Source organism: Rissa tridactyla, chromosome 2, assembly GCF_028500815.1.
Source record: "Rissa tridactyla isolate bRisTri1 chromosome 2, bRisTri1.patW.cur.20221130, whole genome shotgun sequence".
Taxonomy (NCBI): Eukaryota; Metazoa; Chordata; class Aves; order Charadriiformes; family Laridae; genus Rissa; species Rissa tridactyla.
This window is the reverse complement of record NC_071467.1, coordinates 45746620-46741566: the sequence shown is the minus strand read 5'-3', so window position 1 is coordinate 46741566 and position 994947 is coordinate 45746620. Positions and strand designations below refer to the sequence as shown.

General features: G+C 41.2%; 10 protein-coding genes, 2 long non-coding RNA genes and 6 other non-coding genes across 35 annotated transcripts in view; 8 read left to right on the top strand and 10 right to left on the bottom strand.

Annotated features, from left to right (window-relative positions):
- Nucleotides 1–35065: 35065 nt before the first annotated feature.
- Nucleotides 35066–35139, bottom strand: TRNAN-GUU (transfer RNA asparagine (anticodon GUU)). Its single transcript has one exon. It is a non-coding gene; the product is annotated as a tRNA-Asn (tRNA).
- A 3051-nt stretch (nt 35140–38190) lies between these two features.
- On the top strand, nt 38191–131922 carry MAPRE2 (microtubule associated protein RP/EB family member 2). 3 transcript variants are annotated; one of them, XM_054190476.1, is made up of 8 exons: nt 38191–38331; nt 54552–54613; nt 92400–92527; nt 104790–104935; nt 106932–107145; nt 119684–119823; nt 124245–124403; nt 129791–131922. In XM_054190476.1, the coding sequence occupies exons 1-8, from the start codon at nt 38260–38262 to the stop codon at nt 129860–129862; spliced, it is 993 nt and encodes a 330-aa protein (XP_054046451.1). In that variant the 5' UTR covers nt 38191–38259; the 3' UTR covers nt 129863–131922. The 3 variants fall into 3 exon arrangements, with proteins under 3 accessions (XP_054046451.1, XP_054046452.1, XP_054046453.1); XM_054190477.1 differs by lacking the exons at nt 38191–38331; nt 54552–54613 and adding an exon at nt 71210–71422; XM_054190478.1 differs by lacking the exons at nt 38191–38331; nt 54552–54613; nt 92400–92527 and adding an exon at nt 71335–71422.
- A 1970-nt stretch (nt 131923–133892) lies between these two features.
- Nucleotides 133893–191601, bottom strand: LOC128905057 (ethanolaminephosphotransferase 1-like). 4 transcript variants are annotated; one of them, XM_054190473.1, is made up of 12 exons: nt 191517–191573; nt 179922–180019; nt 177925–177982; nt 175605–175673; nt 169528–169636; nt 167160–167234; nt 163113–163381; nt 154772–154880; nt 144312–144360; nt 141604–141784; nt 137594–137776; nt 133893–136447 (listed from the first exon to the last, which is right to left on the bottom strand). In XM_054190473.1, exons 4-12 carry the CDS (start codon nt 175632–175634, stop codon nt 136382–136384), a joined length of 1071 nt encoding a protein of 356 aa, XP_054046448.1. In that variant the 5' UTR covers nt 175635–175673; nt 177925–177982; nt 179922–180019; nt 191517–191573; the 3' UTR covers nt 133893–136381. The 4 variants fall into 4 exon arrangements, with proteins under 4 accessions (XP_054046448.1, XP_054046449.1, XP_054046446.1 ...); XM_054190474.1 differs by lacking the exon at nt 191517–191573 and adding an exon at nt 180991–181045; XM_054190471.1 differs by lacking the exons at nt 177925–177982; nt 179922–180019 and having other exon boundaries at nt 191517–191601.
- Nucleotides 191602–200393: 8792 nt separating this feature from the next.
- On the top strand, nt 200394–407033 carry SPIDR (scaffold protein involved in DNA repair). Of its 3 annotated transcripts, XR_008464619.1 has the most exons (21): nt 200394–200533; nt 209154–209309; nt 210362–210440; nt 212035–212220; nt 214846–215003; nt 254890–255146; nt 266291–266391; nt 280083–280302; nt 332437–332647; nt 334581–334819; nt 377587–377745; nt 387451–387538; nt 389869–390012; nt 390107–390166; nt 393800–393998; nt 395046–395198; nt 399923–400016; nt 401492–401606; nt 402076–402129; nt 404751–406342; nt 406452–407033. XR_008464619.1 is itself a non-coding variant. In XM_054189355.1 (20 exons), exons 1-20 carry the CDS (start codon nt 200519–200521, stop codon nt 404880–404882), a joined length of 2820 nt encoding a protein of 939 aa, XP_054045330.1. In that variant the 5' UTR covers nt 200394–200518; the 3' UTR covers nt 404883–407033. The 3 variants fall into 3 exon arrangements, 2 of the variants coding, with proteins under 2 accessions (XP_054045330.1, XP_054045331.1); XM_054189355.1 differs by having other exon boundaries at nt 404751–407033; XM_054189356.1 differs by lacking the exon at nt 395046–395198 and having other exon boundaries at nt 404751–407033.
- LOC128904737 (uncharacterized) lies at nt 400010–406073 on the bottom strand. Its single transcript, XR_008464620.1, has 3 exons — nt 405934–406073; nt 403823–403912; nt 400010–400170 (listed from the first exon to the last, which is right to left on the bottom strand). It is a non-coding gene; the product is annotated as an uncharacterized LOC128904737 (long non-coding RNA).
- On the bottom strand, nt 406798–408627 carry CEBPD (CCAAT enhancer binding protein delta). Its single transcript, XM_054189357.1, has one exon. The coding sequence runs from the start codon at nt 408336–408338 to the stop codon at nt 407289–407291; it is 1050 nt and encodes a 349-aa protein (XP_054045332.1). The 5' UTR covers nt 408339–408627; the 3' UTR covers nt 406798–407288.
- A 689-nt stretch (nt 408628–409316) lies between these two features.
- Nucleotides 409317–415115, top strand: LOC128905307 (uncharacterized). Its single transcript, XR_008464832.1, has 3 exons — nt 409317–409396; nt 409684–411080; nt 413930–415115. It is a non-coding gene; the product is annotated as an uncharacterized LOC128905307 (long non-coding RNA).
- A 1153-nt stretch (nt 415116–416268) lies between these two features.
- PRKDC (protein kinase, DNA-activated, catalytic subunit) lies at nt 416269–501826 on the bottom strand. Of its 4 annotated transcripts, none has more exons than XM_054191228.1 (86): nt 501633–501826; nt 500484–500560; nt 500280–500372; nt 499379–499453; nt 498298–498406; nt 496906–497018; nt 496141–496240; nt 495542–495597; nt 495419–495449; nt 494264–494421; nt 493894–494040; nt 491530–491694; nt 490561–490729; nt 489453–489502; nt 488708–488845; nt 488272–488421; nt 487710–487825; nt 486823–486982; nt 485196–485282; nt 484701–484820; nt 484178–484337; nt 483637–483743; nt 482494–482584; nt 480964–481127; nt 480138–480290; nt 478790–478897; nt 477759–477985; nt 477235–477329; nt 476137–476236; nt 474841–474974; nt 474041–474295; nt 472865–473091; nt 471799–472007; nt 471528–471660; nt 470299–470457; nt 469775–469978; nt 468607–468792; nt 467555–467659; nt 466423–466590; nt 466007–466134; nt 464783–464990; nt 463063–463241; nt 461785–461953; nt 461174–461239; nt 460687–460759; nt 460319–460467; nt 458958–459095; nt 458648–458767; nt 457551–457694; nt 457181–457332; nt 456435–456566; nt 455893–456004; nt 454323–454447; nt 454080–454229; nt 453476–453649; nt 452478–452576; nt 451592–451802; nt 450824–451013; nt 450273–450488; nt 448853–448965; nt 446783–446914; nt 445409–445588; nt 441828–442036; nt 441294–441432; nt 440518–440706; nt 439806–440030; nt 439060–439168; nt 438237–438348; nt 436486–436675; nt 435170–435344; nt 434892–435082; nt 433179–433359; nt 432497–432657; nt 430780–430991; nt 429283–429370; nt 428025–428168; nt 424193–424397; nt 423586–423653; nt 423102–423322; nt 422695–422787; nt 420671–420760; nt 419318–419389; nt 419029–419230; nt 418401–418589; nt 417677–417816; nt 416269–416676 (listed from the first exon to the last, which is right to left on the bottom strand). In XM_054191228.1, the coding sequence occupies exons 1-86, from the start codon at nt 501772–501774 to the stop codon at nt 416472–416474; spliced, it is 12411 nt and encodes a 4136-aa protein (XP_054047203.1). In that variant the 5' UTR covers nt 501775–501826; the 3' UTR covers nt 416269–416471. The 4 variants fall into 4 exon arrangements, 3 of the variants coding, with proteins under 3 accessions (XP_054047203.1, XP_054047204.1, XP_054047205.1); XM_054191229.1 differs by having other exon boundaries at nt 434892–435079; XM_054191230.1 differs by lacking the exons at nt 495542–495597; nt 496141–496240; nt 496906–497018; ... (3 more) ...; nt 500484–500560; nt 501633–501826 and having other exon boundaries at nt 495414–495449.
- A 67-nt stretch (nt 501827–501893) lies between these two features.
- On the top strand, nt 501894–514582 carry MCM4 (minichromosome maintenance complex component 4). Of its 3 annotated transcripts, none has more exons than XM_054191234.1 (17): nt 501894–501912; nt 502615–502715; nt 502912–503070; nt 503876–504039; nt 504128–504226; nt 504377–504472; nt 504557–504652; nt 505086–505224; nt 505660–505880; nt 506366–506486; nt 508268–508527; nt 510451–510816; nt 511161–511288; nt 512422–512629; nt 513135–513363; nt 513517–513650; nt 514015–514582. In XM_054191234.1, the coding sequence occupies exons 2-17, from the start codon at nt 502646–502648 to the stop codon at nt 514105–514107; spliced, it is 2583 nt and encodes an 860-aa protein (XP_054047209.1). In that variant the 5' UTR covers nt 501894–501912; nt 502615–502645; the 3' UTR covers nt 514108–514582. The 3 variants fall into 3 exon arrangements, with proteins under 3 accessions (XP_054047209.1, XP_054047207.1, XP_054047208.1); XM_054191232.1 differs by lacking the exon at nt 501894–501912 and adding an exon at nt 502394–502452; XM_054191233.1 differs by lacking the exon at nt 501894–501912 and adding an exon at nt 502448–502519.
- A 6377-nt stretch (nt 514583–520959) lies between these two features.
- Nucleotides 520960–521032, bottom strand: TRNAA-AGC (transfer RNA alanine (anticodon AGC)). The gene has a single exon. It is a non-coding gene; the product is annotated as a tRNA-Ala (tRNA).
- A 504-nt stretch (nt 521033–521536) lies between these two features.
- Nucleotides 521537–521609, bottom strand: TRNAA-AGC (transfer RNA alanine (anticodon AGC)). The gene has a single exon. It is a non-coding gene; the product is annotated as a tRNA-Ala (tRNA).
- A 2255-nt stretch (nt 521610–523864) lies between these two features.
- TRNAA-AGC (transfer RNA alanine (anticodon AGC)) lies at nt 523865–523937 on the top strand. Its single transcript has one exon. It is a non-coding gene; the product is annotated as a tRNA-Ala (tRNA).
- A 929-nt stretch (nt 523938–524866) lies between these two features.
- On the bottom strand, nt 524867–524939 carry TRNAA-AGC (transfer RNA alanine (anticodon AGC)). The gene has a single exon. It is a non-coding gene; the product is annotated as a tRNA-Ala (tRNA).
- An 8598-nt stretch (nt 524940–533537) lies between these two features.
- On the top strand, nt 533538–533610 carry TRNAA-AGC (transfer RNA alanine (anticodon AGC)). The gene has a single exon. It is a non-coding gene; the product is annotated as a tRNA-Ala (tRNA).
- A 3628-nt stretch (nt 533611–537238) lies between these two features.
- UBE2V2 (ubiquitin conjugating enzyme E2 V2) lies at nt 537239–566350 on the top strand. Of its 5 annotated transcripts, none has more exons than XM_054191080.1 (4): nt 537239–537337; nt 555158–555303; nt 558592–558717; nt 565483–566350. In XM_054191080.1, exons 1-4 carry the CDS (start codon nt 537322–537324, stop codon nt 565627–565629), a joined length of 435 nt encoding a protein of 144 aa, XP_054047055.1. In that variant the 5' UTR covers nt 537239–537321; the 3' UTR covers nt 565630–566350. The 5 variants fall into 5 exon arrangements, with proteins under 5 accessions (XP_054047055.1, XP_054047059.1, XP_054047058.1 ...); XM_054191084.1 differs by having other exon boundaries at nt 558592–558730; nt 565483–565620; XM_054191082.1 differs by lacking the exon at nt 537239–537337 and adding an exon at nt 539805–539825.
- Nucleotides 566351–575741: 9391 nt separating this feature from the next.
- LOC128906259 (chloride channel protein C-like) lies at nt 575742–716145 on the top strand. 2 transcript variants are annotated; one of them, XM_054193277.1, is made up of 18 exons: nt 575742–576608; nt 577517–577646; nt 581816–581896; nt 582871–583046; nt 585313–585405; nt 588222–588465; nt 591342–591536; nt 598103–598200; nt 601651–601751; nt 602242–602413; nt 603991–604162; nt 621731–621897; nt 640244–640423; nt 653444–653540; nt 654546–654641; nt 656779–656989; nt 711864–712012; nt 715852–716145. In XM_054193277.1, the coding sequence occupies exons 1-18, from the start codon at nt 576205–576207 to the stop codon at nt 715870–715872; spliced, it is 2787 nt and encodes a 928-aa protein (XP_054049252.1). In that variant the 5' UTR covers nt 575742–576204; the 3' UTR covers nt 715873–716145. The 2 variants fall into 2 exon arrangements, with proteins under 2 accessions (XP_054049252.1, XP_054049254.1); XM_054193279.1 differs by lacking the exon at nt 591342–591536.
- A 232254-nt stretch (nt 716146–948399) lies between these two features.
- On the bottom strand, nt 948400–960158 carry SNAI2 (snail family transcriptional repressor 2). The gene is made up of 6 exons (XM_054189547.1): nt 959975–960158; nt 958740–958804; nt 955417–955461; nt 951761–952100; nt 950632–951177; nt 948400–949679 (listed from the first exon to the last, which is right to left on the bottom strand). The coding sequence occupies exons 1-6, from the start codon at nt 960156–960158 to the stop codon at nt 949498–949500; spliced, it is 1362 nt and encodes a 453-aa protein (XP_054045522.1). The 3' UTR covers nt 948400–949497.
- Nucleotides 960159–988630: 28472 nt separating this feature from the next.
- LOC128906119 (inositol 1,4,5-trisphosphate receptor-interacting protein-like 1) overlaps nt 988631–994947 on the bottom strand; it is a 23594-nt gene continuing 17277 nt past the window's right edge. The window contains exons 3-5 of the mRNA XM_054192983.1: nt 994356–994947; nt 992951–994236; nt 988631–989884 (exon numbers count right to left, since the gene is read on the bottom strand). The exon at nt 994356–994947 is cut by the window's right edge and continues 2212 nt beyond it. Coding sequence (XP_054048958.1) covers nt 988871–989884; nt 992951–992959 — 1023 coding nt within the window. The 5' untranslated portion in view covers nt 992960–994236; nt 994356–994947 and the 3' untranslated portion in view covers nt 988631–988870. The remainder of the gene's footprint in view (nt 989885–992950; nt 994237–994355) is intronic.

Genomic DNA, 994947 nt, shown 5'->3' with positions numbered 1-994947 from the left:
TTGAGTTCATGTATAAATGCAAGAAGGAGGAACGCAGAACACACACTTAAGGTCGCAATTGTGAGAAATGTATGCAGAAAGACACCTGTTCGCCAATTAAAAACTGGTTTTATAGAGGTTATACAAAGCCCGTACAGCTCTGGCATTGGTTGTTTTTCTGGCAAAGCAAATCAACAGAAAAATTAACTGGGTTTGGCTGCAAGTTGGGGTTACTGAGACTGATGGTCCCTGGAAGTAGAAAAATTAAAGCTTCTTATATTTAGTTGGGGATCCATCACTTGGCCTAAAGACAGCAAACCTGGAGGACGAAAACCAAACGAAAACCAGATCACAGGTTAAGTAGCTATTCAGTGGCCGGCTACTGCTTTCCTTGGGAAGCAAATTGTTTTTCCCCTTACGTGTTGCGTTGCCGGGAGCAATACATCTCATCTGCTGGGCTAACGCTGCCAAGGGGCAGGTGGTTTTCCTGCCTCGAGGACGCAGCGGGCTCGCTCCTGCCATGCCTGGGCCATTAGGTACAGCTGAGGGACAGCAGGCAGAGGTTTACCCTAATAGCTCTCTCGAGTTGATAGTGGGACTGCATCTGGTCAACCCTTTGATAAAACGTGATGAATAACCATGGGGTGTTTTCCCTGGCAGCTGAAACCTTTTCCAAGACGGGAATAATGTTCATGCCTCCAGCCACCTAACAGATGAGACAGAAAAGCCAGTGGCCTTGGCCAGAAAGTACGAGCCAGCCTAATTCTGGGGTGAGGTTTCACACTGAGCTGTGTGATAATTCAAAGAGCAAGAACCTTTCTATCAGGTCCTTCCCCTGTTCTTCTCTATGAACTGTCTGTACAGTAATAATATTTATTGTCTCACCTCTGAATATAGAACTTGGCCAACACAACTTAAGCCGACACATTAAAAAAAACTGGGAAAGGCGAGGTTTGAGTTTTGCTAAGTATCTGCGTCATGCTCTGTTGCCTAGGTATCTGCATTTAAAAATCAGGGGCTTGTTTCTAGGAGTTATGAACTAGAGAAATAAACAAGCTCTTTTAAGGATGCAGAAGAGAGGAGGACTCAAATTTGGTTTGCTATATTTACTTTGTTGTGCTGATTTGGACATTTGTTGTCTAACGATGGCCTAGAAACGTAGGCACCCTGCAGAAGCATTTCCCGTACTCGCTGCAGCCGGCTTTATATGCCTGGCTCGCTCTAATCCCCGACACGGGCAGAGGTACGCACATATACACCCATGAGTTTCTTCTCATTACGTTAAATAAGAAGCTACCATAGCTGTAACTCCAGGTAAACCTAGTTTCAATATACTGTATGTCTTACAGAGACATTCAAGCTTGCTCCAGAATTCCTGGGCTTAATTCTGGCAAGTTTAGCCCAACCCAACACTTCCCTTCATTTAATTTCCCGCAGAGGCATGTGGACGTGTCTTTAGCTGCATAAACCTAATTATGCTCCCGCAGCCCCAAAACTGACAATTATATTACTGTTCCAGAATACTTGCAGAACAAAGCTTAACCAGAAATGTTGCAGCTTGATTTGTTGGACCAGCAGTCTGAAAAGGAAGATTGTTATGTAAATTTAATTTGGAAATTATTAGCAAGAGGAATGCGTAGAACTGAATCCGTTTATTTTTTTAAAGGGATTCCACCTTATTATAACCACATTCTGTTTCTGGTTACATTAGCATAAGTAAATTGCAGGTATAAGAAGTGTTTTTCATGGAGTAGACGAGTTTTTGAAGATGAAGTCTTTCTCATACAATGGGGTCTTAAAAGAAGTCTTAAGTATTCTCGAAAATCCAGCATTGATTGAAAGTGTGATTTCTTTCCCCTGTAAAGCTGCAAAATTGTTGTTCTGGAAGCACTTGTCTTCAGCAGAAAGTTGGCAGTGTTCATAAATGAGGTCACGTTGTGAAAATTAGAGATACCCACCCCGTCCAGTGCTAGTCCACACCTTGCTGCCTCTGATGCCATTCCTTCTATATTCACTGTGGGAAGTCAAAGTCAAGCAAGGTCTGAAATCTCATAAAACCTACAGTCCATGAAGATCTGGCGCTAAATAGGGGCGATACAACATAATCACGCAAGAAGTAATCTCTGTCATAGTTGAGACTTCATTTGTATGCCTACTTTTCACAGCTACAAGAACCGATACGCCTTCAAACTATGGAAGGATAGATAAGTGTCTTGGAAACCAAGGGCGGGGACTTATTGGAGATGTAAATCTTCTCTACATTAGTTGTTGTATCTATTAATAGGGGTTACATTTTCTATCTTAGTTGAAATTAACACTATTGATACTCTGCTGACATTATATATACTTGTTTACATGTGATATAATAGGGCTTGGAAAAATTAATCAATACAAGTACAGTCCTCATAGAAGAATATTGGCCTGATCCATTATCCACTCATCTAAAAGACAAAGCTCTTATTTTTGGAAGCATGAGATCAAGGCCAATATGGCAGTCTGATGGGTCATAGAATAAGGAGGAATTTTCAGCTTTTCCTTACATTTCTAAAGTATCTAAAAAGTAACATCCAACAGACACGAAACAGGAAAATAAATAGTTGATTTTAAAAAAGTACGGACCTGCAGCCATGGTGGTTAGCGAGCACCAATGCAAAACCCGTTCAAATAACTATAGAAAATGCAGAAAGACATGAATGTGTATGTATTTCTTTACAGTAGTCATCAGCACATCTGTCTTTGAAAAAAGCCTGCAGCATTTCCACTAACAGCTGTATCCTGGCCTTTCCACCCAGTAAAGCAGAAATTAAGTAGCAAAGTTGTAAAACTAGAAGAATTCTAGAAAAATAAATAAGCAGTAAAATAAACTCAAAAGGCCAGGGTTTATTTATTGCAGATAAGGACTTTCCTGTAGAAAATAATTGTAGGAATGGAAAAGTCATGTCACATTTTTCATGACAAACAAAAAAAAAAAAAAAAAAACCAAAACCACAAGCAGCACAGATTTTTGGCATGATATTAGCCTTGAGATTTTGAACAGCCCTTTTCACTGCATGTAGAGACAATAATCCTGGCGCAATGTGAGCCAAGTCGCTGGCATGCAGCACGATTTTCAGCCGTCCTCTCCTTCCACCCTGCAGCCCCAGCTCCTGTACCGCTTGGTGTGAAAGCGCGGTCCCATGATTTGCTCTGCCTCCCAGTGGGTCTTTGGTGGAAACAGGGGAACTAAAGAGAAGTAGGGAATGAGACCAGGAAAGAATAAAAATCACTTTGGAATGATTTTGAAGCATTTCCCTGAGTTTTTGTGGGCAAACAGTAAATTAAGACATAAGGGATATTTAAACATTGTCCGTAAGCATAAAGTCATACCTAAAACCCCACTGTTGGCATATATTTTCAATTTATGGCCAAAAAGTATCATTCTTGCTGCCATTGCTGCATTTCATCTCCTCCTTCATTCTCCTACCCTAATGAGTTTTTTCTTTCCCAGCGCCTCCAAGCACGGGCCCATCTCTGCTCCATGGTGTCCTCTTCCAGGCTGCAGTCAATCCACATGACCTGCATGTTGGCCTGGCTCATCTCACCGGTGGGACATGGTAGGGTCAGAGCTGCCTCCTCATACCCCAGGGACAGCAACCCTGGTCCTGCATGGCTGGTCTCGCTTCCTCCCAGCAGCCAGGAGACTTGGTGTGCTCATGTCCGTGTGCTGTCTTTGGCTTGAGGCTAAACATCTACCTTAAGCACACCCTGATGAGCTCTCCAGGAGACCATTCTCCACCCCGGCTCTAGGGAACCTGATCCTGAGTCACAACTTTCCTCCCCACAGCAGGGCCTATTGCCTTCTCCATCTCACAGCTTAACTTAGCGTTGAAGTTCAGAGAGACTCACAAGACATTAACTGTGACCTCCAAAAGAGAAAAGATGGATTGTTTGTTCCCCATTGCTCTTTCCATGGTGCGGCAAAGGCCTTGACTTCCACGGCTTTGAAGTTTTTCTCCCTCAAGGGTGTCTTTGTTTTTTGCGTGAGACATTTACCTCTTGTCTAGCCTCGAAAATTCATGTGTCTGGAAAGCTGGAGAAATTACAACTTCAGAGGAGCCTCAAGACTAAGCGATGAAGAAAGAGAAGAGCTTCCAGGCAGCCTGTAAATTCTTGGGGCTGAGAATGTAAACTTGCCCAAGCTTACAGTCCCTTCCAGCACAAAACTGCTGCATAGGTGCAAACGTGAAAAAGCCCTTTGTTCATTTGTTTATTTTCTAAAATACCTGCTTTAATGCAGTGACGGATTAACATTTTATGGTACCTCTATTCAAGTTTATAGGCCGCAGCACTTATTGGCACCGGTGACAGCTGAGGTTCCCGGCTGCTCAGCACCTGCAAAACCAGAGGAAAATAGAACCGGATTCACCAGTGTTCTGAGGTCACAGGGGAAAAAATGTGGAGACGTTTTTTGCTTTTTCAAAAAGCTGCAACTGATCTTTTAAAACACACCAGAAACAATGATTACGGAGAGCCACACCACCACTTGAACGTACTTGTCATGGGTGGTCACCCTTAAAATCTATTTGAATCACATATACTAACTCTGTCCAATTTTGTACACAGGTTTAGTATGAAAAACACTTTGTTGTTGTTGTTATTTTAGAGATTAAAAATGGATTCAGGTGAAAAACAGTTGCAAGAGAATGTGTCTTGTTTTCAGAGAGACTTTGGCATTGATAAACGGGAAAAAAAATCCCCAGAAGCACCCACGCAACGTTGAAGACAGTAGCATTAAATTGTTCTACAGTGAGAGCTTTACGATTAAGTTATGTATTATATTTTTTAATAAACTGCATTTGGACAAGTGCAATCAGTCCAAAACTCCGCTGATGTCAGCCTCAGGCAGGGAAGGGGAGAGGGCGCCCGTGTGTACGCACACTCCTGGGGGGGAAGGCAGGGGGACACTCACGTGCCTTCTGCGCTCCAGATTTATTTCTGCTTTAAAGAGAAAACTCCAATTAGCAAAACTGAGTTGCTGTCAAGTGTGTTCTTTTCTGTTGGTTTCTATTTATGATTACCACAGGACAGAAATGAAGCTGAAACACAAACTGCAGAATGTAACAGTCGGAATGCATTAATTCCAGCAGCTCCGGCTGCCCCACCGAAGAAGCCCTGTGAGAAGGCAGGGCAGGCGCCTCCTCCCTCTGCACTTCCATCCGTCCTTCTCCCGGCTGTCGATTGCTTGGAAAGCATGGTGTGGAGACGTACACATGCTCGGCACCGCGACCTGGAGCAATGCTGTTGCAGAGATTTCCTAATTCCTGGGGGACTGTCCAGGTCACGCAAATGCCAAACTCTTCAGTGTTGTTCTACGAATATGCTGCTGCTGGAGAGGGGGATTTCAGGAGACTGAGCAATGCTGGAAGATGTTAGCAGACATGAGGCAACATGCTGACAGCGTTATTCCGGTCTATTAGTAGTTGTTTTAGCACTGGTGAAGCTGTTGCAGTACGCTTGCTAGACCTGAAAGTCCGTCAGGACTTTCAAAGTTACTTTATCCACTGTTTTGGAATAACATACCAACTGGTGAGTAAGCGAGTAAAATTTTAAGTTATGCATAAGTAAATGGTTTCATTTCTGCCGCGGCTCCTCTGATGTGCTGCCGTCATGCTTTGCAAAGCTCAGCCAAAGATCACAGTGCAACTCCCTGGCCAGCTATGCCATCCTCCTACTTACTCGGCAAAATTGCTTTTATACATCTGCTCTGGTCACATTTCTCCTCACTTAGCTTGTAAAGAACCCCCAGTAAATCTCCCTTGAATCCAAATTCACACTTTCCAGAAGCTGGTTCAGTCAGCAACATCTCTGTTCTCTGCTGAGGAGAACATGCCAGAATTATCCATGTGCCCCCTGGCTCTGCCCATACAGTCAGAAGCCAGGATAATTCATAGCCCCAACAGCTAAATCCCATTGTACTCTGCACTGAGTCCTTTGCCATAGGCGTTCCTCATCCCTTCTGTTGTGCAACGTCCTTATGTGATGCTTCCTAGCAGAAATCACCATAAAATGCGTTCATGAGTTAAAGACTCTGACGCCAATACTTCCAGGAGGAGTAAAGAAGCTTTTTAATTAATAACAACAATTAATAACAACAAGCAAAACTTGTTTAATGGGATGGCAAGGCACTATTAAGGAAATTTCTTGTTCATCGGTTGATTAAGAGCTCCAGCAACCATAGATCATATTGCTCCCACTGAGGCTTTGCCAAAGAATGAGACAAAGATGGTGACATCTCTACTACAAATAATTGATTTCAGTAGTAGTTAGATCGTGCTTTGAACTAGTGATGGAAAATATTAAAATTGCTAAGTAATAGGTGTAAATGCATGGGGTATCCAGTGACCCCAAAATTAATAAATATTATCACCATACCATGGTGTCAGACTTGTGCCCCACTTTGCATGGCCCTTTCCTGCTGGTGTCAGGATAATTGTTCATAATGCACAAAACGAAGTTCATCCTTATTCTTTATCACAAAGTTTAAGAGATTTTTCATTCGTCCATGGGGTCCACCGCAGCCATAGTGTACCCACAGCCAGGCACGCACCAGCCCTGCTGCGAGGCATCTCCCTTTGCCCCCACAGACCTGGGGCTCTCCATGGATAAGGTGAGCAGAAAAGCCTTCCCGTCTCGCATCGAATTTAGCCAAACGGCCCCAAAGCCTGATGTTTCTGCCCTCTCTACCATCTCTCGAGACATGCTCCCGATGTCTTTTTAGCAAGGGTAATGTGGTTGCCCAGCACCTACTAATAATTTGTCACCACCTCAGACCCTCTTTCCCCAGAACAAGGAGTAACAGGCGAAGACGTCGCAGCAAAGGGCAGCCGCTCATTTTTGACAGTTTTAAGGGTTAGTCATTTTCTCAGCCAGCCTACAATTTCAACTATTCAAAGCAAGGATTTCTGTATTTCTTCTAGAATTACTGTAGAAATGCTTTAGCCACTTGTATGCTTGGAGCAGTGATTTTTATTCGAATGGGAGCACCGTGCCGCACCTCGCTGTATCAGCTGCTGTTAGGAGTATTTTAAGGCTTCATTCCCCCGAGTGCTCACGAGGGAGCCTTGTTGCCACCTGCACCCCATCATTACGGGTCCTTGGAGATGCCCTCGGCCCAAATCCCAGGCTGGGTGTGCGCTCCAACTTCGCTCTCTTGACACAGCTCCGTTTATTTCGCCCTTTGCACTCAGTCGCCTCTCTGCTGGGGTGGCTCGGAGCCAGAAGGGTCGGTTTTGTACAATCAAAAGCTGATTAATTAGATCAATCTCTTGAGGCCTATTTGTAAGGGAAAAATACCTCCCGGTATTAACTTGCTTCAGTAATGTAAATGATGTATTTCTGGCTCGTCTTCTCAGGCACCGTTTCCACTATTTTCACACTTCTAAAAAGGGAGTGTACAGTTCACCGAACAGACCAGGTTTGGCCTATGAGCTCCTGCTACATCATTAATGTCACTGCCACAGCTCAGATCTAAAATCTTATCCTTTCCTATCTGCACTAAATACTGCTTTAATTTTTATATAAATGTCCACTAACGCCATGTAAAATCGTGGAGCCATTCAGGCTAATAGATCATAAAAATTCTGCTGTATCCACACATCTTTTTATACCCTCCTTGTCTGTGGATGTCCTGTCTATGGCCACTTGCACCACAGTGGGATCATCAAGGCAGCAACCACCGCCTGTGGCACATCTTCCCCTAGGACACTTCTTCTGCCTTCAAAGGTATTGAATAGCTCCTGGCCCTGCCCCACACCAGCATCCCAGAGAGCAAGGGAGCTCCGCCATGTCCCCAGCGGCGGGGAGGACTTCCCAGATGGCGGTGACATTGGGGGGGAGCTTTGCCGAGGCTCTGGGGTGAAGGCACTTCTGGAGGCATCAGCCAGATATTTGGCTGCTGCAGCGCCTGCCCTGCACCTCTAGGAGGAGGGACAGACTGGCACGGGGACGGGCTGGCACAGCTCCACAACCTACCGGGCAAACTAAGCTTGAGGTCACAGGTATCTCACCTTCTGCAAACTTACTTCAGGACAAGACTCTTGTAGTAAAACTGAACTGGCAAGGAGGAAAAAAGGGGAGGTATGATTCCTGTAGAGTACAGACGGTATTTTGACATCTGCTGGTCTCCAACATGAAGGAAACAGTCTAAGATGAAGAATTCTGGTCATTCCCCTACTTCTGCTTTCTGGTTTTTAATCAGCAAATACACTCAGTTTTAACAGTCAATTCACAAACTAAAAATGGTATGGAATAGTGCAAGAGCCAAGAGATACTTTTTCTAGCTACTGACTTACACCTAGTACACGGCCTATGTTGTTTTTAATAACATTCGTACATAAACGTAAAGACTAATGTGGTTCTTAACTATAGGGAATAATTTCACTTAAAGGGAACACTTGGATTCTGGGAAAATGTTGGCTTTTTACCGGTTTTTAGCTGCTCTGATCTATCAGGGTCTGCATCTAAATAGTCTGCAGAGGCTATTGAATGGTAAACCCTTACCTATGATTTGCAGTTCCTTAAGTTCAAAGTCCTACAGAAGGCGTGACGTTCAATAACTACATGGGACTTGTGCCATGCAGAGCTTTGGTGTCTGCCAATTACCACCCCACCAAAACCATTCAAATGCAGTTTTATATCTGAAAGACAGTTGTCAAGCAGCTATGCTGTCACATACGCCCTGGTGTCTGGCTGATTGAGCCCCACAGAAAGTCTGTCTCCCGCATCAGGGAGAACAGAAGAGGTCAATATCAGCACCTCAAACAACTGTCCATTTACAGCAGGCGACATCCATCAGATAAAATGATTAAGAGATCAGCTTTCCAAACCCTGACCCCAGTTGGCCAACAAAGATGCGGAGTGCCAGCGCTAGTATGACTGCATCTGTCAGGACGTATTAGCTCTGAGAAATCGTTACCCACCCTAGGGAGAAAAATTAGCAAAGAAAACCACCCACCCCCTCCCCCAGCGTTAGCCTGAATCGTGTGTAAATGGGACTTTCGACCAACAGGAGAAAGAAACAGAGCAGAGCTTTTGCTTTCTGCTGGGCAGCCACTTAGCTTTCCAGATCTGTTTCTGGAGAAACAAAAGGAAAATCACTAAGAATAAAGTTTGGGCATAGTGATTTTTTAAAGAGAGCTCCTCCTGGCCTCCCCAGCCCGCCCTTTGTGGGAAGTGGGTTTGGCAAGACCTGGGAGTTATTTCTTCCTTTTGGTTTTGAGGTCATACTCCCTGAGTGCTGCCAGCTTTATGTTCAAATGATACAACAAAACACTAATTCATAAACTAAGAAGGGATTTTCCTTTTGGGGGTGATTTTTTTGTTGTTGTTGTTGTTTTTGTTGTTTTCATTACTAGTTTAGATTCCTAGTAAAAGCACTTCTCACACCAGCGTCTGCCTCTGGAAAGGCTAGCATGGAAAGGCTAGCACGGAAAGGCTAGCACGTCCTTAAATCAATGCCTAAATTACTCTTTAAGAACCGTTATATCTGAACTAATCCTTGGCACTTGTGCTGCACACTGTCCTCTACAGGGATGAATAAATCAGCAGCATTAGCTCTGTTCCACAGGTAAAGCAGCAGGGGTGCAAAGTTTTCACTAATTCTAAATACTCAGTTCAAGGGAGTCGTGGCCCTGATTTTCAGAGAAAGTATTATCTCACTGAGCCTCAGCTTCTCATTTTTACCCATTTCAGCTTAAATTGCTTTTTGTTCAGATTACTGTACCCATCTTTAATCTCCAGTCCTAATTGTTGTATGTGATGCACAGAACGAAGTCGTCTGCGGTGGGGAGGATGGCTTCATTGCGCATTTCTAGGTCTGGTAACATTCTGAGCTCGTAGGAGGTGTGAAGTTTTTGGTAAAAAAGATGGAATTTTTGGCACATGAAGTTGACAGACAAATATATATCTTCTTTTGAAAGACTGTGTTAAAGTCATTTTCTTTTTCTGTATTTTTCAAAAAACAGCGTGCTGGTTTTGGAATGCTTCTTTTTTTTCAAATACTACATTAGAACATAAGCAATAAGGAAAAATCTATCCAGGTCATACAATACAAAGGAGTTTTCCTTCTACTTGATGACAGACAGCCACTGGTGATGGAAATAGATAAGGAGAGAAAAGTCTTTGAAGGTAAAACTTTACTTTTCTACCCCAGTTGTGTACCAGACTGAAGGCAGAAGGAACACGTACCTGTGAAAGCAAAGCAGTCAAGAAAAACCCTGAGAAAACATCCTGGGTAAAATCTTAGCTCTGATGAATGGGTTTTTCTATTCACTTGTACAAGATGAGGTGTTTGCTAGCTTGCCCCAGGCTGCTCTACTGGTCCTGCTACTGGTTACGGCGTACCCTGGGGCCTAACTGGTCAGGAGTGGTGGCCCAGGACATAGGAGGCTGTGTAAGTATTTAGCTCTGCCTTGTCAAACGACTGCAAGCACATCAAGGCTTAAACACCTAACACAAATATTAGCATAGCTAGTCCTCTTTGCCTACTCTCCCTTCCAATACTAACTTAGCCAAGATCCTCAAAGATATTTTTACTTTTTAATAGTTTTCGGAATCTTGGTCATATTGATGTACTGTTGTCATGGTTTAACCCCAGCCAGCAACTAGGACCGTGCAGCCACTTGCTCACTCCTGCCCTTCCGCCCCCCAGTAGGGCAGGGAGAAGAGGGAGAGAAGTGAGGGAGGGGGAAATCACGGGTTGAGATAAAGAAAGTTTAATAGAACAGTAACGTAAGGAAAAAAAAAGGAAAAAATAATAATAGTAAAAGACTATACAAAATAAAGTGATATAACAAACTCAAGTCACTCTCACCACTTGATGATCAGTTACCCAGCCCATCCTAAGCAACTATTGCGAATTCCTGCCCCCGGCCAATCCCCATTTATATACTGAGCATGACCTCTATGGTATGGAATATTCCTTTGGCCAGCTTGTCCTGCCTGTGCTACCTCTCGGCTTCTAGGGGAAGCTGAAAAAGTCCTTGACTAATGTAAACGTCACTTAGCAACAACTAAAACAATATGTGTTATCAGCACCATTCTCATACGAAATCCAAAACAGAGCAACTACTAGAAAGAAAACTAACTGTCCCAGCTGAAACCAGGACAACCCTACAGCCCTGGCAAGGCCGATCCTGACCCACAGTCGTATCCCCAGAGGATTGAGAAAATAACATTTGATAAAAGCATTTGAAGAGTCAAGGTACTTATAGGCAAGGGTTACTCCTACATTTGCTGCAGGTTTCCTGGGTGGCTACAGGTATGCCACGAAATCTCCATGTGCACCAACTGCCCATCACTGGGCTGGAGTGAGATAAACTGGAGTGAGATTCACTTTGTTTTAGAATATAGAATATATATTTTCTCTTTTTACAATGTAATTCAAGTACAATTAATCCAGTGTGGTATCTAAAACGCCTCTGTCATCTTTCTTTTCCTCCTTTTCTCTTTTAATCTCTTGGTGCTTTGTCCTTTTGCCAACTGTCTTACAGTCTTTATGTCATGGTGCTCAAACTAGGTTTTGGAAACAAACTCAAAACCTACATGATTGTTGCACATTACCACTGTGACCTCTGTTTGCACACTTTTGGAAGTGGTTCTGGGTTCTGCAACAGAAATGCAAGTAAACAAGTCCAGCAGAGCTTATCGGGGAAGATGCTCAGATCAAAAATCTGAGGGTAATACGGAAGATCCCCACAAGCATCCCTGCAAGGTACACAGATTCAAGACCGAAAGAAAGCTGGGGTTAAGTCACAGTCTGAATTTGGGGGATTTTGATGAGAAAGCCAGAGGATGCCCAGTTGCCCTCCACACCCTGTTGGTAGCAAAGTAGAGCATATCATTGCACTTTGAATACAGCCATGTGCTAGGATCTATCCTAGAGCATCTGTCCTTCAGAAATCGGGGATGGTTCTGCTGCTTTTTTTGGTTCATGCAAAATTCCTAGACAACAATAGTTCTGTAAGTGGGAGAGAATCAATGGAAGTGCTTTGAATAAAAGCAAATGAGAAAATAGGCCTGGCATTTCTTCCTTTGGCCTCGGAGCGTTCTTCTAGTCATTCTTCTGTGAATGAGTAATGCTGGGCGTGGAATCTCCCATTCATCACCGAGGCTGCGTTGACTGTGAAAAATCAGAACTGTAGGTTAATCTGAGGCACACGGAAAACTGAATAAACACAGCAGTGGCAGTAGATACCGTGAGAATGCAAAGTGAAATTTCAAAGTAAGAGAGAAAAGTTCAGATCGAGGTGACTCAGTTGCTGAGTGTTTACCTTGGCCCAGTGTGCAAGTCTGTAAATAACACAGTATATTAATACACTGGCATACTTTCAGCCATCGCTGTTTCAGCAAGAAGCAATTACAACCTGCCAGATATCCCTGTGTTTCCAAAGGCGAGATGCTGTGAGGTAATCTCGGCCCCAGTGTCTCTCTGGGCCTGGTTCATGTATGACTGAAGACAGGGAAGGGTCCTCCACTGGCTTCCACAAATGTTAGCTCAAGACCTATGGGCACATGAAACAGAAAACAACAAGCATCTATCACCTCAAAAGCTGGGAGCTGACAGAAGCGTCAACCAGATTTCTTTAGCTGTGTACAGGCATGTGTTGCATTAACACAAATCTGTACTTTGGCTTAAAAAAATATGTCCTTGGATGCTCCTGCGGTGTCCTGGGACTGAAAGTGTACCCAATTCTACACCTCTTTTTCAGTGAGTTTCTTCCATTGCAGCATTTTTAGCTCTTCACCCTCTCCCACCAAATTGCCTATCAGGAGGAACTGCCATCTCTCTGGCAACAAACTTAAATCATGGGGCGTCTGGTGGTCTTGTAGCTGCAGAGAGGCTCCAAAATCACACATGGGGCCACCCCAGCACAGGCATGGCTACAGACAAGCCCACTTGCTGTGTGTCACTGGCAGGCTCTCCTGTTCTTTGGGGAGAGAGGGAGAAAAACACAGCACAAAAACGAAGAGGCTAAGGCTGCCGTTCAGTCCTTTGGCTGCTAGCTGATTTTCGTTGGATGGGAACAGGAAAACAAAGGGAAGGATCAGCCCAAGGCTGAGATCTTTGGACTAAATTCACCCTGGCAGAAAGCGGGAGCAGGCCCCTTCAGGAGCTGTACCTGCCTACTCGCTGTCTGGCGCCTTCCCATCCTGGAGGATTTGTTGATGTGTTTTGTTGTGTGCTGTTTTTCTGCTATTTTGGCATCACTTTTGGGGTCGGGGGGACATGAAATCTGATCTTCAGTACAAAGGAGCAAAAAAAAAATGCCTGTAAATCACAGAAAGCAGTGAAGATGGTATCGCCTTGCCCATTGCTGCCTCTCCTTGGGCCGGTGTCAGCAGCCTCCATGGCTGAGGCTGGTGGGGCTGTGCCATGGGCAGTGCCATGGAGGAGCAGCCATGGTGCCGATGCTCCATGGAGGAGCCGGCCACGGAGACACCACCAGCTGCTTCTCGGCAGCCTTCGTTGCTGATTTACGGCTGTGCAGGGCACAATCGTGACTTGGGGACAGCACAAAAATAGGCTGTGCAGACAGACTTCCCGCAGCAGCGATAGTGGGTCTGTGGAGATAGGGCTTCCCACAGTTTATCATGCTGCTTTCAATTAGAAGTCTGTCAGAAAAATACAGTCATAGAAAGCAATCGTAGCAAAAATCTGTAAGCCGATGTAGGTGCTGAAATAGGGGAAAATGGAAATCCCCGGAGCTGGCTTAGCAAATCCAAAGGGAACAACAAATATTTTCCTTGCAACATAATGCATATGAATACCTTGAGCTATTTGCAATGAAAAAATTATTCTAAACACTTAACTCCTTTTCTTTCTGTGATTTCTCTACAGCTAGACTCAATTGTTTATGTTTTCCCTTCTTAAAGTAGTCCATAAATGTTTTATATGAACACGCTTCAGTCTATGCATGCTCTTGAACACTGCGTGGCTTTAGCCTTGAGCGTTTGCTTATCCTGATTTGCTCCATGTTCTCTCATTGCTCATCTAAACAACAGAAGTTATTTTTCTTCGGTACGATACGAGTGAGCCTGCACAGATGGGAAGATCATTTGTTATTACTTTGCTGAGAACATACAAGTGACCACGTAAGAGATCCACGTTTCAGATAAGAGGGAACGCATTTATTTCCCCAACATATTTTTAGGCTGTTATAAACCTGCTGCCCAAGGAAATCAAAGTGTTCCCTGTATTAAATTAATCCTCACAGAATTCTGGTGATTACTACCCACATTTTATAACTAGACATGGAAGAAAGAGGACATCAGTGATATGCCTTGGCTGACACAGGCAGAATGTGAAGGAAAAATAAAGAATTGAAGAGGTATTTTGCTGCAACAAGGTCTTCTTTAGCAGTGAAGCCACTCTTCATTTTTCCAAAATGCCATCTTCTGATAATTAGTGAAAGAAAGAGCACAATCATAAATTGGGTATTTTGATTTTTGCTTTTCTATTTTTATAGTTGAATCTCTATAGTGAGATTTAGAGGTAGGTCAAGCACTGAACTCTTTCCTTGGTGAATCCATCCAGCGCTTACCCCATCTGCTTTTCTGGAGGAAAAAAATATGTCCGACTGTCTGTTTGTCTATCTATCTGCTTGTGCTGGTATATGCTCTTAATTTTCACTTTCTTCAGAAGTAATTTCTTTGCTCATATTTCGCTAATCAAGTATGTTCTATAGATCAATTTTCATTACACTGCATTTCTGCCTCACTGGTTATGAGGAATGAGCCATGAACTGTAGACCGTATCTCATCCTGGCCAGGGGAGATAATCAAAGAGAAGGTTAAATCTGCTTCCTATACAGTCTGATAATTTTGAGCAATAATCTCCTTTTTTTTCCCTCTCTCCCTTCCGACCCCTGTGAATATGACTATTAATCAGAGCTTCAAATGAAAGAGGAGGGGGAAAATAAAACTACATACAGTACCACACTGTGGCTCAAATTAATGACTTCATTCAGTGATTCTCGCTTGGATTCAGAACTGCAGTATAACAAATCGCACTCTTAATCTTTTAATTAGAACTTTTTAATTTGAGTCATGTGAAATTACACTTGGTAATAAAGACACAAATGTGACTCTTAGCAGAGGGAGCTCCTGAACGATTTGTAAAAAACTGCCAAGGATCTTCAGCTGATTCTGGGAATTTTTTAAGAAAAATATGTGTGGAGAAAGAACTACTGTTTTATAATACTGCCAGAATCTTATCTTAAAATCAGAGATTGCACCAAAACAATGGTGCAATCTATTGTACTTCAAGATTATCAGAAAACAGATGTGAATATGTTTATTATCTATGCTCTATTTTGAACTCTCTTGGCGTATCAAAGTTCTGGTTTACTACGCAAAGTAGCCCAGGTATTTAGGAATCCCAAATAACTCAAAAATCATTATATTGATTTGATATCTGTAATATCTAAGTTCTTTTACTCAACTCTGGGAACTGGACATGGGGGCTTCAAAGTTTAAAAGCCCCAAGTACTAAAATGTCCCCCCTGCCTTTTTTTTCTCTTACTGAAGGTTAATATAAGATCACAAGAACAGATACCTTGGATGAGATTCAAGGTCCAGCTAGCCCAGGATCCTGTCTCGGGCAGTAACAAATATTACCTACTTTGGGAAGAATATAAAAATAGGCAGTAATGGAGTGACATTCTCTTAATATAGTTACCAGCCTTCTGTAACTGCGAGCTCAGTCTGCTGTCTGCATCTCAGACTGCGCCGGAGGTGGCATCTTGGTGTTCAACAGCCCATGAGGATTTTTCTTCCACTGATGTATTCAATCAATTTTAACCCTTTTAAGCCCTTTAGATCCATAACATCCCGTGGCAACGAGATCCCCAACTTAGATACCTGTTGTTCTTGCATCTCTACTCAATCTGCCGCCAGCATGGATGTTTTACCCCAAATCCCTTTGTTCTGGGAAAGAGAAAACAGTCACTCCCAAGTGACCTTTTCAGTGCTGCTCAGCACTTAATAGACATGTCTCTCATATCCCCTCATTGCCCTTTCTCCTGGCTGCAGAGCACTAGTCTATCTGTCACTCCCTGAACAGCAGTGGTGCCACATCTTTGGTCTGCTGGAAAAAGCTCTGCTGACGCATAAGCAATAGAGGAGAACATATGAAATCTAGTTTAGATGGTGCTATATGAGCATTTTAATCACATTTGCAACTTCACTTCCATGAATTAAAAAAGATGCACTTGTTATTGAATCACTACACCTGTTTTAGAAATTAGTGCTCTTACGGAAGTGGTCTGGCAGAAGGTGTCCCTGCCCATGGCAGGAGGGTTGGAACAAGATGATCTTTAAGGTCCCTTCCAACCCAAACCATTCTATGATTCTATGAAATGATGAAAATACTATAAACTCCAGTCTGACATGCCAATTTTAGGTCAACCTGTACCCATCACCCAGCTAGGATTTCAGGCTCAATTTTTGCTTTCAACTCCTCAAACTTTGGTAATATTTTCAAGATTCTAAATGAAATATTTCTGGTTCTACTCTGGCATAGATCATTTCAGTTCAAGCGTAAGAACTAGGACAAATGGAAAAATACAGATGCTTTTATCTGTTTTTAATAACTTTTCAGCGTATCTGTACAGCTGAAGTTCTTCCCTGCCAAAAGCTGAAATTTATCATGGAATACCTCCAGTTACTGAAAAGGGCTTTGAGTGTTTTCATAGAACTGATTGTGTGACTTATTTCAACCAACCTAGAGACCTATCACTGCACAGGAGTGTTCATTCTGCACAGGCGGTGGCAGTGTCAGGGCTAACTTAGCACCACAGAGAGGAGTGGATTGAAGGTACAGAGACGAGAGCTTTGCAGAAACCTTTGATTGGGTGTCCACCAGTCAAAAACACCCAGGTGTTATCCAGAGCTGCTACCTGCTTTGTAACTCATGGCTGATGTGGGACACACGCTGCATGAGTTACGCTTCACATATCCAGGGGTAACGATCAGTCCTCAGGTCGCTATGCCGGACATGTTCCCCACGGAAAGCAAGCCGCAGCCCCCTGAAATTGCACACAAAGTTTCCTTCTTCTTCCTCCCAACCTCATCTGGGCATAGGTGCCAACTTCTCTTCGGCTGGCTTCCAGTTCTCCTGGGCGTTTGTGGGATGGGTGGAGAACAGCACTGCATGCACCGACAGAGACCCAGAGCCCGGCATTGCCAAGCTTGATGTGCCGCCAGCTCACGTTGCTCCCATATGTCCCCGTTGGACCAGCAAGCCACGGTGCTGGCAGGGCTGGCAAGTGACCGTTCTTGGGACGCGGGGCCATCTGAGCTGCAGAGGGGAGGAACCTGTCCCTGCAATGAAATACTAGCCCACTTGCCTTATGGGTCTTGCTGCTGTGTCAGCGACACCTCCTAATCACGAGGTGCACCGAGCAGACCGACAATGACGGACATATACGTGACCTATACTTCTCTCTTGTGTTGTTGTCTCTTTGAAACACGTAGAGAGCTGGGGGGCAAAGGGAGCATGATTGCGTGTGTGCAAAGGACAGATAGCCTGCCCCAGCCCAAACGCAGAGACTTGGGCCATGGCAAGTCTTATCTTCCTTACAATATTTACTCTGCAAGTCATGAAGCTGAGAGAAGCCTACTTTTGTGGACAGCTGATTTTTAAAACATAATAGTGTTAGATGGGGAAGGGTAGTTGAGGGGTTTTTATTTTGTTTTACAGATACTTACTTCCCCCAAAGCACAGAGGGGTAAAAAACAATAGCTATCATTACTGTGTATCTTTCCACGGAGCCTCGTTAGTATGAGGGCATCTGCAGTGCAAAGAATTGTGAGTACTATTTGTTTAACTAAGCCATTAGGAGCAGCCACTTTCTGGACAATTTGTAACAGAAATATCTGTTTAGTTCTCTTCTTTCTTCCTCCTACCACTGCTACGCCTGGCTTTGCTCCCAGACAACTCTCTTCGTCAATGCAGAAAATATCCTTTATTACAAGTCAAAAGCAACACAACCCAATAATTAAAAAATATTTGCTATGATAATTTTGGGGTTTTTTTTGTTCCTGCCTAGTTTGGAGTCTATGATGTATATTCTGTGTCTACTACAGCAATGTTCATTTTCCAACTTCCAGCCCAACAAGCAATACCTCAAAAGAGTTATATTTCTTCACCCGCAAATAAATAATTAAAACCAGACTAATGTTATAAGAAACAAGACAAATCTGACTTTCCTTGTTATCATCATCAGAAACTGGAGGCTCTTTGAGAATACAGGCCAATATATTTATGTGTGCCAAATACTAACAAAATTCTGGAGTTATTTAGGTGTCTCCTTTGCTTTCAGGATGGTAGACAACTAATTGTTTTTGAAGTAAGCTTAAGCAAGACTTTGGGAATTAAGTTCTTGCTTCTGGGGACTTAGCAGTTGCTGAAACTCTTCAGGGGTGGGGCACGGTGATTCTCCTCAGCTCATTTGAAAAGCTCTGCTTTTGCTGTCAATAGAAGCTGGGAACTCCAACCCCAGTCAGTAAAAGATGTGTTGAATATTGTCTCCAGTTTTGGGCCCCCCCACTACAGGGAAGACATTGAGATTCTGGATTGAGTCCAGAGAAGAGCAGTGAGGCTGGTGGGAGGTTTGGAGAACAAGTCTTATGAGGAGTGTCTGAGGGAACTGGGGTTGTTTAGCCTGGAGAAAAGGAGGCTGAGGGGAAACTTTATCGCTCTCTACAACTACCTGAAAGGAGGTTGTAGCAAGGGGAGGGTCGGTCTTCTCTCCCAAGTAAAAAGCAATAGGACAAGAGGAAATGGCCTCAAGTTGCGCCAGGGGAGGTTTAGACTGGATATTAGGAAAAATTTCTACACAGAAAGGGTTATCAAACACTGGAATGGCCTGCCCAGGGAAGCGGTGGAATCGCCATCCCTGGAGGTAGTTACAAAGGTAGTGCTTTGGAAAGTAGCACTTAGGTAGAGGTAGTGCTTAGGAATATGGTTTAGTGATGGTTTTGTCAGAGTTAGGTTGATGGCTGGACTTGATGATCTGAAAGGTCCCTTCCAACCCAGGCAATTCTATGATTCTATGCCATGAAGGTTTTAGTTCACATCAGGAGTGTTTGTTTCCAGGGACTCACCTGGTTGTCCCCAGTGGGCTCTGTTTCACACTGAGGTGCATGTGCAGAAGCCACAGAGTGGATTCATCTAGGAAGAAACCAAACCAGATGATGCAATGCATTTACAAATACAAATGCATTTAACGAATGTCAGGTGCTAAAGCCCTTCAGTCCACAGGACCAGCCCAGAGCTCGTCCAGCATAGCCCCTCCCTGGCACGCAGGTAATGTGGTCCTCAGCTTCACCAGCACTTCCTTCTACAAAGCCGCTGCCAGCTGCTGTAAGCAGAGCCAAACCTCTGCCAAGGAGAATGCCCTTTGCTAAACTGCTGCCAAAATATTCAGCTCATGGCAAAGTACAGTCCATGACAATTTAAATAGGTTGTTGCCAGAGTTACTGAAGCGCTGTGCTACCCACAGCACTTACTCACTGTCAAGTGCACATGGTGTGAGAAGAGAAAGGAGGCAACGGAGCGGGGCAAGGATACAGGACATACTTTCTTATCGTGACTGATAGGGGAAGCTGCTCTCTCAGCATCAGCAGGGCACTGCAAGGCCAGAACTGCTGGAATCTGCCCCTCGTAACTCTCCAGACTTGGGCTTTTCTGCATTTGTGACAGCATTTCAGCAGAACTCCTTTATACCCCATATAAACTGAACTGCATTTACCATCTCATACTGACCCACCTTTCTCCAGAGATCTCTACCACCTGCTTAAATACAATCACTTCCTCACTGAAATCACCTTAACTGCACTGGTACACGTGTTGCCAGTACTTCTACACAAATTTCCATCCTATATAAGCAGCATACCGGGGTTTTCAATCAAACTCTGAAGCTGTAACTCTGATCAGCAGTCACTATACAGACCTCTATGTCACTTCGTTCTTGTGCTCTTGGCATGGTATGAATATTTATATTTTTATGCAAATGACAACCAGGGAGCTTTTTAAGTTTGACGACGACTGTGTTTACTCAGGAGTCTGGTGTGTTTCTTCCTTATATTCTTTTATTAGTGTTCCTCACATATGACATTTAACTTAAAAATTTACTCCCTTTGTGGGAGAGAAAGTGGCTTGTGGCGGTAGGCATTGCTTATGCAAATTGTTCAGTCCTCTGGGAAAAGGTTTAGTCACTTGTCATTAGTTTCCTTATTACCCACTATAATGGATGAACAGTTACTGGTTTTGAATATATATTTTCAAATGTAATATTTAATAAAAACTTACCTTTTATACAGAAAAAATCATTTGTGAACCGCTCATAGACAATCTACAGCCTGACAGGAAAATATGTTTGGTTTTGTTCTCTTACTGTTAAGTCACTGTTACGAGACAAAGCCAAATGCGCGTACACCGATAGTGCGCAGAATTAATTTCATCGAGAACAAAGAAACACATGGTGGCAGGGTGAACAATGTTAGGGGTTTTCAATGCTCTGCTGACTGGGATATTCAGTCCCCTGGACTCTTTCACCATTGTTCGTTTTACTCCTATAGGTTCAATAAGACCTGATCCAGCTCTGCACACACAGTTCATTTACTTCTTACATGGCTTGTTTCTATGGTAATACTAAAACAGGAGATTTCTAATTACTCATACTTCCTTATTTAGAAAAAAAAAAAAACAAAAACAATGTCAGATGCCATAAACTGAACCATTTTAACCCACGATACTAGGTAAATGCATTACTTTGCATCAGGATATGGCAATGCCTCTTGCTGCTATGATTACCTAAAGTGACCTCGGCTTTATAGGAAGAAAAAAATTTTTTTTTTTTTCAGATGAGATGGTTCCTCGCTTTACCCCTCATTTCACTGCTTCCGCTCCTGACAGTCACGGGAAGAACGGCACAGCCCTCTCCAGCATCTGTTACAGTGAGATGTGCACAATGTTTCCAAAGAATTACCCTCCAAGTTGCAAAGGAAAACCACTGTAAAGGGAAAGTGCTCTCAACGTGAGTTTCAGCTCAGCTTCCTAATTATTCCCTCAGGGAGCAGAATTTCTTCCAGTCGTAATCAGGATAAGTCTGGCCCTTCAAAGCAGAAGATTTCCTGAATTTTAGATGATTTGGGGGCCACCTGTAGAGGGTGAGGAGATCATGTTCACTGGCGCATTGCCATTAGCAACTGTTTTGTCAGACCTTTGCTGCTTTCCCTGAGGCTATTCAGGACCGGTGGGTGCTTCCCGCGGTGCCGCAGGGGGACAGGGACAAGCTTCACACTCGGTTAGGTACTATCTGTCTCCTCTGCTAGGTGCCACAGACGGTGCTTGCTCCGCCATCTGCTTCTGTCCCGCAGACATCACCACGATGCCACCTCCGCGTAGGTGAAGTTTCCAAGGAAAGGAGATCTTCAGCCTCACTGCTCCTTACTCTCTCAGCGTATTTCCCGTGAGTATCATCTGGCAGGTCCCTGCAGCTGGGGGCTGTCCCCATCCTCACTGAGGCTACAGTCTCCTTTCACTCAAAAAGGAGACCTACCTCCTGTAACTACCCTCAAAGCAACCACCTGTTGCCAGCTCGTTTGGACTGCTAGCTAATATTTCTCTGCTGTTGATCGCAAAGCTTAAATTAATCCTGAGGAGTTTGCTTCTTTCCCAACTTGTCCAATCCAGAAATCCCCCTGGCATCTCGAAAGCAGCCACCGACCTCGCGAAAAGCTTTCACGCTTCACAGACCCTGAAAGTTTTAACATCACAATTTCAGCAGAAAAGCAACTTAATTAGCCAGGCTCTCACTGAGGAAAACTTCTTCCACCTAATGAAAGAGAATACACCCAAATCCTGAAATCTGAAGGTCAAAGGTGAATCAGGAGAGATTGCCCAAGAGGGACTTGGGCCTCCCTTTGTAAATTAGTTATTTGGCCCACGCTCAAGAAACCATCCTAGTCAGGAAAGCATTTAGATGTGTGTCTGATACGAGTGCATACTTAGGAGCTTTCCCAAAAAGGACCTCGGTTAACAGGTACCATTGCGTAACCCCTGGTAAAGAACTTGGGTGTAGCATTTTTATTTTTCAAGTGTTGTCAGTTCCCTTTAGATGAATACATTTCTCACCACTGTCCGACTATTTCAGAGTTAGAAAAACTCCTCCCTGGAGAGAACTATTTTAAAAGGCCATACTTGGGTCTAACCTCACAAAGTACCCCCTAATTTAAACACACTCTTAAAACTCATCCATTCATTCCAGTGATAGGGTATATCAGGGCCACAGCGAGGTTAGATAAGAGGGATTGCTCTCCAGGGATGCTGGTAAAGTGGGTAAATATGTAAATACAGCTAAGAACCTAATTTTTAATGCTGAGACTGGGCTGAGGCAATTACCACTTAACGCTGTCCTTCCCTGAGGCAAGCCAGTTAGGTAAAATGAGTGAGGGGAGGACTGTGCCAAAAAGTCCTGCTTTGGTCCAACTAGAAATAATGTATCAGGACAGCAACAGAAGCAGATTATTGTATCTTGTAGAGCCAGGAATTCCTCTATCCAAGCCTGCCTTTGAGCAACAGAACACAGAAGCTGATGCCCTTGAGTAAGACTTTTCAGACCTAGCCCCCTGACGATTTATATACTTCATTATAAAATATTAAGAATGACAGCTGATATACTATATCGCTTCTGTTCCACACACACACCATGTAAAATAGGCTGCGTGTATCCAACAGAACAATTTAATAGCCCACTAATGAATTTGGGGTTTGTTTTCTCAAGGCTTCGGCGGGGAAAAGACCTTCCATAAAAATATCGTACAACGTATCTATCAGATTACAGTGTTGATGCAACGCGAAGTGCAGTTTTCTCAGGCCTCCACCCACCCCCATGCTCTGCTCACCACAGCTACTGTAAGAGGGAGGTGGCAGAGGCACCGCGTGCAGAAAAGAGACCCCGTGGTCTTCAACGTACTGTGCCCGCTGGGGCACAGCGGCGTGTAAGGCTGCACACTCGTAGCGTGATGGTGGACTATATGTTAAACTGGAGTTGGTAATTTACCTCATTATTGGGTTCCAGAGTAAGTTTTGTGGGTGCTGGGTGTACTCGCCTCTTGTTGGCTGCATAGTGCCTCCTGGGTGGGAAGGGCTCTGGGGCCAGAGCCCCAGGCACAATGGGGGTACTTGGGTTAACAGGTAAAAAAGAGATGAACATACCAACAAAGCAAGTAGAGAAATGAGCAATAGGAAGAGATGACGGTTTTCTGAGGATTTCCTCAGATGTTTCTGGATACCAAATTGTAAGGTCTGACCAAACGCAATATTTTGTGGGAAACTTGTGGTTTGGGAGGACAGTAGGTCAGGGAAGGGGGGGAAAAAAAAGGCCGAAAAGCCTTATTTTAGCTAAGATGGAAATTTTGCACAAGGGACAAAAACCCCAAACACTTCCTTCCAACGGGTTCTACAAAACAACAGTTTAACCTATCTAATTGTAGCATTTAACAAGTGCTATTACTTATCCTGAGACAAATTTCAGTTTTATATGTTCCGTAAACAAAGGCTGCTGCTGTATATTATAATAGGGTCTGTTTAATTTGAACTCTTTCTATTTGTTTCAATGGGAAATATATCGCACATTTTTGATGACTGTAAGAAGAAATCACTAGTCAGAAATCCCTTCCTGTAGTTAATGAAGTAGTAAAGGAATAAACAGAGAAGCATCTGCACGTGGAAAAGGTAAGTTTTATATTCAAATAGATGTATTTTCGTGAATGTTTTAGTGTACCTCTTTGCTAGAGGACTCAGCCACACACTTTGCTTTTACTATGGGTTTGTGTAATGGGTAAGATCCTCAAGCTGACAGAAGAGCATTTAAATCAGTTCTGCATTAGAGAGATGGATGTCCCTTTTGTTCCTCCTTTAACTGCACTCACTGATGAAGATGATGCAGATAATTAATTACAGCTATGAAGAATGAAAGTGAAAGGGCCATATTCCCTCCTCAGCCATGACCCTGCACTGGATTAACGTCAAGGAGGTCGCAGGGTCAAAGGAGTTCAGGAAAAAGCCTTTGGTAATAAATTATACTGAGATTATGTCCTGTAACCTAACTGCAACTCTTCCATCAGCAGGTAAAGATCAAGTGTAAAGAGCTCTTAAAAAACTAAAAGTCATTGTTTCTCCCTGCAAGGAAAGTGTGGCAGAAGATGGATGTGCTTCCCCAAGGCTCTGCAGGGCAGATAATTTGGCAGCCTCCTCTGACCCAGGGCAGCCCTGACCGGGTCACAGCTGCATCTGTAGGTGTTTCTCGTACTGCGTTTGAGGGAAAGCTAGGACCCAACTGGGTTGCTTCGTCCTTTCCTTTGTCAACTTGAAGTCATCTTCTAGTTTTTCACTTTATGAACAGGAATCCATCTGTGAGCTGCAGAACAAGTTTTGTTAAGAAATAACCAGCAAGTGTGCAGTTTTAGAGATGAGACAAATGCTCATTTTTAAAACAGTTTTGGTAGGTAAAGCCAGTTTGCCAGCCCGCCCTGCTGCCAGCTGCGACCTCCAGCACCGCTAGTGGAAACTGGCAAATGAGTTACATGAAACCAAACTGGCCACAAACGTATCGTTAGCCTGATCCAGGCGCCCCGTGGCTCTGGGGAAGGTGTGTGACCCCAGCTCCTCTCTGCTGGGGGAAACAAAATCCACTGAAGAGGATTGATAGGAAAACATGGCTGTGGCTCTTTCTGCAGCATTGGTCCTTATGCTGATGCTGGTGTTAGCATAGAATGGAAACACAGGAAATATCTGAGGGAAGGGAACACATGTCAGGATGTCTACAGAGAGGACAGAGGGGTTGGACTAGATGATCTCCAAAGGTCCCCTCCAACCCCTACCATTCTGTGATTCTGTTGCAGCCTCCATGTTACTGTAGATAAATGGTAAATCCCCAGCCCAGACATTCCATGGACCTCAGCATGAGTCCCTATAGTTTTAAAAGTCCTCATTTCTGGGCATTTGGTACCTGAAAGCTCTGGGAGATGATATCCATCAGATTGGGCTGTTTCGGCTTAGGAAGTCACAGGTGTGCAGGGCGCAGTTTGAGCCATGTTGTCCACCATGACTGGTGGTGACATGGAAGCACCTGGCCATAGCTGAGACCAAATACACCTCTCACCTGAGATGCTGAGAGCCTCAGGCAGGAGAGAGGGACCAGCCAGCAGTGACCTGCAGCCAAATCTCCAGACCACAGGTCTCCTGAGTCAGCAGGTCTTCTCATGGGCGTTAAAACTGGACATGCTCGAAGACAAGGGGATGTTTTTTAGCTTGACCCTGCCTCTCTGCTCCACAGCCTCCCTTCTGCACAATGAAGATAACAATTCTTGCACCGCTCAGGCACACACTGATGACAAAATCATCCACCAGGACCTCAAACGCTGCTGTGCAGAGTTCCAGAGAAGACCATACAAAAATAGCATATCTTTTGATCTTCAGACTCTGTTAAATGCAGCCTGCAGATGCAGTAAAATCCACGAATTGTTCTTTGGGCACAAAAATAGGTTTCTTGTCACTACAACACAAAGCAACAGGGCTAGGAAGAAATTTGGCAGTTGTTAGACACTACCAAAAAAGCCAGGAAGTTCTTTTGGCTTTGAGTGGCAGGTTTTAGAGGGGATGGACACGCTGCGTTACCTGAAAATGCTCATATTTGGGATTTTTTTCCCCTTTGAGAGGTGTCTGTGTCCTGTGGAGAGGAGCAGGGCTCAGGGGCATAATTACCTACAAGCCGAGTTTCACGATTTCACCCTTTCAGCACTGTCTCATCGGTGGCGCAGAGCAGTGCCAGCGGCATGGCACTGTCATCGCTCTCCTACCATGAAACATCCAACTGCCGTAAGCCCTAACCCTGCACCCTTCAGAGCAGGTGGCCCCAACCCGCTCGCTGGTGGTGAACCCCTCTGTGCCTCAGCTTCTGCCCTAACCCCCTCCCAAGGCAGGAGGTGGTCACACTTCCTAGCAATGGGAAGGTTTGGAGAACCCATGGGTTTCCCCCCTCGCCATTTCCAGGCTGCTTTTGCCATCAGTTAACTGGGACAGCGGAGCTATCTATGGAGGGTCTATATGGGGTCCATGCATCCTTAGGGACACAGGATCCCAGGATCTATGCAGCAGGAGAGGTCCCATAAACATTGGAGAAGAAGCTGGGTCTCAGCCCTGCTCCTTCGCACACAGCTACTCAGAAGGGAATGGCAGTATTTCCTTTAACACGCATAATGCTTTCCCGTCTCTAAAATAACGGACTTAGAGCAAATTCAAGTTATTTATTTCATAGCTTTGGGGCTTCCCTTCCCTCCCCCCATTTTTAATTCTGTCTTCATTTAAATGTGACTTAACATAATGCCCGGGGGGAAATTCAGGTTGCGTTAAAAGGGAGGGAAGGTTCTGCACTGTTTTTCTTTTTCTCCAAGCCCTGTTTGATAGTTACCATTACAAAAATAGGAAAAACCATCCTACACAGAGATCACCTCCCCATGTAGCGTTTATGGCTACACGACACAGAGCTTAAAAACATAAAACACTAGACTCCACGTGGGCAGGACTTGACTAACAGTCCATCTGCGGTGCACAGAACTAAAGACAGGGCCTGACAGCTTCCTCGGCTGGCTCTGTTTTCGAGAGCCGGTGGGAGGCTTTGGGTGCCGGGGGCGATTGCCGAGAGCCCGTGGGAATCTGCGTCTCCTTCTGCAGAGCGGCTCTTGTGCTGTGCCCCTCAGGAGGCTCCGGGGAGGAAGCCCGGGATTCAGGGAGGAAGCCGGCCGAGAGGGGCCATGCTGGAGCTTCCTCCCCGCCCCAGCGTTGTCCGTCCGTCCGTCCGACTGCCCGCGGGCGCCCGGGGACCGGCGGCTCGGGGCAAGCCGCGGGGGCTGCGCAGCCGCTGGGGGCCTGGTCGCGACGGGAGCCGCCTGCGCTCCCTCAGAAGCCGCCGGAGCCTGTGGGGTGAAAGAAGGGCGCAGAGCTTGATTGTATGCCAAAGATGAAAGGAGAAAAGAAAAAAAAAAAAAACGAAGAAGAAAAGCGGTGAAAAAAAAAAGAAAAAGAGAAAAGAGAAAAGAGAAAAGAGAAAAGAGAAAAAAGAGAAAAGAGAAGGGAAAAAATAGAAAAAGGAAAAAAGAAAAAAGGAAAAAAGAAAAAAGCAAAAAAGAAAGAGAAAAAAGAAAGAGAAAAAAGAAAGAGAAAAGTAAAAAAGAAGAAAAAGGAAAAGGAAAAAAGAAAAAGAAAAAGGAAAAGGAAAAAAGAAAAAGAAAAAGAAGAAAAAAGAAAAAGAAGAAAAAGAAGAAAAAAGGAAAAGAGGAGAAAAGAAAAGAGGAGAAAAGAAAAGAGGAGAAAAGAAAAGAAGTAAATAAAAAATAGAAAAAAGAGAAAAATAAATTTAAAAAATAACTTAATAATAATAAACAATAATAACAATGCAGCCAGGCGTGGGTTGGCGCACTCGCTGCCCAGTGCGTGGAAAAGCCTCCGGGCGGGGTGCTCTCAGCGGGGCAGGGATGGGACACCGCCTCGGGTCCCCGGTGCCGTGCCCGGGGAGGTTCCGCGTTGCGCCTCCCGCGTGGGGCGGGGCGGAGCGGAGCGGAGGGGAGCGGGGCGGGCGGACAAAGCCGGGGGTTGTCAGCGGGGCGGGCGGGAGAAAGGAAAAGCGGCGGCCGCGGAGCAGGTGAGGCGACCTTGTGTATGGCGGGGCGGGGGGGGGACGGGGACTTGTGCCACGCTGGCACCGGGAGCGGGCGGGTGGCTTTGCCATGCCACGCGTGGGCGGCCTTTGCGGGGCGTGAGTGGCTTTGTGCGACGCGGGCCAGCGGATCGCCCCGCGGGGGGATCCCTTCACCCGTGGGCAGCTGGGGGAGGTTTGCAGCCAGCCGCTCCGCTACCCTGTGTCAATTCAGCCAGAAAAACCTCTGGAGCCTTACGAGTAGCGTCACCGGAGAATAATTAGCGGTTGAGGGGGCTTAAAGGGGACCGGGGAGGGTGTTTGTTTTGTGGACACGAAGAGTTGGGAAGCAGAAGGAGTTGCCGGCCGGCTCTTGTGCCAAAAAACCAGGAAGGGGCTTGCTAAACCGCGTGAATTTAATAAATCCTTCGGTATCTAACCCGTTTGCGCGTTGCGAGGTGGCCCAAAACGACTCGCTGGCAAAAGAGGAGGCTTGAAAGGAGCTTTCCTGCGGCATGGTTGGGAAGCTCCCGTAATAAATAAATCCCATTCCAGAGAATGCACCTAAAAAGCCTGATGATTCAGCATTGCTGCATTCACTGACCGAGCGCGGCGGCTCCTGCCAGGAAGGATGCAGCGCTTACGGGCAGATCTTAAGGTCTACCTGAAGCTGCGAGCTTCTTACGCGGTAGCGGCACATGTGAGGTTGTGGGGAAAAAAAAAAAAAATTTACCACCAGTTTTTCATTTGAAACAGCTTCTTCTGATAATTCAAACAAGCAAGCCTCTGGTGCTTTCTACTGTGAGTGAGTTATAGTTCTTTTTGTACTTTACTTGCTTCCCAAAGAGATGTTTGCTTATCTGTGGTTCCAAACTGTGTAGCAAATTAATCGAGGCTAATAGTATAAGCTTGTAACTTAATATAGCTAGAAATCTAAAGCATTAAAGAAGGTGAAAACTTTTTACAAGAAATACTGTAGCAATTTTGCTGTTTTTAGAGAAGATAAACACTGAGACAGAGATGACATTTTAGAAGTGGAACAGCAGAATGGTATTTCCAACGGAGCACCATACAGCTTAAAGGTTATTTTGTAAGATGCTCTTTTAAAAGATACTGTCTTTTGAAGTCAAATGAACTGTGTAAAAACTTCTACTGGAACACTATCACAGGGTAAATCTTTTAGTCGGGGTTCTGATTGCTTCAATGAAGAGCTAAGTATTTAGAAGTACCACCTCAAGGGCATGTTGAGATATTTATTATTCAACGGCTGTATGAGCAACTACATGCACTGTCACATCAGGATGCCCAGGTCACGGACTCAATGCTCTCCAAATCCTTGGTGCACGCATGCTCGCTCTGTCTTTTTTCCCTGAGATACGGGGACTCCTGCTTTAGTCCTTGTTTATGTCCTCGCTCACACAACTGGGGATGTGGGGTGGGCCTTCACCCAACCAGCGAGAAGATACAAAGAGCACAAAATGTCTTTGTCTCACACAAGGGTTGTCCGCAACCACTGCTGAGATTCAATGGCTGCTTGTTAGTAAAGCCCTGGTGGTGAAAATCGTCCCCAAAGTGGAGGATGGGAGGATTGTCACCCCTTAACTCACCTACTGCCCTATCCCGTCAGTGCAGTGTTTGAGTTACAGGAAGCTCTTTATCTTCCTAAAACGCTTAAGACTTATGGTGCTGCTGCTGCAACAGTGGAGTTTCATACTGTCCCTAGCAAAGAAAGCTGTCTGAGATGCAATATAATCTATTTAAGTACAATCAAAGGCTTCAGCAATGACTAGCAGTTAATAAATTTGACTTTTCCTGAGGGCAAGTGTGGTTTCCTTCAGTCTGCATCAAATTCAGCCTACAGAATCTGTGAGCTACTTCAGCTCCACAAAGAGAAATTATCAGCTTAGTAAGGGAGGGAAGCGTCAGGGACAGCAGCATACAGGGCAGTTAATGTCTTGTGGGCTCGGCGTCTCTGAGATACCTACGCCTTTTGGAGATGTTTCAGAGACAGGAAAATACAGATATTTTTTCTATGACCTCACTTTGTGGGGTGTGCCGTGGCAGGCTGGCGTGACTTGGCTGATTGCCCCATCAGGCTGTATCAGAACTGGTGCTGAGTACGGTTTGGTCATTTGGGGTGTCTTCTGCTTGTTTAAAGCTTTTAGCAACTGGCCGTTTACCAGGTACCTGTTCTTCAAGGTTAAGTCTTCCTGTAGCGTGCCCCTTCCTCTGCAACAGGGACTTTGGTGCCATCGCTTTGGCTCCTTAGGGAGGAGGAGCCTCCTGTCCGCAAGGGCAGCGGGGACAGCGTGCTCAGGAGGACACAGACTCTGTCTAAAGTGGGTTGGACATGACCTAGGCATTGCCGACGCTGACTGGCAGTCTGGGGCTGGGATGGTTATTTCAGCCCTATGATTTCATTTGTAATGGCCTGATTTAGCTTTAGGCTAGTTTTAGGCTCTAAATCCCTCTCTGACAATAAAACTCTCAAATCGGGTCTCTTTCCGCTCTTACAAGTCCAAGTGTTCTCAGCTATTCGTTATTGTCTCTTTTGGCTTAATTGGCATTTTTCTGTGTTATTTTTTGACCGTTTCTCCAAATGCCAGTGAAATATTTGGAGAAGATAACAAACAAACACACACACCCCCAAATGGATAATCACAAGAATTCATCCTCAGTTAATCCCTGAAAAAAAATCTGGGGGCCTTCAAAATTACTAAAACTTTTGCTCAAACTGGTCATTCAAATTTACCTTAAAATAGCTTTAATCCTGGCCCTTCCTCTCTTAAGCCTTGCAACATGGAAACCTTTATAAAGTCAAGTTTTAAAAAACATAGCTTGATTCTGGAAGAGGGAGAAACAGCAGACTAACACAATTAGGTGAGTGGAATGCATTTTTCCCTCAGGCACTCTGGGGAGTGATACTATATCGTGTTAAAAACTCTCAGGCAGAGCTGGGCTGGGCCGGTGGCTGGGTGAGCCACGGGAGGGCAACCTGCCGCTGGGGCAGAAAGCCCCGGTGGGGAGCGTGCCGACAGCGTTGCTCTGAGTCACTGGTGGCCCAAAGACCCAACCATCGCGAGACGGCACATGTGGTGGTGTTGGGTGAGGTCTAAATGAGATCCTGAGCCTTTCAGCGCCTTTATATGCATTATCTATTTATTTTTATGCATGCATATGTATGTGTGTATGTATATAAAAGTCAGTTTGGGCTTGGCTCAGCTACGACTGCCAATGTGAAATTCTTGCAGCTTCAGCAGGGCTTGGCTTCTCCCTGATGAAAAGGTGAGGCGATTTGGGGAAATCCATGCACGGCTCTTGCGTCCTTTTTGTCACGGGGTGGCTGGGGTCCTCCCTGCTGGCAGTCTCCACGATGGCCATCTCTAGGAGCAGTGAACTTGAAGACTCAGCTCTGACAGAGGAATGGCTCCTCTAAGGGCAGCAAGAGGAACTATGGGGTTTAGTGTGTCCTCAGGAAAGGTGAGCAGCCATCTGTCATTCTGATTGGCCAATCCGGCCAAAACCATGACACCCGCTCACCTTTCCTGCGGACGCAGATATTCCTTGGATATAGCAATATATTCCGCAGGAATATATTCCTTGGATATATTCTCCAAAGAGAGGTGAGAAAGAGATAAGGAGATTTATGAATTTAGAAAAAGAACTAAACTACTTTAATGAAAGTAATAATAAATAAGGAAGTAAGAAATAATAATAAAATAAAAAAAAGTATACAATATATACAAAACCGTATCCAGCTTCCAGGATGATGATCGCATTACCAGCATATGCAGGGAAAGTCCCAGAGTGGAGTCAGCAACAGACAGGAGCTGAATTCTGGAACTAGAGTCAGGAATGCTCAGATTGGGATAAAAGGCAGACAAACAGATGGGGTCCTCCTCAGACATCGACCATTGAAGGAAGAGGGCTGACCCTTTGATCCCTCAGCTTTTATACTGAGCGTGATGCAGATGGGATGGAATACCCTGTTGGTCAGTTTTGGGTCACCTGTCCCGTCCGCTCCTCCCTGCAGGTGGGACCCCTCTGCGCTTCTCCACTTCTGACCCTCCAACGGGGCAAACAGCGAAGTTAGCTGACCTTGGTTGTTATAGCAATAAGTATAAGCAAGAGCCTCTGCGCATACCGTTCCTTGGTATAATCAGGTCTTATCACTCTGAGAGTGAACAGTTTCTGAACAATATGCTGTTAATTTCAGACTTTAGTCAGCTGGAAGAAGCCCAGCTAAAAAGTAAAATTACAAAACAGAAAATTGGTTCTGTTTTACCTCAAACCAGGACAGCGGGGGAAAAAGCCTCAAACAAGGTGGTTTTTTTCAAGGGGTTTGAAAAGATGCTTCATGGACTGTAAGGAAGAAGCAGTGACTCATCTTCTGCATTTGGGAAAGTCAGGTGAGGGAAAAGGGGACTGTCAGCAGGGCTCAAGAGAGGGCAGAGAATGCAGAACCTGAACTGCAGGGAAAAGATCCCGACAACAAGAATGCTCTAGAAAAGCTGTCAGGGCAAGCATTTACCCTATTGTTATCTAACTGGATCTCAGAACAGTTTCACGTTGCGTTTGTCCCCGATGGGCTGAAGCGTAGCCCCGGTGCGCAGTTGCAGGACGGGCAGGATTAAGGCGCAGGCCTGTTCTGGGAGCACTGCCCAGAGTTGGCAGCCAGCAGCAGGGCTGCCCTGTGCTATTTTTGTGATGGCCATGTCCAAAAAGTGTTTTAAAAAGGCTGCAAGAAAGCAACCCTGCTGCCTGACAGAGTCCCTGTAGCAAGAGCAGGGCTTCAGGAGGAGGAAGTATGCTCAAATCTGATCAGCAACTGCTGCCCTAAAGAGGGGACAATTCTTCATGGTGGCATGGCAAAGATTCCCAATGGGGGTGAGGAGGAGGGGTGGTAGAGAAGGTGAAAACATGACAAAGTTTGTGGGGACAACCTTGACGATCCTGGTTGAATGCCGCCTCAGTCCCAGAAGCTCCTGCGTCTTGTGCTGAAGAGTTTTCCACTTTCATTCCACTGAATCTTGAATGACTCCAGATTTCAAGTTTGTCCTGTTTAAAGTTCAGGAACAATTTTAATGCTTTACAGGAGCCTGATCTTTAACCTCGTCCCTTCTGAGAACAGCTCACCATGTTGCTTTTCCACCTTCTAGGAAGAAGCCAGTAGTATTTCTTCAAGGCAAGGCAATTTCAGATACTAAGTACAACATTTACTCAAGTTTACTCCTTTTTCCTTAAGGGATAAAGTTAGTAGGGTCCTAACACTGGATAATCTACCATGCACATAAATGACAAGCTTTCAGGTTGATCTAATTACCAATGCCAAACCACATAAAAATAACAAGTTGCCAGAAAATACAAATCCTGCATAGATTTGACAGGTGAGAAGGGAAGAAGGCTGTAACATGCAGGTCTGTCAGCTGTAAGCATCAGACACCTAAGTTGCTTTAATCTAGTAAATCCTAAATTGTTAAAGTCAGCAGGGAAAAATCTGTCTCTCATTTCACTGCATGGTTTGGTTGTGCAACATCTAATGTGAAATGGCCGAATGTCATCGTGGGCTACTCCTTCCAGAGGAATTTTATTAAAATAGGCTTTGATCTGGTAACCATTTTATGTCCCAATTAATACCGGCTTGAACATATAGTAGTAACGATCTATTCAGACAGTTTGAATCACCCTGCAAGCAAACCATGTCAAGTTTTATCAAAGGAAAACACTATGTTTTGTTTGGCTTCACAATATTCTGACTAAGTAGAAACACTGGGATTAAACTCATTCTTGAAGTTTCCTTGCAATATGGCACTTGAAACTAACCTTGGATCTCATGACTCATCTCCTGCTGGGAATGTGGCATCCCTTGACCAGCTTATGATTCTGAATCCAAGAATATTTTCAAGCCAGAGGCAAAGACCCAGACTAAGAGGCAAAACCGAAGCAAGAGATGAATACCTCTCTTAATTTCCATCAGAGTCCTGAGTTCTTCACGTCTGGGATTAATTCAGAAGACACTGCCTTGCAGGAGTGCCTGCAAAGGCAAATATTGTTTAGCAATGATTAGCTCTTGTGGATTTAATGGCCAAATAAATACATTTCCAAACACCTGCCAATATTGTCTGCTTTGCTTTGTAAAATTGGAAATGGCTCATTAGCAGATGGCGTGAGCACATCGTTAGTATTAATAGACCCATACACACAAAAGGAGAACAGGTGACTTCTGTTTGTAATTAAGCTAATCACAGAGGCAGCAGAGAGCTCCTATCTTACCAGGATTACTGCTTAAACTCCACCCACTAGACTGCACCAACAGAGCAAACACTTGCCTCGGCATTTGATGCTCATACAGCAGCATCAAATTTGGGGTTTCCCTGGAGCGATGAGTGGCCAGGGCAGGACATCCCACTCATCCATCTCTGTTCCACCTCAACAGGTTAGCCTGCAGGCCTGCTGGAAAGGATATTTAAAATGTCTGACATAAATAAAGTGTGCAACATATACAGACTAAGCATTAAAACTGTTCTTTTTTTTTTTTCCTGCTAACTTTTACATCTTTTTCTTGCAGCTCAAGTTCACGCCCATTATTAATTGCAGGAACTTCTTATAGTCAGTTCTACTCTACTTCTTTCGACTCCATTAACTCTTTAACTCCCTCATGAACTTTGGTATCAGTCGTAATAACAAGAAATATTTACCAAAATTTACCAAAAAAAAAAAAAAGCAGGAAGTTTAGAGATACAAGAGACTAGACATTGGCAGTTGGTTGTGAACATCTTTACGCCTCGTTAGCAAGCCACAGGAAATTTGGTAGGAATACACGTTTCTGTAGGGGAAGCCAGGGGTGCAAGGTGCAGCTGAAAACAGCTGGGGGAATGTCAGAGGAAAACTGCTGAAGTTTTGAACGGCAGCTCTGGGTTGGCTGCCCCGTGGAAGAATTCTGAAGTGCAAATTAAACAATTCCAGATGATGACCAAAAAAATACTCTGCTAAGAAAAACACAAGGTCCGGGCTTTCAGCCACTCTGGGGTGGTTGTTCTCTGTGCCTGGAAGGAACCCTGCGCTCTTGCACACTACCGCTGCTTCAAGAGTGCCCCTTTCTTTCTCATACAAGGGCATCTCTTATAGGATGATTTTTCACGTTCTTAATATCTGTGTTGTGTCTTTTCCCCTGAGCTGCATATCCTTACTTCACAAAACTAGCACTGATTGCATCAGTTTACTTTCACCTATTTTTTGTTGTGTGTGTTTGGTTTTTTTTAACAAGACCATGGTTTTTGGTTGCGAAGGGTCCTTAAAGATTACCCCTCGTTCCAACCCGCGTGCTGCGAGGCAAGGAAGGAACTCGTCCCTGGGTGGGCTCGAACCACCAACCTTTCGGTTAACAGCCGAACGCGCTAACCGATTGCGCCACAGAGACTCCGTGCGTGTGACGCCGCACACCTTGCCCCGCTGCGTTCCTGCTTGTGAAGGGCCGCGGTGGTTTCACCCCGACTCTTCAAACCCCTCCTTTCCCAGGCAGGGGCTCGGCTGCCGTGTGTCACCTACCTCTTGTCCCCGGCCCGGCGGCGGGGTCAGCAGCAGAGGCAGGGCCCCGGGAAAGGGGGGGGCAGCAGAGGTTTTCAGGGTAGCCGCAGCAGCGGAGACAGAAGACGCCGTGCCTTACCAAGAGGGAGCGAGCAGCTTTCTTTGCCTTCAGGGGTTGAACACGCTGCTTTATCAAGCCCAGAGCTTTTGATCCGGGCGGCTGTGACGAGGGAGGGGAACAAAACGGGACTAACGCTCAGACTAAGTTTCCCCTGAGCCTGAAGTGTCAGCAGACACATTGATTCTGTACTTTAGACACTGATGCCTTGCTAAACATGAGCAGATTTACAGGAGCTCTTGCAACCGCCCCTGCTCAGGAAAGCAAATGTCTTTCTGAGGCTTGCCTTTGCACGGCAGCAGCTGGCAAAAGCGAGGTGACATCAACAGGGATGGGGATGACCAAAATGCCTCCTCAGCAAGGACTAACCCACCAGCCCCTGGCTTGCAGCTGTGTCCTCACCTCTCCTAGTTTCGGCTGCTAAAATATGATCTGGTCAACTAAGCTTTACCAATTTCCTCTGGTTATAAAGGCGAGAAGTGCGATTGCCCTTACAGCTGCACAGCGCTGTGATGCCAGTAGGACAGTAACACAGTAGTTCTGGCAGGCAGCGCAGGTGTGCCCTCGTACTTGTAAGAGGCGTTGGTGATATTCAGAAAATAAGACTTATTCTTTTTTCCCCACTTGTGGGGTTTATTAGGAGCAAATCCCAGGCGCTGAGAATTTTCTCTCTTGATTTTATTTGCTAGCTGCTACAGATGAGGCCATTCTTAGTTTCACCGTTTCATGTTTTAGTATTGGGGTATAGTTACTACCAGCTAAACCAGCAGATCCTTTAAAAGTTAAAGCATCATCTCTGGTATCTTCCCAGTCCTGTATTTCTAAACAGAGCATGTCTTCAAGCCCCAGTCTAGGAAGTGCGTCAGTACAGAGTTGGCTGCACTGAGCACAACAGGCCAGTACTCGTATCCTGGGCTCTGGTCTTGCCCATCTCCCATGATATCCTTCCTCCTTCATCCACACCTGTGGATTCCCCCACTATGCCTAGGGAACAAATCAAAATAAGCGACAGCTCAACCAAGGGCGACAGAACTGACCCATTATGTCAGTTGTTGCTGAAGCAGATAGAGAAGAAGCCTGCCCAAGGTGTGCGCCTCTGCTGGAGGACCTCACAGCGGTAGGAAAGGAAGTGAGCTCCTCTCTATTTCTCCCACCTCTGCATTTAAATAGAACTGCTTGCTTTACTCCTGCATGCTGTGTTCCATTTGTGAAATTGCCAAGATGTTGTCTTTTTCCCCAAATCATCAGACTTTCTTTAAAGGGTGAAATGGTTTTATTGCCCTCGGAGAACACTGCAGAATTTTTGCATTCACATACAGTAGAGCATGAGATTGCCGACTTTCAGCTGCAGAAAGGGACACACATATCTGTTCTTTAAACATGGCTTTTAAAGTAAAAGATGCTTTATCTTGCCTGCAGAGGTACAGAAGCAATGAAAAGTGAATGCTGTACTTTAACAAGGAAAATTTCTTGTTGCAATGAAGGCGACTTTTTACCTTCATCTGACACTCTGGGAGGTGCGGGAAGAGGAGCACAGGCTGATATTCTAATTTTATAGTAAAAGTGCCATGTTGATATATATATATTTTAGAGACCAGTTAGCATTTTCAGACAGAAATGCCCTGGTACTGTGCAAAGGGATGAATGTTCTTCTTGTAATACTTTTTAAAGTTAAGATTTGGCCCAAATCACTAATCCTCAAGAAAATACCTCAACTTTTCATATCAAGATGGAACAATCACTTCAGCTTAAATACAGGAAATGTTGGGCATAATAGCCATTACTTGCACAGATCTTGTTAACAAGAACATAATTTCCTAATCACTCCCTTGAAAGTAAACCCAGATGATAGAAGCATAGTTGAGCTCCTGCCAAACACATCAAGAACTCCGATTTCACACCCAAGCTCTTGCAGGAGTGCCAGGATAACCTCAACTATTCAGTGAAATAAAACCTTGAGCGCTATGCTTACAGTTCCTTATACTTGTATTCTTAAATACAAAAGCTATCAGTTGGCATAGTTCAAAAACTTGAGTAAGAAACAAGAGTGCAGACATGCAGATGTGTTTGTATTACACAGCAAGGCAATATATAACTCCGCAGGCAATATTGCCTTAGTGGTAACATCCTAGTCCATCTCCCCAGCCTCTTCAATTAGGCCTTGAGAAAAAAGAAAGTTGACTTTTTTATAAGATGTAGAGGAGTTAAGAGGACAAAAGCACTGATTCTAGTTTTTACTGGTCATGGTCTCTCCACAGTGAGGGCATGTGTGTGATTTAACGAGGCATGCAAAGGGCTTTGATCTTGCGTCATTTTCATGATGTAAGTGATGAAAACAAGAGCCTTCACTGGTGGTGGAGGTTCATCAAGTGGTGATGCAAGTGGCAATTGCTGCAAGTTCATAAACGCGTTGATTTTCCATATAATGCATCTCTAATACAAGTAAACACTGAAAGCTGTTAGACTTCCCTCAGGTGGTTACAGGAGTGCTTTTAGAAAGCAAACAACCAAGCAAGCTCACCCACTAAACTTTTGTAGACCACGTTGGAGGAACTGCAAATTAATACTAGAGACAACTTTAATTTTATCTACCTAAATTTTTCCCATTGGCTTGTGAAACTATCAACTAGTTATCTATTTTTTTTTTTAAAACAGAACAGGTGACAAGTTGACAAAATTATTATCTTGCTCCAGAGAAGATTTTATAGGCTTTCTGGGTTTCTCAGTGGGGTGAAGGGTGGAACCAGTCATTTAGCCACTCCCATGGTGAGGTTTATAAAAGGAAGCTTTCTAGGGGGAAAGCTCTTCTCTACCAGTCAATGACAACTGGCAGTTTTAACAGGATTTTATCTTCTTTTTTTTTTTTAAAAAAAATATATATATAAAAATTCTGCTATGTCAAGGCCTCGTAAAGGTTCCCATAGTGGGGCTGCTCCTCTAAATGAATCTTTGAAACAGCAGGGTAAGGTAAGTCATGGAGTCTGCTTTACTATTTTAGTTCACTTTCACATGTAATATTTCTGTGGCAGAGAGCTGAGTATTATTGTAATTTCAAAGGTCTGTATTTTCTCTGCCATGTGTAATAGGAATTTTGTTCTCTGTAGCTTTGTATTCCTGTAACACTAACTCAAATGGAGAAAAAACAACCTTAACAAAGCATCCCCAAACTTACTAGAGTTTGGAGAGGTTGCTATTTGTCACGGGGTGGTCAGGCTTTCAAGACTGATGACTTTGAGGGCTAATTTGCACCACCTGGCCACAACACTAAGGTTAACGTGGTTGTTGTGATTGTGCTGCTGTTTGTAACTCATACCAACATTAATTTCTCAAGCACACAAATAAAAGATACACTATGCTTTATTGCACAATTGCTATGACTTAGTCATGACTTTTTGATACACCCAAGATTCCTGCCATAATTTTTGGTTTAGACTGCATTGCAGTTTCCTTATGTATACATGCAAATAATTGCTTGTAAGCTATTCTGTTCAGTAGAGGTCTTATGAGTTACTGTGGATGTCCCTCAGTGAAATTAAGTGCTGTAAAGGTTTGTTTGCTATTGAACACGGGTGTTCATGTTGGTACAATAATTCTGTAGACAGGTCTCTCTCAGTTTACAAGATGACAGGGTGAAATCTTTCAGAATCATCAACTGAAGTCAAATGCATTGTATCAAAAAGTGATCACAACAATGTAGGGTGTGTAGCATGGATGTGTCAAGGATGTTTGTCAGCATAAAAAAAAGCCTGTCTCATGACACTGGTTACCTAGCTCTGGGCTTATTGCTGGTGTGATGCTAAAGAAGAATTGTAAGGAATTGGAGAGAGGGGAATGAACCTTGGCAATGTGTTTTAGGAGTTCTTTTCAGGCTTCTGGGAAAATAGAAGAAAGTCCAGACTTTGAAAACTTAGTAAGCAACCAGAGGCAGATGTCTTAAAAGTTAACTTTTTCCTCCAATTACTTTATCTGCACCTAACTAGATTGGAGAAGAATAAGTTTTCTCTTGTGAGCCTTCAATTTAGAAGGAGTAGAAGTTACTAATATTTTTGTTATTCATTGTGCACAAAACATGGGAAGTATTTGAGGGTCACTAGCCTACTAGTTGTTCTCCAGAGTACACTGGTGTAACTACCATGTGCTACAAAAATAACCAAAGTAATGGTTTCCACAAAACTGGTGGTGTTGATGGGTTCTCTTTTTCAAACTGTAAGCAAAACTGTGAGTTAATGTAGCTGGCAAAAAGCTGAGTGGTGGGCAAAATGGTATGACGTAAGTTGAAGAGGCTGTCAGAGCATTTTGACTTTGTGTGATTAGTAGACACAAGAAAATAAATGCATCTTGCATTTGAATAGACACGTTTTCCACCTTGATAATGCTGTGGTTTTTCTTTGGAGCTTTTGCTGTCAACAGTAAGCTTGTAGGATGCTTAACTTGAGCAGTGTGGTCATTTCTGCTTTTTACCATATGTTTTTACTGATATGGAACAAATTGCGTCTGTGTTGGATTGTGGTGAGAGGAGTCTTGTTTGACAGCACAGTCGTGTCCGGGGAGGGAGTCCCCTTGGCTTTATCCGCTGCCATTCTTCCGGGAGGTTGATGTGCTGCAGTTAGATTGTTCATAGGTATTTTTCAGTGCATTGCATTTATTTTAAGTGCCTGGTGTAGACCAAAGTGTGAAAAAATATTTGCTGTTATCTTGTGTTGTATTAGTACAGTTAATGGGACAGATGAAGGAAGAGGAAAGTACTGCCAACACTGTCAGAGAATCTTAGATGCCTCGGCTCTTTGGATACTTTTGCATGGGTTTTCTGAATCAGGGAGAAAGCTTGAGCTCTTTCATTTGGGTAATGTAGAGTTATTTTTTGACATCTCTGCGTAGCTTAACATGTGTTTGTAAATTTGGTCACCCCTCTAAGCAGGGATTAAAGTGACTTCTGTCGTTTTGTGACTTGAAAAGCATTGTTTATGGAATAAAATACTTATCCAGGGTAATTCTAACACTAATCTGCTATTCAACACAAATGAGTCAAGGGACACTAACTGTCCTATGGCTGATTACTCACTATATTCGATAAATTTAGATAAATCTTCAAAAGGTTACTTTTTGGGTAGCCAAACTACAAGCCTTAGGGTGCTGTCTTCCTCTTCTAACTTGATTTTTGGAGCCACGCATGCACTAAATGCAGAAAGTCCACAAAGATGACTTCTTAGTGGCTAGCCAAGTAATTAAGAGGCAGATGGCCAATGACAATCTCTTACTAACTTATTTCTTTGAGGTGGTCTATGAAGACTGACAGTGATGGCTGGGTTACTCTGGGGCGGTATTCCGTTAGTACCTTCACATTTCAGTACTTCTACTATCAGAAGATTCAAGCATAAAATCTCAGATTACTTGGGTGGAGGGAGTTTCCCAGGAGGATGGGGATGGCAGAGTGGAGGGAAAGAGGCCCTGTCACAATGACAGCTTCTGAGTCTTGGCCCAGCCTTTAAACCTTTCTGTCCCTGCACAGTCTTCAATGTGTCGTCTTGTTTCCCATCATCTCTTCCATTATCACCAAGAAAGTGAGTTTTCTGACCCCTGGATGAGGACAGAAATGCTTTTTTCTCTACGTTCTTGGGTCAACCAAAGTCAGTTTTACCTGTACCTCTGAGAAGACCCAAGCTGACCCTGCTTAGCTGGGTGCCTTATGGCTTTATGAATCACCACACCACTATGGATTCTCCTGTTCAGCTGTCGTTTGTTTAGATTGTGCAATCCTGAAATCAGAAGGGTTTTACAGATCCTGAAATCACTGCAGTTTCTTTAAGATGACTGGATTTCCTTAAATAATATTTTTTTCCTCAGGACGGTGCTGTCAGAGAAAGGAGTCAGCTGGCTTCTGCTGCCCTAGTTTAATTCAAGTCAAACCAAGTTGCTGAGTTCAAACAACAAGTCTTGTACACTTGAGTTTTTTCAGTTTTTAGCCACCTGACAATCATGCGTTTTGGGAACAATTTCCATCAGAAGGAAGAAGCCTGAATTTCAGCTCCTTTGTGCAAGCTGAAACAGGCATCACAAAGGATGTGGTATACAATGACAAGTCTGCTCAGATAACTGAGATCTAAATAACAAATAGAGAAAGAAATATAACTTCCAGCCAGATGTCACTTGGCCTTAGACAATGATTTTGAGGTATGTTTGTAAGATGCTTGAAGGCCACATAGGGTAAAGGCTGTGATTAGCATCCTGCGTATGACTTTAGGATGATGCATCATCTGTGCTGCAGCAATAATCCTTCACTGGGATGCAGGGAGTACAGGCAACGTGTGATCATGTTGGAAAACCAGACAGAGAAATCCTGCGATGGGCTTGTCGAATGACAGGGAACTTATTATGTAGCTGTGGAACAGGGCAACAAGCAACGCTTGTCTGACTGATGGCAGTGATATCTCTTGTCTTCCTTTGAAAGGAACGCGTAGCTACTGGTACAGTTCTGTCCATTAAAACAATGTGGCACAGAGGGGTTGATGCTGCTTTGTCGCAGCATGCACTGTGCGCTACTGCAAGAAATTCAAAGTGCTGCCTTCTGGTCTTTGACCACGAAGATCTTATTCCAGGTTTTACTGAATCCGGTGATACGCAGTAAGACATGAATAAAATATGTATGTCATGCAGTAGCGTAAGTGCATCCATTTAAATCCACTACGATTGGTGGTACAGGCTTATTTCCTGTATGTCCTGCTGTACAGTATGGTGTTTATGTGTTTTTTTTCATGATGACCTGATAACTCCCTTCTAAAACTTGAAATTGCAGGAAAAGGTTTGCTCAGAGTGATGTTTGAGGTAAAACTGAACGGTTTTTCTGCCTTTCCCATAGTCCTAAGTGTACAGGCTGGTCCTGGAAGGTGCTGGTGAGCCCCCTCAGGAGTAATTAATTGATGGGAGCTGGGTATCAGCCTTTGTGCCTGCAGTGCGCTGCTGCAGGGCCTGGAGCTGGCCTGAGATTTATGGGGGGACCACCCACTCTTTTCTATTACATGAGCATAAGTGAGGTGTTAGAGGCTTCCAGCCCACAAAGCTGATTTTATTAGAACATAAAAATACATGTTAGAAAATAAAGCACTTGCCAACAGAAGAGAGATCTGATAGGTGAGATTAAAGCTCTTTAATAATATGTGCCTTCCGTGCCCAATGTGTCCTGCGCAGTAGAGTCCTTCCCTCCTATCTTTTCTAGTTCTCTAATTTTTTTGGCTTCTGAAGTTGAAGAAATCCTGCGCTGTCCCCAGGAGAGTTTATTTTCACTTCGTGCTGGGCTTGCCTCTTGGTGCGAGTCCCTGGCACAAGACCAATACTTTGACCAGACATCTCCTGTTGCCCACTTCTGTTATCGCGTTGACCATGGAGGGGTTTCACTCCCAGCTCACCCCATGGCGTGCACCCACAGCTAAGTCCCGCAACAGCCAAATAAACAGCGCTCTGTGTGTGTACAAACATAAAAACTCTCTTTGAGTTGGATTCTCTTGCCGTGCTACCGGATGCCTTTCCATTGGTATCAAGCAGAGACAGGCCCACCTCTTCAGGGATGTGGACTGCCAAAACATGTGGCTTTATTCCAAATTAACAAATCAACTGTAAAAGAAGCAGCAACTTGCATTCCTGAATTTATTGAGTTCTTAGTGTCAGAAAACTTTTACACTGGCTTGCACATCCTGTTTGCCTGTGTGGAATAGTAGGGGGAAAGAACACAGCACTTCAAACAAGAAAATGTTGTATCTCTACTGAGATGCTGGGATTTCTGGGATTAAAAATAACGTACTTCCCAGTGTAACATTGTTTCACGTGCTTAAAGTTGAGACGGCTTCAGTTATATTATTCTCTACACATCTTGTATGTCAAAATATATTATCTCAATCATTTTCATATTCTGGAAATTAAACTTCAACGTCAATTAGTCACCAAAAAAGGAGTAGGAAAGCTGAACCCTGACAGTCTTCTCTGGGATACAGCAGTTTCTCAAAACCGACACATTACACTGAGGGAGAACAGAATAACGCTGAAGTAAAATGATGTGCTTGTGCTCTCGACAGGAAAAAGGCATTTAGTCTGATAACTTGCCAAACAGTGTCATTTGAGAGCGTTGCAAAGACTTCCAGCTGTCTTGCGTATGCTAACTAAATATCTGGGTCAATTAGAATTTGTCCCTGTGAATATTTCACCAGAAGTGACCTTGCCCGATCTGGTTAATTCAAGCTCACGTGCCGATTTGTTGCAATCTCCCGATAATACATTTGACCAAGACTGCGTTTCTCTGAGCATCCTACCCAGTGCTGAAGGGAAGGACTTGAGTGTTTGCAGAAGCGCAGCGGGGCTCTCCTCTCGGCTGCTTCCCAGCTTGCTGCGGGAGATGCTGCCCTGCTCTGTTGACTCATGTGGAAGGTGTGGCGTGTTTTGACCAGGAATGGAAGGGCGTAAGAGAGTCGCAGCAGAGCGCAGCACAGCCTGAGACAGGTCCTGCAGGGAAATCAATCTTATGGGAAAGCGTAGGTTGAATCTTGCATTTTTGCTACGTGAGTTAACAAGCAAGCTGACTACCAAAAAGGGAGAAAAATTGGACTTATACCACGAGCATACATAAACTGCTCATTGGACTGTGAGAAAGAGACCTGCTTTCAGCTGATGTTGGATGTTTCAGCTGTGGACGCTATCCGACTGCTCATTTGTTCCACAAGTTACTACCTTGATTCAGCTTGGGCGTGTTTGGTTCGGTAATATCTTGTTGCAGGGACTTCCAATAGCTGACTAATCTTGCTGAAAAGAGAAGGGCTTCATTTGCTTGGGGAATAAGGATTTCATTTGCAGAAGTTTTTATAGAGAGCCCCAAAATGCATGTTCACCTTTTGCACGTGTATTTTACCTCTAGCACTGTTTATTAAAGCAGTTGTGCATGAAAATATCTGAGAGTTGCCATCTTGGGATCCCTGGATGCAAAGAGAGTGTAAGTGAGTTTACGTGAGACAGGAGGTGTGCCAAGCACTCTTTCAGGCTCAGCTGAAGGACACTCTGGTCACAAAACAGCTGCTAGGAGGCTGCCACTGCAGAAAGTGCCACAGTTTGAAGAAAGCTTCTCTAGCACCATTAAGAGGGCCTAGGCTGTCTAGGGCAGATTGCACGTGCCTGAGAAGAAAGAGTAAGACTGGTTCTTCTGCGCAGGATTTGCTCTACTGGCAGGTTTATGAAAGAGGTGAAACAAAACCAAAACAAACAAACAAAAAAAAAAAACAGGAAAACTGCCAGAGTTTTGATTCCCAACCTAAGCTAACAGGCTTTGTCTCCTAGATGTGAAAAATTGGCCAGTAGAGAAGTTTAGTCAACTGTAAGGGCAACAGTGTGCATGTAAATGGCAAATCAATCCAAAATATCCATTGAGTTAAGTGGTGACTTTTCTTGCTTAGTTTGGACAGCAAACAGAAGACATAAGTCAGGGAAAGGCAGTGAGAGAAGTATCTACACTTAAATTGTGTATACTACGGAAATGAGTTTAATGCTCCTCCAAACCAGTACTTACAGGCAGTGTGCTGAAGGAAAAACTTTCCAGAGCAGAATGTTGTGGAAGTTTAAATTCAATCTGATACTGTAGAATAACTTGGAAACTTCCCAATTAGCTTTTTTTCTAATGAGCAGAAGTGATGCTTGTGCTTTCAAGCTAGTGGACCAGTCCACTGTTTTCTGTAGTTCTTGTCTGTGGAACTATGTAAAGAAAAAAATAATTCCTGTGAGCTTTGTACTGCAGCCTCTTGGAACAAATACTGCAGATCTAAAATGCAACCCAGAAACTTTTGATTTGGTAGACTTCAAATACAAACCATCCTTTCAGAACAAAGCAACCTTAACTTGAGGGGTTGAAGTTTGACAGCCAACCTTTTGAACCCCCTCCCATAGGAGTTGCTTTAATTGTGTAGTATCATGGAGTACCTAAATGAGATAACAAGCTGTCACTCTTATCTCACAGACTGGAATGTTTTCCTTCAACTTGAAGTTCACAAGCTGTGATCAGGTGGCAATGTTATTGTAACTCAAGGAGTAAAAGGTATTTATGCAGCTTTCAAATACACTCCTGCTCTGAAGGACCCCTCAATGACACTCTTTGTTTCCCTTAATATAAAGTAGAGAGACATTTCTAGTTTCCAGCTCTATAAACACTCACGATCCAAAACCGCTCAGTTGGCGCTCTGTTCCCTTTGTGTCAAATACACAGATTTTGCAATTTTAGCTCTATTAATCACTTGCATGGGGTCATTACCACAATGCAGGTGCTGTCAAGCTATAGTGCATTTTAGCTTTCCCATTTTGCAGGCAGGATGCAAGGTTGCCCCCAGTTTCTGATAGACCTTTTACAAGCGCGGGGTTCCGATCCTTCCTGAGAATATAGGTAGCTATTATATTTGTCAGTCTTAGTGACCAGAGCTATGGCCGCCTGGGTAGGGTAAGCAAATCAGCACTCACTGTTTTGAAACATGAATAAATACGAAATAGCATTTCTCTGCCTATCAACATACCCAGATCATGTTACCTGTGCCAAACACAGCGATTGCTGACTGCTTTCTGTCAAAATACCTGCAGAAGTGTGTGAAATGATGGTGTGCCATTCTTCACCTTGTAGCTGAGGATGCTTGAAGGACTGACTCAAAACATGAGAAATTAAAGGGGATCTGCCCCTCAGGAGCTCGGAGAAGGCTTAGAACATGCTTCTCAGAGTTTCGTGATCACTTGGCTGTGATAATGTCATTGGGACCAGCTGACCACTTTTCTCCACTGATTAGCTAATGTAAAAGATTAGTACAGTCCTTTCAGCAGAGATTGGCATCCAGGGATGATTGCTGCACTGTGAATCTATGGAAAAGTGACTCTTACATACCATCTGGGAAAACTGGATGGTTGGGATTGATTAGGTGAAAATGAGAGGGGAAAAAACTCAAATGTTTTTGGTTTATGACTCAGAGCACATGGGGTGATCTGTGCTGTACAAATGAGGTGATGCTACACCCTTCAATGTATCTTCAGTTGTCATGTGGGCACCTTGTCTAATCAGAAGTTCACAGGACATTTCCACAAGCTATAGTCTTACAGCCTTCATAGGTTTGTACATCTGTAATTGACTGCAAGTAATCCATTCTGCTCACACAAGAGACGAGTCCATGAGCCCTATCTGCTTCACCAGTGCTGTAAAGAGAAAAGCTTTTTCAGATTTATATGTTGGATATTATGTATTATAAATATATTTATGTATTATATATTTAGATTCTTAAGGACAGAAATAAAAATCAAGAGACAAGACTTTAGCTGGTTTTTACCCTTGCCACAGACACTGGAATCTATCTTTACATCCTTGAGCTAATCCCATTTCCTGTTCAGGCACTTGAGGCAGAGAAAGACATGCCAGAACTGTTAAAAGGGCTGAAATGGCAGTCCAGTAGCCTAACTAGGGCTCTCTTTCCTGGGTGAGGCAAACAGGCAATGAGCAGCCTGCAGTTATGGTACTTTTACACAGAATCATTGGATGATACAGGCTGAAAGAGGTCATCTTGTCCAGCCCCTGTTCAATGGCATCCCAAACAATTCAGGTTGCTCGGGAACTTGTTGATCTCTTGAATGTCTCAAAGACATTCAGACTTCCCAGCTTCACTGGACTCAATGTTCAACCACCCTCATGATGAAAACATTTTTCCTAACATGTGATCAGGGTTTGCCCTGTTGAAACTTGCCTGTTAACTTCTTGCAATGTCAACGTGTGCCTTTGAGAAGATCCTGGTTCCATCTTCTCTACACCCTCCCCTCGGGTAGCTGTGGGCTGCAGTAGTACATCCCCCCACACCCTAAGCCTACTCTACTTCAGGCTGGACAAACCCAACTCTCTCAGCCTCTCCTGCGTTATGTGCTCCAGCTCCTTAATCATCTTGGTATAGTAGATTGGGCTCCAGGATGTCTATCACTGGTTTGTGGCTACCCAGTACGCAGGTACTTCACTTCACAGGGGAATAATTACTGCCTTGGATCTGCAAACCCAGCCCAGCGTAGGGCTGTGCTTCTCTACTGCAAGGGCACACTGCTGAGTCTTTTCCAACTTGTCCACTAAGGCTTCCAGATCTTTTTTTTTTTTTTTTCCCCCTGACATTGGTCTCCAGCTAGCTGGCACCACACAAGATCATTCCCTCCTGAAGGCAAGAATTTGCATATTTGCTATCCAGGCCTGTCTTTGCCTCTTTCCTGGTGTGAGATAGGCATAGGTAGCAAATGTTGCACTGCTGTAGAGATTATTTTTACTCTTTAAAGAAAGCTACTGAATTCTGTAAGTTGGCAAAGTTCAGTGATCAGTAAGCTGGACAATTGCAGGCATGGCTGTGCGCTCATCACAGAGCAGTGTGTTAGAACAGAGGGCTGGCAGGAGCATTTGTCCCCCTCTGTGGCCACCTAACTGATTTTTGCTGAGTATTCTCTGATATGCTTTATTTCCTTCGCTCACTGTGAAGAGATCTGAAAAACTGATCCACAATAGAGGGGGTTTCAGCCCATCTAACCTCAGGCACCCTAACTGAGCTACCTGCATTTTTCTCAGGCATATCTAGATGTGTAAGGGTTACAGTGAAAGGTGCCATTTAAATTTAAGTTATTTCTTGAGTTTCAACATCTGTCCTTTAAAGCTCTTAAATCAACTCGTTCTTCTAAATATTTGGCTGGTCCCGAAGCTGGTGCATTTTGGATCCGTGAAGCTGTTCTGAGAGTCCCTCAGTTTGCTGCATCTGCCTGATAACACTTCCATGGAAGTTAACTTTGGGCTCTTCCTACCCTGCTTGTTCAGCAGGCTTGTTTTCAAAGAATGTCAACCTGGGTAATTCAACATATTATTATGCTATCAGGACTTCTCCTGCTAATCTTCAGGTTTAGCTGTCTTAAAAGAACTTCAGAAAATGTGTCTTGGGTCAAAACACAGATACAGGTGTTTGTGTTTTAACATCTGAATGTATACCTTAATTTTTTTTCCTTGAATCTTGTTTGTAATTACAAGTTGCTGATTAGCTTATAAAAATTAGCCACAAAATGAAGCCTGAAGCTGGGCACAGGAAAATAAATGTACTGGAAAGTTGTGGTGGGTTAACCTGGACCAAAGTAGTGGCTGCTAGGTGGCCTTCATGTGTCCTTCACTCCTTTCATATCAAAGAGGGAAATGCTGATACGTGTTCTGTGCACCCACTGGTCTCCAGGCCATATTTGAAGAGGAAGTCATGCCTGGTTTTAAAGCTTAATATTCCAGCCCACTCATTGGAGTTGTTCCCTGTACCAGTTTCTGGTCAGCAATACCAGCCAGCAAGTTCCTGCCCTCTCAGTTGTTGACAGAGCCATGCCGTGTACTGGAACAGGGAACTGCCCCAGATTTATTTATTCAAAATCTGCAAAAACAAAAGGTAACTTTGAAATTAAATCATTTTTTCTGCCTGCTTCAGAGTAGACTGGATTCAGAGTTGTTCCAGAAAAACTGAGGGGCAGCCCAGGGATATAAATAAGGAGGGAACAGTTAAGACTGGAATGCCTTAAGGCAATATTATTGCCAAATTCTTCATAATATGAAACCTTAGTCAGTGCTGGCTTTTCCTGCCTCGCTATAAAACATATGCATCACCGCAGCATAACTTTGTTTATAGAGGAAAGTATTAAAAAGATATGTGTTAAGTGATTCTAGCACATGAAACGAGGCAGACACTTGATCAACTCCAGTTATTCTCAAACCAGGTGCGTTCTGTAAGATGGCATAACGCCTACCAGAAAAACGCATTGAAATGCATATTACATACAGAAGTGCATCAATAGTAAACTGCAGTCAAATGTGCAAACCACACAGATGCCAAACAAAATTGGTGATGGTATTGGATGCAGAAGCCAACAGATGTAGGCGCTGGCGATAGAAGTAGAACAGATTTTTAGTTAGTGTCATAGAAACTGAAATATGGACATCAATGACTCTGAACTAAAGTTTAAACAAAAGGATGCCTCAAATAATTGAAAAAATATTGTTTTCTCAAAAAGGTGCAGAGATAAACTTTTTTTTTTTGGTTGAAATGGAGCTAAGTGTAATGTGTCAGCTTGCTGCTCTGACAGAGTAGTGACAAATACACATTCTCCTCTGTTTGTCCTATTAGGTCTGCCACCTACTGCTTGATATACTGGTTTGGCATTGCTTGTTATGCCAAAAAAAAAGCGTGCCAAATCTGTCACACTAACTAAAATCCCATGAACTGAGCTCTGTTACACCCTTTTCAAGTTGAAAGATAATTACCGTGCCTCAAAGTTACGGGGCAGGAGGGCAGGGAAGGTGCTCGTTAGCAGGAGGAGGGCAGGCAGGCAGGCTGCTGCGCAAAGGTAGGTGTGACACTGCAGTCGGCTGGAGCTTTGAACCCAACACTCTCTCTAAGGCACCTGCATCTTGGAAACTCCAGTTTACAAAAAGTTGAGGATGGGAGAGGACAACAAAAATGACAGAAGTTGGTTCACTGCTCTATGGGGAGAAAAACCTAGTGGCTTCCCAAGCAGGGTTAGAAGAAGTCTTTCTGAGAAAGGATGCATGTTCTTTCCTACTAAGTCATTAAGTAGGACATGCTTGGATTTACTTTATATGTAAATGACCAAAAAAAGATTGGTTGCTTTGTAAATGAGTGGGAGGGAACAGAGTTTTATAAGAAGTCTCTGGGACCTTTTTCATGCCAATAGATGACTTGCAATCAGAGCCCTGGCAGAGCAGCAGAAGCGCTGGGACAAAGCTGTGTTTGAAATGGCAAGAGGAAAAGAGGTGGGAAGCTCTGTCATGTGCTCGGTGGCAGTGTCTCGTGTCTTCTGGGACTGCCTTCCTTGTGAAGCACTCCAGGTCAAACTAGGGTATTTCTCACAGGTTTGGAGTTGGAGAATAGCACTAAACTCAGGTCTGTTACTTGATTTCTTTGCTTTCAGTCTGTGTCTTTGTGCCTTCCATATACTGCTGCAGAGCCTGGCCGTGAATAGGGGCAGAGGACTTACCGGGGAGCAGTGAGACAGCGTAGGGTTGGGCTGGCAGTTAACAGTAGGTTGAGAAATCTGCACAACTGTTATAAGTGTATGGGGGTTTTTGTTTTGGTTTTTGTGATTCATGCACAGTTCATAAAAGCAGCCGTTCTTTCCTTTGATGCTGAAAGCCTTAATCTTTAAGTTCATCCTTTCAACAGGAAAGCATACATAAATAGTGATATGCACTGTTTACTGATTTACACTCTGAGTTTGTCCATTTCTGTAATTTGTCAAGCTATTCTCCACTCAGCAAATGCCTGGATAGCAGCCACAAGGGGTTTGCTTGAATTCTTTCAGTTGCTAAAAATAAGTTGGGTTTGAAGTTGTTTTCTGTAACTGCTGAGGATATTTGAAGCAGTAATAGGTGACTGTCAGCCTATATTACAAATTGTTCTCATGCAACATCACATTCCCAGCCCTTGGCGGGTGGGGGGCGGAAAAAAGATCTGTGCAGTACGGTAGAAAGCACCCAGTTCACTGAGACACAGTAGCAGAAGTCAGGGCTCTGTACCCACATGGGTCGTACAGCTCCCTGCAACAAAATTTTGAAAATATGTCATGAAATGTACTAGAAGGCATTTGATTTAAATCACCTTAATAACATTCTGTCCTAACTCTTCCTCCTTGGTCCTTCAAACTTACAGCTGTGGGTACTACTTTTCATAGTATGAGTTTATGATGTGCTTCTAGAAGGTATTGTATCCTGTTTTCTGCAGATTCTTTGATTTACTGACTTTTTTTCACTTAGTTGCTTGGCTTTTGGCTTGCTTTCTCATATCCCTCCTGTCCAATCCTTATTTTGTTTGGGTTTTTTTCTTTTTTCAGTCCATTTTCATTCAGAATTAAATCAATATTTTTCAGAATTTCAAGGCATGTTGTCATAGAAGCCCCTTCTGTGTCACTTTTTGTGAACGGGTTTAACAGGTAACTAAGTTTATGGATGTAGCAATGGCTACCAGAAAACAAGTTCACAGGGAGGAGAAGTAGGTGCTGAGAGGGAACAGGTGAAAGCCTCCCAAGACCAGAGAAACCCTGAAGAACAGTGGTCCACTGAATATCCCAAGTTCCCGTAAACTCCAGACAGCAAGAGTCTGCCAAACCCATCCAAGGCCACCAGCAGCACACACTAGGATCAACAGCAGGTTGTGTAACTCAACCTCATCTGAGAAAGTGGCAAGCATAGGCTACAGAGACGTAGGTCCATAGCCTGGAGAAGCAAGTCCCTGAGAGACTTTTTGAACACCCAACTGGAAACCAGTGGCCCACCAGTCTGACCCCCCCGGCTGGGCTTGGCCTCCTGGCTGTTGCTCCAGCAGGGTGACACGAGTTGTTGCAGGAGTGGACTGTAGGAGGGGCATAACTTGAACGCACTGTGTGAGTAGTCATCAGCTATTAGCAAAATCTGCCCAATTCTGTTATAACATTTTCTAGTAAATACTGGCCCCATTTCTCCCAGCACAATCCCCATCAGGGGAACAGATAGTATAGTACAGGGAACTTGCAGCTATGTGTGACTTTAAAACATTGAACAAATTGTGATTTCCTAGTTTGAAAAATGTGTAATCCTTTTTTCTTACCTGCTTCACTTTATGAGATTTTCTGAGATTCCTCTTTAAATTGTTCTTAAAGTAGTATTGTTTTTTCCCTGTTTTAAGATCTTTTGCATTTTTCGGATTCTTTAGATCTTTATCCTCTTGCTTTTTACCCCTTGACCTTTTTCCTATGTGTACCAGTGTGGAAGGAGTAAGTTCTTTAGATGTCTTTGTAGGTTACCCCTTAGGAGATGGGAACCCCCTCTGTTGGGGAATTCTGAGGAACCGAATTGCAGTCACTGGCTAATGTAGAGCGTTGACGTGATGCCAATGTCTGCAGCTGAGAGCTATGCATGGCCTGGCATGTAGTGGGAAGAAATATGGCATCCTTTCCTCCCCCTTGTTCTCATTGTACACTTTTATCCCTCCACCCTTCCAAAGAAGATTCCAGCTCCCCATCGTTACCCTTCCTCACACCCACTAACTAGGACCTCTACTGAATTCCTTTGTCCACCTAAATTAAATTCCACCTTAATGATCCAATGTTTCCTACCACTCCCTTGCCTGGGTGCCACTCCGGCATCTCAAGCCAGAAGTACAGGTCGAGGTGTTGGCATGGCTTATGGAGCAGGTGGAGACCTGGCAGTGCTACTGCACACAGCAGCACGCAAGTGCTAATTATCTCATCTGGCCGTAGCCATCGCACTGCGCCCTGTACCTCAGGTAAGTACCTGTAACCAGGCAAAAAGTCAGGAGCTGTTGCTGAGATACACGTACAGATCAAACCAAAGAGGTACATCATCCTCAGTTTTCAAGTGTTAGGAATCTCTGCTGTGAGGACTTCTGTTTTTTCTTTTTTAAGACTATGCAAATGAAGTTCAGTGTAGTGTTATTCAAGTCACTCTCAAACCTTCCACTTACTGAAGACAACGAAATGGTTCTCTCTGTCTTCAATATGCCATAAATATCACTCTCCTCAAAGTGTAGTACAGAAAATGTTCCATGAGCAAATTAAGTCTCGCATTTCGAAGGGAAATCACTGTGTCTCTCCACTGCTGTTGCCTGTTAAAGTTCTGGTCAGTACCTTCTAATGCAGGATTACTACTTCTAACCATCGTTTTAAGAGTGTCCCATCCTTACAAGTTATTGGAGTAGTGTTGTTAGAGCCCAGATTAAGTTTTGGGGGGGAGGGGGGTGTCTACTTGAGCAAAAGCCAATATACCATGATGGGTTTGCTGTTCCTTTGCCAGTAGGATGCCTGAGGTTTGTCAGCTGTGCTGGAATCACTTTCCGCATTAAAAAAATGGACGAAAAAGAGCATATTGAAAAGCAAAGCTTAAGAGGCTTGGAGAGATTCAAAGAAATGAAACAATAACATCTTTAATAGCAAATTCTCATTCTGGTTTGGCTTTAAGGTAGCTTCATCCTTCCAGTCTGCTAGCAGCCTTCCTAAGTTCTCTGCCAGGATGAGTCACAGCTCCTGGAGCTGGGATCCAGTCCTTTAGACAAGCCATCTTTAAAGGTCTGTTTACCTTTCCCAGATGATAATGAATTGGAGTGGGAATTGCTTTATGTTTTCCTTCTCTTAAAACAGGGTTTATGATGAATATAAATTCACCTGTGAGAGCTTCTTGTATCCCTCAGTCCTGATTCAATCCAAGCCCCACTGGGCTCCTGTTTGGTGGAATTTCATGCTGTTATGCAGAGATAGATGCCTTTGGAATACCCCTCCCTGCTGGGCTGTCTCAACTAGTTGACTAGGAATGCAAAACAAGCAATAACGAGAGCCCTGGTCTGACTGTAAACCATTATTTACCTGCTAGGAATGATATTTCCTGCTGACTGAGAAGGTGAATTAAGAAACTCAGCCACGTAACCCTAGTATGTAATTCATGGTACAAATTAAAAACCCATATATGGCTGCTCCTGCTTATGTTTCTGGAGCCTGTGATGCAGGACTTGAGAGAATGGATGTGAGGACAAATCTAGCAATTGCAGGCAATCACATCTAGAAACACAGAAAGGAACGGGCCATAATGTGGCTGCTACAAGTGGGCAGCATCATGACTTCATTGCTAAATGAGACACTTCAGAGGATTGCCAGTGTTTTTGTGTTGTATTGGCAAAAGCATAGTTGCTGGGTACCAGTTCATGTGTTTTTCAATGGTGGATTTATTTTTTTTTCCTCTGAAAAGCTGTATGGACAAGCGCAGCAAGGCCCCAGTTGCATGACACAACGGTCATAACTGATTGCCTGTGCTCCAAAAAAGCCTGGTCAGATGAAGAAACAGCAACGGGCCTGGCAATTATGAATAAACTCTGAATGTAGCACTGCATAAGGGACCTCATAGATTTCCTACTATATCAGAGGGACATCTGATTGTTGTGCAGATGTGTTAGACAGTGAACCATTGTGAACACCCTTGAATTAGGGTATTGTAATGAAGGACTTCTCCTCTTGTTTCATTTTTAGCATACGGCTATTGCATCACTGCCCAACCGATACAGACAAAGACCATTCAGTGAGGGGTTGCTTTTTTTCCTGTTTGCTTGTTGAACTAAAGGTTTTCATGTTTTTTTTTCTAGTACCAAATTGCTGCAAGGAATAGTTCAAGCCGGCAACCAGGGAAAGTGTTTGGATGCTCAAAGTAAGTATGCTTGTGTGTTCGTATGTGGTTTTTATAGTGCTAGAGACTGAGCAAGTACACAAGAACTTGTGTTTGATGTCTATAACGCAGTAGCTAGATAAGTTTGGTATCAATAATAAGTGATATTCATTTGCAACATCTTTGACTGTGTAATTAATAGATTCAAGTCATCAGGAATTACTCATTCATGAAGCAGAACTGATGAAAGGTAAACTAGATGCCACAGACTTTTTGGAAATTATGTGGGTTTTTGACTGGAGTAAGAAGGAAATGCTGGCAGAAAGAAATAATTTAAAAAAGGGAAACTAAAGGTAGACAGTGAATTTAACTTCTTTCCTTCTGCTTGGGAGCTTTGAGAAATTGTATTCTTGCTTTTGTTTTGTTAAATGTTAGCTCTTCTGCACATTATTAGTGCTACCTTCATAATGTTAAGTGGGAAAAGAGCAAACTACAGCAAGCGCCACTGTACAGGGTTAGTAATTGATTTCAAGTAGAATTTGTAAGGTGCTGTCCCTTTTTTTGATCCCTGACTGCGGGCCTTTAAATCGCATCCCACCCAAGTTGGATGTTAATTTCAATTGTCCGGCCTCCGGCGCGGCATCTGTGACGTCCGCGCAGGGAGTCACCTGTGGCGAGCGGAGATGGGTGGCAGGAGGAGACGGAAGGCCCACAAGGTGGCAATGTTTAGAAAGCCTTCGGAAAGGATGCGCCTGGAACGGATGCGGGCACCCGGCGGTTGCCATCGCTTGTTCCCCTGGTGTCATTGCTGCTGCATCTGTGCTCTGAAACAAGAAATCTTCACTGTTGCCCAAATGGAATGTAGGATACCCGGTAATAAACCTCCTATTTGAAGAGATTCACTACTGACAGGGCTCACCAGGCTGTGCTGGCTACTCTACTTGCCTTTTCCCCCGGCAAGGAATGCGCTGCAGCATTAGTGGTTTGCGGTACAGTGTGGGGTTTCTTCATTCATAGCTAGTGCTGAAAATACGCGTAGCACTGAAATGATGCTAGGGCTGCCTAACGAAGAACTTCCATTTGAAAACATACTCCTGCATTTCTGCTAAGGCTTGAAAAGCTGTTGCAGCATACAAATGCGAACTTTGGAGGTAGGAGTCATCTCAGTTTGCGTTGATACTTTCTTTGTGCTTTGTAGTTAAAAGTAAAAACGTTTGTCTGAGATATTTTAAAGACTTGTTTCACAGTAAAACTAGGGATTTGCTCCAAGTTATTTAATGCCCTGGAAAAAAGCCTTAAAAATCTTTGCAGAAAGATTTTGCCACATACATGATAGATGTGAGAAATTATTCAGGGTAAGTTCTATGGGAAATACAAGAATTGCCTATGTTCTCTGGCACAGAGGCAGGTAAGGAGAAGAGATTGACACTGGGAGAGGGAGAGTTAAAAGAAGAGCCAAAGAGTTCAGATTCGTCAGGCTGTGAGAGAAGAGTTACTTTTGCAGCAATTAGAAGCTACGCAGGGCTTGAGTGCACCTGGAGATTCTCAGGAGAAGAACAGAAATCTATAATTTAGAGCTGAAAGAGGCTTGTATGCCTCAAGGATGAAGCAATAGCTCTAGACTATAAGAGGCACCTTGAAAGCAAGAACGAGGAAAATGTAAAACGTCCTCCCCCTGTGGACACACTCCTTCCCGTGAAGGTGGTGCAGGTGGAAGTGCTGCGGGGCAATGCCCCATGCTGAACCACGGTGGGTTTCATCGATCACTTCCTACTCTTGCACAGAGCAGTGCTGCTGCTTAAAGTCACCTAAAGTCACTGTGGTTTTACTGGTGTTGTCACAAGTACTTTGAAACAACAGGAAATCTAAGGAAAACTGTGAGTGTTGAGATAATGTGCAGCCACAAAATGGACATTTATAAAAGCAGACTGCATCCTACCTGTCTAATAGGATTTATCTGACACATGCAGATTTCCTGCAACGGGTAACCCTCTCCATGAAGCAACAAATAGTTTTCCAGCATATTCCCCGTGGATTGCTGCTTACTGTGTAGCCTTTCGTCTCCAAATCCCTTAGTCCTTATGGCCTATTATACGTCAAAATAAAGATCTATCTATCAGCCTTCTAATACCAGAGATTCATTATATTGCTAGAGAATTAGTTGAGCTATTACAATTGCAAAAGCCAAATCCGTGTAACATGCTATTTTGTACTAGCCTCCACTCAGGAAACCTTCCGATCTGGTTTTGGTGCCTTTGAGCCTGACAAATGGGCATACTTTTTCATGGTGTTAAGCTACATGGACAACAGCATGAGGAATGGTGTTGGAACATCCAAGGAATTTCACACCTTTTACACTGGGCTTTTGGCAGTTACAATTCCTTGCTTGATGTATTATCACTAAAATATTTACAATATACCCTAACATTAGAAAGCAGTTCTGGGATCTGTTATATTTCAATAATTTTGAGATAGAAAACAAATATGTATTTTTAAAAAGTGTATATACACACACATATATATATATACAAAAAAGGTACGTTTGTATGATGAACTACCAATTCATGAGGTGTTCAGAAAAAGACCCATACAAGGTTTTCTTTTTCTTGCAAAGAAACAAATGTTCTCTGGTCATTCATGCAGAAGCTGCATGCAAGTACTTAAAGCAGGCAGACTAAAGAAGTACTTCCTCTTGCGTCTTTCTCCCTACCTTCCAGCACCAGCACTGGTGCAGAGTAAAATACTACTTCTAGCTAAGAGCACTCCGTTTCCCACTCAGTTCCCCACTGCTCGTTTCCCTAAACTGGTCCTCTTAATGTCCACCAAAGAAGATGTGACTTTATTAAGGGACACTTATACCTTTAGACCTTCTTAAGTAGTATGAAATTGGTGAACTTCTGGACCGAGCAGACTGCTCTGAAAGCATTTTCTTTCTGTGGAAACACCGCAAGGTCCCCCAGAATGTAGTGGAGGACATCTCTTTAGGGGTCAGTCCTGCATGGGACACAGCCGCTTTATAGCTGATTTTGATCCTACGTGAGAAAACTTGAGACCTAAATCCTGAACCTAAGAGAGCAAAGTTAACCGAAGTGGAATGTTTGTTTATGGCTGCGCACTCACCAGCCCCGTTCCCTTTTTAACTTAGGAATTGGGTAGCTTGGATAGCCTTTTATGGTGCTGTCTGAAAATATTCTGAACTTTGGGGTGATATTTATTTTTTCAGTGCCCCATAGCAAAAATTATCCCACAGGAGCTCAGCAAAGCGGCTGACTCATCAGGAACATAACTTTGCTTTTCAAAAAGATAACGTGTGGTTTTGTTCAGCGTTAATAATGAGATCCTTTCCAACGCAGAAGCTGTCAACAGCACTGACATACATTCACAGTTACAAAAACACATAGCCTTGTGGTTGGGGTTTTTATTAAATAGAAACCTCATTTTCTACTGTAATGAGGAAAAGACACTGTTTTCATGCCACCAGTACCTTTTGTGCTCAAAATGTTAACAGAAGCCTTTTTTCATTTTATATAGAATATGACTGTTCAGAGGTTACACAATGTTGCTGCTTGTGCCATGAGTGTAGAAGCTGTGACAACATACAACAATATAAAAAAATAATGATACCCTTATTTCTAGTTGTCTTTTGCTGCCTTCTGCGTTTTGCCTATCAATGGTGCTTCATTTAAAAAACTGGAGAATGTTTATCGAAAGGTGATTCAAGCAATGATTTGAGTTCTGCTCCAGCAGCAAAAAAGTCCTGTTATTTTTTTTAAGGACCTCAAAAAAAATATTAATCCTTGTCAAACGTGTCAAGTATTGGTAGCGCACCCAGATGCTATAAAAATAACTGTGTCATTTATCAAAGCAGTTTCTAGATTTTATAAATCTAATCTTGCAAACATGAGCAGGACATACCTTGAGTCTGTGCAGTTACCCCAAATCTGCTATCAGGCTGGATCTGTTAGGGAAACAGAGGACCTTTTTCTAGTAGCCTGTGTCTTGCTAGTGTGGTCATGATACTGACTGTGAGTGTGATCGCTTGCTGATCACTTCGATGTCCAGAAAGCACTAACAGCAAAGTCAGTAAGTAGCTCTGTAACTCTAGATTTCATCCAGGGAAGGAAAGGCAAAGGCAGGAGAGATGGAGAAAGGAATGCAGATGGAGGAGCGTAAAAGGAAGATGGGGAGAGAAGGCTGGGGTGGCACAGTGGTGACTGCACGCAGTGGTGGCTCCCAAGTGCTGCTGAGGAACATGACAAAGAACTGAGCTACAAACCAAAATGCTGTTGCAGGTGGGATGGGAGGCATGCGGAGCTCGGAGTGCCATGGCTGTGTTCCCACCTGTACCTTCTTTTCTATGAAGTACATGCGTCCCTGTCCTGTGGCATGGTCGGTGCCATGTAGCCTACCTGGCCTCGCCTCTGATGATGCTGCTGCTGCAGCAGGTACCTGCACGTCAGGCGCTGCGATGCTGAGCTGCACTGCTCAGGGCATCCAGCAGCAGAGTGAACTCCAGGGGGTGGACAGGCTCCCAGAAACCCACCCTGCCTGCTAGGAGCCCAAGGGGGAAGAAAGGCTTGAAAGAGCTAATTCAAATTTTTCACTTTATTTTAAGGATGGGTTTCAGGGGGGCGAGGCGTGATTGTTGCTGGCTTTTCTGGCTTTGTTTCTTGGATTTGCTTGTTTGTTTTTTTCTTAATCCAAGGATTAGCATTTTTCCAATATTTGTCTGCAATCACCGGGGCTGGAAGCTTTGGTTTTCATTAGCTGACTGCTGGGATTCTTATATAATTAAGTTGCTCCATGATCTGCATCTTCCAGAAAATCACCCTGTACGCTGAGTCACAGTAAAGCATGAGTCGCTGGCAGCACGCTAGTGAGGTCAGGTGGAAGCAAACACACATTTAATTGTATAAGTTGTCCTTACAGTAAAAACGTTGCTTAGAATAATGGCTTCTTCAGCCTTCTTAGAGACTTGTTTAGCCTTAGGTAGAGTGTGGGAAGGCCACTGTTGTGTGCTCTGCTGTTGCTTTACAAGGTGGCAAAATTAGAGGTTTTCAGTGTCTGGGGACCTAGTAATTTGTTGTCCTTCCTATGTTTCCTCTGTTGTTAACTCAGGGCTTGCACTCAAGCCCAAATGTTGTAATCATCTGCATCGTCTTGCACATTTGTTCCTACCTGAGCCTGGAGCAGGCACAGAAACAGGCGTGTGGTGGGAGGCACTGACACATGGGCGAAGTCAGTGGCAGCTGGATCAAGCCTTAAGAGCCCCATCTGGAGATAGAATCATAGAATGTGTTGGGTTGGAAGGGACCTTTAAAGGTCATCTGGTCCAACCTCCCCTGAACTAAGCAGGGACATTTTCAACTAGATCAGGTTGCCCAGAGCCTCATCAAGCCTGGCCTTGAATGTCTCCAGGGATGGGGCCTCCACCACCTCTCTGGGTGTTCCAGTGTCTCACCACCCTCATTGTAAAGAACTTCTTCCTAATGTCTAATCTAAACCTACCTTGCTCTAGTTTAAAACCATTGTCCCTCGTCCTATCACTACACGCCCTTGCAAACAGCCCCTCCCCAGCTTTCCTGTAGGCCCCCTTCAGGTACTGGAAGGCTGCTCTAAGGTCTCCCTGGAGCCTTCTCTTCTCCAGGCTGAACAACCCCAACTGTCGCAGCCTGTCCTCATAGGAGAGGTGCTGCAGCCCTCTGATCATCTTTGTGGCCCTCCGCTGGATCTGCTCCAACAGGTCCATGTCCTTCTTGTGCTGAGGGTTCCAGAGCTGGACACAGTACTCCACAGATCTGCCACCAAAGCGTGCACAGCCACAACCCCCCTTAAAAATCCTCTCTGAGTGATAAGATAGGCCAGGTAGATGTCGTGGTTACCATTTATTGTGGGGAGTGCCAGTTTTACTTCTCCCTGAATACCAGTTCCTCACAGAAGGAAGCTGGCAGTGCCCCCACACTAAGGTTTATGCGGTGGCTTCCATGAGAGCTTCATCCTCTTATACGATGCCTGGATTTGGCTCACCGCTAATGACCTGAGTGGGCTGCATGGGATAAACACCTTCTGAACGGCACTATAGGAAACACCCTTACATTATATTACCCTTTTTAAAGAGAATAACTGGTTCCTGTCTTGTGTCTGTCTAAAAGAACAATATTGACTGCACTCAAGTATTTTCAGACTTGGTCTGATTTCACAGCTAGGGTTTTTTTTGTCTAGTATAAGAGGCTTCATGTAATCACTCTTTTAAATCTACAGCTTATGTTTGACAAGTGGGTCATTGGTTAATGGAAGCAACTAAATCCAGCTGTTTATCTTTCCAGTAAGACCACGCACTTTCTGTATGCTCTTGTCTGCTCAGAATGGAGGTGTGTGCATTTTTAATGATCCTCCTTCTGTTTTAGAGTAGGGGTGTGGGCTTTATATTACATTCCATCTGCTCCCTATATTTAAAGAAAATAAAAGTTACAGGAGTACTTCAGCTGGTGTCACATTTGATCCACAAATTTATGGTAGCAGTTGTGGTACTAGTAATTTAATTACTAGGTGTGATTTTTTAAGAAGTTGTTAATTTGACTTCATAGGCAAAGTTGAGTGTACATTGCTTGCAAGTTTTCCTCCTTCCTCGTTTCTCCTCCTCAAGCTCCAGTATTGGAGTGCGTTGCTGTTAGCAGATGCACCTTCCACTAAAGCAAGCCAGCAGTAGCTTTCTCCCAACTAGCTTTGCCTCTTAACAACCAGGCAAGGGCATTCTTTGGCTAATTTGAAATTTCAGGCTTTTCGGAAAACGCTTGGTAAGCTTTCTGTAGGGTGCTAGTATCTAAATAAAGCAGCTGTGGCACTAGGTTAATAAAGGGCTCAAAGCATTCATGGGAACGTGGTCTAATATGTCAGGTTCCAGAAGTCCTGTTAGGAAACGCCTGTCAGCGAGAGAAGCTTCCTGACACAGTTTGCGAATTATTTTTTTTTCTTTTTTTAATTCACAGTGCTAACAGAAGTGTAACGTGGTTAAAGCTGTCTGTGAAAATTATTTTTCCTCTTCATTTGAAAGCTAGTTTATGAATAGAGTTTGGATAAACGCTAAGATAATAATGCACATTGACTGTTGCCATTGGAAAAAGTCTGTTTTCCATTAATAAGTAAGGAAACAAAAACTTCATGATTAGTAATGGTATTGTGTAAAGTAGCAATGAAGTTGTACTTAGAAGAACAGTGTCGTGCTCCCAAATGCTCTAGCATTTGCAAATAGTAACTATTTCCTTACAAGTGTGTTAAAGACTTAAATACTTAACAGTAAGTTAAAAAGCATGTGTGTATAAAATTATCGGAAAGTAAGGAACAGAGTGCTTCAGATGCTTGCATTTGGCCCATAAGGAGCCTGAAATAACTAAAAGCAAGTCTATATGAATGATAAGACAAACTTCTGATAAATTGTGTGTGTAATACATAAATCTGTTCTAGCACAAAGAGGAACGGTCCTAGGTTTCTCTGTGAGCTGGTGATCAACAGCAAATCCTTGCACCCAAGTGTTTTCAGCTGTGCCCCACGGTGTTCAGCTCTTCAGTGTGTTGATGGTGGCAATGTGTCACACGCGAGGTGTGTGAACCCCGGGCGCTATTCAGCCCTTAAATACAGGTGTCACTTCTTGGGATGGCTGCATGCAAACGTGGGTGCAGCTTACCAGGCAAGTACTGCAGCACGTTCCTCTCAGCCTGGATGAAATGAGGCATAATTAGCTAATGACAGTATGGTAGCTGGACAATAGGTACACCGGGGACTTTGTCTAAGGGAAGGAAACCAATTTGATCCAGGTTCTCTGCAGGTGGCTGATGAAGGAAAATGGAAATTGCCCAAGTGCTACAAAGGATTATGCCTGACAAAGGAAGGGTGGAAAGAATGGGAAAAAGAACAATGGGGAAACCTCAGGTGTGGGAAATATCCTGAGATAAAAGGGAGGAGCTCATCTAGTTGTAGCAATGGAGAAAAGGGATAGCATTTGTGTAGCTGCAGAGCTGGAAGTACTGCATGGATCAGGAAGCAAACCATGGAGGAAAGGATGGGGACCAACCATGGTGGTGCTGAGGGTGAAGCAGAGGAAGCTTGCACAGATGTGTGACAGTAAGTGTGTTGAGGAAGCTGGTCATAGCAGCGAGGCCTGTTTCTGGTAAAATGCGGAAAGCTGACAGAAATTAGTTTTTGTAAAATTCTATGAATGTACCAGATAAAAAGCGGTTACCAAGAGAAAGGGCAGGCAGAATACAAACAAAAAAGCACACCACTTTCCGTGTGACCTCTTGGCATTTGCTGATTTGATGGGCATGTGAGGCACATTTGCTTTGTAAGAGGATGATTTGTAGTACGCTGTAAGGACATGAGGAAACTATTTGTAGAGTATTTTGCAGTGAGGCACTGGATCCTTGGGCCAGGGTTTGCAATCCCAGAAACACTCGCAGACTACTGAATGACTTGGCAGTGGGATTTTGATCCCGGTCAGGCATGAATACGCTCTGTATTTCTTTCACATTAGCTAGAGTATGTAATAATGTTTATGTTGGCTTTTTGCTGGCGGTGGGAGGACAGGCATTTAATTAACAGTTTCCTGGGACGAAGTAACCCCTTCAGATCTTGGTTTGTAATGGTCCAGCCCTTTCTATCAGCTGGTTGAAACATTTTTGATTCAGTAATAGGTATCCAAAAAACTCAATTGACCATCTTACTGGAACCATGACTTTATTGTGCCAGCCTCCTCCCTTCCTCTTTAGCAGTGGTGAGTGTCTGAGTGTCTTGGACAGTTTGGTAAATGTTGACAAATGTAATGTTCCTTGTGGTGGTTTGCAAACGCTGTGTAAGCCTCATGTGTTCAGTATCCATAATGGTGGTATGAGACAAGGTGCAACACTGAATGCCGAACAGGTCTTAGCCAATAATCGTTCCAAAGCATTTAAACTTATCCTTATGTTATATGCAGGTACTGGACAGTCAAGTGGGGCATTAAATTACTCGGATAAGAAGTGAAAATCAAATGGCTGTGAGCTTCACAACTCTTGTACAATACTAACAGATAATCAAAGAGCTGTTTTTAACTATTCTTGAGTTCTTTGTCTGCTGTGTCATTGCCAAGCCAAGTTTTCAGCAGAGTAACAAGTAATGTTGAAAGTCATCATCAACAAATAAGACATCACTTTAGTGTGAGATACAACCGTATCAGATTTTCATGTTGGAAACTTTGTCAAATGGTATTGCAAAGCTTCTCATTTGTCCTCTCCCTTGTCCCAGTGTTGCTTATATGAAATAAGTCATTAGACTGAAGTGTCTTCAAAGTACATTGCTAATATTTTCGGTACAGAATGTAAGAAGGAACATCAGAGGTAATATGTGGTTTTTATTTGTCTCTTTAGCCCCAAGAAAGCCAAAGATTCCCAACAGCTGAAAATATATAAAGAAACACTAGATTTTTCTTCTGTTCTCTCACATTTCCAAACCCTTCCAGGCTCTTACCATTTGTAAGTTGTTTCATTGGTTTTGTTTAGGATATGAGTGCCTGAGCTCTGATGTTTTCCAGTGGTAACAGTCAGAAGCTGTACTGTATGGAAACTTGAAAATCCTAAATCCCTCCTAGAACACAAATCTCACTTTCATTTGATTAAGGTTTTGTCATTCTCTGAAAAAGTCTGGGAATCCAGACTACCTGAACACTTTGAATGTCTTTTGTTTGGCCCTTTGTGGTCATTACATCTGAACTCTGACAAAACAAGCCTAGAAAAGTTAACACCTCGCTGTAAATGGATGTGGTGATGGTAAATCTAGAACAGCTCCAGACAGATAATTCCGTGTAAATGCGTGTGAATGAGCCATGAGTCAGCCTCCTGCCTCAATTCCTTTCAGTTGGTATTAAAGGCAGAGTGAGAGACAGGAGTTGTTACTTCAAGCATTTATTGATCGCAGGCTCCATTTATGGGTTTTCAGATGAAAGCAGCTCCCCAAGGTGTGCCCGAAACTCTGCTATAGCCCAGTGGATATCACAGAACACAAAAGTAATGGTCGCTAAAAAATTCAAAATTTGGGTTTGGTCTGGAGTTAATGGAAGTAAAATTTTTTTCTCTTTGGAACCATTCTTCACTGAGTGTTTCCTGATCTCATTGGAGCTTTTTGTTATGTAGGAAGTGTTGCATATTCAGTGGGAACTTCTTATGTTTTAAAGTACAGAATCCTTTGATGTATACTGGAAAATGCTTCTTTCTAAATAGGATTTTTTTTCTTTAAAACACATGGATTTAGCTAAACCCTGAAAGGGTTGGATTTAATAAGTGTCCACTAAAGCTATTTATTAATTTTAATCTAACCATTAATATTAAAAGTACAAAACTAGTCTTAAAATATCTCTTCTATTCAAAGGCTTCTGAAATCCTGTTTCTGTGAACAAAAAAAAAATCCTGGTTTTGTAGACAATATTTGAATCTTGAAATAATCCTCTGATTTCTATTTGATTTATACAGTAACTATAAAAGGTAGCTGCTGCCTTTTTAAAGAAAAATAGCCACAGGCTGTGGCTCTTCAAGACCTCTGTCTTTAGTGAGGAATTCATACGGTAATGGTCAGATTGGATTTGCAGCTTGTTAGGCTAAGTTTTCAGGAATGTTTAGCTGACAAAGACCCCAAGTTTTATTTTATTCTTCCTCCCAGGCACAGAACACTTCTTGAAATATTAAATGTGACCTCTGAAATATAAATATGTCCGAGTATTTAAAAATAGACTTGAATTACCTCATAGGGATGTGGTCCATGCACATTGTGTAACTGGGACAGCCCTCTCTTTCTTTATCTGTCTCTCTCCAGGGAAGGCAAATAATCAAGACTTTGCTTAAAGTGGCCACACTATAATCCCCAAGGGTGGGAAGCTCATTCTTTATCTACAGGATGTCTGGAGTGATAAGTAGCTGTTTTATTAAAACTCATGCAGTGTTTCTTTGTCCTGACAAAATTATCATTTGCTGTTTGGTATGGCGAGTTTAAATGCAACGTGCCCTGAAATTTAAGGCATAGAATGAAGTAACGGGATGGAGGTGGGAGGATTTATTTAATGCTGTGTAAACAAAAAAAGTCTATAAAGTTATAGTTCTGAATTTTCCCTTGAAGTGATTTTATGCCACGGTGGGAGCTTTCCTTTGGGCTGGTCAGTTGCGTTGACAGTGCCAGGGAAACAGGAAATGTGAGTTCTTCTGCATAACCCAGGTTAGCTCGAAACTTATCATACACCACATCATATCTGATACACGTTCACTGTGTTACTAACACTGCTGTTGCTAATTCCTTTATGGACGTTTCTGTGTAATACGTTATCATCGCTATCATCGCAGGTTAGAAGTGTGCACTAATTTGGGCTGGAGCAAGCCCGTGCTCTCTAATAGACCTGCAGTTGCAGACACCTCATTTGTACTTCCCGTAAATAACATGCAAATCTGGATCCTCCTAAGTCTTCTCTTCTTAATTTATTAAATGAAACTTTCATTCATGGTGTATATTATCAGAAATTAGGCTGGTCCTGACGCAGCCTAGTTAAGTATGCTTATGGTTATATCCATCTTACTGAATCTCCTCATGCTGGGAATAATGTCTGCGTACCTTAATGAATTGGGGCTTCCTTGAGCAAGTAAGTTGTGCCCAAGGCTTAACAGAGTAACTTTTTTTTAGCTCTTCCCAAACTTTCTTCCTGGTTTGCTTTATTCACTTATTTTCAAATCTAAACGCTGTTGGCCAACTCCTTCGGGAAAAGCCGTTTATGCATGGGTTTCTGATAAATACGCATGCTTGAGTGCTAGAAATAACTTTGATTTTGTTCTACAGTGTGTAAATCTGTTGCTTTGCAGAATTCTCTTAATCTTCATCCTGATAGAGGAGGACTATGAGAATAGTTAAATTAGAAAAGCAGACTACGTTGATCAGGACTGCTGCTTTACAAAACCTGTTGTTACCTTCTAACTGCTTGTTGGCCTGAAATCCAGTTTTCTCATTCTGTTTCCCAGTGGAAAAATTACACTTCTGACAGAAATGTTCATGAAACTCCTCTAAAAAGTGAAGTACGTGGCCCAAAATAGTTATACTTGCGTGATGTTTGCTGCAGTTTGAAGTTGTAGCTGAAGTGTATTCTGAGAGCAGTGCAAGGAATATCACACTGATTCTGTTATGAATTTGAACAGAGATGTCAGATGAGGGACGTTCACTGGCCACTGTGGTGTTAAATTCATTTTTCTTGATCTCACCCCCTGTTCCCCCTCCAAAGTTATCCAAGCAATGGGGAATTTCTGAAATCATTAATTGTACTTATACTTTGTGTCACATACAAAGCTCCCTAAAAATGTGTTTGGGGTTGTTTGTTTTTTTTTTTTTTAATCTTCTAACAAATATGTCAGCAGAAGTCTCTACTGTGGCCATCACCTCTGTTTTTAGAGGCTGTGCATTGGTCACTTCTTATCAGCATTAAAATACCCATAATTTATTTCCACATTAGCTGCCTAGTATAAAATTCTGGGTCGAGCATGCCTGAGGTCTTTCTTACACTGCATTTCGGGCTTTTAGGGGATTTCACTCTCAGGCATTATAAATTACGCTGCATGGCCTTTTTACTGCAGTAAGTGAGGCCTAGAGCAAGTAAGGAGAGAGGAACTGAAAACGAAAGCTCTGAGGAGGAAGGAACCAGATTTTGGAGAATGATGTTTAAGTCTGTTGCAGTGCTCGATCTGCCCGGTTCACCACAGCAGAAATCAAAGCACTGGGATGCATGTGCTGGCGTGGTGCCATTTTCATCCTCAGCACGCCTTGGGACTTGCTGTGTTTTCCAGGGGAAGTGTGGGATCACCTTGTAGCCAAAGTCAGATGGGAAATGAGGAACAGCAGGCTAATGTGGCACGGGAGCTGGTTGCCCTGAGAGATTGTGATATCTCCATCCATGGAGATTTTCAAGATTTGGCTAGGCTATGATCATGTCACCAAACATGACCTCATCTCGTGCTGGTGGTGATCCTGCTCCAAGTGGGAGATTGGACTGGATGACCTCCACAGGTCCCTTCCAGCCATTGCTTCTGTGGTTCTCACTGCTTGAAGATCTATTACATCAGGTTTTGTAATTCCACCCTTCGGCATTAATTCTTTCCTGGCTCTTTGCTTTGCTTAGTCTGCACATCACTTGTGGGTCCTAGATTTCAGTACTTTTAATATACAATAGGTGGGGGTTTTTTATCAATGCCATGCTGACCTTTCATTCTTCAAGCTGCTCTTATATTTGTACGTCTGCTGTGTGTAAAACCTATAAAGGCAGCACAGATGCATGGGCACCTAGTAATAACAGCATTAATAACAACAATAAAATAACAAAAATAAAAGCAATAATAATAACAGCAACAGGTTCCTCTTTCTTGTTCCGTGTTGCTGGATCCGCATCCGAGACCTCTTTGCTCATGATGAAAGTGGGAAGAAGAGGTTGCTGGCTTCCTGCATGTAGACAGTCGTGTTTGTGGGCTACATGGTGCTCAGAAACAGATGTAAGCGGGGGGAGTGCCATGCCTATGGACTCCATATTGCACCCTGCGCCCGGCAGGCTGTGCTAGATGGACTGAAGCAGCATGTGCTTTCTGAAAACGAGCGCCAAGTTTCTTTTGCCGAGATCTGGCTCAGCTTCCATAAAGGTAAGGTACTGCGTTGAGACAGCGTGTGTTTTCTGACCTTGAATCCTAATACAGAGGCAAGAAGGGGTCTGGAGCGAGTCTGCCGTGCTGTCCTCACCTGCACTCCTCTCCTGTGGCTTTGCCAGTATGTGTTTTAAACAGCTTTGGAGATTGCAATAAAGAAGCTTCTGTTCTTTGCCACCGGTTGAAGAAATAAAAATATTTTTACAAGTTAGGGTAGCAGCGCGTTTTACTGCTCGCCGCCTAGCAGAGCAGGTAGGGTTATGTCTGGCCCCTAAAGACCTGCTATAGATTATTTTTATATTCTGTCACCATGTACCGTTTCTGGCTTCTCCATGGTCTTGAATGTTACTAAGACACTTACTGGCCTTTCTAGCAGAATGTATTTTGCTGCTTCTTTTGAAAAAGACTCAAAGGCAGCTTTCTCCAGGGGGTTTGCTGTTGCCGGATGAATGGAACATTTTTCAATAAAATATGTCAACTGCAAATGTCCATAGGTTGGTCACTGAAAGTGAGATTTGAGTATATTTGAAAACCTGGCAGAAATAATAAATAAAACCTCCTTTTTTGTTGTTCAGAGGACTGTGGTAAATTGGCAGACTAATTTGAGTTTTGTTAGAGATTGCTCTGTGTGTCTGTGAATGTATACATCTGATTTAAATCCAAGTAGTTTCTCAGCAGCCCAAGTGCTGTGCAGTTGGTCTTTAGTTATTGATTGCGTTCACCTGACAAGCTCTCTGTGAATCCAAAGTCTATATCATGAGCATAATCATGTAAACTAAGCTTTCAGCAAAGTGTCATTTTGGTCTGAAAGATTAGATAAAGATTAGTTAAAATTTTGTAAAATCACTTTCTTTGTGCAGAAAAAAAATCTGAGGTATAAACCTGATCGAACTCATGCTCCAGAAATTGAGCTGTATTAAAATATCAGCATGTGCCTCTGAGAAAATATTGGAAATATCCTTATTGCTTCCATTAGACCTGGCACCTTAAAACTCATTTTGAAGGAGAGTTGGATTTGGGGGTGCCTTTTTTTTTTTTTAAAGATGTTGGCAGATCTGCCTTAATATTTATTTTTATTATTTTCTTTTTTTTACTCTTTTGTGTCTAACAGCCTCGAGGTCAGAGCTGTTTAGAGACTGTGCCCATGGCCACTCTTGCTGGTCTCTGTTTAGAGAAAACAATTTGTAAACAGTTGGATAGTTTGTTTTTCTAATTGGTTAATGTGTGAGTTTTGATCCATTGTTGGGACATGAGGGTAGGTTTTGCCGCGATGAAGTTCAGATCTCCTTCCAAGGATGACCAGCATTGCTCTGTGGTTGATGTCAAACCTTGAAGGATGCTATTTAGGCAAGGGGAGATATGTGGAAATCATAGAGATAGGCAGAGGGAAACGGGGGTAGGGGGCAGGAATAAGAAACCCTTTGAAATGAAGAGGAGGAAGAGATGAGGGGTTGTGTGAATGGTGGTGCTAGCAGCGTCAGCAGTGCCAGCAGTTCAGTGCTGCTGCCTTGGCAGGCTTTTTTCCCTTCTTGTTTCTGACCCAAGCATGATTTTAAAGGATGGTGCCATCAAATGGTTTCTCTGTGTAAGCCTGAGAGCAGGAGAAAGCTGGAAATGTGCAATGCAGCCTGACAGGTGTTCTGCGGTGCTCTCTGGTGAAGCTGTAAGCAGGGATATAGAGCTTGGTAACTTGGACATCCTGGTGCTTGGGGGTGGGAAGGGAGGACGGGTGGAAATCCAGGTGGCGTAGCAGATACAGGAACAGGAAAAAAAATAACATCGATGAACTTAAACCTTGTATTTTGTGTATGGTGTGGGGTCCATGATTTCTGACATAGTCTATCCTTGTACCATCTAATATTTATGCACATTTTTGTTACTAAAGTGTCTACCGTAATAAACATAAAACCTGTTCTTGTGGAGCTGGCAGACCAGGGCAAGCTTTGTGTGGTGGAGATGGCCGTAATTACCCTGGGCACACCAAAACGGAGGGAGGATGTTCAGGACAGCTGGGTGGTGTCTCCCCATTTGGTCTGTACTGCTGCCATCGGGGCAGTGCAACAGAGCAGCGTGGTGTGGCGGCTTGTTTCCTGCTAATTGCCAAACCCAGAGCCTGAAACAGCCCCGTGGTGTCAGGGAAAGGTGGGAGGTGTCAGGGGAAAGAGGGCGATGCTGAGGTACCAGGGCAAGGAGGGTGACGTGAGGGCGGTGTGGCCAGGGTGGTGAGGCACTGGAACAGGTTGCCCAGGGCGGCTGTGGATGCCCCATCCCTGGAAGTGTTCAAGGCCAGGCTGGATGGGGCTTTGAGCAGCCTGGTCTAGTGGGAGGTGTCCCTGCCCATGGCAGGGGGTTGGAACTGGGTGATCTTTAAGGTCCCTTCCAACCCCACCCCTTCTGTGATTCTATGATGCTGAGGTATGAGGGCAAGGAGAGAGGGATGTTCAGGTATCGGGGGCAGGAGGGTGATGCCGAGGTATTGGGCATCGAGGTCTCGGTTGTTCTCGTAAAACCGTGGTGAAGCCGTGGCTGCCGTTGTCACGGGGAGAGGTGTGCAGAGGACCGGCGTGGTTCCCCTCCCCGTTCCTGGAGGGTGGGGAAGGGGTGGGGGGGGGGTGGGAGAAGGACGCGTTTCTGTGCCGCCCACGGACACGCGCGGAGCGGCGGGATAACGGGGGAGTGGGTGGGTAGTGTGCGGCGCGGGGCTTTGTCTGCCCTCACCGCCGTCCCCGCGGGTATCCCCCCCGTCCCCGCACACGCGTGTCGGGCGGCTCTTTGTGCGTGGGCGCGGGGCGGAGCGGGTGTCCCGTCTCCGTCCCCCCCCCCTCACCGCGGGGCGGCGGGAGGCGAAGGGCGCGGAGTCGGCCGGTTGCCATGGCGAGGGGCGGTCACGTGGGGCGGCGGCGGGCCTGACGTGCGCGGCGGGGGCGGGGCGGGAGGGGGGGAGTCGGGAGCCGCCGCCGCCGCCGCCACCTTCCGCACAGCAGCGGCAGCAGCAGCAGCGGCAGCAGCAGCGCGGGGGCTCCGCGGAGCGGCGGGGAGCGCCAATGCCCGGACCGACCCAAGCCCTGTCCCCAAATGGCGAGAACAACAACGACATCATCCAGGATAACGGGACCATCATCCCCTTCAGGAAGCACACGGTGCGGGGGGAGCGCTCCTACAGGTACGGCGGCGGCGGATAGCGGGGCGGCGGCGAGTCGAGGGCGGGGGGGGGGGGAGGGCTGCAGCGCGGGGGGCGGTTGCATAAGGCGGGTGGGCTACGGCCCCCCCCCCCCCCCACCTCCCGATACCGCTGCAATCCGCGCGGTCCCTTTGCAGCCCCCCCCGCCACCCTCCGGTCCCGCCGGAGGGACGGGGGCTGCGGCGGCGCTCGCATTGTCCGGCTGGAAAAGCCTTTGGTTGAATAGGCGGGATGTCTGGCGGGTTGGGGGGGCTCTCCGCTCCCGGGCGGAAGAAAGGCGGCTAAAAAGAATAAAATAAAAATAAAAAGGGGAAAAAAATGGGGAAAAAGGGGGGAGAGAAAAAAAAAAAAAAGGAAGGAAGGAAGGGGAGAAGCCCGCGCAGGCAGCTCCCCCTGGAAGAAGCCGCAGCACCTCGCTGCGGATCTTGGAGGCGGCGCCGTGCGGGAGGCGGCGGCCGGGGGTGGCGGGGCGCGGGCAGCCCCTGCCCGGCCGCCAGCCCGCACCGCGGAGTGGGGGACGGGAGACGGGCCCCCCACCCCCGGCACGCCAGTCCGAGGGTGACAGCCACCCACCGCTCATCGGGGCGGGGGTGACATCCCCCCGCCCCCACCGCCGATGCTTTGGGGGTGGGAGGGCGGCTCCATCCGCCCGCGCCGCGGCGGTGGGAGCCAGCCCCATCTTGTATTTATTTATCGTTTTTTCTTTTTTTTTTTTTTTGGGGGGGGGGGGCGGGCACGTCCTTTGTCGCAGTTGTAGGCATTTTTGATGAATCGCTTGGCATGCGCTGCTGGCAGCGCTTCTGCATTAACATCTCCGACAATATGTTCCGGCAGATAAGCTCATTAAAATTGTTTGCATTGTTTGATAAGGGTCGCGGCGCAGCCCGGAACGCAACTGGTTTTATGTGCTCCTTGCTGCCGACTCGAAGGGTGATAATACGGCCGGTAGCTCCCCTTATGTTAATATACAGTTATTTTAAATACTGCCTGGATGACAGCAAGCAATGCCTCTGCAGAGAACACGCCCCTTAAAGCTGATTTTTCAAACCGCAGGAAATGATGCTGCTTTCAAATATCTGACTAAAGCGGCGAGTTGTATGCTCGATTAGATGAAAACAAACGTGGATGACTTGGCTTGTTTGTCTGAAGAAAATTACGGTGGTTGTTTTTTTTTTTTGTTGTTGTTGGTTTTTTTTTCCTTCTGCTGAGGAATAACAGAGCTGCTACCGGCATAATAACCTTAACAGTGAATCTCATTGTTGATCACACACTGATGGGTGATGGTGAAACCCGCCGGAGATCCAAGTGTGTGGCTGGTCTGAATACCACAAAATTTAGTCTATCCCTCTCTCTGAATCTATTGATACTTTGTGTAAGGAAGCCCCGCTGCACACATTTGGCGCAAAGTAGCAACGTTGCTTTTGTAAAGACCTGCAGAAAGATTTTAGCTCTCACTTTATCTGAATTTCAGCTGAGCAGTACGAGATTGTTTTAGAGGAAAGCTATATTTCTATCATGCACCTAAACAGAAATATGGAATAGATTTGAAATAAATTATTGTGCATCTATCTTTAGTTATTCTGACGTGTCATAGGTGCTACTGATTGCTATCTTACTTGTTTCCTTCAGAAGGGTTCTTGGAAAACCTCTGTTTAATGGGGTTCTCCATTATCCTTTTGCAATATGTTTGTATGTAATTTTCTGCAGCCATCAACAAGTCAGTTTCCTTGTCCTTCTGCCTGTCATATCATACATTGAACTAGGTTTAGAAAAGGTGTTTTTTGAGGCTGCTGTGTTAAGCTCATGGTGATAGAAATAATTATATCACTTGCCCAGTTTCCCAGAAAATGTAAAGTTATTCTGCATCTGAATAGCCTTTCATCCACAGGAGTACTCCTTAGTCTTGTAGAGCTTTGTATCAATTTGTATTCATATCTAGAGCAATATAAAGGAATGCAGAACTATTAATGCTAATGTTGCATGTTATTTTGGGGCAGCAAATAAATCATCCAATTCATTTTTTGCAGAAATAAACCTTTAATGCTCAAATAAAATCTACTGGGGAATCATATTTAGGTTCTCTTTTCCTTGTGGAAACCTACCCTGATCTACAGAGTCATGGCACCCAAATGCGTTGATTCCCTAGCTCTGAGAATTATTTGTTTTAATCTGTAGCTCTAAGTACTTTGTGACGTAAATGTCAACCATAAAAGGAAAAAAAAACTTAAAGAAAATGTGAAAACTGGTGGAACTTCTCCTTGATACTGGAATATAATGTGCTTTTAGCTTCCATAAAAATATTTAGTAGCTAGGGTAGTTTGGTCCTTGCTAGGTTTGAGTTGAAGCAGAAGATCGTTAAATAAAATTTAACCTGGTTTAATCTACCATCAATATTGTGCCTACTGCCACGCTGGACTGTTGGTGCCATGCTGACTTTGGAGCGTGCTTATGGAGCAGCCCGCACGACTTCACCATATGATGCATGAAGTTGCTATGCCTCTGATCGTCGGGCTGGTTTGTTCCATCTGCATCTAGAAATATGGAATAAATATGTCCTTAAACACAGCCTGAAGCATGACAACAGATCAGCAGTTGTACAGATCTAGAAGTACGTACTTTGCTCACAATACACTTCTGCATAGTGCAGCTTTGCTTTTGCACTAAAGCGCACCTACCAGATGTATAGAGGTTCAGTATTTGCCTTTCACTTTTCTTGCTTGTACTATCAGAAATGTTTTCTCATTTTTACTTTTAATGTACTGTTTCATAAAAAAAATAGTGTTTGATCAGAAAAAAACCTGTTTACCAATTTAATGTTCCTGTTTAGATGTTCTCAGACCTCTTAAAAAAAAAAAAAGTTTACCGTTTCAAATATCAGCTCCTACCAAAGATTTGATATCCAGCTTCCAAAGCAGATTTAGAAAGAGGTGAGATTTATACCGTTTTGCAGACTAGGAAGCTGATGTGAAAGGAGCTGCCCTGAGTTATCCACTGAGTTAAGGAGGCAGCAGGGAGTTGAACCTACACCACATGAGTCCCAACCATGTGCTCTGTATGCAAAGCCACAAATAGTTTTCCCAAGCCTTCCAAAGGACATGTTATATTTTGCAGACTGGGATGGACAGGCCTGAGGTGTTCAGTTTCTCATCCAGCCTCACTTAGCTGGTAAATGGAAACCAGGCACTTTGGCATAAAATTTAGTCACAGGGAGATGTTACCTTTCAGAGTAAATAACTCTAATAAATCTGTATTTCTGTAGTGATGTGCTGTTTCAGGAGCCTGACTGTAAAACTTGGTTGGAACTGAGGTGTCATTTCATTGGCGCAAAATAGATTTGGGCTCATTTCTGAGAATGGCATTACATTCAATTATAGTTTTACTTGTATGTTCAAAGAAGACTGAAAAAATTCAATGAGAAACCAAATCAACAGCTGTGTGGAGCAGGGCATGTCTGCAGTACTTTTTTTTTTTTTTTTTTTTTTTTTTTTTGCCAGACTCTAGGCATCGTGTGTGATTCATCAACTCATCGTGTTTTTAAATCTAGCCGTACAAAGAGTTTGAATATTTCCAGGTTTGAATGGCATACTTAGCCTAAACCACCCCAGTCTAAAAGGGACAAACTGTTGTACCCTCCTTTGCAGGATACCACACTGAACTTGTGGTGTATCTATGTGCTGCTAGAAAAATGGTTTTCTGGTCCTTTGTACACTGGCTATATTTAGTTTTACACCCAGAATTTTCACAAAGTGGGGGAAGGGGACTAATTTCCTGATGATTTTTCTTCAAATCACTAAGCTAAAAGAAACTAAAACAAAAAAATACTTTCCTACCTCTGAGTATGTACCTTTCTAATGATATCTGTATTAAATACTTGGTTTTCCTAAGTGCCACCTTGCTTTTAGAAATCATTATGCCGCCGATGTGCAACGGTGCAGTGCATAATAACGAAAGCTGGACGGAAGCGGTGATTTCCTCACCCACTGCCGAAATATTGTGGGGTGTAACAGAGTGTATCTGGCCATCGTCGTTTACTGTGGTGGGAGCTGATAACTTCCACGCTGGATGTCGAGACTTAACTTATAGCAAAATCTGTTTTGGTCTTTGCTTTGCGTTTCTTGCTCTAAAATTAGGTTCCATTTAATATGGTAAGCAGGTAATTCTACTGAAGTAAAAGAAGATCATTTGTGGTGTTAAAATTAATAGATTGAGGCCCAAACTTTTCTTGCTGGGAGCTGGGAAGAAGATACAGAGGCAAAGCAGTGAGTTGTTGTCTCACTTCATAGTATAGCTGGGCCTGAGGATCTTCATCCTCTGAAACTGTAAATGCTAGTCAAAGTGAATGCTAAATTTACTAAATATATTAGCAACTGAAACATTATTTCCAGAGATGTTTGCTCTTGGCCTAACATCATGAGAATTTTGTCCTAGATTTCACTGGAAGCAGGAGAAAGGCAATAATGGATGTTTTGTGGGGTTTTTGTTTTCTGGTTTGTTTTTTTTTTTAAATAAAGCATAAATCACACTCATAAACTTGGCTTGAGCTTTCCTAAAAATGGTATTTGTGATAACCCCCTTGTCTGTCAAGCATGTGGATTGCAGCAAGATGGTTACTAGCTATCCAAGAGTAGACCATCCTGATGACTTAAAGCCAGCAGCTACTAGGCAGCGTAAAAGGTACCACGCAGAAATCTTTGGTTCCTGTGGGCTTAGGTACCCCCTATTTTCTCTTCTTTCACTTTCACAGAGCTGGCTTCCTGTCACTGCTGCTGCTCTTTAATCTTGTTTTCTGATTAGGGAGTGCTCTGCCTAGGGAGAGGTGTTTTGGTGAGTATCTTCTGCTGGGCAGGTTTAGCTCTCAAAAAGTACAGGGTGAAACTGAAGTTTACTGGGAATCACGTGTGAATGTGTGTAAATGTCTCAGAGGGTTATGAGGAGGCTCAATACTGCATTGGTATTTGGAAGCCTAGATAGTCTGTCCCTACATTATTGGTCTACCTCTCTTGACCTGGATTTAGACCTTCCTTGAAGGGAATATCTTCTCAATGTTTTAGGAGTTGAGGCTATTTCTTAAAATCAGGGGCTAAGAGAGAGGTAGCTTTGGAGGGGGTGGGGTGGGGGAGAAGAAAACAACACTCCACAGACAACCCGGTTTGTGTAAGGAAATGAAAGTGACTTTCAGACAGCACCATCTTCTCAGCTTGCACCCAAGCGCTCTCACCAAAAAGGTCTGAGCATACCTCGTTTGCACCCAGCCTCCGTGGGTTTCGGAAACGTCCTGTAGGTGGGAGGCTGCATTCTGTTTTTTTGTTGCGTGGTGTGGTTTTTTTAAACTACCTTGTTGAGCTGCATAGCAACAGCACTGTGTTTCTGGCATACTAACAAAAAAAAAAAAAAAGGAGCGAGTTGAGGATATGCGAGAACTGAACCTGATGCTGTCACTTTTAGAAACAGACATTTTGGCTTCTGCCTAGTGTTTTCAATCCAGCCTCCCTCGAAAGCAGGCACTGAAAAATATGCTGCGTCGTGAAAGAAAGGTGATTTGGAGGTGGGGCTGTGGACCAAGAGAGCCTGATTGAAGCTATTTCTTTTGACTTTTTTCCTTTGCTGCATGAACAGCTATTTTGAGGGAGATGCAGCTACTACATGAGAGACGGTCTGGACCACAGGAATGTTCTTTCCGGTGACATACCTGGTCTAACCTCTTGAGATATAAAACATGTTTTGGGAGGCAGTAAGAAAAAAATAAGTGTAATAGGTCTGTATTTCAAGCCTTGGCATTTGAACAAGTGACTTTTTAAAAATATCTTCGAGGTTTTGGCTTTGGGCCTTGCGGGGGGAGGCCAGTTTAATTTGACAGTCTTTTCTCCTTCCTCATGCCCGAAGCTAATTATAGCAAAGGCTTGGTAAGGAAGAAGACAAATCGTGTGCCAGCCTTTTCATTTTGGAGATGCAACTTTCAGCCTTTGTTTGATAATTGAAAACGAGCGGTCTCGCCGCATCTGCTCTCAATCACGCAAACCACTGCGCGGGATGGCACAAAGGCTGTAGTGTGGCGTAAGCGTGGTGGCAGCAAGACTCACGCTGCACCGGGACGGCGTTCGGATACCTCCTTGCTCGCTGAATCCTGACCTCCAGCTAGTGGCACTGATCGCTCCCTCCCAGTATCAGTGCTAGGGAATGTAAATGGAAAACATCCGCGTGTCTTCTGTGGATGATGTTAGCTGAGCACTGCAAAACTGTTTGGGTTTTGCTCCAAACTCTGCTGCCTGACTCACTGATAAAGCATCTTCTTCCTATTGTTTCATTATAATAAGGTGGGAGGGGAAGGGGAGTATTGTATCAGCTATAAAAGTTTACTGAACATGAGTTTAACTGTTGGGTTCTTAAAAGTGGTGGCTTTTTTATTTTTAACACAGTTCTGTTGTCTTCGTGCTATTGCATGTTTAATTCAAAATGGAAATCTTGCCTGTAATATTTTGACAAAAGTTTGTCTAGTTTTCTGGTGCTATACCGAGTTATTGTTATTAAATACGTGATAGAGAGGGCTCTGTATGCTGAAAGCGCACCTATTAAATGGCTCATCTTAACCACTTCGAAATTATTTCTTGTTTCCTCTAGGGCCCCATACTTAGTGGAGGGTGCTTTTGTGTTAGATTTGTTTTTTTGCTACGCTATCCAAACAGGAAATGTAAACATTCATCAGTGAGTACAGACTTAAGGATGTAGCTTCCGTAGGAAATCCTACAACTGTGCCAAATCATTCTGCCTGGAGGGGAATATGGCATGCCGGTCTCGGTCTTGATCTTCTGGCCTTGCGTACGGCAACTTTGCATTGCTTACACATGTTGCTTGTGAGAGGGAAGGGGTTTGAAATATGGGTGAGGTGGTGGAAGATGGAGCCTGTGAATCTGGATCCTGCACCCGTGGAGAGGCAAGGACTGAAACATTGGTGTGAGCTCATGTGAATTTAAACAGAAACTTGGAGTGGTCTGGAAATATACTTAAACAATTGATACAAACTGAAAAATCCTCAGTTTGGAGTTTGTTTGGCATTTCTTCTGTGTAAAAACCGGGCCCTTCTCCAGTGTGGCAGTTGACAGAGTAAAGGAATAGCTTATTTTTCTCTAATGGTATAGTGTAAAGCAACGCTGTATGTTCCTTTTTTTCCCATATGGTTGTGTATATTGTTTCAGAGGTTTAGTTTTCAGTATTATGTTTCTTGGCAATTTGGAACCCTGAGACCTCGTTAACAACATCCGGGGACTTCAGTCCTATCTTTTAGGAGTAACCCAAGTGAATATCCCGCCTACGGCAGGGTTCCTTAGTACTGTACAGATTTCCTACCCAAGCAGCTGTAATTATTCGGAGATGCACATGAATGCAAATTCTTGCCTGTCACTCTGGAATGCAGTGTTGATGCTCAGAAGAGCTTGCTGGCAATATGTATTAAACAGTTTTGGGGGGGATGAAAATTCATTTTAGGCAAATTTTACATGGTTGTTATGCTTCTCTTCTTAAGGTTAATCTCTGTGGAGCTAGGCCAGTAATATCATGAATAGGAAGCACTGAAATATTTGAAGTAGAATATGCATTTGTTTTGCTTATGGATTCAGTGTTATACAAATCATAGCTTATTAAAATAACTATACAGTCTGTGAGTAATTGTTTGTATGGAAGTGGAGCACATAACCCAGTGATATGAAAGTCCCGCAGGAGTTTTTGTATACGGAAAGATTAAAGTACCTAAAGTACCGAATACAGAAAGACTCCAGTACCTAAAAGGGGCCTACAGGAAAGATGGGGAGGGACTCTTTATCAGGGAGTGGAGCAATAAAATGAGGGGTAATGGTTTCAAACTAAAAGAGGGGAGATTTAGATTAGATATTAGGAAGAAATTCTTTACTGTGAGCGTGGTGAGACAGTGGAAGAGGTTCCCCACAGAAGTTGTGGATGCCCCATCCCTGGAAGTGTTCAAGATCAGGCTGGATGGGACTTTGAGCAGCCTGGTCTAGTGGGAGGTGTCCCTGCCCATGGCAGGGGGTTGGAACTGGATGATCTTTAAGGTCCCTTCCAACCCAAACCATTTTATGGTTCTATTCTGTGATACTATGGCGTGTAGGAGTGGTAGGAACATGGAGGCAGTGAAATGGTAATTGGTTGAGTAGAAGGAGTACCTTTTCCCAAAAGGACAGTATTCACATGGAAATAGCTGTTCTGTTGAAAACCTTGTTATGCAAAAAGGCGTTAATTACATTTTACTGAATTATTGTTTGGGGTTAATGTTTCAAAGTTACATAAGATACAGATTCTGAACCAGGATCTGAAAACACTGTCTTCAGTCAACCCATTCATCTTATGCCAGTTGTCAGACTGAAGGAAGCATAGGAATATTTTCTTTTTTTTTCCCCTTTAACGTATATATTTCTGCTTGCAGAAGTTTGGCTCTCCAATGGACTTTTTTAATCTATGGTCCCAAAGTGTGAAATGAGTTTCACAGCAACAGAAATGCTGTAGAACTGCCTTGTCTCTTAAGCATCTCTATTTTTAATACAGTGAGGGGGTTCTTTCTACTACCACCTTAAGCACTCTCTCTCTAATTGTTCCTCAAGTGCTATACAATATGGACCTGGTGGTGTTGGTGAACAAGATGAACATGAGTCAGCAATGTGCTCTTGCAGGGAAGAAGGCCAACCCCATGCTGGGCTGCATTAGCAGGCGCGTAGCCAGCAGCTCCGGGGAAGTGATTATTCCACTCTGGTGCTTCTGAGATTGCATCTTGCATACTGTGTCCGAATTTGGCTTCTCCAATTTGAGAAAGACAGTGACATACTGAAGTGAGTGGGGTGGAGGGCTGCCAGGATGGTGAGGGGGCTGGGTTTGGTCAGCCTGGAGAAGAGATAGCTCAGGAGAGGGGGAAGATCTCATTGCAGTCTTTAGCTGTCTGATGGCAGGGGTTGTAGAGAAGATGGAGCCAGGCTCTTCTCTGAGGTGCACAGGGAGAGGACGAGAGGCCATGGCAGTCAGCAGCTGCAACAGTAGAAATGGCTTTAAATATTGGCAGAAAAGTTTTCACAGTGGGGATGGTCAAACACTGGAAGAGGTTTAGCTAGAGAGGCTGTGGAATATCTGTTCTTGGAGGGACTCAAAACTCAGCTAGATGGGACCTTCGGCAGCCTTCTCTTGCTGGCTCTGCTGTGGACAGGAGGTTGGCACAGGTACCTCTGGAGTTCCCCATCCACACGAGTCACTTTATGATCCTATTCTGTAACTCTAATAGCCATAAACAGCTCTGGAGTTCAAAACACAGCACACAAAACAGTTGTGGAATCAGGCGCTTTAAAAGCGAAAGGAATATCACTTTTAATAAACACAAATTTAGTACTACCACCAAGGTGAAATCATCCTATCGTCAAAGGTTTCAAACGGAAAAGATAAATGTGTGCATGCAATCTCAGTTCTACTGCATCAATTTCAACTGTTTTCTAGCTTAGTTCTTGCAAAAGCTGTTATTTCTGCTGCTTACTGTAGTGTATTAATTACTTCATATTGCATTCTCTAAATCACTGGGAGCAACTCCTGCAATTTATTACCCAGGGATGACTGAAAGTTCGTAGACACACGGTAGAGCAAAGGGATAGTTTTACCATGTCATAAAATTAATTATATACGCTGCAATTAAAGATTATGTCTTGAAGTTAGAAGCTGATAAATTACTCCCTCTGCTTTTAATGGATTGTGTATTTTTTCATGCAGAAAATATTAATATTATTGATAAGTTTAATCTGCAGAAAATGTTTAACTATAAGCACAGCTCTTAAACTGTCAGATGTGTGCTTAGTTTGATGTGCTTTTACAGGGAGTGGTGCACAACTGTCTCGTCGCATGACCTACAGCAGCATTGGGAGGGTTGAAGAAACTAAATATTCACATTGCAGCACAGGTTATTGCCTTCTTAACTGCACTTATATGTAGTCAAAGGTAATTCAAGCAATAAACTCTTTTTTTTTTTTTTTTTTGGCCTTGTTTGTTGTGGGAGTTGAACTTGGTAATGTCACCATTTGCCAGCTGGAAGCAATATGCTTTAGGAGTTGACCTCAAGATATTCCACGAAAGGAGGTCAAATCCTGTTAAACAGGGCATCTATGCTTCTCTTAGTTTAAGGTACAAAGCTTTACGGGGGCTTATAGATAAAGACTGTTTTAACTGCCAGTAATTCCGTTCTTACAATCCCGGTTGCATCAAAGGAGGAAGCACCATCTAAAGAACATTATTTGGGAAAACAAAGCTTTGGGGATTTCCCCCTTTAGATAGGCAGGAGATTTGAAAAGCTAAAATCCAAAAGAAGAATCCGACTTCACAGACCTTCAAAGGTCTGGTTGAAAAAAAAATAAATCAGTTTTAGGGAAGCTTTACTTGATACTGGTAGTCTCAGCAATTGCGTTGATCATGCAACAGTGGTAAAATACGTTTGTGGTTACTGGCACACAGTGAGAATAATACATTACATAAATCACAGATGGTTGAGCTAGCATGTTCATAAAGGGCAATTTACTCTGTGAAGGATTAGTGAATTCTAGTTTTAGTTGCTCCAAAATTAATTTAGCAGTTAAGCAATTGCACTTAAAAGTTCATCCCTCTTCTAGATAGTCCTTGGTAGGATTAATTCTTAAGTGCAAGTCATTTACTTGTAATATCTTGAGCACCAGAATAATTTCAGGGTGTCTCCTTGTATGTTATAGTATTAACTCATGAGAATGAGGGAAGAGGTCAACTTACTTTGCTATCCAAACCCAAAATTAAGTGTCGTGGCTGGTAGTGTTCATGTTTGAAATCTGTATAATACTAATAATGATTTACAGGGATTTTGTACAAGCCAATTACAGGGGTATTTATTTGTGCCTACTTCAACAACATCAGAGATGTCAAAACTGTGAGATTTTTTTTATCATTATTTTTAGTTTAGCTTTCACCAGTGGTGGAGGGAGAAGTGGGAGAGAGGTTGAAGGCAGAGCCTAGTAAAAGCTATGTAGTGTGTTGGCCCAGTGGTCTGCAGAGGCAGCGCTGGAAGGGGATTTACACATGGTTCAGGTAGCAGATGTCTGGTGGAGCTTGGTCCTAGAAACCTGCACACCAAATGCCCTGCAGAAAGCTTGGCACTTCTCCTTTGAACCCCAAATGCCAGCAGAGCTGTGGTAGCAGTGGGAACCCTGGACAACCATACTAGAGCTTAATATTTTATGCTACAAAAATACACAGCTGTGTTTTAGAGAGTGATGCACCAGTGAAAGCAGCTAGCATGGTTGCCTGTTACTTCATCTGTTGTCACATGCTTGTTTACAACCGTGGGGTAAAGGTGGCTTAAAAGAAATGTTGTCTTGTACCCCTGCTCAGTGTTGTCACCTTCCTGCCAGGATGACTGGTTCAGGGATGGAGTGAGGCTGGCTGCCTGCCTGGCAGCTTGGTGGCCCTGTCGTGCAGCCTGTGCTCTGGTACCTTTGCCCACAGGTCCTGGTATGGTTGCAGTGGTTGCACAGGCAGTTATCTGTGCTGTTTCTTGTCCTTTCCCAGGTATCACACCATGTGCCTTCAAAATGCCTACTGAGAAGGCCACTTTCAAAGGGCCTTGCTCTCTGCGGGAACAGGGGGTTGGACTTGATGACCCTCATGGGTCCCTTCCAACTTGGGATGTTCTGTGATTCTAACGTGTATATTAAAGGTTAGAATAAATAAGCTAATGACAGGCTGAAAGAGTTGGGGTTGTTCAACCTGGAGAAGAGAAGGCTCCAGGGAGACCTTAGAGCAGCCTTCCAGTACCTGAAGGGGGCCTACAGGAAAGCTGGGGAGGGGCTGTTTGCAAGGGCATGTAGTGATAGGACGAGGGGCAATGGTTTTAAACTAGAGCAGGGTAGGTTTAGATAAGACATTAGGAAGAAGTTCTTTACAATGAGGGTGGTGAGACACTGGAACAGGTTGCCCAGAGAGGTGGTGGAGGCCCCATCCCTGGAGACATTCAAGGCCAGGCTTGATGAGGCTCTGAGCAATCTGATCTAGTCGAAGATGTCCCTGCTTGCTGCAGGGGGGTTGGACTAGATGACCTTTAAAGGTCCCTTCCAACCCAATGCATTCTATGATTCTAGGAAATGTTGCAATACATAAATCCAGTGTGTATTTACATTTGGTTTTGATGTAAAAGAGAGAAAAGTTGATGCATGACAAAGTTCTTGTTCTGTGTATCATACAACATCATTTGCGAGTAGAAAAGACGGTGTATTGTCGTCCCTCTTTAGCTAGCACAAGACCCTTCCCATGAGAGTGCTCTCTGGGTTAACTTTGCGTGCCTCGGGCAGCCAGGCTTATTTAAGTGTGTACTGCAGCCTCCTGTTCAGAAACAGCAGCTATGTGTTAGGAGAAGTTTCCCCTTGTTTAATCCGGCCGTTTTCCCTTCTTCCCAGACCTGTCCTCCGCTGAAACCCGTTGGATGCTGAGTGCCTGTCTCCTGCTGAGTCACTGCCTGGCTCTGCGCTTGGAGGCTGCTCCGGCCCCCTGTCAGGAGGGACTGTGTAGTATTACAAAATCTCATTTGCCATTACGTTATGCTTGGAGTAAATCGCACTGTGACTTTAGCCTTTCACCTCCGAATGTATGTATGTCGGGGGAGGAGGGGAGGGGGGGTGGCAAAACCCCGGATAGGTCAAAACCAAATTCATTTGGTGACTTCATCTGACTCCAACTAGCTGGCTCTCATCCCTGTGCTGCAGCTCCCAAGCCTGCCCACAGCGTTTTCTGGACTTAAAAGGCGGAAATGGCAGGAGTCCGGAGCAGCGGGCTGCCTGCCCTGACAGAGCTGCTGCTGGGCTGCAGCGTGGCTGCTCTGCTGGTGGGTTTATGCCTCCAGCATAGTGCCTCGGGTGCCCGGCAGCGTTGGTTTTTCTTAATCAGGGTTTCTGATTATTTTTATCCCTTCCTCATCGGGGGCAGATGTTTCCCTGGTGTAGATGCTCTGGTGTGTGGGTGTATCAACATTGTTCTGCCTTGGGAGTTGACTTGCTGCTCTCTCAGGTGGGCAGTGGTTTTGGGGACAAGCTCTCCTCAGCTGCTGCCTTCATTTTCCAGTAAATCCACATTTGCTAAAACACTTGGAAATCTACTGCCTGAAAATACAACTACTCATCCACAGGCGATAGGACAAGAGAAAATGGCCTCAAGTTGCGCCAGGGGAGGTTTAGACTGGATATTTGGAAAAATTTTTACACTGAGAGCATTAAGCATTGGAACAGGCTGCCCAGGGAAGTGGTTGAGGCACCATCCCTGGAGGTATTTAAAAGATGGGTAGACGTGGGGCTTAGAGATATGGTTTAGTGATGGCTTTTGTCAGAGTTAGGTTGATGGTTGGACTCCATGATCTGAAAGGTCCCTTCCAACCCGGGCCATTCTATGATTCTATGCTCGTCTAGCAGGAGCAAATAATAGGAGGTTCCCCTGTTACTTGCAGAATCCAGGCCAGGAACTTAGGCTTGCTAGAACGTGCTGCCTCTCAAGGCATCCTTTCTCCACCATGATGAGTGTACTCAGCACTGCTGTTACCTTGTTTTATGGTATGTTTTTAACCTCTTAGAAATCCTTCTGTGATGTCTGCATGTATGTTTAGTAATCTCTTATTTTCCGTTAGAGGAAAAAAAATAATAAAAGGATAATTAAAGCTCCCATGTTTTTCTTGGTGAATTGAGACTTTGTTTCACAGAAGATTAGATGTTGGTTTGTTCATCAGCTTTTTCAAAGTGTTCTAGTTACAGAATGCTCATAGATCCTCTTCTGTTTTCTAAAGCGTAGGTGTTTCTAATTGCTTTGGCTTTACTATATAACATAAGTCTGAGAATTGTTTTGCTCTGAATCAACTTTTTTTTTTTTACCATTCCCTTGTCTGTTGTAAAAGGTAGACTAGTTGCCAGTGTCTATTGTGAAAATTTTACAGGTTGAATGTCTTCCTTCAGGGCATCGGAGCAGCAATTCAAGTTTAAGATCTTGGAGTTGAAAGCCTGGGGTGGGGGGAGGGTAATAACTGTAAGTAAAAGCAGTTTATTTTTTTAACATTGCAGCCATGCCACACTTATATTCCTCTCATTCAGCCCACTTCAAAGGTTTTTGTGGTTCTCCATTAATAAAATGCCTTCTTAATTTGTAGTAACGTTCATTTTATACCGAAACTTGTGCATCCTTTTTCCCGTGTTAGCGAGTGCCTGTGCAGCACCGAGCGCTGCTGTCGCTCTGTTGGACTCAGGTGCGGTTTGAGGGTGCCGTGCGCTGCTGTGGTTCACGCCTAACTAGTCGGAATGAATATACCATTGTGGAAATGGTGGCGGCCAAAGAGTCTGAATTGCTTCCATTTTCTGTAAGCTGCCAGTGTCTGCCTTTCTTGAACCTCTGTCCTTTGTCAAGAATGTGGTGGGGGGTTTTTTTGGGTTTTTTTTTTTTTTTTAGTTGAGATTCATTTACTCATAGGAATTGATAAGGAGCCTTTCAGGATATGCAAATACTTTCAGTCACAATTAAGATATCATGTGTTAATGTTGCATTGTACTTTTGGACTCAAAGGTGAACCCTGAAGGGAAAAAAAAAAGTGTTAGTATTGCTGTGGAGACGTGACATTATATATTACATTGCCATACAGTTTCAGTGGCAGCAGGAGGAATGAAGGCGGGAGAAGATAGTTGGAAAAATAAAAAAAAAAAAAAATCTTACTTATGCTATGCAAATATGACTGGCAGATCAAAAAAAGTCAAATTCAAGCTAGTCAGTGAATGTGGCTTGTCCTCCTCAGGTGCCCTAAAATATTCCAAGCACTAAATAATTTTCTTGGAATTTCTAACTGTTCTTCTGATTTCAGTGATCTACCCTAATTTCATAACTGGTTAGTGAGAATAAACTTAAAACTATTTTGCAAAAAGTATGCTGTAGACAGTGTAATGCATTGCTAGTTATTGGGCCATCTCAGAGGGTTTGGCTCAAACCGTGTATATTGTTTGAATACTTCTGATTGTGTTTTTCTGATTTGTGGGAACTGAATGTCTGGAAAAGAACCAGTATTTTTTTGCCTCTCAGATACTACGATTCTGGGGTTTTTAAATTTTTCTAAAGCTGTGTGTACCACAAGACAGAATTACCACCAATCTTTAAGTTATTCAGATCTGGGTCTAAACCAGTCCTTGAGACCCATCATAAACATTTATGTAGGTCAGAACATCCCAGTGTTGGCAGGCAGCCTCTAATTTAAAAGAACAAAACTTAAAACATGCCTTAATCCAATCAAAGGAAATCTCTAGTACTCTAAATTCCCTTGCATTTAAACAGGGAACTGTAATGAGAACAATAGAAAATATGCTGTTTGCTGTGTTAAATGGTAATCCTGCAACATTGAAGCAATCAAACTGTACATGGATTGCCTTGGTCTTGTCTAGACGTATGCTTCACAAATCATTTTAGCTCTTCCAAGCTTCAGATCCACGTTGTGAAGCTAAAATGGCATTCAGGAGTCAATGAGGTATGTGGATAACAAAGGATTTTTAACAATTCAGGGCCACTTAGTAACATGAGAACAGCGCACAAGAGATTTGACATTCAGCATCTTAAAAGGTGTGAAATTCCCCCAGTATTACAACCAGAGGAATCTTTTCTCCTCCTCTTCTTTTTTTTTTCCATGGCAATACCTCATTATGATTAATCTTGAACCGATTGAGTTTCTGATTAGCTAGAGCCTTTATATTGCTTGCTGCAAATATCGCTCCAGTTGCAGCGCTCTGATGTGAGGGCTCTGGCTCTGGCTGTTGAATTTGCTGGGGGAGCACAGCGTAAGTCAAAAGGGAGGGTAAGAGCAGTGGTGGCAGTGCTCTGCTGGGGCTTTTCCTGTTAATTTTCTGTCCTCAGGACTCCTTTTGGTAAAGACGGCTTTGAGCATAACTGGCCTCTAATGGCTGCAGCTAAGGCTGTACACGGTGAACGTTAAAGCAGCAGGCAAGGTCCAGCTGCAAATCACCTGCCATTTCAGGGTGACAGGAAAGGATGAATTTTCCTTCTACAGGGATGCGGATGCTGAGGCTGGCAGGGCTCTTCCTTCAGGGATTTTTGTTTTGCAGTAGCTTTCATCTAGAAATCCTTTCTAACAGGAGCTACAGCAGTCTCAGCTACATCTTAGCCTTTATATGCTGTATCTTCCGCTTCAGTAATTTTTTGTGTGGTATCTTTTGTTTTACTGGCAGTATCTATCCCGATGCTATCAGGTGTCAGCTTCCAGAAGGTTCGTCTTTGTATTGTCACCCAGGCTTTCTGCTGCGTTTGAAAACTTAACATCATATTGTGCCTAATGGTACAAAACGTGAAGGCCTTGCAGGTTCAGAGGTGGTGGCATGTCTGAGCTTTTACACTGCAGATAGATTCATTGCTGCAATCCTTCCAGTCTTGCCGTTATTACTGGTTTGGCGTAATACAGCTTCTGCTGTCAACAACTGTTAGCTTCTCACCAGAAAAATAAATATGCCTCTTGCAAAACTGTCCTTAAACACAGCTGGATAACACCTTGTAACAGCTGCAGTTATCCATAGCAAGAGCAGTGGAAAATGCCTAATAGCTGAACGTTCAGCGCTGCAGGTAATGCCTTAAATTAATGCTGCTTTGGGTGTAATGTTTACCATTGGGCATGCTGAGCCAGTATATTTCTGATTGGGGAAACTGCTTAAGCATATATATGTGATTTTCAGCACCTAACGAATCCTCTGAACTCAGGTCTGTGGTGCTTAGCTGTATGTCTGTGCCGTGTTTTTCTGAAATGTCCTGGACTAATACGTAAGACTTCCCCATGGCTTGTTTGTATGTATTGGGGGTTTGAATTTCACTTATGAGTAAAACAAAGCAGAGGCCTTTGTGGTTAGGCAGTGCTGTAACAGCCAGAGGATTTTAATTTCCACCTGCGTGCTGAGAAGTGGGGGATGTGATGTGCTATCTTCAATCTGCTTTTAGTTGCTGTAGAATGGCCAGGCATCTCTTCAGAGGCTGGAAGCTCAAAGATCTCAGTGAGGTAGATGCTGATTTTCAGGCTTTTATAAGCCTCATCGCAGCCTTATGCTTGAGAGCCTTCAGCCTAAACAAGGGAAAGCCTAACAAGTCAAAAATGTAAACAATGTTATTGGGAAGAAGTAGTGTATGAGGACATACAAATAAGTTGTTAGCTACTTGGCCATTCATGGAGTACAGCTTGTGACTCTCCACCTGTCCAGCTGTTCTCTTGCCGTTGCCTTACAGATGTTTATTAATTTGTGTTTGGAATCTGGATCACATTTTTCAAAGCAGTTCCAGATGTGGGGAACTGGGTCCTGGAGAAAACCCGGGCCTAGCTGTGGATGTCGAGCGCTGGGGTTCTTGTCCATCGCTGACCATGGCAGCTCCTCTACCTATGCCTGCACGTTCTTTTTTCTTTTTTTTTTTCTTTTGTTTTGTTGTGGTTTTTTTTTCCCCCTGAAGTCTGTGTGGCAAACAGGATATGTGTGTATATGAGCACCAAATTAGAACATGCTTACTGTAAAGGAAACCTTTCCCAGCTGAGTTTATTTAAAACGTAACCATTAGGAGGAGGGTGGGGGACAGAAGAAGCAAAGACATGGTGAACTCTTTTGAGAGAAGAGGCTGTGGAAGATTCAGACATATGCTAACAAGCCACCGAGAATAAATGGCAATGGCATGTTGTTGATGCTTTTTAAACAGAAATTCTGATTCATTTTGCACATATTAGTTTAAAATTGTATTGATCGTGCTTATCTGTGTGTACAAATGTGAAGCTATTGTCTCTAACAAATAGCCTGAACTTTCATTTGACCCATAGACCATAATTCATGTGCAGACACAACATAAGTTATATTACAGATATCCTTCAGGGTATCATTGTAAAACTCAAGGTTATTCACTTACTGTTTCCTGAAGTAGAGTTCTCCATCCCGTGCGCTGCAGCAGAGGAGGTGGTTTGCTTTCCCGTCACTCACAGAGGATAGGTATTTGTCTTTGCCAGTTGCTTTTGGAAGATGATGATGAGGGAATTTCTGCTTCCTTCCTGTGTGTGGATTTTCTTGATCTTTTTAACAGAGCAGACTCGCTGCTTTCACTACTGGTAGCTGATGGTTGTTCTGAGTTCTGCCTGGCTCAAGAGGACAATTAAAATTCGGATGAAGTAGTGGCAGTTGCAGATCAGAGTAGCTTTATTTCAAGCGTTAGCACCTAAATATAAGTGTTCAAGGCCAGGCTGGATGGGGCTTTGAGCAGCCTGGTCTAGTGGGAGGTGTCCCTGCCCATGGCAGGGGGGTTGGAACTGGATGATCTTTAAGGTAAGGCCCCTTCCAACTCTAACCATTCTATGATTCTATGAAATACCTTTAATTTCTTCAGAAGTGAGTGGACTGTTCCATATTGGTATCTTGGTTTTAATATTAAACTCACTATTCTGAATCTGAAGTGAATATTAAGACACTATTAAGCTGTTACTTCAACTGATTTTACGAACAATACCGAAAATGTTAGTTTAATAGTGACGGTGGCGGTATCTTTCTGTCAGTTTCTTACCTATATAAAAAGGCTAGGAATGACGAAGTAAAACCCATACTAACAGTGATGGTTGAAACTTCAGATGCCATTAGTGACAAAGGTGCCGTTTGCCTTTATGCTGTGCTTAGTCCCTTCCATCCTGATGTTGACGTTAAGCTTTCACGGTTAGCCATTATGGTGTGGTTTCAAGAGTAAAAGGGCACTCCCTGTTTCTAAAACTTTGTTCCTAGCGCTCGGTTCAATCCAAGCACTCAGTGTGTGCCAAGAAAACGACCTTTGCTAACTGTTAGAGTGAATACAGTGCTATGTTCATACAATTAGCTGTGCTGTCCGGGAGCCTGCAGGAAGAACTGAACAGACTGAGGGCAGGCTGATTTCTTCCATACTTTGGAGGTGCCCGTACAGAAGTGGGTAAGGGGCAGCCTGGTTCAGAATGAATTGCTGGCAGTAGTAGTCTGATTAGCAGTGCATGAACTTTTTAAGCCTACTTTCCCTTACTGGTCTGTCATTATTGTCTTTTTTTAAATTTTTGTTTTTCTTACCGGGCAAATTTGGAGATTTTATGTTTCGGATCTTAAAGTAGATGGGGACAATTTGAATGATCTTCTGTGTTTGTGAAATTTGTTTTGTAGAAAGTGACCTATATTATGAACTTTGTCATCTTGTATTTTAAATATAATCCCTGCTGTACATACTTACACACTTGTGTTACTGTGACAAGTTTCATACTGGTGGGTTTTTTTTACATTTTTTGTCTGGGGTTGCTCCAGCACACCTAAAAAATGGATGGAGTTAACCTGCAGTTACCTGAACTTAACCTCAGAGAACCTGCAGTGTTCTCTGTAGAATTGTCTATCAAGCTTCAAACAGTTAACATCTTTGCAAGTTGTCAATGGAAATAGTCCACGCAGATCCCACAGAGGAGATCCTGCTGGTTTTCACTGAGGTAGAAGGTTGGGGTCCAAGGCTGAGGTGGCAGGGCAGTGAAGCGTTAGCTACAAGGTGTCACTAGAGACGAAGGTGTGCAATCCCCACCAAACCCTTTCTTTCCAAGAATAATAGCGCAACTTTGACTATTACATCATTTCTGAGATACCTCATACTCAGATTGTTACTAGTGGGCTTCCTGAAGCCCACTAATCTGGGGAACATTATTACTCTTTTCATGAATGAACTCGACTCTGCTCTTTGAAACTATTGATGAGATGAACTTGAATATGTTCATCTTTTCTCTTGGCAATGTCTCGCAATAGAAAGATGTGAATAAGGTAGAAAAACGGGAAATAAAATCAAGCAGTATGTGTTTCCAGCCTATGCGCTTGGGAACTGATGATAAAAGCTACTATGAATTAGACCTACTTGCAGGAAGGGACAGTAGCTAACTAGGACCTATTTAAGATGATGAGGCTATGAAAATTTTCAGCACAGAGTGCCATCTTCCAAGGTCTTGGTGAAATGTTATTTGAACACAGTCTGAAACTGTTTGGTTGTGTTCAAGGAGGACTGCTGGCATGACCAGTAAGTGAAGATCTGACTTTATAGGAGACTCAGAGGATTGATTTGTTTAATCTAGCCTACCTGGGCACTGGGACAGACTCTTGAGTGCTGTCCCTAACACAATATGAAATCGGCTTTGGGGAAGAAAAAGCCATTAGAGCTGGAGGATGATGTTGGCAGAAAAACAAATGGGTTTAAGCTGAGACGAAGTGTTCCTAATGATTTGGAAGAATTGGGCCTCCGCAGCAGCTTTCCAACTAGACGGTTGGGAGTGCAAATGTCAGTTACTTTCAGGATAGAGGTTGGTAAATTGATCAAAAAGATTATCTGGTATTCACTCTGACTATTAGGAACTGAATTAATGATCCAAAAGGCCCCCGTCCCAGTAAGAAATCGGCGTTTGACTAAGTAGAACAGCTAAATCCTCTAGAAGTTATCTGAAAATTAATTACTGGTTTAGGCAGTCTGATCATCCTGCATTGGCTAAAAAATGACACATATATGTCAGATCACTCTATTTGTGCAGCATTATGTGACGAAATCCCAGATTTCTGATCCTGTCTGTGTATCTTTAGTCTACGTCTGATCCTTTTTTCCCATACCTTATTAGCATTAAGCAGAATGCTGTACGCTTATGTGTTCAAATTCACAATGACAGCCGGAGAAACACGTTCATAAATTCCAAGAGGACATTGAGGAGGTCGTGTATCATCAAAGCATAAAAATTTAGCCTCTTTTCTCAATAAATAAGAGAAGGTTGTGCAGTGATGCAGCTTTTCCTTATATTTTTTTTTTTAACGAGAAGTGTAAATTCATTGTATTCAGAAAACAATCATCAAGATGTCAAAAATATTTTTTGTCCTTTTTTTTTTTTTTCTAGTTGGGGAATGGCGGTCAACGTGTACTCTACCTCTATAACCCAAGAGACTATGAGCAGACATGATATCATCGCATGGGTTAATGATATATTAGCTTTAAACTACACAAAAGTCGAACAGCTCTGTTCAGGTAAGAAAGCGCGGTATGGTCTACAAATGTTTATTTTAAAACCACTTTAAAAGTCTGATTTGTTGAAAATCTTTTAACTTTGACATAAAACAGTTACTCTGAGAAAAGAGACTATGTGTAAAGGAAGCATTTTTCATTCAGGTTAATCATGGAAAGATGAGGTGCCTTAAGAAAGCATAACAAACACAGAGGTGAATGGGACAAATGTAGCAGAAGATATGTAGAAGTAATAAAAAGGTTGACTAAGCAAGAACAGAATACAGTGATAAGCTTTTTTGTTTTAAAGCTACCTGGGTGGTATCTTTTCAAATGGTGACTGGACATTGCTGAAAAAGAGACAAATAGAGAACCCGCGCCCTGGGTGAACAAAACTCTCCAGCACCTTTTCCTTCTTGGTAAGGGTCCTCAAATCCCTGCTGATGTTCGCAGGAAAAGAGCACAAGTGTGGCTGTGAAGAAAAACACGGATTTGAGGAAATGAGCTTTTAGCTGCTGCGCGGGCTTTAGACGTTTGTCAAGAAAAGCTGCCTGTTTCTCTTAAAATGTAACTGAACTCTCGTTGTAAGTAATTTGGTAATGAGCCCTGAAAAAAAGGGTAATGGTTTGAATACTTCGGACACTTTGGTTAATCAGAGTGGCAACTACAAGATACGTGTTAAACAACAGGGCCTGTAACTAGATGATGACTAGAAATGACACAAACAAAGGCTGATGTTTCACTGAGAATACACATCCCCCTGGGGAGTGATTCTTTCTGATTTCCTACTGTGATTTTTAAATTTGGAGATGTTTGTGTTGGAGGAGATCTAACTTAGATTGCTACTTCCAGACAACTGACATGCTGGGAATATCTTACTTATGAAGACAATGCTCTAAGTACATAGAACTTGAAACCGCATTACCACATTTCAGCTATTTACTGGTCCGGCTGAAATGCATAAATGGGGCCTTATATTCATATATTTGAATTTACCTACCATTCTGCGTAAATTTTCTGTCTCAGAGATGTTCCCTGAAAGGTATAGAAAATCCTTCACGTAGGCCTTATAGTCTACTCTTCAAAACTTAAAAAATAAATCTCAGCTGCAGAAGCAGGCTTGCACAATGACTATAAAATTGAGGACGAAAAAGCGCAGGTTAAAGTGCATGTAAGTAACTAATATAAACTAAATAACTAAAGACATAGAACATGGGAAATAACCTTTTTAACAGTTATTAAACTTGAAATTGAAATGTTATATTTAGCTGCTGTTAGATTTACATGTCCGGAAGCTAGCCTAAGTATTTTCTTTTGGTGAATTATACATCAAGAACATATTCATGTGGAGATGTGTGTGCACATGTGTGTAAATATGGGTGTAGCTATATATAGATAGATATATATAGATACACACATACACACACACACTTAAAGGAGATAGAAAGATACAAGAAAATGGACATTTTCATACCAAAATACCCAATGTTGGCCATTGTTTGAAACAGGAAGCATACTAGACAAGTTATTGACTTGTTCCTGCATAGCTATTTATATGCTCATAAATAGTTGAAAGGAAGCTTTTGAAGTGAATACTCCATCAAGTTAAATGTGTGTGGGCTTGCAGAACAAGACAAAGACCAAAAAAAAAACCACAAAGCAAACTACCCCAAAACCCTTTCCCAAAATAGGGGAGAGGTGATCTAAAAGAATTTTGATTATGCAGAATACACAGTTAAAGATATTTAAGACGTTCAGATTGAGACACTTCAGCTGGGTGGGGCAGGCAGGAGAAAAGCATGGAAATTGTCACAAACCCACTGTCCCGTTTCATTACGCAGCTGGTTATACAACTCTGTGACCTGCTTTGAGGATTTTGGGACGCACCACAAGGGAAAAACTGAAAAAGGGTCGTCTCATTAGGGCTCTTACTCCATCCTGTATAAAATTAAATCTTTTCTTCCTTTAGAACTTCCTGGATTGTATTGGTTGTTATTGTTACCTGATGCTTTTACATTAGTATCTTAAAAGGTCAAAGGTGTAAACTTGAATATCCCCATTTGGTTTGGTAGTCAAGCTCGATACTTACACAGTCTTATTTTTGCGTTAATGTTCATTACAATCCCAGAAGGAGCTTTAATAGTTCCTTATCTCAAGAAGCATTCTAGTGCAGTCCTTCCTGTGGCCCAGAGGACTTTACTCTCTGAACTGATGAATCTAAACTCTGCTAGATTATTGCAGGCACCAGAGCACAGTGGTCTTATCTACTACTAGGTCCTTTCCATAGAGACTGGATAGTCCATTTCTCACGTGCGAGACTTGCACCTGTAGGGACTGAAGACAGAAGGGCAAGAAGCTTTGGGAGTCTCTCTGTATTCAATATAGTTTACCCTGTAAACTCCAAGGAGTTTATTTAATGTACATATAGTTTGTTTAGCTTAGTTTACAGGGTGGAAGCTAGGGGAACAGTAGCACAAATGACCAGCCATCTGACAGGCAGAGCACCGGCAAGCATGGTAGTAGTTTGCGAACGGCCGATCTAACTCATTTCATTCTGGCGTGCCTTTGGCTGGTGTTCCTTGAAGCATTGGCAGCTTTCAGGCAGCTTAACGTTAGTTTCCAAAAATATAAGCATTTCTCCAGGACTTCAAAGAGAAAGAATATGTGGGAAACTCTTTACAACTATGAAGCATTTTGCAGCATTACCAGGGTGCTGCAGAGCCACTGTAACTGAATTTTTATAACCTACTTTAAAAATGTATGGGCATTTTCTTCTTTTTTTAGAAAAAAGCATTAAGATTTGTCATGCTGTTATACGACTACTCAGTTCTCATTCATTTTTGTTAATAAGGAGCAACTGAAAGGCCAGTAAAAGCTGGGGGAGGGAAAGGGGAGGATGCTAAATTAGAATGAAAAGCTCAAAGGCGTTACTTTTAGGAGACATGAGGTACCTAGATGCGGCATACGCTCATGTTCAGCACCTAGCTGTGAGACCTCATGAGTACCCATGTTTTGCAGCCAACCTAGCAATAATTTTGGACATTCTGACCTTAAGCAAGAAGGAATAACGTGACGTTCTGCCTTTACTAAAGGCTTTATTCAGAGCATACCTAAAGCTTAACGTGACAGTTCATAATAAAGACAGAAAAAGCAACCAGACCTTCTCTTTCTCAGTGCTGTGGAGAAGTAGCTTTGATAATACGCCTGCTGTAGTGATACCAGCCTGTTCCCCAATTGCTAGTTACAGGAACAGAGCTGCTAGGATGAGGAGCAGCAAAGGAAGAGGCTGGCTTAGTCATAAAGTGTTTGCATTCTTTGGGAGTCTTAGATGTGTTTTTGTCCCTGCTAAGTAGGCCGAGCAAAGCGCAGTGTCCCCTGAGCTTTCTGAATGCCTGCTGTAGTTGTGATGTGCCAAAAAGGCCAGGTTATGGATGGATGCAGCCCTGGAGAGTCTAAATTTAGTCTGCAGCTCCTCTGGTAATTTAGTTTTGACAACTCAAGAGAGAAAATCTCTCTGAGCATCTCAAAACAATACGATTCTCTTCGTTTCAGGTGAGTGTCATTTTGTCAGTTTTCGGTCTCAGGGTCTGACTTCCTGCAGGGGTGTTAACCTGAATATGAAATTTATAATCCATGGTTTTAATTGAAGGCAGAGTGCATTGCCTTTAGATGGGCATTAGACTTGAGAACATTTAATTCGATACGTGAGTGAAAAGTAATAGAGAAAAACTGAGTAGATTTCATGTAGTAGGATCCCGTGTGCAACACCCATAGGCTTGGGGAATAGGAGTTTCAAATGAATTCTGTACAGTAGCTGTTTCTTAGGAGTCACGCTATTTTTGTAATGAACACACAGTGGCTTCTTAAAAAGAATTCTGACTAAACAGCTTAGAACTGAATTTTCTTTACTAAGGCTGTTTTTCATCTATAGGGAACACCAAGTGAATGTGTTACAGGGTTTCTCACAAGTGTTTGGCTGCTACATGAGAGTATATTCAAAATAAGAGTCAGGCAGGAGACTATAGAGGGCTTGCACATGAAGTAAAAAGAAACAACACAAAGTGTACAAGCTATATAAATTATGAGCAAGGAAGCTCGTAATGGTGAATGTATATAGAAAGGAAAACGCAGCCTGAAGTGAGGTATAATTTTTGGCTTAGCTTATACTTGTGTGATTCTTCGAGATACAGAGTTCCCCCCCTCTCCTGCATTTGAAAATTCTCAGTAGAATTATAAACTTGCAAATTGTCTGGCCTCCAGTGCATACAGACCTTCTGTCTTTCAGGATTTGTATGCAAGGATCAAGGATTAAATGCGGGGTGTTTGTTGTTGGTTTTTTTTTTTTTTGTCCCCCTTTTAATAAGCGCACGTGTTATAAAGAGAGCATGTGGCTTGGCATTTTCGAATTTTAGACTGTGCTGCTGTCTCTGCAGATGCCCTGGGTGTTGCCACGGGGAATTCTTCCTGTAGCTAGTACCGTATCTCAGTTGGCATTCCTCCTGGGAAAATATAGTCCCCTTTTACGTACATTTTGTTTGGTACTCTACTGCCGTGATCTCGGAGGAAGCCAGGCATTGTGACGATAGGGCAGATGTCGTTCTTTGTTTGACTTCGCGTTGCCTCTCCGGCTCGGGATTTGGGGGGGAGCCCCTGTGGGCTGTCGTCCCTTATGACTGGCACTGTGCAGGAAGGAAGGTCGTTCCCGGCTTGGGGAGGGTGTCTGAGGTGTTCTGCTTCCAGGGACAGCACGCTGGGGCTCAGCTCTGTTCGCAAGGTGGCCGTCGTGCCCCTGGCACCACGCAGCTGCAGCCCCTCAGTGGCAGCAGGGAGAGGGTGCCGGGTGCTCCTGCACACTGCAAAGATCTCGGAGCAGTGTGATCTCTCTCAGCAGGGCTGAGGTGATTGGAGAAGGTGGTACCAGCCAGGCAGAGAGATGGTGAGAAGGGCTTTTCTTCTCCATGTCGTTTGTGTGTGTGTGTGTGTATGTGTGTATATATATATATATATATATATACACACGTATATATATATATATGTACATTCAAACAGGTTTATTCTGGGCCTTAGCTGCATAGGATTTGCTTTCTCGTGTCTCAGCAGGTATATTTTGTTCAATGCCTATATTAACCCATAACATGTCTATTACTAAAATCTGCCTTCCAGTACCTGAAGGGGGCCTACAGGAAAGATGGGGAGGGACTCCTTGTCAGGGAGTGTAGCAATAGGATGAGGGGTAATGGCTTTAAACTGAAAAAGGGGAGATTTAGATTAGATACTAGGAAGAAATTCTTTACTGTGGGGGTGGTGAGGCACTGGAACAGGTTGCCCAGGGAAGTTGTGGATGCCCCATCCCTGAAGTGTTCAAGGCTAGGCTGGATAAGGCTTTGAGCAGCCTGGTCTAGTGGGAGGTGTCCCTGCCCATGGCAGGGGGTTGGAACTAGATGATCTTTAAGGTCCCTTCTAATCTAAACGATTCTATGAATCTACCTTCTAATCTAAACGATTCTATGAATCTACCTTCTAATCTAAACGATTCTATGAATCTATGACCCTGCTGGAGCATTTGGTATCAGCATGATTTCTGTACAACCTGGTGTGCCTGGTGCCTGCAAAGCTGAAGCATGTTTCAACATTAGTGGTTTGGAGTTTTTTCCAGTTTGCAGCCTTGCAAAGGCTGGGTCTCTGGAGCAATTTGGAAACATGATTAAAACGTGGCTTGATCCCATTTGCACCCTGTAACCAAGCCATGTTTCAGGGAACTGGCATGTTGTCCTGAGGTCATGCAACACAGAGAATGCTTAGTGTCAATGATTCTCTAATGTCTTCCATATGATGTTTAGGATTAGAGGGATACAATGGATGTTAATGATTTAGTTTAAGATAATTTCCAAAAACTTTCTGAGGAAGCATGCAAAGCAGTATCATGACATCTTCAGCTAATAATATTTTTTTTTTTAGATGTCATTCATTAAGAATTCTGGAGGAATAGAAATTAAACAAGGTTTTTTACTGCTTCTTTAAATTATTATTTATTTACTCATAGCACTTAGTGAGTTACTTGATATCCCTCCTTTGGAAAGAGCTTGTTAGATTTTTGTGTGCTGCTTTTTTTTTTTTTTTTTTAGGCATGATGAGTTATGCAGCTATTTTAAGTTAAATGGGAATTGTGTTTTCTGAAGTTGTTCTGACCTTCCCGTTTAAAAATTAATGAATTCCAAAATAAATTATTGCTAAAAATTAAGTATTAAAAACTCTGCCATGTATAATTTATGAGCAGCTTAATGATTTACATATTTAAGAAAAAGAGAATACAAGTTAACATGGGGGAAACCTCCCTCCCACGTGCATTATTTAAAATGATCAGTGGATATGCTGGACTATGTCATACAAATGCCCCACCTGTGCGAAAAAGGACTTTCTGAAGCAGATGTCATTTAGACGCCTGTATCTCAGTGACCGTCGGTAAGGTCGGTAGGAGGTACGTGGTTCTGTAGGCTGCTTTCTGCGGCGGCAGCGCTGCTTTGAGGAGCTCCCATCTGTATGCAGGCACTCACTCTGCCCTCATTGAGGCAGCTGTGCTCACGCAACTACCTGCAAGAGTACAGGGCTGCCCTCTGATCTGCATCCATTTTATTAAGCGCCTTCCCAAGGCTGTTGCTGGGAAGGGTGAAGCTCAGGACAGAGCTTCATTGATGCACAGCCTCATGAATGCTTGCTTCTCTACAACTAGGTGGGCAGTAAATTGACGCAGGCTTGACCATTCACCAGGAAATGGGCTGAAACCCCTTAAATCGGGTTAGTTTGTTTTGTTTTTTTTTTTTTAATTGGAGAAATAGAATTGTGTTGACCTATATCCTAGGTCATATAGAGATGCTACTGGAAATGCAAATAGGAATTTGAAGACCGTGTTCTCCAATGGACCGCTCAACATGAATTGTGCTATTTCTTAAACGTACAGCTACATGTAACACAACTTTATGCTCACAGACATGCCCAGTTTAAAAAAAAAAAAAACAAAACAAACTTTCAGTGACACAACAGAACACCCATATTTGAAATCTAAATGAAAATCTATACTGCGATATCTAAGTCAAAAACCTATCTTAACATCACTCCCACGGAAGCAATTCGAGGAAGCCTGAGGTAAAAGGCAAGCCCTGAGTGCTGCTGTTCTGTAAACAATTATTACTAGCCTTTGAGGTTTGGGTTTTTTTACCCCTTTCTTATCAAAACTATTAGGTCACGCGTGCTCCTTGCAAGTCACTGCCTTTTTTTTTTTTTTTTTTCCTGTTGTTGTTGTCCCAGCAACAGAAATGCCGGGTGTGTGCCGTTTCCCGTCAGTGTTAGCAACGTCGCTCTAGCGAACCGAAGTGCTGATGACTAACACGCATATAAATCATCCTGTATTTTCCAAACGCGTCGTCAGGTTGTTGCAGCTTTGGAGGGAATGAATAATTTGAGGGAAATCGTATCTAATGTGACTGGATATATGGTTTTCAGATTACCTGAAAAAAAATATTTCCTTAAAGCAAACAGCAAAAAAAAAAAAATCTAATTGCAGAAAGAGATAAGGTCAGCCTTTTTCCGAAATGGGATTTTTCAAAACTAAGTATGTGAAAATGAAACTGAGGCCTGGTTAAAAGGTTTAAACTTTAATTGCATGCCATTTTAGAACAAAATTCTTAATAAGTGTTTAGAGCAAATTTCTAGTGTAGCACTTAGGTCCGAACCACAGCAAAAGGAGCTCAGAATTAAAATAAAGTAGCCCTACACACAGACAGGCCCTGTCTTTTCATGGGCCCTTTCTGTTCCCGTGTTGGCTGGTGTGGTTTTATGTGACTTTCTGGGATCTTGCTCCCATAAACTCTAGGGATGAACAGGGAGGGAGTGTCCTCTGGCATTTGCTGTGAAGGAGTGACCAGACTCCTCCTATAGGGGACAAATATTAACTTGGGCACACCTGAGCTTATATTATAGTATTTCTACTAAGTACTTTTTTTAGTATACTGAGTACTAAATATAGTATATATAAAGAGGTTAGTTTGCAAATAATATTTTCATTTTCCTTTATAATTATATAAATGTAAACACCCCAAATACCAAGGATCCAATCTTGCTCTCCAGCTGAAATCTAGGAGGCTTGTAGGAAAACAGGATTCTCTCATTTTTCATTGTTAACTCCTTTAATTTCCTTGTGCTTTGAATAGTCAGATGCCGAAGTACCTTTGATTATCAAGAAAATACTTGTCTGCTTTTTTGGATTCATCAGCCTCCAGATGGAAGAGGAGAAAGGAGGGAAACTGAAAATTTGTAATGTTGCAGAGTGCATGTGCTTCAGAGCAAAGTGTAAATCAGTACGGACAGCCTGGGAAGGAAACATAGAAGCAGGGAAAGAAAAATATTGGGCAAAAACTAGAATGACTTCAGCATCGTTTACAGCAAGGGGGACTAGTGGAAGATTATCTACAGCTCTGAAAGTGCTGTAAAAATGTTGTGATTTTATAGATCGGGTAGGAGCTCCTAGCTTGTGGCGAAACTCTTCAACTGTAATAGCTTTAAACACCCACCTTTTCAATTCTTGGTTTGTTCTTTTGTGTCTTAATTCTGCCCCAGCATCCCTTCCCCTCCTGGCAGCCACCTGGTGGCTGCAAGTCCCCTCGCTGGGGTTTGCCACCTGCTCTGCCCTGAGCCTGCTGCGGGAATCCCAGCAAACACCTGCAAAACTCTGTGATGCTGTGGGGCTCTTTCTGCCAGTTCATCAGGCCAAAAGCAGCTGCTGCTGGGGGTGCAATCCGGCTCAGCCCTGTTTGCCCGCTGGTTTTGGAGTCCGGCCTGTGAGTATCTCCTGTAGTTAATGGCTCAATGGATCAATATTCTAGATCAAAACACGGACAGAATTTTAGCCAGTGATTCTAAAATGCTTGTTAGCTAATGCAGGATAAGAGGGTTTTTAACGTTGATCCCTCTTCTGCAGTGCTGCCAGCTGTAGTTTTCATGTCATTTGAATAGATGTCAACTTATTTCTGTTTGTGTGTGTGTATGTGCATGTTTATGCATATAAAAATTTTTTGGTCATAGACAGATTTGAGAGCACCATTCTGGACAGGTAGTATGTGTGCAACTCCTGTATAGTGTTGTTAAGTTTTTTAGGTTGGGTTTTTTTTTTTGGTATTCAGGGTGGGAGTTATTGCAAAAGACGTAGGGAATTTTTTAAAATCTTAAACAAAATATAGTGGCATAAAAATCCTTTTGTTCATGTAAATTATGCAAGGGGTATGTCATAAGTCAGGATGTCGTTATCTCTATTGCCACTCTTTCTACGTTGTGTTAAAAATATTCCTTTCCCATGCACCCACATTGAAGCACCGGTTGTATAGTAAATCGAATAGGCCTAAAGTGCTGTCCAGTACGCAGAGGACCACGTGTCTGTCTGCTGTGGCTGTGAGGTAAAGGCATCGCAGCCTCGCATGACTTAGGCAGGGTGGCTCTTTCTGCAGGAAATCTCAGCGATGGGCAGTCTAGAAAGCAGCATCCCCATTCTGCTGCTATGATGTTTAGCATCAAATGCAATGGGATAGCTACAAGCTTTAGGGGGTAAAATTTTAAATGATAAATAAATAACCATATAATATTAAATTTGTACCTAACATCAATGTCCAAAATCAGGTGGTCCCACTTGACTGTAATGATATTTATTTTTACTTTCTCTTGTTGCTGTTGTAGGCAGCTCTCTGCCTTTTGGGAGTCGAGAAGAGTTTTCTCTTTGTAGTCTACAGTGTTCAGTTCAGTCTACGTTTGTTTGCATGTTGCCTCTGTACTTCAGGAAGGAGGATTTTAATGAATTGTGTTTGCCGATGTAATAAAATCCTCCTGTGGGGGAAAAACAGCCCAGCAGCCGGCTTCGGTGTCATATCAGAGACCAGGTTCCTGCTGCCATGTGGCTGGAGTCCAGTGTTTTCTGCCCTGGGGTGTGGTGCAGACCCAGGACCACCTCCTGGCTGGCAAAAGTGCAGAAACAACTGCCAGCACGATGGGAAGGAAACACAAGGAAATACCGTAACTAGAGTATTAAACCTAGCAAGGCTCTATCTAAAGGCGTGCAGAAGGAATTTGCATTACCAGCAGAAGGAGAAAAATCTCATGTGAACACTTTGGGTTTCTAGTTTTCTAAAAGGATCTAGATGAAAGGTTGCGCAGTGCATTTTCAAGGCCTCCAGGCAATTACTTAGATATCAGAGTAAAGCTTATAATTGGGGGGGGAGGATGAAAGGACAGAGTTAGGAACAAATTCAATTTATAACATGAAGTGATTGCATAATAATCCTTTTTACATGAAATGTAATAGTAATAAATGTAGTCGAGCCATGAATTATCTGTATATCCATGCTTTTAATTGTAATGTCACTTTTCTGTTGCCAGATATTTACCGGTTCTCTTGCTAAGGATGAGTTTTGAATAACTAATTGTGTTTATATAGCTTTCTATAAGAAGATGCAAATTTGTCATCTGATGTTTGTAACTTGCCAGAAGGCTCCTTTTCCTTTAGGGAATATTTTACTTTGATTCATAATCATATCAAAACCATTGCAAACAGCTAAGCACAAGGTGTCCTTGGAAAATCAGATTTTTTAATTTTATTTTTTTTTCCAAAAGTTTTCCCCCACAAAGCTAGGCAATGTGAAGGGAATTTTTTTTTTGTTTTAAGAGGCAGTGGTTTTCAGCACTTAAAGCTTGATCTTGCTAAGTCCCTTAGCAAAACTCCTATCAGTATTTTGGGAAGCTTTTTTGGACTCCACTCTTAAACTCTGCATCTCTTTTGGGGAAGTTATGAGCTTCATAAGATGGTTGAGTGGATAGAGAGAATGAGAACTCTTTCATGCGTAAAGTGGGTCCTGTCAAAACACACGCATACCCATGCAGAAAATGTCTTAAAGTTTTTGTTGCCCCTCCCGTAAAACTGGGCAAGCCAGATGTCTGCTTTGTTAATCTGGTTTCTGTATGAGCACTCGGCAGAATTATTTTTTGATAAAAATCACTGTCATTGATACAGAGATGAACTTTTAGGTGACATCTGGGCTCTTGTTTGTCAAAACTGATCTCCACTAAATGCGCATAAGTCTTTTTTGTGGAAGTGAAATTGAACTTGTCAGGAGGAATCGGGCGATCACTTCCCTGCCCTGTACCTCAAGCTCAGGGGCTGCAGGCTCCACAGCCCTCTGCTCCAGAAATGGCCTTCACTGAATCTTTGCTGAGCGTAAAGCATTTTTTAGGAAACTCTCTTCTGAAGAACTGAAATTGGTTTCCCTCTGATTTCCTAAAACACTTTCAGCTTTAATTTCCAAACATTTGAATGTGTCAACAATAAAGACTTATTTTGCAAATGACAATGACATGGTGATGTTGTAGGAGGAAGCTCCCTGCATACAGGAAACGCTCCCTGCATGCAGGAAACGCGCCCTGTTAGCTCTACTCAGTACGGAGTTAAGATTTTTTTTCCATATACTCGCAGCTCTGTGCTGGACTAGTTATACACCCACAGAGGCACACAACCCCCCACCTACTAATATGAAGTTCAGGTTGCCCTCAAAGTTGAGCTTAGAAACCTTATTGTTTTGAGTGAGAGCTAAAGCTGCTGTCCCCTCTTCTGAAATCGATGGGTGGACTGGACTACACTAAACTCTGATTATTTAAATGCTTTTCTCAGGAGATGAAAGATGTTTGTTTTAGAGGGGTGGGAACTGGCTAATATGTTTTAACAAGCTGGAGCTTTACAATTTTTTATTTTTTTTTTTAAATCTTGGTTTGATATAATTTTAAATGATTGCCTTGCACTTGATTGGCATTCGGCTACAAGTGCTGGAAGAAAGAAGACCTTGGCTTGGTTGAATTCAGGGGACTGTGAGGATTGAGGGAGCTTATTAAGAGACTTCCATTTTGACTGTGATCTTCTCACTGTGTGGACAGTCCTACTGTGTGTAGGGACTCCAAAAACATTGGTTTTAAATAGAAGCAAGATTTACTTTGCATTAGTCATGGTGGTTCTTCAGATGCTACACAACAGTGCGTCGTGCATCCAGACTGAATGGAAAAAACCCACATTAGGGTGTCACACTGTTCAATGTACGTTAGACAAGTAGATCTTGGGTGCACAGCGTTAGGTTGAATTACAGCTGGGACTCATTCAGCATGGTGGCTTTCTGCTCATGCTTTCTGCTAATGACATTAAACGCCATTTGGTCTTAGCTGGGTGCATCTCGATTAACGTCAATGCATTCTCTTGTTATAGGAGCAGCTTACTGCCAGTTCATGGACATGTTGTTCCCAGGGTGCATTAGCTTGAAGAAAGTAAAGTTTCAAGCAAAGCTGGAGCATGAATACATTCACAACTTCAAACTTCTGCAAGCATCGTTTAAAAGAATGAATGTGGATAAGGTAGGCATTCCGTATTTGTATTTCAATCACTACAGGTTTCAAAAATTGTATAAACTGGGTGAGGTCAATAAGTAGGGGAAATATCAAAATACTTGAAGTCCACTTTTTCAACTTTTGTACTGAGAGATGGAGTACAAGTTGTATGTGAAGACTTTCCTCTTGACCTTTGGTTATCTGAAAATGGTATTTAGTCATGAAGGAAGAAATTTGGCGTGCTCCATTTAGGTACAAAGTGAAAATTGAGTCCGTGTGTCTGCTGAGGAATTCTGCAGCCTAACTCATTGCGTCTTAATATCAGAGACCCTTTTGATAAAATACCATGTGTTGGAAATTCCTTACTGTCGGTGAACCTTAATTTTAGATATAGTAAAATTACTGGTGACCTGAATTTCCAACCAACTAACTTGGAAATATGCCGTTCTTACAAGTATTCCATGTTTCTTGTCTAAAATGGAGTTTTAGGAACTTAAAGTATTCAAGAGCTGGAATAATTTATCCAATCATTGGATGGGCTGGCCAGCACATGTGGTCTTGTAAAGTTAAGAATGGAGTTAGAAAATGGCTTGTTCAGGCATAAGGTACTGGTATATGCTTGAATGTGTGGGTTTGACGGGCTTACCAGTAGAAATTACTGTCTTGATAAAAATGAATAATGAGAGTTGTCATACTTTTGTTTTACGCAGATGTACTACCTGTATATTCTTTTACAGTTCTGCTCTGACTTTCAGTGTTGCCTTATTCTAAAATTTAAATAGTCTTAATAAAGAGTCCTGTAAGACTTTTTTAAAGCAGTGGAAAACCCTCATTATTTCCTGAAATGTTGTGGATGTTTCTATTTACAGTGTAACTTGTTAGCGAAACATTGGAAAGTTAACGTTGTCAATTTTTCTGGAGGGAGCAAACTTGCTGTACTTTCTCAATGCAGAATTAAGATACGAAAGGAACAAACTGAAAGGACGTGCAAAAGGCTATGTTAATCCTTGTAGGAGTATCATAGACTCATAAAATGCTGCACAATTGTCTTAAGCTTGAAGAAATGAAAATTGCAATGGCTTTAGGTACCCTTTTTCCATCTGAAAATTGAATGCATTCAGGAGGCATTAAGACCCATTTAACTTGGCTGTTTAATCAGCTGCACGAATTAAGCAAGGCAGGGCAGCTCTCCTTCTGCAGCGTTCCCTTCGTAGTCCCTGTCTGCCCACAGCTTCTGGGAAGCTTGAGCCTCCTGCAGAAAAATGTTGAACCATCTCCTTACACTCCCATATTGGCCCAAGGCACCTTTTGGAGGCTTCATTTCTGTGAAAAATTTTGCAGGATAAAGATATGGAGACACCCTTGTAACCTTTTTACTAAAACCTTACAGGCATTTTAGCCAACTTCTGCATGTCCCTAAACTGTTCTATGTATAGCAATATATGGAAGGGAAAAAAATTACAAGGTTTAAAACCTCAGGGTTAGTTCATATGATGAACATGTACTACCAAAGTGTAAGCTGGTTTTGAACTTCGGCATGTCTTGGAAAAGCTGCTGGTTTTTCTTTTTTTTTTTTTTTTTTTTTTTTTTTTTTTTGTAGTTCAAACAGTAGAACAGAGAGCAAGAAACTCCCGTCTGGACCTTTTGAAGAATTGTCCATTTTTAGCATGTCCGTTAAAACCAGAAATCCCTAGTTAGTTGAACATAGTGTTACTCCCAGAGCAGCTTCATTCATCATGGCTGTCACTGCAATAAGAAGGGAGTAAGTCTGTGGAAGAGCAGTTATAAAGGCTGACATACACCCACTGTACCGCCACTTCAAAGGCTGGGTCTTTGTTTTATTTCGGTTTATTTCTTAAGAGCACTTCCAAATCTGCCATAATTTCCTTTCTTTTAGGAAGAAAACAATGGCGGAGGAATATATGCTGATATAATCAGTAGATTTCTTTCAAATAAGCGTGTATATTAATTTTATGTTTAAAAACAGCAATGATATATTATTGGAACCTTTTCTACCTTTCAGGTAATTCCCGTGGAAAAACTGGTCAAAGGGCGCTTCCAAGACAACTTAGATTTCATTCAATGGTTTAAGAAGTTCTTTGATGCTAACTATGATGGGAAGGAGTATGATCCTGTGGAAGCTCGACAAGGCCAAGACGCTCTTCCCCCACCAGATCCTGGTGAACAAATCTTCAACCTGCCCAAAAAGTCTCACCACGCAAACTCTCCGACTGCAGGTATTTTGCGTCTTCAAGAATTCCATTTCTGCCTCTGAAGAGGATTATAAACTGTGATCCATTTTACATAAATACTAGTTAAAAATTATTTCCTCATGTGCGTGGGCCATTCGTTTTGCCTTGTCATAGGCTTAGCATCTGAAATGGCAGAAGTTAATTTCTTGTGGTGCATTCTAGTTTGACCCAGCCCTATCAGGCAAAGGGTCTCCCCCACTGAACCCTTGATGTAAATTATGTGGATTCTAGTGATGTCTGATGGTAGAGACAAAGGCATTTAACCTTCTTGTCAAATGTGATGTGTATAAGCGTATTCGAGAACATTAAACGAAGCGTGTTTCACACCTCCAGCCTTACAGGAAATTGCTAGCACAGGCTGATTTCTTTTTTATTAATTTTTATGGGGAGTGAAATCTTTCCAAATCTTAAGAGCTGACCAGAAGGAAAAAATCAATTGATTTGTGGTTTTAGATGTGCTTATTGTTCAGGTACATGAGTCCTCTTAAGTGAGAACATACAACTATGGCTCTTTCTCAAACTTGCTCTCCTAACTTTTTATTTTGTGTTTATACTGAATTTTGCTGGGACAGAGTTAATTTTCTTCATAGGAGATTGTATGGTGCTGTGTTTTGGATTTGTGATGAAAACACTGTTGATGACACAGGGATGTTTTAGTTATTGCTGAACAGTGCTTGCACAGCGTCAAGGCCTTTCTTGTTTCTCAGGCTGCCTTGCTAGTGAATAGGCTGAGGGTGCACGAGAAGTTGGGAGGGGACACAGCTGGGACAGCTGACCCCAACTGACCAAAGGGATATTCCACACAACAAAACTACGGTGAAGAAGGAGAAAGGGGGGGAAGTTTGGAGTCATGGTGTTTGTCTTCCCAAGTAACTGTTACAAGTGGTGGAGCCCTGCTTTCCTGGAGATGGCCGAACACCTGCCTGCCGATGGGAACTAGTGAATTAATTCCTTGTTGTGCTTTGCTTGTGTGCATGGCTTTTGCTTTACACATTCAACCATCTTTATCTCAAGCCATGAGTTTTCTCACTTTTGTCCTTCTGATTCTCTCACCCATCCTGCCAGCGTTGGGGAGCGAGCAAGCGGTTCTGTGGGGTTCAGCTGCCCACTGGGGTTAAACCCCAACGGTGTTCCTGGAACAGGCCAAAGGACTAAGCCTGGTCTTTGGTGTTTGTGTAATATGGGCACGACTGGTCACTAAGCAGATGCCACTCTTTGATAACTGAGAGTTAAGTGAACAGGGCAGCAGCTGACATTTACAAAAATAATCACTAAACAAGTGTTAACTGGGGTTGGCTGCCTGTACGTGTACAGGTGTTTGCATACAGAAACACATATGCACACACAATTCCTTTATTGTTCTGTCCTGGCTTTGCTTTATTCATGCTAACCCAGTCCTCAAATAATCATTAATTTTCAGTTGGCTCAGTTCTGTGACCTGTCTTCTCATGAGCTCAGATAGGCACTAGCGCTGTCAAAGGGAAGGGGCAGGTATGAGGCACCCTCCATTTTAGACTGGCTTATGCTCTGGAATCATACCCAGATTTCAGAGTTCTGTTCTGATCACTTCTGACGTCAAAGTGGGGCATACTTGGCCAGCTGCCTTCAGCTCATTAGTGCTTCCAGGAAATTGAGCACGTAATAGCAGGCTAGTGCTGCTCTGGGCTTTTAAAGCTTGTTTACGTCTTTGTTTTGCACCATCTTGTGTCTAAACTTTTCAATTTCGGGGCCTGGGATGCTTTAATTTCCTATGTGGTATCTTGCACTCCGTTTGAACACAAAAAACCCCCAAGTGCTAGTATCATGGTGTTATCCAATTGAGAAATAGGAAAAGACAATTTTATTAAACACAGACTTTACCATGCTTGTTAGTTCTCCTTGCAGAAGGTCTGTTTGTACCGAAGTCACAAATGTGCCATCCAAATTAAAGTTGTGGGGGTGGCAATCCCAGAGAAATAGAATAGCTACTGGAGTGGAACCAGCGAGCCGATATGGAGGATAATGTAGCGATCTCATGTTGTGTTGCTGGTTGTGTGAAGCACATGCCCCGTGCCTCCTCAGCCCTTGTATGGAATAGGATAACTGAGAGATAATGTCATGAACTTTGGTAAGATTCTGTGGCTATGGACGTTAGCTTTTTCATGGAAAGCTTCCTTCATTATTAACTTATATAAATTCAGAAGTATGACAGGCAGGACACTAGTTTAATTTTTGTTGAGCTGGGGGGGGTGTAGCCATTACGTGGTGCTAGGTGAGTGAAAGTTGTAGCTTGTATTGCTGCCTGCCTTTTAGAACAGCACTCTTTCATTTAGCTGTCAGTCATTCTTAGGCCTGTTCAATTTCTGGGTGAGCATGTTTTCATTTCACTGATGCGCTGTGCCTTTGTGCCTCACCTCACCATGTCATGTAGCCCAATTGCGTGAAAGGATGGGAGGCCTTACGGGGGGGCCTGTTGGTAGAGGACACTGTGGGAGGAGAGCCATATGCCTCTGCAAGCTTGTGTGTGCCTCATCTCCTGCCGTTTGGGAGTAAATTGGGATGATGTGGAAGCAAGTCCTGGGTAGCTGGGGAAATTGCCATGAAGGATGTGCCTCTGTACCTCTGGTGTGTGTGTGTGTGTCTGTGCACGCTCATGTTCGCTTAACTGGAAATGAAGGAGTATTCATTACAGTTGTTACAGGAATCACATGTGAGTAAAAGAAGGTTAGCCATTTATACTAAAAAGGCAAGAAAGATAGCCTCACGAGTTCTCCCGGGGCACATTAAGAATTCCCCACCCCATCTGGAGTTTTGTCTTCCTTGATGATACAAGCACAAAGAGGGAATACGTGCCCATGAGTAAGTGCAACATCAGGTGGCATAGTTTAAACTGCTATCTGTAACTTTTATGTTGACTATTTTGTTGTTTTACATTCTCGGGTCTTCAGTGAAATGGCTGAGGTTTTGGGTATGGCTTTACTTCCACTGACTTTGTTGTGGGAGCAGTAAATGTTGTGGGCTGCCTGATGCAATAACCTCTTACACCAATGCATCAAGCATTTGCCAGCATCTGTAGCAGTTTACCACAGTAGCTTACCTCTTTTTTTGTACATTTTCTTTTTTTTAATGTCACTTTTAATTTGTGTGATTTGCTCTACATTAACACTGAAGCTTTGAAATTTTAGTACTGTCTTGTTTCAGTTCATTAATTGAACAAAAAGAAACAATAGTGAGAGAAAATAAAGAACCCAGAAGATCTTTCAACATAATCCAAAAGTTTTTAAACAGTGTGCAGTGAACATACGTAAATGCATGCGCTTACTGTTTAGTGGTAGGAGCAAGTGGGCATACGGGTACTCATATCTTTTTGTTCTGACAGACCTTTAAATATGCCTATTCTGAATTGATCAAATATATAAATTTCTAAAGAAATAACTTATTCAGCTATTAGCAATTTCATATGTGTTTCAGGTGATTCCTGTTGTTCTACAGAATAACTCTTATCATAGAATCTTCATGGTTAGAAAGGACCTTTGAGATCATCGAGTCCAACCATACACACACACACACACAAAAAAAAAAAAAACCAAAAACAAAAAAACCAAACCAAAAAAAACCCCAAAAAACCCAAAGAAACCCAACCTACAATCTCTGCCACTAGAGCATGCCCTGAAGTGCCAAATCTAGATGTTTCTTAAATACCTCTAGGGATGGTGACTCAAGCCCAGTGCCCTCTGCGAGAGTTTTGGTTTTGAGTGATTTAGGAGGTGCTGATCTCTTTAATTATTCGTAACTACTTTATAACACTCTGTTCTAACTCTGTATTTTTAGAGGTAGACTAAGATGTGTCTTTCAATTAACAAGAAAGGGGTCAAATCCCTAAAGCCTGCTCTGAAAGCTTACCCAAAAAGGGTAGCTGCCGTGCGTTGGAATTATTTTTGGTATTTTAATCTGACACTAAAGCTTGACAAGACACGTGGCATCAGGGAGCTGCTTTCCATACCTATACATGCGTATTTACCTATATTGAGTGTGGCCTTTATTTCGTTTTTAAAAACGCTTTTAAAACAAACCGGAACTTGAGAAATCTGAAAATGCACGGGGGTTTGTGTTAACCGGAGAGAGCAGTCCAACAGCCATGGCCATACCCCTCCCAAAGGCGATCCGACGGGGGAGTCGGCGCAGGTCAAGGATAATGCAGCTCGGAAATGGAAGCGTAAATAGGTCCCTACAACTAATCTGCTGTGCCACCCTTGCATCGCCTCGTCCCTTCCTTAAGAGGCAGAGCCGATTTGTTGCCGAGCTGATGGCTGTACGGAGGGCGAATGGTTTCGGTAACGCATGTAAACGGCTCCTTCTAGCAATAGTAGGAGCAGCAAGGATTTGCCAGGTAAATGCAGCTCCCTGCTGGGGGAAGAAGTATGTTTTCATCCTTGGAGGAGTGGAGCCAGCAGCACAGACCACCACTGCAGGCTCCCTGCCAACAGCACCACAGCTGCTTTTAGAGAGAACGCCATCTGCCAGCCCTGAGCCGCCTTTCCATCTCCTCCAGCCCCCGCTCTTCTCTAATGCAGTGGTAAACAGCCTACAGATGTAGAGTCAAAATCATGGTAAGGGATTAAAATACTAGGGCACCGTTGTTTGTGCCAGTTCTAATGCTCTCCGTGGAAAATCGCAGGGGGGGGAAAAAAAAAAAGCTTCATCTGATCAAATTGAAAATGGTGATCAGGTTGTCGGGATTTTAGCTTAGTGTCTTATGTAAGTATTCCCGTGTGTCGGAGCAAATCTCCGCAGAGCACTGCTTTGTGTATGGGTGTGGGGTGTCAAAAATACACGGGTAAAAGGAAGCTTAATAAAATTAATTATTTACATATAAGCTAAAAATGTGAGAGGTTCTTAGATCTGAAGGCTGTTAGGCATTTTAGTTTGAAATATTCAGTGAGAGCAGGGATGACTAAAGCAGAGCTGGAAAATACTGGAGGATCACATGAGGGCTAAAAATACTCACGCTATGACAGGGAAAATAACCAGGGCAGAATGAACTGTTTGTACACGAGTGCTTTATATATAATGTGCATGCCATCAAAGAGCCAATTATGCAAGAAAAATACTGATTTTCTTTAGGGAAATGGTATATCCTACTGTGGCAGATGTGCTGTAAATTAATTTTGAGGGATAAAAATATTCAACAAACCAGTCTTTATTTTAGCAGCCACTGATACGATTAAGACTCCTGAGGGACTAGAGAACTCCTTCCAATGCTGCTTTTTTTTCTTTGCTTTCCACCAAAACGTGCCACCTCTTTCCCCAGGTGGCAGGCAGTTGGGACTGGCCATGGCAACCTCTGCTCCGGGACGACGTGGCACAGCCGGGAGATGGGAAGAGCTGTCGGGTGATAAACCGAAAATGCTTTAGTGCCTAGTTCATACGAGGCCAAGGAATTGTACTAGCCGACGGGAACAGCATGTGCAGTGACAGCGCTGGCCTGGGAGGTAGAGAGGAAAGTGGCTCAGCCTTAAGAGAGGCACACACCCCCTCTGCCAGCATGAGGAGAGTTTAATTTTTAAACCCACTGAGCCCAAGAATTTAGACCACAAAGTAACGCTGCTTGAAGTGCAGGAGCCAAGGCCTTTTTTCTTTTTTTTTTTTTTTTTTTTTTTTATAGAAAGACAACTGTGTTTGAAAAACCAGTGGTGAAAATTGCTGTCTTAATTTTTGGTGTATTATGGGTGTGGTTTGAATGCCTGTCTTGCTTAAATTTTGCACGATCTTTTCTATTTCAATATGCTTTTCTTCATATGCTTTCTTTCACATTTAAGTTTTGAGACTGCTTTTTCCGTATAGCTAACGTGTTGGATGTTATGAAATGCAGTTTTTTAAGAGCATTTTAAACTTTATTTTTCTGTTGAGCCTATGTGGAGTGGTTTCATCCATTGAAGATGGACGTTTGCATTCTTGACGATGTTTCTAGAGAAAATAGGGGTCTCAGCCGAGAAAAATTAATAGTTGCTGTTAAAATGTTGGTTATTATAAATCTAAAGAAAAGTCTTCATTTATGATGGGGGGAAAAGCTGGGGTTAGTTCCCATCTATTGAAGATGAACTGAGGGAGTAGTGCCGTCAAGAAAACTTTTTCATCTGACAAGTAGCCCCCATTGTATGTTCTTGCTTGGATCGCTCTGTTGAAATTTATAAAAGATGCTTCAGTTTCAAGTATTTGTACACCCTTCTCTGCCCGCTGTCTGGCAGTGATGATCAGCATAGAGCTCATCGTCTGATGAGTCTGATCAATTCAGAGCTCATCAGACTGTACCGTAGCCAGCAACAGTGGAGGTGTGAGGAGCACAATGGGAGGTATGAGGAGCATATATGGAGCAGCTGAGTGGACAGAGGGGTCCTGCCACCCCAGGGAAGTTGGTACCACAAAGTAATTAGGCGTCTGCACCGCAGCGTGTTGGCGTGCTGAAAGTCAAGTCGGATTTTGTCTGAGGTCGCTTCATTCCCATTAAGCATCATTTGTCATCAGTTATGCCATGAAGTGTCCCCAAATCGAGCAGTTTCTAAGCATCCCGGTGTAGCAGCAACGATAAGCATGTGTGAATATTAATTCATCTGCTGTTCTCACTCATTTGTTCTAATTGGCTGAAGAGTTTTTCTTTAGCTCCTGAAGAAATTGCTAGCTCTGTGGGTTTGTTTTTTGTTTTGTTTTTTTTTTCTTTGGCATGAGTCAGGAATATTCACTTTATGAAGTCCCTTCATTTGACTGAAGATATACTGCGAGTGATTCTCAAATTCCACTGAAGCAGTGGTGGTGAGGGCTCAGCCAAGTCTCGTGCTTGCTCAGGGCTTCCATTGCTCTCCACGCCGTCCTCACGCACGTCCACATTGTATTCATGCACGTGTTTCCTTGGAATTTTACATAAATATTTAACAGCATACTAATTACTCATATAGCTTCAAGGAAGAAGATTTCTCTCTAAACATTTAATAGGTCTCTTGTCTGCAAGACTGTGCTTGTGATATAAAGGGACCTGGAATTCACAGCCTAGCTTTGTTGTACCCAAAACCCACGCAGTGCCAACATCCACTGTTTTAAATTTCAGAAATGTACCTCTGTTTGTAAAACAGATGTCTTTAGCAGAAAGAACAGTAAAGCTGAAACTTGGGGGTGTGGAGGGGTGGGGGAGAAGGGGGAGAGGGATATATTTAATTACAATGGACTGACCAGTAATTGTTTCTGGAGCACCACAGATAGAAAACTGTAATGCATTTCAAAGATGATTCATCTAACTTATTTCAGTACGAGAACAAAATAATTTGTCTTTCAACTGTAAACTTATTTTTTCCCATCTCTGCTGGTGTTATATGGGCAGGTACAAAAAAAATTATCCAGGTGCTAATGGAAGCAGCTGCGATACAGTTTAAAAAAAATTCCAATTGGACCCTGCACTGACCTAAAATCAGAGCATGCTGTGATAGATGTTCTCACAGAACAGTGGAGATGGGAAGGAACCTCTGAGATTGTCCAGTCCCACCCCTCTGCTCCAAGCAGGATCACCTAGAGCTGGTTGCCCAGGACCACATCCAGTCAGGTTTTGTGTATCTCCAAGGACGGATATGCTGCAATCTCTCTGGGCAACTTGTTCCAATATTTGATCACCCTCACAGTGAAGAAGGTTTTCCTTATGCTTAAATGGAAGTTCTTGTATTTCAATTTGTGCCCATTGCCTCTTGTCCTTTGGGTACCAATGAAAAGAGCCTGTCTCGGTCATCTTTGCACACCCTTTGGGCATGGATAAGATCCCCCTGAAGCTTCTCTTCTCCAGGCTGAACAGTCCCATCTCTCTTGTCCTTTCTTCATATGTGAGGTGCTCCAGTCCCTCAGTCATCTTCATGGCCCTTTGTTGGACTCTTTCCAGTATGCCCATGTCTCTTGTACTGGGGAGCCCCGAACTGGGGCCAGCATTCCAGATGTGCTTCACTAGTGCTGAGCAGAGGAAGAGGAGGATCACCTCCGTTGACCTGTTGGCAATGCTTTGCCCAATGCAACCCAGGAGGCTACTGGCCGTCCTTGCTTGCAAGGGTGCGTTGCTGGCTCATACTCAACTTGGTGTCCACCAGGACTCCCAAGTCCTTTTGTACCACACTGCTTTCCAGACCATTGGCCACTAGCACGTACTGGGTCATGGGGCTGTTCCTCTCCAGGTGCAGGGCTCTGCACTGCTTTTTGGAATTGACAGTAAGCTTGAAAAGGAGTTGGTAATGGGTAACACTTATGTCACAGTTTACAATGCTGTTTTCTCAGTGGTCAGTAAAAAGAGCTGGTTATCAGATATTTTGTATGTAAAATATTTGTATAAATTTTTTGTGCTTTCTCAGAATGTGTGAATGGGTTATATATAAATATTTTCATAGAAGATATGACGTTGGACATAATTTAAACTTCTTGGATTATACAGTCCCTCTGCGCAATGCACTTGCACTAATTGACTGCAAAGCCATTGTGGTGCTCAACAACAAAGTCATTAAGTCTACCAAGATCTTTCATCTCCACTTAGGTATCTGGCCATCTCAAGTACTTTGCACTACTCCACCAACCAACATCCTTTCATTCTTTTATGAAATTAAGCTTCTGTTAGAAATGAGAGGTTTACCTCTGAGCTTATTCTAAAACTGATGTTTCAGAATAGATGTGCAGTAAAGCTTTTTTTTTTTTTTTTTTTTTCCCTCCAGGAAATTTTAAATTAGAAATCCCTAGGCATTCTCTGTTGCAATTAAGTTCTATCCAGCTGTCGCTGATACCGTCTGAAACGCTCAGGTTATTTAGCTGGTTTTTATCTGTGTCACTGAAATTGGAATATCGTGTTCATTTAAGAGCTGATCCTGAGCAGCGGAGCAAAAGTCGATTTCTTTTGATTTGTCTGGACCTTAGTAACACTTTGCTGTAGAAATTCAAAAGGCTTTGTTGGTTTCAAAGGAGGGCAGAATATAATGCAGTGTATCGGTGCTATCCCCAGCCCTCTCTGTCTGCAGACGGCGGTGATGTGTCTTGCTCAGCTGCAAATTAGAGAGAATACCTGGGGATTAAATGTTTGTGCCAGCTCTGCCCTTAACTCTCTCTGCAGGTTAAAAAGAGGTGTGCACTTAATGATTTGGCTTTCTGTGATCAGTAACCTGATCTACAAAGAACCAGTTTGCTTCGCAGGGCTGTTGAGCATGAAAAGGAGCAATATGCCGTGGCTGCACAACACAACGTGCCTTGCTTAGGTCTTGCACCATGACCCCGCCATGAGAAATGGTGAAGAGCTGATAAGCCAGGGGATGCTGCCCTAGAAAAGCAGAGCAGCTTCTCCTGTGCTCGTGTGCGGGTGCGTGCTGCCTAGAGAAAGTCCAGTGCTGCCTTCAGGTAGAAGAAGGGTAGTTGGTAGAGGATGGGGAGCTTCGTTGATCAGCCAAGGTTTCACGTCTGAAGGTCCATAGCTGGTTTTATAGTGTTTAATTTTCAGTTGATATCCTGAACTGCGTCTTGCAGGTGTACAATACAAGAAGAAATAAACATTGATACCTTGGTTTAGTATACATCCATCTTATTTTAAATTTTGTATGGGTAACTTTTGCAGTTGCATGTGATACAAGCATTCATTAAATAACTTCAGGCCCAACTAGAATGCTATAGGCAAAGCGATTATTTCATGTATGTTTATCTTGGATATTTTGACACTGGTTTTCTTCTATTTATCTGCTAAAGCAAATGAAAACTGTTTTCCTGGCTTTGAGAGCACCTTGATAATTCTCCTCTTAAGCAGATGACTTTTAGTCAAAATGTGGACTGAACCTGGAAAATGTGTAATGAGGGCAGCGTGTTAAAGTTAATCAAAACATGTAAGGAAGGCAGGGTGATAAAGTTTATTAAATCATTTAGAAAAAGAAATAGCAGCAAAAGATATTGGCATTTTTAATGTTTTCCCACAAATGATTTATTCTTTGCCAATCTAAGTATGATGTGAAACAAGGTTCAATTTTAGGCATGTACACAACATTGAATTTTCTCAGCTTTAGCGAGTCTGTATACTGTATCTGAAACCTGCTAGAAGTGAGTTTCTGTACTTATAAGGATTTAGACATGGAAGTTATGGGACTGGACTCACCAATTTCTAAAAAAAAAAATAAATCTTATTTTTTATCTGTCTCATTTTAAGGAGCATAGAACAGGAGAAAGGACATCTTGCACAGAAATGTTTACACAAGTCAACTGAATTATCAAGTTGTTTGTTTATGTTCTGTTGGCATTAGGTGACCCAGTTAATACAGAGTTATCCTTAGAGGCAGGAAGGGACGCTGGTTACAGAGGGAGGCCTGTGTCTGATCAAAAAAGCCTAAGCTAGCTTGATTAAATAACTCGTTACCGCTGTCCTTTCCCATTGCTTTTCAGCTCCTACAAGGGACCGCTATACCCTGTTCTAGGTCAGTGAGACTGTTTGTGGTCCACGGTTTGGTCATACGGGCAGCCTCGCAAGTTGTCCTTCTACCCCTACTGCCTTTCCCTGCCTCCTTGCGATTTCTTCCTATTAAGGCCTTTGTAAAACATTGGTTTTACAATTAATTGCTTTATTAAAGTGTTGTCTGACACTGGGGATACATTGTGGAAATGACAACGTAGAACAACTTGTAGTGTGCCATAAATGAAATAATCTTATGGGAGGAGCAGCTGGGGAGGTGTGGGGTGGAAGGTGGCTGCTGAGAAAGCTGGGGCAAATCCCTCTGGAATTGGTGAACCGATAGCTCAGAGCTCAGCTGGGAGGTGGGTGCTTGCTGGATTCGGGCTTTTTCCTGCTGTCTGTGTGTCCCAGGCTTCAGAGCCAACAGTATTTGATGGTGGAGGGTGGCCATGGAGCCAATCCACATGTCCAGACAACTGGTTTTTGCTCTTTGTGAGAAACAGTGATAAACACGGGTGCTGCAGAGCAGGACTTCTGATTCACATGTCTACATAATAAATCAAAACAGGTCGGAGAGTGGGCTGGGTTTCTGTTCTGTCATCTTAACCCAAGCGTTTTTGTACCAGATGTATGTATGTTCACTGCATCTGAAGTGTATTCCTAGTCGGTGGGAATAAGGAGAAGGCTGCGAGTCAGAGTCCAGCGCTGGTGGGAGCCGAGGCAAGGTGGACTGCCCTGAGCCGGGTACTTGTCTACTGGGGCTGAGCACCTAAATCAAACGGCCAGCAATGAGGAGAGGAGAGCTGGAGAGGCAGAGCAAGGTGTGAGGAGCTGGCTGTGAGGCTTGTGTGAAGGCACCGCAAACCCTTTCACACAAATGTTCCCCTGCTCAGGCATTTCCCCCTGTGCTCAGCGCTGGTGAGGCCTCACCTCGAGCACTGTCTCCAAAGTTTTGGGCCCCTTGCTACAGGAAAGACATTTTGAGATTCTGGAGCGAGTCCAGAGAAGGGCAACGAGGCTGGTGAGGGATCTGGAGAACAAACCTTATGAGGAGCGGCTGAGGGAGCTGGGGTTGTTTAGCCTGGAGAAAAGGAGGCTGAGGGGAGACCTTATCGCGCTCTACAACCACCTCTCTACCTACCTTGTAGTGACGTGGGGGTCGGTCTCTTCTCCCAAGTAATGAGCGACAGCACAAGAGGAAACGGCCTCAAGCTGTGCCAGGGGAGGTTTAGCCTGGATATCAGGAAAAAAATTTTTACACTGAAAGGGTTATTGAGCATTGGAACAGGCTGCCTGGGGAAGTGGTGGAACTGTCATCCCTGAAGGTATTTAAAAGATGGGTAGACGTAGTGCTTAGGAATATGATTTAGTGATGTCAGAGTTAGGTTGATGGTTGGACTTGATGATCTGAAGGGTCCCTTCCAACCCAGGCAATTCTATGATTTGTGTGCCACAGACACGGTGAAAGAGGACCTGTGCACGCTTCCTAGTTGCCATTTTTGCTGGTGAAGATGTTGCTTCTTATTCTGGCAGATTTGCAGTGCAAGTAATTAGAAACAAATAGCAAAACTGAAGCAGATCAAAACTCATCTCTTGGTCACTATGGCAACTGTGAGTTCACTGATGGATTTAATTCTGTGTGCACTGTCTGAATTTCAATGCCCTCGTCGCAGGGATGGTTTGCATTTGAAAATGAGAAAAGCACAGTTTAGCTGAGTTTTTCAAGTCTGTCTTTCTCCAGGGACATTGAAGATAGATCTGTATGCTAAATATTGGGCTGGAGGAATGGTCTGTGAACGGCATATTTTTTAAAGCTGAAAGCTGCTGATAGCTAAGGGAACTTTATATTCTTAGTTTTATGTTTATTTTTTTTTAGTTCCAGAGTTACTTCATTCTCAGTAGCAAACTCAAAGTACAACTGCTAGGAAATGTTTTTTTTCTTTTCCTAAGGTATAGCAGGACTGGAACTTCTTCCACTGTCATTTTGAAGTAACAGAGAGAATGTCTGTCTGGAAAACGAATACTTTTGTTTCAGCACCAGGTTAATAGGAATGTATTTACCATGGGGACAAATCTCGATTATTATTTATTTATTGTACTTTTCAGGTGCTGCTAAATCCAGTCCAGCTTCTAAACCAGGATCAACACCCTCTCGCCCATCTTCAGCAAAAAAAGCTGCACCAAGCAGCTCAGCATCCAAATCAGATAAAGATTTGGAAACTCAAGTCATACAGCTCAGCGAACAGGTAAATTTGCTTTAGGCATAAGTTAGATGCATCCATTGTCACAGGCAGTCATGAAATCTAATATTGCCCTCTGTTGAATGATGCTCTCCAGAAATATGAAGGGACAAAAGATTGAAATAGGTCAGCTGGGAAGAAAAAAAGTGATTTATTCTTAAAAATAACACCTGACAGAGATGACTGGTGTTTACCAGTATTTTTAAAAGGTTATTTTAGGAATGGTAGGTAGGTCTCACTGAGGTATGATAATTTTGATAGATTTTGATATATATCTTTTATTTCACTTGGATAGGAAAAATCCCAATAGTGTCTTTGCTCATGCGTATTACAAATTTGAAATAAATCATTTTAATGTGTCATTGTGAAGAAAACAAACCTGTTTGTAATACCAAGGTGTTAGAGATTTGCAGCTGAATCGAGACTAGCGGATGAATTGAGACTAGCTCATTGCACTCTGGTTTCTGGAAGGAAGGCATTAAGAAGGTAATATGCCTTTTTCGTTTCAAAATGTGATCTGCCTTTGTGAGAATACTCAGTTATAAATAACGTTCTGCAATATAAGTAATAAAGCTTCATAATTTCTTTAATGTTAGAATGTAAGGGCTTAATTTTCATTTATGCTATGGAGCTTTACATCAGACTGTCATTCCTGGACATGCAAGAATGTCTGCAGTGGACGTGAATAAATACCTGCATCTGGCCCACAACTGCTGTCAAAATGAGGCCTGATCCCTGTATTTGTCCTGGGTGAGGGAAAATGGAAAGGAAAATTCTCATATTTTACGGTCTGAGCTGCCTGGCAGCTGCATTCAGGAAGAAGTCATTACTCTGGATCAAGTGTAATTTTCCATAATTTAGGGCATTTTGGTTTCAGACCTTCATTGACCTGAACAACAAAGATTTCAGTTTGTTGGGGCATTGTTTGCAAATTCTTGATTACTGTTATGCACTTAAAGGTAGCGGATGGATAGCAACATCCCAAACATACTGCAGGCTCAGGGTATAATTCTGAGCAGTAGAGAGCACGACAGGGTCCACCAGCCTTCCAAAAGGGCTTTTGATTGTTGCTGTAACAGAAAAGTTTTTAAATGTTGCACGAGGAATGGATGTATGTATTTTTCATGGATTTATTTTTTTTTTAACAATATAAGAGTGGAGTTCAAACATCAGCTTAATGCAACTTAAACCATGATGTTTGTATTCAGAAGTCAGACTGTGTTTGCTTCAGCAGGGAGAGTTGGTTGGGATCTGAGCAACATAAAAATACTTGATCTTTACTAAAATAGGCAGTCACTATCGCGTCCACTGCTAATGTATTCCTAGCACATTCCATGTGTGAAAACCTTAAGCTTTAAATACAAATAACCCTGAGGGAAAACTGATGATTTCCCCCATCACCAAAGAGGAGTAGAAATTTTGAGGATTTGGAAAGTTGGTGTTTTAATAGCTAGTTTTTAAGAGACCTCTTCTTGCTAGAATGGTCTGGAAGGTTGTGGGGGTTTTTTAATGCTGGCAGCGCTTGGTATTTCACTTCCCACTAATGGTTACTTGTCCACGCTGGGCATATAAAGCGAGCCAAAAAAGCTATGCTGCAAGCAGCTCTGAGCCAGGTTTTCCTGACCCCCAGTCTGAACATGCTGGAAGAGAAAAATTGCCCATCTTTTACCACTCTGCAGCAAACGGGGAGATGAGGGCAGCAGCCACTCTTACCTCTTTGCTCTCTTGATTATGAGTAAGAAAAGTTGAATGGTGTCACTGGATATCAAATTCCTATGTGTCTGTAACAGATTATTTTTTTTCCCCAGCCCTTTCATGGATGGCAGTTAAGGGAGATTGAAACATGTGAACGTCCATGCAATTTGTAGTGGAAAAATTAAAGTAGCGGGACCGTCCATATGCTATATTTTACCACAGCATTGCTTAATGAGCTATTTGCAATAATCACAAGCCGTCTGTAACATTTGCTATTTTAATGGGTCCCAACAATCTTAAAGTTTCTCTTAAAATGGTTTTAGCTATTGCCTTGGTCTGTGCTAGCAAATTGAACGCTTCCAAGGAATGTCACTGATCACTGGAACTTGATTACCCGTAGCATTAAAATGCTAGAGTGGTCCCCGCTGTGGTTTTGGTCTGTGCCAACTAGCACTCCCAAAGAGTTTCTGAGTGCAGTTAAGGAGACAACACAGACCAGGGACCATTAGATATGGAGAATGGTCCCAGGAGCCATTAACTGCGTGCTAGTATACACATAGTTTCTGAAAACAGCACCATCTTGGCTGCTTGTCTACAGCACGCGCTTAAATCTTCAGCCTGGTTCTGCAGTCCTGTGAGTTTTCATACTACCAATAAGTGCCACCAGAGGAAAGACCAAGTAGTAAGAACTGTCGCCTTTCAACCCGCTAACGGTATTGCAGAGATGTTCTTCTGGTCCAGGAAAAAGTAGCATGTGTATGTGCTAATTATCTGAAGAAAAACAAATTAATGTGTCACAGACAAGTAGCTGATGTGCAACTGAAGAAAAGCATATCTGGTTTGCTTATAACAGTGTTTACCGTATACTGTAGCTAATTAACCGTGTGCATATATGCACAGTTTAATGATTCTTTTCTTAAAAAGGAATGAATGTATAGAATGAAAACGGGAGAATGCCTTCTTGGTAAACAGGTCATAAGGGGAGACAGTCTAGCTATTAGCTGCCAATGTTTCCGCTGAAGTTTGTTGTTTTCCCAAGCTCTACCAAACACAGAGCAAGAGATCTGGAAGCAGTTACGTTCTCGTTCTGTCTGGATGCAGGTATTCCTCTCGGAATGCGCTGCTGCAGATCCAGGAGATACGCCTTAAATGTAAGGTCTTCATCTTTAGACCAAAATATTGTAAACTCCTGTTCCATTTTTCTGTTCCTGCTTTCATGAATAAATAGTTAATTTTAAGGTGACTGGTCATTGTATCAATCATAGACTCAAACTGTCGAGGGAAGACCTGGGTGTTAAACTCAGCTGCTGGTCAGAAACAGGTTAGTATGGGAATGAGATGCTCTGAGATCCGGCACTGGTAACAGGGCAGTTCTGCTGTCTGACACCTCTGAGAGTGCAATCAAAGGTCAGAAAAAGGCTTTACTAGCTCAGCAGCTATGGAAAAAATGAACTGATAGGATTTAGTAGGCTGTCAAAGCATTGTTTGAACTCTGCTGGTATTTTTTACTAGTGGAAGGAATAAATTAGCTTGTCGTAGAACTGGCAACACAGAACTTTATTAAATTGTATCAGTTCACTGAAATGTAGCCTGCGATTTAATTTATTTAGCATATTTTACTTGCAAAATAATTTGTATAACTGCAGGCCTTAAAACGTGAATGCTAATTTGGCTGTAATTTGCACGTGGTTGGGGGCAGTGTATTTACTGTAACAGCTTCATCTGTGATTATTTCTGTTGGTTGTTACACTGCTGTCTTCCAAATTTGAGAGCCACTTGCATGTTATCTTGATCGCGTATACCCTGTTGGACAGTAGTTTATCTGTTATGCTCCCACAAAATTGGTCTTTTTTAAATATGTATGCATGTGTTTATATATATCTATATGTGTATGTATGTATAAAAATATATTGCAACATCTGTCGTGATTTATATGAAGCCTAATCATTAACAGCTCCATTGCCCATAAATGATTTGCAGCAGTCTCGGTGGTGAAATTGAGACTGACGGTGTAGCTTGAAGACTCTTGTGAACAAGGCTGCAAAGAGAAAGATACTTGGCATCTGGGAGAAGTTGTTGATAGCAGCAGCGCATCGATCGGAGCAGAAAGGCCATGGGGCAGCCGGTTGCAGCACCAAGGTGCCAAAAGGCAGGTCCCTAACAGTACGGCAAGCAGGGAGGCAGAAAAGAGAAGAGGTGAAAAAACGACACAGCAGCACTCAGATGTGCAACTGGAGGAACTTTTAATTTCCTAACTGGACCATTTCCCTTTGTGAGCTTTTCTGCTAGAGCTATGTGTTTTTAGGCAAGGAGATACTGTAGGTTTCCCGAGAACTGCACATTAATCTAGGCAAAACAATACAAGTACTGAGCTCAAAGTTTTATTAATTACCATTACATGACACTTCTGGCAGCTTTGTTAGAAGCCAAGTCCTCATTTGCCCCAATTCCTGAACCTTTTCTTTGGGGTTTGATATAAAAGAACCCTGAAAAAATTGACCTTTAAGGATCAAGGTTAAGATGTATCCAAGAGGCGTAATGGGGGAGCCTGATTTCATGCTGTCTATTGTGTGAGGTTCAATCTAGCACTTCAAAAGAAAAAGGGGCTTCATTTTAAGCTATAAAATGTAATATGAATACTTCAGACGGTTTCACGTGCTGTATCTCGGACTGAGTTGTTTTTTCTGTAGTGCACCTCAGAACTGATGCATCACATCTTGGTTTCTATGCAGGTACATTCGTTAAAACTTGCACTTGAAGGCGTGGAGAAGGAAAGGGATTTCTACTTTGGCAAATTAAGGGAGATTGAACTTCTCTGCCAAGAACACGGGGGAGAGAATAATGACCTTGTCAATCGGCTAATGGAAGTCCTTTATGCTTCAGACGAACATGTAAGTTGAAGCTTAATGTCTTTTATTTAGACAAAACAGCTTAATTTTGTAAAAATTTATTGGCACAGTATTGGGTCATGTCCTATATTTAGGTCAGCAGAACTTGTAGTGGCTAGGATTTCCATGCCTCCTTCCCCAAAAAGGGAGATTGCATTTGCAAGCAACAGACTTTTCAGCTTGGGGAAGGGATTCAGGAGACCATGTGCTTTTCACTGCTTCGATGTAGCTTTTGTACTCCAAATTTGCTGAAGTTTATCTGAAAGGGAAGTGTGTGTGTGTTACAATTTCAAATTGATTTCATATGGTTCTGGGCCTTAGTTTTGTGTTTTCCTCTTCTGCCTTTCTGCATAAAGTCTTTTACTCATGTTCTTTAACATGTTGAAAATCACAGAAATTCTGACAGAGGTGCTGTTCAATGTCTACAGCTGTGAACGTTCTCTAGCCCATGTGGCAGTGTTGTAATGTGTACAGTGCAGGTTGCCAAATACATAATTATATCTGCAGAGATAATGCTCTTTAACATCTTTTTAATGCTGTTGCTATAGGCAAAATTCTTCCTCGTGCAAACCCAATAATCCTCTACTACCAAAATTTCAGAAATGTGTTGTCTGCAAGCTTAAGCAAGAATCTCATTGCATCTTAGACTTAGCGCGCTGTAGACACGGAACAAAGCAAGAAGCTGCAAAGGGTGCTCGTTAAATTCCTCGGGTACAATCAGGGATAATGATTCCGTGGAGATTTAGCTGAACTACTCCCATTCATGTTAACTAAATCCCTGTATGTGCTGTACTGACAGTTGACCCTTCAGTCTCCAGCGGATGATGGCTTTGGCTCCGGAGTGTATAAGCATCAACTTAATCTCTCAGCAGCGCTGCGGTAGCCTAGGCTGTTTTATATCTATTCCCAGAAAGCTGTTGCGGCAGCAGTCAGCTGACTTAAAATTTTATATCAAAAGGAGTGCCGAAGCAACTACTAACTCGCATGCTTTTCTAAAAAAGACTAACAGAGCATAAATGAAAGTTGGGTGCAAGAGGGACAGGAGCTTGCTGCTGACAGGGGCCACTGCTCAGATGAGAAGTGACAGGGGAAAGAGGATTTGATCAACTGTGCAGCGTGAGTGCTAGAGAGGGAAAGGACGAGGAAACCATTATTTTCACAGGAATAAACAATAAGACAAATTTGCCAGGCACGTGATAACAGGCTAAAAGAATTACATACACACAGTGGTTGGAGAAAACATCCTCTGGATTCAAAAACAGTGATTTTATTTATAAGGCAAAGCCAGAAAAAGCCCTCCTCTTCCCATACCCCTACCACATCTGTCTTGTCTGTTGGCTTAAACACCAAGTGATTCCCCGCCAAGGAATGCATTTGTTGCTTTTCTTCATGCAGTTTTCCTTACTGGCAAGAACACGTTACAAAATGTTCTACTTCAGTCCACATCCCAGTGTTTTATCTGCTTCCTCCCTCCGAGCCTTTCTCTGTTGAAAGCATCACCCGTGTCTGTGCGTGAACTACACACACACGACGACCGTGCCTTTATCTCAAATGTGTTTGCAGTTGGAGGCCGGGTATGTCACTTCAGCAGGAGAGCGCTGCTCCCCCAGAGAAGAATACAGAGGCCATTCCCCACACAGTTTTTTTGTACCTTTTAGTGGGAGACTTGATCTTCTCAGCTTCTGGGGTGCATTTGCTCCTCATCTTAGCAGATGGACTGTAATTTGCGGAGGAAAGACCCCAAGGCGTTAGCACTAAACCAAAGACTGTGGTCCCCTTGACGATGCAGATCCTGCCTGCTTTTTGTTTTCGGACTTTGCTGTCTCACTCCCCTGCTTTGCCCTTCAGTTCTGTTTTTTCTCTCTCTCTGAATTTTTCCCAAGTTAAATTCTATATCTTGCATCATTTTTCAGGTTAATCCCTCAGTAACAGCAGTTTGGCTTTCCCAATCCCCAGATGGGAAATAGCCCAAATTCCCAAACCACAAGCAGCTCCTAGTATCTTGCTAATGAGTTCATCGTAAATGCAGCTTAGACTTTTTTTTTAATCTCTGTTTCAGAGCATCTCAAGTATACAGAGGCAAAGTGGAAAAAAAGGATTACATTAATTTTCAGGATTCATGACACTTATAAATGATACTGTGGCTATGGGGCTCTTCTCCAGGAAGGGGATGCGCAGTGATGCAGCTCACACATATTGCACAAGTGATCCCTCACCAAAGCCTTGGGCTTGAATATCCTGACTTAAATTTGTTTTCAGTTCATACTTCCGATAACTGTTTGTTAGAAATCTTGAGCTCTTACTTCCTAGCTGTAGTTTGACAGGCTTCTACTATATTTGACATGGCATAGAGACCATGTCCTATTTTTCATATCAACTGTTCTTATTCAGAAGGGACAAGTCTCCCTTTATATTTAATTTTCTCTTACGATTAATTTAATCCTCCTAAAAGACAAAATAAGAATAAAAATTCTGAACAGCATTTTAAGTGGTCACATCTCTCAGTAGCTCATAGGTCCCCCGTGAGCATTGTAGGCTGTCAGGTGAATTCTGTGTACAATTACAAATTGCTCATTTGTTATTCTACTTCTTCGTCAAAAACTTCAAAGTTGACAGAGAACGGTGTTAAAAAAGGATACATTTGGGTGGTGGTGAGAAGTGGCCCGTAGCACTCATGCTATGGCTTCTATAGACAGCATTGATACCTCGGATAGTATGTGAAGTATGTGGTCATATGGTCTTACAGTAGGAGAGCATCAGACTGATGAACCAGAAGAGGCCATGAGTCCAGATAGGAAACCTGGAGCCATGTAGGTCTCGGCATAAAGCAAAAATGTAGGAAAACTTTTGCTTTCCTACATAGGCTGTTTCTGGTTCACTTCATGCAGAAGTTGGGCGGATTGCTGCCGTTTCGTCTATCAGTTTCTCAGCTCAAGTTTCCAAAGCAATGGCTCAAATGCACTTGGTTTTGTATCTTTCTGCTCTAGCAGCTACTACATCTGCTGCTGCTTTTGGGAAAAGGTACCTATGCCCTGGCCCAGCAGCTGGTTTTTTTCATGAAGCCTAGCTCTTCAGCTCTTCAGTCTACAGGTACACCTGAAGAGTTTGAGGTAGATGGATTGAAGGGTCGAAAGAGAGCACCTCTTGTTTTGGGAGACATAGATGACCATGGTCGTGTGATCCAAGCCAGAAATAAATGCTCTAAATAGATCTTCCACTACTTTCCTTGTTAGGGGATGCTATTCAAGGAGATTCCACAGTCCCAAGGTAATTGGGCATAGTTACTCTTGTCTTTCCTGTTTCATGTATTTATACAAGCCTACATACTGAGAAGCACGTGTCCAAGTCTCAGAACAACTTCTGAGGTAGTCACATAAGATCTGCCGTTTCTGTCAAAAGTAAGCCTGGCAAGAGAGGAGCCACTGCTCTTCTTCAGAGCTGCAGAGTAGGTTCCCAGGCCGCTCCCTGTGGTTAGAGGCTTTTCCTATTATATGCATGAAAGGGTAGCATGTATGTGACCTATAAAATCTGCACGAGTGGGCTTTCTAATAGGCGTCTCTCATAAGCTCTGCATACATAGGGCCTATGGAACAGGTACATTCTGGAGCAGGTCACCTCAACACATAAGGAAGGTCAGGACAGCTGAGGTTAAGGGAACATGGCTCACAGCAGCTAAACAGGCTTCAGTTTTCTCACCCTGTAAGGCAGGGTCACGTTCTCGCAGCTCTCAGCTTCTCTCTGTGAAACTCCTGTTCTCCACAAGTCTTGCGCCCTTGCAGCCCATCACAGAAGTTGCAATTTTTAGATACTACGCAAAAAGCTGTTTTGACGTGATGTACCTCCTGTATGTAATTAAGGGAATTGTTCCCCCAAGGGGCCATAAGGTGCTACACTGCAGTTGTCCTGACGTGTGGCTGCTACCTGAAAATAGCACCTGAGTGATGGAAAGCTTGCTTTCGATGGCAATTTGGCTGTTTCTGTGTGTGGTAAAGAGCCGGATATTCCCATTTTATCAGCAAATGTTAGGAACCGTATTCTCCTGTTCTTGCCCTCTAGTAGCGTGAATGTTTTATTGCCATAAGGGAATTTTCTTATGGCATAAGCTGCTCTGAACTATTCTGGGAAAACTCAAACTATGGCCTCCCTTTTCTATTAATTTTTGCCTGAAATTTGCTAAGTTGGCAGTATCAATTTGTAAAAGTTTGTCGTTGAAGTCGCTTGCTTCTAACACAAATTGCCGGGAGCCAGGCGAGTTCTGCAGAGGTCCTGCCGCAGCGATGCCGCGTTTTTTTAATGGCAGCTCAGTGTCTTGGAAAAGCGTTTTTCCTTCGGAGCTGCCTACGGCGGAGCGCTGCTAATGCAGGGCAGAGAGGAGACGTGGAGGATCTTTTCAGTGAACCGTGCTCCGGAATGACGGAAACCACTTGAGAGAAAAGCTGTAAATGCAGCTGCGCTTCATGGGAATACAGAAGTAATGCCCTAAGAGTCAGCCAGCCTTTATGAGCTCTGATAACTCCAGGCCGACTCAAGATACCAGGTCTGTTGTCTCTGAATTGGAGATTGTTTAAAAGTGGTATCACCTGCAGTGAGGATCCAGCCTTCCTTTTGGTCAGGGATTCTTCTCACAAGGGCAATGTATATTCAGAGGGACAGTTCTGGAAGATGCTATGCATAATAACCCTTTGCAAAAGGGAAGTGATTATTAGTGGTTAGTACTTTTAACTGTAGCTCTATAAATCAGTGAATACTGGACTCGTTTTTTTAATTTTCTTTTTTGTCCAAAGAAAATGTGCTTGCAAGTCTTTGGCTATTTTGCGGCTACTGCTAAATATCACTGTTCTGGTAGCCTTTGAACTCTGTTCTAGCATGCGTACGTTATTTTCAGAAAGTAGCATGTCTGACCTCAAAAAGGAGGCTGAGTTTAATTTTTAAAGCAGGTGATAGCAGAAGTGTCTTGTCCATTTAGCGATATAAACCTAGAGTGAAGATGGTGTGAAAACTATAGCAGACAGGTTCAGAAATCCTTGGACAAACTGAAAATGGGAGGACGTCAGGATGCTGTGACACAGCATCTAACTGTTGAGCACATCGCTGTCTAGCTAGTCAAAATGTTCATTTATTAGCACGGTTAACACTCGGTGATGTTGAAAACTGACGCTTTTTCTGGGCAAGTATCAGTGCTGCGTATGCTTTGAGTAAAAGCAGAGTAAATATGTTTTATTGTAATATTACAAGATGCTGCTTTTCTCAAGTAACAGCTCATTTTGTACTTAGGTGCATGAAAATTAGAAGTTAAGCTTTAGGCTATGGAGAGCGCTGTGGGGTGGCAAGGTTACACGAGGAATGATCTCTGCTGAAGAATGTTTTGGGGTCTCTTTTTCTCCCTGCAGGAGAGCCACACAGAAGAGCATGAAGGTGAAGAGCAAGTCCACGAACAGCCCCAGCAGCAGGAGGAGTACTGACTCACCCAGCGTCTCTGACAATTTTCGTTTTGTGTGAGAACTTTCTTCTGGAGAATGGAACATGTGTGGCCTCAAACTTGAAATCAGTTCACTCCCAGTCTGCCATTAACATTTATGTACCATAGTGAGTGCCAGCCAACCACTGCATTCTGTACCCATACTTTGCCAAGATGCATTTGCAGACGTCTTCTTTCAGTGTATCTTCCCAAGAGGTTGTAGGGCTACGTCACCTACTGTACATCACTGCAACTTCACCACTTGGCTGCTTGAGATTTGTTCTGCTCTTTAAAAAAAAAAAAAGTATATATATATTTATTTTTTTTCTTTTTAGTCTTAAGTATGATACACTTGTAACTTGTTCTAACATATTTATATTGGCATTTTGTGTGGCAAGAAGTACCGTACCACTAGCCGTGTCTCTCACTTTGTGGTGCTTTCGCGTTTTCTAGTACATCCGCATTGGGGCATAAATTCGGACAAACAATTGGAATAAAGGGATGCAGTGGAAGTCACACTCAAGCCATAATGAAGAGGTGTGTTGTGGAAGAAAATGCTCGTGTTGCTCATGTTTATTCCTTTCCTGCCTTCACGAAATGGAAGGCAGAGCATCTGTTTCACTAGGAGATTTAAACCCCTGTGTTAGAAAGCTTGTTAGAAAGCTGCATGGTATGTTTTTTGGCATATTTCGGGAGGAACAGACAACCACTTAAGTTTTTTGAAAACCCTCCCAGTTTTCTGACTAGTCAATAGACATTTCCCAGCTTTTCTTCCTTCCTTCCTTGAGGAATCCAGTCCCAGCCTTCAGCTGCAGCTCTGCCTCCGCAGAGCTCAGTGCTGATGGAGGAGAGAAATCTCCTTGACACCAGTGTAGCTGCAGGACACGATCTCTGCTGTCATACTTGGCTTCCCACCCCTCAGAAGAGGACGAACTAGGCCAGCCATTTCTTCTGCTATCCTTCCCCCGCCTCCGCTGCCCTAGCCATACAGGTATGGAAGACAGAAAACTTCCTCATTAGTGCAAGGCATGGGAAAAAAACAGCAACAGCAGTAGCCCTGAACCCCCTTGACCTCCCGTTAAGATGGTGGTGGACACCTTATGGGTGGTGAGGCCGCTTCTGAAGCGTGGAGAGGCAGTGAGGAGTCCTTCTGGAGACTGAGCACACGCCAGAGGGGGACCAGGTGACCGAGGGGCACAGAGCCGGTTCTGCGCTTGGCTGACCTCCCTCTGGCGAGGCCGGCATGGTGCAGAACCACGTCTGCCTTGGAATGTCCGCAGTGAGAGTGTTCCCTTCCAGTGTGGCCCCATCGCCCTGTTCTAAATGATGGTATTTTATAAACAGAGGTATCTTGAAGTGTATAAAGCATTCCTTGTTTTTCTCATAAAACTGTGCATTGTAGTCTCTCTGAATATTTAATGCTTGGTATTCTTGGTGTCTCACTTGATTTTTCTTCATTCTGGATTGTTAATGCTGATTTAGCAGGCACCTGGAAGTCCCATCCCAATCGGCAGTCACTGAAAAACTCCCAAACTTATTGAACAGCTAAATCATCGTAGACCTTCATGTGCTGCTAAAGCCCAAGTTCCCAGCTTGCACACACACAGGCATGCGCAGTTTTCTGTTCCTAATCAATCTTTTGCAGCTAAGTGGCTCTTAGTTAAATGTGAGATCCCTGCTGTCGTGTTGCGCCACAGACGATATGTAAAAATACTCTTAAGCACTAGAGCAGGTGTTTCCAGTTCCTTGATTGCTCTCCCTGCTCGGCAGAAGAGTTTCTGGACCCTGTGGGCTGAAGGTTTCCCAGCCCTGACTCCAGCACTGACCTCGCATCCTACCTGGTGACAAAGTGCAAGTACGGCAACCCGCGGGCCACCGCTTCCTCTTTCCCCTTTCGATTGGTTACGAATAAGGTCTGGTTTATAAAAATGTGTATATCCCAAAATGAGTATTTCCAAGAGTCACCACAAATGGGGGAATTGTCATTTCTGTTGTATTTGTGTTTATTAGAACATGTGTACTTATTACAATTGTCATTGTAATAAACAGTAGTTCTTCATAATACTGTTGAACCGAAGAGCAGTTACTAATTTTTTCCAGTCTCCAGAATGTCCTTTAAACCTGTATGGGATTTCTGATGGGGCAAGGAGTTTTGGGATCCAGGCTATAAACTTGATTTCATCAGCACCAGTCTTTGCTTACTGCGGTTCGTCCTTCTGCTAATACTCGAGCAGAAGCATGGAGAGCACTTCAAGAGCTTCTAAAGGTGTGCAATGGTTGGGTTATGGAGCTCCCCAGAGGGTTCATAGCTAGGCTGTTGTGCCTCTCTCCTTTTCTCTCTTTTAAGCACATTTAAAAAAAAAAAAAAAAGAAAGAAAAAAAAAAAAAAGAAATTTAAAAAAAGCTGAACTTTTTTTCCTGAAAATTCCTTCTATCCTAATTCTGGTCTGAGGACCGTAGCCTTCTCGCTGCTTGTGTCAAGGGGGAAGCGAAGGACGTAGGGAGCCGGGGCAGTGAGGTACCTCTTGGGCACTGGAAACGTGGCTGTGCTGAGGGGAGAGCGATGCTCTGAAAGGGGAAAGAGTTGTCCTCCTCCCCCCACCCCCGTGAGTAACCCATTCTTCCGTTATGGTTTTAACATGCATTTGTAATTACCTTTACTAAATAGCACACCATAAAGCTTTGGTTATATATTAAATGTAAACTGAAAGGAATGTAAACATATGTATTGTTAATTATAAATAGATAAGTAATGGCATAATAGATACAAAAAGTCTTATTCAGATGTATCAGTCATTTTACATTATCCACAAATTGTCGCATGGTAGAGTAGATTTTTGTCTGAATATGTGAATAACTTGACTTGCGTTTATCTTTTTACATATTTAATAAAAAAATATATGTTAAAATCTGTCTAGCTCTAGAGACTATTCAAAACATTCTAAAATAATACTTTTCTGCTTTAAATACCTATTTTTGTTTCATCAGTGATTGCATGTGGGAGCAGGAAGAAAAAGGCAGCTGCTTTAGAAAAATTTCACTTATTCTGTGTGAGTAGAGAGTACCGGTTTCCCCCAGAGCTCAGCAACTGCATCGCCTCCTACAAATCAAAAGGCAAACGCATGTTATGTATGTGCCCGTAAACAGATCCTTCTTCTCTATGGTAAATGCTTTCTGATTTCAGAGTACTAAATCTCCTGTTGTATCTCCGTTCTGATACAGCAAGAGCAAACCTCGCAGCAGCCAGGAGGTGAAGAGCGTACTGAAGCTCCTAGCGGCCTTTTCTTGCAATGGCCGAGTATTCAGGGATGAATCTTCAGCACAGTACCTAGAAGTCACCAAATTTTAGATTAAAATACCAGGTTTTTGGAAGAAAAGGGGGGAAAACTTCATTGTAATTCTCACAGCTCTGGTCTCTTGCAGCATGAGCGATGCTGCCACAGTAGTTGCTGCTCAGTCTCCAGGGCTTTGAGCTGTGGGTGAGGACTTCCCTCTGCCGTGGGTTGGAGCTCCCTGGCTGTGTGCCACCACTGAGAGGTCAGCACAAGCCCAGCTGCTGCCTCCAGGTATCCCCGGGGCTGAGGCTGAACCACTGCCCAGCCCCACTTAGGGAAGGCTTCTGGTAGAAGGGAGGAGGATGAAGCAGGGACCAGAGGAGCCCGTTTCCAACCCAGGCACTCAAGCCTGGGAGAGCAACGCTAGTTTAGTTGCTTTTTCACAAGACTTAGGAGGGAGACATATCTTTGGGCTACTGCGAATGCTCGACAGCATAAAGTAGTAATGTATTTTCCAGTTCAAATAGTTGAAAACTTTTCTGCCACAATGTTGTGACAAAAAAAAAATATAAAATTGTTGTTAGACTGTTAGGTCATTTTCATACCACTATCTGACTTCAAAAAATAAATCTGTGATCATACCACCCTATGAACAAAGCACTTTTATTCCCATTCGTTGAACCAGTTGCCATCTAAGATGGCTAACAATTCAATATATACACTGTGCAATACATGATCTGTTTTTATACTTGTCTTTATAGAGATTGTATGGACAAGTTGCTTTAAAAAGGAGAAAGTAAGTTATTTGTTATGTCTTCACATAGTATGTGAAAAAACTGGCCAGAGCTTAATTTCCCTTAAAAGTGATGCTGTATTTCTCTTCAGAAAGGTAGAAGTGCAGGCAGATTATAGCAGTTCAAGTTTTATAATTTCATTTAATGAAATATTTCAAAATACTCCATTACAGTGCATCAAATCGTGCTGCTTCTGTGCCTCTTATTTCCAGCTATCATAAATAATTGCAAGACACAGGGAAAAGGGAAGCCTGTCCAGAGTTCCTCCAGCACAACCACATTCAACCCATTTTATTCGAATTCTTTTCTCATTGGGACTTCCTCCAGATACTTTTGATGGGCGGGTTAAATATAAACTGTTGAAATAGGTGAGACTTCTGTGTAATCTGGTACGGGATGTAATATTTAACTTCATCGAACAGTGAGATTGCTGGGTGCGTGCCTACATCGAACTCAGCGTTCCCCTTCACACGCAGTCAGGACTGCCTTTTTTAGCATCCCTCATTAAATGAACAGCCATCAGCCTTACTCTAAGAGAGTCCTTGGGCGGTTAGGGAGCACCTCTGCAGACCCCCCACGCTCCCTGGACATCATGCAGGGCAGGGGCGCAACCACCCTGCCACCAGGGAGGAAGCCTGGAAGACTCCTGTCATCCCTGGAGCTGGACCACAGCGATGCTGGAGGGCGCGGGAGACTCCCTTCCCTACAGGGTGCTCACCAAAATCTCCAACCCAGCATCAACAGGCTGACCCGTGTCCTCTGCCTAACTGGAGCCTTAAGCTGCTTGAACCGCGACTGTAGGATGATGTTCGTTTTGGGGGTGGGAACCCTCAGCGTGCTTGTCGGGTAAGGGGAACACGCGTCCTTTCAAACTATAAGATACTTTACAAGTCGGCGTGGTATTTCTGCTTCGTGAAGGGGGGAAGCTGATGTGCAGGCTTGTCCCCGGTCCCTACAGTAAGGGCTGCCGGGGGGCAATCTGCCCCGCTGACGTTGTGGTAGGTCAACTACTGTAACAGGATGCGCGGACTTAAATTGAAGCTGTTCACGATGAGATATGGCTAGTCGATGCTCAGCTGAAAATATTAATAGGAGCTACTGATGTAAGGGTATATTAACTGGGGAAAAAATGATCAGACCAGTGATAAAGCTGGAGAACTGGTCTAAGGGAAAAGGTGTACTTAAGGCTCAGCAGCTCGACAGCTACGCTTCTGCCCTGCATCTGGCAAGTGAGATAGATAGTTAACTAGTTAATAAACACGCCAGTCAGTCAATCACATCCCTCTGCGCAAGAACCGTAATATGAAGCTTACCTTGGGGAAAATGGACAGATTGTTTCATTAGTGCTTCAAGGCCACAAAGTCCCTCTGGCTAGGGCAGCGTATGAAAAGAGATGAAACTCAAATTCTTACTCCTTCCTCCAAGGCACACAGAAAACCTACATGTATTATAGATGAAGTGAGCAGTTTACATCTGCATGCAAACGTGTAATGTCTAAAAAAAGCTTTTCTTGTCTCAATTCTTTTCCTTTTTTTGGTCATTGTCTAAAACCACAGGAATTTGATTCAAGCACACAGGAAAATAATGATTTGCTTAGCATTTTGCGGTCATAGATGAGGTTTGACTAGTTTTGCAGTGAAATACGAGAATCCTCAAAGGTTTGTTGGCCAAATCTATTCTCAGCTGGTTACCTACGTCGGGTGTATTGCTTGTTGCTACTGAAATATCAACAATGCGCTTGTTACTGCCTAGAAAATAAGCGTAAAGGCCAGTTGCTGCTGTATGGAGCCTGCATTTCTGACAGATACAGGTCAGCTGAGACTCATCTCAGTGCTGGGGCAGGCGAAAAAATAGTCGTAGGTTTCAAAAACACTTTGCTGTGCCCATAGCTTTCTGAGCTCATTCTCTTTCCTTCACGCATTCATTTGAGGTGAGGAAAAGACCGAATGTGCGTAAGCCCTTCAGGAGGTTGTATGGAAGAAATGAGTTGTCAGAAAATAAATATGGAAAATGAAGCAGGCACAGATGTCTGAGGGGGAAGGATACACAGGGAGGGCTTGCATTGCCGGGGTCCCACTGGTGACTAGGCTGGGCAAAACCAGTCCTGGTTATAAAACATCAAGGATCTCACGTAACCCGGCATGGATTTATCCAGGACTTTGGACACAGTGGCAAGCAGGAGGAAGACAAAAGCTTCAGAAAGGGTAGAAACACAGCACTAATGAAGAGAATAAATATTAGCAGCAGAACAACTGGGTAAACACTTCTCTGCTGGACGGTAATCTTCATCTGAGATGAAGCATCTTGCTGCATAGCTCATTGTCGTAGTGGTTCGGGTATCTGCACTATTCTATTCTTTGGTTATTTTAATCAGATTCATTCCAACTATTTATCACATCAGGAGAGTTGCGAATCTCCACGTCAAGTGTTACAGTCTGATCACAGGGCGGGTGTTCACTCCTGGACACGTTTCTTCAGGGAAAAGATGTAAATGTTCAAGTGCTCGCTCAGCTGCCTCCCCTAAAGAGAAATCACAGAGATTAGCAACCAGTTTTGTGCACATGTTTCACAATTCACTGTCTCTCTTCTCCCGGTCAGAGGGGGGAGGACCCCACCAGAGTCCTTATGTACTTGGGGACCTACAAGGACATGGGCACCTACGAGTACTCAAGCAAGACAGCTGTGGTCTTGCAGCACACTGATGGGAAGTCAAGTCGCTATAGACCAGACTCAGAGATGACATAAACTCTGATGGAGCTGGGCCCGCTCAGTCAATAATTAATTTTGACCAGGGATTGCCATTCTGACCTCTAATGACTAGCCCATATCGGTGCTGGGGTAAAATCTACTACAACGCCAGTGTCTGCTGGCAAAAAGACTCCTTCTTTCAAAGGCAGGAAGAAACATCCTTACATCCCAACGGTGTATCTTAAATAAAAGCATGCTGGCCATCTCCCTGTGAAATGAGCTATTTGCCAAACAAGGTGTTTTATCTGAAAGCAAATCCCCATTAAAACACTTTCCTGAGGATTACTTGACAATGCTCTTTAGAAAAGAGGGGATTAACTGAGAAAAAATGAATTTAAGCTGTAATTCAGATGACAACAGATGACAAAACTGATATCTAGCAGACACAAAAATGCGCTGGTAAAACTGAATGAACTGGAAAACCATTCACATCTCCAGCTTGAGAAACACTAATAGAGGGACAAGACAAAATTAGAAACCGGGACAGCTATTTTGCTTGCAGATTCAAAGCAAAGTTAACCTTATTTTATGAATTCTATTCATTTTACCTTCCTATTTTTTTTCAGTCATGTAACCTCAGGAAGAAGAAAAGGAAAAATGGTGGAAGAATTCATGCCACGTGGATTGACTGCTACATAAAAACATCTGATTGTGATGGGTTTAAAGCTGATAACAGCTGGCTGCATTGGAATCATTCAAGTCACTGAAGTTGCTGCACGTGCAAAAAGGCTCTGACTGCAGTAAGCTTTTTTTTAAAAACAAAAATTAGACTAAATAAAACAATACACAGAAAAAAACCCTGCCATAACTAGAACGTTCAGACTCCCAGACACTGCCCCGACTAGAGGGTGTAGAAACCATTCCCAGAGCCCATCCTCCTCCCCGTCCCCCGTGTCCTTTTCAGAGGCTCCCACTCACCACGCAGACCCCGAAGTGCACATGGGCGGCTGTGACCAGGGCGGTGAGGACGGCGAGCACCGCTTCCTCCGTCCAGCCCAGCAGGCCGGAGATGGCTGCGTAGACCACCAGCGCCAGCGGGAAGAGGAACCAGTGGAAACGCTCTGGCCGGGTGCTGCTCATCTGGCAGATGATCACCTTGCACTGTGGGAGCAAAAAGGCACCGGGTGAGAGGTGCTGGGTCAGCCCGGGGGCTCTTGGCAAAAGTGCGTGCATTTTCTCCACGGGTTGCTTTCGGTGAGGGGAAAACAAGGCTGGCGTTCGAAATGAGGCTGGTTTCTGGTGAGAAGGCTGTGATTGCTACACCTTCCTGCCTTATTGCCTGTGAGTCTTAAAGGACTTTATTACAAGTAATTTAAATTACACACTTCTTTTCCGGAGACGGTGTTCTGACACCGCTTTACAAGCCGAAGCACATCTTCACAAAAGGGGAGTTTGTTTGACGCCTCGTGCTTTCACGCCGGCTCGTACAGTTGTGATCCCAAATCAAACGTGCCACCACTTAATCGCTGGGAGAGCGTACTGGTATTTTAATCACATGGCGTGACAGAAATACATTCTGGTTCATTGTACAGAAGGGAGGGAAGATACCATACGCCACTTTTAAATCCTGTTTTTCTTTTCTAGCACTCCTTCATATACTACACCACCATTTTCTTGGCTCGATTATGGCAGCGGACTCCCTGGAGATGTAGCTGGGGGCCCAGGGAAAGGGATCCCACTCAGAATGGCAGAAAAAATGAATATATGCTGCATTGTTTAACTGAAAGCAATTAGCTTAATTTTACTAAGTTCTTGAAACATAATGAGTTGAAGTTCAGATTTTTAAAACCAGTTAAGCACGCCTAAGTGTTTTACCTGGTTTATACTCCTTAAGATATGTGTCTCATATACACTATTCTCTTTTGTAAAAAAGCACAGCTGAAACAGTTTTTTGATTTACGTTTCTATCAAAATTTAAATGTCGTTAAAAATAGATTTTATGTATCCTGAGAACAGTAGAAGAATGAAAAACTCATTCCCTGCGCAGTGCCTGAAATCCTATGACAGCCGCAGTAGGAGTCTGACCATAGGGGAAAAACACTGGCTTTACTGTCTGCGCTGTGAAAGCTGGAAAAATGCAAAAATAAACCATGAAAAAATAATTAACTTTTAATAATGCAAGAAGTAAGCATTTGTACCTAATGTAAATATTTTTGCTTACGATGCCTTATCAGTATTGATTATGATTTTTTTGAATAACTAGTTTTATGAGTCCGTTGGGAATCATCCCAGAGGGTATCAGAAATTGCTAAAGCAATCTATATGCTACGATTTTTCTGGCTGAATAATTGCACCTGTCCAGAGGTTGGCTTTCACATTGTTCTAAACCGTTATTACACCATGTTAAGTACGGTACTTGATTTTTCATAAAGACTGCTTATTAATATTTGGAACAATTCACCTTTGGTGTATCCCAGGACTGCAAAACAGGCTACGCTCTGCGCACCTCCCGCCATCCCTTATTCCCCCCGGTCCTGAAGCACTCACACTACAAGTGAGGCAAAACCAGCATTAGGAGATGAAAGCGCTGGAGCCTGGAGAGGCAGACTGGAAAGAAAAGGGATTATGCCCTGTGCTTTTCCATCCTCCTTGCCTACACCTTGCAACGCTACTCTGGCCATCCTGAATTTAAACCTCCAGCAGCTGTGGTTTGTACCCCAGGGCAGGTCTCTGGTGTCTTCTCTTTTATGATCTCCCCTGGGAGGTTGCTCATGAAGCATCTCCTGAGTTTGAGCTGCCCCTGTTCCTCAGCTGGCCACCACGTCAGACACTGCGATCCCACTGACGGAGACGGCTGAAAGTCCCCCCTGCCAGACCTGGACCCTCCACTCAAAAACGTGCCTCTGAGAGCTTCCTAAGTGGGAGCTGTGATGGCTGTGCTCCGTGGTGATTTGCTCAGACCTGGATATTTCTGAGAGTTGCCCTACGAGCATATGGGAAAGCAAGGTCTGAGCTTCTCAGCAAGATGGGTGGTGAACCCATAAGCAGTCCTGCTGCAGGCCATGTGGACTGGGGAAAGAAGTCCTCCTCTCAAAAGCAGCTTTCCTTTTTTAGATCTCAGGGGCCTTTTTTCCTTAGTTTAGCCAAAAATACTGGAAATGGCTTGTCTTTCTGCCTGATCCCAGGAAGCCGTTGCCCTCCCTACTTGTCCTAGCGTTGCACGGCTACGAGGCCAGGTCTGAGACCAGGCAGCTAGCCCAAGGGATCTGCTGGGCAACTAAATGTGTTGTCAAAGGCATGAGAAGTTCAAGATACTGGCAGGCAGAGAAACCTGGGCTGAAGTTTGTGGTTTACAGAACAGATAATGGACGCACAGTGTGTCAGGCTATCATGGAGAGGAAAAGCATTGCCATGACAAGCCTTACCCTGATGCTGGAGGAAACGGGCGTGCGTAAGGTGAAGGGAGGTGAAGAGAAATACAAGCTTGTTTTTCACTTTTAAAATGTTATAAATTCCAACTAACACCCATACATTTTTAATGCTTGCTTTTAAAATGTTAAAAATTTCAAGTAATGTGCATACATTATTAATTCACGTGAGCCTCTAACACTGCAGTAGGTGTTTTGGTAAAAGAACGAACAAGGCCTCAAGAATGTACATTGCACTCAATCTCTAACAAACTGCAGTCTAGAAAGAAACTTCTAGTTTGCCACACTATTTTTCTTCTGCAAGCATCCTGCCACAATTGCTCTCGGTTGGTTAAGACCTATGTGCAAAACCTGCTGCCAGACAAACTCTGAAAGAACTTTCTCCACAGTTATGAAATAATTGTATTTCTCATTTAGGAATCTACACTGTTCTCTTAAGAAAAAAAGGTAGATTAGATGATAATGAAAAATGCATACAACAAAAATTATACATCTGAAAATAACCTAGCTTTTGTGAGATTAAGTCCTTACAATGGAACTGTTTGATTTGTGACCCTCAGTAACGTGCATTTAGGGATACAGGGGAATACAGGGATATAGGGAACATACAGGATACATCTAACAAGCATCACAATTATGATTTCTTTTCCATTCCTGAATCCAAATTTCTCTCTCATAATGCAAGGCACTTCAAGGCTTTCACTTTTTCAATTGGATGTAGCGTTGCTCAGTGACACAATTTGAGATGGTGTTGGAGGCTATCTTCCAAAAATGACACTAGTCGCTATCCTTTAGGGTATTTTAGCATCAACTAGAAGAAGACCTTTCTACTTGGCTGCAGTTCCCCTGCTGTCTCCTGGCAAAAAGAAGCAAAGGGCCTCCTCCAGAGAAGACCCTGGGTTAACTGCAGTGCTCAGCATTACTCTCTGGCTGCCCTTATTATTGCCTCACCGAGGTTTATGTTGCCTCACGAGCATTAAAAGGGGGAAATTCGCCACAATGATGTGGTTTTGGGGAAACTAACCTGTGGTCAGAGAGCCATCGCAAGGCCCCTGCTCCTCTTTATGTCTTTCCCTAAAAAACGCTTATTCCAAACAGGGACGGGAAAACTGTGAATCATCTGAGCTGTAGGATACGGGAATGCACGTACTGCGCTAATGGACATAACGGCAGGCGAAGGCTACAACCTCCCTACTCTTGCTGGCAAATCGATGCTTGTGTTGAGCTTTCTTTTATTTTAGACAAGTCCTCAGTCCTGCCTATGTGTTGGGGAACATCTGCTATTTTTCTGGAAGCAAGATCTCCCCAGGGCTACTCATAAACTACCCAGAAAAAAAAAAAAAAACTATAAAAATGTTGTGCTGTGGTAGAGCAGTATTGTGGTACTGTTAGTGTCCAGACAACTGCTGCGGTGTATTTTTATACATGAGAGGGTAACACAGAGGTAGAAGGGCGGTGTGATTCTGCTAAGGTTTAACTACAGTTTCTGTTCCCTTCTGTTTATTCACATAAAAACACAAAGCTATCTCTAAATAATGCCACCACCACAAGCATACTTACAATAACGTTTGAGAAAGCAACCCCGACCATCCACAAAAACAATCTTGGTTGCTTTGCTAATATGTTGCTTGGAGATAAAACCACCCAGACTGTAAGAAGAACGAAGAGCAACAGGGGTGACACAAGAGGTAGGAGTCCTTCATACAAAGATTCATTCTTCAGTGTTTTCTTTAAATGTGCTCTGTAAATAAATACAATCATTTTATGGAGCAAGAAAATTTATCCATTCTATTTCCGCACTGTAACTTCAAACTCTAGCCTAAACAGCCCAGGAATTCATCTTACAACATAACTACCTGTGCAAATGTGCTACGTACCCAGACTTTTTATGAGAAATTGTAATGATACCCAAGTAACATTTATTTCTGGGATAAAATTACACAGTTTTATTCACATAGCTCCTGCTCAGCTTCACCAGCTCATCATTACACACAAAGTGAGCTGCAATACCTCCATTGTTGTAGTTATCCAAATGCACAGCATGCAGGCTTGCGGTGAATTCAAAATATATATTTTTTTTAGAGGATGAAACTTCTGCCATGAGGCATGAAATTACTCCCGCCAATACAGCCCACGTTTTCAGTGCCAAGACAGTCAAGCACATGGCTGGCAGGCGTTGTTGTTGTTTAGGTCTCGAGGTGATGCTGCTAGACAATCCTGCGCCGTTGCCAAAGTACAGCCTAACGGGGAGGCTTTTTTTGCTAATTAGAGCACAGGAAAATTAATGATGCATTGTGTTTTCTTGGCTATTTTACGCTGTCTTTTAAAGGTAGTACTATCAAAGGTAGTAAATGACTGGATTTTCTGTCAGCTAGGAAAAAGGTAACTGTAAGATTGAGAGCTTTTGCATCTATCTTGCATCCTTCTCACTTGGGCAAAACTCATTGAAATGTTATAAAAGGAGTAGGAGGCTTAATTTACTAAAGTTCACTATCACCAAATCCATTCTTCATACCAATAGTTCAGAAGAGCAATTCTGTGTTTGAAGTGGACTTGGAAATGTCCTGTTTTAAATCTCCGAACATTTGTATTTATAGAAACAGCTAGACAAAAATCCAATAAATATCTTTCTCATTCCAAAAAAGAATATTGTTCTGATAAAATAACAACTGAGAACAGGCAGCAGGATGAAGAAAGAGAGGAGACGATTGGAAAACTCAATTTCCTCATCACCAAATAGCTTCTGTGTCTATCCTTCAAGCAACCCTGACTGGATGTTTAGAATTACTGTGCTCTTCTCTTCAGAGGAATGCTAAATCCACCGGAAGGCTTGAGAGAAACTATGTCAAGCGATGACTTGAAAAGGAAAACACTAAACAAAAGTCCTGACATGAGAGGAAAGAAAGCAAAAACTAAATGTTCATCGGGGCAAATGCTGCTACTGCAGGGACTGACATGCCCAAGATGTTGTCCTCCTTCTCCCCGTCTTCCCCGAACCAGAGTCCCCTCCACCACTGGTCCCCAGCCCTCTCCTGCTGCTGCTCCCCACACCCTGACCCAAAGTCCAGCCTTTCTGTGGGTCTGCTTTTCCAGAGTACATGAATTATAATGAGGAAATGTTCATTTCTTTGCAACAAGTGATAGGATGAGCCTACCCTGCGATAGGAAACAACCTCGAGCTGTGCCAGGGAGGTTTAGATTGGATACTAGGAAAAAATTCTTCACCAAAAGGGTTGTCAAGCATTGGAAGAGGCTGCCCAGGGAAGTGGTTGAGTCACCATCCCTGGAGGTGATGGCCTGTAGATGTGGTGCTGAGGGACATGGTTTAGTGGTGGACTGGGTAGTGTTAGGTTTACAGTTGGGCTCAATGATCTTAAAGGTCTTTTCCAACCTAAATGATTCTACAATACTATGATTCTATGATTCCTTAGCCTTTCCTGCCCCACACCACCCAGCTCTCCATTCTTCCTGCCCCAAACCCGGGGCTATTCATGCTTTTATTAACTACACTGAGTACTGCAACACGAAAAGGGCTGTGTAGGCGCAATGCGTTACTGTCTTATAGTCTCTCCAAAATTTAAATGTTAATACTAATTTAATTTCCACTAATTCCTGAAGACAGGCAGTGACAGTCCCTCCTCCAGGACACTTAGGATCTGAGAGACCTGATGTGACAGAAGAGTGAGATGAGCCTGCAAATACTAGAGGAAGGCAGGCAGCATTAATAAAAATAGGCCATCGGAGTATAAACTAACCGTGTATAAAATTCCTAGGTATAGCAAGCCAACTCTTAGATGTAATCACAGCTTGCCACCTGCCGAGCCTGTATCTGATGGCAATTATCTGCAGACTTCATACAGAGGAGAGTTTTACAGAAGGATGTGGAGAACAGTAAAGTACTTCACGGAGCACAGGATGATCAGCTACAGAATTTTACCCAGCGCGGGTAGAAGTTACAAATCACATTTGACTGCAAATAAAATGCAGTGTTTATAACTACAGAGCTTTCGTCGATTTGCTATGCAGGACCAGCGTGAGCCCGCCTGGAGAATGGCAAGTGAAAGGAAAAGGAGAGGAGTTATAGACATGGGAAAAAAAATGTCTCGAAACTGACCAGAAAAACCTTTTATTACATTAATCAGGTCAGCATTTGGCTGAAAGAAGCTAGGCTACTTCAAGCACTAAATTTATTTCTCAAGTGAGGAAACCGTTAAACATACAGAATTAAATGGGAGGGGATAGAACTTATTAAATGTTAATTAACTTACCTGTGAATGTTGTATAGCGTTTGTGGAAATGAAAGAAATAAACTGAAGCCTGGAAGAGAAAAAGATTCATATGTAGTGATTTATGGTCCTGCTACATTGATGACCTCAGAGTTTTCTCATATAACAGAGCCGGTGTGCTATTTTAAAACCGACTCAGTATTCCCGTACTCATTACAGGATACAGACTGAGTTTGGAAGCTTTAGGCAATAATAAAACCTTCCTTATTTCTCCAAAAGTTAGCCGCTAGAAATAGTTGCTGATACAGACTTTCTTGTGTAATGAGTGAGAAGACCAGGAGGATTTTAAAAAAGGAGTATGTAGTTAGTAGGTAGGATCGGTTATTTGTCATACGGGTTGCTCTGCTGGACCCAAGAAAGATCACAGCCCCATTCTGCATGAACTGCTCTCTGTTCATGTAGATAAAAAACCAAGCCTGACACCAAAAGCTTTGCAATGGAATATATAAAGACAATTAACCTCAAATAGTGCTGCCCACATTACTGGGGAAATAACAGGTTGATAGTTCAATATACTAAGGTCCAGCTAATGATCTGCTTTGCTGATACAACAGCTGAAATTAATTAATTTTTGTGCTACGGCCATTATTTGAAGGAGTGAGGAGTTTTACTGTTGTTTTTTTTTAATACAGCTATGACCTTTCTGGAGCTTAGCTTTAACCCATGAAGGACAAGGAATTTGCCTTTGCTAGCGCCGTGTCCATCTGCATTGCTGCTGGTACAGCCAACACAGCAGATAAAAGCTCTGGAGCTGCCTGAAGACCCCATTGTACCCCGTCCAACACCCACATCCCAAATATGTTGGTCCACTCAAGGGTCAAAGAGGACTTCCAGCAAGAAGTGCAATTTCAAGGTTTAAAAAAAAAAGCAACAGTATTAGTCAGTCTAACTGGTGAAAATACTTATAATCTTTTTTTAACGGGACACCCATTTCCCATGTGTTTCCCTGCACGGCTCTTTGGTTTTGGTTTGTTTTTTTTCCCCCGCTTTCTGTGTATCGAGGGCTTTTCCCTGGTCTGTTTGCTGCTTGGAGATTGCTCTGCGTACCATATTTCCACACAGCTTTTATATTATAAGGAATAAGGATTAGTTTTGGTGCACTAAATTAATACATAATTCCTATCTTGTTATGGGCAAGAAAAAGCACTTTGATGTTGTAAACCTTCTGGTTTTACCCTAAAAAAAAAAAAATCTCATTTAAGAAGCACAGTGTACTGTTTGCACAGAAAAGTGGCAAACTTTAATCTCATTATTAGAAATAAGGAAAAATAAGAATGAACAGAGGAAAGAACTGATTTCAGATGACTTTGTACTGGGACTAATGTGGCATAGCAGACTCTGAAGAAATTTTAGTGTTTATGGTTCAGTCCTCATCAAAGACATACCCAAGTGTTTAGCACGCTCTGGCCAGAGTGGCAGCTCAAGAGAAGAAAAACTAAAAAAGCAGGAATAGTGGAGATCAGGATTGTCGGAAAACAGAGGTAAAAAGGGATGCAATGGAAAAGCTATTTCTCCAGTCTTTCTGATTATCTTTTAAAGATAAAGAGGAGAAAACAAAGAAACAAAGAACGGGGGTGGGGGGTGGGTGGGGGTGGGGCGGAGAATATCCAGCTTGTAAATAATTTCAGGTATTGCGTTTTTACGTGTTTACTCCTTGGTTTTGCTTTCTAAAGCAAATAAGATCTAGGACTTTGCTTCTTTACCATAGCAGAATCTCTGTATCAAACAGCTGAAGGATATGCAATTGAAGTAATAGCCCAAGTATTCTGTAAATATATTTCGAAAATTCGCAAGCTTAGTGCCTTCAGAATGATCTGTGTTTAATGTGCACTCCGGTTAGCTATGTTTTCTATTAGGCAGGGAGGGCTAGTTCAATAAAATCTTGAGTTACGTACAGCAGTTCCAACATCTGTATCACATTAGAGCAGACATGAGACAAAACATTGACTCTTGAGGTTAAATCTAAATTTCCTGCTGCAATCCTGAAGTTTGATTTGTTAGGAGAAAAGCAACCGAGAGGAACAGAAATAGAGACTAGAACTAGAAATAGAATTCAAAGAGCAATGGTTGCCAACAATTTGTTATTTTTATGAAGTGCCATTTTAGTTAGAAATAACACACTGACCACAAACAATCCCCCAGCTAGCTAAAAGCCACTTTACGAATGGGGCAGTTACACCAGTGACTCCTCTGTATTGTTATCCAGCTTTTTATACAGCTTTAGCAGAGCAAGAGCTGAGGATGCGGTAGGGAAGGCAAAGGGTGTTCCCCCATTTCTTATGGGATTTTCAAAATTCCATCATTTCCTACTACATGTTGCTTTCCCATCTCTTTTTAGCTAAGGAGGTGTGGCTTGGGGGGGCGGGGGGGGGGACGACGACTGCTTTTGGTACTCATTAAGTCTGCTTTTTAATTGGCATTAAGGATCCCTTTGTGCCCAGGAGCTAAACTGCTGCTTCCGCATTGCTGCCATTCCCTGCTGCTCTGGGGAACAAAAGGTGCAGCCTGGAAAGCAAAGCCACTGCTGCCTCTCTGGCGCTCAGCCACCCAGGCACTGCCCAAGTGATGATGATGGAGCTTTTCCTTTTTTTTTTTTTTAATGCCCTAAAAGCACGGATTTTATTTTAAAATCATTAACAACAAAAAAACAAAGTTTAGTGTACTAGACGTTTTTAACACACTGCAGAAAACAGAGCTCGTCAAGAGTCTTTTAGAAGTATTACTGCTGCTCCAGTATTTTTTTATTTTCTCCGTTAATATTTTCCCCCGTTTTCCAGCTGATTTAAATTCTGAGACCCAACTGTAAGAACACAGGCCTGTATTAAAGGCAGAAATACTAAAGCACAGATGGGTGGCACAGATACTCACAGGGAATGTCAAGCTAGGCTGAAGGTATCAAGACCAAATCCTCGGATTTAGGTACAATCCTATGGTCAGTCCTCTGCCTTGCACTATCTTGACTGCCTTTTCAGAGAAATAAGCATTTGCAAAGCTCTTTCTTTATCAGGAATTATTTTGGCCATATTAAAAAACAAACAAGCAAACAAAAACTAATGCATTCACGAATCCAGGATTAGAGACACGTCAGAAATAAAGCTATATATTGTTTTCCAAATATATATACACACATAAACACACAGATACATACACACACATACATATAGATTTTTATATATACATGTCTGTAAAACGGATCAAAAAGATAATTCCCATCAATTCTAGTGTCAGCTTTACATTTCCTTTGGTGCTTTCAAAGTCAGTTCCAAAACTCTGAGATGTTACTTGTGTGATATTGCTGGGTGAATTTAAAAAAAAAAAAAAAAAAAGTGCTAGCAAGTGAGGGATACCACGGTCCATTCGATCCCTGTGTTAGTCTAAACTAACAGTAATGTATTTAGGTTTATTTACAGGAGGGCATCGTAATCTGTGCCCTAAAAGACTACTGAAGACCTGCAGACAGACAGGTTATGCTTATTCTGTGACAAACTGCAGGTACCCAGTGTGGCTGCTGCACCTGAGTTCATGTAGGCATTTCTGCAAAATGCAGACTTGCTTGTTGTAGAGAAAGAGAGGGTACAGCCAGGAACGAACTGCTGATGCTACACTCAGTTCTGGAAAACGCTATTTCAGTAACCAACAGAAGAGCCCCACGCTGGCGCGAAGACAAAGCTAAAAAGCCTATTGCAGGTAGCCAGGTTCCTGAATACACCAAACCTCACAGGCTGTAAACTCCACTAAATAAAGTAGGAACTCCAAGCAGGTAGCCAAGACACCTGAACCACCATTTTTTAAACAAATTATACTGCTTCAAAGGAAGGACAATGTTTATCTTGGCTGTTTATCTATTCTCCCCACCTTTGCTATCGTAAATCATGTTTGTTGGTAAGGTCCCAACAAGTGAACTGTCCTAAGAAAAGCATTGAAATATTATTTGTTAAGAATAGGCTCTTCCTGATAGTTAAAAGTTAAAAAATAAGACCATGCAGTACAGGGATGTAATTTTAGGTGAACACTGCACTGGAAACTGTGGGAATTTCATCAAGAAAATAACGATCCTTCCATCCCTCAGCGCTCCCCCCACAAAAGAGTCCCCAGGAGCAGTGAAACATCCTCCCATTTGGGAGGCAGTGAGGGAGGGTGTGCAGAGCTCCTCCTGGGCGTAGTGCAGAAGGTGAGCTCAGTAAAAACCAACTCTTTAACAGCAGGCGGTTGCAGTTGCATTTCAGCCTATAAATGATCACCCTCCTCTCATCCTTCAGTTGCCCACACCTCCACACGGCCCACTTCAGTATACTGCCTGGCCTTTCTGTTTCTAGGTTAATAGTTCATTATAGTCAATGCTTGCTTTAAAGAAATGGATGTCAAATACATCATTTACCTTTCTTAGACAAAAAAAAAAAAAAAAAAATTAAAAATATTTAGGCCTCAATATTAGCTTGGAAAAAAAGCTTTAAATACTTTTCCCATGGTTTTTTCCCAAATTTACTCCACATTTAGAGCAGCTACACACATGGAAATATGTTAACACGGTGAATGTTTAGCACACTGTTCAGTGCCTGAAAGCAAGCTTCATCAAAAGGTGAGCATTTAGAAGCACTTGTAACTGGAACAGCAGCTTTTTATGGAGCAGTGTGATTTTCTCAGGCATGTCTTGAGAAGACAACTCTTTTAATTGGCTGTCTAAACAGATAATTGCATATTGAGCTGTCCACTAACTATAAAATTATGTTTTATTATTATTATATAAAACCTTAGAAAATTAGAATATAATTTTCAGACTTAATTGAGCCTGTAAAGTCTGAATACATTAAGCAATTTAAGGACGAATGAAAAATACAGCCAAACAGATCTCCACAGTATGAAATGATTTTACAGGGATTAAGAGCACAGTGTAAACATGAGCACTGTCTTCATGCACAAAGTTGATGTACGTTTTGGACGTTTAGCATTTAAGATTCTTCTTGAGTACAAAGATTGTAAAGGGATGCGTTTATCATGCTTGTTGATTTTATAGCTTATTTTCAATGTCTAATTTATCTCTCCTTAACTGAGCTGTAGGCTAACAATTAGCATTTGGAGGGATTTTTTATAGACTGGGAAATTAGTTTATGGATGTAGATGCTTCTTTGATGTAGTCCTGTTCACACAGCATGTCCGCAGCATTCCCTTTTCCTGGGCACAGCAAGAATCGAACACCAGAGAGATGGTGCCTTTATGTGAACAGCCCAGGCTGGCTCCCAGAAGGACTCCGCCAGGTGAGCTGCCTTGTTTGACTTTCTTCTGGGGCTCCCACTGCCCGTGAAATGTCTCCTCACAGCTAACATCGCCAAACCCACTCCCACTTGTGATTAGCAGCCCGTGACACTGCTCTGCCTCTGGCCTTCAAAGCTCTGTTTTTTTGGGTTATCGTTCTGACTGGTTCAGACGAGTTACTCCAACCATGAACTCAGCTGCTTCTTATACATATGTATATATCTCGAGTGACAGGTGAGTATTTCACACCCTTTACTTCAACAAAGTCTCGTACAATCTGTCACAACAATGCTTTAATAAATGTTAAATTGGTGACAGACACGTAGAAGCCAACGTGTGTTAACCACCCTTTTCAAACAAAGCCAGTCAGGGCCTGTCGGAGCGATAACGTTTTGAAAACATATCGCTTAACATCTCATCATTCAACTGTCCATCAGTAAGGCAGAATCATCAGCCACTTTGCAAGGGGAACTATAGGAAAGCACTACAGAATGACTTATGCTTGTGAGGCAGAAACAGTTTATAAGTAATATATGCAAATAAAGAAAAGGAAAAACTCTTTCCACTGTCAGAAATGCATTTGAGTTGACTTTGTGATTGTTGCTTTGCTTTGCTGTAAAACCCCCCTGAGGTGGAGTCTGTGGAGGCTCACAGGATCACAAGTTTTCCAGGACTTTCCAAGGCCAGCAGCAGCTCCCTGGAGCAGGGGTTGAGGACCACGTTCAGATTGCTCCAGCCAAAAGAAAGCTGCCTGCCTGCTGGGATGCAGATATGCTGAACGGATCTATAGGAGATAAATGTTCTGCTAAGGATTAGCCTTAAGGACTTCCAGAGATATTCAAACAAATAAAATTATGGGTATATTTCTAGGGACAAAAAAAATAATCCATTCCTAACCAAAGAAATGTTAGTGTCAGACCATGGCTGTTTGGCCAGGGCCTTCTGAACATTTTGTGACACCGAAAAAAGGGAAACCTGTTGTATAATTACCCACTGTATGGACTTCTGTGTTCTCCTTTAATACATAGGATACAGGACACAGTTTAAGGACAAGGCAGCATTTTAGATGGCTAACTGTGCTTTCCGACTATGACAGAATTCAAATACTTGGCATGTTTCAAATGTTGCTGCTTGGTCTCATCATTAGTTTTTTCCTGCAATTATGTTTTCATTTATGTATTTATTCCCTGTTTTATATACTTTAGTAGCTCAGAGGAGCGAATCTCAAGGAACACACACTCTGCAAAAGTCAGCACAGAGCCCAGTCCAATACACATCATAGGAAAAAATTCTGAATGCTTTGGCCTCACCTTGAAAAGGAAGTTCAAGTTTCAGATCTCGGACAGATATTAGTGCTCCGTTCACATTTCATGTTCAAACCTGTACTTTGTAAATTTGTCTCAGCTTTGCCACAGGCTTCAGTAGTCAGATCTGGGCACTGTTGACCAGATAGAGTAGTCTCAAATGTGCTACCACGTCTGGATTACAGAACTGTCTGACCCATGTGCTGCACACTGATGAAGTATAACATATCCCCTCCATCCTTTAGTGGTCTTTTAACCACAAAGCCTGTTCCTGTGGTTGCAATTAAAACCAAGGAGGAGCAGGAATCTTTCTGTGCATCCAGGAATCATTTTTCTAACCTGGCTTCCTAAGGAATGAAGCTGATGTGATAACACTTTGCCTGGTTTTGTGGATCCCACCATAACTTCTGAGCACTCTGGTCAATTCTGAACAAATAGACCAAACAAAATTTCCTTTTAAGTTTCATGGAAATGAACAGTCAGGTGGAGGAAATCAGACATATAAATGTCTCCAGTGAAGAGAAGACTGAAGCCTAAATTCAAATTTTATTTGACATTACAAAATCCATCTCAGAAAGAGCAAGTATGAATGTCCCAAGAATAGGAAATGTTTCATTCAGAACATGCACCTATTACAGGTCATTTAATTGCAATGTGAGACAGAAACCATCATCAATTAGTAATGCTGCTCCCTGAATTACCAATGTTTACCTGTCAGTGAAAAGCTTCTCATGAAGTCTATAGCATCATTCGTGGTGCTAGACTTTATGTGGGGAACTGACTGTTTTAAAATGCTTATTGTAAATATTTTATATTGTTCTCAACCTGATAGCACAGTGTCAGGGAACGCTAGACATTCAGGATACCCTAGAGGGGCAAAAATAAATGATAGCTCTCAGCCCAGTGCTGCCCTTTGAAGGGACCCTAGTTAGCCAGATAATGCTATGGGACAATTGTGGTTAAATCCCAAGAGAGCTTTTGGAGTGTCACTCACAGGAGCCTTGCTGAGAGCACAGGTAATTAGTTCCAGCTGAGCACACAGGCACATAATTTTAGAAAGGTCTGGCTACTTTCATCTGAGGAGAGAAAAGGCATTTCTGTCTAGAAGCCAGGACAATACACTCTGGAAACAGGAGAGTGGCCGCTTTCCTTTGTTTGGTGTTCTGCTAGGTGTGTGTTTTGGAGCTGCAGGATGGAATTGCATTCACTGCCTGTGAAAATTATGGGTTTCTGTTCACTGCCTGGCTGAAAAATTCCCATAAAATACCAGGCAAAAGTTTCTCTCCTTCACAGGGGAGTCCTCCGAGGTCACTGTTCAGCAGCCCAAGACTTGGCCCTCCTACAGGTGTTCACAGTGTGCTAGGCGGTTCCCAGGGACGTATGTAAAGCTCTCTCTTGGGCGCTTTTTGTAAAACATCTAATCTAAACGTTGGTACTGCTGCACTTTTATGTATATCTTTGTGTGTTCTGGCACCTGATAAAAATTCCATTATTTTCAGTGAGTGAGTGTCACCTGGTTGATACCACAGCTTCCTCTGAGGAAGTGCTTTTGCAGAGTTCATCCTTAGGTTATACGTGGGCTTTTTTTTTTTTTACCCCCCACAGAAACTCCAGAAAAGACATCTGAAAAAACTCCACCCTTGTGCATCTCATTTGGATTTCTTCCCACTACGGAAGGTACTAGCTGAAGCCCAGCTGTTCTCAGAGAAGTGACGGCTCCGCAGCTGAACTCCTGTTGCGTACAGAATAGTAAGAGCACGAAATGACTTGCAAAACCTCTGCCAAATATTGATGGAGCAGCTACAGGTTCATTGTTAGAAGGACCACTAGTGACTACTAAATGACATCAGATGGTTAAGGACAGCCAGTTACGGCTTAATGGCTCCTCTCGGGGTCCTGGGAAACTAACTCATAAAATGAATCAGAGGCCCACTACATCCCTTTGTTTTTTAACTAGCCACAAAGGCATTTAACTGAGCACACCAGAGAGTGGGTTCTCTGGTACAAATGGATCCGCCTGAGCAAGACACTTGCTGCAGCCTCTCTAAGGGAGAAAATAACTTAATCTTCCCAGCTGCTCAGCCCTTGGTGTAGGTTAGACTGATACTTCTGCAGTCACAGTGGGGTCCTGCAATTTACTGCAAGCTTCTAAAAATGTTATTTATCCATATTCACTGCACACAGTTTATCCAATGATAACCACCTTAATCACTATTGCTGAGCTGATATTCAAACTTACGGTGAAATGGCAGTGCTTTCTAGATCATCGTGATCCTCAGTGGAAAGATACTGCTTTTTTACTATTTAAATTTGATGCCTGTTTTTAAGAGATTTACTAAGCACTGTGACAATTTTGTAATATAGAGTCAACCAAGATAATTTCTTGAATACTTTTAACTATAATTAAGCTGCAAAAGTTGCCCTGTTAATGGCATTGTGGATAACATGTGAGAGACAACGTTTTTAAAGAAATCTTTTGACTCTTACTTATGGCTACTCTGCTTGGGACAATTATGGAAGAAATACTCAATTCTCTGCTCACGGATCCATTCATGCAAGTGTACCACATGAGACAGAAGCAGTACTTCTTTCTAATGCTAATGGCATAGTCCATCAAACCTTCCTTTGCAGCTGTTTTTGGTAGAGTATGAAAAAGGATGTTCGCTTCTGCAGATCTGATGACACTGACATGTTTCCCTACCACAAACCTGCCTAATATGTTGAACAGTTTGAATTAAACCTTCATCCATGGCTTCCCAAGCGCAAGGGAAGCCATCGGTGTACTCACTGAACAGGCTGTCATGTGCCTTAGTGGCAGGAACAAAAGCAGAGACGTGGGTAGCACAGAACGAGTGTGTTCAATGGACTGGCCCATGCTGGTACCTAACACCAGCGCAGGCCTAACCTGCCACCATCCATCTCTGCTGGACTTGCAGTGCTCCTTCCAGAGCACAAATCACTCCCTATCCCTCACTGCCCTGCCAGCCACCAGAGGGCATGGCATAGCTACACCTCGGTCAAGCCGAATAATTCGTGTACTACTGAAAAGGCAACCAGCTTTTTCCTCTTCCTTTCTTTCTTTTCCTCAAAGTGCCTAAAACACACCTGACCAAAAAAAAGACTGTACCATCTTCATCACACATGGTCAATTTTATAGTCTGGGTAAAGCACAAAGGACTGTCAAAACCATGTCCTTGTACACGCTGCTCATAGAGAGCACAGCCTGAATGCAGGGTCCTTTCCAATCTGGGAATTCTGGGAAGCAGCGCTGAGGCTGGAGGAGGTACCTGCTGAAGACCTCACCAGGGGAAAGGGTGGTGAGAGCACGTGTCAATGCAGTGGATTCAAAAGTCGCCCCCAGAATGCTCAGACAGCTCCTAGTCAGAGTCAACTTTGTGTGAACATCTATATCCAAGCTTTCCATTTGACTCAAGGCATGAAGACATTTCTTAGAATGCAAGTGTAGACTGTCTTTTGGTACCCTCTTCTCATCACTTGTATACCTATATAAAAATTCCTAACATTTATATGCTAATTTCTTCACCTTCCCAGCAACACATCAAAGCCGTTTTGCGTACACACATTTTTAGCTAAGATTACCGTGTTTTTAACTTGTTGAAACAAAACTGCTCTTGTTCTCAGCCTGGCTATAGCAACTGAAAAATTTTCAATGCTTATTTCAAACTACATTGATGGTATCATATATTGAGCAAACAGGCTATTGCTGTGTATCAAAAATGCATCACTTCTGTTTGGAAAGTAATTCTAAAGAACAGAAGAGCAAAGAACTTAGAAAAGGAAAAAAAAAGCATGAAGGAAATATAAGAAATATCTAATCAAAATAATTAGAAAGCAGTACAATTTTGCATGGATCTGGACACTTACCTATAAGCAAGATTACTAATGCGTCCGTAATGTAATAACCAAACAGGAAAGGCTTCTGCCAGACTTCCACACCAAGAGCACCCGTGAGCAGATATGCTGCTATTAATACCTATAGAAAAAAGATAATGCATTTTCAGTTCTTTACTTCTAAAGGCACAGAATTTCACTTATCATCTTAATGCTAATACAAGATTAAAAAAAAAAAATAATCGGTTATTTTCCTCCTGTCTCCACTTTACAGGACCTTATGCTGCCATCCCAAAACAATTACCTCTAAGCAGTGAAGCAGCTGCCAGGGTCACCAACAAAATTATTTTAAACACCTGAAATACGGTAAGCAAGCAACTTCCCAGCTAATGTGTGCGTCTGTTGGCATGTGGTAAGTATTTCTGACTTACCTTTTCAAAACACCTAATTTCTAAATCCCTACTTAATGCCAGGTCGCCCCATTGCACAAAGCACTTTCCTGTATTTGCGTACAGACTTCAGAATTAGCAATGTGGTTATTTTTGCAGCTCAGCCCCCTGAACTGATCATATCAGAATAACTGAGAGGGGGAAAAAAATCTAAGCTCATCTGAAATAATAAAAACAAAATAATCAATTGAATATGAAGAAATAAAAAGAAGGGGAGGGAGCTGAAGTCTTCCCTGATTTTTAATTTGTTTGACAGCTAACATCATTACAGGACACGAAAAGAAACAAGTAGTCAAACTTCATTAGGAGTGAAAGGACTCAAATACAAGACTCGTGAGTCACTGAACATGCTGAAGTACCACCAGTTTCAGTAGTGATGTAAACGTAGTTTCTTCTCCCTCGTCAGAGTTAATTTTGTGACCCAGCTGAGGTCAGAAGACTTAATGCAAGCAAAACCTTATAGCTCCTGTAGCTGTAACCTTCACACCCATTGTACTGCTTGCAGCAGCACTGTCAACTGACGGTTTATGGAACAAATTGTTGAAGTTTTACCTTTTTAGGTGTGTAACCTGCAAGTGCAGCACTGACCGGGATGCAGCAGTTCCCAAGCCCTTGCGCCCTTGATCCCACCTCCTCAAGGGACACCCCTCTCCTTTGAAAGCTGCTTCCTGGCTCGGCACAGGCCACCCACCCCCTGCACCCCTTCTGCCGCTGGCACCTGGCTATCGGGGCTGCTGCCCAGCTCTTTCTCTAGGCTGGTTTGTTCTCAGCTGTTTAGTTTTGCTATAGGACTCATAAGGAGCCAGGTGTTTCATTTTACACGTCTCAACCTCCTGAACTATTCTAGACTTGAATTAACAGCGAACTGCAAACATTTATTTCAGCTCTAAATTATTAACTATGTTAACTATAATGCCATTTAAAAGATTTTATGTTCATATATCTATTTCCAGGTAACATTCTGTAACTTTTTTTCTTTTTTTTTTTCTGTTCAATACAGCTTCTCACTCTGGGATGACAGATATTTTACAGTTTTACCCATATGATAGATCTTACCTTTTTTTGTTTAGGTTTTTTAAATACCTGTTTTTTACTATATTATTGGTTTTCTTCATTTTTAACTTCAAAAAACACATTTCCAGTCTTCTAAGTTAAATTAATTGCTTTAATTTAAAGGTCCACTGAAGATCTTTTTTCTAGATACCAGGCTGGCTGCTTAAGATCACAGGTTAGTAGCAGAACACTGATGTCCATTAAACTCCCTATTACACTTAAATATCACTATATTTGACTTCACTTACTTCTCTGTATCTAAATTAAAGATTCTTGCCCTATCAGTACGTAACTTTTAAAGAGTTTTGCTTGAATGGGGCATTGCAGAACTGTATGGTTGAATTGCCTCTGCAAGAACAAGCAGCACAACAGATCCTCAATGGAGAAGAGCAGGCATTAGTATGAGAGTTATATCTTGGGCCACTGAAGACAGTGAGTCAAATTTTTGTCTAAATGAAGGACAGGTATAATGGGTTTTATAACCAACTACAAGAGAGCTAACATTTGGCTTTCTGAAGAAATTGCATTCTGTTATCCATAAGACATGACGGATGGACTCCTGGCCCTATCAAAGCTGATGGCAAGACTCCAACTGGCTTTGATGGAGCCTGAATTTACCCTCACACGTTGAATGCTGAACAGACTTTTTTTTTGGCCAAGTGATAGAAGAGGAACTTCAGTATTATCGGTTAATATGGTTGGTACTTTTGGCAGTGCAGTCATGAGTACGTATCGCTGTCAGAAGTCAGCACACCTCTAGGAACAGCAGCGTTGGTGCAACCAGCTCCCTCAGGGGAAGCCCTTACCCTGGGATTTGGTGATGCAGCACTCACAGGTTGAGATTCCCTCTTATTTAACAGATGATTTAAAAGACGGGTAGACATAGTGCTTAGAGATACGGTTTAGTGACGGTTTCTGTCAGAGTTAGGCTGATGGTTGGACTAGATGATCTGAAAGGTCCCTTCCAACCTAGGCCATTCTATGATTCTACGTTGTGTTTGAAAAATGCTCTTTGGCTTCAAATTTTTGGTGGATTGTTTTTTAAGGACTCATAAGTGAGATCCTGGTATCACTGAAATCAGTAAGTATCGCTTTTGAGTCCACAGAGGCAGTCTCAAAGACCTCCTTTAGAAGGCTGGAAGGACGAGAAGATGGCTGTGTCCCTTGATCTAAGCTATGTTAGAAAAAATTGAAGATTGTCAAAATTATTAGACAAAAGCTAAGTATGTTAGTCAGCTGCATAAACTTATGACTGTTTTCAAAGGCACTGCTGGTAAAAAAATAATAATCCAAATGTACAGCAGTGTTCCCAAGTGCAACTGAATAATTCTACTTAAGAAAAGACAGACAGGTTTTTTATTTATCTCTCTAGCATCGATCGGCTTTAGTACTTTCCAGATATAAATCTAGTCTTCAGCAAGTCAAAAGAATTACAACCTTCTGTAAAATGAGAGGTCCAAATTAAACGACACAAGTAAGGATTATGTAGCAAGTTAGTGTCAGATAGATAGAGTCTTGGATTCCAACTCGCTGCAGCATCTGACCAGGCAAATTTTTTGGCTTCTCAAGGCCTTATCCATGAGGAGGCAACAGCTCTTAATGCAGACAAAAACCTGGCATGGTGTTAATTTGTAGGCACTTTGATATGGCAGCCTGCAGCTGAACAGCAGGACAGCTGGCCTTGAAACAGGGGCTCCCTGTATTGTCACAGCATTGTAAATCACAACAACAGTCACCTTTCTCCCCCACTAAACTCAGGAAAATATTACTTCTTTAACGTGGCATTGGGAGAATTCTGTATAACCATAAGGCAGTATAACTCCTCAAAATCTCCTAGCTTCTATCGTTTTAATTGTTCTCTAAAATACTTGATTTTTTAAAATCATCATCTCTTTCATGTCTTTCCACTACTGCAGGTGTAAATTTTGTGACTAAAATGTTCAAGATTGGGTATGTACATACATTTTTTTTTCTCCCTAATGATTTCCCATTTCTGTTTTACAAACAGGCACATTGAGTATGCTGTATGATGTACTACATGGGTTCTCATCTTTTTTTAAATATATTTTTTAAAATATACTGGCTATGCTTTTAAATTCTTTATGATTCTGCAAAAATGACATTTATTTTACTGTAATATTCAATTTCACTAGCATATTCCAGTAGCATTAATTGTTTATGTGTTTAAATATTTTCCATTAACATAGTGCTCAAACTGAACATCTAGAGAGCAAAGTAATTTAAAATACAAGGTTACTTTTTTTCCTTTGAAAATAAATATGACACTTGCCTAAAAAAGTAAAACCTGACCATTTCCTACAAGCCATTTCAATAGGAGTTCGCTTTAGCGTGATGGGTAATTTTTCCATTTAAATTTTTTTCTCAGTATTTTTTCTCTCAATAAATAAAGGTGGCAAATTTAGCCTATAAAAATCGGGTTTTATATGTCTTAAAAAGGTTATTTTGCATTTAGATATGCAGGATGTGATAGGCAAACAGCTAAAGGCATGTGGAAGATGAAGTAACCAAGAAAGGTTTGAGTAGAATCATAATTGAGGGGTTAAGAATGAAGCAATCTGCCCCAGAAAAGAGACTGTACACCGTGGGTTCTCCTGCTTAAATTTCACATGGATACACTATGGGCTTTCCCTCAGATAACCGAGTACCGAGTCGGGTTTCCAGCTGTGTCGGGAGGCAGCTGGAAGCAGACACCATGGCCTGGCCAGCACTGCTTCCACGCCGCCATGCCTTCTTTTACTTCCACAACTCCAGCGTGCTCCTACCTTTGGAACTAAATAACAACATCATTTCTTCACAGGACAGGCTATGCTTTCCACAGACGTTTCAAATTTTCTTAGAAAAACTTGGAAAGCGAATTATCTTTTTAACTAAAATTTAAAAAAAAGATTCTGAATCCTGATAGCATGACCAAAGAATGACACATTTGTGTCTTCATTTTTAATTTTAATAGAGACTTTTTTTTTTGACCCTCAGAAGACATGGAAGTTTTTTAAAGATGTGATGTGCACTTGCATTGCTTGGGATTTCCCTGCCTGTTCCTGAAACACCGTCTGCCACAGTACTTCCCAGGAAAGGGTCATATGAAACATATTTCAGCATAACTTTTGTAAGCTGCTTGTCAAAAGAAAACCTGATATATGGCATCCAAAAAAAAACCTTCCCCTGTTTTGACTGAAAGGAAGGAGAAAAGTATGTTCTACAATGTTTCAGTTGCTACTTGCATCGTGTACCTCAATTATTCAGAGTTTCAGGGCAGGCAGAGTGTTCTCCCCAAGAGCCTCGGTGGGACCGTCCAAAGCCATGGGGCAGGACCAACTGGGAAAGCACCTCAAACCAAAAACCTGGGGCTTGTGGTCCAAGCATCCATGCCTTCAGCCATGACGGTATATAGGATTTCTGGTCATCCTCTCCTAACAGGGCTAGGGCAGGGCCAGAGAGAGCTGCCTGTTGCCTTTCACATTTGCTGCTTGTGCTTTTGTGCTTTTTTGGAGCGTGCCCTCTTGGCAGGGGAGAGTGAGAGGAAGCAGCGTGGAATCGCCTGGGTCAATCCGGCTCCCATGAAGCTATTACTTTCACTTTTAAACTTTTATTTTAGAATATAAAGGGTACCTCCCTGTTACACTTAAGGCAGCACCGATGTAAGCAGAGGTTATCACTATAACATATTAAGCAAAAATGAATATTTTGTTCCCCTACTATGAACTCAACTGCAGTGGCTTATGAAAAGCAACAGCAGGATTAGGGGAGTATTTCATTAGAGGAATATTAAATTTTTCAGGAGGAAAACAGATTTTTCTTAAAAATCAAGAGGATGTCTGTGAAAATTAACATCTGGCAGGAAGCCTGTAATTTTAATTTCTCAGGAAAGCTTTGTCTTTTTTTCTCCAAGAAACCTCATTTGCAGATACTAGCTTTCTTTAGTTGGGCTTGTGACAAAACTAAGTGTGTGTTTTCACGAGATGTATCCAAGAGCATTTGTCACAGAATATAGCAAAGGTTTCTTTTTTAGGCTTCTCTTCAGCCCAGGATTTTTGGGGTTTCTAATAGGGGTGCTTACTTAAAAGTGTATGAAAATTGTCTAGACGCCCTGGTGTAAAGAGGCTCCTTTCCCCGCATCTTCTTCTGCCCAGCAGGAGATAGCTCCTTGTGCTGGAGGCAGGAGAGAGGGGAAGAGCTTTCACTGCTGCAGACGCCTCCTCCTTGATTCTGGAGCCACAAACATAACAGTCCTCTCCTCTGACCAAGCATCTCTCAGACACATTACAGCCATTTCTCAAGTTTACAAACCACAGCTTCCTATAAATGGCAGGCTGCTGTAATCAAAGCTAATTGGAGTGCCAATTACAGCCTAGCTCGCGTAATTAGGTTACCAAATCTGATGAGTCATCAAGTCGCAGAAAAATGTGATCTGCATAAGTCCCACAAATTTCTCTATTTATGATGAGGTATTTTTTTTCGTGAGGAACAGCAGCTCTTTTCATACCAGAGTTACCAGCGAGCCGGTGAGGGGCTGCCTGTGTTTATAGACAGCCCAGCTGACTCAGCAGCAGCGTCCTGCGAGCTACGTGCCAGTTCAGCTTTCATTAAGGCCAACAGTTAGCTATTTGCACACTTACACTAATTACCGTATTTCCTGAGCTTTGTGGTGATAACGAAGTCCAAAGTTCCCGGCTGCCATAAATTTTAAGGGCAGAAGCTGGGGACTAGACCATCTGAATGTCTGAGATGCCAATGCAATAGCATCGTGTTGTCGGTGAGATTATTGAAGACAGAGCAGAGAGGCTCTGATTGTGACTGTGGCAATACCTGGCAGAGAAGTGGTGGGGAAAAATACAGCAAGGGGAGCATTACCTTTCCTACTCATCATCAGCCATTTGCTAACGTCCCCGGTATCCTCTCCTCCAAGTAGCTGGAGGTGAAAAGCTACCTTTAACAGTGCACACATCATAGAAAATTTGCTGAATGGGCTTACAAAACAAGAGCAAGGCTACGCTTATAGGGGAATTAAGATCTTTTACTAGAGTAGTTAGTACAGCTGGAAAAAAAAATACGCTATAGACTTTCTGGTGTGCGTGAAATGTAGTTTGGACCAATGGAAAAAATACTACCTTGATCTACAAATCCTGTCTTGTCCTTGTTCACAGGCAATCACAACTACAAAAGCTAATTTTTACAGATGGGAAAACTGACATACAGACATTTCAATAGTACAGTCTTCCAGCACTGTTGATGATTAGGCTATATAGCATCAAAAAAATCCTTACATTTACTTGCTTATCATTTTAACTGTAGGCAAATCATCACAGAAGTTGCTAGAAAGCGAGCATGCAGGACAGCAATTTAGCATCAGAGGGGAACAGGAAATAGCACTTGTTAGCACCTTGCACCCAAGTTAATCAAAGCAGTTTACAAACTTCACTGAAATTCAGCCTCACCACATCTGTCAGGCAGGGAAATGTTACTACCATTAGTTCCCAGATGGGAAAGCAGTGACAGAGGCATAGGTCACTAAAAGGCACTGACAGAGTTAACAGCACTGCTCTGCTAGTTGATACCTACTCCCAGATTTAACCACTAATACAGTTCGGATGCTGTAGCAACCCAAAAGAGCTTTCTAAACATTCACATATATATCTACAGTGATCATCTAAGCAACAAGTGAAATTGGTTTGAACATAGCTATTCCTCTCCTGCTGGAAGAACTTCACTAAGAAGCCTTACACAGACATGGCTGAAACTTGCGGACCAGCTGGTTGCCTAATGGCGTAGTCCCGAGCCAACTTCTTCTCCCAAAATCTATTTTCTAGGGGACAAAACAGATGCAGCACAGCTGGACCACCGTCTCCGAGTTGTTCTCAAACCACTGCATTCTGATTATGTTTACAGCAATCCATCTGCAGCCATTAATTAAAATACTATATTTCTATTAAAACACATATTTGAATATTTGTCAAGCTTCTTTTCAATTATGTATATTTGGCTGTACCTTTCCTCTCATGCCTGTGACAGGAAGCTCAGAAGACTGGGACTGTGCTCTTCAGGCCTGCAAGAGCCTGGCTATCTAAGAAATAGATAAGTCATCCCAAAAATCCCAGCGCTGGGCCCTTGGCAGTGCAAAGAGCTTGTTACTGCTGCTGCTCATCTGTGCACTGAGGCCACCACTCACCGTGGTGCCCTGGGTGTGTTTCTGAAGAGGTCCACCTCAAGGCAGGGCTGTAAGCTGGTTAAGAACTCAGCTGGGGACTGGCTGTGGACTGATAGGTAATTCACGTTACTAAATGCCATTCCCAGAGAGGAAACCTCTAATGGTATGACTTTGACTTTTTTTCAAAGATAAAACTCACTTGTCAACAGTTAATGCTCACTGTATAGGTACAATGCTATTTCCATTACCACATTTGATGTAAGAGGCGGTAGAATTGAGAAGTATGGCATAACTGTATAATTACTATTAATAAATACTACTTGGACTAATTCACTTCATGCCTCAGAACCTAGTGTTGGTGGGAAAATTGCTTATGGCTTCAGATAGCATAATAATTTTTGTTAATACCACAAATCAAATGCAGTTAAATGACATTCTCATGGGCACTATCTGACTGCTGGGCTTGCTGCAAGCCTTTTTTTCCGGCAAGGCAATGAATCTCTGATGCTGACAATTTGCTCGAGCACATCCCTTCTTTGCAAATGCAGGAAATATTTCTGAATTACTTTCAGGGTTATGCTATTTCACATTCAAACTTTTGGCAAAATACGTTTGCCTTGAGCTCTATTTTTCTATTTCTGCAATATTATGAAAACACTAACATAGTTAAAAAAATAAAACCAAACCAGGAATGATAAATACTTACCACTTGGCTTATATCGTATCCCCAAGGAAGAAAAAGGACTCCTGTGTTATATTTCTCCCAGTGTGAACACATAAAGTTAAACAAGACAATGCTTAAATATATATACATTGTATATACAGAAACTCCAGTCTTCCCATTGTCACGGGAACAGACAGAAAAAAAAGAAAGCACAAAAATGGAGGTAGCCCAGCTGTCTAGCCCGTGGTCAAATAATTCTCCCAGAGGAGTACTGGACTGAGTCCTTCGAGCATGCTTCCCATCTATGGAGTCTAGAAGGATCGGGAGAGGAAAAGAAACAAAGAATTAGAGCCCAAAAAAAGGAGTCACTTTCCTCATATACACTTCACTTCTGCCGTATGAAGACTACTGCAATCGGTTTCTCAATGACAGTGCTGAAGTGTCCATAGGGCTTCTCGCCCGCCCACTGGCGTTGTGGACCCTCTGAGATTTCCGACTCAAGAAGACTGCTGGTGGGCTAGATTCAGGAAGGCACTTAGGCTGCCTGATGCAAACTGCCTCAATGACTTACAGTTAAACGGCAACCTCAAGGAGCAAATTTCACAAAATTTATTTGTGTGTGTACCTACATAAGATGTTTTAAAGTCTTTTGGTTGAAATCTGAGGAAGCAAGAATACCTTGCTGTTAAGGTGAGTTATGTGTTCATCACTTTTAGCACTTGAGTGCTTGAAAGATACCCAAACACTGTACTGGATCCCGCTCTCAAGATCCAGCTGGACAACATGGTTTGAGTCAGTCTGAGAGTTCGCTGCTGTTGAACGGGGGAGGACCTGCAGCCTGCTCAGCTGGTGGAAAGGCAGCAAACATTGCGTTCTCTTCAGGGTCACTGAACAGAATTGTCGCTGTGAATGGTACAAAAAGCAAAGGGGATGGCACGAGGGAGGGGCGGTGAACGCAGGGAGAAGGAGGAGGAGGAAGGGGGTCTAGCAGCTGTAACCTCTCTTAGTTGTATTGTCAAACCATACCGTTGGTCTCTTCCCTGAGACTGTGCTGGTGAGGCTTTTAGGAATATTTTCCTCTTAAAGTTAAGTGTAAATATGCAGGATGAACCTCTCAGGAAAAATACACAGAACAAACCTCACAGATTACTTATTGTTTTCCTGAATCTCAACATAACATGGAGAAAGACTTTTATTTTTTTTTAATGTTACTTGGATGGTACTATGGCTAACAATTATTAGCCATTGATAGCATTAGTAACCCAAAACTGACTGGAGAGACAATTCAGCAGAGTGAGACCAAAGACTCCACAGCTGTTACAGATCATATGCTACTTACTTCTCCAGATCATTTGGCAGTACTCTGAGTTTTGTTTAATGTAAATATACTTCAGGGATCTAAACCAGGAAAACATGGGATTTCATTTTGTACAGATTTTAGACTATCTCCCTATTGTAATACCTAAACAGCTGTGAGATATCCTCTGCTCAGATACATATCTCTTGAGAGAGTTCTCACAACTCTAAAAAAATTAAAGATCTCATAGAGGATTTCAAATATGTCTTTCCCCCTTCTAGAGCTGCAGTCTCCCTCCAGTAACATTCCCATTGAATTGTCGGCATCTTACTGAAATGTGCAGAAATAAAACTCTATGAGCTTGAGGTTACTAGAATAGTGTTACTATAAATGTAGAAATTCTTTAGCCTGTTAAAGGATGGCTTCTGAAACTTAACTAGCATATAGGTATGTAAATACCCCTAAACAGTTTATGGTCTTTTATATTTCAAGAACATCTATCCCAAATCAGAGAGAATTCTGTTATAGGGGTAATATTTTTTTAAACATGAATGATAGAAGATTGGTCTGTTCATGAATTATTTTAGGTTGTCACAAAAGAATATTCACATTAGATACTAAAATATGTACAGCACAGTGAAAGAGTGGTTTTCATTTTGCAGGAAGTTTAGTTTTACTAAAGAGTTAGGCTTATAATGGTGTCATGAAATACAGTACTTCTAATTATAATGGGCATAGGGAAAAACACAGGAACTTTCTAACACGTATATAAAATTGGGTTTTCACAAATCTTTACCACATTTTCCATGTGGGTTTCCCTAGCTTTTTAAGAGAGTGAAAATATTTTCTGGTTTAGGTTTCAGTTTGAGATCATTCATGTCAACAATGGTGTATGTTCAATAGCGGACATACGTTTTCCCACGCTCCCATTGCTTTAGAATTCTTCTATTATGATTTTGTCTCATGAAGGTTCATAAATCTCTGGTTTTATTAAAGTTCATGTAACTTTTAAATAGTGGAATTCAAAATAACAGCAAAGAGCATTCCATTTTACAGACAGGGAAAAGATACCAAACCACCTTAACAAAGCGGGGGAAAAAAGAGCAGCATGCTAGGGAATTCCGAGAGAGTAACTGTGTCATCAAAAAAAAAGCTGAGAGAGATTAAAGCTGCATATTTGGTTAGTTATTATGGCTCTTTGCAGTCTTCCAAAGGGAAAACTTTGGCCATGCAGAATTAAATCTGAGACTAAATATTTCATGAAGTGGCTTGGAGAGCACACACAAAAATCTACATATACATCAGTTCATTCTAGCTTAGACTGTCGACATCATATTCCTTGTCTTCCAAGTATTAGGAACTATAGGCCTCACTGACAAATAACATCTACATTAAGAATCTCAGAAGCTGAATTTCCAATGAGCTTGCTGGGCTGTCATACACTAACAGTTCCAATATGTAATTCCTATTTATGAAACAATAGCCACTTCATTAAATTCCATGCAATTACGTAAAGAATGGTTTCCACAAAAGAAACTGCTGCTTCTGCTAATGATTATCGAGAGCTGTTAGGGAAATCTGACTGATAGTCAGCTTCAAGGGACAGTTGTCGCAGTGATTTTTATGGTACAAATACAAAGAAATTCTGGACACCGTGATTTTGGCACAAACTTGCCACGTGAACAGAAATGCCCAGGCATTTACAGTGCAGAGGGAGATGTCTGCACAAGGGGAGACCTCCAGGTGAACCAAGATGGCTCTACATGGCTCTACCAAAAGAGGCCAGCATCTTTCCACAACACTGCAGTGTACAGCTAGAATGCATTTATATCTAGCCTGGGTATCTTAAGTATGGCACACAAATGCATGGCTACCCTTTGCAATGCAGGCCTTACAAGAACCAGCTCCAAAGAGAGGGTACATTTACAACAGCACAGTGCAGTCCATGTAAATATAAGACCTTGAGTCCCTCCAGAAATTAACTCTGCTGCACCACGTTGTGGAGAGACTAGTTTGGAATGAGTTAGCTCTGGAAGAGAAAGGAAAAGAGCCATGCTAATGTGGATCTCAATCCCAGATCTGCAGCAGTTCAGGCCTATGCCTTCAAACCACTGCACAGCAAGGTGCAATGTACCTAAAAATACAATCATGGTATGATATAGAAGGTAAAAACGGAATATGAAACTGAAACCGAGGTGAAGGTGTTATGGGAGAAAAACAGCAACAGAAAATTAAAAAAATTATATGTCACCTCCATAAGAAGCTCAGGCCTGTCACCACATTCATACCACCTCTCCTGACCACAACATAAGCACTGAAGCGTCTAACAGTTTAGAACACAATGCTACACTAATTTTCCTTTTTTTCTGCTCTGCTCTTTATTTTCCCTGTCTTGGAAAGCACCCTCTGCTAATGCCGTTGTCAGGGACCTTCCCAGAATGTCATCACTGGGGGCCAAAGATTTTTATGAAACCCAACAGCAATGACTGCTGCTACGGAATGATTTCCGTTGTTCCTTTAAAACAACTTAAATTTTCAAGGGGGATAAGATCTACAGCCATAGAAGCTCTAATATATAACTTAGAATGCTGTTGTTTGGGGTTTTTTAAGTCTTATGGATGTTTTTTAGCGTGTTGTTTTTTGTTTTTTTTTTAAATCTCAGAGAACTGTTTTGGCAAGAGATCAATAATTTATATCCACGATGCCTCTTCACCTCAATATCAGCACCAGTGAACCAGTAGATAAAGCTATATGAAGGCGTGAGACATGTAAATTATTTCACCGTACTTTACCTAATGCGTAAGCACAAAAGGTGGTAAAAGCACTGAAGAGCCACACCCAGGTGGGAACAAGTCCAGGACTGGTACCTGAAATAAATCGGGTAGAGAGTCAGTGCAACAGCGGTTATCATCAAAGCAATCCACCCAGAAACGCATATACATACGAACAAGCTGCCACTGATTAGCCCACCACGTCAAAACAGTTGGTTTTGACTTTAAGTCATCAGCGAGCTCTACCGAAGAAGCAATGAGCAGGCCCGAATGTGTTTATACCGCAAAGGAGAGGAGATAAGGTAGAGGGGTTTCGGGTCCTGAAATGACTCTAGTATTGCACAAAATAATGAGAGCAACTGGGCAAAAATTTTCACAGGTCATGGGAAGACTACCCATCAACAACTTAGTTAATGTCTGTGTAATATCTAAAGGCAAAAAAAAAGCCATTTTCAAGCATGATCATTATTATTAGTGCCAATGTGGGGTTTGTATAGCATTGGTACTATACTGATCTGAACAGGAAATTTTTGTCCTTATGCTCGGACACAGGATATTAGCACCTTTTTTTTTCCTTGGAAAAAAGGGAACAGAAAACCAAATTGAGCAGAACTCTGGGTTCTGTTATTGCTCTGCTGATAGCAATAACCCACTGTTATTGTTGCTCTTTTAAAGAAATCAATCTTTTTTCCAAAGAGTGTTCTATTTAACTAAAAACATAATCCAATAAGGACTACACCAGCACTAAACAACTGTATATGCAAAGCCCTCTCAGGTTCCTGGCACTCGGCAGCCAGCGCAGGCAACACCACCACACAGAGGTGACTCCTTGCTGAGTGGGGAGACGCCAGTACCTAAAGCAGTGCCCTCACCACCCTTCTCCCCCTCCTCTCAATGCCTCATCTTGCCACGCTGAAAGAAAAGATCACAGAATCATGGAATGGTTCGGGTTGGAAGGGACCTTAAAGATTATCTAGTTCCAACCCCCTGCCATGGGCAGGGACACCTCCCACTAAACCAGGCTGCTCAAAGCCCCATCCAATTCCTGACTCCTCACTGCAAATTTTCAAACTGTAGAATGAAAACCAGCTGTCCAGGAAATTAAGCCTTCTATTTCTGATCCTAGGTATGGGATTGATATACGATACTCAAAAGGCCTGTTAGGTTGCACGAACGTTTTCAATCAATTGGGAAATGATGGGCGCTGTTCTCGTGTGAAATTGAGAAGAGGCTTGCAAACTACACATAGTAAGTCTCAACTCTAACAGACTGTAACAGAGTCTTAACTCTAACAGACTTAATCACCATTTCAAATGTCTTCAAGTTCAACATGTATCTACGGGGAATGTGTCAAGATAAAACTATCCCATTAAAAGTTCTGTGCTGGATGCTCTTTTATTACAGAACTTAATAAATATCACCTGCATTGATAAAAAAGAACAAGTGTTTAAAGATGAGGCGAGATAACTACAAAACATGCTGGTCCTGAAAACTTAAATGCTCATAACAGGACTACTTCTGAACTAAAACTGCTAACAAGTATTCCTGCCTCTAGAACTGTTGTGATAAACAATAAACAGCTCGTGCCAAAGGTACCTCCTGAATCAAACCACGGGCATAAGAAAGTAAAGACAAAAAAAACCCCACCCCAAACTTAATTGTTTCAGCAAAAAAAAATGTTAAGTCTTCACCAAATTTTCTAATTTAAAGAAAAGCAAAGCTTTTTACATACTAATCACCTGGGAGATGCTTATTATTTACTGTAGGCTCCAACAGCTGGTCTGAGAAGTGCAGAACTGAGCGTGCTCAGGAGCTCAGCTCCAAAAGCTTTTGACTTGGTCTGCCATGAGGAGAAAATATGGACTTGGACTTTGACAGTCATAGCTTCAAGAGACATTTGTTTAAAAACTATTTATTCTTTGTCTAGAAGCAGTCTTGAATGTCAGGGTGTATGGAGTAATGAAAGGGGAATTAACTCATTCAGACATCGATTTAGGTATTAGGAAAAGTGAAACCAGTGAAAATGTTATGAACATTGGGGTGGGTTTTGGCTGTGTATTTAAATCCTGGAATACTCTTTAACTAAAATGAGGTATCATCATAGACTTCAAGCAGCAAATTATTTCTTACAGAAATAATTTATTTCTTACAAATATTTTGTTCAGCACATGCTGAAACACCTATTTCGGGATGAAATTAAATAACGTTTTTCAATAAAATGATCTAAATTTATAATGCCATGTGTGAGGTCAGATCCTCCTACGTGCACATGGAGCCTCACTAAGGGAATGAGCAGAAGATTCAAGTATTGGATACCTCCCTGTAACATTCAGAAGTATGACATAAGCAGCTCACTAATTCTGAAAAATTACAACAGGAGGATATTTACCTGAGGCAGTGTAGTCCCAGTCATAAAAAGATATTAGAAAATAATTAACTAAAATCATGACAAATCCAGAGAATGTTAACAGGTTGGGGGCAATCCACAAAGGCACTATCTGTTAAAAAAGAAAGAGAAAAAACACTAAGAAAAATTATATTTCAAATTTAAGTCCCATTTTAATTAATTATTTTATATTTTTTGTCAGGAAAGGAGAATTCTGTATATAACATCAGCAATGTTCAGATTTGTGCACATTTAACCATTTTCAAATTAAAATACAGTTTTCATTTCTGAAATCTATTTTCCAATGTAATCTTTTTGCCTGATCTTTGTGCAGGAAAAATGTCATTTAAAAATCTTGTATTCCCTGTGTTACACATTATCCTTATTTTCCCAGCCACCAAGGAAAGCTTCTCATGATTGTGTGTATCACAACTGAAAGAGGACTGCAGCACCCCGGTGTGGTAATTCAGCATCCACGTGGCAGCTCTTTTTTAAGTAGTCCATTCCCATGCTATAACAAGGAAATTTCCTCTTCTGAAATAGGTCCATAATTTCCAACTGAAAACATCAACAAAATCAGACACTGAGTCCATTAAGCTTTTAGATTCAGAAGATCTCCCTGTTACAAGCAGCTCCCTACTCCTCTAGAGAGTAACTTTCTGCAGGTCTCCCTCTCCAGTCATAAATTATCAAAACTCTGCCCAAGTAACACAGTTTCTCCAGAATATTTTCAGAAATAGCATACACAACTTTCTACATGATTTTTAGACAGAATATATTTTCAGGAGTACTAAATATCAACCACTACCATCACTCAAACACAGTATCAATATTTTCAAAATTTAAAAATATTGGAGGCTTATAATCAAATTCTTTGGAGTGTCTAAGGACTGAAAATGTACATAAAGTACTTCAATGCTATACAGTATTGCAAAACAATATTAAAGAAAAAGAATTTAAACAAATTCAGTTACTAATAATAGTTTTGAAATCAAATGTTTTGGGTTTTTTTTTTTGGACTAGCTAGATGGACAGACAGATGAATACATATCAATTTATATACATCCTTACATTTCCTCTATCCTATTACTACATGAAAAAATTTGCATATAAAATTTGAATGCTTGGACCCATTGATTATCCTGACTAGATCCTCTTTTTCTACTATAGAACAACTAATATTCAGGAGAAACTGTGCAACTGATTTTGTACAGTGTACACTGTAAACTTTCAAAAATCAGATGAAAATTGCTGAATATTTTTCAGCTGTAATTCTTAGATGTTTTCTTTAATAACCTTGGGAAAAATATTAAATCTGATAATTGCTCTCCTTATGACCAGGATTTTATCACTAACATTAAAACACTGTATGCCAGCTCTTATCGTGTTTAAAATAGATCATGGAGTTCATACAGCTACAATAAAAAAAATAAACTATTTTTTTAGTGTCTATCATTCTGAGCCTTCAAAAGCCCAATTCCAAATCCCTAAGAACAAGTGACAGCAAATGTTCCCTGCAGCTCCTTTAGGAGAACACCTGTGGAGGAACCCTTCACTGCACGGTCCCCTCTTGCTGAACTGACGGCGCGCTCAGCATGCCGTGACAGCGTGACATCTCCTAATTTTGCAACCTGGGGATGCAGATGTAAGATGGAGGCCTGGTATGAATCACCTGCTGTGGAATTTGTTTGATGTCTATGACCTTACATGAAACAAGAAGGACAGACGCTGGAGAAATTCTAGATTGGTCTCTCTTAATCCAAAACATAGACGAAAACAGTGCATTAAGACAACCTGTAGATTAATTGTTTACATGGATATACAGGTGCCATCCAACATATTGTTTTAAAACAATATTATTTTAATTTAAATAAAATTTAAAACAAATTTCTCCCGTATGATAATTGTTGACTATTAAATAAAGTGGGGCATCATAAACATCTGCTTTCTAATTAGGTTCATCATTCTCAATAGTCACAATGTCATTATTAAGTTATTACAGGAAATAACTTATGCTTATACCGTGCAAAAATGAAGACACTATTTTAACTCACTTTCTTGCTAACGTGTTTCAAGAAGGAAACCATCGAAGCACGTTGCTATACTGGCAATCCCTTTGGCTAGCAGACACACCACGAAAAACAGTTACAGGAGACCGATCCTCAGGAAAACAGCCTCTGCTGCCGTTTAAACCCCTAAGCGCGCTCTTTTGATCCTTACCGAACCTAATCTGTCTAGGTATTTGAAAAGTATTCCAGTTGCAAAATCCCTTTTGTTATATTTAAAGCCCCTTATTCTTTTAGTTGGCATTACACTATCATCACCCTATTTCACAATTCAAAAAGTACAGAGTGTTAAAGGTTAACTTCTTTCACATGCTGGAAAAATGCAGCCTGAATTTACTAGTACCCTATAGAAGGATACGTTGCATTCTTTATTATCTAGTTAGCAGAGAGTACAAGTCTAATGCATCAACCTGCTACGTGATTCATGCAACTGGAGGTGCCACCGGGCAGAATCGCGTCTGCTCTCTGGCAAAACCATTGTATGCTTGGACCTTTAAAAAAACTTTTTTAGTTCCACAAAATCCTGATTTCTGTTTTAACGGGTCTACAGCCATTCAGGCTAAAAGCCTTAATACAAACAGCCAATGTCTATTTGGATAATAAATGGTAAAGTACACGTATTTATATAAAGCTCTGTTCAAACTTGAAATATTCCTTAACTAAGTCACTTGAGACCACTAAAATTCTACTCGTGTCCAATTCTAGTGATAAAATCAAAGTTCATAACGGCAACTGGGGGGGTTTAATTGACTTCAATGGGGCTGGCATACACCTGTGTATCCCAGTGGGATTTCCTCCTTTTCCTCTCATTGTCCTGCGCAAATGCGATTTCTCATGAATATGAATAGAGGAGGGATATTCAGTTCATGTAGTAGCTAAGTAATACTGTCCGTTATTTGTCAGAGAGCACGTGATTGTGCTTTACTATAAAATACAAATCTTAATTATAGGGAAAAGGACCAAGCATTGAATGAATTATTTATTTAAGAAGATATATGTACATTTGCATAATAAGAATAGCTTTAAATAAGATGGCGAGAAAATTAGTTGTTACTCTATAGTTTCATATAGGTCTTACTATAATTTCATGCAACATGGAAAAGCTGCCACGTACAGGAGTACCTCGGAGTACTTCAAGCCCGTTACAGAATCCAGGCACAAAACATTACCCTTCTGTTTTAGCACCAGCTTCAACAGGTTTCTGAAGCACATACATCCAAAAATCACACACAAACTGATACAGGCACGTGATACATACAGTGCATAAGAAAGACATCCTTGGAAGAGGAAAGAGAGGAAGGTAATCCTCAGGATTCCCAGGTGAATTTCTAACCTAAATGCACAAATTCTTTGCTTTCCTGATGTCCCCATCACAGGTAAATAAACTGGATTATGATAATATATTTTCAGTTCGTACGTATGTCAACATCCCAGCTCATAAATTCACACATATTCTCTAATGTCTGGCTCTCCTTAATTTCTCAAAACATAAGAAACACATCTCACAATGAATTCTGTGTTATGGAATACGGAGAAACTTGCACTGCCATTAGGGTTAAATTGACATATGAAAAGCCAGACCTAAATCCCAAAGCTCTGTTCTCATAGGGTTTTTCATTTGCTTGGCTCTGTGAAATTTAGTGTGTTTTGTTGGTTTTTTTTTTTTTAAAGTCCTCTAGAATCTGTTAAAAATAGTCCATGTGGAATGCTTATTTTCACCAGATTAGAACTGAAAAGATTATTGATTCATATCTGTCTGCCATCTTATGTAAATTGATGTATTAGGATGTCTGAACTGAGAGAAATTACTTCTCCCAGTCATCAAGAAGCCCAACTTTGAATGAAAGGGTTAGATGCAATATTTCTTCTTAAAAAATTACCCTAGCTTTACAATATCTCACTTTTGCAATGCATTGTTCTATTTAAATAGAAATAAGATGATATACTGTAAAATGTAAATTCAATATTATATGCTAGATCACTGAATTTTATATTCCAGATCACACTCATATCCCAGTTATAATGCATACAACAGGTTCAAGCTACAAAAAAATCAATTTGAGTAAATGCATTCAAGGCTTCTCCTTCTAAAAATAAGATTTGATCCCATTTATTATGATACCACTATTTTACTTACAATTCAAGAGGGGAAAAAAAAGTATTTTTTGGTGAAGAGATGAGCAGAATTTTCTTGGACTGAGCCTGGGACAACAGTTACTGCCACATCTGGATTCAGGACCCAGCCAGGAACACAACCATCCTAGCAACCCCAGTTTCTACTAATATTTTACAAACAGTTGAATTTTGGCCAATAAGTTTGGCGCTCCCTCAGTTCTCAGTTTTACCTCTAAGAGCAACCAAGAGGACTCTACTGCAATCGCCATTGCATACACATTGCTTTCCCCTCTGCAGCTGTGCATTCCCAGCTCCTCCGCAGGACTCTGACTTTACCTGGCAGTTATCTTTTAACGTCAGAATGACCACTACAAAAGCTGAGAGCAATATAATTTCCCTTTAATTCCTTGTGATGCATCACTGAGAATTATGCTGTAACACCCTTGCACCAGAAGGCAAACCAGAACATTCATTGCTCTATCTTCAAGGCTCACGCTGAACAAAATGCCGAAGTACAGACAGCACCGGCTCTGGTCTTTGGTTCTGTACTCAGATCTCCCAGTTTTTGGAAGAAGTTTTCAGTCCTGTGCTCTGGTTTGGGTTCTCCTCCAGCAAGAAGCGAACAAAATCATGCTCAGCTAAAATTTAAGGAGGTTCAAAAAAAATCATTAATTTAAAAAATCATTAGAAAAAAAAATTAGAACTTATCTCCAAAGGAAGTTTTTTGCTGATAATTCTCTCCCTTCACTGATGGCAGATGAATACCCGTGGATCTCCTAAACCAAAGTGCAAGTGCACAGTAAAGCCTCTGCTCCTCTTCCGCTCAGGACTCCAGAGTGCTGGGGGGATTTTTCTGCCTCCTTGCTTTCCTCGATATTATGATGGGAACATGAGCAGTCTCCCTGAACTGAATTACTGACTTCAGTTTCCCATCTTTGAATTGCTTTTGTTTCATACCTTGCTCGGGTTGTTTTTTAATTCCAAAGTCAGATCTAGTTGAAGATGTGCCTGCTTATTGCAGGGGGGCTGGACCAGATGACCTTTAAGAGCCCCTTCCAACCCAACACATTCTATGGTTCTACGATAAACACTTTCATGAAGTTACATTGAGGTTATGAATGAGAGATTATGATTTTCCTGCAATATCAAGCAATACCTGAATTACAGAACCCAAAGATGGCAGATCCAATAGCACTCTGACCACATTCATCCTCTTTTGTTTGCATAAAGATCTGTTTTCCAATCTGCTCCAATCTAAAGATTTCCATTTAAGAGGCAGATGCAGAAATCGTTGCTTCCTTGGACATCAATACAGTTCATAATTATTTGAGGTACAGCCCTTTTTTTTTGCCGACAAGAGCAAAACTAATTGTGAGCAGTTTTATTTTTAAGAACTGCAGATCATAATGCATTCAAGAGATGCCATCTTCCAATCGTTATGGTGATCATGGCAACCGCTCTCATTTTCAGCTTCTTAGAGAAACGCCTCGCTCCCTGGAGCAAGTACCCTTGGGAGAAAAAGAGACAGCACTTGCATAAAATCATGTGCACAGCACAGAGATAAAGCCGTGCTGTTGTTAGGCGGCATATGCTGCACAAAAATAATTTGTACTAAGTAAACCCTTCAGTGTCTGCAAAGCTGTTTAATGAAAGATGTAATAATGAAAGATGTAAAAATGAAACAGATGCCTTTCGTATAGAGATCGGGAAAAAACCCATCCTTATTTTTCTAACAAAAACCCCACTCAAAATCCAACCATACTCATCTTAAATATAGCTATATATCCTGTAACATTTGATTTCTTTTCTACACGTCTTCATTTCAGATTTATTAATCAAATTAGATTGCATTTAGAACAAATCCTTCCATTATCATGTAAGATTAAATAAAACTCTTACCTTAATAATTTTGTTCCAGATGGGCTGCATAATATACACAGATAAAGGATTTGTATCCACAGCACTGTACTGTGAAGAAAGAAGCAAACATGTTAAACAAAGCACTGAACAATGCGTATTTTTCCACCACTGTATATCCTTCAGCATCTAAAAACAATCACTCTTGAGTGTGGCTGGTGTAAAATTATTTTATTCTGATGACCATTCATACAGTTTTAATTCAATTTAAAAGCACTGGCCTGGTTTCCAATTACCTTGTTAACAACGCTGTGTACTAACACCAAGGTTTTAAGCTGGTGAAATGGCAAACAGTTCTGTAGTCCCATTTTACTTTTAAATTCTTATTCATTTTACAAATTATCCTATAAGATTCCACATTTCTACTGTATGTTTGATTTAATACTTTTATTTGCACTACCAGTAATCCATAGTCTGAGCAGCATTCATTGCTAATATGTAGCACCGATAGTGCATATGGAATATGGTCATAGGTGCAATATTATCTCGCAGAGATACACAGCTTTCTACATAGTATAACAGTTGCATTTGCACTATGCTAATTCATGTAAGGCGATGTTACTACAAAAATAAGTTCTAAAATAGCACAGTTCATTACCACAACAAAGTTTCCCTATATTGTAAAAATATTATACATGTTTCATAAATTTCAACAAGTACACATCTGTATCTTTGGCAAACAAAATATTCCAGAAATCTGAGCCTACCCCGGATTGCTGTTGTCTACCCTTTCTCCTCAGAGGCCAGTATCAAGTTTTATCCTGCCTTGAGGCTGCAGAACACAGAACAATCTGCAGAAGAACGACCTTAACTGATAAAGCCACTCACAGCCACGTTCTTGAGCCCCAGCGGGTCCACGGTGGAAGAAGTCAGGCATCATTGGGGTGGTACACATAATTCTTTAAGAAATTCTTGGACTTTGAAAGTGCACATATGGTTTCTGTTGTTAGCATGATGCATGTGACTCACATAAAGATTCAGCTATATCTATATACAGCATTATCCAAACATCATGTGCAGATAATGAGAATGAGATAGGGATGCGTTAGACTACAATTTGTCCAAGCTGTCCACAGGCAGAAGAGCCAATGACAGAGAGGCTTTCATTTCACCTAACTTCAGCTAACAGCTAATTGTTCGCTCTATAGTTAATTTATCGACCTCCCTTTGCCAGCTACCCTTTGGACAAGACTGCACTCTGGAAGTACCTGTTTCAAGTCATTAATTAACAAAAGAGCTTAGACACTTGTCTTAAACTTAGGTATCTTTTAGGTGACTGAAGTCTGGCAAGATTAATCGCAGCTTCAGTATCCCCGTTCTCCAAGCTTTTACACCCGCACTTAACAGGCACACACCTGAGCTAAGAGCTTTCAGTGGACAAGTGCAAGCGGGACAAAAGATGAACGCAGCACGCCTCAGCCTTCGAATGCACAGCCTATGACCCTTCATCTAATCTGTCTGAGGATATCGGGCTACGGAGCGCTTAAGAACTCTTCCACACATTTCCTTTTTCTATCTGCATACAAAGGATATGCTTTAATTACTTTCCGGACAAAACAAAGCATTTGCTTAGTTATTTTGTTATTTGTGGTTGAGTTTTAATCACAGACAATAAATGTAGCATACTTGTAAAATTATTATAACACAGCTACATGTTGTGAATACTTATTGGCAACTATCCAAGAAATCACCTAACAGCTACTGGGCAGACTAACTTTCCATAATAGTATGGAATAAAATAGGAATAAAAAGTACAGTTTAGTGAAGTGGACATCACTGATTTTTTTTTCTAAAAATATTGGAAATGTCACTTAAGTGTATAATTTTTCTCTGCTTTTGATACCTATATTATTTAAAACATGAAACAATCCTGTCACCAACAGCTTCTCTGACAGAATATATATTGCAATTCTTAAAAACATTAGCTCAGAAAAAATGAATTTGCAGGTAAAACAAAAGTTTTCACTGTTCTGTATGTATCTGCAGCTCCAGATGCTGTATTTGATACTGCATCTTTCAAACATTGATTATTACAACTGATTGATCTTTTGATGCTTGCATGCAAATTAACCCTGTTTGAACTGTCTGTGGGCTTTGCTTACATTTATGCCAAAAATAACAATAATACCAAGCCATACAATACTTATGCCAATAGAACAGTCAGGTAGTACTTAATTCACATGAGAACTATGGAAATCCACTGAAAATTAAGAAAATTCAAAGTATCCATTAGCACTATTCAGGTTCCAGGTAATCAAGATTCTGCCCAACATTTCTCTGTAGCTATTGCCCATTTCCTTACCTCAGCTGGTATTCATAGAGTATGTGAGGTGGTAATTTGCTGACCAGCAAATCCATACCTGGATAAAAACGCACAAAAGTCAAAATATGGGATCTTTGCTCCTGCTTTGGCTATCTCATTCTCCCTTCCACCCCAAGCCTTCAAAGTCAGAAAAAAAAAGCACAAAATGCTCGTTAAATAACAACAGTAAAATGAGGCTTTCTACCCAAAGTACTCACTAGCTGTCCAGAACTATCACTTGCTCCCAGGAGAAAAAAAGGAAAAACAATCTCATTTCTTTAAAATTATTTTTTTACATAGAAAATAAGAGAGATTATATAGGAATTTAAAAAATTATATATAAGAGAATATAAGAGATATAATATAAGAAGTGTAAGAGATTATGTAGTTTTCCAGCATATCGTATCTTTGTATCACAGACATGAACATAAGACACAGTCAGCTTTTTGTTCGCTTGACTGTTTCCAAAGTCAAGCACCAAAAATCAAAACAGTCCTTATATAAAAAAAAAAAAAAGTAAATTACAGCCAGCTTCTGTCACCTAAAGATATTTCAAGAAACGTCATTCTGCTCATTCCTATGTCTATGGCTGAACCATGGTCCTCTAGGCGGGGAAGGAACATTCAGCAGATGTGCAGAAGAATGGAAATGTGCTCTTCCCTCGTCAGTGATCTGTTTTAGCCAGACCAAAGGAAACACCCATGGAAAAAGCATTCTGCTAGTTTTTTGTCATGGCAAAAATAAAACTTGAAAAACAAAGTCTGCTATACCGTTTAACACTCTGCTTTGCTCTGCTCCCAAGAAGCTACTAACCTCAAGGCCATGAAATCCTCAGGAGTTTAATGTGCACGGCTGCTCAGAAAAGCAAATTACTAAGTAACACGAACATGAATGCGAGAGCGCACCGAACCTGATGTAAAAAAAGTACTGCCATTTGCTATTGCTTAATTCTGTCCTTTTCAGGGCACTTACATCAAAAGACAGAAGTGGAGGATAAACCTGTTGGAGGTTTTTAAGCGCAAGGCTGATACAAGTGCTTAGCACTCCCCAGCAAACACTTTCTGCCCTAGTGTCCTGGTCTGAGGTAAAACAGAACCGATTTTCTGTTCAGTAATTCCACTTTTCAGCTAAACCTCTTCCAACTAACTGAACTCTCTGAAATTAACGGCATGTTTTTAAGACCGTAGCCTGCTCCCAGAGTGATAAGACCTGATTTTTTATAATTGATGCCAAAGAATGGTATGCAGAGAGGCTCGCTCTTATACTTATTGCTCTAACAACCAAGGTCAGCTAACTTTGTTATTTGCCCCATTGAGAATCGGAAGCAGAAAAGCATAGAGAGGTCACACCTGCGGGGAGGAGCGGACAGGACAGGTGACCCAAAACTGACCAACAGGGTATTCCATCCCAGCTGCCCCATGCTCAGTATAAAAGCTGAGGGATCAAAGCTCATCCCTCTTTCTGCAATGGCCAGCATCCAAGGAGAACTCTATCTGTTTGTCTGCCTTTGATCCCAATCCATGCCTTCCTGAATCCAGATCCTGAATCCAGCTCCCGTCCATTGCTGAGTCCCATATGGGAATTTTCTGACACCTGTTGGTCATGCAATCATCATCCTGGGAGCTTGATACAGTTAGAAACTGTACAACTAGAAATACATACATATATATATGTACAACTAGAAATATATACTGTATACAACTAGAAAAGGGATCTTGATTGTCATACAAAGAAGAAGCGCTTGGACTAATCAGAAAGCTTCTGTTAATTATTTTTAAAAGACATTGTAACAGTTGGGAGGGAACAGCAGTAGTCAGGGAATAGGAAAAATGGCATCAATCTCCATCTTACCCCCAAGTTCAAAAATACTTCTGCTGTTCTTTTTTAAATGGCTGATATCTCCTTGAAAGCCATCTGCTTTCCCTCCCTGCATTAATAATGGCTTCTAGCAAAGCTAAAAATGTGAATAGAGACAGCAGACACACGTGCACACATACATGTTGACTCGGGTGGCAGACGTAAAATCTACTTTTACTCTGTGTTTCTGCATCTTAATCTCCATCCAGGGGATCCGACGCAGCGTCTGTACGGTCAGCTGTGTCAGAGGGAAGAGGAAAGATGAGAGGACTAAGGTGAAGGGGAAAAAAAGGTATAAACACTAAGAAAAGTAAGAGTAAGGAAAGAAAAAGTAATTGAGGAAAAACAAAGGAAAGAAAAATGCGCCAAAGCAAAGTTTTGGCTACACAGAAGACAGACGACTGTTCTGGAGTGTCAGAGCAGAGCCAACCCACTCATGGGTCAAAAGCACTCGCAGTGACCAAGGTCTGCACTGCTAAATACAAGATGAATGGTACTATTGCTTTCCTGTATTTAAATTATCTTATTGCAGGTAGCACTGTACTGTGCCATACAGCCATATGCATTCAGAGATATGCAGTAAAACTGTTTTGAATTGTTTAGACTCAAATTGTTGGCATCAAAATGACTCTGTAGGTTTTAATTTCATATTAGTACCAACACATTTGCAACACTTCACATTCCTGCCCAGAAATCAGCCAATTTTAATTTTTCATTAACTTCATGAATCAGCACGGGATTTGTCATCTCCATTGTATACTCTGGAAGACTGAGGCACAGATGGGCTGTGATTCACCCTAAGAGTATATAGCAAAGGATACAGCCACAATATTGTTAGAGGTATCATATTTATATACATAATTTAAGTATAAGCATTACCAGTTTATTCAAATAAAGTCTACCCATATTAGCTTAACTTTATACTTCAGTTCACTTTTACAAAAGGAGATAAAAGAAGTCTATTAAAAATGTAAAGGCTGAAAAGTTTCTTTCCCAGACAAATTAATGTTTAAAACGGCTATATATCAGAGAGTAATCATGGTTTAGCTTGCAGCATATTGAATATATGGTTCTGTGATCCCTCGAATATTTCTTAAGAAGTTAGATGCCTGTTATGGAAGAATACACTAGCAGTTCCCACATGGAAAACATGAGAACTGTCTAACGATGACATAAGGACTTGGATGAAGAACATAAATATTGTCATACCTGCCCTTTTCCTGCAAGCAAACTCAGCCAGGTCAGGCACAGGTACGGAAGAGCCACAGCTGTACCTATGTGGTGATGTTCTAATGACTCAATGGTCCCACAGGCTTGGGGAACCAACCTCCTCTTAAGTCATGTGTTCATCATATTTGTGTTACCCATGCGAAAAAAATCTCTATCTATTGGTGAGCAATACCTGACAAAAGAGCAAACGATCAAAGAGGGTAAAAACACGTAAAGAAGTTACTACAAAATAACCAAGTGTTTGCCTCGCAATGCAACACACCAGATGTACCTGTGCATGTCATTACCTCATGATGAGTATTTGATGGATTGAGGTAACCTCTACCTAAATGTAAAAGGATAAGGTATTTTCTGTGGGGAAAGCACCAAAATGAGAGCAGCTGAAATGCAGTAGGTTTCCCCACGTCTTATTCCACATAAATTATCCCTCTAAAACTGGTTCAGAGTGTTATCAAACTTTTAAAGTGCTATCAAAGTTTTAAATGGCCTTTGAACCCGTAGTCATTTACATCTGTTCAAAATGAATGAAACAATTTTCTCCTCCTCCTAAATTAACTTGTCATGAAGATAACTGAAGACGGCCTAAACCAGCTGAGAATCAATACATCAAATTAAAAATAGGCAAAATTATGGTCTTTAAACAAGTGATCTATTGAAAATAATAATTCTGCAGAATGGTTTTCCACAATATTTGCATGATGGCATATTTCCACAATGCCACCTGGACATCTACTGTTCGCTTCTCCAGCACATATAAATGTGAGCTTGTCATCATTTGGCCTATACATATACATGGCGACCTACATCTCGGATGGAAAATTTTGAAGGATCTACTGATGGAAGAGGTTTGAAAAACTGATGTTCCACAGCGTATATTAGAAATAAACTAAAAAAGATTTAAGCAAGTGATGAGGTTTTACTGTCTACCATGTATGACCCAGCCATCCCTCCCAGGGCCAGTAAAGAGTTGGCATCCCCTTCCTCGGGCATCCATGGGTAGACGCTGCTGAGGGGAGCAGCTGGGTCCCAGCCCTGGTGTCTGGGAGCTTTCGGCCTCTGCCGGTGGGACAGGACAAGTTGCCAGGCCCTGCCCTGCCGCCCCAGGGCCACCTCTGCCCCAGCCATCATCACACCCTGACAGCTATCAATGCCTTCCTATGGCCTCTTTTATCACATCTCCTCTTTGATTATGCAGTTTCACAGTACCTGTGTTTTGTAACTGGTAGAAAAGGGGATAGGAGGAATGATGATGGATCAGGACAGGAATATTCTCCTTTGGATTAGACAACGGTTTTTTGCGGTTTTGAAGGCTGCAAAATGACCCTCCCAATCCAGGGTGTGAACCAGTCGCTACTTCAGAAAGCTTGGTGGGAACTCTCCCTTCTGGGCAAGTTATTTCACACTTAGGCAACAGGAACTTTGCCTCTGGGGTATCTTACACTTCTGGAACTCCACAAAAATTAAAGAAAATACTGAAACAGCGATACATCTGGTAACAATTTTCCATCCACCTTTCAGATTCCTAGAATACATTTAACACGTGGTTTTCAATTCTACTTTATATATGTTTTTACAGGTTTGTAGATGTTATGGAACACAGTCTTGGGTTTTAACAAAAGCTTCACAAAGGGAAAGAAGAGAAGTACACTATAAGACAACAATATACAACAATATATATAATATTGTGGTTGCCAAATGAATACCAATTGTTCGGCAGTTTAAAAGTGCTGATGTATTCCAAAACACAATCATGCTATTTCTAATAATAAAATTACTTCAGGTTGTATCATCATTTAGTTAATTATTCATAAATAATGGCTTGGATTTTGGATTTCCTATTGCTTAAATAGTTTGGACTACTCTGCCTTTTCCCCGCATCCTTATATCTATATTTTGATTACATCATGGATACCTAAGTCCAGGAGTTATAAGCCTCTAAGAGATCTAGGGCTGAAAAGTATAACATATGAATAGAAACTGAAGAACAGGGTTTGTAATTTAGCCTGGAAAAGAGTAGGTAGTGGTGGGCATGTAATTGCATCCTCAGATGCAAATGCTTGTCTCTTTGTGGGTCTGAGGTTGTGGACTCTATCAACTGATGCTTGCGCTGCCTGTGCCAGGGCTGGAGGTGGCTGCACTGTGAGGGAAGAGGCTGCTCAAGCTGGGCTCCTGAGCAGTTATCTCCTCCCTAACTTTGTCCCCTTCAGTTCCATTAGCCTGTGCATACCTATGGCTAGGAAATATGGTTAAATTTTCCTTCCATCTTAAACTACTCCTAGAAAATACTCAAAACCTGGTATGACGGTTTGGACAACTCAACAATTCTTGATGGTATTACTAAGTTGCTAGGAAGTGGTTATTACATAAATTGCTGTCCTGTCGGTGCTTCTTTGTAGACATAAACTCATCATTCAGACCTCCTCATTTTCGGGAATCCTGAATGCATTGGGCCACATACCACATCCTGTCACTTAATAGAGGTATGTATGAACCCGTGTCGATAAGGTCATGGGGCAGGTGTAGTTGTGTGTTGGGACAGGCTCCTCTTAGGGAGTCATGCCTGCTAGTGGCACATCTCGTTGCCTGCAGAGAAGTGCCATTGCCTCAAGATCACAGAATTGTGGGTTAGGATCACAGGATTATTCAGGACCTCAGCAGGCCTCTAGTCCTGCTTCCTTCTCTAAGTAGGCTCAGCCATGAGCTCAGACCAGGTGCTTGGTGCTTTATCCAGTTGGGTCTTGAAAAGCTCCAAGGATGGTGACTGCACAATGTCCCTGGGCAGCTTGTGGCACTGCCTTACTGTGTTCCTGGGGAAAATTTTCTCCTTACATCCAGCGTGAAGATGTCTTGTGCCCGTTCTCTTGTCTTCCCACCATGCACTGTCATAAGAAGCCTGGCTCCATCTTCTCAAGGACTTCTCCATAGGTACTGGGGGGCTGCTGCTAGGTGCCCCTGAAGCAGTCTCATCCCCAGGCAAAACAGGCCCCATTCCCTCAGGCTCCCCTCACAGGACAAGTGCTCCAGCCCCAACTACCCTGGTGGCCTCCACTGAACTTGCTCCAGTATGTTGATGTCTTTCTTGTATTGGGGACCCAAAACTGGACACGGCATTCTAGATGTGGGCATAATTACTTCCCCCTTACTTAATAGGCTGTGCTACTGTTAATACAGCCTAGGATATTGTTGACCTTCTTTGCTGCCAGGGCACGCCAAGGGCTGGTGTTCAGCCTTCTGTCTACCACAATCCCATTTGCCAGGAGTAAAGGGCTGATGGATCACAGATCTGCTGACTAGCTATGCTTGAACTGTGGGATCTACGAGAGACATCAGAGCCACACCACAACTGAGAAGCATATTTCGGGGCAAGTAGTCATAATAATATGCTGCCCCCAACAGTGAGGTTCTTGCTCGCTACATGAGACTAGATAGATCTGATTCTTTACTCACAGGACTGTAAGCACGCAGACCAAGAAGAGGTGAAGAGGGGATAACATTGGAAGTCAGCAACCATTTTTCAATCGACAGTAGTTATATTAAGTATGCTGCTTAATTTGTCTTCAGGAAAAGGCTTTGTTTAATGGGACACTTTCAAACACTTAACAACCAAGCCAAAATGATGGAAAAGAACACAGAGGTAGAACAAAATATTGAGCAAGGGACAACAGAAGGCAGATGCACATTTGTTGCCGTAAAGGGGCAAAGGCAGAGGCTGGCCCAGACTGGCAAAAGTAAAAATCCTGCTAAAAACCAAAAATTGCAGACTCTCAAGGAACTGCACAAAAAGATCCTTGACCATCCCTATTCAAAGAAGCTCTAACATGGCGAGGAAGTTGATTTCTGTGTATTTTTTTTGTGTAGACTGGTCTTATACAGTTGGTAAAGGAAACGACAGCAGGATTCTGTGCTACATTTATTTGTGTGCATGTACGAACATGTGTGTTTTCGGAGGTGCCAGCAGCCCTTTAAAGATCAAACAGTAGACTGGATTCCCACGCAGCTGAAGCTGTCTGTACCTAAATCTCTGGGGAACCCGAAGAAACTGCTCTAGGCCCAAACAGGCAGACAGATTAAAAGTGGATTGCAGTTTTTATGAGGGATGCTAAACAGGGCTTCTGTACCACATACACTAAACACTTGTGTTATCTAGTATCCTGATGCACAAGAGAGGAGATATTTCACAGAAAGATGCAAAAACCCAGTTCCTCCCTCTACAAAACAATGCTTATAAGAATGGTTCCCCTAGATTTATAACAAATAAGCCGTATCCAAATCACAGCTACATCTTTGCAATTAGCCTTCTATTAAAACACAGATGAATAAACAAAAATAAATACATATGAATACATAAATGTGTATATATGCATATCCTACACATAAAAATCCAACAGAATTTCAGAACAGTAACATCTCTTGATAAAGCAATAAAATGAAATTATGTAGTTGGTGTTTGCACTTTTATGAGACTCAACAAGGCATACAACTCTCTATATCCAGTGTATTTGTCCCAAAAGTGATCTAATGAACCTTTTTAAATTCATGGGTATAATGTGTCACTCAAAACCATGTACAATTACACCATCATTGGGAAAAAAGTCCTGCGGCAAGTAATATCAAATGCAACATCTCTGTGATGTGATTTCACTATGTTGTTGGCTCATTAGCATTAGCATATGATATGTGGAAGGAAAGTAATGCCTACAGAGCTCTTGAAATCCTACATTATGTCAGCTACCATTACAACAGGATGAGGAATAAGAAATGGTGTGCACATGAAGACAGTCTTTCAGAATTGTGTAATTCAGTTGGCCCACAACTCTTCTGCACATGAATACAGTAACAGAAAATGTAGGGGTAATGAGTGATTTGTTTTATTTCACATATTATTCAACAACTTTTAATTACAACCCCAGTCTTCCGATCCATCAAAGTAATACGAAGAAGACCGCAAGGTTTTATTTGTAGAAGAGTGGGCTGTTGATTGACTGGTTTTATGAAAGGTAGAAAATGTTAGTCTTCACTGCCTCAGATATTCGAGGGCTTTATTAAACTGAGGTGGTTGTAAAAAAACTAACTACAGCAGATAAAACTGGTGATAAAAATTAGGAAAAAAAACCCTTAAAATACCATCTGCAAAACCACTATCTAATAAACATGTAATGTATGTACTCAACACATACAAAATTGTCCACGTGCAATCATGAACAGTATTAACTGTCTCCTAAAAAGTTCCAGAAAAATATGCAAATGAAAGTCTCATGTCCTAAATTTTCAAAATCATGAAAATCCTTGTGCTACTGGAGTTGAAAGCAAAACTGGTCAATAACGTGAGCAGAACCCATTATGTTTCTAAGTCTCACAGTTACACAGGTAGCCTTAGAAATGCCTAAAGACTTAACCGAAATCCAGTCTTGTATCTGTACCGATTCTGAACTTCCAGAAAGTAATTCGCTAGATCATATTCAACACGCTTTGCTCTTTTGGTATAAGTCAGTATGAGAGAAAAAATCCAGCCTTGCAACGTGATCATCATACGTCTGATCTTGTTTCTCGAACCTACCAAAATGAGGGCTGGGATGTAACTTGAGAGGTCTTCTAGTCCAGCGCGTTCACCTAATGCAGGGTCACGTTTAGTAGACATTCAGGAAGCAGATCAAGTTACCATGAGGTAATTGCTTGCAATAAATGACCATGTCAGCAGGTTAAAATAGAACACATTATCCAAAACTTTGCTAAAAAAGGTATGAGCACCTGCTTATCAACACTCAGTACTAGACTGTAGATCGTCCCTCAGAAAAATCGAATCATTTCTTAAGACTGATAAAACGATTGCACAATCCCCCTTAGTACCTGTTCTGGCACTTAAATACCCTTATCAACACAAGACTGACACAGCATCTGCCTTCAATTCCTCTTTGCGCAGCCAAAACTTACGTATTGTCTTTCTTTAAAAGGGCATGCTTGAAGAATAACTGGCTGTTAGGCTCTTACTCCCACAGTACTCAGACTGTTTCTCATCTTTTCTAAGTCACTTAATATTCCTAATGCCATTCTGTGGATTGTAAACTGTATGCCAAAGAAAGCAGGACACGTTATTCCAGCTGATGCCCGATAAGTACATCAGCTACAGCAGTATATGTAACCCTTTGACATATCTATGACTCTTCACTCTTAATAGCTTTTTTTCTCTTTATTATAACAGCCACAATGCTGCTGACACTCTGATCCCCAGGTATTTTTTTTGCAGCCTGTTGTCTCTTATTTTGTGTTCTAAATGTTGATTTTCTTTCCCTTAAGCATTGTAGCTTGTTTACCAAATTTCTTCATATTGATTTCTGGCCATTATATCCCTTTTTCAAGAACATTTTAAATCATAAGCCTATTCTTCAAAGTGTTTTAGTATCGCATGAAAATTTTACAAGAGTGTAGTCTCCCTTCTGTTAATTAATGAAAGTATTGAACAGCAATAGAGCCGAGACAGAGACAGCTCTGTAGGTAGGATCCCATTTGATAGAACCTCCTACTTTGACCGAGAACTTAAAATTACTCTTTAGAGTAATGTGCTTCCATTTTACACTGATTTAATCTTACTTACCTCTCCCTACTTTACTTATGAGAATGTGGGACAATATCAGAAGTCTTACTCAAATGAAACCACGTATACCTCATCACTGCCCTCCCCCTTCTCTGCACAGGGAGTTACCCTCTAAAAATTGGCTTAGAGGACAGAAATAGCGTGGACATACCAAGATGAAAATGTGGAATCTTAGACCTTTGTTTTTAATGTCATCTCTGATTTTTCAAATCATATTTTCCAAGGCCTATTCTTTGAGTCAAGCCTCTATAGCTTTTCCTTAGATCTGTTTTATTCTGAAAGAGGACAAGGCATCCAAGTTTTCTGGCTTGGAAAACCTCCGCGCATAGGTGCTGTAGAAAAGCTGATTCAATGCAGATTTGCAAGGGAAATCCTAAGATCAGAGTGATGAGAAGAGGCAATGGCAACAAGAGCTCATCATTCTGTTGAGAAGAGGAGGATAAAAATAAAGAACCACATTCTGCTTTTATTTGTACTCATCACCTGACTGTCCCTGAGCTACTTGTTTCCAACAGAAACCCGAAGAGGTGGAAAGAAGGAAGCTGTGAAATTCCATGGGCGCTCCTCTAGAACTGCAAAGTGCTGATAACAGAAACATAAAAGTAGGAATGACATGACCCGAGCCCTAAAACTGCAGTTGGTTGTAGCATTTTGGCTGTGTCACTCCAGATCCTAGGGAACAGCACAAAATCCAAGTATCAGCTGCTCTACAGATGCAGCAAATCACCTGAGCATGCAACTCTCCTGAAACCAGAACCTGCCCACCTGCCCCACAGGCGAGAAGATGGCAGAATTATCACAGCAGCAACACCCAGGATTCCATCTGAACTGTCTCATCGACACATCCCCACCTGTTGTTGGTGCGCTTTTGAGCAGAAAAAGGAAAACTGAGTCTCTGAATCTCCGTTAACACTCAGAACGAACAGGAACAGATTTGTAAAGTGAAATAGCTAGCCCTAAGGATCCAATGTCCACGCTACAAGGGTTTCAGGCAGTTTTACGCTCAACTGGTTCCAGCATGATACTACGGACTGAATGTACTGGGGGTACTTGTGCATTCCTAGCACACCTGGTTTGGGTTCATACAAAGGGAATGCATTTTGTGTGCTCTGGGGTCACTCTGTGTTATAAACCAAAGCTTGGTAACTGGGAGAAACTCGCTTCAAAAGCAAAATATACATACACCTGATGACACTAAAGGGTGCAGAAGTCTTTGCATTCATTAGGTCTGCCATTCCCTTTGCACAGAACTGCACTGGTTTTGTTGCCAAGGACCTCCTCCAACTGCGAACAGGAGACAGACAGTGCCCAAGACATACAATTGCGGCATTCATGGCAGAGAAATGAGTTCAGCTGTGTGAAAATTTTGAAAACTGAGCAGTATTTTTTTTTCAGGCAAAAACTGACCTTATGATTACACAAATTATTCTTTTAAGCTGCGTTACAATCAGCTCCCAGTTATCTGCAGATAAATTGTGCAAAGTGTGGAGCACATTGAGCTAGTGATACTAGTGCAGATACAATGCTGCAATGTGGTGCACAACTCAGAGATGGATGGCTGCCCCTACCTCATTTCCTACATACACTTTAGCTCTGGAAGCAATTAATTGTTTTAGCCAAATATTGAACATGTGCTAATAAATCCTTCCAGAGATTATCCAGCTTTTCACAGGGCCAACCTGTGCATCCCTCCACTGCACTCTAGAGATGGGTCCACCAGGGAACATGCTACAGAGATGTCCAAGTGGTTGTAGAAAGAGGTAACCTGTGTCTCCTGGGCACAGTAATCTGAGTTTAGTGCCAGTCCTGTTGACTCGGCAGCAAAGGCGGCAGCAATCACCTCAGCAGGGCTGGGAAGCTGGAGGAGCAGGATGAGGTAATGCCCAAGGCTGAAGGGGAGAACGGAGGAGATGGCAGCCGGAGGGCAATAAGAGGTTGAAGAACATGTCTCAAGTTTTGCAGGTGGTGAGAAGCTGTGGTGGTAGCAGCCCTGAGCATGGGAGGGTGAGATGGGGAGGCGGGGAGGAGATGGTGGCAGTGATTAGTGTCTCCTTGCCTCTCCTTCCTGCACTTCTTTTGCATTTTTGGAGGATTTTAACCCTTGTGAGCAGTGCTTTGGGAATGAGCAGAGCTACTTTCACCTGCCTTGTCTTCCTGCAACCTGGAGCACCGGGCAGACAGTGCAGATACCCCACCAGCTCGGCAGCACTGACCTCACGCAGCTGGATTTCCCAGGGTGAAACCTGTGTCATTTGGATTCATTTATTTATTTCCAGAATGCCCCAGTCCCGAGTCACCTTGGGTAACAGAGAACTGACTATTTGATTTCATCTTTCTAAAACCTGTACTTACCATAGTTTTCCAGAACATAGTTGAACACATACTTGTCAAGTGTCTTGGCTAATTCCTGCAGTTAAGAAAACTACCTAACATACTTTCTGGCCTTTGCAATGCTCCCAAGAAACCAAAGTAATTTCAATATACTCAACTGAAATGTTTTCATATGTGATTCTATCTTTTGGTAATCATTTGCCCTGTAATTCATAAGTAGTACACAATGCTTACAAGTTTTTAAAAAAAAAATCTTGTTTTGGTTCTTCCCCATATGCATTTGTTTGCTGCTACTTTCATTCAAGTGATAAGGAAGAATGTATTACAAATGTTCCTTGTACTTGTACTACAAACTCGAATATTTTAGGAAAGTTAAATAATAATAATGTCTGCTTATGCTAAAAATAGCTCTTTTTTTCCTCTAGTGATCTCAGTCAACACTGCGGCTCCCCTGTTCAAGCACAGGCCTGCGCAACTTACACCCAGTGGCCAGACGCAGCTTGCAGCATGTTTTATCCCACTCACACCAGAGACGCACAAAACAGGTTGGTACATTTTAACAAGCTGCTGTGCATAACAAGTTCCTGGTAAATGACCTGGAGACGGCTCTTGAGACCACAGTTACTCCACCATCACTCACCCTGCAGTGCACAGGCAGAAAACGGCTGGCCCAGGGAAGGGAGATTTGGTCGGAGCCGGGAGAAGCCGAATGCCCTGGTTGGAGGCCAGGCTGGGAGGGTGTGTGGTGAAGGCAAGAAGCATGGGGAGCATGGGGATGGGGCTGCTTTGGGAAACTGAACATAAAATAAAAGGTTGGGGGTTGTGCTGTTGGAAGCTAGTGTGACCCCCATGCTTTTAACAGGGAGCTGGGTGAGGATGCGTGAACAGGGTGGTACGGCCCACCTCGGACACCTGCACCCCAACCACAGCAAATCTGGATAACCCCCTGCAACCCACCTGCACCTGGGAACAAAACCCAGGAACCTCATAAGTCTGCACCATAACGTTGGTAAATCAAAATATCTAATGATCCACCCATTCACTTGAATTCTGCGGGCCTGTTATTTGCAAACATGAGGTTTCATTCAAATTACTTAAAGTCAGCTTTTTCTTTTTTTTTTTCCTGGCTTTCTTTTTTATTTCTCAAAGCCAAAGCATTCCTGCGTACAAAGAACTTGCGTAGAGCCAGACAAGCACCACCAACACACACTTTCTTACCGAAACACTGAATTACTCCTAACCCATGCCTCTTTAAAAGGTGCAAGGCTTTTCAAGATGTTGCTACTCACCTAAAACCCAGCTAACTTTGTTTCCACCGCGACCTGCCGCTTGGTAAACACACGGCTCCCACCCCCATACTCGCTTGGTGTGAGGGAGACCCCGGCCAGGTCCCGAGCACCCTGCGGGCACAGGTAGGAGCCCGGCAGCCCCTCCGGTGGCGGAGGGACGGCAGAGCCGGGCTGGGCGCTCCGTGGAGCGGAGCAAACTGTTCCCCGCAAGCCCGGAGCCCTCTGGAGCCCGGACACGCCGAAACCCGGCGGACCGGCCGCAGCCCCCCAAACCCCCGGGGTCTGGCCCCTACCTTGTACCGGCGGAATCCCTCCAGCTGCCGATCGCTGACATACCGCCACCGCCACATCGCCCCGCCGTGCTCCGCGGCGCGCCGGGAGGGGCGGAAGGGAGGGAATGAGGGAGAGAGGGCGGGAGGGGATGAGGGAGAGAGGGCGGGCGGGAGGCGGCTCCCCGGCCGCGCCCCGCGGGATGGGCCGGCCCCCGCGGCCGGGCAGCGGCGGGGGCACTCGCCTGCCGGCGCGGCGGGGCTCCGTGGGGCCGCGGTGGCGGTGGCCTCTCCCGGGCGTCCACGGCCGTGGGACCAGGCGTTTCCCCGCGGCGCCGGCAGGTTCGTGCGGGCTCGGCGGCAGCCTGCCGTCAGCATCTTCTATAAACCTTTGATTCCCACACGGCGCTCGGTGCTGGGGATGGTCTGCAGCAGCCTCCCGTGGTCACAGCAAGCCGTAATCCAATTAACGTTGCAGTATCAGGCCCCGGAACTTTTTTTGTGGTTAAAGTTGTATTAAAGATGCCGTGTTTATAGCATGTGTGAAGATGTGCCTGTGAAGACAGTATACAAAACAGTGTTATGATGAGAAGCTCAACAGGAGCCAGCAATGTGTGCTCACGGCCCAGAAAGCCAACCACATCCTGGGCTGCATCAAAAGAAGCATGGCCAGCAGGTCAAGGGATGTGATTCTGCCCCTCTACTCTGCTCTGGTGGGACCCCACCTGAAGTACTGTGTCCAGCTCTGGAGCCCTCAGCACACGAAAGACATGGACCTATTGGAGTGGGTCCAGAGGAGGGCCACGAAGACGACTGAAGCACCTCTCCTATGAAAACAGGCTGAGACAGTTGGGGTTGTTCAGCCTGGAGAAGAGAAGGCTCCAGGGAGACCTTAGAGCAGCCTTCCAGTACCTAAAGGGGGCCTACAGGAAAGATGGGGAGGGACTCCTTGTCAGGGAGTGTAATGATAGGACAAAGGGTAACAGTTTCAAACTGAAAAAGGGTAGATTTAGATAGGTATTAGGAAGAAATTCTTTACAATGAGGGTGGTGAGGCACTGGAACAGGTTGCCCAGAGAAGCTGTGGATGCCCCATCCCTGGAAGTGTTCAAGGCCAGGCTGGATGGGGCTTTGAGCAGCCTGGTCTAGTGGGAGGTGTCCCTGCCCATGGCAGGGGGGTTGGAACGAGATGATCTGGAAAGTCCCTTCCAACCCAACCCATTCTATGATTCTGTGATTTAAGTAACGCATCTTAGAAACAGGTGATACTGAGGATTAAAGATTCTATTGGCATTCCTTTCCAGCAATAATCTGCCTCTTGCCCCTTTATTAAAACACCTGCACCAGAGTCCTTCATACCACATCAGCCTGCAGTATGTTCTGCATCTTCTGATTTCCAGGGAAACGAGGCACTGGTGTAGGCAAAAGACTGGAATACATCAAGAGTAATATTTCAGCTGCAAGTGCATTTAAGCATATGGCATGACACCTTGTGTTACCTTTGCTGTACACTATTAGAAGGAGACTTAGAATTAGAATACACATCAGGGTCTGAGATCTTATTCACCAAATGGAACCTATCCAGAAAGGAAATCAATTAAAATCCATTACTCGCACCCCATGATCTCTTCCAGGCACCTAATGCATTGTAAGAGCCAGTGTTATTTTACAAAATGTGCAGGTTTAATAGGAATGATATACAAGTTAAAATCACTAAGTGCAAACTGTATACAATGGTTCTTGTTCTCTATTATTAATTACACATTAATCACTTGAGATGTGCTTACACCTACATTCTGCTTCCAGCAGCAGCATCTGAATTTCTGCTCTTGAAAACAACCCAGAACTGTAGCTCTTGGCTTCAGGTTATTGATTCCAGTCAAGAAAGCTAAAGTATTTGGAGCTCGTATTTTTCAGGAGCCAACTCTTAATTTTAATTAGTGTTCACACCTTGGATTTTGATTTGGGATCCCCTTCACCTCTCATTGTTACTATTGTGTTTTTAGGTTGTATTATGCTATTGAATTAAACTACAGGGGTATCTAAGAAAAGACTCGTAACTACTACTGTACTCAGCGCAATTTTTTTAGGCAAGTACATTACTAAAACTGACCAAGCCATTTTATAATTATCACTTTCAATTCTTAACTCCAGCACTCATAAGCCTCAAATACAAAAGCAGAAATTTGACTGAACAGCTATTAGCAGTGTGATGGACAGTGGCAGAAAAGATGCTTGCTTTTCTGAAAGCTAGAAGATCGCAAAGCATTTTTTCTCTTTGCAGGCCCCTAAAGGTATTTTAAAAGATGTGCTGTTATGAAGATGGAGAAGATATATAGATATAGCAGATAGAACATGAGTTTTATTTCCTGTTTGTCTCTCAAAACTGTCTTGGTGATAAATGAAACTCTTTTTAAAAAAACCCTGTCATAAATACTCCACTAAACAGAAAATGTAAAAGACTGCATATATGTAAAAATGTAATTTCATGAATTTGTACCTCAGCAAGTTCTGTGTCTACTAATGATCACATCCAAGGAGGCAGCATTAGGTAAGCTATACCGAAGAGAGGAAAACAGACCCGTGACTGGATATGGAACACCACTGAGCAACCTATGACACAACTAACATGACATTTGAGAATACTGTGGAAATTATACTGACATGTGCTAGGCTTTGATTTGAGAAACGTCCTTGATTTAGGCATCACGATTCATACAAATCGTTGGCCCTTAAGACCAAGCATCCAGGTTAGCCAAGCCCAGGTGTGAGCAAAACCCACAGCCGCGTGGTTTACTGCTACACCTGATGTTCTCACTGTTTCCATGCACACCTGTGTATATGTTTAGAGGTTATCCCATGGTTTAGGGTTCTTTTCCAATTGTTTGAGCTGCGATCCAAGCTGTGTGTCCTACATGCAGGACTGTGGGAAGAGCAGTGAAAGCAGCCTTAGTGCTGTAGCACATTCCCTTGTGTCCTTTCTGGAAAATTAATGAGTACGAGTTGTAGCCTGAGTAAAGAGGAGCTCTAACTGGCACCAGTACATGGCTATTTTAACCTGAACAAACTTCCATTTCATGACCTTGAGTGTGAACGAGATGAACATTAAGACAAAAGCCCAAATCAGAGCACAGTTAACTTTCACTGTAGAAAAAACTTAAGTTTTTTATCAACTGTGGCTGGGATATTTGTGACAGTTCAGACTTTACTAAGTAAATTACCTGAACATGGATTTCTGCAGCTCTGGGGAAAACAAATCAAGGCTGGATTTGAATCCAGTGAAATCAATAGGTGAATTCTCAGGTCTTCAGTGCTGATTATTAATTATGTGTAGCACTGAGAGGAAAGCAGTGATTTATTATTTTGTAAGAGAGGACACATTGTACCACTGGTACATGCAAGAAAAAGTTGGAAAGAGTAACTGTTCCACAGATATGAATGGTATTTTAAAAAAAAAGAAAAAAAGAAAAACAGGAAAGGAAAGAAACCAATCATCAAGACAAGTTATATTCTTCATCCATCAAAATGGTAGGAAAAGAGATGAGGGTTCAGGATGGCTTAGAATGAATTTTCTTCCAGTTTCTTCCAGTTTTCACTCTCTCTGCTACAAGTTATGTTAATAAATTAATAATTATGGTGTTTCTTGCATAGGGAAAACTGCCTCATACGGCAACTTCAGCTTTTAATAATTTATGACAGTGTCTTGTTTATTCCCCAACTTAAAGCTGCCTGCTATGCAATAGTCTTTATCTAGAAGGCATCTAATAGTACATCCCTGCCTACTTCAAGAAGATAAGAAAAAGCAGAGAGAAATCATGCAGAGAGCAAACCCCAAATGATTAGCTGCCAAAGCAGCTGAAGAAGGGACTAATGTACTGGGAGGAACTGGTAGAGAGGGAGCAGTGTGGGATACCTTATATTTCCGTGGAATATATAACATGTAGGACTCAGGCAGTGCTTCCCTCCCCATCACTGCACAGGCTAGCACAAATCTCTCGATATTCAGGGTGTCTATGCTGCAAAAGAAGAAAGCTTTTCTAAGGTGGCTAGAATCAGTTTAGAAGCTCGACTTGTTACAGACTCTGTAAAATTATCTCAGTCTGTTAACCTGGTTTAGAAGTCATGGCTGTTTAACCTAGCATTGGTACCGAATGCAAGAAAACGATCAAATCTGTCCTCAAAAATTGCAGTACCAGTTCCAAAGCCAGTCGTCCATTTGCAGTTTCAGTTTGGTTTACCTTCTGCCCAGCTCCGCTTTGGCTTATGCCAGCTCTCTTCAGGCTGCTGTGGAGCAGCTAGCCTCGAACAGTGTGGATGCACACAAACCCATGCCAATCGGCCTTTTTTCCTTCAGCAGTATAGGTATGTTGGGCTTAAGTGGTGCTTAAGGTGAACTTTTCAAACTCAAAAGATCATCTTGACTGTAGACAGACAGCAGACCCCATCCACTTTTCAACATATTCTTCTTCCTTGGGTATGGCATTGCTTAAGGTTTTTCAAGAACAGTCTTTGTAAAGTCTTCAATACAAGGGTACACCATAGACATGATAGAACCAATTATGCTAAAGTAGTATTAATACTGGACCTAGAAGAGGAAATTCAGTTTCTGAAGTTACTAAAAATTATAAAGTGCTGTTTGTCAGTACCTCAGTAATTTTAAAATCTTGTTGAATTAAACTAAGAGGAAGAACTTTGGTGGGAGTAAACTGGTCTAATGACTGAAGTTTAAAAAGTACCACTTTTTTGCAGCTCTGAATATGTGCCTGCATTATTTTTTTTCACCTGTTAGAGCCAAAACAGAGTACTTCGATGACAGATGTTCAGTTCCAGCTTGGAAAATCTTATTTTATTTGCATTTATCTCTTTAAACTACAGAGACATCTGATAAAAAGTAGGCAAAATGCTTCCCAAATGTTACCATCTGTCAGAAAGTTACGTACCCATAGTCCTTTTATAGCGCAGAATACAAAGAAATAGCAGGAGAAGACATAAAAAAGCCAGCAATTTTAAGATGCCATGGGCCGTGCTTGGTGGTGGGACGCTGAGATGCCCAGTGTACAGCCACCCTGTGCTGGTGGGCAACTGGGAAGCCCCTGAGGCTGGAGCCCCTTGTTGCTTCATGGCCTGGGGGCAAGGGCTCGTAAAAAGATGCTCCCTGGGTATGTTGATTCATTTAAAACCTATTTTTGCTTTTGATTCTTAAACGATCAGCTATGAATTTTTAATTTGCATGAATGTAAGAGCCTGACTGCATTTGCTTCACTAAAATCTGTCATCCCCTGAGGGTATTTTTTTCTTTTTTTCCATAAGTCTGCAGCTTGCCTCGGCACAGCCAGGCATCGTGCTGTAAAATGGTACAGTTTAATTTATAGCGGAACTGACACTGCAGCTTTGGGATTATAAAGTCTGAAAGTGTTTCTTGTTGTTTCCTAGGAAACCTGAGAAAGCCTGGAATCCTCAAACTGTAACACCATCTACAGAAGAAAATGTTATTTTGGATCTAGACTGGGGATCTGCCTGCAATCTAGCTTAGGCCTTGGGATCACTTCTTGCCTGACAGATTTATAAAAATCCAGATGACCCTGAAAAACAGATTCTAAAATAATGAGTTTTTCCTCACCCACCTCGTCCCAGTTAAGTGGCCAGAATGTTTGTGACTTTTAAAACTTTACTAAGGAAATGGCTCAAACCAAAAAACCTTTCTCTACGTTTGGATTTGACATTGTCCGTACCAGGCTTTATACACTGGAAAGCTTTTAGAGACGTAACTTAACGCTCCGTAAGAGGAAATGAATCCATAAACCTATGTTAGAACGAAGGACAGGCACATTCAATCAATATAAACAAGTTCTCCAAACTTCAGTAATTTAAGTCCCCTTATCTTTTTGTTCATTTGTATAAAATACATTTTGTTTCTTTGGGAGAGAATTTCTTTCTACACATGGATTCAGAAACATTGATGCAATCGACTGACAAATAAATGCTCTTTTCTGGACTTCACTAAAGAAATCCAGCTTTATTGTTAACAGGAATTTTATATTTTTCATGGAATTTTCATGCAATAAAACCACAAAAAGTATAAAATTGCTTAATGTTCCCTGAGCAGCAGCACCTTTGATATTGAGCACCATCAGTACATCATATAAAAAAGCAGACTCAAACTATTATTTAAGCCTGCAAAAACACAGATATGCTTGCATATATACATGAAAAAAAGCTCTTCAAAAATTATATAGCCAATTGCATTAATTATGACTTCCAAAAGTATAATGCACAGGAATTTTTAACACACTTGAAAAGTAAGGTACTGGTATTATGAAACTCAAGCTTTTGTGAAGAAGCTTGGCATCTATTATTCTTTCTCTGAAGAAATATTATTTTAAAAAACAATCACAGCTCTATTTTCATTCCTAATATACAGGGTTGTTTTCTGACCCATTTCCTCTATTTACATGTCATTCCAATACTTCTTTGTGAAGAACATTAAAACAAATAAAGGAAATCTATTGATTGGGTCACCTCCTTGGGATTCTATAGAAGTTCCTCCCAGATGCAAGCACCTTGAAATCCTTGGAAGGAGTTTATGTACAGAAGAAACCCAATGCAGATTCACTAAGCAGACCAGACTTCTGTGGTCCGCATATTTCTCTGCGGTTTTGCTCTAACGTAGCCTATTTAACTGCATAGTGCAATAGCATACTTCTTCAAATTTCAAAGAAAACCACTTTGATGATATATAATAGAATTCATTTGTCAGTCTGGTAATTTCAGAAGAAATATTGCAAATTTTTGGAAGGATGAGAACACGGTGCTTTTAACTCTGTTTTGAACATAACAATCAAAGGCAGGATAGGGTTTGGATGATGATGTTTCTGGCTCTCCTCCCCTTGCAAAATCCACTTTAATTAGTGGCAGTTTTATAAAGGGAATGTGAGATGGGTATTGGCCACAGGGTGCCTTGGAAAAAATACAAACTGTAAACTATAGACATAGATATACATAATTAGGGTCTAATAACAAAAATGCAGTCATACAGTACCTTCTATCAAAATGTAAGTGCTTTACAAATTCTAATTAAGCTATGAGATACAACTATCTAATTTTACAAAGATTGTTTATTATTCTTAACTGCTCAACAGCAGCACTGACAACCTAAGTGACCTTCTCAAGAGCATATAAAAAAGCAATAAAAAAACCCTATCTATCCCATTTCTGCCTGTGTTCCCACTTGTATCAGAAAAACATTTTCAAAGGCCATCAGCCTTTTTTTCCTTCAGTTTGTTGCAATTATCATTTTATGGAAGAGACGGTCCATTCAAAGCATTTCAATTTCAAATCCTTACACCTTGGCACTGACATTACAGAATCACAGAATGGTAGGGGTTGGAAGGGACCTCTGGAGATCATCTAGTCCAACCCTCCTGCCAAAGCAGGTTCACCTAGAGCAGGCTGGACAGTAATGAACCAGGTGGATTTTGAATCTCTCCAGAGATGGAGACTCCACCACCTCTCTGTGCAGTGTTCCAGTGCTCTGCCACCCTCAAAGTAAAGAAGTTTTTCCTCATATTGAGGTGGAACTTCCTGTGTTCCAGTTTGTGCCCATTGCTGCTTGTCCTGTCACCAGGCACCACTGAGAAGAGCCTGGCCCCATCCTCTTCACACCCACCCTTTAGGTATTTGTAAGCATTGATGAGATCTCCTCTCAGTCTTCTCCAGGCTAAGCAGACACAGGTCTTTCAGCCTTTCTTCATAACAGAGGTGCTCCAGTCCCTTGATCATCTTTGTAGCCCTTTGCTATACCCTTTCCAGCAGTTCCCTGTCCTTCTTGAACCAGGGAGCCCAGAACTGGACACAGTACTCCAGATGCGGCCTCACCAGGGCAGAGTAGGAGAGGATGACCTCCCTTGACCTGCTGGCCACGCTCTTTTTAATGCGCCCCAGACCTTTGAGACCCAAGGTACCATTTGCTTTCTTGTCTACAAGGGCACACTGCTGCCTTGTACCCTTTTTGCCTGTAAATTTATCAGCTTATTCATTGCTTAGGAAGTTAAAAATCTTAAATTGATGCATTAACAGCAAACATATTTTTCATGAAGTGTCTTGCGTTGTCTTTAGGCATTACTTGCTTAGACACCTAGACAGTGTTCAGGTCCCACTGCTTTGTTTATTTCCGTGTGGTGTTAAACAGTGCCATTCTTTTGAGATTTACTTCTACATGCACTTGGGTATCATGAAGGACGTGGAAGACAAACACAGGCCGGAGAACTTCTCCTTCCACAACAAATACCCTTCGCACAGATCTCTCCACCTGAGGAATCGGGGCCGCCACCTCAGGCAGTGCCAGGGCAAAGGCAGCGAGGACCCAGCTGCAGCACGCCCGGTTCCCAGCACCCCCAGCTCGGCGGAGGAAGGGGCCGCGGCCCGAACCCGCCCACCCTGGAGGGACGCGATGCCGGCCCTCAGGAAACCCCGTCGGCTGCTGCTGCCTGCCCCGCCACCCCGCCGAGCCCCCGCCACCGGGGCCTCTCCAGTGGGGCCGCGCGGCGGCCGTTAACGCCTCCTTGACAACCACCGCGCTGTGAGGAGGGGCCGCCCGGCTCTGCGGCGGGGGTGCGGCTTCTCTCGGCCTCAGAACCCCGTAGGGAGGGAGGAAGGAAGGAGAGCGACTGACCCACACCGCGGCAGCGACACAAAAAGGCGAGAGGACGGAGCAGCGGCAGCCATAACCCTCCGAACGCCAGCGACCCCGCACCATTACCCCCGCGGCCCGCCGAGCGCATGCGCACACCGCCTCCCGAGGACCCTCTGCCTCCCCGGCGACGTCTCCTGCCCAATCAGGAGCCGTGGCTCTGGCGGCGCCAAAAGCGGGAGCGGACGGCGCGGGGGGGCGTGGCCGCCGGGGCGGGGCGGGGCCTGTTCCGTCTGCCCGCGCGCCAAGCGGGCCGGGGGTTCCCTTTTGCTCCGCCTCCCCCCTCTCTGGGCTCCCCTGCCACGTGACAGGAGACGTGGCTGCCTTGTCAGGGGGCGATGCCCAGTAGGAAGGTATCTGCGTGCGCGCGGTGGCGGGAGGGGACGGGGGGCTCGCGCTCCGGCGAGCAACGGCCGCCGGCAGTCACCACCTGCAACGGCCGCCCTGGCCTTCCCTCAGGCGACTGCCCCGCTGGCGGCGCTCTGTCCGCCCTCCGTGGCCGCCTCGCCCTGCGCGCCGGCCACCCGCCGCGGCTCCGGTGCGAGGGGCGGGTGCTGGTGGCAGTGGCGGCGGCGGCATCGGTAGCGGCAGTGGAGGAGCCGCCGCTGCTGCTGTCTGGGACCTGGGAGGCGGTGTGAGAAAGGCGGCCAGCCGGCTCCCCTGGGGAGGGTGGTCCCTCAGCTCCCTGCGAGCAAGCGGCGGCCGGGAAGCGGCCCGGCGGGGGCCGTTGCTGCTCCGCCTGCGGCCCCGCCGGCTGCCGAAGAAGGAGAGTTGGCTCCGGCCTTGTTCCAAGGGAAGGCTCATGTATCGGCAACCCCCCGCACCGGAGCGGTGGGCGGGTAAACCGAGTCCTTCACCGCCTTCGTGGTGTGCTCGGTTGCGCAACGTTGACCTTTTCATTACACAGTGGAAGCGCAGCTGTACCGAGGGGAAAGTGTAATTCAGCCTTTTTATTAGGTGACAGTCAGGGAAAAAGCGCAGGGAAAGTAAAAGTATGAGAGGAAAAGAGTCTTGCCAGAATTGTCAGGCTTAATATTCTTTCGAGTAGCCTAGCTTCTTTAGGCATGAGTGGAACTAGAGGGAGGAGAAGTGCCCTGCACTTTTTTTTGATCTCCTTCCTTTGACATTTTGCTTGGTGCATTTGATGGTGCCTGCAGGATAGTAATAGTCTGGTTTGCAGTGCTTTTGCTAATACTGAGGTACTGCTGAAAGATAGACTACAAGTGTTGTTGTTTGCTATATAAATACAAATTGAGTTCAAATGACAGATCTGGATTCTAAAGCATTTTGTTTTTTTGCATGTGGATAAAATGGTGTGTATATTCTACATCATTTTTTAAATATAACCACATTTAAAATCAATTTTTATGGAAGAAAATGTCAACAACAATCTTAGAATAACCTTCTACATTTAAATTACCTTGTAATACTGACACTATACATATTTTCTTCTAAAAGTTTTGAAGTTCTTGACTAGTGTAAAAACTGCACACTTCAGCTACCAAGGTTTAACCAACTCTTGTTGCAATGTGGTGACAGCTTTTGATAACAGCACTTTCTTTAGCAGATAATGTTCCTCATTACTATATCAATGAAAACTATACCGCTCAAGTGAAAAGACAGTAGTCCTTTCCGCTTGCTGACTATTAATTAAAAAACTTAAACCAAACCAAACTGATACATAACAAAAAGGTATGATACTGTTATTGTATCCTAAACATTTTGGATAATTCTTGTGAAAGCTTTTTTAAAAATACTTCTGTGTTACCCATTTTGATAGAGTGCAAATTTCTGTTGAACTAACTGCTTGTCAGCAGTTATTAACACAAAGTACATTTTAATAGTATCTTATTCCATGAGGGTGTGGTTTTTTTCTCAATGTAAGCATATAATAATTTATAGTCTTCCTTAAATGAGCACGTATAGGTTAAAAAATCCTGACGTTCAAATGGTAATATTATATACACCTATATATACATATCAACCAATGAGAATAGCCTTTCGTTAAGAGTAGTAAAAATTGCGAACACAAAGAAAGGTTTTAAAACACTGTTTTAAAAATATCAGTTCCCCCCCTTCGCACGAGGGGATCGAGTCCACCCTCAGTAAGTTTGCAGATGACACCAAGTTGGGTGGGAGTGTTGATCTGATTGAGGGTAGGAAAGCTCTACAGAGGGATCTGGACAGGCTGGATTGATGGTATGAGGTTCAACAAGGCCAAGTGCTGGGTCCTGAACTTGGGTCACAACAACCCCATGCAGCGCTACAGGCTTGGGGAAGAGTGGCTGGAAAGCTGCCCAGTGGAAAAGGACCTGGGGGTATTGGTCAACTGCCGGCTGGATATGACCCAGCAGCGTGCCCAGGTGGCTGAGAAGACCAACAGCATCTTGGCCTGTATCAGGAACAGTGTGGTGAGCAGGACTAGGGAAGTGATCGTCCCCCTGTGGCACTGGTGAGGTCCCACCTCGAATACGGTGTCCACTTTTGGAGCCCTCACCACAAAAAAAGACATTGAGGTGCTGGAGTGTGCCCAGAGAAGGGCAACGAAGCTGGTGAGGGGTCTGGAGAACAAGTCTTATGAGGAGCAGGTGAGGGAGCTGGGGTTGTTTAGCCTGGAGAAAAGGAGGCTGAGGGGAGACTTTATCGCTCTCAACAACTACCTGAAAGGAGTTTGTAGCGAGGTGGGGCTTGGTCTCTTCTCCCAGGTGATGGGTGGTAAGACAAGAAGAAATAGCCTCTAGTTGTGCCAGGGGAGGTTTAGACTGGATGTTCGGAACTGAAAGGGTTATTAGGCATTGGAACAGGTGGCCCAGGGAAGTGGTTGAGTCACCATCCCTGGAGGTACTTAAAAGATGGGTAGACACAGTGCTTAGAGATATGGTTTAGTGATGTTGTTGGTTAGTTGTTAGGTTGGACTAGATGATCTGAAAGGTCCCTTCCAACCTAGGCAGTTCTATGATCAATATCAATAGGAAATGCATTTTGAGATGATTTTTTTTTTTCTTTACCACATGCATGCTGACCGTGTGGAATGAGGTATGCCAGGTCATTGTGACTGTAGTCATACAATTTAGATTTTTTCAAAAATGATGACATCTTGATGAGGTCCTTTCATATGTATTCTTGTGAATCGTCTTTGGAAAATATGCATACTGGTTTTCATAGGAATAAAAAAATAATCTTGGCTTGAAAAAAAAATACAGACTGTTTTTAATTCTGTAACCTTTATTTAAATGCTCACTTGAGGGTTTAAAATGCAAGTATGTTTTAATATTAAATTAAAACTTCACTTTCTGTCCAGGCTCTAAAAACAGCAATTACACTTTCAGGAGCTCAGTAGCATGAATATTGAGTTTTGCTGAGAATGAGATGCCTGTTGTCAAATTCAGTTTTGTGCTATCTTAAAATGGGGCTTTAGAAGCCCCAGACACCGTTCTTTTAATTTGTGAGTATTTTTTTGAAGTCTGTGAGGACAGAGGCGAAAGATGAGGATGGCTGTTAGTCCGTGTTCAATATTTCTGTGTACTCTTATGCAGTTGTTCCCTTCAAAAGTGGTTTGTTTTTTTTTAAACAACGAAAAGTCTCTGGAAACTGGAGCTGCAATTTTCAGCACTTAATTGTTTGTTCTGCTCTGTGTTAGGGAAGAACGCAATAATTGTATTTGAATACTTTTGAGTGATGCTTAAGTGACGTGACTAACTTCTGGATTTGCATGTCCGTTTCATGTAGTGAAACATTTTATTATTATTTTTGTCCTTCAGCTTATGCATATGTACTTGCATATAAGATAGACAATATATTCAGTCATGTTTTCCTGGGGGTTCATTCTGTGGCTTTTAGAGCGGTCCCAAGAAAGTGGGATTGTCTGGAGTGTAAAGGGCTGTGTAATGAGTAGTCTTTGAACATAGGGGCCCAGTGACTTCATACAGGGTACTTCTGGGTAACAAGTATTTGTCGTAAGTAACAATGTAGATTGGCTGCGTGGAGATGTTCTAGATAGGACCATCTATTTAAAAATCAAATCCAACCCCTAGCCCCATACTTTTAGTAGTCTGTTGCATAATCACTATGTACATGTATTGAATTTTCAGTCTGTGTCTCCATTTTCCTCAACCTACATGCATGTAGGCTCTTACCTTTATCTCACTGGAAATAACTAAAGGAGTAATGTGGGAAGGATTGCTTGCTGTTCCTTTTATGTGGAGGGCTTGATCCTAATTCCACTGACACCAGCAGGAGTAATTTAATTTTTTTTCACTCCTTTAGAAGGATCTACTCCAGAGACAAAATGCAATGCTTCCTTGAACAGAGGTCAGCCAACAATTTCTACATAATGTAGCCATCCTAGCCTCCACTTTTTTAACTCAAAATTTCAGAGGTCATGTTTGTCTTCAGATGCTGTATACAATTCCCAAGTTTCTTTGCCTGACTCTTTGTTTTGTAATAAATCTTTATTTTTATGAGGTACGCCAGGTGTTTGTGCTCTAGCTCTTTTGAGCCTGATTCAGTGATACATTTTTTTTAATGCCAATATCTTGTTTCGAGACACTTTATGCATAACATTAATAAATTATACGAGATATTTTTTGTGTGCCCCATTTTTATGCCGGAGGAAAAAGATGAAGATTAACCTCGTGACTCAAGATTAAGAGAACTCGCTCTTTGGGAGTTCTTTGCATTTCTTTGGGAACAGCAGGGCCTTCAGATTAGCTTCATTATAAACATTTATTCCTGAGAAACAAGTTTCTTAAAATATTAGTTTCTCTGTTGCCTTGGAGCAGGCTGGAGTGGAAGCAAAGAGCCTTTAAAACTTTTCATTTCTGCATGTCATCTAGCTATTCCTGCAGCAGAGGTCTTTGGACATCAGCCCTCTGTGCAAGGGTGTTGGGGAGCAACAGCCCTCGTGTCTCTGCAGGGGAAGGGTGATGATGCCTTCCCCAGCACAGGCACGGGCCACCGTGCCTGAAGGCCGAGAGCTGAACAGAGGCCCCACATGGCTGCTCCCAGCTCGCTTGCACCCACTCCCGGGCCGTGGCCACACTGACTCACAGCTGGCCTCCCTGCTGCCTTAGTGCATTTGTAGTCCGAAGTATGGTGACACTAGTAGAAAGTGTAGTCACTGTGTTTCCCCTCTATTCTTTGGGTTGTAGTTTTCATCCAGAGAGAACCCTCTGGTGTCCTTGAGAATTTTTATTCTGACTCACTCATTTTGTAACTTCATATCTATGTATATCTGAAACTCTTATCTATTGCACACAATTTTCATATTACATATTTTTACAAAAAATACATTTCTGTGCTTTACGTTTATATCTGCACATAAACATTACTTTATGCACGTTGACATGATATACTTTTTAAATGGCATATTTTTATAAAAAAAAAAATGTTTGGTGTGTGTATGAATGTGTATACTTTCATCCATACATATATATATGCATGCAGTGCCACTATGGCAAACTCCCCACTCAGTAAGTGTGGACTGAAGCTGTAGGTCCAATTTCCCAAGTTCACATCAGTTTGTATGGAGAGATTTAAATTGTCAGGGAATTTGGGCTGGTGGGGGAGTTGTCTTTAGGGTTTGGGTTTTTTCAGTTTTTTAAGGTGGTGTAGGATGGAAAGGTATCTGCATTGAAGGCACAGAGCTGTAAGTCACTGTTGTCAATATCAACAATCAAGTCCTTCCCTTTTCCCTTTCACTTCCCTCCAAAGGGTATCTGCCAGAAACTTGCTGTAGATGAAGAACATTGCGGTTGTTGAAGAACAGCCCATGTAGAGGGTGCAGTTCTTTACTTTCTTGTTCTAGGATTTCAGGAATTTTTTTTCAGTTTTTCTCAGTAGGTATAGTGGCCATAAATTTCTGTGTGGTGGTAGCAGAAACTCTCAGATTTTCCTCTATCTGGGGAGCAGGATGCATGGTGAGACAAAGAGGTAATTAACCAGAACTGTCAGCAGTACTGACAGTTCTTCAGGTTGTAATTAAGCCGATACGGTGTCAAGCAGCTGCTAGTGTGGTCCCACTGGTCCTTGTATCCTTTCTTCCGTTGCTCTGCCAGCTGTAGATAACCAGTGCTTCTTCCCAAAGAAGTTTTCTGCTGGTTTGGTTCTTTGTCACTGTGTCTGCACGGAGTCTGACGAGTGCTAAGCTCTCAGGAAGAAGAAGGGTAAGAGGGGGCTCCAGTTGTTTCTGGTTTGTCGTGAGACCACCTGCGCTGAGACATCCCTGTAGCATTGCTCTGAAAAACCTGAGCAGCCCTGCCCTTATCCAGGCTAGCGAAGTGGAGGATTAAATAACACTCTTCTGTCTGTAACAGTCATTAACTATTAAAACTCTCTTTTTGCCTGTCACAGCCACAATTGTCTAATGCCTCTGAAGGAATATTCCCAGCTGTTCCCACTGGGAATATTCCCAGCGTCACTCCCACTGTCACTTCACATTACACTCTAACAATCTAAATGTAAGCATAACCATCTACACCATCTAAATGTAGAAACAGCTATTTGTTCTACTCATATTAGCATTTTTTTTAATCTTGTCAACTGTAAGCATACCCTTTCTATAAGCACCCTAACCCTTCTCACCCAGGGAGAGGGAGTTTGCATGTAGTTTTATCCTGCCTATTTTTATATGGCATTCCCTTCCCAAATCTTGACAGTTGTGCACCACTGGCTGTACCTCAGCTGCCATGTTCTGCTGTTCATCCCCGGCCTCTTATGCTGTGCTCTTTCTTTGCTCCGTTGGTATTGCACAGCACAGAGAAATAGAGGGATTCTGTCTGTCAGGGTATTTAATGATTTTTAAGAATAAAATGGATGAGAAACTTAACAGAGAGTAATTCTCTAGTTCAGTGTTTATTTGGCTTCCTAACAATAGAGATATATTATGAAGCCTGTTCTATGTAATTCTTTGTGCATGCATTTGTGTGGCTTTTTCACTTGTTTGCAACTGTTTCTGCTTTTAGTTGACCATCAAAACCATTTTAAACCCGTGTGCAAGTCTTAGTGCTGTTACTGGCATAAATACACATTCTTCAAAACTGGAGCGTCCCATTTAAGAAAGAAACTTACGTGAACTGCATTTACATCGTAAATTTTTGTCTGCAAAATGCATCTTGCAAAATCATCTTGAAGCTACGAAAACATATGTACAAGCAAGACTTCCAGCACTGGCTAAGGTTTGAAAAAACCAAAACCAAAAAAAAAACCCCAAAATCAAAAAAGCAAGCTAGAGCCATGGCATGGTTTTGAGCCTTGGTGCGCTGCTGGCTCTACTTTTAACACTGAGCCTGGCAGAAGTCATCCACTCTGGGGGGCGTGGAGATGAAGCAAACGTCTCCAACTGGAGTGAGGTCTTGCTGTGACGTTTTGCCACAGAACCAAAAAATGGGTCTTGAAGCATTTCAGTTATTAGTATTTTTCCCATCCATGCTTTCCTCTGTGGAGGCAGGAATACTTGCTAAGCGGATAGCACAATGTAGAGGTTTGTGTCTAAGCTCTCTGGAAATGGAGGCTTGGGCCAGCATCTTCGCTGGGAGGAGAGCAGGATTTCAGTTCTCTTTGTGTAATAATGTTAACCCTTCTTGTTTAAACCACCATAGCCCCCTTACTTGACATCATGTCCTTATTAAAGTGCTTTTGATTCCTTATTTAATACCCCATCAGATTCAAGGTTGTACTACTTCTTATTTATCTATCAGTGGGAGCTGTTTGTCTTTGGTGCTAATGACCTCTTGTAGTAGCTGCTTTGTGGTGTAAATACCCCCACGATTTTAGAAGAGGCTCATAGTAAGGTCAGCTGCTGTCAGAGGAAATTGCTGACTTGTTATACTCTGTCTTTTCACCATGTGACAGTAGGACCGGCTGACAAGAGGGCTGAAGCAAGATGCTGCTCACCGTATGCTTTTGGAAAGTAGTTGTTCTGTTCTTATGAGCGCTCAAAAGATCTCGAGGAAACAAATACACATTATCAATTACAAAATGGACAAAAGTTGCCAAAGACTTTTTTTTTTTTTGCATGTGTTTCTTTGTTCAAATTGTATGTTACAGTCCTGATTGACCAGACTGGCTGAAAATGTATGTGCTGATTAATGTAACTTTGGAGTAATTCTTCAATATAGATAGGAACTGTAGCTGCTTGAGAGAAAGTATATCAAAAGAAGACAGATGTATTCAGGCAGATAATACAGTCAACATTTTGTAAGATAAGTTTCAGTAGCAGAGTGGGCTAAGATATTTATCATGCTTAAGATCAATTTATATGTGTAAACTGGTGTAGAATCTTAAAGATAACTTTGGCTGTGACAACAGGCAATTCTCTCAGCTTCAGCTATTCTCAGACATTGAAATCTATTGCATGAAATTAGCACTGGACGATAATCAGCGTGCTGTTTCATGACTTATCTAGTAGTCTCAATGACTTCCAGCATCCCATGCAAGGGGAATGAACACTTTCTCTACGCTTTTTTGGGAAATGGTTGTTAAAACAAATGTAATTCTCAAAGCTGAAAGAGTCTGGGTATTTTTGGTTTGTTTGGTTGATTTTTTTAATGGAGAGCTGGATGGTGATCGTTTAGTTTGACCTCCTCCATAACACAGAATTCAATCAGATTAAATACAAGTTTGAAGGAATTATTTAGTTAAAATGGGTTTTACTGAGATGTTCCTGTTTAGGATAATATTTTCAGCTTCACTGGGCAGCTAACAAGTACTACAAATATAACTTGGATTAAGAGAAAGTAGCATACTTATCAAAAATTAAATTTATCCATGACATTGGGGTTGTTATTATTATATGGTGTTGCATAGAAAATGGTTGTAAGTGTTCAAGACTTTTTTTTTTTCTTCCCAGCGCATTAAAATTTGGAATTTATATTTGCAAGTATTCAGAAAAAGGGGTGGTCTAGATTAAGTAAAATTCACTTGAAAAGAGTTATGTGTACACGGTGTCTTTAATGGGTTTGTTTTTCCTTGTAGCGGAAGCGATTTTGGAATGCAGAATGCACACCCTTCCCAGATGAGACTCCCTTACAGCTGAAAAAGTCAAATGTCAGGACATCAGTGGCTGCTACTTCGATTTCCAATGCATGGCTTAGGTGTGGGGATGGTTTTCAGAGCACTTCAGTGCTGGAGGTAAAATGCTGACTTACATAACAGTGTAAGAAAAAGATGCAGACTGGCAGTTAAACCAATTTCCATGCTTGACTGAATTATAAGATGCTGACCTTTTTTGTGTTGTTTCTTAATTAACAGCATATTGTTTTAACTGTCGAAGTAGAGAAAATGAAAAGCAAGATTATGTAAGGGCATTGTCTTAACTTGCTAGTTTAATTTTCTGAGCATGCGTTAATATGTAGTGTTCTAGATAGCACTTACCACTTGGAAAATTTCAATAATGCACTGAAGGATACAAAAATAATTTGACCTTTTGGATGGAGTACTGCATTTCCGGAAAAATGTGGAACAAAAAGACTCTAGTTTGAAATTCCAATCTGAAATTTTTTTGCTAGATCTGAAGAATATGTTTGCAATAAGGAATTCACTGTAGAAAATCCCACTTTTTGATGACCCTGCAAATGTGGATCTTGTTGCAGATGCTCTTTTAGATGATATATCAAATTACGCTAAGTTTTTTGTGCGTGTGGTGTTCTTGTTGGTCATGAACAGAGATTTTCAGCCAGCTCTGAGTGAGAAGAGCTTTGTGCTGAAAATCATCTTCAACTGAGTTGCTTTTCTGTTTCTTCTTCTGGTACTGAGCAGTCACACTGTTGCACAGCTTGTGGTATTTAATAAAATCAGAGATAGGGCCACTGAGTGCTTTTTTCTGTAACGTTTGAATAGGGCGTGTGCTCTATCAAGTGTGCTCTTCCTGCCCACTTTTGACATTTTACTGCTGAAAATACTGGCTGTTGTTCTTTGGAAGGTCAGATGTGATTCCTGTCATAGTCACAGTAAGTTTATGTTTTCCAAAACAATGAAAATTCAGATCTTATTTTACTGTTTTCATGCTTTATTATCTCATTCATTATATCGCAGTCTAGTAGAAGACAGTAGCACAATTTCAAATTAGGTTTTCTAAGTTGTGATAAATGAATAACAACATTTTTGAGTATATTATTACATGTTAATATTGTCTTTAATGCCTTGGTGATTAAATATCTGTCTGTGTCTTTTTTTTAATATAGTCTCTGAGACCTACTGATAGGAAATCCAGGATTAAGAAGCATCTTGGACCACTGTTAACATCTGCTGAAAGTGCAGCAGGTATGTTATAACTATTTTATGTTAGCATTGACAGAAGATTGTCACTTTGGTTTGCCCTTTGGTTTGCCCTTTATCAAGGTAGAAGTTGGCTCAAAATACTGGTTGTTTTCTACTTCTGTTATTGTAATCAGAAGCTAATTTTGATGAGAGACACAGTTGTGGTGCTATTGTGGTTGGGCTCCTCTGTTCACCTAGAGTGCCAGAAATGTATTCTGCAAAGCTGCAGGTACTTCAGCTATTACTCTTGAACAGATGAAAGAAGCATTACTAATGCTGTATATAGTGCATGTTCTAGCAGGGACAGGATATTTAAATTCTTCACATTTTTAAGAAGAGGGAAGGAAAAACAATGCTTAGCTGTCTAGTTAGAGGATGAAGTAATTCTCTCTTCTGCTAGAGACAGACAGGCAGGCATGAGAGAAAACATATTTGTAAGTATGAGCAATAGATAGAAAAACAAAATTTTGTTAACCGTCTGCTTTCAGTGTTCTTTGTGCCTCCCAGTCTGTTTAATATTGTGATAAAAAGAGAATTCCAGGCATAATAAGGAGGAGGATTTATTGACTCCCTCCAGTTCTTTCCCTTTTGGAGTCCAGAGGAAAGGAAGGAAAAGAGGGGGCAGTGACTTCTTCAGTCTTTGTATTTCTACTTGCTCCAGTAGCTGTGCTGCCTCTGTTGGAGTTAAGTGACCTACTGGGCACCTTTTGTCTACCTTTTGGGGTTCAAAATCATGCTTTTGCAGATTTCTGAAAAGAACCTCTGTATGTTGCAGGAGGAGATATGGTGGTGTTTCTCTCTTCTGGGCCCTCCCGCCTAATTCCAAATCCCCAGTAACTGTCTAACTTCCCATTTACCTAAAAAATTTTCTTAGTGGTAGAAAGTGGAAAATTCTGCCTTCCTATGATTGCTGATTCTGCATGTTCCACTGCTAAGCATTAATCCTTTTCTCCTTGCTTTTGTTATTAAAAACGATGGAGAAAGGTATTTTGAATGTAAATGTCTCACTTGAAAAACACAACAGCTATTCTTCATTACTCCTGAAGAGTTTAAAATTTCTTTCTCTCAGGACAGAACTGGGAAGTCGTCTTGACTGATGGCATACTTTTATGCATTTGTTATTCATTGTGTAAAGCCAGAGAAATCACAAACCCAGAATTCTAGGGACAGTCCTTATTTAAACCACTTACTATTTTGAAAGGGCACACGTGGGAGTATTAAGACTGTGTGTAGAGGACTATATGTCTGTTACGTGAAACGGGGCAATGCTGTATTTTTGTATTCTTGGCCAATTTAGTAATTATTCCACAATGTCAAACAGTCATTGCTTGTCCTCAGTCTGCTGAAGGACTGATTGATAGTCTCATTGTCTAAAATGAAGTGTTAGCATTTATTGTGGAGAACCAAAATGAAAATAATGCGGGTATGTGTAAGAAATACATGTGAGTTAGTGCTCCAGTATTGATCTCTGATGTCTGGTGGCAGAACTGTTCATTTTTTCCAGTTCAAAAATAATATAGTTTAATTTTTAAGAATTTAAATTTATAAAATATCACATTTGCATGACAGTCTAACTCTTTACAATTATTTTTAATAGGATCAGCTGCTGCTGAAAGCTCTAAGGATGCTGAGGACATAATATGGACCTCTAGTGGCAGTGACTTTTCAGATCATGAAAATAAAACATTGATTCCAAGGTTACACAGCAAAAAAAGTCATGCTTCCAAAACAGAGAAATCGCCTAGCAGACATGATTTATTGTTAGAGGACAGTAGTAGTGAAGGTAAGTTCAAATGCAAGCAGATTTGTCAAGAAACCTTCTGTCAGCTTCAAATGCTGTAATGAAAATTCTTTGAGGTGATTCTGACCAAATGACATGATCTAATCCTATTTCAGTTAAATCAGCTGGTGTTTTTTTCATCAATTGCATCTGAGTATGGAATAAGCTCTTAGTATAAATTATGTACAAAAAATTCTAAACCTTGGAGTAAAGTGGCATAGTTAGGCAGGTTGTCCATCAAGGAAAGGATGTCAGTTCATTTCAATATATTATAGTTTATTTGTACCATTTCCTTCTCTGTGCTGTGGTACAGATACTGGGGTTGTGAACAGCTTTCTCTGCCTGCCCTGTTCTACTGGTGATATTGCTGTCTGCATCTACTGACTAGAAGTGTCAGACTTTGCAGCTGCAGACAGCATCATGTTCTGTGGCGCGAGTTTTCATTTTGGTACACAGTATTCCTTGTTTGCCCTGTTAGCTGTATTGTGCGAACAACCATGAGTTTAGTTCTTAGAACTTGCTTTCTAATTCATGGAGCAGGGGATGACAGAGGGGAGAGGAATTAATTTAAAAAGTGAGGCTGAGGACAGAAAAATCTTTACATGTGTGCTCTGTTACATAAGTGTTAATTAGGATAATGTTTAATTTGCATTAGAACTTGTTAGGAAGCATTTTCAATGTGACTACTTCCAGGAAAATAAATCGGGTTACCTTTGTAATACTTCAGCTGGATCTGAAGTATTACAGCTAGACTTCGTGTCCTAGATGTCTGGCAAAGTGTTCAAACACCACTGTGAGTTGATTCTTTCATGCATATTTCTGTCATTGATTTGACACTGTCATTGACATATCTGATGGTCATCTTTTGTAATTCCTAGTAATTTTCTTTCCTTCTTTCTTAAATGGAAGGACTGTCCATTTTCTAGACTGCAATCAAATACTCACCAGGAGTCCTTCTAACCTGCCATTAATATCATTCTATTGCACTTGTCTCTTGCAAGGTTTTAGTCTTTAATTCTCTTTTTTTACGAGACAATAGACAGACTTATTTTTAGTCTTGTAAGATAGCAAAATTTGGTTTCTCTGGGTAAATGAAGAAACCCTGATGCGTTATGTATCTGCTTGAAGGTACTGAGGAAATCCAACCATTTCCTGTTTTTCTTCTAAACCCAAAAATATATTGAAAACAGTTCTTGAAAGCACTGAGGAATAAAAGAACTGTAATTTCCATGTTTTTTCAAGTAACCATCATATATCCTAACTATACTAGTATGCTATAGTTAGTGTATATGTGTATAGTATATAGGGTACTATACTATAAGTATAGTATGTGTGTATATATATATGTACAGTTCTAAGTATGGGGATAATAGCTGAGAAAGTATTTTTAAGTGACGTGCCCTCCGTCAGGGACAGAGTGTTAGTACTAGAGCGTGACAAGACAAAACTGATTCTCATATTTTACTAAAGAATTTATACCACTGTCACAAGCTGCATGCAGCTTGTCACACAGCTTCAAGAGACACCTCTTTGTGCTACCTGGTCACCGATGTCTGTCTTTAAAATTTCTGATGAAGCTTTGTCATAGTTAGAAACAGAAATACATTCATGTGTGTGAAAAGGCAGGCAACACCAGAGCTATGTGTTTATTTGAATGACTTCAGAGTTTGGAAGTACCATGAAGAAACTAGTGATTTAGGCTATAGTAGCATTGCCAAGTCCAGAAGGTACAGCCACAGTTCCATGGATCTGTACAGATGTTCTGCAGGTGCCTCCTTTCTCTGCTGTCTCTCCCCTGTACATAACTCCTCTGGTGTTAGAAATGTGACATTTACAAAAGCAAAAGAGCAAAACCAAAAAAGCTTTCATCCCCCCTCTTGCTGAACATGCTCGTTTATACAAAATATGAGATTCTTCCTCTCGGTACCTTCTGGCATTTGGACCTGAAGGATGGTGGGGCTGCTACAGCAGCTCAGGCTTCCAGTGCCTTCAGGAGATCCTCACATGTATGAGTGGACTTCTGGAGTTGCATGAAATACCATCTCGTCATGAGGTTGGTGGAAGGACTGTTCTGCATCTCTGTCTTTGCTTATTGCCTTTTTGTTGTGACTCTTCTTGAGCCTGTTCCTATTAATTTATCCTAAACAATTCCGTCTGATGTGTTTAGAGGTTTGATTTATAGACCTGTATATTTAGCCTTGGTGTTTTAGGAGGTGACTGTTGGATTGGAAAATCCAATGCAGCTGGGCAAAAAAAACCCCAACTAACTAAAACCTAGGAAAACTAATAATAACTAAACTAAAAAACCCTACCTACCTAAGCAGTTAAATATACTGCCTCCTTATGGGCAGTACTTTGAAATCTTTTTTTTTTTAATGTAATTTTTATATCTTTCTTCACAGAAGCTTCTATTACCTGCTAGTAGGATTTAGCTTTTATGAGAGACAGGATCACAAAATAGTTAAAGATCAGTTGAATATATGTAAAAAATAACTCAGTGCTTTTTCCCAAGTGAGTAGCAGTATTGTACTATTAATACCAATTGTGGTATTACTCTGTTTGACTTCGTGCTTATGAATAACATATGGTGATTAAGAAAAATTCTTTTTACAAATATTTTTATTTTAGATGAATCAGAGTTCATTGATTGGGAGAAGGATAGTGATTCTACTGATAGGTGTGATGGATCAGAAAAAGATGACAGCTCACTGGAGATATCAGACTCGGACTCCTGTACAAATCTTAATTCTTTGCCTGTCAAAGAGAAGATTGATGAGCTTTGTAAGGTAAGAAGCTGTTTCAAGTTGTTTTGTTTTTTTTTTTTTTTTAAAAAAAAAAGCTTCTACTGTAATTATGGACTGTAGTCATATTTTATTGCATTTAATTTGGAGGAACATGAGGTTTTTGCTTACCTCATTTCTCCAGAAGGAATTCTGTGCACAAGAATTCCAAGGCATCTTCTCTGACTGCCAAACCTCAAAACCAAGCAGCACCCCACATGTAGAGCTTGGTGGTGTGGTCACTGAATCACGGGGTGACTGAGGTGGGAAGGCACCTCTGGAGATCATCCAGTTGAACCCCTCTGCTCAAAGCAGAGCCAGACGGAGCTGGTTGCTCAGGGATGGATGTGTCCAGTTGGGTTTTGAGTATCTGCAAGGATGGAGACTCCACAGCCTCTCTGGGCAACCTGTGGTAGTACTTAGTCACCCTCTGTGACTGTAGTACTGAAGTTTGTTCTTACATTTAAATGGAATTTCTTGTATTTCAATGTCTGAGCAAAAAGGTGATGAAGTGGGTAGGTTTCTCACCAGAGATATGATGATCTGGATTCTCTACAGCCCCTGGCTGCCTGTCGCAAGTTCGTGTCCAAATTTCCTGTAATGTGGTGGGTGAGGCAGTTACCTATTTCTCTTCAGTACTTTGAGAGCTTGGCTATATAAAATCCAGATTTCGTGACTACAGCATGTTCTGAGAGCGATGATGAGATAAGGGACTAGCTGTAGGATTCCCTACATCACGGAAAGGTGATGTGGATTGAGGGGCCCAGGAAAGGGGCACCGGTAAATACTGAATCATACCAGTTAAGATTTGGTACTGGGTTTTTTTTCTTGGGGCGGCGCAGCCGGCGGGGCCCCGGCAGAGGGCGCCGCAGGCCTGGGCTGCCCGGCCCCGGCCCCGGCCCCGCCTGCCGCTCCGGCCGCCGCCTCCCGCGGGCCGGGCCCTCCGGCGGCCGCTCTGCCGGCGGGGCGGAGAGCGCAGGGGCCGGCCCCGGCACGCAGGGTGAAGCCGTGCCACCGCCTGCGGGCGAGGGAGAGAAACGAGACGGGCTTCGGCCGGCGAGAGAGATGGGGAAGGCTGTTACTGAAGTGGATTAAAGTCTTACTAAAACTCATTGACATTAATATATCGATTCTTTATTAAAATCACTGTGGGAGAGTATGGATGGAGTACGATAGTGTATTCTGCTCACAGAGGAAGAGAAGTCTCCAGTTTCCCAGTGAATCAGTCCCATAGCAGGGTCCTGTTGCCTTTCAGGGTATGCTGCCTTGCTGCCCTGGAGGGTGAAAAAAATGGGTCTGGATGTAGCGCATGGCAGCATGCTAGCTGCTGCAGCGACATGCGACCCAGCATCTGACTTGCTCGTATGGGCGTCCATAGCAGTTTAGCATCTGTATCACAGAGTTCAGCAAGGTTTAGTCAAATATTTTTCAGATTCTTGAAGAATTTATTTAAAATAGCTTAACTCCTGGTCAGCAGCATCAGAAAAGACCAGACAGTCTGCATAAACCTGTAAAAACAGAATGGGATTTATGCAAGCAGTAAAAGTTGTTCTGCTTTTAGTATATCAGCATGACTTACCCTGATGTAGATAGAGAGTTGGATAGATGTTATGAGACATATTCATATTAGTAACTGGTGCTCATGAGAGGGCTTTTTCAGATGCAACCATACTGTAATAAAAAGTTTTTAACCCTAAGCAGAATAGTCCTGCTACCACAAAAGATGTGGGTACACTGGGAATCTGAGGATGCCCCTGCAGATTACCCCTTCTCCCTTACCAGTTGGAGTGCCATGCGGTGGTAATTTTCATGAGTGGTCAGCCTCACCAGCAAACTTTCTTCTGGGAATTTGGTGTATGCAGTAGGGTAAATCCCCAGCGTTCGCTATGTCTCTTGCAGTCTTTGTTTTGCTTTACTTGGGATATGCTTTTTTCCTAGAAAAAATTGCAGGCGAGCTGTTTGAGAGGTTTCCAAGGGAGAATAGAAAAGCAGTTTTCACTATAGGAGGTCATTTGCTGTATGAGTATTCTTTAAAAAGGCCTGTTAATTTTGTGGCCTGGTTCACGGTGGGGGAAGGAAAAGAAGCCAAATGTTGATATATCATCATTTTTGTGGTATTTACTAAATCTCTGGAACCTAGTGGAGTGTGTGGATAATCAAAAGACCATGAAATTTATTTTACCCCACTTCAAAATACACCAAATACCAAGAGGTTCTGGAGGTTTAGGATTGCTGCCAAAATATCTTTATGGTGGTATTTACCCATGGTAGGAGTGTACTAAGTTTCTAATGGGAAATCTCAAAAGATGAATAACTTTACAACTTTTTTTCCCCCCTTATACCAGTAGATCTAATTTGAAAATTACTTCTATTTAGTGATAACTAACTGCGTAGAAAGATTTAATGTATTGTTTTGGTATGAAGATAAAACTCTTGCTTATCTGTAGGGTGTAAAGCTACAGTCCTGATTCAGTTTCTATTCCAAGTCCCCGTGCTGTGTCTTTCTAGCAACTAGCCATCCCTGACGCGTAAAGCTGCTTGATAGAGGATAATGAGGAGGGCAAGTTGAAGCTGGTTTTGTGGTAAGCAGCTGTTAGCTAATTTTTGGTTTCGGTTCAATTCACAATTTTTGAAGAAAACACGTGCAAGATTTGACATGGTCATGCTTTGCTTTCCTTTGTAAATTTTTAGGGGATGGGAGAGTTATTTTTTTAATTGTTAACTTTCCTTTGACCTATAACTGGTTGAATTTTTGCTTAAGGTGATGCAGGACAATGATCTGGTAAGGCCTGATCCCAGATGGTTTTATTCTGAGAGTTCCTCTGCTTTCAGTTGCCTGTGATGGATGCCTAGTTGACCTTTTTCGTGGAGACTATGGTGCTAAAATAAAGATTAACCATTAATGTTAATTTTTCAGCATACATATTTTTCAAGCTGCACCATGTAATCACCTCAAAATTGATCTAACATATTTTTATGCATTGGTAATGACTACTTTTTGCTTAATTTGCGCAGAGACCTTTCTCATGAGCTGAAGTTCCATATTTTATAAGAATTGTTAATCTCTGAATTATTTTCAACTTCTAAATATTTGAATGCTATTTTAATTAAGTGAAATCTAGTGCTCTTGTAAGTGAATTCATGTCTTCTGCCATATTACCTCTTAAACTGGGAACTTTCTCTGGCCCTGTGCACGGAGTAGCATCTCCTTCTGTACTCAGATCCCGCCTTAAAACACTCTCTGTAACTAAATCCCTCAAAATAGGCCAGCGTTTTTATGGAGTATATAATTTTGGTATTTTACAGATTACAGTCTTTTCTTTTTGTCCCATGTGTTAAATCTACTTATCAGTTTCTGATGGGTAGCCAGATTTGCTTGCTTTATATGCAAGGCAAGTGAGATTTATCCCAGAATGGTGTGAGGAGAAATTTTTGCCCTTTATATTGCTAATGTGTAGGAATTAGATAGTCGTCTGTACTTGCCATGCAGCATTAATAAAGCTTAACTGGTTATAGCAGACCCTCTTTATTGCAGAACACACTTAATAAGCTTGTTGGCTGATCTTAACTTCTAATTTGGCTGAAAACTTATCAAAAAGCCACATGGTTAAGAGCTTGTTTCCTTTAAATATAGATAGAATGGTAATACCCCCAGAGTATCTTGCTGTATGATATACAACTGAAAAAGATAATTGCCATATTTTATATGTTTCAAAACTGTTAAATGGATCATCGCTGTGTTCTCAAGGTCTCTACTGTGCTGTGGTCTGTGTGTTCTGACAGTGGTCAATCTGATGTGATGTTGTTGAGTCTTGTGCAAAAATTGTTGTAAAGTTGTGCCAAAGGTTAATTTTTGGGTTTTCTCTGAGGGAAGAATACATTATTTGAGAAGTCCTTCCTGCATGTGGATGAATGTAGGTGTATGTCTTCTTCCTGAGGCCTCATCTGTCAAAATAAGGTTCACTCGGTTACTTAGTTCATGTATTTATTGCTGTCTTAACTTTGCTTTTAAAAAACCCCAAACTCTGTCCTTCTGTGGCATTATATTTAGGGGGATTCAACATACCTAATGAAATTCTGAAGAGATCACTTAAAAGGGAGTAGGCCAAGATTTTGCTGTTATTTCTGGGCCTGCTTTTATGTCCTTGCTCTCTTGATCCATTGTAATAGTAATTACAACTATCATTGGCTTGGTAATTAGGATTGATTCTAGAACTATTGTTGTGTAACAATTTAAAATAGGGTATCTCAAGGTAGGGAATCACTATTAAGGCAAATGGAATTTGTGTCATCCTGTCAGACTGATGACTTAACACTGATAAAGGATGACGGTATGATCATGTTATTGCAAGCAATTATTTTTGTCAGTCTGCTACCAAAGGAAGCTTATTAGAATACATACCCACAAGCTTACTATTATTTCTAAATGTATACTTCATGGAATAATTCAGGTTGGAAGTGACTTCAAAATGTCTCCAGTTCAGCCTTCACACAGCAGGCTCAGGTGCAAGGTCAGACATGGTTGCTTAGGGCTTTATCCAGTTGGATGTTGGAAAACTCGTAAGGATGGAGACAGCATAACCAGTCTGGGCAACATTTTTCTTCCTTCCCTGTCTCTCCAAAAACTGGAACCTTACTTTTCTGGGTAGAACTGGTCTCTTCTACCAGGGCTCTTCAGGTAGGCTTTTTAGGCAAAAGACTGCAAGTCAAGAGTGGTGCAGAAACAGATGCCTTTTGCATTCGTATCATCAAGGCGGAATGATTTGCACATGAACTACTAGACAAAACTGAGCTTGCGCACCAGCTGCTTTCTGCTGCATCCCATCTTCAGGGATGTCTCTGCATCTTTGGATCCAGAAACAAAGCCTTGAACCTTTTTTTCCTTAGTAACAGACAATAGTTCCCTTCTCAACTTCCTGTTTCCATGATTTCCTCAGATTACCAGAAGAGGAAACAGCATGTTTCTGGGTGAGCTGTGGCTATCTGTATTGTAACTAGATTCTCTTAAGCCTCCAGTTAAACAATGACCCCCTTAATTTTAAATTATGATTGAAGATATTAGTTCAGCTAATACTTAACTGACTCAGATGTTCCTTGCTTTGATGGTTTAGAGTATCTTGGGAAGACTTTTCTTGATAATTCCGAGAGACGAGAGTTCAAAACTCAGTGTAGGTGAATTGACTCATTATCCTTCTCAAGAATGACGCAATCAGTCATATGAGTTTCTTGACACTCATTCAGTGTCTTTTCGGTGGTGTAAAAATTTGGAAAGTCCATGGTGCCTATTTTGAAGAGAGTTTCTTTGATTACAATTGTCATACATATATGTGCTTGCATATATGTGTGTATACTCTTGTACGTGATCCAGAGTGTCACTGAGGTAGCTGTATTTGTTTGTGCCTAGTTTGTGAAGTTCCCTGGATGTATTAACTAAGTGTAAGAGTAACTAAGTGTACCACATCCTGGGTGTACAAAATCTGATGAATCGCAGGAGCTATCACAGTGGCATAAACAGACTTTAGACCTTCCTGCTTTGTGCTGTCATTCCCAGACTGTATTTTTACGTTGTTTGAAGCACTGGGCTGTTTGTGCATGCTAATCCAGCCCCTCTGCTTTGTTTAATTTAGGGCTTCAGCTGAGCCCCGTATTATTTCTTGCACAGCTCTGGAAAGCAACAACTGTAAGTGCAGCTGACAGCATTGCTATCTTGGCATCCACGTATCAAATGCCCCGCTCTTTACTGTATCCCCCCCCCACCTCCCCCACATTTGCCTGGTGTTTTAAACAAGATTCAAGCGGACTGTGTTAGTTTTCCTGTGGCTGCATGTTGCAGGAGGCATCTGCATTTCCTCAGGTCTGGCACCTCTTGGCAGCATGGCTCTCTTCACAGCACTGCAGAGGGTCTTCAGGAGTATTAGGGAGAAGCAAAGTGGTATATGCTTGCACTGTCAGGGCCCTGACCTCCATCTCAAGAGGTGAAGCAAAGAAAGAGGGTCTCATCTGTCTCCTGTTGGTGGCTTGCCTGGTGCTACAGCAAAAGAGGCTACAGGAAGGAGCAGAGCATGCACTGCTGGGAGTGCAATGCTGTCTTTTGAAAGGAGAGAAAGGGTAAAGCCAGAGGAGTTAGCAACGTTAGTAGGAAGTTGAAGGCTTTTCTCTTACTTGTTTCCCCTCCTCTAATGAGGCTCTCTGTTGTTTGCCATTATGGATAATTTGCTGATAGTTTTGCACTCTGCAAAGAGGTGCGAGAACAGTGAGAAAGCTGCTGGGTTTTGATTTGTCTAACTTTGTCTTCCAAACCGTCTCAGGAATCCTCGGGCCAATTTTGAGGAGAGGGTGATTTAGATTTGTTTGAAATCCTTTTTGAAGGAAATGGTTGAAGAGAAGTTTTAGGGGAATGCGTGGGACTAGTCTTAATAATTTCTTGTTCTGATAAATGTGCCTTCTAAATACTGTGGTGCTGGAAGGAGATCTGAATGGAGTAGATTGGTAATGGCTTGAATTCTCTAAAAGCTTTTGGTTCTGTCTTTCTTGTGGGTTGTGGGTTGTCACCTTGTTTTAAAAATAATTTTATGATCTTTTAGTGGCTGGTTCTGTCACCCATCATGCCAGTTTCATTGCATCAGGCAAAGGCACAAATATATCAGGGAAAGTAAAATGCTTTTTTACTACCAGGCATATTCGTTGCATCCAGTGGTGAAGAAAACATTTCTTTTCCTTCTAAGATACATAGTGCAGTTGCAGCTTGCATCTTTTCACAAGTGAACCTTACTGGTCTAGGGGTTTGTGGCAGCAGTACAAGACAGACAGCTATCTTGAAAAAAATGCATGTGTAATACTGCTTATAGAATGGCTATTTAGTGAAAATAAGATATTGAAATGTCCAAGGTCATCCAGTTCCTGGTAGAACAAGTACAGCATGAGATGTACCAAAATCAGCCAACTATCCCTGTACTTAGGCTTCATCTTCTTAGGATTTTCGCGCTGCTTTTCACCAAAACAGAACTGTCCCTTTGGTGATGAGGGTTAGTGTATACTGCTCTTTGTAGAATCTTCTGAATTGTGAAGATCTGGAAATAAATTTAGAATACCTGAGAAAACACAGGAAGACCAAAGTTTAGAAACTATTCTATACTAACCTTGGGGTTATTAAACCCCTCCCGCCCCCCCAAGGTTTTTCCAGTATGTTTCTCCCTCACTTTAATGGATGAAGCTTTTATGTATCTGTGTTTGGTTTTATCTCACATGGAAGAAGGCAGCTATGTGGGGGTTTTGTTTTGTGGTTTTTTTTAAGTCATGCCACTGTATCTTTTGCTTGGAAAGAACGCAGTTTGGTGGTATGGTATGGGGAACAGGACGTTTGTTCCTGGCTCCCATTGCATTGTTGGAGTGTGTTGGATAGATAAGAGAGGAGTAAATGGGGGCAGAACAAATGGAATAAAACTGAGAATGTTTATAGTAAACCTTAAGAAATTTGGAGGTGGGAACTTTTATTTGGTGGGGGTTGGCTTTCTTGGGGACAATGAGATGGGACTGGGGTGGGGTGAAATCCTAATGTCTCTCATATCCAGTTTGACAGGGTCTGTGTCATGTTTTGTTGCTCTTGCTTTGTGATAAACAGTTTCTATACAAATGTCTGAATCATCTGTAGATGACAACTCAGATTTACAGTTCTTTTATTATCAGGACACTTACATTCCAGACTAATAACTCTGGTGACTGATTAACCCTTTCTGTGGAGACGGTCTGTAGTGATGGGCTATAACTCTGTAACTGTAACATGTTAAAGAGGATTTTGCCTGCTCTGCAGGAATCTGTTAGCACACTCTCATGTTTATGCCAGCTGTGTACAACCCTGCTCCCATGCTTCTTTTTTTCCCCCCTTTCCCCTGTTTGCATTCAGACTAGGGCAGCAGCCTTGACTACTTGATGGTTATATCTTTGTCTGCCTCAGTCTCTCTGGAAATATGCTCATAAATTGTTGCTTCATATGATATCTCTCCTGCTACTCACAACTTCAGCCCAGCTTTATTATTCCCACGTCCTGGACACATGAAGAAGCTGTTGCACCTGGCTGTTGATTCACTGGTCAGTCCCAGCACAGTGGCATACTTTTTGACTCGGTCCAGTCATTGTCCTCCCACTCTGTCTCCTCTTCCCCCTCATGTCGCTATTTCACTCACTTGTCCTCATTCACCCTCACCTGGTCATTGCTTGGTCTCAGTTCACTGGTTCTCTTGCCTAATACAACTATTTAGTTCTGTGCCACTAAATACTCTCGTGTGGTTGCAACTCTTCAGAAATGGTGGCAGCTCCTCACATCAGGTGTCTTGCCAGTGCAGTGCTGTTGTGGCAGCCTCCAGTGTTCTGCACACAACTCTTGTTTCTCTACGTGTATTTTTCTCATCATTAAACCAGTGGCGGAAAGCCCTGTTTTCCCTTTGCAGGAATCCCAGTGAGGCTGCTGGGAAGTTTGATGTTTGTGAGAGGAAATGACTTGTTGGTATTTTGCAGACACCTTGACACCTTCCTGTGCATAGGAAAGGGACCATTGAAGCAAAGTGAAAAAAGTGGCCTGGAACTGTCTGGTTGTGAAGGCAAACACAATGGGCAGAGCAGCTTCATCCTGATAGAAGAATGCTTTGTCCAGCATTCCATCCAGAAGAGCTGAGGTTTCTGTTGGGGTTTAAGTACTCTGAAAAGCCTCTAAAAACACTGCAACTTTAAAAATCCATTAAGTTGGCACATCAACTTGTGGATAGTAGTTTCATGTTCACAAAAAAAAAAGTGCAATGGAACTAGAAAAGCTTCAGAGTAAGTTGGTAAGAGTGATCAGATATACGGGATGTTTTCTGCATGAGAAAAGGTCTGTAGAATAGAAATCTTTCAGCCTCAAAAATAAATTGCTGTGGAGAGGACATGAAAGAAACCCATGAATCACAAATAGATAGGAAGAAGTAAACAAAACAACTAGGTACTGTATAGAGCTAGGAGACATCAAGTGAAACTAGCAGGTTGGTTCAACATTAAAAAGGAGTTTATTCATCCCACCATATGAGCCCCAGAGCTCCTTGCCACAGGATGATGTGTCTGCTGAAAGATTACATGGGTTCAAAACTAATTGGACAAACTCATGGAAGACAAATCTTTTAAGGATTAAACACAAAGATCTTGTTGAAGCCACAAACCGGAATCAGGGAGACTGTTCTGTGGCAGCATTGCCACACGCTTGTCCTGTTTTAAAGTTTTCCTTAAACATCTGACATTAATCGTTGTTGGAGACAAAAGTAAGGGGCTAGAATGATCCTTGGTAGACTCCCCTACAGCTATTCCTATGTTTGTATGTTGTGAACTTTTCAGTGTGTATGAACTTTGTTCTCTTTCCGTCACCACTCTTGGTGCTTTTTCTGCAGAGCAATTGAGAAGTCACATACCAAAAGACGATGTTACAAATGGATCTCCACTCGGTGCAATGCAGTGAATACCCTTTGTAGCTCTAGTTCTCTACCACCTCCTTTTCTGTGTGGCTTCCGCAGGGTGTTTTTTCACATAGTCTAGTTTATGCTTACCTCATTATTTTAATAAAGCTTTCTGAACAGACATAGGGATGGAGAGGAGCCTTTGAGACAGCATAGATTTTGTAGAGGTTGATGGCCGTAGCCAGACTCGCCTAGGAAGGAAAGTAGAGGGAAGCATTTAGCTTCCCTGGAGTGAGCTGGTAGCAGGCTTCACAGACTAAGTTTCTTTAACTTGCTTGATTGCACGAGGGAGAAGTGCAAAGGTAAGTTTGGGGCTTTTTGTTTCTTTTTCTTTTTTTTAATTGAAATATTTTGTTTTGTAACTAATTGGAAAAGTACTATGGTTTTCTGTTATTAAACATTTTTTGAAGTGCATTTAAGCATCATGAATTAAAAAAAAAAATTGTTGTTGCTGAGTTTCATTGTGAATCTGGTATGTTCCAGTAATAAAGTGATTTGTCTAGAATATGAAGCATTTCAGGATCTTTTGGAATAGGAGAACAATATAACTAGCAGTATAAAACGAATAAATAGTATAAATCCAAAATACTGAACTAACTTTCTGAGTTAAGCTGGGCAATTGCAGCTCCCTTTTGGAACATATGTGTGAATGCCTGAGTACATAATGGTGTGGGCTGAAGTTGTAAATAGGTGCACAACGCTGAAGTAATAAATAATGAGTTATTCATAAACTGATGACACCAGGATTATTACATTGAAGGTTCATCTAGCTCGGGTCCTGAATTATAATAGTATTGGGAGAAAAGTGTAAGACTATGTTAAACGTTGTGTAGAGGGAGAAGGAGGATCTCTGTTGCAGTTTAGGTGCTTTCTGAGCCGGAAGTTGCATTGAGATTATTAAGAGACATTGTGAGTTTTATCCTTCAGTAGCTAGCTCAGTCCCTTTGTGAACCAATTTAAGTTCATGGTCTCCAGACATTTAGGGGGTTGGATACCCCGATGTAATAATGTGTTTAAGACAGAATTAGAAAACAAGACCTTTTAGTTGTGGCAATTGTAGATAAAGCATCATATTTCCTTTCACCCTGTTCTTTGCAGACATGTACAGAGAAAATAACAATATTCCAGACAGTTTTACAGTTTTGTAAACAGTTGTACAGAGCTGCTTGTAAAACCAGATCATACAGCTGTATACTGGGCAACTTCAGCAATGTGTACCAATGAAGCATACCAACAGTGAGCTTTGGCTAATGTGTTCCCCCTTTACAGGACTCAACAGGATCATCCTTATAATGTAAGATAGTTGTGCATTGGGAGGATATAAGAGGTGTCACATGGCTTAGTGGTTTAGAAAGGAAGGGTCGAGGCAGCTGTTTGCACTAAGGAACTTTGTCATCAGCCTCAGCCTGTAGTTTTTGGAGGAGGAGGTAAGGAGAGAAGGAGATGTATTGTTCTCTTATATAGTTTGTGGGGAAAGGTTGGGTAAAAAAATAACAGGTTATGTGGACTTTTCAAAGGGTTAGAATATTAGTACAAACCTAAGTCAAGGAAATAGAATAGGGCATAATTGCCATTCTCATATGTCTAAAAATCAATGAGCTGGACAGCAGATTATAAAATTGTCAGTTTAAACAACAACAAAATCAATGTTTTTACAAGAAGCAAACCTGAAAAAAAATGCAGGAGGGTGATTATTCCCATCTACTTTTTAAACTTTAGGTGTACTTGAGTCTCATTTCCCACATTTTTTTCCCCATGCAAACAGTAGATGTAGCTTTTACATTAGTTTTGATTTGTAACTTACATTACTTACAATTTAAGGATTCTGTAATTGCTTTTCTTTTCTGTAGGAGCATCTCATTTTTAAAAACTTAGCACTAACCACAGGAGTTGTGGAGGGAAAAAGTAGTTAAGTGAGCATTGGAACAGGGCAGAGAATTCTCTTCTTGCATGACTTTACAATTTTAGATAAATGGTTCCTGTACGTATTGATGGCTGCTTAAGTCTAATGAGCTCAGAGGAGAAACTAAGTCTGGGAAAATACCTGTTTTTTTAAAAAAAACACAACATAATTACCAAAAGAGTTGAATGCATCGCTTTTGTTGATAATAAAGATGCTGAGTTGTTTCTTCACTTTCATATATGAGTCTAAGTGAAAAATATTGCACGTATCGCCTCGGTTCCCATTGTGGGTGCTTGGTACTTATAAATTAAATTTTAAGTTAGTTAACATCATCATAGCATGGTTCATTGTATTGGGAGCTAAGTGGAAGAAATAATTGGAGAAATGATGGAAAGGAAAGTTAGAACATGATTTTACATAGTATTGGAAGGCAGCGTAACTTCTATGCTGCACTTGTGTGGTGCAAGTCACTTTTTGAAAACAAGAATGACAGTGATATTTAAGGAAAAATAAAACCTCAAAGTTGTACATTGTTACTATGAAGCAGTCTACGTATTTTTTGTTGTATGTATAACTTCTCAACTACCTTGAGCATTCTCAGGTTGACATTTCTGCATGTTTAATGAAGCAGTTTCTTGTGGATCATGACTACAAAAATCTGGTTGGGAAGAAGCGAAACTTTAAAATTCTCTGCATGCGAATTGCATGTTTTTTTAATGCTACTCAGATGTTACTTAGTTGCCATTAATTAATTTGTAAGCATTTTGGAAAGTGGTGGTGGAAGTTTTGCGTCTGTCTAGCGTTCTCCAGACACTCTGAACAGTCAGAAATAATAATGTAGACAGTAATAATTTGGCTATGACACAGTCATGATCTGTGTCGTCATCACAGAGCTGAAAAAGTAAGACTACTGGTGATACAATGTGTGGTGGTTTATTTTCACGTTTTTAGCAGGGAGAGATGATTTAAGAGACCACTGAATACTAATTTCTGTTGCTTTGTTACCATGCATATTTTAAATGGAAGAACAGCAAATGGATTTAATTTTTATGAGATTTGCAGCCAGTAGATTGTAAAAATTCTCCATCTGCTTGTTAGCAGCACTATGTTCCAGTTTTAAAAAGAATAAAGAAGATAATAGTGTAGCTTATGTGTTTTCATGAACTGGAATGAATGAATGAAACGTTCTGAAGGAGATCCTCAACTGTCGATACTATTGTTGGGTTTAACTGCAAGAAAAGTATCTTTGAATGTATTTTTTTCTCCAGCACTATGACTTTTTAAAAATGCACTCCATTGCTCAGGCTCTTTAGCTGGCACAAAGTCAATGAACAGAGGTTGCCACTTCTTGCATTTTTTGGTACAGGTCTCAGCATAACACTTCTTAACTTTTCTGAGGCTTCTTTAGGTGTTGCAGCAATAATAAACCACAATGACTGGACTGGAAATCTATGGCTGGTGACCCACCTGTGGTCCCTTCCAATTACTTTCTTTGCTGACATTGCAAATATTAAGAAGTTGTACAATATTATCAGACTTCTGCAGAGTTTGGTTTAGAAGTGATTGGACAGCTTTTTCTGGGGAAAAATCCATTAAGCTAATAAGTCAAATGATGCTCCCTTGCAAAGTTCTGGAGTTGCAAATCACTTCACTGTGGACGAGTATATCAGGGAAGAAGTATTCACTGGCTTTGTACTTCTTTGCTTTATGCATCACATATAGGCCACTGTCCCAGACAGGATGCTGAGTTCAACAAGTCTCTGGCCTAACTTGTTCTTGCTTTTCTTACTTTGTTTCCTTGATCTTCACAATTTTTAATTGTTGCTTTATTGTGCGTTTAAGTCCTCAGCTTCCAGAGTCTGGTTAGCTTGTTATCTTATATGGCATCATGCCAATGTTTATGGGATTAAAACAAAAGGAAGTTCTGGTTTGCTGTTTACATCTAAAATGCAGAGTGTATCTGATACGTTACTTCTATTTAGTGAAACTGAAACTTCATACCTGGTGCCTCGAACTCTCTGGCAGACATTAGTCCCAGTATGTTCAGTTTCTGAAAAGAATAATGCTTTAATTTTTGCTAGATAAAACTAGACTAATTGCATGTGTAGAAATATAAACAAACAATGCTGGAAAAAGTTAGAAAGGAATTCTTTTGTTTGGTTTTATGAGCTTAACTATGTAGTGTTTTAAAGAGAGGAAATTGTAATGTGGAAAATCAATACTTGCTAAAACTCTTAAAAGTCACGCAGGGGACAAACTAAGGCAAACTCGTGCATAATGAAATGGAAACATAAAACTAAAGTGAAGAAGGTGATAGTTATAGATGTGAAGGAATTAATAAAAAGTGAGAATGAAATTAAGAATGAAGAAACCGACTTGAAATTTTTTTTAAGTAAGGTGTAACTACAAATATGTTTTAACATTGTGAAACTCTGCAGAATCCAGAAGCCTGGTGAGTTATATGACGTTGTTACTATGGTTAAAATGTGGTCAGTACTACAAGTGTGTGTATTTGTTTTTAGAAAAATACATCAATCTACACTAGAAAACATACACATACAACCCCCAACCCTAAGCTGGAATTAGTAAAAATAAAAACATATATCTAGAAATATGCTCCTATATGTAGTTGGCAATGAACATCATGTCCTTCACTGCAAACAGTAATAACTTGTATTTAATAAATTGAAAGATCTTGAGTTTTGCATGCATAGTCAGATAGGTGCAATTTGTCTGCCTCTGTCTGCATTTATTGTAACAACAGATCACATAAATCCTGTTGTGTTGCCCCACAGGTAGCTAGATTTTTTTTTTCCTTTCACCTATTTTCTGTGCTTTTCATCTGGTAATAAGTAATTTCCAGACCAAAGCGTTATGAGGACTGACAGATCGGGTGTTATAAAAAAGAAACAGAATTAAAACGCTTTGACTTTGAATGTTCCAGAAGCTCAAATGCAACACTAACCTAATTCTCACACTATCCTGGTTTTACTCACCTATGGACGTGATTGTATCTCTCATGTGCTATTGCACTTCCTGCTCCTCTGAAGTCATGTTTTTATGTTGCTTCTGCACATACGACTCGCTCTTGTTATGGATCTGCCCTAGATTCTTTTCTCTGACCCTCTAAACAGATATTATAACTATGTTTAAAAATGGGGGAGGAGAAAGTAGGCAAATGTGTTAGATTGTCAGGTTCTGCAACATTACTGACATGTCCAGTAAGTGCTCTTTGCTTTATTAGTAAATGACCCAACTCTCAAATGAGTAAGGTGACATGTTAACGGAGCTACAAGGTATTGTTGCTGTTCTTTGGTATCTGAGTCTTGTTTGCACTTGTTTTTAAGGAGGTTGACCTATCTGGTATAATCTTCCTTCTCTTAAATTGACAAATGGTGTTGTATTTAAGAAAATAAAAGTATTCCTCTCCTTCCCCCTCCCCTCACCTGGCAGGTACGTAACTGGCGGTAGTTGTGTGCTGTTGAGGTTGCTTTAATATTTATATAGATGAAGATGGTTAGAGATGCATTCACGGCTCAGGATTCAACTGTGCTTTGAAAATGGGGCTTTACCGTTAAAATTATTGGTGGATAGGTGGGGTTTTCTTTTGTATGCTAAATAAAAACATAACGTGTTGCAATTGAAAGTTTTAATTCAAACAGTATGTACTGAAGTCAGGGAATGTGTTACTCTGGTTTTGGTCCTGGTGCAGCTAATTGCATCCAATCACTTGAGATTCCCTAAACCACAAATGAAAATATTCCAGGATTTAAAAAATTGAAATACTGCATGTTCCAGAGAGATGAGGTTGTTTAGGAGAATGGCAAAAGCCTTGCTGGCTTTTGTGTTCACCTACAAAATATGAGGACTCATTGCTTTATCTTTTAATTGTAAGAGATCCCATCTCTTTTCTTTTCTTTTTTTTTTTTTTTTAAACATTCCATTCACAGTCTTGAAAGGTGTAAGACCAAACGATCTTATTGAATATATTCTTTAACAATACAATAAAAAATTAATCTCACCCTGTTTGAGCAAACAGTCCTGTGCGTTGGCTTATAGGCTGTAAGCCATGCTGCGTGTTAGGAAGACAAGTAGCCTGCATGATTGCGGTAAGTGTGTCACATCCTGCCCTCAACTTTGCCCTCCTTGGAGGCTCTGGCAGTTTCCCTGTGGTTTGCCCACTAGCCAGCTGGGAGTGGCTCAAGAAAACTTCTCTAACCTGTGGATCTGGTTCTCGAGCAAACTTTCAGACTTAACAGTATCTTGGTGCTCCTTGCCAAGCCCAATTAGGAAGGAGGCGAGGGTACCAGGGCAGGCTTTCAAAGTTTGGCAGAGACCTCATCTGTAATTTAGTGACAAATTTAATTGTGTGTATTCAAAGCATGTTGTATGGGGATCACTGTGGGGTTTTTTTCTCCTTGACAACCCAGTAAACTCCTTTGTAAACATGAGACTGTGGAAGAACTTCCCTTTTCTGTGGAAATCTTCCCCCATCTCTGCTGCAGGAGTAGTGTTTCTGTCTGTGCTTAGAGGGGAATGGGCAGGTAACTGCTTTGACGTTAGATATATACAGTGTGAATGCATCTTTTAAATAAATATGAACTGCTCCTTACGTAGGGATTTTTAAAGATAACCTATCAAGTCAAGGCATGTCATTGGAAATTTATGTGTCTTGATGTGAATTCCCTGTCATCTGTGTCATCAGCAATCCATGTATTTCTTATTTGAATGTCTTTACTTCCTATAACTCACCTAACTCTGAATTCACTTTGTCTCTGCTACTTCCTTAGGTGCCCTTCTTCATCTGGAGTCTGACCATAGAAAGAAGAGATTAGAAATTATTATTTCCACTGTTGTTTCTCTTGCTCTGTGAAAATTTTCACTTATGCTCGGTTCTGTCAAATGGTAGTTAAATGTTTATAGAGAGCCTTTAAATTATTCATTCTTCAAGTGGTCCCATTCTCTACTTTGTCCTGATCAACATTTGTGGGGTTTTTTTTCCATATACGAATATGTTCTTGGTGTATCCCACAGAGGCAAAAAAAAATGATGTAAGAATTGTATTTTTTTTGTATCTCTCTGGATTTTTTTACTTTAGGATGCAGTTATTAAGAAAACAGCACTTGGAGCATCAGAAAAATATATCCACAAAACATCAAGCACATTACTTCTTTCTAATTATTTGTTTTTTCATCCTAGAGGTGTTAAAGCAGACTTATTTTCCCCACTGTTATAGTACCGAAAGTGATACTATGTTAATTTGAAAGGCGTAAGCAGGGTTCTGGTTGGAAGAAAAGAACTTTTGAAAGGATTTTCTGTGATACTAAACAGGGACTACTAAAAGGGCCTAATTGCTTCCTATACAAGTTTTGTTGTCTCTTTGGTTAGTAGATAGTTTATTTCTATAGTCGTAATAGTAGCTTGCAGTGTGTAATAGTCAAGGTGAAAAATAATCAGTGCAACTTTCACATATAACACAGGCTCCTGATGTTGGAAGGACTGTCCAGAGATGTGGATCGTCTCCTAGATGCATGTGTCGTGTGTCTCATTAGAGAATCTGTAACTAGAAAAAATTGTCATGTTTCAGCTGATGGATGAAGGGTGGTGGAACACTGGATCAGCTATTAACTGGTGTAGCTTTTCAGGTTTGCACTGAAATGGTGGGCAGTTTCAGTGGGCTGTCTAGCTAGGGAGCACGTTTGCCTTACTGTCTCCTGTGTATCCCTCTAACCTCTGGGACTGCATGCTAGCCGAGGATGTATGTGCAGAAGGTGATGAGGATAAAACTGGATCCATTTTCCTGCCATTGTGGCTGATGGCCTGGCTAGAAGGTGTTGCTGGAGGCTTGCACCGTCAGGACACTGGTGGGGTTGCAGGTGGCAGATTTGGGCCCTGAATTGGTGACTAGGGAAAGCCCTCTCAGCAGGTGTCTGTGAGCTGGTTTTGATCCTGCACCTATGTGTGTCAAATGTCTTGATTAGTCACTGAAGAGGAGGATAGGAGACATCAGAGAGAGAAGGGTGGCAGACAGGAGGTAAAGGGACTTGAGTCTGGGCTTTGGAGAGAATGAGGGGGAGTCCTGGAGGGAGGAAATGTGGAAAACGGAGATGACAGCCATATGGTGTATGGAGGAAGTACATCAAGTTCATGGTTCATTAAGTTCATTTTGCCTGTCCTCCTTCTACTTGTTTGCTTTTCATCTCATGTCAGAGCGTTAGCATAATCCACTTGCAAATGACATAACTGTATAACCGATCATCCCCTATAGAAGTATTTCATGAGGTGCCTGCCGTGTTGCCTCTGTGTGAGGGCTGGGTGAGGAAGTGAGTCAGGGGCAGCCCTGGCACAGCAGCCGGTGTCTGCCCTCGTTGCCTGGCTGAGCACTGCACTGGAATTTTCCAGGTAGGGCACCGGGAGAGGTGAGAGGGAGAGCGCGTGGGACAGGATTTGGACAGGGAAGGGCTCGTCCTGGGGAGAACTGCCACTGTGCCAAGCTTCTGGAACACGAGGGAACACCAAACGATATGAATAAATTGGGAGAAAAATGCAGCAGACACATTTTAAAACATCTAATGCCGCCGTTGCATTTATTACCTTTTTATTACCATTTTCCTTTATTAATTTGAAACATACACTGACTTTTTTTCTCTCTCTCTCCAGCGTGGATTTCAACACATTTTTGTGTGGGTGCCAAGAACACTGTGTTCTGTTAAGTCACGGGGTGACGTAGGGCGCTGGCCGGCTGCCAACCTGGGTCAAGTTCATTCAAATAAGTTTCAGTGGCGGCTCTTGCTGTCTGAGCCCTGTCAGTCCTGCCTTTGCATGGTAGGTGGCTCTGTTGCGTTAGTTTTCCTAAAGAGCTTGGGCTCTCAGAGCTTTAAATTTTACAGGCTTTTGAATTTTCTTTAATGTTTGCAGGAGGATTAAAAAAGAAACAACAAAAAAAACCAACCAAAAAACCTCAACCTCACATGAATCTGTGAAGAGAGAAAAGGAGATGGCCATGGATTTACTGAGCAGAACAAGGTTTTTCAAGTTGTAGTGTGTTTAAGTGTTTTCCTTTCTCTGCCCACTGATTTATTTATTTTATTTTTATTTTTTACTCCTGTCCTTGGGATGGCTTTTAGTCATGGTGTATACTTTGTGTCTTTAGAGCAGGAGCTACTCCTGAGGTACCAATGACAAAATCTCGCTCATGACAAAAATAGATGAAATGGCACATAGTGTGCGAAAGCGGCGGTAGCTGCGCTGGGTTAATCACTTCCCTTTCCTACAGGATTTTGCATTTTGTGCTCTTAGCCTTGGAGCTTTGGACAGCGCTTAAAAATGCGTTAAGTAAAGAAATCTCTCTTCTTCAGGGTGAGCTTCCCGTGTACAGGATTGTCCCATGTCATGGTGTTGAAAAGTCAGGCCAGTTTTCTTGGTCTCTTTATTCAAGCTTCCCTTTCAGGGGACTGTGTTGTTGCTACTTTGCATAGTAGCATACTTTTCCTTCCTGTAACCCTACCACAAATCACACTAGATCCCCTCCCCTCCCTTCACTTCCAGTAACTGCTCTGTGCGCAATAATTTTGGAACTACTGGCAAAATAAGAGTCTTTGACAAGCTCATAAAATCCTTACAACAGGATAGCAGTTATAATGCTGGCGACATCACTAAGTGGTCTCTAAGACAACTGTTGATATTTTAGTATTTGATGAGAAACCCATTCTTCCCATTTGCTTCTGGGATTTTTTATTGTTTTTTAATTAAGACTCAGATCTCTGGGAAAACTTGATGTTTCTGGAGAAAGGTGATTTGTTTTAACGAGAACGAAGAGTGAATTTACAGGTCATGATTTAGATCTGTTTTAACAGTCTCTTATTTGGACAGCTTAGCCTTTTTTTTTAAATTTTTTTTCTTTTTAGTTGTGCACCAAGTTTCTAGGTCTTGGCTCACTTGATGTTTGGCTTTTAAGGGAGAGAAACATAGTAGTGTCAGGTTCCCATGATTTGACACCCACTCCTGAGTTACCTGTCAGTGCTTGCTGGCTTATCTTCTCTGTGTGGGAGAGGGGAGGATGATCAGATTTGTGTTCATCACTAGGTGTCACTCACTTGCAATTACTTAAAGTATGTTTCAGGGCAAAATTAAAAGAAACAAAAAAACTCTCTTGCTTCCTACCTCACCCAAATTGGGCGTGTGTGGGGGAAGGAAATGGTGTGAAATCTGGAAAAGAATTTTTTCCCATCCTTCTTTCCCATAAAACTATTGTATGTGGTGTTTTGTAATTTTATTCCTTTATAGCATATCTTGATCTGTATTTTTGCTATTCTTGTATAGTTCTGTTGATGCAAGATAAAATTTTCTTGTGTATTTTCAATGATGTTTTCTTCCCTCTATTATCAAGTGTGTAAAAAAACTTAAAGAATAGCAGATAGCTTTGTAAAAGATACAGAAATCTAGCTCAAGGGAGGTGCAGCGAGAGAGAATGCTTGGAAAAAAAATATGGAGGTGACAGGGACTCATAAAATTGTTCTTGGGACTTGACCACTGAGTTATGTTGGGCAAAGGATGGTGATTAAAAACTGTGCACGTATAAAGATGATTTATACTTCTGTTATCTAAGGAATTATGTGGAATGTGGTGCCTCGGCTGCGCCCTGGTCAGTCGTCTCCCTCATCAAGTGACTAGTACGGGGAACGTATGTTCAGTTGTTGAGCTATAAAATATTTCAAAATTCCAACACCAATGCTGAAAAAACGAAAGGGGGAGAGAAGGAAGAAGGTTAAGCAGTAAAACTCAATAGATCTGTTCAGAACTGTTGAATGCATACCAAATGCTCTAAATATTTTATTCCAGAAGGAGAGTTTCCAGATAGTGTACAAGTGTCTGTGTGGATAACTGGAAACTATTGGCAAGGATGACAGTTTTCTTCTCCTGTATCCCCCGCCTTTCCCCTTTCTTTTTTGCCTTGGAATGTGACGTGTCTTTTTTCCAACCTGGTTCTGTCCGTCAGTTTGGGGGCTGGGACTGCTGTGGATCAAGATGTTGGGTAGACCCTGCCTCCGCTCCTTCAGGTTCAAGTGAATTACGTCTGTGTTGTGTCTGAGGTTGTCTCCTTAGGAGGCAACCTCCTGGAGGGTGTCCAGGCAGCACTCACTGGGGAAGGTTCTCTAAATGGTTTTGGTGGTGTTAAACGTGGAATTTTAAGTCACAGCAAAAAAAATGTAAAAAACTAAAGCTTGTCTATTGTGCATTTTCTTTTTCACCCTCTCTCCTGTGTAACCGGAAGTGGTAGTTTAAAAGTTATAACTACATACAGAAACTATCTTCCCTCGTCTTTTCTTATACATCAATGGTAGCGGCTATTTGAGATCAACTACCTTTCTGTGTCAGGTGACCTAAGCCAAGGAAACCCTTCCTAGACAAAATCACTATTCCTGTGCACCTGGTGATTTGTTGAAGGTAACAATAACAGAGCAAATATGTTGCGGGGTTGAAAATACAGTAAGAAGAGAAGGAAAAGATTTCTATTTCGTTTATGTTGAGTAAGATTCTTAGTTCCAGCCTATCCCTCTGTGTAACATATATGTGGATATCCACAGAAGTTATGCACTATCCACATAAACAACTAAATCTCTTAAGCTCTGTGTCAGACCCCATGTTTGCAGTGTCTTTGCTCGTATTTAGGCCCTAAAACCAGCATGAATTTCTTATGACACTTGAGAAGAAAACACACAGCCTCCACTGATACCTGCACAGATATGACAGAACTCTTAATCATAAGATTTAGTTTCCCTTTGCGAAGATTATAGGTTAAAAGATTCATCTCCTTGTTCTATCTTGGATTACTAAGTGTTTGTGGCTGTGTGTCACTGTATTTATCTACTCCACATGTTGTATTTGAATTTAACTGAGAGTGTGTTTGGATGAATAAAGTAGCATAATTTCCTTCCCTTCCCCTGAAGGAAAGGTGGGTTTCTTTTAAAGTATGGCAGCTATTATGACTAACTATATAATTACACCTTTAATCAGAGTAAAATATTTTAGATACACAGTAGCCCCATTTGGCCCCTCAGTGTTGAATTGAAAACCCTCTAAAGATGCGTAGTATGGCCTGTAGTCATCATCGTCACCTTTAATCACTCAGCATATTAAAGCCACTGTGCAGGAGTGTACATGGCTGCATGATTTACTTTTGGGGGGAGTGGTGAGGGCAGGGAAGAGAGATGTTACTGTAAATTCCTTTTTCTGGCTCTTAATCAGCAAGGACGCTATAGTGTGTCTCTTCTGTTTCTGATCATCATTTTGCCAATGTTCAACAGATTTCTTCTACTGTTGTCTTGTATTTGAAGGTGGATGTTGCTCCGAAGATGTGGGGAGAAGTTTTTAGTCCATCTGGGCTACTGAAGCTTTTGAGAGGCTGATGTGTGTGGAAAGAAACTTGTTCAATACACAGTTCAGAGGCATGGCCTCCAGAAAGTCTCTCTTCCTTTAAACAATGAGCTGGGAGAACTTATTTTCACAGCTCCTCAAAGACCCTGCTCAGCTACTGTCTGTCCCATTTTATGCAAGCTAAATGCGGGTCTCTAATTTCTGGCGTATTGGGATTCATCCTCAACGTAAGAAAAATGTACTGCTACAACCAACATATCAGTTTTGTAATTTACATAGTCAACCCCCAGTGTTGATCCTGTAATTTTAATGGAGCCTAATAAGCGCTGTTTCTTGCAGTCCTTAATTATGCTAGCAGCTATTTCTAAAAGAAATCTTTGCTGTAGTTGAAATACAGTTATTTCCAATATTTACTTCTGCTCTGTTTCATGTTTTTCGCAATGCGATTCTTTTACATCTTTTTTTTTTTTTTTTGTGCAAAGAGGATGAATAGAGGAGGAAAGGAAGGGGCAGATGTCATGTAGTGAAGAAGGGACACCAGAATGGCAGCTCTGTCAAATAGAGCCAGATGCATTGATTTCACAAGGTGGCACATACAATTCATTTTTGTTGTCATCTCTAAAACTAGGCTAGTTTGGGGCTAAAAGGCTGAATGTTGTTGGGAGAAGAGTCGAAAATGTCCGAGAATACTATTTGAGAAGGTTAGAAAGAGCTTAGAGTTGTACTGTAGCAACTGATCTCACACTGAAAGGCCCAGAGTTCAGAAGTGAGCAGATCCGTGGTTACAAGACACATGCGCCTGATAATTTTCAGACTTAATTATGTATGCATGGTCTATTTTATTTCATCAGGAGTGAAAAATTTTGAGCATCACGTTTGCAAAATGATCATGACAAGGCTAGAGTTTGTTGCCTGTTACTTCATTTTCTCACAACTTACTGGGTCTACAAACATTGCATAGGGATGTTGGTACAGCACTAAGATAAGGGCAGTAGATTAAAACAAACACAGTAAATGGGAAAGCCTTTGTAAAAATGTGCAGACAACTGCATTCAGCACAACTGTTGATGGCTTTGCCTTGAGCTCAGTTGGTGGAGCAGCTGCTGCGTGACTGCCAAGATAATGTGTATGATGTAATCATGCCAAGCCTACACTATCATGGTATTACGGCAAAAAAGGTATTACAGTGTCTGTGAACTGGGCACATTCCCAGTTACATTCAAGTACAGTAACAAGGTAATTGGAAAGGTTTTGCCAATACTGTATGTGTATAGTTGTAGCTTGAAGTGGGTGTTTTGGGGCATGAAAGGCAAAGTAAGTCTCTTGCTGGGCAAGTACTAGAGAACATAGTCTGTACCTTTTTTATCTAACTCCTGTATTAAATGACCCCACAACCACGCACCTCTTCCCCACACGCAGAGGAACATTTTCTGATATGATGTAAGAATGGCTATATAGGATAGACTGATGGGCTATATAGTCTAGCCCATTGCCTTTTCTGTGCTTGTGGTCAGACACCCACAATTTGGACACTAGATATAAATGTAGGTTAAGCTAAATAGATTAATTGGCCAAATTGTGATACCAGTTGCTTTGCTGCTGGCTGAATGTACATTAAAATAATCCCTGATCTTCAGAGAAGACTAGATATAGGGAAAACTTCAAAAAAATATAGTAAGTGTTCTGGCTTTAAATACATTTGTTATGTATTCCATAACTGAGAAGGTGCATAATATAAATGTCTTTGTATTAGCCAGTTTTAAGCATCTGCATTTAGCCTGTCCAGTGGGTAAATAAATATGTCTGAATGTGACAACTGCAAGGATATCTGTTATGTCCTTTCAGAAATATGTGCAACTTGATGGGAGATTTTTGTTTGCTTTGTTGCTTTTCATTTGCCTTTTTTTTTTTTTTTTTTAAATTGGAGACATATTCTTAAGATATTCACATAGTTCTAAACTGAGCTTGTTTATGTGGTTGCATGCAGTTTCTTCATGCAACCTTCAGAAACCCTTCCTGCTTTCTGAAGTTTTTGGAACAGTTAGTTAATTCTAACTCTCCATCTTCCTCTTTGACTGAAATTTGCAATTTCCTTTCGAGAAACAACTTCCTATTGAGTACTAACTTATCTGACCGCTTTGATGTATTTGAATTTTTTTTTGAAGTCCTGAATGTATTGCAAAATCTGGTGTTGTCTTCACAGCTTTAATTTCTGCACGGCCTGAATTGAGGAAGTATAGAAGTGGATAGAAACTCATCTAACTAACAAATGAAAATCCAATTAAATTGTGCTTTGTCATGCAGTGTCATTGTAAAATTCCAAACTGCGGTAATTGAAATCTGGTTAGGCAGCTAAGGAGGACTGAATTGTTGCATATTTGCTGTGATCAGCATTGACTTTGGGAGATTTGCCTTTTGGGAGTTGTGTGGATTTCCAAAAAAATGCTGCAGCATATTTGGAAGCAGATACAGAAATGGGCTGATTTCTGCGGTGCAGCCGATCATCATGCCAGAACTACAGGAATCTAAGTCCTGGCCTGCAAAATAGCCATTAAACTTAGATTTAGATGTCTGTGTTCTGTATACAATGAACAGAAGAGCTTAAGCGCTAAATACCAGGATTCCCTGCTACTGTCTTTCTGACCAAGGAACGCTTAAGCTCCCTGGTGTTCCTGCATTTTATCTAATTCCTGTTTGATGTGGAGCAGGGACTGGAGCTCTTAGACACCCTTTGAATCTCGTGGTTTTTTCTGCAGTGGCCCAGCCTTTGAGGGAGAGGTAGAAATATGACCTCCTCATCGCTTTGTTTGGTAGGTTGAGCGCTTTCCTGAGAGGGAGGGATTTAAACTCTCTTAAGCTAAAGATTGTCTGCTAGAATTTGGGTTTCTTGCTGCTTAGGTTGAAAAGTCTGGAGTGTTACAGAAGAGTTATTTTTACTGTTGTGGATGTGCTTTTCAATGCAGGGAATGCATACGGCATGCTGTGAGTGAAAATCTCTGCAGAGCATAAACCCACACATACCGAATCAAGCCCCTGGACAGGCTTAGGTACAGAAGTACCAACTTTGTACTCACAGGCTTAAATGGGGCATAAACCATGAGCCTGCAGAGATGCATTGCATCGGGGCATGTCCAGAAGAAGTGCTTTAAGAAACTCTTGAAATACTATGTGCTGAAAAAGTTGCATTTGTCAGGAGGCTTTGGCAACAGGAGTGGAAGATTTTGTGACTGACCTTTTAGACTTTGATGTCTAAATGCCATCAAAGTGCCTCTTGGAGTCTGAGTCTTAGCTTTTATAGCTGAAGATAACCTTATGTATTTACATGCACAGAACACTTCTAACAGTTTTTTTTCTTTTGCGGTCTCCCTGAAGTTATCGAATTGATCAATAGTCTCCTATTTTGAAGAGTTAAACAATTAGGTGAGGAATTTCAAGTCTATTAAATTTGAATGTCTCCTTATGCCAAATTCAAATGTAGATGCTTTGCAGTTCTGCTTTCCTCACCCCTGGATGTAAAGCCTTAGTGGTGTTCAGTGCTTTTACGTGGGAGTTGGTGTCTAGCACCTGTGCAAAATAAGCTTGAGAGCCAAGTTGCCAGGTACAATTGAGTGTCACTTGTGAAAATTTTGTCTTAAACAGTGTCTCCCCAAACCACAGGAACTGATGTTAGATCCAGTCTTAAATGTCAGGCTTTCTGACTCAGTCGTGTGCTTACACCACTAAATCACGTTTTATTGTGAAGGTTCACGTGTTCTGGCAGTGAACATTATGTGCTTTTTAAAGCAGGTCCTTGGGTTCCTATTACATCTGTATCTGAAACAGGGGATTCCCCAGATTTCTCCCAAGAGCATTTTTTTTTTTAATAAGTTCTGCGTTGTGCTTTCTCCCTAGAAATCTTCTGGTTCAATTTTACTTCACCGGTCACAAGCAAACTCTTTTGGTGGTGCTTGCCACCTACAGCAAATAGCGTTCCTCTGCTTCCACCAAAGTGGTTTTATATATTGTCTGTCATCTGTGGTTCTTTCTGCCAGGGCTGTATCCATAGAGAGGCCACATTTGTGCACCCAGTCCTCCCAGTCTTGGCCATGATATGGCCCATGCACATAAATCCAGTGGTGTTGCTTTCATAGAAAACCTGATTTATAATATGCTTTCTGGATCCTCTCCCTGCACTGTACTTTTTAAATGGTTGTCAAATGAAATAGAGGGGATTTTCTGATCTGTCTCTGTTTTTTCTGGACTTCCATACTTGCTGTTCAGGACATGAATAAGGCATTGGTTTAATGTCGTCAAAGTCCCAGTTTATCAGTATAGCATCACTTGAAACTATAGAACCTCTGGGGATATTGGCCTTAAGTTTTGAGGTTTTGAATATGAGAAAGCATCACTGCTTTTGCTCCCTATTTTTGTGCAGTATGTTTCTGTAATTCTTTAAATGTAAAGTTAGCTACTGTGAAAGTCCTGCAAATATTTTTCTATATTTGAAACCAATTTTCTAGAGTATATGTGTGTGTGTAGTGGGTTACGGAGTGATGTAGAGTTCAGTTTTGGGGAAAGGAGGCGTGGATGTGTGGGTGCATGCATCTGCTTTCTACATATACTGTTCTTCCTTTTCTGTTTAGTAAAATTTATGTTGAAATATTACAGGCTCACGTAGAAGTAGTTAGTGAAGATAACTGAAGTTGCTATTCTGCAAATTGCAGAGTGAATTCAGGCACCCCTTTATAGCCGGAGTCCTCACACTTTAGGCAGGACAGGCTAACAGGTTAACATCAGGTGTATAAACATACACAAAGACAAACCCAAAACTGGGGAGAAAAGTGTGTGGCATTTCCTAAATGGAAAATGACAGGTTTGTTTATATTTAAACAAAGAAATGTAAATGCTTGTGCTTGGGAGGTAGTGGGGTATGTGCATATACACATGCTTTTTTCACTGTGGTGTTTGAGAGTGTGATTTGTTAAACTGAATTTTTGATTTCTTGAGTGCTTTTTCCTTAAGAAGTGGTTTGTCTCATCAGGTAGTCTAAATGTAATTGTGTGCTTTTGCTATTTTGCATAGGGTAGGCTTTGCATTCCTTCTATAAGTGCATTCCAGGAATAATAATACTTATATTTGGCTGTAATGATGCAATTTTCCAGGACTTTTGTTAATAATAATAATAAAAAAAAAAAAATCACTCGTTTGATGGTACTCTTGCAAATCAACACAAATGGTCAACTTTTGATCTAGAAACTCAGCTCTTCCTCCCTCCTAAATGATTAGTACATAATGGAATCCGTTTGCTTTTGGCAATTTGGGGGGAAAATGCATTTAAAATGTCTAAGATTTCCAAGTGTAAATTTGGCTGTAGTAGATGTCAATAAACATGTCAAAAGGATTTTTATCCTGAAGTCTTGGTATGTGTTATAGTTATATTAATGCTCTGAATTATAGTACCTCCAGTGGAAATTTAAGTCAGCATTTTGGAAACCAAGGGTTTAAATGATGCATTTATGAGTGTATTTATACATTATTTTGACAGAGGAGTTTAAAACTGAGAAACAATCTTTTCTACAAGAATATTCAAATTTTTATCTGAATCCTGAAGTTATATTCCCCTTTATGCTTAGACTAAATCATCTTGCACCATTGTATGACACAGCTGCGTTAGTTTTTATCCTTAATATTTTAATGGACTGAATTATTTGTTTTATTTTAATAACATTTATAAATAGTGTGTAATTTGCTTTTAATTAATTGATAACTCTAGAAGAAAATACGGTACCTACTATTCTGCCATTGTCTAAAAACTTGTTTTAACTTTGGTTCTCCTTATTTGAGAAGAGTTAAAATACATCGATAGATCTGTCTAGTTACTGTCCTACGCACTGAAAGGGAAATACTGTATGAGTTGGAGTTTAAATCATTAAACCAACAACAGAGATAAACTGATGGGGCTTTTTGCAAGTATAAAGCAACATCTTGCTCCACTGCAGTCCTGCCTTATATTGTACCCTGAAAAATGAGCCTTGAAGCATGTGAAATTCTTTGGGTTTTAAAAGACTGATTTTTTTTTTTTTCCCAACCACCTCTGCTGCAATGTCTTGCCCATCTTTCTGACCAAAGTGAAATTACCGTTGTGAGCTGGGGAATGCAGATCATCCAAATGGCAGTGTACGTTACTACATGCACAAGTGTCCCTCTAGTGATTTGGAGTGGGGAATAGAAAATGTTGCAGTGTTTTAGGTAGTTATAATAGACTCTGGGGACTGTTTGTTGCACCTGAAGTAATGACTGCATGCTACATTGCTACCTAACCACTAAGAAAAAAAATCCCCCGTAAAATAGTTGCCAGTAAGATGAGCACAAAATTGGTACAGTGGATGCCAACATTTGCACTTCTGCATTTAGGCATTAAAGCCGCCTGTATCAGACACTTCCTAAAAATGGTGCAGCCGGACGCCCAGAACTGCTTGAGCACTTTCTTCAAAGCTGCTGTTACTATCCCTCTCCCTTCTCAGCTTGGCTTTTTCCTCTCTTCCTGCCCCAACTTCCCAGTGCTGAGCACAGTTCCCAGAGCAAGACCTTCAACTGCTGATGCTTGAGAGTTAACTGCTGTTTAATAAAAAATATTTTTCTTCCATTTACTTTTAGAGCAAACTTTGGGCCTGGGTTTGTGGCCCCAAATATTTCAGGAAATTGCAACTTGCACGGTATTTTTAGTTGCTTCATACATAACATGTAAGTTTTTGATCAGAATGCTAATAGGTCACTTACGAGTTCCAGAAAAAAAGATTTGCAACACTTTTTAAAAATCCTGCTAGCTGCAGGGTTCAGTGTGAAGGACAAATAATATCACACAAGTGTTTTTACTTTGGGAAGCGGAAAATAAGCAGAGAATATTTAATAGTATCTTGAAGGACACATTTTATTTTTAAATGCTCTTCCTAGAAGCTGTATGAACTTTTATTATTTTAGCATCATCTTGTCAGCATTGAGCTTCCCTTATATTTTAAAAAAGGAAAAGGGGGACACACACCACACTCTGAATCTATCAGAGATTGCATTTTCCATGTGTAAATACACGTTGACATATGCTAACCTAATAGAAAAGGACAGTTCTATGTGATTTTTCTCCCCCCCCCACCTTCCTGAAGTAAAGCAAGCATTGACTTAAGAATGGAAGTGCAATTGAGCCATCACTATCTCTTGATTTGATTTGAGATAGTGGAGGCATGAAGCCAAAAGATACTGGTGATTGCTGTGGAAACCACTCAACTATTGCTTTTTAAAGTGTGTTGAAGTGTGCAGACATGCACTCAGGCTCTTTTTCTCTTTGCCTGTAATTGAGAAGCATTATCGTAATTCTTTTAAATCTTCCTACTTTATGCAAGCTTTATAATCCTTATAAGGAATTGCTTGGTACAAATTACTGATATTTGTATTTCAGGGCTCTTTTCTTTGCAGTTTCTGAATGCCAGTTGCTGGCCAGTTCTTAGAGACTTGCAGTCCATTGAGGTTTAATTGTTTGAGGATTGTATTTAATTACTGCCTTACTGGGACATTTCAAGTGTGTTTTTCCTGGTATGTTTATCTGGTGTGCTTATCTACTAATAAAAGTTTTAAATGTCTGTGATTGTCTCTGTGTCCTGTAGTGTACCTTATACCTATATTATGGCAATCATGTCACTGTATGCAATGTAACACACATATATTGCAGCACACACGTTTTTATTCTAATCTAGATCTCAAAGTAGTTTTAATTGGTCTTCACTTTAAAATCTTTTCGTGTATCCACGAACAATTGTTGCAAATAAATGTGTCAAACTTAAGACAGTATTGCAGCAGTTAGCACCTCTGTATCTCTCTATAAAATGTGTATATATAACAACAGTACAATTTTCAATTGTGATGCCTTGCCCTATTGATAGTTGCTTTAGTTTCCTTCTGCTCCTCCAAAGTTTAGGCACATGATCTAAAAGAAAATCTGTAAACTTAAGTGTTGGGCTCCTTTTTCTTTGTTCTTTCTCCAAACAGAATTAATTTTAGCAGAGTACTTTTAATGTATTTTTTTTAACTAGTTTTCTTGTTTGGTGTTCTTTGGCTTACTTGGAAAAGCAATTAAATGGGTCTTCTATTTCTTCAGTCTGCCTATAGGCGTTCTCATCATTGTTAAAAATCAGCTTAGGTGAAGGTGGTGCTTGTGTATGTGTACTGTCATTGCTAGCACAGTATTTTAGACGTGGTAAGACATTTCCTGCCCTGAAATATTTGCTGTTTAAAATAGTTTTAACAGTGCAAAACCATGAAACAATGTTCTGGAAAAGGTAGGCTGTGGAAGGACTTCTGGAGAGGAGGGAAAGGGTTGGAAGGAGCTAGAAATGAGGAGGGAAGAAATGGAGTGACTATTTTAGGCTTTGGGGGCAGTACCACAGTCTCTGTGAAGCAATAAATGGGGCAAAGGGGAGAACAGTCAAGTGAGAAGAATGTGGAGTGAGTGGGAGTAGAAGAAAATGAATGTAATGCACTGCACTGCCCGGCAGCCCAGTGTCTCCTTAAGCTGCCAGTGCTGTAGCTGTGAACGCTGGCACTGCTGGAGCTGGAAGCACACAGTCTGAATTTCAAGACGTGTCTGTGTACCTCTGTGGAAATGATGAACAAAAAATTTCCATTAGTGCTGAGCATTATTGCAGAAATGATGCCTGTATCGCATTTGTGTGTTATACAACACTGTGCCAGTTGTGTTTCCTCTCTCTCTCGTTTTCTTTTTTAGTTTTTTTCCTTTTTTGATAAGTGCTTTTCTAAGGGGTTTCACAGGAAACTGCAGGCAGATCAACCAAAGATGAGAAGTCGGTGTGCGTAATTTGTACTTCCCTGAATATCTGTGTGCAATCTCTCATTTAGTTAGTTATTCTGGAATTGCTTCCTTTCATCTCAAAAATAGCATGCTTGCACTTATCACCTACTTTTTGAAAGAGAATATGTAATATGAAAGATGTTTTAAAGTCTTTGACTGTTCCCTGTTTGGTCTAAACAGCAACGTTATTGTGAGAGGTATTTTGTCACGGTTTCTTTTTTAGAAAGAATTTTTTTAAAAGCTTGCAGGATCATTATTCATAACTGTATAGGCTAAAGATATGAGAGAGGCAATTTTGTAAGGAAAGATTTAATTTATTTAGACCAAATGATCTGTTTGGAGTAAAAAAACTTGACAAAATTTTGGGACCTAGAGAAGGGCTAAGTGCTGTAAGCTTGTCTGTTTTCCCACAGTTTGTCTTGTAAAAGATATTACCTCTTATTACAAGTATTTGTTCTCTCTGAAGGCTTGGAACAAAACAAAAGAGTTGCTGGAAGATGGAAATTTATTTCCTCCTGTAACAGTTCCTACTGAATCCTGCAGGTGTTTAGTCTAGGTGCTTTAGGATTTAGCTCATAAATAATAATTTGGCTTTTAATCATGCCTTTCAGTTGAATCCTCTTGTTGCATCCAAGCCTTAACCTGGACAATTACCATAGCATCACCTAAAATAGGGACAATAAAACTGAGGTTTCATGGCCTGAATCCACTAGCTTTAATACATGAAACTGAGTGAATAATTATAAACAAAGAATGTGAAAGTAGGTTATCAAACCATGTGATAACATCTGTTCCTTGGAAACATGAAAGTAACTATTTCTGTGTCAAGAACTAAACCCTGTTTAAGTGGTATTATAAGCTGACTGCAATTTTCTCCTGTGCCCAAACTTCAGTGCATAATGTTGAGGCTTCTGTGCAAAATGATGTAATTATCTGCATGCCCTATCAGAGTCGGGTATTTATATTTGAAAACCTGGGTCTCTGTCATCTGGAGGATCCTTATCAAGATGAGAGCTCAACTGCGTGGGATAATATGCAGTTGCATGAGAGGAGACCTGGTTCTGTCCCTGAATAGTTTGCAAGATGCAACACGTGAAGTGGCGTCTCCCCCCTCCCCTCTTTTTTTAAGGAAGGAATGGAGAGCAAGGGTTATGGTAATTCACTCGAATATAACATTGGCTAGCAGTATGCATAAATTCATCCAAATTGCCTTTAACAGCCAGTCATTTTTCCCTGTGAGAAACTGAAGATGTTCTTGTACAATGGAAAAAAGGGTTAGACAAAGCAGAAAAAGCACTTGTAGGTTGTTTGTGTACTGACATTTTTCAGCATTATTGAGTCTATTAGAAGTTGACTATTACTCTAATCACACACTGATGGAGAGATCAGTGGTAATGCAGAATATTAGGAAGGGATAGATTAACTTCTTAATGCTAAAGGTTCTGAACTACTAAAACGGTGCTTTTAAGAGGGGCAGTTGCAGCACAAATGGTACAGATGCCAAGACTGCAGCGGGGTTTTCCTTACACTTCATACGGTACAAGTCAGTATCCCTTAACTGCAGTTGGGTACTGCTTCTTGCCCATTTTGTACCTTAATAGCTCACTGTCCTCTACTATTCTTTCCTGCACTTGTGCCCAGCAGACAGCTGTTTTGTTCCATCTTACATTCAGCATCGCTGTTAAATTCTACATCTAAAGAGTATGCTTAGAAATAAATGCCGTGCTTCTTGCTTTACTGACTTTTTTTTGTATAAAAATGCACTTGGGCTGAGAAGACGCAGCCTCACCTGTTTCGGTCGGCTGATCCATGCCTTAGAACAACCTGTTCTGGGAGAGACAGGCTGGAACAGTTTGTGGATGTATCTCCAGAGGTATAGCCTGCTAAACCTGTTTGCCTTGTAAAAGCTGAGGTTTCTGCTCAGGATTAGAAGTTACGGCTTTGATTTCATCACCCTTGCCACTTGAGTATTCTTTACCTGTCTTTAAAAAAAAAAAAAAAAAAAAGTCGCTAAAATACTATCTTTTTCATTAGGTCTGTAAAAAATCCATTTTGTTGTGGTTTAAATCACTCTGCTCCCAAAGCTTTTCTTTCAAAGATCAGATATTTGTGTTGATTTTTTTAAAATTATTTTTGTTTGTGTGTGCAAAATCATATTCTAATGTTATTATTTTTTCCATTCTTGTTTTCTGAAACAATTAGCGCTGTGTGCAGGCTACTGCCTGCCAATAGTGTATGCGTACAGGATTATGTGTGAGAGAGTGCAAACCAAACAAAAACATGTACCTCTCCCTTACAAAAAAGAATGCACAACCAAACATACTGCATGTAATCCCAATCGTCACCTCATTTTCCACTTCAAGGCAGTATGATCTACACAGATATGGGAGCTGATAACTGATGATACAAGTTATTTATTTCGTTAATTGTTATTTCATGTGTGATATAAAACACTATTTTGTGGTCTTGTGTACTGTACTTCAACTTCCTCGCTCTTTGAAGTGTAAGAGGGAGTTATCCTGTCCGTGTTGCCCTCCACACCTTTTCTTGGTTACAAAAATCCTTCAGGAAGCCCAGCATCAGGGGATAACTGGCAGTCGGACTCGACAGCAGCCGTATCGTTCCATATCGCCCCAGTTCTGCGGTTACCTCAAAGTCCTTTCAACTCCTTCAGTCCATGAAGGCATCTCTTAAACTGTCCCATTTGCTTTTCATTTGATAACAGCTATTGGTATTTTTCCTTTGAATTGAACCATAGTTGGGGCAACCTTTTAAGACAGTAGCTAATGCAGCTGTAATTTTTGACAGAGCTTGCAGAATAAATGGGGTGAAACATGGGTAAAACTTCCCAAAGGGAAGCTCAGCAGTGTAAGCAGTGGTGCTTAAGGTTTAGTAGCTGGCCTTCTTCCTCCAGAGATAATCATGAATCAATTTCCTTTATGATAAGAAGCACTTGGCTGCTAGATGCAATGAATCCTTTTTAATTAGTCATAGAAGAGAAGTCCTAACCACTTGTTTGAAGGTCTCAAAACACCATTAAGAGGAGATAAGGGTGCAGTCTGTGACCAGATTCTGCTTTGAATAATTACAGTGTTGCTGCCTACACTTCTCCATATTCAAGTAGATACAGCGTTCTTCTTTGCTACTTGGCATAAATGATTTTGTGTGCTAATAACTACTGCATTCCAGCCTAGGGGTGGTGGCATCTCAGCGATAGCAAAAATTCATTCCCATGTCTGTGTGAAGGGAGATGTTGCCGAAGTTTAGTGGTGGCCGAGCAGGAAGAAAGAAGCAAACCCTTTGTCAGCTCAGTGGTAGTTGTTCTTGGAGAGTCCCAGAGGGATGCTCAAGGTGGCCGTTCTTGTGCCCTTGAAGAGTGTACAGCTCTGTTTCTTGTGGTGGCAGCCACAAAATGCTAATGTGCGTGGAGCAGGACGTGTCATTTCCTAGTGCGCTGAACCAACACCACTGATAAATATTTAGGACAGATCAGATGGTCTGAGCGCATGTGCCGAGGAGGAATGCTGTACTTAGCTAAACAACTAGGCATTATCTGAGATCCTGAGATTTAATATATGCTGTCTCTGTAATAACAGTGGGTGGTTGTTCCAGATACAAAATTTCAGTTAATCTGCTGTGTCAGTTTGGGCTTGCAAGTCCAAAAATATCTTATTAGTGATTTATGTCTTTCATTGTTTTTCTTTTTTGTCATATGGTTATCTCTGCCCACGCACTGCTACCTAATCTTGTACATTTTGCGTGCTGTTCCTGTGGTTATTCCGTGAGAAGAAAGCTTGGTGTCGCCCACAGAACAGCACACGCCTAGCTCTGCACTTCAACATTAAGTTTCTTGTGTGAAGGTATATCTGAATTTTATCTCTCTAGAGTGAAAATAGCTAGCTTACCAACAATCAAATTATTTCTCAAGCTGCTAGGAAAATATTTGGCATAGACTTCAGTGCTTCACTTGAAGCTTCAGAAAACACAAAGCTTTGAAGAGAACTGCAAGCTTTAAATCCTTCGTATCTTTAATTATAGAGTTGAATAATATCCTGTACTATCTGTGCACACAATGCTTGAATTAATTCTGTGTTTATTAATTAAGGGGAAACATCTTTTCTTTTACCTTTACCTTTCCCCTACTCCCTATAATCCTGCAAGCCAACTTCTGGTGGAGTTAGCTTCAAGCATTCATTAGCATAGCATGGGCCTTTGACATACTGCACTGTTGATTTATGCTTGTGAATATTCATTGTAGCAAATCCAGTGGCTTTTCTGCTTTCTCTGTTTTTTGGAGCAAGATATATCACGCAAGATATAAAATCTCCTTGCAACCTGTAACTAACTCCCTGGGGTAGAAGTTTGCTGCATTTGAATCCCTTTGTATTCATGACAGCAAAGAGTACCAGCAGTGCAAATGCAGCATTGCTTATCAGAAGGGAAGACTGTATAAAAGGAGAGGTGGTAGGATAGTCGCCTAAGTTCACTCTGTGTGTTTGTTAATACCGGTCAGCTTCCACCCATCTTGAGAGCTGTCATGAGAGGGCAGTTGGGAGAAATGCACATTAACTCTGAAAAGAGTAAGGGAATCGGGAAAGAGAAAAAGACAGTCCGTGAGAGGACAGGCAGGGCATAATAGAAAATACTTCTAGAGTTAGAGGCAACGATATGTGAAAGAACAAGTAGGAAAGGAAAGGCCACAAGATTAATTTTCCTCTGTATGTACAGTGATCAAAGTCTGAAACTCTCAAATACTATTTCCATTTCTGACGTAACTTGGCTCTGTGACCTTGAGAAAGCCTGGTTCCCTAAGGGTGCCCTCTGAGAAACTCTCTATAGTTCTTCTACCATTGGAGCTGAGCTGTAGTAAGATAATAGGAGGGAAGAAATTATTATTTTTAGGGAAGAAAATGACAGACTAAGTGATCTCCATCTGCAAAAAGTTATTTCAGTGTCTGTCTAGAATTTGATAGCCATTTTTTGTCAGTAAGAGGATATTCAGACATACTGCAGCATGCTGAAGCATCTTGGTTTCAGCTGATGAACTTGTTCAGAGTATCTGTGAGCTTTTATTGAGCATCATGTCTGCAAGATAGCTTCATATCAACTGGAAAAGATTTACAACGTTTTCTGAGTGTACAATGACTGAAAAAATGAAAGCGTTTAACCAATAGAAAAGTAGCGTGTAGATAGTGACATTTTTCTGCAGGAAAGTTTCACTGAGTGATGTATCTTGGGAGGAGAGCCAAAGGGGGGTGAGAAACTCTCCCAGCTGCTCATCTCCTTGCCTCTAAATAACAATCACTGTGTGAGAGCACCTTTTCTAAAAATACACTTTTTAAAGTGTATTATTTTTTTAACAGGATTGATATGTTAGCTTTCTTTTTGTACAGAAAGTTTTGTGCAGTTCTGCTTTCTGTGCTGAAGCTGGAAACTGCAAATGGAAATGTGACACTTATATTAAGTTACTGCTATTTTATTGATAAGAATGTTGAGTGCTTATTGAAGTGGTCAAATACAGATATTTGTTGCTTCCATCATTATTGAAGTGAAAAGGTAATTTTTTCAGACCTTTTGGAGGCAAATGCTGTGCAGATTGCGAAGGTACTCCCAGAGAACTCACAAGGTATTGAAGGCAACTGGCAGCTGAAGCAAATCTCTTGAGGGTGAGGGAGGGAGTGCTCGGTCACAGAAGGAATAGTATGGTATCTTCTGTGCTGCCTGTGTGCAAAATCTGCGTGCTTATGGAATGCTCTCTTCATTTCACTGAAGTCAAGAGTTTTGGTTTTGAACAATTTGGCCCAGGATTTCACCATTTCAGTGGTGGTTTTTTTGGTGATTTTTTTGGGTTTTTTTAATGAACTTAAATTGACACAGGTAGTCCTATATTCTTTAGCAATCTTAACTGTTTAACTCATTCTGGTTTCTATTTTTACATTTGTACGATCGTGTACATTAGCTAGTGCTGGTGAGTGCTATCAAAAATACATCATAAATTAATTCACCTTGAGACCTCTTTTTTGATGCATTTTGACTTAAACGTGCTTATGTTTAAAATATAGGGTCCTGCATGCGCAGCTACAGTATTCATTGACTTTGCTGTTTTCCCGTAGCCAAATCTTATCAGAAAAAATGCCAGTATTCTGTGCATTTATACTAAAGTCATTTATTTCTTAAAAGAAAGAGCCATGAAAGGGGAGCATTTAGAACCATTCAAATGAAACCAGTCATGGACCAAATCTATTTATTCTAAAAGTGAACAAAATGAGCCATGTTTGTTGTGTTAGTGAGAGAGATTGAGGTCAGCTCCTGCTTTTTTTCAACTCAGCCCTTGCACATGGAAGAGTGGTTAGCATGATATAAAAGAGAATGTTGTGGCAAGGCCATCATTGGAAGTGATAGGTAAATCCTAGTGAACAGTCTACTACCAAGTATTTGGAGTGATTGGGATATATGGGAAACAGTCATGGAAAACCTCAGGATGGGGATGATTAGATTGGGCTCGGGTTGAAGGAAGGGATTGAGGTGGGGAAACAGAGTTTGCATGTGGTGGGGAGCAATGTACCTTCAGCCACCAGAACCAAAAATGACTGTATTTTGAAATAATAAGCAATGTGGAAAAGTCAACAACTTTTAATTTGACACTTTTCTGTGCTTAGCAATGGCACTCTTCAGAAACTCTTAGTGATATTACTGTGGACATTATTTTTTTAAAAAAAGCCCTCTTGAAAATTCAGCTTCATTATGTTTAAGATATTGGTAATTGATAAACAATTTCTTCACTATTTATCAATGATTGTTTTAAAGTGAACCTAAGAAATCAAATGATTTTTTTTTTTTACCAGCTGTCCACCACCATAATGTTGGTAGACATGCCGGCTTGTTTACTGGATACTTGAAAAATCATGTTTGTATATTTTTAAAATATTTTTCTCGTCAGACTGTATTTCTGATGGTGGCTACAGTTAAATAATATACGGAATCAGAAGGTTGAGGTTTTGTTCTTTGTTTTTCTTCTCCATTTTTATAGCTTCCTCTTTTAAGAAAAATTTCCAACTGACCAATTAAAAAAAAACCAAACACAAAACGCTAACAAGCAAACAAACCAAAAACAAAAAACCCAAAGTACGGTTTCCTTGGGGAAGTTAAGTCTAAACAAGTATACAATAATAAATATTAGCAGAAGAATTAAATGATTTATTAGACAACCTTTACTTAGGAAAGCTTCTTAACTCTTACAACAGTCAGTGGGATTAAAACGTGCTTAACTTGAAGCACATCCCAAGGGTTTTCCTCATTTGCATTTTACTTGCTCAAAGAACTTAAGGTTTGCATCCTTTTTTTTTTTTTTTTTTTTTTTTGGTGCAGTGGATATCACAGCAATTTAAGCAAAATTAAAGCTTTCCTAAAGCAAAAGTGTGCATTGGAATGGTGTTTTAAGAATGAGGTGCTTGCTTACTGCTTTCGTACTGTTTGAAACCTTTTATTTCTGGTTCTTTTCCAATGTGGAAGGAGTTTGTTTTCAGAGAAACATTGTTGCCAAGGGACGAATGTTGACTGTGTTGTGTTTAAGACGGGCTGATATTAATTACATTCTTTTAGCTATTCTCCTTCTCTGGATAACTTTAAAAGGCCCTTTCAATTTCCAGAATACTTAGGTAAGCTCTCAGAACATGAACGCAGTGTCTCATCACTTACGTGAAGAATGTATTAAAGAACTGGCAACAGCCGAACTCATTTTTACACACAGTCGAGAAATGTTGGTTTCAGATGATCGCACTAATTATAACATGCATAACAACATTAGTGAATGCAGTGATTTCCCTCTCTTTTATCTGTAAAGTCTATCTGAGCTAGTTTTCAGACAACCTGTGTGGAGAACTGCTTAGTGCAGTTCTTACTGCATTAGACCAGAGGAACAGGCGGATTTCTTTCAGGACCTATTCCGTAATCCAGGCAGCATGATCTGGAGCAAAGTCAGTCTTTGGGGTTTTCCAGTTCCCCATTGACAATGCGAACCTAAAGTTTTGCCTTGGGTTTTAGTTCTTTAAAGGATCAGGCTGAGTTACTTAACTTGCTGCTTCAACAGAATAGTTTTGTGCAAGCCTCCTTGAGCTGGCCTAGTGCTGGTCGTCCCAGTGATGGGACTGCTCACCCCACCAGAACTTGCAGTGTTGGTTTTTTAACAACTAGCTCCTGAAGACTGAGCCCAGCTCATGTTTCTTAGTCTTATGCCTATTTTAGAGTTTTCGATCATTTCATTCTGTACTAGGTAAAATGCCACTTTCCCAGTATTTTTACTTATTACTCAGTACTTTAAGAAATACTGGGTCAAGACAGCATAGTATACATAAAAGCTGTGCAGAGCTCACCTTAGGTGCCAACACAGCTGCCTTGCCCTGCTTGTGCGGGAGCCCTAGAAGAGAGTAAAACAAGCTGAGCCAAAGCAGGTGAATTTTCCTTGCCAGCCCTCTCCTCAGTCTTCCACTTTTCTTTGCAGGCTTGTTTTTGGGCCGTCTCATACTCTACTCTCATCCCTCCTTTGGTGGGAGGAGTTCAGTGTGGCCTGTGAGTTTCTGGGAGAAGAGCTCCAGCAAGGTTTTATGAGTCTGAACTCCAGCTTGCTCGCAGCCTTGGCTGCTGACCAGTGATCGGTCCTCCCTGGAGCTACCTGGATGCGACCTGATAGCTTATGCTTAACTTCTGAAACCTTCCTGGGAAACCATAGGCCTGTGGGACATGGGTGAAGGCCAGCTTTAGAGGTCCAAATCTTGTTTTAACAAAAGGTGACATACTTTTTGCCAGCTACGAGCTCTCAGTAGAGGCACACATTTCTTCCCTCCATTCAGACTACGGAAGCCATCCTTCCTACTTGCTTGAATCCCAATGTCAAAGCTCCTCTCTCAGCTCTCCTGCTGGTCACAATCCCTGTCACTCATTAGCCTCTTTCTGCTTTCCTGAAAACTTGCTTTAATCCTGACACCTATCTGTAAACTTCTCCTGATAGAGATAAGTTTGGCTTACTGTTTTGATAAATTCTCCAAGTCTGGTTGTTTGGAAAAAATAAATCTTACTCATCCCAATTGTCCCTCAAGAGATGGTCCTTATGTTCAGGAGTTCATGTTCGCTTACAAAAGATTAATGTGCATTTACAGTGAAGTTGTCCAAGTTATATTAATCAATAAATTGACATTCAATTTATGGATTACTAGGGAACATAAATAACTGCCTACATAAACCTGTACTATCTTATTAGCATTCTGTTTAAATAGCTTTATGGTTTTATTTGTTTAGACAACTTCAACAGAAATTTCTGAGTATTCATCTGATAACGACAGCGTGGGAGAAGGAGAGATAGGCCTGGCAACCACTACTCCAGGATCCACTAAGACATTATGGTCGAGGTCAGGAGCAGACACAGGGGATGTTACAGCACGACCAGCCAGCGAGTGGTTGAGGTCTGCGCAGGCCCTTCTCCGCACCCCTGGGAAGCAGGTGGGCAAGGCCCCCCGAGCCCCCACTGAGTCCGCAAAGAAGAGGAAGCTACTGAGGTAAATGCACTGTCTGCCTTCGGAAAATGGTTGTTTGTTTTTGGGTTTTTTTAAATTGTAAGTAAAAGAATACTTACAGAAGAGTAGGAATGCATTTCGAAGTGTCGTGGTTTAACCCCAGCCAGCAACTAGGATCATGCAGCCATGTGCTCACTCCCTCCCACCACCCCCAGTAGAGTAGGGAGAAAAGGAGGGGGCAAAAACACCCCCAACTTTGAGATAAAGATTGAGATTATTGAGATAATCATTGAGATAATTGAAGATATTGAAGATATCTCAATATTGAAATATTGAGATAATCTTGAGATAAAGATCGTCTTTATTGAGATAAAGACAGTTTAATAGAACAGTAACACAAGAGGAAAGTAATAATAGTAGTGATAATAGTAATAATAATGGTAAAAGACTATACAAAATAAAGTAATACAACACAAGTCACTCTCATCACTTGATGATCAGTTACCCAGCCCATCCTAAGCAACTATTGCGAATTCCTGCCCCCGGCCAGCCCCCATTTATATACTGAGCATGACCTCTATGGTATGGAATATTCCTTTGGCCAGCTTGTCCTGCCTGTGCTACCTCTCGGCTTCTAGGGGAAGCTGAAAAAGTCCTTGACTAATGTAAACATCACTTAGCAACAACTAAAACAATATGTGTTATCAGCACCATTCTCATATGAAATCCAAAACAGAGCAACTACTAGAAAGAAAACTAACTGTCCCAGCTGAAACCAGGACACAAGGATAAGCATTTTAGAGATGCAAATTCCAAAAACTTAAAGAATGTAATTTATCTTTAGACAAGCAAACAAGGCAAGAAAGAACTCAGTTAATTTTTAATATCTGTGGTGAAAGCTCTCAATCTGGAACTCCTGTGCGCAAATAGATACAGTTTTTGCACTTCTAATAATGCTTTACAGTACCTTACAGATGTGTGAGTGGACATACTTCTGTTTTAGCTTGTAATCATTTCATTGCTTTGTGCCTCTCCAGATAGCCTGCAAAAATGCTGTAGCTCTGATTTTTTTGTTTGTTTGTTTCTCTCCAGATCTGTCAGGGTAAAATTATCCAAAATACTGTAGGAAAGGGGTGGATGAGCAATAGTGGTGAATAGCACAGGACAGAGCGATATTTAGGCAAAGGTGGGATGTATTTGTTAATCTGAAATGTAAATCTCTGTGACTAAATTAAATACATTAAAAAGATACCTAGCTGCTGAAAGAAAACAGCCGGAGCCTGAGCAGTGGAAGCCTGATGTTTACAATTAACTATTTCTCTAGCTAATTACAGTGCAGAAATGGTCACTTCCTATATTGAATCAACGAAAGTTGCTTTAACTTAAATGGTATATTTGTGAAGATATTCCTCAAGGCATGGAGACTACAATTACAAATGGTGCTGCTATAGATATCTATTGTATTTTTAACAATGTCATTCTTTCTTACCTTTTTTTACAGCTGACTCTATGTACAGTAATCAATCAATCAATTAATTCACTTTGGTGAATTGGTGAACATTTAACCAATGTTCACTTCGGTTAAAATGCCATGCCTTATTTTTCTCTAAAAATGTTCTTGGCTATTTCAAAATGCCGACTAAGGGAATATATTTGAAAGTCCTAATTACTGAGGATCTCTGTACTTAAAAGTGCTCTGCTTATGCAATCAAGCTTTATTTCTTGTTACTTTAAAAACATAACACACAACTGTACTAGGTCAGACCAAAGCTGTAACCCCCAAAAATGCCTGTTAGTGGCCAAAAGCAAGTATGTGTGAAGGTAATAAGAACAGGACAAGCATATAGTGGTATTTTGCCCAGATGCACTTCCAGCTTTCAGCAGTTTACTGCTCAGGACCTGTTTGTTACTGTCAGTGGGTTTGTCTTTTCATGAGTTTGCCCAGTTGTTTTCTGAAACCATAACATTTGGCCGCTGCAATAACATCCCAGGGTAAGGACTTCTGTAGCTTAAACATGACTTGAATCCACACCTACGAGCTTCATTTGATGACCTCTACTATCAACAATCTCAGTGCAAAAATATATTTTACAGCAAAGATACTCTGAAACAAATGTATAAGAGAATAAATAGCTTTAAAAACAAACAAAGAAGCAAACAAAAACAAACCAACCACAGTGATATAGAATGTAATCTGTCTGGAGTCGCCAGAGAAGCAGAGCTTGCAGTTTTTCACTCTTCCATTCTGTGGTTCCACCTTGGGTTCCTTTGGGAACAAGGAAGCAGGCAGGAAATTCCTCAGTTATGAGTTTTGTTTATGTAGTTATTTTGCTTGTCCAGGTGATTGTCATCTTTTCACTCTTCCTGTTCAGGCCATTAATTACACATCTCTCCCATCCTTTTCCATCCCATTCCCATTTCATTGGTGTGCTAACAGTGGATATAAGAGTCTGCATTCTCGATAGGAAAGCTCAGGTTTCAGTGATGTGAATTGAAGGCCAGTTTGAGGCAATGTTTGTCGGCTTCTTGATTGATGAAGTGACAGTGTCTTCTTTCTGGTTATATAGCTAAAACTTAAATAGCAGTTGTTATCTTGTCCTTTCTCCTGCCTTTCCACCTCTGCTGCAGATCAAAGCCACAGCAGAAAAAGCAGTGAGCAGGGAAAATCATCCTGCAAGCTGGATCTGTCCCACAGGCTCCCACTCGGACCATTTGAAACCGCGCAGTAGGTAGAAGAGAGCCGAGAGCCTCTGCTTAGCCAGGCTCTCTTTTTCCAGAGAAGAAAAGGCTCTCTTTTTTCAGAGTGTTGCCTAGGGAAGCATGGGTTAAACGGAGATGGTGCAGATGGCAGAGCTGCCGTCTTCCCACGTGAATTCCTGTGCGAGAGGTTCTACTCCAAATCCAGTATTAAGTATGCTTACTCCATGGAAAGGTCCTGATGTAGGTAGAATAGGCCTCCTATGGTTTTGTTTCCACTTTTAAGAAAACAGACATTATTTCTATTTTCAGCTCTCTTTGCTGTTTGAGATGACTAAAGCTATCACCAAAAGTGGAGAGAATCTTTTCAAACTATTTTAGCTTATATTTTCTGAAAAATATCTTATACCATATGTAACATTCTCTTACAGATTCTTTAGGCATGCTGCAATCTGCATTTATATTTTCATTACCCGATTGCAGCTGTGCTCCCAGTCCCTCCACGGCTACGTTTTTGTACATAACCTCAAAGAGGACCCCCCTAAGATTCTCCCCCTCCCAAACCCCAACCAAAACCAAATAAAAAGCCAAATAAAAGAGCTGTAACAATCTGTGTAAAAATTCAAATTAATTCTTTTCTACTGTCCTCTCCTCCTGGAATCCTCTCAGTGCTAAAATGGAAATGGATAAGTGCCTGGATGGGAGGAAATAGTATTGTTTATTTGATCCTATTACAGATGTAATTGACATATACTACAAAAATCAAGATGTAACCTGTCATGGTTTAATCCCATCCAGCAACTAGGACCATGCAGCTGCTCGTTCCCTCCCCCCAGTTGGTACGGGGGAGAGAATCAGAAGAGTAAAAGTGAGGAAAAAAAACTTGTGGGTTGAGATGGTAGGTGGGTTTAATAGGTAGAGCAAAAGCCGCGCATGTAAACAGAGCAAAACAAGGAATCCATTTGCTGCTTCGTATCAGCAAGCAGATGTTCAGCCATGTCCAGGGAAGCAGGGCTCCGTCACATGTAACGATTACTTGGGATGACAAATGCCATCACTCCAAATATCCCCCCCACTTCCTCCTTCTTCCCCCAGCTTTATACATTGAGCATGATGCCATATGGCATGGAATATCCCTTTGGCAGTTGGGGTCAGCTGTCCTGGCTGTTTCTGCTCCTAACTTTTTGTGCATTCCCAGCCTACTCACTGGTGTGATGGTGTGAGAAGCAGAAAAGGCCTTGACTGCTTAGCAACAACAAAAACCTCAGTGCACTGTCAACACAGCTCTCATACCGAATCCAAAACATAGCACTATACCAGCTGCAAGCAAGAAAGTTAACTCCATCCCAGCCGAAACCATGACAGAAATCTTCAGAAGTAAGCTGATTATGGATGATTAAAATAAATTCTGCTGATGCTAGCGTTAGAAATTTGAGTGTAAATTCAACACCTTTGAGTGGAAGTAAAATGAGAAGCCCACCTATGTCCCCAGAAGAACGTGCACAATATACAGGGTTGCTTATGATGAGTGAAATTTGAAGGGGTGTGTTACAATCCTCCTCTGTTAGGAATTAAGGGGGGGTTTGGAAAGTGATTACCATCTTCAGACAAGAAAGGTGTGACAGAAGCAATTCCTCCCCCACCATGCCTACTGGCTGGTTTATTCTCTGCCGTTTTGCCAAATTCTTCATGTCTTCATGTATCCCCTGTAACGTTAGTTTTTGTTTTCAAAATTGTTCTAAGTAAAAATTGTTCTTTTCTACCGCAGTCCACAGGGGAGGGCAGGTAGTCTGTATGGTGGCGTTTGTCCTTCAGGGTTGGTGGTGGTCCTGGGCAGGTTCTGAAGCAACCCAAAGGGCGGTGCTGTAGGAGGTGCCAGTCTCCCATGCTAGTAGCAAAGTATCATCTCTTTCATTCACAGCCATCAATACCACTGCTTCTGGACGTTCACACCTTAAACATTGGGTTTATATGCCATCTTGTGTAGCTGTCTTCTTTTATTTAAACAAAATTGGTGATGGATGGAGTGGGAGTAGTATAATTTTCCCAGGTATCCTGAGAGCGTTGGACTGCACCCATGAGCTTGCTAAGAGAGTTGATAAGGAAGTGCTGCTAGTGGCAGTTGATACTGAGGTGAATTGCCTTGGTGATCAGGTCAAGAGGTGTTGGGTTTAGATGTTCCTACCCTTTTATTCACCACAAAGTTTCAGTTTCTCAGCTTGAGTCAACACTGCGTGGGAAAATAACGCAAGTGATTTGCAAACCTGAGGGGAGAGAGTATATACTGCAAATAACAGTTTTCAGGAAGCTCTTCTTTTTCGATCTGGAATTCATGTTGATGCTACGGAGTGAAATGTCTAAACTGCACCAGTTCCAAGTCTCAAAGTACCCCTGTGAGAGAAGGGAGGAATGAAGTATATTGAAAGTTTCAAAGTTTGTTACATAAGTTAAACCAGTAACTGCGTTCATTCAGTATTTATAAAGAAGAACACTCAAAATGCACACACTCAGCTTTTCTTGTGTACAAGTAAACCTTTCTTAAAGGTTTTATGAATTGTTTGCTTTTTCTAGTAATATTTTATTTCCATCAGAAAAAAAAAAAAAGGAAAAGAAAAGCCTGTGTTTCAGTGCAGGAAATGGGTGTCTTGAGTTATATAATGTTAACCCTACTTCTAAATCTGTCATGATGCAAGAGCTTTTAGTTGTGAAGAATAGCTGCTTTAGCTTTTTGGGGGTTTTTTGGGTTTTTTTTGTTTTTTTTTTTTTTTTTTTTTTTTTTAATATGTGAGTGGCCATTTTTAGTTTAACAGTAAAATAAAATCTCAGGAAATTCTGCTTAATCATCTTACATCTACTTGTGTGCAGACTACTTAGAGATCTGATCTGCTAAAGTTAACTTTTGTTATCAAAAGAGGAGAAAGTTACAGAATGTCCTGGTACTATGTGCAGTAAAATGAAACCTGGTTGTCACATGAGGCCAACTGAGGTCCTGAAAATAAAGGAAATTGCCAAGGGAGGAAGGAGCTGGCACAAATGAAGCAGGCTTTTACTCTGAAGTTGGGTCTGTTTTTTCCTACATGCATCCACAAGTAGCATGAGGGCGTAACAGCAATAGACTAGCCCTTTGACCACCGTGTTCTTATGCTGCTATTAACTACTGGATTAAATTTTCCGTGCTCGTTGGATTCCTTTTCTTGTTGGATTAGGAGAATATAACTGAAGAATATCATGGTTGCCCTACAGGTATACCACTTGTAATCACTAGCAATATACATGGTCAAATTATTTTGCACTTACTGAAAGTTAAAATGTCTTTTCTTTTTAGGAAGTGTGGATGGTTTTACTGTGCCATATGTTTGGTGTTCACGGGAAAAATCCCCGCATTTAGTAAAAGACCTCTCACTTTCCTTAAAATGACAGATTTCTCCAGTTTCATGTGTAATGTATTTTACTGATTGGAACGGCTTAGCAGGGTACGGTTGTTCCCCATCAGAGAGAAGTCATTTTGCTGTCTTTGGTTTGTTTAACTATGGAGCTTGCTTTTCTATGGAAGATCTCCGCTCGGGCAAATCTTCAGAACTGAAGGGGAGGTGCTTCCCTTATCTTGTGGGGTGTGGCTGTTCCCCCATTAAAACTGGTTCCTACAGAGTCTTCCTTTTAACTATGATAAATCGTGCATATGAGTCTGGCATTTGATTTTTTTTTTCCCTTTTTTTTTTTTTTTTTATACAGGCCGAAAAAGGGATAACTTATTTCTGGGAAGACTCTCATTATTAAATTGTCTTACTTGCGCTGAGAACCTCTGCTGTAGGATAATCTGAAATAATTTTTTTCTGTTAAGGAGTCTGAAGAGCCAGAGTGCTGTGGTAAACTTTTCAACTGTGGATTGTTTTTTTTTTTTTCAGTGGCTAGTAAGAAGGAGCGATCAATGTTTTGAAAAGTCTGAAAGGAGCAGGCCCCAAAAGCTTACCTATTTCCAAAGATGTTCCTAAATTATTTCAAATTTTTTGTGTGAGATAACTTGGCTAAGTAGAGGCATGGGAAAATCAACCGCCTATAAAGTTTTACTTAAAATCTTTCATTGAAGGCCATATGGGATGTAGAAAGTGCTCACCCACCCTTTTCTCAGCAGTTACAACTGTAATCCCTCTTATGTCTCTTCCTCTGCACTGTAGGAGGCAACTAGGACCTGGAAACCATACCTCACTACACAAGAATGATGAAGCTTTGGTGTCTATGACAAAGAACTATTTTTGATTTGCAGGAGTAATTGTATTATAATGTCCAGACACTACTTGCAAAGTTTACTTGTTAAAGGTGGTATTGAGGATGTCTATGGTATATGCTGTTTAGAATTTACAGCTGAAGACACTGTAAATTCTCTAGATGGCCACTTTTGTCTAATGCAGCTGCTGAAAGATACCTCTGGCTCTTGCTGTGCTATGGGCACTCATGAAAATGGTATCTTTGTTCCACATATGTTTTATGGAGGCAACCTCCTTTGTGGAACGATTGAAAAAGGAGTGGTGAGAGACTACATGGACTCGAAAAGAATTTTGGTTTATTGAACCCTTTTAAGAGAGGCTCCAAATCTTTGAATCTGTAAGACTCTGGAAGAGGCTTTCAGTGTGCCTGCCTTGTTGATTTGACTAGTGTAAAAAAACCTCTCTGGATGGCTACAATAGATCAGACTGTTGAAATGTGAGTAACTGGTGAGCAGGAAAATCCAGCATCCAGTGCAGTTTACTAAATCACTGCATTGCCTGTCCACTCAGTTTCGTTTTGGTTTGTTTTTTTTTCAAATAAATGTGGAAGGTCTTTTCTCTATATTTTTGTGTTGCAGATGGAACTGGCCCTTCATAGCTGTGTGTTAGAAAGTATAATTTGTGTTACAGTACAGATCTTCCATTTTCCTTTCATTTTAGGTATGTACCTCAGATGCTGTTGATTTGATATGGAAATTGTGAGTTGGGAGAAACAGTGATTCCTTTCCAAGGGAAAGACCCCAGAATGTGTAGCAGAGTATAATTATTTGACAAGTTTTATAGGGACTTAAAATTACTGCTGTCTCCTTTGGTCTTTGCTTGTTCTAGCACATAGGAAAAGCAATTGTGTTATGCTTTGATTCCAGAAAAGTAGCCCACTTTTAACAAACAGAACAACGCCAGCGATCGTGGTAATGGTGGTTCATCCAAGGTGAAAGTTTATAAATCTAGTTGTTGAGTCAGAGCTTGAGTGGGGCTGATCTGCAGAGCTAAAATTACTCTTTCTGTTCCCTTGTTGCTTCATGAAGTCAACAGCTTCTCTTCTACGCTGGAGAGGATGTGGGCCTCTGTAGAGGAGACTTGCATTTGTGTAGCCAACATTTTCTTTAATCATGTCTTTCATATGTACCCGTGCTATTTTGTACACTAAAGGAGCACTTGGTAGCCACCCTCAGCATTCAGTGGTGCTTATTATTTTACAAGTTGTAAACTAGCTGATAATAGCTGATGGGTTTGCAGTGTTGACAAATTAAATGCCAGCATGCTTAGGGGTCCTTTTTAATTCTTTAGCAAGTAGCCCATGGAGTGTTGCAGAAGTCAGTTACTTCACCAGTTAACTTGGAAACATGAGAGTTCTGTCCTTGCTTTGAAGAGAGGAGGAGGGAAATTGCCCAGTCCTGAGATGGGGATATATATTTGTGTAACCTACAGTGTTTTGAAATACATGGAGTCCTGAGTGTAGTGTGTATGAGGAGACAACTCAATAATGAGATGCTTAAGTGTTTACTGTGCTTAAATTCAAATGAAATCTGGAAAGGAGTAAACTTGGATGAATGTGGGGTTATTTTTGGTAAGTGCCCTGCTGAATGAAAACCTTGATAAACAAACACAGAGAGATCTTCGGCACTTCAGAAGGATTAAAAATGACTTTTCAAAACACAGCCTACTCACTCTTTCTTTTTTTTTTTTTTTTTTTTTTTTTCTTTTTCTTCCTATTAGCCTCATTGGAGTTGGAAGCTAGGGACCAGCAGCCTGGGAGTAACAGATTGGGCTCAGTGTTACCTTTTGTGATACTTGTCAGATGGTGGCACAAAACTCTTCAGTCTTGCTGTTGAAGTTTGTGGAAAGGGGCAACCACCAGAAACTGAGCTTTTGTACTAGATGCTGAGATTTCTTATGGTCATCAAAGCTGTCTTTCATGTGGATATTGTTGGACATGGAGAGTAAAGGCAATGTGTTGTTTTAAATACAGTATTTCAACAAGCTCAGATTTAGTACGGAAATAGGACATGGATTTCTGCTTGTTAAATCTGTCCGCCTTCAGGGATTTAAAGGAGCAAAATAGTTGTACTGAAACTTTCATGATTAAGAACAAAAATGTTGTGGGCAGTGGAGATTATATCTGAGCAGTTTGGCTTCACAGAATAGCCTTTGCACTTTTGCACTAACAATTTGCCAAATGCGTTCGATTTGTTCATATTAAAACATTTTTGGGGCAAGTTTGAAGTGCTGGTCAGTAAAGTATGTATCTCAAATTACAGTTTTTGTTATTTAAATACAGTTTGTCAGTTCCCTTGATCACAGAAATCACACATTAGTAATCAAAATATAATTGCTAATTTTATACATATATATATATATACACACACACCCCCACACCCTAGATGTTGGGTTTGTTACAAAGGACAATTAAATGGATCATAAGGGCTAGATCTGTGCAAAAGAGGGAACTGAATATCTTTTTCTAAGCTTCTCGAAGCAGCTAGATGCGTAAATAAATACAGACTACAGATTAACCAAGACCTGCTACTGTATAATCCAGTCTCCACCCTTGATGCCAATAAAACCTCTCATATCTGGCAAAATGAAGCCAAACAGTTTCTGCAGTCTGAAAAGCCAGGAAAGCTAGGGGATTTTCCAGAGGGATAATGTGTGCGCAGTGAAAAGTGAATATTATTCATCTCTACCTTGTGTTTCCAAAATGAGCAAAAAGTTACCTCCATATGATAGAGTCTATGCCAAAAAATGACTGTTAGTCCCAGTAAACACAGTTAACTAGCAAAGACTGAATATAAAAGTTCATTAGGTATTTAACAATCCACAGATGTGCAATTGGGAATAAAATAGTAGTAATTTTAACCTTTTAGCTTTTTTCAAAACATGGAGTTGGTTCTTACGCTGAAGCTGGCACCTGCTTAATACCATGCTGTGCTTTGTGTAAGCTCTGTGTAACTCTGTTTTATCTCTCATCTGCGCAGCCGTGAGTGACTCTGTGTAGTTCACAGTATCTCAAAGCACATACACAAGAGTTTTCAACAGTGTGGGTACCTGTTCTGTATGAGAAGGAACTAGTAGTTTCCAAATGCCATTGTCAACAAATCTGTTAGAATATATAATGGAAAGCACCTTTTTTTTTGTTTTACATGTTTGAGCTAAAAAGGGGGTTGATCCTCCTGGGTTTGGGGTGGTATTTAAATTTCTTTGTTTCTGCCTTTTAAAAGAAACAAACCATAATCTACCAACTCTCTCTAGCCATAGAAATTCCTTTTGTGCATGGCATGTCCTTGAATTGTATTTTCCTATTTCACAATGTATAAAACAGACATTATAATAAAAACATTCTAATAAGCAGCTGAGTACCTCTCATAAATGCATTCTTCGTTATATTTTATATTCTGCAACCAAGCAACCTGAACCTCACCAGCCATAGAAGAGATTGCAGTAATGTAAACGACAAAATTTTTGTGGATCATTCTGGGTCAAATGTGTCTCTTGTATTTCAGAGCATTCATTCTGTGATCTTTACTACTAAGATGTTTAGCCATGCCATCTAATAATTCTTCAGCACATTCATCTTATTGTTCTTAAAGTGAGATATTCTGTCTTCTGGTTTTGAATCCACGGGTAGAAATTGCTTTAGTGTTACCTTAAATGTATTTGTGCTAGATGCCACTCCTCTGCTCCTCACCTTGGGAATGCTAAATTAATTCCATCTTGGAGAGTGTTCAGACCACTGAAACTGCACACTTGACCCAGCTTGTGAAATGAATCATAGGGTCAAGTATGGGTAAAAGAATATTTTTGTGATCACTCCTTGCCAACAGACAAACAAATCTGTGAGGGAAAAAAAACCACCTTAACCTGTTATAACTGGTGGTTATACTGCTTTGTTTTGAATTCACACTTTTCTGTAGTATCTATGTGTATATGTGCATAAGTGCAAAGAAAAGTCAGGAACATTTCGTTACAGTCCTTGTGTTGAAGACAGGGCTGAAAATGTGAAAATTTTGGAAATGCAGATAATGAAAGTGTTTTAGTGTGTGTATTGACTGTAAGTGTGTGTTTTATTGGGAGTATATCCATTGGAAAATCAAAATTAGGAGAGCTAACCTGCAGAATGTAGTTTTACTGTATATTTCTGTCTCTAAGGGTCAAAGCATACATATTCCATCTGTCCTATGGCTTGTCACTTGGCAAAACTGAGCATTCCTTTATTCTCTGCAGGGGCGGGCTAGCTGAGAGGTTATGTCGACTGCAGAACAGAGAAAGATCTGCCATTAGCTTTTGGAGGCATCAGTGTATTTCAGATGCTAAAATCCCCTCAGGTAAGAAGCATTATACATATACTGCTGTGTGAAAGTCTGTATATATATGTGTATATATATGGCCCACATAGGGGTACAACTGAAGTTTATATTCTCTGTGTTTGTTGCCTGACTTGGGATTAATGCTCTCTTGATTGTCTTCTGAGCTCATATCGCATTTCAGCTAAATATGATGGTTTATAATGTCTCAGTCATCAAAGTGTTGGAATGGAAGTGGTACAGAACTTGTTTTAAATAGTCTAGACTCTAGACTCTTCACAGCTCTCTGATTTCCAGCGTCACCTGGCGAAATGGCGTTTCCAGCAGGCTGTAGGAGAATTCTAAGTTTAATTTCTGGGTGTGCAGATGTTTTTTTGGTTCTTGGTTCTTCTTCTTCACCTTTTCCTCTTTCTTTGTTCATTTTTCTTTGATTTGAAGTCAGCTGTATTCATCAATAAGTGCTGAAATTGTGGATGACAGCAAATATGAACAAATAGAACACAACTGTGAAATGGGTGTGAAGCATGACTGCAGTGAGCACTTCACTTAAAAAGGAGTGATAGTTATGCAAATTAGTTACAAGTGACTGAAAACACCACCTTTCAGTAGTATTCTTGAGAGATAATGCATTCATAAATTTTAAGTGTAAAGAAATGGTTAGGTTTTTTTATCAACTTGTGTGTGACTGTAGGCTACAAAATTTCAAGCATTTTTGCTCTATTAAGCCAACTGCTTGTTTCTGAGCACATATTAACTTCCGTTTATTTTTCAGAAAATCCTCTGGTCTTAATTTGAAAACATGCGGATGAGGGAATCTATCACTTGCCTTGAGAGTTTGTCCTTAATTCCACTCCCAAATTTTTAAAAGTGTGTTTTCTTCCAAATCTCAGTTTGTCTGGCTTCAGTTCCCGTCTTTTGTTTCTTGTAAAGCCTTTCTCCATTAGATTAAAAAGCTCTTCAGTATGTGGCATTTTCCCTCTCTGGTACTTGCATAGCAAAATCATGCTGCCTTACAATTTTCATAAACTAAACAGACTCATCTCTTTAAGGCACTCTAAACCATTTTCTGCAGTCTTCAAGTGATTTGCATGGCTTTTTACTGCACCCTCTCAAACTTTTCAGTGTGGTCTTAAGAACACGGACAGCTACTCTGTATGTATTTTTCCAGTTTTAGTCTCATCAAAACCGTTGGCCAGGTCCAGTTCACTACTCAGCCTCTTGTACGTTCAAGGCCTTTAATAAGTGCTTGAGTCTGGTTTGGCTTTGGTCACAGTGTGATGCTGGGACTTCACATTGAATTGATTGTCCAATATGATTTCATAACTTCTGTAGCTGTTGTTTTCTGAGATCCGGCTTCCCACTCTCCACCTACTGTTTGTGTTTCTTCTGCCTAAGCACAGGAAAGTATTTGTGCTGTATCCAGGTCTGCTTCATTTGAGTATGCCCAGCTAACCATACAGTTCAGATCATTGTGTATGTCAAGCCTGTCCGCTTTTAGTCACAAATTTGCTTGAATTTGTGGTATCCACACCATTTCTTGTATTATTTTTTTAACTTGGTTTTATGTAATTGATGAAACCATTTAATAGCATGAGTGTTTACTTTCAAATTCTGCTGGATCTGCTCTTACTCAGTTATGATTCTCCATTGTTAAAAAACTCTAACTGTAATTCCTAGTTAGTTCTCTGAAATGTTTTTTTGCATTCCACTTAAAGGGCTGGTGATATCCCTTTTTTTTCTGCTGATAGTGGAAATGGCCATTTTTTTCATAGGAAATTTGTATGATTTTAAGTCAAACCCAAACTGCTGGCAAAAGCTAGTCTCACAGTTTCTCACTGAAGCTTTAGAGGGCTTACATCCTGTGCCACTTGCATGCTACGTGTTCAAAATGCCACCCATGTGGAATGACAAAAGTTATATTTCTGACCTTAATTCCTTACTTATTTTTCCAGTCACTTTGCCTAGATCTGATGTTGAGCTAGCTGGTCTCCGGTTATTGTAGGTCACTTTGTTTGCCCTTCCTGAATACTAGCGCAATATCATCATCCTTTCAGTCTTCTGGAATTTCCCCCGTATTTGAAGATTCACTAGAAAGTAACATCAGGGAACCAGAAATGTCTTCAGCCAACTCTTTTCAGAACTGCTACGTGAAAAATTATACAGGCATGCTTACTTAAAACCAATCAAGCCTTCTGCATGTTGTTTATCCTCCACCTGACTTACTAAGGAATAGGAGTTCCTTTATCGTTCTCATGTGGTATGAGGAGATCCTCTTGCTTCTTCTGAAATATGGAACAGAAATTGATATTGAATAGGTCTGTCTTTACTAAACCAAAAATTTTTAGTGTTCTCTATAGTAATGGATCTGCAACATTGCTAATACGCTAATATTCTTTTTGTCCTAGCTTCACATGTATCATTACAAAACCTTGTGTTTGGCTGCTTACCAGTTTGTTAGATATTAACTCCTCGGCTGAAATATTCCATGCTAAGCGTCTGCCTCTGGCTGAATTCCTTTCTTTGATTATTTTGCTTTCTTTCAGAAAATGAGTCAGAATTAGTTAGCATTTTATGAGAAAAAGGCTATGGGAAAATACCTTGCTCTATTCTAAAGTATATTTTAAAAATTCTTAAAAGTGTCTTCAAGATGATTTAGTTTTGGCAGAAGATGAGCCGTTTCTGGGATATGCCTTTTGTCATCACGGTGAAAATCTACAGGAACTTGTGCAAGTTAGAAGTCTTTAGGACAAACTACTGTTTCATTTACCCTGCGAGCATTTGCTAAAATTTCTGAAATATGCTGAACATGCCATAATTTAGGAATATACTTCAACTTCACCACCTAAAATTCACTTCCAATTCCCAATCCTTATTACAAAGTATGAGGATGATAAAACAATCAGTATTGCTGTGATAATATTTTGGGGATATTTTTTCATCTAGGGCAAAATTTATTTTTGATAGTTTTATTCTATACTGTTTCAAGTCACCAAAATAAAATTAGTGTTTGGTTTGGAAAACGTCAGGCGAATGGTTGAAATTTTAGTAATGTAACTAGATAACCTTCTAATTGCTTTTAGTCTGGAAATGTGAAGCGTCAGCACAGCAAACGCATACCACTTTCAGCTTTCATCTTTTTAGGTTCATACTAAGGGTGTCTCACTAATCTGAGATTCTTCTTGGATTTGGTTCCCCTCTGTTTTGCCCGGTAATATTTCTAAACCACACTGTTTCCAGGACGGTTTCTGACTTCGGCAACAGAAGTAGAGGAAAGAACTTCTCAAATGACAAACTCAAATCTGTTGTCAAAGGAACCTGAAGATTAATGCGCAGTATTGAAGTAACTTAGTTGCTGGGAAAGCTGTCACATCATTTGGATATCCCAGACACACGCAAACCAGCAGTTCATTGCTAAGGCAAAGGGGAGCAATTTCAAATTAGATGAGTTTCAAGTCCCGTTACGCATTTCACGTTACAGAATTTCATGCCTTTGTTTTGCTGTTGTTTACTTTTATGTTGTGTCAATATCCACATTATCCAAAAAACTATTGTTTTGGCTTTATTTTTTAAAAATTCCTTTCTGTTTGCTCCCCTGACCCCTTTCTGTAAGTAACCCTTGTGGTTTGGCTGCCGCTTGGTCACTGGGATGAATCATTATCCCAGAAAAGAGCGCCTCCTTTCAGCACGCACTTTCTGGGTTTTATACAGTGCATGGGGGTCTCACTTTTGGCTGACTAACTCCATAGGGTAGAAGAAATCTTTGTGCTTTCCCCTTTTGACAATTTTGGGTCAAAATTCCATTTGGCAGCCTGTCCCTGTGTTGGGATAGGAACTCACTAAGGATGTGCGTTTTTGCTAGCTGATTTGTAATTCCGCTTCTCTAATCAAGATAACCATATCAGACAGAGGCTTGACAGGAGCGAATACCAAAGCTTGCCCCGATACGCAGTGTTGCTTCCTGTGGTGTAGTTCTGATGGAGACTGATGTCAGGCTCTTTGCCACAAATCCAGAATGATTTTTTTTTCTTCACAAGATGTAAAAGGGAGGCTGAGAGGTGTGCAGTCCCCATAACAGTTTAGTCTCCGATCAGTTAAGCCGATGGTTTGAGAGTACTACGTGCAAGGGCTTTTAGACCATTGCAAGCTTTTTTTCTGTATGCAGTGCTGCAACTTCCCCGTGAAGTTTCCTGTTTGGGCAAAGAGAAGATCTGGACAGTTGAGAGAGAGGGGGGAAAAAAAAAAACCAACCAAAACCAAACCCAACCCTTTTTCCTGTCAACATCTGCTGGTTATATGGGGATTGCATGATGCAGAAGAAAAAATAGTGCTTTTCTGAGTTACATTCAGAAATGACTTTCCTGTCTGTAGGAGAGGAGACTAACAATATTTGAAGCAAACTCATGTAGATTCCTTCTGTAATTTCTGAAATTTTACTTTCTGTAAATTTTATTTTCTACTGTTTTTCTTTTCCGTGCAATTATCATCAGTTTCAGGTAAAGCAGTTCTTTACCTAAAATTCAGAAGCATATTATTCTCTAGCATTTGTAATCTGATGCAAGATATTTGATATTTGTTTGCCTGAGATTAAGATTTGGGACTGGATTACAATTGAATTTGAGTAATAAACTGATAATAAACGCAAGCCATTGATGTTTCCTTCTAAACTGTTCCTTCCTCTCAGGGGGAAGTGACCTTCAAGGGGCAACAATTTGAGTTTGCTCAGGCAAGTGAGGGGAGGAGGATGAAGCCCTGGAGATGAGAACAGGGTTTCACACGTAACACCACATTTTAAGGAAGGCTGAAAGCCTTACAGAAGAGGACAAAAACAATTACTCCCCTCCTTCCAGCCTCAGTGACTAGTTAAGGTGACGGGAAGAAAGGATTTTAGCAGCTTGAATGCCATGAGACTTGCACAAAGATATGTATCTGTGGATGAAGAAAACAAGGGTAGTCCTTAACAGGGTTTCCTTTTACCATGCAAAATTCTTCTAAAAACACGAAAGTCTGAGCTTTGCTAGTTGTTGCTTATTTTCGTAGTTCTTGATAGTTTGTTTTATTACTTAAGAGTTAATACTGTAAATTAGAGACGGGGCAAGTGGCCAAATTTGTTTGTCTCTTTTTTTTTTTTTTTTTTTTTTTTTTTTCCTAGCCAACTGTCTGAACATGTTACAGCATTGGGAAGGAAAAAAAATTCAAATGTAAACTTGTCTTTTTCAAACAAGAATTCTTTGTATTGTTTTTGTTTTCTTGTGAGAAACAATAATGGCATGCACAGTCACTTTAAGTAGCTTACATATGTTCTTATAAAGAATGTTTAAAGCGTAGCCAAATTCAGCAGGCTTTTTAAATGAATATAGATGTGGCAAGAAGCCATCATGCCTGCAAGACTTGGTGTGTTTTTGAGAAAAAACTTTTCGAATGGCTTCAGAAGTCACCAGCCCAGGAAGAATAACAACATGTATAGATCAGAATGGCAACCAGATGTTTTTGTACAGGCTGTGAAAACGTTGGAATCTCCACCTGGTTTTCAACATTGACTTTGGATTGCAAGGGTCTGCTGGGTATCTACCTGCTTGGCGAGTTTGTTATGCCTGCACCTGCAATATTTTACATGAGGGAGGAGTAAAAACAATAATGGGATGCCAAGCAAAAGAATGTTTTTCTTTTGATTTATGCCTGTAATTTGACATTTTATACATTTGACACTTGAGAATGAAAGTAAAACTTCGTGGCCTGAACCAGAAAATGTAGGCTTGGCTATTCTTCCACTGCAGATAGTAAGTGCTGTCCCAGGAGGGTGTCTAGCAACTGCAGTTTTGGAACCCACATTAGACAATTAGAAGTTAAATGATGCTGGGATGAAATAATGCCTTTGAAAAAAATAACTAGGGGAGACAAATTTGGAAGTGTGTTGCTAGTTTGTTTTATTAAACAAGGCATAAAGTGGGGTTTTTTTTGTTTCCTTCATACTTCCATAATGTGTATCGGATCCATCCATCAGAACCAAATGCAGAAATTGACTTTCATTCTTAGTGCAGTAAGTACTATTCCCAACATTTATTGCCCAAGATTCTTTGTACTTTCAGTGGGAAATGTTATTTTATAAAAGCTTTTAGCTAGGATTAGTAGAAATGTGACTTGAGTGTAACACCAGTATTTCTTATAGCTCATATTTCTAAAGAATTTGCCAGTTGAGTAAGGGTATAATTTAACTTTTCAGCCCTGTTCTTTAGAAATGTCAACTAACTATGTCAGGTACAGTACAAATTTACTTCTAAGCTGCAATTCATATATAGGATTTGTTTGATAGCTCTTTGAGCAAAAGTAACAGTAATTTTCTTAAAAGCATCTGTCCTTCTCCCATATCATTCTGATATCATTAAGATGAAGAATTGTGCATTGTGACTGTTTAGCTGGTAAGAACAAATACAGGTTGTCCTGAACTGCCTTTGCACAAAACAAATACTTGTTAGCAGTTTTTCAGATTAACATGACTTCAAGCAATCTCCTCTTCCTCCCAATCCCTTGGGTTTTCTTACGAGTTTGTCTTGTTTTTTTGGAAAACTCAACTTGCATGAGTATTATTTTTTGTATTGGTTTAAAGGAAGGTGTTGAAGTACTCTTCCTTTTGCCTCTTGCCCTGCTTGCTTGGTTTTTTTCATCCACGTGATTTATGGGGTAAGTCTTGTGGCTGAGGAGTTTCTTTCTTATTTTGTCATTCTTGCTTTGCGTGATAGTCCATATGTATATTTACTCGTAGGTGTGTTCTTTATTATTAGAGACTTTTTACTATCACAATAATAATAATTTCCACTTCATGCTTGCATATGAGTGTATTTTTTTTTCCCCAGAATGCTCAGTGGAGCACAGCTGTACACTGCTTGGCATTTTACTAAAGTCTAGTTTTCTTCTGTGTTTATAAGATCTCTTCTGTGTGCTTGTAGTTCACTGTTTTCTGCATTGGTACTGTGGCCTTTATGAAAAGTTATTTCTACCATATGTCATCTCTGATTGTTACATTCAGTTACGTTCAGGTGGACGTATCATGTCATTCAGCCCTGTGGGTGAAATGCATTCCCTCAACATTGCAAGATTTTTAAATTCTCATGGAAGAATGGAAAATTGAAAAATTCGGGACTACCCACTGTCATAGAATCACCCTGCCTTTGTTTTGCTCTTGTTGATGTGGGGGTGTTACTGCTGTTACTTCTGCTGAGCTGATCTGCATGGAGGTGCACTGGCTATCCCAGCTGTCACATTCAAATCATGCAGAACGTGGTAAATTACCCTCTGCCCTGGCTTCCTCTTCAGGACCTGGGAGGTGTCACATACCTGTTTGTTGTCCTGAAGCACTTTTCCTCACCCTGTAGGTCTCGTGGGGACTGCTCTGCTGCTGGAGTTCTGTCAGCTGACTCTAAAGAGAGTTTGGTCCCTTTGAGAGCTTTCTGTTCAAGGCTACAAGTGCTCTTTTGGGACATTTGAACAGTTACATTTTAGCAAAATTGACTTGAGTGAGGTAAAACTGCATGTAGTCTTACTAATGTCGACATCTGATGCATTTCCATACATCAGGTCTCATGGATCCTCTCTCAGCAGTGCGCTCAGCTTCCTGTCACCGTGTAGCAAGAAAAACGTAAAATGCGTAGTCCCTAAGAGAGTGTCATTTCTATATTTTTCACCTCATTTGTCTTCCTTATTGCTTGTTATGGAGTTACTAAAACAAACTTCAGAGTTGTATTTCAGGCACTGAAGCCAGAATGTCTGAACATTTATTTATTTATTTATTTATTTTGAAATCATGCTCCTTGATATTTTTCCTTTTCTTCTCTCCATACTGCTTTTTGGTTGTTAAGAGTTAAAGCAGACTGGCTTTTTTTCCTAGCCTCCCTCCTAGGCTGCCCTTGGTCTGGCCAGTGCATCATCCGTGACCCGTGTACATTCGGTGTTGATGTGGCTTAAATATATTACTGTGAAGCCACTTTGTTAGGTCTGAAGATTAAGGGCCTTCACTTTGCCAGAGGCTGTAGAGTCATGCTGAAGTTTTCAAAAGGCTCAAGATCTCCAGGTCCGTGATCTCCAAAGCAATGGGTAATTATTTTTTTTTTTACTTTTTTTAACTTTTTTTTTTTGGTCCTCCTGGAATTCAAAGTAATGCAGAACATCTGCAAAGTACTGCATCAAAACATGTTTTGATGTCATGGTATATGACATGGTATATGACTGAAGGGCAGCATTGCCCTGTGTATTGAAATAATAAACAGAAATGAAAGGAACTAACCAGGGAAACTGATGCATTCAGTGTGAAATTTGTTTGTTCATCTCCCACACGCTTGAATATCTTTGTGGATTAATCGAGCTACTTCATGTCGAGGTTGCAAATTGGAGTGAGAGACCGACATCCCAGAGGTCACCTGGAATTAAATAATTAAACTATGGAAGAAAGAGCAGATCTGCTAGTTGGTCAACCCAGAAGTTTCTCTAGCTTAGGATCCTGTTTCTGGGAGTGACAAGAGCTACCAAAATGCATAGGAAAAATTATAACAGGGCTAACACTTGATGATATTTCCCCAAAGTATTCTCCCAACAATCTCCCAAAGATTTCTTGACTTGGGCACTTTCTGAACCAGAACTAGTGTTTGTGTTCTTAGTAGTTCAAAGTATTTTTTTTTTCCTACCAAGAAGTTACTGGTTGTTTTTCTGAACTCATGCATACAATATAGATCTATTTTGATCACACAATTGCGAATTATCAGGCTTTTTTGGAAATTATGCCCAAGGTCTTTGCCAGGTTTGTTCCATTAGTACGGTTGCCAAAAGGACCTTTCCCTGCGATTTCGAAGGTTCTGCTAACTGTAGCAGTGAGAGGTTGATGTCCCATTTGCCTATGTTTGGATCAGGATTTCTTGTATCTCTGAGCAGACTGAAGATGTGGTTCCTGTGTATGCTGGTGGGGTGGTGCTGAATCTGCCTGTCCAGCCCCCTCATGGCAGGGATGCCGGATGGCTTTTGTCAGAGCTTATTGTTTCTTGGCTGGGAGGTGAGGGAGGTTCTTGTCAATCATAGAGAGGCTTCACCAGAGATACTTCCCTCCTTAAATGACTTGTTGCTCCCACCAGTCAGTCTCCTCCTGGTTTCACTCATTCTGGACCACTTGTGAGGTCTGGAATAATTCATTTGTTTGATGATGGTCCATCTAGCAATGACTTCTGTCTGTTGCCTTCAGTGGGTGGCAGTTACCACAGCAGTGTTCTGCAAAGTTCTGATGTGACCTTTGCGTCTGGAAGCTAACCCAACTCATCACTGGTACCTGATTTTTCTTGTACTCGGCCCTTCTGTGAGCAACGTTTTGAATCACCAGTAGTCAGCATGTTGCTGCATGTCTTTGTGAAGGTTTTTCTTCTTGTGGAAAATTCTGCTAGAAGTGAGGGAGCATTACAGACCCTGGTTGCTGATTTTTCCCCCTCCTTTTAAATGGTGCTCTTTAGAGGAAGCATGTTGTGCATCTCAAATACATCTTCAAAATTCATACTCAACCAGATTTATCCGTGCCTTTCTATCTGTCTTTGTGGCACCTCGAGTCTTGTGTGTCTGGGGTTGAATTTATACTTCATGCCCCTTGGAAGATCTCTGTTTATACTCATGGTGCCAGATCTTTCATACGATCCTTGAGCCTGTCAGTGAATGTTTTGTTTTCTCTGACTTGCCAGCTGACTCTGTGAAGGCTATGAAGAGGTGCTGGAAGGGGCAGCTGTCCATGCCAGGCTGTGTTCCAGGACCACCAAGCTGCAGCATCTCTCTGTCACCAGGAGCTCAGAGTGCCCAGGGCTTTGCTGAGAAACGCACCTATGTCTGATGCTGATCAGGCAGCTATCTGGGTTTCCATCTTTATCTCCCTCAAGCATTGCACTGTTGCAGAGGCATCTGGCACCAAAGAGCAGCTTTGTTAAGGAGTCCTCAAATTGCTGCTCGAGTGGAAGATTTCTAAACGCATCCAGGCAGCTGTTTGCTCACTCTCTGTGAGTGTGAATGTGGACTTGTCTTTCAATGGGAGAAGAAAGGTTACCTTCAAGTAAATAAACTGAAGTTTTTTTAAACGAGCATTCCATAGGTATATGCAGTTCCTATTTCTTCTCTCTTTTTCAGGGTCCCTCTACTATACATCATTATGCCTAGAGTCGGTGGTTGAAAGATAACACTAGGTATGCTCTGACCCATGTTTTCATTACTGTAGTGTGATGTCTATCCATTGTGGACACCGAGGGTCAAAAAAAGTGTAAGAGAGTCTGGCCAAGAGTTGTAGAACATATAGACACTTATGGTATCAAATGTGCCTGTGGACCACGCACCTTGAACAGCTGTTATCTCTGTTCAGTGACTTCATCTTGCCTGTCCTTCCTGCACGCTGAAGGAGCTTCTCAAGGATAGTCCAGCCTGGGCACCGTAGGGGAAAAGAAGCAACTGGGTAGCATTTGAAATTGGCTTAACCCAGCCTGGTTGGGCTGTCACTGCAAAGAACCATCTTCCCTCAGTCCTTGCTTGCCCTACCTCCACCCTTTCCATCACTTGTTCTTTCTTCTCCCTAGTATCTGCTTCTCTGCTTCAGTGGCTTTGCAGTTAGCTGGATTAGCTCATTGATTTTGCTAAAAACCATCCCTGAAGAAAGAAATTCACGAGTGCTCTAGACAGCAGAATGGGAAATGAAGAAATATGCAGTGTAGGAAGGGGCACAATTGCAGCACAGTTATTGCTTGCACCTTTTAAAATACATATTATTGTAAGGTATTCTTCCTTGTTTAAGATTACTAGCTATTACCATGAAACCTGCACATCTGCAGATTTGAATTTCCTGGGCTGTAATTCTGCTTTTCAAGTGAAATTAAGTGAATGAGGACTTCAGCAAGCAAGCAAGAACTTCTGTGAATTATCTGAGGGTGAAAGAGAACATTGCAAAACCTGAAAGTAAGCTTTTTGTATGGATGAACAAACAAGTAAACTTCTCTGGAAACTGTAGAAATTGCAGTGATCCAGCCCATCTCCTCACCCACAAATTCTCCCTTCCATGTGCAGCCACACATGTTTGATTTATTTTTGATTGACCTAACAATAGAAGAGCCAAATGAATTAAAAACGAAGCTACATTCTGAACTTTGGTGTTTCATCACATGCCAGGAATCCGAAGTGCTTTGCCATGTTGTTCGAGAGAGCATTCTATCATCAGCAGTAATAATACTTTTTGAGTAATTAAATTAAACTATCTCTTTGCATCTAAATAAATAAATAGATTGTGGTTCTGTAGAATGTGCATGTGTGCCAACTGTGAGACTTGGCTAGCTGTTGAAATTTTGTCGCTTTTAATGAAGAAGCATTCAGCTTCATTTAGCGTCAGTTCCCAGTGTTTGCACCAACTCTAAGACTGGCTTGCAAAAATCTCTGGCACCTTAGTACTGTTTTTTCCTCCAATGTCTTTTAGAAGTTTTCACAGAGATACAGTTCTTTATTTACGTAGTGTTTTTAACTGGTTTATAGTCAGAGGTATTCAAAAGAAAAATGTTATTAGGTTGTCATTCATTGTCTTCAACCTGCTTTATCAGCTGAGTAACATATATGCTGCTGACCAGTAAGAATTGTCATAAAATTCTGCACATAAGAAAGGTGTAGTTCAGAAGTGATGAACAGTCTCTCTCACGAGCTGTCTTAATACTTTTTTTTTTTTTTTTTAAATAAACTGTTGGTGTGTTTCAAAATTGAAGTTGATTTTTTTTGTGACTTGGTTTTTTAAGTGGATGGAAATGCAAATTGTGCAGTATGTCTAGAGGGGAGAGGTAAATGCTCAGTTACTTTGAAGGCCAAGAATTTTTGTGGTTGGGAGAATTTGTTTATGCGTGCCAGATGACTTGGGGTTGAGAGAGGACCACAACTGCAGCTAGTCAGGCAAAACAGAATTCAAGTGTGAATATTCTAAGTCCTTGCCTTCAGGCATAGAAAACTAGTCCACACTCACACTTAGCAGAAGTTTGCACATAAGCAGACCTTAACATAGTGCAGTGAGTATTTGGAGTGGCACTGCGATCTTACAGCTTTCCCTGAGAAGGTGGCAGTGGTGAGGAGTAATAGCGGTGGCAACCATCTCTCTTCATCAGTCAATCTCAAAGGACTTGGCAGAAAGGATCGGTTCTCTGATTCGTGCTTCTCAGATCTGGAAAAGGAGGTCGAGCTGTAATGGCTTGGACAGAAATGGCTGATGTACTCTCTGGTGGAACCCTTTATCCTGCTGGAAAATACTGGTTCATGGGAAACAGAATGCTTTGCAGAAGCATGTTGTATGTGATGAAAATTTGGTTCACATAAAAGTGGTTTTAAGAACGTTTCAGTTTTATATTTCAAAATTACTTTATTTCAGTTTCAGTATAAAATGTAATAAAGACTGGGGAATACAAAACAGGGACAAAACATTTTGGTTTTTTTGTAGAATTTAACTTTAATAAACCTGAAGGGTTTTAGGGCCCAGTTCCTTTGGTTTGGGTTTCTTGAGGGTTGGGTTAATTTTTTCTGAAGTTTCTCATAAACTGAAACTAAAATATTTTTATTTATTTTTCAAAGGAAAGGCATTCACAATTGTGAAATGGGCCTTAAAATAAACAAACAAATAACTAGTACAGCTCTGCCATTAAGTTCCAGTATCACGTTCACAGTTCCTCCCCTGCTTCTTCTTTGCTGTGGGAGGACAGTAATTTCTATCAGCTGTTTTTCTTGGGATGCTGTGTTTTTCCCAATGCAACTTGTGAATCAGAATGGGTAGAATTGGGGCTCTGCTGTCTCTGTCCTCTGGCAGTCTGTCTTTCCCCACTAAATGCTCATAGCATTCAACAGGTAGATTACGACAATTCTTCCCTCTGTGACCAAAGTGCAAATCTGAGCAGGGCTAAGTGAGAAGGAGAGTAAATCTGACAGAACCTTGCAGTGCAGACCCAGGTCTGTCCGAGTAGCTTTTGCCCTGTGCAGGCTGCAAAGGGAGCTAGAAGTAATTTGATTGCAGTGCAAAGTTGTTTCATGTTCAGCACAGACAAAAGCGCTTAGAATCAAACTGTGGGGATGCTGGTATCTGTTCATGTTGCTGTAAAACAAGAGACCCTTCTGCATCCTGATTGACTACTGATAAAATAATTATTTTGGGGCAGTGCATCTATCATACTCTCTCCACATTCATCTCTAAATGTGAATCATCAGCTTTTAGATGCTTTGTACCTAACAGGTACTGTTCTGACTTGGTCCCTGACAACTGTTGCTTTGAGAAAGGTCAAGGGGGGCAAACACAGCTTCACTTTTAACACAGTGTGATTATTCTGTTTTTAAATACATTTATTTTGTGCAGTATCTAATGAAAAAAGACTGAACAAAGCGAATGAGTTGCAGGATTAAAAAGTTCAGACATCGTGCGGAAGGGCTTCTTGTAAGGAGTTTCTGATTTCATTGGTTTTTGGAAGAAGCACAGGTAGGCTTTTGTCTCCACAGCTAGTAGTATCTATAAAGAAAAGAAAAATGACCAGAAAACTTGAACATAAGTCTTTTGGTGGGGCAATCTGTTCTACTCATATGTGGATTTCTCAGAGTCAGACAAATCTGCAGAGGGATGCACATCTTCAGAATGCCAGAATTTATTTCTCCTCATGCAGACTTTGCATTTTTATTTTTCATTTTAATTTACTTTCCAGATAAATCTGGTGTCTTAATTGTGAAGATCCTAGAAATGTTTGAGGAGTGTACAATACAAGTTGCCATCTGCCAGCAATTGGAACAGTCTCCTGCTACACTTTCATCTGAGGATGCTGTCGTCAATGCAGGAGAACCAATACTCAAAGTCCTCTTTGCAAGAGAGACAGCAGCTCACCTGAAGAGCAGGCCACAGGATGTCATCCACATCTACCCTCCATGGTGAGTAGAGAGAACTGACCACGTTTGCTTTAGCGCTGCAGAACAAGGGGGTTTGGCAGAATGCTGGTTGCATTGTTGTAGGAAAGACCTTGAGGGTAGAGGGAGGACTAGGACTCTCTTGTGGTCATCTGTCTCTGGCAGCTGGAGAGACTTTGACATATACCTTAAAGATAGCTCAGATAACAACTAAATGTGTAGCATAATGCCTCTAGTGTTGCTCAGGGCTTCAGTTTTGTTTTCAGTTAATATTTTCATGTTTAGAGTGATAGAAAGGCCTGAGCAGTGTCTTATCAATGATAAGGCCAATAAAGCGCATACTTTCTGGCAGCAAAGTAGTTCAGGAATGCTCATCTGTTGCTGTGCGTATGGGTATAATGTTTCAGTGGAAAAGTCTGTATTAACTGTAGAGCGTTCGGCAAAAACAACATGCAACTAAAAAAATGGGGAAAAAACCCCAAGAAATGAGAGATTCACGTTGTTCTTAAGGAATTGGTAGACACCTTATCAGTAGTTCCACGTTGCTGCTGTCTTCGGTTCCCCAAATCCCTCTTCAGCACAGCCCTTTCTGGAATTCTTCAAAATGTTTGGTCTACATTTGTGATTTCTTCTGAATTGGATTACTTTCATGATTTTAAGGGGGTAGCATAAAGTGATGAGATTCTAGTAAAGCAGCTGGTGGTTAGTGGCTGTAGGTTGGAAGGTCTGGTCTTCATAAAAATTCAAGGGAACTTTGAAGTGGGAATATTACTTCTCTTGTCACTCTTCTCCACTCTTTCTTTCCACTTCTTTCTCCAGAAATACAGCTGAATATTAAGTCCTAGTCTGATATGAAATAAGTCATTGTTTTGGGGATTTTTTTCCCCTTCCTCCCACCCCTCAAGGTACTAATGTTTGTTCTTGTTTACCTTTTCCTTCAACAAGCTTCTTGTCATGCTTTACATTTACTATTGTTTCCCCCTGTTTTCTTCTTGTTTGTCTCTCCTACAAACTTCCATCTTTGTTCTGTTTTTCTCTTCAGGTCTCCTCTGTTGTTTTTAAACCACGAGGCATTGCATTTATGCTGCTGTATCTTTCTGTATAGACCTTCACTTACACAAAGGTTTTTGTACCAGCAAAACTGTTTTAGTTAGGGTACAATTGAAACTTTTTTGCTCCTTTTTTTCTTTTCCTGAATGATTACTGTCAGCATGCTTAGCATGTGTAAGTCCCAGACTGCTCCAGCTTGTTGCATGTGTGTTCTGGGAAGATCTAACTGCACTGATACGATTCTTTCCAGACTGCTACAAGTGTCTATAACAGCACTAGTGTAGTCTTCTCATTTGTTTAAATTCTAAGATGTTCTGGACATAAAACTCATTTTTATATATATGTATATATATATGAATTCGTATACATATATATATACACACATATGCATAAATTGAGATTTCTTGAGAAAACTTCATAGCTGTCTGTCTTCCCAGAAACATCACTTTTTATTTGCTTTTGGTTTTTATTTTAGTAGGTTGAGCTTTTCATGCAAGCAAAAGGTTATTTCATAAAACCAGAATGTTTGGGCAGGGGATATGTCTGTGTTGGCAGAGTTGCTCTCCTTACTTATGTGGCTCTCAAGGCATTTTATAAAGACATTACTCAATAGTGGCAAAACTGCATTATATCTCATCTCTAGTCCTATTTTCTGTTTGGCATTATCTTAATGTCAGTCGTCTCTTTGTTTACTCAACCAGAAGTCAAAAGAAGTTGGCCTGGATACTGTTAAACTAAACCTACTGGAGGCGGGGAGGGAGGAGGATGAAGGATGGTTTTGTTTTAGATTATTATTTGGCACTTCTAGTTTACATTAATTGGAAATTGGACTTGTACATTTAATGGAAGTTTCCCCTATTACACTTCCAAGCTTCTATTCTGTTAAACTCTTACTTAAGAGCTCTGAATGCTGAAGTGTAGTTTCTGTTACTCTGCATTGAATTTGTACTTCTGTCGTTAAAAGCAAATACTGTTTGCGTTGAAATGCTTTCCTGTCGATTCAAATGTGTGACTAGTGTCAAAATGAATTAACTAAATCTAACCCTGACATGGTGAAATAAGCATATTTACATATCTTATTGAAATCACCAGTCAGAAGCAAAAGGGAACAAAAAAAGTAGATGCATGGTAAGACAATCCTTGAGTGACCTGTGTGTACTTGGGACACACAGCACACTGCATTGTTGTCCTGTATTTTGAGTTACTTGTATGGTAAGGCAGAATAGGATGAGATGGGGTGATTTATGAGTGGACTGCTTCTGCTGCTGTAAAGTAACGTCCTGAGAGTAGAATTTCCTGATACTTCAAAATAACACCCCAGATTTATGATCTGACTTTGCTTTTTGCTTTCAGACCAGGCAGCTGAGTGAGTAGGTAAGATGCAAACACACAGGCTACTGGCTTCTCTATGTGACTGTTCATGGGCAAAATCTGAATGCATCATTTTAGAGCCTTTGTAAAATTAGACTTTGCTTTTGTAACTGTATTTATATGTGTTGTGAACTCGGTGCACAGCTTGGTATGTGAAACGTCTCTGGCAGTAGACTTGCATAAATACTTTGGGAAGCAGTGTTTAGAGATTTGTTGATATATTTGTTGGTATTTGTTTGCATACAGAATCCCATGATACTTCAGCACTAGAATACAAGCAGTTTAATTTGAAAAATAAAATATTGATAGGAGGATGGTTATAAGAATCTTGTCAACCTGAACATTGCTCATGAGAGTGGTCCCACAGACTTAAGGGGAGCATTGTGTGAGAGTAAGAATTTGCAGGACTGAGCCCTGATGTCTTTATAATTGGATACGGATTTCTTTGGGTTGATGTCTAGTGTCTTATGGTACATATTACAGTGAAACCTGGGCAGGCTGGAGAGTTGGGCGGAGAGAAACCTTATGAAATTCAACAAGGACAAGTGTAGGGTGCTGCACCTGGGGAGGAATAACCCCATGCACCAGTAGAGGTTGGGGGCTGACCTGCTGGAGAGCAGCTCTGTGGAAAGAGACCTGGGAGTCCTGGTGGACAACAGGATGACCATGAGCCAGCAATGTGCCCTTGTGGCCAAGAAGGCCAATGGCATCCTGGGGTGCTTCAAGAAGAGTGTGGCCAGCAGATCAAGGGAGGTCATCCTCCCCCTCTACTCTGCCCTGGTGAGGCCTCACCTGGAGTACTGTGTCCAGTTCTGGGCTCCCTGGTTCAAGAAGGACAGGGAACTGCTGGAGAGGGTACAGCAAAGGGCTATGAAGATGATTAGGGGACTGGAACATCTCTCTCTTATGAAGAAAGGCTGAGGGACTTGGTTCTTTTCAGTCTGCAAAAAAGACAACTGAGGGGGGATGTTATCAATGGTTATAAATACTTAAAGGGTGGGTGTCAGGAGGATGGGGCCAGGCTCTTTTCAGTGGTGCCCAGGGACAGGACAAGAGGTCACGGGCACAAACTTGAACACAGGAAGTTCCACCTAAACATGAGGAGGAACTTCTTTACTTTGAGGGTGGCAGAGCACTGGAACAGGCTGCCCAGAGAGGTGGTGGAGTCTCCGTCTCTGGCGATATTCAAAACCCGCCTGGACGCGTTCCTGTGCCACCTGCTGTAGGTGACCCTGCTCTGGCAGGGGGGTTGGACTAGATGATCTCCAGAGGTCCCTTCCAACCCCTGCCATTCTGTGATTTTGTGATATTTACAGTCTTGAATGAAAGGGATTTCATGTGAGAATCGTCACTTGGTATAGGGAAACCAATCCCAGTAGGCTGATGAACATTTTTCAAACCAGTGTGTCTGGTGGAGGAAGGAGCTCAGCCTGGCCTCTGAGGCGTCTGATGGGAGCCTGCTCTGATCTTGAGGCTATATAGAAGTATTCTTGCAGTGTTGTATCTAAATAAAGCCTATTAACTTGGACACATCACATGAAAACAGTTGCGTGTTTTGGGCTGGACCTGGTTTGTGTCTGGCCAGCTGGGAACACCACAGGCAAAAGAACTCAGCCCTGCCTGCCTCTGCCTGCGTAGGCTTGCCTTTGGTTGTCTTTGCAGTACCTGAGAAATTTCTCGGATTAAGATTTTAAGTGAACACCTCATAACTTTTACAAACTGAATCTGAATCATTAAGTGTTTTTAACAGCCGGAAAAGGAAAAGCTTACTACTGAGCGTAATTAAATTGATTACTAAGTCTTTATTCACTTTGCAGAAATACATATCCAGCAAAAAGTGAAGACTGCTTGATACTGCAAAGACATGAGAGAATGGGAACAAAGGCTTCCCAGTTCCACTGGTGATGATTTTATGGCCTCAAATTACCCAGGGTGGATTTTTTTGTTTAATTATAAAAATGACAGAAATAATTTACCATACCTAACAAAAAGTGGTAAGAGTTTATATTTTTAGAGACTTGAGGATTCATTTTTCTGCTAACAGCAGGGCTTGAGGATAGACAGTTTCCTTCAGATACTCCTGCTTCCTGCTTGTAGATATGCCTATTGTTGAGTATTCAAAATAAATTAACCTGAATAAAATTGTGCAGATTAAAATTCTTTTCCTTGTCATTAAATTTAATGACTTTGAAATGTTTTTCATATATTTCTGAAGTTAAACTACTAGAACTATGTTGATGTTAATACAATTGTTGGCAATAGCAATATAAACCACAGATCATTTTTGATTTGGACAGGCTTGGAGATCAATCCATGCCTATTGAATGCGATGGTCTGGTATGAAACCTCTAGTTCAGGAGGTTCACGTGCTGCTGATAACTGGAGGGCTGGGACGGTATGAATGGGACAGAACCACTTTGTGTTCTGTTCTAACATTGCCTGTAAACATTGGCTGTTTTACGCACTGCAGAAGACAGGATCCTTGGCTGGATAGCTGCTATTCCCTATGCAACTTCTCTGTGCTCCAAAAAAAAAAAAAAGAGAGAGAGTTTACTTTAGGAGCTCCATATGGTAAGTATATAAAACACTTAACACTGACACCAACAAGCAACTTCAAAGTTGTTCTTTAGTTTCTCTTAACCTATGAAACCACGGGGAATCATTATTACTCAGCTTTGAAAGTGTTCCAGTGCCTGGTGAAAGTGTTTAATGTGGACTTCTCATTTCTACTTGCGTTACACTAGATTAGGTCTCTCCTCAATGAAAGAGGTTTAGAAGAGTTTGAATTATTTACTGCCAAGAAGAGCTCACACAAAACATTGCAGATCAGCTGATGTACAGTGGTGAAACCTTGTATCTCAAGTCCTTTAAGGTGGGCCAATGATGGAAGTTGCTGTAGAAATATGCGAGCAAGCTCTGAGCAAGTTTATGTACGGGAAGCAATCTAGCTTTATGGACTTACGTATTCTTCTACTTTAGAATTATCCTGGATATGCCGTAGGCTGTTTTATTGGCTCAACAACAGGACTTATAATAAATGGATATGTTACCGTGATTTTTGCGTTGTCTTACTTAATACCCTATCTTACATTGCATGGTCTTACATAATCTTGGTGAGCAATAGGAGTACCAACACGGGGAGCTAACATGAAACAGTTGTTTTGAACTAGTCTGACTGCTGTTAAAGGGGATTTGCCTTCCATTTGATGAAGATAGAGACTTTTTATCACTGTTGCTCTCACCATCAGGGGAAGAACACTGTTACAGAATACCTCCCTATCACAGGAAAGATCATGTGAAAGTAGGATCTTGGGCCTCATATAGTAACGAAATGCAGAAATGACCTACTGCTGTTCTGTAAGAAGGAAAGCATCTATATTCTTTAAAATTTTCTCATTCCATAAAGGTACAAATATCAATTAAAGACATGTAAGGAACATCTTTTGCATGAATTCAGTTTCTCTACTTACTCCACAGAGAGGCAGCTTTTTTGAATGCCTGATTGATCATTTGGACAAAACCAATCTATGTTCACCATCTTCCTTTGATGAAATCTAAGCATTTATAAATATATATATATACATACACAAATAAATATTCAAACAGATGGGAAAGAGGGGGGAAAAAAGATTGCCAGTCAGATCCCTCCCATCGGAAAGATGTTAGCTCTGCCTTTACATTCTTTCTTTGAAGATGTTACAATAGCAGAGTGGGAGAACCCTGATAAGAGGGACGAGGCTCACTCAGAAGATAAAATTCTACAAACCTTCAGAGCTGTAAAGCCAGTGTGGGCACTATTTCTAAAGTACATATAGGAATGGCCTAGGAGACAAAGATCAGATCATCTGCTTGGAATTGCTTCTCAGAGATCATGCAGTTGTGAAAATTGAAGCTTCTTTCAGAAGGAGCTGAAGCAGCTGCAGGTTTCTTGCAAGTGGTTTGTTTCCTTGTTGGTTTTTTTTGGTTAGGATATACCTTCCCTAGTGCAATCACTTCAAAAGACATGAGTTGTCATTTGAAAATAGGAATATGTATACTTTTTGTGAACTGAAAGTTGTCTCTAACAAGCTCTTAATATAATTTCTTCAGTACTTCTGTTGCATTATCCATTTGGACAGAATAGTACTTAGGATTTTACTCATTTTTCTATTTTAAAAATATTTTTTTTTAATCCATCCCCTCATGTAAAGGGAGAAAGTTGTATCTGTAGAGCTGCTCGGGTATATCCTATTTTATGTCTCTAGAACTACAGACATTATTTGTGTTTGTTCACCTTGCCTGTAGATAAGCAAAATTACACCTTTTCTTAGTAATCAAATCAATAAATAATTATGTTCATTCATAGGTGGATGACATAATTGGAAAAATACAGAATTACAAAGCTTTGATTCCAAAAGGAGAACAAGTCATTTATGCCATTTCTGTGATTCGTCACAACCACCTGACCTGGTATTTCGGATGTGGGCTATGTCTAATAAACATAGTAACACGATCACAGTTTTACAGTGAGATAGACTTGTTTATTTTTATAACTATGGCATAGATAGATGTTATTATATGAATGTCATACATAAAATATTTGTACCCTGTAAAACAAAGATGAAAGAACTGCTCTCTATGAAAGGGGGTTTCCATGGAGAAAAGAATGGAAACACGCTTGGGGAAGACGGGAGCCTCAAGATAGTAGATCCAGAGTTCTGTAGAAGATTAAAACTGGATTTTTAAACATGACTGACTGTCTCTGGGCTAATAGCTGATGGTATCTTAACATGCTGAAAACGGGGACTTTCCAATGTATTGTACCAATGAAGCGCTTGGTTTTGGCGATACGTTTGTTTGCTTTCAACCAAATCAGAGGGGTCAGAAAGCCAGTGGTGTGTTTGCAAAGCAGCAACTTGGTTTTTAGATCAAGGTTGAAATGCATTGTTGTCAGCACAAAAGCCTCCATCAGGGCTAGAATACATCTCCATCCAGATGGATGTCTGATTTGGGTACATGCAGTCAGTTGTACGCTCCTGGCTCACGCGAGCAGCGAGGGCTACCCAGGCAGCCTGCACACAGCTTTGTGTGGTGTTCTCAGGAGGTAATTCTGTGCTCCGCAGGAAGCCTCCACCAGGGTGACTTTCTTCAATATGGGCTGTTTCACTTGGAAGAATAAAGGACGTGTAGAAAAGAGGTTGTGAATGTAAATAGCCTGGTTTATGCTGGGGGAGGTGGTTTTCTATATTTTTTGTTAAATATTAGATACCATCCAACATTGATCCTACTGGAATGATTGTGGTGTCCAGTTAATGGGAAAAATCTTAATCACCTCACTATGGTACTTCTGTGTTGAGGCATTGGCATTTGAGTCCGTGGATTTTAGGAACAGAAGAGGAAAATTATGTTTTTAAACATCCATTCCTTGTCAGTGATGCTGTTTATGTTTGAATTCTTAAGTTACTGGAAAAAATACTTAGTGAGAATTAAAATGTACTATCTTAATAATCACAAAATATTCTCATCCTGAAAATCTAATAATGTGTACTTTTTTTTTTTTTTTAAAATGAAAGGTCTGTACTTGAAACTTTCCAGCTTTTATAAGTGAGGAAATTCCAAGCATTTTGTAGTGACAGATACTGTTAGTGGGTAGTTGTCCACTGACGTCAAAAACAGAGGATGGCAAACAGCTTTGTTCAAGTCAACGAAAAATGTACAGTCTTGGATAAACTCTGTGTTAGCAACGGAGCTATCAATGATATACGAGCAGCTTCACATGAGTTCCCATGTGCATTCAATCCAATGCTAAATTCCAGATCTTGTTTAATGAGCAACTGATGGAGCCAAGACCTGGCACTGCATAAAATCCTGCAGTCTGCTTTATCCAGTCATGAAGGAAAAACAAGCTAAATAAGTTCAGATGAACAAGTTCAGAATTACTGCAGGGTTATTAAAAAGTTGTGATTTGTATTCCTCTGCTAATGTTCATGACTAACACATTTGGGACGTGTAAAACAATACTTAATTTGTAAAAAGACTATGTGCCAAAATTCCTGCAGTAGTTTAACCACTAAAAAGCAAGTTTTGACTCTGTGAATGTGTTTGTTTAAATGTTTTAACATTATCAGCAATCTGCTTTTTTAAAAAAAAATTTACATTTTGAAAAATGATGATTTGTTCTTGTTGGATTGCTGTTCAGCACTTCCGCTTTGTGAAATACAATGTATTTCCATAGCTCGTGGTAGAGAAACAATTTTAAAGTCAAGTACCGTTCTCTTTAGCAGGTGTGATTTGCTGCTGTAATGGTAGGTGTGGAGTTACAGTAAGATTTTTACATGTAGTTCTTTATGCAGTTCTCTTGGACTTTGAATATGCTGGATATTTTATACCACAGTGGGTTTTCATGCTAAACATGCTTGTGTCCTTATGCAGTTTTGTATGGGCAAAGAGATGGATAACGTGTGAGTTTACCAAATTGTCATATCTGGTGATTCCCTTCAACATGAAGGTGTGCTTTCTCAGACTCCTCCTCCTTAATGTCATATTTAAGTGTAGGTAAGCAAAAGTTAATGACTATACTCCTAGCAGAAATAATAATTAAAACCCCAGGTATTTCAAAAGGGGAATGTTGCTTTCAAGTATTTGAAAAATCTGGAATGTTGCTACCCAAAATGCAGTATTTAAAACATCTCTGCTATCCTGAGGGGTGGGGAGGCAGGGCAGAAAAACTCTGCTCTTACTTCTACCAGGCAGATTGCTTTCCTGTCAGTAAAGCTCATGGAAAAAATGCCCGTGGTTTTATGTATTTTTGGCAGCAAGGACCTACTTTGGTATATAAAACAGTTCAGCTGTGAAACATTCAGTGCAGCCTTTTCTGTGTTTGATGAAGCTTCTCTGCCTACCAGTCTTCTGAGTCAACATTAACCATGCAAATTGCAGCGTATTACTTCTCTCTGAGTGGTAGACTCCTTTGACAGCTTCTGGCAGACAAAGTTTCTCCCAGCAGAAGTATCAGAACAATATCCATGACGTTAGAACTGGTGTACAACCATTAATTTTACCTTTGAGGGATTCACTTTGTGTTTTGAAAGCCAAATCACTGATGTGCCTCCAAAAAAATCATACTTGGCAGTGTGTGGGAAGGGGTTTTTTTTTGTGTGTGTGTGTTCTTTTTTTTAGGGCGGTTTTTTTTTTTCTTCTCTTCAACCTCTTTGGACTCCTGAAATGATATCTATTGTCTCTCTCCTTGATAAAAGAGTTAAGAAGTCTTGTGAACTTTTCTGTGGATGTTTCTGGTTTTGACGTTTCTTTATCTCCCCTTTTCTTAAGTCTTGGATTCTTATTTTTTTAATAAGTGGTGCGTGTTTGTTGTAAATCAGATCATGATGATGGGCTTTGCTTAATCTTCCTGGGAATCATTGTCCACAGTCAGTCTCCATGGTCCTTGGCTGGTGTAAAATAAAGGCCTGAATGTCCACCTTGAAGCTGCTGCTGCTGTTCACAGCACATCTGTCAGTGCAGACCCAAGTCTGTCAGCATCTTCAGCTAATACCTGCTCTGGCAGGGGGGTTGGACTAGATGGTCTCTAGACATCCCTTCCAACCCCTACCATTCTGTGATTCTGTGTGTGATTTGAACTGAGGCTGTGAAGAAGTACCCCCTTTTGCCATCTCTGAAGTATTGTTGGGACAGACATTGTAGATCGTAACTTAACTAACGGCAGAATATCTCCTAGAATGCTGCATGCCACAACACACTGAAAGCACTGAGCTTGAGAACACTTTAGATTCAGTGTAAAACCGTAAATTGCATTGATTGTATTTGTTTTTTCATTTGTCTTCCCAGCATGGCACAGCATGTCTGCCTTGTGTGCTTCCCAGAAACAAATTACTTACTCCTCCAAGTTGAGGTTCATTTTTGAGAAACGTGGGCAATGCAACTATGTGAGACTTGTACATTGCATTTGTGCCTTAGCAAATACTGCTTGTCTTCTGGTTCCCTGAGCTTGTCATAAATATTAATTTAATAGGGCTGGTACTATTTTATGCATTGTGAATGTACAGATTGAGGAAGAGATAAATTTATTGATATGGGCTGTTGCTGGAATTACAGGGTTTGTAGGCTTAAAGGAGCCCAGATTTACAGTATATTTATATCATAGTAGTTCTCCAAATTATTTGAAAACTTTTTATATAGAATCCGATAGTTCTTCATTATCTTCCCAAATATTTCTTTCCTTCCATCTCTCACACAGAAATAAATAAGCTGCCCAGTATTTTCTTTGTCTTTTTGCAGCCTCCTTTGGCTGACACTCATGGCTTGTGGTTTGAGAAGTTGTGCATGAGGTGATTGGTTAATTTTGCTGGGAGATATTTGACTCCAGGAGTTCACTTTTCAATCTTGCTGTATAGCTAGCTATACTCAAAACCAAACCCGTTTTAAAAACAAACATCAACATACCACATTATCAACTTCTAGAACAGTCCACCTAAGCTTGAGAATTGCCTTTGGTTGCTGGTCACTTCAGATATGGCTGTAATTTTCTCATTTTTGAGGACTGCCACTCAGGAAGGAATGGAATCCCATAAAGGTGGTTTACTGGTTATCCTGAAATTGCTCTTAGCACCAGCTCAGCTTGGAGAAGAAAACAAGGACGGGGGGAAAGTATTTCCACAACCTAAACATAAATGACACCTTTACGGGGGGAGGGGGGGGACAACTTTCATATCTTTTTTTTTTTTTTTTTTTAGATTAGACTGCATATCCCAAGTCTTGTTTTTAGGTAAACCCTACACAGTGAAAATTGCCTTCATGGAAGATGTCTGACATTTGGAAATATGTGTAATCTTACATGTAAAGCCCCTCTGTGTCTATTTAGATTAAACTCTCAACACACATTTTCTAAATTAATATAGGTATTATTTGGTAGCAGTGTTGAATTCTTTGAAGCTTTTCTTTGAAGTAATTTCCTATCCTACATTATCAGTTGTGTTGATGTACTTTGGCGATGTCTAGGTAGAGCGATTTTTCCATCCAGAATGTGGACTAAATTTATGAGTTAATATATTAAATTATTATTACTTGTAGTTTGTTTGTTTAACTGCTGTCATGATGCTACTGCTTTATTAACTATACATATATTGTGAACAATTTGGAGGAAAATACTCCCTGCCATCTAGGAAGACAAAATCCAGCCTTACCATATAACCTCTTCATATGTTAAAACTTATATAAAATGCATATATTGACATGTGTAAATCCTACATTATGAAAACACAGAAGCCAGTGGTTTGTTATCGCGCTTGACTGAAACTGGGCATGATCGTAATCAAACGCGTTAGGGCTGGAGCCTGGAATGAGAGCTCCTTAGTCTGGGCATCGAGAGTGCGGGTACTCTCCTCCCTTTACCTTCTGCTTTGGCTTTCCTCAGCTCCCTAAGCTGTTTTGGAAGTGACGTATTGGCAATGCATTCAATATTATGGTTGTTTTACTATGTGGTGAAAATTGCTTTCCCTTTATGTTATTTCCCTTCTGTGTGCTGCGCTCATTGTCCCTCGGTTGTACCAGCCCAGTTGTTCTTGGGACTGTGCTGAACACTGAATCAATTAAATCTTTGAAAATAACATATTTTAGGTTGGGGGTGTTGAGCAGTATGGTTTACGGTGTGGTCTTGCCGCGGCACCAGAGACCCGAGGGAACAGGCGTGCGGCTGGGCACGGGCCAGGGCTGCACCTCGCCGGGTTGGGAGCGTTTCGGGTAGCGCTGTGAACATTATATAAAGACGTATATTTCTCTTTGAGAAATCCCTGCCAACAGGAGTCATTTTCCGCAGCTCAGCGGTGGGAAAACACTTCTCTAAGTAGCATTTCCACGGCCGTTCCCAGGGGCGGTGGCAGGCTGGCCGAGTCCCTGGCTTGCCGGTCCCCGAGCCGGGCTCGCTGCCTCCGGGGCCGGCAGCGCCCGCCGCCCTGCCCTTCCCGCCGGCTGCGGAAGGTGGCAATGTTGTCAGCAGAAGCCCAGGTAAAACTGGTCTCGGGTGACTGATCTCTCCGAGATAGGCTCGGCGCTTATTTGTCCAGAACTTTTTCTGGCGTCAAAGTTTCATGTCCGTGAAGTAAAAGTCTGCAAAAGGGCGTTTGTTTAGGTTTGTGCGCTATTACTTTTGCACAACTTTTAATAACGTTACTGAGTGTAGGACGTGCGTGAGACAGTCACTGCAACTGTTTACACAACTTTCTCCTCCATAACGCTGAAGAAGGCCGTGTGCTATTTAGTTTAACACTCCGTACCGGAGACTTCTCCGTACTGGTTGTCATTGACCTTGGGGACTGACAAACCATCCTCCACCTGGAGAGCAAAACTGATCTCGTTAACTGAAGATTCATTTCTGCAAAACACTTGTAAATGTTTCTGAAACCCACTGTAATTTTCTGCCCCCCCTCCCCCAAGATGTTTACAAACTTTGCTTTGAAGTGAGCTTGCCAGGGGAGAAACTGAGAACTTCCTTGCGTGCCACAAGTTTTGTTAAGAGCTACCTCCTGGCTATGGCAGGCTTTTAGACTGTTGAAAGCCTAACAGACCGTTTGGTGGGGATGTTTTTCTTTTCATATTTCAACTAACTCCTTGAATCTTTTTAACTACTTCAAATGATCCTAAGACTTTTGTGTCTTGTCATTTTTAACATTTTATTCTGTCTAATGCTAAATCTCCACCCTCCAGGTAAAGTACACAAGTTCTTGGTTTATGTTATGCCATTCCTTTCCTCTTGACTCTCGTCTCTTGATTCTGCTGTGGTAAATCCATCATTGATTTTAAATTATCATGGAAGCTTTCAACATATTTAATCACTGGGTTCACCTCTCACTCTGTGTGCCTTACCAAGCCTCTCTGACAAGATATAATGGATTTCATCCATTTAGGAGGTCAAATGGGGCAAAAAATACAAATTCTTTATTTACTTTACCGTAAGCAGAGAGTAAATAGGATGACATTACCTTGTAGTCCCCCACCATCCTACTTAACTTTATTTTTAATATAAATGACAATTTTTGTTGGACTTCTTATCTAGCTACTTGCTTTTCATCAAGAGGGAAAGCGGAGTTTGGGTGCCTAATACCATACAATTTCTAGGAGTTTAAATAATCAACCTGTAAAGTTGTGTGTGTGTGTCCTCTTCCTGATGGGTGTATTTCTTGGTGGTGCTACTTACTAAATTAAATATTCACTGAAGGCTTCTGGTACTGCTTTGGTCTCCGTCAGACAAAGATTGTTTGCTGGGTAGCCAAATCTGTTGCTGTACGGATACTTTGCCTACCACTGCTCTTCACTGTATTGTGCAAATCATCCAGCAGTTGTCCACGGGAGCCCTGGAAAATGGCTCCGTAGTATTACAGGAGAGTAAAGGCTTTCAGAAGCCAGTTGGGGTTTTGAGCAGTTTTTTCTGGCACAATCTGCTATATTCTGTCTCTCCAAATCAAGTGATGAGCCAGTGAAAGCTTTCTTTTGAGAAATCTGTTTTGCCGAGCTGTGTGGGAGACTTTTCCTTTTCAAAATTGAAACTGGAAACCCAGTAATCTCCAACTCCGAAGAGGAAACAATTTAAGATACAGTGAGGTATTACTACCATAATTTTTGTAATTAATTCTTTTTGTAGTAATTACAGTATCAGTCGTCTTATTGCTTTAAGAAGAATAAAGTGAATATGAAGAAATACTTCATCTTGGGACTTTTCTTTCTTTAAATACTCCCAAGTAATGCGGTCTCATACTGTTGTGCTAAAAATAATATGGCTGTCCAAGCAATAAATCTAAACAAATTGAGGCAGAAATTGTAAAATTTCCTGATTGTAAAATTTTCACATTAAAGGAAGTAGATGCTACATGCAAATATAAAACCCGGAAATAAACACATTTAGAATTTTTGTTTTCTCTTTCCAAACCAAAGGGAAGGAAGAGGCTTCCCTGTGATTTCAGAGTATTGTTAACAAGCCCTCATAGCTATTAGGAGTCTGAAACAGTAAACAGCTTAGTAATGACATAATTATATCAATAAATGTAACATCAAAATAACTCACAAAATTTAGGTACAGATGGTTCCATTTGACATTACAAAAGAAGTTTTCTGAAGTCCATTTGCCTAAAACAAAGTTTTTAATGGAACAACCTAATGATTTGACCTCAGATCTGCGTATCCTTTTTTTGAATGTAAATATGAATACCAAGGCAATTAACTCGGTAATGTATCCAGTCAGACTGAGTTGAAGTTCTGTAGGTAGATATTGCTTTAAGCGCAGTTGGCATGCTCTCTATTGCACGCTGATGGGCTCTTGCTGAAGCCTGTATCGGCCCTCACAGGAACTATCCTCGCTAGGGATAGTTCACCCTCAGGAAGTTTGGTTTAGATAAGTATCTGAATTTTTTTGGGTACCGAAATCTGGAACACAGCGGTGAAATCTGATGAGCACAGGCTCTCAGATCTGAGTCAGCAACAGGGCTGGACCCGCTCCTGTTGTTCAGCACTTCCACTGCCAGGTCCAGCCAGCAGCAGCAAACAGAGACGCATAAAAAGAAAAATCAGAGGGAAGAGGAGCAGAGCGTACTTCAAAAAAGTATGGACACACTTCAAAACAGAGTTTGTGTACGCTGTGCTCGAAGGTGAGGACCTTTGAAGAAATTGCCACCTTCTCCAAGTACAGCCTTCCAAAACCTCAGGGGGAGTTTGGTTCTCAGGGCTCTTAGCCCTGTGTAAACAGGGCTGTGCATCATTAGCAGCTGGTGTCTGGTCTGTTTTGCTCACCAGATGTAAAAGCAAACCTATGAAATTAAGGGGGTTTTCCCCTGCTTCTGATCCTCTGCAGTTAAAAGTATAACTGTATTTCAGGTGTTACAGGGCACACTGTTATCAATTGACATTTTAGTCTTGGAGAAAAAGTTATCCACTCAAACGGCAGTGTAAGCAAGAAAGGTATGGAAAAGTAACCAGGAGAAGAGGGTTGATGTATTTTTCTTACTGATCTCTGGATATTACTCAATTTTCTGGTCTCTCTTTCTCTATACCCTTTGTTTTCTAAACCTTGTTACTCATGAATGAATCCCTTTTCTATAAGTTCAAGAAAAGAAAGATGCTTCTCCCTCTAGAAGTCAGGTAAACTGCTGTGGTTGTGCCAATTCATAGCGAATATATCACTCTCTGCTACTCTGTGTTACTCTTCCGGTGAAAAATATTCTTTTCATTAAAGTATCTGTAGTCTTCTGAGGCTGAATTCCCAACCTAGTGTCCACTTCATCTGTGGAGATCAATGGACAGAGATCAAATCACTTACCAGGTTTTGCCAGGAGAAAGTTGCCCATGGCATGCTTGGTACAAGGCTCGTGAGTCACAGGTTCTTGAGGCAGCCTCCTGAAACACACCTGAAGCTTAATTCTGTGTACAACGCACAGAAGGAAGTTCTCACTGTGACTTCATTCATGCTTTTGGCATCCCAATGTTATTCCTGGAGATAAAAGAATAATAGAATGAATAAGCAGCTAAAACACAGGAGAGGAGAATGAATTTAAGCTTCAGGGAAGCTGCGAACACACCCCGGTTCTCATCATTTGTGTATGCTATGGCCATTCTAATCCCCATCCAGACTTCAATACTAGGGATTAAATAGTCAAACATTTTAAAATGTTCATCTTTTAGGAATTCTAAAGTTTGCTCTTCATAAGTGACTTAGTATGATTTGCATGTATTTACATTTTGATAAGGCTAAGTTTATTAAAAAAAAATATAATAATTTCTGAAGAAAAAGGGAGAACTTTTAAATCCCTAATATATAGCTGAAAAAAGCCCATGTATATGTATCGCTGCATATAGTATAAAATAAAAAAGAGAATATGAAGAAAAAATGTCAAGAACCAAAAACTGTATAGTATTCTTCAACGGCTGCAGGCCACCTTAGCTTGTGCTTAATTTTAGAAGGTACTGAGTACGTATTTCTTCGCCTTTTAGCTAAGAAAATCCACCAGTTCTACTGAGCCACTACTTTATTTTATTTAGGTAATAGAACATTTTTCTTGTATTTCCACCTACTTTTGTTTTTCAGTGACAGAAACTTCTTGCACTTTCCTTTTCTCTCATTTTGTTGCAAAACATGAAAAAAAAGGTACTCTTTTTAATAGTCATATATACTAATGGCTGTCTGTTGACATCAGTGAACTTCAGTTAAATTTATATATGTCTATATAAGAGCACAGATGAGTTCTTTTTTTAAGTAACCGGTGGCTGCAATGGCTGCACGAAGCTGACTAGTGCTTTTTCTGGTGCCCATCAAGTTTTATATAATAAAATTAAAGAGTTGTCTTGTCACGTTTTCCAACAACGCCAATTTATTTATATGATGTATCATTTGAATATTTGTGACCTCTGGAGAAGAGGGCAAAAAAGGTGGTTTGGGGTTTTCTAGCTGGTCAGATGTGGCCAGCTGGTGTAACCGACGGTTGCGGGAAAGCAACGTGTTTACTTACCATGCGGTTCTTCAGAGAGAGCAGGTTTCCTTAAAAAAGTCATAGATAGCATGAGGTTGGTCAGAGGGTAGACATATTTGTTTGACCTTTTGGTAACAAGTCACTACATTAGGAGGAAACCCAAACATTTTTTTATTTCTTAAATTGACACAAATGGCATGAGAAGCTGGGGAACTGGGACTGGCAGACCACCTGCGGGTTTTGGAGCCATCTGTGTCTTGACGTGTAGGACTGCAGCTGAACAGATAGAATAACCCTCACTGCACATAGCTGATTAATTACAATTAATATTGAAAATGATACGACTGTCTTGCTTAGTGTTTCCAGAACATTGTTTTTTCATTGCGGTCAGTCAGCATTGAGAAATTTATATTTATTATGTAAATATTTGGGGGGGGGAAGTGATATATGCAAACACTTTACTACCACCAGTCATACTCCTTAGCTATTCAGGATGAGTTTTGGCTTTCTTTGTATTCCCTGGAAAATAATGATTAAACTAACATCCACATGTTAGGGTTTTGTTGGTTTTGGAGTGATTAAGTTATATATTTTAAACTTTTTGTTATATGATTAGCGACATATGAAATGGAAAAGTGTTTCTTGAAGAGCTCTTTTTTCACATCCTCTAGAAATGAAGGATTTTCCATATTCCCTTTTTTTCATATTCTCTAACCTACCTTCCTGCTCCCTTGGTGTGGTGGAACTGGGGAACTCATCTTCAGCCTAGGTCCTACCAGACCATCATAGGTCTGGTAACAGCTCCTGTTTCTTTTTACTCTTCATTGTCTTTGCTACAGTTGTTTATTAAAATATGCAGATGTTTTATTTTTTTCCCAGGCAGGACATTTTATAGAGTTTTAAAAGTTTACATCCCAAAAATATCAGACTAACAGGTCTAAACATATTGAAAGGAATAAACTCACTGACTGCCAACTCCACTGAGAATCTCCCTTGTATAATTTTAGCTAACAGCGAGTTTAAGAGTACAATAAAATAACGCCATTTATTGTTAATGTGTTCTGATAAATTAAATTAAAGCGATGTGCAGAGTTGAAATCCTACCCCATCTGTCTCATTTTGTCATGTGTTAGAACATAGATATTGTATGAAAAGGAAAAAAACTAAGATGATGTGTGTTCCAGAGCCGTGTTTGATGAAGGCCACCTGCCCTAGGTATCCTTATCACGTCAGGGTCTCCCAGGAATGTCTAAAAAGTGAAAAAACAAACCACCCCGCAACAGCGCGTGTTTTTCTGGGCACCCCTCTGCAGCGTGCTTTTGTGTGAAGAAATGAGAAGTAAAATGTAACAATCATAAAAGCTGCAGAAACTCCTATTTAAGGGCAAGACGCAAGGGTCCGTGGGGCGGCTCTAGAGTGGCTTCGGCCCATGCCCGGACGCCCGGCCGGGGCACCCTCGCCCCTTCCCTGGCTGTCCTTCACTCTCTATTTGCGGGGAAAGCAAGCGAACACCGGGAAGGCTATACAGTCTCTTAAATAAACGCCGGTTTTCCAGGACTGAAAACTCGGTGGCTGCCGTTGCCGCCTCTAACTCGACAGGCTGGGGGGTGACCGGGGCCAGGCGGCAGCTGCTGGCGGGCCCCGCCGCGGCGCCCAGGCCTGGGCTTGCCGGGCCGGGCCCTGGCGGGGAGCTGGGGGGGGAGGAGGAGGAGGAGGAGGAGGAGGAATGCTGCCGCCCTGACGTCAGGAGCTGCTCCTGGGAATGTTTTGCATTCCTCTTCCTGGCAGTGGTCAGGTGGCTTCCAGCAAGAAGGAAGGAACAGCCGCTTCCAAAAAGCTTCCAAAAAAAAAACCACCCAACAACAAAAACCCCAACAAACCAAAAACCTAAAATGAAAAAAAATAAGGGGGGGGGGGGTGGGGGGTGAGTGCGCGAGGAGGAAAAGAACACTTTATAATAAAAGTATTGTGGGGGAGGCACTTTTATTAAAAGCCAGATTGGGAATTGGAACCAGATGTTCTGCATTCGAAAGCTGCACGAATGTTAAATGCGTCTATTAATGACTGTGATGGCTGAGGTATTTGGCTATCTGCCTCACTTTAATCTTATTGCTCTGTATTTAAAAACAGTTGAGAAAAACAGATTTATTTTTTTTTGTACCCAACTTCAGGCAGCTTCCTTTATACAAATGTTAATTTAAAAAAAAAAAAAGACAAGATTCAACATACATGAAAGCAGGAAACAAGCAGGAAAATAGTCAACATTTGTCTTGTTCTTCTGCTAGCTTTAACATATGTTTTGTGCTGAAAATTAATGTCTTTAAATTCTGTTTTCTTCTTGATTTGTGGTTGTTGGATAACGCATATGATGTAAGTCGGAGAGGTCAGAACATGCAATTACTCTTGTTCACAAAGTACTTCCTATTCCCTTAACTCTCTTTCTTTAATGTCCCTGTCAAAGTGTGTGTTTAAAGTAAAATGAGAGTAGGTGCTCAGTCTGAGGTGGGTAATGTAGAAACTGTGTTCACTACAGGCAGTACTTGTGAAGTAACTGCTTTATATATAAAGACAGACCCGAGTGCATGTTACATCTCCATTTCAAGAGCTGTGTCTCCAAGTTGGTGGTTGTACGCATTTGGGAGTATTGAGCACCAAGAGCTTCCGTGGGGACTTCTCGTTTGTGTCTCAGTGGGGACGTGATACCTGATGACACCATAGCCTGTACAGACGCAGGCAGATTTGGGGCATTTCCCAGGCAGGCGAGCATTCTTCTCCCAGCGTGAGGCTCCGTTGTATGTGGGTTGTAAGATTTTCTGTCTAAAGCAAGGATTGCTGGAGGGAGAGAGGGAGCTGCTGTCATGTCTTCTTTCAACTCACAGGCATGGCGATGCCCTCAACCCGCGGCTTCTTTGTCATCTCGAGAGGGGAAAGCAATCGCTTTCTCTGTACCCCATTGGAGAACCCCCTCTTCACCTGGTGGGGCACGACTCTGGTTTTTAAGAATTCAGACTTCCTCAGGCGGGGGCAGATTCTGCCCGGGGCTGATGGAATGGAGCTGCCTCTGGATTTGGGCTAGGAGAGACCATACGATTTAAATTACACCATAGAGACTTGCCAGCATCCTTGTCCGACGTGGATTTTTTTTTTTTTTAATTAATCCTATATGTTCCTGTTCATTGGCACTGCATGAAGCCGTATCTGTCTGCTGACCGAGGCGTGAGATGAGCTTATTTTCCGGGCAGTGTATTCTGGGGGGCGTATGCGGGAAAGCTGGGGGGGACGGGAAGCGTTTGGTAGTTCTGGTGAAGTTTTCTTGAGCTGTGTCCCCAGCTCAGGTGAGGCCCGTGACCTCCCGCCTGTTTCCTGGTACCGGCTGAAGTGGACAGGCGGCTTCCTGCTACAGGGTGGATGCTCCGCTGAGGAATTTCCAGCAATGCTGAGAAGTGCTGACTCACAGCTTACGGCCCCGGCTGGGCTGAGGGGAGGTTTTCAAGTCCTTGGCTGAAGCCAGCAAAAAATGTTGCTGTGATGTACTGTTTTATTTTTAGCAAGGGGGGAGGCTGCATTGCTTAGGATGAAATGCTTGCGAGTGGTTTCAAAATGACAGACACTTTTTAATATTTTTTTTTCTCTTTTCTATTTTTAGAACTTGGAAAACAGGTTGTTTTGCTAAAATACAGACACTTCTCTGTTTCCCCAGTAAATGAGTTGTTGTAAAGGAGGCTTAAGGAGTTCATGCAGGAAGGCTTTTACCACCACTGCAGTTCAAAATGTCCTTCAGGGTAGGAGATACTCAAGTATTTGAGACTGAAACTCGGTTGGCACCTACTTGCATGTATTTCTCACTTCTGCTGAGGTGGGACTACAGCTCCAATTGTTAGAGCTGAAATGCAGCCAGGTATTTGATTGCTGCTATTACGAGATCATTGTAAAAGCTTGGTGCTTGGGTTTCATCCTCCCTTGTTTTTAGCAGTCACTTCACAAGTAATTGGCTTCGTGCTTGCTTGCTTGCTTTCTGGACAGAAAATGCCCTGTACTGTTTTCTGCTAATGTTATCGAGAAACTAGAGTGAAGGAGGAGTCATTTCGAGCTGTACCACCTCTCAGAATATAATTTTGGTGATTAAATTGCAGGGGCAAAGTTCTTTTGTTTGTTTGTTTATTTTACATTCAGTAAATTTTTTTAACGTGTTCTTGTGTGTGCGTATTGTTTTTCTGTTGAACAAGCACTGATTACTTTGGGATGATCTCCAATGTATGTACTGTCCCACAGAGTATCATAAATGGAATACAAATTTGTAAAAACTCTTTTACACTTGCTTCTAATTTCTAAAATCGGATATCAGCTATTCTTCATTCAGAGTTCTGTACCTCTGCATATAGAGCTCTTTCGTGCCTTTTTTTTTTACATCTCACTAGTGAACTATGTAGCAATGAGCGATCTGCAAACTACTTCTAACCACAATATTTTTGAACCTGTAGCACAAACCAGCACATTTAGCACATAATGCCCCCCCTCCCAAAAAAAAAACCAAATCCACACCTCTTACAGCAACCCTACAGCATCTGGCTTGACAATAACCGATGCACAGCTTCCCTGATGAAGTACATTTCCCTCTTGTAAGTGGATCATGTTTAACTCTCTCCTCAGTTCTTGGCCTGGGACTGAATGATGGTATGTGTCCAGCAGGGTCCTCATCCGACAACAACAAAGAGAAAAGGGATACTTCTGTGCAGGATGTAGAGGAACATAGGACGTGGCTGTTTCCATGATGTGCAGTGAGCTCATTTATTAGCTCACCACTGTGAGAAAGTCCCAGTCTTAGTCATTTTAATGGAAATACAGTCCTTGCATGTGAGCTGCTGCTGATTTTTGTGGACAGAAATAATTGTAGGCTGCCCATATATCACAACATTTCACAATCAAATCCACTTTTACTAATGACTCTAACCTTGCCAGCTTCCCGTCTCCAAAAGAAAGCTATTCTCCTACCCGTATTTGCCAGTTCCTTCCAAGATTTTATAGCAGCTGCATAAGAGTTGCATAAGCATCTTTTCTTTGGTTGTGTCCTGGCACCCGCCACTATACTGGGAAAAATAATATAGGCCTTACATTATTTCTAGCCACCTGTCAGTAAATCCAGGCCAAGAGCCATGAACTAATAGCCTTGCTTGTGCCCCCTTTAGATAGATGTGTCATCCGACCTGGGTGGACATGCCTCAACTGGATTGCCTGACTCCAGATAACCCCTTCTGCAATCCATTGCTGCTTGATCCTTTTCTAGTTTGGATGAGGCACAGAATGTACCTTTTTGCAAAGATTCTGTCCCCAAACCTTTTTTTAAAAAAAATTATACATGAATGTTGTCCAGCTTTCCAGGAAACATGTTGGTACGACCTGTATCAGTGTAGTAAGAACATCTACTCATTTTACGATCAGCTTTTTGTAATTGAATCTGCCCTAGTAGAACCCAGGAGTCCTTTCTAGTAATATCATACTTCACAGTCTGGTTCCTGTCTTTAATACAGACGTGCCCTGCAAAGAGCTTTCTGCTTGTGACAGTGTAAGCTTGTGCCTTCTCAGATATCGTGGTCTCCTCGTGCTACCTGTTCTTGCATAGCTTTCTGATCTCTCCACTATTTGATATGTTTTGCTGCTAGTTGCACTATAGTCTTGGTAGCTGTGTGAAATCTCAGCAATTCATGTCTATGCTTCAGTTGTCATGCTACTTTTTGTTATTTTGTCATTGTCTTAAATAATTTTTACTGTTGATCTTGAGGAATTTCGTATTTCTTGTACCTTCACTTAGGGTCATCACGACAACCGCTTTCTTTGTGATTATAGCGGGTGCCCAAAAAGAGCAAAAAAGCCAGATTAGTGATAAACCTGGAGTAGTCAGCTGCTTTATCATGATCATCACTTCCACGATAGCATTATCATTACTTGTCTCTTGCTCTGTTTGTCCATAGTAGTCTCTGATAGTGTTCAGAACAACTTGGTTCAAGAACTGCACTGCATATTACTTCAATGTTTGCTGGGTAAGGTGGATCATACATTGATTTCTAGGTAAAGAAGAGATTATGGTGGTAAAAAATAAGACATTTTAAAAATTAATACTCAGAATTTGAGTATCCTAAGTAGTGACTCTGTTAATGAAGATCAGAGGAACCCTTTGTGAGAAATTTTAAAGAGTATGCACAGTAGACACGTGTATATCTGGATATATGAATGATAAATTTCAAGAATACTTATAAGGAGTTTGAAACAGTGCATAGAAATCAGTCACATTTTGCTTGAACCAGTACATAATACATAGATACTGAGGACAGAAAGATGGAAGAGGTGGTTAAGGAAAAAATATCTTACCGTTATTTCATGAGGGTCTCCACCTCTCTCAGCCTCATCTCAACTCCTAGTAAGCCTCTTCAGTCATCTTTTCAGTTCTCCTGGGTTTAAGTCTTCTCTTTGAGTTTTAATCTTTTTCCTTTATTTTCTTTTGATTACCATCATGATTCCATGGTGTAATAAAATTACAAACTGGGTCACAAACTTTCATTTAAAACTAAAATTAAATCAAGATTTTCCTCTTCCAAGGTAGCAGTGAGTCAAATATGATGTCGGTCTGATTCGGGATTCCCATACGTCTGTTGTGGCCCCACTAATCAATATGTCAAAAAATGAATACATCTGCAGCTGTAGCTGTCGAAAACAATTGTGCCAACACTGCTGGTTGTAGGCTGGTAAGGGCTTCATTTTTAACACATATTTGCATCGAGAGCTTTGTGGAGTATGGAGCATACCAAAATCTGATCATCCATGTGTCTAGCACTGCTGGGTACCATGAACATCATAGTTTGATGATTTCCTTCCTATGCCATTGATTCCAGAGTCCATTTCAAAATGTCTGTGCTGCTGTATAGCTGGGAAAATTTATCTGTCTTTCTGTGTTCCTGGCCTTCCACAGTAATACGTCCTTCTGAAATAATGAAGCTATCAAAGAATGCAGGTGGGATCATGTGTATAGAAGACAAACTTGCCAAGAAACAGGAACGTGGTTTTGACACAGACATGTCCGTACTAGCGAGTAATGTGATGTGGTAGGAGCAGCTCTGTGGAGTAAAAGTTGGTGTTGAAGATTCGGTCCTGCTATATGCATTGTGGGGTTTTACTCAAGACGGGCTGTAGGCTAGTCATGGCAGACTGAGTGCCTTTTAGCAGTTGGAGTACATCTTCAGGTTTAGTTTCATCCAAAAAGACCATTTTGTGAGCTCAGAAAGCTGTTCCACAATCCGAACCAAAGCACGGGGAAGATTGAGAGATTTGCTTCAAAAGCACACCGCTCATCTGAACTGCAGGACTGGTGTGGACACACCCACGGATGACCAGACATCAGACCAATCCATCTTTCTCAGTTTGGCTTCCACTGAGAATTCCTATTGTCATACATATACACAGATGCACAGCAGTAAACAGATAAAGCCCAGGCAATAAGCTGCTTTTTTAACACGAAGAAGAAAGAAAGAAAAAAAAAAAGTAGATGTTCAGCTTTTAAATACCTGGGTGTTGCTCAGTCTGGTGATTGTGACTGAGTAGCCATCGTTGCAGTTGACAAATTTCTAGATCTTGTCCTAGTGCATCCTTTCTCTTCTGGAGTCTCTAAAACTGTGCTAAAATACTAACATTGTACCCTTGTGGCTGGTATGTATTAACTTGAAAAGAGGCAAGTTTTCATTCCCGTGGCTACCCCAGAAATTGCTGAAAACTTGTGCCGTACTACACAGTTGATGGTACAGCAAACAGATACTTGGAATGATAAGTAGTGAAACCAGTCTTAAGCACTCTAGCTTTTTATAGAGGAACAAGTTCAGAGCTTACTGCGACATGGACACCTAGTAGAAACTTGTATATGTTAGCTAAGGAATGTAAGATGGTGATCCTTTACCCTGTTGATGTAAATACAGAATTTCTGATTCTTTCAGGCTTAATTGTGGTGAAGTGATAGGATAGAGGTATCACCTAGATAGAATAAAGTGCACACACCACAGCAATTGCAGACTCTTGATCTCCGCAGCATCCAGCTCAGCTGCCGAGTTTCCTTCCAGCAGAAGTAAGCAGGCTTGTGGGGACTTTCACCTTGTTCCTTTACAGGGCCAGGTTAGAGCTGGGCAGTATAAGCAGGTCAGAGCAATGGGTCAATCAGACTCTCAGGTTTGGGCAGCTTTTAACACACTGTTACAGCTTGCTCTTCTGAATAGAAGCTACAAATGGCCAACTTGGAAGTAGTAGGCTTTTACAAACTTTTATTTTATACAAGTGAAAAACTGAGTTGTCAGTAAGTGCCTCAGTATGTAATTGCCTGGAGACAGGGTTGCAGTAACCTTAGGTAATAAAAACTGTGCTGAGAAAACAACTGGTGTACCATGCAGAACGGATGGTTGCTTTACGAATTTTTCCTTTTCCTGTTTTCCTCTTTCCATAGAGAGTACACATTGCATTGAGGACACAGATACAGAAAGTCTTGGCAGCTTCTGGTATGCCAGACTTTGTTCAGCTCAGTGAGGAGGGGTGCAGTTCCCAAGAAAGATGTCAAATACAGTAATTAATGTTCTTCCTTCATGTGATGGATACCGTCTGTATTTAGAAACATCTGAGCTTGCGCTCGAATACAAGTCACGTAGCGTTTTTATTGGTATAGTGAAGAACTCGAGTGTTTTTATTCATGATACGTGAGGCTTCGCTCCCAGACATAGTTTAGAAATGCGTGACATTCCTTTTACGTTTCGAAGTGAAAAGTGAGCCAGGGTGAGCAGGAAGGACATTCCGTAGCTCAGTGAATCTTTTAGCAGTTTTTCATTGTGTCATATTTGTTTTTATAGAAGCAACTTCAAACTACGGCAATATGAGCAGCAAATTAGTTTTTGCCTCATATAAAACCAAACATGATCAGAATCTGCTCATCTGTAAGCGGGTATCATGGAGTCAATTATTATCAGGATATACAGCTTTCCTCTTTTGACAGCATTCCCTCAGACTGGTCAGAATATAGTAACTTCAAAACAAACAATGTTTTTAGTTTTCCTTCCTTCTTAGCTTCCTCTATTTCCCTAACAGTGAAACGCTAGTAACCTCATTTGAAATAATCTCTGTGTTTGTATCCATGACTTATGGCTGGGATGTGGCTCCAGTAATTCTACTATGTAGCAACTTACTTCCTATCTTAGTCATGTAATACATCTTCTTGTATTTTTATTTCCCTTTGTTTCAGAATATAAAAATCAGCAAATATTATCTTGATTAATTCTCTCTCTGTCCTCCATCTCCTCTTTCCCTCTCCTTGTTTTGAGGAAGAGTAATAAAGTGCAAGTTTATTCTCTTCTGACTAAGGACCACGAGTTTCTCTGAGGAAGAATGTCCCATTTGTCTTAAACATACTTGTTTTGTTTTAACCTGCATGGAAATAATTGCTATCTGAATCGATACACCTTTTCTGTAACCTCTCTGAACTGGTAGGAAAGAGTTAGTGGCCTGGAACAAAGATTTTGGGTGATAACCTCAAATTTCTTAACAATATAACATTGCAAATGGACAATTCTGTGGTCTAGCAAATATATGTAAAAATTTTTAAGATACTGTAAACCCGATTTTGGGGTCGAAAAAGGAGATGCCAGCTAGCCCGGATACCTAACTGTGACAGCACGGGGTCACAGTTTTCTCTTTAGGCAGACCTAAATTTAAGACAGTGCATGTAACCTCAACTCTGCCAAAGCCCTCCTGCGTTCACAGTTTGTCTAGGGACAGAGGAGGATCATATGCTGTGACCTTGTACGCTACCACCGCACCATGGTAGTCTGTGTCATACAGCTGGACGTATGCCACTCACGTGGTTAAAATCTCATCCCCTTCTCTGTTGGATCTTGACCTGACACACACTTGAATGTCTTGTAATATGAGAAAGGAGCACAATCAAGACTACTAGATGAGGAAAAACAGACTTTTTATTCAAAATACTCTTTACATTCTGATTTCATTTGCCTTCTGCCACAGGCTTCTCAGAAAGCCTCTAGCAAGTTACCTGTTGTGAACCTTGATTTGGCATATAAAAAACAAAAATAATAGTGCTTCTCAGTTCCATCATATTATTAGTAAATAAAATTAATGTTAGTGAAACACTGGCCTACTGGGTTTGAGGGAAGGCCAGAAAGGGGTGGAAAAAAAATCCCCTTTTCTTAGGGAGTTTGGATGAGCTATGTCAGAGGCTGCTGTAGTTTCCAAGAGCAGCAACATGTTGACAGAGACTTAAAGATGCTTCTGGCTGCTTCTCTATAAGTTCTGAATTTTGTCCTTCTTCTCTCTAGAGGCATGTGCAGACTCATCCTTAGGATGTATTTGTTTAAATGGAATATGAGAATATAGAACATATCTAAATTTATTTACTGCCAACTAGCCAGAGAAATTCGCTTTGGATTTGAGAGGAAAGAGGAGAACTTCAGCTCAGACCAAATAATTTGTCTGTGTTGTAAGCAGCTAAAGAGAGACTAATTAAGGAAAGGGTAGGTGGAACATAAAGAAAATTGGAATTTAGCATGTACAGTCTGTGTCAAATGGGATACATTTTAAAGCAGAAAATGAATACACTGAACTCTGAGACATTTTCTTGTATAAATATGTGTTTTACTGGCTAATGCTGCATTCATTTTCTTTCTCTGTTATTTTCTGAGTAGGTACCATTAACCATGTTTTTACTAAAATCTTCAATGTAAAAGACAAATATTGAAGACTGCATGTAATATTTAGAATCTTAGCACATGAAGTCATCATAACAAACAAAAAAAAAATAGCTCTTAAGCAGTTTTTGAAGCTTCTCTAACTGGAAAGCGTTTCTTGTGGGAGAATAGCTTTAATAGCCAGGTGTGAAAAGTGAATGAGGGGATAGCCCATCCTTGGTTTTGAGCTAAATTTCCTGTTAAAGCGGTGGTGGAAAGCGTTCTTCCCGGAGGAGGATGTATGCTATTCTGCTGCGTTTGCCTGAAAAAGCTGAATCCAGTCATTGTGTCTGTATTTTGGCTTCTTTCCCACTGTGAAAGTACAGAGCAAACTCCTGCCTGCTACTCCCTGTGAGCTCGATATCCTCATTAAAGATCAGGGAAAAGAAAGGGGAAAACCCAAGGAGGTGAGTGAGTTCATTTCCATACTGTGCCAGGTCCAGCACATGGTTCAACACGTGATACAATAGTGAACCTTTTTGGTGAACTTGCCTAAGCCATTGAGAGGCATTTCAAACTGCAGAGATCCAAGTCTGAAATTTCTTATTCACAAGCAAGAGTGAAAGTGCTTTATAACTGAATTACATAACATAAATAAATATTACATAAATAACATGGTTTTCCATTTAGTAGAACAGAGAGTTGTGACAATATCCGATGTTTATTGTTTTGTTCCTGTTCTTGTCATTACTATTAATGTTTGAAGTATTTGATATACTTGTTATCATTCCTGTCTTAAAGATCTGTGTTGCTGTGAGTCTTACGGTCTAGCTGATGGCTTAGCTAGGTGGAAAGGGCGATCAGAAGCACCTAAAATGAGCTACGTTGGTGTTCATCTTGTGCTGTGACATCCGCTTGGACACTTTTTTTTGCCTTTGAAACTGGATTCTTCTATGTTGTTGTTTAACTCCATTCCTGAGCAAAGAGCCCTTGCTGCTACCCTGAGGTGGAGCGCGTACTCTTGCCATTTCGCCTGTGCTGTCTCCAGCACACATCACACCCTTCTGGGAGCAGTTTCCATTCACCAGCTCTGCACCAGTGTTTTCCTGGGTTGGTGAAGTGAACCAGCTCACAGAGGGGGGCAGGTCTGGGCCCTCCCTCCCCTTTTTAGGGTTAACCAGCCCTTAGATAGGCTTAGCTGAATCACCTAACCTTATGCTTTTGTCTACACTAAGACGTTTTTTCTGGATGCGGTAAGGGTTTCAGGAAAACATTTGTATCTTCTTTTCTGAATTTACTTACATCCTTTTGACTAAAAGTTGACTGTAACCTGTTACAACTGGGTGACACACAGGTGGAGTACTAACCTCTTACTTAACATGACTTAACATCAACCAAGCCAAAAAAGAAGGCCTTGTTGTAAAGTATGTTGTTTAGTAGCATAACAGACTTATCAATACTGTAGCTTGTAGTACACCCTGTTTAAGAATAAATTGCATTAGAATAATAAGTATACTTACTGATATAACTGTGTCTGTATAATGAAATACAACATTGGTAACTGAACTGGTAAAGGCAAAGAAGTGCAAGTTCATGTTGACAGATAAGAGGCTGAATGGCATGCGTCAACGGAGGCCCTTATACAAGTATATTGAGCCTCAGTACAGATATAGCACTTGTTCATGCACTCAGACCTTAGAAGGTCCATAGTGGATTTGACTTCGGGAGAAAGAGGTTAGTTTTACTTGGGCTGAGGGAAGATGGAGCTGAGAGGAGAAAACCATCAGTATGACACACGACGAGAAAAAGTTTCCATATGCAATGTTGGTGAAGCATGGTAGTTCCTAAGTTTTCTGTCCTTATAAGTTTTTATGTTCAAGGATACCTTCAGGGGACATACATCTCTAAAATGATTGTTTCTGGGTAAGAAATCTCCCTACTTTCCCAAACAAAAATTAAATTCCAAAAATTAAATTACGTGCATGGCTGCACGTAACTATTGTACTGTCTGATCTCCTCTACTCTCAGGTTGGTTTGCATGTTTCTGGTGGTTCTCCATATGCATGATTAATTTGCGGTATCAGTTCTTTTCTAATTTGGAGAGTATATAAGAGGGGGGGAAGAGTGAAAACTCAAAGTAAATGAAGTCTATTCTCTTCTTCACATGTTTTTAGTTACTTTGAATGCTAATCAGATTTATGTGTGCTTTAAGAAACTGCATCTCCTGATACTTTTCAAAGAGCTGTGGGACTTCTCTCTGCTTGGGCTCAACTGAAAATATGAGACGTGTTTATTATGATCTCAGTTGTTCCTTAAAGGTCAGAGCACCAGTTTAATTTATGACTCAGCACTCTAGTTACTAGAGTCTAGGTAAAATGGAGACTGTAAATAATTTTCACCACTGTTTCTTAATTTAGAAGCGATGTGTTCCTTTTCCACACAAAAAATGCTTGTTTTCTGCCAAAGTGTTAAAATTTCAGTGAAGAAATTATAATTTTCTCCTCTTCGTAATAACTAAGTAAAGAAGAAAGGAATTAAATCACTGCTTGTTTTTCTTTGTGGCCATGTACTTTTAAATAAGTGATTTAGGAGGTTGTACTGCAACAGGCATATTTTGTTTCTGGTTGTTGGAAAGCTGAATTTTTATCTTGTATTTGTGAAACAGTATCTGAGTTTATGTAGAAATAAAAGCGTATCATAAAGATCGAGACTTAATCGCAAAATAGTAAAATACAGTTAAAAAAAGAGTCTGCGTAGGCTGATCACAGAATCTTGGAATTTTTGTTTGGTTTATGGTTACCATTAAAGCAAAACATCATCACATTTCTGGGAATCTTGCGTGATCAAGGATTATAAACTGAGATCGTGTTTATATTCATTTTTCATTTAAATTTTTAAAAGCGAATACTTATCTGTTATATGATTAAAGTTCTCGTTGCCTGCTACCAACCAAGGACATGCCTAGCAATTTTTGCTCTTGCTGGATTTTTCAGTTACGGTGAAAGGAGCTCCCTTTCTTCTAAACAAAGAAATTCAAAGCTGGTGGCTGGATGACAGTTAAACGAAGAAATAGCTTTAAACCATTGTAATTGACCCAATTCCAAGTAAAGATAAACCTTTCTGATTTACAAAGTGTTGCATTTCATCTTGGTCTGCTCTCTCGGGATTTTTGTCTGAAAAAATAAAATGTGTAGTATATGCTTAGCTTGGTTTTAAGTAGAAAAGCTCAGAAATGACAGTTGTCAAAGCTCGCTTTGGCTGTATGTGGTTTTGGCCCGGGCAAATAAACTTTCTGCTGAAGGGAAAGAAAGAAACTGAAATCCTTACAAGCTTTAGCAAACCCTAATACGGGACTAATATGTGCCAACCTCAGCAGAGTTGAGGGTGCTTGCTCAGAGAGAGGTGGGCGTTTGCCCAGTCCTGAGGCTTCTGGCTGAAGGTTTTGGGAAGCCAGGCTCTTCATTTTCAGCACAGAAATCCCTCTTGTGATCCACTTTCTTACTCTCCCTTGAAAACTTACACTCTGTGTAATGGGGGCATGCAATTTTGCCTGTGAGGTATGCAATGCCATGGTTCTCTCCTTCACCTCGAAGGCAGCTTGAGAAAAATCTGTCCTTGTATCTTTTCTCCAAGGCTTAAAGCATCTTTACATTTAGTAAGCCCTTCTGCTGGAAGCTGATGGAAAGGTTTGTGTAATAAGCCATCAGTAGCCCAAACTGAAACATTTGCAATATGAACCTACTTGAACGATTTCACTGTTCTGTCTTTTTTTTCCTCATACTAGTGAGGGAGGGATTTTATTTATTTGTTTTCCTGACCCAAACGTATTGGAGTTTTTTCAGCACTTATTGAACAGTTGGCTCCAAAAGGACACCAAACACTCCTAGAGGTGGAAGATCAATTCCAATGGTAACTGTGTGCTCTCGGACCATTAAAAAAATAAGGCGGCCTTTTAATCCAAATATTTTGTAGGTCTCTCACTGTCTGATACTGGAGCTTGAGGCATTGTATTATCATGAATTATTGTGTTAAACCTTTGAGTGAAAGCTTAGAAGGAAAAATTACCATACCTGTATGTGAGGTAATTATCTTAGTGGAAATACATGTGATCACCATATAGGGACTTAATGACAACCACGTAAGTTATACCATTGCAACTTTGAATATAAACCATCAGTATTTGTCTTGCACCCTTTACTCCCCTGTTTCCACTGGAGCTGACTGATTGATTGCGTTTTGCCTGCCCTCCATCGCTGGTTTGAGGAGCAGTCTGAAACTTGCTTCGTTTTCCTTGCAACTTCTCCCTTGGGCTGCCACATCCCTTTGTGCTTTATTTATTGCCAACTTCTTTGATTAGATTAAGGAAGGATTAAGGATCCAGTACCCTTAACAAAAGGCAACCCATCATTTATAAATGTGTAAACGTAATGTAATTACTTCTTAATTCCTTGTGTTAAATGAAAAAGGGGATTCTTCAGCAGATAAACCCTGACAGGTTTTTTTGAAAATCAAATGAAGGCAGTTTGCTGACTTGAAGATGTGTATGCCAAAGATGAGTATCCCCCACAAAGCTCAGGTTTTAGCTGGTATGAAGAACTTCAGCTACTTTGATCTCCTTGCGATCCAGATAATACATCATGTCAGTCCACACCAATTTCTAACCATTTCTGACTTCCCGTAATGAGAGGAGGTTTTGTCTCTGCTTGGACAATATAGGATTTACCATTAATTGGTAATTCATCTCTCTTTGCATTAGCAGTAGTAAAGGATATCGTAAGGAGAGCAACCATTTTGCTTTTCTCTCTAGTGTGATTCTGGGTAAAGAACTGTCATAAAAGCTTAGCAAAAAAAAAAAAAAAGTAATTTCCTGCCTGTTGGTTTGGTTGGCCTCCTTGCGTTTGGGGTTTTTTTTGGTTTCACAACTTACAGTAAAAAACTCTTTAAAACAAAAGAGTAAATGGGATTCTGTTAGAGGTTGAGGTAACATACTGTGTGCATCTGCGTGCAGTCTATTCTGGTGATTTAAAGGACTGTCTCAATGATGAGCAGAACCATTTCTGTGCAAGTCCTGTCAGTTTCAATTTTATAATATTTACTGTTTGAAACTTAGCATCTCCATTTCTAGATTTCTTGTAAGCATTTTTTCCTGCCTCTCATGTGAAAGGGAAGTCAAGAAGCATTTCTCTGGACAGCATCATCCCCTTACACTTTTGTAATGCATTAGCAGTAGAATATTTCACCTACTTTACTCTTTTGTGGTTTGGCATGCATTATTTTTCTTCTTTCTTTCTCTTGCTTTGTTGTCTATACTTCATATTATGATTGGGACTGTTTGTTTTTATTATACCTCACAGGTCTGTAACTGGCTAGTTCTGGGCTGGCTACCTGCAAGAAGCTGTCTGTGATGGTGACAGCAAACAGCAGGGCTTTGCTTACCTGTCTCTGCCAGGCTGGTGTCCAAACACTGGTATAAGAAATGACATCAGTTCTGTGGCAAAGGTTTCTGTTGTCTTCTTTTTTTTAATCAAAGAGCCTGAATGTGATCTGCTGAGAGGCCATCAAACTCTCGACATGATCACTCACATTTTACCATAGAACAAATATCTACAGCTTCTCTGTCGGCCGCAAGACACTTGACAGGAGTTGCTGAAAGGTTCAGAGCACTGCCTTGGGTGTAATGACGAGCTTCCTTATAACAAGCTCTATTTTAAAGAAAAGAGAGTGTAAATCCTTGCTGTAAGAAGACTGACACTAACTCTGGATAAATTGTGAATGACTTACACTGACATGAAAGTAGGCAGAACAGTTTGAGAAAAGCATTTAGATTGCAGTTTTAGTGTTTGTGCTACCTTACTTCTTTGACTTTTGCTAGCTTGGGATTGGAACCGTTCCGTGCTTCAGATTTGACAGGAGCTAGGTTATATTATAAGAACAATGATGGAAACAGCTATTGCATGCACTAGCAGTTCCTGTCTGCCTACCGCAACTGCAAAGGAACAAGTCACAATTAGCATAAGCATTGCAGAGCATGTTGGCTTTTGAATGTATTCATTGGTGTGGGGGGTTTTAAGGCAGTAAAGAGTATGAGGTAGAGGATTTTGCTGGGAGCCAGGCGCTCTGACGCCCGAGGCCAAGGCCCATGATACACCCTTGCCTTGGCTATTCCAGCCTTCTCCAACTCTTCCCGCTTGTTCCTGCTCCCGCACTATGGCACACCTCGCTTCTGCCAGCGTAACGCTTCTGCCAGCGACCAAGGGGACTGCTCCAGCTATAAGATTTTCTTTTTTTTCTTTATTTTTTTGAGGCCAGGAGTTTTCATTTACTTTCTTTTTCAAGTTGGATGAGTTCTTGATCTGGTTTGCAGCACAACCCACAGACACGTCAGGATGGGATGGGGGGTGGACCACAGGGAGAGGGGACTGTGAAGCCAGAGCTTGCTTTTCTGTGTTGCTTTAGACAAGTTACCATCCTCTCTACCTTCATTTCTCATTTCATGAGATAGAAGGAGAAATACTTTAATTATAGCAGGAGTTATAAGACACCTGTTTATTTAAACTGTTGGGTAAGCTTTTTAATTTTTGTGCAATGCTCTAAAATCTTCAAGGAAAAGCTACTATTAAAGAACTAGGTATTGCTTTCAGCTGGCTTACCACCTGCATCTTTAGATGTTGATGCAGTAACAGGTTTAATTTTATAAAACACCTTTTTCAGTAGAGGAGAGATCTTACACTCTTAGACACAGAGCTACCCTTGCTGGGTTCCCAGTCATCATCTCAGTAGCTCATTCTTGTTCTGAGGACTGAAGCTACGTGCTTAGAAAAATGTTCAATTGGTTCAGCAAATCTCTCAGTTTAGCAGCGCTTCAGAGATGTCACTGATGTTCTCCTTTCTGTTTTGACTCTACACTAAGCATGGTTGTGCTCTTAAAATCTGTAGGAATAGCTTAAAACGAACTCTTGTTCCCAGATTTTCTGTGGCTTATCAGTTACAGTGGAGCAGTAACACTGATGAGCAAAAAAAAAATGTAATTGTTTAATAGCATGAGATACACGATTTTGGAGTTAAATTGTCCATTACCTTCTTAAAACATTGTTGCAAAGTGAATAGCTGCAAAACAAGATATTGCACTTTGGAAATGCAGTTCCAGAGCTGCACTGCAGCATTTTTTATTACAGTGAGTTAAGTGAAAGCGTTGGAACTAGCAAGTGTTTTCAGTCCTAAATGTGAAAGTCCTTATTTCAGTTTAGCTTTACCTCAATTTCCTTACGCACTTTCTTTGTCTGATAGAGGCCAATACACCCATATACATCTACAAACAATCAACAAAGCGATGAACTAAGACATTTCTCTTGAAGGCTGTGCAGGGAGGGATTGATATCACTGAGACTCACCGATATTGACAGGCTCTCGGAGCCATCTAAATGTTTAATTAGTAAAACGTGAAACTTTATGCTTAACGTTTGGCACTAACATCTGCAGTGTGTGTTTCAGTAGACTTTAGTTGAAAATAGGCGTTTTAGATTTGTGTGGTTGATTTCAACAGGGAGGAAAGAGTTGGCAGAGTGTCTGGGTGATTAAGACTTGCTGTGTGAATAATACGTAGCAGAGTTAATAGTTTGATAAAGGTGGAGTTAAAATGGGCTCTTAAATACTAAAATATGACTTACGTTGTACTCACGGTAACTTTCCCTTTGATGTATCCGGCTGAAGAATTAGATTTAACCCTGTCTTTGTGACTTACCTGCTCGCTAAGTTGAGCGGGCTCAAAAGCGAACACTGCCATGAGTGCAAGGCAGGCCATGGGAAAAGCATTGTGTTTTGGTTTGTACCTGCATATCTTCCTCAACATTTATTTCTGTGAAAGCTGCCATTTCAACAATGAGATTGTCTGAACACATACTGCCAATCGCTTTTTTTCTTTGTTTTGTTGTAATGGCATGAACCTAAGTAGTTCCCCCTCAGTTCAAGAATCAGCTACCCTTGAGTTGAACAGTCAGTGAGAATCTGGAGCCAACCTCTAGGTAAAACAGGCAGCTGTTATTTTCTTCACAACTTTAAGTTTCAGTCATACAAATATAGTAGGATCGAAAATGAAGAGAAATTGCAGAAACAGTCTTAATGCAAATCCTGAACTTCTGATTTTTGTCAGATGAAAAAGCAAAGAAATCTCTAGTTCGTGGTGTTTGGTAGCATTCCCGAAAGGAGGCAAGGAAAGGTCCTATTCTAGGTAACTAAATAAGGTCAAAAATGTAATAAACCAAGCACTCTTCTATTTGTCATCAGCCGGCACGGGGCTTATCTGTGTTAAAAATTTGAGTTTCTTTTTTGCGTTGGAGCAGCTAAACTCTCATGCGACCTCTCTGTTTGACTTCCCGTGGTTGTAAGAGAGGCAGCACAGTGGTGGGACCTGGGGCTGAATTAAGGCAAAGCACCCTTACCTGTATGGTGTATAGCCATACTAGTATAAAAATCTCTAAAGATAGCTATGCCTCAAAGACTTTGATTTTATTGCATTGTATTCATCTTGTTTTGTAAAGTAGTAATTTCGAGGCTGATCTACGTTTTGCTTTTAAAGTAAAACTAAATTATTTTGGTTTTGTTTCTCAGGCACCAAATAACTCAAACCTAAATCTTGCCAGCATAACTGATTAACCTTGTAATAGCATCTTTGAGATATTAATGTACGCACTACCTTATCTTGTGCTTTATCTGACCTTTATCTGTTGATTTTAATATCCTTTGTGGTTGCTAGTGACGCGTTTTTTGTTGTAGACAGTGATGGATTTTGGCTCCTGTTTTTTTCTCTGATTTATCCCCATTCACTCTGTTCTGTCCTCTCAAAGAAATAATTGCATTGAGCAGAAAAAAACAAGATGATAAACCGTAGCCCAGAAGCAAGAAGTCATGTCTGCTTGAAGTGTTCAGAAAGCGTGCTGTGAGCTGCATGTACAGTTATCACCCTAATGTGGCTTGACAGTGAAAAAAGCTGACAAATTAATTGCTCATCCTGAACAAATGCAGAAGAACCTTTTTTACCCCTTTCCAGCATAATTTACATCTCTATGACTTATGTAAAGTCTTGATATAGGGTAAAGTTTAGCCATTGCAGATGCTTGCAGCATGGAATCCTCTTGCAAGGCTTGAGTGCTTGTGGTTCATATCACTAAACCACTAGAAAACTAATCAGAGAATTAAAAAAAAACCATGGGGAGGGGGGAAGAGTATGAGTTTTTGTTGTTCTAATGCATTACATTGGCTCAGCAGGATCAAGCATATCCTAGAGTAGCAGAGGGGCAAAAGGCAGAAAGGAAGTGAGGCGACGGGTTTGAGCTGCAGCGAGTCTGTCTGTGGTGCGGATCGTCACTCGCTGCTGCCTGCTCTGCGGGTGGCAGACGCCCGCTCACGCCTGCCGTCTTGATGGAGATCGTTGCCCCATGCCAGCAGATAGTGGAGATGAATGTGTGAAAAGTCCTTCATGTACATTAGTGTGAAATCTGAGAGCTGAGTGGAAACTGATGATTTAAAGTAGTTTATGCTAACCTGGCTGGCTTTGCACTGAAAGGATTAGAGCTCTGCGATAGGGGTGGTAAAGTCCTGGCAGTACCCAGTGCTGACCAGGGGTAGGGTGAGGGGTAGGTATCCTGTTCAGCCACTGCAGTTGGGTCTAGAAGAGCATGAATGGTTACAGCACACCGTATGCTCATGGATGTATTAAGTTCTTGGCTGTATGGCCATGGCTTTAACCTCGCCATATCTGCTGTGCTGTTCACTTCTTCAGAGTCACTTGTGCTTTTTCTGCACGGGGCTGCGGTAAGCGCTAATGTTATTCCTGTTTGTGCAACCATTTGTCAGTTTAGCTCCCACAGTTTGGAGATTCGTAGGAGAACGTAGTGTGTAATTCTTCGGTGTGATACGATGCTGGTTTCTCAGTGGGTGTTTTCCTTGATGTGTGACATCTGATTTGGCTTTCAGGGACATGAAAAAACCTGTGTGGTTTGTCTGTGAGTGATTTAGTTCAATTTTCATGCAATTCTACTACAGTGTTCTCATGGTTGAAAAGTAAAAGAAAGCAGAAATAGTAACAGAGATCTCTTCTCTTAGCTGTATGTCTCTATCCACAAAAGTAGGTGGATGAGAAGACCTCCCTCTTGCCAGCATCAAGGAGACAGAGATGCAGTAAGATCTCCCTCTTGGGCAAGCGGTACATTTAATTACAGGAGGCGGGGACCGGTTTGTAGTAAGGTTTCGTTACAATTTTTCACAACCCAGTGAAGCCTCCCGTGATGCAATGTTGAGAGCAGCTGATGCTGTGAGAACCTCTGCACATCTCACCTCTGCAAAATTCATCTCTCCTGCTTTGGCAGGGGGTCGCTGCGTTACAGATTGCCTCTAAGGTGCGCTGGCCCTGCCCGAGCAGCATGGCTGGCAGCGTACAGCTCAAGGCAGCTGTGGTACGGCTGTGCAAGTATGGGCCCCTAATCCTTCTGTAGGAAACAGAAGAAAATTGGCATTTCTGGAGTGTATCTCCTCTCCTCTTAAGGACATCAAATGAACCTCATTCTGAAGTTGTTCGTTTCTGCTCATCAACTGTAAAGAGAGGCCAGGGGACCGGTTCATAAGGTTAGCTAGACAAATCGCAGTCTTAAATGTCTGAGAAATGTTTTAGGCTTGGAACGTCTCCAGCTATTTACTGATATCTTAGTGTCTAATGTAATACTTCACATTTCCCTGCAGACTGTGCCTCTGCTCATCCATGTGACTTAGTATATTTTAAAGGTTTCATTTTATGAGTATACTGTAGCTGAAGTGAGCAGCAAGCATTCTTACCATATACCTATTTTATGTGCTGTATTTTATTTTGGATATACAAATAAATTACTATTTTTATAAGCAATCATTTTCTTTTTTGGCTCAAGTTACGTAGGCGAGCAAGGCTTCTAAGGTTGTGTTTGGAAAGACTGATGCTTTGTTTATATTACCTCTTTCTGTTTACAGATGCACCCAGATTTAAGGTGTTATAACTATAGAGAAAGAAAGGGCTAATTGTAATCCAAAAAACCCCGATAGGACAACTGTCATCTTGTACTGCTGACATATAGTAGATGTGCTGCAGATCACTTTATCATATGAAATGTGAAAAGCGAGATTCCCATTAGCAAATTCTCCTTAGCACCCAGCCTGAAGAGTTGGCAAACTATAGAATAAACTTATTAACGTAAGCATTTTTGTTTGGATGCAATGATTATAATTTGTTCTCTTGAAGAATTACATTCATGTTACATCCTGCTCTTAGCAGAGCTCGTGGCAGTTGCAATTTGTCAAAATTTGCCTTCTTTATGAACTTTGGTTTTGCTGACAAATTAAAATCAAAATTAAAACAAGAAATTGAGTTTACACTCTTTTGCTGCCAGGATCCTTCCCCAAAGACGGTTAGCGTAAGCATAAAGTTCTCAGGAGAGACTCATATCCTCTTCTTTTATAGGAGGTGTTTTAATGAGCCACCTGAAGGCAGAGAGTAAGCAAAATTACTTCCTTTTTTCCATCAGGATTATCACTTAGGACAAGTGTTTTCAAACAAACATTAGAAGTCTCTTGCTGTGTTTACAGTTTGGGAGGAGGGGATCCTCAGGTACTGCTTTTTCCATATGTAACTTTTATATCCAGTTTCTGTGAAAATCGTAGGGATATTTCCGTGGCATAAAACAAACACATAGGTATATGCCAGTAGATAGAATTGCTTTTATCAAATAATGTGTGCCCTGTAGCATCCTTAATCTGGCAGCAAGGAGCACTGAAAGTAAAACTGACTGAATTTGTTTTCAAGGTAAATAGGTGAGGTTAAGGGACATAGCAAGTGAATTTATCTATTTTATTTATTTACTTACTGTAAATTATACTGAACTAAATAGTAATAATTATTTCACAAAACTTTGAAGACTGTGCCAGCCTCTGCAATGTTTTCTGTATAGAGCATGAGGTACCGTGGCTGTGCATACCTGCAGTCCTTGTCCTGCAGGTCTCCGCCTGACCTGTGTTTCCCATGCATGGGTTCCCTGTGCCTGTATCGGGATAGAGCTGAATGATGTCCTTTGACTGGGGAACCGGACAGTGCTCATCGGTCTCAATGTCGAAACCCTTTTTGTCATCCAAGGGTGACTCTGTGTTCTGTTCTTTCTGGAAGTACCATCCCTTTCCCTGGCTCACAGGGGAAGAGCGTGAAAATTTCAGCGCTCGGGAGGATCCTGAGTGGGACCGTGAGCTCTCAGACGCAGAGTCTGGTTTTGTGGCTGCGCCTGTTCAGCTGGCGCTTAATCATGACACTGTTAATCATAACTCTGCCTTTGAGATCCGGCACCACGGGGTGATGTTCGCTCGTTGTTGGAATACTGAGAGACAGCGAAGCAGCTGGCAAGAATCTTTCTGGGAAGAAAGAAAAAAAAAGGCAAGAACAAAACAAAAACAGAAGAAAGCATTCAGTAGTCTGTATTTAGATGGATGATTTTATTATTTTTTTTTAATCTTCTTACCTGCAGTGTTCTCTGTACACCTGAGTCTGTTATGGTAGCAAAAAGATATTATTACCCTTTCAGAAAGTGCAGCATGCTTGATACAGTCCGAGCCTAGGTGCGATGGAAGCCTGTAAAAGCTCAGCCTCAGAGACGATGATACAGGTGAGCAGAGAGGCAAAGTGTTTGCTTAAAATTTTACCAGCCATTCATTCTGCTGCATGAATTACTGATTTTCAATACTCTTTTGCTGTGTTTTCTGGTCTAGCATGGCCTTTTTTTCCTTCTCTATGCCTACTCAAAAAGTTGCAAGTGTTTTTGCCCCTCATGTGGATCCTGTTACTAAAATGCAACAGTGATCTCCATGAGGCTGCATTATCTAAATAGAAGTCGGACAAACTTGCGCATAAGCACTTATTTTGTAATGGACATGTAATTTTACCTCATGTTAAAAATTGCTTGATGGCTGTTAGGCCTGTTTTTTGGTGATTTAAGAACCCGAAAAGGGTAGCTTGGAAAAGGCCATACAAATGACTGCTAAGCTGCCACAACTGTGTTTAGTGTGTGCCAGATACCCTCTGACAGCATGGAAGAGAAACTCCCTGGATGACTTCAGGAGGCTTTCTAAACTAACGTGTGCTCTCCTGATCAGACAAAGCCAGACATTCAGGGCGCCCTGTAAAGGCCCCCTACTTTCTGAAGTGAAAGGGGGAGGGTTTGGCTTAGGAGGGTTTACATTTACGGAGAGCTGTTGTGGGTGGTACGTATTTTGGTGCTCTCTATTGGGCAAACACTCTTGGGTTTATTAGGGTCTTGGAATTTTTTCAAACTCTTTTTGTTTTAACCTTTATAGAGTAGACTTTAATAAAAATGGCAGCGCCAGAACAAGTTTAGAATAAAATAAAGTGAAATCTGCTTGAATCTCAAGCCTTTCATGCATTCCGTGACAAGTTTATAAAATTAGGGATTTGCGTAGTCATATACATAGCCATACAAACATAGGTTTATTACTGTCAATACGTGATCAGTTGTGGTCGTGTTCTGTGGTAGCAGAAGGTATTATACTGAACAGTGTCCTGATGGGATGAGCTTGAGACAAACTAAAAATGCACATAATGCTTAACTGATTTTCATGATCTGCTTTTCTGTTAGGCTATGCCTTTATTGGCATAGAGGCAAAACGGGGCGGGTGTGATGAACAGACTAGCCCTATCAGGTGAGATAGTGGTTCTGTCTATCTGGGCACTCTATCTCCAGGAGTGCATGTTGGTGGGGGAATAGAAGGACTGGGCAAACAGAGACAGATTCTTCCCTGGATTAACCTGCCAGCCTTCAGCAAACTTTAGTTCAAGGACTTCCAAGGGCAGAGGTTGCATTTCTGCACTTGGCAACATTTCTTTTAAAATGCACTTAGGCAAGTTTTTATGGGAAGGACAGTAAGTTAAATTCACTTTAAAATGAGTGCTGCTGTAGTTGAATCAGGCTTTGAAATGAGATTCTGTAATGCTGTTTGCTCTATAGCTGGTTGCCCAAACAATATCTGAACGATGAAGTTGTGTTTAAAGAAGATTCTTTGTAAGATTTTCAGCCCACGTGTACATGTGGCCACAATGTAGAAAACAGATATGAATGTTTTGGCAGATACTTAAAGAGGATGGTAGTGTAGGAATTTGGAGGACAACAATGATAAAGAAGAAATGGGAAGACAAGTGATCTGAGGGTAAGGTTCTCTATAGAAAAAAATAATATTCTCTCCCCAAATTTAGGACTCCGGTGGTTTTGCCATGTATGTCATTATCACAGGTGTAAGGCTGAGGAAGGCAAGTCTCTCGTGCACGCCATTCACCTTCTCAGCGCTTAGCCAGAGGGACTGCTAACAGCATTAGCCAAAGGCCGAGGGGTCTGACCCTCTCCTCTGAGACGGCAGCGCTGTTCTCTGGCGGGCGTCCCAGGGGTGCTGGAAAGCAACGCAGTCTGCACAATCTCTCTGCCTCTTGACCAGAGACAGTCAGGGTCATAGACGTGAATATTATCTTTGTGACGCTTCAAGCAAGCAAACAGATAATATTTTTTTTGAAAGGAATGTTGCATGCAGTCAGTTGAATGTAAAAATGCCGTATCAGATCTTTCAAGAGCTGTTCCCTTGAGGGGATGTTGCGCCAGCTCACCCGCCCCACCGGGGCAGGCGCAAGGCAGGGGAGGGAAGGGAGCGCGCACACATGTGTATGTACTTTTGTGTGTATGTGCACGCACATACTAGAGTCACAGAATGGCCTCTTTTCCCTTGATGACTCCCTTGTGTCTTCCCTCTGATGTTAACTAAGTCAGGGAGCTCCTCTTTTTTTCTGCATCATAGTCCAGGAATCATGCCCTGGACGTTTTTTCAGCTGAGCACTTTTACGTACAGGAAATGAGCCCAAAGACTCCTCTTCAAACAGCATTTGTACGAGACAGTTTTGCACTGATTTCAGGTATGCTTCTTTTCTTTTTTTTTTTTTGAAACAACCGATAAAGAGGAAAATACAGAACACAAGTAACTTTGCTTTAAAAACAGGTGCATAAATATGTGTTAAAATACAATATCCTAAATATATTTACTTGTACAACTTAAAGCAAGAATGCACTAGTGTTATTGCATTTATATACGTTTTTTCCACATCCTGTTCAGTGATGCAGTCAAGCAAGAGAATAATTTTGATTTAGGTCCATCTTGAATTGCAGATGAATATGAGAGTGAAGCTCTCTCCTCCCTTGCAGAGTGCCAGCACCCGGAGGAGCAGTGCAGGAAGGGCCTAGCCAGGTAGCTGCAGACCAGGGTGTGCTCCTTGGGAAAGGAGACTAAGAGAAGCTGGCTCTTGGCCTGGCTGAACAAGAAGAGGACACTCTTTTAAATAAAAAATAAAATAAATAGATAAGCAAGCAGGGAGGGTCTTGCCACCAAAGTGGGAAAAATGAAGAATTTTTCCTATTCATAGGAATGAATATCAGCTGGCACAAACATATTTCTCTTTGGAGTTAGAAGATGGTTTCTTACCAATAGTATTTCAGTCATAGTGGGAGTAGTCAGGAGGAAAGGCAGATAGTTTTGCTGGAGCCTGATTGTGTTGTCAAAGATTTATTTCTCCTGGTTTTGCCTGTGATAGCACATGACTCTACATAAAAGCAGGGGCCAGTTTGATCCTGTGTACGTATTGTAAAGCTTGGCATATTGTACAGTGATATTGTATTTGCTGTTATTTACTGAAGTACATACAGAGTGAAAAGTATAGAAAGGAAAAACAAAAAAAAAGCATGATGATTCCTTTATAAGAAGGCAGTCAGCAGTCCTTCTTTAGGTTCATATTTCTCAGGTTTTCAAATTTGGCTGCAAAATCCCTGCTTCTGAAACTTGGTATGCAGCTTCCAGGCCTGAGAATAGGCCTGACATCCTTTATTAAACAATATGCAATATGTTTAAGCCCCTGATCAGCTTACAGTTATTTGCTTGGGAAACATGTGTGTAGAGGAGTTTTTTCACCTTTTATTGTATAAACATTTCTCTGTACTGGCTAATTGTTCTTGGAATGTCATTCTAACTTCACACGTCAGGGTTTTTTGCTTTGCCAGGGCCAAGATTTCCATGATGGCACACCTTCTCCCTTCTGTCTCTCTCACTGGTTTTCTCCAAAATCTGTATGTTTTCACAGGTGTTTTCCCACAACTTCAAAGGCTTTGTTTCTGCTCTTTTTGGCAGGAGAGGGCTGGGTGCAATAGTGAGATACCCACACTCCAAAATGCTCCTTTCTCTTGTAAGGGTGTTGCTTCTGCAGAGCTCTTTAGCTGAAGTGGGTTGTCCAAGAACTGTCCCTTCATGCGTGACCGTATGTCACAACCTCATTGCTGCCAGGACTCTTCCCAGTTTCTAAACGTTATCAATGGCCCCCTGTTTTGGTGGGTGTGTTTGTATCAGGCTTGTAGAAGTTTTAGTATGTTTATAATAGTGCTTCAAGCAATTCTGTTTTCTTTGGTTCTCTAGGAAAATACAGAAAAAATTGTTCTGAGGTTTTATTTCTGTAATGATTTGCCTGGTATTTTCCCCCTTCTTTCAACTTGGCTTATAATTAGTTTCGAGGAGCTGTATTCATATGACTGTGCAACACAGAGAATTGTGGTAGGTAAACTTAGCTCATTGGGTTGGTAGATGTTGAAGATTTTAAAGAAACGTAGAAACAGAGCTGTGTGTACTTTTTTTTTTTTTTTAAATAGCAAGGACTTTCATCTTTCCAATATACCTCTGTATACCTATTGGAGCAGGTCCAGAGGAGGGCCACAAAGATGATCAGAGGGCTGGAGCACCTCTGCTATGAGGACAGGCTGAGAGAGTTGGGATTTTTCAGCCTGGAGAAGAGAAGGCTCCAGGGAGACCTTAGAGCAGCCTTCCAGTACCTGAAGGGGGCCTACAGGAAAGCTGGGGAGGGGCTGTTTGCAAGGGCATGTAGCAATAGGACGAGGGGCAATGGTTTTAAACTAGAGCAGGGTAGGTTTAGATTAGACATTAGGAAGAAGTTCTTTACAATGAGGGTGGTGAGACACCGGAACAGGTTGCCCAGAGAGGTGGTGGAGGCCCCATCCCTGGAGACATTCAAGGCCAGGCTTGATGAGGCTCTGAGCAATCTGATCTCATTAAAGATGTCCCTGCTTACTGCAGGAGGGTTGGACTAGATGACCATTAAAGGTCCCTTCCAACCCAACACGTTCTATGATTCTATAATTAGAAGAATACATAGAATAGTAAGTCTTACTAGAAATGGAGTCAGGAACATCATGATGTCACTGTAGAAATTCATGGCGCAATTTCAGGTTGTAATTTCAGTCTCCCAAATCAAAAATATGTAGCAGAAGTGGAAAAATATCAGGGAAGAGTGACAAGGAGAGGCGTGGAGCAGCTTCCCTATGAGAAATGACTAAGATGACTAGGGCTTTTCACCTTGAAAAAGCGGTGGCTGGGAGAGGATGTGATAAAGGTTTGTATTAGGAAGTGCACCGAGAAGGATGGTTGTTCGCTGCCTCTTAAAAGCAAGAAGTGGGGTCAGTAATGTAACCACTAGGTGACAGATCAAAACAAATAAAAGGAAGTGGGTTCTCACATGAGTGTAATTAGCCTGTAGAGCACTGTGGATGCTGCAGGATGTTGTAAGTGTACAAATGGTAAAAAAGCAGGCATATAAGTTCCTGGAAGAAAAGTCTACCAAGGACTGTTAACTACAAAGTTATTACTTCTGCCTTAGGAAGTCCCTAAACTGAAAGTTCTTAGAAGTTATTAGAGAGTGTTCCGGAGAATTTTCACTAGATGCTTGCTTTTATTTTTGTAGTCTTCCTCAAACATCTGCTGTTTGCTGCTGTAAGCTAGAATATGAGGTAGATGGGCCTCTGATCTCATACCAGTACAGCCATTTTTGTTATCTCTAACATTCACCACAAGTTTTAATATGATGTCACTTTGCAGTTTGCTTGCTTCCCTTTTTTCACCTTTCAGAATCCCTCTGACATATCCCTGGACTTTCTGATGGCTCCAGCCATCCTCCTTCAGCCACCTCAAACCCTACGTGCAGTTTAGCACTGGGAGCAGAGAGCAGAAGTCATCTGAGTAATGAGCTCGTGGCCAGTCAGACACAAGTTGATATATGGGGTAAACACACAGATGGGAATTCTTTCATAACGTCTTGATTATGAAAAGAGTACCACGATATTTATATCTCCCTTGTTACTTGTAACACCCTCATACTGTGCGTGTGGGAGTGTTTTTATTTTGTTTTTAAAGCAACTTTCTTGTTTAATGCTTTATGGTGTGCAGTTTATTTTAATAATAGAACTTTACATCCTTTAAAAATTGTTTTCTGCCTGACGTGTTAGGTATTAAAAAAAATCTCAGCATCACTGTTGGAGTAGATTTTAGCAAGTTCTCTCAAAAGTATTACCCCAGTGAGCTCAAGAGACTGTTTTCGTGCCAGTTTGTGTGTAAGCGCAGCCTGTGGGAGGAATTTTATGTTTGGTGGTGCCAAAGGTTAAGCTTTGTCATGATAAATTGTGGTCCAGAATGCTAGAAATTTCAGGTGCTTTCTTCATAGCCAAAGCAAGTGGTTGGTGGGGAGCTCTGAGAAACTTCCCTGCTTTCCAGTCTTGGTAAAGCTTGGTATTACAGTAATTTTCTGGAGGTGGATGAGATTTGCTTTGATATCCATCTGCGCTTTCCTACATCAGAAGACCTGTACATCCTCTTCAGTTAGCACGCACCGCACCTCCCTGCAGAGGTGAGAGCACTGGGTGTGTGATATAATAGTGCATGATGTTAACCACAAGCTTTTTATAGCAGTGCTCTTCTTCAATGTGAAAATTTCCATGCAACTTTTTTTTGTGCTACAGGGTGTCACATTTCAAAAGGCAGTGCTATGGCAAGCCAGTGGTTAGTTTATATGATTACTTTGAAATTAGTAAAATGATAGAGTGATAAAAGTGTTGGCTTTGTGTACCGTAATTTCTTGCTGGAGTGATTTCTTAGGTTTACAAATAATTTTGTTGAAAAGTACAGTGTGCTGCCATAGAGAAGATTTTTCTTATTATTATCACTTGAGTTGTGTTACCAATTTCCTTAAGAGTTTGCTTTTTACTTAAGGTTGAGTGAAAAATGGTAACAGATTGGGTTGTAACAATATGTAAATTTAAAAGCTATGTATTATTTTCTTTGTGTGTTGTACTCATGGAAGGAGTCCTCAGACAAAATATTTTTCCAGTAGGATAACAAAACAAATATGTAGCTGTTCACAAACAAAATGCATCATGCTCTAAAAGTAGACATTTCAGACATAGCTTGAGTAGCTTTTTATTGGTACATCTTCTGCAAAGCTGTTATTCTGAGGTGCTGATGCTACATTTCTTTGGAAACCTGACACAGTTTACAGTTGTGTATGTGACATGTATGACTCTGGACATTGGTCTAGATGGGTAATAGTATTTCTTCATGGAGAAAAGAGTACAATCAACGTTGAGAACTTGTTCCACAACAGTGTACTGCTTTGAATAAGATAATTTCAAAGAAAGAGATACCAGCTGATTTTTGTTTTCTGTCTTTGAGGTTGGGACAGGGGAAGAAGTTTTGCTTTATGAAAGTGTGATCTCACAAACACAGTATTCATACACATCGTTCAAGTGGTGGTAAATGATGCTGATGGAGGCTCATATGCGAGTGGTGAGATTACTCACTCATGGATGAAAATTCTGTGCTTGGGCAATGTCTAGGCAGGGCAGAAGGTAGATCTGTTCCAAATGGCTTTTTGATTTGGCTGACATATTGGGAAGGTAGTTATTGTCCTTGGGTGGTAGGTGAGCAGAGATCTATCTGGACCTGGGAAATTTGTTGGGTTTTTTTAGTTATTATCATTATTTCAGTGCTCAGACATTTCTTGGACATATTACAGTTTTTCACAGGTAAAACATTGCAAATGGGATTCAACCCCAAGTGAGAGGCAGCATAAGCAACTTCCTCCATATCGGATAAAATAAGTGGTTCCTAGGAAGTTAGGGATGGGCCCTGTATGGTGTTCCTATGGGGGATGATTCCTCATGCTTCTGGGCAGCAGTGTAAGGCTCTAGCATGCTCTTGTCCTGCATGTACTACTGTTGTTCTACTTGGTGGGCTTTAAACCTTCTTTATGCAGAAATCATTGTTCTGAGACTTGAAATTAGCCTGTTTCATAATTACAGTGCATGTTGTAGGTCACTGAAATGTTAAGAGCATTCAGTTAATGCGGTGTCCTTTTCCAAAAAATGCTCTAGGCATTTAACACTTTGTGAAAGAAAAGAAAAAAAGGCCCAATAAAATACCCAGGGAGAGCAAACAAAAAAATATGTTCTCTAATTTAAAGTGATCCAGAGTCATCTCAAGTTCATGAACCAGCACCGCCGTTTGATGTCAGCAGAACTGAGCGGAAGCATGTGGTTTGTGAGCTTGCTGCTGCCATAGAGTCACAACTTCTCGCTGGCTGAGCCTGAGGATGGGCTGCGCGGGGCAGACCGCAGTACAAACCTGCCGACTATTCGGCAGCAGGATGAAGACCTGCCTCAAGTTGAAACTTCGTCTACTTTACACTGTGCCGTGCTGTACGTTTCTGCAGTGTTTCCTACTCGAATGCTGATAGACCACGATTAACGGAGACGTAGGCAAGGACATCTCCTGTTTCTACTCTGCCAGATAGCCATTTCATCATAGGAGGGAGGAAGAGAAAAAGCAAGCTACGTCCTTGGAGAGAGAAGCAAGCTGCTGCTGGAAAACAAAAAAAATAACATTATTGCCTCATGTTCCTTTAGCATGTGACCAGTTACGGCAATTGCTGGTTGTCTGCATACCAGGAAAAAAAATGCCCTGTAGTATAAAAAGTTCACAGTCTCTACTTCAGGTCATTACAAATGACCTTTCCTCTAAAGGCAGTTATTAAGGAAGTTGACTACTAATCCAACATTTAAATATTCTTTGCTGAGCAAGAAGAAAATCAGAAAAGTACAAGAGAGGGTTGGGATTTTTAAAGTCTGTAGTGAATTTTATTTTCTTTCCGTTGTCTCTGTGTGATTTGCTGAATGAGGGTTGGGATTTTTAAAGTCTGTAGTGAATTTTATTTTCTTTCCGTTGTCTCTGTGTGATTTGCTGAATGAGATGCTGTCTCATTCTTTGAAAACAAGCTTTTAAATATAATGAAGCAGATAGAAAAGAAGACATTTAGGAGAGGTCACAGAAGACTTAAAATGCCCATTTAACACTTTATCTGTTAAGAGGATGCTACAGGCTGTACTCTGTCTCTGACTGAGTAGGGCTGCTTCTGGCTGTAGAGAGTCTGCAGCTGAAAGAGATACAGAAGGTTGAGGTGATCGGTTATGATGTCTCAGGCACCGGGGCAACACATGCAGCTCAGGGACGCAGGGATTGCTGGGAAAGTGATTTTTTTTCCCCCCAGCTGTTCCAGCTTGGTAGGCTTTCTTTGCACCAGTCTGTGTCTTTCAAGCAGACAAAAAGAATTAAGGGGTGGATGTGCGTTTCTAACATGGTTGCCTTTATTGCAAAGAGAACAGTATGAGTAATATACAATGGCAATGCAGAGTTTTTTGCCATGTCTGCAGAATTCCCATTCCTGCAGAGCTTGTTTGAGCTGAGCAATACTAGGAAGAATTTCTGGAAAAGGACAGAGTTTTCATTCCATTCATTCATATTATATTAATAATTCTATTCTTCATATTGAAGAATATATATCTATAATTTGGGAATAATATATATAATAGAATATATCTTTATTATATATTAGATAGAATATATGTTATATATATTACATATATGCATATATAAATATAGAATATTTCCATTTAGCCATCCACCTGTACACAAAATAGTGAGCTTTGTTACAAACTTACTTCTTGTTTCTTTCATTTCATTGGTTATTATTTCTATTTATTGCTGGTCCTTTTCATTTCCTATTGGGAGGAATGTGTCCATTGAGAAAGACGGAAGATTTAAGTAGACTGCTATGTTTATTCCTCTGACCTAACTGAAGAGTTGCTGCTAAGTCTGTGGATACCTATGCAGGTCTAAAACAAATGATTCCTGAAGGAGAGTGCATTTGGTGAACTAGTTGCAGCTAAGAAATCGGGGGCTTCTCCTGACAGTATATATATGTCCCTTTTTTTCTTTGTGGAAATGCCGCATAGCCATTAATTTACGCATTACCCATGTCAAGACATGATGAAAACTCAGCCGAGAAGGCTGTTGGTGGTTATAAACGTAGTCCAGGCATAGCAAAACCACGGTACATGTAATTTGGGTATCAGTAAAACCGACCTGCCTCAAAAAAAAAAAGCTGATCACATATCTGCACAGGAAAATAAAAATAAAACCATAAACCTCAGAGTTCCTGCGAATGATTTGCTACTAACGTCAGTATTTTTTTAGAGAATGAGATGATTTAGATCAAGCAAACATTCTTCTGACATTAGTGACGTAACAGTCTCGTGTTCAGAGAGATTTCCTGTTTACTTTGGGTCTGAACGCAGACGTCTCAAGAAAGTAGGTGCTAAAATTTTCATTCCACATCTGCATATAAAGACAACCCAAACTTCTGAGGTCGGTAGCAGACAGTATATATTTTTGTCCTTTAGAAAAAAAGGGGTAGTGACAGTTTAAAAATCTCAGAAAATCAGAGTTGTCTTGGTTTGCTGACCAAGCTAATTCCTCAGTTTTAATCCTGTAATGCAGAAAATTGTCAGGCAGTGTCAGTTTGGCAGTCTTGTGAGCTACTGTCATGCTCTGCCTAACCGAGACTTTTGTTAGCAAATTCACCTGGAGTCAAGGGACTCAGAGTCCCTTAGGGATGAACTACTGCTCACTTAGATCTGAAGAGCTCACAGATGGCAGTAAGGCATCGTGGTGAAGTTCAGTACTTCATTTTATGCTGCAACATTTTGCGAATTTTCTGTTTCAAATCGTAACTTCCCTGAGTGTTCACAGATAGAAGCTATATATCTTTTTTATAATTTCTGTGTATGAGTCATAGTTTTAAGTTGCAAGCTTGGTTTTAAATGTGTACTTTTTTTCTAAAAGGCAGAGATCATCTTCCTAATTATTTTCCTAATAGAGAAAACGCAGAGATTATTTTCCTAATTATAAAAAACTGGGGATTATATTTAATAACCTGCTGCAACTCTTCCTATTCTTCTGAAACTACGTATGCATTAATTTCCATTTAGCTATCCATTCTGTAGAAAATGAAGGAGTCTCTTATAAAACAGACCATGGTCAAGATATTGTATGGACTGAGATCAGAAATTAGTATGGACTGAGATTAGAGATAAGTATTTTTGAGTGGGGTTTGTTTCGGTTTGGTTTGTTTTTTTAACTTTGTACCGTTGCATAGTGACAAATAATGTCATAGATGTGAAAACTTGCTTCATCTTCATAATATGACTGTTGAGCAGTCTGAAGACTGAAGTCCTGAAGTTACTTCTGAACTTAGGTCAGCTTAGATTTGCTGCCAAGGCAGGGGGCCTTGTTTTACTCCTAAGCGATACAAATCTAATAGTAGAAAAACACAGCCTGCAATAAAGTCATTAAGTGAATTTTGTTTCTGTTTTGATGGTCTCAAGAAAATGAGATTACTGATTGTTTTTGTTAGCTGACTTCATTAGATTTTTATCCTGTGAGTATAAAAAGTGTATTTCTAAATGTATGATTGTGATACTAACATATGAAATAATCCCAAAATTGATACATGCTTTGGCATTAATTTACTGTGTATTTAGAGATTCTGCAACCATTACCTTAATCTAATAGGCAAGAAATCCCTGCATGTGAAGCTGTTTTGGAACTTATATTGTCTCTGGAAACCAAAACTGGGTCTTGGAGAGCACATTTATGACATCAGCAAACATACAGGCAAAATAATACGTGGCATAGCGTAGGAAAAGCATAAGACTTCACTTTTAGAAAAAGAGAGGAGAAAGTGGAAGGAACAGCTTGTGGCTGGCTGCAGTAGGACTGAATTTGGGTCAGTGCAAAGCACTCATGGGCAAGGGACGTCCCTATCTGCAAAAGCCAGGCTGCATCCAGCAGAGCCAGCGTCTGAATTAACACAGAGCAGGATTAATAATGTTTCATTCATGGCTTTTACCTCGGTATCTGTATGCAGGGATTCCTTATGCTCTTGGTTCTGCGCTGACAACGCGGAGACACCAAGTAGTGTTTGTGTGAAGCCAGATGGGGTTCCAGGTGGGGTTCACAGGAGCCATCAGCTCAGCTGGCTTCCAGGTGTAAATTGTCGTGTAAGTTGTCCCTGGATACAGTGGAGTTCCACTTGCCCAGAGCTCTGCCTGAGCTAACAGGCTGATCCAAGGTGAATGTAGCTATGGTGTGATTTATTTGCAATTTGGATGATACACCTTTGAGTGTTTTAGTGGTAACTATAGAAAAAAGGGAGAGAAATACAACATAACACATGTTTTAAAATAGTGCTTATCGGTAGTTTGGCTTGTAATGGATTTGATGACACTTAAATTATTTTTTTCCAGGCAAAAACTGCTTCTCAAAAATGCAGATGTTCCTGTTATTATGAATACATATTTTAGTCAGAAGGTGCTACTCAGTGAACATTCAGAAACAACAGAGAAGACATACGGTCTTACGAAGATGCTTATTAGGAAGAACATTATATCTTTGGCACAGACGTTCAGACTAGATGACCTTAATGATGAGTTGTGCCAGGAATCTTCAGATAATCAGGTAAGGTTCATTTGGTTCACAGTTTAGCACCTGGTAAGAAGTTGTTGAACAGATGTTTGGAAATCATAACAAACCCAAAAATTCTAAATTACTGACCTGCTCAGTTTCCACTTTCATTTAGCCAAGGCGGAATAATATGCAGTGTTTATTTTAATAATATTTTCTTAGCGGAGGCTTTTGGCCCATCCAAACGCTGAACTGCTGTGAGGTTATTTTGCTGAAGTCTCACTACTGTGCTAAATAGTAGTTGTAGCTTGGTTTTTCATTGATTGTTCTCTTATTCTTTATAGCTGAATAGCTAAGCTTTATTTGAAATAAAATCTGTTTTCTGCTAACTCGCTCAAGATATTTTAAATAAACATTCCCTTTCCCCACTCCTATTTCTTAACTCGTTTCCTAATTGATCCTATCCTTTCTTTAAAGCATCAATTGGTAACACCACCCCCCTTTCCCGTCCCTTCAATTTGTTTTCTTTCCTATTTTGACTTTGTTTATATTAAAATGACTACTGACTGTGCATATCTCTAGCCGTGGGTGTACAAGCTGAGGTATTTTAAGGGATCTGGTTTTCTATTAGTCTGTGCCAGCACTTTCTGAAAGTAAGGCTCTTATAAAGGCTTTATCTTAGCCACCCAAAATCATTCTTAATACTTAATTTTTGAGAATTTTGGCCCTACAAGTTTGATGAACAACACCAAGTGTCAACATTTTTTATTTGTCTTATATATAATTCCCATTATAGGCCTGGGAATGAAAAAGTTACATAAATCAAATCCTAATCTCCTTTCTTGCTTCAACTCTACCTTGTTAAAGGCTTCTGCTGTGGAAATCCAAAAACCAGAACACTTCACTTGTTCCCTTCATGGTTCCTAACAAACAAAACCACTTCATTTAAAACTCAGCAGACAAGTTTTATTGCAATCTCTTTGTAGACAAAGGGTAGTGTCGTACCCCAATTTTCTTTCTCTATTGGTGGATAGTACTTACGGCACAGTCAGTAATACTCTGAAAATCTTTCTTGGCACACAGTTTTTATAAAAACAGCTTTTATTCTGAAAGTAGAAATTTGGCTCGTGCTGGGAAGGAGCCTATATATATAGACCATGTTAGTCTATACTTGCATACAACTTTTACTAAGAGGGATTTATTTTAAAATTAAAATTACTGAAATTAATCATTTAGATTAAGGCAAAATGTAGCATTATTTTATTCATAACATTTATTTTGAAAATTTGGAACATTTTATTCATAAAATATGTTTTGGGAGTAATGAAATAATAATTTATTATTTTAATAATATATATTAATTATGTAATTATATATAAAATTAATATAATTAATTATGTAATAATAATATTAATTATTATTACAAACCTTAATTTAAAGTTTGTACTTTTAAAGTTTTATACTTTTCATTAATCATCTCGTTCTTTTACACTGAAATATTTTACATTGAAATGTGTAAGTCTGAAAACTAACACTGTTCTGTGAAACTAGTCACCTGTTCATTTTAAACTTAATCTGAAAGTTCGGAAGCATTCAAGATGGATTTTACCCCTTTTTTTAAAAGAGGAAGGAACAGAACATCAAAGAACTAAAAATGAAACTCAGTTCCAGGGGAAGAATCAGAAGTACTAATATCAATTCTGTTTTCCTGCCAATGTCAGCCTCATCTCTCTTGGATTGAGTTAGCTCAGTCCAGAGCACCAGGGAAATACAGGAGAGCGCTGTGGGCACAACCCTCTTGAGTGTTCATTAAAAATCCACAATAAATACTGGCCACTAGTCTGTGAGTTAGTTTAAGTGCAGTAAGTATTTTGAAATTGGTTTTGCACTACTTGCAGTGATTTTTTATGCTGAAGTTTTACTCTCTAGCACTAGACAGTTTCAAGGTCCCCTGAAATGTTTCTATTAATGGGTTTTCCTTTACCAGGTTGCTTGTGCTCCACAAATCCATAACAACTGTGATTCAAAAGAGCGGGGTGCTGTTAATGATTCTCTGCTTGAAATGGTGGAAAGCCAGGGAGCAGCGGGATGGGGAGAAGCGCAGGTACGAGTTGTTATCCAAAGGGTATACTGTTTGCCTGCAAGAGAAGGTTACAGAAGCCACATTCAAGGAAACAAGCCTCTTTGTGCAACATCCATCATAAATTCAGATCCACCAAACGCTAGGTGAGTAATAAGATGCATGGAAATTTTCCTGTTGAGGCCGTGATGTATGAGAAACCAAAGAGGAGGAGTTCGGAAATGTCATTCTTAGTTGTCAGCTTGCGGGGAATAAGCACGCTCAGCAAGGCACAGGGCTCTTGATAGAAGTGGTGTAGTATTTTAGTAAGTGTAGTATGACATAATAGTAGTCCTGCCCAGAGGAGGGAAGGATCTGTCTATAGTTCATGTGTTGCCTCAACAGATGACAGGAAGACTGAAAATGAATTAACGGGAAGTTAATTTAAAACCAGTGATGATTATCAACATCTTATACTGTTCCTTGAGTTTCACAGAATAACTGTTAGTTCCCATTTACCTATTTCAGTCTCCAGTATGCTCTGCTAGTAAGTTATGCTCATAGAGTGGTCTTTTTAAACAAAAGAGAAATAACGTAGACAGATGGAGAAATGAACGGCTTTTCTGAAATGTGGATTTCACGCAGGTGCCATTAGAGAAACAGATGTATGCATGCAAACTTACCTTGTGAAGCCAGTGGAAAAAACTCCTGTTGACTTCTGGAAATCTGGAGGTCACAGCAGTTCAGCTCCTCTGCAGTAGAAAATGATCTGGTGTCAAAACATTAACACCAATGCAGAAATCTTATATGCAGACCCCTTGGAGCACACAGCTTTAGACCAGTGGTTTCAGCCTCTTCTGTTTTAGTCTTTGCATCCTAACACTGGTCTGTTTTCAATGTAGGGAATCAAGAGTGGGACCTTGTTTTCTTAAGTACAAAAGATGTGCCAGACACAGTTTTCCCTTCTGACCAGTACTGAACTGTTGAATCCTTTCCTTCTCCTTTTATGATCCTCAAGGTTTAAGACCAAAGACTGATTTCAAAGTCTTTTTCAGCAACTCTGGATCAGAGATCACTGTATCTATTATTGAATTTCCTTCCTTTGGTTTTGCACTAACTTTTAGTTCATGCTGGCTTAAAATTTTGAATGGTAAGATGCGTTCAATTTTGTTTTCACTCAGGAAGTTTATTAAAGTGAGTTACAGCAGCAGAGCTTATATAAAGCTTCCAAGTTCAGCCTTTTGGGACATCAGGAGATCTACCTTCCTGCAGAGTTTAGGACCTGAATGGAGACATGCAATTAGTTTAAAAGGTCCCATTAAGAACTCTACAGATGTAATTTGCAATAGGCTTTGAAGTGATTCTTCAAAGGTTTGTATAATTTGAGTTCCTTTAAACCACCCTGCTGGTGGGTAGTAGCATGTTCACAGGTCCTTCTTCCTGAGCTTTGGGAATACTGGAATTCTCCCAGTTCTTCCTACGTTGTAAGACACTGGATAATTTACAGCACTCATTGATCAATAAAATTCCTCCAGGAGGAATTTAGGAAGGTTGTTCTTCCCTAAAATGCAAGCGGGCTCATCACCCACAGAAAAGTAATTATCAACAGCCTTGTCCCCAATATTTTTTAAAAGCTCCTTTACATATAATAGTTATATTGACCTTAATTTGCATTATTTTTTAAAAGGTAAAGTGAACTCATTGCTTTATATTTAATTCATTCTTGCTACAACATGTATTTTTTAAAAAGTGAGAAGAAAAGTACTTTATCAGCCCCACATCAATATGTGATTTTGAGGATAGCATTCCTCCATGTAGATTTTCTTCCAGAGGGCTAGATTTGATCAAAAGTCAGGGTAGCTGACAGTCTATTATTCAGGGTGATTTTTAACACTGTCAATTCGAGCAGAGTTCAAATGACAATAACCTCTCAGTATTTCCTTTCAACTTTTAACCAAAAGTATACTTGCAATGACACAATTTCATAGAATCATAGAGTAGTTTGGGTTGGAAGGGACCTTTAAAGCTCATCTAGTCCAGCCCCCCTGCAATGAGCAGGAACATGTTTAACTAGATCAGGTTGCTCAGAGCCTCGTCCAACCTGATCTTGAACATTTCCAGGGATGGTGCATGTACCATGGACCATCTCTGTGCAACTTGGTCCAGTGTCTCACCACCCTCATTGTAAAAAATTTCCTCCTTATATCTAGGCTGAATCTTCCCTCTTTTAGTTTAAAGACATCACCCCTTGTCCTGTCACAACAGGCCCAGCTAAAAAGTGTGTCCCCACCTTTCGTGTAGGCCCCCTTTAAGTGCTGAAAGGCCGCTATAAGGTCTGCCCGGAGCCTTCTCTTCTCCATGCTAAACAACCCCAAGTGTCTCAGCCCATCTTCATAGGAGAGGTGCTCCAGCCCTCTGATCATCGTCGTAGCCGTCTTCTGGATCCGGTCCATGTGTTTCCTGTGCTGAGGACTCCAGAGCTGGATGCAGTACTCCAGGTGGGGTCCCACCAGAGCAGAGTAGAGGGGGAGAATCACCTCCCTCGACCTGCTGGCCACGCTTCTTTTGATGCAGCCCAGGATACAGTTGATCTTCTGGGCCAGCAATAGCTGGCTCATGTCCAGCTTTTCATCCACCAGCACCCCCAAGTCCTTTTTGGCAGGGCTGCTCTCAATCGCTTCATCCCCCAGCCTGTATTGATACCGGGGGTTGCCCCAACTCAGGTGCAGGACCCTGCACTTGGCCTTGAACCTCATGAGGTTCACATGGGCCCAGTTCTCAAGCTTGTCCAGGTCCCTCTGGATGACATCCCATGCCTCAGGCGTGTCAACTGCACCACTCAGCTTGGTGTCTTCGTCAAACTTGCCGAGGGTGCACTCGATCCCACTGTCTATGTCATTGATGAAGATATTAAACAGTACTGGTCCCAATATGGACCCCTGAGGAACACCACTTGTCACCAGTCTCCATATGGACATCGAGCCATTGACCACTACCCTCTGGATGCAACCATCCAACTAATTCGTCATCCACCAAACAGTCCACCCATTAAATTCATATCTCCAATTTAGAGAGAAGGATGTTGTCGGGGATCATGTCAAAGGCCTTACAGAAATCCAGATAGACAATATCCATAACTCTTCCCTTGTCCACTGATGTGGTCATTCTGTCATAGAAGACCACTAGGTTGGTCAGGCAGGACTTGCCCTTGGTGAAGCCATGCTGGCTGTCTCGAATCACCTCCCTGTCCTCCGTGTGCCTTAGCATAGCTTCTAGGAGGTTCTGTTGCATTATCTTCTCAGGCACAGAGCTAACGCTGTCAGGTTGGTAGTTCCCAGCGTCCTCCTTTCTACCCTTTTTAAAAATTTTAAAATTTGAGGTAGGTAACTTGCCTGAGCCCACACCCTTCACAACAATGGGGTGAAAGAAAACAGGAATCTCAGATTGCACTTTTTATGTCAAACTTGAAATAGAAGTAGAATTAAATAAAAAATGAGGGTCCATTGCTTCTGAGTACATGCTGTAGCTGGGTATTCTCACATGCAGTTGTTAAACTGGCATCTTGGAAGTTCCTGAAATTTTAAGGTGTCTCAGCTCAAAAAAGAACTTGGTTGTTGCCATTTGCAGCTATCAGACAGTCTTTTGGATCCTGAAGAGAAAAATCAACCCACTCTCTCTTTTGCAAAGAAGAGAACGAACACGTCTTTTAAAGACTGAGGAATGGAAAACACCTTATACGGCTTTATCAGCTGCTATTTCCATGGCTGATAAGCATCCACAAGAGACTTTTCTCCTCTATCAAAAATGTCTGTCGCCTGATAGTGAGCAAAAGGGTCCAATGCCCTCTGGCAGTCCTTTGAACCAAATGATGGCTCATTCTTTTGTAATTAAGAAAAACCTCTTTTCTTCTCCGTGAACTTAGTTTTGTAAAGTAAAACTGCCATGAAAGCAACGTTTGTATTTTATAAGGCAAGATGAGTTAGATAATTGATTGTTTTGTAAACAAAAGTTTCTAATTAGATATCAAGGTGAATAGTTAATTGATTTGTCTTTTAGACAGGCTGTTTTATTATGTTTTCTTTGTAGCACTCCACAATAACCTAGATGTTGTTGCCACAGGGAAGCATAAAATACACTGTAAGATGAAAAGAGGCATGAAATTAAACGTGGAGCAGAGGAAGTGATGCATTTTGTTCAAGGCATCCAGTTTCCAGAAAGAGACTGGCAAATTGTGAGAGAAATCTCTATTTTCTTAGTAAGGAAATGGATTCATTTAATTGTTTAACGGGTAAAGCATAGAAATTACGGTAGTGCCTGTAGGCATCTAGCCTTTTACTGATAGACAAAGGGATGCATCTGATAGGTTTACATCTGTTTATCTGAAATACAGAAAGCATTTTCCAAGGACGCTGAGAAATCATTGCAGAGACTGAGAAGTTCTCTGGCTTCTGTCGTACATAAATTGGTCCCATGTTCCCTGCATTACGTCGAATCATTTGCCTTTCCCCCGTGTACTTAACTGCTCTCGCAAATGGACTTCTCATGCTGAAGGAGTTTCATGGGGAAAAAAAAAAGAAAGAAGAAAATGTGACTCGCTGTGACTGTCTGCCCATTTCCAGCATTCCTCTCATACTTTTTGCTGCCTTTTCCTCTCTGATGAGAGAGATACTTTTGCTAATGACACAACACATGTTTGTCTAAACCCGATTATTTTGACTCTTTTTGAAAAAGGGCTGGCTTACACATATGAGGATCCCAAAGAGACTCCTGTCAACCTGAGGAGCTCGCTGGCGCTGAGGTGTCTGACTCACTGCGTCGGCCTTGTACTTTGTGTTCCTGGGATAAAGCAGTGTATAATTTGGATTTTGCTCTTGCCAGTATCTGTTTGTTTTGAGCGGGCCACGTGAGTTCAGTAAAAAATAGAGCTAGTCAGTTTTATGCCTTAAAGGACAGGGCTGGTGGTATGGTAGTTGGTGAAACAAAAATAGATGCATTTTTAGGACTATTAGGCAGTTAAACTGGTCAGAGCACTCAGAAGATTTGGATGAGGAGGCTGGAGAGAAAAGGGTGTTGTCTGTTAAGAAGGAAAAGCTAACCACTGCTAATATAAAACAATGCTAGCTATAGCTGTGAATCCACATTTTAAAATCTTTGTGGGTGACTAAAGAAATTTTCCATTCGCTTCTCTTGGCATACGTTTTGACCTACTTCCTACCTGAACATTAGCACTCTAGCCTGCTGTAACTTTCTATTCCAAGAACAAAAGAAAGACAGTACATTTAGTTTAGAAAATAATGTGATCCGCCTCTATGCACTAGTCATCAATAGTTCTTTTGGGTTTGTTCTTGATTTTGTTTTCAATTTGCCAGACCTTAGAGAAGTGGAAAGGCCTGCTACCATGCAAGCAGGACCCTTGGGGAGCGAAATATTTAGAAGAGCCAAGGATTTGTTTGAGTGGCTGGAAAAAATAGAAGTGTGGGGAAAGTCACATTTCTCTTTCTGAGCAGGCCCCCAGAAACATGATAGTCAGTTGCTGGGATTCATTATACTCTAGCAAATTTCTGAGTAGTCTGTTCCTACGTAATTCTGTGTAAAATGGTTTTACTGGCAAGTGGTAATCCTGTAAAACTAATTAATTTCAAAGTTGAATTTCCTCTTTTTCTTCATCTAATGATCTTTGCTGTTTATGTTAAGACAAATCTAGTCAATGGATTAGCCTGTCTGGTAGCATGCACAACTAAAAGTTTAGTGTCAAGTGCTACAACTAGAATTCCAAGTAGGTGGACTAATCTATTGAAAAGTCACCTTTTCAGTATGGAAAACCTAGCTTAAATTTTATAAAGCATATTGAATAAACAACAACAAAAAGAAACCCTGGAGGTCTTCTTATTTGAAAAGAGCCCAGATTGGAAAGGACTGTCATGAAAGATCCATGTTCACAGATGCTAACATCTGTCAGAATGTTTTTTGTGGCTGACTTAAATCTGTTTACAGCATTCCATTTGTTTTTTGTGTTTTTTCAACAAAACATTTTAAATGGAATGGTCATAAATGCAAGTTTTTAAAAATTACATTATGTTTCTGGGATGTGATTTTTCAAGTGGGAAATAAACAGGAAATAGGTAACTGAAGTGCAGTAGAGAGTACTCCATAAGCTAGGAGTTTTCTCTGATTTCCCCTTTTCAGATCCTTCTCAGAAGTGAAGATTCATGCTTTTAATATTCTTACAAAGTAGTCTAATTGCTACTTGACAGACTTGTAATAGTTCTTCTAACAGCTGTGGTTCAAGGTCTAGTAACCTGTTTCTGCTTTGAAGTCTCCCTTTTTTTGTTTCCTTTTTTTTTATTCACAGCTAAGACTCCCTGGCACTTGGATTATTCCCTTTTGCCTCCACCCTGCTCTATTTGTAATTCTCAAACTGCAGCCACTAAAACAGAATAAGGACAAAAGACTGTTGGAAAAACAGCTTTGATATCACATTTTGCAGCTGTGACATTAAATTGTATTATATATTTAACACTGTAGTTTCCCTGTGCTTTTGCCCAGATTGCCCTAAAAGTCCGTTTTCCCTGCTCCTGATGTTGCAGATGGATAGATGGAACTTGGGCTTCTTCCAGTGCCAATGTAGTACAACAATTTGTTAATTTGACATTAACGTTTATTTTTCAGTGCTAAATATTTACATAATCTTATTCTGTCCAAGGGCAAGGTGAAAGCACTGTTATCTTGATATACTCTGTACAAAGGAAAAAAAGGACCCCTCAACATACACTACTGTTTTTCGATCCTGCGCTGGGAATAAGCAATTAAATAATTTGCCGTTGTTCTAAAATATGTCAGGGCAGTGGTAAAAGTGCTGATACAGAAAAGAGTCTCAAGAAGACAGTAGCTGTCATAGTCCACAAGTGTGACAGGTATTCGGTCTCCTTGGAAAGTAAATGGGCAAGAATAGAAGCCAACTGTCAGATGGCCAACACTGTGTGTGCAGGCTCCTGTATGAGTCTAGCAAAAAGGAGACACTGATTGCTACCTTATATTTCCTCCACACTCAGGTGCTTAGACTGATCAGTAAAGTGCCCATATGATCACAGAAGATAGCCACACATCCACCCCCCCACGCCCAAACCTTTTGTTGGTCAAGAAGGAGGAGTAGCTCTTACTTATGGATGTATTCCCCATGATAGAGAAATTGCAGAGATAGATACCCAAATAACGCAGAGATAAATGGTATGGAAGCATCATTACGTGGAGTTGTGTATTGACCACCACTTACCTTGTAACCGTACCTTTTCACACCTCCCACATCTGATGGTTGCATACAGGGCTTTAGAAAGCTGGGGGAGCTTTATTGCACCTGAACACCTCATTTCCTGCTGCTCTCTGGTTTGTGGCTGTATCCACCCAACTGATCTTTTTTGAAGTAGTATGTAAATGGGGGGAATGGGAAGAGTGATGTGGCCCCCCGTATGTTATCCTATAGTGGAGACCAGTCTAGGGAGTAGAAAGCGAGCAATTTGAAAAGGTAATTTTCCAGCCCTAGAGCCACAGTCAAGGTATGTGCTGTTGTACATTGACTGGTTTAAACCAGGAATAGTAATTTTCCAGCACCTGCTATTTGTCAAGAATTATTCTAAGATGGCCTACGTAAAAGGTATGGAATCTTTCCCTTGGTTTTGACCTTTCTTCCACTTGAATTTTTGTATCTCTGAAAGTTATGTGGTTGACAGAACTGAAAGGATAAATCCTCCATGTGTGTTTTATACCCTTTCACTGACTACATGACTTCAGTTCTGACCTGGAGGAAGTGTTAAAGTTGTGCTGGAGCTCTCCGAACCTTTTATAAAAGCCAGATTGTGTGTCTGGGATTTGTTTTCCTGCTACCACGGTACATAAGGCAAGGACCATGAGCAGTTAAAAATGCCTAGATGGACACATGCTGAGCTAACAGTTGGGAGAGAAAATTAACCACCCGAGTATTGCACATAATTTCTGTGCAACTTGGGCAGGTAGACACTCTTTGTGTGCACAGCCTTAAGTATCTGCATAGATCAGCGGATGCGCAAAGAAACATCAGCCTAGATTTAATACAATAACAGGTTTCTGAAAAGGAAGATTCTTAGAAATAACTTTTTTCATCAGCTTTGTAAAAGCTTCTGTTTGGATATAACAAATCAATACTCCTTGGAAAGGTGTTAGGAACATACTCTTACTCTTTTGGAAATAAGGAGGTCTTTTGTCCCAAAGAGTATAGAGTCAGGAATACGCTGTCCTATGTGGTTTTAAAATTATGGGCACACCCTAATAATTAAGACAAGACAGACTTTGAAAGGGACAATATTCCTGTGAGACAGGCCTGTACGTCTGTATCTTAAGCTTTTATACACTTTCTTTTATAGAACACAAAAGATTAAGATACAGCAAATAATATGAATAGAAGTTCCTCAGAGAAGACAAACTTAATTAGTTCTTTCAGTAAGCATTGTGGTTTAAAATAAGTATGTGACTTATAAATGCACTTAACAAAGTTATCTTATGCTCATGTGCCAGTCCTGACTGGCTGCAGTGCCTGCTGGTTTTGTTCCATTTCTCGCAGCCAAAGGCAGTCAGCAACACCACACTGGGTAGGGATCCGCTACAGGCTGGGCTGAAATCCTCAAACTCCTTTCAGTTAATGCCTCAACCGCCTCTTTGGCTAAGGGGGGTTTCACGGGGTTTGGAGAAGAACATACTCTTCAAACGAGAAAAGTGATGAGCAAAGGCCTGGGATGAACTTACCGTGTATGACACTTCACCATGTAAGGACTGGAGTGGAATGGTAGTTAAGAGAGATTTAGTTATTTTTGTAACTTTAGTCCTCCAGTAGGAAAAAAGGAAATGATTCATCTGATACATACTGCCTGATATATGTTCAAAATAGTTTTGTAACTCACTGAATTTAGATACTTGATTTGAGGCCTGTCTTTGGCTGCAGCGTGAGCTTCCCTGGACAGCCTGCTTTGCAAGTGCTTAAGGCTAGGAATGAATGCAAAATATGTTTCAGAGAGGTTTCACATTTAAATGGACCAAGAATGATGTCATGAAGCTTGCAGAGTATAATTTTTGGTTGTGTTTGTGTTGTGGCTGTGGTTTATTCAATATCACATGCTAACAGGATTTTATATACATATTTTAAAAATTATTTCTCCGTATCAGTGATTTCCCAACTCTTGCCACTCTTACTTTTGGTGGTATGCCAGTCGTTGAGAAGGATCCACAGAAGCAGCTCCAGATCCTGCCCTTCTGGAGGTGCTAATCTGAGCCATCAGGCCGTTAACCACCAGCCAACACTGAATACCTTCCTGCAGCTGCTTACTCCAGTTCAGAGGCACTTACTGACCTGTGCAACTAAAGGTGCAAAGGCTACGTCTGAAAGCTGACTTCACGCAGCCACCTGAGAGTGGGGTGAGGGTATTGATTGCTCCCAGTAGCCTTCCTTGTGTCTGCAGCAGAGGAAGGAAAGAGGCAAAGCTGGAAGTGAAAGCAGCAGGCAGGCTCTCCCTGGCTTTGTGCTGGGTCCTCTGCCCAGGAAGGTGTTGTCTGCTGTCTTTCACGTACACACAAATGTAGACAGCAGGTAGGAGTGAAGTTTCAGTGCAAGACGCAGTGAAGTTTTTATAGTATTGCCACTTCCCATGCATTTGTGCTGCAATGTGACACTTGGAACTTGTGCTGTCACTGCATGATATTATCTTGTCTTCTCCTGTACAGCAGCATCATCCTTACCTAGGAAGATGGCTTTAAGGAAATTATTACAAAAGTATAAAGTTATTCCCTATTTCTCCGTAGTTTCCCAAATTTCTAGACTAAGGGCAGCCACGTACTTACGAGTACCTGCCTGGCAGGTGGGTTATGGTCCCTTCCACAGCTGTGCAGTCATGGTCCCGATTCAGCATGTGCTGCAGGCGCTCCACCAGCAAGGAGACGTTCACTTCTGTTGCTGAGTGAGTGAACAGGGGAACTGGAAAGAATGCACCATTAGTGAGGTGGGATAAGAGATTGCACTGGAGTCCCAGCTTCACAGAGGTGGGAAGTGTGTTTGGGATCATAGAAGTCGAGTCCCACATGAGGGAATGCATGGTGGGTCATGGGAGAAGGAGGTAATGTGTCAAGCTGAGGTCCTCATATGAGGAATATGGGAGTGGTCATAAGGTATTTAAATGCCATTTTGCGTGAGTTACCTTTCTGTCTGCCCATTAATTTCCCTTGAGCCTATGTAGTTCCTGTAACTTTCCCCACTATTGAACTCAAACATGATCTAGTCATGACAGATACAGATGTTCTTGTCTTTGTCCTGTAATGATGGGATTATGCATTTTCCCCTGCCTCTGAACAAGTGCCAAAATTTGTAAATTCTGTTTTGACATGAGGAAAAATGTTCAAGGAAATTAATTTGATTGGAACAACAAGTTATGTCACATCTTCAATATAGAGCTATAAATTAACTGTAGTAGCATAATGTAAATAGGAAGTGGAAGAGCTTGTTAGCAAAAACATTCAGTGCCTAATCTTTGCAAAAGTGTTTTTAATTTCTTTATTTAATTGTAAGTGCATATTTCCTTTGCAAAGGAGCTGAAAATGGAAAAAAAAACTTTCCTCCTGCAGCCTGGGCTGTTTAGTCATGATTAAAAATATCTGTGATAGGAGCTCATCTACACCTTGGTGCTTCTGTGTATCTGAGTCATCATCCGTATTTGGACTGCCAGGGTTTGGGGGAGAACTGTAGCAATAACTTCCTGAGAAAACAGGCATTTGAAGAGGATGCCTCGACAGTCAGGAAAATTGGTGGCGCTCAGATTGTTGGCACTTCAGTAGTGTAAGTGGGGAGGGACTCTGCTAAGGTCACGGATTTGTAAGAAATGAGTTAGAAATCAGGTTATACGCACAAAGTAGAAGGGCAAGAACTCAAAGCAAAAAGAGGTGCCACCTGTAATTTGGAGGTTGTAACTTCAGCAAATCAACAAACTGCAATCGGCTAATTTATTTTTAAATGCTTGCGAAGGGTTGCGCCAATCTTGGATAACATCTGTATGTTAGATTTAGGAAATTCCTGCATAGCCAAATAGATTGTGTTCTAACCTTTGTTTGATCCTTGTTAAATACGTAGAAGCTGGATTTGGGGGTGACTGACATGGCTGCGGTTGCTGTTTAGGTTGTGCAAATCAGAGGAAAATAAAAAAATAATGCTGAGCGTTTCTGAGCTTTCTGGGTGAAGAACCCAACATTTCATCAGCCTCATGTAAAGGATTTCCTCTATAAAAATGAAAAAGAAAAAAAAGCTGGGTATGATTCTTACTTACTGGTGGGACTTCAGAAGCTGAGGTTTTAAAATGCACATCCAGTATTTTGAAATGGAAAAGAAATCTGAAAACAGGCAGTACCGTTACATGCTTTATGTGCTTCTAAAAGAAGGCTCCCCTTTTTCCTGTAAGGTGGGCTAATGTTCAGACAACGCCAGCTTGTGACAATTGTTAGGAACCAGCAAACACAGGACTGGCAGGAATTGTGATTAGCCTGGCAGCACGGACAGCAAGCCAGCATGCCTGCCCTCCCAGCAAAGACCTGAAGGGTTTCTCTCCCTCTGAGGTCAGTTGCTGAAGAAATGCATAGAAACAGACGGTGACAAAGTAACGTTTTTCAGGACAAAACTAAAACTATTTTAAAATAGCAGATAAACAATCCAGTAGTCAAAGAATAATGAAGAATACGTGTGTGTGTGCAGCATGGCTGAATAAAAATTGCTGAGTGTTGTAGCACTTCAGTATCCTCGTGTTTCTGAATTTGTAACCTTGGAGTTGCATGCATCCTCTTTTCCATTAAATAGATTTTTTTTTTCCTTTTATGTATGCATACTGGATAAATCTGAGTTCCTTTCTTTTTTCTGCAGTTTTGTTTTATATTTTGCACCGTGAAAATATAAATCCTGCAGTAAGTTTTGAGAGCGCGCAGAACGCCGAAGGATGAAGCGTAGTTTCTCTGCTCCGTGTATGTCACCGCATGCATTATTTATTATAACCGAATTCAGAACAGCAGTACAGCAAAGCAAAGTAATATTCCAGCAAAACACAGTAATATATTGCAAGAATTGGGCTGTGTTTAGCTTCAGTGCGGACTGACATTTTTATGCCCATAGGTCAGTCCCTTGGTTAATAGATATTTCCTTCCTTTGGTGACGAGCCGTCACTGAAAGCCCAGGGCTCCGGGTTGCGGGAGGATTTGCTGGGCGAGGCGGGTGGCCACGTGGTTTGTCTCTCCCCCTGCGTCCCCCATGCTCAGTGTGTCTCTGCACACGCTGTTCAGTAAACAAACTTCGGAGAACCAGAGCGAGCTGGTTCAGAGCAGCCAGTTCATTCACACAGACCACTTGGAAAGTGATGCCTTTGCGCAGCCTTGACGTACGGGCTGAGGGAAGTGGAGAAGTTAGTATTTATGTTTTCATTAATGCTTTTTATAGCTGCGAGCCAGCTGTAGCTAGTTAACATTAGCCTAGGACATCTATTAGCGTGCAGACCTCTTACGCAGGATAAAGGGCTTCTGATGGAAACAGAGTTGTTACTCATGGTACTCACGGCCGTGTGTTTACATGAAGGCTGTTTGTGCTGACATAGGATATATATTAGAACAGCATGCACCTTTTTAATGAACAATTTTTCCAGGATTCAAGAAGATTTTGTGTAAAAACTTTTAGCGTAGCAAATCGTAAGATTTACTTATTCCTTGTTTAAAAGCTATTCTTTTTAAATAATGCTTTACAGCTACACGGATGCAAAAAATACTTTCTGTTTAGCTTTTAGAATGAGTTAGGAATAAGCAGGATTTCTGCAAGTCTTGAACACACCAGTTTAGACCGCTAAACTTTTTGCTATGAATGATGTAAGTGGCTGGCAGTAGCACAGGATGAATTGGACCTAAGGGTTTGACCCAGAGGAATTGATGGCTCAGCTATCCTTCTCTGGTTTCTCCCAGTTCTTGCTTTTTCTTTTTTTTCCTTCTTCTTCTGGAAGATAGTTAGTCAGAAGGGTATTTAAAAATAAATAACAAAAGCAACTGCAAAGCAGAGAATGAAGAAGGCACAAGAAGTGCTGTTTTTAGAGTTCCAGTATGACAAGCACCATAGTCTCTGGCGTTTGCGTCAATACAACACTTTCCTTTCCTGGTCAGTCAGTGTTGCCCAAACAATTCTGACAGCTCTGCTCGTCCAGGCAATGGCAGAGGCGCCTAAAGAAGCAGCAGGAAATTTTGTCCATCCTTTGCTTTGCATTTCTGTAGAAGGTGTGGAAGGAGCTTATTGCTTTCTCACAGATAATTTAGTCATTTTAATAGTCAAAGCTTTGGAATGGAAAGTTTCAGGACTGGCTTCCCACTCAAGTTTTTTTCTCCTGAGGAAGGTAGATTGCACTGAAGATCATCATTGCTATTCCTCTTCTTCCCAGATCTTTTGTGTCTACTTGCAGTGTGTTTTACAGAGACTGGAGAAGATTCCTGAGCCATTGTAAAGTGATCTCAGCATGAATTTCCATTCCTCTTATCTTTGTCACAGTCCCCTCCGATTGTCAGTGATGAACTCTTCAAGTCGAGGGGAATTCAAAAAGTTCATTGTAAAAAGCTTTAGTTTGCCTTGTTAAGCCTAGCCTCCTCATGAAAACGTTGATTACATCAGCCATCATCATGTCAGAATTATACCTTTATGGTTCACAAAGAGCAGCTTTATAATGCTATTCTTTTTCATCTGCACAACAGTATCTGTATGTGAAACTGCTGAGTAGCCTCAGATGCCAGTGTCAACTCACATGGTTGAACTATAGTCTTACCAAGACAAAAAGTCAGGTTATCTCCCAAAATTGAATCACTTCTAATCTCCTGTTCAGATAAATTTCCTCCACCCTTCCATTTAGGTACACCACCCTTAATGATCCACTTGAAAAGAATGTGACAGGCTCTTGAAAGCCCTGTGAGACTGTGGAAGCACAGCTCATGAATTATGCGTGTTCAGTGCCTACAGCTGTACCATCAAAATACAGGTGGGAAAACTTCTATCACCAGTATCGACACTTCCTTACAGAGCATGTCCTGTGATTTGGCTCCTTATTACCTTTACAAATGTGGGTCAAGTCTCAGTTCATTCCAATTTCGAACTCAGCTAGTCTTTTGAGGGCCGGAAGAACCATTTCTTACTCAGGCAAAGTCAAGCTTTGATGTGCTGACATTCTTCCTTTTAATGCAAACCAGCAAAATTGTGCTGGAATGTTTTGCACCATTCGGTAAATCTGCTGGAGACTTTTGTTCATTGTGATCTGATAGAAAACATTTTTGTTCATATTTACTATTCTCCTAAATGCTTCATAAGCGTTTTTTATTATGTATGTGGAAATGACCTATGTGGTGTCATCACGTGCAGGCCTCTGGGCTTGTTTTGAATTGCCTGTTCTGCCATTCTGGGTCCTTTCTCATTTGTTCCTCATGCTCCTTTGTTCCCTCCAGCATGAAAACCTCTGTGCTGGAGGGATGTGGAGAATTGGGAAAAGCAGTTTCATCCAACACAGTTTTCCCACAAAGATGGCTGGGCCAGTCAGCATCGTGCTGCTACCTTTGGATATTGCAGACATAGATCAGTGTAGCAGATACGGTATTAGAGGACCATGTAGCCTAAAAACCAATGTCTTACTTCTCCAAACATTTGGCAAAGCTGTTTTTAGTGTTTTCTCAAAGTCCATGCTTCTGTGACATCTAATTTAATACAGCCAAATTTAACATAGCCAGACCTTGACTGATCAATCCCTTCCCTGAGTCAGTTGTCTGTTCTCGATAATTTATGGGTCTTGCTAGTTTTTCCAACACGCAAAGAATGTGCGTTTGGAGGTAAAGAGGCATTTTTGACCCTGGCAGGGCACCTGGTTACAGCATTGATTTTCCCATTCCTCAAATGCTGTGATAATGTAGGATGGTACGTAATTAAGCCCTGCAACCAAACAAAATCTTTTTGGCTAAATCTGGCAGTTTTTCCATGATGTTTCTGATGGCTTTTTCTGATGGCTGGAGGATGGCCTTTTTCTTGCGTCTTCTGTCCACAGCATCCTAATGAGGCACACGATATGTGGGAGGCATGGATAGGAGAGAGAGAAAGCCGCAATTTTTGTCATCAGGCAGTACTGGGTTGACAATTACTAATTTTATCTAATTTATTCACCATATACCTTACTCCTTATGCTGAGTAATTGCCAGAAAACTCCCTTGGCCCCTTTGCAAAATATCGTAATGCACCTTTTCTCTCTCTTTATATATATCTATTATGTTAGTATATTTCCGATCTCAGAAATAATTGTGTTGCCTGCTTAAAAAAAAAAGGTGATTGTCTTGGGGTCAGATGTACAAATGAACTGGATGCTGAAGAAGAGGGGGATTTAAGGAGATACTGGAATTGGAGACCTTGTTGGTGTGGTTGGGAAAGCCATCCATACAAACTACAACATTAATAAAGATAAGAGGTAGCAGAAAAAAATTGATTTCTGTAGATTGTTTTCATGGCCTGTTGTTCTCACACAGACACATTTGTTTCATTCGTCTGTTAAAATTTGCTAAAGCATGTGTGCAGCCTAAGCAAACTGCTGCGTATCTCATGTGCCTAGTTTGATGGGGCATGAACCTGATTAAGGTTTCCAGACGTTTCTGTGATAATTAGCATGTGTACCTTATGGTGAAAGAGTGAAAAAAACCCCTCTATTACAATTCATATGGAGCAATTTAACAATAACAGTTTCTTATTTCTATTTCTATTTGGAAATACTGAGCTAATTTAAGCTTCCAGACTAATATGAACTGATGGTCTCTGCTAAAACGTAAGTTACAATGTCTATAAACCAATTGTTGCTTCATGTTGAGCTCTGAAAACTATCAACTGGAAACTGTCTTTATATACCAGTGACTTTGAGAATATCTTACTTAGTCTTTTTTTTTTTCACCCCAGTTGTCAGTGACCTTTAACTACGAGTTTCTTCCACCGATCCAGTCTCATTTTCTCAACCCCTCACATTTAAAACCTAAAACCACATATGTTTTGTTCTCAGCAGTACCTCTTCTAGTCTATTTGAGTGTTCTTGCAAGTAGTCAAACTCACATATTTGCTTCATCCTGTTGTGAAGAAAGTGTGGCTGACCAGGCTTTTCTAGGTGGGGAAGGAGAAGGGAAGGTAAGATTGGAAGCGTATTCCCATACTGGGCACTTCAGGTCCAGGATAAATGTACAGAAAGGTGTTGAAATCTTGGGAGAAGCTGCAGGCAGTAAGTGAGAGTGATGGTCTTGTTGGGCAGCTTCCCGTGGGAGTTGGCAGGATGGTGATATGTGAAAGATGTGGTAGGGGTAATTCTTCTAATGAGCAAGTGTGCAACTACGCTTCCAGTCACTAGCTCTTCTGGCTTGTGTCTGCTAAACTGTACAGTAGGGGAGTGGGAAAATAAGAGACGAATCCGAAGCAAGCTCTTTTTATTATGAAAGTATTATAATTTTGGTTTTCAACATGAGTGGCCCTGAAAATTCAGAGCCTTCAACCGATGCCCCTGACTCTGTTCCTCTGCTGCCCCAGCAATGCAGAAAAATGCATATAATCATAGTTTCCCCCTTTACTGAAGGCTTACCTATGTGCAGAACTCACAGGGAGATTAATGCCAAATGTGTGGGGTGCATATTTAAACTCTTGATTTCCGACGGTAAAATTATGTTGTTATGCACATCTGAAGGGATTTTAGTCTAGCTAAGGGTTAGTGCCAAAAAGTTGTTCAGCCATAGCTTGTCCTGCATTTTTCCCACTAAATGCTTCTTGAGTCGCCTTCCATCTTCTGCTCTTGGTTCAGGGACTAAGAGTTCTCTATTCATCTTTATAGCAGCAGCACTCAAACTGGGTATCACAGACTTCCTGCCAACCCCTCCACTTCTGAGAGGCAGGAGAGAGGGAAGACCACCAGAATGTGCTTGTGGAGGAGGCAGGGATGCCGATGCCGTAGGGGAGCGGAATGTAGGGGATGTTCGGGGAGCGTACGCCAGGGTGGCCACGGGGGAATGTGACCCCATGGGGGACTGCTGCGCTCGCAGGGCTGGGCAGAGAGCAGGAGCCCAGAAAACATGTGGCTCCTGCTGTTGCTGAGTCCCGTCCTGCCAATTCTCCATGGAGGCCTCTAGTATGGGTTCAGTAGCTCCTGGCAGCCAAGGGCTCTCTGCATTGCTCATTTGTCCTTTGGCTAGAGCTTGCGAAGCACAGCTCCATCAACAGCTTATCACATGCTCTGCTCTTCTCCCTGAAGCTCTCCAGTAGCACATGCCCTTTCTCCTTTCCCCTACTTTGTGCACTGCTTAGTTTGTGAACTGCTATTTCAGAACACCCTACAGTTTGCTTGGCTTCTTACCGTAAGTGCATTCCCTTCCCAAAGAACTAAAAATCCATTATTTTTAAGACCTGACAATTAAGGTGATTACAAAATGGCTAGAGGGAGGATGAATTTGAGTTACATCACTGGGACCGTGCAATATCTCAGCAAAGACTAGTTCAGCTCAAAATGAAGTGTATTGCAAGCATGTGTAGTGTTGTTTGTGAGCTGGAAGCAACCCCTGCCTGTAGATAGTCTGATAATTTTCCATTATGAAAAATTCTTCTGACCCTTTATTTGCAAAGCTGTTTCAACTCCATTGTTTGCTATAGACTTTTGATGTTCAAAGGGGAATGCCCTTAAGGTAGGAAAATGCCTTGTTTTCTTTGGCAGCAGCTACAGCTGGCTCTACCATGGAAACAGTTGGGGTTGGAAAGGGAGAAGGGGGAGAGAGATAAGAGGTAGACTTTCCTCCTCCAGCCCAAGAGGTTCATGCCACCTGAGGCGGGAAATATTTCAAGATGAGACAGAGAGCTGAAGTAAAGCTCTTCTGAAACCATCCTCCGAATTAGGTCATAGACCACGCTGGTCCAGCTACCTCTGTAGGGGCATCACGTGATACTTTCCGTATGTGTGAAGGAGCAGCGTGGGAGGCACTCACCTATAGACAGACTCAAGGCCGACAGCTTTCCGCTCTTACCCAGTAGTGGGACTCAAATGTCCCGCAATTCAAATGCAAACAGACTGTTCAAGCTATAGACCCTGCTCATACAAATAGATACTCTCTAAACATATGTTGAGTAGCACAAGTGTAAGCTACTCAAAAGAGATGTAATACCAGATTTCCTACAGTGCAGAATATATATATACTAAAAACTGCATGGAATGTGTCATCTGTTGATTTCAGAGTGCTTAACCTTGCCACCTTCGGATTCCCAATGCAGGAAACCTTAGTAAGTTTTATTTATATTTGCCTCATGGATTAAAAAAAAACAACAAGGACTTAGAATGTGTGGGGTTTATATGTATATTTGTATGTATGAATGGTACATATAAGCTGTGTTTTCTTTCTAGACCGGTGTTTTCTCCTAGAGCAGCACAGCCTCTTGCAGTTCTGTTTTTTGGGTCAGGCTGCTCTTTCCTTTTTCTGCTGTTTTGTCAGCCATGGATTTCTGTTCTCACAGCACAAACTTGAGATTTCTATACTAGTTAGTTTGCAGCCAGACTATTTACCCACGGACTTTAAAGTCTTATCTCTCTCTCTCCCTAGTTCAGTATTATACAATAGAAAGAGATGAATATTGCTAAATAGTCACTATTTGCTTGCAGAATTGATGTGGCATGTAAAGCAAATAGTTGCACATACAAATAGTACTTGTGCTCACAGTTATTTCTCTTGCATACGCAAATAAGGGATTTGCACACTTGTAAGGTCATATTTTGCTTACATAAATGATCTTATCTTCTTGCACCCTGTGTAGTGTGGTATTCCAAACATTGTGGGGAACATGAAAAATGTCAACACTATATACAAATAAATCATTTTGGCATATGGCATACAATATACACCACGTAGAGAGCATGTGGAATAGGGCAGTGCAGTGATGAGAATATTATTCAGGAATTTGTATTTCTTTTGACTGTTTCATGTTTAAAGCAGTTTGTTCATTCAGGATGAATAAAAGTGTTCTCTGAACAAATGAATGAGCTGGGTTGAGGAACTGCTTCTCTGAAAGGAGCTGAGAGATAAAAAAGAACCCCAAAAAGTAGTATTGGAGGAGTAGGAGAGTCAGGGGATTTTGGACAATGTGGGACCCCTTTTTGAGGAGTTCTGTTAGATCTGAAACGCTGCAGCAGTCACTGACGTTCTTCCAAAAGGGGAGAGCAGAATACTCTGTGCAGAGGGTAGGCTTGGGACCAGTATTTCCTATTCACCCTGTATTGAAAATGTATAGAGGACTCTCTAGTTCTTGGATCTGATACAGGAAAATAAATGCCAGAATGTGTTAAACTGAGGGGAGTGGAAAAGGGAGGAGGGGAAGGAGAATGTGGGAAAAGAAGAGGAGGAGATGAACATTCTTTTTTTTTTTTTATTGTGGTTTGACAGGTGTGCCTAGAATTAATTGATGGGGATTGGGTTAAGTGGTAGTTGAGTAACAGTTTATTAATCAGATAATCATTAATTCTGTCCAGATAATGAGGGAGGGTAGAGAAACTGTATGTTTAAACAAGCATGGGTTTGGTTGAGAACAACGATCTTATTACTTAGGGGGGCTGGAGGGAGGGGGCTACTGGACATTGCAGTTTTGTTTTGTTTGTCCAGGAATTCTTCCAATCCCGATTTCCCTGGTTTTCATAGTGAATTGACCTGAGATTTGACCTGGCTTCCTTTTTGTCCCCTCATCTCGTCTCTCAGAGGCTGCGTGCACCTTCGTTGCTCGTGTCTGTGGGTTGCTGGGATTTCCCCACTTTAAAAAGACATCTCTCCGTGTTATTCTCTTAAATTAGTACAAACCACTGGCCAAGTGTGAGTAATTCTTTATGAGTAACTAAAGAAACCTTCTTTTAAATAAAAGAACATTTTTAAGCCTATATAGGTGTGTTATGAGAGAAGGGGAAGGAAAGGTGAAGTGACCCCTATGTGAAGATACTTTCCTCTTATTAAAAAAAAAAAGCGAAAAACAAACCCAAACCTTTCATCATGTAGGGCTTTTTAAGTCTTGATTACATTGTCAGCGTGTTTTTACTTTCTTCATCTTTACACTTGTTGTAATTCTGCTAACAATTCTTGATGTTACTGATAGAGTGACAAAACACAAGAACTGAGGTAATTGCATTAAGGGAATGCTAAAAAAAAAAAAATAAACCCTTATAATTTGTTTTTTCCTGGCATAAGGACTTACAGCTACCTTCTCGCTTTAAATTAGCATAATGATAGTGATATTAAGCATTTCTGATGGCATTTAAAACTGTCTGGTGAATGTTTTAAACAGGTTGAGAAAAATTTCAGCTTGCCATTAGCTTGTTAGTATAGTCTTAGAGTGGCTATTTAAAAGAGAGTTTAGGTAAGAAACTGAGGAAAGAAGTTGCTATTTGAATACTTGAAGTAATGATTCATTTCACGCTTTAAATAAATAAAGAATTTTTAACCAGCATACGTTTATTTAGGTCCAGATTATCACTTATGAATTGCTTGACATTCTGAAAACCAGGGGACAAAAGACTCCTTATGCATAATTTTAAAAGGTGTGGCAATCAGGTAGGATTATCTGTTTCACCGTGTCATAATAGCTTCATGTTTTGTTAGGGCATTTTGCCCTTTTATTGTTTCCTAAAATAAATATAGTAAGCCACATGCAAATACACTTTTCATTTTTTTTAAAAAGACTTCATTTTGGCTATATTTTCGATCTATTAGGCAACTGAGCTCTGAAATCTCCAGTAAACTGAAGTGGAATGCAGCATTTTATCATTCATCAGTAAGAAGCTGCAATTATTGCACCAACTTTTTTGAACAGATATGATTAATGTTTGAAGTCACATGACTAACAATACCAGCTAATAAATACTCCCAGTTTCCCCGAGAAACAGGCAACAGTTTGACTAGTGAAACAGTCAAACAAGTATGGTACTTGAGGCTTTTTGAGAGGGATCAGTCATGTAGCATAGCTCAGTTCCCAGGAAAAAGTAGTTTGCTTTCCTCCTGTTGGTTCTGGTTTTGAATTATTTTGTGCTCTCCTCAAAGGCCAAGCTGTATGACATCTTTATGCATTGCTCTGGTGGCACACAGTGCTGTGAAACTAATTCTGCTACGTATTCCTTGTCTGTTCTTTGGGAAGGTTAAATCTTTGGCATATTGTTCCATTGGACATCTGAGGAGCAAAATTTGCTTTATTGTTACTGACTTTTCCTTTTCGGGTATGACACCATTCTGGTGGTACCACACAGGGAAATCTTCTAGATATTTGCCTAACATTTCAGGAAAACTTATGCCCTAGTTTTCACTATACTGACGTTGCCCCAGAATTATTTCTGAGCCACATTGGGGAGTTTATAGGAAATTGCATCCAATATTGGAAGTATTAATAAAACATTGGCCCTCCCACAGTCATGATAAAATTCGGAAAAGCTGCCTCGTCTTTGCGGCCTGATTGGAAGAAGCTACCAGGTTGCTCTGGGAGATTTGCCCATTTAGTGCAAACTTTTTCGACTTCAGTCTTGTCAAGGAGAGGGGGAACAGGAGAGGAGCACCCTTCCTGAGGAGCCAGAGAAGAACAGCTTTGGAAATTATTTGCTGCTGGGGAAAGTAATGTACTCTCTGGTGTACCCATGCGCTCTACATTCAGGAACTGCTCCTGGGTTAGCCGCATGTTTGGAATAGGTCTGTTTCATGCAGGTCTTGCCCTGGAGTTGCTGAATTCAGGAGGTGTAAATGGTGCAGGTTTAATCCTGGAATAATAATGTGAAAGCCGTTAATTTAGTTGATAATGCAATCCATCTGCTTGCCCAGGAAAGCAGGACATGGCATTTGGTCTCTCTTGGCTCAGGAGCCATTTGGCATGCATAATTTTGTAGATATAAGGAAGAGGAGGAGGCAATCTTCTATTCTTTTAATAGTTAAAAATCACATAAGGTTTAATGTGCAGCAGGGGTGGTGTGTGTGCCTTTGAATTTTCTGTAGAGAAAGTTTGTATCTTACTTTGGTCAGAGGAGGAAGAGAGCTTTGATATCCTTGATCCACACGCAGCCAGGCCAGCATGTTCCTGCTTGTAGAGTTAGAGTAAGGTTCTGTTCTCTGTACACACTGATCAAAATACATCTGATATCCGTTCTTAGGTGTTCCTGTAGATTTCTCAAACTTAACTTAGAGAAATGAGCTGTAGTGCCGAGGGCTAAAGCCAGGAGAAAAACCTGTATTCTGCCTTTTGTTACAACTGTGTATATTGTCCTCTCCAGCCTCAGACCCATCTGCGGGATGACTTCTTTTCGTCGGGGTGAATAAACTGTGTTTCGTATTTGTTTAAAATTCTGAAATCTTCTGCAAGCAGAACATGTTTCGTATTTAGAGAGAAAATCTTCAGATGGGCTTCATCTTTCAAGAGTCTTTTGGAGTAAGAACTTTTAAAACATTGTGTCATGAACTGAATTGCAATAAACAGCTCTCAAAGGCTACTGGAGTTCAGCAAGAGGTTTGGGAAGTGACCAGTAGTTACGTATTACATCAGGTGTTGTAATAAGTATCATTACCCTTGTAATATTTTCACTTCCTCTGTAATGCTAAATCTAAGTGCAAGTGTACATAGGACCCAAATAATTACTATTATCTCCATATGATGGAGCAGCCTATTTGATATGCATATTCATATATGGATAATGCTATCCCTATCTGAAAATAAACATGAGTTCATGAAGGATAAACGGTGGAGGGAAGATTAGTCTCGCAATAATAAAAACCCTGAGTGTCTGTCAGAAAGGAGCATGGATACCTCATTTGCCTTGATGAATTTTGGTAGTTAAAGACCACCCTTAGCATTACGTGGAGGGGTTGTCTATGTTTTTATTTTGCCTGCTACCTTTGTGAAAGGAAATATTTAATAATTTTTTCCCATAAATGTTTATCCGTAGCTCTCCCGAATTAAGAATGTCTCACTCTACAGGAATGTGAACTGAAAACCAAAGAAAGCTTGTAGGCTTCACAGCAGAGTCATTCGTGCCAATGCTCTGGCCTATGCTTAGTGATGACCCAGAGTCTGACAATTTGTATCCATTTAGCTCTTTAAAAACAGCAAACATGATTTCTTTTCTTTTTTTTTCCCTTTAAATCAGCAAAAAAAATGTTGCTGGTTTTGTCACTGCCTCCTGATTATAAAACGTTCAAATAGGTAGTATTTGCTTATTATGAAAAAATAAAATAAAAATTTAACTGTCCATAATTCTTGCAAGTACAAAGTGATAAACTAAAGGAAATCGTCTCATTTACTGTCTGATCTGCCTCAGTCTGAGAAAAAGAAAAGCTAAAGTTAATATGTTAATTTGAACAGAATAATTTTTCACTCTAGTATATTTCAACAGTTGCAGCTATCACTTGAGGATTTTTTTAAACAATTTTTTTATGAAATTGATTTAGAAAGAAAATAGAAAGTCAATAAGGCAGTCCATTAAATAGCATCCACATTTGAAGTTTTAGATAAGTTGAAACGAATTCAGTAAACTATACAGAAGACACATCAGAAGAAATATGAGTCAGAAGTCTAGTGACTGGCACTTGGACGCAAATTGAAATTTGAGTTTGAAAGCCTGGACTTCACTTTTGAAGGCTGTGTTTTAAATATTCAGTGTTAGTGAACAAATTCTGCTAGGGGAAATTAGGTTATGTGTTTGTGTGTTTTAGTAGTGAATAGCTGTAAATGCACATTGGCACACTGAAAAGACTAAATGAACTTTAAAATATGCAAAAATGTAAACTTTTTGTAGGGCTTTTAGCATGTTTTCCATTAGACTGGCTTTCTGTGTTTTTGAAGTGTTTATGCTGTTCCTTTTATGCAGCTTACATTTGTAAATTGGTCTGTCTCTTCTGCAGTTAGAAAATTAAAATGTGATATTTTTTCTAATGTTACACTGTATGCTATCATTTATGTAAATATTTTGTGTAAAAATTATTCTTACAAGAGTTATTCTTACAAGGTGGGGGCATTCACACCAATGTTTCCATCAAAACCAAGCCAAAAGACAACCACTTGAGGTAGGAGGGTAATGATGGACCTTCAACCAGCAGCAGAAGGCCCATTTGTTTTTCTGCTTCATCTCGAGTATGACTGAAGCTGTGATCTCTTGTTGAGGAAGTCCGTGATAAATTATTCTCTCTCTCTCTAAACTGGCTTAAAATTAGTCTCACTCCACGTTCCATCTCCCCACCTCTCCTCGCCCTGGTGAGCTGTCTTGTCACCACTACATGCCTGGGTGCCCATTCGGTTGAGCTAGAACAGCTGTTTGTGATGCTAAGTCAGCAAACAGATGCAAAAGTAAATTAGAATCATAGGATGGTTTGGGCTGGAAGGGACCTTTGAAGCTCATCTAGTCCAACCCCCCTGCAAGGAGCAGGGACAACTTCAGCTAGATCAGGTTGCTCAGAGTCCCGTCCAACCTGAATCTTGAATGTTTCCAGGGATGGGACATCTGCCACCTCTCTGGGCAACCTGTTCCACGGTCTCATGACTGTCATCGTAAAAAATGTCTTCCTTATATCTAGTCTGAATCTTCCGTCTTTTAGTTTAAAACCATTATCCCTTGTCCTATTTGCAACGGGCCATACTAAAAAGTCTGTCCCCATCTTTCCTGTAGGCCCCCTTTAAGTACTGAAAGACTGCAATAAGGTTTGCCCGGAGCCTTCTCTTCTCCAGGCTGAACAACCCCAACTTTGAACCATTCCTCATAGCAGAGGTGCTCCATCCCTCTGATCGTTTTTGTGGCCCTCCTCTGGACCTGCTCCAACAGGTCCATGTTTTTCTTGACTGAGGACTCCAGAGCTGGATGGAGGACTCCAGGTAAATAAATTGATTTTGGGGCCTGAGATTCTTTTGTTAAAGCCAGATCAGTTCCCTGATCTGATTTCTCATGCTGCCTCAACTTGTTTTGCCATCACAATTATGAGGGAGGAGGGGGGACAGTGTACTACAGCTTAGGAGTGGGGAATCAATTGTGTAGGGCAGAGACCAGATGAAGGTGTATCTCCACTGAATGCTTCCTGACATGAAACTGGTTTTTAGTTTGTGGATGCTAAATTTGAAGAACTTCTAGTTTGTGGATGCTAAATGTTGATGCCGCCTGACAAATAGTATTTTCAGCCTGCAGGTTTGATATAGAGAGAGATATATATATATGCATGGGTGTGTTTATATATATGTATTTTTGCATATGGAAAAAATGCTTAGTTTAAACTTTTGCTGTTCTTGCAGAGCATGAAAAATACAGAATTTTATGATTTTACAGAAAAAACTTTCAGTGGGTGTGATTTCAAGTCACAGTTAAGAATACACAGTACAGAAAACAAAAATTATCTTGAAATCTACAGAGCACTCAAATGCATGTCATGAGAAGCTGGACATTTGCCTAGCTGAGTCTGGTCATTAAGAAGTTTAGCTTGTGGGGAAGTGTAGGTGGAGATGTTAATATTTCTTTCATTACTCAACTAGAAATTTGAAAACAACGTAAAAAGTTTGCCGTGTCCTGAAATTGCCTATGTTAAATTTCAATCCAGAAGCGCTTTTAATATCACAAATCTTATAAAAAGCAAGTTGAACATGGAAGGTGATTTTATTTCTAGTATTCTGACCCTGAGCATTGCAAATTCTGATTTCTGTTGTCATTGAGCAATTTTACTTAGATCAATACAGCCTTATGTCATCAGAGATAGCAGCTGTCTTTATTTCTTTTCACATGGCGTTCTTCTGTGTCTTACCCACATACTGCAAACTGGCCCCATCACAGATTGTTATATTTTGATTTGATTATACAGAGGTGTTGGAAAGGACTTGGAAAGACAATGGATAGGCATTCCTTGCCTTCTCCTGCTGGCATGGTTGTGTCTTGGGAAAACTTCTGGCTGAAACCCGGTGAAGTGCAAAGCTTGTGTGGAAGTTTCTTACTGCACATTAAAATGCTGCTGCAGCGCTAAAAGATAATATTCTTGCTTTCTGGGAGCGTCAAGTTGTGAGCAGCCATGATAAGATTCTAAGTAATTTTTATGTGATGTGTAAATATGTAGTACTTTATCTCTGCCTGGTGTAGGCTTGAGATAAATTATTTTGAAATTTCCGTTTACATGATGTAAGTTACATGAGAGTTGGAACTGTAGGAGGTATTTCTGTAGTGGCACCATCTCCTTACCTGTACACCAACATACAAAGTAAGGAAAGCACAAAGATTGTTGTGATGAATTCTGGAGACGTTACTGATGCTCTGCTGGCAACACATAGCTTTGTTGGCCACCCACTAACCATTCTTGTATAATTTTTATAAACCACAATTTACCATTTCTAATTTTTCCAGCAAGGTTGTATACTTGTAAAACTATGTGATGAGCTACTTTAAATATATGCCAGATGATTTCTAGCAGATTTTACTCTGGGTATTTAAAATACCAAATCTCTTTGGAGATTTTAAGGCCCATGAAGGAGAAGTAAATGGGTAAAGAACTTATCTTAAGATTCTGATGTAAATACAGTCTATTTTAATATTAATTATTCCTCACAAATTGTGCAGTCTGATTCCTTTTTGTACAGTGAACAGGACAAACAATGCTTTAATTGTTTTCCAATGTAATGTTAGTCAAGTCAAAATCCAGAGGATCCGTTCCCTCTTACACCATTTCACCCACTGTGATACTGGCATCGTGCAACCCATTCCACAACTGCAAATACCCAAAGTTTGAACCACTTCATAACTCTTAACGCAGTGGTCAGGGTTAGGCAATCTTCTCTGGCAACTTTAATAAACTGAGTTAGTAGAACAAGAAGATCAGTGTGGCAATTATCATAATTTAACAGTTACAACGGTAGTTTCCATTTATGTGTTTCTAAACCTGAATAAATAAGACCTTGTTGAAGTAGATGAATTGTCTCTATTGTTCTTCAGGTAGGCAAAAATAGAGATGGTGAGGACAGTGCTTTTCCCAAGTGTGTGTTCTTCCAGGCTGGCATCAGCACCTTCTATCTAGGTGTTGAAGTAGTTGTTCAGAAGTGTTAAGCTGTTCCTACAACCTGATTTTGGAATAACTGCAGACAGTGTTTCTCTCTGGCGTCTGGCGGCTGCTTGCTTTCTGACCAAGGTTTACAAGCACTAACACTAGAGAAGTTAACCAGAGTCCCAAGACAAACCTGTGCTGATGCTTTAAGATTTCTGTTACTCTCTCGTTGACTCATGCATGTAAAACAGAAACAAACTCTGTTCACTTTTGGGTTCTTTTCCTACCCTGCTCACCATAATCTTTTGTTAACTGGTGTATTTTAGCTAGAAAACAATATTGCCCGCTAGGGAAATATAACTGACTTCTACAAAACGTTCTTGCCACTTCATCAAATGGATGTTGTTCCTGTAGCTATATTTATAAAGTTCACTTGTCCCAGGTCCTACCACTGCATATCAATTTCATAATAATTAAAAATTATAATATAAAATATACAAAAATTACACTGTTTATACAAGGGCTGTAACGCGTTAACAGCCCAGCTATAGAATAAATGCTAGTGTCCATACTGTGGAATGAAAAAATGAGGAATACTGGGAATCTTTCATTGATACCTTATATTGAAATTTGGGGTCAGTATGTATACAAAGGTCGGTATATGCAGCAGTGAAAAATACGTTGTATGGCAGATTGGGGAGAAAGGGGAAATGGATGCAGGAAGACAGAGTTATGAATTCAAATTAAGCAACTGTAGGATGAAACTAAATGTTCTCTTGGTATCTTATCCCAAATTAGATGATATTGCATTTGTTTGCCCTACAAGAATGTAAATTCTTGTCTGTGCTGTAGATAAATCACTCTTTGGAGTATAAAAATTCAATTTTTAAAAAAAATATTGAATATGCAGTATATGATTTTCAACATTGATTTGGCTGGCAACTGGGAAAGCATTAGCCTTTCTAAAGAAAACCAGCTCTTCCTATTTCCTTGTTCTGCTACCTTTCAGTGCTTTCTCAGTCTTCAAGCTTTTCTTGGGCATCCTGTCTTGTCATATCAGGTCAAGCTAACCTGGGAATGTACCCCTGAAACAGAATGCTTTTTTGTGCCTTTGCAATTACATATTTGGTTTAACACTGTGTGAAAAAAAAATGTATTTTTATACATGTATATTTGTTTACAAGTAACTGGGCTTACAGAGATGGCTTTTGGTCAAGAATGGAAAGTTTGTGGTGAATGAGACTTCCGTACAAATTTAAAAAAAATCAAAAATCTAGTTCTATGTGTGGAACATTTTTATCATATTTTGTGGGACTGCCATTAAAAGAAGCTATTTAGGTAACCAGCTTAAAAAGAGCAGTGAAATACAGTTCATGCCTGTTGCAATTTGGGAATTAAAATTGGTGATAATGACACATCCAAATAGGATTAGGTACAGGTGGTAGTTACCACCTTTTCTCCGAGAAAATTCTCATGAATGTTTCTCCCCCTTTTCATTGGAAATGTGCGTAAACCACCTTTGAAATCCGTAGGTGCATTTACACTGTAAAATCCAGATCAGATCCTGCAGTTGCTGTTGGCAGTCAGCACTGCTTCACGCCTAGCAGAGAGTCCAGGTAAGGCAAGGCAGCAGAGGAGGCTGGAATAAACCCCTTTTCTTAGTGAGGTTCAGGATCCTCACCGGGCTTTTCCCCTGGCTGCCCCCAAATACCCAGTCGCCTTCAGGCAGGCTGCTGGTCCCACACGCAGCCCAGTACCTTCGTTTCAGGTGCGTAGGAAGGCAGCAGTCTGTTCTCCCATTACCTTGTTCAGGATCAGGGCCCAGAGCCCACCCCAGTAGCCCTCCAGGAGGACAGACGTAGACACGTTGGACCTCCAGGGGTGACGCCGGCACTCTCAACCTCTTGATTTTTCTGTAGGGGACCCGGGCTTTTTTGTTTGCTTTCTAAATTTAAAATTTACCTTTTTTCCACTAGGTTTCTACTTTTCCTAAGCTTTTAAAGGCTATTTTTAACAACAAGGAAGAGATGTAAGCACAGAAATTCACTTACATTTTGCGTAAGTTCTGTAACTTAAAATTTGCATGCAAGAGAGGTTTTCTTAGAGCCTTACCTACAATTTTGCTTCTGCTTAAAAAGAAGTTATATGTTCAAACATATTTCTACAGCAATTGAGAGAAAGGGGGGAAAAAATACATGTTACATCTCTCTCTCTCCCTGTTCAGCACTGCTTCTACTTAACAGGCATACTGGGTAATTATTCTTCGGTATGCTGGATAATTATGTTTTTCCAAAACAAAGCCTTGAAAATTAATGAATAGTTACTGCATTACAGTTTTGAAAAATATTTCTAGGAAAAATAGTTGGGAATATTTCAAAGAAATTATTTTCTGTCAGATCATCTTGTAAAAAGATGAAATCTTTCTTATGAAAGGCTTGTACAAGCAATTGAAAAATTGTGAAATTGCTGAAACGCTATGTTTTGAAACAATGCCATTTTCCTACTCTAAACCCACTTGTTTAGAAATTCCATTTCAGTTATGATTTTTAAGCTAGTTTTTTAAATTGGTAAAACAAAATACTTTGATTGATGCAAGTGGGATTCACTTCCTGCATTTTCATTTAGTGCGTTTTTGTCTTGTCGATATTTTCACACTTCTTGCAGTGGTGCAAGTTAGGAAACGTGTCTGAAAAATGGCTGGTCAGAAAGCACATTTATTAAAAATATAGGCATTTTGTCTCCTATTCTTGAAATGTCGTTTGGAGGCTTTGTCTGTATTTGGTTTAGAGTATTCCCGTTTTTGAAACGTAGGCTCTATTTATGCTTCACTTTAGGAGTGTGTAAGTTACATGGTGTCACATGATCCAAAATCAAGGGTATCTGACAGTACGTGACAGTGGAGATAACACCACGGACAGTGTGTCCCATGACAACAGACAATGCGTGAAAATGTGGCCCACATTTATGTAAAATATCATAATTTTTGTATGCTGGGGATTCTCTGGGTCTTATATTACACATCCAATAGGAAGGAGCCCCCTTGAAGCAACCTTCACACCTTCTTCTGGTGGTTCCTGAATGCTCTGTTCTGGAGATGGGGGTGAAGCCAGGTTGGAGGAGCAGTCTGGCAGCCTGGTTTGAGACCCGTCGATGCAAAAAGATCCTACTCAGTGGGGAGCCTGAGAGGGAAAAATGCAACTGCTAAGATGCTGACAGTACTCTGAAAATACAAATATTAGCCCTGTTGCCTGTGGTTAAGAAGGATAAGCAGCAGAGACTGATGTGTGAATGGCTACACCGAAGCTTTGATCTGGTCTTGTGACACAGATGCTCCTGTGAGGATCAGGGCTTGTACCCTGTATCAGATGCTCTACAGGCATGTAGAAGTTGTGCCTGTCCTTATGTTTCCTCAGTGCAGTACCATGAAGCCTCAATTAGAGAAGGTATGTGTGACACGAAAAAGAGGATGAGACAAGAGCTGTGACAATACAGAATACTATCAACAGGAAACTGCATGTTTTAAAGACAAAAGGTATCTTGTTATCTTGACTGTGATGTTATATCTCCTGCTGGCCTGCGATGGGTGACAGCTCAGGAAAATCCAAACTGTGTTTAGCGATGCTTCTCCCTTCAAGTCTGTGCTGAATCACATCAGAGGCCGTAACATCAGCGTGATGGTAGGAGAACAATGTGCTATTGTTGATATTCTTTTGGATAAGACACAAAACCAGAATCTTAACCACAGAATATTAAATCACCTCTTTTGGCATGAATAGATAGGTTTACTAAGGGCCCTAATCCAGTTCTAATTTACATTATTATCTTTTGTCTCTCTAAACTCTTCCTGTAGTTTTGATTAGATTGGTCCTCTTTTTTTATTTCCTTTGGAATACAAATAATGAGAACAAACTATGCTGTACAGATTCTAACTTTCATGACTCTTTTCTTTTTATAGGGGGGAGGGAAAATGAGAATCAAGTATACCATGCATGTAGTTTCTCAGTATGTGACCAAGGTTATTATATTAAATCCAGTGTAATAACTGATTATGTCATTACAATAAAATAGTATTCCATATGCGTGAGATATAAAGACTACCGTCTGTACAGAGTAGCTGTGATTAAGATGCTGTAGTAGAGATTTTTTTCTTTTAGGACACTTCCCACTAGTACACATAATTTTTGAAATCTCCCTATGCATCCAAAGATAACCAAAGTGATGAAATAAGTGAGAGATTCTCAATGCATGTTTTAAGATTGTCCAATTAAATAAAAAAAAAAAAAAAGTCATCAGAATATGGCAGATTTAAGTTTCTTTTTTATGTACTGTGTGCTGTCCTCCGAGATCTGATCTTGCAAAAAATGATTCCTTGAAATGATAGGAAATTTTAAGTGCGATGTTTATAAAATTACTTCAGTTTCTGATCCTTTATTAGTGTTCAGTTAGATAGTTTTAAAAGAGAAACATGGAGTTTGCATGAATGATTGAATGAAATCAAGGTAGAGGAATGTTAGTGGTTCTGCTCAGGTGGTTTTTCTGTCTGCTATACGGCATGAAATGAAGCTCATCATTGAAATCAATGAGAAGATGTTAATTTGAGTGAGGTTTGGGTAATGTCTCAAACCTGCTGCTTATTTAAAAGTCATTTATAAAGCTTTACTTGACCTATAACCAAAAATGGGATTTCTCATTTTGAAAAGTTCCAATGGAAGCTTAAAAGGGTAACAAAACTTTATTTTTTATTTTCAAATTGGAAAACTGCTGCCATCTGCACTTCCCTTTCAACAGTGCTTGTTGTGTCCATAATTTCTGATATAGAAAATCCAAATGTATCTGGGGAAAATTCTCCATCAGGAATGCTCGTAGGTCATCCACAGGGTTATACTAGTGTTGCCACAGACTGACATTTTTTCCCCTAATCTCTGACTACCAGAGACATGAAGAAGAGCAAGGTGTAAGAAAGGAAGTGGAAAAGAGGTAATATCAGAGAGCATTTCCTCCTGATCTTTGTTTTCTTCACCTTCCTCCTGCTGTTGCTTTATCTCCTAACGATCTCCCATCGATTTGCCTCTCGTCCGCATTCCTCTTGGCTGATACATTACCTCCTGAAGTGTAGGGTGTGATGGTGGGGGTCAAAATGTGGGGAGTCAAAGGGAGTCCTCTTTTGTACATAGATTATAACTGCACCCTAAACGATTTAGGTTTATTGCTTTCTTCTCCAACTAACAGAGGCCATAGCACCACCACATTCTCCTCTGGCTTGCCAAGAGAGAACTTTTACCAAAATATATTGCTTCCCTGCAGTCCTGCGGCTAATAACCACTCTGCTCAGAGCTGCAGCACCTCAGCCTAAGTTGGGTCTTACATAGATAGCGCTGTGGACTGTCAGTCAGTCTGGGGACAAATTTGTCAGGCCAAATCCATGATCATAAGAGAGCAAACGTGCTTTTCTTGTGCAGGTGCGGCACTGGGAGGGAAGGGGTTAAATGACAGGGTGCACTTGGAGCAAGATGAAGTGTTCAGCAGCAGTCCCGTCCTACCAATACTGGCTCTTCCAGTCTTGGCTGGAGGCATACTTGCTCTTCCAGTCTTGGCTGGAGGCCATGGTGGGTGAAGTGGTGGACCTAGGGGGAATAGTCCTGAGGCTGCTCCTCTGGGGTTCTGGCCCCAGCCTGCTGACAGCTGCCTCCCCAATGGGAAATTGCGTTGCTTTGTCCTGCCCCGGCATTTTAGAGCTCATGAGAGTGATGTAAATTCAGCAACTGCTGCAAAGGGTTTAAAAATAAATGCAAAATAAATCAAGATCTCAAGGCAGAAAAAGCATAGAAATTATAAAAGTTTTAAATGTAAAATATTTGGGGAAAAAAATATCTGAAAATCAGATTTTCATCCCCAGACCTGAATTTACATTTTTGCACTTGATGACATCGGTTGCACAGAAAACCCAGAATCTTAGGGCTTGCAAGACAAGTAAAAATAAAACAGGGAAATATTTTCCTTCTCCTCTTTCAGTTTTGCAAATCATGTATTTTTATGATTATAAATAGCTAAATCAACAAACTTTTACTGACTGGGGATGTTAAGCACGCTTCTGTTGTTGACTTTCAGAACTATTGAAGCTCCTGAGTGCTAAAAATTAGAATTCCCTTTGGAAAAGCTTGTAGCTTTCAGTGAACTCGGTTGGAGTCCCCAGTAAGAAGTAGTTAATAGGTAGACTGTGGTGAGTCCAGCAAAACAAGATAATCAATTCCATCTGCTTTTCTAATTAATCATCCTCAATATTGAAAGTCGGGGACATCATGAATTTGCACAGTAAGTATTTTGAAAAGGAGGATAACAGTTTGTTACCTCAGTTGCAGTTATTAGTCTGACTCCTGCCTTTCCACCTCCCAGAGAAAACCTGGGAACAGCCTCCCCCTGCCCAGTAGCTGATCGGTACTCCCCAGGCACCCTGCTCTCCTGCTGCAAGGACACCAGGAAGCCCGAGTTCTTCTGTTTTAATCAGTTTTGCTTGTTCTTGTCAGAAAAGGAATAGTTAAAAGGGATGAATAGAACGCTCTGTTTGGGACTTCAGTTTTCCAAAATAAAATATGTAAGTGAGGGAAAGGTTTCATTCAGTTTTGGCATCGCTTTGTTAAGTCAGTTTAAGCCAAGAAAGATTGTTATTCCACACTGTTTGCCGATAGTAGAAAGTTTACATATCAAATTGATTTTTTTTTTCTTGAAGGAAGAGAAAATCAGTACGAATTTAGGGACGGATCTCTCATTTGCTTTGCAGAAGAGATTGTTCTGTTAACAACTCATCAAGAAAGGAAGAAAAAAAAAAAGATAAACAGGATTAACTGTTTACTTTAAGTGAGCCGAAGTCTGGTTGTTTTTCCGAAGAAGAACACAATGTACTGTTGTATCTGGTTTCCAGAGTGGTGTTTATCATAATTCCTCGTGCGGTGGTTGGTAGAGTGCTGGGAAGGCTCTCCGCCCACTCGCAGCTCGCTCCCTTTCCCTCTCCCATTGAGGCCTCCGGCCAGGACTGCGAGATGGAGCGAGCTGTCCTGTGTGATCTTTACTGCCTGACATGAGCTGACATTGACCCAGAATAAAATAACAGGGGCCGTTTCCTAGAACTCTCAGTGGACTGCTGAGAACTGCTACCATAACTCTTGTAAACACGCGACGTGCACACACAAACACGCTCCCTCTCCCTCATTTAGAAACACACCTAGGAAAGGCAGCCACTAAAGCAGAGTAAAGAAAAACAGCGTGAGTGAAAAACAGAACCAGCAGACCCTGCGAGAAAGAGTGGAAAATTGCCTTTCTGCCAGAAAAGGAGCCCCAACATGATTTCACTTCTGCTTTTCTTCTTTGCTCTTTATTCTGCGTTATATTTCAATGAATATTATATTTTTGTTCTGGTTCAGTGGGATGATGTGGCATTGAAAGAGCAGAATGTCTTATTGAATACAGATGCAGCTCTGTAAGAAATCCTGCAGTGTTATTATATTTCATTTACCTTTCACATGCACTGGGGAAGCACATGTGCAGTGCTAGCCTACCAAGAATGTGTTTTGAGATGTTCTGTCCCCGCTGAAATAGACAGTTCTTTTTTTTTTTTTAATACTCGCCTCATGTTGGTTTGGGGGTTTGTTTTTATTTTAAAAATAAAATCTTCTAGGATCCTGTTTATGGTCTGTGTGGTTCAGAAGTAAATCTGGTGAATCCACAAGTCATATGGTCTTGAAAGATAAGGGACCCCAGTACCGCTGCTGCAGTGTTCTTGCTTCATTCCAGATGCTGTAATTCTGTAAAGCCCTCATCGTGGGTATTGCCGGGGGGAGCTGAGAGGTCTCCAAGCCCCGTAGCGCAGAAGAAATGGGCTGATACTGCAAGGAAGCCCTCTCTCTACGTATATGTACATACATATATGTAGCCTCCTCCCCCAACTCAAATGGGATCTGGCACGCAGAATAGACTTTGTGGACCTTCCCTCCTAAATTCCCCCGTATTGTTCAGCTGTTGCTTTCAGATCACCCCTTGAAGACAGGACTTTTATTCTGATTTTTACGTATAAGGAACTGAGGCGCGGAGGAAACATAGTGTGGCAAAGATGATGAGAAATGTTGCCAGAACCAGCAACTGAATGCTGATTTTCTTGGAAAGGAAGGTGCTGAGCACCTTGCAAGAGAAGATCTTTTGGCAGGACCTCACCAACTGTTGGAATTCTTGGATGCCAAAACAATAATTACAAAGTCTTAAGATTAAAAAAATAAACAAAGAACCCCTCCTCAGATTCATAGATAAGTACTTTAAATGGCTGGGTGGTAATTACACGTTATATTTGGAACATGATTTTTCTATTGGAGATCATCCATAAGAGAGACTTGCAGTTTTCAGCTGAGCCTGGGAGTTTCTTGAATGTACATTTTTACTCTTGATTAGTAAATCATGAAGTATGGGAAAATAATACTTTCTCCGAATTGTATAGTGAAACAAGCAAGGGATTGTAATGGGACTCCATGCTGAAGTAATGGTAGACTGAGGAACCTGAGGAGTCTGTGCATCATTATTTTTTTTACCAACTACAATTAACGGCATAGAGAGTCCAAAACAAGCTGGGATGATCTGATGTGCTTGCTTTTTTGTTAACCACCTGAAATTGTTTTCTTGTATATAACAAGCTGTATGGAATGGATCTTCGCAGAAGGCCCATTCATTACGTGCAGCGTAGTGTTGTACAGGGGAGATGCCTGGGGCACCTGGAGGGAGGAAGGCCTTACTGGTTTCTTGTGACTGAACCTGGATACAAACTTCTAGGCAGTACTTGGGAAGTTATTTTTCCTTAACTTTCTGCGTCTTCCAAACCAATCGTCACTATAAATTTTTACTTACGTGGCATAATTACATTGCATTTAAACTATTAATATAGAACAACTTCAATATTCATTTATGAATCTGAGATAAGTGGAGCTATGGGCTGATACTGAAAATATTTCTCAAATGCAACTCTCTAACTGTATGAAATTATAGCTTAGGCTCCAGATTGTGTTTGAGTGGATGTCAAGAACGTCTTTTCAAGGTTTAAAATTTTTTGTTTACTTTTGAGTAAAATTCTGCGTACAAATGAAATACACATCAGCAGTTCAGTTTGGAAGTGCACTTAGAGACAGTGTCAGATGGGGAGTTTAAAAAGTTCATTTGGTGCCGCGTGAAAACTTCATGGAAGAAATGGTTTATGCTGAAACAACTGTCACGCGTGAAGCTGTGATTGTCATTGCAAGTACAGAAAGCTGCCTGGTTTTGCGCTAAACCCGTTCCTGAGAAGTTGTACGTAGTTCCCACCAGGCAGGTGGTGTTCCGTCTTTTGAGTGGGAACGTTTACAGTGCTGTGGAACTCCATTCTCTACATGCATGTTCTGCGTTAAAAAAGGTAGCCCTGCTGATGTGTTTGGCTCGTACATACAGGTCTCTTCCTACGCACAAAAACTGTTTCCCACAGAAGTGCTGCTTCTTCAGGTCATAGGCAGAAAATAGTAGGTGGAAGGATTAACCTGAATGAAGAAATGGAAAAAGCAATCAGCAGGTGGGGAGTCGTGAAAGACCTTGTGGAAGCTGCATTTCAATCCAGTTTGTATTGAAGTAAGTGATTATTCAAGGAAGTGAATAAAAATAAGCAATAGTTATTTTATCAGTTCTCTCGCTCTTTTCCTTTTTTTTTTTAACTTATATATATAAATGTAAAGAAAAACAAGGAAAATCCAAAATGATGGGCTTGGTATAGTTACTATAGGGAGTTATTTGCAAAGTGTGTTACATAAATACTCTGTTACACACATGCTAAGAAGTGCCTGCAAAGAAAGAGTTGCTTTCCTGAGACTGGGGAGGCCTCTGCTACGTATTTTCTATTTGAGATGCTGAGATAAGGCTTGCTGATTTCCCTGTCACATGTGCAGTTTCCACCAATACTTCTGCAAGGACAGTCTGTCTGTCGCTGGAAGGAACTGGAGTGTCTGGTGTTAACTGTGTGTGCTGTTCCCGCTCCGCCAGGTCCAGCAGTCCTGACCTGCCTTCTCCTTCCTTTCCTGCTGGGTCCTTCCACAATTACCGAATAAAAACGGACATGATCAAAAACTCTGCTTTTCACTAATTTTAAACCTCCAGTTTTCAAAGCAAATGATTGCCATTTTGGTTGTCTCAGTGCTTCAAACCAGAGCACCAGCCTGGGTGCTAGGAATGTCTGTGCTTGGGGGGAGTTGTCATAAACATTCTTCTTCGAGCTTGACATTCCCTGAATAAACTGGAAGCAGCAATGCCTGTGTTTTCTTCTGAACCTGTGTACCTCTGCTACCTATGCATAGAAGGGGCTAGTCATCATCATCAATAATTTTTATTTGTATCGTTCAATCCATGGTTATTGCTTCTCTGTACTATTTAGTGGCAGCAAATGACATGGATTTTAAGCAGAAAACTCTGAATCTTGTGTCTCTCTAAAGAAGGCTACTGCAGCTACATACTCTTCAAATGGGAACATGAAGCAGTTTGTGATCCGGTGAATAAGGTGCTTTTAATAGGAAAATCCTGCTGGTGTTACAGTGGGGTGGGGGAGATGGATGATTGTCCCTGCGCATTTACACCTGTGTCCTGAGCTTTGATTTTTCAGAGATAATATGGGTATGGTGAAGGCAAGGAGTGCGTAAATCATGGTAGGGTGGTGTCCTGCAGGTTACAATTTGAATCTGAGCCGTATTAGCAGGAGTTAATCAGCTCCACCTTGAGACTTGACCAGACAAGTTGCTGAATTGGAGTTGTGTAGGTAGTGTTGTGCCTCTGGTGATTAAGGGAGAGGGGGTTTTTGTTTATGTGTGTTTATGTACGTGTGCTTTATGCTTCTGCTAGGACCGCGCCTCAAAGAGATAAGAAATCCTTCTGACAAACAAAGCAGCAGCAGCTGTCTCTTGGATGGCTGAGATAAAGAATGAGCAAATATCAGAGTTAATACAATTCAATGAGTTTTCAGGCATTTTCCCAATTCCCGCCTTTCCCTCCCTTCCAAAGAAGGAGTAATGAAATCCCTGCTGAGCACTGCGAAGGTGTTAGCATTTGCCTGGCTGTGTTGCTCCTCATGCCATGCTGCACAGCTTAGCTACGCATGGAGAAAAGCTGCTCTGGGACACATGGGTGTCCTTCTACCCTAGGGTAAAACAATTATTTGGTAGTTGAGATCTGTTCGTGACAAATTTCTGCTGCTTGTTTTCGCAAGACTCAGTAAAGGCAGTTCCTGTATCCTCGATCAGTTCTGGCCTCCGTGCGCTCTCATCTCTGCCGGCAGATTTTCTTATTCTTTTCCACTAGCCACTGAAGAGGCTGGAGGTGACCAAAGCTGAAGAAGGTTTTTGTCACTATTACCCATCCAGAAAGTCAGCTGCCCGATATGAGGCAGCGGTGTGGAGAGATGTGATTTTTCGTGCATAAAAAAGTAATAGTAAAAGAAGACTTTGCCCTTTACCCATGAGAAGTGACTAACTAGGAGAAGGGCATGGCAGAGTAATCCTATAATCCTTTTCAGATTTCTACTGCGAGACATTTTGTCCTAAAGATCAGCACAGTCATAGAAATAATGCAGAGTAATCAGTCTCATCTTTCCCCAGCCCCCATCCTTGCTCTTGGCTATTAGTAAATTAACAAAATCTTCCCAAGCTTGTGCATGAGACTCACTGGGTCATTACTTTACCAAAAAAAAAAAAAGACAAAAAAAAAGACTAATCTCTGCTTCACTTCTTATCATTCCCTATCTTCGCCCCCTTTGTTATTACCAGTGAGTCATACTTCACCTTTTCCTTAGTCTGCATCTCCCACACTCACTCCTCTACTGGCTTTCCTGCCACCCCTTGCTCCTGGAGTGAGTTCTGTGCTCCTCTGCATGAGAAATTTCAATTTCCAAAACTGTATTTTAAATTCAGCGCTTGCGCAGGTTGAATCCTATTGTTCCAAAAATAAAAACGTCCCTTATTTCCTCCCTATATGAGCGCTGCTGATAAAAATGGAGATGTTGCCCTTCTTTTTTTTTTAACAGTTCATTGCTATACATACTGACAAGGCATTGGTAAAGGTATATTTTAGCTGAATAACCGATTCAGTACAAACACCACATTTAATGGAAAAAAAAAGTATTTGTGGTAGATGTGCACAAACCATAAATGCTGAGTTCCTGGGGGCAAATACTCATTTTGGATTTGCAGCTTGTCTCATAATTTAGATGTATGGTTTCATCCTAGTAATGAGCTTCAAAGGGGGGAAAAATCGTGGGACAAACTGACAAACTTTTGCTTTAATCACAGTTAGACTTGCTGCGGAAACTTAATTTGCAAGAACATTTGCTGCAATATGAAAGCAACACTGTAACCTGGGAAAATAATACAAATGCGCTTTTCTGGGAATAAAGTGAAATCAAGGGAAGAACCAATGCTGGTGAGGAAGTTAAGGCCATGAATCAACATCCTCTGAAAGCAGCTGAACGACCATTAGTGATGCTAACAGCATGTTAAAATCCATTAGAGGTTTCAGAGAACATGACAATAGCTCCCCAAATGCACTACTGAGTCCGTTATTGGATTGATTCAGCTGATTTCATTGTAGTCATTAAGTAGGAAAATCAGTTGTCACTCATTAATACCTATAGCATTACCTAGTTAAGTAGTGTGAGATAGATCAAATGATACTGAGAATATTTCAAGTTTTTGTCATCATTTCATTCATGCCGTTTTAAAATTGTGCTGAAGGAGGGAACGTGTTTGTGAAGTTCCCTTCACAAGCATTAGTTTGGGATGCTCCTCATCTTTTAGTCTGAAGTTGGGCATCTGAAAGTTATTAGTGTAACTCTGTCTTCCAAGTGAGTGAATTTCATTTTAAATGCATATTGCAGAGAAATCATGACTACCTTTTGGATACTCTTAGAACAAGTGTAGCATAGCGGATGTCTGCTCATGTGTACAGTCCTAATAGAGCAAAAGTACTTGGGCTCTGATGCAAGAGGTTCTGCTGCTCTGTGTTTCTTCATGATGCCAATAATCTTGAACATGTTACTAGGGTGAATGGGAACATTAGTGATATAAGCCTCAAGTTACACAGTTCTTCTTTACTTCTGTATATGAAGCTTGGTCATATGATGACCATTCTCCCATCATATGACCTGGGACGTTGTGGTGCATACACTAGACAGCTGGAGTGGGAGCTTCAGCCTCTTAATCCTGCCTGGAAAATGCATCCTTGTCTACAATAGGACTCCATGCAAATTGGAGTTTACTTCTACAGAGTTAATTTTCAAGAGGCTGATCTGATGATGAGGATGAGGATGATTATTTGGCTACAGTATTTTTTTGGTCGGTTCAGTTTCCTATCTTAGCCATGTATGCTGCCACCACAAAGGGATGGAAACATGCAGCCAGGGATGCAGGGAGTTGAGACTCCCAGGCTTAAAAGGACTGGGAAAATGTACTTTTAGTGACTGATGTCTTCGGCACCAACCAAGCTAATTTTATTTGGGCAATTAATATGTCCCAGAGGACTTAATATGAGCCTGGTGCCAGCCAGTCTGAGACTTACTTGCATTCAGTTATGTCTCACTAAAGATATGAGAAATTCCAGTGATCAGTTAAGAGACTGCTGAACTGATCAGATCTGAGACGCTAACTCAGTTGGCCCTTGCTTGCTCCAAGATACAAAAGCCTAATTTTTCACAATTAACAGTCACTGAATGTTTTGTTAACATAGGCAAAACTGTTTGCTTTGTTTTTCCTGTTCCCCTCAATCTGATTTTCAGAAATGTCCAGAGAATATTAGCTCTGTTTTTCCAAACAAAACAATTGCATGAGGAGTTTCAGTCCAATCAGTTAAAACTTACTTGGGAGAGTTTTTAACTGACTGCAAGGTCCTAACGTGGAAAGTGGCAGGCAACCATAGTTTTTCTAGTTTTTCTGCTTCTGGGCTGTCGTGTTCATAGCACAGCAGTCTTTGTTCTGTTGAGTTGGAGATGATCTTGTGGTATGAATCCAGACGGGATCTCGCGGATTATTTTACACAGAAAATGAAAAGAGTGATAGAGCTGTTGAAGACACAGGTTTATATTGTTAACAGTTGCCCGCTTTCTAGGCTGGGAACAACAGTCATCCCAGAGGTGAGGGTACATATCCTTCCAGCCTACACATCACAGCCATGTTTGGTTTGCTCATATTTGTCGTTGCTCAGAGTAGAAACAGTGTTTCATGGCTCCAAAGGACTTCTTAACTCTGGGAGGCTGTGGAGGAATTGTACCTAAGTTTTCTTTGCCTGGTGAAGACTGTTTGTGTGGGACTTTTGTAGACAGAGATAACGGGGAAATATGGGAGCCTTAATTTGTGTTCAGTCCTACCACTCTCTGCTTCGCAAAACCAGCACCAGAATCTGAAAAATGAGGACTCTCAGCTGGGGCTTGCACTGCTGCTGATGTCTGAGAGGCTTTGGAGTTGTATCCTATGCTGAATACAGCCCTCTCAAGGGTGTAAGCCAAAGTTAGATGGTTCATAATAAATAAGAAAACTGTGATTCATGATCTTCCATGCGCCTAAACTTCCCTGCAAAGAAATACATGGATTTCTTCCAGAGAAACGTAGGAGCTAATTTCATTTAAAATGTGTTTTATAAAGATATAATGACTACTGTTGAATGCTTTCAGGATGCATATACTATGTTATATGGTGTGCTCCAAAAGCAGTTGGAGTTGGCTTGATCTTAACAATGGTACTGCTCCGGAGAAGGTAGTTTTGGCATGTACCTTTGAAAGCAACTGAATTCTGCTGCCTAGTGCACTCCTGAGTTTTATTTAGAAATACAGATGTGTGTGCTACCCTCAAAGGCAATTATTGTCTCCCTTGAAAAGTTTCCATGCTTAACTGTCTCTTTCTGGGGCAATTACGCCAATCTTGTAGACAGCAGCCTTCTTCCTCCAGCACTGCATGACTCATGCTATCGCGGCTGCTCATCTCAGGTGCAGAATCTTGTGAAATGCGTTTTTGACTATCTAAACGTATGTCATCCACTGATTTTGCCTTATCTGCTATGACAGTAATATCTTCTCAAAATGCCAGCAAGTTGGTTAAGCAATACTTCCCAGCCCTACAGCCCCTACTTCCATAGATTACTTTAATCGAATTGTTTATTTAGCAGGTTCTTTAACTACCTCCTTAAAATAGTTCCTCTGGGCTTCTTCATACGCAGTGTTGAAAGTACTAATCTGTAGTTTCATGCTGGATTTTTGTTTGTTTGGGTTTTTTTAAGAAAAATTGACATTTCGCTCTTCTTTGCCTCCTCAGGATTTTTTTTTAAAGTTATAGAAAAAGTAATGCTTGCTTTGCCACTTCGCCAGTTTCAATGTTGGTAATTTTCACTTGTGAAATATGTTGCTTTGTTTACTTCTAAGCAAAATTGTTATATTTATACACACACACACATATATGTTTGCATCATTGCTCTGTCTGCATTGCAGAATGCACCTCAAGTTAGGCAAAAACTCAGCCTTCTTTCTTTATAGGTACACAAACCACATAGCGCGTAGACGTTAGTTCATCTAATCCCCACTGCAAGCCCTTGATGCGCTTTTTCAGTCACGCTTCTCTATTTCATGGCCGTGATAGCTCTTGCAAATATACATAAGAAAACCTTTAACGATAGCAGGTTTCTTTATTGATACGGGTATTCATCATTTGGTAGGAATTCTCCAGATATTGTAGAGGATAAGCTCTTTTTTGAAGCTTGTAGTGTGATTTTCAGAAATTTGCTAACTAGTTTGTTATGAACAGGAGCCAATGAGTAACAGAGGAATGTTTTGCAGGTTATGCCTCCTTGTCCAGGATGCCTATGGTATGTTCAGTGAAGTGCAGTTGCAGTCCCCGAGTTCTGCAGATGACATCGAGCGGTGTTGCAGCAGATGGGAAGGGAAATTCTGCTGCCTAGCTGGAATGAAAATTTTGCAAAGAACCACAAGAGGAAGGTGAGAATTCATGGAAGAATGTAGTGCATGCTGTGGCAGGCAGAGATGATCTGTCTTTTTATTTATTTCTGTGATCAATATTCTTTGGATCAACTGAGTTGGGCTTTGTTCGATTAAATGACCTGATTGCCATTTTTGGGGCATCCAATAGTACTTGAGCCAACCATACTCCAAAATGAGCATAAATAAGCTAAAACATAAATACACACTTAACAGAGCAAGGGATAAAGAAGAATTACTGTATGCAATATTTCATAAAATATGAGTGTTTTCTTCCTCTTCAGTAGATTCAAAGACTTAAAAACATTAGTTCACCTCCCTTCCATTGCAGAACTGTTTATTACAGTATGTTTATCTGCAGTGCTGCCCAGTCTAGGTTGAAGATTCGAGCATAGACTTTCCCTTAGTATATGACAGCTTAATTAATTTAAGTTTGTATGGTTTTTGGAAACACAGTTTAAGTTTCTTTAAAAAAAAAATCTCACAAATTGTAAAGCCATTCTTACTTTCGGATAAGAATGTCCACAGGTTTATAGAAAAATCCCCCCAGATAAGTAACAAATTGATGTGTGGTACCTCCCAGATTTTGCTTATTCTGTGATTCCTTTTACATTCCTTGAATAAATAAAATATCTTTAATCAAGAAAAAAACCCTTTAAATAGATCAGTTATCCTACAGAGTAACTTTCTAAGGAAAGTGATATGGTGTTCAGATGGGGACCTAATTATATTTATAATTAGATTGATTCAATTCTCAGCATAGTTTATTCATACAAACATCCGATCTAGATAAGCCTTTGGTATTAGAATGGCTATGATATTTCTGCTGACACTTTTTTTTCCTGTTGAAAAATGCTGTTTCATCAAAACCAGAATGTTTCATGGAAACATTATCTATTTTGGAGACAATTTTGTTGGGAAGTTTTTTTCAGGTCCAGAGGGAGCGAATACTCTCTTTCTCATTCTCATTTCATGAAAACTTTCAGAAAGTCTCGTTTTTGTTTCATATTGGAACAAAAGCAAATTTCAAAGCCTTGAAATGTTTAGCAAAATGGAATTGTTGTTTCCCAGCCAGCACTATTCAGTATGCCTTTTTTTTAATGTACTTGCAGTGTTAATTTTCAGATCCTTTGGATTTCAAGCCTACTTGCATTTTTATGGATCTTTAATAACAAACACGTCTTCTTATTTAATTATTTTGTTGGCTTTTTTTTCAAGTTACATTTTTTTCCAAACAAATTAAATAATGGTGTTGGAATTCTGGATACAAATGAAGTTTTACAACTGGCTGCTGGTGTTTCCAGTACTCTGCCTAGCTAATAAGAGACAGACTTTTTCTAATGTAAATTGTGTTTCAAAGCAGCAGTAACTTACTTCTGGCTATTCTGAGGACGATTAGAAGACACACTGCTGAAAATGCTGGTGGCTCAGCTGGAGCTGTGCTGGTGGTAACCCTGCTAGGAAACATTAAAAGAAAAAGGCTAGTGTAGCTTCGGGGACAGTGCAGTGGTTAAAACGTGATTTCATTGTACAAGATGGGTGGGTGGGGGTATTGTTCAGGGATTTATTTTTTCTTAATTGTTTTAGCCTAAGTTCTGCTTTATAACTTGTTATTACTTTTAAGTGTTGGGACACACTTTTTTTCATTCCAGGTGTGATGGAAACCACAGTAAAGCCATAGCTGAAATGAATATAAGGGAGTACTTATTCACACAGAGCATAATTAGGCTGTAGAACTCATTGCCACTGGATAAATGGGTTTCCAGAGCCAGTGGTATATCCGAGCACATGATGGGATATGCCTGTGAGTGCCCAACCTTGGCGTGCAGCACATGAGTGAATAAGAACTATGTGGTCTGCCCTGCGAGAAAGACTGCTGCCTTTTTTTTTTTTTTTTTTGAGAACGCCAATTACTTTTTGGAAGGAGATGGCTTTTAAACTGTTTGTTTCCTGGAGTCTAACAGTGACTTTTAAAATGGATAAAAGGGAATAAAATGTAGGAAATACGAAGGAAAAGTCATGACTTTTTTTTTCTGTGTGCCTTTGAAGGACATGATCTGGAGAAAGCCAGGAATGGCTAATAAGATCCCACATGGGCATGTTGTCCCACAGTCACATGAATTGAAATCTCTCTTACAGAGACAGAGTGCTTCCTCAGCCCCTCGGTGAGAAAGAGGAGATTTTCCTTTAACAGATACAAGAGGTTCTCAAGTTTTTTGCTTCAATAGGCCACTGTTATTGTTCAAAAAATTTTCCTGACCATCATCCATCCTTATCATCAAGTATTTCATTTAAAGTACTACTTAACATAATTCCATTAAATGCAATTTTAGGGTCACTGTTGTAAGCTGAAGTTGCATTTCAAGGGCTAAAAACCTATAATAAAGTGTGTTTTACATCCAGGCAAAAAACAGGCTGTAAAGCTGACTTGATCTTTGGAACGGACCTGTACTGTAACATGTGCTAAAGAAACTAAATCCATTTCTTCTCCCGATAAGAAGACACTTGTGTTCCAGAAGAAACATGGGCTAAGAACTTACACAACCATGTCCTGTCTTGACCAAGATCAACCCTGTGAAAAATCAGAATTATAGTAATCTTACATTGAGAGAAACACTGCTAATGTTGAATATTGTCTTTGAATACCCGTATGCTTTAACAAGTACTAGGGTCTAGTACTAGGTCATTTGAAGGCGTTTCATTGATTTAGGTGGTTTTCAGAACAAGTCCTACCCCTCACATAAAACATACCATCCCTGCAAAAAATCCTTCCCTTTGCAGTCCAGCAGAGGAAGCGGTGTTTCCCTTTGCAGTCCACTTTCTGGCAATTCTGTAAGACAGATGGGCATGGCTGAGTCATGGCAAAGTTGCCGTGGCTGGTTCAGTGTCTTATTTCCAGCAGTTCTTCTAGTCTTTCATGGGGCTGTTGATTAAGGTAGGAACCAGTATTTTAGCAGCTGAATTAACAGCACGGATGTGGTTCAGTATCTGTTTCTTGACACCATTTCTCTTCACCCTCTCATTCATACTTGTCTCCTACCCTTCCCTTTCCTACAACTGTTCCCTGAACTGCACACTTAGTATCAGCAGAAAAGAAAGATATGGTGGCTTAAAGAGAGAAGACTGAAAAATCTTCATTGATCTACCGCTGGTGGTGTTGGCCCCTTAGAGGTGTATGTTCTTTCTTTTGTCCTCCCACTACTTCATCTGTCAGTCTTACAAATTCAGCCCCCTGAGAAAGAGGAAGTGAGATTTCAGTGGTGTACTGCTAGAGGCAGGAATTTTGGTTAAGAATCTGTATGCAGTACAACTAATGTAACCCCCCTATTTTAATAGATCCCAGGCATGTTTCGGGTATATCCGGTATAACCAGTAACTAAATGGATGCAATTAGATGCAGGGACTGAGCACTCACTAAAGTGCCTCAGGAATAAATAACCTATAAATTGTCATAGTCTGCTGCTTCCTACCAGAAATTAATTTCAATGAGCTAGGATAAACTTTGTAGTTAGATATCTGTCTTTATATCAACAGAAATATTCATTTATGTTTTTAGCCTTGACTGGAGTTCCACACAGAATAATAATTTGAATTTTGACAATTTTTGTCTTTTCACCTGATTTGCCAAGCACTAAGTTGTTTTAGTGCTGAGTATAGCAGACCTTCCTCCTTCTTCTCTTTATGCTTTCTCGTAAGGTAGAAATAGGAAGAGTTTCTATTCAGCAGAACAGAAAGATGACAGCAGTTTAAAATTGAAGGAGGGGGGGAGGAAATGCTTTAAGGTAATACATAATTAACACAGTGTGTCAGTACCAATTTTGTGCCTAAATGGAAAATGCTTAACAAGTTTCAAAAGAAGATGCAACTGTTGCAAGGGTAGTGCTAAAATCCATACTTACGTTGGATAGGGTAAAATACTTTGAAGGATACATCAATTCATAAGCTTTGGCACATGACCCAACCTTTAATTCATGGCAGACTGTTTTCTAATAGTTTGCTGTACTGTTTGTTGCATTTTCCTCTAAAGTAAGTAGACTCTGAATATTGAGTTCAACCAGTGCTATGTTTCTCTGAGAAATTACTGCGTTTTCAAATAAAGTTGGCTTCTGTTGTTTGTAATTTTAAACTTTCAAATGTTAGGCACTGAAACATGAAATCTCCCTGTGTTTGTCACAGTCTATATGTTGGTCACTATTGCACCTGGGGGTTTTCTTCTTTTTTTTTTCTTTTAATTAAGTCTCATGCTTTTCTGGCTTCTCTCTCTCTCCTTTTTCCTCTGCTCTTCACTGTACAATTCTCTTTTTGCTTTACATTCAGAAGAGAGGACCACCGCTAACTGCGGTAGAAGAAAGTGTTTCAACTGCTAGACGTTGACAGGAAATGTAATAGTAAGAACCCTCCACAGAGCAAGGAAGTCATAACTTCCTTCCTTTGGTTTTCCCTCCTCCAGAAAGACTGCCATCTAAAAGAGCCACCCACGTCTCTCACGTTTTGAGGTCCTGAAACACTTTGGTAATTGCTGTGGTTAAAAGTCAAGTTCCATTTAAAACATAATTTAAGTAATCGCATTAAAGTTTAGAATATTTGCATTACTTTTTTTTTTTTTTGGATGACTGCTTATGTATCAGAAATTAACTTTTTTTCCTGAGTTTTCTTCTCTTTAACAAGCACGCACTACTGCTTGTATCTTCAGTGCTTCTCTCATGAATTTGGTAACCACTATTGGCGAATAACATAGGCATATCCATATTGAATCAAAAGTACTTTTATATTGTAATTTTGGTGGTTTAATGTAGTATGTGTAATTTCTAATGTGCTGTAGAAATTTGAGTTATTAACATATTTAAATAAATTATTCAACAAAATAATTTCATCTATCTAAAGAAAACTTAGGGGGAAAAAAGCCAGCAGCCCTTGTATTTTGTACTTTGTATTTTGACTGAGATGCTGGTTAAGTAGGCTCAGATTTTTACTTTATGATTTTGTTGCTTTTAGTGCTCAGGTCTGCTTGTGCTCCGCAACGTCTTAATAGGTCAATTAAAGGGAGAGCTAGCCTACAGTATCAGCTTTATAGTTGGGTTGCTTGTTCATTGACAGTTGAAGCTTATGCAGCCTAGGTGATTATTACTGAATTTCTTTTTAGTTTTGAGCAAGGAGATGTTTCACAGAGGGCCAGAAATTGCTTTATTTTTGGGTTCTTAATAATTGATACTGGTACTGCCAAAAGAAAACTCCTTCATTTTAGACTAAAATTGGGAGAGTAGGAGAGGAGGAAAGAGAGAAGTGCCAAGTCTTAAGTCCCCAGAGCAGAGCTGTGGAAGACATTGGAGGAGAATCTTAGCATCTGTCTTCCTGTCCCCTGCCATAAACCTTAGGTAGTCTTCCTTCTTCTCTTAGTTATGGGCATTGTTTTCCTTCTACTTTCTTTGATATCGCTGATATGTTCTCCCTATAGTAGTTTTCTCCTGCAGCTGTGGTATGATTATTACAATTGAAAGATCCCCCAAACTGTAAGTTGTAATGTTTGTAATGTTCAAAGTTGAACCAGGCACGTCACACACAAAGTTCTTGGACCAGAACAAGATGAAACTTCATGCTTCTGAGAGAAATAAACAAAATCTTCTTATTAAGTTATGAAATAAGTTGTCAGATCAGTCAGTGAAATTCAGTTTTGAAAAATCAAAATTTGAAGTTGTTTGATTTTTGTAGTATGGCTTGTAGTGTGAAATGAATGAAATTTCTATAGGATCAGATTAGCTGTACTGAGACTGTAGATACTGGTTTATCACTTTACTGGGCCTAAATACAATTACAAAGGCTTTTCTCTGTAGTTTGTATGTCTTTATCAAAAATCATACGGCAAACGTGTATGCGTGTGTGCACACGTGAATGTATGCCATTTGGTTTTGCAGTGAAGGGCTAAACAAGCCAGGAAGGTTAGAAGCAGAAGGTGATTTCTGTTTCCTGCTGAGTTGTAAAACTGAGAAGGAAGGTGGTTAGGTGAGCAAATGAAAGCAGCTTCTTCTGTACAGGGCAGCACAGTCACCCTCTATGGCAAGAATGGTGGGGAGGGAGAAGTAAATGCTATTTTATTAGTATCACTTGCTATCTTCCAGTTATTTTTCTCTGGAGTAGTTTAAGACAATTTGTTAAATAGGTCGGGATTAATTTCTGCACGTGTTGCATGTGTATTTTGCACTTTCTCAGCCATGTATTTAGCCTGTTTAAGAGTATGAAATCTTTAAAATTCTCTGACTGCTGTCTGGGTACGCAGCAGGCAGTTTGCGTTTATGGATACACAGAAAAGACATACCAAAGTTCAGCAAGCAAAATTTATGTTGAGAGGGATGCCTTTTGAGCACGTTGGATAACAAAAATTATTAAGGATACTAAAAAGAATTATTTTGCATATTGTGTATACATACCTGTGTCTCTGTGTGTGTATACACACACAGACACACATATATAAAAGTACCATTATATATAAGCGAAGCTTGAAGGTGTGGGTTTACAGAAGAGGAGAGTACCTGTATGTAGAGGACTGCCTGTTCTAAGTCCATACTTCTATGGAAGTCTATACTGTAATACTCCATTGGAGTTACTGGTGGCCTTGCTATGACGGTGATAAACAGTGGACATCTGCTTATTTAGTATTTATTACCAAACATAGATTTCAGTTTAGCATGGGAAGTAGGGGGTTGTATCTATCATTTAGAATCTGGTAGATGATTTCTGCCCTCCTGGTAGGGATTCAGTCTTTTTTCTTTTTTTGAAGAAAAGTTTTAAAATATTACAATAAAGTCCTTGTCTCTGAAATAAAAAAATGTTGTTCAAAATAGCTTACATGTTCTTTACATGTTTCTTCTCATTTCATACTGTACTTTTCCTTTTTTAGAAGTCTGTCCTTTTGTGATAACTTTTTTTTTTAAATAGTGACTAGTAATTACACTCACTGAGCAAAATTTTGAAGTTTTTATTTTGTCTTCTGTAGCCAGAAAGGCTCTTTGTGCACATGGGGTATAACCATGTCTCTTCACTGTAGCACAGAGCCAGCTGTTCATCTCTCGTCCTAACTCTATAGCTGAAGAAGGATACACATATTGGATAAAATACACCCATTGTTCAAGTCAGATTGAAGTGGGATTTGAGTGTTTCTCGGCCAATAAAGAGAATGAATTTTATTCTTTCTGTGAGGATTGTGATTTTCTACAGAGTAGGACACAATGTCTTGCCATTTCTCCACTGTTGTTGCCCCCTTCATTCCCTGTTCTGCTAAGTTGAAGTCCGTAAATGTAAAGACGTAACATATAAATGGCATATAAATGGGTAGGGCAAGAGGGGAGCTCCTCACCATGGACACTGATGGATACAGTGACAGCTTCAGGAGAGAACATCCCCTTTGGTAGAGAAGGATCCTGGCATGCAAATCCTTCAGGTGGCAAATGTCACAAATGTCACACTGACTGGTGTCAAAGAAAAGGATGGGGCCAAGATATTCAGGAGACACTCTTTACACAGTGCTGCTTCTCTGTCTGTTTTGTAAACATTTACTGTCATTTACTAATAATTAAGTGCTCCTAGTTCAAGCAGTAGATGACCTTCTTCAAAAGACCACAAGTAATTGCAGAAAATGTACTGTATGTCTTAGATATTCTGATATGGGTAGCAATCTGGAAAAGAGCTAAAGAAGGGACAACTTCATGTCCTTTGTGCAAACTTAAAAATACAGATGAGGGATCAATGTACAGTCTGTGTGGAGATGTGATCACACCTGCACTGCAACAACACATCTTATTTGCTATAAATGGATAAATAAGAGATCTCTGTGTGCGCACACGCACACATGCAGAGAATTTGTGGTATGTTCATACCCGTGCTCTGCCCTTGCCCTCATGCTGCACGTCGAGTGAGGAAGGCCACTTGTGTAACTGCCTGAGTTGTACCAAAGGCTGTGCTCGCTTTTTGTAACTCTCCTTTTTCATGTCCCAGTTAGTAACACCAGTTTGTTCCTCTGGACACTGGCTCTCCTGTGACTGTAGAGAGGACATCGTTCTGTATGATACAGGACAGGAAATGCCACCCTGATCCAAGATTCAAGAAGTGGTCAATTTGCTCTGAAGTCTTTTTAATACCCAAGAAGTGTGGTGTTGTATGTCGTAATGTTCTCACTGCTAAAAACAAAAAGCAAACAAAAAAAAAACCCAGCCTCTGAGGTCAGCCTTCTCCTTTTACAGACTCGATGATGATGCCCTGTAAGTCAGGAAGTTCGTTTTTGTCAAAGAGCAGCACATCTGTGTTTCTGGTCTGTTCATTAGTGTGGAGAACATGACTACAGATAGCAACATCATCTTTTTAATCTACCAGCTTGTTACGTGAATTGTGAACCACAAGCTTTATTCCACAAGATCCACACTGAGATTTACATCCATAAAACTTCTTACAACGCTGGTCCAAAGACATCACTATTAACACTGAATCATAGGTGATACCTGGCGCTTTATGAAAAAACATGGGAAGAAATTCGCCGCCTGTAGACACCGCTTAGGGATCCGGAGAAGGACTAGGGAAATACAGAAATAAATAAGCTTTAGCAGAAGTGAGCTAAAAGCAGAACTTTAAAGGAGAGTTTCCGTGACCCCTTGAAGAGAAGCAGCATATTGCAGCATGCTTCAGTCCTCTGTGCCTTTTCCTTCTTCTAAACAGTTGAGTTGAGAAGCTAGTATTACTTTTAGCAACTTTTGGACTTCATTTTTTAGAGCTGTTTCAGAAATAGTGGCTTTCTTAATTGGAGGAACAAACAACCCATTCTTGGAGGCAGTGCGGGGTTAAAATCCAGATCTCTGTGCTTCCACTACACAGAGCAGAGTACTAGGACAAGATAACTGAGAGCTGTAACTCAAAAATGCATGCTGCTTCAAGTTGGTTATCTGTAGCTCTTTCCCCTGCCTCAGCTGTTTTCTCGGCCTCTCCCTCAGGTGTTCCTGCCTGTCCTGCCAGGGTGCCCTATCAACCCACAAAGCAGCCCCTGTACAGCTTTGCATGCTAAAGCTAAAGAGTTGGCAGCATTTTACCTTAATATGATGTGCTGTTAATTTTATGTTTGTTTCTAAATTAGAAGTGGGAAACCTGCAAAATAAATAAATAAAACCGGTAACTAAATGAGACACTGTGTCGGAAGGAGACGGTCCTCTGCACATGTACTTAAGATAACAAAATCTTGCCTGTTTCTCCATATCTGATAATTGCTGACTTTCCTGAAAACAGTCACAATCAGCTGTTAGAGAAAAGCAAGAAATGAAAATGTTAGAAGCAAAACTTTTTCTTTTTTTTTTAAATCTATCAGTTGAAACAGTTGAAAGCATTTATGTAAAAAAAAAAAGTACTGGTATCTGTGTCCTTCCCAAGCTAGCATTTACCCCAGTTCCCCTGAATTTTATCATGTAGCAAGCTGTTCGTGGAAAAGGATTAAATATGACTTGCTTGTCACTGAATGTGATGCATCCCTTCCCTCCCTCTCCACCCTGCAGCAGAAATGATGGAGGTTTAATTAGACAAAATCACAACCAGCTTCCAGAAAACAAATATGATTTGAAATTGTTTTCATAATCATGCAATGGTTTAAATTATATTTCTCAATGAATCTTTTAAATATAACGTGTAACACTGGGGAACATTTTAAACCTGATTTTATTGGTCTTTTTGAAGGGCATTAGGACTTTTTAGTCTGATAGACAGCCTGTGGCCTCCAGTAGTGCCTGTAAAAGTTCCTGGACAAAGTCAAGACTCTGAAATGGTAAGTCTTGTGATTACGGAAATGTATTTTTTCACTCACAACTACTATTTTTGTTGGTAGTGTAATCATATTTACTTTAAGAATCAGATTCTCTCCCTCTCTTTAGCTACTGAGTTTTGTCTTACTAGTTCTGGCAACCTCCTAGGCTAACCTGAAACCCTCTGGATCAGCAGCATCTTTCCAAAATGATGCAATTAGCCCCTTTTTAATCCTCTAGAGCTAGAATGGTAGGATGTCCAGACAGATTATTTGTCTCCTTGCATGTGGAAAGAGATATTAGATAGCATAAGCCAGCTTAGAAACCTATATACAAGGACATTAACTCATTCTTTGAAGCACTTTTCAGCCTTAGATTCAAAAGCACTTTTCTGAACATTAACTTTTGTGAGGACAGACTGACTGCTGGAATTGGGGCTCTTACTAGTTAGGGTGATTTTGACTGATATTTGTCTCTCATGAAGATAGGCAAAGGATGAACACAAAAATAATGTCCTGAAAAGTAATGAATGTTTCTGTGATTTTAAGGGGTGGGGAGTTATTAAAGTGGATTTAAAGTGTGTTAGTATACGTTTGCAAATCGAAAATTGCATCTTTAATTTTCCTTTAATTAGCTTTTGTAATTGAAAAAGAGTTCTGTCATATCACGTGTCATTTAGTAATACAAGGTCATTTGAGAAGCTTTTGGGTAACCAAGTGGTTGTGCTGTCCTGCTGTTCTTGTATAGCTGTTCTTTGGGGAAGAAGTTTGTGGTATTAAAAATTTGTGTTAGAGCCTAGGGGAGTCAATCAGGATGCAAATTCTAGAAAAGAAGAAAATAAACAAGTTTCAAAAGTAGGGGACATTAAAGTAGATATTACTAGTTATTTCTAAAGTCCGAGAATCTTTTCTCTGCAATGTAGAGTGTTCTTTGCGTTGTGTAGGGGTTTGTGTTGAAGACTAAAAAGTTCAGAGGTTGGCTATATATAAAACCAAGACAGAAACTGAGTGAAATGGCTGTTCTCTCCTTGATTCTCCCTTTCATCTAAACATTTTGGAAGTCTCAGAGGAATGGATTGTTTTGTGCATTGAAATACTGTGGACAGCAAAATGGGAATATCCACAGATGGACCAAAGCTCTTAAATGTTGTTTGGCATTGTTATGACTCTCATTTGCTCTTCATTTTCTCTATTTTATTAGCAATCTAAAAATGGAGGAAACTTTCCATAATTATGCAATTTACACTTCTGTCCTGGGTTTGAAATACTAATTCATTCCACAGAGGATCAAGACTTCCATTCTACTGCTGCAGGTTTTTGGCTGAGTAGAGTTTTTTCAGTTGAGATATGCATTTTTCTTGATACAAACAGTAGAGTTTTATGAACAGTTTTATGGAAGCAGTTTTATACATAGGTACATAAATAATATTGCCAGCACACTGATAATACATTGTTGGGAAGAGATCTGTGGAACTCATTTCTTTTGAGACATATGTACGGTCAGATACCTTCTGTAGCGCTGTCAGAAGCAAACAGAATTTGAGTCGATGTCTTTTGCGCTTTTTTTCTCCTTATGCAGATTTTTTTTTAATGGGTGGGCAGCTGTCTTTAATAGATTCATATTTCTTTTATTAAATGAAATGTTTTATTAACAACAAACATCGCTAGAAGAATATTTTACCATATCCGCAATAAAAATTATTTTCTAGCATTGTCTTTTTTCCTGAGAAGCCTTTCTAGTTTGGGACTTCTTCAAGTGTGGATTGATAAGGTTGTTACGTCACGGTACTTTTTAAAGGGGAAAGAAAAATCTGGCATAGCACAAAGAGAGCAGTTCTTGTAGCTGTTGCATTCCTGTTCTTCATTATCTCCTCGTGCTGTCCTGGATTTAATTTGGCATCTTCCAAAGTTCATCAGCTGTTTACTATCACAAAAACCCACCCACATGCAAAAGTCCTCAAATCTCAGAAAAGTTATGGATGCTAAAAAAAAAAATAAATAATCAGGGTACCTACCACACAATAAAAAAATGCAAAAATAACAACAAGCACCTTGAACTAGTCACAGTGTTTGCCAAGTGTGCCAAATCATGCGATGTTTTTGTGATGAGGATAGATGTCAGATTATGGAAAGAATGATAAGCACAAGCTGATTTCACTCGTAACTTGTGAATGCCAGTTTATTAACTCAACCTCTACTTCAGAGAGTTGTTGTTATTAACCATATAATCCTGTTTTCCCATGTCTCTTAAAATGTAAATTGTGTGGTTTGTTTTGGCTATTATTATAAAACCCAACTGGCCATATTAAAGTGCATTTTTTAAGTTCACATTTCTTTTCCTTACTTTTCAATAGATGACAACTCATCTTCCTCCTCCAAGCTTCTGTTATATTCTTACTGCTCAGTCTGGTGAAATACATGTGGAAGTGGATGAGGAAGAACAGATTTCTAATTTGTACCAGCCACCAGCTGTTCATGCTCTAAAGGAAATTCTTCAGGTAATATGCTTTACAACTCGGATAACAAATACTTTGTACCACTGGATTTCTGGTGTCATGTTTGTCTCATTCCCTCTTTCTGTACTATTTTCAGATCGATGGCTGTAATGAACGTTGTAGCTTTTGGGCGCGAGTGCTATATCTAAGGCTGCAGGTAATCTTTCCTCTTAGCAATGATTTCTGTATATTTATGTGAAGAAGCCAGCGTTTATCTTGTTTAGGATTAAAAACCAAAACCTTCCTAGCATTATCTTCAAGAGTTGTGTGAGCAGAACTATCACCAGGTCTAAAATGCTTGTGAATGGGTCAAATGAACTGCGTCTACAGTTTCAATACCATCCAGTCTAGAAAGCAAATTGTTTCTGAATAAACAGCTATCTAACCAGAGGTAATATTTCACCCTGGTAAGGGAGCTTGCAGGAAGTTCGTTGAGACTCGGTTTATAGCTAAGTGCTATCCTTAGATACGTAGTGAAAAGTTCCCAGGCAGTTGAGTGTCTGGGGATAGAACAGAACAGATGATGGTTATATAAAAATACAGTTTTGCTCTTTGCATGCAAGCGTGTGGACTATTTTTGTTGACTTCAATAGAAGCCCCTGGGGCAAATTAGTCTTTTATGGCCCAGTTAGTAGAAAGGAGGAACTCTTAGGTAAATACATCTGCCATCCATACTGTGTTGGAAAGCTTATAATTATGTTTTATTTATTTGTTTCTGAATGGCGCTACAATTTTCTTTCAAAATGTTGCTAACTCCCTCAGTAGTTAAAGGAATTTTTTGTTGCTGATTTATTTATTTTTTCCTGGCGACTGGATTCTCAGTACAGCCAGCACTGAATTCTGGTGGAGAATAATTTGCAATTGTCCACCAGCTCCACAAGAAACAAAGTGTGAATCAAAGCATATGAACCAAAGACAAAGAAATTCCAGAACGGCCAGCGAAAGAGCTGGACATGCTTCCCACCAGTGTGAGACATAAATTTAATTTAGGTCTTGCCCTTTTGCTTAAAAAGCCAATGAGTTATGATTTGATTTTTAGTCAGGAAGTACTTTTAACTCCTGAGATGAGGAGTATGGCTTGTGTTTTCTCCACGCTAAGTGAGAATTTAACAGAGCATTTGCAAACGTGAAGATAGGGCTAGCTTGATGGGCTCTTTAGGGTGCTAACAGAAAGATGGACACATACACGTGCAAACTCCTATTTCAAGAAACCTGTTCTATTAAAAAATAAAATAAAATTACAGACTAGTGGTATCCTAGGCAAAACATTTTTATATTCAGAAATGTCTACATCTGACCTGCTGTGGGTCATCAGTATTCTTGTGTAGAAGCACTTCATCACTAAATTAGAGAAAAGATGAAGCATGCAGGAACAGATGTGATTTTGAAGAATGGAAGCTTGTCTAGCAGAAAAAAGGTCTATGATTTCTTCTTGCTACTAGGAGGTTTGTTAGCTGTTTTTTTAATGGCCCTTTGCTTACTGAACTGTAAGCACTAAGTTTTCGTAAGTTAACGACATGAGCGCTCATAAATTTTTTGAAAGTAATGTTGGAAAAGCAATAGAAGATATTCTTCTGCATAACTTCTGGATAACTGATAGATAATGCTTCTGGATAACTGCTCTAGGAATGTAAAGGTGTTAGTGCGTTGCTCGCCCAATCCTTGTAACCTGCTGTTAGTGTATTGCTTGCCTAATCCTCCCAGGAGAAGGTCGCGAACAGCAGCTTGTTTACTGCAGTTGCCTTTGCCAAGAGGACGTATCCTTTCACATGCAAAACCATCAAGTCATAATAAGTGAGGAAGGGACTATGATTTGGTTTATTTTGCAGATTTATTATTATTAGATAGTCTGTTATGTGAGCTAATTCAAATGCACTTTAAAAAATAGTATTTATTCTATGTAGCTGCAGTATTCTGAGATACTTCATTTGTGTGAAGGACGAATGGAAATATGCTTTTATTATTGCTCAGAATCTGTACTGTGGTACAGAAGGAATATGAGGAAATATATTCCATCTGTGGTTAAGGAGCTGTCCTTCCTTGTAACTCAATCCTGCTGCTATTTGTCTGTTGTGTCCTCTCTGTTCAGAACAAATTGTCACACATAGCAAGATGATGATTTTATACTAACTTGTGATTTCTGCTGTTATTATTATTTACTTTTTGGATGATTCTTCTGAAAGCCAGCTTTTAATGTGTTAGTAATTCTCCTGGGACAGCTGTAAAAATTCTTTCTTTGAAGCTGTCCTAGTGCTATCTACACGGAGGAGGCACTCAAATGTATGTAGTTACTAGGCAAAGAAACGACGTCAATGCAATAGGCAGCATATATTGTATGAAAGCATACCCTTAATACCTGAGTTACGAATTTTGCCACAATTACTGTATTTGCTCTAAGAGCTGCTAGCATGAACAAAAAGTTAATTTTAGTGCGGTTAACAGTTTCAAGGTTTGAATTCAACTAAAGAAAGTTGGGGTTCTCGTTGCATTACCTTATACTAGAGACATGCAACTTCAAGAATAAAGTAGTTATGTGATCTGTGTCTCTCCAATCATTGTAGTATTTAATTCTCATTTAAATGTTTTAAGTATGAATTTTTAATTGGCAGACTAATTAAAAATAGTAGCAAAAACTTTTTAAATTAAGAAAGTAATTTAATCTTTGTTAAATATTTTCAAATATTAGAATCTTAAAATTTTACAAGTTGCTTGGACTACTAAATGTGAAATATCCTTTCTATTTAAACCTATTTTTTCTAAAGCATGGGAAAATTCACATACGCACACAGATATTATAAAAGCTGTGTTAAAAAACAGAGAAGAAAAGCATGGATCATCAAATTGTAACCTGTCTGATTTTGTTAGAGACTGTGGAATAAGCACTGATGTGTACGCAATGTCTGCCTAGTCTGTCTTGTTCATCATCACAATGTGAAAAATTTTAAAAATACTAGTGAGTTTGTGATACTTATTTTCAGATATGAAGGCTGAGGTGAAGTGTAGGTATTTTGGTTGTGACATCAGTAGTTGTGATATACCTTAATTTAGTCACACCGTAGTATTTTTATACCTGTCTTAGGCAGAAAACTTACATTGTCATTGCAGACTCCTGCGTCTCTTACTTATGAGTTCTCTACTTTCCTATTTCTGTGCGTCATTCAAATATTTAGAGATGTTTGTTCATCAGAAAGAAAAAACTGCAGCTTTGTGACTTGCAGTAGCTATTAGCCAAGGACTGGACAGTAGCTATTAGACAAGAACTGGTGCGCTTGGGAATCAGATAACAGTACTTGGAAAGTTTGCTCACTCAGGAATAATATTAGTAGTAGCATTAGCCTTTTTTTTTTAAGACAAAAATTATATAAGTCTTTGTTCATAAAAACAGCCAATTAACTTTTATATATATATATCAGAATATATGATATAAATATACAATATATAATATATATAACATGTACTATTTTAAAAAATAAAATATATTTTCAAATCGGTAGGACAGTCCAAGTGAGTTATGTATGATGAAGCATGATAGTTTGTAGAGGTAAAGCCAAGATTCCAGTGGGTCAACCCCAGAAAGTTAATTTAAGGTAGCAGTGTTTGTATCTGCAATAAGGAATAATGAAAAATTCCAATAAAGCTTTGATTCGTTATCCTGTATGAGTCCTAAACATAATAATTTCTCTAAGTTTTATTAGGTAGTTAAATATGAGGATGTTTTAGTCTTTCCTTCTATTAAAAATTAACAACTGCATTCTGATTTTGTATCTTTTTTTTTTTTTTTAAATCACAGACAAAACACAATGTTCCTATAAATCAAAGAGAGATTTGGTTGTTTGTGACTGACTCCACATTGCAAAATGTGGTTCATATGACTCCAAAAGTTGTTGCTGTGTCAGTTGCTGCACCGTGTGTTCTCGGTACAGAAATCACAGAAGCCCTCAGTGTAGCCTCGCAACTCGTCTTCTTCAAGGATGCGCTGTGGGGAAATGGTAAGCTTTACACAAGGTTCTGAAGCACTTGGAATCAAACTGAAGTAGCATCCTAACCTCTGACACTGCAATGTGCGACCTACAGAGACTTTCATTCTCGGATGAAGATGAGGCATTGCAAGTTTGGGATGAGAAATTTGAAAGGGGTTGTAATCAGAGCTTTCCTGTAAGGTTTCTTTTATACTTTTTTCGCTTGATCTCCAAAGTAAATGAGAAATTCAGTGATCTTGCTGTATGTCCACCAATATTACTCTCAGTCTTCCCTGATGACTGTCAAATCTAATGACCAGTGTCAATCAAATTTGCTGTCTGACAGAAGACTCACAAATATTAAGGAACTAGGTTTTATTTGTTTTTATATTCTTGCAGAAACTTGTTTTATTGATCTCTGAAAGGACCAAAAGAGACTTGTGTGTCAATAGATACAGAAATTTTACAAACTCTCCTATACTATCATAGCTATGGGCCTTTGCCACCATACAGATCATGTAATGATGGTAGTTCAATTTACATTCATTTTTAGTCACTCTTTTTTGAGGTTCGGGTCGAGTTCTGTACGGTGCCTGTGTGGGTAGTTCACATCTCAAACCTTCAGTCACTTCCAAAATGTAAGTGGACTGGAAGCACCAACCTGTGTAAATGGCTGTGTGTCCTGAAGCAGAAATCTCTGTTCCGGAGAATAAAGCATTGCCTGCACCTACACTTTGTAATATTCGAAACAAAGTAAGACCACCTGAAGGTGCCCCAGCTTATTACCGGGGAAGGCACAGTGAAGCTGTGTGGTGCAGTGCAGTCCAGGTGGAACTGGACTCTCTCCTGCCATGATTGAATTTCTAAAACAACTTTTTTACCTGGGAGTTGCAAAGCGTAACGAGAGCATGATGCATGTATCGCTGAAAGCAAAATATTTTGTCATTGAGAAAACTTGATGGAGTCTATCCATCTGTTTAGTAGCTGGCAGAGATCGTTGTCTTTATTGGCGGTGACAATTAACATGGTCACCTTTTTCCTTGTTACTGTACTGAGTTGAAATGTCTTTGTTGGCAGGTAGGATTATTTGTGTTGAACGTACTGTTCTCTTATTACAAAAGCCTCTTTTGTACTCGGCTGCCGGTGCTGACCTCAGTGAGCTGACTGGCCCTGTCAGACTCGATGAGCTGGATTCTACAACACAGGCCAACTCCGTTTGTGCTGTAAGAGGTTTGTATGGCCTTTCCTGAAATGAATGTGGTTAATTATTTGTGCTCACTTTAATCTTTTGTGTCTTCGTATTGATTTCTTGCACGAACAGCGTGGAGGGGTAAAAAAGCACAGCATTGCTGTGGGTCATTAGGATATTTAAGTTTTTATACTTCTTTGTGGGCTCTGTTTGCCTTTTGCTGGCCAAGCTCTGCTCCCACTCATTCATACCCCAGAATAAATGTTTAATGCACAATCTGTTTTATTATATTCCTTCCTTCACCGACTTCTTTCACGAGCCTTCTGTTCACACCAGTCTTGTTGATGTTGGCAGCAGTAAGGTATACCAATATTTTTTAGGCAGATGGATATGTTGGCCAGATCCCGAATGGTAGGGGTTAGTGTCTGATTTCCCTGGAGCTTTGCTGCAGTGGGGCAATTTAATATTTCACCATAGTCATCTAGCATAACTTGGCCAATATTTGCTCACCATCCACTTTGGATCATTGCTTTGTCTAATATTTCAGTCCTACCACTAACCATGCAGAAAGGTTTCTTACAATGTATTTTCTAACATTTCCTAATCATGCAGAAACATTTCCTACTGTGTATTTTCTAATGCTTTGTCCAGTCAGCTTCTAAACCTCCCAGTTGTAGAGCGCCTATAGGGAAAAGTCCTTAAAAGCCCAATAACTTTTGGCTTTAAAAGACAACTTCCTTTCTTGATTTAACTCATATGATTCCAGTAGCCCTTGTAGAAAATTCTTGATACTGTTTTGCACCTTCGAGTATTCGCTGGAGCATTTGAAATGAGCTTTAAAGTAATAGCAGATAATGGTTACAAGTGAGTCCTTCCAGCTATAACGTGATGCACTGAAAAGACAGTTTGAAACTGTGCAAAGCTGTTACTAAACATACCTTCTCTTCTGGTAGAGCCGCAAGTTAGCAACGCCTCTGTGATTAATAAATGAGCACCTTCCAATGACAAGTCTTGAACTCTAACAATGCATAATGAAAAACAAGCACTTCCCTCAAAGCCTTGGTTGCTATGTACATCTCACATTGATATTGTGAGTTACTTGAAAGACGTTTCTGTCACTGGGTGTGAAATACTTTTCGGCTTTTTGTTTTAACCTCTCCAATATTTACGCTAAGAGTTATCGTTTCTGCACTCTTAGTTTTATAACTAAGTATGAGAAGTGCCTGTCTGCTTTTGTCCCATTGACAGTGTACATAATAGGATAAAGCAAACATTTCTCTGTCCTTTCTTTTTCCAGTAGAGCAAAGAAAATACACCTTTATGATCTATTGTGTAAACAAGTACTTACTTTACACACATGGGACATATCATGCTTTCCCTGTTCTGTGTTACAGATGGAAGAATGACAAAAGGCGAAATTAATCCTTCAACTTTGTCTTGCTTTATCTGAAATTTGTCCAGGGTAACTGTTATCAGAATGTTCCCACACATTTGTACCAATGTAAAGTGTCTTCTTTATACCTATGCTAATGCCATATATAGATGATAGCTCTCACTTTCATGTGTAACTAAAATTATTTAATAGTGTTTAAGATACATATCCAGTGTTTGGGAATTCAGTTAGTTATTGCCTACATCTGCCTACTGAAGAAGTGAAACTAATAGCATTGACCCTACTTTGTTGGTGGGAGAATATGTATTTGATGGAGTAACACATGAAGGAAAATTTATTATCTCTAACATTCACTCACTGTCCCTGTCTCAGTTGTTAGTCTGACTTTTCAATGAGAAGCAGTGTTACCTCGTTCATTCTTTTTCTTCATGCCCTCCTTTCACTTCCTGTACTTTTGGTCACCTACGTCTGCTGTACGTGGGCCTCTTCTCACCTAACACTCAGAAAAGCTGCAAAGGCTTTACTCTAGCCCTTCTTGAAGTAGTGCTGCTTCCCGCTCCTTTGCTCTCCCCCTGGCTCTCAGGGGTTCAGCAGGCTCACACTTCCCTGTAAAAACTTCTTTTTAACCAGTGAAAAATACAGGTGGTCATTCAAGTCCTCATCCCCAGATAGAGCAATTGGTCACAGTGCCAGAGCTTCCAGGAGTGCCGGGACTGGGGAGGGGGCAGGCCATGCTGCCTGATGGGGTTTAGGTAGATTGATCATTTTTTGGAAGGTGTATAAATAGGGTCAGTTAATTTGGAAGGAGCCTCTGGAGTTCTTCCACTCCTCACTCCTGCTCAAAGCGACTGAGCAACCTGGTGCAACTCTATAGCTGGCCCAGCTTTGAAAGGACAATGTTGCAATTCCAGCAAAGAAATCCTGGTTACAGAGAGTTCCAGCCATATCAACTCTGGAATGGATTGTGTTGCTCTTCAACAGAGGAATGAAACCCTGTTGTTGCTTTCTACTGGAAAGTTTATTCTTCTTTTAAAGATGAGTTTGTGGTTCTCACCTGTGAGCTCAGGGTTAATAGATTTATTTTCTTATCACTATGCATTGCAAAGTAATTTGTAACCTTTTTTTTTTTTGCTGTGTAGTAGCAGTCATGATGACTTAAATGTTGGCAGGTCATACTGCACAGAACTGTTTTTCCTCTTAACCATGCTTATGAGCAAATTCTGGTTAGTCCATACCACATACGTTATGTGGGAATATTACTTGATTAATGATATTTGCCTATATGACTCACCACCAGTGATTGCATTTTGACATTGGATATTTTCATATTTAAGCCCTTACTCAGGAGTGGGGTTTTTTCAGTTTCCCTCTTAACTGTGAACAAAATGGGGTCAATCAGCTTACCTAGATTTCTCTTTTTGATTGAACTTTTCCCCTTCCTGTCCATTAATCAGGATAACTGATTGGAAAAAAGAAACAAACAGCAAACAACTAACAAACACATTCAGTTTTTGAACGTTTCAACCAGAATGTTACTTTTAATCCTCAGCCCTTCTTTGTATTCCTCACTAGAGACCTGTTTCTCCTGGTGTTGTCCTGTTATCAGTCTCTTCTTAATGATGTGAGCCACAACCTAGAAAAATAGACAAGTGGCAAAAATTGAATTTTGGCTATGTGCCTTTCCATTTAAAAGAAGGATCTTGGAGGAATATCCAAAGGGTTTGTGAGTGTCAAGCAAAATCTTGAGTCTTGACAAAGATGTGCAGCAGTTCAGCAGCTTAAACTTGAGAAATCACTTTACATGCAGGACGCACGAGACTGTCACTAGATTATTAGACCTGTTGCTGCTTTTAGTTGTTCTGACTTCAGTGATCTCTGATGGTTTTCTCAAGGGAACTCTACATTGTGATCAGAATAAACCTCTCCGCTAGGCATAATCTCGTCACTGTGATCCTGATTCATTTTCTTCAAGTGTACTTGTATTACTTGTGCGCTGTGATCCTGCAGTTTCAACAGGGCACACAACTGGGGGAAAGTTAAACGGCTTAGAGAAACAGATCTGTCAGAAAAGGGGGTTTTGTTTTGTTTTTAAAATGATTTTTTAATGAAGAAGGAAACATCTTCAGCAAACTAATTGGTAGCTTTTCTTTTCTATGAACAAGAGAAACATGCCCATGCTGTGGCAGAAACCATCCTACCTTGTAACAGCAAACACTGATGGAAACTCCCAGTTTATCACAAAAACTGAAGAATCAAAATTATTCCTGTAACAGTCCAAAGGGTAAAATACACAGAATTGTTTATTCTGTCAGTGAAATCCGTATTGTTTCATTATGATGTTGTATTTGAGAAGTACCTTTCCTGATCTTCAGACTTGCTGTCCTTTGAATTCCCAAAGAAAATTACAGTTTTGTTGTTTATGCGGAGCTCCCTCCTTCCTGTCAGTCCTTGTCCCAGGAGAACCAGGAAAGCAAGGGATTCATCCCCTGTCTTACAGGCAGTGTAAATGCTCCCTAGTCTCCAAGGGTTTCTTTTATTGAACGTGCTATAGAACTGTGAGATTCTTGCTCAATGGGAGCTGGAATTTTTTGTCTATACTTCTGTTGTACCAGTGAGGGTTTATTTTAGTGTAGTTGCATTCTTACAGGTGATCCACTTTGTACAGTTCAAAATACTTGGAAGTATTTTCTCCATAAATAATGCTCATAATTTCAGCATATCGTTACCATAAAACATAATAAACTCTTTATTGGCTTCTCATAAAGCTCTGAATATATTTTTTCTTGCCAAGACTAGCAAGGCCCTTTATATTAGTCCAAAGTATCTTTGGCATTCCCTTCTTAGGCACACACTTAAATCTGTGGGCCAGATCTAATCTCTGTTAAATCAGTATAAATGAAGAATAACTCCATTGTTAATGGAATTTAATCTGCATCGTTGTTTTCAGAAGGGATTGGGTCTTCTCATTAGTTTGTGTTTCCTAAATATCGATATCAAGCTATTTGACCGTATGATTTTTATAGCTATTTATTGCCAAGAAAACATCAGAGGACCAGAAAGAAAGCAAACAAACGAAAACAAATCAGAAAAACAATAAAACGCAAACCAAAAGAACTGAACCTGTTTGGAAAGTTAATTATCAATTATCTACTTTGTGATATTTTTATAATGTAACACACTTTGCCCTATTGTCATCTCTTGTTGGAGGGACGAAGGAGAAAGGGAGTGGGATTGTTGGAAGAGCTGATGCTTGCTCCGACAAGTCTTACTCTTAGAGTGAGTATCAGAAAGGGTCAAACCTGCTATGAAGCCAGGAGTAACTGCGTTTGCTACCTTACCATTAGTAGTTTGTAAGAGTTTCGTCTTCTGCAGGTACTGTTGTTGGAGTTAATGAGAGCACTGCTTTCTCCTGGCCTGCGTGTGACAGATGTGGCAATGGAAAGTTGGAACTGTGTCCTCAGGACAGGTGAGAGTCAGCATGCTCCAGAGCACTCCAGGTGTTTTGCAGATGTAGCCATAACAGCAGTAGGTGATGCAATGATTCCTGCAGGCACAGGCTGCACTTTGTTCCTTCCTAGAGCTAAGACGTAGTATTTTTATTGCTGATGAACTGATAAAACCTGCAAGGTTAGATTAATTTATTAAGAAAGATACAAGTAGATATGAAGTGGTTTTAATTTACAGTTATCACATTTTTTTTCAAACTAATCTTAAAGTATTGCTTATGAACATTTTATAACCCACTGCATTATAATATTAGTTTTAATAAACATCCACATAAATCACAGATCTGGTTTTAAACTCTTTGAAAAGTAGTTTCTTGTTTTTCTCTGCCCTACCTTGTTACCCTGTGTACCACCAATTCACCTCATTTTTATATTGAACTGTGATCTTCACTGTAATTTATGTAGGTGTGAAAGAGAATCACTTCAGACCTATTAACTTTGTAACCTTTCTAAAAAGGACGTTGAATAATTCTGGGAGTACGACTGTCCCAGATGTGAAGACTTGATCCCACAGGATCTGTTACTGCCTGAACTGCTAAACCCGTGTCAACACTGGCGTGCTCTTGGAAAGCCTCCCCTTCAGCTGCTTAGCCAGCTTGCTCTTGCGGAGTCAGAGATACCTGATGGGATAAAATCACGAGAGGATAAGAGAGTAGTCAGAGTCTAAAAAAGAAGGAAAGGGGGGTTCTTTCTACTGAAAAAGCTTAAAAAAAGCATAAGGAGAAGCTGGATGGGCTTGATCCCATTGAAATAGGTAACATTTTCCTAAATATGAGAAGCTTTACCGCTTATGCTTTGTTGGGTATAGCATCCGGGAGAAAAAGGATGAAAATAGAAAAAGGTTGTCCTATGTTATACTATCATGCAAAAAAGAAGGATGTGTGTATGTTCACATAGTAGTGTAGTTCAATAAAAAAAATTCTCTTTACTGTGAAGGACGCTTTTGCTTCATTTGGAGAACAATGGAGCATCAATATTTGTTTAAGACTTTATTCCAAGAAGCACTTATGGCTTAGCTTAATTTTATGCACATGACTTAAGTGTGTGCTGAAAATGTTGAATGTTGGCTGAACGAGGGCCTAAATCAATAAGTCACTTGGGCCAAATCTATACTGCAAATTTTCTTTTGCTATAGCTTCTAGAAGGTTATGAGATCAATATTTGCCTAAGTGAGGTGACTAAAAATATTGACCTGCCCCCATGTTGCCAAAATGTATAAAAGGAAGATCCTTTTGCTAGAAGATTTTAGGTCTTCCAAGAACTACTCACCTCTACCAACAGAAGAGCTCTATTTGCTGTTATCAACTGAATGTCTACCAGGGTTTTCCTACTAAAAGTCTACCAGCAAAGTAACTGGTTTTTTGTGTATTTTGTTTTTACGACTGATAACTTTTACATTTCTCTGTGTTTTTCCATCATTATTTGCACGTTTCAGAGGATTAGTATACTGCAACCAGTGCTCCGAAGTTGTCATTTCACCAGTTTTGAAAATGCAGCTGGAAGTCTTCTTGAGTTGTCCATCCCGATCTCAAAGTATAGTAAAAGTAAAGGTATGGCATAAAATAAGCTTTGGTGTATTGACTATAGAGAGACTAGATATGTACACAGATACAGCCACACTTTTTATAAACAGCTGGGAAGAAAAATTAGCAGATGTAAGAGTATCCCATAACTTAATCTGATACTAGACTTGTTCTTCATTGGACTAAGAATACAGTTCCCAGACCTTACACAAATAATACAGTCATTGAGTTCACCCTGAGGTTTCCAAACTGTTTTGTGCTCCAGCTGAAGGCCTTGATGGGTTGGGCCCTCGAGAAACCTCAATCTCCACAGCCTAAAAGGAACGTGTATTTTTAGACTCCCATTCTGAACATCTTCTGTGCCACCTCTCCTCGCCTCTCTTGGCCAGAGACATAAAACCATTCTATATTAAAATTATTAATCTTTGTTTAACATGAGTGTTTTAACCTGCAAGATGTTTGCCATAAACAAAACTTGTTCATTTTCTCATTCCAGCTGTTACAAAGGACAATCTCTTCTCTCCTGACATCCGCAGCCAGTGAGGATGGGGTAGGTGAAATGAATGTTGACTAAAGAAAGTTAAACTACATAACTTACTGTAGAAGCAGAGTACAGGAGACATGGATCAGGTGGGAAGATACTCGAATTATAGAAATCAAAGGGACTCCTGGAGGTCGTCATCTGACCCACCGCTCACACCTCACACTGGGCTATTGCCAACTCGTGGGCCAGTCAGATGTGACTTTGGCTGGCAGGGTCTTGGAAAGCTCCGAGGGTGGAGGTTCCACCACCTTTCCAGGCAGCTCATTTCAAAACTGCACTAGGAGCAGTAGGAGATTTCACTGGAAATAATGATTTTTTTTCTCGTGTCCAGCCTGGGATTTGGCTGGACCCTTTGTCAGTCCCACCTTCCACCTGCTGATGCCCTGCTATTGCGTGACTGCCGTCAGGCTGACACACTCCTTTTTAGCAGAGGGATCCCGCAGGTGGGATGTGTAGACAGCTTTAGCTCAGCTGTGGATCTGCAGAGCTATCTGCAAATGGCAGAATGTCCAGACATTCAGAGCTGCGATGAAAGGTGCTGGGCTTTGCTTCATTTTCTGGCTGAAGATCCAAAGACAGCAAAGACACAGTCCAAGCATCCCACCTTTTTGGGCTGGTCTTCTAAACCGTGTAAGCCACAACTGCTTTCTTATAGCACAACCGTGAAATTACTGGCAGGCGGTAATAGTAGAGAAATTTGCAAAACACGTGCAAAATAATACTTTATAGTTGTAAGAATGAAACACGTGTAGGCCACAGGGATCCACGGGCTAAAGTACAGTTTATGTAATCGCGAAGTAGGTATTCCTTTAATCTGAGATATCAGAAGAACCCTGACATTTGGCACAGTGACCCAGATTTATCGCAGGTGAGGGAGGCACCCGAGTAGGTGCCTGGCTGGCATTGGCTGCCGGGTGGTCAGCAGCGAAGGAGCGGCACCTTCAGAGGGTGATTAAGTCCAATTAGGATTCCGAGATCCCCCCCTTCTCCAATGCACATGGAAGGGAGCAAAGGTCAGCTCGTTGTCACGCTTAATCATCCCGGTTAAGTATCTTTGGTTAGGTGACACGTATTGGGGTCATTTTGCTTTCCCAGGCTTATACAGTCTTCTAGCATTTTGCTATTACGTGCTCCATGGTTTTAATGGAATTTGTGGATCATTTTTAAATTGGGACACTTCTCTGAAACTGTAAATTATTTTCCTTGCACTGGAGGGTGTTTATTTCATTTAAACAAAGAGATACAAGAAATTTCCAAAATTTGTTTGCTCTTTTAATAGCCATTAAGTCTTGCTAAGTTTTACAGGATGTGTCTGGTTTGGTTACAGACCGACAAAACATAGTTCTTTTTCAAGTTATAAGAATTCAAACAACCTCTTTTTCATGTTTCAGTTTTTATAATGCTAGTATTTAGAAGTCTGGCAATTTAGAAACATATTTTTTTTTCCCTAGCTGAAATGCAGGGATAATTTTTTCCTTTTTTTTTTTTTTTTTTTTTTTTTTAATAAGCATTTATATCTCTGAACCACTGCATTTTAAACAGCAGCACATCTCAACAAAGATTCATCACAAGAAATACCACTTGATGTGGCATTTTTTTGCCAGTGCTGCTAAAGTTTCTAAGGGTGTAGCTTTGTAACACTTCTTTTGGCAGGGAGGTTGGTTTAGGCCGTCACTGCCCCTGGCCACTTGTTCCTTACCTTGTGACAACCCTTCTGTTACACCAGTGTAGCTGTTTGTGCAGCTGCGTGGTGGATTGGACTGCAGAACCGGTCTGGGGTAAAAATAATCTAGGAAGAAAAAAAAGAAAAGGGTTGTTTATACCTTGAATCAGGCAAGAGACGTGGGTGTCGCATACCTGTACAAATGCACAGCCCGGATGAAAGCGGGGACATGGTCATCGACAAGTCCCACTGAGGAGAGAAATGGATGTAAACCTGCCATCTGAGATGGGTACCCTCTCAGGCGAGGTGTCAGCCGTCACTGTAACCACTTCTTCTGTTAAAGTGCTCTCTCATCTTAGAGAAACCATCCCAGCCTGGCATCCCTCTCCTTCACGCAGAATACAGTCTCTACAAATCTGCTCAGGCACGGCTCACGTAGGTAAGGTGCCAGGCGGATCATTAAACAGGAGGGACTGTGTAAGTGCCAGTGGTTGTAAATGATACAACACAAAGTTGGGGGGGGGTGTTAAAGAGAGTTACAAAATATTTTTTTTCCTTTAGTGGATCTGTTAGCTAAGGTAGTTGATATAGGTTATGTATATACACGTTGCTGGCGCATATGAATTCCTGCGAGTATCAGAAAGCTAGATAAAGGCAGCACATGCAGGTTACGCTGCAGTAAAATTGAGTTCAACGACACAGTAGCGTTTTGGGGGTTTTTTTTAAACAACTAATTTTAAAAGCCTACTAAGGAAGCAGCACTTTAAGCAGGAGTGAGATCTAATTATTGAAAATGTAATGTATTCATTCTTTCCGTCAGTCCTAATGCACCTTTCTTTTTGAGTCCTTAAAAAAATTATCTGTTGGAAGAGGACCTTACACCCTGCATCTTCCGAGCCTAATGCTGCTTAGAACAGAATGTCCAGGACTGTTTGTTTTAATCAACATGCTTTTATCACTGCAGAGTTATGAGGTGCAGAGCGTGCTGGGAAAGGAGGTGGGGTTATTGAACTGCTACGTCCACTCCGTAACCAGCCACCCCGACTGTGTTGCACTGGAGGAAATTGTTCTTCTGGAAGCAGCAGCGAGACACTGAGCTGAACTCTAGTCAGCTACTATAGTATCTGTGGACTTTGTAATCTGGTTATCTGTTAACTAGTACACAGATAATGTATAATGCAAGTGTGATAAGTATTAAGATAGTTTATTAAAACTGTGATTTAAAAAGCACATTGTGCTAACACTGGAAAAGCCAAAATATTAAAACAATGTGTTCAACGTTCTGAACTCCTCTTTTTTCGATCAGTTCAGAATTTAAGCATACAGTCATACAGTTCTTCAGCGTGTTTGCTATTCATGTATGTAAAACCTCTTGTTCTGGAAGTTTTGAATGGTTGTATATTTTTTTTATAATACTGTATTTATTGTGTGTCGATGGAAAATGTTTTACTGATATTTTTGAAATAAATACTTTGCTATGGGCAACAAACTTTGGTCTAAGCTGAGTTTTATCAGCGGATCCCAGACGTACCACCGGCTGCAAAACACTGTGTTGTGCGCGAATTCTGAGTTGTAACATTTGTTATCACCTTGCAATAAATGTTATAAAGACGGAGATTTGAACAAAGCTTATATTTTGAAGTGTCAAGCATATATAAAGTTAATGTTTTACAGCTAATTGGTCTCTAAGCATAGAAGTACCATGTTATCTGTAGCTTCCCACAAGGCGAGTGTTTCATTATACAGTTTCTGTTACGGGTAACGAGTAAACTGCTTTGTAGGCCACAAAACTATCCTCACCCTGACTACAGAGGCATGGATTAGAGATCAGTTAAAATAATATCAAAATGTTCCTACGTGTGCGTTGTTTGAGACGCAATTAATGTAAGAGTTCAGTCAGAAATTAGGTATTTTGTTTCTTCCCCTTTCATAGTATTTAAAAAAAAATGTGCAGGTCAGAGGAGGAGGAATGAATGGTTTTGTGCATGTCCCAGCAGAAAAGGAACAGCAAACTTGTTGCTACACTGATCATTCCTGTGGCTGAGGCTGATAGTGGAAAGTATTATACACGTCACAAGCACTACAGGAATGACCCAGCTTTTGAATCCCCTTTTTCCCCCCTCCTCCAAGTGTTTCAGTCTCCTTACCTGCCTCCCTGTAAGGAAGAAGGGGACGTCAGCCCATTCCTGTGCCTGGGATGCTGCCCTGTACGTGACCAGAGTGGGCCTTCGAAGCCAGCAAGATTCCTCTCTCTCTTGAGGAGCACTGGCTGTTGGAGACGCTTGTCCTGACGGGCCATTTTTCTGCCAGTGCCTGACAGATGCTGTCGTCTTTGTGCACGCACTATCAAAATTCAGACAAGTAGCCCAACCTTTCGTAATTTATTCACTCACTCAAGAGATTGGTGTGGTTGCCTGTTCTCACTTTCACTAGCAGCAGTCAGTGAAAGTGGCCAGCCCCTGCACTGCCATGGTAGCCTAGAGCGGGCTGAAGTGCGTGTGTGCAGCAGCATCTCCTCTGGGCCTGCGGCTGGCTGGAACTTGGGAGCGCGTTAGCGTAGGTGCAGCTTCGCCTTGTCGGGAGTGGAAAACAAGGGGTTTTAACAGGAATTTTAAATGATGGTGTTGTGTTGATGTAGACTTTTTTTTTTTTTCTTTTAAAATAGTGTGGTTTTGGCAGACTCCTGGCCAAGGAGCAGCCCCTCTTGCCGCACAACTGCTGCTCGGCCCCAGCAGCCAGCTCAGCCCAACACCGGACCCAGCATTCTGCCACCGCCGTGCGACTCCGGGGGGGAAAAGTTGACTTTGCGGGAGCCCCAGCGATCACCACCACTGCATCGCCCTTCGGCTGCTTTAGAAAACAACCACTCTGCACCTCACACACACACACCCCCTTCTCCTCACGATCCCCCCACCCCCCTTTCAGCTGCTGGAACCCCCCATCCCGTGTCCCCCCGCCCAGAAGCGCAACTTCCCCTCTGCTTTCAAGAGATGGAGCAAACGAGAGCAGGGTTGATTTAAAATGCTTATTTCTTTTTTTATTCTTAGAAATGCTGTAAAAATTGATATAAAAGGTTGAGCATGCTCAAGTCTTTTTTTTTCATCCTACTACTGTCTAAAATACATGGGGTTTTGAATCATTTTAACAGATGTACCATAGCTGCATCGGTATGCGTAAAATGTAGAAAAGACGAAAACTACCATTACAAAAATAATTTAAGGGGAGAGAGAAAAAAAAAAAAAAAGAATATATTTAGCTTTTTTTTTTTTTTGCAGGTTTCGTGGTGAAAGACCCCTCAGGCATCGCCCCACGTCGCTACAACATTCAGAAAGCGGCCGGGGGCCGGCGGGTCCCACCGCGGCATCGCGCCTCCTCCCGCGCCCGGCCCGGCCCGGGGCGCCGCGGCACCGAACGGCGCGGCACAGGCCCGGCCCGGCCCGGCCCTCTGAGGTATTTATCCACGGTCTCCCGGAGTCCGTCTCTCCGTCCCGTTCCCCCCCGGTTACCGGCAGTCGGTGCCCGAGCCGGGCTGCAGGAAGGAGGCGCTGGGCAGCTGCTTGAAGAAGTGCCGGAGGCTGGTCAAGTCCCGGGTGAGCTGCTCGATCTTCTTGTGCAGCTTCTCGTTCTCGGCCGACAGCTCCAGCAGCTTCTGCTGCATCTCCTGGTTGCGCCGCTTCGCCTTGTCCCGGCTCTTGCGGACGGCGATGTTGTTGCGCTCCCGCCGCTGCCGGTACTCGGGGCTAAACCTGTCCACGCACTTCTTGCCGCCCCGCTCCTTCCCCCCGGCGGCCGGCGGCGGCGGGACGCCCTGCCCCGACCCGGACACGGTCCCGGCGGCCCCGGCGGCGGCGGGTCCCGGGGAGCGGGTGCTGCAGCTGGAGGGGGAGCTGCTGCCCGGCGGCTCGGGGGAGGTGGGCGGCGTGGGCTGCCCGCTCAGGTTCATGATGGTCTGGGCGCAGGTGGCGATCTGGGAGGGCAGCAGGGAGGAGGAGAGGTCGCTGTCGCTCCAGTCCGGCTCCTGCTTCAGGGCGCCGCGGCAGGAGGAGGAGGAGGAGGAGGAGGAAGAGGAGGAGGAGGAGGAGGAGGAGGCGGTGCGGGGCTCGGCGCCCAGCAGGGTGGTCATGGCAGCGCCGAGGTCCTTGGCGGGGTCGCGGCCGGCGCCGCCGCCCGGCGGCAGGTACTCGCCGTAATCCCCGCCCCGCTCGGGCTTGTGGTTGCTGTTGAAGAGGTCGGCGAAGAGCTCGTCGTTGCACAGCTCCAGGTTGGGCACGGCCGACATGGAGTCAATGTAGGAGCTGAAGTCGATGGCGCTCTCGTCCTCGTACATGGCCGGGGCGGCGGCGCTCAGCTCCGCCAGGTTGGTGCCGCTTCCCCCCGGGCCGCCCCCCGCCTCCTCGCCGCTCATCCCGCAGCCGCGGCCCCCCGGCTTGCAGGCGGCCCCCGGCCCGCCGCCGCCGCTGCCCACCTTGGCGTCGTAGAAGTTGGCGGGCTCCAGGCACCAGCTCTTATAACATGCCGGCGAGTCCAGGCTGTAGAGAGCGGCGGCGCTCATCGGGGAGCGGGACGCGGGGGCTCCGGGCCGCGGGTACCAGCCGCCGCTCCGCGACGATCGCAGCTCCAGCCTCCCCCGGCGGGCAGGTGGGGAGCGGGACGGCTCGGTGCTGGTGCTGCTGGTGGGGGCACTGGTGGCACTGGTGCTGCCGCTGCCGTCCCCTCGCCTCCCCGACGTGCGTGTGTGTGCGGGGGTGCGGCGGTTGCCGGAGGGGGGTGGCGGGGGGGTGTCGATCCGCCTTCGGGTCACGCCGCGATGGGAGGCGGGGATGGGACAAGGCGTCTTCTGGACCTGGGAGCGAAACGCCCGCTCGGTCCCTTCTTATACGGCGCCGGCCCCGCCTCCTGCCCCAATGACGGGGAACGACTGTTCCCGGCACCCCCGGGGACCCGGGGGCGGGAGCGGGTGGGGTGCGCGGCCGCGGAGGCTGGGCTCCCGCCGCGGAGAGCTGCCACCTCCCGGCGGAGGGTGGCCGCGGTCGGGGGTGGCCCCCTCCCCCGGGGGGACGGGACGGTGCGGGGAGGGGGCAGGCGCCCTTCTGGCGCCTGCCCCCTCCCCGCACCGTCCCGTCCCCCCGGGGGGGTGTCCGCCCCGCCGCCGGTACCGGCCCCCCATTTCCCCCTGCCACACTCCGATTGAGCCTTAATTTTCCCTTTTCCTGGCTTATTTCCACGCGTGCCAGCGGAAAAGCTGTCGGAAAAGGCTCGTTTTACACCACCCCCACCCCCCACACACACACACACACCACCCCCCCACCACTTTCCCCAGCGGCGCTTTGGACGAAGCGATACGGGAAAGATGCTGCCGGCCCCACGCGTGTCTCTCTGCGCATCACCCTAGCGCCCTCCCGAGGCTCCGCTCCCTTCCGCAGCCTCACCCGAAAGGGCTGTAAATCCGCACACCCCACCCCCCCCTCCCCCCCCCCGAGGCTCCCCCAGTGACAGGGTGTCGGCTCGGACGGCTCCTTGCAGGATGCTCGGGTGGGAAAGGGGTCGCTGAGGCATCTTGAGCTGCCTCACGCTGATTGCGTGAAGTTAAACCTCCCTTAAAAACTTGTGGTAAGTGATTATGTGTGTGTCCGTCCCCCCCCCCCCCCCCATCTAGTAAACTACTACTATCAAATTGGCAAGTACCAGAGAAATGAAAATATTTTCATTTCAAAGGTGTGAAATGCTACGTTTTCCAGTTACATATAGCAGGTTGTTTAAAAAAAAACAACCCTGGCTTCACCCTCAGGTGCTCCATTGACCGAATTACTAACTACATAAATAAATAAATAACCCTTAAAAAAAAAAATCTATTTTAAGTTTGGGGGTTTTTTTTAAATTTTTTATATTTTTTCCAGCAGATCCAGCTAAATTTATGACGTTTCGGTAAGACTAACCCAGCCGCTGACTTTTCAGCCCAGCCCTCGGATATCTAACACCGCTGGTGTGAAGCTGTGTGCCCTGCGGAGCGCTGTGCCGCCCGGAGGTGGTGGCTTTCTGGGGACTGTGGGGACGTGCGGCTCATGCCAGGTTCATGCCAGGCCCCGCTGCCCCGCTCGGGGCCAGGCTCCATCTGCCGCTGCCGCAGCTGTTGCAGTAACGCGGCTGCTTATCAAAGGGGTGTGTATTTTAACATAAATAGTGGGGCCAGGACTGGTACCCGCTCGCCTTTTGGCCGTGAACTCCTCGTGGGAAGGCTGGTGGGATGGGGATTGGGGTGCTCTGCCCGGCAGGGGAGGTTTTGCATCTGGCAGGTGAGGTTTGAGGTTTTGCATGGAGGGGGGTGGGGGTTTGCTTTGCTTTTAACTCCGGCGCTGCAGTTCACCCCAGGGAGATGCTGTGTTTAAATAAACTCGATTTGATCTGCTCATCACAGGCTTCATCCCGCAACCTTTATCTACATGAACGTTTAGCACTGAACTTAGTGACACAACAAGCGGTTGCTTTTTTTTGGGTTTTTTTTAGAGCAAACAATTTTCCTGTTCCACATTGTCCAAAAATACATATCCCCAAAGCCAGTTCTGCCTGTTGTTAGTTTCTGCCCTCCAGCCCTGGGGTGCGCTCACGTCCTGTGTCTCTGTGCCACCTGCCCTTGGCCTGGCTCTCCAGCGGGGAACTGCGACTGTCCCATGGTCCTCCCGGACCTTTTTCTCTGCAGGAAGCGTAGAGAGGTGGGTGCACCAAGCATGGGAAGGTGGTTCAGACGTGCGAAGCAGTGACACCCACTCTCTCCCCCCCTTCTCTGCGACAGGGTCTGTGGATTGCTGGTAGGCGATAACATCTCACCTGTTGTAGCCATAAAAGTATAATTTGTCCTGGAACGCATCTCGTGGAACTGTTTGTACGTGGAACTGTGTTGTGCTTTCAGCTCACTGAGGTCCTCAGCCCCAGAGGGCAGCTGCTCATCAGATGGTGTCGGTGCACAACTGTGCCAGCCCCAACAGTCTCATTGAACACCCGTCACGTGTTACCCCAAAAAAGAGATGCAATTCCCAGCCAGGTCGCCCGGCCGCCACAGGGCACCCCGCCGGATGGCAATGAGAGTCCCAAATCCCTCGATAAACAGCGACCTGCTGGGTATGGAAACCCTGTGTAAGCCCCGATATCTGCCACCCGTGTCACACCTACGCCCCATTGTGGAGGGTGCAGCTTTGCTCGTGGTGTCGTCAGGACCCGGAGGCGTGTTCGGAGCTCGTGGTCAGAGGTGTCACTACCCGGCCCCCAAAACCGAGTGGCGAGAGCCATCCCCTGGAAGGTGAGTTGGTTGCGGAGCCTAACCGAGATGTGTGATTTCAGGAGCGCATTTCGGGGGGTTCCCCCGGGTGCCAAGGAGGGTGTGGAGCCCCGGGGTAGTACCACACCTGCAGCCAAGCAGCCAGCAGCAGGTGAGTAAGGGATACTTGTCGCTTACCGAAGCGCTGGGCTGAAGGCAGGACTATATCCACGCCGTGCTGTTTCCTGGCATCTCGGCAGCTGCATCTGTTCCCATTTGCATAAATAATGTCATGGAGAGCAAAGCAGAGCCAAGCCCTCAGTTCCCTCACCCGTCCTGCTGAGTACCTGACCCACCGAATCACGGCTTCTCTCTGAGCTCCAGTCAGTTTTGAACAGCAGTGAGAAATATTTGAGCATCTGAGTTTCAGAATATTTTCTCTAAAACCTGTTTGAGGTTCCTGCTCCAAATGAAGCAAAGAGGAGCATTTGCACCTGGAGAGAGAGGACAAGAAACCTTTCTCTGAGAAAACTTTGCAGAAAAAAGACAAAACTTTAAACTACAGAGTGCTGGCTGTGAATCACAGAATCATAGAATGGTTTGGGTTGGAAAGGACCTTAAAGATCATCTAGTTCCAACCCCCTGCCATGGGCAGGGACACCTCCCACTAGACCAGGCTGCTCAAAGCCCCATCCAGCCTGGCCTTGAACACTCCCAGGGATGGGGCATCCACAACCTCCCTGGGCAACCTGTTCCAGTGCCTCACCACCCTCACAGTAAAGAATTACTTCCTAGTATCTAATCTCCCCTCTTTCAGTTTAAAACTGTGACCCCCCCCTTGTCCTGTTGCTACACTCCCTGATAGAGTCCCTCTCCACTAACCCAGCGAAGCACCAGGACACTGAGCCCTCCAGGGACAGGAATTAAATCCCACTGTTATTTCTGCCTCGTTTTTCCTGGTAAATGAGAGCCAGGCCACCCAGGGAAGGTGGGGACACGGGGCAATGCTTCAGCCTGGCTTTCAGCCTCCCCGTCCTCCTCCCGGCATGCTGGCCCCTGGCAACCCAGAAGCGCGGGGCTCTTTGGGGCAGCGGGGCTGGGAGCCCGGTGGGGCTGGGCTGGTCCTGCGGAGCCCACGGAGCCCTTCGCTGCTCTTGGGGTGCGACGGGGCTGAGGCAGCACCAGCAGGACACCTGCTCCTGGGGGACTCCTGGGCTGGGGTGAGGCAGCTGCGGAGCAGGACTGCTGGCGGGGGGGGGACGGGACACCTTGTCTGGGGGAAGCACCTCACAGCACCAGAGGGAAAGGTGACAAAGAGCCAGGTGATAAGGGTGAAAAAGGTGGGGGGGGTGGTTTGCCTGGTTTTCTCCTCCCCCCAGCAAGACGCAGGGGGTGCAGTGATGGTTTCATTCAAGAGCTAGAAGCCAGGACTGGCACTTGGGGGCTGACCAGGGACTTGGGGGAATGGGACATACAGGTGAGGAGGTGCAAGTTGTCCAGGGAGAGTTAAAAACCTGCCAAGTCACTCCTAGGGAGGGACAGAACCTCCTCGAGGTTGGTGTTGGCTATCATAAGCCAGAGCAGTGGCTGCTGGATGGACCCTCCCTACCTCCTGTCCCACCCCCGCCAGGGCTGCTGCCGGCTCCGGCTCCTGGAGGGCTCTGACAGCGTTTTGCTCCTCACTTGCGCTCACTTGGGTCAGTTCATTGCAGTGACCCAGCCCGCGGCCACCCCACTGTTAGCGGCTGAAGAACTCGCTGGTAAATGAAAGGGTTTTTCTTTTTAGCTCTTTTAAACTCTGTGCTCTGACTCCCTGCGGGCGTTTGAGCTCAGCGGTGCCAGCCCCAGCTCGGCTTGTTCAGCTGCGCTTGTGGCTGCTGAATTAAATCTTCCACGTACCTGGGCTCCCAAAAGGCCCAGTGCCCCAGCAGCAAAACCTCAGACCCTGCGCTCCTCTGTTTCTCACGCTCTTTGGTGGATGCTCTGAACCTTTTCCTGCTACAGGTTTTGCCCGAGTTTCCAGCAGGGACGAGACTCGTGAGCTCAAATTCACAGCTACGCTTTCTGCCTCACCAAATGAAATCTTGCACAGTAGCCTTAACCGGGAGTTTAACGGACAGGTAGATGAGCGTTCCCCTCTCCTGTCCCATCAAAAAGGGAAAAAACCCCAAAGTGACCAAAACGCAAACCCAAAACCCCTGTACATAATATGGAAACTGTAACCAAATCATTTCCAATCCCTTATGGCCACTCCTTCCCAAAACTTTTTGCAACAAAAAAAACCAAACCGTAACACCCTATTCTGGACACTGTTGGTGTAACGTGAGATGTAGCTCTTTGGTAGCTTTGCTACAAGACCAGTGACACCGTTCAGTGCCGAGGGTGGCTGCCAGGGTGCGACCTTTCCACGTAGGTGCCATTTCTTACAAGCAACACAGCTCAGAAATGAAATTTTTAAACTCCAGGTTATTTCCTAATGAGGCACACGGTGTTAATATAAGTGACTCAGCAGACCCTCATCCTCAGTATTTAGGGGCGGGGGAGGGGGGGAAAGGCATTTTAAAGCAGCGATAACAAATCCTTATTTCAACACCCTGATTTGGAAAACTGTGAAGTTTTGGGAGAAGACAGCATTTAAACGGGGGCGGTGTTGGTGGGCACTAAGAACAACCCTGAGCACAAGCAGCGGGATGCAGGAGCCCCTTTATCAGCTGGGAAAGGGGGCTGCAGCTGCAGAGCTCTCCTCTGCGTTGAGCACTGTTATTATTTTTAGTTAGGGAGAAATTATAAGATGTCAGGGACGGTGATGACTACTTTGAGCACGAATATTACCCCAAACGCTAAGAAAAACCTACTGAGAATATATGCTAATGGTTGACATTGCTTCTTAGATGCAACTAATGAATTTCCGGACGTAGTACACAGCTGGTTATTTAATCTGGGAAGGAAAAATTCTGCCGTACTTCTGGATAGTCGCTAAGGTTTGTTTTGCATGGTGAGACCAGAAGCAGCCTCCGACTCCGAGCCGCTCGTCATCGTATTCTTTTCCGGAAGCTGAACAAACCCACCTGGCGAAGCAGGAGTCCAGCGGCTGGGGGTTCTCCCTGCGGCAGAGCCCTCCTTGCTGCCTCGCGGGCCAGCTCCAACCTCCCCGGTGAGCGGCTGGATTTTATCGAGCGCAGCACTCCCCCGTCGGGGCTGGGGAGAGCAGCCACGATCCACAGACGTTGGAGGGTATTTTCGGGCTCACTGGGCTGCACAGGGAAAGCGCTGTTAGGGCAACTCCACTTGCTCCACCAATACACCACCAGTAGCACTGATGTAGCTGGGGCTTCCAGTTATAGCACTTATTTTAGAGCCAAGATGGAGCTTTTAACTATTTTTAGTATCATGGACATATTCTAAGCTCTTTTGCACCATCAGGGCTACTTTCCCCTGTCTCAGAGCCTTTCACCCCCCACCAAGGGCCTTTTGCTATGGACCAGAGGGAGAGGAAGGCACCAGAGCCCCTGCCCCTGTAAGAGCCGGGCTCCATTCCTGCTCCAGACCCTTCCAAAAGTCCAAGGAAACCTCAGTTGGCAGCGGAGGGAGGCCTGCCGCGCACAAACATCTATTGGTGCCGAAGGTATCAAAAGTCCTACGAGAAGAGCCTCGTTAAACTATAAACCTAAACTTTGTCCTCCGCAGTACAGGGCAAAGTACCCAGTAAATATCTGAGGTATGTGCCAAAAGTGCAATTAAACACCTCGTACGAGCGGCCACTTGATTTCCAGATGGGCCCCCAGCCTTTTCATGCAGCTTTTTATTGTGCTTTATCTTTCTTATATTGGTGGAGTGACAATGTGAAAGGCGAGTGCCTCACCTCAGCAAGCTTTAGTCATGGTGCCACCGTCCTTATTGGCACCAGAGATCAAAAGAACAAAATACACCAAGACACAAGTGTATATAAAAACAGACCGTACCACCCGCTTACGAAAAAAAAAGGCTGCCCCTCAGTTATCACTATGGGTAAACGTGGATGTTTTCTGTGATTGAAGCGCCCTAAATTAACTTTTGAAATGAAGCGTACATCCGAAAGTTTATTTTTATTTTTCAATAGGTGTTTCCTCTACAAAAATACAGCCAAACAGTATTTTTAATTAATAAAATCCGATGCCAAGATTCTGAATTTCTTCATTTGTAACATGAAGACTTGCACATCTTTATTGAGAAGGAAGGTAACAAACCGTAATTGTTGCTGGGAACTATTTGAAACAAAAGCGCTCCCTCCCTATGGATGAGGCCTCAGCGAGCGATCTTCCCCATCCCAAGTTTTTCATGGAGTTGATTCCTCTGCTCTCCAGCTGAAACACTCATTTGAGCCTGGTGCCAGGGGCAGCCGTGGCCCTCAGCGAGCCCAGGAGTGCCACATGGCCACCGAGGCAGCAGGGAAAGCTGCCAGGCAGGGAAAGGGCAAAGACTCGTTTTTATTACCCCTTTTATGACAATTATTAAAAGCCTCAATGGAAACTATCTCCCACAGTGAATTGTGGGTAATAAACAACTGTAATATCTTCGAGACGTCTCTTTCCCCGCTTGCCGCCCTGTGCTGAGCCGAACTTGCCCCCAAGGTTACCTGAGCGCCGGCTGCCAGGGCCGAGCCACATCTGGCGCCGCTTCCCCACCTCGGCAGTGCCAGAGCGCAGCCGCTGCTCCGGCGCGGGTTACGGCAAGAAGCTCCCAGCGCTCCGCTGCCTCCGCAGGGGTGGCTTTTGGCTTTGGCCGAAGAAATGAATACAACATGAGGAGCGCAGACTTCTAAAGGACAGAGATAACAGAGTATAACTTCCAATTGTTAAAAAAAACAATCTGCTGGGACAAACAGGGACAAATCGTTGCTTTTCATAATCCGCTAATGAAATAACCATCCAGATACTTTAGGTGTTCCCTAGAGCTAAAAGCCATTTTCTGTTTAATTTTACCATGTGCTTCACCGTTTCTATTGATAGGAAAATCTCGTTTTAATTACAAATAACACGTCTGCAGCATGGCTTCAGCTGATTGTCATCGAGGTCTCTGTAAAAGACAAAAGCACAGACTTTCACCAGAAGGACGCAGAGTATGAATTTGTGCTTTCCTCCGAGTGATCTCAGTGCCTTTCAAATAAGTCTTTAAGCTCTAGAGCCTCTCAATTTCTTTCTACGTTGATTTTAACACAAAAACAATAAAGCTGCTTTGTTGCCACTAAAAATCGCGGTTTGAATACAGCTTTAATAAAAAAAAAAAAATTATTTTCCATTTTATTCAAGTTAACCAATGATGATAAAAGTGGTTAAGAGCTTTTGTTTTTTCCCTTTTTGGCCTTAAAATGGATTTTAAAAATTTCCTTTTGGCTTAAAAGCTGTGTTTTAGGGGACGCTGCCCCTGGCAGACTGGGCTTTAGAGAGCGGTCCCTCACATCCAGGGCTCCCAACCTTCCCAGACTCTGCCGAGAACGTTGGGGTCTGTGGCCTGATCGATCAGGCACCTCACTTGGGTCTCTTCTGAAAGTCCGTCCTCTGGCTCTTTGGCTCTGACGTTATGATCAGCGTTGCCACGAGCCACAGCTGCAAAATCATTATAAGAAGGCGACTTCTCGTGGCCCAGGCGTAGTTCGTCACTGAAATTGAGAACACAAAAATAAGCTCTTTACTAACAGAAACAAGCGAAAAATCCAAGATGGATTTTAAAATACGAAACGGTACTTGAACAGCGTTCAAGCAGCTTTATTTTTCAAGATGTGGAGACTGTTCAAGAGCTGTAGGAGCCTTAGTCAGTGAAGCCCGGTGATTTCACGTGTCTGAATATTTACCATTTCAATCCTGTCAAAGGTCTCTAGCAGAAAGAAGGACGCAGCAGTTCACATCCAAGCTGGTTTATCTCCTCACCTGTCCTGCTGATTTGTGTCTGCAAGAAGTGTTTTGCTGCCTCTTCCAGTTCAGCCTTGACTGCAAAAGGGACTCCTCCCAAGTCCTGCACTTTTCACTATTTGTATGGTTTTAAAACAGACTTGCTTTCTTTGCATTTATTTTTTTTTCCTTGATTAATACAAAATGTCTTTTTAGAAAAGGATGGAAGGGATTAATTGTACTTTAACTGAACTTCAAAGGCATTCTGGCTTGAGCCAGACTTGACCAGACTGACATAAATAAGCTGAGAACGCCATCGGATTTGAATTGGATGGTTTTGGGAAGCAGTTTACCTCCGTGCCTCCCATACAGCTGGCTCAGGTTCCATTTCAAGCAACTGCCCAGCAGAAGCGAATCCATTTAAGTACTACCCCCTAGCCTAAGAGCTGCGGAGACGAACATAAAGAACAGCAGTGTGAGGCGTGAGAAGCGCAGCAGGCTTCCAGGGCGGCGATGTGCGTGTTGCCAGGAACAGTGAAACTGCTCAGGAGGCCTGAGCTGGAGCAAGACGACTCACAGGGAGATATCTGGTGTTTGGGCTGGCAGGGTGATTCAGAGAGCTTGTACGTGCACCAAAACGGTTCTGACAGGAGGTTTGTTGAAATTTTGCCCTGTCTGCCTCTTCTCTTCTCCTAGCTGCCATTCTATCTGAAGGAGGAGACTGCCAAAGCTCTCAGTGGAGCAGCTTAAAGCCAAAGCAGAGCATCTTACCAAGTGATTCTTGCTGGATTGGCACCTGTGAGCTTTCTTTTGACGTAGCTGACTTTTTGCAAGGGGTACCAGTTTACTTCAGATGTGTTTATTTCCTTAATCCACGTGCCTCCTTTTTTCAGCTGTCTTTGTTCAAAGTTCTAAAGAGAAAACAAATTCGCCCTCTTTATCATAAATCACATACTTAAAAAGACCTTTAAGCTGCCACATCACAGCAAGTCAAGCCAGTAACTCTTAACTGCGGACGCAACAGAGGACAAAGCAGTGAGATGAAATCTAGCCTGCCTGTGACTTAAAATTTAATTTACAACTGGAGTTACTGAAGTGCAACTAGTTTCAGATTTTTTTCCTCTGTAATTTTTAGTTTGATATATACAGTGTTGCTAGGTAAATTTAAGAGGGTCAATGCAAAAAGCTGAAAATATTTATGCTGCTGCCATAAGTGACATAACGTGATCAAGAGATAGCCACATTTTTAGGATTATCACGCAGATAAAGAACAGTACACTGATAACACAGACATGTGCTGCAATTCTTTGTCCATCAATACACAATTCTGTCATTTTAAATCCTTTAAGTTCAGTTTCTCTGAGAACTCGATGAAAAAAAAGAAAGATAAAAAGAGCACTGAGAGCGAGCATCAAGAAATACATTCTTTTTGACCAGATTTGTATCCTCGTCACAGTTTAAGAATTTTCACATGAATAAAAAGGAAAAATCTCACCTTCCAGTCCAAAGAAGGCTCTTTTACAAAGACATCCATTGTGCTGATGAGGAGATCTGGATTGGCACGATAAGCCCTTAGGGCATGCACCATCACACTGTACATGAGACCCCACTCTTTCACCGGCATCATCAGATTAACAAACTGGCGAGTCAGACGAAAAGGCATCAACTCCGGCACGCCCAAAAACTAGCCAAGGGGAAGGACAGTCAAAAGAAAATGAGAATTAAGAAACCTTGGAACAGAAGGATTAGAAATAAATATTTTGTTCTTTTTAAGCTTTGAAACCCTCTTGGTCACTTAACTGAAAATAACGTGCAACACGGTAAAACAGGACCAAGTTGTGACATCAAAGCTCTAGTCATGAATATTTAGTGATAGCGGTCGAAAGCATGGCTGAGCTACACAAAACACCACCATATAGACTCTGTGAAACTCTACAGCTCCCTGCTTGTCTGACAATATCTGGAAAAAGACATTTTATTCTATTAACTAGAAATAACTCATAAAGATTACTTTGCATCAGAACGATGGCAAACGAGGAACATCAAATTTAGTACCAAGAATACACGTGTCATCGCGCATAATAAACGCAAAAGCTGTAACAAATTAATTAGAAAACAAATACCTGCGTAGCTGAGCCAAATGCGTATCCGAAGTCTATTCCCACCATACCACCTGTCTCCTTGTTAATCATGAAGTTGGACAGATGTCTGTCCCCAATACCGAGTATCCAGTGGCTGATGCACATCAGTGCGTGAGAACTGGCAAAATGGGACCGCAGAGACAGGAAGGCTTCAGGGGACATACTCATTTTCACAAAGGCTCGCCTAAACGGAACAGAAGTCGCTTGCTGCATACAGCTAAAACGCCAACGCACTCGTTTCACAAGGTGCAGTCATTAACGGCGCACTCACCGCAGCAGGTCTTCTGGAACACTGCTTTCCCTGCTTTTGAAAGACGTAACTGCTTCTGTACGGCTAGCATTTCTGCAAATTAATGAAGGAATAATGTTAGCTACCGAAATACCAGCCCACGGGAGGTTAAAAGGTAAGATGTGTACATGACCACATTAGCACCTTTTGCTTACCCCAGTAAACAGTACAGGAAGTTGCACAGAGAGTTTGCCCCAAATTTTTTATCTGATATTAAAAATACCCCTTCCTCTCTTTTTCTCCCAACAGTTATTTCCAGGACTGACATTCCTCAATAAAAACCAGTACGTAGTCTTGCCTAGTTTCCCCCAAAGTAAGTAGCTGGGTTAAGTTTTAATAGAGCAATACAATTGTGCTCTTTCTGACTGGACAGTCTCTTCCAAGCAGAGAAACCGAGGCCCAAATTAGATCTCTCAGCAGCACGCAGGGGCTGGATCCGTACTAGAAAGTAGTGCGGCACCAGGGCAGGCAACAGAACTAAATGGTTGGTGCTGAGGACAACCACGCTGTACACATCTGGGGAGGGAAGGTGACTGCTCTGCCCTAGCCCATGTCTGCTCCTGGGAACTGAATGCTCCCAAGCAGCTGGAATGTACTGGGTGCTCTCCTTCCAGCCGAGGGGTGCTCTCCTTCTCTCCTTGCCAGCCTAGTTTTGTGTGAAAGGAGCAAATTTGTGTACTAGGGGACCGCTCTGCAATTGCAAGCCAACGTGAGGCAAGTGCGGGTGAAGCACATTCTGGCTCTGAATACAAGTATTAATGTAGATGTACTCATTTAAACGAGTCAAAGTTTTTCTTTAAAAAGCAAGACTCTTCCTTAAGCGGGTTATGAGTTCATCAGAAACGCCCCACTGGAAACCTTGCTTCCCCCCCTGCAGCGCTAGATCTGGGCAGGTGTGGAAATTCCTCTGAGAGGATGCTCAAGTCGTGACCCAAACGATCAAATACTCTTAAATTCTCAGTGAATCACAGTGATTTTCCTTGTCCAACTTCAGCAGGGGCTCTGGCTCTGAGGCAGCCCACCGAATGGCATCATCACAAACAAGACACCTAAAAAATAAAGCTGAAGAGGAGCAGCTGCTTCTAGACGCTTTCTTAAGGAAGCGAGCAAGCTTCTGGAAGAACTCCTGTGCTCTGGTGGGATTTTGGCAGTACATAACTCCACTTGCAGAGCACCTCCAGGAAGACAAAGCAGTAAAATGGGCAAAAATCAGATCCAGCCAGCGTATTATAATGCAGATCATATTTTTCCTGGAATTTCTCTGGAATTTCTACAACTCTGAGTGTGCACACTCTACTTTCTACATTTTACATGCAGTTCTCTTTTGAAACCTACCTGTACATAACGTGGTATCGAGAGATGCCTTGCGCTTTCCCCCCCATCTTGGACAGCCACTCCGTATAGGTGGCACGAGGTCCTCTTTTGCTAGGGGCAAAAAAAAAAAAAAAAAAAAAAAAAAAAAAAGGGCTGATGATTTCCCTTCATTAACTTACCACTCTGTACTCGAATACCTGCAGGCTGCGTGCCGCTATGACCCATGCGATTTTCATGCACAGGAGTCAGGAAGCTACAGCCTACATTAATTTTAGCCTTGCTATGGAAATGAAGTTTATGCAGTCAGTGCATACGCTGATCCATCCACCTCCTTCCCCCCAGCCATGAATGCATTTCAGTCATATCTGACAGAAGATTAAGAACATCTCAAAGGTGTTAATCTGTCAATAGGTACCATGAAAATTAGACGCTGCCTTGAGAAGAAAGGCCCGAAATAAATTCTCCAGGGAGGAAAAGATATTTTTAACGCAGCCTCGCATCCATTTGAGAAGGCTTATGTCGCCTACCACAGTACGTGCTGCCGCTTGTCCATCCAAACAGGTGGGGAGCACAGAAAGGCAGTCCATTATCTCCTCAGGGTGTACAGGAGGGGCAAAATGGGGGGCTTGGACTTAAACTATTAATCCATAAGAAGCCAGTCTTCATTAGTCGCACTGCTTATAGAATAATTTGATATTTTTCTCCCATCTTAACTAAATACACTAGACCTTAAACTTCTATCCCACAGGGGTGGTAACTTAGCAGAGCACCTGCCTTCTCTCTTCCTTCCAAAGCATGTTCTGAGATAGAGAGATCCTTTCCATGTAAGAAGTATTCATCATTTACAGACTGCATAGCCCATCACTTTGGGCTAAAGAAAATGATTTCAAAACTTCAGAAAGTTACTTCCCCCACCCCAACCGGGATATTGCCAGCAAGGATTTAATCAGAATTTTCCTTTGTGAGTGCTGTCATTCAACCATAGCTCAATATAAAGTATCTTAATTGACTTGATTGAAGAACATATGGGAAAATATTTAAAGTCTATATAGAACAATATAATAAAGTTATTTTTTGGGATAATTCATTAACTTTCTTTAGAAAGACACTAAGCTTCTACATTTAATACATTAGAAATTTTCACCCCTCATGATGTTCGTTCCACGTGAGTTTTCCTTCACTTTCCCAGTCAATGAATTGAGACCAACACAAAGGTGAAGCAGACAGCAGTAATGCAGGAACTATAGCAGTTCCTAAACTGCTCAGAAACCAAGTAGCTATTATAGAAATAAAGACTCTTTGGGGTTCACAACTTCCACACTGGAGATTCCTCCAACCTACCCCATAAACAAGAGAACTAGTGAAAATAAATGGTGACATCACCACTTTGACAAACCCAAACAGAGACAATGTACTAAGAACAACGTTGGTAAATAAAACCACATTTCTAAATTCCAGGATAGAAACAGGCTGAGATGCCAGAATTAAATCAATTTTACAAAGATTCATCCCCCAATTACAATCAAGAGAAAGCAAGCTGATTTATTCAAACACGGTATTTGTATAAAGTCAGAGACTGTGTTCTTTTACAGTTGTGATTTGTGCATCTGCTGCCAATTTCCCCCGTCACTCACTGAGGAGCCCGGGTTCTGAAAAGCTCTGTCTGTGCTCCGCTCCCCTCCCCTCTGCTCCCCTCCTTGCTGACCTACGTCCATTTCCTGCCTGATCGAATCAAGAGATCAAAATCCTCTGCTTGTAAAACCAATTTGCTGATAAGGAAATGGTGATGATGATGACGTCACACATGATTATAAGCCTCTTGTTTAAACAAGCTGGGTGGAGGATATTCCAGGTACAATGGTACTCATTAAACAAACAGTTGCCAATTACTAATTTGGGTCAGGAAATACAAACTGCCTCCTTGCTTATAGGTGCTTTCATTTCTTTCTTTTGAAAAAAGAAAATGCGGCCACAAAATTGTCGGTATCACGAGAAAGCCATTAGTAGTGGTCTCTGTAGGAGCAGACAGCTAAACCAGGCATCACCTGTTATAGTTGATGTCTTCCTCTTCAGACATGCTATTCTTAAGGAAATCTTTTAAAGTACAAGTATTTTCCAGCCACTTGATGAGTCCCAGTCTGGAACAAAAGTAATCGGAGATGTGAACAAGTAGCTCAGAGCTGAACTTTAGAGGAACACCACAAATAGGAAGCAACATGTTCTAGGCCCTGCTAAAAGAAGGTTGAAAGCTACCAATTTAAATACACTCTGAAAAACAGCTTGCGGACAAAGCAATTTCAATGTTATTTTAAAAGGAAAAGAAAAAAAACCAAAACAAAAAACCAATACTCAAAGCACTCTGAACCAGAATCTGGCATGCGGAAATTTCACTTTCCAATGTCTCAACAGTAATAGACGTGAACATTCTGTCCCTTCAAGATAGAACACCCACCTTGTTGTCATGGGGATGACCTGGTAAGTTTTTAACTGCATATTCCTTTGGCTACACGAAGCATCTTGGGAAAGGATGATGTTCATTACATCAAACAGCTGCTCAATACGTTGGTCTTGTCGCAGGTCTTCACCACCTTTGACAAGGAAAGGATACTCCTGCTCATCACTGCCTCGGATTGTTATACGTTTTGGTTTCCTCAAGGATTCCATTACGCTTATCTTGGAAAAAGACAGGGAAAAAGCAAAATATTTGTGAAAGAAGACTTGGCCTTACAGAATCATCTCTGAAATTAAGCATATCTGGCATTCTTAGATGGCATAATCAAGTTGCTTCACTACTACCAGAAGAACAAATGCCTATTTCCTTTATGGGCTGCAAGATGCGTACACAAGCAACAACCTCGCTATTGTCAAATTCTTCAAATGGAATACAGACTTAAATTTATACCAAACAGGATTTTGACTCAAGCTTATAAACATACCCGTTCATCAAATCCAGAGATTTTTGCATGGTACTCTGGCAATGGTTTCCCTTTTCCATCATACTGCCCTGAAGTGGTAGTGGAAAACAAATAAAAGAAGAAAAATGTTACATAGGCCAATTTTATTTTTTTTTTAAAGCATGTAAGAACAGAACACACTTCCTAATATTTTGTCAAATTGGCAGAATGATAACTACGAAGAAAATATTTTAAAATGCATAGAAATCCATTATACACATCATATAACTTTATCTGTGAATTACTAATATTTTTTCCTTCTTAAGCTGTTAGTATTGCAGCTCTTAGTGGTTTAAGAGGACACATCCCTTTTGAACTGGATTTAAACTTATATTAGATTTATAGACCTATTATATTAGATTTATAGACCAGATTTCCTGGCTTCAAGCCTTTTAAATTTTAGATACAATTTTAAAAATCAGGACTACAGCTTAAGAACAGATTTAAGAGATGAATGATCAGAGTTATTTCAGATGAAATCTACCTCTGACAGAAAGAAGGGCCATACAGCCAACATAAGAAGTAGAGCTCAAAAGTAGCAACTTTCTTCTAAGGGATGGGTCACCATTGACACTGAGGGGGAACTTACCAGGAACCTCTAGTTCGCTCCTCAAGAACTCAGCTTTGAATTCACTCATCCACGGTGAACATTCTTTCAGGTTTCCAGGTTCTTTATGGTTTTTGTTCATTTTTAAGAGGAGAGAAACTGCAATCTCGTCAAAGTCACTGGCCTTCATATCCAACAGTTCTGAACCACCTCTTCCAAAATGACGGTCAAAGTCCTTCCCAAAAGCCTGAGGTTCATTTACAGAAAGGAATCCTGCTAGCACAGTGCTAGGAACTCCCCAAGGACACCAAAACGGTACCTTCCTATCTACAAACACAAGTTCATCTGAGCTCCCAAAATATATCAGTCTTCCTTCCACTCCAGTTCTTTTTTTCTCCATTATTTCTAGTCTGTCAAAACTTTTTGACTGCCTGTTGGTAGACCCACCAGCTATCATCAACAGAAATAACTACATTTCACCAATGCAGTGATATCAGAGATCTGTAGAATTAGATTATAAACCTTTTTGCCATACCAAAATGAGAAGCTTTTCCCTCCTTACCTCCTCTGGCTGCAGTTCGATTCTGAGTGAGCATATCAATAATGCTGCTCAGTAAACTTAATACGTGTACTTCACCTGCTTACAAAAATTTAAGAACAGCTAGTAAAATATTAATATAAAATACAAATATTTAAATTTGTACCTATTAAACAAATACAAATCCCATTATGACGCTAACTATAGGATTATTATCAGAACATTTAATTGATGTCCCAGTCTTTAGGTGTTACCACACTTTCAAACTGCTGCAAAAAAACCAAAAAACCCTCAACTGTTCAATTTACAAATGCTAAAAAAGCCCAAACAGATGGATAAGTTACTTAACCTTTTCTTCCCCCCTTAGAACTTGAATACTCTGTGCTTTATGGGAGGTCTGAGGCATTTTTTTTGGTGGGTTTTTTTTGGTTGTTGTTTTTTTGCCTTTTTTTTTTTTTTTAAACTAGCAGCAACCATACTAAATAGCAAGCAAATAGAGCCTAGCTAATTTTATATATACCTTTTTTGCTAACCAAAAGATATATTACACATATACGTAATGCATGCCATATAGCTTCATGTATTAAGAGAATTTTTTTGCATTGTGTTAGCAAGTGTCAATTTCAATTTTTTATTTACTATCACATTTATTATTCATGACTTGCTTTGAGATAATTTGAATGTAAAATGTATAAAACCATATTTTTAAAGTATTTAAAATATCCTGATAACGGAGAACTGCAAAGACATTTCATACTGATCCATATAATAAACAAAGTAAGTATTATCTGCAAGCAGTTAACTGAACTGACTTCTTGTCTTCATAATTCAAGGTTCTAGAAAAAACAGATGTCCCCTCTTGGACCTCACTGGTATTAATGGCTTGGAAAGATATGTAAGCTCACTTGTTTTTTAAATGCCTGATCATTTTTCTCTCAAGCTAAGAAGGACACAGCTATTTCTCTGAAGTAACTGAAAATACAGAAAATATTATCCTTCTGAAGAAAAGACTGCTACAGTCAACTTCTTTATCACTTTAAATCTATTTCCAGATGATCATCCAATTGCTTTCTCTGCTCTGTTCTTTGACTTCCTTTAAAATTCAAGGCAGCAAACATTTAATAGCCTTGATACTGTATTTTAATTAACAAAATCCATCAGCAGCGTTTAATTTATGCATTACTGGAATTTCATGTGAAAAATAAAAGCAAGATTTTTTTATTGTTTAAATTACAATTGAAACTGTATATAAATAATAAATGTGAAGATTACAAGCCTGAAGCGCTCGGCATATTAGAACAATTTTATGTGTCAGTCAAGAGATACAACTTTTTTTCTTTCCCCAGCAAGGACGCTAAAGAAACTACAGTTATCCTGACAGCACACTGTTTCTCCACTAAGCAAGAAGGCAAAGAATTGAGAGTCTGTTCACCACCCCCTTACATTCTTCTCCTGCAGCCGCTGGTGTGTGAAAGGGATATTGCTCTCCCTCTTCTCCAACAGAGGGGAACAACCCCACCACCCCCCTTCCAGCATCTCCCTTGCTCGTCTCTCCCTACTCTGTTAATTCAATAACAATTTAAAAAAAAAAATAAAAAAAATCCATCAGCACTACTTGCAGCATTGTCTCCTACGGCACGCATTCCAGCTTTTTGGAGAGCCATGGATTTTTTCAAGTGGGCCAAAGTGGACACAAACCATCCCAGAAACCAAGCGCTGGCTGCCTTTGTCCTCGTGCCTGCTAGGTCCCTTGCTGCGCTTGTACCCTCTGTGGCTCAACCTACAGCTGCTCCTCTCCCTCCACCCCCACCCCTGCAAATTCTTATCCCTGTATTCTACTCTTAAGTTTAAAGTCATTATCATCAGAGACCCAGCTTATCTTGCAGCGACATATTAAAAGGGCTAGTATGCTCCCAAACTCCCAGCTGACCTTCCTGCTGCTGTATCCCGTCACCTCCTCCCGAACCCACGCCTTACTCTCATCCTGCACCTCTTCCCTGCTCATGGAAAAGTAGTCTCCCAAGAGACATTCTAAGTTTATCTGATGCTAATGTGACATAAGAGTGGCCATAGGGGAGAGACCTGGCCACTGGGCTGTGCGCATACAGTACAAGCATATGGCGGTGCTTCTACAGGAGCATCTCTCCTGGCCTCCAGGGATTTGCAGCTCAGGGATTTCTGGACCCAGAAGGGTGCATTGGTATGTAAACGCTCTCCAAGCATTTTCCTCCTCCCCACGCTATTGTCTACTTGCTATTTGAACCGATAAAAGCATCCATAATACCCTGCAGCAGGAGTTCAGCACTTCAGTGGGTACTGAATGAAGAAACACTTCTCCCGTGTGTTTTGAACTTGCCATTTCCACAGAATATTTACTCCATGCTTGGCACTCCTGATGTTGAGAGCCTTATTGTATCTGCCCTCATTGTGTCTTTTCTAACTGGAGGAATGCTAAAGTTGTTCCTTGTACAGAGGTTACTCAGTACCTCTGATTATTCTTGCTGCTCTGAACCTTCTTTGGTTTCTTTATACTTATATTGAGAACTACAGATGAGGACTACAGTGTTCAAGAAGCAGGAGTTAGAGAAGGCTGCTATGTCAGTGCATGAATCCATGTTTCGTTCTCTATTCTTAATAACGACTAACAGTCACTTTTCTTTCCTGACCACTCTTGAGTATTCAAAGACGACGTTTTCACAGAACTATCACAAATCAAGGTTTGGTTCTTGAATTGCAATAGCCAGCTCAAACACAAAGAATTTATATACAAAACTAGGGCTTTCTTTTTTTTTGCCACATGCATCGCTTCATTTTTCTACACTGACTTTCACTGTTTTAGATCTCCGTGAGTTTTGTGAAGTCCTTTCTATAATTCTTCACAGTTGTAACTCTTCTGAACAACCTACCCTAAATAACTTGGTATCAGCAGCAAATTTGAGTAGCATAGTACAGCAAAACACCCTAAAGTGCTCATACATCCTTGGCAGCAGGGAAAAAAAAAAAAAAAACCAACAAAAACAAGGCCAGATTCCTGTGCAAGTTCATGGATGGTCAGAGAGGCCCAGGCCCTGAGAACCTGCCAGCATGCAGGGAGTGGAGGCAGAAGCTGTGTAAGAGGGAACATTTAGTTTTATGGGGCAGTCGGAAGTGGAAGTTGAACTATACTAAGTTCATAGCTTCTAGCAAAGAAAACCCAGTCCTGTACTCCTGACTTGATCTCTCGTCTCATCAAGTCCTGCAACACCTGTAAAAGCTGTGATCTGGTCCCCTCTTGTGACTATCTAGTGCCTTCTGGAAAAGCACGCGTTGCCAGCACTTCTCAGTAATCACACATACCTGAATAAACCTTTTCCTCATCAATCCAAGGCCAGGAGCCTCTAAGTTTCCCAGATTCTTGTACATTCCTTCATACATTTCCTTAAGCTTATTTTTATTCCTCTGAGCTTTTACCAACTCATTTTTGACATCCTCAACCCAATCCTGCAAACAGAAAGAAACAGATGAATACTGAGAAAAAGTTTACCGACCCTCACTATTTGATAATCTGCTCAAATTGCATTTGGGTTACCGTATTTATTAATAGTCAATTAACACGTCTTTTGACAACCAAAAGAGCAATCAAAAGGCTATGGAAATACTTCCCTTTCATTCTGTCTCTCCATAAAATGCTTCTACTTTATTAACATAATTGTGGTTACTACCATAGTGTCTGGTGCAAACTAAGAAAGCCTCTGTGGGGCCAGGAGTGGTATCAAAGACAAGATGAGAATCCTTTCAACAATGGGGTCAGAGTGTAGACAGGGAAGCCCATCAGAGAGCCAGGAAAGGGCATAAGAACGCAAGTAGTTAGAAATTATAGAGATGGCCACAGATAAGAATTCTGTAACAGTTTCACAGAATCACGGCATGGCAGGGGTTGGAAGGGACCTCTGGAGATCATCTAGTCCAACCCCCCTGCCAGAGCAGGGTCACCTACAGCAGGTGGCACAGGAACGCGGCCAGGTGGGTTTTGAATGTCTCCAGAGACGGAGACTCCACCACCTCTCTGGGCAGCCTGTTCCAGTGCTCTGCCACCCTCAAAGGAAAGAAGTTCCTCCTCATGTTTAGGTGGAACTTCCTATGCTCAAGTTTGTGCCCGTTACCTCTTGTCCTGTCCCTGGGCACCAGTGAAAAGAGCCTGGCCCCATCCTCCTGACACTCACCCTTTAAGTATTTATAACCATTGATAAGATCCCCCCTCCGCCGTCTTTTTTGCAGACTGAAAAGAACCAAGTCCCTCAGCCTCTCTTCATAAGAGAGAAACCAATTAAGGAAGACTGACTGACCATGGGGCAGGACAGAGACTCTGAAGGAGAAAGCTGAAAAGGGCTAGTGCAAAAAAGCCAGCTGGCACGAGGGAGGGACACCATCACCAGCGAAAGTTGCTGACAGCAGCCCGACACCATCACCAGTTGACTCTGGGTTGAACCGCATCCCACGGCTGCGGTGTCAACCGAACTGCAAGCAAGCCCCACCCAGCACTCTCTTTCCTAAATAGAGGGTGAGGAATGAAGGGAAAGAGGAGGGGGGAATAAAAAAAACCCCCACACTTTACCTTAAAAAGCATTATGGGATTAGAGAGCTGTTCCAGGGAGCGAACAAAATCTTGAACTACTCCTCCTCTGTCCAACTTATTCTTGATCCTTTAAAAGAAAAAAAAGTGTATCACAACACAACAGGAACTACCATCACCACCAAGCCTGCATATAAGCAACGATCCAGATTGTCTGCTATATTCAAGAATCTGGCAAAATAATCTGGGGGTAGGTAGGAGCCCCCCCTCAGAATTCTTTTGTGGGCGGCATGTGGCTCCCAATTTTTTTAATTTAGTGTCCCACTATGAAAATAGGAGCTTGGTGGGGGAGCGGAAAGCATACTTGCAGACATGGGCATTACCCAGACTATACACCCTGTCATAACAGTTAAACAAGGGTGACAGTTTGTGAAGCACGAAAATTTATCTTTTTATTTTAAGTGAAGAAATTCAGCAAATGTATCAGAGATTTGAAAAAAGGCAAAAGGACACCTAAAATTGCATTAGTGGTTCTACAGCACTGCATGATAAAAGTTGACTTTTGCCTGGGGATTAACTCAGGTTTTATTGCACAGCAAAACAGGCAAGGGGATGGCTTGTAGAGGAAAGCGCGTGCTGCGCTCTGAATAAGTAGAAAAGAAGACAACAAAGAGCTGTCATTCCCCAAAAGATAACGTGCATCCATTTCACAGCCCTCTCTGAAGCCTGGTAGGAGTATCTATTCTACTTAAATATCTCTGCTCTCTCTTGGTATTAAAAAGACTCCAAACGTCCAAGCTAGTTTCATCTTCATCTTTGATGCGTACTGACTCTCACTGCTGTGACGTCTACTATGGTAAGAGCCTAATCAGAGAATTGTAGGCGTTGGAAGGGACCTTCAGGGATCATTAGTCCAACCCCCCTGCCAGAGCAGGGTCACCCAGAGCAGCTTGGGTGAGCACCCCCCAGGTGGGTTCTGAATATCTCCAGAGAAGGGGACTCCACAAACTCTCTGGGCAGCCTGTTCCTGTGCTCTGTCACCCTCAAAGTAAAGAAGTTTTTCCTCATGTTGAGGTGGAATTTCCTTTGTTCCAAGTTTGTGCCTGTTGCCCCTTGTCCTGTTGCTGGGCACCACTGAAAAGAGCTGGGTTTCATGCACTGGCTTTCCCTTCAGCCTCAGCAAATAGGAAAGGGAAAAAGAGACTTTGACTACTGCAGAATTACCAGTAGAAGAGGCTTGCCTCTCTGTGGTCTTCTTGTTTTTCTTTGAAAAAATTCTAACTTCCCACAGCCTGGGGACTATATGTACCCAACACTTCAGAAAGTATTCAGGCCACCAACCCAAGTATGTCTAATACTAAGAAAGCTTATGTATTGGTTTTCCCCGTGCCTTTAAATGAGAACACAGTGTGCATGGGACTATCCCTAATGTTTCTCATGTCCCCTAAAGAAAACAGTTTCATTGGAAAAAAAATACATAACCTCTCCACTCCTGAATAAGAAAAACATACAAAAGAGCTACTCTGATTGCAAAGTCACCTTTGTACAAATTCCTTGTTCTTACAACCAGTTGCAGTATCTTTGAAACAGTAACTTTCACTGCTGATCATGAAAGGGTAGATGATTGCCTGGGGATAGGTATTTGCGATCTCTTCAACTGTGTGTTGCACAGCTACTGCTTCATCCTTGTCAAGTAGTGCCATCATCTGGCTAATCCAACCGATGAACTGCCAACAGGGAACCGAAGCAAGCTGCAAAAACACAGATACTGCTTTCAACTTTGGTTTGCCTCGAAAATATCAAACATAGCAAATGCTCCGTGGCCCAGCCTGACAGACAGAAACTCATGAAAAGCAAACAGAGAATGTCGATCAGGTTGCAAAAACCATCCCCCAATAAAGCAGATTTTATTATTATTACTACCACTACTGCTACCACCACTAACTACTGCTGCTTAATAGGTTTTCCTTTCCAAAGATTTGCAGTTTGTTGATCAAGAGGAAGCTTTATACTCATACTTGTGGCTTTTCTGTCTGGGTGCAATATAATAATGTTTGATGACCACATACAAACAACTCAAAAATTTGAAGAGACAGTTCAAATACCATTGGGTTGAAGTCTATTTGAGTAAAAAAAGCCAGGAAGGAGAACCCTGGAACTCCTACCAGTTTTGTACTTCCTTCAACTTTAAAGAGGTCTGGGCTTGCTGACAGATATTAATTGCAGTAGAGCACCCCCCAACAATATACTTCATGCTCATGTCATTCCAAAAGCTGTGTTACTTTTGAAAGGAGTGCTACAATATGTTTTCTTGTGATAGCAAGAGACTAGACTCCGATTCCTTTCCTCCTGTCTCATCCCTTCCTACCTTTTTAACAGAGTTTAAGATCAGATTGCCAGTACTTATCTCACAGAAAGAAAGACGACAAAGAAATGCCTGGTGAAACTATTTTCTGGGTGAGGTTTGTTAACTGGACCAGGTGTCAGGTTCTGTTTGAACCATCAGAGTCTCACTGCGGCCACACCTTGTGCACCTCCGCTGTTTCTGCTATGTTCCCAGTTTCTTGGGATAACTGAGCTGTGTTTCGGCCTCTCTCCAGTTCTTCCTCTGACGGGGCCTGGCACTCCGTGAGCACCAGCACAAAAGGCTTGAAAACGTGAGCAGGCCAAGGCAGGAACAGGCATGAGTCACAGAGGACCTCTCAGTTTATCTGTCCAAGGACAGCAGGGAAGGCAACGTGGCTCATGGTATCCTGCTGTGGAGCGGCCACAGAGGGAGAGGACGTGGAAAGGAGGAAGAAGCTGCAGTAGCCTCTGAAGCGAAGCAGGACAGGGAGAGGTGGGAGAAGGGGAAAAACGAGCCTGAAAAAGCTTTTGGCTTCCTGCATACAGGAAACTCAGCATACAGAAATAAGATACATTCTTCACCCTAATCCTATGCACCTTTATCAGCCCACTTAAATCGTTCAGAAGGAAGAAAAACTGCAACATAATTTTTCTCCAGCAGCTCTCAAACTAGCATTTGGAATCAGAAAAAGGATAAAACGTTAAACTTTTAAAAAAAAGTTTCTGCCCATATGAATTAGACTCAGCAAGTTAGAGAAAAGACAAGGAACAATGATGGGATAAATTTTATCTGATTTACCTGAAGCAAAACTTACCAGTCTAACCTCTCTGTCCATCCAACCTCCACCCCCCCACCTTTTAAATTGGATTTATAGCAGCATTTGCTGCCAGGAAAATGGAAGCAACTAACCTCTCGTGTCACTAGACCCAATGTCTCTGCTGGATATCTTTCAATTATTTGCAGCAGTCTAGGAAATCTCAGCCTGGCTTCTCTGGAGTTCAGTTTTAAAGCTTTTATCATTTTCTCCACCACAATAGCTGGGAATAGCTGCAGATCTGCAGTGTTAATTTCTGCCAAGAGACATTAAACCAGAATTATCAGAAACACCATCACTTGTTCCATGTCTTTGATCATCTGGAACATTCATCTTTACAATTCAGTATTTTTTTTTCCCCGGTATATGTTGTATTTTTACTTTGTTCTCCTTCCCATCTGTTTCAACCACACGCATCAGCAACACATGTACTTGGGGACTGTAAGGATTAACTTTATCAGGAAGCTGCATCACTGCTGGTATCTCGCCTGCTTTAAACACAGCAGTGCTGTAGTCTGGGAAGGAACAAGGGAAGCATTTGCTGGATATGATATATATCTCACAAGTGAGAGGGAGACTACGAGTGATTCACTTGTACCAAAACTAGCAGTAATAGTTGGGGGAAAAAAGCAATATAAATACTGTTGAACTGGAGGACAAACTGTTTCTTTTACTGTGACTCAAACTGTGTTGCTCAGGGAGACCTCCTGGGTATCACAAAAGCTCACGTATCACAGATAAATCCACCTCACATGCTTAGGAGAAATCCTGACTCACCAAGCAAGCCTTCTTCTTCCCTACGCAGATGCTGGTCACAGAAACTGACCAAAGTCATATACGCATCGATAACTCCCATCACATCCACATGTTCCACGGAGTGCGACTGCACCTCCTCATCGGACTTCCTTGCGGCATTACTGAAACATTGAAAAGCCTTCTTGTTCAGACCTGCCAATACCTGAAATCAACCATAAGAGAAAAAAAAGACCCGTTAGCAAGTAGCATTCCACATTTCTTTTTGAAACTGGAGCTTGGTTGCAAGTCTTGAATAGATAAAACTTTAACTGTATTAAATGTTTTGAGCAGCTGATACAAAGGAAGAAAACTGGGACATTATTTCTAGCAGTAGTTTCCAGAACTTCAATTTCCACAATTTTGATTTCCACAATTTTCAATGGAAAAATATAAAACACACTTCTAACTGAAATTAGTCTCTGGAAATGTTATGTGGATTTTTTATAACTGCAAAAAAGTTAATGTTACTAGAGCTTTGGCAAACTGTTAACAGAAAACATGATCAAAAATGCTATTTTTTCCTATTAAGGCATATCTGCAACATCTGCATCACAGCTACTTAGAACGTATTGCCAACAAGCTTACCAACCTCAGACACTGTACCTACTGTAGTTATTAAGCAAAATACAAAACTGCTGCAGAACAAGTTGGAACAACTGAAAAGTACCGTAACTGAAATTAAATAGTTTGAATTTCAGGTAGGTAAACTAACAGGGCCAGAGTTCTGCTTAATACTAAGTTAAAATAAGGCTAAACTCCTTAATTTTATAGAAATATCTGGTATACCAATCTGACTCATCTGGCACAGAAGAGCTTTTATGCTCATCTTTTAGATTTCTTTACAAAGAAAGCTCTTAATAATTAGTTATTAAATGAAGCTTAAGCTTTTGCTCAAGTTCCCATGCACTTGAAAATTTTTTTTTTTGCATGAATCTCTTCTTTATCTGCTTTTCTTTAACAACCATAAAACCACAAGTTAAGAACTTTTTTTTGCTGTTTTATACTGATACCGTTCATATCTAAGAGCATTCATAGTGGCTTTACAAATTAGTAGAAATAAGTACTTCAAATTCTTAATCAATTTGATAGACAAGAAGTCAGTGCTACAGCATCTGGGACAACTGACAACATATTCGGTTTCAGACGCAGCACAGTTTGTCACTGTATTCTTCAAATGTACACCTCCCCAAAAAAGGCAAAGATGACCTGCATATGGTCTGTCTTAAAAACGCCTCTCTTCTCTATCACTAAAATTATTTAGATAAAATAAGTGTATCAGTATCATTATCAGTATTATAAAGATCTCTTTATGAAATAGGACAGTCCGACAGAATGAAGCAGCTCAGAAATGGCCAGCTGAAATAAAGGCATTCTTTGAGGATCACGTTCCCAAGCCTTGTCTTGCCACTGTGCATGCAGGTGCTATGACTATGTCTTTCCCCTCCACACAAAATGCTGGAACTTCATAGAAACACAAGAACACTCTCCCAATTAAAAAGGCTACAGTGGCGCAGAACTCCAGGAGTGCAAAAACCAGACAAAATAGCAGCCACATCAGTTTTTGTTTGGTTCTTCCCTACTGGACAAATCACTGCTAATAACAGATGGGTTTCACATTCTCTGTATCTATCCATACCCATCACTACTAGTGATTACAATACTGAAATACCTAAAAGCTTTCCCCCTCTCATTTACCTTTCCAGGACTCGCAAGACTTTCTCCTGATAGTACTGATATTTTTACAGCTTTTTCTTCCTCGATTTGCTCAAGGCATCTTGGATCCTGACTAAGAGCATTGGCCATGATATTGTACGTAGTACCCAGAAGAAGATGCTGGTTTCGGAAGGCCATTATGTTCTTGCTAAGATAGTCAGATTTGGTATCTTCTGTTGGAATTCAAAAACAAAGTCAGTAATTTGACAACAAAGCCGCTTAGTATAATAAACAAAGCGAAGCAAAGAGAAGGCTGTTACCAAGCAGGGAGACAGTTTTTAACACTGCGAGCACACGTTCAGGACAGCTCTGGTTCCGGCTGCAGCTATGTGTAAAGCGGCAATAGGCGTAACTCCATCTCACCAGCCAGTCTTCCCTTGTTTTGGCATCTTTGCGTAGGTCTTTCAGAAGCTTCTTGGCGACTGAGAAGCAGTTCTATATTCAGATTAAGACAGAATTTTCAGATAATATATCCGAAGAGGAAATAAAAGCTTTCTGCAACCAAATTAATGGATGAGAGGATTTAGGTAACTCAAGTAAAGCTATAATAAAATGAAGAGAGGTCCACTGCTTGTTGGGTCTCATATTCAAAACCAGATTTGTGCTGATGGAGAAATTTGAAAAGAAAGAAAGAGAAGAACAGAGGTTTAACAAACTGAGGAAATTAAAACAATTCTACCTGAATGACTGAACAGGCATTAACTGTTCTGCAGTATGAACATGTACAGGCAATGTAACTTGGTTTATAGCACCATTAAGCAAATGACTTATGTTTGTGTTCTGATGAAAAGTTTCATATAAGTAACATTAAAGCAAATCTTATTTTTCATTTACGTCTTTAAGAGTGTATAGTCCACACAGCACTAATGTTATATTTGGTTATTAGAATGCTTGAAATAAACTTTGTCACTGATTGCAGACATCTGCAGCATCTCAGAAGACAAGGAGAACCTCTACTCAAATATTATTTGTCTTGTCTCAAGCTTTAAACACTAAAGGCCCATTATCAAGGACTGCTGTTTTGGTCATTTTAACAGTCACATCGAAATCAAAATTTCTGAGTCACTTCGCTTTAGTTCTTTACAGAAATGTTAACCTAACAGCATTAATGAAAACCATAAAAAAAAATCATAAAATGTTTCATCATTGCTGATTGAAGTAAATTATATTGATTTAATCTGAACTTGATTTGTTTTCTTGTAAAGAGATTATTTGTAAACGAGAAAGCATAATGTTTCGTTGCAAGCATCCCTTCCATTAAATGCTGAAGCATTTCAGATACTTTATTTATCTACCCTGTAGAGTGTCAGAAACCATCTGTGGATCAAAGAGGCCTTCAGGCACGTTTCCAGTAATGACAAATTATCATCAAGTCTCTAATTAACATTTATCCATTTGTTTTCTTTCTCTGTGGAACTTACTTTCCTGAGCTTTTAAAGTGTCCTGGACAGCAAGGTCAAAGACAGACAAGGTCTGCCCTGGCAAAAAGGTGCCCAATACCACCTACGAGGCTTTCCCAGCTGTAGTTTATACATATTTTCTTACAAAACCGGAAGCTCTCAGACAGTACAGTCACCTGTTTCCTGGCACTTTCTATCATCTTCATTTTCATGTCAAATTTGCAGCTTTTAATCATTGAGTAAATGTCTTCCTCCTGTTGATCCACTTCCATTTGGTCACCAGCACCATATTCTTCATCCACCTCCATGCTATCATTGGATTGATCACAGAGAAGTTTCTCCTGCAGTTTGTCAAGAAAGAAACACCTGCACGATGACAACAGAAGTACAAATCACTCTGGTATGAATGCAAGGGAATGGATATTCACAAGTGTTGATCTGTCTGACAGGAAACAAAGCTAATAAAAAAAGGCAAGCTACAGCTATCACCTTTGGCAAGGGCTAGACATAGTCCTCAGAGTCTGGAAAGTCACAACTGGGGACTGAGACCCTGAGAGCATTCTAGAATCTTGAATCAATGAGATTAAGTATTAGAAAATGTCCATAATAGAGTAGGATTTTTTCTTAGTTTGTTCTTTTTAAAATCATAACTACAACCTCAAAGTTCACCAAGCCATAATTTGTAGTCCAACTTGCCACAAGTGCAAACAAACAGGAGTCTCGTTTATATAGTGCGTATGGCTGTATTTTATGTCAACCTGCAATTCAAATCTACGACACCAACAGATGTAAACATTGAAATTTGTGTTGCAGAAAAGACCAGTGACCATACTCAACTTTTGAAAGGGAATTGCCATGAATCGATGCTAAACCCTTTCCATTCTACAACTAGTCCTTTCTAATTTAATAGCATCTCTGATTATGTAGACCATTATTTAATGCAGGGGAAAGCACTGCAGTCTGCAACATGGGTAGACACTGAATAAAGGTGCATCCTTTGTCACTCATTTAAGATGAGATAAAGGTTTTCTAAAAGCACATAGAAGTGTTTGAGACACTGACAACCTTTCAAGTCATAAATGTTTTGAGACTTCATAAAGGAGTAAGCCATACCCTGTATTCTACCTTATATTTAATTGCAATAAGCTCTTCTGTAGACATGCTTTCCTGACACCCAGAGATACTAAAATAAATTACAGAACTCTGTGGGTATGAGCAGGGCTATTGAAGCACTTGTCCCCCAGAAAAGGAGAACGAATCTGGATGTGCACTGGAAGAATGGATTGGGACGAACACAGACACCACAGAGAAGACAGAAAACTTTCAAATTCAAAAAAGCATTCCAGCTTCTTCAGAGCTAATCCAAAGCAGTCTCCAGAGAGCCTTTGTTCTTTCTAGCAACAGTCACACAGCAGAAGTCTCTAATTACAGCACTGGTCATTAACTTTGTGAAAAACTGATAGTGGCAGGGCTGAGCTCATTTTGTACACTCCATAACTTTGGAACTGCCTAGAAAGTAGGTACTTTTATTCATAACAGACTGGCCTTTTGGGTGGTGTTTTGTTGAACTAAATGCAGCTGATCTACTTAATTACAAGTGGATGTGTTTAAGGGCTGCTGAAGTGGGCCAGCTCGTACAGCGCATGTAGTTACTGATGCAAGAAAATGCCTAAACTAAGTTATGTTTCCATATCAAAATGTGGTTTATTCCCTGTCCATTTCTCAGCCTCCTTTAGCTTCTCACTATAAGTTAGTCACGCAAAAACCAGTTATACTGATAAAGTTATTACAACAGTTAAAAAAAAAAAGAGAAGTCATATACTGGATCAACAATGTTCCCATATGAAAACAAGCAGCATTAGAAAAAGCACCTCTCAGAACTCAACAGGCAGACAGAACTAAAGCTAACCCAGGAATGCAGTTTTACCGATTTGTAATGATATCATCCCAGATGTTCATAGGATCCATTTTAGCATCTGGATATCTGCTTGTCCAAATTCTGAGAAGTCTCTTAAGGGAAGCCTGTGAAGCTAAGTTACCTAGAAATCAATTAAAGAGTACTTTAAATGCAGCTGAATCCAAACAGCATGAAAAAAGTCTAAACCAAACATAGTCTAACATTCAAACCACAAAACTGCAATAAACCCACCCAACTGCATTTCCAGGCTTGCACTAAGTAGACTACTTGGTGATCAGATTGCTTTTGTTTATTACTTAAGCACAGGAGATTCAATAAGGACATCAATGTCAAACTGTCACTGGGAATCACCACTGGGCAGGTACCTTCCCATACAGGAATATGCTGGCATATAATTGCATTGTTAACTAGATTTAATATATAATTCAGTTTATGCACATAAATTTATATTTTACGCCTACCTCACTAGCTATAAATTATATACCACATCCATCTTTTATCTCTGCTGATCCCTATTTGCTACCAAAAGTGAACTCACCAAAAACCTTTGTTTAAAACTATTACTTACACTTCTAAAAGCAATACCTAACTCCTATCACAATAGCTAGGCTAATAAAACTTTGCAATAGAACACAGAATTATTTTCAAGCCTATCTTACGCAACTGTAATAGTCCTTACTGTCAAGAATACACTAAGAAGTAATTCCAGACATATGCTCCTTCAAACAGGAGTTCAGTCCTCTGATTGTGGAAACAGAAATTCAAAGTTCAGGAAACCACTATTATTTAACACAATGAAAAGAAAATCACTTAAGAAAAAAATTATCTTTACTTCTCTTGGTCATAAAATTGATGAAATCCTGTATTTCTGTCAAAGCTTGTACAGACTGCAGTTTGGTCATTCGACTTTGATATAACAAAGTATCAATACTGGAATAGCTCTGAAAAGAAAAGGGGAGAATGGAAGATTTCATATACAGAATTTACAACATGGTTCTACTCAGTGCCCTACAAACTATATATCTGATGCTGCTATACATTATGCTCTAAAACCCAACCTTTTACAAGTAATTTAGTAACCTGTAATCTGAGAGCAACTCTGCTTTGGACAAACATAGAGGCATATTCTAGCTGCAATTCCTATCCTAGGTTTTAGGATAGTCCTACAGTCTAATCAAAACTTGGTAATGGATGGAACGTAACCTCTCAATGTAATATTCTCTTTTCAAATTTGTTCTGGGGACAGCAGGCTTCTGAAAAGATGAATGAAACAAAACTGCTATTAATCTTCACAAACAATTACTCTGAAAAATTTCTAATAGATGAAATCAGCAAAATAAAACAAACGAAAATGGGAGGCTGCACTCCACTGGCTCGCTCAACTCTCATCACTGCAAGCAGTGAATTCAAAGGAAGCTTTGTCATATGATTGGAAAGCACCTAGATTTCTAGAGTTCATTGTATTTGGGCAAGTGTTTCTCTCAAGAGCGTAATCTAGCAGCAGTAATAGGAACAACAGTTTCATTGTTCCATGAGTTTATACAGAAAAATCGTATCAGAGATAGCAGAGATTGTTACCTGCATGAAGATCTGCATGCCATTGCTAATGTAGTATTTGGCTCTGTCAAAATCATCTTGCAGGATGTAAAGGAGACTAAGCTCTTGGCTGTAATGCATTTCTATAATGGCTTTCTTCTGTTCTGTCTTCATTGCTTCATCGATAAAAGTCAGCAAAGTCTGGTCATTTTCCCCACTGAGCAGTAACTTCAACTTACTGCGTATTATATAGGGTAAATACGTCTCCTACAAGGTGAAGATATAGTCTTTAGATGATCAGGTTTTCATTGTCAGTGGCAGTTCAGATACATTAAAAATATTTTGACCTATTTTCTTAAATGTTTTCTCTTTAGACAAATTCCAATTTGCTAACAAATCACAGCAGCCTTTTCTCATAGGCTCAAAAGGTTGTCAGCAAATTCCACCAGTTTCAAAACCAGTGGTTTGGTAAAACACGTAACAAAAAGTGATAAAAAGCAACAAAAACACTGCAAGAAGAAGATTATAAAGCTGGTGCTGTATGATCAGTCATAGATTCAAGGTAAAAATTAAACAACCTATAAAACCAACAGAAGTAACTGCTTCAATTACAGTATATATCAGACTCTCTGCTAATTTCCATAATAAAAGTAACCCAAATAATGCAGTTTCTTTCCACCCACAATCACACTACTGTAGAACATCCCTGCAGAAATAAAAACAGCACAGTATCAACAAAGTAATTTCTAAAAACCTGAAAAAAAGGATCATTCCACGTTTTGCTTAGGTCTGGAGGTTTTCCACTATCGATATTAATGGTAGCACAATACTCCAGTGGCTTCCACTCTGTGAGGTGGTCATAGCATTCCAGGGATGCAAGTTCCCAGAAGTCCTTCTCCGCTTCTGTTGGCTCCCCATCCTGCCAGTCTTCTTTAGAGAGTGCCTAGGGAATGAATTTAAGGGGGAGGAAGGCTCTCAGTTGGAATCTGACACTAGTTTCAATTCTAAGTCACCAGGAACTTAAGAATAATTCATTGTCTCATAAAAATATCTATCCATTTCCCAGAATGTGACAGCAACATTAAATGCAGAAAATTGAAGCTTGTGAGTATTTATATATAAATTAATTTCAGAGAGCCATCTTCAGTAAACCTGCATTTTTAAACAGCTAAGACTTTAAAAGGTTAAAAGAGATCCTTCTTCATATTTACCCACTGTAACTCAAATTTTCTTTGGCACAAACATATGCAGTTTGCTCTCTTGTGGTGGTACTGTGCCTGTGGTGTTTTTCACTTGTCTGCCTAGGTGATGGCACATGGGAAGCTTTGTAGCAAACCGTAAAAAGTATCTCGCTTACTGCTCTGTTGTGACTGCTCATCTGTTCCCATGTCTTTACAGACTGAACCATCAAGCAAGCAAGACACAAGGACACTTTAAACAGTATGCTGTTTCTCAAAATGTTTAATTTTGGTTTATTAGTTTTAAGCCATAAGAGACTTATGAAACAAAAAAATCTTGTTGTCGTTTTACCTCATCATAATATTTAGCTGCTTCAGCATAATCACTCCTTGCTTCTGCCAACAACGCTTTCTGTGTAATTTCCTTAGTCCCAATTTTACCACTGAAAATGCCACGAAGGACATCATAATCCCCAAGAGATCGGTACAGCCTAGTAAAATTGAAAAGGGAAATCTTTTAATTAGTTGAACAGAGGTATATCAACACAAACTAAGATATTTGAAAAATAATAATTCAATAAGCACATAAATATATATTTAACTAGATCCACTTCATCTTGTATGGTAATACGTGAACTGTGGAAACTCCTGCAGTGGAAAAGCTATGAGTAAGATGTTTTTCAGCAGTCTGATAGCACCATCAGGGTGCACGGCTATTAAGTCTAACAGCTCTAACTGAACGACAGTAATTAACTGACAAGAAATTAAAAGCACATCTAATTCTAAAAGAGGGAAAGCCTAAAAACAAATCCCATAAGCCATAAAGGTGGAGTTCTCCACAAGGCAAACTCAAAAGGGGAGTAAATTGTCTCAAACAAGAATTTACTTAGCAAGTTCAATCCATCTGATCACATCTGGGGGAAGCTCTGTCCTTCCGCGCATCCGCTTGGACGGGGGCTGTTCCTCGGGGGACAGAGCCATCAGGGCGCGCTCCAGAAGAAGGATGCCCACCGGCTGTTGTAAACTTGCAAGGCAGCTCATGCTCACATTAGCTGAATCCAGCTCTAGCAGTTCTCTGTGCCGGTAACTCATTTCCTATAAAATAAAACAAGTGTCTACTTGGTCTAAAACTATACTGATAGTTACCTTTTACAGATCACCTACTGGGTATCCCTTTTCTTACAGGGCAAGCTTTGGAAATGAGTGGTTAAATCTCCTGAAGCTCCCCACTCTTAAGAAAACTGGAATGCTTTTCCTCCTGTGCTGTTGCTCTTTGGACAGAGAGCAGTAGAGAATAACCCCTCGACTTCGTCTGTCCCCAGGGCACGGGGGAACTCTCTCGACAGAAACACAGGGGAAGTGGGGGAGAGGTAGATGGACACATTCACAGCCTCAGTCTTTCCTTCTGTTTGTTGGCAGCATGGTGCCTGCTACACAACAGCTGCGTTTCACTTCATCTATTGAGCGGTGCATCCCCACCAGAAGCCAAAGGCACGATTAACCACGATGTCTTCTCTGAGTTGGAGGCTTTCTAGCCACAGTTACCCAGCACACCACAGCTTCCTGTTGGACTCATTTAGTAATGCCCTCGCCTAGTCCTGCCTGATTTAAAGACATGACAATATTTTAAGCAGATCTTTATCCTATTTAACATCAGTCCAACTACAGAACAACCTCTTTTTCACGGATAAACATTCTTGTTTACTTGAAGGTTTTTTTAAATATTTAAATCATTTTCCCAAACACAGGTCAATATATCAAGAAAGACGTAGACAAGTTTATTAAAGCCAGGCTTCCCCCCGCCCCGCCACTTCAGAACCTAAAGGAAAGTTGCAATAACACTTTAACCAAACAGGAAGAAACAAAAATCTACAACATGGAAGCATGGTAATGTAACTTTCATTGCAAAAACCAGCACCGAGCTTCAGGACAAAAAATTTAAAGTTTAATTTTTGCAACCCAGTATGTTCAAGAAGACTAACTGAAAAAAACTGCTATTTGGAAATGGTGACAGGAGGCTGTGAGAACAACCAAGCTACGCTTCTTTAATCAACAGCAACCACCACAAAAACTGCAGAATAGGCATCTGGCATAAGCAAACTCATTACACAATTTGTATAGCTGAGACTCTCACACCAATACATTCATATTCATTAAAAAAAAAAAATAAAAGAACAGCTTCTCGAGCTTCTCATAGCTTCCTGAGTTACAGACCAAGTAGATCCCAACGAGAGGTTAGCACATGCTTCGCCTGCTATTCAGGCAACTTCAACCAGCAGCTTCTCTCAAAGCTGCCCATGTGCCCCAGATGCTCCTACGTACAGGCACACACGCCTTGCCTGCCAGCTTTTAGGGCTTGTGTCAGAGATGCAGTGCCAACTGCACAATCTAGAAACTTACAAATAGCGCTTTGCTAAGGTAAGACCAAAAGCTCTTTCTCAAGGATGCCCAGGAAAAGGTACAAGAATTGTGCAAATATAACGGTACGTGCACAGAATGAATACCCTCCCAAACTCACAATTTACAGACACCATCCCACATCAAAGGGGGTATCTTCCCATTTAGTGCATTTTGGTGACTACTTGATCGTTTATCTTCTGAAAGCACAGGAATGTTCCTTGCTCTGCGTGCAATTCATTCTGTCTTTACTTGCACCACATGTTCAAAAATTAGGATGAATGGCATCCAAGCTGGCCTGACAGCTATAATATTTATAGACAATTATATGTTCTTCAGAGGCCAAGTATCTCTATGTAGTCTATGTAAACTTTTGTTGTGGGGTTAACTTCTTTCTTAGTATTTCTGCTGATTTTTTAATCTGTCCTGAAAGCCAATTCCAGAGCCTTATAACCAATTTTAAGATTACATCCGTGTACGAAAACAGCTCCTTTTATCACCAAGTTACTCTCCTGATGGGACTCGAACCTGTAGAAGACTAAAAAGTCAAACAACCAGACAGAAATAGCAGTGAAGTAGGAAGGCTTTCTGAAACAAGTAACTACTTATTATATTGTTGGTATATAGGAAGCAGAAGCTGTATTTCCAAATGGCCAAGCCATTAGGACAGCCTTTGTGAGCCAAATGACAGCCTCAGCACTGTGTGCTCTCGCTCGCCCTCTCTCAGCTCTCTCCTGATCGATATGAACTCTGTTCCCTGTTGGGGAAAATAATTCCTTTCACTGTTACACAGGATGCTCAAATACACAGGCTGAAGCTTGCCTTCATGCTGCTGTTCTTTTATTATTGAACGGGGATGGCAATGAGATGCTTTTACCACTCTTAAAAAGTCTGTATTTTTGACGAATTTTAACTTTTCTATTTTTTGAGTATTCATTTTATGTCTACTCAGAAAAAAAAAAAAGTAGCCTAACAGAAAAGTGTTATGAATAGGGTCTAACAGACAAAATAATTTAATACAAATAATAATATCAAGTCAGAAAACCAACAAATGCAATGTCAAGAGGGAATATTAACAGATAGCTATTGTAAGATGCTGGCTCGAAAAATACCAAGACAGCCCAGAAAAATCCCCATAGCATTTGACCTTTTGTGCAGCTGCACAGAAAAAAAGTAAACAAGAAATTACATTTTTTCAGATGTGTAAATACAAGTACTAAGAAGCAAAGTTTGTCACTATTTAAAAAGCTCATCCAAACTAGACATTTCTCCTGTATTACGAATGACACCTACTGTCACAGAGTATTTAAATTTCCATAACAGAAAGAAGAAACCACTAAAAAAGATTATTTTGAGAGCTACAAATCTGATGCAACATTAAGATCAACAAGTTGACAAGAAACATTAAATACTGTGACAATGAGTATGTAACAGGTGCTTGGGTAAGTTTTTTTTACTTCCCTGAAAACTGGGGTAAAAGAGTACAATGTACTCCAGGTCAGTATATTCTCATAGCAGAAAGGCTCGTGTTTCTTTTCCAGTGAAACGGCTGTGGCGCACCCACTCACCCTTTGGTGGGAGCGAGTCCTTCCCTCGTTACTGAAAATCTCCAGACAACAACTTCAGGGGACTAATTTGAAAAAATAAATAAAAGATGCTAACAACAGTCTGACAGCTACTGATATCCTCACGACATCAAAGTATTCCTCAGTAATCACTTCCCAGAAACAGGAAGATAAGCACATGACACCCACACATAACCCTTTCAATTGTTCTTGTGCCTTTCATTTAAAGTCAAGTCTCTTCTTGTTACTGGCTCAATTAAGACATTAAAAGGTGACTCAAACTCTACAGATCAGAAATTGTAGAAACCTTGAAAAAAATCAGTTCAGAGGCATGAATTACCTTGTTCACCTTAACAAGAGTCACTTGAAATATCCATTTGGTTAACAATTCTCTTTCCATCTCTGTCTAAATTTCAGTATTTAAGCTTCACTACCACTGGGTTTATCACACATTCAGACAAAGACATAATGTTCGGCCACTTTCATGCCATATAGCAGGATTTACCTGGATGCACGCAATGAATGGTGGGAAGTAAGACAGGCTCATACTCAGGAAATTATTGAAGTCGTTCAGCAGCTTCTGGATAATGGCTTTTTTCTCAGAAGGGCTTTTAGATTTTTCTACCTCATGCAAAATTCCATCAAACAAACTGCTGAAAAGCTGCTTGGCAAATGTTGGATCTTTCTGTAAATTACAACAAAAACAATAAGGCAACTGAATTTTGCTGTGACACAATAAACTAATAAATGAAATTAAGAGATTTGACCCACCCTGTACCTAATCCCTATGTGGACACTCTTTGGGAGTGGAATAATTAGTCTGGCATGCATCACACCTATGTCGGTAATTACTGTACTACCCATTCAAATCCCATCTTAATTCTTCTTCATAAAGAAACTCCAGACAATGTCGGTTTCAGGCCAGAGTGTTGGTAGAGAGGATGAAATTTACAATTTTCACATATTCACAATTCCCACTACAGAAACCAACTGTTTCTTCTGTTTTCTTCTGTCTAAAGACACCCGATACCATCTTATGGACACCGCTGCCAGTGAAGAGGGTTTCAGGAAAAAGCAGAAGGCACCAACGTGTGAGGAGACCCGGATCTAACACTGAAGGAGGGATAGACTGTCTGTATAGACAGACAGTTCCATGTGAGATATATAGGCACTTTTTCAACCCAGAAACACGTTTGTATGTGTAACAATCCCATGAATCCCGGTCTATCATGGGACTGGGGATTGGTCTAAGTTCTGATCTAGTGCTATTCAGATAACTCATAATTATGCTACGTACTCCCTTTACACATTTCTTTACATCAAAAGAAATTCAATACAAAGGTAACTGGGAACACTGTGACTTCCCAAACACTGTAAAATAGGATAGGTTCAGCCTACAGTTTCTAATGCTCTCAGGTAGGAAAAGAAATATTGGATCAGCTTTACTGAGTAGTCCGAGTCCAGTCTTAGACACAGAAACTTCATTTGTATTTTTACAACTCCACTGTAGCCACATAAAATAATAAAAATGGATTTTTTTGTTGCTGTACAGCGAGATGTCTTTTGCAATAATGTCTGTAAAGACCACCACCATCTTTTCCTCAAGCAGAGGAACCCAGAGGCAATGGACAACAGCCGATGTCTCAGGTCCTCAGTGTTCGACTCAACTGCTCAGGCGAGGCAAGGTACAAGGCATCTTCTCTCATCACTGCACCAGCCAAGGGGTAGGAGAAACACTCCCTCAAAACAGACACTTTAAATGCGTATCACAGGTGACTACAAACCAACAAATCAATTTTGAAAGCAGCTGCCCAGGTACACATGATTTTCCCTACAAGAACAGAAAACTTCACAAATGACCTTTGAAAAGCAGACAGACCTGGGCAAGGCCCTGCAGAGGGGCAATGAGACTGCAGTATTCGATCTGGATGTCAGGAAGGTCTCCTACTCGGTAACTTCTGTACAAAGTAACCTGGGCATCATACTTCATCTTCAGCTCAGATTTCATCTCCTGAAATGCATTGCTCATGTTAAAAAAAAAGATTCGTATTACTTAGAAAGAGCTGTATCTAGATAAGACAAAATAAGCAACAGCATTTCTGAAGTGTTTTATAAACTTTTGCCATGCTTATTGAACAAATACATTTTCTATAAAGCTGTACTATGGTTAAACCCAAAATTATCTTAGTCAATTGAAAACTCCAAAGTCTTGTTCATAGACTTAATTAGGTCATTAACTGTTTAATATTAATGCCTTGTAATTCCTGCTTCCATGGAGGCAGTCTTTAAGTCACTTTTTAAGACAAGGATTATGACTGGCAGCTCATGGGCTGCTATGGCTTAATAATTCACTGCCTGCCAGCTGAGCCACAGTAGTCCAAAATACGACGGTTCTCAGGCTGGCCCAGGTGCAAAGTAAAATGTGGTTGCTACAGCTAGCGTGTTGTATTTCACACAGTGAGATGGAAGGATGGAGGACGAAACCTGGTAGACTTGATTCCTAGTAAAACTTAAACCAAACTGTAATAAAACTGTTGCAAACTGCAGTTGTTAAATAGCTGCCCCGCCTTTTGCTGAGGCTTAAAAGAATACATTTAAATTGAACGAGAGCTACTACCACATATAGGCAAAACTATCTCTTCCTCTGCCTTTCCTCCTTTTCATAGCACTAATACGCTATAAGGAAATCAGAGGCTGGGATTTTAGTTTTAACTACTGCCGTAACCAGTTAAACCAGCAGACAATGGGTAGATATATACACACTGGTAGAATGGAAACAGGAAATAGAAGAAAGCTTGAAGATATTTTTCTCTTCTGTAAACCCTTCATAATTTTTCTTCTACACAATTTCAAAGGGATGATTTAAAAAAAAATATTCCAGTGAAATATGCTGGAAGAAATTAGGACTTTGCTAAAGCTATTTCCAAATACTTTCTTGCTCAGGACCTACTTTTTCCTGTTTTACCCCATCAGGTATGGTATTAACGCAAGCCACCAAGTTCCACGTGTATCTATGTGCAACAAATCTCCTGAAAAGTTTAAGGGGTTCTGCCAGAATTCACAGTGTCTTCTGGTCATTTATTGTGGAATATCACGGGGGTTTTTTGGTGGTTGTATTTTGGACCGCTACACAGAATGTGTTACAGGTTCTGTCTTTCAGGGTGGGAGGAAATAGCAGTTTTAGCCTGCAAGTAAATATAAATTGGTTAAAATATCTGCTTGTGTGGTTCTTCTAGACATAAGTTCTGTTTACACAGTTGTCTGCATCTGCAAAGAATTGTAAGTGTGTCTCAAAATCATAGCTCTCAGTCCTGGGTTCCTTCGCTCTGGGTCTAACTGTTATCATTTTTGGACAATAATATATGTTATTTTTAGCAATGTGAATCTCTGAAAAACTGTTACAGAGCTTAAAAATACTTAAACTAATTGTAAGTACATAACACAACCAGGAAACCCACATACTACTAAGTTTCTAGCTTTGATAAACACTCAGCAAATGATCATGAACATTCCTTCAGGTTAAAATTATACAACAGTTCTGGTTAGTCCATCGGCTGTACGACGTTTTTGAGTTGGTCTTCAGACAACGGATGAAGTTCTCCAACTATTTTCATAGAGTACTGTAGCTTTGAGGCTCCTAGTTTCCAGGAAGGCCGTAAAGAGCTTCCCACAGCTGTTAGGGACTCCATCATATAAAATCCCTTCATACATACTAAGCTGTAGGCTGGAAGTGTTACCATCCATCTCTTTTCACTCTCATGCTAAGTAACATCATTTAGCTTTACACACATAAATAGCACCATTTCCAGATAAAACCTTCTAAAGCTCTTAAAGTAGTGACCAGAATCTTACATCTACCCTTTCTTCACAAAGTTACTTCTATAGATGAAGTACAAGACTGCAAATGGCACTGGCACTTAAGGTTTTAAACTTATTTGGATTGACAAACCTTTTCTCTTTTCTGTTCGGCCACACCTTTTCTAGCATAAATCAAACTGAGTTTATCTTGGTCCTTCAAGAAACGTCTTCGCAGTCTTAGAATTTCTGCTCGTTCTTCTATACCTAGGGAACACATGATCATGTCCACAGCTTTTCCTTTCTCAAGCAAACTTCAGATTTAAGGCAAGAGCATCATATAATAACAAACACAATCTTTGTATTTACTAGCTTGCCAGCTAGTCTCCTAAGTTTCGTATCCAACAACTCAAAGCAAGGCCTTTCAACAGGACAGCAAATTAAAACAAATTAAGTTGTTCTTAGGAGAAGAGGTAATAAGCATTTGTATAGAAACTTTAAGCACACGGATGAGGTATAAGGGTCAAATTATTGTACCAGAAAAGGCACTGAAATTCATGAACAAATTTGCCCCATGTGACAGATTTATTTTAAGCTCTCAAAGGCAAGTATGGCATTTGCACCACATTCCACAAAGTATATAGCTCCCTACATAAAAGAGGTGCTAAATATATTCCAAGACTAGGTAATAATAATACAGTACTGTATTTTTTAAGTTACTGTTACAGAACTGTCACTGGATCAACGCCTGCTCCAGACAGTCATGAAGAAAGGCCACTTTACAGATTGTTCAGTCCGTTTCCTAGGACAAAAGAATGAGCAAACTAAAACATATCACTACAACTGGCATTTTCCTGGTAGAAGATCAGGGACTCCCTGGAAGGTACACTGACCTCTCTCTTTTTGCAGTTCAGCATGGTCCATTCAAAACTGCCCTTAAACACTTCTTAGGTATTGAAAAGGTCAATCTTTATAACTCTCTGCCTGAACTCCTACTCTCATCCTTCTGGTCAAAATTTTAATGACAAGGTAGGCAAGGCTGAAACGGGGAGCGAACGGGGAGAAGGAGCCTAAGCCATTCCAGAACAGTACTGGATTTTTCAGTTATCGACTGGGTGGACGAAGGAGCATTCTCAGAAAATAGCAGGTAATTCTAATGCTAGACTGCAATATCTTGTAGATTGTGTCAGCACAGCTGAAATGGTTTGGAAAAAATATGTTTAAAGAGTCTCTTCTTTAAAGAGATACGCAGTTGAATTTAAAACAGAAGGGGCAGAACTGCCCAACACTCATGCTACGATTGTCTCAGGGAAAGGTAGGAATGCAAAGATCACACCATCTGGTTTCTAGCCAGTCAGTTCTTTTGTCTAGCAACATATAGTTTTGCAATTCCTAGCACAATTCTAGCTTTTTGCCACATGTTAGGTATCACCACACATTCCCGCAAACACAAATCTCTCAAGTTGAACCACAATTAGAATGTCTTAAAGATAATGGACTGTCGGCCAAATAACTGACAAAGATGGTCTATAAAAATGTAATTCTATATAAATTGCATCATAAAGCTTACAGACCTTTAGTTTTGCTGTCCACCTCATCTCCAGGCAAACCCAATCTTTTTTTCCCAAAATCTGGCCCCACTGGTTTAAAGCTTGCTTGTTTAAATTTTTCACTCTGTTTGTTAACCAACAGCATGGATGAAGACAAGGATTCAGAGAATGAAGGAACTGTATACTCTGCCAACGTGTCAATGCTAGTTCCAGTTAGCCAATTAAAAGAACTTCTACCACCTGTAAAAAAAATTGTAAAAAGCTGTAATGTATCCACATATAAATCAAGTGAAAACACTTAAGAAACATGTAATTTTCCTGCCCCAAAAATATCATTCCCAGTGTTTATGGGCAGAACAGATTTCAAGCCGTTAGGTATATATATGACTAATAAAAATGTGACCGGATGATGTTTATTCTCATAACACAAAAAAAAAAGTGCCCTTGAAAACAAAATATTAAATGCCTTTACACTTTCACATTAACTATTCATATGCAACAGGAATGAAGAGAATGAAATCATTCCTCTAGCAAACAAGAAGATTTCAGAAGACACTGGTCTTGTTATAACTTACTGATATGCTGTGTAGGTGTAAACTCATATTGCCTTTGGGTAGCCCTCACTCGAGCACCGACTGACCCAGAAGCAGAAAGGGATCTTTCTTGTGATAAATTCCTGTGGGTACTCTGAGAAGCTTGAGTCTCCACAAACATAGGTGTGAGCATGGTACTTCTGTAACGCCAGCTGGAATCAATTACAAAGTCCTATGAACAAAAAGAGATTTTAATAAGAACAATAAGAATGCAGGCTTTTTGCCTTCCTTCCTTGAGACAGGATACCAGAAATTGAAGTACAGAATAAAACATCATCCCAGGTATAGGGACAGAACTTGACTATAAAAAAAACGAACAAAACCAAACAAAGAAGTTCTCCATAGCTCAGCAAAAAAGCTCACTAATTTGGACTGGTCAGCTGAGGACTGATTCACAGTTCTTGTACCACTATTCCTGTTCCTTCAGAACTTTACTCTAGCTTATGGTGCTTCTCTCCACCACCCTCCTTTTTAGGTATTTCAGTACTCTACACACCAGCTATACTTGGTATATATAATTATTTTAATTAAACCTTTCTTTTTTGAAAAGAAAGCAAAATCATTGCCCCCACAAAATCATCAAACTTCTGATACTGTGCATAACCCATGACTGTTGCAGCTGTTAACTATGGAGTACAAAACGCGCTTTCAAAAAACTCCTTCACTACGCCACTCTTGTTCAAGTGGTAACTACATCAAGGGATGGCATTTGTCACATGGTTGCACACAGGATAAAACATTACAATTCACCTGAAATTTGCATTCAGACAGTGGATGCTCAAATATCTTTCTGGAATAATCCGGGCTCTTGCTAGTCATTTCAAGCAGAAAATTTGTGATTAGACTCAAGTACTGTGTTTCAATCTTGGTGGAATATAAAGAATTTAACAATGCCAGCATGCGATCAAGAATATTTGCAGGTAACCTTCTCTCATCACTCCAAAAATTCCTAACAATTAATCTGTAAAGGCAAGGAATAAAGTTATTCTTGGTTATCTGCAAACAGAAAACAGAACACTATCAAAAAATCAAGTTAAGAAAACAAAACACAGTAAGATGATAAAGGCTTCAACTAATCCTTTCATGTCATGGATCTTCCATTTAATTACACCAAATTCCTCATTCATCTATCACGCTCTATGCCATTCAACTGATATTAAAGGTTTACTCTGAAAAAAGTTTTTCTATTGAGTTGTTTTCCTCTTGAGAAGTGCTAGGGGTGGATAAGCACAGAGATCTCCTCTTCTATCTTTTGCTTCTTTGAAGAATTTAAAAAAAATCCAACATCCTCCAACATTTAATCTATTTTTGTGTGTTTGCATGTAGCGAGGGCCTTCTTGTTGTTCAAGAACTCTAGAACATTAATGCAGAATTAGGTCTAACATACTGACACAACTTCTCCACAGTTTAGAAGTTTGTTCAAAAGCTCTGTGCATCACTTGGATTTGGTATAACACTATGGGATACAATTTATGAGTTAACTAATGGGAAGAAAAGGAAACAACGCTACGTCACTGTTACTCTTGTATATTAAAACACTTTAAAAACCTCTAAGGATCAACTCTTCTGTTATACACAGAAAGAGCAATTTAGGGGTGCGTTACTTCGGGCAGTCACCACAACACAGTTTACTCACTGCAGTTCAGCATTCTCATCAATTAGTCCTTGAAGCAGGATTTCTTTTGCCAGCTTGAGTACTTCCTGAGAATCACCATCTGCTTGGCTTTCTGGGTCACTGATGGAAGGAGAAAAATGTCTCTCAATGACTCATCTCAAACAATCCACAGTAAAACAAGAGGATGGTGGGAGAAAAGGAGGAACACTCCCTTCTCATAAAAATCTCAACTTGGCATGACAATATCACGTGTTTTTCACAACATGAGGTCTTCATTGCCAAAAAGTGTCTCCTCTCTCCACTACTTAGCTTTCTGATTTTTTTCTTTTCTAAGTAATACATGTTAGTTAGTTATTACAAAGGCCAAACAGAAATAATTCTGAGGTTGCAGGGTTAAAACTGAGAAAAAGGCAGAGAATTAACTTTTCCCAAGAATGCTGGAGTAAAAACTACCTGTACTTTTTCTTCACAATAACTGTCCATTCAAATAGTTACATTATCTTGGGAAAAAGCATATAATAGAACCCAACTAAATTAGATGATTCAATAGCAACCTGCTTGTCAAACTGAGTACATATTTATTCCCTACTAAGGGGTCAAACAGAAAGAACATCTTTAGACAACCAGATTAAAAGGCTCCAGATCATTCATGCTGAAGTGCCTTAATCCACATTCTACCTATAAGCAAATTTCTCCAGTGTACAATTCTTTCTAGTTACCAATTCTGGCAACAAGAAAAAAAGGGGGGGCATCAGAGCAAAGACCTCTTATCCCATCATGCTGTGGTGATGCAACATCCTGGTTCTGGGCTAAAGTTCATATCTAAGTCTTTGTCCCTCAGTGGAAATGATAAAACTGCCACCAAAGGCTGGAGTTACTTAAAGAAACCACGGGCTTTACTCTTCTGAGAACTGTAAAAATTCTGCACCGAGGGACATGAAGGTGGAAGACAATGTTACAAGCACTTCCACTCTGCCTGTGACAAACCACTGAAAACAACATCTGCAGTGAATACACACCTGTAATTATCATAAATCCACATCAGAATATCATACATGTGCTGTCGACATATTACCGAAGGGTGAGAAATGAACCCTGTCACTCCAGGAAGCAGTTCTTTAAGTTCTAGTGGTTTTAGTTTAGACAGCATCTTGTACACTATATCCAAACAAACCCTTTGCCTTTCATCATCCCTAAATGAGAGGGGGGGGGAAAGAAAAAAAAAAAGAATAGTTACATTGCTTTTCTCTTCACTGCTACACACAGAACCAGAAGATCAATTTAGTTTTTTGTAATAATATTTATTTTTGCATAAAAGGCTTCAGGAAAATACTTTTGAGTTCAACCTAAGAGTAAGAATATAACTAAACTAATACATACTACAGAAATTCACGTTCTAGCGGTGTTGCACCTTAATGGTGATTAGGGGTTTTTGCTTGCTTTTCACAGTGAGCTAACCATCTTAACTCCCAGATTCCATTAGCTCAAATGAGAAGAGCAGTGACCAGAAGGTGAACATGAATTATAAATGCTTCTGAAGGTAAAAATGTTGTGGCCAGAACAGAAAATGTTACCAAGAAGTTTAGACTATGCATTCGCATTTGTAATGACATGACCACTCACCTGTGATTCATGATCTGGATAAAGTCTTTACTCTTTAACTGCAAGTGGAGATCAGGTATTTCTTCTGCCCGGCACATTATCACTTCCAGACAGTAAGTTTTCATCACACCATGAAGTTTGGGTATCAAAAAGAATACTGCGTTCACAAACCTTAACACAACCAGAAGCCCAGAAAGAAAAACAAGTTATTTTCTATGATTCCTCTAGATCTACAATGAACATACCATGTAAATTATGACATACCTGTCAGCAAGAGGTGGAAAATTCTTAACGACTTTATTCAAGCATTGAATAAACTTATCCTGTTGGGTGTTCTGATGATGTTTTAATTGTTTTATGACACGATCATAAACTGGATCTTCAAATACCTGAAAATGAGACAGACGGCAAGACAAGCATAGCCATGAAACTCATAACCACCTTAAAGACACATAGTTCTGGTGCTGTATTGTTAGTGCATTTCGCTAGGAAAGATCCATCCACCTCATCTTGACATTTATGGTGCTTCATGGCTGCCGTACAGCTATGCCTGGCTGAAACACATGATTGCCTGTTTAAACAATACGTTTGTGAGCTTTGTTTGATTGCTTTGGAACCAACACCTTAATTTTGAAATTCAAGTTGCTTAGTGTGCTTACATAAATAAGTAGCTTCTCATTCGGTATGGCAGATTTCCAATTAATGAATGTAAAAAATTAGACATTTTTGGTGAAAAATAATCAGCAACTTTCACTTAACATCAAAGAAATAAGATTTCTATAGGATAAAATATTGGCACCATCTTTGCTTATTTATTCAAAATACTGCTTATAATGGAACTTGGAAGACTGTGAAAAAGAAAACTGCAGGAATTAAATTTATGAAATATGCCCTACAAACTGTGCATGAACAACCAGAATGCAATTAAGTGGGGAAAGAAGTAAAAGTAGTAGGGAGAGAAGTAAGAATAACCTACAAGGTCAGAGTAATAATCCACCTAGCCACTATCTTGGTATCTTTGTCTCCGACAGCAGCTGCAGAATGATATTTAGGGGGAGTACATGAGCCTGGCTGCACTTTGTCCTTTTCTCTCATACAACCCAACATGCATCTGTCACTAGATTAGGGATCTTAGAGTGTAGGTTGTTGTCTATTGTTTTTTAAAACCTGTTCGTGAATTTTTTTGTGTGTGAATTTGCCTAATTTCTCTTTGAACCTGATGATGCTACTTAACCCTAGAATCTCTTCTGGCAACAAATTCCAGAAGTTCCCTAACTGTTGTGTAAAGAAGTACTTCTAGCATCTGTCTCAAACTGATTTCTGTGATCATCAAGCACTGTCCCCTAGTTCTAGTACTGTAGGATTTGGTGAGTAACAGTTTTTGCATTCACCCTATCACTACCTAAAAAATAACTGGATTCAAAATTAAATACAATACCTTTAAATTTTACACCAAAACCTACAAGTTATTAAACATCCTCAGATACAGATATTCAAAAGGTTGCCCCAAATACCCCACCTTGCAATTTTTTTTTCTTTAGAAAAGAAAAACAACTTTAAATGTACCATGCCAGTGCTGCTGATTGGCAAAAGCTGAAGAAAGCCTCAGAAAGAGACCATTCACTGCCAGCTCCAAAATAGCAGGGCAAAAACTCTGCGCTTAATCTGCTCTCAAATTCTTTTCCTCTTGAGTTTAAACCTTTAACTCGATCTATTGGATAAAGACTGTTGAATTTTAAATACATTCATTTTTGCAGCTGAACCGAGTAGTCATACAGAAGATGTACACAGAATCAGGACAGGAATGTTCAAACACACAACACAGTTCACTTACATTTTCTCTCTCAGCAATGTATCGAAGAGCAAGTCCCAACACTTCTGCTGCAGCTGCATAAACTTCTTTATACTTTAAGCAGCCCATGTTGCTGGTCAAAGCCTGAAAATACCTAACACAAAAAGGTAGACCTGCTGTAAGCCACTACTCCAGCATCCAATTTTTAACTCAAAAAACTTACCTGAGCTCCCTACGGCAACAGTGACTGCTTTTAGAAGAGCGGAATACAGCGCAACATGGATTTCCACCTGCAGTGTCTCAAAATCCCTGACTTGGCAATTCCTGACTCTGGTAATTCCCACAAAAACTGTAACCCTGGGGCCCACTGTAAAAAAGCGTACATCCTTCTAGGCATTTTCCAAAATAAATGCGGTCTGCAGTTTGCAGCTAGCAAAGCATTACATCTGACAGACAATAGCAGAGGGGTGATGGGACAAACAATTCCAATAAACGAACAATCCAGTTCTCATACTTCATGCTGACAAGTTAGATCTGTCTTAAGCTTTTGTGAAAATCATTCTCTAAAAAGCTGCATTTCTCACCTGACACGATCTATTTCACACTTCGGGTCAAAGGGAGGCAAATTGTTAGCAAGAACAATTCCCAGCAGCTGAATTCCCACCGAGTTGTCCTTTGTATCAGGGTCTCCACTAGAAAACTTTTCAAATATTAAGCTGTTGGATAAAAACATGAAAGTAATTATTATTTATATGAAAAATCCAAAATATGCACATCATAAATCACTCACTCTCTGTGTATATAAAGATATATACACACATACGACCCTACCAAAACCAGCAGAAAGTATGTACATATGAATACACACTCCCATCAAAACCAGTAGAAAGCATATACTCAGAACGAAGTAAGTATTTCTCTTCAATGAAGAGGTCTGACAAAAAAAAAAAAAAATATTCTAAAAAGCGATTGTAAGCCCACACAAATTCTCTGCAACAAGTTCAGGAGCACAGCAGATCACAGAAGTCTTACTAACAGTGCAGCAATATTCAATGATAACATCCCAAATTTCAAGTGAAATGTAAGTCTTTGCAGAGATTACTCCTGTTTTTATTGTTGCTTTGTTGCAAACCTCCTGTTTTCCTTGTCTCTCCTTGTTGTTTTGCAAATTAAGTTACAACCTTTGGAGAGTTCAGTTCTGAAGTTCTACTGTCAACACTAGGGCAAAAAGTTTACTATTGCAGCTGAATTTACCTTTTCATCTCCTTTGCTAATGTTCACTCACATTCTTGAAATACTGATAAAAGAAAGAAATTGTCTAAATGCTTACCTGTAAGGTATGGAGAGACAGTTCTTCCAACACTCTACAACTGTCTTTATGATTTCCAGATTGTGTCTGAACACAGCTCTTTTTTGGTGAAAGGCATTCTTCATCAAGAATTCAAGCAATCTGTTAGCTAAAATCTCATCCTTAATATTCCCCTACAGTGAATAGGAGCAAAAATAAATATAGTGACTCCAACATGAAGACATACCTTGTTTTATGAAAGCAAGCAAGTAAATAAGTCTACTGTTTCTTTTAGGTATTAACTTCAAAAATAGCTTATGTAGCAAATCATTACAAATGCATAATAAAAAACTCACTCATTCCTTACCAAATAGTTACAATAATAATAAAAAGGAATTTCACATTTCCTTACTTTGGGAGTGCTTACGCTTGTCCAGGAAAGGATAGTAACTACTATTTCCACTACCATGTAATGAATCCCTTCACCTCCATTATTCCCAGAAACAACCAGCTGCAGCAATGGACCAAGCCATTGCTTTGCATAAGGTCGGAAAACCTATGGAAAACAGGAGAATCAGTGATCAAGTACAAATTATCCAACTGTTCAATAACTTGTCATTCAATAATCATTAGACTGCTAAGTCAACCTCTTATCACTTTGCTTAACCTCTGAAGCAACAACCACAAAAAATTTAAAATAACTTTAAAATAAAAAGCATCCATAACCACGTTCCTCACTTCTGCATAGAAACTTTTAACTAAGTATTCACATAAAGTTAACTATTTCACTAGAGCCCACATAATACGGCTCTCGCTCAGAAAACCTGTCCCTAAAGGATTTGAAAGAGCATGCCATTCATCTAGCCTCCCATTTCAGACAGCTTTACTAAGAAAGTAGCATTAAGCAAGTGTTAAAGCTTCCTGAATTACTTCTGAAATTCAGACTCTTTGTATTTTGTATTTGGAATATTTCAGACAGAAGCACTATACTTTAAAACCACTGTATGAAATAGGATGAGAATGTTTTACCCCAGAATAAGAGTTAGAAAACGTGCTCCGCAGGCAAAGACACATTATTCTATCTTAATATCTTTCTGCAACCAGAACATCATTTAGCTCTAAGGTTTTCCATAAGATTCATCTGTGACCATTAAAAAACCATTATATCTGCTCCTGCAAAGATGGCAAACATAATCAGCCATACCTCTTGCTCAGTATCAATGAATCAATTACTTATAGTTTACAGAAGACACATGTTGCGGACACACTCTACTTACAGAAGTAGAGTTTGGGAAAAACAGTATTTGTATTACATTAAAAATATTGGCACTATCTGGAATTTTGGGCTATGAATGCACTCCTTTTTATCACAGCAAACTACTCAATTTGAATGCCGCAAAAGCGTCAGCTGAGGTGATGTGATTTTACCTCAGAGGAGTTAACATGGCTGATATTATAATACAACCTGTTCTGTTAACAGAAAAAAATATAACAAAAAAAATTACTCACGTCCTCAGTATTAACAATAAGTTTTGCTATGAAGAGGCGAATATTTAGTGGTACTGATGGGTTTCCTAATTTGCCATGCAGAAACTTCATCCAAAGAGGAAGATCTCCTGGAATCGTCCCCTGAAATTTAAGAGATGAGCAAAAATCAACTCACTTCTTCGATCAAACAGGCTTACCAAGCCAAAAAGCCCCCAGCTTGAGCTCTCATTATAACATAGCCAAGAAAATTAATAAATGAATGGATTCAACCATGACTCCCTTTTCTTGGTATAATTAGTGAAAAACTGCCAATTTCTTGGTTAATACTGGCCTCCTCCACTTTGGGTGTGATCTGGTTCCTCTGCATATGTTTAATCAGAGTGGTCATAGAAGCCATACACTCATGTTGGTTGAGTTCATCCATTTCCAGTTCCATCTCATCATTTAAAACCATGTATTCTGTGGGCTCCTGAAAAAAATTTTACTATGATTAATAACACCACTGTATTTTCTTTTAAATCATGACAATGCCATGAGTCATTCTGATCTTATCTGTGTGTACAGCTTTGACTACACGCACAGTGTGCACAGCAAGGAATACATCAAATGCATTGTTCAGACACCTCCCAAATATATGTACCAACTGTGGACATCTTTTACTTTCTGTGCCAACAGACGTCAACTTCATGTTACTTTGACTTTACTACCTGCCAGGATAGGTGTGGCGACTGCTGGAAGTGGGAAGAGTTAGCTGAACCTCAGAAATTATTTCATTTCACAGCTGAAAGAATGTGTTAACACTTTCCACGGGGGAAAGCCCTATTTTTATGGATGTGTTGTTTCACACTGACTAGCAACCACAGCAGCTCTCTCTTTTGCTACACAGAGTAAATCACAAGAAAAAATTGTTCGCAGTGAGAAACTGCAACACTACTACGCAAAGCAGATAGAAAGTACATTTCTGGTTAACGTCGTTGCAGCTAAAACACCTCCTTGCTCCAAAACATGGAAACAGTTTATCTTTCCCAATGTTAACAGTTATTTTGACAAATTTCATCTTCAATGTTGATGACACTTTTACAAGTTTTCTTTCTGTTTTATAGCAACTATCTATCCTATCAGCATTATTGTTGATGAGACATCTCTTGATCGCAGAAGGAACACAACCTAAAGTCTTGGAAGATATTAAGACCCACAGTTAAATACAAGATGCCACAACAGCAATACAAAAATAATAAAGTGTTTGATCACTTATTCCATACGTTTGATACAATCCATACATTCGATACAATCAGCTTGGACAAGTGCCTTCAGACCTAAAGAAGAGGGAAATGAGGAAACTAGGTGCCTAACAGAAATACAACCATCACAGGATAATCCTGAGCACACTCAAAGTCAAAAGCCATGTTTTTACAACTCAGGCTGGACTTCACTCACATTACTCGACTTTAGAAAGCCAAGGTAGGGCATTGCTTTTCTCCAGCTACAGACAGTGGAGAAAGGGAAGAAGAAAAATGACCAACAGAACACAGCTCTAGTCCTCCTCCCTTGTCTTCTGGAGAAACACATTTTCAGGCAAGTAGAACAAATACAGGAAACTGGAAATTTTTCTTTCTCAACTCCAATAAACGTATGCAATTGCTGGAAAGCATAAAACTCTTCCTCCTCATAGCATATAAATCACTAAGTTACCTTTCTCCTGAAACGAGCACTGCTAGCTGTAACATCTTGGGAGCTGTAAGAAAAACCTTGGACTCCAGTAGAAAAATCAAACTGACTCATTTCCTCACTCAAACTGCTGTCCATCATGTATGATGCAGAAGCTAAATACTTGGGTTCATCTAAATAGGGAAAAGAATAGACCATTAATAAAGGGAATTACAAGAAACAAGCCTTTATTGGCCACTAGAATTTGAGGGTGGATGGGAATTGGTTGTTAGATGAAGTATATTAAATGCTTTTATTTGTTCCTGCTACAGTAGAGGCTTATTAGCTACACATCAATGAACACTGAAAGGTAAGAAGACATTTTTTTCCATAGTCATAAATGACTTTCATACCCCGATCACCATTCCCTGCATCCCTGGCCTCCTTTCTAATAGCAATGTACCGCTTCTTTCTTTCCAGAGGCACCTAAACAGCAAGAAATAAAGTTTGAAAATTAGTTTTTTTAATTTACAGTTTATTTACAGAACTGCCAGAAAATGATCAAAACCATTTAACATGAATGGAAATCCCATGTTATAAATTATTATAGTTAGTGCTACAGAACAACAGCTAAATTACTTATTCCTACAGCTGTTCATTACTAGAGTCAGTGTGCTAAAAAGTGTATTAAAGTTATGTGTACTACAGGTGTGTTCTAAATTTCAAGTCTGTATTTCTCTCAGAAAAATGTATTTTAAAACATTAGAGGAGTACTCTATTTTTTATTCACCACAGAATTCTCTTTCTCTGTATGTGAGAATTGACCTGGTCTACAGTGACACTATTAAAGCCATACTAATTTTTTCCTTAGGAACCCTAAGGCCCAGAAATTCCACTCACCTCAATTTCTACAGGAAATGTATACTGACGCTTCAGGTCTATCAGATTTTCAAAAATCAGCAAGTTCTGCAAATTGAAGCATGTTTGGAAAGTGCAAAATTATACTTCTGCACAAAACAAAAATTGCTCTGAACATATTTTATTTCTTCTTAAAAAAACCCAGATCAATGTACAACACAGAAAATATGGCATGTTTACTCCCCTAGATCAATACTTTGAAGAAAATTCTGCTATTCAACTACACAAGAATTCACAGCACAATGTGCTCTATAAAGAGGTTCTCTCTTAATCAAGTATATTGCAAGCACTGGAGAACTTAACAATAGGGTTTTTTCTCATATTTTAGAAAATGGATTGAGAGTGGAGGGAAAACATGGTAAACAAATCACTATTCATTCATTCCCAAACAGACAATAAAACCTTCATCAGCAATTGATATTGCATGAAGGATGCAAGAAAGTCAGCTATGACTCCTTCTCTTGCCTCACTGGGTAGTTTGTTAATATAACTGCATGTCATTCAGGCTTGATTCTTTCATTTATTGCAATCAAGTAAAATCACTTTGTGGTTCGTGCTCTGGAAGCCTTCTGACAGCAACAACAGCTTCTCACCTTTTCTGATTTTTCTGTAAAAAGAAAACCTTGATAAAATTTACTTTCGGTGAAGACACAACTGATAACAGCAATAGCACAATTATATGCTGCACAGTGATACTGTCTCCTCTTCTCCAACAGCTGACTCTCTCCTGCCATGTTTTCCGTAAATGCATCATAGCATGACCTTAAAATGCAAACAGGCAAGGAAACACCATTAGAAGTATTTTTTTTTTTTTTTTTTTTTTTTTTTTTTTTACAGGAAGCACAGGAAAGGCCCCAACCAGAGACCAGTGAATCAACAGAACTTCAAGAGATCTTTATTATTATAGGAGTATCAGCATTAAACCACCTAAGACTTATTCAAGTTCTCTGCGGGCATATTGCACTGAAACAGAACCATTCAGCAACGACAAAGCCAACTTCCTCAAGTATTTACACGGCTGTCCTTAATGTCAGGAACGATGATAGGCCGTTTTCAGACAAGATGGAGATATGTTCCAATGCACGCATAAATCTCTCTCATGGTCCTTTCCCAAGAAATTATGAATGGACTGGCATGCTAAGTTATGCTATAGGTCAGCCAGAGAAAACCAGTTTAGATGCAATTTTTATAGGTTTTTTGCCCATAACCACTTATAGAACTTCTGCAATTCATAGCCAAGAAATTCTTTAAAGTCCTCATAGAAAATGGCATTGTAAAATAAAATTAAACCCAAATGAAAAAAAAAAACAAAACAGCAATTCAGACATCTGATTTTTTTTCAGAACATTAAACAAACTAAAAATATTAATTAGCATATATATTCAGTATTAATCTTTTGTCCCCCTCTGCAGTGTTGATTAAAATTACACCTACTAGGTGTGCTGCTATATTATGAAATGTAAATGAAAATCCATCCCATTTTCTCAGTCAATCATATCAACACCTATCTTACAACACAGAACCATACTCTACGTGAAAGTGTAAGTATACTGAAACTGAAATTGTGAAAACACAAATTAAAGGCCAAGAATCATACCGAAAAACAAAACTAAAAGCACAAGCTTAACAAATAGAAATGGCAAAAAGAGGAGGCAAAAGTTATCCTGACATCAGATTGTAGTCTACGTTAAAGTTCATTCTATCAATGTAAATTCAATATTGTGTATTCCATGTACAATCAAAAGCTACATCAGAGATTACATTTATCCTTGAGCAAATCAATCTTCTGCTTTATATGGCAAACTTAAAAATTGTATCTGCCCAAAACCTAATTAGGAATTAAAAGGAAATAAAAGAAATAATAGTCTTACTTTATTAGTGTCTTGGTAAGTTCATTTCCTTCTACGCTCATGGAGCCACGGTAAGCTTGATTAATTTTAGAGTCCTTGGAGTAAACATCCTCTTTTGAAAGACGCACATACATCACTTCTAGCAGCTTGTAATACCCCATTTTCTTGGTGACTTGTGTATCAAAAGTGTATTCATTGGACTGGAAACAAATACGAAAAAGCTCAAAAAGAGATTTCCTGGATCCTGCCATTCCTTAGTAGAAATTAGAGTAACTGTGGAGCTACTTAACAGCCTTCAGCTTACCTCTACCTTCTAAAACAGAGAAAAAAGCTGATGACAATAAAAGACTGACTGATTCCGAGTTCCTGTGTAATACAGTTACTAAAACTATTATGATCTGCTCTTTATCAGGTGAGTTGTCTTAATTACAATTGGCCTAAATCATTATAGTGATATCAGAGTGAAATAAGCAGAATACCAAGTAACAGCTAAGACTCATGACAACTGTACGCAAAACATACATACCTGTCACCATACTGGGTATCACTCATGATTTTCTTTAAGCACCTCACTTTGGTGCCAACGTTTACAGCAACAGAAACATGGTGGGGGCAACTCTACGTAAGTCTTGGGTTTAGCGTCTTGTTTTTAATAACTATTACTAAATATGGATCCTTTCATAGAATGTGTTGGGTTGGAAGGGATCTTTAAAGGTCATCTAGTCCAACCCCCCTGCAGTAAGCAGGGACATCTTCAACTAGACCGGGTTGCTCAGAGCCTCATCAAGCCTGACCTTGAATGTCCACCACCTCTCTAGGCAACCTGGTCCAACGTTTCACCACCCTCATTGTAAAGAGCTTCTTCCTAATGTCTAATCTAAACCTACCCTGCTCTAGTTTAAAACCATTGCCCCTCGTCCTGTTGCTACATGACCTTGCAAACAGCCCCTCCCCAGCTTTCCTGTAGGCCCCCTTCAGGTACTGGAAGGCTGCTATAAGGTCTCCCCCGAGCCTTCTCTTCTCCAGGCTGAACAACCCCAATTGTCTCAGCCTGTCTTCATTGTAGTGGTGCTCCAGCCCTTTGATCACCGTCATGGCCCTCCTTTCAGCATCTTGTTTGCCCTGCTGCCTTTAAACAGCCACATCATCAAAAACATGGGAGTCAAGAACTACAGCAAGAGCAGAGACCTCCACTGACAACAAAATTATTGGCTATAACTATACTTTAAATTGGAGGATAGGCTGTAAATAGACAAAGGATGATCTGTGCTCCTAATTCCTTGCCAAAGGATCTTTGCAATGATTAGAGGTGTTTCTTTCTCTAGAAGGCAGGCACCTAATTTAAGAGCTTTCATTACTGAGGTTGAATACTTCTCTTACAGCATAGGACCAGGCTAAAATTTTATACAGCTTTTATATTTCAAAGTTAGACTGGGTTTTTGCTTTTGACAGAACTTCAGACTCCTTTAGATATATATAGATAACATTACAACTTTGATTTTTATACACAGAAGATATGCAAACGTACATTAACTTCAACGCAACAGTGTGTTAGGGAATAAAGAAATGTTTCTCACTAATAACTAAACCATGTAATTGGCACAATCTTCTGCTCCAAAATACAGGTAACTGGAGAGCAAATGATTTCAATCAGTGCCTCACTCTAAGTTAAGCAAAATGTACATACCAACACCAGCATTTTATTAGACCTTCCCCAATCCTAAAGAAAAGTAATTCATACCTTTGTAAACCTGGAATTAAGTGCATCCATAGCCTGCACTATAATCTTGCTAAAGAATTCTCTCAGTGCATCCAAGCTGCAGTGCCACAAGACAGTGAGGAGGGAGCGATCCATAAAGGCTTGACGGGTAGTATTTGAAAGAAGGTGTTCACTCTGGAACATTTTGTGAACCGTGTCCAACAGTATCACTTGTTTGTCAGTGGTGCTCCTAAACAAGATGGAAACCTCAAGATAAAAACTCTTTTACCAGACTCCATTTATGTTTCAAAACCCCCTGACATTTAAAGTTTTTTGTTGTCTGCATTCATACCCTCTTGGTTTATCGTCCTGTAACACATGCAAGATCAGGTTGAATTGCCACTTACTGGGGAGCTCTTTAAAGAAAATCTCAGCTTCTTACTCTGCAACAGATGGTAAACTTGTTCGTACATCTTAGTTTAATTTAAAAGCAACCATTAGCTTTCTCAGTCCCTTTTTTGCTGAACAACCTAAAAAAATATTTATCTGGTACAGGTGAAGACTGGGGGCAAACAAGAAGGAAAAAAGGAGACTTCACTGTTATCAGGTCCTTTTGTGGCCTACCAAGTGTTCCACTACTAGATGAACTGTTGATCTGAATAATTTTATAAAAGGTAAAACTTAAAAAATGGGATTTGGGCCTAAGGTAAATTACTTTGTCCGGGAAATGACATGCTCCAATAGTCACTACTTAATAGCCCATCATGAATTGGAATGTTTGGTTTTAGAAGAGACTGAAGACCTCTTCTGTGGACAGAGCATGTTTGTGTCTACAGTATATCACCCTGGAAACTTTCAATTAAATAAATGTACTGATGTATTTCCAAAGGGGTTGAATAAAGTAATCCACTGTCAGTTTAAGTGCTATCTACTTAAGTGACTGTGTGGTTATACAGGGACAGCAAATATAGGTATCACACACAATTACTATCTTTAACTGAATTCTGCCAGAACAAGCTAATTTACAGGAGGCTTATAAAATTTGCCTAGGCTTTGGAAGTGTCATATGGAAGTTGGCGCCACTTGTTCTCACTTCGTAAGTATTTTGGAAATGTGAAGACAAAAGCAAAATTCGACTTAAAACCATTATGTAAAACTTTATTGTGTAAATCATCACTACTACATGGACAACATAATAGAGGAAGCAAATTTGCTTCAGCAAAAATTCAATGAGAACAAGAGCAAAATCCAATAGACCAAACTCACCTTCTGGAAATTCTTTTGAAGCTGGCTTGAAATAAGTCCTCCATGAAATGTCTGTGGTCCCTACAGAGAACCTCTGTCATAAGCTGCAACAGCATTGGACTCTGAGACAATTCTAAAGCATCTAAAAACTGAAAAGGGAGTAATACATAACATAAGGAGCCACACTAGATCAAATCAATTCCATCCAATTACGTAATTATTTTTCAGTACTGATCAGAAGCAGATGCACAGAAGGATATGCTTATTTAATGTGTTTCTGTACATTAAACTTCTGGATAAAGATGTAACTCAGAAACAGAAAAGCTAGTTTTCTTCTGTGAACTGGGAGTCTCTCTTTAATTGCAGATCCTACAAAACACTGTTTCTAGACATAGTTCACTTAGGCTTCTAATTACACATTCATTAAAAATACCGACCTTCTTAGTGCAGTCTACATAGTTATTGTGCTTCAGGGTTCCTTTGGGAAACTCATCTGACCTCATGGGAAAATTGAGAGCAATAAATTGATCAAGAGCATTCTTAAGGTCATTAAGTTTTTCTCCAGTCAAATTAGTGAAGAACGGCAGAATTATCACTGCTTGGCCCTGAAGAAAAGAAATGTAGTTTTACACTAAAAAAAAAGAAAAAAAAAGTCGTCTACGAAGCAAGCTAAATAGAACCACAAAATAATCAGCAATGGCTGCGTGTACTGATTCAATGACTCAGTGTGCTGATAAAGACATGCTATGTAGCTGCCCATCTTTAAGGTGCTAGTTCAGAAAACAGCTTTGGTCACTGCTGATGGGAGTTAAAAACCAATTAACATCTCATGGCTGACATGGCTTTCAATAAGACCTTATTGTTCTTTTAAGCAAGCACCCATTATCACACAAGTCACTGATTTAACACACCACCTGGCAGCTAAAGCAAGATCCCAAACTTTATTTATTTTGAATGCACATGAAAGTACAAAAGTCTGTCTAGCTAAAGGTAGACTGACTGAGCAGCAACCATGCAAAGCTACTTCATAAGTACAAAATTTTAGTCTTCCAGTCCAAAGCCTATGATCCAGCTTCTTTGAGAACTTCCACTTTCAGTACGCAGTACTTTATCTCCCCCTCCTGACCAAGCCACATATAGCAGTTAATCCATTAGTACTGGTCTCATGCTTGCAGACATGGACATTAAAATCATGGCATATGTTTGTAATTTGACATGTAGTAAATGCCACTCCGTGCTAAAAGCCTGATTAGCTGTCATTTCTCAGATGAACACTTCAGAGTTCTAAACTACTTGCAACTGACAGGTTTTTCCTAAAAATTACATGCCTTTCAGTAGGGCAAAGAAAAAAAGGAACACCTAAAACCAAAGCAGATCTGTGATGCTGCCTTCTGTTTAAAGAACAAAAAGGATGACTTACAATTTTTAGGATTTTGAACAGAATAAAAAAATGGAAATGATGTCCATGTTACTGTGCAAACTAAGGTAAAATTTAAGCCGAATAACAGGAAATGTCATGAACATTCTAATCTGGGGAAGGTGTGGAAACCACTGAAGTGAGCAATTTACCTTAAGATTTAAGCCTAAATTCTGATCAGTAAGTAGGCTGGTATAGGTATTAAAAACGTCTGTAAATGCTTCATGATTGGTATTGAAAGAAACCGAAGAGTCTATCTGGAACAATAGAAGAAATAAAAAAATCAGGATTTTCTTTTTTTAAACTAGTCAAAGAGATCATTGTATTAATGAACAATAAAAACATGAGCTATAGACTTGTTTACTTCCAAAACCACACCGAATTAACAGAAAGCACATACAGAGTGATTTTAGTTTTAAAAGGACTATCAAAAAGAATTCTAAAAGCTACACAGTACAATCATATTGTTGCATATTTTCCAGTTCAAAAAAATATTAAGCTCCCTCCTAAAGCCAGATTTCCTATTGGTCACTTCACTGCCAGCTAATACAGCAATACAGCTCACATTTTGTGTCCTGAAACTTACCTTTAAACAATTAAAGTTTAAAATAATTAATTATAAAAAAAAAATATCTCAATAAGAGATCTTTCTGTATATTTGTGCACAGCTACTTTTACAAGTTCCCGAAAACCACCAATAGGATAGGTGGATAAAATATCTTTTCAACATAAAGAAAGAAAAAACAAAAGACCCAAACCCCAGTGTAACAGAAATTAAAGGTGTTTGAAATAAAGATCTTTCTGCAGTCTGTTGATATGAGGAGAACTCCCCCATTTTGACTTTCTGGATGCCAACATGACAAAGAACGGTATTAGAGGCTGCTCACTTTCACAGCTTATTCCCTGTACCAGTGCCAGTTCTCCAGAAAGAAAACATGAAGCTAAAGCATGAAAGCAGTTAAAAAAAAAAAAAAAATGGTGGGAGGGACAGGGGGAGAGAAGAGCAAAATCTAGTAATTTCTGTCTATCCAAATATTTGCTGTGCTTTGCAATTAGCAAGATATCAGATTCTGATATTCTCCAACTTTCCTCCCCCTCCCCCCCACCCAACATAAATAATGAGAATGAAAAGCATTTCTTTAAAAAGAGATAAAATGCCTACAGAATTAGAAAATTTACCTGGATTTTATAAAGCAACACATACCTGGAGAACTTTTGCCAGCAGGGTCAAGACTGCCATTTTGCTCTCAGGAGCTGAACCTTTGGCCCACCAGCTGTCAAGCTTCTTCCAGTTTCTTAGTACAGCTGTGACCAGCTTCATTCCTTGCTGCTTGCGTATGGTACGCTCCCTAAAACTCTGATCTAACATGCCGTTCAGAATGTTGCCAACCTGGAAGGAAAACCAACAGGTAGGTTCTTGAATCCTAAATGAAATGATGATAGGATCTCTTCACTGGTATGGGCAATCATGAAAAAAAAAATAATCAGAGATTCAGGAGAATCTAACACCTGACTGAAAGGTTTTTGTTAAAAGAAAAGGAAGAAAACTTGGAAACAACACCTTTAAGCATAAAAAAGAGATCCAATTGTTTTTAAAAGGATAATCTACTTTTCTGAGCATCTTTTTAAGCAAAAGGGAAAGTAGACTTCTGATCTTTCTTTTTGACCCTTCTGTTTGTCAGCAACACTGAAAGAAGGTTTCTAAATTGTAACACACTTCCTTTGTGGACCTGAAGGTGAGCTCTACCTAAGTAAGTAGTGTGGACCAACAGGAGAAAATCTATGGAACAAAACAAGTGGTGCTGAGACTGAGTACACGACATCTACTTTGTATTTATTTCATGTCACAGAGGGTTGTGTGTGTGTTTGTCTCTCTTTTTAATACTTTGATCTAGCTCTACTCAAGTTCTGTGGACTAAATGCCTATTACTGGTTGGAGTTCATTTTCCAGTTTAGTTTTATCCAAAACGAATCCAGTCCACATGCTCTGGGACCACTCTACAATGAAAATCAAAGCACAGTAAATAGGAACAAGCAGACTTGCTTTGAAAGGACATTCTTGATCTGAAGTACTACATAAAAACATCCTGAAATTCATAGACTTCAGGATAGGTAACAGGTAAGCACCTTCCACTTAGTTTGACATGAGACATCAGACAGCCTAAGTTACGTCAGGTTGTTGGAGATCAAAGTAGCACCAGTAGGCAATCACGAAAAAATTAAAAAACACCTATCAATGCAACGCTATCCGAAGTGCAACCAAATGCACTTTTTCCCCCACTACGCACTCAGTTACATCCATCTATAACAACAAAAAACTTGTTACTTCTAACATTCCCATTTGACCTTGTCTTTTTAAAGAAGTATAGTACCATTTGGGGATTGCTGGCAGATGATTCCATAAGCTGGACTACGATCACATCCAGGTTTTTCAGCAGCTGTTGATTGATGGTTTCTGAGAACAGGCTGTAAAAATACTGTCCATGAGAGAAACTGATCAGGTTCTTCTGGGATGCTCCTGATAATGGCACAGATAACACCACTGTGTTCAACAGCAGGCTTACTAGCTCCTCACACTGTGAAAATTAAGGTATAGAGACAGAGTTATCTCAGGTACATAAAGTTCCACTCATTTCTTATAAAAGCCCATGAGTTCTTTTAAAACTTCTTCCAAACTCTTTTATGTTACCAGAAAGCACAAAAATAAAGCACAAACAGAATACTGAAATGCTTGTTATCTACAATTGTCACTCAATTAAGCCAAAGAATCCTTACAGTTCCTCTGTAGGATTATGAATAAAACACCAGCCTCATCTACCCAAAATATGGGTAGAAAAGTATTGATAATGAGTATTAAATGATGATTCAGTATTAAAACCAGAGAACAGTATCCTACCTGGTCATCAATAGCAAAGGCTAGCTGCAGGAGTCTATCAGCTAATCGCTTACTGCTGATGTCTAACGATGGAAGCGACATCCTTTCACCCCCAGGTGCAATACCTTTATAAACAACTGAAAGAAGCTTAGAGCCAACTGAGAAATGAGGCCCTTCATCCTGTTGAAATAAACAAGTGACAATTAATATAACCTGAAAAAATAACATAAAGACCTTCCAATCCACCTGTATAGCTAATGAAAACACTTGAACTCCAGGTCATTTTCTTGCAAAGCAATGCAAACATACCAGGACAAGACATCTGTGTAACTGAGGAACAAAGATTTTTAACCAAACAACCCCACTGCATACAAAGTTCAGAACAAACCAACAGTCATTTGAAAATCGTCACAAGATTCTGATCCTCCTCCAGATTGCTTGCAGATAACAAACGCTACTACAGAAATAAAACAAACAGCTTAGTCAGAATGGGTGGGCCAGAAAAGGTAAACCATGCAGCTCCCTGAATATCACCATCCTACAATCCCAGCTCTAGCTTTTGTTTAGACGTAGAGGATATATGACGAACACCCCACAGAAATTAAAGATTTTGTTACTTGCTAAATATAGCCTTGCTCATGAGTAGACAAATTTTCTCAGAGCTTGTGGCTGTTGCATAGCCTGTTTTCCTTCAATTGCCCAAAGTAAAATAACCAACTACAATCAGAAACTTAGAAAGAACTCTTTTGAGTAATATAGCTGAGACCTCCATCCCCCAGCTGCTCTCCATCCTGTTTTCCTGCAACTCAGACCCACTATATTGCTTCTGATCAGCCAGAATGTATTCCTTTTCTAATTTCCCCCATCACTTTGAATGTTCTCTGTTCAAAACATTTGAAAAATGCCTCCTTTGTAGGATAGTAAATCCCGATTTTTTAAGCTTTCAAAATTGTGAAGCTCACTGAAAGAAAGTTTTAGGTAGATTCTGGTTGCGTCCTGACCCTGGAAATTGGAAAAAGACAGACATAATTACGAAGATTGTTCAAACCTTAGTATTGCACTACTCAGATTTGTAGAGTAAACATAAACAGTTATTTCTGACCCTGTTCAGCACCAGCTCTTCACTGTTGATCTCATTTTACACAACTTCTGCATCTGATCTCTTCTCTGTTTTCATACTGGCCTTTCACACAGGAAAAGCTCTTCACTGCATAAAAATATTCACCATTATTTTCTGGGTAAGCAGTTACCTGATTGTGAAGAACAGAATGAAGCAGGCCAGATCTCTGGAGTTGCTTGCAGGCAGAAAGGACAGCACTAAACCTAACTTGATCAAAACGTGCGTCTGAATTAAACAGATCAACAGAACAAAGGTCCTCAAAGCTAATGAGAAAAGAGAAGCAGTAACATTACATTGGTGGGGAGCTCCACATGAAACCGTACACAACATTATTTACTTTCCATTTCCATGGTGAGTGGCATTTGTTCTGGATTCATGCTCATCAGAAAGCCCCTACTTACCTCTGCAGTGTGATTCTTTTCTTTATGCACAGTTTCAAAGATTCCTTATAGGGAGATTTCATCAAAGCTTTCATGAGTCTTACTGAGATATCTGGGAGCTTTTTCACGACTTGCACATCAGCAGTGTTAAAGCCTACGTGTGATGGATCACACACTGTCATCACCAGAAGCTCTATAAGGCTTGCATTAAGCAATTCCTTCTCAAGTAGCTAGAAAGAATAAACCAGTAAATAACAGCTTTATTTAAAAATCCATTTAGATTTCCTTATTTTATTCTTCACAACTTATCATTAGTCCTTGTATTTAAAATGAAACAAAACACGGAGTAGTAACTATTCTCACTAAGTGACATTATCTTTATGAAATGTCTGCCTTTCAATCGATTGTGCTAATATGCAGAAATTAAGTTATCTATAAAAATATACATAGGATATATGCTGTCTCATCAAACTGCACGTAAGATCTTTTATGTCCACACAGGCCTGTTTCACCTTGAAATCCAGATGTACTCCTCTATTAGAGATTAATTTAAAACAAGAGATGGTCACAGTCTCAGAACTAAACCTGGCAGTGTAAATTTCATAAGAGACTCAAAAGGACTATACTGCATATAGTTAAATACAGTTTATATTGCACCAAAGCTAGGCAAATGGAGAGACTCTATTATTATACTGAATTCAAGAAAGAATTCCCACAATCTGCCTTTCTGCCTTTTAAGCAGCTATCACCTTCACACATTTAAGGCCATCAGAAGTCATGCAAGAAATATTCATTGCAAGTACTCCATACAGAATGACAATCTCATAGTCAATATACAACTGGAATATACAGGAAATATTAATTTCTCTAATCAAAACTACACGAGCCACTAAAATTCAACTGTGCAATATAATTCTTTTCATTGAGATGTGAAGACCGTAATAGTTTGCGACACTTAGTCATCAATTTCAATTAAAGTACCACTAAAGATGATGTTCTCCAGCAAACTAACCTCACAATAAAAAACCAAATCTTTAACTACATACAAAATTTGCGTCTTTTATCCACTACAGACTTCAGCACCTACCTTCCAGAAATCCTGCTGGCAGGTTTCCAGGATCATGGTGACAAACTCCATGATTCGGACTATAATGGTACACTTGCTGTAATTATACACATCTCTCTCTTGTGGACTGAACACGCTGCCTTTTGAACTGCAATCAAAGCACTGCTCTGCTGCATGGATATCATGCAAAGCAATAGTCTCAAGGAAGAACTGCACAGCTTCCAAGAATGAGGATCTTTCATTTACACCTAAGAAGAATCATACTAAGTTCAAATGAAACAGCAGCTCTCAACTTTTAAATATATTATTTTGTGTTCAGAAGAAAACAGTCAAATTGAGATAACAAACAGAAATCCAGTGCATCTCACACCAGTATTTTCTGAAAGTCCTATGCCAGTTCCAAATATTAACATTCTAGGCAGTGAAGGGTAGCTTTCTACTCACTTATCATCACAAGCACTTATTAATGATGACAACTTAGGCATGTGTAATAAAAAGGATAAACATTTTAAATCCCTAGTTTTGAATAATTCAGCCCTATGACAGATGGGCTACCTAGAACTTGTACAAGACTTCATATATGAAGTAACTATCAGTGATAAAAAGCATTTTGTTTAGTCCTGCATGAATAATTAAAAGAACTTTTTAAAAGACCCAATGACTACACAGGTTATTATTATGCACATGACCAAAATTGCAATACAAGGCTTTTGGACCTGATGCAGTTGAAGCATCACGAACTCAAGAAAGGTAACATGTACAGGGCTCAAAATGAAAAGGGGACTTCTTTCATTGCTTTCTAATCATTCCCTCCAGACATTAATAAAGAGCAGGTAAACAGCTTTGGAAGGATTAAAAAACAAAACAAAACAAAAACCCCCCAAAATTATAAATCTATCTCTTAGTAAAAGAAGTTGCTGGTGACTGGATGACAGAGACAGAAATTTAAAGGTATATTTCTAGGACTAAAAGGAAACATTTTAAGATACACTATTAACAATGTACTACTTCATCAAAACACTTCCAGTACAACAAATGTCACTGAAACCTCTGGGAGGGTTTGTAAAATTCATCAACTCTACATTTAAGAAAAAAGCTTAAAGTCCAAGTTAGGAATGCATCTTGGATGGGGGAACTCATCTTGGATGGGCTTTCTGTAACACATGAATGAACATAATGCAACAGTTAATCGCTTACCCAATATTTCATGAGGTTTGACCATTCGCAGCTCAAAGAATGTATTGTAGCAGTCCAGTGCTGCTAAGAACATATCCATCCACCGCATGACAGTCTGTAAACTGAAGGGCTCCTGCATACCACGGAGAGTTGGCTGAGAAAGGATCCCAGACGGACTTTTGGTATCGCTGCCACCTCCTTCAAATTTGTTAATGAGGAAAGAAACATCTCTATTTTTTAGAACATCAGCCAGCCAAGAAGATGGAGGCACGTTTCCTGATAGAAATAAAAACAGACATATAAATTGTCCAGGAAAAAAACAATTCCATCTAGCAAGGAATTAGAGGCAAATGGACCGATATGGATTTGGGCAAACAGACCGCCCAAACGTTGTGTTTTGAACTGGATCTTCTAGCAGAGAAGTTACTGGTTCTGGTCTAGCCTTGATCATACTATTTAAATTACCCACAAGGAAGAGGTCACTTTGTGAGATGCTCCCACTAGTTCCCAGTCAGCAAGCACTGCCTTCATAGCTGGATACAGCAGCAGTTCTCGGCCTGTAAGTTCTCCTTCCTGGCTGGAAGGAAGTTTGCAATAAAACCCTTTTCTATGCCCACAAAATCCCCAAAAACCTCGCAGTTCTCACAATATTTGATTTCCAATACGAACAACTACTCAGTCGCTATTTAACAGCACTGAGTGAACAGACATTTACCACAAAAATAATTTTTCTTGTAATTAATAGTTTGCACAGCAAAGAGAGGGAAGGCATGCACAGTGTTTAGAAAGCAAAGATAATAGTGCATTGTGACTTACAATACCTGGTAATAAAGGAATAAATTCATAGAAAAGCTCCATGGCTTTATGTCGGCATTCTGTCTGAGGTCGTCCGCACTGCACTAAGAGCCACATGACAACGTCCCGAAGACACACTGACTTAGTAGCTGGAAATCCTCTGCACAAAAATATTAGGGATTAACAGTCCTCATGACATCTACCATGACACCATGGTCCTCCAGTTGAAAAAAATGAAATTGTTCCAGAGGCATTATGAATGTCCTTTTACCTATCTAGCCACAACCATCGGCGCTACAAGGAAGAGCTATTTTACAAGCACATCCTGCGCTGCTTTCCTTCTCTCTACTGTACTGTGGATCCCCAGAGCACAGTCTTTGCGGCAAAATTTTAAAAAGGAGAATCAGGTCTCTTTCCTTCTCTTTGTAACACTCAAAGAGACAAAAATGGAGATTTAAGCTTAAAAAAGCCCACATAGTTTTCCCCTGTCCCTAATTATCCAGTTTCGTAATCTACCATAAGCCACAGCAGTGAGCTAACTCCCAGACTCCACTTCCCTGTTTCTTTAGGGTCACAGGACATTTCGGGTCAGAAGTAACCTCAGGAGGTCTCTGGTCCAGCCTCCTGCTCAAAGCAGGCTCAGCTATGCCATCAGACCAGGTGACTCAGAGCTTCATCCAAAATCACAGAATGGTAGGGGCTGGAAGGGACCTCTGGAGATCACTTAGTCCAACCCCACTGCTAAAGCAGGTTCACTTAGAGCAGGCTGCACAGGAACACGTCCAGTCAGATTTTGAACATCTCCAGAGAAGGAGACTGAATACTGAATCCATTCTTGCATATCCAGCCTGACACTGAATCCATTCTTGCTTCTTCCACCTTTTTCACTACCCCTCTTTAATCAATGATCGTCCCACTGCAGCTTGTCCTACTTCTGCTAACAGTACAGCAATAAAAAAAACACACACCCCCCATGCCAAAAAACTTTGGAGGAGTTTCCTCCAAATACTTTGTAACACCAGTGCCAGCCTTATAAACACTGCTGTGAGGGGCACATGCTTTTCTTTCCCTTCTGTCCTTGCCAAACTAAAGCAAGCTCTCTGTTCTGAGGCTCACCACGCTGGAATAAAAAAATGACCATCGCGACCCTTTTTTATCATATGCAGCATTTCTCACCAGTGGTTCAACAGACATACCAGCAGGTGTCTATCAGCAACAGTCACAGGATGAACCCCCCATTCACTCCTAGGTATTAATGGAACTACTTACATTGTTAACCAAAATGTACTATTTAACAAGCAAAAGAATGGCAACTTGCTAACCGTGGTACTCGCCGTTTTCCTTCCTTGTTCAGAGAAGGCGCTTTATGCTTGATTATGCGCTTAAGGTGATTAATAGCATCACAACATTGTTGAGCGGTACCTGTTAGAAAGAGAGAAATCAACATGTATAAATAAATGCTAGTAACTTGGTTAAATGAATGAAGGTATTATCACTATAGAATTGGTGCGAGAGACTTACACACAGGATAATGTCTATCACCTCCACTACTCTGTGTTTCTACAGCAAATTCTTCAAGGCTACAGAACAAGATCATAAAATAGCAGACAGGTCAACATGGCCTGAGCCAACCGTGAGACCTCTGCTATAAAACCGTGTATTCTATTTTCCATGCTCACGCATGGAAACTGTAAAGAAACTGTAAAACTTTCCCACAAGAGTATTTCTTCTAGGGCCACTTCTGTCATATCCTGAACTGTTTCTCTGAAATAAACAAATGTTTGTAACACCAGTTTTTTGCTTTATGTTCTAATTACCATTAATTGATGAAAGTCAGAGCATGGAAAAAAAAGTAGAGAAAAGCAAGTTTACTGAAGAATCATCCTTATTGTGGAAGAGGTGACAGATTCTTCGCACAGCTACATACTGTTGTAGAGAAGAATGACAAGGCAAACAGGAAAGGATACTACAAAATTGTGGAAATCTTCCACAGAACATAAAGAAATGCCAATTTTTCAAGCATTTTGTTTGTTATGAAAGAGCAGACTTCAAGCTTCTCATCAAGCTACATTTTTACAGTGTGTAACTGCAAAATCAGAACTCAAATCAAAAGCACCACTAGCATTTTTAGTTTAACTATAAAACTGTAAATTGTTCTAAGTGTGAAAAGGTTCTTTCTCTTGAGCACAAAATCTTCCACCTTTATATGTTGCAAGGAGTTGATTCAAAGAGTTCCTAACCAGATATCAAATGACCTCTCTAAGAGTAATGAAAAATAAAACTTACTTTGTTGCAAAAGTAAGCACATTTACTTTTCCTCCAGTTATGGATTCAAGGTTTGGTTTAGTTTTTCTTTTTTAATCCAAGATTCAACAAGATGGCTTTTTTCTTCATTTCACAGTTAATTAATTATAGCTTACCTAATGATTTCTCATCTGTATGGGTTAAGGCTAGACTTTCCAGAAATACAACCAATGCTTCAAATACAAACTGTTCCACCAGAGAATTTTCTTCCCTTTAAAAATCAGGAATAAATATGATGAGAAACATGAGCAGAAGAAGCACTGAACGTGAAATGCTAATTAAAAACCAAATTCAAATACTATAGAGATAAACTACACAAAATGTTTGTACGAAAAAAAATACATCCAAACCACTCTAAACGCACAGCAATGAAGATTCACTGACCATGTTTAAAAGGCCTAAGTAACTTCCCATAAACTTGTGATAGAAATTTAAACTTCTACACTCTCCACTTACAGAAAGCCTGAACTACAAAAATATAATTAAAAATTAATAATCTGAGTAACTCAGTTTTACAGCTATTGTATTCATTAATAGAATGAGTGCCAGTGGACGACTATTTGAGTTCTACATTCAATTCTTTTTATGTCCTTGAACCTTTAGTCCAAGTTAGCTACTGTTCTGAGCTCTGTTTGCTCACCTGAATTCCCTGTAGATATTGTTAAAAGCAAGTGCTGCACCCAGTCTCTTGAAAGCACTGGGATGAAGAGCAAGACTATACAACCGTTTAAAAAGAGACTTGGTGTTTGCTGGGCTTTTCTCCTGCTGTCTCGGTGTTGTCTGCTTAATAGACCATTTCAAAAATTCACGTACGCATTGACCACAGAAATCTCTCAATGTGCTGTCAATTGGATCCACTATGCCACTCTGAAATTACACAACATTATTTCATTACAAGAAAGAAAAAAACCCCACCAACACATGGTCTCACTGCGGTTACTAGAGCAGCCTATTTACACAGTATTATTTGTAAGTTAAAAAAATGTACTTTCCCAGAAGCAAGAAAGCCTTGAAATTATTGCTGTCCAAGGGAAAGGGCAGCATTTCCAGCCCTCACAGCACTGGATTATGCCTCAAAGATCTGGATTTCTATTCCCATCTCAGCTACTGAACAGTGTAAAAGCCTTGTGTAAATCACTTCATTTTCCAATGACCCAGTTTCCTCTGCTTTAGAAATGGTGTGGCAACACTGATTTTAATTTATGAAAAGTACTGCAAAACCTCCTGATCTATCTTCCCTCCAGCCACTTCAGGTCAGTGCAAAAGCCAGTTTTAAATTTAAAACTTTTGTGCCTGGTGAAAGCAAATAAGCTTAGAGGAAGATTAAGCACACATCAAAAGAAACTTTCATTGAGAATGGGGGGAGAAATATTATGTATTTCAGTAGTTCCTTGTATACACTGATGATAAAAATAGTGTTTCATTAATCCCATAAGCACCCTAAAGACACTACCTGTGTTTTCAGACTGTCAAAGAAATAGAGAAATCCATCATCAAAATGTCAGTTAGGAAACATTAAAAGATCACAAAATTGATAATCTGCTTTCCTTCTTTCAGACAAATAAGGAGCCATTACATCTGTTTATGTGCTCCTGGTTCTTTCAGTAGTAAAATAATGCTAGTTCAAAAATAAAGTCATATGGCACAGAAAAAAAAAGAATTATGACCTACCAAGATAGCTTCCAGGAACACCACCGTATCTTGACTCTCAAATTTTTTGTTGTTTGTAAACCAGTGAATGAGTTGCATGACTAAAGGCTCATACAACTGTCTTGTTACCTGAAAAGAGCAAAAGCCAACTACATTTCTAGGATTACTATATTTCTATGCTATTTTGCTATTCAAAATATGTAATAACCAAAAAAACCCTCTTATTTCAAAAAAGGTCTATAAAATTAATAATCCGCTTCATATTACATTTCCATATCAAGGATTTAAAAGAAAATTAAAAAATCTGGCTGGCTGCTTTCTATTCAACTGGTCTTAAATGATCTGCAAGCCTACTTTCAGTAAGACCCTCTGAGATAGACAAAAAAAACATTGCATGCTATGGACTGAAATGCCAATATACAGCCAGGGAAACAGGGAAGTTTGGTTTTAAGTTGTATTTTGATCTAAAATCTCTCTTAATCTTTACCATATACATTATTCTAACTTGCTGGATTTCAACAATTCTACCTGTAAGTCAACCTGATCAACTACTGTCATATGGTAACATAAAGGAAAGAACCATTAAATAGACTTGCTTGTAATACAGTGTGTATGCCTGTATGCATTGGTTTGGACCAAGCCAGACATCATTTACCTATGGTTTACATTCAGCCATATGCCAGCAAAAAGGGTTTCACTTAAATTGGTAACGTAGTTTCCTGTATATTTTAACAGAACACAAATCTCTCTGGTCTAAAAATAGAATCTGGACAGCTGGGTCCAAACAGCAGTTTGAAAAGGCACAAGACCTGTCGTTTCAGTGGAGGTGAACCTATGTGTCTATTCTGTTTTGTGTAAAGGAGGAGAAATACCAAGTTCAGATGTTTGAATTAAATATATCATCATTAGGTATCAATGAGGCAGCTACAAATTCTCTCCCAAATGCTTTTCTTGTGGATTGTAGCTTTGAACTCATTCAATACTGACATGATCAATTTCATCTCATATTAACTTATTACAGGAAAAGAAAAATATGGAAATTAAATACAGCAGTAAAGAACAGCTACCACCACAAACTCTTGGAATGGATCTTCAATCTTGAAATCCTCATGTATTTGTACATTCCTCTGAGTTACTCTGAATTACGCTCTATTATTGAAGTCTTTGAAAAGGTCTACATCCCCCCTTCCCTTCCCTCCCCCCTCGCAAAATCCCGAAAAACTATCCCTAAAATAGAATTTCAGCATACAAAAAGGCAACATGTCAGGATAACTTCTAACAGGATAACTTCCACATAAAATTATACATTCATTCCCGAATTTAGATGTATTCTAAACAAGCTAAAACGCTTATAAATGAATCTGTTTACCTGGTCTACGTCACAAGCAAGACGAAGCAGTACTGGAAATATTCGCTTATGTAACTGATACATGGGTGGGGGACCCTGACGTCCTTCTGGCATCTGAGATGCTTTCCCCAACATATATGTGACTATGCTATGTAGCAGCTCGCATGCTGCAACCTGAAATTTAAAAATCCCTTTGGTTATGCATCCATTACTTTCACAGAGAAGACAAAATTGTAGTCAGGAGAGAATGAGTCAAAACAAAGGATGTACTTGAGAAAACATTCCAATCTATGCTAAATCACTGCTCCAGGAACAGATTATGTCCACAGGAAATAATTTACACATGTTCCAACTGGCCTTTGTCCTTGTGTTTTAGTCTCTATCATGGGCAGCCACTATTTAGCTGGAGAAAAATCATCACTGCGTAAGTCACCCATTATCGTGTGTTCAAGGACAACCTCCATTCTGGACCGTCTTTGGATATCAACATCCCAATATAGCAAAGCAGCAAAATATTTGTTTAACTGCTCTGCTGGACCAGGCCCACAAGCTCATGGGCTAGGCACGAGAAGGAGGCCAAACAACACTGAAGATCAATTAGCTTAAAATTTTCATTTCCATGTCAAGTCTAACTCTCAAAGCACAATGGTATCCGATAGAGCTTATAGCAATTTCTGCTCTTCAGTTTTTAAACGCCTAGAATAACCTCATAATGAAAGAGCATCATCAAAGCAGCACATTGCTACCAATGAATTAATTAAAACATGTCTTTCCTAACAAGGAAGATACTATTTTATGCAGTACTTATCAGCTAGCATAAAAAAAGATGCAGAAAAAACATCAATACTTTTGTTTGTCTGTCACTTGCAGAAAGAGCCAGTTCAGTCACACGAGGCAAGAATGAATCCAAGTAGATGACAGGCTTCATATCTGCAAACGGTACAGCAAAGCTAAGGCGCTTCTCAGTGTCCCAGGATACACATTTCTTCATCATGTCTTCTGCAGAGGTAGCTAATGCATTTGAAAAAGACCAGAACAAAAAATAAGCTTTCTATAACAGACATAGAGGAAGTATTTCCATAGTTCAGTCAAAAAATCTGTAACCTTTCAACTTCAGTTAGATTGACATAAAATTTTAACGTTTTATAAATTATTGGATGTTACAAGTACCAGAAGTATGTTAGAAGGCTGGTTTTATTTGCACATCTGAACACACGTTTAGCCGCTACATGGAAAAAATAATCTCAGACATTTCAGGAGACAACCGCAGCAGCCTCCAGTTTCAATACAGGTAAGTTTGGAGACAATTATAAAGATACTGAATCACAGTTATTTAAAATACTTCTTTAAGATGTCCAATAAGACAACCAATAAGGCAACTTTTGTCTTCTACTGTTATAAACAATGCTTGAAGATCAGATCAGACAAGAAGATCCAACATACAGGCTCCTGCAGTTGCACAGAAAACAACTCCATTTATGGCTGCATCCTCCAAGGAAAACTCCCTTCTCTCCCTATAGTCCCGTATCTGTTAATTTGGTGAACAAAGTCTGACCACGCTTTGCATTTAATTTCCAGAGAATAATGCTCCCTTCACACAGTATTTCTGAATAGCAACAGAGAAGTACTTGGCAGAAAGAAAATTGATTGTAAAGGCAGTAAAGGCAAGCGTAAGCACTAAATGAAAGGAACAAAACTTCTATAGGATGAGATTAGTTTTTAGACTGACTAAATTTTGTGCTGAATTTATCCCTTAAATCTTATGGCCAGGTACTTAACGCTATGCTTTTCCATTTTTGTTTTAATTAGATTTTATGATATTTAATAATTAAATTATAAAGCTTATTCACACACTGAACAGTGAAGAGCATAAATTTTTTTTTTTTTTTGAGGAGGCACTCAAATGGAGCTCTACTACCTGGACATACTAAAGGCATGGTGCACCTTAAACTCACAAATGAATAAGTGAACTTGCCAAGACTTGCACAATTGTAGAACATTGTAGTAAAAAGGTGGAAACAAGCACTAAAGAGCTACAAACTGAGGCAAAGTTTTAAAATGGCTTTGCAGACAGAGGGTGAAGGAGGGGAATAAGTAAAACCATAAACAAAGATGTATATAATTTTTTGCCTTTAATGGAAGTTTTCTACACACTTTCTGCATTCTGTTGTAAGTTAGTGAATACTTTGCTCTCCTAAACTCCAGAACTGAAAAAAAGCAATCTTGTTTTAAATGAGCGCAACAAAAAATAGCTTTCCTTAAAAAGCTCATGCATTCTCATAAAGTGAAAGTGATGTTGAGACCTCACTGAAATCAACTTTCAAGAGAGACAGCAGAGGCATGTAAATATTTTTATTTACACTGATAGGGCACTCACCTGTAATTAAGTTGTGGTTGATCTGCCCTCCCAAAGATCCAAGAAGGCGTGCCACTCTAGTCCTTACTGCTTCCAAGGAGGGACTGTCATCCTAAATAATTCAACAGATTTATATTAGTGAAGGAAGAGTTACTATACAGAAATAAGTTGGTTTATATAGTAAATGAAGGGTTTATGGCACTTATTAACGTACGGATGAAGAAGGTAAAATGAAGAACGTGTGGGGAAGAACCACATCAAACAAGAGAACAGTTTTGGTTCAACATGCAGAAGAGGGGAAGACCGGAAAGCATTTTCATCACATTTTAAGGGCTTTCAATTGCTGTTTCTCAAGTAAAGGTTAAAATTTTATCATCACAGGTAACACATACCTACAGAATAACATAATAGTCTGAAAAGTGGAAAGAAATCTGAAGTAAAAATTACTCTTTTTCATTTGGTTTGATCCCAGAACTTAAAGTCTAGATCCTGTACCTATATGTAAGCAGCCAATTGATTTTCATAAGCAGCCTTTATGGGATGTAAAATTTACTTATTGTTTTTTAAAGACCACTAGGTTGGAAAGAGGTTTATATATATATATATATATTTATATATGTATATATGAGAGTAACTATTAGTTTCACGCCTAAAAAAAACGTTTATTCTAAGTCAGTTTGCACACTGGAACATACAAATAAAACTACACTTATTTTGAGCTACTTGAGAAGCCCTAGTCAAAATAATCAGTATGTTTGACATCTAAGACTAGGAACCTATCCACAAGATAATTAAAAAAAAAAAAAAAGGTTACACTTCCACAAAATGGTATTTGCACACGGCACCACTGCTGAGCTGGGACCTGATTTTAGGTGTAGGAGTTAAATTTTTGTTTCCCTAATATATCAGTCTAGCAGTGATGCTGACTCACAGGATTTCTTCGGTTCCCTTTCCCTGCTTCATTCCAATTCTCACCCTAGAATATGACATCTTTCCAGCTGTGCAGACTTAACAGCTTTTCGAGCCACACTGTAGAATGGGATTCATTGAACCGATCTAAAGCAGAAATAACCCTCAGATAAAACGTATATACCCGAAGAAGGAAGAGAAACAGTGCGGATTGATTAAGTGACATTTAACTCTAAAAAGAAACAGTGTTCTTACCAATGAAAAAGTCTTTGCTTTTCTTAAACGCTGTATCACAACTTTATTATATCCCTTCTGGGCTGCTCGAGAAAGTTTCCTTACTTCCCAATTATTCTGGGATTCAGCTGATGAACAAAAAAAACTGTGTATTAATATTAGTACCTGCACCTCATGGACCTATGCATAGTTTCCTTAAAAAAACCCACCCTGGTTTTGCCCATTTTTATTTTTAAGATGTGACAATTATTCTTTCACTTAAAATCTTTATTAAGGAAAATAAGTCTCTATTAGTGAAAACCAAGCTGATTTAAGGATACAGAAGACAAATCACAGAGAAGTGGCATATGAAATGGCTACAATTAGTGACTGTTCAGCAGCAGCAAACAAATTATAGTTTAAGAAAAAGGTAAATTTTGGTGTGTAAGAGAAGTTATATTGTTCCAACCGCAGGAAGCACACAATATAGACGAGAAGTATGTCACATTCGTATCTCTAGATGTAACTACATAAAAATTAGTTTCCTCTCCCTCAAGACTAACAATTTTTTGCCTGTAGGTACCTGTAGATGTAGAGCTTTTCAAATAACCATCAAGAAGAGGCAGAACATCCTTGTAGTAAGGTTGCATTATATGTCTGGGGATGTGAGCTGACCAGTCTTCCAAAGCATCCAGTCCCAGATCAGCCATTGGGGTACAGCTAAGGCCCAGCTTAAATGCGTTCTATGCGTCAAATATAAAACTATCAGTCTTTCATTTTTATTGACTGCGGTTGTTTAAAGGTAAAAAAAAACACCCATATTTGAAAGCTTTCAGCATATAATACATCTTCATTCTTAATAACTTGTCTGCTTAACATCTCACTCAAGATCAGCACAGGAGATATACATTATATTGCAACACAGGCACTAAGAGAGTCAGCTTACTGCAAAAGCACATTCTAACAATTTACTTGTTTATCCAAAAAGTCAAGTCATTTGCATTCTATCTCACTGAAGGCTTGCTCAACAGGATACTAACTTTGCTCCAGAATTTTTGTACATGTTTTAGAAAAAAGAGTGTTAGCTATACCCCGCTTTGACCCACCTGCAGCGCAGGAATATAAGCTTTGATATCAAGCATGATGATGTCATGTGGTAAAGAGAGCAAAAAATTCAGACAGGATGCCAACAACTCATCCTTATACTGTTTCATTTTTGCTGCAACCTAAAATTCAGATAAATAGGTCAAGAATAATCATAAACTTTTTAAGATCTTGATTTAGCTATATCAATATCCATGTAAAACAAACAACTCAAAACCAATACTGGAATCTCATTCACATGCAGATGGTTACCAAAAAGTATTTAATGCACAATTATACAGTTATTTCTTAATTGTACATGAATAGGTGAGCAACAGACCTCTTCTGACATTAAGTAAAAAACAGAAAAAAAAAAGATCTTAAACCTCCACTATGTTGCATAATTCAAAGATCTGGAATATTTCTATTATATATGCAAGATTTGTCAGGAGATAACTTTGACTGAGTCATGTATTTTTATATTCAAACTAAGAAAGATAGCCAGCAAAATCACTTACCTCTTTTCCAAACTTTACAAACAGGGCAAAGCAAGACTTCTTTTCTGGGTCTTCAGAACATTTTCTGAGACTCCTTGGACTGACACCCTACCAAACAGAAAACACAAGACAACAGTATTAAAAAAATGTAGTACACAGTATGAACATGAAGCATAAGTTCAACTCAGAATATATACATCACTGTCCAATATGAAACTGGCATCAGTGAAAACTTGACATGTAGGTTTGCTCTCTTAAAGTTTAATTTTAATAATTAACATTAATACTGTGCCTCGAGGGTCAACTTTTCGGAATACTACCCAAATAAGCAAGATACATAGGACTGAAAAACATCTTTTCAATGGCTTAATTTTCTCCTTGCCCTCTGTCATTGTTTAACGCCAGCCAGCAACTAGGACCACACATCCTCTTGCTTACTCCCCTCAGTTTGGATGGGGGAGAGATTCAGAAGAGTAAAAGTGAGAAAAAACTCATGGGTTCAGATAAAGACAGTTTAATAGCTAGAGCAAACATAATGCATGCATGCAAAGCAAAACAAGGAATTCATTCACTGCTTCCCATCAGCAGGCAGATGTTCAGCCATCTCCAGGAAAGCAGAGCTCCATCACACGTAACTGTTACTTCGGAAGACAAGCACCCTAACTCCGAACCTCCCTCCCTTTCTCCTTCTCCACCCTAGTTTTACTGCTGAGCACAACGTCATATTGTACGGAATATCCCTTTGGTCATTTGGGGTCAGCTGTTCCGTCTGTGTCCCCTCCCAGTTTCTTGTGCGCTCCCAGCCTGCTCACCGGCAGGACGGTACGAGAAGCAGAAAAGGCCCTGATTGTATAACAAACACACAAAACATCAGTGTTTTACCAACACTATTTCTCACCCCAAATCCAAAACATAGCACTATATCAGCTGCTAGTAAGAAAGTCAGCTTCATCCCAGCTGAAACCCTGACATCTCCCATCTAACAAACCATCAAAAAAAAAAAATCCCTAACAGTGGATGTCCATGCGGCAAGAACACTGGCAGAATAAGAAAAGGGCAAGTCACAACAGTCTCTACAGTACAAGCACCTACACCAATGAGTTCCCAGATTTTCTTCATTTGGTGCCGTCAACAGCAGTGGCAGGGACAGTTCTAGGCTCTATGGTGTGCTACACACGTGGGATGGAGCACTGCCACTTTACAATAGCTTCCATGCTGCAAACAGTGCATCCACTAACAGAGCAACCTATTTCCTGTGGAAATCAGTGAGCAGAATACAAGTATACCCCAAAAGTTGAGTAATTAACCCATACGTACCTCTGCTGTTCTGGCTAGATTGTTTCTGATACTCAAGCTGTCTTCTGTACTGTCTGCACTGCAAGAATCCCCAACCCTCTGTTTACTCAGCTCAGGATTTTGGAAAGACCATTACGCATGGATGGTGTCTCTTCAGAAACTTGGCTTCTAGTCTAAATGTTGACTTTCTATGTGCTTATAACTACGGAGGCATAGGATGCTATAAACATTTGAAACAATTTGGTAACAGTTTCGATGATCTATTTTCCATTGCGCATCAAAGACTATATATAAGAACTGCATCATCATTAATGCAACATGTTGCCCTTCCATTGGGAAACAGAGATCTCACCTCAAAATATTTTATTTTCTTGGCAATTTTCATAGTAACAGAAAGCAGCTTGTAGAATCCACTAATAAGAGGTAGTCTCGTTGAATGTATAACAAGCTCATAACCAAAGGAATACACCCAAGGGTTAAAGTATTCAACATGCTTCTCTGGAAGTATCTCTCTAAAACAGATGCACAGAAAACATAAGGAGGGTGGGGGTGGGGAAAGGGAAAAAAAGATAAAAGAAACAAGGAAAAAGAAACTGAATAATTTTTTTTTCCCCTTCAAATTTTCAAGTCAGTACAAAAAAAAAGAAGCATTGCTATAACAGAGCAGCTCCACAGACAGTGAGGGAATAATTACATGCTACCTTCTCACACAAGCATTGGAAGATTCTTATTTTGCTTAACAGTGCAAAGCCATTTCTTCCTCATTACATCTCGTTATTAAATTTATACAAACACACATACTCACATAGCACATTTAATTACCGAGACTGCAGTATTGCTAGGGAAAATCAACTGGACCTCCACAGGCAAACAACGCTGTACCTTTCACTTAATGCCCCATACGACTATGAAGACTGTATTTCTGGTCTCTGAAGCATTTTGTATATATGGCCAGTATAATACTAAAACTTACAACATATACTGAAAGACAATTACACCCAAGTAACAGAATTACTTGTTTCCTGTACTCTTTAGAAGAACTGAGCCGATGAGCTAGGATGTTTTTACCTATGACCCAGATGTCTGAAACACACTTACTGTCTCCCTGCTAATCACATTGTGCATTTTGAAATACAGTACATCATCATAAAGTCAGAAACAGGCACCTTAAGTAAATCTCACTTTAAATTTCTTCCAATAATTTTGTAATTTCCAAACTACATAAAAACATACTAATACCTGCAAAATTCCACCAGATTTATAAAGGCAATAAAGTCTGTTGGCTTCGTTGGCTGAAGGTTTGAAGCAGGGTCAGAAGTAGGACCAACCAAAACACTGTCAGTTTCATTTTCATCCTGAAAATAAATATTGAAGCAAGAACACTGAGCCTGTGACAACACAGAAAGCATTTAGGCCTTCTTTCCAGATAAACAGTCTCCTCCTCTTTTTCTAGGTGCTACTTGCTAGTCGGACATCGACAAATGACTAACTGACACATCAATACTTCAAAGAAATAATATGGGATGCTTGATCATAAGGTAAAAGCCACTAGAAAAACAGAAACCACTAGGTGCCAGAGTAGGCATCACAGAAACTACGAAGTTCTTCTGATTCTAATGTTCCCATCTCCTAACACTGCAATGCAATATCCAGAAACATGAAGTAAAACATTTTGACTAGTATAAACCTTACTTCAAGGATACTACGAGGAGGTATATAAGCATAATGAACACAAAGCAGGGAATGCGATTTTGGTTCCTCTACAACAGCAGAAAGTAACGGACAAGTCATCAGGTCTCACCTGTTCATTAACATCCAGTTTCTGAACAGTCAGGTCCAACTTCTCAATAATCTTCAAAATAGATTTTATAAGTTCATCATACAGCAAGCGATTCAGGGACTGCAGTGGTGAATTTGCAGTAAGAAAGTTTTCATCTTCAAAGCCACATTCCTTTGTAGAAGGAAAAAGTTCACATTTCAAAACACCAATGAGAATTATTTCTTGAATTTACAAACTAAGATTTGAATGATTCTGAGAATTCGGCTTTAGGTGTTCTTCAGCTATGTCAGTCTAAATTCATTCCTGTTTAATTAATTCGTTAAGCACAGATTCCAACCAAATCCAGGAAAAAGCTCTTCTGCAGCATGATATTTGGAAAAAGTCTAGGGTTAGAAAAGCAACGGTAAGACTCAGAATTATTTTTCCTTTTGTATTTCCATGTTAACTATGCTTTTACCTTCATTGTGTCACAATTCAGTAGACTTCTAAAGAGGAACAGATAGTCCTTATATGTTGGTACTTTCCATCTCCCTGTCCCAACCTCTCCAGTTTCACGTGAGTCTTCCGATCCAGAGGTTTCTTTTCCAAAAAAATCCTGAAAGGACACAATATTTTTCAGAAACACTGCGTATGTAACTACCTGATTCAAGCCAAAACACAATGTAAAATTACTTCTGCAGGTAGAAACTGGAAATGTTTAGCTTTCTCATTTTGCCAATCCGAAAAGAGCACAAAACAACCAGCTCCTTTCAAAAATCTCTAAAGCTCTTCTCCTTCCAGTGGTCAGTTATTTGAGAAACTCTATAGTTATCCTGCTGCACAGGATTAAAAAGCTTACAATTGTCCCTTAACACAAACATTCAGTAGAACTTTTAAAGTGTCCAAAATTTGTTAACCTGGAAGAAAGACAGATGACCTTAAGTACAACATACTTTGTTACAGACAACCCAAGCAAACAAGAACTGCAGAGAACAAAAGTCTACTTCATGTTATTTTTTTCATCTAGTACAAGAGGCACATCCTCATTATGCTGAGTAGATGCAGGGACCAGGGACTAACAGCAACTGAGCCACAACTCAAAATAGATGGTGCTGTTTTTGCTTCTTTGGGCCTTCCTCTGTTTACGGGACTAGATCTTCAAAAACTGGAACGTATACTCTAGCAATCTAGATGAAATAAACATGCTTAAACAGTTATTTTACCTTTGAAAATGTGATTGGCTTGGAGAAGATTCTGATTAATCCCTGATGCACTGAAACAAAAAAAAAAAAAAATAATTGCCTGAACAGACTTCAAAAGGCACAGCATCCATATCACTCATTACATTAGCAATTAATTAAATCAGTCTTCTGTTTTCTACATTCTGTCATGATGAGGGAGAGGCAAAAGAACACTTGTTCTTTAAGGACAAATATAGACAAAAGCAGAGCCATAACTACGATGTTTCACAGGGAACCAATTTTGAACTTGCTTCTTACTACTCTTCTCAAGACTGCTTTGACTTTTTCCTGAGTCTGAATGCATTGATGACAAATTGATAATGCCCGTACTGAAAAAGGCAACAACTCCCAGAGACTCTCACAGGCATGGCCTTAGGATCTCCATTCCAGCATGGTGCTTGGGTGCACCACATCCCAAATGGAGAACATGGAAAACAATGAAAATGCCACAGCAATACAGAAAAGCCACTGTAAATAACTGAAAGAAACTAAAAATATTTATTATAATGAAACGTCAGCATGCTGGAAGCTACTAGAATTGTCAGTTACGCATCCATTATTACATTTGCAGGACTGTATCTGACTAACCGCATATTTGGAATTTTCATTTTTACTATGTACAAACTCCAGATAAATAAAATTAAAAAGATTGCCAAATAAAAAGATGGCCTTTCTAATAGAAATGACACTCACCCTACTTTCTGTAATATTTGTACGGGTAACTGAACTGATTTTTATACAGTTTTCTGTGAAATCCCCTACTCCCCATATTCCTTCAAAGCAGGAACATAAGTCTTACATTTAAACAGATTAACACAAAAATATATTCTCCTGCCCTTGATGATAACCACTCTGTCATCTGTTGTAAAATATACTCCTTAAGTGTTTTAACAATGGATATTGAATAACAACACAATGAGAACCCTAAACGTCCGTTATTAGAGGATGGAAAAAGCTTCATTTTTGATCCCAAATGGCTATTCCACGAATCTTTCTTAGAACCAGTTAATAAATTTAAAGAAAAAAAAAAATCCAAACCAAAAAAACCAAACCCCCTCAAAAACCACAACAAAGTTCATATCAGACTCACCCACAGTGCTAATAAAACTCCAGAGAACTGGACCTTTTCCTGAGAGGGCTAGGAATACCTTTATTATAGATCTACAACAGACTAACTGCATTTTTTCACTGTATTGTGGAAAGCTATTGATCTGTAGCACAACTAGATGTTCAAGAACTGGGGTGTACACTTCAGGAATCTAGAAGAAATAAAACCAAAACACTCATCATGCAGGGATAATGATTATAACTCAGTATCAATGTGAAGAATTATGCTAAATTATTTCAGCAAGATGCTTTGTTACAAGAGTTTACACCATGACCTGCTCTGAGAACAGTAAGACTTAGCACATGAATTTATCTTAGATATAAAAAAACCCCAAAACAAAACCAAACAAACAGAATACGAAAGTTTCCTGGAACACATTATGGAAAGTAGCTCCTGAATAGATTAGTGCTTCAGTGGAACCAGTCTTAAGCTTATTAGAAAAGCACCAATTGAATTAAACAATAATAACACAGCAGTATAATCCGTATATTCGCACATAATAATTCACATAGTAATAACACAGCAGTATAATCCGACAGCAAAGGAAAATAAAAGTAGGAGCCTCAGGGAACAAGCTAAGTATCAGTACCAGAAAAAAAAGCAGCAATAGAGTGGTATAAATCACGTAAAGACAAGGGTAAGGCTAGGTCCAAATAAATAGCTTCGCCTAAAATAAATAAAATCCTATTCCCGTTTGGCTATCGTGGTTTTCATTACAATGCACTGTAGTATTTTATTCAGTATATTCTGTGTATTGTCTTTATTCAAATAAAATCCAATAAAGTATTCTCCTGATATTCTTCCCGTCCCCTAGGAGATAAATGTCATCGTATTTCAGATAAAGAAATACCTTCTATCATAGGTAAGTTTGGAGCTACTACCTCCTAACATATCTGTAGCTGCATAAAAAAAAAACCCAAACATGACTGGTACTTTAAATACTCTACTTACTGTATCTATATGGAATATCACACTTGCAATGGACTGGAGGAAACTTGGTAGCTGGTACAGATGGTCATCCATTGTTTCTGCTTCTGTGAGGTACATTTGCTTACAACGCTGAAGGAGCTCAACATACATGTCGTCAACATCCTTAGAATGTATAGCTTTACAGGGCTTACAGAGAAAAAATAAAATACTGATTTAGCAGCTTTGTACAGTCAAGCAAACACATTCTGTAGCGCTAAAACCCAGCCAAGTCTTCACTGAATCATAATAAGAATAATCTTTTATAATTTTTTAAATTTTGCCAGGAACTCAATACATCTGAACGAACTAAGTAAGTATTCTACTTGCTACACGTACGAGAAACATGGTACCTGCAATGAACTAAAACAATAGTTCACTGACGCAGTGTAATTTACTGTAAGAATACTTGAACTTTCAGTGGCACGATTTCAAATTCAGCCTGAAAAGCATGGAGTTTGGCTGTAAGTATCACTGTAAATATCTTAAATATGGCATTATGGTTGCTAATACTCACTCATATTTTGACCTAGCTGCATTAAGTTAGTAAGTGGCTTACCTTAATTTTTGGCTAAAGGGTTAGGATTAAACCTTAATGGTTTAACCAATTATCATTCACAGGCTACTACTATTTAACATTTAACCCAGCAGCCCAAATTCTGAACTTTTATTGTGCTGGGATCTCTCGAAACAGAGGATAAAGACTACTCCTAAACTAATGAACAAGCAGAAAGCATCCCAAACAGTACTAGACAGTAGGTAATAATACATACAGGTTTCTATAGAACGATTTGTAAATCACAGTATTTAGCATGATCTAGGATAAAAAGCACTCTTCGTGGTAAAGGAAACATGTCACAGGCAAGAACTCTAGAAGGGAACTGACCATGGAGAAAGAATGGACTGATTTAGATAACGACAGAATGATAGTTAGGCTAAAGGTTGAATCTAATATGCCTAAAAACATACTGACAAAATTAAGACTAACCATTTATCATTTGTAGAACTGCAAGTATTACATTAAAATTATGTTAGTGATTAGACAGTAAAAGAAATATTCTGCCTTGAAACTAAATCAATTAGTGATCCTGTGTTCCAGCTAAGGTCTCTATTTGCAGCAGCAGCAAGACTCTGCTTCCTCACAACCTAGCATCTGATGCTTGGACAAGATTTATTCTAAACAGGCTAAAAACTATTAGTGTGTCTTAACATATTAAAGATTTATAGGCATTGGAGCATTAAGATCCCCTTTTCCTATTATAATTTGCAGTATTATCCTATGTGTGTATCTACATTATGGAATTTTAATTAATTCTTGTGTTCCACAACAGATATTTTTAACAAGGTTCTCTCAGAAATTTGAAATACTTCATTTTTTCTGGAAACGATACCTTTAACTCAATTCCTTTCTAGCTCATATCATAGAAGAGGAAGACTAGGTTTCAACAAAGCATATTGAAAATTCTACAAAACAAATGCGCTCTGCTCAAAAGGTAGCAAAATGGAAAAAATTCAGCTAGCAATCAGCTATTCTACCACATTTCCTAATCTTCTCTAAAGAACCTTTATTTAACCTAATCTTTGCTTTGAGAGAGGCAAAAAAAAAAAAAAAAAAAAAAAAGGAACATCTCGCGTTCTGTTATATAAAGGTTTGGGTACCACCATCAAGCACATAGGTTGCAGATACATAAACACGACCCTTTCTTTATATAACGTTATTGTTATATTCCAAAAATATATGACAAAAATCAGAAGCTGGTTCTTAATGGTGCTTCCTGACAAACATACCTGCTCTCCACATATATATATAAGCATGGTTTTGTTTTGTTTGTTTGTTTGTTTTAATTTGCACTTGTTTCACAAATTACCTCCTAGTGTCCTGCAGTCAGCAGTGCATTTTGGCTGTTCTGCTTGAGATTCCTGCTCTGTAGGAAACATACCTGAACTGCTTCCACAACAGACATGGCCTGGATTCTACCTTCTAAATGCAGACAGAGCTAACAAGGTATTGTCTGTACCTAAGCAATTAAGCACATCCTTAAGCTTTGTGACAGCTGTATACAAAGCCCCTGGTTTTCCACTTCAGAACTAGTGCACAAGCAGAAGTAACTACAATCATCAATTCTGCAAATGCTCCCACTAAATTCAGTATGCATTTTAATAATTTCAACCACAATGTATTTTACAGTGTAGCTAATTAAGTTCAACACTTGATCTAGAAACAGAAGCATTCCCTATAGAGCAAGCTATGTAAAATTGTAAAATGAGTGGTATATGAATTCTAGCTTTAAATACTTTTTAGGATTCTAAAGCTTTAAGGCTTTGTCAGAGTAAGTTTCTTGCACATACTGCTGCAAAAAGCCCATATCCGCGAATGGCAATGGACAGCTTTTTGCTGCTCGAATCCATTCTTCGGATGATTCCATAGAACTGCTCCATGAAGAACTGCAACTTGCTCTTGTGTAGCTCCGCATCCTTAGCTACCATTAAAGAAATCTGTAAAGAAGATACAAAAATTTCAGCATTTCCAGAAACATGAAAAAAGCCACAAAAAATTACAGTAAGTCTTCAAAGATACCTAGCTTGTAATACGAAGCACTTCAAACAAAATAATTATTTATTAAACAGATTCACTGAACTTCCAAGCACCAAGTATACTCACTATTACAAGAAATTTGACTTTGCTTTAGTCTCAGAGATCCCACTGAAGTTACAATACCTGCTTAAGGAATGAATCTAGTGCAGCATGACTGGCTTTCTTCAGCTCTTGATTTGCATGGCCACACCATTTACACATTGCTTCAAAGAGCGAGACATAGTTGTCCAGGAGTAAGGTACCAAACTGAGCAGCATGCTGGCTAAACAACTGTAAACCAGCTGCAATTTAAAAACAATTCTCATTAGAATCCAGACTTATATTCCACCTTCCAAAACCAGACCAGACTATAAAAGCACACATTAAGACTTTAGGTAAGCATATGCACCATGACTGGAGGGTACAAAATGTTTTCTTCTAGCCATTACAGTATCAGTATCGAATTATTAAGAACTTATGCACAAAAACAACTCTTCAAAATCCTCTTTTTTAATGTAGACCATCATGGAAAACACAGCTGTGTTCTGAAGTAATTTATATTAACAGTGAATAAGAAATGGAGTCTACTGGTTACTAGTAATAATACTTGATCACACATTTCACAAGGATTAGGTTTCTGTGGTCAGGACATATGCCCAAGTCCCCTCCTCCACCAAACTGCAATGCAGACAAATAAAAAGCTCAGAACATAGGTAATTTCACAAACCCAGACATAAGCATAAATGAAATTTCAAGATCCCGCATGATTTTTTTGGCAGACATCTTTAAACAGGGCTTTCCCCTTCACAGTTCCCCCTACCCAAGCCTTGCATTTTTGCAATTTGTGCATAAGCCACTCGCATTTCACAGGCCAATTTCTCGTTCTCTTCATGAACCTAATTTGTTCAAAATTTCCTCCCCCTTCTTCCAGTGAAATTCCCCTTCTCTTTCTATTTTTTGCCTTTAACACAATCCGCCATCTTCTCTTTTATCTTAATTTGCTACATTCCTCATATTTCTACTCCTACCACGATTCCCTTCTCATACCAGGGTTTTGTACTACTCCAGAGAGGCAAATGGCATCAAGTGCAATGCTACTGTTCATAAGCTGATTAGACCTTGCCTAGTTTAACCGAATACATGCTTAATTCTTTAGAGTCCAACTTAAAGTACACCAGTTTTGTCCAATCAGCTTAGAAGACCAAAGACAGCCCGTAGAGAATAAACAACTCCAGACAAAAGACACCATTGTATGTGTGGTATCCACCTCAGCAAAACTGAAATAATTTACAACCTTACCTAGATGTACTGCATATCGCTTCTGATCAACCTGTAACATCAGAAAAAGGTTTGTCATATGTGATGTATTCTTCATCAGGGCTAATTCATTTACACAGAACAATTAACACGTGTCAGATTTACCTGTGGGTTGATTGCCTTCATTGCAAAATCAAAAATCTCCTTTGCAGTCTGAGGATCTGTGAAACAATCCAATAATGAGTATTTCACTATTGACACCCAAGAAGTAAAGTGAAGAACAAAGATATTTTTACCCAAAGCTTGGTATGAAGAAGCAATATTGGAAAGCCTTACATGTCTCATTTTAAGAGGCAGAGATGCTTTTTCCTGAAATACTCTTAAATTTGAAAAAAAATTGTACATCTATAATCACTGATTTTTCTGAACGCCCGTGTTTTAACAGACATGTCTCTTCTAAGGGAAACACAGCTCCATATAAACCGCATTCCAGCTTCAATGTGGCTCTCGCAGCTGCCCAATCTCTGGTTAGGAAATAGCACTTCAAACATTTATGTACAGAAACACACCGATGAAGCCACTCCAAACAAAGACAGTCTACAAGGACCATGTAGCTGGATAGGCCTTATTTCTGCATAAACCATCTACCAGTGGGGAAATTTTCATTCTGAATTCACAGCGAGAAATGGTACTGCTTGCTGGCTGCGTAATAATTAAAATATATCAAATTGTATAACTGTCTTTCACATAGAAAAAGAACATACCTTCGTCCACAGACTTGGTAAAGTTGTACATGAGTGCAGCCAGTCCCCTCAGACATCCTGCCACAACAGGTAGCTTGGGTACCCTTGTAGACGATGTCATCTAAAAAAAGTTGGAATTGAAAAAAGTATTATGCTCAAGCTAAGACAAAGTCACACCAAGGCTTCCCAGTTCCTAGAAGTGTAGGTAAAATAACATATTCCAACTTAATGCAGTTATATCAGCACCCGCCTCTGTGAACACAAGTCCCCAGAAACATCTACTCAGAAGTTTCATATAATTTGGGAGGGATTTAAGAAATCCTTTGAAAAGCATAAAACATGCTCCACCAAGACCAACGATAGCAAAACTTAGATAGCACATGCTAATGTCTTAAAAGTGCAGAATATAGGAAAGCAAAGTTCATTGGAACTGTTAGCTGAAGAGCAAGGATTTTGCAGCTAGTAGAGACGAAATCAGAAACTACCAGTGCACGGCCATATAACTTTTCTTGGGTGCTACTGCAATGGTCATAACGTGCCATCTTTTCTCACAGCAAATTGGTTAATTCACTGTCACTGATGGCCTTGAATTTTTACTTTGAAAACTTCTCAGAACCAGAGAACACAAACTTTAAGAGTCCTTAAGGAAGCATTTATGATCGTCCAGTTAAATCCCTACACATGGTACTAGTTACAACAGTATTCCAACATACAGCACTACACACATCAAAGGGGAAAAAAAAACACAAAGCAACGCAAGAGTTGGAAAAGAAATTCCAATCATACCTGTGTTTTAAGCTCTCCCAAATAAGCTCGGAATAGTTTTTCAGAGTTGTTAATCATGTCGCTAGGCTGGACCTCTCCCAAAACTCCCAGAAGCTCATAAATCTTCTCCAGTACTAGGAAGTAATTTAATATTATTAAATATTAATTACTGAAACCATTACTTTGATATTTCCATTGCTATTCCTATGTAACTTGCAACCATGCAAACCCATCCCTGATGGATTAATTTTAATTGGCGATTAACATGTGGGAAAGAAAGCCCTTTATCACGTACATACATATATATCTCTATATACTATAATGTGATATGCATCCTCCTCTCACATTATTAAGTTAAATACGTTTACTCTTTTTAAACATGACTTAGAAAACTGAATTAATAAAGACCATATCCACTGAGGAAGCATTTACCACTAATCCAAGTTTGCTGTTGGCCTTGAGGTTATGCTGGGTCTTTTAAACACCATCAGGGTTAAGGTCAACAGCTAGCAGAAGTTTCTAAGCTTGAGTTCAGACTAAAGAGTTCTACGCAGGCACAGCAAGTTTTGTGAGGACTACACCTGCCAAGTGAAGATTTCAGCTGGAACTAGCCAAGACGATCAAACTAGAGCTCATATCAGTATGCTTAACATCACAAATAACATAATCAGGCAAAGCAGGAACCAATGAGCTCACATTAGGCACGACCAATGCAGGAATTAACGTACTAAAACTGCAGCTCTGAGGACAAAACTGGCCGGGGTTGGAATAAGCTTACAAAGAGCTTTAGGAACTGAGCTGGGGTTTACAGGAATTTTGGCAGGGACTGGCAGTCTCTGCTTTTGATAAGAGCACCCACTGGAGGGACTAGGAGTACTTTTAAGGGCCCAAAGCTGGGGGGGGGGCGGGGGGTGTGAGTGTATAGTTATAAAACAGGCATAAGAGTAACTTCAAAGGTTCAGCTAGACCAGGCTAGCACTGAAGCTGGAAAAAAAATAATAATCTAAGAGTCTAGCAAAGTTAAATTGGTTAACAACAAGAAAGCTTCAATTACTTTCAGGACTTAGGCATTCAGGGACTAATAATAGCAGATTAGACATACAAATACTCTTACGTTGGGAATCCTAAACCAGACCTACGCTTAAATTGTGGATGAACTGCCGCCACTAAATTCAAGTACACGATTTCTCCTACATGTTAGCTCATACGCATACTCAAGTCTGCTAAGAAACAGCTAACTGCATGACCATGATTGGAAGACCTGAACAAATTTTACGTGCTCAAAACATGACAGCTACCATTTTTAAACAGATTTGCCATAGGAATAACAACTATACATTTCCATGGGGTATAATCCAACAAAAACTGAGTGTAAATAAAACAAAGGACATTGACAGAAAAAGTAAAGCCTACCTGTATCAGAAACTTTACTTTTTGTGGCAAGCTCCCCATAAAATTTATTAAATATCTCCCCAACTTTCATTTCTTCCATCAGACAGGAACGTCGTAAACTTTGGAGCAACTAAGATAGATTAAAAAAAAAAGAAAACTTAGGAAAATCATTAATATCACTACCCCAAACCTAACCAGTCTAAATAAAAATCACAGTTCATATGTGTAACTTCAGCTGAAGTATGCTATTCAATTAAAGAGATTTAAGGTCACTGGTCCAGGAAAGAGTATTGGCATGAAATCTGCTTTAACAACAAACTACCTTCCTATAGATGTATAAATATAAATTTTGTCATTTTAAATTTATATTAGACATATTATATATATAATCTACATGAAAATTATACACAGTATATTTTTACACATACATATATATGTAAATGTATGTAAAAAAGCCACAAGAGCACAGGCTTAGCAAGTCTGCAGTAGTCTTTATCATATTGTATTTCTCTCCCTGCTGCTATAAAGCCAATCCAATTCACAGAAGAACTGACTCAGAATAACTCAGAAGGGAGGTTTATTTCTCATAAACAAAATTAAGTAGGTGCAAAAGCATTTGCAAAACAAGGGTCTAATGCATTCTAAGGAAGCATATTATGAAACTACTGTCTCACACAATAATACAACTTCTGAAAAAAGTCCTTCTCCTCCTCCACACCTTTCACATGCTGTCTCTAATATATTGTATTATAATATTATATATTAATACATAATAATTTTAAAGTAAGAATACAATAGAAATGCAAAATTTCTCCTTAAAGAACCATAATAAACTGGGAGAGAGATCTGCAACTGCACACAAAACAATCATATCTTGCTCTAGCAGATGAAGGAATGACATGCTCACATCTAAGCAACCTAGCGGAGGAATATCAAAGACAATCTATTGTTAAGACATATCTCTTACTAACACCTAAATATTACACAGTACTATTCTCTTGCTACTGCAGACTACAGATTTTCTGCACGATATAGCACAACTGTAGTAAAACAACAGTGTTCTACTTTTTCTAGAAAGATAGATTTATAAGATGCATTTTACCTTAATCAGAAGTTCCAGCGCTGGGATTTTACATTTTGCTGCTCTGTCTTTTGTATAAACGCTAATACAAGTTTGCTAGATAGAAAAGAAAATGGAGATTATAATACTCGTAAGTAGGGCACGGAATTCAAAGATAACACTCATCTACATCTTTAAAGTATCTGTTCCTAACAAGTTTCAGGTTTTTAACAAAGACTAAAACAACAAAAATATTCAGTCCTGCAAGTGGCTTCAATGACAACACTGCAGCACTGTCTGACATAATAACAAATCCCAGCTCAAGCAAATGAAGTGCAGTTTCTGGACACATCACAAATTTTCTGCCTCTGTACTATCATTCCTTACAATATGTAGCTACTAATTTGAGATCAAAGTGCAGTGATGTAGTCAAGCATTTCTACACAAAGCGGTATTATTCATCAATCTAGACTCAAGGAACCTCATATTTAGAGACAGTTTCCACCAATTTCTGTATACATTGCAAAAGTAACAACTTTGCAGGAAAAAATTTTAAAAATCAGTATTTAAAATTAACCATCACCTATAGAAACATTTAAAATATTACACTTAAACTATTAATTTACTCCATATACATTAGAAGTTATAACTATTATTTCAATATCAATAACTTTTTTCAAGAAAAATCAATACCTATTACGTTCTACACAAATAAGTTAATAAAATTAAGTCTATAATTGAAGAAACAATGCCACACTTCCCTGTTGTATTAATTACACTTCATGTCAATCAAGCTATTTCAACTTTAACAAGAACACGAGAGATAGGAAAGGCAGATTGGGAGGGGTGAAGGACCGTTATGAATCTGTTACGGTATGAGATCCACCAGAATTGTTTCAACCATTCAGCAAAGACCTTTAGGAAATAATTTTCCTTTACCCACCTTAATATTACAGGCATAAGGATGAACCTTGTCACCAACTTTTTCCATAAAGACACAAAGAAACTTCAGTGCTTCTTCCCTGCAATCTCGAAACTGACATGGTAAGAAAAAAAAATAAAGTTGGTTTTAACACGTAGAACACAATATGCTATTTATATAGCACTATCTCAACACTTCTTTAAAAACTACAGTTTACCGACTTACCTCCTCGATGCCGAGGGATCTGTGGATAAAGACGAGTAAGCCATGCTTTTGGGAGAACACCAGGGACAGGTGCAGCGCTGCGGGGAAGCGAACAAACCATCGGGGGGTTGGTTTCCTTTCTAAAGCAGGCAGAGCTGGACACCACTCAGCGTGTCACCCTGTGCAGAAAGACGCCTCGGAGGGGACTGATGCCTGCCACCAGAAAAACCCACCCCTTAATATGGGTGCTTCTGACCTCCCTGTGGACTCGGGCCCAGGCCCTGTGCCTCTGGCCTCGCACAGGGGCCTGCCCCTGCCCCTGCTCAGGGACCAGGGAAAGATGACCTGGGGCAGGCTGGCAGAGGGCAGCACGGACCTAAGTATTTTTCCTGAGGGAAACGGTTATTTAGGGCAAGAGGCCACCTTTCCCCCCAAATCAACTTTTATGTCATGCCAGCAGCCCTCAGGTGTTGTGTTCAGAACTGAAGGACAGAGGGAGGGCAAAGACACCCCACAGGACCTGAGATCTGGCGTGCATCCCCCTCACATTGATGAGCCCTCCCTAAGCTCAGCAGTTCGTAGAATGATTCGGGTTGGAAGGGACCTTAAAGATCATCCAGTTCCAACCCCCTGCCATGGGCAGGGACACCTCCCACTAGACCAGGCTGCTCAAAGCCCCATCCAGCCTGGCCTTGAGCACTTCCAGGGATGGGGTATCCACAGCTTCCCTGGGCAACCTGTTCCAGTGCCTCACCACCCTCACAGTAAAGAATTTCTTCCTAGTACCTAATCTAAATCTCCCTTCTTTCAGTTTGAAACCATTACCCCTTGTCCTATCATTACACTCCCTGATAAAGAGTCCCTCCCATCCTTCCTGTAGGCCCCCTTTAGGTACTGGAAGGCTGCTCTAAGGTCTCCCTGGAGCCTTCTCTTCTCCAGGCAGAACAGCCCCAACTCTCTCAGCCTGTCCTCACAGGAGAGGTGCTCCAGCCCTCTGATCATCTTTGTGGCCCTCCTCTCGACTTGCTCCGACAGTTTTGGAGCTGTTTTAAAGACACCAGCGAGGCACCAGCCTCTCCAGGCTCCGCTCAGCGCCCCTCAGGGCCCCCCAGTCCCCTCCCCCCAGTCCCCGCCGCCACCCCCGCGGCCGGGCCGGGCCCGAGGGCGCACCCTGCGCGCCGCCCGCCAGGCTGGTGAGGCAGGTCTCCCCCAGGCTGCGGAGCAGGCTGTAGCCGTGCAGGGCGGCGCCGGCGGCATCGTCGGGCTGGAGGCAGCGGTGCAGCTGTAGCAGGCACTCCTGGACGCCAGCCATGCTACCGCAGGCCGGCACTGCAAGCGGCGGCACCGGCGGGAGGCGGAAGCGGGCGGCAAGAGCCGGCCCCCGGCCGGATCCAACACGGCCAGCCGGGGGGGAACACGACACACTGTGGCATCATTCCGAGAAACGCGGGTAGGCCTCGGCCAGACCATTCCGATCAGAGGGGGGAGGCACGGTCGTCTAAGTGGCGGTGACAGGGAAGAGGATTTGGGAGCATCTGTGTGTCTCTTGCCGTAGGATCGGCTCAGTACACGCACGTACAGTTTCTCTCCCCCCCCCCCCTCGCGGGGAATAGGCTGCTCCGACCTCCCTGCCCGACCGCAGGACTAGTTTTGCCGCGAAATTCGGTCAGGTGCAGGCGGTTCCACTTTGGGCTGGGGGGAGGATGTGCCGTTGATGGGGACATCCTCCGTCCCGTAGCGCAAGGATGGCTAGCAGTATACCGTTTCCGTACCGCAGCGGCTCAAACAGACCGCGATCCTCCCCTCGGGGGCCCGGAGGGTTCACCTCCTTCCTCCTTTCCTTCTCCGTTCCCCAGCACTCCCCCCTTTCTGCATGGGTTGGGCGCTGCCGTTGCGATCGCCCCTACCCATTGGCCAGAAAGCCCGCGAGAGCGCGCGCACGCCGCCCAGCTTGGCGCGGAGTGTTCGGGGTCTGCTCGGGGTGGCAGAGGTGCTGGGACGCGGAGGGACGGGTCGTCGGGGCCGGTTGCTGCCCCTTCTCTATCTCGGCGGCGGGGGTGGGAACAGAGAGGGAAGCCGCCGGTTTGGGCTCGGGGCTCGGCCGCTGGCGGAGCGCCTGCAGCCCGCGCTCTTCTTGCCGTCCCCCTCCTAGGTAGGACCGCCGTGGGAGCCGGAGCAGCGCCATGTCGTCGCCTGCCTCCACCCCCAGCCGCCGCCGCGGGAAGCGCGGCCGGGGCAGCAACCCCCCGACCCGTAAGTGCTTTGGGGACGAGGTGGGGAGGCGGCCGGAGCCGGAGATAGCCTATGGCTTCCCGGCTGGGTAGGGGCCGGTGGGCGCCGGCTGCTTGGCAGGCTCTGGCCGTCCCTCTGCCCTGGGGTGTCCTCCGGGCCCGCATCCCCGGCGGCCGCGCGACGGTTTTAAACGCTGGCTCCGCTTTGTGTCTTGCAGCGCAAGATGCTCGGTCTCCTCCATCGCAGAAGCGCAGGACGGACGACTCCACCTCCACCGGCGAGCTGCAGCCCATGCCCACCTCCCCGGCCGCCGGCGCGCAGAGCCCCGCCGCCCCCGACGCTCTCTTCTCCAGCCCCCCGCAGTTCCGCCATTCCGGTACGGGGGCGGGGGAGTTCGGGCAGCTCCGCGGCCGCCCGGGCAGCAGCGGCGGTGACTGGGGTTGGCCCCGACCTCGGCTCCGGCCTGCGGCGATGCGCCCCCGGGGTGTGTGTGTGTGGGGTGCGGGTTCTCGGTGCCGCTGTGGAGCGAGCGGGAGAATGGATCCGGCTGGAAAACATGCGAGGAAAAAAACTGGGTTTTGCCTCAAGTTTGTCATTCGAGTTTAGCGCAGGAGCGTTGTGGGTGTCAGGAGTGCAGATCTGCTGTTTTAGCTTCAAATTGTGCTGGGAGCACATATCACGGATTATACTTTACTCTCTTGTGTGTTTCTAGAAAGAATAAAATCAGTAAAATTACTAGGGCAGAAAGAATTAGTTTGATTGCTATAAAAAGCCTTTCTTGCTTATATGAATAGGCTTGTTCTTAATTGTGATAGCTGGTAATTGCCCTGTCGCTTGTTGTACTGCCTCAAAAATACTGAGAAATGTTTAATCTAAAATGATAAGTTTTGACTTTTTATGCTTGAAGACTGATGCAGTTTTAAATGCAGCACCACTTTAAAACTTTCTAGCAAAGCTTTACTGGAGCTTGGGATCTTTCAGAAGAGATGTTGATGCAGAGAAAAGTTCTGGCTAGACTTGCGACATTTTTATTATTTCTGTTTTAACAAGACACTGGAACTGATGGGTGCTACTCATGACAGCAGAGTGAAAAGAACGACAAGACAAATGCAGGGGCTGAGTTTTAGTTTGCTCTAAATGTAAAATGTCTTTATAATTGTGAATTTTTGTTTTTTTTATAGCTATTCCCCTTGACTTCGACATCAGCTCCCCGCTAACATACGGCACACCCAGCTCCAGGGTAGAGGGTACCCCACGAAGTGGTGTACGAGGAACTCCGGTTAGGCAGAGGCCGGATCTCGGCTCTGTCCGTAAAGCCCGACAAGTTGATTTACACTCAGATGGGGTAGGTAGAGGTCTCGGATCTCGTATCAGACAACTTCTTTTTAAAAACTATAGGCGTGTTTGCATATGCTTCATTTATTTCCCCGCAGCCAGCTGAGGATGTAGTAGCAACCGAGCAGTCTCTTGGACAGAAGCTTGTTATTTGGGGAACCGATGTTAACGTAGCCTCGTGCAAAGAAAAATTCCAGGTAGGTTAACAACTTGTTTTTTTCCTTTTTTAAATGAAAAGCTAGTTTGAGTTAAACAAATATTAGTGGAATCTGATACAAAGAAGGTGTTTGTACTACTAAATTCTGCTCATCTTTCCCTTCTGTCTCCTTGTTACCTTGGGCATTCAGAGATTCCTTCAGCGCTTCATTGATCCGCTGGCTAAAGAGGATGAAGACATTGGCTTGGATCTTAATGAGCCACGCTATATGCAACGGCTTGAAGAGGTACTTGCATCACAGCCAAATCCAACTTTTCTTTTTTAGTCTTGTGTGCCATTGAGTAAAGATTTCTTTTCAAATATCTTGCAGATTAACATGGTTGGGGAACCATTCCTGAATGTAAATTGTGACCATCTACGATCATTTGATGAAAATCTTTACAGGCAACTGATCTGCTATCCTCAGGTGAAGTGGTGCACTTTCTGGCTTTCAAGTGCCCTTTTCATATTTACGGCTCTTAATGTGTTTGTTTAAATGCAATGTGTACTTTGTATGGTCAGTGTAATCTCTGGCTTCTTTATTTTACTTACCGTAAAATGTCTTGTTTCATAGTAGTTCATTGTAGATGTTACAGTGGGTACCTCATGCATGGAAAACTAGCTGATAAACTGCCATGTCCAGAGTCTTGTACTTCCCCCTCCTTTGCAATACTCAAATTAATAAATCTGATCTAAACAGCAAGTTTTCTGTTATGTAGGAAAATGCTTAGCTGGCATAACTTTTAGTCATTCCTGGCTGATCAGCAGCACATAAAATGCTTCCTGCAAAAATACTTCATTCTATGATTTTTATTTTTATTTAACGTGTAAGCTCAACTATTTCTAACAATTTTATACAGGAAGTCATCCCAACATTTGACATGGCTGCCAATGAGATCTTTTTTGATCGTTACCCTGATTCAATATTAGAACATCAAATTCAAGTAAGGCCATACAATGCACTGAAGACTAGGAATATGAGAAGTCTAAACCCTGAAGGTAAACTTCTGATTACCGTGTTAGAAAAGAATCTTAAGGATTTCTATAAACTTGCTGACTTAACATAGAATTACAAGAAGGCTGTGTAAAAGTGTACTTGTGGTCCATCCAAATCAATGCCTTTCCTTATGTAAGTCTGTTTCAGAAGCAAATGCTTTACAGCCCAAATGCAGAATAGTCTATCCATAAAGGAAGTCCTTCCTGGCACCAGCTACTGATGTTCTTAGTTCTGCAAATGTGAAGGATTCTTTCTTTTATATAAACGCTTCTGTAAATTAGAATACTTGTACTACGCATTTATGCTTTGTCTTATACAAAATACCAATACCTAACCAAAAGCCCACCTATCACCTAAAAACAAACATAACATGAAATTTGAAGGTCATTTAAATTTTAAGAGTACAAAGTGATGACATGAGTCTCTATATTTTGTAGATATTGATCAACTTATCACCATCAGCGGTATGGTCATCAGAAGCTCCCAGTTAATTCCTGAGATGCAGGAAGCATTCTTTAAATGCCAGGTTTGCGCTTTCACCACCAGAGTGGAAATCGATCGTGGCAGGATTGCTGAACCATCAGTATGCAAGAACTGTAACACAACGCACAGTATGGCACTGATTCACAATCGCTCCATGTTCTCTGACAAACAGATGGTATGTTGTGCTTAGGTAGTGGCTAAAATGAAAACAGTTTCTAGTTTTTGCTCTCGCGCCCCTCCTAATATCATCAGTAGCATTAATCTTGAAGCTGAAGGTTTTAAAAACGGAAATGTGTTTTGGAACATGAAAATGGGTGAAACAACTTAGCGAAACTTTGGAGAAGACATAAGGAGGAAATGAAGTCTGTACGCATCTTAATGTGTCTACATGGAAGCTCTGTTATATATAGCATGTCTGTTTCTGTCTGGACTGGATGAGCCTTGTCTGTAACAGCGTTTGAACCATACCAGCAGAATTCTCATTTGCATCAAATCTTTCTATTAGCAATCATTTTTGCTGTTTGGGTGGGGGTATCTTGTTCTTGAGCAATGTTCCTGATTCAAAATGATGCTTAAGACTGCTAATGCAAGATTCTATTGTATGCTCTGTGGAAAACTTTTGCTTTTCTGAAACTAAAACTTCTAAGTGTTTTTTGCTAGATCAAACTGCAGGAGTCTCCTGAAGATATGCCAGCTGGACAGACACCGCATACTGTTGCGCTATTTGCTCACAATGACCTTGTTGATAAAGTTCAGCCAGGTGACAGAGTTAATGTCACAGGTAAAATTTGGTTTGAGTATTTGCACCCGCCTTTTTCACTGATCTTAACTGTCTATAAAGGGACCTGATGGGACACACCTGCAAGTGCTGAGGGAGCTGGCCACTGTCTTTGCAAGGCCGCTCAATGGCCTTTGAAAAGTCATGGTGACTGGTTAAGATATTGTAAGAAAGCCAATGTCACTCCTAGGCATGGAGGAGACCTGGGGAACTACAGGCCAGTCAGCTTCATCCCTGGGAAGGTGATAGCGCCAATAATCCTGGTAACTATTTTTAACCTTATGAAGGAGAAGGGAATTAGGTGTAGTCAGCATGGATTTACAGTAGATAACAGCCTTTACAGTGAGGTGACTGGAGCAGTGGATGTTGTTTATCTTGACTTTAAGCAAGGCTTTCATCACTGTCTCCCATAACATCCTCACAGGAAAACTCATGGTGTATGGGTTGGATAAGTGGACAGTGACATGGAATTAACTGGCAGAGCTTCTGGGCTGAAAGCATTATGATCAGTGGTACAAAGTCCAGCTGGAGGTTGGTCACCATCAGTATACCCTAGGGGTCAATACTGGGGCCAAATGCTGATATCTTCACTAATGACCTGTATGATGGGACAGAGTGGACCCTCAGCAAACTTGCAGACAAAACCAAAACTGGACGGAAGCAGTGATTGATAGACCTCATGACTGTGGTGCTAACAGCTTCCTGGGGTGCATTAGAAGAGTTGCCAGCAGGTGGAGGCAGGTGATCCTTCCCCTCTATTCAGCACTGGTGAGGCCACACTTGGAATATTGTGTCTAGTTCTGGGCCGTCGCCCGACAAGGGAGACGTGAACATAATGGAGTGAATTCAGCAAAGGGCCATGATGGTAACTGGAGCCTCTGGAAAGGCTGAGAAAGCTGGGAGGGACTGCTCAGCCTGGAGAAGAGAAGGCTCAAGGGGATCTTACCAGTGTGTTTATAAATTCCTGATGTGGGGTGTGTGTGGTGGTGGGGTCAAGAAGATAGAGCCAGACTCTTCTTAGTGGTGCCCCGTGGCAGGCAGTGGGCACAAGCTGAAATACAGGAAATTCCAGTTAAACATAAGAATTTTTCTACTGCTTGAGTGGTCAAGCCCTGGCACAAGTTGCCTGGAGAGGCTGTGTGGAGTCTCGATCCTTAGAGATACTCAAAACGTGACTGTACGTGGCCTTTAGCATCCTGTTCTAGTTGATAACAGTTAGGGCCCATGATTGGACTAGACAATCACCAGACGTCCCTTGTGACCTTGACAGTTCAGTCATTCTGAGAATGTTGGTGAGGAAAAGGCAGTATCTTAAATAGCGGCTGCTGTCAGGAGAGTGGTAACATAGAGTAAGTCTTGTGATGCAGCAACCACATTTTTATAAACCGCTTTGCTTTAAAACAACTGCTGTACTGCTAGCTGTTACAGATACATTAGAAATCTATTATTAAATTTGGCACCAAAAATGGAGGAAATGCTGACAGCGCAGCAGGACTTTCAAAAGCATCAAGCCTTAATTTTTTTCAAAAATGCTTCAGCATTTTCCTTGTTGAGAACACCTGTGATAGGCATGTTAAACATGTATATACCTGCAAAAATAGGGTGTAGATGACTTGAAATATGTTCCATTGAGTTCTACATGACTTACTGGTACTGGGAAATAAACTGACTAAAGTATTTAGGCTGTTTTGAAAGGTGAATTTTCAAGGGAGAATGTAAAATTTTCAAGTTCTGGAATTCTTATATTTCTTTATATCTAATGCTGTGATTTAAACTGTATTTAGGTATCTACAGGGCAGTCCCAATTCGAGTTAATCCAAGGGTCAGCAACGTAAAATCTGTCTATAAGACCCACATTGATGTCATACACTATCGCAAGACAGATGCAAAACGCCTGCATGGTGTTGATGAGGAAACGGAGCAAAAAATGTTTACAGAGGAACGTGTGGAAATTCTAAAAGAGCTTTCTAAAAAAGCAGACATATATGACAGACTTTCTTCAGCACTGGCTCCAAGTATCTATGAGCATGAAGATATCAAAAAGGTAAATCAAATTCTGTATTTCTCTTGAAAGAAATGTACTTATACACAATTAATTTGGTAATTAGTGTTTGGTATAAAAATGACTTGAGGCTTCAAAATTCAAAAAAATGTATCTTGAGCAGTCTTAAAACTCCATGGTCTTGTCAGGATGGAGTTGGTTATAAGTGTATCATAAGTCTTTTCATGGTATTAAGGAGTGTTAATCAGAGGGAAGATACTGAAAAGGTAGGAAAGCAGCAGAACTGGGAAAATGTAAATGGAGGATGCATCTTGAACATTTCTTGAATGTTCAGATTATGGGTGATCAAAGAAAAATAAGTAGCTATAACACAGTAAGTGATTGCTGAAAAGAGGCATCCACAAGAGAACAGTAGCTTTAAAATGACGTGTGATTGACTTTGGCTTACCGGATGTTAAAACAATTACTTAGATGTGTCCAAGAAGGGACTGTTCCAATAAAATGTTCAACCGAGGTACTACAACTTTATCGTTGCAAAAACTACAGTCAGTAGTGTGTCTCAAGGTAATGTCAGACACCAAACTTCAAGTATATTCCTTTTTTGGTTTTGTTTGTGTTTTTTTTTTTTTTTTTTAAATAGATTTATACATTATCATAGTTCACAAGTTTCTGAAATGGCTAAAAGTTGAACTCAAAACCATATAATGATTTCCTGCTGAAATGGAAACACAATAATGACAACTCCATTTGTCATTACCTCCTCACCACGCTAATAAGGCACATCAACTATAGTGGGTGGAGTTGAGAAAAGCTAGGGATCCTTCAACAAGGGAGATTTTCAGGTTCTGACCAAAATCTGTTCACAACATACAAAATTGGAAGTGCTTGAAACCCATATGTATTGGAGCATCAATACTCAGGGGCCTTGAGGAAAATAAAACGGGGCAGGTCATGCTTCTTGTAACTACCGCACAGGTTTTACTGACCTCTGCAAGTTCTTGTAAGTGAATGAGAACGGGACTAATACAAATAGCTCATTCCATGCCTCTGCAAGGTTTCTGTGCTGTAAGAAATTGTGCCAAGGCTTTACATGAAGTACAGTTTTCCTTGCTGTTTCCAGCTGTCATTGTCACTGACTGTCACTTTTTTTCATTAACTACCTAACTGCCTATTATATATATGATGCTGGGGGGGGGGGGAAAGTACTGGGAAATGGTGAATTTTTAAACTAGTAAATTTGAAAAGGAAAAAAAAAATCCTCCCTGATAATTCTAGCTAACTGATAAAATTACAAGCGTGTGTTTATACTAATAATTCCAGTACTTTCAAAATACTAGAAGTTAGTTACTTTTATTTCTTTACTAATATGCAATCATATGCTTTTTTTAGGAAGTATAAAGGTAGAAGCATTGGTAAATTCCAATGAAATAAAGACCTTAAACACTTTTAAACTTTATGGGCAAGTAAAGAATTTTTATTGAAATTATTATAACACAGTAAAGCAGTTTTCCTGAAAGGAAAATGATATGTGATTAGTTTTGACTAAGAAGCTGATCAAAAATGGCACTTTTTAATAATACAAAAGAGGTAATAGTACTTTGATCCTAGATTAAATATTGCCTTAGGGAAAACAATAGTCTATTCTGACCTTCCTATTGTCAGCAGAATTTGCACCAATATTTTGACTACATAAGTTTTGGAATAGATTTGGAACAACTCTAATTTGAAACTGTAATTACAAGGTGAGTTTGTAGGACCTAGCAGTTTACTTACTGGAGTTGAGGATATCTATAAAGAATGAACCCTTTTAAAGACTTCTAAAAACAGTTTGAAGTGTTTTCTTGTATGTCTGAGTTAATTTAGCAGTGTTTCAGTTCATTCGATGTTTCTGTTCAGCAGTTGGATTTACTCTGTTAACTATACAAGAGGTGATGCTTTGATTCTTAAAAGAGAATATTTTTGTAGGGTATTCTGCTTCAGCTTTTTGGGGGATCAAGAAAGGATTTTACTCACACGGGAAGAGGCAATTTTCGCGCCGAGATCAACATTCTTCTCTGTGGTGATCCTGGTACTAGTAAATCACAGCTGCTCCAGTATGTGTATAACCTGGTTCCTCGAGGCCAGTATACATCTGGCAAAGGCTCAAGTGCAGTTGGTCTTACTGCGTATGTGATGAAGGATCCAGAAACACGGCAACTGGTTCTTCAGACAGGTGCTCTAGTACTTAGTGACAATGGCATTTGCTGCATTGATGAGTTTGATAAAATGAATGAAAGCACAAGATCAGTACTACATGAAGTAATGGAACAACAGACTCTCTCCATTGCAAAGGTAAGTCCCTCTTTAATTCCAGGTTCTCTGCACTACGCATGGTATCAGTTAGGCAGATGAAACCAAAAAGTTACCAGAAGAACAAAGGATTATACTTTTCTGTTGTTGTTAGTGGATCAATCCTAAATTATATAACAACTCATTTACAAAAGAATGCAGCTTTTTTAGGAAACCGTAGTATTTCCTTATGGTTTTGGTCTTGCTTTGCTCTGAAAGGTTTTTGCAATGCAGTTTTTTTACTACAGAGCCCTTTTAATAACACCGCTGGTCTCATTCAGCAGGGGGGAAGGGGTTTGGTGGCACATAGTTGCAGCTGGTTTCAGAAATGTTTTTTGTTTTGACAGGCTGGAATTATTTGCCAACTGAATGCTCGTACATCTATCCTAGCAGCAGCTAACCCTATAGAATCACAGTGGAATCCGAAAAAGACAACTATTGAAAATATCCAGCTTCCTCATACACTGTTGTCAAGGTACTCAGCTCCCACTTGCATGTCTCGTTTTTATGAGATGCTATACTTCCCCTTGTGAAAATGATTAAATACAGTAGAGCAGAACAATTGTGTTCTTTGTAGCGTAGTGGAAAACTTGTGTAGCATTTATTTTAAATGCAGTTCTTACAGCTTTTGCGTGAGCAGAGAACTGCCTTTTCGTATTCACATATTGACCTTGAACAGAAGATCTGATGAGATCTGTAGGATCTCTTTATCTCTGAAGATCTGTGACTGGTTCATGTTCTGTAAAATTCAGCTGGGGAGGTGGCAGTGCTAGCCTTTTGGCTGGTAGCCGTTAGAGCAACATTTAGCATCTGCTGATCTAAAACTGAACTGTCTTTGTGCTGCAGTTGCATCTTGTGAGGAATTCCAACAGTAGCTGGAGATTTGGAGTGCACTGATACACTGGATATTCTGAGGACACTTACAGTTTAGATTTTAATTAATACCTGCTTAATTTTGCCATTTAGTGACAAATGGTACCTTAGTACAGGGTGTACTGAATGAAACTAGGCTTGAGCAGCATCTCAGTTCCATCACTTACTGGATTTAAGCTTAGGAAAATACATGATGGGCTGGCTAAAATGTCTGCCTATAGTTAAGCGTAGTTGAATATATCGTTTGTAAAATTAGAAATCTTTTTTTTTTTCAGGATTAAATCACAGGTGCTTTTTTATTTATACATGTATTTATTTACTTAAGGATTTTAAATGCATAAAATAACCATATAGGTATGTCCTGCTGCCTTTTGGGGCACTTTCTTTAACAGCAAGTTTGTTCCTGTGTATTTGGTATACGTGTGGAGGGTTTTTGTTGTTGTTTTAGAAAACAAAAACTGTCATCCTTGAACACGGGATCTTGAGTTTTAGCAGAGCAGAATGTATGCCACTTTCAAAGTTTCAGATCTATAGGATGAAAACAAATCCACTGTGCTGTTTTGTACTTTCATAATTCCAGAAAAATTATCTTTTCAGTGTAATAGAGCAACTCCTACTTAGAGTAGGAAGTAACAGTCAAATAACTCCTCTACTTGTAAATCAAAAACCCTCAATCAAACTACTTTAAATGGCAGGGAAGTATACGTACTAATACTGGATTCTTATGCTGTTCAGATTTGACTTGATCTTTTTAATGTTGGATCCACGTGATGAAGCTTATGACAGACGTCTTGCTCGCCATTTGGTTTCACTGTACTACCAAAGTGAAGAAAAGATGGAGGAAGAATACATGGACATGGCAGTATTGAGGGATTACATTGCATATGCTCGTAGTTACATAAATCCTAGGTTAAGTGAAGAAGCAAGTCAAGCCCTCATTGAGGTAAAGGAGTAGCTGTTAGTAATGTTCCAATATACATCCTATTTATGTATAACTTTTCTATAAGACTCTTCAAACGTCTCTAAAAATCACCAGCATTTATAAAGGAGAGAGCAATCAGTACAAAAGTCATTCTGCCCTCTGATTGTTAGCTTTCAGATGTGTTGGTTTTGGTTCTATCACATTAATAAAAGCATAAAATTCTACTGAAATGAAATGTGTCAGTACAGACACAAGCACTATTATGTAAGACTAGTCCTAAGTTTTTAAAGGGATTTAAAAATTGACTCATTGTCATGGCTTCATTGCTTTATAAGGTAAATGTATAAACGTGATGTGGTTATCCTTCATTGCAGAAGAACTCTGAAGGGATATGAGCATAAATAGTGTTTGGAACAGCTTGCCAGAATTGCTTATATTCTGAAATAAAAGACGAGGGATAAAGGGGACTCTGAAAAATATTAGAAATAACAGGATTCACTGAAATACTTAATGACTCTCTTGACAGGCATACGTGGACATGAGGAAGATTGGTAGTGGCAGGGGAATGGTTTCTGCATATCCTCGACAACTTGAGTCTCTGATCCGACTGGCAGAAGCGCATGCTAAAGTACGCTTTTCTGAGAAAGTTGAAACAATTGATGTAGAAGAAGCAAAACGCCTCCATCGGGAAGCACTGAAACAGTCTGCTACTGATCCAAGGACCGGAATTGTGGACATATCCATTCTCACTACAGGTTTGTTTCCATAGTGATAAAGCTGGGATGCTGTTGGGCTTTTGTATATATTTTCATATAAATTTTTAAATGTATAAATTATGTAATTTTTAAACGTAACTTAGCCTGTCCTCCTTAGTTTATTTCTAAACGGTGTTCTCTTTCCTTTATAAGGAATGAGTGCAACAGCTCGTAAGCGGAAAGAGGAGTTGGCTCAAGCCTTAAGGAAACTTATCCAGTCAAAGGGTAAAACACCAGCTTTGAAATACCAACAGCTTTTTGATGATCTCCGAGCACAGTCAGATACAGTAAGTTTCCTGCTTTGTTTTTTACATTTTCATTAACTTTAAAAGCATGGTGGTTTTCCAAGTCAACATTACCTTGTTCTCAAATCGCATTATGGAGGGGAAAGGGAGACACTACCTTTTTCAGCTGACGTGACCAGAAAGCTAATTCTATGGATAAATGAGCTAAATCTTTACTGTACATTAGTTTATTCTGGCTTCTGAAATAGCAAACGCAGCAGGCCACATTATGAATTATGAAAAGGACATACTAAAGCTTAAAAAACCTATGAAGAAAATCAGTAGGAAGGAAGGCATTTTTACAGCCTTTAAAGTATTTCCCCTCTCCCCCGCCTAATTTTTACTTAATTTACTTCTTTTCTTTAAGGCTGTCACTAAGGAAATGTTTGAAGAAGCGCTTCGTGCCTTGGCTGATGATGACTTCTTGACTGTGACTGGAAAGACTGTTAGACTGCTGTAAGTTAGCCCTTCCTTACAAGCCAGCTGTCACGGCTTTACTTCGCCTTACTTAAGATAACGTCAGTCTGCAAGATCTTCAAGATTTGGGACTATCATTTGCTATAACAAGCACAGCCTTTCCTTGTAAGCCAACTCTCAGGGCTTTACTTTGCCTTACTATATTGCCAATCTGTAAGATTTTTAAGATTTGGGACTATCATTTGCTATGACAAGTGTAGTGACAATTAAGTGGCACTTCTGTCAGCACAAAAGATTACGAAGGACCTAAAAAAATCCTCAGCTGAATAATGCTATTTACATTTTAGCTAAATGTAATTACTAATATGCTGTGCCACGTATTTTTATGAGGTTTTGTAGAACATGCTAACGATGTTGTATGTATTTCAAATTGAATTGTAAAAATTCATCTTAAATTACTTTTTACTAAATGCAGTTTGACTGTTAGTACTGCTGTAATCTGAAATAAAGTTACTGGACTTAAAAAGGCGCTTTAGCATTCATTTCTAGTGAAAAAGAACATATCCTGTGCTGGGCACTTTTCAGTCTAGAATTCTGCAATTTTTAGTAAGCTCTGTGGGAGCAGAAAGGAGCTTTGTGCCTTTTTTTGTTTATACTTGAGTGTACACTGGTAGTATCCTCAATGTAAAAAAGGCAGGTAGATTCTACTTGAAACCAAATTTTCTTACTACACATTTAAGCATGACTGGATAAACTGTTACCCACCTTCGGTGTAATCTCATGTAATCAGTCCAGAAAGAACAAGGTCCTGTAGCACATGACTGGAGAATCTTCCTTCCTTCAAGGCAGGGCAGATGCTCTCAGCCATTGCATGTCAATAGCTGCTATTGTTTTCACGGCTGAGCTAGCAGAACAGTTCCCTAATTCACTTCAGTGCAGACAGCACCAGACTTATCTCAACTGCTCACTTAGCCCTTTTAAGATGAAATTAGTACTCTTACTGTTTTTGTGTAAAATGGATTTTGGCTCTCTTCCAATTCAAGATGACTCTTAATTCACCATCTTCTAGTTTTTGGGGGGTTGGTTTTGGTTTTTAAAATAAACTGCTCATTAGGACTTACTGTATTTAGTGTGTACAAGGTTACTTGCAGAATAATCCCACTAGGGGGCTCTTAAAGTCTGTAGGTAGTAGCTGATAAGAGATGACTTGTTTTCAGTCTGTAGTGGTTTTTTGGTTTCTAGGTAAGCAAGGACTGCAAGTGCCACTCTAATTAAGTAAATACAGAATGGAAGTGCTTGTAAACAGTCTTCTGGTTAAAAAAAACCCCACTGATTAAAAGATCTTAACCATCCCTATGTTAATTTGAAATGTACACAAAGCAAAAGGAAGATAAAAGTAACTTCCTTAGACTATTTTCCTTACCCTGTGTAATAGTCTCAAACTGTATATTATAATTTACTACTGTATTTACCCTATGCTGCTCGTAGTTACAATTAAGTTCATTTAAAAAACTCAAGTCACTTATAGACTGGAATATGCAACCAGGCAAAAGCATTCCTGCCAGAAACTTGATATTCTTAGCACCGGAAATGATACAGAAGAAAGGCATTAAAGTCTTCTATACATTCTACAAAAGGCATAAAAAAAGTTACAGGTCTACTGGCAGAAATTATTTGTAATGTCACTTTGACAGACCATAGTTGAAGTGATCTGCTGTCTTGTCCAACTAACACTATAAAGAGAAGCTGCTGGTGAAGTGAAATTGAATGGTACCCTCCATTTTCCTGCAGTCATTGGTTACTCAGGGTGGGCAGGGCATCAGTACAAGACAGACTAAAAAATGTCTTTTGCTACCACTGCTATTGGTTTCAAAGCTGCTATGTCATCTCTCTGCAAGCACAGATTTGATTAGAAAGTGACTCAATCCTAGTTATCCCGTTATGTTAGGTGCTTCAGTAGGAAGAGGCGTAAACTCCTAAGTGAGAAACATCTGTCAAGATTATCCCCTGCTCATCATAACTGAGATAATGTACTCTGTAAGACTACGTTCTAGTTGGCCTCATCAAACTTCAGTCTTATTTTTGGCAGTCAGTCTGGAATCACAGTTTTATCTTCCTAGAAGGCCCTAAGACTTCCAGGATTATCTCGGGAAAAGAAGAAAGCACACTGAAAATTGCATGCCAAATAGCTGATCAGGGAGGTGATTGTATCCCATTTTTGCAGTGTATGTAATTTCATAATTAGAGCTGCTATGTAACTTGCTGTCTGGATACAGCACTACAGACTGAAGAAAGTAAGCATTTTGTATTTTTTTTTTCCTGACTTGGCAAGACCACATGCAGTCTTGTAAAAATACATGCATAGTTTACTTAAAAAACATAGGATTCATCATCTGTGAGGTAAACTGACAGTCAATATGGAAGCTGTCATCCATGCCTCTTCAGCATAATGTTTACAGACAGCCTAGCACCAGCTTGTATTATTTAATGCTCAAAACCAAAAAGCTAGTTAATTGTGGGTTGTAAGGTTTTGACAGTACAGCTTGTCTATACAATAAGCACAACCAGACTCTCCTTGTGACTGGCATCTCTGGACTCCAAAGTGATAAGGAAAACAAGAGCATTGTATTCGTTACTATGAAAAGAACTTTATAAGAAGTCACTTATTTCTGCAAATGATAGAGAAGCTACGAAGGAGAGCTTGTTCTCACCAGTAAGGAGGGGCTGGTGGGGAATGTGAAGCTCAAGGGCAGCCTTGGCTGCAGTGAGCATGAAATAGTGGAGTTGAAGATCCTCAGGGCAGCAAGGAGGGTGTACAGTAAACTCGCCACCCTGGACTTCAGGAGAGCAGACTTTAGCCTCTTCAGGAATCTGCTTGATGGAATAAAGCCCTGGAGGGAAGGGGGGCTCAAGAAAGCTGGTTAGTATTCAAGAATCACCTCCTCCAAGCTCAGGAGCGATGCATCCCAACAAAGAGGAAGGTGGGCAAAAATGCCAGGAGGCCTGCATGGATGAACAAGGAGCTCCCGGACAAACTCAAAATTGAAAAGGATGCGTACAGGGGGTGGAAGCAAGGACAGGTAGCTTAGGAGGAATACAGAGAAATTGTCCGAGCAGCCAGGGATTAGGTTAGGAAAGCTGAAGCCCACATAGAATTAAATTCATCCAGGGACATCAAGAAAAACAAAAGCTTCTATAGGCAGGTTAGTGATAAAAGGAAGACTAGGGAAAATGTGGACCCTTTCCGTAAGGAAACAGGAGACCTGGTCACCTGGGATGTGGAGAAGGCTGAGGTGCTTGATGACTTTTATGCCTTGGTCTTCACCAGCAAGTGCTCTAAACACACTGCCCAAGTCACAGAGGGCAAAGGCAGGGACTGGGAGACTGAGGTACTGGCCTCTGTAGGAGATCAGGTTTGAAACCATTTAAGGAACATGAAGGTTCCTAAGTCCATGGGACCTGATGAGATTCATCCATGGGTGCTGAGGGAACTGGCAAATGAAACTGCTAAGCCACCATCCATCATATTTGAGAAGTTGTGGCAGTCTGGTGAAGTTCCCACTGAATGGAAAAGGGGAAACATACCCCCCATTTCTAAAAATGGAAAAAAGTAAAACCTGGAGAACTACAGGCTGGTCAGTCTCATCTCTGTGCCTGGCAAGATCATGGAGCACATCCTCCTGGAAATTCTGCTAAGGCACATGGAAAATAACAAGATGACTGGTGACACCCAACATGGCTTCACTAGGGACAAATCATGCCCGACAAATGTGGTGGCCTTCTACGACAGCATTACAGCGTTGGTGGATAAGGGAAGAGCAACTGACGTCATCTACCTGGACTTGTGCAAAGCATTTGACACTGTCCCACATGACATCCTTGTATCTAAATTGGAAAGACATCAATTTATCCACTCAGTGGATAAGGAATTGGCTGGATGATCACACTCAAATTGCTGCGTCAACGGCTTGATGCTCAAGTGGCAAGCAGTGACAAGTGACATTCCTCAGGGGTCAGTACTGGGACTGGTGCCGTTTAATACCTATGTTGGCGACATGGACAGTGGGACTGAGTGCACCCTCAGCAAGTCTGCTGACAACACCAAGCTACATGGTGTGGTTGACACCCTGGATGGACACCTCAGACACCAAAAAAAAAAAAAGCTGTTCTGAAAATTATTTTTTCTTGTCATAGTCTTTCATACTGCCCAATGCTGTATACTCAAGTGTCATTTCCTTCTCTCATCCCCAAAAGAAGTAACCACAACACACCCCTCAGAGTCTGGCATTTCTCACCCAATGAAGAAATGGCTGGCACAAGCTTACTGAGCTAGGAGCCAGGGAAGATTTAATTCCTCGTTCTAGTTCTTAGGAGCACTTTCCAGTGCTTTCCAGTGAACCAGGAGAATGCAAATACCATTCCAGAGCATAATTGCACATTACTACATCCTCAATTTAAAGCCAGAGAGAATTGAGCCTCAGTATCCGGGCATATAATGTCAATCAAGTGAGCTGAGCCTCCAACCTCAAACGATATAGTAAAGCTAGGCTGGGTACCTGCGTTGGTATTTATGACCTTACCTCCGCTTTAGTCACACAGTACTTTACCTTTGCTTTTCAATATTTGTACACGTGGGTGGGAAGATGAAGAAAGGAGAGGCACCTCCATCATCCAGCTGGCTCTTAGACCATCTTTCCATGTGTAAAGAACAGCCATTAAGCTCTTAAGCTTGTATTCAGTAACAACGAGGCTCTAAGGACACTATATAGACAATTTTTTTTCATTAATCGGGCATCTCCTTACAGTATCTTTCTAGGTAAGCAGTCTTGGCAACATCTGCTTGGTTCACAGTTCTACTAGCGTTCCATCACTGTGTAACAGCTACATACCAGGATTACACAGTTCCTGTCCATACTTTTAAAAAATAATTGCCTCTGTGACCCTTATTAGTAGAGTCTCTCATAGAATCTACACGGTAAATAAACACTCAAACCAAACTGAAATCAATATAAACAAATGAGTACAAAGTAAACATAATTATAGGCCTGATACAGCTTCTCAGCAATACAGGGGCTAGCTGTAGAAATCCATCTAAATACTTCCTTATTGTTCTCAGCTTCCTCTCAATAATTGAAAAGAGCAGCCCCAGGCTGATCAGGAAGCTAAAGCAGGCTTAACAGCATTTTAATTGCAAATGTGGGAATGACCCCAATAGGTAAGCTATTTCCCCTGGGATAAACAATAATGTTGCCAAGTGTCTGGTACTGGTGATTTTTTATAGCAAAATATAATGCTATGTAGACCTCCCTCGGCTGTTTTATCTAAGTGCAACAAGCATAATCCATTCAGCAAAACTTGAAGATAGATGTTACCGAGAAACATTCCAAACTGTGTACTGAGCCTTCACTTCATGAAGAGGAAAAAAAATAAAAAATCATTCTATTCACTTATTTGAAGAGATCTGGGAATACTCAGTGGTCATCCTAAAAGAAGGAAAAGTATTCTTTGTCTGAAAAGACTCATCATTAGATATTCCTGAGAGACAAGATGTGTAAGTTATCTTTGTCCATGCTCCTTTCAACAGCTGATGAGGTAAGAAATCACACATCAAAGACAATGATCAGGAATATTTTTTATGGAGCAGGTTTAGTAAAGGATGTTGGTGGGAGAAGAACCCAATATCAACACAGTGTGCACTGAGAACAACCCTGCTGAAAATAACTGTGTACACAGTAGGTGTAAGCACATCCCAGGCTGTCATCAGAAGGAAGGCATTTAAGTATGACAGTTCCAGGCATCTTCTGTCTACTGATCACATTGGAAGTAGTCACTAAGACTGGTACACACTTTTTTAGGTATGCCCAAGAGTTCAAGGGGAAAGTTTCAGCCTCCAAAGTACAAGGAGACACACCCAAGAAGTGGAATAATAGCAGTGTTTTGCTAGTTTCATGCACATTTTCTTGCTCAACCATGAACAGAGAGAAGATGTGAGGAAATCAGTAAGCCTTTCTGCACACTGTAAAGTGCTTAGTTAACACTCAAGACACAGCAGATTTAGCAGCACTCGTCACTAAGATCTAAAAAGCTGCACTTGCTATGCAGCTGCTTCTAGAAGGGCCAGGGGTAAGTGCACCACAAAGAAGCACACAACACCTGGAGAACGATCAGAAGAAACTAGTAAGATGTTAGGGTAAGTCAGTGAATCAATTAGATGGTCAAGGTTATCTCTGAAGCTCTACATAAGTGTGGCAGGCATTAGCCTCTTTAAAGCAGCTCTGCAAAAACAGAAGTCAGAGAGAAGGCTAAGGAGCTCAATTATAACCTGCACACAGGCCATAGCTAAAAGACACAGGAGCTGTAGCGTGCTTTCTAGGATACAGACCTGGGGGCAAAGAAGTGACGACTTTTACCCTTAAACTTGAATTGACTGATGCAGTTCATAAAATGGCTTCACAAAGATCGTAAATGAAAAGAAGATCCTATATTTCTGGACAGGGACCAGAATGGGCAGGTGGGGAAGAACAAGCATTCCTAAGCTTCTATTTTCCACTGTCTGATCAAACTATATGCTGGTTGGACAAGAGGAGAAAAGACATGCTGATTCAGGTCTCTAACTGTCATTCATCCATTGTTTTTCATAAAACCTGGAAAAACACTATATTGCAGAATTCTCTTTCTGCCAAATTGGACTGAAACTGGCCAAGAAGAGTTAACAGTTATGACAGAGGATTGACATATACAGTTATATAAGCCTGATTTTGGGAGGGAGGGGGGAGGGAAGGAAGGAAATCAGTCTTCCCAATTGAAACAAAATTAACATTTTACCAAAACAGTTACATATTCTGTTTTGGTAGTTTCTACTTCTAGGTATAACAATTCCTGTTTAACAAAACACTGGAGAATGCGGGCATCGATCCCGCTACCTCTCGCATGCTAAGCGAGCGCTCTACCATTTGAGCTAATTCCCCCTCCTCTTATTGTTAATAGGCATCACAAAATTCTGATCTTGAAGGCAGATTTAAAATCTGCAGTTCCACACATGTAATACAATTTTCTGTTTTGTACTGGTCTGTCCATTCACAAATGAAAACACATTCAACTGCAATTCCAAAACAGGTGTCAGATAATGAATTCTTACTATTTAATTTAACATTTTCCAAATGAAGTAGTAAGAAACAAGACAAACCAGAAAAGACATGTATAAAATTAAAATTTATTACTTGCAATTCCTGAGAGGAAGTACTTTGCAGCATTTGATTTTCTCCCCCCAAAAAGTCAGTTTCTATTTATTTCTTTTCAAAATATGAGTAATTATCTTAATTTATTCTAGTCAAACATATGGCAGCATTTAAGAAACGAACTACGCACATCTAAAAACTAAGAGCTTATTTCACTTCAAAATTTCAGTTTGATACATGAAAATGTCTTTCGTAGTGAACTGTTTTTTCTCCCACCACAAACAAAATATACAGTGGAGAATGCGGGCATCGATCCCGCTACCTCTCGCATGCTAAGCGAGCGCTCTACCATTTGAGCTAATTCCCCCCATAATACATTATTTTATCCTGTAACTGTAGAGTTTAACAACCACAAACACAAACTATCTTCCCTTTTCAAACTCTGTTCCTTTACCATGTGTGGTAACCCCAGGGCAGTTGTTCAGAACACTTACTAGCATTTGACCTTGAGCTTGTATTTTTTTTCGTCCAAGATGACAAACTCCCTGAGTAATGTGATAAGGCACTTCCTACTGCTAACTTGCATGACAAACGACCTGCAGCCATTCAGTGCCACCCAACTCACGCTAGATTTATCCTTCTTTGAAGAGGGCAGCTGCTTTTTCTGTGTTGAGGCAAGTCACATCAGCGACAATGCAGTGGAGCAGCTTGGAGAGACGTTCCCTAAGATGACCATCTAGAAAGCAAAAGACAAACCTGATTAAATTAGCTTGTATCAGTTTACATTAGCATTGCCATAGAGATGCATTGAAGTGATCTGTGTTAAATGAAAGTATGCGGACACAAAGCCTTCACAGCTGAAATACCCTAGAGAAATGAAAAAATTGAATTAAGAAGGTCAGGTTATTTTCAGCCACATAGGTAAGGAAGTTCTCCCAATCGAGTGGAGAAATTAGAAAGTTTTACTCACCATCTTACATGAAAACTTAGCCATCACAACAAATTCAAGATCACAAAACAACAGGCTGTTGATTATACAAAATACGCACTTTAATCACTGAAAATAGTACTATTGCAGAGGTCTTTCCTCACCCTTATCTGACTTTAGCATCAAATAAACTGTTTTTCTGTGAGCTAAATTGTGCAAGCTTTAGGCCTTTTCAGTGGCAGCAGACTGAGGTAAAAATAGGGAGAGGTAATCTGCCATTTTCATACTGACACAGACTGCACAGGATAGATAAACAAAACTGTACATAGAGCTGAACCTTGTGAAACATGATATGGGAAAGATCCCAGGGTGCAGTGGGCCATCACTGAGACTACGATGTGCCTGTGAGAAGGACTGAAACCACTTTTGTATGTTTGTTTTTCCCCTACAATTTACTCCAGTGAAGTAGATAAAGTCAGTTACAATATATTACAAGAAACAGTAAGAACAAATCCTCATTTATTGTTGTGCAGAGATTGAGGTAAGGCAGGAGAATAATTAAATTCTAAGAGAATATTTGCAGCGATACTAGGGTTTTAGTTTCACATCTTGGGCACATCTGGATTGTGCTAGATTTGAAGTAGTAACTTTAGACAAGTTGTAACTAGCTGATGCTTAATTTTGTAATTTATTTTCTTTTGACTAGAGGCTGTCAATCCAGTAAGTTAAATCCATTACAGAAAACCACCAGCACATGCATTGTTGCATTACTGCACACGTTTTACTTCACTAGCAGAACTTACTTTTCTGCATTTAAACAGCAAGTGAGAAATCTTTCATTATACCATTTTCATTGTCTTTGTTGTTTAATAGTGTATCAGTGTAACCACTCTCACTGTAAACTACATTTTTGTTCTTTAAACCCAGAAAGTTCCCTGATTTAATAACCTGTGACTAGAGCTTTGTCAATGTGCTTCTTACAGCAATGTCATTTAGTACGACTACACTTGAATTTTTATATTTCTGAAGTGTTTTTAGGAACTTTTATTTATATTTATTTATATATATATAAAAAAATAAATATATAAATAAATAAAAACACCCATATATTTAAGACGCAATACAATTTTAACTGAATCATCAAAGTCAATACAAAAATGTAGAAGTATCTAGGATATAACTTAGGAAGGTATAAATAAATGCTTTCTCTCCACAAACTACAATAAACACAAACTTTTAAGCTATTATATTTCTCATTTACATACAGCTAATTAGAAAATAAAGTTGGAAAAGAAAATAAAGAGATTTGAAAAACACAGTGAAGAAAAATCTTATTGCCCTTCAATGACTTCTAACAGTATACTTTCTAGATTTACAAGTATTTTGGTATCTGCATTTTAAGAGAGGCAAAAAAGAAAAAAATAGTTCTCCTTCCTGAATAAACACTAGAGGAGGTTTTGTTCAGGAAAGTAAGTACTGTTTTATCAAAGTAACATAGCAGAAAATGCATCAGTACTACTGCTTCTCATGCGTCAAGTGAGTATTCTGGCTTTTACACTAACAGGCTTTCCACATAAATACAATGATGATTCAGTGTTATTAAACAAGCAGACTGACTCAACAAAGTAATTACATCAAAAGCAGCCAAGGTATGATTCAGCAGAAGTAAATCTGCCCTTGATGTCATGAAGCAAGGGGAATTAGCTCAAATGGTAGAGCGCTCGCTTAGCATGCGAGAGGTAGCGGGATCGATGCCCGCATTCTCCAGTGTTTTGAGAGTGAGTATGTATGGTAATGTAAGATTTTCTTCCATAAACTGTTCAGGTTTCTGAAAGAAAATATACATAGCTAGTAATATACACCATTTCATACAGCAACAAAAACAAAACAAAAATCTCAATTAGCAGACTACACTTGTGAGCTCTCTGAAAATGAAACAGAAAAGCTAAGGTTGTTATTCTGTAATACATGAAATAAAATTAACTTCTGTCCCTTACCAGTGCGCTGAATGTTAATGTGAGCATTTTTAATATTTTTTTAGCTTTTAATTATATTAAAAGTTAGAGAAATTGTCTATAAGAAGTAAAAGTATGTGTTGTCTGTATAATCACCAGCTCACTATAGAATTTCTGTCTCTCCAGCTCCCCTGCACTTGTTGAAGCTAGAATGGGCATGACAGACTTGTTCCTAAGCTGAGTTTCAACTGACATTCAATTTCTCACAATTTCACTCAATTTCTTCTTCAACTCCATATAAGAAAATAATTTGCACTTTAAAAAAAAAAATGCTCATCTTTGATCAACATTAACAACTGAAAATATTCTATTTCTATGCACTATTGAGCATGTGCTTTTTAAAATTGATTAATTTTAATGCTTACAAAACTGTCACAGAAAAATACATCTAAATTTAAAAAAACCCCACAACCTAAGGTAGTATATACAGAGCACTAAAACTATATCACAGCCAAAAATCAGAAAAAACGGTGGTAACTGTCGGTGCGCTATTGTTTCATTCCTTAAAACCCATCAACAGGAATTTCTTTCGTTTCTGTGCAGGCAATTACCCTAACTTTAGACAAAACAGAAGTTTACAAGCTGTTCTTTTCCAAAACAGCAAAAAAATTACAACTGGTAACCGAATAAATGAAGTATAATTCACAGTGGCAAGAAAAAGTTACACTTAAAAGTAGAAAATGGAGAATGCGGGCATCGATCCCGCTACCTCTCGCATGCTAAGCGAGCGCTCTACCATTTGAGCTAATTCCCCCTGTGACTTATACTTTCTGTTTACTGTCACTTGGTACTTTCGTCTTTCTCACTGACAGAATAACACAACAAATGATACTGAAATTTGATCTGCTTTCTCAAGTTCAAACAAAACTTTCTACCAAAAATCGATTTGTTTTTTATCCAAGTATCACACTGGTAGCTGGGCAGTCAGACTCCACTGCTCATGTTCTAATCCCCTACCGAAGTTTATGGTAGGCAATAACAGAACACAACTTTTCAGTGAAATGCAGAAACAATTTGGTCTTTCTTAAAGTACACTGCTTTTGACAGCCTTAGTGGGAATTTTGCCTAACACGAAACCTGGACTCCTTGATGTAACAGCATGTGTTTTATTCAGCTAAGCTGCATCTGGACAACAGAAGGTCTGTGTTTCCAAGCAACTGTAGATTTATGTTCGCACCAAACAATTACGACTGTTTAGAGAAATATGGATATAAAGATTATGTTTTTCTAAAACAGATTTTTCCTATTTATAATCCCTAGGTTGAAGAGAATCAGCTAAATGACTTTACTCATTTCCAGATTTTACAATATAATAGATGTGACTGAATAGGTAGAGTTCTTCCAGTTCTTTCTCTGGTGCAATGGAGTTCTGGGCCCAGGTTATATAAAGGGAAAAAAAAAAGCACCCAGGCAAACAGAACAATGGGAAACAAAGTAATAGTTCACATTATCTATCTTTATTTCTCAGGAATTTTTAAGGTGTGACTATATCACTACATCATAGAATGGTTTAGGCTGGAAGGGACCTTAAAGATCAGCCAGCTCCAACCGTTCTGCCATGGGCAGGGACACCTCCCACTACACCGACAGACACAGACACTCACACATACATATAAAAATCAAGAATACATAATTAAAATGTAAAAAAAAATAAAAATCATGGCTATAATGAAACAGCAGTGAAAATTCTGTTCAGTGCTTGCTCTGCAAGATCAGAGTCAGGAAACACAAAGAATGTACGGTGTCCAATGTTTCCTGTTATTAGAAGTTTTGTACTAGAGTCATCTTTCTTTGAAAGTAGCATTTAGAGACAAAAAAGAAAATAACTCTTTATGATTTCACACTCTCATAAAATAAAGCAAGCAAAAATCTTAAAAACACCTATATTATAAAACAAACAGAACCCTTCTAATTGTATTTGCATTAGGCTTGTACGAACACATCCCAGACAGAAACAGGGTTTCATCATGCCAGCTTTTGAATGGTAAAGCACATCTACAGGGCTTAATTAAGGGGAGCCCCAAACAGGCTTACAACTGCACACAAAATGGCAAGTACTGCTGCCTAAACTTTTTAATTTGTTACTAAGCACTGGTAGTCTTAGGGCTTTAACACAGCAAGTAGAGGAAAATTTACTTAAAAACAAAATTTACTTAAAACCCAGAACTAACTATAAATTAAGCAGTGACAAAATATCCTATGGACGGCTACAGTACGTTTAATTCATTCTTTTAAATAGCCTAACCTTCAAGTTGATAGCTTTATCATTAAAATTAAACAAATATATGTCTCCAGTTCTGTACCCAAATCTGTATTTAAAGCATCAAAGGAAATGTGTTCTGGACCTCAGGAATAATTTCATGGAAAATCAGTATCAAAATATGGAATTAGGGAACAAAATCAACACCCTCCTTTGGGGCAAACTAAACAAACCAAAAAAAAATTGTACTGTGAATCACACAAAAAGCCACACAGCAGGTCCGTCAGTGAAAAGAAACCTCCTCCCAGAACTACTTCTGTTCTTAATGGCCACAATAAGAATAAAACTTCAGTTGTTGATGAAGATTTCATTGATTGTTCACAACATTTTGCCTCCATTTTACCACCATTCATCATTTTGTACCCAAAACCACATGACAAAACCATGCTAAAAACCCACCCCAACAACTAACCAACAAAAATAAAGAAACTCATCAAAAAACAACGTAGAAAAATTTCCTACTTTTAGTAATATTTGCCGCTGCTATTACCTTGTTCGAAGAAAATTAGTGCAGTCTACCTAGAAGGTACAAAACACTGTAATACCGATCAAAAAATCAACATTGGAAACAGCTTACCCAGACAACCTAAGTAACTTCAATCAGCATTAGCAGCCACAACAGAAGCTTGCAAGGGCCCAAAGTAATTCATATTAAATACGCTGCTTTTCTAAGAAGTAGAAAACCATAACATTCTTTGTGTGTATTTACCATTTTGGCATTTAAGTTACCCTAGTGCTAAGGAGACAATGATCTCAGCTCAGAGGGAGACCAGATTATCCTTTTGTGCTGCTCTTTGGGATCTCTACATGGACCACACAAAAATCACCATCATGATTTCAACTCATAACATCCCATACTTGAGAGCAAAGTTGCAAGTACTGAGCAAGACATCCGAGTTATCATTCTCTTTCTCTAAAAAGATCAATGGGCTTTAAATTGCTGTCCAGATAATCAAAAGGCTTCCAGATATGCAGAGATTTCATTATGTTTCCAAATGGGAAAACAGTAAGTAATGTGTTAATACAATTATGCATTTTGGTTCGTTTTTTAGGAAAATGGCTGTATTCACATCACAACTTCCTTCTCTGATTTTTTCGGAAGACCTGATATCTCTACCATAATGGTTTCAAAAAGGTTTCAGCCTCATAGGGTTCATGTACCATGCCCTCCTTGAACTAACTAAGATGGCAATACAGAAAAACTGTATTACTCATTTTATATGCTATCCAGATTCAGATACCCCTTCCAAACAAAGTGTTTAATAATAGTAAAAAAAATCTGTTACAAAAGCAGTGAGATTGACTATGCCTGAATCCAAATGGATTTGCAACCTTTGTCTTCTAAATCACTACTGTAACAATCCCAGTTTTCTCCACATTCCCTGTAACTCCAGAAAGGAGAGAATGTGTGCTGGTTATGCCTTGAGCTCTGTGCAGGCCACCTGGCTAATAGGCTATCATTAAACAGCACATACAGCATTTTCCTCATGTTCCTTTAGAGGAACATCGCCTTCCACAAAACACTGCACAATTTATTTATCTTTCAGATTTTTATCCATCTTTCAGTTTTGGTCCAAAAGTTAACAGAGATGGGAGTCACGAAGATTTCCCTAATTTAGAAGAAGATTCAAGAAGATTAAGATTCCTACATCCTGTGGATTTTACTAAGGAACAGAACATCTACTCACTAAATAAGAATTTCTCCAGAATAGAGAAGTTTCAAGAACAATAACCTCCTCCAAACAAACAAAACAGAAAAAGGCCCAAAGAACTGGTTATATAGTGATCTGAAAAATACTTTTGGCTGCGATGTTCAAAGATTAGAGGTTTCAGGTACACGGAACTCTCTGAAATTCAGTGTATGTTTAGCATCGGACAACTTAGGTCCGTATGAAAATTTGAGAGCTTGCCTTTTTTAGATTTGTACACCACCATACTATGCAGCCATTTCAGAATTAGAACAGGGAAACCAGACCAGAGCTGCATTCACTGATGAAGCTACCTGCTTACAGTGTACTCAGAACATGTGTATAGCACAAAAACATCACAACCCAGCTGAATTAAAAACACGGACATTTAAGTTAGCACCCATTTCAACAAGTTCTTCAGTCCATGTTATCCTCTGATTTGATTCTTTCACTTCTTTCTTGGGCTCAATGATACACCCAGTGAACTCTGTCTGAAGAGTATGAGAAGAGAAAGAGAACAACAGCTATCAAATTTTTACTACCACAGCGTAAGCCTGGTGGTGTGGCAGATGTTGAGAGCGGTCGAAGGAGAGCTGGAGCCTGAGTCATGGCAGCACAGTACAGCAGTGGCAGTGCCCCAGAAGAGCCCACAAAACCACCCCCGGCTCCTGAGAAGCAGCATCGTCGGCTCCACCTCCTCCTTCGGGCAAGCACCCCCCAGGCCTCAAAACTGGATTTCGTGAGACCCACTAAGATGACCATCACGACCAGAAATACCCCTGAGTAAAAGGCTACAAACCAAACCTCCTCCGGAGCTTTGCCTTCCGACAGTCCCAATCCCTCGCTCCCTGCGGCCGACAACAACCTCCACAGCGCTCGCCCCGGACCCGCAGGTTCCCGCCTTCCCGCCCCCTCAGGGCCCGGCCTCCTCAGCCCCGCCCCCTGCTAGAACCTTCTGCGGCGGCGCATGACCCCCCCCCAACGGCCGCTCTCTCCTCACGGGCAGCTGGGGTCCCTGCCCTGCCTCCCTTTTTCTTCTTCTTTACATATAGATGGTGTGGTGAAGAGGCTGTGCTGGGAGGTTTGCTGCCGTGTGAATGGGGAAATGCCATAGCTCGGTCTCCTCCTCTTCCTCCTCCTCCTCGAGGCTGCCGTTGGGTAAGTCCTCAAAAGAAAAGCCTCGCCCGTGTGGTGAGCCTGCCCGGTGGCTAGCTCCGGTGGTCCCTTCGAGCTGCCCAGCGCTAAAATTACCTGCTCCGTCTTTGGGGGGAGAAGGCAGTGTTGGAATGCGAGGATTTTGTCCTAGGTTTCCCAGATGTGATGCCTGTAAGTTGTAGGAGTAACATCTGAGGGTGTGTGTGCCTTTAAATGAATGTAAATGTGGTTTTTTTTCAGTATGTAAGTTCATAATTAGGATTATGCTCATGCATTTTCCTAGGCATTGCTTTGAGAGTGAATGCTGGAAAAAGTAATTAAAAATATGTATATTGATCTTTGTTTAAGGAGGACAGAGTTCTTATGTTACAGCCACGTTCCTAGTAGTTTCTAGCAGTTGAGGGTATGACTCTTAAATAACTTAGATATACAATATATGTTTTTCTGTTATTTTCCTTTTTTTTTTTTCTGTAATGAAAAACTTCAGACTGGTTTGCAACTGTAAAAGCTTCTCCTGTCTTAGAAAAAATCATGGCCTTTGAACCTTCGACACCAGACATCAGACTGACTGCTAGCAAGAAAAGACAGTTTCACTATAGGGTAGGAAAACTCGCTTTTAATCTGTCCTGCTAGCAGATTTGATGAAATTGTGTAGGATAAGCTGCTCCAGCTTGTTCCCTTCTTTCTCAGTTTGTTGGAGCCTCTGAAAGTTTTGGGAATAACTCATCTCCTCCACATTTGTAACTTTATCTTTGTGTATTGCTAAATATTTTTCCTGAAAAAAAGTAAAAGAAGGAAAAATGGAAATTTGGAAAATTTCTCTTTAGGCAAGAGTTGAGCTGGTTATCTGATGGCAAAGCTAATGCCTTTCTGCAGCTCATCAGCGCTCCTTTTGCTAAACGTTGTTTATAAAATCACAGCTACTTCAACACTTCTGAGATGAACAAAAAGGTTATGAAAAGATATTAATGGTATTAAGATTAATGGTATACCAGATCAGTGCAGACTTTGATTTACCAGTCATTTAAGATTATAGCAGCATTTGAATTGATAGTAGCCATCTCTAAAACAACTTTCTGTGAGGAAAGCTTTATCTTTCTGAAGATAAATCAAAAATAAAATTATTTTTTTTAAAAAATCCCTTTATTTTAGAATAATAATACCCAACCAGGAAGTTACTCAGGAACGTGGTCTAAATATGCTCTTTGTCATCACTGCTAAAAATGATAGGCCTTCACCAGGGAATAATTAGTGTTGGTTAACTACCTCACTCTAAATTCCTACAGATGATCAAGTAAGCAGGTGCTGTTAGGCCCAGATGAGAGTCCAAAGGTGGTTGATTCTGCACAAATAAGACTACATGAAAAACACATGTACCTTAATTCAGTTAGATTTTTTGTACTGCAATTTCCATTATGAATTAAATGCTTGCAATAAGAAGGGTTCCCCAAGTGAGAAGTAGGGTTGTGGCTTTTGTAGCTTTCCTTGTAACTATCTGAAGACTGCACTTGTGGGTTATGTGCAGCTGATGATGCCTTTCAGGGGGTCTCCGTAAGCTTCGTGTTAACAGTAGTTGATCAGTTGTTTTAATTAACTTTCAGAAAGGAACTTTAGAGATACAGAAAGCTATAAAGTTTTCCGGTCAGTGTTTTCAACACAGAAAATATGCAGAATCTTCTGTGCATGTTCTAGCAACTGCCATAGAAAAATGAATTATTCATATGGCAAAGATCTCCCCTTCTTTCACAAGTGTTACGAATACTTAAATTTCATGCTGGTTTTAATCTTTAAAACAGTCTGCAAACATTAAAAAAAACTATACACAATCATTCACTCACCTTAAAAAAAAAAAAATACATATTTTTTAACTTTGGCTGGTATAGCTTTAGTATTAAAAAAAAAAAAAAAGCAGCATCTAGCATAGCTTAAACTTACAGATGTCCATAAATCCTCAGCAGCTTTATTTGTAATTATTACTCGCACCGTTCATGCTTCTAGAGAGCTGACAGATAACTATGGTTTTGTCTGAATACCATTATTCTTTCTTCTCCTTTTATTTGGGCTGGCACCATCAGGAAATCTGTAACAAATCAACACTAAAGCGTGTCAGGCACTGAGTGAATGTTGCCGTGCAGGGTAAAGACAGTGGGTTACTTTCAGGTGTTCCTACTTTGCCTTGTCACCTGCCAAAGCAGCCAGCTCCGGGAGCAACTGAATTTGTACGTCTGCTTCCCTGGAGGTGTTCAAGGCCAGATTGGATGGGGCTTTGAGCAACCTGGTCTAGTGGAATGTGTCCATGCCCATGGCAGGAGTGTTGGAACTAGGTGATCCTTAAAGTCCCTTCCAACTCTAACCATTTTATGTACTGTAGCTCCAAGCCATCCATCACATGTCAGAGCTAATGTACATAAACCAGCAGATTCAGTGTCACCAGAAGCCAGTAAGACAATGTGAAAACAAGCCAGGCCAGTTAGAAACCAGTCCGGTAGCAATCTTACCTCCATTCATGTTCTGGTTTGATTTCCACGTAGCCTGACTGAGATGTGATGGATGAGTAACACCTCCCATTCTGCTGTCATACTCCTGTGGTGTGAGAAATGTGTCTTAACTTAGCAAAGAGTCATCGTCTGGTGTAGTGCTGACAGCATAGGAACAATCCCCTCTGTAAATGAAGAAATTTAAGCAACAGTCAGAATGTCACTGTGTGGTAGATGATGGGCTGTATAATTTGGCTGCTTATGCAAGGGTGCATAGAGTCTACAGAGAGGAGGAGGAGTGCACGCTACCACATCAAATCAGGTAGGTTCGTAAACTCTCTTCACCCTACAGAGAACCAGAGTCGCCATTCCCTTCCTGGGTATATTGCTGTATACATGGCAGCAAGCTTATGTTTCAAAGAGATACACAAGAAACTTCCATTGTTAAAACAACAGGGAGGGGGAAGGTGTACGGTCAAACGCAGCCTGCATTTGGCTGAGCTCTGAAACCCAGGGTCCATCAGCTATGTTCAAGTGCAGGTTGTTACAAACTCCAGCACATCGTGATTGAGCTCAGGCGTGATGCTGTTCTGCTGACTCCCTGGTCCCACACCCGCTTCCTTCTTGTTTTGGGCTATGTGCTGGGCTCAGGGAAGGAGGGGATGGAAGAGAGGGGTGGGTGGCAGGGAGACTGGGAAATACTGAGGACAAGGGCTTGTGCATAGGGTAGAGGCACCGCGGCCCCATGCAGGCACTGGCCCTCCTGCCCTTCATGGTGAGGAGCAGCGGGGTGGTGGGCTGGGCTGGGCTGGGGGTGTGGGTGGGCCTGTTCATTAAGTTGCTGTAATTGTTCCAACTTTCTGAGAAATGTTGGGAGAGGAATTTGTGCAATCAGGAGTTTTTTCCAAATGCACCAGTTGAGCTAGTAGTAATAGATAGCTATCACTCTCAATCTGCGTTTTGAGTTAAGTATGTGCTGTATGCAAGTAAAGGTGACAATTATTATGTTAAAAATGGGCTGTTGCTATAAGTCATTATGTTCCTGGTCTGTGATGTAGGTTTTATGCTTGGCGTCAAGTCATGCAAGCATTTGTCATGCTTGTGTGTGTTCATTTTTCAAAAATTCGGTGTTTTAAGGCTGTTAAAAGTAATGTATTGTATAAGTGCATTTGGTGAGGTAATAAATAAGGAAAGATAAACTAATAAGGAAAATACAGGTATGTTTTAATTTGATTTGACTGTCACGCCAGAGAAGGCAGACACCTATCAAAAGGATGTGTCTGTATATCTATATACACATATATATGTATAAGCTTTGACTACAGAAATCTGTTTCAGTCAGGTATATAATATTGTTTCACTCATTAAACATTTCTTGGACCAGTTTTTTCATGTGTATGTCTTGAAAACTGGAAAGAACGTGGGTTTCCTTGTTGAATTTGGAACAGTTGTTCAATAAAAGTTTGTTGTTTTTTTTTCAATAAGACATTTGGTTTCATGTAAATAGCTTGAGCTTTTGAAGAGCTTCTTGCATGAAAATGACTAAATAATAAAGACTTGTGTTGCAAAAGAGATGAATAAGGTTTTTTCTGGTAGTGTATACACTGAAAGATGTATTGCATGATTCCAGCTGTGAGTTGCAGTCAGTTGTTGGCGAGTGGAAGGAATGACTCAGCAAGAAACAATGAATTTATAATTGAAAGTAGTTGTTTTGTAGTTCTCAGTAAGTCTGAAATGTCCCAACTGTAAGTTTCACAGTTTTTTTTTCAGGTGGGGAATTAGCTCAAATGGTAGAGCGCTCGCTTAGCATGCGAGAGGTAGCGGGATCGATGCCCGCATTCTCCAGTGTATGTTTTCAACATTTATTTAATTATAAACCAAACTGCAGCATGTAAAAAATATTTTCTATCTACACCAAATGTGAAAAAACGTTAACACATTGTTTTGAATATTTCATTTTTATCTTTTCAACATCATATATTTGTTCTTTTGCATATGGGGAGGAAAAAACCATAATCCTTGCATGAAAAAATGAAACTTACTGACATTTTAATACAATAATAAATGACAGGAACAAATTATAGAGAAAAGCGAGCGGTTTTTTTTTATGTGCCCTTAAACCTTTGGTTTATGATTTCATTCATTAGTTAAATTTATGTTTGATATTATATTTTAGTGTATAGTTTATGAAATTTAGTATTTCTGCTGTGACTAATACTCTTATTTTTGTTCTATTTTGTTTGTGTAGGCTATTTATTAGAAGCAATGGGCTAGAATATTCTATAATTGTCACTCCTGGCAGCAAGATTATGTCCTTTGCTTGTGAATTTTCACATCATTTCACATTCACATTTTCCATGAAGTATCATGGAAATTTTCTCTGTAAATCTATGCTAGCACATTTTAAGTCTTCATAAGATTTTTTTTTTATTATTATTCTAATCTTATTTTTTTACTAGTCCATTCAGGTATTTAACTGCTCGTACTTACAGGTTGAGGCAACATGAGGAAACGAACAAAATGTACTTCCTATAAATACAGTGAATTTGTGCAGTCAGAATCTTGGAAGTACACATACTAAAATAGAAATCAGGAAATAAAAACTATGAATTGGGTTTCAGGTTAAGGAAGGAGGAGATACTGTGCTGCATGGATGTGCAAGTAGCACCTGTGGAGAAAATAAAGGTGCTCGAAGAGCCTCCCATGACATGACAAGAAAGGAGTTAACCTCTGAATGGATGGGATGGAAATTGACTTTGCTTATTTCTCTTGTATTCTCCATGTACTGGAGAGAAAAGAAGTCTTGTAACTTTAAGACTGCTAAATGCTTGTCATTAAAATGAAGCCTATTGGAGGGAAGCATGTTACGGTCTTCAAGAGTCCTCTCTGGGCTCAGGTAATGATTTAAATGTCCATTTGCTTGGAATGAAACTCTGTAGTAGTTTTCTATGTCATTATTATTACTTCTGTGTTTTCTGTGTTTCTGTTGTTGCTTAATACCTGTCACTTTCTGTGCTTTTAAAAAGGATGAGTAATGCTGCTCTTCTTGGCTAATCAGACGCAAGTTGTGCACAGTTGAAATGAGAATTCAGTGAGGCTCTGTACAGGTGCAGTCTGCGGTCGCTTGCAGAACTACAGCTTCTGACTGTAAGCTCTCTAGACTAATGACCGTTCATTATATTTACGCACAGCTTTCTGTAATGGGTCTCTTCTGTCTGTTAGGACTTGTAAATGCACCATGATATGAATAGAAGTGAGAGCTTTGTCTTATACCATGTGGTGTTTTTTGTCCCTACTTCTGTAGGCAGACTTACGTCCCCTCTAATACTGTGTTTAAATGAGTTAAACTGATCTGTTGGTCTTTTTTGTAAAAAATAATTTGTTTGTACTAGACTTCCTGGAAGATACTGTTGTCCTATGTCTGTGTGTGTTGTAGTCTGAGAAAGGGGAATAATTATTCCTTACTTGTGTTTTATCAATACTTTGTTCCAAATATTACTTAAAGGATGGGATGGAGCTTGGGAATCATCACTGGCGACTCTGGAGACAGTGCTTTACAGCAAGAGGGCTGTCTGTAGAATCTGCACTCAAAAATCTCAACTCTGTGAAACACTGTTTTTAAATAAATGTATTCCACAACATGCTTGTAGTACACTGATTTTTCTGAGCTGAGCACGCTGCAGTTTTAAGTTTTCTTACAGGGGATGCTGTGTGATTTTTGACAATAAAGCTTATAAAAGGTTTTTCTTGTAGTGATCACCATTACCCTATTTTGACCAAGTTGTAAAGCAGAAATTGTATTTCAAGGAACTCTCTTTATTTTTGAAGAGCGAGTGGTGACTTCATTACTATGTGTAAATTCTTGAGAGCTTGGAAGAAAAGGAAGTTAAACTTTGAATTTGTTCACCTTCTAGTTGTTGGCTATCTGTCCTCAAGTTCAGTGTTGCAGAAGAACACATTTTATCCCAGTAAACTTCCCACAACATTAGCAGAGTGAAACAAAACAGGTGTTAGAGTCATTCAGTGCAGGGTTCCTTACCCAGGTCAGCAGCCTTGTGCTTTTTCTTTATTTCCTGTGATTGCTGATAACCATAAGATGACACCTACATCTAATGGGTGGGTGTAGCCGTAGATGGGCTGTAGAGTCTGCTGTGGGCTTTCAGAGACTTGGGGAAATACAAGTCGGCTTTGGTTTCGTAAGCCTACGGCTGTATCTGTACAGTGTCTCCAAAGATATGCATGTGTACTGTTCACTGTTAGTATAGGATCACCTAAGAAAGATGGCTTAATCCTTCTGAAAAAATAAACGCACGGGCATTGGGTGGCTGTAGTGCTCCTTTATGGCTCTTGATCACAAAGAATAGGAAAAAGAGGGACAACTCATGTGATGTTTCCTTCTGTTCCAGGCCACGATGTTTTCTGCAGTGATGTTATAGTAGTCAGAGCAGAAAAATCTTTAAATATTATGATTTTTTTTTTTTCAGTATCCTTACTGTTTCTACTAAAAGAAATATTTAAATAGGTTACGGAAGAGAACCCCTATGATCATTTTGTGACAACAGAAATGCAGCTTAGGAAACAGTTTCACTGTACTTGAAAAGCTTACATCTAATTCTCTTGGTGTTAATATTGAAACTTCTGCTTATTCCTGTTACAGAATTTTGGTCAAAACTAGTAGCTGTAAAAGGAAATAGGAATCAATGGAACAACTAAAAGTTATGGTAGACTTACCATGTTTATATATGCACAGATAGCAACCAGTGTTTGATCTATAATGAGCTAACAAAGGGACCATGAAGGGATGTATGTGTGAGGATGTTAGAAATTCCTCGTTGGTGGAGTTTTCAGGTTAGCTGGAGGAAAAATATTTTGCATCCTTGTTTTTTGATCATTCCCAGAAGAATCTGTAAGTGACTTTAAGACTCTCTCTGTATAAATTGTAAAACAAAGAATTAGGCATCTTATGAAATAGGAGAGGAGGTCGAGAACAGCGTATGGGTGTTGCTCTGTGTGAGTGAGGCATGTGCGGGACAGGCGCTTGTGAGGAACTGCTGCTGGCACCAGCCCTGCGCTTGGAACACTCCGGGATACCGCAGCAGCGGCGGCCCCGACCCTCCTTCCGCGGCTATCAGCGCGGGTTGCACATCCTCTCCCGTCTCGGGTGGCCGCGGTGAGCTTGTCCCTCACAGAGGCCGTTCTTACCGCCCCCCACAGCCCCTCACGGGCCTCGTTCCGCCGCCTGTCTGCGTTGCCGGCCGCGCTGCGGGCCGGCGGTGGCGGTTCTCGGTCGGCGGAAGCCCTCGGCGGTGGCGGTTCTCGGTCGGCGGAAGCCCTCGGCGTTGGCGGACGGGGATCCCGGCGGCGGCGCCCGGGAGGATTTGGGGGGGGGGGGGGGGCGCAGCCTTAGGGCCCCGCCCCTTCCCCTGGCCCCGCCCCCCGGTGCCTTTCCCCCGCGCTCCAGAGCTGCGGTTGCCCTATGGGAAGTGACGCGCTGCGTCAGGCGGAAGTGACGCGCGTCGCGTGCAGGCCCGTAGCGGTGGGGGGGGTTTGGACAAGATGGCCGGATCCACAGGTCTGTGAGGGGGCTCGGTGGGCCTGGGGCTGGCGCGGGAGAGCGGGTCGCTGGGCTGGCGTTGGGGGGGGCGGCCCCGCAGGGCACGGGGGGGTCTCCTTTCGCGGGGAGGGGTGGGAGCTGCCTGCGGCGGGAGAGGCCGGAGCGGGGAGAAGGTGTCTTCTGACAGAGGGAAAAGGGAAGCCACAGGGGCGCCGGGCCAGGTTGGGGGCCGGGCACTGTCCCTGCCGTCTGTAGGGCGGCGACAGCCCTGTGAAAGCCTGGCCTGGGGGGTGATTGGTGGGAGAAAGGGCTCCGATTTCTGCAAAGAATGTACTAGAGAAGAACGTAGAATGTAGAAGAAAAGACATTATCTGCTGGATAACTAGAATCGATAGATGCACGTGCATATAGGGAGTGGAGGAGATGTCATTAGCCTGGTAAAAACGCTGGAGGAAAAAGATTTGTACCAAAGATTTGTACCAGTGTACCATCTGGTGAGTGTAGAAGTCATGGTATAGCAGTATCTAAAATAAAGGATTGTCTCTTCCCCTTGGTGCAGGGGAAAAGGGATCAGACCTGTGTTGTGTTTTGGGGCAAAGGTACCTCAGGTTGGTGGTGACTGCAGTGTGGTAGGGAAGCGGAGTAAAGCATCTTGCTGTCTTTCACTAGACAGCCATTGGAGCCAAAGGATCTCTCTTATAGGCAAATGAGAGGGCAGAGGGCTGCAAGTCATCCTAGGAATCCCATATCAGTAACCAATATAGCATGTGTTCAGCATTTGCATGGCAGAGTATTGTGGAAGGTGGTGGCAAAGAAGAGACAAAGAATATTGCTTCAAGTACTAAATGCAGAAGTTTAAGCAGCACAATTATACTGTCTCAGTTTTATTTTGTGAGAGGCTTGAAATATAAAAAGATCTTTCCCCAGTACAAAAAGCTGAAGTCTTCAGGGCCTCATTTCCTCTTCTTTCACCTCTGAGACTTTGTAACTAGCATTGACAGAGCTCAGGACAGAGGAATTAATTGACCTCTGTGGTCAGTCTAGGGTGAACGCTTGCCACTGATTTCTTTCTAGTCCCAATCCCCTCGATCATTGAGGGATTGGGACTATAACAAAACAAAAGAAACTTCTGTGTATTGAAACTCTCCATGGTATCTTACTGTTGATTCTGTGAGGAGAGCTTGGGCAGATTTTTTGGGGTAGGAGTCCTCCTCTCTGCTTGCTAATATGACTTTGGGGATGTGGAATTTGGTAAGGTTACAACAGATTGGGGTGTAGAGCAGGTCTTGCAACTCTGTGAAAGGGCAGTCCAAAAAGATACATTATTGCCGTGATAAACTGAGCTAGAAGGGTTCTATTAGAGAAACAAGTATTTACTTGGCTGTGGACTGCTGCATTTTATTTTGTTAAAATTTATTGACTTCTTGGTGTCTAAATTTAAAAGGATTTATTATTAGTTTTATTATGCAGCAACTCACAAAGACTTCAGTTTATGTCTGGGTTCTGGCCTGGGCTATCCTGTAATGCCCAGGAAGTAAAGTTGGTTTAGGTCATGTGTGTTGAGTACTGGTGTTTGGCATCACAGTACATTCAGTCTAGCTAGTGTAGAATATCAGTTACTATAAATTTAGTAAAAAAATCTATTTTCTTCCTACAGAACATTCAACTCTGTAAGAAGAAATATTTTTTGACTAAACTTTCATAGTTTTACTGCTATAGGTGCTCTTCACAGTCTTACATGTGATGTTTTAAAACCTCCTATATACACTTACCCAGCATGGTTGTGTTTGTCTCAGAGATATAGCCACACCTTAAAGTTCAAAAAAAAGTGGGAGATGTAGAAAATTATTTATACATGTATCTGCTCCAAACAATGTAAAGTGCTAGTGCTGCATGTGTGCATTGTTCAAGAAATGAAATCATTTTAGTAAAATGAAGCGAACAGACGGAATCATCAACAGAACTGCTGAGAAAATTAGTCAGGGCTTCTAAATCAAAATACCTACTCCTGTGGAGAAAATACTGTTGGCTTTTTATTGGTATATGCATTGAGTTGGGGGGCAGAGGGGTGTTTGTTTTGTTCTTTTATTATAATAGTCAGAAATCTAGATTTTTAAGACTTCACCCAGAAGAACTGCTCTTGCCAGGCAGCTGTGTTTTACTCATTTGCGGAGGAGGGAAGGGAATGGTTTGCTATAGACATAAGCTTTAACTCTACCTATCTCTGTGAATTTAATCTGCTCTTGCTATAAAGTTCAAATTAATGCTTATTTATTTCAGAAAAAAATGAATGTTTTGGTTGCATGAAGTCCAGGAATGAAATTCTAGCCCCAAGGAAGTCAACAGCAAAACTTTCACTAAGGTCAACTGTCTCAGTTTTATCCCAGAAATTCCTCTCCTGAGCTCATTAGTTCTTTGAAAAAATCATGTAAAAAATTACAAGCCTTTAACAACAGATAATTTAGTTTGAAAATAGCCGGTCTTTAATGTGTTATATTGTTATCAAGTAAGTATCTTACCTGCTTTCTAAAATCACATCTATTGACTAATTTTACATCTAGATATTGCATGTCCTAGAAATGGATGCTTGTAAGCTACAGTTTGTTTGATCTTCCGATATTCCATCTCCTCCTGCTTGGAGCTGGACCTAGGTTCTTTGTATGGGTACTGCTGGAGGTCTGGGGAAAAACAAGTCAATTTTGTAAAGAAGAGAACAGTTATTGTTGATATAATCAGGCAATTTCATATTGATTAGCTGGAGATTCATTCTGTTAATCTCTTTGAAAATACAGAGCAGAGGATGTAATTAAACATAGTTTCAGGTTAAAAGAAATAATATCATTTAAGATCTCTTGTGTAACTTGAGAAAAATAAACAGATCAGTAACGTCTTTAAAGGAGTTAATTTCTGCATTTCCACAATTTGGATTTTACTTAAAATTACCTTATACGTATAGAATACAGATATATCTGTATAAAATGTGAATGTTTCCTAAAAGCAGTGATGAGGTCACTAAGTGGCTAGAACTTAGGTGTGAAAAGATGAGAAATAAGGCAGTGGTGTCTAATACTGTGCTCTAACTATGGGCTGCTAAACCTTTTGTCTCCTTCCTCTTCGACCAAGGGCTTCAGTAGCTTGGGGGTGGGCGAACAGAGCTAAGTTAATGAAAATTCCCCTTGGTTTGCTGAAAGTGTGTACTTGGGGGAAAAAAATCAACTGATCTACAGTCAGCAATTATATGTGAGATTCCTGATTTACTTCTAATATGTAGTCACAAACAACCTTTTTTGAAAGTGTGCTTAATGCCTTTGAAGGAGCACAGCTAGATCCCAAACATATTTTTTTTCTGTAAAACACATACTTCTCGTTTCCAGATATTCTAATCTTTAAGGATGGATTGGCTTTTTTGCGTGATTTATGTTGCCCATGCAAAAATATCTTTCCCTTTGAATTTATATATGATTGATTCTTTGCATAAAAATGGCTCAATGTCAGTGGCTTGTTTTCTTAACTTTGGGTTTTGCTTCTATTTGCAAACATTTAATGGTGGTGAAAGCAGTTCTAAGAGTGCATAACTGCAGCTGTAAGCAAGCTGATATTAAAAATGAAGGGCTGCGAGTGGTCTTGAGTGCTTTCAGTCTAACTCTCTGAGCTGTGAAGCAAGAACTAGCTGTATCTTTCCTGGTGATTGGGGGTTTTGTTGCTGTTTTTGTTTTGTTTTAAAGCTGCTTTTTTTTTTTTCCCTAAAATTCTCCATTGAAAAATATTCCATAATATGAGATAGGGTCTTGTAATACTTTCTCTTAAATCCTTTGAAACTCTTCTCCATTCAAAATCAGCTGATGTTTGTCTGTTCTGTGCTTAGTGGGATAGAGATTGATGGATCACCACAGCCTGTATGGAAACTCCTAGATATTAAGAGCCATTCAGAGGAGTAATAAAGGAATTTATTCATAAGTGGGATGTAGAAGTAATGTTTTAAAGACTATTCTTTCCATATAGGAGATGGTATAATTTAAGCTTTGTATCTGGAAAACTTGTGTTAAACTTGACACAGGTAGGCTTCTTTTCTCCTGTGACTTGTTGGATGCCTGTTTCCTCCCTCCTTTTTTTTTTTCTCCCTCATGGAGGACATAGTTGTCTGGGTTTTTTTTTGTCTAGCATGTTTTACCTTCAAGGATGTATTACTCCCTCCTGTTTTCTCTATTATGCTTTCATCACATTGTTGGCTTACCCAGACTCTCCGAGAAGTCAGTTTAAAAGCTGTTTAGAATTTTACAGTCCTCAAAGTCTGTTCTGTGTATTTATAACTTTAGTTCTGCAAGACAGACTTCTTGAAGCTGCAAGTAATCAGACAAAACAAAAGAAGTAAAATACTGTGTTCGAGCAAACACTGTGTGGGGCATTTTTCCATCCTGTCCTATGCACAAGGAATTGCAACTGTGATTGTTCTGCCTGCTTAAAAACATCTTGGCAAGCCACATATAATTTAGAAATGCTTCAGATGGGCTACGAACAATCTAGCTTACAAATTACTTTTAAACTATATATAGCCCATCAGTTCTTCCCAACTTTTTGGCATATATGGGCAAGATACCCTATTTCTTCTCTGACCTTTGCCCTTATCGTTTTCATATCTTTGTTGGTCGTGTTTTACAACTCTGTCTTTAAATACAAACCCCAGCTTATGTCTTTCTGCCACAGTAGCTGTGTAAGAGTATGCTCACAGGCTAAACACCGTACTTCCAAGATACGTGGCCTACTTTGTAATCTTCTGTTTGTTTAAGAGTTTGTTTGAAATTCAAGGATGTTATCAGGCATAGTATTAAAGCCCATTACCTAAATTATTCTGTACAATCCTGGAAAATTTTGGCCTGGATAAATCATAGAATCATAGAATGGTTTGGGTTGGAAGGGACCTTAAAGATCATCTTGTTCCAACCCCCCTGCAGTGGGCAGGGACACCTCCCACTAGAAGATGCAACACACAGTTTCAGGAAGATAATGCCTTTCAGCAGTTGGAGGCAGATGGTCCATATTGTAAATCTAAGCACAGATGAGAAAGCTTCTCATGTGTGAGAATTAGATTTCCAAGTCATATGAGTAAGTTGGTGGAGTTGAATTACATACATACTTGTTAGTGTTTGTGTTTTGCCTTGTGGAAGATTTCTCCAAAGGCAGTGTTAAGTACATGCTGTGAAACTGTTCAGCTTCATTTTGTTGACAGACCCTTCCTCCTGTCTCTCCCTACTCTTATATGTTTTTTTTCCCTAGACTATAACTTGTACTTCATCCTGACCAAAACTATATGTAAAGTACTAGATCGGCTTCAGCTACTCATATCACTTGGGTTTTGTTGCCTTGCTCTCTCAACTAGCCTGTGGGAACCTTAGCGCGGTCTGTGGAAGGACAAGAAGGTGCCATGGGGAAAAAGCATTTAAAATGGTCTTGATTTAGGTTGTACTCAGAAGGGTTTTGCTGTATGCTATCCAGCCCAAAACAGTGTTTTTCTTTGTATTTGTCATTTGGAAGACACTAATGAGATATAATTCAAACAATATTTTGAATAAAATCAGTACATCAGTGCAAAAACTTATGACTGTGAAGCTGTCAGACTGGTTCTGAATAACATGAGCTTCTGTTTTACAGCCTTTTCAAAAATGTGTGGTGCTTTAGGTACGTGACTCTAAATCATTCCTAGTTAGCATTATGGAACAAATGTAACCTTCAATGCTTAGAAATTCAGAGTTCTAAATTAATCTTTTATTTCAGAAGGATGAGAAGCATCAACTAGATTTAAAAAAAAAATTGTCAGAAAAATTACGTCTAACGTTTAGATAGACTTAATATACCCTTTTTAAAAAATGTTGCATTAGACATATTTAAAGTGCACGAAGAAAAATCATCTCCTTTCATTGCATTTCTGACTATTCATAACTGGAGAGCTAAGTGTGTTTGCAATTTGCTTGAGTAAATGAAAAACATTTTTTCCCAATACATGTAAAAGTAGCGTCCTTTACTCAGGATACCAGTATAGTCTTAGTAAAATGTCCAGTTTTATTCATATAAATTAGAACTTTTTCAAGGAAGAAATTGTAAGCTTTCTTCTTATCAATGAAGTGGAATATGTGATCATATAAATATCAGATAATCTGAACTTTTGAGTACGATGGCATATAGAAAATAGCAGGCTGAAATATGACTCACAAAAATAATGTAGGGAAATAATTTAATGGCAGATCATGTTACTAAATACGTGGTGATAGGTACATTTGCTGATTACATCCATAAGTGTATGCTTATGTGTATACCTGAAGGAATAACAATGAATCACATTATTTGTTTTACATAGATAAAGGATCTTTATGTTTTGGACTGAGGGTGGGTGCTGAGTCATGTTGGAAAGGACCTTCGTGCAAGTCTCAGAACAACTGTTTGCTAATCAATGACTTGTAACCCGTTTTAGACAGCTTTACAGCTTTGCTAAACTAAATCCTTGATGCTGGTCTCGTTATCTGGGTCACACATTGTATTCTTACTATTAAAGCAGACCCTGTGAAAGCCATTTCATAGCAAGAGATACTGGCCTCTGCTGGGTTCCTCTAGGCTCCCACTCCTCCTGTCCCTTTATCTGAAAAAAGAAAAAAAAAATAAAAAAATTATGTCATCATACTTTAAAAGATAGCTTAAAAAGTATGTATTTGAAATCCTTTTTCCTCTCTGCCAGCATAATCTCAGGTTTAAAATGAAGCTTTCAAAAATGGAGCATATCTGCCATTATACCTTTCCTTTAGCCTTTTTTTCCTTTGTATAGCTATATGTTTGTAATAGTGGGGTTAATTTGTACTAAACAAGTTTGGGAAGTTTGGGTTCGGTAGTTCATGGTTTTTGGTTTGGTTTTTTTTTTGCTTCTGAGGAGAGAAAAATGGAAAGATTTCTTTTTCTGATAAAATCTCTATTCCTTGGAGTATTAAATCACAATTAATATTGCGGGTTGTTTTTGAAGTGACAGATATCTTTTCTAAACTCTCTTTACTGTCTTCCTGCCTTACATTGTTTTGTACGAAATTGGAATAGTAATAGAATTTGAATTTGATAAGCATTACAACGTGTCATTTTTCATAACTTATTGCTTCATATACTAAAGCATACAGGAAGATAGTTGAACCATTTAATATCTCATCTGTGTTTCATTCAGTGGTTGCCTATAAAGAGTTAACTTTTAAACCCTAGTCAGCCTATGCATTTCCACCCTTTGCCAAAACAGCTTGGTTGTCAATTGATGAGCTATTTAGTGACTTAACTGTTTAATTCTTGTACAGTTTTTATTATGGTTAGACACAACTAGACATGCAGTGTCTGACATAACTAAACTGAGTTAACAACGATCTTGTTTATAACAAAAGACTTGCACTTAGGTGTAATGTAGATTGATACCTTTATGCCATTTGTATTGGTGCAAATTTGTAAAATTAGTTTTAACCAATTTATGCCAATTTTCTTTTAGGACTGCAGTCTAGTTTAGTGTTTTTTATACTATAGTTTTCTATTGGTGTGATAACTATTTTTTGGTTCTTTTTTTCTGGATAAGGTTTTAATTACTTAAGACTTCTGTGGGAGCTTTTAAAGGTTTTGTGGGGTATTTGTTTGATTTTTTTTTTTTTAATCAAGAGCTTGCTTTTGCCTTCACTGTTTTGTAGTCTTAACGTTTGTATCTGTAGTAGAGCAAGTTTTTTCATTAATACAATTTATATGAGCAGTATTAGTAATTTCATGCCAGCAGCTGTACTCAAGAAGATCGTATTTGCATGAGAATGCAAAGATAGAGTGACACAAACTAACTGTTGTTGCATTCTTGCTAATAAAGTTAGGTCCAGTTAGTTTCTCTCAGATCTGGGCTACATTCTATGTGTGCATGTATCCAGTCTTAACTACCTGTGTGCTTCTGCTCACAGGCATACATGTGATGGCTCTGATGCTTCTTTATTGTTGTACCTTGTACAACTTTGGGATACTTAGGGTATTGTTGCTACATACAAAAGCAGGAGAGTGAAGAGGGCCTTTGAAAGTTGGACTGCAGGGAATAGGGGAATGGAGGTTTTCAGGGAGACGTGAACCTTTGTAAGGAGAGATGGTGCAGAATGGACAAAAACTTGCTGGTATTTGTGAGAAATGCCTTCTCCATGGATGCTGGTCAGAGGGTGGAGCAGCTCTGATGAATCGGGTAGTTAATGGCAGCCACACCTCCCTCTCTGCTGCTCTTCTGAGAAAGATGAGTAAGGGGAAAAGGGTGACCCTGGGGAGCAGGGACGGAGAGAGAGAGGAGTGGCCATGAACATGGTTAGAAGTGAGTAAAAACTAAAAAAAAGATACTTTCATCGAGGATGTTGACCATCACAAGAAGAGTCCTGTCCACAAGGCTGCCTTCACTAAATAACCCGATGAATTATGGAACAGAATTGATAGAACTCAAAATTACTGGGAGCAGTTAGCTCAATTCCTTCTGGTTACCTAAGAGTCTGGGTAAGAGAAAAGAAGGGAGGACTTCTTAATTGAAGATGCCTTGATAATGGAGCTATTTGTTTTGCTAGTAATTTCTCACACTTAAAAACATAATTAATAAAACCTAAAATTGGACAGACTTTTTCCTATCAAGCTATGCATTTGGAATGCTTGCTCTGCTGGAGAATTTAAGTTTGAGGTCTCATCATTCTTACTGTGAAACCAACAGCAACTGGAACACATTGAATAAACTGATGTCGCTTTTGCAGTTTTGATATGCTGAGATCTCTTACTCCAGCATCAAGATTTGTGGTTTAAGCCATTTTAACATGTGTTTGTAAATCAGATATATGTTTATGACATCCCAACTACTAATGCCCAGATCTATAGAAATTAATTTCTTCCATTCCCACCCCCCAAACTAAATAGGCTTTAACACAGTTCATGTAGCAAAAGCTTTATTATGATTTTCTGGTGTTTAAATGCACCTTTTTTTTTATTAAACGTAAGCTGGGGCCTTGCAAGGCAAACTGGTATTGCCACATCTCCTTCCTCATGAGGCTGTCCATCACTATATACTGTGTTCTCTATTTTGTGAGTGCAGCTGATAAGGTGCAAGTATAAAGTAAATTCTGGTTTCCTTTGGAAACCTGTTGTACTGTATTTGGCAGATGAACCCAAAGTATGAGATGGAGGAGTTTAAGTTGTATTAAATGCAGATTTTAACACAGTGTAACTAGAACTACTGAAAAAACAGGTCAACATGCAAATAGCATTCTGTTTAGAATTTATCATTTTTGATCATTGTTGCTAGTAGATAACTGACAGTGTCTAATATCATGAATGTGCATAATGAAATTAGAAGTAAGGGGAAAAAGTCTGCTTCCTTAAATCTATGTTCTGTCTTCAGTGAAATTACTGTGTTTTTTCTTTTTTTTTAAACACTAGTGTTTGTGCCCTACCCTAAAGATATAGACACCCTTATGCCCCTCAGCCAAAATGGGCATGCTGGGTTGCAATAAATGACGGAGGCTTCTGCCATATTAACATGGTGTCTCATTATCTGCCTTCCTAATATAAGCTGTACGTAGAATGTTTATGGCTGTGGTTAAACTCAAATATAAAGGAAATGCCTGTGGAATTTGTTTTTGTAAAGCCTGGCTTTAGTTCTGAACTGTGTCTTAAGATATCAACAAATGTAAGATTTCACTTAAGTGGAATAAGTAGAAATTATCACCAATGTAATTCTGAAAAGGAATATTACTTTAGTTAGCTTTAACCAAAAGGTAGGTTTTAAGATGAAGGTTTATGACTTTCACGCTGCTGTGACTGTCTCTTGGCTCCTGCTTAGAAACATTTCTTGGCAAGTGACGTATCTTCATAAGAAGAAAAATACAAAAACCAAAAACTGATGAAATGCATACTTTAACTCCAATGTAGTTCCTAGAATTGCACCTCCTACTTGAAGTCTTCCAACCTGTGTGCTGTCATTTTTTTTTTATTTTAAATATTGTAAAAGGCAAAAGAAATTAACCAGTTACAGAGTTCCTACGTAATCAAATATATCATGTTTTATATTTATCTATCTACCTATCTATCTCTCTTATCTATAGTTTTAGTCCTGCAAAGAAGCAGAATAGCCCATCCAGTTCTTACCAGCTGTGTTGACTACAGGAAATTTCTTTAGTTCTTGTGAGATGGCAGTTTTCTCATGTTTAGGCTTGCAGCAAAACTGGTTCTAAATTGTCATAAACATTGAGCGCGTTGAATAAATGGCCATTTGCTCTATATGTGCCCCTTGTTCTACATCTGTTTACTTGAGCTGTGAAAGCCTACTCACTACTCATCTCTTTTCTTGTTAATTCCTAAAGTTAGTAGTCTCGTTTTGTGTTTGTTTTGGGATGAATAATTTAATTTTATGTGGAAATGTATTTTTACCTGATTATGTCAGACTTGTTTTTCTTTTTGAACTTCTATTCCTAGAAATTTTCCACGGGTAAGCTTTGTTAGGTTAGTCTTCATGAGTCTGCAGATCTAAACGGTTGTTGCTTTCAGCTTTGCCAGTTGCAGACGGTAATGACAAGACACTGTTCAATTAGTCTGACACATTGCATAGGCACTAGCAAAATGGAGAAGAAAGCATTCAGGATCACTGTTGCTTTTGAGGAGTTGCCCATGATTAATTTTGGAAGCACAGAGCACTTACTGGGTCTCTGTTACCTGTTTTCTTTTTATGTCAACTATCTGTACTGAGTAGCTTTAGTAAAGTCCTGTATTCTGTTATCATTGATAGAAATGTGTCTGTTTGTTTTTATGTGACAAAATCAGTGATGACTGGAGTGTTCCTATAGAAAATACTTTACCTGGGTTATATGGATCTTTCATCCATACATGCTCAGATTGCTTAGTACCTTATTCACCACCCTCATCAACGTGTATGGGTCACATGTTGCTGCTAAATACCTTCATTTCACCAGTTTAGATAACATAGTACTGTCCCAATTTACACTCAAACTGTTAACGCAGAGTATTCTGTTGCCCATATTTCATTGCTTTGGGACGTACTTGCTGAAGAAAAATAGTGCATAGGGTATAGTAAATGTAGCTTTTACGAATACTACTGATATACAGAATTATGAATTTTAATTTTACTGAAGTATATCAAAGCTTGGTTGGAAAGCAGTTCAAAGAAGTGGGATGTACCCGTAATTCTAAGAAAGCAGAAGTTTCAATTATCAGAAATATCAAGATGTATGAAACCCATTTAATCCCATTAAGCCCATTTAATCAAGGTACAGTTTTCTCAGTGCAGGCTCACTGTACATTCAGTATTGCATGATTCACAGACTGAGTTCCACAGCAGCAGCTGGATGCTTTCGTAGTTACTGGAAAAAAATGTGTTGCTTTTCACTGAAAATGCCTATTTGCCTTGAACAAGAATTGTGTTGTCTTCTTGGTTATAGGAAACAGAGCTTTTACTATGTATCTAGTAACAGTCTTGATTTAAAACAAAAAAGAAAGCCCACGTTCGCTACAGAATTGCTGCATTCCACTACTAACCATAGTGGTGGAGTTCTTTTGTAGACAAATTCCCATGTCCGACTTCATTAATAGGCAAGGTATTAGAGATAGTTCTGGTTTTTGGAGCCAGGTTACTGTGATCAACCTCAGGTAGTTACAGTAAACCTGGTAATACTTCTCGATAGTAGGTTCATGATAGTAAGTCAAACATTTTTTTTTTTTCTGCGTATTCACAGAATATTTTACTAGGCAAAAGAGTATGCGATGTGAGCAGGGTAACTGGCAAACAAAAATATAGATAATGTTTTTTAAAGAAAATAGTTTTTTCAGAGAAGAGTGTCTTCCAAAAATTTAATTCCACAGGAGGTTTTTTTGCAGAAAGAATAGAATGTGTTAGCATTTCACATTTCTCTTTCCTCTCCTTTTTGTGTCATCTATTTCAGGGCTTATTTAAGGCTTTTGTTGTTTTATGTTCTTTTTGTGGATGTGTGGTGTGTTGTTGTTGTTAGTACAGTATTTCAGGTTTCTTGCTTTATTTTGTCCAGAGTAAGATGAATTCTGAATTGTTCAAGCTGAAAGGAACCTGTTATTTTCTGTGTTTCTCTTTGGAATTTTGCATTTCTTCCCCTCCCTGCCCCAGGAGAAATTGTATTATGGTTTAGAATTTGCAAGGCTGACATCCCTGTCCCCTTCCCTGTCATCGAAAAATGCTTATTTTTCTGCCACCCTGAAGCTGTTAAGTGGGGTTTGGGAGTTTTTCCTTTTTGTTACCCAGCTATACGTACTTTTTCAGTTTCTGTTAGCTGGAAGTCAATGGGGAAAAGATAACTCCTACATTCAGAATTGTTTATACCACAGACTTTTCCTGACATAGCTATCTCAATCATGAAGAATAGCTTCCCTGACAGTATCCTAGCTGTGTTAATATATAGTTTACCGATATGACTTGGTTTTGGGTCCATTTGGGTTAAGATTTGTTTTTACAGCTGGTTTGGGGAGTGCTGGCACTATGGGATATGCTGGTATTACTATGATAAAAGGCTCCTGGTATGGCTGTAACTTTCAGGAGTGATTGAAGCCAAGAGCTAAGGAAGATTTTTAGAGAAACTGAATGCTGGTATGGATATTGTAATAGACAATTATTATAAAAAATAGTTTGGGATATAAAAGAAAACCTCATACTTTAGGCACTGAGCCAATCTATGAAAAATTAGGGTTATGGCTCCCTTTTATAAGCGGCAGGGAGAAGATTACAGTGTAGGTTGTCCCACTCTTAACTGTTACATGGCAAAGAGTCATTAGATGTGAGGAAGCTGGGACTTCCATCTGTATTTGGAGGAGTGTGTCCATGTTAATTGTTTAATTAGTGTAGCCAGTGTGCTTTGTCAAATTTGACATAAGTGCAGTTGTGTGTTCTGTCTTGATTCTGATTAAATCTTTAAACTAGCGGGTGATCTGGCATTACCAGCTGTGGAACTATGTCTTGACATACTAGCAAGTCCATCCAGGCAATTCCCCTTTATTGCTCCACTGAAAGTTGTTGGTCCGACTAGAGGATACTGAAGATTCTTTTTTTTTCTTTCCCTGAGGTATTTGTCAGTAAAATCCATAGTGAGGTAAGCTTTGCTGATAAATCAAAAAAAGCTTGGGGGGGAGGTTGCTTTTGTTTTGTTTTTTAATCTTGACGGACCCAGGTATATTTTTCACCTGGAGAGCCTTTAGTCTGTGATAGCAAATAGCTGTGCTGGATGCAGTGCTGTACCCTGCTGTTGATCCCAGCCTGCTGAGTGGAGTTTACTGCTCCTACAGCTCTGCCGCTGATAAAATCTCATGACTCCTTTAATCCCCTTCACTTGGAAGTGAGAGGGTTTTAGGTGAGGGATGCCTGTTACCTGGAGTAAAAATGACCTGTCTGCACTTGCCTGAAGCCAGTTAGTGCTCCCATCAGCAGGTGGAATTGGGGTGAACAATATTTGGCAGGCCCATGGTGGTGAAAGGCTAGAGGCATTTCTCTCCTCGATTGCCACCACTTGTTCCAGAAGGTACACCTGAGGTCTATTAGCCAACTGAAGGAAAGGATAGGGGTGGTTTCTGTCATTTCCTATTGCTGATGAGCTGCAAACTAGAACAGAAGAATGTTGTTTCATTGTCAAAATTCTGTAAATGAAGGACCGATTCTAATTCAGATTCTGTCAGGAATATTTCAAGTTTTTAGCAAATATTTGATAAATTTTATTGTCTGGATTAGAGACAAAACTGCAAGTTGTGTATGCACCATTAACATACAATTTGGATTGTGCCCTCTGGAATACGTGAAATAGTGAGAAGAACAAGAATTTTGTAGTTTATACTAGGAAGAAACTGAATTTCCAAAAGGTCCATTCATTACCTGATCTTCCAGATAGAAGTTCTTGCTGTTTTACTGGAACGAAGGTGCAATCTTGTGCACGTATTCTGTTCTTCAAGCTGTGTAGATTTGTATTATGTAAAGGTCATAACATGACCAAAGCAAACATGTAGAGTGCAGTAGTGTGCGTAGGTGCATGAGTGGACACTCAGGACAGCATTAGCATTTAATTCCAGTTCATTTTGATGGTAGTTTCTAAGACTGTAATTATGAAGGTAAGGTTGTGGTGTGGTTTTTTTTTTTTTTATCCACTGTGTTAATTTTTAAAGTATTCCATGTCACTTGTCAGAAACCTATGAGCAATGGTTTTCTAATGAAACATTCAGTAGTAACTTCAATTGAAGTTTAAAGTATTGAGGATAAAACATTAATCATATATGCCAGGGACATAGAAGCAGTTTAGTGGGGTTTTCTGGTATGTGTTTGGGTTTTTTTGTTTTAGGGTGGTGTGTGGGTTTGGTTACCCCCCCCCAAGCTAGGAAATAGTAACTTGGTAGTCCTTTGTTTCAAAAAGCTCTAATAGGCCTTCATAATTAAGATGTGCACAGCTTGTTGCTCTGCCCCTTCAATGTCAGTTGACAGACCAGGGTATCTCTTTGGAAATAGGGTAGGAGAGATTGTTGTCCAAATCCTAAATACAGGATTGCATAAAAAGAAAGATTTTGTGCATTTCCTACAGATTCATAAATAAAGGAATAGAATATGTTTGCGGAAGTGACCCAAGTACCTTAAATATAGAAATGCTCTTTTGAAATAGTGGTTTTATCTTAATTTATACAATCCTTTCTGGTGACCCCAACAAAAATCTTGTAGGACTGTGTAACTTTTCTGAAAGGGATCCTGTTGGAACATATGTTTGGTCCAGTTTTAGTGGAGAACTAACATCTTATTTTTCTGGGTGTTTTTTTCCTGGGTTGGAAGCTCAGTAGGGTGGTGTGGGGTTTTTTTGTTTGGTTGGTTTGTTTTGTTTTGTTTTGTTTTAAAAAACACTAAGTGTTTTGACTCTTACTTTTAACTCCAGAGTAGTGTGTTGCTACCTAGTTCTGGCACTGATAGGAATGTTAGCGTGGGGAGCACACTTAGCACTTGGTGTCAGATGTTTTTGTCTCTTTTCAGAGCAGATCTAAATTATTTTCTGGAGATGTTCTGGAGGTTTCCCAAGTTCTTCACTGCTCCCCTTGGGCTCCCCTTGCTGAACCAGCGTGCACAGGCAACATAGTGGAAAAAATGTGATGAACACAGGACAGTTAGTCATAAGGGGTTGTTATTTTCTAGTAACTGTCATGTCCTACAAATTTATGATACAACTGAGCCAGTCCAATGGCTTTTTGCCACAAAGTCTCCCTCATCTTCACACTCATGGTTTTGCAAAGGAAGGCACTGAAAGACACAACAGTCTGCTCTGGTATTTGTTGATCTTTCTTCCTGAGTCAATTCAGTTGATTAACTGGTTGGATTTGATTTTTGCCTAAAGGAAAAACAGCTTTTTGCTAAATTACTGTGCCAGTTTGGCTAATAGAGGAGCCTGGTTAGTGCAAGAGCAACGGAGTTTTGGGAGAAGGCATGGAACCTCTTGTCTTGGCAATGAACAGTTGGGTCATCTTAGCTGCACTGAAAGGTGGTAACAAGTGATCAGAAATAAACTTAAAGCCTGTTTGCTGCCATCTTTTATGTGCTTTTTAAAGAGGTAAACTAAAAATCTGAAGTTTTGCAGTTAGAGCAAGAATTCTGAGAAATGGTGTATTTAAGCCACTGGAGTAGGCTAAGATAATGATTGTATGCTAAAGTACATGGGTTTGGAGGATACGAGTTGTTTGTGGGGTTTTCTTTGGTTGTTGAGGCTCCATGTACCAGTCAAAAGCTATTCAGTCGTGTGATCCAAACCAAGAAGTTTAGTAGGTCTATTCTGATGCTTTTTTTGTTTGTTTTAAAAGGTTAGCATTAACCTTTTACTTGCACACTCCATTCCAGCGCCCATATGAATCTGGAGCAAAAGTAAAAACCTTGTGCTCTGTAATGTAAAAGAAGCGTGATTGTCAGTTATCATCCCTAGTCTGAATTAGATATGTAAATGTACAGTTCTAGTGCTAATAACAAGTAAGGATGGGACCACAGGAATGGGCAAATAAATTTCAGTGAAGCTTTTTAAAAGGATCTATGCTAAAGTATTGAGAAATTATCTTCTCCTCGATATACTGTGTTAGTACCTTCAGGTAATCAGATGTTAACTCTTATCTGTGGAAATAAGCTTCCGGATAACTCCATTAAAACATATTTTTACATCGAGGTTATCTGAGTTTTTGCTGCCGTGGCTGCACTTTCATGCTAGTACTTGTCATATCTCTTTGTGAGCTGGGCTGGTTTATTAAGCTGTCAGGAGACTAACCAAAATGTATAATTTTCTGCTCAGTTAGCAAGCTGAAGTAGCTCATTGTGGGCTCAGATGAGTGGCAGTACCAAAGCAGGAAGGAAGGTGAGGCCATAGATGAGTGATTTAATTTCCTTGCACTGTCCTGATACTATAATCGTAGTGCTTTTCCCTGGGAATTTGGAGAACTTGGCAATTTTTTCTGCAATTTTTAGGAGCCTTTCCCTAGTCTGTGATATTTAATTAAAAAAAAAGTTTTAAACACAGTTTAAGAGAAACCACAGTTATGCATAGTTGTACAAGATAAGCTATTGAATAGTTGCTGAAGGGTATGTTTATCTATACTGATCCATATGCATACAAATTGATTAAATAATGATATTGTATATTATTGGTCTTCATTTTTTGCATAGAGACCACTTGGAATACAGACTAGGGTAATGTAAAACCTGACATCCCAGTCACGAAATAAATGATAAGAAAAAACAGTTTTCTTTGATCCTCATCTTTTTCAAACTTGCATAGTATGTATTCTTTGCTAACAACTTTGTATGTCCCCAGTCTTAGAGTTTTATAGTCTTTTAGTTTTATAGGGTACCTGGATTCTTCCAGTACAAGAAAGGATCTTTAGTAGGTATCATGGAAAACAGTATAGCTGTAAGTAGCTGTAAGTTTCATCGTATTGTAATATTACTACTACATCATTGTGCATATTTTATTTGAAAATAAAAGCACACCATGATTACATCCACAAGTGTTAATTATCTTTGTTCTCTACATCAGTGCTGAAATACTATTTTAGCTTGTGATATAAAGCAATTAAGCATACAGTTGTTTAATACCTATCAATATCTGTCTGTTTTTATGTGTAATAATCAAAATCCAGTAATTATAGTTCAGTAAGTGAATATTACTTGGGTCTCTTTAGAGGCAGTACATTTTCATGTTCTTGTGAATATGTCATTATCTCTCTTTTAATAACTTAATCAGTGTTTCCGTGTTAAGTGTGAATAATAACTAGATTAGAAAAGACTTGATTTTTAATTTGTTTTCTGATACTAAACCTTTTTTTAATCAAATGAAATCAAGTGAAAATATTTCAGTCTTTCTCTTGCAGTTTACCTTTATTAAGGTCATTTGTGTTAAGTGTTGCCGTCTATTTTTGGAGGGCTTTGCTATATCAATTTTATGTGGATTGTAGTTGAGTAGAACTTGACAGTGAATTAATTTTTAAATATACTGGTTCTAAACAGTACTGTGCTTGGGAAAGAGTCTGAATTAAGCCATCTCAAACTAAAGAGAGCTTTCTTATTTTCTATTTTGTAGTTTGTATTGCCGTCACTTGGTAGTAACTACCTTCCAGTGAAGTGGTTAGTTGCTTCTAAAGAATTTAAGTGCTAAATACATTAATGCAGGAAATATTTGTTTGGCTTTGAAAGTATATTTGGCAGTTGCTAGTGCATAGCATATAAAAGCAATTAAATTGTTTACCTTTTCCTTAATGTGAGCAGTATTAATTACATTCTTCCCTTTTCTCTAGTTAAAGTACCTCGTAATTTTCGCTTGTTGGAAGAACTTGAAGAAGGGCAGAAAGGAGTAGGTGATGGTACAGTAAGCTGGGGCCTCGAAGATGATGAAGATATGACACTCACCAGGTGGACAGGAATGATTATTGGGCCACCAAGGGTAAGTGTGATGAATTAAAAAGTTTTTTTTTTAGGTTTGTAGGCAATACAAAATGCAAAAAAATGTTACTTTGCTACAGCGTAAAGGAATTAGTTGGAATTCTATGGGTGAAATTGTAGAAACACTGAATATTCCTGTTAGAATTCATCGCTTCCTGGCATGTTAGTGTTTTCAGTCTAGCCTCCCTTAGTACATGTTTCTGCAGCTGTCTGTATAAGCCAATTGTGATTTGAAACTTATTACTGAGTTAGGAATATATTCAATCTGTATTTCCACCATTACTGCACATGAGTATACGGTGATAGTACAGTAAACAGGGTAACTGTCTTTCCACAGTTTATCATATGTGCCTAATAATTTAAATTGTGTAGTAAACTGGCAATATATTTTCAACTTTCACAAGTTTTACCAAGTAGTCTTGCAGTGTAGCGGTTTGTGCATTTCAGTTAAATCATGCCTGAAGTCCAAGCTGTTTTTTACTACCTTTAGTAAGATAAAATATATACATAAAGGTAAATCTTTCTGACCTTTTATGTTCTATAGAATGTCATCTAGACTGATAAAACCTGCAAGAGAAATACTCAGACATGAGATACGACTATCAGCCTCATCAGATATGAGTGGACACATCTTTCCTTGACTTCTGTGCACACTTTTTCATGAGAAGTTACAATACGATACGAAAGATCACTGTGTAAACGAGAACTTTAAATGAGTATACTTCAAGTAGTGCTAAGTTAGCGTATGTCTGTCACTGCTAACATGAGGTTACTATTTTGTGTGTCCTTCAGCATCAGGGCTTATTGGAAGAACTGTTCAAGACAAGAACTGAGATCAGAGCTTGGCCTCAGTGAAGATAACATCTTCCAGAGTAACAGAGTTCCACAGTTAGATGCAGTGTAATTCAAATTTCTGCGAGTCAGAGTTAGTTGCAACTTGAAGCAGACTGTTTTGCACATTTGCATAATTGTGCTGAGCTCCTAAGGTTTGGGTGCATTTGAGAGAGAACCAATTTAAAATATAAGCGTAATGACGGTATGCTATAGGTACTAGCTTCTGTGGAATCACAGTGTTCGAATGCATTTTGAAGAAAGTTTGTATTCTTATGGGTTTTGAAAAGAACTTGCAAATGTGAGCTGACTAAAGTAGTGTCTCCCTGACTGTCTAAACAGCCTCCAGAACTGCCTGTGACTAGTTTCTGGTGCAGTCTAAGGTAGATTCCTAACACATCTTTGAAAGGAATGATTATTATGTAGGGACCAATATGTTTAGAAAAAAACAAACCAAAACACAAAACCAAAGCAACCTGGGATGCACTTTTAATTCTGGTCAATTTAATTGTTGTCATTTTATTTCCTTTATGAAGGAGTGCACAGAAGTAATATTTTGGGCCATTTCAGGGACATGGAGTCTTGCTGATAGAGTGACTTGCAGTACACGGTGATTGTGGAAAGTGAAAGCCACCAACTCCCAAGCCAGTGGTGGCACCTTGAAAAGAATTGCATATCTGCTTTCAGGGTTCATAGAAGATGAGTGTTTTTTGGAATTGTCTGTGTTATGTAGACAGTGTGCAGTTAGGTAGAACACAGAGAAAGTAGCTAATACTGTCCACATCATTAAGTTCATTACATGCGTGGCTTCTCTAAAGCTGTGAAAAAATTGCTTATCACGTTTTGGTTTTTTTCTTGCTTCATTTGAAAGGTGAGCCAAGGTGGAGGGAGGAGGGCAAAATTTGTTTTGGATTAAAGGAGACATTTTTCTGACCCCCCCAAAAGAATGGGTGTTTAGGCTTTTGGGGGAGCTGGCCAGGGGTGCTTGGCTTGCAGTAAAACAGTGACTTGAAAAACTGAGCAAAATTGAGAAGCCACCTCAGTAGGAATAAGGGAAGGAGAATGAGTGCTGTTCTTAGGATTTTTCAGAGTTGTAAGCAGTATACACTTTGTATACATTTTCGCCTATTTTCACTATAACTGACAGCATCCCTCTCTGGGGAAGTAAATTGTTTTATGTGAGTCAATAATGAGAATTTTTGTTACTGTGCTTTCTTGCTCTGGTAGCAGCCATGTTACCTGGAGCAGGACAAGATTACTTTTATTGGGCCTTTAGCTTTTAATTGGAAAAAATAACAGAAAATTTTTTTTCTAACAAAAGGTTTTGCCTTGTCTTCTTTCTGAGCTGCTGACTTGCTGCTTGGTCTCTGTGACTTCTTGACATTATAGGACATGATTAGGGTGCTTCAGTAGTCTGCTTTCCACTCTGCCTTTTAATTGATCGCAGAGTGACTGTCTCTTGATAACTTGACTGCGTGGTTGATACTTTTACGTGGAGAGAATGACACCTGGCTGATGCAGAACAGCTTAAAGTACCATTCCTTCTGGAGAAGCAGTAGTACCGGAAAAGCAGAAGTGCCATTACTTCTGGGAGGTTCAGAGGCATGTTACTGGTTTTGGTTCATGTTGGCTGTGTTTGCAGTGACAATGGAAAAACAGGTGTAGAAACTGGGTTTATCTAACTTCTGGAGCACAGAGGCTTGTGCATCAGTGACCAGCAAAGCTACTCATGCTTGGCCTACTTGACAAGATTAAAAAAAAGGTAGAGCCGTATTAGTTTCTAATTGGCCTTTCTCAAAATACATTTGCACTTAGAACGATCTGTTCCATGGTCACTTTGGAGTGATGTTTTCTGGAAACTAGGTGTCACTTTATGACAGTAAAGTTCATAAACCCTGTAGTAAACCAAGCAGTCTTCAGCTGTGGAAGTCTTAGATGTATTCTGGAGTGTTAATTACTTCTAGAATATATTTTTTTTGCAAATACTATTTTCATCTTGTTCTTGGTTGTGTCGTTGGGTTGGGTTAATTGCATCTCTGTCTTTCTCCATTTCCAATTTTTTTGCAGTTATAGATACGTTTTTGCAGGGGAAAGCGGTAATTTTCCTAAAGATTATCGATTTTTATCTCAGTCCCCTACTGTGCCAAAGTTGTTTTGGGAATGCAGGTCGGTAGGAAGGCTAAAAGTATATGTGAATTAAAAAAATAATTGCATTCTGTTAAAACTTGGGTATGGTATAGTCAGTAAGTAGTGTGATTTATACATACTCATCAAGTACAAACCAATGGAATATGAATCAGTAATCCAAGACCATCAGTTGATACGTAATAATAACAGATTGATAATTATTTCATATTTCTTATTGTTCCTCTTGCCTTTGCTTTGTTTTTTGCTGTTTTTTTACTAATTAATATTCAGCTTTCAGTAAGATGCATTAGTCTGTCTCTTTGCTTTCTAGACAAACTATGAAAACAGAATATACAGTCTGAAAGTAGAGTGTGGACCTAAATATCCAGAAGCACCTCCTACAGTTAGATTTGTAACTAAAATTAATATGAATGGAATAAATAATTCCAATGGAATGGTAAGTTGAAATGGTAAGATCAACAGTGTTGTTAATCTGTACTATAAATTATTTCTGTGAAAAACTCAGGTGAGGAATATGCATGTTAGAGAGAGCTTTCATATTTAAATTTTACAATATAAGTACTTGGTTTAAATCAAGTTTTGGCTGCCTACTACTTCAAATCTTTAGGCATTTTCAGTATGCTAGTGGTTCGTAGTGGCTTATCAACAAGATGATCATTATTTGTAGTATTGAAACAGTTGTTTCTTTTAAATGAAGATGAAGATTTTCATTTTGAACAGAAAAAAAATAAATCTTTAAACCATGTGTAGGTTTTTCCGTTATAATACTCTTATAAAAGGGAATTAGATTCATATCGTAATAGGAGTATTACAAACTTTATCTGATGTTTCCATTAATTAAAAATGGAGGTTATTCCTGATGAGTCTCGCTCTGGATGCAGTAACTCACTGTAATGAACTGATGTATTTAAACTCTTATTCTCTTTATACTGGGTTTATTCAAATCCAAGGTGATTCTGAGCTCTGGTCTTAAGATCTTTTGATGTAGATGGTAATCACTTTCATTTTAAAGATCAATTTGCAATGAGTTACTTTCACTGATCCTGCACTTAGGGTGGGATGAGCTCATGTACATGAGCAATGGCAGCAGCTCAAGCAAGTTTGTTACTCGGTTATTCACTAGGTACTTTAATCCTGTGAGTAAGTCTGAGGTACCTCATTACCCAGTGAAAAGAGGTGTGAGCTGTCTTGCTATTACAACGGTATATGCATATATCAGCAGGACATAGAATAATATATCAGGCTTGTCTGTGTGTATGTTTGTCTTCAGTGTATGCAAAGTAGTTGGGTTAAGGTAACACTTAAAGGTGAGTCAGAGAGCATCTTTGGATTTTAAAATCCAAAGATATTAAAGAAAGATGGACCTACATTTGTGTAATTAACAGTACTGAAATGTGAAGCTTAAGTATCTCAACGACTGTAGCAGAGGGAGAGGTTCTCAGGGGTTCATTTGAGCTGTTGTAGGTGGTGGGGTAGTGTACTGGTTGGTCATCCAAAGCCAACGCATTAACACTTCAGATATAGTCTAAAATTATTTTGAAAATACTTTTTGCATAGCCAACAATTTTACTCTACTTGAAGATTGTATTAAAATTGCTGTCAACAAACCAGCTGTTGCCCTTCATCACAACTGTGGCTTGTTTATAAGTATATGTGTTTATTAAGAGGTTGTGACTAGCAAAAGCTGCAAACTTGGAATGCAAAAGAGCTTTTGGTGTGTTTATAATATTATTTTCATACCTCTCCCTAGTAACATGCATTATTCTGAATCAGTAAAGAAGTATGCTCTTGTTGCTTCACCTGTGTGTGCCTGACAGTGTAGGTGTTGGTCTCTGGAAGCAGAATCTCAGACCTGCAGAGCGTGAAGGCTCATGTTTGTGGAGCCAGTTGGCTTGAGCTTTTGTTTGGAGAAGTCTAAATTCCTACTCAGCTTGTTGAGGACCGTGGTGAATACTGTGACAGGAAATCCACCTGGTGGTTTTAAAAGCACTCTTAAAACTCGGTCATTGCAATAGGAAAATTTTATTTTAATAAGTTTATAAGCTATAGAAAACCTTCATTCAATTTTTCCCCAACAGTTCTATAAACTAACGTATCTTATGAAGGATTTGCTATGCAAATGCATAACATTTTTTTAATGGATTTAAGTAGGACTAGATAGGATTTGTAATGAAAACAGTTTTCATATCTAATGAATTTTAAACTGTTATATAATTTTTAATGTGATCATTTTCCTGGTATCTTGCAGTTTAGCTTATTTCACCATTGTGCCCACTAGAGTTGTGCTAAATATGTCAGATAAACTGGGGGCACCTTCAGCATCCCTGGAATGGTTCACATTGCTGCTTCCTATTTTAGTTCCTTCATGTTTCTTCCAAGCTGCTGTCTCACTTTCTGATCGTCTTTCATATAATAGATCATAAGCAGTTTGCTGCATTCTTTTAATGAATGACAGGATTTTTCCTTCTGACAAGCCCTACTATCCGTGCTGCTGTATCCTGGTTTTTTTTGACATGTAGCCAGCTTTTAATCACATGACTTAAAGTTGAAAAATTTGGTAACTTGCAAAAAAGATAAACGGCAACCAAAATTGTATGCCATAGTATCATCATACTACTGAAAACATTTGTAATGTTGTTGAAGAACACTTTACAGGAGGTGTGTTCCTGTTGACACCTGAGGAAAAGTAGAGCCCCCAGCGTGAGTTCAGAGGGCGATAACTTCTGTTGAGTTGGAGTGTGAGTGGTGGAGGGGGGAGATGGGTATGTGCTAGAGTTTATGGTGGTCTAAAACTAGTCTCAAACTGCCTTGTTGGCAGTGGTTCTCAACCTTCTTGACTTAGAAGTCCCTTTACGCTTTGTATGGGAAGTGCACTTGTGTGTGTGATAAATTCATCTGTACTGGCAGTTACAAATTTATTGACCTTTTGTTTGATTATTCTGAGAGAGGACTTCTGCTTTTAAGTAACTTTTCCATCAGTAGCATATCTTCAGGGATCCCAGAGATTGCTGTTTGATAAATTTAGTGCAGGAAAGGAGAGGACTACTTCAGGAGTGTGTTATCTCTGAAGACTGAAATTAAGTGCTCTGAGTCACCCTGTTAAATCGCTTTCCTTTTCTTATCTGTTTTTCTGCCTTTCAGTTTGCCTATGGAGCTACTGTGTTTGTATACAGAATTAGGGTACCAAGTTCAGAAAAGCTAGTCCAAGTATTTAGGTAGGGCTGGACAGAATGCCTTTATGTGCCAATGGCATCACTGTTGTAAAATTGTTTTTAAATTATCATTCTTAATGCTGAAGCGTCTCTTCTCTGGACAGCTTGTGTATCCTGTATTGATAAAACACAGGTTGCATTCTGACATGCTATTTATTTTACCATATTTATATGCTCTTTTGAGGATGCTAATTTTTGCATCTGCGAGAGCTCTTCAGCAGTCTGTCTTGCAGGATTTGCAATCACTTCTGTCATTTAAATACCATTTTCAGCTGGAAATATTTGTTTCCTTTAAATTCACTTGGGACTCTGTCAGCTATAAATCTGTAAACTGTTGTCCAGTTATTGCTCTGAGTATGTTTATTGTAGACTAAGCAGTTTGCTAGTTCTTAAAGTTATGATATTTGGAACATTATAAACACTGAATACTTTGCAACATGGTGTAAAATTATTTGTTTGATTTCAGTTGTTTAGAAAAAGTTATGCATTATGCATATTGCTTCTCTTGCTGTCGTTTAAAGATTTACAATGGTGTACACCCAGAATAAAATAGCTTTTAGGTTCCTTTTTTCAGCTTTATTAGCTTTTATGGGACCTTGAAATTTCTGCCTCTGTGACCCAGGATGTGTACTTGAGTATTGCCTAATGTTTTTGTGTGATTTGAATATAGTTTGTGTCATTTTTCGAAATATCTCATAATTGTTATGCATAAAATGAGTTTATTGTGCACTGACTTGGAAATAAATTCTGCGACACAGAAAACAGAACCTGAGCCAAAATCTCTACTGCTGCAAGATGTCATGAAAAAAAGTTGGTGACTTGCAGAGAAGAGGTTTGAGATAAACAAATGATAAAGAAAATGTCATGTTTAGCAGTCTTTGCTCAGAAAAGATTCATAACATTGTTAAAGCAGAGTTTACAGTCTGGGAGTTTGTTGCTACAAATTTGGGACCAAGAAAGAAAAGCTGGAGGAGCTTACTTTAAGTGATCAGGTCTCATATTCCAGTACAGCCAGTGTATGTAGAGTTGCATTGTTTGAACAGCACTGGCGGCTGACTGCTGTGTGCTGTAATTGAGGCAGATCTCCAGACTTCAGAGAGCCTACAAAGGCACAGTTGAGGAGAAATGAGGAAAAGGAAGATGGTATGAAAGCAGAATTGCCAGGCTGGAGACATTCATTTGGGGAGTGTCAGAGCAACTGCCTTTCCAGCCATTTTTTCCTAACTCTGTCTTTATCTGAACAGATTATATTCATTTTCTTTCTCAAACCTACCAAAATCTAAAACTACCTCTTTTTTTCTTATCCATGTTGGTTTACCAGTGGTCTTCTAAAACAGTTTATCATCACACAGGCTTCCACCCCTAAGTGCACATCTCTCCTGGCTGGGAATCTTCTGTTGCAACCATTACCTGGTACTGTGGCTTCTTTCTCACCTGTTTTTTCTCAGGGAGACTATTGATTATTTATTTATTTATTTAGGCAGGTCAATGACACATAATGTGATCTCTTCTTAGCTACTTTAGTTAGAAAGTATTGTAATTCAGACTAACGTGGAAATTTTTTAAGCTACTGATCTACCAAAGGACTTATACCAAAGCATTCAGGGTGTATTCTCACATTTGTTCTGTTTTGCTAAGTTGAAGAAGATGTCGGGTTAGATGCAGTGAAGTATTAACAAATGTTAGTAAGCATGTCTGTGTGTGAGACAGGGGAAGTAAGCTCTTGAGCATCTGCAGTTGTATGCTAAGTGAATATAAGAACAGAGGTCTTGTTTCTTCTGTTACCATGATGCTTAACCACCCTGAAGTTGTTCTTCTTTCTGTAGGATCCCATGAGGAAAAATGATGGTCTTGTGCATTTCTCATGCCATTTTCTAAACGGAGAACAGTTTTGCGTAGTGTGATATTTACTGTTCTCACTTTTGAAATGAATTCATGTTGTTCCTAGTTTGCTGGGTCCAGTTTGTGTGGTAGAAACTCTGGTGTGTCTTTTAATCATATCTAGAAGGATTGGAGAGGAAGAGATATCTAAGAGCTCGGTACCTCAGAACAAAGATTGAGGCTAAATGATGCCTTACTTAAGATGCTACTTGATAACACATGTGATCTTTTATCAGAATTTCCCTTTTACTCACTGGTGGTTTTATCTAATAGTCTGCTTTTTAAGAAAAGAGAACCTGTTTTTGAGTTGCAAAGATTATTCTGCTCTGATATTGCCTTTTATCTGCTGCATTAAACCAAATACCCCTTTAAAAAAGATGTAGTAGTAGTCCAGGAACTACAGCGATGGCCTGACCAGTGTTACTTTCAAAATCTTTCTGTATTAGCTCATATATTTGTGTATTTTAAACTGGCATGATTTTGCTGCATAATGGAGTTTTTCTTTTGATGCTCTTTTTTGTCCTATTTTATTAATGTTTGCAGTAAGTAATCTGACTGCCTTTTGTACTGTGGTTTGATGATATGCTGCCTTTGGCAGCTCTACTGACTGTTAAGGGGTTCCTGACTCTGAGCAAGAACATTATTTGTGTGAAGAGAAATACTTATCGTGCTGAGCTGTGAATTGCATCAAGGATCCTGCTTAGGGACTTCTTTCCAAGGTGTTTTTTTAAAGTGTGTGGGTTCTGTCAGCTCAGGTCAGAAAGTAGCTCCACATACATTTCATGGTTCGCCTCAGCTGATAGGCGGTAGCACTGTTAAATGAACAAGTGCTTAGTGAGAGGGAGCAGAAATTTCTTGGGCTAGTATTGCTGCCCAAGCCAGCATCTTGTTAAATCTTGGCCTCAGTTTCCTCCTACAGAAAGGTTTAGACTCATCTGGTGTTCTGAAAATAGACAGCCTCACTTCCAAGAATCTAGAAATAAACGTCTGTGTTAATGTTCCTATTTCTGATTCCAGTGTTATTTTTGCTTTCAGTTTGCCCTAATTAAGATGGGATAAGAAATTTCTTGATGTTCTATGCTGTCTAAATCATAAAGCAGTGTTTTCCAGCACTCTTATGGCCATTTGAGCTGCCTGTGCGACTCTGCCAATGGAATTCAGTATCGTGCAATAGCCCTGTTCTTGCCCACGGGCCTGATTTGCAGTTGCACAGCTGTAGGCCCCTCTGTCTTATTAAGTTCCTCCTTGCAGGGGCTGGGTGGCCAGGACTTACCTGCTGCCAAAACAATTCCCGAGTTGACTTTCAATTGCTGACTTTCCTATGGAAACCTCCCTGTTATAATATAATTGTGTAAATTGTCCCACAGGTTTTATAAACGCATAGGAGAAGTCCCATGTCCTTTCCTTTCAGTTCATATTCAAATTGGTAAGTGATGTACAGTAATCTTCACAGCTCCGTAAGATGACTTACTGTAAGAAGAATGCAAAGAACTAAGAAACGTCCAGACATTATGAATCAGTTATTTCAATATTTCAAGTTATTTAGTAGTATCCTTAGTAACTCTTCATGTATTAGAAACATCGTGTAATAGTGATGTGAAATAAATCTCTAACGATACTTGCAGCAAGGGAAAAACAAGGGAAATTTTCCTTTAGAAAGGTATTCTACAGACTCTTTTGCTGCAGGTTCTTTTAAAGAACTGAGGAAAACCCAAGTGTATATATTGGCATAATGAAGGTGATTACTTTTTTTCTTTTTTGGGTGTAATTTGAAACAAATTAATAGCTTTTTATAAAATACAGCTCCGGTTTTGCAGTGAACAGTTTGCTGATCTCCTCTCCCCCCCGACTCCTTTCCTTCTCACTAATATTAGTATCAGCACAGATGGAAGGGTCTACCTGCATGGATTTTTATTGCAGAATATGTATCTGTGTGTAAGTATATGATTGATTTTCTTAAAATATTTTCTGAACACTGGGACCTTATGCCACAGAGAAAGTGTCAGGGAATGCTTAGACCCTTTCTTAGAACAATTAGGCCAATAGCAGTTATTTATGTAGGGATTTTGTATTTCATCATAACTTACAATTCTCTCTTCTTTTTCCAGGTGGACGCACGGAGCATACCAGTGTTAGCAAAATGGCAAAATTCTTATAGCATTAAAGTTGTACTTCAAGAGCTAAGACGTCTAATGATGTCCAAAGAAAATATGAAGCTTCCACAACCTCCAGAAGGACAAACTTACAACAATTAATTTTAGCTGATTCTCAAACTTCTGTCTTAAAACAACATCCTTCTACTCATGTTAATGTCTTGATTAAATCTCACAATGCAAACACCCACACATTAAAAGAATTTCAGCTGGTATACATGACCTGGACATTTGTAAGAATATATATAATATATGTATGCCCAATATGTTTTCAGGCACTATGGGAGAAAAAGGCAGCACAATTATTTTTTTTTCTCTTATCGAGGCACTGTCATTTAAGTATAAGCCTGAAATAGCCTAAAATTGGAATTCAGGTTTTTCAAGATGAAAGCATGACAGAAAGTGTCAGATTGCTGTGGAATAATATATGTTTCTGAAAATAATCTCTTGAGAAGGCAAAATATAAATGGCATGCTTTATCCATCTTGCTTAGTAAAAGAGCTGCAGTTAAATTTGTTTTAAAGTAGCAGGTACAGTGAATACCGTTGCTCATCTTGTTTAATTTTGCAAGGGTGTGGGTGCCGACTACTAGTAGTGTCACAAAGTATGTTCAAGATTGTTTTGATACCTGTATTTATAAAATGGGGGGATTAATTTCTGTTATGCAGCTCCTGTGTGTTACATGTATCGGACATGGCAAATATTTGTTTACAGTCTCTGTTCTAATAAACCATGCATTTAAGTTTAGTGAAACAAAGGAAATGTATGGATATGTGATTGAGATTAAAGTTAGTCTTAAAATGTAAATAAAATGTGGAAAGTGTCTGAGGCTGTGCCATTTCTATAATAGTGATATAATATATGTACAGTAACTTGCAGAAGTAGTGGAAAGCCAAACATAATATTGCTGCTGGTTTTACACGCACCTTTTATTCTTACCACTTGTATGCTTAGTTTACTTGAGAGGTCAAGGTATTCCGTTTGTTGCAGGGGAGGAAGTTCTGTCCTCTGTAGTAGGACTTCTTTTGACAAGCTTGCACTGTGTGTGTATGTATATATACTTAAAAAGAAAAACCAAACAAAATCAAAAACAAAAAACCAAACAAAAAAAACAACCAACCACCAACCCCCCAAACTGACCCCAAAATAAAAACAAAAAACCCTTCCTACCCACCTCCCCTTCACCTCCCCTCCAGATTCTTTTGAGAAATGAGCATAACTTTCACTTTGCTTACTTGACCTCTGAGCAGTTTTCAGACCGCACTGCTGAAGTCTGTCCTGCTTCTCAGTCCTTTGTCTTTGCTTTTGCAGTTACTGCCTTAATTCTTGCTTTCTTGCATCTTTGCCTCTTTTATGCTTCTTACCTTTTTTTCTTGTCTGTTCCACTTTTGCCTTTTCTGAAACACAAAAAAATACAAACTTCAGGAAGCTTTAATAAAAATTACACCTGCGGTACAGATCATTGTATTTCCATCTGCATTCCATGTATCATATGTTGTGACAACCCCGTCTTTGTAGCTAGAATGCCTTCTGCCTCTACTGCAATCGTTGGTCTGTTTTTCCAGTGTATTCTGTCTGGTGGGAACACTGGTTTAGGTTCTGTTACTGATTTCTCACAAGAAAATAGTTCATGCTATCCTTTTGGAAATTATACCAACTTTTCCCTCTTGGAAAATGCAAGCCTTCGTTCATTTTGGTGAGAACATGTAACATCGGGAGCCAGTCAGCTACTTGCATTCAAAATTTTATTTAGTGGTTCTTTTGAAAAAGTGAATATAATCAAAAGCCATCAACAGCCAGGTAACTTTCTTTGATATGCCTTTGCCTATTTCTGATGTAAAGAATGAATCTTAAAAAGCAATAAACTAGGCATTCTTTTCTTTTAATGGAAAGGTTTAAATAGCATTTGTCAGTTTATGCTTTTTAGACAAATTGGACAGTTCCAGAATTGGTGTATTTGTAGCTGCCAGATACCTTGTATTTATATAACGTATCATTTGTCATGGTTTGGCTGAAGTGCATTGCAACATTTTCTTACTTGGTTTAATCGAATGAGTTTCGTGCCATTAAATCTTTTTTCTTACACTAACACTGCTAATCTATATTTAATCAATTAAAAAAATGGAACTCTGCAGTTCTGAGATGTGAATTTTTGGGAAAATTTCAGCATAAACTATTGAGAGAATGAGAAGTACTCGTGGACTTGTTATATGGTTGGTATATAATTTAAGAGACTGACTTATTCACAGGGCGTGAAAAAAGGCTGGTTGGTTGCTTGGTTGTATGTGGTGCAAGTTGATCCCGCAACAGTTATTCCTCCGTGTCTGTACTTTAGCCATTTGCATCTGTGAAAATCTGCATGTCCATCTGTGAACAGGTACATTTTGCAGAAGAAAAAAAGAGTGGCGGAGGGAGTTCACTTGATCTCTGACACCAGGGCATGTAATATAAAGGATGACTGTAAAAATACTCCTGCAGTGATTTTAAGTGTGTTGGTTTTCCATTTTGCTCACACTGGAACAAGTCTTAAGTGTAATTATTTATGAGATTTTGGAATGTCTTTGACTACTGCATCAAGTTGAGAACCTCCTTGAAACTCTTTATTACCTGAAGAAGATTTTTGAAGCACTGCTGCTTACTCTCCTCCAGAAAGGTTATGTTGTTTTACAGGTATCTGTGTCTGATCGGTGTTTACTTAGTAATTTGTTTCCTCGTGTTCTTGTGGTTTCTTCTAGGTAACCCACTTAGATGCCAGAATTTTAACTTTCCTCTTAGAAGCATTTATTTTGTGGGGTGTTCTTTTGGCAAGATTTGAATTTGCTGCTGTTAGCAAATGTGTGGTTTTTTTCTTCTCAAAACTATATTTGTACATCTTGCAAAGCAGAGCACCATTTTAAGCCAGTTGTGTGAGGGGCAAAGTGCGAAAGTTCTAAATATAAAGTTTTTTTTCGAATTGCATTTGAAAATTCATGTCATGGTGGTGGTCATCAACCGTGATTGAAACTGGCTTTGTGCTCTGAAGCATTGCCAAAGTTCTTGTGTTTTGGTTGTTTGAGGGAGGGATAGGTTTACTGTGAAGCAAAGGGAAAAAAGCCAATAACCAAAGATGGTATGATTCATGCTTCATAAAACTTAAGGTATAATGAGCAAGCCTATGGAAATATCCGCGTTACAAACAATGTGCCTTACTCATTGGTAATAAAGTACGTAAAACGTTGCAAGGTGTGCACCTACCAACTGCCTTGATTGCGCTGCTCTTCCTGAAAGCGAGTCGAGAATACTTGACGCCCAGCAAGACACAGTCAGGAATGAATCCCTCAGCCACGATGAAATACATGCATAGTGCACATTCCTCCTAAATGTTTGTTATTGTATAGGGGACACCTAAGGGAAAATTTTAGTGCATCCTATGACGGTTGATCAACTATAATGATAATAAACTGTAATTTGGACAAGTATTTGTGTTCTACATGGTTACTTAGATGGTGAGTTTGTTGAAATGTATTTCCTGATTATTAGCTTCTGGGACGATAATTCAGGGCCTAAGAATATTTATTACACTTCTCTTACGCTATCAGCAGGCCACCTGGTAGTCATCCTATGACAGAGGCAGGATCTTTTGACTATACTTGTTTTTATTCTGACCTCTAGTTTTTGAAAACACAGCCAGATTGCCCCTGCTGTGGCTGGTCTCAGCTCCTGGAGACTGTTATTAAGCAAGTCTGAATGTGTTACTATAATAGAAAAAAGTGACTTGAAACTACTGTTGGTCTGTCTTTTGTGCAAGTAAAATTCTAGATAGAAGTGAAGCAGTGGGACAAAAATGTTTGTCATAAATTTTTCCAAATAATGTGTTCAGAACTCTTTTATGAAGCCTAGAAAGATTTCTGAGGTGGGGAGCTATTGGAGGACCATGATGAATGCCTGAGGTCTTTAATAACAATTTAACAAGTTTTAAAGCTTTCTTTTTTCGTTTTGCATTTTGCTTTTCTTTAATGCATCTGTGTAAACTCTACATAATGAAACGGTTGTGGGAGAGGGTTTTCTTCTTTTACCTGTTCTGGTGATTGCGTTATTCCCTGAAACAGTGTGTTATACCTCTGCTGTTGAAGACCCAACTGATCATGTGCTAAAATGATATGAAGGATGGACGGCCTGTAGTGCTGGAAGTATAAAAATAACTTACTTATGCTGCTTTAAGAAAATACAAAGAAACACATTTTACTAGCTGATCTCAACTTCCATAGGAATGAAGTACCCTATTCAATGCTTATAATACCAGATTTCTACATTACCTGAATGTTAATGTGGGAGTTTTTGTTGGGTGGGTTTTTTTGGTTGTGTTTGGTTTTTGTTGTTATTGTTTACTAAATGGATGTATACCTTCAGCTCAATTGGTAAACAGTCGTAGATGAATGTGTAGTTAATTCCATTCTATAAAATACGTGTCATATATCAGCTCTCAAGTAGCATTCCTGTACTCAGAGTTCCGTGAATTTTTTCAGTCTTTACCATTTTAAAATAGTGATAAATATAAAAAGCCTTTTATTATTTATACTAGTGCCAAACTATTTAAATGGATAACTTAATGGATGATGTTGAGATTAAGCACAAATAACCAGTGCTTGGGATCTCTTGATGTAACGCATGTTTTCTGTACTGACTTAGGACTCTCCACCATCTCTTAATGGAAGCATCCCAACCTTCTGCTTTTAATATATGCACTATGGATAAAACGTAAACGTGGTTTTATAATGTATAAACTATGCGTTTTGGGTTTAAAAGAATATATTGTATATTTGTTAACTCAGAAGTACTGAAGGAATGTCCATGCAGACATAAACAGGGAAGGTTTTTATTAGCTGCTTTGTGCTTTTTTCCACTCTGCACCCTGGTGATTGTTATAGATGTGTAGGTATACTGATCTAACACATTGGCTGTTTTAATTTTGAATTTTTATTGTTGTTTTTTTTTAAGCATGTAGGAATGAGAAAAGGAGTGGGGGTTTGATTTCCCTCTGCAATTTCAACTGATTAAAAATTGTCAAGAAGAAACCTGGTAAACACATCTGTTACCGACTTGACAATAGAGCATGAAAAATTGGCTGGTTTTTTTCCCAGTTGTCACAGGAATAAAAGCTGTTACAATTAGGATGAGAGCAGCTCAAACAAGAGCTGTGAATTTATCAGCGTCATGAAAATTGGGTTAATATGGGAGCGAGGGTTGAGCCTCGCAGAATGACTTTGGGAGATGAAGTAGCACTTGGAACTCTCTAAATTCAGCCTGACAGGACTTAGCACTGTTCTGTTCATCCCTTTCCCTTCTGTGAGATGGAATATTCCTGCATTTAAAATTGTAAAAGATTATGGTGAAGTACAGCAGGGTGAGATGACTCCATTTCGTTTAGGTTTTCATATGCAAAACTTCCCACCATGAGGAGCTGCGTAAACCAAAAGCACGGAAGCGCGTGATTGATGCTGGGGCTGGCTCTTCAGTTCCCAGGTTAATCTCAGTGGTTGGTGATGGGCAGCTTTAAGTTTAAATGCATGCCTGTAGGTAATAGAGTCAATAGTATTAATGAGGCAAGTCTACACTAAAAGCTCTTTGCTTTTGTCATGGCACCAGGCGAAGTGCCAGCAACGCTGACTCCTGCCTTTTCTGGCTGACAGTTTCTTCCGCTGTTTGTTGTTTGCTGGAGCGGAGTTTCAGGAGAGAGCCTTATTTCTCATCTCTGGGCGGTGTGTTGCATTTTGAACTATGGGACCATCTGCCTCTGAGAAATCTCTGAAATAATTCCTTGCCACATCGTCATGGTTTCAGGGTTTGTGGAGACGGTCATAGTCACCTTGGTTTGTGTTCTCTGGAACCTTTTCCTATTGTATGTACGTTGTTTTTTTCCCCTGTATGAAGATTCACAGGTTAAATGTACAATCTCGTATGGTACTACTAACCTGTAACAATATATTAGATGTGTTACAGCTTTATCAGAACATGTTTGAAACATCTGTGTCCTTAGTCAGCATCAACTGTATGAGTCATTGCATTTATAGCAAATTCTTACGCTAAGTTAGTCCTATACTTTCATTCCTTAAATGCTGTAATGTCAAAGTACTGAAATAACATGAAATGAACATTTATGGCCATGATGTTTCTACTTAGCAATGTTTTTATGTCATTATTCAACCACTATGATAATTATTTGCTTCCTTGAGCTGTCATTGAGATTGCACATTAAACGCTCATTATTTAAAATCTTTGAGTGTCACCTCACTTAGTAGCGTAATGGTTTTGATCTTCAGGGTGGGATGCTGTGAACAGAGTACTGCTTTGGAAGCTCTTCATTCTATTGCCATGCTCTCAATCTGTTAAAAAAAATTAATATTCTGAACTGCTGGTGTTCCTTGGAGTAACTATTTCTTTTAGAATTTCAAATACTCTTCAGCTTTACCTTCCGATTTGTTTGAAATTGTTGCGTCGTTCATTCAGTGTAACAACGTTAACTCTCAGTCTCTAATGCTTTACTGTGTTTTTGCGTTTTATGATTTTGTAATATCTGTATGATAATTAGTATCAAAACAGAAGCCAATAAAAGCGGTGCACTGCCTTACTTGACAGATGCACAGATCGCATACACTGCGCTAGCAAGTCCGTAGCTGAAGACAAAGGGGGCAGTGGAGAGGGAAGGAATTAATATAATTTAAGTATATACGACTCCTGACACCATTTGAAAAATAGGCTGTTCTCTATGTAAAACTGGGGTGCCAACTGAGTGTTTGCTTGGTTTTTACATGCCTGCTACTACATAGCTGAAATTAAATTGCACAGCCATCTAGATATAAGGGTGACCGGTAATTTGTGCCCAGGTAGGAGTAGTTTCGCACAACTATAGCAAGAATTAGAGTTCTGTTCTAGGTGCTTCTGTGTGTAATAGCTGGAATCTGATTTATGTCTGTACTATTTAAAGACGAGCGGCAAGATGTTTTGTTATTAAACTCATGCCGTATCGCTAATGCTGTTTGGTGGGTGGTTCTTATTTGCTGTGGCTTGTAATTTAGCGATACTTATTTTGTTATTTGCACTGTATTGGTTGGGATTATTCCACCCTGGTCTTCTAAAGGATAAAGAACATGGGCGTGTGCATTCACGCCCATACTCTCACGCTAACAAAACATTTAGGCAAATAAAATTGTGTTGCTTGTTCTCCCCAGTTGTTTGGGAGAGGAGTTAGATGGGGTAGCTCAAAAACTTCGTGTTGGAATGGCCAGCTAGTCATAATCGTGTGGCAGCTGCAGTTCTGTTCACCGCGCCTCACCTGTCATCCAGGTGTCCCAGTAGCAGTGGTCTCATCCTTTGCTGATCTTTCTCATTTCAAGGGAGCTACTTTCCAGGTGCTGGCTGGAGGCAGCCTAGCTCAGCCTGCTGATGCTCAGCGAGGAGGAGAATGCCGCGCTGGTGTCTGCCCACCCTCCTTACTCTGCCCTCGCCCTTGTGCCAGGAGTCCCGCGGTCTGCATGGAAGCTGCTTTGGAGTGGAACAAGGAGCTCTGTGGCTCCCAAGTAGGGTCTTGGCAGCTTGAAAGCAAGCTTTTTCCTCACTTTGATATTTCGTAACCCTCCCCCAACTAAGTAAAATTCAATTTATAACTTGGATCCTTAAAGCATTTACTCAAAGAAGTGTGTTGCCACTAGCTTTCTGTGGTGATGAATGCTGAATATGGACTGGTCCTTTCCCTTCTTCTCTCCAAAGCAGCGGTTCCCAATTAGGCTGTGATCCCTCTGAGGTAAGAACACCTACAAGTAAGGTAGCAGGCCTTGCAGAAGCAGGTATCTAAGTCAGAAATGAGTGGAAGACCTGGGAACTGGTCACAGCCTGGATTCTCTGCTCTCCTTGGAGTGGGGGGAATTTCATCTTCCAGTATTGAGAAGGTATTCTTTCATCATTGCCTCTGGTTGCCTTTATCCATGGCAAAATTTGAGTTACGGAAGCACTTGGATAAGCAGAGAGATCCTTGTGTGATGTGTGGAGATGAAAACGTATTGCAGAAAGCAGGACTGTCCTTATGCAGACTTTACAGGACTGTAAATACGCCCTCCAAAATACTTGGCATAAGAAAGATGAAAACTCATTTTGGCACTGAGAGGTGCGTGTGTGGGACAGCCAAAATGTAGAGGTTTTGGGTCAAATTCTGATGGGGCAATTAAGCAGTATGCATTTCTAGCAGAGGGATTTCTGGTACAGAATGCTTTTACAACCCCAGTCTGTATTTGCCTTCTTCACCTAAGTATTCTGAAAATAACTATTTTTCTGTTAAGGAGGGAAAATGTCTTCAGGTTTTATTGTAAAAATAATGAATGAATGTGCTGTGTGTGCACGTATTTTGTAATGCCTTCTCTGTCTTCTGTAGAGTTGTCTCAACTCCTGCATCCCTGGGGTGCAGCTGTGCCCCCCTGCAGTCTCAAATATCTCTGCTTTTTGCCTTCTAGCTTTTGGACCCTGGCCATTTGTGCACTGCATCTGGAATGTATTTCAGATAAGTGAGCGTACTGGTGGGCTTAACTTAAATATACAGGAGTCGGGGGGAGGAGGGCGTGGGGGGAGAAAGAATTAGGGGTCAAAGTTTGAAAAACCATTCTTACTCCATTTTGGATTTTAAAATTTGAATGCGTGAGTGGGTGCCAGTGAGGATTTGCTGTACAGCTGAGCTGCTGCTGCAGAGACTGGGTTGGATCCGTGTCTGATGGAAGAGGAGTTGTCAGCTTTGGTCTTCTGGCAACGAGAGACAGCAACAGCAAATGCTCAGGTGTGCTCTTACGGATGGCAACGGTATTCCTGTTTGAGGAAAAACAGCGGTCCTGTTTGCATAACAAATCATCGTGACGTGGAATGAGGGATATCTGTGTTGTCTGTGGGCAGTGTGACTTGGCCTCATCCCTTTCCCCTAGAAAGGTAGTTTTAGTTGCAGAGTGGGTTTTTCTCCCCCCTTTTCTGTATTGTTCAGTGGACTTTGGATTTCTGTTTATGCTGCCATCTCTGTAATACCCATTTCTATTAATGTATACAAGTTTGATCTAACGCAACTAGAAAATGAAATCATAAATTCCCATGTTCCAGAAATAAAGAAATGGGCTAAATGGAGACCTCACAGTAGCCAGATTGGGCATCCCTGAAGGAAACGGTGGCGGGGTCCAGCCAGGAGCTCTGCTCAGGTGTCTGCTTTTCTCATCTGGCCCCTGCTTTCCTTTGATCTGCTTTAAACTTGGAATAGGACTAGTTAAACCCCACTTTTGTACAAGCACAAATTAGCAGTCTAATCTCAAAAAACTTTCGTGCTTAAACCCTAAACTAAGGTCTGAGCTGCTGTGTTTACTAAAGCACTTAGCACCTTTTCACTAAGAAAAGGTCAAAATCGGACCTGTCAGAGTCAGAACCTGGCTATTCCTCCTCAGTTCACCTTTGACTGGAGAGATTTAATTGATCACACAATGTGTGTTTGTTGTCAGATAACTTCTCTACGGATGTATTGCTGGCAAAGGTCAATTTCTTTCCCTACATCTGTAAGGACAGGAACATTAACTTTTCTAATGCATTTACTGTTACTCGTAGCCATTTGCACAGTTTCCAGCAGCAATTCTTTTGTAAAGTCTTTGGTTTCCACCTAGACCGCTTTTCTTCTCTTCTTTAACCCTTTCTCCTCTTTCTTAAGCCGGAGTTATCAGGTCTGGAATTTGCATAGTGCTTTTGAAATCTCTAGAACGAAATGCCTGATTGAGCTGGCAAAAAAACCAGAGTCATGGTATAAGAAACTGGACTTAGGCCATTGCTACATCCTGATCTGGAGGTGCTCCCCTGCCCCGGGCAGTATTGCCTCGACGATGTGTTTCGTTACGTTTGAGAAGTGTGAGCAGTGGACCACACAGAAACTTTCAGCATTGCAAAAACCAGAGGTTCCAAAAGGCTTGGTTCCAGATAATTTGCACGTGGCTCATATAAAGATCTTTTTTTCTCTCTTGCCACTTAGTACCCACTGACCGACAACCAGGAGCGATTTCTGTTTCCTCGTTATTTGAGATGAGACCTTTCCAAATTGGTCCACATGCCGGTAAGTGGAGAGCAGCAGAAATCTTTCTCTGCTCTGTCTTCCGTAACCAAAAACACACCTTGGAGGTGGCAAGCACACAGCATGTTACCAATTTTTCTTTACAGTAAATATTTGACAATCTTTTTGTACTTTGATTGAATTGCCAACTTGCAAACTACCTTGGGTAAAGTATGCAAGCCGTAGTGAGTTTGTTTTTTTTTTATCTATCTAAAAAGAAATTTGACATGTAAATTCAAAGGAAATTGTGTTGGAGAATAAGGGTTTTTTAAGGGTGCCTATATGATACTGAGAATTTGGGGTTTAAATGAATGTCACTGCAACCTAGATTTTGTTTTATTTAATCAAATTGTGTGATTAGATTAGTGGATCAAGATCTCTGGACGGAACAAAGCACGGCAAGTGATCTTCTCTTTAAAACAGACAAAGCCCCTACGGCTTCAACATCCTTGTCCTCTGAGCAGTCAGCAAGGAGCCGGGGCGATAATCTTGCTACGGTGGTCGGTCTGTTCTTGGAGTGACTTTTTCACCAGAGAGCTCTGGCTCAGACAAGTTTTTGTTGCTTCGACTGTGCTGGGTCTATGTGTGGCCAAACACAAGCCAGCCAATCTCTGCCCCAAAACTGCTCCATCCTCATGCAGTTTCCCACTCTCCTCTCTTTCAGTCTCAAGGAGTCTGGTCTTGGGCTCACATCGCTTTTGTCGGCATCCCAAAGATTCTTGGAGGCTGCTGTAATGTCATCGCTTTTTTCTCATAGGACGCACATGGAAAATGGTGAAGAGGAGATGTTGATGGGAGAAGATCACGGGCCTGATTTGATTCATTCTCAGGATTGTAGGAGGCAGCGCAGCATCAGCAGGAGCACTTCAGCATATTATCGCTGCAAGGAGGAGGAGAGAGAACACCCGATAGCCCATGAGAGTTTGGATTATTTGCCTTCACACAGTAAAGTTTATAAGAAGTGGCTACAAGAGAAAACATACAGGTAAATTTGCCTTAAATACCGTTAAGTTGCCTCTAAACGATGGGTAATTTGGACAATCCAGGGAGATGCCTGATAGCAGAAGGAATTAAGAAAACTTTATTTATTGTTTCTGTGGATGGGAAAATACTTTAATAGAATGTAGAAGGGGGCCAAATGGCAAGCAACTTTGATGAAGAAGCATTTTTTGAAAGTGCTTATGCCTTTGCTCTTGCAAAATTATTGAATATGCAAAAAAAAAAAAGTGTTATTAACTGCTCAATGTATGCAGCTTAAAAGGAAGAGATTTTGCAGAGGTTTGAGGAAATGTTCTCTTACTGAGACTTTTTGTGAAATTCACTGCCTCTTAGTGTAATCTGCAGGAAAAGTGGTGTTTGACTCTCAGTAGGGGTGCTCTAGTCCTAGAAGATACAAGAAATAAATCAGAAATTGTAATTGGTGCTCAATTATTCTTAGAAGTATAAGTTTAGGAAAGACAGAAACTAGATGTAAAGGTTTGCACGTTTACATGATAGGTGCTCAGTGCATTAGTTGCAGTACAAGAAAATAGGAATTACTTTGACGTGAGTTCTGAGTGCTGTACTGAATGGTTAATTACTGCGTCACATAATTGAATTCTGAGATGGCATCAAGCAGTCAGCATCTGAAAGCAGATTGCACTGCTACTTATATATTAAAAAACCAAAACGAACCGTGTTGCTTTCCCAAATCGCAATGGCTTTCACCTGAAGGTAGAGTTTCGTTGGTTGAACACTTTTTAGAGGGATATTGGCAAAAGCATCCTCTTGCTCATGCAGCCACAGTTAATAAGCAAAATGCTTTAAAAATGGAACTTGGCTGTTTGTGAGAGGAAGCATGGCAAATAGTCCTGTCCTGTAGGCTGAGAGGTAACTGTGTTTTCCTGTTTCTAGAAAAGAGTGGGATCGATGGCTGCTGATGGGGCTAATCGGAACAGCTGTTGGGATGCTGGGTTTTTTTATTCATCAGATAATTGACTCTCTCATCAAATTGAAATGGGACCTGGTGGAAAATTACCTGCAGGTGAGCAAGAGAAAGTCAGAGTGACCTCTTCTGTGTTTGTTTATTAGAAAATCCACAAGTTTTAACTGACTGGAGGTGCTGCCTGTCTAGGTGTGTGTGGACATCAGATCTCCTGCGGTGCTTGGTGTAGGCATGCTTTGGTGTCCTTTGCTACAATTTAGCCTATAGGTACAATATAATATCTGATGGTGTTCTTGTGATGAGATCGATGGAGGCGGTCTTTAAAATATTGTGGCTTTCCTCTTCCTCCTTGTACATAAGGGGCACGTGCTGCTTTAGGTATTGTTGATGTCCAAGGGAAGGGATTAGGTTTCTCTTAAGGCACTTAGTGACTGTGGACCTGGTGGCAGATATGTTGTTTCTTTCTATGTCTGGGGCAGCTATCTTTTGCTAATGCTGTAATAGAATGCAGTGGAGTGATTAATTTTTCCTTGATGACTATCATTATCTCTGTGATAATTGGGATGGTGGTGGTAAAATCACTGAATGGCTAAAACCAATGTAAATGTTAAGGCATCTGGCCCGGACTGCTTATTTTTCTCACCCGTAGAGAGAACCAGGTGGTAAAATTTTCACCTGGTTTGTAGAACCTATGGTAGTTGGTATGAATACTGAAGAGCTGCTTGTGAGAAAGGGCCTTTGAGCTTTTGTTCCTGCTGAATCCTGTCCAGGGAGGGTCAGGTATCCTGTCAGCTGTTGCTGGGGGGAGCCTGTACAACCATCAAGCATGGCATGCAGCCAGCAGATGCAGAAATTGTGCAGAAGGGGCAAGGGTCTGGACTGACAGTGCTTTTGTGCTCAGCAACGGTGGTGAGGAGCTGCTGGAGATGGTCCCCATCACCCAGGGGAGACATTACTTGTGACTCAGCAGAGGCCAAAACCCAGAGGAACGTCCCAAGGGATAGTGCAGCTCTGCAGGTTTGGGGCTGCAGGCAGTGCCTGGGACCTCTTGGCTGGAGCATGGCAGATGAGCTCCTTGTCTGCACAGATATGGTGGGGTAGCTGACACTGCTGGAGCACTGGAGTGGCTGGATGCAGGCTCTTTAGGAAGGACAGACTGGGATGGCTAGGAGGGGCAGTTGCTCTTTTTTGTGCAAAAGCAGTGGGAATGGATGGAGCTCTGCCTTGGGGCAGATGAGTCAGCTGAGAGAGCCTGCAGATCAGGGTTAGAGGGCACACCAACATGTGTGATGTGGTTGTGTGTGTTTGCTATAGTCAGCCAGCTCAGGAAGAATTAGACAAGGCTGTCTTCAGACAATTGGAAGAAGTCTCATGGTCACTGGCCCAGGTCCTCATAGGGGTCTTTAGCCAACGACCCCAGTATCTGCTGGAAGAACAACACAGCAGGGCACAAGCAATCCACAAGGACTCTGGAGTGCATTGATAACACCTTCCTGATAGATGATCGAGAAGCCAATGAGGGGACATGCTCTGCTGGACCTCCTGCTTACAGACAAGGAAAGACTGGTCAGGGATGTGAAGGTTGGGGGCAGCAGTTGACCATGAGATGGTGGTGTGCAGAATCCTGAGATAAGGTGGAAAAAGGCAAAAACGAGGATCATAATTCTGGACTTGAGGAGAGCACTTTAGTCTGTTCAGGCATCTGCTGGGAAGAATCTCAGAGGAAACCATCCTGGAAAGAATAGGCATCCAAGAGGGCTGGTTGGTTTGCAGGGATTATCTCCTCCACGGTGAAGAACACTCCATTCCAATGAGCAGTGTATCAAGTAAAAGGTGGCAGGAAGCTCTTCACAAAACTGAAACATAAAAAGGAAGCGCACAAGAGGTGGAAGCAGGGACAGGTGACCTAGGAGGAATATAGAGACACTGTCTGAGTGTGCAGGGATGGGATTAGGAAAGCTAAAGTGCCCCTGGAGTTGAATCTGATAAGGGATGTTGAATGGCAACAAGAAAGGAAGGAGGTGTCTACAGGTACATCATCAGCAAAACCAAGACTAGGGAAAACATGGGCTTGTTATTGAACTGGGTAGGGGACTTGGTGACAAAGGACTTAAAAAGGGCCAAGGTATTCGATGCCTTCTCTGAGGGAGCTGGTTGATGTCATTGTGAGGCCAGCCTCAAGTATCTTTGAAAGGTCATGACAATTGAGGAGAGGTTCCTGAGGACTGGAGAAAGCCAGTGTCACTCCTATCTTCAAGAAGGACAAGAAGAAGGATCCAGGGAACTACTGGCCAGTCAACCTCATCTTAACCCCTGTGAAGGTGGTACAGCAAATAATCCTGGAAACCATTTCTAACTGTATGAAGGACAAGAAGATGATTAGGCGTAGTCAGCACGGATTTACAGTGGATAACGGCCTTCTACAATGAGATGATTGGAGCAGTAGATGTTGTTTATCTTGGCTTCAGCAAGGCTTTCATCACTGTCTCCCATAACATCCTCATAGGCAAACTGATAATGTATGGGTTAGATAAGTGAACAGTGAGATGGATTTAGAACTGCCAGAAGTGCTGCACTCAAAGCATTATGATCAGTGGTACAAAGTCCAGCTGGAGGTTGGTCACCATGGTGTACCTTAGGGGTCAATACTGCAGCCAAACACTGTTGGATATCTTCACCAATGACCTGGGTGGTGGGACAGAGTGCACCCTCAGCAAACTTGCAGACAAAAGCAAAACTGGAAGGAAACAGTGCTTGGTAGGCCAGATGATTATGTTGCCCTCAGCCAACAGCCTCCTGGGCTGCACTGGGAGGAGTGTTGCTTGCAGATCACAGGAGGTGGTCCTTACCCTCTATTCAGCACTGGTGAGGGCACGTCTGAAGTACTGTGTCCAGTTCTGGGATCTCCAGGATACTTGGATATATCCTCCACTATCCTGTGAAATCAAGATAATGGAATAATGCTGCCAAATGCTGAAGGACAGATCTCAGTCACTTCACAGAACTGCAAGGGAAGACTTATTCTGTGGAACAGATGGAGGCTGAATATGTCAGAGGGAATATCCAAGAAACTAAAAAGTTTAGGTTTTCCATGAGGAAAGCATATATAATTCTCTTGGAATATTATTTCCCTGAGGTTTCTTATATACAAACTACGTGTATGTTTATAAAATATATAAACAGTGGATTAATACACATGCATACATGTATATATGCATTTGTATGCATATACATGCATGTGTATATATACACACACTAAAGTATAAATAAAGAATATATAGAAAGAAACCACAGTTTGGCTCCAGGGCATCATGACTTGTTACACACGCTGTTGGTCCTGTTGCATTATAAAATTTGTCCTATTGTATTAACCTAATACAGAGGGACAGGAGGTAAGGCTCTGACATCAGTTCAAGCACGTAATTCCTGCCCTGGAAGACCTTCGCATCTAAATGCCTCCTTCAGCTGCGGATGAGCAAAACTCATTTTTGTGCCCTTTCCTTTGCCGTTTGGCTGCGCTGCACGAGGCACTTAGAAAAGCTGTGATGGGATGTGCTGCCGGGAAGGCTGTTCTGGCCGGCTGAAACGCCGTGACCTCAGAAATGCAAGGGATGCGTTTGACCTGCTCACACGATGAATCACAGCTGAGTGCTGCGGAAGGCGGCAAAGTGTGTGGGAGCTTGAGGAGTTCTGGAGACGGCATGGCTGTGGTCAGCCCAAGCACAAACAAACAAACCGAAAACCCAGGGAGACTGAAACATGGTTTTTAAAGGTGAGAAGGCCAAGTATGAGAGATGTCCTTTTGGTTAAAATAAAGCAGGAAAGAGCTTGCTCCACATATGTTCTGTCCACTAATAATAGCTGCAAATTCATAAAGGTAATTACTGATGTAAGACTTTGAAGCCTCCTTTCAGGCAAAATGTCTCCCGAAGACACCATTTAGTGTTTTCTTGTGCATGTCCTTAGGGTCCTTTGACCCTGCTTCTGACCTGAAAAGGGCCTTGATGGGTGACAATGTATCCTTTATAGTGTTTTTAGAGATGGGCAGGAAGTCCTGGAAAAAAGACATGACTTGACTCTGAAAGTCATCATTCACCTCACCCTTGCTCACTCCTGTCCTTCCGAGGACTGAGCCTGCGCTGCTTGTTTTGGTTTTTCCCTATGGTACGCCTTGCGCCTGCAGAAATCTGTGGGACAAAAGATCATTGAAAAGCAGGACCTGGGTCTACAGGTGCCAATGTAGTAATCTTTATTTGTTGACCGGACAGGACGGGAACATCCACATGACCTGGCTGTGTGCGCTTGGGTTTGGGCTGGCCATGGTGGTTCTCTCTTCAGGCTCAGTGCTGGTAAGTGTTACATCTCCTACGCAACAAGCCTATAACGCTGTGATAAACCAAATCTCTTGCTCTTCCAGACACTGGTTAATTCAGTATTTTATTTAAAAAACCCTGTCTATTACACAACCCAATTGGAGAGGTCTTTCTTGGCCTTCGGCCTAAAGCTGGATTCCGCCACCCATAACTTGTATAAAAGTGTCTGGGGTGAAATCAGTCGTGGTGGCGATGTAATTTACACTTAGCATGTGGTGTTTGTAAAATAAATACAAGTGGCAGCTGGTGTAACTTGTGAAAATTTGGTGTTTGGAAGGGGCCTAAGCCAAAGAGTATCAGTCCATATAAAAGTTACTGTTGGGTTTAGATTGATCTTTTAGCTGTGCTGTGGGGGTCTCGCTTGTAGCCCAGATCAGTACTTTTACGAGACAGCAAGGCTAAAACATGGAGCCTTTCTGTCATTTACTGTCCTGCTGTGTTCAATTCAATTACAGACAGGCAATTAACAGCCTAGGTGAGAGAAAAAGTGAATGTTTTCCTGAACTTAGCCCAAAATCCAGCAAGAGTAGGAAAAGGGAGTTTGCTGTTACATGGGTGATAACTGACCAGTTTTAAGCTGTCTAAAGTCTGAACTGCCTGGACAAATGATGCAGGTTCCCACTCACACCCTGCCCTGCAGAGACAGCCGGTGCAAAGGCAAGAGGCTGGTGGGCTTCAGGCACTGGGGGGATGGGGCAGGGACCCTCATCAGTCCTTTTCTTCTCTCATTACCCCCAATATGCTATTGGGAGCTTGAATTTTTGTGTGTTGACAGAAGTTATATCTGTGTCTTAAGTCATCTGTTAATTCTGGGAAAGTTTGTTCATGAACAGAGCAAGGTGAGGGCTGGACTTAAAAACTTTGTCCATAGACACATCTAACACAACATCTGACGATTGTTGACTCTTTCTCCTTTTTTTTTTTTTTCCCCCTCTTTATTTCCTTTGCAGTTCATTTGCCCAGCAGGTTCACCGTCTGGCTTGCCAGAAATCATCGGGTATTTGAACGGCACTTCTATTCGACATCTTTTTAACATCAAGACCTTTTTAGGGACGTTTGTCTCGTGCGTGCTGGCTGTAGCCTCTGGGCTCTTCTGCGGGCCAGAAGGTCCCATGATCCATTTGGGGTAAGAAATGGCAGACAAAAGTTAAAGCTAACAGGCTGAGGGGATGGGTTTGCAATGTCTGTCTTGGTGGCAGCACTGGCTTAAAAAATACCCTGCATTGGGAGCTCTTTGCACCTGTGCTTGTCCCCTCCTTTGCATTAGCACAACTATTCATGCCATGCAGTGAAGACAAAAGGTTTTTTGCTGTGTGTTTTAAATACAAGTTTGGTTCCCTAATATGATTCCTTGCGAGGCTCAGCAAGCAGTTATCTGGACAACTGCAGACAGTTTTGTTTCTGAAAAGCAACCTGTCCTGCAGCTATGGCCTGCCGGCTGCTTTGCATCTCATGTAACCGCTTTTACCTATGCAAAGTCTGTATAAAACCAAAGCCAGTCTCAAGGGGCTGCGCACGAAAGGGGTGAAAATTTTACAGCCACCTGCAGAAATGCTGTAAGTGGCTGTGCGAGGTGGCCAGTGATGGACAGCCAGGACCTGGGGGTTCCTGTTTCCAGCTTGCAAACACGGCAGCCGCTGGCGTCAGCTAAGGGTGACCACAGAATCACAGAATGGTTGGGGTTGGAGGGACTTTAAAGATCACCTAATTCCAACCCCCTGCCATGGGCAGGGTCACCTCCCACTAGACCAGGCTGCTCAAAGCCTCATCCAGCCTGGCCTTGAACACTTCCAGGGATGGGGCAAACCAGGCTCTGCTTTGCACGCCCTGCAGACGATGGCAAGTCAGGCTGGAGCTGCTTGTTGTTCATGCAGTAGTGCAGTACTATGATTCTAGGAAGGGAAAAGTAGACTTTATAGTCTTTTTGAAGGATAATGTTTTTATTCCCCCCGCTTGCTCTATACAAAGTCAGAGAATCCCCATCATCCTGTGGTGGTCCAGGGCCTTGTGAGAAGGGGAGAGGAGGATTGCCCAGTCCTGCTCTGTAGGTCAGAGCGGTTCTTAAAATTTACTATTTTGCAATACAGCCAAACTTAGTAACTGCAGACCAGATTTTGGGCTTTTCTGTTTTGGTAAGTGACAGAATTTCTTTATTCACTGTTTAGAGGAGAATCCTACTGCACTTTATTACCATTATTAAACTGTATCTTGAGTAGGGATGGTAAAACTGGTCTCTGCTAATATCATATAGATCATTTGTTGGCTGGTTTACTGTTTTATTTCTGATCCCTTTTGGTTTTGGAAAGTATTCATCCCTGAGGCTTGTTCCCTTCCTCTTCACCACCCTGACCAAACCTATCCTCGTCCCCACCACCCTTGCATATTTTCTATTACTCCGTGGGTTTATATTTATTTATTTATTTGCACAGAGGTGCAGCAGCCTCAGGGATGACTCAGATATTCAAAAATAGGAGTGCATGGTTAGTCAGAAGCAGCCACAAACCTTCCAGACAATGATTACCAAGGTTTAACTCTCCCTTTAGGTTTCTTTTGTTTTCTTCGCTTTCAGACATTTGTCTCCGGGAGCTCAGAGACTGCAGCTGTGATTTTTTTTTTTTTTTTTCTTTTGTGTTGGGTTGGTAACAGAGATGTGTGAGCCAAAGAATTGAATCACATTTCCATGAAGAAAGTCAGCACAGTATTAACATGATGCCTTTTCAAAACATAGGAATTAAGGGCTAGTTTAATTTAATTTCGCTGGAACCCTCCACCATTTTTATTAAACATAAACACACGTAAGTAGCTAAAAGCCTCCAAGAGATTCGCTAAGTGTCCTAATTTAAGTCTTGTAGAAAAGTCTTCCAAGATTATACCGTGAATAGATTTTTCATTTCACTAAGGGTTTGGATTTCCCCCTTCCCATTTAAATGCAGTTTGAAGTGCTGCCTGGGAACACGCTGTAATAGTTTAAATCGTTACACATCTTCTGTTAGAAGTGTGACTGTTCTGGCTGCCGTGGTCATTAACCTGGGAACAGATGATTGAAACAACGGGCTGTAGTCTGATGTTGTCACCGCACTTGGGCAGACATTAACATGCAGCTCTTCAAAGGGCATTTCATGGTCTATCATCGCAACACTCCTTGCAAAAGAGACATTTAAGTCTTTCAGTCAAGAATCTGAAAGTCTTTAGTAGCCTTCTGCTTTATATCAACGGGACTTTGCATATTTAAAAGACACGTTCAACATTTTCCATGTTTAAATCTGTTGAAACCAAGCTAGCTTTGCTGCTGCATGCCGACTAAGGCTCTGTCCTCCCCTGCCTTTAAACCCTGGCTGATTTATGAATAATTTACCAAAAGAGTGCTCTCAATTATACAACATCACTTTCAGTGCTCTCCTGGGTTGTGGCCTGAGCCAGCTGCAGTCAGACACCCTTGGCATCCACCTCCCCATCTTCACCAGATTTCGGAATTCAGCTGATAAGTAAGTGATGGGCAGAGCTGTGGGGCGCTGTGGGGGCCACCCCGCTGCCCACCCTCGGTGCCCTGGGGGTGTCCGGCAGGTTGCTGATGTGCCCGTTGCGTCTGGAAGGGAAACAAAGATGCTGCTGCAGCAGCAATCATTCAGCCTTTCTGCTGTGTGTCACTTTGGAACAGGGGAAGAAGCCACCTACTCTAATTAAAAGGAAGTTGTTTAATTAAGCAGCTTTAAAGTTCTTTAATTAAAAGAAGGTTCACAAGTTGTTTTATTGAATGCTTGTGAAATAATACATTAATTCTGAAGACCTTTTCCCATTGCATTCTGGGTTGTATAAGGAGGGAGAAAAATGCAGGATTTTTACACATGGGCTTTATCCTCAAATTAATGATGCTGGCCCAGGAAAAAAGAGACGATGAGGATTGCACAATGTGCACAGAGGCCCTTGGTTTGTTTTTCTAGTTTTGAAAAAGGAAATTGTTTGTGACACTTTTTCAGTCTGTCTCTTCTCTGCTTATGCATGTCTGTGCAATAACTGCGGTAAGCTCTCTCTTGTGAACAGTTCTACGGAAATTAATGAGATTAGTTTCCAGAAAAAGAAATTACAAACCAGTTTATGTCTTCTGGAGGGTATTTATTGTCATGTTGACATACAAAACCCCTATACAATACGTTTGGTTTTTTTTTTTCCCTAAAGCAAGGAAGAAAAGAAAGACTCTTGTGTGTTAATTTCCTGAAGAAATACAAAGAATTCAAACGAACAGCCACTGTGAACTATCTGTAGCTTAAAAGAAAATCAAAAAACACCAGAGGGAAGATACGGGGTCTCCTTTGCCTTTAGCCTTTTAAGATCACTCATTTAAATAAATCTGAGACGTGCTGGTTAAACAAAATGTTAGTCATGGAACAAATCAGCAACTGCGGTAAGAGGAGCAGCGAGAATTTCTGTTTTTCTCTGCAGGATCCAGTTATAGTATAATTAGAAAGAAGCCTTAGCTTGCAGTCAGGAGCCATCCTGGGAGAGACAGGTTGTGTGGAAGTCCCCTGCCCAGAGAGGGTTGTCGGTAAGCAGCAGAGACAAACTTCAGTCTAAGTGAGACCTCGCTTCTTTACAAAGACCAGGATGAAAGATTCCCACTGCCCCTGTATCTTTTGGAGTTAAGTAGGCTCAGGAGATGTACCTTCTCCAGGTACAGTCATAGGCAGAGCAGTAATTCAGCAAAGCATTAGGATGTTGAAGGACCTTAAGGCGTCCCTCCGTCAGGCAGCTGTAAGAGATGTGGAAGAGGGATCCAGTTTAATTGTCAATACTACTAGTGGGACGTGTAGCACATACAACTGACCGGAACAAGAAGTTGGAGATGTCCAACCAAAGCTCGCCCAGCTTTTACTGCCGCGTGCAGTACTTTTTGCGTTCCCTGCTGCTGGAAACAATGTCACTGTAAAGATAAGACAAGTAAGTAAAAATCCATGCACAAGAGTGTCTAATTCAGCATTTGTGAGTTGGGAAATATCAGACATGAAGTAGCCTCTGTAGCTTTACTGGTGGGCTTTGTTAAGGGCTTTGACACATGAACTCTCTAATCTTTTCCCTTATTTTCTGTCAATTATTCTCATTGCCACCCATCTTTCTACTAATAAAATTTGTGGATGCCACAGAGAAGTCAAAAGGGCCCCCTAATGTTTGAAGATGACTCTGATCCATTGTTTGTTTGGGTTTTTTTGTTGTTTGTTTTTTTTTTTTTTCCCTGAGAACTTGGCATTTCTTAATATTAAAAATACTGAAGTGTTTTGTATACCTATTGACTTCAGCTAGTACGGAATGCTCAGCATTTCTGTAAATTATCCCTGAGGTCTCCGGTAGCACATCCAGAGGATGCGAGTTTTAGAAGCTGGTGAGCGCTAGTGATTAGTGCATCCTATGTATCAACATCACCCCAGTATCCCCCACAAAAACTGGACTAGAATCTAATTTTCCAAGGCAGAATTCAAGCATAATTTTATTTCCTCTTTCTATATCCTTCCCTCTGTTTTGCACACTGTGGCCTTCCTTAAGAATGTGACGTTTGTCTGATGCAGGATGTCGTTTTCATATAATGCAGTGGGTGCTTTGGAAAGAAAATTATGTTGTGTGTAGGAAAATAAATAATAATAAAAGTATAAAGGAAGACTGTGCATTAACGCCTGCCTTTGTAACACTATAATTATTTTTTTTTCTTTTTTTTTTCTTTTTTTTTTTTTTTCTTTACTGGAACTGGCTTGCAGTGGAGATCTCTGCCATTTGAGCTCCCAGTGCAGCTCACAGCAACAGTTGCCCTTCGGGGTGTGTGTGAGCTCCATGCCTTTACAGGGGAGGAAGATGAGGATATATATTCCCTGGGAATTTCTCCGACATGTATAGACTTGAGGCGTCATGTTGAGCCTACAGGCTGTACTCTCACTCTCTAGTGAATCCCAAATTTTCTTATCTTTTTTCCCTGCAGTATTTCACCCCTGTCATTGCGCTGCTTCCAGGTTATGAAGTGGCACGTCTGCCTGGCGTTAGCCTGGTCGACATTAGTTCATCAGCTCGCTGGCACGGTGCAGTGGTCCCCCATGCGTCATTAGAGGATTGAGGGTTTTGTCAAGGCCAGAGGTCAAGACAGATCTGAACTCAAATCCTAGAGGTGCAAGGCACTATAACAACCCCAAAATAAACCAGCAGGTCTGTAAATTCAGCCCCATAAACCCAGCTTTGACGGGAAATTATGTTTATGGAGGTTTTTTGGTTCTGTTTTTTATTTCCCCCATTACCTAAATTTTGACTCTTCTACCTGTTGCAGGCGCAGTTTCATTACGGCTGGCGCAGGAGCAGGGATAGCTTCAGTATTTCGCGCCCCCATCGGCGGGCTCTTGTTCACGTTAGAAGAAGTGTCTTCATTCTGGGACATCAGGCTGGCCTGGCAAACCTTCTTCTGCTGCTTGATGGCTACCTTCACCATGGATTTACTGTCCTCTTCTTTCTGTGGGTTTGTTTACAGAGGTCACTTTGGATTTTTTGAAGCGGAGAAAAGAATTCTATTTTGGGTACGTACTGTGTGGGTGTGGGAGGAAACAGATGCAGGCGTTTTAGGTCTCTTTCAGCATTGTTGCTGGGGGAATAGTGGGGGAGGAGGACTGAGAAGGGGGAAAGATGGTACATGTACCATTATCAGATCAGTGGATATGGAAGCCTTCACACTTTACATCCAATAATCACTTAGGTACAGCACAGAGTTGTTTTGTTCTAAATTAAAGTGAACAAGTAGACAAAGCATCTACTGTGTGCTTATTAGCTAATCGTATAAGTTAAGGTAACTTTCTGTTTTGGTGCTGGATGGGAGAGGGATACTTGGAAGTAAAAGAAAAAGCAGAGAAGCTCTTAAATAGGGCGTCCTCTCCTTCTGTAGTTGGCTTGAGGTCTGTGTTGTTGCTGCTGGCATTGCTGTACTGCGCCCCTGTTCCTCGGTGCTTACAGATTAAACATTTGGAAACATATAAACAGTGTTTGTTCCTGGTTGCACAACGGAGGTGACCTTCAGCCTCAGCTACCTTTACTTTATTCCTTCCAGCACAACACAACCTTGATCTTTGAATTTTACCTTGTGTCCACCTAAAACTAGTTCCTTATATCATCATGTCTTTCGTTCATTTGTATTGGAAGATGATTCAATAGTGTAGGTATCATGATCTTTACTTCTAAATATCCTTCTTTATATTTGACTTGAAGATCAATTAGAAAACTAGAAATAAAACCCTGGTCTTATGAACCCCAGTCAACTATTTTGCTAAATTTTTCCTAAGGTAATTCCCTGATCACTTTCATTCATCTCTGAACTTTCTCTGGCTTGTATTTCTCTAGCAATGCAGAAACCAGAGATTATGATGTTTCCACATGTAGGCATACCTTGGTTGGGAAAACGGGCAATATTTTTTTGTGTGCATGCTGCCTGATACAATGATTTTGCATGTGCTATGCAAAAGTATTTGAGGTGTATTTGCTTTGCCACAAGTTTAGCTGGGGCAAACGGAGAAGACGTTGGTTTTCAACCCAAATCCTTTTTCGTGAGCCAGCTCACAGTGCAGTCCCCCAAGCAGTCGCAGTGACACAACCGAGAAGATAAAAATTTGAGGCAGAAAGGTGAGATGACATGGACAGGGAAGAGGTCAGGCCTTCTGAAGCCAGATTCATTGCTGACGCCAAAGTATTGTGTAATGAACAGCTGCATGCACAGGGGAGGGTGGATTCACTCCAATTGCAATTTTACAATAAGCATTGCTCTTCTAACACTCCTTTCAGGGTGTTTTCTGAAAAGAGCAGTGGTTTCTGTCTCCTTCTGTCTTCTCTTAGTGTCAGTAGAGGGAAAAGCTACCTAAAATTATTACCATCATGACTTCTGGCAGGGTTCAGTAGTTTTTGGCTCTCAGTGTGGTACAGATAACCAGAAACATTTTCATTTCACTGAACGTGGGGCTCAGGGGAAATTTTGCTCCTTTCATGTTTTGTGGCATTAACCAACACAGTCTACAGTGGATAAACTGAGTTGAAAGCTTGTGGGTTATGTTTCTCAAGAAAACTATTTGTTTTCTTTAGTTTCATTCCACCTAACATAATGTTACGAGGGGAATTTATTGTACTCCAGAGCGTGAGATTTTCAGGAAGCTTCACTTTGTTTTTACATGGACCATTGGATTATTTGTAAAGGTGAAACTTGCTCTGTAGGTTACAGATTTTTCTTGATGACTGGCCAAAGCCTGTGGTTGATACTACATCAAAAACAAACAATATACTTTGCCACCTTTCATTCCCAGCTTGTGGAGTGCTCACTTGACTTTGCTGCCACACACATGCAGCATCGTGTGCATATATTACTTTAAAACAAACACCTCAGTATATCTTTCCCTTGGGACAAATGGAGGTAGGGAGAGAAAACAATAAAACCAGGTATGTCCATTTTTAGTTTTAATGCAGGATTGGAATTAAGTAGAATATAATGCAAGATATTTGGAACAGTAAGAGGGCCTGTGCACTTGCTCAAACAATTTAAGGAAGGCTGACATTTTCTCCTATCTGCTGCCCCCAAGATTATACCAGTTCAGGCTCTTTTTTGTGGGTATCTTTTGACATGCACCCTTACTGCTTCTTGCCAGTAGCTTTTTGAGCACTGTGTGATTTCTTACTGTGTCCGGATCCTAATCTTGGCAAAAAGCTGTGTAACTCTAAGTCTGGGCTAAGGAAATAATATCCTCACAGCTTTTAATAGATTGCCACCTATGTGTATACCCCTTTTTGTTGGCTGGAACATAAAATTAAAACACGATACTGCTCTCATCCTTGCTGCCTGTTGAGGAATGAAGCAGAGAATTCAATTAGTATTCCAGCTGCCAGGTTATATTCTGCATTTGTGATTTGTTGTTCTGCGAGTTGTTCCAGATCAGCATCAATTTTCACCGTTTTACTTAAATAAATTTACTTGTAAATGATCTCAATGCACATGGAGGCAGGTTGAGACTTAATAAATGAACTTTCCCAAATTATGATGTAGGTATAGACACAGCGAGCAAAGCTCTGGTTCAGCAGAGTCTTTTGAAGTGTTCCTTAAGGCCAATATGACATGTTATTTGGATGTAACCTGAAGTGCTGAGTCCTTGTGGTAACTGTAGTGCATCATAGAGGTTTCTGCTATGTGTGCCAGCGTCAGTGTCTACCTGCTGGTTCCACTCCTGTGAGGTGTGCGAGAAGAGTACACCATCTCTCATGAGACCAGCTTTAAATTAATTAGCTGAGCTCACTAAACCGCAAGGTAGATTTGTTTCCTGTATGGAAATTACTTTGTGGTATCAGGTTTTGTAAGAGAGGGTGTAATATTTCATGTTACTGACAGGATGCTTGGAACACTTTTTTTCTTCTTTCTTTGACTAAGGTTAAGAACTTGCTGGACATGAACGTCTTGGCCTTCATTCCGACCATCCTTCTTGGAATGCTTGGAGGTCTTCTGGGAGCTCTCTTTGTTTCCCTAAATATAAAGATTAATAAATTACGCATGTGGTTCTTTAATTCGATTCCAAAATTATCCCTTAGAAAAACAAGCAAGCTGTTGGAAACTGTGCTCATCCTTGTAAGTAAATAATACAGTTCTCTTGATAATATAATATTTAAACTGGCTAATGAGGGCAGGTCATAAATTGGCTGGATGGAAAAATGGACCTCGCCTGCTGGTACTTGATAATGTGCAACAGAGTACAACAAACATGGATTTCCAAAGTACGTATAGGTATTTAATGTTGGTGGGTATATAAGAATGGAGAAGACATGTTTGGTTTTTTTTTTTTTGTTTTGCACTTAAATACTTGAAGCCTTTTACCTGTAGAGTTGCTCTCCCACTGCTGCTCTACTGCTATGGTACTACATCAACTTAGTGACATGTAGCAGTTGTGTTGGTGCGCATTTGCATTTATTTGCAATCTGTGGAGGGCTGTCACAAGTAGTTTTCATCCATTTTTCTCCAGTTTTCCTTGCTAGTGATTGACCCTCTTGTTACCCTACACAGCTTGCTCCCCCACAGTGTAGCGGAACCAGGCAGACATCCTCCGCCGCACCTCTGCACCTGAGCACTTTTTCAGCTGTTACTTTGGAAAGAACAACTAGGAGACTATTACCATAACCATATGTATTTTTGCCTCAAGACAACAAAGGAGATCTCTGCCTGTTTTGAGAAGAATAGATGTGTGAAGAATAGATATTGTAGAACGTTTAAAAGTTATGGATAGGTACAGAAAACTTTCTGGGCTAAGTATGTATCTGGAGTCAGTTATCCCTGGTTGTTGCTGATGGAGGTCAGCCTGGAGCCTCAGATGTCCTGATAAGGCATGATGGGGCCATTTTACCCCTAGGCTTTGGAGTTTCCACTTGGCATTGTATGGCTTTGAGGAGGGCCATGCCATTGTAACGAAAAGTATATGGACAAAAGGTTCCTATGTTTTGGACATTTTAATAATTTTCAATTTTATGCTTTGGTTATAACTTAAGTATGTTGTTAAATGTTGAGGAAGGAAACCTTCAGAGCTTTTCTTCTGCAGTTTTAGTAAATTGTGCAAATTTTCTCTAGGGAATACTTGCTTGTCATAATTTTTCTTTTTTTTTTTTTTTCCCCCGGCATTTTTGAGGAAGTCTTTCAGAAGAGTTTTTAGACCTTTTAAGTGTTGAGATGGTATTTCTTTAGGGAAATTAATGCATACCGAAGCCCCTTTCTTCTGCCCTCTCTTAGACAGACTTGCCAGTATATTTAATGTATGCTATATATATATTTTTATATATACTATTGTATACTTTCTCTTCCTTTCCTCCTGGAGAGAGGGTTGCTCAATTATAGACCAGTGGGTTGGCCATATAGATGCTCGCCTCCCATCAGCCCAGACATTCCTTCAGCAGCCTGTGCTCTAAAAAGAAAAAAAGGACATAAGCTTCAGGGAAAAGCAATCCCCTTGGCTCGCATCAGCAAGTTAGATGTTACTGGGAGGAAAACGATGAGTGTTTTAAATATGAAAAGGGAAACTCTTGGAGCTAAAAATATGAATAACCATAGGTTGAGGCACATGGTCAGTTCTCTGCAAGCTCTCCACAGATTGGTAGAGAGATGCACGCGTTTCCCATAGGTTGCACTATTTTCCCTCTCTGTAAGGTCAAAAAGCAGGCATTTTATTTAGTCCTTGAAAGTTATGCGTGCTATGGCAGTCCAGCTCCCCCTCCTCCGCCTAGCCCTGCTCGGAGCAGCATCCTGCTGGTTGGGTTCTCTGTGGGCACATCAGAGGTGAAATCTGACCTCCGGTCGGAGGAAGAGGAGGAGGAGGAGGAGGGATGCCGGTGAGCGGGCTGTGCTGGAGCAGGACCATGCCATCCATGACAACTGGATTTTAGCTCCTCTTAGCGGCGGGTTGTCGGCTCTTCGGTTTGCAGCCGCGTTTGTCCAGCATCTCGCTGAGGGGAGACGCCTTGAGGAAGCTCACTTGGAGCTCGTAGCTTCCACGTTTGAAGGAGTGGGTAAGGTAGGTGGGGGAAGACGGGTTTTCTCAGCCCTAGGGAGAGTTTACCCACTGCCCAGCTTTCTTCCGTTGTGCTACAGGTTTGCTCCCAGGTCTTGCAAAAGACTCAGAACTTTGTGCTGCTGAGCACTGCAATGAGACATCCGAACAAAAATCCATCATTCAAACCAGCAGAATGGGGCGTAGAGTCCCATGTGTGACTCCCATTAGTCCTGGGTACACTCCATGGTTTCCGAAGGACCTGTGTTTGTGAGAGGTCAGGTTTGTAACAATTATTATTTAACAATTTGGAGCCGGAGCTCTGTGTTTGACAGCCGCTTCCCATACTATTGGGAAAGGTTTGGCTTTCTCATAGTACATCACAAAAACCTTGCGTAAGTTACTCAAACACGCAAAAACCTCACAGCTCTTTATTTTCAGAAAAAAACAACCCCAAAACAAGCTACAACATAAGCCAGCAAGACCCAGTATGTTAGAAGATACTGTAGGATTAAACTTAAGATCAGCTAGCAAAGATTTAGTGTCAGACGTAAAGAAAATGCCTCCTAAGAGTTATTTTACGTTGTTGAGGAGTGGTGCCTTACTGACTCCAAAAGTTCATGGAGCAGTTAGCACCTTGCCAGATCATACCTGAAACTGGGAGGACAGCATGTGTTTTGCAGGGCTGTAGTGCTTACAAGAGGTTTCCTGTTTATATATTTTTGTCTTCATCCTTTAAATTTTTTTTTTTAACAATGCTGTATTTTTACATTAACTTTGTAGCATGAACTCTTATTCGGACTGTTTTTCCTTTTTATTAGCTCTAGGAGATCCTACTCGGGTCACAGTCCTTATTTTATTATAACTTGGCAAAAAAACAGCAGGAAAGAGACTGTTTGATCTGAGAGAGAAACATACGACTATCTTTTTTTTCTTTTCTTTTTTTTTCTTTTACATAAACTCACATAATCAGGCAACTGAAAGAAAGTATGTCACAGTGCCTTTAACCAAAAATAATCTTGTATAAACCAGTCTGCATTTAAACTTGGAAAGAACCCATCACGGTATCTTCCACACCCACAACATAACCTGGAGTACCATTCCTTTGACTGGAATTGAATATCTAATCTTCAGCCCGTAGATTAGGCGAAGCCGTCTTCCTAAGTGCCCTTCTGCCCCTTGGCCTGCGTTTGCTTCTCCTCAATTCATCACCTTTCTCTCTGTGAGGAAATCACAACGTAGATAATGTATTGCCAAGAATCTGGCAGAGCTATCTTTCATTTTCAGATTTTTTTTATCACGTTGACTAATGCTTCTGTTCCAAAAGCTCAGTGTTTCCATGGGCAGGGTGAACAATTTAAGGATATATGCATATATACTTATATATTAAACTGTCATAGCTTTAAAAGGTTACTTGAAAGGATTTTTTTTTTTTTTCTACCTTGCTGTGAAGATAGGCTACTGCTTTAAATATGTAGCCACTGGCTCCAGGCTAGCTGTCCTTCTAGCTCCCTTTGGACTTTGGGGCTTTGGCAAAAACTTGACCTGTGTTTGAACTGTCCTGTAGTTAAGGTTTCAGAAACAAAACCTGACCTGAGCCTTGTGAAGACTGAACTACTCCCAGTTTCATCTATCTCTTGTAGGCACGCTCTGCCCGTAAACTTACAATCTTTGAGATACAGGGAAACAAAGGCTTGAGATAGGATTGTCTGACGAATCGTCACAACTGCACACAGCTGAGTCTCAGCTTGAGGGTTTCTATAAATGTGCTACCTGAGATGTTTTATAACAATCCACGGAGTGCAGGAAACCTTGTGCTTGGAAAATGTGTTGTTATTACGGCTGTGTGTTCCAGTAATTTCTCTCCAGATGTCTGCTGAAATATTTTCTAAATTTCTTTTTTTTTTTGGTGGGGTGTATCTTCATTTATTTAGAACTGTAAATTGATCTCAACTAAGATAAAAAACCCCTTAACGTTAGTTTTGAATTAAATGTAATGATGTTATATTGAACTATGATATGTTGAAAAATACGCATAACTGAAATACAGTCATCTCATGTAAAAACTTCCTTTGCTTTTGGCAAATGCAAAGCAGCCAGTGAAAACATCTTCTGCTGTGCTCTATTTCAAACATTTTTGGTTTCATTCATATTTACTTCAAATGGGCATATGGAAAACTAGTAGAAGGACCTGATAACGTCTCTTCATCCATTTGGATTGCAATGTCTGTGTCTCTACTGTATAGCGTGTAATCTGCTTTAAGCATTATAGCTGTCCAGTATTGCAGTCTGGGAACTTCTTTCTTTTGATTACCTGAATATTAGTCCTTTCATAACATCCTCCTTAAAAGGGAAGGACTAAGTTTGCAAGTTAGAAACAAGTCTTTAACTGTTCACACTGACCAGGGACTTCAAATTTGCAAAGATCAGGAAGTAACTTAAATTGAAGCAAGGGATTGGTTTTGACACACTGCACCTGGGTCATGGCAATCCCAGGCACAAATACAGGTTGGGCAGAGAATGGCTTAAGAGCAGCCCTGAGGAGAAGGACTTTGGGTTGCTGGTGGACGAGAACTGTAGAATCATAGGGTTGGAAGGGACCTCTGGAGATCATCCAGTCCAACCCCCCTGCCAGAGCAGGGTCACCTACAGCAGGTTGCACAGGAACGTGTCCAGGCGGGTTTTGAATGTCTCCAGAGTTGGAGACTCCACCACCTCTCTGGGCAGCCTGTTCCAGTGCTCTGCCACCCTCAAAGTAAAGAAGTTCCTCCTCATGTTTAGGTGGAACTTCCTATGCTCAAGTTTGTGCCCATTACCTCTTGTCCTGTCCCCGGGCACCAGTGAAAAGATCCTGGCCCCATCCTCCTGACACCCACCCTTTAAGTATTTTTAAGTGTTGATAAGGTGTCCCCTCAGTCTTCTTTTTTCCAGACTGAAGAGACCCAAATCCCTCAGCCTTTCTTCATAAGAGAGGTGTTCCTGTCCCCTAATCATTGTGGTAGCTCTCTGCTGCACCCTCTCCAGCAGTTCCCTGTCCTTCTGGAACGGGGGAGACCAGAACTGGACACAGTACTCCAGGTGAGGCCTCACCAGGGCAGAGCAGAGGGGGAGGATGACCTCCCTCGACCTGCTGGCCACACTCTTCTTGATGCACCCCAGGATGCCATTGGCCCTTTTGGCCACGAGGGCACATTGCTGGCTCATGGTCATCCTGTTGTCCACCAGGACTCCCAGGTCTCTTTCCACAGAGCTGCTCTCCAGCAGGTCAGCCCCCAACCTCTACTGGTGCATGGGGTTATTCCTCCCCAGGTGCAGCACCCTGCACTTGCCCTTGTTGAATTTCATAAAGTTCCTCTTTGCACAGATCTCCAGCCTGTCCAGGTCTCTCTGTATGGTGACACAGCCTTCCGGTGTGTCAGCTACCCCCCCCCGGCTTTGTGTCATCAGCAAACTTGCTGAGGGTGCACTCTATCCCCTTATCCAGGTCATTGATGAATATATTGAAGAGGACTGGGCCCAGTACTGACCCCTGGGGAACACCACTCGTCACTGAATGCTCAATGTGAGCCGGCAATGTGCGCTTGCAGCCCAGAAAGCCAACCGCATCCTGGGCTGCATTAAAATAAGTATTGTCAGCAGGTCGAGGGAGGTGATTCTACCCCCTCTGCTCTGCTCTGGGGAGACCCCACCTTGGAGTACTGTGTCCAGCTCTGGAGTCTTCAGCACAAGAACAACATGGACCTGTTGGAACGGGTCCAGAGGAGGGCCATGAAGATGATCAAAGGGCTGGAGCACCTCTGCTATCAGGACAGCTGAGAGAGGTGGGGTTGTTCAGCCTGGAGAAGAGGTCTCTGGGGAGACCTTATAGCAGCCTTCCAGTACCTAAAGGGGACCTACAGGAAAGATGGGGAGGGACTCTTTATCAGGGAGTGTAATGATAGGACGAGGGGTAACGGTTTTAAACTGAAAGATTAGATACTAGGAAGAAATTATTTACTGTGAGGGTGTTGAGACACTGGAACAGGTTGCCCAGGGGAAATTGTGGATGCCTCGTCCCTCAAAGTGTTCAAGGCCAGGCTGGATGGGGCTCTGAGCAGCCTGGTCTAGTGGGAGGTGTCCCTGCCCATGGCAGGGGGTTGGAACTAGATGATCTTTAAGGTCCCTTCCAACCTGAACCATTCTATGATCCTATGATTCTATAATTTCAAGTACTAACCAAAAAACTAGGTCCTTAACGAAAGACACATAGATCCCGAGTCCTGGTGGTGAGTGAGTTGCAGTCTCAGGCCTGTAGCCTGCAAGGAGCTGTGGCCGGCCACATCTCCACTGACTGCCATGGCACATAGTGGGGAGGCTGGACATCTGTCGAGCATCCCACATGCTGCAAGTCTTTCTGGAGGTAGTGGTGGTCTCTGGTAGCTACAGAGTTGGAGGCCAATTACCTAATTGCAACGGTTGAGTCCCTGAAGAGAGATGAGGTGAATCTGGGCTTTACTCATTGTTTATGAGCAAACGCTCGTCTTCTAGGATATATGGGCAAGAAAAAAAGAACAATTTCCTTATGGTAAACTGCTGGCACTAGTGATTTTTAGACACTTTTCTTTCTGTTTTTGTCTGTTTCTACATCTCATGATAGCCTGTTTACTTATTTTACTGCCTGCAGGTATGTACGACGACTGTTACAGTATATTTACCATATTTCTTCCCTTGCACTCCAGTCATGAGCGTGAGAAACTACCGGCTGAGAAACAACTCAGAAATGTAAGTGGGGAGAGTCAGCAGGAGCATATCTATGTAAATACAATTATTAACTGTTTCTCCCAGTTAGTTGTTACAAGGATTTGGGATGGAAAAATTCAAAGGTGCATCAGAGCTGAATGTTTAAAATGAATTCATGTAGAGGCAGGAATCACACTTAATCTTTTAATCACTGAAATTTACTCACACTAAAATTTTTCCAGTGAGAGGCATTTGCCGTGTCGACAAATTAAAGAAAAAAAAAAAGGGAGGAAGAAACGAAAAGCAATTAAAAAATGAAAAGAACCTGAAACATGGCTTGTGTCACGCAAACAATTTTTCAATTTAGAATCCTAATTTTGCTTTAAAAGGTATATAGGCCTTATGGGTAGGTATGTAAGGCTATAGGAGACAGGCTGTGCTTTAACTGGAAAGCGGGAACTGGAAACTGATGAAAACCTTTGTTATTCTCAGCTTCGGTCAGCTACTATTGACTGGGGGACATGGTTTGATCAATCCTCTATATAAGAAAACCAATAGGTAACAAATCAGAGGCTTGTGCCACTACAGCACAAACTGTAACTGGGGACTTGAAATGACAAATATTGTGTTAGTAAACCGGCAGGGAATATGTGGCTGAGTGGCTGGGGGTTTTATGGGTGATACAGTTGAAGAGGTCCTTGAATCTGATGCAGGTTTTGCAGCCCAAGTATCTTTCTTGAGAAATACCTATGAGGAATCCAGAGGAAGTAGAAAAAGAATTGCTCAGATTGAGTTTAAACGACAACTTGATGCCACAGCCATTGTAAATGATCACTACTAACTTGTAGTTTTACAAATTCCTCCTTCCGAGTGCAGCATCATATATATTGCATAATATGCACTGTAAATACTGAATAACCTGCCATTGGTGACTGGGCTCTGAACAGCTTATTTAAGTGTATAGAAAGCAAACATACTTTCCCATTCTTGTCACCAGTTCTAGACTGTCATTTGGTTTGCAATCCAGGTATTGCTTGCTATAATATGTTTTTACATGCTGTTTGTAAAAGCAAACTTTGTCACTTACTTAGTACCAGGACTCAGTGACTATGGCTGTTTGAATTGCTACAGAAAAAGCCTTTTTCCTCAGCCTGACATCCTTTTTTTTTTATTTTAAGGACTAAATGCTTGCAAAATGTTATTTTTCAAAACAAAGCTATTTTCGCTCTGAAGGAAAAACATCTGAAGCCATGATAATTTCATGGCTTTTTTTTTTTGTCTGTCTCTGAATCAAAAATAGTCAGGCTGATCCAACCTAGAGGCTAAATGGTCTCAGTGCCAATTTTTCATTTGGTGTGGCTACAAGTTACAAAGAGTACATCCTGTTGAAAATGGATAGATCTGAAGGGAATGAAGCATGAAATTTTCCTGGAGTTTGCAAGGCCATGTGTATGCTGAAGGTAGTGATGATGTCTCTAGTAAGCTTGTAATAAGGTACAAGACTAAATGTGGAAAAGAAGCTTGTTCAGTGTTCTCCTGTTCTTAGAAATTTAAAAAGGGAATTATGATTGCAGTTGTGAGACTTTAGTTAGGATCATTTAGATTTGGCTCATCTCAGCGTAATCCGAGATTCTTCGTCAGTGCTCCAGAGGCAGGTAAATATTAACCTTTGGAGATCCAAGAGGTTGGTAATAGGCACCCTTGCCACTTTAAGATACCCAATAAGAACTATATATATATAAAAAAAAAAAATTAAGATGCTTAATTTTGTCTTTAGCGCTGATCCAACTCGGTGAAGAGTATGTTTTTTTTCTTTTAAACCATGATAGTACAAGAGTTGCAGCTCCAGATGAGGCTGTATGTGGCTATGCCAGTCTGTCAGCGCTTCCTTCTGGCATAGCTTATCCTCACAAATTTATATTGGAACAAGCGCTTTCAGTAGCGTTTGGTAGCGCTTCCAGCAGGCCTCGATATTTCTGGGAGAAGGGGGAATAGGAGATCGTGGGGAGGCAGGAGAAGGAGGTGAGGAAGCGATGGGCTTCTTCCATTGGCAGGTCTCAGTACAGCATGTGTATCCCTGCAGCACGCGGTGTGGCAGCCCAGTCCTCCCGTTGGCACCCCGGAGAAATCTCTCTCTACTAAATGCACTGGTTTCAAGCGGAAAGAGTTAGTGGTACAAAACCCTGTGTGTAAACAAGTCCTACATCTCCATTCTCTGTGCTTTGTTCTTCTTGCTGAACCGTGTATTTTAATTGAAAAAAAACAACCAACTTTCTTCTGTTCTTTCTGTTATTTTGGCATTGCTGCAAGCTTCACATTACCTCTCAGATGTGCTGGTTTTTTTGTGTGCACTCCTTTGTTGCTAGTAAAGACATTTGTATAGAACTTGAAGCTTTGCTTTAAGTGGATTACAGAGTCATATGATTTCTAAAGCAGGATGCAGTAAATAAGTGTTTTATTTTTTTATTGACCATTATGAATTTGGAATATATTCTTGTTCGGGTAAATTAATATAAAAAGCAAATACAAGATTGGTAAGTATCTTGTGTTCCTTTGGTTGCCAATCTGGGGTCTGGAAGAAATTTTCTTGCGCTAGAAGTTGGCTGCATTTTAAGTTTTCCTTGTAGTTCTGAGTGGGGATCAGGTGGGTCAAATCCCATGGATCTCCTGTTCTTTGTTCCAGAAACAGAGTTCATATTGTTACTGTTTAGGTTGTGGTGATGTCCGAAACATGCTGGATGCTTTCCAAACTGGAAGAAGGAAGTCATACCTGCTTGGAGAGTGCAATTGCTCCAGATGACAGAAATTGTGAAAGTGTCCGGGAATAGCAGTGCTGTACAGAAAGGCTGGTTACGGTCAGCACGATAACCGGCAGTCTAAGTTGCAAGAGGTTGAAATAACCGTTGCCAGTATTTACCGAAGAAGAGCTTTTAAGAATGTGTTGGGCAAACATCCTTTAGGTGTGGTTTGGGAATAGACTGTGCTGCTGTGGAAGAGGGAACCTCTGAAGTCCTTCCATGGCCCTCTCCTGTGCAAAGCTTTCTAACTGCATCTGTCAGCTGGGGATGCTGTGCTTACCCACCGAAGTCTTCGTCAGGGATGATAAATTTTTGGTCTGCTAATCCTGTTTTATGGAGTTACACTGATAGGTGTGGACAAGGAGATCAAGGCCAGGCTGGGCATTTTGATCAGGTTTTTTTTTTTTTTTTTCCTGTTTTTAGGCAGTGTAATGTGATTCCTGTTTTTGGAAATTTTGGGTTTCAGCAGCAGGAGGTTTATGCAGGGGAATATGAGCACTAATAAACCAGATTTATTAGTTTAGTAGAATAATTAATAAACTGATCTAGTAAACTAGATTTATTAGTTAATAAAACAACTTAATTGGGAGATGTAAGGGAAAGTAGGCTTTTTGTGTAAAATTATATGTAATAGACACATTAAGTAAGTTATATTCATTCATTTAATACTTTTGTTTTGTTTTTAATATTTAAGCATAAATCAGTTCCAGAGGGAAATTTCAGAATATAGCTGTTCATCAAGCACATGGGTTGGTCCAGATGGAGTCAGATATTCTAATCAAACCTTTAATCAAGGTAAGGGGAGCTAAGTGGAACAAACTGGGAACAAACTGAATTTATGTAACTTGAGGTGATACCCAAGTATATTTACTCATAACGTAGATTTTCTTCAAAGTGATGTAGTGCTCCCTTCTGAGGGATATATCAGAACTGAATTCCATATTTGAGCCAAATGTGTTGGTAAGTTCCTGAGTTATCACCGCTGAAAGGAATGGGGGAAGAGCCCTGCCGAAGTATTACGGTTGCCTTTCTGTGGCTTAAATGGCTGCAGTTTCTCCTTGTTTAGATCAAGATTAAGATCACGCAGACCAGACTGGAAAGAACGAATGTTCCTTGTTTTCCTGAAAGTGCCCCAGATGCTGAAGCTGTCATGTAAACTCCAACTAACTGATCTATGTACTTTGCTAATTCTTTATCAGGTTTAGGCAAATGAGAACCACTACATGCTATATTTTTACCCTTTTAATGTTTTGTATCTCCCCACATCTCTTCCTCTGTGTTGCAGCTGCTGCGCTTCTAGTTGAAAATGGGAAGCAAGGGATCGCATATCTTTTCAAACGTGGGACTCATGAAGAATTTGGATACGCATCGCTCTGCACTGCTTTGGCATTTTATTTCATCCTCAGCTGTTGGACGGCGGGTTCTGCTGTTGCCAGTGGCCTGGTTATTCCTATGCTGTAAGTGTCACCCCTCTTGGTTTGAGGTTCCTATACAAAAGGCCTGTGTTGAGCAGCAACAATCTGAATTGTAAGCTGAAATCTTGGCAATAGCAAAGCTGTAATTGCTTGGAGGAGGTTATATAGGTGGAACAGGATGGTTTGCTTGGAAAGAGATGCTAAAATTGTGGAAAAGAATGAAGAAAAATCATCTGAGAATAGCTGTGGAAGGACCATAGCCAAAACCGTGTACTTTCCAAGTGTAGATCATTTGAATCCTTTGGGGACCCAGAGGGAGTCTCGGCTGCTGGCTCCATCTCTGTAACTGTAGAAATATGGATTCGGATCCAGACTTTTCATCTGTTTCTTATGCACATAATAGCCTGAATCTTAATCTTGGACATCAACACCCTAGACTTCGGAGAAAACGGCAGTTAGGTCTTTTGTTGTACTTTTTAGAAAGCTGTGGTAGACTAGAGCAAAGAGGTTTAATGTTCAGCAGGCAAGGAGTCATGGCTGGAGAGTGGGTATCCAGCATAATGCAATTCTAATACCGAAAAAGTTCTAAAAAGAAATAGTTGTATGTACAGCCTTCTGCCTTTGCCCCACCCCTGAGTATTCACCTCTTAAAATCCCCAAACTGTTGTCTAAATCAACTTTTAGTATGCAGTGTTTGCTGAAACATGGCACGCTTGGCTGAAGAGATATTGATAGTGAAGTCTATCAGCCAGCTCCCATGTTTCTGACCCAATACCATAATTTTTGTAATCATTCTAGAACTACTAGAACTGCATCCATCAATAAAATGAATCGATTGCATGAATAAATGGGAAAAAGTTGTGTAATGGTGCAAGATGATGCTTCCCAAATCAGATAATATATATCATATATGGCTATAGTATAAATAATAATAATTCACCATTTCTGGAAGGTGAATGTCTGTACAAATCCAGTTCATTGGCTGACACTTGGACCTATATGTTTTATTCCTTGCATATGAAATGAAATCCAATGTCTCATTCCAGCAATTATATGCCCAAGCATGCTGAATTTTGGTTTTACTCTTCAGTGTAGCATAAGGTTGGTTTGGGGACTCCAAGGTTCTTTTCACAGCTTCATTCCTGGTTAGCTTTGGGCAGGTCATTAATACCTGTTACTCCATTTTGCCTATTTGTTATATGGCTGTAATATTTTACTTGCCAGGTTTATGGGGCACAGGTAGACTTAATTCTAAGAAATTATATAAGGCTGGGTCTCTAGAAGTGTGGGCTTTTTATCTGAAATGTCGCCGTGTGTATGTCTGTGACCCGTACTTTTGACTGTATTCCTGTAAGGTTCATTCTCATTTGGCTTTCAAGAACATTAAAATAGACATGCCGATAGTCTTTTTTCTTCAAAGTATGGTCAATCTGGCAGGTTTGTGCTAGTGATTGGCACTAAATAAATGCTCATCCTAAGGAAGGATGCTATAGCTTTCCTTGGGAAAGGAGCTGCTATAAAAGTTGACAAAATTAGTCTGGGATCAGCAGAATATTAGAAGGATTTTGAGAAAACGCTATCATTGGCAAGAGGAGTGCTCTTTTTCTTCTTGCATACAGGTACACAGGAGCTTTGTACGGCAGGATAGTCGGTTTGATCCTTGTTTCCATTTTTGGTGTTCAAACTAATGAATACGGAGCATGGATTGATCCAGGTCTCTTTGCTGCGATTGGAGCTGCCTCCTTTTTCAGTGGTGTGTCAAGGCTAACCATCTCCCTCACTGTGATAATGGTAAGTATGTTAAGTGTTCAGTTATTTGTGTGGCCAAAGTTGAGTTGAGCTTTTGCTGCTGCAGCTAAATGAACCACAGGTGGGGTCCCACAGAGAAATAAATTATTGTCCTGTCTATCTAGCTTGCCTGTAGAATTCTTCTTTTTCTGGGACCTTTTATTTGTGAAATGTAAGTTTGGAAATAGCACCTTGAGAAATCTATCTGTTTTCCTATTTTTTTAATTTTTGGGGGTTACAGGTACAATAATGGCATCCAGTGGTTTACAAACAAGAAAACAGAATATGCTATGTTTTGTTTCTTCTGGATTACAAAAAAATAGTAGATCATGCTGCTTGGCTTGTGAATTGACTTCTGAGGGCCTTGTACAATGCACCTTTTTATGTTAGGGCTGAATATGGCCTTCTGGATGGAGTAAGTGAAGGATTTGCAGTAGTGTAGGCAAGTGATGCAATGGGAAGCCTCCCAGGTCTCTCTGGTAAATTTCTGCCTTATAGTTTTCAAAATTTTGAGATTCCCTTGGAACACGTTTCATATTTCTGTTTCCTGCCCCCGTCCTTTTATAGCAGAACATTTTCAGTCTGCGCTACAACACTTTCCAGGCAAACCTCTGAAAGCTAAAGGATTTACAGATAATAGTCTTAAAATTCGAGAAGATGTTCTTTGCTCTCCCCGGTTGCAACACCTGGGGACGGTGAATGAAATTGAGCTTAGTCAACAGAGAAGTGACGTTGAGGTCACAAGGGGGAAGCTTTCACCCTTCGATGGCAGGACGTTCAAACCCTATGAGTGTGTGGAAATTTCACCCATGACTAAACCCAGTCTTGGCTGCCCAGCTGGCTTTGCCCAAAAGGCTCTCATTAAAATCTTTGCAGACGTAAGAATTCACCCGGGGTGACCAAGCCAGGATTTTCCCTCCTAGTACGCTGTTGCGCAGTGCTTGATAAAGTAGCTGTTTATCGGCACTTGCTCCAAATTGGGTTCATTTTAGTCATAGGTTGTGTAAATTGTGTAGGAAGCATTTTTTTTTTTATGTTTTAGCTTGAAAGGTGTTGTATGTGCATAAAAATTCCCTATTGTGAAATAATAATTAGATTGATTATGGGAACACTCCTCCTTCAGTGTCCTCTTGGCACTTTAGCGCTTCCTTATCCATTAAGTACAAATGAACTCTGGTGTTTTTGCTTCTATTATTGCTGTTATGCATCTTTTGGAAGTTACTTTACGATTTGTTGGCCAGCCTCTAAGTCTGTAAGACTTGAAGGGGAGAAAGTTGGTGCCTGAACGCTGGGTGTAAATTTTTTGAGAGCCTCAATTACCACTAAATGTAATGTCTTTTCCAAAGTAGGCCTGAATTTTCTTGCAATGGCTCAATACATCTTAATTTAAGTATCGTTTGTAAACCATTACTTTATGGTGTTGCTGCAGATATAATTCCTTAGTGGCAAAAGCAGTTGATTGACATCTTCCTTAGCTTTGTGCTCATGAGGCTGTGCTTCATTGCAGGGAAGTGAGAGGTGATTATGTGCCAGAACACTTGCTGGTCTTGGATGACAGAACTGGATTTCATTCGGCTCTCGTAGAGAGAAAAAGCCTACAGTTCATTTGCTTCAATTTCTCCCTGCCTTCCCCATTACCTGCACTTGTTCTTTTTTTTTTTTTTTTTTCCCAAATGCCTCCATGAGCGTGCATGTATGGCACATGCAAAACAATAGCTGGAAACTGTTAAGAGAACTGTAGGAAACTCAGTTGGAAAGGCACTAGAAAAATGATGAGGATTGCATTGCAATGTGTTCTGAATTCCCCTAGGTGTCATGTTATAACTCTTCTGCACCTCTCTCTGCAGAGGCAGATTGTGTTTCAATTCATGTTCATCCAAGATAAATAGCAGCATTGCTTGAGGAAATATTAATTTTTGAGGAGAAAAAAGGTCTTGGACATGACAATGCAAAAACATAATTAAAAGGTTGTGCCCTCAAACCATAAAATGCACATATTTTTCCTATATTGTCTGATGGGTTCAAAAAGAATTGAGAATGTTTGCTTTGGCTTTTCACGCAGCCTTCCATTTGGAAACAGTTATGAATGTGGGACTTGTAGCGAACAGGTTTGTAAGATGCTTTTCTTTTTCCTTTCTCAAGGCAGACCCCACAGGCATCTGCCCACCTCTTCTTTCTTGGCTGCCTCTTTCTACCCCCCATGCTGACACTTGACCCTCATCCTCAGCTCTTTGCGGCAGACGGTACATGTGGCGACATTTTCCTTGGCAAGTACAAGGACCAGCCTTATGACTTGCCTTCCCACAGCCTTCTGTCTCCCACGTCCTTTTAAGTGTCACGTCTCCTGAGCTTGCTGGCCTCGGGGAGCTCTAGATGCGGGAAGAGGAATAGCATCTTCCTACAGCGTGCTTTGTCTCTGGGTCATTCTGTATTTTTATCATTCCTTTTGTATTTTTACCTCTCAATAACACTGCCTTGAAAGGTTAAAGAGGAAAGGTGGCACTGGGCTAGCCTAGGATTAGTGTTCTTGTCCAGAACTGGTGACGCCCCTGTGTGCAAGCTGAGAGAAGCTTGATTTACACTGATTTGGATCCTTTGTCTCCTGAGTTCTTTCTTACACAAGATGGAGAATAGCCCTGACTCTCTCCCCTTTCTTGCCTGTTCTGTTCAAACAGAATTAAAGCAGTATATCAGTTTATCGGCCTAATTTATTTCTCCAAGAAATGTCTTCTGATGGATATGGGGAACGCAATTAATTCTGAAGAGGTTCAGACTAAAAACCCTCCTCTGAGTGTGAAACACCGAAACACTATCAGGCTTCTGACAGATGTAGACTAAAGGAGAAAATAGAGGATTCCTTAGGATTTGGAAGGGGAAATGCAATGTTGTTATATAAACCAAAGGGAAATCTCTCCAGGGGATTAAATCGCCTAAGGCCTATCCTTGAGTCTTGCTAATAGCAGTTGTGGCTGCTGTGAATGAGTGGTGTGTGCAAATGGGCATGGTGTTGGTACTGAGTGAAATAAAACGACCATCTCATGGGGGTTCAGAGCATTATGAAAATTTGCTTGTTGATGTCTGTCTGAGTCTGCAATACCGCAGAAATAACACGCTGTATGCACAATCGTCTGGTTCATAAGACAGCGTTGAAGGCTCAGAGATGAGGTTGGTTTGTGCTTTCTGCTCTCTGGTGCCTACACCAAGACAGGCACACTGGTAGAGCACTGGTTATAACAAACTACACTGCTGTAAGTCACCACTGTCCTATAGTTAGGAAATTTGGTATATTTGTTATACACATTCCATTAAGAAATGAAAATAAACATTTATTTTTTGCATCATTTGGATTCCTCCGTTGTAATGTATACTTCTGACATGCTTCACAGCAGCGTTACAGGTTGTCTTGAGTAAGCGCAATAAAATAACTGTGTCAGCAGGTAGCAGCAATTAAACTCTAATCTCTCCCCTCTCTCTGTATTTCTTCAGTACTTTTAATTTAGGCAAAATGTGCCTACCTCAAATTATAGGCAGGATGTATTGTTGCAAATTCTGTGGCTACCCTTTTCACTTCCTCTTAAAGAGCGACCTCTGAGAAGCTTAAGTCCTTTCACAAGAAATTTTAGTAGAACATCAGCCGTGGGCAATTACCATAGATGACAGACACATCTTGTTTTACAGACGTGATGTGAGACTACAGCATAGCCCACCATTCAGTTCAACTGACTAGAGGGAAGTTATAAGATGAGCAGAATGGTGATATAAGATGTTAGAAAAATAAGCACAAGACTTCTAAAATACATGTGAAATCTGCCCGGTATCCAGTGCAACTTTTTCACAGGAGAGCGGTGTTGCACAGTCGTCATAGGATGCAAAATGCTGCATCCACAACTTCTCTGCGCAGCCTGTTCCAGTGCCTCGCAGTACACCCTCGCAGTAAAGAATTTCTTCCTAATGTCTGGTCTAAATCTCCCCTCTTTCAGTTTAAAACCGCTACCCCTCGTGAACAACATTTCCTCATTTTTTCAGGTCCTGCCTGCCTGCTGCTCCCTGTTACCCGTCGCTGTTTTGGCTGCTAGCAGGGCAAGGTCTCCCGGAGAAGGGAGGGAGGATGGCTCTGGTGCTGCATGTGCCCTTTGTCGTGCAAAACAGGAGCGTCTGCTTGCCTCGGGCAGCCTCCACCTCCATTTGGGTGGGGGGCTGTTTCTGCCACCTGGACCTCCTGCTTTTTCCTCTTCCCTTCTGCTCCTTGAGCTGGAAAGGGCTTGTATCAGGAACAGCGTGGCCAGCAGGAGCAGGGAAGTGATGGTGCCTCTGTACTCGGCACTGGTGAGGTCTCACCTCGAGTACTGTGTTCAGTTCTGGGCCCCTCTGTACAAGAGGGACATAGAAGTGCTGAAGCGTGTCCAGAGGAGAGCTACCAGGCTGGTGAGGGGTCTGGAGACCAGGTCACATGAGGAGAGGCTGAGGGAGCTGGGCGTGTTTAGCTTGGAGAAGAGGAGGCTGAGGGGAGACCTCATTGCCCTCTACAACTACCTGAAAGGAGGTTGGAGAGAGGTGGGTGTTGGCCTCTTCTCCCAGGTGAATAATGACAGGACCAGAGGAAATGGTCTGAAGCTGCGGCAGGGGAGGTTTAGATTGGATATTAGGAAGAATTACTTTACTGAAAGAGTGGTCAGGCACTGGAACAGCCTGCCCAGGGAGGTGGTTGAGTCACCATCCCTAGAGGTGTTTAAGAAACGTCTAGATGTGGCACTTCAGGGCATGCTCTAGTGGCAGAGATTGTAGGGGTGTGTATTTTCTGGTTTTTTTTGTGTGTGTGTATGGTTGGACTTGATGATCTCAAAGGTCCTTTCCGACCATGAAGATTCTGTGATTCTACGACAGGTGCTCATGGCATGAAATGGTTGTCTTGTTTTGCCATTCTCTGGGGTTTGTCCCCTTCTGGTTTGCGAATGCCCAGGGCTGTTGTGTAGGCAACAAGGAGAGCCTGTGAAGGAGCTGGATGTTACTTAAGGAGGTGCTCCTGAAGAGCTGACAGGATTCAGAGGTGCAAAGGGTCTTCAGTGCAAACTGTGCCTTATGTGAGACTTGTTTGTGTACTTGCAGTTTTCTAGGATCTTGCATTAGTAAGAGGAGGGGACAATAGAAACACCCTTTAAACAGTGGACTTTAAACCTGTCCTGGTTTGAGGTAAAACAGAACCAATTTTCTGATTTTAATTTTACTTTTTAGCTGGGCTTCTTCCAGCTGACTAAAGTCTGAAATTAACAGCATATTGTTCAGAAACTGTTCACTCTCAGAGTGATAAGACCTGATTATACCAAGGAACGGTATGCGCAGAGGCTCTTGCTTATACTTATTGCTATAACAACCAAGGTCAGCTAACTTCGCTGTTTGCCCCGTTGGAGGGTCAGAAGTGGAGAAGCGCAGACGGGTCCCACCTGCAGGGAATAGCGGACGGGACAGGTGACCCAAAACTGACCAACAGGGTATTCCATCCCATCTGCATCACGCTCAGTATAAAAGCTAAGGGATCAAAGGGGCAAGGTGGCTCTAGCTCGCTTTTTCTTCAATGGTCGATGTCTGAGGAGGACCCTGTCTGTTCGTCTGCCTTTGATCCCGACCTGAGCGCTCCTGACTCTAGTTCCAGAATTCAGCTCCTGTCCGTCTCCGGCTCCAGTCTGGGACTTTCCCTGTGTCTGCTGGTGATGCGATTGTCATCCTGGGAGCTGGATACAGTTTTGTATATATTGTATACTTTTTAAAAAATTTATTTTATTTTATTATTATTTCTTAATTATTATTATTTTCATTAAAGTAGTTTAGTTCTTTTTCTAAACTCGTAAATCTCCTTATCTCTTCTCTCTGAGGAGAGAGGCGGGGAAGGGCCAGCTGTCATTCTGATTGGCCAATCCGGCCAAAACCACGACAAAACCACCCTTAACTCCCAACTACAGTGCGGGTGCTTTTCTGTAATGCACAGTTCCCACCTAGTTTGTCTTACTTCTTCTTGGCAAATTATTAAATGCACAAAATGAGCACTGGCACAAAGCTGGGTGTGCATGCAGGTGCCCTTGTGTTCTTCCCAAACAGAGGAGCAGGCGACCCCGAAGTGACTGGGCTCAGGAGCTGTGTCACTGTTGTGCTGTGGGGTGGGCTTCAGAAAATGGAGGCTCTTGGATTTCGGTCCATGACAGCTCTTCAGGGCAAGTCCTACAGCATGAATAACTACAGGAAGCAGGATATTTTGCAAGATGTCAAATTTAATCAGTCCTTCTGGTCTTAAAAGAAACCAGTCTTGTTTCCAACACATAAAATGTGGTGTAACATCTGACTAGTTGAAGAGAAAGGGGTTCCTTTCCAAACTTGTAATGCCATCCAAAGTGCAGTCCTGTCCTTGATAAGGATCATAGGTGTGAAAACTCCTCTGAGTGCTGAGTATGCTTTTGGTGTACCAGCAAGCAGAACAGGCTGATTGAAATACACGAATTTCTTGTTCACGTGAAAAGTCTTATTGTCAATGTGATTTTTATGGTCAAATACAGCAAAATGTTCTTCAGTGCCTAGCTTTGTGGTGGGAGTGACTATAAATATTGAAGTTTGCAATGACTTGTTTTTTCAGCATCACCTCGGTTAGAATGATTTCAAAAAATTCCCTTCTACTCTGTTTTTGACTGAAAATGAGGCCTGCAGATTTTTTATTTTTTTTTTTTTAAAAATCTGGGACACTTCATCAAAAAGTTGAACATCTGAAAAACAGAAATAAAGAAAAAATCTTTAAAATGTCTTGCTATAAGCTTTGTTGTTTCATGCCAGCATTTTCCTGCAAGGAATGAAATATTTCCCATGAAACACCAGACACTTTCTTGGTGTTTTCGAGGAAGGAGGGGGCAATGCATGGTGCATTGTGGGAGATGTAGTTTAATCTGAGAGGCCAAGTCAAATCCAAATTTAAAATTCTCAAGAGACGCCACAAGAACCTTCCAAATGAAAGCTTTTTGGGTTGTAACCTAAAAAATACTGCTCTATAGGGATGATAAACAATTTGTCAAGTCACTGGAACGTTCCATAAAAAAATGTATGCTTGTAGGGAAAAATGAAAGAAAATCCTTTGCCTTTCTGGATGGTAGCCTTGTGAACCCAGCCCAAGAAAGTCAGAACAAGTCCCCTCTGGTTCATTCATTCATTGTCTGTAGAGAAGAACTGCAACTATGGGACGGTTGGTTAGTCTGTAGGTAATTCACAAATTAGAAGAGAATCTAGCTTTATCTTTAATATATCTTTCAGCTTTGGCACCAGCTTTTTGTCAGTAAAATAAACAGACATGACTGAATTGTACATGGGTTCAATTGGCATTGAACTTTTAGAAAGTTCAGTTGTGCATCTGAAATACTGAAATTGAGACTGCATCTGTGTTTTAAATACACACATTGGAAATTAAGTTGTAATATGAGAAGATAACATTATTATATAGTCATTTTTCTGGCTCTAGCTTTCAGTAGCTTTAAAGGTATTTTATAAATAAAGTGATCTAGTGTATTACAACATACAATTGTACATTTGGGACATGTAAGACAAACCTTAATGAAAGTTAATGAGAATTTAATGTGCAGAAGTTATTTTTAATTCACAGTATCTTATCTGTTTTTAATTTTTTTCAAATTACAAAATGCAATTGGGCTGTCTTATGTACTAATTCTTTGCCAACTTTAATTTGTTTCCAAATTAAAGACATTTTTCAGTTACACTGTCACGAAAAGCATCTGAAACCATTAAGTTTTGTTGTATTTTTAACTTTAAAACCTTCAGAATGTTGCCAATAGTGTTTTTTCCAAATTTTGAGAAAATGATTTATCTCTGGGACAAAAGCTACCACAATAATCCTATGTCTTTTTTTTTTTTTTTTCTCCCCAGCCTGAGAGGTTTATTATCATCTTGAATTAAAAACCCCATGTAACCGGGTGCTCTAATAAGTGGGGGCTCAGGGCCAGAAGTCCCTGTTTGATTATTGGACCCAGCTGAACCAGGAGCAAGTGGTTGCACAGCCCGGCAGCTGCTGGGCTGAACACGGTCTGTCGGTGGGAAGGAGGGTCCTACTGTAGGTCCTCAGAGAGGCAAATCCCTAAGGAAGAGCATGGCCTCCCCTCTGTTCAAGATGGGCAGGACAACGCATTTTGTTGTTGAAGTTTCAGTGTTTTCCCCAGGTTTTTTTTTTTGGAAGAGGAATAAGACTGGGTCCAGGACATGCACGCAGTGGTGGTGGCGAATGCTGGTGAAAGTTGGGCTGCTGTTGTGAGCAAGACTGAATGGAGGCAGGCACTGAGGAGAAGCTGTGAAAAGCATCTGGAAAAGTAGAAGCATTGCAGAAAAGAGGAGCATAAATGGTAGCCAGTGGGACTTGTCCAAATGACTGTCCAAATGACAGCTCTTCTCTCATTTTGAAATATGAAAGAGTGATGGTGGAAAAACTCTTGAGTGCCTGATGGCTGTGTCTCAGGCAAGCTTGCAGAGCCAGACCTGAACTGACTTCTTGCATCTCTAAAAGAAAACAACCTATCCCAAATTGGCAGTGGCCCCCCAGGTTGTCCACTGGTGAGTTATGCAGCAGCAGGTGGCTTCTGCAGTTGCTGGTGCAACTTGTGAACCAGCAGTGCCTGGCTTTAGGAAGGATGAAGTTGCACAGCTGTGGAGATGGTGGGAGTTGGACTTAGCTGGTACTTCAGATTATATAGCATGAAGACTGACCTCCGGTTACTCTGGTTAAACTGCTCCCATCTCACACTCTTCCTCAGCCTGAGCCTTGTTCAAAGGAAAGAGAATTTATTTGGAAGGCTCGAGTCATACTTTTTTTGCTTTCTCCTCCTTGTTTAACAGAGTGTATGCAATACTTGGGAGGGAACAGACAAAGGCAAGGGAAAGCATTGACTGTAAAAAATGAATACATCCTCACGGCGCACTTTGGCAGCACAGACCTTGGGAGATCCCTGATCGTGCCTTCCTCTGGCTTGCTTAAGATGGAAGGGCGTGAAAGGGACATTGGGCTCCTGGGGCAAACATAGCCCAGTGCTCTGGAGAGAAAATGATATAAGGAGCACACAGCTGTCGGAACAGCCATTCCCATGTGAGAAAGTAATAGAGGCTCATGACAGGTCATGTCAGCATCTGTCATGCTACATTGGTATAGGCGAGAGAAGATTTTGACCCTTGCGTTAGAATGAGTACGCAGGTATGTGCTCTGGATCAGGGAGCATTTTTTGCACTGCTGTTTTATAAGGCGTGTAGTATGGGGTCCTTACTTAGAAGGGCAGGAAGGCGTACATGGCCACTCAACAGTCAGGTTCAAATTATTCTCTCCTTAGATGCTTAAAAATAGTTCAGAACAGTTTCTCAAGCAGGGTTATTCAGTACTGAGTTTAGCTTTGGTCAGGATTCTTCGCACAGCCACAGTCTTCATTCTAACTCCCCAGGAGAGAATGCCACGTGGTTGATTTTCCACCTGATTTTGGTGGGGAAAGGAAAATCTTATGCAGAAGCTGGGACAAACGTGTAGTATTGAAGATTTTTTCACACCATGTTTCCTTCAAAGCAGGCAGGGGAAGTGCTTAATTATTTGGAAACTCATCTGGCAGGTTCTTCCCAGTGCTAGGCTGTTTAATGCATCAGCCCGTCATACTTAAATACTTTAGGGCTCACTTAACGTTTTTGATTACACCTGAGATGGTTCACAGAAGTTGTTTTGACAGGGCCTAATTTTCTGTTACTAAGCTGCCTGATTTTTTTTTCTAATGAAGAGTTTAAACCCTAGTCAAAACAATTTTTCAGAATCTCCAAGCCTACAGTTATTCCTAACAGGCTAAGTGTTTGCTCTACTTACACTGCCTGTCAGGAGGAGCCCGGTGTGTTTGAATGGTGTATTTAAAGTTATTTCAGATTGCAAGCGATGTCACCTTTTTACAAAGAAGGGGAGATGCAGAGTAGCATTGTACCGATCCTATTCTTATTCAAATTAACCCCAAAATAATTGGAGTAACAACGCATGATCAGCAAACTGTTAAATACATTAAGTCCTACTATTTTCTGTTGAATTTGCCCCAACTAGGGGAAGAGCACTGTGTGTTTTTTGGCAGTAGTTTGTCTGGAAAATGAAACAAGTGAAACTGTACTCTCAGGGAGAAGGATGGGGAATGGTTTCAGGTCCTTAGATTTCGTAATGCACTTCTTTAAGAAACTGGAGGTTCAGGGAGTGAATACCTACGCTCGTTTTGAGAAAACAAGCTTTTGTAAGTTTTCTATTCTGATATTTAAGGTCTAATCTCCTACTGAAGTTAAAGCTGAAATGAAGTCTGAAGCCCGTGGTGTAGAGCTTTTATCAAATAGCCTCGGTAAATCCACTGTCCAGTCTGCAGCTGTCTGTAGGCATGGGGCTCTCTCTTCTCCAGCCTTGTCTAGACCTCAGGAGCTGGGGCCATGAGAATCGTGGCATTCTGGAGATGTTGGTTTTAGCGCTGCTTGATTATGACACAGATTCATTGCAGTTGTCTATCTTATTTCAAAAAATCCTCATGAATCACGACTTAAAGAATTCTGCGATACCGTGGGTTAAAAAAGTACAAGGTTGCTTAGCTGGGTTGTTATACAGTGCAGTGCTTGTTTTGAAAAGATTTAATACGTGAGTCTGCTGAATGTTTAGGCATATTCAGCAACAGACATACACAATGCTGCTATTTTTATTAATAGAAGGTTCACTTGACACAACACGCACCAGTGTTACCTTCCTGAGACACAGATTTAGGCGGCTTTGAAACCTCCTTTCAGGGTTTGGTGTCTGCTATGTATGTAAGATAAAGAGCCAGATTACAAAAAAATCACTGATAGATATCTTTCCAGGGGATCTTGGCAAGAGTTGCTGCTATCGCCTATACTGTTTCCGATATCACTTGCATCCATTGCCACAACCTGTCAAAACAGATGTATTTATAGGCCTTGAGGGACTGAAACAAGAAATCAAACATTTGCATAGCATCTTCCATCCAAGTTCCCAAGGACCGAGGCTTGAAGGATTTTGATATGTTTCCAGGGATTACTTAGCTGTGCTGGGTATTTCTATGTTCTCTTTAGCAATCTCCTGCTGCTGTACTAGATCTTAGAATTAGAAAAAATTGTTCTCTCTTTTAACAAGGAAATCATCGACAAAATGCTGGTTGGCTTCAGAAAAGCTCACAGAAATATTTAAATCCCCATCAGAGAAAACTGGGACGAGATCTCACGGAACATTATGAATTAAGGTAAATTAAGAAGTGGTGCACGAGTGTGATTAATTAGAACTACTTTGCTTAAAGAGAAAAAGTACGCGCCCTGTGCTAAGGTATTTTTTCGTGCTCTGTCTTGGCATTAATTAAGCTCTAGGGTGCTAGAGGCTGCCTGCTCCTCATAATGGCCTGGAACAGTTAATGGGGTTGAGCTCTGGAAGAGGAAGAATCCCACTAATTGTGCAACCCTCCTGGCACTGGGGTTTGGCAGGACGTCCTCACAGTGAACCTACGCTGGGTGTGCCGCCCTTTGTAGAGCACGATGCACAGCTTCATGTGCCTCAGGCTGCAAGAAATAATCATTTTCAGCAGTGTGAGGGGAACTTGAATGCATAACTTTTTGGGCCTAGCGTGACAATCGTGTCTTTTTAGGAGATTTATGTTTACTGTATTGCAGCATCCCACTTTTCCAAAAATTTCCAGCAATGGTGGTGGTGAGTGATAAGGAGATACAGTAAAGTGAGTTGAGTTAATGGATGTAGTCCTAGGACTATACATGATTTCTTTAAAGGTGAAGTGCACAGGAAAGGAATATTTTTCACTCAGTTTTAAAGAGTGAGATTCATGGAAGTTCAGGGAGGGAGTATTGAGCTGGATCGATACGTGAAAAAGGTGCCTCTTTTGGCATAATCCCAGATGAAAATAGTGGACCATGATAACAGCATTTCAAGTCATGGTTTGTCATGACGTTATTAAGTGGGAAGTAAAGTGACTCAAGTGTTCAACACACAGGTTGCTAAGGGCCAGCAGATCATAATCCAGAGATTAAAGAAATTGAAATGCAGATCTGCATTGTTATGAAACGGCTGTGACAATGTAAATAACTTAATCCTGGGAGATGTTTTTCCATAAACTCCTGTTCTCAAGAAAGCTGCATGAACAGCTCTTTTACTGCTGTGAATTGGGAATTGTTCTCTCCTTCCCTTCTTTACGTCAAGCGATCAGCTTGCAACCTTGTTGGCATTTGCTCCAAGAGAAAAATGATCAAAAGTTTTCCTCTGGCTACAAGCCCTCCACCCTTTGAAAGTGTTCTGTTGATCATGAACAATTTTTTCTTGGTGTCTTTAATCAACAGTAGCAAAAATTTCAAATGAGAGAAGTTCTGGTTGTGTGTGAGAGAAACAAAAGGTGCTTTCCTGGGGGACTGTGTACTCTTCCACAAAATCTGGTGGCATGGAGACCAGGAAACTGTGGCCAGAGCTGGTGTTTTGTGCCAGCTGCAGCCTCAACTCCAAAACTACTGGGTTTGGATGGTAGTACCAAGACTTCATGTCCCTTCCCATCTACTCCCTCTTTAAACTCGCTCTCAGACATATTGCCTTGTGCCTTTGTCCGGTAGCTTCTTGTTTTTTCCCCCAAATGTTTTCCAAATTCCAGCCTTTCAGTTAAGTGAAGAATGACAAAAATATTTTCTTTTGGAGAGTTTTCTTCTAGCAAGGATGATGGTCTGTGTATTGTGGGAGGGAAGGAGATTTTGTCTTTTGTTTGTTCAGTCTGACAGGCTGCTCTTCTATTTGAACAAATCTTGAAAAATGAATTTGACTACAAAATACATCTTTTTTACTTCTTTTTTTTTTTTTTTTTTTTGATAGGCCCTCTCTTCTGCATTTGTCATTGTAGGCTGCAAGTAGCAAGGGAGCTCTCTTGCCAAGTGTTTTTTCAGTAGAAGAAAGACAATTGATTTGTACTGTGTAGCTGGCTGACCATCTTTTCTTTTACATTATTGGAAATATCCAGGGTTCAGGGACTATTCACTGTATCAGCAGCCTTGCATCTAATGAGCTTGTTTGGACCCTGTTCTGTGAGCTGGGGTAAAACCTTTGAAACATGTTAACCACAATTTGATTGAAAAGTAGGGGGAGGGTTTTTAACAGTGAGCTTTAAGTAAACTGCATCTTTTTGAATTTCCTGGGCAGCTGCCTTTCTCCCTTTGATGTACCGTGCCTGGTGATGCTGTTAATGAAATGCATAATTATGTGTTATATAATAAAACAGAGCTAACATGAAGGTGCCTAATAGATTATAATGATGTGGGGGCCTGAGAAACTCAGGACCATGGGGGTTGTTGAAAAGTGCCTCCAGTGACAAAGATGATATTTAAAGAGGTTTGAATAACTGTGCTAATAAATTAATTGTGGGCTGTGTTGTGTATGTGTGTAAACGACATTTTTCAAGATTTTGTATATAGAGAGAATATTGAAAAAAAAAATAGGTGCAATTTACTAGGCTGCTGATGTATGAAGTGTCAGCACCGAGTGCTTCCAGCGCCTATTAACGCTGCTGGCTTTACATAGACGGGTGCCCTAGGCAAAGACATTTTTTGGCACAGCCTGCTGCACCCGTAGGATCAAAAGGAAGAAAAGAAAAAAAAAAAAAAAGTCTGGCAATGTGCACAGAGGGTAAATTGCATCCTAAAGAGCAGCCCCTAAAATGCACGCTTGGAATGAATATCAAGAAATGAAACATCACGTTTAATGGCTGAAGAGTTATAGGTGCTTGGTGGCTGCCCCCAACTTCCCCCCTTCCTTTCTCTGCCTGTGTCACCTTTATTTTATCTCTTCCTCTTTAACACTCTGTATAATTTGTTCCTTTCTTAGATTCCTTGGGAACTGGTTTGAACAGATAGGTATTTTTAAAGGAGAGGCTGCGTGACCTTCCAGCCCTGGGCTCCTTAATGGTGCTGGGCTGTGGCTGGGCTTGCTTGGCTGCTGTTCTGGGCTTACAAGAGCCTGTCTCCGGGGAGAATTAGTATGCGGGGAGCTCCAGCGTGAATTTACAGCCTGCTGGTTACTTGGCACTAATTCCCTGGGTGGATGCTTCTAGTACCTACTGCAAGGGCTTGTGTGCAGGTTAGCGTTAAGAGTGCTTTTGCATGGGTTAGGTGGGCTCCTCTTTGGAGGTGTAGCGTGTTGTTTTTCACTTCCCAAGCACCGAGGGTACCCGCTGGGGCAGTTGGTGTGGAGTAGCTAATACTCAGTAAATTCACACCCAAGCTCACCCAGACCTAACTTCCTCATGCAGCCGCGTGCCGAGGCTCTGCACTTTGTCTCTCTCGGCAGGGAGCAGATGGCCCTTATCTAAAGAGGGAATAAAGCCTTATGAAGAGCACATATATATATGTGTGTGTGTGTGTAGGTTTGTGTGGGTCCATATGTTTATATAAGATGACTTGAATTTATCGCGGTTCTTGGATTAACTTGTGCTTCCTTGATTTTTATCAAGATACCCTAAGGAGAGCATTGCTGCTGCATTGCCATCATCCTTGTCATTAGGGGACTTAGGTTTTAGCTACAGGTTTTGGGCAGGTTTTGATGAATTCTTCCTTTTTCTTCTGCGCCAAGAGCATCATACTTTTTCTTCTTCTTACATGAGTGACTGCATCTTTTGTGTGTGAATCTTTCTTTGTTGCAGTTCCCTTACCCAGCAATTTCTTATTTGATCTCTGGAGTTTATTTTTGTATTTGATAGACTTTTATAGCTAATAAATATTATCCCACAACTTGAGAACCCCCAGTAAGAAAGAAATAAGGTTTTCTGTAGTTTTCCAAATACTTGGATGTGAAATCAAATCAGTTTCTTAATAAAACTTTTGCTTTAGGCTGGGCTTCATGAATAACTTGATTTATAATTACTGGTCAGCTTCATCTTATCTTAAGGTATCACAATGGGTTAAATTTTCATGCAAAATTTTCTTGAAATTTTTTAAATTATTTTATCTGGTTTCCATGCTTTTGTATAGTTGATTTCTAAGTCATCTGCAGATTCGCTTTTATGGTTTTTGCTCTAGTACTGCCTATTTCCAAGAAAATTTCATATCACAAAAATTGCCTCTCCAGTTTCCCTCTGTAGTGAGAGTTCAGGACAGCTCTATCACCTCTACTTTGGCCAAAGTTTCAATTTAATTCCATACAAAAGATATTGCTCAAAATGCTTTTAACGTGTCTTTCTTTAATGACCTCAGCCATGCTAGCCTGCCAAAGATAAACAGCATTTCTGCTCGCCAGGCGTTAACTCTTGCAGGAAGTGAAGTCGGATGCCGAACCCAGAGGCACTTGCTCTCAGTGTTCAATGTGCTGCTGTAGAAAGGAGCCATCACCCTCCCCCCGAGACCCCAGCACTCAGGAGGGCTGCAGGGCTGGGGAAAAACCAGCACAAGCCTCAGAGTTTCTCAATAGCAGATGTAAAATGCTGCTGAATGTTTGTGACAATAAAGGATGAGGGCCTGGGCCAGGCCAGCTTGACTGTTCCCGCTAGAGGATGGGAGGATAGGAGGAAGGGATAAAATGGGATGAAAAACAAGGAGGGGAGCCTGGAAAGCCAGGCTCTGGTTCTTGCTTTTCTGGAGATATTCTGTATAGGTTAAAGCAATCACTTGAGAGTGTTTTTTAGAGTTTGAGTTTCAAGAGTTTTTAAATTTAGAGTTTTAGAGTGCTTTTATAGCTCTTAAGAGTGTTTTTATATTAATTTTTAATGCCTGTTTTATTCCAGAGGAGTTGCCCATAGCAAGATTCTTTAAAAAAAAAAACCCAAAAGGAATCCACAATAAAGGAGTCTCCATCTGTGTGAATGAGTTGCGGCAGATATGATGAAGCAATTCTTAAAATCCCACAGTTGCTCTTTTCCTTTCAACTGACATGTTCCTGGTGTTTTTAAATAAAACAGTTGAATACTAGGTTTAAGGAGACATTCAAAGAATGCCGTGGTGTTATTAGAAATCCCTGGCTATGTCCAAGCAGAAAGGACAGTTACATGATCCTGTGGTACACGGCTGACCGTGCCATGTGAGTCCCTTGTTGGGATATACTGTAAATCACCCTGGACATTATCTTTCCAAACGCAGAACAGAGACAGAAGGAGGGTGAAAGTATAGGCCTGGATAAATTTGCTACAGCTTATCAGGCAGAAATGTGTTTATTGGCATTCTTTGAATGTAGATTCTTGGACTACTTAACAATCTCTAGCTAATGAGGTCTATTAAATGGCAGTGTGCTGCAATTCAATTTGTCTGAATTGGAGAGAAGTTTCTGGGCCAAAGCCTCTTAGTGGTATGAGGAAAGTTTGCGTATTTAATCCCAGGGTATCTGCTAATGAATATCCCTTCTTAATAGGATGCAATGGTACGGGAAATAGTGGGAAGTGAAAGGAGGTAGCAGTTTTTACTAAAAAGTCTTATTAAGGTAGCGTAAAGAGAGTATTTCTGTGCAGTCATTTTCACCAAGAAAAAGATGTGACTTTATTGTGAGTTGGGCATAAATAGCATGAAGTGCATTCACATTACTTTGTGTATGAGGATTCACTCTGAATCCTTTATTCAAAGGCAGTTGTACTGGTGTGCTTTGTTAGGTCGCTGCCCCGGCAGCTGTTAGACATGTGCAGTCAAGGGAACTCAGCCTACCTTTGGGCAGTACCGGTGTGATGGCCGTGCCCAACTGCACAGGCAAACCCAAATAGCTGAAGGGGGATAAAGTATTAAAACATGCTACATGCTTTGCCACTCATCTGACCAAACCCTCATTACGTAGGGAGAAAGTGCAAGTGTACTTAGGAAAGGTGTTTTGGCTGAGGTACCATAACTTGTGCACGTGTTTCTCTACAACAAGCGCTGCAGTGCCACATCCGTAGATTCGTGATCGTGGGGAGAGGGGTGCCTGCACCATGCCTTCTGCTGCCGCATGTTGTTCAGCACAGTAACTGTGTGATGTTCCTGCTGCTTGATCTCCTGAGCTGGACTTATGTTAAAAGCTTCTTGTTCCCTTTTCTGGCATTCTTCAAGACAATGTTTGTACAAGGAGCTTGTTCTGTCAGGAAGCAGCAGTATGGGAAAACAATTTTATATCTCCTGAGCTCAGCAAGAAAGAAAAAATATTTGGATTTGTTTGCATTTTTTATTATTTGTCACAATGCCAAGCTATTTTAAGCAATCTGGCTACTCCATCTCTACTTACCCTCCTCTGATACTTCAAAATTATCACAAGCCACCTGAAATATGGGAATCAGATGTGAGTTTTAATGTTAAGTGCAGTGCTTCAAGCTGATAGGAACGGGAGGGGGAGCTGTCACCGCACCAGCCAAGACTCTCTGGTGGAAGTGCTGATTGATTACCCATCCCTGGGAAAGGAGGGGGAGCGCCCTTCCACTTTTAGCAGACTCAATCGCTTCCTGTTCCCTTGTGAAAGAAGTAGGTAGTCCATTGCCTGGACCATCGCCATTTTCTCCAGGTGTATGAAAAAATGGAAAGTCCCTTGTTCTCTTTTCTCCTTAGGTGGAGATCACAAATGATGTCCAGTCCTTGCTGCTGATAATGCTGGCTGTCATGGTGGCCAAGATGGTTGGTGACTTGTTCAACACATCCCTGTACAGTTCCCTCCTGAAGCTGAAACTCATTCCCTACTTGGACGTGGAACCTTTTGTTCATCACAGGAGAAAATGGTGAGGTCTCTTACACTGCTGATCTGTAAGTTTTCTGTGTTAAGTTCTGCACAGAGACTGTGTGGGTTCTCTGAGACCTGGATCTTGTAGGGACAGAGGACAAAAAGGAGACCCTGATCCTGAATGACATCCCCGCAGTGCAACGTGCCGTACAAATACAACAAAAGAGACTGCCTTTCTCTTCGAGTTTCTGGTAGGATCTGAATTACCACTGTCACCAGAGTCCTGAGAGCAGTAAGTGCTCTATAGTGCCTAGTGAGATGCTGTTTATTAGTGGTCCAATTGGTCCAATGGAGAATCTAGTAGAGGTTTTCACAGACAGTTGTGACTGTTTCTTGTGAGCCAATGCCGTAGAGCAAAGGAACAACAACAGGGTGTGCAGCATCCCTTATGGTGGAGTTTGCCTTAACCAACTTCTAGATTAGTAGTCTAGGATTCCTGCGTGTTTGGTACCATAAAATGACGTTTTCAGGCAACAATTCCTGCCATCCCAGGGTAGCAATTTAAGGCAGGTAGGATGAATTGTCTTCTGGAAGTGCCTCCACTGACTGTATATTAAATTAATAGCTGTAAAAAAGTATATTTTTTAACTTACATTAATCCAACCTATCCTGTGTATCTTCCAGTGCATGAGCCAGTATCAAAACCTTAAGGCTGTTTGTGGGGATTTATAACCAGTAATAAGAACCGTTTTCTCTCCTAAATGTACGTGCTAGGTCTACATTTATCTGTAGGTAGTGAGAACTCTGTACTATTGTCTTCTATAAAATTAGAAGAAATGCTGATTCTTTAAGATATTCCTGAAGAATTAATTAGATAATGTGGTGAAGAAATACAAGTGAAAAATAATTTATTTATTTACTATAGAAAGACTTTTTGTTTTTCTCAAGGCATATTTGTGTGGTATATATCTACAACCAAAGCTATTTGCAGGACATTAGTTGACATTTCTCCCAGTATTAAGGTCTACTGGACGATCTTTTAGTTTCAAATGACCCTGTAGAAGAATAAAATATTGGTGACTTGTTCTGTCCACACTTTATAACTTTCTTCCAAATGTAGCCATATCTGAAAGTTTTTAACAGGCACATTGAATGCTGGGTATAATCTAACTGCATTTGACATGAGAGGAAAAAGAGCCAGCAATGTGGTAGGAGGAAATAAAAACAATCTGTGACATTATGGATGACTTCTATATGTACCATGGCAGATAAAACAGAGAGGAAGAAGTCATAAAATTTCCCATGGTATTCCAGTTAGACGACAAGTCCGTGGTAAGAATTATAGCTACTTTCCTGGTTCAGAGTGAGGTCCTATTCATTTGAAGGACAAATACATGTATATTTTCATATATATAAAATTTCATTTCCCTCCCACTCCTTTCCCTTTCCTCTCCAGGATCATTAAAGAAAGTTTCTGGATAACTTGGTCACAGAATATACTGATACTCTAAAGCAAAATACATAGTATCACAACTTGGTAAAGATTTTATAGGTAGACACTTTACAGACTGCCAAGTTTTAGTCTAAATCCTCTTAGACACAGTCTGAATAGGCTGATACACATCTGAACTGGCAGATGGAGTTGCTAAGCTGCTCTCCATCGTATTTGAGAAGTCCTTGGCAGTCAGGTGAAGTCCCCAGTGACTGGAAAAAAAGGGAAACATCACACCCATTTTTTAAAAGGGTAAAAAGGAGGACCCTGGGAACTACCAACCAGTCAGCCTCACCTCTCTGCCTGGTAAGGTCATAAAACAGATCCTCCTGGAAGCTACGTTAAGGTATATGGAAGGCAGAGAGGTGATTAAAGACAGCCAATCTGACTTCACATAGGGTAAATCATGCCTGAGTAATCTAGTGGCCTTCTACTGTAGAATGACTGCATCAGTGGACAAGGGAAGAGCTATGGACGTCGTCTACTTGGACTTCTGTAAGTCCTTTGATACAGTCACGCGCAACATTATTGTTGCTAAATTGGAGAAAGATATGGGTTTGATGGATGGACTATTCGACAGATAAGGAATTAGCTGGATGCCCACATCCAAAGAGTTGCAGTCAATGTCTCAGTGTCCCAATGGAGATCAATAACAAGTGGTGTCTCTCAGGGGTCCATGTTGGGACTGGTACTGCTCAATGTCTTTATTAATGATGTAGACAGTGGGATTGCACCCTCAGCAAGTTTGCGGATGACACCAAGCTGAGTAGTGCAGTTGAAGGAAAGGATGCCATCCAGAGGGACCTTGACCAGCTTGAGGAGTGGGCCATTGTGAACCTCATGAAGTTTAACCCAGTTGCGCCTGGGTCGGGACAATCACCAATATCAGTACAGACAGTGTAATGAATGGATTGAGAGCAGCCCTGTGGAGAAGTACTTGGAGATATCGGTAGATGAAAAATTATATATGAGGTGGCAATGCGTAATGGCAGCCCAGAAAGCCAATCGTATCCTGGGCTACATCAAAAGAAGCACAACCAGCAGGTCGAGGAAGGTGATTCTCCCCCTCTACTGTGCTCTCATGAGACCTCACTTAGAGTACTACATCCAGCTCTGGGGTCCCCAGTACAAGAAAAACACGGACCTTTTAGAGCAGGTCCAGAGGAGGGCCACGAAAATGATCAGAGGGCTGGAGCACCTCTCCTGTGAAGAAAGGCTGAGAGAGTTGGGGTTGTTCAGCCTGCAGAAGAGAAGGCTCTGGGGAGACCTAATTGCAGCTTTTCAATACTTAAAGGGAGTTTATAGGAAAGAAAGAGAGTTTTTACCAGAGCCTATAGTGATAGGACACAGGACAAAAGAAGGTAGGTTTAGATTGGACATAAGGAATGAATTTTTTACGATGAAGATGGTGAAACACTGGAACGGGTTGCCATGAGAAGTTGTGGATGCCCCATCCCTGGAAGCATTCAAGGTCATGCTGGATGGGGCTTTGAGCAACCTGTTCTAGTGGAAGATGTCCCTGCCCACAGCTGGGCTGTTAGAACTAGGTGATTTCCAAAGGTTCCTTCCAACCCAGACCGTTCTCATGGTTCTGTGATTCTATGGCACCGGACCATTTCTTGGTCTCTGCAGCATACTTCTGGGATGCTCTGTTACCTTGTTATCTCCTCAAAGAAATGAACCTTCACCATTCAGCCACTTTAGACCTCCAGGGCTTGGACTGATCCCTAGATCTGTCTTATAGCTTAGGCATTCCAAACCCTGAATATTGACTCAAGGGAACTCTGGATTTATAATTTGCCTCTTAAAGTCAAAAACGTCATAATTGAAACAAATTACAAAGCCCAACATGGAGTCTTTATAAGAATTCTAAACCCAAGATCCTATTACTTTACCTAGCATGAGAAATACACAGATTAACGCAAGACAGTTAAAAAAAATAGTCTCTGTACATATTTCCTTATCTTTGCTTCCTCATCACCTCTGAGCATCCTTGAAACTTGAGTCAAAATTCTACAAAAAGGTGCCTGGCCATGGCTTTTCTTTACATGTATTTTCCCTGCAGACCAAGATTTCTCATTTGTTTTCTCTCTGACTGGCCGATGCTGTGGAGCCTGCCTATCTGCTTCTCTAGTCTTTCTTTTATCTCAGAGTGACCACCCAGAGTATGTGAGGCTCTGCTGCTTTTAAGTTCCACTTATTTGCTACACTTTGGGAGTATTTTTTATCTTCAGATGCCTATACCCAGATGTCATTTTGCGCAGGCTATCCTATTCCTCTGGTTGTGTCAGATGGGTTGAGGGTTTGCAACCGCATTATTGCTGCTCTGGAAAAGTGTAGGCGGCACAGTTACATGTGTGGCAGGTTCTACAACCTCTTTGTTCCATATTAATTACTCTGTAAGATCGCAAATGTATAAACTATGCATTTCTGGATTCCCCAAATCGTAACAGGGACAGAGGTCGGCTGTGTAGGAACTGGTAGCTAGCATGTGTTTATAAATAGGTGATAAATTGTATTTGTGTACGCAGCGTGAAAGACTTGGATAACTAACAGCTTGCTTAAGCCACACAAATTGGAATCCTTCAAATGAAATGGAAAAGCCTTTGGAAAACAGCGGCTGGTTGGTAGCAGGGAGGAAAAAGGAGAAACTGAAGAGAACGCATGTTTTTAGGTCCTCGGCACTCGTAGTGTTAGAGAGACAGTGCATGTCTTCTCTTTCCCAGTTCTTTATCAGTGCTAAGGATGAAAAGACCTGTGTTTGACCATTTGTCAATTCCCCTTCCAGGGCTGGATAGCGTCCCTAGGGGGAAGATATGTTAGACACTGAACTGAAAAGAGAAAATAGCCTTTACATGAACAAGGAGGGGGTGGGGTGGTGTTAAAGCCCAGATCCAGAAAAGAATTTAAATCCTAACTGCTGTGGAAATCAGTGGGTACATTAAGAAGCTAAGTTACGTACATGCTCACTATGAAGACATCTCTGTAAATACTGCTCTATGTGAAACTGGTGGAAGCGAGACCTAGATCCTCAGTGGTATTTCACTACCTAATTTGTATTTAGGCGCTGGCATCTCTGGATGCTTTTATTCCTGTGGAGCAGAGAGGCTTGAGATTTGAGTTTTCTTAATACTCATTATTTTTTTGGAACCTCATTGATCACCCTGCCTGTTGTATTCTGTGCCTTGGTTGATAATGCTCCAAACACAGCTGTATCTAGTACAGGGCTGCTACGGTGCACCGTGATTTCCAGCTACATTGCACACCACTGTAAACACCCCCCTTATAAAATCTGGTTCACTGGAACACTCCAAGCTGCTGGCTGCCAGGGAATGTTCTTTAATGAGGGTAAGGAGTACTTGAACACATCTACGACTTGGCAACCCTTCCTGCTTTTTATAAGCTACTATACACTTCAGAGAGAAAATATCTTAGAGGCTACTTTTTAATGGGACAAGTTTACTTAAGAGCTGAGTGGAGCTGGTGCCAGTAGTTCTGTTTTGTTCTAGCTTAATATTAGCCTTGTCAAAGTTCGTATAGCGTCTCTTGGGTGTTTCTGTATTGCATACCATATAAAGCTGTTTTGGGGAGGGAAGAATTTTGGCTGGAATATATATTATAGTGGTCTCATTATATTTTCTTAAAGTGTATCAGAGGTGGCCCTATATTAAAGATCCATGGAGCAAGGTTGATTTTTTTTGTTTCTCCCTTCTCGTTTTGCCTTAGCCCACACCGCAGACATTGGATCCAGAATTTGAGACAACCTGAGTTTGAGGGTTATTTGGGATCCAAGGTCCTGGTTATAAAATTTGTGGTAATTAGCAAACTTTTTAGATGAGGCTTTGGATTTTGAAAATCACCAGACTTTGCGGAGGGAGGAAGGTGTTTTTGGTTTGGGCCTAGACTAGCAGCTACTACACTGAAAGATTCCTTACCCGTCTTGCTGACACAGGTGTTCATTCAAAGACATCTTACCAAGACGCGCGTGGTGCATCCCGTCTCACTTCTTTGAGCAAGAAGCCGGCGTGTTTCATGGCTGCTCAGCACTTTCATCCTGAGAGGCATCATTAGGGGGTGGACTTGGCAATGTTTTCACATCAGAGGGCATCCAGCCTGTCTTTTGTAGAGTGTTTGCGGTGGAAGCTGGATCCTTTTCTGGCTGCACAAAGGAAAAAGGGAGCTGCTGTAACAAGGCCACGCTTTGTCTGGGGAGAACCCAGGGTGCTACAGAAAAGGTGGAGGAAAGGTGTTGAGATGTGGGTGAGATTTATTAAAATTACATTTGGGCTTTAAGTTGCCTCTATGTCAGGCTAAGAAAACATGGCAAAGAACTGTTTTTAGTCCCATTTTTTTGCCTATTCTCCTGTGCTGGGTTTTGAGTTTAGTGTGATCCCATTACCTGAGCAGCAACTGTACGGAGCCATAAATGGTGTTGACCCCCTGACAAAAATGCTATGGCAGAGCCAGATGTCGCTTTATGCGTGTGGAAGAACAGCAGCATGGCCTTGCCTTGTTTTTAACGCGGGATTGGTGGTGCCCACGTGGGATGGCTGAAAGGACTTATTGCTCCCTCCTGCCCCTGCACCAGCTCCCGCAGATCTCTGTTGGGAAGTCCGGCGTGTCTCCCTTCACAATCCTTTTAACCTGGGAAGAGGCTGATCCTCACTTGCTTCACTGTGCTCAGGCCTTCATACCGTGCTTGGCTCCAAATTATCCAGGACTGCTCCTAAAAAAAAAAAAAAAGAGGGAAAGACTTGGTGCACGTGAATCTGTGTGAAGAAGGTTGTCTTAATCCAAACATGAAACGTGGTGAACTTCCAGCTGGGCAGAGTTACTGCGGTACATTAACCTCAATACTTACCTTGTTGATGCATTTTTTGCTCTGTCACAGGTGGTGATGAACTTAGCTGTGCAGTTTTCAGGAGATCTGATTATCTCCCCTTAAAGGATTTTGGGGAAAAACACGACTCAGTGACATTGAGTGATCTACAGAAATGACCTAACGGGCCTCTTCAGCCTTAATCTTCAGAGACACAGTTTTCTTAGAATTTTTTAATGTTAAATTTCACCCAAAATTTCAAAATTCAGTATGAAGTGATTTCAGTGTCAAAATCAGAATAATGTCTCTTAGGGAAAAAGTCAATGCAAACAGCATAATCATATTAATATAAGTCTTCATGTGAGATAGGAAGAGGTCGGCTATATGGAGGGACGCAGGAGACTGGGGGGGGATGGCTGTTCTGGTTTTGGGTCTGCCCCATTTCTTTATGTTGCTTTGGCCAAACCAATTTATTTTTCAATCTTCTCAGTTACAGAAAGAAAATAGTGCCTATGTACCTTATGTGGCTTTCAGCGTCTGTTGTCTTTGCGAGTATTGTCAAGTTCTTAAACGAAAGGCCTTATGTAAAGGCAAAATTTCTTGTGAACTCTAGAAGATGATTTTCGACCTGCTCTAATTTTGACTGTTTAATGAAGCTACTACCTAAAGGTACTACATGAATCAAAATGACTTTATTTCTTTAGATTGGTAAAACGATATAAAAAGATGCCCAAGATTCTGGTTGCATTACTGTTTATTTTTAGAGCGGAATCTGAACAAATAAAGCAAATTAAACTTCCCATGCTACAATAAATACCAGCAGATATAACCCTTCCTCCAACCTAAAATAAACCTTTCCCACCCTTAGCCGTTCCCTTTCCTAAAATGTCCAGGATGAGAGCTGGAGCTGGCGCTGTGCCCTCAAGGTTAGGAGCTGCAGGCTTACCCGGAGCAGTGGATGAGGGGAGCAAGTGTGGAGCTGGCCGAGAGGAGGGCTGCCAGCGATTGGGCCACCAGCACCCTCCTTCCCGAGAAAGGGCTGGAGGCGAGTAAAAGCTCACTGCTGACCCACTGCACTTGGAACTGTGTTGGTAGTTGACTGCAGTCCTCATAACCAAGCGTATACAATAGAAGCACGAGTACAGAAAAATAATGACAAGGAGAGCGAAGACGAGCCAACAAGCTGCCTGATTGAAATCCTTCGAGAAGCCTGTAAATACATTAATGTTTACACAGGGCCTGTATATTTGCACAATTACCTTTCCATGAGCCCAAAATGTTTTACACTGGAACGTTTTCAGGCTCTAAGAAACTATATTTTCTGATATGGCTGAAAACTGCAGGCTCAGCCCCATTTTTTCCCCCGGATTCTCTCCCATCCCTGAATATGCAAAATGTAAACGGCAAGTTCTACCAAGATTACATGTTGATTGTGATCACAGTGTGCTAGGAAGAAAACATTTTGAGTTTACAAGTGATTGTTATACGGTCAGTTATCAGATGCAGCTACGTGATATGCTTTTATTATAATTCAGAAGTGGTGAGAAAAATGGCTTTCCTGTAGTGAGATTTTTTTAAAGAGAAACAAACTTAGAAGAAGTTTGAAAGACTGATCTGGTGCAGTTGGTCAAAACCTGACGGAGAAAGTTTGGAGGCATGAACAGGTGGATCATATCTAGTGAGTGTTGAAGCAGTTATCCTGTTCCTGTGCCTTCTGCTACAAGGCACTTCTCTTACCTGTCCAAAGCAAGGTCCCTGTTAGAGTGTGAATGGGACTGTCCTGGGCTTGGCAAACCTGCTGCAAGCATTGGGCATGCTGTGACAATGGATAGGAACTCAACATCAGGTTCTGCTTCTTGCTGTAAGGTCCATTGTGAATCAGCTGTAAGGTCCACAGTGAGTGTAACACAGATCCCGCAGCACATGGAGAAGTCTTTCCACAGCTGTCTCTGTTGCCGCTGCAGTCTGCCTGATGTTGAGGGAGGGATAACAAATCCACCCTGACTTTTGCTGTGTTTTCCATTTCTGGGGAGTCCCATGAAACCAAAAGAAGTGACTTCTGCACACTTTCCACAGCAGGAAAGGCGCTGAAACAGCATCTGGAACTAATCACCTGTGTTTCACAGCTCACTGGTGGGCAGCGAGCGAGCCACTCCGGCTCCTACAGGCCCTTACGTAAAACATGCACACAGCGACTTTTCAGCTGCGGCAAACTTGAAACGGCTTCTGCTGGCCCAGCCAGGAGGAGACTGCCTGGCATTTGGCTCACCTGGCAGGACAGGCTGCCTGTGCGGGTACCACCGCAGCCTTCAGATGTGGTAGCACGCAGGTGGAGCATGCACACACACCCACACACACACCCAGGGAAATCGCATCCAGCCATTATATGGGGTATTCCACTAATTGGTTAAGTCTGCTCCAGCGTCTGGCCACCATTTGGCAGATACTGACAGTTTCCACTTAAAGCCAGCCAACCTCACCGGAAAGCCAGCTGTGCCGGCAGAGCGGCCGATCTCATGAAGATGTCACTGAACCACTGTTTGAACTCATTCAAGAAAGGGTGGGTTTGACTCGAAGCGGGCTGAAATCCCCTGGGGGTCTTTGGTGGATATGGGAATACAGACATCCGTTTATGTAAGAATTACACCTCGGTGTTCCCGAGTTACTCATGAGGATATCATCTTCATTCTGGAGCTGGGGACTGCTTCCGAGTTCACCTAAAGCTGCAAGGGATTCTCTTTGCTGTTCACATATACATTACTTCTTCCCTTCCTGTGAGTGTTGCTACAGCCTCATAAATATTAGTAGCTTGTCATAGTGGTTGTCATAATGGAAAGAGTTATTTATTTACAAAGAGGAAACAGATGGCACAAAACACTTCAATGAATTTCAGCATGTTTGAGAAATGAAATACCCCTTTAAAAATAATACCAGTTTTGTGAAGCCACTAAGTGCTATTTCACACAGTCACAAGGGAGGTTTGTTCTTCAATACACTGGGTGTACACAGAGCCACAGCAGAAATGAGGCAAAAAAAGGGCACAGAATGGAGTAGTTTTATGAAAGGCTATAAAGCCATGAGCATAGTTTTATTAGCTGCTGCCATTCAATACACAGAGTTGTGACAGCAGGTGAATGGGAGATGAAAGCTGCAGCAGATGGAAGGAGCCTGAAGAAGCTGAGTCTTGGTGTTGGGGATAAGGAAGGAAAGAAAGCAAGTCAGACACAGAAAATCCCTTCCCAGAAATTCGGTTGTGTATCTTGACCGTGTAGATAGATGACCACTCATTTTCTGGAAGAGCAGATAAGTCATACCAGTGTTTGTGATCTTATTTTTAACTGGGATCTAAGTACAAGCATATTCTCCGCTTGTAGTGGTGGGTCCTTGCTATAAAGTCATAACTGAGGAAAAAAACCTGTGGTGCACGTGAAAGGTACTTAGAGTGCAGGGGGGTTAGTTAAAGAAGTATTTTTTTAAAATGATGATTATATGTAGAAAGTTGTAGCTTACAGTTTTTTATGAAAAATTAATTATGGTTCCCAATGTGCTTGTGGCGTAAGAAATGATCTAGCTTTGGTTTAGGAATGGGAATGCTGAAGTTTGAGGGGTTAAATGCCTTTCCTAAGGAAGTTGATTGTACAGCTGTAAGAAGTGCCTTTGCTTGAAATCCTAGTTATAAGTGTCAAAAACTTCTATTTACTAGACTGGGAACAGGGTATAACCTGTATCTCCACATAATCAACGTTATGTTTTAATAACCTGACTACACTTTTCCACTAGAAAAATCCCTGATTCTCAGAGGGACTGAGCAATTTGAAATCTTTTCATATTTTTTTCCCCATCCATATTACTTTAGTTTACTCATTTTGTAATCTGTTAGACCTAAATCTCCATACCTCATTTTGACTAAAAGGTCATCTGATAATCTGTGTCTGATTATTAAAACATATATTGCTGTCACTGTCCATTCCCAAACATTTTAAAGCCAGCATTTTTAATATACTAGTCGGTGCTTTCTTGGACCAGGCAGAGCGGAAAAGCGAAGGTGGCTGGTACAGTCCATGAGGGTGGAGGCCCTGAATGAAGCTTTTATAAAAACTGTCTCATAGGAGCTTTCCTCTCCTCTTTCCAGTTTGGATTAGGTTTTTTGGCATACATTTGCAAGAAACTCATCATGTCATTGCATTCAAACTGCAAGAGCCAGCTTAGTATTTTGTGAATTTCCCTTGGAAATTGCTCTGCAATGATCTATCCAAAGAACATGCGTTTCCCCGTTTGTTTGGTTATAAGCAAGATCACGAGGTATTTACTTGCTTCTCTCACTTTATTCCTATGGAAGTTTGTTTGAAACACTTCTTTGCTGCTTTGAATTTAAATAGCTTGTACTGGTGTCATTTTGAGAAATTACTTTTTTTGCCTCTGGTTGGTTATAATGCCAGGGCAGATGGATTTAACACAAGCTTAACACTTTTTTTTCTTCCTTTTTTTTTTTTTTCCCTTCCCCCGGAAAAGATTCCTACAGGCTCAGATAATAATTTGGAAAATACAAGGATAGCTGAATCATTCCCATTCTGAATACAGTAATAATAAGTAGTATGTCCATCGGGGTTAACCCATTAGACATCAAGATGGCTAATCTGTCTTTGGATCTTTCTCTCTGTGCGTGTTTATACACATTCATGTGTGTTCTCTGTAGAGCCGGGTAGGCGTTGCTGGTGGGGGTCCTCCTTTCCTGACCATTCAGCTGAGCATCCTCAGTGGGGGGGGTGTTTGCTTCAGGCCCCCTGAGAGCCTGAGTGCTGCACCATCCCCCGTGTCTTGGAGATCTTGGAGGTTAGGGTTCAGATCACCCATGCCTGAGGTGAGAACCCATTTCGGATCTCCCACATTTCAACGAAATGTAGTCTCCTACAGGTCGTGTCTGTTGGATGCCACTCCTCAATGGCCATGGTGCAGTGCCTTGTGATGGACTCACAGAGCTGTCAATATGCCCATAAAGGCTGAGAGCAGGTGCGTGCCAGGCAGCTGCTTGTTGGACTAAGATATTTCCACACATACTACTACTCATGTGGGGAAATGCATGGTTCTGAATAGAGACACCAAGTGAGTTCAGATGCCTTCAGGTTTGGGTGGAAGTAGTGGCACTGTCAATAGCTCTGCATGTTTAGGTGCCTGTACTCCCCTTAATACTGACATGGCTAAAGCAGGCTGCTAGACACAATTTGTAAATTTTGTTTTTGGACTTGCACTGTGAAAACGAAGTCAAGAACTATGACCTTTATGTTTTTATCTACAGTTCTGCATGTGGTCTGCTGAGGATGTAGTTTTTAAGCTGCTGTTAGAGTAACTCTGGTGCGTGGATCCACTCACACGATCCTTTACCTGCTTATCCCAAGGTCTTATGCACAACCTAATTCTTGGGTTTTTTTTTTTTGTTTTTTTTTTTTTTTTTTTAAAGTTAATGCCCTTGTATAAACAGCTACATCTATGCAAAGTGGGTAGGAGCTGTTTTTTTTCTAACTTAGTAGTTTTTTATACTGACAGAGCTGGTGGGAAAAACTTCATAAAGGATGAAGGAACGGAGAAGCAAGCTCTTGACAGAAAACCCCCGAACATTCAACATACACCCCCACCCCCAATCCATCTCTTTTCCAAAACACAAAGGCTTTCTTATCTGTTTCCTTTGTTTCTTTTTTGTTCTGCAATTTTTCAAGCGTTAGAGAGAGACAGTTTCCCAGCAGATTATGAGACCATGTGGAAATCCATTTGTCTTTAGCATACAGTAGTTGCTAAACATATATAGCTTTCAAATCCTCTCTGGGAAATAAGTGACAGAGACATTCAGCTAACCCAAACAACGCATTTCACAGTAAGTGCTGTACTATCAAAGGCCTTTAGACTGAATAGCTGAATGTCCCCTCATTTAAGGATATTGAGGGCGCCAGGACCAGGGGATGCTGGGAAGCTTGTCATCTTACAGTCAATATAAATATTTGTAGATATACTGAATGGAGACTGAACTGTGCCAAACTTTTGGCTCCTGATTTAACCAGAAGAATTTCTCACTCAGTTTAATATGCAACTAAAATAGAGACAGCAAGGAGTCATAGGCCTTGTCTGCCGTGCAAAGTTCCACCGAAAACTGATTTTAAATAGATCTAATTAAATGAAAGCACATCGCTAGCGCGCATGTGCTTACATCAATGCACGCAGTGATTTTATTGGTTTAATTTAACTTTAAATCAGTTTAAATGTGTCTATTTCAGGGGTTAGCACTGAGTGGAGCAAATCAATTTTAAAATTAATTTAATTTAAGTCGTGTCCTTTTCCAGTGTAAGGAGGTTTTATAGAGCTTTTTGTTTCCATTTATTGATCTCAATGGTATTCTGTGAGCATACTTAAAGAACCGTTTTTTTTTCATAGAATTCACTTGCAAAACTACTGAGTTCAGTCATCTGCACATGATTAACATTTCTGTAGTGTATATATATACTATTCTTATATATAATGAGATCAATATTGGCATGTAACTTTTGGATAAGCTTTTTCGTAGTTGGCTTTTACCAAATGTCTTGTTGAAAAGAAAATTGGTGGGCCTGTGACAAGTATGCAGAAACCTTTTTTTATAACTTTTTAAGAAAAAAAAACTAATTTGGATTTAAATGTGAGCAATTTCCTGCAACGTTGTGAATTTATTCACAATGGAGTTTCTTTAAAGACAACAAAGTGAAAGCAAGCTAATATAAATAAACTGTATTAATAATGTAGTAGCAGCTACAGGGCTTCATAGCAGTGAGGCTGGTTCTGTATTAAAATTCTGAAATGATGAAAAGTAGGAAATAAACATGTTCACTTTTTCTGCCCAAATGAAGTGTATTTAAAAAACCCCACTCTATCTATCTCAGAAAACGCATGAATAGTAGAAACTAGAACTGAATAGCTCTAATGCTTGGGGATGTTTATAACACAGGTAAGTAATTTTAATGACCTCCAACCCAATAATGTTCCCTTGACCTAACTAGCCTGCCCTCTCAATTGTTTAGAGTCCTGACTATGCTCAGACTAAAAATCACCACAAGCATTAAGCAAACCCCAAAACAACCTCCTGAGAACTATTTATACAAGATGCGATGGCCAGTCAGGGTGATAAAACAATGGTTTACAAGAAGCCCAAATAAAACCTGGAGCTGTCCTGAGGACGACGGCCTGTGGCGAGTCAGTGGGTAAACATTCTCAGCACAGAAAGAGGAGGACGGGAGCGACAGCTAAAAAAGACGAGGGCAAGTCTGTGAATAAATCCAAGCAAGCCGCACTGCCTGTGTTCTCATGCACCTTGGTCCTTGAAGTGTATTTGAGTTAGGATTACTTTCTCTCCCACCCCCCCTTTAAGTCCTTTTAATCATTTGGAACTTGCATAAAATATAGAGTAAACCCCATTTGAAGAAAAGTTCTCTTGTACTGCGTGTTGTCTAAGGAAACCTCCATGTTATGATTAGATCTGTTATGGTTAGATCCTTAACAATTTATTTCAGTGGGAAAACTTCCATTTGATTTAATAGCAACAGGGCCCAAACTACATTTCCATGAATCACTTCAAGACAGTTTACCATTCAGGGATATTGGCTTCTTACCAAATGACCGTCTTATTTAGGTCATAAGGCAGATTGTCTTCGTTCCATGTTATATCCAGTCTCATGGATGTGCTCTTGAAAGGAACCTGAAACTTGGATATCATAACTTTGGTGAAATAGCCTTAATACTCTAACATGTTACGCTAATATAGTGAATTACATTTTGGTAGAAAATGTTCTCACATGTCCTATAAAAGAAAAATTTATGCTAGATGTATTTTAGTAGCGTGGCTACGGCTCTGTGACTCTCCTTGAGGTAAATCTGATCATGTAAGAAAGATCTACTCGATAAAATCCAACTGCAAGTAACTCTTGTTATTCCACACAAAAAGGCATTTTCAAAATGGTAAATGAAATGTACTTGCTTGAAATTGCGTTGTGAAAATGAGGGCTTTGTTATGCAAACACAAGCGTGCAGCAGCAACGGCACTCACCAGCTAAGCAAAGTGTCCCTGGGAGACATTTGGGCAGGCTCGTAGTTGTGCGGGAGAAGGGACCCACCGACGGGGGTTGTGCCGTATGGGCACGGCATACATTTCCTGTCTAACTGGTCCATGGGCAGCACTGCTACCTGGAGGGCTGTGAGCATGGCCTGGGCAGCTGGGATGGCTCTTTGTGGGCTAGTGCACATGTAGGTGCCTCGGATGGTTTTTAGGTTCCTGTTCACTGTTTGTACTCTCCTTCTGGCTCTTCTGTGAGTTTTCTTTGCCATCTTTGGATCTTGGATGCTGCTGGGAAGGCTGATCCTTGTAAAGGCGCGTTGTGCACCCATTCAACAGCCTGAACCCCCAGCTGCACAGAAGGAGGGGCCCCAGGAGAACACGGTAGGTTGTGGGTGGCAAATGGAGACTGCAATGATGGGGAAGGCTAGAGACCTGTGACTCCTGGCAGTAAGAAAATTGTTCCTTCTCCACTTTTGGTCTGCAACTGCAGAATAGGTTTAGTGGTCTGGTAGTAAATGGATGAGGACACATGATTTAGTGACAGCAGCCACAGGTAAGACCCTCAATGTCTTGTTTGCTTCGCTGTCTACCAACAAGGACTCCTAAATCTCTGAATGTAGTTTAAGGATTCAAGGAGAACTACCAGCAATAGGTAAGGACCAAGTGAAGGATTACTTTTGAGAACTTGAGCCATAAAACTCCATGAGACCAGATAGGCTGCATCCAAGGAGGCAGAGAGGGCTGCTGTCTTGCATCTTGGAAAGGTTGTAGAGACTGGGGGAGATCCCCAGTGACGGCAGAATGTCAACTATTGCATCTGTGTTCAAAAAAGACCAAAAGTTCAGCCTTAGAAGACTACAGGTTAGTCATCCTCACTGAGGAAAATCATGAAGTGAGTCCTCTTGGAACAGGTATCTGGGCACATGAAGGAGAAGGTGATTATTTGGAACAACCAGCATGGATTGACCAAAGGTAAACCATGCCTGACTGACCTGATTGCCTTCTATGCAGAAATTATTTGATTTGTGGATGAGGGGAGAGCAGTGGATGTCATTTACCATGACTTTGGCAAGGCTTTTGACATTGTCTTGCATCATGTTCTTGCGTCCAAGGTAAGATGTTATAGTTTAGAGGCTGAACAACCAGATGGTAAAATAACTGGTTGAATGGTTGGCCTTAGAGGGTGGTGGTTAATGGGTTCTACACTTCCTGGAGGCCTAACAAGTGGAGCAGTGCAGAGCCTATCCCTGGACCTGGACTGTTTAACATATTCATAAATGGCATGGAGGAGACAATGGAGTGCACTTTCATCAGACTTGCAGATGTTGCCAAACTGGGATGGTCAGGGCTGGGCCACTTGCCTTGTGAGGCTGCACGACTGGGCCTTGTTCAGCCTTGAGGTGAGGAGGCTTTGGAGGCACCTAACAGTGTGCTCCCCGCCCCCGGTAACTATTGGAGATCATTGAGAAGATGGAGCCATGGTCTTCACAATGGTGCGTGGTGGGAGGACAAGAAACAATAGGCCCAACTTGAAACAAGAGATGCTCATACTGGATATGAGAGAATATCGTTTCACCATGAAGACAGTGGGGTAGTGGCACAGGCTGCACAGGGTGGTTACACAGTCTCCATCCTTGAAGGTTTTTAAGACTTGAGCTCATGGCTGAGTCTAGCTTCAGCAGGAGGCTGGACTACAGAACTGCTGAGATCCCTTCTGACTTGAACAATCCTTGATTCTTATGATCCTATAGATACAACTCCAGTTTGGCATGGTGTTTTTCTGAGAAGCAATATATTGGTAAAGGCTTTCTTTAGCCAATTATTTAAAGATGTCTTGGCCTTCTAACAGTCTTTCATAAAACAACTCTTTTGCCTGCTTTTCTCCTCCACCCCCAAAGCAAGGTTATTCTTTACAGCAACAGACAGAAGACTAATTGAAAGAAATATCACTGACAGTGAACAGTGAATCAGCGCCAGTCCTTATTGTGTTGTTACATCTGAAGAAGCTGACCGGTGATAACGCAAGGTCTATAGTTAATGTAGACAATACAGGCACTTTATAATCCCAGACAAAGCCAAGATCACAAAACCGTATAAGGCGCTATCCCTCGCTTTTATACAAATGATTGATTTGACAAAACCTAAGGATGTTTCATGGACTTTTGCAATAATTTGGAACATTTCCTTTTTGTGCAACAGAGCAAAACTGTAAAGTTGTGAAGATGGAAAACCTATGTACTGCTAAGAAATACACTCTAGAAACTGCTGGAATGTAACCATATTCACATTGCTCCTATTTAAAAAATCATTCAAGGTTTGCATATATTTCATGCGGTTGAGGAAGTAGCTATTATCATTACTCATGTTTTCACATTGTGTCCACTCTGCTAGGTACAGTACTTTTAATAGTAAACCAGTGTACAGTATTTCTAGACAAAGTTTAAGGCAGGCAAATAGGGATTTTTATCTCACCTATGGAGCTGGAAAAGAGGCAGAGGATGAACAGGAATCTACTCATTTAGGAAAAGTAAAATTCCTCTGGGGGAGTGTTTTACCCAACAAACAGCCAGAGCGACACAGTTCTGTTAGCAACTCATCCTGAGCAGCATCTGTGGTTCCCGCTGAGTTCCCTCACTTGTACTGGATCAACTGGTAGCGCTCAGTGAGATTAAGAATGAAGAAATCCATCTCTCTGGGATTTTTAGGTTTTGTTTTCACTAGTACTGAATTCTGCACTCAGCCACTTTGATTTGCAAGATAAACTACTGCTCATTTTAACTGAGAAACAAAATGCGGTTCAGAGAGGTTCGTTTTTCCATAAATTGGTGTGTGTTCTAGTCCCTTGAAACATGGATCTGTAATAAGATGGCGTTCCAAATTTTCATTGCCTGCAGTCTGTTTCATATAACTGGGGATGGGTATGACGTGATTGGACGCATATAAGACTGTTCTTTTTCAGGATTCATTTAAATCCATCCCCATTTAGAAGAAGAAGAAACTTGTTTCACAGCTGTGTAGGTGCCATGTCGTCTCAGTTCGGTTACTCTTAGGCAGGTTGGTCACATCACAAACCATCAGAGTAACTGGCTTGAAAAAATAACCTTGTGTCTCTCAGGAAGGAGGACAGTAATTAACAGCATATGGATAGAGTTGCTTTTACCACAGGGATGAAAGGTACATTGGTAAAACAGGATGTGGGCAAATTTGTGCTCCAGTTGTCTCTGTGGTTTGTGTCAGCCTGTGTCTGAACAGGAGATTCTGGCTTATGGTGTGTCCAGATGATAGTCAGAATAATTAATGTATTTTTTTTTTAAATAAAAGATATAAAACAAGATTAAAACTAGAGCAGTTCATTTACTTCAGCTGTAAGAATCTGGCCTACTGTAATTCCCTAGAAATTACTCCTGAATTTTGCAGAAAGTATCTTTATTTTTCATTTCACCCTACTGTCAGAAGTAGTGGGTACACACATTTTTCAATTTTGTATGTTCATATTTCCTGAAACTTTGCTTAGAACCTAAAAAGAACTAAAAAGAACTGGAAAATACGTATATGATTTGTAAGCTGTCTTTGAAGTGGCTATCTTTCTAGCTGCTACTGCCGCAAAAAACCCTGTTGCAACGATAAGTGTAAGCCTGGATTTCTCCAAAGTGCTTAACTCTAAACTATTTGATATCAGCCAGAATTCCAGAGGATTTCAGCTCAGATTAAAAGTCTTTTTTTAATGTGAAAAGTCATGAAAATTGATAAATGAGTCTTATGATATCCTGCCTGGGATGACCATGTCATGCATATGGTTGAATTTATCATGTATCTCACACAAAGAAAGGCAATGCTTGATAAGCAGTTTTATTGGGTAATTACATTTCTTTTTTTACATTTGCAAGTGAAGCGGAGTGATTTCCATCTTGAAGTAATTTACTAACACATTATAAACTCGTCAAACGCTAACGTGGTACAGTACGCCTCATTTCCTGTTTACTAAATAATCCTTTGGCTGTCTGCTTTGTGTCTTTCAGGTTGAACCTGGAATTGTTCTCTGCCAGGGACGTCATGGAGCCTGGCGTCAGAGTCCTTCACCTGAAGGAAAACATTGCCTCCTTGGCTCGGCTTCTTGCAAGTACAAGCCATGGCGGATTCCCAGTGGTTTGCAGGCCCAAGCCAGACCATGCAGAGGTGTTCCAGGGAACTATTAAAAGGTAAAAATGCTATCAAATTGATGTCATGTGATGTTTCTGGCCATTTATCAGATTTTTTTTTTCTCTTTAAGCATCTGTTTGGTGAAGATTATTTGGGATGAATATGGAACTTGTTCCTACTTTCTTTGGCATGAACAGCAGGTGTCCTTCAAAGAAAGGACCTAGGTCTTTTCTAGTACAAGGTTACCTATTGCATCAAGGTTTTATTGAAACAGCACCGATGAAATGATCTTATGGGAACTGTAGAAAAAGGGAAAATTGCCCTTCAGACCCTTAAAGATTGAGTGAAACAATAATTTAAAAGGATAAAATCTAGTTACTTATGAAATGTCCCATGCCAATTTAAAGCTGGCCTGCTCTTTCTTCCCAGTTTTTTTCATTTTATTAGTGTATGCTTTTACAGGAAATGAGTTAACATAAATCATATCACAGACGAGATAAGCAACAAAGTCACTGGAAGTAACATGCTAGGGTAAACAAGAATTAGACTAAATGAATCCTTGCCATACGGGGGACTCTCAAAAGGCATATAAAACCTCCTGATAAATGAAGTATTTATGATACTGTATTTCATATGACTACAAGAGTGAATTCATCCTTTCAGGAAGGTATCTTAAAACTGTCCTTTGAATTGCGGGTCGTGAGTGGGAGAGGCGGTGACTTAATTTCCACCTTGAGTATCCTAGAGGAAAGGAGAAGATGCACACCCAACTCCTACTGCAGGGGAGCTGAGTTCACACAGCAGGGCCCCAGGAATTATGCTTCTAATAACTATAATCCAAACGCATGGCCAGCTAGGTATTGTAATATCATCATCTTTCATAATTTGCATTGTGTCTTCTGTCCTGAATGACCGTAGTGTTCTTACAGCTTTTCTTGTAGAGAATTTTTTCATCCGCTTCTGGTTTAATGCCTCAACCGCGTGGCAGTTGGGACCTATCTGCGAACAAACAAGGATAAAAGTATTTTCTTCTGTTGATCTGGATGGGGAAAAATGTTATCCGTGCATCATCAGTGGAAATTTGGTTAGGGCTTGTCTGCTTTATAACAAATTTTCAAGGATGAACTGCTGGCAGCTGGATCACAAGAACTTACCTCATAGCAATGTGGTCAGCTGCCCTTTTGGAGCATGACAACGGGAAGGGAGTGAACGTTTAAAGAAAACTGTGAACTTGCTTCATTGACAAGCGAAACAGTTTGTATGAACCTTTTAGGAAGAGAAATATCTGCTTGGAATGAGAATTGTACAGAGGAAATCATTAGGGTCACAGCGGCCTGCAGGAGTAATGACATCAATAAGTGCAGTATCAGATACTTGTATATGATGTGTATATTTGTTCCCTCACGGTGACGCTATCATAAACATTATTAGTAAGAAGTGTGCTAAGGCACTAAACCCTAAATTTCTGAGTGATATTCTGCAGTGTGCACCAATCTGAAGATATTATATAGCATAAACTGGTGTGCTTCTAGTTCTCAGATGTCCAAGGCAATAAAAGTAGAAAGCACCCTAACAACTGATACAGCCAAAGTTCCTTTTAAATTCAATTTATAGTCTCATCATTTCCTTATGAATTCAACAAATCACCTTGCAGTAAGCATCCCAGGCTGCTGAGTTTATGCAAATATCGCTGTGCTTTGTAATGCAGAGCAAAGTGTGTGGGAGCAAGCAAAAAGCGGGGACAGATGGCTGGTCATTAGCACATCCCAAAAAGAGGGCCTTTAGACAAAAGCTGATGCTACCTGACAACTCTGGTAGGTTTGTGGTTTGCTTAATCCCCAGAGCTCTTTTATGATACATTCTGTTAGAGCCTTAACAGGGATGAATGAAAAAGTTTGTTTCCCTGCCATTTTCAGCATAAATGAGCTGGTGTTAGACTGTTTTGAGTAAAAATAAAATAACGTTTTAGATGGCTTACAAAGAAGCAGCAAGTGGCTCTTTTTGGCTGGTCAGTTGCTTGCTCCAGCGAAACCCGTACAGAGAGGTTTTCTTGGGAGCAAGCGTTGTGTTCTGGGGTGCTCCGATGACAACCCTTCTTGCCCCAGTGTGTGCCCAGCAGCCTGGGTACTTGCGTGATGAGTTCTATGTGCCTTGACCCAGCAAGGACCACGGGTGACTTCGCTGTTCTGCTGTTCTCACCAACAGCAGGAAAGGAATGCTCTGCAGCCATCCTCTGAAACAACCCACCAAAAATGTGATGTGTCATGGAATTAGTGTATCCATAACCATAAGTAGTTAGGATTCAGGTTTTCCGTCTCACTCATACAATTACAGTTCTTGCAGCACGTAACTGTTCAGACCAAGATGAGGGATGCTGTGAACTCCTTAAAGAAGGGTGCTGTTCAGCTTCTTACCCTATGAGTTCCAATGCAATCCCATGTGGAGGTGGCATGACCACAGGCAGAAAAAAGTTAAGTTTTTTTCCATCTTATACATCAACAATGTTGAAGTGGAGGAAATGTAGCTTGCCTGGCATGGTTTAAAAAAGGTGGATTAGGGAAGATGCAAGAATAATTGCTGTGATGTTTTTCTTGAGAGTTGCTTTGGGCATTATTATTGGTTCTTGATTATTTTTCTTTCAGTACAAAAATGTTAAAAATAAAAAGGGGGCAACAAGCTAAGGAAGGGAAAGCTAACTAAGCTTGTATGCTAATGCTAAGCTTGCATGAAGGCAGCAGCAGCAGCTCATAATTTTTTAATATTGTTTCTCATTTATATGTGTTTCTGTACCGTCTCTTCTCATGAAATAAGCATGGGTGAAACATTGTAAATTTGGACTAAATGTAAAAGTTATTCAGTACCTGCCCACGCTTGGAAACTGTAGTGATGACAGTTGCTGTACAAGGACAAAGTGTTACTACGTTATGTAATATGTACGAATGATTCTGACCCTTTGAAGAGAAAAGATCAATGTCAGTTCTTACAAAAGCAAGGACTGTGGCCAAGCAATGTTGGCTGGGACTTGCATGGGCCTACAAATGCACCTCAGTGCTGGTCTGCAGCAAACACCCAGATATTCCAATTTTGCTAAAAAAAAAAAAAAACAACAAAAATACTAAACCCCCAAATCTTCCAGATCTGCTTAGTGGGGCCAGATTTCTCTCCTACTCTTTGTGATCTGGATGGCTACCCAGTGGGGATCAAGATGAGATCACCAAACACTTTTTTACATGGGTGACCTAAATCTGAAGATGTTATCTTCCCTGGTTGAGTAAGCAGTAGAGACTGAAAACAAAAGCAACTACTAAAGAAAGCTCCTTGGCTTTAACATTGTTAAAGAGGAAGCAAACTGTAGCTGAGAAGCAAGTTTCCAAAACAAAGATCTCCTTAGAGTAATACTTTTGACACTTTGCCACAGGCAGCGCTCTGTGCATGCCTGGGAAACCCTCGCAGAATTCGGTTTGAGGAACGAGTGGTGAACTTGATGCACAGCATTGATGGGGATCATCAACGTATTGTGTGCAAGGCAGAGGACTGAGGGACTGGCTTCCCCTCTTTGTTTCTCCCACAGCAATGATGATACTTGCACATCAGAATAAAACAAGCTATTCTTTTGCGCTGCAGCTGAAATGCCTCCCCCATCTCCCCCCAGCGGCTGCAGGAAGGGAGCCGGGCTGTTATTTATGTGTTAGCCCAGAGTCTGCTGAGAGCTATAAATGTCGTGCCCTAAATGGCATGCCCTCCTGGCTAGGTGGATTTCATTCTTCAGAGAGACCCGAGGATAGGACCACTGCCTCCCTTCCCAGGAAGTTTCTGCCAGAGACACTGCGTGAGGCTGTAAATGCATATTGAGGAGTTGTTGGGAGGTCCCCTGGCTCTCTCTTGCCTTGTCTGCTCTGGTCTGTGGCTCCAGATCCTTCTCCAGTGGGAAAAGATAGAGTTATGCCTCTGTCTAATTTCTGTGAGACCAAAACTGAAAAAAGAGCTATTTTTTTCACTTCCACATATGTTACAATGTACTGGTGTAGGGCCATTGTGGGGCAATGAAGTGGTTCTTTGCCATGATGAAGAGATTAGACACATCATCACTTGTGTTTTGCTGCTCCATCTTCTTTGCCAGAGGTTACTTTATAATGTAAACCACAGTACAAACAGAAGACATGGAGGATTTGAGGAGGAAAGCTGTAGGTAACGAATTTTTTTTCCCTGGCAGTGGATATGGCTGGGATATAACGTGAAGGGTGATGGTACCTCGTGGTCATCAGCAAAGTCTTTGTTGCCACGCTGCACACCCTCCCACGCATGATCACTTCCCTCCACATGCGTGCGTGACACTCATGTACTCCCTGATTTTGCCCACCAAAATGGATAACAATGTGCTCTCTACCTAGATGCTTTTTTTCAGAGGTGCTGTTTATCCCTCGTTATATGTAGATTTCCTCCATATTTGTGACTGATGAACACCCATGTTCCTCCCAGGGCCTGTTCTGATGTTGGTGGCTTTTCTTGCCTTCACTTTTGCCAAGGAAAATGAAGGAGCAGAGTTTCTGGACTGCAGTTAAATCCTCACGGTATTCAGTGAAGAAAAGCAGGTGGATGCTGATGTCTTGTTAGGCCAGGGTCTGTCCCCTCCGTTTCCTTTGAGCAGAGAGGCAGAAGCTGGAGCGCTGCGCGGCAATCTTAATTTCTGCCTTGGACGCAGCTATGAGACGATTTTTCTGGAGAAACTACTGGGCTAACGAATACCACTGAGTCGCCTGTTTGGGAATTTTACCATAACAAATAAGCCGTTTTGTTCATGCCTGAACCTCTCAGATCTGTACCATACGTAGCTCTCCTGTTGTAAGGCTGAAGGCTGCATTCCCTGTTTTTGCCTTTGCACTCTTACCTACACAGCTGTTAGCCATTACTTTGCATTTTGTTTGTCTATCTTTTAGCTGAAGTAAAATTATTTTTTTTTGTGCTTGATTTAATTTGATTGGGAGAAAGTAATTATGCAGAAACCACAATATCTCTGACTGTAAGCAGACTGTACAGAATATATCTGTCTAAGCAGAAATGGGTAAAACTTGGTTTTCTGCTACTTTTGTACAGGATGTGACATTTCTGGCATTGTGCCTACATTTTTGTGTGTATTTTTTCACCTAGGAAACCCCATTTCTTCCCACCCATCAAGTTTACTGAAACTTCAGCATTTGTGGTCGATGGAAACTCTTATTTTGGGGCCAAAAAGAAATTTCAATAAAAATACTGTAGGCAAAGTTGTCAGAAATCCTTGTAGTTTGCCATGTTTGTTTGAACTGTTTTATTACACATTTTAATATGCTATATGGGAATGTATTGGCTATGTAATTGCCTTACTCAAACTAAGTTTGTTTGATACAAGTGAAGTGAAGAAGTGTTCAGAGAGCCTAATTCCCATTTTTGCAACAAAGTTGGGAATCTGAGATCCTTTCAAAAAATAGAACTTTGTGCCCTAAATCATAAAAGAAATATATTTAAAAGCTGTGGTCTTTGTGTAGTTGAAAAGTTACCAAGGCTTGGAGTTTCATAAATGCCTAGTGACTGAAAGCATGGCTCCCCATCTGAAGACATTTCAAAAGGTTTAATATTCTGGAAAGCAAAGCTTCTGGAGATGTTGTTCTGAAAGGTGGGTTAGAGCCTGCTCCTCTCTGCAATCACCCAAATAGCTCTAAGTTTTGTGAGCTTTCCTTAACAACGTGCGGCTGGCTGGACCCAAGCTGGACAGGCTGGCAGAGCACGGCATCGCTGCCGCCACTCTCCCGACGAACTCCGCAGGGCTCCATCGCTGGATGTGGAGACTTATTTCAGCGAGGTTGGGAGCACTGGCAAGAACGCCGAGGGCTTCCATCTTTCCACTTCACGAACTCGGGCGACATATTAAACCGCCGCTTGATAGCAGCAACTTCCCCACTCTAATTCTCGCTCAAAGGATGTTCACAGCTAATGGAGCCGAGCTGAGAGGAGGATTTCTGCCTCAGGTTAGTCCCCGGTCCGGAGTCAGAAGAACTGCCAGTGGAGGGAGCCAAACTACATTTCTCTTGGCGATATTTATTTTGCTGCTGTTCTTGCTGTGCCGCACTTTCTGCTTCCTTCGTGGCAGGAGGAAGCCAGGTACGGAACAGTGTGTACTCATAAACCTCCTACTCTGTGGCCCCGCTTTAGTCGCCCTGCTTGTAAACTGGTATGGGAAGGGAGATACTCTGCTCTCCACAATCAGAAGACATGGTAGAGCAGCTGTTCCCAGTAACAATAATGACACTATTGCTGAGACAAACATTTTCACGATGATGCATGGGAACACTAAATCCAAACCACATTGTTTAGCTAATGCATGCTTTCACTCCGCTAAAGGGGAATGTCACATAACTGAAAGTAAATTGAAGAGATCAGAGTTTAGAAAATATGACAAAGTTGAAAACTTAAAGCTGTATTACACAGTAACATCCTTTAGCAGAGAAATCATTGATCCAAAGCGGTGTGTGTATGTGTATTTTATGGCAGTTTATTAGGTATGACTCGCCTCTGGTCAGTCCAGTGAACAGAAACCGTTGTGAGTCAGGAATGCTTTCTGCCAAGCGCTTCAGTAAAACTGAGTAGAGCGTATTGATACGTGCCGTGGGAAAGGAGATCTAGCATTGCAACATATCGTAGAGATGTCAGGCTGTAGGTATGGTTTCTGGTATTTTTCTTTAATCTGCCCTCCCAGTTGGGACTAATGAAACACTACTCTCAAGGCGTGTGCACGCACACGTGTGCAGAGAGTCCACACACACTTGTTTAATAAGGCAATACCTTTATTTTTCTTAGCAAGAGGAGAAGTACTTGCCTTCAGTAAGCAATGTGGTGCAACAGCTTAGTGACAAATGGAGAAAGTTAAAGACAAATTGAGACCCGATACCTTTAATTCATAAATTAATCACTGAGCTTAGCGAGATCTACCTTAATATTGCAACAGCCTTTGCTGCTGGCACTCTTGAAATAACTGATACAGATTTGAAAGCTTCTTGGAGAGCCTTTTCCTTCTGGCACTGTTGTGGAGAGGTTGCTAAGTATAGATCACAGGAACGCGAAGTTACTCAATCAAACACAGGAGTCTGCAAAGTTCATGCAATAAATGGAGACAAAAATGAGGTTTTGTTTCTTACTAGAGGATCATGGACAGCTTTCCCCCTTCCTCCTCCCTGTGGCTTTGCCCTGAGTTCTGAGCCATGGTGATTCTACCAGGTCTGATCAAAGCTGGAAACACCGTTGGCAGTGGTTTGAAGGCTGTGTCTAAACTCAGCCAGCAAAGAAGAAGAAAAGGGGAGGGGGTGCACGTTACCGACCTGAAAACTATTTTTAGGTGTGCAGACGAAGGAGCTGACGGTAATATCAAAGTGCTTTTGTGATTACTTGGTTTTCTTGTGAGAGGGTAGAGTCTGTCAGCACATTGTTTGTTTTTACTGTCCGGACTTCTGCTTTTGAAAAGCTGATGCAGTTAATTTCAATGATACACTATACAGCAATCTTGCCTATTAAAATAAATGGAATCCAGCACTTTCAACAAAAGCCCTTGACGTTATGATCCTCTCATGTATTGTCAGGGTCCTGGGGCATTGCAGCTCATGAATAACACAGATGGAGGAAGGTTTATAGAGTCTGTGGCAGTGGTTTTATTTTGTATCCAAAGTGCGAAACTTTTCTTCCCAAGAACATTATATGATACTTTTAAAATTAGTAGGCCTGTTTGGCCATACAAATAATTGTGCAGGTGCTGGTAGGACTTTGTGACAGAGCCCTTTGGAGGGAAAACCGGAGTGGTGCAGAGGCTGTGTGCTAACTCAAAAAGCTAAATTAAAAACGTATGCAGCCTCGCTGCAGCATGTGGGTGGCTTTTAGGCAAGTGCAGAGTGTTGTTAAATGTCGAAATCAAATATAGGCATGGGGAAAACTGGTGTGTGAATGGAAAGACTGATCACATACTTGTCCTGTCGTTGAAATGTGTGGTAGGTTCCTCTGAAATTGAAAATCTTACAAGCCAGCTTGTAAGGAAATACAAATCAGATCCTAAGTCTTTATCCTTTTCTAAAATCTAGCCTTTCTGTAGGTTTCAAAGGCTAGGTTTGCATTTACAATTTATTTGCAGTTGCCTTTGTATTTTCATGTTGAGGCTGTGGACTTACTGTCTGCTTATTCATCCTGATGATGGTGCCCATAAAACCAGACCTCTGGCAACTCAAGTAATGAATATTGACCTCAAAACACAGCTCTGGGGTGGAAAAAAACAAAATCCCTGTTTTGTAGATCTGAAAATGGAGGTACAGAGATTAAACTTTTATTCAGCATCCTTTGAAATGACTGTGTCATGGACTGGATTTGATCTTTCCTCTGGAAAACTGGAAAACTCCAGTACTTGATAATGACCTTTTTATCATCTTGTATGTAAAATGGCAAAAATTCCTGCAAAGCTCCTTCTTCATTTGAAGAACAAAATATTAAGTAAACAGTAATGATTTAGGCTGCCTAACCTGAAACAACCCTGTAACCCTGAGATTTTGCTGTGACAGACGAAGATTTCGTGGATTTTAAAACAGTTCCTGGTATGTGATGATCTAGTCCTTATCTACTGTCTAGCTCACCATATGCATCATACTCTTTTTTACCAGTTAAAAAAAGGCATAATGCTATCTGAAGTCAGGGAAAATGCATTTAATATACTAGCGGCTATCTTACCAAGACCATAAAGTAACAACTATTCTTAAATAGAATTTGCATTTTACGGTAAAAATGCCTCTCGTTGTGCCCTTTTGGAAGCGTTGCATGTTTATGCTAGAACTTCTGGTGAGAGCAGAGCAGTGATCAAACCCTGCACAATCCCCTAAACGCTCCTTTTGTTTCGACCACTGTGAAAGTTGAAGGTGCAAGACCCCAAGTCTTAGCTACAGTGAGTTTTCAAAACCTTGTTGATACTGTAAAATAATTTACACCAGCCAGGTATCACAATGAGGAAGGACCATGAAGGGTTTCAGGGTGCCATATTTGGTTATTTTAGTTTGTAATTTATTGTTCCGGTTCTTATTTATTATTGTTATTTCAAACTGACTGACATCAATCAAAATTTAGTAATTGATGTCACTGTGTTTTAAACATGTCTGAGAGAAGCCCTGAGACAGTATTTGAATGCATGGAAGGGACATTTGTTTTATTCTGGTCAGAATATGTTAATCACTGGCCCCCACTGAGTTGGATATTGGCCAAAACATCAGATATAATCAGTTAAAGATTAAAAAGAATGCAGGTACCTTTGGTGGATTAATGCAGGAGAAATAAGGCTAAAGCTTAAAGCAAGCTAAAAATGATGCTTCAGGTTCTCTAATCCTCCCTTCTCCCCCCACCCCACTCTGTACCTATTTTATCCATTCAGTTTGGGAAGAGTCCTGCCCTGAATGCTTATGCCAGTGACATCACCTTTTAATCTTCCTTCTGTTCATTTGCAGCTACTTTGGAGCTGCAGTTCCTTTTATGTCACTCCCCCAATATTTAGAATTTGCAGTTTCCTCAGATAATTGGCCATCTTGACAAGACGAGTGACACAATCAGCTGTCAGATACTTTTCATTCCTGACTTCCATGCCAAATCTGACATGTGGATATTGGGATAATAGTGTGTTATCTTAATTAGGTGTATCTTCACGATGCATGTTTTATAACAGATAGAGCATATGAAACTACTGCAATGCCTTGCCAGGGTATCTTTGAAATGAGATTCCCTACTTAAGGGTTTTCTTCCTTCTTAAATAAATAAAGAGTAAACGAACAATTGCAGAGTCCAAGTCTGAATCCTAGCACTTCCTGTTAAACCTCACAAAATAGTGCAAGAAACATGTTTGGTCTGCTTTCTAAGGCTTGATGATGTGATAGGAAGGATGTTGTATGTAACATCAAAGAGTGGTGGTGTTATACCTCTGAAGCATGACTTCTGGAAGTCCAAGTGAAATAATGTATGTTCATTTTTCTCCTCAATATGGCAGTTTTTAATAGGCTTGGATTCTTATCAGAAATGTTCCAACGATTTCCTTCATTGTGTTTGCATGTGCTTTTTTTTTGACTAGCCAAATTTCTCTCACACTTCCCAAAGCCCTGTTAAGTGACTCCCTGCTGGGTTTAGTTAAGAGCGGTGCCGAGCAAATTGCAAGCTGCCAAAACTGGCCAACAAACCACTGGTGATGAGCAAATGTTTCTGCTCTTTCAGCTCACGGTCAATGTTGCTGTTTTTTTTAATTCTACCCCATGATGTTCAAGTGGAAAATAGAAAAGTCTGGACTATGGACAGGCCTGAACGGTGTTTTGGATGTGAGCATACAGAGCCTGGCAAAGGATCAGGGTGGATCATAGCTTTTGCACTTGACGTCTATATATTCATGCTAGGATTAAGGTCTTGAGAGTATTCCTGGCCCAGTGATCATGCTTGAAATTGACTTCTTGGAGCTGTACGTGATGATCTCGGAGCAGAATTTAGATCTGTGTATTTATATCTCACGTAGAATGATTACAGACCTGTTTGTGAAAGACCATAAAACGTGAACCTTTAGAGCGCCCTGCAGAACAAAGAGTGTAATGCATCAAACGTAATTCATAGGGCATGACTGGATGAATTTCTTCTCCATGTCCTCTGCTGTAGCGAATATATTATAAGTATATTGTGTTTTCCTCTCTTTCCTTCTCCAAATGTAGCCTGAGGGGGATAGATCCTGCCTGTTGTAGCATGCCTATACTATTCTTTTTAGTGTGTTCTCATGATTGTCCTCAAACCCAAGTCCATTAATTGTCTATGCGACATGTCCATATGCTGGCATGCACATGGCAAGAGTCTGAGGGCAAGCCAGTGATTTTCCCAGGAAGGGAGATGTGAACTCAGGACAAAGTATTTCCTCAGTGGAGTTTTCTCAGCAGTTAGTTCTGCTGCAGCGTTGCGCACTCCTTAGTAATCTGAGAGAGATTTTATGAAAACCACAGCCAGCTAGATATTGAATTGAGACAAATAACATTTCAATATTTATGAAGGATACTGTATTCCTTGTTTGTCCTGTGAATGGAATGTGCTTTAAAGGTGGGAGCAGATGACAGACCCTTAGTCTTCCCAGCTATGCGGTGATTTTTTTCAGAACTGTTTTTAAATTTTTTTTCCCCCGCAAGTTCTTTTCACTCTCAGGTCTTCACCTGTAAAAGGATGATACCTGTATCCCAGCCACAGGCATGCTTACCTATAAATCCCATTGAGAATCTAAGAAGAGAGATCAAGGCTGTGTCTGCATTAACACAATACAGATTTTGAGACTGGACCTAGAGAGTGAAACGCTGACTGTTGCAGGAGAAAGGGGACTGCTCTGCGATGCTAACCAACTCAGGGGAGGTGGAGGTGATAGGATTGTTTCCTTCAAAAGTGTGTTCCTGATCTGAACTAAAACGTGGAGGTAGATGCTCCCAAAGTATCTTGTTTTTAAGTTGGAGAAAAGGTGGACTATATTATAGACCTGAAATGTGTGAAACTCCAGACAGATCAATATAGTATATTGGAAACTAGTTTAATGTTACGTCTTCATGTGTGAGAGCTCAATGGTATTTCATAATAAGTTTACTATTTTTTTTGCACTCCTTATAGTTTTGATCGAGCTTCATGAAATGCTGGACAAAGAAGTACGGAATAGTGAAGGGGAGACTGTTTGGAAAGAAAATAATGGAACGGCAAATAGCCTGCTGGTCAGGGCAGCCAGCAGGAACGGAGGGACCTGGTTGTACAGATCCCTGTTTATTCAGCACGGAACCCCTCCAACAGGAGAAATTAAGACATGCCATTCATAGCCACTAATGTGCTCGTTATGAAGGAGAGTGTGGAGAAAGGGCTTGAACCCAGTTCTTCCATATCCTGTCCCTAGGGAGGGCTCTAACCACCAACTTTTGGAGCTGGCAGGCACGTCATTTTACTGTAAGTCCTCTGCTGTGGAGTGCTAATCCCACCTTGAAGCTGATTAATCTTTCCCAGGAGACATTATGTTAAAACTAGTAAATTCCTGTAACAAGTTTTGGTTTGAACGAATCAATATTTTCTAATACGGAAATATTTCTTTGAAATATTCCCAGCTTAGGCTTGGTGTTCCATTCACAAAAGCCACTTTGTACCTCATTTGTATTTCTCTGATGCCCTAATGAAGGTTGCATGTCTGCTCGTCTCTGGGTCCCTCCAGCGCATCATTTAGCAGTGTGTTGCTCATCTTTGTACCACTGTAGTAGCTCCTAGTTGTAATCACAGACCAGGGCTAACATGATATTAAGTATGATGCAAAACAAAAAGCTTTGTGGTGGTCTCCAAGGTGTTTGTTATCTAAATATAAGTTAGAAGGCTGGAAGTGGATAGCATAGATAGAGTGTGTGTGTGTATGTAAGCAATGAAACACTAAGATATAAATGATAATTTGAAATATATTGCTTGTCAAGGCTTTTTATGTGTGATGCAGAGGGGGAGGACAAAGGGAAGGTTTGGAATGATGTAATAATTGATAAAGATATCCATTTTCACATGACTAAGTTAGCAAGAATATTAAACGCCTTAATGAACTCTAGAGTGCAATACTGTGACAGAAGGTTTCACTGATGATTTAAAATATGACATGGATTTTTGGCAGATCTTGTGTTTTAATGTAGATGTTACTTAAGAAGGATGTGGGTATATTCAGGTAATTGTATTTGCTTATTAGTTGTATGGTCTTGTTGGGTGCAAACTAGACAGTGCATGAGCTGTTCCTGCCAAGCAGGTTGATCCAGGTCAAGAAGAACATGTAGGATAGCTGATGTCCTTATGATCTAATCAGCCAAACCTAAACCAGAAAACACCTGTGTGATGCTGCTACTGCTGATGGAAATATAGGAAGGTGAAATATGTGGTCAGCCCACTAATACTCTGTCCATCATATATCTGATTGTAAAGCATTGTGAGCTTGCTTTTTAAAATTTGCCCCTCATAATGACTGTAGTCTTCCTCTCTCCCTCTTCTGTGTCTTATTTCTTTGTTAACTTTAGGTTAGAGCTGTGCATGCTGCTGGAGAACGAGGACATCTTTGAACCAGAGACAAACGATGGTACTTTCTCCTCTTCTCATCCTCTCTCCTATGAGAAGGTAACCTCTTCTCTTTCAGCTCTTCCCTTGTTTAATCAGCATGTGTATTGGGTGGTTTAGGATGAGCTCTCCATGAACGAAGAGATGATGTAATATATGTGGTTGACATAAAGAAGTGGTCAGGTACGATTTAAATTAAAGGATGACCAGAGACCTTCCAGGGACAGCTGTCATAAGCTATAATGCCACTCAGAGTCTGAAAGTTGTGTAAGACTGCTGGCAAAAAATTTCCTTGCTCTGATAGGCTGTTCCAATCTTCTCTCTCTCAACTTCTCCAGGGATAGCAGAATTACTATAATATTTAATTCTGTACGGGATAACACCTCTCTGAATGACGAGTGTTTATAAAAGCTTTCAAACTTGAAAAGCATGTAGCGTTCTTCCCTTTGATAGATGACTAAAGGATTTTTAGGAATAGTAAACATTAAGTGTGGTAGAAGAAAATCATGTGTTACCAAGGCAAGACTAGTAATGCAGGTTTGAGCAATTTATAGAGGCACAACTGGAAAGTTATCATATATTACTGAAGCTTGGTCTGCACAGGGAAATCTGGCTGGCAAAACAATGCTGAGAAGGAGCAGAGCAATTATGTGTGGGATGAGGTGCCAGGATACAAACAGGTACTCCTATGGAAGAGGGCTGAAGCTCAGCTGATGCCAGTTTTGTTGCTTTTTTCTGCACTATGCGATCATGTAATTACCGCTTAGTGTGTGAATTTTCACAGCATGAAAAACCTCACCCCTAAGCCAATATAACTTATGTTGTCTTCATAGAGATACAGTTACGCTAAAGGAAAAAAAAAATCCTTTTGTAAGTAAAGAGTGTTTTATTTTAAATTGCTAATTTAAACCTTATTGGCAAAATAATTTTTAATGTTTGGACAGGCTCTGCTAGTGTAGTTTTGCTAGAAAACTATCTTTTAGGAGTCAAACTGGAAGGCTTTTGAGCTGTGGGTTCTAATGTGCAGTGCAGAGGGAAAGAGAAATGGATTCTTGCCTATTCCAGATAACAGTGGAGAAGCTGCCCAATCTGTCGCGCCTAACCATGCTGCTGAATCGCTACACTACAGATCCCCAGTATCAGCAACTCTTCATCAATCTGGTAAGACTGAAGCCAACTCTAAAAACAAACATTTCCTCCATGAACAATGTGTTTGTTATATTTTCTCATTTGTTTATGATGGCTGTGTCAGCCGCACTGATTTACATAAACACTGCCAATCCTGGGACGTTACATTCTCAACAAAAGTAGCTGAGTACAAACAGCATTCCGAAGTTTTAATTCATATTGTATAAACATAACAGATGTTGATAAAATGAGCCAAAAAGAAAATACAACAAAGGAGACCATTTCAAGGGGACTTTTGATTAAAATACATTCCAGATTGACAAAATGATACAATGTTAATGGAATAGATCATTTAAATGTCATTATTTGGCTCTTATAGTCCTATAAAGCAAATATAAAGCAACACTTCTGAGATTTTAGGCTCCATTACCGTACAGTGCCTATACATCAACTTATAAATAAAACTATATTTCTTTCCCCTTTCCTTTTTTTTTTTTTTTTTTTTTTTAATCCCTGCTATGACATTGCCACATTTATTTCCTAAATACTGTACTGAAATATCGGGTCCAAAAGCAATAATGTGTTTGGTATACTGAATAAGGCCTAAAATAAATATGTTATAAACAAAATAAATGTAGTTTCTGCCTTGGTGAATTTCCAGTCTACAGCATTGAACCTAAGTTGGGGGGACACTGGGAAATCCAGGCCAGAGAGCCTAAGCCAGATAGGTTTTATTTAAAAAGATATAAAATCTGCTCCTATTCACTCATGTGTAAAGAAGATGGGGCTAAGTTTGAGATCCCCCTAGTCTGAATTCCTTGCTTTGAGAATTGCTAGAGGGAGTGACAAGTGTTAAAAACCACAATGCTCCTAATATCCATTATCTACTTTGGTTTAAGAGTTTCCTTTTAATAGATGGGGAAACTGAGGTGGAGTTCCCCATGGAAACACGGCATTCCAAAGTTCAAGAGGAGGTCATACACGGGAGTAGAAGCCAGCTCAGCTGAGACCCAGTCCAGTGCTTGTGCCATTGGGCCACACAACTTTTCTGTTATGGGAAACCTATTGCACTCAGTTAGGTTTCACATTGATACCTAACTTTTTAGGACCTGATATGATCCCTGTAGCAAAAGGTTGAGTATCTTTTCCAACAACTCGTTATTATTACTCACGAAAGCTTGTTTTTGGTACCCACAGAAACATCCATTGTGAAGTTCTTAGGCTTAATGATTTCCTGTTCCACAGCAAAATTGTATTTAGTACAGAAAGAGGAAACCTTTTTACCTTTAATTTTTTTCTTCCTTATGTCTTTGAATGTCTTGTCAGCCCTGTAAATGAAAGAGGGAGAAGAGACGTGTCCCTCTGTACTGTGCATTTATTTATATTATTTTATCATGTCTTTGTTTAATTTTTCCTCTGTCTGGGGAAGCATACGCTTGGGAAGCATAATACACCTCCTTTGACAGAACTGGCCAAGTCATAAGAAGGATACTGTAGAAGTATGCAAGAAATAAAAACTTAGTGAACACCTATATAAGCTATAAAGACCAGCTTGGTTAACAATAAAAAGGTCTTTAGCTCTGTTCCTGTCAAGAAACAGTTATAGCCCTCATAGTTTTCAGTGAGCAAAGTTTAGTACTTGCAGGCCCTCTTCTTCTCGGAGCCATATGATTATTTTCTTTGTCCTCTTCCTCGCAGACTATGCTTCTATGTGAATTTACTTTTATAAGCATTTACTGCAAAATATTACAGGATGTCATAAATGGTTGTGTAATGAGATAGCAGCTATAAAAAATCTTAAGACTTAGTAAATATTGGGGTCACCAACTATTTCCAAGTAGAAACTCAGACCATATCAATGGGTCTCAACTTTGCTGTTTTAGCCTGTGAGATTTGGGTACATTCCAGTCACAATAGTTTATTTAGAGTGAACCTGATGGTTTACCAAAAAAGAAAGTGTTTTTTTACTATGGTATTTCCTGATGTTTTAGGTATAATTGGGGATGGGGAACCGGGAGAGAAGACCTAATGTTCTTACTGGCTCCTGTCCCTCAAGCCTGCTACTTCTCTCTCCCCGGCTTCCTTTCTCTGCCTCTCTTTCCCAACCCTATGGCAAGGGATACACTCATGCTTTTGCGTTTTCCCCATGTCTTGTCTCTTTGTCTTACAGGAGCCATACATAAATAAATCGGCAATGTCAGTTCAAGCTCATTTCTCGTTGCAACGCACCTATATCATCTTTCGCACCCTGGGGCTGCGCCACCTCACCGTTGTTGACCAGCAGAATCAAGTGGTTGGTGTGATCACCAGGAAGGACCTGATGCCTTTCCCGCTGGAGGAGAAGCTCAGGCTCCATCTGGCACCACAGAGCCCTGATGCAGGTGAGCAGGCCCTGGATTCGAGGCCATGGATGTGTTCTTAGGCTTTGCCGCTTCTTTTTGAACACATGTTCTTCAAGAAAAAATAATCAGAGCTTTTCCGCTTGATCCCTTCTGGAGAAGAGATGCTTAAAAGCTGTTGTATCTAGACATGTGGGATTGTAGCCCAGAGCTATGTCTCTTCAGCTGTTTGGTGACTGCAAAATTCATTAATTTAAATGCTTGTGAGACAAAATAAGAATTCATGTGTTTATGGAAGATGTACATAAAATCAGATGTGAAGGATGGATGTCAAGAATGCTTTTCTCACACTGTGTATATGCCTCCCGATGAAAAAATGTCACGACCCTTAGCAGCAAAGTTATGTTGTCAAAGTCCTTCAGTGAGGACTAAATGTTCAACCTCTGAGTATCTGGCTTTTAAAAAGGAGATATCAGCATGTTTATGTGGAAATATGTATGTTTAACTGAGAGGAAATGCCGCCTTGAGGTAGATGAGCAACTGAAAGGAACAAGGGATTGACCTTTCTTATTGGCCTGCGTGTATTAGAAATTGCAAGGAAGAATTGTATGCAAGAGAAAGATACCGACTGTGGGGCTCCTGCCAAATTCCCATCACACTTCTCAGTGGGAGAAACCCGCCGTGCTTTTCTGTTGCCTACATTTCTTTCAATTTCTGCAACTCCTGGAATAGGCTCTCTTTCCCTCCTTCCACTTGACACAATAACATTTTTAGTTAAGTTCATGTGCAGTGAGGTATGGGGCAAATTCTAATAGTGGGGAAGCAACATGATAAATTGTGGGAGTAGTTTTTGTCTATATAGCAGCATATTTACAAACTGAGCACAAATGAAATAATTTTTCATGATTTTGGAATCATACAATGTTTGAAGCCTTGGAAAGTGTTGTTTGTTAATAAACTAATGTGAACAATTTTTTGGATAAAGACACTTTTAGATTTCCTTCTGTGACTTTGCAATTGATGTTTAATTTTGTTCTGTTAAATACCAGAGGGATTCCCACAGATTTGGATATTAAAATCAAACATGTACGAAGGAATCCACCGCTATTAATGTTGTTATAATGAATACCAAGGAAAGCTAGTAATAATTTACTGGTTATAAAAACTTGCCAAAATTCCTGAAAGTGAATTTCTGGTATTTGAATCATGCAGCTTTGAGTCTCCTATGAATCAAAGATTTGTTGGGTTTTCTCCTGTTTTCCCTGCCGGATCTTGCCTTTATTATCAGTAATGTTGCTTCTGTAGCACCACAGAGAATGCGAATGCACAGCACTTTCAAACTTAAATGTCCCGTCAATGCAAATACCTGGCAGCCCAGAAACTTATGAAGGTACTTGAGAAAGGCTCTTTAAATGGTCACTTAAAATATGTCATATGCAGGATGAGAAACGCTTTGCAAATCATCCATCCAAGAGACATGGAGGCGGATGTTTATTTAGATCCTGTTACAATTAGTAATCTTTTCTTAATTAGTACACTAGTAAGGTCATTGTCACTATTGATCTATGCCTCACCTGTGAAATGCAAAGTTTTTCTTGAAGGAATTAGGGTTTGTGTGCTAGCGGAACAACTTAAGGCAGTGAGAATGTCTTCCTCTCTTGATAACTGAATCTGAATAACCTTGCCATAAATTTGCATTTTTGGTTCAAAGCCCGTTGCTGATTTCCTTTTCCTTGATTTATTGAGTACACAAAGTATCACCCTTCTAAGACCCGAGTAATGTAATTTCTTTTTTGCTTACAATATCTGTGGCTAAATGACTCAGTACAAACCGTAGTTGGGGGGTACTCCGCAGAGTATGAGGGCTGGAGATAGCCAGAATATCTGTAACTCGTTACACAACTTTGAACAAGTCACTTAAACGTTTGGCATATCATTTACTCTGCCTTAAAGTTGGAATAATGATATGGGTCCACCACAGTTACTGTGAAAAGTATATGTGTGAAAAATATTATAAGAATATAAAGGATTTATAATAATACTTTGTGCAGGCCAGTTATAAAAAGCAACGTGGGATTGATTTTTTCCCCCCCTTGTCAGTAACAAGTGTAATTTCTAACCAAAAGTTCACACAATATACATGGAACTTCTTGTAACTGTGTTGTGAGCTGGGTGGGGAATGGCATGCTGCATTTTTCCACACATTCTTGTCTAGTTCCATAGCTAGATGAGGGCTCTTTTTGGTAACAGATGTGAATTCATGAAGAATTCCTCCCAGGACTTCCTGAAACAAGTAGCTCCCTTACATTCTGGACTCCAATGACAAATCTGTCTCATCACAAACCATAATAGCATAACACATATAGGAAAGTAAAAACAGATGAAATTTATAGGAAGCTTTTCGTCAATACGTGATTCTCACGATCCTTACATAGGTCAGGTCTCTAGGGAATGGCAGTAACAAGTGGACACATCATTTGACTTTGGCACAAGACACTTCTGTTTTTCTTCTGGTCTGTTTATAGTGAATGGTTCTGCTATTTCTTCATGTGATTTGAACTAAAGTCTGCGTAAGTAGAGCAAAGATGCTGTTTTTGTATGAAATACAGTTTGCTTATGAATTTTCACAATTTCTGAACACAAATCTGTGACAGACAGGGCTTCACAACAGAAGTCAAGTCACTGGCATTATTTTTGATTTGTGCTATGCATCTGTAACTCTTTCATCTCACCCTCCTTTATGATGGTGTTTTCCCAACACTTTCTCTCTTACACTGAAATATCGCTTAAAACATGGGCAGACTGAACTTTAGATCTAGGTTTCAAGTACAGTGAGGCAAGATTCTCCCCATTCAATCAGAAGAAAATGTTTTCACATTAGAAACGTTACGCCACGTCCATTACATATCCCTATGAATGAGCACAAACTGTTGTGACAAGGTTTTTGTGGTGCGCAGCTTTAATGTACAGTTTTACATGTATCCTGTAATGTGCATGTTCTTATGCTAATGTATGTAACATTGGTGGTATTTTTCCGGTCATGTGATACTTAAATACTTTATAGTTAATTGCCTGGTGTTTTTAAACTGCCTGGTTTTATCCCGCTGTAGAACCTTTTAACATTTTTCTGTTTTCCAGTAGATTCTTGCTTACATTTTCAAATGGGATGGTGCCCTTTAATCACATTTGTTTGCTGACCATGAACAGGAAAGCCTAAAGGAGGGAAGACAGATGAAAAATTGTTAGTATATACGTCATATTAAAATAATGACTTTAAGGACGTAGGGACCAACATTGCTAAAGGTACTAGTAATGGGATATGGTCTATCTTACCTCGAGGCCTTGAGTCAAAAAGCTAAACGGGAATGGGAATGTAACTAGCTGTACTCTGTAAGAGTAGTGCCTGGAAAATCACTGATGAGGAAGTGCTGCAAAATGTTACTGTTGTCTCTGCTGCCCCTTTTCACATAGCTTCAGCTAACAGAGCTGTCAGTGTACCTCTGGAGATCATGAAATCACTTAATGAAATGAAGTGTAACCAGCTCTTTACTTAACTAGTGGTTAATTAAGTGTGACCATCAAGTGATGGGAACCATAGTAGTATACAAGGGAATGCTTGTTCATTCCTGAAAGGCCTATTAAAGCAAAAGGAAATATGTGATCAGCACAGTTGTCTGAATGTCTAACACGGTATGGCGTGGGAATGCCAGCATCAGAGTTCAAACACATGAGGAGTCACTGCTGCTTACTTGAGGTACTGAACAAACCAGAATAACTTACACTATGTGATTGTAATCAATGCCTACCACACTTCTGAGGGGCCAAAGCAATCAAACGGTTGAATAACTTGCAGTATCTCATTAAACTGGTGAATCTTGCTTGTCTAAGATCATAGATTGTGCGCAAAGGCTCCACATTCTGCCATTGAGGCCGTTCCTTACTCCATGCCAGCAGAGAGACTGTGAGGAATTACCAGTTTCTGCATATTTTATTTTGAAGGGATCTTAGAAAAGAATTTATATTTTTGTGCAGTTTATGTTTGCAAAGAGCTCTGTAGGTGTGAAGTCCCACGGCTTCTGCTGTGATGTTGCTATAATCACCCCTCTTGTATGTGGTGGAGCTCAGATGTGGATATGAAGTAGCCTACTGAGGATCGGAAAGTGAGTCTGTCAAATCTAGAAGGAGAACTTCAGACTCGTAACTTCTTTTCTTCTCGGTATCAATCTCTTACATGTAAGGTAAACACAAAAGCTAGCATTAAGGGAAGGCATGGCGAGTTGCGTGACTTGCTTGTCCTCTCACATTTTGTCAGCTTTGATTTGCAGGAGAAAACTGTTTCCAGTTGTGTGATAGGGCTGTCCCTGGGTTACAGAGCAAAGCCACCCATGCAACAGGGAAGGCTGTGAAGACCGCACCTATGCAGGAGGCACTGTAGTCCCGTTTAAGTGCTCTCAACGAAAATGCAGCCTGGAAGCCTCCCTGAGATACACCAGGTAGAGCTGGTCAGCACAGCAAAAGATGGGACCACTGCTGAGTCACTGCATTGTAAATGCAGAAGGTATAGATATTCTGTGAAAGCATGAGATGGAAAATGGTAAATGCACAAGACTTGATATGTCTGGTATGTGTATATATGTACAGATGTGTGTGTGTGTGCATATGCAGGTAAGGAACCTTATAATTTTGCTACTATCATTTGTAATATAGAAGGTAGGGAGATAGGCTAAGCACTGGATGAGGATGTGCATTTCCTTTTAGGAAAAAAAACCGAAACAAACTATGTCTTTTGAGCTTCATTACCCTACAGTCATATGACTGATACCTGTAGAAACCTTTACCTCAGGGGACTAGTGTTGATGCAAGTTATGGGTTAAGAGCAAGGCACAGAGGTAAAACAGACAGAATGGATTTAAAATAGCTTGGTGAATTAAGTGCCTAAGACAGCAGTGTCTTGCAGGGCATACAAATAAGAAGGAGTGCTATTTATCTGAAATCCCAACAACTGTGTAAAACATAAATATTATTCACAAAAATGCCATGATATTTCTTTTATCAGCCCGGATGGGTTGGGTCTCTGACAGAGATCTTTCTTCTACCTTGTCTTTAAGGTGAAGAACATCTAAAAACATCAGTTCTTTGAATCTAGAAAGCTGTTTCACAGTCTCACAGAAAAATTTACGTTGGAAGGGTCCTCTGGATGTCATTTAGTCCAACCCCCTGCTCAGAGGATGTCTAATTAGATCAGGTTGCTCAGGGCCATGCCCAGTCAGTCAAGCCCTTGACACCTCCAAAGATGGAAAGCCCACATCGCCTACTCCAGTATTTGACCACCTTCATCGTAAAATATTTTTGTTATATTTAATCAGGATTTCCCATGCTCCAGCTTGTGCCCATTGCCTATCATTGTGCACCTACAAGAACAGTCTGGCTCTGTCTTCTCTGTAGCCTGAGGTCAGGTAGTTTCAGCAGTCAGGTTTCCTCTGAGCCTCCTCTTCTCCAAGTTGAATGGACTCTTTTCACACACACACAGAATCACACAGGATGGTTCAGGTTGGAAGGGACCTTAAAGATCATCTAGTTCCAACCCCCCTGCCATGGGCAGGGACACCTCCCACTAGACCAGGCTGCTCAAAGCCTCATCCAGCCTGGCCTTGAACACTTTCAGGGATGGGGCATTGATAACTTCCCTGGCAACCTGTTCCAGTGCCTCACCACCCTCACAGTAAAGAATTTCTTCCTGATATCCAATCTAAATCTACCCTCTTTCAGTTTGAGGCCGTTACCCTGTGTCCTATCATAATACTCCCTGATAAGGAGTCCCTCCCCATCCTCCTGTAGGCCCCCTTTAGATACTGCAAGGCCGCTATAAGGTCTCCCTGGAGCCTTCTCTTCTCCAGGCTGAACAACCCCAACTCTCTCAGCCTGTCCTCATAGGAGAGGTGCTTCAGCCCTTTGATCATCTTGTGGCCCTTCGCTCCAATGTGTCCATGTTGTTCTTGTGCTGAGGACTCCAGAGCTGGACGCAGTACTCCAGGTGGGGTCTCATGAGAGCAGAATCACCTCCTTGGACCTGCTGGCCACGCTTCTTTTGATGCAGCCCAGGATGCTTCAAGGATTTCTCTAAGCCTCTCCTCATATGCCTGTGCTCCAGCCCCCTGACCAGTTTGGTGGCCTGCTGCTGGACTTGCTCTAGTATGTCAGTATTTTTCCTGTACTGTGGAGCCTTCCCACCACCCCCAAACTAACTTGTGCTCCTCCTCCTTGTGCATTCCTCCACTCTGTCTGACCTGCTCTGCACTCCAGAAAGCTTTTCCCCCCAAAGTTGCTCAATTGCTCTTGGAAAAGCACAATTTCCTCCTCCTTCCAGAAGATGCCCCCTGACTGAGTGCAGCCGCATTGTTCTCTGCTGTCTCTTGAAAGGAACATAATGCCTATTAGCACAGAGTAACTCCAAACGAAGAAATTAAAATTATACACTCAACATGTTAACAGAAACATTCACAACATTGTTTTGAAAAATTATTCATTAGGGTCTGGCCATGATTTTGGAAATTACTCAGGGCGGTTTCATAACAGTCAAAAAACGTAAGGTGCTGTGTGTGAGGCTTTGGGGTTTGGACATCTTTTTCCACAACTCTCTACATTTCTCAGTGAGAACATACAGCTCTTTTGACAGTAGGACTTGGGTGGGCCGATGGTTGCTGGATGCTGTAATAGGAGGTTGGCGGGACACAGAATGATAAACTCACTTGTCAACAGCTTCTCTGGCTTTCTCAGGAGGACAGGCAGAGCTTTGTACCTCTGCATCTTGTTTCTCATGTAGTCCTGGGTAATTTCTCTGGCATGGGTTAATTGATTCTGTATTTGTTTGCTGTTGTTATTTTTACGTCTGCCCAATGTGGAACCCTCCTCAGCCACAGACGCTCATTTTCTATCTCTTATTCCCTGCTTTGTCATATTGCTTCCTTCAGCCAGAAAGAATTCTCCTTGAGTAAGTTGTTTGCATATTGGTGGCAATGGAGATAGAAGACCAAAGAAAATAAATAAGAGATCCACGGTAAATGTTGCAAATGGGGTCCTTCCAGTGTGCGGGATGGAACGTAAGGCTACCAAGCACCACAAGAGGAAGCAGACCTATGGCAGCAGCTGCATACTGTAAGGTGCTTTCCCTGAAAAGCAAACTCCTGGCATAGATGGAGGCCAGGTCAAAGGGCTTCGTAGGGCCCTTTTGGCCTCTCCGTCTGCATTTCCTTCTTGTGAGACCAAATTATTGCGTAGGGTTGGTGCTCACTAAGGTTTTTGCATGGCATGGACTTGGGTGCATGTACCAGGGACCTAAAACTACGTTTGAGTCTGCAGGCCAGATGCCTTAATGCCCCGTCAGTTCATAGTTCATTTGCATCCACTTTCTCTTTTGTATTGTGAGCATTTGCTGTTTCTCTCTCATGCAGCATCTTTTTATTTCCTATTAGCTGTACATTAGTTGCAAGGCAGTTGTATTAACAGCATTTTTCGACAATGAACTTCACTGTGTTTTCTCTATATATTTCTGCTTTGTTTTCTTTTCTTTCTTTTGTAGTTTGTGGGGCATTATTTCTTCGTCATTGCTACTGATTGCCTCTTGCTTATTGCTTCGCATGGGAATTCTTTTGTTTGCAGAATATCAGGAAATTTTCCTTGCTGAACTTCAGAGCCTAGATATTGGCATAGAAAACGAATCCCTTTTGGTCTCTCCTCGCTTTTCCCTGTTACAAAGTAGTTTTCTAGACTTGTGCCAGGCTTTGAGCGCTCCTGTTTTCACTTTTAAAACAGAGGGCTCTGAATTTCCATTGCTTGGCACTGCAAGTGTGGTCAGAATGGCTTCCTTCCGAGTCCATTCGCTTGCTAACGACTACACAGCTCCAGCCCAAGTGGGCTCAGAATACACCTCCTTAAGACTACGCAAGGCAAGCTCACGGCCCCACTGGGGTGAGATGTCACCTAAGTGAATTTCACCTATTTCCTTAGTGTTTTGCACACTTTCCTGAACTTGAGTAGGGCTGTGTGAAACGTCTCTGCAGAAATAAACATAACAGATCAGGGGCTGTGTGCGGTTTTCCCTAGTGATTTATGTATTTTAAGATTAGAGCTAGCATTTTGCAAAATGCTGTTTGAAGTTGTTAATTAGGTTTGCCTGAACAGCCTAAAACAGACAGAGCTAATTGGTTAAGATTATAGCTAAAAGATCGTGACCTCTCACTGTGAAATGTCTCAGTGTATGTTCTTGTTTAGGTCTGTTCTTCCGTTTTTTTTTGAGGAGGCAGATAAAGCATGCACCGTATCACTGAAATAGTGAGGAATACTTTTTTATCATTCGGGAGTAGCATCCTTATCTCAAATCCACTGTTGTTAATGGGTGGGTTTTTAACTAAATACTTCTGTGTTCATTCTACGTGTATTTTTGACATGGAGAGCACTATCAGGTGAGTTTCCAACTTTTTATGAATAAAACCTAATAGGAAGCCTTTTCATAGCATCAGAGAATCCACAGGTACAAAAAAACTTAATCAGCTCTCACAATCCATGCAGTTACTGGCAAACCTGAATCATTTTATGAATAATTTTACTTGGATCTTAGTGAGAAAAATGTTCATGTGAACAGTATGAGCAACAAATTTCCAGACAAAAACATGGAGGAGGGGGAAGAGTATGTATAGACGCAGTCTGTGGGGGCCTGTGACTTCATCGCGCTTCACACGATAAGAGGGTTCACTTCAGGAACTGGTAACGGGGACGGAGACTTGAAAGGCCAGGCTCCAGGAAGCGGGGATGGTGAGTCAGGAAATGGCAGCCTTCCCTCCGAGTCATCCTTGAACCACTGCCCTGGTGTGCTCATGGCAGGAATTGGATTTAGTGGAGATGCTGTTCCTCCAGATGAGGTTTCAAGCTTAGGTCGTGACCATTTGATGTCGTTAAGCAGAACGCACCGAGTCTTCTCAAGAGCACGGATTTCAGATCCTGGTCTGATCCCCAGCGTGGCCGCTGGTATTGTGCAACCGTTCCCTCCCGGCAGCGTGCATAGATGCACCCTGTCTCCTTCCTGGCCCGGCTTTCCATCCCAGTGCCGCGAGCCCTGTTATGTGCCTGCCTCGCATCTCACCAAAGCCACAGCGTAGCCCTCGACCCAGAGGTTCCTTGCACGGTTGCTAAATAGCTGTAATTTCCTGTCACACGCTCATTATTTTCTATAATGTTTGATCGGTTTATCAGGAACAGAAGAGGCCTCAGTCAGGGTGTGAAGAGCACTCCTTGGTGGTTGCGGGGGCGCCCAGAAGGAGGGTTGGCGGAGCGAGCGGTCAGGCGGGCCGCCGCTCAGAGCACAGCTTGGAACAGGCACTTTACGGCGCCCAGCATTCCTACCTGCGTCGCTTTTGATTAAGGGGATGAAGTTGGGCTTTGTGGTGAATCACGACCCGAAAGGAGGCAGATGGCACCGACGCCAGCCGAGGGGGGCAGGAAGGCACCACTTGCTCCATCCCCCCAACCCCTTCCCCGCAGCCCGCCCGCCGCCTCGGCTCCGTCCCCCGCCGCGGCCCGGAGCTGCCGCCGGGCCGGAGGGGCCCCTGCCCGCGGCGGCAGCGGCCGCTAGATGCCGCCCTGCCCAACGGCTTGGCGGCGGCGGCTCGGCGAGGTGGCGGCTGCCCTCTCGGCCCCGGCGTGGCCGCCCGGGGAGCGGCCTCCCCGCCGCCTGCGCCGAGCCGGGCGCTGGCGGTGCCGCCTTTCCGCCCCGGGGAACGGCGCAGGGCCCTGCGTCGCCTCGCCGTGTTTTCCGGAGGAGGACGCTTGTCGCGTTCGGCTCCTCCGGAGCGGGTCTGGGCCTTGGGGACGGGGCCAGGCCGCGGGGGGTCAGGGTCGGGCCGGGTGAGGGGAGACGGGGCCAGACACCGCCCTGGGATGGCCTGGCCGAGGCCAGGCCGGGCCACCAGCCTCACGGGTCGGCAGGGCAGGGCTGGGGGAGCGGGGGGGGGTGGAGGCTGTGACAGGGACTGAGGGGAAATGGGGCTCCTGGGCCACGGGTAGGGTTGGAGGTGGCCCCCGGTGAGGCTGGGCAAGGCCACTAAATTCGAGCACTCGGGGGCCCTGGCACCGATTCATCAGGCTGCTTCAGGGAGCGCAGAGCTGCCAGGACGGGGGTCATCCCATGGTGACAGAGGGGTAGGTGCCAGTGACTGAAACTGTGTGCTCTGTTCGTTAGAGGGGTTCTCTAACGAACTTTCCTTAAGACAAACCGACAACAAGCAGCCCTCAAATGGATTAGAGGGAGTAGTTTGGTTGTTGGGATTTCGGTGGCAATTGCCTGGTGTTGCCCTTTTGAACCGTGCGTGTTTCGGTTTTCCCTCATCGAGCGTTCTCCTTAAAAGAACTGCCTGGTTCTTTTGACTGCATGCATGATTTCTGGGAGCAAAATCATCTGGAGAACACAGGCCCCTGCTGTAGCAGCCGGCTGGCTGCGTGCATTCATCAGGGAAAAAGCCAGGAACAGTTAGTCCACACTTCAAGACTGGCTCTCAAGTAGGCCAAGGCCACTGAGACTTGGGATTATTCGTATTTCAAAGCCAGTTTGCAATATAAATTTGTTTAGGGGCTAAAGGAATATAAGCAATTGTCACATTTTGTTGTTTTTGGTTTTTTTTTTTTTTTGAGGGAGAGGTTTGTATTGCTTAAAAATTGCCTACCATTGCTAATTTAGTGACTGTGTGAAATGCTGTATTGTCTGGGCTCCTGTATTTGCAAACAGAGCAGATAGCAGAAGTGTAAGCGCTTCCTGCAGGGCTTCTTGGCTGCGACCTGGACTGACCCCACGAACAGCAAGTGGGGGATGAGCAGTACCGGACTTGGAAGCTTTCTTCTGTTATCACTGGTGTGTTAACCTAGCAAAACTGCTCAGCTTCTCTGCTGAGCTTGCCACATAGTTCCATCTATAATGTAAACATCCATCTATAACTGCACTGAAACCACCATTTTATTTTGTGTAGGCTACCAAACAGCTGTCAGATGGGAATAACTTTGGTTGTCGCATGTCTTAACCAATGTCCTCAATACAAGAGGTTCTGAATGCCTTTATCCTTGCTTGACTTTGCTGGTTTTGGGATGAATCCTTCTCAGCTATGTGTTTTGAGTCTCTTACAACACTTTTAAATAATACACAGGAGTGTCCTGGATGTTATCCTCCTAAAGAGCTCAAGTAGATTAGACAGGAGTATTGAGTTCATTGGATCGCTATGGATCCATTCACTTCAATGCATCTCCTATCCATTAGTGTCTTATCTCTAAGAGACTTTGTGGTATTAGTTTTGACAGGATGCATTATGCTGTACAAGGTTACATCTTAAAATCATAAAACTATGAAAAGAGGATTCCCAGGATAGCATTACAAGCAACTGTAATGGCAGATGAGCTGAGATCTCTGAGAATTTATTTCTGTCAATGTGGGCATGCGTGTCACTTTCAACGTTGACAGTAGGCTATGAGTGAACATACCTGTGCAGCGAAATATACCATAGACTTGGAAATGTTTGGTTTGGAAAAAGAAAGCTCTTCACATATGCTAGTATGCGTTTAGCAAACAAAAGGTGCATTGAGCACTGACTAGATTTTCTGAAGTCAAATGGGGATTTCAAACCACTTGATCCCGCAGAGCAGGCTGTCCATATGTATGAGAGCGCCTTCTAATGAAGTTCGAGAAACAGCCTCATTGAAGAGTTGCTCATACAGATGGTTAGGCTTCAAGACACTTGAAATTTGGGATTTATTTGGATGAATATCCCAGCAGTCATCTTAAGTTCTCTGTGACTCATCCAGGCTGCCTGAACTTCTCAGGCTGAAGAGAGGAAGCGATGAGCAGGTTCACTTAAGACAGAGCTTCCTGTTTTGCCTTGAACAGAAGGTGTTTAGAAGGACCTTTTTCATTATGTTCTGCTGATCCAAGCTGAGTTCAGTGGCTGGGCAAAAACAGGAGAGAAAATGCTGGTTGTGGGATGGCGGTCTTGCCAAACCTTTTCAGCCTCCAAGGAAGGCTTATTTTGGCAGAATGTTAAGCAATGCTTTTTGGGTTGCTTTTCATTTAGGGAGGCTGATGGGAAAGATGCTTCTTCCCCAGGCACTGAACTATAAATATTTGACTTTTATACAACCAGAATGCCTCTGAGTAGACACGGAATAAGTGACGAAAAATAAGCTTTTACCAAACCTGTGGAATTCATTTGAACTTTGCCAGGTGTTTGGCTGTAAGACTGTGAGGTCCCATATTTAACAGCTCATATACTTTGCCAATAATATGTGAAGTGTTTCATTATCTTATACGCTGTAGTTGGCACACATCAGTTTGCAGACAAAGAGCAATGGTTTATGATATTTGTGGATTCCATGTGCTGTTGTAGCCATGAAATGATGTGTGGTGTATGATAAGACAAATACATAAGAATGAAAGAGCTCATATAGCAAATATAAAATACTTTCAAGTCTATGATAAGTAAAACCATAAATTGTTAACTAACATCAGTATTTTGATTTTTGTCTCCTCTTATAAATGCCATGAGTAAAAAAACAAATAAGAGGCTTGCCTTCAGCTCACCCAAGATGTTCAAGGAGTACTTGGGACAGATGAAGAGCTCATTTATTTTGAGGCTGCAAAATAACCAGGGCTTTTTAGGGTATTCGTCCTGAAGACCAAATTTTTCAGACATTAAAAGCTTAGTGTAGGTGGACAAGCTTACCAGACCAACTGCATACTCACACCAATTTCCAATATCCAGTGAAGTGTTTCAATCAATATTGAAATAATTACTGCAAGATTCTGGTTGGATGAAAGGTCTTTGTGTATTTTTATGGATTTTTTTTTTTCCCTTTGGTGTTTTCTCTGTTTTCTGAGTTTTAATTTTTCCGGAAAAAAATTAAAATACTTGAAACTTTAACCTACGTAAATCTCTGATTGAACAGTCTTCAGTGTGTCGCTTTGCAGCACAGCAGTGTGTGTAAGCACGCACATCTTTGCGTATGGATGTTTTGCTGAGGTAGGGTTCTAAGGATGAAAAGCGACTGGCTACTTACACCAGCAGCTCCCCAGGCATGGGAATCTAGTGTGTTGCAAGAGCAAAGACGTCTGCTGTGGCAGTGCTTACAGCAGCCTGTGTGGTCTGCCCTCCTGGCCTTCGCAGCCTGTCTGGAGAACTGGCAGGAGCGAGCTGCCCGGGAGACCTCGGTCCCCATGTGAGCTCTCTGACAGCCCACCAAGGAGTCACGGTTCTGCTACCCAGCTGCAGTGAGCAGGGCAGCTCAGGGAGATCAGCTGTCCCTCACCAGTTGTAATCCAGAAAAAAAATAAGCCCCAGGTATCAGGAAGAATGGGCAGGAGAAAGTTAGACTATGGAAATCAGAACCGGGAGCTTCTTGCTTTCCCATCTTCTGCAAGGACTTGGTCAGACTCTGGCGTGTTTGTGGTGGTTCTGCTGGTGGTTAGGACGTCTGTCAGATGCATTTTCGTTAAGAGAGCCAGAGAACCTTGGTGTGTGAACAAAAAAGCATGTCATTTGTCTTGATGCTGAATTTTGATATTTGTAGTAGTTTTCCCCTTGAGGTCATTTAGGAGTATAAAAGATGATTTTAATGATTTTTTTCATAATTATTTCTAGTGTGTTTTCTGTGCTGTAAACACCGACTGAATGGAACAGTCAGAGACAGTCCCATCCTCTGTGGAATTGGCATCTAGTATTAGCCATCTGACCAAGGAATGGTTAGACTAGTCAGTGGGGAAGACAAGGTGATGAGAGGACATGGTAAGAATAACATTGTGTGCTTTTGTCTAAATTAGTAGACTGTAATACCTGCTTAGATGCAGGTGGTCACTAGTTCCACATAGCTGTTTCCTTTTCAAGTTATTCTTATTTCTTTGGGGGGAGAAACTGAGAATAGCAGATTTGAAGTTATCTGAATTCAGTGGTTTCTCATTGTTAGAGAAACAGGCATCGAAGAGATGCATGTTTTCCTTTATGTTTAAAAGAAGCGAAAACCAAAAACTTCCAAAGAGCCCAAATCTTTTGAGGAAAATGACGAAAATCCAGCTTTCTACTAAATACGTCTTATTATGCTGTTACTTTTGTGGTTAGTCTCTCTTCTAGTGACTGCACAGAGATTGTTCATTCATATTCCTGATGTGACTGTTGTGAAGCCATTTCTCTGGCACTGATGGTGTAGAGAGCAGTAAGACCAGAGGATTCCTATATCAGCTTTCTTTGTGGATTTGCTGCTTAGCCTCTCTTTTGAAGAAACTACCTTATTTGGAGCAAGTAGCATACCCGGGTCCAGATTCGGCAATGTTTTTCAGCCCATTGCAATTGGATATGCAATTTTTATTCTTCCACCTTCCACAGTGGAGTTCACTATTTTCTATTTTATGTTGGTTGTCTGGACTCTCCATGCACTGGATAGGCAGAAACTTTCCACAGATATCAAAAATGACAAGCAATTTGACAATGGAAATCTGTGTTTAAAACAGGCATAGATTTAGAGAGGACTTGTGTCTTGTGTCTTAACTATTAGTCTGTTATCTATTTTTGCTTGTTGGGTAGAAAATAATTCAGTATTGTCTAGCTTTTAGTGATAATATATCATGATTAGGATGTTTATGTAGGATAAGGATAGCAGAAGAATTCTGAGAAGACTTGCTGGTACATTTCTGAGTGGTCTAGCCCCAAATCTGGATCAATTACCGGTGCCCTCTGAACAAGGTAGGAAAACCAAGCATACCTTTTGGCCATATGAAATGTCCTCTAAATGGCCTTTGAAAACATGAACATGAGTTAAATTTTGGTTATTGTAATGAGCTGGTGTTTGATTTTCAGCTACTGCTTAAATGAGAGAAATGTCAGATTATTAGTTTCTATCAGTAATCACCTGAATGAAATTTCATTAAAATACTTGTGAATAATTAGTAAAATCAAATCACTGACATTTTATCAAATCTTTGTCTGAGACCTTAAGATAAATCTTGTGAAAATATGCAGTTTGCATGAATTGAAATAGAAAAGCCAGAATCCCATCTGCCTAAAACATAAACCTGTACAAAGCAGTGAAGGAAGTTACAGTTTAGGATACCAGGAATTTGAGCTATAATTTCAATATTCTTTCATCTTTGTTCTAAGGCATCAGTGCATGTAGAAGTAATAGGGCACGTCTGTATTTCAGTGCACATCATTTTAGGTCTACGAGTGCCGAGTGTGAAAATAAATTTTCTTATGTTGCTTTTTAATCAGGATAAAATGACAGTTTTAGAGTCACACAGTGCACATAACAAGATAAGCACTGCTGCTTCAGCACAACTTGCCTGTGCTGTTAGAAAGAGGTATATACATAGGAAGCAAACGACAGCTCTGAAGTTATGATGATATTGTAAGGCATTGGTATACAATGGTTGTCTTTTATGTCATTCTTACAACCTTGGCACACATGGTTTATGCTCAAGAATTTAATTTCCTTAGTTTTATGCTTTTACAGTCCTTAAAATCTGCTGTATATCCAAGAATGAATATAAGCAATTAAAGAATTTCATAAAACTTAGTATCTTGAGGGGGAAAATTATTAGAAAGCTGAACATTTGTATGAATATTTTATTTACAATACTGTCTGTTCTCTCAAGATATGCCAACAGATCTCCATTGTTGTTATTGGGACTTACATATGCTGAAGTCAAGCAGAATTAAGCTTTCATGAGCAGATAATTAGTAGATAAATGTAGTGTCTCTGTGCTCTGTAAATTAGATGTTGGTCTTAAAGAGGAGTTTCAGAAGCCCTGGTTATGTTTTTTTGCTTAGCTAAATTTCATGTTCTTACATGTTATTTTTTTATCCAGTCTATAGTTTTTGAAAACAACAATATGCTTTATGGTGACTGATGATTTTTGTTTAAACAGATTCTACACATTGCCATGAAATACTCCTATATTTCAATGTAACTTGGAAATACGATCCGTTTCTTTAGGTGTAGCTAATAATGTTCTGGACTCTTACTATTGTGATGGTGTTAATTCTTCCCAGTCTCTGTTATGCTGGTCTGGCTTGCGCAAAGAGTTTAAAAAGGCCAGGAACCTAAGACCACCGACATTGCAGGGAAATAACATCTGAAAAGCTCCCAATCTTACAGTCCGCCCTCCTGCTGATGAAGAGCAATAGCAGGGTTGGTTTGGGTTTATTTGTGAATGCCTATTTTCTAAAAAATAACAAATCAAAGAAATAAATCAGTGCAGATCTTATACGACATTTTATCTGCTTTGATTTGTTGCTTGCTGTAGCATGACTGATAGAAAAGGAAGTACACTTTCTGTTTTGCTACTGGGAACATGCTTAAGCGTATTTCATTTATTGTGGTACACTTTTGTCCTTTCTCTGCCTTTTGTTTATACTTGCAGACAAATTCTATCACTTTTTATTTTTTCCTTTTTTTTTTTCCAAACCCATATTTTTATGGTCATCCGTTCTAACTTAGTTTAAGTTCATATTCCTTTTTTGTACCTTGGATTAAGCTTGCAGTTTCTATTTAGTCCTTACTTTGGAGAAAAGCCTTCGTGACTTCAACAGGTGGTCTCCTGGAGTCAGCTCTTGGTGGTGCTGTATTGAATGCATCATGTCTGTTAGAGAAATGCAGCTGAAATCACTGCGCTGGTTTGTCCAGTCACAATCTGAACTTGTAAGCCAAAATCTCAATCATCAGCCAGGCCCTCCAGAACTGCTCTTTGAATTTGCTTTATTACTGAAGTCTCATCAGGCTACTTGCATGATAGTCAGAGCGGTAAAGGGAGACTGCAAAGTCAGTGCCCTCCTTTCAGGGCCCAAAGGAAGAGGCATTAGGAGTGTATTTGCGGCTCTCTTGACAGACAAGTTCAAAAAAGTCTACTGTTGATTGGCTTGTGTGTTGCTTCAGCAGCTGAAAGGTGCCTTCTTTATTCAAGTGATGGACTGTAGAGTGGAAATGTCCTGTTCACATGTACACATAATGCATGAGCTGTAGTATTGGGAGAAATTAAATCCTGTGTTTGTTTTTATGTCCAGAATCTGCTCTGTTAAGTTGCCAGGTTCCTTACTAGTTTCCTTGAATGAAGAAGCATGTCTGTTTTGCAGGTGTTTTGCTAAAATTATGTTTCATTGTAAAGAACAGGTCTTATCCTGTTTTTGGTTTTTTTGGTTTTTTTGGTTTTTTTTTTTCAAATACTGCATTCACTTGTGGAATCATATAAGCAATTATTAATAGCCAAACAGTTAACAGTAAAACAAAGATGTCCGTGTCTTTGATTTGGATTTATGTCTTCGAATAATCTTTTGCTGAGCCATGCAAAACGCTTCTATTGTGTGATCATTTGAATCATCGCTAATGAAGTTGACACACCCATGATGTTGCTTTTGGCTTTGATACCTGGAGGACTTACTGAAGAGGCTGGAGGGTTTGGTTGTGTTCCACATCTCACAGCATCATGGGACACTGGGACAGTAGTTGCCTCAGGGAAGCGAGAGAAAATCAACGCTGGCATCATCACCATTCATCTTCACTCCCACTTCAGTTCTTCTCAGGTTCCTTTTAGCTTCTCACTTCTTTTCCTCAATGCGACAGCAGAAGAGCATCATAACTTGGTCTGTGCAAAAAAAAAAAAAGGACTAAACATGGCTTGATCTCCATTTTTTAAGTATGTGTCTGAGCAAAAGTAAGTGATACTTTAGGGTTCTTTACTTTGGCAAAGGGGATTTACAAAATCTAAATACTGGACGTTTAAAGCTAATCTGATTTAACCTTGGAAGAAATTGAAAAATAAGTTAAGCAAGGCTAAGTAATTACTGGAAAATTGCTAAGGTATATAGTGGACTATCCATAAGGAAGTCTTTAAAAAAAGATATCTTTCTAAAAGATATGCATTGTAAATCAACCAGAACTTATAGCCTGTGTGATTAGGAGACTGGTCCAAATGGCGATGGTTGTTTCTGTTGAATTTCTAGCTTGTACCACAGAAAAGCAGTAAGGAAGAAGGGACTTGTTGCTCCTTTTAAAGTTACCAATACCTCTTGGCTTTTCTGTCAAATAAACCTTATTAAAGATGTGTTGTATCTTGACAAGAATGACAAATGTTTAAACTCTGTGGGTTTTTACTGTATTTCATTCTTAACTGAAAAGGTAGGCTTTCTTCAGGAAAAACAGCCATGTTAGTAACTTCTAATTTTTAAAAATTGTTAAATTGTGCTAGTTTTCAGTGTTGAGAGACTTTTCTGAGGTTGTAGGGTAGGAGTGGAAAGCTCTCTCCCTTTCTCAGGACTGTCAAGGCCTGACCTCAGATTTGGGGGTGTGCCTTGCTGTGCAGACACCAAAGACTTCATCCTTTCTCCTCTTGCACTGTCAGTTCAGGAAGCAGGAATAATGGATCTCCTGAATGATGACAGTGATGTTAATATGGGGTTTTGCTTGTGAAATTCTTCTCCCACTTCTGTGGAGCGTAGGCAGAGCTGGCACACCAGCCCTCATCAGCCACAACGAAGTGCCCTAAATTTATTCAGCCCTCTGGAAGCATCCTCTTTGTGTTGGGCATACTTAGAAGCTCAGAAATGATATTAATATAAGTATGCCAATAGGTGGAAGGAGCAAAAGCAGCTGTAATTTTAGACTAGAAAACATACAGGAATAACAGAATAATTTTGCTGGTGGACAAGTGGAAAATACAGGTTAAAAGAAGCTAAATAAATTAACTGTATCACAGTATGCCTGTGTATTTCAAGTAGAAGGAATATTATAATGTTGTGGTTACAATATTGATCACTTGGGCAACTAACAATGAATATGATATGCTGAGAGAGTAAAAAAATCAAAATAATAATGAAAAACTTTGTTTTTATATAGACAGTGTAAACATCATCTGGGCGGAGAAGACAGAGCCTTTTTTTTTTTTGTTTGACACCATGAATTACATTTTAGAGTAAATGACCAAAGAACAAACGAGGAGAAACAGCTTGTGACTTAGGCCTGAGTTACTGTGCTGGACATGGCCCAAAAGGTAAATATCAAAGAGTCAGTGCAGTAGCGATCACCATGTACTGGAGCTCAACATTCTTGTGGGAGTGAAAGAGCCACAGAGGTGTTAGATAAAACTGAGGAAACCTCTCTGAAAGGAAATTAAAATAACCAAAATGTTAAATTTCTTGAAGTGCCATGAAGTGTAGGGGGTGGATTTAGGGTCTTTTTGATAGGTAGTGTGCATTTTTTCCCTGAAAATTAGTTTCTAAACAGACTAAAAAAGAAAAAAAAGGACATATTTTAGTATGTGTAAGTCATTCCAAATAAGGAACATATAAAAGAAAATAAACTTTCATAAAATGCATGTCAAACCGTAGTAAGGTAGGCCAAAATGATCTTGAAGAAAATTATGAAAGACATAAAAGTAAAAAAAAATTATTCTCCTGTTCCAAACACGTTAGAAGTTGAAACTCTACTGGTATGTCTGTATATGAAAGTATATGAAAGAAATGTGGTAGCATTGTACTGATATTCAGTATGGAGGAACTTAGAACTGATACAAGTTGAGAAGTGAAAAATTAAGTTTGCAGAGTATAGAGATTTTACCATTAGGATCTTACTATGTTAGTCTGCGTATGTGGGCCTATCGCTGTATTTAGAATCAGAATCATAGAATGTGTTGGGTTGGAAGGGACCTTTAAAGGTCATCTAGTCCAACCACCCTGCAGCAAGCAGGGACATCGTTAATGAGATCAGATTGCTTGGAGCCTCATCAAGCCTGGCCTTGAATGTCTCCAGGGATGGGGCCTCCACCACCTCTCTGGGCAACCTGTTCCAGTGTCTCACCACCCTCATTGTAAAGAACTTCTTCCTAATGTCTAATCTAAACCAACCCTGCTCTAGTTTAAAACCATTGCCCCTCATCCTATGGCTACACGCCCTTGCAAACAGCCCCTCCCCAGCTTTCCTGTAGGCCCCCTTCAGGTACTGGAAGGCTGCTGTAAGGTCTCCCTGGAGCCTTCTCTTCTCCAGGTTGAACAGCCCTAACTCTCTCAGCCTGTCTTATGAGAGGATGGACAAGGTTGGCTTATTCAAGCAGGAAAGTCCTTTGCAGGGCAGTAGAAAAAGGTTGTAACACTTAATGACCGAAAGATAAAGTGGCAGATGAAATTCTATGTTAATAAATGTAAAATAATCCACTTAGGGAGGAAAACCAGCTGTGACTGTATGTTATTCAATGCTAGACTCTACATTGGCTGTTACTGTTCAGAGAAGAGACCTTGAAAGAGTTGCAGGCAGGTCTGTGCAAACGTTAGCTCACAGCTAGACAAAAAGATAAATAAATTTTATGAATGAATAGGAAGGGGACAGACAACTAAACAGAAACCATCCCTGACTTTGCTTAAATACAGGATAGATTTCTTGTTATTTGTAACAGGCCAAGTAAATAGATGTGCATTTACTTAAGTATTGACTGATTTCATAGGAAGCCAATCCAATTTAAAAAAAGCAGGCTCAAAGGGTGATAAAAGTGTCAAAATGTCTAAATGAAACTTTTCCCCTCAAAAATTAAGTTTTTTGAAGTCACTTTGCGAATTAGTTCTCCAAGCCCTTGCAGCTGTGGGATTTACAGGCTCCGTAAGTTGGCTATACTTAAAAAGTGTCATGATTGATGTGTCATACCATCACTACCAAAAAACATCAGGGAAAACAGTCCAGTGAGCAGCCTACAACGCTTATGGAGCCATTTCAACATCTCTTAGCATGTAAAGTTGTCCGTGATCATTGAATGGGAAAACATCATTAGGCTTTTTGACTTGTAATGGTATGGGGTGATGTTTAATAATGTTTTATGTTAGAGGTTAGAAGCTAACTCTAAAAATCAGTCTGTAGCAAATGGCACTTCACGTGCAAATCTTTAGATTAAAGGCAGAATATTTCAATGTTAATTTTTATTAGGGATGAAAGGGAAAAAAGACACAAGGTGAGAAGCAGAGGTAATGTTTTCTTGTGAGAGGAACAGAGGTATACAGGCATGAAAATGTCACGTATATTAGCCAGAGTTTTATTAAGAGTTCCCTTACCTTTCTTTTCTCATTCCTGTGCTTTCTGGGATTTGAAGAGAGAGAGCTGTGTCTCCCCCTCCTCCCTGTGCAATAAATAGTTAACAACATGGGCATTTTCAATGTCCTGGGGCAGTCCTTTGAGTTAACAATTAACGCAGGAGACACACATTGTCAGTTATTGTTTCAGCCTCTCTTTCTGCAGACTCACAAAAGTATTCTGGTTCATGGTTGGCAATTTCACATTCAGAAGGATTTCTGCTAGCCAAAAGGACTAGGTTGTTATTATTTCGTCAATGTCAGCATAGATTCTATAGGCTCTGGCAGAAATGATGAGGACAATTGGCCTTCCCTGTGGCTGACATCTGACTTGCACAGATTTAATAGTTTCCATTAATTTAAATAAATATGTATAATATATCTATACATGCATATAGATTTAATGAAATCTGTACAATTTGTTTGTTACCTCCAGACTACCAAAAGTTTTGGAAACACATACTGATGTCCGTTGCCTTAGCAGAAGTTGCAGTAACTCTGTTTGCTTAGTATTATTTTTTTGGATGGGCACGTTGACTGCTGTAAGTGACATCAAACTCATGCTGAAAGTTTCCAAACTGAGACAAGCCCTGCCAAAACAGAAAGAATTCTGTTATTGTTGAACTCTAGATGCCTAACATGCAACTCTCAAACAGCAGCGCTGTGTTTTGGGAAATACTGATCAACTGGGACCCAGAAACAGGCAACGAAAAGACATTGCTGGCTCCAAATGGCAAATTCCCATCTTTGAAAGGGCAAAATGAAAGGAGGTGAGGGATGTTTACAGAGTGCTTGTTATTCCTCCTTTCTTCGCACTTCTAAATACACAGTTTCCTATTGGAAAGGATTTCTCAGCTAGGTAAGACTTCATATCTCGCAACTGATCAAACTGGAGGAAAATAAAGAGAGGAGTAAGATCAGCACGGCTAATAAGAATGGGAGTGATTCTAGAGCATACCGTCCAACTATGATTATGTTTTGCAATTTACTGTAAATACCCTTGTGATGCTTTCATGTTTTGGGGGGAATTCTTCAAACTTTTGCTCAGCTAACTTCCATGGGAATTTATATGAATAATGACCTTGGGATTCTTTATGTGGAAATAATACTCCTACTGGATGCTACCTTGTCAGCCTGTCTAGTACTACCAGAGATTTCTGTGTGTGCTCGGCTAGGCCAAGCCTTGAGAAATGAAGCTGCATCAGGATGTTTGCTTTTCCTCCATCCTAAGGAATGTACTCTTCTAGAAAGTGCGAACTTCATTCCTAGACCTGGGAACGACTGACCAAATCACTCACCTTTTTTCTTTTTTTTCCCCCCCTCTCTTTTCCATCTTAGATGTGGTGTTCATTTGTTCTTTTTTGTGTCTGCTGATGTCACTTCTTGGAATAAAAATCTATGAAGAAAAATACCTCCCTACTTGCATCAAAATGACAATATTTCCAGTAAATGCTCATTTGCTTCCTTTGCTCACTTCTGTTTATTTAAGGAATTAGCAAGGTGTTGTAAAGGATAACTCATAATTGGGAGTCTGGGGATGTACAACGTGACACAATGACGTTGTCCACTCTGAGAAATGAACAATGTAGAGTTTGCTGTTAGCATTGTGCTAATTGGTAGGGCCATGCTTCTCCTAGTGGGAGCAGGAGCAAGGCTGGCAAATAGAAGAGGACGAGTGCTGAGCACTGTGATTCTAACGGCAATGCTTGTAGGGCATCTGTGTTCCCAGTCTTGCCTTCGGGGGCATAAAAACTCACATGTAGGTAGTCAAGAAACAGACATGTATCAATAAAATAAAGCCAGAGTGTACTTAAACAATAAAACATGACAAACAGTGCATTTCTAGGGAATTACAACATGCCTTGGGTGGAGTTAGAAGGCATGAGGCCAAAGATTGGATGGCCTTAATCACCCAAGGCACACAGAAAACCCCTAATGCTGACAGTGCTAGAGAAAAGAAGAGTGGGATGGTGTGGGCAGTCTTTCTGCATGCTGTTTAGAAACCAAGTTTTGATTTTATCCTATTTGGGTACAGAGCGGTCTTTATCTCCTCTGTGCCTTTTGCTATGCATGGCCTGAACTGGTTGACCTGCTAGGACTGCAGAATGATGCTGGCACATCTAACCAGCTAGTCACTTGTTCAGAACCCAAGTAGATCTAATGTGAGGAGCAGAAGGTTTTACCCTGGATTAAGGCTTTTTTTCCCAGCCTTTGTGCCTGGGCTGGGATTTCCATGAGTAGAGCTCTAGAGTAAGGAGAACAGCTACTAACTCTGGTACAAGGAACAAGGAACTGGGAAAATGAGAGGATCCCTGGGATGCTGTAAGCTGAACTGCCGAGGGGTCTGTGCTGAGGCTAAGGGTGGGGAGCCTTGAGATGACATGTTTGGGGTAGCAGAGATCCTGTGACCATGGACTTGGCCAGAGAGGCCCAGAAGATGAACTGGAAGCCAGAGTTACATTGTCCAGTGAGTGGGATGAATGATGAGTGAGACCATTTCAATGCTTTTCAGTGTGGATGATTAAAACGTGTTTGTGATACCACCAAGTGGTACTATGCAGTGGTAGTTACTTTTGTACTTCTGTACACGGGGCTGTGAGATTTCAAGGAGCTGTGGGTGGGATGGCCAGCTTCTTCCTCTCTTCATGCTGATCTTCTTCAAGTGACCTTTTTAAGCATCTGAACCTTTACCCAAGGGGTGGATATGAGGCAATGCTTGCAGGTGCAGCGTTTCTCTTGCCCTGTGTTCTTCCTCTCTGTTATCTCCTGGCCTTTGGCTGGAGAGATAGAAGACTTCTGCCAAGACAGAAGACTTCTGCTGAGAACTGCAGCTGGCAGCAGGGTGTTGTCTCTCAGTGAGAGGCAGAAGTTAAGCCCAGTGCGCTCGCTGCAGTGGCACCTCCCAGGAGGGTGCGAGAGTAACAGGCTCTTGGGGAAGAGGTCTTGTGAGGTGGGAGCTTTTGTGTCACGCTGGTAATAAAGTATTCAAAGACGGAACATGCTGATTCACAGAAACTGAGACCGTTTGTGGGAAAGGGTTGGCTTTCACAACTATCTTGACTCGAAAACTATTGTGGAAAAAAAAGTTTTGTAACTGTCAGAATGTTTTGGTAGTTTCTAACTGAATGTCTTTCTCATTCAAAATTACTTTTTGTTTTGAAAATCAAACTTAATAGCATATTTAAGAAGTTGCATTGAAAAGATATGTTTTGAAATTGTCAAAGCAAAATGTTGGCCTTGAACTCCAGTGGTTTTTTTTTTTTCTTTGCTCTAGGTCTTTAGCTTCAAAAGTTTTAATAGTTTAAACCTTTCCTCCCACTTTGAAGTGTGGAAAAAAATATTGATATCTAGAAAACCATTTACCATTCTCTCTCAGCTTAACATAATGGACTGTGCCACTTTAACATGGAGTAGCCTCATTTAAAAACAACAAGTTTCTAATAAATTCACTTAAAAAAATAAATAAAACAATTCTATTGCTACATAAGCCACCTTTTACTGCCGCAATTAGTCTCCCACAAGTACAACCAGGTTTTCTGATTTTAGGCTTAAAATGATTACTGATGATTGTAATGCACTCAAAAGAAACCAAATACAGATGGTTAAGTTTGAACAATGTTTTTCTCACACAGTATTTAACGTTCAAGAAAGTCATAAAACAAAGAAGTCCCAATTCAGTACTGTGCAGCATGTCCTGCTGATGTGTTTATTTCTGTTGCCTGGATTTTAATCACTGGGATGTGCGCACTTCAAATGTGATGCTAAACATTGCCCGTTATTATAATGCATTTCCCAGGAAAGTGCATTCTGACTAGCATGCAAAGCGCAGGAGAAAAACATAGGGGGATTATTATTTTTTTTTTTTTTTTAAACGTGGCCTTAAGAAAAACAATGGTTCATTCTTTCAAGCCCTGGATCCTGAGTCCTATTTATACCGTTACCAGCTTGGCAGAGGGAAAGGGCCTCCCAAATGAGTGTGAATTAGTCGTACCTATGGCCTCGCAGTGCTGGCGAGCCATACTCTGTGTGTGAATTCAGTTCCTCACAACTCACTCTCATATTTTCTGCTACCACTGTGCCAGGAAGCTTCATGGCGTGGTTCACAGCCTTCTCCAATGTGCTTAGTCAAGCTTGCAGGGCCGGACTCCCAGTCCCCATCTGCTGTGTGAGGACATTAAAGACGTCGCTATGCTATTTCCTAAGAGTAGTGGTTTGTAGCAGAGTTCTTGACTATAATTGTGTCCCACAGTAACCGTTGGGCAGCAAGACATGAGTCAGTTGACTCATTCCAGTCCAGCAGTGGTTGTGTTTTGGTGGTGATGCAGGTTTCTGGAGCAGTGAGTGAGTTACATGGTGAAGCCTCCTTACTGACGTCCTTAGGTTGGCTGGGCTCGCTGCTTCAGCTTGTGTGATAGAAGTGCTTCTTATCACAGTGATGTTGGGGTGCTGTGGTGACGTAAGATGTATAGAACAGATAGGATTGCTTTTTTCTTTATTCGTAACATTGTTGTCACCCTTAGTACTAGATACAAGTTCAATCTATTGCATTAAAATGATGCCGAATGGTGAAGGTGGATGGAAGGTAGAGCAGAACAGCTATGTGGGAAAGATGGCAGCTTTCCAATTTGCCCATATTATTGGAACTAAGACAAAGGGTTTTGTTTTTTTTTTTGTTTTTTTTTTTGCTAGGACTGGCTAGAACCTCAGCATCAGCTCTGGCTCAGTCAGGCATAAAAACTGCTCATTCTGTGACTCTCCCCACTTTTAGTGCTTTTCAAGTATTTTTAACCTGGGAAGCTTTATGACAGTAATATCTTGCAACGTAAAACATTATTGTCCTCCACTGCGTGCTGGGGACTTTATCATTATAGCAGAACACCAAAAGCAGCAGGTTGGCAGATTTGCTGCTGGGTGCCCCCATGTCATTAGTCCGTGTTACATGTGTCACTGAAGCCCAGCACTCTCTGCTTAGCGTGGAGATACAGAGAAAGAAAAGAAGTGCTGTTGGCAGACATCATCAGCTAGTTGTTCTTGTCTGCGATTTCATGAGTTTAAGGCACAGCGGAGCTTTTTTCTCATTAGCGAGAGTCAGTATGCAGAAAACAGATCTCATGAAGTGCTGGTGTACTGTGTCACCCTGTTCCATCTTCATTTCAGCATCACCCACTCCTGCCTTGCCTGAAAAGTTACACACTCTGCAGGATGCCTTGGGAAGACGGATTGTTTTCATTTGCAGAGAGGTTTGCAGCAGAGCACTTTTAAAATGACATTGTAAGAAATTGCTACAGTGCAAGACCTGCTCTGACTTTTATTTATATAAAAAGAGATCAGGGTTAGGATTTCTAGTTGGAAGAAACCCATGATTTTACTAGGACAGGGGGGCTCATTCTTCTCTCTTGGCATGCCATGCTCTCTGCAATCTATTTGAGAGGCAATAAAGGCAGTAATAAAGTGGCAATCAAAAACAATGCTTCAGTAGTCCTGAGCCGCAGTTTGTGGGATTTCATTTGGAACTTATTTACCTAACCCCCTCCCACACAGCTATCTGTCCTAGCCACCTACACGAGTCTCCTCTCTGGAATACTTGAGGCCACCAGAATCTTAAGTTTAGTTCTTTCTCACATCAGCCTGGAAGGCTTTATTGTTGGGAAGGGGAAGCGCAGAGAGGTAAGGGTATATGGGCACTGCAGGTAGGGAGTACAGAGATGGCAGTAATGCCTCTGGAGCCAGCCAATACGCTTGCGTCAGCGTCACATTATACCAGGTTAACTGACCCTCCTTAGAAGAAACCCGTATTTCTCAGAGATGTGCTGGGACTGGGGGGCTGTCCTGCCACCACATCTGAGTGAGAACTTCTCCATGTCTGCACCACGCTGTGCTGCCCTGCAGCCAAACGGTGCCCATGGGGGTCAGAGTTGTCAGTGTTTGGGTGCTCTGAGTGACTTACCTCACAGCAGCTGAAAGCACCTCCTGAGGTCCCTTCCAACCTGAATTACTGTATGATCCTGTTATCCTACATTTCACAAGTCCAGAGCTGTTGCTGCAGCCACGAGGGAATCCTTTCTTTCACCCCACAGCTGTGGTTAGTTGGCTCTACCGATAGTAGGACAGTACCTGACACTGACAGCAGTGCTTCTCACCTGGTAGTACAGCTGAGAAAATAGTTCAGAATACGGTTGATGTATTATCTTTTATTGGCAGGCATATAATAAAAGCAAGGTGTGTATGAGCTGGTCATAATTTTCTCACATTCTGTGAGCATCACCAGTCTTGTTTGTTGCTATTTTGCAATTAGGTACCAGGACTTTCAAGGTCTTTTTTCTGACCTAGTTGAGACCAGTTCACAGCATTACTTGCTTTTACAATCCTGAGTGGATAGGTTGGATGCTTTCTCTTATTCTTCAGGATGGCAAGATTGACATATACTTTCTGCAGGTTTTCATGGCAGTAGATATGGACCTGGATGTGGCGAAGAAAGGCTGAAAAGAGGATTGAACGATCTTAAAATTCAGAATCAAATGCACAGAAGAGGCTTGTTTCCCAGTTTCCTCTGTTTTACATAACTGCTCTGTAAGCCCTTTTCCTTTCCCCTCTCTGTATTTTTGCACATATCTTCTGTTGGGCAGGAACATGTTTAGAGGGCAGAGCTGAACAGCTAGGGATAGAAATATGCATAGGTACTCTGCCTCTGGAGACTAATAGATCTAAGGTCCTAGGCTAATTGTTTTATACCTGATGGAAAACTGGGACACAGTTGACCATGATTATGAACTTATGCAGAGTGTTTAGTTCAGTTTTCACTCTTCCAGAATAAGGGTGGGATTCCGTGTTTCTTGCTCAAGCAAAGTCCTGCTGTGCAGCTGAGTCAAGGTAATGGGCTGTTGCCTGAATGAAAACTGCAGCATTTAGAAATATAGGGCCAAGCAGATTTTCTACTCTTTATTAACTTTCTTTGTGCTGTGGGATTTGAGCACATCCTAATCTCTAATACGTTTCTCTTTGTAACATGCTTTGGGATGGAGGAAAATGTCAGCTTCCCAAATCTGCCTGTAGGGAACTGACATAGGGAGAGGTGAAAAAATTTAAACCATTCAGGTTTCCAGTGGTACAGATGGGACCTTACTCAGGTGCCTCACTCTCATAGCCAATAGCTAGGCATTTTTAAAAATGCCCCTAGAGATGTCTTGCTGAAAATCAGCGACGTGGCAGAGCAGGGACTTGAACCCACCCTGGCGTCCCGGATGCTTAGCTAGTGCTGCAAATGCTGGTTTATCCTTCCTCTCCTAACACTGTACTTAGTCCTGTCACTGCTGCCTTTGATTTAGAAGGGCCGCTCTGAATAGGAAGGCTGCACTCAGGGTGAGTAATGGTGGTGAAATTAGTCTGTCTTTTTAGTAGCTGATTTTTAAGCCTGAAAAATCTGGCATCTTCACAAATTGTGAATCAGTGCATCCAGCTACAGATGTTATCCTCTGCAAATTGAGGATCGCGTACCCAGCCGTACTGCCGTTGAACTACAGAAATGCTATCTGAATGTGATTCCTATTTCTATGGCATCCAGAAGATACTTGCTTTCTCTTTGTAGAAGCAAAAGATCAGAGAAGGTAAAAAGCAAACTAGAGTAACACAAAGGAAGGGGAAAAAAACGTGTCCAAAAGACCTCTGTCTCTCCCCGGCTTCCTGCTCCCTCCCCCTGCCCCCCCGCCTCCTCTTCCTTCTGTCTCTAAGGGTTAAATATGCAGAGGGAAAAAATTGCTAGACTTTATGTCTGTGCTTGGTGGGAACTATTAAATTACGGCTGGATGTTTTTAATTATGCCACACATAAATGCCTGAACACAACAGCGTTTTAATCCAAATGTGAGCCTCATTTATGTGTGTTCTGTGTTTGCTCTGAAATGCACTGGCTGGCACTTGTTTGTGGTGGCCCCTTTGTGGCATTGTAACAGTGTGGGGTTTTTTTTTTCCCCCCCTTTTTTTTTTCCCAAGTGCGAGGATGGGAGCTAGTGCTGGCGAGGGGGAAAGGAAATGGGTAATAAAACAGAGAGCTAAGCGGCTCACTGGAGCCAGCGATGCTGGGATCTGGTTAATTGCTCCGAAATGAAAAAGATTCGGGGGTTTTCATGAAATCCCATAGGTGCATTTGCCAAGCCTCAAATATTAGATTGAATTACAGTTTCTAATTCCTCCCTCCTTTACCCACAGCCATGTGTCTTATTTCTTCCTAAGGCTTGTCCACTTTTCAGAGAAATGAATAGAAGAGAGAGAAGCTGAGTAAGGGCTGCCTGCTTGTTTTACACCTTCCCCACCTACATCTTTTCCTAATCCTACCTTTTATTAAAAAACAAGAAACCCGCCTCTCTCTCCTCCAGTGTATCCCAATCTGTTTGTGGATTTGAGGTTGAAATGTTGCCTATGCGTTCTGCCTCACAAGGGGCTGCGGGGAAGGCATACCGAGGAAGACTGTCTCTGTCCCTTGTTCTCTACGCCCACGCACTAGCTAAGCATAATATAATCCTTTTCTGCATAGCCACCAAGACTTGTTTTTTTTTAAAGGGGCTTTGACCTGTCCCTCTCATTTTCAGGAATAATTTTACATTGGCGGTTAGTTGTGCCAGCATTTTTACTATCCCACAAAGGGATTTCAGCACCTGATTTGTGGGTGTAAGGGGACTTCACCAGGAAATTACGTCAGTGGCGTGGCTCAGAGGAGTAGCTGTCTCCGAGATCGGATCCTTAAATTGTAGGATTGGCACCCACAAAACTGAAGCTGGAGTTGAGACGCTCCTGCGTATAAATTATATCCACAAATCAAGATGCAAGCCCCCTTTCTGACAGTTACTGTGTTTTGTTAACCAGTGAACAATGTATATTTTCTCAGTCTGGACATTTCAAGATTACAAAAAGTGCACCTTGGTTATGAGGCTGGTATCTGATCCAAATGTTGTTTCTCTTCTTGCGAGGAACTGGAAATCTTTCCTCTTTCTTCCACCCCGGAGCTGGGAAGGCCCTCTGAGTCACCTACGTCTGTCCCAGCCTTGGAACAGAGCTTTCTGCTGGAAATTTCTTTGGAATGTGTTTCTGAGCTGAATTCTCTGGTCCTCTCAGCATCCTCCCCCAAGCAGATAATTCTGATGCACTTCTTCAGGGACTTCTTTTTTTTGTGTCTTTTGCTTTTGTTTCAATCTTTTTTTTTTTTTCTTTGTGTTTTGGGTAAAGGTGTTCCTGCATGCCGGCCTTAGTTGGCTGGCTCAGTCCTTCCATCCTCCTGGAAGTTGTTGTTTTCTACATTCCTGTGTTATTTCTAACCTTCCTCATACCATTTATAGGTGGAAGCTCCCCTGGAAATGAGTGTGTGAAATGTTTCTTCAAAACTTGCATGCACATTAGCAATTAAATGTGAGTTCCCACTTCCAGTCTGCTGTGATTACTTTAACTAATTTAAAATTAAAAGCCCTGTTTCCCACTCAAAGGCAAGAAGGATTTGAGCCACCATTTAGCTGGCAATGTCCACCCAGCTCCTCACGCAGCCTCTGCCATTAGGCACTAGTCTGGGCTGCCGAGTTTAAGACAGCAGAGCAACTAAGGGCATGCTCTAGTAAAGCATGCTTTGATACTTCTGCTGTTTCCTTGTACGTGATCTCATGATGCATTGCTGTGGGGAGATCTAACTGTTCTGCCAACTTGTTTTCAAGAACTGTTTTCAAAGAGAATGGTTTTAAATTGCTCACTTGGGGGGTCATTTATTGTCTATTTTTTTAGTGCTGGGTCCTCAGGCATTTGAGGGTGAAATCTCTATTGTTCACCCCACCTCCAAAATGATCAGAAATCACGGATTTTTATTTAGCCACCCACTGTCTTTTGACCTGAATACTTCAATTTTTATTTCCCACCCAGTCCCTTCCTAATGTTAGCCACAGTCTTCCCATCTCGCTCTCACCCTGTAGGGTAAGGAAATGTGGTTTCATCCATGAATGACATTAATGCCATTGTGTGAATCATTAGTGGATCCAGCATCACAAGCCCTAGGGGATCAAATACTTGCAAACCACTAGAGAGAGATTCTAATATCAAATACGTGGCAGGAATCATCCTAGCTCGAAGAAAACAAAACAGCCCTATTTAATACCCAGAGAAGGTCATGTTGCTTAGAGAGAGCAGGAGAGCTTGTGTAATGGCCTCGAGGGGCCCAGTGGCAACCATCCTGCTTCTCCCTCCTGTCCGCAGTCCCTCTTCCCTCCCCTCCTCCCCAAGCGGCTCCCTTGCCAACCAACTAACCAGTTCCTTCCCACTTGTGGCATATAATGGCAGCATCTGAAGCCCTGACGAGGCTGTTGCCTTGTTCTTCCTCAAAACAAACAAACACAAAATCAAGATGAAGCGTGACTAACTCAGAAAGAAATTAATAAAGACAGAAACCGAGCTTTTGTCGTGGGGTAGGAGAGGACAAGCCGAACACCTGCTGCTCTGCTGCAGTGCCATCCCCATTGCCCCGGAGGCTGCTCTTAATTCTGCCTTTGCTGGCCTTTGCGCGAGTGTTTCTGCTTTGCCTTAGCTGTGGGTAGAAGAGAGCACAGGGTTGTTTCACAGCCCAAGGAAAGGGCGCAAGATGTAACCTTGTGATTGCTTGCTGGCACCTCTGATGATCCCAGCACTTAAGTAGGTGTTCAAAAAATGATTTTTTTTTTTCCTTGGGTCTAATGGCAGGTGCTCACATTTGAAAATTTTGGCCAAACGTCTGCTGGGATGTCAACACACAAGGCATATTTGGCTGTTGGCTCCTGCAGTATGCATTACCTGTGTAAGAACAGGAATACTGTGCAAAAGCAGAGAAAGCGGGTGGGAGCACTCTGTTATGCATAACAGGACACAGACTTCTCTTAATGATCTCATCCTGCTAACTTTGAAAAGAAAACTCAAAGGTATTGCAAACGCTTCTTCTGTGGAAACAATTGTTCACAAATATCAGGCATCAATAGCTGACACTCCCTGCAAAAATTAGGTGGTTAATAAATATGGACGGTCTATCCAAGTAATTAACTGGCATAGCTAGATCCTGCTCTGGTGCAAGTGGCAAACCTAGAGATGAGCGAAACGTCTTAAAGTAGCTGTTGAAATATTTGTGTAAAATTATATTTTTTTCAAGAACCTGCATTTCATTTCTCTTCTGTTGTGCATTATGAATTAAAGTATTGGAATATGGGAATCTCCGGTCCCAGAGGGTGGTGGTGGGAGCAGAACTGAAGGGAAGGCTAGTTAATTTTATCATATCAAGTGTACAGACAAGCTTGAAGGAATTTGAAATCAGCTAGGTTGATTTTAATTGTATTCGGGTCTGAAACTCTTTGCAAAGTAAACCTGGCCATTTGTATTGGAGTTCTTACACACCATCCCCAGAGCTAATGGAGGTGGCAAAGCAACGGGGAGTGGAATAGTTAAAGTCAGTATTCTGAGAAATATCAGGTAACACCCTGAATTTTCTAACTCTGCGATGCTGACATCTGTAAACAGAGATTCAGTAAGTTTACTTTTTGAAGCTCATTACCGCAGTGAACTTGTTAGTTCTCTGGTAACTATGAAGGTTTTGCCAGCAATGATGTCAGACTCAGAATTAAAAGTATGTGTGCAACAGATAAGATAAAAGGTGCCTTTTTTCTTCTTTGAACGTTGAGAGTTTGCTGGTTGTAGTTTCTTGAACTTGTTGAAGTTAATACATGATAACACAAACTATTTTGGGACGGGAAAAAAAATCCTTCAGGCACAACAACAAAAAACCAAAATAAAGAGAGAGCACCTCCTACCCAGACCCTAAGTATATGAAAAATTCATCTTCTCTGTTCATGATTAAATGTCTTAATTTATTAAGCAAAAACTTATTGAAAAAAGAAAAATTATAAAAATAGTGTTTAATCCATGCATATGGCTACTACAGAGTCTTTTTGAATAATGGATCTTTTTTTTGCACGTCAGTGTTATTGCAAAACTGGAAAAGCATCAAAGGAATCTTTTGCTTGCTGTATGAGCCTTGGGAAGTTAAGTACTGAGATGAGGCTAGGTTATGTTTTCCCAAACTGTGTAACAGATAAAAATGGGGCTGAAAATTGCTGTTTAAGGTAATAGATACTCACTGGTAAAATTTCTGATCAGGATCAGCAATGTTCCATTATTTACCAAGAACTTGGAAGTGCTATGATGTTTTAAAAAATTAACTAGATACTGTCCCTAACTGGATACCTCTTCTAAATCCTGTACCTTTTGCTATTTCTACAGTAACTTATATGAACTATAGTATAAGTAGGGAAAATATAAACAGAAGCCAAGACATTTTTAAGTGATAACTTCTATTAACAAAGCACAGCATAAACAGACCTCAAGGTCTATGAGCATTCCTTATCAAGAAGCAGCTTATATGATAACTAAATAGTTGCACGGTTTCTAAAAATCTGTTTAAATCAGTGGACTTAAAGCAACTCCCGTTGAAGTCAGAGGGAATTTTACCAGTGGAAACAGAGTTAAGCCCAAAAGAGATCATTTTTTCAGCACCTTTGCAACTTTTCATCTGGCACCATTGGAGCCAGTGGAAAGGGTTTCATTGACTTTGGTGCATAAAGGGATGTTAGCTGTGTAACCCAAGATACCTCGTGTGTGCCAAAGAATAAACGAAATTTAGAATGAGACCAGTTTTGCTGTAATGGTGATGATATAATACTCAAGAGCCAACAACTAATAACCTCTTCTTAAAACAAGAATCCATCATGAATGCTCTAAGACCAAAGGGAAAATTTGCCTCTGGCCTCTGGGATTCCCTGCTGGGCAATGAAAAGAGGAGCTATATCATGCAGAAAACGATGAGGAAAGAGGAAAAGCCCTCAGGAGTAAAAAGCCTCTTTCCTTCCCCCCCCCACTTCTGGCATGGCTATCTTTACTGCTTGTGCACAATTCCATTGAGAAAAACCAGTTCATGATAGAACAAACTGAGAAAGTGCTAGTTCAGGCGGCCTCTTCTTTCCTTTCATGGATTAATGGCAACTGAAAATGAAAGGATTATTTAAGGCCACTTGGGCAATATTAAATACTGCCTATTGTGTGAGTTTAGGATCACACGTAGCCTGGAAACCGAAGGCAGCAAACCACATTAGGTTGGTGTAGGTGAACACCCAGGTTATGAAACAGGGAGTTGCGGGGTTTGCTTGTCAGTAGTTCTAGAATTGCTTGTTTCAAAGACGGATATGAAATAAGTGGTGGTTTGCAGTCAGCCTTTCTGAAGGCACATAGGAGTAGTATGTTACCCAATGCTCCAGACAATAGTATCTTAGTGACCGCTCTCAGTGACCTCCACCTTCAGTGGACTTCTGCTGAAGATATAAGAAGTCAAAGTTAAATCAAGTTCACTTTTCATTCTGTGTACTGATATGGGGCCGAATTGGGAGTTGTAAATTCTTTGAAAGTTGTAGCCTGGGTTTGTTACCCCTTTCAGAACAATGGGAAAGCTTTCTTCAGCAAATCTGTTCTGCTGTGTTTTCCTGCATGTTCATTAAAGGCTGTGGGTCAAATACAAACAGTTCTCAAGCCTTTGGAGGGCTGCTTGGAAACACATTTCACAGCCTGGCAGGACCTGGGGGAAATAAGAATTTAAGCGAGTGTACCCTGGGGTGCATCCATGTCTGCGCCGGGACAGGAGCTGCCTTTGGAGTATCTTATTTTCGCTTTTGCTCTCTCTGTATCAGCTAAAGGTTCTAAATGCTGTGTATCTCCAGTTCTGGACTGGTACAAGTGTGCCAGTGTCACTTCATCTTTGCTGCAAGAAAGCTGAAATTGAAGAAATGAGCTATTAACTTGCTGGAATGAGATACATGCTTATTCTGTTACCACATGGATGTGAGTTGCATAGATGGAGGCTTTCTGTCAGACCTCTTGATGTTCTTAGATTTATTATCTGACAATTTGATTGTGCCCATGGAGCTTTGCATTTCTGGACAATCATGTCCGTAAGAAAGGCAGGGGTATGAAAGTGCATATCGCTGGTGTAAAGCAGCGTAGACATCCCTGAACCACCATCAGATGAGCTAGCTTGAGATCCAAAAGCTGTAGTCTAGCTCTAGAGCTGAGTTAATTAGTCCTCCTAGGGATTGAGAGAAGGACACAGGGCTAGTTTGCGTTGGTGCCATAGAGTACTAACATGACTACTGCTTGTAGGGTCTGAACTAGTGATGGTGCACGATGCTGTGTCAGAAGGAGGTTGGCAAAAATTTGCTTGGAACTAGATCTGGAAATGTTTTTGCATTAGATGGTGTGTGGTATGAACTGACATTTGTTTGGATGAGCTGAGCGGAAGGATTTAATGTAAGTCTGAGGACTTCCAATTTTAACATACGTAGTTTATAGGAGCCCACCGGTCTTGTAGTGCCCTGTAGAGGAAGATGCTTCACTGATACTGTCTGGAAAATGACTGAAGGAAATTAAACACAGAAGTAAGCAGCAGAAAACCACCGCATTTTTTTCTACTTGAGAGAGCGTGTTGGTAGATGGCCTTTGTCCCAAACTATGCTAACTAATTCTGCAGTCCGTGCACCCCTGTGCTTCAGGAGCCTGGTTGCTAGGGGTCATATGTAAGAGCTTTCACTAGGGGTGGACATTACACAATGTTGGTGTCATGTGGGACTTGTGACTCTCATCTTCCATAGACTAGGTATTCTTTACTTGTGAAGATAAGGGTCAAATCACAGATTGTTCCCAAAAGTACTGGTCACATTACACTGGGTGTTCTCCAGTTACGACGCTGGGCTCTTGAGAGTTTAGAACTGAGCTTGCAAAAGGTACACAAAAATGATTTAAACAAACAATGGGGAGTGGGAAGAACATACCTCTGCCCAGGATACTTTGTCTGTGTCTTCCCACTCACTTCTTTGTGTCTGGTAAACACTTTCTGCTTCTTTCTTCCTTGTTACGGTTTTGGATGTCTGTCTTGCTGCATTGATATTTCCTATTCTGGATATTTTGAGTCTTACTAAGAACAGAAAAGAATGGGTGGAATGAGAATTTCTATGATTTTCATCTACAGATGTTGGTGGAGGGTTCCTGATTTTTAGATGTTAGTTAAATAAAAAAGCCTCTGAGCCCCAGGATAAGGCTTTTTAAATGGGCCCAGGCTCGCTTTCCCCTTTTATCTGACCTTTATTCTTTAAGGCTAGGAGACATTCTTTCCCATGTGTTAAGGAGTGATTGGTTTCCTTCCCAGTCTGGATCTACAGCAGTCTCCTGAGTTATTTTGTCTAAGGTCCTCGTAAAAAGAAGCAGGAATTTTTGTTCCCCCTCTCTCACACAGAAGTGAAGGTCTTGTTCTTGTTGTCTTTGAGCAGTGGGGAGGAGAAATTCCTTCTTGACAGTTGAAAGGACAGACAATTCAGAAATATAAGTATGTAAAGGAGGGTGTGATTCTTATATCACACTGGTGTAAATCAGCAGTGGGGTCAGAGTAATATATGTTGCATCACTTAACGGGAAATCTACTTGCCCCTATGCCCATCCTTTCTCACAGGAATTCCTCTCAGTTATGTCCCAAATTCCTGTTGGACTGTTCTTCTCATGGCAGAGCATTCTTTGGGAGGAAACCCAGGCCAAAATGAAGCAGTGGCAGGCTTCAGCAGGTCCCACAAGAAGCAGGAGGCAGATAATATAGACAAGTGCTGTGGAGACCCCTACTCCAAGGCCTGGGCATAGGGAACACCAGACCCAACGCTGTGGCGTCTACAAATGGGCGTATTGGAAAAGGGATAGCCATTTAACGGCTATGCTGAACCTTACACAGCTAGTGCTAACTATAATATACTCTGAAAACTCTAATAACAAATTTTGACTAGATTTATGAGTTGTAGGACAGGGGCCAAGTTAGCTCTTACTCAAACTTGATGTGTTTGGAGCGATCTCATCTTTATATGTCTGGAACTTTGTTTTTCTGACTTGGTTTCTTTGTATCTTCAATAGTTTTTATCAAACTGTAACAATGACATTCTTTTTCTAACTTGGCTTAGGGTCCGAAAAGGGGCTCTTAATCATACACGTTTTGCTTAAGGGCCTTTTCTTTTAATTTTATTCTTCAATTAACAAAGATTCTCCAGTCTTAAAAATTTGCAATTACCCTTTTTCCTGCCTACTCAGGAAGTGCTTGGCTTCCATTTTTCAAAGTGATTATAACTTTTCCATTAATTCCGTATCTTTGATAGCACTTGCCATCTCTGACACACGCGTGCACTCACCCACCCACCCACCCACTCACATTCAATGGCATCTTTAAGGGGGGCCATAATGTGTCCATAGAGGTAAACGTGATAGCGCTGCATACAACAGGGGCCACCCAGCCTCTGGTGTAAGTCACTGTTCTCAGATTTTTGTCACCTTGCTCACTCCCCTTGCAGAAAACTTCTGTCTGTGTCAGGCTGACTTTTACACATGGAAGGTTTCACTGAAGTTAGTTTAACCCTTATCAAGAAGGGGGCAAAGGGTAATAATAAGTAATTTTGGCCTATGACAGTATTATTTTCTTTTTATTTCTTTCTCTGTGTCTGTTTTTCTGTCTCTGTCTCTCTCCACATTTCTTTTCCTGAGAGGTCTTACATTTTCCTGTCCTGTAAAAGTCTACACAAATCTAACTGACTTATGAGCAAATTATCTTTATACCTGCGCCTTGGATCACATCACTTGTCTTCTGACAAAGTTCCTGAATATTCTTTGTACAGATCATGCGACTGGCTATGGTTCAGTTCAAGTTTACATAGTTAGCTAAGGATGATGTCCTATATTAAAGGCACTGGTCTAAAATACTGTTACAACTGTGATACATCTTTGGATCTACCACAAACTTCGTATCTGATAGATGTCAAAGTGACCCTATGGAATATAGGAAAGATAACATATCATTTCTCTAAATTTAAACTCACTAAAACATTGTTTCTAGATGTGTGAATATTACTTCCACACTTAATGATGGATTTGTTTGTAATTTTAGTTATTAGTAACTTCTTCATTAAAAGGAATGATTATGCCCTATGATAAGATTATACACCCATCCCCCCCATATTTTTATTGAGCATTTTACTATGTGTTGGCTGAGAGAAATTTGAGAATTTTTTAAAGGTATATGAGATTTTTATATTTTCAGTTATGAATTAAAGGCACAATTAAGGTTGAGATGCTCTGAAGATGTGTATCCTCACTGAAACGATAACTTTTTGTATCATGTTACTCATTAAATATTATACGTAATTATAAATTGTAAGTAATTTGATTCAGAACGAATGCTCATTTCTGTGTTTTGTTTTCTGGGGCATTTTTTATGGAAAGCAATGATACATGCCCTCTATTGTAACACCTTACAACTGCAAGTGGGGGTTTTTTTGTGAATATATGCGCCTGCAGCTGTACCCGTAGAGAATACATGTATATCCAACAAAAACCAAACCAAAGTGTGTGATGTAAATATGTATGTACATAGCACATGTATATGATATATATGTGCTTTATTATAGCACCTAGCTGTACGTATTGTACGTGGGCAAGGAGGTGAAAGATCCTGGTAATTCCAGGGCTTGATTCACCATTGCACTGTGATTGTTTTGCAGTGCTTTGGTCGTGCAAAATAATTGTAAACCTGGCTTTGCCGGGCAGCTAAAGTGGGTTTACGGCTGTCTTGTGTCAGGAAGCGGAGCGAAGCAGGCGATGAATCCGGCACAAGACTCCGACTGTTTCGGTGTGGTGGAAGCCGCTCACCAGGCAGCCTTTCCACCAAGCGGGGTGATAGCTGCAGCAATTTCTGCTTCCACAGTACAATACAATGAGATCATTTGAGACTTTCAGTGAACCTCAGCATGTCAAAATTTGATTGTAGGAGCAGCCCAGCTCGCTTACAAGCCTAATGCTACTCAGCGGGGGCGAGTAGGCCTCGCTGCTGGCCCCCACGCTGCAGAGAGCGGCGTGGGGCTGCGGTGGGTTCCTGCGCCTCGCTGTTGGGTTGCCTTGATACCTGCCCAAGGGTCTGCATCATGTTTGCGCTACGGGAAGGGGTTATGGACTCTTCAAAGCCTGCAGAAATACCCCTGCCCATGTTGCTTTTCTGAAGAGCAGCGCTTTTTCTTCCCAGGGGTAGCGCTGGAGGGCAACTGCTGCTTTTGGGCCCGGTGACTCTTCCTTTGCCCTGCTCAGCTCTTCCTCCATCGCTGCTGACAAATAAAGGCTGAGCTGTGCTACAACTCACCCTGGGGGGTGTCCAACCGCTCAACTGCAGGGCCTTGCCGAAAAAAATTAAATAAATAAATTAAAAAAAAAAAAAAGACATAAAATAAAATAGCAAAAAAAAAAAAAAATTTACCTAAAATATAATAAACAAATGCAAAATAAAAATACACAAGGAAGAGGCTCCGCACACAATAGGTGGAAAGCAGGAGTGCAGCCGTGTTTTCCTCTGTCAGTGGGTCAGTGTGTTCTGTAAGCACTTCCATCCTGTCGGGTCCCTGGTTGGTCTCCACCTGCTCGCCGCCGCGCTCCAGAGGCAGCGCTGACCTGCCCGCTCCCTCATTTCGCTGGCGCCAGCGGCTTGATGGGCCTTGCACTTTGATTATTTGTGTTAACAGTTAATTTAGCACCGTGGACACGTGTGCCAAAGCTGCCTCCACTTCCTGCAGCCTTCCAACAAATGGGACTTTTATGAGATGCCTTTCACAGCTCCCCCGCCTCCTCCTTTGCCTCTCTTCCCACCCCCCCACCCCTGCCCGGCTCTCCCTCCCCACCCCGCCGTCTCAATCTCAGCTGTAATCTTTTCTACATCTTGCAGGAAAAGAGCTATTTCTGGCAGCTCTGTCTCTAACACTCGCCCCACTCAAACTGATTTAATGGAGATTTATAGACGCGAGGCTATGCAGCTCTGAGGCGCTTTCCTGAAAAGTTTTTCTGTGCCCGTGTTACGTATGGAATTTATTTATTTAATGTTTGGTGTTGCAGCTACACTGTCAACTGCTAGCGTGACATATTCCACATACCTTTTTTTTTTTTTTTTTTTTTGCACAAGAATTCCAGTGAAATCCTGTTACACAGCACATTTCTGGTCCAATTCATCCCAGCTGCTAATTTTACCAAGCTAAAGTCTGACACCCAGGTCCAATTTCATTAAACCCCAGTCAGCATGGTTCTTTGTGATAATACTGACTCTCGTCTAAGGCAATATGTATTTTGGCTCACAGCTACAAATAAATCCTATCGTAAGTAACCTTCTTCCTAGTATGCAGCACACTGCAACGGTCCAAAAAAAAGCAGCTTCTGTAAGAAGTCACAGAGAAGAGAGACTATTATAATTTATCATGATTTTTCCAAGTAAGCTCTCTGCTATCTTAAGAAATTATGTTCTCTAAAAATAAATGAGAACTGTAGTTGTATATAACACCAAAAATGCTGCTTCTGCTGTTATTCCAGCTTTGATTGATGCAGAGAAACCCAAGCTGGTATGTAGGGGGCTATATATTTACAGCCCAATACACACAACACGTATATTCTGTTTTACCCCTTGCCAGCTGCCCCCAAGTACTACAATTAGCGTTAAATATTCAGAACGGAGCCAGATAAACAAAAGGAAATGTATTGTTAAAATTCCCCTTTCATCTCCACTATTGGAGGGTGCTTTGCCTGAGTGCTGAAGAGGGTATCTGCTAGCGGTGGGACCCCTCCAGCAGGCCAGCGTCCCGGCCAGTCACACTTAACCCACACGTGAGACCTGGCTTTTGTGTGGACTCTCAGCCTGAGGGTTTGTTTTACTCCATCCCTTTCCCCGTTCCTGAGTGGTGACACACATGGACCGTCCCCTGTCTGCTTGCACGGGCAGGAACCCGGATGTCCCCTGTCCTGCCAGGCGCTCCGGGTGGCTGCATCTCTGCTGGCTTCAGGTGGAGGAGTCTCCTCATCCGAGCTGCTTACAGGAGCCGGGGCATAAAGCTGTTTCTCAGCAGCTCCCCTGAGTGAAAACTCGTTTCTTTTGTAAATGAAACCGAATGAGCTAAGTGTAACCTGTGAAGAGGTCGAGCACAAATCCTGTACTCTCCTCATCTTCAAAACAAACACCGTGCGAGCCGTGATCTTGCCTGCTCCGCTGTCTCCTGCTTGTATAGCAAATGGTATTTCGAAATAATGCCATGGTGTATTTTTAAATATCAAATTTTGCTGTGTTTTTGAATTGCAGCTTCCCTTTGGTTGGGAAGGTTTTATCCCTGTGTTTAACGTTTTGTTATTATGGTCTCTGCTAAGCTCCAGGACAGCACATTTTGGAGGTCGCTGATAAATATTCTTTGCTTAGTCTGTGGCAGGTACTTTCCTGTTGGATTTTTTGTGACACCAAAGAAAAAGTGAACAAGTTGGAAGAATATGGGATACATACCGTACTGGATCAGACCAGTAGTGCCTTGAGACCAGTATCTTGCTGTGAGAGCAGCTAATTCTAGATGATGTTTTTTTTACAAATTAAACATACTTTGAGAGTGATTATCCTGTGTAAGGGTAGCAGCGCTGGAAATTAAATGGGTTTTCCATTCTGTGCTATTATACAGCACATTGCTTTAGACTTTGGGAATTTACATTTGTTCTGGTCAGTTATGGAGTTTTACAAAAGACCTAGGAAGTGTTGAAATTGCAAGTTCGTGTTGGACCAAGTGTTGCAGTAACAGGGAGTTTCAACACTGTGTACGTCATGAACCTGTAATTTCAACACTTTCTAAGAGTCACCAGAGTGTCTCAGACTGAACTATAACATAACTAAGTGTTCCCCCCTGAACACCCAGCTGTCTTTTTTTTTTTTTTTTTTCCTGGAAAATATAATTCGAAACACCATTTGGCTGACATTAAAGAGTTTAAAATTGTTTTAATAATAATGAAAGAAAGACAAAGTAAAGGATTACTGTAAATAGAGAAACTTGCTGACTCAAGTGATAGCGGGAGTGAGTCCTCCTGCTGGATAAGTACAATGGGCTATAGTTGCAGTTTTAATTATGGATTCGCTTGCGAGGGACAAAGCTGAATTTTTACAAGCCGTCTGTGGTTATGCTTCTGCCTTATGTCATTGCACACTGTTTCTGATATCAAGTGTTAAACTCCTGCAAATGAATCTGCTATTCTGCCTCTGGGCTGGATCTCCCGCAGGCTCAGCCAGGGTGAGGAAGGGAGATGCGGCATGGCTTTGAACATGGTTTCAAGCAACCTGGCTGCCCTGTAAAGTCCACAGCAACAGTCCTGAGATTTAGGCGTTGCGGCGTGTGCACTCCTTCACTAGCCTCCCCTCACTCTTCAAGCCCTCCAGAGCAAACACCCAGGATGCAACCTCCCTTTTAAAGACATCGACTAGCACTGGAGAAGCCAGGGCTGCCGCAGCCAAATGGTCCCAGCTGCAATAGTGAGAATGGGCAAGACTGCCTTGCTTTGTAGACATCGTGGCTTTGTTTCCCCCACTGGCAGCCTGTCTGTTGAGTGACCCGATATTCCCATTCAGTGGGGAAAAAAAAGCTTCGGTCCTCACACAGCACTTTTTGTGCAGTGACTCAAAGAATTTTATAAAGGTTGAGCAACATCCCTTTATTAGATTGAGAAAAATGAGATATAGACAGACCAAAGTGATTGCTGGAAGTTCCCAATAAGGGCATCAGAGGACGGAGCCCAGGTAGCCAAGTTCTCATTCAGCCTGTCTCCATGGCACTTGGCTTCCCACCATCCTGTGATGAAGGGCAAGTAGGCGTCAGGTGAGTTGTTGATGCAAAACCTGGGCTATGTTTTGCATTTTTCCTTACATGTTTGACCAACTTCTGCCTTGCTTCAGTAACCTTTCAGAAGCATCCTCCTCCCTCTTATATCCCTTTATATTTCCCTCAAGATCTAAATGACCACCACTTTCTCTGAGTATAACATTTTTCTCTTTTTGTATTTATGAGATGAATTGGGAAGCTTCCTGTACCATCCCTGGGAAACTGGACAACAAGCAGGACAGGAACTCCTGCATTAACATAGCTTGTATTAAACATGCACTGGTGTGATCGTATCTGAGGGTGGGAGAGGGAGAACTACTGGGAATGGCCAGGATTGCTCCCTGTTGCAGGCAATGCTGCTGAGAAAGCACAAACCAGCCACAGTGGTGAAGTCATGCAAATGCAATGCTCCCAAAGGCCACAGGAATTGTGGAAAGATTTGTGTAAATATCTCATGCATTCTTGTGCTCTAAGGTTTATGGAAACAAAAACCACAGTCACAGAGCCAATGCCACATTTGCTCGTCCCTTCCCCCTTCTGTTTCTTCTCGACAGAAAGGTTGTAGAAGAGTTTATGAGCAGCCGAGTAACTGGTTTTTTTTCCCCCTCTTTTTTTATTACTAGTAATGTAAAAAGAAGTGGAAAAGATGGTAAGCATAAATAAGGTTAACCAGGGTACAAAGGAAAGGACGGCTGATTTGTGAGTACCTTGTGAACCTCTTTGCTGTTGGCATGCCTGGAAAAATACATGCCACACACATTCCCAAAGTCATTTCAGACTGTGCAAAGTCTCTGTTGCCCACCAACTGGACTCCCCCTTTCCCTGCACCAGCCTATTCTGTAGATTGTCCATGCGATTGGTTTATCCTCACAGGCAAGATACTGTATGTTTACCTTCTTGCTTCATTTTTGAGGTTTTATCTTGAAAGGCTTACAGTATGTGAGCCTAGACAAAACCAGCCTTGTTTATTCACGTCCAGGCGTCATTCCTCTCTGTTATTGAATGCATCAGGGACACTCTCCCCTTCTTCAGATGCTTTGTATCATTTCAGGTAGTGGTATCATGCCAGAGAGGGACATTCTACATGAGGGCTGTTGTGATGGAAATAGCTCAGGGGAATAATGCACCTGCTGTCGGGGAATTGATGGGTCAGTCCTACTGCTGTTCCTGGATGTGAGCTCCTAGGAGCTGGTGACTGACTACACAACGCTATTGGGATGGGGGGAACTCTCTATCAGGTGCTCTTTTTTTCAGGTCTTAGCTGCTAGCAGTCCCATACTGACAAGGGAGAAGACAAGAAAAAGGCAAAAGGAGCTGGTTAAAAGATGCGTCCTTTGTTGCAATTAACCGCCCCCTTTTAAGTATGAGGGAGCTTCACCAGCATCTTTTTTCAATGGATCCACAGGCTAGAGTGTGGGGAGGAGGGGAGCAAAGGACTCCAGCTGGGGCTGGAAACTGTAAAATTACTGAGAAAGAAAAAGAACAAGTTGTATTGTCTCAGGGTAATAACCAGCCTGGCTGCTGGCACGGAGGCTGCTGTGACCCAAAGCTTTGCTGAAAGGCAAGCATCTTTCTCACGTCACAAAACCCCATCCCTTGACACCTTCCCACAGTGCCACAGCATCCTGTGCCTTCCCCCCGCCATCTGCCGAGGTGCGCTTTTTTTTCCAAGGGGAGATTTTTACATATTAGGAAATTGGGCAGGACAAACTGGTGCTAATATTGGGCTGACTGCAACGGCCATGGAGCCAGGTCTTCCCGGGCCTCTCGAAGGGGTGTCAGCTGCCACTCTGAGCAGCCCTGGTGCTTCAGCAGGTGGCACTGTGAGTCCTGCTCACCCGCTGCGGGGCTTTTCTGCTCCAAAAGGTATTTTTCTTTTGGATAAGGAATAAAGCTGAGGTTCTGGCCACTTGCGGTCGTTCAAAGCGCCACGGTATTTTTCAAAATACAGGGGTGCTGGCCCAGACATCCCAGCCAAATTGCAGCCTGGGCAGCATCCCACCAGCTCAGAGCTCCACTGGCAATTCCACTGGGATATGATTTATTTCTTTGCTTCCTGTCCTAAAGGAACACCCACAAAGTTGTGAAAGTTGTGCACACAGAGTACGCTGGGATCTCTGGTGCAAAAGAGGCTGCACTGATTACTAGGTGTGGGTGAGGAATTGCTGGTATTTCTGGAGCCGATCTTAGATCAGAAGCGAGCAGGAAAGAAATAGCTAAGGAGCTCCTAGTCAAGGCCACTTTTCTGGGTGTTGCTGATATAAACACAAATAAAAAAGGGGACAAAATGCTCCAACGTGTCAGCTGTGAAACATTTATTAAGTTAACAAGTCTACATGGACCAATAACACCATCCTCAGTGTCTGTTCCTGCAGCCACTTACGGGTGCAGGCTTTATTCTTGCTTTAACTGAAGTGTAAGGAACTCAGTGCCAATTATCCCGCACTGGGCTTTTCCGATCGCCCAACCAGCAAAGCTCAGTAGCGGTGATTCATTTGCTTCTATCAGTTGCCTCCACTATGGGCTCAAAAGACAATTATTTGATTGTATTACATCATCAGGGTTTTTTTTGGATAGATGATTTTATGTCTTAGATTCTAGTGGAGAGCGTCATCGTCGTTTATTTTTGGTGAGGGAGTCCCTTGCCCGCAGTGCAAGATCTGGAAAGCTACGGAGCACTTTCCTACCTGCTTCCAGATTCACCCCAGCTTTTCTGCTCTCCTCCCTGCCGTGAGTGCTGCATGCAGGGCGCAGCACTCCTGACCCTAGCAGAGTGCTATTTGCTTATTTTATCTCTGAAAACAAAACAAATTTCTCTGCGTTTTGTTCTATTTCCTACACGATAGAATCTTTTGTTTTCACTTGCAACCTTTGCAGCTTCCAAGAATTTTTTACTCCTTGTGGTTTGTCGAGACGCACAGGGTTCAATAGTCTGCCACCAGGCCCTGGCCCAAGGTCGAGGATTCCCTCCTTTTCCTTCCCAGTATTGTCCTGCATCCTGCAAGGCCCTTCTCCTTACATTGCTGCGGCTGTCGTGACAAAGGGGACTGGCACCAGGCACACTCCTGCTGCCACGGTGACAGCTGCTGAGCACCCGCCAAGCTCTAATGACAATAGCATGACCTCAGATACTTTATTAAGAAAGAAAAACTTGAAAGGGAGGGTACACTTAAAAGCAGACAATAACACCTCGTCCCAGTGCAGTGCATTGTTTTTGCAAGCCCGGGATGGAAACGGTTTAATATAATCTTGGCCTATTCCCTCCCAGCCTCCCTCCCCATTTTACACTCAGGCTCAGCCACATCCACGTCGGACTCAAGTTCACAACAGTAGCCGTGAATCTAAACGTGTGAACAGATGTTACTAACTGGTGGGCTCCATATGGTGCCAAGCATCAGGAGTGGGAGCCTTCTTTTAATCGCAGAATCATAGAATGATTTGGGTTGGAAAAGACTTTAAAGACCATGTCGTTCCAACCCCCCTGCCATGGGCAGGGACACCTCCCACTAGACCAGGTTGTGCAAAGCCCCATCCAGCCTGGCCCTGAACACTTCCAGGGATGGGGCATCCACAACTTATCTGGGCAACATGTTCCAGTGCCTCACCACCCTCACAGTAAGGAATTTCTTCCTAATATCTAATCTAAATCTACCCTCTTTCAGTTTAAAACCGTTACCCTTCATCCTATTGCTACACTCCCTGATAAAGAGTCCCTCCCCAACTTTTCTTTCGGCCCCCTTTAGGTACTGGAAAGCTTTTATAAGGTCTCCCCCGGAGCCTTCTTTTCTCCAGGCTGAACAACCCCAACTCTTTCAGCCTGGCCTCATACGAGAGGTGCTCCAGCCCTCTCATCATCTTCGTGGCCCTCCTCTGGACCTGTTCCAACAGGTCCATGTCCTTCCTGTGCTGAGGACTCCAGAGCTGGACACAATACTCCAGGTGGGGTCTCATGAGAGTGGAGTAGAGTGGTAGAATTACCTCCCTCAACGTGCTGGCCATGCTTCTTTTGATGCAGCCCAGGATGTAGTTGTCTTTCTGGGCTGCGAGTGCACATTGCCAGCTGTGACACTTCCTAACTGGCTATTTCTCTACACTTCAGTTTCTCTCCTGTAAAATGAGGGTAATGGTACTTTAATCACCATGACAAAGCCTCCCGAGATACACAGGTCTGGCTGGAGCTGTACTATGGATGGAGAGTGAGGCGGAGAGCTGTGCTGCTGCATGGGGCTGCTCTCGTGTGAGGATGTGAAAGGGGAGGACCCCAGTGGGCGAGTGCCTGGGGTCAGCTGTGCCTGCAGACCCCTGAGCACAGGGGTCTCCAGCCGTGATGGTCCTGGCAGAAAACATTCGCCTGGAGCCATGCAGAAAGTTTGAGAATTAGTAAATAGACTTGGCAGAAGGAGGAAGTAGAGCTGGTCAGAAAAATTCTGACTAAACAAGTTTTTGTTGGAATTTACCGATTCATCAACATCAAAGCACTTTGTGGAGAGGGTCCAATTTTGACAAAGTTCCTTCCAAAACCAGGCAGAGCTTGAAAACTGCCTGCCAGGCACATTTTAGAAACCTGGCTAGTTTTCTGCTGATTTACACCGTTGGTTCTGTAGCGGTTCACCAACTGGCTGTTAAGAAGTGTGTCTTTCCAGGTGTAATGGCTATGAAGCATCCCATCAAGTGACTGTCTCCAAGTGAGGAACGCCAAGGTGGTGAAATCCTCTTGGCGGCCGGTCACCAGTGGTGTCCCTTAGGGCTCAGTTTTGGGGCCAGTTTTGTTTAATATCTTTACCAATGATCTGCATGAGGGGATTGAGTGCACCCTCAGTAAGTTTGCAGACGACACCAAACTAGGTGGGAGTGTTGATCTGCTTGAGGGTAGGAAGGCTCTACAGAGGGACCTGGACAGGCTGGATCGATGGGCCAAGGCCAACTGTACGAGGTTTAATAAGGCCAAGTGCCGGGTCCTGCATTTCGGTCACAACAACCCCAAGCAACGCTACAGGCTTGGGGAAGAGTGGCTGGAAAGCTGCCCGGCAGAAAAGGACCCGGGGGTGCTGGTGGACGGCCAGCTTAACATGAGCCAGCAGTGTGCCCAGGTGGCCAAGAAGGCCAACAGCATTCTGGCTTGTATCAGGAATAGCGTGGCCAGCAGGAGCAGGGAAGTGATCGTGCCTCTGTACTCGGCCCTGGTGAGGCCTCACCTCGAGTACTGTGTTCAGTTCTGGGCCCCTCTGTACAAGGGGGACATTGAGGTGCTGGAGCGTGTCCAGAGGAGAGCTACCAGGCTGGTGAGGGTTCTGGAGACCAGGTCATATGAGGAGAGGCTGAGGGAGCTGGGCATGTTTAGCTTGGAGAAGAGGAGGCTGAGGGGAGACCTCATTGCCCTCTACAACTACCTGAAAGGAGGTTGGAGAGAGGCGGGTGTTGGCCTCTTCTCCCAGGTGAATAACGACAGGACCAGAGGAAATGGTCTGAAGTTGCGGCAGGGGAGATTTAGATTAGATATTAGGAAGAATTACTTTACTGAAAGAGTGGTCAGACACTGGAACAGCCTGCCCAGGGAGGTGGTTGAGTCACCATCCCTAGAGGTATTTAAGAAACATCTAGATGTGTCACTTCAGGGCATGCTCTAGTGGCAGAGATTGTAGGTTGTTTGGTTGGACTCGATGATCTCAAAGGTCCTTTCCAACCATGAAGATTCTGTGATTCTGTCTGTAACCCTGGCTTGGTCCACCAGGCAGAGTGCTGCAGGAGTTCATGCAGCTCATAAAAGCCAGGGGTTGGGGAGACTGGCTCTGCATAATGCTATCAACTTTTATCAGAGGCTCCTTCTTAAATAACAGAGAAATTAGCTGACCTAAGAGTTGATGCTTTTGATTCTGGGACCTTTTACTTTGAATCTGGAAGCAAAACGTCTGATTTTTCTCTCTTTTATACACACGCTCAGATAACTCCATTGATTTAAAAGGAATTACTACTCAGCTGAATTTGTGTAAATTGGAGAAGTTAAATGAATTGCTACATAACTTTGAAACAGAATGAAACCCCGCAAAATACCTAGTCATTTCTCCTTTTTCTTTTGTTTCTTATGCATGATAAGGGTGGTAAATCTTCAAAAAAAAACAGAGAGGAAGAAGAGGAAGAAAAAAAAATACGTGCTGGACCTGGTTCTTCTCAATGTGCAATTCCTCCTTTTTTATCCTTTGCAGCTGGATTTGTGTGTGTGTGAGCATGTGTGTGCATGTGTGTATGAGAGAGGGAGAGAGAGAGGAAGGGCTATTTCACATTTCCCATGATAAGTTTTGTTTACGGTTGTGATAGCTTGATTCATTGTGCATAATCTGCAGGCCTTCACAGGGCTTTTCTTGAGCTTCTCTTCATGGGAGGAGAAATGGTTAGTGTTTTTTTTTTCATGGAGGACTTTTCCAGTGTCTAATGTGACCATGCAGTACTGGAGAAGCACAGAAATTTGCCATTGCTTTCAGGCTTGCCCATGTCCAGATGTGCATCCCAAGATGTGCTAGCTTTGGGGAACATAAAGCAAACCGAAAGGAGCAGGATTTTACTGAAACAAACAGGATTCCACAAAAAGAAGCAGACCAATAAAAACTGTATAGAGAACATTTTCTTTCATAGTACCTACTATTACGCAATTGTGCTAATGTACTGTGTTTCACAGTATGCCTGTCTTTTACAGCAGACTCTTTTCCTTTTAAATGTATGCTAGTATTCTTTTTTGTCAATTAGACACGAGATAATCTTTTAAGTAACGTGTTTATTTTAGCTTTTTTTTCCCACTCCCCTAGGTCTGCTAGGATTTCTCTCCTATCTTTTTTATGTGCCAATGACATCGGTTGTTATAAGGTCAGGATCAGAATTCATTGTGGGGGGCAACAGTGCTGTAAGGGCTTGACATGAGATCAGAAGTAATGCTGCAGTGAATTTGAAAAAACAGACCAAAAAAAAAAAAAAAGTAGCAAGGCTTATGGTGCCGAAAGCTCTGGGTTTCCCATCCAGACACCATCTGTGAAGCACTTGGGGACAGTGCCTAATGTCTGAGTCATCATGTTTGGCAGTCATTTACCCAGTGGTCTGTTTCCCTGGGGGGAGTATTCATTGGGGGAGAAAAGGAATGGTAGAAAGAAGGCAGATAAACTGCCCTTTAGCCCCATGATTTATATTTGGTCAGAGTACCCCTGTTCTATTTTCTTTTACTTGGAATGTATCTCGGACATGTTGTTTCAATATGAGACAATCAGCTGGGCTCTCAAAGGAATGTCCCCGGAGACTCGAAGCAGCCTCCCAGTAGGGTAATATGTTCAGCAGAATTCTAAGATGTATTCTCCAACATCTGCAGTCTATTTGTGCCTCCAGAATATTTCCCATCAGCATTTGGGGAATCAAAAGGCGCTTTGAGAGATGGTCACCAATTCTCCACACTGCATGATAACTTGTAAAATGTTTACTTCTTTAAACTTCTACTGAGCTGGTGGCTTATTTGTTTCTTTCTTTCTTCCTTTCTTTTTTTTTTTTATTTTTTAAAGAAACTAACAACAGAAGGACATGGAAATACACTTTAAATTATTCTTTCATATGAATGGGTTCTGACCGTAGTAGTAACCTCCTGGGAAAGAAGACGACCTAGGAGTCACCATGGACAACACAGTGAATGTCTGTTCTGGGTGTGCGACAGAAAAAAATGACTTTTTAGACTGCATGTTAGAAGTGGGCAGACAATCACATGGAGAGTAGTACATGCTGCATCTAAGATGCCATGTCCTCATTTTGATTATTGCATTTGGTTTCAGTAACCTCATCTAAAAAAAGACCAGCACAGAACTAGCAACAAACTCCAGGCAGGTAGTGAAAATATCAGAAAACTACAGAGAACATATTCCTCATAGGAAGAAATTGAAAAGATTAGGATTATTTACTCAGGAAAGTAAAAAGAACAAGAGAACATACAGCACGTGTCACGCAAGAAATAATAAATAGCAGGCAGAAACCCAACTTTAAAAATCCTTTTCAACCTTCTCAGTGATACAGGAATTAGGAACGTTCAGACACAAAAGGAAATAATAATTGACACAATGTGTAATCCATCCATGGGCATGGATTTGGCAGAATATAATTTGTACGAATAACAGAAAGTTGGCTGAAAGACTGAGAAAAATATCAGAAACAAATATTAAATGAAAATCTTACCTGTCATCCAGGTAAGATAAAAATAAATCCATCTAGCTTTATTCAGCAAGGCATATAAAGGTAAAAAGAAAGATGAGCACATTACCGTGATGATGGGAGTACAAGGGATCCTGTGTTCTTATGGCAGAGAGTGTCTCGGTCACCTGTCGGTATTAATGGTGAGCCTTCTGTTTGCATGACAACAATTTCTACTTGATTTCAGTGACTGGGAGCACTTAATAATTAATAAATGGATGGAATTCTTTCCTGTTACTCTTCCTCACAATCAATTTTATAGCAGGTAGTGATAAGATTTCATATGGATGAGGGAAGGCATTTGTCCGTGAACCAGTGACAGTGAAGAAATTACGGGCAGCTCTGCTCTAGCACTACTCTTATCGGCTGTGTGTGGAGACAGACTATCAAACTCGGTGGAGCAGAAATAGGTATGTTATGGCATTTTTCTATTGCAAGGCAAAAAAAGCAAGCCGTGGCACTGCATATGAAGCACATGAGCTCACACCAAACAATAAAGAAAACATCTAAGGTTTTGATTTCATTCATCTTTTTTCTGAGGTTCTTTTTCTGTTTCTGTTCTGTGAAAGCCAAATAAAAGCAACAAATAACAAAAAAATCCCTAAACAAACAGTTGGGACTTTGACTTGCGAAACTGTATTTGCATGTTTGTTCTGAAGAGGTTCCCATAGCCCGGCTCTGACTTTTATCTATCCCCACAGGATGTACTCCTACACTTTTTCTTCCAGGGTCCCATGCTTCCTGTGGGTGTTCCCACAGCTGCCAATTCAGACAGCTCGAGTCTGGAATAGGCTTTGCACAATCCTGAAGATGCTATTCTCTCACTAAGTCAAGTGATTCTGCACAAAAATATGGCAGATGTTTAGCATCAGGAATCAAAACAGCATTTTCGCACCACACAGCACATTCTTCTCTTCCTGATACCTTTCATTTCCTCTCTACAGGATATGGAGCAATATTCCTCTTTTGCTGCTGTTCATGTGAACTCAGGAATCTGTGAATTATACCAGGACATTTGAATTCCCATGTAATCTTCTCTGAGAAGTAAAGGGGCTTGGTTCACCTATGTCTCATTCTTCATTTTTTTCTGGCCTAAAAGATAAATGCGGTCTTCGAAGAGAGGTAATAACACTGGATTACTTCTTGTCCTTGATTTTCAACTTCATAGAATCATAGAATAGTTAAAGGTCATCTAGCCCCACTCTCCCTGCAATGACCAGGGACGTCTTCAACTAGATCAGGTTGCTCAGAGCCCCGTCCAACCTGACCTTGAATGTTTCCAGGGATGGGGCATCTACCACCTCTGTGAACAACCTGTTCCCGTGTTCCACTTCTGTGATTTTCAATCCTTGAAAAACAAGAGCTTCTGAATGCAATCTGTATGAAGAAAAGGTCAGTTTTCTTTCAGAATAAGTGCTGTAACCATGGGCCAGAAATGTCAAAAAGGCTATTAAATGTTTCTGCAGGTCTCGGAGTTAAAGAAAGCCAGATTCACCAATGCTGGAGATGAATGTTCCTAATGACGTCAATGAGTAGATTCAAACTGAGATTCCAGCCACCTGTGGCCTTGGATTATCCTGTGGCATTTTCTTAAGGTGATATAGCATCCCTATAGGTGGTCTGAGTGAGCTCTGCATGTGGCCCTCATCACCAGATTTCTTGACTGCCTAGAGAAAGGCACATCAGCGTTGAGCTGAGCCCAGCCCAAACCATTCCCCACCTTGTCTCTGGAGTCCTTCAGTATCATCCAGTGCGAGTGCTGCTGCGATACTGTATTGGCTGCTGGAAAATGCCTAAATACGCTTACGTAGTTCAGGGTGAAAAAAACTTGGGAAAAGCTGTGCCTACCAGTCCCCATCCCAAACAGCAAAGGAGGAATTCATTCATTTGCAGTGTGATTCTCTGTTGCAGACCCTGGGTCTTCCGCATATCTTGGGTTTAGCAATGTGACACACTGTGTTAAAGCATTAGACATAAAAAAATGAACACATTGTGTAACAGAGGATAAAAGAACTACATGGCCGTCACATAAATTCCTTAAGCCGGTCATTAAACTACTTTCTTTGTCCCCCATTCACTAAATTACTTCATCAAGAAATTGCAAGCTCTTTCTCTTCTCATGCTGGATCTGAGACCAAAATAAATTTGAGGTACATTACAAACTCATCAGTGTGTGCAATACTGTTACTAATCCTCTTTTCTACTAAGAATTTACACTATACTGCCTCTGTTAGGCAAATCTTTAAAGGAACCTATAACCATTTGAAAGCTGCAGAATTCATGCAGAATCGCTCTCTTCAGTTTTTAGTTGGGTTTAGTGATAAGAATTATCTGAATGCTCTTAAACTCATCATTTTTAACAATATAACATTTTTCCAGAAAAATGCCTGCTTTCTCTGCAAATGTTCAATTTTGGTTTAGAAGATTTAAGGTTTTCTGTAGACTATAGGATTTTAAAAGCTTTACAGAAATATTTGGTCTTTTGCCCGTTTTTGAAAAGGGGATGGGGGGAGACATTTTCCGACAGCTATGCAAAATAAGCCCTGTTTACAGCAAATCCTTGACATAAACATATCAAGCACAAGCTTAGCAGCTGCATAGAAGTCAGCAGAGAGAGTGGTGAGGCTTTTGAACTCGGATTTCCAAGTTGGACAGATCTGCCGCGTTAGCATTGGTGGTGGATGAGGGATAGACAAGACCAAGCATACTAAAGAGGTTTGTGACACTGTCTTGTATGGCTTCCCCTCCAACTTCTGGAGCTGGGGGAGAGGTGCTACACAAACCTGTACGGCACATTCCCTACCCAAGGCTTCCCATACTCGATGAGTAGTCTAAACCGCCTTTATGTTGCTGTGATCCTCCCGAGAAGAATGACTACAGTTTTTATCATCAAACTAACAAAAGGGCAGCAGTGTTGCAGGAAGAAAAAAAATCAGTGCTTGGCCTGAATCTTGCAGAGATCTTTGCATATTTTACCAGACACTTGTTGCATTCCTTCAGGCTTCTCAGGAATGTCTCTAGCAGCAATGCTGCGGGCAGTGTGTCATACAGTGTGAACATCCTGGAGGAGAACGCAGGTCCTGTTCTTTACAGCTTCCTCCCCACAACTCTCTTTTTCTCTTCCCGCTTCTCAGGAAAGAAGTCTGTGAAAGCTGGGCTGACTTTTAACAGTTGAACTGCTAACCTCAAATCCCAACAGCAGCACCAGCACCCTGATTGAAAACTACGTTTTTAACACCTGAGATCCCATACAGGCAGGGAAGGACGTGTGTTAAATTCTGCTTAATTAGCCTGTGCTCCTCCTGATGTTTGGCTACTGCTGATATTCTCTGCAGTGTTTCCACGTTTATATATGACTTCCAAACATTGCATTTCTTAATTTATTATATTGTTATTCTTTCACTCACCTGAAAATTATTGCATTGGCATTGATTTCACTACATAATCAGTGACTAGTCAATGATTGCTTTGCTGTGGTAGGACTGACTTCTAATAGATAAAGAAGAGACTCATCACCAAGACAAGGTTACCAGGGAGTGCAGAAATTCTGTAAAGTCCAGACTGTTTAGAAACATTTTAGAAATGCATTTCTTGTCGTAAGCTTTCCCAAATGGACTGTTTCTTCACTTTTTCTGTTCAAGGCTAAAAGAAGGACTAAGGGTCAGTATTACACTTCATTCTATACATTTTTTTAGTCTGTAAGATTTCCAAGAAAGTTTTCACACTTATGAAAATCCAATGCACTAAAGAGATAATAGGAGTTTTACTTTGGTTTATTCTATTCACAAACTATGCTTCTGTATTTCAGATCCCTTGTATGAGTCTCCTAGAGGCAGTAGAAGCCACAGAGGACCTTCCTCAGAGGCAGAGATTGCAGATGCCCCCACGCAGAGGAGAGAAGTTGCAAAGCACAAAGCTTCTGAGATACCCACATGGCACCACATGGAGCTTTGGCAGGTTTGTGACACTTCCGTTCTGATTTGAAATATGGAAGGTGTATACTCCTGGAGTTTCCTGGCAAAACAGATGTTGTATAGCACGTACTATTGCAGACAGAATTCTGGACTTGGTAAAAAATTAGGTGTGCATATTTCAAATCAGTTTTTCTTTTAGTATGGATTTTCCAGGATCTGAAAAAATACAAACTATACTCTTAAATTGTTATTATTCTTTAAAAGATGCTTTCTCAACTGTCAGTAGTCAACATAGTTTTCTTTTACTGAAAGTGTAGCCACTTAAGTTGATTAATTGATTCAACTCTTCTGGACATTCATCCATTTTAATACATATGGTGAAAAAAATTGTTCTCATGCCATTCTACATTTGGGATTAGGATAAAAGTACCTTCAGTCTTCTTCCTGATGTAAATGCTGCAGCTGGATCTTTTCTGCTCTTCTCTAAAGAAAGTCTTTAACTCGTTGATGAATATTGGCACTTTAGGTAGTGTTCATGGTTCTTGTGCGTGGGCATGAGGAAGAGAATAGAACTTTATCCGGCCTACACCATATAGCACTTACAATAATGTCTAATTTTAATAGATAGTAATATTGTGAATAGGTCCTCAGCAATAAACGCAGCTGGTTGTTTGGTCAACAGAAGTGCTATACTGGCTGCTAATTACAACCCTATGTTGGATATGGTGCCAAGTACATGTTCCCAGTATTAGCCCAGAAGGCACCGGTTTTCAAAAGAGAAAAGCTCTTCCAGAAAATTCAGTTGTGAGACTGGGCCTGAGACGAAAGGCACCAGACAACAGCTTTAAAAAGCTGTGGTACCTCCTCTTCCTTCCTAATCATTTGAATGTCTTTTTTGTTAGGGAGCATTTGCGCGTATTGACTAACATACTTGGAAGGAAGTATATCAGAGAACGCAGACTCTGTGTGAACTACTCTTGAGTTGATCTACGTGGGGATCAGCCACAAACTAGCAAGGCAATGGGGTCACATGTTTTACAAGATGGGAAAAAAAATAAGTATTACTAAATAGCTATGATGCCATGGAAAGGGCAAAAGGTTATGAAAATGATTAGCTTGAGGGAAGAGTCATGTATACAAAGGGATGGAAACACTTGGCTAATAAGTGTGTGGCATTCCACGGCTGTGATATCAGAATTCCCAATACCAGCCGGCTTCCTTTTTCTGAACTCTTCAGAAAACGCATAAATTTCCCACAAATAAAAAAGAAAATAAAAAGGAAAAGATGGGAAGTAGGAAAAGGTTTTTTCTAGAGGACAGCACTGCTATTCTGTTGCATGGACACAGCCTAGTCAGTGCCAGTTAACATTTCAAGGCCCCAAAGAAGATCCCTGCTTTTTTCTTTGAGTGTTTGAATACCTTTTTCTCCGGTATTTTGGCTGGACCAAATAAGAAGGCCTATGCTGCTTTAAGATAAAGGAATTCAACCTCCATGACTTCATTTCTGTCCTGTTTACTGCCAGCTATGAGTTTTATTGTGTATTTTTAATCACCAAATTCCTTAATGCTCTCTATTTTAAGGAAAAGATCTTGGGGCTTTACTTAGTAGATCTGCTCTGGCTGGGTATGTGTCTGCTTGGATTAGTTGTTAGGCCTATTTCATACAGTGTATACTGTAAAATATGCTGCTGTCTCTATCTGGCTGCTCCGAATCTTGATGTGCAACCCTAAGAGGAGACCTTGGACATTGCAGTTCCCCTTGTGACCCTGGTCTCTTCTGAACTTCACTTCTCTTGTAGGGGCCTTGTGGAAAACCGCTCTACTTGCTAGACAGAAAAAAGAGATTTTGCAAATTGTCTGTTTTGGTTATATGCTTGTTTGAATGAATTTGCCTTGGATAGCATTATCAGCTAGCGAAGGGTCTATAGACTATGCTCTACCTACTGTAACCCTTCCCTATAATGTGGAAAGGTTGTAGGTAGAATGGCTTCAAAGAGGTAGCCTTTGATATCCAACTGTCATCATAATTCATGCCTGTCTGCATTTAAGCTCATACAGAGAGAAGCAGCTGAAAATGTTAAAAACATTTTTGAATTTAGTGCATTTATGTGGATGGGAAGTGCTGCACTCTTAGCATGGATGGGCATGCTGTGGCTCTGTTTACTGTCTAAGAAAAAGATGCTTCACCTTATGGTCATTTATCCTGTTTCATTAATGCCACTTCTCCATATCCCACTCGCTCACTTTGGAATTTCTCCGGCATTGACCATTCCACTGCACTGCCAGTGAGCCTTGGCAAAAGTAAAAAACACAAACCAGTACCAGGTTTACAAAGCTTTATATCTGAAAATCATCAGTACTGCCATTGCAGCCACCTGCTGCTTGGCGTGGCACTGAGAAGAGCTATCTAACCCCCCAGGCCCGGTGGGCTGCTGGGTCAGGCAGCTGCAGCGAGAATTCCTCTTCAGGCAGTCCAGCAGTGCAGACTGCCAAGGTTAATCTCCTGTGTGCTAACCTACAGGGCCTCTGCGTGTGAGAAACATGAAAGTGCGACCACTTTCCAATGAATGATCTAAGGAAAACTACATAAATGAAAATACAGCAGGGTCCGGTCATCCGTAGTTATAAATAACTTCTGTTGTTTGGTCAGCTGGAATCACACAAACATGCCATTGTTAGGACCCGCAAATGTATACGTACAGATTTTGAAATGGGAATAATGTAGGAAATGAAAGGAGTAATTAACCAGATAAATGCTTGCCTCCTTTCTTATCGTGGCAATCTAGTAGGCAGACATATAAAGACCTACAATGCTCTCAATATCTTGACCTTAGGCCTTCATGAGATCCCCAACTTTGGTAGTGGGAAGTGCTGCTTTGGTTGACTGACTTCCTACAGAAAAGCATCAAACCAGGACTTCTGCAAAAGGAAGGCACAGTTCTTCCCCTTCCTATAGGGGCAGGAGTTGGATTACAGTATGGGGAGTGGGGTGGGGAAGAGTGGGAACAGCAGAAATCGTCCATATGGGAGAAAGGAAACTAAAAGGGCTTTGCATCTCAGGTCAGCTTTTCTCTATGCTTCCCCCACCCTTCTTGTGAACAATAAGTCAGTTTGCTATCTCCTTTTCCTTCCTTCCCTTTCCCTCCCTGCAATACTTGGCCTGGGAACAGGGTGAAGGGGGTTGTTTGTAGTTGTACCCACAGCATGCAAGAGGGTGGAGGTCCTTTGTAACCTTGGCCAGGGAAGGGCTTGGTGGAGACTGCCCACAGCCACCAGCTTTCTAGTCTGGAAGGTATGGAGTGAGGAGTATCTCTGAGACACTGCAAAATGGAAGAGTAGTTAAGCAAGCATTGGAAAGCCAAGGGAGTGAGTTAGGGTTGTGTAGTTGGGCTGAGCTGATAACTGGGTGAGGGAATTGCTAGATAGAGTGATGGACAGGCCTGAGGTCCAGGCTCTACTGTAATCGCTTGTCTAGATTGGGATCAACTTTTGATCTGGGGGGATGTCACCTAAGGCAATAATTTCAAACATTGCAATATTATGTTCAAGACTTCTCAGATGTGTTGCACTGTGTTATGCCACATGCTGTAATAAAACATGCTGCCTGTACCTCACCTTGATGCAGCCTTTTGTGCCTAAAGGCAAAGAAGACACTCCTGTCTTCCTAAGAACTAACAGAGCTGGATGCTGAATAAAAGACAGCTGGGAAACTTAACGAGAACCTGAGGAGACATGAAGGCTGCCGTTTTGGAGAGAAGAGCAAGATAGAGAGAATAAGCAGATCTGGCCCCAGGCAATTTCTATTTGTTCCTCTTCCCTTCTACCTTGTGCAAATATCACTCTGCGCTCCTAATTTTTGGCCTTTCTGTCCTTGCCTTGCAGACCTGCAGAGTGGGAAGTTAAGCAGGCAGCCCAGAGGCACCGGAGCCAGAAGAGAAACAGGAGGAGGATGTGGAAATAATTGGAAATCCCTGGGTTCCAGAAAGTCAGCAGAGAACATGCCAGCACCCTTAAGCTAAGGAGGGACCTGGGAGAGGGTTCAGTTTGCATATTTGGAGGGAGAGAGGGAAGTGCGTGTTAATAAGACAGTGTGAAGGTCTGTGAACTGCAGGAGAGGCATTCTAGGTGGGAACCGCACCCTGCCTCTAATTCCCTCATCTAATCTGGCTGCTGCAGAAGCCCACACAGAAACTCTTTTTCAATCGCCCTTAGTGTCGGCTGGCTCCACGCCGCTTTTGGGCTCTGCAAATGGCCAAAACGCGAAGCACAGGTAGTTTGTGCATGGTGTGTTTCGTGTCAGGTTATAAAGCTTTGAAGTTGAAAACCTGTTTTTAAAATGAAATTTCCTCATGTTGTGAAGAACAAAGCAACAAATTTGCTACCTGAAACAGCCCCAGTATCAGTTAAATTATCAAATGCAAATGGCTTATTGGAGTAATTCAGGAAAAAACCCAAACAACTTCTTAAGGAACAGGCTATACATTTAAAAGATTTATATTCTGCTCCCTCGAGAACAGTGCACAAGAAATACAGATGTTCCCAGCTCTGCTGGCTGCCATGCAGCCTGATGGCTTTTGTCACACTCTGTCAGTGGCGGAGAGATAAGCTCGAGGCCGAGCAGAGGAGTTTTAGCTTGCTCTGCAGGGTGCTTGGTTGGAGCAGGGAAGATCCTGCTCAGCCCAAGACTTCAGCAGGTTATTTCAGATGTCAGTTCAGCCAGTGCAGAGGGAGTGGAAATTTCCCCACAATGCTCCTTCCTGGAAAGTCCTCTGAAAGCGGGGACTTCCAACTTTAGAGTACTGCCAAAACATCCCACTTCTGCAAACCCTTCCAGAAGAAATACATTGTAGGACCATGCACGGTTCCTTGGGATACTCATCTGGGAAAAATTAGCATAATTTCTTTATCCAGGCTTTGTGGCTGAGGCAGGGAGAAACAGGGACCCCCTTTTCCACATATTTGCCTGGCTTTCTTTCGTGGCTGTGTAGGATGGGGGAATCCATCCTCTACTAATGTGTCACTGTGGGCTTAGACAGAGCCCAGTGAACCATTCTGTTTGCCCTCAGGCTCCTTCAACTCGCTTGAAAGCAAGCAACAAAGCCACTCTTCTCTTCGTCTTCTGCATGGAAGCTGCTCAGCAGGAGAAACAGGGAAGAAGTGGCAGCTGCTCAAAGCTCTCCGTTTGCATCCGAGCTGCTCACTGGCTCTGAGGTGCAGGGAGGGGGAAAGGGTGATGGGAGGCAGCTGGGGAATGCGATGCCCTCTACATCCTTCCTGTAGTGACAAGCCTTATTCAAACACTTCAGTTTAAAAAGCTCAGAGTGCATCTCCGGGAGAATGCTTTCAATTCATAATCAAATATAGGGCAATAACAGATGGATAAAACAAACAAATGTGGGGGAGGATGAGGTACACACTCAAACACTCTGGAGTGTATTCTGGGAAGAAGACACCCACTTTCTACGTGTTATTTCTCATTCAAGGAAATCTATGGGCAGGTGAACTTTGGGACCTTCCTCACTGTGCTCAGAAGCAGCATTGCAGGAATTTTTATTTTTTTTATTATTTTAGTATGGAAGCAGTTCTTGTATGCTTTGGAGCTCTTTCTATCCCTGCTGTATTACTTGTCTCCTCCTTACATGAGGAAGCTGAGCAAGTAGCTTGGCTTTCTGACCAGCACTAATACTACCCTGTCACTTTGCCAGGAGATGCAGCCTGTTGAGTGGAGCGCTGGCACAGCAACCCCAACGTGCATTAGCGCTCTGCGGGCCTCATTGTGTGGCGCTCCTCACGATCACTGCTCTGCGAGCTCTGCATGGGGCTCTGCTCTCGGCTTGCGCGCTTGTGTTACCACCATGCCGGCAGCCAACTCCATTGTTTTGCTGGTGATGATAATACACAGGTTTTTTCCAGCAAAGAAAGCCTCCAGGCAAGCTGGGAGGCTTCTCCAAAGCAGAATGGGTTGGTTGCCAGACAGAGAGCAGGATGCTTGAGGACTCTATAACGATTTATCGTCTTAATGTGCGTGGGTTTCTGTCGCTCAGGACTGCGTGTGAGATTTAAAACCTGCAGCAGACATGGGGTGGTTGGTAATGCAATAGCACTGAATGGGGGACCGGAGGAAAATTTTTAAGGTGAACTTTCCCAGTTCAATCTTGTTAATCGGTACGGGGTTAGTGAAGAGAGAGGAAGGATCTCTGCAGTCGGCAGGCCTGTGCAATAATAGCGATCAGTGAAGGACAGCATCGTCTTGAAAATCATTTTTTAACTTCACGGGGAAATGGCACACATATTATAATAGGAGAATTTCCCTTCTACTGTCTGTGCAATCAGAGATCTCTGACCTTTAATTTGTTTTCAAATGTGATCGATTTCTGCCACCTGCCAGCCAGTCACAGATGCAATACCGTACCAGCAGTGAGTTAAAGGACAGAACAAAGTGTAGTCAGTTTGAGGAAATGGTAATATAGATTTCAAATTAACAGCAGTAGTTTAATTCTAGAAACCACGACAAAATGCTTTTTATTTTTTCCCCTGAGTTCAGTCTTGGAGCCTTGTTTTGAAAGCAGAACATTTTCTTGGCATGCCTTTGCTGATTTCTTAAATGTGCCAGTGGAGGAAACATCATGCTTCTGTGTCTTCAGCTTCTTTGTAATAAGATCCAGTTAAACAACTGAAGACATTAAAAATTCATTAGAGCATTTCAGTGTTGCAGTCAATGAGACCTGTTGTTTATCAAAGCATTTCCAGTGAAATAAAATGTGGGGTTTTTTTTTTAAAGGATATAGTAGAAGACATTTGCTCAGAGTGCTTTGTATAAAATTGATTTTATATTTATATGTAAATCATTTTTACACTTCTGTAATGCAGCAGTAGGCAACGTTAGGTAACAGGGCAGGTCTGTGAGAATAACATTGCAGCTTCAACTGCCAAAGTTACCTTTAGGTCAAACAGCATGGGGGAATTACATCACAGTGCTAGGGCGGTGCTCAGCAATAAAATAAGTTAATTGCAAAGGCTTCATTATTATCTTCATTGTGAAGCATTTTTAGGGTATTTAGAGGTCTACAAGTGAAAATACAGTGAGCCAAATTCTGCACTTATTTTCTTCTGGGGTCTCAGAAAAAAGAATGTGGGTGATCCATATAAACTATTATAGTAAAAATTATTCTGATACTTACTTCTGACACTACTAGAAACATAGGAACCTCTGGATAAATTAAGATTGTATTGTCAAGGCAAATGTGTCACAAGAAAATAACATGTAAAATGAATCTTAGGGCCAAGTCTAATTTTGAGTACACTGAATTGTGTTCTGTAAGGATTAATTAAGGTTAATTGGTATTTAATTCCTGTTCAAGGTGAATGGAATTTGACCAAAACAGGTGCTGATATAGCTGATGCAGTTTTTCATCATCCAGAAACTTGCACAAGTTTAACTCCAAAAGCTACTGTCATGGAAATAGCTCTGTAGCTGATCAGTGTGATTTCAGTTATACCTCTCGGTATGGTTACTGCGAATGCTAGCTGGCAGTCTGAAGTCAACTACGATGTCCCAGTACAATGAAAGCTGAGCCACTGCATTAGATCTGTATGACCTTTCACAGTAATCTAGATTGGAGGTGACAGAAAACCTGACAATTGAGTTAAGACTCATGTTGGTGACAAAAAATCATGAGGCTTGCTGTGATTCCTGTCAATCTAAATACAGTGGGGTCTGATATTCTTGTTTGAAGGATTATGTTATTTTTCTAAACCTATTTGAAAGGGAAATGGACATTTATACCCGGAAGACCAGGGACCCATTTGAATTTATGAGATTTCAGTATTTTTAGATTTAAATGAGGATTTAAAGTGTACGCTTATCTTATGATATGAAGTCTGTGGTTAAACTTAGAACATAATGTTTCCCCAGATGTTTACATACATAAGCCAAACTGAGAAGAAGACTGTCAAATAATTTGATACGCAGCCTGGGAGAAAACCTTGGTTGAAATCTTTCCTGAGCTGTGAATCTTTAAAAGGAATGACCTTAAGTGTATATTATTTTTCAAGGGAAGTCTGAAAAGACCTTGTAGTCCTACAAGGACATACTTTATATACACATATTAAATATGTCCTCTTAAACTTCCTAAGAAAGATGCATAAAGACGGGTTGAGTACTGCTTTTGATAGCATGATTTATCCCCAGTAGAACGTGCTCAGTTCTCCACATTTTTTCTTACGTTCAGAAAGTTATTCTTGTCAAAAGTACAGAAGCTTCCAAAGCTTCCTTTTCTTGTAAAGATGTGCCTGACCTTATCTTCTATAATAGGCTCTATTTTGGCTAACGCTCTATTTACATAGGAATGCAAGCATAATTAAATGCTGACAGCAAGAGGTCTATTTGGGTGGAATTTGAATGAATATGTTATAGCAATGTGGTTCACAAACCTTATAAAAATAAAAAAAGAGAAGCTGCGCCCTCACACACTGGGCAGTGTTAGTAGAGGAGGGTTATAATGTCCTGGAGAGGAGGTATGTAAACAAAGAGGTGGCGGTGTTAGGTCTGTGGTGAGCTAGACTTGACAGCAACATAAACAGCATAAAGAAGCCTTCTAAACAAAATCTCCAGCTGATCAGTGGAGCCGACCCACCACAGGCCTTCAGTGCTGCTGGGAAGGCGAGATGCATTTCTGGAGGATGCCTGTGTGTTCCCAGCAGTAGGAAAGGCAGGGAAGACGCGTTGAGGGTAATGTTCAGCCGTGGGGCTGCGAGCAGGTGTGATCCCCAAAGGTGGGATGGACCTGGAAGCTGTAAAGGGCTGTCACACCAAAGGGCTGTTAGCAGCACTAGGTCTTTCACTGTCCCAAATGTCAGAAAAGGGAGAAGCGCCCAATTAGGAAGTTAATTTAGCAAAAGATTAGGCTTCCTCTGTCAGGCAAAACCAGAGCGAGTGAAATCCTGATCTCACTAAAATCCATAAGGATGATACAGTTGATTTCAGAGAATGGTAAAATACTAGATTATTGACTTCAAACCACCCATCCTTTTTGCCAAGTCTCTCTAGCCCAAGAAGTTTGTGTGGTTTGTGAGGGCACAGAGAGGGACGGATACCTCTCTGTTTGACTTTCTCCTTTTCTAAATTCTGCCCTTGCCTGTTCTGTTGGAGTAAAAAAAACTATTTGCATTCTTGAAGTCACACACAGATGCCTAAGAGCAGAGCTGTGCGAAGGAAGTACTGATTTGTGCAGTGTTGTGTCTCTTGCTGAGGAAGGAGAGTGGGCCTAGTTATCTCCTTTTTTATGTCACTGGCCATGAAAAGTAGCACTAAGAACTAAGTGCGATATGAACTGTCCTGAACACATGCAGCTGTTGTGTTTTAATGTGATGAGTGGTAGAAACGCATATCATATCTTCCCTTAAGAACGTGTTTATTGGTTGCAGTGCTACGTCTGAATCTAGCATTTCATACCGGTAAATTTAAATTGGGAATATATATATACTTATAGCAAATACTTAAATAGGTGGTTATTTTTGCTTTTGCTCTCTTTAGTATACTAGTCACTGTTGCCAATGTTTTAAAATCTATGTGTATAAAATTGGGCACTTGCATCTGTATTTCGACTTACAAAGAAGTGGTCTCATTTTCCAAAGTGAAAGTAGTGAAAGACTAAGAGACTTCTTGAAAAATAATTGAATGAGCATCAAGTGAGGTGTTGACATGATTGCATGCACATAGATGTGAGCTACTCTGCTGCAAAAGGACTTGTCCATATAGAAACCAGCTCCATTCCAGACTCCATTCCAGAAACCGTATAGGTGCATTGATGCAGTGATGAAGCTATTAAGACATGATTTTTGCCTACACAGGTAAGTCTTTATAGAATTGTCTTCGTCAAGGCCTACCTACATTGAGATATCTGCACTGGAGAACCTAGCTTTGTCACACATATTTAAAAATATGAGTATCAGTCCTGAATTAAGGATGGTGCCCAGAGAAGTAAAATGCAGGCAAGTCTCCCAAGCACAGCAGACATTTAACATGCTGTGGCTCAGCGGCAATACCTTGTTAAATGAGTGACACTTGGGTCAAGAACAGATGTAGAAACTGTTTTCAAAAAGTTCTTAGCTTATGGTATTTAATGTTTCTTTCTATCTGCAATTATACCTACTATTTAGTGAAGTATTTAATAGCAAATTTTCTATCACTGCCTTTATTTGGGTTATAGTGCCAGGGATTAAATTTAGGAGATGATACAAGCTTGTCCTTTCTTTGTAGTTGACAGATAGCAGTAATTTGTCACTGTTTCCATCACAGGCCACATGATTAAGATCAGAGTCAAGAACTCGACTGTGCAGATTGCAACCATTGGGACCACTGCTGCGCACTGAGATAACCAAAAAAGGTAGAGTCTGAAAGAAGACAGTGTAATTTGAAATTAATCAAGATGTAACAACTCCCTTTTGTAGGCTGTGGTTGGGAATTCTCAGCTGAGCTGAGTGTGCCAATGGCTGAATCACAGTTGCTGGCCTGTTCATTCTCTGACCTAACGCTGTGCTCTTCTCACAGCTGCCGAGCTGCTGATAAATCCTCTACAGCCTAAAACATTGGGTTGTCTGAGGTTAACGGACCACTGACGCTTTGCACCAGTTGAAGATCTGTCCCTGGGTGTCTGCATCCTACAGGGAGCGTTCTTTTCTAATGAGCAAGATGTTCGGGGGAACTGCAGGGACTGCGATCTGAGGATACGAGGGTGAGACCTCTGCTGCAGCCTGACGGAAAACGACAGCCAAGACCCAAATGCTAGTTCCTTTGGTAGCAGCTAACACATTTCCTGACTGCTGTATTGTCCATGTAACTTGAAAAGAATTTTGAATGAATCTGTGGCAGAATAAACTAGTTAATGAGATCATGGGAGAGAATTTTTTTTTCCTTGATGATCAACCGTTGTCTTGTCTGGTGGTTGTATTACACGACAGCCACAAGTAGTGAAATAACTTATCATCGCCAACATTTTTCTGAATCCCAGGCTCTCGTTTCCATGGACCAGTGAAGTGCAAAGGCCTCACTGTAGTTCAGAGGAAGAACAGACAGGCTGAAAGGAAACCATTGTTTCTACCTTCCCGCTTGGGCTTTTGCAGTGTTTCTGAAAAGATTTTAAACTCTCTGTAGAGTATTTCAGTTAATCCTTAGAGAGCAATAATAAAGCTCTAGGAAAAGTACGCAGAGGAAAAGATAGGACGTTTTCAGTCAGGATGGCTGTACTTGGTAGGAAGATCTGCTTCTGATTAACATGCCAAGAAAGTACTTAGGTTGAAAGAGAATTTTACTAGACACTTTTAGAGGAAACTGTTTAGAAAAATGTCATGTACTGACCTTTGAGAAAGATCTGCAGAATCAGTATTTCCTTCCAGTTCACTCTGAGGTTTCTACCTTTCTTCTCTGTCATGCACTCAATAGCAATAATAATAAGAGCAATTCTTTCAGTGCTGCAACACTCTCTACTTCAAAGCACTTCACAAACACTGGACTAGATTCAGTCTGGTCTTCTATGGATATAAACTTTGTGTGAAATCCTGGCTCTGTTATAGTGAATGGCAAGTTTCCCACTGACTTTAGTGGGGTTGCGATTTCACTCACTCCTTGTCAAAGAATTTGGGCAAAGCAAACCTTCTGAAAGAGGTGAATGTGATAGCTGAAAGGAGACGAAACCTCTCATTGCAGGGGAACACATAAATTCTCAAAATGGAAGACAGGCACATCCAGACTGTAGGGGAACGACAGAGGGAAGAAAGCCTAACCTATTCATCTCCCAGTGTGCTTCCCTTTCCTGTTTCTTTTCTCCTAGGTCAAGCCTTAGGTCGATTCTCTGCTTTTGTTGGGCTCTCAGATTTATAAGACTCTCACATTTATATGAATACAAGTATGGAGAAATAGCTGCTCGACTCACTAGCTTGGTTGATTGGTCAATAACCTTAGTTTTCCAGTACTTTCACTTAGAGTTGTCAATTGAAATTGTTTGCATCAGGACGGTAAGGGTTTATGTCCCCTTTACACAGGGGCAAATCAGCCAAGAGTCAGACCCTAGCTTATTTGCAAATGATCAAATGTGTTTTACTTTTTAAGCCCTAAACCACTGCAAGTATCTTGAATACTTTTAGTTCTTTTATACCGTTGCTGAGTGAAGACAGCCTTTAAAATCTTTTTGGGCCAAACCCGATAGTGTATATCTCACTGAAGTATATTTAGAGATTGCAAAACGTTAAGTGCTTATTTTTTATGAATAAACACTGCTTTTAGTGATTCATGATCCCAAATAAATTGCTAACTGTATAAAAGGCTGAAGAGAAGGCATAGCACTGAACGTCAAAACTGAACAATGAGGAAGACATGAAGAAAGACAAATTGCTTTAAAAATGAATTGAAACATTGAGCCATGTCAGTCAAGCTATATTCACTCCTTCTGCTCGGGGCTCTGTACCTGAAATCCTTATTCAAGGTAGAACTTGTATCATGTTGCCGTCTGCCTTTGCTTATGGCTGATCCCACTGAGCCTTTCTATGCTCCTGGGTATATAAACCCCATCTGCCCAACAGTGTCAGTTACCGGAGCTGGTCTCTTTTTCAGCTTCCAGTTGGTACCTCCTCAACATGCCAAAGAGCAGTCCTGACATCTTGGGCTTGTTTTTTTTCTGCTCTTCCATGTGTGTATTTTATTACATGGAATTATGCTGAGAGGTAGTTTGCCATGTAAAAATGTGATGAAAACTGAAGGAGGACTTCAGCTTTTGGCCACAGTTTTTCTATCTTTTTGCTACATATACGGCTTTACAACACAGCCAAAAAGGAATGTGGAAACAGCTGAAAAGTAAGCTGATTTTCTCCTCCTTAGGTCTAAATTCATCATTTCTCTGCGTATTTTGGAAAAGCTGCTTTCCAAATTTGAGCTTCACAGACATTACTGTGGCCTTGTATTTGCCTTCTGTGCCTCATCACTAGGAGCAGCTGAACCAGTTTAAATTCTCAACAGCAATGAGAAATTCACCAGAGACAATAAATCATAGTCATCATGAACTTCTGACTAGTGTGAAGTCATTCAGAAATATATTTCCCAGCAGATCTCTGCAGTCTGTGGTATTCCCATCAGGTGATTAATCCGCTGTCAGGGTGCAAAATGTATTGTAATACAGAAAGAGAAGGAAATATAGCAGATAAGGAATACAACATTGCTTATGTTTCCAAAGTCTTTGGGTGACAGAAATAGATTGCAATCAGTTGCCATAATATCTTGCATTGCATGCCTTCTAAAAATTCTAAAATATGACTGGGGTGACAAAATACTGTGACGTATAGGTGTGTGAATACATCTAGGTGTCTGGAGGTGTAAAGAATAAAATTAAAACCACTGCATATCTTTCCTGACTGGCTTTAAAGGCATATTTTTACATAACTCTAAGCTTTTTCAGGTTGTTTTTTTTTGGGGTTGTTTTTTTCTTTTTTTAGGCTGGGAAAAGTGTCCCTGTTGTGTAAGAGGGAGGTATGATATTTGAAATTGTCTGTTACAGTGATTACTGTCACTGTTGCACTCTGAGCTCACTCGCTCTCATAGGAAAATTTGGCAGCATTGGACATTACCAGATGCCCAAAGGTTATGAGTTTATGCGTAGAAGCGTAGAGGAGCGCAGGTGTATAAACCCAGGAGAAGAGAACAACTTCAGTGAACAGGAATTATGAATAAATACAAGAAAGAAGAGTGGTTTGGTGATGTTGGGGCTAAAGCTGCAGTTTTTTCTGTTACAGAGCTTGAATAGATTTTGACTGAAATCAGGAGTCTAAAAGAAAAGTGTGGATCCCCTTAAAACACCTTTCCCATGAACAGCTCTGAATGTTGCGGTGACTGCTGTTTGAACTGGCTGGCACTGTCTGAATAGGCAGGGAGGTGGGGGGAATGAAGTTCAGAGTTGCTGATACATTAGGGAATGATGCTGATCAGAACACTGTGTGTCTCGAAGAAGCAGGGAATGGAAGGTAATGAGCTTTTGGCTTCAGTCCTTATCACTTCTTGAATGGTTAAAAGGAAGAGAGTGCCATGCAACCGGAGCTGAAATGTCATTTAAAGGCATTGAACGGATTGGGTGGCTTTCATTTACACCTGTGCAAATTTGGATTTGGTCCATGAAGTCTAACTGTGTGCTGGTGGAACTGAGCGTGGTGTCTCATGCGTGGTCACTGAGTTTGGCAGCAGTGGCGGGTGAGCTGCTGTCAGGAAATGGGGTATGTGTTCCTCTCCTCAGATCTGTACGCTAAGTGCTAGGCCTGGCCTGACAGATGTTACAGTGCCTCTGAGTAAGCAGGGAAATTATATACAAAAGTTTCCTATTACGGCTGGAATAAACAATTTCTTAACTTTTGTGTATGCTTGTCTTTCAGGGAGGCACAGTGCTCTCACTCTGTAATAGCGCTGATTGATTGCCACAGTGTGACAGATCCCAGCTAGTCTGGAACCCACGAGAAACTCCTTTTCATACTACTACACTGCCTTCTCAAAAAAAAGTTTAAGTGCTTCATAAGCATAAATTAATTCAGCCAAACAGCACTTCTGTGATGTGGGAAAATCTGTGATGCCTAGCTGACACCACTTATTTGACTTGCTCAGTATTACAAACTGAATGAGTGATGCAGATAAGAACCAAACTCAGGATCCCTATTTCTGACCCCCTTGCTTTGTACAGTAAATGCAGACAAGGCAAACTCCCAATACTTAACAGAACAAGTGTTTGGATTGCGGCTTGTGCACCTTTGCATAATAGTGCAAAGGCAATTCCTTTTACAAATTCCTCCTACCCCTTCAAAAAATAGCTTTAATGACTGGGAAAACGCCCTAAAAACTCACTCTTATAGGTGTAGCACAGACCCCTTTCTGCTCTTAATTTTTTTTTCCCATAATAGTTCATTTAACATTCAGAATTCAGATTCTGACTTAGGTGGCTAAGTTAGTCTTTAGATTTGGTTCCCTCTGGAGTCAACAGACAGGTACGTATCTAAGAGGTTCTTCCAGAGGATGATTCAGAGCAGAAGTCAGGTGCTCAGATTTGGGCTGACTGAGTTCCTAAAGCCTTGACAAACTCTTGTTCCCAGATTGCAATAGGTGGAGCTGGGATTCATCTGATAATACAGCATAAAAGAAGTGAAATACATATGACAGAGAAAAGACCAAGAGGGGACTATGCCTATGACAGCTCTAGGTGGTAGGACTAAATGTATAGTGGAGATATATATGTTACAGGCAACCTTCCAGTTCAATTCCCTGCACTGAGCGCAACTCAGAAAGTGTACATTAGTTTTTGAGGGCTGATTAAGACTGTTAGTTTTGCATTAATAATGGAGCAACCTGTTGTTTTTTGCCCCCCCCACCCCGCCACTTACATAAAAACTGCTGCCAGACAGTAAATTTGCCAGTCAGGGAGGCTAAATGCGTGTGAACATTATCGGAGCTATCTTGAATATCTTTTCTAAAGACAAGACAATGACATTTCTCAGTACAAGTTCAAACATGACTCTTTCCCGTGTTGCAAAGAACTGTCAAATTGAATAACAGGTACGGTGAAAGCACTTCTTTCCCAAACTATTCAAATGAGCATCACCTTAAATAAACACAACCTGGCTGAGGGTTACAAGAAAGATTTGTCATAGCAAGAAGTAATATTTGAATGATAATATCTCTTAATTTATTCATTATTTAAAGTTACTCTTTTAAATAGACCTAGAGGAGTCTTTCCCAGGTAACCCCTGAGATAAAGTTATCAGACTCTGGCTCTCATCTTCACTGCATCCTACTGTAAATAATGCTTTTGCACATGGTATCTCCTACCAGTGGTGATTGCAGTAACTCTTTGGCTCCCAGCAGAAGGACTGGGGGGTGTGGTAAAGCCAGGATGCAGCGAACATGATTCATAGAAAAAACCTCAGACCTTGGACTGGTTGTAAGGGATTCCCACGTTTATTATGTGGGAAAGTGTTGAACATATTGTATAAATTATACAATGGAGCTGAAAGATTGGGATTTCCCTGTGTTAGTCAGTTGGTTACTACACGGGATTTAGACCATCATTAGAAGAAAATAAAAATCTTTCTTATTATAGACAGTAAGACATCATTCAGAACACTTTTTAATTAAGACAACCCCAAAGAAATTAGAAAGTGATGCAGAAATTGGTGCAACAACTGATTTGGTTTTGCAAATAACCACAACTTCTACAATGAAATGGCTTGATACTTTTTTTTTTTTTGCTTGAAAGCAGGGTCTCTCTAGCAATTCAGATATATTGACAGAAGACATGACCTTTTTTTGTGGTATCCGGGGCATTTACATTATCTGGCTGAGGCTACTTTACTCATCTGTTCAGGTGCAGTTTGGAGGAACCGAGATTCCTCATATGGCCGATGTAGAGAACGCAGGCGTGATTCAGAGAAGCCAAACTCAATGCCTAAAGGAGTTTGCAGGGGATGGTGTGAATACCACCTGTGTTTCTACTCTGAACCTCTTTTTTCAGTAATTTGTAGTTTTACTGTAAAATTTCTCTTGGAGCTCAAACTTTGCACACATGAAGTCAAAGAGACTTGTAACAGCCACCAATTTGTAACAGCTGAGGATCTGGCCCAGGAACTGTAATTTTGTTTTTAATAGCTATTTCGAAGAGATTATTTTACAACTTGTTCTAATGTGTACATTCCCAGTAGACTGCTCAGGTAATTACTTGGGCTGCAGTTCAAATATTCCACAGTTTGAAATATACTTGCAGAAAAATCTATTTTTCTGTGTACAGAGGGTATAGAACAGTCACTTCTTTGGCATGTGTAGCTATTCCTTTGCAAACAAATACAGGGTCTTAGGTGTACAAATGAGTGAACATGCAAATATTTTCAGTGTGTATTTAGGGATATATTTGGAAATTTGTACCTTTACACGGCAAAAATTTGGTACATGGCAACACACTAGACTACAGAGAATAAAAAATGAAGAAGCAATCATGAGAAAGAAGTATAACATTGGAGAAAGGCCTTACATGCTATCATCTTGAGTGCTGCTGACTTTCTCATTGGCTTATATAAAAGATGCTTTTCCACCTGTGACTTTCTCTTATGTTCACAGGTCAGTAGGGGTTAGTTTAAATTCCTACGCTATATTTATCTAGATATTTACATTATGTATCTCCATGATTAATAAAAAACTAAAGATCCCCGAGCCACAACAAATTAAAGTGATATTTTAAACAAGGTGTTCAAGTCTGATAATTTGGCACTTTAAAGAGCCTCCCTGCATAAATGTGAAATCATCCTGAACTGGGCACAGTGGATGCATAGGACAGCTTCGTAAGTTAATTTTCCCAGGTTAGAGTCTTGACAAACTGCCTCCGTTTGTATTGTGAAATGTATTTGCTGGGTGTATTTCTCAGCCCGGCTCCTGATTTCCCATGGAACCCTGCCCTTTATATTAGAGGTGAATAATTAGATCACTGGATTTAATGTTATTATGCAGCTTGCCAAGGTTTGGTACGCTATCACTTGCTAGAAGGTGTTCTCGGTCACCTTCTAACGATTCTAAGGCAGGACCAAGTCGTTATTTTCCCTTGGGAATCAACCTCAGGGTGGCGTCACTCAGTCAATGCATGACTTTTCTTTCAGGGTTTAACAAGCCTCACCAAAGACTAAATGGCGTATTGTAAAACCAGACCTGCAAAGTCTCACACACCTAACAAATGAGTCCCACTCCTTTTTGCTTAAGGAAAAATTAAAACAAAGCAAGAAAAAAAAAAAAAGTTCTCGCCTAAAGGGATTTCTCAGTGCTATGAGGAAAAAATCAAGCCAAACAAATCATCTTTCTCATACTCAGTGACATTATCTTTTGCATGACACCATAACTGGGCTTTGGTGGTAGTGATTAAATGGGGTTCAGCAGGCTAAGCCCTGTCTGAGAAGTTCTGTGTTTAAGAGAAAAGACTTTGTGAAGGATGGGTTATTTGGCTTGCTATCAGTTTCAAAAAACTGAATAAAAAGGGGTCAGACAAGATTTTGAGGAAGATTTTTTTTACTATTTGAGAAATAACTTCAAGAGAATTTCATAATAAAGTTTTCTTTAATTAAGAGATCAAAATGCTTCACATTGAAACATTGTGAAGATGCTTAAGTTGTACTGATACTTAAATGCTTTAAAATATCCTTAATTTCCCTCCACACAAAACAATTAGGTAAAATGGCTGCACAGTACATGGCATATTTCGACACCTCTATTCTGAAAAGGGGCTGTAGCTGCAAATTTTGTCTAACTCCAGTTAGAATGACCTGTATTTAATACTGTCTCAGAGGGCAAGCTGGGAATAGGTTTTTTGTACGTTTTGTGCTTTTACATGCTACAGGGCACATAAGAGTGCTCTTGAGAGAAGATTAAACTGGCACTAAAGAAATACACTGTGATATCAGGAGCATCTTTGGCGTGAATGGGTGCTGCAAGTTACAGTATCAGTGCTTTGTCTTTATTCCACCTGCACATTCATTTAATCTAAATATGCTATAATGAATATCCTCTTACCCTGAAATATTTAACCTCTAAGAACCCTTTGTAGATTACCTTTTCATTTCACGCACATAAACTTTTTCTCTCTAATTAGGTCATCCCTTCTTCTCCCATACCCCCTTAACCTGCATGGGGGCATCCACTTTTAAATAATAAGACACATAATTAGCCAGTAATACACTGAGGGCTAATGAGTAGGTATAATCTTATTAACCTAATGGAAGTTACAGGTGTAACTTGTAAGCAGCCCTAGGCTGCCAAAGAGTGCAAAGGAGTTATTGCTATCTTTAAATAAAAGTTAAATAAACATGATTCATATCTCATTTTTCTTCATGTAACTTGGCATTCCAGAAAGTTTTATGATTTTGGCTGAGATGATTATTTGCTGCAAGCAAAAGGCTAGGAGGTTTGTCCTATCTGAAATTTCTAGCAAAACTGATGCTTTTGATAGACTTTTCCTATGAGACCCATATGTTTTCCTTCAGATATTGTAACTCTTTAGTTGTTTTATTTTTTTTTTCTTTCTAATAATTCAATTGGAAAATAAAACTTGGAAAAATATCTATACATTGTTAATTCAAGAACATGGTGAAAATTTTTGCTGTTTTAGTGCACTAGCAAATTCAGGCAAATGAGACTTAGTGTGAAATGTTGTGTATGGTTGTTGTTATCATCATAGATATTGTGGATAGTATTGTACTTAGTTGCTATGATCCCAGGGACCACTCGTCTGTATCGCACTTAGGTTTGGAGCCAGGGCTTTCCCTAGCTTTACGATGCAATTATTTATGTCCAAAAAGATGAGTGTTAATGAAAAGCTGTTCATTTATAATTGCAATTAACTAGTGAGCTTCTAAATGAGAGTGACCTCAGACACAAGCACTACACATACAAGGTACTTATTTTTCATATTTGAGGCATAATTTTTTTATAGATAACTTTTCATGCTTGCTTTAAAAAAACCAATTCTTTGCAGTTCCTCAAGTAATTCGATTGCATTCATTGACCAGAATACTTCCCTTTGATAGCCAAAGGCACAGTATGTTTAAATGTTCATTAACTTCCATTAATTAATTAAATACGTTTCGTTAATATATTATTGAGTGAGGGGTTTGCATTATATTACAAGAGGATTCTTACTCCTATATTTCTTTTCTTAGAATGCCTCAGAGCTTTTTTTTTATTACTCTTAAATACTACTTCATTGGCAATTATAATTTTTTATCACGAAAATGCTGTGCATTTACCAGATTTTTCAATAGCATCTCACTTTTTTGAAGAGGCAGTGCATAATGTAGCATGCTAGACCTTTGATGTTCTCTGGAAAATGAATAGTGACTGGAGGGCAACTCCATCTAGCTATGGGTTACTCAGGTCTCGTGGGAGAAAAGTTAAGTCCTATTCTGTCTGCTACCAGCTGGGAACCTGCCGCTTCCCTCTGTCTGCCTTCTCAGCGTGTTTCACCTGCCCCTTTGCCAATCCCTGGCTCTTCAGAGAGGCCGTGGAGCAGCAGATAGGAGGTGGAGCAGCGCAGCAATGAGCGGAGCTGGAGGTTTGCTGGCAGGGCTCTCCGAATTGCTCTAAGCACTGAAGCTGGCAAGGGGTGAGGGTGAAGCAGGTGAAAGGGCGTAGTCACTTAAAGAAAAGATGGGACGGGTGGAGAACAGAAGTGGGAAAAGTGGTGAAGGCAATTTATCAGGGATGGTTAGAGAGACGGTATACACAAGTATATTCTTCTGCCTTCGAGCTTAATTGCTCAATGATAAAGATACCTATCCTTGATTTCCTTAGAGCTGTCTGACAATCCCAGCTACAGATTGCCAGAGATTTCTGTTCAGCCAATGACTGCTAGGACTGGCTCCTCTTTCTCAAACCTCCTTTGCTGTATATTTTGTTTTGTGTTTAAATGTCCCTGTGTCTAGGCACAGCAAAGTGACATAGCATTTTTCTGTCCCTATCACTGATTTTTTTTGCAAATGTACATATACATCTTGGTGTACCTATTTAATAACTAAAGAAGCAGAAGATTTAAAAGCTGTATTTTCAAATGTGACCTTGATATCTGAAGGGCTAGACTTCCAATCAGATTCAGGACACATGTCAATAGGTGTTTTCCAATGAATGCAGGAATATAAGACTGGAGGAGACCTCTAGGGCAGCAGTCCTCTGCTGTCCTGGCAACCGCACCGCAGAACACTTTCATGAACCAGTGTAGCTCCATCTAAAAGTTATGATAAAAGTTTTGCTTTTCCTATTGAAAGTTTGTACCTGAACTTTCCTCCTATAACTCTCACAACATATTGACTTCAGAGGGATCTTAGCATTTCTTCTAGTTAATCATATTCAGAGGGGATGTGCACCTGCAGCTTTAATTGATGACATTTCCAACGGTCTTGTTCCCAAAGCTGACAAAATCAAAAGCAAGACCCCCCGTGTTCGTTATCAATACTTCTAATTAAAAACTGTTCAGACCAGGAATGAATCCATGTTAGAAATTGTTTTGCATTACTGATGTCTCTTATGCCTTGATATAGATTCAAAACGCTTAAGATTATAGTCTTAAAATTGAGAGGTATCATGCATATGTAATTTTGACCAGTAAGAACCTATGCTGTTGACATTATCATTCAGTAAAATGTGCTGAGTTGAGAGAGATGAATGCATTGTGCAATGCAAGAGAATTATCTCTTACTAATTAATCCATCTTTGTTTGTAATCTCATGAGAAATATTTTTTCAAGTATGGCTGGAAGGAGCACATGGGTGCATCCTTAAGGCTGCTTTAGAATTTTATCTAGTTTTTTTTTTTTCTTTTTTAGTTTAAGGCCTTAAACCAAATTTTCCAGGTAAATTTTTTTTTTGTCTGTAATCTTAAATCATTGTAACTTAAAACCTGGGTGAATATTAAAGAGAAATCCCCTTCTAGCTAAAAATAGGGCTAATTAACTTCCATAGTTAGAAGCCTAGTTTGCCTCCCTTGGCTTTCTTCCTCCATGAGTGCTGGTTTTGCAGTCTCAGCAGATTTATGTACTGCCTCAGGTTCAGCTTAGACTTTTTTTAACTTCATCTTTTATTGGATTTGTTGTTTGATATTAACAGCTGTACAAACGAGCCATTATCAGGTTCTGATCATGAAAATAACTTGATGCAGGTAAGTAATTTCTATGCATCAGTGTTTGCAGAATCAGATATTTGCAACCATTAAACTCAGCTAGAACCATCAGGACAGAGAATAGCCATTAATTTCTCTCAGTTAAAAGGCTTGATTCTCATTTTCCTTGAGGGTCATTTGCATATTCTTAAACAAGGTATAAAGGAAAATCAAATCTTTAGTGCATCGTACTACTGCTTTATTACTACTACTGTAATAAAGATTATATTTAAAATTAATTCTTGTCTGCAAGCTTCAGTCAAATGCAACTTGATCAACCCTTCCTTTCAAGAACAACTTTTCTTAACTGTCATCGTCTTATTTTTTAAACCTAGCTCTATCCTTGATAGAAGATAAGGTACAAGAGATGGACAGGACTGTCTCTAAAAACCATCTAACTGTATTTCCTGCTCAGAGGTTTTTCCCTGAATAGTTTCCTCAAATTTAGGATTTGGCATAGCAAGTTCCTTTTTATCTGATGTGAGCTGAGCTTTCTCAGTCCTTTCCTGGAGACAGATAGCTCTTCAAGGAGCCCGTCGGCAAGCAGAATAGTTGTTTCAGAGCCTGGTGTGTGATTACCAAAATGAGCATTGATAAGTTTTATTTTCTTGTCAAATGACCCAGTGAAAGTTAGCCCTAGTCTTCCCACAAGAAAATGACTGGTTTTCTCCTCAGTCTTCATTAGATTTCATTATAGATGCAAAAGAGTATAGTGTCAAACAGATAACTTTTTTTAATTAGCAAAACTGACAGTGGTTAGGTGGCATGGAACTGAATAATAAAAAGAACTCTGGAAGAGAAGATTTAGTTACAAGTAATACGCAAAACAGTAAAAAAGTATTTAAACATGTTTTCAGTGGTTATAGATCTGCTTTTCTCTGAGACTGTCAAGGCTGTAATCTGAGTGTCTTTCAACACCTCTATGAGATATGAATTCATTTTTACTATCATGATTACTGAAAGGGAAGCCAAGGTAGATGGAAGCCAAGCCTCTGGTTTTCAAAATGGCCTCTAACTTTGGTTCACACAATTCCAGTTCACTACCTTCAGACATATAAGACTTGATGGTCAGTACTACTGAATAAAGCCTGGGAAAGAAGAGGGGAAATTATAGAACTTTGTGACATATTTTTTCTGTCCTTCACTCCAAAAAAAAATCATTAAAATTGGCAGGGGAACTCCAATTTCTATTCTTTCTGTCTCTCCAACAATATCAAAGCAGATTTTTAATGTGTTAAGATTTCAATCATCTCCCTAATTTTTGGATTTTCTGGTGGATATTTCTTACATTGATTTTGGGAAACTTGGCTATGGACTCTTCTTCCATCCAAAATAATCGTTTGCAACAGGCCTTTCTTCTAGTGTAATATGTATAGCATTTTTGGGAACATTAGCAGTTTCTCTCTGAACAATAGGAAGACTGTGTCTTAGAAAGCTCTGGAAAGGATTTAGAGGTCAAAGAAGACAAGTCACTCAACATGAGTTCCCAGTGAGATGTTCTGGGAAAAGACTGATGTGGTCCTTTGATATATAAGAAGGGGAGTTGTGAGTAGCATAAGGAGGTGTTTTTACCTCTATCTGACACTGGGGAGATTAACACTGAAAATACTGCATACTGTTCCTGTCTCTTAGCAATGTTGTTGTAACTATGGTGGTCTAAGGATACAAGGGAGATTTGTAGGAAGGGATGCGGGTTTTTTTTGGTTTTGTTTTTGGTTTTGTTTTTTGTTTTTTTTTTTAATTGGACCAGCTAACATACTTGGAAAAATATGGAAAAACAGTTGGGTATATGGGCCCTTCTTCACGTCACGTCATCTGCATTAGGAAAAATCTGCAATAGTACAGAAAAGAGAAATAAAAATGATTCCAACCTGTGAAAAAAGTACAATAGAGTAAGACAGAGAAGTAACTCAAGGTGTTCATTATATTAAAAAGAATACTGAGTGCATTAATGTCTTCAGTACAGAGCAAATTCTGAATGCTAGTAGGCACTCTGATTCAGAGATGAAAGTTGTACTGAGGCAGAAAAGAAAGACATAGTGAGGAAGAGAGCAACAAATGCAAATGAATAAGAAAAAAAGGCACAATTGTTTAGAAAAAAGAGATGCAGGTAACCATGCTGTGTGTATGTGTGCATGCATGTACATGTGCAGGTGCCTCCAATAACTTCTGAACTTCTTTCTCTGCAACCACTTTTAGCAGGGGGGAGGGAAGGTCTGAAAAGCAATTATGTTTCTACAGGTTTCATGAAAGTATGTGGTCAAGAATAGGTGAAATCTCTCTTAGAAGAATCCTGACAGAGACCTATAATCGTCTGAGGTAATGTGAGTTGAGGATCCACAAGGAGTTGGGGAAAAGACCTTAAAAATGTTCCACATATGGGAAGAAACTTTAATCAGAGCTCACAGCTTGTTAGGCATCGAAGTCAATCAACCATGAAACACGAATCCATAGGGGACTAAGCTTTATTAGTCCCAAGCCTACATTAGTTGTGTAATACTTAGGGTGATTAGCTGTTGGGATAAACTTCCAAGGGAGAAGTGGGTTTGCCATCTTTTGAAGTCTTTAGATGTCTTTTTTTGGAAGACAGTGAAACACAAGTAATTGGGTTAACAACAGGAGTAAGTGAATGCAATTGTATGGCCTTTAGAGTAGAGAAGAGAAGGCCAGATGATCTAATGACTTCTTCTGGCCATAAAAATCTATGAATCCATGAATTATAAATGCAAAGCACCTCAGACGAACCTTGTGAGGAATGGGCATGATGCGATCCAGCTAATTAACTATATAGCTACTGCCAAACATTCGTGTACATCCAGGTGAAAGCATCCCGGCTTGGCTACTGCGTTAACGTGCTCTGCTCTAACATCTTTCATTGTTGTCAGTGGAATGTTAATAGATGGCGGCAGCACAACAGGGGTGAGGACGGACAACTGGGAAAAGTTTAAGATAATGTCATCAGAACTGAGTGCTGTCACAGTATAATGGTCTCCTGCTGCTACCTAAATGCAGAGGAACTCACGGAAAATTAAACATCAAGGCATGTTCATTTGCAAAGCTGGAGATACGGATCCTATGGCAATCTCCTGTTACAATGCGCTTATTTCTGCTTTACTAAATGGATGTGGAAGCAGTGGACCAATATTTGCAATTTTTTTTTTTCTACATGGCCAGAAGCCAAGTGTACTTTATTGTCTACTTCATTTAAATGGAGGAGCATTTATCTACTACATTAAAGATTACAAAATGTTCGTTCGGAACGGATTCTGATTCTGCTGATAATTCTGCTCCTGCTTATGATCTCCTCTAGCTCCTGGGTTGGGGCACTTTCGATGTCAGCTGCAGAATAGGCTTTTTAGTTCGAAAGTACCTCACAGGTTGGACATGGTAGGAGCACTGCCACAGAGAGCTACTACCACTTAATAAATAGCTTATTAAGATGCAGTATCTCAGTCAGTTTGGGTTGTGTGTCCTTACATAAGACATGCATTGCAGGCCCGGGTATTGTGCCAAAAGTTTAATGAAAATAAACCTGGAGTTTCTCTGTAGACTTTAAAGGAAGCAAGACAAGGCCCTGAATTTCCCCTTCTGTATAGAAAAGACGTAGTACTTTATCGTGAGAATTCATTAGGACATGCTAAAAGAATATAGAGAAACAGGTGATATTTGTATATATTGATATGACTCCAGCAACTAGTACTTCAAGAAAAATACTGATTGTTGTAACACCCGAGCAGAGAACGACCATGAGAGTTGGCAAGGCTGCTTCACAATTAATAATGTATGACAGGTCCAGTAACTAGCAACAGCTACTTGTTATTCTTTTGTTAGCTATGAAGCCATGTTACATTTGGATTTAGTTTTCATAAGTATCTAAGTTTATGGGTATCTGGATCTAGATTTTGGCTTGGATTCAATTATAATTTGGATGTTATCTGACTAGCTGAAGTCTTTTTAACCTGTATCATTTAATACAGGGCAGTCACCTAGCATAAATACTGCTGTGTGACTGCTGGCATTTCGGTAAAACGTTTTTAACCCCTAAATATTTTTCAGGAGTTGCCTATGCTCATCTTTTAATAGGTTCACTTTAAGCCAGCAGTTTCACCAAACGTTTTGAAGGGGTTTTCTGAGGAAAACATGTTTCTCTTTTAATAGATTTTTGACTTCCTTTTAATCAACAATCAATGATTTAACAAAGTTGTCACATGTATGGTCACTTTTGAGAGATAATACAGGATTTATTTCTCTGATGTATATTTCTTCATTCTTTCCATAAATTTTAGCAGATTTGCTGCATTGATGAGAATGCTAAATTGGTGAGAGTATAACTTTATGCTTTCACATTTCCTAGGTGATATTTGTTGGTTTTTTGGTTTCTTTTTTTTTTTTTTTTTCTTTTCCCGACTGTGTTTTCTGACATTATGTAGTGCTGGAAGTGGAAAAGTTTGATGGAACAGTAGTCTTTCAGCGTGGCACATCATATGTAATTTTTCATTATTGTCCTTTGTCCTGCAACAGCTGACAGAGAGAGTACCTGCACAGCAGATGATGTTTTCCAGACACCAGCGAAAGCCTGATGTTATTTCTTAAGAATGCGGCAGCTACACTACAAACTGCAACATCACCACCCTAAATCTAATTCTTCCATTGGTTTCCCACCTGCCTTGCTGCAGAAACGGTTGCCCTTGCTGACTGCAATAAAGATACTTTTTAAATTGGCTACTAATAGCTGTAGCTTTTCCACTTGTATGAATGCTGAGAACAGAAAACGCAGTCCTCAGAATGCAGGGGGATCATTTCGAAAAATGCTAGGCTGATAGCGCTAATTACATGGGCAGAAAGATGACGGTGCTGGAGGTGAGCCTGCCTCTGCAGAGGTGTGCTCCTTCATAAACATGAGAGCCACCTTTCGCATCATACATATAGTGTTTCATATCGGAGGCAGTGGGAATCATTCTGTTGTGTTATCCTGTCAGATCTAGCACATTGAACAGGGCAGGACTGGCTTGGTATCAGAGGCTGAGGGTTCTTGGAAAACACTTAAAATGTTGCAAGTGCTTTCAGTACGAATCTTTCAGGTTTGATAGGCGAATTTATCAGATTTCCTGTACTTCCTCCTTTTCCCCTGTCCTGGTAATATGTATTACTGTCATGTTATATCAAAATATAGACATCATGATGAAATAATCATTATGTCTGTACCAGCCCTCCTGAGCTGATATTGCACGGATGAGCAAGCTTAAAATGGAACCATTAAAGCTTCCAGATTCTGGATGAATGTTGTACTGGGCTATTGACCATGTATTTCTTTAAGTACAGGGATATTAAGCCTTTTTTCCCGGTAGAACTCCTTTTTGAAGAATCTATTAGCCCATCTACAATTCTGCCTGTCATTTCATTTGAATGAAGGATCCCATTTCACTTTCTCCCCTGATATACTACTTATTTTGTTCCTTCTTTGCATTTTGGTGATGGTGGAATAATTTAAAGGCAGAAATGCCCTTTAAGAGACACTTGCAGGAAAGCACTTTGGATATTTTGAGGTTTATTCTTATAAAAACTCCCTTCCCCTATTTTGATAGTGAACTTAAGTACCTTTGACTTCAAGAGGATGGGGGCACATATCTAAAGCTAAAATATGCTAACTGCTCTCCTGAGTATTGATGTGTTCCTAGTGCAGGACCTAAGCTTATAAACTGCAGCAGAATTCTTTGAGATGAAAGAAGTGTTTTTCATGATTCATTGTATCTCCTCCCGTAGGACAAAAACCACACTATTGAATAATAAGTAATAATAGCATAGAAATCTGTTAATTTGTGTGGGCATGCTAGGACTTATGAGCTCCAACAAAACAAAATGATCAATGAAAATTTGGGAATGATGTGGAAAATATATGAGATGGGTTTGTATCACATTTAGCTGGCCTACCATGCTGGGAAAATTGAATACATTTAAGAAATACTATTATACGTATTTTCAAAATGCCTCTACCAAAAAAAAAAAAAAAAATTCAATTAAAAAGTCCCGAAATCCTTCAAGCAAAAACTTTGAAATGGGACAAATGGTTCTCACCGCCCCCATCAGTAAAGCAGTGTTCTGTCTCTGCTTTTAGCAGACAGAGTGCAGGAAGTTTAGAGCGGGAGCTGTGAGCGAAGGCCGGGTGACATGGCGAGGTGTTGCAGCTGATCCATATCAGGCACCGCAGCAAGGCCAGCGCCTTCACGTCCTGGCCAGCCAGAGGGTGGAGGGGCAAGCCACAAATGACGATTCACCCTCATGCCCGGGCATTTTGGCTTTCTGTGGCTCTTAAGGCCTTACCAGCGAGCAGAAAGGGCAATGCCCTGGAGCGGAGGAGCAGGCGGCAGCGGTGGGAGCATGGCAGCTGCACCACGCCATGGCGGCAGCTCCTGGGGAAGGCCACGGTACTTCTGCCGAGCAAGTCATTGACGGGGAGCTGAAAAGCATTTAATAGCCCCGTGCTAGAGAGCAACATCATTACGGCAGGGTTGCAAAAATAAATATAAGAAGTTAACCCAAATTACCTCATAAAATGGAAGAAAACAGAGCACTTGGTTTGAAGTACTGGAGGAAGCCCGAGGGCCTGGCCCTTCCCTCACACACACAGAGGCTGTGGGAGCTGGTGGTGTTCGGCCAATTTTTAAAGGTGATGTGAGACCAAACAGGGCTTTTAATGCAAGTGGACATGACTGGGCTTAATTAATCCCGGGTGCAACTTCAGGGACTGAAAGGGGATTAGGCTCCAGATCACTTTGTCCATGTAAGAGCCGGGGCGCGGGGGGTGGCTGAGCCCCACAGACAGTCCAGGGAGTGTGGCGGTCGTGGCTGAGCTTGTCGGGCAGCCGTCCGGGCTGCGATGGTTTGTGCCGAGCGGAGCTCGCCTGGCCGGGCCCCGCCGCCTCGGCGCAGTTGGGCTGGATCACGCCTGACACAGGGAGAGAGAGGGAGCAGCCACGGCTCCAGCCTGTCGGGCCGCTCGGCAGGTTGATGGATGAGCTTGGGCTGCGAGCGCTCGCCACCCTGGCCAGTCCAGCCCATCCACAATGAGTTACAGTTTCCCGGTCTCCCTCCCGGCACCACCTCCTCCCCCTTCCTCCCTGCTGCCCGCCCGCCGCTCGGCCCTCAAAGCCCTGTCCTCGCATGGCGGTGCCCGCTGGGGCAGGCTGCCATCGCCCCGCTGCAGAGCCCCACCGAGGTCCCGGGTGAGGGAACGGCACTAGGCCGTCCTGCTTTCCGCCCGGGAGACATTTTCCTCCCTGGTTGTAAGGGACTGAGGTTTAACTAGAGAGGGGACAGTGCAAACGTGGTGCCGGGGGCCTGGCTGGGGAGCGGGGCCGGTTCCCAGCCTGCCTCTCGCCTCTCTGGCCCTTGGTGGCCTCCCACCTCCTCCCGGGAAGCTGTCCGCAGGGGAGCCGTCCCGTGGAAGCTCGCAGCGCCGCCGTCTCCTGGGGAAAATGTGCTCCAGCCCTGCCGTGTTCCCACCAGCTTCTCTTTTCCTCTCCACGCATCTGTTTTCGTTTTCTTCACGTTTATACTTTAAAGATGATGTTCGCCCCTCCACATCCCTTCCCTCTCCACCCCCCTTTCCCTCCCCCCCAGGAAGATGAATTTCATCTGCGCCTTGAAACAGGGCAAGAAACAATAAATATTTATGGGTACCAGGGGAAGGTTGAACTGTAAACCACCACTTATCCCTACGTCTCTTATGAAAGGAATTAGCATTGCAAAATTTACATTAGGAAAAAGAAAAAAAGAAGACGAGAGAAAAGCATTTCTATGATGTGAAAAGCTATGCCTCATACCCATTTAAACTGGAGCAAACTACCTCTTCACAAGGCCAAATCTGGGGCACGGCCTTTTAACTGTAATGGCCAAATTAAAACAAATGGCCAAAATTAAACACTCCAGCCCTCGCTGAATGTGAAAGTTCAAGTGATGAGGAAATATGCGTGTAGCAGACCACTTTTCCTACAGTTTTATTTGAATGAAGTCTTAGAGTGTTTTTTTGAAATAGTTTTAAGCATATTCAGAGATACTGTACAGATAAAGATACGTAAGAACATAAAAATACCAATGTATGCAGCCAAGCACAAACAGCTTATATGCCTCTAAATCCAGAAGGGGCCATAATAACTGTGTTCAGTATGTGTTGTTAGAAGCCCAGGCAAAGATAAAACTCCAATAAAAAGTACATTCTTTTATGTTCAGTGTTAAAGGAAAGGCAATGTAAAACGAGGATTTATGTTTGTGGGGGCAGGCAGAGGAATACAGGCCCTTTAATAACCTGGTGCTTCAGGAGAGGGAGCAAGCTCCAGCGAGGTTTCAAGAGCTCTCTCTGGCAGCAGAAAGTGCCTGAGGGAACCTGGCTCTTTCAGAGCTGGGCTGAAGGCTTGGAGCTGTGCAAGGAGTATAGGGATGCTCAGCAGATTGTCTGCTTCACAGTGAATCTTGGTGGAGCACCTAGGATTAAAGTCCTCATTTTTTCATTATTCTTCACCCCTGTTGAAGTCAGTTTTGGAGTTTGCTTCTAGTGACCTTTACCCTCTGGCTTTTCTTTGAGCAAGGGTGATGCCCAAGGGGCCTCACACCAAAATCAGGTTACTGTTACCTTCAGTACAAGCAAGATCATGCTCTAAAATTGCCCATTCTGGTATTACTGTAGACATGCAATAGCTAATTCAAGTGGCTGGGAGTACTTAGCTGGTGTACGGAGAGTAAAAAAGCTTTTTTCTTTTCTGTGGTGGTATCCTCAGTGGATTAACACATAGCTGCTGGGGATGGAGCATTTGGTATTCTAGTGAACATGGTCTGGTGGATCTTAACGGATAACAGACTGCAACTTGAATTTTCTCTGATCAAGGTCAGCCTCAGTCTCTTTCTCTGCTGCTTCCACAGAAGAGATAGACTTGGAAGAAACCTCAGTTCCTCCGTAACTTTTGCCCTCTGTTTATTCATCATACTTATGCATAACAACTTGTCCCAGAACCTTCTTATTACATTCCTATTTTTATATGCATCTAGATACTATTTTCTTGCTTCTGTGAAAGGCCAGCTGAACAGAATCAGACACTGAATCAGTCAGATTTCATTGTCTCAATAGAAGATCAATAACAGCATTTTTAGAGGAGAATGATTCATGAGGAATTGCTGGCAAGGGTGTGGGGCTTGAATAATCCAAAAAAACATGATGTGACAAGGTTTCTTTGTTCCTTCACTTCTCTCCCAGAGACATTCAGACTTGTCAATTCTTCAATGGGATTACTAAATTAGTTTTCCTCCTGAGTAAGAAAACTACTAGTAAAATATGCTCTTACACTGAGTCTCTGGAAATCTTTTGGAGGATGGAAGAGGAGAGGAGGTTTTTTGTCTTCTGTCTTGACACCAGCATTTTTATCCAGGTCATTTCTTGTGTGCAATAGGCTTCAACAAACCTTATGAAGTGGAGCTTCTGGAAATTCAGTCCATGACAGTGAGCTGAAGCTGATATGAATGCTAATAAAAGTCATAAATGACAAGAAAATGTCAGAATAGCTGTCCTACAAAATAGATTTTTAGTAATCTAGCTGTAATCAAGCTTTTACAAGTAAAACTAGATAACTAGATGACTAGATGACCTTTAAAGGTCCCTTCCAACCCAACAGATTCTATGATTCTATGAAAGGTTTGTTCTCAGAGCTCCTAGAAAATTCCTGATTGTCTACTGGTACATTTAAAAGGAGTTTTCTTGAATTCAGGGCTGATAGATGTTGGACAACCCACTTATGTGTTGGTTTTCTTTTTTTCTCCCCTCAGTAATGCTGATATGAATTTTCAAGGGCCTCAAGGTAGCTTAGGAGACAATGTATGAGACCATTGTCTGAAGACATTGATTATAGAGGTGACATTTCTAAATTCAGCAGCAGAGGGAGAAGAGGGTCTGACTAAAGAGGCATAGGTACGGTCTATCAATCTCCATCTGCATAGCGATTTTATTTAAAAGCACAAGTGTCGTAGCAGAGGTTTTCAGTGATTTGTGTGAGTGATGATAATCTATTAAGTGATGTATCTTGAAGTTCACATAACTCCACTGAGCTCAGTCTACCACTGGTATCAGCTGGTAGCCCGCAAGTGAAACGGGGTGGGTGCTCTGATGTATGAGGAGGTACCTGTTTCTGGACGGGAGATGCTGGTGAGATGTCCACAAAATGAAACAGATTTTATATGGCACATGGAAAGTCTTCCCAATAGTCTTTTCTTTGGGGTAAGATGGTCTGGAGAAAGAGGACATAAGGAATTGCCAACTTTTTCCAGCTACATGGGACCATGTATATGGATAATTTTGTGGTTGTCATTCCCAAACCCAGGCTTTCCCAGACTTTGGAGGTCAGCTGTGTGTTAAAATTCATCTCTAACTACCTCCAAATATTCTGATGCTACCTTTAAAAGTGTAGAACAAAAGCAATAAAATCAATGAATTGTTTCTTTATGGGTTCAAAGAGCTTTGAATCAAGACTTGACAGACTCAGTTTGAAGTATAAGTAGTCTTGAGTTTGAAGGTGGTTGAAATTTCGGTGCTAGGGCACATTTGTGTAGATATATTCCTGCGATGTGTTACATGCTTAGTAAAAATAATGAAATGGCAATTTTTCATTTATTTCTTATGAATAATATGTAAGAGTTTTAACTGGTGTGTTTAGTATAAAAACAAATAACTTCCAGTGCACAACTACATTTTAGAAAATTGAAAATTATAACAGAAAAGGAGTTTAAGATACAATTTACAATTTCAGGAAAAACAGTAATCTCATGGTGCTAATGACAAATACTGAAAAAAGAAATGGATTTAAAGTTTCCAACATTTTTATCAAGATTAGGGAATGGCATAGAGATTAAAGGAAAATAATTGGTGAAAATGAATGTAGTTTACTTATGCAAGGTATAAAATATAATAGCAGCTTATAGTTATGGATATAAAAGGAATGGAGTCTGTTTGCAATTCAGTGCCTCTGCACATTTGAGATATGTGGGACTATGGGAGAAAAAGGTCCCGGGCAACTTGATATTGAGAAGAGAGAGGATCCTGTGAAGCCCCTTGTGCAAGAGGCTCTTGCTGCCTGGTGCCGTTTTGATGTCTCAGCAGGGCTGGGGTAGTTCTTGCAGCCCTCAAGCGCTGCAGTCAGCAGTAGTTCCTCTGTAGGTGGCACATCCTCACCTGAGTCAGTACGCATGTCTCAATAGGACGTAGGGAACACTGCTGATGCGGGTAGTATTTTTTGGAAAAGATATTAAAAAGCTTCTTCACAATTGCTGGTCTTAAGTGTTCTGTAATCGTTTCCCTGGCAGTAGAGTTAATTTACTTCAGGTTGCCCTAATCCCAGTTCCACCTGGGATCCTTCTGTTTACCTAATTCCCTCTGAACTTGCAGGTTGGATGTGGTATTTTCCTCACTTTCCTGCTCTCATCTGTTGGGTCATGTTGCTGCGCACCATTACACATATACTGCTATCCGCTGCAAAGAGGCCGTGTTTCAGGAGTTGAGTCTTAATTAGAGTTTACCAAAATGTTTTTTCAGTCTTGGAAAGCAAAGTGCTAAGTTATTACTATAATAATATTTACTATTTAATTACATTTCAGTAATGTCTATAATGTTTTGGGTATGTTTTAGATGTTGACCTTCTTGGGAATGAAATCTTCGTAGCTTTTAATGTGATTTAGATCCTCGGTAGGTTAGTAGTTCTAGATGCAAGTCCCAGTCCTTTACATCTTGTTACACATTGATCCAGCCCACCCTGTAAGTGTTTATTAAGCCACAGAATACCCTAGCCAAGTAAGGAACTCCCCTATATACATTAGATGAAAGGCTGAAACGTAAGCAGAAGTTACGTGATTTGTTCAAATTTGTTCAGCGATTCAGTGGCAGGGGTGGAAGCAGAACCCAGGCACTCCAGCCTCTTACGGCATGTCTACATGAGAGCGCTGGAGTGCCCTAGAGCAACACAGAGGTTTTCAGCCTGGCATCCATGGGTGACTTTTAAGAGATTCACTGCAGTTAACTAAAAAAAAGCCAGTATGGGCACACAAATGCAACAGGGAGTGCATGTCTGCCCCAACAATGATTAATGTTCACAAATACTAGGCAAAATTGTCACTGTGCCATGCTGTGGCTTTCAATAAAGCAAGTTTTGAAAGCTGATTCCATGGATAAAGGAAAAATGTTTTCAAGTGTTTTTGATAAGAACCACAACATGAAATCTGGGTGGAAGTTAGTCACATCCTCACCTGATAAGGAAGTTTTCTTCAGTAAATGAGTTGTGAAAGCCTGCTTGCAATTAGATGGAACAACTCCAGGTTCTAGAAATACATTTTCTGGGCCCTGATTTGTCGTTACCAGATTTGATCAACGCCCCTCTAAGCACAGCAGCCAGGTAGGGATCAGATCCAAAGCACATGCTGAGGGCTTTTAGCTCTGGTTAGCATCAAGAGGATTGGACTAAGATACTTCTGAGAAAGGGCTTGATATCCAGATAGGAGAGGTCATAAAAGCTATATGAAGGGAAAAAAAGCCAGAGGATTGAACTGGCTTGCAAATGAATTTCCAAGGGCACTTTTTTTTTTTAAAAAGCAATTACAAAACTTGTTACAAATGCTGAGGGACCTAGGAAGGGATGAAGCAATCTTGTTAGTTGTACAAACCCTCTTATGACAGCAAATCTACCCGTAAGCTAATAAAGCTTGTGTGACCGTAATATCTGAGCAGAGTGCAGAGTGACTCTTCCCCTGCAAACAATGATAGGAAAAATGTTGCTTGGCTTTGAAGAGAAGCCCATTGTGTTCAGTCAGATGCAAAGGCATCTTGTTTAGATTCTCGAAGGAAGAGTCTCGGGCTGGGAGGCTGGCCGGGAGTCTGGGCAAAAAACAGTGGGGGAGGAGGCTGAGGATGCAAACCGGGGGGCAAAACAACATCATTAATGGTGAAAGCAGTAAAAGGGAGGTGGCAAGCAAGGAAAGCGACCTAAAGACAATTATCATTTCAGGAATGCGTGTGTATGCCACGTGCATGCATGTGCTGTACTTGAACTCAAAAATAGCATATTTCTCTTGTAATTACTCAAAGGTAGGTATCTAAATCTCCATAGTTTCAAAAATCACAGCTACACATATATATCTTGTGTGCTTATATGCATGATTAAATTTGTTTTTCCTCCCCTGTGTACATGGTTTTCCTTGGTAATAGGCCATGACACTACCATAATTTTTACTAAATCTCCCTTTTAGAGTTGCTCATCATTTTCCAAAATGCTATATTTGTTTTTGGTTTTTCCACAATTGATCTTGGCTGAAAAGAGAGTATTTTGAAAGCTTGCAAAGTACACCACAGGACAGTATGTGTATTTTGATCTCTACGTACATCTTTTCATTGATCTATACGTTTATATTTCTTTCTTTATGGGGACGGAGAGCAGAACGGAGACAAATAAATAAAAAGAAACATGACATTGCTAATATAAATGACCAGACCATTGCTTCAGTGTCAGAATGCAATTAGATCTGACCTGGGAGTGGAATTCACTTCTCAGCAGGCCTGCTTAATGATTAGTTTTATTGTTTCTTCATCACCCCTACTGGGGGGTTCATTTTTACTGGTAATGGAAAAAGACTGTTGCCCCTGGATAAAAAGCTGGTCATGAAAGACAAAGGGCTGATTGAGGACTGCTAGGCTTTTCAGCCCGCATACCACCTCTTCTTTTGCTGTCCTGGCTGACAGCAGGAAAAACAGTGAAAGGGGTCAAATCTTAAAGGGCCTTCAGGGTAAGGAGCATCGCGCTGCACACAGAAATTAGCTGGAGAGGCTTTTATAGCTTAGAGCAGTTCTGATCGCTGTTGTAAGACAAATTGAATGAGAATCATTGCAGCAAGATGTTGCAGGTACCAGACATTGCTAGTATGATTAGTATTGAGTCTGAGACAGTAAGCATGGTTAGCAATATAACTGTGGTTTGCAAACACCTGCTCACCCTCCCAATCCCAGCATGCAGGTACAAGTACGCTTCTAGCAACAGCTAGAAATTTCCCAACAGCTGCAACAGGTAACGACTAGTTTAAATCCTTGGCAAAACTTGTGTGCCGGCTGCTACCTGTTCGGAAGTGTTTCCAAAAGGGTTTATTATAAGTCCTGGCATAAATAAGAAGAATACAAATAGTTCCTGTTTGTTTGCTTTAGTTCAGTGGGTACATGAAACATGTAGTGTGACTCACAAAGTTGTAGGATGAGTCTGAGGTAGAATTACAGACGTTGTGCTATCTGATATTATGAGATGTAACAGGTGTCTGTGAAGGCAGTTTCCCCATCTGGAAACAGCGCTTCGGGGAATTTAGGCTGCTGGTGGAAGAAAGGCGGGTTGGTTTACACTACTGATGATAGGTGAACTACCAGAGGATTGGAATTGGTGGTTTCTTCAGCTGAGCATCTATAGGCTGAGGTGTGCATTGAAATCACAGTAACTAAATGTCTGAGTTTGCAAAAACTTGACTGGTAGCTTCATGAGAACAGATATGAAGCTGAAAGAGCCTTGCCAAAGAGCAATGACACTGCTCCCTCCCTACACCAGTTCAGCTGGACAAATGGAAAAATAAAATTAAGCTTTTTAAAAATCTTGATACTGTAAGTGCAAGATTACCCACTGGTATAAATTAGCGTTCATTCAAGGACTTCAGCGCAGCTACACTGATCACATCAATTGTGGACCTGGCCTTTAATGTTTAATATTGTAATAAATCACTTAATAATGTACATTCATTTCTTACAATTGAATCTGCAACTAAGCAAGTCAAGAGGGAGTCAAAATTACACAGTATGCACATAAAGAATATGTGTTCAGCTGTGAACCTCAGACTTGCTCTCTCAAATGAACTGGAAACAACAATCGCCTTTAAATTTGACTAAATTCTGAAAAGAATGTGAAGTGTAGGACCTGAAATCTGAACAAATCAGGGACAACAGCCTCTGCAGTGTGTGCATTCACCTGAGAATTAAGTCCTCAGAAAAACTTGCTCTCATGATCTATTCTGAGTGGGTAATTATGCCCCAAGTGTTCCTAATTTTTATAGATCGTTGTTCAGCTCTTACAGGTAATTATGATGGTGTCAGTTAGGGCCCAACTATGCAGGCATTGTCACATCCACGTCACTTGGTATCCCTAGGCTGTGTGAAATTCACCTCTTCAGCCTGCCGACATGTTTCAAACAATCAGATTTGGAGTGAAACACCTGGGAGGGCTGGCAGGAGCTGAAAATCGGAGTTGTGCCTTGTGCCAAATTCCCAACAGCCCTTCTGTGTTTTCTGCTGTGTCCTGCAGGCAGCACCATAGCCACCGCAGTGGCTCCTCTGTGCAAGGCGTTGGAGAAAACAAGTCCCCACAAAGCAGGACAGAGCACGTGTCCCTTTTTCCTTCCTATTCTGTCAGGAAGTGGGCATTAGGAGGACCTTTGTGCTATTCTCTCCAGGTCATCTGCCCAAGAACCTGGATCATCACTGCTTTTGATTTGGAGGTTGCCTGTGAAGAGCAGAGAGCACATGTCCTTCTTGAGTGGGTTGTGCAAGACTTAGAGCCAAATCCTGCTGGCCCAGAGATTTGACAAAACATCTGTGCAGATCCATGGACAAAGACACTTTTCTTGATGTCTCCTATCTTTTCCAAAGCTGACAAATCAGGATTTTAGTAGCATAAGCTAGACTCCATGTGAGCTGCCTGGCTGCAAAGCAGGTCAGGATGGGCTGGAAGGCTGTCTCCTTTGTCCAGCGCTTTGTGTGACTTTTGGAGGCAAGGCCTTCACTCCCAATCCCCTATGCACATGCAGACATAATACTCTGAGGAAGTTCTCCATTGGGGACAACTCTGAGAACCTCTGAGGTAGGTCTCCATCTGGGCTTTGCCATACGCATGGGTGTTGGTGAGTCCTCCTGATCCCATCTAGCTGTGTAGGTTCCCTACAGGAAGAGGACATCCAAGCCTTTGAGAATATGTTAAGGAAACAAGGTAAATACACATAGGCATGTGTAACCCAGTACAGAGCCTTTGGGGAAGGATAGCCCTTTTCCATGCAGACATTAAGGCATGTGAATCCTATGGAGGCAGGTATTGCCTCCTCTCTCCTACATAAGCTGCCTGGTAGGGGTATCATTAGGCTGGGGTGGGAGTCTGGAAGGTGACTGACCCACACTTTCCCTTGGCTCACATTTTCCCTTCATGGCCCCTGGTCCCCCTGTGCTACAGGGCTAGCAATCAGCAGCGTGAGTCAACGTAGTGCTCTGTGTTAGGGTTGTGAGGTAGGCGCTAGAAAGGGGTTATCAAGGATGTCACCGGATTTTGTGGGACTGATGTCGTGCCTAAGTGTGCTGTAGGTGCACTCCACCGTTGCTGGAGTGACCTAACAGGGCATGTTTTATATAGCTTGAAGAAACTAAGGACAGTCTCCAAAGATATGTATTCTTTTAACTCAAATAAATAGAGTTCAGTGTGTCAATATGTTGGGTTTTTTTGTGTCCAGCCTCACAGAAAGAAGTATAATCTGTGGAATAACTGGAGGTTAAGCTCTAGTCTTCAGCATCTTGAATGACTGAAGTCTCATCCTCCCTCTGTCTGCAACAGTTCCTTTCTTGGGGTCCTGGTTCCCTGGGGATGAAGAGAGGTAGTAGCAGAAGGAGAACTACGGATGCCTCCAGAGTGGATGGAAAAAGCTCTTGTTTTGCAGATCTCTAGGCTGGTGAATGTGCCTAGTCCTGGCCTTACACAAAAGGATGGAGACAGTGTGTATAAGTGGTGCCTGTCTTCTCATTTGGCTGAATTACACACTAAAGTAATTTATAACAAAGGGGAAAAGGTGTATTGTTAGTAATTGTTATGTTAAGGAGCGAATGTAACTTGCTGATTTAGCATCCATTTCCTCTTATAAAAGAGAGGAGAAAATGACAGCAGAGGGTGGGGAGACTTGGCAGGGAGCAGCGTAAATGGCAGGAGCATTTCAGAATCATTTCAGACAGACTTCTGCTAGGTTTGGTGGCTGCGTTATCTCAGCTCCTTTTATTTAATTGGAGTGGCAGGCCCAGCATGCCCAGCAGGGATGCCACATTAATTCACCAGGGAGCACAGTGTCAAGCACAGGGATGGAAAACAGTGAGGCCTCTACAGACTATTCGCTGAAAAGCGTGATGGGAGCTGAAGCAGAACTATAGAAGACGTTAGGAAATATTCAAATACAAGATCAAAATGTGTGACCTTAATTTCCTAAACTTGGTTAAATTAGTTGCTGCTTGGTCACTTAATCTTGCATTTTATGATTATTGATGGCTTGCCCTCTAGGTTCCCTTCCTCTGGTTCGTGCACAGGCTGCACTGTCAGAATTTTTGAGCCTGATCTGATGAAAATTATGTTCAGCTCTGCAACCCTGAAGATCACATGAAGGTAACTCTGCCTGAGTGGCAACTTCCTCCATGGTGCTGATGGCATTTCTGAGTTTATGGGCACACATGCTGGTTTTATGAGACCCTGCAAAAAACAGATGGGGTTGCTGGTGATTCAGAATGTCAGTCTCATGCTGGCCTGCCATGTAAATCTCTTGTTGACGTACATGAGGACCGTCATACTAATAAAACAGAGGATGCTAATAACGTGCCGTTCCAGTGCCTTTGCATCAGGAAAAGTCAGTCAGAAAGCAAGGCAAATGTGAAGGGCTGCTTATGGCTCCAGAAGAGTGTGTCTGTAACTGTCGCATTGTTAATTAATGCTGTCTGATGATCTCAGAAATCTCCTCACCAGATGGGAAATCATCAGTCTAAGTACGCTAGACTGTACACCAAAAAGTGGTGATTCATAAGGATGAGTCGGAAAACCCTGACACTGAATAACCAGCTGTCTAGAGCGTCCAAGAAGGAGCACTGAACTTAGCTGGGATGTGCCTGAAATCATAGGCATCCCCAAGCCTCAGCAGGGTTTGCGGGAAGATTCCTCTATCTAGCTGTGATCCAGAACCCAGCATCCTCTTTGAAGTGTGCAAGAGCAAATAATCAACTGCTTTTCCACAGTGTAACCAGAGGGAACGCTTTCAGGTTAGAGTGGTTGTCTGGATGAGGGACATGTGGCCTCTGTCTTCTCCCTAGCCTGTATGGAGCGAGAAGAAGGAATCGAATTCTCTTCTTAGGCTTCCCCTCTAAAAATGTGTCCTTCTACGAGGTGTGAGGCAGGATGACCTGGTGTAGTTTCTCTCTTGTACCACTGTTGGCTGCTTGCAAGGACCATGAGATTCATTGAACCAAAGTGAGAAAAAGGTAGCGTGACACTGCTGCAAAGAGCTTAGGGTGCTCTGTTGGGAGGGAGGAATCCTACTTCCAAGCCCCCGTCTGTATATTATTAACCTGGTGTTGAATGAGAAGCGCAATGACACAAATTCCTCCTCCTGCTCCATTTAAACACGGTGTCCACAAATGGCTTTTTGTGGAGACTCAAATTTATCAGCGTATGCTGAGCTTGTTCTGAAAGCACCTGTTGAATTTGTTTCCTTGAAGGATGCAAACGGAGATACACCTTGTTTCTAAATCATGACTGTATTCAGGAGTAGAGGTGTTTGTCAACCCAGATTCTGGCAATCCTGCACTTTTGAGGAAGTAATCTCCTGCAACCTGGTGTACTTCACCTCAGTTAAGAAGGGTTCCAGTGACTTTAGCCATCCTCAAGATTAGATGGGGTTTTTTTGTCAGTTTTGGATTTAGGTGCCTCACATCCACCTACCTCTGACTGCTAGAACATGTGTTCTCAGGCATATTTGTACAGCCTATTGCATAAATTGGTTGCGGTTTAGGAGTTCTTTGACCTATGAGAGTTTTGTTGCTACTTGGTATTTTTAGTGGTATTTTCTGTATTCTTTTCTGTTTCTATTTGACTGAAAGAACCAAACTGAAAGAAGAAATACTTGTTCAAAGTGTACTGGTTTTATTTCCTAAAAAAAAATTTCCATGCAAATGAGGCTGTGAAGTGTATGGATGAGTTAGCTTGCTGTCAGTTTTGGGTTGTATAGTTACAGCTATATTTTCTCAAAAGCCAAAAGAGCCCTTACTTAGAATATGGACATAACACCATAAAAAATGGTCTTTTACTTTTTCCTGCAGTAAGAACTTTTGTGTTCTTATTCCTTTTATATACTTAGTTAAAACAAAATAATAATAAAAAAAACCCACCCACGAGGTTAAATGATCCATACACAGAAATGTGAATAGAATGTTCTAAATGACTCTTATTTTCCAAAAATCGTGTAATTCACTGACTGACTCATGTTTTATAGCAGCTTAGGCACTGCAGGCTGATGGCTGTCAGGTGTCAGTAAGTTGGCAGCTTAAAAGTTGTCTCTTTAAGTAGTCCCAATCAAATGAATTGCTTACTGTGAGCAAGGGTGGATTCTGGCCCTGTGTTTGCTGAGACACTCTTGGTTGAGGCTCTTACGATACTACTGGTGTCTGGCTCTGCCTCCTGTGGTACATTTTTCCCTGCCATGGGCTGGAAAAAGTGGTTAGAGGTAAGACTAAGAGGGGGTTCCAGAGAGTCAGTGAGTCTGAGGCCTTATCTAAACAAAAATTGTACCAATTTAACTAAACCTATTTAGAAAACAGAGGTTGCTGAATTAATGCCACCCTTTTTCTTTTTTCTAGAATGAAGTCTGGGGAGAAACATTATGCATGCCAACACAATTTATGCTGTTTCTAATGGCTTTATTTTCCCCTTTGTACTGTCAACAGCACTTGTTTTGTAACTCTTCTGTGCATATTCCAGCATATTCCTGGACGGTAAAACAGAAACTGGGTCCCTTGCTGCTTTTGCTTCTTCATTTCTTCCTTCATACGTTATTTCCTAACCCTTCTAGTGATAGTCTGAATAGCACGACTCCATTAGTGTTCACTTGTAAGGACCTGTTTGCATAGTCTCTGATAGGCTTGTTTAGAGAGACGTTTCAAATAATTTCTCTTAATTTGTTATGCAGTGTGGTGTATTAAGTGAGGAAAGGCAGAGACTTTGCAGCTGTAGAAAGATCCTACCAAACTTAAAATTTGCCATATCAAATCGCAAAATAGCTGATTTTCACACAGAATTTTCCCTCATATGTATATATTGGGTCATGACTGACAGTAGGAAAAAGCTTGTCTTATACTGCAGACAATTTGTTGCAACATATTACACATAAGTCAAAAGAGATAGAAGTAGGGACCCAAGTAGAAAACACATCTTTAAGTTTTTTTTTTGTTTTTTTTTTTTTTTTTGTCATTGCCAGAAGCATTCCTGGCACCTCCAGAAAGATTTGGTGATAAGTACTGGTAGAGATGTGCCCAAGAAGCATCCCTTGTGAGCAGGCTTTCCTGTTAAACCACATGACTTCCAGGTCTCAAAGAAGGTGTGGCTTCAAAATGGAGAAATCACAGCAGCGAGCTGGAAGAATGACTTTTCCCCCCTTTGTAATAATAATGTCAGAGCTGTTATTACATTTGGCCCAGGGAGTGGATTGGAAGTGTTTCTCAGAAGGGAAGTGCTTCCAGCTCCATGTCTCTTTCAAGAGCTCCATTCCCATGTACTTGCTGGAAACCTTTCAGGAAACCACATTCCCTTTCCCGTCCCCGTTCAGCAATGCGATCCTTCCCAGCCAGCGCGGCTCGCAGACCGCCTCATCGGCTGGGCCTGGGAAAGGAATGTGACAACGAGGGGGCAAAAGTGCTGGCACTTCCAATGCCTTCCTATGCTGCCTTGCAGAAGAAACCTTCCCCCCTCCCCTGCCTTATGAAAAGGTTTTCTACATCCATAAGCATGTTTATAAAGATCTGCAGTCTCTAATTTTCCAGTGTGTGGTGGGGGAAGAATGTGATTTTAGCTGGAAGCAGTCACATGGCCTGATTGTCAGCCTTGTGCGAATCTGCCCGATGCTCCTGAGGTCACATTGTGTGGTGTGCTCGTTTAAGCTGGAGGAGAAGCCGGTCCCATAATTTGCTCCCCGAGTTTCCCCTGATGGCCCTAAATGATAGCTGGTGTCTGACAGTACCCACATGCAACTGAAACACCACTGCTATGCAGAGGAAATGCCCTGAAACCTTGCGCTAGTGCCATTTTCCAGACAATCAACAATTCAGAAAGACAGTAGGTGAAGAAATGCTGTTTATATTACAAGTTTCAATAAATAAGATAAAGGGGGCAGGAATAAGAGAAGGGATCAAGGAACTGTTAATGACTTAGAGGACAGAATCATATTAGAGACAGAAATGTAAACTTGTTTTGCTATTGCTAAAAGCCCAGGAGATACACATTTCATTCTGCAGAGAAATATTCTGATCAGTACTTTTTTCTGTCATAGCAGCAGGCAATTGGATCTCAGCCAGCCTTTTTTATCCTCTCTTTAAACTAAACAATTAATTAAAAGAGAACACAAGACAGGATAATTTAGACAGCTCTGTTAGTTTAGACAGAATGGGTTATTGGGCAACGCCATCATGGCACAGAACAATCACTCTTAGCTTCTGTGCCACAGGAACAGTTAAGCCTTCCAAGATGAATTTCCAGCCATTGCTGTTAGGATGATTGTGCTGTTTTCTTATTCTTTATTTTTATGCCGTTTTATTCGCTCATAATTTTTACTGTTTGTATTGTGTGGTGCATGGGTGGTAATGATTAGATAGTGATTCTCAACACAACAGTTTCTCTTGAAGCAGACATTTACCCTCCCTGAGACAATTGCTTTCCAAAACTGAAGCAAAAGAATATGGGAGGGAAATCTTACAGCCACTGAAATCAAAGAAAAGTCTCTCATTGACCTCAGTGGGCAGGAAGACTGGCAGACAGATAGCTATTCTTTCCATGTTTTGAAAGACTAAGAAGCTGAGGCTTGGAAAAATTAGGATAGGTAGGTGACCTTTGGAAACTATTCGGAAGCTGCAGGTGCACAGCAGCTCTAAAAATTATAATGCTTACTTAGGCAACAGAAGTGGATTCAGGGGACATAGTTTCAGTGAAGGAGTTTAATTTTTATTGTTTTTTTTTTTTCATCTAAGTGGTTTAGACTGTGGACATTATGGTTGAGTGGGCAAGGGCTGGGAAACTGAATTTTATTCCAGTTCCTGATGCTCATTTAATGTGTCCCTTTGCAGTAGCTGTTAACCCTGTTGCACTTATAACTTGTCTGTAAACTGGGAATAACAGGGTTGCCTACTTAAGTTTTGAAGGCTGACTAAATAATGTTTGTAAGAAACTATGTGAGGCCAAAGTCATTCTGGGACTAATCAGTTGCAGAGATGGAGCTGTCTATAACTTGACACCATATATATTTCCTTTACAGAAGTGGTTCCCAACCTTCACTGGCCCATGGGAAGCCCAGTGAGCAAGTAACGTGCTGCATATAACATATGCTTTACTCTTTTTCAATGGTCTCCACTTTAACTCTTTAATTTCTAACACCCACCAGCAACAGAGGATTTTAACAGCAGAATGGAGGTCTGCTACTTCACCTGGATTTTAGAAGCATAAATGTTGTCCCGCTTTGTGAGAATTCATGAAGTCATTAAATAAAGGTTAGGATTTATTTTTTTGTGTGTGTGTTCTCCAGTGGGAATGAATTTTGCACCAGAGAATCTTTAGGGAAAAATGAAGGAATTATTTTTGTGTTTGTGCAAAACATATTGTTTAAAATATCTCATGACTTTCTGTGTAAAAAAAAAGTGTCATCACCTTCACTTCATTCCATTAACTCAACTTGTTTTCAGCTTCAGCTGTGCAGTATTTATCACCCTCTATTGTCATATATTACACAGCTGCATAATGGCAAGATTTTTTTTTAAAAAACAAAACAATAAAAGTCAAACCCAGTCCAGAAGTGAAGCTCCTGGTAGGTGGGAACAGTATAACGGCTAAAATGTCAAAGTTACAAGTTTATTTGTAAGATTTCAAAGATTAAAGTCAGAAGAAAAGGTTGAAATGTTCAAAGTCTGAAGCTTCAGTAATATTTATTTCCTACTAGCAGTCATGAAGCTAAATTATGTAGTTGTTTTGTATTAAAGCAACAAAGTCAGAAGGCTTAAAGTGAATTAAAGAGCAGGGATTTTCTGCCCCTGAATCATTGTGTTTGGTGTGGTCCATCTGAAAGTTTGCTGAACTGTAAGATATGAATTCTATAATCTTTTTGCTGCTCTGCCATTCGCACACTGCCTACACATAAGGTAGCATGTTAAATATTTACACTGCCCTTCGATTTGTATCACTTGAAATTAGCAACCGTCTCAGATAGTCATGGCCATAACTCCTACCTTCCTTTTCACAAAACCATCACAATAATAAAGTGTGGCAGTCAGCTTGGTAAAGTGATTTGAAACCTTCTGGAAAAAATGCACTGCACAGGTGAGCACAAGTAAGTAAGTGCAGCCATCAGCCACGCTGGGGCTGGTGGGTCTGCTCCGAAGCTGTGTCAGCACTGCAGCTGCTGCTCTTCTCCCAGTACCAGGGGAATCCAACCAGGGGTATGACCTGCTGGCAAAAGGAAGGGGATCCCCACCTGGGACTGGCATACCTTTGGGGAATTTCTCAACTATGTGCATTTTGTCAGCCTGAAATATTCTGTGTCCGTGGCCCGAAACCATTCAGCAAGGCAATGAAAAATTGGTGTCTTCTGGTCCTGTCCCATCCCTTGTGTTCTTCTGAGGATGCAGAACCTCCTAGGATGGGAGGCTAATACCAAATCATCTGCAGGAGCGACCACAGGGAGAGGAAATTGTCGAGCAGTACTTTCTGTGAAAATGGATTCATATTCATCATTTTAAATTATTAAAATATCCTTGTAGGAATGAGCTGCAAAGTCAGTGCATCTGTCTCAGAAGTAAAGCGATATGCCACCCATACAGCAGAGAGACATAAATAAAAGTGCTACAAGTCATGTCTTCTATTAAAGAGTCTGATATCACCCATTTCAAGCTGAAGTGAAGTCATCCATAAAAAACAGGATTGGTAGGCATCTGATGTAAAGTAAGACCCCTGCCTTGTATTCCTTTTACATTAACTGACTAGTTGATTCAGCAGTGTTTAAATCAGATTTGATTATGATTTGCAAACTCGCCTCCTGACTCAGTACGTACAGAATCTGCATTGCTGTGTGTTTGTTTTTACAATAAATTGAATTATTTTTTTTCTCCTTGTGATACTCCCTGATTCTCTGATTCTTCCCTTAATAGTCTGCATAAGAGCAAAGACTTGTTCATAGTTTAGTGTCAGCAGTTGCGCATTGGATGTAACAGTTAAACAAGCCTGGCATTCCTTTACTTTAGAGGTGAGCCTCCAGATCTCCCCATCTCCCATTCTCATTAAACAAAATCCCTGAAATTTGTGCTCTGTTACTGCCTTCTAGTATGAGGAAGCGGTGCAGTGGATGACGCACGGACTGGCCTCCAGGGGAGCTGAGTACTATTCCCAGCTCTGCCATTTGCTGGGTAATATCCTGCAACTCATTTAACATTTTTGTGTCTCAGTTTCTCCAACTGTGAAAATGAGGCTAGTGGGCCAGCATTTCTCACTGAAATCGATAATAGATTCCTATTGAGTTCAGTAGCACGCCGGTGCTTTGAGATCTGTGGGGAAAAAAAAGCTAATTGTTGCTTTTAATAATTTTCCTCAGTTGTCATTCACTAGTTCTACCTCACATGAGCATGATTCAGATTTATTCCTAGCTTTCTCCTTTACCAGCATGAAACATAACCTCTTATACAAAGGTTTATCAGCACTTTTATAATCGTCAGTTCTACTCAATCCTTTTCTAATGTTTTATAAATATTTTTCCCCCTTAAATTTCTACAGTATAATGCAAACATACTTCCTTACTCCCATGTAATGTAATACAAATGGAAGGGACAAGATAGTAGTATTCAAAAATTCTCAGCTTATGAAATAATATGTATTAGTTGACATGCCCCAGAGAGATATGACTGACCAGCTGCTCTGGGTGAAACAAATAAATAGAAAAATCCTTTATTAATGGTGTACTCTGCAGTAGATTGTATCTGGGGGATTCTGTAGAAATGGGCTCGTTCTCATCCCTTCCCTATAAATGCAATAAGGAGCAGACTGAGTTCCTAGAGGTTTGATAGGCACATATACAGTGCACAAATACATAAGGAACAGTCATATCCAGGAAGGATTTCAGCTTTGGTAACCACTACATCTTGCATTTTCTTTGGCTTCCTTTAGTCAGCTGAAGACTGTGGGTGAGACTTTCCAAATATAGACAACCAAAATTCTGACCAAAAAATACACACATTCTCAGGAGTGGATTAAAGCAGGATTCATGGATCTGGGCCTTGGGCTTGGAGGGGGCCTGTATAACCACAATGTTTGGATTGAAGTATCCGGCAGCTTGGGCTGTAGTGTTAGATAGGGCTGTGGAGGTGGGAGGTAGAGCTGACAGGCTACGGAGGCATTGAGTCATGGGAATTTTTGCTGTGTGTTTGAATGGATTTGGTTAGTTTATTGCACTGCTCTGGCTTGCTTGAGGCATGCTGGCTGGCCTGACTCCAGGTCTTCTTTAGTCTTACTCTGCCCCAGCAGGGTGTCTTTGTCCCACAAATGGTAAACTCACAGAGAATGCACTTTGTTTCTCGTGTGAGATGGAAGACAGGTTAGCCATGATAACAGATGAACTTTTGTGACATTTTTGATGTACTTTTTGAATAATTCAGGTTGTGACAATGGTGGTGAGACCCTCTCCTTCAGCTCTCTCTTCTCCAGGCCAAACCAACCCAGCTCACTCAGCTGTCCTCTCAAGTCACGTACTGCAGCCCTTTGTCCGCCTTGGTGGCCCTCAGCTTTACTTGCTCCAGTTTGTCAGTGTCCCACAATTGGATGCAAAACTCCAGATGTGGCCTCACAAGTGCTGAACAGAGGGGAATAATCACTTCCTTGACTTGCTGGCTATTTTCTTAATAAAGCAGCCCAGTATGAGGTTGGCTTTTAATGCTGCAAAGGAACACTGCTGATTCATGTTCATTTTGTCCTCCAGGAGCCCCACGTCCTTTTTGCAAAGATGCTTTCTAATCAGTTGGCCTCTGGACTATCCCAGATGCAGGACTTAGTATTTGCCTTTGTTGAACATCATGAACTCATGTATACCTTTAGGTACAGCTGCTCATTTTGCCCACACAATGAATAATTACAAATATGATTACCTGTTTGTACATGTATCCACCATGTTATAGACATATTTTGCTAATTTTGTTGACTGCCTCATTGTTTCCAGAGAGCAATAAAACAGTAAAATTCCTAAACGTCATATGTATGCAGGGAGATATCCCTGAGTGCATTTAGAACACTTCTAATGATAAACCTATCCGTTAGGTAGGGTTCTGTTTTGTTTTTCACTTGCTCTCCTTGACTTTTCCCATTCTTAGATAAGGGCAGCGAGAACCACATGAGGTGTATTGGCATAATCAGTAACACAGACTTGTCTGGACCTCAGGAGATAAGTCTGTGCTGTACCAGCAGACAGCACCTAATAATGCTTTTCAAAGAAAAAAAAGTTTCCTCTATCTTTGAAAGGGAGCTTCCTTCTGTTGTCTTTATTGGAGGTCAGATTGCTGATCGGCCTCCTCCAGAGTTGGAGAAATTCCTCTGAAGACCCCTTAAATTGCATTTCAATTATACAGGAGGCTGCCCTGGCAGGACCATTTTATTTCCAAGCCACCCTGTGGCTTCTCAGAGGTGATGTGGTTTTGGAATCCCATTGCAGGTAAAATAGAGAACCCTCTTCTAGCAGTCTCCAACAGAAAATGCGCCTGAAAAGGCATATCTAATTGATTTAGAGAGAATCAAGTGCTCTCCGTAAATTATGTTTGCACAGTGTAAATCTCTCACAAATTAGGCATCCAGAGGAATGTGTTAATCAGCAAGGAGTTACAGGACAACATCAGTCTTCAGTAGCCAGTAACTACAAAAGAAAAAACATTCTGAATAATTTGATTTTACAGACTTAAAATGGTAAAAATTTTATTTCACAATTTACAAAAAAAAAAAGTATTCTGATTTTCAGGTGTTCTGGTGGATGCTAAGAATTAGAAAGTCAGCTGATTTAACAGGGGCCTAAGTAAGATCTTTTGAGCTTTGCCCGCTTTATAAAATATAGCAGCTACTAAGGTAGAATGAGATGGATTGAAAATACTCCAGGATTATTCAAATGCCAGACCCCAGTCTGGGTTCAGGCCATGTGTAAATTTTGTTTGGTGTTTCCCATGTCCACGAGAGATGAAGTCCCTAGCATTCTCGTGGAAGACACTGTATTTCATACGGTTTTGTCATTCTTTCAGAGATCTGGAGTTCATCCACTATTTCCGGCAGAGAAAACCTTGGTAAAAATCACCCAGAGAACCCCAATAAAGGGAACTGCATTTTGGTAAAAATTAATTGATAAGTACTGTTCCAGGGATTTAATAAAGGCAACAGGTTATATCTTTATTGATTCTGGCTTATTTCCTCCACATAACATAAGACCTTTTTTCTGCCTTTGATAATAAAATGTTTACCAGACTCTTAGTATTGTTATTGGTAGAAGCCCTTACAATGTATAACTGTTAGTGCAAGAATTAAAAGTTCTGAGCAAAAAAAATTGAGGGAAAGATACGAGTGGAAGTTAACCTTTGTTAAGTGTAATTAATATATATGAAAACACAAAATGTTTGTTTTTCACTTTCCTATCACATTTTCCATCTGGTCTCTGCAAAGCTTTTAAACTTCCACTTCCTCTGTGCAGTTTTGCAATATTCCTATTCACAGGAAGTAAGAGGAAGAGCTTTATGAGGGATACGTTACAAATAGACTGTACGTAGGTGTTTGGACAAAATAGCTGGGCTCAAATCTAATCTGGTAGAAGCTGAAGACTTTTCAATGGAAGTGTGAAATTCATCTTATTTGTGACCTGGTTCTTCACTCTGTGTCACTGAGATATTTTTTTTGGGTGCAAATTACTGTTATTTTTTCCTGGCGTTTTTCATCTGTGATCTCAAAGAACCTTATTAAGCAATAATGAAGGTCTTTACAGCTTTTAGATTTGACAACTGTAAATAAAATCCAACACACTATCAATATGTTGCTTCCCCGTGAAAATGAATGTTTCATAAACAGAATGAGTAACAGCAAAGCTCTCAACAGCTTGTGAAAATGAGAATAAAGTGATCAATTATAGCTTTGAGTCTTAATTGCAAAGAGATTAGTCATAAGACTCATGAATGTGACAAGAACATAAAGGCACTGGTGGATCACATTGTTCTGCTCAGATTTCCCTCAACAACAACAGGAACCCCAGATCCCAATAAGGAGAGCGCCTATTACTCACACAGTTTTGTAACAGCATCACTGAGGTTTTTACAATGTACATGTTACATAGCAAGGCCGTAGAAGCCTACATGGAGCCATTTTTTCTTTTTTACTTTTCTATTTTTTCTTTCCTGTTTTTTTTTCAGCGCCGAGTCCAGCTAGAGCCTTCTAGTGTGAAATTTGAGAGGAGAGCCAAGCTTCCTGTCCTCTAAACATTTCAAAAGATTGATGAGCTCAAAATCGGCATCAGGATCAGCATCCAAGTTTTGCAAATGGCATCTGTCTTACTAATTAACTGATCCAAGCCTCCAGATCTCAAACTACAAATATAAATATTCCGTGACTTTAATCTATCTCCAATCCAGCTACAGGATGCGTATTCTGTTACTCACTTCTTACAAATTTCACTTCTTATTAATTTTACTTTTCAGAAAAGTAAATTAATTGTCATGAAAGCAGAGTGGTTGAAGACTTTTCATTTTTTCCTGAAAGCTTGAAACCATCCATTCACAAAGCTTTCCTTCCTCTTGTACTCTCCCCTGCCTCCCCCTTCCCAGCCCACAGGTAAAACAAAACAACCTTGCAAGATGAGCCTTACAGAGTCTATGAACACAAGCTTGTAAATCTGGCGCTTGAACAAGCTCTATTATTTTTAACTGCTTTTGTGTAAGACAAGAGGCTATGTAAAGAACAGGATGTTTTGAACATTGAACTCTGCTGCATTACCTAATACTGCTGCTACAGATTTGATGTAATTTCTCTGCAGGTGTCGAAGGCATCATAAAGAGCATGCTACTGTGATGTTAAATGTTTGGCCGGTGGACTTACTGATAGTTCTTTTATGAACAGAAATGCCAATTGTTATAGACAATTTAAATTACAACACAGCCTATTCTTGCAGTCCTTTTAGATTTTATTTTATTTTTAAATGATTGTGGACAGGATATTTAACAAACTTTTGTTAATCTCCAATTTTTTAGGAGATGCATGAAGTGAGCCATGTTTGTGTTCCTTGGCAGATGGAATGGCTGCATATTGCTTAAGCAGGGAACGGTAATTGCATCCCTACCTATTCTGCAGCCAGGTTCCTTCCTTAAGTAGGAAGGATAATTGCACCCCTCAGTACTCCACAGGATTGCTCTGCAGCCGGGTCCTTGGTTGCTCATCTTGTCTCAGTCCCTGGGGGGAGTTCACTGATACAGAAAGTAATCCTTCCAAATAATGCAGGTGTCAGAGGTCTGTGTAAGAGGGAGGCTTGGCAGAATCTTTTGTGGAAATTTACACAACATCTGCCCACACAATGGCTGGACAGCACTGTCCTTCCTTCAGTTGTCAGGTGCATTGGAATGCGTATAGAAGAAAAACCAAAGAAAAAAGTAGGTCCAAGATTCTAATGCACGGTTAAAAGGTGGTTACAGTTGGAAATATGAAGCATAATTTCTTTTGCAGGCAATTTTTCTTGAGTAGCTGCTGTCTTGTAAGAGGACACATGGCATTAGTTGAGCCATCAAAGAAAGATGATGTTATCATATTTTAGTGAGATGATCAGTTGATGTTGTCTCTTTTTGAACTTTTGTCAGGGAAATTGTCCTTTCTGACCATATGCATGATAAACCTGAGGTTAAGTGGATGCACTTGCGATACACATGTAAACATGGACTTGACTTTACATTGTAAAAACATGGCTAAAATTAAATGGAAGACCATTGCTTGTTGCTGTGAGTTAGGAGCATGATACCGAAAGGGGCTGTTCTGAGGAGGGACTGCGCTATTTGCTCTGATGTTCTTATCTCTCTCAGGGATTTGTTTTCCACACCCTCTTCATGCTTCACTCATTTTGTGTCCTGGCTTCTAGATACATTCCTCCATGGTCACTTAGCATTGTCTGATATCATCTTACCATCGTACACGGTTCTTTACAGACAACTATTATCAGCTTTATGCTGACTTATTCTGACTTATTCTCAAATTAGTGCCATTATTGTGGTGGATGAGCTAAGAACTGTGCTGCTCTTGGTGTCCTCTAAGTATCGCATTTCCCCTGGGCCACTCATTCAACATTGGGTAGAAAAAGTCACATTCCTCACTAAACTCAGCTACTGTCTAATGAGACCCATCTGTGTTGCCTTTCTGCATGGAAATGCCGGCCGTTGAAAACACCTGTTCGATCATCCAGTTTGTATTTCTGTCAGTGTAAGGGAAGTCCCTGTTGTACGTTTACCAGTGCTTTGGCCAGCCTAATTTTAAACAATCAGGTTTTGAGGTAATTTTGATCCTAATCTTGCCACCCTGATTCGATACACTTGTTTTATGTCCATTTTCTCTGGCTGTAAATGACTGTAGAAGGCCTAAAGCCCCCTCTGCGTGGAGGCTAGCTGGGCACGGGCTGGACACGGAGATGAGAGGAAGAAGTGGGAGGCAGATCGACTCCTCCTGGTCGACAGGGCTGGTTGATCTTCTCTGTTGCCCTGCATCCAAGGTAATGATCTCAGTGCCTTCAGTGTTTGAAAACCCAGTAAGAAACTTATGCATAAGAATAATCACATTGACTTTAATTGTTCGATCATAGACGATTACATGTGTTCTTTGCAGTCTGAATCAGAGCACCTCGTACATTGCAGGATCGATTTAACCTAGAGGGAAGAGAGCTTACTATTCTGTCAATGGGAGCTAAGGAAAATCAAGTCCCATCTACAACTGTTTGTTGTATTGCCAAGTCTTACGGCTTTATTTCAAATCTAATGATATTTGATGCTTTTAAGCCTTCCTTCCTTAAATTGCAGGACACTGCAAGAATCTGAGCATTTCTTTTTAAAAAGTAGCTTTCATACTCTTACAGTGTGTTGGGAAAGTTTGAAAACTCACAAATCAAGAGACAGGAAAGGTTGCTGTATATACCCTTTGGAAAGTCTTACGACTTTTTTCCTGCAGCCTCATGATTTTTTTCAGCTTTGATTCACAATTTTTGAAAATTTGGAACAGCCGACACTACTTCTGTCCATTTAAGGTGCTGCCACGTAATCCAGATGGTACCCAGAGGATGGGCTCTCTGGCAAAGGAGAGTCTTTAAAATGCACAGCTCCTCTTTTACAGTGCACGGCACAATGGGACTTGGGAACCTTTGCTGAGAATTTCAGGCACAGCCACAATAAAAATAATAAATAAATGAGGCATCTCATTCTACCCAGAGATGCTGTATAGAACCGCTGTTAAAGTTCACATTTGCAAATAAAAGCAGCCTAAATTTAACTATGACTCAATTACACTAAATCTGACCCATTTTTGTTCTGTGTTTCAATTTAACACTTATTTACATTCTTAGACTTGGCGCTGTTGGAAGAGAAGGGAGGGGGAGCAGGCATTTTGGTCCTCAGAATTGCTATAAAAAAATGGTGATTAGGAAAACACAGCTATAGTCAGCTTGAAGCTGGGTAGCTCATTTGAACCCACTATAAAAGAAAAGATCGTTTTCTCATCCTATTAAAACTCAGTTAGCAACGGCTGCGTAGGCGGCAGGAGATCAGAAATGAGCGTCCAACTTGGAGTTTGTACAACTGGGGTCAGGTCCAAAGCAAACTGCCTGATTAGCGAGACAATTTGTATTTTACAATGACAGCAAATAGGTAAATCTTGTGAGCGTCAGGAAATCCTGGAGGATTTTGAATGGGAGCACTGACTGGTTTGCAGGTTGCACTTTGATTAGAAGGCGTCATTGCCTCTGCTTTTTCGTACTCATGTTGCAGGGGCGTAAACAAGAGGGACTCAATTTGCTAAGGGTATTTATTTCTCTCTCTCTGTCTCTCTCTCTCTCTTGTTTTTACAATCTACATGTAATGACTAATTGGCTGTGTTTTCCCAGCTATTTTATGTTTCTCCTGCCCTGGTTACAAGTCGTACTAAACCGGTATATCCACAGGGACCTATAGACAGCCAACATTGCCAAATGATACGCAGCATTCCCCTTTCTCTCTAAGTGTAAAACATTTACAAGTAAATTTACAAATGCATTAAGAACATTTCCCCCGTTGGCTGTTAGGGTTTATTTCTTCCCCTTCTCCTCCCGGGAGCGGACACCTTCCAGCCCCTCACCTTTCACACACTGCTCTCCCGTTATTTTGTCTCCTTCCCTCCCCGTCGCCCCTTTCCCTCCTCTCCCTCCTCCTCCTCCTCCTTCTCCTTTTCCAGTTCAGCGGCGCAAATTTCTGTTTGTGCCAGTGGGGCGGCCTGGCGAGACCGCAATTGCTCTACCCCACAGATTGACGAGCCCTCAGATGCCGATTTACTGTACATGGCAGCCACACTGGAGCCGAGGCACATCTGGAGTGGAGTAAGCTTACTCAGAAACAGGGGCCAGCTCCAGCCGGAGCCAGCGGAGCTGAGCGGGGCGCTGAAAGGCAGCCCTCCTGCCTCCCCTTCCCTCCTCCCCGGGTACATTTCCTAATGTAAACAGAGGCCAGGGGGGGAAGGACACAGTAACTCTTTGCTGCGTGTTTGTCATCTCATGTTCTTTATCTGCTCGAGGTCAAACCGGAGCTCTGGAAAAACAGAAGCTTTGCTTTTATTCTAAATAGCTGAAAGCCAGCGCTGCTGAAGGGGGGAAAGAAAAAAAAAAAAAAGAAAGAGTTTGCTTTTGTGTTTATTTGTTCCACTTTATGGTAATTTGGGGGATAATTTCATTATCTGCAGCCAAATTGAAAACAAGCTGTTGTCTATGCTAATGATACCAGCGTATTATTTTATGTACAGTAGGCGTGGAGCTCTTTAAACCACAAGTGGACTGGATTTCTGCTTACAGCTGTACTGCTTTAACTTTTTTTTATAGTCACAAAATGAGTCTTTCCTTTTATCTGGAAAAGAAAAAGATTATGGATAGCTGCTTTGTTTTACAAAATGGCGAATACCTTTCACAGCCCAGTGCCAGCCTGCTGTCCCGCAAATGCATTTTAGTTACATTACTGCAAAGAAAAAGCATGCTCGTTTTGGGGCAGATACGCTGATTTTATAGTCCAGTTCACTGGACTGATGAATTTTAGTCTCTGTAAAGAAGTGGGAGAGATTTTTGAGATATTGACTGACTGTCTGCAGTCTGTACAAGTACTCTGCGATTCTTCACAAGTTTTATATAGTTTTCATTTCTTCTTTCTAATAGAAAAATGATAAAGCTTGGAGGTTAGTTGTTCAAATGACATTAAAATGATAAACATGCAATTTAAAATGGCTTTTCCCACCCAATATTCCTTGCAACTCAATAGATTTTGCAGTGGATAAAGGAGTGAAAACAAATCTCAGAAGGCATCACTGCTGATAACATACCGACGCATAGTATGTTGATTTAGCTATCTTTAAAGGCCGTAGTAAAATTGTCCTTCAGACGAAAACAGTGGCTTACCCGGCATGGAGACTGTTGAACAATCTTGCACAGTAAATCTATGAATAAACCACCGTGGGTCAGCCCCCAAAACATTTTTGTCTGTAGGAGTAGAAATTCTTTGATCACCAGCACGGTTTTCTAGGGATGTTGGTTCATTGTCTCCCCTCAGTTCACAAGCCATGCTTGGTATTTCAGCCTTTTGGTGGATTAAAATGTGACCTTCCAGATGAGGAGATGACCCCTATGACTCTTGATGGAGGCTAGCCTATCTATCATGTGGGAAAATTTGGCCTGGGCAGCAAGTGTGGCTGGGCAGCAGCTCTTGTACCATGGTAGTGCAAAGTGTCAGCAGTGCATCCCCCAACAGGGCTCTTACGATTGCTGTTGTATGTTGTGTCCTGGTATACTATAATACTTATACAAGAGATAGCAATATAGGTTGCATACTCTTGTATTACTGTTTTTAATGGATATCGTTAGTTGATTTTAGCAATTTCTTCACAATTATGTTCTCTCTTACATTCCTGGCAATTCACATGCCAGTAGGAAAGGGCCGAAGTTTCTCATGAATCACCTTGGCCAGGTCACAGCCTTTTCACCCAGGAAAGCACTGGGCATTATCTCCCTATGGCTGTGTAAAACCACTGGAGGTGAAATTCAGTAAGGAGAGGACTGACTGCGTGGCAGAGCCATTGGTCAGCTTGGAAAGACTGAACTGCACATAGCCTTTCTGTGCCTGAAACCTGAAGCAGCATCATGGGTCCAGGGACAAATCCAGGGATGGTACACCATTTTGAATGATCTAGGTGATTACCGAGGGAGATAAAATGGTTTGTTTGGGGGTGAAATGATTTATTTGGAAAAAACCCAACATTTCTACACAGAAAACCTGATGGAACCAGTCTCAAAAGTAAAGCTGTTTGGCAAACATCAGAGAGACTTTGGCAGTTGACTGAAATCTAGACTTTTGCAGGGACAGTTGAATTTTGGCTAAGTTTTTCTGGAAGCCTGCAGAGCTCTGGAGGAGTCCTGCCTGGCTGGCAGACCGTTGCTCAACCCTCTGACTGCCAGGGTAAAGGATTGATGGCCTGTCATTGCAGGATGGCCCACCAAGCAGCCTACCTTTGAGCTAGAGACCTCAGGGCTTCCAGGTTTTGAAACTGGGACAACACTTGTTTTGAAACTTTGTTGATATGTTTTGATATGCATTGGAAATATTTTGATTTCAATGAATTACCAAATCCTGACCCCAAAAAATGTTCCATAGGATTTTTTTTAATAGCTCTATTCCAGTCTAAGTTTAATGACCCTGAGGGGGAAAGAAATGGTTTCTCCAAAAAAAAGTAGAAACAAACAAAACAGAATCTAGTGAATGAGTGTGAAGCAGGGTTCCTCTGATCCTACTTACTGGACATCTCTGGTGCCCTTGGACCTCCAGTAGACTGGTCTGGGCTCAGTTACACAGTTCTTGTCTTAATTTTAAACATAATATCCTGATAGTAATTGTTTAACCTTTTTTTTTTTTCCTCTTTTCATTTAGCGCACATTTGAAACTGATTCAACTCCTTGTTTTGCACTAATGCCAAAAGTGTCCATGAAGTCTCGAAATGAAATCTTCTTAGTGGATGAATACGCATCCTGCTGGTTATGCTATTGTGATTATATTAATAGCGTGTTCTCCAACTTAAGCAACGTGCAGGTGCAAAACTCTCATTCAGCAGTACATAACTCTTTCATCTGCCGTTTCTTGCCAGTAGATTTCCTGCCCATATGAATGTTTCTTGTGAAATTTCTGGAGAATAGCTGCTGGGGTTTTGCCAGTTGTAAGAAAACAAATACACAAACAACCCCCTTCCAAAACTCAACAACCTCCCTCTTCCCCAGTGCTCTTTTTTGGAAACTTCTACTTCATAGTAGATGTTCTACATCTAACAAAAAAAGAGCAGTTGTGAAAATATAAACGTTGTGGATTAATGTAGCAAAGGTAAAAGTAAAAAATTTACTAGAGCTGAGTGGTGACACTAATGTCACCAGAGCCTGCCTGTGTATTGGTATGTCCCTTTGGCTCACGTGGGTGCCTCACTTTAAATATGTGCCCATGCCTATCCTTATTCACTCACTTACTCTCTAATGCCTCTTTTGAATCCTATTCAATTACATTAGATTTAAAAGGGGATTGTTGATGGCAAATAGTAATCAATTTTTAAAGAGGCCTTAACGCAGTGGGATTTTTTTAAGCAAGCGCAACTTTGGGACCTATGTGCATGCTCAAGCAGCTGCGAAACCTTTGGAACTTGCATTCCCAAACTGTGTTTATTCCAGTAGGCTTTGTGCTTCGTGACCATCATCCAGAAATGAAGACAGAAGAGCATTTTGAGAATCAGAGGAGATTTAAGGGTTTGAAAAGTGTATCAGTAGGTGTTAGTCTGCAAAAACATATGTGTGTGGGAAAAGGGCAGTTAAACTAACCCAGCTATTAATACTGTACTTTAAAGGGCAATAGATCTCTTTAACATCTAAATAAACTGAGAAATCGGCCTAGAAGTAAAAAAGGAATTTCCAGTTTCAAGTGTGTTATTTCCTCTCCATGTGATTATTTACAGTGTATCTGTTCCATGTTTTTTGCAAAAAATGTAATTGACATTTAAATGGTATTTCAGCATAAGACTATGACAGATGCGAAACAGTCAAACACCAACATTTGCAATATTTTGGACCCCCGGATAAACTGTTGTACTTTAAAAAAATATTTTATTGTACTTGCTTTGCCTGCTTTTGGTGCTTTGTTTTGTTAAAGCACAAGACGATTCATTGAACTGGAGCCTGCCATTTGTTATTGGCATTTCTCAGAAGAATAAGAACAGTCGCCAATTACATATTTCTCCAACAAAAACATATACTCAGTCTATAAAGGTTCAGATTATAATTCCACCCCAAATATACATGTATACTAAAAATAAACCACAATAAATGTTAGACTAAGCAAAAATGAAGAACAGCAAAACAATGAAGTAGAGGAAAAAAGGGGAAGAAAAGTAGAAAGAAAACCACAAGAATAAAAATGAAGGCATTAAGTAATACAGTGGATGTGAAAAAAGAGCTTAAAGATGAAGTTAAGAGAAAGAAAACTATCCACAAAATTGTTGCAAAAGCACAATTTATTATTACCAGGCAGGTGAGATTCTGATCGCAGCCATTGCAGTCAAGTCAGGTGTCCTGAAACACAACAAATAAAACCCAAGGGCTTTTAAATGCCCAAGATTAAAGAAAGATTCCAATGAATTTCAGTGATCATCAAACGATGATTTAGTAATTGCATCAGGCCAGGCATTTTTCTCTGTAAAGTTTAAATTGAGTTATACAAATAAGAATTGCAATTTTCTAAAGAATTATCCCCTTCTCAGATTTTTCTGAAGGAAGAAATGATACTTGGAAGCTCTGTTTTTGTGAGGGAGAATCTAATTAGTACAGGGACAGGTTTGTGTTTTGAACCTCTGTAAAACAAAGATGCATTTTGGCTGGGGCTCCAAGCCGGATCCATCTCTAATTCTGTTGTCCACCAACGAAGAAAATATAATGGACCTCTTATGCAGAGCGTGACTATAATGTGTGAGTCTAAATTATTCCTGGAAGTGAATTTGAACAAATTTGGTGCTTTTTAGTAGATTCAGTGCCACCAGAGGACTCAGTTGTATCTCTAGGTAAGCATGTACAGCTCTCGTTAATGACAAAGGATTGTACAAGTGCAGCAGTGGGCAGAGCTGTACTTGCTATTTTTCATTATTTTTTTAAAGTAAAGTCCAGTTGTAGTATGAACATGTTCCTCGTTAGTAATAGCACTACTATATTACTTTTCCAACAAAACTAGCAAAATATTACATTACTTTTTGGTCCACTGAACTACTGAACTGCCAGTTCCTAACAGAAAAGAGCTGTAACTGAATCGCTAGTAAAAGGGGCAGGAAATTAGATAAAAGGGTAACACTAGTTTTACATGCCTAAATGAAAAGGTGTTAGTTTTAAATATATAGCCTTTCAATATATTTTCCAAATCTTCAAAAGTCCCTGACTTTCATTATTGAAATGCTGCACTAAATTAACTGTCAGTGCTGCATTACTCTTATGTATTGCAACAGCTTAGTGCGTGCGACCAAAAAAAAAGGTGAAAATTACCTAAATCCTGATAGGCACCACGGTGTCTTCGGAAAATAAAAATTTTGCATGATTGCAGCACCATTATCATACCATATTATGCAGCACCATATCCAAATCTTTGGATAGACAAAGATTTCTTTTCTGATAACTATGTTACAAGACATTATTTGGAGGAAGTTAGCATTGTAACCAGACAAACATCCTTGCTCATGCTGCCTGGAAAACTGTGACAGGAACAGCTTTTGAAACCCATACAACAAATGTTGTGGAGAGAAGAACCTTTTGAAGCTTCACGTCTGGTAAGGAGGAGGAGTTGGAAAAGCACAAGAACATTTAAATTGGGGTGGAAATCTTCCCGCTTTACTTTAGCGACTTGTGTTAAGAGCGTACCTATTTTAGGTTTCCTTTGCAATCAGCGGAGAATGAGAGATCTTCAGAAGGTGAGCCATATTTTGGTTCTTTGAACTGCCGGCTGCTGGTGTGTCTCTCTTTCCCTCCATTGACTATAAAGGGCATGTAGGGGTCCTACAGCCCCCAGGTAGCTGCCTCCGTTCAGTGCCCATATTTGGGTGGGATGAAACTGGGACTTCCAATATACACTATAAATGTAGGTTGTGGAATTACAGAGCTATGTAACAATTGGAGTTCTTAGTCCAGTCTAGGAAACCTCAAGTTAAACTTCTCTAGGTTAACACCAAGTCAAACTCCACTGCTAGGAGGGGAGGAGAAAGAGGAAAGAGAACACATCCTGGGTGAAGAAATAAAACATTTTCTCAGATGCTTACTCAATAGTATTGTGCTTCAGGCTCAGGATGTTGCTTCATTGTCAAATGGCTGATCTTTCCTTGTCATGCTTTCCTATTGTTCTCCATTCCTTAAATAATCCTGGCTTTCAGCTGCATTTTTCATCCATTTAATTCATTTTCAAACCCCCTAAAAAATAGAGATTAGTTTAGCAGATCAGGAATGAATTAGAAAAAAGTGTTACATAATGGACCTATTTAAATTACACAGTTGCTACTTGCCTTTGCATAGTAATAAAGATGAAGTTAATAGCTTCCACTTTATTTAGCTGCTAAATTCTGCTTTGTTTCAGAGATCAACTCCACTGCAATAACTACATTGTTCTTTGCTCGTTAATCACTATTATTTGCTCTCCTTTGAATTGTTGTGAAGGTTCAGAAAATGGGCAGTCCTCTGGCAGACAGATGAACGTGTTGATCTATTAGACCTTTTAGGCTCTATGATTTAGACAAAGTATTACTATTATAATGGTTTACAGACATTAGTGGCTCATCTTAGGGCTTTGCCGTGCAGCCCATGATATCACAGCAACTCTTAGGTAGAACTCCATTGATGTCAATTTGTTCTATGCAAAAGGTACAAGAACAGCATCGTGCTAATTATTATACAGTCAGTATTTGTCAGTAGTTTCCAGACCACTCTACTTGCAGCTAAATCAGAAAATAAGTAGGGGATTACAATTAATACCTGAGGTTCATTTAATTTTATTTTTTTTTTAAATTGCGTCCATACCATATATGCCCTTATGACATTATGTACTGCAGAATGTTGCCACAAACTTACTCCTTCAACTGAAGTCTTGTATCATTAGAAGATCTGGCAGTAGGAGATATGCAAATGCTTGTAGACATACTGTAGTGTTCAGCAAAAGAGCAGTCCAGTGCAACAGTTGTACTAATACAGATGGAAGGGTTGGAGCAGATTATTCTATCATCTGAATATTTATATAGGTATTGCAATTTAGAGTAAACAAAGCACCATTATTTTTTTTCTTTACATATTTTTTCACAAAATCTTGCAGTTAACATCTTGTTAAACATGTGGGAAAAATCTCCCAGGTGATTCCTTTTGCTCAGACCTTGTAATCAATAAATTCCTGTGTAGCTAAAGCTTTATCTAAATTTTACCAGTTATGTTCCCCGCAATCCACAATTCACTTTGACCTTTTTTACTAAGTGTGCTTGCTACATCCGATGTTTAGTGGTCATAGTTATAGTCTCTCTGCCTGTGTCTCTTTAGTCTGCCTTTTCCTATGATGGAGCGCTCCCACCGTTACCTGCTTTTCCTTTAAGATACTGTCCATTTTGGTCAAGTGTATTTGATCTGTTTGCTCTCTTATCTTTAAGGTTGCAAAGAACAGAAAAGAAAAACAGCCTGAGGTGACTTGGTTGAGCTCCTATATAGAAAACATAGCAGAAGAACGTCTGTTATTAATTAGTCCTGTGCTCATTAGCAGGACTCCTTGCAATGAAATTGCTTAGAGCATTTGTGCACCTTTCAAAACACACAAATTGGGGTAGGTGCCAGACTTATCTCCGGGACCTGCTGCACCTACTGAGTAGCTCTCAGACCTCCTGGGACGGACTGTGGTGTCCCGCTGAGATCATGTTGTGCCTCTTTGCCCAGGGAATTTGGACTCTGGCTGGCAGAAGTCCAGAAATCTGATAGTTTAATGCCCAAGGTAGTAGGCTGCTCTTCAGAGTAATGGTCACTGGGCACCATCAAGTGAAGCTAACTTACTCACCCAGTCCGATTATCTCATCCTCTGTGTGTTTATTTGCATTTGTAAGGTGCTTCCTGTAAAAAAGCTTTTATGAGGAGTCTGTATACATTGCACTGTTCAGAGGCCTTGCAGTGGTGCACTTACAGGGCCATAGTTTGCTGTCTCAGGAGAGTGCACCCAACTACTTGAATGTTTGTGAGTGGACTCTGTGACTGCGCAAACATGAGTTGCAGTCTAAGTAAAAAAATTTAGGGGAGCATTTGTGAACAATATTTGCATGTTTTCCCTCCCATCTTCAGTCACAGCACTGCCTGTATCATTGGTTTAGAGTAGCAGTTCAGACTAGCATAATAAATAATCCACAGTCACTGAATATGGGTTGTCACTGTGGACAGTTTACTTGGTTTTCTCAGCATTTAGAAATGGTATTTCTCACCTCCTCCACACAAGTCTTTTCACTACTCTGCCAACTTCTTGAAGGGAAAAATAACTTCATTCTGGTTTGAGGTGTTTCAAAAGTTATGTGAGGAGAAGCTTAGCTTTTTTTTGCAGGAATGTTAGCTCAGGTATGCACCTCGCTTCTAAATAAGCTACATTTCAGGAAGCATTTATGTAATCTCTCTACAGCGGGAATGTTCAGAAACATTCACATTTGGAAATGCTCTTGCACCAGTAGATCTCAATAGCTACGTCTGTGTGAAGAGCTTAATCTTTGGCAAAGTCCAAAAAAGCTGTTGCCATCCATGGAGTAGGATTTATTTTAGCATCTAAAAGAAGTTATGTGTCTAGTATCTTAGTTTTTTGAAGTCCTTCTACAGTCAACAGTGTGCAAGTGAGAGATCCTTCCACTGAAGATGCCTGTGGAGATGTCTGTCTCTACTGATTATAGAAGAAGCACCTGTAATTTAAGCCTCTTCCAGGAGATGCTTAACTTTAAGACTTAGGAAGTTAGGTGACATGAATCCTTCTGCTTACATTTGCATATAAATCTTCTGAAATGTGGATTCCCAGAACCTGACCTTTCAAGCTTAACTTGATACCTGAGCCAGTGACTGAAGCCAGACTCCCTGGCATTTCCCACTGTGCTGCCTGGGTGTGAAAAGTTGCAAGGAGTCACATCCAGAACAAGAACATCTGCTTACCATGCTGTCTTCATGTGGACATCAACACTGCAAATCAGCATTATGCAAACAAACTCTTCTCCTTAAAAGAATCACTTACGCTAGTAATTCTTAGGCCTGCCTATCATTCAGCGTTCCACCTATTGAAAGCTGTTCATTGTTGGTTTAAAATACAAATGTCGTTTGCCTTATCTCCATAGAGAGGTCCACAAGTGACTAGTTATCACTGTCAATGACGAGCTGCTGAAAGAGAAACCAAGATGGCAGATAAGTATCCATAGCTCAGCGTCAGATCAATACCTTCAGTACAGAAATTTAGAGTTTGGTGTGCAGTCAGCTCTCAAGTTTACTTGTCCTGGGTTTGATATGTCAGAGTTTGATAATTCTGTTCAGGAGAAACAACAAAGAGATTGCAAAACATATATGAACCAAGCAAAGAACCAAATTACTTTTTGAAAAACCTAGTACACAGATTTCTGTGGAACACAGAAGAAGTAACGGGAAAGGCACGGCCTAAAGTTTTTGGGTTATACAAACCATAGTGTTGTGCCAAAGTGGTAGCATTAGTGCCTCATGAGGAATGATCAGTCTACAGTCCCAGTAATGCTCCACAAATAATTGGAAATTTTGTGCATAGGTAGAATTTTGGAAGTTATATGAACATAATAATTAGCATATTTGATCAGATGCAAATCCTGCTTTGGCGAGCATCTTGTCTTTCACACTTCCTATCCTTTTCCTTTATTATCCTGCTTGCATCTCAGTTATGTCCAGAATTGCCAGTAAAATCAAGACTCTACTGCCCAAGCATACGGTCAAAGCCATTCTCTGCCCCAGAGAATTTACAGTCTGAAACAGGGAGAATCTCCAAACTGTTGGAGTTTACTCTATTGCTATAAAATGATCCATCTTAAAAGTTCGCTCTGGCAAAATATCCTAAGCATCTACTTAAGAGGTGCTGAGTGACCTCATTTAAACCAATCCTGAGGATTAGGCACAATGTTTATTTAAGTATTTTGAGATCCTGAGATATAAGAAGCTTTGGAAGTGCAAAGATTTTTTAACTGGCTTAATATGTTTTTGTGTTTATTTGTAGATGTAGAACTTACGCAGTATAAAATTTGACAGCTAAGACTAGTCATGAAATTTCTCCAGGAAAATAAAAACCTGTTAACAATTTGCTGACATTCATGAAAACCCCTAAATACTTCCAAATCTGCTTCCAGGTATTCATATGCAAGAATTTGAAGTCTTTTGCATTGCAAATATTAGCAAATGCTTTTTAAATGATGCTCACTTTTCACACACCGTTTATATAAGAGCTTTCTGAGTAGCAGCAAATTGTACTCCTATTGAATTTCAGTTCACCTTTATGCTGGCACTTGTGCCGAAAATGGTTTTTGGGGGTATTTTATAGACAATCCAAGAGTACGTGTCAACCATTAAGGATCTGAATATAAGGTTACAAATAAGAAAATATGCTATTAGTAATGAACGGGGTAAATCCTGTCTGCTTCACCGATGTGAGCAATTCAGTCAGTTTACTGATCACTTTGTTTGAACACAGAAGACTGTGTATGCTGTTTCACTGCCTTTTGAATTTCTCTATTTACATGTGAGGAGTGCAGCAAATAGAAAGAAAATAAACAATTCACTTTGGAGTCTTGGGTTATTTACCCACTTTGGATAACATCCTGTTAAAAGCAGCCATTGAACTTTTAAGGAATAATTTTCCTAAGAAAGCCGCTTTTAATTTTGCAATCCTTATACTTCTCTATGGGTTTATTGCTAGCATATTCATCCTAGTTTAAATTTAGCCATCTGGAGAGTGTAAGCACAAGTGGGAAATGGAGAGAAAATTTTACCCTTTTTTCTTTCCCTTGTGTATAGCAACTGTGTCAAGCCTATCCTGGTGAGTCATGTCCAGCAGTTTCAATAATTTAGTCTCATTATTCATTAATTCTCTTGAGATTATAATGTTTTTTGATCATTTACGGTTTTGCTTCTTACTGGTTCTGCCATCTTACCCTAAGGAGTGCAGAACTGGGCCAGGCAGGGAAATAGGAACATTTGCAGTTTGGTAATATAAAATGAATTCGTCTGGAAGATTGATTGTTTCTCCTTATTTCCCCTCATTAGTACCCCTTTCGTTCCCTTTTCCTGATCTCCTCCTTCTGCAGTTGAGGTCCCGGTCGTATGAATTTCTGAACCGTGTGCATCCCTCCCAGTCTCTCCCACTGGAGGTTCAGTGAGGATGAGGAGCAGCCCTGTCACCCAGGCGTACACCTGGAACCAGATCCAGCTCCTGCATCCTGGTGGTGTCTTTGGGGACAGAGGAGGTGGCAATCACAGCCACCAGATCCAAAATGCATTGTTGCAAATGTCTCCTAATGGGTTATTGTGCATGCTTTCCTAGAGGTTTGACCATAGCTTGAAGCAGCCTGGGCATTCAAAGTTTAAGCTTTACTCCTGTGACCCAGGCTCTTTCTCTCCCATCCGCTCCCAGGATGTGCCTTCCTTTTGGGAAGTTCCAGGAGAAATACGATAGTAGGGGTTGCCTGTACTCTGTGTATGCATGTAAAATGTGCCTTCATGTTACTGTAGGCCCAAAATCAAGGCTGTTGTCTGCTTTAATTTATGCCTTTTTCTCCTTCTGGAGAAAACCAGCTCCAGCCTCCAGCTGGAGTGAGGCTTCTCCTGAATCTGAACCTGCAGTTCTGTGTCATCTGTGGCCACCTTTTGATCTGCTCTAAACCCAGTCATTTGGAGCAATGCAGTAGTGCCAAACAGCTCCCCTAAATGCACTGGAAAGAACAAGGAAATAGAAAGAAAAGCACCTCTGCTACTGCCTTGCAGAACCTCTTTTCCCTGCCCCATCATTTCTATAAACAGCTTCCAATGAGGAAAGTGGGATTTTGGTGTGAAGCCTGGGAAGAAAACATCAGCTCGGAGGAGGCGACGGAGACTAGGAAGGGCAGGAGCCTGGGAGGGGTGGTGGCAAACTGGAGCCTGGGGGAGACTAGATCTGTCTGGAAAAATAAGAGTACGGAGCTGACTGTGACTGAGGAAGTGTCGTCGCTGCCAGTAGGCTTGGTGGCCTTGCCAAAAACTGAGAGCATACAATTGCCTGAGGAGCATTGTTAAATCAATCTTATAATTATCTCTATTTGTCCAAGGTATCTTGTTTATTCTCTGTATTTCATCTCTGAGGGTCTCTTCCATGAGGGGTTGAAGGACACCTTAATTAACAGCAGCAGTAATGGATGGCAGGGAGGTAGCAGCGTGTGTCGTCTTTCCTGCCCTGCCATTTCTTCGGTCAAGGAAGTCACTTGCGCTTTCTTTCATCATTCCTCCTCCTCCTCTCTCCCTCCCCCGTGTCCCGACTCCCTGCTCTGATTCAAGTGCTTGAAGGTCTACTGGTGGTAGCCGTGGTGGCTGCAGGGAGGAGGGAATGGGGGAAAAAGCAGAGGGAGTAAAATAAGTGTCAAGGAATTCATTGTCTGTTCTCCACCTGTTGTTATTCTGGTCCCAATCAACCTGCTAGCCAGGCTGGAGCCAGTGGCCATCTGGAAACACTGCTCTGTTTATAAACTTGGCATGAAGCAGCACTCCCGGGCCCTGACCTCCCACACAAATCTGGAAACAATTAGAGCAAGATGATAGGCAGGCAGGCAGGGAGAGGAGGGGAGAGAAAAAGAGCGCGTGAGAGAGGAGGCTGCAGAGAAGGGAAAAAACAGACCGAGAGAAGGGGAGCGTGGAGAAGGTGGCAAATGTTTCTGGGATGCAAATATTTATGCCCACCTTAAATGACCGCTGGCTCATTAATTATCGGCCTTGCCAAAACAGCTTTTTTTTTCCATGAAGGCTAAGGCATGCCTTTTTGCCTCCCCCAGCAACACAGGTTTTCCAAATTACATTTTATGTTTTACGCTGCTAAAAGTTTGCCTTTACGACTCTTAGGAAATTAAGATGGGTCTGTTAGGTCCACAGGCTCAGACCCGTACACGTTCTGTACTTGGTGGTATTGAAAACTGGAGGCCAAACATTGCAGCTCCCACCCATCTCTGCTAGGAGTAATGTCTTTCTCTGCTACTCGCACACCCCAGCATGCTGCCTTCCAGAAAGGACGGCTCCCAGTCTCCAGCTCTACGGAGTGTGGGAGTCATTTGGGCTCAATTCTCTCAAGCCTTCTCTCGCCCCACCCTACCCACCCACTCTTATTGCAACTCATCATCCTCTTTACTGGCAAGGCTGCACTTTCCTGGTCAAACCAGACCTTCAGTCACTGGGTTACTCCCTAGCTCTTCTTTGGATTTTGGACCCTTTCCCAGCCTGGCTCTTGCCGTGCAGGTAGGCAGCCTGCCCATCACCAACCTGCTCCAGCAGGGCCTCGAGGAGAGCAAGGAAGAGCCACAGCTCATCATGAAACAAAACCATGCTTTTCCCTTTCTGGATACATGGTATGGGCAATCCTGTCCATGCTCTGGGTGGTTTTAATATAGCTAATACAGATGCCAATGTGTTAATTCACTTCTCACAATGCATCCTTTCAGTGTAAGAGCTGCAAGAGTGAGTCCTGGACGAGACAAGCCTCACATTCATTTCTGCTGGCCTGCCAAAGGGTAGGATCCCTTTTGGCTCACCGGACAAATCTGTTGCTTACACATCCTGGGAAGCCAAGCGTTGTGTTTCAAGTGCAATAAAACACGGCTCCTTCCTGGTGTGCAGAGCTGCTGGTGACAACATTGATTTTTTTCTCTCAGAGTGCATCCAAACAGATCCCTGCGCTGGACCAGGTATGGCCATGGACGTCCATGTTCAGAGCTGCTGCTGGGGTAGCAGGGCTTGAGCCGGCGTAGCTGAGCGTGCGGTATAACCCACGCCTTTTCGTTTCCTTGATTTTCTTCATCCACCAGCCTTAGGCCTGGATTAATGGTGTGCCTTGCACATGAGGTACATTAAAGGTTTATCTGCCGTGGAATTCGGCCATAAAAAAGCATAGCTCAAAATGCCCAAGGTCAATTTTTTTTCCTCGACATAGGCTTCAAAGGACCCGCCTCTGGTGCGTATGGCAGGGCAGTGTTCGGCCCATCGGCTCTCAGTGGGGTGAGAGGTGGCCTTGATGCAGGCGTGGCCTAATGAAGACCAAGACAACTGATAACGCTTGTAACACCAGCAGCAGTGCAGAAAAGGAATGATCGGCTGAAAGAGGAGGCCTGTTTGTTTGAATTTTATGGCTCCCAATGAGTTGTGTGTTATGTAGAGGTAGTTGTGGTTTGATGGGGAATGGTTCTGCATGCTATGGGAGGTACACAGGATCCACTCTGTGTCACGCTATATAACAGTATCTCCATTATCTAATGCTTATTTTCCCTCAAATGGTGAGCCATCACCATTGGATACATGCTTATAGTGTCTGCGGGCTAGTTCTTTGGGGTGCCGGAAATCTTCTGAAAAATGCTTAAAAGGACTTTTCCTCTCCAAGGGAGTTCAGTGGTTCAGACTTGTTAATCTGAATGAAATATTGCTATCATAATTAGTGCTAATTGGCAGCTTTGTTTGCAGCCTCATCAGAGTCAGTGATTAGCTCAACAGACTGAGGCGGCTATAAACGCACGTCTATTCTATAGATAAATAAAGGACCTTAAGGTCAATTACTGCTAAACCAGCACTTTTCAGAGCACTGTGTTCATGTACTGCCTCCTTCCCTTACCAGAAATTTGTGTTTCACAACAGCTGGTTACTTTTCTCAGATTTGCAGTAAGCATCAAGTTATTACGTTAACGTCTGGTGCGGCTATTCCTATGCTGACCCACTCAGGAATGCATTTTGTTTTGACATGACCTTGGAAACTTAATGGAATACAAAATGCACAACATGTAGGCGTGTAAAAATAAATACAGGGAACCCACCAGACATGAATAGCAAAGAGGCTAGAAGCAATTCAGCCATAGGGCTAAGAAACAAATGGTTTCTTTATGTGGCTCTGGCTGTTCGGTAGCTGTACTTCAGAGCAATGTAATGGGTTTTAATGTTCATAAAAATGTTCAATCTGGTAAACCAATTTTTAGACTCTTACACAGTCTTGTTGAAATTGGATTCATTTGAACTGTAATATAAAATATTATGTTTACTTAACCCTTGTAAACTGATCTCCTTTGTCTTCACGAACTTGCTGGGCAGTTAAGGACCTAACATTCCTTCCACAGTTAATAAAATTTTGCATTTTTCTCTCTATTCATAAACTTAATTACAGTCAGACCTGGTTAATCAACATCAAACTTCTTTAACGCTCATTCTTTTAGATGGCTGTTGGTTGAAAAATAAATATGAAGGTCATGCAATGAATCTTGTGTATTATTAAGTCTCCTAAATTCTGCTTAGATGTTTTTGTGTGTGCAGCCCCGCAGATAGCGCAGCGTGCATCGACTGAGGTCTGATTGTACCTACGATGCAAACTTTAAATCATGTCAGAGACTTTGCTCTTTATAAAAGGTGATAATCCATTTCTGTCCTCATTTTTGACTCAAAACCTGCTGATGTGAATGGCAGTTCAACATTCAAAGCTACTCCTCTGTTCCCCTCTCTACCCATTTCCTGAATTTTCATCTGTCTCGCGCCAGGCCCCCGGAGAGGTTTCATACAGGCATTTCTGTGTTACTTGCAAGTGGGCAAGAATAAACTACATTCCATATGGCCATTAGGTAGCCTTTTTGCTACATGTACAGTGCATTTCCCAAGGCACTCAGGATTTACAAAAATCCTTGAATGGTACAGTTGATGTTGATCAAAGGGTCCGAGATTCAAGAATTTATGAAGAAGGATTTTGAGGTTTTCTGTCTGAAATTTTGTAGAGGATACAGTGGCTGGAATAGTGTTTATAAATCCTAAAGCTTTTTCTGGAGGTAGCTGGTAGGTAGGAGTGAAATCCCTTTACAGCCTTAAAAGACAATATAATTTGGTGTGCACTTTTGTTAATTAATTTAACAATGAATGCCTGGCACTTGGTTTGGTATGCATGGATTGCTGAGCTCCTGGGGACCGTTTCACCCCACCCTCGGTGTGCAATATTAAACAAAGTGCAAGATCAGAATTTTAACTAAAAATGAATAGTGAAAGGACGTAGTATGTTGTAACTTCAGCTTTCACCTCGGCGCTGATTAATGACCACAGAAGATAAATGTAAAAGGTCAAACCTATCAATTTTAAAACAAGGAGCAATAACAGAGCTGCCATTTCTTAAGTTCAAGCTTCCTGCTACTTTAAGTCCTGCTTGCCATGGCTTACGCTGAGTGCTCAGGGAGGCTTAGGATGGCACTTTGCATAGAGCTGAATTTTATCAGGGCTAGTTTTCAGCCGTGAGTCACATATGCCTTTGTGTATAAATTCAATATTCTAATACTACTAGGACGGGTGTGAAGCTGTGCAGAAGTTTAGCAAAGCGGCTGCCAAAATGAGGCAAGAAAGTATGAAACCCTTTTGTGCATGTGCCTCTCCGTGTGTTATTTCAGGAAGGTAGCTTCATCTCTGATGAAGCATCTGTGTTTCATCGGGTGCTGCTTTTTACCCAGTTTTATGACATGACTAATCAAAGCACCAGGAGATCAAGCGCCTTGCTCAAGGTCACAGATCGATTCGGTGGCTCTGTCTCAAACTTGGATTTCAGCATGGCTCCAACTTTCTGATAACACAGCCTCTCTGAACGCCCAAAATAAAGGCAATACAAATGGCTGCGTATAGTGTAACCAGTACAAAGACTTTTTTTTTCTATTGTTTGACGTTCTCTTTTAAAATAATATGTGGAGAGAGAGTACATGAAGAGGGACTAGGAAGGGAGTAAGTAAAAGAAAACACTGTGTTCTGTGTTCACAAAACAGCAACAAGGACTTGTACAAACTGCATTCATGCCCAGACTGTGAATACACAGCTTGCATGTTTCAAAGTCTTTTCTACAGAGTGCCTTGTAATCGCTATCCTCAGCATCCTGTTTAAGAGAAGCTATTAACTACTTGCAGTACTTTCCTTCTATTTTTCGGTAAGATAATATGAGGCAAAGGCCAAGAGCTAACGTCAGGATCTGTCCGAAGCACTTTTTTTTTTTTTTTTTTAAAGAGGTCTGTTAGTCGATATTTTTGAAGTGGCAGAAAGGAAGCACCGGGGCAGTGTCCTTCCTGGCTCTGCACAGCTTCCTGCGCGCTTCCCTGTCGGAGCGTTAGTCAGAGCCCTGCAACAATTCATGCTCAGCCTCCCACGCCATCGTCTGCCTGGCTTTGATTTTCTGAACTTGTACGATGGGCCGGTCGGTCTGTTCTCTGACTTAACGATGAGTGTACAGGTGGCAGAGCAAAGAGCCAGCAGAAACACCGCTGTGATTCAGAGATTGAGAATGATCTCTGCGTGCGCGTCTCTGAATACACCTGCCTTTTAATGCCGGAGTAGACAGAGTTGCGTAATGTACCCAGATTAAAGTCTACGAGGCTCTTGGATAAACCTGTTGTGGTTAAAAAAAAAAAAAAAAATAGAGGTGACTGATTGCTGACTAAACTGTTTTCACGCGCACATTTCTCATATCCCTGGTGATGAACTCTCTCCAAACTTCTTCCCACCTGTTAATGGCTTGGCTCTCTGGGCCGGGTACTGTTCCCATTGGCACAAGTGCAAATCCAGTTACCTGATGTAAATTAAAACCAGTTGGGCTACTCGGGCTTCACATCATTGTAGTCACTGTGGAGCCACGATTTGTGAATGGAGTGATGTCTAGTGCCGTAATTTCCTGCAAATGGTGAAGAAGACGCTGATTTTGCCTGCAGCAACAGCTGCTGAGAAAGGGAAGAGAAAAACCTTTGCAAGAGCAGGAGGAGATAACAACGGCAGTGTGCAAGGAGGAGTCAGTCAAAGGACCCCGATTATCTTTGGCTAAGTGTTTGTTCACTGAAAGAAATGAGGATTTGCAGGCTTTTTGGTTTTCAGGCTTTTGTGTGTGTGTCTTCTATCACATTTCCTTCTTTTTTTAAATATAATCAGCCTTTTTCTTCTCTCCTTTCTATTCTAATAGTACAACTATTAGTAGCTTCACCTTGAGAGCCAGTGTAGTAATGCAGTCCTATCTTTGTCCTCTCTCTTCACCTTTTAAAAGTCTTTGTGATAATTTTGTGTTAAAACCAAGTTGTCTCCTTAAAGAGTGCAGCTGCTGTTCTGATTCCCATTGTCACTGCAGGGAGAAACTGGCTTTAACCTCCCCCTGGTCTCACGCAGCAAGGAGGGCTAATGGAGAGCCTCTCAAGAAACCAGTAGGCTTTGACTTTTCCTTAAGAGGACAGAGGATAGCAGAGTCTGGGGAAGTTGTACCCCGCAGTAATCGAGCTAACCCTCTGCACGCTACCTTACAGCTGCTGTCACGGGGGATCATACCGCTCTGCACCCTTGGGACAGATTTCAAGGCAAATGTTTAGCGAGAAACCAGATATCGAAGCAAGAGAGATGAAATGGTATGAGGACAAAAGGATTCTGCTGTTATCAGAAACACCTGGGTCCTCGGATCAGCCGGGGTCAAAGAAACCACCTACATTCTTCCTGCCACATATATATGAAATATAATTTGAATAAAAAGACTCAGCAGCTCGTAAGAGATCAGAGCTTTTTGCACCTTCTCTATTACCCTATTATTAGCTTCCCTTGCTGTTTGCAAGTCAGGCTGTATTTGTGCATTTCAGCATGAATGGCTTTGTAACAGACTTTTGTAGATGATTTCTGTAGTTTTCTGAAAATTAACCATCATGTGACAGGAAAACATTAGGAGAGGGGTGGATGGATTGATGTACTCAATGATTTTACATTATTAACGTATTTGCTGTGCAGCTGTTAAACCAGATTTGCTGCTGCTTTTTTTTTTTTTTTTTTGGTTCAATTCCTTTTATTCTTGTTAATTTTGATTCAGCCAGAAAACTGCCCACATGGTTTTTGTACTGGGAATAGTTTTCCGTATACTTAGTGTATTCCCAATGCAGCCAAAATGTTTGCATTATTATAGTAGCTCTGACATGTTCCCAAATAATATTAGCTGGGATTTGATGAGTGACTACTGTTGATGTAATGCTAATGTGACCTATGTAAAAAAAAGTTTCTTCCAGCCCTTTCTGACACTGGGGCTGGTCCGGTACATCAGCTTACTCTCGTACTCAGCAGCTGCTCTAATAGCGTTTAGACTAAGCCATGAAATGGAATATATCTCAATAAATGGAAGTGACTGTCCATTCTAGTCTTCTTGAACTAGGCCCGAAGTTTCATATTATGTCCCCCGAATTTTTGCCAGGAGACCTCAGCTGCTCCATTTCTACTTCATCTACGAAGGTGTTTGGCTTTTTGCAAAACGTTGGAGACATATGGCTCTGTCAAGTTACATTTGCTGTTAGTTTAGAAAAGATCTGTGAACTTCGTGAAAAACAACTAAGAGAAAACCTGTGGCACATGGTATCTGTTCTACTGCTTTGTTCACAATTGCGTTACGTACCTTTAGATGGTGGACGGTAACTGTCAAGAAATCAAAGCTGGTTTTTTTATCATCATATATGTTCATTTTTCATTATTTCATGATAAAATTCTTCAGTACTCCCAAGGTACTGACAGCATATAGAACTTTTAAAGTATACATTTGTCTTTTATATTACTATTTCATAATCCTAAAAATGTTAACACAAGGTTTCTTGGAATATTTATTAAAAAAATAGCCACTCCGCAGTACGTACATGACTGCGTTTAGTGGTGGTAAAGAATTTCCCTGCATCCTAGTGAAGAAAAATGGTAGAAAAATAGAACTAGGAGGGAATACATCTGCTTCAGCCCTCTGACCCAAGGTTTCTCATCTTGAGTATTTCTGACAGATGCCTGTGCAAGTCCTTGAGCTGTTTGGTTCCTCGCAGTAGGACTTCCTGCGTTTTGCAGTTTGCATTTGTTTGGAGAGACATCCCTGCTACCTTTTAGATTAAGCTGCGCTCTGCTCGCGAAGACCCTGGCGCAAAGGCTTATTCTCAAAATTTCTCACTGTTGCAAGCTGCGGCTCAGGTACGTGGCAGCGGCAGTAAGCCCCTCTCTGCCATTGCTGTTTTAAGCACCATGCTGATTAAAACTCTGAGGCACTGCGTGTTTTAATGGCAGGACCTGTTAATTTGCATCACGACACACAACGGCATCAGTTCTGGAGGAACTGAGCTGAGGCTGGCCATGGTGAGAAGATCGCTTGGACATAATGTGAGCACAGCACCTTCCTACACCTTTTCAGAAGCAGAAATGGGTACATAGTCCTTTTTCTTTCAACGCACTCTTTAATTTACTTTGCTGTTGCAAGATAGCAAAATTTTGCTTTTTGTTCTTTGGTGTTTATAGCTTTCTGCAATGATGTGCAAGTGGTGTGTTTTTTACAAAAGGTAACAGTTGTCATGCTTGTAAATCAAAATAATAAATCATGAAGCCTTTTTTTTTTTTTTTTATGTGTGGGTTATTTCTGCCTGAGAGTTGCACTCCCTGTGCACTAGAAAGAACACGTTTCCTGACCACTAAACACCTTTTCCGCTTCATGTAAGTTGACACTTGTGTTTGCAGCACCAGAAAAAGTGAAATCAACCAAAAGAAGTCAGGTTTTGTTTTTTAAATGGTCTGTAGGGCACAGATAATTTATGCATCATCATCATCAGGTTACATAGGAGTTTCGTTTCTTTTAGCACAAATTAATTTCTTCACTGTTGAAATAAAATCTCTATTTCCAGCAATACTCAAGCCTTTCCATTTTGCTTCTGCTGCCTCAGAAGATCCTCCTTCATGGAAAACTGATTGCAGGAGACACGTATTTTCCATAAGTTTTCTGCTGCCTTGTACTAATTTCATCCATGCTCCTTAAACATATATTCATTTATAGAAGGTTTTTTTCTTTATTTCCCAGGCGACAAAAGGCTTTACCATAGGTGAGGTTCTGCAGCAGGAATCTCAGTTATATAGAGATGGTATTTTATGCTGTTATTTCACTCATCAAAAAGGGAAGATTACAGTGCAGTTTTCTGAAGACTGAAGGTAAACGTTATCCCCTCTCTGTTACCCGTTTTGCTGTTCCCAGGGTGAGTCACCCTCAGCCCCCTCTTCCAAAGGCTGGAGCGTAAAGGCACAAAAGAGGTGGCCACGTGCTGTAATACTGGAAGTGGGCTGGAAGTGGGGAGAACGAGCATTTCAGGAAAACAAAATTACTTCACTAAAACTGTATTTGTGAGCTCTTAAACTCTTTGTGTTCCAGTCAGAGCTTGCTCCTTCACGATCCAGATTCTCCCCTGGCTTAGCGCTGCAGTGAAATCATACTTCTGGGCTTCTGACATCGCAAGGCTGTTGCCAGCATAGAAAAGATTGTGATAGCACAAATCCACCAGGGATGGGCAAACTACTTCAATAAAAATAGCAACTGCCATGAACCTCAGCCCAAATTTTGAACTCTCTCCCTGCTCCCCCTGCACCCCCCCGGGCTTTTTTTTTTTAAAGCTAACACGATTTCAATAAGTACCTCCCTGAAATTAATCATGTGGACTCCGCAGTCTTGGCTGTCTTCGCTGATCCAGCTGCTGTCCTCAAATCTGACAATTTCCAATGCTTCCCTTGGGTTAGAGGGAGTGAGTACATTTTGGGGTATACCTTTGACCTACGGAATGCATGGGATGGGAAGACATCAGCCAGCTGAGACCAGAGGAAAACATGCCAAAACTGAGACTCCCCTGATAAAATATGGCTTGGAGAGGGGAGCTCTTGGAAGCTGTAGGGACGGAGCCGCTTTAGGTGCAGGGGGGAGGATGAGGAGGGGGTAGAAAGACTCTGATTATGTTGGGAAGAATAAATTCAGAATAGAAGAAAGAAATTTCAGAAGATTTGCATAAGCCCTGAAACATCCAGGCGACACTGCCAGATTGTCTCAGCCTGAAATGTGGGTCCTTAGGGTGAGAGCAAACAGAGCATTTCCCCATCACCTTGCACACTTTATGCAAAAGTGAAAGAAAACAGCACTGTGGGTCGCAGAGGTAATATATCTTCTATGTAGCCCCGTGGTGGGAAGTTGTCCCAAAGCATATAGCAATGGGTGAATGAATGCAGGGTGACGGATCCCTCGTGGGCTCCTGGTGCAGGGGGCAGGCTGACCGCTCTCAGGGGAAAGGATTTCAACATGCCAACGGAGCGTGCAGCTCAAGTGCCCCTTGTAGGCAGGACCTTGAGAAATCCCTTCTGCTCCTGCTCAGGCCATATGTTAGGCAGAAGCTCGCTTTGCTGTACCCCAGGCTGGTCAGGTATGGCAGTGGCCACATGCCAGGCTCATCCTGCCACAATCCTGGGCTTACAGAGCCATACGACTTTTGGGATGCAACTGGGTCCTGACCAGCTCTGTGGAGTAAGAACAGAGAAGCGAGGGTCTCTCTCACTGTCTAAATGTACCCTCTGGGTAAAACACAGCCCCTCTTCCTGCAGTTGTCTGTGAAAACTCAGCTGAGGAGAGAAAATGGGCTTGCAAGAGAAAGCAGCTTGTTTTTGGACACAACTAGCGTGGGTAATTAGCACCTCTGAGGAGACTAATGAAGAAAAGCGTGAGGGACGTGAAGGAAATTTGCAGTTAATGCCGGTGCGCTGGTGAGCTTCCCAGAGCGTGGAAGTTTCTCTTTAAGCCATGTACATGCTGCAGAGCAGGCATGTGGGAAAGGTTACAGTGAATTTGCCCTCGCATAAGAATCACTTTAGAGCAAATAACAGTCCCAACATGAGAAAATGATTTCAAGCCATGAGAAGCTGAGACATTGTTCAAGGACTTGTCAGATGTGTTTTCTGCATTTCTTTTTTTCATGTGTTTAGCTTAGGTAATATTTACAGTTTTAGGCACTTCGTTTATTGGCCACGGTGTTCACTTTAATCAAACTATCACACGCTGTATGTGCCTTGCTGTGGTCTGTATTGCATGTAATTAAGGGGTAGCTATATGGTGCTCTCCCAGCATGAAATGTGCTGGCCTTTAGAAATTGTGCTTCTTCATGGCTCTGGTGCTTAATTGCATGCCAAGTGTGAAAATGAATCTGTTCCGTATAAAAAATAATGGTATATATACAGAGCCATTGATCTCGCATTTCAAAATACGGTTACAAGCTATACTGAATAAATCCATAGCAAGTACTTATGAATGTTTTTCCTCTGACTAATGGAGGGTTTGCTTGTGCCTGACAGCACAGAGGGGGCTGCCAAGATGGTGGGGGAGGAAGGAGGCAGGAGCCCAGGGCAGTTCCCATGGGTCTAGCGATAAAAGGAGCGTAAGCTTCTTTTTTTTTTTTTTGCCTTGGCAGACTCCTGTTTGGTGCCAGCACCCTCTGTGCTGCCCAGGGAAACTTTGCCCCATCCCTTTCAGCTCTTCCTGACTCTTTTCAGCCATCACAGCTTTGCAGGGGGGGTTCACCGCGACTGACGAGAGTGAGGAAGGGGCAGCAAAGGAAAGCGTCAACGTGGACAAAAGGGTGGCTATTTTGTTAGCTGTGGAGCCACTGTCTCACAGGGACTTTCTGGGCTGCCTGCAGCTGGTGCATCTGCTGGGCTTGGCCAGCTGGTGCCAGCCACGTCTCCAGGGATGCCTTGCCCTTCCCAGGTCCCTGGAGCAGCCCCGTCTCTGCTGTCACAGCATGCTGGGACTGCGCCTGTGTGAAAAGCTGGGAGTCGTGGCTCTTCCCGTCTCCTGCCTCCCTCCCAGCCACTGCCAAGATCAGCCATGGGGAGATGGTCACTGGACACAGGCAATTTTCAGAGATCCTGGGCAGGTCTCACAGACAGATATGATGAGGAATTCTTCATGCATCTATTTTTCCATTCTGAAGGGTGTCTTTCTCTTACATAGGTGTGTGCTCACAGGGTGCTGTCAAGGCTCCCTGAACACTGAAAAAGAGAATTAATTTCTGACTGCGAAACTAAAGCCTCACGTAGTTTTATCCACGTTTCTCTTTCTTCCTTCATGCCTTAATACTCTTAAGTAAGGTTCAGGTGCTTGGTAACCATTTTTCAAGAGGTGGAGAGAGGCCAGCGCGTTTCAGCGCTCTTAACTGTGCGTGTGAAATTTGTGGCCGCTAAACTGTTAGAAGTAGGCTGCGAGGCCAGTCGTTTGTACCTGCAGAGGAGGAGCTTGGTGTTTGAACCATAATTTAGCCATTACGTCAGGACCTTGGACGTTAGACTGTTATTCTGCTTGGGGTAATTTCAGAATTAGGTCATGGCGGGATCAATTTTGGACCTCCTTCCCACAAGCTGCTCTTTTCCATGTTCAAATACCATCTCAGTAAACCCATGTGGATGTTAATTGTGGTTACACAAGCATGCTGTTATTGCAGATGTGTAAATTGGGTAAGCTAAAGCTCAGGCACATGTTCCTTGCTGGCAGCTCTGCTCTGCATGAGTACCGTGATCAGAGGGACGGTAGAGGCAGCTGAAGCTGGTAACACCGTTCACCTCCTTGCGAGAGCTGGCAGAGTAAATTCTTGCCACTTTTTTGAACTCCGCTGCACTGAGCATTTACTTGTGCACATCCTATACTTTGACTCACGCTGTCCTGAATTCAGAATATTTTCCACAAAACACCACATGCATTTATATACGAAGGGTGGCGTTGAGCATTGCGAATTATAATCCTACTGTATGCATAGCACATGATTTTTAACGCAGCATTGTGACAGAGACATTAGGGGTAAACCATAATATACTAGGCTGATAAATTAGATCTCTCCCCATAAAACATTAATCTGTTCATGAACTCTGTATGCTTTTTTAACTTCAAAAATCACACAAAATTCTCCTTCTCTTAATGCTTACTAATCTCTACTGATGTCTGCACCCATGCATGATCTGTAGGTGACAGACACTTCCAGTCCTGGGTGTGGAGCTTGACTCTTCTGGGATGTCTGTATGACTACATCTCCCTACTCTTTTCCAAAGGTCTGTAATTCATCTGAAAGGAGGTCAGCTCCCCATTACTTACTCTGTTCTTTGTCTTGCTTTTGCTTTTTTCTTTTCTACTGGACTTTCTCTACTGTGTTGTATTTATTTCAGAGATTAAGGGTGCAGATTTTGAAATCATACTTTTTTGTGTATTTCTTTTAGTGGTGTTGAGAGCTTGAGTGCATCAGCAAGATGACGGAATTGCTGAGTGGCTTTGGCACCTGAACCTCTAAATAAATCCTGTTAACAAAGGCATTTCTCAGGGGTAGGGTGGAGGTTCTTGGGAAGTTAAGAGATACAGAGAAAATTGAATAAATGTGCACACAATGCCAGCTCCCAGGGTCTGGCTGATCTGCTCATCAAGCAGTTTGAAGGGGAGAGGGAAAAATCATCTCCGAACTCTTGCAAGCCTAAGACTACATTGTGCTGGGATGATCCCTGAGTTATGGCTGCTGAACGTGTGCTAGGTACCAGTATGCTCAGGTAGCAAGGACAGTGGCCAGCTATGCAGGACACGCTGCTACTCCCCAATTCCTTGCACCAATGATACCTCCCGCTGTGACACTGAGGAATGCAATGTCACACCTCCTGACAGTTTGGCCCTACACTGCTGTGGCATTGCTGGCCGAATCTTCCTCAAACAGTGCAGCAACACCCGCTGGGAAAACAGCCATGCTGCAAAGATGCAATGCAGAAGCTGCCACTGAATGGGTTTCCTCCCTGACTTCATCGGGCCTCCTCACACAGTTTGGATCAATGGTATTGTGGGTGTGGAAAGTGTGGTAAATTTACTGGTATGGTTTTCCAGGCAGGATTGTGTGATTCTCTGTACTGGACCCAATTGTTTTACTACCCAAGTATTATTCCATGAAGTAGCACTGTTTGAAGAGTAAATCACTATGGCACTACGTTGATAAATGTTTTGCCCCAGAGCACTCTGTGCCCACTCAGCACAGAGTGAGACAAAATATAGTGCGAATGCGCTCAATAGAGTCTGGGTTTAAATCCACCCCATGGCTACCATCTCCATTTTGAGCCTTCCCCATTTTTTCTCTCATTTACCAATGTGTCACCATCACCATTAATACCATAAAAAAAATTAGGTTTAGTACAATTATTTTAACTGTTTGTCATACCATTTGTATAAAATTACATTAGGCTTCTTCAGCCGTACCAACCACCCACTGGAAGTTTGAAAAATTGGTTAATATGAAAACATTTGATAATACGGTTGAAAATGAATAAACTGGTACAATGGGCATTCAATGGTAGAAGCAACCCTTCCTTGGTCAAAGCAAGTGACTCCCGCCTGACAGCCAGAATCCAAAAGTTGACCTGAAACTTGGACTTGGATTCCAGCATGGCAGATTAAGGGTTCCCTGGGATGGGAAGTAGATGTCAGCCTATGGGTCTTTGCAAAACTATTTCGTGCTAGTAAATGTGATTCAGTCTGTCTTTAACTTTCTTCCTTTGGCCCTGAATAAAGGTTAGTGGAATGAATAAATGTTAATGGAATATAGCTAGACTTGTGTAAGCTGTTTGACATGGGATTGCATGGCATAGTGATTATTAACAAGATAGGCTGATTCAAAACTAATGTGTCATATGTGAAATAGATGAAGATTTCATTAAGTCATAGGGCTCAGCTATAAATTGAAATGGGAAATCATCACTGCGTGACAATGTTCCCATGGAAGTTCATTAACATTAACAATTTCATCAATGGTTTGCAGGGAGCCCTATGAATTTCATGCTAATAATAACTGTTAGTGCCAAAAAAAGACAGGAATGATGAATTATAAAGATAGGCCATATTTTTTTAGTGCGACTGTATTTAAGGTCATACATCAAGAAACATATGTCACTCTTGCAGAAAGGTATTGAGGCTGAGTGGTCTATCTTGGGAAGAAAGAAAATTGTAGAAGTTGTTCTGTTTTTGTGGCCTTGGGTTCTCATTTTAACGTTTGGCTAAAAGAGATGAAAAAAGGTATGTGAATGGTGGTATGTGACTGGGAACTGAGAGGTTGCATTACCTCTGTGTTTGGTGGAGAAGCACTGCTACAGCTATAGCGTTCAATTCTAGTATTCACAACTCAAGAAGGCTGAAGATAAACTGTACAGTTTCAGATGAAAACAACATTACAGAAGCATTTTTACAACAAAGGCAGTGCAGGGATTCATTTATTTCCAAAATAAAGGTTAGAGGGTCACTTGATGATACTCTGAAATACCTACACAAGCAATGGGAATCATCAGCAGTGGACTCTTCAGTCTTGCAGAGAAAGTTCTAGCAATATCCGAAGGCTTGAAGTTAAAATCAAACACATACCAAGTAGAAATAAGGCCTGTGGTTTAACTGTGGATATCTGGTATTAGAGACGAGTTACATTTTTACATTCTCTATCAGTAGACTATAGACTTGTTTGACATGAATAAGATCACTATTCTTCTAAAGATACATTCTAGTCAAACAGCTGCTGGTCTTAAAAAAAGCAGCCTACACTGAAAAATCTTTTGACCAGAGATAGGGAAGAGATCAGACTCAAAGATGCCTTTTCTAATCTTAAAGCAGCATATTTGCATCCTTTGCATGTTTTCTTTCTTTGGAGAATAAGCATGGGTAGAGGTACAAATCAAAGCGAACCATTGCTTAGAACTCTACTGCAGATAGTTCATGACAGTCTTTCAGATTTTACTTGGTTGCACCTGCTTTTCACACAGATGAAGCAGGGCTGCAACGAAGTAGTGCTATATATTTGAAATCAACTCAAGAGAAAGAAATTTTGGCCATTGGAGATAGAAAACAGATCTTGTCAAGTAGTTTGTGTGATTTTTGGTACGATGAAGTTCAGAGAAGTTTGGCTAAGGTGTTTTTTTTTTTTTTTTAAGGGTATTTTACAAAATGTGCCTTAGGAAACAAACCTTTTCAATGAAATTGCACCTTAAAAATAACAAAATAGACTTTAAAAAAAAAATACTTGTGCTTACATTTATTCAGCTGACCTTAACATAAGGAGGGGAAATATACTGTCGCTGTGTATGTTATTAGTTATTAGAAAACATAGCAATAGGTGGATTTTTCACACTTTTCAGGAGAGTAATAGCTGATGAGAGTTAGAAGATTACCTAAGTGACTTTCTGACAACAAGGTTTACGATGCATACATCTTCTTTTATGGAAAATATCTACTGAATATTTAAATTTCCCCCCAATCCTAAAGATATCCTTTTCAGAGAAGTATAGGAATGTGACTGCATGATCATGAGTTTCTATTTCATCTTAAGCAGACTGTGGAAGTGTCTGTGCTATTGTCTTCCTTTTAGCCTTTCTAATATTTCGTGGCAATGATTGTTACAGAATATATGAAAGGCAAAACTATTTTTATATATTATGATTCTTAAAATATCCTCGTGCTTCTCTGGGGTTTTTAGCATCCAAAAAGTTGTACAGTCTTTCAGTGTCAGAAGATAGCCTGGTTCTGGCAGAGAAGCCAGTGTAGTCAGGTTGAGGATGTGACCCACTACATGCATTTACTTTAAATTAAATAAACATTTTCTTCTACAAACACAGGATATACCAGCATGTGTGTAAAATATTTATACTATCCCGGGCCTTCCCACTGGCATCAATAGAAATTCTGTGTATGAATGTAGGGGATCTTATTCTTCAGCCAACCTCCAGACTTGTACATGCAGAAAATGCTGTGTTTTGAGTCAGATTCACAGTGGGTGTGAATCTTCATTGAGTGCCTTGATGTTTTGCTGATGTACAGCAGCAGAAAATTTGGTCTCCTTGTTATTAAGTTCTGTTATTTAGAAGGTGGTAGCAACGTTTAGCATATGGATTTGACCAAACAAGTGGTTTGATGAACACACAAATTAATCAAGCCTGCTTTTTAAGGCATTTGTACCTTGCTGTTGACTTTAACGGAAGTATCCTAAGGCTGAAGCATAAATTTCTCCCTTATTAGAGACCAGAGAAACAAGACAGGAAAGAGACACATGAATTCCCTCAGCATGTGAAAATCTTGACCTAGAATCTGTGATGAAGCTCAATTGACCTAGATAGTGTGCTTAGCAATTTAAAAAAGGCCACTAGCTGCTTCCATATTTTATAAATTGCAGGGGATTTTGCTGTTTAGGTTATTAAAATAGAAGGCTTGTGTCAGCATTGTACCCAAGATAGCGTTGTATCAGCACGGTACCAAAGGTAGGTGCCCCCATAGAGAAGGGAGGGAGATGGAGAGAGCGGGACAGACAGGTCCTGCTGGGCGAGGTGAGTGTTGATGGCTTGCCCAGGTCACGCAGAGGACTTTTACAAGAGCAAGGAGTCCAACGGAGACTTCCGATCCCAGACTGCCAGGTGAGCCTTTCTTCCTGAGGTTATTCCCACTCCCGTGAGATGACAGCCCACATTCGCCATCATTGCAAGCGTGCAAAATTCGTGCCAGTGTCCACGGAATTGTGCCTGCTGAATCCTCCCGTGCCGTTGTGTTAAGAGATCTCCCTTGGCTGTTATTGCATAGTAACTTCTTGAATTGTCTCCCTTTTGTAACTTGCCGTGTAAGTGCTCCTACTCTGCCTTAGGGCAGAGTCAAAGAGGAAAGCATAAATTCCTGCTAGAAACGACCACATGATGTGGTGAATCCCTGTGTGAGCTCCTATAGCCTCTTTTCTTGTGCTTGATGTCAGGACGAGGATGTGCAGGAGTCTTCCCTGTGTACGTTTAAAACAGGCTGGGGCAGGGGGACAGTCCTGGCTCCTTATGTAGATCTTCTCTGAATTAACAGCTTCTCTGAATTAACAGCAATTTTAGCTTCTCTAAAATAATTTGTAAATGTATAAATTGTCTTACCATCCCAAGAAGTTTCACTGGCTGTTGCTACAGTTTAGAGTCGCTGCACCGTAGACCAGAACTATATCTGGATCCTGGATCCGTTGCTTGTCAAGGGAAGAAATTAAAGGATATATCAAAGCAAAGCAACATTTCATTTATAACTATTAGAATTAGTCAGCTTGGAGCTTAAAGCTGCATACTGTGCTATTACAACTGGAACTCAGTGGAAATGGGCCTGGGATCATTTATTTACTAATTAACCGTTGTCATGGAGTGTACCTTGCCAACTATACATTGCCACATCACCATTCTTGAAAGTCACACAGAAGGGAGCATATGAAAGTGCTCTGTATTAAGAAACACAACAACATTATTTCCAAACCTGCTAAACTGGCATTATAGTCCCTACATTATTATATTTGGCTACTGTTTAGGGATGGAAGAATCAGGAACCTATAATTTAAAACCTTGTAGAATACCATGGTATAAAAACTTTAGCGCGTTTAAAGGTTTTATTCCATTTTGGAAAGTGTTAGACAAAAAGAGAATGCTTTTTTCCTACGAGAACTATTTTTGGCTAAGACGATATTCAAAGTAAAATTTTTTTATAGCTTCTGGGAACCCCCAAATTTCTTCTTTCTTCCCTTCCACCTTATAAAGTCATCTGGTTTTCTACATAGCAGAAACTAATCCCATTGCAGAGGGTGCCCCTTAATACTAGGCATAAATATAGCTTAGGTGGTGTATACAGTCTTTTGCAGGATCAAGACTGAAATTCATCCTCCAACTAAAAATTATAGGAGCGCGTTCAATGATTAGTAGTATCAGATATAAGAGCTGACATCAGCCTTTGGCCATCCCTTACTCAGGGATATTCATTTCAAATGACAGTTTGATTCTACATAATGCTGCTTACATGCATTTTAAATCTCTGATTTTCAAAAAGTACCAAAGCTTCTACCATTGTTGTAAAATAACAGGGGTTAAGAAAATACTATGTACTTTTTAAAATCTCACTGTGATTGTGCCAGCCTTGCTCATCAAGGCCCACACTTCTCTGTGAAATGAGTCAAATTCATCTTAGTGGGCCTATTTGAAATAATTCTTCCGCTCCATCTTTCCTCTCTTAAGGCCTCAGCTGGAGACTTGTGACCATTTTGGGTACTGTGTGCCAAGACAGACATAAAACAGTTGAGAAGGATCCAGACTAGGCTAGGAAATCTGAGATATGGGAAAGACTGGAAAAACTGAGTTTGTTTATCTGGAAAATGAGACTGAGGAGAGACACAATAACAGTATTTAAACACATAAAAGGCGTCTAGAAGGGGAAAACAATAAGCTGTACTCCAGAGTGATTTAAATAATACATTCAGAGTAACTTCCCAGTTGTAAAGATAACTTAGGTCTTATATATAATATTGAGGAAGGCTGCAGAATTGCTATACTGGAGATGCTTGAGAATAGGTTGAACAGACATCCTATCAGGATTAGCTCAGATGAAATCGATTCCAGCCTGTGTCAAGGAGAAAAAATTTGGGATTTTTTGATATCTCTTCAAAGAATCTTTTGACATCTCTTCCAACCTATTTCCTAGCGTGCTATAATTTTCTTTGTTGAAAGAAGAAAACATGGCAGAACAGGGTCTTTAGTCTCACGTGAAGAACGATTTCCAGGAATAGCGTTCTTGCTGAATGTGGTATTTGGATAAAAGTTTGACCCTAACAGCAAAGGAATTCAATACACACTGTGTGCTTTCTAATAGCTCACAGTTGGTCCGTAGCTGTGTGCTACGGTGTCGTGCAGAGATGGGCTGGGCAGTGACTGAGCTGGATGCTCCACTTCAGGCAAGGAGGCCGTGGGAGAGGAAAAAAGAAGGGAACAACCTGGAGTGAGTGACTTGTCTGTCTCATTCAAACAGAAACAATGAGAGGGCGCTAAATCCAGAGAGGCTGAGGGAAGGTTACCAAAAGCATGAGATAACAGAGGATGGAAAACTCCCTAGAATTCATGGGGAGTGAATGGAGAGTTGAGAAGGGCCTCCAAGGGGAGAAGTGAAGGTCAATAAAAGGTAGGTATGTATTGTTCTGTGTGTGTGAACCAAATGGGAGAGAAATTTGTGTTATATAAGCTTCTCTGGCCATCATCCACATCTTTCCTCTCCCAGCAAGACTGCTCTCGCTGTTAAGGCACAAGTAATGCATTGTCTTGTTTTTTCTTCCTCAACAGCCTTTGCGTGAGTCCAGCATATTTTCTATGCTGGATTCTGCAATGTCCCAGCTTTAAGAGGTATGAAGAACATCAGGCTCCAAGTTAGGATGCATCTTATCAACCAGGAGGAGGGCCTGCTGCTCACGTACTTGCATATAAGATTGGCTGTGCTGATGCTTCTTCCACCTGTGATACAAAAAAAAACGTAAAACTGGTGCACACACATAGGCAGAAACCGTGGGTGCCCAGTGCAAGAAATTGAAGATGAATTTCCCACAAGTGCCTAAATCGGTGCTGTTAGGTTGAGGAGGAGAGAGGCAGGACAGCAGACATGCTCTGTCCTTCCTTAATCTATGTTGACTCCATGGGTGTCCCTGCTGCTGCCCTGTGAGCCTTGTTCTGTGCTGCCCATTTTCCTGCTCATGGTGAGAGGGGTGTAAGGCAGCTGACTCAGACTTGTCAATACCGTGGATTTGAGTGCACCCTCAGCAAGTTTGCTGATGACACCAAGCTGTGTGGTGCAGTCAACATGCTGTCAGGAAAGGATGCCATCCAGAGGGACCTGGACAGGTTTGAGAGGCGGGCCTCTGCGAACCTCATGAAGTTGAACCAGGCCAAGTCCAAGGTCCTGCACCTGGGTCATGGCCATCCCAGGCACAAATACAGGTTGGGCAGAGAATGGCTTGAGAGCAGCTCTGAGGAGAAGGACTTGGGGGTGCTGGTGGATGAGAAGCTCAACATGAACTGGCAATGCACACTTGCAGCCCAGAAAGACAACCACATCCTGGTCTGCATCAAAAGAAGCATGGCCAGCAGGTCGAGGGAGGTGATTCTACCACTCTACTCCGCTCTGCTGAGACCCCCACCTGCAGTAGCGTGTGCAGCTCTGGAGTCCTCAGCTCAAGAAGGGCTTGGACCTCTTGGAATGGGTCCAGCGGAGGGCCACGAGGATGATCAGAGGGCTGGAACACCTATGCTATGAGGACAGGCTGAGAGAGTTGGGGTTGTTCAGCCTGGAGAAGAGAAGGCTCTGGGGAGACCTTATAGCAGCCTTCCAGTACCTAAAGGGGGCCTACAGGAAAGAGGGGGAGGGACTCTTTATCAGCAAGTGTAGCAATAGGACACAGGGTAATGGTTTTAAACTGAAAGAGGGTGGATTTAGATTGGATATCAGGAAGAAAATCTTTACTGTGAGGGTGGTGAGGCACTGGAACAGGTTGCCCAGAGAAGTTGCGAATGTCCCATCTCTGGAGGTGTTTAGGACCAGGCTGGATGAGGCTTTGAGCAGCCCGGTCTAGTGGGAGGAGTCCCTGCCCATGGCAGGGTGGTTGGAACAAGATGATCTTTAAGGTCCCTTCCAACCTGAACCATTCTATGATTCTGTGATTCTGTGATTCTGTGATTTAAGACTGGCCCCAAAAGTTAGCTATGGAAAGAGGAAGAGTCATCATACCTACACCCATTTGTGGATTTAGCCTCAGATACCTAACCATAAATAGCCAGCTGACTTAACACAGCTCTGATTGTGCATGGGATACTTTTTTGCTGAGTTAGTAAATTAACTATATGATATGGACATCTTTGCTTTTGCTTCCTTTACGTGATTGTTCCTACTTGTGAATGATGACACGTATTCAAAAGTTATTTTCTATCTTTTGTTGTTTTGAACTTTAATTAAATTTTCATGAATATATTCAGCTTTTTGAAAACGCAAACTAAGCAGCTAACTAGCTCATCATTTTGATTCATGTAATTGTTCTTCATCTCAAATTCAGTGAAGTGCCCTAAATATTAATAGATAATTAAAACGAACATGGATGAATTACTCCTTCTCTTCTCCCTTTTCTCATCCCAGGGATGTATTCTACATCCTACTCTATTCTTTGACTTCCAAAGTAACAAATTACTGACTTGAAAGTCATATTACATTTTCATGGTAAAAGGAATTATTTGGGGTGGTCCAAGAGGGTATAAGTACTGCATCGAGGCAGAAACATTTCTTAACTGTGAGGGTTATTATTACAATAATTAAACTTAGTAACTGACTCTGTAGAGGTAGATCAAACAAAACCCAGTGTGTGTCATTGTGTGCCCTGAAATACACATCTAATAAGAGAATAAAATGCTCTAGAAATCACATTGGGAACAATGATCATTTGACAATTTCAGTGAAAACTAACCCAAAAGTTAATGACTGATTTACTGAGAACCAGGCGCATTGTGAAACCTTCTCAACCCACATCCTGTTCAAGGTACTGTGTGCAAGATGAAACTTGGAATACACCAAGCTATGTGCCTTTAAAAGGTCCCTGGTGGAGCGATATTAATAGGCTTTTTGTTGTGCTACTTCTGGTTTAATTTGTTCTGGACTTTATTAAACTCCTTTAAAACATAAGCTTTATTAATCTCCATTTATAACAGACACCCGAGCATATGCCAGGCTATTCCTGGAAGACTGAAAGGCAGGGTAAGTAGAAAAAGTAATTTATTAAAGAAGAGGTAATCATGGGTTGGTTTTTTTTATTTTTTTTTATATGGTTAGTGCTGACGGAATATCAGAATGAATTTTATTTTAGAAAGATATATGTTAACATCATTATTTGTGAGAATTTTAAGGTAATATACTCTTAGTTATATAGTTTTGCTTCTCAAATGCTGGTTAAAAAAAAAAAAGAAAATTTTTCCCCTTTACTAACTTTTTTGTATTTTTAAACAAGGGATTTAAGCCCACCAAGAACTTTCAGGTCTCTTTGAAGAAGCTGTTTAAGGAGGTAAACAGGGAGATTTGGGACCTAATCCCACAGTCTTTTGCACTTGAGGTCCTGCATCCAAGGCCTCCAGTTGCAGAGTAGCATCATTGCATTGATACATCAAAAGGTCTTCCATGACCTTGAAAATAACAAGGTTTATGAGGTACTGAAAACAAACTCTACAGATTTTCAAGTCTCATGACGCCTATCGCTTGCAGCATGTGGAAAAGCATCCAAAGTGGAAATTAAATCATGCTTTAATGAGATTACATTCTACCTTACCACTAATAATCTCACTGGGAAAGCAAAGAGTGGGCCTGGCCGTTGTAAATTGAGTATTTTGTGCATTTTTTAAAAAATTGTTTTTTCTGATAAACAGGCAGCATTAATATCCTAAGAGCCCACATAATGAAACTGCATAGTTTGGTTGCATTTTTATCTCCCTCTGATTTAGGCTGTGTACCATATGTGAGATTCCAAAAGAAAAATTCCCCTTTCTCCATGAGAAGCCCTGACATGTGGCACTCATTTAGACAAAGAATTCATCCAGAGACATGGAGAGGTCTTTTTGATTTTTCATTTCTGTTATGAAATATGCCATTTTTCTTAAGCAATTTCATGCTCAGAGAATCTCCTTCTTATTTGTCTAACTTAGTCTTTTCCAAAGTGAAGACATCTTTCTCCAGCGTACGTGAAGAAAGGAGACATTCATGTCTGAATGAGGTGTAAGGAACATGGGACAAATGTATTTTACTCAGTGAAGAAATAAAAAAAAAAATCATATTCCATTCTGCAAAAATGACCCACCCTATCAGGTATTAAGTGTGAAATCATTTTTCCTCTCTCCCATTTTCTTCACCTCCACCCCCTGAAATTTCTAGTTCCAGACCATTAAAAGAACAGTTCATTCTTCGCGGAAATCCAGAGGAAAAAAAGAAAGGAAAAAAAGGAAATGTTAGGGAGGTCACCAACATAACCCTCTTATCCACACAAATGTGAACACAAAAGGAAAGTTTACTCTGTAACCGAGTCTTTTATGTCACTCCTTCTTCAGAATGAATCGTGATCTTTTTAAAACTATTTTTTCTATATTAAAGAAAGACTGTAAAGCAAATGCTTATTAGACTGGCATGGTTGCTCAGCTCATTAAGAGCTATACCAAAAATAACAGAGGACAACCTCATCACAAGAGTAATGAAATCCAATTGGAACTGTTACTTTTGGCTTTTCGCTTAATCTCTTATGCATACATGTGATGTCAAAGTTTCTGGATTTGAGAAAAAATAGATTTTTTCTGTTTTACCTTTTTGGGAACAGCCTTTATGTTCTAACATGCATGTTTATGCATCGTGTCCTTAAGTCTTTCCGATGTAATTTTAGGAACAAGCACTGCATGTGGGTTACTGCATTGCAAAAGCATGAAACTGGATTTCGCAACACTATGTATTGAGGAAAAGGCTATCCTGCGGATTAAAAAACTTCTGCCACTTTTTCTTTTCCCAGCTGAGAGCCTGTGGTTTGGAGCCTCCCTTGCCAGTTACCAATGGGTCTCCTGATGTGGGAGAAGAGCCGCGGCCAGCGTGGGTCCTGGGGGGCACAGGCTTCACTCCCACCCAGTCCTCACAGGTGGTTTGAATTCGACTGACAGGTGTTATCTCCTTCCTGGCCGGCGGCTTCACAGCCTTTACAGACGCTCAAACACAAATATGACTTTTTAAGGCAGTGTTTCAAGGCTGCGTTCGAGCAGGAGCCGCCGTTGTGCAATGTGGGAAGTGCTTGTGCGGCACCGTGCACCGGCCCAGTGGAAAAATGAGATGGGGATCGGCTTTTTGTTCCTCCTCTGCTTGCTCCATCTTCGGGACCTCCGTGTGAGGAATGGAGTTCAGTGCGCTGCTTGGTTCTGTATATAGTTTTTTATTCATGGTGTGAAAGCAATCTTGGAAACTAATGGTATGATGATCTTACCCCTTTTTAATTGCTTATAAAAAAGAAAAGGAGCACACAGCAAAAAAACCCCAAAACGTATACAGTTGTGCTTTAGCACTAACAGAGATGTGAAGTAAATAATGTTATCAAATCCTGTATGAACCAATCCTGGAGAAGTGGAAATCAGCTGCCTGCTTCCTCACCAAATAGATGGGATTTAGGCATTGAGACCCCTGGTTTGGTCCAGAGTGAGTAAAGTCTTGAGATCTTGCAAAAATATGCTACATGCACGGTTCTGGCTATGGCTGCTCGTTCCCTCGAACTTCTCACGGTTGCCAGCAGTGCTGGGCCAGCTCTGCGCCGCACATTTCTGGCCCTGGGGAAGCAAGTGTGGCTGCAAACCCCAGGGACAGCTCTAGTTCCAGCAGCCTTGCACGCCTCTCTTGCCCCGAAACAACTGAGATGCAAAGCGTTTGGCCTCTTTGCCTTCTGGATCATGTTCATAGACCTGTGGATCCTCATACTGGGATGTGTTGTAGGCATATGTAAGTCCAAGTGTACGCTGTCCTTAGTCTGGGCTGTGTTTTTCTCTTTTGGCTATACAGCACCTTTTTTTTTTGTGTTCTTTGTGTGTAAGACAGAATGTGATCCTAAGCTAAGAATAGACCTTCCAGTGGTAAGGCCTAAGGACGTGTTAGTTTAGCTTTCTACTATACTAATGAGTTGTCACAAACATGCTTTATGAGAACGTAGCATTTCTCAAGGCTACTAAATGATTAGGTTTCATGAAGCTGGTTGTTTATGTGTACCCAGAAAACACTGCATAATCTACAGATCCTTCTTAAAAGAAGAAGATTATGTTTTTGAATACTACTTTGATCTCAGCTTTGCAGCTTCATTACCAAGCCTTAAATGAGACACAGTATATGGTGATCTTATATATAAAATATGTGATAAGGACTTGTCTTATTTTCTGTCTTAAAGAGGATTATATGAACTGGACCCTCTCCTGTAGTTTCTCATATGGACTTGAGAAATTGCGTAAGTGATAGAAATAGTCTTTATCTGGTATTTTGTTTCAAAATACCAGGCTATGTCTGAGACAAATAAAGATATAATCTTCCCAGTCTTCTACCACTGAGCTACTTTCTAAAGCCATGTTTTTGAGAAGCTGGGAATTAGGCAACAAAAAAAATTCTGATAACCTGAAATAACACCTAAAAATTTCAATTTACCATCTCGGAGCAATAAGAACTTTAACTTAGATATGGCCTTAATATAGAGAGAAATCAGCCAGTAATGACAGAGTCTGAGCAAACGTGGTAAAGAGTTTCCATGAGGAACTGTTAATTGCTTGTGTCGATTTGTACAAATGCAATCTATGCAAGTGCAGACTGTACATGTGCTTGATGAAGGCAGTACAAGGGCCCAAGCTCTGGCCATACTTATGTTTGGGTAAGAATACTCATGTAATTCCTTGGGAATTCTCATGTGAATAAAGTTACATGCTTAGATACTCATAGGTTAAAAGGCTAATATGAAATTCAGCATAATTTGAAGAGAATGATTTTCCCCTGCATTTACACCACAGGATTAGCGGAAGATGACTTATACCTGGATGATCCAACCCTGGAAAGATGGACTGAAGTTTTAGGATCTCTGTTCTGCATCTCCATCCCTTGCACCAACAGTCATAAAATCCACATGTGCCATAGAAAGCTTCACCAGGGCAGGAGAGGGTTGGGGTGCAGGGGAGGAGGGATGCTGCCCACCTCAGGGGGGCTGCCAGCAGAGGAGGGGACTTGGCCACTGCTCTGAGCTCTTCCTTCATCCCCTCCAGCTCTCTGGACCAGACTATTGGCCATCACAGGGAGAGGAGCTTGTGTGCTGGGTCAGTGTCTGGTGAAGGAGAAGCTGATCCCTGAGTCTTCTGGGCTGTGGGCCAGATTTGGGCCAGGGCTCAGTGAAGCTATAAGCAGGAAAGCCCTGTTGATGTCTTCAGTCCTGTACAGGTGCAGCTGAGTGGTCCCAGCACACATATACTTTTAATTGGTAGAATATAGGCCAAATGTCCAAATTAGGGGATTTGGCATTAGGGAGCTTTAAAGTGAAGGCACTACAGATACATTGGTGGTAAGTTATAGGGCTGGTGGATGGATGATTTCTACCTGTCACACTCATGATCCAAAGTTGACACTGCAGGACCAAACAGCCAACCTGTGGCCTGATCACCCATCACCTTCTTTACCATGTCCTGCAGAGACGGGGTTGGAGGACTAATTTCACTCCTGCGGCAGTATGCTCTTTGCTGGTGTCACCTCCATCAGGCACAAGTGACAGAGCGCGTGTACGCAGGTGTGACCGTACACGTTGAGTCCTCACCTCATGAGACAGGTCTGTTGGGTCAAACTGATTGTGTACCCAGCACATCACCTGGGCACGTGCCAAGTGCACATGATGGCATGTATCTGGACAAGTGCCTGTCAAGTAGCAAGGAGAGGGTGGCATGTTGACAGTAAGATGCATGCGTTTCTCCTCCATATTACTTATTCCACAGCTTATATTTACCACACATCTCCCTTTCGTGTGCAGCAGGAACTGTAACTGCCCAGCTGGTTCTCCCTGGCCAGTAATTCAGCACACTGGTGGAAGCCCTGGCAGCTCTTCCAGGGGGTTTATCTGATAAACAGCTTTTGTTCAGATAAGTGACCGTGACTGAACTGTCTGCTCTTCCTGCCTTTGCAAAAGCAGAGCAAGGCAATGCAAGAAGACCCTTTGATTTTTAATTTCTCCTTCCAGTCCTGGAGAGAAAGAGACAAAAAAACTACTTGTTTTTTTGCTTTTTAAGGAAACCCACAGCCCATCTTTTTTCTTCTTCATAAAGACAGAAAATTTATGACTGGGTTTGGTTAGGCTTTTGGAAGAAAACTTGTATTGTTTGTTAGTTTATTTGCCAGATCTTACTTTAGAAGCAGCAAAATGACACTGTAATTCTGGTGACCTATTCAGTAGATATTTGCAGGAAAAATTCAGTGTTTAAATAAAGTGAAGGTTGTGACACAGGCTGAAAAAGTCAGGAAATCCACACTTAAGGCTGACACTAATGCTCATGTGGAAAATAAAAGGCACAGTGACTCGAGTTCAGCAGGGAATGCCAACCATAACTCTGAATTTCCAGGCTTTGTGTCAGGTTCTGTCAATGTAATGTTATTTAAATGGAGTTTTATGCCTGTGAATTCGCTTGTGTTTTAACGGCAGGATAATTTTATGAGGAATAATAATAGAAAAAAAAATCTTGTTAGGAAAGGTTGCTTGTAAAATATCTGTTCTTATACATGACAGGCCAGAATGGATAATCTTGTACCCAAGCCATACACAGGCACCGGGCTAGAATTGGGGTGATCTTAGTAACTGCATTCACCTGTACCCCAGTTTCCCCATCAGAGAAATGTAAGGAATAGCATTGACCTCCTTCCTAATGTGCTTCATTAACCTGCTGAAGAAAAGAGTCGTACCCAACCTAGGTTTTAAGAGAGCGGCACGGTCTGTGCGTGGGAATGCAGCATACCTCACACCCCCGGCGAGATGTATTTCATCCATCTTCTTTTGCCACGTGCGTCTGCACCGCACTCCCGCAGCCGCCGAAGGACCCCTGACTCCGGCAGGGCTCCCACCTGGAGGTCACCGGCCAGCACCGGCTTCAGCATGTGATTCATCACTCGCGCCATCAGCCCACAGGTCGCAGTGGCCCCGGCACCTGGGCGGACTCCGAGGAGAGGGCTGGAGGCAGCCAGCACAGCCGCCCTGAGGCAACTGAAGGGTTTGTCTCTCCCCAGCTGTTCTTACAGAGGGCCTCTTCTCCTCCTTTCCTTTCCATTTCGTGATCTCCTCTCTTACACTCCTGCTGAGTCTTGTGCCTTTCAGAAATCACCTACGAGGCCTGGAGAAATTAAAAATATTTCTGCTACTTTCAGATGGAATGATGGAGATCAAAGTTTTCTCAGTTTGTAGTACAAACCCTTGTGTAATTTCAACTTCTGTAAGAATTCAGTGTGGAGGAATTAATTTGTTTGATGATACCAGCTAAGAAATTGCCCAAGTACTTTTGCTCATGTTGGAGCTCCATCACTCTTTTCCAATGCCAAGGAAATTTGATAGGGGAACAAGGCCACAGTTTGCTGATCTGACCATAGTGATTTCTAGGAAGATCCATCACAACCGGCGACAGGAAATTAGGCACATTTGAAAATAAATCCCTCTATGATACACGAGGAATTAAAAGGAAAGACTGTTGTTACCAGTGAAAAAGAGATCAGAGAAGGCAGCAGGCGGGGAAGGCAGAATGATCTTGACACCACAGCGCAAGTGAAAGAATGAAATTGATGCAGCGGAGCTGCTGATTCCCACTTTGCATACCAGGGCTGCTATAAGGAAAACACCTGTGAGGATAACGTAAGAATGACTCCCCTAGGAAAAGAAGGATGGTAAATACCATTTGTTAAGGCTATTGCTTTGGAGGTTTTCACAAGCATTTACAGAGTACTTATAAAAAAACCAGCCAAGAATCAAATATTCAGCAAAACTGACTTTTGTAACAGTGTGAAGCAGCTGTCCGTAATCAGTAGTAACACTCCTGCTCTTTATAGCTTGGCAAAGCTTCTACTTGTCAATAAGCTGAGCAAACAAGCTCCTCTTTATGTACTACATAGCTGCATAAAGACTTTCCCCCAGGAATTTCTTTGGGGTGATTTGCTTCTCCTAAGCATGCTAAAATTAAGAGGGAAGAGGATATAGGAAGGCAGAGGCCAACTGTGAAAAACAAGAAGAACTGGAGGAATTGGTGATAAAGCCTATGAAGGGAATTAGATTTGGGAATAAGTAAACAATGGGAAAGGTAAATCTGCTTCCTCCGTGCTGCTTGTCTGTTGCCCCAATGTGCATTCACCTGAAAGATATTTTTGCCTAAGCAACCATTTGCTTTCTCCCTCGTGAAATGCACCTGGGAAACTCATGGTTCCTGGGGAGGGAGTATAAAAATGACTCATGGGCTCCTACTGAGATTTGAAATGGGGGAGGTCTCTGTGTTCAAGGACAATATAGGACAGGCTAGGTTAGGATATTGAGTGATGAGGTAGGGAAAGCTCTGTAATGAGAAAGAGCTGTCAAGGAAGCACAGAACTCAGGGAAATCATTATATGAAGATGGAGCAATCAGAAAGCTGTTGGACTGAGATGCTGTTACAGCTCTCACTAGAATTTCAAACTTTGGGGAAATAAGAATACGTTAGGAGGGAGTGGTACTGTGTCAAGTCAACAAGAATTATAGGGAGAGAAATATAAGTTATAGATTCCGTCCTCTCAGCTATTAGATTCACATGAATGTGATACTGAATCCTTTAAGCTCAGTAAATATAGAGGGATTTGGTTTATATTGAAGACCCAAGTTGGCTTTTGTTGGCATAAACCTTTGCTGGTGTAGCAAGCGTCTTGTTGAACCCTAGTCTACATAAAAATCTTTAATAAAACCTCACAGAGCTTTTTAATTGCTTAACCTGAACTAGTGTGTGGGAGACAGAGGCACCCCAAGAGACTAGAGAGAAGTTCTCTGTAATTTCCATGGCTAAAGTGCTTCAAGTCAGAGGCCTGTGCCCCTTTTGTGAGGCTGCACAACTCTCACTAACTTCAATTAGCATTATATATACACACACACACTCTCTAAGTGCATCTGGCTTCTGTGGACTAGATATGAAAAAATACTTTGGTTGTGTTGCTTTGTTAATATAGAAGTTTGAACTGATTAAAGCTGTGGACAGCAATTTTCCTGCTCCCTTCCTCTGGTACATTGCAACAGTGATTCTTAGTTTTTTTGATAGATTGAAAGTTTTCTACAGTGTCAGAGATGTTTTCTGGATTAACCCTATTACTAATGGTGTAAGTTTGTAAGCGACGCCGTGTCCTTTCCAGTCCTCCTTATGTGCCCCCCTATAGATCTATCATTACCTGTCTAAGTGTAACAGATAGCTTCTCTAACACTGATGCCATTGAGATCCACGTGGCCTAAAACAGTTTGTGCCTTTATATGTGACAATCTGCTTTAAGCATCCCAAACCTACCAGGTGGTTTTGCACTCGGAAGTCTGCAATCTTCAGCCTTTTCCTTGCTCTCTGGCCCCAGATGGGCTTAGCTCCTGGAGAATGCCAGAGCAAACTTAGTAACACATAAAGTGATGTGCCTCGCGAGTCTCACTTAATTACATCAAAATGAAGTTTACATGGAGTGTGCTGTATATCCTGTCTACAGAGACTTTTTTTGTAGTCTGTAGGAAGGCATTTTCTCTCCCATGAGACAAACGTCCCCTGCCAGACAATGCAAAGCAGCCTCTCACCTTCCCCTTCAGTTGGAGAAAGGAAGCAGGAGGGTTGCCAGCTAGAGTAGGGGAGGATAAACATACCACATTATTTTGACCTTAATGATTCCAAAAAAATAAAAAAAAAGAAAAAAAGAAAAAAAAAGTTTGTTGCAGTATAGTTTGTTTTTAATCCCATGGTTTTACATGAAAGAGTTGATTTCACTGTCAACATATTGAATTCTAAATGCCCATTCAGTCTAACTGTCAGATAGTTTTTCAAATTAACTGAAGTACTAAGTGAAAAATAAAAAGAATGGGAGACCAGCAGCACAAAAGATTTTGTGGTGATGAATCTCCTTACCCTCTTTTAAGCAGGGGGGTAAGGTTTTTTACTCAATCTTTAATCCGTATCTCTTGTTGTTATAGGGGTGTAATATCTTTCCTTTCATTTGAGAGAATAACGTGAAGTCAGAGTTGCCAAAAGAAATAAAACATGGATGAAGACAGTTAAATTTCATATGCTTATGTTTGCATTCACTTTGTACCATGGTGACTACAAGGATGTTCTATGTTTCACTGAAGAAGAAGAAGAGTTTCTATTGATCCTTGAAATATTCTGTATTCTTGGATCTGGAGTTCGGCTTTTCCTATTCCATCATGTTATAGAGCTAGAAGCAAGATGGAATATGAATATGGAACTGGATCCAGACATTCTTCATGTTTGGTTTGGGCCAACAGTTAGATCTAAACTTCCTCCAGGTGCATCCTATCCCAAATTAATTTACTTCTTATTTTCCTGAAATAAATAAATTTTTGCCCCAGGCTATTTGTAGTTAACGGGATTTTGTGACTATTTATTAGCTACAATTAGAGCATGCTTGTTTGATAGTTCATTATTTTGTCCCAGTAAAAATCTCTATTCCCCACACTAGTATATAAACCAGGCAATTTGTCCCTCTTAAAGTTCATATTGAGAGGCATTAAAAATATCGATGTAGCAGAAGAACATGGTAGTGGTAACCAAAAATGGAAGTTTATAGCTCAATAATGCACGTGTATTGGGTGACCAGGTGATTTCTGGTGTTTCTTCATTTCCTCTCCAAACACAGTTGTTTTATTGTCATAATTAGTAGTACAAGGAAATGCTATTGTATGTTTTGGAAGAGCATTAACTCCATATTAGGAGTTAATCCATTTCTGCTCAGAATCACAGAGAATGTTCAGTGGGTTATGTTTACTTTAATTGTCCTCAGCCAGTCCAATTCAATCTCCTGCGCTGCTGTTAATGGACTATTTTCTTTTGTCCTCAATATCAGGTCCTTAAATTGAACTCTTAAAAGGGAAGCCGTGACAAAGAGAAGGTCAAGGAAAGTTAAAGGAATCCTCTGTGGTGAACCTTTAATAAAACTAGGATACTGAAAGGGTTAAAATATGAGTATATGAACAAGGTACCCTGATCCAAGCAATGAGGTATTTTATGTGGAATTTCTTGTAACTAATTGTAAGCAGGTGCATTTGAACCGCCGGATGCCAACCTGCCAAAATGTGTCATGGCTCTAAAACTTCGCCAGCTCCTAATGCGTGGTGAGGTCTGTCTGGTGCTGGTGAGCTGGAGCCTTTCCGAGATATTGCTCAGAGTGTCTCCATCGGACCAGGGTGGGTGATACAGAGACACACGCAACCACTGCCTGCCTGTTGGGGCTTGCTGTGGTTGGGGCTGCAGCAGGAATATCCAGGAGTTCTTTCCTCTTCTTTGAGCACAGCTGCAGTTTGATACCCAGAAAAGTCAAAATGGCATGAGGATTTGTTCTCCATTAGCAGAAATGATTTTTTGCAGCGGTTTTATTCTGCGTGTGACCTTCTGCTTCAGCAGCGCTGCTATAAAGCAGCTCCTGAAATGCAGAACCAAAGCTGCGTAAGAAAACACCTTGTCTTCAAGTTCTCCAAGCTAGCCTCACCGTGCCACACGGACCTCTTCAGTGTACTGGCTGACAAATCAACTGGACTATCTAAAAATACAGTCATAACATTTGTTTTATTGGTAATAAGTACTTAGAAGCATGAAATAGCTTATGAGTGCTGAGCTTGCTTGGAGCTGTTGGATTGGCTGCCCTTGATGTCATAGCCCTGACGATAATGTCCAGTAAATCTGTGGGGCTAACTGTTTCCTTACTGTGTATAAATTCCATTTCATGACAGCAATAATACATTCCAGGCAGTGCGTTTCAGGGTGATAATTATACATCTTGGGTGGTTAAAGTTACTCCACCTTAGTTGTGTGAAAAAGAAAAAATATATAAAAATTGTACCACTGTACTGCTGGCAAAAAGGGGAGAATTTCCTGGTTTCCATGAGTTTAAAAAAGAAAGGGGGAGGGAGGGGAAAGTTTTTTTTTGTTGTTTTTTGTTGTTTTTTTTTGTTTTTTTTACCGTATTTCAGTGAGATTCTGGCTGAATAAAGGTGGGATTTAAAATGAGTTCAGACTCTGAGCTAGGGCCTGTGCCAGTATCTCCAAGTTTTTCAGCTAACCGACCATTGGCAAACCCCAAATTTTTGTGTGGACCACTGTTTCCCTTACCATTAAACATTTGTTTGAGAACTATACTACAGAGATGCACTGTTTTGTAGGGGTCTAGAGACCGTGACCTCAGAACCAATCAGTTTGCTATGGACTGTGGTTTCATATGATCACAGGAATAAAGCGGACTTCTAAGTGATGGACAAGGAAAGACAGCGTCAACCATATTCATATCATGTCTTACACGCGTTGGATCCCTTTCTAAAAATGCTTCATGATGAAAAGTCCACAGCCGCCTCATGTGTTTACTCCAGAGCTTCACTGTTCATACTATTAGGAAGCCTTTGGTAATGCCTAGTCTAAATCTTTCCATTAATCTAGTCCTATATACCAAAGGCACAGAAAACATGTTAATTCTCTTTGCAGCTTTCTTTTGTATATTTTAAGACAATTGCCAAGTTCCCTCCATCCTCTTTTCAGTAAACAAACAACATCAAATCTTTCAATCTTTCCTCTAAGGCATATTTTCTAGACTTTTGATCTGTAGCTCTCCTGTGGAGTCTTCAATGCTCAACATTTTTACTTGGATACAGTAGTTGAGGTCTCACAAGCTCTAAAAGGGAAAGAAGGAGAATCTTGTCTCTTGCAGTCGGTGTATCTTCTTTTGCAGGCTACTCCTGTGTGTCATTTGAACAGCATCATTGTTCACTCTACGATCCCCTACGTAACCTTTAGTTCTTTCCTACCTAAATGCTTCTTAGGCACCTGTTCTCTATTTGTTGTTCCTGCAGCAGTTTATTCCTGTACAGAGGAGATAAATAGTCCTCTCTCCTGTGGGCAGTGTCCTATGGCTTTCTGACTGTCGACTTCTGTCCTCTAGTGCATTAAGAGTTTTTCTTACTTGGTGTCATCTTCAGATTTGAAGAATAAGTTGGTTTTGATATTTGATAAATAATTTTTTTTTTCTTTCCTGCATCATTAGTGAAAATACTGAGTAATACTTGATGTAGGAGCATCGATTTAAGCATCGATTGGTCCTTCCTGAAAAGGGAATTTTATTTTCCTTTTACCTAGTTCCACACTTCATAAATTTCCCCAGAGCACATCATGTCACACCGTCTGGTACATTTCTTAAGATGAGCTGTATAACAACTATGACTTCTTTATCCTCAAGTTCTGTTATGTGGTTGTAGGAATTACTTTGGTTTTGCACAGTTTGTTCTGGCAAATGTAAACAGGCTCATGCTTATCGCGTTGTTTATTTTCTAGGTATTTACAGATGGTGTGTTGCTTATTTGTTCTAGCATTTCTCAGGCAACCTGGAGCTGTAGTGTAAAAATCGCCCTTTTCCTCTTCTGCCTCTTTTTAAAAGGTGGACACTGTTGTCGTCCTTTCCCGGTCTTTTTTTTGTCTCACCTCAGACACATCTTCTTTCCCGGTCTTTTTTTTGTCTCACCTCAGACACGTCTTTCTAATGATATCTGTCAGTAGTTCCAAGATTTAATTAGTCAATTTGTAATGCCTTTTAAAAGTTTTATGCATATTAAAATCTTACATGGTCTAGCATCTGAGTGCACTAGACCCAGCCGTTTTAACATTGGAATTATCCAAACCTTTGCAAACAACTTCTTGTTTTATTTGAAGCTCATACCTCCTGCCTTTGTAGGAATCAGTAGTCTGACTTTCCTCCAAAAAAAAAAAAAGAAGAATGAAAAAAAGGTCTTCTACTATGGCTATCTAGGTAGAATATTTGTGGATTTATAAGAAAATAGGTATTGCCAAGCAACTGTATTTCTATTAGATCTGACCTAGGAGAGAGTGAGTACCACAAAGAAAGAGTCTGGGTCCTAAGTGAAAATTAATACAAATTGGTCTCCTACCATTTTCTGAGAGAACTAAAGTAGGAATCATATGTAGTGGCTGTATTTAGATTTTAATTACTGTATGCCTTAAACATTGTTTGGAACATGAGGAACATTTGCTTTCCAAACGTTTTAACAGAATACCTGCTAACCTGAGCACTGTTTATCACTGCTATGCTTCTAAGAAATCCTCTGAGATCTTGCTAATTGATTAAAAAGCACCCCTTGAATTACAGCAAAATTCAGAATATGCAATGGACTTCGCAAACCTGTGAAATGAAGAAAGTGCTGATCTTCAGTCCACTTATGCCTTGTGGGATCTTTCTGCCTGTATGGACCAAGGGAGCTGTGTGCTGGATCCAGAGCGTGTCCGTTGCTACTTCTTACATTCATTTTGCAGAATAATCTTATCCATACATTAACAAACATCAGAGGAAATTTTATTTGATGTGACAACTCTTTAAAAACAACAAAAAAAAACTTAAATAAAAGGAAGACAGACACCACCACCTTCAAGCTGAAAATAATACCAACCAGATGAAATTTCTGGTGCAATCAGAAACCACGGAGCAGTACTCTCATACCGTATATTTTCCTACCCCACAAATTATTAGGATTGTATCACACATATTACTGTAATTGTTTAATTTTACCTTTCTTAAAATCATATACCCTACTCTAGTTTCAGAAGCTGCATACCTATGTATTGCAGACTCTGAAGAGATCTACTCCATATGATTCCTTAGGCTTAAAATACCACATTATAGAAATATCTCCAAGTTAGTAGTATCTGAGAAATGATTTGGTGGCACTTGTTACTTCCATGTCTCCTATTATTGTAGTTTCAGTTGTGAAAGGACACAATTCTCTGAATCAAATTCAAGAGCTGTTTCAACTTGAGCCTCATGTCTAATCTTGTTCTGAGGCCACACTGTCCCACAGGGTGGTGGTCTTTTTGGTGACAACAGTACTAATAAATAATTTCCAGAAAAGCGAGTTTCAATGTGTCTCTTAACGGCTGACTTTCGACATCAGTGCTTAAATGCAGTAAGTGGTCATAGTAGCTATAGTTAGAAAATATTTCTCCTGAAGAGCTTTATTAAAATTCGGCATCTTCCCAAAACCGAGTTTTGTTTGCTAGGAATCTCAAAAAGCTATTGCCAAAAAACGTATTTTGCAATGTTTTAGAGCCAAACTGGGATTAAATAGCAGTCAGGGAATAGTGCTTCAAAACAGGAAGCTGGGTACAAGTTGACAAGGAGAGCGCTGCTCTGCTGATTTTAGACAGGCACATCCGATGAATATGTTTTTGCTGCTGCCTTCTCCATCATCGAATCATAGAATGTGTTGGGTTGGAAGGGACCTTTAAAGGCCATCTAGTCCAACCCCCCTGCAGTAAGCAGGGACATCTTCAACTAGATCAGGTTGCTCAGAGCCTCATCAAGCCTGTTGATGCTGTGCTGAGGGCTCCAGAGCTGGATGCAGTACTCCAGGTGGGGTCTCACGAGAGCAGAGCAGAGCAGAGCAGATCCACCTCTCTGGATCTGCTGCCCACGCTTCTTTTGATGCAGCCCAGGATGCGACTGGCCTTCTGGGCTGGATGCACATTGTTGGCTCATGTTCAGCTTTTCATCCACCAGTACCCTCAAGTCCTTTTCTGCAGGGCTGCTCTCTATCACATCATCCACCAGCCTGTATTGATAACGAGGGCTGTCCCGACCCAAGTGTAGGACCTTGCACTTGGCCTTGTTGAACTTCATAAGGTTTGCTTGGGCCCACCTCTCTAGCTCGACATGTAGAGCTGCTGAATGAAAGTGTGTCAGAAGCAGGGGCACAACACGGTGGTGCTGCTGAACGATAACTGGCCAGAGGCAATCCTACCTTTACTCCAAGCACTGCCCTGGAGGTAGGGTTTCATCCGCATCCAGCTGGTCCCATGCCTTCACCTACATCCCTGCTTCAGCCACACTTAGGTCTCTGTGGTGTAGGGACTTCTGAGAAGAAAAAATGAATGGTGAAGGAAGGTGGAAACTTCTCCTGAAATAAAATTCAAGGAAGGCAAGAGAAGGCAGTCCAAGAAAGGAAATGGGACAGTGTGGAAAGGGGCCAGAGCAAGGAAGGTAATGTGAGCAGCAGCCAACGGCACATCATTTGACTCAAGGTTTAATCATGCTATGGTGGCATCATGGGATGTAATAGTAAGGATGAGGAGGTGAAGGAAGGCTGTCACCTTCCTGGCTCCTGTAGCTTCCTCAGTAAGCGCGTGTTGTTTGTGAAAACAAGCAAACAAGCTCAGCAGCAGAACAAGCTCCGTCGGCAGCAGTAACTTAGTGGATGCAAAAGTCCATGGTCTTGTAACAGGATCCACGGCTGACTTACAGCAGCTGGGAATCAGGCCCATCTGCTGAGGCTGTGGGACTCTGGTAATTTTGTTTACAGGAGACTAAAGATTTTCAGAATCTATTTCTGTCCAGGCTGAGGCTATAATGAGGGACACGGCTGGTCCCACACTGCACGTCAGCTAATCTCTCTATCTAGAAGCCGTTTGATTCTTAAATCAGTTCAATGTGCAGACCTGGTTGCATAGTTTTTTCCTGTCACTCAGGGTCATAATCTGCCTTAAAATTCAAATTTTCCCTCATAAAAGAACAATGAGGGGGACAGGTTGTTTAAATTATAGTTTTCCTGTTCCTGGGAAAATGAAGGTTCAGAAGTTATAGTGTGCAGGTGGAGCCTTTCTTTTCTTTTTTTTTTTTTTCCTACAAGCCAGTAATTAGCACCTTTGCTTCATGTTAGCCTTCAGCATGTGGACCTTATTGCTCCGACAAGTGTCTGAGGTCCCAGCTGGTTTTCATCAGCTGAACAGCACTATTTGACAATGATGGGGAAAAAAAAGCAAGCTTTGCGAGCAGGAATAATCAGTTTTCCTTGCCCACACCTCTTTCCCCACTCGACCTCTCCAGCAGCCATCTTCTCTTCCTCACCCTTCCCAAAGAAAATGATGTGGATGACTCCAGTAGCTTGCATATAAATCAAGAATGTTCTGGTGTCACAGGAGAATAATGAGAACAATAAATGTTGACAACAGAGACTACCTCAGCTTCTCCAACTGGATTTGTGACTATAGGTGAGAGATTCATTTTAGGAGAAGGGTACTGCTTGAAAGAGTATTTTGTGAGCTCCTTATCCGACTTCTCTTCAAGGCTTCTGAAGTGTTCCTATTCCCCAAGCATCTTTTTAATGCAGAAACTGTCTGTCTTAGGAGTTGGATGTGTTTTTATCATTTGTTAAACAGAAACAGACTCTGAACGGCAAATATACAGCCACAGACATATTGCTGGTCTGTGGAGTGTTCTCGTAAGGGACTTTGGGGCTTTTAGCAATTATCTACGAAAGTCCTCCGTGTTCTTGTGGTAACACCCATGCCAAAGATATCAGGTCTGTCTCCTCACAAGATCTGTGCTCCCCAGTGGCTGGATCAGGCCCATGGTATATTCCACGTTTAAGAAAAGGGTTCTCAGCTGGTTTGAGCAGAGGGTTATGACTTTTTTCTGCCCTCCTCCCCTGCCTCCCCCCTCCCCCCACCACGTCGGCTGCTAAGTCAAACACTGAGTGTGATTAACGATGACAGAGATTACTGTGAGCATAAAGTTCAAGAGCTGAGCTGTTTATTTGTTTAAGAAAGTTGTTTTCTGAGTGTTTCTCTATATATCTAGCCACATGCTTAGAGTGAAATACCCCAGCACAGTCACTGGTTTGTACGAATATTGTTTTGACAGCAAAGAATGCTTGTAAACATCCAGGATGGGGAGGGGAAATACTCAGTGTCTTAGGACTTGTTCCATTTTCATGTGATCTGTTGTATCAGTGGCGCGGGAGGAAATGCCTGTCGAATAATACTGAGGATTGTGGGTGAAAGTAGACCGGATCAGGTGAGTAGTGCCAGAAGATAGGCAGGAGTTTAGAGGCAGCTTCTGTCCATCAGCAAATAAGCATTAAAGGAAAAATTGAGTAAAATTGGGTTCTTCGAGTCCAAAGCATAAGACAGAGGATGGCTGTATCCCTACAGTGCCCAGGATCTCTGCCTAATGCCATCACTGACAAGCCAAGTAAAGGATTTACATAGCTGGCTACATACATCTGTCATCCTGTTTCTCAAAAAATTTGGGTTGAATTTCTCAGGAGTGAGATTTACTGGAACTTTGCTTCATCTTCTAACACCCAGGACCAAAGTTATTAATTAGCTATGCACTTATAGTTCCTACTGCTCTTTCAATTACAGGTGTATCTGAGGTCAAGACTTGACCCATGGACTGCAGAAGCAGAGCTTTTGATTTTGTCCTGGGCACTGGGAAGGCAAAGTGAGATTTTCTTGAGTTCAGCATTCCCCCTGGCTAGCTACTGTTGTTTACTAAGTTTGACTTAACAACTTAGATCTGCTTATAACTGAAATACATTTTAGCTGTTAATCAAAATAAATTAACAAAAGGGGGGAAAACAAAACCTGCCCAAATCACTTTCAGGTGAATCTGACTGCTTTTCTTAACACCTCTGCACTTGATTATTCTGTTACAAATTTGCAGCAAATGTTCTGGGAAAGGCAATAGTGTTTAAATTATTGCTTCCTTTATAAAGTTATCCCCATGATACACACATCAATTTTTTACGAGAGCAGTTCCTTTGAAAATTATCTTCTTGTGTTTTCTTTCTTTCAAAATTTATTCTATTTATTTCTATTTATGAGAATAAACTGATTTTTCATCATGACACTCTTTTCTCCAGAGAATAGCGTTGTTTTTCTTTTATTATTTTCTGGTTCAGTCCATTTAAGTCATGCTCCTCCTCCGCTTCCTTACTGCTGTAAGCAGAGTCAGGGGTTAGTTAAGGAAAGTTGTGTCTGAGTTGTGTCCAATTTTAAGCTTCTGACTCAAAAAACCCCCACCCTCAAAAAGCCGCCCTTGATTTCTTGTTCTTAATGGGTTGATTGCCAGATTATTTCTTTAAAATTATAGCACTTGTTTCCTGTTTTCAAAGGCTAAAATCAGCCACTTAAGCATGACTAAAAAAAAACCCAGGGTGCCTAAATTAGTTTGCATAGTTAGAGCAATAACAGCTCTATCAGACTGCAGGTGTCACAATACCCACACACACACATAGAGGAAACTTAAAAACAGGAGGCAGTCTTACTGAACCCAAAGGAATCTTTTTTAGCAGAGTTCATGCTTCTTAGCTCATGAGGTCAGGCTATAGAAAAGCAGCTGACACTATGATATTGAAGGCTCCAGTGGTTTTCCTGCAGGAATAGATGGATGACCTGGTCTTTTTATATTGCTGACTTTGTCCGTTAAAACAGCAAAGTAAAAACTGGTTTTCCTCATGTGGGTTTCTTCTTAATGAAATTTGTTCCTTGTCATCAAACCTATTTGTATGGTTTTTTCCCCCTTGGTCTCCTTTTTCTTAATAGTGTCTGAATTTCCTGACTTCCTGATTTTGGTTGTCAGGATACAGTTCATCCAAGGCTAAAGTGCTCTGACATAATCCATGCCAAAAATAAGTGGAAAATAAAACAATTTATTAGACTTTATACCTATGCCTTATCATTTCAGTGCAGTGTTTAATTCCTATTTGAATTCCCCAAATTCAGAAGAATCAGGAGTGATCAGAAATATTTTCAGATAATAAAATTAACTTCTATTATCAACGCCAGGTTTCAGCTTTAGTGACTGAGTTCTGAGGTGGTTTGTGGGAAGTTCCACTTAGGTCAATCCCGAGAATTTAATGCAAATATTTCGAGGGAGGAATCACATCTTCCATATACTTACAGAACAATCTTATATACAATTCGTCCCACATATGGGTTATATTTGGTCTTCCATAATGCTGTTTTGGTTTTGGTTGTTTTTTTTTTTTTCTCTTTTTTTCCTACAGGTAACTTCGTCTTCATGTCCTCAGAATTATCAGGGTTAGAAACATAGACATTCATCCAACATCACATAATTTTCTCACTGGTATGATCAGATCGGTCATACAGACAACTCATCATATAATTTAAGGATAGCTTGAGTCTACCATTTCCTCACTCTTTCTGCAGCCATATCACATATGTCATGTATGTGTAGACAGAATAGCTTACTCATCAAAAACTAAATCCTTTATTTGAGAAAACGAAAGCTCAAAAAGAATAAATGGCAACAGGAAAGAATATTTTCAGAGAGCTTTTGTTATGTGATAGTAGCTTCTTTGAAAAAATAGTTTCACTTTTTTTTTTTTTTAATGACTTGTTTATGACTGCAGAAGAACTGCAGAAGAAAAATGCTGACCACTCTGCTTTTCTCCTGATCTATCTCCTGATAAGAGAGACCGCATCTGCATCAGACAGACCAGAGAAGCTGTTTTCTGCAAAATCCCAGGCAGGAGTCATTTACCTGACTTAGGCAATTCCTCTATATACTGTGCTCTAGGTATTACTTTCTTACTTAAAAGTTTTTTTTTCCCCAAACACCTTTTTACAGGCTATATACATACCATAATTCCAAGTAGTTTAATTTCTGAATTATCTAAGCATTCAAATAGATACAACAATCCAACTGCTATTTCTTAGCCAGGGTAAAAAGGTAGCTGAAGTAAAAAACGTACCTGGCACCTCTGACGAGAATCAGGCTACATATTCATATCTTTACATGTTTGATTTCCTATTGGTGTAGAGTTGGAAGAGACCTATCTTACGTGCTGTTTGAAACATGGCTAAAATCTCACAAGACATTTGATCTCAGTAAAATTCTACTATTTCAGCTTTGAATCCGATTTCATTTTGCTTTAAGCTCACTTGAAGGCACTTTCAGACTGTTCCTCAGTTTGACTGTGATTTCCAAACCTGAACCCCTGACGCAAACCCAACCCAAAAGCAGCTAAGAACATCCCGGCCTGCCTTCACTAAAAGCTCTGATGACTTTGAATCCAGCTAAAACCTTGTGCAGGGGAACTTCTGCTGCTTTGGGTTAGCTGCTTTCCAGCAGTTTCTCACCTGCGGGCCACATCGGTCTAACTCATCAGCAGAAACGGGCATCTCTGTGCCCAGGACCAAACTGCTTTGAGATGTTCACGGAAAAGCTAGGAAATCCCTGTCACTCCCTATTACTATTAGGCAATCACTTTCCCTGGGAACCTGCTTTTGCTGGAGCAGACAAGCTGTCAGCCCTGCAAGTGGTCTTTTTGTTTATGTGTCTTTTCTGTTCCTCTGTTTACTTAATGGGCCAGAATTGTCAGCTCTTGTAAGGCTGGGCTGCGTAACCGATGGCCCATCCACCTCAGACTTGCATTTTTTATTTTTACTTCTTTTTTTTAAAAGAAGAATCTTATCCAAACACTAGTGAAATGGGCAGATTTATGAAAGCAAAGAAGAGCAAAGTGGAAAAGGAAGTTTATGTTTTTTGTAGAGACTCGCTGCTGTGTAAATGCACTGAAAGAATCTCTTGGCTGTTTGGGCTTGTGCATAACAGCTAGAGACGCAGAGCAATTAGATTTTCTAAGTATAAGCAAGAGAATCTGTTTTGTTTATACAGAAAAGTCCCCTAGAAGAGAGGCAGGAGCGGAGACATAAGTAATAAGCACATATGTTTGGAAAGAGTATAATGTACTTATAAATATTATAGTGGCGTCGCTATAGTTAAGGGTCTGGCAAGATTTCTGTTGTAAACCCTTCTTGTCAGAGGTTCAGGACGGAGCTGTAAAAATTCCAGGCTGCAGCTTGGCATGTGAGGGCTCAAGGCAGGAGTGCAGGTTTCCCTCCTGCCCCCCTCCCAAATTGGCACGAACCTGATTGTCCGTAAGGAAGTGATATTAGGCAGAGCCCTCGCCTTTCTCTCTGAAAAGCAGATGGTTTGTATTCCCGTCTTGTCAGAAAAGCTAGGATACTGAAAATGCACTGGGACATCAATTTGCACTGCAGAAAGGAACGCTGGTGTGTTGAGGTATGGTAGATAGAAACAAACTGTGCAAATGAGTGAATCCTTTCATGTTTGGACCCAGTCGACATGTCTCTAGACCTTTCGCTTCCCAAAGAGAAGATCATGCAACTTTTTAGGAAGTTGCCTTTATAGGCAAATGCTGCAAAGAGAATGAAAACCGGTTAATGAGTTCAGAACTGAACATTTCTTGAGTCTATTTGTGGTTTACTGGTTGTATTTTGTTAGTAGTTGAACTTAATGACAAAAGGAAGCACCAGGATCTGTTCTTGATCCACAGACTGTAAGGCTGTGATGGTTTTGTGTATTAGCTGGCAAATCTGGCACTGGTAACAAAGGCAAATTTAACTAGGAATAAAGAAGGAATTCATCTGCAATAAATTTAGGCTATCCAACCAGTGAGAAAAATAGTATTTTACATTTGGGCAGTGTATATGCTCTTTAAATTAAACAAAAAAATCGTCAGAGTGAGTCTGCTGTGTTCTGCTCTACTTTAAGATTCCTGCACACAGTGTCTGAGCTTGGACTTTACCAAACAGGAGCTGCAAATCCGCATGCAAAGGATCAAACTGAACACTGAAAGTTTTTATATAGGAGATGGTGGATACATATGCACTAAACACATTGATAGCTGTAATTACACAGGGATTTAGGGACCAACTTTTGGGGCTAGCATTTCATGTGAATGTCACCTGATCTGGCCTGTGCGGCTTATGTATATATTACTAGCCATTAAATTACCACTGATATCGTTACCTTTTGGTAGTGGCTAAAGAGGAATGAATTCTACTCAGGTATCAGGTTGACATGAGCAATGCCACAAGAGACATCTTGAACTGCTAAGACAAAAGAAAAGATCATCAAGACAATAAATCAGTAAGCTATGCAGAATGTTTCAGCCGTGCCAAAAAAGACTGTAGACTACAAAACATGTGTTTTTACCATGATGGTTGCAAAGAAAATGTAAGCTGAAAAATGGAATGCCATTCATTAATTTTACCACAAACGGTTAGTCAGGCAACAATCTAATTTGCTGAAGACACTGTCCCTTCTGCTTCCTTGCCCACGGTAGAAATTCAGCGCCTGTAGGCCAAGTTTTGTACTGATGTACGTCCTGTGCCACCCCACGCAACTGAGTGGTAGAGGGTACGAGGCAGCACTGGAACTGTCCCCTAGGATTCAATCTGGCTTCAAGTAAACGCCACCTGGAGAAGCTACTACGTCTAGAGAGGTAGTTTCTCTCATTTTGAAGTGAGGAAGTCAAGACAAGTTTCTGCTGGTCTAAATATCCCATTAAAGTGATACTGGGAGTCTGACAAATGCAGAAAATTTGGAGCCGAGGCTCACTGTTCAATCTACACCAAAACTATTTTGCAAAACAGTGGGACACGTGGAAATAGAGTGCAAAGTAGGGCATTATAAAGCTGTTGATTTTAATATAGATCCTTATGGATTAGATGCCTTGTTTCTGCCTGTACAAGTAAAATCACTTGAGAGAAAAGTCTGGTCTTTTCTGTTTCACAGTAGTTCCACTCAGTATTCACTCCTTTCTCATACCGGAAAGGGGAAGCCTTTGAATCCAAGGTAAGAAAGACTCTTAATTTTTTGTCCTTGTTAAGTAAAGATTTAATCACTATCTGTAAGTACCTATGTAGATCAATGCTTTTTAATTCTGAATAATAAAGGGGGAAAAATAGAGATCTAGTGGCTGGAAGCTGAAGCTATATTAATACAGAGAGGAAATAAGGAACATATTTTTAAAGGTGAGGGTAATTATCCGTTGGAACAAATTACCATAGGGATTTGATGGATTCTCCATCCCTTGAAGTCTTTAAATCAAAAATGAACATCTTTCTAAGACTATGATCGAAGTCAACTTGGAGTTATGGGTTTGCAAGAATCACTGGGTGAAATTCAAAGACTGGAGTTATGCAGGAGGTCAGACTAAAGGCTCGTAACTGTCTGTCTTCTGGCCTTAATAATTCATATTGCTAGAGGCAGAAGAGGTATTCATGTTCTTGATTTTGTACCAATAGCCAGAAGTGGCTACAGTCCCAAGTTGGAATTTCAAAAATAGAAGGTGAACTTTTGGAATAGTAGCTGACTTCACTTTGAAATGCTTTTGTGTAGCTCTGTATACATCTTCATTCACATCACTGGAAAAAATATCAGTGGGCTTCAGCACATGTTTTCCAGGAGATAACAAAGAAAGATAAATAGATGGAATGATTCTTTTTTTTTTTTTTTTTTTTTTTTTTTTTTTTTTTTTTAAATCAAAGAATCTCTTTGGAACTGCCTGGCTTGGCTCTGTGCTTTAGTGACAATTATAATTCCAGTGGTAACTACTCATTCCTTTCACCTAGTTTACTTTGGAGGGACATTGACCATATGTAATATTTAAGTTGCAAATAGCTATAACCATATAGCTAAAACAGAAATTATACTCTCAAAAATATATATGAAGGTGTGGAAATTCGTTTTTCCCTCCGTAACTAAACTGCAGCCAGATCATGTCTAACGTTATCCTCATTGCTATGTAAGAGCACTTTGTGTGTGCATGCGTACATCTGTATGCGTGCACAGATGCATGCATGTGAATGATGTATAATTTCATAGAGAGAGAGAGAAACCATGGAAAATCCAATCCAGTACTACCGAATTCCTAGACAGGTAGTCCATGCATCAATCTCTCCTCACTTCACATTCTCAGGACAGTTCAATATGCCTGAGGCCTCAGAGGAATTTTTCTCATATGCCTCCAATGTTTTTATAAGACTGCCTTGGCAGGAAATACATATGTTCTTAATAATGATTAAAAAGAATAAATTCACCTTTCAAAATCAAAGTGCAAATGGCATAGCAGGTGTAATTGAGGCAAATGATTATGGTACTTATCTGTCTTTACAGAAAAAGCTCAAGGGAATTTACTATCTCCACAAGGATAAAATATTTTTAGTGGATCTTGAGTAAACGGTTTGCCAAGAATTCAAGGCTGAGTATAGAACATGCTATTCAAATAATATTATCATTCAACTGGGGTGAAGAACAAGTTTTTAAAAAGAAAAACAATAAACAGAATTTGAAATAACCCAGGTATAAACTACACATGCAAAATCCAATGGGGCGACTGAAATGAAAAGGAATGTTCAGAATGGGATCTCTGCACTGCAAATACAGGAAGAAAATGGATTTTATGATCAGATGGCTAGCCTAAGGTCCACCTGATTACATTAATTTTCATGTGATTAAATAAAGAAGATAAGGAATACACGCTTTACATGCCAGTCTAAGTATCTTTACGTAGCATGTAGGTAGCTCTTAATGTAGTTCTTTGGGGTAAGGAACTGTGTCTGTATAAGCCTCATGCATATTTCTGTGATGTTGTGAGAGATCCTGTCTCCTAGCATTCTCCAAAAGTAGTTTTGAGATCAGACTCTCACCTTGCATCACCTCGTCCCTTCCAGCTGGCAGCGTACATCAGAACAGTTATGAACAAAATAAAAGAGGATCAGTCAAGTTTAGGCTCAAGGAAGCACATTTGCCCAGCTCTTTCCTCCAATCTGGAGTATAGAGGATGGAAGGAGAAAATAACATGTTGTTCACAGATTTCACAACTCCGATTCATGGAATATTTGTTATAATTATTTATTTTATTTGCCTATCACCATGGCAGCTGAGTCCTTCATGTTTAAAAAAAAAATTAGAAACACATTGGGGCCACATTTCATGAGCTCTCAAATGTTAGTTTCTGGTGTGTAATTGTTTCTCCTTCATTGACTAGTAATTAAGCTGCAGTATGCCTAGCCTTGCAAATCCAGCAAACTTGGAAAATTCCTTTAATTTTTAAAGTTTGTTTGTTTGCCAGGTGGTTTTTTTCCTCCAAGCTTGTCCAACTTTGAAAATTACAACTTAAGTAAAACCATAAACATAAGTGTCGTGGATCGCTGAGGGATTACCTTACCGCATTAATGTTCAATAATGCCGGCTGCCCTTGTTCAGCACGCGAGGGCCTTGATTCAGTGGGGTAATGAAATGGGGCCGAAAGTCTGGTGGAGCGAGAGCAGGCTCTTTCTCATGGAGCTGGTCAATATTTTCAAAGATAGATGTTTTTCTTTCCCAAGTACACAGGCTGTACAACAGTTTCTGGTAAGCAAAAGGGGTAATCTTCCCCCAAAATGTTATGTTTCTAAAAGCTGGAAAAGAACCCCACCAACCTCCATAATTTTCAACCCTGTCCAATGGTATTGCTTCCAAAATTTTCTGACTTCTTTATTTCTTGCCTTTTTTCTAGCTTCTACAAGCCAAACTCTGCCTTTGTGTTATGTGTATTGTATAAACTACTGAGGCATATGATGCATATGAAGGGGAGAGATAAGACTGTAAAGTGGGACGCCTTACTGTTATGTAAAAGCTTTTTTAGGTCAGGCAGTATTTTGCAACATATGCATTTGCCAAACCATGCTCTGGTGATAGACCCTTGGAGTGTGACGTTTTGCTTAGCCACGAGGTTAAGGATGCTGAAGATGAAAACAAGTTTTGCTGGAGCTAGCACAAGAACTGCCACAAGCCAGGCAAACCAGGGTCATGGGTAGTTTCCTATTTTCTCATCAGTGAGAAAAATGAACTTCATCTCCACAGTCCTATGTTGCTTTAAGCCTAAAACTGTAGGGTAATCCTGTTAACACAGTGAAGTGCAAAAAGGGTGGTCAGCTGTGGGGGGAGGCGATGGAGGGCTGCTGAGTTTTTCTCTCCTGAAGCCTTCACTTGCTCTCCAGGCTGATTGTTTGTGATTTCGTTAGACTCACTTGACCGGAGGGATGGGGCCCTGTGCCACTCCTCGCAGAAGGAGCGGCGGGACTCAGCGCGAAGGCTGGCTTTCAGGCAGAGAGTTTTCCAATCTTCAGGAAATGAAGATTTAGCACCCCGGAACCACGGGTGGGAGGAATGATCTTTCCAGGAGCAATGGGAGCCGGGACGCTGGCCTATCTGGGTGCGGGGGCCCGGGAGCAGGAGGGCTGAAGGGAGGGAGCCGTGCTGGCAGCCAAGCCCTCGCCCTGTGGCTTCTCGCCCTCGGTACCTCGGTGCTCCCACGATGCAAAAGTGTTTCCAGATGAATGGATCATGTCCAAGTGTTTGCCTTTTGGCTATTAGTGCTGCGAGAGCAAAGAAGTTTTCTCATGGCTAACTAACTTCCTTCGATTCCTTCCCGCCCCCCCCCGAAAGTCGCTTCTTGTTTGTCGTGCCATGACAACGTTGCTGCGCTATCCAGAGCGAGTGTGTTAATCCAGGAAGGGACAAATCTGAGAGGCTTGACTGGCAATTTTTAAACTCCAGATGGCCATTCTCCAACTACCTGTCGGCTTGAATAGGAAATAAGTCTCCTGACAGGCTCACTTCCTTCCGTTTGCATTGTTTTCAGCAAAAATAGATTTTTAATAACTCCTATAATAACATTCCTGCAAGGTGCGGCCTGCAAATGTTAGCCTGAAACAGGACAAACATATTGCAAAGTCTGTTGACTTTTCACCTATCGGTGGCACGTAGCCAGTGGGCTGCGGCTGATTATTAACAATAAAATAGGAAGTAACCTCAGATTAAATATTGCTAAGAAGTGCCTAGTATCCAAAATTTGGGAGCAGAACCTCAGCTGCTGCAAATTAGCTAAGGATCTGCTCAGAGTGTTTAGGGATGTTGGTGAAATTAATAAAATGAATTTTGTCACTGATCTTTTCTAATCCATCAAATCCTCTTTATGTTGTGTTTCGTCTCAGACATTTCATACCTATTTGCTGTGCACTAATGTATCACAGCTGAGAATATGTGGAGCAGTCATTGGCTTTGTTCAGTTTGCTTTTAAACTGATTGCAACTTTTCTTCACTGGTTGCTCCGTTGGTCAGCGCTTATATTTTCTCCCAGTATGCATATGCGGTCTTACCTTATGCCAAACTTTAGCAGCATTTCTGAAGATTCCCTTAATACGTGGCAGTGGTACTGAAATTCAAAATCTGCACTTCAAAGGGCACTTCAAAGCTCTTCCGATTTTTCGTTCTGTCTCCCATACTTCCATCACTTGTGCCAAGAGTTTGATTAGAGCCAGTATGTGTAGCCACCCATCCTAGAGCTTCTGGGAGTTGAGATTATTCTGTCCTGTCCTGTCCTGTCCTGTCCTGTCCTGTCCTGTCCTGTCCTTCAGTCACTGTTTTGCACCATGGCCAATAAAGCATATTTTAAATTACAATGATGTGACCGTATGCATTTACTAAAATTTTTGGTTGCAATAGCAACGATTTTTTTTAAGCAATTATTTCATTTAGAGTCAAAACAAGTCAGATCTGATTCAGTACAGAAAACAAAATTCTGTTCTCAAGGCATCAGTCTCAATATCCCTATACTTTGAATTTTGGTAGACTTGACTTGATAATTTAAACAGAAGCATTACCAAAATTGTGGTATTCCCCCCTCCTCCCCAAGATTCATCTACAGTCATGGATCAAATCCAGCACCTCTAACATTTTTGTCCTTTATGCCTCATATGTGTGTGTGTGTGTATGTATACGTAAAAGTTTCCAAAAGTCTCAAAAGTTCCCTACATCAGAGTATAGTTTTCCACAAGACCAAATCATATCCAGTAGCAAAACCTGGTAGAAATTGTTCCTTCACATTACAGTAGCCTTCCTGTGAGTTAATTACACTTTTCCACAGATAGTTGTTTCTTTCTAAAGCCTGTGAGGCATTCCATATGTTCTCACTAGCTCACACTGTAGCTGGGGATTCTTTTGGTCTATATATAGCAACTAAATAGTCCAGATATGCTCAGATTTGTTTTGAAAACTTTAGTCTGGCTAGAATGAAGGATATGACATTTAGAAGTCAATTTATGAAGCTAGGAACAACAGCAAGGAGCAGCTGGGAAAAGATTCAGAGACAGAAGTATTATCTCTTAACAGCCTCCACTTGTACAGAATGCTGATTACTTCAGAAAAAAAAACATCCATGCCCAACTATCACTTGAACTTGGAGCAAGAGGGGTGGAAAGAAACGGGCAATGGTAGGCTGGGAGCATTGGTTCAAGTGCTAACTGTGGAGCACGTTGCTGGGGATCATTTCTGTGAAACCATTCATCTAATTTAAAAAATCACCAGCACGGCTATATGTCTGCAAGCATCCCTGTGCAACCCACCCTGGGATTATATACAGTGTGCAACTACACACAGCTGCCGTGCAGGGGAAAACTTGTGGGACAGCTGGACAGAGGGGACAATCCCAGGAGGGACGCTGGCAGAGGAGCAGGCAGCAGGAGAAAGATACAAGAAAAAGCAGCTGTGCGTAGTGGGACTGTAGAAGTGGTGTAGAAAACCATATTGGGTCACTAGGAGAAAGACTGAGGACACAAGAGGGTGAACAGAGTGTTTTCTTACACATTAATAAAACTGGTGAGGAGTGAACAGGAGGGGGAACAAAAAGGGAAACCCCAGGAGCAGATGATGTGACAGGAGGGGAAGTCCCATTTAGAGGCAGACCAACAAAGTTACAGAAAGCAGGAAGGCAGCAATGAGTTTGTTTAGGGGAAGGTATGGCATTACCTGATGGGAGAGCCAGTGTGTCTGAGATTGGGTCATTACACCCCATTCTGCTGTGTGTCCTCTCCCCGGCGTGTGCCTGCACACCTCTGTGTTTGTGCCCTTGTGTTAGGTAAAAAAGTTGAGGAAAAGGCTTGGTATAGCCCAATTTTGTTGTACGAAAGCAGGAAGCCTATGAGGAACCAGCTGTCCCTTCCACATGCCTCTTTTGGAGGAGCCCCCACTTATGCCCCTCTCTCTAACTGATAAGGCCTTCCCAGATTTATCTCTGGAGAAGCAAAAGCCCCAAATAAATATAAATATATGTCAATAAATATAATACCAGTAGGAAGGATATGATGGGAAGAAGTTAATTAGAGAATCTTGAGCTGACATTTCATATCGTAATTGGTAGCTCCAGCATTCTGGCTTGTATCAGGAACAGCGTGGCCAGCAGGAGCAGGGAAGTGATCGTGCCTCTGTACTCGGCACTGGTGAGGCCTCACCTCGAGTACTGTGTTCAGTTCTGGGCCCCTCTGTACAAGAGGGACATAGAAGTGCTGAAGCGTGTCCAGAGGAGAGCTACCAGGCTGGTGAGGGGTCTGGAGACCAGGTCACATGAGGAGAGGCTGAGGGAGCTGGGCATGTTTAGCTTGGAGAAGAGGAGGCTGAGGGGAGACCTCATTGCCCTCTACAACTACCTGAAAGGAGGCTGGAGAGAGGTGGGTGTTGGCCTCTTCTCCCAGGTGAATAATGACAGGACCAGAGGAAATGGTCTGAAGCTGCGGCAGGGGAGGTTTAGGTGAGATATTAGGAAGAATTACTTTACTGAAAGAGTGGTCAGACACTGGAACAGCCTGCCCAGGGAGGTGGTTGAGTCACCATCCCTAGAGGTGTTTAAGAAACGTCTAGATGTGTCACTTCAGGGCATGCTCTAGTGGCAGAGATTGTAGGTTGTTTGGTTGGACTCGATGATCTTAAGGGTCCTTTCCAACTGTGAAGATTCTGTGATTCTGTGAAAGTGCTTTTTGCTCGGTAAGGCGGGCTCAAGTACACATAGGGCAAATTGAGATTGTAAAACTTGGTGGTGACTACTGAAGTTTTCTTTTGCTGTTGTACTGAATCTAAGGCAGGTTTTATATGGCTCAGGATGAGTTTGAAAAAATACTTTGCAACTGAAGTAGGTTTTATTCTTTAAAGCCCTCACGGTTGTGCACAAAGAGAGCCCATACTGCTATGATAGCACATGATTGCTACCGTGTGCTCCAAACTCATACCCTAGCTCCAGACCTGGGCTTTCTGTCTATACAAGCCCTGAAGCTCAGTGCTATCTTCTCATATCTGCCTTATGTAGACATTAACTATGAATCTGGTTTTACACTAATCTAACTCCATGAACTTGTATGGAGTTGCTTCTGATGCCTTTCAAAGCCGCAGCTAGTCTTAAGCACTGTTGTCTCTCTCTGAAGTCTTAAAAAGAACGTAAATGTCCAATAGGTGACCCTAGAACCTTTGTAAAAGCATTTTAGTTCTTGTTTTGTGATACTTTTAAAACATATAAGTAGTTGATATTGCAAAGTGTTACAATGATATTTTAAATTTTCTTTGAACAGTAGAGTTGATAGTAATATTTATTAAAAAAATAATTTTGTCATGTAATTCAGCTACTGAAAAACCAAATCACTTTTAACAAAATTGAATTGGGTTTTAATTTTGAATAGTCCATTTAAACTGGTAACAAGCCCTCTTCTTTTGCACTCGACATGGCTTTTGCACAAGCTTTTGTGGCCTTTCTGGTGAGGGGGAAGAGTGTGTTTCCAATAATTCATAACTGGATGGTGTCAGTCCAGAACCTGATCATCTCTACACTTTTAAGTCCCCACAAAAGTCTGAAAGTTTGCAGTAGTTGTAAATGCTCATATGGACAGAAGACTGATGTACGTTTTTGTGTCACTCTCAATGCCTCAGTGGCACTTTGGTCTGGATTTAGCTGAATATAGCAACCAAGAAAAAAGAATTGTACCAAAGTTATTATGTAACATTCACAACATCAAGTATAGTAAAGAAATGTAAGCAGACAGCCAAAAACCTCAATTAAAAGCAACTTAATGTGGCTGTCAAAACAATCCACCCCTTTGAGCTCAAGTAAGTAAACCTTTTGGGCTATAGGCACAAAGGGAAAAGACTAATTAAGGAAATGAGGTAAGATTTCTTAATATTATACTAGTGACATAAAAACTTGCTCCATGCCGTCCCTTCCATATGAAACACTTCGTTTTCCTGGAGCTCCAAATGACTGTTACTTCACTTAGTTCACTTTTAACCATATACTATCTTTGTGCAGTCATTCAAGTGGGCTCTGGTAAACTGACTGCACAACGTATATGCGTGGGTGTGTGCAGGCAGTAAGTGTCCGTATGTGTGCGTACGTATGCATCTATGCAGGGACAGAGGCTGAAGAAACGGGATCTTTTGGACTGGAAGGGCAGGGGAGGGCCATGCAGCTGTGACCCCAACACACGATGCACAGCGAGGCTGAAGTGATCAGTGCTAAGGGGGAAGCCAAAGCCCTCGATGAATGTCCACACACTTAAATGCATGCACACGCTTCTGTATGACATTTTTCACTTGATAAGTACTCAATGTTCGGAAGAGTAAATAACTAGGCAAATGGAACTGTAACAGAAGAGATTTTTGTGCCCTGATTAAGGTTAAAGTACTGTGTGAGAATGAAAATACATTGTAGATTACCACCTTAAATTTTTCATTCATAGTTCTTACGGGCAGAGAGAAAGAATATGCTCTTGCGTTTTCACTCTCTATGTGGCACATTCCGTTGATTTTCACCTACTAATTCCTACAGTCTAGAACATAAACAAAATTGCAGCAACTCTGTCTTTGGGGTTTAGTGGGGGTAGTTAAGAGGGTTGTCTTTGCTTTGTGATTATTACTTCTGGTGTTTTCTTTGTCCTTTGTTACAAAGTCTGATTTGTATTTCATTTCCTAGATAACAAAGACTACCATATAATTAGGGTCATTTGACTATAACGAAGAATTCAAAAAAGGTGAGTGATGAGGAATGTATGATTAATGTACAAATGAAAAAGCAGTCAAAGCAGTCGTACTCTTTCCCCCTCTTATCAGTTTTTAATCCCTCTGACGTACTTAACTGGCTCCAGTTGATGTCACTGGTAGTTTTATGTGGCCTGTGAATTTTTCAAGGAGCAGCTTCAAATTCCGTTGAGTCAGAGGGAGGGGAAAGAACAGAACTGCACTGCAACAAAAGTGCTGTCACAAGAATACTAACCATAAAGAGTGTATAGTGCCTAATGTTCTCAACAGTAGTATTTTATACAGGCGTAAGTAAGATCTGAGAGCCATGAGATGGGGAACAGATTTTCTTAAGAGGATAGCAGCAGATAAACCCATGGCAGGATGCAACTAATTATGATCATACGAAGCATCAATGGCTGGCATACTAAGACTTAGTGGAAGTTAGCAAAAGAGCTGGAGAGAGAACTAGTGAAAAACAAGGTGGCATCTGTCACCTGATGTATAGGCAATGTAATATCATCACTTGATACCTCCCTCCAAAGAATGAGTGGGAAAAAATGACCTCATAAGGCCTGTATTATCCTTCTGAGGCATTTTCATGCATCTTGAGGAAAGTGCCAAGTACACTGGAAGTGGGGGAGTGTTAGTCGTCTCCAAAGAGCCAAAAGGAAATGGAGAAAAGGGATAAACTGGCCCAAACAAGCAGACAAAATTACAATTTTGTGGCAGGTCGCTCTAGGTCTCATTGACCTTGGCAGTAATGCAGGGGTCATTTTTTATATGAGTGAACTGTCCTTGAATAATTTCTCCAAAATCTACAAACAATCTTTTCTTCCACATCAAACATACTTGTCATGTTCTCCTTTCCAAAAAATGACAAATGAAAAGGATTTTTTTTCTTTTATATGCTGGGAAAATCCAGCTTTTATCTATCATTCTTTTACTTAGCCCTCCTTAAAAAAATTATCTAGGCACTAGCACATTAAATATGTGCTGCTATTTTCTCTCTTGTGAAAAAAAGATACAGTTGTGGAGCAACAAACTGTGTTTAAACACTTTGTAAGAGGAGTTTAGCTTCACAATCAAGAGTGTACGACATTTGAGACTAGAGTGAAGTAAGAACACTGCACAATTGATACAAATACTTGATAAGGCCTTTCAAGAAAATATGAAGAACATCTAAGGAGATAGTCACCCCTTCTCATCCCTGCTTGCTTTCCACCCCAACTCCCAGCTTTTTCAGAGTAGAGACCTACCTTTAAGGTACTCTGAATTGCCTTCTGGAAGCCTCTCTCTCCTTTGACTGCAATCTTCTAAATTAAACACCTACATTATGGCTGAAAATGGCAATACCTACTGATTTTCAAAGGGGGAAGTGGCAGCCTAATTTCCTTTATTCCTTTGAAAATTTCCCTTTGAACAGATGTAAACATTCAGTATTGTGTGGAATAGGAGAGTTGTGTGATCCCTCCTGCTCCACCTAACATTTATTGCCTTAATTTGGGGATTTTGTAGATAATGGCTACTGGCTGTTACACTCTAAGCAGTATCTAGGTCTAAAAGATCATCTCCATCACGGTTTTCATCTCCAAACTTACATGGACTAGGAAATCACGTAAGGACTGATGTGCACCCTGAGTGGCAACACCACATCATATAAACAATTGTTGAGGTTCCCAGACTTCATGGCATGGGAAATGATGAAGTACTCAACACATTTGTTGCCTCATCCTTCAAAGGTAGAGCCCTTTCCCAGACCTCTCTGCGTACTGGCATAAATTAGAGTGGGAGGGGCAGCCAACAACAGGGGAGCAAAAAGTTAGGGAGAAGCTGGTGGGATGCACCTGAAGGTACTGAGGGTGCAGACATGATTTCAAGATTGCTGTCTGTCCTCAGTGAAAAATCATGGTGGCTGGGGAAGGTCCCCGATAGCTGGAAAAAGATTAACATAATAACGAGCCCACCTTTACAAAAGGAAGAGGAGGATATCATAGAATCATAGAATCATAGGGTTGGAAGGGACCTCTGGAGATCATCCAGTCCAATCCCCCTGCCAGAGCAGGGTCACCTAGAGCAGGTTGCACAGGAACGTGTCCAGGCGGGTTTTGAATATCGCCAGAGTTGGGGACTCCACCACCTCTCTGGGCAGCCTGTTCCAGTGCTCTGCCACCCTCAAAGGAAAGAAGTTCCTCCTCATGTTTAGGTGGAACTTCTTATGTTCAAGTTTGTGCCCATTACCTCTTGCCCTGTCCCCGGGCACCACTGAAAAGATCCTGGCCCCATCCTCCTGACACCCACCCTTTAAGTATTTATAACCGTTGATAACATCCCCCCTCAATCGTCTTTTTTCCAGACTGAAGAGACCCAAATCCCTTCAGGGAACTACTGGTCAGCTCTACTTCAGCGTTTGGAAAAATCATGGAGTACATTCTCCTAGACTGCATTTCCAAATACATGAAGGACAAGAATGTAATCAGGAGCAGTAGACATAGAAATACCAAGGCCATCATGCTTCACCAACCAGATTGCCTTCTATGACAAAATGAGTGTGGATGAAGGAAGAGTAGTGAGTGCAATATATCTTGGAAGGCTTGTGAAACCATCTCCCACAGCATTTTCAATAGCGGTTTGAGGCAATGTGGGATGGATAGATTAGTAGAAGAGTTGAAAGTTAGCAGTACTGGCAGGCTGCAAGGGTGGTAATTGACGTCTTGAGGCCAGCTTGGTGGACAGCAATAAGTACAGTAGCCAAAGGGTTGATACTAGGGCTACTTGTTTAGCATCTTCATCAGTGACCTGGGTGATTTGACAAAATGCACTCTCTGGAGATTTGTGGATGGCGGTATGTCAGGGGGAGTAGTTGACAAGCAGTGCGGCCGAACTGCAAGGGCTGAGGGGAACTTTAGATCTGGGCCAACAGAAGCTGCATGAAGTGCAAAGTTGTGCAGGTGGGGTGGGGTAACCCTCTGCATCAGTGCAGGCTGGGAACCGGCTGGCTGAAAAACAGTGCTGTGGAAAAGGACCTGGGGGTTATGACAGGCGCCAAATTGCAAATAACCCAGCAATGTGCTCTCAGCGTAAATAGGGGAAACCACATACTACATTAGGAGGAGCTTGGACAGCAGATTGAGGGAACTATCTCTACTTGGCATTGGTGAGGCTGCACCTGAAATACTGTGCCAAATTTGGTTTCTCCAATTAAAGAGATACTGAGAAACTGGATAAGGTCCAGTGGCAGGCTACAAAGATACTTAGGGATGTAGAGGACATGGCCTGTCAGAGAAGGCTGCGAGACATGACCTTGTTTCATTTGATAGAGAAGAAAAAGGGATGATCAAATGTAGCTTACAAGTTCTAAAAAGAAAGTTATAAAGATACGAGCCAAGCTCTTTCCAGACAGCCAGTTGTTAGTTACTAGTCAGTTAGGCTAGTTACACGAGCAAATAGTTAAACTTCCAAGGGGAAATAATAGGAACTTGTGACTATGGAGGTCCAGACCATAAATTTTGAACAGTTTATTTATCAGTGGGTAGTGTGGATCTAGAACAGCATATCTGAAGAGGTGGTGGAATCACCATCTGTGGAGGTTTTCAAGCCTCATCTATCAAAGCCGTGGCCAACCTGACCTCGTGTTGGCTACAGTCTCATTCTGGCTGGCATAGACAAACCCCAGAGGTTTTCCCTCCATCCAACATATCTAAGATACTATAACAACACTCTCCTCTAGCATACAGGCAAAGGGATGGTGGCTGGCATTTAATGGTTCGCTTTTGCAATCCTTTAGAGTCAGTGTTGCTCAAGAATATTGTGAATCTTCTCTGATTAAGGGCAGGGCAGGTTTTTGCATAGATGTGCAGGTAGCATAGTGTCAGACAAAACATCATGGACATTTCCGATGCGGAAACGAAAACCAGCTGGATGGGTTTGAGGAATGACAAGCATGACCTCTCTCCTCCTTGGAGGCCCAAAGTTGTTTTGGAGGGGCTTCTTATCATCATGCTAGAAAGAAGTGGTAGCTAGAAAGCAGAAGGTAGATGGCTCACAGAGGTATCTTGCCTCCTGTGCCTTCTACCTTACACACTGTAAAATAGTATTTGCATTTGTACCTGCTGATCAAAACATATCACATAACTTTGTATTTGCTTGTATTGTAAACTGGTCTTGTATTGCCCTGTTAATATCTATATCGTGCTCAAAATCCTTCAAGATTTATTTTCTTCTTTCTCTCTTACACATCTTATTGAATAATTACACCTTCCTCCACTCCTCCAAAAACCCCCAGTCCAATAATCTGGACCCACAGTGTTCAAGCGCATCACTCTTCTCTATGGTTCTTCAAACTACTGTAACCATTAGCAAGGCAGAAAGATGGTTCAGGTGTTTTCCTGGGACTTGGAAAAACCTTGTTCGTTCTCTGGGCAAGCTGCTTATACTCAGATCTGAAAGGGCACTCAGACCTCTGATTTTTACAGATACTTATAAGGATAGCACCCTAAAAAGGGTCAGTCCTTATTTGTTTTTACAGGGAGATATCTTGTTTGTTTGTAATCTTCTTTGTAATATATGACAGGTTTTGGCTAAAGACATGCAACTGTGGAATGGTCTGACATTATAATTTTAATATATGTAAGAATAAGTGATGTAAAAGCAGAGGTAAGGATACCTGCCATCCTGGCATTTTAAATTAGAATAAATTCAGTTGTCTCCTCTCCTCTCCTCTCCTCCTCCTCTCCTCTCCTCTCCTCTCCTCTCCTCTCCTCTCCTCTCCTCTCCTCTCCTCTCCTCTCCTCTCCTCTCCTCTCCTCTCCTCTCCTCTCCTCTCCTCTCCTCTCCTCTCCTCTCTTCCTTCCCAAAATGTGTTTCTCCTGAAATCCTTAGCAGGAGAGCATTACTTTGTTCTCAGTTGTGATTTAAACTCCTCAATATTTAGCTGCTTTGATTTTTTTTTTCTTTGAAATACCAAAAGGGATTAAAGCATAAACTGGATTAACTAATCATCAAATGTAATTTTTTTAAGTGAAACTGTATTTATGGGGATGGGATGGTTCAGTGGATTGATGATGAGATACCATTCTAGGTCACTTGTTCAAAGTGAAGTTAGTCTGGTAGTGACTGAAAATACATCACATGCCATCTGGGAGATTTCTAGCAATGAAGCTGGCAAGGAACTAGTTGCAGTCAGGTCCTGAGGGGATCTCCATATCCTAATATATGCAACAAAATAGCCAGTCACTCCCCCTCCCTTTCATGGGCCTAATGGAAAGATAAAGTGCTAAGAAGGGGTAGAGCGAGATCTGACACAACAGACCATAGTTTTAAACCAACCTCTACAAATCATACTTGAGGTACTTTGGCAAAGCAACGTCAGGAAACTTGCTCTGTGGAGTTTATAATCCAGACTTATTGGTCTAGTATTTCCTTCAAATGCTGAAATGCTTCTCACAAAGGCTAAGAACAGAGAATGAAACGTCTTTCGAATTGAAAAGAGAGCAAGCTTTTTAAGTCATCCGATTGTCAAGAAAAACATTTGAAACGCAAGGCTATTAGGCTGAGTAATTTCCAGAGAAAGGTAGTGGACGTGCCCTTACTTGAAGGCATTCGTAAAAGAAAGATGAACTCCTCCCATCACTGTTATCTAATTACAAGGATGAGTAAATAGGTATGGGCTACATTTTCAAAACTGAGTTCTGAAAGTTTGACACAATATCCAAAGGAAGATATGAAAAAGGTGGGGTGTTTTTCACACAGACTGTCATTAAGAGTAGTGAAAGCTCAAGGTCTCAGCCCCAATTCTCAGAGAATAATTGAGATTAAGAATTAAAATTAAATTGCCTAAAAGTGTAGTCTAAAAAAACCCTATTCTTACTGCATTGTACTACACATAAAAAAAGCCTCAAATTATTATCAAAGCAAGAGAAAACGGAGTTATTACACGGTTGATTGAGAACACCCAACCTATGGTTGGAATTCTTGACTGGAGACATGGATTAAAGGACTGTTGGTAGCAAAGAACAGGTCAGCAGCTGAACAAGTGACACGAGGAACATCATCACCAAGAGGTCCCAGGAAAAGGAATGGAAGTGACTGTTCCTCTGCAGCTTCCCAAGGTGTGAGCCAGAACCTAGAGCCACCCTCAACACAAATGGGTGGAAAGATCAGGAAGGGAGAGAGTTGATCTAGACTTGAGCAATTTCACTCTTCAGAAAGAAGGGGAACTGAGTACCTTGGTTTCCAAAGCAGGTGACAGAAGTAAAGGTGAAAGGTGACAGCCTTGCAAGGTTTCAAGCTTCCTCCCTTCCTGCTCCAGTCAGCCTCAGGGGAAGGACTCTGGTGGAGTTTTGCCGGTGGGCTGAAACAACCTTCCATTGGGGCAGGCCACGTTTTGCTCCCCACCGTACTGGGGAAAGGAAAGCAGCATCCAAGCACGGGGCCCAATTCTCCACTGTTTTACCCCAGCTTGTTTCTGCTGCCATTACATTCAGTTAGAGAAACAGCTAGAAGATTGCCCAAGCTTAGTTCAGGGTATCGCAGTCGATTGAGGAATTCTGATGCTCCCCTTGCTTAGAACCTGTTTTCACATTTGGGCCCCCTTTCCCTGTCACCCAGTGTCGAAGAGCACAGCTTTGCTGAAATCAGAAGCGAACGGCGGTGGTGACTCTCACTCAGGCGCTGCCATTCACACACTAAGCTCCTCTGCCTCAAAGGCCTGGCCAGGCAATGCTAACAATAAACAAACCATAATAACTCACAACTGCGGCTGAACCCAGCCCTTAATGACATTGTTCAATACAGCTTCAACACTGTGAAGAGCTTCATCGCTTCGTTCCCATGCTCCTAGGAGCATTTCCAGATTGGCTTTACCAAGGGTGATTCCAACAGCTTATTCTAATTGTTTTGCTCGTACAGTGCAGGGAAGGTAACCTGCCGTGAAACCTGATGCTTTCTGCAGGAACAGGTTATTGCAGGGTAACAAGTGGCTTTTCTTTCCTAAACCTCAACTGACAGTACAGTACCACAGGGGGGCACTCATATGAACATGTACACCTCCCCGAGCTGCACAGCACCTTGCAGGTGTGCACAGCTGTGCAGCAGAGCTCAGAGAGGGCTGGCAGGGAGGTATGGGCTTGGGAACCCGGCTGAAGCCACCCTTCATCGCATGCGTCTCCATGCAGCAAGTTGTTGGTTTGTATTTTGCTTTGCCTTTGGTGTAAAAACAAAGCCAAAGCTGAAAAAAAGGCGAAACTCTGAAGAAAAAAAAAAAAAAGGCAATGTCTGCTAACACTGTTTGGTTTTTGTGCATGTGCTAAAGAGTTTTGACCCTGGGAAAAAGGTATTGAGAAAGTCTGAGAGAGGAGTGGTGAAGGCATCATTTCTGATTTCCATCAATAAGAAAACAGCTTATGGAAACTCCTCTCTGATCACACGGTGAGGCAAAGGAAATTGTGCTGCAGACAGATACTGCTGGCAAGGCCTGAATAATCACTGCTTGAAAGGGTTTATCTGCCAGTGACTCCCGAAGTGTCTGAGAACACTGTGGCTGGTTCAAAAGACTGCTTTCTGGCAAATTTTGGCTATTTCAAAGGATAGTCTGAACTTACAATCAGGTTGTTTCTCCTTGTTGCTACAGATGGTCTGATCAAATAAAAGCATGCACTACAATGCATACATTAGAGCCAGAGGAGTCAGAACTTTGATGTTTGCCTCAATATTTTAATTCTGTTTAAGAAGTACTTTTGGATTATTAAGTGCTGCAGATAAAGGAAGTGCAAAATGCCAGATATAAATAAATACAGCCCAAAATTTTATGCTTCTCTGAAGCTCAAAGCTGGTATCACAAGGGGTTGAGGAAACGTCACAGGGAGATGTTACCAGCTTCTCAGATGCGAATGGTCGAACGACAAGAACATGAACAGTCCAACTCAAACTCTGGCAGAGATCACCAGGCAAAATTTCTTGTTTTGTTTTGTTTTTTTTTTTTCTTCGGTCATTCCCTTACAAACACACCACCAGCCTCAGCCTCCTTCCTGAAAGTCCACTTTTCCTCTGGGTGCATCATATTCTGTCAGAAAGTTCCCAGTGCATATTGTAACTTGGGAAGGAGTAGCCTGTGTCAAGATTTCGGAAACTGCTTAGCTTCAGCTTCACACTGGTCCCACTGTGTAAGCAGTTTAGTCTAATATTAGTCTTTTCTGAAAATTTCATCTCTGGAGCCAAGCAGCACTAGATGGATAAATGAAGGGGGAATGCGACAGTGATCAAAATCTGTCTGGTCCAGACAGATAAATATCAGGCTAGCTTGAAGGTTTTCACCTCTTTGCTGCCGGGAGTTATATTTTTTTCATGGCAGAGCACTGAGGGCTAATTTCGTAGCTGGTGTAAATCAATGTTGCACAATATACCTTGGTGGAACGATGCTGATTTATGCCAGCTAAGAATCTGGCTGCTTGTATTCCTACCAGCGATGCACTGACTTATAAATCTTTCTTTTAAAAACCTGTGGATGAACCAGAGGAACTGTTGCTGAGAGCCGCATGTTTCAAAATTGGCCTCAAGAAAATAGGAAAGCCCCAGTTTCAAACCAGGACAAAAAAAGTGAAGACACTGAAGTGGGCTTTTTCCCAGAGGTGCCAGTTTTACCTCTGTGGAAAACAGAATCCCACAGCACCTGTGAAAACTGGGTTTGGAATCAGGAATTTAGCTCTTCAGATGTGTTCATCTTGTACTCCTCTTGAGTTTTGAAGTGATTCACCGTCTTCCCCATTAAACATACATTTTTTAAATTGTCCTATTGCTTAACCACTGCTTCTTCCTTCTTTACTTTCTTTCTTCTCTCTCTTTCTTTTTTTTTTTTTTTTTTTTTTTTTTTATCTACGTAGGTATACCTGACTCCTTGGAGATCACTTTGTCTGTCTCTGTGATTGCTGGAGTCAGCCAGCAACACGACAGGACTTGCTTGTTTACATAGCTCTGAGGGTTATGACAACACATGAGAATGTACAGGTGCCATGTAGAGATGCAGCTTGCAATTAAGATCAGTAAAGCTGACTATTTAATAAAGAATTCCTTCATTTTATAACAACCTGATCTCATTATTATACACACAACAAATCAGCTCCATAAAGCTCTTTAAAAAATTTGTTCTGCCTTGGTATTAAATATTTGAGCTAAAGTTAAGAGTTAGCAACTGGAAAACAATTGCATTAAGTGAACAGAAAATTAAACCCATAAAACATGGTTAAATGCAATTTCCTCGTAATTGCAATAAATGTGCTGCCAAGACACTTACAAAACAATTTCTAATTTTTTTTTAGTCCATTTGGTGGCATTTCACCCCTGCAATATACCAGTCAGAGATGAGTAAATCAGGGAAGCACTCTTCAGATGCCAGTTTGATTTGGGCCTTTAGTTAAAGTGTGGCTTCAAGGCTAAACCAGTGCTAAGACCGCTCACTCAGCAGAGTGGAGAAGACTTCTTACAAAAACCTTTCCTCAGATTTGAGTGCAAAGCAGGGCAAATTTCAGAAGTAAGCTGCCACTTTCAGTAGTAAAAAGCTTGTCAGAACAGCTCTTCATAGAAAAATTCCGTCCTCTCACATTGCTTTTGAACAATAGCTTGAGAAAGTCTATTTTTCCTTTTAAACAGAGCTCAGAATACCCACCACTTCCTACCAGCCCAGGATCTGAATGATCTGATAGCTATCTGTGACTTAAAATGGGGAAATTTTTTCTTCTTTGTTTTTTCCCTGGAATTTCCTTCTCACCGTATAATAGGCATAAGTGATTGCTGCCTTTTTTTAAAAAAATAAGGCAGTTCTAGATTCAAGGTTTCTGCTAAAAAATGCAGATACTCTGTTTTTACCTATCATCAAGTGGAATATGTGGTCTCTGCAGATTTCAGTCCTTGGCTAGAGGATGGGAGATTCCTGAAGTGTGGTACGCTCTTTATTCAGAGGAAGGCAACAACACGTTAACATGTCACATCTTTATCCCTCCATCTTAGGGAAGTGCAAAGTACACTGAAGACACGTCAGATACACGCTCCTCTTTTGGGTTTATTCTTTTGGAATCAGCTTTTCCTTTTCCCTTGAGTTTTTTTTACTTTCTACTGTTTCCCTGCATTGCCTTTCCTACAGTGTAATTAGAATGATTTTCTCTGGAGCTGTTCCTTTCATATCTCAGCCAACTCATCCACACTGGATGAATTTCCTATTCCCTGGAAAAGGGCTGAGTTTATTGACATAAAATAATCCTTGGCCCAAGTGACTGAGTGTGGACAGGCAAGCTGGGAATCTGGACGGAGATCCTGCTCTGAGAAGATCTTGGATCACACTGGAATTCTGAGTCCAGTATCTTCGTGTGTCTCCCCTGCCAAGCTATCCTCCTTTGTGCTGGAAAAATCCCCTGCTATCAGCAAGGGTTCACATCTTCCTTACTTGGAGCAGGCCTCACTGACGTATCATCTTATTTACGCTCTAGAGTGTTCTGTATAAAGGTGACAGGAGACCTTTAGAGTTACGGACACGTTTGTCTCTCATCTGCAAACAGGTTTTCACTGATGTTCTGTTCTCAGCCAGTCTGTTTCCATAATTTTTAAGCTCTTGTGTCATTCCTACTGGTTTTCTTGCATGTCTTTATTTATTATGTATCTTTTTTGGTGGTTTATTAATGCTTTTTTTCATACTGCTTATCAACCACTGTGAAGATAGTACCGAACACAACTTTTTTAGGCATTTTCTTGTTTCAAGTGCTTCTCCCAATAAGGTTGGCCAAATAAAGGTGTATCCCCCTGGGTTTGTGACTCTGAATTGGAGTCTGAAAGTGTTGGAGCTTGAAACCCCACAAAGACTGTAGGTTATATCTACATGCCTTTAAAAGCACCGAGTCTTACACGGAGTAGACCTGCAGCAGTGCAGCAACTCCATTACCTCAAATAGACATGACTGTAGGCTGTACACCTTTATTCTCATTTTACTTGCCTGAGCTCTTTCCATCCACTGGCTGCTCCTAGCACTACACCGAAGCTCTGTTCTCAGCTACAGCCCTTGGCTTATGACAGACGGCCCAAGTCCAAGCAGTCACCACAATTGCTTTCTAGCCGGCTGGTAGCTACAAGCTTGCCGGCTGTTGAGCTTTGCCAAAAGAAAAGTGGTATTTTTGATCTCTTTCTCCTTTGGCCCTATGGCTTATCTGGCTCACAGAGGGAGACTCTGATCAGCGAATTTTTTCAAAACACCCACCTGGAGCAGAGAGGAACTCAGGATGGGAAATGAGGGGAAAAGGACAGCAGGGAGGTAGAAGTCAAGAAGCGTTTGGGTTTGATGTGGAAAGATCAAGTGTGCTGTGGCCTGCCTTGCGAGGAAAGGCGCGTGCCTGGAAGGCTGGTGAACGGCAGGCTGACAGGAAACCACTGCAATAACCCTGCCTCTCCCCTGCACACCGTCTACCTGTAGGCACCAAAATTCCTCTCTCCGGGGAAGCGCTCCGTGATCCATTTGCTTCGGTGGCTGCCAGGGAGAGTCAGGAGCTGCTGGGACAGGAGGAGCTGCATTACCGAAGGGCTCTCCTACACAAATCTGCTCCTGGCTGTGTGTGTGAGGGAGGAAAGGAGAGAGAGACAGGTGTGTGTTTGCGTGCGTGGGGGTGAATCACACAAACAAACAAACAAACAAAAATACATCCAGGAGGGAATTTTCTTCCTGGCTGAAGTGCCTGTGCCATCTTGCTTTGGGAGGAAGTTTGAGAGGTTGTACAGTCCTCAGTGCGCGGCTGCTGCTGCTGGAAACGACTCACTCGGGCACTTTTGTCCTCTGAGCCTGTGTTTTTCAAAGCTTCGTCTGTTTTCCTGTCTCTTACTCATATCATCAAGGGCTGGGACTGGAAAAATGCATGCAGGTCAGTGCCTGCTTCTGAGTCTTCCAGGTACTGCCGAGCTTGAGCAATAAGGCATAACATAAATTTGGCTGCATCCATTTTTTTTTCCCCCCAATGATAGTGAGAAGTTGAACTTGTTTTTAAGTACCTTCAATTTCCAGTCCAAATTAGTAATTTCCTTTCAACTCGATCCCCACTGCTTCTTGCTTACAGTGGGAGTCTCCAACCATTTCAAAAGAAGGCAGCTAGCAAAACAGATATCAATGTGCTATCACACAGTGATGGGTTTGGCCGAACAAATTGGCATCTCTGGACTACTCTGATATCAGACAAGTTTCTTTGTCTGTTTCTGTGTTTTCTGGCAGCTTTGAGAAGTTCTTCACTCAATGATTCATCAAATCTTAAGATTTTACTTTGCAAGAGCTTCCACCACTTCCCATGTGTCCTTTCGCCCTTGCTTTATAGGCATTGATCTGAACAAACCATACACTCCTGGTGTCAGCTGTGGTCTTTGCTGAGTGCGGGTGAGAGCCAAACTTGTCCAACTGGAAGGGGATGGGTGAGCAGCATGTCCCGTGGCAACACTTTGGCCTGAACTCTAGACCCTTTCTTTGGAAAGCCAAGGGGGTGAGAGTGTCCTGACGGCCATGACAGACCCTTCAGTCCCCACGGGAGCCGAGTGGTCAGCAGGGCTCTACTGTGGGGGCCGGACTCATGCCATGGGGATGGTGGTGGCTCACAGGTCACACCTGAGCCGCAGGTAGGGGCCAAATCCTGGACTGGCTCCGTGCTCTGGCTTCCCCAAGCAAGGGGCTTTGCTTACCTTCTGGAAGGTGAGGGGGCCTGGAAGGTGTGGGGCCTGGTGTGAACCAGGGCATGCCGTGAGATGACAATATGGATACATGCTGAGAGCAACAGGGGCATTTGTGTCTCAAAAGAAGCAGGGCCTGAACACCTAACAGCAAGGGGAAACCAAGGAAACCAAACACTCAAGAGTTTTCAAGCGGCAGCTGAGGTGAGGTTGACATTTTTCCGTCAGCCCATGACCAGAGTCAGACAGACGTGAGTCAGCCTCAAATATTGTCCTTTCTCTGGTTTACAGCAGACACATACTTTAAAGCTCTGCCATATCATCTTTGTCATGAAAAGAAATCTCCTGATTCAGAGACTTCTCTAAACCACTCAAGATTTTTGTGTGTGCTCTCCTTCCCCAATTGCTTGGAGCCCTGAAAACCACAGCCTTTGCTGGCAGACAATAAAGATACAACCTAAAGTATTCAACAAGGAAAAAAAAAAGTAAGAAGGGGGGGGGGGAAAGGAGAACGGCTGTTGAGGAGGCTTAGAACATGTCCCAACATTTTCTGCAGGTTTTTTCCTTTCTCGAGGCAATCAGAGCACTGCCTAAGTTTTGCACCTGCCATGGGCAAGTGCCTCTGTCTTTTAGTGAAATAACTTTATGCATTTTTAGTGCAAGCCCTGGCCTGCTTCGTATCCTGCTTTACCTGAATGATTATATCTTCTTTACTTCGTTAACTTTTCAATAGGCTATGGAAACAAAAGCTGTCACTCTGATACCTGTCATTTGATATTCAGCAATTCCTTCAGTACAAAAAGAGCCCCTCCGTCTCCCAGCCCCCACCTCCAAGCATCACTTGGCATGATCCTGCTTGTAGCTGCTCAATGTATCGATACATAAAACCTTTCCCTGTCAATGTTTCTTTCAGCCACAACTCGATCCTACTTCTGCAAGTATAAGCTTTGCAACACTGATATGAGTGAGTTTGATAGAGAAATCAAAATCTACTGCCCAGTGAAATATCAGCGTGGACATCTCAGGGAAGTATTCCTTTGGACAGACACAGCCTCAAGGCCCAAGACACCTTCTCTGTGTGCATACACAAGCTAAAATGTTGTAATTTGGTATGGTTGGACTTAGGGACTCTGAGGATTCCCAGAAGTATATTTCAGATTTGTGGATATCATAAAATTAGTTCTGGGGTTAGCTCATGTTCTGCGGCAAGAAAAGAAGTCTTCAAAAGTCTATGTTTCTAAGATATTTGGCCTTTCTTTACACATATATCTAAATTATTAATTTGCAAACCTCTAGAGCTAGTCTGTTGGTAAAGGAATCCCTCTAGGCTTTTGCAGTCCAAAGACAAGCTCTTGGCTCTTGGTAAAGGCCAGCTCTCAGAAGACAGATAGGGGGCTTAGGGCAGGTGGGCTATATCATCCTCATTTATTCAAACAGCCTTCATTTGAGAGATCCCTTAGATGAGGAAAATCTGTCTGGAAAACACAGAGACCACATAATAGAGCAGTGTACAGCTAAACACGCAGGAGGGTAGGTAAAAATAAACAAAAGGATGTGTGTTTTGGGGGAGGAATATTTTTTTGGATGGATTCAAGCTGGAGGTGTAAGGGTACACAGAAAGCCACAAATTGCTGAGGACAGAGCAGTTTGCAGATCAAACGAAGCTAATGTTGCTTTGGGATGTAATGGCCCTGATGAAGTGATTTTCCAGCACCTTCTTCTGAGAAGAGATGGGAGAATGACTCTGAATGTGTTTCTGGTGGCCTCAGCTCTGGCGATTCAGGGAGCAGCTTCTCCATTCACTGACTTGTCTTCTACTCTAGGTTCACATTTGGGTGCAGACACTAGGGAACCGAAAGTCTGGGTTTTCAAACGAAATGAATGCTTCTGGGTATTCCAGTTTAGGGTGAGCAGCTCTAACTCCAGACATTAGGAAAGCTGGGGTTTGGGGGACTGTTGAGCCTGTTGAGCCATGAGTCTTTTTATGTCCTCTCAGGTTGGGCATTACAACAGAAGAACAGAAACTTTTGATAACCTGTATTCCGGTGCCAAGGTAAGAAAGACAGTTATGGAAATGTAAATTCAAATGTTTTTATCGTATTAAATTTCCAGTGATGTGAATGGGAACTAATAGGACCTTGAGTTCTCAGCACTTCTCAGAATCAGGCCATTTCTACCTACCGGTTTAACCATGGATCTAACTTTCAGCATTCCTGCTTCTCTGTTTCACATGCTTCTCTCTAAATCCATTTTTCTTGCATCTGTCACAGGAGGTTGCAGACATAGTAACAGAAAATTTCACCTTAAGACAGAGGACAACCAAACTTATTACTTTAATGAAAAAAATTCACATCTTTTAGTTCCTTTTTGGGGGATTTGGAGGGTCTCTCCGGAGAAATTTCACTTTTCTTATGGGATTCTGGCCTACACAGCACCCCTTGAGGACCTTCTGGGTAAGCATCAGTGGACCTCTGTACAAATCAAGCACTATGATGAGGCTGGGAATTGTGATTTTATTTCTTTTTAGGAAGTAGCCTTTACAGGTACACGCTCTGGGAAGGCTGAAGAACTCTGAAACTGGACTTTGCAAAGCTTATATTTGTTTCTTGAAAAAATAGCTCTTAAAATACTAAAATTCTTGTCCATCTTATTCACTTATTTACAATGTTAGCATATTGTAAATGGTTCAGACATGAATCAAGCATCTCCCTTTCCCCTTGGCTTTGAAACTGTCTTCCTGAAATTTGACTGGGTCTGTATAACCAGTGCCATTAATTCCCCGTATAATTTTATGTAGTGCATTTTGTGCGAAGAACCTGGCAGTTTGACAGTGAATAATAATTCCAGGTCAAGAAATATGCTCTTAATTATTTCATGATCTCAGTGTCTTCAGGGAGGGCATTGAACAGGCCCTGGAGCAAGGAAATAAAATGTTTCTTTAATTCCAAAAAAACCCTGACTTAATTTCTGGGCTTTTGATAGATAGTAGCTACTCTGTTCTTTAAGGTGTCAAACCTGTGTTTCTTTGGCCAACTCTGAGCTGAAGCACACAAAGTAATCCAAAGAAATGCTTAATTTTCCAGAATAGTGTGGGAATCTAATAACTCTTCTTGTTAAAATGGGGAAAATAGGGCATATTTCAGGTGCTTCTACTCTAGTTTGGAGGACCAGCTTGTGGCACAGGTTTTTGAAAGCATGACTCTAGCATTTCAGGGAAACGTGATTCCAGTTTTCAAGTTTCACTGTTAGAACCTGTTGCAAGCTGGTGGTAAAACTCCTCTTTTGGCCTCCCAAATAGTGGCCCTACCTACAGTACAAAACATTCCTAGTTCTATCATCTTGGCATTAATTATCCTAATCTCTTTTCTAATGTTCAAGCTGTTAATTTAACCACGTTGTCTAAACTTGCATTGGAAGTGGGGCTGGATTTGTTTCCTTGCATGTGCAGACAGAAAAGCTGAAGGTAACTTATCAAAATAAGTATAAGATAACAGAACTCTAGATTGGTGAAAAAAAAAACACAACAAAACAAAACAAAAGAAAAGGAAATAGAAGATATTTGTAAGCTATTTTCTCAAATTGCAGAATTCTGCGTTTATCCGAAGCTGGCTTTAAAAACAGGTGGAGCTGCAAGAAATCTGCCTTCCTGAATATTTTCTCTAATAAATGTGAGGGTAATTTCTTAGCTCCATCCGTGGGGAATTAAACACAGAGCACTGAGCTATGAGCAGGAGTCATGAATGTCAGATTTGCGCATCTTACACTACCTTTTATGGACCATGAAAAATTGTTCCTGCTCAAATTGAATTTTCATACAAACCTCAGTTTGCTCACAGACATTTTGCAAGCATCAGTGAGCTAATTTAATCTCCTAATTGGCTGGCTAAGGGCTCCAATGCAATGCAGGCAAAATAACTTAATCTACAAGACACTGGTAAAACTCCATAAACCGCCTGGTGAACAGGTGATTGTCACAAGACTCATTGCAAGAAATCTTGTGGGCCACCTTAGTAGAAGTGGCAGGGACTTCTCCCCTCCCCTCAGAAAGTGACATGTTACCTCTGACACAGCTGTCCTCCAGCTACATAAGTGACTTCAGTTTCTAGTGCCACCAATTCAACACCTTGCCCAAGCATTAATCTAGAAGACTGTTGGCTTTTGGGGGCTGGGACTTCAGAGTTAGAATTGGTGCAACTGAGGAAATTAGTGCGTGAGAGTGCAAGAGGTCAGACTGGATGGGTACAATGGTCCATTCTGGCCTGAGATGGTGTAAACTGGGAGGAGAATGTGGTCTCCCCTTTGCTTGTTTGACAATAAAATAGTACATGTATCTGTAGTCCCATATAAATAACGTCTGGTTATAAAAATCATATATAAAATATATGGAATGTACCCCTATACTACCATGTAAAAAATGGCTTTTATCAATAATAATACATAAAATGTACATTCACATGGGGCTGCGTGTTGTTGCATGTTATAGAGAATATATTTTCTGCCAGCAATATTGACCGAGGATAAGAAGAAGCTGTTAATGTTAACCTCCCCCCGGTATCATTCCCTTCCTTTCTTTTTCTTCTTCCTCTGGCTGAGAGCAAGAGCTCAGGGTCTGCCGTAACGGTCCGTGTCCTAGCAGGGCTTTTTGAACGCAGGTTTTTCTCCTTCTGTGCACTCCCCACTTGGCTGCTGTTCCATCTGACTCCGAAAGAAGTGAGTACAAATTAAAGAAAGAATGCAGCCCTAACGCCTACACCCAGAAGCTTTCAAAACAGAAGGCTGCTACACCTGTGGGGATAGAACAAGTGTATCAGTGTCTCGGGCTCTGCCCCGGCTCGTCCGCCTTTGTTAGCTGGAATGTGCCGATGAAACAATCAGGTGCAGTAGGCGCGTGGCAGCCTGCTTAAAAACCGATTCTTTGGAGACAGGGAGTGGGCTGTGAATCATGCATCCACATAATCTGATGATAACAATTTTAAATGTGGTGATTAGTGTATAATGGAAAGTATTGTGCTATTTGGTATGATTTGTCTGCCACTACACTACTCAGTATTTAAAAGGTCCCATCTTCTATGCATATCCTGATTCATTCTAGTGGCAAATACATAAGGTAACTTTAGGAGTGTTTAGCTACTCGTATCTTCCTCAGTCACACAGCACATGCACGCATGTATATATACACTCTATCATCTTTTGGATCACTGTACCAGCCTAAAATCATAGACATGCTTCTGGGCAGCACACAAAGCAGTATCCCTTGCTGTGGAGCTTACAGGCTCAATTATAAACTCTAAGTATGGGCAAAACCGGCCTCCTAGCAGCATGAGTGCATCTAGCAGTGCCTAAGTGCTGTTGAGAATATCAACCTAGAAATCAAGACGCATCTAGCTGTTCAAGTTGCCAGCAACTTCATATAGCCAGCAAGTTGCAACTTCATAACTGATCCTTTCCTTCAGGTAGACTACACCTTCACCAGACTACACCTTCAAGTATACATCTTCTCCCTGTGAATGCCAGGAGAACATCAGTAACCATTGGTGCAGGTGAGGGACACTAGCGTTAAAACATCAAAAGCAGAGTGAGTCTCTCTGGGGTTTGGTGGGAAAAGTGTGAGGCAGTGTGGCTGTGTTTTAATTGTGATGATGATTAAAAAGGACAATAAAATAGCCTCACTTTGGGTCTAAAGTTGTGTCATGTTTGCTTCTGGTGAGATTCGTTGTGGTGGTATCTTGTAACATCAACTTTCCATTTCAGGTCTTAGCTCACTGGGCATTTACAATCCAAATAGATTGAGGGCAAATATCTGTTGACAGGGAAAAAAAACCAAAGGAAACAAACAAAATTAGAGAAGAAAAGCCATAGCAAAGCCAGGTGTCCTCATGGACAAGTTCTCTGACAAGATGAATCATGATCTGTGAGAATTAATAACTGTAGACAGCGTTGGATTGGTAAGTTTTTCCTTTTCTTAATCACTGAACCTCTGCATGTCCTTGCCATGAATACATAACAAATAGGATCAGGAAGTGAATTAATAGATCACTTGCTTCTATTTACTCACATAAAGGAGTTCAAAAAGAATAGCTATTTTTCACATAGCTTTAGTGCCAGACCTAGTTCTTGCTTTGGCCAAATTATCCATCATGTATGACATGCGCAGGAAACCTGAAAGTTAAATTATTTTTCTTATAAGGAAAAGATAAATAGAATACACATATGGAATTTATGCTTATAAATTTGATCTCAGTTTTAATTCTGAGTAACGCAAGCTCAGGTGGAAGTTCTCCGTCCAGCATTGGCATCCTGCTTCTGTTAGACTGATAGATGTGGCTAAAAAGATGTCTCCAGAATGAGGCTTTAGATAGCCCACTGAACTGGCTGGCTGGGTGCTCATATGAATCTCATTAAAACTGTAATTAGGTATGAAATGCCAATCGCCAATGCTTATACAAGCCACTTGGATTGTAGACAGAAATGTTACTTTCCTGGAAGCATTTGCAATGAAGCAAATCTTCGGTGTACACACACACACACACACGCACACACACAAAAAGAAAAAAAAAGAGAAAAAGAAAAGAGAAAAAAGGGAGAGACTGTGTAAAAAGGGCAGCTGTTGTTGGCAACGGAAAAGCCTCCTAGTCTCCACCTGCCCTGCTCGTGCCAGTATCTTTAAGTACCACCTCCCCTGACATGCTGAATACACATTACTGTCAAACCTGAGTATTAGGTGGATAGATATGCAAGCCCACACTAGCAGCCAGCACATTTAGGGGAAGTGTCAACAATTTTCTGCAAACATCGTACGTGGTATCTTGCTGGGAGTTTGCTCAGGAGCACAAGCACAGTGTGAAGTAACGTGCTCTTATTTTACAAGCTGAAAGTTGAGCGCCAATCAACTGCACTGCCCGGCAATGGAAAAAGTGATATAGATGGGGGATCTCTGACAGCTAAGGATCAGACTGCTGAGTCTGATGCCAAACAATAATAAATGTACATGTTGAGAAATCTCCCTGGATAACCGAGGTTACACTCTGACCTAAATGATAGAAAAGCAAGAGAATAAATTCTTCTGCACACTAATCTCTAAATCCCCAGACCTCGTTGCACTATAATAAACCTGACTTGATAATACCAACATTGCTTGAGATCCTGTTACCTATTGAACGCGAGGCTGCAGTTGCACAAATACTTCAAGCGAGCAGAGGACAGCCTTCCTGCTAGAAGAAGCGATCCTGCAACCCCTCGGCAGCACCTCAGCGCAGAGTCCAGGGCATTGTACCCCCTGGAAGGAGGTGACATGACACCCTCCTTTTGAAGGAACCCTGCAACCAGTAGCCTGGACTGTTAAATATGGCTCAGTCCTGCTTTGTTCATTGGGCTTTGAGCCGCGGGCCTGGGAGGGTGAAGGTTATGTGTCAGGAGACGCATCTGACTTGAAACTTTGCTGGTGAGGGCTTGTGAGTGGGACAGAGCACAAAGCGTAGCGTTGTGAAGTGAGGTGGGAGTTAACCCCGGTTTAGGACCCAGAGGGAGAGGTAGGGTGGGGCGAAATTGTGATGGGCTTTGAAGATAAGGCCAAGAAATTTGTGCTGGATACGGTGAAAAAGGGGAAGGGCTTACACTGAAGGTAGCACATAGCCACAAGTAGGAAAGCAGAGGTTAGCAGCAGCGCTTTGAATTATCTCGAGGGGGACCCTTTTATAGCTGTTGATAGCAGAGCAGAGCGGATTACAAAAAAACTGACACAAGCTGTCCAAGGCTTGGACAAGAGCTCTGCCCTTAGAGTTGGGCCTGGAAATCCTTGTCAGTTATGCTTAGCAGGCATTGTAAACATGCAAGGATAGACTTGTTTCTTAGCCTGGGGAGCTTAAACAGATACACAAAAACCCTAACAGCTTTTAAGTGTGGCTCTCCTGTTTGTACTAATCACTGCAGCCCACTCTCACTGTTTCAAACCTAATAAAATGAGGAAATGAAAATGAAAACTAGCTCTGGTCTATGACTATCTTATCTCCTTGTCGACTACAAGGGTAATCTGGCATTTTAAAACAATGGTTACTTGCCTACAAAGCCCCTTTTAATTAATGGAACTGGAAAATCTTTGTCAGAGCGGAGACGTTAACCCCTTCGAAGTAACATGAGTAAACTTGGCTGCTCATGATGATGCACAGCTCTCCCAGTTGGACAGAACCATACATGCTAAATACCAGGGTTCAGTTAAGCCCAAAGTATGGAAATAAATCCACATCTGTTTCAAACTCCTTTCTGACCACTCTGCTTCTTTGTTGTCCTCCAAGGCAGAAAATCATCCACAGAACAGAGGCAGTTTTTTATTTAATAACAGTGGTACTACTAATAATACTTCCCTTCTATTATATAAAATAGCTATCACAAGGGAAATCAAGATGATATTGTTTTTCCATTTGGAAGCAATGGATTTTAGTTCCATTAAAAGAACTGAGAAAATCACAGTCCTCTCCCTACAGATATTCCAATGAAAATGAAGCAGGATACATTATGTTGCAGTCTCCATGCATTGTTTTGATGAAGCCACAGAAATGCCACCAGCAACCTATGTAAAAACTTACACACACATCTTTTCATAAAATTTTCTCAGAGATAAGTGTTTTCCAATATTTGTAGCAGTAGTAGAGTGTAATAAATTACTAGTGTATGCTACAGAGAAATATATTTCTATTGAGTCAACTTATTTTTTATATTAAAACCTCCATTAAATTTTGTACTTTTGTACAAACCATGCCAACTAGCACCAAAGGGTATGTAAGCTAAGGTGAGAAAATGAATTCTTTGTTTGTGCTGGGATAGCTGAAATGGAGAGATCTTATTGAGAGACCCTGTAATAAACAAGCTTGAATAGAGGCAATGCAGTTGAGATGTACAGCAAGAAAATTCTCAGTAAAATCAGACCTTAGGGAAAAGTTTGAATAATAAACCAAACTTTACTAGCTCTGTGGGAGATGGGGCGAGGAGGACAAATGTGTCTACACATTATACAGTGTAATGCGTAATTTGTACAGGCCTGGCCCCTAGAGTGAAACCTGGACCTCTAAGTTTGTTGCTGGGGCTTCAGAAGGGAGATCAAAATTCCCAGTGATGGACAGGGTGCAGCTCTTTCCCAGTGTTGCATTAGGGAACACTGAAACCATGATCCCTCTGCCTGGAGATTAAATGCCCAGATCAATGCACCTCCATCACCTTGAACCCATCAGCTTCTTGGATGATTAATTTTCCCATTGCAGAGGGTTTTAACATGAACACTGGCACGTGGTACCCTTTCCAAAGAACCATGCAGGTCTTACCCTTTTCTGTTTCATATGTGGTTCTCCATGTTGGTCCCCTCTTCTGCATTTTTGCATGTTTTACATTAGACAGTCATTTAATAAGAAAAAGGAATACCTCTAAGAGCAGAGACTCTGAGCCTGGAAGGATTTCTAGATACTGTCAAGGTTCCTTAATTAATAGATTTATAGGCTTAATTTTCAACTTGCTTCTTTGTCTTACTGTCTCATAGGGCTTTATATATAGCTGGTCACCTTCAACAAGGGAAAGGAAGACACCACTTGTCAGACCCTGAGTTAATAAGACCACCTCTGTGAAGTCTGTGTAAGGGAGCTCCCCTCACCTGGGTAGATTCAAATCAGTGCAGGATCACTGCTGGGCTGAATGCTCAGATGACTAACCTAGTATCTAAAAAATGAGTGCTGTCAGTTCCCATGTCATGGTGAATGCCTAATGCCTCTGTGAGTCTCTCAGGCTCTCGGGATGTTGTGGTCGCTGTTATTCCCGGAGGCTCAGGGGACCCCGGCAGGCTGTGGTGCTGCCCGACCAGAGCCAAGGGGCAGTCAAGCTCCAGGTGCTGGCCATGCCACAGAGCTGTGCATGGTGTCCATCCCAGTCCCGGCTGTGCTGGCTGTGGCAGGGCTAGATGTCTGGCTCCTCTGGCCTGATGGCAGGCTGGTCCCTCAGGTGCCAGGGGTGGGAAGCAGGAGGGTTGGGTTGGGTGGATACTAAGTGTAGATCCCAGGGCTGGACTGAGGTGTCATGACTTGTTGTAAGTGTCTAAGCCAGGGTTGTCCCTTCCTTCCTTCCTTCCTTCCTTCCTTCCTTCCTTCCTTCCTTCCTTCCTTCCTTCCTTCCTTCCTTCCTTCCTTCCTTCCTTCCTTCCTTCCTTCCTTCCTTCCATCTCCCTCCGTCTGTCTTGTTCCCTTGCTTTCTCCCCTTATTTCATTTTCTCTTGCTTGCTTGCTTTCTTGATCCCTTGCTCCTAGACCCTTTTGCCTGGATAAAGAATGTGAAATTAATTTCCAAAGGAAAACAGATACCTGGTGGGCAGATCAGGGTTGTCCATGACAGGTTAAAGGGAATAGCCTGGGTGAACAGGTACTGATTAGATCCCCTGTTTTCCAGATTTGGCCAATGGTAGCATTTTAGGGTGGATCGACCTTTCTGGAGATGGCCACAGTTCTGAGATAGAATCATAGAATTGTCTAGGTTGGAAGGGACCTTTAAGATCGTCGAGTCCAACCATTAATCTAACAAACACCGACAAAACCACCACTAAACCATGTCCCTAAGCACCACGTCTACCCGTTTTTTAAATACCTGCAGGGATGGTAATTAAGCCACTTCCCTGGGCAACCTGTTCCAATGCTTAATAACCCTTTCTGTGAAGAAATCTGTGAAGATGATCCTCTTCCCCAAATTCCCTCTCCCCCACTGCATCAGGTCCATAGCAAGGTGGTGGGCTGGGGTGCACTCGGAGGCAGCTGCAGACCCACAGTGCTGCCCCCTTTCCCTCTCTGGGGGAGGGAGAGCTGCTCCTGTGGAGGAAAAGCAGCAGCTCAGATGGAAGGGACCAAAGGCTAGGGGACCTCAGGGCACTGCTTGAACCACCTGCTGGCAAACACCCTTCCTCACATCAGAAATAAAATAAATTAAATTGCTTTCCTGTCTTTTGAGTTCAAGAGTGTTGTTTTGAACAGTAAAATGTAAGAAAACTACTTGTGCTGTTCTATTTTAACAGTTTAGCTGCCTCAACAGAAATATTATTTACAGGTGACTATGCAACCCAAGGCCCCATGGAAGAACGGCAGTGTTGCAAATGTGTAACTGAAGACAGACTTATGGCCCACTAAAAAGGAATACAAAATTAAAATATATTCTCCACTCCCCTCATGCCAAGCCATTGTTACAGCAGTGTGACAGTAACAGTCAGGAGGGGCACTCTTGAATCACTTAATGCTGGTATATGACTACGCTGTATGGTATTTCTTTTGTTGGGCATGCTATGTTTGAGTGCCATATTTTCCTCTTCAAATGCTTTTATGATTTTTTTTTCTCTTTTCTTTTTGTTTTCCTTATTTTCCTCTGGGCTTTTATACCCTACACCGCCCCCACCCCACCAAAAAAAAAAAAAAAGAAGGAAAGAAAGAAAAACCCGAACCCCAGCAAGTTGCAAACACTGCAAATACTAAATGTAAAATTTCATTACACAGGGTCACAAGCAGAGCCCTTTGTTTTGCTTATCCTTATATTCATTCCACATATATATTTTCCTAAATTTTGATTTCCTTCATACAAAACTGTTTGCTCAAAGAAACGAGTTGTTCAATGTATTGTGTTCTAGTGAGAGCTGTCTAATTTTGGGTTTGCCGTTTTGCTGATTTAGTGCCCTTAGGAAGTATGATACATATCCATTAATGCATCATCTGTAAAAACTTGTGGAAGTACATCCTAGCCTTTCATTAACGTTAATGGTGCCCAACCCTTGAATGTACACTATGTCTCAGCACTCCACAAGTTAACTGAGTTCATGCCATAAACATCTTGTTCTCATTTCTGTAGCACAGGCTAGCTCTCTTGGTGGGCAGAAGTGGAGCACAGAAGTGCAGATCTTCCATCTCACTGTGCACCTGAGAAGTTGTTTCCAGCTCTTAAGCTGAATAGTTTTCTGCGGATGCAGGCATCTGCTGTTCTGTGAAGAAAAATGCAATATTGTTTACTCCCTTTCCAAGCATCTCCTTGCAATCATGTTAAATTAGCTGGTAGCAAGCATATTAGGCATGTTATTTTATTTACAATGCTACAGTAATGAGATGAATATTCAGCATCTTCTGCAGATTGCTGCTTGTATGAGGGCAGGATTACATTCCCAACTGAAATGGTATATTTAAATTACAAGTGGAGAATGCCCTATGAAATATCTGGAGCTGATGAAACCTTGAGAACTTTTGAGTTGCATAATACATTTAGACAGTCGAAATCTGTAGCTATCTTTTTTTTTTTTCCCCCAAAAACCAACCAACCAACCAAGATGTTTGTTGTCAGTCTTATAGAATCTCCCCTGGGATTCAGCCAAAAATCAACTCTAGTGGCAGTTCAGCACAGACGTAACCAGCTGCAGTGTCCCCTATTATAGTGGGGAAGGATCTGATGTGACCATGCCACTGAGAGTCTTTTTGGCACAGCACTTGGTTGTGTAATTCAGAACTTCGGCAGGGGTTTCTTTAATAAAATATTGAATCTACAGGGGCAAGATAACTTCCTTGGCTTGGTTAACATTGGCCTAATGAGAAATTGGAATACATTTTTCCTAATCCTCCTTCATCTCTGCAGAAATCACTTTTTGATTGAGGTCAAACTTTTGCTTTGGCAAGTCATGCAGGCTCTCATTAGGCTCTGATTGCATGCATATGATTGTCCAGAATGCACAGTAGGCGAAGGGTCAAGGATACAAAGGCTGCTGTTGTTTTTTCTGCTTTTCCCCAATGCACCCAGCATGTGGAAAATATTTATCAACCTTCGGTCTGTGTCCCTGAAGCCTCACTCTTGATGTGCCTTTTTAGTGTCCCCCAAGGAATCCTGTTAAACTTGGATCTACACAACCATGAAGCGATGTGTGGCTACTGTTATTTTTGAAATGAAACGGGTGGCAAGATGACAGCAGCTCAGAAAAGTTAAATCTCTTCATACTCCAATATGTTTATGTTATGGGGTAACCACAGCACATGTGAATATCTGAAATACATTTAATTGCTGCGAATAGGGATGCTCTTTAGACATAGGCTCTTGTTACCGGAGAGTAAAGGTGTTGACAGTCCCCGAAGGTATTTTGGGACTGAAGCCTCTGTAGCTGAGGGTAAGGAAAGAAAATAAGACCCTGTGTTAGTATGCGGGTCAGTGGCAGCCACTTTGTTATGTGAACATCAATGGTTGTGACTTACTAAATTTGTGATGAAGCCACAGGTGGAACTGTAAAAGCCAAGTAGGTGTGTTTGGCTTGGCTTGGCCTAGTCCCACGAGCTACTGGGAGGAGAACGAGCTTCCATATGGGAACAAGTGATGGAGATACTTCTCTGTCTGAGAAATTTTGAACTCTGCAGCTACAGATGCATGCTGTACAAGTTGTTCACATCAAATACATTAAGGAAGACAATTCTCACCATTCTCTCACTAGGGCTGATGAAGGACCTACATTTTAACTTATTCAATAGAAGTGTAATTGTTACCAGATAGGCTTTATCTATTTAAATGAGGTCTGTTCATTTTCCAAATGGCAATGGTTCTTTTTATAATATTTTTAGCTTCTATTTTTTGAGGAGAGGAAAAAATGCACTTCAGAGCAGTGCTCTGGAGAACTGACAAACTCAATACAGTGCATAGCTGGGCAAAGGAAAAAAACCCTTCTAGGTGTCATTTAAAACAAAATATAATTACAGCAACACTGCTTACATTTTTTGGGTCTCTTTTGGTCATTGTATAAAAAAGGGAGGAGAACTTTTTATGAGCATAAATATGAGTATATCAGAGTGAACAGAAATATTTTCAATGCACTTTTTTTGGGTCTGTGTTCTCCTAACAGTTCCTGAATATTGTCATTTAAGAAGAGGACTCCAAAGGGAAATCTAAACCACAGTTTTTCCATAAAGGAAATATCTATTCCAGTTGGCTATTCTGTTATTGCTGCCATTTTTCTTTCTTTCTCCTTTCTTTTCCTCCTTTTTTATTTTTTTAATGGAATATAACAGGTTTTTATTTTATCTTAGAACTTCAAGGTCACAGAATGACAGACCACAGAATCACAGAACGGTTCGGGCTGGGAGGGACCTTAAAGATCATCTAGTTCCAACCACCCTGCCATGGGCAGGGACACCTCCCACTAGACCAGGTTGCTCAGAGCCCCATCCAGCCTGGCCTTTAACGCTTCCAGGGATGGGACATTCGCAGCTTCCCTGGGCAACCTGTTCCAGTGCCTCACCACCCTCACAGTAAAGAATTTCTTCCTGATATCCAATCTAAATCTACCCTCTTTCATTTTAAAACCATTACCCCGTGTCCTATCATAACAGTCCCTAATAAAGAGTCCCTCCCCAACTTTTCTGCAGGCCCCCTTTAGGTACTGGAAGGCTGCTATAAGGTCTCCCCGGAGCCTTCTCTTCTCCAGGCCGAACAACCCCAACTCTCTCAGCCTGTCCTCACAGCATAGGTGTTCCAGCCCTCTGATCATCTTAGTGGCCCTCCTCTGGACCTGTTCCAACAGGTGCATGTCCTTATTGTGCTGAGGGCTCCAGAGCTGGACACAGTACTGCAGGTGGGGTCTCACCAGAGCAGAGTAGAGGGACAGAATCACCTCCCTCGACCTGCTGGCCATGCTTCTTTTGATGCAGCGGTTGGCTTTCTGGGCTGCAAGTGTGCATTGCCAGTTCATGTTGAGCTTCTCGTCCACCAGCACCCCCAAGTCCTTCTCCTCAGAGCTGCTCTCAAGCCATTCTCTGCCCAACCTGTATTTGTGCCTGGGATGGCCATGACCCAGGTGCAGGACCTTGGACTTGGCCTGGTTGAACTTCATGAGGTTTGCACAGGCCCACCTCTCAAGCCTGTCCAGGTCCCTCTGGATGGCATCCCTTCCCTCCAGCTTGTTGACCGTGCCAAACTTCTGTTTTGCCATTGGCAAACTTCTGAGGGTGCACTCAGTCTCACTGTCCATGTCACCGACAAAGATGTTAAACCACACTGGTGCCAGTACTGACCCCTGAGGAACGCCACTCGTCACTGGTTTCCATGTGGACATTGAGCCATTCACTGCAACCCTTTGAGTGCGGACACCTAGCCAGTTCCTTATCCACCGAGTGGTCCATCCATCAAATCCATGTCTTTCCAATTTAGAGACCAGGCTGGCATGTGGGACAGTGTCAAATGCTTTGCATAAGTCCAGGTAGATGATGTCAGTTTATAAGGCAAGATATTGGCAACACTAATCATTATGCTTTTTCTCATATAGAAGGGCCTTTTTAATTCCTATTTGTTGTATGAATACCTGTCCCATTTTACTTTACAGATATTTTATTTGGGTGTACCTTGGATGTGCTCAAACTTTTGAAAGTAATGCAGCTTCTCTGTTACTTTATTCAAGTTGAAGACTCCAGCAGCAACTCACTAACACTGATAGAGTAATCCAAGTGTTGCTGTACTGGTAGCCAAGACATTCTATAATTTCAAGTGGAAATACAGCCCTGCAGATTTTCTCCACAGTTTCTTTCCACAAAATGATTTTGAGGCAAATTATAGTAATAAAAGAACACACGTCAGTGAGTTCGTCCTGATTTAGCACATGGAATAAAAGTTGTCACACATGTGTGGTACCTTGGTAGCCTGAGACTAATGGGAGTACAGTTCTGCAATTTGTAATTATTCACTTAGGGTTGGTCTAATGTGCAGGCTTGCATCAAATAAATAAATAGGTTCAAATTTTTTTCACTAATTTAAGCTTATTTGAAAGACAAAATAAGACTGGTGTAATCACCATCCCTGGAGGTTTTTAAAAGACGGGCAGACGTGGTGCTTAGGGACGTGGTTTAGTGGTGGTTTTGTCAGCGTTAAGTTAATGGTTGGACTCAATGATCTTAAAGGTCTCTTCCAACCTAGAAGATTCTATGATTCTATGATCTGCAGCCCAAATTGTATGTTGCTTCAGTGCAGTTCTGTTTGCTAAAGCATCACTTTGATTTGCAGCTAGGAATCCTTGAGTGTCTTTAACTTTGACAGCTATTGACAGGAGTGGAGAGCACTCAAAGTGACAACCTCCTTTAGACTGACATGAAGGGTTTGAATGCAGCTACAAAGCATAAGCTGCCATAAAACTGAAGCCAAAGCTCTTAAGCTGGCTGTTGTAAAATCTCACAACCTCTGCAGATCGGGCTCTTGAGACTGGGAGGGTTTGTAATGCACACTAACTAGACGGTTACATGCTCCAAGGTGGCTCATCCAAGTATGCGGGACCACAGCAGCCTGAGTCTGGGATCGGTCCCAGTTTATGCGTCAGCTGCCCTCTTAGCTGACATACCAGGGACCCAAAGTGAACAGCCCAAGTTTTAGCGCCTGAGTTGAGAGCCAAGGCTCTGCAGCTGGGGGCTTTAGGAACATACATCCAGGGTGGATTGACAAATGCAGAGGATTTGTAACATATGCTTATTAGTGGTTACCCTGAGAACCTTGCAAAAGTCCACCTTTAGAAAAAGAGTATCAATATCCATGTAGAGGATTTTAGGTGATTATTATTTTCATATAAAATAATTTCTTAGTAACATAAACCCTTTTTTTTTTTCTTCACAGTTCAGATTCAGTAAAACAGCTATGCTCATACTTAGCACTAAGTATAGTGTTACTTGATGGACAAAGTGAATGGGCTTGAATATGCCTTTCGGTGGTCATTAAAGGATTTCTTTGAATCAGAGCCTTTAACTGAGTGAGATTATCAAAATGGATTATGTTAGCCATCTTTCTCTCATACAATCCATAAGGGTTTTCATGCTATAATTTCACTGGATAGCAACTATGCTTTCAAATCCTATAGGAAAAATATGCATTAAAAAAAATCCCAAGTACCTCACACAAACAGCTAAAACCATGCTTATATATGTTTGACCCCTCTCTCCCTTTTTTAAAATCATGAACAAGAGCACGTAATACTGAAATTGATAACCTATGTGGTATATTACTATTTGATAGACTAGAAAATAAAATCAGCCCAATGGTGCATTTAACTAGTATAGGCAATAATGTAATTTTTTCCATGGAATACTTGCTTTTAAAATTTAATTTCTTAATCTACATATATGCAAATAAAAGTTGGCAGGTACTTTAGCCATGATTCATTTTTACAGACCTACTTTTTTAATCAAATCTGAACAATTGGTCCTTGAAGTCATTTGTTTATTTCCACTGGATGTCATATTACAGTTTATGAGATTGGTTCTACTCAAATGGGATTTTGCACCGTCTTTTGGGAGACTAGCAGACTCCACTTCAGAGAAATCTTAGTAATTCAAGCCAAATATCCATTGCTTAGCATGCATTGCTTTTATATTCTCCTGGGTCACCTGAAGCGATGCTGGACTAAAGGAGGTAAATTCCTAAAAACACTGCCCATCAGAAGGCTTCTCTGGGGGAGATATTTGTGGAATTGTCAGAATTGTATCAATATGTCATGTGTTGGTTGTGTGAAGACATTACCTAAAATAGGAGGACAGAGAGATGCTCTCCACCTACATATTCTGGCATACGTGCTCAGAAACAGGAAGGGACCCTCAGTTTTTCTGTGTATGACCACAGTTTATTGTTCTTCTGCTGTACTCCTTTTACTGTCTACTATTGAGCTGGTTTGTCTGTAAACAAAGTGGAACCAGAGCAAATAGGTTTCTGAGTATTTTGTTGATCAGCTGCTTCTGAGAGTGTGCTCTCATGTTCCTTTTCTAGATGCTATGGTGATGAGTTTGAGAAAAGTAACTCCACCTGGATATTTCTCCTTAGTTGATCCTTCCTTTCCTTAGGATCCTTGAATAGAGACTTGTTTTAGATGTGAATTTTTCTTTCAGTGCCAGGTATCTTCTGTTGTGCTTCATGTAATGATTAAGCCATACAACTGAAATCAGACTTATGGCACTACTCATAGCAAATTAACCTTTCTTGAGGTTAATGAAAGATTCATTACTTTCCATGCCGGAACTCTTTCTCTCTGTGTGGATCTCTTCCTTTCTGCGTCATAGTTGAGTGTGGCTTCGTTGAAACAGTGCCACAATTCTGGCAGTTCTGGATTACTCCATCCCCAACTGGATGCACCTTTCCTTGGTTTCAAGCTTAACGTATAATGTAAACACAGTCTGTACCTATATAATGATGCAAGTCTTGAACAAACAATCTGTTCTCTTGTGGATAACACCTTTAAAAGCTGTCAAAAACTTTTGGAGAGAGCAGAGGAAATAGAAAAAAACTGACTTTTTATGCATAATTAGAGAATCATCAGTGGTTTTGGCACTACAAATATTTCAGGTTTTTACAGAATATAAACATATTTCCTAAGAATATTGGTGTTTTCTAACAATTAGAATTTTTCCAGGAGTGAATAGTAAGGACTTTGTTTCTTTGACTCAGAATTAATTATCTATGCCAACCAGCAGCATGACTGCTTCTTCTCCAGACCAGAATACATTTGGGCTATGCTATGATTCTGCTGCTGTTTTCTGGGGGTTTTTTTCAGTTTCTATTTGTCGGAGGGGATATGTGCCTCCCAGAAGAGGCACTCTGTACAAGGTGAGTAGCTGCTTTTTGCGTGAAAGAGAACGTTTTGTTTCTGTGCACCCCAGATACTACATGCTTTTAGCGTGCAATATACGTATCTGCCTGTGTGTGCATGTGTATGTGTCAGAGTGTACAGCCACACACGCACAGGCACACGTGCTCACACACATGTACTCTGTAACCTGAGTATCCTGGTTTAAGTCTCAGTCCCGCTTACTGTTTGGGGATTTTTTTTTTGTTTTGTTTTATTTTTTTGGCAAGGACATAGCATTTAGCTCTGCGATGACTGAAGCGGAGTTCAGACTGGAAGAAATTAGACTTTCTGTGAGAATCTACAGAAAATGTGTCACCTACAGTCACCTAGGAATCTGGTAACTGCCATACCTATATGTAGGCTAAACCTCACCTCTGCGGGGATTCTCTGACCCTTTCTGTGGTAGCACTAAAAATGATTCCTCAGGATTTTTTCTAATTATGTGTTTGAGAAAACTCAGGCTTGATTTAAAGAGTGAGTTTGGAATTTCTGAGCAGTGAGCATAATGTGACAGAAAAATTATGTCCCAAATATAAAGGTATCCAGACTTCATCAGGCAGCAGACCACCTATGTGGCAGACTTGAGATTCCTCCAGAGCCACTAGTTGAATTTTCTGTGTGTGTGCCAAGGGAAAAACACTAAAAGGGTATTTTCTATAACTACACATTAGGGTCCTTTGCTCACCGCCCAAAGTGAAGGAATGATGCCTAGAAAACAAGAATAATTGCATATCCTAGTGATGCTCAGGAAAACACTATTTAGCAGCAGTTTGCCTCCAGAAATGCTGCTTTCTGAATGGTTATGAAGTTGTGCAAAATGTAACACTGTATGATATTCTCCCAGCATTTTTTCTTGTAACGTACTTCAGCCAGGTCTCTAAAACAGCAAGTGATTTTTTTTTCCACTTCTCTGTTTGTGTTTTTCTATTTGTGATCCAACTGCATTATTGGCGCATGCAAAAGGCATCTATTAAAGGCAAAACAGTAGGCTATGATCTCCAAGTACCTGGTACACTTGCGGAATTCAAAACACATGTTTTGAGCTTTGGCATTAACAGAAATGAAAGCATAACTTTTTACGTATATTAAACATTCCCCCAGACTCCAAATTATGTGTTACAGTCAATGCCAACTCACCTGAGGGCACAGGGTTCCACAGGTCTTTGGAACTTGCTTAAGTTTGATAAAAAGCTGCATGTACCCCTTCACTGTTCAGTGTGTGGATGTTACAACAGTATCTTGACCATCATGATATAATTTATGTTAGGATGAAACATCTGTAATGTTTTGTAATGATACTAATCTACAAAAGAAAGACAACTTTATGTATACATCTGAAATACAACTATATGCAACAGCCAATAAACTTGGCTGATATTATTAAAAAGCAAAAAGTGTTCAGTATGCTAGATTTCATCTTATTTGATATTTACAAATCATATACCTTCGAATTATTGTAGTTATAAACATGTGAATTGATCCAATTAAAATACGAACCAACTTGGAACCTAAGCCCTTTCCTTGAATCAAAATTAATATTTATTAGGTTAAAAAAAAATTTGAACCACACAATCTGTTTCCTCCAGCCTTTGACTTGGTCTTCCTGACCCCAGGCATCCACTTTTCCACTGCCTTTCAACAGTGCACTGACTTCCCCCTCCTTTGTGTGATGTCCAATGGGTTTTCCTCAGTTTCCTACTCACTGAAATCTTCTGTAGGTTTTTCCAGCTGACTGGAAAGTTTCTGCAGTTTTTCTCATCACCCTTTTCAGTGACTCCCTTGCCTTTGGACAACCTCATAGCTGATAGATCCATCAGCATAACTACTGAATGCATGCTCTTCCCTTATTTCCATCTACAGCTAATGGGCTCTTTGCTTTCTCTGATCAACCACATACTATAATGCCCCATCTACACTAATTAGGAAATCCTTTACAATCCATGAAAACAACTTTGAAGGAAAGACTGAGACAGGGGAGTGGTGGGCAGGAGGAAGCAAGTAATGTTTTTAAAACCCTACTGAAATCCTCAGACGGGTGACATGAAAGGCAAGAGTAAAATGAGTCAACGAATATCATACTAAAACTTCTTACAAGCCAAGAGGTCTGAGATCGACAAAGTTAAACTTTTCTAGAATGGGGGATGCAACTCTACATTGTGCAGTTATTTACATTAGCACGGTGAAGATATGTAACGTTCCCAGCCTGATGTGACACAAAAAGATACCTGTAACCTAAGCAAAGGGCATCTCCAACACAGCAGTCTTCATACGACTGTAGTATTTTTGTGTCCTATCAGCATATATTTTCTTTGACTAGTATCGTCACAGATTTTTAAAATGTACTGTACATGATTTCAGATGAGTTTTTTTTTTCTTTTTTGAGCAAATCTGTCACTGATAGAGTTAAAACAGGACCGAGTAAAGATGAAACGATGATCCTATGTACAATATACAGAGTCTCTGTGTATGTGCATATACACGCATACACAGTGTTGCAGCAGTTCTCAGAAACTAACTTTAATGGTAACCACTGGGTAATGTATCCATGTACCCTACCGACCACAGCTGAGGTTCTCACCAAGAAGCTCCTGACTTGGTCTAGGAGGTAGGGTTTGGAAAGGTGATATAAAGCTGACTTTGTTTCCTGTGGTGACTATTTGCTAGGCCAGTTCCCCAATTTAAGTTAGAAGACCACAAGTAAACAGTGGCATAGTGTATTTGTTGGAGACCTGGTGCTAGGAATGAAATAGGAGTACCTGCCTAGCGTCCCCATCGGAACTTTCTCCAGCCATCCTCCATTTCCACAGCCTCGTGTGCTGGGCCGCTCCAGCCCGTGGGCCTCAGCGTGTTTTTGTGGCCTCCACATCCAGACATATATCCTTGTGAACTGGGTTGTGTTTTGCTGCTGTTTAGAGCTGTAACCTTGACTGCATGGAAAATAACATCAGGATGTTCACAGTTACCAATACACCATCTAAGATCTCCTTAGGTGTCTTCTTAAAAGAGAAACAGCCCATAATCTTTAATGAATGTTTTCCCATATGACCCCTGTGAGATAGGGAAGTATGGACTAGGAAGAGAGAGATCAGTTAACATTAAACATCTAAAAGTTAGCTATCAAGTCTAAACTATCCATTTGGGCTCACTCTCCAGGCAGGACAAAGGGAGAAAGATATATGGAGTAACTCTGAAGACAAATGGAGTAACTGTGAAGATAAGGTGGCTCACCACTTGCTTGCATTTATGGTAAGCCTGAGTGTCCAGTGTGGCATCTACCTTTTAGATGGTTAAAGCAAGAGGAATTCCTTTCCAAACAGTTTAATAAGGTACCTTAGGGAGCATGTGAAATTAGGCTAGGTTTCCCAATACAAAGGCTGCAGTCTTAACTCTCCATCTTATCTATATTAACATGGGCCTGCTCCGGCCATCTTAAGGGCTGCTCTGCGCTAGTGATGCAGGATAAAACAGAAGCAGAACAGCACTATCTGGTATCAATATCTGCCTCAAATTTTTCACATAGAAATTATGTATGCACATAAACACAGATGCACATATACTTTTGGGGCACAAAGGGAAAAGATTTTAACTCGTGGCAGTTTTCGAGAAGTGATGAATTGACAGAAAAGATATTAAAAAACAGAGAGGACCTAAACAATCTCTCTGCTAGACATGATCAGTGGGCATTTCATTTGTCAGTAATTCATTCTGAATTGTTGATCTATTCAGACCTTGCTCTGGTGCCCTGCTCTCTGTAACTACAGCATGCAGGATTAATATCCTCACGAACTCTTATGCATTTGGCAATATGCTCTTGCCCAATTTTTACTGCCCCCCTAAGGAAATAAGAGCACTGTGTATTCTAGGAAAAAAACACACTTCTAAAATATTCATATTTCCATGGTTGTGTGTGTCTGTTGTGTAAGTTTTCCTTGGTGGCAGTGAACAAAGTGCTCTTCTGTGGAGCAGGCTCTCCTGTCTCCTCCAGCAGACTCAGTGTCTGTACAGGGAATTCCTGTTCCTGGCCCAAACCCACAGGCCCTCGGCACTGGAGGACAAGGTCGGCCATCTCACACTCTCTCTTTCTCTCGGCCTGATAGCTGATCTGCACGCTGGAGAAATGAGCTCTGAAAGACGAAAAGAGGGGGGCTGAGGAGAAGAAAAGAAAGAGCACGTGTATGCACTTCCAACTTGTCCTGGGAACTTCAGCAAACATTTCCTCCCTAAAGCAAGTTTGTTGACTTTTGCAGAGTTCCTGATAGTCTCTGATTTACTCCGCTTTTGATTTAAATGAATTAGTGGTACCTGGCTGTGTTGTTTTACCAGCACTGTGACAGCATCATCCAAGCCTGATTTCACACCTTCCGTCTTCCATCCTGCCCATGAGGGCTTTTTTTTTTCTTGCAGTGGCAGTGACTGAGAAACAGCATCCACTGCTAAGTGAAAGGCTGCCTACAGAGAGCTTCCTCTGTTTAGACTTCAGTCAAAGGACCCACGGAGCATATTTCGTGGCTACTTATGGTCAGGGAGGTATGCATATTTTTAAAAGTTGTGCACTTTCAAGACAGGTAATTGTGTAACCTTAGCTGCACTCTTTTTTTTTTTTTTCCCCCTAAGGCTGGAGTGGCACCTTGCATTCCAGCTGGTGCCGAGGGCATGGCGTAGCTGCACTGCTCCACAGCCAGCTGCAGCCTAGCTCATGTTCTGTCCTTCACTGAGGAGGAGGACGGTATCAGCCCTTTCAGGGTCTTCCTGGCTTCATCTCCCTAGTTGACTGCTCTCCCTTTCATGCACAGTACAGGAAACTACGGGGTACAGTGTATGAGGCGTCTTTATTATCCTCTGGAGCTATGCTTTCCATTGAGAGCAAGGGTAATTATTCTATTTCTGTTTCAGTGTCAGGTACCACATGGTTTATGCATTTGTCTCTTCGAAAACATGTTTTGCTTTGATGTTTGCTTTTCTAATGGGGCTAGTTTGCATAATACCTTCTGCTGCAAAAGAATGCTGAATCTACAGATGAGCTATCACTTCTCAAAATACTGATTGCTATCAGATGGCTTGCCGAAGGCCTTGGCTGTGGCTGTGCATGCGTGTGTCTGTGCGTGTGTGCACAGTTGGGGGAGGGAGGGAGAATAATTTCCTGTCTTTGACCAGTTTTGACATAATGCATGAGCTAAAAGAGCTGGATTCATCAGAACATTAAAATTTACCTGCTTTCCCAAAGCAGTGTAGCAAGCTCTCTACCTGCAAGGGGGTGGTTACGTGTGGGGAAGGAGTGAGATGACACTGGTTTCTACAGTACAGTGTTCCTGATAGCATCTGTCGCAATCTCTTTAGATGACTTTTACACCTGTAGAATTTCTACAGTGTCCACCTTTAGTAATGAGGATGGCTAAATTCTATACAAAGCTGTATAGAATCATAGAATTGTATAGATCCATAAGTCAGGTCAGGGGACATGGAACAGAGAGTAGCTGTAGGGAGTGTTATGGGACACATATATACACACAGAAAGACATACAAATGAGTGAGTGTGTGTGTATGTGAGATTTGCAGCATGTTTCTTCCTTTTCCCAAAGGATACATTATCCCTTGTTCATGCTGACCTCCCTCAATAAAATCCCTTATCTGCTGCTTACTCAGCTGACCTGGTTGCTTTTCTGTGCCTGGACCTGATGCCTGACTAACCCATAGCAGGTAATAGGGGTGTGGGGATAGAAAGGACTCTTCCTGTCCTGCTCTCAGCAAGGAACTTGAGCCGGAGACCACCTTTCCTCTGAAAGTGCTCTGACATACCAGTGAGCAGAGCTTATAGGATTCCCACTGGTAGTAAGCTTTGAGAGTCAAATGTGAACATTTTGGCCTCGGCATTTTGCTTGCTAGTCTACTGGCTTTTGGGGCTTTTAACAAAATTCAGTGATGACCCTTTCTGCAGCATTGCACACTCCTCTGCTTCCAGGATTCATGCAAAAACCCCAAAGATTTGGAGGCTTATTTCAGTAAATATTCCCGCATTCCAGTGCCATCTGAATGTATCTGTTTCCAAGTGTCATTGGGCCAGAAATGGAGTCTGATCTCCAGAGAAGAAACTTTCTCACAAGATTTTTGGAACTTCTTGGCTTTAGTGAGAAGAGACAATTGGAAATACCATGAGAATGATAATAACTAAGAATAATTTGTGCTGACATAATGCCTTCCATCTGTAGATCTGAAAAAGCTTTATGAACATTAATGAATTAGTCCCCTTACTACCCTGTGAGACAAGGATATTGTTATCCCAGCTTTGCAGGGGGGGTAATGAGGGGACTGTTAGGAATCTAAGGGCCAGATCCAGCATTCACTGCAGTCTATGGGAAAATTCCCAGTGACTTTACTGGGAGCTGGATCAGGCTGTTAGTGGATTGCTCAAGGCCACACAGCAAGTGAGCGATAGGTTTGGGAACAGGACCCAGAGCCACCGATTCCTCGTCCTGCGCTGTGGCCACAGGACTGCTTTGTTCCTTTCCAACCCTCAACTTTCTTCAGGTCTTTCATTACTTTTCTGTCTGGATGAGGTGCCTGAAGTTGAAAGCATAAAGCAACAATATAGAAGGTTCATTTATAGCGTTTCAAACCTCAGCAGAAAGCTTGGCTCTGGTCTGGTCTGAGGGAGGAGTTTTAGCAAGACCCAATTTTTAAAGAGGTATTTAAGCGCTCAGTTGCCATTTTTATGGGCAGAAGAGCCCTAAAGACCTTTAAAAAGCAATCTGTAAATAACAACATTGCTCCAACCAGGTAAAGTATCCCTCTTGCAAGGTCCCGGAGAAGCTGAGAAGAGCTAAAGCCTAGCTGAACCAAACCCTGCAAACACGTCAGCTCCGTGGAGAGTGTCCCCACCCCATGGAGACCTCTCCCCACCCGGGTATGCCCACAGATCAAAGCCACATCTGCTGCTGCCAGCAGACACCTGCCTCACTCAAGGCAACAGCCTGCCAGCTCCCCCCGCCCCAGGGTGGCCCTGGCAGCCTCCCCCCCTCCGGCTCATCCCCTCCTCTCCTCTCCTCTCCTCTACTCTCCTCTCCTGGCCTGCCTGCCAGCCTCTTTCCCTTTCAGGCTGGGTTCTCCTACCACTTTTTAAAATCTTTTTGCAGCTGGGTTGCTTTCCACCTGCTCTCTGGGTTAACCCCTTCCTTGTCATTAAAAACCTCATTGCAGATGCATGTAGATGCATGCAGATGAGACACAGATGTACGGAAGCTGAAGTCAGCACTGAGAAACTCAATGTGACCTCACTAAGCACCTCAGTGCCTGTGAGAACAGAATAACAAGTGAGATTTCTGATTTGTGGGAAACAACTTTACAACCTTTTTTTTTTAATAGTTTGGGTCAGTTTTGGGGTTCTGGGCTCACTAGGAGAGACCCCACAAGGCAGGGAAAGGGCTGGTCCTCCTGGGGCTGATGCTCACACAGCAACCCAGGGCCGGCAATCTAGCATCAGCCCAGACCCGCTCCAGAGCAAAGCCCGTCAGGCATTGTCCTTCTGCTCTGCACTTTCCAAGACCCTGAACATCCAGCACGGATCCGGGCAGGGCTGCGGGAAACCTACCCTGCCCTTAGCAAAAGTTTGTAAAGGTAGAACTTTCCTAATGCACTCCTATTCAGTTGAAACTGCAGAAGAATTTTTGAGCCATTTCCATGTTGAAAGTTCATATCATGTTTTTTTTTAATGAATGAAATTAAAAAGGAATAGCTTAAGTTTTGATTTGAGACTGTGAGCTAAAGGCAGAGGTAATGGAATAACCCTGGAGACTCCTTATAATTGAATTCAGTAACAGTCTGTGTAGCTGTTTTTTGAAGGATTGTAAGAAAATCTCACTACCTATAGGGCAAGTACTTACACAGAATCCACAGTAGTTCCTTTCTGAGGCACTTCATACAAGGGAAAGTTGTTTAAGAGTGAGCTGTGTTGCTCAGCAACACTATGTATTTAATTTTTTTTTCTTTTTTAACATTTCATAGCTCATGGGATTTTAGGCACTGGAGCTAATTTATAAGAAGGCTCCACTGTAGTTTTCTGAAGTTTATTTAACTGTATGAAAACATTTCCAAATAAATTATGTAATCTACAAGATATGCATGTTATTTGTGTGCTGCTTTGCTGGTATTTCTACTAAAGTACCGTTGGATAGAGCTTCAAGCTGAACTGAGATATCATCTGTTCATTCACTGATTGAAATTATTATTTGGGTCATTTTACCTCTTCCCATGCTGCCCACTAAAAGATAAGGAGAATGCTTTACAATTCAGCCCATTAATTATCTTTTTATGTTTTATACAGATCAACTAACAAACTGGTTGAAAAGTGCACAGGTGAAGGAGCTCTTTGTGGCTCTATAAGGAGATTACAGTTACAAATATTAAATAAGATAGATCAATCCCAAATAATTTCCCACTCTTATGTACCATGTTTATGGAATTACAAGAGTTATATGGAAGCCTATGTTCCTGTGTTCACCTTTAAGCCACAGGAAAATTAATTCTCAAGAGAATGAGCCCTGGTAAATGCTTTTTCTTGAGAGTGACCATTAAGAAGTACAAATAAAGTCTGAGAAAGGTTCATGGCTATATGTTTGTTGGTAAGGCAAGTTTTTCTCCACCCAGCTCCCCCTGCTCCTGGAAAGCTTCCACACCTTCTGGCCTCGTTACCCATGTTCCTAGTTTCCTCATTACTTGTTCTCATCTACTGCTGGGCAAATCCTGCAAAACAGTATTCATAATATCTGTTCAAAGACAGCCCACACTCTAACTGACATGCCTCTTTAATGCTCTTTCTGTGAACAGGGGGACAAGCAAATATTTGTTCACCAAAATACTGCTGAAAGAGAAACTTCCATGGGTAACCACTGATGTCTGTAATTTCAGAAGGACTCGGGCTTGGGGGGGAGAGGTGGGGAAGGGAAGGTGGGTTGATATTGTCACTTTGAAAGCACTTTGTGGGTTTGACAGTTAGGAAGCAAACCCATTGTTATGTGAGATCTGCTGTTCATGCTGCTTAATCAAATCCCCAAATCCTCCCATTAGGAGGCAAATCCTCTCCCAGAGGAAAGTGTGAGGGCAGTCTATGAGTGGAAATAAATAACAATAACCTATATGATTAATAACCGAGAGTAATAAATGATTCTGTACCAATGCAGGTCTTTCCATAAGTAAGTTACAACTGGACTTGGAGTCTTGATGAGACATGGTTTGACACAGAATATACATTCACTTCTGTTCCTATCACTTGGAGGAATCCCAGCATAAGGTCAGCTGTAAGCTGGCTGGTACCTCACTCAAATGACCTTGTGGTCCTCATCAGAGGCTATGGCTGGTGACAAATTAAAGGAAGCTGTGACAGTGGCAGAGAGAACAATTTGGAGCATGTGACAGTCATTGCAATGTGGGGAGAGCTTAAAAGGTGCTGTTTTCCAGGGAGCTTAGGATATGGTTAGCGTTTATAAAAAAGAAGTGTTAGCTGGTTGAAAACGAGAAGGGTTATCCTTAGTAACTGTGTATTTGCATTTCAAAGTGGTAATTACAGGCATGTGTACACACAATTAAATAGGCTGAACAGAGTGAAAATAAACAAATAATCAGTGCTATTAGCCAAGCCCTAATGAACTTTTTTTGTTATAATATAAATTAATATGTGTTCTTTGAAAGAACAACAAAATGAAATATTCCTGTTTGAGATTCTCAAGGATTATACAAACAACAAATGAGTTAAAAAAATTAAAGCTGCAAAACCCTTCGACACTGACACGTCCTTTTAAGCATCCAGCAATTGGACCTGGCTAGCTACCCTGATGCAAGCTTTTTCATTCCCGTCGGTAATACATTCAGCAAGTTCCTCTGAACTCCAGGCAATCAGACACATAGATGGCATACCTAAGGCTTGCTCCAGCAGGCTCCATTGACGTTTGCACTGTTGGAAGCCATTCTAACACAGCTATTTATGAATATGTAACATGCAAACTGGATCTTGCCCAAGAGCTGTTCCAGTTTTAATGACTCTGCTCCTGTTTGCACACATGCACTGCAAACTCTTTCTCTGTAGGTGAGCTAAGCAGATCCAGGAAATGTTAGCCATTTCGACTTTGGGGTTTGGTGACAGGAATTGTGCGCAAGCTGCTGTTTCTTGCAAACATTCCTCACATTTCTGACACACAGTAGGGTGGATACATGTTGTGTAACAGCGTTTTAACCTTAGCATTAAACTGGTCAAGTGACAAAATGTTGAAAGAAAACTAGTGTGCTCAAATGATATTGACCAATACTTATCTCACATACCAAATAACCACTCTATTTACTGTGGCTAGTCCTGAAAAAAACAAAAAGCTCTTTTTTTTAAAAAAAGGGCTTTGTAAAGTCCTGTCTTCACAGTGTCATACTGCCTGAGGACAGCAGCAACAGCAGAGTGACCTGCTCCTGCCACATGCCTTAAAGGATTGTCTCAAGAAAATTAGAGTGTAGCTGAGCTTCTGTGTCCATTCAGTCTGTGCCTTCAGCATTGAGAAGAGCCTTCTGTGCAGAATGTGCTCTCTTGGTTAGCCCTGTCCTGATTTTAAGTTAAAACCTAGTAACTAGACAATTTTACCCTCTCTCATAAAATATTTTTCAAGACAGTTTTCTAATATTCCCATGCCTTGGTTTGGGGTTCGATGTTGAGTTCAAATATGTTCCAAGGCTGTTTGCTAAACCTCATCATCCTCCTGCATTCTCAGCATGCTATTGTACTGCCTAATCCTTGGTGGTAATCTGCCTTTTCAGATCAGTGCTTGCCTGGTATTATCAGAGAGATCAAAATGAGTTTTCAGCTGGCTGAAGGCATCACTTAATGCACTAGGGATATCTGGACCTGCATCTACCTGTGTGTCTGCAGTTTTCAAAATGTTAAAAACCCTTTGGAACAAAACAATATAATGTAAAACAGAGAGGTAGCTAAGCTAAGCTCTTAGCAAATGCAAAACAAAATGCAAGATGCGGAGAATAATTACTCTGTTATTATATCACTTTCTAGACAGCACTATATTCCACTTGACCAATTAGTATTTCCATTTCCAATTCCAGGTCCCTATAGAATCTCAGGAGGTGGAACTCTTACCGGATGGGTAATGGGCAAACGATGTTTTTTCTGTTGCCTTTGAAAAAAAAAATCGATGATGAAAACATTTAGTCAGTCCTCATCAAAGTACTACTTCATTTGCCCCGTCTGCTGCCCCCTTACCCACCCCCACCTCAACTTAATATATGCCTTACATGTAAGTCTGAAACTTTTCCCTAGAAACTTTTGGGTTTTCCTTTCCTTTGGGAAAAAAAAAAGAACAGTTTTTACAAAACTTTCCATTTTTTCCTCTGTTAAAAGGCAGTTTCAGGAAAAAAACTGTTCCAGAATTTCTTTGACCAACCCAACCTGTTGCGAAGAAGACTTTTCTTTGTTTTGATGTTCTTATCTATATTCTTAACACAGCCCTGAGAACACAAACTATCAAAAACTGATAGTAGCTGTTCACTAGGACAGAAATCAAGTGGTTTAACCTCTTCAGAAACCAGCTGTGGGATCTTAGAAATCTTGCTTGCATTTTAATGCCATTTAGGATACCTTCCAAAATGATGTTTTCATATCTCTAACCTTAAGGTTGGCTGTGCAGATGCTTTGATTTTCCATACTATTACATCAGGTGGAGTCATTCCCACTGGCAGATAAAGGCTGGAGGAATAATAGTTCATGCACATGTGAGGAGATAACTGACTTGTATTTTTTGGACCACAAGTAACTCCTGAGGAAGTCAGCTGCAGCTTCTGTAGTGGCAGCAAGGCAAGGGGCTGTTGACTACACCCACTCCCTGCCGTCAGGGGAAACAAAGCAGTGGGTGCAGCTCACATCAGCGCTGCTGGAGTCCCTGATGCCCGTTGGCACACTTGGCCTGGCTGGTGCAATAGTGAGCAGGAAAACGCCTGTAAAAGCATGGCCAGGTCACCCCTGCTGCTGCTCGTAGAGCTGCCCTTCCCTTGGTGCTCTGAGTGAGCTGTATCACCTCTCCTGCGCACTTATAGGCTGTGTAATGGTCTTGGTAGGTAGCTCATACAGTTGAGAAGTGTTGCCATGGCAAATGTAGGAAGACAGCCCTTGCCATAAAGGTTTTGTAGTCCAAAATTTCTAATAAAGTGGTGCTGTATAGAAACGGAACATACTGGGAGATGAAAACTGTTCACTAAACCTTCCCAGACTGGGATGGGTTTGCCACTATCAGCTTATGTTATGTCCCAAGCTCCTGCAACCAGGTAACCAGAGCAGAAGTTCAGCCTGGCCTAACAGAAACAAGATTTATGCTTAAATAGCACAGAAAAACTGGAGAAGGAAGGACAAGCAGAATATAGCCCAAGTCTGATGTTAGAGCCTGATTATCTCTAAGACCACCACACTCTCCTCTACCCCTGACAGCTGCTCTGGAAGGACTGAGCAAACAAAAGCCAGCAAAACCAGTGTAGAACAGAGGGATGAATGCAAAAAGTGGCCTATCCATGAGTGAGGACGCATTGTCTTCACGGGTCTGTCAGAATGATATACTTTGCAGTCAGCACTTGCTGCTCCTTGTGGTGCGGTACAACCTGTTTATGAGTTACATGTATATTCTTGTACAAAGTCTGTGAACGTGCATTGAACTCCTCTGCCTTTTCATCTCCTGTGCAGGGTACTTGCAATGTTGTTCTCATTTTCTAATCAATTGCACTTGTTGCTTGGGGGCTTTTACCTTCTTGTTGCTACACTATAATGGCTGTCATGCCTGTTCCTAGTCACCCAGCATTATTGTTCTTGGTAGAAGACACATTTAAGAATTCCTTTCCCTTCCCTTCTCATAGGCTGTTGTGTTGGTTGAGAGTGAACTGTCCTAGCGTTCCTTCTTACTGCAATACTGATCAGTTACTAGAATGCTGCAATATATATATGTCTGTATATATATATACACACACACAATCATTCCTGAATTTCTTATATACATTAAAATTGCCTAGTAATGAATATAGTTTGAATTGAAATATCCCTCTCTTTTCCAGTTCTTTCCAAAGTCTCCTTTTGAGATAGCATGTTCAAGTTAAAAACAGGACAAATCAAAATGAAATCTCCCCATAATGGTGATACCGCAGCAACAAAGGAAAAAAAAAAAAAGGAACCAGCCAATACTGTTGAGACTGTTAGAATAAGGGAGAGAGGACTCCTTGCCTGAAGAAGCTAAATATGCAATCTCTTTCAAAGTAAAGTATCTTTATCCAAAAATTGCCCACGACCCTGTAGACAGAAGCATGAGTCCATTTCTTTCTCAGCAGAGCTAGCTTGATTTTTTTCTCCATATGCGGAGTTAAACATCACTGTTCCAGACAAAGATATGAAAGTGACAGTTAAATAAGATGTTTCTTTAAAGCATTGTACTTGCTGTGTTAAGTGAATTTCTCTATGCTAATAATTTTTTTGTGGCAAGAGGATTACATCACAATTATAGGATACAGTTACCAGAATATTTCCTCATTACTTCTGAGAGGAGCAAAACTATTATTTGGTTTGGCCACTGGCTGGTTCTAAATGTTCTTCTGAGCCCTTTAATAGACCTGCCCTTCCATAGCGTTGAGATCCTTACAAAGGGATGGACAAGGAAAATTTATTTCTGTAGTTTGTGGAACTAAAAGGGGCAGAAGTACACAGCAGTAGTAGGAAGATGTGCCCAAGTGATGTGCCTTTGTGTGGAAGTTAGGCATAATTTGGCTGAGAAGCACTTTTGTAAATTGGTGCTACTGCCATGATAGTTACCCAAGAGAAGGTTGACCTGGATTTTTCTTGCATCTCCTATTTCAGCAATATTTTGCATATACTGCTAACGTAAACTAAAAATGGTACTGAATGCATCCAGGCAGCCAATAGTGATGCTAGTGACCGGTACATATCTATTGAATTGAAGACTTGTGTTCAAAAGTCTTCTACAACCAAGCTAATCTCTTACCTGAAGTATCTTGCATCTATCCATTAGACCTTACGTTTCTGAAGTAAAACTAGGTGGGTGATGGTTCTATCTACCATTCCCTTAAAAATGTTTGCAACATGTCCTTTTTGCCATTCTGCATGAACACAAAACCCAGTCCTTAAAATTTTTGTATGCTACAGAGTCCTCCTCCAGGCTAGTTAAGAGTCAATAGAAAAGACCCTGATGTAGGAGGCTCAGATTCAAACCTCTATTCCAATGAAAACTGATTTTGTAGACAGAACAAAACACCTATTAGCACTCCAGAGAGTGCTCCTGTGGCACGGATTACCTAGTGGACATACCACTTACCTGAGATGTAAGAAACATAAGTCCAGGCCCTTATAACTGAAACATGAACTCCAGTTTTCCCACACTCTGGTAGAAGTTCTAACCAAAAGGGCAGCCTGGGACAGTGCTTCAACAGTAGTTCCCAGCTATTTGTTTGTCTCTCTTTCTCCCTCTCTGCCAACCCCCTCTTATATTTTGACAAAAATTGATCATCACCCTGAGAAACTTGTCCTAAAACCAGTTTAGTGAAAACTCACGCAAATAGTTTTGGTTTCGAGGAATATGTGTTTTTTTTTAAAGAAAAAAACAAAACAAAACAAAGCAACCCCCCAAACATTGAATCGAAAGATTTCCAACAGGCTCTACTGTTCTGTGACTGGACTATTCAGAGGCAACACAAAATTGGAAAAGTAGTCTGTGTGTCTGCCATACATGCATGACTTCCACTTTACTAAGTAATGCACAGTATTTCATATGCTGGAGATAAACTAGGACTCACCAAACTACTATGAAGTCTTCTGTATAATAAAGCAGAATTCTGACTTCATTTGCTTCTGTAGCAGTGCACTAAACAGTATATTTGCCATTTATTTAAGAAGCTGAGGGAGAAAGAGAAGCTGATAAAATGACCAGAGAATTTTCAAAGATGGATCTACTTTAAGCAGATCACACAAGTTTGAAAACTAAATCAGTATTGTGTTTGTAAATCATCTCATGTTTCTCATTGTGCTCCCAGAATGAGGTATTTTAACATTTATGGACATGGTGGCCTTCGAGATAAGAAAATGTCTGAGAAATACTGGTGGATTTCTAAGCTACAAACTCAGACAGATAAAGAAGCTGTGGAAAAGAATGTGAAAAAAAAAAAATGAACTCTTATCTCTTCTAATGATGTTGCATGTGATCACTATTTTTATTAGAGTGTGTTAACAGACTCTGACAAAGTCATGAAACAGGCCATTTTCCACCTTTGGTGGTGCTAGGGACAGGAGCTAACTTCCCTCAAAAGCTGAAGTAAAAATCAGATAAACACTCGTGAAGAGGAGATGCTGGAAGACCTCATGTTCTGGGAACACTGAAGAACCCACGTGATGTTCCTGCAGCTCTGTGGAGAAGGCTTGGCCAATCGCCGCCCCGGGAAAAGCTGTTGGATTGAAATCTGAAGAAATATTCTTCCTGCCTGTGTACTGTTATTGTTAACAGTCATGAGAACCAGAAGCCAGTCATGGGATTTCTGGTAGCCTTAGAGAAGGGAGGACAAAAAAGGTACCCCATCATCTGCCATTCATCGCTGCCATATGTGTGGTACTCCCGGTTAGAAGTGATTTCATCTTATGACTCATGAGGTGGATTTCGTTCTGTACTTGGTGCAAGGTTCCCTGAGCTTGCCAGCTTTCCCTGTGACCAATGTATAAGTGTGATTCCCACCTACATTTTTCCTTAATTAGCAGTTTTATTAGAGTGTCAGCAGTTCCACCCACTTGTGAATGTCAGAGCGAATATCTTGACCCACAGTCATTGTTAGCATTTAAACTAAATATAGAGCGACGGAAAAAATGAAGGGGCTCAGAAAATTTCACTTTGCTCAATTCTTGTAGGAGAGATTCAGCTTTACATCCAAACAGTCCATACAAGAAAAATAAATGAAATATGTTAATAGAATCCAGCAGTACTACCAAGATTGTCATATGCCTCCAGTAACGGTGGTCATATGAGAAGACAGAATGAGTATTGTCTTGTCAAAGAGGGAGTGTTTGCATAAAATTAATTAAATAATAAACATAAATTTGTTATTCAACTATTCCAGCTAATTTTGAGCTCAGAGATAAAAGAAAAAGTTAAATACAGGTGTAAGAAATCAGGCCCTAAATGTATAGTTATTAAAGATGAGTCACCAGGGTTCAGACATGTATATCTAACTTTGAAGATATCAGTCTGTTTCTAGGTTGAGGCAAAATCTACAGCTAATTGTGTTTCCTTTTATTGATTATTCCCCAGAGAGCATTTCAAAATTTAATGGCAATCTGAACAACTTAAATTTTAGACTGAGAAATAAAGAATTAATTTTAAGTGATGCAGTACAATATTTGTAGTTAGCATGTTTTATGACTGAGCTTTTTGTTATCCACCAGGTTTCTTCACTAGCATGCATCCCCAGAGTGGAATCATCGTATCTCTGCTTTCTTGTCCCATATAGTCTGTTGTAGGAGTCCTTGGCCAGGAGGCCTTGCAGCTGAAAACTGAAAATTATTCCAGGTTAATTTTGTTGCTGAATGGTTCTTCTGTCTCGTCACTGGAAAGCTGAGGTTTTCTGAAGACAGGAGAAACTTCAGATGTAAAAAATCTCCCTTAATCAAGAACTCGAGTTATCTGCCAGAATGTATTTTAGATGGAAAAATTTCAGCTAGCTTTAGCTAAATTCTATTTCTGTGCTGGCAAAACTCCTCATAAGAATAAAGAGAGTGCACATAAAGCAACAGGCCCAACCATTAGATAAAAGGGTCTTGTAATGGGTTAAATTAACTTTAAAGTTTGCTTGCCAGTTGGAAGGTATAATAAAACATATCCCCAAACCAAGAGAGAGCCGGCGGGTCTAATTTTAGGGTTACCAGCTGTTTATATTTGGTGATGCCTGTCATTACAGAACAATTTCTGTGTCTGTGGCTAGAGACTCTAGTGCCAGACTGAAGAGTAATAGAGAGAGAGGAACAGCGTAGATTGGTTAACCTTTCCTTTGAGGCAATTAGATTATCTGCTCATTGGCGTTACGCTATTAATGTGCATTGACCATTGTCAGAGCTAGTTGGCGAAAACTGATCCCCAAATCAAGTTTTCTGCATGTATGAGCAAGACTGGCCCTTCTCATTGAAATCGTACTAGGGCTCTGCGCATAGCCCTACGAGATCAAAAAGGGAGATGGGCAGAAAGGAAAGAGGGTGAAAAAAGAAATCTGGATGAACCAGATATATAATTGAGTAACTCGGTATGTGAGTTGCTTTATGATTTTCATTGGTCTTTTTAATGCCAAAAAGTGAGCCATATATGTTGTCAGATATCATGTCATCTGGTACTTTTGTGGTATTCCCACAAGCTGGGAAACAAAGCCTCATGGGAAAGCCAAATGTCGTATTTTGTTAGCGCTATAAAACACCAGAATGCTGCAAAACGATGAAGAAAACATAAAATCATAAGCTCTCCTGTCTTTTCATGGTTGTTGTCCTCTTTGACAGGGCACATTTCTGAGAGGCTTTTGGGATAAGCTTTTCATGAGACATTTGCAAGAGCCCTCATATCAGTTCCCTCTGCCACAGTTTATACTAGGACTTTGCCAAGAAAGCATGCTGCTTCAGCCTCCCAATGATTTTTCAGAGATACTAAGATTTCAGAAAGTTCTTATCCCCCAGCAATATCCTTGTGAGGTGCTTGCTGTTTTTGGAAAGAGACAGTTCACCCTAAACTTATCAGAAGACTCACTCAGTTAGTAAGGCAGTTCAATGTAGACATTTACTGTTTTCTGTAGAGCAAAAATAGCAGCCTCTGCTTTAGCTAAAAGTGTATCTGTCTTTAAGGCTCTTTAAAAACACTTGAGGATTCATTTTTATTGTTGTTGTTACAGGAGCGTGTGGATTTGTCACCTAATGTGAGTCCTAACATGCATACAACTACAGAAAAGATCTGCATTCAAAAGAAACCGGAGATTAAACAGACAAACCATGCACAAAATGGAGGAGCGAACGAGGTCCCTATTTCACAGCCAGGAACCTGAGATAGAAAGAGGCTGAATAATTTTCCTCAAATGTTTCAGAATAAGTTAGCAATGGTCTAAGAAAATCCTGGAGACGTGCATCATGAGAAGTAGCTTTGTGGAGATTTATGGGAGTTGGAAATGGGGATTTATCCTTAATGAACATTTAACTTATTCTTTTACCTAGCCCAGAAATCAATAATAAGCCTTGCTGATTATGTCTTGAAAGCCTTGGTGTTGCAAGAAAACATTGATTCACTCAAGTCAGTGAAGCAAAATTCACCATGCTTGCAAAGAATCTGGTTATAATGAATTTTATTTTTGCAATCAGAAGAAGGGGAATAGAAAACTTGCAAGTGTGGTTTTCATTGTTAGTTTTTTAAGATATTTGAGCAGGGAAATCTCAGGCTTCTTTCAATGCAGTAAAATGTCAATGCATCAATGATGTCTCCACAAAAATGCAAAGACAAATATTGCTACACTATTCTCAGAAAAAGTAGCTGAAGTCTGTATTCTCTGTGCTGTGCAGAGCAGCTAGCATTAGAGAACCAAAGACTTCTACTCAGCAGTCAGCAACTTTTCCTAAAGTGCAGTTGTATGTTTGTAGATGACTAACTTAGCCCTTTTAGGGCTCTGTGTTGCACAGGTGGATGGACACAGAAGCTCACTCGTTCTGTGCTAATTTATCATTGATTTCTACTAATTTGCACAATGAACAAGGTGTTCTTTTAAAAACAAAGAAAGTAAAGCAAATTATGCAAGTGATGTAGAAAGTCTATAGCAGAGGACTAGGAATAGATGTATGCCTTAGTTACAAAATCATGTTGTCCCATGTTGTAGGGTTAGAGTAGAACAGGGGTCCATACTCTGATGTGAAAACCTCTTGCCACAGCCAGCAATTTTAAGAACTGTTTCTAGCAAAGGTTTCATTACTATTCTATTCAGTGGAAACTATGAATGTAGAAAAGTAAATAATTTACACTGGGCATGCTTTTTTTTCTTTCCATACTGCCTTTTTGTTTTGTACTAAATTTTATGTGCATTTTATGTTGGTTTCTCACACCTCTTCTTACTCACTTGAATTTACCTTGGGAGTCTCCAGTGACACTGCGTTGGATCATCGTGGGAGCAAGACCTTGGGAGTTGTCAGCTGTGTAAGGAATAGCAGACAAATAGGAAGCTCACTGCCTTTGTAGTGGCTTATACCTGAAACATGCCTGGCACGTCTGTCTAATTTCCAAGGGAAAGGCAGAGTATGGTATGGCAGACGGGCATGGTGACAACAGGTTACAGTGAGGTATGTCATTTCAGAGCATGTAATTTCCTCTTTGAGTCATTTTTCAAGAAAGGATGAATCACTACATCCTTTTCTCTAACTGTGGTTCTGCCTCTGCACATCAATGCTGTGACTGGATCTGAGGTGGATGCACCTTTTTAATGCTAACAGGAGGTGAATGGCACACATTACAGCAGAATGCTTGGACCCTTTGCAAAGTTTGGGGGAGCAAAAGTACATTTGTAACTACCACAGCTGATCAGGTGTGGAAACTGCTAGGCAAAATATATGGGATCTCAATAATGAGTAAAGAAATAATAAAAAAAAATTACTAACCTGTTTTTTTTTTTTTTCATTAAGTTTTACATGTGAAGAGCTGAACAATTCTGTCTCACACCATTGTTCAGGGAACAAGATTCAGGCAGCACTGACCTGCTTTACCAGTGGGCAGATTCCCAACTATTAGCAGCATGATTTTGCTGTTTTCAAGTATCCCTGTTCCCCAGGAAAAGCCTAAATAGTTAGCTCTTTCACTTGGTGGGGTTCTTTTTTTTTAAAGATTTTTAAACATTTCCTGTGTCACTAAAACTCTCTGTAAGGCTGGCAGCTTTGACATCTGACATCCGTTTTTTTGCAGCCTTTCCACAGAAAGGTAGCAGCAATTCCCAGTGGCAGCTTCCCAGAGCAGAGGGAATACCTCAGTGGATAGTTCATTTGTTATGCAGCATCTGGGATTCTTTTCAGCGTATCCAATTACTGGCCTGATCCAATTCCCATTAACATCAAGTAAAAGATTCCCATGACTTCAGTAGGGACCAGAACTGGATCCTAAACTTATGTTGACACCAAACATTGGAACAGAAAGTGGACAATGTTGCTGAGTTTTGTATAGAACAAAACAGAACAGAACATTTATGTTTATATGGTATAAAGAGCATGCAGAAGGCAAATGCCTGGTCTTGCTGAGGGGTTTTTTTGCCTTGTTTTGTTTATTTTTTACTGTGTTTGATGTCTAATAGAGTAAAAAAAAAAAGGTTTAATAGTCTCAGGATTATGGACTCTGCAATGTCATACAGTCTTCTTATATGTGAGGCAGGACTGTATCTGTTAATATTCAGATGCCTGTACGGTAAATCAATGCCAACAGGAAAAGACAGCTCCATTAGAAACAAATGGTTGTAATGCAATATCTAATGACAGGTATTTGCAGTGCTTTGAAGGCACCGTTTCAATACAAACTGTGATTGTACATCATATTTAGCAATGGTGACTTGTCACTTGCAGATGGAGATACTGGTATTGAGCAAAAATTGGCATAAAAGGCATTTAGTTTAAAGGCAACTTCAAACGAGGCTGGCTTTTATTAAGTACTGTCTTCTTAATGTATACAGCTACAGCCCTGCTCTGTATGCAGCTAAAACCCTGCTGCTCATTGGCAATGTACGGAATCATAAGCAGTGGCAGAAATACCCCCTTTATAATGTCCTTGGGACACAAACAATGTGATCATTATAAAATGGTGCACTTACAAGCTTAACACATGCAGTATAATTTTGGTTTGATGTACACTATGTAGGAAAAGATTATGTGTGTAATGAGAGTGAAGTCATCTACTACTTGAACAGAGAGTGCCTCGCCAAGTGGGCTTGCACCCTCCCACAGGGATCCTCTGGAGTACAGCTGGGTGAAATAGTTTGCCCAGAGTCTGTTCTTAAGAAAGGCAGAGGATTTTTGCTCATGTAGATATTCTGGTTAATTTTAATACGTCGTTTTCCCCTGAAAAAAAAAAAAAGAAAAAAAAAGGAAAAAAAAAAAGAATCTTTCTGGTAAAGGCTTCTTTTTTTACAAAATCAGTGTTTTTGATCCTTGAGAAATGTAATAATCAAAACAAAAATGTGGACTTAAAAGTATTATCTCCCATCCCAGAAATGGAGGAGTGCAAGTGGTAATTCATCAAGATCTGGTTGTTCTAAATGAAATCCTGGTCTTGCCTGCTTAGAAGATAAATCATGAATTGGGTTGTCCCAAAACACGTTGGGTTTTCTTTTAGCTATTAGGGTCCCCTCATCAAACTGAGAAAGCAATTTTGTGGCCCGGTTCAGACCAGGAGGCTTTTTATTTCAGTTAGCCTCTAAAACACTCGCGCTTTACACTATTCTCTGCACTCTGGCTTTGCTCCACAAGCCAGTACAGAGAATAAGTCTCTTTCTGTACCTTTTAGGGCACTTCAGGAGCATCCTGGTTGCGAGAGTCCCTTCCTCCCCTGAGCACGCAATGTGTATTTATGTGGGCCTTTTTGCAGGCTGCGCAGCGTGGGAGTAGGTTAGTGTGCTTTTGCTTCCACGTTATGTACTCAAAAATGCAATTAAAGGCTTACATTATTGTATGGAATTCTGTTGGGAAGGTCATAAAGATAGGGGCCATCTGCAAAATTCGGGTCTAGGCCTGGCTTCATATTTCAAACATGTGCTAACTCCAAGGCTGTTTGGAGCAAAAATGTTTGCTCTTCTCTCTTGCTGCTTTTATGCCTCTCTCTGTATGTGTGTGTTGCACCAGACAGTCCATACGATGTGCAGGTACCTGTGTGATTATTTAAGCCACATCCACACATAAGCCCTTATGCGTGTGTGTAGTGCATGCCTTGAATGCAGAGACACAGCAGCCTTTATTGTTCCTATTACAGAAGCAATTGAGTCATCTTTGCTTTATAGGCTGCTTAGTAGAAGACAGCAGACGTATAGGATGTCACGCGATGGCAAGACTGAATCCTCGGGCCTCCTCTTAAGCAAATTGCTCTTGTGGCAAAAGCAACAGGTAGAAAGTTCGTTCAGACAAACGGGCTCCCCAGAGGCAGAGGCCTAATGAGTGCCTGTGAAGCCCAGGAGGCCACAACATGGCGGGGGGCCGACGCAGGCCCCTCGTGGGCTCCTTCCCCACAGAGAACCACGGCGGGTGGCACAGCATGGCACGGCACAGCACGGCATGGCACGGCACGGCATGGCACGGCATGGCATGGCATGGCTGGCCGGTGTTCGTTGAAAGGGCAGGGTGGCTCTTTGCCCCTTTGCTGTCTCCAGCTCGCTTCAGTGCCTGAGAGGAAAGCAGGAGGGGACGCGGCGCAGCTGCCTCCCCGAGTATCACCACTTTCAAATTCCACTTCTTATCTCAGCCCTTCTTCCTTGTTGCTAATTACCACCTACTCCAAGATGTCAAGAACATACTCCCAGGAATAAACTGCTAGATAAACAAACCCCAGACAAACATCAAAGCTTAAAACAAACTGATAAGTCCCTTTGATTGATTTTAAGGGTCGGTAGAGAGAGGTGTGTTTGGATTGGAAGGTGCAAATGTTGAGCGGAGCAGCACCTGCTGTCTTGTGATCTGACCAAACCATTTGGCTTGAAAAGGCAGAGAGATAGGGAATCAGAAATCCATTTGGAGCTACAAAAGCAGCAGGGGAGGCTTAGATGAACAAAGGGGCTCTCCAGGCAGGGCCGTGTGCTGCTTTTTGTCAGCTTGGTATCACATTCCCTGCCCCAGCGTGACAGACAAATGCCAGGCCAGATGATGTGATACGATCAGCCTTGTTTGGATGCGATCTGTACCTGTATTATATGATCGCAGCAGATGCTGATTCAATATGGGGGCAAGTGCAGAATAAACCAGAGCCCAAACGGCTCAGCAAAAATTATTTAAACGTACCCGTGTCATCAGGCGGGAAGGGTGTTGTTCAGAGGCAGAACAGGCCTGGGACGTGTTTGAGCACTTGTGAAAGATGCTCCCTTGGAGAACGAAACATGCATAGAACAGTAGAGCTCCCAAACCCCTTCCCGGGGTCTCACAGGCTCCCAGCCCCACTCTGCAGAGACTGTGCTTCACCTGGCTGACGTAGGAATGCGAATCCAGCTCATCCCTGTTAAACTGGAGCTTAGTAAAGAAAGCCTACAAAGGGCGAAATATGCCTAAGATCAAAGTGATATAATTTACTGTGACAAAGCAGGATATCTTTTTCTTTCTTAAGTCCCAATGCTGCAAAAATACTTCCATGGTCTTAACTACACACATACAGTAACGCTGCTGTTACTGACAGGCTTTCCATGTGCTCAGTTAAGCAAGTAGGATCCAAGGACTCATACTCCTATCAGCTAATTTATACTGCTTATGTCTGTGCCTGAGGGTGCCTAAGGGTGTTTCAAATTCTGCAGTGATGGGCTGAGGTGGCTCTGTACCATTTGTGCTTCAGTGTTTCCTCCAACAACTCTCCATTGAGGAGTGCAATTGTGGTGGAAAGGAAGACTGACTGGGAATTCTTCTGCTTCAGTTGCACTCTGCAGTGTTACAAGTGAAAAATGCAGCCTACAAAGTTATTTTACTTGTTTCTACGAGTAAAGTAACTTTATGATTTCATATTAAGGATTGTAAATTTTGTCCCAGGGTTTTTTGGTTTGGGGTTTGTATTTTTTTTCCCCTGCAATGAGAAAGAAAAAAAAAAGTAAGAGAGAAGGCTGTCTCTTTTTGGCTATGAATTTTCTGTAACTGATAGAAATTCTAATGCAAAGCTCATGTTTACCAAGCTCAGAAGCTCTGAGAAAACCTTTAAGTTTTTCCCCCTATTTCTTGAAGTGAAAGCAAAGGAAATGAGGGTAAGAAATGATGGGTGGGTGAAAAAGAAACAGTTCATGTTACTGAAAAATGGAAGTGGGTGGATGTTTCAGAAATGCTGGATCAATATTTGTGAAAACCGGGAGCAATTTCTAGGAAAGGAGTTTGCCCTCAGGAATAACATTAGAAAAACAATTTAAAAAAACTACTGAAATTCTCAACTTTAGTTTTCATGGTACAAATCCAATTCTTGGATTGTCACTTATCCAGTTATAGATTGGGAGATTCTGTGTTCAGTGAAAAACAAGGAATGGAGGTTGAATTTCTGCAAATGAGTTTTCAAAACCATATACATTTCAGGACAGAGCGACTTGTCCAGTCCATTACTGGCATTGCCTACAGTGTTTAAATGGTGTTTCAAGATGCACCTCTCCACGCAAGATGATAGTTAAAATTCCCAGGTATGCTTCATTTCCCAGTGACTTTCCTTGAAACCACTTGGAGCATGTGCAATGACTTTAAAATGACTGAAGAAATACTGATGTACCTTGAAGAGATCAAGGAGGGACATGTTTTTTCTGACTCTCTGCTTAAAAAAGAAATAAAGCAACATTGCCTCTCTGTACATTAGACTTTCTGTCTACTGAAATGGCACAGAAAGAAGATCTCTGAGGGCTTTCGAGTGCCAATAGGGGTGATTTATAGCTTCAACACTATTTGTTTTAATCTTGAAGAGAGGGGAGGAGGGAGGGAATGGGTATGATGATACATAAAGAAACATTATTTCCCAAAGGCAGATTTTATTTCTTTAACAATTTATAAAGCTCCAGAAATGAAATATCACTATTTTGGGACTGGTGTTATATATCAATGAGTTTAGCAGCTGCCAGGCTCATGCATGCATTTCTTACTGTACATACAGTGCAAAGCCCATTGATTCAACAGTGGTAACAGGGTCTTTATTGTCATTGTTGCAGTAGATCACCAGATTTGATCTTAAAAGACAGACAGTGCACTGAGAAATGTCAAAGGCAAACTTGTATAATAAGCAAAATCAACTCTACCTCCACTAATCACTCTATTAACTACCTCAGCTACTGCACGTGACTTATTCTGTTCTTTATTAGTATCAGATATTACTACCACAGTTATGTTCAGTCTGCTAGCACTATTAACTATGTAGACGTATAAATGTGACCAAATAATGAATATATTGATTAAAATTTTCTTAGAGTCTAGTGAGAGAACGTGGATGTGTACATTGGGAAAGGCAGAAAAATCAAATCTTGTGATTCTTACTGTAATCATACTAGCTCTATAGCCCCTTATAGACTACTTATAGTGAGTACCTGGATTTACAGGAAAGACTCAGACAGGCTGATTTTAGGTGGAAAATTCAGGGACCAGCAGTGATAGCTGTTTTAGTATAAGATGAGTTCTTGAAGCCAAAGCCCAATTATTGAGAGGTCTTAAAATGGTAAAAACGATTGCATGCGAATCACAGGTCACTCCACGCCCTCAGATGGATAACATGAGCTCTTTCTGTCTGGATGTTACTAAATCTGAAAATTAAAAAGAGAAAGCTGAAAATTTCCTCTTGAGGGAACCTGAGATAATAAGGTAGATAAGACTTTATTTATATTTTGGAAAGTAGAGATGTTTCATTTTGGAATTTTACATATAGAGCAGGAAAGAAACTTTCAGAGGGGTTCTGTAGCTCCCCTTTAAAAGGAATTCTGCCTCTGTTACCTCTGTTTTCATCCCTAGGAGTGCAGTTGAGGTGAGATAGGATATAGCTCTACTGAGATACACACACTGTTCCGCTGTGTGTTTTCTCGCCCTTTTAACTTAGTTTTGTTTGAGTTGGAGAAAAATCTAGTTTTCAGCTCCACAGCTACAGAGCCTTTACTGTCAGCAGAATCAGTGTATTTTCCTTAGGCAAAGACAAAAGAGACAATAGAAGGGCAGTATATACAGTGCGCATTGTTACAGGCTCAGTGGGGACTTCTGGTATGGGATTGATTATGGGGATACAGAGCGAGGCAGGGCCGTATCCTTCTCTGAGAATGTTTTGGGACTCCAGAAAGCTATTGCAGACACTGATGCCTTTTTCATCGCTTTTATTGGCTGCTAGGTCTCTGGATTGAGCTTGTTATTATAGGATGTTTGTGTATTTATTTGCTCAGAAATGATTTAGTCCAGAGTTTGCTGAAGATTCCACGTGTTCACTTGAGAAGCAACAAGATTCAAAAGCTGAGAATCCAAAGTCTGCTTGATATTGATATCATTGTTGCTCCAGGGCTTTGAAAATTGCTGGTTGTGACATGAAATGGGGAGCAGCTCTACCCATTTCTGCTGTGAGCTTGTGAAGCAGAAGTCTGCCGATTTTTCAGTTCCTAAGAATGTCCACATAGTTTGCTAATCCCTGGAAGTGGGGAGCCAGCTTTTAACAACAGCAGGAGGGACTGGACCTTTGGTGTTTGCTAGCTCTGAAACTGGGATTTAGCCAGATTATTCTTCATTTCTCACAAAAGGGGAGTCATAGTGCTTGCTGGAGCCAAATGACAGTTGTGGGAGCTGGGACTTCCATTCACTACATACAACAGCAAAGCTAAGAGGAAGCCATGGCTGCCAGATGTTTGTTTTACATAATCCAGAGGATGCAGATGTCTTTCTTCAGCAATGGATGTTCTGTGATATTCTTTAAAGGCTGGTACCTAAGGAACTTTCCCTAGGTTGTGACCTGGACTATGCATGTCTGAGCGGAAGGGAACTAGAATCCCCTTCCTCTTTGCACGTTACCTGAGGAGAATTGGGTCCTGGAGTCAAAGAATAATTAGGACTTTGTACCTGCTTATTCCTGCCCCAGAGGAAAGTGGGTGGGAGAATGGCTTAGATGATGGCTTCCTTCCTGCAACTGAACCTGAAGGAAGGAGTACAGGTTGTAAGGAGGAAGAGCTTGAAAGGACCATGAGGAAGTCAGCCTTTGTGCAGCTCGTGGGCTACAAGTGCAGCATCTCTGAAACTTAATAAAGAGCCACTTGAAGAACATGGACTTTTTTGTACTATTGCCTACTGTGGTGTCCTGAGTTTGGTAAGGAAAAAGACATTAGAACTTGAAGTCAAACAAAGCAATGCGATGTTGGGACTGACGGATTTCCAGAAAAAACTCTCCTTTGCATCTCTGGAAGCATTCATAGTCTCTGTAAAGAGACGAGGAGAGGAGTTAAAATGAAATAGTGGAATAAAATGGATCACACAGTTGCCATAGTGGATACTCAGCATTCAGAGCCACCTGAAGATGATGGCTGACAAGCACTGTGTCCTCAAACCTGGTGAAGTAGACCTAACTGCAACCTGAAAAAAATGAAGGAATATGAACGCTGAAAAAGACAAATGCTTATTCGGCTGACAACAAGGCTGCATCAATGACAAAGTGAACAGATTTCTCTGAGTGCTGTAGGCTATGTCTATACCAGTAAACAAAACAAGGTCAGGCCTTGAGCAGGGGCTGATGATTGTTCAAACAGTTCAGTTGTCTGCATGGTCTCTGATATTGCTATAGCAATAGCAACAAGCATTTTCCAGATAATCTCTGCATGTGAGTTAGAGGATAGCACAAAGCAGGGATCTATCTGAATAAGCAGTCCAGATGCAGCCACCCTGCTTTGTTGGGAAAACGAGTCTTGCAACCACGCTGTTAGACTAACACCCAACTCAGACCATAGCCTGGGATTCCCTGATACTGCTGACAATTATCCATGACCCTGCTCATAAATTCATTGGTACCTGCTCTAAAACTGTTTAAGTTCTCTGTTTCCTTCAGTGGATAGAAATAATTTTGATTTCAGCTATATTTTATAGAGCTATATTATATAGCCAGGCCAAATATAATCCCAATGGCTATGGTAAATGGCAGTATTAGACTGGGGAAATGTGACCAAGTGTAAGTGGCAAGTGGCATACAATAAAAATAGCCTGACTCCATAGACAAGCATGGGCCATCAAGAAGAAACTCATGAAACAAGAGTCTGGAGCTGTTAGGAGCACTGAGATAAAGCAGGGACCCTGTGCTAGGACAAATGATGGAACTCAGCTGAGAATATATCCCCCAATTTGATAACAACAGCTGGAAAAATGCTCCTACCTTTCTACTTGGGAACATTACTGTTAGGCCAGGTCCCCTCCTCACTGCTGGCCATGTGGCAAAGGAAAAAAGATCCAAAATATGCCACCACATGATTGCAGCTGGATGAACTTTTGACCGGATTCTGCTTGTGCAAAGTTAGGTCAAAAACTTTCTCTTCCCCTTTCTCTGGTTTCTTCATCTGAGCTTCATAAGGATGGTCTTGCTCTATCCTTCTCACGCACCCCTTGTCTTTTCAGTCAGCATATCCCCACTGAACACCACTGTGAAAGACCACTGTCAGGTGGTAAAGATGTGACCAGGTGATGTGGATTTGTATTCTGAGAAAAATAAAGGTACTGAAACTGCTGATACGTCCTATTGTCTCTGCTGTTGTACTGAATGCCTTTGTCTTACCTCTTTCTCTAAGAAATAGGATTTTTGGGGCAAGATCCTCTATCGCTGTGTATTTGTGAATGCTTGTGGCTTGATCTTAAGCAATAATCATAATTAGAAAACCAGTTTCAATTGGTTGTGACACAGGAATGACACGTGTGACTTCCTGTGTAGAAAGCTAGAGAACTGCAAATCTTTGTGGCCTTTGTGCTCCAGTCCAACACCAAAATATCCTCAATCTGAAAAAGGAAGGACAACAGTCACCCTGGCTTTCACCAAATACGCAAAGCCAAAGAAAGCATGTATTAGAGGAGGTGGAGAAGGATACTTTACGGCGAGCTGAAGACAGAAACACATTGGACATGTAGACTGTGAGAATACAGAGAGTTTCCAGTGAAGACTGAGCAGAAGGAACTGTTGGTTCTGCAAAGAAGAGGTAACAATACACCTGTTAAAACAAGCACAGAGAACTGGTGAGAAAACTCGTGCTTCTTACGCTAGACATCTGTTGACTTTTGAGAGACTCCAGCTGCACTCCAAAAAATGTAGAGTGTTTAGGAACTAAAGGGTGGGAAGAAGTTCAGTGATTTATAGGGATGCCTAACTTATCTTTCTAGATTCTGCACATGCTTATCAGAAGCCTGTGAACTCTTGAGACAGTTAGCACATAGTGGGCGTATGGTGAGATACCAAGAAACAGGCATTTGAAGGAGTAAAGAAAAATGTAAATGATATATCAGGCTTTAAGTACTATCAAGCAGAGCAGCCCTGGAACTATGGCGGCTATGTCTACATAGACACACCTTTAAACAACTGAGATTGTTCCTTGGGACCAAGCACCATAAATCTGTGCCCAAAGCAAAGCCCATCCAAGTGATACTCTGGTGTCAACAGTCTACTTCCCTCTCCCTCATATGTCTGCAATAAATTACTGCAAGTCGTCTGCTTTTGAAATTTAGGAAGATCAAATGTCTATCGCAAGTCTATAAAAGTAACAAGTCTTTGGGAAAAAAAAATACAGTCAACAAGATTGTTTCAGATAATGTGAAGCTGTTTTTTTTTAATTTTCTGTGCCAACCCAGACTGGGGATAAGGCGAACTGGGCAGGTGTAAGTGAAAAACATGTGTCTGTCTGACTGGCTTTCACATGAACAAAGCATAGTGATGCCCTTGTTCAGGATTTGCACCTTGATTAATTTTTAGGTGCACCTGGCACTTGAAAAAGGGAAGCCTTGGACTCTGGTGTTGAAGGCTGCCCAGTATTCCTGGAGGGTAGGACTTTCAAATGCTTACGTCTAGCGTTGCAGATACAAGGGTCTTTGCGCATGTAGGTACAAGATAAATTTAGACACTTCTTAAAATTGAAGAACAAGGTAAGGTGTTGTATGGACACAACTCGTGGGGTCTTAGAAGGTGGGCTATGAGAAGAAGTAAAGGAAGCAGGCCACAGCAATTGTCACTGGAGCTTTGTTACACAGAGAAAGAGGTATGTTTCTACTGGAAAGGATGAAATTCCTGAGCTTTTGGAATATAGAAATCCAATTACTTCACCTTTGGGTACAACATGAACATGTGATCTCACCACAGTCCATTAGAAAGCAATATGAACAAGCTGAATATTAAAGACATCAAAACAACTATCCTATATAGTTGAAACTGCGTTGATGATGAAGGAAATAGTAATGCTTATGAGAATTTCTAGGGGTGACATACACATATGCAGTATATTCTATTGTGAATATAAAGCAGCTGGGACCCTGGAAGAGGACATAAAATCCCTGAGCATGTTACAGTACCTTTCCATCCCTCATGAGACACTCCAGGCAGCTGAAACAAATGTGCTAGAAACAGTGAAATGACTCATACTCCAGCATTAATCGCTTCATAATAAAAGACCACAGGATGTTACTTCTTACTGTGTGGTGAGTAGTGACTTTGGTGTGCAACACACGTTCTTGAGTGCAGGGGGCCAAGCAGTCATACTATTGGATTAGGATAGGCATGAAGGTTTAAATGAAAATGTCAGTCTTCCAGAGATGAGCCAGGAAACATACTCAATGGTCAGGCATGAAAGACATATGCAGAACAGTAGATGCAGTGCAAAATGCTGGCAGTGGCAGGAGACTACTGTCTAATGACATCCCAGATGAACACTGTGAAGTGCTCTATTCGTACTGAAGAGCAGGAATTGCATTATTAGAATAAATTATAATCCAATTTCTAAAAACTGCATTCTCTTTTTAGATGAAATCTTTGTCTTAAAGGGCTATTTTTTTTCCAGTAGTTATATAATGCAGTACTTTAAACAGCCAGGAGCCAATGACTGCTGGAAAGAGCATAAGCCAGATGACTACTGACTTTCAGCACAGAGAAAGCTGGGCAGAAATGTTGACTCACAGGTGTGTCACTAAATCACTCTGCCAGCTTGGATTGCTCCTCAGGTGATGCAGTCTGAGCACCACACCTGTCTAAGGACTGTGCTTGCACAGACAAAGAAATATGAATCCAATTAGTTCATAAAGAGACAAAGATTAAGAGGGGAGATGAATGAATTATTCTTCGTGTACATGCACATAAGAGGGAAGCCCCGGGAAGACAGAAGAGCTGGTTAAGGCAAAGGACAATACTGGCACAGGAGTAATTGTTCATAAACTGGACCTGAATACATTCAGAATGTAAATCAGAATGAGTTTCTTATTAACAAGGAGTAGCAGGGGTAAAATAGAGGCCTAGTGTAGTTCAGTAATAAGCTCAATCAGCTCAGGAAGGGACTACATTGTCCATTGTCTAAGATTGTAGGAGACAGATTCACAGCTCCAGGAGTTCCCTTATGCTATATTCCCATACTTTTTAAAAAGGGAAGACCAAGATTTGCATCTGATTGTAACCGTCTACAGCTGTAGGTATTGCTGCCAAGACTGGTCTGTAATCGGGATATTTATATGTACAAATGACCACTTGCCCAGCTATCTTCTGGTTTGTGCAACCATGTGGCTTGCACGTACAGAAGTGGTTGTGCACTCAAATAGACATGCACAGTGCTGTGTGTATGGAGTCTATGCAAGTTGTCAGCTACCTAAAAATATCTTGGAGTGAATAGATTAAAAAGCCGTGTCTGCTATAGCTGTTTGCTTCAGTGCTGAATTCAGCATTAGCATGTGAGATATCAGCATTAATGAACTTATCTGTAACACATTAACATCTCAGAAATAAATAATTTAGTGGTGGTTTAGGTGGGTTTTTTTTTTCCCTTTTTTTTTTCTTTTAGAAGCCCGTTTGTGTGGAAGTTCTCTCCTAAGGCTGACTGCATGACTGTCTCAAAGAAAAAATTTTCCAAGATATCATTATTTTTTTGTCAAAACAGCAGGAGAAAATCTTGATGCTATCCTTTGGGGAAATACAGACTTAACATGCTACTTCAGCTAACCCCAAAGTCATTGGGAGTGAAGACCTCAGAAATCTCACGGGCTCCAGTTCAGCAAAAGACTTTAGCACATCCTTAACATTAAACATGTGGGCTGTGCCTTTGAAGTCAGTAAGTGTACTCACATGTTTTCGTCTGCTGCTGGATTGGGCTTTGGCCACCTGTTTTTTATCTCAGCAGGACAGAGCATCCCGTCATTCCTGATATCCCCTTCCTCATGCTAGTGGTTCCTGAGCAGTCAATAAGACCACTGTGCATATAAGGCTTGCTCAATTCAGACCGTGTTAAGGCCAACAGTAACACTGAAAGTTTTGTACTGTTTAGCATTCTGCTTGGGCTTTTTTTTTTTTTTTTCTTTTGACTGATAATTCTATTTGAGTAGGGTTGCTCCAGGGATTCCCGGACTCTTCCCCTCCAAAAGCCAGACAGACTAGTTAATAAACATTCATAATTGCAGGCAGTCCAAGACACAAATTAGATTATCCTTTGTAAATTCATTTATTCACTTGCTTGAGTCAAGCTTCCATTATTTTGTTTTTCTTATATCTACAGAAGGGAACAAGAATCAAAACCCTGAGCCCCTTCAGGCTGCATATTCACTACTTTTTCTTCTGAAGTGCCAAAATGCGCAATTTGTGTTTTCTTCCTCAGCCTGCAAGGAAAATAAGGTAATGGAAAATTAACTCTAGTGAAAAATCAAGTGCATATAAGTGCAATCTAATGAAGAAGATTTATTTTGGGTGTCCAGAGATATGACTGCTAATTTCCTCTTCTGGGGCCCAGACTCTGAAAGTACCTTTCTTTTGGGGAATGGCTGTATGCCACTGGCTGGTATCACTGGCTGGTTGTGCCCGTTTGCTGCTTATGGCCTGCCAGCTCTAACATTTTCCTGTATTTACAAACAGACTCCTTGACCTACTTTTGGAGACTAAGGTCTGATTCTCTTCTCAGACTGATTTTGAGACAAATATTGTTTAATTGCATTTGTTGGAGTAGCTACTGCTTCAAAGTGACGTATAAAGCAGAAAGGGTAGAAGACAAGAAGACTAATGGAGGCAACAACTGGGATTTCGCTAATAGTGGTTTTGGGTCTGGACACAGTTCCCGGTTCTCTGTCGTGCTGCTGCTATCGAGTTCCACACTCTTTTCTGCTGACTGTTTTGGATATTCACATTGCCTCATAATGCCATTGACAGATGCAATGATACATCCTGATGTTGGCAGAGTTGGGTCTAATTTTAGTACCTAGAAAACATCAGTGAAAAAGGAGTGAATTTTCAGAGAAGAACAGATTCAGGATATTGCCATTTCTTCTATGAGAGGAAATGAACATTTTGCCCTGGATCAAATTTGCAGATGCTCCCTGGAACATTGTTCTTGATAAATTTGTAATGACAATGTCTCATTTTCCAAGCCTACATTTTCTTGGAAGAAGTAATGTCATTCTGGACCATGGAAAGCAATCCTGGGTGGGAAAAGTAAAAATATAGTAAGAGAAAAAAGAGAATAAGGATGTTTACAGACAGAATTTGTGTATGAAAAGGGAGCAAGACCTGGGGTTTTCTCATTTCAAAGTTCTGCTCTATGAGATTTTGTTGTTTCTTGTGGCTAAAATGTTAGCCATCAGACACCCTCTTCTCATAAACAAATCATAACATAAAGATTAAACCTTAGACTATTTTTAGGATTATGAGGTCAAGAAAAACAACCATAATGGAAAAACGGTAGTGAAAAAAAATAAATCAGACTCGTGGAGTTCATCTAGCTCTTCTTTCATTTTACAACATTTTAAATCTCCTGTTAGGGAAATGTACCTTTGGAGAAGCTCAGAAGTCAATTGTTCCAGGATTTTATGAATTAACTCTGAGCATAATTTTTTAGTTAGTTTTAGAAACTAAATGCAAGCATGTTGTACTGATTTAAACAAGACACTCACCCAACAGCACTCACTGTGCTGACTGTGTAAGCAGACTTCATCATTGTATCTCAAAACTAGTAACCATCTCATCTCTTCACCCCTCTGTTGATTGCAGTCCTACTGATTTACATCGCCAATACATGAAATACTCCCATCTCATGACAGTCATCTTAATTGAGAAAGCAGAAACACAGGGTTGATATTGGCTCAGAAAAACAGAGACAGACAAATATGAACTTTCCATTATTCTGGATGATGGTTATAAATGTTTTTCCTCTTCTGAACTTTGACTTGTCATGGTCGGAAAGTCATTACAGCAAGTAGCTGCAGATGCCATTCAGTGCATATTACATGACTGTTGGGCTCCACTTCTATATCCTTCATTAGAATTTCAGCCAATCTGTGTAATCATTTCTAGTCAGTCTCATAACTTTTGTCTGCAAAAGATAGGCTTCAGTGTCCATCCACTACAGCTTCCCTAGAGTGTTATGGTAATGTGCCAAACCAAAATATAGTGCTAGATTCCTTCTAATTTTCCTGCCACTTTACAGAAAGTACATTTGCTCTCAAAGTAGTTTACTATTTCTGAAAAGTGCTGGAGTGACAGACATCCTGATTCAGGTCTTCAACCACATAACTGAAAGAGTGTGATTAGCAGCAACACAGCTACACCACAACTTCCCTCAATCCTGACTTCTCTGGGATAAGTTTCTAGGGATGAGAGGGAATTCAGTTTCCATGCCTGTTTAATTTTCACTTTCTCTGTTAGGACACACTAGAAGGATGCTTCTTTTGGACTTTCCAGCTTCTCTTTGAACTTGACCCATGAAGCCTCATGACCTTAGGCTTATTGAGTGAGCCTGACAATGAATGATGTGGAAAGGCCTAAGGCAGAACTGCAGTACATTTGATTCAGTGGAAATTTGCAGAGGTCAAAAGAGACTGCAGGCTTGCTATGAGAAAAAAAAAAGGGTATGTTTTATTTTGCACACTAGCATCCCTCATTTGACCAGGCAACTCCGCATGTTTCAAGATGGTTTGCAGGGCTGGAAGAAGTCTATAAAACCTGGACTCTTGCTTTGACACTTCTTTTTCTTAGCTTCTCCAAAGCATTCCTTTTCCAATTCCTTTAATCAGGGAATCATAGAATGGTTCGGATTGGAAGGGACCTTAAAGATCATCTTGTCCAACCACCCTGCAGGAATACCTCCTACTAGACCAGGTTGCCCATAGTCCCATCCAGCCTAGTCTTGAACACTTCCAGGAACAGGGCATCCACAACTTCTGTGGGCAACCTGTTCCGGTGCCTCACCACCCTCACAGTAAAGAATCTCTTCTTAATATCCGATCTAAATCTACCCTCTTTCAGTTTAAAACTGTTACCCCTCATCCTATTGCTACACTCCCTGATAAAGAGTCTCTCCCCATCTTTCCTGTAGGCCCTCATTAGGTACTGGAAGGTACTATAAGGTACTTTAGGTACTGTAAGGTCTTCCCAGAACTTTCTCTTCTCCAGGCTGAACAGTCACAACTCTCTCAGACTGTCCTCATAGGAGAGGTGTTCGAGCCCTCTGATCATCTTCGTAGCCCTCCTCTGGACCTGTTCCAATAGGTCCATGTCCTTCCTATGCTGAGGACTTCAAAGCTGGACACAGGACTCCAGGTGGAGTCTCACAAGAGTGGTGTAGAGGGGCAGAATCATCTCCCTTGACCTGCTGGCCATGCTTCTTTTGATGTAGCCCAGGATGTGGTTGGCTTTCTGGGCTGCAAGTGCACATTGCCAGTTCATGTTGAGCTTCTCGTCCACCAACACCCCCAAGTCCTTCTCCTCAGAGCTGCTCTCAAGCCATTCTCTGCCCAACCTGTATTTGTGCTTGGGATTTCCATGACCCTGGTGCAGGACCTTGGACTTGGCCTGGTTGACCTTCATGAGTTCATGAACTGCATGGGCCCGCCTCTCAAGCCTGTCCAGGTCCCTCTGGATGGCATCCCTTCCCTCCAGCTTGTCAACTGTGCCAAAGAGCTTGGAGTCATCAGCAAACTTGCTGAGGGTGCCCTAAATCCCACTGTCAACGTTGCCGACAAAGATGTTAAACAGCACTGGTCCCAGTACTGACCCCTGAGGAACGCCACTCGTCACTGGTTTCCACTTGGACATTGAGCCATTGACCACAATGGTTTGAGTGCGGCTAGTTTCTAGCCAGTTCCTTATCCACTGAGTGGTCCATCCATCAAATCCATATCTTTCCAATTTAGAGACCAGGCTGGCATGTGGGACAGTGTCAAATGCTTTGCATAAGTCCAGGTAAATGACATCTGTTGCTGTCCCCTTATCTACCCATGCTGTAACACCTTCGTAGAAGGACACCAAATTTGCCAGGCATGACTTGCCCTTGGTGAAGCCATGTTGGCTGTCACCAACCACGTTCTTATTTTCCACGTGCCTTAGCAGAGACTCCAGGAGGATGTGCTCCATGATCTTTCCAGGCACAGAGGTGAGACTGACCAGCCTATAGTTCCCCAGGTCTTCCCTTTTTCCCTTTTTGGAAATAGTGCTTATGTTTTCCCTTTTCCAGTCAGTGGGAATTTCACGAGACTGCCATGACTTTTCAAATACAATGGAAAGCGGCTTAGCAACTTCATCCTCCGTCTCCCTTGGGACCCGTGGATGGATTTCATCAGGTCCCATGGACTTACATACCTTCAGGTTCCTTAGATGGTCTCAAACCTGATCTTCTCCTATAGTGGGCGGTTCTTCATTCTCATGGACCTTCTTTTTGCCTTCTGCAATTTGAGTGGTGTGGTTGGAGCCCTTGCCAGTGAAGACTGAGGTGAAAAAGTCACTCAGTACCTCAGCCTTCTCCATATCCTGGGTGACCAGGTCTCCTGTTTCCTTCTGGAGAGGGCCCACATCTTCCCTAAGTCTTGCCTTTATCTCTGACATACTTATAGAAGTTGTTCATGTTGTCCTTGATGTCTCTGGCCAGATTTAATTCTATCTGGGCTTTAGCTTGCCTAATCTGGTTCCTGACCAGTTGGACAGTTTCTCTGTATTCCTTCCAGTCTACCTGTCCTTGCTTCCACTCCCTGTAGGCCTTCTTTTTGCTATTGGGATTTTCCAGGAGCTCCTTGTTCATTCATGCAGGCCTCCTCACTTTTTTGCTTAACTTCTTTCTTGGGATACACTGCTCCTGAGCTTGGAGGAGGTGATTCTTGAATACTAACCAGCTTCCTTGGGCCCTTCTACCCTCCAGTACTTTTTCCCATGTTACCCTGCCAGGCAGGTCCCTCAAGAGGCCAAAGTCTGCTCTCCTGAAGTCCATGGTAGTGAGCTTGCTGCGTGCCCTCCTTGCTGCCCTAAGAATCTTAATCCTTCTACATGCTACTTCTTTCCATGGCTGGTCCATGGACCAAAGTTACAAATATTTTTTTTAAAACAAGTCTCCAAATAATTGCACCTTTTTCAATCATTTTGCAAGGAAGAAAGCAAAGGCAAGAGAGGAATAAATGGTTCTCTGATCAGGGATCCCCTTCTAGCCACGTAATTCTAGTGGGGAAAGGGGAGACACTGACAAAGGACTGCAGAACCCAGTAATGGGCAACCGATTTGTCAGCACAAGAAGCTGCACAATGGAAGGAAGTTATATCTCTATCTGATATCAGATGGAGATCTGTGAAAAAGGGTGTCTGCTTGGTCATACTGCATGTATCCCGTTTCCCTCCAGGAAACTGACAGTAGTTACCAAAAGTGAGACAGATGCATGACCCAAAGGACACAAAATACTGTATGGTGGCACTATTTGATTATTTTCTAGCCTGCTTTGACTGATTGGCCAAATTAGGTCACTTCCGCCATGGAGAGTAAGAGACTAATTGGCAGGCCATTCTTCTTGCAAAACATGATAAATCAGAAGGCACACTTGGAAGACCCCAGAGCTAACACAGACCACACAAGTTTTCCATACAAAGAGAGATAGCAGCAAACTGGAAGCTAAGGGCAATGCCAAGAGAGCAGCTCACGCATGAGCACAACAGCTTGGACACTCAAGTGATGTCAGTTAAAATACAAGTTAATTTGCTTCAAGAATGGGACATCAGCTGAACTGGGCATTCAGCCTGAGTTTGATGATATTTTATGCAAGACCAAAGCAGACACTTTTATCTTATTCTTGAAAACTTTTCCCCAATGGTGTCTTATGCTGGTAGATATTGATAAAGTCAAAAGCACTAAATGAAATCATTGTACTCCTGTGGAAATGGCTGGAAATGGATAAAAAAATGTTTATTTTTATTTTTTTTTTATTTGCATGCTTTGATTTCATAATATTTATTCCCTGAAGGTTATTTCAATTCCTAAAGTCCATCAGGAGAAAGGGATGACTTCCCAGGTGACTGAAAGCAAAAAACTGAAATTGTAGAAAAATGTCAGAGCTGACAATCGGAAAAATGTTTACATCAAAGAAGTACTTCATTTTAATATTTTCAAATGCTTTTTAATAAGAGTTCATCTTAATTTCAAACTTTTACAACTAAATTTTCAATTTAAAAACCTAAAAAAACTACACAAAATTCCTTTTTCTAAAAAGATCTTCACTGTCAAGTTATTTTCATTTTCCTTTCCATAGTTCCTTGCAGTGATTTTTACTGTTTTCCATTATGTCTTTCTGTATCATCGATTCTTTTATACCATAAGTCTCCCCTAGAACTGACAGTAGAGGTGAGTGAAATATTCTTCTCTTGCTGGATAATTCTTGGTTTTGTAAGTTGTCATATCTTATACAAAGTCTATTCCTACATTTCTAGAATTTCTGAGTACTTTCTCTGTGTTATAAATAGATCAAAATGCTCATGCCAAGTCTGCACAATACATTTCAAAAGGGTCATTCAATATCTGTTAGAATAAAAGGAAGTGAAATTATATTAAAACTCCTAAAAGGAAGAGATGTCTAATGAGCATGATATAATTATTTAGGGAATAGAAACTATGAAGATTGTAAAAATGAGTGAAGTTAAAGCCAAAATATATCCAGAAACAGCATCCTGAAAAATCTGAAATATCTGTTTGGAAAATTATGTGCGATCTTGTTTTAGGATTTAGTTGGCCAAAGTTGCTTGGCTGTTTCCTGGGGATTATTGACTGCAAGTCTCCAGTGTCTCACAGTGACATGATTGCCACTTCTCTGTTTAGTTAATTGAAGATTTGAGTTACTCATGGTAAAGAGAGGCAAACACAAAGAGCAATTGCCTTGTGGTTGTTTTGCAGTGTGGACTTGAAGGACCATGCCCTCTGAATGAGTTAACACCTTGTCCCCAGAGTAAAGGAGGATAAAAATAAAGATCTGAACAGTATTGTTCCAGTCGAGTAAAATTAGAAGCCGTTTATAACAGCTCTCGCTCTGCAGTGCTATTGTTAGAACTTGTTCACTTGCTGAAGTGTGCTGCATAATGCTACAGTATGTGATCCCTCCTCAGTGTAAGAGCTCTTTTCTGATAGCTTTCTGGAGCCAAGAATGTGCCAAATAAAATGAAGCAGCTATTAAAATGTGCATGAAAAAACAATTTGCTTTATGCCTAGTTATACCTTCAAGGGTGATGGTTATCAATGTATTTAATCTGAGTCTCTGTGTCTAATCAAGCACTAGAACACAAAATGGTTGTAAGCATAATAAAACCATGGCAGTAGGGAAGCCAATGGAGACAATTTGGTGATTTGCCGAAAGTGTGTCGGGATTGGAAGAGGGGAGGAGAGGGAGGGAGAAGGAGAAGAGGAGTAGAGAAAAAATGGGAAACAGAGGGTTATCCTGCTATTCATTCATTCTGAGTGTGGCTTTTGCACAATTTACATTAGCCAGTTGGGTGATCATCCCAAATTCTTTACAAGGAGGCAGCATTTTTGAACAAAATTTGCATGAACTGTAACCCAGATACTGTATTGGTAGCAGCCAGGACACCACCTCTTGTAAATGTTTGGTGCGGAAAGTTCTTCTTCCACCAATTTTTATTGAAACCAACATTTATATGTCTTAACAGACTAGTCATGGTAGAAAGAGTCCAAAAGCAGAAATTTCACCCCTATATGCTCACTCTTCTGGACCTTGGTTCAACAATTACTAATGTATTTACGTCATTAGCAGACAGTAATTTTTTGTTCACAGCGATACTGCATATGCTACTGTTTCCCTCTCCCTTGCAAAAGGGTAGGCTATGGCATGTGTTAATAAGCTACAAAGTGTAAGGGAAAGAGTTAGGAAGGTAAAAGAGATCATGCACTCTTGGAAACACAGGCAAAAATTCTAGGCATGAAAAAAATGTACATCCTCACAGGAATTTATTCTCATTTCAGCGTGAGTGGGATTTTCATGTCAGTAATTCTATATTGCTGCATGCACTGAGAGAAACCTGTGGATTTAAATAGGCATCTAGAATCTTAAGACAAGAAAGAGCAAATATTTGGTGGACTCCTAGGGAGATAAACTTTGCAGAGACAGCTGAAAGCAGAAGGAAAACATCCAAACAACACCAACCTTTCCTTTCTCTGATCCTTTCTCTTTATTTGACCACTGCATGTGAGAGTCTGTAGCAGTATGAGGAACTACTTGGAACACAAGCTACCTGTATATTCCACAGAGAGTCAAAACTGAAGGCTTCAACGGTGCATTTGGACCTACTAAGGTGCCTAAATGGACTTAAATGTCCACTCTGGCATCTGATTTCAAGACAACGATCAGTCTTGCAGAAAACCCATTACTCAGAGTCCCTGTCTAAAAGAGGACAAAAATGCATGAACAAAATTATATTCCTTTGGAACATAGCCTGAATATGACCTTCCCTTCAGGGATTCCACAGTGACTGAAGATCTGGAAGCCCTAGTAAGTGGCTTGAATCACTCTTGGCTTTCTGAAATGCAGGCACGTGAGTCTACTGAAGGGGCCACTAAGTCATGGTGTTGCCTCAGAAGTCACGCCCAGATCCCCTGGGCTGTTGAAAAGTCAGTGGAGAAGATGCAGGTAGACGTTCATTCCCAGACAGCTCATTGATTCACACAGTTCTCACTGAAGACTGGGATCTAATCGTATGTGTTTCTTAACGCCAATAATATATCTCCTTCTGCCCAGTAAGACCCTTTAGTTTACTTTGAACTTTCATTATACCAGATTTTTTTTTTCAAGTGATAATTAAAACAGTAAGTACCTGTGTCTGGATTTAACTTTAGTGGAATGATTTTCAAAGAGATACAAATTACATTCCCCTTTTCTAAAAATAGCATTGGTGGAGGGAGACCTGATACAGTCTCTGTCTAGTATTATAAGGTCTACACAACAAGCTTTGATTTCTTCTACATAGAGGAGTAACCTGGCAAAATTCAAGGGATATGCAGCCACTGACTGGAGGAATTTCTAAGGCATTTGCCTCTCACTTACTGAAATGTGTTAGTCCTTGAACGTGGTTCCTTCTTTGAATGTGGTAATACTTAGAGCCTTGTGTTGCCTTTGATCACATACTTTAATCATAGAAATTAGAGATGGAACAGGCATATTCATTCATCTAATCCATTTCCTGCCACGGCAGGATTGATCTGCAGTTTATTTTTGAAGGCTTTCTAGAGCTCACATTTCTCCCCAAGATCAATGGGAGTTCCTCACCCAGATCAAGGGCAGTGAATGGCTCATAACTTGTGAAACTCATACTGAATTGTATTTTGTACCATGTTGGCTTGTTTAAGTGGTGGAAATAATAGAGTATTCTTCTCATACAGCTTGGAGCAAAGCATCTGCTAGAGGACTAGGCATGGTTCATTTGTGCAGGTATTAGCTGAGTAGAAGGGAAAGGATATCACAATTATTTTTCTGTGCATTCATCTTTCTAAACACAAGTGGCTTCCTATGTGTATCATCTGTCTTCTCTCTGTAACATTTTCAGTCAGCTCTTCATTCTTCCTCGATGTTTTTCTCCACACAGAGGTGATCAAGTTTTTCCTCACTGATTTTTTAAAATAAAAATACTAGATTAGTGTTTTGGTAAGTGAAAAAAGTGTTGATTTTTAACCAGACAGACTGATTGCATTGTATTCCTGACATGTTAACATTTAAGAAAGGATAGTCATAAAGTTTTGCACGGTGAATTTTTAAGTTTTGGTCTTTGAAGAAATTCCTAATAATTTGCCTACCATCTATATTAGGGAAATTAAGATAGAAGTTTTGCCTTTGGGTTTCTGGTAAAACAATATTGTCTAAGGCAACGATCATGCAGTAGGGGCTGTTTACACTTTTTTATTACCGAATTTGTTATAATCCCTGAATCTTTCCTCCACCCAACATTCCCCGCATTAATTGTTGTTTCACCTTAGAAGGTTCTGATGATTTGCAATATTCCCCTGGCTTCCATGATACAGTCTATCTGGCATTTCCTTTTTAGTACAGTACTCTTCAAAGTAATTAAAATATAAGCCACAACATGAAAAAGCCTGAATTCAGCTGTCAGGCATGTCTGCATATCATGGCACTGGTCCGACCGTAAGCTCCTTAAACGACGCCCTGCCACAGAGTTCCACAAAATGGAAGATTGCCAAACAGTTTCTAATTCATATAATTTAAACTCAGTGGCATGAATGACTAACTGCGAGATGCAGAAAACTGTCGAAAGAAGTCCAAATACTTGCCGAACTACAAAATCAAATGTGATTTTTCAGCTTCCTCTGTGGTTTGTAGTTAGTATTCATTATCATGTAACAAAACATTGCATCTCTAGTACCTGCTGCTTATTTAGTACAGGTAGAAATGAAGCCCTCACCCTGATCCAGAGCAGTGGCAACTCTGCATTTTCTCAAATACCAGGAAAAAACATAGTACGTAGTAGCAAACATGGAACTGCCCCTGCCCTAAATATGTTTTAAGTGGGCATCTAATGAGCAGGACCAAAGGAATTCCATGGAGGAGGAAGTCTTAAAATAGTATGGTTGTGAGCTGAGCTGTACGAGGTATTTGGCTGGCTCTCAACCCACAGAAGGCAAAGTGTCACACAACAGCCTAGTGTTGCTGGGGGCAGGTCATTGTTAGTCCCCGCAGGAAAGGGATTAACTAGACAATTGCCTTTCTGCAGAGCAGAAACAAACTTCCCCATTAATTGCTACCAGCCTCTTCCTGCTCCAGTAGGTTACTCTGGCTTCTTTCACTGCAAAGCCTTTGCCATCAGAGCAGACAGTACCTATGGGCACAGGAGGTGCTTCCCAATTAACTCTTTCTGTCTTTGCTCTTCTGCTTCACAACCTGATGCAACACTTGCTTTTTAGAGATAACAAAAGTATCTTAAGATTTACCAAGGAAAATTGGTTATTACTGTTATGCATTGCACATCGTTATTATTGCTGTAATATAGTATAAACTCATGTTCAGCTCCAGTGTAGGAAAGACCTGTCTTTTATCATGCTTTTTTCAAGAAAAAAAAATAAATTCTATGATATTTGGTTTATTTTTTTCCACCTCAGTTTGAATTGCAATTACAGGATTTGCCATCCTGGATCAGACCCGTAAACTAGCTGAAGTTTATCATCCTCCCTCCCTCCAGCTACAGTCCAGGCTAGATACTTCTCAGGACAGTGAGGTTGCATGCCTGCATAAATGCATATTTTCCACACCTTAGCTCATTGTCTACTTACAGGCCAAAGCCTGTGTTTTACAAAACCTGTGTTTTACTTCTGTGCCAAAACACAAGAATCTTGTAGTTTAGCTTAATACTACATTATTGCTGATGAAGAGCTGGCATCTGGGCATGGAGAGGTTTTCTCTTATTCTTGTGTTAAACAAACTAATGGTGCACTTTTATCTCCATTTGAGGTTGGGAGAAGGGCATAGTCCAGTTTAATCTTGCATCATTTCTTGATTTTTCTCTGTATTCACTTTGGTACAGCTGAGTACGTCTGAAAGCAATCTTTTTACTGGCATCTTTTCTCTTGCTATCACTTCTAGCAAAACTTCTAGTTACTCACAGTGGTACGGGGAGTATTTAAATATTTACCTTTTCTGTCTACTGTCTCGCCTCCTTCATATACACTTATGGCTTTTTTTTGCAAATATTAAGATTTCTTCCTGTGTAGATGTGCAAAAATATTTCATTTCCCCATCATAATGCTATTAAAATTTGCCCCTTTGTGCATCCAGGGTTTTCCTGCATTTTCTGGATTCTCACTGTCACCCTGAAAACGTCACTCTCCTCTCTTGCAGCACTACACTTCTTGACTCTCTCCTGTCGTACCTTCAGAGATTCTAGTAGCCTTTTTCATCCTTCAGTCTTTTTCACTAATGCTTATGCTGTTTTATTAGTGTTTATGCCCCTTGTTCAGCCTGCATCAGACCTCACTCCTTACTTTCATACTGCTCTGTACATCATCTGTGCTCATTCGCAGCCTGGGGGAATGGGTCTTCTTATTTCCAAGGGCTTAAATGATGTGATCACAATTACACATTTGGGAAACTCTCCTGGTTTTACATATCAAGCACCTTTTCTCCTTTCTCTCAGAAACACGCGACCCACCCAGGCTCCCAGTGTGCAGTTCCCTTCCTACTGAGCTCACTACTGGGAAGAGCAACAAGAAACAGGAAAAACTGAAAAGCCGTAGAAAGCTCCTCACTGAAACTCGTTGTACACCACACTCAGGCACTGTAAAGTATGAACTTTTTACCTGAAATGCTATTAATAGATTCAGTAAAGAACACAAACCCTTGATTGTCTCCTGAAAGTGTTTGCATGTGTTGCCTGAAATGTGTACACTGAGCCTGATATACTTCAGAGGAGGAAAAATATTCCATTTGGGCACATGATCAGCTATACAGTGCTGCAAACATTAGGATATATTTCTTGTTACACTATTATTGATTATTACATTGCAGTTCTTACCAGTAGCAGTGTACATCCCATTTTTAAACCAGTTAGTTAGAAATATGTGCTAATCACAGTTTAGAAAATGGGATTAATGACTGAAAATAGGAATGTCTGGATGTCTGATAAAGCTTTGACTCTGCTGTGATTTTTTCTTACTCTGACACTGAAGCCTGCAGAAATTGATATTTTTTTCTTTTCCTACAGAAAGATCTAGCATTTTTAGCTCTCTGATTACTTGTGACCACATGATCTTCTGAATGCTCTAATTTCTAAGCACAAAATTGATTTTCTACATGTATGCTAGCATAAAGCATGAGTTCTATGCAGAGGGAGTCTAAACCAATGACTTAAGAAATAATCTATGAGTTCAGTTTCTGTACCATAACAGCTCTGTCAGTCTAGGGTACATTATTAGTGGAGCACAAAATAATGCACAATTAGGAATCTGTTTTTCTTAATATTGTATCTGCTTTACAGGACCACATATAAAATAATCAAAGAGCCCTAATGATTTATTTCCAGTGATATTTTTTCTTGAAAGATGGATCTGGTCCCATGACTACCTCTAAACAACAGTATTGTTACTTAATCAAAATAGATCTTTGGCTGCTTGTATGATTTTCCCCCAAGCCACAAATTCATTGATTTATTGATTTTAGACATTATATTTACAAAGAGAAAGAACATGAATACAGCACTGCAGTTTCTCATAGGATCTTCCGTGTCAGATTCAGCTGCAAATCTTTTCATTCTTTGGTCAAAGTTCAAGCACATGATAATAATGTAGGTGTGTCAAGGGGCTGCCACTGGCCCCAAGCAAAGACTTTATTTCTGGCCTGTCCTGAGGAGCTGTCAGTCTCATTCGTATCATCATTGGCAAAACTCTATGGTGTCCGTTTGTTTATTGAATAGGATAACCTAGTGTTGAAGTTTACATAGATATATGTGCATATGTACACATACATACATTCATATACATTTTCATGTGTGTATATATATTTGTGTATTGCTCTTGCTGCTGAAGCAGTAGAAACATGAAATAGCATGTAGTCCTGAAACGCTCCTTAGAAAATGGCTTTGGATGAGCAATTGGGAAGCTGAACACCCTGTGTAGCTGAAAAAGAGCAGAAGAAGGAGTACTTGGCGAAAGTGAATTAAGTAGACCCTTTTCCTTTTCCCCAGAGCACCAGCTGTCATCAGTGGGACTATGGGAGAGAGAAAGACTGTATTTAAGCGTCTGACTTTCAGGGCAGTGTAGAGAAGACTCTCCTAAGTCTCTGTACTACTCTGTAGTATCTCCTCAGCACTTTGTCCTGCTCGTTCCAGATGATATGCAACATAAGAGATTTTTTTGTGCTGTTTTTTTTTTCTTTTTTTTTTTTTTTTCTTGGATGTCAAGAAATCCCTGTGGTGAAGTCTCTGTAACCTTCAACTTGACCACGGCCACCAAATGAATGCTTTCCACTGAAGGGAAGTGTGTATCAGAAATCAATTGCCTGGCCCTTCCTTATGGGTTCTCACAAGAGAGAACTGATCTGTCTCCAAGTAAATGAAAAAAACGTAGGAATTATAAGTGAACTTTTGTTAAAGCATTTGATACACTAGGTCATGAGCCTTTTCTGTAAAGATTAATTCTTATTAGCCTCTGTAAGAAAATTATCACATGAATAACAAACCAGTGGAAAACAAAATGTGGCAAAGTTTCTGATTCTGGTACAGAACAGTTTAAAGTCTGGTTTTCATTTTCAGCTTTATTAACGGATCAGTAGAGGCCAAACAGAAACCCATTAAAATGAATGCATTAGAGAGAATTGTGTGAATGCTATTGAGGACAGAGATAGAAAAAGCCCCATAAACAAACAATGTTAAAAACCTTCCTTGAAAGAGAATTGATTGTTGGGCTATTTAAATTGATTGCTAAAATGAAGTCAGGAAGGTTTTTTTTAATTATTATTCTGGATCAGATTATGGGAAAGCTGTGGGGGTAAGCTTCTGGTTTTTCTTTTTGCTTTTCTCCGAACTGTGGGTGTGGTCCCTCAGCTCCTAAGAGCTTTCTCCACTGAATTCACTGTGCTTGCAGGGGCCCTGGACAGCAGGAAGTATTCTAGAAATTGTTTTTCGTCTTTAGAATTGGTTTTAAGTTTGTTAGAGGGCAATGAAGTTATTTTATGGCCGGTAGAGGAAGGGGAGTGGGGTGTAGTATCAGCAGTCTGTGGACTTTCCTAAATGAAACACCTTGGACTACAGAGGGCAGAATTCAGTGCCCCTTGTGACCCACACGAGTCTTATGTTCCCGTTGCCAACCCAAGGGTTATCGGTAAGAAGGTCTATTTGCACTGGGTTAAAATGAAAGTAAGATTTCTTTACTGAAGGGAGCCTTTCCAGCATTAATTAATCTAACAAATTGATTCTAATATTTGTCAGACTTTGAAGCATGTCACAATTTCCTGATTATCTAAGCCACTGGTTTCAAAATGAAATAATAGACTTTTGTTCTAATCAAGTCTTTTGCAGAACGGTGCATGACCAGCACGCAGGCATGATGTATCTTGTTGCAGACCTGAGAGAGCTCAGAAAACCCCAGGACCCAGCCTGTGTTACCACAGGTCTAGAAAAGAAATCTGCTGCATGTTACCTCCGAAGTCACAGCGCAGAGCGGGGAAAGAGGAAGGAGGGAGCCGGCAGAAAGAGCGTGTGGGCAGCAGCTGCCCACTGCCTTGCTCTGTTGCTGCTTTAGGAGTTGGAAGGAAGAAATTCTGATCTGAATCTACATTTTGTCCCAGATACATGGCACTAAGAAATCACTAACATGAGAGAAGAAGCTGTCAGCTCCTACCTACATCTCTTATGTGGTCCAGCAGGCTGCTAACAAGAGCACTCTTCTGGACTCTCTGAGCCCCACTGGATAACACAAGACTCAGTAGACACATGGTGCTCATTGCTGACCATGATTTATACAACCATAGTGATCTATTACCTCCAAGTACCTCCTTTTTGATATTTTGGTTTCTGAGAGCTTACCTAATTAATGCCATTAATCAGGGCCACTACACTGATGACAAACTTCAATTAAATCAGTGTGGTTGCAGTCTGTCACGTGGATAAATATTACAAATATGAAATAGGATGAAAGTATTCTTTTTTTTTTGATAATGACATCTGAGTTCAAACTAATCCACTCTAAATATTGCTGATACTTCTCTATGTAGGTTGCACAGATTACTATTTAGTAATCTGATGCCTAGGCGTTGGATATTGGAACAAAATAACTACTTTTGCTGATGTCCTGACGGTTACAGAGCCTGTAATGGGCACAGTCTCAGCCCAATTTTTGCTGAGGTACTGACATCAAAATGTTAGCTTTGAGTACACTTCAGTGTTACGCTCAAGGGTAACTAAAGTCAGTTGCTTAATATGAATCCTTTATACATGTCTGTGTAGGGAGAAAAGCTTTGGGATCTTATAAGATATAATTTTAAATACCTAGAGAAATTTAAAATTATAGTAAATAAGCCATATTATATATGTCTGTATTTTGTCAGGACTGATCTTCTAAAGAAACAATAAAAGGATTTGATATAGTAATATGAAATTATTAATCCTATGTGTTGAAAAGTGCTGCCTTTGTCAAGCTGCACTGATTTCTTTCTCTTCTGTTTTTTTTTTTCTAGGTAATAGTAAAAATCTACCCTGTGCTGGAGATTTTTCTCCCGGCACAGTCTCCTAATATTCACACTTTAATTTTTTCCCTCAGAAGTCCTGACAGATCTTTTAAAGCCTACCTGAAGGGCTAGATCATGATGTCCTTACTCATAATGACTGATGCACAATTTGTTGCTTCCAAATTCTAGCCTGAATCTACATCCTGAAGGTGTGTGTAGAAGGAAACTATTCAGTACAAATTAGGAGTTTCCAAAGTGACTGGGGTTTTACAGTAAATATGCCAATTCAAGTTATCGAAATTCATCAGCTTGGAACACTTACCGTTCCAATTGTAGTAAAGAATACTAAGAATAAATAGCAAGACACAACAGCATGCAAATTACTATTCGATACATCAAAGGTAGTAAGCCGTGAGGCACTGTGCCAAAGATCAAGAAAGAGTGGGCTTTCTGAGTGTGAATTATTGCACCATAATTCATGCTCTGGTATACAATGCAGAACTTGTAAGATCATTAGGCAAATGAGCTTTAAAATATTGCTAAATCAAATGCTAGGTTGATAATGTAGTATAGTAGGCTGGGGTTCCTCCTCCCTTTCAATTTATAGCAAAAATATAGGACAAATTAGCTTTACCGACAGCAGAGCACGATCCTTTTGTGTCTGAACTTGCATGGTTTAACAGGAGATGAGTTTAGGTGAAACCCTCAGGCTGTAGACATTGCTGGAGGACAGAAACTTTGGAAGTTGAATCTAAATTCTGTAATTTGACATCGTTAACATACAAATCCTATAGACTTTCAAGAATATGTGTAAACAAAAACCTTTGACAGTGGACAGCTGTCACAGAAGCTTTATAATTTAATCGAAAGCAGTGGTATCTGGCCTATATATAAAGTATCCTTTTGGTCTTAGGCTTAAAAGTTCTGAAGCCTTCCTGATGTCTGAGCTTTGTGGCTTTTATGAAACACAAGCAAGTGGCACCAAACCCGTGACTGCAGTCACATCTTTTTACTCTGCTGAATCAAATTCAGACTGTATTGTCCCGCGTGCTTCCAACTGGAAGAGAGAAAGTTAGTAGTGATGTCCCACCTAAACAGACAAAACCTCTACTTAGGACACATTGTGCCTGTTTAGACTGCATATTTTATCTGTGTTTGGACATAAAGGCCAAGATTCTTAAAGGTGTTTATGAGCCTAATTTCCACACAGGTACCTAATTTCTTACAAAATTAGGCACTGGTATTTTAGAGCCTATGGTCTTCATCAACTAAATGCTAAGAAATTCTGAACCAGTAGCCACATAAAGCTCCGTTATAGCATTTTGCTTCTCTGTAACTGACATGGTACTTAACTGCAGCTTTTCTATTGTGGAGAACATTTTGGAAGTATGTTAAAGAAGAACTTCCTTTGAAAGCATGGTTCTTAGAGAGTTGATTATGTGAAAAAGTCATTTTTGACTGAAAAGATCCTTGTCTTCTAGCTGATAATGCTGACAAGACTTGTCCACGTTTCTTTGTGTTAACTTTTTTTCATTAAAGCATCCTGCAAGGGATGTCTCTCTCTACAATGCAATTGGCAACAAATTGACCACACTGTTTGAAAGGCAACATGCAGGATCACTGACAAAAATTGATGTTTCTCAAGTCTCATATGTCCCCGCCCAACAGAATGCCATGGACCAGAGTTTTTCAGAGCTGAGGTGCTTCTGCTTGGTTGAATTTAAACTTCTACATGTGGAGAATAAATGGGTACATGAAACAATATTTTTTATTGTCTCATTCACCTTCCAATTATCTTCTTTCAGAGTTTAAGAGACTGGCAGAAACATTCCTCTTCCCCTCCTTTTCAAAGGGTTTGCGTTTGCCAGAAAAAACAGAATTTGACATTTTACCAATGTAACTGAGGGAGAAAATGGCAAAATTAAAACAAGGCTAGGTTCACTCAGAGGCTACACTGATACTTGAGGGCAAAGAAAAAAGTTATTCAACAGGAACTTGAAGTACATAAAACGATAAGCCTGAGGTCCCTAACAAAGGCTTCTGGCACTGAAAGAGTGTAAATAGTAAAGATTAATAGATGTGATTAATTAAATCGGACCTGATTTTGCTGTAGGACAGTCTGAAGTGTTCACAAACTTTCCACTGTCCCCTTTTACAAACTTTAATTGTAGAAACTGAAACAGCTGTATTATTTCAGTAACTGGAAAATGAATATAGTCAAGAAGGATAGTCCACTAATCAAGGCATCTTTTGGGAAATCGGGAGACTGGACATTTAAACTTCATAGTCCAACTGTTAGTGAGAAGAAAGTGATAACAAAACTGTAGGAGTGATTTACATCACTAAATCATAGTTGCTTTATGAAAGTTGTTGCCTTCAGTGACTGTTGCTTACAGTCCTGAGAGAAGATCTGTGTTTTCTCATCTCAACATGACATTTTTTCCTTGTTATACTTGGTATTATTATTCATAAAAGGATTAAAAGTGGCATACGTACATCTTATTTGTTGAAAGCATAATTTGAAACACCTTCATGTAATGTCTCTGTTCCTTTTTCCTCACCAACAAAGAACAGGTATCTGAACAAGCAAAGCAGCCACTGTAACATTACTGAGTATCTTTTGGGGATACTAAGAGATAAGTGATGCCCTGGAGGAGCAGAGAAGAAAGAAATATAGTGTTGGTCTTTAAGTAGAGAGAGAATGAAGACTTGAAAAATTAAGTCCAGCTGGCCTCATATCAATATTGGGAAAGATACCGAAACAATTTACTAAGCAGTCAATTTATAACTACTTAGATGATAAGAAAAAGCCAATACAGATTTATCAAGAAAAAGAATGTCAAGTCATTCTAATTACTTTCTTTGACAAGGTAACTGTCCTTGTGAATAAAAGGATGTAGTAGATACGATATATATTCGTCTTGTATTTTGACCCATCCTCATACAACTTTCTCACAACCAAATTAAAGAAAAATTAACTAAATGAAAGTACTACAAAGTGGCTGAAAATCAGTGTTTGGGAACAGGTGTGAGCAGTTCACTGTTACAATGGGTCGTTGGTAAATCCATTCTAGTCAGTGTTTTGGATGACTATATAGACTGTCATTACAAAATCTTGTATGTCCTGAGAGTGAGGGAGATTGGAATTGCTTTCTAATTTAACCAAATTTAAAAATTATTGTGAAAAATTGGAAGAATGATCTGGAGCCCCTGAAAAGAGATTCAGTAAAGATCAGTGTGAAGTGCTGTTTCCGGGAAGGGACAGTCACACACACAGATACAGAACAGGGAGTAACTGGCCAGACAGCAGTGCTGCAGAGAAGGAGTCGAGGGTGATAGTGGAGTACAGATCAAGTATGACTCAAGAACATAATGTCTTTTTTGGAACAGCAACATTAGTCTTTGGTGAATTAAAAGAACTGCAGCGTGTCAGACGGAGGTAGGAATTCCATTCTACTTGGCGCTTTGAGCTCTCAGCTGGGAAACTCGGCCCAACTTTGGGCACCACTGTTTCGGAAAGATGTAGACAAATTGGCGAGTGTCCAGAAGAGAGCAACAGGAATGATAAGCGGTTTAGAAAACATGACCTATGAGGAAAGATTGAAGGAATTGGGTTTGTTTAGTCTACAACAGAAGAGCCTGAGAAGGACATGATAACAGTCTTCAAGTATGTAGAAGGTTGTTGTAAAAAGGGCAGTGATCAATTATACTCCAAGTCCACTGACAAAGCACAGAAAAATGATTGCTTTAATTTGAAATAAAGAAGGTTTAGCTTAAATATTGAAAAAACTCTATAAAAATGAAAATCCTTTTACCACTCTGAGGGTGACTAAGCACTTGAACAAGGTACCTACGAAGTTTGAAGAGTTTTTAAAGAGTTGATGAATAAAAATAACTGTGGTCCAAAAAATGCAGGTATTTTCAAAGCACAGCAATGAACTAGGTAAATTGCTAGGCCTTCTTTTATGACCTATATATAAAGAATTGCAAATGCTTATTTAAAAAAAAAAACAAAACACAACAGAAACTCCCCAACTGTGTGTGTAGTAAGCCATTAATGCCATTGTTATCAAAAGTTTTTATAACGTTAAGTAAATGAGACATTTAAAGTCTTAAGTTTATCTCTTAAAGCACAAAGGGCATCGGCAACCTATTGGGTGTATTTATTTTCCAGAGAGCATTAACTTATTTTTCTGTTTCTGATATACTTGTAACTGTGGAATTGTCCCTATAAAACAACAAATTTGAAAAAATCGTTATCGCCATCTGATCTTCCCAGCACCTTAGCAAGGAAAATACCAGTTAAGGTGAGCTAAACCTAGACAGTATATTGCAGAGACTGAAAAGCAGGCAGATACTCCCTTCTGATGTTTCTGCTTTGAGAGTGCTAAATTCCACCAAAGAGATGGCAGGACATGTGAGAAAAGATAGCACCTGCGACCACCACAGAAAGATCTGCCAGGACTAAGCTGACAAAAGCTTATGGCTGAGTTCTTGCCATAGGTTCTGGCAGTACAAAACCAGTCTGTCTAACTCTCTTGTGTTGCTAGTTTTACACCATTGAGTGCAGTGATTTGTGATTTATATTACTGAGCTTAATTGCAACTCAGTTTTGCTAAGAGAAAAGAGATCCTTAATTTGTTACAAGGTAGTACCTACAGATGGGTCTGAAAGGGACTTCCTGGACCACAGAATCCAGCCCCCTGTTACTGCAAATTATCAGGTCTTATAGTCCATCTATTTAATGAGACCTGTCTTAAGACTCACTATGAGCCAAGTGCATGTCTAGTATTTCCCAATTGTGAATGCTGGTCAAAAGCAGGGAAGGAAGAGATAGACACCTAAATGAATTTATGTCTTCCTAGTTTGTTGCGTTAAAGTGATGAAACTATTGGATGGAGCCAAATTAAAGAGGTTAGGAAGGCATCTCAATAAACAACAAATAAGGGGCATGAGAGGGAAAGTTTTGTTTATAGCTAAGAGGTAGCTGACATCAGCTACTAAAAGAAGCTGGATTTTCAGTGATACATAAGTCATTGCACTTACCCACCATGATCCTGAAAGCATCCCTCACACACAGCACTGAAGTAGGTGTCCTGGTAGACTTTCAGCTCTCACCTTTCTGACCCTGCTTGGAGCCTGTCACTGACTCACATGTTTCAACTCCTTTCATTGTCTGCTCCTTGGTCACTATCCTAGAGCCACCTTTCTCTACATGTCTTTGTCCTTATTTTTCCTTGATGGCCTCCCTAGAGTGTACTTCATTCTCCCTCCCAGTTTAGCTGGCTATTCCTTCCCTCCCCATGGACTGCAAAACACTCATTTTCCTTTTACATTCTGTTTGGCATAATCTCCTTCTCTCCAAGAAGTCATACCCAGAAGGTCTTCAACTATCTGAGATATTATAGCTATGTTTACACTGATAAATATGTCATGGACAAGGACTGTTCTTTTGCCCCTATCACACAGCATGTGGTGCTACATCTCCTCTGAGCATATGGTTTCCCAGTGGATCTAAGATATAACTATTACTTTACCTGTATTCTTTTCAGGTATGTTTAGTAAGGTGAGGGCTGTGTTTCTGTCCATCAGAATCAGGGTTTCATAGCATGAAAATTGTGGGCTTGTGTTGCATGCCTTGGTGCACAGGTGTGTAGAGCTCTTTGAATGCACAAAGCCTATGCAGATGTTACTTGAGGACAATACAGACTCTATCTGTGGTAGTCTCACCCACGTTACCTGCTGGGAGTTCTCCCTGCTGCATATGCTCTCCCAGTAGTCAGTATTTTTGAAAACCTGTAGTCAGCACAGGCCAAAACTGTGCCAGAAGAGGCACTAATAAATAAGCAAAATGAGTGATCATAGTCCAGTAATCAAATTCATTCCCTGACCCTGGTTTATTTAACAGTATAGATGTAGTCTATGTCTTGGACATGCTGTACGAAGCAAAAATTCAGCATTTTATTTTTGCTGAAATGTACCAAGGCAATGTGTAACATATCAGACACTAACATTTTTTAAGATATTTTCAGCCACCAGATTTTTTTTATGACAATAATAACAATAATTAAGAAATGAGTGCCAAAATGTAGCTCATGTTTTGCATCTTGTAGCTATTCTCCAAATCAGGCAAATGTCCTGTCCTAGGAAATAAGAACGAAAGGGTGGCAGAGTTCATGGACAGTAACTCTTGCTTTGAGCTGGAGACCTCTCTAGACATGTTTATTATAATTTTGTACTGATTCCACTGCAGGTTTAGCAGCAAAATAAAAAACTGTCTTGTTTAAAGGAAGACGTAACTCATTTTATGAACAAGAACCGCAAACAGCTGCTTCCATATGTTGCTACTATCAGGACAAATTCTTTGTTAAATGGCATCTTTAAGATTAAACTGTGTGCTGAAAATAAACACAACAAAAGCGTGAGATGATTGAGGAGAACAGTGACCCACTCCAGGAGAAAATACACTTTGTTTCAGCTGGTGATGAATCTGCATGACCCAGACAGAGTGTTCTAACATTGACTATCGCTGCGTTCTGCACTATTTTGACATATAATATAAATGTCTGTGATAAGGGGTAAAAGGCACATTGGTCCATCTGTGCTAGTTTTAAACCTGTTTGTCCAACTTTACTTTGGGATGTTCTAACCTCTTTTTTTAAAAAAAAGAAAAAGTGGTTTTTTAACATAGTTTGGACCTACTTCTGATTTCTGTAGTATCTCTATTAGAAAATGTTTTAAGTGCAACCCTCTGTTAGCCAGATTGAAACACAGTTCGCAAAGGTGTCATCATGCTCTCTTTGAAGTTGGAGGGAGATGCATCTGCCTTGAATGAGAGCAGAATCAAATCACCTAAGCAAATGGTTGACTATTCGGATAGTCCCAAGGAGGCTAAGTATGGTTTGAGACCTGTTGTAAAGGAGACAAAGCTCTGGCTTCAGTTTTGATGATGAAATATTTTCCCTTTGTAACAGCTGGAGTGTGAATCTCCTGCCATCATTCCCATGCCCCCAGATTTACTCATAATCTTATGGATCTTTCTTCTCTAGTAAATCCACAGAGAAAAGTGAGATTTCCAAGCCCTGATGGGGCTGTCTAGTTCTTGCAGTCTCCTCCTAGTAACTTCTGATCACCCGCTCCTTGCTAGACTTTCACACTATTGTCTCTTTATGAGTTTCTATGCCTTGCTTCAAAGGGTTTTGTAACACAGTCTAAGGAATCATAGATGTGTAGCAAATAATGTGCTATCACTTATGGATCTTTAAATGTCTTTTATATGCACATCTTTTACACAGGGAAAATTTTGTTTCAAAAGAGCTCTTTGAAAATTAATCGAGAAGGTGTGGGAAGGATTATGGATGCTTGTCCAAAAACGTACACGTGCCAGTGAAATAAGTTCCAGGATTTTTCTTCCAGACCTTCTCAAAAGAGAATTAAATTTGCTTTTGCATTATTAGTTTGCAATATTTTCGCAATATAAAGAATTTTGGGTTTTTTTTACTTTGTCAGGTATATGTTTACTTTTTGTTGTGGATGGATGGGAAATCTTGAAAAGATGAGCCACCTACTGACAGTGCAGAGAGCCTGAAATAATAGCTCTCATGGGTTTGAGTTCCCATTTCAGCATCACACCGATTCCTACTGCAGCGCCCATCTCAGCACAGTCTTCTGGATGGTTTCTTCAGGTCCTTCCCAACCGTGCATTTCTATGGATCTGGGATTTCGGAAATGCCTTTAGTCACAGTATGTCACCAGGTTATAGGAAACCCCTCCTTGGGTGTGCTAAAGGCACTACTTTGCAGGCATTTAGCCTTAGCCACAGTATTCAGTCATTTTTGAGATGATCACAAGCTGCATATTTATTACTGTGGGTTAAATCATCCTGCCGTCTTCTGTTTTTCTAGATTTTTGTTCTTAATCATGTCGGTCTTTCTGCATGTCGTATCTGAGCAATCAAATGCATGTAATTTACAGTCCTCCTATCTGAATTGAGAACATACATTTCAGGCTTGTATGTATCCAAGCAAAGAGAGCAAAGAAGAAACCAAATGTTAGTTACTACTGCTTTCTGTGTCTCATGCGTAAGATTTATCTTGATATACAGTTTTGTGCTGGTTTAAACAGGGAAGTGACATTTTAAAAAAATCCACTTTGGGGGATGTTTTTGAAAGAACTTAAATGCATGTTATGATTAACTTGCCAAAGCTACTAGAAGTAAACACATCCTTAATGTAGACTAGAACATCTTCACATAAAACTCTTTCCCACATCCCCCTCCCTCCCCTTCACCTCCCAAGTTTCATCCTAGCCTAAGGCAGTAAAATCCGTAGGGTGGGGGTTTCCTTAAACACATTGTATATGTGAGTATGTGACTTATCATCTCTGTGCCTCATTTACAGTGAGACTTAGCAGCTGCTTCGCAACCATGTGATACATTGAGCTTTGTATAATAGTTCACTTGAAGGTCTTTGCACAGTTCAGGCATGTCAGCTGAGTACCTTCAAGCAATGCAGGGACTTGTAATTAGAGTGGCCCGAGGCTCCTCGCCTTTCTGAGGGGCTTTGTCTTCCCCGTGGATCCCAGTGGCATCCTGTTTCCAGAGGCTCGTCATCCGAGTGCTCCAGTGCGGGCTCGGCGGGCGGTGGGGGGATCCGAGGTATGCCAGGAACTGAAAACAGGTATGAGAGTTCAAGCCTAGACAAAGGTCTTGTTAGTCATTTGAACACAAAGCATGCAGCACCTTGCCTCTCTGCTGGATCCCGCAGCAGGTAAAGAACCGCCCTGTGCTTTACCTCAGAGGAGTTATGCCCCAGTCCCTTTCCAAAATAAACAATCCACTGTGTTTATCTGTAATGACTTTTGTCACTTTAAGCAACTTGGCTGATGCAGACATTCTTGGGAGGATGTCAAAGGAAGAAACATGCTGTTTTCTAAGTCAGCCTTTTAAACGACTGCATCACTTCTGCAATGCTCTGAGCACTTTATACCCTGCCTGCAAGTTCCCATCCATTTTTCCCTGAGCATTTTTGGAAGCAGAGATTGAGCAATTTGGAAGGGATAAGCCTGAATTTCCTATTTCTGCCTTTCCATTTCTGCCATGCTCTAATACAGAGGGGAAAAAAAAAAAAAAAAAAAGAACAAACCTGAGATTTTTATATGGAAGGGTACACTTTTGGCCACTCAAATTTGCAAAGGCATGTTGAAGCCTAGAGGATTTTAAACAGCAAATCAACAAGGCATTGCTAAAGCAGCTGCTCTACGAAACAGACAATTTGGTTTTACCTCATAAAAGGGTTACTTTTGATGGCTGAGGTAGGAGGAAGTGTTCCTCTCAAGTATAAACTGGCACACTGTTTTCATGTGTTACCCTCCTGCACTGGCTCTGTAGTAAGTATAAATCAATGTATAAGAAATGACAGATCTGACTGTAAGGAAGCATGTTTACCTACTCTTGTACCTCTCTTGTGGCTCACCGAGGAAGAAATATTTCTAGTGCTCACACTCACCGCTTTATGACAAAATGGGATTTTTCCACAAAGGTGCAGAGAATCACCGTTTTGTTGGGCTGGTGCTCACGAGGCACAACAGCCCTCCAACAGCAACCCACTGCTGCTTGCACCTGGCTGTGCCATCCCATCAGCAGAGGGGTGGGAGTGTGGTGAGTGCTCACCAACGTGACTGTGGGTGGCACACAGGTGACATCCTGTTTAAATAAATCTGAAGAGCTGTCATCTTTCATGAACAAAGAAACAGGTCCTCTGTCAGTGCTGCCAGGAGGCACGTGGCTCTCCTTCTGCCTCCCTGGAAGAGCAGGGCTGAGGACACCACATGCTTGTATCCACCACAGCACATAGCCCTTATGGCTATATTTATCCCTCTAAAAGAAAGAGGCTGATGGACCCCCCCGACCCCAAGCCTGCTCAACTGTCCTCAGAGCAAGAGGCCGTGGTGGGATAGTGGTCTACTAGTAAATGAGATGGTTGGATTAAAGAGAAGTGGGTTGGCTGCACTGTTGCATCACAAGGCTGGTCCTTGGCTCTGAGCAGTGCCCACCAGCACTGTCAGACAATAGCCAGAGATGGTCCAGAGGTCATTATGGCCCTGAGACGATTCCCAGTAGGCCAGCTGGGTGCAGCCCCCTTCTTCTGGTGGGAGTGTGATGGGGATGCTCTTTCTTGCCAGTTAGCCTCAGAGCCAGAGACCAGTTCCAGGCATGCTTAATTACCAGTACGTGCAGCTGGAGTTTGCACCCCTGCGTCTCAGAGGGCAACCTTAGGTTTCCTCTGGGCCGTGGGGTGTCCCTGTGACCCTAAGACATAATTATTATGTCACTCTTTGTTATTCACTTCAAAGTATCTGAAATAGTTGAGGGCTATGTTGCAAGGAAAAAGCGGTGTTTTTATAGCACAGATTGAATGGATGTGCTGCATACCCAGAGGTGTGCCACAAGGGCTCAAGGAGTGCTTCAGTGTGCAGTGTTTTCTGGGACAGCGTTGGAGGCATGGGGCAAGTGAAGGGAGCCAAATCTGGTCCCATCTTAGCCACACTGCTCTTAGGAAGTGGTCCCTGGAGGGGGGAATTATCCCCTTACGTCCTCAAACGCAGGCACTGTCATCTCTGCTGCCTTAGCTGCGGCCAGCTTGCTGCTCTCGTTGCTTTTCCTGACATTGCCTCTTGCCAGGTAGCAGCAGACACACTGACATACTGCAGACACACAGGGTTTTCCTTCGGCTTTCCTTGCGGTTGTGCGAGCTCAGCCCATGAGCTGGGCTTGCTAGGCAATACAGACCTGACATCAGGTTTACGTTGCTGGCACTCCGACTAGCAGCTGGATTTGGTTCCAGCCCTAAGATCCTAGCAGCCATGGGTGAATTGCTTGCTAGAGGAAAGCTTGCTAATTTAGTACTAATTTTGGAGTCTCTACATTATGTTTTTGTCATGGCAGTCTAAACAGACATGAGAAACATTCAGCGAGCTTGCTTGGGCTTTTCTTCTGCCTCTAGAAACAGCAGACTAGAAACAGCCCAAACCAGTGGGACTGTTTAGCTAGATCTGGGGTTTGGATACTGTAATTCACTCATGCTAATACTGTTATTTATATCCACCAACAATACTCAGTAATATTGAATAGATTTTGGCCCGGTAGATCCCTTGTCTATTCAAAAATTGGGAAGCCTGATGAGAAGATTTCCCTGCCTGTCCCTCTGAGTTTGTATCTAAAAGTTTTGACTTCAGGCTTTGCATTCTCTCCAGTATTTTGAAATCAGTATCTCCTTTTATTAACCTGAACATTTTGGAGTTTACATAATTACCTATGACATAAGAATATTGTCACTTGGCCAGTTTTCCTCTTAGACATAATATTTTATGAAGTTCTACATATGCATCACTGAATTGCTTCACGTTTCTCAGTGAGCATTGTATCAGGAAATGAGCATTGTATCAAACTCATCACAGAATTAAACTTGCAGGTTCCCAGGCACAGGGCTCATTCAGCAAGCTTGCATCCAACTTGTTATTTTAACACTGAATATGTCTGTGATTGTGCTCTGGCTGGTGTCGGTGACAAAATCCCATTGATTTAAAGGGAAGTAGGATGGGGCCCAAAATGCTAATTCTATTGACTTTCTTAATGGGCTTCAGTTTAACCCTACAGCACTGAACACTGTTTTGTTTCCTATGGCCCAACTTTATCTCTCCATCTCAATATGCCAAGTTTACATGACTCTCCTTTTCATCCCATCAACAAAGAATTATGCTGAATTACGGCTTTGTTACTAAAGGGGAATTGTGTGTTTGAGGTATATTTTTCACGAGGCATTTTGGCCAAGTGGATGAGGTATTAATATGAGAAACTATAAACAAATCTTGGTTTTCTAAACTGCGGATAGAGTGATTGGCTTAATTTGTTTCTATACACTGCCATCTTGAAAACTAAACTGAAGCATCCAAATTAAACAGGAGATGTAAATATTAGCCAGATGTTCCCTGGTGTCAGAACTCTTTTTTGTTTCTTTTTTTTCGATTAAACGGGTACACTTTTTTATATCTAACATAATGACCTGTGTTTTAGATTTTGGTCCTGGCCTAATGGCTTTTTATCATATGATTATGATATCATCCAATCATGTAAGCGTCATGAGATGCTGTTCAGCTTTGCTGAAGCACATGAGTGTCAAACTGCTTAGTTTAGGCTGAACCATTTGTCTGACTGTCTTAATGTGGGGAGTGAATGTGCTGTTAATTTAGGAAATGCCAGCTGAGGCTGAGGGTTTAGCGAGCCAAGCAAAACAGAGCACTGACCACAGATTGAAACATTACAGAGTTCCTTAATGGTTCTGTCAAAAAGAAATATAACACTTTTTTTTCCCCCTACAGAAGTTGCAATAGTCTTCTGGTGCAAGTAGCAACCAGTAGGGTTTTAGCATTGATAAACATGGATGGAAAAGACAGGCACTTGACTTAGCTTTTTGTTAATGCTTTTTCCTGAAGACATTTGTTTGAGTTTGATGATAGTGAAGCTTTTGGTTCCATTCCTCACATTTAATATCAGGCAAATGACCACAGCTACCAGTAAATCAGGATTTAGCAGATAAATCTGGAAGATTTTCAATATAATTAAAATTGTAACACTGACACTTTATGGGTTTAATGCAAATGAGCAAAGCAAAATGACATCTCTTTATTTTTGTTCCGTTACCTCAATAGCCTTGCTCAGAAATATGGTCTTTTTAAATTTCCCTCAGTGTAGGTCTGGATTTGTGAGATACTGAGAACGCTTGAAGAGCCTTGAATCTTCTGCTAAGCACTGACAATTAAACCTCCATGAATTTGGCCCTAGAGCTTGGACAGTTATGGGTTCTGCTGAGAGGGTTTGCTGCAACGATCCTTACTGTAAGACCCCTTTGTTCCTGAGCTGCACATCTACTAGGGCCCTTGTCCTCCCCTGTCTTTTGTTTCAGTTCAAAACATTGCTGAGCTTGGTTGGGACAAGAAATTGTTTTATGATGTCTGCGTAGCACCCTAAGGACTTTGGTGGCTGAAAGAGAGAGACAAAGCTGGATAAATAAAGTTATTATTATTATTCTTTATCTATCCAAAGCTTTGTTAGAGGAAAGAGGCTTGCCTGTGAACTCTCCTCTGCAGAAATTCTCATCACTTAGACCATTTAAAAATAGACTGGACAAGGCACTAGGGAACACGCTGCAGAGGGCAAGTCTGCACTGTTAGTGAGAGGGACTAGATGACTTTCCCATATCTATGCTTTTTATTGTAGCAAGGTAATATGCTACCATTGTGGCCTCTAAGGCAACAAAACCAGAATAAATTAATCTCAAATGTGCATCTGCCCTGAGATTTCCACCACAGTCAAGTGACTACACTGAAAATGTCATCTGGAAATAACCAACTGAGAATATTGCTATTGGTGAATTGCAAGATATCCTTCACAGTGAGGAACACCAGCGTTTGAAAATAAAGCTTTGAAGGTCCTTCCAACTTATGGGAAAGCATTTTCCAAATCATCTTTGTGAAAATAATGTAAATGGTCTCTTCTCTGACAAAAGGTGTGAATTGCCTCCAGCGACATTGTCTCCTTCCGTCTTGCTGCTATATGGAGTACCCAGCCCTGTAAGACAAAGGAGGTGGAGGCCACTTCTACTCTCAGAAGGCTCTCATCACATTGCAGCATCAGGCTTTATTTTAGTTTATTACTTTATTGTCTGGAGAATGTGAAAGAGATCAGGCTGTATTTCTCATAGAAGAAAGGATGCATCCGTTGAAACAAGTGCACCAGAATGAATGGGTTAAAATCTAGAGAAGCCTTTCATTTCAGTTACTGAAGCCACTTTATATTCTGTAAAGCGTGTTTTAGAGCAGCTAAAATAAGTAGAGTGAGCCTTTAAAATCTTCATGATTGTTTGTCTTCATACATTAGGTAAAAGGCCATCGGTGGGTTTGCATTTCGACAGCTGACTGAAAATACGGGACTTCACTTCATACCGACGGATTCACCATTCTGAACAATCCCAAACATGCAAACCACTGTAGTTGAACTGGCAAGATGTGCAGGTGCTACAGATGAGTAACTGGTCAGACTTCTTATCACCTCCCTCTCTCCTTTCTCATAATCCCTCTTTATTTCATGCTTAAAATGATGTTTCAAGATCTTAATTGCTGGGCCCACCTCTTTATATGCCCAGCAAGATTTGTATTCCATTACTGAGGACTATCAAGTAGTAGCTCCCAGTTCCTCAGTAGTCTTAAGGAAAAGCACCATCACTCATTGTCTCACCAGAAGTGTGTTTAATTCATATTTAATCTTTGTTTATGGTATCTACAGAATGTTTTCTGAGATACTACGTTGCATCTTCTAGACCTGGAGTCCACAACAACCCAAAACATAGCCTCCAGACAAAATGTGTTTTGTCCTGGTCTAGTTAAAAAATTACACAGGGAAGGAAATAATTTATTTCAGCCTGTGTATAGAGACAGAATATTTGTTTTCCATTTCATATTTTGCAATATCTATGCAATATAACTCTTTTTGTTAAATATTTCATGGTTCTTTAGTCATTCAGAAATATTTAAAGAATCTCCTTGTGATTAAAGTGTGATGAGACAGTCCTTTTAACAGCCTCTCTATTCTACCGTTATTTCTGCAATGGTAATTTTTAAAATCACAGCACTTCTATTATCCCAGGTTTCCAATCACAGCAGCTGTATATCAGTGTTTCACTTAAGTGTTATTAGTCAAGAATTGCTGCTATCGCCAAAACCCTGTGATAACAGAAACTCTGTTAAAGTATCACTGGTTCCACATTAAAGCATTTACAAGTCAAAGATAAATCACTGGATGGAAAAAATCAAAACAAACCAAAACAAAAACAAAAATCAAACCAAAACACAAATACATGAGGAATGAAGGTCCTGTGAGAAAAATTGTGTAGATATGGTATGGACATAACACTGACCCTCATAACAATGACATAACATTTGTGCATCACCTTCAGTGGCTTCACAACTGCCCAGAGTGGAAGACGTAAAGCAGTCTCGCTTACATATCTCCCAAGAGTGCACTGAAGTTGAACTGAGTAATGTCTGGACTATTTTCTGAACCTATCCAAGATAGGAGTTGAAATCCATCCAGGTCCAAAAGGCCGTAACCACTTCAATCAAGGTTTTTGCGTTCCCCTGGCAGCACTTTTCCCATGCACTCAGAGCAGTTCTGGGGCTGAATAGTAGAAAGGAGCCAAAGGCCACGGGGAGGACTGTGAGCTCTTAACTTACCTACATCTTCTAGTTTCAACATGCTGGACAAATGGTATGAATTATCTACAGGCTTTATTCTAGTCATAAGCTGCATTGCTGCCCAATGCCGCAGCTGTAGCTTGGAGACTGGATTTCAGAGGTTTCTCAGTATTTTGGGGACAATATCCTGGAATGACCTTCCAAACAGGTGATTAATAGAAAAAGACTACAACATTGCTAAGAGAAGAGTTTTTCATCTTTAGAGAAAAGACAAATCAGGATTTAAAAATGAAAGCTTGTAAGTAGGTGATTTATTGGTATTCCCAAGGGGATGCATGATTTCTGTTTGTTGATCATTTGTTTTATACCATATTTATACTGGCCAGGAAGGAATTCCCACTTCCTTTTCTCCCTTGGTGTATACCTTGGCCTCTAGGTTGTTTATTTGTTTGCATTCCTTTGAAGCATTTAGAGACTGGCCATGGCTAGAGACAGGTGAATGGGTGTGCTAATAGCAGCTTCCAGGTGCTTGTTTGGCTTGTGGTCCTCGCACAACATCAAACCAACGTGCTGATTTGGCATCAAAATCCATTGCCCTCTTCCCACAGGTTGCACCAGCAGGGAATTTTCGATGTTTATATTTTGCTTTCCTCTATAGTGGATTTAACCCCACAAATCACCTGCTGTGACAAGGGCTATGGACAATGGCAATGCCTTTAGTTGACCTCCTCATTCTCTTGTCACATTAATCATCATGACTTTTAGTGCCTTTCTGTTGGTCTTAAGTTTGCTATAGAATTATAAGAACTATTCAGAGTGGATCAAAATATAGAAAGGCCTTTTGTTTGGCTGCAGTTTCTGAAATCACTTCATGTTTTATGACCATGAAATCTGTACAAGAAATCCCTATCATTTGACAACTTCTCTCTCTTAGAATCTGCATCACAGTATCCCCAAAGAAAGTATAAACCTCTTCCGTTCTTAATAAAGGAGATTTAACCATGTTCAGAAAAAAAAATTTCTCTGAGAATCTGGACTAGTCGAATAAGGCAGAATTAATGTATTTGTTATTACCACTGCTTTGGCTGTCTTACAAAAATATAACAAACACCACTGACCTTAACAAAGCCAACAGGAATTCAGTATGAGATACAGAAAACGATGAAAAATGGAAAAGGTTTTTTTACATTTTGCAATGTAAAATACCATTAGAAGCTTGTCCCTCATGGTCTCATGATCGTTGATCATGGTCTCCTAATATCCTCTACCTAGAACGGCAATAAACTGCCCATCTTCGTGACTGGAGGCTGCAAATTCCTCTTTAGAAAAGGTGGAGGGAGTATAAATAATGTCATCATCTCACAGAAAGGGATATATAGGCTCAGAAAGTTTACTTTAACATTTGCCAAATTCACAAAGATCTCTCTAGCAAGGCACAAAAAGATCCTCAGATCTTCCAGATGCCATTTGACTGCTATAGACACAAAACTACACTTCCTATGACTTAAGCCAATAATTACATCAAGGACATGTTTATCAGCAAAAGTTAGTCAAGGCTTTTGTGAGTTTATGTCTCTGTAGCTACTAACTAACATTTGGAGAATTTCTGTGGTCAGTTGCCATTAGGATTTCACTGAAAACACAACAAAGACTTTAAAAAACATGTACAAATAGGCACACGTATGCACATTAAAGTAAAACAAAAAATCCTGTAGCAAGAGAGAAGTGGGGAGTTTTAATTTATGATAACTGAAGGAATTTGAGATGACTACTAACAGGATTTCCTTCTTTAATAAGATCACAGTAGTATAAATAGAGGTGACATATTGCTTCACTGAGAACTATAAAGTCCAGGTCTGTCTTAAGCAGTCATTTGTAGCAGTTGTTTGCAGATGGGGAAATGTAGGAGTAAAGCGAGGAGCTGCAGACAAAACTTAATGTCTGCACAAGGTTCCAGGCCTTAAGGTTTAGGAAGTCTATTTTTAAACTTAGTCTCTTTGAAAAACTGAGACCTGCGACTAATGCTTGTCATTACGGTATAATGATCTATCTTCTTGCCAGAGTATTTGGGGATTATGTTTCGCAGAGAAGTAGATTTATCTGCCAGAGATTATTCTTCATGTTTGTGATCTGTTTTCTCTCTGTCTTCGTAGCAAAGCCTACAGCCTTCCATAGTTCCTAAGGCATAAAACTAACTGTGCAAAAGTCTTCTCTCCCAGTTTCAATGAACTTGTCTCTGTCCAAGCTGACTGCTCCCGGCAGCCTGTTCAGGGAGCTCGGTGTGGCAGGAGCCAGCGTCTTTCTGCTGTTGCTGCTCAGTCATCTCCTTGCTGGCCAGCTTGCTTAAGACTGGCCAAATGGTCTTGGGATCAGCAAAGCTCATTGAAAAACTGAACTAATGCGACCAACTACAAGAGAAAACTATAGGAAAAATGGAAAAGTGCCCCCTGTTCAAGGATAATTAACTACGTACCACTTCCCAAACATCACCACCACCAAATGCCTCTGAGCAAAGAAAATTAATCTTTTCTGCCCTGGTTTCATGATCAGCTTCCAGTTTCACCTAGGGATGGGTGGGGAGGAGTTGTTAGTGCATTTGTATGGATTATATGCGGTTGTGTGCTGTGCTATCAGAAGGATGTGTGCCTTCTGGGGTAGGTGACATGCTTCAAATCCTCTGGAGCAGAGAGCTAAAGAAGCTCTGTGGATGACGAAAGACCTGTGTGTAGCATATGATCTACATGTTGGGTGTATGTTATGGCAAATGCATGATCTGCCTACTGGCTATGAAAATATTCAGAAAATTTTTCACATATGGGGGTTAGGCTGATAGATTGCATCATAATATGGCAAATTACAGATGCCTGGGCACCGAACAATTTTGTTTGTGATACTTAGGTAGATACTAGCCCCGAGATCTCAAATCCTTTCCCTGAGGAAATGTATCTCTCAAACCCCAAAGAGCCCTCCACTGTGAATGAAATGCTTCACAACAATGAAGACCAGTTTTCTGTGGGTTTATTTATAAAAAGGAATTCTAGTATCCCATGTTTTATCTATCTGTTATGCAGGCTGACTGAGAAGGATGCTACATGTAAAAGAGAAGGAGATCCACCAGTCAATGCTTCTCATTCCCTTACAGCAGAGATGTAGAGAAATGTGCTTTATAGCTGTGACTATAAACCACTTGAGAGGAGGATCTGGAACAGCCAGGAGAAGTAATGTAACAAAATATAAATGAGAGAAGCAGACTGGCAAAAAACACAACTGTTATGTCCTTCCCGTGTTGATAGCATCAGGGTCCCAAATAGAAGTTTCTCTGTTTTTATTCTGTCTCTTGCTTGACATCCAAATGGTTGCAGAAGTGAAAGAGGAGCTAGGGAGAAAGAAGCTGTATGTAGATAAGGAGCAGACTTGTGTATGATAGAAGCATTGTAGGTCTGATCTATCCCTTATCTGCTGGGAAATAAAATGAACAGAAAGATGCATGCTAAATTCGAAACAGGGGTCAGACTCCTTCTAATTTACAAGAACTGTTCCAGATTAAATGGTCTGTTCAGGCTGAGAGATTACTTTGCATGGAAAGAACCATATAAGCACTGTTGCTGTTTCTTTAAATACTCTTACTGCGTTGGTTTCAAAACTAAAAAAGAAAACTGAAAATGTGTGTAAAATATCCCTCAAAATACCTTAACAAGTTAAGTGAAATGGATCTATCAGTGATATAAAGTAATCACACGTAGCAACTGAAAAAAATGCAGGGAAACTAAAGTATTAGTTTTCTTTGGCTTCTCAAGACCTTGTTTTAACAATGTGCTTAACAGTCTGCCTACATTTAAGCATGTGATTTTAGTGAATTGGGTCTAAATGAAATAGCTGGCAACAAACAGCAAGCTGTGTTTTCAGAAATACATCAACATTTAAGATGGTTATTGTTAGTCACAGCAAGGTAGCTCACTGTACTTCTCAGTCTCGTCAATTTATTCTTCATTGTGATTTGATTCTGCAAAAGTCATTGGGCTCCTCTACCTACCTTCCTAAAAAAACAGTTCACATGTATCTTCATCTTCCAAGTTTTGCTTTTGTTCAAATGAAGGCTGAAAACTCAAAACAACTGCAGTTTCACAGTGTTAGTACAAAGCTTTATGAGACTGGGACCAAATCTGCACATCGGCAGTCAATTGTGGCCACATTAGGGCCATTATCAGCTCAGGCAGTTACTGAAAACACTAAAATAAAGTTTCACACTACTTGTCCTGCTGATGTGTTTAGCAGGCCATATCATCTCCTCTGCATGAATCCAGATATTGGGGGTGCTGTTATCTGGTCATAAAGAAGACAAACCAAATGAACAATAACTACCTCCTTGCCCTCTATCCCACTCTCCCCCTAGCTCTCCCCCTCTGATCTTCAATGAGCTTCTTTTAGATGGGGTTGGAAAGCCAAATTTAGTTCTCGGTTACACTGGTGTGTATCTGAATAAACCCACTGCCATCATGGGAGATATTCTGGTTTTGCACTGTTACAGGAGATAGTAAGTTTTGGCAAAGACCTTTATGTAGCCACGTCCCATAGTGTAAACAGCTTGCTTTTATGCAAACAAATTACAAAATTGTGTATAGAGTAGGAGAATCCCTGCTTTTAAGCTGTCTTGCTCAGGAAAAGGAATTAAGTCATCCAACTTGGATATGTGCAATCCTCTTGAATTCTTTAAATTTATAACTTTCTATTGCTGTGTAAACTTGAGTTTCCTTGTAGAGATGCTGCTCTCTCTAATTGTGTGCTTCTTGAGGATATAATTTTAAAAGATCATACTGTATCTAGTCATCTGCACCATCTGATGCAATTTAAGGAAAAAAAAAAAAGACTACTAAATATAGTTAACACAGCTTGGTTCTGTCTTCTTGTAACTCCCCTACAGGCAATGGAAAAGGAGCCCAGAAAACAATTTGTTTATTATAAGCAGGTCAGTCCTCCGGGGTATTCATGGAATCACGCAGTGGGAGAGGACAATCACGGCACTGAAATGGTGGGTAATTTTATTTGTTCCACTTGATGGTCACAGTGGCATCATGCTGGCCAATTACTCTTGAGTCAGCAGGTTTCAGAGGTTAAGACCCCCTTGTGGGTTGCAGCACTGCAGGCAAACTATTCAGGCCAGATTGAAACCGTTTCAACAGTAGAGACGCCAGCCGCCTTCTCCCTTGGAGATCTCCTTTTTCAACTGTGTATGAGACATACATGTGATAAAATAGGCATGTCTCTAACATCGAGACAGCTTAATTATTGAGAGTGGAAAAAATGCCAGCTTCAGATAAAGAAAGGAAGAAAATCAGCCAGAGAGACAGGCTACGCTGAGGAGGCATGAAGCGAACAAATATTGCAAACTTCGACTGCAGGTTCCAAAGGAAAGATCATGTCTGGGAATAATCCTCATGCCAATAGCCTACTAGTGTTTCAAGGCTGCTGAACCTTTAACAATTTCATCACATTTTTCTCCAGTGGAAATGTTTTAAGCTACTTCTTCAGTGATCTATAATTCTAAGGGGAAAAACAGCAGCAAAGCATTTGCTTTACCACTAGAACCTGCCACAAGCGATTGGGCAGAGGCGGATATGAAATCCAAGCTAGCAGAAATAACGTGTGTGAGTGTGTGTGTGAGGGAATTGGGCAGGAGGGTTGTCCAGGATGGGCTGAAATTGTTCCATTCGGCTTTGCCATAGATGAAATTCATGAAGTGACTCACATTTCATTTGGAGAGGGGTATGGGAAGCAAGGAAGTGGCATTTTATCCTCTTAATTATAATACTAGTGTTATGATCTCGGAAACAGGGGAGGCTATTCTCAGGCTTAAACCCCGTTGTGTATGTGACATTTCAGGCTTAAAACATCTCAAGTGTATATTTCCTGTCAGAAATATTATTCTGTGAGAGCTATTCAGTTTCTGAAGGATTCACTGGAGAGTTAAGATCTATGCTTTAATGTTTTTTTGGCTAGTATCATGCCAGTTTGTAGTTTCTGGAAAACATCTCAAGAATCTCAGAAACAAGACGTAGATGTATTATTATGATTAATAGTGGTGCTAATTCATCCAGAGCCTGTTCTTGAGAGACAGAAACGATCAGTGGGACTCTAAACTCTGATGTCTTGCTCTGCAGAACTGGATCCAATGACCTCTTAAGTTTAATATAAATGTCAGGCTATTTGAATTTGCAGAACACATTGGGATGAATTGGAATGAAAGAAAATGTATGTATCAGGGGTTTTTTAATAATTTTATTATTAGGAGTCATTTTTCTTTCTTTGAATATGACAAATCCTGCAACTGACTTTTTCAGATCAAAAAGCGTTTTGATCTGAAAAATGCTGGAGCATTGCCTTTTTGGAAGTGATAGCCCAGGGAAAGGAGGAATCCAATGGAGGAAGTTTTTCTTACCCACCTTATTCCTCTAGCACTACTTTATATGACATGACCACTGGAAAAGTCTCACGTAGGAAAGTCTTCACTATGGTCAGCATCGACTGTTGACACTGTGGGTGTATCTAGCCCCATGTCTGGGCATCAAAAGTGGAACAAAACCCGACTCACAACCTATTTTAAATCAGGTACATTTTACATTGCACTAATTTGAACACCAGTAGAAAGTAAAGCACATACTTGCTTAACCAGCTTTGCTAAGCTGTGGCCACTGTGAATGTGCACTCATTGTTACAGATGTCTAATGAAAAAAAGGCATGCAAGACTTCATTTAAAAAAAAACCCTAAAAAATAATTTTAAGAGCTTAGTGATGATCTTTTTAAGAGTCTGAAAATCTTTTTATTTGGAAGTTCAGAATATGAAACAGAGCTTAGGAAAAAGATGAGAACAAGTCTTTGTCAGTTAGGTTTAACTGCTTGATTCCCCTGCACAAGCAGTTGAAAGTTAACCCCTGCATGACATATGGAGAGGCAGTATGTACATACCGTCCAGAGGTAGCCCCACACTGAGCTGCACCTAAAACACTACTTCATCTTCCAGGGTTTGCTGCAGCCTATTTGCCAGCTTCAGAGTTCATACCAGGAAAGATGGTAGACAAAGAACAAACTGGGCTGTGGGAAGAGCTCCAAGAAGAAGGAAAGCTATGAGTTCTCTTCCCACTGCCATCAATAAAACACCAAGTAGGAATATGTACTTTTCATCTGCAGACTAGTGGAATAAATGATATTGATAAGAACAATGTAATTTCATTGGTTTAACTGAATACGCTGCTTAATTAAGTATGTGTGGTTGACATCTTGTGTTTTAGAGATGATCGGCAATGACAGTACAGAGCTTGCTGTGCTTTGTATGCCCTGGGAAGAATAAGGTATAATTAATTGTAAATACTCAAATTCATTTTGATGGCAAATAATTTCCACTTTGATTGATGAAGCTCTCTTTATGAGAAAAAAGACCTGATGCCACAAATGATATATGTGGCAAATTTGTAAACCAATAAATGAAGTAACTGGGATTTCTTGCTGCTTGGAAACATGCATGCTGCTCCATTGTGCCAGGTTTAAATAGATTGTGTACTAAATTAAAAGACAAAGTGGTAAATTTGCCTAATGTATCCAAGTAAGGCTAAGAAATGTCATTCACCTCTTTAAAAGTTTTGGGTTTTTTTGCCATAAATAAATCGTAATTCTAAATAAATAAGAAATGGGAATATATTTTTAATCATACAAGCCTGTATTTCAACATCCAACTTGCTTTCTATTCCCCATGCTTATTTAGTAATTTTAACTAATATTTTGATTTTTCCAGAATCTGGAGGATCTGGCATTAAGAAACATGGCAACTATCAATAGAAAGAAGAAAATGCGATAGTTTGTGGGATTTCCGAACTTATCACAGATACTTCTCATGAAAGAGTCTCTAAGATTTTACCATTTGCTTCACCAAAATGAAATAGCACCTGTTGTAATTAAATACACCAAGAACACTTCAGGGAACAATGAAAGTGTGTTTCAGAAAAGTTTGTCTAAAAGTCGTTATTTTTTTTGAATGATATACTGTACAAATTATTAGGGCAAAACCTGTCATGCAGAAAAGATATTTCAGCCCTTAGGTGCACTCATGAATATGCAGAAACAACGTCAGATGTGGAGAGTCTCAGCAATTTGTTGTAAACATGTGTCCTTGCATATGGATCTTCATGTATGTACAGGTATAGAATGATAAAGATCTACTGAACTAAATGCTTCAAGGGAAAACAATTCAGGACTTTAAGAAACTTCAATAAATCTCAGTTGGAAGACTTTTATTTCTGAGATTTCTTGAAGCCAGTTTGATAAAACATGGAATTAGCCCATCTCCTACACATTCAGACAGATCTGCAACCCAGTTTCCTCGGTAAATGTCAATTATTAGGGACTTCACCATGATGACAACAAAAAGAAAAAGAAATCGTGCCTTGCAAATGAAAACCTCTGTGAATAGCTGCCAAAGGAGAAAATACATGATTAATCATTGCTGAAATGCCTCTTCATGTGAGGGGAAAGCACATGATTTCACATCCCAGTCACACTGGTGCCACACACATCCATCAATACTGTTGTACCTCAACAGAGTGAAAACAAGGCCAGAGTTTAGGAGGGGTCAGTAACTGGAATTAAGACCATAACTGAATTTGCAGTTCCATGGCTAAAATACTAAATACATTTCATCAATCTTATCCAAAATAATTTCATTTTACTCTACGGTTTTTTGCTCACTTGAAAATATAAAAAAAAGTATTTTCCTTCCACCACCCTGCCCCCTTTTCTTTTTTATCTGTAGAATTGCAGAATTCTTGTGGTTGGAAGGCATATCTGGAGATTGTCTCATTCAACCCCCCTGCTCAAGCATGGTCAGCTCGAGCAGGTTGCCCAGGGCCATATCCAGTCAAGTTTTGAATATCTCCAAGGATGGGTACTCCACAGTCTCTCTGAGCACCTGTTCTGGTGTCAGTGTTTGATCACTCTCACAGGTTTATGTTTAATGTATATGTATAATATAATATAATCTGTTTAATGCATTCAAAGTGTATCTTTGGAGCTGTCAGCAATAAAATGTAAGAAGGTATAACATTCATAGGACTTTAGAAAAAGGTTGTCCTCTTGTAGTGAATCATGCACCGCTGCGAGCAGATGTGTCTGGTTAGCCTCGGGAACTTCCTGGTTTAGGCATCACCCCACCTGGTAGGATTTGAACCAGTTTTCCACCTCCAAGTGGTCTAACCACCAGTCTGCAAGGTATCCAGGTGTAAATAGAAAAAGAGAGGAGGATGGACTATGACTCATAGCATGGCAGTCCAGGGAGACAGATTTAAGCCTGTATTCTACCTAATAGGGGTTTAAACCTGAATTTATAGCACAACCTCTTTGATGACACTTTCCAAACTTGCTACTCAAGTCAGCATGCACAGGGCCACATTTTAAATAGAGCAGCATCTCAGTTTGCTTTTTTCCTGAAAGCTTCTGAAACCCTGTCCCTTCTCAAAATAGCCGTACAGGGGTGGAAAGCTTTAGCCGTTGAGCCACCAGCTGTGATTCTGTTCAGCTCTGCCGTCCTGTGAGTTTTCCACGTAAGCTTTGGAATGTGACTGTGGAATGGCTACCTGTGGAACGGAGCAGCCTGAAGGGCAAGCCAAGGACACACACAGATCTCCTGTGGTCTTTTCCTTTCTCTGACACACGTGATGTGTTGAAACCACACCGTTTCCACGCTGCTTTTGGAAAGCGTGTTCTTGACAGAAATGTTTTTGAACTTTGGCCTGTGGAAAGGATATATAATGTTAACAAAATTTGGGATATAATGGCCCAAATAGACTCTGGACCAAAACAGTGTTGGTTTTCCCCTAGTGTAGGACAGGACACCTACTGAAATATACCTTGCCTGTATGGCCAAGCTTCCCTCCATAGGAAAGTGAGGTTGCCCACTGGTGCTTTGCCCTGACTTGCAGTGAGAACGTAACCAGATGTGCACCAAAAGATCAGGACTGTGGGACACACTGGGAAATGCATCCACTCTATCCTGTGGATAGAGCCATAAGAACCAGCTTTCCTGTTAGCCATTGCCCCCTGACCTTTCCAGCATTCGACTGACATGTTCTGCAGGCATTACTTAGTGGGGAGTCAAATAAGAGAAGACTGTGTCTATTCACGGGAACCAGGCGCTTTGAAAACTCCAGGACAAAACTAGCTCTGCGCTTGGGAGCTGAACACTTGATTGTGTGCAGTACAGGGTGAAAGGTTATAATCCACAGCTCCTGGGCTGAGGCGTGGATGAAGGAGGATTGGATTTGCACTGTATATCCTATGCATATGTAGGCAGAGTCTTATCTCTCACCCTCATCTCTCTTAAAAGGTGAAATTCTCTGCTGTGTTGCTGGCACATCCAGATTCCCCTTTGTCACAGCATCTGTGTAGGAGTAGGATTGTTATATTCTCCTTGATATTCCAGAAGGTTTCTGAATGTATAGAAAATGGGAAACTTTGGAGATGCGTGTGACTTCTTACTTAGGCGCCGATCAAGATTTTGCATTTATGCAAGAGGTCTGATGCGATGCTGTGAGTGCTCTGCACAGCTGTATTGCTCACACCTGGTAAGACCAGTGTTTCCTGAATGCATCAGATTTCCTGAACAAACGTAAGTGATATATTCATGTGCACAGAAAGATACCTGGCTCTTTATTTTGGTCTGATGAGATTGCTGAATATACAGGAGAAATCCAAACCCAAAACCACAGTTGTGTCCCAACTTAATTTCTGCTAGAGAAAAAGGATAACACAGGTGCATGGTAAACCTACACAGGATCATTATACTCCAGTGCTGCCATTAAAGAGCCGGGGAAAATTCCAAGTAAAGAACACAAGCTGCCTGTATTCCGTAAGCATAAAGAAGATTTCTTGACTACTTTGGCAACTATGTGCTCGAGTCTCCTTTACAGATGTTGAAAACTGTAGGCAAACATGTTGTCTGAGTAAACAAAAACAGTGCGTTCCCTTTAGGTCTGTTAGCCAGCCTGCAGCATATTGGCTACCTGGCTCTGGAAGCCAGTCCGTGGACTGGTTTAGTGTGCCATGCATCTTATGTGGCTCAAAAGCATGAACTGAATGGAAAGGTGGAACCAATATTATTTTGCCCGTGCTGAGAATCTCACAAATCCTCCTAGGAGATGCCACTCCTAGTGAAATTTTTCTATATTTTTACAAACGTAATCCGATAGGATCCAAGAGGCTCCATGTATTCTTGGGTTTCAGGTGTACCTACTAGCTTCAAAAGGCCCCTGGGATGCAGTGGAATGCCTGCACTCTATTTTTACCTGCTAAGCAGTTTGCTTTTTCTTCTCTTTGCCTTCTGCTGCTTGCAACACCAAAGCAAAATGCCACTCAATAAATAGTGAAGATCTTCACTATGGTGTTCTCCCACGCTTTCCTTCCATGCTTTGGTCAGCCAGAGAACTGGTTCCTCTGCTAACATTTATCATCTCCTTGAGGACTGTCCCCATTGAAGCCTTTCTGAGTGAAGCAGTGCCAATATACTGCCTTGAGCTGCCTATCTCTTCGAGGCTTGTCTGCCTTTGCAGTATGTTGTTTGGCTGCTTGAAGGTGACTACAAGTGTACTGGTTTCACTTGATCACTGTCAAAACTCTATTTTTTTCTGGGTAACTATAGGAACAAGAGAGTTGCCATAGTTTTTTAATGAAAATTGACATTTTGGAATAGGGAGGAGGACAGAAATGTGCCACATATTAATAGTACTACTCAAAAAAAAAAAAAAAAGGAAAATATCATCTAGAGTCTAATTTTGCCCTAATTCTATCTCTGCCTAAGTGCAGAAAACATTTCCATGTGTACATTTGTATATACATACCCACGTTTGTATGTATACATACACACATGTGTTTAGGAGGACTTGTTTTAATTAAAAAAAATGGGAAATCTAACATAGCTGGAATAGATTAAAACAGAAGAGTTTTAGTGGACCAGAAAACACATTGCACTGATAAGGATTTTTTGTTTTAAATTCAATCCCACCATAAAGTCATTTATTACCCATTGTTTGTTTTTCTAGAAAGGCCAGTGCAGCACCATTTGCTGGCTGATTGACAATGCAACTCTCTTTTTACAACTTGGAATTTAAAACAGGAAGGCTGCCATTCACATCAGTTAAGGAGTCTACATTTTAGATCACCTGGAAAGGTTCATCTTTGGCATAAGCAGATGGGAGGCTCAAATGGCTAAAACCAAAATGCAACACTCCCAGCTCAGCGTAGTCCAAGCATGTGTAACTATTTGCAAAAATTAAATCAGAAGAAGTAAGTCACTTAAATTCTCCATTTCCACCAACTTATTAGTTTCCCCCTCAAAAAGCAACAGAAATGATCCTTTTACATTCCTCAACAGAAACTGCAGCAGTACAGACTCTGCAAGCCTGGCTTGTCAGCTGAGTTTCATACATCGAAATCTGCAGCTAATCAGTCCTGGTCCAGCCAGGAAAGGTCACAGCAATCCTGCTGAACTATTACCGAGGTGTTACAAGACATGGACATTATTCATCCTCACTAAAACCAGGCAAGGAGAAAATAAAATGAAAGCAAACAGATTAACTCTAGCATATTTGCTGCAGTCCCACCGTGAGAAGGACTGCTTCCGGCTCTTCTTCTACCACCAAGCATACACTTTCCCACCCCTAACGCCCATCACAAGGCACCTCAAAATCCTGTCATTTAAGCATTAATGTCTGGGCTATACTTTAGGTACAATCCTGAGAGCAAGGAGGTGTGTAAGCTGCACTGCCCTGAGACTCAAGATTGGGTCTGTTTCAGAAACTTTTGCCAAGAGTGTAGCACTGCTTTTTTGGGGGTTTGTTTGTTTTTTTTTTTTCCCCACTTTTTTTTTCCTTGCAGCACTTCTGTACTGGCAAAAACTAAAGTCTAGTTGTAGTTATATTGGCTTGCAAGTTGCTCTTGTGCTTGGGCAACCAGGAGAAGCACTGCTGTCAAAGCACATTGCATCAATGTGAATTGCGTATATGCCAGGAGAGTTTGCTGCACAGTTACATCAGCAAAATCTGCTGGAGGGAAGGCTCATCCTTGGATACGTAAGTGAAATACTTACCTGCTTTCTTCGCAGCTGCACCAGGTTGGAGCATGGTGGGTCCTGGCAATATGTTAGGCACTGCTACCGGGGTGTTAAAGAACATGAGAGCAAGGCACCTTGGACAACCTCTTCCAACATGGGTGGACAACCTCATCCAACATAGTGACCATTAACATTCACAAGAGTGGCGCTGTGTCAAGGGAGAGGACAGTCCTAGACAGTTTGACTTGGTTTATAATCTGTCTATGAAGGAGTAATACAAATGCATGGCTTGACTTTACATGGCACCTCTTTAAAATATTACTTCCTCCTTTCACAATGAGGGATGGGTACTGAGCTAGTGTTCTTCTTTGTAGGTAATATGTGTTGCAATTTTAGTTATGGGCCCCTAAAAAAAAAGTACTATGCCAGATTCTAATATCTTTTTCAGAAAACAACTTCCTTTATGTTTAGGAACAAAGTAATGGGAGCAAAAGAAGATTATCTGGACTAAAAGACCTAAAACCTATTTCCTGTTTAAAGTGGTGAACCAAAATCACACATGTGACGGCAACATATTTTTGTTTTTGCAAATGCTACAGAACAGATCCTCCCTCTCTATTAATGACCTAAGATGCAAACAAGCATATATTTTCTTTAAGAACTGTGATGCTTCTTATTACAGTGCCAACATGAAGCAGCAAGCATTGTACGTGCAGCATTTCCCCTCTTGAGCACATTGTCTAAAAGTGCAAAGAGGAGATCCATAATTTCAGGTTGCGCCAAAGAGACCTCTTGTGAAATTTTTACTTTGTGTTTTAAGTAGGGGGATATAAACAAGGTGGAAAGATGTTTACTGAAGATGAATGGAAAAAGCTTCTCAACTATATGGGATCTCAGATTTAATATTGTGTCTGCAGCTATCAGAAAATCTGTGGAGAATCATGTTTTAAAAAATCACTTGAACCTTACCTAAATGATAAGTAAATAAGGTACATCCTTTCCACCAGTACATTACAAAAAGCACGGAGAAAGGTGTTACAAAAACCTTAAACTTACCACAGAAATTCAGGATTACAACCTCGTAGTTGTTAGCACAGCAACCTGACACACAAACTGTAGCAAAGCAGGAAAAGGCAAGAGCTCATTACAGATAATTCTGGTTCCTCTCCAGCCTGTGTGATTATACAGCAAGAAAAAAGGTTTACTAGAAGAAAGGACCCATCGAGCTCCAAACAGGACAGTGTTTTAGGAAGACCAAAATGCCTTGGCCCATGGACTTCTGGCTCTACTCCCTTCTTAATACTACAAACCTAAGAAAATAATACTTACGATGCTGTACATGGGATCGTACTGCGGCAAAGGATTACTGACAATTGCCCTTTCTCTTACCAAATGGCAACATAGATTTGAAATACTGCTTCTGGCAGTGGCAAATATAAAGTTCACTGGCAGAAAATCACTGTATGGGACAATCCCAGGATACCCTCTACATAGGAGAGTTTTCACCACCAGAATGCCAGACGTAGATGTAAAAAGAGTAAAACCATATTACAATGATTTTCAGACTAACTCAGTTCCCCTCAGTGCCTTCTGGGATCTAAGCGGGTAGATCCTGGTAGAAAGGAAAAATACTCTTTTTTTTTTTTTTTTAGCGAAATTGAAAAGAATGCTCTATCTGAGAGAAAATATGAACATTCTTGTTTTAAAAAGCTGACAAACAATGGAAATATATTTTTAGTTAAGTTTTAGATTAAAAAAAAAACAACACAAAACCCCCCAGAATAGTAGCAGAGCTGTTTCTTAAAATATTTTCCCAATTTTAATTTTGTATGTTTAAATTTATATGTTATCTACATATAGAGGGAGTTTATCATGATTTTGGATGTTCCCATTATTCATAGTTTATATTTGTGTAATTAAAAAAACCAACAACTATGTCTTTAGTTCCTACTATATTTTGTGGCAATAAGAATAGTAATCAGACATACTTGATTTATCAGCTGCAGTCTTAGCTTGAGTCAAAATTTCCTCTCAGAGCCAAACAGTGCTGAACTACTGAGTTTCTCCTGTTACAGAAGCCTGACCTGGAAGGTAATTTGTAATTGATATTTACTGCTTGTAAATACATATTAAATAGAATGCTCTCCTATAAAGGCTCACATTTAAACAGCCTCTAAGACCTCTCTTTTTCTTCTCTTTGTTTCCAGAACCCATGTTGTCGCACCAGTGTGACGTACTGACATTCTCTGTGGACAGCTGGAACATTTGAGTTCAAATATCGGGAAGCAGCCCTCAGTCATGGCTCTCTGCTGTGACCACCAAAACAGAACCTACAGCGGTGATTTTGTAACCTGTGAGGAGAGGTCACTGGGAAAAAGAAGTATCAGTAAGAGCAACTATTTTTCTGCCAATAGTGTGAAAAGTGGGGACAGAGAAAAGGAATAGAGTAATTTCTTGAAACTACCTAGAAACTGAAAGCCATTTTCCCCAAAAAAGCTATTTACTGTCAACAAGTCAGGGCTGTCAAAAAATCCTGACTGTTTTTGAGTGTGGGCCTTGTCCAGTCAGAACTAGTTAGGATCTGGACTGAGATGCCAAGTTGTTTCACAAACACCACCAAAATGTCCATCACGAGTCACAAGATTCTTTTTTTAATTTCCCCGGGACATAGCAACCTGGCCCGGTTTCATGTATTACAGATGAATAGTGAATGCTTTGCTATAAATCTTGGTGAACTGTCTTCCAAAATATCTTTTTATGAAATTTAAAGATGTGAAGATTAATGATGTAATGCTAAATATGATGCGTCTTTTACAGGAGGAGGGATTTTTATTAGTCTTTTACGCATAATATTATTGCTTTAAGTTGTTGATTGTTATTCATTCAATTTTTGCTGGAGTTACTAAATAACTGTCAGTTTTCATTCTTCTGACTCTTTATTCATTGTCAGCTGTGGGTGATCTGCCAGCCCACATGAGAGGGCAGGTTACGTTCAAAGGAATTTACTTTGGTTTAGGGACATGTGCAAAATCTGAGCTAATTGCAGTGCAACTTTATACTATAACTGCTTCTTATTAGCGACTTAACAGATGTCTGTGACTTCGTATTCTGATGTTCAGTGCTTGTACTGGGAACCACAGGACTCAGCGAGACGTAGGCACCTCTCTGTGAGGGATTTGTTAGTCCAAGCTCCTGCGCTCCCAGGTCATGCCTTTGGAGAAGGTATGAAAAGGTGATGGTTGGGAGATGGTCCAGCATGTAACCTGGATTTGTTGTTCGGACGCGTGTTGTCTAGGGCTGGTTAGAGGATGTGGCAATGCCCACATCTATCAATTATTAAAAGATCCATGATCCCCTGACTCTGATCCCCTGTCAACCTCATCTGGGAAGGAGGTGATTTCTATGTAAGGCAGAGAGAGCAGTAACAGGAGGGGCTCAAACATGAGAAGTAAGCAGAATGTAGAGGCTTAGCAAGACGAGGAATGGCTTTCTGTAGTCTTCTTCGGCTAGGCAGAAAGCTCTGTTTTATACTATAAGTAACATCAAGCTAAACTTCTGGGAAAGCATTCTGATACAGAATGTGTAGTGTTCTCGGTCCTACCTATGCTGAGAGGATGGGCAAAGAACTTGAAGAACACCCTTCTTTGACTTCGTCCTTCTAGAAAGCACCCTTGTGCTTGCATTTAAATCCGCCTTTTTTAATTGGGGGATGGCTCCAGCAACAAAATGAGGGCTCTGTCTATGGGTTTTTCTGAAGCAGATACCCCAAATTAGGGTTGCAGTGAAAGCATTTGCATGTTTGAATGTGCACGCTGTTCCACGGCATGTCTACCTGTGTGAAGAGACCATGTGAATGTCTGCATGTACCTCTCTTGCTCTTCCGAGCTTACAGCGTGAAGGCTACTGAAAATGGGGGAGGCCATGTGAATTTGAGCTGACATTTGTGTGATTGCTGTTTTTTGTGTCTTCTTTTGACAAAAATAGTGTAAAAGTATGACAGATATAAAAGGGCATTTATTCCCTCTTGGCAAGGACTGCCAAACTGTCATCTTCATCCACCTCCTGGTTACTTAGCGTGCACGCCAGACAAACTTCTGGTGGTGCATATAAAGCAGGAAGGAACAAAGACAAGAGACAGGGTATATTCAATGCCCAGGTAAAAGAGAGAGAGCAGACAGAAAGCAACCGTTACATTTTGCAATAACTTTTGTCTGGGGGAAATGAAAGAAAGAATGCCATGAAAGAGCACTTACATTCTTGTACGCAAAATGGTGAGTGAACCAGGAGAATTAAAAACAGAAAAAAGTATTGGTTTGGATGGCATTCTTGAAGTATGGAAGCAGTAAGCGGAAAGGAAGAAGGAGACCAAACTGCCAAATAAGAGAAAAAAAAAAATGCCTTTTTATTTTATTTATTTTTTAATCTGTAGCCTGGTATCACTGACGTGAGTCCAATGAATGTTCACAAAGATAATTAAGAGATTGGAGCATCTCTCACATGGGAGGGACTGAGACAGCTTGAGAAGAAAAAACTCAAGGGAGATCTTATGAATATGTATAAATACCTGATGAGAAGAAGTAAAGAAGACTAAGCCAGACTCTTAGCGTTGCCAAGTGACAGGACAAGAGGCAGTGTGCACCATTTGAAATACAGGAAATTCCATTTAAACATAAGCAAAAAACCCTTTTTTTACTGCAAGGATTATTGAACATCGGAACAGGTTGCCCAGAGAGGTTGTGGAATCTCCATTCTTGGAGATGTTCAAAACCCAACTGGAAACAGTCTTGGTTAAACTTTTCTGCTGACCTTGCTTTGAGCAGAGGGGTTGGACTAAGCAATCTCCAGGGGTGCCTTCCCGCCTAAACCGCACTGTGACTCCGGGATTTCGCTTGCACTGAGTCTGTTCTTATTTCTTACTGTCATCATTTGATACTGCAATACACGCAGGTTGGAGTGTGCTTCTCACATTCCATTCTTTATACTTCTGTGAACCAGAATTATAATTTATATATTTTAACTGTTAAACACCTACTTTAAAGAGAGAAAACCAAGCATCTGGGACAGCTAGTAAACCCCATTATTTCTAAACAATAATGTTCATCACTGAAAATGTCTTATTCAAAAATAAAAATATTTTTTAAGATGAAATATTGATTTGGTTTTGTGTCAGGGGAAATCAACTGTAGCACAAGACACCAGAATTAAATTACCACGTTTCCCATTGTCCTTCCTTTTTAAATTAAAATTGTGGGATCTTTAGGGTGCTTCTTTTTTACATGATTTTATGGAGCTTAGAGTAATAGGCCCTGAGCTTGCTTAATGATAAAAGGAACTATAATAACCCAAATAATAGAGTAAAATACAGAAGACAAATTTCATGGTGCCTTAATCTGAGAGGCACTTATTTTAACCCTTTGGTGAGTGCATAAGATGCTATTCGGAGCCCCACATTAGTTGGTAGCATAATTGCAGTGCTTTGAGCATAAATGTGCACTTTGTTCTGCCTTCGTTTCTTGTACATATTACTTCATTCTGCAGCCTCTGAAGTGAAAAGCACGCCCAAACGGAAGCAAGGGAAGAGAAAAGAGGAAACCAAAGTGATTCAATTATTGCCTTCAGCCTTGAGAAACTCATACAATCAACTTGTAACCGCACATGTGCTGTGGTGGGTCGGCTCTTCTCTGCACACGGAAAGCACACTTAGGAAGTGAAAGTAAATTGCCAGAACATACTAAAGGAAGGATCTAGCTCTTATTCCCTGTAATGGGCAATCATAAAACCAAAAAAAGTATATATTTAGAGTATTTGGAGTAACCTCTGGGCAAAAGTACCGTCCTCAGATCTACTGATTTTAAGCAACTCATTCATGAAGAGTTAAAAAAAGCTATGAAACATGGTATATAGGTTGCTATTATGCAGGTGCCTTTAGAGGAGAGGCTGGCCTTTTCATAGCTTAACTTTGCTCTTAAAAGAATTACATTTAGCACTGGTGTCTAAAATTAAACGTAAAAAAGCAATTGATTTCAGAAAAGAGTGATGAAGGTATTTGGAGTGTGGGGAGCATGTTTTCCTAAGGAAGATTTTTAACAGCTGATTATTTGGATATAGAATCAGAGAATGTAGTGATAGCCAAAGAGATTCAGTGGATAGATTCACCGTGGAGGCAGCTTTTCCCTCATGTTTCAAGAAAGTCATCGACCAGCAGCTCAGAACAGAATTCAATTTACATTGGTAAATAGCTTGTGCAGGTACAGAAGGGCATTTCTAGAGTAATGAGGTAAAACTATTAATGCAAAATGTTTTGGAGAAGTGTCCTGACAGCAAATGGAAAGCAGTCTCACAGGAAAAGCAAGAGAAATTCAGATGCCTGGGAAGTTTATGCTGCAACTGGACAGAGAGCTAGGGATCTGTGATAGAGCACTCTGTTTCAATTAAAGAGATGAGCCAGAAGAGCTTCTAGCCTTTCCCATCTTTGTGCTTTATGAATACAGGTGTTACAGGCATGCAAAGTAGCATATCTTAATTGTCATCTCCAAATCAGACCAGTTCCACTTGTGTTTGGTTTAGCATACTGTATTTTGATGAAGTTTTCATCTGATTTCCCTTAAGGACAACAGTAGCATTTCCACTCATTCAAGAAGTTGAGCTCTTATGCTATTTCATTTACTATGGGTGTAGAGAATTTAAAGTGTGAATTAAAACAATGGAAAAGCCTTTGTGACATGACACAGGAGAGCAAACCTAGAACTTTGACAGTACAAATAGCTGTTGACTGCCAGAGCTTTACTCATACACCAGTAAAGATTTGCTCTGGGAAGAGAAAGCCGCACAAAGAGCTGCTGGAGCCTAAGGACTTCAAAGTGAATGACATGGAAGTGCAAATCAATACAGTAACCACATGAAACTTTTCAAGGGTATTTGATGCCTTCATGTGTTCATTTCGAAATGTTACCTCACAAATTCCCACTAACCCTATCTTTCTTGAACTCCCTAGCTATTTCCTGAAAAAAAATCTAACAGGTCCTAGGGAATCGTTGTTATAACCTTGAGATTTTTGTCAGAAGATGCTTGGAGAATATGAAAAGCTTTATTTGAGCTGGTCTTTTTTTGGTAGAGTGCTTCCTGTAGGGAAAAGGTACAAAACTTCTGTCGTGTGCCTATTGCCTATGTTACTCCAGTTCAGTCCTCTGCAGGACTCAGCTGGAGGAGACAAAAGGTGTGCATATGGTCTGTTGCATTATTTTGCTGAAACGTACTCTTCTTCTAGATATTTGCACCTTGTGTTTATCCAGCTGTAATCTTCTCAATAAATTGTTGGAATTTTGATTTTGCTATTACTTGCTCCTGCTGGTACCCTAATGTAGACATAGTCCTCTTTAGATTGGACGCCACCTATTGCTTATCTGGTTTTGAGCTTTGCGCTTTGTTGAAAATTGAAAGTAGTGTTGTTTCGCACTAGCCAGTAATGAGGAGGCATGATTAGATGATGTTGTAATGCTTTTATATAGTTCAGGTCTTGGAGTCCTTTTTCAAATCATCTGAAGAAAAATAATTCATTACTGGATAATTCTTTCCTGTGATATATTAGCTGATATACAGTCATAATACATTCACTTGACAGTTCTGATATGTAAAACAGTTTAACAGAAATATCTTTAATCTTTCTGAAATGGCTATATAAAGTATATTATACTGTGACTTGACTGCTACTTTAAAAGAGCATCATGCAAACATTACTGGACTCCTGCAAGGCTCCACTGACTTTGATGAACTTTGGATCAGGCCCAGATTTCCTAACGTCAGAGTCTCAGGAAAAGTACTATAATAAGGCTGCTCGAGTGGCATCCTTTCAACTGTTAAAATGCAAGAAAGAAGACTTTTAAAAATGTTTTTGATAAAGTATATTTCACAATGTTCTTGTACTATCGTAAGTAGCAAAAAAGCAACAGCGTTTTAAAGCAGTCACTCTAGGAGAATGCTCTGTATGGTTTTAAATGTTTTATAATGCAGTGGACATATTCCTTTCTAATGTCCAGTACTTGTGAACTAAGGATTTGCATCTGAAATTCACTTTAATCTTCACTTGGTCGTGTAGAGACACTTACATTTTTCTGTGTTCCAAAGCCTTGATAAACCAGACACAGGTGTTTTCTTTAATTAGAACAAACAACAGAAATCTTACTTAAAAATGTTTATTGTAAAAAAGTGGCTAGAAAACAACATAAATTTCACTTCACGCTTTCTTCAAGTTATCTATAGATGCTATAGGCAACAATTCACTTTCATTCATAACACATTCAGTCATATAAAAATAAAAATATTTACATTATGTCCACATACTTTACAAAATCATCAATAAAAAAGGCACTTGGAGGGGTAATGCTGAAAATATTGCATTTCCTTTGTGCATTTAAAAAAAATAGTCGTCAAACTCCCGTGAACCCCCTCTCTTGCACTTATTCCCGTTTTTTAAAAAAGATTAAAGTTTAGAGGAACTATTTCATATTAAAAGATGGTCAAGCATGCACCAGGAATGTTTGAAGCTACAGTCATTATATATATATATATTTTTTTTTTAAAAGGCACATGCGGTTAATTTGTGGCTTTCAATTTTCCGTACATTCTCTTACATGTTTTTTTTCCTGTCTTAATTATGCAGTTTTAAAGCATTTTGGATCATTAATGAAGGCCTTGGCTTCTAATAAAATAAAAAATAAAAAACACAGCAATGAATAATATTAAACATTTACTAAGGTAAACTTGGAATACTTTTTAAGGCACCTGAGATAAATGGTGTCTAGCAAAATTCACTTGGGTAGTATTTTTATTAAAAGTTCCACTCAAAATACTGTTTCTTTGGTTGAAATGGCTTGGCAGGAATGTATTGTTAACTTTGCAGCCTTTTCTAAGCAAGAAAAGACAACATACATTTGGCTTCATCTATAAAGCAAGCTGATAATGCTGCTTCCTTTAGATCTACTTGAAATGTCATGCACGGTGTCTTTCCCCATATTTCAGAATTTTCACTTAAGAATGCAAATGCGTGACTGAACAGAAACAACTTAAAGCTCATTCCTACTGACATTCTAAGTTCTTCCACTATTTTGTTTGTTTGCTTGTTTGGTGGTGTTTTGGGGTTTTTTTGGGTTTTTTTGGTTTTTTTTTTTTTTTTTTGGCTGAAAAGCAGACGAGAAAACGCCTTTGGATTTCCACTTATCATTTGGAACAGGAGTGGAGAAATGCATCGAGTCCAGGTAAACATTGACTGCATGACTCAGTGTGCTACACAGCAGCCGGATTCCTCATGTTTGTGCAGCAGAGACATTCTGGAGAAAGTTTTGGAGCAATTTTTGCACTGGTATTTCTTCACATCCGAGTGGGTCTGCAGATGAGCCCTCAGATTGGATCTGTCTGCAAAAGCCCTGTTGCAGTGAGGACAGGAAAACGGCTTCTCTCCTAAAAAGGAAACATCAAGGAAAAACAGGGTAAATCTTTAAAAAAGAAGTACACACTTAAGACAGGTAACACTTGCTTTTGTCCTAAGAAACAAACAAACAAACAGAAAGGATTTGTTATAATCAAGAACGTGTAAGAAAAAGTTAATCAGGCCAGAAATACAACAGCTTTCAGCACTGCTGACCGTACTTGCAGAACTGTGTCTTTTCAGAATACGCTGCTAAGTGCAGTCTCCGAAGACAAGCTGCTGAGTCCTTCTGCATCTACAGGTGCAGGCAGTACTTTTAGGATGGGCTCCTCCCAACATTTTCAAATCTTTTCATAGAATTTTTGCTGCTTAACGCTGTCTGAGTTACGGGGGACAAGGGCTTTGACTGAAAAGCAGCAGACAGCTGCACAGACAGTACATTCTACCCAGTGTTATACTCAAAATCAAGTTTTTGCCTCAGCAGAGAAAAAACCCCAAACAACCTGCTTTGGCGATGATGTGTTTCTAATTCTTAAGGACTTGAGATAGCGCCTGCAAAACTTGCCAACTGCTTAAGGAGTCAGAAAGCAGCCCCTCATGCATTGCCTTTCTGTTTTGCTGCTTGATTTCAGAGTCTTCTCAAAGCCTGAAGGTTAACATAAAATCCTTAAAGCAAAACCTTCCACTAGTGGAAATGGGCTAAACCATCCTAAAATTATCAAGGGAGCAATGCTGATTTATGTCAGTATCTGGTCCACAGTTATGAGACCATCCTACGTTCCCCTCCCATCCACCCCCCAAAAGGGAGAATTTAGCCTTTCAATAATATATTTGAAATTCTGTGGATGCATTTCAGGTTAGTAAAGAAACACTGGGGGTTTTTTGTTGGTTCCCCCCCACCACCACCACCTGTGGGGAAAAATAGCAAAAGGGCATCCTGATGTTATAGCAACAAGAAACTGCAATTGTAATGGTTGGTCTTACCAGTGTGAGTTCTAATGTGTCCTTGAAGTAGCCAGGGTCTAGAGAAAGCCTTGCCGCAGATCTTGCAGACACAAGGTAGTGTGTGGGTCCTGATGTGCATCTTAAGCGCTCCCAGGCTGACATACTCCTTGTCACAGTACTTGCAGCTGAACGATTTCCGAGACTGGGCATCACAGTGCAGCTGCTTATGTTTGGCCAACCCAGAGAAAGTTGAATAGGTCTTGTTGCATAAACCGCACTGAAACTTTTCGGCTTCGATTGCATGGGGGTCTGAAAGCTTGGACTGGATTCTCTCTTCTTCATCGCTAATGGGACTTTCTGAACCGCTGTGATCTTTGGAGGAGGTGTCAGAAGGTGGAGGTGGGCTGACTCTTCCCAAAGATGAGGGGTATCCGGAAAGCGGAGAGAGGTCGTTGGGTAATGGAGAGGGTAGCAGCCCGGTTGTAGTCCACACAGTAATGGGATTGTAAGCTACTGAGCTCAGGATCTCTGGCTGTGGTATGATAGGGACTGGGTAGCTTTCATACAGGTATGGGGATATAATCACTGGAGAAAGAAGGAAATTTTAAGGTAAGAGAACCAAAAAGTATTTCAAAAGGCAGCAAAATTAACATTTTGGGGATTAAAAGGTGCATAAATTAAACAACTCAGTATGGTCATCTGAATATAAGGAAGACTAAGGAAGTACTATTTCATATATATATTCTGGTGGGTAGAGACAGTGCTCTTGAACAGCCAAATTAGAGTTGGAGAGTCACTTCAAGGCAGCATGTGCTTTCTAAATCTGTGCAGCCTGTTACAATGAGGCAGTGAAACTTCCTGCAGGATCTGTATAAAAGTTTCAATTCCACCACGAGCAGATACAGAACAAGAAAACTCCAACTCCTCTCTAAGTAACTGAGTTCAAGTGGATGAACAAACTTTGTGATTCATCCTGGGCAGCACTGACATATTTCTCAAAACTCCCTCCTGGTAAGCAAAAGGAAAAAAAAAAAAAAAAAAAAAAGAGCTAGCCATGAACTAACCCATTCCCTGGCGCCTGAAAAGCACTCCCACTCCTCCTCATTACCGCCACGCAAAGACCGCGACCTCAGAAGCAACGCGCTGGCGTTCGCCTTCGTTTCGTTACCTGTATGAGTGTCCAGTTCGCTGTAATTCGGCTTCTTGGACGAATTGAAATGTTTCTTGACCAGGAAGGAGCGTGGCATCTTGGAGGCAGGGTTTCTCCTTCTCCCGGGCTCTCCTGGCGGGTGTGTGTAGCGGTCCCCGGCGGGTGTGCGGCACCACACGCACGCAATCACTGCCAGCGCATCCGTCCCTGTCGCCTCGCCTGCCCCGCGACGTCCATCCACTCGGGTCCTGTAGCGGCAGCGCAGAGGCGCCTTGAAAAGTGCTGTAAATACCCGCAAGTCAGGTGCAGGGGGGAAGGGTTTCCCGCTCCTCCAATCACTTCGGGATGTTCTCAAGCACTTTTTCCAAACAGGCTGCTGCTTTGCTGGTTTTTTTTTTTCTTTTCTTTTTTTTTTTTTTTTTTTTTTCCTTCTGGGAGGGCTCTGCGGCTGCTGGAGGGAGGGATCCAATCCCCGCTCGCAGGGTTTGGTTCAGGTTTCAGCTCCTCCCGCTGGAGACAGCTGTGAACGGAGGAGCAAGCAGCGGGCAGAGCGCGTCCGCCTGCTACAAAGTGGGTCTACGTTGCTCTGCGGAATTTCTGCCTAGAAAAATGTGTTGGTCAAAGTGCTGCTTTTTTTTTTTTTAAAAAAAAAAAAAAAAAAAAAGCCCGTTTACTGATTCATCTGAATTCTTTTTGTCCTTCTGACAGAGACCTGGATAAGTCATAGGCACTGAAACTTCTTTTTCTTTCATTTTTAAACGAGTCTGGTTTCCAGATGTTTGATATAAGAATTACAATGGAACAAACTGTTCATTAAGGGCAGAAAGGAGGGAGGGGGACACACACTACAAGATAACAAGTTAGCCGGCAGAGCTAATGGAAGCCTTTGAGCTGAGTGTGTGCCTGCTCCCTTTAGGAACTGCCTTTGAGTAGCTGCACTTAGGCAAGGCCAGAGCGGAGCACTGGTGCCTCCCTGCCCTACGCCCCTCCAGGCAGAAGGGCCAGCGAGATACTGCGAGTGAGTTCAAGGAAAGTGGGAAGCCCTGGAAAAGATGACATTTCAAAGCAGAGTGCTAGGTTTTATATAATATGCATACTGCTTCAGACTGTTCAAATGAAGAATACTTTCTTTTCTACTTTAAAAATCTGCAGAATGCAAAACCTCGACCTTTCCTTCCCTGGGAGTAGTCATGTCACTCTTTTGCCTATCCTCTTAGAGCACTGCCAAGGAAATTTTCCTAATTATTTAAAGCAGTTAAAAGATGAACAGATAAGCAAACCCCCCAAAATTATAGACTGGGTAATTTAAACGTCTCTTAAATGTCCTTCTCCATTAGTATATTTAGGACCTCTTGATTTCCTATGAAGGTATAATCTGTATTATGTATTTCATTTAGGATGAAAGTCTCTTAAATATGCCACAGAATTTTTTCTGGTTATCTAGATTGAATTAGAGGCGATGTTTAGTCACAGATAGGGTTTTTTTTTAATTTTAAAATATTTGCATTTTGAAAATACGGGCAGCTGAATGCTAGTAAACTTCTAGCACAAATTACACTCTGATTGACTCTTGGTCTGCCCTCCCCACCCCTTCCCCCTCCTCCTCGTGTATTAACTACACCTGCCTGGGCACATACCGGTATGCCGTGCCGGTGTGCGGCGAGGCCTCTGTCCTGTCGGGAGGCGGCGCGGAGGGATGTTTTACAGAGACCACCCCAGCCCTTTTTTGTAGCAGGTGTTGGAATAGATATAGAAAAAAAAAAAGAAAAAAAAAATTCCCTCTGGTTCTGTTAAGACACGTAAGAGTAAAGTGCTTTGTCAAGCTGCGTGACTTCTTACTCTCGGGGATGCCAAAACAAGTGCAGAGAAAGTTAGCCATGTTCAAGAACTGATTAAAAAGATTCATCTGTTCAGCATCTAACTCCGGTGTCTGTCGGGGAAAGGTGTCACATGGATTTCCAAGCTGCAGGGAACACACCCAGGCTATGGGAGGAAGGGGAAAGTGGCAAGGAAAGGGACTTCCCAGGTACCTGCTCCGCAGCTGGGGTGGAAGAACAGAGGCAGCTCTTCCCAGGAGGGAGCGCAGTGTTTGCAGAGACACAAGCCATTGCTTTCCTCAACTCCACAGAAATGAAGAAATCCACAAAGCATTTTTAAAAGGTTGCATTTGTGGTCCTGCTCCCCCCTCTCTGCTCTGTTCCATCTGAGAAGTCCCCGTCCCCTGCCAACTCTGGGAAAGCATTGCATTTCAGGATGTGAGGCATTAGTCTGTATCTAAATAGTCTGTTACATGAGCTGTGATTCAGCCCTTGAGCTGGTTTAAGTTTGTGTGTTGAAATGAATGGGGCCATGCAGATTTTCACTGGCTCGGGATCTGTTCTTTTGTATGTTTGTTAAAAGTAAAGGGTCTGATTCACCAGTGAGGTACTCCCTCTCGGGGCATTTTCACCAGCATAACACCGGAGTGATGCAGTTTAAATTAATTGCACTTATATAAATCACAGGAGCGTAAGCAGTTAGCCCACTGGCTGAGCTGATTGAAGGATGTTAGGAATTGGGTGGAAGGCATGTTATTACATGGTCCTGAAAGGATATTAGCAGCACATACTACCTGAGTGAGGTCTGCTGTCAAAAAAAGGGAGAGTCTGCGTGAGGAGTGGGTGAGTCAGAGTAAACAGGTGCTCTGAGTGTTTATGGCAAATGTGGATGAGAGGGCACCGGGAGACGTGCAGCATCCATCCCCCTGCGAGAAACAAAATGCAGAGGTGGAGTGCAGAAGACGGGAGGTTTCCCCTCCTTGGGGGAGCCAGGGAGGCGCGGGGGTGGCGGAGGGCGGCAGATGGCTCTGACGGTCATGCCGCCTGCGGGCAAAGCCCTGCTCCCACCTCCAAAAAATCAAGGCCTAGGGCCTCCCCCCCCTCGCATTTTACAAGTTGTTGGCCTTTTAGAGATTCTTTATGTTTTCACGTTGAAAGCTTGTGTAAAGCTGTCTTGTTAATGGCACTGTGGTGCTAATTGCCGCTCTGCGAAGCAGGTAGGAAAAGATCCGAGCAATTCTGTTGCTGAAACTTTGGCACGTGCTTTGCACCAACAAAATTATTAGGCCTGAAGTTTCCAAAATTTCAACCCTGCAGCAGAAATGGCTTTCTTTTTTTTAATAATTTTATTTCACATCAGCCCACTTGTTCACGTGCCTAAATAACAACCTGTGCGCCTCACGTTAGTCTCCCCGTTTCTGACAGCTCCACCAAATCCCTTTCCTTGTCAGGCTTTCTGAGAAGGGCAGCAATTTTTGTAACTCAGCTTTATGGAAATGGAAGGGTGCCAGAACTATGTTTGTTATCAAAGAGGGAAGAAGGGCCCACGCTAAGCTATTGCCACCTTAGTTCTTCTCATGACAGCGTTTATGTCAGGAGCATCAATTGCTAGCAAGATCACAGATCAGAAAATGTTAAATATCTGGATAAACCACAGCAGAATGCAGAAAAAAAAACCCACCCAACAGTTTCAGAATATTAAGTGAGTTATGCTGGATCACTGTTCCCAGAGCACAATATATTTCTCTGGCAGGACTGTTAAGCACATTTTGCCTGGACCTGCCATGGAGCCCACGGAAGGCAGCACCGCGAGGTTCAGAGGAACCCCCAGGAGGCACTGAGCCCAGTGGAGCATACCAAAAATAGCTCTGGAGGTTTATTGATGCGGGTGACGACTTCATCCTGGAAGGGGTAAAAGCACAAGTAACTCACACCTACAGTGTAGCTCTTGCAATTCGTAAGCCTCCTGCATTTCAAAGGAAAGTGTGAAGTTGTTAATATAAGGAAAAAGAATATGATGAGTTTCCAATAGGCAGTTAAATGTAGAACATATCAGGCTTCAGTCTTACCCTTTGCTTTTGTATTTCCCTCTTAGTGCCAGCTGGTATATCCTGGGAAAGTGAAGAAGTGGTGTAACTTTTGGAAGAAGAAAAGATTTAATAGAGCTAGAAGGTGAAGAGGACCTCAACTGTGATTAAGTTGGATGTCAGAGAGGAATAAGTCCAAAATTAACAGAGTGGAGAGAAACAGTTAGAAAATGGTACTCCTTCCCATTGCCCCAACACATATGCCTTCAAAAATTTTTTGGAACACATTTTTAGGATACCTTTTCTTTCATGTTTTGTTCATCCTTCCAAATGCTCACCTGAACTATCAGCAGAAATGGAAGCAAATTTAAAGAAGGACCATTATGATATCACATCAAGTTCCAGTCTCGTAGGCTTAAAGTTCAATGAGTCAAAATAATTTTTGCATCTTGAAAAGTTTTTCCAATTTAAGTAAAAATTCTCCACATTTTGAAGGTTTTGCAAACTTTCAGCTTTTCTAAAATCAGTAACTTTAAGCCAGAGTTATCAAGTACAGTTCTGTAATAGGATCTAAGCTTGTGAGATTCAAACAGATTAAAAAACAGGTTTGCTTTTAGGACATATTACAGAACTAAGTGTTCCGCCATGTTTTGGTCAATTCAGGTTTGTAATTCCAGTTTAAGCCTATTAAAGAGATGATGACTGAACCACAAAAGTCTGATTCAGTCTGAACTTTCCAATAAGTCAAGGAGCTTTGAAGTGGGTATCTTAGAGGTCTAAGCCCATCTCTAATTTTGAGATACATATATAAAAAATAATGTTCATGGCAAAGAAACTTGCATTTATTAATAAGACGCAAAATAGTTCCTTTTGGATCAAGTAGTACAAACAAGGCTGGCTTCTGTGTGCTCTCTTCTTCACACCTGTGTAATTTCACAGGCTTAAGAGGGTTCATTTTAGAGTCAATTTAGCCCATAATGAAGAAACCTGGTCATAGTTCAATTTTCCAACATTGTTTCTACATTTTAACAATGGGCCAAATTCCCCTGTCATTCCCATCTGTAGTATCTCCATTGGCTACAGCTGAGCTATTTCAGATTTACTCAAGCAGAACTGAGATGAGATTCTAGTCCAATAAATATAACTCTGTTTATGTGCGTAGTACTGTGACAAGTATTCATTAAACAGAAGTGTGTTACAGCCCAGCTAAAGCTATTACACCCTGGAAAGCAATGCTTTCTGCATCGTATTACGTTTTCCTGACCTTCCAGTATGCCACTGGAGAGGAACAAAAGATTTGAAAACGCTGACCTTGGGACCCAGGGAGTGAGGCGAGGGCTCGCACAAGCGTTAGGCGGTTGGAAAGAGCCATCTGCTGGGCAACGGCCGCAGCCGGCTGGAGGCTGCTCTCCGCAGCCAGACCTGGACCAGCCGCCCCACCGTGTGGCCAGCCGGTGAACTGGGGATGCTGGGAGGCCTCCGGGATGCACCGCGGGCAGGCAGCTACCGCCGCCGCGCTGATGGTGGGAGGCGGGGTGTGTGTGTGTGTGTGTGTGTGTGCTGGTGGGGACACCGGGAGGAGAAGCAGCGGGGTGATGGAAACGGTCAAGAAATGGCTATATCACCCCCCGGATTTTTAAATATGGCTGAGATCTATGACTTTGTGGGATTTTTTTTTTGGTCATTATTCTTTGTTGCCTACAGCAAACCAAGACATGAAGGCATCAGCTGAGATTTCCTGCTCTGGGGAATGCATGTCTCTGTGTGTGTGTTTATATGACAGAGATGTACATTTGTTTGCCATGTATTTACATATATATTTACAATGTATTTATGTATCTCTATATACATCTGTTTGTACGTATTCTGACATATGCTTGTGACCATATTTCAAACACCGACAATTCAACCACATGACAAATATTTATGGGAGAGAAAGTGTCATTGTCCCTATTTTATAAATTAGTAACAACTGAAGCATGAAGAGATTAAGATGTAAATTTTTAAAGCCTTAGTTTTTAAGTGTATTTTTAATAAAGCCTTGCGGTGCCCTTCTCTCCAACAGTCTATATTCCTGTCTCCTAATGCAGCACAAGTTGCTATATCATTTCCTATGTGGCAATTGTTATTATATTTATTTACAGAGTTTTCTGACAATAAAGGATTATACAGAATATAATTTTTATTATAAAATTATACTTTATACTTACGTGACCTTTATCCACAGCCTGCTGCAGCTTGATAGTTTTTCACCTTTCATAGATTTCTTAAATACAATAAAAACTAGTCTGATACCTTTTTTAAAATTATCTGCTTGTCCCTTCACTCTAGTTGGTGGACTAGTGGACTTGGATTTGGCCATCTATGTTTTGCCTAGGTTTTACTTCTGATGTTCTCATACAAAATACTTCACGCAATGGTTGAAGTGTTTTTTCCACTCTGCAGAAGCCCATGGTACCACTCCTGAGCATGTCCTACCTTGCCAAATGTACCTTTGGGCTCCCCCTCATCTTGTTTTTTGACTGAGTGTCCTTGAGGTAGTGACGGCCTGCCAGAATCTGCAAATGTAAACCCCACCATCATACACTCTTTGATATTAGATTGAATTGGCTGGTAGCAACTTCCTACCTTTGGGACAGGTTTATGTATCTACATGACAGTTCCTCTTCTTTTTCACTTTTCCTACACACCTACATAACCAGCTACGTTACGTTTTTCTGATTTCTTCCTTTTAAAGCGCAGACAGTTGTTTGTTGCCCAATAGGCACAACTTGCTCACTCCCCTCGCCTTCAGGTGTGCTGGGTGCAGGAAGCGGCTGTCGCCTTCAGGCATTCAGCTTTCACACCCCGGCCAGCCCTCGACTACGGTCTTGTGTCGGGGGCTCTATCGAGCAGCAATAACTGTGTGGGGCAGCACGCTGTGTGTTTTTCCTCTGCTGCTGAACTCAGTGCTCAGAAATATATGTAGTATATCTGCCAAAAAATGTAACTGACTCTCTTGGGCCGCTATATTAGTGGATCAGTGAGTGTCTCCTTTTGTTTATTTATCAGTTACATATTTATTTGTTCAAAGGATTCAAACTCATGAGCTCTTTTCCACATCTATCCAGCTCTTGGCATCTCGGTGGCGTGCACTGTAGTTGCACTGCTAACAGCTGGGACGCTTATCTTTGTGCTCCAAAATGAACAGATGATGTCACTCCATAAAGCTAGTATCTCTATTTCAGTATAAATTCATCATTTTGCTGTGGCAATAGAAGGTGAGAGCTGCTGGTTTTGCTTTAGCGTTACTCTGCTGTTTCACCCTGAGTCCTAAGAACCTTCTGTAACCCCTGCTGCTCAAAACGATAGTGGTGCTACACGGCTGGTTCACCACCTGTATAGCTTAGTCTTCATTCCCTGATTTGCCATTATGTATTGCTTACACACTGGATCCCATGCAAGCGCTGTACTTGGCTATTCTTTTAATTTCTCACATTGACTTCAAGAACTTGGTCTTTCCATTTCTCGAGGTCTGCTTGGAAGTTCCCAGGACCCCAGAGATTTCTGATAGTGAAGATTTCTCTTCTGAGCTCCAGCTCCTTTGCATTCAGACCAGTACTCTGCTTCTGGCTCTGGTAGGCTTGATAAAGACATCCTGCACTATCTTCTGCTATCGCCTTAGACAATAACCATTGCCAGCTGCAGGCCTGATGTCTGAAAGTCCTGGTTTGTCTTTATCTGTTATCGCTGGAACAGCTTTGAGGGCAGGCTGATGTCTGGTGCCTTTTATTTTTTTCCTTCAGTGGTACCTGGCAAAAGGCATAGCGCAGATTGTCAGGGGGCTGGGTGATTCAGCATGCCAGAACCTATTTTCTACATTGCAATCAGAGACCTTTTTAGTCCCAGACAAACCAAGCAGTATATCTTCAGGATTACCACATAGTGACTGCTTTGCGGGGCTCTGTTCCCTGATGGGAGGTTTCCCAAACATTCAAGACATTCTTGAGGCCTTTTCACCACCTTAAAAATGCTAAAGGCTGCAAAAATGAAAAGGCACAGCTGCCAACTCTGGTTTCCTTGAGGCTGAGGGTGTCTGGGCTTTCTGGTCTCCCCAGTTCCTTCCTCAGCAGCTCCACCAGGCCTGAGGGATGTCTGCACTTCAGGTTTCTCACCAGCTCTTGTGACAGCCTTCAGCTGACTACAGCATGTGCTGGAGGAGTTGATCCCCTTACAGGATGTCTCTGTTAGGCTGCTAGAGAGGGCACAGAGTGACTATTATCTTTTCCTTTCATGGTGAGGACAGTCAGACGTCATATTTCAAGAAAACTGGTGGCTTGCTTTAGTAATGTTCTCTGGCAATGGTGCCACCTTTGCATCAACTACGGTACATTTCAAGTGACAGTAGCTTTGATCATTTTGTTTTTTTAATTTCTGTGTTAACAGCCCGTGTCTGCCCACTGGCTTCAAAACTGTTTTATTGCGTGTTGCCAGCACTTGGCCACGCTTCTTCACCCTCATGTTGTGCTGCCTCTTGGTACCAGTGGGAGTGAGTTGTAGCTGTCTCTGCACATTGGCTAGAACTGGATCCATCGCTGTTGATCCCAATGTCCAGTTATAGCTATATATAGAGACATTTATGCAGGATTAATATTTCCTTCAGTAATCGCCTCTGTAAGGCGGTATGAAGTGCACCATGAATAGGTTTCTAGGAAGACAATTTTTATGCCTCCAATGCTACATGAAAATGCCAGCAATCTCAATTTTGTGGTACAAGTATCTCATTCTGCTTCCTTTTGGGGCATATAAAAGCAGCATTTCTCTACAGTCTTGCTCTATTTAATACCGGTCGTTCTGCCACATTGCTGCAACCTGGTAGTGTGGTCTCACCAGCATCTCACCAGCCTTCCCCACAGAGGCTGCTGGGGATTCACCCTCATTCCCTCACCTCTGCTCAGATTGCATTTTGGCTCCCCGCATGTCCCTGCTTGTGGGTAGCATGTATCAAGAAGCCTGGCTTCAGGCTGTACTGCCTTTTATAACACTGTTTTATAACACTATAATAACACTGAGAAGATTGCATTGCCACAGGTACGTTGTAGATGTATAGATATAGATATGTATGTTACTACATGGAAGAGGTTAGAGACTGCCGTGATGCTTAGCATCACAGCTGTCTCAGGTCTTCATGTGTACACTGATCTTTTTTCTGTAAAACAGGGTGGCTACAGCTAAAATACCTATTAGAAACAGTCTTGCAAAATGCTGAATGATGCCTAGGCCTTAGCTGGGAGGATGCTAATGCTTATAGTCCAAAGTCTTGCTGGGAAAACATGAAAAATGAAGCACTGTAGACATTTGTAATCCTGTGCCTTGGCTCTGTTTCATCTGCTAATCCAGGCATAGCTCACATTCCTGAAATCAGCCTGATTCTTCATTGAAGGAAGTATTTGCCAAGATGTTGAATGCCGGTATTAAAACAGGACAAATCTCTCCAGTGCCTCATCTACACCCTTCTTTATAAAAGTTCTTTTCCTCCTAACAAGTTACATTACACTGTGTATTAGGTCCTAACATGTATCTGTTCAGGAGGGGAAAGAGAAAAAAAATGATGTACTGAACCCAAATTATGCTGTAATTTTACTATGCGTAATTTCAAAACTTCTAAATCAGCCAGTGAATTTCTAAAATTCAGGTTGTAGATTTTTCCACTGCTACCCCTGCTCTTTAAAACTTCATGTCAGCTTCATTTACTCATTATGAAGCATCTGTCTCAATTTATTTTGTATCAGTTTGGTCCTAGCCTCTCATCCATTGCTATTCTCCTATCCTCTTACCCACACCGCTATTGAAAAAGCTCTAGGTACTTAGTAAATAACTTCAAGACGACTTAGATATTCATGACATCTGGAAAAAAACTGCCTTTGATCCCAAATATCTCACTGTTCCTCATGGCAGATGTGATAGAGGCAGGTGATAAACTGAAAATGCCGAGTCCCACATTACAAGCATCACCAGGAGGAATAACGAGTAACCAGTATGACCAGCTGACAGCTTTTGAAGTGGAAGCAATAAAGACTTGCAAGAGGAGGTGACCTGTTGCAAAATCACAACGAAGAAGCATTCTGTGGCTGGGTCCTATTTCGGTAAAGAAAACAAAAATGTAGTGGGGACACTATATATGTGATAACCTATATTGCAAGTGGAGAGATGTTTGAACTTTGGAAGAGTCACATCCTTAAGACTCTAAAGATTACCTTACGTTCTTTTTGCTCAAGATAGAGCAGGAGTCCAAACAGGAGAATTTCAAGATGAAAGGTAACTCTATGGTTAAGGCTTGATTCACTTCACCCTGAGAGACATGTTTCATGATTCTTCATCCTGAGAAACAAGTCCCAGTTCTGCAGCAGACTACTACTGTTTGTGTTTCAGCTGCTGTTTCTCATTTCTAAAATGGGTCTTATGGCACTTCCCTATCTTCTAAGAAGGTCTCAGGACTACTGCTTCAAAGAACAGGCAATATTAATGAGGAGATTAGTAGTGCCTTGGAGTGGACTGAGGTCTGGAAGAAAATTCAAAGCCAGAGGAGGCCGATGACAAGGGAACAGAGGGAGGAGGAGGAGGCAGGCACAGCTGGAATGTGTGCCCTGAAATTCCTTCAAGGCTGCGTCATTTCCCGTCCCAGAAGCAAAAGGTGGTGCCATGTTACTCTGTGCTTGTCCTCCCTCCTCAGTTCAGCCATTCTGCTCCTGTACCTTTTGTGCATGTGTCCTTATCGTTTTGCAGAGTAAATCTCTGAGGTACCATTTTGAGAGATTGTGTGCTGGATGAGAAAAAATCTCAAGCTGGAGCTCAGGCTTTTCATTTCTCTGCCTCCTGGTGAAGCAGAGATATGAATGAATTGCTCCTGTCATGTGTTATTGCATAATTCATGAGTTAAAATAACTATGAAATGCTTTGCTGAAATTTTAAAGATCAGCAGAGAAAACGTGCATTGCAAAATCTAGTTTAGAGCATTGACAAACACAGAACGTAGAAAAAAGAGGTCTTCAGGGCCTGTGGATGATAACGCTGGCTATACTAGCTGCTAGAAATTGCTCATTTCAGGCAATTACCTATTTTGAAATTGCCTAATCCCCAGTTTATTTATTCACAGGCAGAGTAGTTTGCTTTGATGTGAAGTTCAGGCTTTTTCAGTGACTTGAGCAGGCTACAGAGGCTGCTCCTTGAGGAGGTGAAAGGGAACTTGGCCTTAAGTTTAACTTGATCTGTGCCCCCGTCAGCAGTGACTGCCAAATTACCTACGCTCCACACGGTGATTTTTCTCACTTGATCACTTTTTCCTTATGGAATGAAATGAGGTACCCAAAATAACCTTGAGGTCTAAGGCATTTTTTTTTTTTTAAAAAAAACCCAACTAATAAAATGAGCTAATACTGAAACAGCTTCAAAGCCTACTGAAAGTCAGACTGAATGGTATAGCATGTAAAAGCAAATATCTGCTGTTCTACGCAGCTCCCAGCTACCGCATGGGTTTGATGTACATATCAGATATTGCTTTACAGTTTATTGTTTGTGGACTACTTAGTTGCTTATGCAGCCTTTTTGCTGGGGATTCTTTGTGGAATGTATAATGATGAGAAAGCTTGGTGAAAGAGAGTCAGATAAAAAGAGAGGAGCATAGTCGTGAGAAGAAAGAATGAGCAAACCAAATAAATGTCAGGTATTGATTTCTCCGATCATGCAAAGCCTTTGAAAAATATGGAGTCTTTTCAGATGGCAGAGAAGTCCTTTCAATTCTACTTCACTGACCTCTAAGTGCCAGCATAGTGCTGTGGTAGATGACAGGACTCTGCCTTCTGAACCGCTTTAGGAGTGATGTTTCAATTCCTTCAGATTCTCCCTGAACATCACACTTCAAAAATTCCTTTTTATTCAAGCGTCTTTGCTAAGAACTTCCCATAGTTTTGCTATCCTAAACTATCACACACTTTTCTTATGCATTTCCTTGGTTCTTTACCTTCTTTTTTTCCTCCAGGAATGCGTACAAGTTTTCACATATGAAAAAGATGACAAAAGAATGTGCAGCACTGTGCAAATTACTAAAACCTGTCTTAACCACTTAGGTGACCTTCCTTTGCCAGAGTAGCCAGGTATATCTGCAATGTGATGGGAGAAGGATGCAGCAGGACAGCTTAGGGCTATTTTGTATATGCCTGGCAATAATGTTGAACACGTGCAGTAAATGACTAAATCTGGCATTTCTGAGAAGTATGGTGCATGACTGTGCCAGCACAGCCCAGCTGATCTGCACGTGCACTGCAGAAATATCCAGGAGTGGCAGATGTATTGCGCAATTTGTCCTTCACCAGCCTGGAGGTCGCCCATAACTGTAGAGTCCTCAGATTTCATCCAGACACACCTTCCTTTTGAGAAAAGAGGCTGTATCTGAGGGGACCCCATGACTTCTGGTAGGCAGGGATGGGAAATCAGCAGCCTCCTTTTTAGCGATGGAGTACTGAGGCACAGGAGCTAAAAAAACACACTCAAAGACATAAAAAAACCCAACCGTGTAGGAGTGGAGAAGGTCTATTGACAACAAGACTAATTATGGAACAATCTTTCCTTTTCTCAGCATTGTTTTAAGCCTTCGCTGAAAGAAGACAATTCCATCAGCAGGCCTTTGATCCATGAGCAAGGGGAAAGTCCCCAAGTACAAAGGCAGCTGAGATGGGCAGTAACTGAATAGCACGTTTTGCTGTGAACCACATAATCAAGTTATTTCTCCAGTTACACGCAGTGTCAACTGATGTTATACCTTATGTCTTGTTAAAGTCTAGAGAAGTAAGCTATCTGGAGAATCTGAGTAACATTTGAGAAGACATAATAACACAAAAGATCAAGGGGATTCACTGTTAAGTACTGTCAGGGATGTTAACAAAATTACCAGTGAAGAAGAAAAAATGAATCAATGATGAATAATCATGTACTATATCAGGTAAGTCAAGCCATTGTCTCTGCAGTAATTAACTGTTCCAATGATATGGGCTGGCAATGTAATGAAGAAGCAGCAGTGAACACACACTAATTACATTTGCTTTCAAATTCAACAGAAGCTGAACAGCTGTTGGGTGCAGTAGGTAAATTAAGTGCACTAGTCAGATCCAATTTTGAAGTGAATCCCTGATGATTAATGTGTAGGCTGAACATTTAAGGGCATGATTCAGCTAAAAAATGCTGTCACTTGGTGTCTTATTACCTCTTGCTGCCTTGATCACACCTTCCCTCTACAGAAGCCCACATGGGAGGGTGTGTGTGTTTGTGTGTAGGGGGGTAAGGAAGAAGCAGCTGAGGAAAGTGGCTTCTGTTGTTCTCCTTGTAGGATTTTCTTCTCAGACACTCAACTGTGGGGAGCAGAAAGAGAGAACAGGATTTATCCTCTCCTCCTGAGAAAACAGCTGCGGGGACAGTTTGTAAGGCTTACAGTTATAGCCTGTACCTGCAGCCTACTGGATTGGAGGTAAAGTAGGGCACTCATCAGAGAAAAGAGGTGTCCCAGTTCATCGCATTGCCTTAAAAGGCATTTTAAGCAGGAAAGGAAAATTTTAACTGTAATATGTTAACACATGAACTCCTCAGGAGCTGACTGAGTGGCTCCGTGGCCTACACCATTGCATGTTCCTAGCTTTTCTATTACAGAGCCAAGTGCTATACAAAGGACTGGGACCTTGGGTTGGAACAATAAATTATAACAATACAAACTTTTCTTGCTGTGGTCCTGCTATGTCTCACAAATATATTCTGCATTCTGGTATTGCACATTCTTTCTACCCAGCTTGTAATGAGACATTGATGGTGTTTCATTTCTGCTGATTTATTCCATGCTCCACAAAACCACCCGATCTCAGGGTGTGATGTGGAAGGGGTTGACGCTGGTCAGTAAAAGCTGAAGAATCACCACAACTGCTGCTTCTCTATATAAAGGTTGAAAAGGCAAACAGAAATCAAGAGAAAACACATTTACTCTCAGCAAAGTGCCTTGTTAGAGAGAAACAAATAGGATTTACTCATTTAAGGCCTTTGCTTATTTACATTCAGCTTCTAATAATGTATGAGGGCTGTTTTTCTTCTTCTATTCTTGAAACGCAAATAAAACCCATAGAAAAACACAAAGTGTAATGAATGGGATAATCTGTTATCGTTGTATTAGCAAAGGGACTTTCCTAGTGAGTGACATGTGACAAGTCATTGCCTTTTGTAATTTGAAGCTTAGGTCTTGGTCTGTCTCCATGCCTTGAGTAGCAAGTGCATTTCCTTTATCAATTTACTTCAGTCAGTGCCTCTTCTGTCTGACACAGTGCTAGATTCCCTTTGATCACTTAAAATATTATTTTAAAAGGAAAGAAGAATATGTCTGTTTGGTCAATGCTGTTTTTGAAAAAGAATTAGTTGTGTATAGAGATTTTTGTCTCAGGCCAGCACAGGGAATATTTAAGGAGTTACGTTCAACATTCTTGTCTGGATGCTACTTCCCTCAGAGCTCATCAGCAGTCCTGCTCTGAAGCATGACTTTGATTTAGGTGCATTTGTTAGCTGCATATAGATGAGAATTAGTTTTAGGATTATTAATGAGTCTAAAAAGACAGAATCATGGCAATGAAAGACAGAAAACAGCCTGTCATCCTCCTTTCAATGAAAGATTGTATGGTTTCCAGAAATGAAGTAACTTGGGTGAGTCATATAATCAGTATTCACAGGGTCAGATGCAAATTTATGGTCCTTAAGTCCTCTCTAAATGCAAATACGGGGTCTAGAATCAGTACTTTGCTAAAGAATCAGGTATTGGCAATTTCAGCATGGACTGAAATAGGCTTAGTTAAAACACTATTAGTGGAACCAAGCTACATTTTTAAAACTGATCTCCTTGTCTTAAAATTATAGTTTCTCTGTCTAATATCATAGAAGCACACAGAAAGCCAGGCATAAAGAAGTCACTACATGCAAAACTTCTTAGATCTCCCTTTTCTGGAAGCACAACATAAGTACAGGACAAAAGGTTATACAGATTTGCTCAGTAAATCCCATGTTGTAGTCAAGATATGAAAATGTGGTCTGCTAGGCAGCACTGAACCAAATCACATCCATCTCAAAAAATAACTTACAGTTGCTTTGCAAGTCTCCTTGAAAGTTAAACTGAAGGTCTACAGAATTGATCACCAAGCACAATCACAGCAAAAACCAGAAACCACCTCCTCTGTGCTAAAATACAAATATATGGTGGTGAACTGCCTCTGAGAGGTGTTCATGTGTTTGGGTGGTCGGAGAGAACAGACCTGGAATTAAGAAGGCTCTCTTGACCTCTGGGTTATGATTCTTAGGTTGGGATCTCCACCTGAAAGCCAGTCCTTCACTGAAAAACAGGAAGAAAGTACCTCCACCCACAAAGTACACTACTTCTGTTATTTCTTATCTGTGACATAAATACGCTGAGAGTAATATTGGCAAGACAGACAGCTTAAAGCCAAGAGAGCGTGTGTGGAGGGCATGGAGGGAGACCAGAAGGGAGAAGCACCTTCTTTTGCTTCCTTTACAGTTAGATAATTCACTCCATCGTTTTTTATTGAATCATCTTTGGATCGGTTACCTTTCAAGTCTGCCTTTAAAATATTTGTGTTATGTGGTTCCTCATTCCTCATCTATTATTATGTCTCAAAGTGTCATGAGGAAGGTATTCACCTAAATTGGTATAAGGCTTATGTATCGTATCATACATTACTTATCATATCATTCAATAGTGAAAAAGAATAACAACTCTATGCCAAAAGAAAAGGCTTTACTGACATCTCAAAAACTCTTCCTTTAATCTTGCCATATCAACATTATTCATTAAGAGGAAAAGATTTCATGGAGATCAGGACGTAACACTTACAGCTTTGCATTGATGTACACAGAAAAGACGGATACCAAGAGAAAACAAATGGAAATCAAGGAGAAGCATGTAGCATCTCTAAGTCAGCAGAAATCCCTGTGCTTAACTTCCTTCTCAAGGGCTGGTCTTTTCTTAAGGAAGATAATGCAGTTTGTGAGGGGAAATGGCTATATCGTATTGTCAAAAGCACAGCTATGCAATAGGCTCTGTTTGCATATACATACATATACTATCCTACTCGTTTCTATTAAAAACTAGTGACCTATTTTCACCCATTTGCATAATGTTTACCTTATGAAATCTACTACTAAAACTAATACTAAATCCAGCAATTTCTAAGTTAGACTGTAGATTCTCATTAGGTTTAAAATTTGCATGCACGTCTTGATGTTTTATCTCAAAATCCAAGTGAAAGGTTAGCTTAATGGCAAAAAATCCTTTTTGAAATAGTTGAAATATTCTCACATATAAATGTATCCCCTTCTCCCTCCCCACCAAAAATATGCTTTGAGAATGAAACTGAAAAAAAGACAATCTGAAGGGAACTGAAAATAGACACTGGAAAAGATTGAGAGGATTCTCATCAATGCTTATAAATATCTAAAGGGCAGGTGCCAAGAGGATGGGGCCAGGCTTTTTTCAGTGGTGCCCAGAGACAGGACAAGGGGCAATGGGCACAAATGGACACAGGAAATTCCATCTCAACATGAGGAGGAACTTCTTTACTTTGAGGGTGGCAGAGCACTGGAACAGGCTGCCCAGAGAGGTGGTGGAGTCTCCGTCTCTGGAGATATTCAAAACCCGCCTGGACGCGTTCCTGTCCAAGCTGCTCTAGGTGACCCTGCTCTGGCAGGAGGGTTGGACTAGGTGATCTCCAGAGGTCCCTTCCAACCCCTGCCATTCTGTGATTCTGTGATTCTGTGGTTGACACAGAACATAACAATACAAATGAATGAGGTGGGTAAAATAACTTTGGAAAAAATGCAAATGAAATCAAAGGAAAATAGAATTTAACAAGATAGGTGACATGATGTCAAACGAAAAATATAGACAAAACCATAAAGGAGACAGGGTGGAATAATAAGATAATGATTGAAAATGGAGCGGAGCAATGTACAAGGGTATAAAAAGGCAGCAATGACAGTGTAAATGAAAGAGAAGGAGCAGCCAAAGAAATTAAAAGAGGCTGATGTCTCATGGCACTAAAATGAATAATTTCAATCATAATGTTGAAAAAAGCCATACACGTACACTACTGGAGAAAAGTATGAAATGGACATAGCAGTAAAATAACTATGTTCAGAAAGGTTACCTTCTAATTTGTGTCTTCAGAAAGAGACAGAAAGACAAATGTAAAGAAACTAAACATTTCAGTAAGTTTCCCTTCCATTAGTAAAGTTAAGATGTGATAAGCTTATGTTTGTATATGATTTTGGCAATAAGACTTTTGTCAGTAGCCATTATATGTGAAATTTAAAAAAAAAAAAAAGCATAGCATATCACATTGTTAATAGTTTGACTTCATATAAATTGTGCCTCTCAGCTTTTACATTACATGAAATGAACTTTGCAGTCCCAGGGTACTCAGGCACAGATGAATTTCAAATCATGTATTTTCTGTGTGACCGTGACAACTCATCACACTTGGGAAATCCAGCCTTTATCAGACCTAAGAGTGTAATAGAAGAAGGGAGCGAGACTAGATCTAAGCTGCTGTAGCACAGTGGCGTATTGGACAAATGTCGTAAAATATAGCCAAACTCTGCCTACAACCAGCATTTCTTTTGTGACTTCTTTATTCAAAGCTCTGAGAATCACCAAATTACTCCTGAAAAATTCCAACAAAGACCCACATGTATCTATCTTGTATGACTAAGAATAAAAAAGAAAGGAAGGAAAAGCTGTTTTGCTGAAAATGGAGTCTCATTAGCAAAAAGACAATGAAACAAAGAGTACGCTGTTGCAACTGATCTTTTTCCTTTTAAAGGGTTGGAGTCTTGCATTGTTATGAAAGTGAGATAGGACGATCTGCCAGCATATGACTATCTTGTGATTCTGATATCCAATAACTTCTGCCTAAACTGTGGAAAACCACTTAATCTTTATTATGGTTTTATATGTCCGAAGAGACTTATGACTCATAAAATACTTCATCCATTACCATCAATATACAGAAGTGATGTGCTTCGCTTTTTCATTCGCGTTGTCATACTTTCCATGTATTCACTATAGAAAAGTTAACTTTCGGTTTGGAAGCCTTTCATACTAGAGCAAAGCATTGAAGACATCCAAAACAAATGTCTAATTTTTAACAGAGAGTGTAGCGTTTACATATCTGTCTATAACATTGGCCACCTTGAATTCCTTATCCTTTTCCTTTTCAAGAGACAGTGAGATCGATTCTTTACATTTTAAGCCGCCTTTAAAAAAGAGAGACAAATCAATCACATAGACCAGTCACGTATTCCTATACAAAACTGAAGACAAATGTTCTGCTATAAAACTAGTAAAAGAATGATGAAGAAATAAAGCTTTCTAAGCTACTCAACAATATTCATATGATTAAAATCCATAATCTGTCAAATTAAGTCATAAAGTTTTGCCATAGTCTACAATGTAGAGAGATGACTACAACTTAAGTTTGCTCACTATCTGCCTGTCTGACTTTCTACTTTGAGAAAAAAATGCTGTATCTTCTGCTAATATAAAATACAACAGATATAAAATAGAAGTATGCATCAGTTTATGTTATCACTGCAACATTATCCAAAATTCTGAAGGAAAAAAGTTGTATAATGTGCATATGTATACTGTAAATATAGTATAGTATATTGTAGTATCACTACAACTTCTTATAGTTTAAATTGCCAGAAACAGTAATTTAAAACCCAATATCTTTGCTTAACTATTATTTTGTACTCTTCCAAAATTTTTTCTAAGCTTCCATTTTGATACACTGAAATTTAAGTTTGTTGCCAATCTTTTCTGAGGTCTATCAGTGTACCTCTGGATAAGATTGAGGAAATTAAATATAACACTCAAATACTTTTTCTGTTTTAAGAGTGATTCTCTTATTTCATATGAGAGAAGGATGTAGGACTCACAGGAAGGGGCCTCGCCAATTTGTGCCTTTGAGCATAGATGCAATTTATTTTTGAGACTCCAATTTAATTGGTAATAGTGCAAATAAAGTGGCACCCGCTGTCTGTTCCCACTCATGCTTGCTGACAGGGGCTCTATCAAAGGGACAGTTAGACTGGGTTAAAGTACATATTGGGGTCACATATTGTAGAGCCTAAGAATCTCCTTCCATGTTCATAAGAGTATTCTATGAATTTTGTAATAATTTACAGAGCTTTTTCAATTAAGTCTTCTCGGTGTGCGTAGCGGCGCCAGAGCCGTAGACTCCTCTGTCAGCATGGCATTGTACTCACTTAACTCAGATGACTGCATTGGCCCTTGGGCTTAATTTCCTCACGATTTCTTGCATTGCATTTTAATGTATTTCCTTCTGGTTGCCTCCTCTTTCCAACAAACCCTATGTTTCATTGGTCTTCTAGTCCAGAGATCTGAACTGCATATTTCTGAAATTTTCTTGTTTGAAACACTAATGAGACTCTTACAGCTATTTCATATCAATACCAGTGTCGAGATGTTCCTGCCTTTCATAAAGTCCTCTTTGAAAGCTATCCCACCATTTTGGGTTTTAACAATGAACTAAAGGAACACCAAAGAATAAAACCAAGAGGAACTGAAAAAAGTGCAGAAAGGTGGTTGCATTTTTTAAACATTTTTGATCTAGTTGATCAAAAAGATACTTAAACTGGCCCTCTGCAAGGCTGCTGACAAAAAGATGATTCACTGCATTAAAGCTCACAGCTGTTTCTGCATGTGAGAGGAGCAGCTGCCGACTCATGCCAAAATACTATGCAAGACAACACTGTATTAAAGACTTGAGTTTAAATGTTACCAGTATAGTATCTTCTGTGGCACAACTAATGTAATACTGACATTTCAATATGCTTATACAGTAAAATCAAAGTTTCTGTAAGGGTTCTCTTAAAAATCAGTCATACTCTGAATTTATTCACTGTTGCAAAAAAAAGTGGTGCATGAATGGCCACAGGTATGGCAGAACCAAACACATATTCGTGCAAATTAAAGATATGTAATGACAGTTATATGCCAAAATTAAATGAAGGGAATTTGACACTTGAAAAGCATCTTCCATCATGAAGTTTCTGTATGAAGTCTAAACCCATAGTGACACTGGAATGCTACTGGTATATGCCAAATGACCACATATTTTTTGTTTGTTTGTTTTTCAACAGTTTTTCTGTTTAAGGATGGTAGAATAGCACACACTCATCATTTTAATTGTATGTATAATTTAAAATGTACTTAAAATTTAAACAAAATCAGAATAAAGGAAACTATAAGCTAACAGACGTGTTTCAATGTCATCAGTAGTTTACCACTATAATGCCTTGGTGGAAAAACAAGCAGCATCGTGGAAAGGAGAAGTGGTGAAAGCTGGTTTTTAGACTTGCTTCCTCTGCTTCTTTTGCTCATGTCAAATAAGCAGTGAGTTCCGACTACAGCATTTCCTTGGCTGGAAACGTCATAACATCCCTCTTGGCAATGGATTTCTGAACCTTTTTTGATAGCTGAGGTCAGACTACATCCTTTCAGTGAAGGTACTAAGAAAGCCATCCTCCTCCAACTGGCTGCCTTTTTTTTTTTTTTCTTTACATTTTAGGAACTCAGCACATTAGGACTTGTTCTATCTGTCAAATTTAATAGTGTATACTACAAGCAAAAATTAAAGGCTGTGCAAGCTCACATATGCGATGCATACATAAAAGATGATTGCATAAGCCTTGTTTCTTTGGGATAAAAAGGAGTTATGGCTTGCCAGAAGCATGAAGAATAATTTAAGGGGATTAAGAGAAAAAAAATAAAATTAAATTGCTTCATCCATCCACTTGCTGGCGTTTATTTGCATAGTTCCATATACAGAGCTAAGGATTAGGTCTTCAAATTTCAGCAAATTCAAAGATGTCTAAAGTGAACTAGTACATGTGAGCATATTTAGCATGTAATGTAACAGGAAATATTTTTAATGATGCTATAAAATGCTAACCAGTAGATCATTAAAGAAATATTTTTATGTTCTTCACTTAACACTCTCTAGCATCTTTTTTACTTATTCAAGATGATAGAAGGTTAAAGTGTCTTTGAAACAAGTATATCTGCTCTTTAAAAGCAGAAGTTTGGTACTCCAAAGAGATAATAAACTCAAGGAAGAATCTCAAGGAAGTCTCATCCTCTGGTTTACACTTAGAAATTTGACTGGTGCCTGTAAAAATGAAAATCTTCTTACAGGTTAGTCTTCTGTTTCTTTATTTTCCAAGGCAATTATTCACCAACTGTCCAACAGTGATGTTAAAATTAGCTGTACAGTAAGACAGAGAAAGAATGTCAAGGTTATTTACAAACTCTGAAATATTTGAAGGGCGATCCAAATTTAGCAGGAAGAGAACAACATCAGGAAGAGAAAAAGGGTGCTTATCCTGAAATTTTCTCTTTGAAAACTGTATATGAAGCAGGCTTAAATATTACACTTGATATGTTACATCTTATGTTTCCTTTGAGGGGCTATTTTTGTACTACTAGTAAAACCAGTGAAAATAAAATTGGATATTCTTTGTAAAGCAAAATGCCCAAATCAGTGAGAGATACTAATTATTAATAACCAGGTTTTCAGTTTGATATTTTCTGCCTGTTGATTCTGGGTTTCCTTTATTGCTTCCTTCTTTGCTTATATTTTTTGTAACTTCTTGCATATGAGGTTGAATCTGGTAAGTACATAAATGTTCTAGCCTAATTGAGAGATTCTCCATCTCTCATGCCTTTGCAGTTCAATGTTTTTACTGATCAAAAGCATAACTGAAAATTGCCAGCCATATTTTGTTTCTTTCCATGAATGTCTGTGAATCAATGAATTTGGAAGATTGTGAGAAGTTGAGGCATCCTTGCTGGGTTTATGTAAATGTGGGAGATTTTATGGTGTATGCTTAATTAGACAGAAGTGAAGACTTTGGGTGAGATACCACCCTCCTGTAGACAGGCATTTTCTTCCTGAATCTACTACCCCCACACAGAGAAACGGATAAGGTATTTCCCACCAATTCGTTTGATGTTGGTATGTTCTTGAGCTTATTGGCAGCTTTTTGCCCACCTTTCTCTGCATCTGAGGTTAATTAGACAGTTAATGGGGTAGCCCCGAGTCGTTAGAGTGGGAGAAAGGGGAGGACTGTGAAGGGCTGGATGGGGCTGTGAAGGGGACGAGGGCAGGCTCTGCTGCAGGATGGACCCCAACCCTGCTGTGCCCCTTCATGAGGACAGGAGTGTCACCAGAGTGTGTCTCTGTGATACCTGCCTGCCTACAGCCCTGCCGTGGCTGCCTCGCGTGCACTCCCGCATCCCACCTTATGGCACGAGGAAACGCGGGTCTATAAACCTTGCTCAGTGCCCATTTGACATGGAGGAGCATGGAGGCAGAGCATGCACTGGCAGGATGAAGCATTTTCCTCAATTCTAGGTGCATTTCTTTTTTAACATTGAGCCTGCGGTTCTCAGGGAGACTTAGTGATATATCTGAAAACTTACAAATGATAGACTTAAAAGATCCACGCTAAAAATTAACATTGATTGAAAAAAAAAGGTCATATTAAATTATTCTTTCAATGACAGAAGCAAACTTTTTTCCCACACAGTTTTCAAATAGTTAAGTATTTGGAGGGTGCTTTTGATAAATGGACTACTTAGGTAACTTGCCTAGTGAAAAAAAAAGAAAAGACAACACGTGTCTCTAAAACATCTGTTCTGGCAGATTTTGACATCTGTAGCATTTTGTGGCAATTGGAGAATTACCACAGTGGCCAAAAAGACTAAGGGTATTAGGGTAGTAGAAGATTATTGTATTGTAGATGCCTAATCTGTCCACAAGAGAGCATTGTAAATCCAAAAACGGCCAGTTCAAGCACATGAAGTTCATGAGACCTAAATGTGTTGCTTTTTCCCCACTGCTGTCAGAAAGCTCAAGAAATGATGACTATGTTTATTGACGTTCGTATCAGACAGATAATTAATTATTTAGGGTTTTTCCTGAGAAGTGAACAGGTCACCTTCATTACACATAACTTTGAAAAATACCGTGAGTGATACTGCAGATCATAAAACATTAAAATGCAAGCAGTGCTTGAGAATTTCAGTGCCCATATATTTGTTTTACTTGTCCTTTTGGGTCTGAAATGCTTGCATTTCTACATTACTGAATGGTGTGTTTTTAAGAAAAACATCATTAACAAACCCTACCTTGAAAATGCAAAGGCTGAGGTCTGTCTTTTTTATTGTGAGTGGAAGAAAGATGAGAAATGCTGAAAAGAAAGTCTGAGAGAGATTACACACTATTTTTTTTCAACATCAAAAAAGAATAAAAACCTAGTAAACAAAGGGTCGAGAGCAGAGAAGTGGGAAAATGGAAATCAGGAAGGAAAAAGGAGAAATTAAGCTCCAGGCAAGGAATATCAGAAGAGTAGGCTGGAAGGCAGCATAAGCAACCTGATTTTCAGTTGTGCACCCTGCCAGACTCTGGGCATGCACACGACTGCCCACCTCACATCTCTTTCTTTCCAAGCTTCTCCAGCAAGCAATGACTGTATTCCACCCCTGTGGATGGGAGGCTGCCAGATCAGTGCTAACAGCTCTCCCCTGGTTCAGCCTTGGAAAATCCCACACCCTGCTTTGCACGTTCTGCTGATGCTGCACGATGAGGTTGCTCCAAGAGTCTCGCCTTATTTTCTCCCCTTCCTTGTGTGTCGTTTCCAGATGGGGAGTTATTTCTTGTGCAGGCTTGAAAGAAAGCGCAACACCCTCTCTCCACATTGTCTTGCAATCCCCTTCCTTACTCCCATGACATTGCACTGCCGTAGAGATCTGTCACCATCTGCAGGACGGGGCTGTTCTCTGGGAGACACAGTGTCCCCTCAGGCCTCGCCGCTGAGCAGCAGGTGTGCGGCTGGGGAAATGGAAGCAGAGCACAGTGGGACAAGAGCCTCTGATCAGAGTTTGTGCCAGAGGCACATCAGCTGTTTGGGGTGGGATGAGGTGGCATAATGAGTGGGTTGAAATAATAATGGAATGGATTTAAAAAAGATAGAATTTTATGTATTATGTCTGCCAGGTTAATGAAGTCTATTTAGGAGGGTTAACAGAGAAATATCAGTAAGTGCCTGCCAAACATGCCAGCTACAGGATCTTCCAGCAATGAATCCAGTAACGTTTGAGCAGCTTTTGTCCAGGTACGCACAACATAGACTTCCAAAACTCACCAAAAATAAACAACGAAAGATTATTGTGAGTAAAGGGATGGTTCTATGACATCAAACAATGGTGTCAATTCTGTAGGGATTATATTTTAGAGACCAGATTAAAATAGCCTGTAATTTGCATTGCACTTTCTCTCTCTGCTGGATGGCTCTAGGCCTTTGCAAGTACCTTGAAAAGGAGAAAGAAAAAGTATTAGGACTGGAGGTGAGGCTGAGAGAAACAAATGTAATGATATGGCAAAGACAAGGTTATGCATTATATTTCTTGATAATCTTTCTGCCTGAACAATAAGGAACACAGAATGAAACTAGTAATGAACTTAAACTTGCCATTCAGGGTTGTTTGCAATGAAGCTGAAGGATGTGCAGTGGGTGCTGAAAAGAGAATTTCTGCTAATAAGCCACAACATTACTGCTCAGGTCAGTGTTGGACTCACTCTGCATGCAAAACCACATTTTTATGACTGTAATTGCAAGATTTGGTGGTGTGATCCTGGCCCCAGTGGCAGATTGGAAGAGGTCCTCAGTAGCATGTGTAGTCGCTTGTCTGAAAGATTTCCCCCTTCCAGTCAGTTGACTGGATGCATTGTATCCTACGGTAATCAACTTCTTCCATAAAAAGAAAGTATAGACAAAGTTTCCATGTTTTGGTTGCATCTCAAAACTGGTTGTGGCGGGAAAGGGTACATTTTGCAGCTAAAGATTGAGCAGTAGGGCACATGTGGTGGTTCAGATTGCTGGCACTTCTATTTAGAGGTGGTGTATTTTCACTCTTACCTTAGGTTGGAACCTGGCTGGAATTAAGTGGCTTTGGGAGGGAGCTTCATAATGAAAGATGGAAGAACTATCATTCGTGTCTCAAGAAGGTAAGATAATATTTTCAGTATTTGCAGAAAATAAGAAAATCAAATACAATGTTCCTTTAAAAGTGATGGGAGGAAGACTTGCCTATTTTGTCTTCTGGTGGGATGAATGCTTTGAGGTATTCAGGTATCATATTGAAAAGCAGGTTCAGTTGCCCAGTTCATTTGTCCAGAGCATAAAGAAGCCTGTAGATTTGCAGAGCAAGATGTGAAAGTAAAATTGTGTCTATACCTCCTCTATACCTCTTGCTTTAGATGCACCAATATCTCACTTGATAATCTCTTTGGTTATAAACCGGGAGAAATACAGAGCAGCTATTCCACTTCCTTGGCTCTTGTTCTGAATATATCAGCAGGAAAGTTATTTACAAATCTTTTATGAAATAGTGTGGTGTTTCTTTTTTCCAGTGAACTGTCTCAAATATTACTTGCTAACTGTCTTGTGAGGGATAATCAAAAACTCAGTAGCTCTCTAAGCAAAGTGAAAAAGGCACTGGGGGAAAGAAGAGACCTTGAGGAGAATCCCTAGGACAGCTGTGAATCTTTGACTGTGTTTTTTTTGTTATTGTTCCTGACTTACCAAAGAAGCCAAGCCCCAAGGCAGGGTGTAAGCCAGGTCTGTGTGCCCTGCTGAGGACAAGGTGGGGACTTGCTGTTCAGGTGCAGGTTTTGGCTCTGGCAGTGAGAACCTGGCACGGACTACTGGCACTGGTACTTTGATGACGGAAGCCTTAGGGCAGATCTAAGCATGCAAAGCCAGGCCAAGGGATACATCAAAATTCACTTTTGTAACAACAAAAATACCAAAAACCTGGCTAGTTCCCTTGTTGTAGCTGTAGTAAGTGAAACTGTCAGATAGTCCTAGCTGCAACATTTTCTTGGATTAAAAATGGGAGTACATTTGGCTTCTTGCAGTTAATTCAGGACAGAAACTCAAGATTATTTGACTTCCATTTTTTTTGCTATTAGATCACAAATCTTGAGCAGTGATTCAGCTCCCAGAACACTACACTAATTTGATACTAATTCATGAAAGGTCATTGCTAGCATAACAATATCCTGTAATAGGAGAACAAGAATATTCAGTGGCATTTTACATGTGCTTGGTGCTGTTAAGCTATCATTTAATGTCACTGTAGATCCTATGCAGTGGTGAACATTAAAACTCTTTTCTTTCCTTAATTCTGCTGCCTCATGGGGGTGTTGGTTGATGAAAAGCTCAACATGAGCCTGCAATGTGCACTAGCAGCCCAAAAAGCCGACTGTATCCTGGGCTGCATCAAAAGAAGCATGGCCAGCAGGTTGAAGGAGGTGATTCTCCCCCTCTGCTCTGCTCTGGTGAGACCCCACCTGGAGTATTGCGTGCAGCTCTGGGCCCCCAAAATAAGAAGGACATGGACTTTTTGGAGCAAGTCCAGAGGAGGGCCATGAAGATAATCAGAGGGCTGGAGCACCTCTCCTATGAAGGCAGGCTGAGAGAGTTGAGGTTGTTCAGCCCGGAGAAAAGAAGGCTCCGGAGAGACCTCATAGCAGCTTTCTAGTACTTAAAGGAGGTCTACAGGAAAGATGGAGAGGGACTTTTTGCAAGGGCATATAGTGATAGGACAAGGGGCAATGGCTTAAAACTGAAAGAGGGTAAATATAGATTAGATATCAAGAAGAAATTCTTTACTGTGAGCGTGGTGAGACAGTGGAACAGGTTGCCCAGGGAAGCTGTGGATGCCCCATCCCTGGAAGTGTTCAAGGCCAGGTTGGATGGGGCTTTGAGCAGCCTGGTCTAGTGGGAGGTGTCCCTGCCCATGGCAGGGGGGTTGGAACTAGATGATCTTTAAGGTGCCTTCCAACCCAACTCATTCTATGATTCTATGAAACACAAATACGGGCTAAGATAAATAGAAATTGAAAACACTGAGAGGGCAATAGATGCACTGTGAATGTAACGCCAGACTAAATTTGATCTTTGATGAGATGCTATCTGATGAGGCAAAACTGAAGCTCAGGGTCTTGATAACTGAGCCAGGAGGGTCTGTCACAGATGAGAGACTATGAAAGTCGGGATGTACCCAGGGCCCTAAGAATCTGAAAAAACTACTCAAAGTAGAACTGACAGGGTCGTTGATTTCACTGAGGCATTGATTTTGCTACAGGCCTAAGAAAACTCCAGTTTTATGAGAAATGTCAAAAAATGTTGGATTTGGCCTGATTCAGACCTAGCACTTCTGAATTTTCATCTTCACATTTTCATTACATGATTGTGTGCTCCCTGACCAGCACTTTTTTCCATTAGACAGCCAGCAGAAATTGCGGGCAGGACTGAAAACAATTGGTATTCTCAAGTTCATTACATGCCCAGCATGAAATACTTTACATGAGACTTATTTTCATAATGCTTGGACTATTATCTGAATAAAAGAGTAAAGCTTTTCTTGTATTCATGTTGAAGGAGTGACAGTCATTAAAATGAACAAGTGCCTGTTACCTACGAAGTAAGCCTTGGAGCAAATCTCTGATCCAAGCATCCAAGTGAAGGAGGAGACGAGAAGGAGAATGGTAATGAGAAACTGCAAGGAATTTAAAAAGCAGTTGCCTTTGGCATGTTTTTATTAATTTTGGTTGATATGGGGAAAAAGGTTGGTGTGTTTAGTGAACTTTCAGCACTTCACAAAGTTATGATGAAAATAGAAGTTACGGTAAATAAGTGTTGAAGTAAAAATTGCTCAGGCAATATTTATATGAAGAATGAAAAATCAGGCAGCAAATATTTTTCAAATGCTGCTGCTTTATGTAGGCATCGCATTCATAGTAACAGTTAATATCCAAGTACTACAGAGCAGCACTTTGTGCTGCTCTGTGTGAAAATGTGTTTTCTATCTGTTCAGTAAAGCCATTAAGAGAAAGGGAAAGCCAGTCACTTTGGTTGTTATTCCTTTCCTGACTGTGCTTTTGAACAAAAGGAAAAGCCAGCCTTGCCCTTTGCAACTGTTCTTGCCCCAGGCTGTGACTATATTTGTTCCCATATGTGTTAACCTAAAAGACAACATTTTGGTATTGCAAATGTAGGGGATGGCTTTTTTTAAAAAGTAAACTTAGTGTGTCTGAGCCTTCTTTCACTTTTGCCACTCTCATATTCACAGGTTACAGGTGTCTGTAGTAGGCTTCTGCTGTTGAATGGCAGGAAATCCATTTCTTCTTTTTGCGCTGGGGACCTCTTTGGAAATATCCATTGAAAGTTTGATTTTGTACTTGCTGTTGCAATACCTTAAGACCGGGACTTCTTCAATTCTTTCAGTTTCTAAAACTCTGTCTGAGAATTTGAACAGCAGTGACCTGGTAGTCTGTTTGAGCACAAACATACTGGTGCAGCTGACCACTGAAGACCTTCCACAGCTTTTTTTCTTGTTCAGATAACCAATTCCTTTGAGCCAGAGCTCCTCCTTCTGTCCTCTTTGTGTAACTCGTATGTCTTTTGCTGATGCTTGGAAACTCTTGTACATGGGAGTTACCAATTGCAATTCTGTCAACCTTTTTTTCCAAACACCAGGCATTGTCTTGGTCTGTGTAGTTACATACTCTGACTCTGTTCAATGCCTTTGTGGTTAAGGCATCCTTTCGGTTGTTGTAGATTCTCTGCTGTGTTCACATTCACTGTTGGAGAAGAATGATATGGAAAAAAAAATGCAAAACAAGAACAAAAAAACTCAATTGCATACTCAATAAGCCTACAGGTCATCCAATATGAAAAGTTGCTTCTCCCAGGACTGTGGGATTTCATTAGAGCTATAACAGCTTTTATATTTTTTTGCTTATCTGAGGTTTGGATAAGTAATCTATATAAATCACATCTGTTGCAGAGATGAGATGGACATGAATTGCAGCAAAGAACTTTTCTTGCATTACAGGAGAAAAGGGAGGATACAGACTCCCTTCTAATTTAAATATGCACCAACACTAGATGTTATAAATAGACTTGGTTCACATTTTGAAGATTTTACAAAGGTAAATTTTACAAAGGAAAGGACCTCACAGAGAAAAGTACGTTAGGAACTTCAAAATGAACAGCAATCTTTTAAGCTAAAAAATAATGAGAAGCACAAGGAAATCATATATTTCATATCACTTTCCTCATGTAAACAGTCTGGTAATATTTTCCTTGCCCTCAATTTTTTTCCTGTAAATTTGTGTGTCTGCAGCTCAGTCTCCCTGAGTGAACATTTGTGCAATGTGTAGCTGGGCTGAATCCATGCGACACACCAGACTCCAACTGAGCATCTTTGTAACATGAGAGTTCAGTATGGACTTTATTGTTTAGTTGGATCTTTTGTGTAATTTCACAATTGCACATCAAAGATTCATTAACCTGTTATCCTGTTTCATTTATCTTAATTTAACTTTAATTTTGTAGGGAGAGTTACTTGAGATGACTATGTTGAAATCACTATAACTTTCCTAATCAAACAGTTATTGCATTTGGTTTTGAATAACTTCAAATTCCTCAGGACGGGAGCTGTTACATTTCCATACCTCAAAAATTTTGAATACTCTCAAGAAATAGTCAATAAAATAAGTGAATAATTATGATAAAATTATTGTTTATTTTCTTTGAGATTGCCAGGAACATTTGGCATCATTTTTGTTAATGAGGTGTTCAAAACCTTTCAGTCAAATGCACCAATATAGAATCATAGAATCATTTAGGTTGGAAAGGACCTTTAAGATCATCAAGTCCAACCATTAACCTAATGCTTCCAAGTTCACCACTAAACCATGTGCCTAAGCACCATGTCTACACGTCTTTTAAATATCTTTAGCGATGGTGACTCTACCACTTCCCTGGGCAGCCTGTTCCAATGCTTGACAACACTTTCGGTGAAGAAATTTCTTCTAATATCTAATCTAAACCTCCCCTGGCACTACTTGATGTTGTTTCCTCTTGTCTTGTCACTTGTTACTTAGGAGAAGAGACCAACCCCCACCTGGCTACAACCTCCCTTCAGATAGTTGTAGAGAGAGATAAGGTTTTCCCTCAGCCTTCTTTTCTCCAGGCTAAACAGCCCCAGATCCCGCAGCTGCTCCTCATAAGTATTGTTCACTGTGTTTCAAATTCATAACAAAATAGCTGATTCTCAAATAAATATATCTATTTGTGTGTGAGATGAATGTGGAGCCACAGAACATCAAGTACATTGCATTGAGTGAAGGCACAACAAAATAAATGAATTAAAAGCTTCAAGCATGTTGAATATTGTTGTGATTAAAAATGCATATTTTAAAAATTCACTAACAAGATACTATTCACTGTTCTAAAGGTAGATTTTGAATCCATAATAATGACAGATATGAGTAAAGACTGAATAGCCTTTTACAAACTGATTTACTAAGATTGAAGGACAGCAAAAAAAGTTTTTATAAATACATCAACAAAAAGAGAGCCCAGGAGAACCTCCATCCCTTACTGGATGCAGGGGGGAAAGTTGCAACCAAGGACGAGGAGAAGGCTGAGATATTTAATGCCTTCTTTGCCTCCGTCTTCAATAGTCAGACCAGCTATCCCTAGGGTGCTCAGCCTCCTGAGCTGGAAGATAAGGATGGGGAGCAGAACAACCCACCCTTAATCTAGGAGGAAGTAGTCAATGATCTGCTTCTGCACTTAGACACACATAAGTCTATGGGGCTGGATGGGATTCACCCAAGAGTACTCGGGGAGCTGGCGGGAGAGCTCACCAAGCCCCTCTCAATCATTTATCAACAGTCTTGGTCAACAGGGGACATACCAGATGACTGGAGGGTGGCTAATGTGACGCCCATCTACAAGAAAGGTCAGAAGGAGGATCCGGGGAACTACAGGCCTGTCAGCCTGACCTTGATACTAGGAAAGATCATGGAGAGGATCGTCTCGAGTGAGCTCTCATGGCAAGTGCAGGGCAGTCAAGGGATCAGGGCCAGCCAGCATGGGTTTAGGAAAGGGAGATCCTGCTTAACCAACCTGATCTCTTTCTATGACCATGTGACCCGCCTTCTGGATGCAGGGAAGGCTGTGGACGTTGTCTACCTGGACTTTGGTAAGGCCTTTGACACCGTCCCCCACAGCATTCTCCTGGAGAAGCTGGCGAATCATGGCATAGACAAGTGTACTCTTCGCTGGGTTAAAAACTGGCTGTATGGCCGTGCCCAGAGAGTTGTGATTAATGGGGTGAAATCCTCTTGGTGGCTGGTCACCAGTGGTGTCCCTCAGGGCTCAGTTTTGGGGCCAGTTTTGTTTAATATCTTTATCAATGATTTGTGTGAGGGGATTGAGTGCACCCTCAGTAAGTTTGCAGACGACACCAAACTAGGTGGGAGTGTTGATCTGCTTGAGGGTAGGAAGGCTCTACAGAGGGACCTGGACAGGCTGGATCGATGGGCCAAGGCCAACAGTATGAGGTTTAATAAGGCCAAGTGCCGGGTCCTGCATTTCGGTCACAACAACCCCAAGCAACACTACAGGCTTGGGGCAGAGTGGCTGGAAAGCTGCTCGGCAGAAAAGGACCTGGGGGTGTTGGTTGACAGCCGGCTTAACATGAGCCAGCAGTGTGCCCAGGTGGCCAAGAAGGCCAACAGCATTCTGGCTTGTATCAGGAACAGCGTAGCCAGCAGGAGCAGGGAAATGATCGTGCCTCTGTACTTGGCACTGGTGAGGCCTCACCTCGAGTACTGTGTTCAGTTCTGGGCCCCTCTGTACAAGAGGGACATTGAAGTGCTGGAACATGTCCAGAGGAGAGCTACCAGGCTGGTGAGGGGTCTGGAGACCAAGAATTACTTTACTGAAAGAGTGGTCAGGCACTGGAACAGCCTGCCCAGGGAGGCAGTTGAGTCACCATCCCTAGGGGTATTTAAGAAATGTGTAGATTTGGCACTTCAGGGCATGCTCTAGTGACAGAGATTGTAGGGGTTTTTTTTGTGTGTGTATGGTTGGACTCGATGATATCAAAGGTCCTTTCCAACCTTGAAGATTCTATGGTTCTATAAGGCAAGAAAAGACGGACTTGAAAATTTTGATTCATTCTGTTTTGGGATAAGTCCAGAAAAATTTGGATGCTAATTTCATAAAAAGTTTAGCGGAACATAGTGCTGTCCCTTATGATTCCTTTGACTCTATCCTGTCTCAACTTCTCAAATTTCTCTCTTTTGTCAGTTCTGACATTTACTACACTTTGATAATTTACTGCATCTAAAATCTTTGCTATACCTATAAGTTATGCAAGATCATTCTTGTGATGAAGCTTCTGCCAGCACACAGTGAAGCCCTTGAAGACTACAAAGGCTATTTCTGTCAAGCAGAACAGACCAACAGAACTTAATCTGTTGGGCAAAATAAAGAATCACAGGATTATTTAGATTTGATGTGGTGTCTGGAGGTCACCTAGTCCAGCATCCTGCTCAAAGCAGGTCCATATAGATCAGGCTGCTAAGTAACTTTTATGGTTGTTTTAAATATCTTTAAGGATGGAGATTCCCCACCACCAAATAAATAAATAAAAATTCTAATAGGATATCAATATTATACACTTTTTGTATTCTGGAGTGTTCCTAGTCTCATCTCATAGACTGAATATCCAGACGTAGAAGGGAATTTTAGGTTTGCTTGCAGAGCAACTCTCCTGGCTTAGCTTTATCTAAAGAAATTGAGTTCACACAGTTCAAGGTTAGTTTGCTATGTGAACCAAGTGGAGACAATCACTTCAGAAGAGGCTTCCTGAGCTCAACAAAGATGCTCATGTTGTCAAACAAGGCTTTCTTTTATGAAGACAATCCTGTCATGACCTCCTGATAGTTCATTTATGTTTCTTCATCTTCTCTCTTGACAGCTTTAATGGGGAACAGAGAAGATTTTCTGTGTTATAATCTGGTAACAGGGATGGCTTCTCCGATTTTGATGGGGATTTCTGGTGAAAATACAGAGGTCTTGAAGCTCCCCACAAAGCTATAGGAAATCTGGCATCTGTTAGAGATGAGGAGATGAGACAGATTTCTTGCTTGATAATGATATCTGCAGGAAAGGGATATCAGTATCTGATTCTCCTTCTCTCTGAAAGAGCAGATTAGTGAGAAAATACTGAAATTCTGGGATAGAATAAGATGACAGGTAAGTACAGGCTTACACCAAACAGATTAACATTTTAAATTTAGGCAAAAAGAGCATTTTTTTTTTCTCCAACAAAAGAAACTTTGTTAGTAGTGGAATTTTGATTACATATATCCTTTTTTTCCCACAGACATATCAGTGAGAGAGGCCAGCTTTTGCTTCCATAATGTGGATCATGTTAGGGATCAGAAGACTCAATGCACAGTTTTTCAGGAAATTACCTTTTTCTGTGCCTCGTGTTGCTTCTGAAGAAAGTCCTTATGACTTAATGCTTTAAGAAAGTGAGATCTTGTCAGAGTTCTAACTGAAGTTCAGCATGTTGACGGTTAATTGACTGTAAATTATAGCCAGTGAACAAACTATGCTCTTGGTTATGCTGGTATAGCCAAGCAGTAACTCAGGTGCTGTTATATTTCTTACAGCTACAGAACACAGTAGTTTTCAATCTAAACTCAATTTAAGGGAAAAAAGCAAAACTGAGAACAAACCTGAAGCTTCTATGACAATATAACATGAATTTTCTGTAACATAATATAAAATTCTGCTTCACCAATGGCCTTTGCCCCTGCACAAATGGATTTGTTAGGATTTATAGGTATGGTACCAAAGCAATCATTACAAATACAAAGCTACATGCACCGTGGTTACACCGTGGTAATGTAAACCTCAGAGGTATGTTTGTATACTGTTCTTTTTTTCTGCAGTCTTGTAAGAAGGTTCAAAAATTTGGGTCGCTTGGAAATATATTGCTCTGGTGCTGAGCTCTCTTTCCTTCCATTTAAATACACATCCATGAATAGTCAGGTCTGGTGGCATGAGACCAATCTTCTTAACAGATAAAGCTATACTACCCTGAAAATAATATAAAACCCTCTCAACACTTTGCAGTGCTTTTTGCTTGGGTTTTTTTTTTGTTTGTTGGGGTTTTTTTTGGTTTTTTTTCTCAGTCTTTATTTCATGTCAAACATGTCCCAGGCCTCGTGATAATTAGAATAGAAAATATAGTGAATATCAAGGTAGTGCATTAGGTCCATTACCCTTTCTTATCTGAAATAACAGCTCTAAATCATCTTTAGATCATGATGAAAATGCTCCTGATGCTTCCACTTAGTACAGATGGTTTCTCATACACTCCATGTGTCTGTGACTGCTTGTGGCACCTCAGGAGAAATGGCAAGAGATGAACAGAAACAAACACAACAGGGTGGATACACATGAGCAGGAATGGGAAGGAACATTTGAACACTAATTTTCCCACATTATCTAGTACTGTTTGTGGCTCTGTTCCATATTTGCATGAGTGACTTTTCTTAATGTCCAAGCAGTCTACAGGACTGTCTATAGAGGGATGCTTTGTGATACCTGTTGTATAAACAAATATATCTAACACCAAAATGTACAATTTAAGAAGACAGGCAATTTACAGAATATGAGAGAGGAAAAATATAATTCAATAAAATAAAAGTGGTGCAATAGGACTGCTATTAGCTTCACTTTTTAAAAATAAAATCAGTTCTACAAAGGTACAGGATGGTCACACTCTGTTTTATCTGCTGACATCAGTGGAATAGCATGGGGCATAAATTGAGTTGTAATCCTCAAGCAGGAAGTAACCTCTCTTCATTAAAAATAAAACATCCCATTTAATAGAAGACATCAATTGTCCTATGCTTTATGTTAAGGGTAAATCAGAGGTAACTTAATGGAATCAACAGAGTGGTACTGGAGTTAAATTATTTGAGGATTAGATTTTGCCAGATCAGATTCTTTCCAAAATTTCTAATTATCAGCATATTTTTATGATCCTTTAGTTCTAATTAATTTGGCACAGAAACTAAGTAGGGTATATCATGTCCTGTAGTCTCTATGTAAACAAAGTAAAGGGTATATGGCAGTTGCTAGACTTCATCCCTCTTGTTTTTTTGACTGAGGAGATTATAATTTCCTTTCTCCCTTCATTTCAGGAAAAGCTTTTCTGAGTTTGCGTGACAGTTTTTCATGTAAAAGAAACATTCTGAATTCTTGACAAAACCATAAATATTGCACATAGTTAGAATCACTAAAGTATTGGCTGATCTGGAGACACAGTGCAAAATGTTGCCATCTCAACAAGGCATCTTATTCCAGGACAACGCTTAAAGATGTAGACTTACCAGACAAGTGTTCTTGATGTCAAAGGCTATGACTTAACACTAACACATCGAGTTATTTTTGCCTTTACTGGTGTCTAATGGGTAGCATAAGTAACAGTTCAGGACTTGAAAGGAATTCAACATTTTCTCAAAATTAAAGTACTATTCAAAGGACTCAAATTGTTCTTAAGGGTCAATGGACAATAAATTTGAGGAAAAATATGAGTCGCAGAAAAGGATATGCAGGTGAAGATCTTACCTAGATTGTATTTATGAGTGAAGATTTTTGTACAGGAGTTATTTCACTTAATGCACATATAATCTGATTAAATTTTTAGGATTATATTATACAAGAAACCAGAACAGAAAGTATAACATTCCTTACATTCCTCTAACCTTACACTCAGCGATGCATTGCCCATATAGATTGATTGCCCATATGGCTGGAGAGCATCTGTGGGGCAAGAGATGTGGGGGTCTGGGTTGATGGCAAGCTGAATCTAGAACAGAATCACAGAATTGTTTTGGCTGGAAGAGACCTTTGAGATGCTTTAAGAGTCTAACCATCAACCTAACTCTGCCAGCCATGTCCCTGAGCAGCACATCTACACGTCTTTTAAATACCTCCAGGGACGGGGACCCAACCACTTCCCTGGGCAGCCTCTTCCAATGCTTGACAACCCTTTTCAGTGTCAACATTTTTTCCTAATACCCAATCGAAACCCCCCCTGGCGCAACTTAAGGCCACTTCCTCTTGTCCAGTCTCCTGGTACTTGGGAGAAGAGACCCACCCCCACCTCGCTACAACCTCCTTTCAGGTAGTTGTAGAGAGCCATAAGGTCTCCCCTGAGCATCCTCTTCCCCAGCCGAAACAACCCCAGTCCTCTCATCGGCTCCTCGTGAGACTTGTGCTCTAGACCCCTCACGGGCTTTGTTGCCCTTCTCTGGACACATTCCAGCACCTCAATGTCTGTCTTCTAGTGAGGGGCCCAAAAGTGGACACAGTGCCCGAGGTGGGGTCTCACCAGCGCTGACTACATGAAGTATAACCACTTCCCTAGTCCTGCTGGCCACACTATTTCCAAGACAAGCCAGGATGCTCTTGGCCTTCTTGGCCACCTGGGCACACTGCTGGCTCATCTTCAGCTGGCTCTTGACCAACACCCCCCGGTCCTTGTGCGCCAGACATCTTTCCAGACACTCTTCCCCAAGCCTACGGCACTGCATGGGGTTGTTGTGACCCAAGTGCAGGATCTGGCACTTGGCCTTGTGGAACCTCACACCGTTGGCCTCGGCCCAGCGCCCCAGCCTGTCCAGATCCCTCTGCAGAGCCTTCCTACCCTCAGGCACATCAGCACGGACGCCCAGCTTGGTGTCATCTGCAAACTTACTGAAGGTGCACTCGATCCCCTCGTCTGCATTGTTGATAAAGATATTAAAAAGAGAAGAGGCCCCAGGGGAGAGCCCTGGGGAGCACCGTTTGTGACCGGCCACCAACTGGATGTAACTCCATTCACCACACCTCCTTGGGCCCATCCATCCAGCCAGCCAGCTTATTACCCAGCGAAGCCTATGGCCGTCCAAAGCCATGAGCAAAATGCTCCCTGGCTCTGTGGCAGCTGAGCTGTCAGCACCCTATGCCTGCATTCCCCCCCAAAGTGATGCCCGGACACTCACGGACGCAGTGTCTCTGTGTTAAACAAGTGATTTATTGCCGTCTTAGCACAGGGCAAAGCTCCCCAGGGACATGGACTCATTTCTGCAGCAGCAGCTTCCCCGGGAGCTGACCCCGTGCCTGAAGAACTGTGCCTCGGCCACAGCACAGCTCTCTGGCCACGACCTGCTGCCGGTAACGGTGGTCTCTGCTTACTCCCAGCTCAGGAAGGCGTACGAGTCGCCTTGCTTCACTCCAAACGTCATCTCAATGAGGACGGTACTGTGGGAAGCGAGTGTCAGCTGGAGCTTGCAGGAGTGCCTGGCGGGCAGCACCGCTAGACGGCAGTTTGTGGACGGCGCCATAAGCGCCCAGGCGTGTTTCACCACTATCTGGAGCCAGCGTGCGGTTCTCTCCATGTCTAGGTAGGGGCCGGTGCAGAGGGTGCGCAGGGGGCTGGGACCCTGTTTTTGCCTCAGCTCCTCCTGGGGGTGGTGGAGGAAGCAGAGCATGTCCTCCACCAGCGGCTCCCTCATGCAGGTGCACTGCAGCTCTACGCGGAGGCTGGACTTCCTTGCCGGCGTCTCCTCGGTGGCGGTGGCCATCTCCAAGTGGAAGGCGTGCCCACGGGGAGGCTTCAGGGGCACGAGCAGGCGGTAGACAGCATCCTGCTCACAGGGACTCCAACCTCGCAAGGTGCTGCCCACCCCGATGACTGGCATCAGTCGTGGCATGAAGCTGTTCCTGGAGAGTTTTTGGCAGACACGGAGAAGTTCATCCACCAGTTCCTCCACCATCGTGAAGGATTCTGACAGGTCCAGGAGGCGCTTGGCCGAAATGGTGTGCGCATCCAGGGCAACACTGGGTCTGTCTTCCGTCTTCTCCTCCTTGTCAGCCGTGTCTCTGGAAGTGCCCTCCTTGCTGCTGCTGCCTGGCTGGTGGCTCCATCTCCTCAGCCAGCAGCAGAGCCCAAAGAGCAGGACCAGGAGTGCAGCAGTGGCCCAGAACTGCCACTGCTGCAAGGCAGCAAAGAGCCGGGCTCCCCAGGCAAGGGCGCCCAGCTCCAGCTCCCGCAGCACCCGAGTCATGCGCTGGCTCAGGTGCTCCTCACGCTGCTGCTCGCGCTCTCGCGTGGCCTCGTCCAGCTGCTCACCAGCAACCAGCCAGCGCTGGACGACCCTTTGCACAAGCAGGGCAAGCGACAACGACATTGTGGCAGCCATGGCCTGCAGGAGGAGGGAGAGAAGGGGTTCAGTGGGGCCGGGAGGGAGGGAGGGAGGGAGGGAGAGGGCGGTGGGGGGAGCGGGGACGGGAGCCGCAGGGAGCTGGGGGCAGGTAGGAGTCTGGGCGAGGCAGCGGGGAGGCAGCAAGGCCTGCACCCAGCCCCACCGGTGGCACCATGCCTGGCCCAAGGCGCTGCCGGCAGTGGCCGGGCCCTCGATGCTGGGTGAGAACCCACCCCCCCGCCCCGGGGTCCGGCGTTTCTGCCCCGGCCCTGGTCCAGCCCAGCCTCCCCCCGCCAGCCCACTCACCGCTCTCCCGTGCCGTACTGGGGCAGCGCTGCCCGCTGGCGCCCTTTATAGCTGCCCCTATTGTCACCCGTCCCCTGTGGTGTCCCAGGCAACGCAGCGCATCAGAGGCACGGCCGGCAACCGGCCCCGCCCTCGGGACCCCCCTGGCTCAGCGACTCCCCGCTGCCCTGGGGTACTGGTTAAGAGGTCACTTTCTTCACAGGAGCTTGCGTGGGGCTCTGCTCTGGACCTGCGCAAAGCCTTTGACACTGTCCCTCATGACATCCTGGTCTCCAAGCTGATAAAATATGGGTTTGATGGGTCGACAATTCAGTGGATAAACAACTGGCTTGACGGCCACACCCAAAGCGTGGCTGTCAATGGGTCCATGTCCAAGTGGAGGCCAGTGACAAGTGGAGTCCCTCAAGGATCAGTACTGGGACCGGTCTTGTTTAACTTCTTCGTCAGTGACATGGACAGTGGCATAGAGTGCACCCTCAGCAAGTTTGCCGATGACACCAAGCTGTGTGGGGTGGTTCATACGCTGGAGGGAAGGGATGCCAGCCAGAGGGACCTTGACAGGCTGGAAAGGTGGGCCCATGCCAACCTCATGAAGACCAAGTGCAAGGTCCTCCATCTGGGTTGGGGCAATCCCAAGCACCCATATAGGCTGGGCAGTGACTGGCTTGAGAGCAGCCCTGAAGAAAAGGACTTGGGGGTGCTGGTAGACGAGAGGCTCAACATGAGCCATCAGTGTGCACTTAAATCCCAGAAAGCCAATCGTATCCTGGGCTGCATCAGGAGAAGCGTGGCCAGCAGGTCAAGGGAGGTGATTCTCCCCCTCGACTCCACTCTGGTGAGACCCCACCTGGAGTACTCTGTCCAGTTCTGGAGCCCCTACTACAAGAGAGATATGGACGTGCTGGAATGTGTCCAGAGAAGGGCCACGAGGATGATGAGAGGGCTGGAGCACCTCTCCTATGAGGACAGACTGAGAGAGGTGGGGTTGTTCAGTCTGGAGAAAAGAAGGCTCTGAGGAGACCTTATAGTGGCCTACCAGTATCTTAAGGCGGACTAAAAGAAAGCTGGTGAGGGACTTTTTAGGATGTCAGGTAATGGTAGGACTAGAGGGAATGGATTAAAACTAGAGATGGGTCGATTCAGACTGGATGTTAGGAAGAAGATCTTCACCATGAGGGTGGTGAGACACTGGAACAGGTTGCCCAGAGAGGTGGTGGAAGCCCCATCCCTGGAAGTTTTTAAGGCCAGGCTGGATGGGGCTCTGAGCAACCTGATCTAGTGGGAGATGTCCCTGCCCATGGCAGGGGGGTTGGAACTAGATGATCTTTTAGATGATAATTCTATGGTTCTATGATTCTATTGCTGTGTGTATTCAAAAGCAGTAAATTGCTCATCATTATTTTATTGCAAGAATGTAATTAGAAGACTCTGCCATTAGCCAAATGATGATGGCTATCATTTTTTAATCAAAACATACAATTTTATGGCTTATGAGTTAACTAATGGCTGTGGAGGCTGATTTGAGGTTGATACATCAATCATAACACGAGTATCAAAGAGGATCCTGGTTGATATGACAACAAAAGTAGTTCAAAAGTATGGGTAGTGCCTTGTTTTGCATCAGTAGTAGTCAACTTTTACTATTCCTAGAGGTAGAGATGAAGACAGGTATATCTAGATTTGTATTGTGATGGTGATTCTCCTTGCTACAACCTCCTCTGTCTGTAGCACCCTCTGCAACAAAATGGGGTGAGAGCTTCAGCTGTTGATATTTCAAGCATTCACAGTCCATCTCTGATACATCCTGGAAGCACAACCTTGGCTAAGGTGTCTGAGAAAGTTGCTAAGTTGAGACAAATTTGTGACAAAGTCTGTCAAGTCTTGAGACATGCATCATGAGGAGCTCAACAATTCAAGAAGAAAAATATTGGCCTGGTAGGGCGTAAAATCTTAAAGGGAAGAAGAGGGTGATAAGGATTTTTCCAGCTGTCAAGTGCCATTGGTGTGTTGGTATCGATGGAAATGGTGGATGATGGCAGCTCAGCAGAAGTCGGCAACTCAGCAGAAGTCAGCAGCTCTCTTCCAGGGAGCTGTGGAGGTGACCTCTTCCCCTCATGACTGGACCTCTCCTTACCAGCAAAGTCTCTTTGAATATCTTATTGGGGTGGAGAATACACTAATGCCTAGCCTAGCAGCCTGTGAAATACTAGCCAGCTTCTGTGTGCATTGGCCATTAAATCACTGCTTTGTACTTTTAAGTGCTTACATATCATCTTTGCACAGCCTAAGGTACATAAACAAACTGGCCCCAAAACATAGCAGTAGCAGTATGAACATTTAGAATCATAGAATCATTTAGGTTGGAAAGGATCTTTAAGATCGAGTCCAACCGTTAACCTAACACTGCTAAGTCCACCACTAAACCACGTCCCTAAGCATCATGCCTACATGTCTTTTAAATACCTCCAGGGACGGTGACTCAACCACTTCCCTGGGCAGCCTGTTCCAATGCTTGACAACACTTTTGGTGAAGAAATTTCTCCTAATATCCAATCTAAACCTTCCCTCTCGCAATTTGAGGCCATTTCCTCTTGTTCTATCACTTGTTATTTGGGAGAAGAGACCAACCCCCAGCTGGCTACAACCTCCTTTCAGGTAGCTGTAGAGAGCGATAAGGTCTCCCCTGAACCTCCTTTTCTCCAGGCTGAACAACCCCAGTTCCCTCAGACGCTCCTCAGTAAGACCTCAGGGACCTCTTACCAGCATCATTGCCCTTCTTCGGCCAAGCTCCAGAACCTCAATGTCTTTCTTGTAGTGAGGGTCCCTGGAAACTGAAAACAATATTCAAGGTGTGGCCTCAACATTGCTGAGTACAGGGGGAAAAAAATATGCCTGTATTTTTTTTTTAAGAGTGTAACATAGATCTGTGCGCCTCTAATCAAGAAGATTTGCCTGGAAGGATATTTAAGAAAACATACTGGTTTGGGGACAATTCAATAAACCACAGATTTTTCTAGAGGTACAGGAAAAGAAAGAGAATTGGGATAAGCAAGCACGGCAGCTTGTGAAGAGTAGGAGGGTAAGAACAAGACTGACTGTGTGCAGACCAATAACCTCATTTTCATCCCTGGAGCTGGTACTGAATGAGATAAAGGACGACCTTCTAAGCCTTAGTTAAAAGAAAGGTGCATGTATACTTCCTTGCGGTATTCCAAAATCCTTTGCTTTTGCAGCACTTCCTTCTTTCTCCTGACATTAAATCATACTTTGTTTCAAAATGCCGCTGCTTTCCAGAGGAAAGCTAGAAGATTTCAAATCCCATCAGGCTGACTGAAGGGTCCTGCTTGGTGCAGCGTGCTCTGAGGTTCAAACCACAGCGAGGGAGCTGCAGAACTCCAGCTGAAGTGGTGATGCGTTCTCTTGTCCAATGCTACACACTCAGGGAAACTGCAGCAGCGCTCAGAGAAACTAGAGACCCTGAACCTTGACATTCTTAAGTATAATAGCATATAGATCTTCAGGGAGCCATCATAACCCGCAACACTGCTTGTTTTTATTTTACTTCTATGATAGTTGAGGAATGCGCGTGTGTGGACTATTTACATTTATTATTATCTCATGTTTCAGGAGCTAAGAACTGGAAATGCCATTTTATGTAAGATACTCTCACCAGGAAACAACTGCTAACTTGTGCTAAATGCACCCTATTGGCACGTAAATGGAACTAGTCTAAGGTTATCAGCACATCTTAGGTAACCAGAAAAGCATGAAAATCCATTTCCTATCTTGGAGGCCCAGATATTATTTAAGTAGAGACCAGGCAACGTTTCATTTCCTTCACTTGAATATCAGAAAGAGAACCAAAAGCTGAGGAAATGGAAGGTTGTCCTTTGGATTCAGAGGTGGAAGCGGGAGTCAATAGGTCGTTCTGTGCCGTTAAATCAATCTTCTGTTTGTTTCTTCCCAAACTTGGATGATATTTTCTGATTTGGAACAATTTTTAGCTTGTTTGCAAGTTGAGCAGCATTGTAAAAAGGATGAATTGCCTGTAATACAGAATCAATACAGATATTGAATTGAAATAAGGGAAAAGATTTTACGCCTTGGCAAATGTCAGATGAGTTCAAAGAGAGCTTGGCCATAAATACCCAGGATGGGATTTTACCTTGTTTATAGAAATGCATGTGGCATAAACAGTTTAACTGTTCTATGCGATAAGTGGAAGAAATGGTTTCTGCTTTTTTCTACTATCTTTAATCTTTCTTCTCATAACCTAAAAAGTTTTGACTCTGCATATGTATTTCCAAGCAAGCTTCACTGTTGCGGTGGTGTACGGTCTCTTCTTCTATTAAAATCTGTAATTAAAACAGTGTTGTAGCAGTGTTAGCTAATGAGAGTGCTGCTTGTCTCTCGAGAATTCTTGCTGAAGGGTGAGGGCTCCAGAGTACTTGTGCTCTAGAGGACAGCGAGTGGCTGCCAACCTGGCTGGAAATCCAAATTTTACCCTGTGGAAAATTCTGACATTCTGTAATGTTTTCATCCTAAACAATAAAACTTTACATTTCTCTCAGGAGATAAATTTTCCAGAGAATTTTGATTTGGAAACATCAAAATGATCAGGCTAAAATGCTTTCTTCTCCCTAGTTACGTCCAAATGCTTAATTCCGGTAATGCCTGCTGTAATGACACTAACTTCGAATTGCCATCTATGGCATGGAATTTAAGATCTCAGATGGAACTGTAGAGAGAAATCAATA

Coding starts and splice junctions, on each gene's coding strand:
- MAPRE2 (XM_054190476.1), top strand. CDS start 38,260: ATGTCAAGGCCTCGTAAAGGTTCCCATAGTGGGGCTGCTCCTCTAAAT. Junction 104,936..106,931: donor AAAGAATGAATGTGGATAAG/GTAGGCATTCCG, acceptor TCTACCTTTCAG/GTAATTCCCGTGGAAAAACT. Junction 124,404..129,790: donor TTTATGCTTCAGACGAACAT/GTAAGTTGAAGC, acceptor TTCTCCCTGCAG/GAGAGCCACACAGAAGAGCA.
- UBE2V2 (XM_054191080.1), top strand. Junction 555,304..558,591: donor TGATTATTGGGCCACCAAGG/GTAAGTGTGATG, acceptor TTTGCTTTCTAG/ACAAACTATGAAAACAGAAT. Junction 558,718..565,482: donor TAAATAATTCCAATGGAATG/GTAAGTTGAAAT, acceptor TTCTTTTTCCAG/GTGGACGCACGGAGCATACC.
- CEBPD (XM_054189357.1), bottom strand. CDS start 408,338: ATGAGCGCCGCCGCTCTCTACAGCCTGGACTCGCCGGCATGTTATAAG.
- PRKDC (XM_054191228.1), bottom strand. CDS start 501,774: ATGGCTGGCGTCCAGGAGTGCCTGCTACAGCTGCACCGCTGCCTCCAG. Junction 500,561..501,632: donor CCTGGCGGGCGGCGCGCAGG/GTGCGCCCTCGG, acceptor GCTTCCCCGCAG/CGCTGCACCTGTCCCTGGTG. Junction 474,296..474,840: donor ATTTATTCCTTTATTACCAG/GTATTGTAAGTC, acceptor TATTTCTATCAG/GAAACGTGCCTCCATCTTCT.
- SNAI2 (XM_054189547.1), bottom strand. CDS start 960,158: ATGGATCCAGTTCTAGCCAATGTGCAGAGACAGCTACAACTCACTCCC. Junction 958,805..959,974: donor AAAAAAACAAAATGATCAAA/GCTACTGTCACT, acceptor ATACTGAAATAG/AGATACTAGCTTTATGGAGT. Junction 951,178..951,760: donor CGAACTGGACACTCATACAG/GTAACGAAACGA, acceptor TTCTTTCTCCAG/TGATTATATCCCCATACCTG.
- LOC128906259 (XM_054193277.1), top strand. CDS start 576,205: ATGTGTGGCCAAACACAAGCCAGCCAATCTCTGCCCCAAAACTGCTCC. Junction 581,897..582,870: donor TCTCTTCAGGCTCAGTGCTG/GTAAGTGTTACA, acceptor TTTCCTTTGCAG/TTCATTTGCCCAGCAGGTTC. Junction 640,424..653,443: donor TTCCAGGGAACTATTAAAAG/GTAAAAATGCTA, acceptor TGTTAACTTTAG/GTTAGAGCTGTGCATGCTGC.
- SPIDR (XM_054189355.1), top strand. Junction 212,221..214,845: donor AGAGGACAGTAGTAGTGAAG/GTAAGTTCAAAT, acceptor TTTTTATTTTAG/ATGAATCAGAGTTCATTGAT. Junction 332,648..334,580: donor AGGAATCTTCAGATAATCAG/GTAAGGTTCATT, acceptor TTCCTTTACCAG/GTTGCTTGTGCTCCACAAAT.
- MCM4 (XM_054191234.1), top strand. CDS start 502,646: ATGTCGTCGCCTGCCTCCACCCCCAGCCGCCGCCGCGGGAAGCGCGGC. Junction 502,716..502,911: donor GGGCAGCAACCCCCCGACCC/GTAAGTGCTTTG, acceptor TGTGTCTTGCAG/CGCAAGATGCTCGGTCTCCT. Junction 506,487..508,267: donor TGACAGAGTTAATGTCACAG/GTAAAATTTGGT, acceptor AACTGTATTTAG/GTATCTACAGGGCAGTCCCA.
- LOC128905057 (XM_054190471.1), bottom strand. CDS start 191,573: ATGTGGCGGTGGCGGTATGTCAGCGATCGGCAGCTGGAGGGATTCCGC. Junction 175,674..191,516: donor AGGGATTCCGCCGGTACAAG/GTAGGGGCCAGA, acceptor CTTTCTTCACAG/TACAGTGCTGTGGATACAAA. Junction 137,777..141,603: donor TTGCTTTCTCAAACGTTATT/GTAAGTATGCTT, acceptor TTGCTCCCACAG/TGCAAGGTGATCATCTGCCA.